General features: G+C 36.5%; 1 protein-coding gene and 1 long non-coding RNA gene across 5 annotated transcripts; one reads left to right on the top strand and one right to left on the bottom strand.

The window, feature by feature from the left end:
* Window positions 1–1,712: 1,712 nt before the first annotated feature.
* On the bottom strand, window positions 1,713–598,895 carry GPC5 (glypican 5). 3 transcript variants are annotated; one of them, XM_059466144.1, is made up of 8 exons: window positions 598,726–598,895; window positions 590,592–590,753; window positions 507,225–507,919; window positions 487,446–487,579; window positions 483,008–483,133; window positions 405,767–405,887; window positions 283,043–283,205; window positions 1,713–2,065 (listed from the first exon to the last, which is right to left on the bottom strand). In XM_059466144.1, exons 1-8 carry the CDS (start codon window positions 598,889–598,891, stop codon window positions 1,908–1,910), a joined length of 1,725 nt encoding a protein of 574 aa, XP_059322127.1. In that variant the 5' UTR covers window positions 598,892–598,895; the 3' UTR covers window positions 1,713–1,907. The 3 variants fall into 3 exon arrangements, with proteins under 3 accessions (XP_059322127.1, XP_059322129.1, XP_059322128.1); XM_059466145.1 differs by lacking the exon at window positions 1,713–2,065 and adding an exon at window positions 60,952–61,114; XM_059466146.1 differs by lacking the exon at window positions 483,008–483,133.
* Window positions 598,896–874,928: 276,033 nt separating this feature from the next.
* On the top strand, window positions 874,929–882,533 carry LOC132070262 (uncharacterized). Of its 2 annotated transcripts, none has more exons than XR_009417930.1 (4): window positions 874,929–874,993; window positions 876,524–876,613; window positions 881,288–881,402; window positions 882,059–882,533. It is a non-coding gene; the product is annotated as an uncharacterized LOC132070262 (long non-coding RNA). The 2 variants fall into 2 exon arrangements; XR_009417929.1 differs by lacking the exon at window positions 874,929–874,993 and adding an exon at window positions 875,499–875,637.
* Window positions 882,534–975,175: the final 92,642 nt, after the last annotated feature.

Below are 975,175 nucleotides of genomic sequence, written 5' to 3'. Positions count from 1 at the left end.
TAACTATGAAATATTTTTAAATATTTCCTAGTTAAAATGAAACAAGAATTAGTCATGGCAGAACAATCAAATTTTATAACAGTAATACGTAATGTACCATTAGTGCTGCAGCACACTTTTGCTTGCCTCTTCTTATGAAGCATAAGAACTTGAGCTGGGATTGTTGTGATTCAGGTTTGCATTCATGTGTCACCACTCCAACCAGGAATCTTAGCTACCAGTAATATTGTGGAGGTTTGGCGTATGATTCTTGGGCCCACATGTGAATGTCTGAGTTAAGGATGTCTCACCTAGCTGCCAGCTGCCACTCCCCATGGCTCCCAGTTAAAGAAGCCTCTGGAACATCTCAGAAGTCCTGCATCATATATGCCGGTCCCCTGAGGATGCCCTCAGATACTCCAAGAAATCTTAGGTGGCATCAGTCATTTCTTTTCGGGCAACTGAGCTGCTTTTTCGAGTGTCTGTCTTTGTATGAGCTGAAAAATGCGCTGGGCTTCACTGACAATGTTGACAAAGGGCTGTGGTCTCTTGCCCAGAGAAAGACCTGAGGCCATTCAGGACAGTAGTGGACACCAGGTGGGGTTTTTTGGGCAGCACAACAGACACTCATTGGTATTTTAGCAATTGAATCCAAGGGCTACAGTTACAGCTTGAAAAGCACATATGTAAATATCTGTATGTTGACATAGATGTTAAGATACCTTAACCTAACACTGAATCTTAACCTTGCTGTTACCCCTAGGTAAAATCAGCTATCATATACATATATAGTATCTAACATATAGATTTTTCTGAACTATGAAAAAAATTCCAAATTCAGAGGGACCCGGACAGATGGAAGAATTGGCTTGATAGGAATCTCAGAAAGTTCAAGAAAGGGAAATGACAAATCCTCCTCCTGGGGAGGAATAAACCCATACACCTGTAAAGGTTGATGCCTGCTGGTTGAAAAACAGTTTTGCAGAGAAGGTACCTTTTGGTCCTAAGGGATACCAAGCTGAAAAAGATCTCACACTGTGCCCTTGCAGCAAAGAGAGCCAACTACCTTCTGGGCTGAATCAGGAAAAATATCAGCAGGTCAAAGAAGGTGATTGACCCTTCCCCTCAGTTCTCCACTAGTGGGACACATCCACACTTTTAAGTTCAGGTCTGATCTCTCAGGGACAATGACAAGAGAGACATGGACACAGTGGATAGATTCCTGCAAAAGAGCTTGAAGATTTTTAAGGTATGGGAACAAAACTTGTGCAAGGAGTGGATGAGATAGCTGGGTCTGTTTGGCCTGGAGAAGATGCAGTGAGGGATCTTTTGAAAATGTATAAATACCTGATAAAGGGAGAAAAGAAGATGGAGCCAAACTCTTGTCCTTGGTGCCATGACAGGGCTTAGTGTGCAAAATGGGCAAGAGGCACAAACTGAAATACAGCAGCTAAAAAATATCTGCTAGGAGTGTTGAAGCACTGGTACAGTTAGCCCAGGGAATCAGTAAAGTCTCCCTCCTTGGAGACATTCCAATGTCAACTGAACTTGGTTGTAGGAAACCTGCAAGAAGTGAGTCTACTATGAGCACAGGGTTGGTCTAGATGATCTCCAGAGACCATTTCAAACTTGGTAATACTCTTCTTTTACAAATTGCTTTTAAGAGAAAGATTATCATAGACAACTTATTTTCAACATAAAATATTAAAAAAGAAAACATGACTTTTTATGACTATACAGGTGTTTAAATAAAAACCAGATAAAATATTACACAAAACTCTTTGTTAATATTCAGGGCTAAGATCACTGGCTGATCTTATACAAGATATCATAAATATTGCTATATTCACCAGATCCCTTATTCCAGGCTTGTGAGTAGGGATAAATAAATGACAATGAGATACATATATCAAGCCAGAAATAAGCAGTTACCAAAGAGTCAGAAGCAGTATTACCAAACTAATCAGCATAAATGTCACATAATCGGCCATTGCTGTACATCCTGCTCCAGCTGTGTCTAAAGTGCTGCCATCGTTGGTTTGATGGATTTGCTTTACGTCACTGAGGTTCGTCTTGTCTGGCATCCCTGCTGAGACAAATAAGAAAATTCAGTATGATGCATGCCTTCTCACTACTGGCAACATATTATAGCAAGAAAAAATTTAAATATCCTCAGCGCACAGACTGTCTCAGTTTGGTTTTTAATTCTCATGTTACTGCCAAATTCAAATGCTTTATAATTGCATCTAGAAATAAGCACTATACTATAGGGCTATTCATCGCTGAAAGCATTTCTGAGCTCTGCCAACTCTGAACAGAGTTGTTCTTGTAGAAATACATCTCAACAAACATTTACAGACTGAAGTGAACAGTTTTGCAAGTCCCAGTAGTACCCGAAAGTCCACTGCTCACATCATTCTTGGATTTGAAGAAAAAGGAAATAATTTAATGTGAAATTTCTTGTATCTGGGTCTCAATATTATTGCAAAATAAAGTATAACTCATGGAAGTTATGCAGAAAAATATAGTTGTTGCTATATAAAACCTCCATTTTGGCACAATTTAAATAGACTTTACAATCATGTAAAGAAAAAGTTCTAAAGCTACCTTTAAACAGGAACCCTTTTACTGAGTTTCCAGCTGAATATTTGTACTTTTTTTTTTTTCCCAGGGTAAATATTTCTCCACCTCAAAACAGTACTCTTATGGAGCAAGGATGTAATCACCCGTTATATTTCCTCTGTCTGATTAAACATGGGAAACAGAAGGTCTTAGAGACACAGTGAAATTTGGTAGCATTGTCAGCTGCTTGTATCTGCTATGCATGCTTGTAGACTAACCGCCTTATCCCATATAATAACTTGTGGCATGCCACTATCAATCAAAATTAACAAGTCTAAATTCAGTGTTATTACATATAGCAAATATTGACACTGTAATTACACCGAGACTGAAAAAAGCTTCAAATAAAGCAAAGTCAATATTTATGTAATTAGGTCAATACATATATAATTCAGAAGGTAAACTCTACTGCTGGAACAGCAACATTAGAAAGAATCTCAGCTCTACTGAGCTGATATATTGATTTTACAGTCTGAGTTTCTGCATCAGTATTCACTGTTTAGGTGCTTCTTTCCTTTCTGTATCATTAGGAAAGATGAATAAACTTGTGAATCTTTTTTTTTTTATTACTCAAAGTAACTGTAACAAAGTATAAATATTTTAGTCATGGTGTTATCTTTGTTAAGCTGGTTTAGCAGAAGCTGCAGAGGACAGTCATTCTTAAAAAGAACAATTTTTTTTGTGCTTGCGTTAGAAGTATTCTTTTCTCTAAAAGCAGCTTGAAAGCTGCTTTTTGTGAACTTCTGCTCTATGTACTCATATATCCTTCCTGCAGCCTGGAAAAAAAGCATTAAGAGACGAGTCAGTTAAAGTCAAACATGCTGTCTGAAAAAACCTGCTGGATGCTTTCTGAAAAAAACTACTAGAAGGAATTAATATTCTTGCTGCTGTACTAAGCAGTGTACCCTGATATTTTGTGTGGATTTATCAATTCCATTCTCTTGCTGGAATTTGTGAAAATTAGCTGTATGTGTACAAAGCAAGTGGACACACAAGAAGGAAGAGTGACAGAACAGATGTACAGAAAGAGGGAATACGACTTTTCTTCATCATGTACTTTCAGTAACCAGTGTAGAAAAACATCAGTCAACCAATGCTTCACTGAAGGTATTTTGGGTGGATCATCACTATCAAGGTATATCAAGGGGTTTTCTTCAGGGAAGGTTTTTAAGTAGAAAAAAAGAAAAAAGTTTTCATAATTTTTCAGAGTTTTACTGAGGTCTTCTCATATTTAAAAAGACCAATTTCAGTAAGTGAAAAATTCAACTCTCACCTATGCAGCAAAGCAGTTCAGCAAGTGCTATAGGTGGAACAAAGTAGATTTTTCCAAGATTAACAGATACACTATAAGAGTAATGAAAGATTGGGCCTTATGCAGGACATAAATTATAAAAGCTAAATCATATAAAGATGAAAAATATTCTTCGATCTTGCAGTTGAAGAAATAACCAGCTTCCACTGAATATGTTTTGAATCTGAAGACAATGTGACTAGATAATAATGAATGACAGTCAGGTGTAATTTCTAGTGAAAATTTAATTTACAGTATTTCAAAAATAGGGATTTCTTTTTCTTTCCAGCCTCAAATGAAAACTGCAGACTTTGGACATTCCCATGAAAGAAGTGTTATAAAATAAAGTTCAAACCTATCTATATGTTTTCCTTTGATCCATCAATATGCCATAAATCATTATGTATAATCTCTGATCTTAAATAAATACACTGTTAGAACTGTGGTGTAATCATGCAGCAAACCTGTCACCTATTCAGCCCCACAAGTCTATGCCTCACTTTGACTTTATTGAAATAAGATGTCCAAAAAGAATGTATAGACATCATCTGGTGAAAAAAATCACTGAAAAGAAAAACACTCCTTTAAAATAGCCTATTTGAACAGAGCCGTGCTATGCTGCTGGGGTTTTTTTAGCTCTAATAAGTAAAACTATAGATTTAATTCCTAAACCTAGGCTATCTTTTTTATTTAAATTAGTAAGTTTTGTTGTCCATTATGAATCAGGATTTAAACATATATGCCACCTTTCAAATATCATAATTTGTAAAAGAAGTGATCCTTCCCTGTAAATGAATTTAATTTTCATGGTTCACAGCATACTTGCAATGAGAGATATCCAATCATTTTTAGCAGAACAGACCAGAAATTAAGCAAACTTGTTTGGTTTTAATCTCCTCACATGTCTGAAGCTGGAATTATGTTACAGAAAAGGCATTTAAGTTTCTCAAGTATTTCAAATTATCTCTGATAAATGCCTAGTTTAGTAATAAAATCATACTAGAACTAATATTTTCACTGGAAACATGGTGAAATTTAGAAGTCTCATCTGAGATTCAGGGGGATTTTTTTTTCTGATGAATTTATAATTTCAGCAGAGGAGAAGATAAATAGCTTGGGAATCAAAATCCAAATACCATGTTTGCATAAGCCTACATAAAACAAAGCCGACAAGTATCACAGTTGTGTCCCCAGCATCAGCTCTGAAACTGTGTAAATAGCTGCAATTGAAAATATTGTCCTGCTCTGGTTTAGAGAAAATCAGCAAAAGAATTTCCACAAACATTGTGATTAATATTACAGCATCAGAACACAAGTTCAGTGTTTGGCAGAGCAAAATTTTATCTGTTTGCTGTGTTGTTTAAACAGTTCAGTTTGTGTCAGAAATGTTAAATAAGTGTGAGCACCTCCCCAAACGCAGCCTAAAGTAACATTATGTTGATGCTGAAGTGATGAGCATTAGAAGATTTGTAAGGGGCAAATAATTCCACTTATTTCTTGGTATTTTTAGAGTCTACATTTACACCTTGGGTGTAAATGGTTAAACAGCTACCTACAGGCATTTTAGGTATAGGAAAGAGAGGATGTACGCCATTTGGCATACAGCTGCTTGTCCAAAAGTAGCCTGATTTTTATAAAACACTTTAAGGATGTCTTGGACATCTTAGAGCATCTCCAGTGGCTTTTGACCCTTCTTGGTAGACAACTGAATCAATGTTAATTACAGCAGCTTGCATTACAGTGAACACAGAGAAATAAGGAAATGCAGAAGAAGATGGTGGAATACTCAGATGTACACATTTGGTCTGAATTTGAAGAGACAAACCCTACACTTAATAACATCACAGGTTCAACACTGAGTGACCAGGGAGTGTTTCCCAATATATCCCCTACCATCAATCTTTATATCTTTGTTGGAAAACTAAAACTAAATATTGAATCATGTTGCAGTGGCAAATAGACTACATTTTAGAAATTTTAGGTAGGAAAATAAATAATAAATAATAAAAAAAGAGGAATATTGATCAAGTTCATATTTTTTTCTCCTGTAGTAGTATATTTTCACTTTTATGCCTAAACCCTTGCCTTTAATCAATTTTGGTTTCAGCACCTGGTGTTGAAGGGCAGGATCGAGGGCTGCATATTGCCATGAAAGTAGCCAATATCTGATGTGTGCAGACATTTATGAGAAGCCAGTACTTCATGAAAGTGTTTCCTGTTAAAGCACAGAAAATGTCATTGCAGCTACATTTACATAGTTAAATATGTGTCCCAGAAGGAGATCCTTCAGGCAAGGTAATGTTGAGTGGCTCATGCCTGCTGTGCTCAGGGACAGCAATACCTAGAAGAAACTGCTAAACAAACCTCCTGTAGATGGTACAATGCCTTGCATGTCTTTTAAGCCACACACAGTGATCTCCCGGGCTCAGGGATCCAGTTATCATTTTGTTTGTTTGTTTTAGTTCAAAGTGTCCGAAATAAATATGAGGGCTCTGCTGCAACCCACCAGGTGGTGTTTTTATAACATGAAACTGAAGGAACGCATTACATACTCTGGGATATGATATCCAGGCAAGGGAAAGTGCTTGAAAATAAAAAGTCTGCTGTTGAGGGACTCTGCAGCGCAGAGAAACCCAAGCCTTCAGCCGCCTGGTTTGTGTTGCCTTTTGGAAGCAGTCCTTGGAATGAATTATCCACAGAACTTGAAGTTTACTTTGGAGTGACCAAGATCATTTTCCTTAATGATCACCATTAGTGTGTGATGCCTTGTGAAGGCTGACCTGGAACAGAGACTAGACAAAGCTAAAGAATAAAGTAGATATTTATTAGGAGCCCTCAATGGATCCACTTTGGGCAGCACAAGAACCCAGCCAGGGCCACACTCAAGATGAAACAAAAAATGGTCACCAAACAGATGACTGATCAGGGGGTCTTACACTTTTATAAGTTCTGGTCCATTAGCATGATGGAGTTAATTGTCTAATTACAGCTTTAGCCCATGAAGTCCCATCCTTCTTGTTTTTCTGTCTTCATTCTGCCATTGTTTATGCTCTTGGGCTGAGATTTGGATCATTTGTCCTTGGTCCCCAGCTAGAGGAGGAATTGTTCTGTCTGCCTACTCCATGAAGAGAGCTTACTATCCCCTAAAATGAAGCTCAGAACTTCCCACTAAAGTACAGAATGTGAAAAACATAAAAGCTAAAACCTGAGACATCAAGTGAACAAACATCCATACAATGTGGGTAGAGGTGAAACCAGGAGACAACTCACAAGCCAAGCGACTTGACAATGTAGACATAGACAATGAAATCACTTAAATTTGGAGTCATGCTTAGTATCATAGGAAGGTTTTATAATGTGATATAAAACCTAGCAGCAAATTTTCAATGTCTTTGTAGGTCTCACCTCTGCAATTGGCCAGTCATTTATTTCAGTGAAAAGCAGTCATTATTGAGTTTTGATTGCTGCTCCTAAGTAGACCATGCAACCTGTATCAACATCCAAGGAGAACTCTGAGTACCAAAAAGCTAAACCTGAGCTGTATGCCACAAAGTGATGTGGAACAGAGAGATCATGTTCACCTAGAAACCAACTAAACTGCATAAATACTCAAGAAATAATTTTATCTAAAATCCTCCTTTTGTAACTTTGTAAATCCTAACAATCATTGTAATAATACACAAACCAACATAAATAGCAATTTTAACTGTAGAGGGAATATCAAGATGGAAGTAATCTCACATACAAACAAAGGAATAGTATTACTGTTATTGTTAGAAACCAATTAAGAAACCTGCCTAATGGTATTAGCTAAGAAAATTCTGCATAGTTAACAATATATTAGGAAATGAATCCAACATATCATGTTTAACTGTGCAAATTTCATGAAACCTGTATAAGCAAGAAATAGAGTGTAACCAATGATCTTACCATGAGTCTGGCAAGTAATTTTAACTAAAAGAGCAGCAGACACTAAGTCTCTAGTCCAGTATTTGAAAGTTTTCTTTCAAAGTTGACAGTGGCATTTGTTTCACATTATACATTAATGAACTCAGTATTTCCATTGAGAAAACAAAGCTTTTATGAGTTAATGTAACACAAACAAATGGTGTCATAGACCAAAACATTTCCATTTGTTTCACATTCTTAAGAATAAAAAAGTGATAACATCATTTGTTGAAATAGCTAACATGTACTTTTTTAACTTGTAGGTCAGTTTTAGCATAAATAACATATATGTTAAAACTATATTGCTAAAAGAGCAAGTCTTAGGTGCCTAAAAGACTTGGGTTTATTTTCCAGAGACCAAAAATAACTATGTCTGAAGTAGAGAGACCCACAGTAACCTTCATTAGATCTATTCCTATTGCTTTCTTGGCCCATAGTTTCTAAATCCATGTTCATTACAAGACATGTTCATTATAACTTCAAGGCTCTAGGGTGCTAGAATCAGCATTGCCAATAATGCCTGTTTTAAATGAAGAAATCCATCTTTTCAATCCTTTTCACTATTGAAGGAGTTTTAACCTTTATCATTAACCTATGCAAAGGCTTTGTAATCAATACAAAATTAAAATAAGGCCAGAGTTCCATAAATCAGTCTGTGTAAAAGTAAGCAAATTCTTCATTCTCTGAATTTTCTTCTTATTAGTACTAGTTTCCTTCCTATGAGTCAGATATCCAGACGTCCTATATAAATTACTGTCCTTTGAAACAGTTTACCCATTATTCTTTGATTTGATTTTTTTTTTCATTTTTTCTGCAGGAGATTTGTAATCAGCAACTCTGGATTATATAAAACTAACCATATAGAAGAAGGAGATGAATTTGAACTGAAACTCCTGAAATTAAGGTGTGAACTAGGTTTGAGAAGAATGTTATCAGTTAGGGTCATTAAAAAAATGTAATATTTTTCAATTTAGCTCTTTTAATCATTCAGATTCCCCTGATTTATGGCCCAATTTCACAGCAGCAGTTCATTATTATACTGTTTGTCTTCTTGCTATTTCTAAAATTAAAGTAGCAAAAAAAAAATCACTATTTTCTGGAAAATAAATCTGAACTAAACCAATTTCCAGTATCAAGATGTTCAACTAACTTGATAGTTTTTTCTGATCCGTCTACCTAGAATTCCAGTCATTCCAGTCACTCCACTCTCTGTTAAAAAAACATCATCTGTAGATTAACTTGATCCCCAAAATACTGATACATTAAGTAGTTCTTAAGTTTTTCCTGAAAAGCAGATTTAATAGTTTTCTAGAACTTAAGTTTTCTCAGAAAACTTCCTAAGTTTTCTAGAACTTAGAACTTTTTAAAGGAGAAGTTTTTGCAGTTGTTTCCTTATCATGCCTGCAGATGGGAGATACTAAACTCAGCTGTTGCCGTGCAGTGGCACATTTAACACCCCCCTTGTGAACCTGTTCCCAAATGTGAGTGGTCAGATCTGTGATTTTTCTTGATGAGTTGGTTTTACTGCCTCTTGAGCTCACTTTTAGAACCACCCCACAGTGGCATCTAGTGTGTGTTGGGAAGAGGAAGAAGAACCATGCTGTTATAATTTGGAAAAGAACTTAAGCTCTCAGCTAATCATAACATTGTCGCGCACCCAGAAGCAGACTAAGAAAATGTAAAATCTGCTGTTGATGTCTGACTCATCCCACATCAAAGACTGGATTACTGACTCAAAAAGGAAGTGTGGAGCAGTAAAGAAAGTAGATGTCCTTGTCTCCATTCCTCCACTGTAAACAAAAGCACAGCTTGTCTCCTTACAAATAAAAACGCAACACAGACATTCTCTTCAGTGCTTTCTCTTCTTCTCTAGGCTTACTTTCCATTCCACAAGTTTTAACTCAGCTACTATGTTGAAAATATGTCAAAAGCATAGAATTGAAAAGAATAAATTTTCCAGTATCATCTTAGAAATGCACTTCCTAATCAGATTATGAAGTTTTAAAAACCACAGTTTTTCACAGAAATTTTTCATCTCTGGCTTTCATCTCTGAGACTGTTCTTTCTGGCAGAGCATTTCAATTTCTTTCAGGCAAGATGAATATCGGTGATAAATTCTATGGTGCTTACTGATGAATATTGATCTGCATCCCTCAGTGTGTTTAGTGTTATGAAATGCCATAGGAAGCCTTGTGTCTCAGTGCATCCCACGAGTACAAGATCTTTGATCTGAAGTCACTAAACATAAATAGTTAAACATCAAAATATGTGTCTTCTTTAAGTTAAGAGATAACCACTGGGCAATTCAGAGAACCAACTTGATATCTGCAGCAGTTTAACCTCTCCCTAGGAAAGCTGGCCTTGCAGAATTCCTATAAATATGTAGGTTCACACAAATATACAGCTCCAATTCAGTAACACTATAATAGTGCTGCTTCTGTTTTGCTCCCAAGCATCCATCCCTGAGCAGAAAATGACTGCTGATCACCCTGTGCTCCCACAGCCTAGCAAGGCTGACCATTGACTTGATTGGCTGCGGTTGACTCACTAGAAAAAAGTACTTACCAACAAAAGCAAGATATCAGTCTCCAGGCTAGCAGCAATGCAAGTAATGTAACACTCCTAAACATAACATGTCAGAAGGAGGAAAAGAAATATTGAGGGAAAAAGATTTGTTTCCCAGATTGGTAGTATGGACATTTGGGAAGCCAAAATAAAAAGAAAATCTATATGACTTCAAGAGTTTATTCTTGAAAATATGTCACTTGTGCCTGATCCTTTCTTCTAACTGAGTGCCCATCTATGTTACCTCACTTAATTAACCTAAATATAAACAACAAAACAGAACTGCTGTTTCTGGTTAATTTGATCATTTTGACATATTTTCTAAACAGGATTTTAGTCACAACCCAGCTCTTCAAAGACAGCAGGAACACAGATGGATGAGAAACAGCTGAACTTTCACAGTTTAAGTTTTTAGCCTGAAGATATTGATCCAAGAGAGAAAGAATTGAGTAAATAATGGATGAGGGCTGAAAAGCAAAGAGAAGAGAGAAAGGTGACCTCTATTTAAAGCTATTCTGTGTGGACTGTAAGTTAAGGACACTATAGGTTTGCATTTAAGTTGGGCTACCATTGTCAGTGAAAAGGTACGTCAAAGTGCAAAAAATGCTTTTTCCACGCATGGGTGAGTCATGGGAACAGAGGGGAAACCCTGTATCAACAGACCAAGACCACCTCGACCACCTCCTCCACCCCACTCCTGTTTCCTCTGAAGATTTAGCATGCAGCAAAAGAAGGGGAGATGGTAACAGTGACCTTGGCAGACAACATATTCACCTTTTTCTACCTTTAGATGAAGAGAAGGAAGATTGGATTCAGATCCCACAGTCAGTGCAGCAGAGAAAGTTTTGCCAGAAGCCTCAACCCAAAAGTCTACAAATGTATGCCAGATTACCTGAGAACAATAATTGACATCCCAGAGTTTGTTTCCCAGAGGTTTTTTTAAGTTGATGTCCCTACCTTAGTAGAAGTGTCATTTCTTGGGAATTAGTAGGGAGGGAAATCATTCCAGTGGAGTAAAGCCTGGGTATGAAGCACTTTAAAGCACAATAGAGCTTTGTGCCCCAAAACTGCTTTTGTTTTTAAATAGTCTTCTTCCAAAAAATGGCAGCTGAATAATGAAATGGGTACTTTACAGACCACCACAGGTTTGCTTTTCAGTCTGACACCAAGGATTTGTAATTTCATGGAGAGATTAAAGGTCGCGGCATAAGTTTGGGTGAATGTTCAAAACAGAGAAAGGACACCCTGGTTCAAATTATACCTATTTCTAGCAGTACAGACAGTTCTGAAGAAAGGTATCTTATCAGGGCAATGGGATTTTTCTCTGTTAAGGGGCTCCAAATAGCCTCTCTGAAGAAAATTAGCATATGTATAAGGTGAAGAGTTGGAGTGCCTGGCTCCTAAAGCAAAAAAAATATAAGCTCAGTCTACAGTGAAAAAAGCTTGCATCTTAAAAAAAGTGAATTAATTACACAGATCTTCTCTTACCACTCAAGTGTTAAAATAATCCCATGTTTACTTTAAAGCATTTGATTTTGGGAAGTTAAGTTTAGGCAAGTTGGGTGGTTTTGTTGTTTTTTGTTTTTTTTTTTTTAATGATATCAATTATATACATATGTATAAAAGATTTTGGCAAATCTGGCCACAACTTGAGGTAAAGAAGCAATGGAAACATTAAAAAAAATAGGCTACTGAAGTACTATCATCAGCATCTACAACCAGTGTAAGACCAAGACTGAACTTACACAAACTAGATATTTGGCATAAAAACATGGAAATAATTACATGAGTAAAGAGGCAGATTTGGAACAGAATGAATGCATGCATTTAAAAGGTAATGTGAGTTAAACAACAAATGAAATTCTCCAAAAATAGTTCAGCAGAATAAGCAGATGGGTTAAACTGATGAAAATGCCGACTGTAGGTTTTTAATAAGTCAATAAAACTACAAGTCTGGGAATGTCATGTAAGTTTAAGTGGTAATCATGACATTTCCTCCCTTGTGGTGTGCTCTCTTCCTAAGAGCCCCCTCTTTTTCCTTCAGTCTCATGGATGAGTTACATCACGTCATGACTCTCCTCCACACAGGAGGAGTTCCAGGACGTGTTCAGCACACTCCAGTCATGCTCCAGCAGTTTCCACAGTCAGCAGGGAATTAGGGAGCAGCAGAGACTCTCAATGTTTACAGCAGGGAGAAAAGTATCAAATTGCAACACCCTCCCAGACATCAGATCAAGATGATGTCTCCTCACTTTGCCAGACAGAATACCAATAAACAACTCTGATTTTGGGAGCAGAGCTGCAGAAAGGAGAAAGATGGGATTAATTCTTCCAGGGTTTACTGCTCTGTCTATCTGGGCTCTGAGGGTGACCCTAGTGCAGGCCATGATGGTGCTTGTGGGGTGCAGTCCTTAGCACCTGAGGAGTCCTGGGTTGGTGACTGAGCAAGTTCTGAGCACTGCTCAGTCATACCTAGGCAAATTGAGGTATTGATTGAGACCAAGGTCCATCAAGGAATACCAGTCAGAGGATAGAGTAGGAAATTGGGCCAGAATCGGGTCTGGAGAAGAGGTTTCATTCAGCATTGGCTTGGGGCCATTCAGGGGGCAGGACTAGGAATGATTGTATATGCAGGATAGCTCAGAGAAGGTCTAGGTGCACAGGACAGAGCTGCCGTGGGGCTCTTGGGCCAAGAAAGTATGGCTGGGACCACAGGTGAGGCCAGTCAGAACCATCAAGGGTTGGCATAGGGACCATGGTTACATCTCAGTGGCAGCTGTCTGAAATTAAATCTTAATTCTTGTGATTTCCTCAGCACCCTCATGGGAATACCTGAGGTGCTCAAGGAATACCCTGAGATCTCATCCACTTTCCATAGCGTTGCTGGATGCTGCAAAAGGTTCTTGTTCCATTTGTGCCTCTGGATAGGGCACAGGCAACACAGTTTGGATGAGCAGTTGGTACAGCGGCCCTCACACAGCAGAAGCCTCCCTCCATTCCTCATGGTGCTGGCAGCCATCTCAGCCCTCTCGCTCTGCATTACGGGCCTGAGAAGAGAGGCAGGAGTTATACAGGCAGACCCAGGGAATTCCTGCTGGCGCTGGGAGTGCGTGCCAGTAGCTGGTAGGGCACTCTCTGAGGAGGAACTTACAGAGTCTTACACTGACCTGATGATTCCACCAAATGGGCAAAAGAACAAAATCCTATTGGAAAATGCCGGTCCATTTGGGCAAAACTACTGTAATTCCTCACATTTATTCATAACAAAAGTTGATTTCAGTAGCCTGTTTAGTCAAATGCATGCTGATATTGTCACTAAACTGTGCACCTGCCACTTGATTCAGTCATCCCTTGCTGTAGTCTTTGCATTCCTCAAGCTTCTCTTTAAATAATTCAGTCGAGATCTGACTAGTTGTATGGAACATCTTTCATTGAGATTAAAGACAGATGAATGTGTTGTGAATAATATAATGCCTCTTGCTTGATTATTCCCAGCCTTTTCCATGGGAACTTATTTCATAGTTCAAGCCTTTAATTTCCTATTAAAAAATAAAGGATTGAGATAAGACTATGTAAGCTTATACAGGTAATGTTTTAGCACACTAGTGTCAAGCATAAAGTTGTTGCAAACAAAATAAAACAAAGAAAAAAATCTCAATTTTTAAAATCAAGAATTACATCCCTTTTACAATTTTTGGTTGGTGGAAAAATATCAACAATAACAATATTATTATATCTTTAAAAATCAGGTACTAAATGACTTTAAAAAGATTTTTCCTGGGAAAAACCCTGTCTGAAAGATTGGCTAATTTAGGCAAATTGTGTAAGTTTTCTGCATTCTCAGGGATGTTTTTAGCTTTCCATGGAGTATTACAAATTTATTAATAATGTGGTCAGTTTTCCAGAGGGAAAAAAAAATAAATTTGCCATTCATAATGCTTGAAAATATTGAATGGTGTACACAGAGTGAACAAAATTGCTAGATGCTACTGAAAGCAGGGAAATATCTTGCTCTTTAAACGTTTTATTGTCACAGTGGTCAGCTTGCCAAATGCAAACTACTTTTAGTGGCTTTCTCTGTATATGGAAGGCGGAAGCATAAATAAAGGAGATTTTCTCCACACAGGTGATCTGATTTATAAATAGAGAGTGAATAACAAATATATTTAACACCATATATCAATAAAAATCCAAAGGAAGTATGATTAGACATTGCTACAAAATTGTAATTTAAAGACTGATTTCATTCTAAATGTAAAAAAGCCCTTTCTTTTACTACTATATTTAGTGAATTGTAACCTTGGTATTCTTTTAAAACCCATCAGTAAAATAGGTTTTTTAATTTAATCAGGAATATAGAAACTTCAAGAATAAAGAATTAGAGATGCATTCTATTTTGACTGTTAAGTTATTAAAAATTGCATTTTGTTTTACACTTAAACTGCATGCCCAAAATAGCATGTTAGAGACAGTGAGTCGATCTTATTCTGATTTTTGTCTGACTTGAAAATGAGTTGTAAATGGGAAAATGGAGACACACAGACATAAATAATTATTCATTCCCAAGCATACTTTCAGATGACACATCTGGGCTGTGTATGGATATCTTGATATATTAAAATTCAATGGCCTGCACTATGCACAAAATCAGACTAAATGATCAAAATGGAATCCTTTTAGCTGTAGACTTAATAAGCTATGTGCAGATTGAAATCCTCTTGAACTGGAATTAATACTTATTAGCCAGGCTTCCACATTATCTCTTCAACTGAAAACTCTCTAATTATAGGGAATCAGATAAAAATGTGCACAAACAGGGTAGCCTTAACTGGTGAACTTGACTTGACCAGACTCATGGAGGTTGTTTTTAATTCTTGGATTATTTGAAAATTGTTTTCTTTTTTTGAATTGAAAGTAATACCAACATTTTCAATATGTATTTCTACCACAAATTTCTTACATTTGCATATTTTGCCATACTTTTTTGAACTTTTATAATGTGCAAGTGACAATCATCTTTCAAAGATATATTTCTTATCACAAGAGACTGTTTTGTCAGGAGCACTTTTGCATCAAAATGAATTCACAGCTTCTAAAGAGATGAATTTCTGAAAATAGGTCTTTACTAGCTGAATGCTGACAGACACTTACCTGAAGCTCTACACTCAGCGCTGTCCAAGTCCCCAAGCACCACCTAGGCACTAGAAATTCTGTACCTTGTCTCTTCCCCATGTTTTGTATTCAGATGACATTTTTCAAAGTCTTACTGTATGCAAATACTTTCCCTGGAAAGATATTTTACCTCTGGGAGTGCAGGTGATTTTTTGCTCTTCTTTATTAGTGATAAGAACCTGAGAAACAGACGATTAAATATGAGAGGCCTTCCTCCATGGCTATTGTGTCAGTACTCTAGACCTTTCTGTCTATTGTTAAAGGAGTATCTCAAAATAGTTCATGGTCTAAATGTTCAGTAACAATATTAAAATTACAGCTAGGCTGTGCTCAGCATTTTTGCCCTGTGGAGTGATTATGAAGGAAGAAAACACAGCTACCCAAATCTGCATCTCCTAAACCACATTTTCAGCTTGTATAACAGAAGGTGTGTAATTTATTATTACTTTTTAAGTATCCTTTCCAGTATACTGTGGTCCCAGCGTAACCATGATTTATAACATACCCCAGGTTTTCTGAAACATTTGGCTTACATTGAAGTGCAACTTGAGGTGGTCATTTGGCTTAAGAAGACTATTTATGCTAATATGTAATTAATTATTTTAGCATTCCCAGGCATATTTCCAGACATTTTGAAGGAGAGAGAAACCTTCTTTATTATAAAGAAAAGAAGAAGAAAAAGTAAAAAAGACTATAAAATCAAGGTTAATATTAATGTTAAAGATGTTACATGTTGAGAAGGTGCAAGGTTAGCATGATAACGGTTTGATCATGTTCACATTAATTGGTTTAATTAATGGCTACCCCCTACAACACACTCTCCCCATAGAGAAATAGTACAGCTGTTTAGGGACAGACTGCCCAAACATGTTTGCATGACCGTCAGGAGAATGAAAATCCAGAAATCCTGGCCCAGTGGTCCCTCTGCATCCACAGAAAGACAAAGAAAGCAAAGCAGGTCCCACTAAGTCTGCTGTAAGATGGATTATATCCACTTTTGAGTCTACCAGTCATGGCAAGGCTGGATTTACAAGGTCAATGATACACTGGCTATGTCCAAACATTAAGTGTGAAAATGCTGAAATTTTAACAAAGCTAGCTTAGTGAAAGAAACCCCAAACTTGTTTTTTCAGGAGAGTTTAAAAAAAAATCTCTATATTATTTATTTTGTAGTTCCTTGCCAAATTTATTCTTTATTTGCACAACCACTATAGCTGATATACAAGAATTATTTACAGATGGATTTTTTATTTACTTATTTGGAGAGTGTTTGCATTTTGTTTCATATTGAAGTCTAAACAAGAGAATTTCTTGACATTAGAATTTCTTAACATTAGATCTGTTAAATGTAAAGAAAAGCTGGAAAGTTTCTTTAGAGAAAGCTTTTATTTATATGCACCATTTATGTAATTGTTTATGAATGGACTATATTGAAAAAAAGTGTATTAAAAAGAGCCATTGCCCTGGATATCTTCTGCTCTTGAAATCTTTCCAGTGTCATTAGAAAGCTGACTTCTCTCCAAGACTGGAATTCTTTTGTGATCTTTTAAGAACTGCAAAGTGTAGTAAAAGTCAGTAATGTTTGGAGATTTTCAGAATCCACTTAATTATTCAGAGAACAATTGTTTCAAAAATGTTTAGATTTTATCAAGTCTGCACTAATAATATCTAGCCCGAGTCAGTACTTTGTCTATCTCTTACTAATGCTATCCAAACCGCTAAAGCATCCCAAAGGGAGAAGAGCTGGAAGAACTCAAAACTGTCATGAAGCAATTATTGCTGGGCAGACTGCTTCATATCCATGTGTTCAGCACATCTATTTCAATTTGTTTCTGGCAAGAAGGAATATAAAATTAAGGATTCACACTGAGGAAGAAACAGGAATAATATTCAATGAATTCAAAGTAGGCAATAAACCAATTTATCCTACAGTACAACTACAGATACTTTCAAGTGAATGTAATTATTTCAGAGCATCTGGAGGAAAATTCTCAGGGCAAGAGGGATTTCTAATTTTTAATACAGGTAATTGTTTAAATCTATGTGTAACTTGACTTCTGAGAGTACACATGTACATTAGGAAAATTATATATCTGTCTGATAAATTAATATATTTGGGTAAAGCTTTTTTCCAATTTTTTCTAACCTGAATGAAAATGGATAAAAAACCCCACTTCAACAAGAATACAAATATAGATTATCAGCTTTAAAAAATGCTATATTTTTGTTTGGTTTGAGGTTGGGTTTTTGGCTGGTTGGTTAGTTGGTTGTTTTGTTTATGGGGGTGGTTTTCTGTTTGTTTTTTTCTTGAGGAAGAATGACTTTAAAATACTTATAGATGAAAACTGATAAGGTAAAAAAGAAAACCCGTGTGATTGCTGGTGAGCTGCTCTGGACAGATGCAATCAGAGAGGCTGCTGGGGGCTGGCTACCCAGTCAGAGCACGAATAGCCCCAGCCAAGCCTCCTGTCCGTGCCAGGTTTGTAATGGGGACAGGAGTCCATCCACACTACAAAAATTGTACAGATAAGGGGAGACAGATGAACAATCAAAATGTTCAGAGCTTCAGGACTTCAAAATTATCCCGAATGATGGTTCAATTTTGTCTGAGCATTGAAAGCACCTCTACAGGTAGTCTGAACAGTAAAGTTGCCCTGGAGCCTTGACTACAGGCCACTGTTTTCAAAGCAATTGCTGAATAAAATACAGGCAATGCGAGCTAAGGTGGACAGATTTCCAAAAGATGGCCCTGTAACAGAGCAAAAATAACAAATTGAAGCTTTTCAGCTGGAAGATGTGTTCATCTACAAAAAAGTCCAGCATTATGTGCATAATTTCTAGACTCCAACATCCAAAGATCTCTCCCATGACACATGTAATTCCTGCATTTCCAGCACAGCACACCCAACCCAGTACCCTTGAATGTATTGAAAAAGTTCGGTACTATAGGCTAAAAAGTTTACTACTACTAGGCTAACTATATTATAAGTACTGTTCAAACAATTTATCAATACTAATCTCTGGATTCCACTGCCCAGTAATGTTCCTGATTAATGTTGATTTGGCTGGTTGTCCAAGAATCTAGATGAGAAAACAGCTTCTTGAAGCACTTCTTCAAAGTGCATGAGAGGGTTTTTAATTATCTCTCAGACTTATAGAGACATTTGGGAAAGATCATGATGGCCAGTAAATGTAATAATAAGAAATGAAGTGTCAGCATATGCAGAAGTAAAGCAAAGTCCCTCAATGAGAAGGAAATCCTCTTTCAAGTAAACACATTTGTGTGTGAGCATATCTGGGGCCGAATAAAGTGAAATAATAGCTCAGAAAAAAATGGAAATGATTGACAACTGAAGCAGGTTTAGGTCAAAAACATTATTGATCAATAGAATCTTCAGAAATTATTTTAGATTTTTGCACCCAGTATGGCTGTTCTCATATCCTGATGCCAAAGAGTAGGATGTACTTTTCTGTCAGACCTCTCCAGCAACAGGAGCTTTCAGCTCTTGAAATTACTGAACAAGGATACTAGACTTAGTGCTTTTAGGCAATCCTCTTGGTGATTCTTCCATTTGAGCCTGAACATGATACATGCTTTACATTAAGACATCTACTCCAGCTCTGTTGCTTCCCTGCAATTCACTGCTGGTGGTTTTGTGGTTGTTTTGGGTTTTTTTCTTTTTTTTTTCCCCTGGTACATGTGCTTGTACACTCACTCTCTGCCATATCATGAGTGAGTACTAATTTTTCCAAGCAGCCTGTTGTGGTTAGAAAGAATGATGGTGGAGTTGGTGGGACATGGATTCTGAATGAAGCTCAGAACAGAACCAAACAGATTATGGATTTCCACACTACTTTTGCAACAGAGGCCTTGATGCACACACCAGTGAGCTACAGTGGGAGGCCTTTCTCGTAGTATTGTAGAAAATTCCTGGCATGTGGAATGACACTTCATGGGAGAAACTAGGGTAAGAGGTGAATTCCCTTAGGGAATAAGCAAGTTCCTAAGGCCTTTCTGTGCATCTCAACTGTGGAACCACTTGTCTGGCAGCATAGCAAAAGCACTCATCTCCTGAATGTAGACACACACGTGATTCAGCTGCCTGCCTACATTTAGTAAGGCCTGTTTCGGGCCCTGCCAGGTATCCTGCTTTCCTACTTACTGTCAGTTGAGAGGAATGGTGACTTGCTGTGACATCTGTGCTCAACATGTTGGCCTCCAATCTTGAATACTCTTGCATACCTTGGAAGATGTTATGTACCTGTCAGTACAGACATAGAGGAATCCCACTATTGTTGTCTTCCACTGTGGTATCAATCAAAATTGGTTTGAGTTGTCATCTTGACATTGCATGGTCCATCTCTGCTTCCAATATTTAGAGGTATTGTAGATATTCCTGTCCTTTATTCCTGTTTATAATTAGGCTTGCTCTTTTCCTGTGGACAAATCAATTTCTTTGAATGACAACTTGAATTTGAAGGAAAGCCGTGTCTCATCCAAAGGAATATCCAAATAACCATTTATCAGAAGCAAAATGTTTATAAATTTCTTCCAAGTCTATCAGATCCAGTATCTGTCAGGGAGAATGTGCAGTTCTGGTGATTGTCTGACAGCTGCTGTAGTTGGCTTTCATAAATGGGAATATAATTGATGTTGATGAAGCCTTTGAAAAGTCATGAAAGAAAATAATATGCTGGTTGTCTGAATGTACTAAGGTGGGTTCCTATTTTTCTTCATTTTTCAGATTGTTTCATAATTTGAAGATAGATACTTGCATGTATATGGAAGTGTGTACAAAAAACCTGACTATCTAATGTTTCATACATAACAAAACAATTCTCTTTCATATGTTTTTAGCTCATATTTTTCTCATTCTTGGACTGCGATATATGCATATAATTTTTCCATGTCTATATTTTATGATCAGTTGCTATAAATCACACACCCCACAGTTACAGTTATTCACTGACATTACTTAGAAACTCAGGTTTTGTTGCCACTTCCTAAGTGGTGTCTGAGGATGATAGAGTGAAAAATGACATTATGATGTACATATGTTACTGACATCTGGGTTTTATCCCAATACCATACCTGTTAAATAATTTTTTTCTATACAGCTATATTGTGTGCAGTTAACACAAAAGTACATGAAGACATGATTTTAGGCACAAAAATCAGGGACGGATCATTCCATCTGTAACTGAAATTAATCCTTTCCAAAAAGTCTGAAAAAGAATGATATATTTGAAAAAAGTAATTTCATTTTAGTGTTAATCAAAATAAACTGACAATTAACAGAATTAGCACTGACTGTTTCTACCAGAAAAAATTCCAAGAACTGTAAAGACCTGCATTTTGGTCATAATGACCTTCAATCAAAGTGACTTTCAGTTGCAGAGAACTGGATAATGGATGCTAGTGCATCAGTCCAGCTCTACAATTCCTACAGCACATTAATGCTGCGTTCATCTCCTTCTGCAGGTTGTACCTTTCAGAATATAAAAAGAACATTTCTTTTGCAGGTCTTGTCAATCTCCTTGTTTTCATGAGAACATGTCTAGTTTTAAACCATCCTATTTCATGAAAGTTCAGAACATATGTTGTAACGACAAGACTGTGCTCTTTAATCTACACTTCATTACACATTCTTTGATAGCTTTATTACTCTTTTGAATTTTATACCTGCACAAGGAACATCTGTTTCTCCTTTTCTTTCTTTTCTAAGTACATTGTGATACATCTATTACAGTAACCGATTTACTTCCTGTTTTCTTTCTCTATACTGCATGTAAAAATGATGTGTGCATCAAAAGCAGTGGCTAGTAGGACTATTAGGAGCAAAGTGAGCATCTTGTTTAATTTCTGCTCCAATTGCTTTTGCATACAGGTCAGACCTGTGTTTATAGTATTTTCTTCAATATTTCCTCTAAATTTAATCTCTACAGGGAGTGAAATTTATTTCATTTTCCACTGTCTTGCTCACTATTTCACTAGAATCATGCCGATTTTAAGTGTATATGACATTTCAAGTTCAACAGAATGCCCTTATTGAGATATCAAAATTCATATCTTTATTAAAACCGAGTAAAAGTTTATTTCTTGAATACTTATCAAATAAGATTGTGTATCCTGAATTATAATTCCAGGATAGAAATGCGTATCTTGAAAGGAGCTGATATTTTCTGCCATCAGATATTCACTGGTGTTGGCACTGATGTCATCTGTAATAAAGGCTTTCTGGACTTGTCACTAAAGGTGGCAAGATTCCTGCTTGCCAGAATTGAGTTATTTATACTCAAAAATCTCAGAGTATTTATTGTAGAATGAAGTAAAATTCAACTATTTATTTGTAAATACTCAGAAAAAAATATTTGAATATGCGTGAAAGAGACACCTGTAAAAATACACGTTGATTCCCAAACATTTGCACCTTTTTGCATTTACATCTTCTCTCATGTGATCATTAGTCACCTTTGGTAATGAAAGTGTTTCACTAGCTAAAGAAATGGACATTTAGTGACTTGCAATGATATTTTTTTTAATTTCCCCACTGCAAATCTGTAACTATGCCCAGTTACATAGTTTTGAGTACACTTCTGTAGTAGAAAAGTAATTTTCTTCCTTAATATTTCTGAAGAAAGCACTTCTTTGGTTCTCCTTGTTATGATTAAAGTCCTCCTGCATCATTACAGTCGGGTAACTGACCTTGCTTCCTGTTTAACATGGGCACAAGTTCAAAACTTTTCTCTGTATTTTTTCCCAAAATTGCTGCTCTTCGAGCACTGTCAACGAAAATAAGGGTGGCCTTCCATCTGTGACAGAGTGACATCAGACAGACTAAATTTGGGACAGAAACAAAATCTGGTTCAAATGCAACAAATATCTTGTGGAGAAGGGAATTCACTGGTTGAATTTGCTTATACCAAGACTAGGGAAGGGGAAGGAAGAGCTTAGAACAAGAAGAAAACATAGGGAAGACTGGAAACTTTGTCGGGAAAGGGCATTCAGTTCAAAAGAAGAAAGTGACAAAGGGGTTGGGGAGACTGACAGGAAAATCAGATTTGTGAATGAAGAAAGTAGCTGAGCTGAGCAAACAATGATAGAGTGGAATCTGATGAAAAATAGATCAGCTGGTGAGGCAAATTGACCTTGACTTGAAGCTAGAAAGGAAGAGGTGAAAGAATGAGAATGAGATGGAATCTAAAAAGTAGTACTTTAAAAAATAGTTAATTTTTTAAAACTGCATAAAACATTTGAAAAGAGAGATCGGTTACCATTGAGTTAAATAACCTACAGTAGGAAGGAGACTTCTATTTTGGAATTGAAGACACAGTGGAATTGTATAACAGCTGCTTTAGAGAATTTGTTTATTCATTCTCATTTTGTCTTTTAGTTGAAACAGCAGAGTTTTGGCAGACCCACTTCAAGACTCACTTCAAGACCCACTGATTGTCATTGTAACTATGTGTATGAAAAATGAGGGGAGAAAAGAAACAGGATTTCTTTTTGTTCTGGAGTGCTTTCTTCAACTTATTTTTAAGACACAAAAATAAAGAGAAAAAAAGTGCATAAAAACAAAAATATATCTGACTGAAAAGTCAACTAGTTAAAAAAATTAAAAGTAATAATCAAAGTCACTTCTACTGAATTGATTTGTACTTTTTATTACTTTTTATTTCTAACAAAGAACTGTAGGGAATGTTTTAGGTGACTGAAAGTAGAAGATGTGTAATTCTGAATTGTCAGAATGGTCTTTGACTAATGGTCTTTCCAAACCCATTTCCAGTCACAGGCTGTAAGGCATTATGAAGCAGAGACATGTAAGCAAATAGTCACTTTGGGTCCAGTCACCCTGTCTTGGAGGGAAAAAGGACTTAAATTTTTCTGTCCAGTTGGCTTTAGTGCTATTTAAGAGTCCCATGCACATTTAGTTTACAAGTATGGACAAATTCTTACTATCTAACCCAAGAGATTTTTAAGTTTTTTAATTCACATGCTGCTTTTTTCTCTCTGCACAAATTCAGTTAAAATTGTCCATTGCAAGGATAAGTAATATTACCAATCCTAAGTAAGTAATCACTTGTATATACAACTCACCACAAAGGTGTTTCTAGAGTTTTCAATGCTAATAAATAATTCAAATTTATTTTTAATGATGAAACATGCTCAGAAATTAAGGAAAACTGTATTTACATTAGTACTGATCTGAGCAGTTTGTCAGATATGCATGCCAAGTATGAAAAATACTAAAGACTTAGATGTCAGATCAGATTTGAAATTTGGAAGTTCCTTTATAGCCCTAAAAATAAATCTCCTCCTCTGTTATGTGCCTTCTCTAACAGTTCCTTATGTGCCATTGTAAGGTGACAATTAATGACACCGATCTGCCTGAAAAAAAATGCACCCAGTTTGAATGCTTGCAATAGTGACAGAAAGCATGGATTAGACACTGTCTGCCAACAGCAGAAATTGGACAAGAGCCTTTTTCGAAACTCAGTGAGGAGGAATAATTGCTCATTGCTATCCAACTGAGTCTGTTACTTTAGGAGAAAAGAAATCTAAGAATAGGTTTATAAAATATGCAGTAACTCTCCCCTGCAGACACAACAGACTTGAGGCAACTAAATGTCTTTAAAAATCTGGCTAAACATTCAAGATATACAAAAAAGTATGTAGGGCAATCTGTCTACTACCAGAATATTCTTTTGTTTAAAAAATAAATCCAGATTTATATTTTTTTCTTTACTGTGTTATGAAAAAATATAAAGGTTTTGGGCCCAAGGCCAGTTGTATGGGCCAAGAGCTGGGCCCTGCCTGAGTCGCAACAACCCAATGCAATGCTACAGGTTTTGGACAGAGAGACTGAGAAGCACCCAGCAGAAAAGGACCTGGGGGTGTTGGTTGACAGCCACCAAACACGAGCCAGTGTGTGCCCAAGTGGCCAAGAAGGCCAGTGGCATCCTGGCTTGGATGAGAAATAGTGTGGCCATGAGAACCAGGGCAGTGATGCTTCCGCTGTACTCAGCAATGGTGTGGCCACACCTCAAGTTCTGTGTCCAAGTTTGGATCCCCACTTCAAGGAGGACATTGAGGTGCTGGAGTGTGTCCAAAGAAGGGCAACAGAACCTGTTGGGTAAGTCCTGTAACAAGCACCTGAGGGAGGGGGGGTTGCTTAACATGAAAAAAAGGAGTCTCAGGGGAGACCCTATCACTCTACAACTGCCTGAAAAGAGGTGGTAGCCAGACAAGGGTCATCCTCTTGTCCCAACTCATGACAGAACAAGAAGACATAAGTCTTAAACTGGGTCAGGGGAGGTTCAGGTTGAGAATCAGAAGTAATTTCTTCACATTAAGGTTTGCTAAGCATTGGAACCAACTGCCCAGGGTGGGGCAGAATCACCATCCCTGGAGCTGTCCAAGGAACAACTGGCGCTTAATGCTATGTGTCATTGACAAGGTGGTGATCAGTCAAAGGCTGGATTTGATGACCATAGAGATCATATTATTAATTATACAAATGAAATGATTCTCTGATTAACTAAAAGGAAGTTATAGTGAGAGGGATGTCAGTCTCCCCTCCTCAGTTATAAGTGCTAGGACTAGAAAAAACAGCCTCCAGTTGTACCAGGTGGTTGAGATTGGATACTATAAAATATTTCTTCACAAAAAGGGTGGTCAAGCATTGGAAGAGGTTGTCCAAGGAAGTGGCTGAGTCAGCATCCCTGGGGGTATCCAATGGACATGTAGAGGTGGATATTTTATAGCATCCAATCTCAATCACCTGATGCAATTGGAGGCTGTTTTTTCTTGCCCTAGCACTTATAACTGAGATGGGGAGACTGATATTCCTCTCACTATAACCTTCTTTTAGTTAATGAGACATGGTTTAATGGCAGACTTGGCACTGCTGGGTTAACTGCTCTCAATGAATTTAGTAGTCTTCTCCAACGTTAATGATTCTATGACTCTTTGTTCTTTGATTCTATGCTTTTGTTGTTGTTTTTACCACAAAAATGCAGCAAGGCCATGAATGCCAGAGCAAATATAAATAGGTAGATTATTTGAAAAGAGGTAAAGCCAAGTTCAATTATCTGCCCAAAGCACAACAGAGACTTGAATATTAGCATCCATCAGCCTCCACAGAGCCCTAATCTGTCAGATTTTGTTCCAATTTCTGTTTTTCATCTAAACTATTATGAAAACTCCAGTGGTACAGTTTCTATCATATTTTTAACTATAGCATTTACCATGGAAAATATCTTTATCACAACCAAGGCAACGTGGCAAACCTTAAAACACTCTTTTCAGAAAGAAATAGGGATGATAAATTTAGATTTCCCAAAAAATTATCTGAGGTGTCACCCTCCATAAATAAATCACCTAGTTTCTGATATTGATTACAGCCTGAGGAGTGCTTAATTTCTACAGTAAATTTAAATTAAAATAAAATTAAATGTTTGAATTATCTATTTCAGAATTTGAAAAATGTGTTTCATGCCCATTTTAATTGGCTTATGGGTTTTACATTGCTCTTCAAAAGTAGTGGTATGAATCCTGCTTTAACTTAGAAAAAAGTAAGTTCTCATATGCGAACTATCATTTCCCCTGTCACACTGAGTGATATTTTTCCAGAAAGAGAGGTAATAATTTTTCATCTTCCTAACTGGTCAGCCTTCCCTGTAAACAAATAATAGGCTGAAATATCAGCACATTTGGGAGAAACTAGATTATGATTTCATTTCCCTCAGGAACAGAGTGGAAAAACAGTCAACATGAGCAATTCTGTTGCAGCTTAACCTCACAGACAAACAGATTCCTATGGCCACAACACCTTAACACTCATGGAGAAATTACAGGGACTAGTTCTCACAGTCTTGCTATTTCTAAGCAGGTTCATAATTGGAAAAATCCCACTAAAAATTGATAAAATTTTAAAGAAAGCAGATATTAAATCTAAGGGTTTAAATCTAAGTAATGGAATAAAAAACATTTTAATGCAAAGATTTAAAACAACTACAACAACTACAAACTACAGAGCAGCAGTAGATAGGTGTGATGATATTCCCAAGACTAGACCCTTAACACAAAACTGAGAAGCAGGAAGGCATCTTTCATTATCAGCCACCAAGGCGAAATAATCAACATAGCATTCTTTACCATGGCTTTAGAATGATGGAATCATACTTTGTCACATCTCTAATGCTACAAGAATGAGAAAAAGACAAAAATTATCCCAGACGGAGAACTGGAAAAAAATAATGCTGCACAAATTTCCTTTTTCCGTACTCTAGTCCAACTTCATGGAACAGTAATAATAAGTGCTCAAAAATTTAGTGTGATTTGATGTATCACTCTCAGTAATACAACTTCATTTCTTGTGAGAATGAAAAGTACACAGAATTATCATGTAAGGAAACATGTTCACTTATAATGAAGGTTTCCCTAAGTTTGTGTTCATCAGAAGATGAAATAAAAGGCTATAGGAGAAACAGGAGACTGGAAGAATTCCTAATTTAATCTTTTTATGTACACTGTGGCTTAAATACTTAGTTAGTGTTTTGGAAAAGGACATTATTTTTTAAATCAATCTTTTCTATTCTTTTCTTTTCTGAAAGTCTAAAATACTTTTCAATCTTCCTCAGTCATATCCTTGAATGGGGGAACTTCTACTATTTATCAAATATTTCAAGGTGTTGCTGCCAACTTTCTTTGCTCTTTTACTGAGGGTACTCTTCAAAAGTATGGCTAATCACAATTCTGTGACGTTTATGACAAAAATATTCAAAATAGAACTGAAAGCAGGTTTTCATATACAGGTTTTTTTTTATATTTTGAAGCTGCACAGTTTCTACGATTTTCTGTTTTATAAATCTTGTTCCTAGGCATATGAAAGTTACATTTATTCTCAATTTTACTCATCCAGAAGAATCAGATTTGCATGTGGAAATTTAAAGCAAAATATTTCCAGCTAAAGTGAACTACATTTTTCCGGGTAAATTCAGACATTTATATGAAAGAAAAGTGCTTATATTGATTTCAGTGCTAAAACAAGAGGTATATTAGGTGACAAATCTATTCAGCATTGGTCAAGAGAATATCTCATTTGAGACTGAAAGATTTATTCATTTCACTTTGCTGTACATTACTTTCTGAAATGTTTTAATTCAAAATGCCAAGCAAGATCCATCTTTAAGGCTGTCTGACTCTTCATGGGAGAGAGTACTTCTTGTGAAGGGCCCTTAGTATTCTTCAAATTTTTATTCAGCAGGGGAAGGTGAATGAAAAAAATACACAGATTTAATAAAAAGGATCCTCTTTGTCTCTCTTGGAAATTTTTTATATCTATCTAGCTACTTATCTATATACACATAAATAGGTATGTATATGTACATATGTGCATGTATCTATGTATATTTCTATACACATGTATATTTATATACATGGCATTTAATCTTTATGTTTCATTTGGGTTTTTTTTCCAGAAAGTTACACAATTTTATAAGGTATTTTTCATTTGAAAAATATTCATGTTTGGTTGGGTTTTTTGATTTTTTTTAATCTATGTACAAGAACATGAATGAAATGTCTCTGTGCTCATTGCAACATTTCAGATACTTATAAAATATGTGCTCTGGCAGCCAAGATGGAAAGCAACCATCCTGGGGTGCATCAAACACAGCATGACCAGATGGTCAAAAGAAGTGATCATCCCTGTGTATTCAATATTGATGTGGTCTCACCTGGAGCGCCAGTGCGGGGCCCTACTCTTTAAAAAGAATGTGAAGGTCCTTGAAAGTGTCCAGAGGAAGTCAGCAAAACTGGTGAAAGGGCTGGAAAGAACGCCCTGTGAGAACTAGCTGAGAAGTTTGTGCTTGTACAGTTTGGACAGAAGGAGGCTGATGAGTGACCTCATTGCTGTCTGCAGCTTCCTGAGGAGGGGAAGTGGAGGAAAAAGTGCTGATGACCCATGTAGGTCCCTTCCAACTGAAATGGTTTATTCTAAAAATATTTTTTTTGAGTTTGAGGTATAGGAATCCAAAGGACAGCATGAATTCTTACTAAATCTGTACGGAACTTGGCAGGGGTAACTTTCTGAATATTTAACCTCTCTTTTTCCTCTTCATAACAAGTTTTATGGTTTAAAGTCCAAATTTTGCTTTGAGTTTTGTAACTACCTGAGAACAAAGCTTCATGAGCATGATAAATGCTTTGCCTGAGTTAATTTCACTAAGTTTTGCTCTCCAGAATATTTTTTCACCCCCAGGAAAATCAATCTCTTGTTTTCAAGATATATGCTTCTTTAATAGGAAGAACAAAATATTTTGCTTAATTTGAACTTCGCCCAAAGATGCATGGTTTCCAAAATTTTGTTTAACCTACGCTGAATTTTTTAGTCAAAACTCAATTTTAATTGATTTTTAGTTTGATTTAAAATATGCTTCTATCTTGAACACTTGTGAATGTAATGAAGTTTTTATTGAAAAAAAAATACAACAATAGACCAGAATTAGACAAAGAAAACATGTTGGTTGAGAAGACTAGCAATTTGGGCATCATTTCAGAAAAGCACTTAAATGTGTGTTTAAAAGGAGAGTAGCTTCATTCCAGGCAGACAGTAGACAGTGCATGAGACAATGTAGAAGACTGTCTCAAAAAGTAAAAGATCCCAAGACACTTAGAGTTTGGCAAGACAAGAAAGCCTCAAAAATCAAGCAGCGGGAATCAAGACTGAATAAGCAGTGTTTGGACAACTAAGTTATATGGAAAGTTCTAATTCAGCTTGCAAGATATGCTTCAAAGTTTATAAAAAAAAATGTGTCTGGGATGTACTAGATGTGGTTATCCTTGTGCAGCCCCACTAGCTGGTGAGATCACTAGACAATAAGGCAATCTAAAAAATTATTATCTATTGAATAGAAAACAAAGGTTCAATCTTCCTGCTGAAAAAGAGGTTTTAGATGCAAAACGCAGTAAGAAGAAACAGAAACAAAACCAAAACCTAGCAAACAAACAAAACAACAACAAAAAAGGAAGTATATCCTCTCACGAAGCACATATGCCATTGGATGCTGCAGACTTTCATGAATTATTTAAGTTCAAGAAGCAGTTGGGTAAAACTACTACAGCAAAGTCCAGCCAGAACAATTTAAAAAAAAGCCTCAGTTTATTTGCTTTAACTTCAAAATTTAGTGTTGTTTCAGGCACCCTAGAAACTTGCAGGTGGATGTTAAACCTGAAGACACTTTCCTTTTTTTTTTGACCAGAGCTGGTGAGATAAACTGGGGTGCTTCAAGTGACACCAGGCATTCATGCTTATGCATCGGATGTTTACTTGAGCATGAACTGAATCTCTCTTAAGGTTCTATTGACTGTCTGGACTAGACAGTTCATTAACTATATTTCAGTGCATTACCTATAATTAAAGCTTAGACATGTAGCTCACAGCTAAGCAGTTGCATGGAGACATCCAAATGAAAGTGTATTAATGTTTTGCTAACTACTGGAAGCAACTGCCTCTGAATCAAGAAAGCCCTGAGTTGCAGACTGACAAGAACAGGGGAAATATTCCAGGAAATGATCAATGGCTTTTTAGTCTTGTTGTTTTTGTAAATCCTTTTCTTTAAGCAGCTACTATTAGTCAATGGGGACAGATGACAAGTAAAGTAGATGAGGTTGAGGGACCCTGAACTGTCTCGGAACAGCAATATAAATGCCCTTGTGCTGTTCTCTGGGAACACAGTACCTTGGGCACTGTCAGGAGTTAAGGGAATGTCAGCCTAGCAAAAAAAAAAAAATAGGATTATCAAGAAATCCAATGAAATCCAGGTGAGATCAGTAGAGAAGAAAAGATTTTAATGTCTGCTGTATGAAACAAACTTTTGCCCTGGAGGTTTGCTAATATAAGGATCTTGCTGATTCAGGTAGTACCTTGAATTGTGTAATCTGCTTTATATGAAGGCACTAACACATGCCAAATATCAGGGTACTACTAAGTCTGAGTAGCTGAAACAGATGATTTTCCCCATTCTGTGGCATCAGTTACCCTCATACTGAAAACTTTTGCATCTTTATCTCACTTCCTTTGCCTGATCTAGCAATCTTCCTTACTCTCCCACACTTTCTTTGCATGATCACCCCAACTCTGTAGCAGCAATTTACAGAGACCAAAAGTGCAGTTCTGATCACTGACCCAGCAATCTGTCCTCAGTAATGGCCAGCACACTCCACATAGGGTTTCAATCCACATTTCCAGACAGAACCTAGGAGTCATTGGGATGAGACAATACAATGAAGGCTGTTTGCAACGCAAGGGATGATTAACACCTTTTTATTCTAGGAGTGAAAAGAAGGAGGAGTTTGCTCATCTGACTTTACAATTCCTTGATATTTATCTTCTCATCATACCTGTCGAGTTTAATTTACCAATACAGATGTAACAGAGTGGGGCTTTTGGTTTTTGGTTTGATTTGGTTTTGTTGTTTTTTTTTTTACTCCAGAAATTGTTTACAGCACTATTGCAAAGCTCCAAGCCACCAGAATACCAGAACACTATCCTTTTTTACAATTTTATTATCTTCTTCTCTCTTACCTTTGTGCTTTCCTTATGCTTATTTTTACATTTATATTTTAACTATCATTTCTGTCTGACCCTACCATGAGTTTCAGATGGTTAGTGTTCACATAAAACCTCACCATGTTTTCTGTGAAGCAGGTAGTTATGGAATTGATCCTACAGATTCTGTTTCTGTAATCCTCCCCCTGTACAAACATAGCCAGTTTTTACTAACAGCTGCATCACAGAGGAGTACAAAACCAAAATTTTTCCTGTAAATAATGCATGGATTTTTAGAAAAGTGTGCACCAAGAAAAATTATAGCCTTATCTGCAAAAGTATAAAAACCCCAAAAACTTTGGGGAAGCAACATATTTTTATTCTTCTCTCATAAATTCCCTAATCCACTGATGTCCACTGGAATGAAGATGAAATAAATTCATGCAGTTATGTATTACAATGTCAAAATGTACACTGGGTTCTATGCACTAATATGTATGTTACAGCTAAAAATCAGATAATTAATGTGTTAAACACACTGTCATTGTCTGTGAAAATTTACATTTCTGCAATCACCATTGCCCTATTTGATAGTAGCAAAGAAACCTTTACATGTCCAACAAGATTTAAAATGCATATCAAATGAGTTGAAGTCTTAAAAACCTGACAAATGGAAATAATTTCTGAATTTGCTACTAATGACTCTCTCATAAGTCATACGTTGTTCTCTCAAAAAACATGAATTTGTGACTGCGAGTTATGACAACTGTATTTAAATCCACACTAAGTAACCTAATGTGTGTTTATTTGATTTTTTAATAAATTTTCTTTCAAAAGTTCTCAACAACATGCAATAATTTCTATGGCTTTCTGTACTCTAAAGGAGAAATGTTAACAGGATCAATCCTTTTTTCCTCTGCTTTTGCCAATAGTAATTTAAACTACGGTCAGTTTTTAATTCAGCAACATCTCCAAGTCCATTAGTAAAGTAAACCAAGCAAAGTAAAAATTGAAAGCAGACAAAACTGAAATTCTGAGAAAATGCTAGTGACTTGCAAGTTGAATTTCATTTACACTGCTGTGATAATTATTTTCCATGAGAAATTATGTGGCTGGATTAGTGAAGTACATTTTAAATCCACAGGGAACATGTGTCACTTTAACAGAATCAAACATTTTCAGTGAGGCTTACTATTTCTTTGTGAAAGTCATATTATGGAAAAGTAGATTTCAAAAAAAGTGTACAAAAAGAACAAAATGATACTTCCTCTAGACAATATCAAGTCCCCAAAAAAATAACAGGAAATTTAAAGGTAAGAAACATTGATCTGAATTTTTTTTATATTATTGGCAGAGCTGACATGTAGGCAGTATACAATCTTTCTCTATCTACAAAGTCAACAGATGAATCAGACCTAAAATGAGCTGGAGATGATTTTTAAAGGAAATAGAAAGCTGTAATTTTTAACAAGGTTTAGCAGTTTTTCTTTTTTTTTTTTTTTACTGCAAAATATAAATTGACAAAATAGACAGAGTTACAGATGAAATTACATTAATTAATTTGTCATATATTAGTTTACATAGAGATCTGGGTGTTAATCAAAGAAAAAAGACTTTGGAGATTAAAGTAATCAGTGAAAACTGGTGGTATATTTGCATGTGCCAAATTTACAGAGTGTGATAAACTTGTTGTTTTTTGATGAGAAAAAGAAATATTTAAATATTATAAATATCTTCAGTTTTAAAATAGATTTTCTTAACAGAGGATAAACTTTATTTGTGAATATACTGCAAATTATTTTTCTATGTGCTGTACTGGTGCCCTATTCAGTATGGGAAATAAGGACATTTTAGAAACAACAACAGTCTGAACCTTCAAACAAAACTGTCAAGAAATATATGGACACAATGGATAAAATATTTAGAAGAGATTAAAATTTAATTCCCCTCTGAAAGCTGCAGGAAATTAATACACCTAAAAAAATTACACATAGAAAACATTGTATAATTATCATCTCATCATCACAGGGGATGCATAGAGGGGACTTCTTTCCTACAATTCCCATATATGTATCAATACTACCTGCAGAATGCAGAGGTACAGACATGCCTCTAGAAGGAATTCTGGGCTGTACTGTTTCTGCCTTTGCACAAAGTTCTTTGGTGGGGGGGCAAATAAACTCACTTGTATTCTGTCTCCCATATGAGTGAAAAGAAAGAGCTGTTTGGTGAGAGGTTTTTGCCTCCTTTTTCTTTTTTGTTAATGAACAATTGTTTCCAGAACACAATTTTATTCCATGTGTCACTGCTGGACAATTTATCAAGATGTTAAGGTAAAATCTTTCCTTCTGACAAAAGAACAATGATTCAACACTCCTAATTGTTATCAAAAGAGGTAAAAATACACAAATATTTACTTCAATGCATTATATAGAGTAAAGCAGCTTGATCAGAACTCTGAAGATGTATCCATACAATTGAGTAAAAGGCCTAGTCCCTGACTACTTATACTATTTTGTTGCCACCTTATCGTGAAGCTCTCATGCCTTCTCAGTGATTTCTCATGGACAGCTCCTCACAGCACTGACTCCTTCCTCACAGCACAGTCAACAGACTGCATCTCTCCTCACCCAGTTACCCCACTCTTTTATAGCACTCAGCTTCTTATTGGACACAGCTGTGGCCTATTAAGGGCAGGCTTGTTCCTAATCTTTGATGATTAGTACAGCTGCAACTCAGGTGTGAGATTACCTTCTGTAGTATATTTTCTTACATTCTATCCCTCCTCACTATTTAATTTCTAGCATGGTTTCTGTTAATGGTTTTGGTCTTTGCCAGCTATTATAGTTCCACATGATGCCTGGACATAGCTCCAGTGATAACATATGGCAGGAATATTTCACATGAGTTTGGGCCACTTGCCATCTCCTTTGGGTGTAAGAGCTGTGTGGATGTGAGCCAAGCTGTACAGGCGACTTTATGTGTTGCTCTTAGTTTGTTTCAATCTTTGAACCCTGAAAAAAAGAACAGCTAAAAGTAAAATATCTCTTGAACACATTTGAGTAAAATGATGTTCTGGATCTGGCTGAGATAAAGGTAGCTTACTTCATGGCAGCGCCTATGCTGCGGTGGTTTGGATTCATGACCAAAACAGTGCTGGTCACACTCCAGGGTTTTAGGTATTGCTGATCAGTGTCTGCATGGGCTGATGCTTTCTCTGTTTCTCACTGTCCCAAGCTGTGAGAGGGCTAACAGTGGGCAAGAGGTTGGTAGGGGACACAGTTGGGTCAGGGATGTCCCACACATTGGGGTACTGTGTTCACCAATAAAACTCAATGGGTGTAGCACAGGGACTATTTCTGAAGTACCTAATGCTCAAGAGACCAAATGGATATTGATCTGCTGGTGGGAGGTGGTGAATGATTGCCCTTGCATCACTAGCTGTTTTTTGAGGTCCCCTTGACTCCCCTATTCATTTTAACTCCCTTATTAAACTTGCAAGTTATTCTCAGTTTTATCCGTCTGATTCTTTCCTCTATCCCACCCCAACATGAGTGAGCAGTTGTGTGGGGGCTTTAGCTTCCAGCCAAAGTCAACCCATAACAACTGGTTTTCATACCCTACAGTGATAAAGTTGTACAACCTTGCTAGCAATGTAGATTAAGGCTGCCTTTTTAGAAAGTTTTGGGATTTTTCCTGATGTTTAGTTTAATTCTTCCTGCTGTAACTTATAGCCCATCAGTTCTTGCCCTATCCACAGTGAGCATAAATGCAACTTTATTATTACCTGTTGTAAAGATTTTTTGAAGAAAAATCTGGAGGTTGTTATGAATGAAGTATGACTAGAAATATGTGTTTGAAAAAGAAACTGCGCATCACAGAGTTGTAAGAGTGGCCTGTATTGATCATAGATGTCTCATCAGTGAGGAACCTGCATACAAGCTCCAGGAGGATGCCAACAAGATTACAGCATATCATGTATATCAGTCCTTTTCCTTCTAGCCCACCAGAAAAACTTGGTGTTTTTCAATAAAGAAAAAATATACAATGGGCAGCAAAGTGGCCTAAGAATTAGGGAAGCTGAGTTAAGCAAGGATCTGAGAAAAATGACCATCCAGCTGTTGGCTCCTACAGTGCATGAAAGATCTATCAAAAAAATGGTTTGTTGCCATGAGATAGAGAAAAACAAGGACAGGACAAGGACTTGTATCCTGTTCTCTTTTGCACACCAGCAATCCTGAACAGACCACCTAGAGAATGACTGCATGTTGAATAAATGAAATTTATGAAAGTAAAAGTGTGAGAAATAAATCTATTGACATACCTTGGGGGATGGGGTGGGGAGGAGGGAGGCAGTGGGGTGGAAGGCACCTTTGTTTTCTAGAAGGCCTCTGAATTTGATTACACTAATTTCATTGCAGTTCCTCAGTGGACAGTAACGCGTTGGAAAGTCTGTTATTACAGTAATTTCTAGGCTTTCCTTCTCTGACTCTGGGACCCAAATATTTGAAATTTTTTGCCTTAGGTCCTGTTTTCTAGAGCTTGTTGGTTCCCAGTCTTCCCAAGTCCATCTGGCTCCTGTCCATTCCTAAAATTGAATCTCACTGGGTTCAGAATAGTGAAAATCCAGGTTGATAAAAAAGTATGGACTAAAGGGGCCCACTTTACCTGGAGGCTGGTAAGGCAGAGGCTCTGAGCAGAAGTTCAACTACAGCTTCCTTCCAATCTGAATTATTCTGTTTCTTTGGATCACTGCTCAAAGTAAATAATTGGAAGGGAAGTAAGGAAAGTGAAAGCTATTTTGTAAAAGTTTTTGAGGCTTTGTGGATTGTATGTCCCAACAGAGAAGCTATTTCTTCACAATACCACATTAAATGTTGGCAAGAGTTCATTTTGTAGTTCATAATAATTCTCAGGTCCTTTTCTGCAAAACACATTATTTCCTGGTCTGCATTTGCATCACAAGTTTTCCCTGCCACCATGCAATCCTTTCCTCCAGCTGACTTGTATTTTACTTAAGCATATTAGTAAAAGAGATTTTTTTTTAAATCTTATCTTCCAAAGTATTTTCACACCTAGAGCTTCATAGCATCTGAAAATTTAATAAAGGTATTATTTCTTCCAATATCACAAGTGAAAAATATTGCAGAGCTTAGGGCAGACTTTTGTGATACCACAACAAACATTTTTTCACTCTGACAAAGAGTCATAATTAATTCTTTCCTAAAATAGTTTTCCACTAATTTCATATCTACATTACAGTTGTCTAATCTGGGCAGTATTTCCACTGTTTGTTTATAAAACTATCATGTGATAACTTCTAAAATCCTTCTAAAACAAAGAGGTAGAGCAACACCACTCTCCCTCTATCCACAGAATGCATTAAAATGTAATAGATGTTTAATTGGAGAGTTCCAGTTTCTGTCCATATCTATATTGTTACCAATTACAGAGTGGCAGAGTTCAGTATTTCTGAAAATTCATGCTTTCTCAAGGTATTTAATTGAAGCCTAAATTTCACTATTATTAGCTATGGTAATGATTATTAGAAATTACTGCCTGTTTTTCCAAATTAAAAACAATTTAGCAGTAGAGACTTCTGACACCACTTTAATTCACTTTAACCATCTGAAATTAAACAAAGGCAAATGCAATGTCATACAACTGATAAGCTGTGCTTTTCTTAGAGTGAAAAATTTTTGGTATGCAGAGTGCTGAGACTAAAGACAACCAATGATTTCCACTGACACTGTGTTGTTATCAGCACACAGAGATAAACTCCACTTATATTAAAGACACATGAAGAAAAGTAAAAATAAAGAAGATAGACTTCTCATAAAATCATTTAACTGCAGAATCTTTGACTAAAGGTCTGAAGCAACTTCCTTGTATTACACTTAATCTGAAATTATTTTCTCATAGAGTGCAATGTCATATGTTATTGGTGATGAGGCCCTATGTGTCATTTTCCCCAGCTACATTAATATTTCTGAAGATTCAAAGACATCATATGCCACAGCACTCGATGTCCATTAGCTGCAATGCTTGCTAGTACTGAGAAGCAGCTGGGAGAAAGAGCAGGGAGGAGAGTGCTTCAGGCTTTTGCTTTAACTGTCTTTCACCACTGGGAGTAGTGGCAGAGGAAGGAGAGCTGCTTTGCAATTCATTTTGCTTAAAAACCCCAAAAAAAGCATAATCTTTAAGGAGCATACAAAAGATGCTGTAAAGTTAGGTGGTGACTCTGAGCAGGGCCACAGGTAGTGAGTAGAACTACATCATAACCAGTGTAGCTATGCTTCTGAGAGACTGCTGGGGCATTTTTTTTTCCCTGCTCAAACTTTGGCATAGGAAAGGAACAAGGAAGCTATTTGCTGTTGGATTTAAATAAGGGGCAGAAAGAATTGCGCCTGGTTAGTGTCTGGTGATTATTCCCTTGATTCCCTGGCTTTTTCCATCTCTCTTTGATAGGGATGGAAGGATATATGAATATATCCTGGCACTACATTCCCAGTTGCAGATGCTACAATGAGCTGACCCTGAGCAATGCCAGTGGTGCATTTTCCCATTGACTGCTCAAGTCACCTGCATCTTACCAGAGCTGTGTCCTATTCTATTCTGATAGTGTTTCAAATACTGTACAGGCAGGAAAAAGATATTGGCAGGTGAGGTAAAACTCCTTACCTACTGCCTAAGTATATCCAAATGAGAATTTAATGCTTTCAAAAAGCTTTCTGAGGAAACCTGCCACAAGAGAACAGAATGAAAATGCTGCGGTTTGCAACTGGTGATAACCTATCTTATCTGATAACACAGGATTTCCCATGCTTTTAATGGAGGCTAGGCTTGACTCTACAGTAATGAAAAATGTGACATGCTGCACACTAAATATAAGCAACATTTTAGAAAGATATTGAGAGCTATGCTGGCAAAAATACCAAAATGAAAGGCTTTTTTTTTTTTTTTTTGACACTGTTGAAAAACACATGTGAGAATATTAGTTTAATTTTTATTCTTGTTTTCAATCTGTTTCTATTTAAGAGTTGGCAAATGCAGAAATACAGTTGTTATTTTGGTTAAAGAACAGAGATACTTCTCTGTTTGTTTCCTCACAAGTAAAACTGTTCCCACAAGAAAGGAAAAATGCTCCTTTCACTTAATTTTCAATGAATGGCTTCCTGATGCTTTGCAAGGAATAGTTCAATGCCTGCCCCAGGAAGCCCAGTCTCACAGTGGAAGAAACATGAATCTGAACAAAGTGAGTAATAGGGGCAAAGGTACCTGAAAGAATGTATTTTTCTGCTGCTCATGGGATGCATTTTGCAGCTCAGCATTCACACATCATAGGGGGCTGACTCCCATAGGCATTCATTTAATGATGTGGGGGTGTTTTTTAATCTTCTCACTGGTAGAGACAAATATATACTCAATAAAAAATGGAGAATTACTATAAAAAACCTGTTCTTGATTCAAGTAAAAAAAAAAGAATAAGAAAATAAAAATGAGCTAGAGATATAGATCTACTTTGTACTGTTCAGTTTCTCTATTAACAAGAAAATGGAGAATGCTCTCATTTAATCCTTGTTAGAATTTCACTGATCAGCTGCAACAGCTGCAAGCATTTGACAGTATAACTTGGAAATAATCATTGAGAACCACTTCAATTTTTTCTGAAAAGCTTTTTGAGAAGGTGAGGAGTTTTCCCTAGTGGTTTCTTCTCCTGTCCAAGTCCTTGCTCTATTTCTGATGCTCCAGAAACCGGAAAATCTCTGAAATCTGTGTAAAGATCTGAAACCAGATCCAGCCCCTCAGTGGTCAGGTACTTCTGTGCATTCCTTCCACAGAAGCCTCATTCACCTCTAAGGATCACAGGCAGCCTATTGCCTTCCTGCTCTGTAGTTCAGAGAAAACAAGTTCCATAGCAGAAAAACAATGAAGCTGTGGCATTATGTAGCACCACATGGTGGTTTTGGCAGCAGCTTTTAAAGCCAGGCTTAAATTTTCAAAGCCAGATGGTGCAGTACAGTTGCGTCCGGATCATATTTCAAGACAGAGCATTACACAGTCCACCCAATAATTCAATATCAATACCAAAATAGCTATTTGAGTCACACAAGGCACAGGCAGTGCAACTGAACCAAACGTAATGGGTTTTTTTAAAACTTCAATACTAACTGCATCCAGTCCTGGGCTCCCCAGTAGAAGAAAGCCATGGAGGCATTTGAATGATTTCCTAGGAGGGGCACACAAAGGAGCCAGAGGGCTGGAATACATCTTCTGTGCAGACAGGCTGAGAGAGTTGGGGTTGCTCAGCCTCAGCTAGAGAAGCCTCCACAGAGACCTTAGAGCTGCCTTCCAATAGCTAAAAGAAGCTAACAAGAAAGCTGGAAAGGGACTTTTTGTAAGGGTGTGAAGTGGTAGGACAAGAGGATATAGGTTTAAGCTTGAAGAGGGTAAATTACACATAAGGATGAGATTTTTTAGGATGAGGATGGTAAAAAGTGGCAACAGGTTGCCCAGAGAAGTTGTGGGTGCTCCATCTCTGAAAGCATTCAAGGCCATGGTGGATGAGGCTTTGCATAACCTTATCTACTGAAAGACGTCCCTCTCCATGGCAAGGAAGGATTGGATTAGGTGATCTTCAGACATTTATTTCAATTTGAACTACTTGTTTCTATGATTCTATAAGTAGGATGTTGTAGACATGCTGCAAGAATGCAGTATAAAATAAGCATTATACCTCCAGAAGCTCCCAATCTCTGAAGTTGTACTATTTTCACCCATATAATTTTAAGCTTGCAGGAAATAAACTGTTTTGAAACAACATCTCATAAGGAAGAAGAATAAAGTGAAGAGTTTGCAGATGATCAATGGGGAAAGATTGGAAAAAATAATAGATTCTATAACTGAACTTGTTAGCTTTGTCTACACATATCAACACTAAAGAATGCTACATAGCAAAGTAAACTTAAAGTGCAAGGACACCATTTTAATGGCAATGAGATGTCTTGATATCCAGATAGCATGGTAAAACTTCCTCGCTCAGGAAAAGGTGGGAATAACAGAACAATGGATATGGTGTGTTCCATTTGAAAAGCACATTAATCTCCTTGTAGGCAGGTGTGGCCGAAAGATGCCAGGTGGATTGTCTCAAGTGTTGCCAGCAGTGAGGATGCTGCACAATTGAGGTGGGACTCCTGCTCCCAACTACACAGAAAAACCTCTCCATAACAGTTCAGAGCTGCTGTTAGCTGAATTTACCTGAATCAAGCCTAATTTTCTGAGACTTCATCCATCATTGTTTCATTGCTATTTCCCCTACTCTACTAGAATTTTTCAGCTTTTTTTTATTTACATGTGTCTCAAAATCACAGAAAATTTTTGAGATTACTGGTTAGCACTGCAGGTTAGCCCTCTGCAGGTTAGCACTGTCTAAGGAATTGATACTTCCTCCCACAAAATAAGGAATAAAACCTTCCAAAGATAGATTTTAGACTGACTTATAAGAAGAAATGTTTGCCCCTCTGAAATTATTTGTCACTTCTCTATTGATTTCTTTGGATTTATGTCCCAGAATATCCCTTCCTCACTAGCAAACCCTTTCAAAGAACTGTTTGGTCAGATTGTATAAAATTATTAATTTGATCTAGGATCATTAATGAAGGATATTGTAAAAGTGAGACCATAGATATATTTTGGAAGCTGTGACTTTCCTTCAGAGACAGTGGTTTTGCTCCAGGAAATTGTTCACAGTGTAATGAGCTTTTCCCAAAGCTTCCAGGGAAGACTGCTTACATACTTTTAAATAACAAATGAACTTTTGGAAAACTTGACACTTTGTATTTATCATTTAACAGTCAAATGGCATCTGAAACACCCAAGAAAGGGTTTTAACCTGTCTAGACAAATGTTTTATAAATTATAGATGTTCTGCTCAATCAAGATGAGCTATCTCTTTTTTAAAACCTTTCATCCTTTACTCTTGTGTCTAATCTGATGAAAACTGTTTATTTTAAACTAAACCTTGAAGTGATTACTCAACATTCAGATCAATTACTTTTAGTTTTAAAATCAGTAAAAAGCTTTTTTTAGCATCACAAGAAAAAAATTAGTTTCTCTTTCTCCAACACAAAGCCAAATAAGCTTTTTTCTGCTCTTCTTGGGAACAAAGTCTGTGGCAGCAGACCAGGTGTAGAGTTCAAATAAGTGGCCAATGGTGAAGGGTGGCTGAAAGGAATCACAGAGATTTTGAGAAGTGTTTGGCCAAGCTGGGAAGCTGCTGTGAAGAGTAAGGATGTTCCTGGCAGTGACTGTAGGCACTGAGTCTTTGAGAACACCGAGCCATCCTTGGGACCTCTGTCCAGAGCCCAGGGGTTACCAGGGCTCAGTCTTGATCCCTGATTCCTGGGAGTCCCAGACGCCCATGGGGAGACCCTTGTGTACTGCCCTTGGAAGCATCTACAGCAAAAGCAAAGGACTACCCCAATGGGAAATGGAGAACAGCTTTTTAGGCACAGTTCTACAGCATCTGATGTCTGAAGCTTCCAGCAAAAGTGAAAATAATCTTGCTTGGGTACAAGATTCCTGCTACTGACAGTGCATGTGTCTTGGATTCAGCTGAATTAATACATTTAGCAGAAAATCAACTCTTCCAAAAGATTGTTTCCTATGTTCATATTTGAAATAGAGGATGGCAAACAGTGGACTCAGAACTTAAAAAAACTTTAACAGGTTTAGTGGTGATTCATGTATTTGATTACAGAACACTTTTATGTATTCTGCTTGTTTTCCTGAGGATAATTCTCTAAAGGCAGAAGATTTAGACCAATGTTCCATATAAAGAGTGTTCTCTTCATCAGTCTTTTGCTGGGAGTAAAGGTGAGGGAGTGTGGGTGATACTGGGAGGGGGAAAATATTGCCTGCTTTAATGCAAACAGCAAAATTTCTGAAAGCACAAAAAACAAATACCAATCCAATCAATACTTGGAAAATGAACCAAGAAATTATGCCCAAAGTCAATGGAGGGAGCTAACTCTTCACAATCTCAAGGTGAATCCACTCAGAGTATCCTTAATTACATATTGTATCCTGAGCTGGTAATTCAAAACAAATATACGATGAAGTAGGTATGTTATATTTCAAGTAATGTTTTTTGACGAATTGATTTACACAGTGTAGTATTCAAATTGTACTGATGAAACCAATATTTCTATAAATATACCACTGATGTAGAAAGATGAATCCTGTGTATAATTTCCTGAGTGTGAGACTTGAAGAGCTGTCCTTGCTATTTACATTTCCTAACCACTAAGAACAGGGCTAAAGGGTTAGAGCTGAAAATCCCTTGCCGGTCATTTCTAGCATCGTGAAGGCTCCCTTCATCTTCTTCCTGACTGAAGTTACAAAGGAGATCTTTCTGTTGCAGTATTTCTTCTGGTCTTCTCTCAGTGCAGAGTGTGTGTCCTCTCCAAATTAGTAGCTTCTGCTGACTTCGTAATTAAGTGAAGTAAACATGCTAAAGATTTCCTTGGATGCTCAGCCACATTCTGCAGCATTTTGATATTTACTTTTCTTTCTCACTTTTTAATGTCAATTCCACCATTTTAACACTTGCTCTGGCATTGAAGTTCTCACTGGATAAAATCACTCTTTTGATGCTTTCATCTTACCCCCTGGCCTCTCTCTTACTCTCAAGCACTTGCCAAAACCTTGTGTGACTGCATGGACTGAACTACTTCCCTGTCTGCTTTTGAGATTCCCAAAAGTGATGTGAAAGTGCTCTCAGAACACACCTCCAGTTCCATGTACTTGACTGCTTTGATCTGATTCATTTCACCTATTTGTGGCGCATAACATGAATCCCTAAGGCAGGAGTGTAGTCACCCATGGCTTCATTTATAGTTAATGGGAAGTGGCAAAGACCTCAACAGCGCAAATTAGGATGTCATAAAAGAGGTTTTTAGGCAACAGTGCCTTTTCTTTCTTCACTGCCTATCTAAGAACATAATGCCACTACAGGCCTAAGTGAAATCCCTGTATGCAGTGGTTTGAATGCACTAGTTACTTCTTGATTTGTATTTCCTTCTGATTTATCTTCACACAATGAAGACAGACCTTTATGTCCCCAGCCCTAAGGTATATATTCATGAGGGATGGTCATGCATGATTGTTAGGAGTTTACTTTCCACATGTCATCACATTACTTTTTCCTACTTCCATTACTATTAGAACTTGTATCCTTATTTGTCTTATCATTAAAAATTTTAAAAACCACAAATAAAATAATGGGATTTCTATTTTGCTACAAACTGCGTAAAAAAATCCAAAACCATACACCATGGACTTATATTTTATTTTTGTACCACATATGTCTTTTAACAGAAGCTGACTTAACCTAAACTATAATATTTTCAGGTACATTAATGCTGGATATTAAAGTCACAGTAGTTTATGCACTATTATCTTGGAGAATTTACCTGAATATATATTTCCTGAAGCAATCTCACCATATTGCAATATTTTGACCATTCACTCAGATGCTTGTGTCTGAAATATATTTAATAATTTATAATGCTATTGTTTTTCAAAATTACAAAGCTGGACAAATGAAAAATGAACTCCCTCGCTAATAGGCACAGTAAGACTTATTTTATGTAATCTACAAAAACCTAAGAATAAATGTATATGTGTGCACACAGAGATACTCTTTGGTTAATTTCTTTTCTTTCAATTCCATTTATGAATTTATATTTTATTTTGCTAAAAGCCAGATAGCTACCTCAAACTGCCAGGCTAAATGCAGAGTGTTGTCCAACATCTGACTGACAGTGAATGATGGAGCCCATCCTCTTTTATCCAAAGCATTGATTTGTATTCAGGAAGTATATGAGTCATCTTAGGCTGCTAGACTTAGGAACTTAGCTCTTCTCTTCTAAATAGATGTGTTTAGCAATTTTCAAGCAGCCTAGAAATATCTTCCCAGTGAAAAATATTTGTCAAGGATAAGTTCAAATCCCCAGCCAGGATGTCATTAATGCTGTTCAGTGAGAGTGGCAGAGGCTCACAAGGAAATGAGGAGTCCAGCAAAATGTGCAGCCTCTTCAGTTCCTTTTGAATGAGGTGCAAGTTACTCAGCAGATCACTAGAAATATGCAGCATATAACAGATGAAGCCCAAATGAAAGCATTTTCAGTGATCTGGTAACTCATTTTACTTGTGCTGAGATTGCTAGTTTCTTGGTACCCTGCAAATGAGGTTCCAGAAAAGCAGACAACACTCCCAGGATAATTAGTAATCAGAACCACAAAGCTTTTTAGAAAATGTATAAAATGAGTACTTGTGATCCTTTTGCCAGTCTGTTAATTCTCCAATTAAAAAAAAAAAAAAAAAGGGAAAAAGATAAAAAAGGAAGGGGGATGCCTCATTAGAGCTTAAAAGAAGCGAAGAAAAAAACCCTTGCAGAACAAATAAATAAACAAAAAGCACCTTGCCTTGAAAATCAAAGACAAAACATTAAAGAACTTTTGTAAAATAACTTTAATGTTCATGAAATATGCTTAAAGTGGAAATTGCTTTGGGAAGTTGGGAAATGTTCACGTGGCGCTGGATGTCACACAGAAGACGCAAGCACAACACGGTTAAAAAACACTAAATGAGTCAAATGCAGAATTAAAATGAGCACAGTATTAAGAGAGTGTGGAAAAAAAAAAACCTAAAAAAGGTCCTGAAAATGATATATACATAATAACTACAAATATTTTTTCATTTTCAGTGTTTAGTTGCTAGATCCTTTGACCTTTCTCAAAACAAAAAATGAAGCATTTAAATCTCATATTACTCACATTTAACTTATGTAGTAGACAGATGATGTTTTTATGTCCAGATTCACTAGGATTCAGTGAAATTACTAGACTACACTGATTGAGGGTAACTTCTGTCTTCCGGATACTTTTCCTCAAGGGTAGCATCTGGCATAATAACAGATTATTCCCCTACAACCTTTCTTGCATTTATGTTTATACTATGCCAGCTGAAACACTACTATTAGGAAATATTATTATTCCAAGGAAGGTTTTCAGATCCTCCGTGTTATATGCTCTTTAGCCAGCAGAAAGCAGCAACACTGGCATAATTTCTTTCAGCACTTGAGGCCAAAGCGTGCCTTAGGCTCCCCCAGTGAACACTTGCCCTGCCTGTCCCTATCTGTGCTGGAGCTTTGGCCCATAAGATTGGCTATCCCTCAGGAATGACTAAGAGGAGGGAAAATTCAAGTTGCTGCTGACAGCAGCCTGGGTGCAGCTGCGTGATGAAAAGCTGTATGGGATGTGATGCACCATTGCACTTAGATTTGATCTAGGTGTCATCCAGACACAGGCAAAGCAAGGATGAGTCTAACTAGGACTAAGGCTGGATGAAGAGCCTCCAAGTTTCTGTAACAATAATAAGAATCCCCATGCTTCACACCAGGAAATCCAGGCTGAATTGATACATGCTGTTTTTAGAATAACAATCTCTCTCATGCGTACAGTACACAGTGCACTGTGAGAACAAGATCTGAAATGTATTTGTAGATGAATACACTGTGCCACCTGGAGTTTTAATAAACCAAACCAAATTATTTTCTCTCCGTCTCATATAACTTTATTTAGGAATAAAGTATTCAGAATTTGACCAAGAGTTTACTTCCATGAATCAAGAATTAATGAATAGATTTTCAATTGGTCTGAGAAAGGCTGATTGGCTCTTCATAAATCACTACTAACTCTGTTATTTGTCAGTATATTTTGGATACTGGAAAAAGGAGGGGAATAAAGAGGTAGAGATAGGTGCAAACGCACTACCCAAGTGTGTCTTTCAGAATATTTTCAAATGCCAGTATTGTGGGTAAGACTCATGAGAGCTACCACTGCAGAGAAATCCATAACAATTGTCATTTTGGGATTTTTCACTCCTTCTTGTCCCTCTCACTTGTGCCTGCCCTAACAGCTATTCTAGCTGTTGTACAGCCTTATTGCATCTTTAGAATTCTGTCTGGATCAAGTAGATTTAAATAGATATGCCCAAGGTTGAGGCATTTCTATGTTGCTTCCGGCGCAATTGCCTTTCTTTAGAGAACACTTACTCCTTTTTTACTGGCTTTTTATCTGGAGAAACCACTAACTGACACAAGAAGAATTCTGCGGTGAAAGTGTGTCTATAGGTTTTTATTTTATATAGAAAGAGCAAATGTCTACAGCTACAAAGTACTTGTACTTCAACAACAGACAATGTAGCAAGTACAAAAAGGTGAGAATATAAATCACATTCCTTTCCTTATAACAAACAGAATATGTCCACTTTTGTCACCTGAAGAAAGATTCCTACTTTAGCAATATGAACAGCTCTTGAAATTGATAAAGGCTTTTCAAGATAAGAAAGTTTCCAGCTGAAACTGGAAGAAATTCATCTATTCAGAAAATAATATGGCTTTCAGCTTTGCCTGTCTAGTAAACAAAGAAAAAAAAGAAAAAAAGCACTACACAACTTCTGAGGATCTACAAGCATAAGGCAATATATTCTTGCTAAAGCTATAACAACAAAAAAAAAAAATCTCACTTGAACTGTCAGTCTACATATTCTCTTTTCTCCTTGTGAAAGCCAAATTACTGCTAGTGTCAGTGTCAGTAGACTCAGAAGAAACTTTAAAAACCCCCACTGGCTTGACTTTCATTTTTTTCCTATTAGAATAGTAGGTTAATTTATGTGCAATTTTACTTACACACACAAACAATTTGAAGAAGGAAACAACATTTACCCTTGAATCGCTGTGTGTGAACAAGAGTTTTCAACACAACCCCCTGCTTCCAATACGACCCAGTATTAAATGAGACCAGTTAGGCAGCTTTGCACATTGCCAGATGGAGTCTCGTGTTTACTGATATGAATATACTGCATCCACTATCCAAACCTGGTCTCGATTTTAATTTTTATTCAACATTGTGTTAGTCCTTGGCCACAAGTCTGACTCATCTTTCTTGGTCTGTGGTTCTGAACTATTTGGTGTAGCAAGGCAAAATTATGGGGTTATTGTTTATGTCCTATGCCAAGTACCGAAGCCTGGAGTTTGGAATCTGAGTACCCTTTCTTCTTACAAGGCAACCACAGTCGATTATCTTAACAGAATGCCTTGCACGAGTGTCTAGATAGATGACTTAGTAAAGTTTTCAAAAGAAATTAATTTTCAGTAAATGTGATTTTTCTAGGGTTTTTTGGAATTTCTTTTTTTTTTTATTTGAATTGCAACTTAAATGGAGATCATTAACAGAAGAGTAGGCTGCAAGAAAGAAGAGTTAGACATAGGCCAGGAGAAATATCCCAGGGCTCCTACTGCTTCTTTTGTAGATGATTATCTGGGAAATGTAAGAACAATATCTCCAGGTATTTAAAATTACCAAAGTGTACCTGGAAGCCTTGAAAGGATATGAACCATCATAGGTCATCTAAAGGTGTGCATGGCTTCAAGATCACTCCATAGAGCAATGAAGAAGAGGTGCTGCTTTATTCCCAGCTGTACTGAAGTCTTGGTCTCTGATCATATTTTGGACAAATGCTCAGTAATATTACATAGCAGAGAAACTCTGGCTTACATGAACCTCAAAGAAAAAGTGTCATCTACAGGATATGAAGAGAATCCAGTGAGTAGCAAGGATGCCAAGCTATCCTCCACAGGACACACACATCTGAAGCAAACCCTGAGGCAGCTAGCACATGCTGCTCCAATCCTAAAAAGATGAACAAGAAGCTAAGGAAGTCATAGCAAAAGTACCAGTCCTGAAATCTTACATCCCTCCAATACAGTGCCAGGCAGCTTGAAGTGTTTAGAAAGCAGTGTACAAGTAGTCCTGAATCAAAAAACCTGTAGGCCTTAGCAATTATTTCAGCAATCTCCTGCACATGCTGGGGGACATTTTCACCAACTGAGGGGGTCGCACTCTGGGCTCACCTCTTCTAGGCACTGCATCACAAGGCAGTCTGAGCAGAAGTCCTTGGAAAACACCAGGATGAAGCCATTGCTGAGGTCATGTGAGCTGATCCAGCTCTGGGACTGAAGACCTACAGTCTGAGGGACAGAGGCCAGGGAAGTCAGCAGTGGTAGCAAGTACACCGTGTGTGCCAATTATTCATCCAAGCATTAAACTGCTAACTCTGCAGAACAAGCAGAACTCTGACAACAAGTTACAATGAATTCCCACCTTTGATAGGTGGCCAGCAATCCAGCAAAGTGCCTAGAAAGCAGAAGTTCAAGGCTGGTCAAATGGCTGGGACCAAATGCCACGAGAGATGAGGGATGATGGATATGTATAGGATTGGACTTTGCTAAAAAGTTGCTGAGGATGAATCTCATTAGATTTAAGAGAAGACAGCTGCATTCCAGGTAGAAGAGAGGCTATTGCTAACAGGTAGCTGTGAAGGAGGTGACTTGGCATCTGCCAAGATGACATGCACACATGTTTATTTCATTTTCATGTCCTTTTGAAAGGGACAAGGTGAGGAAGAGGGTACCACATTGTGTCTACTTCAAGCATCTTCCAGGGGTCCAGAGCACACGGCATTTCGGAGCCCTGCAGTCTGGGCTCCACCTTCTTATGGTTTCTCCTCTCATTCTTTACTCCCTCATGTCCAGATCCTGTTCTGTCACCCAGAGCCAGTGGGAAGTGAGGGATCTCATTTGTGCTCACCTGGCACCACATGTGCACATGTGCAGCTCAAGGCTGCTCTCTCTGCTGAGATATGGCCCCTCAGTTAGGCTTGGTGAATTTTTTGCTGCTGTTTTCTAACATTACTCTGCAAAATAGCCTCCCGTATTTTCAAGAAAATATGGGCAATTTTTAAATCTTCACCTGTAGACAAAAATAGGTGGGGCAATCAATTTAATGGTTAGACATCATGGGTAGAAAACCACTTTTCATCACTGTTATGCAAACTTCTATTTCCTCCTGTCACAAAGCAGCAATAATATTTTTTTCTTACAACGGACTTAAATTAACTTTTTCAGCTGAAAAGGAAGCATTGTTTTTGTCAGGTACATTTAACAGAAAATAATGGTTTTGACAATTGGTTAAGCAAGACATCATATTTTTTTATTTTAAACACCATTTATTACTTGTAGACTTATGTGGTTTCAGAAAGGAAATCAGAAATGCCATTTAAGTTCTCCTTGCCTCCTGCTATTCACTTCATGTTATTTTCTCTGGTGTAAGACTGACAAACCATTAAGCAATCAGTGGAAGGGCTTGTTTTATCACTTTAGAACTAAAAACAAGTTCATAGACGTGAAAATATGGGAAATCTCACCCATATTTTATTAAAGAACATGTTAATATGTCTTCTTCGGGGATTTTCTCAGTGTGAAAGTACGCAAATTCCATTGCTTATAAAAGCACAAAGGGAATTTGATGCACACTGATAAAAAAAATAAAGCCTTTCAGAAAATAACAGGCAACTCACTGGGGCATAACTGACCTATTCCTTTCTCACTTATTAAATGAATCTGAGGACCGTTTCGGGATCGTATTGATCGTGTTTTCAAAATGACAGGTGACCTCCAAATCAGTTCACAGGCCAGTGTCTCTTAGTGAAGCACAGAGCTGCTTGTCAATGGTGCCCTCGCAATTGAAATAGACATTGATGGACAAGACCTTCGGCTGGCTGTTTAGAGCATGCAGATTCCCCCCATTAGACTGGCCTTTTTGGTTGGGTTTTTGTTGTCATTTCTGTTGCTTGGAGTATTTAATGAGCTTTTATTGATTACATGTTTAGCGTTACAGCGTTAAAGAATGTGTGCGATACAGTTGTTCAGAATTTGTATTCACCACCTTTGTAATACAAAGGGTTTGCTGCAGCTTTATAAAAAGAATGATGCTTTTAGCTATAAATATGTGGTCTAGTAAAAGTACTAAGTGTACAAGCTTGACACTAATTTCTGTTTTGAAAAAGGTTATGTTAAATTTCTGTAAGTTAACCTGTCTGTTCTTCTAAAATACAATAAGTATTACTACTTATGACACAACTCAGTGAGATTAGTTTACAGATATCAGTATACTTGTAGTACCTCAAAATTTGTGGCAGCTTTTCGGTGTTAGAAAGGTGAAAACAAATTATGATTTATCTTTTATTTAATATCTAAAATATTGTTACATATGCATGTCTTATTTTAAATGCAGCAACCATGTAAAAGAAATGTTGTCTTTAGAAAAGGTGGCTGTTACATGTATTTTCTCAGAGCCTGATTTTGCTCTTGCAGTATCCATTGTTTACATAATACTTTATTATAAGGTGTTGTTAAAAAAATGAAGCTTCAGTCACAATTGCAACAATATGAGTGAACGAAGAAAAAAAAACCATGTATAATAATTCCTTCCTCCCTGACTTCCTCTGCAAAGTTTTCCTGGTTTTGATTTTCCTTTAAGAATAGAGTGAATGTTATAAATTTGTAATTGAATCTAAGTTCCACCACATTAGCAATTCCTCCAGCTCACCAAGACAATAATTTTATAAAGTTCTTTCATTAAAAGCATTTACCTCAAAAGTATTCACAATTTCCTCTCCGATTTTTTCCTCTTTGAATTAGATTACTCTCCTCCATGTTTCATCCTCCAAAAATGCTAATTAAAATGCTCCTGGACCAAAAGCAGACTACTCTGTGAGGTCATGGGATCACTTTCTATCTTAACAATTTCAGTGTAGCAATAATTCTCCATTTGACTGTGCCTTATGTAAGTTGCACATACCCTGGTTTTCACATTGTAAATAAATTTGAACTCTTTCAATAACTTTTCCTCCATTTTAAAGTTCAACTCTCATGATTTTTGAGTGAAATTATTCAAACTATTTGACATGAATCCCATTTATCCTTTCCCAAATCCCATATTCTAAAAGTTTAAGTGAAGCTATGGATGGCATATATTAACTCCCAAAAAGGTAAGATTTAATCCCAAATCTCTAAAGGTGACGTTAAGAGTATCATATTCTGCCCAAATGTAGCGCAGGCAGAATTCAGACACATTTGTCTTGGTTAGGATGGACACAAGGCTCTCTCTCTGCAATTTGAGCTGAAGAACCATGGCCCAGCTCAGAAGTCATAGTTGCATTTATCCTGCCCCTGAGACAATGCTTCCTGTCTCTCAGAAAAGAATATTCACTCTGTTGCTGTCAGTATGTGTGGAGCACAAACCATACCCAGCTGAAGTTCAACCAGCTTGGAAAAATTTATGTTGCCTGAATAAATTCAGAGCTGCAGGATGCAATTTGAATGACTTATTTTTCAAGCGTCACCATTAAATATCAGTTGTTAGGAGTATCCCTAGGCCAGCTGGTTCAGGTGAGCACCCTAGACACAAAATTGTGTTCTGCCCCACCTTCTCTCAGCTTGGGAGAATTTGTATTCCTGGTCACTGAGAGTGCATTAAACTGCCCGTGCAGAGCCCAAAGGTTTGCCTTTTCTTATTCCAGACAGGCATCATTTCAGTGTGGGAGGGGTGGGCAACCATAAATAAGAAGCCTGAATCTGTCACCTGATGATTAAGACATATTATTTACAGGAGGACAACGCCAGGTCCTGGCCCTTGTACCAGGTACTTTTGGGCATTTTCCTTTGCCATTAGCAGGTAAGAGAGATTTTGAGCTAGAATGGGAAACATGACATACTTTCACCATATTCTACCAGAAAACATAACTATTTCTGGGTGATTTAGATAAATTATTTTTTTAAGTGAGAGAAAATCACAAAAGTATCGGAAAACATATGTTACTGTAAAGTCAATGATTCAACACCTCAGTATTATTTTCAATACATTGTTGCATCATTAGCAATCTGTATAAATCTTGTTAATCTTGTAATGAAAGCCTAGAAATAGATTTTGGAAGTTAGAGTGGCTCTGAAATCCAAATTGCCCACAAACTCAGCAGTATTAAAAAGGGAAAATGTACAAGAAATCAGGCATCTCAAAATCTTTCAAGCAGTACTCAGAGTATTGGAAAATAATTCTGTGTCATCAGAGTGCCAAAATGCTGGCTCAGCAAAAGTCATCTGACAAATATTTTTAAAAGCCTGTGGTTTTTTAATTTTTCTAGCAATGAGAAATTGATATTTCAGAATTCTAAGAAAAGTGAATCCATTAATTGTCAGGTTTCTTTCTGTTATTTTCAGAGCATGGAATAGTTGGCAAATTAACTGGGAAATTACTCGGAAAATATGTTTCAATTAAAAGAAAAAGAGAAACAAAACCAGCTTTTCATGATTGTTTATTTTCACAATCTTTCCTGTACAGGTTTTGAACTTGTTCTTACACTTTTTTCTTGAGCAAAGAGTTTAATGCAAAATCTTGACAGCAGTTGAGAAATTTATGCTATGTTCTGTTCCATTCTAAGGCAGTGACCAAAGAGTAAAGGCACTTAATTTTTACATGTAAAGGGAAAGTCACAATGGAATTTTGTAAGTAAATTAATTTTAATGGCTACTCTATTACAAGCTATTCCCACACCAGTTTTACATCTCTGATATTATGTACCTTGGAGTTTTGACTGTTTTGGGGGGAGAGGTTGTGCTTTAAATTAAATTCATGCAGTTATTCTCATGAGTGCAAAGTGTTAATCAAAGCTGCTGTTTCTAATGACATAATGACTTCATTCTAACTAATATTTCCAAGTGAAGGGATGCTATCTATTGAAATGATAAAATGCTCTGTAAATGTACACATTCAGAAAAATTCCTATCAAAGTACAGAGGCTATACAAACATATCTAAGATATATTTACGAGATCACAGTGAAACTAGGGGAAGAGACAAAGAGATTTCCTAGTTGCTTTTGTTGTGTGCCTGTGAATAAAATTTTAAAGGGCTTACTAGCCAGGAGTGTTATAAATAAAGCAGGACTTGGGGCAAAAGGCAATCCATGGCAAGGGCAAGTTTTGTGGTAGGTGACTGTGGCTTCACAAGCTGACAGGACAAAAGGATTGAATCATCTAAGGTGAAAATAATAACTATTCACTTCTTAATTTTAGAAGAAAACCTATTTAAATATCCCATTCCTTAGGCTACAGTGCAGCATCTATGGAAAAACAATGCAAAACTAAGGACACTGATCAAAATTTGTAGCTTCTAAGCTAGCATGCTCATACTCTTCATATAATAAAGTAATAGCATTGTTGTATGTGGTAGGGTCATCCTCCTGGGTTGCTCTTCTGATTGTAGCCCTCATATTTACTAATCTGAAGCACACTTGTAGTGAAAATGTATTTCATAAATAAATCAGGTAATTTCCCACAAGTAAACCTTTGGGATGAAATCCTAAACCTATTTATTCAACAGGAAAATCTCAATTAATTATAAAGCAGGTAGTATTTTACCCTTTACCTTTCAAAGCTCCCATGTTATGAAAGCATAATGAGAAGCTGGTTTACTAGTGCCATTAGCAATACAAGCCTCTATCAGAGGCTATTGCTACGCTAATACCAAGCCTTGTGTGGCTTCACTCTTGAGGTTTCCTCCCATTTCAATGAAGTAAAATAGTCTACCTATAATAATATAACATATTCTAATTGGGATGGTGGAAAATGAAACATGCTTCTGTTATTTCAGGGATCCAAGCACCTTTGAATTACTCTATAAATACAGTGGGTGCATTATTCAAATGGAGTGTGACTGTACTGAATGGTGCACTAAGCCTTAACATTCCACCTCCTGTCCTCAAAGTTTTGAGCTAACAGTAACTGAGTACAATAGGTATGCTCATAAATTTGTTTTAAGTGAAGGAATGGCTTTTTGGTCAAGGACTATTGGAAGGAAAATTGTCATGGTAGTGTGAGCCTAAGGGTCAAAAATGGAGGGTGTAAAAAGAAGGTGGAGAAGTTCACTGTAGAAGAGGAAAGAAAAAAATCTAGACAAGACAGATTTTAAATAGACCAAAAAATGAGTGAAAAAATAAGCATGAAAGTACTTTCAGCACATAGGAGAAAAAAAATCTGTTTAGACCTTCAACATTCCTGTTCATAACAAATCCTGCTAACACATCTGAGTGTGTTAATGCAATTCCCTCACTTCTTCTACACTTCTAGCTAATAATGTGTGTTTGTTTACTTTGGTTATTTTTATTTGGTAAATGTTATGGGTCTCATCAGGAAAATCTTCCATCACAGCTTTATTGCAGCTTCATATTGACAACCTCAAACATTCAAAAATAGACAATGTGGCACAAAAATAATAACATTTTCTTTAAATAGTCAAGAAATCACATAAATAAATATGAGGTCTCTGTGTAGGCTGCCATCTCATTTCTGAGTTGTTAAATTACACTTACTTTATCATCAGTCTGTGTATTTGAAAAATTTAAAAAAAAATTCTTGCACTGAAGATCAAAATTATTTAATTTTATTCACATATTAAAATTGTGAGTGTGGATAATATAGATTACTGAAAGAGTTAATCTTTCTCCTGGGTATTTCTTTAAGATATTGAAGATTTTTAAAGATCAAGAAATTGTAAAGACTTCAGCTAACAGCTGGACAATAATATTTGAATGGACCAAAGTCAACATGTACTGCTAAAAGTGTCTCGTCCTGAAGTTACTGTGTACCTATAAATAATTACATTCAGGTTATTACTGAATATTATATACTGAGATAAATTATTCTAGAATGGAATGCTACAATATCTATTATGTTTAACTTTTAAACTGCATCAAGCTGTGCTAAGTGATTCAGTGATTTCCCCAACATCCCAGTGTGTTTTGTTTACAGCAAGGCATTGCAACTGTCAAAGATTTTGCTTTACATTTTTTTCCCTGTACAAAACCACTACAAATATTCAGCATTAAGAGAAGATCAGAAGGCATCCTGCAGCCCAGATTTTAAAATTTCTTCATCCATTTATATTTCACGGAGTTCAATAAAATTGGTTACCAATTGTGAAATGTAAGTCCTGAATCCTTCTGTTGTGATGGAAACTGCACAGTTATGCGATGCATGGCATTGATCCACTAAGCATCTGCCCATCTATTTACTTATTTGTTTGTTTAAATAGCCATACACATGATTCAGGCAACTAGTTATGCAGCCTATGCTTGTTACAAAGTACTTAATGGAAATCTACCTGGAATCTCAGGGTGGTGCATGCTGCAGCAGCCTGGCAGAATTCTGAGGGCCACATTCACCAGACAGTGGCTTCCTGAGTGCAGCTGAAATTTTTGAGCGTGTTCTGTAAATCCGTAAGGGCTGGCATTTGCCATTTCACAGCTTTCTCCTTTCTGCTGGTGAAAATGCCACAGACAGATTAAACAATCACAGGCAAGCTTGTTTATACTTGCTAGAAAAACATCTTCTGTAAAAAGGACTGGTTCATTTTGCATGTTACTTAGCACAGTCTGACTTTTTTTCCACTCAAAATCAAAAATAAATTTTTAATTTCAGTGACTGTGCAAGCAACCTCAGTGGGGATTTCAGTTATGACTAGAACACAAATACCAGTTATTGACTATGCTCAAATTCTTGGGAGAAAGGCCAACAAAAGAGGAGTTCTCATCTCTTTTGTTGCACTCATCTCTTTTATGTTTTTCCTCCTTTGGCTGAAAGTACCAAAAGTTTTTGGTAGTACTGTGGCAGCATATCTTGAACTTTATAAGCATCTTTAAAGTCTTTTGAATTTCAATATTTACTTTTATAATTTTTACATAACTTATTATATCTTTTAATTTATATTTAATGCATGATAATAAGCATATTTCTAATTCTGAACAATATCACAAGTATTTGCCCGCAGTGAGACTTTCATTTTGATAGTACCTACACTGGAACATTCCTTTATAATATACTTCTATTTTCAGCCATTCTTTGAAATACTAGATGGTTATTTAATTTAGCAGCACAGAAGGCAAGTACTGTAAACACCACAATCTATTTATGGAAAGTAAAAATAATTCATGGAACTTCTCATCCAAGAAAGCAAGCTTTGAGTGACCAAATCGAACTGCAGACTTATCAACCACAGGTCAGGTTGTGTTAAAAATTTGCTGTAAAAAAAAAGGAAAATTAAATAAAAAGGTTGTTTAAATATTAGTTACTGGTCTCCTCAAACAATCTTTCTGCCAGGAAATTTGTCTGGGGAAGTTGAACACTTTCCCAGTTAAGCTGTATGGGCACAATTCCTATCTTTTGAAATAAATCATCTATAGAAGTGTCTTTGCAGAAAACATCTTTACTGTGATTAAAATGTAATTGCTCACTGGGAACTTGTTGCATAATTCAGTATCTGTCTCTATAATAGGAACAAGCTGTATGGCTTGAGCATGCTTTTAGATGCAGATTGAGCTCTTTTCTATCTCCAAGATGAAAAGAAGCCCTGGACTTCTCTGATAACTGCATTTGATTTTAGAATGAAAGGAGACAGACAAATTGAGAAAGTAAAATTTGAAGATCAAAGCCCCATCACAGAAACTTTTACAAGCCTGAGAAACAGAATACAATGGTTAGGGTGCTTTTATTCAAAGGTGTATCAAAAGTAGATGGTTGATTTTAGAGACTGTTTTTCTTTATTCTTGGACTAGCACAGAGTGGATGCAACCTAGAAGCCAGGAAAACTAGATTAGAGGAGAAAAATAGCTTCGTTCTGGAAAACCTTTTGCTTACCCATTCCTGAGGTCACTGAAGTAAACTTCAAAGAAAGATATTCATATACCTTATACTTTAATATATAAGTCTTGCCTTTGTAATTTATCTGCCAAGGATTATGAAGAGGCAAAATCCAGCAGTGCTCAAAGTAATTTCATTAAAAAATAAAAAAACCTACAACCCTAGCATTTTATTAGGCTTGATCTCAGTCCAACATCTCTATTTTCTATTCCAAGTTAGAAAAAGTGAAGGGGAAAGGTAAGGGATCTCCAATAAACCTTTTTCATTTAGTTGATCCATATCGTGATTAAATCAGTGTTTAGATCACCTTAACCACTCACTTTTCCTGCTATTATTTCCTTCTTAGGTAGTTCTAGTGAACATAAGATAATTTCTTTTTTTCATATAAAAATCAAATTGAGAAATAAAATTTCAGAGAAAGACATGGTCAAGATCCTCAGCATATACACACCATATAAGTATGCAGATCAAAGCCTCATGGATCCAGTAAAATTCCCAGAAGTTTACCTTTGTTAACCTCTCAGAAATACTCTCAGACCACTGATATATAGACTAAACCCCATAACTTTGCATCTACAAAGATGATGTCGTCACCTTGGCACTATGCACGATCCGTCAGAGTGGGCTCTCAAAAAGCTAACTCACCAGGTGTAGTGTCTCTCCCAGAGCTCTGGGAATTCCAGACTACAGAACTCACCTCTGTCATATTTCAGTGTTCTGGGAAAGCAGAGATACATGAGAGAACTGGGAGTGTTTGCAGTTGCTGATTTATTTGGATGTGCTATAAATTGTGAAGCAGGTGGTGTTTCCTACAGGCTGATGGTTTGATGCCCAGGTATGTTGCATTGTCTTAGTCCAGATGGCAAAACACATATGTCTGAGAGCAGGACATAGCCTGCTAGGCTTTGAGCAACTGGATATAATGCATTCTTATGACTGCTGAGGTCCCTCAGAAAGCAATCCAGCAGCCCTCCCAACCTAATTAATTGTGGCCATGAAGAACATGGCTGTAGCTGCAAGAACATCCAAGTATTTTCTGCACTTGTCAAATCTGCCCTTTTTACCTTCAGTATCAGCTGCTTGACTTCTTCATCTGGGAGCTGATAACTGTAAGGGCTGGATTATTTTGATGGTGTTGGATTTTTTTTTTTTTTTTTTTTTTTTTTTTTTTTTTTTTTTTTTGTGAAAAACAGACAAGAGTGTCTGTGGTGGGCGAGGAATGCTCGCACTGGAATCCACAGTATTTCACAATACAAATTATGTTAGTTGTTACATGGATCCAGCGTCCAATGGTGCTGTCTCTGCTACCATGGTTTCTGAATATAAAATTATGCACGTACAGAGACTCTTTAAGAAGATGAAGAATATATGCTGCACTTTACACCTTTTGAACAGGAAAGATTTGAATTTCAGCTTCCAAAGGGAAGTCACTGAGACTGTGAAATAGGCCTGGAAGAAAGCAGGCAGGGAAATCAGCTCCCTTTACCTCCTTGATCATAGATGGGGACGTTTAGCTACAGAATATATAGCCTTGGCATAGGAAACATGATTCAAGCAAGCCAGAGGGAAAGGAAACATATGAGAAATGTGGAACCATAGCGATAGACGTCTCCCAGAGGATTTATTTTTTCTGCTACATGCTTTCACAGCAATTGATGGCTAGTTGTTCAGGCCACCTACTGTCAATTTTTTACCGCTCTGAAAAAACATTCTGATGTAATTATTCAGTGAATTTCCAAATGTCAGTGTTGTAAAGGAAATGCTGGGGCTAGGAGAGGTTCAGAGAAAAAATCATAGCTAGTTTTTGGCTTGATAAACAATTTACTCAGTCAAACAGCACATTTTTTGCACAATGCAAGGTGTGTGGCAAATGATATAAGAAATCAGAGGTGGTTTTTTTTCTAAAATGAAACTTTCATTACTTTTTGACTAAATCTCAGTTTGAAGTATAGTCTTTACCCAAATATCTCCTCTTTTCTTAGTTTTACTCCTTTCCATGTAACAGTAATGGTTTGAATCACAGCTGCTTCACTGGAAAAAACATCTTCCATTTCAATGCAAGGGAGTAAATCTGTTTAAGAAAGCTTCAGTGTTAGCTTAAGCTAATCTATTTCACTTTTCTCAAAAAGGGATTGGAAATTAACATGATCAGTTATGGCGTCTCAGCTGCAAGGCTGGTAACAAGCAGCTGTGAAGGATAATTTCATAAACTATTTCATCCAGAAGCCTAAGAGCATTTCTACTTGTGCGGTTGAGAAAATTGAAAAGTCCTCTGAAGTCGTAGAGCACAGGCTAGTTACAGGGAATATGAGTTTGTTTATGTCTGCTTATAATTAACAAGCAAATCGCCACAGACACGTTGTGAATGTGGATTGCACCTTGCAGATGACTCTGGATATTTAGATATTTAAGAGTGTGCTAAATTGCACCTGGACTCAAATAAAGTAAAGAAAAAGAGTGTAACTGGCAGATTTTTTTCTTTTTTGGCAAAAATGCAAAAGCACTGTCAACAGAACAAAAACTGTCAGCATAGGCAGAGTGATAGTGTGAAGCAAGAAAAGCAAAACTCAGTGAGTGATTTTCTATCAGCTGTGGAAATCACCATTTGACTGTTGTTTGCCAACCTTGTGGTAAAACGAAGACCTAAAAAGGCATGTCTCAGGTCTCGTGGGATAATTGATGTCTAACCACAAATGTCTGATGCTTTGAGATGCCTCAAGTTATCCTCACTGGCTTTCCAGCTGCTCCTTTCAAAGGGTGCAGAATCTCTGTGACTCAGGAAATTTTTGCCAGGCTTGTGCCTTAGAAACACTGTAACATCTCAAGGGGTAGGTGACATACACATTTAGTTAAATGAATTTAGATATTGAACAGAATTCCACTCTATGGAAGGGAATACTAGAATGAAACTAGGGAAGAAATGCAAAGTAAAGGCTTCTGGATTTCTCATTCAAGTAAGGATTTCACTTTGGTAAACGTATTATTGAGTGCCAACTCAGCCCTCACCAAAATTACTCGAAACAGATTTTGTATTGCCTTTTCTGTGGAAACAGTTCAGGAATCCACAGTCTATTACTGTGAGCAAATACTGCAAAACATGCAAAGCTAAAATGAGTCTATGAATTTCCAGCTATGTGACAAAACACTTGTTTTTTGCTTAATACATGCACAGAACCAGATTTTCTAAAAGCTTGGTGTATGCAGTTTTAAACAAATGCTAAAAAATTAAACTTCAAAACAAATAGAAGGTCTAACAATTACAGATAAAAGAAGCAGTGACATGCACATTGTCTCCTTTTAACAGGCTACGTAGTTTATCTTAAGATGATAAGTCTACTTTTAACATAAAAAGTAGAGCTTCCTGAGAGGGAGACTAAAAGTTATGTCAGAATCAGAACAAAATGAGTTAGTAGCAAATGTAAGTAATCATATAGCCAAACTTCTCTCCATATGCTAGGCCCAGATATCCTTAAATCATTTTCCTGGGAGACTTGCCTAATGATGGAGGCTATATAATCCTCCTAGCCACCTATTCCAGTGTTTGTACAATTCAAAGATGCGTTTAATTGTTTTCCCTAAAATATATTCTTTTCTGTATTATTTGCAATTTATATGAAAACAGAATATTCTATCCCTCTTAGCTTGTTCCTTCCTCAATGAGATAATGAATTTTTCCCGGTACTGACTTTATCAAGCACAGGTTACCATTCACTTTGAAGAGAAGTACACTGATTCTCTCTACAGAAATGCAGTCTTCTGTTGACTGTAAACATTGAACACCTTCCACCACTTCAGGTTATGAGACAAATAGTACAAGTACAAAGAAATTAGTGGCAATATTCTCTTAGATGAATGATTAACAACACCTATTAATCATGTTCAGGAATTATTTTGTCAGCGAGTAAATCATAGCTTCAAACAGTCTTGTATTCAGTACTTGCATCAGTGGATCTCTACCTTAAATGCCCTCCGCCATCCGTTAAATTTGATGAGAAAATTTTGAAAAGAAATACCTATACTTAGATGATAGCTGTATTATTTAAGAAAACATTAGGCTTGAAACTGTATGATTTAATACATATATTTTAAACCAGTTGAGACATACTGGATTGAAGTCTTGAGTGCCACATAATTATCAACTACTGTTGTCCAACATTTTACCTTGAGAACTGAAAGTTCAGATGTATCGAAATGTTGCTGTAACAGCAGGACACTGCATAGAAAAAACAGCATTATCCCAGAATATAAGGTATTATAAAAATCACAATGAAAACTATGTTTGAAGACGGATAAGTCAACAAAGTTTTCCAGAAGGAGGTCTTGCCTAAAAAATCATAGAAACAAATATCAGCATCATACATTTTAAATTTCAGGGTATCCTAGAAAGGATAATAAAATCCCAAACAAAACAAAACAGACAAACAAACCAAACAGAAAACCTCTAATTATATCAGTCACAGCAGATAAAAATTTTGGAAAAAACCCCATTAAATAAATAGTCTTTTTTCTAATAGAATGCACTCAAATAAGATGCCTCTTTCTCCTAGTATGTGTTGGTCATCGTACTCATTAATTATCTGAAAGACAAGGTAAATAGTGAGAATAAAATTTACTGATAATTTTAAATTATTCAGGATTATAAAATTAAAAAAATACTGCAAAGATATGCAGTAGGGTGTCAAAATATTGACTGACTATGTAATAAAGTGGCAAATGAAATTCAGTGTTGATTAGTGCAAATTAGCACATGTAGGAAAACAAATCAAACTATATACAATGACTGATTCTAACCATCTACTGCCACAGAGGGCTGGGAGCTGTGATTTACTAGAGATGGTAACATGAACATTTCAATTTCATGTTCATTGTTTAAAAAAAATGGAAATTTTAAGAAATACTGGTAAAACAGATGAAATCACCCTTATAAAATAACATGCTGAATCTTGACTATTTGGACTTCTGATTCTGGCTTGTGAAAGGAGTACAGTAGAACCCAGAGACAGAGAAAATAAACAAGTTTATTGAAGCTTTATATCCAATAACCTCTGTGCTAAGAGAAATTAAATATAATAAACTCATTGAAAGAGGGAGCTAGGAATAATGTGAAATCACCGACATGAGAAATTTAGTAGGAAGTTCTTATTCAGAGGAGGAAGTGGGATCAACATGATTTTTGACATGATAGTGGACTTTTAAAAATACATATAAACCTTACTAAACCATTTCACCTGCCACTACAAAGAAGCTGCTAAGTAATTATTAAACCCATGAAAGTACACTATTGCCAACTAAATTGGGCTGCTTCAGATCATCAAAAGCGCAGGCTGTTTCATGCAGGCAAGCATGACTGTACATTCTGGTCCTCCACAGTTGGCAAAACTTTGCATGGGGGACCTTTTTGAGAGATAGTTACTGGAGTAGATGGGCAAGGCTATGAACTGAGTGGTACTCCTGTAGAAACTTGTATTTTCACATCTGCATTCAGAAAACAATTCAGTGACGGCCATGGCAGGATTGCACCAAATAACAGAACATCCAACGGAACATTCTTTCTTTGAGAAAGGAGTTTCAGGTGAGGGAAATTATTCTGATGATAGACTACTTTTGGTTCATTTATTTTGTCACAACTCTGGGTAGATCTAGCTCTCTGGAAGGCCTGGGAGGAGTGAAAGGCAGCTCTGTTCAGTGCAAATCTCAGCCTCTCTGTTTTATGCCTTTCCTTGCTTGATCACCATCCCTCTTTCATTTTAGGGCACAATTGATTTTAAGCTGCCTCCACATCCCAGTACCCAGGTCTGAAAGCATATCTAGTACATCTGAGGCCAGCTATAGAGCATTAGGACATCCTCCAACATCCATGCCAGTGCTGAGACTCGGAGTGTTGCACGGCCTCATAATGCTGGCCACATGTAATGGGAGCAGAGCCCTCAATAAAAGGCTTTACTAGCCCTCTTTATGAACACAGAGAAATACCAAAGTGCTTTGTTTGCAGAAGGTTCTCCTTTTCTGAAAGACACCAGAATGCATGTTAGAGATTGGATGGATCTTCTTTGGTAGATGACAGAGTTTGCAGAAAGCAGACAATTAGGGCCTGCCCACTGGAAGCCTCCCAAATTATAGCAGCAATGATTTTGTAGCAAACACAACAGAAAACAGACTGCAAACATAGAGAGAAGCTTCTTGTATTTTCAGTGCTGGTTATTTCAACAAAAAGCTGGGGTTTTTTTCAGAAAGAATGAGTCCTCTCACATTGTTAACCAGAAGGTGGTACATACAGGGGCACTGCAGTCCAGCAATGGGGAGACAAATATCATCTTTCTTGCTTTGTAAAAACAACTAATGGATCTTCCTTTATGCTTGAATTAAACTGGAAAAACACCTTAATTCCAAATTGCTTTCACTGTACTTATTACAGGCAGAAACCAGAACAGGAAGCTTTGCTTTTGCTTCTGTTTTAAATCTACCAATTAATTCCTCTGTTTCACTGACTCAATTCTGTTATGCTTATTATACAAACACTGTTTTACTTCAACATTAATAATGTTCCATTTCCCTACTTTTCCATTTTAGGGTTTTTTTTTAATATATGTTTGATTGTATAAATAAATACACGGATATGTAAAATGAAACATACGCAAATTAAACTCCACGTAGTGAATCCATACTTGTATTTTATAAATGTTCTACTTTGTAATACTTCTTCAACAGAGCTGCAGTAGAGAATTGGCCTTGTATTGGATGAACTGAATTTAGAAGCTAAATTCTATTACTTGTCTATTTCACAGATGAAAATTCCTAGGAAAGTACCTAAAAAACCCCCTTTTTAGGCAGAAACAACTTTGTCCCTTTGGGACAAACAGTTCCTTAAGGACAATATCATATAAACTTAGAGTAATTTTGCATTGAGGCTTGATGTAACATTTTCATGCGATGTTTCAATTTGGACTGATTTGTTTATAGTCTTACTGGCAAAAGTAGAGACAGACACCCTGGAGTGGAAATATAAAATGAAACTGCTGCTCTGTGAGCCAGTTTTCAGGTGAGGGAAATATAAACTGTACGTGCAACATACTCATTGACATGGTAGCAGGCTGGTGTAGTGCCCAGGTGATACTGGACTGAGTGTATTCACCAGGCAGGGTGCAGCAACAGGCAGGCACAGCCAGCACACATTTTAGGTGCTTCTTGCTAAGTCTACCTTGTAACACTGAGCCTAATAAAGTCAATCAGGTCTGTGTTCGCTCAGCTGCTCTTGCACTGCACTCTGCAATGCACTGTAAGCATGGATGATGTTTTTTTCTCAACAAACTAGAATTATGTGTTTTTAAAATAAAGGGCAATGTACTTTCACATTCTTGGGGTTTTTACACTATCTTGCATTTACGCTTATGTTCCAGCTTTATATCCTACCATAAAACCTGTTTGTGTTATGAACCTTTTTTACACATCAAATTTCTTTTTTATACATCATTGTTGATACTACTCTAATAGGAAAAGGTTTATTTTTTAAGCTCTTTTAAATGTTACAATGTGAAACTGGTTCGGGTATTCTATTCTTAATATACTCTTAGTTCAGCTATGCATGCAATATTTTTGTAATTGAATCTCCTGTACTGACAGGGCAGTAGCAAACCACAAATACTATGTAAAGTATAAGACAAGAATAATATCTCAAACAAATTGTCTGGAGAAATGTGAAAAAAAAAAGAGGACTGAAATATTAAGAGGAAAATCAATATATCTTCAACACCAAAAGCCAATTATTTGAAGATGGTGGTAATTTATGTGGTTAATCCTTTACCTCTACTGTTCTCTAATGCTACAACAGCTTTCGTGACACAAAACAATTAAGCCCAGGGAGGAGCATAAACTCTTATTCTTTTTGCCTCATATTTCACAAGTACTGTCACTCAGAACACAATCATATATATCCCTCTTCTAGGGATAACAAATCTATGCCCAAATATAAAGACCCCAATATTTGCTATATCCTTAGTTCTCAAGGAGAATATATAATCATGATCATCTCACTTTTAAATACAATAAAGACCTGACTTGCATGTGGCAGAAAGTCTCTTACATCAGAAGGATGTTTTAATGGGAATTTTTTCATGCTAAAGTTTCTGAGAACCTAATCCATGGTTATTGCATACTATATTGTCTGGTTAAAAGTTCCTGTATGTTCCCACTACTGTCTATTTAGTTTTTCAGTTTGTCATTGTCATTAGAAACCAAAGCTACTGCTGTAGCTTAATTTGAGTACAAGCCCCTGTGCTGATAAGGTCTTTGGATGCCAAACTTTGTCTCAGGAGAAATTTTACAGCTGAGTTGCTTGCAAAGCTCTCGTTTATTTCTGATGAAGAAGCATGGTACATGCATAGCAAAACTTGGAATGACTGAAAGAAAAACGGATAATCTTGTAACACTGATAATTTAAATTAATAAAATGAAAACTCCCAGTCCATAAACTACTGTTGCCACAAAAGGGCAAGATATTCCTGTTATTTAGAAGCTCCTGAACAATCAGATAATTACTAATTCAAATCTAGCAAAAAGAAAAAGTGTAGCACACTCTTCATGTACATTCCCAGCAGAAAGGAACTAAAACTCAGACAATGAGCTTAGTGCTGTTTTTTAGCATTATTGTGAATACTCTTAAGGAGTAGGTAGTTACATATATGACTTGTCAAATTATCTAGAAAAGCTTTTCAAAAGTTTTAAGAAAAAAGAGCCATCCCTTTTTCTCAGAATAATGATAACTGGAAAGTAGAATTTTTAGACAATAATGCCTCAAAAGAGTGTCAGATTTCTTGACCAACTCGCAAATCCATACAGCTGTTCCATCTTTAAACACTTGGCAGCATGCAGTGGTGCTCTATACTTCTTATACACCAATAAAAGCACTGGAGTGTGAATAAAAACACCAATAAACTTTGTGGTTAATCCTTTCTCAAAGTGGACTGTACCTATTTTTACAGCTCAACTAGTGAATTCCATATAGAAATCTTTGGTATTTTCAATGCTATTGATTTACAGGGAACATTAATTTCTTGAGAAAAACTCTCTGTGGCTATCTAAGTCTAGCTGACTGTGAACTATTAAAATGTGCTTATCAGAGTTTTATGGGGAATAGCTCTGGAGGTTAACTTCATGTAATGCTCTGATAAGTCCTGAAATTTGGCTTGTCTTTCAAACAAGAATTAAGTAAGCTGGGATTAAAAAACAGGATTTACACAGTTCTACGCCCAAGTCTGATTCATCATTGACCTTACATATAAATGAGCAGCAGAGGGTGAGTAAACAGTATATACACCACTCTCTTTGCTTGCTTGTGCACCAAACATTTCAAATGGCAGTGTCTTAGTGCAAGGTATTATTGCTTGTTTGCTGAAAGAAAAGAAGATTCTATAAAAGAAGGTAAAAGGAAAAGGCAATTGGCTCATGATGCAGTATTGTCCCTTAGTCCACAGGAGAGTTGCTGAAGGGTGTCAGCCTTCCCAGTGCTCAAGGCATTCCAGCAGAGATCATGGCACACAGACCTGGAAGAACCTGCGCTTATAAACCGTATTCCTTCAACCACAGTGAGGTGGCTGACTGTTTTATGTCCCATAAACTGTGACACAATTTCCTGCCTTTTCTTCCCAATGTGATAAAAGGCTTTTCATAATGCACCACATAGAGTTTGTGCACTCTCTACCACTGTGTTCTGTATTTTGCATCCTGGAATGGTCTCTGGGAAATGGAAGCAAAGCAAACAAGTAAACAAAACCACTCTTTATCTTTTGCTTTTCTTCCTTTGATAGAATATAAATGCCACCTTTTATTCAAGCAAAACAAAACAGCACTGTCACTAAAGGATGCTGTCTGTCGTAAAGCTCATGGTGTTTTGAGCTGAGCAAAAGGACAATTAAACCCAATAAAGTAGTAAAGGAAACCATGGGGAAATTTAACATAAAAGTAAAAGGCGATACAGAATCCTGAATATCAGATTTGTAATGTAGTTCTCTCTCTTCAGGGGAACAAAGTTAGTTATATAAAAAATTCTCACAATATTCTTAAGTTCGTCTTTGTTAAGATACATGAATTTCAAGTATTTCACTCAGTACAGAAATATCTGAGGCTATTAGAAGTCTCTAAAACTGTGCTTAGCTTTGGCAGCATAATTTCAGAGTTATCATCTATTAACTGACACAAAAAATAGTCAATGAAAATTTATTATTGATTCCATGATCAGTGCAGCCTCCTCTAACAAAAACCCACAATTTCAGCAAAGATGGTCCTTGCTTGAAATCCCTACATGAATATGTTCTCAGGACTGCCAGGTATTGTATTTGGCATGAAGAATAAAATAGCAACATACAGTGTTCTTGTTGAAATAACCTGTGGATGTGATAATAGAAATATACAAGTAAGGTGAAGTTGCAGACAGAGTTACAGTAAATCAATTAAGCTTTAAAAACTAAAGAAAAACGTTTAAATTTGTGAGATGTGGCTCAGATAGAAACTACTTAGTGGCAGATTGCACCTCAAAACTCCAAGTTCATGGAGATAAATAAGCCAAAAGAAAGTGCTGTACCAACAGATTCAATTGCTTTGACTAACCAAAAATGCCTAGAGCTGTTTGGGCCAGCCTGGGCAATACTCTTAGACCTTGTCTGCAAACACCTGAAGGACATAGGCCAACCTTGTATCTTATTTGCCACCCATGTGTGGTTGCCAGGATGCTTTAAGCTATGTCAAATAGCACCATATATGTGCAGTTTCAGTTTGCATTTCTTAGTCTCTATATGATACCATAGAAAACTTGAATTTATTGCTTCTTGACTGGTTCTAAATTCTTTACCCCAGCCTCTCTTCCTTCCGACTGGTACTACATTAAAGACTAAATAATAAAGGAACAGAAGCATGAAAAATGAGCAAACCACTCAACAAAATATATTAATTACATAGGTCAGACCAAAGTTCATGTAGCATGTTACATGAAACAAAGTTTGTTATCATTCATCTGATAATGGTTTATAGATGAAGTTTAGGAAAAAAATTGAAAGTGTGATAGTTTTTTTTCTGGCTATTTTCCCAGCTTTAAACAATCTGCACTACAGAGACTTCCTTAAGCATAAGTGATATCTTTGTGTTGATACATTTGTCTTCCACAGCTATCAAAGGTCAACCAATCATTTATTCCAAGTGAGTGACTTGATTGTTTGCAAGGAGTTTATTGACGAGAAAGTAAACGTTGCTGTTGTGGTTGAGAAAGAAGTAATTGGGCAGTGCATGTGATTTAATCAGTTTCTGAATAGTTCCTTTAAAGAAAAAAATGAATGTATTTTCCTGTTTCTGATCATAATGAGCTCATACAATGTGACTTGGAACAGGCAATTTCAAATGTCAAGATGCAAGGGTAGCAGAATGTGCTTTATATTGGTTTCACAATCAAAAGCAGGATGAGTTGCATTTTATCAAAAGGAACACCAATGTCAGCAAGAAGAATGACCATATTTGTTCAAGTGTGGCCCAGCAGAGAGAAAACTCCAAAAAATAATTTGAAGGTGTTATACAAAGTAGTTGAAAGACAAATTTGTAGTGAGATGTCTTTTTTTCATTGTGTCAGAGCAAAGTTGCCTGTTTATTAAGGAAAGATATGTCAAAGGAGGATGTAAATCCAGGACCAGTTCTGCCTCACAGAATACATCAATATCTTGAAACTCATATGGAGTGATAATATGTGATAAACTCTTTGTTTTACATATGATCTACAGAATCATCTAGTAAAATCACACCTTTTATTTCATATATTATGGGGTTTACTAATTACGGACCTTTTTTTACATTGAGAATCTTAAATCCTTAAGAAAACATAAAAAGATCATGACTTCCATGTACGTCAGTGAATAAATTTTTTAGTTCATTTTAATTGAATCCCGTTGTTCATGCATAAAAGCTTACTTTTCCTCTTCTTTTCCCCAGGAGAAGCCTAATGTGTAGCTTTTACCAATGTAGCTGTTGTTAAAGCTGAAAGGAAGAATAAGAGGAAGAAAGTACACTGTGCCTTTCCATAATTATGAACCGGTGTATTGTTTCTTTCATACGGCTTACAGCCCTATGTCAGGAACATACACATTGAATTGACCTCTGGATGGTCTAAGATTAAACTGTTATAGGAAAAAAAATAAGTAACAAGGGGCAGCTTAAAGCTAAGTGTGCTCCAGGCAGGGACATAGAGAGCCTGGCTGCACATGCAGTCTAAATAAGCTGGCAGAATAAACCTTCTATGGAGAGAGCTGGTGGCACCTTTCCCTCCTCTTGCAGCCAGCCACATAAACTCCCCATCACTCCTGCGGATGCTGCGCTCATAAGCAAAGCAGCTCTTGAAATGTTTCAGGCTCTTTACTGACAGAAATTTCTTAGAATATTTATCCAGAGAATATACACTGGGTTTTAAATGCTCTCCTGGAAAACAGCACAAAACCAACTTGGGGTTCGCTCCAGACCTTGCCAGCTTGCTTCCACTGATGAGTAAGACAGGACAAGTCCTTGAAAGCCTCACCAGAGAACAATGATTACATTTCAGGACCTCTGTGCTTGAAATATTTGTCTTAGAAAGAAAATGAACATGTTTTTACTGTTGGATTTTAGTTTCTAAAAATTTTTGTTCCAGCACGTTTTAGAGAACATAGAATGGTGTCTGAGCATCTAGATGCCCTTCAGAGTTATAGCTTAAGACAAGTAAGAGACTATTCTTGTGGTCTGGGTTTTTATTTTTTCTTTAAAAATTTGATTGTTTCAATGTCTGAATTATGTCTTTACTTATATCTGCATTTTGAATATTTTCACCTTTTGATTTATTTTTTTCTCCTAGATTCCTACTCTCCTTTTTATTCTCTTTGTGCTCTTTTTCTACTCTTATGGATGCTCAAAAGGAACACTAATTGAAACTGGTAAAGAAAAACAGAAAAAGTATACTCTGGTTTATAAAATACCTTAATGTTTTATTTTTGGTAACTTTTTATTCCTGGATTACAATGCACCTAATTTTTGTAGCAAGCTACAGTCTGTGTTCCATTTATTTTCCATCTCATATGGTGTGGATTTTTGTTGTGCCAGAATGTCTTTGGAAATAGATAAAGTTCTTAAGACTTTATCTTTCAAAAACCTGAAAGTATACAGGCATAATCTGAATTTATGGCCACTGCATGAAATATTATCCTGTAGACTATAGTGGTTCAGGATCATCTTCCCTTCTTTTATGAGAACAGCAATCTCTGGGAGATGGGACAGAGAGTAAAGGGAAATGTTGAGCCAACATTCTCTGTCAGAAACAGAGTGGATGTTGGATCTGTAAATGAAATGATGGCACCATGGAAAAGAATGGCAAAACACTCTCTGATTTCAGTAGAGCGGAATTTTGCCACCACTTTAATGAGACAAGTAAATGGAACTACATGAAACGCTTTTTTTTAACAAATGCAGGCTTCAGACTCAGTTTTACATACTAATGTTTAACCTATCCTTGTTTTATCATCTCAGAATATGTTTCACTGATGGCAGTACTGAAAAGGAGCCTAAAATATTGTGTGGAGCATAATATGTGAAAGAAAAGTAATATTTGAATTTGAAAAAACCCTAATTTTTAACAAAGTTCTATTCCCACCTTTTTTTCTTATATCTCTGATGATGATGATAGCAAAGTGTTTATTTTGTGATAGCTTTCTAAGTGGTCATAAACAGGCAAGAATGACAGTGAGTTTAAGGGATACTTTCCCATGCCACTTGATTTTCATATTACAGCAGCAAAGGGATGCTACCAACTCACAAAAGATACTTTTCCTTTGTTCATTTTTTTAACAAACTTTCTCAGTGTTGTCAGCCTTCATGCTATTGTTATAAATTTTTTTAGTAGCTAATGTTTTACATAAGTATTTACCTCTTGAAAGTGATGATTGTGCAAATAATTTGAGATTTTATTAACAAGCATGTCTTATGGTGTTATCTTGACAGCTCTGAAGACCTAAGTAGCCCCCACCTTACAAGGAAGCATTAGAGCCTTTTGCTAGCTTTCAAACATGGTTTTTAGATACTTGGGATCAGAAATGATGAACCTTTGGGCAGTCTTCCCCTATATCATAAACATTCCCTGGTTGCAGTCAGACTCTGACTTAATTCTTCATCCCTGTATGCCTTTTGTTCTCTGTTTATTTTTTTAAATTTTTCTTCTTTTTCCTCCTTACACCATTTTCCTTCAGTATGAGTCCAAACATTTGCTGAGGTGTCAATGTCTACTTCCACAGAATTGTTCATCTTCCATTCATACTGATGTTGGTAAGATATGGATCGTGTCACGTGAGATGATCATTCAGAGAGAATGGGAACATCCAAACTCCTCATCTCTCTCTGTCTTATCAGCATTTTGGTACTCCAGCCCCATTGCTCAAAGGAGATATTTTTTCTAATTTTCAGGATGTCCTATACTTCAAACATGATTAGAGCTTCCCTAACCAATAAGTTAATAATCTGTTTTCTGTTCTTTTAAATTAATGATCACAGACTTTATTCTCTACAGAAACACAGTTAAATAACAAATATAGATTAATAGGTAAGCCTTTAAAATTTAGGGTTGAAAAAAGTTGATAATGTCATCTAAAAAATTTAAAAAATCTTTTGTACTCTATGTTCAGTTGTCTGTGTGTATAAATCAACAAAAAGAAAAAAGCAATCCAGTAGGAGGGAATTTGCAATACACAGTATTACACCAGAATAATCTTACTGTAGATTTTATTGGCAATAAAAAGGAAATAAAACTCAATAAAAAGGAAAATGTGTTAAAAAAATAAAACCTTATGGGTTTTTTCTGTGTGCTATCTTATGCAGCAGCATAAGAATTTTCATTTCTAGACAATTAGAATGAGTAAAGAAAACTTCATTTTCTTATGGGTCAACAGTTTTTTTTCATTGTGCTGCTCTGGTTTTATATAATATCTCCTAGCCATTTTACAAGGTGGAATATCTAGACTATTATGTAGAAAAGGCTTCTGTTTTGTAAATATACTTAAGCAAACAAAGGAGCAAACTCTCATTCCTATTATAAGTGCATGCATACATACATACATACATTCATAAATACATATATATATAATACATGTATGTAGATATATATATATACACACACAAATGAGTAAAAATACTGATGGGGTTTTTTTTCAATGGCATTTCAAGGCATTGTTCTGAGAAGATTTTTTCTTTACCCTTGACTTGTGTTAAATATTCCACTCAGGTTATGGAAGATGGTTGTCTGATTGCTTGCCCTATTTTTCTTTGCCAGAACAGATAGACTATGCTTATCTATTAAAAGCACTCCCGAGCTACATTAAGCTTGGATACCTGTGGAGCTTGTCAGCACAGGTTCTCACACAGGTCACTGGTTGCTGGAGCAGCCTCAAGAACAGAATAACAAGCACTATTTGATATGGGAAACACACTGTCTTTTTCTTATCAGCATACTGATGAGACATCCTTTGGATAATGAAATAGAAAAGCTCTCTAGGTAATTTTGGTGCTTTTTTCTTTCATTTTTCTAACTCTTGTTGTCTCTGGTGCAACTATTTTTTATTCTTGAATCACAGAAAGATTTAACACCTTTGTAGTGGTTGGGATACCTATGCATCACTTGCAGTTCTTGGAGAGATGTCTCGGGTTCAGAAAAGAGCTCACAAACTCAGATAAGTAGTTGACCACCTGAAAAAACAGGAGTGGAAATAAGATCCATCAGAGATGATCTGGCATAAAATTATACTATGACTATGATTTCAGGGACTGTATTCAGTTTTGCATAGATGTCCACCAGCTTGAGACATCTAAGGAAGCTGTTTATATATATTTATTTATTTAATCCTGAGTTGGGACCCGTAGGAGACCTGCAGTTTTCTAGAGATGGAAACTAGTTGGGACAACTCTCAACACATGAAAATGCACAAGACACTTATATTTATGAAAATAACTTGCACTCCAGTATAGTTTGATTTTTCATATTGTGTTGTTATTTAACATCTTAACCCTGGGCTCAATTCAGGTGCCCACACAGAGGTGATAGTTAAGGATGTGATTCACAGCAGTAGCCTGTCCAGCTTTAGATGATCCTCTCATAGGTAGGTTCTCATGCAGATCCTGTGTCACAGCTGATAAACCTGTGTCACCTTCCCTGGAGCACCTCAGGTTTTACCAGATACTCACGTATGGACAGCTGCTTCAAATCTCTGTGTGCTCCTATCAGATTCCTTTTTAACTAATGCTTTCATTACTCTTTTGTATAAAAATAATCTACCAGGACAGTCAGAACTGCTGTATTATCATGTAAAGACCAATGTACATGATGTTTCTATTTTCAGGATATATGAAATACCATAATGTTTTCATTTCATATATGCCTGCTGTTTTAAAGTTTTGACTTTTTAAAGAAAAAAAAAGCTATAAATTCACCCATTAATGTATTTTCTGGCACTCTCCTTTTAACATAGACACTTTCCTTTTAACATAGACTTCCAGACTGTTCAAATTTCAGAGTGTACTAGAATTTACTGTAGATAAATATTTATCTGTATAGTTGTAAACCATAGTAGATGTGCTATCAGTTTATGCTGCATAACCCTGGTCTTACACAATTGCCTAAAATAAATCCACTAACTTGCCAAAATACATCTGTGGTGGTTTGACCAGGAAGAAGTGGGAATTCTGGGATGTTTTGGTCAAACCAATGGGTGCTTGGATTTTGATATTGGCACCTGGTGTAGCCAGTGGGATTTTGGACACACCTCTGAGAACACCCAGGGGTTAAAAGCAGAGCTTCGGGCCTGGGAGGCTCTCTTGGGACTTGGAGGGATGGAGGTCGGATCTCCCTTCCCCCGTCCAGCCATGCAGTAGGCCTGGGCCTGGACAGAGATGGGGGTGAGGAGGCCTTGGAGGATGGAAGGGTGGAGGAGCCCCAAGAGACATCGGGCAGCCATTCCCCCCCCCTCTTCAGGAGAGAGCCGGTGACGATGGAATGTGATAGCGGCCGGCCAAGGAGGAGAAGGGGGGGAGTGCAGCGAGGAGGTGCCCAGCCAGAGCAGCAGTGAGTGTGGGAGTGCCGGAGCTCTGGGACAGACAGAGACTGAAATGTTTAATCCTTTTTCCTTACATGATTGGGACCTCGCAAAAATGCTGATCCTCCTCAGAGCTGAATAAGAAGGAAGATAGGAAATGAGATAACCAAGAACTAGGCCCGAAGGACGTGGAGAAGACTGGCTGAGTGGGGAGAGAGATGACTGGAGTAGCCTTCTGGCTGGACTTTTCTTGTGTGGCCATAGACTGAACCAGTTTTATTCCTGTGACACAGAGACTGCATTTAGGGGGAGGCAGTGCCTCAGAACCAGGAGGGTTCATTGTGGAGACCTCAGTCTCCACAATGGGGGGGACAGATGTCCCAAAGGAGAGACTGTGCCTTTTTGAAGTGAGACAAGGCATCCTTAAAAGACAACCCTAAAAGCAGCTCTGTTCCATGCACAGTGGCGAGAGCACTGGGCATGGAAGGAAGGTGTCACAAAATGGCAAAAGGACTTTCCGGGCGTTGCCGAGTGACATGGAAGCACACGAGGTTTCAGCGTGTTTCCAGGGGAAGCCTATGGTGCAAGAAGGACTCCTCTCCTCTTCATGGACTGAAGTTTGAATATCCTAGAGGGTGGTGCCAGACTGGGCAGTTGGTGATTGGGGGGAATGTATCGGATTGGGAAATTTTGGTGATTGGGGGGAATGTATCGGATTGGGAAATTTTGGTGGTGGGGAGGACGAAAGTGCTTGTTGTAAGGTTTTCAGGTTTTTTCCCTTATAGTTTTTTCCTTCTTCTCTTGTAGTTTAGGTAATAAAGTTTTCTTTATTTCTAAGCTGGAGCCTGCTTTGCTTATTCCTGGTCACATCTCACAGCAGACACCACGGAGAGGGTATTCTCATGGGGGCACTGGCTCTGTGCCAGGCCCAAACCATGACAACATCATACAATGCCTGGTTATTGTCTAAATGACATTCCTTCCTTTCATGTGTCTGTTTGATTCATTAAAAAATCTTAAGGAAACATTGCACAAACTAGATTTCCATTAAGCAGAGAAAAAGAAAATTATCCTAAATAGAAGCAAGCAAAATTTCATTATCATAATTTTGTATTTTTTATTTATTTTGTATAACTTTTATTTTAAAGAACTATCCAATTTCACTCTTTTCTTCTCTCCCTTGCGAACTGAGCATTGCTGAAACTCCAGCATGACTTCTAAATTTTGAGTACAAATATATACACTGTATGGCTATACCATATAATTGTTTTGGAATTAAGTTTTTTCTGTCTTGTTTTACACACTAAATAAGAGCTAGACAGCTTTTGACCTTAGATCTATCTTCAGGCAAGATTCCTTGTGAGATGAAGAGGTGACTGAGATTACCTAGCTTTCAGACTACTGTTTTCAAGATGCAGCTGTGCTTCGGAATCTGGATAGGTTCTGTCTGTCCCACTAATTAGGACAGGGAGCAGATATGAGTCTTTAAGCTTGGAGTCAAGCACAACAGGCTTGACACATATACACTACTAACTTCTACCTAAACTACTTAGACCTACTGTCTTCTACAACATTTTTTTTTTCTGAGATCTAGGTCAGAGTGGTCCAAACTAAATATAGAGGTAGCTATCAGTTAAGAAGCAAGTTCAATTGAGCATCCAATCATCCAGTAGTCAATTTCACTCCCTGGGTCTCTTTTACCTAGCAGGGTAAGTGAATGCATCCATGAGGAAACTGAAAGAACCATAGATTTGTGTCAATGTTTTAAGTGAAAAATTAAAAAAACAAAACTCCCCCAAAAATTCTTTACATATAGTTCCCCTATTCAGGAATAGATTATTTTTGAGCTTTTTGTGGAAGTGGTGACTTAGGGAATGGCTTGGTTTCTTTCCTAGTTCCAACTTGTGAGAAGATATTTTTTTAAATTTCAGGTTCACAGGAGTGCCTCGCTATTTTGTATTAAGCAAATATCATGTGCAGGACATGGTATTTGGAAATGCAAAGGAAGAACTCTATCACACTAACATTTACAATCAACTTTTTAATAAACTAATTTAGAATTGACAAATAGCTAGTAACTAGTAGGAAAAAAGCTTCAGAGAGAGAGTAATGTGTAGAATGACACAGAGAGAACACAAGTGCTAGTGGGACAGTTCTACTTTCTCCTGGACTAAAGATTCTTGCTGTACTGCATAAAGTTGTTTCTGTATCCTTGTACTTCTCTACAGTTTTTCCTCCTAGCTGGCAAACTCATAGGTCAGCTGGAGTTTGGTCACCTTCTAAAAAGTATGTAAGGCAGTTTCTGTGGAGCAGGGTTTACTGTGGTGAATTAAGGACATCTGATGTTTTTCCTATACACTAATACTATACATCAATTAATATAAGTTAAAAAAAAAATAAAATATGCTTAAGAAAGCAAGTTTCATAATCTTACGTCAGATAGGAAATTTCAAATTTCAGGTCATCAGGTCACTATAGGCTTTTAAAGTCATGGGATCTTTAAATTCCACTTTTCACACAGTAATTGGATTTTGGCAACAGTCTCTTGCTGTGTCTTTTTTTCTTTTGTGCTGTAGTTGGTTTTTTAACTTTTCCTTTCATGCCCACACCTAAATGATCAGTCCAGAAAGTAGGATTTGTGAGACCCAAGTTTATTTGGATAGGCAAAGGAGTGTGCAATATAAAATGTGGAAGCTTATAGGGTAGTCACATGACAATAATGTTTTTTCCAAAACCATCTTCATTAATTGACACCAAACATTTAACTCTGGGTAAATATAGCTACTCTGAGAATGTACAGATATAAGAATCAGCACCCCAATTCACCATTCTCCCCCAACACATGCATCTTCAGCAAAGTAGAGGCAAAACCCTACCAAACCAAGGCAGAGGGAACAATTGCTCTAGGAATACCCTCAGAAGCAAGTTACTCTAGTAATGGGCATATGGCAAACAGGCTCTGTACCTTAGCTGAAAACACAATTGAAGAAACTGTTGGGATAGTGGAGAGACATACATTAAGAAATTTCTAACATTATTTTTGAGAGCCTTAATTCTATGTGAGTGGATTTGATCTGAAACATGTTATGCAAATACGTATATGACCCTATTAACAAAGTTAATATCTTTAGTAATAAGTTTGGGTTTTTTTTTCTCCTGAAGTATATGTTCTTGATTCTTTGGGACCTGTATTTTATAAAGGTCAGGTCAGTTTCTGGTATTCTGTTATCAGAAAAGTGTTCACCTTCTATGATACCATTCAAAATTGCTTCACACTCAGCTAGAACAGTCTACATATTGAATTGGAGGTGATGAATAATTCATACAATCTGATTTAACTTTTTTCCTTGACATTAGATGATAATTTAGCATAGGGTGCAATCAATGATTTCTAAGATACTGACATTCAAGGTTATGCTTGGTAACACCTAGAAAATGTACAAAAAACTTGCTTTCACAATAAATTTAACACAGTATCTACTCTTTGCCACTATTATGATACACAAAATTGTACTGCATGTGTTTATGGACTCCCTAGACATTTAGAATGCACTCATTAATGCTAGCATGGAAATATAAGATGAAAGATTTCTTAATATGCCATCATCAGGTTTTGACAACCTTGATATTTCTACATTGGCTTTGGGAAGACTTCCAGACCCGTAATTCACTTTGGGTCTGTGTACACTGACTTTTCCTTTTTACACAATGATTTTAGATACTGTGTAATTCACAGTCTAAAACCAAGACCCAAGACTGAACTGAGGAGATCTATTATGAAATACTAATAGTAATGTTATTAAGGATGATTGATCTTTACCACTGTTTAAAAATGTGTCAAGATTTCAATACTTTTTTCTAGATTCTGCGATGGATTTTATACCCAACTTTGGGAAAGTGGCTTGAGGTCAATCTTTCCATATTGAATCTGTAGGTATGTGTCTATTGTGCTTATTTCTCTTGAGTTTATAAAATGTTTATAATTCCTTGCACCCCAGAAGGCAAGAGACCTTGGATGTTTAACATTTGTGGACATTAGACTGAACTGGTAATCATAAAGTATGATGGCTTGTGATAGTATCCCTTCTTTCCCTGGAAAGGCAGAAAAGCCTGTAGCAGGGACAAAACCTGATGCAAGTTTGTGTAGGCTGCTGTGAGACCACATTCTCATCTGCAGGCTGGCTGTCCCTGCTGCCAGGGCACACTAACTGCTTGTCCATGAGCAGCTTGGATGGTAACTCCTTTGGATGGCCCAGTGCTTTTATGACACTAAATGTATGTCAGCCTGGCTGTGTGGCCACTTTTGCCAAATATTAAATAACACTTTTTTTTCTTTTTCTTTTTGTTGTTGCTATTTTGTTTTATTTTTGGGTTTTTCGTGTTGCTGTTGGGGTGGGGGGCAGAGTGTTTTGTTTTTGTTTTCCTGACTACTTAGCACAGACTTTGCAGTAGATACTTGTAAATAACAGATTAAAGTTCCTGCAGAATACTTATTGTCAGCAAGTTCTGACAACCTTGAGATTCAATGACAGCTTTACTCCCACAGTTTTAAACCCCTTGCAGTTATCTGATTTCCATGTTGCTGTTAATGAATCCCACTGGCAGAGCTAAGAATTGTGCCCTAAAATACACTTCATTATCATTCCCTGAAGCTTTCTGCTATGGGAGGTGGCAGTGGGCAGTAAATTTGAAGTACAATACCTGTTGTGTTGCATAGGTCAGAAAACTACATTGGTTTAGGGAGTGTCACTAATGCTCATTTTTATCTTTCTGAAGACTCATTTATCTTCCAGGAGTCAACAAGTTTCTGAGCTAGAAACAACCATTAGTGATTGTCATCAGAACGCTGCTGAGCTAGCACAGGTTGGATAACTTTTTGTTTTACAAAATATGATGAATGAAATGTACTTCATGACAGTAAGTCTAATGATTTAGAGTTGGAACTGCTCTGGAGGTTCCCAAAATAATTTCTTTGTAAATTGACCTACACTATTATAAACTATGAAATCCCAGAATTTATTTTGTGACAAATACAGCAGTCTTTATTCTACTCTTTAGCAAAATAGTGAAATACCACACTTCTTATTTCTTGGGTAAGAACAAGTAAGAAACTAGTTAGAATAAAATAATCGAGCCCAAGAATCTTGGGTTAATTAGAATAAAATAATTTATATTAGAACAGATTCTAAGAAGACAACAGCTTAAAATTATTGTTGCAGTTTAGGTAATAAATGAAACTATGTTATTTTGGGAATCATAGCTTCTAGCACTAAGGTTGATATAGAACCAGTTTCATTCAACACTTTCTTTTCTGAAGAACATCTAAACATAAATGTCGACATAAAAAGAGGTTATGTCAGATTTTACATTATTCATTAATGTTTTCTTTTCCTTAATTTTGAGAATGCCTTTATCCTATCTTACCATTTGGAGTAATAATATATTTTAAATGTTGCATGATTTTTTTAAAATCAAACAAACATGAGGCTGGGTGACAAAATTAACCTTGAAAGATGCATATTTTGATTTTTTGGGGGGGGTTGAAGATATTTGTATCCTAATATAAGAGGAAAATGATTTTTGCACTATAAACCTCTGTTTTGAGAAATATTGCTTGTGGTTAGACCTAAGACAGTAATTTTCAGTACTCAAAGTACTTATCTCCTTAATTTCCTATATTTATAAAGCTCATAACATGTCTAATTTATGACTTTATTTGCTTTAGCCTTCTTGCTCTTTTCTGAGTAGAGATACAGGTATTTTGAGTGATTTACAACTTATTTGGATTATTTCTCTCTATTGGCTGCAGAATGAAATATTATTACATCAAGTGAAAAGCTTAGTGCTTATATGCACTTTGCAGCTACACTAATACACAGAGAACTACTTGTGGTGTAGTCAAATACATCTTTAGGTTGGTATAGCTACAAAGAAAGACAATTTGGATGTTTCAAAAGACTGGACATCTGGATGAGAACTCAAATAATTTAGTTTATCTAGACTAACAAAACCCCCCATGAGATATATTTGCTGTTTATAGATGTTTTGGAATTCAAACAAAGCAAAAAGTTCAGAGAAGATTTACTTTAGTTGAAGAACATAAGGAAAACCGGACTATGCATAAAATATATTCAAAGAGGAAATCAGAAAACTATTTTTAACCACTAGAGTACTGTGATTGTCTTACAACTTTTCCATAAGCCTTATTGTGAATAAGTCTGTATTTCTGTCTTTCAGATGAGAAATACAGACTTATTCACAAAGTATATAATTAGGCCCCTCCTAAATTGCAGGACAGAAATTCAGTCAGAGATAAACTTTTAAATCAGGGAGGTTTTGATCACATCGTCCACATTTACTTCAATAGGATTTGGACTGTCAACCCAAAAGACACTGCAGACAGTGGTAAGAGATGGGCTGCATAGAGAATTTCTCCTTTCTAACCTGCCTGCTTCCTGTATTTCAGCTGAAAGTTAAACAGAGTCACCAAAGTAGCTGAGTGGGTATCATGAAGAATATATCACATGCTGGTGAGCTTCATATATTCCAGAGCCTAATGGAAGGTATAAGAGAGGTGAAAATGTATTATAGATAAGGAAGTCTGATCAAAATAGAAGCTATGGGTTCATTTTTGTGAGGCATTCTCTGTGCCTACTGCAGAGAATATTTTGAGTTATTCTCTGCATTTAAAATTACAAAATGCTTTTTACTGTTTTTTTCCCCATTCACCAGAGGTCTCAAAAAGAATTCTGTGTACTCACTCAGGAGGCTATTCTTGCTGTCCTGGCAACTTCTCAGTATAGCTGTTCTTTTTCCCAGTGGATGGGATAAAAAAGATGTAGGCACAAATGCAGCAAGACTTCTTGAAGGCATGTCTCATAACAGTATAGATTGACAGTGAGAATGGCAAATGACTGAAAAGAATTCCCCAGTTGATTAGAAGCTTCCCTAAGCAACCTGGTCTATCTGAATACAGCTTGTGAATGAAGTCTGCCTAAAATTAATTCTGATGTAACAACAGGAGAAGTGAATTGTAGAAATCTCAGGCTTTTCTCTAAGGAGGATATGTCACCCGCACCATGACATTTAAGCTAAATATAGAGGCTGTCACTTTAAATGTCTCAGTTGATCTCAACTACTGATATAAAGCATAGAAGACAGAGCAGGTCTTTAAGATACTTAGGAGTCAAAAGGTAAAAGGTTTTATGGGCAAAATACCAGACCTTGAACTGTACTTAGAAAAAATATTAGAAGACACGGAAAATGTTACCGGACTGGTGCAGTAGTTCTCTGCACACAAAACACTACCACTAGCAGAACAGGCATGTTCTTTCATAAATGCACTTTCTGAGTGGTTTGCAGATGCAGATTTCACTTCAGTTGTATACATCTGTAAGTGGTCCACTGGTGACTCTGACAGCATTTGTAAACAGAAAATCTCCAACACATACTTGCATCAAGACTGTAAGTATTCTGACAGAATGTGATGCAAAGATAGGAGGTACTTCAAGTCATAAGGCAAACCGAGAAGAATTATTATTTCATATTCTTTTGTAATTAGATATATGACTTCTCTTTGTTTCTGGGACAGGACCAAGGTATTTTTATTACATCTATATAAATCTCATGTCTGTTTCACTTATATTACTGCAGACATGTTATCATGCTGTAATAAGGAACCAGATGCATAAAAAACTCTGATGTACAAATATTTAGATAACAGTGTATTCGTTCACCCCTCTAAAAATCCATTACAAATTTCACACACAAAAAAACCAAAACACTTTAAATCCCATAGAACTATTTATTTAAGAAATCAAAGAAGATTACTATTTATTTAAGAAAAATATATAACTTGTACTTGAGAACCATTTATGTCTTAAATATCCTTATAATTACTGCTGATTAGCTGTAGAAATATCGTGTTTAATTGTTTCAAATATCCACTTAACTGCTTAGTGCATATTTATCTGTTACAATTACTTTTTTCTAGAAACACATTTTGACAAAATGCTTAAATCTTAGAAAAAGCCCCTAAATAAAACTAGCTCTTATTTTGGTGGTCAAATGCTGGTATCAACTAGTGCACTACAAAGAAGGATCTTAGAGCTTTGGGATATCCTTCAAGTGCTTACCTTAAAAATTAAACTTTTTCTTCTAGAATTCCTTAGCATGATAAATAGTGCTCATTTTCCCACATATCACATTCTTCGTTAGTATGCACTTAAAAAACCTGCTTGAGTGAACATCCTAATTTTTCAGGTGAGAAAATTAAAGCACAGAAAAAACCCATCAAATGTCCCATTTCATTGGCAGAAAAAGTACAATAAAAATTCTCACATATATCTTGAATTCTGTTCTCTTAGCCCAAATCAAAACCAATATTTTTCTCCTTTGCAAGTACCTCAGTGACTAATAAATGATAACCAAAATGAATAAGCAGATTTTTTTCAAACTTCAGTACACTGAAGTAGCAATTTTAAAAGAAATTAATGTGTAAGAATTATTTTAAATTTTTTTCATTTCCTAATCTCTTAATGATTGTGTTCATGTTGTTGATTATCTCTGCTCATTTTACTTAAGTGACAAAAGGTCAGTGTAATGTTTCTTTCCTCAAAAAATAATGTTGTCTCCATAGAGCAATTCATGTTAATTCATGGTCATATGGCCTTTCAATCCATTAATTAAATTAATGAGACTTCACTCCTTTCACCGATGCACCCTTAATTAAAAAACCTGAGAATGAGAAACACAAAAAAGTAACATATGGCATTATCAGTGTTGTGCCCAAGAGAGCGATTTAATAACAGCTCAAGATAATTTATTGTTAATAAAAGCTAGTCACTCTCTCAAAATGCATACGATAATGTGGAAAATCTGTGAATATTCTGACTTATAGAATCTATTCACTTTTCTCTGCATCAGTCTTGGTGACTAATGCTTCATATTTCCAGTAGCAGCAAGGTGGAATATTCAACTGCAAATCTGAATTTGATTGTATCAGAGCATATTTGGTGAGAAGTTGTAACTGCTCTTCTGCTGATGAGATTTTTGGGTAGCTAAAACTCTGTGTCAGAGGAGTTTAGCATGTTTTCTCGACAGACCTGCCTGAAGTCTATTGAACAAAATATTTGCTCAGCATATGATTTACTTTGTTTTTTACTGGATCATTTTCCGAGGCTGTTGATGGAGCCTAGATGAAACAGTAAATCTTAGAAACTGAAGTAAAGAGCTAAAACTAAAAAAAATAGACAATTTTCATTGCCATGCAAACAATAAGGAAGTCAATGTGTTTGGAATAAAAAAAAATAGTGCCTGTAGATTCCAATAAAGTGAAATTACTCACTTCTCCTAAGTTAATGGCTTAATACACCCCAGTTTTTGTAGTCTTAAGAGGAATTAATTAGGGTTCTGCACAAGCTCTACTTTCTGATATGCACGTCACCATCCCGAATAACTCCTGCTGGGAATCTACCAGGCAGCTGGCATTGAAGCCCTGCCTGAGGGACCCTTCAAGGTGCCTTGAGCACAGCAGCAGGGAAAAGTCAGAAGAGGAGCAGCCCTGAGGTGCTCAGATAACCAAAGGAATAGGGATAGAAAACGAACGGAGAGAAATGGCAAGTCTTTTGCTTACAAACATCTAAATTATCTGAGCTTGCCAGTGGTTCCCTGCATGCAACTGCAACTAAAGAAATATTCAAATTTTATTCACAAGGAAAACTTAATTCTTGTCATCTCAAAGATGTATAGTAGAGCTATAAGTCCTTCCTTTCAAGGACAGCACAATCAATCATTTCTCAGCTGCCCTCATTCACACAGAATCCTCTGACTCCCTCTTGGTAGGAGTTCCCAGGTTTCCCCTTTAGGAACTAAATTAATGCTCTGCAGATGGATTTTAGTGGCTGAATTCCAAACTCTTTGTGTTCATTGGCAGTCCACTGTATCTGGATATATCCAGAATAACTTAATTCATCTCCATGACTAGTTTCCACTGAATGCTTTAAACACTCAATGTTGTATTACATTTCTACTAATAAGAAATGGGCACAATTATATAAATATGTTAATGCACAGGACTGGGAAGACTTATTTTAATTAAACAAATCTCTAAATGAAAGCAAATTATAACAGCTATAATAATTAATAATCAATGCAATGGTCTCTGTAGTCTAGGATGTTTGTTAAGGATTTTTTTCCATACTGTTTTATTTTTAAAAATTTCTTTATTAATAATATAAAAATTATACTTAATGGTTGTTTTAGAACTGAATGATTCTTCCCAGTTTCAATTCATCCACCAGTTTTGTAGTCGTGGGAAATACCTAAATCTTGCTTACTATTTTTCACCTTTTCTAATAAAAGTTAATAAAAATGGTGAAAAAGCATGGTTATTTTTTCGCAACAATATGGGATTTTTCTCCACATCATGCTTACATTTTCTCTTTAAAGTTTAATGTATCCTGCATGATGAGGCTTCCTAGAAACAGTATGTGTCAGTTTTAATCCTAGGTGTTTTAATAGAACTAAACCATTATTTAATTAATTAGATTATTCCAAAATGATCTTCCTTCCCAACACCTTGTTTATCATTCTGGCCTTTCACAGTGTGTTTTTTGCCGCCAGATATTGGCTTTCTTCTAGTTTAGTTCTCTGAAATAACCACAACTAAGGACAAAAGAGTGTCAGAGACTGCAAAGCAGGGTCAGAAGTGCAAGAGCACGTACAGGAGGGAAGAAGCAATTGAAGCAGCACCTCTTTAAATCATCTTAAACTTTTCTAGAACTATGCTTTCAGTTGTTACAAATAACTGTGTTACATGTATTTTATATGCATTTTTAATTGCTGTCTGGAGAAGCTAGACACACAAAGCCATTTTAATTCTTTGCTCTGCATTTGTTTCTTTCAAATCCTTAACCAAGTTCCTCTTGAAATACCATTTCTCTTTTTTTCAGCAATCCCTGATTCCATTAGAAATAGTCACAATTATGGATTTTCCTTCACAGAAATTTACTACTACATAGCCAACCCCTGGCTAATTTGCGCAACATTTAAAACAGGTCTCCTCATCTCTTGTGTGGTAAATTCTTTGAAAAATATTAAGAAAGCAAGAGGGCGAAGGAGAACATTAATTGCATTTGGTCTCCACTACTTTGGATACAAAAAGAGAGTCATATTGTGCCTGTATTGCTCCCAAATTTTATCTTATCACTTTCCTGACAAAAAGGATTTTAGTTTGCACACAACATTTTAACATGAATTTTTTTTTACCATTCCTATTCAAACATCTGTTTTGCAATAATATTATTACTTAATGCAAAACAAAATTAGTGAGAGCCCATAATCAAAGGTCTGGTGACACCATCTGCTTTGGACACCTAGTACAGTTGTTTTTGGAAAGAACTCATGCTGCACTGGGAAAACCCAGAATAATCTTTCTGACAAATATACAAGTTTCACGCTATGCAATGTGTGGGTAAGACAGCAGCCATTTCCAGCAAACATCTTGAGCAAATCAACTGGACAGTACCAGATTTACCTCCTGCTTTACCATGGAAGCAAGCCATGGTACTGAGCCACCTCCATTTCCTCTCTCATTAAACATATGCACACACAGAGCCAGCAGCTCTCTGTCACCCCAACTTCCACTAGCATAACTTATTTGCTAATTGAAATGGAAGAGTCCACACAAATTCTGGTGTCTTGAAACTCTTTCTTGACTTATTTGGCTGGAAATTAGCTTGGTTTCATGCAGTATGCATAGGGGAAAGAAAAAGAGAAAGAGATTTTAATGCTTCACTGGCAAAGAGCCAAAATACAGTGAGCCATAATGAAAATAAAAACGAGAGTATTAAATACTAAAGTGTTCTCTTTTCTACTGGTAGCAGTCTGAGCTATGAGAAATGCTTGTTGTCGGTATAAGTAAGTAAAAGCATTTCAAACCAGTTTTCAGCATCTCCCTCACTGCATCCAGATGCTCTCCACAATACCTGCATTCCACTGGCCTGACTAGTTCAGGTCACTAAGTTGTTTTATCAGGTATTAAAGACCCATAATCAGTGTGTCCCAGGAGGATAAGAAACAAAGTATAGCCATGTTTAGAGCTGATCTAAAAGTGGCAAAACCTGTGCTCCAGGTGTTGCTTCTCTTAAGCAGCCTCAAGTACCCTGCTCTTTGGTAGGAGGAAGATTCAAATGAGACTATTTTTAAGCCTCTCACTTCAGCTGAAAGACTGTACAAAAATAAATGCCATATGCACAAATCCAGGGATATAATAAATAAGTGCAGATTTGCCTCTACATCCAGGTTGAAGAAAAAAAATCTGTTTTCTATGTTCCACAAGCTTTGTTTTATTTGTTAAAGAATAATAAATTCACAAACAATATTTGCAGCACAGAACAGTATGTGAAGAATAAAAATGTATTGTAAAGACAGATCAAAAGTTTAATGATGTCCATAAATCCTTTTACCACTCTTTTTCTGAGATTTTGAGCAAGACCTCACAAAAGGATTAATATTTCGAGATTTTTTTAATCTCAGATGTTCCAAGTGTTCATATTAAAATATACTGCTGTATAGATAGATAAATTGACAATTTTTGGTGTTTAAATATATAAAGATAAGATTTTATGTCTTTTTTTTTCCTTGTGCTGATCTTAAATTGAGTCATTTATGTAGTCATTCACTTACCTTTTACAAGGAACTCTTTGGTTTTCAGACAGTTCAGGTGTTAATTTTGCATTTAAAAGGTAATTATAATACCACAAACCCCTGATGCATTATTTTCCCTTACCTGAAGATTATAAAAAGGGGACAGTGGGGGACTGCAGAACTTAATTTTTTTTTAATTAAAAACTTAGCAGGTCACCTTCTAATAGATTTACCTATGCAAAGGGATTTATATATATTCAGTAAAGACATAAAAGTATAGATGGCAATTAAGAACTGTCCTATGGGATATCAGCATATTCAGCCTTCTTTCCCCATCTGTATAAAGCTAAGTGTTTCCTATCAGACGTCAAACACCCTAAGAACCACAGCCAATAGGTATCGAAGCAAAAAGCAGTATTTAATGATGCACAGCTTCATGGAGGATTGAATCCCACATAAGATGAATAGTCTTAGATTTTAAATTATAATTGTGATCATACAAAGAAAGAAAAGATGCAGATAATTTTATTGCTCCTCTACATGTGGGCAAAAGCCAGAATTGTTGGTAACCCCTTGAAAATTCAGCCCTGGAACATTCCCATCCAGGGAGTTGATTAGAAGGAGAGAACTGATAAAAAATTATATCTGATCTAGGTAGTCCAGGATAAGCATTCAGCAAATGAAGATGCTCAAAACCTCAAATAAATTTTCTTTCTCAAAATACAGATGGATAACTGTAAAGTACTAAATATGATGTCTAGGATAGGGCATGGGAATCCCACATCTTGTTAGGACTGTTGGCTACCTTTCAAATTAGTGCAAGGGGGGGCAAAATCTTCCTCAGAACAAGGCAGAATTAAAATCCTCTTTTATTTTATATTTAGTTTTTTTGAAGCAGTACTTTGATTTGCCCTTTGCAGGTATTTTGCATAATATATCAGAGAGGGAGGGACAAGCAGTGACTTTTCAAACAATGCTTGTTTCAAAAAACATAAATGAAGGTATCCAGTAAAGGAGTACTCCTAGGCTGAGAATTAGTCTGACCTTTATGAAAATTGCAATGGCCAAGCCTTCATGCCTGTAATTACAGGAACAGTTGAAGAATTAGCCCTTATGACAAAAGTCAAAATTTCGTTAATCACCAGTCTTCAAAATCAACAGTGGTCTTTAGAATCAAGAAGAAGAAAAAAAAGTAATTATTGAAATAAAGGCTTATTATTAAAATGCTAATGAACTCAAAGTGGTGACAATTACAGGTAATAAAAGTGATTTTGCAATATTATTTATCTCAATTCCCTAGTTTTAGGAGTTGCATTCATTATTCACCTAGGAATATTTAAATACTAGATTTGAATGATATTCATAACACTATGTTTGATGTGTTGGTTGACTCACTGTCTTTCTTTAAAGTGCCTTACACTTACATGACAAACTTCTGTGAGTATTTTTTTTCCTCTTTTCACCAGAGCCAGGATACTTTTATTCAGAAAGGCACCTGAAGTAATTCTGAACAGTAAATAGTTGTACAGGGAGTTAATAAAGAACTGTGAAGTGCAGCACAGATATAATAAAATATTATATCACAATAGATAAAAGGCACAGTGGTGCTTTTCTCACAGGAATTTTGAAAAGGACTTGAGTTCAATTACAGTGTTAGGTACTTTAATCCTCATTCTCTGTATGCTATAAATAAAATCAGAACCATATTTATCAAGTCAAATGATGAATAGCATTCATTATTTTATACTACATTAACCCCCAAAGTTCTTCAGGGTAACAATGATTCACCTCAATAAGTCATGCCCAACTGAGGCCACTTCTAAGAGCTTCAGAGTATCATAAAAAGACATCCATGTGCTTGTACATGGAATATTCTCTGTTTACTCCCATACACAGAGAATAAAGGACCCTTTCTTTGTTCCACATTTCTTTTTTTAAAAATTAAATCTTTCTACTTTAACTACAATGGATTTTTTTAAATTCATATCTTTTCAGATTCACCCTAATTACTTACAGTACTTAGCTAAGGGAATGAATTTTGGGGTCTAAAGTTGTCTTAGAGTGCTCTTATGGTTGCTGAGAGAGGTACCAACCTCTACAATGTCACTTTGAGCATCCTCCTGCATTTTCCTGTGGAGATACAGATACAGTAATGCCAGTGTCTAGTACATAAAATAAAGTGAAGAGTTCTGGGAGTTCTCCACTGCACAAGGGAGACATGAAGTTCCCGGAGCAGGTCCAGCAGAGGGATAATAAGTTGGCCCTGGAGAATGTCTCATACAAGGAAAGACTGAGGGAGTTGAGTCTGTTTAGCTTTGCAAAGAGGGAACTCAGAGAGATCCTTTCTCTAAATACCTAAAGCAGGGGTGTGAAGAGGATGGAGCCAGGCTCTTTTGGTGGTGCTGAGCACTACAAGGGGCAACAGGCAGAAACTGATGCACAGGAAGTTCCACCTGAACAAAAGGAAGAACTTTACTCTGTGAGTGACCATGCACTGGAACAGACTCTCCGGAGAGGTTGTGGAGTCTCCCTCAGTGGAATTACTCAAGTACTGTTTGTTTGCAAGCCTGTGCCACATGGATGACTCTGCTCGAGCAGGGAAGTTGGACCATTTGACCCAATGTGGTCACTTCCAACCTGACCCATTCTCTGTTTCTGTGATTCTGTGAGTCCGTCTGGCAATGCTTCACACGCAAATTTGTTTTGATTCTTCAAATGCACTTGGCCTCCCCTCCAGTCTCTTATGACTTGAAGCAGTGGATTCCACAGGTTCTTATTGCCCACAACAATGTCATGCTACCTGCGAGGGAAAAGCAGGCTTAACCCTTTTTTTAGACCAGTGAGAAAAGAACACTTCTCCAGGATTACTGAACATCAACAACCTGACCTAAGCACTAGCTTCAACTTTGATCAGTGGCCCAGTGTTTAAACGTTTTGAATAACACACTGCTGAGCATATGCAATCAGTGCAGTGCATCCAGAACACGTAAAGCATACTGTGTGTGTTCTGGCCATCTGTGCAGCTCACAGGCAATTGCTCAAGTGAATCCCAATGTGTCAGAATAACTGTGTGTACCTTGTACACAACAACACAGTCCCAGGTTTCCTGAAGGTAGCACCCAAAAAGCAGAAACAGAAGAGATGCATGTCATAGAACACCCGTGTTGCAATCCCTTTGCCTCAGTTAGATTGCTCCTTACCAGCTATTTTTTTACCACCATCAGAAAAGGGCATGTATCAAAGAATGCCATATGACCTGAAAAGTACCTTTGTGTAATATATCTATCCAGTTTTTTTTACTTCTCCTAAGTTAAATACTCAATATTACTCAAATATTTTCTTCCTCAGAATCCTTTGTATCTTTCTAAATCTTTTTATAGATTCTTTCTGAAAACTCATGCTCCAAAGAGCTGCAGGAAGGTGAATTGTCGTGAAATGAGACCTTGTTTTTCAGGACAGGCTACTGTCTCATTCTCAGCAGAGCCATTTGGCTGCAGATTCTGACTACTGGAGTAACCCTTTTGGTGGTGTGGTTGTGAAAAGCCTGGGAACAGGAAGACAATACATCACTAACGTATCTTGAGGGTTGCATTAGTTTCTGGATCAATTCAGGATGAAGCCTTTGGGTGTGATTGGAGTTGATTTGTGTTGCCATTCTTCTTCTCCCCTCAGAGAGATTCCCTGCTAGATTCATTTCCAGATCAGGGCTGTAAATGTGATGCATACTTAAGGCTACCACAGGCATGGGAGAGATGGGTAAATATTCTCTTAAGACCAAAATGTGGCTACACATTGCAGGCACTGCAATCAGTGGTAAGATGTTGGAAGCATATATTCAAATGACAAAAGCTAAATTATTGACAGATACCTGAAAACAAGCTTTTTAAAATATATCATGTTAAAATATGAACATGAAAGATTACTTATTTCTCAGGTCACAACTCTTCCCTCCTCTCTGACTTAAATACTTTTTTTCAGCTATGACCTTTTCTGGTCAGCATAATTTTATAAAATAAGGTGGCTTTACCCACAAATACTGCATAAGAAATTTAAGTAGCTTGCAAACTAAAATGACTCTAAAATTCCATGTTGCTTGCTTACCAGGACCTTACTGTCTTCAAGCTGCTTGTTCTCACCCTAGATCACTGTTTCCAGTAATGTAGAAATGGAAATCACACATGTGGGACTCATGTGTCCATGCTGTGCATTTCTTTCTATTTTTAAAAAGAAAAAGAATAAAGGAGACTACCTACCTGTGCCTTTAGTGTTTTGCTACTGCTCCTCACTGTCCATGATTCTTCAGAAATAGAACCATAAAACCAAAGAATAGCCCTCTCTCTGAAGAGACCTTGGAAGACCATCTGGTCCAACATTCACTGGAAAAAGGAGCTTAGTTGGGTTATTTAGCATCCTCTCTAGTCAAGTAATGAAAATCTCCAGGGATGAGGACTTCATCCCTAGGGAAGTTGTTCCAATGATCGATTGCTGTCACTGTAAAAAATGTCCATAATATATCTCTTAATGCATCTTGTACCCACGCTCCTTGTCTACTCCATATGGGTTCTTGTAAAGACAGAGCCTCTGTCATCTTTGTAACTGCCTTTTATGTACTTGAAACTGTGATAAGACCTTCCTGGATCTTTTCTTCTCTAGGCTGGAAAGACAACTGGTGTCACATTTAGTGACCATAGCAGAACATGCAGCCACGAGGCTCTTGATCACCACTGACTTGCAGAGAGTAGGACACCATTTGTCCTTCATGGCTTTGAAAATGTCTTCCACCTTTTAAACAGAAATATTAATATCTTGGGCAGGACAGTAGCTCAACTGACTGATCTGCACATGTTCAACTTTACCTTTACAGGCAATTTTTCCTTGATAATTACTCATTTTACTTCTTTTCTGAAGAAAATTTTCAAATAAAAATAACATGGCAGCATTTTCTACCATTTATTTAATTGCCTGCACTACTTTATTCTTTTAATAGATCTACTTTCTCCTCAGTAATTCTTTCTCCACTGATGTATTTGTGCAAGACTGTCTCTTTCCCATTGACCTTTATGGTTAACCTCAACAGACTTTGATTTTTTGCTGCCTTTGTCTTATCCTCGATACCAATAATATGCATATTATTACCCTTACATCCAGCATTATTACCATTACAAGTCAATGAATACTTTCACCTTAGATAATAGTTTTTGCTGGGGAGTAAATTCAAAGTTAAGTGTGTTAAGAATGCATAAATTATTTTCCTTGAAGCCTCAGCAGGTACTGAGTCACAACCCATTAATCTTTTCATATACTTCTCAGCACGAGCAATTACTATCCCAATATAATGAGTATATAAAATAAGTCTAGTGATGTGAAATATTAAAATTTAAAACAAGCAGATAATCAGAATTTTAAAGACTATTCGTAGAATGTTAAGTATTGTTAGATAGAACTGAGATCAGTTCAATGCATATACACAGAATCTAACCATTAATAGTAGAGAATGCATTTTCAACTATGAATACTATCCCAAAAGATTTAAATTAAAAATGCAAATGCAATGCATGCTTGTGATAAACTAGATATATAATGATATAACTTCCTCTACAGAAACAAGGATATGTCTGCATAAACCTAGAATAATACACTGTCCTGTTGTTCCTTTTACTAGCAATGGATGTACATATGTATACAGCCACTGTGTAGTGGCAGAAAACAGAACAATGGAAAAATCTATCCAGAAAGATGATTTGATGTTACAAAGCATAATGAATAACTTGTAAAACCTCATGACAGCCATTGCTGCACTTTTCATGAAATCAAAGTCTGGTGTGGGTCAACAGACCCTTTTCTATAAAATATTGTTGGTTAATTTGGGTTAGCTACTGTTGATGAAATAAATTTATAGACTGTGTAGTATCTATGAATTTACAAACCTCAGTGAACACTTTCTTTAATTATATCTATAAAAAATCAACCTCTATATCACTATATCAAATTGGAACATAAATCTGTCTACGGTTGGTGTGCAGCAGAAGAACCATTGGAAAACACACTCTGGAATTAAAGGTTGCCAGTAACCCTTATGGTATTGAAATATATTAAACTTTTGAAACGAGGAAATTGGATCTTGTCTTCTCTAATTTTGTCTCTTAATTGAACTCACAGTAAATAGATATTGCATCAACATGAGCAAGGAGTTCCAATTGCTTGGAGGCTGACTTGTAACAATTCAAAGATCACAGTTATTTCAACAACTGCAAGAAGCTCAGTAGTTACAGCACTCAGTTTTCAAAGACAAACAGAGATGCTTAAAGTAAAGCTCCATCCCTTTTTGATGAGAAAATGAGTCAATCACTTAAATTTATTTCTTAATCTTCAATAGTTTTTCAATTATAGTAGAGAAGGCTATAACAAATAAAATGAGAACTAAACACTAGTAAGGGAAAACAATGCTTTTGGTTAAGATAAATTTCTACTTGAGGCCTTTCATCTTCTTTGTAAGCTCTTGCTGTGCAGGAAAATAGAAGTTGAGTTCCAGTTCAATGAGTTTTCTTCAATTATGTTTGGATTGTCATTAAACTCATATTAAAAGATTCAATATAGCATCATAAGGCTTTAGATCAAGCCTACATTAAAGAGTGAAAGACTGCGTTTTTTCTCTCACATAATTTGCTGAAGTTATCTCTCTCCTATGACTTAGGGATGAATATATGTAGCCTTTGGAATATACATTTGTCCTCCCACGTGGCACTCCTGAATGACCCAGCTTCTCTTTAAGCTTTATGAAAGCCATGCTAGAGGAGCTTTATTTACTGGAGCAGTATGAAAACTGAACTTACATTTGAATATAGATGAACTCCCCTAAAAGGTGCAAGGAAAATAAGTTTATCTTATCTATTGTGGGTTTAGGAAAAGAGAGTCAGAGTCAAACATACCATTGATATTACTTACCCTATTCTTGCAACTTCAAATAACCGAGACCACATTAAGCCTTTCAGCAGAACAGGGAGGAAAAGAATCTCTCATGAATTTCACAGGAATGCACTTAGACTGCATCTAAAAATCAAATTTAACTTAGGTGTAGAGAAAAGCACAAGGCAATCCAGGTCATCTTGAGAAGGATTCATAAAATAGTTAAATACCTTGGATTCTTTGGAATTGCTCTTTCCGTTAGCTGTAGAACTTAGGCAATCTAGGCATCCAAAGTTAGGTGAAATGAATCATACAAAAATCAACAGTCTCTGGAAAATTGTCAAATCTGGCTCTTGAAAGCAAAATGTTCTTACAGAAAAAAAAATAGCAAGACATTGTATTAAAAGTGTATGGTTTTCTAATTTTCTTTTTCCTAACAATGAAATTATTGTTTTAACAGTCTGTGAACATATGACTTTAATCAAAGGGCATATTAAGTTAGCATAGATGAGTAACTCACAAAGCATACTCAGCAAGTGCCATTTTGCTACATGAATCACTTGCAACTTTTTAAAGATTTATATTATCACAAATAATTAAACACAAAAAGTTAGAATATGATTCCTTCTATCATTTGTGGGAGTTTCAGCAAGTTTCTGAACTTCTGAACAACCTGTTTTGTAAAGGTTAGGTAGGTCTCATGGAATACTTCTGTTCTCTGATGAGATGAATCATGATGAGATCTGATGTGTTAACATATCTGAATATGAATTGGAAATGTAATTCTTGCTTGATTTATATGAAAGAGGTAATTGACAGAAACATATCTGAAAGCATTTGTTAAAATAGACATAAAATTCAAAGCACTCCTGCTATTTTCCCTTACATACCTCACAAAAAAGTAGCAAAAATAGAAAAAAGCTCTGGTCCAGAATGGATATAATATCATAGGAAGACACACAGCTTGGCCTATAAGTTCTGCAGAGTAAATAGCGTCTGACCACTGTTCTTATTGTCCCTTTTTGCCTCCACACTTTTTAAATACTTGACTGTCCACAGCTGGTTACTGACTGGGAAACAAGGACCCAGCTTCCTCTTCCCAAATCAGTGTTGTCACCACATCAGTTTGGCACCAGGAGAGGTTTGTGACTTCTGTTTCCATCAGAGAAGCTGAAGCCTTGTCACCAACCCCAGAGATGGGTGGCTGCAGGTGTGCTGAGGAGCCTGGGTCAGCCCCACGTCAGATGAGCTCCTGTTCTTACTCTGCTGTTGTTAGACCCATGGTGGCCACACAAAAGTGAACCACTTTTTGGAGGTGCCTTTTTCTCTGTGTTAATCATTTGACAAGAGCATGTTTTTATCACTGTGTTCTGCTAGATCCTCCTATTTATGGACTTTATGGTTCTTAACAAGTCACTCCAGCAATCTGACTGCATAATCATAAATACAGATTATGATTATGACGACAGCTTCAGTGCTGAATTTTTTATTTCAGATCTACAATGGAATACCTTCCTTAGAAGTCACATCATAAGAGTCTTCAATTAAAAAAAAAAAAAAAAAAAAGAGATATCGTCATAAACCAGCAAGATACAGAGAAGGGAGGTACAATAGCAAGAATTTGGATGCTCCTCAGCAAAACTCTCTCTGCCTGGTATTATCTTTCCCTTACTTACAGAATGTCAAACCTTCTTACTTGTAGCAGTCAATCAAAATGAAATTCAATGGAATATCTTTTGTGCAGTAGAAGTGAGACTTTGAGTCATGTACTTTTATTTTCTTATAGCTTTTTCTTTGGACAAAAAATCTGAATTCATTTTAAAGTGGAATTTAATTTTGAGATGAAAAAACCCAAAAATTTTATGCTAATGCAAAATGGTACATACTGAATTAAGTAGGACTGTAATTAACTAATTCTATATACCACATGGTTAAATTTTATAAGTTTATTAAGCACAGAAACTAACTGAAAATAGTAAATGTATTTTAAGAATTTTTTTATTCTCATTTAGCACCTGCCTATCCATCAATGTTTTAGCTATATTTTCAAGATTTGTTGCAAGATTTCTTCCATCTTCAGGCAAAACTAAAATCAATATTAGGAGTTACCTAATGACTGTATATATAGCATAAGCCTCATGAAATAATATAAGGAGTGAATATAAAAATCATTTAACAGGTATATACAAAAACCTTTTTTGCATTAAATCATGCATTTCAGAAATATTTCACTTGAAAGTTGGATAAACAGATGTTTTAAATATCTACCAACAAAAATATCTTTAGTGTTTTGTCACTTTTAATTCTCTTATGAGCTGTAATTCACAGCTAGGGTACTCAAATAAAGATTATGATATCACATTGAGCACTTGGTAGAATTTGAATTGGCCTTTGAAAAAAAAAATTAAATAAAACTTAGCGTTTACAAAGATCTTGTTTCAACATTTCTATGTTTTTACCTGTCATTCAACTGGTAGTCAAGTTGAAATAATCTGATTTTCTGAGTGAGCCATACTTTTAAGGAAATGAGCACCAAAAGAACTTAACTTTGCCTTATACATAGTGACTTCTGTTAAGACAGAACATATTAGACTTCAATTTATGCTAACCAGGAAAGCCCTTTGCCCAGCAAAAAGGGAAACCTGGGGTTTGGCAGTGTTTTTTGTGATTATTTTTCAGATAATTTTTCTAGATCTTTCTATAAGTCACTTCACACTGTTTTCTCATGCAAAATATACATGATACCCATACACAGGAATCTTTATGCAAATTCTGAAAATGCACAGCTGGAACAGGTATTATAGTCCTAAGCAATGCTCTCTTCATGCATGTTGACAATGCTGTGTGGAGCAGAGATCACTGCTGAACTTCTGGAAAGCAGGCAAAGGCACAGGCAGACAGAACATTAACAGGCCTGTTTGCTGCTGCCCAAAACATTTGTGATAGCAGCAGAGAAACCTGCCTCTGTGCTCAGGCCAGATGCCTGAACAAGGAGGGGAGACAGCATGATGCTCCTCCAGAATCAGACAGTCCTGAGGAAAAGAGAGGCAAAAATCCATGCAGAAAGCCCAGGCACCTCAATAAACACACTGTGCAAAATGGCTGTGATTAGCTGAGGTCATGAGGAAAGGCAGGAAAATGGTTAAGAAAGTGGAAATCTGTCAGGCATACTCACTTGGCTGGTTACAACAGTACTCAAACTTTCTGTTCATCACCTTACTCAGGAACCCTTGGACTTCCTCAAGACTACAAGCTGTCTTCCCAAACACTTTGCTTTCTCAGGTACTGGCACAGCATCCCTAGCATTGCATCCATGCTTCCCAATCTCCTCTAGTGCAGGATCAAGTCACAGGTGCTCTTTTGTTCCTGTGTTGGCTTGTCTTTTAGTCTATTCACATGGATCTTCCTCCAATTCTGAATGACATAAAAAAATTAGTATTTTTTCTTCAACCAGGTCTCCATAGCAGCAATAATAGGCTTTTCAATCAGCTGGTACTGCTCTGGATGCTGGTGGCCCTCATCTAAAACATGTAAATAGATTAATCCTGGGATTAATCCTGGGCAGGAAACCCACAGAAAAGGTAGCACAGAGGTGAGGCACTGAAGAAACAAGAAAGAACAAGGGTTGTGGGCAAAATGTTTAACCTGCTAACTTCAGAATGAGGATTCACAGCTCATGTGAACTTTTTTCTTTGATGAAATCTCAAATCATTTTGTCAAAAAGGAGAGGAAATGCAGAGTTTAATTACCATCTCCCAACACAATAGGTAGAAAAGTTAGCTCTTCTGAATTGCTTTTCACTGGTCAGAGTGGATTGCAGTAGCAATGCAAAGAAAATATATGTATATTAATCGGTGCTTTAAAGGAATTTATCCCCAGGACATAATTTCACTACCTTTAAACTGAGGGTAATAATAACTGCTGCTCAGTTCTGACATATATAACAGCACTACACTTAAGAGAGATTCATTTGGCTGGTATTATCAGATTAAATGGTGTGTGGTCATTGGTAAACAGATGTAAAATTTCCAGCCTTTCAGCTGTAAAATGAAAATGGAAAAATAAAAGTGAAGTTAAGGGAACAGGATATTTAACTCCTGTGCCCTTATTTCTGAAGTGATGTAAATGCAAGATATATTTAAACTTTTCAAATCAGGACATTCCATTAACTGGAAAAAACAATGACTGTGAGGAATCCATTATGTAATGATATAAAAGTTAGTACCAGACAGCACTTACAGTACAAAAGAAAGAAAAAAAATCACTTAACATATGTTCTCAGTATAAGCCATGTGACTAAAGGGAAAAAAAAAAAGTGGGGACATATGGTAACTGCCTTCAGAATATGGTAAAAGTAAGTTGAAATAACTCAGGACTGAGATGGTGAGAAGTCCCATGAGGAACCAAGAGTTTTAATTCCTTGTTTCACCTCTTTCTTCTTGCCACTGCTTTTAGCTCAAATGCACCATATATGTGAACTCTATCTGTTGTAGTGTGTTTTTAAGTTTCTCAGTTTGCTCCCTCATTTTATGTATTTTCTCCCTTTGTTCTCCATAAATGGTTCCTCTCTTCCCAGTTTTCCCGCCACTATTGCCCTGACAGTTGAGTTACTATGGTTACCCCTGCCCCCGTTAGTTGTCAATCTCCCAAGTTACATAACTGCTCCTCCCTTATCCCACCACATAAGTAAAGTTTTCCTCCCCCCTGGGCCCAGTCAATCACCCCCCACTCCTCCCTGCTTTCGAGAACATTCTTCTCTCTGGGCGTTGTGGTTGGCTGGCGTCCCGGGGCCCCTCCTTTGTTCTATGCTTATTGGATAAGTTCTTGCGTCAGTTTTCTTATGTACAGCCCCACATGTTCCCCTATTGGTTAGCTGGGCTTCCCCTCCTTTCTCCACCCCTTCCCTGTAAAAACTCTGTCTCCCCCCGTGTTCGGTGCCATTTGCTGTGGGTTTTTCCGCCTGTTGGTTGCCCTTTTTGCTGCCTGTGGGCTCCTCAATAAACCGACGTTTTACCCCCAGCAAGTGGTCGCCTCCTCACTCGTCTCGTCCTGCGTGAACCCAAGTCTGCAATGCAGCCCAGCCCGAGGCCAGGACGCCAAGGGGGGCTGGCTTCTGATGCGCAGGGGCGTCGGCCGCTTCTCCCCTTTTGCTAGCCGGACTTAGGGCCGCGCGCGCCTTCGCGCATCTATCAGAGTTTCTTTAGTGGAGGTATAATTTAGTAAAATGACTCTAAAGGATGTTTTATACTGTCAAAATAAGTCCAAAAGAGGGAAATGCTGAAAACCTGAGGCTTCCATTGGAGGGAAGCTGCAATTTATAAATATCTTAGTTGAAAAAGTATCATGTTAACTCAATAAACAAATTGGCCCAGAAATGCTCTGACTTTGTGGCATCTTCCTTTCCCCAACAGAAGTACCCTCAGCAAAGAAGAAGCAACTACATCCAGCATGTGGACTTCAGATGCTGGAATTTATATATGGACAATATTAGCTTGTTTTCATGACAGAAAATGAAAGCAGAACAAGCCATTGTACGTGGTGTTGTGAGAACAATTGAATGCAAGTGGCAGTGGGAGGCCTCTTTGAGGGCTCAGTGGGGTTTCACCAGCTGTACCTGCTTTCTAGTTTTGCAAGAAACGCATGTGTGTGTGTTCCAGCACATGTAGAGGCATCCAAAGCATACTCTCTTACATATGGACCAACACACTAGGAAGAGCAGTGAGCCTTTGCCCTGGATGGAACTTTTATTCCCTCTTCTTCACTCCTTGGATGAACAGACATATTTTTAGATCATAATGCCAACTGCTTCCATTGAGGAAAGAAAATTATTAAATGAAAAACCAGTCAGCTTATCCATACTTAGCATTTTTTCTGTGTTAAGAAATATAGAAGCACTCTACCTTGTCAAGCAGAAGCAGTGAAGACAATATGGAAAGAATGCATTCTTCATTATTCCCTCAGAAAGGTTTTGTGAGTAAAGTGAAAATAAGCTGTAAGAAAAGGAGTACAGGTTTGTCTAAAAAAGTGCATGAGACCACAATGATGCCTTCTATGGAAAGTGTTGTACTTTTCTAACTGCTCTGGTCAGCAAAAAAACCAAACCCTCCTATTATTTGCTATTTATATGGTAGTAGATAAAATGTCTAAATCATCTGAAGAGTCCATTTCCCAAAGCTTTTCCAAATCAAAATAACTTGTGACTTCATGAAACAAATACTAGAGAAAATGGGTTCTGCGCTGTTGGCTTACACTTTAGGCAGTTACTTTTGAGTCCATGGACTGCACAGACTGTAATAGATATGGCATACATAGCTTATTCAGAAAAAAAATTCAGCTTTTACTAGTCTCCATTAATGTGATATAAATAGAATCTGTAGTGAAAAAGCTGAGTGCTCACCCCCACATTTAAAAACACAATGTATTAGTGAAGCTACAAAATAATTTTTCTTCAGTGTTTATGTTGATATTTTTAGAAAACGAGATTGACTATATAGTTTGCTGCAAAATTTCCTTATAACCAGATGCTCTTTTGAGACCAGAATCCTGCTGACTGGCACAAGAAGCATCTGGCCAGCTGTCAGCATTTATTTGGCTCGGTAGAAACTGGCAGCAATAATATAATGGAGGAAGGCAGCAATTACACTAGACAGTAACCCCTCCAATTCCAATAGTTGGGAGCATAACCAAATACCCTTGACATCTGGTAAAAAAAAGAGCTGATATAATGTTCAGTTCCTGCATTAGTGAAAAAAGGTTTCATAGAGTTCCGCCAGCACTGCCTTGTCAGCACCCTAAAAAGTTACTGCAGGAGTTACAAGTGGAAACCTGAGAAAAAGGATATTGAGAGAGAAAGAAAAACAACCTGTGCTTCCTCCCTAATCCTTTTAACTATCTTCTTCATGCATAAGCCTTCACATGTTTCATTCTGTGACTATTAATGACTCATATTTGCAATGTCTTTGAAAACATTTTTTGTAACATTTTGGACTTTGCTTCAAGTACTTGAATCCTCACTGGACAGAAACCCCATCCTTTAAGGAGAAATAGGCTGGAAGGATTCTTTCTTCTGCCTTCAGTTAGAGCTGGCACCAGCTGCAGTCAGCTGGCACGTGGTGACTGCATGGCAGCACGTACGTGTCATTTGTTTGTTGTCAGCTCACACTGACATTAACCGGACTGCAAGGTGAGAAGATGCAAGGGGAAAGGGAAAAGAAGAATAAATCCACAAAACCTGTCTCCCATCTTATTGAGTTTCTTCTGTTCATACTTGAAGGCCATTCTATTTTCCGGTATTGCGAACACTTGTATAAATATATGGTTATTTCATCTGTAAAACTGAAAGATGTCGAGAGGATTTTAAATAACAGAGCTCCTGAAGACAGCAGGAATGTAAAATACCACCATATTGTCTTTCGGAAATCTAGGCCCACCACACAAGCTAAAGTGAACTATTTCATACTTAACCAGGTTTCACTTTTTGCAGAGCCAATAGCAGCCTAATAAATAACCTCACTGAGAGCATGTACGAAAGTGCAAGAGACTGCAAACTTCCTCTTGTCTTACAGGAAGGGAGTACTACTCCTTCAGTGGAAATAGTACTTTTTTTTTTTTCTGAGAAATATAACGTGGAGGTTGCTAAATTCCTTATAGAGCAAGCAAAATTTTAAAACTCACAGAAAACTTAGGTAAATATGAAACTTGGGTAAAGAACAAGATTTTCATCTCTAAAGAGCAAATTTACATATTTTAAAAGATAGATAGCTTACAAACCTTAGATATTTTATGGTAGAACTATTCCCCTACTGCTGTGTATGTGAATTGTTTTACTTTAATAAATGTATCTCTGTTATGCAAACAGGCACACATCCCATCCATCTCCACTGAATCCATAAGTAGCACACTAGTATTTTTCTTGGCTGCTAATTTAATATTGCTTTTCACTAAAATAGCCTGAATGGTTCTAAACACTCTTTCTTTACACATATAGATGCCTCATCCTTTGACAGTCATGCTGGAATAACTGCTTAAAAAGTCATCAAGAAAGGCAGTGAACCAGCCTGCATCCCTGAGGTCTTGTTAATGGAGACGGTGTGCTTTTCTAGTTCTACTGCCATTGTCATGAAGACTTGGTGTTTTCCATGGCTAAGCATGAAAGGGGTTAGATACTACTCAAAACCTCATTACTGTTATTTATTGGTACTAAAAAGTCAAAGAAAAATTACACCTGTCTTGTTTAATGTCATCTCTTACTATGCTTGTTTACTTTAGCTGCTAAAATGCTCATGGCAGGAAGCTATCATTGCATTTCTTTCCAGGGCAGAGCGCACTAAAAGTTTGGATTGACTCTGCTATGTATAATAACTCATGTGGAAACCACAAAGGCTTCTCCAGACTGATAAAAATTAGTGTTATCTTGAATTAATGGGATCTCTGAGCATTCGCAAAGAAATTTTACGTGCTCAGATTACAAAAGACTGAATTTTCAGTAACCCTTTCACAGAATTAAAAAAGATTAAGTTTGGAAGGGACTAATGCAGGTCATCTGGACCAATCCTTTTCTCAAGCTGGGCTGCTAAGAGATTGTTGCCCAGGACCTGCTCAGGAGGCTTTCGAAGATCTCCAAGAATGGAGAATGCACAACCTATATAGGCAAGCTGTGCAAGTGATTGATCAATCACCCTCATCATCAAAATTATTTCCTGGTGTTCAGAGGGACTCTCCTGTTTCTCTTTCTGCCAATTGACTCTGGTTCTGTCACTGGGCACCACTGAAGAAATCCTATCTCTGTTCTTTTCACACCCTCCCTTCAGGCTTTTGTATACATTGATGGCATTTCCCCTAGGGGTTCTCTTCTCCAGGATGAGCGGTCTAGCTGTCTCTGACTTTCCTCACAAATGAGACACTTCTGACCTTTAATCACCTTTGTAGCCCTTTAGTGCAGACTCTCCAGTATGTCCATGGCTTGTGTTACATACAGCCTGTATGAAAAGTTCAGCAGGTATTTAGTATGCAGTCATATTTAAAATCTGAATATTATTACAAAGATGTTATATGTGAACTTTTAAAATCTGAATAAATTGCTTGGAGATTAACAGACAGAAAAACAAATGTCAACCAAAATACATAGCACCTAGATGTTCTGTTATCTGATTTTGGTCTCAGGTTTTAGAGAGAAAAAATGGTGTAGAAGAGGACAGAATACTATGTCTGATTTTTTTCTGGAATGGATTCTATTAAGGCAAGAATAAAAGTGTCCATTCACACCCTCTTAATGGATTTAAACCATTGGATCAATAGTAAGGGATAAACTAAACCACTTAAGAAGGTATTGCATTAATAAAATCCTTTGCACCTGTCTCTGTAAAAGAGGATAAACAGAGCAGAGTTTCAGGGGGTGATTAAGAGAGCATCAGGTTGCACAGAAAGGCTTAAAGGGGACAAATTAGCCTTTGCTGTACATGGAGATAAGGCACAGGGCTGCAAGACTGAGCTACACATTACAAGCTTTTACGGGCAGATTAAAAGGTTTCAGTTTTTTTTAAAGATGCCAGGGGGATACCACATGACAAAATATCTTGAGGCTGTTTATATAACTAATAAAAAAGATGGTAAACTACTGTGCTGCAGCTACCCTTAGGGCTGCTCGTTGATCTTATTTATTGCAGCCAGAATTATACTTGATTCATAGCTGTTCTTGTATTCATTCTGTAGAAAGCCTTCTGGGACATGTGGGGAAAATGTGAGGATTCAGTATGATTTTATTGCATTTTAATATTAAAATGTACTAGTTGTAATACTTTTATGAGCTTGTTAGTTTATAAATACAGTCTAGCCACAGCCACAGTATCCCCTGTGTTCATGCTCTTCACATTCTTCTTCATTCTCAGATGGAAGCTGTCTTCACAGTTTCACTGAGCTGTGGACCAAGGAAGATATTTTATCACCTAGTCTCACTTCTTAGAGGTGAATATACACAGAATTTTACCCCTGTGTTGTCACAACTGACTTTATGGGGTTATAACAAGCAAGTGCTGAAAGAGATCTGTGTCGCTATGTGTATCACAAAAGTTTATTAGGTAAACTACAGACTAATAGATCTTGGTAAATATATAAAGGTGGTGCAAAAAGAGAATGAGAAAATGGCAGTAAATGGCCAATTATCACCATGGGACAAGAACATCAATGATATTCTATAAGACTTTGTGTTGGGCCCCATATCATTCAAAGCATGCATAAATTTCTTGGAAAAAAGGTGAAAAGTAAAGTGAAAATATTGGTATTACTAAGTCATTTGATATAGTGAAGACTGGGGTCAACTATGAAGGATCCAAGAAAGCATTTTATGGGATTAGGGAAGAAAATAGCTAGAAAAATGCAGCCAGTGTAGATAAATATAAGGTGATGTTTGTGGCAAAGAATCACTTTCCCTTTTGAATTTTGAGTAAATTTTTATCAGTCAAAGAAATGATCCTGAAGTTAGACCAGTGAAAATCATTAAGATATTGGGTGAATCTCAGTAGCAATAACTACTGAGTTTTTAGAAATAAAGCATAGAATTAAAAAATGGACAATGTTATTATAAAACTGCATAAAGCATTTTGCCTGCTGTCTGTACTCTAAGTACCCAGAAAACAAAATGATAGAGAGGAACTGGATAAGGTTAAAAGAAGGACAACAAAGAATATGAGAAGTATGAGACAGTGTCTTTACAAGGAATAAATAAGTAGTCAGGGACTCTTCTGCTTGAAGAAGAAATGACTGAGGGGGAAATGATAGAGCATGTAGAAAACTGATCTGTTGTTCTCTGCCCCTTGACAGCAAAGGCAGTAGTAGGCATCAAATGAAGCTGTCAGCTGTCAGGTTCAAAACATGGTTACAGATAGACTGTGTATCACCTTGACACAAAGTATTGTGGATGATAAAAATGTAAATGGGCTTGTAGGAAGACTAGACAAATTCATGTCAGAAAAATCCATACAAACCTTTTCTGCCTCAGGAAATCTTGTAGGCTTGAAGAAGTATTACCATATGCTGTTGGGTTTTTCTCTGGGCATTTACTTTTAGTACATGTCAGAAAAAACTCTTGTGCCAACTTAATCTTTGGTTAGTCTTTTTTGATGTCCTAGTTTCAATTGCACTCTGATGCTAAAATCTCCAAAACCTAACAAGACAGCTATGAACAAAGAATGAAGACAATAGAGGCTTTTATTGAAAACAAAATAATAAAACCCATTTTCCTCTCCCTTTTGAACTGTCTTGAGGGAACTGTTTCACCTAGAGTTGTCTTCAAATCACCTTATACCTATAGGATTGCTTTAGGGATAAAAATTTGTAGTCTAATATAGGTAATCGTTCTTACCCAGCCAAATTTTCAGTCAAATGTATTGTATTTTAGGCATTTGAGAAATTAATGATAACCTCATATTTATGAGGCAAAGAAATCAAACATCTTCTGACTTCAACTCTAGGTGACATGAAAGAGTACAATCATAGAGAAATCACCCAGTGGTAAGCCGTGGACATGAGATTCAACCTGCCCTACTGTTAAGAGTCAGATATTTACACATGAGCTATACATGTCTAAATTACCACTACATTCAACAGACTCAAGGAATACCTCCATGAGGGGGGTAAGGGAATGATTCAATGAGTGGGCTATTCAGATACGTAAGCCAAAGGATATCATGCCATTTTAAGTACTCAGAGGCATTTTCTCAGACATGACAGACATTATGCTAGACCTACAACAGAGCTGTATTCTTCTGGACTCACAGCTGGAGGCTTGGCAGCACGTGGGAAAGCATCTCAAATGTTTAAGCAACTTAAACACATCCTGTGTGTTTCCCTGATGATGATATGGTCAGTCTCTACACTTCATCAGCAGTATCAGCTGTATTTTCATTTATTTATAGAGTAGCATAGCATAGCCTGTAATAGAATAAATGGAATAGCTCCAATTTGAGAGGAAGTTACAACAACCCTTTAGTTCAACTACCTGAGCATTTCAGGGCCGACCAAGAATGCTGAGAAAGGGCATATCCTAATGAGTGGGGCATTGCCCAGGATTGTCTAGGATGCCTTTTCCAGGGTTTACCATTCCCACACATTCTATCATCTCATCCTAGGGAGGAGAGATCAGCTCCTCCCTCTCCACTGCACCTCCCCAAGAAGGTAGAGGGAAGAGATGGCCCCTCAGCCTCCCTTCTCCAAACTAAATAAGCCCAAAGTCCTCAGCCACTCCTCACAGGACATGACTTCCAGTCCTTTCAGCAGAACTGCTGCCCTCTTCTCTATGCATTGAAGGAATTCAATATCCTTCTTAAATGGTGGGCCTTAGCACTCACACAGCACTCTGGGTGAGGCTGTACCAGTGCTGAATACAGAAGGCCTCAAGCCTCTGTTCTCCCAAATTTACTTTTGCCCAGCCTTACTCTGTCCTAGGTACAGAATCCAGCATATGGACTTGTTAGATTTCATGCTGATGCTCCAATGTATGCAGATCACCCTGCAAGACCTTTTGTCCCTCAGGGATGCCAGCAGGAGCTCCCAGTTTGGTGTTGTCAGAAAGCTTCCTAATGGCATATTCCATTGTCCTGCATCCAGATTGCTGATTGAAGAGCACTGGCCCCAGAACTGAGCTCTGAGGAATGTCACTGGTCACCAGACAGATGTAGCCCCACTCACTACAGCCCCTGTGAAGGACTCGGCCCTTCAGCCAGTCCTCCACACATCAGTTACAGTATTAGTAACAGGTGTACATTTGCACATGGATATAAAAATAGACAAACTCATAAGAACTATAATTCTAAACATCAACAATGTACCTTTTGTTTGACACAAAATCCCAATGTGATAACATAAAATGTATTTTCATATTTCAAAATTCATTGTAGATACTTTAAATATACTTAGAAGGAATGTGTAATGAAAACATTTTCTGGAAGTGAAGTAAGGATCGTTGTGGTAGTTACTGGTAGGATACAATAAACCTTAACACGCTCAAAATGAAATAAAGAAATATAAAAACCATCGCATAATTCAGTAACCCATTTATAATGAAATATGCATCTTTTAAATAAAGAGAATGCATTAGCAGTAGTTAATATGTGAAAATTATTCCTTTCTATTAACCTGTTGTAAGTTATGCATATAATGTATGCATATAATTATGCTTATAATGTATTAATTTTTCCTGAGTCATTGACAGACAAGCCTTTAATACACTTTGAAATATCTGTTTCTGATTTAAGCCTTTCATCTTCTGCAGTTAAATCAAGATTGCGTCGTGTGTAACATTTTAAAATGGCAAAATTGTTTGAAATTGATACTCCTTGTTTTAAAAATATTAAATATGAAGTTTAGAACACATTTTTTAATTATTTGTAGCAGGAAGATAGTGCAATTGTACTTTGAAAAGAAATAATATTTGTCATCAGTTTCATAATACGAGTCCAATTTTCTATTTCTGAAGGATACATATAATGTTGTTAAATTTTGAGATTCTGATGTCAAGATGCTCTGGCACACTTCCTTCTGATTCCTTATGAACACACATAATGTTTGCAATGTTCTTTATTTGAACATACAGTCTTCACTTGCCAAAGTAATAAAACCACATTTATAAAGCTGCCTTGAGAACCTTGGAAAACTATATAGAAATCTGGAATATGTCAGTTTTTATTAGGTGACTTTGCTGAATACACCCACAAGTTCGTGTCTCTTTTTATGGGACATTATAATTTATGGCTTTTACACTTTGCTATAGATATTGTGTATTAGCAGGCCTGGAAAAGCCTTTTGTGGATTAAGGTGGATGCAGAATTTCAGGAACTGGATTTCAGGACTATATTTCTGTGATAGGATTGCCTGGCGTGGTGGATAGACAGATCTTTGTTCTGCCCAAGCCCTTGAAGTGTTGAGATGCTGTTTGTGAGGCCCCTCTTCGAAGGCTCTGCAGAGACATTTGTCTGCCGGGACAGCTTTTGCCACTGCTTGACAAGAACGTGTCAGAATCAAGAGTGAGGAACTTGTAGGAGTACAGAGAGGGGCACATGCCATACAATATGTTACTATGTTTGTTGTATGCAAGTTATAACATTACGGAGTGAGTTGGGTTTTCATGTTATTTTCCACCGTATATTTCCTGTTTTATGTGTGTCTCTGCTACGGTGGGATAAAAGGTGCAACAAGGCAAGGAGAAAAAGAAAGGCTTCATTCCTTTACATATAATTAGACACTAAAAATCACAGATTTACTTATTAAAAGAGAGGTTTTGCAAAAATGTATTATGTATTCTTCTTCATAGTGCTGATTTTTTCAGCCCTATTACTTGTTAAACTATCCTAGACCTGATATATTACTGGTTTTATATATTTAAGTAATTTTTAATAGCAGGAGTTGCTTATAGAAAGAGCACCCTTTGTGTTCTTCACTTCTGGTTTCCTTTTATAAATTGCACCTCTAATTTTGCTCATTATATATTGTCAAAATTATGTCTTCCTGATTTCATTCTTCGTGCCACAAAGGCCACTGAAGAAAATGCAGGAATTTCATAGCTTTCCTGTTGCTGAAAAGTGCACAGGGACTGATACTAGTATTTATCTTCTGTAATATATGGAATAATCAGGGAAGTAGCTTTCCTCTCAGCCTTCCCACAGTAGAAGACTTAAAATGAAATGACAGCAAGGGGATACTCAAACAATTTTGTTACCAGTTTCACCAGTACAATGTTTGCATAAGAACTTAGAATTAATTTTCACTATGACAGGGATTTGGGAAAATAATTCCACAGATTTTTATCTCTTTAGACAGCTTGGACTGGCTGTGTATCACTAAGTTATGAATAATGGGTTTTTTACCTACATTTCTCTTTCTAATGGAAAGATACAATAAATGCCAAAAATGCACATTTGTCTTATCTAAGTCAGTAGGTACTTGAATCTTAAAGACGGAAGGGAATTAGTGTTATTTTGTGTGGTCTTAATTATGGCATCATTTCATGCTGGACTGCTGTAACATCAGCAGTGCTATAACAACATTACAGTTCTTTTATGGTATCTGTATGGTGAAAGGTGGTAAAAAAGATCAGATACTTCTTTTATTTCAAGTGATTCTTTTTTAGGGGTGGAAGAATTTGAGAAGTACAGATTAACTGAACTGATCTATAAGGCAGATGAACAATAATTTTTTGAAGGATGTGAAGGGTGTTCATCTCTAACAATTGTATATATCATAATGAGAATAAAATATTAAAAGAAGAAGCTAAGAAAACAGGGAAGGGTGGGATTAATCTTATCCACTCTCAAAATACATATTATGAGTCACTGACATCTACATACAGATTAATTGTTTTGATTCTACTGTATTCTTTCAAAAAAAGACTCCTGGTTTCAGTTCAGTTATGCTAAGATAATAAAGTCCCTTGGCAGGGAAGATAATGTGAGTCCCATCCAATCAATCTCATTAAAAATTTTAGTGGTCAGTGCATCTAGTTTAAGAAGAACAAAAATGAAAATGGATAAAAAGTACATAAAGCTGTAAATAAACAATCTAAATTACTCTCAGAAGCATTCTCTACATGTTTTGCCCCAGCATGTGTAGGAGTGTGCAAACCTGAACCAAACCTGAGGAGGAGCAGCTAAATAATTAAGTTATATGGACAATCACTGGACAGTGTTTGAGTCTGTTCACAGGCCCCAATACAGACTTGTCTAAAGATCCCTTCAGACTAGAGCTGGACTCCAGAGTGTGTCCAAGTACAGTAACAAAAAAAAGAGATTTTGAAGTTAGGACACTGAAAAGATCTGTAACTAACTGCACCTAATACTGATGTGGAGTAGCCTGTACCTGTTTTCAGGTTGTGAATGGCTCCCTTAAGACCATACAAAAATTCTTTCACAACATTCCATTACTTGAGTTTGTGTTGTGAAGGATGAGAGTTTAACAGATTTCTATAAATTTCTGTTACAGATAAATTCTTCTTGATAATTTGAGGCACAGATCAGCGTGATCATAAAGCAGCAAAAACACAATTACAAATCATAGGCCCAGTCAGGCCCTGTCTGCCCTGTCCCACAGGGTCTTATAAGGGATAACAAGCTGGGGAAATGCCATCTTTTTGCTTGACTCAGGAAAGCTCACTGAATGGCTCTGTGCAACCTGGCTCAATATGTGCTAGAGAGAAAAAAAAGGGGGTTCATTTCATGATACATGTATATCAATCACTCCTTTTTGTCAAGATAGGTCTCTTAGTGAAGAGGTTTTGCCTTTTAGAAATGGACTCAGGCTAAATCTAGCTATTTGAATAAGAAGTTCTTAACCCATTCTTTTGGAGGTCTCTGATACAAAGATACTCCATTCCATTTCATTGACCTTATTTTGCAATTAGCTTTCCTTACATATGGACTCTCATTAAAAAGAAACCAGACACGCATTTGGAAAATGTTAGTAACTAAATGATATTTCTATTTGTTCCATTCTGAAAAGTAGATAAGGAAGAAATAGAGCTAGAGATAATTACCAAATTTCAATATTTATAGAAACCAGGCACTTGTGTAAATAATAAGACAATTCTCAATGTGCTTTGATTATGATGAAGTGCCAGTTTTCTGTAAATATTGAAATAAGGTAATTATCACTTGAACTATTTATTATTTATCTGGTTTCAAATCACAATGAATACAAAATGCCATTTTTTTCACAGGAATGTGAAGCTAAGATAAGTATTGTGTTAACCTTTTATATACTTTCTTTTTTGAAGTAGTTTGAAAAGTGTTTTACAAGATGTAAGGATAGAGAATCTCTACATACATCAGGAAGGACAAATTTTTAAAGTTAGTTTTTAAGTTAAGACAGCAGGCTTCTTAAAAATGAACTATCCAATGAGTATTAAATGTCTGATCTCACAAACATTGACAAAGATAAACCTATTTACCATATATGTGCACAAGTCTACTAAATAAGAGCAAAGGACATGTCCTGAGTGGTTGAGTTCTGTACTTTATATGCCTGCAATTACATTAGTCAATCTGAAAAGCATTAAGACTCTTTTAAAACCAACTGCCTTTGTTGTTTCTGCTAATTTTATGTGAAGGCTGTTTCAGAACCTACGTTTTTGGAAAGACAAATTTTAATTTATCCCTAAAATAATCCAGAGTACTCAATAAATATTTATTCTCATGCAAGTGTTACTAAACACATATGTAGACATTTGCAAGAATAAGTCTTGGCTTATACTGCACAAGGACTATATATTTACTTTGTTCTTTAAACAGCTTTAATTACAAAAATAAATAAAGTGTAGTTTGCATAGATAAAAATACACTACAGCACTCTCTGAATGTATCTATTTTCAGAATTTTTATAATGTGTTGAATGACACAGAACCACATGCAGATAATAATTTGGAAACATAGTAACAAGAGAAGTATTGAAATGCAAATTAGCACACCAACAAAAATTTCACTTATGATAAAATGATGCCTACAAAATATAACCTTTATGTTATTTTAGTGTCTGAGCATGCTGCACTGAGAATTATATTCTAGTAAGACAATATGGAGTACATTTATTTGGGTCCAGATCCAAAAATGTATTTTGCCCAAAGATTGGAGGAAAGTAAATATTACCTCCTTCAAGAAAGGGCAGAAGGAGGACTCAAGGAACTCAGACTGGTAAGCCTCACCTTGTTCCCAGGGAAGATGATGGACTAGCTAATCAATTTCCAGGCACACTAACAAAAGGAAGATCATCAAGAGTGGTCATCATGGATTCTTCAAGTTTAAGTCATGCTTGACCAACTTGACAAACTTGTATGATGAAGTGATTGGCCTGGTCGATGAGGGGAAAGTGGTGGATACTACTTGGACTTCAGTTAGGTCTTTGACACTGTCCACCACGAGATGTGCATAAAGAGGCTGTTCATGTACTGGCTGGACAAGGAGACTGTGAGACACACTGAAAATGACCTCGTGGCTGGGTCTGAACAGTGGAGATTGGCAGTACAAAGTCCAATTACAGAGGTGTTCACCAGGGGACAATACTGGGTGCAGTCCTGTGTGACATAGTGATGCAGAAGTTGGGTAAGAGTGAATGCTCAGCAAGTTTGCTAATTACATCAGACTGGGAGGAGGGGCCAATTTATCAGAGGCACTCACTGCCAGCCAGAGGGACTTTGAGAGGATGGAGAAATAGGAACAGGAACCTCATAGAGTTCAGCAAGGGGAAGCACAAAGTCCTGCACCTGGGGAGGAACAACTCCAGGCACTGGAACAGCCAGAAGGCAGCTTGGCAGAAAAGGAACTCGGTGTCCCTCTGCCATTAGGATAAACATGAACCAGGAATGCATCCTTGTGGCAAAGAAGGCCAACGGTGTGATGGGCTGCCTTAGCATGAGTGATGCCAGCAGGTTAAGGAAGGTGATCCTGCCCTTATACTCAGCACCGTGCAGCCACACCTGAAGTCCTGTTTGCAGTTCTGGGGTTCCCAGTACAAGCCATGGACAAAACAAGGCAGTCCAGCAAAGGGCCATGAAGATGATGCCAAAGAGGCTGGAATATTCCTCTGTGAATAAAGGCTGAGAGATGTGAGACTGTATAGACTAGAGAATAGAAGGCCTGTGGGTGGACCTGATTAATTTTTTCAGTGGTTCCAGTGACAGGAGCAGAGGCAATGAAATCAGAAAATGCTTTTGGGTTGTGAGGCTGACTAAGAACTGCCATAGACTTCCCAGAGAGGTTGTGAAGGTATTCAGGATCTGTCTGTACAGGGTCCTGGGCAAGCATCTCTAAATGGCCCTGCTTGAGCAGGTGGGTTGTTCCAAAAGATCTCCAGTGGTCCATTCCAACCTCAACCATTCTGTGATTATGTTTCTGTAATTTTTAAGCAAGTAAGGGAACCAGTATTCAGTCATATCAGACAAAATAACAAAAAGCTTCCATCCATTGAAAATCAAATATGTCTGTTTAAAAAAATATGATCATGACCTCTTAAGATATGCTTGTTCAAACTTAAATTTGCAGCAGAAAGAAGGAAAGTCTGAAGGCTAGATGCCCAGGAATGCTCTCTCAGAAAGGCAATTAGCTGTCACGGGGTCTGGAGTCCTCAGAGTGCTGCCTGTGCAGGGATTGTGCATCATCAGACTGTGTGAACTCTTCTGCACTCAACAACACTTCATTTTTCTCAACAATATCCTATCCCTCCTCAGCTTCTGAAGAGCAGCAGTGTGGGATTCTCACCTTACTATCAGTGGGTCCCTTGAAAGCACAGTCATATTAGTTGTGGCTACATGAGGGCTGGACATCAAACAGCCTTGATCTAGCATTAAAGCAAAGGTGTCAGTCTAATATGCATAAAGATAACTTGAAATATTTTTCCTGTTTGTTTTCCATGAAAGTCACAAGACTTTATAAGAGAATCTTTCAGAAATAGAGCAAGACTAATTTGCCAGATAAAACCTTTCAAGTCAATAAGATGTTTCATTGAAGAACACTTAAAAGTAAATATAATATGCCTACAAGCTCAGTGTCATAAGATCAATTCCCTTTGAAGAAAAACTGTGCTTTTGTTAAAATTAGGAAACTGGTAGACTCTATAGCTGATTTCTATGAGATTCTTTGGACGCATGCTTTTTTAGTTTCTGGCTAAATAGGGCAAGAGTTTTGATGTCACAGGTGGGATTCATGCATCTAAACATAGGCAGGTAACCCCAGGGTACTCAAAAAACCAACCCACAGCTTGTTTTATGACAGGGACACACTACTCACTCTTTAAAAAATGAATGAGTTTAAACAATGTACTGGAGAAAGAAATAAAATTCTGTGGTTATTATATGCAAGTGGTCGAATCTTCCTTGAAAAAAAAAAAAAAGAAGACCAAACAAATAAGAATCAAAGAATAACATTTTCACATCTTCAGCAGTTAAAAACCTGAGAGTTTAAGTGATTTATCCTAAGCATTGCAATAACATTTTTAAAATAATTAACAGATTTTTAATATATACTGTATATATATTAAAAAATCATTAGGTAAGCAATCTGTGGGATGATGTGAAAAATTACATCTACAAAACAGCTTACACTTTTTTGTATCTTCTGTCTTACGCAACAATTTTTCTAAGGCTATATGGACTCTTAATACCTTTTCCATTTCTGCCTTTTAAATGCATGTGCCACGGCTCATAGGCGCATGTTGGCATGCATGATGTTATGTACAGCTATTTAAATTTTCATGGGGGGAAAAAAGAAGTATAAATATGCGTTTGTTCAGGTGGAAGTAGCAAAACAGTGCTGCAAGGATGTGCACTTCAATTCCAGAAAAAAATAATGAAGAAGGGGAGTGACTCAATACTGATGAAGATGTGAGCATACTCATGTAACAGGCAGGTGTATATTAGCATTAGCTCTGCAATGCTACAACTAGGAAGCAATTCTTACTCTTGTTTAAATGGTTAAAGTCCTGGTTCCACATGGGCTGCCTTCAGCTGGTATTTGTGTTAGACCTTACCAACTTCAGACAAGGATCATAGCTGTTCACAGCATGTTTCTAACACTATAGCTTACTACAGAATGTATATTATTAAAGCACACGTAGAGCATACCATACATCAGCCAGAATCAGAATCATTATTTTTACAGCATGTTGCTTTTAAGTACAGTAAGGCAAACAGAACAGGTATGAGTAATGACATTAAAGCAGATAGGTAGTGTTCTGTATTTTTTCATATGCTTCATGGCTAAGAAATTTTGATTAAATGCCTCTGCAATTATTTCAAGGCTTAGAGATGTCTATCTGCTTTTCTTTTTTTTTTTTTTTTTTCCTATCTGCTTTTCTTTTCAGGTGTCTATCTGCTTAGAAAATGCAAAGCTTAAGAATCTGTAGAATAGTACCACACTGTGACTTGGGAGTTTCCATAACACTGAGGAGAAAGGATATTTTTTTAACAAAGTATCCCCAAGCTACAGATTATTTAGATGGATCCAAGCTGCTGAATTTACATTACTTCCATTTGCCAGATGCATACTTGACCTTTTGTGTTTGTTCATGTGCATATGTTACATCCAAAATATTAATTTTTCTAAGCATGCACATGTGGCAAGCGTAATAGGCAATATTTCTCGGGGTTCACTCATAGGCACCAGAGAAACTTTCTGGCTCAGTTCCCTCCTTTCTACATTAACAAATCTAGACACGACCATACATATTGGCCTAAGAAGTAAAAAGGCTGCTCTCTTTTCCCTGTTTGTAGGTGAGGAAGTGAGCAGGATAAGGCAGATTCAATGTGCACCATCTGATGGAGCTGACTGAGCAAGCAGTCTTGCTACAGACAGACTGCAGAAGAGATGTGTATATGATCTGCAAATTAAATTGCTTTAAAAGAGTGGTTGTGTCTCTACAGCAGCATCAATTTGAAAATTGAAGCAGAAATAGGTATTGATAAGCAAATCTTACATCAAAATTTTCTGCATCTAATTTATGGCAACAGAAATGTTGTAGATATTGTATCCTATATTTTTAATATAAAATAAATTTTACTTATTGATTTTTCAAGGTTATTTTATAATTGTATGAGTTCTTTTTTTTTCAGAATAAATGTGTGGTAAGGAATCAGAAATTTTCTCATTGCTTTCTTCACTGAAGACACATTAATTTGAATTGCTTGTGCCTTGGCTTTGTATTTTTTCTGCATAATAATTCAGTGAATCAACAGACCTATGTATCTTTACTGAGAATTAAAAAATTCAGTCCCATTGAATCAGGTGATTTCTTCCTTGCAACCTTCTCTTTAGCCTATGCACACTGTGACAGTTAGGGGCCACACTAGCAATTTATCTATTCAGACCATGCTGTCTAAAAAGGGAGTAATACCTCCAAAAGGGAGTACAATTATTTCTGAAAAAGCCACACATATAGTCCAGAACACTTATAACAAAACTTTGAGCTGACTTTTAAAAATAGTTAGTAAAAGCAGAAAGGTAATTTGTGGATTCTTAGAGGTAATGATATGTACTCAAATACCTACTGAACAACAAAAATGCAGCTGTCAAGAAAGCTGAAGGAGGTAATAGTAATAATAACAAACTGAGTAAATTAAGGCACAGAAGAATGGCATGGTAAAGAATTCAGAGAGCAAAACCATTTTTGCTGTTCCTCTTACATCCCTTCTAGGGAACCTTCATGCTTTCATTATCTGCCTGAAATGACTGCGCACAAATGCAGGCATGGGGAATAAACAAGAAGAGCTCCAAATCTGTGTGAGGCGGAACTGCAGAGACATGGTGGGATAGCTCAGGTGACTGGGGGGCCATATACATTCATCCATACTGTCATGGATGGCCATATACTTTCTAAAAAGAGCATGTCATGAGGTGAGATGGTAGAGTTGCTCTTTATATCAGAGAACAACTGGAATGCTCTACCCAGGCACAGATGAAGGAGATAACAGCTTATGGGTAAGAATTAAAGGACGTCCTGAGAAATAAGGGTGACAACTTTTGTGGGTTTTCACTGCAGTCCAGCTGATCAGGAGGAGGAGGTTGATGAGGCTCTCTGTGGACGGCTGGAATTTGCTTTGTGTTCATGGGCCCTGGTTCTCCTGGGGGACATCAACCCCTCTCATATTTGTTGGAGGGACAAAAAGGTTTGACACTCAGGAAATCCCTGCAGATCACTGGAGCAAACTTTTTGGTGCAAGTGGTAAAGGCACCAGTGAGGAGAGGTGTGTTGCTGGGTCTTATACCAACAAGCCAGGAGGGACTGGTTGAAGATGTGGAGATTGAGACAGTCCTGGCTATAGTGACAACGAGGTGGTGGAACTCAGGATCCTGCTTGGAGGAAGCCAAGCAATAGCCAGGACTGGATACCGACATTTACAGAGAGATGGCTTGGTCTCTTCAAAGACCTACCCAGAGGAATCCTGTGTGCTAGGGCTCTAGAAGAGAAATGGAGCCGCGAGAGCTGGTCATTATTTAGGCACCATTTCCTCCAAGATCAGGACCAGTGTATCCCAATGATCAAGAAATGAAGCAAAGGGGGCAGGAGACCTTCATGGATGAATAGGGAACTTCTAGTCAATCTCAGAAGAAAACAATTTATGGGATGTGGGAAACAGGAGAGACCATGTGTGAGGAATATTGAGCACTGTCAAAATATGCAGGGATATGATGAGGAAGACCAAGGCCCAATTGGAATAGAGTCTGACAGAGGACATCAAGGACAGGAAGAAGAACTTCTACAAGAACATCAGCAGTAAAAGGAAGATTGAGGAAAATACAGGGCTGCTGCTGAATCATATGGGCGTCCTGGTAAGGGAGCATACCAGAAGGCAGAATTACTGAGTACCTTCTTTGCCTCAGTCTTTACTGCTGAGCTCAGCCCTCATGAATCCCAGATCTCAGAGGTAAGAGAAGAAGGCTGGAGAAAGGAAGAATGCCCCCTGGTTGTAGGGTTTGTGTTATGGGTTGGCTAGGCAGACTAAACATCCATATATACATGAGCCCTGATAGGATGCACCCATGGCTGCTGAAGGAGCTGGCAGATGTTTCTCTGCAGCTCACCATCATCTTTGAAAAATCATGGAGAATGGGAGAAGTACCCAATGAATAGAGGAAGGCCAATGTCATCTCCAAAAAGGACAAGAAGTAGGATACTGAGCAGTCATTGTCACTCCCATCCCTGAAAAAGTGATTGAGCAGATCATTCTGAAGGTCATCACCAAGGATGTAGAGGAAAAGAAAGTCATTGGAGTAGCCAGCATGCATTCAGGAAGGGGAAATCATGCTGACCAATTTCATAGCCTTTTAAGGTGACATGACAGGATGGGTCAATGAGGACAGAGCAGTGGATGTTGTCTGCCTTGATTTCAGCAAGGCTTATGACAGTGTCTCCCACAACATCCTCATAGGTAAGCTAAGTAATTTGGGGTTAGATGGATGGACATTGAGGTGGACTGAGAACTGGCTAAATGGCAGAGCTCAGAAGGCTGTGATCAGTGGAGTAAGACTTGGTTGAAGTTTTGTAGTCACCTGCATTCCCCAGGGATAAATACTGGGCAAGGGTAGGATCCTGCACCTGGGGAAGGGTAACCCCAAGTGCCAGTACAGGTTGGGGGCTGTCCTCCTAGAGAGCAGCTCTGCAGAGAAGGACCTGGGAGTCCTGGTGATGACAAGTTAGCAATTAATTGGCAGTGAGGTCTTCTGCCAGGAAGGCCAGCGGTATCCTGGGATAAACTGGGAAGAGTGTGGCTGGCAGATCCAGGGAGATGATCCTGCCCCTATACTCAGCCCTAGTGAGGCCACATCTGGAGTGCTGTGTCCACTTCTGGTGATCCTCAATACAAGAGAGAAAAAGAACTACTGGAGAGGGTCCATTGGAGACCACAAAGATGATGAGAAGTCTGGAGCATCTCTTATGAGGAGAGACTGAAGGAGCTGGGCCTGTTTAGTCTAGAGAAGAGAAAACTGAGAGAGGATCTCATCAATGCACATAAATACCTCAAAGGACTGTGCCAAGAGGATGGTGCCAGACTCTTTTCAGTGGCAACCAGTAACAGGATGAGGCACAATGGCCATGAACTTAAACAAAAGTCTCATTTCAAATGAGGAAAAAATTCTTTAGATTGAGGGTGGAAGAACACTGGAATAGGCAGCCAAGCCTCTGTGGGTCACCGAGTCTTCCTCTCTGGAGATATTCAGAACCTCCCTGGATGCATTCCTGTGTCTCCTGCTCTGGGTGACCCTGGCTTGGCAGAGATTTTGGACTGGATGATCTCCAGAGCTCTCTTCCAATCCTAACAATTATGTGATTCTGTGTTAATATATTAAAATGAAAAACAATAGAGTTCTGTGTGACTCGACAGCTTTAATTTTATTACAAGGTTAAAGGCAGCCAAAATCTCATTTGAAAATTTACATATATGGCCAGGAGGTTGTAACCAAAACATTTCCCTTGGATAACTCATGTATGTGAAGAAAGATCAATGGAGATGTATGGCTGATTTTCTGAGCTGGTGCTTGCTGTGGTCTGTTTGGCATCTCCTATAAAATTCTAATTGTAAATCAAATTAATCCAATAGTGAGTTCAGTTGCCTAAGAATGGGTTTTGAGTGAAATTTTAGAGATTCTAGGGTGTCCACATGGCTTCCATCTGTGTCCCTGGAGGAATATAAAAGAAAGTTCATAGTCACCACAGGGGAAAACTAAAATGGCAACTGACTATTTTCAAGCTTATTAAGCCCTATTTAATATTTATGAAAAAGAAACCAAATACCAGGAGCTTCTTAGATACACATAGACATCTCTCATCCTATATTGTGTGGAGCATATTCTCTTTCTACCTCCCTTACTTTGATTTACATAAATTTCTGGAAGTGTCATGCCCAAACTCTAGACCATGTCTAATAACTTGGGCATCTCCTAAACAGAATTGTCCTAGGCATCATAGCTGTATTGATAATATAGGTAAGCGGTTTGAAACATGGTATAAATAATAAACAGCTTCCTTGAAATTTAGCCTGCTACTTCTAACAGTTGAATTAGCCAAAAGTGTAAATACAGTCCTGCTTCCCTCAAGGTAAAATAGGGTATATTATAAAATCTACTTATTCCCATGTGATTTGTATGAAAAAATTAAACTAAGTTTGTCAATGTCATAATGTTTTTTACATTTAAAATTTGCATACATCTTGAGGACATTTCAGAGAGGTGAAAAAATATATGCAAATACCATTCCTAACAGTCAATAAGGAAAGACAGATAATTCTAGAGACTCAGAGTAGAAAACTATTGTAGAAGTTATTAACTCTTTCTTCATTCATCAAAAGGGGAGCCTGAAGGATCAACTCCTTGAGACTAGCCCTGGCCCCTTTAGTCATGTGTGTACTCATATATAAAAGAGGAAGGAGGAACATCAAGCAGGGCCTCTGAAAAAGTTCCTGGCTTAGTCCTGGTCCTTCTGATCATGCTTTGGGCAACACTTCAGGCACAGTTCAAGGGAATCTATTTGGCAGACATTAGCATCTATGGGCAGCTTTGGTCAAAGCTGGTATCCTGGCACCATTGCCAGTCTTCCAACACCATTATAGCATTCTTTGCAACTTCAGCTGTTCCAATGTCTCATGCCATGTCCAGAACATCCCTCACATGTCTACTCTGCATTCAGTTTCATGTTGTGAAAAATCTCACTGTGGCAAGCTACAGGAGAGTATTCATATTCCCTTATTAAAAACAGTACACACAAATGATAATTGTAATTTTTCGAGTCAGAGGCAGTCCAGGGCTAGATGCTATGAATGGAGAACACAAAAAATGTGATTTTCTTCCATCTTCAAGAAAAAAACTCATGTGCTTTATCCATCATGCTCAAATGCTGTTAATCCCCTCCTTTAACTTCCAGGCTACTCTATTCTTGATAAAGTGGACCATTTATATCATGCTTGTTCTCCTTGTTTAGAATGCAAATTGGAACACTTGTGCTACACTGATTTCAGACCTTGTGAAGGTGTTTGCAAGGCTGTGTCCAAAATTACTGCTATCATTTTTTCCCAAAAAGCTCATTTGAAGCTGTACCTTCTACAGACAGTTTGATTTGGTCCCTGAACTATTTCAACAAAGAACATGTCTATTCATAATATCTCAGGTTTCTATTTGGAGAATAAATGTATACAGGTATCTATTAAAAATTAGTAACAGAAATACTGTATCTTATAATCAAAATTGTTTTTAAAATATAGATGTGCACTTCTTCCCCTTTTGCCTTCATATCTCTCTTCCTATTAATATATTTATTTCTTTAAGAAACATAACTTTTCTTGAAGTTTCATACATTTACTTCCAAAATATATCTGTGTGGGGACAACACTGTCAACCTTTCTAATTGGATTTTTATGAAAGAATAAACATACTACACTGAAAGAGGCAAGACATATATTGTGCTCTGAAATTCTTCCAACACTCACTTTATTCCCTTAGTTTCCTCTGAAATCTTCTCCTCAGAACACGAGCATATCAATATAAGTAATCCTGTTAAACTGAGTACAGTGCATGCATGGCAATCACATCATTGTTTCACTTCCATTTGAGATTTCTTAATCTGAATTAAATCTGAAACTTAATTGAAAAGAATGTTCCCACTTTAATACTCTTCTAATATCAAATGCTACTTTTGTCTTTGATTTTTTTCCCACAAAAACCTTTCAATAAACAGAAAAAAAGGGTTTTGTTTTGTTTGTTTCTTTCTTTTTAAGTGAAATGGATGGTGTTTGCTAAATTTTAAAGACAGAATTTTACTTATTTTATGCATACACTGTCAGATTTGACTGACAAAACGTTATTTGAAAGAAGGTCATAATATAATGAAATTATTACTGTTGGACTGTTGGAGATTCAAATGGAGATGGGATGAAGAAGCATGCCAAACACTTTTTTTTGTTGATCAAAAATCAGATAAATATATATTTCTTCTTTGGAATTTTTGTGCACTTTGAAGCACTGGAGTTGTTGCTATGTTCTTTTATTGTCACACTGTTGCAGTTTTACAAAACTTTACCAGAGATTCGACTGCTCATTTGTTTTGCAAGACTTTCTGATAAGAGAATGGTTCTGCAGGGTAAGTAACAGCAGGAACTGTTTTTTTAGTATTTGTGAAGTTCCACTTCCTTGCCAGAACAGATTGAACTTCAAAGCCTGACTAAAACCACCATACACAGTTTATTTGTTTGCAAGATATAAAAAATAAAAGCCAGAGCTCGGCCAGAGCTCGGGTTGCTACAGTGGTATTTCAAATAAGTGATAGTGACAGCCAAGTATTTGTCAAAGGCTGAATATGCTTTTTATCAGCCAAACAATTTCTCTGTTCCCGAAGTTAGTAATTGATCGCTAACTTAACTGCTTTATTGATGCTCAAACTGTCACATTGTATCCAGAGCTAAAGAAAAAAAATAATTCATATTTGTGGATCTATTCCCTCTTTTAATTTTTTTTAATACTCAGTGTTTTTAATGGTTGCCTAATCATAAATTCTAGTCAGACTCCTTTAATTGGTTTTTGACCTACATTCTATTATGGGCCTGATTAACAATTCCCTAATCAAAGTTGCAAAACATTCTTCTTTGTGTTCAATAATTTAGATATCCATGTGGGAGTTCTATTGTTGCTCTTAGTCTCACTGTGAATTTAGTTCATTCTGTGCATGTAGTCTTGAGATTCACTTGAGCAAAAATAATTTCAAACTCAAAAACCCCCTAATACATCCAAGAATTCAATGAGTCTCTAAACTGTACTTTTTCATTGTTAAAGACACCTACAAATTGAATCACTGTGTATTTTGCTAATTAGCAAAATGGCATATTTGTTCTACCAGAAGCTCCCAGGACCAAGTCTTAGGATGATTACTTTTAACCATGTGGCCAGAGTGCTTTTGGAGCTATCAAGATGTTAACAGGCAGGTTTAGGAAGGTTGTTCTCCTTCATGAACAAGGCAGAGAAGATGACATAAAATGCCTCCTGTTAGCACTGTCCTTCTCTAGTGCCAGGAAAACAGGAGCTAGATGTGGAAATATTTCCTGGCCACAAAATACTGCAGCATTGTGATTAAAGGTCTATAAGGCCAAATGTCTGCCCAAAACCCATTGACCTGTAAATTACCTCATTCCTGTAGCCTCCAAAAAACAAGAGAGTGATGTGGACATCTTCAAGACCAAACAGTCTTTTCCCAGAGGAACAAATGTCCTTTTAGAGAGGTAGAGATTAAAGTACAGGTGAGGACAAAGGAAGAGGTCTGAAAAGCAGCTCATAGGTCTTAACAGGCCTCAGTGACTTCTGCCCTATTGTGTACTTCTTGGTCATCCTAGTCTTCCTACATCAGGCATCCTACCGTGGCAAGATTCCCCTTCTTACCCTCCAGTCTTTTTCCTTTGTCCTTTATCCGCACAGAAAATTGCTGGCTTGTTTCGTTTTATACTTAGGGAACTATTTCAAAACACATCTCAGTTGAGTTGCAGCTTATTCCCCGTTCAAATTAAACACAGACAAGAATTATATATCTGATCGCCATTCTCTTGGTGATTCATTCAAACAGTTGGACAAAGACTTTCGCAACTTAGTTGGAAAGAAAACCCCAAAACCCATTGTGGCCGCCTAGATTGCCCCTGAGTATACTGAAAAATAGATTTTGGCTAAACATTTTATCAAAATATGCACAAGGCTAAACCCAGTGCATTTCAAGTAGTTTGCTGATGACCTTAGTTAGCCACCTGGTGAATTAAAGTAATACGGAAATCTTGGAATTACCTAATGAGCATTCTAATACTAAAGATGAGGGAACAAGCTCCCTTGTTGATAAACCTGTGACATATTCTTCACAGCCAGGGAATTTTATGTATCAGAGTAGACTTTTTAAGGAATAGAAAATCTACCTTACATGCATATTTAGTCTGATGCATGATGCTTTGCCAGGCAGTTTTTCCTCAGGGAACTGTGTTGAAATCCATTATAAATATTCAGTTTCTGACATGTCTGCAGATGAATTAATACAATCCAGTAGATAATTCCTTTTTTGCAAGAATCAGACAAAGTAGTTCCATCACCAAGAAGACACAGAAGTGTTTTTAAAATATATGCCTCCTAAATGGTACGTGACCAGCAGCAAAATGCAATTGAATCTCTTGTAAACAGATACTAGGAAAGAACATGAAAGTTGAAGAGATTTTGTGTGCTTAATTGCTTTATAGTCCTAATTTTCTGCAAAGTTTAAAAGTGTAATGAGTTTCTTCTCTTTGTGTACTTTTGTACGAAAACATACATATCTACTATTCTGAAAGTGCATTTGGTCCTTAATGCCATTTTTATGCACTATGAGAGAAGCAAAACTTGTAATATTCTTAACAAAACTAAAACTCACATCTTGCTTGACTTCAAGGGTTATAATGCTATTTACAGATTCAACAGGGATACAAAATAAATACAATATGAAATTAAGTGTCAATCCTAAACTCAGCAGAAAGATATAAAATAATAAAATAATTTAATAAAATTTAGACCTTATCAGGTAGGCATTATCAACACAAAGCCTATCAGGAAGTCGTTTGAATGTTTATACTAAAGTCCCCAAATTGCATGCAAATGATAGAAACTGTTAGAGAATACAAGTGAAAAACCCAGCATGACATATACTTTTATTTCAAGGTTATAAAATCTACCCATTTATGTACCATAATCACTGTGTCTACAATAAATTAGATGCCATAAAATTTAAACTAAAGTGCACATTATGGTTTCTGAAGCTAATGAAGGAACTGGGAAACTTCAGATAACACACACAAAAATTGCCAAGAAATCACTGGGGGTCTTAAACTACAGGAGGAAGTGAACAGTAATTGCTTAAAATCTTTATCTAAATGTTTAGCTAAGATAAATGATCAAGACTACATGCTCAGAGGACATTTCTGCCTGTTGAGTTTAAAGGGAGTTTTAGATACCAACAGAGCAGGGCTTGATCACTTCGGAATAGCAACAGTAATGATACATTCTGTGAAATTACATACTGAGAAAACACTTATTTCAATTTTATTTGTCAAGTTCCAGTTTTGCATATGAATTTTATTGAACTCTTCACAATGTAACCTTTCATGGAAAAAGGTTTCAATATTTTCAAACCCTAGAAACACAAAAAAGGAACAAAAACCATTTACCAACAAGAAAGATGAGCATCTGAATTACATAGTGGAATGTGACTTTATGGAGTTAAATGTTAGATATTTTGGGAAAAAAACCGAAACATCTCCCCAAACTAAAACACCAGAAAAAGATACTTATTTTCTTACTTATGATTGTGCTAAAATAATGATTCTCCCATTTTTCTTATGCATTATTTTATGAGGAACTAAATTATAAAACATTCAGATTTTGAAAAGATTTGTTGCTCTTTGAATGAATACAGAGAATATATATCTTCATCTGTATGACAATATATTCTTTATTCATCTTAAATTTCCAGTAAATATTGTAACAAAGTGATGGTAAATTTGTAAAGATGCAATGAGTTTTCATCTATTTCTGATTCTGTTTTGGAAGTATATTACTGTTTTTATAGATGGAGAGATGACTGAAGAAAAAGAGATAAGGTAGTTATAATATAGCACAGATCATCCTATCTTGAGACATGATTGCCACTTCCAGCATTACCTTTGTGAGGGCAGATGGTATCGGTATTGATCATTGTTGAAATGATACACATATTTCATTGGGTTCTCCAAGAGCTCAATATCTTATATTATTCCTCTGTTTTACCTGAAAAATGGTGAACTTAGTGGGTAATGGCATCCTTGGTAGTATTTATGTCAGAAATGGTTCAAACTCATTTAAAGTTCAGACATGCTTCCAAACCTAGCCAGTTAGAGACATCATCCCCAGAGCTTCTGAAAAATGACAGCTGAGAATTCACCCCTTGTAAGTTAGCCAGTGTGGCCTGATATCCTGTTTGAGGCTGTAGGAGACAATCCAACTGCCATGTTACATCTGCTTCCAGCGCGTGGGCTGTTTTCCAATGGAAGTATGTCTAGATCACAAAATCATAGAATGATTTGGGCTGGAAGGGACCTTAAAGATCGTCTAGTTTCAACTCTCAGGGCACAGGCAGGAAAATCTTCCACTAGTTCAGGTTAATCAAGTGCAAGCTGATCCTGAACACTTTCAGTGACTGGGCATTCACCTGTTCCAGTGTCCCATCATCCTTATCATAAAATAATGTCTTACCTTTGTCCATTCTAAACATGCCCTCATTCATTTTAAAAGCCCTGCCCATTCTCCTATCACTATGCTCCATGACAGAGTCCCTCTCCCTCTTACCCGTGGGTCTCTTTAATGTACTGGATGGTTGCCATCAAGTCTCCTCAGCACCGTCTCTTTAGACTGAACAACCCTAAATTCTCCAGTCTATCTTCATAAGGCTGATGTTCCAACCCCTGATGACCTTTCTTATCGTCCTCTGGACCCAGTTGAGCAGGTCCTTGTCTTATCCTGAGGGCCCTGGAGCTGGATGCAGTGCTCCAGGTGGATGGTCACAAGAGCAGAGTAGAAGGGGAGAATCCCCTCCCTTGGCCTGATGGCTGCTTTTCTTTTCATGCGGCCCAGGATATGAGTTGCCTTTTGGGATGTGAGCACACATTTCTGGCTTATACTCAGTTTTTAATGCCAAGCCCTTCTCTTCGGGGTTGCTGTCAATTCTGGCATCGCTCAGCCTTTTTTCGTGTTTGTGAATCTCTAAGCCAGGAGCAGGACTTTGCATTTGACCTTACTGAACCCCATGAGGTTTAAACAGGCCCACCTCTCAAGTCTGCCCAGGTCCTCCTCAATGGCATTTATTTTATGTATGATGTCTACTGTTGTGATAAAACTTTTATCTTTACTTGTTTTTAAAATTTTATTTTAGAGAGATAGAATATTCTTTACATTTTCCTTCTGCTCCTCTTCAGGCATTCAAAACCTGCTTGGCAGATTCACTCTTTAAAAGGGAAAATGTTGAAGTCTATTCTAAATGAGAAAAATCTAGGTTTATGAATTTAGGAAAGAGAAGTTCATTTAGTATTTATATTAAAACTAGGTGACTGGTCTCTGAAAATCAGTGTGTGAAGAGTAATAACATGAAAATGTATTAGAACTAGTGCTTGAGGAAGCAAAAATGCTTTGTTGCTATTTTGTTTTTAGAATTAATAACTGGACTTTCACAAAAACTGAGGGAACAAAGTATTTACTGCTCAGTCCAGCTATTTCACTTCTGCCCTGGTACTGCAATTCCCATTGATTTAGCAAGAAAAGCTGTCAAATTTCATATAAGGACAGAAATGAAGAACAAAAATCTTCTAGCTTTCAGGAAGATTAAATCATAACTCTGCTTGGACTGGTTTTTAGTTCCACCTATTTGACACTAATGGCTATGATTTCTGAACTCCCAATAGTCCAGATGAAGTACCTTATACTGCTGGGATGAAATTGAAGATTAAGTCTATTTGCAGAATTTTTTTCTGCTTGGGATTGGTAAGCACTACATTTTTCACAAATCCCACACAGACCATACTGGGTTTTTTTTCTTTTGCTTCAAATATTTTTCCATAAAATTTGCATCTATTGAACGCTAAAAAGAAGACATCAGCATCACGTGTTTAAGTGAGATTAAAAAAAGAGATACCATCAAAATTCTGAACTAACTGTCTAAAAGTCTGTTTATAGTTTGATGAAATCGATATTGGATTTATTATATTGGCACAATGAGAACATTTCCCACTGCAGTGTCACAGTTTATCATAAAGTGAGATCAGAGAGAGCAAATGGGAAAAGAACTATGAGAAATTTACCTTATTTACCTTAATACCTTAACTAATTTTTATATTTTTATTGCAGATCGAACCGTTGCGACAAAGCCGTTTAAATTAAAAGAATTTGGATTCCCTGCATAACAAAATTCATTTCCTTGTGATTAAAAGAAAATGTATTAGATAACTGTTGCTCAGAACTACCAACACTAGTTCTGTGAGGAATTTTATATTTCAAATCTAGTATTTATGAATTTATATCAGCACACTCTTCTTAATTTTGACAATTATTTAAGTCACTGAAAGATATGCTTTCTTATATTGTTTCTTAAAATGTTATCTTTTTTTATCTCAGTGTATGCAAACTTTTTGACAACAAGGTATGAGTCCTCCACGCTAGAGGACTATACAGGTAAGTGGAAAAATGTCCAAAGCAATGTCTTGCCTAATTAAAGTTTCTTGTAAGAAGTACTTTTGAAGTCTTGTGGGACTAGTGAAGAACTATGGGTTATAAAGCTTAATTTTTTAAACATTAAAAGAAAAGTTGTTCAATTTCAAATTTTATTGACATTTGATCATAAAGTACTTTAATAGCTGTACTGTTATATAAGTGGGAACATGTCTCACTGCAATACGCAGTACTATCTTCAGAAATATATTCCAAAATAGAAAGACCTCTGAATGTCAGAAAACTTCACAAGCAGTGACTTTTTAATGGACAGATACAATTTACAGCAAATTTTTCCACTTATTGAAAGAACTGTCTATGTATTTTGGGCAGAAGCGTGGAAGCACAACTCACAGAAAGACATACATATATTTGCTTCAGAAAATGAAAAGGTGTTCAAAATTTTTTATACAGAAACAATCGCTCTTCTTCCCTTCCACCAAGGTAGGCTTCATGAATTTAGTCTAGTTAGCCTAACTGGTAGAATAAAGCAGTGTACCTACTCTTTTAGATAGTAGAAGTAAGTAAGATGCAACAATCCATCTGTCCCAAACAACAGAATATTTGCTTTGTGAGTTCAATTAGATAGACAGCCAAACTATAAAAGCTGATTATCACGGGCAAACATGTCCTGGAGTGTCCAGAACAAGTAGGCAACAATGACAGCAAACTGGGAAAGAATGCAATTTGATCTCATTTTGATCACCAATGAGATATTTTCTACCCAATCCTACAAATGAGGACACTCAAGACTACTCAGAGAAGCCGGAGGAAGAGATTCCAGCTGGGACACAGAAAAAGGAGATAATGTGAAACTCTGATGGGAATGCCTGACCCTGAAGCATGATTTGGGACCATGACTCCAGCACTTCAGGCCTTGTGGCCCAGCCCCAGAAAGGCGCATCCCATGGCTTTGATTGCTGCACTAACCTGCACGACTTCACAGCTGCATTGTCTCTCCCATGGAGCATGGGCATTGTGTAATTCATAAAGTTGCATATATCTATGATTAAACTATTTTGGCATCCACAGCCATTTAGTATTCACTTTGTGATTTGGTCTTAAACCACAAGAATAAGGTTTCCATTGCTCTTGGGGTTTTTTTTTTCACACAAATGAGAAAATCAGATGGGAGTTTTAATAAATAATGGTTCCAGAGAGCTGCTGTCCTTAAGATCTTCTTCAGAGGTTGAAGATGCAAGACTGAGTAGGATCACAGTATGCAGAGCCACTCACTAGAGCACTTCGAATGGTTACAGCTCCTGCACATCATCCATGCTACAAGCAGTAGACAGTGCACAACCTCAACCTTGCAGAAGGCATCTTAGCATCCTGCACAGGACTAGGTACTTCTCTGTCATCCAGCACCTCTCCTGGGTCTCTTGCAGGCTTCAAATATAACAATAATATTTCTGTGTACTTCTCCAAGTGTTGTGTTGCTCTGGGAGCAGTGTGATGAAGCTTACCAAGCTAAGTTTTACGGCATGAAACAGAGGACATGAAGGAAACACTGGAGACATGGCATGAGGACGTACCATGTATTTTGCAGGCCTAGAGGTATTTTTTGAAGGCCAGAGGACATCAGTCAGTGCTGTCTCAATCCTTCTTACTGTAAAAGATTCTCAGGAACAAAATATCCTCAAACTCTTTTGGTGCTTTGAATCAGTGAGAAAATTAGCAGTTCTACAGCAAAGATTTTTCTGGGGACCTAGTTATGCAACACATCCAATTTTGCCAGAACAGTCTAGAATTTAACAGTCATAATGGCAGTTTATGTTAACCATAAATCCTAGAGATTGTGTCTGCAGGCATAGCACATAATTTCACTCTGCTAAAAAGCATGGCCAATCTCATTCCCACAGAACCATGTCCTAAACACATTTAATGCTATTAAAATCTGGTATGCCTGGTGTGCTCAGACTATATCTTGCAGTCCTGCATGACTACAAGGTTAACATGTTAAATAATCCTTTTTTAATTTGAGAGCAGTGTTAGGCATTCAAGGCCACAGCTAAACTGTCACTATCCACGCTGTTTTGTAGTGTATAGGTCATAACTCCCTCTTCAGATACAAGAGATAAGTCATATCCTACCTTATTGACAAATCCCTGTTTGCTTTTACAGTGGGCTAATTTTTTTTAAAGATGTCCTCTAAAATTAGAGGCAAATATATCCATACAAAAAAAAAAAAAAAAAAAAAAGCAAAAAAGCCAAATAAAAGCAAACAAGAAAACCCTATGTTTCTATATTTTATATTATCAGTTTGGTTGTATTGAAAAAGATTTCTCCAACAGACATGATGTTTAAAAATATTATTTAAATTTATAAATATCCACAGGAAAGTAATTTGAATATGCCAGAATTATCCCTACTGCATTTGGCAGAACACTGAAGGAGCCAAAGTTACTAGAACTAGCTATAATCAGATTTCTAGAGGAAACTTTGATTAAAAAGATTGTAAAATAAAGGAAGGGATGAGTTTGGAATTAAATTCCATAGATACATATTTTGCATCTACTCATGACCATATAATTGTTCCGTAGAAAATAAAACACTCACATTTGCCTTAGCTGTAACTTCACTGACATATGTAGCATTATGTCAAGGAATTTTGATTGATAGCTTCAAAATATCAATGCTGGAACACAATTATTTGGGGTGCTGTAAGTTTTTCTACTTAACCATCCAACAAGAGAAAAAATAAATTACCTTTATGAAAATACATAAAACACAGAAGGCTTCTATTTCATGGTCAGATCTGCCCTTAATTGCAAAATTATCTTAAAACAAAAGTCTCAGTTCTTTGAAAGCTAAAAATGAATACTGTATGTATTTGTGAAAAACAAGTTTGTCTTTCTTAATTTCTTAAACAAGATACAAAACTTGTGTAAAATAGAAAACTTCAACCTGAAGAAACTGCCTTCTCTGAGAACAGAGCTAAAGATCTTTTAACCACAATATTTTGACCTGATTAAGCAGGTTGAAAAGCCACTTAAATGTATCTACTTAAATTTGCAACCGGTGCACTCACTAGCAGTGAAGGTGACTTGATTTCTTATTTTTCCATCTGCCTCACATTTCTTACCATCTACATAGTCAACAAAAAAAGGAAATTCAGAACAGGGACGCTGTACAGTGGCCCAGTAAAAATGCAAACGAAAGCTTATGCCTACTGTGCAACAACAGTGTCCTGACCTTTGAAGTGTGTTACCAACTTGTTGTGAGAAGTGGCTGTGTGAATTTGAGCTTGGTACCAGGTGTCTCTTGTTATGATGTCGAGTTCAAGCATGGACAACAGCAAGTGCCTTGAAAGTGTATTGGAAAACAGAGGACCTAGGCCTGCAAACAATCTCCAGATGTCAATTAATTATTGGTCACTGGGGACCTACAACACTGACGATGGGGAAAAGACTCCTTTCAGCATACTAAAGAAAAGAAGCAGGTAAGCAAAAGAAAAATAGCTGAGCAACAGGATAAGGCACCTGCCTGTGCGAGTAACACCCTCAGTGCACATTGCAGTCCTGTCAGCAGAAGCTAAAGGCTGAAACTGCCAGAAGCGCAAACATTGTGTAAAATGACAGGATTAGAGTTGGGGTACAGAGGAAGAAGCATTTATGACAAGAATTGTTTCAACAGAATTGGTGAGATCACTGGAGTAGTGAGAGAGCTGCATCCTTTTGCTGCCTGTTCCTGATAGTATAGGGATGAAATGGTTCTAAAATCATGGGCTATTCAGGAGAGTTGGAAAGAAAGATTGGGGCTGGTAGGCCCTGGAAAAATGTTAGGCTTTACTGGATCATGCGAAACTGCGCCTGTATAATCATTTAATAACTATGATAAATTATACGATTGTTATATGATAAATGTTATGATTGATAAATGTGATGATTGTTTGGTAATTGGATATAATTATTGTTTAATTGTAACAAGAATCATGAGAAACTACGTTTGGGTGGTTTGATGGAAATTACAAAGATCCATGCTTGGATGAAATCAATGTATACAATAGAACGCTGTAAGTTTAAAAACTAATATGTGGTTATATAATGATACAGGTATAAAAACGTGTTCATCCTGAAACCATGGGGGAGTCAGATTTGGGTGTGTACCCCTGACACCCAGAGCTCTTCACTAAAAGCTGGACATAATCATTCTGTGATTATGTGTTTCTGAGCGCTAACACTCCAAGAGCAGCAGCTCTCACGCTCTCTACTTGTTGCAGAAGCCCTTCCTTCTTTTGACCTGCTGTTGTCCAGGATTGTGTGTGGGAGGTTGTGTATGTGTGTGCATGTGTGGGTGTGTCTGTCTTGCAATTTCTATGTATTTTTTCCCTGTCACTCTCTAACGTGCTGGTTAAGCCTTATTACAGATAAATGGTTCTGTTGTTTCCTCAGCTGCCCTTTACCTTAATCTGTTCTCTTCATGTAGCCTCATATAGTATTGTTTAACAGTGCCTATACTATTTTACAACCCAGAAATTATATTTTCTTGAATCCAAGAACTGGTCAAAATATTCTGCGTGCTGTGTTTAGGAACATGCTAGGAATGGGTGACTGCATGTATCTCTCAGTCATTTTGGTATTTTCTAGCTAGCGGCCTTATTAATGGGTGTAACTATCCTCATCCTTGCCCCTGATTCATTAATTTGAAAAAAAATCTTGATACACTTATTTGTCTTAAATCCATTTTCAATGTTTTTAATAAATCTAACTTAAAGAAATTTGGTGATTATGTAGCTAATTCAGCATTTCACTTTCAAGGGTAAGAAAATCTTAAAACTACAAATAAGAAATTCAAAATGAAAGCTAACTGATACAGCCAAAGGGAACAGGTGAGATTCACCTTTACCTTAGGAAAATGTGATTAAAAATACAGTGACAGGTTTCATCTCACAGGAAATTAAAATAGAAGGAATGAGATTTTAAGAGATGCAACACCCCTGGTTTTTCAAGAGCCTTATTGCTACCTTCTAGCCAAAAATTATTTTTGCTTTTCCTATGTTTTTCCTCTTTCCTGTTTCAGAGAAGGTGAAATATTTTACTGCAATTGAATAGGGTAAAGAATCCCAGTGGTGAAATATATTACATAGTGACACAGTCTCCAAAGGAAAGTAGTAGAAGCTTTATTGCTCAGTTCACTTAAGTCTAGATGAGACAAAGCCCTGGAAAATATTCTTTAGGGAACAATCTGGCAACCACATGAAACAGCCAAGCAAATAGCTGTTTTCAGCTCTAATTTCTACCATTAACATCCATGTTATAGTATGACTTGAAGGTTATTCAGAGATTAATGCGTTACAGAGTTGCTAGATGAGATTAATAATATAAAAATCTGCATTTCACAATATTTTGCTCATTACAATAGGTTCCAGGGCTAGTAATTTAACCACACTTAAAAGAAAGCGTAATAAGCATAATAACAAGGACTGAGCTGTAGCCAAAAATAGCCATCTGATTTTAAGTGATTGTTTTTCACACAGCAACTAGAAAATCTCACCTCTGATCTGGTTTTCTTCATAATGATAGATGCTGCCTAGGAGTAACAATTCAAATAGCATGTCAGTGAATACACCTACTGGTGTCCAATGGGCTGAAATGGACAACCAAGACAGATATAAAATGCTTTTTAACAAAACATGCTGATTTATCAAGATAATCCTTTACTGATGTAACTATAATGCTAGTCTGTATTCACTGCAGGGGTGGTGATAAAATGATCTGGGAAGACCTCTTTCAGAAAATATATAGATCTCATCCAGAGGGAACAGTGTTTACAATTTACCTAATAATGGGAACTTTAACATTCTTGTTGTTTTCAGTTTTACCTTCCTTTTTTTTCCCCCCTGCTGATTTACACCTGTATTTGAGACTGGGAATGAAGTTACTAAAATAATTCATCAGTACTTATAAACAATACTATTTAAATGCAATAAATGGACCTGTGTGATAGAACAAAATATTGGAAGTTTGCTAGCTTTAATATCACAGAAACATGTCAGATACTACCCCAGTACTCTCTCACTCCCACTCCTCAATGGGACAGCGGGAGAAAATATTATGTAAGATAAACAAATGAATATCACTTACCAATGAGCAAAATAGATTTCACTTCAGGAAGAGTCCATGAAAATTATCAGAAGGCTGGAACAATTCTGCTTTGAAGGAAGACTGAGAGAGTTGGGGTTGTTTAGGCTGGAGAAGAGAAGGCTCCATGGTGACCTTATAGCAACCTTCCAGCACTTAAAACAGGATTTATAAGAAAGACAAAGAAAGATTTTTTTACCAGGGCCTGTAGTGACAGGACAAAGCTCAGGGATTTTAAATTAAAAGAGATTAAACTTAGATTGGACACAAGGAAGACATTTTTTGCAATTAGGGTGGTGGAACATTGGAACGGGTGGGTGCCCTAACAATGGATGTGTTCACAATCAGGTTGGATGAGGATTTGACTAACCTGAACTGGTAGCAATTATCCTTGTCTACGGATGATGGGTCAGACTACATGATCTTTAAAGGTCCTTTCCAACCCTAACCATTCTATGATCTAGGCACACTTGCTTTGTGCCCACTCTCTGGAAAATGATGGAGCACAGCAATATGAGATGCCATATTACAATCTCAAACAGACTTTTTGCGTGGGACTGGCTATATTACCAAAGGTGAATTCTCAGCTTATTTTTGAAAAAAAATGTAATTTATTAGCAATTAAAATAGATTTGGATAGTGAGAAGTAAAGGAAAATTTTAAAATAGTTTCCCACCATCTATTTCCCAGATCCAACTGCACTTATTCAGTCCCAACTCCCATACCTACCCCTGCTTCATGTGGCACAGTGTGGCATTTTCGGGGTTCCCAGGATGAAGGAGGGATTGATGAATCTGACTCCATGTTCTTAAAAGGCTAATTTATTTTTTTATGTACTTCTATTTTGTATAACATTCTATTAAAGAATGTTATACTAAACTATACAAAAAAATAGAGAAAGGATGCAGATAGAAGTTTGCAAAGAATGATAATTAAAACTTGTTACTGCTTCCAGAGTCCTGACATAGCTGGATGGTGATTGGTCATTAAGTCAAAACAATTCACATGAAACCAATCAAACAACCACCGGTTGGATAAACAATCCCCAGACCACATTCCAAAGCAGCAAAAGAGGGAGAAGCAATCAGAAAATTATTGTTTTCATTTTTCTCTGAGGCTTCTCAGCTTCCCAGGAGAAGAAATCCTGGCAAAGGGATTTTTCCAGAAAATACGATATTGAGAGCACAGGGAGATGAGGAATGGGCTATCATGATCAGTCAGCAGCACCTCTATGCCCATCCTACTTTCTCACACCTTTCCTCCACTTATAAGGGGTATTTCCATGGCTTCAGGAAATGCCCGTATGTTCTGGCATAGGGCTGTACACCAGCCACACTGCAGATATCTGCTCCAGCACAGTTCTCCATGGGTTGAAGTAGGACACCCTTCTCCATTGTGTTCTGCCCCACTGTCTGTGGGGGAATCTCTTCTCTGGTGCCTGGAGCACCCTCTCCTCAGCTCCTTCTCTGACCTTGATATTTTCACCGTCGTTTCTCCCTTTTTTTACCCCCATCACACTACTCTTTGTCTGGCATTTTTTCCCTTTCTTAAATGTGTTTATGGAGGCACCACACGCTTGGCTGATGGGCTCAGCTGTGTTCTGCAGTGGGTGTTTTGTGGAGCCAGCTGGACACAGCTGTGTCTGGCACAGGGTAACCCCTGGTCTCACAGAGATTACTCTGTAGCCCACTTGCTGCCAAAGCCTTGCCACCCACACCCAATGCAAAGCAGGGTACCCAGTCCAAACTTCTGACCTAGCATCTGCTTTAAAGCTCTCTTTAAACCAGTTTTAGTGTCTTTAAGATTAGCCTCTACAAGTCAGAGAAGTCACCTTGTGAAGTCCATTGCTTTAAAAGGATACCAGAGTGTTTCAAGGTCTATTGACTTCTGAGAGCTCTGTTTCTCAGAATACTCATTCTTGATCCTGCCTGACGTGAGGACTGACAGAGTTGCAAGGAAAGCAAACACTGACATTTGTGGTGTTGCCAGCACTATCTGTTCAAATACTGGAAAGGCACATGTATGTGCATTTTCCTGAAAAGGAAGGACTGAAGGACACCTGCAGATAGAACTTTACCTCATATTTCCCAATGGCATAATGTACCAGGATCTAAGAACATTCCTGAACTCTTTATGATAAGTCCTCATCTTGAGGTACCAGAAAGTGTCTCTATTCAATATTCCTACTAGGGATTTTGTGTCCTATTGGTTATTGGTATGAAGGAAAACCTGTAATAATAGAATTCAGCCAAAAGCTTGTAATATTCCTCATCAAGTGATAGTGAAAAGAAAGTTAATGCACGTTTTATGTCTCTTTCCTGCCTAAATATTTTTTCTCTATTCATATATGCAAAGCTCTTTTGAATTCAGAAAATAACTGCAAATGTTATCTCCCAGGACATTTACCAACATAATGTCACAAAAAAACCCCGAAAAAAAACAAAAAAACACAAAACAAAGAGATGTCTTTTAGCCAGCTCTTTAGCCAAGAACAATGTAGGAAAAGATGTAAAATTAATCATACAAAAATTCCTAAGTTTATATCTGCATACATTATGATATCATTCTAAATCATATCTGCCATCATTTCACTTCACCTTTCAGAGAATGAGATTGTATATTTTTTTGGTGCTTGAAATATTAAGATAACCATTCATCTTTTTGGCACAATGAAAGATGAATGTTTAATGAAAAAAGTTAGGAAAATAGATGTTTCTTGGGAACATCTAGTTCTTCTATAGTAATTTGAACATGTAAAGTCAAGTTTCTTATCTACCTGTTAAGATTTATGTTGAAACTGATCTTTCTACAAGATAATGAAAGGATGAACTAAACCAATGAGTTATTATTTTAGGAAAGAAAATATCCTCTCTCTATCACTTTAGCAATACAATTATAAAATGAAATGCTCAGTTAGACTGCTTTCTCATTCTGTTCACTTCAGCTTTGCATGACCATGATTTTTGTGTGACAAACTTTTAACTGGGTCTGACAGAATTTTTCATTTATTTTTTGGGCTAGAGAGTCCAGACACTTTTGAATACATAATTTTTTTCTTTGATACTGAGGGAAACTGCATAAAGGTAAGCCAAACCCAGAAAATATGGGTGTGGTTTTGTTTTGTTGTTGTTATTTTAAGAAAGCTATTAATCTAAATTTATGCAAGAAATCTGGTTAAAAAATTGTTATTACCTTTAACATTATTCCTTCAGAAACACTTTTTTATAAATTTCTAGTACTAAATGGTAACTCATAGGATGGGAATAATGTCTGTTGTCTATTTTGTCTCTAAGTATTTCACAGTCCTTGGAATATTTGCAAATATACATTTAAATCTTTTTAGGAGTGATAGGAACTCTGTGCTACAAATTCCTTTAATACTAGAGCTATGAATTCATTAGCTAATGAAACATGATTCTGTTTCTATTTATAGCTTGACCTGATTTAGCTCTTCTATGGAGTTCAGATGTTACTTGTGAAAGACATTAGGCCTTTCCTTCCTGAACTCATGTATGCAGAGATATTACAGACAAACAAACAAAACTAATAATAAAAAGCTTTTAAACATAAGATCAGTCACTGTTAAAAGAGACCTCATTTAAATTAAAAAAAGAACAGAATTAAATCAGAAATTAATGAGAAAAAATTCCTAAAGTAGGTGGAGCAAAAGGAGAGTTGTGCAAGAAAAACGTGGAAATCACAGATTGGATATTTCCCAATTAATTAATTTCTCAAATTCTGAGCAACCCAAAATTACCAAGTGAAATGTATGTACCACCATGCTTATAGTACCATAAGTGCAGGAAGAGTAAAGTACATCACCACTAATAGCAGGCCATAATTTGTATGTGTGGAAAACATAAAACAGGATGTGCACAGGGCTTGCCTTGTTCTTTCCTCTTCCAGAAAACTACAGCATGTGCCTTTTACAGCTGGAACATCTATTTGAAATGTGATGTCTGATGGCCACAGACAAACCATTTCTCCGTGAACTTGTTGAAATAATTTTTGACTTTTTAGAAAATCTTGTGCTGAGTGGAAAAATGATTACAGTTGTTTATTTTAAACCTGCTACCTGAGAATTTTTTTAGATCCTTCCACATTCTCATATTGTATGATATAGTCCTTATTCACCTCTGTAATTTATAACTCTCTTATACATCACCCAAGGTCATGCAGTGGTTTCTAAAGGATATATAGAAGAGAAACACAGTACAATAGTTGCAAAAGGGAGGTTTTAAATTCAATCAAATGAAGAAGGGAAGCTTGAAACTCAATTAAATGAAGAAGCTTCACTATATGTCTTTTATAGACTCCCTATTTAAAGAATAAGTTGCAGCAAGCAACACCTTGCCAACATTCTTTTCTATTTTGTAATTTTTTAACTGTAGAAATGTCCCTTTAAGAAAGAAACTTAATCACCAACCAACCAAAAAACCCAACCAAGCCAAAATCAAACAGCTGATTATCATGCAATCTCTACAAGTACTTGTAAATTCTTACACTTTCTATTTAGTGTCACTATGTGAATTTTCAGCTCCCGAGGCCATTTGCTGTCTCATACTCTCTTCAGTGTTAAACAATGCAGTTTGTGCTTAGAAATCACTCTGTATTTTTCTGATTTATTTGTTCTAGAATCTTTACCTCACCCTCCAGTTTTTTCTCTTCCTCCTCTGTTGTCAGCTTAATAAGGGTAAATTGCTATCCACTTGCATTTGTCTTCACTGTAGTCGCTCTCAAATTTTCATCATCACTCCCAGGCATCTCAGATACATTCAGAGATCTGTGATTTTCCTCTTGGAACCTTTTCTTGATTTCCAATCAATTTCTTAATTTCTAGTTCTTGGAATTTCCATGTCCTCTGACATTATAATTTTGTATGATACTATCTCTCCTTTGTCAAGTACTTTGTTTATTTTCCTTAAGTAGAGAGTAATAATACACTCAGATATTTTGAAAACATAATTCCTATTTTATTCTCAAGCTTCAGCTAGAGAGGACGTAAATATTATCCTGCAGTTCATCCTTTTAAAAGGCTGTCAAGTGCCTTAACAAAAAGAAATTAACAGAAGTATCTTATTTCTTATTCCAGGTTTCAGAGTCACCCTTCAATTTCTAATACTAACTGAGTCACTTAATTTTATATATTCAATTTCTCATCATTTTATGTTGTGAGATGGAGCCAATGTGTTATTATTCCCTTGTTACAAAAGTTAATTTAAAGTACTGAAGGAAAACATATAGTTGGAAAATCCAATAATAAATACTAAAATAGAAATTTAGGTTTAGTGGTGTGCCATACTTTGGGGCTTGCTTTGGAAGAATCTTTGAGAGATGCTACTACAACAGCCATAAAAACCTTCTTAAAGTGATTTTTCTTTTCAAGCACGTCTCAATTCTTTGGAAGTGTAGGTAGAGCATATTGCAAAGGCACTTTCTCACTTCTTTACAGCTCTGCACAGGATGACAAATATTTTGTTTGATTGGTTTGGTTTTGTTTCTTGTCTCTAAAGAAAACTAGAATAAAGCGTTCTTGTTTTGCAAATTAATAGCTCCTTGAAATACTTATATGACACACAGTAACAGTGCAAAAGTATTCCTTCCCCATCCCTCCCCCTTCTTAGCTATCTACTTAGTCTAAGGTCACCATTTGAAAACAAGAATTGAATAATTTCTTCAGTTATCACCTATGGAGAAGCATATAAATTAAAATTTATAACACCTGTGTGGCAAACTGCATCCCTATTTCTCTGTGAAGAAGATAATGAAAGAATAGATGCTTTATGTGAATGGTAAAGAGAAAAATGCATTAGAAACATCACCTTGGAATTTTCCTTAAATGGAGTCTGATTGAGAAAACAGGAATTTCTAATTAATCTACTTCTACTCTTTATATGTGTGGCCATAAGAAGAACATCTGGAGCCTTGTGGGTAAAGAATGCCATCCTTTTTAGCTATGCTTTGAAGTTGGAGATATTTAACTTACTTTTGGCTTGCAGAAAAATAGTATGTGTAGGGCAGCTAGCTTTCCCTGTCTTTAATGTATGGGCAAACACAGCAGAAGGAAGGACAAGAGTAATTACATAGTCCAGAATAAAAAATCTTTCATGCAGCACCACAGAAAGGGAAGATAAAATGGTAAGTCATCTAAGAATACATTGTCAGTACCTCACCAACAGGCACAAGTATTTTTGACAATTAGATCTTCTCTGCAATTGTCCATATATAAAATTCATTAATTCCTGGAAGCAGGCAAGCTATCCTATATCAGCTTTCTATAAGGAATTTTTGCCAGACATTTTTCCAGACATTTATTGCTCTCTACCCCCACCCCAGTATTAATAAGACAGTTCTTAGCAGAGAAGTTGTCTATGGTGGAAGAGGATAATTCTTCAAAAGATTGTCAGCAGAAACAAGATCTTTGGAGCCTTCCATCAGCCAGGGACCAATACAAAATTAAGTCAAGCTGTGCACTGTAATGTGTGTATTGTACGTCATTTATGGTAGGGATAGAAAAAAGTGTGTGGTTGTTTAACACGTCTCCCTCAAGAAGATTGGTGTGAACAAGGACTAAGAAGCATGCTAAATATCCTTGAAAACAAGCAAAAATCTCATTAGATGCCTCAGAGGAACTGTTTCTAACACTCTTTAGCATAGAGATTGTATGGTTTTATTGATCAGTAAAGTAAAGAGTGAAAAAACAAGCCAAAAGACTCGAAATTAGAACTAAAAAAAAAAAAATACATTAAATCAGAAGGCAGATAAAACAAGCCTGTTATGAAAGTTTAGACAAAATAATCCTTAACATTTCCCAGCTGAAGCCCACCATAGCATGATGTGCTAAGTATATAGTAACCCTGTGTTCCATTGAAAGAATCCCAAATTCTTAGGTATCTAGATGCAAATTAGTTACCTAGACACAAATTATTCATTAGAATCATTTATTATAAAAATAATAAATTTATTTTAAAAATAATAATTCTAATATTTTAAGGTCTCATTGTGACTTGATTAATATTGTAAAGAAAGCTGCATTCAATGTACAAGCTGAAAGCTTTTACTACTGTAATGAAAAAGACATTGTAAGCAAACTTACATTTTCCTATTTAATTTTTGCTATGACAATCACCTCTAAAATATGAGCCAGATAAGAGAGACTAAGCATGTGCAGAAGCCCCTCTTTGAATAGGAGCGTTACAAAAAGTAACAAAAAGTATGGCAAAAGTATTACAAAAATTTTAAATCTATATTTTTGCCGAGTTGATTCAATATCCACAAGACACTATCAATTTACCAAGCTGTTTTAATGCCAAATAATTCCAAACTTATCATAGCACTTTTTGTCATGGGAACTGCTACTAATCTTTCAGTTTGACATAATTTAATAAAATGAGATTTTCTTCTAAATGGTCTGAAATAGATAGCTTAATAGAAATAAGCCATTGCCAATTAAATAGGTAATGCTAGACCAAAACACCAGGTATTTCTTGATAATGAGGACACCCAAGAGTTCTTCAGGTCATTTGTGGCACAAAGTAATTTTCTTATTGAACAAGCAGGTAATCTGTTTCACTCAAATTGATTGACACTGCTCAAAGGGAAGATATTGACTTTTATTAGCGTCTTTTTAGCTTTTTCTTTCACTCTCAAAGTCTTCAAATAAATTGTTTCAATTGACACACACACAAAGAAATAAAACTGCTCTGCCTTGTGATAGAGTCTGGGCTACAAAGAAAATCATTCACTGTAGTCTTAGTGTGGAAACTCCAACAGAGGACTAATTCAGATGGAATCATTCTTTTCAAAGTGCTCTGAAAATTAAAAAAAATACAAATGAATAATATAGAAAGAAACAGAGAGAAAAGATGCAGTGGCCAAATGGAGCCCTTATTGGATATCTACAGAGTTTTCAATACCATTTCTATTTTCTTCCTAACATAGAAACAAAACAAAACACAACAAATTACTTTTTCTTTTTCCCCCTAAAGCATGTAGTTTAGTGGAAATGTGTATAAAGGCTAAAGAAGTAAAGAGATGACTTTCAAATAGCTGCCTTTCCTAATCTGCAGCTGGCTCATGTTTCTGTTATTTTTATGGCACAGTGTGCCTGTGATTGGCAACAACAGCCTGCCTTCTGACCATTTAGAATTGCTTCCTTAAAAATGAAAAGTCTACAAAACAAGGTTAAAATTTAATCCTTTTTTTGGTGTTAATTAAGGATACCAAGTAGTTCAAGAACAAACGACAGATGTGTAAGGACCATATTTTTATACTTACTGATAATGAAAGTCACCTTCAGTGATTTTTTCACTGATACCATTTACCAAGGGCAATGCTACTCAGTATGGAAGAGTGTTAAAAGTTGCTCAAATAAGTTTGTAAATGTTGTGTAAAAAATATTTTTTCCTAAAATATACACAATTATGAAGGATATTTGGAACAACACCTTTTCTTGGTTTTTTTCAAGTACATCTGTTTTCTTCCCATGCAGACTAAACACCATGCCCTATGGTTTAATAGCAATGAAACAAAAAACAGGTTTGGTTATCTTTTGTTAACTGAAGCAAGCCAAAAAGATCAGAAAGGGACAGGATGATACCTTGGGTAGATATGTAAGAGGAATAGTATGCTGATGTATTTTTTGCTGGCTTTTTGAATCAGTTTGACTGATTTCCCTGTTGCTACAAGAGTCTGAAAAAAATCTGAGAATATGAATGGAGGCAGAAGAGGTGGCCCAGTGTAGTGAAGAGTGCTGGGCAGAGAGATTACATTCAGCTCTTGTTTCATAGCATCTCCCAAAATAAAAAGGTCCCAAATGAAATCTAAAAATATGCATTTCCAAACACAGTAAGTTTTTAGTCTAAGACTTGGGAAAAATCCCTTTTTTCCTCTCTCTTTTTTCTTGGCTGAAGAAATGGAAGACATAACACTGGAATTACGTATGTTCTGTAACACGAGAAACAGTACCTGCTGATATTCCTATGCTGTCCTTTCACAGATATCCTTTTGAAGAATGATACTTTATTTCTTATAGTTGTGACTACTTTCTAATATTTAAATAAAAGTCAATTCCCAAAACATGCACCTTATATAAAATAATGGACATTACATGTGACACTTCACAGAAATCCTGTCTGAATTCTGCTGTACTAGACTATGGAACATATGGTTCCATAGTCTAACAAGGGATTGAGGCATATATTAATAAGAACTCAAGAAATGAAACATTTTTGATGGATGGAAGTGTTCTTCCTTCTATCAAAATATTTCATGAAGTTGTCACGAGTCTGTTCTAACTCAATGTAAAAATGTCATGTGCTGCCTTCTTTCCTTTTCTGTACTTTTGCATTGAAAATCTTCCTTAATCAATTCTGAATATAGCAACTTCAGTTTTTCATGCCAATTTATGTATAGACTTTAAAGCTATACAACAGGGTTTAAAATGTTTGCCAGATGCTGTCATAAATGATAAATTACCATTACTTCTACTTTCTAAATATTTTTTTCAGCATTGGGAAAAGCTAGGGATTTTTTTTTCATTAGATGTTAGAGTCTCCTTCTGGATAAATTCAGCCTGTCATAATCAGAGCAACATAAGGCTCCAAAAATATTGTTGTATAACTTCTTTTGAAACATAATAAATACTGTAAAAATAGTATTTTGGAACTTTAAAAGAGATAAAAGTGTTTATGTCAGAATGAGTGACCAGTATCACTCAGAGTGATCACAGGAACCAGCAAAATGGCAGCAAAGGAAACTGTGCAGGCAGAACTTTGAAATTTCAATTAAGAGCATATGTATAGATAGATTAGGATTTCTCTTAAATAAATAAAATAGTTCCCACTAGAGGTTAGTTTTATTATGTATTTTTGTAAACATTTGCCTTGTTTCTTCTTTTCTTAGGTTACAGCTGTACTAGCCTCATCTTTCATCTTTCATGCAACTCCTCCTCTGAAATGTTGAAGGTCAGGATTGAGTTCACCTACTGTACTTGTGTAATTTTTCCTTTGTCCTGACTCTTCCCATGAGCTTTAAATCCAGTTCAAGACAAAATTCAGTTTCACCAAAAACTTACCCCAGTGTTGATCATCATAAAGAAATATATATTTAAAAAATTAGTTAACTGACCAAGTCCAGCTACACAAAAGAGGATAAAAAATTAAAGCAAAGAAATACAAATATTTCGTGTTCCTGTACTGCAAAGAATAGTTTTGAATCAGGATCTAGCCTATGAAATAACAAATTCAACAGACTTTTTTGGGTTTTGGGTTGTTGTTTCTTTTTTTTTTTCCTTTTTTTTGGTTAAGATGATCTGCCCTTATCATTCTATAATTAGAAAAATCAATACTTCAATGAAAAGGAAGTCACAGCTATCATTTTAAAGCCAGCACTGTTCCTTGGTGACAGCCACAAAACTACAACAGAAGAAAGATTTTTTGCATTCAAACTTTTATTTTCTTCTTTTACAGTATTATTTTAAGACCATTCTAATTTAAAACTTTAAAACAAAACCCCCAAACTATGAGTTTCAAAATAAGAAGATAATATTATCAGAAAAATATGCTTAGTTTTACAGATTGTAAAACTGTGTCTGTTCAAGAGATAATAGAGTTTCTTGTGGATGTATAGAGCAGTTGACACAACTGACCTCTTCCAGAGCTGTCACAGCTTGCAATGTAAATATGCATGAGATTCACATTTTTAAGCTGATAAAAGGCAAATTCAACATATTTGAAAAGTAAGGCTCAAAGGTAAGTGCTGAATCAATGAAAAGGCAAAGATCATCACAAAGCACAATGAGAACAGAAGAGGCCTAGAATTTGTTCAAGGACAAACTTTTAGGTAAAATGAAGGACATTACCGTGGCTGTGGCTAATTATCAAAAGCCATAAAGAGCACATGCTGCCTTCTAATTTTTTATATTCACAAAATATTCTTTCACTTGCTCAAAGCCATGCTAGCAGAGAGTCTGAAAACATGAACAAGTTATCCCAACACTGACAGCCCAACAAGAAAAGTACTGCAATCAGAGGAATAAACAGTATTAACCTAATTATTGCTGGTTCCTGCTGAATTTTATGCATTGTGACATTGCCTATTCAAAGTGCCATCTGAGTAAATCTCAGTGGCATAACAGATGGAAGGGGCAGTACAAATGTGGGATTTTTATTACTGTGTTTTTTTCTAATGCAGGCACTGCAATAAGGAAAGTAAAATTTCAGGAATGTTGGTCTAAACATTAGCAGCATCAGCAAACAAAGGACATTCACAGTCCTAAAAACACTTGAGAGAGATAGAGAGATGAAGAATAAGGACAGCAAGAGACTTACAAAAACACAACAGCCAAAGCAAAAAATGAAAATATTTTTCTGTGTCTGTATTTATTTTCGTTTATTTGTGAAACAAAGCAGAGAAGAGGTAATGAAAGAAAGGGAAACTCCCAAATATGATCAGTTGGTAGAGAAAATGCAAAAAATAACAAAGAATGAGGAAAGGGATGTAGTGACAGAAGACACACCCTTAAGATGTAAAGAAATGCAATAGCTATAGATTCTGATTTTTGCTATGGAAAAATCAATGGTACAAAATTAATCATCATTAAAACAAATATAGATAACATAGCAATAAAGAACCATGATATTGAATCAGAGCAAAAATCATTCCTTGGTTAGTTGCAGATATGTAGATTAAAAAAATATATGACACAGGGCAAGTATAAATTGAAATAACCCTAGCTGAAGAACAAGTGTTCAGTAAAAGTTTCAGGCAACAAACTATATGCCTGATATCATTGTTGTGCAAGGTGCTTCTCTTTTGTGATAGCAAACAATTGGGAGAAATTGAGCAGAAAAAGAGGTCAATGCAAATCTTTTTCTCTAGCTTTCCTTTCTTCTATACTTTAATTCTAAATCATGAAGTACAACCAGAAACTGGCTGTGGGAGAATAATCAGAAGTGATGTGCAAGTTTTGCACCGGCACAGATGGCCAATATATGAAAAGAAACCAATGGGATTGGGATCAATTGGTACACTGTACCCAGGAGCCCTTGGCCTATTTTTTATGAACCAGTTCTTCAGTCCACTTGCTTAATGAAATATAAATTTTCCCACGTTACTTTTGACGTACATGATTACGTAATTTTGCTGAATCCGTGACTACAGGATGATATTCCCTGAATTTCTGACATAGTGAACAAAAATCAAAGCTGGCTTTGACTGAACGCACAAAATTAAAACTATTTCTATCCATATGATTTATGATGATTTTCCATGTGAAAATCTGTAAATTTTTTTCACTCATTTTTCATTTAGCAATTTAACCTTTTAGAAATCTGCTTTCTAGTCTCAAAATACATATCTTCTATTGTAAATATAACATACTCATGATATTTTCAGAACCAAAAGATAGGGTACATTTTAAGAAAACCCATAAAAACCCCAATAACAATGACAGAGCTCTAACACCTATGGCTTTGTAAGAGCATTTTCATAAGAGAAGTTGTAGCCTGAAGAGAAAACTGAAGACATAATAACTGCCTTAATTTATGTAAAATCTTCTGTTCTCCATGTCCATAGTAGAAAAGCTAAAAAGTATGAGACTTGAAATAAATCAGGAAAACTTTAGGCTAGACTTTGAGAAAGATTTTCTATCAGAAGGACCCCTAAGAACTAAACAGGTTACTGAACTAAATTGTAGAGACTCAAGATTGGCAACCTTTAAGACCAGATCTGACAAAATCTGTCAGGAATGACCTTCCTGGAGTTGATAAAGATTAACTCAATAAAGTGGAAGGATATCCCTGCAACTGCTGTAATTCCAGTTGTAGCTCATTATTTCACCTGGGAGTCGATCTCACATGCCTATTAAGAAACAGGGAAAAATGGTGTTAAGGAAGGCTTGAAAGATATTAATGCTTAAATACTTTAATTCACCTTTCACAAAAGAGAATTAATCTATTTACATAGGGATAGGCTTTTTGTCTAGTGTGCATTAAAAAGCTCCCAGTCTCTTTGAAAAGAAACTGCTATTTGTAAACAGGCTGATCCTCTAGCAAAAATTATGGAATGACAGTTAGAATTGCAATATAAGAAAAATGACAAGAAAATTCAGTTACACTTGTGGACTGCCAGTATGTCAGGTCTGCTCCTGTGCACATAAGCAGCACATTCAATCTGTTCCTGGAGTGGTCCAGAATGTCACATCTATTGTGAGCAATGAGACAAGGAACTGATGTGAGACAAAGTGGCTGACTGAGCTGCTATCTGGTTTCAAAGAATACATTCAACAAATTATCACAGAACCTCTTCAGGTGGGAATTTCAGACAGCCCTAATGTCATATCCTTACTCTAGGAAGCTCTTTCTGGACCTACACCAATTGATAGGCACTGTCTGTATGGATAGATGTACTGATAAACACTCCTGGGGACAATTACAGAAACACTCTCAGACAGATCCTTCTGCTTGTGCCTAAGAGATTGCTCTAGAGTAGAATATTTTCTGGTAGGTATGGAATTGTTCTTTTCACAGAATCACAGGATGGGTATGTCTGGTATGGCTGGATGTGGGTGTCCAACATCCATGCTCAAGCAAGCTCATCCTGCAGCACAGGGCACAGATCTGCACTCATGTGGGTTTTGAATATCTCTGGTGAGGGACACTCCACAGCCTCCCTGGGCAGACTGTTCCAGGGCCTCACCACCCTTGCAGTAAAGAATTTCTTCCTGAAATTTAACCTGCCCTCTTTGGAGCTTTCTGGTGTGCAAATTCTGCTTTACCTATGAGGAAAAGTGCCTTTGCCTCAATCCGTGAGCGCCCTCACTCTTACCCTTCAGATTCTCTCCTGCATCCCACAGCGGGGCAGTGAGCCCTGCTAAACCTGTGCAGGGCTTAACTGACTATGGGGTTAACCCACAATAAGTTTAATAATAAAAAAGCAAGAATTAAAAGTAAAAAAAAGTTCACTTTTATGACAAGCATATATATGGGTGCATTTCTGTATATATAACAACAAACCCTATTTTGACCAAAAGAATGTTGGAAAAATTCTTGAGTTCCTAGACTTAACGCCATCTCTTTGTATGCATTCACTTAGCATATTTACACGTACATTTTAATTTTTTATTTGATTTTTTAAACAGTGAAAATATGGCTTTTGCACTTCTAAAAAATTATATTATTTTAAAGTATTTCAAATATTGCCGTGACATATTTTACTGGGCCTCTTGTAATGTAGCCCTTGCAACTTTTCTGTTTTAAACTTTTTAATTTTTTTTTATTTATTTAACTGGTTTAGGCTGTAGGAAATCACAGCCTTGTTCTTACATAAAATATTCATGTGCTTAACTTTGAGCACAAGTAACCTCATAAAAACCAATGACTTAAGCAGATGTTTAAAATTAATCATGACAATAAATCTTCGGAGACTAGAGTTCTTTAAATTATATGTACCAAAAGTTGTATAGTAACTTTCAAGGAATGAAAAGAATTTGTATCAAAAAAAAGTAATTCGCATCAAATTAACACTTATGTATATATTACTGAGTAATAACTTTGGACATTACATTTTCCCTTAAAAATTGAAATCCTAGGCCAAACAAAATTGAGTTTGTAATTTCTAGAAAGAAGAGCCCTAATTAAGAAGCATATGTGGTGTAGGGATGAAAGAAAAAGGAAATTGTGCTCAGAAGTCATAAATAACTTTAAAATAATTTCTGAGCACTATATTATTCAGAAGAATTTTAGGGCTATATTCAATATTGTGTTATGATCATGAAGTGCAACTTATGTGAAATTTAACACTAAAAATGTGATCCAGATACCTTCAACTACATTTTGGTTGAGTTTTTGCAGGTGCTTCAATTTTTACTGTATCAAATTACTTACACTGATTGCACAAAAGGGTCACAAGATAAAATTCATAAATGGATTCAAAGAAACAGCCACAACACTGGACTTTTTCTTGTTGCTGGTATGCCCACAAGTCCTGTCTCCAGTAAAATATTTACTCCCTTTCCTTTCCTTTTTCCTTTCCTTTCCTTTCCTTTCCTTTCCTTTCCTTTCCTTTCCTTTCCTTTCCTTTCCTTTCCTTTCCTTTCCTTTCCTTTCCTTTCCTTTCCTTTCCTTTCCTTTCCTTTCCTTTCCTTTCCTTTCCTTTCCTTTCCTTTCCTTTCCTTTCCTTTCCTTTCCTTTCCTTTCCTTTCCTTTCCTTTCCTTTCCTTTCCTTTCCTTTCCTTTCCTTTCCTTTCCTTTCCTTTCCTGTCCTGCTGTCCTGTCCTGTCCTGTCCTGTCCTGTCCTGTCCTGTCCTTGTCCTTGCTGGTTCAGACTTTTGTGTTCTTACTGGCTGTGAAATATGGCAACATGGCCCAGCTTCAACATGAAGTGTGCATTCATCCCAGACTGTATTCTGGGTGGAGAAGTCAGATTTTCAGATTTGGGTCAAAGAAAGTAAGGGACTTGACCTTTTGATCCTTCCTTTGTGTCCACACAGTGAATGTAGAGACCCATCTGTCAGTACCTGAAAGGATTATCTGCAGCACGTCAGTGTGAGCCCAGCTGAGTTAACATGACAGCAGCCCAAACTGGTGGAACACAGGTTATTTTCAGTCTGCGAATGCCTTGCAGCTGCACTGTTGCCAGTGACAGCCACAATAGTGACTTATTAAGGCCAATCTGATGGATCTATATGCACGCATAGGCTTGACATGGTGTATATACCTATTTTTGGACAGGATCTATCTTATATCCAGTCTCTCCATAGTGTGAGTGAAGACCATGGGTCACACCTCTGCCTCTCTGTGCCAACATGTCATGAGGTGCCTGAGTTACCTAGTTACAATGAGTCTTGCTGGGCAAGGATTTTGAGACATATATCTGGTTTCTTGGATCTCATTCCAGCTTCCTAAATACTATATGTTAGTACAGTATTTAATTATAAATAAACCCCTGGTCTTCATCTTCTTATTACTTAATCAAAAGTATTTTTCCTGATCAGACATAACTAGGAATTTTCATTGAGGTCACATGTATAAGACCAAGTTTTCACTTCTTCATACATTGAAAGTTTTTCTAAATAAACTACCATAGAGAAAACAAAATAGAAAATTTGTCAGTCAAAATTAGAGAAGTGAACAAGTAATGCATTCTTAATGGACTGCCAGTCCTGGAAAGACAATTTTTGTTCTTTGAACTTGGACCACAAGAGCTATTATGTCAATGACTATAGTACCTTTAAGAATATTTTGTTTTGACATTGTGGGTGGCAAGTCTTTCTCCTACCCTTCCAGCTCCTCCTTTTATGGCAAAAATCATAGCAACATTGGCCTTAATCTCTCAAATAAATCAACAGGTCAGCCTTTGCTATTAAGTAGTGTGGTGTTAATTCCTGCACTCTGGAGATAAACAGGTATGTTTGAAAAAGAACATTAGGAAAGCAATTTCAAATTCACAGAGTGCCATTTATTCTTTTCCATTGTCAAGGCAATCCTTATAAGTTGGAGATGTTTGCTACTGCCCTGCTAATCTGTTTTTATGAAGAGCTGTCTGTCTTCACTAAATCTTTCCCAATTTAGTGAAGACATTCTGCTTCTTCACTGCAAGAATTGCATTATATACAGAACTTTTAGGTCAAAACAAAATTCTTGGTACTTTCCTTCTACCTTTTCAGTGATTTCTGGTCATTATCGTACCTACATGGTTATACTCAAGTCTAACACTGATTGATTGGGGCATTAGACTTTACTTGGCTAATGCATTTTCCATATAATTAATATCCAGTTTCCTTATTATATAAATATATCCCCTTACAGAGGCCATGCAAAACATAATGTGATGAAAATGAGAGAAATTTCTTGATATCCAAGTTCTCTGTGGCAGAACCCAGAGCCAAGATTAAGTCTGTCAAGTACTTTGAGTTCCCATCTCCATGATAAAAAATACTCAGGTATTCTTGGCTGTATTAGGCATATTTATTTCTGAAATCTTACAAGAAGTTCATCTGGCATACTTATCCAAAGTTATTTTTCTATCTGGTCTGCCTAGGTGTGGTTACAGATCCAAAATTTCAGGATTGCATAGACAGAAACTTGTAGTGACCAGACATCACCCAAGACTAAAAAAAAAAAAAGATATTGAGTCTCCGATCTAGGGTAGCTAGGAAAGAATATAACCAAGAATTACTTCAGAGAGTTGTTATAAAATCCATGGAAGTAAATATGTTAATAAGATGCAGGAATGAAAATATTTTGGGCTTAGCAAATAGACTTTTTGCTGAAAGCTGTCTCCAGCTGTCTCCAAGAAAATATCCAGTTAGCTCTGTTTGGTACAGAACTCATCATGAAGCTCTATGCTTCTATGTATCCTAGTAATGGGATACAAAACAGATAAATCTATATAAAAGTACATAATGCATGATATATGCATCAGACACATTTACTCTTTTATTACAATTTCATAGAGGCTTTAATGTGAGAGAACATGTCCCAGACACGGAACTCTCAGTCAGAGGAATAAACACACACATAAAGGTCAATATAGGTAAGTAATATGTTCAGTCATGAACAAAAATAACAAATAAATCAGAATTCTGAAACAAGCCTTGCATTTTCAAAAAAGGTAATGAGGTTCCAATTGGTAAAAAGTATTTAAATGCTTAGCCCTGCTTGCTCAGCATTTAAATACTTATCCATGATCTTAGCCACGAAACAAGCCCTTTCTTATGCTGTTCATGATTATAAAAGCAGCTGCTTATTTTCAGTATGAGATTTAAAGGCACAAAAAGGATCTCTGAAGTAAGAACATGTACTTATGAAGTACTTTTAGGCATAGAAAATAAGCTGAAAATTAATTAAAAAATATTATTTGCCTAAAAATCATTCTACTCAAATACCACTCTGGATGATCAGCTGAGAGAAAAATTGACCGATGTTTTTGACCCATCAGCTAAGTCTTGACACAAGGTGAACAAAACTGGCACAGTGTGTAGGCTGCAATTGGCAAAGAAAAAATTCAGAGCATATTCTGTTTACATTAAAAGTGATGTAGAGCACAAGAACAGTGTTCAAAATCACTCTGTAAAAGGCACAACATGGACCACAGAATTCCTGAGGGATTCTGGAAGGGCACAGTGGGCACAGTCCTTGTCTTTTCTTGCAGGGTAGTATCTTGATCCAAGATTTAAATTACCATAGAATCATAGAATGGCTTGTGTTGGAAGGGACAGTAAATGCCATCTAGTTCATAGATCCACAGTGTTAGGCTGGAACAGACCCTTGAGATCATCGAGGTTCTCTCTTGAGATCATCAGTTGCCTCTCTGGGCAATCTGTTCCAGTACCTCTCCACCCTCACAGTAAGGAATGTCTTCCTAGTAAAGAATTTCTTACAATGATGTTGTTGTTTAATTTCTGATCAATCAGGGCAGCAGTGAAGATGTATTTCCTGGAGGCCCCTGAACTTGACTTTCTGGGGATGGTGGAGGAAACAAGAACTCTGTAAGAAGCTGAAGAAAGCCAAATTAAAAACACACATGATTCACTGAATTGTGAAATACCTACCTCAAAGTTTCCCTGCTGAAAAACAGGTGTACATGGTAATGGGACCTATAGCTTCAGAGACTAATCTATGCCAATTGCTTAAAAATAGCTACAAGACACAAATCCATACTTAAAAAAAAAATAAAAAGGACATAAACCAGACTGTGATTAAAGCTAAAGTCTTAAATATTAATATTTGGTTTTGATGATATTACTAGCTCTCTGTCGGAAATACCTGTCACAGACTTCATTAAAGTAAACTAATTCAGTGACCTCCTTATTCAGTTTTAGAAGGGAAGACAAGTCTACTTAATAATGTATTCATTTTTTAAATTACCATCTGCAGTCAGTTATACCAGTTTATTGCTTGTGCATAGTGCTCACTCGGAAATGTTTCAAGCAGAAATGCCATTCATTTATATGATTATTATTAGACTCTTCCTCTGTGCCTCTTTCAGGAAGGAAGTACAGGGAGTTTGCTCCCCATCTGTTTAGCAAAATGCAAAACACAGGTGAAATCTGCCAGCATTCAAGGGATTTTCAGTTACTTGGGCCCCAGGACATAGACTGATATACAGATCCAGAGCTGAAATACATAAATTCTGGCATTTCCCATTAGTACCCTTATACACCTCAGAGGGCTTATAAAATATTTCTTTTAACCATGATATCAGCAAACTTGAACCAGCAGATCTCAACCAGCAAATCTCCTGATTAGCTATTTAAAATACGTAATGATAGGAAGCATAAAGGCATAGATTACAAAATTAATATAGACTACAACAATATTTTAAATTCATAACAACTATACACTTATAAGAATATGTGATAGACCTTTATGTGTATAGAGTAGATAATCTAAACTGAGTCAATATAAGAAAGAAAAGCAGCAAATTCAGTTCAGATTTCAGATAAAATTCAGACTCATTCCTACTTTATACATGTAAGTTCAGCCAAGCATAATAAATCCTTCACAAACTGCAAGAGCATGTATAAACTTACTTTAGTGAGAAGAATATTATTTCTACTTGTCATGAAAATAGAGGAACATCATAGATTTGTTTTCTTCTGGAAGCCTTTGTGTATGCATTGCAACCAGCCCTCTGGGTGCTTAAGGACAGGACGGACCTCTTAGAGCAAGTTACAACATCTGCAATGGCTAAAAAATTTTTAAAACAGTACGTATTTATTCCATTAAATAAATATCTCACATCAATTAAAATCTGTTCCACTTCTGTTAGCTAACTAGAAAATTGCTTAAATTAATTATAATAGATAGTTTTCTAGTCTCTCAGAATTAAGTTGCAAGCATTGCTCACAGCCATTTAATAAAATGTTTTTATTAAATTGTCATTTCCAAGATATTATGCAACCATCAGTCAACTGTTGTGTTGAGCCATAATGCATAAAGTATCTAACAAAAACTTTTTTTCTGACTGTAACTTCTTTCTTTCAACTACAGAAATCACTTTTTCCCTCTGGAGTGATCTCCATGAATGACATTTGAGTCTTCAATGTTTGCTTATGTAAAGAGAAATAATAACAGAATATGTTATTCCTCATTCAGTTCTTATGTCAAATAACTGTGATTTCTATAACTCCTCCATATAGTCATTATGAAGTCCACACTTTAATGTTCAAGCTGCAGGGTAACTTAGGAACTCTTAATACAACAATAAATGGAGTGTCAGTAGGTAGTACAAGTATAATTGTTTAAACTGTCTATTTCTTATTCAAATGGTTATGAGGTGAACTGGTTCCACCATGACAGCAATGTAGCTTCCTTGTCAGGGCATCCAAAGACCAAACTATTCTGTCCATGTGCACGTTATTCCCTGAAGTGGCTCTCATGTATCTCTAGAAACAGAAGCTTTGAAGCTTGGCTCTTAACCTGGCCACTAATTGTGAAGTTAAAACTGTTATCAGGTAGGAAGATCAAGTTTAACTCTTCTCTCATTTTGATGCTCAGAATACAGAAGAATTTCATAACATCATAAATTTCCTGTGAATATTTATATGCCCCTTCTACATGCAGGGAAAAATTGATCCAATGAAGAATTTTTGGTCACCTGGAAAAATTCACGACTAGAGAAAGGGACCACAAATTTTAGGAAACCAGGCAAACAAATTGAACGTATAAGTTTTCTTCTCAAATTTTATTAGGTTTATTAGTCAAACTAGTGTTACATATAGGTAAAGCCTTATAAAATAAGGGCCTTGCTACCCTTGTAAATGCCTGCTACTTAGGCTAAGTAGAAGGGAACTATGAGAGAGTGACTCAGCTGGAATAGGGCGGGTAGAGAGACATGAGACAGGTGAGACAGGTGAGACAGGTGAGACACGTGAGACACGTGAGACACGTGCTGCGTGACTGCCGCGTGTCCGCATCGTGGTGTGCGGTGGTTGAGCTTGTTGTGCCTTAAAACCATGTAAACTGGTAACTGGCTAACTGCTTGAAAAGGCCTGTTTTCTTGCAATAAAGGGGCTCTCCTTTGCCCTGCCTGGCAGCTCTGTGTCACTCTGCATGATCACAGGCAAATGTGCAAAGATGAAATAGTAGTCTCACCATTCAAAGCAGTGTGCTGGGTAAGGATGTATCACACATGATCAAAGTCGTGAACAGATCTGTTGATTACAAACATCTGTAATTAGACATTTAGATTACAGTGCCTTCTGTTTTCTGTCTTTACTTTTCCTACCAACAGACACCTGTTCCCTGGTCATATCTTTTTGCCAGCTGCATCCAGAGAAGTCTTACATTTGTTTTTCCAACTCTTTGTAAATAATAGAATATGTGACTGTAGAACCGTATTTTCCAGAGAAAAATTGCCTGCAAAACTTCTGAGAAAATTCATGATCAGGTTAAATACAGTACTAAGACTGTGTTTTATCTTCTGGAAAGATCTGCTTCTCGCCCCACTGCTAAATTCATGTAGGCTGAAGTACAGTCACAGCTAGAACTATACAAGCAGAGTGAAGTCATTATTAAAAGAATCAGTATATTAATGGGAGATCAAAATAATTTAGAGCAAAGAAAGTGGCACAGTCAGTGTCTTCCAAATTACATTATGCAAATGCATGCATTCCTTAAGACAATCTACAGAATTGTCTTTAAACCTTTTCCTTATTGTGTGTTTCAAGAGAAGATCACAGAGTCTACAATGTGCCTAAAAGATTACTTTCTGCTTCCCTTCTCCAGAATATTTCTGAAATCTTTTTACACTTCTCCAGATTCTGATGTATCAACTACTACTTTTATATGCAGTTCTATGGAACAGCTGGTCTATACAACTTTTTGCTTCTGTTTTGATATTAGATTACGAGCACATCTGCAAAGCCTGTCTATAAACACCATGGTGTTAGAACAAAAGAAGATCTAGTCAAAATATATTAGTTCATTTCTCCTAATTGTTCTTATCAAAAAGTACTGAAAGTGATTGATTGAATAAAGTTTTTTACTTTCATACAACTTTCAAGAATTTACAGGAAGCAAGTTCTCCAATAGCAACAGACTAGCAGTAGAAATTTAGCATGCAGAAGTTGTGAAAGAAGACTGTCAAGATTTTTATCCACAGATCTCTAATACGTTAATATATACTTTTTCTGCAGTTCCTTGGCTCTGTTCTGCCTCCTCTCACTCACAACATCAGCCTCCTGACTCTTACCTTGACTTATAATTGCACACTGCCCTCTTTGTCTTCCAGTCTGTTTACTGACCAACAGTATGTGTTGGCATTTTGCGGCTTTTGAATAGGATTTGTGAAAATATTTGCAGATATTCCTGCATTAGTGTTGCATAACCAACTAGGTGAAGAACTATTTGCATTTACAGGCAGAAAAATGATTTAACTTGTAACCTTTCCAGCTCGCCTAGTCTACATATTAATTAAGACCATTAATCATTTCTCCCACCTCCCCTCTTTTTTTTAAAGGTCACATTTGGTTTCAAATTGAAAAGGACTCTTTCTTAAATTTATATATGTGTGTATATATATATAAATATATATATTTGCATATATAAAATTTATCAAAATCTGTAAGTAACATGCTTTATGTCATAAACTTCACTAGCACAGACCAAGCAGTACTTATTTACCTTTCCCCTGTTACTCAGACCATAAACCTTTTGCAACCAATTTCACAGTCTGTGTGACCCTATTCACAGTCAGAGTAAAGAATGACTGGAAATTCAGTAACACAAATTTTACAAATCAGATGAAGGATTAGGTATATATACAGATAACATTTCAAAAGTTTTGGCAGCCTGAAGGATAACTAAAATATATGCATTATGCTTATATTAAGAACTTTTTTTCCACCAGGGTGAAAAAAAAAATCCAGCTCATGTGTATATTTCCAAATACAGTATTAATACCTTCTCTTACCTGTTATGTTTTATACTTTTTTTCTTTAAATCGCCTTAGCTTGTGTTCAATCTTCTTAACTGAAGTGTCTAATTCACAGTCTTAATTACCAAGGTTTTCCTCCCTAGCCATTCACCCCTTAAGGGAATAATTTAATAGACCTAAAATCTCTGGAGTGGTTTATCACTTCCAATTAGCTATTGAGGCAGCTGAAAGAAGAAACTTTCCTAAATTACATGTGCTGTACAAGGAGTAGCACCAGTTCATGCCTTCACATTAAAAGGAAAACACGAATCTGTTTGTTCTGCTTGAAAGAGCTTTGTGGTACAATATTCACCTTAAGGTTTCCTTTCCAGATGGAGGTTGGAAGCTTTCTGTTGTCAATAATCTTTCTTTTTACTCTTACTACACTAACTGCTAAAACATTCCTCAGGAAAGTCAGAACAATTCGGGGCACTAAATCTAGGCTTCTTCTGGTGTTTTTTTTTTCCTTTCCCATTGACTGGAGCCTACATTTGCACATCTTGTGACTGAGCATGTGCACAGGCATTCAACTTCTACAACTTAAATTTGAGACCCTCAATATAGTCACTCAGTATATTCCCTGTCTTAAAAGAACGTCAACCTTACGCATTGACGTTTGGGATGAGATCTGCCAGATTTCTAGATGTCAGAGGATGTCTGATATCTAGGTTTCTACTGGAAACAAGGCAAGCAAGTTCCAAATAAGCTCTAGTGAAAGGACATGGTGCAGAGATGGAGAAGGAATTTAATGCGATTCAGAGACACTGACATGTAACTCACTGTAAATATGACAGTCAGTTTTGCTATAGAGGTTTATTGTATTGTCATAGCATCAGAGCATATCCTGAGCTGGAAGGGACAAACAAGAATCATCAAAGTCAAATTCCTGTCCCTGCACAGGACAGCCCCTAGAATCATACCATTGTGCCTGAGAGCATTGTCCAAATATTTCTTGGACTCTGTCAGGCTGGTGCTGTGACCACTTCTCTAGGAAGCCTGTTCCAGTGCCCAACCATCCTCTTGGTGAAGAACTTTTTCCTTGATATCCCACCTAAACCACCCCTGACACAGCTCCAGGCCATTCCCTCAGCCTTGTCACTGGTCACTGCAGAGAAGAGATCAGTGCCTGCCACTGCCCGTCCCTTGTGAGGAAGTTGCAGGCTGCAATGGGGTCTCCCCTCAGTCTCCTCTTTCCCAGGCTGAACAGACCAAGTGAGCAGCTCCTCACACAGCTTCCCCTCTAGACACTTCACCATCTTTGGATGCTCTCTAATAGCTTTATATCTTATATATATTGTGGTTCCCAAAACTGCACTTGGGACACTACATGAGAGCACAGCAACATGGAGTACAGCAGGACAATCACATCCCTTGACCAGTTTGTGATGCTTTTGCAGACACTGAGTGCCAAAGATGCTGTAGATCTAACATATTTCCCCTTCCCAGTGTTGGAATGACAGAGGTGAGTGCCTGTTTGCACAACAAGGTGTCTTTGTCTGTCTTAGACACATTGCTGAAATCTGGTTAATCATTAGCGTGTTTTAGAAATTTTCACACTGAAAACCCGCCTAGCATTTGACATACTTTTAAACTTAGTAGTGTTATTTCTGAATAGAAAGGTATGTTTTCAAAATTATTTTATGCTTGTAAGTTTCTTTTAAATTTAAAATCATAAATTGGAAATTGGGATCTTACACAGTAAATCATTCTGGGTTCTGTTCTGGGCTCAGTAAGATAGATAATGTGAGGTAAGAATATGTTTTATGGTTCTGGTCAATTCTAAATAGAACTGGAAGCAAGAATTTGCGCTATAAATTTTAGAAGCATGAAAGTTGTCATGAAGGTTTTAGGAATACTGTAAAATTTCAAAAGACTGAATTTTCAAATGTGCTCAGTACTGTCAATGATGCAAAGTCTCCAATGTCCCCCACCCGATAATTTACTTTGGGTATGATGTGCATGGAAGTCAAAGGAAAACCTTCCAGTCCCAATGAAAGGAATAAATGGGATAAAAAGGAGAGCTTCTATCTTGGAAAACACATCCAAAGAAGCTATTGTGTTTAAAGTCTGATATATGGGGGCTTTTGCAATTTTACGTTACACATGGTAAAGATAGAAGCTAGTTTTTTATATTGCTGGTAAGGGAAAATATTAAAAATTAAGCCAGCATTAAGAACGTGGTTTCTAATGACAGAGCTGGCCATTATCACGTTTTTATCCTTGAGAAATGGCTCATAGATGGTGCTAACCAGAGTCAATTACTACCCAGTATCTTGTGCTGACAGATAGCCATTCTGCTCTGGAGGGCACTTGCAGAGAGCAGAATTATTTTTAGTTGTAGATACTTGGGAGCTTCCAGTCATTCACTATGGATCATGCGGCATTAAACACCTGCGGCAAGCTGCCACCTCTGACAAACTCTTTACTGTGGCCCGTGAGTACATGCACAATTAATATCAGACTGCACGTCATTAAATTTTACTGTCTGACTGAGTTCTGCCCTACAGGCACAAAAAGAAGAAACAACAATGATCCTGCTTACCTGCCCAGGAATTGCTAACTTGCTTTTGATATGTCTTCTCCCATGACTCATAAAAAGACTGTTAATTATATTGGTGATATGTCATCATACTTTTATCCTAATAGGGATTTCAGTAAAAAATTACAGCTATTTATATCAAATATTACTTCTTCCGTCACTGACTTAAATTTATGTAATTTAATTAACTTATGCCTCAGTGATATTTTGAAAATGAAGTAGCTCTGAAGTAGCCATTGAATGGGATTCAATTGATATTCTATCAGAGTATATGCACCAAAAATCTCATTCTCTCAATAAAATGACACTCTCAATATCAAAAAGGAGGAAAATTGGACCTTTCTACTTAGTATGAAAAAGATCATCCTGTTCAGATGTCCCAGCAAAGTAATTGTGCTGAAGAGGAAAGACTGATGAAAAACTACAGCTTACTTAAGGGTAGGTGTCTTCCAGAGCAGGAGCTCTCATTGACAGTGGAAATGCTGCATATTTTGTATATTCAGTCTCTCTCAGAATTGATGGGTGCTACTATTAATTTTCATTATTTTGGGCCCATGTTCAACACAGCTGGTTTCCTTTTCATTCATCTATAGACAGCAGCCAAAATAATATTTTCAGTTTTCATATTTCTTTACAACTTGGATTTTTACTTGTCTAAATGCAGACCTAGCTGTCTAGGCAGCATCTGCACTTTTTCTAGTAGCTAGTGATCTAAACTTCCTTTATATTCACCGAGTCATACAGAGCTTTTCTCTGAATTTAAAAGTAACTGTATGAGTCTAGATAATGACTGCAAGATCAAACATTATGAAAATTAATGGACTAAAAGTTAACTTTTAAAATTTTATTTTGTTAGATAAAGTAATTCCTTATTTACATAAAAACATTTTCTGTTGTTTTAAACTGACATTTTTCAGAGAGCCTTTCAAATAAAATAGTGAAGTTTTTTATAGCAGGGGAAGAAAATTACATTATCTTTTGCAAAGGCAATTAATTATTTCCCACATTAAAATAATTTTTAATAGTTTCAGAACATAATATGAGATCCTGAATAGACAGACACATAGATAAGCAAAGGAAATGATTTTTTTCCTCCAGTGAACATAAATATTTCAGGGAAGGAAAGTATTATTATCATTATAGTGAAAATTTGTGATTTGAATACAGTGTGTAGTCTTTTCACTTTAAAAAAAAAGCCCTTAGCCAATACAGAGTTCTCTGTTAATAATAATATTCAATATAAGTCTACTACTTCATGGTGAAATGGAACGTGTACACTACATGCAAATTAAAGCTCCCTTTTCTACTCTATTATCAGTAAATATCTGTAGAGTCCCATCTAAGTGATGTAAATTCCACTTAATCTTAACTTAGTTTCTAGGATTTTAAGTGATTCTTTTATTGTTTGCTTGGAAACAATACATATCCATGCAGAATCACCCATTTTGGATGCTACTGTGGTATATCAATTCTACTTGACCAACATCAATATGAGATAGAAAATTAATTTCCTTACAGACAACATACAGTGTGGACTAATGCAGCTAAAGCCTTCTGCTGCCATGATTCAGTCAGGCTGTTGCTCCTTCTCTACATTGAGAGGACGATATTGCATGGTCAAAAGAAAGCAATTGGTCTCAAAAAAAAAATAAATAAAGGGGTTTGTATTAGGCACTTTCTTGAATCAGGTCTCACAGTTTGTAACAGAAGCAGGGTGGTAAAAATGGTAGTTATGGTTATTACAACAACTGCAAGTACTGCTGTTTGTACCTCCAATGAGAATTTTTCTGTGGCCTTTTCCATCAAAAAACTATGTCAAAAAAGTTGACACAAGGGAAATCTGTTTTTTGTCCCTTCTAGACCAGGGAGAGAAAACATAGCTCCCTTTAAGCTTTTTCACAGGAATTAAATGTATTTTTAAAACACTAATGTTATTGCAGATAGACTACAAATGGCTGGATTTTAGGAATGTGCAGAATACGGTGTATGAGTGTTTCTTAGAACCAGGCCTGGCCTGGAGATGAGCTTTGTGTGGGCCAAGTGTGGGCCATATGCACCAGATAGAACATCACCTGGTATGAACAGTCCTCGATGCTCCTGTGCTTCTTGGCACCAACTTTATTCCCTGTTGAGGTCATTTCAGTCCATTTGATGAGCAGCAGAGGACAGCTTCCCTTTAGATCAGGAAGCAGAGCTAACGAAGTCTGTTGCAAAGGTATCGGAGCCAGCTTGGCCATGGGAGGAAATAAAACATTAAGTCATTTCTGATATGACTCAGTTTATGGGTAATTGGTAGTTACCCTCTAAACTACCTGGCACTCAAAAGATAACATATTCTAAATTTCTAGCAGCCATTAGAATGCTAATGCTTAAGGTTGGCATAAATTAGACTTACATGAGCCAATCTATTGCTCACTACTCTTACATACTTCAGCTGAATCACTCATGTTTTTGTTACTGTGGATTGCCTCTTTTTCCTTTATTGCTGTGCTCAGATACAGATGCATTTTGTTTTAATTAAGTCATTACTGCTATCTTGCAGATCTGCTTAGCACTTTCAATGTTCAGCTGTTATCTACATCTGTAATCCTCATCTCTATAATTAATGTTATTTTTATGATATTTTAATGTGAAATCACTTTGAGAGAGACAACCTTTCGCTGCTAATATAAGCTTTAAAGAGATAAAGCTCCAAAGGCTGGAAGTGGCTGGGATCTTCAAGGCTTATTAATGACAGCAACACACATACATCTATGCTTACATATTCAAATATTTTCATCTATTTCAAATTGAGTATCATTGCTGTACAAATTTGTCCACATGGTTCAATGGACAAATTTGTCCACATCCAAATTTCCAAAAGCTCTCAAAAAACAGAAAACCTTTTGGAATAATGTGGGCTTAGAGTGGCACATGAGGGACAATGTTGAAGATTCAATAATTTCAAACGACCCTTGTTTTCTTGGTTCTTTTAACAAAAACCAAAAATGAAACAATGGTGATCAAGCTTAGATTTTGAAACAGAAGAAAATAGAGGAAGGAAACAAATCTGACACAGGATCTGAAAAAAAAAATTGATTTTGAAGAGGGACTTTTGCGTCTATGACCAAAACTACTCTTCGTTGTATAACCACCAAATAATTTATTCAGTTATTTCTGATTCACACTTACCTTCCAACTATGCAGCTGAAATTCACCGAAAAAGAAAATATGTACAAAATGGCAAGAAATGGGATGCAAACTGTGCATATGTTCACTGTCACAAGTACAAATGATGCAAAAATGTGCTTACCTTCTATAGTTAGGTTTTTTGACTGCTTTATGTTTCTTCACAAAAGTAATTTTCACTTTCATTTGCTTAGCCCCATATGCCTAAGGATCTTTTCCAATCCTGAGCTGCTAAAATTTTTTTCTTAACGTATTCCCTGGCTCAGATACCTTTTGATTCTATTAACTATAAACCAGATTGAGCTTTAAAACTGGTATATAACATCAGAAGTCATTATGTATGTTGTGAGGAAATGTAATTTCAAGTGATTTTATACTGTAGGTGTCCTAGAAACTTTAATCAGATTTTCCCTTTCCATTTCTAATATCAAACTGTCTATTAATAAATAAAAGAAGACAAAAATACAGCAACTTAAGTTCACACAGAGAAACTCTTTGCAACCAGCCTATTATTTTTGAAACAATAGAAAGGTACCTCATATTACCCAAGACTGCTTTTTCTTTCCTGCTGGCAACTGTTTCAGTTTACATTAAATTGCATACCCTGGTAAGAAAAAGCTCTTGAAGAGAGAAAAGTAGAGTATTTTCTTCTGAGATTAAAGGAGGCATTTTCTAGGCTACTGCACAACTAATATTAATGTACATTTATTTTAAAAGGTTATACTTCTGTACAATTTTGCCATCATTCTTTATATGTAAATTTCACTTTGAAATCTAAATATTAAGAATAAATAGACAACAGTTTATTAATATATCAGTGAAGGTGAAACTGTTTCAAGTTAAAACAGAAATGAAAGCTTTAAAAAATATGACTGCTGTCTTCCAAAAATTATCAATTAATAGAATTTACAATTTATTTCGAAATTAAATTTCAAATTTACTAGAAAATTATTCACTGAAAAAACATAGAAAACATTTTGAGTTGTATCTCAATAAATGTTTTCAACTGCTTATCTAAATAGCATTTTTTGATTTTTTTTTAATGACTATATAAAGAAGGTTAACTGTCTCCTCAATGGAGCACCTTTGCTCCACTTAATTTCTCTATTAAGCTTTCAAAGGAACAGCTAAGGAATACAATGGCCTTTGCAATTGTTCTCTGTGCAATAGCAAAGACATATTGTCATTTGTTACTCAAATAGGTTGTAAAAAAATATATTCCTTCAGCAAATAAAGAAACCAAAATAACCTGCATTCCTTCATAAGAAATCAAACTGGAATTTAAATTTTACTGAAATGCACTATTGAAAGGAACTATTTTTACTATCACAAAAGCAATTTCCCGGCATGAGTGTACTTCATTGTATTAATCAGTAATAATCATGTATCTGCTTTCTACTGTTACTTAACGGTTTTCATTCTGAGTATTTATGGTAAAAAGTAGTGGGTGTTTTGAAAGTTGGGTGTCTCAGTGTGCCTGACAAACATTCAGATGGATAGACCTATTTTAGTCTATCTGAACAGGAAGCCAGGTCACTCAGTAAAGAATGGTCAATAAAAATGGTGAAATAGGTTTTCTCCCAAGGACTGATAGCTGGATAATTTGAGAAAACGATGGAGAAGGATCATGAAATACCTCTGGATCAATGGCTATTAATTTAAGAGCACCACATTTCCTGGAATGAAACAGTTGATGTTGTTGTGTGGAACAATTACCATTTTCAATTAACTGACATTTCACATAGCTTTGAGACTAGAGGAAGACAATAACCCTCAGCACCTAATCTCAGCTCTGCTGTTAGGTGAGCCTTTTGTCAATAGTTCTGTGCTTTTATTTCAAAGGCAAACCCAATACACTGTGAGATGTTACTTTCTTTGTCCTCAAACAGTAAGAGCTGCAGACACAGTTCAGGCACAGTTCAGATGCAATGAGTATTGAGACAACTGCTGTGCTAATGTATACCTATATGTGTATATAGCTTTTAATAGAGATAAACAAATGTGTATGGGTTTGTTTGTATTTATGGTTTTAAATAGCTGTATATGTGCACTTCTTTTACCATTTCATCAGCGTGAGCTTTTATGGTTGTTATGGTCTGTCACAAAAAAAAAAATGGTAAAAGAAATATCAGTGATACAGCAAGCTATCTCCTTTGAATGAAATTAACTAGTCTGCTCATCAACACTATATTTTATATCCTGCTATATAAATCACCATTTAATTTCCTAGACTAAATTCTTACCACAGCTTGGGAGATTCAGATAAGCCTCTATAATGACAGTCTCTTTAAACAGACTTTAGATCCCCATAGAGTCAAAAATTCAAGGGGAGAAAAGAGCAAAGAGAAGAGCAACCAAGAGGAGCCAGATGCAGACTATGAGTCTATAGCTGCAGCTGTTCCAATTTTGCCCGAACCAAAATCTCAAGTATGAACCAATACATCTTTTCTGGGACTAAATTCAGTTATCATTGGTTCCTTCTGTGACCCAAAGTGTGGTTTCTTGTGTCACTGATACAAGATGGGTAAATGAAGGGTGCAACAACCCCCAAAGCCAGGTCATGAATGAGAAATGCAGCAGAGAGGAACTACAACAGCCAGTGTTTACATCAGTTTAGGCTGCTGTGGAAACACAGGATTAGTAACATATTATTTAAATAATACATCTAGGAAAAAAACTCACAGCATTACGCTGAATTCTTTGTGCTTTCAATTATTTCTGCTTTCTATCAACTGACTGTTTAGAATAAAAAGGATAAACAGTCCAAAGATCAAGCTGAGAACACAGAGTGGTCCTTTTTAGTTTCAGCCCTTTGAGAATCACTATATACTTCCATGTTTTTAAACTCAAAAAAAGTTAAAATACATCAGAAATTTATTTGTAGTCACAAAAGGGGGAAAATCAAACCCACAACCAAACAATCGTGTTACAAAATTATAAAAATCATAAGCTGATTTGAGATGTAATTAACTAGATTGTAACACTACAAAAGTGTGTGGTCTCATCCTTTTAGCTTCTGAATGGAGTCCTGAGGAATGGAGGTATCCACTGATACAAGGTTTTATGACCAAGAGATAAGCAAGTAGTTCTATAATGTAATAGAACAACTTATATGTCCTTTTAATGTATTGGGCTGACCTATAACTTGTAAAAACATTGGCCCTTGGCCAGTGTAGAAACTGCAATTGGTAAAAAATTACTTCAGAAAATGAATAAAATAAAAATATTAAAGAATAAAAAAGAATATAAATAAACATACTTCCCTTACAGATGGAAATGTTTTCAGGTTTGATGTCCTTCATTGAGTAAAATTAAATAAAATAAAATCCTAATCATGGATGTTAGTTTCTTCTCAAAAAAAAAAAAAAAAAGAAAGAAAAAAACCCCAAACCCTGAAAGTATTTTAATTTCTTTGTATAGGTAAATAAATTTTATAAGTAAGGGTTGATACAGAATTGCCAGAAAGTATTGCAAGTATTTCTTTAGACTGCATCTAGTACTTGAAAGAAATTTTCTGAATATTAAACTAATTTTCATCTAAGGCCATTAAGCAGCATTATCCCAACCTTTAAACATGTGGACATTGATTTGAAAAAAATATTTATTGAGCAGTAATAATAAAATTTTTTCTTTTCTACACTGTATAAATTCTTATTACATAATTCTTTATTTTTTTGCCTCAGTGTATGTTCAATGGCATTCTGAGTGATGGTACTAACACCTGTCACAAATGTCCTGTTCACAGTTCTGTTCTCTCATCCTCTCTTTAAGGAGAACACACATGCTGCTTTGTTTTGATTGTTTCCAGTTTCATTTCTCTTCCAAATCAACAAGACAAATACACTATTACATTGGAGAAGTTAAGCTGAGCTGCAAGGGACTTTCATTTACAGGAAGGAGTATCAGAATTTGTGATGATGTGTAGCTCCACCAGGATTTAGTACCAGAATGCCTGGAAATTTTATACCCAGAAGAAATAATTTTCTTTTTTGAAAGGTTTTTGAGTGTAAGAATTGTGCAAACATCAGCCTTGGTTTTCAGCCTGGAATTCTTAGATACCATTGGCTTGGTCCATTGAACAAATCTTGAATATCATTCAATACTTGCAACAGAAAATGGTTTCAATAAGTAAAAGATGTGCTAGACATCCTGAAATCCATGTAGGGTACACAAATCTTCATGATAAAGTCCTTGGCAGATATTTCTTACTGCAGTTATTAAAAAAGAATAATGATCTTAAGGTTGTTGGCTTCCCTCCCAATGGGTGTAGTGCTGTTCCTGAGAATTTGGTACAATTCATAGGCTTTCATAGCAAAATCAAGATGTCAATTGCCTGAGAATTGGAAGACCTCTCTTCAGAGTTCAAGACAGCATCTATACTGGGGTTTAATAAATATTGAACGCTAAGCTGAATGACAATTTGTTCCTGCAAGTTAATCTTCAACCCAATATCTCCAAATCCTGTGTTTCATTTCTTCTCTGAATTTGAGAAAGAAAAATAAAGTCTGAAGCAAACTGCTAGAGGACCCTTTGCTTTCAAATGTTAAGCCAAATACCTCCTTGATGCCACTCTGTTTTCTCAGTAATTGCTGGTTTTCTGACCCTCCAGATTTGTTGTTATCCAGCCAGCCAATACAAGAGAAATAGAGGAATTCTCTTTGCAAATTCTTTGAGTTGTGTAGAAATTCTAATAGATAAAGTTACTTGAAAGTTATTTTTTAAGTAACCTTTACTGCAATTACTTGGTAAAATGTCGAAGAAGCATCACTGATAGATTTTTCAGATTCTTGAATTGGAAATACTGTTATGTAATTGCAGTAAAATTATTCCTAATTAAAAGTAAATTAATATCACACGTAAATAAAGATATTATCCACCACATTTAAAACACATCAGAATGCTACAAACATATATGAAAAGCACTCTGTTTCACCTTTATCCATCTGACTTTCTGCCAGTATTTATGGCTTTGAGGCATTCTTTCTGCACTAACACTTTTTGAATTAACTATAGATTAGATTTTCTTGCTGAATTGTGGTAACCAATCTCACTTTTGAAATCCTCCAAGGGTCCAGACAAATTTAATCTTTCTACCTGAAACTTTTATTTCCTCCTTATTCAAGAGACAGTTTGCTTATTCTTCTTAATTAAAGTAAGCATCATTTTACTTGCTTTGGGATATCTCTTTGTTAGATTAGATAACATCTCCTGTAATTTAGTGACTAATTAATGTTTCCTCAATGATTTACCAAAAAAATCGCATTTTTCCTTCTCCTTTGTCAATGAATACTCAGTTTCACAAAACAGGTTGAAAAAAAGGCCCTGTTTTCATGTGCATAAGATCTAGGTACATGACTTATTGACAACAAAAATGGAAGTGCTGTTCCTTCTCCCTGAACCCAGCTCCTTAGTTTTTTCTAGTTTTTGTCCCTCTCTCTCTCCCCCATTCAGCTCCCTTCCTTTTTTCCTTTTCCTTTTCCTTTTCCTTTTCCTTTTCCTTTTCCTTTTCCTTTTCCACTTCAGCCACCATATCTGACCTGTTTTGAACTCCTCAGTGCATCTTCTTAGCTCTCTAAATCAATTGAAAACAAAAGTGGAGAATCAAAACTGGAAATTTTTTTTCAGCTGAATTAGTATTTTTGGACAATCCCTGGCAGTGGTGGCACATACTTGGCATGCAGGAAAAGATGAAACCGCAAAAGCTGAAGAGAAAGTGGAAGGACACAGGTAGAAGGAAAGAGAGGAGAGGAACAAGAGCCTCAGCTGCTGATTGACCCATGGGAGCACAGCTTTATTTTTCCTGTTTCAGAAGTGACTTTCGCACTGAATACTGTTTTCTGTATCATCTGGACGTTAATTATATACATCATATAAACATCTAAGTAGCATAAGCATTTGCAACACAGATGTCTTTTGCTTGAGATCACCCACCACCAGTTTGGGGTGCTTGTTCTTCATTGTCTGTCTTCTAAGTTTTCTATAACTCTGAGTATGATTTGTCTAGCTTTAATTTACGTGTCCACACTGTAGGCACCTGTGTAATAGTGAGTTTATTTCATTCAGGGAATCATAGGTATCTAGTAGTTTGAAGTTATATACTTTGTCTGAGATATTCACAGGCAGCACAAAATATGTAAGATCTACGGAAGTCATGCCCATACACCAAGACACTAAAAGTGGTACTAGTGACCTACAAAAGGATAGTTAAATCTCACCTCCTACCCCATGATTTAAACACTTTCTTGAAGAGCATAAATCTAACCTTCATTTTAGAAATTTCAACTCTTTAGGCCCATGTAAGTCTTCTATTCCTCATAAATAGGAGGGAATTAAATGGCGAAGATGAGAATCATGGCTCAATTGCCATGATTCTGTATTATGCTTTTTTTTTTTTCAACTTGCTGGGAAAAATTTTAGCTCAGGACATTTATTTCTAAACATAAATATACCTACAATATATATCATATGCAAACATCTTGTGCCAAATTTAACTAAGAATTAGTCCCACTGCACTCATTCAAGTTTTTATCTGACATACACACATTGGTGTGTTTATATGCAGCATGAGTGGTTATATGCTTGAAGCTATCCATGTGTGAATTATCTTGCAAAATTGAGATCACAATAAGCACTACTGTTTCAGAAACTGTTCTGCTGAAATCTAAATTAGGATAAGGAATCTACTAGATTGAATGATATCTCTAAAAAGCAACATTTTATATAAATGTCACGTTCAGTAATGGGGTCAGAATTCTTCATGATATACTAAAATTTATCTCCTCTTACCATTGAATGCAAGTGCAAATTCCATATGAGACAAAAATAGTCACCTATTCAATTTCTTGATATGAATTTCAATTTCATGAGTGCTCTAATTATATTAAGTAACCTTAGAAGCCAAAGTATTTTCGAAGTTTCATATATTTTTAAAAGGCATGAATCAGTTCCTTAGCAAGCCAGACACCTACTGCTGAGTTCATTTGTCAGGAGGATCTGATGTTCTCTGTAAATCATCCTTTCTGTGGAGATGCACAATAATCTTTCTTCCTGTTATGATATTTCAATTCTTCCTTGTTTCTCTAACTAAACATTATAATTGTTTGGATGAATGTTACTTTGAAATATTTCCTCTTTATTGAGACTGACACTCGAAGTTTTTATGAAATTCCTGGTTAAATACTATATATTATCACGATAATATTATGCCACAAAGGTCCTGATCCTTTCAGGAATTCCTCATGGAGTTAACATAGTCCCAAATGTTCTGTTATTTAATTGCCTTTTCTCAAATTTATTTTTACAGGAACAGATGTTATTTTTTCAAAGTATACACTTAGGGCTAAATCTTCCATTGGGGCCAAATCAACCAAAAGGTTACTACACAGTGTGAAAGAAAACATTTCCAAGGCACTAAATAACAGTATAGTTAATCTCAACATCAACAGAACTGAATTTTGTATACACAAATGGTTCCAATAAAAATGTGGATACATTTTTATTATCAGAAGCAGTTGCATTTAGCTGCATGAACTTCTCTAAGATGATGGATTTGTACTGTTGGAACAGAGCCATATCTAATGTTACAAATGCACTCCAGGTGTTAGAAGTAAAATTCTGCTCAGGAATTTACCCAGAACTACTAGAAACAAGAGGAGATGGATCATTTCCTGTATTGCTTGGACAGATGTTTAGGTCTGGCTGTTCTGGAAGCTTGTGATTTTCATTTGTGTCACCACAAAGGCTATATCCTCAAGGGTACGCCAGGAATTGCCAGTCAACATCTTGGAAAAAATTAATTTATCAGGTCAGAGCTCCATATTGAGAATTAAGCAAAAAATGGGTGAATCTAATATCTAGGCCCCTTTATAGAAGATATCAGCTACTATAAAGAGCCTTCTCACTGCATTATTATTTGGAAAAAAATTTGCAATCATGAAAAAAAAAAAAGGAATTCAATCTATTATTTTAGTACACTTGAGAGTTGGGGAAATGGACTCTTTCTTCACTTTTGCAGGACAATGTCGGGCATTTTGGAAAACAAAATGCACTACTTGCAGAACACGATCTTGAAAGTCAAGACTTATTTTAGTATTCTGCAAGTAGGTTGGAGATGGCAAAATATACAGGCAAGTAAATATTAATTGATCATCAGTTGCTCACATTGTCTTACAGGACAAACAGCCTCAAACCTACACTGCAGCTCCAGTTCATAAGGGTTATTAAAATACAATAGGCAGAGAAAATTCCTATGACTCAGCTTATTGTGCAAGTGTACACATATAAGGCACACCATCATAGAAACAGACTGACATGGCAACTGTAATTTATTTCAAGTCTTGGTACCCTTACAAGCAACTGAACCTTTGAGGAAACCATCCAAAAGGACCTTATATATAAAAAGTCAGTGTTCTATCATCAAAGTCCCGAGGAACTGCCAGAGGAAGTTCATAGTTTATTCATATTTTCTGAGGACAAAGCACCCTACTTGATATGATAATAAAATTTATAGTTAAAGCTGAGCCTCCTGTTTTCACTTGTATGTAATAGTCTCATATTTTTTTCTTCAGTGACTGAGACTTTTCATATCACTTTCCTTATTTTGGAAATATAGCCAGTCAAGGACATCAATACCTAAAATCAAGATCTCATATTTTTGGCAGTCAGTCACCTAGAATCCTGCAGTAGTCAGTAAGCTCCTGCTGCATTGTATTGAGAGAGTAAGGCACAGGTAATATAAGCCTTGGTGAGAATTGAGTCCAAAGCTGTATCCAAAACAATTCTCATAAGAAAAACCCTCTATTTACTATTTCACTGAATTTCCTAAGAGACCTGGAATTATGTTATGAGCTGTCCCAGTTTAAAAATCTCACTATTTTTTTCCCATCTAAATGGATTCCATTAAGATGTAGCAATGAGAGAGGAATATTGCCTAACTTGTGCCTTGATTTTAGGGGCCTAAGACTGTTGAAGACAATTATTTATTCCTTGCACACTCAGTCTAATGAGTTCCCCTTAATCCTTCCAGAAGTAAGATTTATTTCCCTGACTTAGATTTCTATTGTTAGATGAACTGGACTTATTTGGGAATGACTTACCTACCACTATATATATATATGTATATATATATATACACACATATATATTATCAGGTGATGAACTATGCCTTAGTATATTTCCTCCTTCTGTCAGCAAAGACAACTTCAGGTAACTGACTTTGATGCAGATACCTGCTCTATAAATTTGGTCAATGAATATCACCTTAGATGTTATTCTTCCTCTGCCTCTTCAGAGTGCCTAATACGCATCAGCAACAGTTTCCTGCAGCTGTGGACATTCTCTTTCAAAGGGAAAGGTAGAAAAGGTGTTTTAGCTTGTCATAATTAGCAGTATAAATTGCCATATCTGGAATAAGTGCCAGATGAGTTCCCTAACAGCAATATGGAATCTCTTTGGCTACCACAATGTTTCATTACATGTTATATCCTAGAGTGGATGGATGGGGAGTGCACCAGGATTCGTTGGAGGTCAGGGCATAGTGGTAGGAATCAGGAGACCCAACTATCTACATACCGAAGACCATGCTGAAAGTTTTCCTTTTATCTTTCCACCTTAAGAAAAAAGAAAAGCAGGAACTGTAACATTTTCTGGAACCTGATCCTGTCAATCTGCATTAGGCATCCTCAGCATAAGAAACATGTAAGGCATTTGAGCAGAAAACCTGATGATTCAGACCCTAAACTATTTCTTGACATATTCCTGTTCTATGTGAAAGGCTGATGTTTAAATATAGCAATATCTGAGATATCTGTGAGCTTTCAAGATATCCACTTAAGGCTTAATTGCTGAGGATGTATGGGCCATTCTTTGATTTTCTGAGGTGAAGACTGGAGGTTACTTAAGGTCACCCCAAGGTCTAATAGACTACCCAGGATGTCTCAGATGCAATAAGATACCCCAACTGAGGCTACTTCAATAAATTGTAGACTTCCATTGATTTTGACACCTGTTTTACATGCATACATCTCAATCTGGACATCTTAATCTGGCATTAGGAATCATAGAAAGGAATGGTGTTATTTTCAAATTCAGATAACATCCATACAAGCTTGCACTGAGTCTAATCCTAGATCCTTGAATCTTAAAGCTTTATGTATAATACAGATTCTGTATTGAGTAACATTTAGTGGTCCTTCTATTTAATTTGGTCTTTTTATTTAATTAGTCTTAGTACCACACATGGTGTGTAAATTCATTAGGGAAACAGTGCAAAAGAAGCCGGACAGTCACAGACTGTAATTCTAGGTGGAGGACTTCCCTTAAAATATATGGCCTCAGCACATTCTTAATCATGGCAACTAAGTATATCATCATAGGCGCTTCCTATCAAATCAGTTAGGTTTCAATTTATCATACATATCCTAACTCAGCTTTTGTACTCACCTTTGAGAGAAGTTAATCCATCACGACCTATGCAAACACATTCCTTGTCTTTTTCTCAGGGTTAACCTTGCTAAAATCTGGTGAGAACGGGGCTGTGACAATACATTGCCCCGTCCTTATTTTCATGGGAATTGACAAATTTTTATTTTCACTTTCTTCCTTTGTGAGGAAAGGGCTTTAATGGTTTTCTGAGAAGAAAGAACTTTCCTGCTTTGTGGTTTAACTCTTGTTCCCCTAGCAGAAAGAACAATATTAAAACTAAAAACAGTGTTAAACCACTTCAGTACAATGTTTAATGTGTTAGGCATGCCACTAACTCACTTTCTACTAAAATAATTAAAATTTGGCAATGTGTGTTAGATTAGGAAAATGAAGAACACTTTTCACATCTCACTTTCAAACTCTGCTGTTTTTCCTCCCCTTTATATTCTGCTTTAGTGCACCAAATCCTGGTTGTAGACTCAAGTACTTCCTCAAACCTTCCTTTGACAGTAATAAAACCTAACTGCATTTACCAGAGAGGATTTAAATATCAGGACTAGAGCCAAACCAGCAGAATTCTTATTTGTTATCCCAGATGTGCAGCTTCTCAGAAAGCTGACTCTTTATGTCTTTTTGTCCACAAACATTGACACTTTTTTTATCAGTAATAATTTCTAGAGTTAGAATACAATGAGAAGGAAGGCTTATATTTTATTTGATATACTTTCATTTCACTACCTTCTTGAAAATTCCTGATAAATAAATACACAAATAAATGTCATAACAGAATAAATACTTCTTCTACGAAATTATGAACCATCAGGAAATTTTTGACACATTAGTAGGTCTCTACACAAACATATGAGACTTCTATAGTTTCTACAATGCTAACAAGCACTTGTAAACACTCTATCCATCTTTCATGGAATTGCATTGCTCTAGCACTTGTCTTTCCCAGAAGTGTTTGCTACTATTTAACTGAGTATTTGATTTAGAAATCACAGCTGTTCTTGTAAATAGACAAATCTGCATCTAAGTAATAAATGTGAAATTGAGTAAATATCCACAATATGCACTCCACCACTCCAGTCAATATCATAAGCATCTCTAATTCAAACATATTCTAGTGTTTCTTTTGTCATCTTTGTGATACAAAGCCTATAATCAATTTCATCCATCAATGGGACAATGAAGAATTTCATTGAACAATTTCACAGTAGATGATTTTTTTGAATTTATTTTTTAGAATGAGTGTAAGTAAAATCTGTCTCTAGACTTCCTGCAGGAACTTTCCCTGACACAGATAACTATATACCCCTACTTTTCTCAATCAGCAAGTTACCAGCATCTGCATGGTCTGTTGTACTCCATTTCTTTGTATTGCTCTGTTGTGTGACCAGTTTTCTGGATGGAGAAAAGTGGCAGTTTTTTGTTAGACCCATATGTGAAGTGGTTTACTCCCAAAATTCAGTAGTAGTAGAAAAAGCAAGGCAATTATTTGATCACAATGATATATATTCTGGTTTCTTCATCCAGATTTGAAGACTGGTGTCATACAGAAGCTAGGTCCATGCAGTTATGCTCTGTGTATGTGTACGTGTGTAAAACCCTTGAGCTGTTCTCAGAAAATTTTTATTTCCAACCCCAGTGTCAACAAAAAATGTTGAAAAGGATTTTAAAAGGTATTGGTTTTGTGTTTTGTAAATGTAGGAAATGGAGAAAGGAGGAAGAGCCTCTCTGACAGAAAAGCTGAGGCATGCACTAATACCTTCTTCATGAAGATTCATACTTTAGATATACCTCAGTTAATCTCTGATGCACACTGGCACATAACCCTGGAGTTTTGATTCCCTGCTCATGGGAGCTCTTTGGGATGCATAAGAAGATTTCATCTGTGTGGATGACAGTGTGAAGAAAGTATACAGCCCTGACAGAGGCAGATGATGAACCCAGGCCTGCAGCCTGAGGCCCTCTTGGCTGCTGGATCAGTGTCATCTAGACACATCCAGAGACACACTATAAATACTTCAGCCAACAATGGCAGTCAATCAACCACAAGATGCAGAATTGTAAGAAATAGGCTTCTGATCCTCACAGACAAGAAAATTGCCTGTATTTTCATTGTGAGAAGTTTGGTATTTTTGCTTTTACAGAAACATGGGGTAATTTCTCTCAGTGTCATTCATGACTTTGCCATGTGAAAGGGACAACTTCACTTGAAATGCATAGCAAGGATCATTATGTTAGAAGTATGTCTTTGCTAATACATGGTTCAGTTGGACACTTTTTGCATAAAATATTTTCCCCTTCTAAAATGCTCAGTCCTTTACCTCTGTCCTTTGCCTCACTGCCTTTTGTGGCAACAAGCTTAAACAAGTATCCCCTGCAGTTCTATGTATAAAATATGCATAATGTGAAGAAACATTTTAATTCTGTTAAGGATCTTTTGCTTTTGGCTCTTTAAAGAGATACCAAGTTTCTATTCCTGTGCTAAAATACTAAGATCAGTTAAGAAACTTGATTGTCAACATCACTGTTATACAAAAAAAAGGCAGCTCCTTTTTCTGTAGTAGATAGAACAAAGGATCATAATAACTATAATCTGTGATAGTAATATAAAACCAAATTAGGTCTGTCTATGCTCTCTATAGTCTTTAGACCACACGCAAAACATTTTGAATTTTTTGCTTCCTGGTTTCATGTAGATATTTATTTTGATTAGAGCTGAATCATTTTCTAACAAACTGACATTCTATTTATTACTTTATATGACCACCATCAAAGCATTATTTTCATGTTTCCCAAACATTAGTCCATTTATTGTTACAAAATCCAATGGTGACAGAAAAATATTGTCTCCATTTCTACAGTTGTGCCCAAAGACCACACAGTTAAGGATACATCAGACCCTGGAACTGAACCAAAAACTCAGAGTCCCAGCCCAGCACCTTCCTGGTATGACTAACCTTATAAATTTCCTCACAGACTTTCCTTATGGTTGTCATTTCAAGCAACACTCTACAGCATGAAGTGATAATTACGTAACCGTATTTACAGTCCATCAAGAGTTACCACAACTTGAAACAGGGAGCAATATTTTGTTTGATATAAAGGAAACCCATGTCAGATGTTTTCATCTTCCTTAGAAGTTGAGTAAAAATACTTTGTGCATTGATGTGTTATATTCATCCAATATAGCTGGCTATCTGGAGTGAGTGTATCACAACTTGACGTCTCATACAAAGAGAGGAGGGCATTTTCTTATGCATGGATGGGCCATTTGATATAGACACAGTTACTCTTACTTCTCAAAGCTTTTTATACCTATCCTCTTGTGATTGCACTTTATCCAAAGATCTGTGTTGTGAGACCATTAAGACAAGGTCTTTATTAGGAAAAGAAGTTAAGGAACCAATACACCCTTTTGTTATTTTTTTTCCTACTTATAGTTTATATGATTTTTACTGAAAGACTTAAATTTTTATGTATTAGGAATTTCCAATAAATTAAATGTTAATAATATATATACTCATATATATATAAATATATATATATATAATTATAATTATATATTAAAATTATGCATTATTATATATCTAGTAATAAGATGTTTAAGTCTGAATAAGTTGATAATGTCAAATTTTACAGTCAATGGAGAAGAATCTTCAGTTGATTATTCATTTGATCTCCCTTGGAATGAAATTTACGCTTGAAATAACTGTGTCTTTCTGTTGAGAAAATAAAAATACTTTTGAAGACTACAGTTTTGATACTTTAGGAGGCCTAAATAGTGGCAGATTAACTCTATCCATATCTGTAAAAATAGATATGTCTGATCCGAAAGAAATATCCTCATGTTTTTCCCCTTCACTGCTATTTTGCAGAATAATATGTATCTTGGTACTGAACAGAAATACCTTTTTTTGAACTGCACTGCTAGGTTGCAGTAAAGCACTTTATTTTAGAGAAAAAGCAAATATAATTTTTAGCTATTTCAAAATTTTTATACAGTGTGTAAGATGCTTTAGTTAATTTTTCTGTTTATAAATCAAGAGTATGCCTTTCATTCAGTCCAAAAGATCATAGCACTTCACAAGTTAGCTTCAATAAAGGTTGTCATCCAAATTTCATGTGTCATATAATGTGGATAATGTCATGGTTATCTATTCCAACAAAACTAAAAAACAGAAACCCCTCAAAGAATGTCCTTTAGAGAGGCCATTAGAGAGAAACACCAAGTTTAAATTTCATTATCTTTATGTGAGAATAAGAAATATTTTGTAATTAGTTACTTGAGTCCATCTGTCAGGCAATACTGAAAGGCAGCTCACATTTTGGGGACACTTCACTGTATTCAGATGCAAGTCATCCACGGAGATATGGTTTATACCTCAAAATTGGACTGGAACCCCCTCGAACTTTTCAGTAATTCTTGATAAAAAACCCAATTTTTAGAATATTATCAACAGGACTGGAGTTGTATTTGTAGTTTAGATAGTATATCTAAAATTATCGGAGCACTACCAAGGTCATTTAAATAAATGCATTTTATTTGCAAAGCAACAGAACAGTAAGAAACCCACACTTGGCAACTGTGCTTTCAGGAACATCAGGGATCAGGAGATGCAATTAAATTGCTTTAACAAAACCGCAGTAACCTGCCCACAGCCTGAGGTAGGAGAGCATGTATGTTAAAATGCAAACTGGAAACTCAATCCTGTCTGGCATTTTTGGGGCATTGCCACAGGAATGACCAAATGTCTATGGCAATCCCTCGAGTAGTTTATTTTCATTGGTCTAGAGCACCCAGCACATTGAACCCCCTAAACAGAGAAACAGATGAGAAACATAAACAGAAGTTACCCATCAGCAGTCAGTACCACCTTTTTTTACCTTATTCTAGGCCTGTGCAGACACCAAAATACTCCAGTGGGAGAAACAGCAGGTAGAAATATAAAGAAGATATTTTTCCTCTCTTGAAGGCAAATCTGAGCATAATTGTGACCATAAGAAACATGTCCAGTGTTCACAGGCATTATAAGAAGCTGTGGCACTTATTTTACCTTGACACCTTATATTGTAAAACTGATTTGGTTTTTGTCTACTACATGTGGCTACAGTGCTCCCTTTCAACCAATTAAAAAAAAAACCTATCTGGGGGAAAAAGCTTGACCAAAATTTTGAATGGTCATCTGGGTGTTGAATACTTTCTTTACCAAGGTATTGCTCTTGTACATATACTGTAAGTAATACATCTACTGTTATATTAGTATTTAGATATACTTAGTTTACTTTTTGATCAACTTTCAGGATGTTGTTTTATAGAAAATGTGTGTTGTATTTTTAGGCTTTATGCATATTTAAAAAACTTATGCCTGATTTAAACACTTGGTGTCTGGGTTATTTATTATTAATAAATATATATATATATATATAACTATAAATTGTAATTAATGTTTTTAATCACTTTGAATTTTTTTCTTTAACTCACCAGTTCTTAGAAACCAGTAAATAAACTAGCTGGTTCTCAAATACACTTAAAAATCATATGGTGTGTGATAAAAGCCAGCTGTTTCCAGCTATCACCATATATACTATATGTGCCATGAATACACATCTTTAAACTAATTTTACAAATGGTATTCATACTTGTGTTATGCTTTCTGAATATCATTGCCAAGTAAATTACGAAATGAATTTGTTAAGTTTTGATTAACAGATGCCTAGCCTCTTGGATAAAGATTTATGAGTAAGTTTACCACTCATGTATTTTTTTTCAAACTATATTCATGTTGACTATAAAAGAACCCTGAAACAAAACCAACTGAACAAAAAGATCCCCAACTTAATTTACTGCAAATATTTTGAAATCTATGCTTTCAGCCCTAAATTTTGCATCTTCTAAGACTTTTCAGTTATCTAAATACTATCAAGCAATATACAGCATCTGCCTCGGTGTACCTGCAGCCTTAATTTTTTATGAAGAAGATGGTAATTCACCAGCTCTTTTAAGCCATTTATGTTAAGCAGCTTTATAGATCTGTTACATTTGGGAGCCACATAACTCTAAGGCAATTCAGCCTTATGTTAAAGTGTTTTATCTCTTTGCACTATCTGTCATAAGGTAGAACTCCATAAAGGAAGGTGACTGTGCAATTCCCAGGGATTTCAAGGGCACTTAGGGTTCTAAATAACTTAAGGCATTTGTGTCTTACCTGGTAAAGCATTTTGGGGTGTACTTTAGCACTCTGCCGAGTCAACACCTAATGTCTTCTCAATTTTTGCCACTTAATCTTCAAAAGAAACAATGAGTAAGGTAATTTCAGCTTTAAGCAAGATTTTTGTCAAACAAGGACAGCAGAGAAGGAGACTGGCTCCTGCACCTTAAGTGTCGAAATTTAGGTAGGATAAAGTTTCATGAAGCAGTAGGGATCTGCTAGGTTTGTATCTTTAAGTAAACCCTTCAACAATAGCAATAGGCAATTTTGGTATGACAAAAGCAAATAAACGACTCTGCACTTTTAAAATTTTTTTCATAAAGCTATAATTTTAAGTAAGGAAGCAAAGAAGCAGCAAAAAACACCACAATGAAAATTTTGAGTTAACTAGTTAGTTAATTATTTTGGTTATTTTTTTCAGAATAATTTGTCTTCAAGCAGGTTAATACTGGTGGATATTTGATTTGAATGCTTTTCTGCTAAATGATATTTTATTCAACACATTCATTTATCCTCCCCAATTTCATCAGCCTAAAGAGTAATAAATACCAGATTATTTTTCCTCTGCATAGCACACATGTAATTATTTTTCATCCACAGTTTGCTAACAGTATAGGTTTTTAATGCAGCCTCCAAAGAACAACTTTGGCACTTTATATAGGAAAATCAGTATACATAGCTCATGCCAGTAATCTTAGTTATTTTAAAATTAGCCTTTCATTTAAAAGCTTAATTCCTGTAAACAACATGTATTAAGAACATTTTAGAATAATCTATGTTAATTTAAATGGTGGCAAGGCAAGGACTGCAGACACATTAAAATGCTATAAAATAAATATTAAGGGTTACTGTCTTCTGAGAATAAGAATTTAGAGAAGCTTTTATAAAAGATTAAAATGGTCATTATTTGGTTCAAAACCCAACATTATACTCAGCAAAGGTTTTATCTTCCAGTATCTGAACTGTGATGAAGTCATTGTGGTAATCAACATCAATATTTATTATGCTACAGATCTAATGAAATATACAAAAATTAATTGAAAGGGATAATTTTTCTATATGTTTAGACTTTTAAAGGATCTCACAGGTTACTGAACACAGTTCCTTTGTGTTACAGGTGCACCCATCAAATATCTGTCAGGCATTACATGGAAATTGGAATGAGAATTACATTTCCAGTTTTTTCTGCTTCTACTGCAAGGATATATTGGAATTTTGCTTACACATCCCTGAAAAACCATAAAAGCCTCCTAAAATTCCAGACTAAATTTATTCTTGAAAAGTGACAAATGCTTGTTCTTATTCAACAACACCCTCCAGCTTAACATCCACCTCTCCTCCCAGTGCTTATTCCCCCAATGTCTCTGTAATGTAACTGTATTTCTTCTCCTAACCTCAATTTTGGTAGAGTTGGTAAATTAAATTGATTTACTCTCCTTTCATAAAATAAAGCTGTCTTCATTCTCCTGATTTTGTTAAAAGCCATTTCTGCATCTCTTCCTTTAAAAATAAATATTTTATTTTTCTTAAAATAAGAATGAGCAGGAGTACACACAGCACTCTAGATAACATCTTATGAGTACAATGACTTGTAATACAGCATTTAATAGAAATACAAGATTTTAATACAATTCTTTCCTCTAATAACCTTCAGATTGCACTTTGCTATTCATAATACTAATCTTCATACCAAATATTTCTCTGATTTTTTCATTTCCAGCTGAAAAAGTCTTTGTTTATTGCAAAGTATGTTCCTTGTAGATACGTCTCAGTCCTGTGTTCAACATCATCAAGTTTCATGACATTGTCACTGTGCCAGTCCTCAAGGAAAGTAATATTCCTATTGTCTTAGATATAAATGGTGCTTCTAACTTAGGCAGAAATTTCCTCAGAGTTTTCTCGTACATTGTATTTAAATTCTTACTGTAAAAATTATGTAAGCTTAGTTTCAAGGGTAATCTTAAGAAACCCCACTGTTAATGCTACTGTTAATGTTTCAGCTCTGTATTTCTCCTGATGGACCAGTTGCAATCACTTTTATTTTCAACTCTTTACCAATTTCATAATATTTTAATTAATCCCCATTTTTCCACCTTGAGATATGAACTCTCATGTGGCACCAATATATCATCTGCTGAAATCCAGATGATAAAGTTTGCTGCATTTTCGTATTTTAGAGTCTCAGATGAGATAGATATAAATATATTAGCTATATATGAGATACCGAATGGAATACGGATAAAATTAGATTGTTCTGGCATTTTTTATATTTGTAAATCAATGCAGTATTTTACTCTTTTATTTCTAATGTTCTCTAAATCTTATGGATGATAGCCTAGTGAGGTTGCCTGGATTGTTTTTCCTGGCTTTTTTTCCATTCTTCAGACATAGGATAATACTCCAGATTTTAAAATTATTCTATTCAAACTTCTTTTGGTTTGAAATGTCACTTGTGTCAGAATAGTCAGTAAGATACAATTCACTTTTCTGGAGAAAACTGAATTTAGTGCATTGCACTTCTTTAGTTTTATTTCTGTTTTAGCACTGGCATTTTTCATTTCTATACATATATTCATCTTAACTTTATTGCCTTTGTTTCCATATCTAACATCAACTCCTTGGTGGAGAACTGGGAAATATTTCATGTTGGAATACATGGGCACTGATTTCCAGATTACACAGCATATATCAGATGCAAGCCACACAAGTCATAAGAGAAGAGAAATCTCATAAAAGAGAAGTGGAGAATCCTGAAGCACATAGGGTACTGACCAAAGGAAGACCATGACAGTAGGAAGAAAGCAGCAGGAAAGAATGAATAAAGAAATACACATTTGGGGAAAATGAAAATTTGCTGATATGAAGACCAACATAGACATTTGTTTGGCTTGCACAGGGAGGAGAGATTTTCAGACATTAACAATAATCTTGCAAAGATCTATTTATAGATTTGATCTTGGGTACAGCAAATAGCCTTATATTAGTGAGTACTCACTTTAGATAAGACACTTTAAAAGTAAGGAGCTGAAACAGCATCACATAAATTACTCTGAAAGAAAAGACAATGTCCCTGTTGTTAGCAACTATCAAAAATAACACATGTAAATCACCTTCAGATTTTACTTTCTTTAATTGTGTACAATGCTTGACATGTTGCATTCCCTGAACAATAGTTTGAGAAATATTTTGTGTTTTAAATATTTACCCTAAGGTGGTTTTATTTCAGAAATTGAATGGTTATCATACACTGCAGGTGTTATATTTGCTTGCTTGTTTTTTCTTTGCCTGATAATATTATTGTGCTTCAAGCATTAGCAAGATATTTCGTACAGTATGTGCTTCATTGTAGTTTACCAGTTATAGGTCCTTTGGTCCAATTATCAAATAACAGCCATTTAGCATTTTGTAGATTTTCAGAAAGGATGTTTGTACCTGAGCTAGTTCCCTACAGAGAATGCAAATTGCATTCTTGAGCTGCATTTTTCTGACACATAGCAGGTACCTTGTTCAGGATAAAAGAGATTTTTTTTTTTAAATATACCTTCCATTGCCTATACAGCCAGAGGAGTAATTTGGTGCCATATTTTCACCTCCTGTGTTTAAGTATATATGTGCAAAGTTTTTATGTGAACTAGCTCTAATATTTTTTAGGCTAATTGGATATTTATTCAGGAATACAATCTCAGTGGTGTTGAGATGAAAAAAAATCTAGGTGTGCTCTTTATAATAAACTAAAAAACTTCTACTTTTGCTCATACTTTAGGATATATTGCATAGGTATTTATAATCTGGAGAAGAAACTAGCCCTAAATGTCTGTTGGTCACGTATATCCAATGAGGTGCCTTCATGCAAAATTGCACCATTTTTTGTTTGGTATAATAGTATTGTTCAGTCATTTTCATATCAAATAATTGCAGAAAGAACATGATGGAAGAAAAAAAATGAAATGTTATCAGCAGGGTAAACTGTGTGGAGTGCCCACAACAAACCCTTAGTGTCAGTGTCAAGTCTGAATTTAAATGTTTGGGTTTTATTTTTATGTCCTGAATAAACCAATAGGAACTGTATACCTGTTTTGGCAGAACTAAAGCCTACTGAATCATCACAGAATGGTTGATGTTGGAAGGGGCCTCTGGAGGTCATCTGGTCCAGCTGCACTTCATGAACAAATAATAGAAAAGAAAGAAGTCTTTGTAAGTTAAACAAACTTTTCTCTTTTTTTAAGACATGAAAAATGGGACCTCCTCCTCAAAGCATTATCTCATGCCCAACTTCTCCCTCAGCACTGAAGCAGGACACTATTTTAGCAAGAGCTAAAAATCAGCTGTTGATTTTTGTGGCAGTAGGAAAACGTGCGCTGGCAGCAGAAACCTGGGAGCGTGGTGGGATTCTGGGTTGCAGAGCTGATCTCCAACTGCTCAGACATCTAAAGCAGGCAATCTTTATTTTAGTACTTTTCCTTCTACTTTGCCATGGCCAGGCTCTGGGCACTGAGCGCAAAAATCCCACATGCAAATCCAGGCTCAGAGTCTGTAATTACTTTCTATTGTTTTAGGTTTCTTCAGTTTAAAACAAATATGTTCTGTTCTTTCAATATCATTTTTAGAGCATAATCACCTCATGCATTTGGCTCCCATGTTATCAGTAATAAAAAGTAATTCATCAGCACTCTAATTTTATGTCTGATTGTCAGAGGGATCTGCTAATTTCAGATTTATTAAATTTGGAATCATTTATTCAAGAGCTCTCTTCCCACCTAGGATTCTCACTTCTACTCTCCTCACTATGGATTTCCCATCTAAATCCCCATTTTTGTACATTTTAGCCTAATGTAATGCATTAGCTTTAAATCTTTGATTTTGTCTGGGGTCCAGAAAAAAACACTTTCAAGCGCTGGGCGCTTGGACATGAATGAGACTATTTTCGCATAAAGTTATACGCATGTTTTTTAAAGACAAACATAAGGTTAAGGTCCACTGTACCAGTAAATAATACTGAAACCTTGGATGAACAACAGCCAAAGCAACATCAGAAGAGCAGAACTGAAGACCCCTGACTTGAAGATGTTTTCTTGTGTGAGGTGGTTGGTGGCTTGGTGGTTGCTTTGTTTTATTTTTGCAGAACAGGAAGCATTCCACTATGACAAAATCATAACAGTCAAACACAAATTCCCTTCCAAAGCCATGGAATTGTAATATATATAGGGATTAAATAGGGATTGCCTTTGTACCTGTTTGGATCAGAAATTCTGAGTTGTAAATGAATAGGAAAATAGATAGATGTAACACTATATGATGCATGAGAGAAACTGAGCGTCTTGGAAGAAGATTAATGAAATATGTATTTAAGATTTAAAGTAAAAAAAAATTATTTTCTATTCTTTAGATCTAATTATATTAATTATTATGAGATAGGGTATTTTTAAATAATCATGGAGCCTAACATGTTTACACTGAAAAAATTTCATTGTTATAGAAAAATAAAATAACTACAAAGTTTCTAGGATTATGACATAACATTTTGCCAGTTTCTTGGGAAGTGAGGTAAAAGGAGAAAACAATTAAATACTTTGTGGTATCAGAAGAGATACTCTAAAAGAGAAGTAGAATACACTTTGGATAAGTCTGAGGACTTCAAACAAATTGTCCCCTTTAAATCCCCAGCATAAAAGCAACTCCTGAATGTTCCTGTTTGGTGGTCTTTTAGGCCACAGCATATTTTAAGAATATATACATTGGGGTTTTTTCCAGAAGTAGGGAGTTGTAAAAAGAACATGTATGACGAACAGCTGAGTGCGCACAGTACCTAAATGACAGGAGGACAGCTCTAAAGCCTTTCAGACATCTGCAGAAGATTTTATTTGGAATAATAATAAAAACACTTTACCAGCCTGTATAAAAATGTAAATAATATACAGATAAGGAAGCTTATAACAGCTAAAGTTCTGCAAGTCTCACATGGGCTATCAAGATGTTTCCCTATCAAGGAAAGCTATTGCTCCCCTCGGCTTTGTGTTTGGCTAATAGAAGTTTTTCCCTGTTAGGAAAAGAAAATTGTCTTCAATTTATTTTAGTAAATACAATTCCCTTGACCTCTAGTGTTTCGGGAGGGAGCAATTGTATCGATTTCAGAAACTGAATTAATGACAACAATTTATATGCATAACTATCCTTTAGTGCATTTCAGCACAACATTGCCATTTTTGTTTGATGTGTTTGCAGTGTCCCCTGTCCTTTGTGTTAAGCTCCAGCACAGAATACATGCAGCAAGGAATTGGCTGAAAAAATATTTCATGTTGCTTGGATAATATTTGCTGTCAAGTAGTTGGTTTATTTGAGAGCTCATTCTCAGGATGTTGATTACACAATAAAAACATGCATTGCTTCATCTGGATATATATACCAAGCATGTATTCATATATTGATATAGATATTCTATAGATATACATTCTATATGTATTTTAAATATATATATATACAAAATATTTCTATATTTCTTTATGTAAACCAAACTCATATATATATATATATATATATATATATATATATACATAACTATATAAATCAAGTTAACATCTTTCTGCATTTACAAGCATGTTTCTATAGTAAAAGACAGTCACGTGATAGGGATCGACAATGTGTGTTTCTTTCAACATCTATATATTTATATGACTAAAAGAATATGAGGAAATTATTGACATAGACAGGAGGTATTATGGAGAAGAACACAAGATTGCACATTCTTTGAGTCATCCCATGTTTAAAGCTGAATAAAAAAATATTTTCATTTTAGCTGACACAAACAGTTACTTTAATATTCAAATAATTGAGATTTTGGATTCCTTACTTTTCATGTTTTTCTCTGACTGAAACAATCTTTAGCATTTTATGTAATGAACAGTTAGAAGTCAGCATAAATTACAGTATGTGGTAATGCAAATGGTCACATATTTTGTGAATGAGACAGGATTCTCCTCAGAATTTCAGTCTTTCTCATTCTCTCCTTTTGCTGGTTCATTGGGTACTAACTTGAATATTCTAATGCTCTTCACCTGTTTTATAAACCCAATAATCTCATTGTTTGTAAATCTATGCCCATCAAAATCCCATCAGTATTCCTACTCTTTCCAAAACCTACGGCCTTCTTATCAGTGTTTGTCTATTTTCCAAAAGGTTTGCAATATAATACATGAGGTTTTTCTTCCCACAGAGATTCCTAGCATCCTTTCTGAGTTCCTTAATCTGTGCCTTTTGACCTAGAAGTGTTGCTCAGGTGTTCAAATCCCTGTAGAAGACGTTATTTGCACCAGTGATTACTTTTCAAAAGAGACTCAATATTGGTCCCTAAAATCACATTACAATTTAGACCTTTTTGGAGGGAAAGGAGTCAAAAAATCTCTCAGAACCATTAAAAATTCAGTGTTAAGCTAAGATGAAACTCTATACAATGGTCATGAACAGATAGCCTTTCATACAACAGACAGCTTTGGAAGAAGCACAAATACTTTGAAATGCTCTCAAAACATTCACATATTTCAGCCTGGCACTGCATTCCACAGAATAAGGATTATATTTCCTTAGGTATCATATCCAGATTAATTCTTCTTAAATCTAGATAATTCTTTCTAAATCTAGATTTATGACTAAGGTGAGTGTTTGAAGAGATAATTTACCTGAACTATGATTACTAAGGGATAGGCACTCTTTATTAAAATAAACAGCTTCCCAAAGGATTCAGAAGTACAAGGAATGGACAGATATGTATAGATTGTTTCCAAATAGTGTCTCGAGACAAAATGAGTCAGTACTCTAGGGATCACCATGCACAAACACTCTGGGTTTAAAATTCAGATTAATTTTTAACATAGTCTCCAAAAATTACTTTTGTGCTAAAGACAGTCAATTTAAAATAATGTGCAAATGTCAGCTACAATACTGTGAAGAAACCAAGTGAAACAGGAATTAGAATGTTGTATAAAAATACAAGATATTCCGAGTCTAAAATGAAGCGTTTAAATAGATATTTAATCAGGGCAGTTAACCAGTAATGACACCAATTAATCAAGGAGTGGAAGCACATTCACCTTGCAACCCTTCCCCCACACCAAACCCATTACATTTTGAAAGAGATTGATTGTGTTTATTAAAAAAGTCAACAGTGTAATTTAATTATTATAAGACAATGTCAAACAGCTTGTGAATTCTGTGAGCACCAGAACTATGGCCCTTTCTCAGACAAAAGTCTTGTGTAGTTTGTAGACATTTTACTATATAAGAAGTACAGGATTGGGCACTGCATGAAAAGTAGGAGCTACATATTGGGGTAGAAAGAGATAGAAAAACAAAAACTTTCCCCCCACAAGGAAAATAGAAAATTACTGAACTTAAATTGTCTTTTTCAAGTATTCTAAAAAACAGGTCTCACAAAACTTAAACTTCTGAACTTGCCCAGACAGTTCTCATCCTGAGACTCATTTTTATCCAGATAATCAAAAGAGGTTTAAAGGAAGTAAGAACAAATTTTCTGAGACAAACATGTTTTGAGACTGAGAAAGCTAGAATTAAAAAAAAAAAATGTTTACTAATGCATCAGTTGAGAAAATAGACATACCTATAAAAATGCAGTAGCACCAAGTGCCTCTGACAGAAAACATGAAGCTATGTTAGTGGTAAGCATAATTTTTAAATTCCAGTTTATCACTCCAGTTGGCTGACATTTAATAATCCTTCTTCTCCTCTACACAAGTTAATTAAATCAGGATTACATATTTATTTGCTCATGTATTTCTTTGTCACGAAAACACTGTGATGACTGCTTAGCTCCTTCTGCACTTTAAAAAGTTTTTTTACAGCCACTCACAGTGTACTCCTGCGACGCCAGAAAGAATAAGACTCATGCAGGATTCTGACAGACAGAAGTATTCAGGACCAAATAAGAAAGAGAATATACAGTCAGATAACATGAACTTGACATATTGGTATGAGAAAAAAAATCAGAGCTCAAAAACAGGACTGAATTGTCCTCTTCTCTCTTTAGAAACTTTTTAATGTTTTATAGCTTGTAGCATTCCAGTTACAGAGACGCCTGATTAGAAATGCTTTTAGAAAGAGGAAGAAGGTAAGCAATCAATATTTACAGCAGAAGTGAAGATCTGCATGCTTTGTGAGAGGATCATTGGCTTGAATCTAAACTGTATTTAGCACCTCAAAAAAAATCCCAGTAATTTCCTCCTTGGTCTGTATGGTTAAGCAATTACTGAGGAAGAAAGCCAGAAATGGATCTCAGAAAGGGCTGATTGACTCCTGGGGTGCATCACACAGGGCATTGCCAGCCAGACCAGGGAAGGAATTGTCCCACTGTGTACTGGTGTGGCTTCACCTGAAGTTCTGTGTGCAGTTCTGTGTGACACAAGGCAAGAAGGACAGCAAAGTGTGTCCAGAGGAGGACAAACAACATATGAGAGGTCTCTAGGGCAAAAGTTATGAGGACCAGCTGTTTTGATCATCTTGCAGAAGAAAAGGCTGAAGGATGAACTTTTTGCAGCCTACGATTTGCTGTTAGGAGGGCAGCAGAGCAGGAGGTGCTGAGCTCCTCTCTGGTGATCAGGGATAGCACACAAGGAAATGGAATGAAGCTACATCAGGGACAGTTCAAATTGGACATTAGGAAAAGGTTTTTCACTGAGAGGGGGATTGGTCTCTTGAACAGGCTTCTCAGGGAAGTGGTCATTGCGCTAAATCTGTCAGAGTTCAAGGAATATCTGGATGATGCTCTTAGTCATATGACTTAATTTTAGGTAGTCCTGCCAGGAGAAGGGAGTTGGATACAATGATCCTCATGGGACCCTTCCACCTTGAGATGTTCTATGATTCTATGGCTTGATTTTGGATTCTAATTTTCCTGGGGAAAAAAAGTTATTTCCTATCTCACATAGCTGGACAGGTGTTATTGCACACCACAAAACAAATGGATAATTTTTTTTAATAATAATTGATAATCATTTTTGTTAATTGATAATTAAGGATACAGAAGGAGTCCTTTCAATACAGTCTGACATAGAGTAAGCTCTCAAAGAAAAAAATTGAGGAGAGACTGAGCAGGCTGAAAGGCTCTTTCAACCCTTTAAACAACTGGACTGCAGCTAAATTTAAGATCATTTGAAGTCTAATAGCTCTTGGCAAGAGGTTTGACATATTCTTCAGCAATTACTGTAATTTAATTTTAGTTATCTTATAGTACTAAAGTGTACTAGGCAATTTCCTATAATAAGCTTGATTAAGATACCTCTCAAACATCTACCATCAGTTGTAAGTCTGCTTTAGAAGGTGAATCATGCCCCATAGACCCTGTTTCTTTTTATTGCCCGTAAAGAGTGTCCAGATGGTCAGCTCAGAGGTAAAAGACTACTTTGTACAGAGATATACTTGGCCAGTTGAAGATTCTTCTTTGTGTCTACAACATTTGTTTGTAAAAGAATGGATCTCAGATTTTGAACTAATACTTTGCCTTTTTTCTATGTAAGAAAAATCAGTATTACGCTTCATTGTTTTCCTTAAGTAGGAACTTCTCCATTTACAAACATACCACTTAAAGCCTCAGAATCATAAGGTAAAATGTAGTTTTAAATCCCAAAGAAGGAAGCACAAAGTTGGGATGTGAGTCACAATTCAAGGCATGCTGACTCCACTAGTTTACTGGCATGTCTCTTCCAATGGTGTAGAACATTTCCTGTAAAGAAATTTTTCTAATATTTAATATTCCCTGGTGAACCTGATGTCATTTTCTCTCATCCTTTCCCTTGTTACTTGGGAACAGAGATTGATACCCACCTCACTAAAACCTCTTACAGGAGACCTGTGAACTTTCCCCTCAGGCTTCTTTACTCCAGACTAAACATTACCAGCTCCTTCATTGCTCGTCATTAGACTTGTCCTGTAGCCCTTTCATCAGATTTACTGCTCTTCCTTGGATTCTCTCCAGCATCTCAATATCTTATAGTGATGGGCACAAAACAAAACACAGTATCTGAGATGTGGAAAGTCAGTTTCTAACTTCTTTAATTATCAGCTGAACCACAGCAAAGTTCCAGTCTTGACAATACCAAGGATAATATTTCCCTTTACAAAAGCATTTATGCAGAAATAAAGCAAAGTTTCTATGTTCTTCTTACAAATCCCTTTCTCTGCCTATCAAACCAGTCTCTATAGTAAGCAGAATCTCCTTGTTGAGATCATCCTTGAATCTTGTATTGATGCTTTTTTTAGCTTTGTGAGTTGCAAATCATTAGACAACCTCATTTAGAAATGTCCAGGCTCTTTGTTGTTTAGGTCCTATGATCTTTAAGGTGGTCTTTTTTCATTGATTTAGAGTGAATGATAAAGATGTATATTGAACTCTTGAAAAACATTTCCTGTATTAAACCAGCAGTGAGTACCGGAAGAAGATTGTTTTAAAGATTCTCTCAGGTTTTAATATCCTTGAGATGGAGGTGAAACTTGACTTTGTCAAAGGTCAGTTTCCTGTCCATCAACTCAAGAAGTTACATGGATATTCCTGAAATTCTATTTCTTGTGTTTCTCATGCTGTTACCCATTCTATCAGTTTTCTAAGTGTTGTGGTTTTGTTTCACATCTTCTTTCTGGGGGGATGATTATTTGATAAAAGTTTTGGTGTCCTTAATAAGTGTAATGGCGATAAAGGCATGAGGCAAAGGCTGGCTTTGGTCACCAGACCATTTGTATTTTACATTCATGATGACAAAGGCTGAAGCATTGGAAAACTAGAAACACAAACTCTTGCTATTAGAGATATGTGGCATATTAGGAAAAATGACAGGAAATAATTGATAGGCACTAATAACCAGCAATTCAAGAACAGATGTGGTTCATAAGTACCTATGACAAGTGGCATTGATCTAGTTAGCAATGTTAGTTGCTTTCTTTGTATGTTTAACAGATATGGAAGGATTTTTCTCTGATAATATTTCAGTCTTCTCTGGAAATAAAATGATGATATTTTATAACCCTGAAATCTTTGTGGCTCATCTGCACCAGGATTATTCTGTTCCAGCATGAAACGGACATAAAATCATAAAAGAAAGAAAGAAACAAACAAACAAAACATTTCAACACAACAAACTAATAATTTTTTTCTTTCAGGTGTTAAAAGTGGCCCATCAGATCTTCCGATATTGGTGCAAATTTGCTCTACCAAGGCTTTGACAGCCTACAACTATGTGTTACTTGTGCAAACTGTAAGAGCTAGACTGAAACCTCTTTAGAGTTTGCTACAAAATTATGGAAAATTATCTTTTACAAGTGACCTACTTTATTATCTAAAATTAATTTACTTCTTGCATATCTATATTAGCAAGATTTTTATCTATTACTTGAGTTTTTAAACTGGTTGTTTATAGCATGTTTGCATCATGGATAAAAGCATGGATTACAAAAGAGCTGAGACAAGATATTTGAAAAAGAAGCACAAAGAAATTGACTTTAAGGCAAGCAAGACATGTTTTTCCTATGGGAAATGCTTTGTTTTACTATAGATCAGCCACAGATTTCATTGAAGTGTATTTACTGATGGCATGTGAAAAAGACACACCATAGCTTTAATTGTCTAGCTGCCTTTATGAATCTTATATAGACATTTGCAATGGGAATATGTGGAGAAGTTCCTTAACTACTCTCATCCAGTGAGTTTGCATAAGATCCTTAAGGACATTTCCTGGTTTTTACTCCACTCCATAAATATTGTCAGAATTTTATTTTCTTTCATGTTCATTCCTACTAAGCGCTGCTAGTTTCAAAAAGCTGCCTATAAAAATCTTAAGACCTAATTCCTGAGTAATATCACCAGTTATTTAGTACTCTGTGGTCATTTTGCAAATGTCAACCATGAGTATAATTTTTGTTATTAATAAATATATTAAATACTCATGCTCTTCTTGAAACCTTTTATTAATACTATGAACAGCACGGGCTATCTACATCCAGATCCATAACAACCTCTTCATCTAGATAAGCTAATTGTTTGCTCCCTATGTTTTTTGTTGTTTTCAAAACTTAATCCCTAAACGTTTTACAAGTCTTTAGTGGAGACTTGTCAACTTTTTTTAATATGCAAGAGCACTCTAATGGATATTGTGAACCATGGGTTCATTTTACAAAAGGCATTTCAGCTGTTTCTCAATGTCTCATGTTAGTCTGTCAGCTAGTTAACCCACTCCTCTAAACAGCCCCTACATCTTTCTTAACAAATTCATCAGGCATTTTTTTCCCCCTCAGGATTTCTTTTGAAGCTCCATTTAAAAATTGGCATTTGCCCTTTTTGTGGCAGCGCCTTGGCAACTTTCAGGATCATTTCAAGTAAAAGTGTCCATGCCTATTTTTCCAATTAAATGTTTAAAAATGTTAGGTGATTAGCATGTGGTCCTGGTAATTTGCTGCAGTTCATTTGTCAGCCTGTTGTGCAGTGTCTTCCAGTGACACCTACCAATTTTAAACAAAATTGCTGTTGTTTTTCACATCTCATTAAGGACCCCCTCCAAGCTTCTCTGTGTGGATCAAGGAATAAAACCACCAACATTTCATTTATGCTATGGCCATGGATTATTTGAGTGTTCCCTCATACTTGTATACTGATCTAAAAAATCCCAGATGTATTTAGAATGGCCAGAAGTTATCTGCAGGTGAATTTTGTAATTCTTTGGTTTAGAAAAGACAAAAAATATTTGTCGGATATTGGCATACTGTGATAACATAAATATTTCTGTAAGGCATGTTTTGGTTTCACCATGAAAGTTAAAAATGGGCCGTTTTATACTAAAAGAGAAACTTTATCTGATACCTCACGTTGGCAGTTAACATTGCAGTCCAGTCCACACAAAGCAGCATTTTGTGATTCAAACCCTTTTGATGGAGAAGAAGAAAATGTGTATCTCTACATCTTACATCCATCCCTAAAGAACCTACCAACCAGAAATTGTTTGTCAAAAATGCATTAAAAGCACATTCCAGGAGATGAAAATTCAGCAGAGTATGCAAAGAAAATAAGATATCAGAGCAAGCCCTCTCCCTTTTTGACCCACCTTTCAGTCCCATCTCATGTAAACAGAACTCGATGTAGGTTAAAACATTGAAACTCCCATTCTGAGTAAACTTCACCTGGGTAAATAGGATTCTTGCCTTGAATACTGCTGTTATTTTTTCCTTGTGTAGTATACTCTCTCAGCATGTAAATATATATTGTTTGGGATTTTTTAAAGTGATATGGATGTATTTATTTCAGCTAAAAAATGTTCTGGTGTTATTTGAATACTCAGGCTCTTCAAGGTAGTAGTAATATGAACTGTCTTTCTTACACTTATTATTGTAAAAATGGCTTTTCTAGTCATTCTTCCCCTTTCACAATGTGAGCAAAGCTGAGACTAGATTCTAGCGACAGATGTTTCAGCTCCTTTATAGTGCCAGGTAACATAAAATCTCTGCACAAATATGTCAAACATTGTATTTTCAATAATATAATGGGAAAAAAAGAATAAAGAGTCTCCAGTGAACTTGTGTATGCATAAGCCAATTTTCAGAAGTGCTAGTCCTAAGAATTGCTGTTTGACAGACCTACTTATCTGAATGAAGTAAATATTTATTTATCAAAGATAAATTGTGAATGTATGATTCCTGACAATAGATGTGCTACAGTTCAAAAACAATTTCCCACAGGATCTTTTTCACTGCATTCAGACTAATAAGCTTCTTCACAGAAATGTTTCCTTCTATCTGTGTCAGTAGAAAAGAAGATGGTAAAAACAGAGCTTGCACTGTATTTGGAAAGTACTATTTGTGAGTGCATTGCAAGACCATATTTAGTTCACCTGTCTATGACAAAGATACATGAGCTTTGAAAGATATTACTGAAGTCAATTAATTTAAAGCAATTTTAATTAAAATTTGATTGGTTATGGTAAGCAAGTGGAAAGTCAATTTTTTATCTCCATGATTTTTCGTCAGAGACTGCAGCAATTCTACTCTACATCATTATAACTTTGAACACCATTGCTGCTTGATGAGATCAAACAGAATGACACAGGCTAAACCAGAACACTCTGAGATGCAATGTGGCTGAGATGCAATAAATCATCAAAATTTTAAATATAATGTTCAAATTATTTAAAAAGTGAATGAGAAAGCTATCAACCAGTGCTTCAAGTAGGTTTTTTTACAGCATTGACATATTATTAAGGGAAATAAACTTTTTCTTTCTTTGTGTATAGAACAAAAAATTAAATGCTAAATATTTTTTCTAACACTCCATAGAAATATTGAATTTAGTTTTTACCTTAGCAGATGAATGTTTTTTAAGGTACTACCTGAATTTAAAGCAGAAAGCTATTCTGGTAATAGTTTAAACCAATTGAGACAATATTTGAGGTTCATCTTGCCAAATCTTGGACAATTAACTAATTGGCCTACCTTTCTTTAGTGACTGTAGAGAGACCTGGACCGTTTGCATTCCTGGAATGTCAAGGATAAAGACCTGTCTGTCTCAGTGTGACATTGGGGCTGGCACTGCCTGGAACAGGTCGGACTGGAGAGCTCCTGAGGTTCTTCTAAACTGAACAATTCCATGATTCTGATTAAAGAAAGGCAATCCAAAACACATTATGTAAGGTTCCTTTTTACACAATGGTATTTATTATGTTTCTGTTTAGGTTTTTCACCCTGAAGATGGTCTTGTTGCACCACAGCCACATGAGCATCAGTATGAAAGGTAGATGCTTTAAAATTGGTGTTGCTATGGCATCACACCAATGTGTATTAGAAACCAGCTCTGAGAGTAGAATGGGAGGGGTTTGGGGTGAAACAGCTTTTAAGCCAACACATACTGGGAGCATATTGAAAATTATTAAAAACAGAGGCTTTGAGTGCTTTTTTCTCATCTACATACTGCACAGTTGTAATTGCCCTTTGGAAAAGTTTTGTTTCTTGGATTCTGAAAACAAGGTAAATATCCTAGAGATTGTTTATGAATTAATCAGAAACACCTAAAAATATGCAGCTCAATGCTCAGTGATATGATAATCTGGTTTTAAAAAATGTGCAGCTATTTTGATGCTACCTACAAGCATGTATCACTCTGATTCTCAGAAGACACATTAAAATCTTATAATGTCTGTTTAAATGAATGCCTGTGTACAAAACAGTGTGGTGCACCATATGACAAATTTTTTCCCTGCTGGGCAATAATTCATTGTGTCTATTTGTTTTAAACAACTACCTCTGAAGGAAATGAGTGATAAACAATTTATGTGAAGGGGACCTGATAGCTATCATGGTCCTCTGGAAAATATGCTTTAATCACAAGTTTGTTTAACAGTTGCAGTTTATAAGTTCATAAAATGAAAGCAAAGTATTCTAAACCAAAATAACATGCTGTTATACAAAGCCATTATTCTTAAATTCTTCCACTGTGATTCATATCATATTCATATTCACATTTAGTTAACTTTCAAATATTACAATGTGATACCAGATTTTAACTGGTTTAGACCCACACAATTTTTTTTTAATTTTTCAAAAGGTTTTTAACATGTAAAATAACATCATGTTTTTTCTTCGACATATTACTCACGATTTGTAATAATTCAGCCATTGTGTTAGTTTCCAGTACACAGGCTGATTATGTCAGGAACTTACATCATGTACTTTATATTAATAAAAATTATGACATATTAAGCATTAAGTTTAAAGTTTGTGTCCCCTGTCTACGGCCTCCTTTCTGCTTTAGCAAAACAGAAACACTGAAATAAAGATACACTATGTCATAGGCACTTTAAAGAAGTTTGAAGCACAGGAGACAATCTCCCACAAAGCTGCATGAAGCATGATGGATTGGAGGTTCACTATGGTTAATGATAAAGGAATATTCAGAAAATTCCAAAATTTATATTTCTTGGCATCTGAAAATTCTCCAATTTTATCCCCAAAATTACAGCATAAGTTTAGGAGAAAAAGCTTTCTTTCCCCAGCTAAGCAGAGAAATACACATTCAAACTGTGACAAAGAGAAACATAACAAATCTCTGGGTTTTTCCATTGCCCCAAAACCTATCTCACACACAGCTGCTTTCCCAATTGTCACAGTGAGACTCTCAGATTGCTTCTCACTCAATCCTTCCTTGACAGAGCAGACACTTAAAATTTGTCTTCTTGCCATAAGACTTAGGAAAAAAAACATACTTTTTTCTTTGAATGGGTGATGGAGAGAAGTTATTTATGAAGAAAATAATTAAAATATCTCAAAAATAAAGAAACTTAAAATTATAGCTTATGCTTAACCACTTTGATATCAGTCATGTCACAAACTACGAATGCCATCAGTGCCATAAATCACTATGACACACTTATCTGTACTTGATTTTTATGGCTGATTGCATTGATAATAGTTTGGGTGACTAGCTGAAATGCTGAATGCTGGTACAAACAGAACTGTTCACTAGAAGGCTATCATTGAGCAGATTGTGGTTTCTACTTCTAAACAACTTGGTTTCTGAAACTCCTGTTCTCCACTTCCTCCAGATTTTTAAACAGATAAACAAATAAATCCCATCTCTGAATTTTATACTGTCACACACAGGACTATCAAGAGGACGAGACAGAGCAGGGGATGACTATAGTGAAAATTTTACAGGTGTTACAGAAATGAGAGTCTATCATGCCAGTTCATTTAAGCTCCATTTATGCTCAAAGTAGTTACCAAGAAACTAAAAGTGAACAAGCCCTGCAGGGCCTATTCAAAAGCATTAGCAATAAACCAGCCCCCACTGTGTCACTTAAAAGTTACAAGTTCTAATTTCATGTGGGAGTTATCTGGAAAGTTTGTCTCTACTATGATTATATCAGCCTGATTTTATTCCCCTTGTCACACAAAGTCTCAATTTTTTTTCATGCTTAATTGACACACATCGTGGCTCTGTCTCTAATCTGCACAATTATCTACCTACACCGATTTTCAATTAAAGGATCACAGTGCACATGGTGATAGCATATTCTTGAAAGGCCACAGCCTCTGTATGCAAGCTCAGAGTTTTGCTATCAGAAAAAGGCTATGCACTAGTTTTTACCTGACATTTTGCCTTTGGTGTAGCTCAGCAGGTACAAGAAATATGAAAAGCAATCCTCAGTCTCTTTCACTGACAAATATTTAACAGAACAGCAGGGGCTGAGAATGTTGGTGGCCTTGGCTGTGAATTGAAATGTCAGTAGTAGCACCATAATGCAGTGTCTATCTGTTCACACACTTCAGAGAATGAAATCCGAGTGCTATCCTTATAGCAAGACACTTTAACATTTACCAGTGCACACACATGGACACAGCAAAGAAACAAATGGCACAAAAATGTTTGAATTATTGCAAGAGGTTATGTGGTATATTCTGAGCTACATTTTCAAAGGTCAAAAAGCTCTGAGTACTGAATATGGAATTACAGACCATACAGTAAGACAAGTTAGCCAATTAAAGTGTTTTTAATAATACATATTTTGTCCTTCCATAGATGAAGTCTATTTTCTAGAAAGTCAGGTTTTGTATTTTGGAGGGAAAAGATAATGAATGTTGCTTAATTTTTCTTCAGGAAAAAACGCTGCTAAATGTTTTTGTCTAGCAAAAAGAAGGCATTCCAAACAAGCAGACATTGGTTTAGTGCCATCTTGGTTTTGGTTTTGTGTCTTCACATTTTTCTCTATGACATCCAGCTCAAGAGATAATTTCTTTTGATGTTACTTGACTAAAAAGACCAAGAAAACAGTGTCTTGCCTGCAATCAAGCCTATCAAAGTTCAGTTCCACGAACAGATTCTGTATGAATCCTCAGGGAAGATTGTCTGGAACCCCATTTATTTAGTCATTTAGATAATAACAGAGACATAAGCACTGTCCTCTGTGCTCTTGCCTCTGTTTTAACAACTCAGTTACATGGTAATTTGCTTGCTTAATCTGCTGTTGTGTACATGAAATTATTAACTTCCTAGGTTTTGATTTTCACTAAAGAAAACCCTTCTGTAATTTCAGTTTCCCAGTATATTCTCCTCACAGTCATGTGCTTTGTAGCTTACTTCTGTTTCTGTTGTCCAGTGTGTCATAGTTTTTCACTTTTCATCTGAGCTTTAATGTTTTATTTGCTTCACATCACCCATAAAAATCTCTTCCTCCTTCTTCCTGAGTAATTTGAGTAAAAATCATATGCCTTTAAAAAAATATATATATGTATAATTTTTCATTTTATCTTCTCTGAGATATTATTTAATTAATTACATACTCATACCTTAACTAGCTCTGAATACTTTTGGACCTCAGAAAGATAAAGGGACTCTGGGTTATAACTATAATATTACTCATGCACAGATTGGACCACTTGGTGAATAAAAATTTTAGGTTCCTACTGTCTCATCTCTATTTGGTTTACTTGTTAGGCAGATATGAGTTACTTCTGCCATGACCACATATACACTCTTCTTTATTCAGCTGTGTTGTGGTGATCTTTTAATAAATTTGCTTATTTTCTCTGCCTACTCCCTCACATCCTGTCACTAAATTTCCTGGTTTTATATCCTCTACCTCTACATTTAGCATGGACTTTCTCTAGGAAAAAGAGAAGCAGTCCAGTAAATTTTACTTTCCCATTACAACCCCTTCACCTATTACCAATGCCAATGCTTCTCATCTGCCTTTTTAAAGAGATTTTATTTTGTTCATCTGAATTAAAGTAAAAGATTTCAATGCGCTGTTAAACAAAGGGCAGATACTTTGAATAGTCTTCCATTATGAATCTTAGCAGTAAATTCTAATGTATTAATTTAATATCACTCTGTGGCCCAGAGAACAGTCATAGATTATGTAGATAAAATATGCATAGTTATCATGTCATCCTCTGCAGGTTTTTTCTCCCAATTTATTATGCTGTATATATTGTCATATATCAGCACACAATGAAAAAGAATGCTATGAATTTCTCCTTGTAGAGGCCTTAGCAAAGTAGTTTTTAAACCTCATAGTTAATTCTAGCCGTTCTCTCCTTAAAACTAATATTAAATAATGAAAAGCAATCTAAAACCAGTTCTTGGTCTTAGATGAATGGTGAGTATGTACAAGGTTAGATTCAATTCTGTGCATTCAACATCTAAGTGTCTGGAGGTTGACTATACACTAATTATCTGTGCATCTATCACAGTCAAAGGGCATCTGGGGATCTATTCAATTTCCTTAACAGAGGCACACTGTGTAATTTGCCATGCTTGACTGTCACCACAGCTTCTTTTTCATATCTGAGGCCTGGCACCATACCACAGCATTCAGGCTCATTGGCACTAAGGGCCCCAAAGACTCCATGTTCAGGTGACCTACTTCAGGGATGAAGGAGTAGCTCTCTGAACTGTGCTGGGCACACCTGTCCATATTTTCTTAGGTTCCACCAAAAAAAAAAAAAAAAAAGCCCCAGCATCATAGGAAGAGGGGGAATGGATAAGGAAAGCAGGATGTGACAGACATACTCCTCTAGAAGTCATTCTTCTCTAGAAAAGTAGCAGGGTCCGGGTAAGATACTTTAGTGCACCTGGAATGGCAGATTCAGGAAACTAAATCCCACCTTATATTGCTGATCTTCACCTCACCTGATGAGAGCAGGGGTGGGTGGATTGACCCTGGCCAGCAGCTTGTTCAGTCCTCTTGTCCCAAGCAGGATGGGGAAGAGAATTAGAAGAGCAAAAGCAAGAAAAACTAATAGATTGGCATAAGAATAGCTTAAAAGGAAGGAAGGAAGGAAGGAAGGAAGGAAGGAAGGAAGGAAGGAAGGAAGGAAGGAAGGAAGGAAGGAAGGAAGGAAGGAAGGAAGGAAGGAAGGAAGGAAGGAAGGAAGGAAGGAAGGAAGGAAGGAAGGAAGGAAGGAAGGAAGGAAGGAAGGAAGGAAGGAAGGAAGGAAGGAAGGAAGGAAGGAAGGAAGGAAGGAAGGAAGGAAGGAAGGAAGGAAGGAAGGAAGGAAGGAAGGAAGGAAGGAAGGAAGGAAGGAAGGAAGGAAGGAAGGAAGGAAGGAAGGAAGGAAGGAAGGAAGGAAGGAAGGAAGGAAGGAAGGAAGGAAGGAAGGAAGGAAGGAAGGAAGGAAGGAAGGAAGGAAGGAAGGAAGGAAGGAAGGAAGGAAGGAAGGAAGGAAGGAAGGAAGGAAGGAAGGAAGGAAGGAAGGAAGGAAGGAAGGAAGGAAGGAAGGAAGGAAGGAAGGAAGGATTATAGCTAGATTGACAAATGGTACCCAAGTATTCTGTTCTCCTGACAAAAAAAAAAAAAAAGAAAAAAGAAAAAAAGAAAAAACAAACAAGAGAAAAACCAAACCAAAAAAAAAAAAAAAAGGAAAAAAGCCATTGGAATTAAAAATAAGAAAACCACAATTTTTTTTTTATTCCTTTTGGCTCTAATTTCTTGAGTACTATATTCAGAAAGGAGCACTGTAAAAAAATACCTGTCACTAAAAAAAACCATCATGAGAATGAAAAATGTTAAGGAAACAACCAATTTATCTAGCAACATCTGTACGCTTGTCTCATGGTGCTGTTTTTTTTGTGCTGTTTTTTTTGACTTTGGATGTGGGATTTTCATGATAATACTCCAAGTTATCTCGCTTTTTTGTCTGGTTAAAGATGAATGACAAAAGCTTTTTGGGCAAATCTAGGCTGCTCCTTGTCAAGGGGGGATGGGAGGAAAAAAATCAACACACACTTTGCATAGTTTGAGATATTCTAGAGGATTTAAAAACTGAGTAAGAATAATGGGGGAAGGAAAAGTCATTATTTATGTAACTGAGTGATAGGTGAACATATTTACAGTTGTCTTTATCTTTAGAAAACCTTGTATGTTTCTTATATTTGATAGGACTTACTTCAGATAAATGTAGCTGTCAGAAAACTAAGTGATTATGCTACCATTTTCCTTAGGTTCCTGGTAAATACAATGGGAAGAGTAGATGTTTCCAACTGAAGGAGATTGTCCTTAACTCAGCAGGATCCCAGTACAAACAAGTCTGTCTGTAATATATGCTTGCCTATACAATTCACACAATTACTGCTGTCAGAGCATAGCTCACATTTCTGTCCCTTACCTGTGCCATTTACATTTGATTCCTCGGTAAACACTGCCTCAAAACCCAGGAATAATTTTAAAATAAATATTCTTTATTCTTTGTTTCTTACATGTCATGGCTTTGTACTTTAATTTCCTGGTGAAGGTTGCAGTGTGGTTCCAGGTCACCATCTATCTCACATCTTAGTTTTGGGACCAAGCTCTTGGATGAGCATCTATAGCAAATGTGATGAATTATTATTGACAAAACCATCTGGGTTAGTGAACATTATTTTTTTTCAAAATGTCACTTTTAAATATGATAAAAATATATTCAATATAACAATGTAACTATTTTAATAGTGTTTTTAAAATGTCTTTATATATTTCAAATTTCTCACTTCCACATAGAGAACTGTGGAGATACAAATATTCCTATATAAAGTTAAAAGTACAAAAATCTTGCAATTCACATGAGAAGTTATCCCAAAAATGATGTGTGCAAGAAAAAAAAATACTCAAAGGTATACAAATGCAGTAATGAAGAGTTTGGGGTCATAAAGCTTGCTATTTTTTACATGCCTCAAGGAAATGGCTGACTATAAATTTTTAGAACTGAGTATAAAACTGTTGTGAAAAGCTGAGAAGTTTGAAATCGAAAGGAATCAGACAGTATTGTTGTAAGTATCTGTGATATAACAGAAATTGGAACTAAATATAATATTTTTTTTTAAGTTTCTGCCTCTTAGAAAGGACTTTGTAATCAGTTCTTGAATGAAGGATGACTTCATCTTTTCACCTGATGAAGCTGGAAAATCTATGTTTAAATCATGACTAGAACTCTAAAACTAACATTTATTGATAAGTATGATTTTTAAAAATTTATTAATAGATATTATTTTTTTAATATTTACATCTCTTTGCAGAGTATAGTCTGGAGGTTCATTTTGACTTCCAGCTGACATGTGGTGGCCAAAGTAAACTTTCCATCTGCATGTAACAACAAGGTTGCAAACAGATTTTAGATATAATGACTCTTATCTGGGCTTATTTTACCTTTACCAGAATTGACCCCAAACATATTTAGCTGCTGAAATAATAACCTAATTTAAACTCATCAGAGGGCTTTTAAAATTTTATGAAAAGATAGATACACCTTCAGAGTGTGATTCATCCAATCTGAAGATAAATGTCTAAAATGATTGGGAGGAATAATCACCCTCTGAAAGGGTCTATTTTGTCTCTATGACTGCCAAGCAAACCTATATGACTGTGAAAGGAATGAGACAGTGAAAGCAACTCTACTGACTGACATCCAAGAATAAGAGTACAACATAACTCAAGGAAGAACATACTGAAATAACTGAGCAGCACAGGATGGCATTTATGTCCAAATATAAATATCTGCTCTAAAATGAACATCTAGGTTTGCTCTGTAGACAAAGCCACTGGGAGTTTCCATGGCTTGCTTCTACAGAGGTGTTTCATGATGTGAAACTGTTTCATCATGTGAAAGTGCTAAAACCAATGACTGTCTCCAAGTAATTTTGAAATATGGATATACAAAATCGTGCTGCTATGGACTTAAAACCTAGGGGATTGCTCTGTCTTCCAGAGTGCACAGCTGATATTTAGCCATGACCAGTGACAAGACTGGAGGAAACGGCATGGAGCTGAATCAAGGGAGGTTTAGGCTGAATATTAGAACAAGATTCTTCACCCAGAGGATGGCTGGGCACTGGAACAGGCTCCCCAGGGCACTGGTCACAGCACCAACCTGACAGAGGTAAAGAAGTGTTTGGACAATGCTTTTGGGCACATGGTGTGACTCTTAGGGATTTTCTATGCAGGGCTAAGAGTTGGACTTAATGGTCTTTGTGGGTCCCTTCCAACTCTGGTTATTCTGTTTCTATGATTCAAAGTATCAACAGGAAAATGTTCTTGGGATAGATTGGTTCTCTTCATTAGTCAGTAACTACCCATGCTTTTCTCCTTTGTCTCTGAGGAAAAGTAAGCAGCACCAGTGGTGCGGTGCTCCAACACACTTCCATCAATTTGGACTGATGCTACTTTTCAGTTATTAAAGGAACATTAAATTTATTATAATAATTTAAATACACAGACACCCATGCACTCAATGTAAAGTCCCAGTTTAACAGTATTTTGAACTGTGACCTGAACATTAAGACATGCTCCATATGAATACCCTGTGTACTACATCATTTAGGACAATGATTGTCATTAAAGCGCCTTCCATCACCACTCAGTCTCCAAAAATTTTTAACTAATTTCCTTTTGGTTCTTCAGAGTACAGCTAAGAAAACCAAAACCAAAGAACCTCAAAATAAAAGATTGTCCAATAAGGTAACATAAGCAAGACTGATTCCTTATTTAAATCACATTAGCTAATCTAATTTCTTCAGATAGCCAGCTGAATGTAATGCAAAAAGAAATTCCAAAATTGTATACTTTTATATAAAGTATATTTTTTTATTAATGGAAAATAGTTCTAGTTAATGAAAGATTTGTTAACTCTTTATAATCCCAGTCACTAGAACAAAATGTCAAGAGTAAAGAGTGCAGCAATTAAATATTAATCTACTTAGGGCTTATGTATGAAAAAAAATTGTTAAAGGAAAATTCAAGCTCTAAGAGAAAGAAATAACTACGATGAGTTTGTGCAGCCCTTGAGCAGTTATGACATTAATTGTTCATAACTGTGGAGAGTTTAGTTCAGGCATGGCTTGAGGAAAGAGGCCACGAAGCCATGCAACTGAGAGAAAAGTAACAGGTAGCTGTGAAGCAGCTTCAAAGCAGTTTCCAGCCTGACTTCTATAAACAATTAGTCTCTCTCAGGCATCCTTGTATAAACAATAAAGTTCTCAGGCAGTCTTCCCATAACAAAGGTAACATCCTCTCTGGGAAAAGATGGCACCCTGGGAACAGTTATGGAAGTTTTGAGAACCGTTCGTATCACAGTGAGAACACTGATTTTGTTTGATGTAAACAATCAACGGTATTGTAAAACAAAAGGAGTGGTTAGAGTTTTCTCTGTTAGCCTATCATAAAGCTGTATTTTGGAATATGCATGAAGTTCGTTAACACTATTACTTAAACTGACTGATCGATCAATAAATCGAGTTCGATGCACAATGGTCGTTCTCCCCTCACTTCAACACATAACTAAAGCAGCCATGTTGTGTCAATAACAAAACATCAACAGTACTTCTAAGGAAATGCCTGTAAATTAAGGTTTATGGATTAATGTATATCCATGGTACTTCACTGTCAGAGAAGTATCCAGCTTATCACACAGCAGATCCACCAGAGAAACAACAGCGAAAAATGCTTATATTTGAAAAAAGAGAAAAAAAAAAAGAAACAAAACCAAAACCTTTCATAACTTAGTTTGAGAAGGTATGTCTTAAGCAAATCTCACAGCAGCAGTAAAACAGAAAGTGCTCATTTTCCTGTTTCATGTGATCTTTAGAGCTGCATCACCAATTATCAATTTCCTACCCCCTGTGGCTCCTGGATGAAGAGGCTGACACATTGATCAAAATGTTACTAAAGCATCAGTTGGCAAGTTGGACACTATTTAAACACTTTGCCCTTTCATCAGATTCAGAGGGAGGTGGAAAAAGAAAGGAGTTTCCTACCAGACCATAATATTTCTGAAATAAACAAATGTATTCTTATTCAATCCTTCATATATAAGCCAAAAAGTAGAGCTTGCAAAAATAAAATCTATTAATTACTTGTAATGTAAAATCTTACAGGAGTTATACAAGAAAGCAAATCATTTAAACAGTGCTTTCTACTATTCTGTACTTCAAAAACTTAAGAGCTGCTAGGCAGTTTTAAAGATATGAATTACACATGATTAGACAGCAGGGAAAATGTAATGTGACTTTTTCCGTTGCTGTGACTGACAGTGTTAGAAGCCAAGCAGAAAATATGACACAGCCTTCTGATAATGCCAGACTCTGCAGCCTTACAGGGTCCAAATGGAGTCCTCTCATTGCTAGCAGCCTCCAAGTCACTTAGAGCTGGGTATTGCCCAAATTCTTTTAGCTGTAGCTTAGATTGGTACATACATGTGGTACAATGGTTTTTGTTAGAATATTTTTGGTGAATTTCTGTAACAAACAAATTGTTAAAAAATAGTATTTATTCTTTGTACTTATAACACCATGAACCGCTAGAGTAGTATGTCAACAACCCCCATGTACAGCTGGGCATATCTGACTTATGGGATCATACCTCCCATGACACTTTTCCACAAGGATTGCATCTTGTTGTTGGAGGACAGAAAATAAGGTCAGTTTCCTGTCCTGTTTTCATAGGGAACTTCCAAAGAGATTGGGAGGACTTTCAGTATCCACTGGGAATGAAGCAGTAAGTACTCCCAGTTGTTTGTTGATACAATACAAATGCAACAACCACTACATTGAGGGGAAAAAAAAGGCTTAAAAACACAGCCTTTAGAGAATTCGTTCCCTGGTTTAGAAAAACTGCTCTTAACAGCAATAAGTTCCAACAAATATTTAACTTTCAGGCAATAAAGCATGTCCTTGGTATGCATTTTCTCATTTAACAATGCAGTTTTTAAAACTACTGTAGATCACAGATTACCAAAGGACAGGATTTTGAAGCTGTTTCTGGTTTTGAAAATGTTATGTGAAATACACATGGAATCAAAATGCGGTTGTTATAAAATAATAGTGCTATTCTTTGGGGTTACAGTGTTTTCCTGAGAGATATAGAAATAATTTTGTGTGTCTTGATTTTATTATCTCACCTGCTTCTTCTTAATTTCATTCTATTTCTTTCCTCTTTTTTATTATGTATTAGAAAAAAAGTAATACTCTTTGTATTATGTGCCCAGAACATTAACAGATGCATTCAGAACTCTTTTTACAGCACCTTAAGGATTAGAGAGTATTTTATTCCTATTTTAAAAACAATTCTTTCAATATCTGGCAGATATTCTGCTGATCAGATTCCAACAAGATGAATAAAAATATTCCCTCTGTTGCAATGACTTACAAGTTTTATCTCCTAACTCAATAAACTCAGAATATATCCTATATGTTACTGAACATCAGTGAGTTGTATGCTATGAAATGTTTTCTCCCTGCTAGTTTTATATTTTCCAGTTTAGAGATACAAAATGTTCAATTTTACCAGCCTGTTGATTTTTACTTTATTTAAACTAAACTGTGTACTTGAGAAGTATAATGTTGGAAAATTTGGAGACCTACTTTTAAAGGCTAACAGTAACCTATAAGATTTATAAGTAAAATGGGAAAGAGGGCTGCTATACTAAATATGTTTTTCTATCTATCTATCTATCTATCTATCTATCTATCTATCTATCTATCTATCTATCTGTCTATCTATCTGTCTATCTATCTATCTATCTATCTATCTATCTATCTATCTATCTATCTATCTATCCATTTATCCACGTTTGTGTTTATGCAAGTCTATATTGAGATCACTGTATGGTGATTTCTAAACCTAATCAGAGATACTATTTTAATTTCAAATTTAACCTCCCTTAAAAATCTGCTTAGGAAGTGATATTTTGTGATTACCCAATACACTAAAATTGTTCACAAAATGATGGATTTTTCACATAGGGATATTTTAAAAATTGAATTGTTTCACAAGACATCTGCATAGGGTGATTAACTTGTTCAGTATTACCTTTGAAACACTTGTCTATATTCCTGAGAATAGTAGCACATAAAAAAAAAGAATCTGGCAGTTATATAAGAGCCTGGAAATCTGGATGCCTCAACTTCAATTTCCAGCTATCACATCTCTAAGGCTGACTGCTGGGATCTTGTCCATTGTCCATTATGCAACAGAAAAAAAAATTAAGAAAAAGTTCAATAAACTCACTCATTTCCAATTTCAGAGAAATTATGTTAGTAAGAATTGCAGGTTGGTATGGCCCATCTTAATCCCTGGGGAGGTAATCAAACAACTAATCCTGGAAATCAATCTGACAACCTTCTATGAGTTCTATAAATTATTGGCATTTAAATGGGCACAAACTAAAACACAGAATGCTCTCTCTGAACATCAGGAAACACTTTTTCACCATGGAGGGGATCAAGCACTGGCACATGTTTCCAGGGAAGTTGTGGAGTCTTCATCCCTAGAGATATTCAAAAACTGTTTGGACATGGTCCTGGACAGTTGATTCTAGGTATCTCTGCTTCAGCAGTGGGGTCGGTCCAAATGACCTCCTTAGGTCCCTTCCAGCTTCAACTATTCTGTGACAAAATAGTTTAGTCTAACAGTGGAAAAAAAATCTGTTTAAATTAATTTACTTCTCTCTACCCAGCTGATCTCCATGTTACAGCCAGCCTTGTTTCAGTCCATCAAGATTTCTGTAAAGACAGGTGTGTCTAGAACACAGCGTTTGTACCACAAAGTCCATTTGTAAGTCTTCCTTTCATTGAGGTCTGTCCACTTATACAATTAGATTTTGTCAGAAATTGGTCAGTTTTCCTAAACCTCCCAGTTAAGGGTTAGCAGAAGAGTTCTGAGATCCAGCATATCTGACTAGTTTTTCCTTCTCACTCTTTCACTGTGAGAAGATATTCCAGATACCTGAAAGATAGATTACTATTAGCTTCGGGTTTTTTTCAAAGCCCTTTTACTTGACTTCAAGGATGGAACTGAACTGAAGGAGGAACTAGTGCATTCCATCAGCTAATCACATAATAACAATAAAAAAAATATTAACAATAAAAACAATAACAACAATAACAACAACAAAAATAATAATAATAACAATAATTGATGATGATGATGATGATGATGATGATGATGATGATGATGATGATGATGATGATGGTAAAAACTAGACTGGAGCTAGACTTCATTAAAACCCCTCATATATTTACAATGCTGGTCCTGGAAAACAAGTGTTTTTCTCCACAAATCCCACCAAGCCACACTACTTGCTCCAATACAAAGTAGCACTTCAAAAGGGTCAAAAGAGTGGTTGCTGTCAGGTGCAAAAGAATGTTTAGATGGCTCGTGACTCTCAACCATCTGTGAATAAAAGGGGAAACTCTTCACTCATTTTGTAAGAGCTCCTAAAGAAGCACTTTTTATACTATAGTTCTAGAAATGAAGTTTAAAATACATTTTACTTTAATATAAATTTGCTCACTTAACCACTGCTGACCTGGACTGGATTTCATTAAGAGCCCTACAGATAGTGGCAGCATGTTCTCCCATCTCTTGGATCACCCAAGGAGTCTACTTCTTCCAAACCACAATATTCCAAAAGATCTCCTAATCCAATTTTAGATGTTCTGTAAATAAATAATCATTTTTCTATAGGAAACAGATGAGCAGATTATCATGCATCTGCTTATTTTCATATGTGAAATTCTTAACTGTACCTACTACTTGACCACACACTTGAATTCATCTGTGAAAATATAGTGATGCTATTTACCCAAGAGAACCATTTACTCTAGTCTCCTTAAAATAAACATTACAGGAAGATCCCTGGTGTTTTCTCACTGAGAAACGTACCTAATTTATAACATATGTAGTTTCTATATGATAAGGTACTGCATTCAAGATGGATCAAAACTGAAATAATAATGAATTATTTTGCACCTGAAGATTCAATGACTGCTCATGCAAAAAAATGACTCCATGATTTGTAGATAAACTGTTTACTTCTTTGTTTTATTTAGGTGTGTTCAAGTTTACTATTTGATATTAATGTCATCTGTCAATCTATTCTATGACTATCAATGTAGAAATATACTGTTAATTTTCTGCTTTGTTCTAGAAAGATGAGTTTCCTTCAAACTTGCACTCGTGTTACTATGAATTCTGCTTTACTATTTCAGTTTAAAGTTAAAAATACATTGACCATTTTTTTCCAAGCATTTTTTCTCCTCCTTTTTCATCCCTTTGATTCTGCAGCTGGAATAGCACAATCTTGGTTGTGTGTATGGACCAGGGGATGGAGGCTGGAAAGCAGTGCTATGGAAAGGGGCGTGGAGGTCCTGGTTGGTGGCAAGACAAATGTGAGTCAGCAGTGCCCTGGCAGCCAGGAGGGACAAACGTGTCCTGGGGGGCATCAGGGACAGCACTGACAGCCGGGCAAGGGAGGGGATTGTCCTGCTCTGCTCTGCACTGAGGGCAGTTTTGGGCACTGCACTATAAAACAAAGACATTAAGCTATAGACAGTGTCCAAAGGAGGACAATGAGGACAGTGAAGGGTCTGGAGGGGAAGCCAAATGAGGAGTGGCTGAGGTTACTTGGACTGTTCAGCTTGGAGGAGACTGAGGAAAGACCTCACTGTGATCTTCAACATCTTCACAAGGAGAAGTGGAGGGGCAGGTAGTGATCTATTAATTCATATGACCAAATAAATAAATAAATTAATAATCACTCTGAAGTTCATGTTCCAATGCACTGCCGTATTTCAGAAATCAGGTTTATGGATTTCAAAATATAGACTATATATCACCATTTTACTACCCTGCCCTTCCCTCCCCCCTCCCCCCAATTCTTTCTGTTGGGAATTTAGCTGACTAGAGACTGGAAAAGTACAAGGCCGTGGCTAATTCCAGGTCCTGCACCTGCAAGGTGGCGTTCTTTGGTCCTAGCTGGGTATGATGATGGGTGGACAGAGAGACGTGGGAAATGAGGAATGTAGGCCCAGGGGAATGAGGAAGAGTTGATGGTATAGTTTAACCAATGGATCGCTTGGCTTGCACAGTATTTGTAAGCTTATTGCTTGCTGTATGGGTGTCTGATGCCCTCTTCAATAAACGGAGCTTGCTGATCTCTCATATTGAGTGTCCAAGTCTCCCCTCACCGACAAATAGCTCATCCCTGACAACAGACCTTTCTGCAACACTTTCTAGTGGGTAATTAAATTGCACATAATATACTTTTCATTTGACAGTAGATGCCTCTCTAGGAACAGTGTAACAAGTACTTGGTATCTATTCAGCCTCCTAGACCTTGCTGTTATCTCATTCCTATTTTCCTCCACAGTCACAATAAACAGAAGAGTAATGCATCCCAATTTTTGGTAAAAGAAGCATGATCTCAGCACTCTGTTAAATCCTCATCATTGCAAGAAGCTTGCTCATTCCAGTGAAAGACAATGCACAACTTTGCAACTTTTCTTTTGTGTGCAAGAAGGGGAATGTGGCACACAGCAAATGCTTTTGCTAAATCTCAACAGAAGCTTCCAGAACTAGCTCTAACAAATTTACAAAATAATACTACATAAATAATAACTCTGAATCTGCTTCTCTTCTTGTAGTTGTTGTACTCTCTTGAACAAAGACTATTGGCAAAGACAAAGTTTAATTTTTGTATGGAACTAGCTGTAAAGGTCCGCCCACATCTTGCTGTGCAGTATTATCATCTCAGGGATCCTTTTCCCAGTCCTTTGAGTAGCCCTGCATACCTGAGATTGTTGTAGTGTGTTCTGTTAGTTTGTTTAATTGCTCCCCCATTTTCTGTATTGCTCCCCCATTTTCTGTAATGGTTGTGCCCTCCCAGTTTTTCCCGCCTTAGCCTTGTCAGTTATTGTGTTCCCATGGCAACTCCCGCCATGGTATTGTCTGTCATTTGGTTGCCCTGGTTACTCCCGCCACAGTTTATGTCAATCCCTTCTGTTATATAATTTCCCCTCCCCTGTGTTTCCTTATATGTGAATTTGTTCTCCTCCCCGGGCCCAGTCAATCACTCCCCACTCCTCCTAGTTTGCCAGAATCTTCTGTGCTTAGGGAGACTTGATTGGCTGTGGCTCCGGGGCCCCTCCTTTACATTGTTTCTATTGGGTTTTCTCTCATGCCCATTATCCTAAGTCCACTCCCTTGCCTTCCCCTATTGGTTTCTTTGTAAACTCCTCCCTGAGATCCCTCCTCCCTTTTTAACCCTGTTGCACCCTTTGTTCTTTGTCACTTTCTGTCAGACACGTTAGATTCAACACCTGGATGTCTGTCACTCCCTGGTCCTACAATAAATCTGACAAGTCCCCAGTGAGTGTCCGGACTCTTTACTCTCGTCGGCCAGCAGCGATTCCGTCCGCTGTGAGCACAGCCCGAAGCCTTCTGACGCCAAGGGGTGCTCTCACATTTGCAGCTGGGTGTTGGCCGCCCCCCTGCTAGCCGGACACCTGACTTTAAGGCCACACCTCGCTGCATGAGATAAATGCCATTTTTCATGAAGCTTAATAGTGCAGGTTGCAAAATACATTTATTCTCTTTCCACAGGCACTGAAAAGTAATCCATGTATGTCAATATTTTATATTATATCAAAGAGGGCCCAAAATATCTCACTGCAGAGAATGGTTTGGTTTGATCAACTCCTGTTACCAAAAAATTCCTCAAACCCACCCTGAAAAAAGGCTTTGGACTGGATTTAGCAGTGGTAATGTGCTTCATGCTGATAGGAAGGAAGCCCAGTTGGGAAGGATTCGTCAGGGGCTGGCAGAAGTACTGTTTCCAGTTCCAGAGAGAGGTTAATGGGAGCAGTGAGCTGCACTCTCCTAAAGACTGAGCTGTACTTAGCCTCACGATTGGTCTTAAGAATGTAGGAGTTTCAGTGGTTGAACTTGATTATCCTGGAGGTCTTTTACAACATTGGCCATTGTATGGTGGCATGACCTGTGAGAAGTCAGCAGGACACTCAGGAGCAGAGGGCATCAAGCACTGTCAGCCAATGAAATGGTTGTAATTAGTGGGCAAATGCAATGTGCACGATGACTGCCTAGCAGAGTTTTCAGTGTTGCTTCTACCGGGGGTGCCTGTAACAGGGACACCAAAGAACCAGGGGATTCGCTACAGGACCAAAGATGAAAGAGATAAATAGACCTGAAGTCTCCCACTCTTCCTTATCCTATTTGGGATTATTAACAGGAGATTGCTGCAAAGCTTTCCATCATCTTTGTGGCTACATTCAGCCAGTGCTGTCCATCAGGTATTTCCGCAATAAAAGAAGATAAATTATTTTTTCCTTGTACAGTTTCACAATCTCAAAATAAATATATTCAATTAAATTCAAAATCTCCATTTTAAAAAACAACATATGGATTTGATGGGTCCTTTTTAGGCCAAAAGTTTTTTAAATATTCATTGAGGTATAAGCCAAAAGACTCTGCAGTTACCACCAATAAAAAAGAATGACAGAGCAAAGAGAATTCTTCAGAGCAATACTTTCTTCATGTTTACATGTTTCCCTAAGCATTATATTTTGGCTGTTAGGACAAGCTGTAGAAGCAAAGTAAGAAGTGTAATTTTGCAAGCTATCTCTGATTTTAAAGCTTAGAAAATTACTTATTGCCTGTATCTTTGCACTATTTTTAACTTGTTAACTCTTTGTTACTGTTTTTGATAATATATCACTTGTATTTACCCCTTCTGGAGCTCATCTTAACATTGTACTGCATTGCTGAGCCTAGTATTATGCAGAAGTGTACTGGATATTAATGAGTTATCATCATTCATTCAGACAAAGCTGATATTATTGCAACATCTAAATTATTCTATCTTTGCATTATGCTCTTTTTATTTCCATTAAAATTCTATGAATCTTTGATTATCCAAAAATGTTAAACTGGGATCATGGCCTTAAACTAACGACTCTGCATGATTTTACAGGTTTATACACTAATATTTTCTTTAACATTTAAATTATATAAAATGCACAAAAAATAGTGGTGAAAACATTAGGTCTTTTAGGACACAGCTAGAAGTCCTAATTCCCAGCTGCAGAAATGTGTTGTCTCATGAAGGTTTCTCCAGAAAGTTGTGAATCTGAACTTCCTGTATGCAAAGAAGTTTGGCTTCAGCAGGAAATAAAGAGGCAACTCCCATCTACTCCACCCTAACCTAAAGCAGGAGTTTCCAACTGATTTAGGCTCTTGAAAAACTGATGTATCCACAGTTACATTTTGGCAATGTAAGGACCAAAAGACTGCCTTTTTGATGAAGAAGTGTCAGGGAACATAGATATCTGAATATAGGAGTGAGTTTCAGAGACTTGCAATAGAAATTCAGAGCATAAATCCCAGTGAGCCTCCTTTTCAAGAAAACTCCTCTCTGCTGCCACTTGTGTATCCTTTGTATCATGAGGGCTCTGATGACAGTCCTTGGAACTCTATTTTCCTAGTAACAAGGCAGTATGTTGAGTGTAAGATTGAAATTTCATTTAACATTTTTCACAATCAGCATCTTACATGAACTGTGATGTTATAAAAGGAAGAGAATCAGAAGGAGCAGAAAAGGAACTGATGGTCCTGGGAAACAGTTCTAGACATGTGAGGTCTGATTCTCTCAGATATTGAAATGGGGTATATGGGACTTCAATGAAGCAGAGAATTAAGACACACAAAAAAAAAAAAAATTGTTGTGATCACTGCTCAGCTTTAGAAACTATTTTGAGGCTCTTCCTTCCAACGAAAAAATATCAAAATTATTTTGAAGATATAATGATTTCTGACCCAAGAGTCATCCTGTGTGCTTCACTGATTACTTGATGCAGTTATGATAACAGCCTAGACCTCTTAGACTACTGAACATCTATCTGGCTTGAAGTTTTCTATTATCACACAGAGGAAAAGAGTTGGAAAGAGAAGACAAACTGTGGTGATTAGGCCAAAGTCTTGGCCAGAAAAGAGCATCAATCAGCAGTTTGTTTCATGCATGTGGATACCTTTATCCCATCTCCTCTCATATTCATTGTCCTCAGTCTAGCTAGACCTCCCCTTTACCTTGCCTTTGGCCTTTCCCATAAGCATTCCACTCTAAAGTTTTGCTCAATCTAACAAACCCCTTCCCATATCTCAGGACAGGTTTTTATGAAACTGCTTTTTACCAATCAAAAATTTGTGGCTGGACATCCTCAAGGCTTTGGTTGGCTCCTTCCAAGGCCTATCAGTCAGTGATCTCAGAGCTCTGGACTTTCCCAGTGACTGTGTTTCATCCTGATACTTAGTTTGTGCATCTGGCTGCTTAATTTATTACTTCGCATGGTTCTTTATAATGTGAGTTAAAAAATTCACAAGCTGCCTTGCAAACCAGGTGTCCTTACATTGCCCTTACATTCCCTCACACTGAGCATGCACGTCTCTCCATCCAGCTGCACAGACTTGATTGTAACTCAAATCACTTAACATGGGACAGGGTTCAAAGAGAATTCCAATTTAAATAAAGCAGAGCCAAGAAAGTTAGTGAAATAAGCAACACTTTTCACAGGCCCAATATCCATACAAAATGAGAAACCAACCACAGAAGGGTTCCCAGGAGTGAGTACCAATTAATTTGTTAATATCTAAAAGACTTACATTTTTGGAAAGAAAAGCATTGACTCTTTTGTCAAAGACCATTTGGCCAGCAAATCTATGTAACAGGTCACCAATGAACTTTTTCATTTGATCAATAAAGAATTATTATTTTATTTACTTACCTTTTTTTATTGCACATTCATTTTTAGTATGTATCACTTTCATGTAGAACTTTAACAGCAGTGGAAAAAATACTTTTTTTTCCATTTAGGAAAAGGAAAAAAAGAAAATGTCTTTTAAAGAAACAACACCTTTCATGAAAGGTAGTCATTCTATGAGAGTCTGAAGTTTAAACATCTATTTTAAGATGTAAGAAGATAATTAACAATAAATGCACTGCAAAAGACAAAAATAGGGTATTACAATCTCAAGACAAAGGTTTATATCATGTGTAAAACTTTCAAAACATAATCTGTCTTTAAATATGCTGACCATGTGGAATGTGCTCTTTGGTTTCAGCAGCAGTGCTCAGGATTTTCCACTAAAGTTGTAAATGTAGAGATATTTACAATGCCTCCACAATGAGAATTGTTAATTAAAGCTGTTTTTCCTTTAAAAGAACACATATCAGGTTAGAATTGTACCATCATAGAACCGTAGAATTCCATTTGTGTTGGAAGGGACCTTAAAGATCATCTAGTTTGAATCCTCTGCCACGGGCAGGGACACCTTTCACTGCACCAGGTTAATGCCCTCTCCAGCCTGGCATTTCCAGGGATGGGGGAGATGAAGGGTCCACAACTCCTTTGGAGAATCTATTCCAGTGTCTCATCACCCTTAAAAGAATTTCTTCCAAATATCTAATCTAAATGTACCCTCTTTCAGTTCAAAGCTGGTTTTGATCTCAAACAGTCTTTGTGCTTATTCATGCTCTAGCAGCTCAAGACTTGGGCTCTTCTCATGATGTCTCTGCTGTAATTACTGTAGCAGATATTTTGGTGACCCACTCTGGACCCTCACTTGATACGGACTGAAAAGGTTCAGGTTTCATCTGTGCTCCCTGGTAGTGATTGAAAGTTGTTTTTTGGGACACTTCTGGGGCAGTGAGGTAGATGCCTTCTGGTAGGTGCTAAAAGGGTTGGGTACTGCTAGAAAGTAAGTGGAATGAAGTGGTGGCTGGGACCCAAATGGAAATTTAGTTTTCCAATGTACAGGTCATGCAGGATTTAAGGGAACCAGGTTTAGTCCTTACCGCCTCTATTAACAATTAGAAAAAGCATCCCAAAACTTCAATTTTTCATCTCAGCTTCAACCCTGGAAATGAGTTTTGGCTGGTTTGGGGCTTGGGGTTGGTGTGTGTTCCTGTGTGAGTGGCAGCCTCTAGAGAAACTAGAGCACTGGCTTCAGGCTAATCTGGCTGCTGACCACATGCCATGATTTGGTGGATGACTGGGTGAGGAGGCCTTTCCTCTGATTAAAGAGAGATCCAAGACAATGTGGTTTCATGTGTGTCTAGGGTCAACAGACAAGAAAAAGCTTCTTACAGTACTCAAGCTGATACTCATTACAACCCTAACAAAATACTTACGAGAGGGAAAAATAAATTCAAGTAAAGGGTACATTTCCACATTCTTTTCAATAACCAAGCTAACACATGCAACATGGTTTAGAGGTTATATGGAGGAAATTCTAAAGGAGGAAAATTAGCTAGAGAAACAAAATATACAAAATCTACCGGTCTTCCTGAAAGCAGGTCTGCAGAGATTAAGGCAAACCAAATGTGCCATATTATAGACAAAATATTTAGAAAATGCTCATATTTAAGGATCTGAATGTTCAATTTATGTATTTGGGGTTTTTTTCATCTTTGATAGCACTTCTTCCATAAAAAAATGAACCTGCTAAATTCTTGACTGCATTAGAAGGTCTTCAAAACTCTGTTCCTGATAGCAGTTTGGAGAGGGAAAATAATACCATGAGATATCAGCCTACCCTCATACCTGGAAGGAATTGCTTTGACTCTCAGCAAGAAAAAGTATAAATGATTCTGTCTGCAGTCCAGGTGTAATCAAGTTCATTTACTCTCTGAAGCCTTGCCTTGGAGAAATACTTTTCTGATGAAGAGTGCAGCTAATTACATTGGAATTAAAGTGCAATATTTCTGCCTACTAAAGAATTTTAACTCAAACTGAAGTGAGAAAAATTGCCAGATTAAGTAAAATAAACCTGGTGTGGTTCTGTGGGCTGGGCAGAAGAATATTGATGGGCAGATAGGATCACTTTTTATACATGGTAATTCATCTTAGAAAGGGTAATCCCTAACATCCCATTTTTTAAACTAGATATGTTCTGAACATATGATAGTCATTATTTTAAGGCCAAACAAGCACTATAGATTTATATGTGTTTCTGAGACTTCAAAAACATGGAAAAACAATCACAAAGTTTAATAGCTGCATTCAGGACACTGATAATTGCTATGACATCTATAAAGATGTGGAAAGAAGGGTACATGAAAAGAGAAACTCATTTGTTTACAATGAAAATTCTGGAGAACCATTAATGGTTACATTGCAGTTTCATCTGAGGAAATGAAGTCTTTGATTTATTTAGTATGTATTTGGTGTTAACTCACAAGGGAACTGCATCTCGTGCAAAGCAAATTGCAATGTAAGAAGTTTGGACATACTTTTCCCTGCACTTAATGTGCTATTTCATTATTTGGAACATAAAGTAAAAGTCAATTAGACTCTAAAAAAGGAGGAAGGACTTTGAGAAGAAATATTTATCAGCCATTTAGATGGCAAGCTGAAAATACTTAGAGTTCAGACTCAATGGGAATTTATGTTCAAAAATATTTTAACATCATATATTGAGGAAACCCTATACTTCAACTTCTATATGTTTCCTTTATAGGAACTTTCATAGGAAAGAAAATAAAATTGTTTATAAATGTATCACTACTTCAGGTTTTAACATTTTATCTTGATTCCCTTTAAACTGGTTTATTTATACAAACATTATTTAGCTCAGTATGCTCTGTTTATCTCATATAAACACATCTTTTTTTTGCTTTGTGTTTGATATTTTCTGTCTTTAAACTAACAAATGAGAAATGTTCTTTTCTTCCTTGTTCTTTCACAACTGTTTAGTATGCAGTTTCTATTTCATCAATATCCAAAATCTGAGGATTTTTGGTAGAATTTCTGGGGCATCATTACAAACTTATTTTTGCTCTTTCAGGAAAGATAAAGTTATCTGGAAGTAGAAGCAAACAGGTTATGAATGTCATAAGTTGCTAAATTAAGCATTCTGATGAGGAAAGAAAACTATAATAAGGTCGAACAGGTTAAAACAATAGTTAAAAATACTGTCTCAATATAAGAAGAGAATGAAGACACTTAAGCTCTTACAATTTTCAAAGTTAGAACAAATATTGAAGAAAAACCCCATAAAGTGTAGTAATATATGAGAAGATACAATATATAGGAGTGAAAAATAATACATCAATTAGCTATATGGTGTTTCAGCAATTGGTTATATTGTGTGAAGTATTAAAACCTAGATAGATGGAATTGATTGATCAAAAGACGAAATTGAACCACTACCAAATTTTCACTGCTAAATTAAAGATTGCCATTTGTCTTCCCTCTATTACTTTTGCAGTCTAAATGCACACAGAGGGAGTCAGAATCTCGGTTTAAACCACTCAAAATAAGACATCATAACCAAATCTTTTCCAATATCTTTTTCATGTGCTGAAAAACTATGAAGTTTGGTGAGCAAAGCTTACAGGAAAAAGTCTGCCTAACTAAATTGCTGTAAACCATTTATTACTACTGCAGTAACTAAGAAAAAGAAACAGCAGTGGTAAAAGTATTAAGAAGTTATTAAATCATGTCCCTTCTCACTTAATAAGCTCTAAGTATGACATGAAAATCGAGGTTTTATGAAACATTTACAACTTTTACTCTTCATAGTAGTGCACTGCTCTTTCTTACAGAAAATTAGACAGTGGTCAGTGTAAGAAGCATTGCAATAATGAACAGGCTGGGAATATCTGGGAACCTTACTTCTAGTTGGAAAATGCCATGTTTCTTAGTCCTGGGAGCAAAGTCTAGTTAAAACTACTGAAGACAGAATAGGAATGGCAAAAGAGTGAGGCTAGAATGCTCTCCTGAGTGTTGGAAGAGGCAGCTTTTGGACTTTTGATATCACATCTCCAGCACATGCCAAGCAAGCAAGAGTGCTTCCAGTGCCCTTTGTCTCACCTACCCTTTTGAGGCAATTTTAAAATAAAATATTACTCTCCTGCTCTGAAAAGGTTCAAATGCTTACACTCAGGCAAGAAATAAGGGTTATATGTTATCTGCTGAATCAGGTCCCTGGAGAGATGCTGCAAACACTCCTGTCACCGTCCTCACCATTTGTAATAAACTCATTTCTACAGCTCACTGCTCTATGTTGGATATTGTTAATGTTATTCTAACGACTTCCAAAGGCACAGGCAACTCTGCAGCTGCTGCACCCTTCTTGTTTGCATGTGGAGTGAAAGCAATCTTCCACTGTTTGACCTTGGAGCAGGGTAGGCACATACCATTTAAAAACAGAGATGTGAGGACCAGATATAGAGTGAATGACTCTTTCTAAGGCAATTGTTGATGGCTATTTCCCTGAAGTTCCTGCGGTGGTGATAAAGTATTACTGAACTGTGGGAAGGACCTGCTTGGTTAAAACATAGGTATTTAAAATTACTTACTAAAGAAAATTCTTAAAGACTAACTGCTCAATAGCATAAGAAATTAAATAAAGCTCTTAACAGTCTTAAACCAAGGTACTCTCAAATGCTTTGGAAGTTATGGGGGGAAAAAGATTTTACCTTACAGAATTCTATAGCAAGAGAACAAGTTTTATTTGAAAACTTTGTTTTCTCTTGCAACACACTTTTCAATAATCTTCTCATCCACTGGGCAGTATCATTTGCCATTAACAAGCATTTTATGGTAAACAGCTGTACATGAAAACTGAGCTGGATTTGAAACCAGAGAAGTAGGATAACTGCATTCAGTCTGCAGAAAATAGAAATTAATATTGCCATGTTTTCCGTGGAAAGATGTTAAGACAACATATAATTTTTTGCCTAAATCCAGTAAATGAACACAACTGGCTCAACTCATCTCAGCAAGGACAAATCAGATATTTCACCCTTCTCAAACCATTTTACATATGCTTGCATATGTCCTGGAACACTGGATCATGATTAATTACGATTAGTTCAAAACAAAAAATTTAAAGAATAATGGTAATTTTTTTATAGAAGCTTGCAGGAAATTTTATTTAAAGGCTGCCAGCCAAAGGCAGCTATATACTGTTGCTATATTCAAGCTTGAAGTTTGTTTCTACCTTTTTGGATTAATTTAATTTGGATTAATTGTGATATGGATTAATAAAGGTACTTGAAAAATTAAATTACAAAACATATCACAAAAGCCTGCTGTCATAGTCCTTTTCCTTCTTCTATCACTTAGATTATATCAGACCTAGGGAGAGTCAAACTGTGATGAACCTTGCCTTTTGGAACTTTGAATGCATTTGACTTGCAATCAGTCTGAAGGCCTAATAAACATTTTACTCCTGAAACTGTTCCAAAATGTTAAGAATTTGTAATTAAATTTGTCTGGAAGTATTATTATATTGCCAACTGAATAATGTTGACCCAAGTTAGATTTCAGACACCTTTTACTTTGGGAAAATCTAGAGATACTAAATATAATTGTTAAAGAATATAATTAAATAAGCATATCATTAGATCTCTCCATAGACTTATTTAATTGAATTGGAAAATTCCACATTGAAAAAATACGTAAAAGTATAAGTCACTACAGAAAATTTTAAAAAATTGCCTCACTATATTGCTGAAAGCTTTATTAATTTTACCAGTTTAAACTTCTAAGCAGAGAACACACAAAATTTTGTTATAAATTCTCAAATGTGCTCAATGTTTATATAATGATTCCTCTTCAAAGATGAAAGAATGAATGGAGAATAAATAAATTGTGACCTTCCTGAAAAACAACTTTACCTTTAAAGATGGATCATGTAGGGTGATGCTTCACTGCATCCAATATATTAATAGTTATTAAGCTGACAGAAAGTCAATTTCACCATAGCTTGTTCTTTACCAGAAAGCAACAGTAAAATGAAAAAAAATAAAAGGAGGACATTCAATCCATGCTTCCTGTAAATGTCATTGTACATTTTAATAGAAAAAAACCTCTTCATAGACATTAATGAATAAGCTGTACATAAAATTTATGAAACCCAAACCCTATATATATTCCTATCATGTACTGCTCAGGCGTTGACTGATTTTGTAGTGCAGTGATCCTTTGAAGTCATGCAGGACAAGTGTCTCAAATAGCCAACAGTTCCTGATAGGAGTAGGATTTCTGCCACTCCTAAAGCAGTACTGGCAGAACATGAAATCATACAGTCATCACTACTATACAGCTATTTAGAAATAAATTATTATAAAGGACAGCTAATATAATTTTCTATGGCAGTTAGTTATTGCATACTAATAAGGATATATGAATAAATAATGTTTGACAGGAAACAAAAGCTTAAGCCTTAAAGACAGCAAAAAATTCCAAATTAATATGCTAAAAAGACACACCATAAATGTAGAAAATGAGGCATTTTGGATTCTGGAAATGAAAAACACCAGACAGATTTACACAAGGATTGATTTATCTTATTTTTACTGTACCTATTGTGAGTAAATACCGAATATATTTTCAGCCGCTCAGTTATTTTAACTGACTGAACATATGCAGTGCAACAAGAAGCTGTTACATGACGTGGTTATGCAATTATCTAGTGTATTTTATTAAACTGCAGTTGCACGTCAAGAAGCCACTACAATTTAAAAAGTGATAGCAGGAATCAGGCACTGAAATTCTGATCCCCCTTCAACTTTGCCTAAAATGATAATCTGAAATGAATCCTCTGTGCCTGATAGTGAAATACCAGTGTTTTCACAACTTGACCATCTCAGAGTTGTTTGCTTCTAATGAGATGAGTAACACAAGCTGTTCACAGAGATTTTAAGAGCTGAGCTTTTCCATATGGAAACTTTAATGTGCAATCTAAATGCACCTTGGTGAACATTGGTGTTGCAGGGGGTCCAGAAATGCCTTACAGAGAAGGGATAGAGAACTATTTCTCAGTTCAGTATGAATAAGCACTCCATAAATCTTCTTTTTGTTCACAGAGCACAGGCATTTCTGGAGTCGGAGCCAAAGCGATAAACACTGTCCTAAATGTTATTTCATAAGTGTTACTTGAAAATTTACTCTTTCAAGACTGCTTTTTTGTGCAGACTTTAAACTGCTTATGTATTAGAGAAATATCCTTATTTGGCAACTTACATTAAACACAGATTTATGATTTTTTTAGTCTAAAAATACAGTGCAATGGAGTGACTTGCAAACAGAATAACACAGGACATAATAAAGAAGATAAATAACAAGTTCACTGAGACAAATGGCACTTAAAACCCTGCAAAGACTACGGAAACTGAAAAATCCTCTGGTCTTTATATGACAGAAGGGCCAAGCAATTATTTTAAACAATCAAGCAAACAGCTTGTTTTCTGTCAAGAGTTATTTATTTCATATACCCTTGTAAATGTGCAGCAACCTTCTGTAGAGGACCATACTTCAGAATGATTTGTCTCAAACATTTTGAGTATTGCTACAGGAGAGGTGATCAAAAGTGAAGGGTCCCATGGAGGTGGGGCAGCGCTGCTCTGATCCAGCTTCCTGCTGGTGCTCATTCCCACCCTCCCATGTCATGTCCTGGAGAAGGGCTGGCTGTGCAAGATACAAGATAACACCTGAAAAGTCAAATTTACCTAAGAGGCCTGCACCAGGTTAACTATAAAAAGACAGATTAGAAAAATCTTGCTGTTTAGGGTCTCTGGCATCTCTTTTTTCCTCTCTTCTCTGCTCTTTTGCTTTTTTCATCTCATTGTTTGCCCCAGCACTGGATCATCCAGGTCCGGATCATCCAGGCAGCAGCACCAGTGGAGGATCTAAGGAGTGGTGCTATTGTTTGTTTTTTTCCTTGCTTTGCCCAAGCAAAGCACAACCATCATATTCTATTCCATATTCCATGTTAAATCTCTGCTGTGGGAGTGGGGAGTACACTGCTTGTGTGAGGGTGTGTTGCGGCTTGTGAGCCAGACCTGTGAGGAGTTTCTGGTGGGAGCTGAAAACTTTTTGAAGTGTAGTTGGCAAAATAAAGGGCTTGCTATCTGTCACCTGTGGAAGTCTAGAGGGCTGATTGCCAAAGTTTTGGTGACTGTAAAATAAAACAAGGCTTCCCTGACACATTTCTCTGTTCAGCCTCATAAGAATTTACAAGGAACACCACAGCCCCTACCTGTGATTCATGACTCTCACTGGTAGGACAAATGATAGCAGATGTTTTTTATAAGAGCTTAATTGTTGATATCATTTTATAGCACTCTATTAGGTATAAGATGTGCTAGAAGATGAAAGCCTGTAAAGGGACTAGGAAAAAGACCTGTTCTAATAGAGTTTTCAGGAAAATGCCACAAAAGTGAAGTTAATCTAGGAATTCCAGTAAGAGATGCAATCATCTTACTTAAGGGAACACTTTGGTATGGGGTCTGTAATGAATCAAAAAGTTTATAAAGCATTGCTAGCATGTAGATTTGAATTCAAAACTGTTTGATGAGAACCCTGGAAAAAGACAATAAATTATTTTCACATTGAAATTAGTGTAGCTAATATTTCCCCTACAAAAGCACAACATATCTGAGATAGGAATTAAATACTGTGTATCTGATCTGGTTCTCCATTACACTTGAGCAGCACAGGTAGAAACCTGTACAGCACATACAGCCCCCAGGATTTCTCTGTGTTTTCACCTCCTCTCTGCTACACAATGAACTTATGATGCTGAAAATTATTCTTTAAAGGATAATTTAACTACAGCCTCAAATTTTCATTCTATAGTGAGAGTTAATTAAAAATCTATTATTGCTGATTTATTGGAAATATGAGTACTACCAGCTTTCTTCTTCATTTCATTCGATCTGTCCAAACAGGTAGATTACACGTCAAGAAGACACCTGGGTGCTATAGGTATGCAAACTTTTCCCTACAGGGAAATGTTTGGTTAAGTTTCCCAGCAATCGTTCTTATGATTGAAGACATTTAACATTTTTGATTAAATCACCTTGGCACAAAGACCAGGAACGTATTCATGAGGACTGCTGATGACATTCTCATCACTATGGAGAAGGACTGGAACTTCTCACAGAAATAACTGGATCTTTCTGATGTATGAATAACAGTAACTGGATGAAAATTATCAATGCTATAGACTGACTGAAATAATTAGGGACTGAGGAGAAACAAAAAGAACTGTTTCTTGGGTTGGTTAACTACAATAACTACGAACCATCAAATAAGGCAATGGTGGAGGACAGCGTTGTGCTGGCTTCATCGCATAAAGTATTTTTAGCACAGTTCTGCAGGGTTTCTGTAAAACCACATTTTGAAACATACAAATTATTATCTCAGATTGGACTTGATACAAAGACAAATGAAAAAAAGTTGGTACTACCAGTCTATCAGTAGAGGTAGTGAATAGATTTTCACTACAAAACCAATGCATTGTGAATGGAATATAAGGTAGCCTTTGACTGCCCTCAGTGTCCCAGCTGATTCCCTACTTATCAGGAAGCCTGTTTTCCTCAACATTTTAGGGGTGTTGTTGGGAAAAAATGTATTTTTATACATACAGTTAATTCAGATCAGCAAAGACTTTCGGGTAGGTAGAAAATCTAGGCTTTTAAAAATAGAGATCAATTAAATAAAATACATGCTATTCTGCACAATAATGGTATTTTCTTTATTTTTGCTCATGGAATAAAATATTATTACCAAGAAGAATATTACCTGTGGTAGGGAAAGTAATATTATTAAGCTGACTTTCATAAAAGTGAATGCTAATTATAGCTGTTAATCCAATGAGACACATTTCAGAGGTGTGCATAATCACTACAAATTTCACCTTTCTGTGAATATATAATGAAGCATCAGAGACTTATTTCTAAGCATATCAACTTCTGTCAAGAGATTTTCATTACATCAAACACTGATTAAGCTAAACTTAGGTCTACCATGCAAGAGATGGCTTTGAAGTGCTGGTAGGCATCATTTAAAATGTATCTTTGCAGAGACCTCTATTACAGTGTGTGAAAAGGAAAGAAGGGAATATTGTCAACTTGCATAATGTACTTGAAAATTAAAAAGTAGAAACTTTTGTGGTTTTTGTTAATTTGAAATTTGGAGACTGTGGGGAAGCAAGGATAAGCAATGGAGGTAATTATAATTAATGCCTTTGATGGTTGTTGTTCTTAATCATAGAAAGCTTCTGTTAACAAACTGTGATAAACTTGTCATGCTGTTAGGATGCATGTGGGATCTTGTGTGGAAACAAGAGCTAACACATGTACATCCCCTGTATATACAGAAGAACATATACACACTTTACATATACATACTCTGATACAGGGTAATTCTTCCCTGTAAAGAGAAATTCTTCAGTAGTTTATGCAAGTTTTATATTACAGACTTAGACAAATGCTATCCTGGTAATCTGGTCTCATCTGTGCCACAGTGTGTACATTTCTGTCACAGCAAGTTCTGTTTATTCATTTGCTGAATAAAATATATGAATATGTGTATTCCAGCATGCTGCACTGCATCTTTATCTGGTCCTGCCAAAATGTACTGCAGTACATTTTCAGGACTGTGCTATGCTATAATTGAAATATTATCTTTCTGTTTTACATAGGCTGGTTTTGAGTGGGACAGAGGTAATTTTCTCCATAGTAACTGATATGGGGCTGCTTTGGATTTGTGTTGCAAACAGTGTTGATAACTCAGGGATCTTTCAGCTGTTGCTGAGCAGTGCTTGCACAGGCAGGGCCTTTTCTGCTGCTCACCCTAACTCCATCAGTGAGCCATCTGTGGCTGTGTGGGGACACTGGGAGGGGACAGAGCTGGGGCATCTGATCCCAGATTATGAAAGGAATATCTAACACCATACAGTGCCACGTTTAGCATATAAAGATGGGGTAAAAAGAAAAAAGGAAGTGATAGTTTTGAGTAATATTGGTTTTTTTCCAAGTCACCATTATGTGTGATGAAGCTAGGCTTTCCTGGGGACGGCTGAATGCCTGCATGCCCACTGCAAGTAGAGAATTAATTATTCAGTTTACAGTAGATTGTACTGTTGTAGTCAGTATAAGTACCCAAAGAATACAAAAATGGTACTCAATATTTCATTAATGCCCAGAGAGCCTTCTGTCTCCACAAGCAATAAATCTTTTGAAAGAAAACAGAATAATTCTTCAGTTTGTAGGAGGATCCTGTGTTAAGTTAAGCTCATTTCTCACAGCACTGAGGCACCATCTTCTTTCACTATTTCTAATAGCAGTTTAGAACACTATATCTTCCAGGAGCCATTGCTCCAAATTTTATTAAAAGCCTTTTTAACACAGTACTGTGCTTTGAGGAGTCTGATAGTTCTCAGTACAGTCAAGGGAAAACCGAAGTGTTCAAAATAAAGCCTACAAAGCAGTTACTATCAGGGTGTGGCCTCATATATTATTTTTCACATTGAATAAGATTACAGTTTTCTAGCCCTTTACTGTCACTATCCCTCTGAACCATCACATCACCACTTCATAAAACTCCATGCACAGGTTTTCAAGTACTCGGTCCTGTTTGGGTTCCTGTTGTAGCCCAGCCCCTGGTGCTCTTATAGCCCTGATCAGCTGTCAGGGAGAAATGCAAAGGTAACTCTGAGGGATACAAACAATGTAACTGAGGAGCTGCACACTCCAGGTTAACTCTAAGTCCAGTAGTGTTAAGGAGGTTCATTTTGCAGCTTCCAAGGAAGATTCATGGGATGAAATACACATCCTAGCTCACTCCAAAGGCTCCTTCGTCAGACAATGGAGAGAAGTGTTTTCAACTAGGAAATTATGCACTTCAGCTCCAGGGACTCAGTCAAATTGCCTAAACAAGTCTGCTGAAATTTGAGCTAGGATATCGCACATGGTCTTCCACTGACGCGCCAGAAGGGAAAAATTCTGTTGCAGAACATATAATATTGGGGTTGGAGATCTTTTGGAAGCATCAGGAGAGCGGTTTCAAACATCTGCCAAACCCTAAGTTTTGGATTCCTTAAAGCATCTTAGACGCCTTGAAAGCCCTCAAATTAGCCCTAGATGTCTGTATGAGAATAAGATATGCCCTAGCAATGCTTGTTCCTGTCCTTAGCAAAGATGTTCAAGGGTAATGAGATCAGATACAGATGACTGGAGTCAAGTGAGATGAATACCACTCTCAGTGGTGATTAGCTACTGCTTTGAAAAACATCAACCACAAAATGCATAGGAGTGCTTCTATTACTCCTCTCCTACCCTGCCTGCAGCTATGCTGTAGCAACCAAAACCGCAGAACTTGCTGGTTATATACTGGGGAAATCATGGGGTCTCTGAATACTCTGGCTTGGGGGCAACTTGTCTCTGATATGGTACATTTCATAATAGTCGTCCTGTAAGTGGCATAAATACCACCCATAGTTCTTTCTTAGGGAAAGGTTCTACTAAACAAACTGTATTTGCAGATATGCAAGAATGGTGTAGACATTTACTAGCAATAGCAAGGTTATAAAAAAATCCAGTCAGAACTTCCCTTTTTCTTTTTCACTCTATCCTTACCTTTTAAAATTAAACCCTATATCAGTAATAAATACAATACTCTTCACTGCTGCTTTGAATTAGTATTGTAGTTTATTGCAATTGCACTGATCTAACAAGATTGTCTAGCCAGCTGTCAACAAACAACATAGACAGGAGAAAGAAAGGAAATTAAAATTAAGTCAAACAGACACAGTTGAAAAGTGCTAATTAGCATGTTTATAGATAATGCTGTAATTTTTGGTTTTCTACTATTTTTAAGACCATATTAAAACATGTAAAAGGTTTAGGTCAAAGGACACATTAAAGGGTGACCTGGAGTGGTACAATTATCAGGTCTGTTTGTGCACCTCTGTGAAACAGGAAACCCTGCAGGAACTGAAGCGTGCCAACTAAACACTGTAATGGAGTTCCACGACCTGTATTATGTTTTGGGGATGCAATTTCAGTTTATGAAGTCTGAATGGAAGACCAGATTACTGGGAGAGGTCATGTCTGCTCCATGAAGTGGTGCCAGAGCTGAAAAATCATTGTTCAAAGTGGCTTTACATAAGAAAGGCTCCTGTTTGGCAGGACAGTTTCCAGCACTCTAGAACTGCTGCACATGTTCTGCAAAGGCAAAATCAAGAGACTTTCAAAAGAAATTTACAAACAATCTTCATTTCATTGGATTTTTAGAACTGGCATATCTATATAAAGTACTGTCTCTCTAAATTCTTTTTTTAATTATGTAGCTAATGTGGGGAGATTGCAGTTGTAGCCTTACATGCTAGTATTTGCTCATGAAAGTTTTGCTGATGAATTGCTTGCTTATTTCTGTCCTCAGTCCTGCCAATCACAGTCTGGAATAAACATGTACATATTTTTTATTGAAATCTAAAAACATAGTGTAAAATGAAAATTAATCACAAAATTTCCTTCAGTAGACCAATAATACACTATTTTAGGATTCAAAGTACAATTAAACTGCTGAAGAAGCTATTGAACAGTAAAACACTTTTTTTTTCTTTAACTGAGAGCCAATACCTTAGAGGATAATATCCCTGTTAACAAAAAAAAAAGGGAGATAATTAAAATCTTTATAAAGCATCTGTCATCCAGCTATACTCATTAGGGATTGAAAAACCACACAGATTATAAAACATGAAAAAAAAGTAAATCTGAATTTCTCCCCAAAATAAAACAGAAATATTAAAGAAAAATAGATAATGGTCAAACCTTTGCATAAAAGCACAGATATATTAAACCAAAAAACCCCAAACCCCAAGCCTATAACTTTGAGTATGGTTCTGACGTGTAAACAAAACAATCACCATGTAACATTTCCTGAGAAAAAAACAGAATGATGAGCTACAGTGTGGATCACAGATTATTGCACTTTAATTTCTAAATGAGCTTAGACATCTGTGAAATTAAAACCCCAGGGCAGACAATTTATGTGACACTATGTTGAGAAAGGAACAAAGCTTTGAGATGCAAATTCCATCTTTCCATTGCATCAGACCAGGTAACCTTGCAAACAACCTTCACACAGACCAGTCTTCTCCACTCTGACTGATGTCTCCCATATGTATCTATTTCTCCTCTCCGTTTTCCAATCAAGTTGACAGCAATTCCCAGTTCGTTTTCTAAGGAGACTGATAAAAGCCAGGCTGGACCTGTACCTGTTATTAACCTCTCTTGTACCATTATTACTTATTTTTCTCCTTTGAGATAAGCAGTTACATTGCACTTGCTGATCTTTGCATGTGATGTGTTATTGCATAAAAACGGTACTGCAAATGTCAGCCTGTTACTGGGTCATTAAAGTCAGGTCATGATATTTGAAAATTTGATGTTCTTAACCTTTTCGGGAATTAACCAACATATATTACAGGATTATTTATCTTTGTTTGTTGTTTTTGTCATGGTTGTTGTTGCTTACATCAATTATTCATGAACACAAGGGCATATATTATGCTATAAAAAGCCATGAAGTCTAATTGATTTATTCATATTATTGAAACTATGATTTAATCATTAATAGTGTTTACATATTTATTTTCACTGGCCAGTTTGGGTCTCCTTCATCATTGTGAAGAAATAATTTTGAGCTTTGTATATGCACAGTTACTCAAATGTCTTCTATACATATACACAATAGCATAAGGTTGAATAAGATGGAAAATGGCCCCAAGCTGCAGCAGGGGAGGTTTATTTTAACACAAGGAAAAATTTCTTCACCAAAATGTTGGAAGATTTCTGGCTGCACAGAGAAGTGGTGGAGTCACCTTGCCTAGAGGTATTTAAAAAATGGGTAGATATGGGACCTTGTGACCATGGTTTGCTGGTAGACTTGGCAATGCTGGGTTAATGATTGAATTTGATCTTGAATATATTTTCCAGCTTAAATGATTCTATGAACCTATTATTCTGTGATATCCTATTTTTCTAAGTGAAAATAAGGCTTTTTGTCCTATCATTAGCATTCCTGAATCTTCTTCAGTTATGTACACCTTCATGTTTCTTAAAAAAACAAGGCTAAATGACAGATATTTCTCATTTTCAATTGTAAACTAAAATATTTGATAAAATATGTGTTTGAAAATGGGACAATTTTTGTCCTGATATTTTGCAGATATTAATGAACTGCAAATCTCAGGTAATGTTTAAATACATCATATGATAGGCATTCTAAGATGCCAGAAATTATGGCACTTTCTTATGTAACTGTAGCTCCCAAAACCAAAAATCTATGAAGTTCATTAGTTTTTGCAGGCCCAGTATTATTTTGTGCCAGCAGCTGAGGGAAAAAATACAAAAAAGATAGTATTCAAATACTTGCCATGGTTGTTTTGAATTGGAACCAAAATTCTTCAGAGAAGCCTTTCAGAGCAGAAGGTATGAACCCAGACTCCATCTTCTACTCACATAGTATAATTTTCTAAATAAATCAATTCAATATTTTTTTTTCTTGACTTCTCTGCATACCACATGGTTTCTCCAGACTTTTGTCTTCCTTTTGGTTATTACGTTAAAATTATTCTTACTTAAAGAGCATAGAAAGAATATTTTTTGCTAAGTGTATACCTAAAAGTTTACTATAAAAATTTTACTATATATAAATATATTTTATTTATATTTATTTTATGAATTATATTTTATATAATTCATTCATCCAATATACTTGATGAAAAGATGTCATGTAGAAAGTCTTCTATGAGAACCTTCTTTGATTGCTAGTATAATTTGAGTAAAGTTGCTAAACAGCTCTGTGTAGGTATCTTCTGCTAGATTTTTTACATGCATTTGTAGAGCAATAATGCTAACAGCATACTGGCCATCTGTCGTAGACATGTTTTATGGAAAATCCTTTCCTTAGGATTTTTCCTCCTGAGAAACTGAGAGGCCTTGGGAACAAAATGTAAACATTGATGATCTGCTGCTGTGGAATGCAACAGGTGGGTCTGTGATTGGTCTCATAGAGTTGTTTCTAATTAATGGCCAACCACAGTCAGCTGGCTCGTACTCTCTGTCCGAGACAAAAGCTTTTGTTATCATTCCTTCTTTTTCTATTCCTAGCCTTCTGATGAAATCCTTTCTTCTATTCCTTTTAGTAAGTTTTAATGTAATATATATAATAAAACAATAAATCAAGCCTTCTGAAACACGGAGTCAGATCCTCGTCTCTTCCCTCATCCAAAAACCCCTGTGAACACTGTCACAGCCATCTACTGTCCAGCTTTAAGAAATGAATTCTCATTCTTCAAAACCAAGAAAATACCTTTTTTTCCTGATATTCTTTTCGTGGATAAATACTCTTGAAAATTTAAGACAACTACCAAAGGAACAAATCACTTTTTACAGTGACAATATTTAAATTCATTTAAATCAGGCTGTTTACAATACCATACTAGAGAAGATGATTTGTGTATCTTTTTCACACTCCTGAGAACCACCACTGAAACAGGGCCATTTTATAAAACATCATTAAAACAATCAGTAGTTTTTAAACTCAAAATATGAACTGTAAGAATGCATCCTGTCATTAAAGCAATCACTCTTGTTTAGGAGAAAAACAGCACAAAGCTGTCAAAACTTGTAAGCAAAATAAGCTACTAAAAAAAATAAAATCACAGATTAATGATTCTAGCAGTCATGAAGATGTAAGCTCCAGAAGTGATTTATTACCTTTCTGGGTAGGTGAATGGGCAAAGCGTGATAAACTAATTGCAAGTATGGGTATTTTTATGGAAGGCTTTTGCTTCATGTCAGCTCAATATGCTGTTGCCTCAGTTGCTGATATGACACAACCGACCAGCAACAGTGAGAGATGCAGCAAAAAGCCATTCGCAGAGGGCAATATACTATTCTGGTAGTCCTGAGGTGGAGAAGCTGACTCCAAAATGCTAGCAGTATGGCTCTTCTGACAAAGCAGAATATGCCTTCAGTATTTCTTCTGGGTCATTTTCTACAGTAAACTTCTTTTGTCGTTTGTTATTGTGTTATTACTACCAATGCAATCCAAAATCAGTGGAATGCTCATTAAAGATATTTGTTTTTCCTTAAGAAACCCTCATTCTTTCATGTTTTTACAGACCTGTGGACCAAGGCTATATATTTCATGGGTGGCTTGATCCCATTCATCAACAAAATCTTTTAAACCTTTGAATTTCTTTTAAAGACAGTGTGTGTCTTCACCATTAGGACAGGGCTGCCTAATTTACCTTTACTTTTGAAATAAAAATTTCTCTGGAGTTTTGACCATTTCTCCAGGGAAATATTCCCCAGACACACTTGAGAGATAAATTGTCTAAATGAACTTTTTAATAATTTTTTACACAGTATCTAATTGTGGACTAGCCTAGCAGGCAGCCTCAGCAGGTGCATTTCTATCAAAATAATTTCACTGCATTTTCTATATAATTGAATTGACTAAGTTCTGCTGCATCATGATGTTTTCTCTCATTATAATGACAGCTGTGATATATTACAAGTTAGTTCTTGAGAAGGAGAAAAAAGTGAGAAGAAAAAATATACATTTCAACCATAATTTTTCAAACCAAGTATCCAAGGGAGAAAAAAAAAAAATCAAGCAACAAATCATTACCCCAAGATAGGAAGCAAATAATCTTGAAAGGCAAATATTTTTGTTCAAGATGTACCTAGACTTTTTGGGAACATTTAGCATATTTAGAGTAAAAAATAAAAATCCTTTATCATTAATATGTGTCCTCAAAATATTATTCCTTGTGGTAGAAGAAAAAAAAATATTACTACCATAGAGAAACTCATGGTGTTCTTCAGTTTCTTAGCAGTGAAATTAGTCCTGAAGTTCTTCCTGGTGGTGTAAATAAGGCTTTCTTTCACTTTTTTCACCAGGAACACACATTCCAAAACATTTGATAAATATAAGCAGAAAATACATTGATCATCTGAGTGTCATACTGTAAACTGCAATTTGCAGCCATTAAGAAAGTGCCCTAAGAATAACTAACTCTTTCAAAAGCAGAGCTTATTTACTAAAAGAAAAAAAAAATTATTCTGTATGAACATCTGTTTTAAAAAAAGTACAAGGAGTAATTTGCTGTCTTTGAGAATGGTGATCACAGAATTAAAAGTAGCTTTTATACTCCACTGTGTTGAAAGAGTGTGTTCAACTGTCTAATAGTCAGAAACAAGATTCCTCAAATAGGACTTATTTTACTACCATAATTGTGACTTCTTAGTCTGAATATTACTTTCTCTTTGCATTTGTAAGCATACATGGCACAAACACATAATGAATTAATAACATTATTGGGCTATTGAGTAACTAATTACTTTCTCATTAATAGTTTTCAAAGATTTCACCCATTTCATCTGAACTGAGAAATTGTTGTTGTTACAAGCAACTTTTTCATGCTTATTGGAAGAAGTATTTATATTATCACTTTATACCCCCTCAAAACATGTTGCCTCTGTCAAGACCTTTTAGATTCATTGAACTGCTACTTTTCACTACTCCATGCAGTACTTTTGAAAACAGAAAAAATGATGGAATGAGATGCCAAAGGGAAAAATTCAGTTGTGGCAGAAAGGCAGGCCCAAGGAAGAAAAATGTAAATTAGTTGTGTTCATCTTAGGCAATGCCTTCCATTCCTCATAGCTGAGTGTGTGTGCTTCTTTCATAGTCCTTCATCTGAATGACATGCAGACCATATGCACTTCTCAGTGGTCAACAGCCTATTGCCAGCTCTAAAACGTTCCCCTGTGCCTCTAGTGCCAGCTAAAGGTTCAGGCATGAGATGGTAGAATGCAAGAGAAAGCTCTCAGGAAATAGAAAATGCATTATTGTAGGGAAATTGTTGGCCCAAGGGGTAACAGTGGTTTGTTCACTGCACAGACTGAACTATTTTTAGGAAAGCTGAAAGCAGGAATGGACTTCAACATTTAGCCTATAATTCTGCCTTTAGTGGCAAAGCCCATTCCAGGCTGGACAGTGGACCCTTGAACTCCATTGATTCAGATAAAAGTTTATAAACCTGCCATATACCCAGACAAAAACACCTTTTGAGAAGTCAGGAGTATCCAAAACCTCCATTTGGGTTGGCATATATTGCAGAAGTCTTGTGAGAGGCCTGTGTACTTCTGGACCAGCAGAAGGAGAAGAAAATTGAATCTTTGAAGGCATTAAACACCATAATTACAACAACTGGACCATGACATAAGTGTCTGTAGGTGAGTTAGGTCAGGGGATCCCCAGAACCCAGTTCAGCTGCTCACATGCAGACACTATTTGGGCACTGCCTGATTAGCTTGGGACAAATGAATAAAGGACCTACATTTGGTTACTTCCTTGTAAATGCCTACAATCTGGAGCTTTACTTGGGGCACAGCTCAGTAAATCACTTGACTGATCACTGATCTATCTTTCATGACACATGAATTCTGTCTCTTGGAATTTGTTGAAAAGAAAATTGGAATACTATAGAAAAGAGGAAGGGAGGTAAAATAATGGAAATATATTAAAAGCAGCATTTTCAAAAATTTTAGGAATTAATTCTTCAAGAAAGTATCCATTTATTTCCAAGAATTTATGAAATGTTTTCACAGATTTGTGGAAGGACGTTGTATAGGAAGCAGAGCAAATTTTACAGTCATTATTGTTCATTTTTTACAGACATAAATAACTTATAAAAGCTGCCTATCAGTGCTTTCTCTAGCAGAACTTCAGCACACACATGAAGTAGAAAAATGCATTTACGTGATAACAAAAATCTGATTTAATAAAGTTTTGGCACAAACCTTAATATGATACCTAACATTGACTAAAGTCACATAAAATATAGACTGTCTGTATTATTTACTGTTGGACAGTTTATTGATGTAGTAGCTAATTAGCTATGAGAATCTGAAGGTTATCTGCTATGCACTAGTATTTCTGAATTTTGTAAAGGGACTATTTTTCTTTAATTTTTGTCCTTGTCAATAACACTCTTGCTTCTCTAATTCTATCTATGGCCACAACGGAATATTTATAATCTCAGTGAATGATCAGAAAAAATTTGTGTTAATTCATACCAATTTCTTAGCACTTCATGTTGAATAATCTCATTTAAAAAGAAATATTTATTTAAAGGTAGGGGATTTTTATTTCTAGTATCTGAGCACCTAATTTTGACTCTTCTATAATAAAGATATTGTCATAAATTATCTGCCTGTATCAAATCACCTTGGAGGATATTATCTCAAAACCTGCTTTGTCATTTACCACTTTTCCCCAAAGTATTTACATAGTATTCCAGATAGGTCTTCACCTACATTTCATGCATTTTCCAGTTTCATATATTATCAGAACTTCCAGATATGAAAAATCACTGTGAAATAGCAATTCCATTGTGCATGAAAACCTGGTTTCATTTATAATTGATTTACCTATCCTCAAAACAGCTACAGATCTAAGAAGGTGAAAGGATTAAGGGAATTAATATGGTTTTAGGGGACCTACTTATCATGACCTTAAATTGGACAGGGGTTTAAATTACATGTAAAATTACATGGACTAGGGTCAAAGATGGCCTCTCTCAGACAAGTATATGGTTCATCTGATCTACAGCAAAAGCGTCTAACATATGCTTTTATGCACTGCATTCAGGAGCTTTTGGATGAACAAGACTGTATTGGGTTTGCAGGCCAGGTTTTGGTAGGGGAGGGACTCCATGGGTGGTTTCTGTGAGAAGCTCCAGCAGCTTCCCCCATGTCCGACAGAGCCAATGGCAGCCGGCTGCAGGACAGCTCTGCAGGCCAAGGCTGGGCTGGTCAGAAATGACAGTAAAGTCTCTGTGATAACATTGTTAAGAAGGGGAAAAAAGCCATTGTGCAGATGAAATTGTGGCCAGGGAAGAGCAGGGTGAGAACACGTGAGAGGAACAGCCCTGCAGACACCAAGGTCAGTGCAGATGAGGGGCAGGAGGTGCTGCAGGTGCCAGAGCTGAGATTCCCCTGCAGCCCCTGGTGCAGCCAGCCCATGGTGAGGCAGCTGGGACCCTGCAGCCCATGGAGGGCCCTGGGCACACAGAGATGCACCCCCAGCCCATGGAGGAGCCCACACCAGGGCAGGAGGTGCCTGGGAGGAGGCTGTGGCCCCGCGGGAGGCCTGTGCTGGGGCCTGTGCTGGGGCCTGTGCTGGGGCCTGTGCTGGGGCCTGTGCTGGGGCAGGGCCTGCAGACCTGTGCAGAGAGGAGCCCACCCTGGAGCAGGTTTGCTGGCAGGACTTGGGATCCTGTGAAGGGACCCACATGGAGCAGGCTGTGCCTGAAGGATTGCACCCTGTGGAAGAGGGACCCATGCTGCAGCAGTTTTGGGAGGACTTGTGGGATGGGCTCACATTGCAGCAGTTTGCAGAGAGCTGTTGCTCGTGGCAGGGACCCCACGGTGCAGCAGGGGAAGGACTCCTCTCCCTGATCTGCAGGAGAAGCCTCAGGTCATGAACCCCATTGCCTGTCTCTCTCTGCCATTGGGGAAGGAGGTTGAGCGAGGAAGAAGAAAGGGGGAGAGTGTTTTTAAGGTATATTTTACTACTCGTTATCATGCTCTGATTTTGTTAGTAATAAATTTAATTAATACCTCTAAGTTTAGTCCGGTTTGCCCATGATGGTATTTGGTGAGTTGTAGTAAACCCCTCAGGTTTAGCCAGGGCCCCTTGGAGAATAGAATGCTGACACAGCGGCAAAGAAGTTTCCTGTCTCCAGGGACATCCGCCTTGTACCTTATCCCTATAGCCATGTAAGGCAATATGTTGTTAACCCTACTATTGGTCACTTATGGTCACTCTAACACCTTTGCCATTGGTCAGGATTGGATCCGGGCCAAGGGTATAAAAGTAGCATACTGTACCCCTACTAACTCAGAAGAAGAAGAGCTGAGACCCTTCACGGACCCTCCAATAAAGCCATACTCGTGGAACAGCCAGTGTCTTCTCCTTCTCCTCTCTCTACCATCTGCTGGAGCCTTAGGCCAAGGGAAAAGCTACCTAGCAAGCAAAAGAGCTTGAAATCATAAGAGCTGCCTAATCACTAAGAGCTGAATATTCCCTGCTTGCTAGGCCTGTCCCGCGGCCTTGGTCTGAGAGCGAGCTGGCTTCTAGCACCCAGTCCCCTTGGGGACTGAGCTCTGGAGCTGTAACAGCTTGCATAGGATAAGACCAAGCAAGGCTTATTTAGTGAGTGAGCTCTCTCTGTCCTTATCTCAGCTGATGAACTCTTCATTATGTTTTATCTCTCCTCTCCAGCTGCTTAGGGGAGTGATGGAGTGGCTATGGTGGGTACCTGGCCTCCAGCCAGGGTCAACAGACTAAAATGTCATCATGGGAACAGAAACAAAACCCCAGCTTTTCCATCACCCCAGGAACAGTTATATTATCCAGCAGAACTACCAGGACTTCTGTTCCTTGATTTCAGTTCTGCCCCTTGCACCTCACATTGCTGGCTGTGCAGTGGCACAGCTTGGCCAGAAGGACATCATGCCTGTGTGCTCCGTGCTTGAGAACTCTCAGACTCTCATGAGGATACAAGTTTAAAGCCCCTGGGGACAGGAATGAAAAGCTCCAGATATTCCAGTCCTGAAGCTCTACTTCACCACTCAGATAACAACTTTTTGTTGAGAAAATTTTGGCATGTCAGCATACACTATAGTGTCTCCTAAAATGCAAACTATGTCATAAAAAGTGAGATGCTGATGAAACTCCCTGAGTAGAGATAGGAACAAGCTGATCTATGTGACCCTATCAATGTATCTTAAAAGCTGATATGCCATTTCTTTTCACATTGTGCCACAGACCAGATGTGCTTTGATATGCAACATGTTTGAACAGCTAATTAATATTTAAAAGTGTCATTCTGGCATAGTCTGTATAAACGTACATTTGGAATTCAAAACATCCTGTCAAATACAATTTTTTAAAAATTGTATTCAGTAAAAAGGTTATGAATGCCTATATGGGTGGCAAATATTTCTGACTTTATTGAAGAAAACACAGGATTTTTTTCTGACATTTTTGCTATTTCTTCCTTCAGAAAATGAGATTCACCTTCAAGTAGATAAATGCAGAGAAAAAAATATTTCCAATTAACAGCCTTTTGAAAAAAAATCCATTACATCTATTTCCTTAAAAGTTTCTCCTTCAAAGTCAGAAGTCATTAAAAAAAACTTCCTAGAATAATTTCATTTCAATTTAAGTACAAATTTTAAGATTACACCATTGGAGAAAAGGGATGCAGTAATTTTATAGTTTTGTAGAAAAGAGAAACAAAATTATATCTTCACTTCCAAAAGTATAACTAGTTTGCATATATATTTAATACTTATATAATCATATTTAGAGTTAACTATAGCTAAATAAAGAATTTACACATTTAAAATCCCAGTGGTATTATTTCCTTAAGAAGTGTTTCTCAGACATGCTGTATTGACTGTCATGCTCAGTAGTTGGTTGCCTTTTTAGCTTTACCAGTTCTTTAACTGGTTTTGAGTTTTAACACTTCTCTGAGTGGAAGAATGTGGATGTTCAAAAACTCCTTAAATTCTATAGTAAACATCTTCAGGAGCTTTTCTGCAACACTGGGTGGGGTACAGCTACAATCAAAGAAGACCAACCATAACATTTCTTTTTTAGCCAAATAGTTAACACTAAATATAAGCCACTTATGGCCTTGTATCAAACAACTATATTCAGCATTTCAGAAAACATAATAAATGTGTCTGTGAGCATAAGTGTAATCACAAATAGCTTTCCTAGCAGAAACTGAGTTGAGTACATTTTTAATCCAAATGTACCAATAAGTAATAACAGTAAATTAAAAAATCCGAAAGATAGTTCACCTGCTAACTTTTCATTAAATCAGGACAGTTTGTGGAAATTAATAGCTTATCTTGAAACAAAATCATACTTTGCTAGAGTATTTAATTCAGTGGTGATAATACATAGCACATTTTACAAAAATACTACACAGCAAGCAGTGGTGCTTTGCATGATTACAATTAAGGGTACAAGTAATCTGCCCCACATCATATACATAGACATTTTACATCTTTGCTCCCAATAACTGGTTTAAAACTTTGTCTTTTTCACAAGATGTTAAATATGTCAGATGAATAATTCTCTAAAATACTTATTTATGCTTATAGGTTACAAAATAATGTATTTTATTTAAAATATAGGTGTTCTGTATTGCAGACTATAGGGTAGATAAAAAATTATAATCAATTTTCTTAGATACTGAGTCTTACATAGTCAAAGTTTTCCATTTTAATATTGTTGGAGTTAGCTCTGCAATCAGATTTTGCCCAAGATCTTGAAATGAAACATGTCCCCTCCTCAGCATGACTTCATACTTTCCAAAGCTCTACTTTAAGTAGATCTACTGGTTTATAGTTCTGTGAAGCCACTGAAAGCTATGCTGTTGTGTGCCCTTTTCCAAGTGTATTTTAAAATCAATTTTTCCTACACAAAATATAATGCATCTAATCAAGTTTGGGTGACTTCTATATTTAATAAAGAAGTAGTTATTTATGGCACACAATGGTTAACAGCAACATGTTGATTCATTAGAAATCAAGTTATATTATCTATATGATAAACTATCAACAGTAGATATTTAATTATTGATATAGCCACAGTTTAAAAGATTTTTTTAGGATGCAGTAATTACTACATACCAGTTTTTTAATTTAAATTTTTTTTTTGTCTTTTAAAACTCACAGATTACTTTTGTAAAAAGCTTCATATCCTAGGCCACCAAGGGCTTGTTCATATGAGCTTCATGTTCTGAATTTGAATATTTCATGTGTTTTTCAGTGAAAAGAAAAGGAAGGAAGGAAAGAGCTGACATAGCTCAGTCTATGGGGCTTTTTCATACAATACATCAGTTGGAAAACTTCCAACAAAAAAAATGAGGACATTTTTCTCCAAGGAGAGAGGAAAAAAATAGCTATATTTTTGATATATACATGCATGGACACATGTAGCCTGAATTATAAATATATAGTTTTATAGATATGTGAGTGAAGTAAACAGCACCAGGTAAAAAAATTCTTTTCAGTGCCATAACTCTATTTTTGTACTGGCTCTAGGAGCTCCAGGTATGATTAGACTCTAAACTATAAATAAATAAATAAATAAAGTGCAATCACATCCTTTGAAGGAAAAAAGCATGATAAAGGAAGAGACGTTGACATTCAGGAGACCTTTTTCTCTCTGAATCTGTTGTTACAGCAATGTAAATTACAGCATTAGCTCATGAACTGTTTCAAAAGCAGACTTTCAAAGGTGATCACTTGAGTTTATTAAGGACATTTCCACTGTTCTCAAAATATGTCATTGAAACAACTTTGTGTTTTCTGTAGCAAACAATTATGTATTGTTGGATTGCTGTGTTGAAAAGTTTAAACCTTTCATCTTTGATGCTCTTGCATTTCAGAGAAACATGAACTCTATTTATTGTATGAAGTTTCTAAAGCCTTTCCCTGTGGAAGACAGACTGTACATAAACATAAGATACTGCATCACAAAACTGGAGAAATCTTCTTTTATTCATATTCTGTTCATACTGACTCCTAATGAAGTAAATGGGAATGTTGCCACTGACTTTGTTAGATCTGGAATTTAACTCCTCAAATTTGTTTCCTCTTACCTTCAAGAATCCCAAAGCATTCTTATCCCTTTTTCTCAGACACCTTCTTTACTTATAGATCCTTCCCTCACTAATCCCCTCTCAGGTAGAAAGAAGACAGTGTATCTGCAAACTCATTTTTTGATACCATTAATGTCCACAAGACCACAAGGCACTTGGTAATGTCTCTGCTTGTCTGTAACACATATAACTCTCAGGTTCCTTCCCTAAGTGACTTACAGCCCTCAGCTAGCATTTGAGTTAAAGCCTTTATCCTTGATTTTATGTTTAAATTGCTCCTTTTGCTCTCTCAATTATGATTAAAAGCTTCCTTAAGTGAAAGAGCATTCTAATTTTTTTTGATGTCGTCACTTTTAAAATGCTTAATCTGAGCAACTGTGGCCATATTACATTATCTCTGTGATATATCTCTGTGATAGTTCTCTGTACAGTACATGGATTCCTGGAGTCCAGTTCCATCTTTATTTGATGGGTTACATGAGTTAAGAGTCTGTACCAGACTAGGTAAGGTAAAGGTGAGGAACTGTAGTATACACCAAAGAGTGGAGTGGGGACGTGGTTTGCTTCAGAGTAAGCTACAGACCTGCAAGTAACTGCTACAGGGGCTCCAAAGTAACAGGACTGAACAGTCTTCACTGAGTATGGAGAGGATTCTAAAAATACCTGGAATGTGTCACATACACTAACATGACAGCATTACTCTACACTTTGCCAAGAGATGTGCAATACGTAGACACGAGGCAAAGCCCAGCTCTCATTGCATCCTCCTTTATCCAATATCACTGGAGCTACATGAAGTATGAAGTCATGATTCATAGGAAATTTCAGTTAAGTTGTTGGCCTCTAAGTTCATGTTAAAAAAGGAAGATTAAGATCCAGGAGATGTTAGAACTGACAATTGGCTGTATGTATCTGGTAACTTGGAAAAGCCTGTGAGTGATAGGGGCTGCACTGAAAAGGAAACCATTTGTGTTCCTCTGCCACTGGACTCCTGCTGAATGCCTAGCTTTGGTAGCTGGAGACTGTGAAGCTGAATTGACAATTAATTCAATGAACTTCAGCTCCAAAGAACACAAACCACTTCAGCCTCTTCCAGTATAAAAGAGATTACTTCTGTTGTAAAGCAAAGAAGAAATATCTTTTTAATTTCTTGCAGTCAATGGATTTTAACTGCATTATAATCTTTGCCTTTTGGTTTTGGAGCCAAATAAACTCCCATACAAGTTGCTGCAATAAAATCCCTGTTAAAAGAAGTTATAGACAAACTGACATAGATAAAATGCATTTTTAAAGAAGATCGTGGATAAAATATATGCTTGATATTGTTCCTTCCATTATGCCCTTTACTACACTTTGCAATATCAATAACCTAATAATATAGGAGTATATCCCTCTCTTCAGTGCACTATTCAACTACTACAATAGGAAAACTTGAATTTGTTTTTAAAATATTATAAACCAGACCTGTGACTATTATAAAGAAATTAATTAGAATAATCCTTAAAATAGATATGTTTTTAAAACAAATCCAATTTTTGGAGAATAAATTGTTTTTAAATCCTACCCATTACCCATTTATTTTAACCCCTTTTTTCACTGCCACTTTTCCCTTCTAATAATTCTGTATTTTTTCCATATTTTTACCTAAATATATAAACCTTTAAATACAGATTGCAATCCTGAAATTAAACTAGCCTACCTTATTCATCTGGCCTGCTCCTATGGGTCTAAATATCCACTGGCATCTGGTAACAAGGCAGCCTGCAGCACTGGAACAAGAAATGCTATGAAATCATAGTAGTGAAGGTATCATTTAATGGGGGCCATATGTACAATGCACTATGCAAGTTTGCTTGTTCTTTAAACAAAATAATCACCATGTGGACAGAAATATGCACCAAGATTTTTGAAGCACTTAGTCTCAGCAGCCTCTTCTTTTCCAGCTTTTGCTTATTTATGTTCTATTTTCCAGTGTTCAAATCCTAATACATCTCACTAATTTAACTGTTATGTGCAAAAAAATTTTGTGCCATGGAAAATAAATTATTAGTTCAACTTGCATATCATATCTGTTTTATTAATAGGTGAGTGGTTATTAGAAGATACATACTGATCATTTATTCAGGAACATATAAATGTATATGAATCATGAAGAGAGGAAGGGAAATTGTTCCCATTTCCACATTTTCAATAGAAATAATATTTTATCAGATTTTATAAATCAAAGCTGCTCCATGTTTTATTTCCACTCAAGTGTTCATATTTTCCTTGAATTAAGTTTTTATTTATATATGAACTTCATAGTAAGTTTTGCTATCTTACAAAAATAAAGGTTGCCATATGCTTTCATAAACAGAACATTTACTTGCTGTTATTAGCTTGCTGCATCAACACAGAGCAGATTGTTTTTGAAAGATGCAGTTTCAGACTGCCAAAGAAGTCTGAAAAGAAGATCCAGAAAAGAATGCACCATATTAAAACTAAAGTCCATTTCATGAGGATCTCTTCTTTGAATGAGGTTTGATTATATAGGGCCTGTCTACTGCAATGTCAAGACTGTAATCTAAAAAAAGGCTGGGGCTCCATCCTGCTTTTTTCATATTTTTTGTCAAACTTCAGTATAACTGGAAAAACATGAAATCATTATAGTAATAAGCATATTGGAAATTATAGTAACAAACATACTGACCTACCTTCTCTTTACTTGTTTCTTTTTCTGTTGTTCTACACCTTTATTTGCAATGTTTTAAATATTGCTTTCTTTATACTCTAGAAGTTATATAAAGTTGTTCAACACAGCATCAAAATAGATACAAGGACATGCATTTGAAATGGATATTTCTAATAACTAGATTAGATTTTCAATGATCTGACTGACATTAATCTCTTTAGAATGCAACAATTCATGAAAAAAAACCCAGCTTCAATTCTGTCTGGATTCATAAATATTCTAATCTCATTCTCACAGGTAAATAGTGATAAACTATTAATATAATTTAGCATTCTGAACTGATAATTTCAATTTATTTTCCATTATACAGGGCAATATTTTCTTCATTATTTTTGTTTCTTTGTACAGTGTCATTTTGGTTAATAACAGCAAGGTAATTCAAATTTGAATGATGAAGGTAAGATACATCTTATTATCATTCCTCATAATACCTTATTTTTGACATAAATTTCTATGTTGCTTAAAAATCATTAAAATGTTATTCTTTTTTTTTTTTAAGTAGTCATAAAATTAGAGTGCAGGAATTAGAATGCTGAAAGCTCAGGGGTAATTATATTTGTTATGCTGGCTGCATTGGTACAGAAGTTCCATGAAAAATCACAAGCAGTTAGTTTTAAATTTTCTCAATGCATGTGAAATAAATGGAAGGAAGACAATTTGACAGACTATTCAGTAAAACATCCTCACAGAAAAGGAATCTTCACATCATACCATTATCATGGCGAATAAACTATACACCACACAGTGAAAATTTTAGTGTTGCTATTTAATGAAAAGATAAGAATTAGTGTACCAAATCTTCTTTAATTAAGATAAATTAATTTAGAAATCAATTATGAAAAATAATGTAATAAACTTGAAATGTAGTGGAAAATAGATTCTTCTAACCAGAGATTTTATAAATTAGCATTTTCTGAGCATTTGACAGAAGAGGGTTTAGGGAGTTTAGAAATGTTTATGTAATAAACAAAATGCTGATCTTAGTTTAAGAAAACACTATTTTTTGACTACTGAAATTAAGCATTAGGCATTAGACCATGTTCAAAGTTAGTGAATAATTCAGAATTTCTGTGTGGAAAAATATCTATTTTTACTCCAGAAGTAACATCAAGATCATTTAAGTATATAATAAATTAGTGCTAATAACAAACAGTACATTATTGGCACATTTTGACTTTACAAAGTCAGGAAATCAGAATTCACTAGCTATGCACCAGGTGCCCCCAGTGGTAATTTGAATAACTGCCCCTTACTCTTGTCTGCTGAGCTGGGTGCAGTGCCCTGTGTTCCCCTGGAAAAGCTTTGTGATTGCACAGAAGAAAAAATGATATGAATGGCTGTAATTTCAGAGAAGTCAGTTTCCCGGTCTTTATTTCTACACAGCTGCACAAGTGCCCATGCCAGAGCAGAAGTGATGCAGGGGCGGGAAGAGGTAACTGGGATGGAACAGAGATTCACAGGATCAAAGAGACACCAAAAAAAGTCAATAAGGTGTTACAGCTGGAATCACATGAAAGCCTCATTAACACTGCAATAAATTAGGGTTGTTAATTTAGATATCTGAGTGAAATACATAAAGACATGTATTGACAGCATTCTTGCCCTTTCCTTCCCAAAGCATATATTTAATGTTGGTAAATAAGGTGAAAGCCAGGAAACAATACAGAATTCTCACCATTTGTACAAACTAAGAATTCTACTTTTAAGAAGCACTCCAGAGAAATTAAAGGAATGTTGTCAGGTATAACTACAGCAGGACTTAAAGAAAAAAAATTTCTTTTCTTTTTCAATACCATTTTTAGCAGTGATGCTTTTTCTCCTCTCCTTTTCAGACTAACAGTGAACATTATTTTCCCATTTCTCTCTAGAAAGCAGCAAATAAGAACACAGTAAAATTTTTAACAGTTTACTGCAATGTTTCTTGGGACATTAACCATGAACCTTGTACTTAGACCCTATCCTCATAGTTCTAGTATGAAAGTTTTCTGTGTTTTGCATGGAGATTCTCTATTACTGAGATGCCATTTTCTCCATGATGTTTTGAGCTTCTAAAATGCAAACAGTTAAATTGCCAACATTTTTTCCCTAGTCTCTGCTAATAGAAAAAGGTTCCCGTATGCCAAGCACTGCCAAATACATCATTTAGGGATTCAATCTGTATTTCCAATCAAACAATAGTAGCTATACCTATTAAACTAGAAACTCAAAGGGAGAGTAGCAAGGTATAGAAGGAGCAATTGCTCTTTCCAAATGCCATAGGTCACAGGTAGTTTGTATCCTGAGTTTGGGAAGGTAGAGATCATTTAAATCTCAGGTTGGGAAAAAAAAAAAAAAAACTTACGACAAATTGAAACTTTTTTCTGACTATCTTTCTTTGGTTTCTAGGATAATCCTTTTTTTCAGATACTTAGATGGCAGATTTAATATTGCTGTTATATATGTGAAAACAATGCGGTCCATAGGGCAAGAAGACTTAAATTACACATAGGAAATGTTTCTTATTTTCCTGAACGAGCAAGTGTTAAGAAATTGTCCTGAAATTCAACATTATAAAAGCTTGTGGTACAGGGTAATAAGTTTCTACCTTATGAGCATTTCCACAGGATCCTAGTACATTCAAGCTCATTCAAGCACATAGGACAAAAATTAAGGTCCACTTCTATTTTTTCCTAACTTCCATGTGTTTGACTTTGAAAATCTCAATTAAATTATTTTAATTTGTTTCTGAATACAATACAGTACCAAGGATATAACTGGATCAGGAAGGAGGTAATAACTACAATGAAACATGTTTGCTTCTGGGCACTCTTTGCATGTAAAAATGGAAATAGTTTAATTTAATTTTCTTCTCATTATGGCATGAGGGACAGCTCACCCTATTACTGAATGAATCCTACTATTAATGAACAATTCAATTGATGAGGTAATCATGCAAGCATTATTTTTTTTTACAAATCTTATATTTCTAATATACAAATAATGATTATTTATTTATCTTACTTAGCTCCTCCCAATAACACTTAGAAGTTTTACTCATCTCCCCTTTACTTCAAACAAAACAAGATTTTCTTATGTATCCTCAGCAGAGGGAGCCAGAAAATTCCCAATCCATGTGAAATCTGAACTTGAATAAACAACAGCAGTGACTGGCCTAGTCCTCTGACATGAATTGTAATATTCACATGACTTCTGAGAGATGCTGATCCAGCATTAAGTGAAATTAATTCTTCATTAGACTCACATGTTCAGCACAGTGACCTCAGTTTGGTCTTTTAAGGTGAGTCCAAGACTGGCACTCACAGACACTCCAGACAAAACAAATTCTCCATTAGTATTAGGATGGACTCCATTTTACCACAGATATTTGAAGAAGGAACTTTCTGTCCTCACCAAGCAAGACAGTGCCAATGTCTGGCCATGTATTGGCTTCTACAAATCTGAAACTGCTACGCTGGAAACACAGGAGGTCAGAAGTCAGTAGGTTTTATATCAGCCACATGTAACGCAATTCAAAATGTACAAAATAGATCTAATTAATTTACATCTACCTACAATTCTGTCTTTCTTACACCCTTAGGTCATTCATTATTTCTTGTAACAAAAGTACACTCCAGAGGTAAGTTTTGCTTGGACTAAGTCTGGATGACAGCAGTTAATTTTCTGGGCCCAAGATAAGTAATCCAGAAACACTTTTTTTTCCTTTTTATTTAATCCAGTTTGATCAACAGACAAGTGGGTTAATTTTATGTCTCCCTGTGTATGGGGGTAGGCTGCAAGATCCAACTGAATTCTGGATTTCCTGGGAGAGAAAGTAGGACTAGGAAATAATCAGTCTATGGCCAATGCCAGTTACTCCTTTAAAATATGGGCCACAAGTAATTAATATTTTAAACCATGTATAATTAAATAAATTTCCTCAAAAGAAGACACATTATTTAATTTAAATTGATTTGATTTAATTAAATGAAAAGCTATTTTGAAGGCCCTATGGCTGAAAAATGATGAAATGGAAAAATATAGTTCATAATAATGAAAAAGAAAGGTAAAGCCAGCATTTCTGTGCTTTAGCACTCTTTTAAGGACCACTTTTAACTAGTTCTGCAGCTAAAAGGACTTGCCAAGCTTTCCTAATTTTGTGGAATGAGAAGTCCAGATTCCAAGCTCCACTCTGGTAATTTGTCACAGGTAGCTATGCTGTTTTCCATGGTTATTTTTAACCTTCTAACTTGCTGTCCTTCCAATCTTTCTTTTCATTCTGCTGCTTTGTCTTCCACTAATGACTTCAGTTGTTATTTGTGTGAGGAAATAATGTAGTATTTGATTCATGGCTAATAAGGCTTTGAGAAGAAAGCCTCTGAAAGGAGAGATTATGTTTTGATGGACTAGATATTCAAGTAAAATTAAAATGAAATAGCTGTTGAAAATGCAAATACCTATTGTTTCCAAGCAAGTTTTCTATTTTAGAAAACTCATAATCTGTGCTCTGTCTTTAAGATGGACAGAGATATTAAGTTCATCTGAGAAAATATGATCTTATATATTGGAGTAGTGCAGAACAGGAATGCTTATATAGGTGAAGTGCAATTCTGCCCACATGTCCCCTACAGGGACAGATAAATATGAGGCATCATCTATCAGGTGTTCTTGAAGGAAATCACTGTAGCAATTTAAAAGTAATTACACACTATATTCAGGAAAACTATGAGCAAGGACTCAAGCCTGAAAGAAGAAAGTAGATTGTCTGGGTTTTGGAACCAAAATGTCAGCAGAATTAAATGAGCATTTAACACATTTGTTTCTTCCAGAAAGCCCTCTGGTGAAATAGGATCATGACTTCAGGATATCTTCTTCTCTGTACATTATAGGTAAATATACTGATGTTCCAAAGCTAGAAATTCTTGAAAGCAGAATTTTGTCAATGAGGTTTATTTGCCTTTGAAAAGGAATATAATCAACAGATCCTCTAAAGCATTCTGAATGAGTATCTTCATTTCAGAAGTAGTGTGGATAAAAAATAAGAAATGCCTGTGAAACATTTATAAAATGGGAGACTATCTTGCCTACCCTGTCAAATGAAATAAGATCAGCATTTAATGAGTAGTAAAAGTGAGAAATGCAAATATAATTATCTTATCTTGTCTCCTGTTCTGGTTTCCTGCTTCAAATCCAACAAGTATTCCCCTAGAAAAGAAATTGTAAATATTTCTATTCAAGTTGCACCATGCTTTGTGTGGAGAATTACCATTGCACTTACACACATATTAACAGTACACCAGGAAAATTATGCTACTGTGTTGAAATTTACTGCTTAGGGACTCAATAGGTTTTTTAATAGGTTTAGTATTTCAAATAGGTCAGATCTGGATGGGTTGACAGTCACAGAATTTGCTGGTAATCAGCACACAAACTGCTTCAAATTGTGAAAATTCTTCACAGACATGTTTAATGGAACAATAAGTGGGAAAAAAATCCCTTGTTTTTTCTTGATTTTGGAAATGACTGAGATAATTCTTTTTCCTTCAGGTTTCCACACACAGAAAAAGAAACCTTAATCAGAGAAGTATAATGTTTGACCAATCAATAAGCAGAGAAGAGCAGTGATTTATAAGAGAAATTACTGCATCACCTTGATTACCTATGATTTGAAAAAGTGAAAACTATGAAGATTTGTAAATAATCAAAGTGAATAACCTGTCTTCCTCCTCTTTCCACAGCACATTTTGATTTAAGAGTACATATTAGAAGTAAAATTATTTTAGAAAGTTAAAAATAGCAATCATAACTTGTTTGTATAGGACATATCTTTCATTTTGACTAGCACCTTCCTTTACAAATCCCTAAAATTATTTCCATGGGATTATGGTGGATTAAATGACTGTTCAGGGTAAAACTGGCACAATTAGGTCCTAGGAGATTTCCTGTGCTATGCTATGATCCCAGAAGAGAAGGAGCAGGAATTACACTACTAAAATTATTAAAGTCAAATGGGATTTATTATTTAATATATCCTTTGAGAAACATTTCTGCATTACCAGGAGGACAGACAGGATGACATGGAACTACATATTTTACTTGAGTCTCATTTGTCACTCTTAGCTTGGTCTTTGACAAAGGTATTGCTACTTAACTTTATTTTTAAATCTGAAAAAAAACAAGTATTTATATTCCCTGAACATATTAAAATTTTCAGCTCATAAAATAAACCCTTTTACAGAATGGTTTGGGTTTCTTCATTGCGCGTTTTTACTTGGAGTTTTTGGTTCTTTTTGTTTTTAGGATGGAGAGAGAGAGACAGGAGAATACAAAACTATGGCCTGCCTATGAAATGGCAAAAAGCAGGATCTGAGAAATTATATTGTGATTTATTTCATGAAAAGAAAATATAACTTCTCATTGTACACTGAAAATGAGACATTTGAGACACTGCAAAAATGAATTTGCTTAATACATTCCAGCAATTGAGAAATAGCAAATGAAATACTTGATACCCCATCCACTGTAAATATTATCCTTTTATCTTATCTGCTTCAGCTGTACATTTTCTTACCAAAATGTTGCGGTATTCAAAAACTATTCAAAATGTTTTCTGTGAGATTTTTTAGGAGAGCAAATGAAGCGTAGTAAGTGTGCATCAAAAGGACTCAGGAGATCTTTGAAACTACAAATAATCAACAAAACTCTGTCATTCTGAGTTCATTCATATAATTAAAAGACAGAGAAAGGCACACCTTGCAACTTTAGATATCTGCCAATGGCAAGAATCTAAGGGTCTTAAAGTTCTAAATTGTATTTTAACACACTAATATGTCAGTAATAAAATTAAAATCCTGGCAAGGAGAAGGATGAGTAAAAGCAAAAGATATCTTTGGAGAAATTATGCAAATTTGTGGAGAGACATCAATTTTAAATCTTGAGAGAAGAGTGGCTAAGCGGATTTGATTATATCTAATACTTTTCTTCATTTCTATGTTTCTGTGTATATTTATATACACAGAAACATACTTTTACTATAAAGTTACTATACTTTTCTACATTTTTATGTTTCTGTGTATACTTCCTATACTTTTCTTCATTCCTATGTTTCTGTGTTACTATGTTATCCATAGTCTTCTAAATATGTTCGCAACTTTGTGTCAGCAAATCTGCAGTGACTTTCAGTGTTTAAAAACATGTCCATGTCCAAAGGGTACTTTATCAAGGTTAACCATTAGAACTTTAAATCCCATCATATCAACCATTTAAAAAAGGGAATTATTATTATTATTAGTAGTAGTAGTAGTAGTAGTAGTAGTAGTAGTAAGGGAGAGATACAGATGTAATGCTTTACAGAAGGAATAGTGGTTTTTCAGAATTAGTACTATTGCTTTGCCTTATTGATCCTCACAGAGCTGCTAAAGCTTCATCCGATATGGCAGAAAAACTGTACTGTATACCATAACAGAGATGAGAAAATATAAACAAAGGAAATAATTACCTTAAAAGGAGTTAAATATAGCCTGAAATGCACAGTGTGTCCAAGGAGTGGATGTGGAGTCAGTAGAAGGCTTCCATTGTCCAGAATAGTAGATAAAGGATCTGATCCTATTTTGTACTCTCCTAAAGTCTCTGTTAAGAGACCTCTTCTGTTGAAAAGAGCACAATTTGCCAAAGCAAAATGCCCAGTAACTCTCTGTTGTGAGCACTTGCACCAGGGATTTTCTTTCAAAGTGATGCACCTCTGTCCTGCTGTTAATATGAAAGTTTAGTGAGTCTGTGGCTTTTATGTAAACATTTGCTACCACAGACCTGTGCCTGCTGCATGACTTCCTATCAATTCCAAGGTGTTTTTCCCACAGCTGTAAGTCCCATATTCTCTAAGGAGGACACTGATTTCTATTTTGATGTCATATCACCACAGTCATTGTGTTCTCAACGAGATTTACATTGCCCTGTCCCCAAAGAAATATGGGGCTTCACAATTAAAAACTGGCTTCTTTCAGTTTATTTATTAATTGTATAAGAGCAAAGAATATTGCAAGCACCTCACAAATATTGAAGAGGGGGCATTGTTTAGAGTAATTCTCATTTTCAGGCTATTTAATAGGTTTGGATTTGAATTACTGCATTAAACTCAGTGTAAAAAAAATCACCAAAAAGAAAGGTCATGAGACTCACTTTCGCTATGAATAAAGCCAAAAAAAAAAAAAAGGTTGAAAAATACAAAGTTAAAAAGGACACTAACAGGATAAAAGTCATATTTTTTTAGTGGATGTCATTTCCTTAGCTACTAATTACATTAGATTTATAAGACTGAGAGAGGAAAAGGTAATTTAATTTTCAGCATTTGTGTTTTATATTGCCAAAGGTCAGTCTCTTCACAGCACAGTATCTACCTGCATCTGATAGTATGTAAATCAATTCACAAACAATTCCAGAAAAAGAAAATAACATTAAAAAATAATCTAATGACACAGTTTATAAGGGATAGGAGAGATGCAGCTTTGTAAAGTATTGAGCCTTGGAGTGATACAAAGCAACCATACTGAGTACAGGGCACATCTCCATAAGGAACCAGCAGGGCTTTGTGTTTGGTATTAACCAAATAAGGAAATTGCCAAATTTTTCATCTCAGCAGAGTTTCTGCAGCAAAAGAACTACTCCAGCAAAAGAACTCTTCCATTTTCTCGGCAGCTGGAGGTCTTCAGACAGTTTAGAAATCCTAGATTAATGATCACTACTTCACCCTAAATTATCTTCTCTGATTACAACAAATGCATTTGGGGCTGAAAGAAATCTTATTGCTGTCTGACTACTTATCATTATTAGTGCTACAATTTGTAGATGATAGTAACTAAATGCAAATAAAATAGTTCACTTACTGTTCAGTGCTTAAATAGTAACCCTGAAAAGAGCCAACAAAATCTATTACAGCAACCCTCTGATCTGTACTGTGCCTCAGATCATTGCTCAGAAGTGTCAGGGCACTCTCACATTAAATATTCCCTTCTCTGCTGAAGAGGTACAGCAGTCAATACAAGTAGTAGGAAAGATGACAGCACAACAAAACATTTATGAGAGCTCTTGGCACCAGGTGCACTTGGGTACAAAGTGGAAAGAATGAACATAGAGAGACCAATGCTGCTGGAGGGCAGCAAGGGTACGTAAGCAAGGCACAAGCACGTTAAAGTGGTTCACAATATCACAGCAAAGCATAGCTGGATCAAGACAGAATGAGAGGCACCAGGACAGTACTAATCCTAAAAGAGAAGAAGATAATGCACTGCACTAAAGAGACAAACTAAAAGTCTGGTGCTCCATATTGTTTCTTCAAGTTTCTACAGAGCTCTACTGCTTCTAAGAGTAATGGCATCAATTATAGGCTGCTACTGGAAAGAATGGATATTTCAATCCACTTGAAAAGACACTTATATCAGAATAATAGAATATCCTGAGCTGGACAGGACTCAAAAGGGTCATTGAAGTCCAGCTCCTGGCCCAGAGCAGAACAGCCCCAAGAATCACACCAAGTGCTTGAGAGCATTGTTCAAATTCTTCTTGAGCTCTGTCAGGCTGGTGATGTGAGCACTGCCCTGGGGAGCTGTTCCAGAGCCCAAACACCCTCTGGGTGGAGAACATTTCCGGATATCCAACCTAAACCTCTCCTGACACAACTTCAGGCCGTTCCCTCAGTCCTGTCACTGGTCACCAGAGAGAAAACACCAGTGCCTATGTCAGCACCTCACTTTAAAACAGAATGCTTGAGCAAAGTGCCAAGACTCAGACTTAGAAAAATATTTGGTTTATGAAAAAGTGAGTAGCACCCATTCAGAAAGAGACAATGTAGCAAACCTTTGCAAATGTCATAAAAATAAAGCTTCTGTCCAAAAGACACATTCTGATTCTAAACAGGGTCCAATTGCTGGTTACAGATCAAAGGCTAAAGAAATCTGACTAAAATTTAAATTATAGGAAGTTTTTTAGTCTCCTGATCTCATAGCATTGCCTGACATTTTGCTCTTAAATAGATAATTTAATAGGAAAGCAATTTTAAAAACAAAAAATTACATATTGCTGCTTTGCAAAACTTAATGCAAACATTTTAGAGACACCAAATTCACCATGTCTATGTAAGTAGAAAAAAGATTTCACCAGAGGGCTAAGGTTAGTATTCAACAGAAACTTAGTTAAAAAACACATGACAGTAAATTAAATACTGTGGAAAAATAAACACATTTTAAGACTTTATTTCTTTCACAGTTAATTAATTCATGTTATTCGTAGAAGACATGTTTCTTTCCACAGCCTCTATTGGGCATCCTGACTCTTAAGACAAGACAGCTGTTTTCTTTGAGGAACCGTTTTAGACAGTTAAGTCTGCAGATAATTGACTAGTCAAATCTGTAGGAGTCCCTTAGAGGTTGTAAAACATTCTTCTATATTTGTAATATTAATACCTAGTTTATCCTTGAAAAGCAGCAAAACCCATTTCCTGCTTAAGTTAGAAACCTCTTTTGTAATCAATTATGTGGGTACTTTAAATTTTGAGCAAGGAGTGGCATTGTCCAGGATAAAAAACGGAACATAGGGGATTAGATTTATTTGGTTCTTGTAATAACTGTTCTTACTGAAACAGACAGAAAACATACATGTTTATACTGTGAGACTAGAAATTAAAAATTATACCAAAAGTTTGAAGAAAATTGTCCTGGGGTGACGTTATGATGCTTGTATCCCCATTCATCTCTTCTGTGCCTTTAGGACTGGCTCTGAAGAGTGGAAGTTTTGTTTGGGTTTCTCTTATCAGGGACACAGAGACGAGCAGTACATACACAGTTTTTCACTTCTTGCTTCAGCTTGCTGCTTTGCTTGCTCTCTTTTCTGCTCTTGCTTCTGCTCTGCTTTGGCCTCTGCTTATTAGCTAGGTCTAGGTAAACAGTCCACATTCCTTCCTGGACTGTTTCTCCTCTCCTGTTCCTGTGACCATCTCGAGCCTGCTCCGGCCTGGGACCCGGGAACACCGAAGGGACTGGGAACAGAGCAACCACCCCCGAAAGAGACTTTCTGATTTTGTCATCTTTCTCAGAGCGGGGTCATCGGGTATTGTTCATTTTGTGTGCTGGGGGCTGCTGTGCCTGAAATAAACAGGTTCTTTCCACCTGTCTCCAAGGAATTTTTTCCCGAACCGGTTGGGGGGAGGGGCCGTGTGGGTTTTGCTTTCTGGAGGGGCCCTCCTTTGCAGATTCTTTAACAAATTTGCCCTAAACCAGGACAAAATATTGGCGCCCAATGTGGGGCTCGAGAGAGAGAGTGGAAAAACCGTGTTTTGACTGACTGCATTTTGGTTGTTATTACTCTGTGTTTGTTTAAATCAGCTAATAGCCATGCTTTTTGAATTCATAATTCTATTGGGGTGAAGGTTTGCATGCATTTCTGGTCCCTAGGGTTTTTTGAGATTTTAATACCTCTCTGGTCCCTAGGTTTATTTTCTTATCCAGAAATAGCTTTAGTATTGCCCCTAATACGTAGTTTTTACATCAGAGGGGCAGTGACCAGAGTAGCTATCCTGCTGGGCTTGAATGGCACTGAAGCCTGGCAATAATGTGCAAGAAGTTTATAAACATGCTAGGGTCTGCTCCAGGTATGAATGGTTCATGGCTATGGTTATGCATCCAGTTTGTTGCAGGAGGAGCAGGAGGGAATGAGGTTTTTCAGCCTCTGCTTTCCTCCTTCTCCTATGAATCAGTTGCATCAGTAGTGAAGGATGTTCAGTTTCCCCTCAATGTTAAAGAAACCATCTTCCTGGTATTCAATCTGGTAACCTTCCTCTATACAGCCTGCTGCTTCTCTAGAATGAGGGCTGAGATTTCTAGACGGGCTGATGAGACCCCTGACTCAGGAGTAAACCCCGGTGTGGAAAATCCTAAGTGGTGTGGGAAATGGGAGGATATGGGCCAAATCCTGAAGGAATTCTCTGACCCTATAGTCTGGGATTTTCCCCATGAACAAATTCAGAACCCAGCTGAGGTGGGGAAATATCTGAAAGAGAAGTACCAGGATGAGCCTAAGGAGAGGAAGGTCATTGCAGTGAGCTGGGCCCTGGCATATGCTTATCGCACACTGCTAGATACTATCGGGCAGCAGACAGAGGCAGGGGGGCAGGGAGATAAATCAGCAACTGTCCCAGTGACTCAGGCTGCAGCTAACAGCCCAGGCTCGAAGCCAGCATCTAAACCCATGGCTGTTGCTACCAGCACTAGAAGTGGGAAATGCACGGACAAGACCAATCGACCAGTGGACGAGGATGATGATGATGATGATGATGAAGGAGAAGGAACCTCAGTGCCTCCTGACATAAAATCAGGAGTCAAAGCAGCAGGTGCAAGATCAGATGTAAATATTGAGTCCTTTCCCCTGAAGGACCTTCATGGCCTACGGAAGGATTACACTCGAAGGTCTGATGAATCCATAATTAGTTGGCTGGTCCGTCTCTGGGATGCTGCAGGCGAGGCTACAGTTCTGGATGGCACTGAAGCCAGGCATTTGGGATCCCTGTCACAGGATCCTGTCATCGACCAAGGAATGATGAGGGGGGCTAACTCTCACAGCCTCTGGGAACGGGTCCTAAGAATTGTAGCAGAAAGATACCTGTGCGCAGACGATCTCTATATGCAGCAAACTCAGTGGAAGACAATAGAGCAAGGGATCCAACGCCTGAGAGAAATGGCAGTGGCAGAGATTATCTTCTCAGATGATGTAACAACTAGGAACCCAGACTTAGTACCATGCATGTCTGTGATGTGGCGAAAACTCGTACGACTTGGGCCACATGAATATGCTTCTGCCTTAGCCATCATGGAGAGGGATGAGACTGTGCTTGACATGGCAAGGAAGCTCCGAGCATATTATACAACATTAAACAGTCTTGAGATATTAATAATTTTCCATCTGTTTACTTATGTTCTTAGAATTTCCCTCATGAATGTACTTGAGATTTAGCTCTCCAGTGTTGCTAAGAAAAGTTACATAAACACTGAGTTCTCAAAGGACTTCTAAGATGTTACTAATGAAAACTTGGCCAATATCCCCACTATCAGAGTTTGATAAAGTAAATACAAACATAATTATTGTTTAAAAAAGGAAGATTAAAATCTTATATGCATAATTATGTAATGCGCAGCATGCAAGTTATTATAGTCAGTATTTTTTAAATATGCAAATTTCCTTTGGTGGAAAAGCATAGGTCATTACTATCTGTCATTACTGAACCAGTAGACTGCTTTAGAAAAGTAAGTTTCCACCAGCATCAAATTCTTTGACAAAAAAACAGTGCCAAACCAGCCAAAAACAATAGGCAAAAAGCAGTCATATGTTCTGTTATGTATTGCTAGTCTCATCACATATGTGGAAGTTCAAATCTCCCAATACTTTTTTTAAAATGCATTTCTATTTGTTTATCAGTTGAACTCAGCCCTTTTGCAAGTTAAGGTTTTCTTAATACCTTTGGTTCATCAGAAATTCAAATATATTATTTCCAGTGTTTTCCATTTTTTTAATATACAGTACACGTAACAGTTTTTAGAAAAAAATTTTATTCATTTTTTGAAAATTAAATCATATTTAGGCACATAATTATTTCTGAGGATGTAGTCTATAAGAATCCCAGCTTCCATTAAGAAAACCAAAACCTTGGGCATTTAGAAATCAAGATGACTGTCTAAAATGCCTGATATTTTTTGAAAATCAGGTTTATAAGTTTTAACAGAAATATATTTACACATCCTTCAATTTTCTGAGTGATCTAGAGTCTCTATCTTGTCATCATAAAAATATAGCTACCTATGGGGAAAAATTAATCTATGTTTTATTAATGCCATAGTTTTTGATCAAGAAAACTTTATTTGTAATTATCCAATTTTCCTGATAAAATAAAAGTGAATCTAGAGTACTCTAGATTTAGGAAATGACCTTTAAATTGAGACAAATCCCGTTTTATATCACTTACAATCATTGTTTGAATAAGAAAAGAATTTTTAAAAAATCTGTATTTCTCCCATATTTTGTTTTATACTTGAACTGAAAGTTAGTTATACATAAGCTGGCTAATAATAAAATTTGGACTCTGCATCTCACTAATATATCTGAGAAAAGGATTAATAAAAATGGTGATGGGTGTAAAAAAATCAATTTTGTCTGAGCATGAAAACGTAGGACACATTTATAGTATGATGCATTGCAATTTTGGACATTATTTTTACAACACAGGGAAAAGATCTTTATATTTTAGGAATTCATGAGGGCATAATAGCTTACAGTGGTTACACAGAGTTAAATTCTAATGTGATATAACACATGGCTTATTTATTTAGTAAGGTAAATAAAAACTGCAAGAAAATTATCTTTTCCCTATAGCCAAACAGACTAACATTAGGTATGAGCTTAAGTCACTCTTTAATAAGAACTCATAGTTCATTATTAAAACAAATTTTAAAAAGCGATAATGTGTTGTGGTCATGCAAAACATGTCAGACTTTTTCTTGTGGGACAAATCACATGCAAGTTACACTGAAGAATAAAAACAAATAATGGAAATGTCATTGGAACGGATTTCAGATACTCTGTGGCATTTACAACTGGTGTGTATAGGTGTAATTATCTGACAGGTTGTATGTGGTGGGCTGACCTCAGCAGCAGCCAAACCCCTCCCAAGACTCTCACTCGCTCTCCCACAGGACAGAGACGAAATAGAAGGAAAGCAAGGAGGCTCAGGGTTCAAGCAATTACAATATATGAAACTGGTTTCTTTAAAGATGTCTATACAAGTCTATATGACTATCTAGTCAGAAAACTGAGGTTTTCTGATTTCAACTTCTAGGCAACCCACTCATTATCAGCAGAAATGACAGCGATTAAAAACTGGGAAAGCACCACCAAGACTATTATACCACAGTGACAAATACTGAACTACTCAAGAGTCAGAAAACTGTTCTAGGAAGGATTTGTTTTTATTTAATTCAGAAATATTTCTTTCACATGAAAAGTAGATTTTCAAATATATTTACATTATTTTGGTCTCTTTGCAAGTTAATAGCACTTAAAACCCTGTGTAAATATAATAAAAAATGTAACCAGTTTGTTGAAAGACAAGGATTTAGAAAAGAATCCTGACAGAGATTAAGCAGCAAATAGAAAATTGTCTGTAATAGAATCTGAGACAATTATAGCACCTATGATTGAATAACTCATTCATTTTCCCTTTTAAAGGATCAAAAGAAAGAAAGAAAATAATTTTACAAGCTGAAAATTTTTAGATATTAAATGTAGCACATTAAATTAAGATCTTCCCTCTCAGCCTGCAAAATGCTTTATAGCAAATGCTCCATCTCATTCATGTTTAAATTATATGAATTTAAATTCATAGGAACCTTAGAAAAAGTCTGAATTAATTTAGTCTTTTTAATGTTTGCAAAATGCAGGTTATATCAAGGTCCTCAAGTCTACTAAATCTACAGATCAGCATGGATCCAAGTGACAAGAAAACTATCTATAGGAAACTTTGCAACTGAAAATACAAAATTCCTTCACTGACTTCAAGTTGACATATATTTCTGAGTATGCTATTACGCAGTTTTCCTTTCGGATTAGCACCTGTAGCTAATAGACATTATGCTAAACTCATGGCAAAATGGAAACAAATACAAAAAAATACCATTTCTTAAATAAACTTAGATAATTTTTATCTTAATCTGTCTTTAGATTTTAAAATAAATCATTGAGTTATAAACTCTTGAACAAAAAGAAGAGTATTGTTTGTCACACTGAATTTCTATAATGTAATTGCCAGCACCTTAAAACAGAAGAAAAAACCTACTAATTAAAAGAAAAAAATATCCCCCATTTATGGATTTTTGTTTCTGATAGACAAAACAAATATATTTAAATTTATATTTATTTGTAGATTTTAATGCATTTATTTGTATCTTTTATAACAAGATAATTTAATGATTATTTGATTTTTATTTTTATTCTGATGCAGTTCTTATGTTCAATTAAAAATTGAGAAAATTAATAAAGATTAAATATGTACTACTCCTCAAGTATTGTATAATAGGACTATAAAGTTTGGTTACAATTTTGAAAATTAAAGATGTTTCATTTCAAATAATACATTTCATATCCATATAAATATAAATACATCCTTTCAGAATATCCAGGCTAATATGGATAAATGTTTCATTCTAAAAAAATGATTTTCATACTTCTTGATACAGTTATTAACATATGTGCTTTTCTCTCTCAAATTTGATACTTTAGAGAGAAGCATATTAGTGGCACTGAGTTAGTTACACTGTTAGTGGCACTGTTACACTGAGATTTAATTCAGGAGTTCAAAAACTTCATTTGTTTGAAGACCTTTCTCTGGGATATGGATGGGTTAAAAAAGTTCTGTAAGGACAGGGCCGTGTTGGAATACATAAAAGCTCAGTTACTTACATTTTGGAGATTTCTGTTTCCCTCAAACTTATCTGTCTGATACTCTTTAGTTTGGTGATGGACAAGATGATTTTACCGTGAAAAATATATGCATTCAATTAGACAATTTTTAAATATTCAAGGTATTAATCATAAATTCTGGTATAGGGAAAAAGGCTTATTTACACTCAATATTTATTACCACATACATTTTGTGGAGAGTCTTCCTATATTTTAATGATACAGCATATAGGCAGGTACAACAATGCTCTATGTTAACTTTCCAGAAATTACAGAAGTAAAATACGGTTACTGAAGTTCACCATATGTGCCTTTAAGATTTTTAAAAATAGATAACATTTATCTAATCACATATATTTGAAGACAAGGGTGTTTTTTTAGCAGTGATTCTATTCCTCTAGATGTTAGTTTTGATTAATTACTAAAGGCTTACTTCCTTCCTATGATTCTCCAAACTGACACACTTTAGCAAAATAAAAATGTCAGAATGCCAAAAGCACAAGTCACCACGACCCCAAGATAAAACAAATGGAAATAGATTCAGAAGTCTTTCTATTGGGTTTAAGAATAAGGGCTATTTTTTAAGAGTAATCTGGAATTTATTTTAAGAGTAATCTGGAATCTACAAAAAAGGAAGATATAGGAGTAAAATTCTGGAAAACCGACAGCTATTCATTAAGGATAAGGCAAAGTAAGACAAGCAATGGAAAATTTTGAAGCATTTGGTGATTTATAGAAGTTTAAAGTAGGAAATGTGATTTAATACTAATGGAGTACAGGGTTGCCACTGTTTTACTGTAGTTGAAATAATCTAAAGGGGTAAAAGAGAAGTACATTATTTAATTTCTATTTTGAATATATTCATGTGTGCATGCAAATTAGTCTCTAAAGAACCAATATCGATACTGGAAATACGGGTGGGATGGTGAGATCCATAAAGAGATTTACCAGAAGAAAAAGCCTGTATTCTGACTGGAATGTTTTTCACAACACTGAAGCACTCGTACAAGTGAGTTGTTGCACATTCTGTGTTACATAAATGGACAGAAAAAGCCCAAACAAATAAAACAGTAAATAAAACAGGAAAGGCTTAGAGGCCAGAAAATGAAAAGTTATTGTTTTCTCTAGAAAAAGCAAGGATTCCTCCTAAAAGGTCAGAATTTCTCTTCCTTGGAACCATTCCTTATTGGTAGTAGATCCACCTGGAAGATTTCTTCTTAACTTATAAAAGATGATGTGCCAGAGGAAGGATGTTTCTGAAAGTAGTCTAAGTTCAAAACTATTTATACTGCCTTGTACCTGGGAAGGGCTTACAGCCTACTCTCAAAAATACCTGCTAAGACTCAGATGTAAAGTGATAATATGTCAAGTTCCAAACTCAATTATGGCTTATAAATGTCACTGAAAGAAAAGATGTATGCTGATTTAGTTTAAAAAAAATCTACCGCTTAGTAATTTGACATCTTCTGTTTCTACATTTTCCTTTGTAAACATTTTATTTCAATTATTCACCAAGGAAAGATCAGCTATTAATTTTGTAGGGAATGAATGCTAACACTTTGGAAGGGAAGATCTGAAAATCTCTATAGATCTTGTCAGAAAAGATAAAAATAAATGTAAAATATATTATTCAAGACTGTGTCTTTAATGATGTATGTTAGACAAAGTCATACCACACTGCATTTGAGGGATTTGGTTGCATTTGGTATTAGATAGGAAACTCAATGGCAGGAACATTCATTTCTCTGAAATAACTTAGTGTGGCCATAGTACTTCCTCATATCCATTTTCCCTATTCTTGTTTCTAATGACCTTGTCTGAATGTAGTTTTTTCTCTAATCACTTTTCTGCTATGCAGGAGTTTTTGGTATCTTCTCTTTTGATGTTAAACTGAACTTTACAGAGTCATGTGAAGAGATCATGAAGACAGCAGGCTTAGTATCCTTCAAACTTTTTTTATTTCAAGCCCTGCACACATATATCGTGTATAAGTATAATTTTACTTTCAACCGAGAAAACTGCACTACGCACAATACCATTGAAAAGTTCTCTTTAATGATAACACAAAACAAAGTTACAAACCTTGCATTCATTCCTATCACTCTTCAAGCTTTCAAATTAAAAAATAAAAAAATTAAAACTTTGCATATATCTACACAGTAAAGAGCTGTGGAAAATAACCTAGGATCAATATATTCACTTAGGGAGTAAATAAAATTTTTTGCAGGTGTGTGGTCTAACCCTGACCAGCAGACACAGCCCCACCCAGATCCCAGCTCACCCTTCCCCAGTGGGAGAATGGAGCCATAAGAAGGGTAAAAGTGAGAAAACTCGTGGATTAATATAAAGACAGTTTAATAAAAGGAGTGAAAGCCATGCACAATGCAAAGCAAAACAAGGAACTCTTTCATCACATCCCATGGGCAGGCAGGTGTTCAGCCATCTCCAGGGAAGCAGATTCCACGCAGCAGTGTGAAGACAAACACCATCACTCTGAAAGTCCCCCCCACTTCCTGCTTCTTTCCCCCTCCCGCGCCTTTCCCCATGCTCAGCATGGCACCAGAAGGGTGTGGGATATTTGGTCACCTGGTCACAGCTGCTCCAGCTGTGGCTCCTCAGCCCCCAGGGAGATTGGACACTGTGAAAAGCAGGAACGGCCTTGACACTTGATAGCTAATACATTTCTGTGTTATTAATCTAGGTTTGGTCACAAATCCAAAACACAGCACCTTATAAAGAACTATGAAGAAAATTGATTCTATCCCAGTCCAAAACAGCACAACAGATAACTTGTTTAATTCTGTGCAGGGGACAGCTGTTAGAAGAAAATACACAGTTCTAGCCTGGCCCCTCAGTAGCATCAGTCTTACTGACATCCTTAGCCAAGCTGGATAAAGGGCATCAGAAGCACAGCTCCTCACATTTCAGATGTGAGACACAATTCTTTGACCTTGGTTTGCAGAGAATTAAAAATTCTGGTGTACACACATAGTTTATCCATGGGGAGAGAAAGGAAGAACAAACATGATCTGACAGACTATGCCATGTTACTTAAGATTATTGTTGGCCCTCTGATGACAACCATGATACAGGAACCTGAGTAGAAGCTGAAAGCATAATAAGCTTTCCTTTCAATCAGCTAGTAAAAGAGAATTATCTATTATTGATTTTTTTCATCATTTTTCTCTTATGTAATTACATCAGACAACAGATGGCCTTAGTTGTTTCACATCATTTTAAAATACAGAAAAGGCCACTCTTGTTTTCAGTCTTTGACTGCCTTCTCTTAAAAAATACATTCCTGTTCAGTGTGGATCTAATTCATATAAAAAAGGCATTGTCTTACTTTTATTATAAGGCATCATGCTGTGTGTTTAACTAAGCTGTACAAAGCAAAAAGAATGTACCTTGTTAGCCAATGTATGCTATTGCATATAAGCTGCAAAACCACTACTATAAATAGGACAATAATTTCAAGGTAAAGAACAAAATAATTCCAATACAGTTGATTCAATTAAATCTTTAGTAGCTTATTGATTTTTCTTTTTTTTTTTACTGGTCCTCATAATTAAAGAATAAGAGTCTGGCAGTTGAAATTCATTTTGTGGAGGAATCAATATTTGATATTAAATGTGTTAAAAAAATAATTTGATTGCTTTTTGCAAAGGAAAGGGTACTCAGACCAAACAAGCCGACAATTTTCATTCTACACCCTGCATGGCTCACCTAAATACTCTGCATAAAAGAAAAATGCAAGATATGATAGTTTTTACAAACCAGTCTCCAACCTCTGAATACTTTTTCATTCTTCATTGCCTCAGAAAAGTATGAAAACAGGAGCAGAAATCCATTAGCTGTTTCTTCAGTTCTTAACCTACTTGGCAGAAAACTATTTTTTTTATTTATACAGGTTAAGAGGAGCAACAGAGCAGATATCTGTGCTCTATATTCACTGAATTGAACAATATGATCAATATAACAGCTTTTTAGATCAATATTTACTGAAGCTGGAGATGGCTTAGGCATGGGGGGTTTTGCCCACATATGAATGCATGGTAATGCCACAGTATGTAATATCCCCTTCCTCCTTTCTTGTCCTTACCTTTACTGATTGTAAAGGTAAACTTGAGAACAGGAATAGATAAAGTAAGGGCCATGACCAGGGCTGTATTTCTCTCTGCTCCCAAAGTCTTGGAAAGGATAAAGCCAGCTGAAGTTATGTCAGCTGTCTCAAATGATCAGTTTCTGGATATTTGCTGCCCTTGTAAAAGGCAGAGCTTCATGAGTCATGGGGTCACAGGAAGATGGCCTTTAATATATTTTTAGCATTGCTTATTGTTGGGAAAGAAATTTGAAAATTTTAAATTATTATAACAATAAAAGTAGAATAAAAGGAAACAAAATGCATTAAAATACTCAAGAGGAAATTCAAACCTATTTAAAATCCAATTTTTGAGATGTCAATTTTTGCAATGTATATTCAGTGAAACCTTGTTAAAGCAGCAGGAGGGATTACATGACAGCACAGAGATTATGCCCAGTCCAAAGGAGAGTTAGTAGTTGGCTTCAGATACATGGGTGAAATGGAAATTTTCTGTGCCAGGAACAGCCAGAGAAGATAGGAAAGCAAACAATATGGTGAGGAAAATACCGCTAATATACTCCAGAAAAAAAGAACCAAAGGAAAGAGCACCTTCAAGATGCATGTTCTGAATTATGGACAAAACAAACAAAACTGCTATTTGCTTCTTACTATATGCAGGAAAATAATGAGGTGTACTTCCATAAATTAAAAACAAAAGAGGTTTTGTCAGTATCAGTTCCTATTCCTTGCTGAAGTGTACACAAACCTGAAGAAAGACTCACTAAATACTTAGATCACAGAAGAAATGAATTGCAGATAATATAAGGAAAATTAACATGTTAATGACTGAAAGTTTCCTGTGATCAAAGATTCATAATTCATGCAAGAAGGGATAATTAGAAAAAATATTTTTCTTTAATCTTTTAATATGAGAACAGCCATTTTCAAGATTGACTATTACATAACCTAATTGGTAGTATGCTAAATATAATATTCATTCAAATAATTGATATTTACAATTTTAAATATTGACTTAATTACTGGATTAAAAAACTATATACAGTCTAAGAATGCATTTACAGGATTTCTTTCAATGCAAAATAAAAATCTAAAGGAAAAGGCATTCTTGGTACATATTGAATTTTTTAAAACAAACAGCCAAAAAAAAAAGAGAAAGATCATAGTCTGAAAAAGCAACATCCTTCAACACATGATGCCATGAGATATTGCCTCACACAACCTTAATAAAATACACTATATTACCATACTTCAGTCCTGTATGTAAGCTACTGGTTCAGCTTATTATCAAAATCACACTACAAAATTTAACTAAAAGTACATTCATGTTCTCTTACTTTCTGCTTTGTATTTCTGTTATATTTTAATAAAATATTAGTATGTGTTGAATTTTCACCACCGGGGTTTGGTAGCAGGGGGCCTACAGGGGTGGTTACTGCAAGAAGCTGCCAGAAGCTTTCCCCACTGTCTGACAGGGATAAGGTGAACTGGTTCCAAAGCAGCCAAGGCAGAGCCCATCACTGACAGGGCTAGCACCTCTGGGATAATGTAATTTTAAAAGGGTGAGAAAACCCCACTGCAATAGCACACAGAGAGAAGAGGGAGAATATCTGAGCGGAACAGCCCTGCAGACACCAAGGTCAGGGCAGAAGGGTGGGCAGGAGGTGCTCTGTGTGCTGGAGCACAGGTTCCCCTGCTGCACCCCACAGTGCAGACCCTGTGAGCCAGGCTGTGCCCCTGCAGCCTCTGGAGTCCATGGTGGAACAGCAGACAGCCACTGGCAGCCACGTGGAATACCCCATGGAAGAGATGGGTACCTAAAGGAGTGACGGTCCTGCCGGGACCTGTGGCCCCATGGAGAAAGGAGGGCCTGTTGGAGAAGGTTTAGTGGCAGGACTTGTGATCCTCTGGGGGCTCCATGCTGGAGCAGTCTGTTCCTGAAGGAATATGCTCCATGGAAGAGATCCATGCATGGAAGGGCGCAGAGAAAGTCTGTGAGGAGTGGCAGAAACACATGAGGAATCTCCATTCCTGCCCCCCCTGCATGCTTGGGAGAGGTAGAGAAAATAAGGAATGAAGCTGAGCCCAGGCATAAGGGCGGGTGGTGTTTAAAGGTTGGGTTCATTTCTTATGACCCTATTCTGATTTCACTGGTATAAATTTTAATAGTATCTCCAAGTCAAGTCCATTTTGCCCCTGATGGTAATCAGTGAGCGACATATCCCTGTCCTTATCTCACCCTACAAGACTTTCCCTTTATTTTCTGTCTCATATTCTGATGAGGAGAGAAATAATAGAATGACTTTGGCAGGCACATGGCATCCAGGCACAGTCAATTCCTTACATAGTGAAATTTAGATTATTTCATAAAAAGAAATATTCAGAAGTGGTCCATCAAAATCTTTCATTTTAATTACTTTAAACATTTTGTAATAATATTTACCACTGATATTTTCCAAAAAAGAGATGTGGGCACAGCTGTGACTAAATGCTTCATCACAAATTATTTTGGATCCATCATACTTTTCTAAAGATAAAGATGAATTTAATGCATCAAAACAGGAATAAGCAGTTTGTTGCTGCAACACTGATGTGCACACTGACATAATATTCACTGTCTATATCACTGGCCTACCTATGAGTCATCAAAATAATTCTCTATTGCATACGAAACACCTCAGCCACACTGTGCTTTGTCTCTCACCTTATCAGTAAACATGAAACCCAGGGACTGTGGTAGAGATTGAGTTAGTTTTTGCTAAAATCAAAATTAGGTTTTATGTGGGTTCTATTTAATTCCAAATATACCTTTATTCACAGTTATTTTAAGCTGTATTTAGGGTAGAATAAATTCTATTTCCCAGATAAAATTGTTGTAATTGCTGGTGAAAATACCATACATTTGTAACAGATGGGATACACATTTTATGTACTTTACCTTCTTTGCCAAAAATGTACTCTGTTGAGGCATTTAACATGCACTTTCACCTTTTAATTATACAGCTCTAAGTTAAAAATATAAGTACTCAACTTTAGGGTGTATTTTAGTATTCACAAAACAAAAAGATGCAAAGATGAGTTGCTATGGAGAAGTAATGAAGAAAGTTTTACAGTTTTTTTTTTTTTACAAACAAACGTCTCAAAGTGTAATTACTATATAACATTTTTTTGGTGGATCCAGTAAGAACACTTATGTTCAGTGCCTAGGACTGACTATTTGCTATTATTACACCAATTTCATAGACTGTATTCAAGTCATATGATTGTTTCAGCAAAAACTTTTGATGGCTTTTTAATCAAAAATGGCAATAAGCAGGTATGTGAGTTGTTGTTTTTCCTCACAGTAATCGACTCTTCAATAATCTGTCACTTGACTAAATATCCTTTCCCATTCCTCCCTACATACTTCTTCAGAAATTGGAAAGAAAGGACAGAATGATCAGCCAGTGCTTCATGAAGACCGGTGAGAAAGCATTAACTTCAGTGTAAAACACATCCCCAATTTCCTCACCACCTGGTGGAGCTCGATGTGCCTTTCAAAGCCACAGCACAGAGACCAGCCTTATAGTCTGTATGGAAACTTAAGAATTCTGATAACAAAAATTCTGATAACAAATTCTGTTGTTTCACTAAAGAGATGATTACTAACAGAGGAGCTACTGAGCGCACTGAACAGGCTGAATAGATGTGCTGGATGTGAAAACAAACCACTTTTGACCAGTAGACAAAAGGAAGGCATTAAACATGGGTGTTTGGGACTTTAGAAAAGCTTTTGATACTATCACAGCATTTTAATGAATAAAATGTCCAGCATACAGCTAGACATGAACACACAACGTGATGGGTGAACAACTTGCTGAAGGATCAGGTTCAAAGACTTATAGTAAATGAGGTAACACCTCTCCAGTGGCCAGTCAATAGTATTGAAAAATCCTAAATTCTGAATGAGAGACCTGCTTGATTTCAAGACGTGAGGTCTTTAAATATTAACTGAAAAAAGAGAATATTGATAATACATGGCATAAAATTTGCATTGTGCAGCGCTTGTGAGTAATTTTTCCACGTTTTGTAGCAGAAATACCTGCATAATTTAAATTGCACAGCAGCATTCTGATTGTCCATTTGATGACACTCGCATTTGACAGCGGATTGCAGTGTCCCACTGGAAAACTTAAGTGCACACACACTTTGCTTGCTTTCTTATGTAGGCACCCTGAGGACAAACAATTAATTAATAGAGAGCTTGTTCAAAGGAAGTGCTTTTAAAGTGCTTCTTCCTATTGTAATTTTTTATAGATTATCAATTTGAAACTTTTTTAACCATCATACCATTGCACAGTAACCTTCCTTCCTCTTCTCCTCTGTCACCAGCAAGTAGCACAGCTTTCAAAAGGTAAAATGTTTAAATTGTTCCTAAAAGATAAATAAATCAAAATAAAATAAAGCATCCTTTTAGGGAGACCTTTTGGGGAAATATTTTCTGGCTGCCCTGTTTCTTTATCACCTCGGGGAAAACCTAGTTTCTAAAGCTAGTGATGGACTGCCCACTATGAGAATTTTTAAAGTATAGAAAAAAAGGAAAAAAAAAGAGAACCATGACACTGAAGTAGATAGATGATCTCAAACCTCTCTGCGATTAACTGGATACAGAAGAAAATGAAAGAGTAACCTAAGAACACTATTTTTTCGAAGTGATTTATATGTTATATTAAACAGCAGGAAAATCCTCTCTAGAAAAATCCTTTGGAGAAAGAACATGTACTCCTATTAGTGTTTGGTACACTGCTGCAACACATAAATATTCAAGGCAGCAAATACAGGACTAGGATTGCAGTTTATGAAATTATGCCATAAAATAACTATTTCCTTTAATTCCCAATATGTAGTTGGTTTTATTTTTTTTTTTAAATAAACAAATATTGCAGAATCTCATTCTCTCACCAGATTAAGATGCTGTACTTTTAGGATACTCACAGTAATACCTTCTCAGGTGCAATCAATCAGATGCTGTATCTGATAATATTCATGTTCTTCTCCCCTGTCATCAGTCTTTACTGTTTGTAAGCGAGTGCTACAGTGGCATCTTCTGGCATACAGAAGAATTAATTGCCTTCTTGCTGAGAAAGAACACTGCTATTTAAAAAGGTAAGTTAAGAAACAAGACTGAAGAACTGAAATAAAAAGCACCTGCTGTTCTTCAATTATTCTGTTTAGAGCAATTGAAATAGTAATGAATGGTGAGAAATTAAAATCCACTTCCTTGCTAAGTGGCCGTTTGGACACAGAGTTTACGTGTGAGTCAACTGCTCCTAAGGCTATTAGTATCCTACATAATGACTTATAATTATGTCAGTTGACATAAAATGACAAATGGCAGTTAATTAGAAAAAAGGAAGGAGCAATAAAAAAGGACGAAAAAAAGCAATAGATAGCACTAACTAGAAGGGAAATAAAATCTGATGGTGCTCTTTTTGAATCCATAGCTAAACACTTTCTTTTACATTTTACGACTTACATTTCTTAGAAATTGCTACACAGTAAAATAAATTAATGTTTATGGATTTGGGGATGATGAGAGTTGTTAATGAACTGAATATTACATTTGAAACTTTACTAGAAAACTACTTTATAACTTCATAAAAATGTTACTGAGCTCACAGCTTTTAATCAGAATCTCTTTAATTATATATTATATTTTCCTTTTCTGTGATATATTCTATGTCATTATGCATCACATGTCCTGCTAAGTGCATTCAAATAAGAAGTGAATCTTGAGAAGCAGAAGCAGCAACTTCCTCAGTCTACTCATAAGAGCCTGAAGGTCACACAGGTTCTGAACACAGGTTGTGACAAGTTGCATTTTTTCTACTATCTGTTGAACTTTTCCCTTTTTTGTGGAAGTTGTTAGCACCAGTATCAGGTTATCAATCACAGGGCCACTTTTCACAATGGAAAGCTACTGGGATTTTTTTAGTTAGTGACAGATTCAGGATTAGGTCCTTTGAGACAATCAAAATACTTGGTACAGGAGCATGAGCAGCAGAAGTCCTGAGTGTGCATAAGCAGATCTACAAGCAAATACTCAATAACTTAAAAAAATAACAGATCTTGCCCTCGACAGGCCAAACCACTGCGTGTGCGTGCAGCTCTCAGCTGAGTCCACAGGACTGGCCAGAGATCTCATGGCTCATGACCACGGCCAGTGATTAACCTCGGCCAGTCCCCTTGGCCCTACTTCCAAAGGTCATTCCCTCTTGGTAAATACAGGGCTCCCCTGTGATATCTGACACACCAGTGCCCAACATGCAGTTGCACTGGGTGTGCGTGTAGGGGGATAAAATCTAAGTAAATAAAGGTAGTATAGAAAGTAATCTTACCCCCTAAAGAATTGCAGCTGGGTTAATTATTAAAGATTAAGAGCAGGCCTGACTTTAACAGACCAGAGCTGTAGCAGATAATCAGAAGAGTGCCATAAAAGAGTGGATTGGTTGGTTGATGGGAATTAGAGTCAGTTGGCTACTGTGAGGGCAAGGAGGAGTCAGTGCTAGAGGAGCTGGCTATGAGAAACATCAAGGAGGGACAAAACTCTAGCAATATGGAGCCTTTGTAATATAATGACAACATGTGTGTGCCCCAGTGGGGGCTGTAGGGCTGGTATCTGTGAGGAGAGACTGGCATGCCTCATGCCTGACACAGGCATTTGCAGCAGGATTCTGCAGATCCATCCAGGGCACAGCTCAGCCCCACCAGTCAGGACTGTGGTGCCCCAGGGAAAATGTATTTTAAAAAGGGCAAAATTCTGCTTATCACTGAGAAGGAGGAGAGAAACTGAGAGAAACAACTTTCTGAACACCAAGGTAAGAGAAGAAGGAGAGGGAAGAGGTGCTCCAGGCACCACAGCAGAGACTCCCCTGCAGCACCTAGAGAGGAGCTGGTTACCACACTGCAGCCTGAGGAGGGCTTTGTGTTGAAGCAGGTGGATGTGACCTGAAGGAAGCTGAAGCTTTTGGAGAGGACCCACGCTGGTGCAGTGTTGTCATCTTATTGCAAAGCTCCCATACCTTCTCAGTGATGTCTCATGGGCAGCGCCTCGCAGCACTAACTTCTCCACAGCCCAGCCAAAAAACTCCATATTGCTTCTCAACCAGCTAACCCACTCTTTTTTAACACTCATCCTCACTGGACACAGCTGTGGCCTGTTAAGAGCAGGCCTGTTCTTAATCTTTGGTAATTAGTACAGCTTTAATTCCTCAGGGGTGAGATTACCTTCTGCACTATCTTTATTTTCTTACATTCTATCCCCCCACAGCACAGGGAAGAAAATGTGAGGAGAAAAGGCAGCAGAAAGGAGCTGTTATGAACAGGCTGCAATCAATCCCTTTTCCTTGTCACCCCTGCAACACCCAGTGTCAGAAGGAGGCAAAGGAGCTGGGAATTAAGAAGTAACATAGATTGAAAAGAAGTGGGTGATGGGGGTGAAGCTGTTTGGTTTTTACCATCTGACTCTATTTTAATTGGCAAGAAATTAATTTTCTTCAATTTGAGTCTTTTTATTTTTGGGATGTTAATTGGTAAGTGATCTTTCTGATTTTATCTTGACACAAGAAAGCTTTTGTCTTATCACACTATATTTTTATCATTTGTTGAGGACAGGGAGTTAGAGAACAGCTGAGTAGCTATCTGGCAATCAACCAAATCAACCCTGCACATCTATATTAATATATATATAGCAGAAGCGCATTAAGTTTGCATCAAAGTTTTGGTCTGTATTAAAGAGCATCATTTGTGGTTCAGCTGTAGTGACTAGAAGAGTTACAGCTCCAGAGGATGGGCAAGGTGGGCAGCGCAGACCACATTCACAGATAAATTGATTTGCAAATGATAATCTATACTCTTAGTTTGCCTGTATTTGAAGTGTGTCTGGGTGTCTTATGTGTCTAAGTCTTGGAACTACCAGAAAGAAGCAAATTGTAACCTGGAAACAAACTTATTCAAGTTCCTTATTATCATTCAGTTCATTTAAATAAATGAGTAGGCATTTTCAGTAGTTGAAAACAAAATCTTTGATGTGCACTTTTAATTAGCAAACCCTTAACAAACAATAAATGTCTTAATAAATTTCAAGGCCTTCTGCAAGTCATTACATATGATCAATATTTCTGTCCATAGCTAGTTTTTGATGAAAAATTTTATTAGGAAATACCTAATAGTTCCTTCCTTTTTTTTTTTGGCCAATGACTGTGTTTATATATGTAAGGCAACAACAGAGTATGTAATAAATCATTATTTTGTAGCTATTTAGTTCGTATGTAGCTACTTCCTTTTAGAACAACTCCCACATTCTGGTTTTGCTCCTTGACATTTCAGAAATATTTTTTAACAGCTAGCTGTCTCCACTCTAGCAACTGACATATTTTGCAAATGTCACTGTTACAATCCATAAGATTCTCTTAAGAATATTATACTTTCTACATCACTATCAGCTGTGCAAGTGCCATAAACTGTGTTTCTCACATCCCAAAGCTGATCACAGAATTTACTCTTTAGCCTCAGAGATGCAGACTTACATTTATGAGCATTTCTACTTTAGACTGTGAACACTGGGGAAAAAAATGAGAAATGGTGGAAGAGACATGGTAAAGGTAGTGTACAAGGACATTTCTGCATTTCTCTCTTACATCCTCCTCTATTCAGACTTGTTCTCATTCAGACGTCTCAATCAAACACTTTCCTCAAAAAAATCCTCTTTGGTGTTTTCTTATTCTTAGATATTTTATTTCATCTTATCCCTGTTCTCAAGGCTACATTTTTGCTTCTGCAGACTAGGTCTCAGAGACATTTTGGCCCTGAATTAAAATGACATTGATTGAACTATGTCCATAGGGCATTAGTGATAATAAAATAAAAACAAGGGTTTCAAGTCCTTTCTAGAAATCTGACCTATCTTTCCGTGTGGTCTCTCCATGTTTATAACAAGCCCAAATCTTGTGCCTGTATGAGAGATGTAGCAGCTACTCAGGAGGCCCTGAACTCAGTTTGTGCTGTAAAAGCATTTACCTGGGGATGACTGCAGGCAGCATGAACTTGAGAAAGGAATAGAAATGGGAGGAAACATCCATGTTTCAGAGATGTAATGGGCTTGACATAAAAAATGCTAGTGACTACGTGGCTCCACAAAGGATGCTTTGATGAAGTCTGTGGCTATTGAGCTGTGGTGTAACCTTCTCTTTCAGCATATCACAATGAAGCAGGAGATTTTTCCCTTCCTTAAGCACATCTACTGGCCTTGAGAAGTGTCTGCCTAATGGGGCTTTAAATAGGGAAAATAACTAAAGTTAAGCATGTCTAACCTCACTGCTACTGGCCAATATCTGGGAAAGTTGTTCTTGTTAGCCAACCTGTGAAAACCCAAGAACTGGAATTTATGTCCAGTTTATATTATCTAAATGTAGGTATCTAGAGCAATCAATCTGAGCTAGTGTCTGCCATAGGGACTGGAAAAAGAGTTCATACAATCAAAATAAACCAGTGACAACATACAGAAATGGACTCCTGAAATGATCTGCTGAAATGACAGCTTGTCTAAGCAACAGAGTCCCACCTCTCCACTTAGGTATCTGCTATAGTGTTTTGCCTCACAAAATCTTTTCCACACAGCCTTGCAAAAACCTTTTCCATGCATTTAATTCTGGAAACCTAATATCAGTACTAGTGCCTATTATTAGACTGCTTGTAGAAATGAGACATCACAATCCTGAACCAGATTGGAATTATACCTCACTGCTTCCCTTCAAAATAAGAAAAGAAAAAGAAAAATCCACTTGCTGTCTTCCAGATACATTATTTTACAGAATAGAGGTCATAACTGAGTATTTTGAATAGTTTCACTCTTTTTTAGGGAACTTCTGATGATTTTTATAAGCGTGTGAATATGTGTGTATATATATATATATATATATATGTATATGTTCACACAAGTTTTGCAGATTTTAAGATCTAGATCTTTCTTAGGCTTGTATCTCCCTTACATTGTTTCTTGGGGAAAAAAAAAAAAAAAGATAGTGCTAAGCTTCTGTAGCAAACAAAAATTAATTGATTCTCTTTTATTTAAAAGTTAGCAAATGGTTTGAGCATGAATTACTGAGAAGTAGATTAGTCAAGGCATTGGAGTTATAATCATTAATAGTGGAAGACACAAATATGAAACTAATCTAATTTAAGTCTCTGCACAGGTTGCAAAGGGAACTCGCAGGATATCACACACACTTTGATTTCCTAAAAGAATATAATAAAGCCTGGAGATGCATGACAGGCCAAAGAGCTACCTTTGACTATAAATCACCTTTGAGTAAATCCAAGTGTGACATTTATCATGGTTACAGTCTGTTTAAGAAATAGAAATATAACAGTCTGAAATCATTCACAACTTTGAAAAAGGACAGATTCTTTCATAAGTAGATTTTAAAAGTGTTTTACAATTCCTTTTTGATTCAGTGAAGTAATTTCTTATTCATGTAATGGCTATGAAAGTTTTGTGTTGTTATATTTTTACATTTATTTTTGTGTTCAAAATCTAAAAGGAGAAACAGGTAAAAAAGATAGCAAGACAGTTTGATAACAAAACACACCATGGTATTTACAGACATTCCCAATTGTTTTTTCACCACTACCCACTTTCTACATCACAGATGATGGAGAATAGGAATGATTTCTTCTCCCAGCAAACTAGAGCTTTGAGACAACATGAATTCTGTTTTACAGATCTTATTAGTTGTATTTGCAAGTACCCCTCTATTTTTTATTGCAAGAAGTCATTAGTGATACTGACAATAAGACTGTGAAGTACATTTAAAGATATTTAACCCTTATCTAAAAGTAAAAATCAATATTGAATCAGAACCAGAGTGAATTCAAAAGAAGCTAACTTTGGGAAGGCATTTTCTAACTTGAGGTATCTGTACTAAAGGCACTAAAGCTTGTCCCTTTACAGACAGTTGAGAGAAACAAGGATTGTAGGGCACAATTCTCAACAGACATGCTTAATGTAGGCCTAATGAACTGTGTCCTCATGTGCTTACTCCTTTTCAGTGATACGTGTTAATTCCTTTACAGTGATTATAAAACAAGTCTAAACATTTTAGCTTATGACAAAAAATCCTGTCTCTGTGTCTATCGTTATTAAAGGAGGATTGCCTGCTAAGGAAAGAAATGAAATACACAGTAGCCTATAGCTGCCTCCAATATTCATGTTTAGATTTTGGATGGTTACAAGTAGCATTTTTACTGGAAACTTGAAGTAGTTAATCTGATCATTTAAAGGAATTGTTACTAGAATATGGTAATAGTTTAAAACTACGGAGGCTAGCTTTATATATTCTCTTACTCAAATAAATAAAACCAGTTGATTTCTACAAAAAAAAAAAAAAAAAAAAAAAATAAAGGACAACTCATTTTGAGGCTTTTGGTCAATAGAGTAGAAGTAAACCAGAAGAGTAAAAGAATCATCCATGGTTGGATAATAAAAGCTATCACAGGTAGTATGGGAAATGGAACATCAAGAGTGAGATGCTGCTCTTCCCCTCCTTCTGCCAAAAAAAATTAAAAGATGATAGACAGATTTAAAAAGAACTCTTCGAAATTATGAAGGATTCCTTATAGAAAGATCTCCTAGGCACAATAAAATCAGTCATAAGGGTAACTGGAGATTAAAGTAACTATTCAGGAGGTCTGTTGTTTAAAAATACATTGACTTTTGAGGGCTTATTTGAAGTAAAAACTCTCATGTCTTTGAGGATTAGACATCACTACTTAGAGAAAGGGATTGATTTAAAATACAATTAATTAGGAGGAATGTATTTTTGCCACAAAAGACCTGCTCATTTCTGTTTTGTGTAAAGGAAAACATTATAAATTCTCATCCACTGAATTAATGGAAGTATTTGATTAAACAGTAAATGTGGTTAGAATACAGGGATTAAGAGTTATAAAAATGTTTTTTCTTCATATCCTTAATACATTATTATGAGACACATTTCAAAGAACACATAAAAAATAAATATTTGAATATGATGAATGAATATTTATTTAATTAATTATAATCAATGGCTAATCAGAAATTATTAAAATATAATAGTGAAATTGGTTCAATTAAATATTACATGCATTAAAAGGCTCCAAATTTCTACCAAGTTCAGAAGTAGTGATATTATTAGAAGGTAATGCCTTTAAAAGTACAATTAGAACTTTTTAATTCCATCTGAACTTATTACGTGGTCTCTCTGGAAAATACAAATTCATATGAAGTCAATGAAGTGATGCCTACTCTGAATAAAGTCAATCAGAAGTAATTTCAAACCTAGCAAATTAGCCTTATTATTTTCCTAGTAACCATACTTTGCATAAACTAGCAGTGTATTTTGACTTGATTTTGCATTTATCAGATGCACATGCAAAACTAAATAGTCCATAACCTAATATAGATAAGGAATTTTATTGTCTAGTATGGAAAAAAAAGATGGTACACTTATTTTTTTAAGAGTTGTTCCCTTGATGAAATTTTCAAAGTTCTTCTCTGTTAAAAGGATGAATCATAAAACTTTAGACGTTTTTTTAGAAAAACAAAACAAACCTAAATTCAGATCAGACATTGGTGCAGTGGTTATTCTGATTTTAGTCTCTCTGCCAGCTGAATGGTTTTAACTATAGCTGTAGAGGCTTTGCCTGATTATTATCTCCTGCTCTGCCCAAATGACTAAAGAGTCTTTGCCCCAGAGAGAGACACTTACAGTAGGCAGAGCTAGGAAACAATGTACTTGGGAGAGCATGCTGCTTTTTGAAGGATTAGCCTTAACTGGTTTGCCACTGGCTCATTTGAGGGCATTAGATTAATAAATAACACAAACTCTATGGTATCACATAAACCATTTGCATTTATAGTCACATTTTATTCTGTGTTTGTGGAATGTTTATGGTTAACCATTTCTTGCTTAGCTAGAAGAAGTGGCATTTAGTGATTGCTCTTGATGCATTTTAAAGAATTCAATGTCGGCTTTTTTTACCCTTATGAATCAATCAAGAAAAGGTCTATATTTTTTCTAGCTGGTCGTTTGTGTTCGAGATATGTCTGAAAGATCCTCTGGAGGAGGAGGAGGAAATGAGGGAACTCACAAAACAATGCACCCCATTTCAAAAGAGGGAATACAACCTTGCCTTATGTAGGGCAAAAACTTCCACACAGAAGGTGTTTTTACTCTCCACCTTTCTTAACAGTACCATTCAGAATTAAATCTTGTAGTCCACAGTAGGAAACTTGACATTCACTGTCAGGTCAATTTAAGCAAGGACTGTATCTGTACTTGGCTTTCTTTACCTCTGTAATTGCTTCTGTGCTCTTTGGCATAAAATTCAGGTGAAATAAGGAAATGGTATTAATTCTTCTATCAAGTTACTTACAAAGTATCTAACTTGTTGATTGAAAGCTTTGAAGCGTTTGCATATCTGGAAGACTGATCACAAGATTTTGGGGTTTTTTCCCCTCCCTCTATACAAGGGAATAGCCTGAAGGATGTCCATGCTGGTCAAAAGTTAGAAGAAAATGCATAAATCCACAGAGAGGAGTTAATTGGAGCCTTAGTGTTCTCCAGGCTGATAAATTACTCTTTTATTAATCCATTACCACATAAAGTGTCTATCTCCACAAAGATATTAACTTTATTCTGATGTATAGCACACCAGGTCAGATGAGACACAACCTGCATGATGCCTTGACCACACAATACCATATTCTGTATTTCTCTGATATTTCCAAAAAGGAGCTCTTGAAGAGTTATAATCTTTATATGTAAATATAGTATTTTATATATAATTTTTTTGTTCTTGTTATTTTTCCTCTCTTCACAGGAGAATCCAGAGCAGAGAAGGACATACTGGAGTATATCTTCTGTCCTCAAGTTTGGGAGGCATAAAGCAGTAGGCAGGAAGTGGATTTTGGAAGTTTTTAAAAACTAGTAATAAGTAATAAACCAGAATTTGTTGAACAGGCAGGTGCTGTACAGTAGCACTTTTGTAAGAGTGGCACTGGCTACTTTGATTCTACTGCTTCGGAAATAAGAAATTTAGCATTTAGGACATTCTCAATCCTGATAAGTAGCTATGACACCTAATATCTTATTAGTTTTCATCAGGAAATATTATAGAATGGATGAGAAAGCAATAAGCATTAGCACTTTGCCAGAAGTTTGTTTCTTTACTGGTAACCGCGAGGGAAAATATTTTTACATTTGTACATTTGCACATTATAAATATTTATACATTTGTTCAATGAAATAATACATGTAGTAAAAGACTCCAGATTTCTGGAGAATTCTTCAGAATTATTGGTATTATTATAAGGAAATTCCCAGCCAAATATAACCCCATGTTATTAATGCAGGTTGTTTGTAATAATTGCACTGCTCTGATGTGCTGTTTTAGACCAGTGAGTGTGCTCATTAAACACTTCATGACAACTTAAAAACTTTGAAGAGAATTGTTCTGCTTTGTTTGTGTGTGATAGCTGCTGTCATAAAAATCTTAATGTCAATGTAACATATTAATACAAGGCAAAAAAATTACACTGCTGCAAAATATGAATTTTTATATTATTTGACTTAATTTCAGTCTCTGTGTAAATTCCCTTAGCAAATTTTACATAACCCTTCCCCTTGTTTGTTTTTGAATTAACAGTCCATTCTGACAGTACAGTTTTAATCCATTACTCGGGTTAAATGAATCACTCAAAAAGTAGGAATGTTGATTCATGAGACAACGTGCTGAGAGAGAGATGATACTCTTTAAACAGAATACAATCAAAAATTGAAATATTGTCTTTTTTCAAATGCATAATATCATTATGCAGGTCACGCTTTTTTGCAAAATATTGCATAAGAAAGTTTTATTGTAACTTTTCTCAGTTTTTCAAGGGCATTTTAAGCGCAATCCTTTTGGTTTTTCTCTCACTGCTTGTGTTGGTTCTGGCTGAGCTGCAGTTCATTTTCCCATAGCAGCCCCCACAGTGCTGTGCATTTTGGTGGCACTTGGCACCTGTAAACTCACCGCAGTGCCTCATGTTGTTATACATCTGACAACTTTATCTGTTCAAACTTCACTGCCCGGTGAAAGTCTATGCTTAAGAACCCAAAAGTGTTTTGGGGAATTTTTCTTTTTTTTGGTAGAAATCTTTGGAACTCGTGCATCCTTTGTCTTTGTTTATGTTTCAATAATTTATATCATCACGTATTTTTGTGCCAACACTTGATCATGCCCACGGAAAAATCTTTGAACTTCATATGTGTTGACAATATGTATCTTCTTGCTTAGTATTTACTAATTCTGGAAATGCAAATTTTTCATGGGAATGTACTAACTGCAATAAATCTCTCTCTTCAAAAGATTTTCAGCTCCACAAAAGACGAGAGCTATGAGAGAAAAGAGCTCAGATTATGATAAGTCTTTATGTGAAAAGGAAGGGTGAGATTCTTCCAGCCTCTCAATTAACAATAGCCTATGAGAATGTTATTGTTAAATTTATTATTGCACTATTTAGACCAAATGTGGCATTCACAGCAAGAACTTTTTTTTTCTTATTCATTTTTATTAGAACTGAGATGTTCTGAACTGAGTGAACTATGAACAGTGAAGTCATGTAGCCCTTCCAAAGACACCTGAATAACACCTCACATTAACATTTAGGAATTAGGAAGAATACTCTAGTGTGTAAATAAAACCTGAAATCCTACTCAGACATAAGGGATGTCTTACTTTACTGAGGTAACAGAATGTAGATGAGAGTTAAAAAGAATTTAACAGATGGCAAACATCATAATGGAGATTTTATTGCCGGCTTTAAGTAGTTTTGGTCCCAGAATATGCCACCAGAATCAGATTTAACAATGAGAAAAGCAACTATAGTGAAGTGGGTGAAGGAGCAGAAAGAGGAGAAAGGACATTGAGACTTGAGAATGCAGTATAATGTCAGGCAAGAGACATAGACTGGTTTATTTATATAGAGATCACAACATAAAGCCTTTTCCAAGGCATTTTAACTCTCCAGCATGATTTGAACAAAAAAATTAATAATCCACAGGTTAAGAAGCCTGAGAAATAAAACATTTAGGAGACTTCTTTCTTCAAAGAGGATGAACATTGGGTGAAATTTAAAAAAAAAAAAAGTGGGAGACAAGGTTTGCCCATGTATATCTTAAGCACAAAGATATCCTCGATATTTCTGCATATTTGAGCCCTGAGATCAGGGAGATCACTAGGAGAGCTCTGGCTGCAGTGTAGAAACATGTGTGCTGCATGTTAAAATGAGCAAAGAAAGACAGACAAGTGGTAGAGCACTTTCCAGTGAATCGGTGGTCTTGCTAGAAGTATTATGAGAATTTTGATAGATGGTATTGAGAACCTCAATGGAGTGATATTGGGATTGGCCCCTCCTCACAGAGCTATTTGAAAACAGATCCAAATCAATATGTAGGTGATAAGTATTTGTTGTTATTACTGCTGCGTTCCGCAGGGGGTTTCAAAGAGGTAATTCATTGTGGCACATGAAATAGTCCTGTGGGAGCTCCCAGGTTAGAGGAGAATAAAACTAGCAAATGAAGTGTCAAGACTTTATACTACTGTTTATTTTATACATTTAAAGTACACTATCCTTTCTAGTAACATTTCTTCAAATAGCTGCACGATTTACCGTATTTTAAAAGTACTTTTAAAAGAGAAACTTGTCAGCACAATTGCAGCACTTTGAAGCATTAAATATAATACATTGATTGGACTATTTGAAATCTAGATTTTGAAAAACTAGATTTTTTAAAAGATATATATTTTTTCAAAATATAAGACATTTTAAACATTTTTGTAATGCAAGGCTATTACTTCTATATTACAAATACCAGATCTCTTCATTTGCCTTCTAAGCCCAAAGGCTGTCACCACAAATTTGTCAGTCTTCAGCACCAAATGAAATAAATTCTTACATCTCTAACACTGAATGTGGAAACAGGTAATCTTCCACTTCACAAGCTACATGTACACATAAAATTGGTAAAAGTTTGTTTGGCAAAAGTATATCCCTTCCCTTCCTCTCTGTTCCTTGTGGGTTTGAGTATCAGGCACACATCCAAAAGGCAATGACATAGCATCAAAAAAAGAGGTGGATGTGTCTTTATTTTTATACACAGCAATGTAATAAGGGGGGCTGGTTCTGTATCATACTTTAATAGCTTATTAAGATCATTGATTTGTTGCACACAGGATTATCTCCTTGGTGAAAATGTCTGCAGAAGCTACCAAAAGAGAGCCTGGGCTATGGCTAGGACTTCTAGACTCAACTATGGAAAAAAAAATACATAGCAATCCCCCTTTCTTTCCTGGCTGCTTATGAGAGAAAGCAAAGTTGTCCAGAAATAAACAAATGCAGGAAGTTTTTTGATAAGGAAAAATAATACTGACTTTATGACTCTGTAGAAAAGGTAGTGCTGAGAATCAAAATTACTGTGGTCGACTTGTACACTTGCCTGAAATTCAGACATACTTTTCAAGTAGCTGTAAGCAATGTCATCATAGTGATTCTATCTCTTCTGTTTAAAAACTATGCTTTTAATTGATACCAGTCACCCAAAGCTAAGAAAATTACACAAAATTATATATGTTGCATAAGTATATGCATAGATGTTAAAAATATAAGCCTAAATTCTTATTATGTATATATTTTTTTCATCATAAGTATATGCACATAAGTGCATATGTACATATGTACATTTTTTCAACATAAGTATATGTATAGGTGTTAAAAATATAAGCCTAAATTCTAATTATGTTTATGTTTTTTTCAACTCTAGTTCCTCACATAAAATTTTAAATCTTGAGAAGACAATTTTGTTTTCTTACTAAAATGTATTGGTTCCCACTTTAAATCTAACTTTAAGTTCCCAAAGTCCTACTCATATATCAGTGATGCAATAGAATAATTTTTCAAGCACCTGTTTCATTTATCTTAAACATACACTTTAACATATACTTAAAGACACAAGTGATTTCTGAAAAAAAAAATCTTGATCTATATTGTAATAAAATTCTACAAAATTGAATGTTTTAACTGTTCTGTTGGACAGCCCATACCTGATGCCTCAGAACAAAGTAGGACTCTTTCTGGTACACATTAAAGACAACTTTTAAGTTGAATTCCAAAAAGGGAATTCATGCCAGCTTAAATCCACGAAATCACAACATGAGAAGTTGTGATTTCATGGGAGGTACTAGTAGCTCAAGGGAGGTACTAGTAGCTCAAGATTTATGCACAAGTCAAAATATCAAAAATTATGGGTTCATATTTTTGTTCTATAATATCTTAGAAAATGTTCAAATGAAACAGAATTCATGTAAATTTCACTATGCCTAGCACACAGCTTATAATTCTGGCAATTTAGAAGATGTAGGATAAAGAGGATATGAAGGCTAATTATAATTTTTACATTTTGAAAAGATTGCACTAAATATATCAATATTAAGAAAATTCTAATGCAGTAGAAGAGAGTGAAATGAAATATACTGTTCTTGAAATTCTTTTTTCACTTAATACTTTCTTAATAGCTCTAGTCACGTTCTAAGACCATTTTACAGTACTTCAATACCACAGTGTGTCATTATCAAATAGATATATATGCAGTATTACAAAGAACATCTGGTTTTAAATATTTGAACTCCTAACTTCTTTCTCTAAAGTTAAACCTCCAAGGGCACTCTAAGGAAGTAAGTGTCCAAACTTTTTTAGATATTGCTCAAAATCCCATCTAGACTTTTAGTAGGACTTGAAAATGTATAGATTAAGTGTCAGTGCAAGATCTTAGGCTGGTTTCAAACTGAATTGTTAAGGCATAACCCAGAATGTTCTGCCACATTTTTCCAGCAGTTCAAAAAGAAATGGGAAACTACATGATCTCTACAGCCACATTTTTAATTGCCTCTTTACTGTCAAGTCAAAAAGAACCTGGATTTCACATCTAAGCCTGAAAACATGCAACACCCTCAAATTCAGTGAGTGCAGATAACACAAAATGCAGAAAAAATAATTCAAAATGGAGAAATGGAGTTTAGATGAAAATATTTATCTATTGCCACCATCTCTGCCTATATTTCTACACTCGAAGAGAAATAAGAAGAGAAATCATATGTGCTGCAAAATGTCCTGATTCAGAGCAGTAGTAACTTACTTTGCTTGTGGTTAGAGTTCTATGCCTATCAAGTGCATAGCCACAGGATTTTTAATGAAAATTATTACAAATGTGTTTCAGAGAATAAACAAAACAAAAATACAATGCAACCAAATAAGACCCCAAACTACACAAAAACAAGACTAAGAAAAGTGGAAAGACGTATAAGAAACAGCAGTGGCATTATTGTTGAGTGCTTTAGTACATTGGTTCCAATAGTTTTCCATGAAATGCAGCTACCTGCCCTAAACCTCATGGTTTGCCACAGTTCCATCAAAAATTAGTTCAGTTTCTCTTTTTAACTGCCAAATCTCTTACATTAAGGTAATAACTCAGAGGGACATGCCACTTTATACCTATTATTTGACTAAAATACTGTGTTAAGTCTATATTGGGCCAAGTGTATTTTAACATGTGTTATGATAAAACTGATACTCATTGATACTGTGCTCACAGAAATCCTATAATCATAGGCCTATTCCTGTAAATCTTGCAGCACTACACAGGCAACTTTTCACATATTTTCTGAGATAACATAGTGGCATGGATTAGTGGAAAACATACCAATTCACTCTTAAAATGCATGAAAGAAACAGAATCATGGACTTACCGTCTGTTATTTTCAGGACTCTTTTGAATTCTCCACTTCCAGATCCTCCACAACCATCTTCATCATCACAATCACCACTGATTTGTTCATCTACACCTCCACCACTGCCTGTTTGTTGGAGATCCCATTTGTCATATTTTGGAAATGATTTGCCCTGCAACAGCTGAAGACAAGATATAGTATGCAAGTTAGTAGTACATGTGGAGAGCTTCAGAGAGTACCAAAAATTTCACATAAGTCCCTAGTAATTACCTGATTTGAAAAGGAAATTTCAGGATCAATAGAATGAGAATTCTGAATTTTTAAATTTTTTTTTCTTTAACACTGACTTACACTGATAGATTTAAAAGAGTGGCATTTGGAGATGTATTGTTTAGTTTTAATTAAAAACCCACAAATTGTCTTTATCACTATATAAGAAAATCACCAATTTCTTTCCCAGAGGCCAAGTGGAGTGGTTAAGTACATAGAATCACAGAAAAGTATGGGTTGGAAGAGACCTTTAAAGGCCATCTTTGGTGCAAATTCCCCTGCAATGAGCAAGGACATCTTCAACTGGACCAGGTTGTTCAGAGCCCCAACCCAACCTGATTTTAAATCTTTCCAGGGCTGGGTCATCTACTGCTTTCCTGGGAAACTTGTTTCAGCATCTCACCACCCTCACTACAAAAAACTTCTTCATTATATGTGGTCTAAATCAAATCTCCTTCAGTTTAAAACTATTGCCCTCATTTCTACCACAACAGACCCCACTAAAATGTTTGTTGCCCCTTTCTTATAGACCCACTTGGAGCAGACAGCATCTGTGCTACTTAACAGCTGGATCTGGATCTTTTAAAGGCCCATGTGGCGTCTACTGACACTTAAGATACATTTATTGTTTTATGTGAATTTGTCGCATTTGAAATATCTGAAATAGTGTGAGAGCTGTGTTGCAGTTCCATATTGGTGAATCCAAAACACCCTTTTCTGCTCTGAGTGTGTCATACAGCAATGTAGTAGAAGCTGAAAAAAAAAATTGTTGGGATGATATCAAATGCCTGAGCAAGGGACAGCAGACCAAACTAGTACATTCAGAGGCAGGGCTAGCATGGAGAGAACTGTTTCCAAAGGACATCCAGGTATTACTTGGGTTGAACTAATAAAAGTGAGGTAAAATAAAACAAAGGGGTAGCTGGTACTGGCCTAAGCAGTGTAGATTATTCAGTTCCAGTAAATAAGATTGTTCTCTGACTCCTTTTTATTTCTCACTGTAGAGATTGCAATGATATCTGCATTTTTTATAGGAAAACAATAGAGATCTGTTTAAACATTTCTCCACTCTGTTGAGCAGTGCTGAGCAGTTATCTGAATAATGTTAATGTCTCTCATTTATCAAATGTACAAGTGCTGTCATACAGTATTTAAATACGAGGTGGTACAACTGTCATATACACACAAAGTGCCTTCTTCCCCATTCAGATTCATTTCAGTTTATCTGTCAGATATATATGAAGACCATCACCTATAAAAACCCAGGTTCTTACAAATGTTAATAATTCTTATAACCTCATCTCATCCAAAATGCCAGTTTGTACAGGTTTGTACATTACTCATGCTTCAATCTAGGACGACTTCTTTACACTGGCCAAAACCTCGCTGTCTCAGATTCTTTAATTTAATAATCAGATAGTATTTTCTCTTTAGGAATATATTAATTAGTTAGAAACAGACTCAGTTGTTTTATAGCTTCAAAAATGTGTTTGCTTTGTTGTTTAACAAGATACTGGGTTCATATTTTCAACCTACATACTCAGTTTATTTTCAGCTTATGGAATCACTTCCCAGACAAGGATCTCTTAAGTGCTGTACAGTGCCCAACAAAAAATATTTTAATCACTACTGCAATGAGATCATTCAGATAAATCTCAATGCTTCCATAAAATCCACTTGATCCTCTGTGTAAGAACAGGAGAATGCCTCTCACCACTGAATTAGCAGAGCCAATTTATGCAGCACTTTTAATTCAAAAGTTTTATTAGACATTTATATGCTACCTGAAAGACAAACTACTTAGCTAAGAGGAAAAAAAGATCCTTGGTACTGCTGCTCTGCTCCCTGCTCATTGTGTAAGCCATGCCATACTTCTAAAAACTAGTATTTATTGAACCAAAACACAGACTATTTAATGAACTACACTCAGTTAAAAAACACACTTCTTTTTCACCCCAATTCATATTGTGACACATTCCCAGGGCCAGTTGTGTGATAAGGTACTCTATTCCTGAGATCTGTGGCATAAACATGGGCAGGAACTGCCCGCAAGACAGACAGTTTTTCAAACAAAATGTGTTGGCAAATTTTCTACAATATGCCATATACATATATACCATATATACAATATATATCTAGTGTTTGTATATTCATATATATATATATATATATATATATATATGTAAACACACATTTTTTTCAGCCAGAGAACATGCATCCTCCTCTATATCTCTGTCTCAGTCTTACAAATATATTGGCTTAGTAAGGTTTTATATTTTGTTGCGTCTTTAAATTTCAGCATACTTAGTTATTTCTCTTTCCTGTCTTTTTCTTCCTTTTTTTTCTTATTATTATGCATTATTGACTTATGACTAGAAACCTAAAAATACAGATGATCCCACTTAATTGCTTTAAAGGTAGGTCCAGTATTGAAAAAGTACACTAACTTTTTTCAAACTTTTTACTATGCTTGAAATAGTAGAAATTAAATAATGATTAAGCTCATTTGTTATTTGGACTTTGTTATTCTCAATTCAGTCTCCTTAAATGTAGAAGAAGAAATTTTGTTTCCATATAAGTTCACAAGTCTCAGTGCTGGTCCTCTACTAAGCAAGACTTGGATCTAGTATAAATTCTTTATTAAACAGAAATCCATGTAGTGCTTCAAAGCTAAATTGATTCACATTATAAATAAAGATAAAAGTTGTTTAGAAGAATTGTTCTCTTCTGCTGCACTTTTTATAAAGCTATTCTATGAGAGGAAAATAAGTACATGTTCTAACTGGAAAATTCTGTTGTATATGCTTACTGGGTCTTCCAGCTGAATGAGGAGGGTTATTAGCTGTATACTATCTGCCCCTCCAAAAAGTACAATGACTGTTTTCCTGCTGTGTCATAGTGTAATAGTTTCTTTTCTTCTTTTGTCTAAAACTTACTCCATTGTATCAAATTTTTTGTCTCAAAAACCCTGAAGCCACAAACGCCATAACTGAATCACACATCATTGTCTTTCAATTTCAATTAAAGAGGCAGCAAATATTCTTGGCAACTGTGTTTATTTGAATGAGTGGCAAGGGTTAATTCACCTCTGTTCTGAGACTGCAGTAGATACACCAATATTATAGATTTGCTGGTTCTTAATGTTGATGGAAGTTTATTGAACTAAGACTTTGGTATTAAAAGCATTTCCTCTGCTAGTGGTGTTTTATTTTCCCAGAAAATTTGTGCACCACTACTATGGTATATGTGCATGGGGGAATGATTTGGGTATAAATCAACTAAAAGGTCCTTGGGAGTCTTCAGCTTCACAGCTTTCCTGCATAGCTTTGGGAAGTCTGGCCTCCCCCTTAGATCTTTTAGTGCTCAGTTGCCAAAATACCTCTCAGGACCAGTACTGATGGCTTAGTGAAATGCTTTCTTTGACCCAAAAGCAATTCTGAACAAGGTTATAATACCAAAAAGAACCATTAATAAAATTTGTGACATTTCACATTTTAGAATGGAAATATTTGCATTACAGAAGTTACATTGTTGTATTAAAGTACTTGCAAGGTTCTGTAAATATATGACTCTGCTCTGTAACATTTCAGTAAGAAAATGAACTGCTTTCAGCAGCTACAGAGGCATCTTATGAGGGTTGTTGAAGCTTCTCAACAAATCTCAGAGTATAAGCATAATTAGGAAAATTATCACTAAGGATGTATGATTATTGTACAATCCTATAGGGCCTTGTAATATTTCAAGTTTATTTGAGACTTTTATTGATGATCTGTAAAGCAAAATGAAAAACCAAGTGGTAATGATAAATCTCTTATTGCCACGGGAACTGGAGAACTACTAAATAACAAAAAGAAGTGACAAACTAAGAAAATCTCATCTGGCAAGTGAGGCAATTGAGTGAATTTTAAAATACGTACTACAATAAAATACAGACAAAAGTAAATTTGCAAGTCTAAATATTGTATTACATGCATATTAAAGACAAAATATTCTGTTTCGTAAATTAATTGTGGGTGTCCTGTGTAGCCAGCGGAATATGAATTACTCAGAGCAGTGTTCTAGCCAAAGATTTTAATGGGACATCTTTGGGGACAGAAATAGGAATACTAAGTCAGATTAGGGATGTTATATTACTCCTAAATCCCATTCTCATTGTCTTTGTTCAGAAAGGATGGCCCAGAAGTGAATTCCATTACAGTGATTAAAATGGAACCAAAAATCCTTTTGTTTTAGCCACAGAGCTCATCCTTTCGTACACTCAGAAAACCCTTGATCTCAAGATTTAACCAGCCTTATAAGCCTTGCAAGTGCCTATATGGCAAATACAGATTTAACAGATTTGGCAGGCCAAAGCATATGAAAATGGCAAATAAATATTTTTTTTATTTAAACATTCAAAGTGAATTAAAAAAAAATCTATGCTACAGGAATCATACATTTAAAAACATTCAGATTGATCTATATAAAAAAAATGTCAGTAATTAATAGTAATAATCAACAGTTGGGGTAAGGGGGATTTTTTAGTTTGGTTTGGTTTATTTAGACTTTTGAGGGGGGTTTTGTTGGGTTTTTTTTTGTTTGTTTGTTTGTTTGGTTGTTTTATTTCCTGGTTCACATAGACTTTGGCCTTAAAACATGAATTAATTCAGAAGTTCAAGGACATGGTATGTGTGAGGTTAAAGTAAAAAACTGAAATAGTCCCTTCTACCTCTCAAAAATGTATAAATTCATATAAGTAAATCCAAAATGGCAAGAGTGTACTCTGTTTTGTATTTTTCTGTTTAACAGGAAGTTGCAAGTGATTTAATCCCTGTTGTTTATCTCGGCAGGAACACCAGACAGCCATTCACTCACTCCTCCTCAGTGGGATGAGGAGAAAATCAGGAAAATGGTAAAACTTACGGGTTCGGATAAAAAAAGTGTAGTAGGACATAAAAGGAATGGCAAATAATAATAGTGAGGGTGATGAAAGAATGTACAAAACAAGCGATGCACAATGGAATTTCTCACCACCCTCTGACTGATGACCTGACCAGTGGATCACCAGCCAGCTCTCTCCAGTTTACATTCTTAGTGTAATTTTGTATGGTAAGGGATAACTCTTGGATCATTTGGGCCCATCTTCTTGCACACCTCCAGCCCTGCTCGCTGGCAGGGCAGCAAGAGAAGACAAAAAGGCCTTGACAGAGTAAGCACTGCTCAACAGCAATTAAAATGTTGCAGTATTATTAACATTATTCTTGCCCTAAATCCAAAACACAGCATAATACCAGCTGCTAGGGAGAAAATTAACTCTATCCCTTCTGAAACAAGGACAATGTCTAATGAATGATGAACACTGAAAGGCAATAAAATTTTTGCAATAAAATGTTTACATGATTGAAACTGATGTGATTCAAAAATCTAGTATCCTATTCACTTATTCTTTGTCATAGATCTTAATGGGAAATATGGATTGTCTATACATTTTATTGTATTGTATTTCAATGAAAATATCTTGATGCTCTCTTGCAGTTCAGTGTGAACTAAGCTCAGTCACAGAATTTCCTCTCTTTCATTTATGTGAACATCATAAGTACTTTTGGAGGGTATCTTAAAGGAGCTCAGCAGTGAATCCAATTTAGCTAATCAAGTCAAATCCAGAAGAATTACTTCTAGAAGTCTCGCTTCCTTGAACTCTTTCAAATGAGAGGAAAAAACTGCTATTTTTTTTTACCTCTGCTTATCATTACATATCCGAATACTTAGAAATCAGAATTTCCTTTGGTGATCTCTAAAAAAATTTATTCATACGCCTGTAGGCCAGAATGTCCTGTAGGGTTTCATTTCCTTAACAAAACTATGCATTCCAAATTAGAAATCCAGCTTATATTGGAGACTGGTATTTAGATCACTAGTACAAGAATTCATAGTCCCTTATGAATAGTGAGTGCCCCGTGGGGATTTTTTTTAATTGAAAAAAAAATTATTTAAAAAAATTATGTAGTTATGTACTTCACACAAAAAAATATGTATTTTTGTATGAAGTACATAAGTACATCACCTCTTTTCTTTATTTTTGATAATATTTTCTCAGAGAGGATGAGATTTCTAATCAGCTATAACCTTTATACCTTTGAGATGATACCAAGTACAAGCAATGTATACATTGCTATGTCAAACCCACTGTTTCCTGCCTAGATCCAGAGCTACAACTCTATGTTTCAAGCCTGAAAACTCATTCTTCTCCATAAAATCACCAGTAGCCTGAATTTCTGATGGAAGTAACACAATACTTCTCTCGAGTCTAAGCTAACTCAGCTGAGCAAAGAAAGAAATAGACATTCATTCTGCTTACTGAACTGCAAAAATTAGAAATGTGGCTGAGCACCAGCACTGCACAACACACCTTCAACCTACTCTTTGTGCTTTCTTGACATACCTTTACTACCTCAGGATCAAATCAGTTGCTGCCTGAATAGCAAAAATAAAAATCACCCCAGCTTATTATTACACAACTACTTCAAAATCCTTCTCAGTAGTTATTTATGTAGCATTCAAAACCACTTAGTAAGAGAACAAAATTTTCAAAGAAAGCTAATTGCTAAATCAGGTAGCAATGACTAGCAATTTTCATTGAAGGTACAGTTCCTCACAGTGGGACTATGGGTTCGAGCACAAGCACACACTGTACATTTTATTCCATCCCTAGCATGCTTCCTGACCATCACAAAGTTGAATTGACCTAACTAGCACTCTCCAAAAAAATGCTTGACCCCAATTTGAGCCTTAGAATAGTCTACAGACTGTTCTGAGTAGGCAGCCTGTATATGGTTATTCTGCCGGTTTTTTGGGATGTCTACAGTGCCAAAAAAAAGAGAACCAGGCAATAAGGTACCGTGATAGACACTGAATTCTCAGTCTTTCTAACTTACATCTGTTCACCAACCAGTCCTCCCTAAGCCACTTATTAAGAGGCTCTTTGTAATCACTGGAGATGTGGAGCAGTGTGCTCTCACCCTTTTTCCTCCTTTTACTGAGTAATATAGATACAGCTCCTAAATGGAACTGTCCATTCACAAATACCCTTTTCCCAATTTTTTATGTATAGAAATCTTGCTTTGTATCTGGGATTGCATTTTACATCAAACCCACCAACTCAGGTTCTCACTTGAGTTCTGTCATGAAAAATTACTTTTCTTTCCAGTTGTTATTGGTTCAGAGTGAGTACAAGAGCAAAAGCTTGGCTCTTATCCCTTGGTGCAATCCCTGCCACCACAGTTATGCACACTATCAACTTGATTTGTTTAAAAATATTTACGTATTTCCATCCATAAAAATGCATGTCTTGCTAACATTTCACTGCAGGTTTAAATCAGCCTCAGAAAATTAAGAAAATTAGTTAGAAAGAGTTAGACATTTCTGAGATAACAAATGAGAGCAAAACTAAACCCCAGAACCATAGAAGGTACTCTTATTTCTGTCTAGTAGCTGAAATAACAGAAAAAAAGTCACATTTTATATGATTAATGTTTAGAGACTAATATTCTTTGCCTGTTTCACTCATCCATGCATATGCTTGTTTGGTTTTTTTGTCACTATTCTTTTCTGTTCATCTGTTTCCTCTTAGTTATTTGAAGGTTATTGGTTATAACCCCTTCCAGTAGATATTACAAATAATTTTTCATATAATTTTGAAATAACTTTATCCTTTACGTTCTCCTTATCTGAATTTTTGGACCTTTCTTCCTTGGCAAGGGATGATATAGAGAGACATATATGACATATATTAGACAGTTTTCTTTGGTCCTAATAGTAGAGTGAAATTATGTCCTTCCAGAACAGGATATGTGAATCACTAGACAGCTTAATATTGAGTGCTTTAATGAGTGATTAATGAGGTATAACCAAAAAAAAAAGAAGAAGGATTGATTTAAATAACATGGCACACTGTGATCAGATAAAACTCATTTGAACAAACAGAGCCAGGATTTTGGGTGGGGTTGGGCTTCAGAATCATATACCTGAGTGTAGATGTCAAAAAATTGACATGTTTTTATGTAAGTGAAGTGTCTAAAGTCCTCAGTAGTTAGAAGTTTGATTCAGTTTTGTGAAGATCATTGTTTAGTGCTTTTTGATATGACCTAGAGTATCTGGTGCAGAGAGACAGGAGTGACAGAGAATTTGCAGAAGACATCAAGAAACTGCTGGAGGCCAAGGAACATCGAGCAGCTGGAATGGTTCCAGGCATCTGAGCACATGCAATTGAACCATAATCCTAGTTAAAGCTGGGAGTTATTCAGCTAAGCAAAGGCTGGAATCCAAAGATTCCAGAAAAGAAAATAATATAGAAAAGAAATAACTAAAAAATGTTCATCAAGAGGATTCTTAATTCTTTTAGCCAGGCAGTGCAATTTTTGTTTGTTTGGTAACAACACAGCTCATAGCACAACAATGCACAACTGGATAAAAGCACAGTGGGATCCTAACCATCTATCTAAATGCTATAGATATAAAATTCACTGGTTTTCTGTATGTTCCCTCTCTATATAAACAGCAAAAATAATCAAATTATTTGTGAGGAAAAATGCTGATTACAACTTGAGAATCAAATTTTCTAAAATAAAGTTTCAAACCAAACATTTTCAGTGATACCAGCTAGAACTTGGAAAAACATATGCAGAATTAACCAGAATTACAGCCAGTTTCAATAACCTCATGACTATCATTACGCAGGATGCAGTTTTTCAAATAAAATAGGAAACCAACACATACCAGTGAAGCTGTGCAATGGAAGAGTGTGGAAACCCAGGGCACCAGGAATATTTCTCTGTCTGCTCTGAAGTAACCCTGACCCCCAGGGGAGCACTGACTTTGACCCTCATTCATAGAGAACATTTCCTAGACTTCAAGATAGACTAGAATCCAAAAAGTGTGAAATAAATTATAGAGAGTTTATCACTTGGTAAAAAAGTTAAGTTTTAAGATTTTTAATATGTTGTAAATAGAAACAAAATAGAAAACACAAAGTGTCACCCTAAGTTTCTTCTTCATGATTCTTCTCATAAATTTGAGCAGCATTTTGTAATTAAGCAGAAAAGTCTGCATTGCAAGCTTTGAAACCAGTTATTGAGTTAAAAAAGAAAATAATCTAAGTGTCCATTCTTAATTAAAAAGTTTAGTCTTAAAAAACCTTGTAACAAAAGATTAACCATTTTGTGCCTTCTAATGAAAAACTACCAAACTCACAATAGTAAAACTATTTTACTAATAAAAAAATAATAAACAGTTAAATCCAAACATAAATTATTATCTCAAATACCTTCAAATCCAAAAAAACCCAACAACTAATACCCCCACAGAAGAGAATTCACCAACCTGCAAGATTAATATATGCAGACATTACGGACATGAGTACACGATCATTAGCTCATTATCATGCACTGATTTGTACTGATGGTAACATCAATCTGTTATTAGTCTGGTTGTTACTTGGACATAAAAATCATGGCATTAGCAAAATGTAAATGTTTAATTTTATTTTTTAAGAATAAAGTTTGTTCCATGGTTCAACATGTTTTTATTAAATTGCTACTGAACAATAAGCTATAAATGGGTTCTACAGCAAATTATCTATAATACATCAATTTTCCACCTGTGTATTTCCAGTCTGTGGCAATTTGGAGCTTATGTCTACAAAACTAAGACATAAGCTTTGTTTTACTCCCTTGACACAGCTTTTTACTTAACAGTTAATAATCTGTAAACCGTAGTTTCTTCTCATTATCAGTGGAAACAGAAGTTTGATGTTAGAGCTGAAGTAAATTAAGCTTCATGATAGATAACGAAAATCACAGACAGGCTATTTCGGGTTTTGATTTCTTCTTATACTTCACAGATCTGCAAGTGAAAGGGCATAATATTGAGCCATTTAGAAGAAGGACCTTCTGGAACACTTTTCACTTTATAAGAATATGCTACTTGACATTTCTTCTGGAGGGCCATTCAGAAGACATTATAGGAAAAGCTGCATTGAAATAATCTGTGATGCCATCATGAGCAAAATTGTGCCTATACTGTTAGAGGTAAATTTCTATTGCTACCCTATTGTGAGTGAATAAATTGATGATTTATCCAGTGAACTGATTTCAGAGTATTCAGTAGACAGTCAGTGGAGGGGACCCACCAGCAGTGCTGACTGACACACTGCCTTCCTTTATCCAGCAGCAGCATGATAAAGCTACTTTTCTCTTCTGCTTGGTGACATTTCTAGCCCTCCCATCAGTGGACTTGAGTGAGTGAGGAAAAGCAACATCTGCTGTGTAAAATTCAAGAAGATTAAGCTGACAGCAAAGCCAATATTGTGTGACTTCATAAAACTAGTATGCTTCTAGCAACAATTGAAAGGAAATTAAGTACAAATATAAAATAGAAGGAAGCTTTTACTTTTGCATTAGGCATTCCTCTGTAGATAATGCAAGTGAAAAATGGTCCCATATACTCAAAAAATTGAAACATTAAAAATAGATTTTCCTCTTCAGCAGCTGCATATGTACTTTTCCCTTAAATGAGAGCATTCTAAATTGATCTAGAATATGATATGACAGTAGACACCTATAAAATTTAATGCAGAACTCAGTAAGAAACAAAATCCTTCAGTAATAATTTCTCTCATAATGGACCATAGAAATGTTTTCTGTGGAACAGCTTTTGTGGGGAGGGATTCTCTGTGCAAATATATTGTCATGTCCCATCTCTCCTTCCCCCTCCCCTGCAATACAAAAGATACTATGCAGAACCTTAATATAACTAATATAACTTATATCCAGGAATCTCCTTATATTAGTTAGACCAAGTATCAATCACAAAAGCATACCTCCACTCCTTATCTGTGACTTTGTTTGGCCCCGTCCTAGAATAAGAGATTGCCACAAAGCATACCACAGAAAAAACATGGATCCAGAATCTTCTGCATTATTTACCAAGTTTTTCTTAAGGTCCAATACATACTCTTTTAATTTTCAGAATATATCCTTCAGAGAGAATGCCAGTATAAACTCTATTACATAATTTATGCCACACTTAAGTCTTACACTGAAAGTTCTCCAGTCACTGAGATTGTGTGCCAGCACTCTCCAGAATACAAGTGAATTCTTAATGAGGTTAAAACAAGGCCTTCCTGCCACAGAATTTGCTCCTTGTCCCCATTCTCAAGTTGTCATTTCTTTTCATGATTTCTGTATAACTACACTTCTCTGGTTATATTCGTGTAGTAAGGCTGCTTTGCATAAATTGGGACTTACAATATATGAAGGACTGTGTTTTTAAATCTTCTTTGCCTCCAAACTATTCTTAAAATAGTTCCCATTGCCTAGTCTTGTCAAAATGCATCATGCCTGTTTTTCAAAATCTTCAAGAGAGTTAAGGCATCCTTGAAATATGAACGTGGTCAAGGAGCAGACGTGTACATTACTTGAGAACAGGTTTCTTGGTGCATAAAGAAGTGAACCATTTACAATCAGAGTCTTCTCAGAAAGATTTGCTGGAACAATTCTTTAGATCCCATTGGGTCTTTGTATGTGTGATAAGATTACAACTTTTCTCAGAAAAGCTAGCTTCAAGTTCAAGTAGCTGCCTATGCTATTTCTCTGCAGCATTACTTATTCAGATGCAATCAAGTACCATGGAGAATATTATAAAATAGAAGAAGCCTTTTTTGAAATTCCTGAGAAAGCCTGGCTCATACATTTTGCAGCTGTAATATGTGCGCAAAAGTCTAATTATAGTAATCCTAATCTATGCAGACTATGTTATTAAACGTGACATATATTTTAATTGTTGACAGATGGCTTTGAACCATGTATAAATATTTATAAAGTCACACATATTCCTATAGCTAGCACACAGAAAATTTCCAGGTATATTAGTCTGTCTTTTCTGAGTCCTTTTATATGCACATGCAAACTCAGGATTTCCATTTTAATAACTATTTTATTAGTTTAGGTTATCTGAAGACATAAAAGGACCATTTTCTTTTTAAAGTGAAATGAATATTGCATAGATTACAGACAGTTTTGATTACTGTGGAAATCAGAGTACTTTTTCATCAATGCATTGTATTGTGTTAGCACATGTGCTCACAGTTATTAAATATTGCCATTGTGCTGTTTATTCATAGTCACCCATCTTCTCTCATCCCTACAGGGAAGATATCAATAGAAACCCTAAAATCTCCATGAACAGTGCATAAAAACAGGCTCAATCCAGCAAGACTATTCATTAATACACAAATCTAATGCATGTTCCTCTTATTTAGAACTCAGAAATCCTCATGTAGCTGGTTATTAAAAAAACACCTAAAACAAGAAGAAAATGGTTAACATTTACAAGAACTACCATCTTGGAAATACATTATCTGAGCTCTTAAGAGATGTCCAAGGGTAGGCTTAGACTAATGAATAAGGTGAAGGCTGAGGGATCCCACAAGTCAGAGAAACTGCTTACACATCTTTTCAGCTCTTAGGGTGGGACTCACTTCATGTGGCTCTAGAAATCTAAACTTAGGCATCTGTCTCTGCAGAAAGACACGCAAGTCCAGTGGGTAATTCATCTCAGCCTAAAGTTATCTGCAAGATGTTTGTTGAAGTCAAAAGTCAGATTCTTTGCTGATACATGGTTTTGCAAAAAATCCCAACCCACCAACCAACCGGCCTGCCAAACAACCGCAACCAAAACAACAACAAAAAAACTTGTGCAAGTTTACTTTTTATTTTCCCCTCACTGTATGACATTTGTATTCAACTTAAACACCTCCAGGCTATTTATGTGGCACTAGTTACCTTTCAGAGTCACTAGAGCTTTTAGAGTCAATGGAAAGAAACAAGAACATTCAAAAGCCTGACCTCACCCTAAAACAAATCATGCAGGGATGTATGGACATATGCATTACTGATTTTGGAAGAGCATAATATGGTGCCACATATTCCAAAGAAGGTTAAATTTTTTTCTGCGTGGATTCTTTCACTAAAAGCTCATTGTGGCACAAACTGCTTTCCTGCAGAAAATGGAGGGAGGAGGCAGACATTTAAAACAGCAAAGTGAAAATTAGAAACCTTAGAAATTAACTTCAAAAACTGTAGCCATGAAGTGATAGGAGACTAAGTCCTTTCAAGAGGGTGTGATAATTTCGTCCTTGAAAGTCTGGTGGAGGGATGAATCAGCAAGGAAGGAAAGAAAATAAATGTCAGCCATTTGATGTCAGTCTTCCTACTGTTTCAAAGGTACAGAGAAACTATTTTAAAATTTTTGAGAGTAAATTAAAAAGCTATTTGTTAAATTCATTTTCCTTACACTTAATACAAATTGTTATGACAAGTTTTTATGCATTTTTAGCCCAGTGACAGTAAGCTTTCAGTTCTTTACTTTGTATCAAAAATATTTCACACAAAGTGTGCCAACAATCCAACATCAGAAATAGATGAATCAGCATTCTGAAGAAATACAAAAATATATTGAATTCCTTTGAGATGAGCCATATTTATTGTATTTTATTTTCTCTCATACAGAGCATCTAATTGGGGAGATACTGCAAACTCCTATTCAATGCAGTTATACATTTTTCATTTTATTAGAAGTATGAATTTCTACCACTAAAAACTTTCATACAAAAAAAAATCATTGTTGAAGCCAAGCATAAATATGATATACTCTTTGCAAGGCACTTTGGATGTTCTTCAATTTCTTATAATCCAATTACATATCTGCATGTCCTAACTTCTCTGGAGATAATATATGACAGATACAGTCTGAATTTTTTTTCAAATGCTAGTAAAACTTATATATTGTACTTAACCTGACAGAGATTTCATTATTGCAATGTGTTCATTTCTGCATAGTTTTGTAATGTAAATTCATGTAGAAACAGGAATCACTAAGAGATCAAGTATTAATGTCAAAAAATATAGAATGCCTTTGATAAAATATAAGACACAATATATAAAAATGTTAAGTCTGAGGTTTATTTTCAAGAGTTCAGTGTTCCCATTTCTCTTTATATCTTTCAAAAATTGAATGTGTAATAATTTACAGTCCTAGAAGTTGTTCAGGTCAAGACTTTTACATACAATCAACTGGATATGCACAGTATAAATGTTAGTAAAATACAGTTGTGTTTCTAATAATAGAGCTTCAATCCACCACATATAATGAAATTTGATTTTTTTCTTTTACTGTAGTGTTCTTTTGCAGGCAGGGCCGGGCTATACTGCTCCATAAATTGCAAAGAAAGCAGAGCAGTTCTAATGTGAGCTGGTGCACTACAGTGCAATACCAGGGGCTGCCAACGCTCATGCTCCAGCCTGGAAAAAAAATAACCCCCTAATCACAGAATCATAGAATAGTTTGGGCTGGGAGGGACCTCACAGATCAGTTAGTTCCAGTCCTGCCATGGGCAGTGACACCTTTCACCAGAACAAGTTGCTCAGAACCCTACCCAACCTGGACTTGAACAATTCCAGGGAAGGGACATCCACCCCAAGAAGCAAATGTCCCCAAGAGGCAAAGATTTTTTTACAAACACAGCCCTAGGAAAGAAGATACAGCTCAGAAATCAAGCTTTTACATGCCTCACCCTATGTTAAAACTCTGTCAATAGAAGAACAGATATCACTTACTTTCTTTCATATCATAATTTATTTATTAAGGTTTTCATGCAAAAAATGAGAGGCTCAGGCTGAAACCCACACCCAGTTCAGTGAATCCTATCCATATTTTTTCCTATTACCCTAAATTTTATACTATAATCTAGTTCCATTTAAAAAGACATGTTCTCAAGATATTCTTACAAAAATGTATCAGTGAAGAATTAATTCTTAATATTTCATGGACCCAAAGTACTAAAGAGAAATCTGAGATTTGTAACCTCTTAAACACCTGAAAGTTATATTAACTGAAGAATAAAGTTCTTCCTCCTCAAAGATCCTGTAGTTTTGATGTAGAGACACCCTCGCTAGAATAAGCTGAACTAGGATTTCTCAACTTGTACTTCAATCACAAAATATTATTTAGGAGTGTGGGAACTCAGCACATCACTCTGGATTTCCAGAGTTACCGAGACAACCCTTGGGGGGGCTCGGAAATCCTGGAATGTTGCCAGAAGCGCCTGGTGGTTGGACTTTGACCCTGCAAGGGATGTGCCACCTGTTTGAGGACAAGAGAGTCACTTGGGAACAAATGGTGTAAGAATTAAGTATCTACAGGGTGAAATATAGATTTTGGGATTTTGGTACAGGGGGGAGACAAGATGGAGGGATCAGGGCGTGTCTTGTCCTTCTTCTTTCTTCTTCTTGTCATCCATTTTCTGTGGTGATGTTGGCACTTTGGGGTTGGTCCTTGGTGAAGGTGCACTTGCTAATATGGGTGACAAGTATTGGGAAATAAAGGTAAATATGATGTACGTAGTTTTTAGTATAAAAATAGACACCTGCCCAGTGGGAGGTCAGAGTGTCCTTGGCTGCCTTGCTGGTCAGACCTCTGTTGGGCTGAAAGAAAATTTTGTAGATAAGAAATAATAAACAATTCGAAGACTGAAAATCTGAAGAGTCCAGACTCATCTTTTGAAGCGCGGGCTGTCCCAAGGCCATCCTACACGTGTCCATGCAGAGACGAACAGCCGGAGCGGTCAGGGAGGAAAGAAAGAAAAAAGCAACATCTTTTCTCTTAGATCATTGTTTAAACACTCTACTGTTTAGAACAAGTGATTAAATTATCATGTCTGCCAATATGAAGGAGCACACCTGTTCCAATGTCTGGAGGGGAACCAAAATCAGACAGATAGAGATGAGCCCCCATCCCAGCCATCCCATAAAAATCTTAACTTAATGGGCTGGGGTTTATCTGTCTTCCAGACTCTATGGGGAAAGATCTCCATGGATCACTTCTTATACTGAAGGAGTTATTTCCTAAGAAATGTGAAACACTTCTAGGATGCAGGGGAAAAGCCTATTGAGATTGCACAAAGCTTAATATGAGATGCTTAGAGGCAGAACCAAAGATGGGGAAACATAGAGATCAAGGGGTTCTGAGGAGGAGCAAACATGGCAAAATAAAGGGGCAAAGAGATTAAAAGGGCCTGTTAATTTTAAACAGGATCTCATCAGTACATTTAACTATCTATGCTCTATATATGACATGCACAGCCTGCTCTGTACTCCATTTGTCTCCCTCTCTAAGTGTTATTTGGGGTGAGATACTGGACAGGTCAGAGGGTCAATGAGTGGGTTAGTAGAAGGGCCAGGAGGCCATTTGCACATTCATGTCAGTATGGGAGGCCACCTGAGACCAGAGGATCCCAGACTGATGGTAGATGTTGAATGCCTAGGGGTAGTTACCAAAAGGATCTCTAGTCTGTGTGCCTGCAGGTATGGATGGGCAAAGGGCATCTGCCCCAGGAGGAGTCCGACGGTAAGCCTGGAAGTGGGATAGCGTGCTCAAGTGCCAGCAACTGGGGACATCAGATTTCAGTTCATGGACAAGATAGGTGTCCAAAGGCTAGTTATTGAAGGAATATTGTGTATGTGTGGATGAATATATACTACATATAAATATATAAATATATTAAAAAATATATATTATGCATAAATATATGTATATATAAATGTATATATATATATATATTATTTATTCACAGTGTGTATATATATATATATGCATGTATGCATTTTTCATTAGCTGGTTTTTGTCCTGACCAGTCAGCCAGGTGAAGAGAATGAGATAGTTGGTGCAATTTGTATCTGCATGATCACAGCGTTTGCCATCTATGTTGACATGTTGCAACATAGCCCTGTTGTGTGTTTATACACATTTCCTTATTGGGAATACATACTCAGTCTTGGTACTGACTGAACCTGGGAACATGATGTTGCATCAGGTTTGACGAGCCCTAACATTAGGCATTCACATTAATGAGGTTTTTTTTAAGGACACCACCCTTGTGGTCCATGTGTGTTCAGCAATCTTTGAGAATGATTGCAAATATGGGCTTTCCAGGACTGCTGCACAGAGAGACATCTTATTTTTGTGTCTGCAGGTGCAGAACTTTGTGGTTGTCACAAAGCTCTTCTGGGTAAGACAACTTCACACATGCAGAAAGTTTCCTGTTGAAAATTTTAATTGAGATTCTCACCTTCTTGGTTTTGGGTTTTTAGATTTTTGGTTTTTCTTTTTTTTTTTTTTTCAGGGTTAGAGGAGGTCCATCTACCCTTTAAGGAAGACGAACAGAATCCTGAAGAATGGCATTGATCACAGCAGATACCCCTATCTGGTCAGTAGACTGTGCAAGTTTCACATTCTATAAGAGCCCTCTGTATATTGGTGAATAAAAGATAACAGTACAAAGATAATATAATATTAAAAATTCCCTGTGAGCCACATGACATTCCTCCTGGCATGAACTTCATTCCACAGAGCATTTACTTTCAATGCCTGATGTTGATATCCAAATTCAGACATATTTTTCTCTTTTTATTTTTTTCCCCACAAATAAGAAAAGGCTCCAGGCCAGAACCTCAAGACACTATGCATGTATAAAAGAGCATTTATGAAAATTTCATGCAAATTATAAACAATTGCATCGTATATCAAAGGCTGTATATTGGCCAGCCTCTGATATTCTTCAGTATACTTCTATTGTTTTAAAACAGTTTTGATATAAACCATCAGTCCTGTTTTACTATAGCATTAATGAAAGCTAGAATTCCAATAGCTTCTTCTTATTCAGTTAGAACACACTCTCACTGTTGTGTTCCTACTTCACAAGCCAAATCTCAACTATGCACTACTTGGTACATATCACTAAATCAACATAAATTAGGGTTACTATCTGGCCAAATAGAATTAATAATTCACTTGATGAATAATTTTGAGAAGACCCATTGCCTAACTAATTAAAATGTAAGTGTTGGCAGAGTAGATTACATATACTACAAAATCACAGAGACTCATTTGTGTTCCTGCCTAAATTTCAGCCCTAGTTATCTGGAATTAACCTTTTCATAGGTCTTTTTGACCTGAAAAATCATAAATTGAATTGTTTGTTAAGGTAAATTTCCTAATTTCCTTCCCTTAACTTGCAAAAACAGCAACAATTTGAAAAAAAGTAGTATTTGCTTTGCCATATTTTACTGAATTTAAACAAAAAGCCTTTACTCTCCCATTTATACTCACAGAACACTGTGAGGATACACCCTGTAAAATACACAAAAAAAAACCCTCATTCAAATACTCAGCTCTAAGAGGATAATCATATGTGGCAAAAAATACAGGTTGCAATAGCTCACCATATCTTGAGATAAAACATATTCTCAATAATAAAACCCATCTGCTTTCACTCTCTTGCTACTTCTGTTATTTCATTGAGTCACTGTCTCTTTTACCAGATCACTTTTCTCTGATTTACAGCTTGCAAGCAGCATTGAGTCAGGACTTTTGAAATGAGGGCCAGCTATTACAGCAGATAAATATATTCTATCAAGAGAATTCAGAGCAATATACAATCCAAGAGAACATAATTTCACCTATGTAATTTGGACACTGAGGCCTAATTTTCAATTATTCAATTATTCTGTTGAGTTATTACAGTTTTAAGTGTTTTGTGATAATCAGCAAAAACTAATTAGACGTAAGACTATGAGACATTCATTTTCAAACACTTTATTACATTGTAAATGCTGATTTTAGCAGATTACACAGCATTTTGTTTGGTTGCTTCATTAAATGATTGCTAGAGAATGCTCTAAAAGCAGTAACATTTGCCCACCAATACCTTCAGAGTCCACAGTAGATGCAGACTACTGCAGGAAAGACACAAATTATGTACATTTACTGTCAAGCATACTAGATGGATAAACAACCACTGCTTACATTCACAAAGTTGCAGAGCGATGTCAGAACTGCTTTTTGTCAGTAGGAACTACAAAATATTTCTGGACGTGAATGAATTAACAGAAATGGTCTAGCATATTAGCTCAGAATTGTAAACCATCATCTCCACAAAATAAAATCAAATACAAAAACACCCCTAAAACCAAAAGCAAAACCAAAAAAACACCCAAATCTGAAGAGACCACTAAGGTAGCAAAAAAAAAAAAAAAATCCTAACAGCGGCCAAATACATCAGTGGAATAATTCTTTCAATGGAGACAGTACTTTTTCAAGGTCAAATGCCCCAATATCTGCAAGACTATATGTATTAATTTTATTCTGCTATTTCCATACAGTTTTCTAGCTTTAAAGTACCACCAATTTGCTTTCTTAATATCTCTGCAGCAAATTACTACCCTGCTATTCAGATTTTTCTTCCTGTAACATGAATATTATAAAAATTAAGCCAAATATATTAGTACTACGTACTACTGGAACAAAACACATACAGAACCTTTTCTTAACCCTTGCAAACAATCTGTTGAGATACTGTTTATTCCAGGAGTCTGATTTAATAGCAGAAAAAGCTACGGAGAAGCAAAACAGCTGGCTGCATTCCTGCCAGGCACTTTCACAGTTCATAAATTCCCAAAACACAAATGAAATACATTAACATCAAGCAATTCTTAGATTTCAACAAAAATCTGTAACTTCACAGCTGAAAAATATAGCATAATCTCATTTTACCTGAAACTGACTCACACTCTATTGAAAGTCTCTCTGCAAAACAATAAGCATGCTGAGAGATTCAACAACAACAACAACAACAACAAAAAAGTAAGTACAGGACTAATTTGCTTCTTCCAGGAAATCATAGGAAAATATTAAAGACTGCAGCTTAATCCAGAGCTACTGTATTTTCTCTGCTTTGAAGGCAGGCCATGTAAAGGAATGATTACATTTTTATATGAGACAGAATAAGAAAGTATAGACAATGACAGCAGGCATAGAATGCTACGGAAAGTTAATATTTCAACACTGATACAAAGCACTTGTATTATTTCCCTTTCTAACTTTAAAAGAAAACTCACCACATATTGACAAAGCTGCACTGTAACTGTACCAATGGTATATTAAGTAGTCTACACACTGAAGACTCATTTTAATGTAGGCACAAATAATAAGCAGAACACTTTGAAAGACAGCCATGGAATAGGTGTTGTCTTCATGCTTAATTAATTTTTGAGTCTAGGAATTTTTTCTCAAGTCAGGGTTTTGCAAAGTTTTACTTGTGTAATTAACTTGCATTCTGAAGACCACACAAAGGTGTCCATACCATTTAATAAACAAGTTGTGGCCGTTGCTCAGTTCTCAGCCATAATCATCCCTACTTTCCTGAGAATGTTGCAGAATATCATCCACAATATCCTCTAGCCTGTATCAGCTGGCAAGGGCCACAACTTGTAAAGAACAAAATAATATTTAAATTGTAGTTTGTCTAAAGTGGACTCTTCATTGTCTCCATGCAACCTCCTAGTGTGGATACAGCCATCCAATCCATCAGTTGAATACTTTTTGTATCAACATGAATCCTTTATTATAAAAGCAATATTCACAAACAGATGACAGAGGTGTTCAGCAGTTATCACATAGCTGTTGAAACCCAGAATTAGACTGCCCAGTGTACAACCTCAAATTCATAGAAAAGGGAGCATGTTAAATTTGAATAGCAGCTCTACTCTGAATGTTGATACTCTTTATTGCAATAATTAGCCTCATTGAGTTTCTATTCCTAAAAAAAATTTAAAAGCAAAGAGCTTAATAGAAATCTTTTTTAAATCAATCAGAAGACTTTATCTGGTTACTGAGGCTCATGAATCATTCCAAAAGCATGAAATAGGTTCAGTCTGAGAAAGTGAAAGTTTTAAGTAGAAGAGCATAATTGTTTTAAATCTATCCTCTGTAAAAACATGAAAGATCTCCTATGCAGAACTCAGACTGGAAGTAATTGTCAGAAATAAAAATCAATAATACAAGAATCAAGAAAGACATACATTACATTAAAAATGTGTAACAACCTCCTAAGACAAAATTTGAAAATTGAGTTAAACTTTTCATGCAAAACACAAAGAAATACCAGAGAGTTCACTTTCAAATAAGTGTTTTCTCTTTTGAATTCATTGTTTGGGTCCAGGTAGGCCATGGCATAACTAAGCTTGGAATTCATGATTCATATTGTTCTCAGTTAAATATTTCCTAGACAGTCATTATTGCCTACCAGCATAAAGAAGAAGAAATCAGCACAGTAGAATGAATTTTTTTATTATTTTTATCAGTGAAGCTAATGTCAGGACCTTTAAACCATCTGCTATGTTTAAGGAAAAAGTATGGACAACTGGCGATTTTGCTACTGAAAAAAATTTAGAGGAGAAACATATGTTCCAATGGCAATTTTCCCCCTGAGTGCAGAAGGAAAGAGGCAAACAACATGTAAGCTCCACAGTTACTGTTCCAGAGTCTTGCATATTCTGAATTGCATTCCAAGATATTCAGGGATTTTTTTCTACATCTGCTGGTGGTCAAGGGAGGACAGGGGACAGAGTAAGTAACCAAACTGTCTTAAGATGTATGCATAGTTCAAAGTGAACACACAAGGATTCATATGCTGATGACTGAACCAGCTATCTGATCACTCAGACACATTCTGGATAAACATCCTGGAAACTAACCTGGAAAAAAAAAAAAAAAAAGTCTGGTTTCCTTTAGATACAAATTATAAACTTCCGTCTCTGCTACTTGTACTATTTCATGGTTCATCCACACTTTAGGAATATCCACTTAGAAGGATTTTTATAAGGCCCAAGGCATTAGAAGTGGGCAGAGGGTGTTTTTCAAGGCTGACAAGAATTTTTTTCTTGCCCCATTTGGAACTGACCCATTCTGAAGCACTCAGTATCATACAGGCAACTGTGATAGCTTGCCTTGCCAGCATCTCAGCTGCAATTATTTCCCTTCCTCCCCTATGTTACTGTGAATAAAAAGACAGACCACTTTTTGCACCTGAGCTTGTGCTGAAGTCTGTCTTTTCACAGGACACATGAAAAAGCAAACAGAGAATGAAGTTCCCAACTGATTAAAAAATTATCTGAGAGGTATGTCTATGACCTTGGCAATGCTTATTAGCTGAGGACAAAGAACCAAACCTTTCTGTGACCTTCATATGGCTTTAAGCAAGCTCTGACTCTAAGGTATAGCAATTTTTTCATGGGAGTTTTTAACTTCTGGGTCCAGAATAGCATGAGGAAGCTGTGCCAGCTAATCAGATATGTGGGGTTTATGCATTAAAAAGCAAATACATGAGGAAACTTTTCTGGTTGTGGCATGTGACTATGTGGTGGTGCCTGGTGGTGTAAAGCCTGCCTGAGTTACTGCTGAAGGTCTGCAGAGACCCATGGAGCTCAATGTAGCTGAATCACAGAACTACCTAAACAAAGCTCTCCCTAGAGTGAAGCAATTTTGAATGATGTATTGGAGAAAGATTGGGTTTTACATACATAAAATACATTCATGAAAATAGCATTTACACATACATTTGCTGCGTTCTACGGTCCTCACAGAAAGCATTGATTATAAATCAGGGCAATGCAGTACACAAGTCATTTAGAGGCCATCCATGTGAAAGGAAGACATCATGAAAAGCTTATGTAGAGAATACAGCTGCTACTTCTTATTTAGCAAAACTGACCTGATATGACTGCACACCCTGTTAGGGTTTGCATAGGACATCAGAATTCCCTTACAGTTTCTTGTACTCAGCAGGCATCATATGCAGTGCCTAAGGAAAAACATTCTTTAGAAAGGGCTTTAGAAGGAAAATGTGATCAGAATTCTCCTTGCAAAAATTCTTGTGAAAACTGCTAAGGAATATGGTACTTTCAAAATTAAATCTCTCAGTACAATGAAAATTAATTAGGGTTGTATACTCTTGCCTGAAATACAAAGCTAGAGACATATTTGTAGAAGTGACAGGTGGGAGGTTCTAATGGGCAACATGCCCAAATCAAAAGGGAGAGACAGAAATGTCTTCTAAGAATTTTAATACAACTATTGTGAGTGCAGGCAGAGTACAACAGAAATAGAGTATAGATTATTACCAGGATCTCATTCTCCCTAAACAGTATCTCCTAGTGCTACTGTAGGAGCAAGAGTACTGAACTCAATGGACCACTAATCTAAATGGAAAAGACTTTCTGGTGCTCTTAATCATTTGACACTGAAGGAATAGCCATTTGGGAGGAGTCAACATAACAAAATACCCTTTGTGTAAAATAACTAGTATTAGTTTTTGGTAAAGGAAAAAAATAATAAAAAACTTTAGACGATAGATGAACAGCTCTGATCTAGGCTAGAATAAATATGATGCTATATTTTAATAAATTTTTGTATTTTGCATTTGTCAGTAAATATAGCCTACTTCTGACTAACATCACATTCTGGTTTTTAGTCTGGGGATACAAAGAGTCTTACTATACTGTGTTCCTCCAAATTAATACAGCATCTGATGACATAGATATCATTGAGTATAAGCACGTTAGTTAGCTTCAGACATATGAATTATAAGCTCGTGGGGACACAAATGCAAGGCAAACATTTGCACAGAAGTGCCTCAGTAGGAACATTTGTATGTGAAATAGCTTTTGAGCATTTGGATTAAGAACCAAAGCTGAGTGGGAGGGATGAAAACAGATTATACCAGACACAGATGTCTTTCAGTAATATGCCTTGAGATGCATAACCACAAAATTTATGATTTTACACTGCAGACTTTACCTGGTGAGAAAACTGAAAGAAAAGACCAGGTCCTGGGAATGACTTCATTTGAATATTTCACAATTGTCTTCATATTAATTTGTCCTTCAGATTTTAAACTGAAGTTTTAAAAAAACAATGAATCTTATTGTGCAACAGTCACAAGTGCATTAATTATGAGAATTTTTGTCAAAAAAATATTATTCATTTATCTCTTTAGACATGTACATTACACAAAAAGTCAGAATTAAATACTATAAGAAACTGGATAAGGGTTAAGTTGCTTACAATCTTTAAACAGAGTTAGATCCACTGGTGTTACTCTAACAAATTTCTGTTTAGTCATACTAAAAAAAAAGTCATATTTTATTTTCCACATGCAAGTCATTATTTATGTAATGCAAAAATGAAGGAAAAAATAATTTCTGCATTCCCCTGAATTGGGACGTTCATGACAGAACATGCACTCCTTTCTGCAAACTTCTGGATTATTCAGCTATTTGGCTGCATGATCAAGCATACTACAGATGATTCAGAAGTATATAACCTAAGATTTATTATTTCTAAATATAATGCAGTCCTTCCACCAGACTAAAATCTAGCAAAATTGGTCAAAATATTAAAATCCTGATTTTTGGCATTCTATGTTTTGCTGTTGGTTGTTATCTTGACATACATATATTAGATACAGTAACTAAAAAACAAAACCTCATTTGGGTAAAAAAACCTTTGCAGCCATATATAAACTGTGGTAATACCTTTAAGGGATGACTAAAAATTTCTGTACAGGATAACCTCTGATATTGGTTGTCCTATTAAAAATGCAGACAGAACACACTGCTAGCATTCAGGCTGAAGGATTGTTTTAAGCTCAAGTCAACCTTCCAAACAGGTCCACTCCTGCCTGGGTGGTGGTGGTTCCTGACATGCAAGAAAGTAAATACAGTTTTTTGTTCAAATATGTCTGGCATTTATAAATGAAAATATTTTAACTAGCAAATATCTTGTCAGTGACATGAGAGTGGTAGTTGTCAGAGGGACTAGAAATATGACTGATGGACAGAGAGAAAAAGAGAGTGAAAGAAAGAAGGAAAGAAGCAATGAAGGAAAGAAAGGAAGAGAAAAAAGAAAAGAAAGAGAGTAAAAAGCCCCACCTGCCTTTTCCCAAAACAACATGAATGTTAATCCAGATTCCACAACCAAACTTCCATTGCTTTTAATGAGATAATGAGGTCTTCAGTCATAGAAAGCCACATTTCTGTGTAGCACCAAGAACCCATTTACACTGAGGAAAGAAATAGCCACCTAAAACTAAAAGTTTTTGTGCATAATAGCTTTATATGAAAAAGACATATGACCCAATTTCATTTTGACAGAAACCATGCAGTGAAATGGCCATCTGAGGTAAAATGCTCCCATTAAAATTCATTTGTTCTGTGAGCTTTAATTCTTAATAGAACTTGGGCCATACAGAATTTAGGTACAAATGCAGTTATTAAATCATGCAGAACTTAGCACAAAAGTTCTACTTTCACTTTGAGTCCTTCACTTGAAGGAAGAAATTGCCTACCATGACATTTGCTGTAGTTACAACATGACTGAGAGGCAAAACCCTTCCAGGCAGGAAAGGGAACAAGTCCAGAAGAAAACAGTAAGTCAGTAGTGTTTTTCAAAGGTTTTGATTTTAAGCAGGCTGACTACATGCCCTAATACAGCGAAACACTTTCTACACGCTTAGCTTCTGGAATATTTCCATCAAAGTCAATGAGATAATTCAAGCACTTGCAGGATGAAACAAGCATTTGAGCCATTTATACCACTGAAAAATCAGCTTGAGCAAAGAATAGCCTAAACATTATGAACCTTATTCTTGGTAACTGCAAATTCCTATTATCCCCTGAATTTGTTTTAATTCCATAGACTTACAGCCATTGATGATGTAAGGGCATTTAAATTGTTTAAATGTAACTTCTTGGGAGAGGTGCAACCATTTAATCGTTATTTTATCTCTAACAAAGTGGAAAGATAATTTAGATAGTTATAAATAAAGCCTTATTTACACAGTTATTTATAATAATATTCCATTCATTTATAGCATTTAAATAATCTATTAAAATTGAGCTAATAGATTCTGTAAATTTTATAATATAGTAAGATCAAGAAAAACAGTTAACCTATTCACAAATAGTCATCTTACAGTTTTTCTCAAAGACCAAAAACCATTAAAGATATGAAAGATGCTAAACTACAAAAATCAAATAAAAGGGACTTGAAAATTACATTATTTAAGCATTGAAATAAATTGTGTGCAAAACCACCCCAGAGAATACAATCTATACTGAATTTATTTCTTTCTTATTTTGTGCTTAAATATACGACCTGGCCTCTACTGACATTTTTAAATGCTACTTTTAGAGTCATGTCATGCTTTAAATATTTCCAGTTTGAAATAATTGATTCATGAGCAGTTTATCTGATTTACTTCCCTACCAGATGGCACAGAAATGTTCTGTGTCATGAGCTGTGCTACTGGATCTGGATAAAAGACTGGATTACTTTATGCATTGCACCTGTAGTGCCTTTTAGTAATGAGAGCCCTGTAAATTAGCTCAATAAATGAATTTGACATTTATCTTTCAACAATCACTGATTTTTAGACTACAGGAAAAGAAAAATGGTTCTGGATTTGTGTTAGCAGCTATGGTATAAGAAGATCCCTCCTAGGTATCATGAACACATACCTTGAACAGTCTCATTTAGTGTGATCAAATACAGAAATTCAACCAAAACCCTCATTAATAGTTCCCCCTACGGGATATGTAAACCCTGAAAAGTGAAAAATATTATGATATAATGAAAAAAAAATTAAAAGGGATCAGTCTCAAATTCTGTATTTCAGTATTCAAATCGAAAGGAAAATTATTCTGGCATAAATTTTTGGACCCTTACAAAGTGCCATATAAAATTTTCTCTATCAAAATCTACTTCCATTTAACATAGTAATGCTTTAAAACATTAACTACATCCAAAACTGTAAACATGTAAACTTCATAAGTTTAAGGATAGAGTTAAATTCTTTCTCTTTCATTGCCTGATGCTACATAACAATTTATGAGATGAATATTGGAAACACATAATCAGGAACTTTGAGAAAACACACCACTTTATCCATTCAAATCATTAAAGAAGCACACACGGTTGAACATTTTGCTGGCATCAAGGTAGACAAACTAGAATTATGTCACCCAAGCAGGAAAAGGATGCTGAAGCCACAGAAGTGCCTTCCTGGAAAGTTGAAGAAAAACTTTGCAATGCTGATTTATTAAAAAACCCCTGTTGGCATCTGCCAAAAGAGAATGGCAGCAGCTTTTAAATCCAAACTGTCTCACACAGATAGAGAAAAAAAACTGACAAAGTGTTTATGCCCAGAGCTGCCGTTACAGTGAGGAGAGTATTCTGTCCTTCAGAAATATAACTCTATGTAAAGTGGTAAATGAGCTGATAGAAGGTATGCAAAAAAAAATTTCACATGAAAATTGAGTTCCATAATCAGGACAAATATTATCTAAGTCAGGTGTGGTTTGCATTATGAGCTAACTGCCGTGGGCTTGGGTTTGTGAGTTAGGGGTTTTTTGAATTTTTAATCTGAAAAAAAAGCAGCAACTGCAAAGAAAAACATTTTTTGTTGGCTCCTCACCTACAATTTGAGAGCAGTGGGTCAGTAAAAAGCTGAGACAAGGGATGAACATAAAAGATGCTAATATGGCAACCCATCACCTGATGCTTCCCAAAAAGGGAACCAAATAACAAACAGAAGCTGGAGGCAAAGAAATCAACAGATGGAATTTATTCAGAGAGGAATTACCTTGTGAAAACCATATCAGGCATGAAGAATTGATACTTCACCTTTGAGGTTTGGAAATAACAGTCACTCTGTCTCAAATCCAGCAGGAGAATTTCCTCTAAGGGAATTTATACCCAGTGGTGGAGCAGCTAGAGGGCAATGTAGGGAATGGAGAGACACAGACACACCCTCTGGTAATACTGGTGACCAGACAATGAAGAAGTGACGCATGGGAAGCGGGGCCCGAGCCATCTTGTCAGGTTCCCTGCTTGGCCATTTGCTGAAGAGCAGCCCTGGCTGCACCAGGGACCAATGGTGGTTCCATTCTTGACAGATTGCTGAGGAGCTTCTCAGGGGGATGGAGGAAAGCTGAAGGACTGTCACTCATCCCTTCACTACTGATGGAAAGCACACACTTTGACATCAAAGAACAGAGAAGTAAAACTCTGTGAAATGGAAGTGTTAAGCACTGGAGAATGCTCTGAGGCATGTCCTCCTCTTGAAACTGCTGGAGCAACAAGAATGAGCAGTGATAGAAAGCGCTGACAAAGTTATGATTACTAAATGACAGCTGCGCAAGAAGGCATTCCAACTAGGTGCGTCAGATGCTTGTTTATATGCAAGAGGGTAGACTTTCTCCATGTCATGTATATGTTTCTCTTTAAGAAATGCCTTGATGTGCTCTCTCAGCAGTTAAACATTTCAGTTCTTTATTTTTTAATCACTTAGAGAATTTTGACCTATACTTCATCAGATAAGCAAGCTGAAGGGAACAAAACTGTTTTATTTATGTTATCTTATCTCCTCAACACAATCTGCCAACTTTTAGGGTATATTAAGACTATGTAATGTGGGAACACTTCTGATTTCCTGGACTCAAGCATTAACACCAGCCATACTGCCTCTCTGTCCTTGGAGATGAAAAGGGATGATACGTGATATTGACATCATGCTATGGATGAAGGAAAACCTTTCTACAGCATATAAACACAGTCATTGCCTTAATTTTATTCTGCTTTTAGACGCAGGATTCTGAATCAATGCAGGTGATGCTGCTGCTGTTTGTGCACAGTAATACACTCAGACTTGGTTTCAGTGGAGCACACTTGTGCTTACAGCCTTCCACATGCCATTGAACATGTATTTACTTTAACAACATACATACTTCTTCCAGATATCCTGCTTGAAACTGCATATATAGTCAACTTCAGTAAAGAACAGTTTCCATATTTCATTGGCAGATTCAAAATTTAATCTTCTTGACATGTGGATTTAGTTCAGGGATCTGCCAAGCAACCATATATCTGGATTTTATTTCAATATATTAAATCTTATTTTAAGCCTCAAATAATCCCTATGATTAAAAAACTGAACTTCTGACAATATGTCTCTGATTCTACTTGTTCCTTGGGGTTCTTCAATGCTGTGAAGTATAGGTCAATAGAGAGATTCATATAATTGTGTTGATCACCATTTAAATGATCACTAAGTCTAATTCCTAAGAAATCTAAAATGATCCATTATGCAGTTGCATAACTTTTCCTGTATCAAACAAAGTAGCTTTTTCTTTCTGAATTATTATTATTTTACTACCAGTACCTTCAAAGACATGAAGGAGCAGATCTGGTCTGTTAATTCACTTTAACTATAAAACTGTCTTGTGCAACAGATAGCACTCCTGTGAATTTTAATTCATTTAGTCTGGTGTACTACCAGAAGAGTAACACCATTATACAGATACTTTGAGCAATCAATCAGCAGTGCTCCAAGGGAGGAGAAGCTGAGCTTTGGAACATTTCACCAGCAGAAACGCAGCTTTTGAGCTTCTGAATGAAAAAAGGTTTCTTGCTGCTTCCCTCAAACAAAACTTAAAAATAAAAATAAAATATAGAAGAAAAAATTAAAATCAAACACTATTCCAGCTGGAGGAGGAGGGGGAGAAAAAGCCAGCAGATTATTCAGTAAGGTCCTCTCACCTATTTTTGCTCTGAACAATGTAATCAATCTCTGCATTACCATATTCACTCTGCATTTTCCCATTTGACTGATTTTCAGATGGAATCACTGTCACATAAGAGCACTAGACAGAATTACTGTGTCTTTTCTGCCAGCTACTGCATTACATTTATAGTTCAATATCTGGTGTTCATTTTCTTTTTTCCTTTTCACATCCTTATTTTACCTTCTCTCTGACCAGCGTCATCCCTATTCCTAATTACAGTCAAGACTTTGCAGATACTTGAGGATGGATTTTCATTATTTATCAGTAGTTTATCTCCTAAGTGCTCATAATGCGCAGAATAGCCTCACAGTACACTGTATATGGGAATATGCATGTAGGAGTAATAACACTCTTTGAAGTGTTTCCTTCATGCTGTGTGCCGAATCTAACTCCCTATGACATGTTTGCTGCATTAGTCTGTATTCAGGACATGAGATAGATAGGGCTATTATTATCACAGTTTTTGAGAAATTCCTCTTATTTCAAGAATAAAAGTTGAAACAGTTGGGCTCAGAATGGCATTTATAAAGTAACCAGCAGTTTTTACAATCTTTTGACTTATTCTGCTTTGTTAGCAAAACTGAAAAATGCAAGGATTAAATATCAGCGTGTCAAAAATTTCAGATGCCAAACCGTGAAGCAATCAGAAAAGCTATAAAAACAAGCCTTGCTAGATTAAATAGTTCTAATGCATATTTCCAAGTTTTTCTGTAAATTATGAGCCTACAGTAACCACTACAGTCCTCCCATATTACACTGCTGCTCACAGCTCATGGTACCAGGAAATTCAGAGCATATGGGTCCCAGAGCAGTTCCTTTTCCCACACATAAGGAAACCAGAGCCTTCATGCCCTGCATTCTCTAACTGCACTATGACTCCAAACAAGCCTCCATTTTACAGTGCCCAAATAGGAGTTTAACACCATGTCACCACCTTTTCCTACCACTCCTTCAGACTGATACCCTATCCATCCATTTAACTTCCTGGCACATCCTTGTCACTGATAGCTGTAATCATGTCTGGGAATGTATGTAATCCCACAGCCAGAAGTCAGCACCTCCAGACAGTCAGTTATTACTCTGAGATTGCTGAGTGTCAGAGATTTAGGTTCAAGAACTCCACAGAGGCAATGGTTAATCACTGATATCTCTATTACCTAAGGGATATAGCCTGCAACTAAGGTGAGCTTTACTTCACAGGCAGTGGAATCATATGGATCTGTTTCCCATAAGAACATTTCAAGGTTTATGTGCTCTAGGACGTCTGTAGGGTGACTGAAGCATTAGCTTTTATAAAAGATTTATAGATCAGTGGTGCCATATGTTTTTGTAATTTCCTAGAATTTCATAATCTAATCAGGATACCTTTCCTGAGAATCAGGACCTGTCCAATCCAGAATACAGAAAACAGTAGTTTGCAAGTGTTTTATCAGGGAACTGTATTTGCAAGTATCAATTCTTTCTCCAAGGACTGGAGCACTTGAACTTTTTGTCCTGGAAGACAAAAAAAAAAACGGAGATTGTGTTGTTTCATTGCCTGCTAGAAAACTCCTAAAATTTTTTCAAAGAATTAGTGAATTCCAGAAAAATTTCTTAGAGGGACTGGCATCTACCATTTCTATGTATCTCTTTGGGAATCAATGACTAACAGACATTTCAAAAAAGATGGGAAAGCCTAGTTGTATTTGATTAACTACTCAGCTGTGGAATTCGCAACCTAACATCACAGATGTTAGGGGAAGGAAGCGCAAGTGTCCAGAGATTATGTGTGCACTATACACTAGTAACATGCCTGTGATGGTAGTGACTATATTATTCATTATCATTTCATCTGGACCAAATAAATAATCACAATCTCTAGCCAATCTAATGAGCTAGTGTAGTTTATTCCTTCCATATCTCTAATTTTGAATTTGGAATCACAAATGTTTAGTTCCATTGTTTGCTTTAATTTTGCCATTAAATTTAGTGTTTAATAACTGTGAATTATCTAGAAATGGTGAAGTGAAAGTAAGACTGTTATTTGAGAATGGGCAGACCTGGTTTGACAAATCCAGATGGATTATAAGGTTTTCTCAAAGAATTTTGTTATTCAAAAAACTGCTGGAATCTAGCAGGAAGAGAAAAAAACTTATGTTGAGAAGCCACAATTCAAGTAATATGTTTTAATTTTTTAAAATGAATAATACAGGTTGGTACTGAAATAATATTTTGTCTTGAATGAAATACAAAACCACTCCAACTAGCAAAAATTCACAGAGCTTTACTAGGCATTGATGCCACCTACTGGAAACCAATAAAGGCAGAAAATCCAGGTCTGAGCAGTGCTCAATTGCCCAAAGGAAAATCAGTGAATTGCTGTCACATATAATCACTAAACACATAAGCCTGATGTCAAACATGGACAAGCTCACTGAAAAAATCAAAATCATGGTACTGTATAGCTACACAGTAACAAAAGAGAGTGCTTGCAATTGTGTGTACCAAAACAAAATCTGTCCATTGTGAACATTAAACTCTAAGCAAAAACCCAGAAGTTCTTAAAGAATTCTGAAGTTTTAAAAGGGGTTTTTGTACAAGGGACAGTCATACAAAATATTTGACAATATGAGATATTTCCCTGTAGCTTTAAGTTAAGGCAATTTCTTTGTTGAGAGTTGAAATAGACCTTCCAATTACATTTGAATGCATAACCATATCTTTCTGTTATAACTTGAAAAATCATGCATCTGCCAATTGTAAAATGAAGTCAACATATTATATAACCAAAATAAGGAGGGTCTCTAGACCATCCCTAATCAGAAATTAGATCAAAATACAAATTACTTTAAATGTTATTTGCTGATTTGAAAGGGAGCTAGTATAGCCACCTAATAATAAATGTTCTAAAGGAAAAAGTTTAACACTTCCACTCAGGCAATTAAAACCTTCTGTTGTTTTTCCTCTCACAAACACAGAGCATTCTAGGCATATTTATTTTGTGTCAGTTCAAATTTTCTGACACACTGAGACATTCCAGGCATCTTCACACTATATATTACATTGTGATCCTAATATTATAGCCCAGTAATCAGTGCCATGCACAACCCACCTACAAGTATGAGAACAATTTTTAATAACAAAGAGAAGTGTAAAAGTACAAATTATAATGGGGAAAAAAAAAGGATCACAGGGTCGTGGAATCTTAGAATATGCTAATTTGGAAGGGATCCATCAGGATCATCAAGGCCAATCCTGGCCCTGCACAGGACACTCTGAGTCACACCATGTGCCTGAGAGCATTGTCCAAACATTTCTTGAACTCTGTCAGGCTGGTGCTGAGACCACTTTCCTGGGGAGCCTGTCCCAGGGCCCAACCACCTTCTGGGGGAAGAACCATTTCCTGATATCCAATCTAAACCTCCTCTGACTCAGATTGATGCTATTTCCCTGAATCCTTTCACTGGTCACATGAGTGAAGAAGTTGGTACCTGTCCCTCCTCTCCCCTCACGAGGAGCTTGGGAGACTGCAGGGAGGTCTCCCTTTAGTCTCCTTGAGGCTGCAAAGACCAAGTGACCTCAGCCATTTCTCATAAGGCTTCCCCTCAATGCCTTCACCAATCTCATGGCCTTCCTTTGGACACTCTTAATGCAATTTTATACTGTAGCATCCAAAACTGCCCCCAGCACTCGAGATGAGGCTGCCCCAGTGCAGAGCAGAGCAGGACAATCCCCTCCCTTGCCCAGCTGTGATGCTGTCCCTGATGCCCCCCAGGACACGTTTGTCCCTCCTGGCTGCCAGGGCACTGCTGACAAACATTTGTCTTGCCACCAACCAGGACACCCAGGTCCATTTCCACAGGGCTGCTCTCCAGCTTCTCTTTCCCTGGTCTGTGCACACAACCAGGGTTGCCCCAGCCCAGGTGCAGAACCCAGCACTTCCCTGCGTTAAAGTTCATGTGACTGGTGATTGTTCAGTTGTCTCTCAGTTCTCTTGAGGAACCTCAGTTGAGGTCCCTCAGTTGAGGTCCCTCAAGGCAGTCAAGAGCTCCTCCTAGTTTAGTGTTACTGGCAAACTTACCTAGAACCTCTTCAAGTCCCACATGGAAGTAATTTATGAAGACATTGAAGAGAACTGGGCTGAGGATGGAGCCCTGTGGAACCCCATCAGTGACCAGATGGCAGCCTGATGTTGCTCCACTCCCTAGAATCCTTTGTGCCCAACCTGTGAACCAGCTGCTCATCCATTGTGTAACCCTTATTCAACTGAGTGCTGGATATTTTGTCCATAAGGATACTGTGAGAGACGTTATCAAAAGCTTTGCTGAAATCCAAAATCATTAGATCTACTGGATTTCCTAAATCAAGTTACCTTGTTGTATGAGGAAATTATGTTAGACAAACATGACTCTCCCCAGGTGAAGCCATGTGCATCTTGGATATTTTCAAAAGAAATAAATTTTAAGTCATCACTGTCTCTAAAACAATGTTTTCTGGTTTTGTGTATTGCACTCTTCAACAAAAATAAAACTTAAAAGGTCATGCTGGTCCTTAGTATCTCAGCTGCTCTGTCTTACAGATATACAAATGCAATACTCTAGACAGAAATAGAAACGGCAGAAACAAGAAAGGGCTTAGTGTAAACTTGCTATATTAACTCAACAGAAATAAAGAATCATAAAGACAAAATGTAGTAAAACGTGACAAGAAATCCTGCATCAGATACAAAATCAATTAAGAGTTAAAATTGTTTTAATATTGCTCTAGAACTCAAAATTAAATAGAAGAATACATTCACTCTATGCCAATTCCTTTACAACATACATTCCAACCTCATACAGAGAATTCTTGTCAGACAAGACTTTGTTAATTTGATGTATTATATATTTCAAGAAATAAAAACTTATCCCAAAGAGAACTCTTGTTCCCTTAGTCTCATAAAATTTCAGCATTTTTGCAGTGCCATTGGCAAAGGTAGCAGTAAAAAGCAGGGAAAGATGTTAAAACTGATAGTATCCTGCTAAGCTATAAGCACATTTAGTGGTTATGGCACAGGAAAAAAGCCTTATGAAAGGCTGCACAAGACAGATATATGCTGAACCAAAGTGTAAAAATGAGTAAATCTGGTCCTAAAACTATGCAGGATATCCTTTTCAATTACTGACTGATCTCATATATGCAGTGACTGCATTCTTTTCAGCATAAGAGATCCCGTATGCAATTTCCATAATCTCAGCATAGTTACGGCAACTTTGAAAGGGCTTTAAAGCAAGTGCAGAGCTAAAGTCCTCTTCTCTCCAATGTTGCTTATTCCACACCAATTCTCACTGATCTCAGAAAGAATTTTAAAAATTAGTACAGTGAAGCCTAGCCCCATGTCTCCTGATATTTTTTCAAGTAGTGAAGATGAGTAGAATAGGTTTGTCAAAGTACAGGTGTAACTGAATGTAGAGAACTTTGAGGCAGTAAGATCCCTGCAGCTGGGAAATCCAAGCAGACAAATAGATCTGCAAAAGGAAAAGGGACAGGAAAATCTAAACAAATAAAAATATGCAACTTTTGGCATGGAAGAAAAGTTGACCATTCCTTGCCTTCAAGCTGTAGCCACTATGCTTAAACTTAGAGCTCACCTCCAGAAGTGCTTTCATATCCTTGAATTTTCTAAACCATATGTAAGACAATGTTAAAATCATAAAAAGTCTTAGCTACTGGGAAAAAATCACTACTAAAATAATTTAAAAATTTAATTATTCAGATTTCACTGTGGAAATTCAAAACTAAACCCTGTGATAGTTAATGAGCTGGTAATTACAATGTTTAGGTAGAACATGGACCAAGGTTTCAGACTTCTCTGAGATGAGCAAAGAACAAACAGGGAAGGTGAACAGGGGAATCTCATGAAAGGATTTGTTTTTATTGCAGTACAAAATGAGAAATATTGATGTTACAAATTAACCTTATTTTTCACTGAAGTGTAGGTTACACTGATAACAACATTCACTTTCATCTTGGACATTTTATTATTAAATATTTCAGCCCCAGTAGGTCTATATTTGCCATAGGACCAGAGTATTTTGACTTACTTTTCCTTTTCAGTCCCCAACAACATCCACAGAGGCTTCTGTCACACAACCCTGCTTTGGTATTACTTGTATATTGTTTTCATTGAGCTATGCAGTTCTGACAGCATGCAATTCTTAAGTCTAGCCTGCTGTCACTCTTAAATGCTTCTCCTCTGAAGAACTAGACATATGTTCAGTTATATTTAGAGCATAATTCAACAAAATATTTAACTGCATGTTTAAATCTATTGCTATGAGTTATGTACTTAGATAACTTAAAAGATATGGGGTTTAAAGTGTTTGTCAGGTTTTATACAGACAGTGTTCTTCACCTTGTATGGGAAAATGTTTTTATTTTAAATATGTATTTATCAGATCTTGTCTTTTCAGTTAGCACTGTTGAAAAGAAAGTGTGAAGAGGCAATACTAGCTGACATACTGTCAAATCACAGCCAAAACCTGGATTTTTTAATCTCTAAGAAGTTAACACACGAACACTGAATCATTATTGGCCATAAAAAGATAGGAATTAATTAAGTCTTGTTAACTATTAATTGTATTTTACTCACATCTATAGGCACCATGATTCATCTTTCATTTTGATACATATAACAAGGAAGGAAAGAAGTTGTGTCTGGTCTCATAATCTTAACAGTTTAAACAGGTTCCTATAAGAAATAATTGGAAGCATTTGAGAATTTATAGAAAAGAAAATTCTTCTCAGTGGGTTCATCTGATTTTAATAGGAATGGATCTCTGGAAAAGACATACAGAGCCAAATTCAGCAAAGCTCTCTATGCCTCCAGCAGAATCAATGCCAGCTCGGGTAACAGGGCTGTCTACACTGCTCACAGTAATAAGAGGAGTCTTTGATACTAAACATGGAGATATCCATGGTCAGAAGATGCAGCTCATAGAAAAAACGTGCAGAGAAAAACAGGGGTGTGAAACACCACCTTTTTTTCCAGAGTTTAAGGATTCCAACACCAGGAATCAGAGCCATTCTTTTGGATAAGTAACCAAAGAACCCACCCACTCTTAGGCTGTGACTGATACCACTTCCTATGTGTATGGCTCTGTGTCTCCTGTTGGAACTGCTTTTACTGCTCAGCAAAGAATTTAATGAAGAAGGTGAGTAAAAGGAATAAAGGCCAGATGAAAAGGCCACTTTGGTAGCCATGTAATTATGGCTAAGATACTTGGCATGTGCTCTGTTTACCTGCTACAAAGGCTGTGTTTTTATGCAGAGGTGTTTAAAATGAGGTTTAATCATTCCTGAAATGAAATGCCAAGTTGAGTTTATGTTATGGTCCTAATGAAATGCCTGTGTGTTGGATTTGACACCTATAATTACAGCCCAATTTATGAATGTAGAAGTGAAGTTCACCTTTATTTTGTTCACTGCTTTTAACCTGGTCTAGTGGGACATGCCCCTGCCCATGGCAGTGAGGTTGAACCAGATGATCTTTAAATCTTTAATGTCCCTTCCATCCCAAGTCACTCTAAGATTCCATGATATCACCACTGCTGTTATTATAACTATCTTATAAATTAAATATTACTGAATTGTATCACAAAACGATAGTGAAACCTGGTTTGTCACAGACATCTGTCCACCTTCCCATATGTTTCCTCTGCCTATTTTCCTTGATATGAAACATGATATCACCTCCATCCTATCCTTAAACAACTCCACAGCAATTCTTCAGCTCCCCTCCAGCAGTTCCCAATTCAACAGTAATGACAGACTCTCCTAACATCCCTATCGCCTGCTTGACACAATTTAGCAGACTTTCATCACAAAATCCTCCCTAAAATCCCCTCAGTGTCCCCTAGCAGCACATTCCTCCAGTAATACTAGCTCCCTTTCTCCATTTTTGGTACATGGATAAATTAAGTCAATATCACTGCAATGTCTTGCTGCCAAGTGACATCTATTCCTTCATTAAATGTGGATGAAGAAGGGTAAAAGGCACAGAAGTTACCAGGAGCATTGGTAAACACACCACCACTGCACAGGTTTTAGCTTCTTAGGAGGCTGAAAAGATGTTCACATCTGATTAACAAATCCATCTTACTGGAGGTAACATTTGGATAGTCATATTTCTCTAGGCAAAACCTATTTTGTGTTGCAAAGGTAACTGGAATCATGGTACAAATTGATTTATTTAAAATATTTTGCTGCAGTGCTGCTGGGAAAGCATTTGTCATGTTATATTAAATTAGGTCAATGATGGGCAAGTATCTGTACAGTAGTAAGAAATATTTTCTTTTTCTTAATTCCAGGAACAATCTGCTGTATGGAACAATATTTGTGCATCTTACATACATGAATGTATGTTGGTAATGCATACTCAGTTTCCACAGTGTATGGGATGCACACTACAGGCAATTCAATTTTAAAAGCAAAAAAAAATATTAACAGATTGGCTCCCTCTTGAATCCAAAGTGGTACTCAGACATGTTAGTCAAGTCAGTAACGATGCCTGCTGTTCAAGTTCATCTTGCTATGTGGTTTTGTGGAATTTTAAACCACATCTTTCTCTTATTTGAATAGCCAATTTCTTTATCTGGAAATAAATTACTTTTGGAGGTATTTTAGGAGAGAAAAAAGTTTCCAAGCATTTCTCATACATAAAATATATCAAGCCCATGTGAAATGCCTCAAACAGAACACTCAGCTTCTAGCAGAGGCTTTCAATTTTACCTTTTATTCTCTGTAATAGTTACAAGCCATTTCCCCCTTCTTTTCAGTATTTGAATGGCATATTTCATTCACACGTCCATTGCTTTCTGCCCAGCATGGTAATTCAGCTAAAGGAAAAAGCTTAGTATTTGAAAATGTCAGCTGCCCAAAAGATATTTAGAAGTCTGTGAATGTTAACCTTTCTAACATTTGCTTAAAGCCATCTGAAATTAATTTTCCTCTCTGCCTTCCCATATCTGAATAAGGAAAAAGAACTACTCTAAGATGCCTATTTAAGCAGAAACTGATACAAGGTGTATGATCTCTGGGGAAAACAGGCCTCCTAATATATGTAAATAACTCCCATTCACATGCCCATAACTGCAGAGGAACAGATTTTCTCCCAAGATTTTTATTCAGTAAATTAAATTCATGTTCACCTCTCTCAGTTCCTCTTACTTATTCTCATAAAAATTTCTTTTTCTGATGATCTGTGCACACCTTTCTCATCAGCTCACTGTACATAAAATTAAATGAATAGAGATTTACAAGTAGCTTTAAATAATCTTAGTACCAAGGATATTTGTTTTTAACCATTGATTATCAATTCATCAAGTTAAGATTACTGGCAAGCACATAAATCCTGAAGAAAGCTTTGAAAATATTATCAATTCAAAGAAGACTTCACTGTGTAACCACAAAACACAACAGAACTACAGAGTAAAATGCCTCAATTTGCTGGATCATCATTAATGTGAATGTGACACTGTCTATTATATGTTTGATTGCATCCTCTCAACACAAAGTAAAATGAAACTGCAGATCTGATTAAAGATAACACACCATGTAATCATTTCAAAGCAATACAACAGAGCTAAAATTGTTTGTAAAGAAAAAATAATGATCTTAAAATTATTTATGCTTGAAGCAAGTAACTTTTTGCTACTGATACAGTTTGTTCTCTATATCAAAACAAGGTTTTTAAAAGTATATTCCCAAAAATAAATAGAATATACTCGACTTTAATAGGTCCCATTTGGATAAAACAATATGAGTTTACAGAGGCAAATCTAAATTTTTCACTTTTTTTTTTTTCTTCCCTCTGTGTTCTTGAGAAAAGGAAAAGTTACATTCTTTCCTGCTGATGTGTAATCAGAGCTCCTGCAGAAAAACCACTCTGGGCCACACAAATGGAAAGTGACCATGGCAACCAGAACAAATATTAGACAACGTGAGGCCACAACCAAGACTTATATAAAGTCCAAATTTTTACTTTTGAAATGCTTAGCTTCTCCTTTTTCTTTTAAAATCACATCTGAGCTCCATCTAGAGTCCACATTGTTCATTGTTAATCCACAGTGTTATCTTCCCTTAAGATGCTAGAGTTGACGTCCAGCATCCCACATCCAGTGTCCTAGCACACATCCATCTCCTTGACCCATGGCAGATATATCCCAAGCCTACCCCAAGGGACAGAGAGCTTCCCCTTTGCACAGCAGAGCACTGCCCTCCCTGTCAGGAATTCCCTCTGCCCTTGACAGGAGATGTGGCACAAGAGACATCTGTACCTACATGTAGGATCTTATCCTGTGCTATTGAGAAGAACATCAATTTCAAGGCTTAAAATTAGGAATAGCATCATTCAAGGTCCTTCCCTAGGATTCAATACATATTCTTCAGCATTTCAAGAACACCTGACTGTGGGATCTCAGCACCTCAGGATGGAGGTGCAGAGAGGCCGAGACCACCCTTGGGGGGCTCGGGAATCCTGGAATGTTGCCAGAAGTGTCTGGTGGCAGGATTTTGATCCTACACAGGAGATGAGACCTGTATGAGGACTGGGAGGAATTCACTGGGTGAATGGTGAAGGGATAAGTTAGTTAAAGTGTAAAACACAGGGTTTAGGATTTTGGTACAGGGGGGTCTAAAGAAGTAAGATGGAGGAATTGGGGCGTGTCCTGTCCTTCTTCTTCTTCTTCTTGGCCTCCATCTTCTGTGGTGGTGGTGGCACTTGGGGATTGGTTATTACTAGAAGTGCACCGGTTAATAAGGGTAGAAGGTATTGGAGAAAAATGATAAATATTGTACACGTAACTTTGGGTATAAAGATAAGTGACCGCCCGGGGGCTTCGGCAGTGTGCCCATGGCTGACTTGCTGTGCAGACCTCTGTCGGGCTGAAAGAAAATCTTTTAGATAAACAATTAATAAACACCAAGACCGAGACAAGATCAGAAGTCTCTCCTCGTCCTTTGAAGCGCCGGGCTCTTCAAGGCCATCTCTGGGCCTTTCCAGGCCACCTAAACAGCACAGAAAACCTTACAAGCCTAAACAGCCGAGAAACCGAGCAAATGTCATCCCTGAGCTATCTCCGGACACAAATCACCCGGTCGTAAATCAGCCGGGAGAAAAAAATGAAATTTACAAGTGGCGTTCGCTGCGTGGGCACCCCCCACCAACCCTTTCGGGGGGGGATCAGCCCTGAAGAGCTGAAGAGCTGAAGAACTGAAGAACTGAAGAGCTGAGAGGGCAGCTCCTGAGGAGAGAAGCCTGAAGAAAAAAGGAAAAGAAGAAAGAAGAAAAGAAAAAAACGGCCAGAAGAGTCTGCAAAAAAACAGCAGTCACTGAGAATTCCATCTCTCAGCTTCTGCCGAAGACAGTTCGTAGCAGAGCAGCCCAGATCGGAACCGGAAGGCGCCTCCGGATTCCTTCTCCTGTGACCTGCTGGACAGAGACGGGAGCCTTCGGACAGCTCTGACGACAGATTCAGTGAGAAGGTCAAAAAATAAGAACATAATTGCACACTCTCCCAAAAAACAACGGGAAATTTTGCCCGCCTTACAAGGCGTGGCTCAAGCATATACAGAAGAGATCCCAAATAAAGAATTAAAACAGCTGTTGTTGTGGGCAAGGCTTAATTACCCACTGGCCGAAACATGCCTGCTATTCGAAGTGGGGTTTTGGCAGGAAATTAATAGGCACTTATATTTTTTAGCAACAAAAAAGGACGAGACAGCGTTAAAGCTGCTCTCGCCGGCAAGGATAATGCTAGAAAGGCATTTCGGTACAGTCGAAAAGACTGGAAGAGCAACGAAAAGTTGCGGCACCCTCAGAAGGAGGGTGGGGGGCAATGCTCCAGGGGAAAGAATTACCTCTGACCTCAAGAAGCCAGGGGAAAGGGCTCTCGAGAAAAGAGAGCAGGAAATACTATTAAAGCCCCCGGTCCCAAAACCCAGAAACCCCAGGAAACTCCTAAAGCGTCCTGAAACTCCGGAGAGTACAGGAGAGTCAGGATCGGAAGGGGGGGTGAAGGGGGGAGAGAAGGGATCGGGGGGGGAGGCGCTTCCTCGCGGGGGGCACGGCGCGGCAGCGGCGGAGCCGGCGGGGAGCGGGGGTGAAGAGACAGAGAAGGGAGACACGAGTGCAGACGCGGCTTTTATCAGCGCGGCGCTGGGGGGTGGCGGCCGCTCCGGCCGGCCGGCAGAGTAGCGGAAACGCGCGCGGCGGTCAAAACTCGCAAGAACCCGGGGGGAAAGTCGGGTCGAATTGCGGGGCGGGCCCGGGTGCCGGCAGGGCGCAGGCTGTACACACCGGTGGGAGGAGCCAGGGACACAACGTCAGAGGGAGAGGAGACAGAGTCAGGGACAGATCGAGGGGAGGAGGCCTCGGAGGTGGAGCAAGGGGGAGAGAGTGACGTCAGCTTGGGAGAGACAGGGAGCGCCCGCCGGTGGGGGATCGGGCCCGGTTCCCTGTGACGTCTCGGGCGAGGAGGGGCCATGCTCGGGATCCTATGTCCCAGCAGCTCCACACCCTCTTCAGACTTGATGCTTCTGGTACAACCCTCGGAGTCCCAGTCCCTTCCCTTCAAGGGAGACGTTCTGGTGTTCAAGCTCCATTTTCAGCTGAATTAAAAGCCAGGCAGACACGGTCTCAAATGAGATCACGAACACGGCAGTCGACAGGACAGGGGCAGTCGAGCTCATGCTGTCACCCGAGCTGGGGAGGCCGGTGACAGCGCCACCTAGTGGGGGGCCAGGCTTTCGCTTGTATCTCCACAGATCAAGGTCTGACGTGGGTGTCGGCACGACACGTGAAACCATTTCGAGTGCAAGAACATGAAAACGCGGATCCCAGAAACAAAGAGCCAAGAAAAAACAAAGAGACGAGTACTCAGACAGGAGTCCAGACTCAGATTGCCAAGACGACTCGGAAGAGAAATAAAAAGAAACTAAGGACTTTGGGGGAATTCTCTGTTAAAGTCCTGAATGAAAAGCAAAACGATGATGTCACACAAAAGTGAAGCCATGAGTTTTATGATGCTTATGTGCATCGTTCTTTCATTCATTGCAATAAGCAATGGGGGTAATTTACCTATTAGTCAGCCAAAGCAAAATGTATGGTAGAATTCTTTGACATCTCTCCCATTTGGAGAGGAATTTTAAGAATAGGGTTCTATGTTTTAATAGTTCTCCTAATCCTCATACTTGTCGTCCCATGCATATTTGCATGTTTAAAACACACTATGAATCGGATAACAAAAGAGGTCTTCCTGGTGCAAACAGAAGGGGGAGATGTGGGATCTCAGCACCTCAGGATGGAGGTGCAGAGAGGCTGAGACCACCCTTGGGGGGCTCGGGAATCCTGGAATGTTGCCAGAAGTGTCTGGTGGCAGGATTTTGATCCTACACAGGAGATGAGACCTGTATGAGGACTGGGAGGAATTCACTGGGTGAATGGTGAAGGGATAAGTTAGTTAAAGTGTAAAACACAGGGTTTAGGATTTTGGTACAGGGGGGTCTAAAGAAGTAAGATGGAGGAATTGGGGCGTGTCCTGTCCTTCTTCTTCTTCTTCTTGGCCTCCATCTTCTGTGGTGGTGGTGGCACTTGGGGATTGGTTATTACTAGAAGTGCACCGGTTAATAAGGGTAGAAGGTATTGGAGAAAAATGATAAATATTGTACACGTAACTTCGGGTATAAAGATAAGTGACCGCCTGGGGGCTTCGGCAGTGTGCCCATGGCTGACTTGCTGTGCAGACCTCTGTCGGGCTGAAAGAAAATCTTTTAGATAAACAATTAATAAACACCAAGACCGAGACAAGATCAGAAGTCTCTCCTCGTCCTTTGAAGCGCCGGGCTCTTCAAGGCCATCTCTGGGCCTTTCCAGGCCACCTAAACAGCACAGAAAACCTTACAAGCCTAAACAGCCGAGAAACCGAGCAAATGTCATCCCTGAGCTATCTCCGGACACAAATCACCCGGTCGTAAATCAGCCGGGAGAAAAAAATGAAATTTACACCTGACTAGCAAGAAAATGCTCCCCACTGTTGCAAACTGTCACATATAAGTTCCCAATTTAATATGAACCTGGTGGTAATCAAAGTCTAAAAAAATTGTTCTTCATTACTCCTGACTTTTGTGGTTTGCATCAACCACTTCCACAAAGCATCAGACAGCTTTGTCCAAGCTGAACTCCTCAACTCTCATTAGGGTACCTATGCACACAACCTACAGCCAGATTCAAGATATCTGGTTTTCGTAGCATTTAGGTCTTCCAAAAGAGATTTGTGTGCTTCAAAACATCAATCCCTATGTTACTAGACTGCCAGTGTACACTGTGAATGTTACCCTCCTGCTATTTTGAGCCATATATCCTTGTCTGGATTCTTGCAATTTTCAGCTACTACTGAACCCTGTGAGGCTAAAGATGGATATATACCTTCAGGCAAATGACTCGATACTGAAGGACTTCTAGGGACAGTTTAGAAACCTGCATCCCTGAAACCATGAGGGTTATCATGGTTTATTGCACTTCGCTTTATTTCTGAGAGAAGTCTGGAGAACCGCACGATGTACACACGTTCAAAATGTCTCATTCAACTTAATAAAGACTGGGGCAACTGCTGCCATCTCCCTGCTACTCAGGAAGGGGAACAAATTAATGTCCTATGAAATACATGAATGTTGAGCCCTAAGGGCTCACACCTTCCCCGAAGACTGCTCATCCATGCAGAGCAGCGTAACTGTAGGGAGAGAAAGAGATGAGCCACACTATCCTCCAGAGAAGAAAGGACAGCACAGCACACAGTATCCAAACGCAAACTGGTTTGCAATAAAGCATTCTAAAAGGATAGTGTATCTTAAAATGAAGGCACTAATTAATCTGTGGTTGACTTGCAGGATCAGCCAGTCTGACTGGGAGAAAGGGAAGGGAAGGGAAGGGAAGGGAAGGGAAGGGAAGGGAAGGGAAGGGAAGGGAAGGGAAGGGAAGGGAAGGGAAGGGAAGGGAAGGGAAGGGAAGGGAAGGGAAGGGAAGGGAAGGGAAGGGAAGGGAAGGGAAGGGAAGGGAAGGGAAGGGAAGGGAAGGGAAGGGAAGGGAAGGGAAGGGAAGGGAAGGGAAGGGAAGGGAAGGGAAGGGAAGGGAAGGGAAGGGAAGGGAAGGGAAGGGAAGGGAAGGGAAGGGAAGGGAAGGGAAGGGAAGGGAAGGGAAGGGAAGGGAAGGGAAGGGAAGGGAAGGGAAGGGAAGGGAAGGGAAGGGAAGGGAAGGGAAGGGAAGGGAAGGGAAGGGAAGGGAAGGGAAGGGAAGGGAAGGGAAGGGGAAAGAAGGCACAGTCTGCCTACCTGCCGCAGATATGATACATCAGCCTGACTGCCAAAATGAGGTGATAGTATCTGCCTGTCCCTCTTCCCTCTGGATGTCCTGTGAAACTTCATTTATATCCAATTGTTTACAAGCTTTGGTAGGGCTTTGGCAATGATTTTACAGTCAAAGGCCTGAAAAAAGTTGATATAGCATATCTACTTAGATATAGCAGATAGCAATTTTCAGAGGGTTTTTTCCCCTACACCCCTAAATTTCTATTGATTTTAATTGCAATACCTTGTCCCTTGGACAGTGGCCACCAGGGCTGAGCTTTCCAGATGCTAGGATATAGTCAAGAAGCCTGGGGAAGCATTAGAAAATGTAGAAACCCTTTAGGAACCAGTGCCTTGGTCCTTCCTAGGCCTCAGTACTTGCTCCCAGCCAAGGCACTGTTGAGTAAAATTCTCCTCTGCGCCCACAATGTAGAAATTAAATAAATAGTCCAGACCAAAGCAAGGGAAGAAAACTAAATTAATTTTATGATGAATGACTTGAGTCCTACATCAAAAAGTAAAGCAGAAAATGATCCAATTTAGGTAATTATCCTCTAACCTTTGGCCACTTAACCTGAAAACCTACAGAGAAGGTTGGTGGATAAGCCTTAACTTCAGCTAAGTTTGGCCTCATGAAGTCCCTGAGATGCAGGGCATTTCAGGAAAAAAAAAAAAAAGCATAATCTTATGCAGCTTTACCTTTCCTTCACTGCCATGTGTTTTGTTCTCTTTGAATATTGCTAACTCTTCTGAGCACATTGCTAGCTTTTTTTTTTTTTTTTTTTAAGTGGAGTTTCAAATGATGCTATCAAGGATAAATATTGGAATGCTGTTTCTGGTTATTTGCAAAGCAAATGGTGTTTAATCATTGCCAGAGATGATTTGACATGAAATTTTCAAAACCGAATTATTTTTTACACTAAAACCTGACCAGTTTTAATCTCAAATATGCAAAAGCCCATGATTGAGATTGTGATTATGTTCACAGAGCCTACATATTGCAGTCTACTCTGCTTTATATAATTAGAATTTATCACCCATTTCTCAGAGAAATGACATCCTCAAATAAGAAGTTTCTCTTCACCAAGATCATCTGCATAAGCTGTATGTATTAATTCAGTAAAAGTCTTAAACAGACTCAGCATGTAAAAATTCATCCTGTTGAAATGACTGAAGATGTCTATAGCCAGGGAATGTTAAATCACTTCCTTTATTCTTTACAAAGTTGACAAAACATTTGCACTGGAACTTAAAAACCATTAAGAGATGTATTTTTTGCTTGTTTGCATCTAGTGTCTGTAAATATATGTAGTCAAAAGTCATATAGAAAGAAAATATTTCAATATAATACAGGCCCAAAATCATCAGTCACCTTTGCTTGATTAAAGACATTGGCCTTTCTATGAAGATAGCCCTTTAAGGGATTTTTATTTGCTCTTTATAGATAGTTGTACTAATTATATCTATTATGATTACTGAACTTTTAAAACTTAGTTTAGATGGGACAGTTTTGTTCTCTATTGTGTAGAGAACAAAAGAGAGAGAAAACTTCAAGTTTTATGGCTGTTTTTATGCAGCACTGGATGAAGTCTATAGGTTCAGTTGTATATGTGACACCAAGTTTATTTTTAATTTTATAACTAGTATCTGTTTTTCTTTTTCCTCCAAGACTCAAAATAGGAAAGGTGCAAGGCACAACTGAGCTTTTGGCTTGCTCTAATGAAAGAAGGAATATCTAAAAAGCTGTGGTGCCACACCAACTCTTAATGAATTTGCAGGGAGCCCCGACGAGAGGAGAGAGAATGATGCATCTGACTCCATCCTATCAGAAGGCTAATTAATTATTATACTATATTATTCTACACTATATAACATTACATCTAAACTGAATCTGCCAAGCACTCAACTCTGCACACAACTGCACTCCAGTGTACTGAATCTCGTGACTGTCCCCCGACAGTTCTGACACACACACACACACACACTTGGCCCTGATAGGCCAAGGAAACAAAACATCCTTACTTTGGTTAAACAGTCTCCACATTGCATTCTACTTTTGCACAAACACAGGCACAGCAAATGATAAAAATTGTGGTTTTTTTCTCTGAGGTTCAGAGAATGTGAATCCCAAAAATATTCTTGGGAAGAACCGTCCCTTCCTCTTTGGGATGAGAAATGTGGGGCTGCAGACTCTTCCTCTCTGCTTTCAGCTATGTATTCTACCTTTTTGCAACTCACTGTGTCCCAGCTCAAATTGATTTTTCTATTCAGTAAAATGCAAGAGGAAAGAAAGTGATATTAATAGAGGCCCTGTAAATCTTTGTGTGTACCAATATCACAAGCACTTCAATCATCATCATCTTGCACTGCTACTAAAAATTGCCATCTTGCCTCTGACGTGTCTGTGACTTTCCCAGTTTTTTTTCACACGGAGCTTTTGCAGCCAGGCAGGGGGCTGAATCTGAAAATTAACTACTGCTAAAAGAAATCCTCCAAATGCATCAGTTTTGGCTTGTGTCGGTTGCCTGATCCTGTTCACCATGTGGTTATGTTAACATGCCTGAGGGTGAAAAGCATCCAGCTGTGCAGGACAGGGAAGATGAAAAACTGTCTCTCCCAGAAGCCATTTCAGTTGATAACAACTTAAAATGTGACAGCCCAACGAAAGGTGGGATAAGAGGTGCACTAATCATAAATTTTTAAATAGTAATTAGTTAGGCTACATATCCAAGAGGTGTAGGAAAATGTGGTTAGGCTTCAGCACCTCATTGCAACCCTAAGGAAGAGCCAAATGTAAGTTTGCAGTATGAAAAGCTGTTCAGTCCATTGAAAATTATACAGTATTTAATCATTCTGAAATCACTGTGACACTAATAAGCTCAAATGCAATTTCGCCTTATTTTGATGATTAAATAACAGAGATTCTTATGGGTATTGGAAAACCTCTAAGGTCTACTAAAAAGATATCTGAAAGGATGGTGGAAGCCAAACAAGCTTTTATCAGTTGACTGCCTTTGCTTTGAACACTGGACTGATAACAGCATCAAAATGTTTAGAATACTACCATCCTTCCTGCACTTTAATGATAAAAATAGATAACTTCAGGAATTTTCTGTTGTTGTAAAATATAACCCAAAAGCTCTGAAATCCCTCACTAAATTGATTTGTTCAATAAATTCTCTCAAAGATTTTTTCATCCCAGGTACCAACAAAAAACAGGATTTTGCATCCTTCCAAAAATACCCATTTTATGGTGAAATGTCTATCACCAGGCCTTTCAAACACTTCACACCTATCTCCCATCTGAATTCAGCACATTCTGTTGGACAGACCAGCCCAATGAGACAAGTCCTTAGTTAAGAAACCTCTGAATAAGAACTGTGTACTTGTGAAACAAACTTAAATGTAAATATGATAACTGAATAACAGATTTAATGCGATGGGGTGTGTGTGATTTGAAGATAAAGTCACTTTGCAGTGAAAATGCTTTAAAAGCTGCTGAATAAAAGAACCTGGAGGAGTGTGCAGAGCTCTTTGAAATCTATTTGCGTGGACAAACTGAAATGGTCCACACAATTTTGTTAAAATTATTGATATTTATGAGATTTTGTTAAAATTAATAAAATTAACTAGTAAAAGTTTTCACCAGAACTTGCAGTGTAACTTAAAGCTGCATGATTTATATTATTGAGTGACCAAAAAGGAAGACAAACATCAGAAGATGTAAGAAGTGTGTTTCCTGAATTAACAGAGACTTTGAGTCAATTATAAGAAGCCCCGTCCACTTCCAGATATTAGGGATTATGGGGGTTTTTGTTTGTTTTTAATGATTTAATAGTGCTACTCTCATCAGAGTTTTCAGGATGAAAACATTTGCTTCTAATATGGTGTTCCATGTACAGTGGAAAGAATGGTCTGTGAGATCTAACTCAGACTTCTGTTGCATGGTTGTGGACTGAGGGCATCAGCACTCTGTGATCCACAGGACACCTTCCCAGACTATATTTTCACACAGAAATAACAATCACAGCTGTATAGTCAAAGACTGAGCAAATAGCATGTAGGTAATAGTACTGAAGTTTCTGTTGCTGCCAAAAAGATTCAATTTTTGTAATTTTAGCTATCAATGGGAATGGAATAGAGCTCACATATGAAAGACCTGTAATGCTTTAAATGAGTACATATACAAGAGATTTACTTGCAAATCATCATGGTTTAGGAATGATTCTCCACAATTCAGTGCCCCCACTGAGACTCTGAAACCACAGGAATGTTTTCTCTCCTTCATCTGTTTTACCCTCCCCCTTCCCACTGCAGTGGGATGGAGCTGAGAATTGGAGACACAAAAGGCAAAGATCATGGGCTGAGATAAAATCAATTTACTGGAAACCAGAGAGATAAGAAAGCAAGCAGTAGCAGCAGGAAAAATACTGATGACAGAGGGTCAAAAAATCCCCAAACCAAACCAACCAACCAACCAAAACTAAACTAAACCAAACTATTCACATGGGGAAAACTTCCTGGTAATAGACAATACCACACAGCTTCCTCCACCGTGTTTTCTTGGACTGTTTTCTTCTCCTCCATGGAAGAGAGTTCCTTTTCCCTGCCCCTGTCAATGACGTAGGTGGAACAGAAAAACCTCTGTGTCCTAACCATGCTCCCTCAGCCTACTGAAAAAATTGACCCTGTCCTGGGACAGGGCAAAACATCTCTTCTGACTTTCAGGCTTTGTATAATATAATTGAGACACAGAAATTTGTCAAAAGAAATTAAAACTAACTTCTCACAAGTAATTACTTCCTTACACTTCTCACTTTTTAATTCACCTTTTAGCACCACAAAGTCTTAGTGTAAAAGTTTATGAAAACATCGAACCACATATTTTGCATTATCAGCTCTGGAGCAGTGAAAATGACATTTTAAGAGTGATGTTAAATTATTTAAGTTGTAACCCAGTTTCAATCTATGTTAGCATGCAAAAATTATTTTTACCATAGACTTTTTCATAATAAAAAAAAATTGTACATATTTCAGTGTGAATAGGCACAGTAATTAAAATATGATAACAGAATCATTGGGGAATCACAGCCATTCTATTGAAGTAATTGCAGGTATTCATATCAGTTAAGCTTTATTTGGAAAACACTTTAATTTGATTGTGATATATGAAAGTGCATTACAGAAGTTAACTGATACATTTACTTGTAATTAAGGTTTTTAGTTAAACCCTGACAATTTAATAGGCAGATTCTCTTGACTTCATTGAGTCTGCACAAAAGGAAATAAAGGGATTTAATTGGCATTTACAGGTGGGATTGCACACCTACACTTAACAGTAGGAAAATTAGGCTAAATTGCTAAATAGTATATAGCATTTATTTGATTACTAATTAGGAATGAATTTTTTATTATTATTACTTTAGATGAATTCTATTTTTGTCGAGCCAAACTTCAGACCAATATTACAACTTCTTTTTCAACAAGTAGGAAAAAAAAAGAAAACCTAGCAATTGAGGATGTGACTGTTCAGGATGAAACCAGTTACTTATAGCCTAATTTGAACTGACCTCCCATAACCCATAGCCTCAAATCTGTTCTACAATATCAGCGTATAAATATGAAAAATGTAAAATTCCTTAATCACAAAGAAGCTAAATGCAGCATGACATTATAGAGCAGCAATTGGTGTGCTGAGGGCCAGAGAGAAATGTCACAGCTAAGCTTCTGAATTCTTACTCTTGTCTCCTTACTAACTATTTTGTAACTTCACTACAGTTATGCACTTTACTCTTGCAGGCTTCTTAGTGGTTTAAAGTTCAGTTTAGATTACCACATGCTGGTACTTGTAATTGCCACAGGCTGCACATCTGTTTCAAGAGGGAAAATAGTCTGAGTCCATCATGTAGAAGGCAGTGGAGGTAAAAAGCCAGCCTGAAGGATATTTCATATGCCAAATAAGCCTCACATTCCAGGTGTAAGTTGGAAGAAAACTTTCAGTTATTTCTATTGTAGAATTCTGCTGCCTGGTGCCTTGATTAAATTCTCTATTTGGAAAATCAAAGCAATAAAAAAAATCCATGAAAAATCTTAGTTTGCTTGTTAGGTTACAAAACATTTTTTTTGCTTTCTTTAAATTGACAGCTAGCAACAAATAAACCCTAACAAAGCATTTCCCTTAAAAAGATTTTGTGCAGTGAAGCAGCCATCTACAACAACCCCTTAGCTAAAGACAGCTGGGACCCAGTCTCAGCAGTTCTAATTAATCAATTAGCAAATATTGTATAAAATATATTAAAGAGATATCTCAAAGTTAAAGGATTGAATTTTTTTGGAGGCAAAAGCTTCATATTTATCCTTAGCTCTTAGAGTGATTTTTCCAAGTTAGTACACTAAAGACACTATCAAAATCTTAAAATGTTAAAAAATACAAAACATACTGTGTCCCATTCACTTGCAGGAGCTTTTTGCACAAATGAAGTCTGCTTATAAGGAAGCAATAAACATTGTATATGGGAGATTTCAGAATGAGTACAAGAAGAGATCACCAAGTATCCCTGGCAAATTTTCAAATACAGAAGTCTCTCCAGAATAAATAAGCCTTCAAGACATTTAATTCTGTGAACTCTGAGGAAATAACTAGTCCTCACAAACGGCATGTGCCTTCTGATTAGAGAAAAAGAAATAAAAAGAAAAGTACTGATGTAATGCACAAAAGAGCAGCTCAAAATATCGACAGCCATTAACTGGTTTTGCCATTTTACTACAAAATTAATAATTTTTATTAACTTACAAAATCTAAAGCAGACAGTGGGAGTTTCATTTTCAGTGAAAGTTAGTGGTGTGCTTTTCAGACATTTAGATTACTTTATGGAAAATCTTCCCTTAGTGTACATATGTATCTCCTGCTACACCTATTCTTTTCTGCAATTACAGAAGAATGGTTTTAGCCATCACTTTGTTCAACATGCTGCAACTTTGGATGGCCACCAAAATTGTGCTTATATCCATCATTTCAAAGAAAAATTAAACCTTGATTTTATGAGTAAAGGGTAGAATTATAGTTGTATTTAAGATTTTCATTGTTTCCAATTTACTAAAATCACCTGAAATGAAACTGAGACAGAGAAATATGCAATCTTAATTAAAAAATAATAAATATTTTCAGGATTTAAGCTCAGTATTTTCTGCAAATGAACTAAGGCATGCTGCTGTGAACAGAGCTGAAATCACCATTATCAATTTCTGAAGGTAAACAAGAAAAGGAAGTATTCCCTTCTACCCCTCTCCAAGACCAGAGAGAACAAAGAGTCTTTTGTTTTGTTTTTTTTTAAATAACATTTATGCAATGTGCAAGGTCCCTTTCCTGCTCTCAAAAGTGGCAATTGTATTCCTTTGGGTGTAGATTTTTTTATGAGTTGTTGTAGTCTCTGTAAACTCGAAGAAAGAATGATAGCTCTACATATCTATCTCATTGAAATGTCAATGAATCATACCAAATCTTCTAACAATGATGGTTTTGACCTCAGGCTATTCAAGTTTTCTGCAGAGACCTCTTTTACACAGCAGTTTCTTCTAGAGGCCTTGACATATAAGTAGAATTTACAGCAGAAGACTTTTCTTTCCTCTTAAACACTTTTTCTTAAAAGACAAAAATGTATTAAGTACAAAGATATACTGAAGATTTTTGCATGACTGAGTGATGTGCTTCTTTTTATTTAAGTTCCAGCCTAGTAAAAAAAGACCCCAAACAACAAATACTAATTTTTACAAACTAAAAAAAATAAAACAAATGAGCAAACAACCCCCACATTCACATTTATAATTACATCTGTGCCCCTTTCAAGCAGTGGCATTAAAAAGGCTTATTCTACAAAATCACATTGTGTATTGGTACAATTACTCTTTTTAAGAATGATAACTTACAGTCTGTGTAGTAAGTTTGATGGTATTTTCAGGTTCCTTCTTTCATCACAAACTCAACTATAAGTATAATGCAGAAGCTTCAAGCTGCCACTTAGCACTCAGCCATTGCAATAAAGACCAAAGGTACAATGAGATGCAACAATGTAAGTCAGATTTTAAATTCAAATGTTTTTCCAAAGGTAGACTTTACACATCAGAACTGGAATTCTCTTATGTTACAGACATAAAAATGAAATCCATACTCTACAAAAGTCCTGCCTCAAAGAGCATAAAATATGTGCAAGAAAAAAAAATATAGGAAAAAATCTCTACTGTCCACATTTCAGAAATCCTGAATTTAGACTTAATGAGATTCTCAGTAACCAGCTAAACATTTACTAGACCAGGATATAATGGAGTACTCCTATCAGTAAGTACAGTAAAAGATCATCCTCTCTAAAGGACTGATCCACAGAGAGCCTGAAGCATTGTTGTATTGAATTCCATGACTTCTTCCTCATCAGGCATTAGACTCTCAGGATACTACACAGGCTGGAAATCACCAAAAGCTTTCTGTGCCATAGAAATCAACCACAAAGAAATGTTAAACATCTAGCTAAAGTGACATCTTTTTGCAGTTGCAAAGACTCCTATCAGAATAGCCTGAATTTATGTGTTTAGACTGATCTAAGTTATATTTAGGGTCATCAGGCCTTTGTCAATGTGAATTTCAGCACTGGCAATTCATGTTTCCTGAATTCCAAATAAGTAATTCAACCATTAAACCTTAACTTTTTACTATAAAGTCTTAGCTCTGCAGATAATAGATGCACTGATGTTGAGCCTTTGGTGCTCATGATTTCTTAAATAGTTGTATAATTTTTTTTCTATCTAGATAAGCATATCTTATTAAGCAATTACCTCCCTAGAAGACAAGTACTAGTTTAGGTTTCTTCAGGTAAATCCATCAAGGAAAAAAGGTCATCCTTGTATCTTGTATCACTTCATTAATCAAATTGAGTGAGGGAAGGCAGAGAACAAAAGAACAAAAATACCAACGTAATATAAATGGTTATGTTGGTATTTTTAGAATGGCCATTAATACTTCTTTTATAAGAATATTTTCCTCCCCCCAGATTTTCATTTCAAAATGAACCAGTCAGAAGCAAGCATCAGGTCTGTAGGATAACTAAGTGAATTCAACAGGATAAATAAGCCAACTATGGAAAATTTGCAGTAGAGCACAGAGCAGGCATGGAAACCCACAATATCCCAAAATCAAGCACACAATGGAGGTGGCAATACCAGGTGATGGCTTGTATTTTGTAAAAAAATTGCCATAAAATTATCATCTTAACAACTGCATTGGGCTGAACATGTCTTCATTACCAATCTTTCACTAGTGGCTGTACATTTTCTTGCTGTACAGGGAAAAATTGAAAGAATTTTTTCAATTTGTGTAAAAATACTACTTCATAAAATAAAGCAATGTTTAGGGATTACTCGAATTACTCTGTGTACTGTTTACCTCACTAGTTTATCTCTTTCTCTCATAATATGCTCAAATAATAACAATAGCTGAACAAACAAACAAACAAACATCCCCTCCCCTAGTTTATTATTCCATAAAATTTCTCTTAAATGTAATTGCTGGGAATAAATTTCCTGTGCCCTTGGAAGAGAAATCAAAATCAGTATGAAGAAATTATTTAACTGTGCTTCTTTTAATTAGATAGTGGCAGATCTTATTGGCAATTTTGAACTATTATTCAACTATGAAAGGAAAGAAAAAAACAACAACAAACAGAAAACCAGAAGTAATTAATATTCTAAAGCAGAGCAAGTGTGTATTGCCAAGACATCCAAAATTCAGCTGATTCTTTCCTTGTACGTGGAAGATAAACTCAATTTTTCTTCTTTCAGGTACAAGGATGTCTAGGCTTTTTAAAGTTCAATGTTTACTTCTTAAAAAATAATCTTTCTTCAAGATTTTTTTGTGGTTAAATTATGCAACTGTTCTTTGGCTGAACATGTACAGGAACAGACGGCCATTTAGTATTTTTTAGTGTTATTATTAATGGTTAAAAATTGTCTTTCTATGTGCAGGTACATTTTCTTTTCAACAAAGCATGCAAAACTCATAAAAATAATTGTTAGCAGTCAGAAGGGCAATTTATTTTTTAAAATTTAATATAGGATTAGATGTATGTGGAACCTTTAAAATTGGAAAAACATCAAATTTTTCTTTAAAAACACAAAGAATATTAATATAGCTTGAAAAATGTATTGAAAATTGGAGTAGATTAATTTGATTAACATAGGAAGGACATACAACTTTTAAAATATTGTGTGTTTAAGTATATTATGCTAAGAAATGACAAAACATCAAGTATTAAAACATTCAGTAGTCACATATTACTTCAGCTCTTCATCAATTAGTCAAGGCCAAAGCACTTACCATGCAGAATTCCAGATGCATTGAAGATGGTGACTGAGCAGGTGAATTAAATGCCTAAAGTGTTGAAAAATATCAAGCAAAAAAAAAAAAAAAATAAAAGCAAGCTGCTCCTAAGTCAGTTGAGATCTATATTAGCTTGTAACACATAGAAAAGTGATGGTAGAGCAATTATGGATTACTGATTCTTGAACTCGAGAAGCCAAACAGGATGATGGAATTATTAGGAAATTAGTAGGAAAAAATGTTGCTGAAGAATCACAGAATCATGGAATAGTTGTGGTTAAAAGGAAGCAGTGGAGTTCAACTGGTCCATCTCTCTGCTCAAGCAGGTGACCTACAATAGGTTTGCCAGGACCATGCTGAGACAAATCTTTAATATCTCTAAGGATGGGAACTCTCACCTCCTGGGTAACCTGTGCCAGAGCTCGATCATCCTCACAGTACAAAAGCATCTCCTGATTTTAGGAGGGAAGCTCCTATGTCCCCCAGATGGCAGGGATTAAAACTAGAGACAGCTGAGAAGTTATATTCACATCATAACAGAATTTATAATTATATGGATATTTTAGGGTAAAATACAGTTGTTGCTCCCTGGTCGGAATGCAGTTGGCATGCTCCATTATGTTCCTCCACACAAGCACAAACACCTGCTAAGGGAATGGAATGGAATGGAGGGCAGAGCAAAGTAGAAACAGTGGCCAAGGATCTGCTAACTCCTGGCAGGGATGGGAACTCAAAGGAACTTTGCAGCAGAGAAACCTCATAGCACCTGTCAGCCAGGGATGATAGGGGATGTCTTGCTGCTGAATCAAAAACTGTGGAGAAATCGTTCTCAGGTAAACCTAGTACATTTTAGCCTAGTTCTAATATTTATGCACACCTTCATCCTAGAATTACCAACCTTCAAGGTGCGACCACCTTTCACTGGGCATGCCGTCTTTATTGATTTTGACTTTATCTTTAAAAGTGAAGCAAGAAAATTTTATGCCAATCAGTAACAAAAATATGCATGACTAGTGTAAGTCAAGCTCCACCTAAAAATAAAGAAATAAAATAAAAGTAAGTCAAAAATCTGGGAAAAGTTATGTGAGGCTCCATCATAACTGCTGGCATCAGTCAATGGGCTGAACCTGTCCTCTCCCCCACAGGGATGCCTACTGGATAAGAACCATATTCTGTGCATGCTGAGTACTTTTGTTGGGGATTACAGCTTGTCTGTGTACTGCCTTCAATGTGTCTTTGCAGTCAGAGGCTTTCATCAACAATCCTCAAACCTTAATCTGTCAGACTTTTATACCAGAGAGTGTTATTCTGTAAATTTTTAGTGTGAGTCCTTCAAGGGCACTGGCAACCACCATCAGTGGGTGATAATACTTGAATTAAGTGGGAAGATGTGCTGAGGGGTCATGAAGTGATGTGTGAGGGGGTGTGTGCCCCAAAATCAAACTGCTCTCTGATCCAGAAGGACTGCTCAGTGAAGGACCTCTGACAGACTGGTTGGACACAAGGCTCTTGGCTTTTCTGAAGAACTGACAGACAATATTAAATTGAATATTGAATATTAAAGGTAGAGGTGTTGAGTATTAATTAAGGCATTGACTATTAAGGGTAGAGGAAATCTCCCCACACTATGGGTTGAGGAGATCTCCCCTTTTTTAACATGAGAACACCGAGTTCTTTCCACAGCTATCTGCTGTTTATATGGCCTTTCCCCAGCACACACTAATGTGTGGGGCTATTCTCTGCCAGGTAAAGGACTATGTCATTCCCCTTGTTAGGGCTCTGTCAGCCCATTTCTGCAGACAGTTTGGTCCTCCAGACTGGCAGCACAAACACGGTTTAAAACTTGCAATCATCATGTAGCTGGATAGAAAGAATCATCTTCAAGACAAGAAAGCTGTGGGATCTCAGCACCTCAGGACGGAGGTGCAGAGTGACCGAGACCACCCTTGGGGGGCTCGGGAGTCCTGGAATGTTGCCAGAAGTGTCTGGTGGCTGGACTTTGATCCTACAAGGGAGACGACACCTGTATGAGCATGGGAGGATTTCACTGGGGTAAATGGTGAAGGGATAAGTTAATTAGAGTGTAAGACACAGGGTTTAAGATTTCTGTACAGGGGGGTCCTGTACAGAAAGGAAGTAAGATGGAGGAATTGGGGCGTGTCCTGTTCTTCTTCTTCTTCTTCTTGGCCTCCATCTTCTGTGGTGATGTTGGCACTTTGGGATTGGTTATTACTAAAAGTGCACTGGTTAATAAGGGTAAAAGGTATTGGGGAAAATTGATAAATATTGTATACATAACTTCGGGTATAAAGATAGGTGACCGCCCCGGGGGCTCGCAGTGTGCTCATGGCTGGCTGCTGTGCAGACCTCTGTTGGGCCGAGAGAAAATCTTTTAGATAAACAACTAATAAACACCGAGACCAAGAAAAAACCTGAAGCCTCTTCTCGTCCTTTGAAGCGGGGGCTGTCCAAGGCCACCCCGGGCCTTTCCAGGTCATTGAAACAGCCGAGAAACCGACAGAAAGCAAATATGCCATTGGCAAAAACAGTATTCACTGCAGTCTACAGAGCAAAAAAATTTTTCTGTTTAGTTATGTGGATTACACTACTCAGATAAAAACAAAGCAAGTTTTAGCCTTATCAGCTCTTACACTTTGTGTTTTGATTTTATATGATGGTTTTCTAGCTAATAACTTCGGCACATGTTAATCCTTCAGACAAAACTCTGCAGATTGCAACCAATTTTGCCAATGTAAACGATAAAAAAGGCCCAATATCAATCACAGATTATCACAATAAGTCTTACAAATCATCAGGTATTTTAAAATTTAAATCATGAATACTTAGCTGCCTTCTAATTTTCAATTTTTCTGCCAAATAATTTTGCAGGTTCTTCACTGATAAAGAAAATGCTATGCTGTGTACAACATGAGACCTTCTCCTGGCCTTTCTTTAGGCTTCATTGCTTTCCACAGCTGGGGATGTTCTCATTTCCTGTTATATAAATGACAGCTTGGTGTGTAAGGACAGAAAAGAGGAAGTTGGCAATGAAAGAACATAATTATGTCAGAATAATTTCTCATAAGATGGAAAAATGTAAAATTAAAAGAACCATGCTGCTTCTTCTTAGCATTTTTACCTCATATTTTTTTGTCCAAAAAACCTGCATGGTTCCTAAAAGATGTATTTCACTCTATAGGTTATCTGCTTTTTTCCTGTGAAGTGAGGTTAAAAAAAAAAAAGGATGATTAGATATTTACGATCTGCTGTGATTTGATCACCAAAGTCATTTGAGGCCCGGATAACTTCTAGGGACAGACTGCCCTGAGGGAAAAGGGAGTGAGAGCATCTGTGGCCTTTGTTTCACCGGATACAATGCATCTGTCCTCAGTCCTGCAGAGTGCTAGCAGCCACTCAGCTGCACAAATTCCTTTCTTCACACTACTGTCCCAGAGACCTGCTTCCCCTCCATAAATCTCAACTCAAACCATGATTCCTTTCTATAACTATTCCTCTCCTTCATAGTTTGCTCATTAACTTTGAAATAATTTAGCAAAACTTAAGTCTTACAAGCATGTGGAGAGGGCCTGCCATCTATTTCTGTCACATGTGTAGCTCATGAGAGGAATGAGAGGCTAAAAGTACACATGGAGAATCCAACATTGTTAATCTGAGGTGGCTTCAAGGAAATGACAAATGGAGCTGGTTTTCGTTTTTTTTTCAAAAATAACTATTTTGCAAAGCATCTTTGTCAAGAACTAAAAAGGCAAGATAACTCAGGCTTAAGATTGACACCTTAATTGCAAACAGCAGCCTAAAAAATGCCATAAAGAAAAGTGATGTCTGCAAATATGGGATTTAACATGTCAATTTGTTTGGATGGAGATTTGTCAAGATTAGAGGTAAAAATTACACATAATTTCTCCTTGGAAATATGTAGTAGGCAACTTAGTTGAAATCATGTCTTCTTCCTATCTCCCCTGCTATCAGTGAGTTGTGCACATTCCAGATAACATCTCATGATGCTGATTCTGCGATTCCCTACTTCCCAATGCATTTCTAGTACATATTACATGGTACAGGACATAATTTTTGACAATAACTTCTTCCCTGTTAGACAGCATTTCAAGATGTCTACAGCAGCATTCACAATTGATTCTTTGCTGTTTGTGTTTGGGGTTTTTTTTAGAAGTAAGATATATCAGCAGGTGAATTTGTGCTACTTTCTTATACATTTATTGAGGACATACATAATTTGTCTGAAAGCCTCATTCCATTCCTTGAAACACACAGAATGTGCTTCGGAGATGTATCAAATGCTAATAGCTACCATCAACCTCAGCCACCAAGGACAATTATAATGTATAAAATCCAGGAAGTTGTCACAGACATTGTCAATGAGGGAAGAACACAATAATGACAAGTGCTCACACGGAGGGCAGAGGGAGAGTTAATGCTGCAGCTAGTTACATTAAGCTCTGAACTGTGCTGCATAACAGAACACAAAAGAAGCAGCAAAAGGCTCAACATGAGATCCTTAAATCCATTAGACTTGGGGTGAAAAAAGAGCTCAAGCACCCCCTTCTCAAGAATGGTTAGTAAACACACTGACAAATCTCCATCAGACACACAGATGTCAAGCAAAACTGGTAGGGAAACCAAATTACTGGGTTATTTAGCTGTGCAGCAACCTAACAAAAAAAGGCACTGAAAAGTGATGGAATATTTTCCTTCTCTTTAAACCAAATAAGAATTTGATATTATAACAATTTGTTATTATAATCTGAAGATTATGATATTTAAAAAACCAAAAAAACCCAATTATGTCTAAGGAAGGTTAGGGGACAGTAAGACTCTATACTGTAAAGCATCCATTGAACAATGTGCAGTGACCAATCAGGAGAACAAAAGTTTACTCTTAGCCTTTGGTTCCTGGTATTTTGCCTCAATGTACTTCAGATACCATGTCATCTCTGAGAATCTGGGAAACAGGCAGTTCAAGCCACATGTCTGACTGCTTTTTTAAAAGAAAATGTCACCATTGTGCCTTAGCACCTAAATCCAATATTGGGCATGTGTAACATAATAAATAACCTTTTCCACCAGGGAGACTAATCTCCTAAAATATGCCAAGATCCTTTTGAGAACCCTTTTAAAGTCAAACCAAACTAATTTTTTTAAAATTCAAACCAGATTTTTTTTTTAAAATTTTCTATATCTGATTTCAGTATTTCAAGTCTTGTCCAGTCTCATTATCTGGACGGTCCCCTATGGCACCTAATTTATGGTTTTGAAAAGTATTAGTGCAATATTATAAATTTACCCTCTTCTTTCAGTACAAAATTCTACTGAAATTGCTTGTACTATAATTACCTTTTTTCCTCCCACAGCATGTTTCCATCCTTATCATAGTCACTACTTGTTTCTGAAGGCTATCTTTAAGCCCACTAACAATTTTTGACCCAGGATTTACATTATTTTCTTCTTTTTGTTCTTTTATATATTTATACACACAATTCTACACTTACATACAAATAGAGCATTTGAACTCAAACTTCAGAATGCTGCATAGAATAATCCACCAGAGGACAAAACAAAATAATAAGACATTGTCTATCCCATTTTGGCCAAGGTGATTGCCAGTGCTACATGGCAATCACACATTTTCATATACTTCAAACATAAGTTTGCTCATGCTAAAAGTTTTATTTTTATTTCTTATTGCCTCAATCAGATTATTTTTAGGTGAATAAGCTGTCTGACCTTAAACAAAATGTAATTTCTTGTCACATAATGCAGTTTTCTTAAATTAAAACAAATATATCTTTTCTTGATCAATTTTCATTTCATAGCTTTGACTTGTGTTTCAGCCTGTAAAGATATGAGGCCAATCTGTCAGAGTGCTGCACTTCCATGCTGAAAATGCATTTAATGTTTTTCTGTTGATTAAAAAAGCATATGACAAATACAAAATAAAAAAAATTGTCCACAACCTTCCAATACTCAAAGGAGAAAGATGTAACTGTTTTAATCAACAGAAAAAGAGCTTTTCTGGATGATTCAATGAACGAAATAAACAGAGAAGATTTATTTTCACTGGAGGCAAGGGTGAGGAATGACACCTTGGCTACACACTTGCATATATATCCACCTGACCAACATACATCCATTTCAGATGCTGGCAGCCTTTCTCTTGGTGTATTTGCTTTGTTTTTGCAGGTGAAGGAAACTGTGGGGGAGATGTTTAATTGAACTCTGGTGTGGAGAACACACACAGCTAAAGCAGAATGGTTCCAGCTTTCACTTACAAATTACACAAAATCCTCAGGGATCTTTAACTGGTAGACATTTGGAGGAAATTAAATGCTAATATGTGCAGTTGTACTTTTTACACGCACAGACATCAAATGTAAAAAGACACTGGCTTCTCTTCTGTTGCAGCAAATTCATAATAAATGCACAAGGTATAAGGTTAAATCTCATGAAGCAAGGTAAGAGTTCAGTACCAAATCATGCACTTGCAATATAACATGAGCCTAGACATTTTCAGCCTTAAACAGTTTAAATAAATGCCGAACAATTTTTTTTTTATGTGCAAAAATATGGCTCTAGTGTGGAATTAGAGAAGGTCCTTGTTGAATACTACAATGTGAATTGTGCCCAGGAGAATACAGTAAATGATGTTCTGGGATGGCATTAAAGCTCTTATGCATAAGCTTTCAACACCTCTATCCAGAGAAGAAAAATGCTTTAAATATTTCCCATTTAGGACTTCAGCAACTCAGGAGAAAGAGTATGTGCAAGTTATGGCACAGGTTGAGTGCTGGTGACAGTGGACTCATGAAAGATCATGATCATATTCTTCTTTTCTGTAGGTTATGACAAACGTGTGCATGTGTACAAAGGACGAATTGGGATAATATTATGTTTGTTTTGCCCTAGTTTCAGAAAGATGCCATCTTTAGGAGAGAGCAGTGTGTAAACAGTCAACTTAAGAAGCAATTATTTGCAAAAACGGTCTGAGAAAATATTGGATCATCCCACAAATGGACTTTGATAAATCAGTCAGCAGCTAATATATGAAGAGTTGATGAATTATATCAAATGTGTGCTTTAAAAATACAAGGAGAAACAATGGAATTTAAAAGGGAAAGGTTGATTTTGCGGGTTTAGAGGATTCCAAAGAACAAAAAAATCCAGCTGTTTCCTTAGAAACCTAAATATTGGGTCCTAGATGAACTCCTTGCTGAGTTGTTCCTTAAGAATAAAGGGAATCAGAAAATGGGATCTGTGAGACATAAATGTTATCTATACCTGAAAAAGGCTCATTTTGTGGTTAGCGAAGAGAAATAGCTATTGTAAAGACAGCTAGGATTACAAATGTTTAAGTTTCTAATACTAACTGAGATGAATTGTACCTCAAGTATATGTAAGATACAACAGCAATATAGAATACAGAGAGGCTGTATTTGAGCCTAGTAGAAAACATGCACAGAGATGGGATTTGTTTGGAGCTGCAAATATAAATACTAGACAAAATTTATTACAATTTAAACTAGCAAGTCTTCAACAGATTCTCATACAGCTGGCTTTAAGTCAGTACACACAGATCTTCTGTTTCACCTACAGAGCTGATTCAACAGCTCCCATTTAAGGTGTTTATCTTTCCTACTTATATTTCTTACCTATCCATCCTGTGCTTTGTAGACCTGATATCACCAACATGAAATTTCCAGAAGCAATGGAAAAAGCAATGGATAAAGGTTATGTGTTTTGAAGTTGACGTTCTTATGAATCAAATCTTCTGTAAGTGTTTAAAAAAATTAATATAGAAGCTAATAGCAGCAGGCTTGTCAGAATATTAAAACAGTCTGATAAAGTAGTACTTCTGGAGGAAAAAGTTCCAATAAATGTGGAAATGTAAAAAACCATTATCTGAAAAAAAAACCAACCCTCAAACCCAAAAATCCCAAACAAAACCCCAAACAAACCCCTACAATTGTAATAATGAATGTAACTCTCTTGCACTTGCAATGTGTTACCATACTGGTATACAAAACTCGGAACTTTGGATAACTTTTTCTTTTTCTTCTGATTTACAGAAGTATGATTTCACTCTAATAAAGCAAAGAGGGATTCAGATTCTAATACTTTTTGTATACTTTGTCTGTAATGGTGTAGAGAGAATGTAATTGAGTCTTTTTATGTTTAGAATTCTATGTTTAGAATTCTTAAGACTGTAATGAAGAAGAGCAATTCATTTAGAAAAAAAATTAGAAACTTCAAAAAGATGGATTAGTTTTACTTTTAAAAACCCTTACTGTGATTAATACTGAAAATATTATAAAAAATTTAATTTTAACTTGTACAATCTGTATTTCTTGAATTATTTTTTCATGAGATTTTGATAAAGTGACCAAATATGCTGCCCAGATAAGCTTATAAAATTGTTTTTACCTCAGCAATCCCTATAGCATAGAACATACAGAAAAATTCTTACTGTGTTTAAAGCATATTTTTGTCAGCCTCAATGGTAACTTATCAAAGTATGCAAATACCTAATGGGGATGAGTGAAAAAGATGTTGTCAGATGTTTCTTGGCACCACCCAGTGACAGATGAGAGGCAATAAGCCCAAAGGGAAATTCAGTAACTTCCATCTCAGCGTAAGAGAAAACCATTTAATAGTGACAGTGATCAGAGACTGGAGGAGGTTGCCCAGAAAGGTTTGGAGCATCCATCCTTGCAGGTATTTTAAATCCAACTGAACAAAGTTCTGGGCAACCTGTTCTAGTTGGCTCTGCTTTGAGCAGGCATGTCAGCTTTGATGATTCCAGTGACTCCTTCCAATCTCATTTACTCGTCATTTTTGAATCAAAAGGCAATAAAGCAGCTACAGTGTTAATCCAGGTATTTATTTGAAACAAACAACTCCAAAGCAACAGATTATGATCAAGACACGTTCTACTGCTGAAAAAGAGTTTCCTAACACAGATGATCATACTAAACACTGTCTCACTGGAGCACTTTTCATTGAATCAGAGCAGAAATAAATAACACTCCAAATTTTTCATTTCTGTGCCTATGCATTGGAAGAATGAGGACTGTACTGACTGTGGTACAAAGAGAGAGGGAGAGAATTACAACACTTTTGACTGGCCAAAAATTGTCTTTGCCTTAGTGATGGCACATCTTTTATTCTAGCCCCCCACTCCTGCTGTTGCCAGGCTCAGTTTCTTGCAGTGCACAGAAACAGAATCCTCAAGGCAGTCGTTCTTTTTGGTCTTCGTTACTTATAAAACATTCAGTTTCTGGAAGGAAGTGTTTTGTTTTTTGAGGTAGGTTCAGAATTTAGGATTAAAATGCTCTAGGAAAGCATTTCTTAGTTCTAGTACTAGATATGCTAGCCAAATGAAATGAAAAGCTTTTTGTTTTTTACATAGGTGACATGGAAAAAGGCATGCAAAAATCAAAGCACACCAATTGAGAAAGCAAACTGAAAAGCACACCTTTTTCTTTACCTTGTATTAATATAAAGGACCATTTTCCTTAGCAACTGCAATACTGAGGGGCAATGCTTTTTCACTGTATTTCAAGTCAATAATTCTGATAATGGTTTCAACAAACCAAGTTAGTAGCAAGACTGAATGCATTTTAAAGTTTTTTTTAAGAATACTCTTGATGTCTGCAAATGACATCTCCCACTGCATCTGGCTAAGATCCAACCCTCTCCCACCAGGTAGTTTTAAAATACTAGACCACTTTAATAAAATTAGAAGACCCACATTACTTTAATATCTAACCCTAGTACACAGTGGGAATACCATTTATACTGGTCTGTATTATATACCCTTCTATAACAGTATATAATACAGGCCATCTATAATGCTCTTTATGTAATTAGCTCTTCCACAATTATGAACTTGGAAAAAAAGTATCCATTTGAAGAACATCAGTGGGATTCCAAAAATCCAAAGGAAAACAGAAAGCTTGGTAAGTTTCTTTGATACCAAAGTGACTTTTTGCTCACAGACAGGTATTTCTTTTCTTTAAAGTTCCTGAATATCCTTCCCTCAGCACTATACAAAATATTTAATACTTTAATTACTTTAATTCTTGAATAGTTGTTCTCATACAATCATGCTGAATTATGGGACCTGAGATGCCATGAACTTCCAGAGGGCTGGAAACTATCTAATGGCTACTTAGCAGAACACAGACAAGATTTATGAAAAACTATCACTCAGAGTACGTTTATTCTTGTGAAATGTCAGTGAGTTAACTGGTTTATATAGAAAAGTGAAATTTTTTTTTCCAGTCATAGCATATATCAGTTATAGTTACAGCTGACATCCATCATCATTCATTTTCTGGTGAGGCATATATGCATTTACTTTTGTTTAGGGATCTTACTTCCCACACTGCTTTTCAGTTACTGAAGAAAAGTCTAAAAAAATAAACGCTGAGGCATCATGAATTTTTGGTTGTTTACATACAGTCTAATAACTTGAGATACCAACTTTTTGCAAATGTAGCTGTACAGGTACAAAGAGTATTCTCAAGACCCTCTCATTTCAGGATTTTCTCTTTCATTAAGTACTCAAAAAACAATCTAGGACTCAAGACATAGAGAAGCTTTGTGAATTATTTTTTAACTGCTAGCTCTGAAAAGAATACCCATTTCTCTGGACAAAAGAATTAATATTTAAGACTGTAGAAGCATAGTCACTTTCTTGAGTTTGCATGCCAGAGTATGCAAAGATAAGTAATTCTCTTCAAATGCATAAGATTAAAATGCAGATAAGCTAAATGTACCTTTTCATCTTTGCAGGTTGCAATGTGTTTTGTAAACCAGAGGATTAAATAATAGCTTTTCCTGCATCTCCCCACAGGAGACCTCCACAGAGGTTGAATTGTCTTTTACAAGAAAGAAAGGATCATTTCACTTTCTTGACTTGAAAGACAGGATAAGTATTGTCTCCAGGGCAGACTTAAAACCCATAAATATGGTTCCCTAGGCTCTGAGAAAGACTTGACTGAAACCACAGCACCGTCAGTGTACATATTCTGCTCTAGGCAATTTGAGGCATTTTAGTCTCTGTGCTGCAAATAATAGATCTTATTCTGAGGCACTTAGGTAGTCACAGGATATATATTTTGTTTAAGGTACCATGGCATAAAATTTAGGAGATGAAGCATCAGCTCAGAATTCCCCCTCCAAACCACAAGTAAATGAATCTTTGCTTTCAAAATCCTTGGTTTGATATGGTCTGTTTCATCTGAATCAAGCTCAGCGTTTTCTATGTTCAGGAAATATCCCAGTCACAAAGTCATTGAGCTCTTTCTTTTTTGTTTGGTGTTTCCTTCCTCATCAGGAAGGCAGATGTTGATTTTCATGTTGGCTAGGTAAATGATTAAACTTCTGGGTAGCAAATCTTTCTCTAGTTTTCTGGTGCAATGCATGTGTTTGGGGTAGGTACACATACATTTGCTGACATAATTTCTCATCATTCTTTGCCCCCAAAATTCCTATTGAAACAAGCTCCTCCAAAAACAAATCTAAACAAATTTATGGGCAAAATAAATTTATATATCTAAATAAATTTATAGCCTGAAAAACATCACCCTGGATCTATCTGTGGCTTTTTTTTAATGTATAAACTTTGCATGCTGGAGTTACTTTACATGCTGTTAGCTGTCAGTACAAGGAAGAAAGTTTTTACCAACTCTGATTTGGGGACCCAGATACTACTGCTTACAGGACTTTGCACAGTGCTTTGCTAACACCTTTATCATCTAACTCAGAGATCTTGGGAAAAAACTGCAGAGATTTTGCTGTTCACTTCAGGAAAAAAAAAAAAAAAGATGCTCCCCTCAGTCTTAAGAACTGGCCCTGACAAGAGCAGATGAACTATGGCTGAGGAGGGGATAAGGGGAAACACAGCGAGCAGATTCTGCTTGTGGTACAGACTGAGCAGAAGGCTTTATGTATGGAGTGGTGCTGCACAGTAGTTGTGCTGCTGTGACTGGGGCTAACAGTTGGAATTTATGGATAAATTTGAAGTAACTTGTGGATTCAGCAAAATATACTGACATGGAAAAAAAAGTCCTGTGCTAGTTTGTTCTCTGTGTGTGTATATATATGTATACATATATAAATATATATATATAACATTTTAATTGCTTTGACTTAAAATACTGTTTTACATTTATCTAAACTACACTGGAAAGAGTGTAAAGAATAAAATGCATACTTTGAGGAAATAGTATTTTTCAGCATCTTGGCTGAACTATCCTCCTGCTATTATAAATGCATGTCTCTCATACTGGGGAGCCCAGAACTGGACACAGGACTCCAGGGTGGCCTCACTTCTGAGCAGAGGGAAAGAGTCACGTGCCTCGACCTGCTGGTAACACTCATACTAACATGGCCCAGGACACCAGTGGATGCCAGGATACCATCTTTGCAACCAGGACAATGCTGGCTTATGTACAATTTGATATCCACTAGAACCCACAGGTCCTTTTCTACCAGGCTTTCTATATTCTTTCTATATAATGTGCTGATCCATGTAGTTGATGGCTTTTTTTCTTGGTGTTGTTAGAATAAATTATACTATAAAATCTACCTAAAAAGGCATAAAACAGTCATGTTGTTGAGTCCAGTGGTTTGGGTTCAACTATCTAAATTAAGTGTCCTGTACTATTTAAGAAGTCCCAGGGTGTCTAAGACACACGAACTGAGATGAAAGTTACGACACAGGAAGAAAATGAAACTTGCAGCCTATTGTAGGATGAGATGGAAGCCAGGAGAAAATCTCAGGTGACACTGGATGTTTTATGCTACGTTAACCAGATGAATCCCGAAGAAAGACATCACTGTGGAGAACCTAAGACTTCATTTACAAGAAAATACATGACAAACTATTTCCTCTCTGTTTAATACCCACTGCTATTTCTGGCCTTTCTCCTTTCCTCCCTCTGCTAATGTGCTTCACATTGTCTAAAATGCAGCTGGTAATATAAAAAAAATATTTAAAGTTTCTTATTTGTCCTGTCCATTTCCCATTTTGCTTGCTAACCGGCTCTGTTCTGAACTATTTATGGCGTAACTGTGATTACAACCAGAAACAATAAAAATCTAATTCTTGCACAATATAACGTTTTCTGGTCATTGTACTAATAATATAATAAATATGCCTGGTATATTACTTGTTAAAAATAATACAGCTAACCAAATTGCAGGAATACATTGCCCACACACTCAAATAAATCAGTAATGGCTGTCTGCTATTTCTGACTTCTAGAACTTCTGCTCATTTCTCAAACCCTCATGCTAGACTTCCCTTTATTTCACATTATGCACAAAGGATTAAAATGACTAGACCCTGATTTGTTTTTTGCTTTTTCCTAATCAGAAATATTGAACAATCAATTAAATTACATTATAACTTTAATATCTATGATTCATTCATTTTAAGTCCATTACCACATGGACTGAAAGTTTTCTTACATATAAAAATATATGCTTGTGTTCTTATGTAAGGAATGAGTTCATTGTGTTACATGACAGTTAAATCCCAAAAAAATCTTTTAGCATTTTCAGAAGTTTTATGTAAGTTTTTTAACAGTATTTTTCAGAAAAATATGCAAATCAAAAACAGAAAGCAAGACTATGGAACGTGTTATCACAACTGAGTAGAAACCTTCTGTGTACATTTGTCCTTCTTTTTCTTATGGACTCAAGTACTATCTGGAATAAGTGATTTTATCAACTCTCATTAAAACTGAGTGCAGACTGTTACTTGGGAATATGCACATTTGTCTATCTCGGAAATACAATTTATCATTGGTTATGAGATAATGATAAATATTTGTTTATTGTTTACTATTGATTACCTACACTTTCCACAGCCATAACAATTTAAAATTTAGTAACTAATAATAAAAATGTTTGATTTTATCTTACCTGTTTCTACAACTGAAAAGTACAAAAATGTGGAATAGAAATAGCTGACTAGACTGGGGAAGATGAGTTGCTACTGTGCTCTTTAAACACCTACTTTTAACACTGATCCTAAATCCAACTACTCTGTAGGGCCCTTTGGCATATCAATTACCCATGCATTCCAGTACTCTGCCTTTGTGGACGTCTGGTAGGAGACTTCAAATTATCAATAGGAACAAATATTTGTTCTCAAGGATTTCTGGTGGGAAAACATGACCAGAGAAATGAACACTTTTACAGAGGTTGCATTCTGTTCAGTCTTAATGACAAGGAACCACCACCAACATACATCACCAATGGAATCATGGAGAAGCTGACAGCCATGTGGCACACATTGTCAGCTGGGAAATATAAGAAATTGCTGAAGGAAAACAAAGATATTCATGAGAGTTATAAGGCAAATATTAAAGCTAATAAGTAGTACATGAGACTGGAAACAAAATATTCTAACACAGATATGTGACTTGAATTAGACACAGATGGCCAATTCATCAATCAGTCATAATACAGCGTGTCAAAACAGTATAAGAACATTCCTGTGTTTGGAGCAAAGCCAGGTGAAATATCTCACTGTAAGTGAAAAGAAAACCCTTCCTATCACATCAGTAAACAAAGTTTTTTTTTCAAATGACACCCGATAAATGTTTTAAATGTAGTTTAGATCCTATTTTTAAAATAATAAAATTTGGGGTTTGAATTTCACTATGTTGCAAACTGAAAGCCTGTAGCAGACAATTCAGAATATATAAATACAAGATAACCCAAATAACTTGCAGGGAAGAAGATTGAAATTATGAATCAAGGAGCAGTCTGGATGACTGGTGTTGATACTTCAATAAATGGCTGAAGTAGACTACAGTGCAAGGCCTGGGGAATTTGCACCAGCTAATGTTCTTCTCAACATTTGAAACTGGCTGACCAAGGTAAGTATAGCTCAGTTAGTTCCACATGAATTTAATTTAAAAAAAAATCAAAAAAGAAATGTACATCCCATCAAAAAAAAACCAACCAAAACCAAACAAAACCAAGAAAAATGTGTATGTCATGTGATCTACAAATACTTAACAGATGGCAGTGAAATCATTGCAAACTTAGCACAGCTTACATCTACATATCTATACATATCTATACATATCTATACATATCTATACATATCTATACATATCTATACATCTCTATATAAATGTCTTCTCAGGCAAGAATGATACATAAATGTATTCTAATACCCACTCATGTTTATGAGTGCATGTATGATCATTTATAAGAGTGTATTTATTCATATACATAACTATCGCTCAAGGCAAAGAAAATTACTCATAAAATTAAATTTCTCTGCAATACAGCACTCCAGTTTCAGAGGTATTTATGAACCAACCTACCTTCTATTTCAGTCTCTCATGGCATAATATTAAATAGCTTACACTAAATAGCTTACACTAAATCATTCTTTTGTCATCTTAAAATATCTGAATCAACTATTCAAACATAGCAGTAAATATTAAAATTTCTTATGCTGGTATCTCATTGAGGAAACTAGTTTAGCTGTCTATTGAAAGTCAGGAAAAAATTGCTATATGACTGTAATATGGAGCTTTTTTTCCTTTCTTAGGAGAGAAAGGTGTTTTGGGCCTCTGCTTCCTTCTTTTTCCTATTTTCTTTCATAAAATAAAATAAAGAGCAAACATGACCAATCTATATTTTCACCATTTGCTGCTAGAAAAACAAAACTTTAAGAGCTTTATAGAAGCTAGAGATTATTTACTTGCTAGCGAGTTAATACTGCAGTGGTTTTGGGAATTCCTTGCCCGGGACTAAGTGAAGTAGGAACAGGAAATAAAGGTTATGCATTCAAGTGAAAACCCTCTTGATTATTACAAAGCACCAAGATAACCTAGAGTTTGGCTAGAACTGTGGGGAGTGTAGACAAAAAAGTGTGCAGAAATCATCACAAAATGGGGAGAAGGAGTATCAGCTCTAGAGAAATAAATATCTGCTGACTATCCAGCAGTGGTTCTCTGCAGCAAAGACTGTGCAGGAGGAAGACTCTAATTTCCTTCTCCTTAGGATTCCTCTAAATCCTAAATTAGATCTATATCCTCTTTCAGATAAATGTTGAGCTTGCTTTTTCTCACCTTTACTATATGCCTTCCTGTTGTTTCATTCAATTTCTCTTTCATTTAGAACAAGTTTGACCAAAAAACCTTCAGGGGAAAAAGTGCAGTCTAAGTCCTTTCAAGTCTAAGATCAACTAAGTGATCTTTGCTTTCTCTCAGAGTAAGTTTTGGGTTCAGTTAATTTTTTCTTTTTTTAAAGTGAAAATTTAGAAACTGTAAAGCATTGTTTCATATCTAGAATCTGTGAATTACCTGACGACAAATGTACTAATATGGCATATATTTGCAAAAACCTGTTATCGTGTACATTGCAGAAGGTTCTTTTTATTCCTGGAGATCTCATGTAGAATACTGTAATTTGTTTCACAATGAACAACTGGTGAAGCATCTTGCATAATGGATCAGATTGCCTCCAAAGGAAATTGAAACTTTTTCTAATAGAATTGAGAAACTGACCTGTGAAGGTCCTTTAAGAGAATACACCTACTTACAGCAGCAGGACAGATATACTTTTCAATTTTCCCTTTACCACCAACAGCTATTTATAAAAGCAGAAAGGCTTGTTCATATTGTGTACATGCAGTTGGTTTTTTTTTTTTTCCCTAATTTTTAGAAAAGAATATAGACACAATCTTTCATAAAATAATTGGCAAAACAATATACCATAAAACAATATATCACATGGTACATCTTTCACAACTTCATAATACTCTTAAATAGAAGTAATCTGATTTTTCATTAGTTTGTATTCTGTGCAATTAATATTATATTCTGTGGGTAAAGAGATTTAATTATCTAGTTAACTTTGAGATTTAACATGTATTCCAGAATTACTTCAGTGTTCAAACATTTTGTTCATATTTGCAATTTAAAGCAGCATTCCCAGTGCTATCTGACAAGATATTTGTTTTACAAACGAAAAAACCCAAACAATTATTTATTGCAACAGCTGAGCAAAAAAGGAAAGAAGACAACTTCTACGTGAAATCCATACCTCTGGTTTCCACTTTACATGGTGTCATTGACAGTGTGGGTTTTTTATTAATTAGCATAATTACAAAAGTGAAATTTGAAATAACATTTGAAGGACTGATCTGTTCAGTGTTGTGTTAATCAGTAATCTGGGTCAAAGTCGAGACCCAAAGCCTCTTCTTAAGAACACCACATTTTGAAGAAGCAGACAGGTAGTTCATTGAAGTGTTCTTCAATCAGATTTATAAAGAGGATAATTAAAATACTAGTGACTGCATCAATGTATTCTAATTTTTCTCCTCGTAGTCTTATACACAGAGCTATTTGGGAGATTTTCTTTGCAGGCATTATTGTAAAAAGGTGATTTACAAACAGTTTTGGCAATGTCAGTTCAGCCTTTGCATATTGTGAATGTTACCAAAAACAAAATAAAATTACATCGTTTGATGCATATTTCTGTATCAAAAACATTGTAATTATATGAAATCCACATAGTAGTTTCTCAAAAACTATATCAATAAAAAAGGCAGTCAAATTATACATTCAGGAAAAGTCATATTTGCAGTATTTTGTCACCATCAAACCATCAAACAAGAACTCAAACCTGCAAGTCTTGCTGAAAATATTTTTATCTTTTTAAAAGCACAGAAACTTTAGCCTATACATATAATAAAAAATTAAAGGCGTTAAAATGAATATACACTATTTCATTCTTCACACATAAAAAAGCCCAAAACATTATTTTCTTCCCTTTCCCCTTTTTTGTTTGTGTATTTGTTTGTTTGGGTTTTTTTTGTTTTGTTTTGTTATGTTCTGCTCTTTTGCAGAGGTGTGGGGGAAAGCTCAGTAGAATAATGATGGGGAGAAAAAATATCACAGATCCATAAAAACAAAAATGAGAAATTTAGTAAATGATTCATACTTGTGGATAATTTCTTTATTGTATTGGGTGTGGACAAAGACTAAGAAGTGGTCATGCAATAACAAATATAAATTCTCAAAGGAAATTTCATTACATTTAAGTAAATGGTAGATCACTGTGCTACAAGGGCATACAAATCTTCATTGGCAGCTTAGGAACATTTTCCAGTACTGAATACTGGAAAAGGAAATATGAACTTTCAATAGACAGAATGTGAAAGAATTTGCAAAACCTTCTTATTTTTTAAGGCAGCTTTTAACTTTTTTAAAAAGAATGTAAACAAATGTTCAAAAATTAATACTGGCATTGTAGACTATTAATTTGCTAGTTCCTTTACTGATAAAAGTGAGAAATTATCCCAATTAAGCTCTGCAATATTTATGTTAAGTAATGTAATATTTTATTCACTGCACATTGTTCTCAACCGCTTTATCCACTAATTATTCCCTTTTTACTTTTCAATAAGTATATTATTTTTAATAAAGCAAATTAACCTCAGTTGTTTCTCTGTAAGGCAAAGAGTTACACCTTTCAACTCGGCACTACTTAATCATGTCATTGCCATTTGATTTTAGGCTCACTTGATTGAGGACTCTCAGATACACAGGGGCATACAGTGAGTGTTGCTGGGACTATCTCAGTTTAGGAAAATCAAGATTGATAATTTAAAAGTACCACCCTTTTCATATAGCTTTTCTATTTTTTACCAAATTCTTAATAACCTCCAGAAAGTCCATAAATCTGATGGATCTGAAACCATTCAAGTCCACAGGAAAAACTTAACTAATATTATTGAGCTCAAATCAAACTCTGAATAAGAACAGTAAGACCTTTTCCCAAAGTGTTGCTTCTAAATTCAGCAATGTGAATTTTTTTTTAAAAAATCAATTAAACTAATATACAAGTATATAACTATGACAATAAAATTATTTTTCTTTGAAATATCTTACAGGAAAATAAAGAGGGTTTTTTGATAGCATCTCTTTAACCAATGCTTTCACCTCACTGAGTTTCAACACGCTGCACTTGGTTAACAGGCAGCTAGATCTTTTCCCTGCTATAGAAAATCAATAGAAAATGTATCATCGATTTCAGGTAGAAGTGAGAAATAGCAGGGAGTCAAGTCATAAAAGGGCAAAAAAGAGATTTAAACACATTTCTTTTATTGATTTCTTTTGCCTATATCTTCAAACCCATAAATAACTTGATTATAAAAGAAGGGGCCCTAATTTTTTCCTTGTGTTGGACAGAAAAACAGAGTGCATGGAAAGAACTGCACAAGGCAGTTAAAGAAAGGAAAGTGAGGTGAAATGCTGACAGAACTCTCAGGTGCAGTTGAGAAATTACTTTCAGTAAGTTAGTGAAACAACTCATGAGAAGATATATTTTATCAGCCTAATATACAGCTATTCTGCATGAAGAATTACTGATAATATCACAGTATTTCAGTTGATTAAGTAATCTAATGTTAAGGAACATAACCAACTTCTCTACACCTACTTGGATCAGTAGAAATAAATGGTTGAAGAGACACATTTTTTCCAGAGTAGAGCGTGCACACCTAATTTCAAGGCTTTGCCATAAAATATAGGATTCTGTGTCACAAAATGAGCTGCTAAACTTAGTGGACAAGAAACTGCTCTGGTTTTGCTTAGAAATGTAAGGCACAGCATCAAATATATACTTAATGGCAAAAGTTGGGGTTGAAAACCTTATATATCATAAGCACTTGGTGTCGTGGTGCCCAATCACCTAAGCTCAGCCACAGTTGTACAGCTGTGTCTGCTTATGTCTGAGTTGAGTCTATCCTGAACAAATGACACTAGCAAGTGTGAGAATGCAGGAGAGATTTTAAATCCACAATGTGCTATAGGAATATCCAGTCTTTCCCTGTGCTCCACACATAGCAAAACCTTAAAGACAAAAGACCAGAACTTCCAGAATATATGCAGAGGAAGATACTCTGAATAATCCCCCTCTGGACTGTTCTCCTCAATAACCAGGACAACAGGCAGTGTTGCTTTGCTTGTTTGCTACATTCTCATCTGCTGCACCCCATGTAACCTTGCTTCTATTGTGCTATGATGTAGAGAAAGATATCGTAGGGACCAGAAAAGCAAAAGTGACTTATTCCTCTTGGCATGGCTGAGGGAATAAATAGGTATAAGATAGGTTTATGTTGCCATAGATTCTGAGGCTACCTGAAGGCAGCTCACTGCAGTGCTAACTTGAGCAGTGACAAGCCTTCAGATTTACAGCACCCAATGATAATTCCCCAAACACTGTTGTAGCTGCTAGAAATTCCCTAAGCACAACCAGATATTGCCTACATACCTTCCTTTTCTGAGAAGATCAGAGGGACAAGCTGATATGAAACAGCATCACAAAATCACTAACCTGGCCCCAAGCCCAAACACACCTATTATCATTTGGCAGTGCTTCCTGTCATTGTGTCCTTGTGTTATTTCACATGAATTTTGCATAAAAGAAAACTTTCATCAGTCTGTTTTTATGCAATACATTTCTAGCCCCCTACCTGAACAGCTCTAAGAGTACCAGCACAGAATACACTCAATGTCACATGTCAGAGGAAAGAATGAAGCCTGCTGTTGTGCACACATGATGCTCACAGAGGCACCTATGGTGCATGATGAGCATAATTTTGTGACATAGGCTGAACAATGAGGCAATTACAGCAGCCATCCTGCATTTCACAATCACCACTTCAGAAAACATTTTGTATACACAGTCATGCTGTTTGGGAAAGAACTTACTCTCAGAAGAGATAAGAGCTGATTGATTGAATCCTCTGCTGAGACTGTTTTAACCAAGCATGCTTTATTACAGCTAACTGCTCTTCAGCTCGTGTTTATGAACATGCAATGCTGAACACGCCTTGATAGACAATGATGATGTCTCTGCCTGACACGACTGCTATGATACTGTGATTTTATTAGCACATAAATATTACTCCATTAAATCTTTTGGATCACATTCAATTCTGAAGCCACTCAAATGGTTTCACTAAGCAAAGAGACAAAATAGAGAGTTTTGCAGGCTAGTGCGATCTCAGTACAAAATTAAGTAAAAAAACCTTGGAAATGGGTTGTTTTCTAGTGCTGAAATCAATCTACTTGTAAAATGTAACTTGATTTTAAACTTAATTCTCAAATTCGCTTTCAGTTAATTATATTTAAATCCACTTAATATTCTGTAATAAATGTTATACTTGTAATGGATAGGCTCAGCACATTAAAACAATAATTTTTTTATTAGTGAGATGAGGCCAATTTAAAAGAAAATTAATCTGTGGATGGAATGAGGATTGAATTTCAATAGTCTAATATCTCAGACAAAATACACTCTTACCAAGGGCACCTCTATCAGTATGCAGCATATTATTCTACAGTACAAAGTACACTGTCTTGGAGAGTCTTCTATTCCATTACTATGGTCCCCAAACACTTGCTTTGGCTTTCTGTTGAATAATAACTGTCTACCTTAATTGATATTTTAACAGAAAAAAAAAACTCAGAAGACAAACTGAAATCTCAAACCTGAGGAGCTCATTTTGGAAACAATGGTTTTTAATTTCAAAAATTTCCAGCAGAAACTGACAGTCATCTCTGGGCCTCCACATAATTTATGTCCACACTTTCAAGTAAAGCTTGTGGTTTTTATTATATTTGCATCAAAATGAACCTGAAGTTGCAATTTTGTAAGCAAAGACATTTTTAGCCTATTTTTATGCAGGAATTAGTGCTTGTTTCTTAGATTTTTTTTTTTTTTTCTGGCAGATTTCCGGACTCTCAGGAAAAATGCTAAAAATAATTTAATTCATCATTCTTGATAATTCATGAATTCTCTCAGTAAAAAGAGATTGCAAAGTTAAAGAAATATTCCACATAGAGGAATCTGAAATTTTACTACCTAGCTCTTCTCTGGAGCTAGTAGTCAGGTATTCCACCTGTTCTTAAGAGTTGATACTGTAAATAAAATTGTATATTATAAACCTTACTTAAATGTTAAAATAGCACAATTAAACAGAATTAAGGCTGCCATACTCATTTAATTCAGTTTCTTACTGCTATTATAATCATCTATTAAAAATTAAAATGAGTGTTCATGAAATGGTCAGGTAGACATCTCCTTAATACAGGATTTCTGTTCTATGCTTTCAGCACCAAAGAACAATATTTCTCCTACTGAAACTCTCTGTCTCACTCACTATGGCCTCTTACTCATCAGTCCTATCTTTGAACAAAGTCAGATTCACCAAGTCTCCCAAAACACACTGTTTTCTTACTGATTAATTTTAATCCACATTTGGTTTAGCATTTTATTTTCAAAAGAAAATATTACTTTCATACAGAGCAAATTGGCAGCACAGGATGACAGCTTTTCATGAAAGAGACTACATGGGCCATTTTTATCCTAAATCCACAATTTAAGTGAAGAACTCCTCCAAAATATTGGAAAATGTTGAGACATATTTTTTTCATCTTATGGCTTCAAATGCACATTTTTTCTAAGAACCCTTTAGATCAATGATCAGGTTCAAGTATTAGGGGTAGAAGGGAAGGCACCTATACACTTTACATGTTAATCTCATCCTCCACACATTAACATACAAACACAAATAAGTACCAAGTTAGAAAAAGCATGATTCTTGTTTCTTACTGATTAACACACTCCAGGAAGGAGCTCCTGGAGTCATTTCCGAGTCTGCCATTTAAATTAGTCAAAACTAACCAAGACTTTCTTGTTTCAAATGCTAATTTATTCAATGGTAAAGACTATATTATTGCTTGTTATATGTATATAAAATGCTAACTAATTCCACCCTAGTCATTCTCTTTTCCATTCTTCTTCTCTTTTAAACTTCCCTTTTACTCAAATGTAAAACCACCACATAGATCCCATAATGCAATTTATCTACTCACCATAAATACAAGTTTTATATCATGCATCTTAATTCCCATACAAATACAAAGGAGAGGAAATTAGGTCTCATTTTGAGTTCTCTCCTCTTATATTTAGCCAGTAATAGAGCTTGGTTAATAAAACATGACTACTATTAGGGCACTGGACAACTACAAATTATCCCAAAATTATTTAATTCAAAGCTTTGTAGAGTCACATAATCACAGTTCTCCAAGTAGCATCCAAATGTTGTTTTGACATGTTTCCTTAGTAGTACTTACTTGGTCATTTAAAATGGGGTTGCTATAAATGCTTCCATTACAGCCAATACATGAGTATTAGGAAGTGAATCAAATTACAGAGTACAGTGTTCTCCCTGTTCATCACTGGGGTTTCTGCCACTTTTCTGACTTTATTTTTTCTTTGTTTTTAAGCTTTTAAAATGTCAACAAGAGACACATTACTTTCTATGGCAGAACAACTACTCTATGTTAGAGAGAATAAATTATTTGGATAGCAAAAATATAGCTAGAACATGTTTCTCCAGAATTCACTTTAAACCAGATCTTTTATGGTAGATTATCACCAGTTCTTTTCCTTATTTGATGTGTCTATGCTGTGTTTAATTAGTAACTGTGTTACAGTTTGTTAGTGCTGACATGTTATAGATCACTTTTATTACTGAAGAACATTGCTGAAAAAAATCAATTAAAAATAATCACAAGCTTTAGTTACATATCAAACATCTTCTTATAAAAGGCAAAGTCCTTCTATTTTCACCACTGTTTCTCACATACAATTCATGTGAGTATTTTGAGGTCTCTTTCTGAATTTGTGGTAATTTTGCTATAGGAAAAGGCAGTGTTATTTCTGCAAAGTCATAGATTGTGTCCACATGAAAAAGAAAAGGTGAGCAGTAGTTACTGGGCTCTCTCCTGCAGATGTGATAGAGGCACCAATATTCTAACCAGATCCCATGACTTGGGAGATGTTTTGGTCAGGGCCAAGTTTAGTGAAGCTCCTTGCAGTCCCTCTGCAAGGCTTCTCAGCCTATGGAAAGTTACTTTTTCCTCACCACAGGCAGCAATCATACTGCCAGCAGTAACCTGGATCTTATCAAGGCCATCTACAGAGCTCTGGGGTGGAAAGATGTGGGCCTAGGAGTTGTTCACCTTAAACTTCTCACTGAGGCAGGAAAGGCTTAAACAGAGATGGAACACACTATGTTTTTTATTAGATACAAAATATTAAAATTGCCGTAAAAATTTAAGCCCTGACTCAGATTGCATGGAGAGCTTGTGGTATCTGTGTCCTTGCAAGCACTCAAGACTCTACTAGATGTTTACTCTGAGCTATCAGGTCTAATGAAACGTGCTGTGAGAAGGCAGCTGAATGACTGACCCCTGGAGAACCCTGCCAACCCAAGTTATGGTTATGTTTTTCAATGTCTTTATGAATACATGCCCTGAAAAGAGCATGGGAGTGAAAGACGAAGGATTGTTCCTGTTATGAAGTTACTCAGAGTAATAAAGTCAAGGCTCAGCTGTGACGACCCGTGGAAGAACCTTGTGAGTGGTTTGCCAATAAAACAACTCATGGAACTTAATACAAACAAATATAAATTGTTTCATAATGTGGAAGAAAAAGAATTCTAACAATATCTAGGACAAAAGGATTGCATATGATCATTACCAGTCAAGGACCTTGGGCTCATGTCAGCTATTTCCACCAAAACACCAAACCAATAAATAGAATACCTTAGAAATACATACAAATTGTTAGGAATTATTAAGAATCTATAAAAAAGAAAAACCACAAAGAGTATTAGAGAACATTGTTCACTCCATCAAAATTCACAAATCACACTCAGATTTAGACCTGTGTGCAGTTTGGCTCATTCTGATCTGAAAAAAAGAGAACCACCAAAACAATCAAAGATATTTGATAAGAAGTAAGCAAAGAATTTTGTACTATGAGCAATTCATTAAGAAGGCATTTTCAATAAAGAAAATATGTCGGGGGAAAGTATACTATAGAGATTCAAAAAGTGACTAGCTTAGATATAGTAGATTGAAACAGACTATTCATCTTTTCAAAAGGAAGAAACAAGAACATGAACTAAGGTCAACTGAAGCTAGTTTCATAACAAGCAAAAGGGGTACTTTGTGGAATGAGGCACAGAATTGTAAAAATAATTGATGTATAGTGCTGTGAATGCTACATGGATTTAGCAGGAAAACATGACCAGTTAATGGAATATAATGGTTAGTGAATATGTAAAAATGACCCTGCCCCTGAATGTATTAAGGAAATGCTCTTCTTCAGGCATTTGTTTTAGATAATACTCGAGATGGGGACATGGGATTTCATAGATCTAGTCTGACCTGGGATAGCCATATTAAGTTTTGCGGGGCAGTTCATCTGCGTGTCATAATTATAAAACCATAGAACAGCTTGAATTGGAAAGGACCCCAAAGATCATCTTGTTCCAGCTCCCTTGCCATGGGCAGGGACACCTTACACCAGACCAGGTTGCTCAGGGCCTCATTCAGCTGGGCCTTGAACACCTCCAGAGATGGGGCATCCACAGGTGCTTTGAGAAACCAGTTTCAGTGCCTCACCAACTTTACAGTAAAGAATTTCTTCCTAATATACAACCTAAACCTACCCTCTTTAAGTTGATCCCAGCTTGTAAAAAGGACTGTCTCCAGGTCTGTTGTAGTGTGTTCATTAAGTTCATTTAATTCCTCCCCCATTTTATGTATCTGCTCCCCCCCATTTTGTGTAAAATAGTTCTGCCATCTTCAGTTTTCCCGCCACAGCCCTGCCAGTTCTATTGTCAATCTGTTAGGTTCTATAATTCCTCCTCCCCATTTTCCCTTATATGTATGCTTTTTCTCCTCCCTGGGCCAAGTCAATCACCCCCCCACTCCACCTAGTATTCCAGAAGCTTCTCCTCTTTGGGGGTTGTGGTTGGCTGTGGTCCCGGGGCCCCTCCCATACCTGGTACCTATTGGGCTCTCCACTATGTCATTTGTGTTAAGTTCATCCCCTCTTCTCCCCCTATTGGTCTTCTGTAAACCCCTCCCGGGTCCACTCCTTCCCTTTATAACCCTTAAGCACCCTTTGTTCTTGGTCATTCGCTGGGACATCGTGGGCTTTCCAATAAACCAAGTTTAGCCCCCCGGCGAGTGTCCAGCTCCTTCCTTCTCGTCGTTAAGCAGTGAGTCCAGTCCGCAATCCAGCCCAGCCTGAGGCCAGGACGCCAAAGGGGGTTGGCACTTTATGCAGCGGGGGTGTCGGCCACCTCAGCTAGCCGGACTTTGCCTTAGTGGCCACATACAAACCGCTGCACAGGTCCTTCTCCAGATTTCATGTAGCTCCCCGTTAGGTACTGGGAAGCTTAAACCTCCTCTAAGGTGTGCTTGACACATATGCCACAAGTGAGACTGTCTCATAATATCCAAAAAAATGAAAGCACACTAGTCAAAAGCAATTACTGTGTTTATTTTTCTTTTCTATTGCTACATAGCGAATAAGAAGGGAAAATTTCAGATATGTGTTTCGTGCTGGAATCACCAAGGAACATTTATGACATCACTGTAATTTAAAATAAAGCACTGTGGTACTCTGGTTTGATTTACTTTTAAAAATCCTACTTATTCTGCAACTAAAAATTCCCCATGCTTTTAACATGGAAGGGAATAATTTTCCTGTAATACATGCAAGGATAAATAAGAGCTGACAGATGGTATAATATACAATAAAAGTTTCTATTAGGTTCATAATACATATACAAACATATTCCTTATGCTCATATATTTTCAATGGCCTTGGTCTAGGTCCTAGTGAAACCAACAAGACCATTTCCATTAAATTTGCTGTATAGCATAAGAAAATTAACAGTTTTCCAGTAATTTCATATTTTTAATAAAAAATGAACAAAAATTTATTGCTTGTCTGGAGTATTGAAATGCATTGATTTTAATAATTTATGATTCCTCTGCGTTTATGTACTGCAGCCTGAAACCACACGATTAAGCTAACTATATACATAGTTAGGACAGCAAGAATTTATAAAAGGAATGTATTAATATCAAAAGAAAATGGTGTTTTCCTTTTAGTTTGACTCTTTGGGCATGCATTCACTCCATAATGCCCAGAGGAAACTCAAAGCTGTGGATCTATAAAAACACAAAGAAATTAGGTAAAGTCAACCATGACAAAAATAATAAAAAAGATGGAAAAAAGTGTATAGTTTTAGTTTTTGATAAATGCTCTAGTTCTAAGAATATCAATTGCCTAGAGAATTTAACCTATTAGTACTACATATTCTATTCTTTTGGGGCTCTGTAGTAGCTAGTTAACTGTAAACAAAATTCGATTAAGCAATGAAAACTTGGAATATTTTATGCATGACAAAAAGAGACATGAAACTGTCTTTTCTCTTTCTATGTCAGAAGTAACTCTGGCCCCATGAGGACTTATTCTGGCTATAGTCCTAAAAGACAATAAAAAATGTTTCTATATATAGATTAGTAACAAAGGGAGGGCTAAGGATAATCCCCATACTTTGTTGAACATGGGGGAAACAGTAACAAAGGAGGAAAAAGCTGAGGTACCTAATGCCCTTTTTTGCCTCAGTCTTTAATACAAAGACCAACTGCCCTCTGGATACCCAGCCCCCTGACCTGGAAGACAGGGATGAGAGCGGAATGAAAACTCCCGTAATTCAAGATAAAATTATCAGTGATCTGCTGCACCATTTAGGCACACACAATTCTAAGGGTCTGAATAGGATAATAGAAATATAGAATCATTAGGGTTTGAAGAGATTAAGTCCAACCATTGAACCTTTCATAATCTCAGACAGCGTGGGTTTACAAAAGGTGCCTTCTATGGCGAGATGACCCACTCAGTGAATGAGGAAAAGGCTGCGGATATTGTCCTCCTGTACTTTGGTAAAACATGTGACACCATTTCCCACACAATTTTCCTGAAGAAACTGGAGTGATGGTGAATAGAGTTACAATCCGTTGGCAGACAGTCACAAGTGGTGTTCCCCAGGGCTCAGTACTGAGGATAGCCCTGCTAATTAACTTTACCAACAGTCTGGACAAGGGGATTGGAAGCACCCTCAGTAAGTTTGCAGACACCATGAAGCTCAGCTCCTAGAGGACAGGAAGGCTCTGTAGAAGATTCTAGACAGGCTGGATCTATGGGCCAAGGACAATGGTATGAAGTCCAACAAGGGGAAGTGCTGGGTCCTGCAGCTGGGTGACAACAACCTCATGCAATGCTACAGGCTGGCAGAAGGGCGGTGGAAAAGCTGCCTGGTGGAAGAGGACATGGGGAAGTTGGTCAACAGCCACTGAACAAGAAACAGTGAGTGCCCAGGTGGCCAAGGAAGCCAATGGCATCCTGGCCTGTATCAGCAGGACCAGGGCAGTAATCATCCCCCTGTACTCAGCAGTGGTGAGGCTGTGGCTGAGGAAACTGGAGTAGTTTAGCCTTGAGAAATTAAGGTTCAGGTGGGACCTCAACACCTTCTACAACAATCACCTTCTACTACAACAGGAGATTGTACTGGGGTAGGGGGTCAGTCCCTTCTCTCAGGTAACAAGAAATAGAAGAAGAATTCACCTCAAGTTGGGTCAGGGGAAGTTTAGGTTTGATTAAATTATTTTCTTCAAATAAAAGGAGGTCAAGCACTGGAACAGCCTGCTCAGGAAAGTGGTTGAGTCACTGCCTTTGGACGTTTTTAAAAGACATGTAGATGTGACACTTAGGGACATGGTTTAGTGGTGGATTGGCAGTGTGGGTTAACAGTTGGGGTCAATGATCTTAACGGACTTTTCTAACCTGAACAAATCTATGATTCTATAACTGACAACTGTGACAGAAAAAGAAAGATTCCTTTAGGATTTTTTTTTCAAGAAAATGGCTTCCTTTTGAAAAATGAACACAGAAACAAAAAAGTAGCTTATCCCAGGGGGAAAAAAAACAATTTTATTGTTGCAAACACCTTTACAGTTTGGTCATATTATAATCATTCAGTTGATATGCTGAATAAATTAGAAACTACAAAAAGCTGTCTTCACAAAATCTTTGAATGGGTGACAGACACCATAAATATATATTTTTCTCTTTTATTTACCTCTTTCCTTAGTTTTTTCTTCAAAAAGCAGGAGAACCATTAGGAAAATGAAATGGTTTGATCTGAGAAGTCTAACAACATGAAACTTCTAACTCTAGAACACGGCTATTGTTTTTGTTGTAGTGTGCAGTTAGCTGTGGATATGAAAAACCTTAATGAAAAACATTCCCTTGTAGTCAAACAGAATGAACTCCCAAGGGCATCTCTTATGTGTCATCTACATTGTGCTTTTTGATCTGATCAAATTTAATCTTTCATGCTTGCTGAATACACAGGTGGTGTCTTATAATGTTGCCTGCTCCATGGATTTTCCATAGCCGTTTCTAAAATTTGTTTTCATGTTCTCAGTGCCCCCTGGGGAAAACACAGCTACACCTACTTTAAATTATTTTTGAAATTTAAAGTATTTTTATCAGTATCTAACTCTTTTTATGTTTTTTTCAACTTTTTTTTTCCCACACATTTTTCAAACCACCATTTTAGTGCATTTTATAGACTGACTAGAAGAACTTGGGAGGCCAGTAGTTTTGAATGACACTCAATTCTAGCCCACTTATCTGAGCATTAAGTGCAAGCTCATAGAAGAGAAACTGTGTGTATGACAAAACCGTGATGCCAGAGAGAAAGGAATGTTAGAAAGGTGGGATTTGTCAAAAGTGGTGGTTGAGAGTACATTTTTCCTTTTTTTTCACTGCTACACAAAATAGGTGAGTGATTACAAATACAACAGCTATGAAATAATGGAGGGAGGAGTACTAGTTAGTTTTACAAATATTACTTGAAAGTACAAAAGGTAAAACAGGAAAAGTAAAAGTTTGTGTATTATGGTAACTATAGACAAAGGAATAAGGACTTTGAAATTGCAGAAAGAGAATTATCAAAAAATTTTTAGAGGTTCTGCCAACATTTTGAAAAGTGCTGTGACAGGCTTTCAGAGGGTGGAGGGTGAGGGTGCATAGGGAAGAGTGGTTTATATTTTACATTAAGTATAACAAAAAATTATAAAATATTTTGGGAAGAAAATAACACCAAACAAATTCAGACAGCTCTTTCTGATTCCCACTGCTTAGGCTTTTAGATTAACCTTTCAGGAGACCATGCCTTTTTAGTTACTGCACTTTGTTTAGAAAACCCCAACTCAAGAACCACAGACCTCAAAATATCTCTTAAAAATTGAGAAATCAAAAGGATTTAACAATAGGATAATGATGGTTCTTGGATAATGAGCCAACACTGGAAAGGAAGGAAAGGAAACTGCAGTAAAACAAAGATGGAGCATATCTCTTTGGATGAGTTATTCCAAAATGCATTTCTACAGTTTTAACAAACAATAGTTTAGCATCTAAATGCATAGCTTTGCAGTTAAAAAAAAAAAAAAATTAACCAGCTTTTAAGAATCATCCAGTTGAGCATGGAATAAACGCACCATGGTGTGACTGAAGCAGACAATGCAAAAAGCCATTCAGTCATAACTTCCTGATCTCACAGTATGAAGAGTTATTCTTCATATTAGTGCACTGGTGAGCCACCCTTACTAGTAAAAATTATTTTCTCTTCAAATGTGTCTAACTTCTTTCGCTCATCATTATTCTTCACAAATTTCAGATTAAAGCTCAATTTCCAGATTTTCCTTCTGAAAATTATAATAGACCAGGAAAATATTTCCCAAACAATCCTCCATATTTCTTTGCTTTAAAGAGGAGGCTAAAGATGTAGAAATAGCAGGTTCTGCCTGAGAGTTATCTTTTCTAAACATAATAGCTTTCTCTGTATCTTCTGTATGTTTCCACACTCCTTTAAAGTATTGACTTCAGGTCTGCATTGTGGTATTGGTCTCCTCAAGGACAGATTTGAATGAAAAATAGTGTTTCCTGTCTCTACTGTACACACTTTTGTTGAACCTTTCAAGGATGGCAATAAACATGCCTGCACATATTGTAATCTCAGACTGCTGAACTTTTTCCAGGAGTTCTGCTTGCAAAGGCACAGCCACTGTTTCTGTGGGTATGGCCTACCCACAAAATATAATTATATGCATGTCTACCTTTTTTTTTTTTTTTGCAACATAAAATTCAGACCCTGATCTGAATTTTTAGTTTCTTTAATAGTACTGAAACCAATTCATGTCAGTGCATGGTTTAGGAGTTCTCTACTACTATCAATGAATAAAACAACCTTAGCTAGTGAAAACACTGCAATTCATTTTCACTCACAGATTATTTGCAGCAGTAATATATAAGGACATAGGTTTTAAGGCTAATGGCCTAATAATTCACCTTTTTGCAGCTTCTTAACATTAATTTAATTCAGTGCTCTTTGGGAGTGGTAGCTGGATATATTGTTGCTTAGGCCACTACATCATTTTAAAAACAAAGAAACAAACAAAAACCCGAACTAAAAGAAAAAAAACTTAGCTGCAAATTAAAACACAAAAAGTTTCTTAGTGTTTCCTAGGGAAAGTAAAAGGAAGGAGGAGATAGAAGCAAATATTTAACCCACATCTTCCAGTTCCTTGCCACAGAACCACTCACATTCCCAGATCACAAATGAGATTTTTTTCAAGATGCTTAATTTAAACAAAAATATTTTGTATGCCAGAAGCCCTGCTTGTGCTACAGGATGGAGCAAAAGATGAAAACTGACATGAGAAACCAGTGCGTTCCATGGCTAAAGCACTATTCTTTCTCACTCCATTTTCTACATGAGAAAATTTGCTTATGCAAAGATTCTGATGCAGTTAAAAACGCTCGTACCACAGGCACGTATTTATCTCTAAGATAGGAATCTAAACTATCATCACAGTCAGTGAAGATCCACTAAATACAGTCAATAGAGTCTACAGAGCTATTTGTGTCACTGTGAAACCAGACACTGACATTTGATCTGCTGGTTCTTAGACACTATCGGAGCGCTGACAAGAGGCTCAATTCACTTGACCGCAGGTATTGATTTAGTGTCGCCTGAGACAGCAAAGTCTATCCTGCAGGGCCTCAAGCTGCTGCTCCTGTGACACCTGCGGGTCCCAAGCCATGTTTGCCAGCCACATGCAGGTGCCTGAGGTAGGCTAAGACGTTTCAGAGAAGTCTTTGATCCACTGAACAGAGCTTCACCCTCTCAATGTGAGAACTGCGAAGGAGGTGAATTCCACGGCTGTCGGGACTTAAACAATACATTTAAAATGTCTCAGCTCACTGTCAAAGAAAGTTCCTGGAAGATAAACCACCACAATGGGCACAGATGTAAAAAAGGGAGGCATTAATTTCAGGCCTACACAAAGGTGAAAGGTTTGGAATTAGCACACCACACAAAACACCACTGTGCAGACTGTGAGAAAAGCACAGACTGCAACAAAATGCAGATGCCAGGCCTGATGAAGCAGATCCAGGTAACTTATCCAGACAAAAATTCCAGCCATGGCAAACTGTGAGAAAAGGAAGCAACTGCTTACACACACGGCATCCCAAGTTATGGAAATGGCATGTACACCTCGTGGATACATGGGATTGGACTGTGTAAGAGCAGTACCTCACTTGGGCACCCACACCACTGAGCACACCAGGGTAAAGAAAGGCCAGCAGGAAGCTGCAGGAACCCCTGTGGTGGTGATATCTTTGCTTCATATCTCCCTCTTACTCATCTCCCTTCTCTTCTTCCCCATTCTCTTCCTATCTGTCCCTATCTCATATTTATTTTTATATAAAATCCATACTAATGGTCTCATTTGCACCTTTATTTGGGCAGAGGCATCCTTTAATAGTTGGACCCTAACATTATTTCAGTGTATCACATTATTTTGATGTCAAAAGTGGGATCAGAACAATGGCAATACTCAGACGTCTCCTCACACTTCTCCCCGTTATCTAGAGCCAAATAACTGGGGACACAATGAAGCTCTTTCATTATTAAGTACCATCATCAAACCAGGGTTTGGGAGGCAAGGAAAAACAATACTTATTCAGATTAAATTCACAAATAATAGTCTATAGTATAAATTATTTAACTAACACTATTTGATACAGCCTTATATATCAAGGTCAGTGATACTATTCACACTATTCACACTTAGTTTGAGCATTCTTTTAGCACATTAATAGTGTAATTGTGGTGCAGGAATATCAAATAAATACAGGTGATTAAGTAGTCACAGCTATAGACAAGACTGACATAAAGTCAATGCAAAAATTATGCATTTTTATTCCATCAAGTAAATCAGTTATTTCTGCTAGTTTTACACTAAATATTTGTGGTGTGATTTGGAACAGACAGCAGTGGGATTTTAGCTATTTATATTTTGGAATTACATTGCACACACTTCATGAGGCAGCCATTAATCTTCTACAGCTGGGAAGCTTCAGTAAGTTAAGAACTATGTGATGGGTATAAATTAATATGATAGCAAATTTTTATTTAGAGGATTTTAAAAAGGCAATTTTGAATTGTAAATTTTATAACTTTCAATATCTAAGCTTTAGGTGCACTTTGAGTATTGATTTAAAAACAGAAAAACCGGATTCAATTAGTTTTCGCAACCTTTTAGCAAAACTAGTTTTTCCCAAACAATTTTGCTTTCCCAAACACCCATTAAAAGCTCCTCATTATTAGATTTAGCAATATCTAATATTAAAAAAGTTATAATAAGCACTTAGATTATTAGAACTTATTTTCAGAAGCCTTAATAATTTTTTTCAGAATTAATGTAATTTGTCTTTCACTTATTTATGACAATGAAACTAAATTAAGTAGCCAACTTATTTTTTCTGCGTTTGAGTCTTTTATTTGCTGGCTCTGTGTCTCACTTTAGGCTGCAAAATGGAATTAGAATGAATAATCAAACTATTTGGACTTGTGGGTCCAAAATGATACTTTTTTGCAAGGGCTATATTTATCTATAAATTTTTTTAAAAATAAAACTTAATATGTTTTTTCTAATTATTTTCCATTTTGATCATACAAAACCAGGAGCAGATTTTACATAGGAATAAGAAATTCATTTTTTTAAAATCTTAAATAGGTGTTTTTCTGCTCATTCTAAGAAAGTTTCTATCATACTGTAGTACTAATTCTAAAAGGTTTCTGGATGTTTATTCAGGCAAGATTGTGGCTGAGTATTACCAAGATGAAAGAATTATGAATATGTTAAGAATGTTCTGGAGAAAATAGACGTTTAGTATAAAAACCTTATTTACAAGCTATACAGACACATAAATGAATAATCATTTATTTTATTTATGCCATTATTAATTTTTTACTGTTAATTTGTGCACTGTGCACTGTTACAATGGAATTTATTGGAAAAGCATCCAAGGTTTTTAGACAACTTAAGGTATGTGCAAAACTTCACCAATTATTCTTTATGCTGACTAAAATTGATCATACAGTTTGTGATCTCTTAATCACTTTCTGCAGTACACATATTTGAACCAGTGTCACAACATTTTGCATCTTCATAAAAACCTTTCTTTTATTTCTTATTAGCCTTTATGAGCAAAAGAGGAGTTATTGTGTAAGCACCAAGGTTCGCCCTTTTGCTTCCATTCTACAATTTTTTATTTTTTGTTTTTTGAAGGGGTGGGTGTTGCTGTTTGGGAGGTGGGGGATCACAGTGTGAAACTGTCATTAAGCTCTGCTAACTGAGCAGAACTTGTACTTGGAATGATCCTGTCTCTTGTGAAATTCTCTTTAAAATATCAGTTGAATTACTGAATTTTCAGTTCAGTGAACTGCTTATCTTAGCATTTGGACTAACGCCTACTTACTCTGCTCTACAAATTAAATGCATTACTTTCCCTTATCACAATATAAGTGGCTTCTGAATCACCCTCTTGCATATTGACATCAGAGCTGTATCTGTAACATTCTCAGGCATTAGTTTCCATCTTCTTCACTCATCACTGCATTCCTCGCTGGTTCACTCTGCAACAAAAAGTTTACCATGCTCTTAAGGTTGGGGGGTTTTTTTGTTTTGTTTTTGGGGTTTTTTTTGTTTGTTTGTTTTTTTTTGTTGTTTTTTAGTTGTTGTTTTGGGGTGTTGGTTTTTTTTTTTTTCTTGTTGGTTTTTGTTGTTGGTGGTGTTGTTGTTTGTTTTTGTTTTTTTTATCTTAGGATGTGTGTCCATTTTGAGCTACCTGTCTATAGTTAGTAAGCTCCCATTAGTACAAGGTTGCATGAGAGATAAGATCTTCCAACTCAGGATTTGTTTTTCTAATGGTCATCATTTGGCTAGGCAACTTAAAACTTACGGTTAGACACAGATCATATATTCTGAACATGTATGTGGAGAAGATATCTTGGTTCTGTTTCCCCAGAGTAAGCTCCAAAACTAAAAACTTCCTTCATGAAACACAAAATTGTCATTTTATCAGTTTTGATTTTTATCAGTATAACTTCAAACATTCTATGTTCTCTTTCTCAAAAGTTGTGGGGTTTGGCCAAGTCCTTCAGTTCACAACTCTGAAGATAACAAACTGCTTCAAACAGTAAATCTTACCTATGTATTTGGTCTGACTTAATTTTTCATCCTAAAATGAACTTCCTTGTTGACCTTCACCTCTAGGATTGCTCTCCTGTTCCCCCAGTGATTTCTCAGTTCTGTAAGTCCCTGATACAGAATAGATCTGCCACGAAATATCCTGGTTTCCTGGTGACATTGGTGAAGCAATGAGTGTCCTGAAGTGACCAGAATTTCATAACTGATGCTCCAACAAAGATTTAATCTCTGACTGTAAGTTACCTACTACAAAGCTCCCAGCCAAGTTTTGATTGGACTGATTGGAATAATTTCTCCCCCAGGCTTCATCTATTCTTGTGCATCAGATTACCATTCCTAAATTACTGGCAATTAAAGATTGTGTGCTGGTTGCTCAGACATTCAAATTCACAGCCTGGCACATTAATCTCCTATGCCACTGGTTTTACTTTAAATAAAAATTGCAATCCACCAGCTGGGAGTAGCTGGAATGTGCTTGTTTCTAACAAACTTGGTTTCATTTGGAGAGTGACTGCTTCCATAAGCGTGCAGAGACAGGACAAGGGGAAATGGTTTTAAACTGAAAGACTTTAGAATAGATATTAGGTAGAATAGCTATTAGGTAGATACTAAAATAGATATTAGGTAGAAATTCTTTACTGTGAGAGGGATTGAGGCACTGAAACAGGCTGCCCAGAAACTTGTGGGTGCCCCATCCCTGAAATGTTTAAGGCCAGGTTGGATGGACTCCAGCAACCTAGTGTAGTGGAAAGTGTCCTTGGCCTCAGCAGGGGACATGGAGATAAATTATCTTTAAGGTCCAAATCAAACCATTCTATGATTCCAGGACTCTGTGATTTGGACAACTTCTGAAGAAAAAGATAGCAGAAGAGATGGAAGAAATGGGTTTTTTTAAATTGCATGAAGAATGAATTTGTCTGGAGTTATTTGTCACCTTCTAGAAAAAATATATAGGCTTTAATTCCTTTTGTGAGGTTTTCAGCTAACTTAAGTCTTATTTTACATTTTCTGGGACATACTAGATTTTTTCATCTTCCATTTTCTTTTTTAATTTAATTTTTCTTCCTTCATTTTTGTTTATCAAGGTACAAGCATATGCACTGTCTCCATGGAAACTAAATCTTATGGTTGCCATCAGTACTGTCTTTTTTGGCTACTTGGTTACCCCAACACTGGGGCGGTGTGGGGTCAAACAGTCCCTATGCAAACAAGTTCATTTACAAAGGAAAAAATAAATCTCTTTCAGGCCGCACTTGGTCCACCATTTTTCTTCTCTAGCTTTCTCTGTCTTGCAGTCTTGTTGAGTCTTGTGGGTTTTTTTCTCCTTTTCTTCTGTCCTTTTTTTTTTTTTTTTGGGCCCTGCAAATAAATGCTCAAAGACAATTTCCTCCCTTAAGTGCCTGCCCATGTGTTTATTCTGGGAAGTGATACCAACCTGGGGTTGAGGGCAAGGCTCCTATTGGTTCAGTTAACTAGTTCTATAGAAGGTTTTACAGCTTCTATCAAATCAGGAAATAATTATTATCAAATAGTCTATCAAATCAGAAAAAAATATGGGCCAGATTCAGTGACGCTGAATATTTTCACTAGTCATGGAATCACACTGATTTCTAAGCCAGTTTGCATGATGACATTGCAAATGTTAAACAAAGTAAGTTTTCTTTTATCTGCCAAGGAATTAATATCTTTCTCCTGACACATCTACTATAAGAAAAGCTCCTGAGTTTATGCCAGAGTAATAAAATCTTCAGTGAATGGAAACTTAAAAATAATCCTATTCTAGTAGAGCTAAACAACTTGCTTTGCAGTAATGTACTTAAAATATCAGACAAGAAAAATGTGAGAAGTCTCCACAGCTTTTCTCTAGACACAGCTAGATGATCACTCTGATAGATTCCATTCTTTTGGTCCTTGGTTTTCTGTTACTGAAGTTTGTAATATCTTATTAAAATTCTCTTAGGGTGTAGAGATGTTTCAAGGAGCTTATTTCTTTCACTAATATCTAGCTTCCTGATTATCAGTTCATTTATGCTTTCCAAGGAATCATTTATTTTTTGAGACAGTGTAATTTTTGTGCAAGCCTGACCGTTATCTCATTTGCTTGCAAAGTGACAATTAATTCCTGATATATAGCCTCTAGCGTACAGCCCGTGTCAGCTGCACTATGAAATACTCACCCACTCATCTTGAAATCTGTAGGAAAACATACTAAAACTTGTATAAGGTTTAGGGGGGGATTGTTTGGTTTAGGTTTTTTCCTATAGGAATGAAATTAATGTTGACACATATGTACACATATTATCTGCTCCAAGGCCGCTTTTATTAATTGTATTTAAAACTATACTACTCTGCATTGGATCCTCTAGTTATTTCATTTTCTTTTGAAATTTTCCAGAAGACTGACATTTTAGACATAAAGTCCCTCTGTGCACTTCCTTTAGATGCTTGCTATAAAAAACTAGCTAGTGTCTAGTGAGAACATGTATTGAAGTCACAAAATTACTTTCAAGTAAAAAATTAGTCTGAGAATCTTTAAAAATGTGTAGGAAACTTTCTCCAACCACTTAATCACTGATTAACAAAACTATTTGGAGTGGACATTTCCATGAGAGGTTAGCAGGGCTCTTGCCTTGACATGGGTGAAAACCTTGTTCAGAGAAATCTGGCATCTAAGAGAAAGTCAGCTAACACATTAGAAGTCTTTAAATGGATGGTCTGACTGATAAACTTTTATGGACTGAAGTGATGTGAAGGGTAAAAAATAATTTTTAACTGAGGAATGATATTGAGGCAGCAGATGGAGAGAGCTTGAAGAAACTGTAGCATAGTATGTAGGTTAAAAAGTACGTGAAGAGAAGTGGAACACAGGTTTCAATTAAATTTACACATTTGGATCACTGGGGATAGTCCAGATTTGAAAAGACAAAGGAAAGGACATAACAGCGTTCTGCAAGCTGGAACAGAACTTTCCAATCCTCATACCTGCCTTAGCTTTTCTTCTAATGTTTACACAAGATTTAATTTATTTTGCCTCCAAGTTAGAGCAAAGCAACCGGCTAAGTATATATGTTCTTTTTTTTCATTAAGGTAAATAAAGTCTTCATAGCACTATTATAAGGGGTTCCATTCCATTCCTGCTGAATTAGCAGTAAATTTCAAAGTGTTTTTAATTAATGCTGTCTACATTAATGAATGTTTAACCAATGTAATATATCTATCCCCTTATCTGCAATAATGAACTCCAGTAGCAGAGACAAGAAAGAAAAACTATACAGTGTTAAAAGATAAGACAAAAACAACCCCAGAGCTAACATATATTATTTACCAGTCACAGGCTGCAATCTAAAGCTTAGATGAAGAAAAAGAAAATTTTGATTTGGTATTGCTGAGCTTAGCAGGGCTACCACAACACCCTCACTAGATTACAACTGCAAATATTTACTTGATTCTTTGTCCAAGATTTTTTCTTTAAATCTCCTAACTATCTCCATTTTTTACAAAGTTACGGTCTCATGGAAAGTAGTTGGAACTATACTTGAAGTTCACAAATCTAAAAATGTCAGAACATGAAAATACCCAGGTCTATCAAAACATTTGGCAGAGCAAGTTTATCTATAAGATCTATCAGGCAAGTGCATGAGGACATTGTATGAGGACAATCTTCAAAAAGGGCAAGAAGGGCCCTGGCAACTATGTGCCAGTCAGGTTCCATCCTGGGTCCAGTACTGCTTAACTTATTGACCAGTCACTTGGATGAAGGGACAGAGGCCTCTTCAGCAAGTTCACTGATGACACAAAGCTGTGAGGAGTGGCCGATACCCCAGAGGGCTGTGCAGCCCTTCAGAAGGACCCAACAGACTGCAGAGATGGGCAGAGGAGAGCCATCTGAAATTCAACAAAGACAAATGCAGAGTCCTACACCTGGGAAAGAATAACGCCGTGCAACAGCACAGGCTGGGGGCTGACCTGCTGGACAGCAGCTCTGAAGAGAAGGACCTGGGCGTCCTGGTGAACAACAAGCTGTCCACGAGCCAGCAGTGTGACTTTGTGGCCAAGAAGGACAACGATGTCCTGGAGTCCATTAGGAAAAGCTTTGCCACTAGATCAAGGGACTACTAAGCCCTAGTGAGGCCACATATGAAGTACCATGTCCAGTTCTGGTTTCCTTGGTAGGAAAGAAACCTGGAGATCCTGGAAGAGATCCAATGGATGGCAATGGAGACAGTTGCAATGGGCAATGGACTGGAGCATCTCTTTTACAAGGAAAGGCTGAGGGAGCTGGGCCTGTTTAGCCTCGAGAAGAGAAGTCTGAGAGGAACCTCATCAATATCTATAAGTATCTGAAGGGAGGGTGTCAGGACAGTATTTCCAGGCTCTGCTTGGTGGTGCTGAGCAATATGACAAGAGGCAACGGGCGGAAACTGATGCACAGGAAGTTCCACCTGAATATGAGGAAAAACTTCTTTACTGTGTGGGTGACCATGCATTGGAACAGACTGACCAGAGAGATTGCGTCCAGACTGTTCTTGAATGTCTTCAGTGGGGGAGACACTCCAAAATCCTGTGACATGTGCTCTAGGATGACCCTGCTTGAGCGGTGAGGTTGGACCAGATGACCCACTGTGGTGCCTTCCAACCTTACCCATTCTGTGATTCTGTGCCATAAAAAAATTTAAATATATACAGTCATATTTGCTATCATGAAATGACATATATATGTATATGTATATATGCATAATCTGCATGTAAGTAGGAAATTTCTTATCTCTAGATACATGCACACAGAGTAACACTATTCCTTTCTTGCTTTTCTTGCCTCTCTTTTCAGCCCTCCTCTGTTTGTTTCTTTTCTTCTTTTCTTTCTTTTTTTTTATTTCTGGGGCATGTATTGTCTTCCCTTTTTTCCAATGTTTTATCTTTTTGCTTGTCTTCTCCATTAAATTTTTATTAGAATATATCTCATATTTCAGTTTTTTCCCCCTAGAGCAGTTGTTGCATTTTGTCACAATTTTCATCTGCCTTTCAGTGAATATTTTCTGCTTCTACTCATCTTTACTCTTTTCCAGAACCTTTGCTTTTTTTTTTCTCCTCCATTCAGCTATTTAGTTATTACTATTCAGATTTCCATTTGTAATCTTTATCTTTAGGTCACACTCTAACTGTGTAGTTGTAAACTGCATGCAGCAACACACATAAGTATCACATTATAGTTTTAGGATGCGTTTCTATGCAAAGCTTAAGTTACATTTTAATTCATTTAAATATGACAGCAATAGATGTGAGTAGGCAGAAAAAAAGGTCTTCTTCAGCATATTTGGGAGATGTAGTGAGTGGGATCTATTACTTTAATAAATGATGTATTTCATTCAGTTTTCAGCTTGTTTTGAAACAAGCCCCATTGCCATTCTGTTCATACTCTGCCCAATGTAGCACTTCTCGTTGATCTTAAAGACAGTCAATAAGAGCTACTGCAGCATTACACAGACCTTCTCTGTCTTTTGTTTTCTGCATAGATATCAATTTGTTAAACAATCTGAATCTTTGATGACTTACAAAACAGTTCAGCTAATGGTCCATGCTTTAATGCATCTTATCAGCAGCAAACATCTGCCTAAAAATGGCTGTGCTTTCATGACTGTCAGGCTCTAGGGGAAATGTGAAGATAAATGTCATTTTGCTGATCAGGTTTAAAACAAGGACTGAAAGATAAAAGATTCCTGGTTTTAAGCAGCAACTCCATGTAAATAATTTATAGTCCAAAAATAATATGCTATTCAACACTTAGAGGAAGGAATCTTCTTCTGTGTCTCTGTTATAATAATTCCTTTAGAATCCTTCAAATTAATATTCAAAGATTACCAACTTCCTATCTATAAATGAGTTGCTTATTAATAATACATAAGCTGTTCTCCTTTCTTTTGATGAGGCAGAGCACAACATGCTGCAAAGGGTATTGACAGGAAAAGACATGCTTTGGAACTGTTGTGAAGCTATTTACCATTCATGAAGTAACTTACTAATAATAGTTGCCTGCTTATGAAAACTCCAATGTCAAGGTTTTAGCAGGGCACTGAGATCAAAAAGGATTAGTAATGAATGACCTAGAACTGAATTATTTCTTATAAAACCGCATAGAGCAAAGTGTTCAATTTGATTTGCACATACATGTGCAACACATGCAAGAATTTTTGTTTGCTGGAAAATTCAGCGGAGAAATATGACAAGCAAAAAAACTGTTTGTAAATACCTTATTTACTGGCTATAGATATCAATAAATAACAACATAAATAAAGGGATCTTTACATCAGTGTGCCTTTGAGGAAACAGAGGAACTATTCATAAAATCAAAGAATCAAATATGCTGAGTTGGAAGGGACCCATCAGGATTGTTGAGTCCAACTCCTGGCGCTGCACAGGACACCCCAAGAGTCACACTATGGGCCTGAAAATGTTGTCCAAGCAATGCCTTAACTCACTGGACAAAAGCTAAGTAAAGGTTGCCTTCCACACCCAACATCAATTTATCTAAAGCATGTACAAATCAAACACAATAACAATAACTGGAGAGCAGTGATGTACTGAATGAAACTTCATAACTACATGCTGATCATTTTGACATGTTCAGCTGTTTAATATCATGCCTGACTGCTCCTTTATGGCTTATGATTTTCTTTTGTTAAATATGACAAGTCTAAATAAATTTGAACCCAAGTGAATTAAAACACTGATTTATTTACTTTGGCTAAAATCCCATATGAACAAACTGAATTCATGGTTTTGCTATTGCTAATTCAATGATAGAAATTTACAACCATCTAAGAATTAATCTAATTGCTGCATATTCTGTAATTCCACTGCAGAAGCATGTGTATAGATCCTTTAAGATAAAAGACAGTCAGACACTCTTCCTCACAGGAGGGACCAAAGCCACTTACCCAGACAATTTTTTTTCTTTTTTTTTTAAATAAGTAGAGAAGTCAAGACTTTGCTGGCTCTTAAAATAAATTTGGAACTGGTTTATATATGGTAAATGTGGCATTGTATTGATCAAATAAACTAGTATGTTATAAACACTAGAATAATGTTTCCTAAAGGACAAAAATGGATTGCACACAAATGAGCAGTCTGCTCGGGCAGCATCACTAAGCCACACCAAGATCTAGTTAGTATTTGTAAAAACTAAAGTTAATCAGCACAGCATTGGGACGGGAAGGAAAATATATGTGACAGCATTTTGTCTACTTTATAAAATAAATCTCAGTGATTAGTTTATTTTTCATAGGAGATAACTGGTTTATTTTTCTTAGGACAATCTCTACTATGGTCCTGCCTTCAAAAAGAACTAGAGCTGAAACAAATTTAATACAGTCCATCTCTATTTTTCCTTAGATTAAAAGTTTTCCAGAGCAATAGGCAGGCACACAAATAGGAAAGAAACACTGTTCTCAAACGCAGTCCTGATTTTGCACAATTTTTCTTACATATGTGACATACATGCTTATCCCTTTATAATTTCATGATATCACTTTCTGTACTTCCTCTACGTGTTGGAAAATGCTGACCAAAAAAATGTAGCTGTCAAAACAAACAAGCAACTGTGAAAGACAAAAGAACTAGAGGTACAAGAGAATTAGGAGGTAGAATTTGTGTGAAAAAATGAGAAAAAGCCTTCTTTCTTGAAAGGCAATTATTATTAAGTTTTCAAAGCTACATCAATTATTGTGCTAAGACAGTACACTAAAAAAAGCAAAAAAACCCCACCAAACTGTTGCCGCAGCCCCAAAATAGATGCAAAAAGGAAAAAAAAAATAAATAATTCATATTTCAATTTACCAAAAAAGAACTAAGTTGCAATTTATATGGAAAATCAGCTTCTTGGGTTTTTTTCCTAGAAATTTGTCATGGAAAAGAAAAGGATAGCAATAATGTTACTGAAGTCTCTATTTCCTGTTAACTTGTGCCTCTTAGATACCAAAAGGCCAATTGAAATCTGATAAGAGCAAATTGCAATGAAATTGATAGTATTTCTAGGAAGATTGGAAGGATCTTATTGTTTGAATTTGAAAGATAGTTTTCCAAAATAAGCATGACTAATTGCACTAAATTCTATGCTTTCTATTTAAAAACACAACTTAAAAGATCTTCAAAATGTGAGTCAAGTATTGCCCGAGTTTCTGCTGCCTTGAATATGAATGTGAATGTGAACATAGGAACATACAGTTTCCTTTCAGTGCAATAAATTTCAATGAAATACCTTCTTGATAGGGAAGCAAAGCTGCCATCCTCACTGGAGTAATACCAGTAGGGACATACAGTTGCAAATCTAGAAGTTTAATTTCTGAACACCTGTAGCAGAAGCAGCAGCCATGACCAAATTCTGTATAGCAGCAGAACCATGTTGATGTGTGCTAAGGAGGAAGCAGAGGATGACAGGACTAATAAATCCATTCCTGAAGAGCTTAAATCCAGTTTCTGCAAGAGTTTACTCATTTGGTCATAAGAATTTACCTCTCTTGCCCTGTAAGCAAATCTATCACAATAAGACTGCTTACTCATAGTTGCCCTTCCCCACCCTCTTGCAATAAAAGAAGATGGTAGTTTTTTTTAAAATTCAATATAATCCTATGATATTGATATTTTAATGGACATAATATAATATAATATAATATAATATAATATAATATAATATAATATAATATAATATAATATAATACAATATAACTGAATATAACTGAATATAATATAGGCAAGGATGTTGGATATATTTATTTGAAAACAAAAAACGTGGGTTTAGCATGCTGGAAGGAACTTCACTGTCAAAGATCTCAGCTTGTTTGATAGTTGAAAGGTGTTATCTGATTCATAAGATGGTTCAGATACACATAAAGCTCTGCATAAAAAAACAAGAAGCCTCTAAGTCTGTACAACTGCACAAAATGATTTCTGAAGTTTTGGCCAGGTTATTTTATCACAGTAGGGTGGTCAGACATAATTTACCTCTGGTAAGACAATTGCAAGATTTTCCCAGGGAATGAGGCAAAGATGAGCCTGTAGTTCCTTGGGCTGACCTTCAGGCTTCTCTTTCTTTCCAGTCACCATGTACTTTCCCAGATCTCCATGATGTTCCAGAGATGACAGAGAGCAGCCTTGCAAGGACATCAGCCAACTTTCTCAATTCTCTTGGCTGCTGCCCCGAAGTCTGTACACAACTTCTGTCCTTCCTTACTTCATTCAGGGTACTGAACTCCCTGGTTTTATAGTGATTGCAGCCAAAGTTACTGCCAACTGACAATCCCTAGGAAGTTCCTGTTCCTGAATATCTGTTCTGTCTGAGAGCCTTCATGTAAGAAACAATAAAAACACTTTCACAAAATTAGGAGCAATTCAGCTGTTGAAGTAAAGGAAATTGGAAAATGTGGACAGAGCTGAAAATTAAAAAAAAAAGCACAAAAAATATACAGGGTAAAAGCCTAAGATTTTACCAACTGTAGCAGTTTTTGATAAATCTCTAGGTTAAGTAAATGGGAACTCTTATTTTGGTAATATATCGCATCTTAAAAATAAATTCAGTTTTCATTGATTTTGAAAGTAACACTTGCAAGTATGAAGGTAATAGCTTTTTGATTGATTCAGTCAGAATGATTTAGGCTTTGTGAATAAAGGGGAAATTAATCAGTAAGGGTTGATTTAGGGCCTCTTTCATAATATGGATTTCCATTTTTGTGTGTCATTGTTCTGTTGTTAAAAACCTGATGGACTGTTTGCACTGTGGTGAATGATTAAATGTCTATAACTAGGAGTGACTGAGAAGTGAGGCTATCTTTAAAGAATTAAAGCCTTTCTGAAATTAAATTCAACAATCAAATCTAATGTAAGAAAGTCTGCAGGAACCTATAAAGTAAACAAGCAGAAATGAAAACATTTTCCATTTCAGACAGAGCAGCTCAGAAAGGAGAACTATTGCAGAAATTAACTTTCAGCAAGTGAAAAAATTGGTTAGGAGGCAATAAAGAAATTAATTGAGGTATTTGTGACAGGCATTCAGCATGTGAAACACTTCCACTGTACACAGAACTAGTTTGACAAGAATCACCACATAAAGTTGTTCCCTACTGGACTTTGAGTTTCCTTTTTTTTCCCATGTAGATAAATGCTACCTCAGCAAGGGCCAAAACAATATTAGACTTGCTAAGGAAAGCTGTGCTTGAAATGGAGGTTACTGGATAGTGAGCTGAACAAGTAGTTTTTTGGCTTTTTCTCTATTAGAAATAATTATTCAGGAAATGTTGGACTACAGGAGTAGATACAAGTTTTGTGCCAAAATTTCTGTAAACTAATCTACTTTCATGCCACTGGACTGGAACTATTACAGGACAGAACCACAAATAAAATTCCAAACAATGGTTGTTTCTTTTCCCTCATAGACAAGACAAAAGAGATCCCTGTTATCTGCTACCTTCAAGCAGAGGACATTCCCACCATAGTTATTTTTCTCTAGCTACAAAACCAGACAAGGTTATAGGATATTTCAGTGATTATGCATAAAGATGCTTTCTGTATGCGTGTGTGTAAGTGTATATACTTATATAACTTGCTAAAAGGAAGAAAGAAATTTATAAAACCTATGTAGAAACAGACATTAGGTAGATTATTTTTAATGCTTGCATATATCATCATGTATTTCTCCTCATTATTATCTATAACTCAACTAGTTTAAATGAAAAATAAAGTAACAATCATGGAATAGGTTTGTATCATAAGACCTTGTTAATAATAGCACATATTGTAATGACTCATGAACTTACAGCTTACAAATTGATATTTCACCTGTTTCCTGAAACTGACTTAACTGATTATGATCAGCTAGTCCCTTTTAGAAATTATTCTTTTTAAAGACAACATAGTTTAAAAAAACCTAGTAAAATATTACTTCAAAACCTTGAGTATGATACTATGCCATCAGAGCACTTGAACAGAAAACTGATCCTGGCAAACAGCCTGCATCATAATCAGAAAACAAGCAGTATGTGCATACTTTAATAAGTTCAGAAACAGCATAAAGTAAGATGCATGAATAGAATTATTCAGTTGTTTGTGATGAGTGCAACAAGTGTATTCTTTCCTTTTCCAGATTGCTGTATGGTTACTACCAGTTTTCTCTACTACATTCTGTTAATAAGGCCATGATTAGGCATGGGAGGAAGTCAGCTGTTTGTGTTGATTGCTGTGCTCCAGGTAGATATATAGATAACGGTACAGTCTAGGGAAACAAGATCAATATGCAGTCAGATTCATAAGCAAGCACAAACAATGGCATGAGACTTTTCTAGACAACTCTGCCCTGCTTCCTGTGTTTCAAAGAGGAAAAAGTCATAAATACCAAGCACCTCACTGTATTACCATAAGAAGACCACAGAAAAAGGCAAAGAGAACCCTGTGTAGTTCTTCACATCCTGGAAGTACACGTTCCTGCAGACAATCACACATGCAAAACTGAAAATTGTTCTGTTTTCCCTTGAACATGGCAGATAAATGCCAAATTTACCATCATTTCTATCTGGCACCATGGGTGGCCTGTTTAGAGCAGTTTTGATCTAAAACAACAGAATCATTTCCAGATGCTTATAAAAGAAAAGGAAGAGATATAAGAGTAAAGAGTTTACTTTTAAAAAGCTTCGCTATATCTGAGTTTTACAAGGCAGCACTAAAGACACTACTGTTACAAAACAGTGTGACTAATGGTAGAATATTCTTTTTTTCTAAATGCACTGGAATACAGAGGTATCACCAACAATAAAATTATTTCAGCTTCTTTCCCAAAAAAACCCCAAGAACTCTATGAAAATCATAGTTTGCTTTATTCTACACTGCCAGTGTATTTTATACACTGACTTTTCCAGTCAGCTAAACTGGCTGGAAAAAAAACACATATAGACTGCATTATGGATGGAAATACAAAAGTTATAGAGTGCAGGTGGGTAAGTCAGAGGAATCAATTAAGGGTCCAACAAAGCTCTTGCAGGGAGCAGATCTCTACTATTTTGGCAAACTATTAGGAGAACCAAAAGAAGAATGGGCTTGGTGTGGCAGCAAAGCAGAGAGCTATTCAGTATCAAAACTGCCAGTGTGCTTGAAAGTCATGTTTTTGCTTAAAGCTTAAGACTGACCTTTGACTTAGGGTAACTGAGAGAAAGTAAGTCTGTTGGATGACAGAGTGAAGATCACAACAGACAGAAATCCTGGACACTACCCAGCACAGAAAGTCAAAAAAACAGCTGAGGAAAAAGTCTTTCAAAGTCTAAGTGATCTTCCAAACTCTAAATTGAAGGGTATGGCTGGCAAGCTGGCAAACACTGTTTGGACACACATTCCTTTCCTCACCTCTCAATATTGTCTCACTTCTGTTTCCCATGACTTTATGGTGTGCAGTACTCCAAAGGCAGCAGGCTTATTGGGAACATCATGGCTTTATATTTGCAGACTACTCTGCAAGCTGCTACTGATGCTGATATCTTGGCTAGTTTGGATACCTCCTCAGTATTCACCACCACTTGGTTTCCCATTGACAACTTACATAAAATGAGACATACATTCTGAGTGCTTTCTGAAATATTATCAAAAAACCATAAAAAACAGTGCTAAAAATAATAGAAAAATGGCACAAATAAAATAAATATGAATAAAGGAATAAAATCTTCTGCTGAAATAGATGTACATTTTATGAAAAGTTGGGAGCATGAAGTACTGAATTAATGATTTTTCAAAATGAGTACTTTCAAAGGTCTTTTGATAATAGCTGCACTTTCTTACTTATTTTCTACTGTTCATTTTACTCTATTTTTTTCTTGCTAATACAGAAACAGATTGCTTGCTGTGGTCACTGTAATAAAGGATTTTTTAAGATAGCAATTTAATTTCATTTGGATATTTCTAGGCAAGAACTGTGCTATAAACACTTATTAATGCATTTTTTTGCCACTTCATGTCAGATAACATATTGCAGAGACAACTGTTATACTAAACACTTCTGGAGGACACTTTTCAGTATTTTCTATTACTAGTCCACTGGAAATTGGATATTTTTGTTTTCTTCTACTTAGGAGAGACAGGAGTGCGATGGACTGGAGAGCTGGAATTGCAATTTTTATGAGCAGTTTTGGAGTTTAAAAGTTGAAGATTGATCTAAATATCTTTCTCTTTGAAGGCACAGTATCTACATTCACTATTCCCCAAGTATTTTTATACACATTTTGAATGAGTTACATTTTTGTGTTCAAGTACATGTTATTTATTGTTATTTATCTATCCAAGTGCACAGATTCATTTCCAATAATGAATACAGTATATAAATAAATAATACAGTGCAATTAAACATGTTGCCAAGACATGCCTGTATGAAATCCACAAATTCACAGCAATACACTGCTTCAAAGTATGTATCGAAGTTAGTCATTAAAAAACAAAACAAAACAAAAAAAAAACCCACCAAAAAAAATCCAACAAAACAAAAACCACCACCAACAAAAACAAGACAAACAAAAAACCAAAACAAAAAACACACACAAAAAAATTTGGCACTTAGGGAGGAATAACTCCAGGCTGGGGACCACACAATTGGGAAGCAGCTTGGCAGAAAAGGACCTGAGGGTACTGGTGGACACCAAGCCATTGATAAGCCAGTGATATGCCTCTGTGGCAAAGACCACCAGTAGTCTTCTTCACTTTACAAGTGTTGCCAGCAGGTCAGGGAAGGTGATCCTGGAGAGAATCCAGGGAAAGGTCACAAAGATAATTAAGTGACTGGACTACATTTTGTGTAAGAAGAGGCTATGAGAGCTGAGGCTGTTCAGCCTAAAGAAGGCTCAGGGCATCTCATGAATGTGCATGAATACCTGAAGGGTATAAAGAAGAGGAGCCAGGCTCTTTTGGATGGTGCCCAGTGGTGACCCACTGAAACACATGAGGTTCCCTCTCAACATCAGGAAGCACTTTGTTCCTATAAGGGTGACCATACACTGGCATGGGCTGCCTGAAGTGGTTTTGGAGTCTCCATCTCAGAGGTATTCCAGAACTGTTTGGACATGGTTCTGGGCAGTTCTCTCTGGGTGGCCCTGCTTGAGCAGAGGGGTTGGGCTGTATGATCACCAGCAATCCTGTCCATCCTCAGCAGGTCCATGATTCTGTGATAATTTGTCTTCAGGCTCCAATACTCTCAGCCAGAGCTGTTCTTGGATTGTGTGTATTGCTGTGCAGCTGCAACACCGCTTGCCGGATGGCTGAGGTAGGTAAGAGCCCATTTTTAGCTGTTGGTTTGTAGTTTTCATTTCTCGTAACTTTTCTTGAGTGTGTTGTTTGTGAGGTCCCCAGGATGAGGTGAGAGATGAGAATTTGACTCCATGTTCTCAGAAGGCTGGTATGGATTGTATTGTATTATAGAAAATGATACACTAAAACTATACTAAAGAAAGAGGATACATCAGAAGGCTTCACAATAATGATAAGGAAAGCTCATGACTCAGCGAGTCCAACACAGCTGGCTGTGATTGGTCATTACGTTAAAACAGTTCACATGGAACCAATTAAAGATTCACCTGTTGGTAAGCCATCTCCAGACCCCATTCTAAAGCAATCAGATAATTATCGTTTTCATTCTTTTCTGAGGCCTCTCAGCTTCCCAGGAGAAGAAAGCCTGGCAAAGGGATTTTTCAGAAAATGTCATGGCGACACGTGAGTCTTATCTACTGCTCTCTAACTTGCACCTATATGCCCACCTTAAACATATGATGGGAGAGAAAAATAAAGGCTTATCTTTTTTCTAATCAACACTGTCATCACTTCATTTACCTTATGTTAATGGAGTAACTCTTTTCCAAATTTTAATCCTACCCACATTGAAATCCCCAACAGAAATTCAAACTGCAGAATGACAGAACTCACAACACAAGGAGATTTAATATTCTGAAGAGCACCTCAGAATAACAAACAAAGGGAAGGAGAAAGGTGTGTTAGTGTAAAGCATTTTGCAGTACACACCATATACATTTCAGCTAATTTTACACCATACACATTTCAGCTAATTTATGGCACGTGAAGAATCAAGCTTAAATTAAAATTTATGGCAAAAGAAATCAAAACTTAACAGACAGACAATAAAAAAAAAAATCACAAATAATTAGGAACGCATAATTTCCTGTCTTCCAGATATTAAGAAAATATTCCTTTATTGTTTCTTCCTTACACATACATTATGCAGTCTCACCGAATACCCTTTAAATCAAACTCCCATTAAAATCAGAAATTAAAGAGAAATGCTGAATTTTTTCTTATCAGTAGACAATTAATTGTGATAAACAGGAGATATTGGGCCTTTTCAAAAATAACAGGTTGATAGTAAAAATTTTAAAGATAAAACCAATAATTATATTAATTTTATTATCTAATGATGACTTGTATTAAAGTGAAATTAAAATATTATTCCTTAAGAAAAAATAGGATAAAGGTGGTGTGATTATACAGATGCATCTGAGTAATTCTTATTCCAACAGAGGTAACACTATGTGCAAGCTAGTCAGCACTTAGCAAAAAAAGAATAAAGGTTTTAATTTCTCTTTTTTTTTTTTATTTTAGATTTAGACTCTTAAGAAGAGTCTGCAAAACCAGTCATTTTATGTCAACGCTATGTTTCCCAAACCATTTTCTTGGTAATTTTCAGTGGTAAAGGAATTTCTGAATGAAGTTTCAGCATTTTTTAAACAAAAATTTCGTCAGCAGTTTGAAACAAAAATTTCATCAGCAGTTTCGTCAGTTTGAAAAAAACATGAAAATACAAACACTAAAAAATATTTTTGGCAAGCATTAACACTTATAATTGCAGAAAATTGTATAAATCTATGCCTAAGGAAAAAATGGCACTAAATCAAAACAAGGAATACTACTAAATATTTTTTCATTATAGTATTCATAATAACAATAGAATTAATTTCCAAAAGTGTAATAAGTCTTAATTCAAAACAATTCTTTCAGAATTTTCATTTAAATATTTTTCTGTAAAATTAATTTCATTAGTAGCATTATACAAGCTTTAAAAAAAAAGAAAATTAAATCCAGATTTACATTAATCATAATACATAGAAAAATAAAACAATATGTGAATGCCATATGTCATATGCCAATAATCAAAGTAGGTACTGTAGTCAACCCTTTTCATTATTATTAAACTTGCTAAAATAGGGGAGAGAAAGTCCTTTGATCAAGTCTGATATGGATGAAAAAGACACAAGTAATAAGTATTAAAAATCTTTTTCAAAGCCTGTTTCTATTTTTTTTTTATCTCAAAACTGCTTAAAAAACAATTAAGTGTTGGAAAGTATCTTAGGACCTCAAGAGTTTGGTTTTTTCCTAAGAGAGTATTTCTACAATTAAAAATAAAGATATTTTTAGAAGTCTTTTAGTCTTTTTTGCCACATACAGCTAGGAAATAAAAATATTGGTTTACCTGGACATGGCATAAAAGCAAGATTATTTTTTTAATTTTGTTTTGCAAAGACTCATCTCTTTTAAAGAGTTTTACAAAAGGCATGGCTCAAATTTCACCACTTCTACAGTCTAAAATGTTCACGACCATCAGGGTAGCAAAAGCAAAGAAATGTTCTAAAAACATTTCCATGAAATATTTTTTGATTGCAATTATATCGTATGGAAAGTTCAATGTAGAGAGAAGTTCCTAATGTTTCACTTATGTCTTTTGAAATTATGTAATTGTGAAATTAGATGTAAAAATATCAATAGAGCAGAAAATGGTTAAAATTAATCTACAACTATTAAAGAGTCAGCAGATATTCAATGTTAATCAATTTTTTAATACATTTGAGTGAAGTGTGTGGAGTTTGGGAATACTCTGAGCCTTTTAGTTCTACTGTGTTTACTAATAGTAGGATTATTGATCCTGTCAAGACAATAAACTGAAATAAAATCACTTTATCAGCTGAAGCACTGATGATCAGTGCATCTCAGAAGCATTCAATAGAAGGTAGGAGATACTACTATAGTAATTTTTACAGTAGTGTTACTTTTTCTCTAAGTCCCAGCAGTATCCTCTTTTCTTCATTAAAAGCTCAACAAAATGACACAATCCTCATTTTCTAAAAAATACCCAACATTTTTTTACGTTGCTAATACTGACAAAGCAGGTAAAGATTTTTAATCTCTTATTTTCTATAATCAGGCTATCATATCTAGCTTTAGAACAGAACTGTTTAATATTTATAGATGGTTTCAAAATATTTAGGTATTTAAGTGAAGCAGAAAGAACTGTAAATACAAATTCTCACTACCATCTTTTCTTGTGACAATATGAAACACTAAAATTAAATAGAGAGCCTGAAAATAAATTAGAAAATGTTGAATGTAATACCATAGTGCAACTGGATTAATGAAATAAACAGTTCATATATTTATCCAAAGGTTCATCAGTCACACTGAAATATACTACTATATTAATACCATTATTCAAGCTTTTATAGAATAAGGCTTAAAAATAAAAATCTACAGAACTAGCATATAGAATTTGTAGAAAAAATATCAAATTTCATTTTTATTTAGTTTGTTATTCAAGAGGAAGATATAAACTTGAAATAGCTTTTTAAAAACCAAAACAATAAAACCCAGGTACATTCTACCCTTCCCTGAGTGTATATGTCACCATATTTAAATACTTTATAGAAAATAATTGGGAAGAAGATGAATGTGTGAGAAGAATGTTTCTGGACCTGCAGCTGTGAAAAAAATAATAAGCCTTCTATGAATCCAAATTACTGGGAAACAGAGGTGTCTCAAATTCATCTTATGGTCAGTTGCCAGAATGGATGTGCTCGTTTGCTTCCAGCTGATGTGATTCAGCCTCATAGAATTTCTGGATTGTAACAAGAAGCTGTCCAGCAAAAACTCTCATTTCATATTTTGGTATATAATTCTATTGCGATTATTTTAGTTCTCCATAATTTCTATATTTTCTGAATTTTCTTCAGATTGCCAAATCTTGTAATTTCCAAATTTGTAAAATACCACCTTTTTAAGCCAAAATTATTTAATACTGGCTGCAATGCTGACCTACTATTCCTAGTAATCTTTCTGCAGTCTAATAACCGCTCTTTAAACAGAGATGGTTGTAGGGGGATAGAATATAAGTAAATAAAGGTAGCATAGACAGTAATCTTACCCCCTAAAGAGTTGCAGCTGGGTTAATTATTAAGGATCAGGAGCAGGCCTGATGTTAACAAGCTGCAGCTGTAGCCAATCAGAAGAGTGTTATAGAAGAGGGGATTGGCTGGTTAAGGGGGGCTGGAGTCAGCTGCTGCTGTGATGATAAGGGAGGGTCAGTGCCTCGAGGAGATGCCTACAAGAAACATCAAGGAGGTACAAAACTCCGGCAGCATAGAACCTTTGCAATGTAATGACAATAGAATCTTTGCACTATAATGACAACAGATGGTGACGCTTTTTCTTTTCCTAATTTTTTTCTTTTTAACTTAATTTCTTCACTATGAACTCCATAATCCTTATTCTTCCAACTAGTTTAAACTTAATTGATATAATATTTCAGCAACCGTCTTACTGAATTACAGAAACTTTTCTGTGGTACTCCTTCAAGCAAACATTCTAAAAGATGATGTTTGAATGGTATATTGAGAAGATCTTATACTGCTGACAAGATATTCTATTGCTCTGTCACAGGCTCTCTGTAAACACAGGTTGTCTCTTATCACATTTCCTGCTTTCTCCTTTCTTCCTCATTTTCCCCTAAATTGATTCATGGCTGTGTGGTCCATCTTTTGGTATTTAAAGCAAAATTGAGACTTAAAATGTTTTACTTTAACTCCATCATCTACATTTTATTTCCAAAGCCTCATTCCCACTGATCACCCTTCAGATTCCATAACAATCATCATTGTTGCTTGAATAGATGAACAGAAGCTTAGCTCTCTCAAAGAGGCTTTTTACTTTTCTTGCTGAAATTTTTGTTACGATTTATTTTACTCCTGCCCATGAATTTAAATCAGCATGGCTTCTGGAAATTCAATGTAATTCCTGCACTTTCTAATACCTTTCCGTGGAGTTCCTTATTTTCACTAGGACTTTATTTTTTTGCTTATTGATTTTGAATTGTATCCTCACTTTCTTGTAATATTTTTCCTCTTTTTTTTATAGTTATACTTGAATTTCTATATTTCAGATACATCTTGTACTCCAAAGCATTACCTTTGCAGAGTTGTTCTCATATCCCTAATTTTATACTGCAAACAGATCAGAGCTGGGCAAAAGCAATCCTCCAAACCAGCTACTATTGAAAACTCTGAGAACAAGAATAAGAAGAGTGCTGAGATGGGCATCCTGAAGACTGGCATTTCTGCTAAAATTTTGTGTCATGGAAATATATCCTGAATTTATTATGGTCATTCAAATTACTCCCAACAAATTAGCTTATCAGGGGGTTTAATGGCATTTACATGTATGGGAAGTTTCTAAAAGGTTTTAGAAACATACAGGATTTTTGTGATGCAGAAAAGCAGTCAATCTATTCTTGACAAACAGCTGCCTTAGGTCCACATGAACAAATGCAAACAGAATTCAGTGTTGCCCACAATGAAGAAAATTCCATATCCTTGGCCAAATATATCTAACAAAGGTACCTCAGTTTGGACTGTGGTTATACTAAAATGCCAAAATAGAAAAAATGAGACATTCTAGAGTATGATGCACAATATCTCAAGCCTGAAGTGCCTCCAGAGGTGTCTTTTTCCCTTTCCTGCAGAGAAAGCAAACTATTTAGAGTATTTAAGATTTAAATGACTCAAGATTTAAACGCAGGCTACAACTTTGCTTTCAATATTAAAGTAGTGATAGATATTCATGTTACTCTGTATTTTTCTAAAAATACAAACAATATCAATATAGTATATTCCTATCCTGGAGGATCTTGCATATTTCACAGCCTGAATAATGAAACTGTCATATAACTTAGAAAGCAATAAAGGCAAGACTCAAAAATAATCATTAATAGTATTTTAAATGTATTGGCAAACAAAAGAGAGAGAGAGATTGAAAAGAAGAGGAAAAGAGAAAGAAATTGAGCAGCATCAAAAAAAAGTAATTTTAAAAATTGAGCAGCATCAAAAATAAAATAATTTTAAAAAATTAAGTCTTCAACTAAGTCACCCATTCCTGCAAAATGCAGAAGTACAGTGGAAAAGAGCACAATGTCAGGGTGCACAGATGACATTCCTCGTTGATCATAATACCAAAATGCCTTATGAAAAATTGGCTTAAAATAAACAAATGCGGGTATAGTTCTCCATATTATGCAATTTTTAAAAATTAAAAGTCTTCAATTAAGTCTTTTAAAGCTGAATATGGAATCAAAACTCAAAAGAATGACTGAGAGGAACATTTTTAATAGAAACTATTATACAAATATCAAATAAAACTAAAATAGAATTTAAATATTCATAGCTGCTTATTTGTTCCTATATTTCAATTATTAACACTTTATATTTTTTTTGTTTATGTTAAATCATTTTTTCTAGGGGTTTTTCCTTCATGTTGAAAAACAGTTTTAGGAAAATTTAGAAATTTAATTGACTAGGAAACATAAGAAGGAATGAAAAGTTTCATTTAAAACCAATTTTTTTTCTCTTTAAGAACTTCCAAATAAATGCTTCCTCAAAATTCCCCCAAATTGTCTACTTTATTACTTGTTATGTTTTCATAAACCATTGTTTCTTGATAAAACTTCTGTCACACGAAAGTTTCTAACTGAAGAAATTTCCTACCAGATAGGAAGATACACATCTTTTTACTGATGTGCATGAAAACAATTTTCTTAAAACTGATGTTTTATAAGGTGACATCTTCACATATAAGCCCCCAAGATATATCAAGCTGACTATTTTATGAGATTTAATTTTACTTACACCAAAATCACAAGTGTCTGTTTGCAACACCTGCAGAGCTTAACTACGGTTATCCAGCAGAAAAATACACTTAAATCTGACCAACCCAGTGGTATGTTTTAAAAAGTATCTTAATGGATATGTCCCCACTTCACCAGCTAAATCCTAACTTTACACTCTCCTCTTAGCACATTCCTCATACAAAACTTCCTTAAAAGTACTCGGAGAAAATCAAACAAGTGGTTTCTTGAAGGACCTGCACAGAATGCCAGTAAAAGCAATAACAAATGCACTCTTATTAAATGTAGTAACTAAAGAAATCACAGTACCTCACCTGGCTATGGTGAACCCTGTGAGTTGTGTGGAGAAGATATGTAATAACTTTTGGATATGAAAAAATATTAAGGCTACATGTAGATCTATAGAAAACCAATCAAAAAAGCTCTGGAGACAACATTTAAGCTGCTGCGAGAAAAATTGAAGCCCAAGCCCTGCATAGCAGTATTTACTGACATACTTTGAGAATCCCACATGCCTCCAAAAACAGAAGTAGACGAACAATATTAATCTAAAATTGAAGAAAAATTGCAAGGAAAAAAATCTGATTAATTAATAACAGTAGACAGTAGAAATTAAGAGAGCTGTTACAGGAGGAACTAATTGCAGCTGAACTGTAAAGGAACCAGATGGCTGGCACTTCAAACAAGGCTTCAAATAGGTTGTAAAAGAGTTCTTAAACAGAAGAATGGGAGGAAATTGACAGCTATGATAAAATATGTACTAGGTGCATATATTTAGGTATGTAACATTGAACTGTGGCATGCAGGTACAGAGGTTTAGAGGAGGACTTCTAATGAATGAAATGACAGAGGAGAATAATAGTCAAACAGAAGGTGGAAAAAACAGATTAAAGGGATTAAATTATTACAATAAATAAAAACATTTCCCAAAGTGCATTCATGCAACTATTGAATACCATGCTCCATGATTATGATGCTACCTGATTCTTCAAAATCTGTATGAGACTTACTTGGAAAGCAGATTATACATTTCTGTATATGACAAGGGTGTAAAATCAGGTGACCAAGAAATAAAGGAAATAATGATGGATAGTTTTATAAACAGTAGCCTTACTGTGATGGAGGTCTGGTAGAGAAGTTTGCACACTTTTCACGAAAAATTAATGTTGCTATATTTATTGACACATTATGCTGCAGGTTTTTGTCTGCCCAGATCTGTGTGCTTTGATAAACTGAGCATAGACTTGAGTAAATAGTTCTGTTGCAAGGCAGCTGCATTAAGAAGGAAATTACAGTTCAAGGTAACAGAATTGGAATTTTGCAGCCTCTTTCAATCTTATCACTGTGTTTTTATCATAGTCATTCATTATTTGCACTTTGAAATACCTTCCTGTCTTTCATCACAATAAAGACAAAAGTTTTCACAGAGGCTATAATACACTTCTCCTTTGCTGCATGAATAGTTAGTACCTAACAGTAAGACTTTAACTCAGATATTTAATCTATTTTTTTCAGCTATAGTCCTGACTGAATGAGAAACAATTTTCTTGCTTTTGAGCTGGGCTGTCATTGTCCCAGACCTACGTACCAGCAGGAAACATAGAAGGTCAGATACCTGTTAAAAGAAATGTTGAATATGACATGGAAGTATTTTATGGAATGAGATGAAACCCATGTGATTATTTAAAAGAGGAAGCAGAAATAAGAAGCTGACAAGGGGAAACTGATCCTGGAAAAATAATACTTGAGGATTATAGAAGAAGGATAGGACAGTTCTGTTTTCACTGCAAATATACATCCCATTAACAGGCAGAAAATAAAGGAAAACACTTTTATCTAAAATTAGCTTACAGTACTTCTATCAGCATAAGCCTTTAGTCCTCTTAAATTTTCTTTTCATCATTTGCTCAGCCTGTACTATGGGCCAGTGTACCCATGAGGACATTTATGCAGTAATCACATGTCAAGTAAACTAGATGAGGATAGTGATTACTTTTAATGACTAATTAACTTTGCTCAACTGAAGTGACAAGCAAGTTACAAGAAGAGAAGTTTCTAATCAAAACATTATCATACATGAAAAGCTGGGCTCTGTATATTTTGTTTAGGAATTTACAGACACAGGATTGGTTTAGGGTTCTCTTTAGCGATGCAATGAATGGTTCATTAGTTGGGGGTTTTTTATCCTACAGTTGTTTACCTCAGTGCAGTGAAGCAGGCAAGCTGAATGACTCACTAAGAGAAAAAATAAAAGTACAGGTAAGACAGGAAACAGCAGTGTCCCACCAATGTCCCCCTGCCAGAGCAGCAGTTTACTACAATTATCACTGGCTTCAGAGTAGGAATGAGAAAAATGTGTCTCCATTTTCTCTCCAAAGCATGACCTACAAGGATGGAGCTTTGCAAACAAGTCAGGGTGGGTATTTGGCAGCAGAATGTTTAGATCTTCTTCAAAGTATTCCTCGGTCTGCTCTTAAGGATGAAGCTTATCAGACACAGACAAGTGTTGAAAAGGCCAAAACACAGCATTAAGGAACTGGTAAGTATGCTGGTTTTAAGCCAACAAATAATATTACTTTCAAGATGCAAATCTTTGAAAAGTCACTTAAAGTAATGAACACATTAAAGAATTTAAATTGGACTGCACAATCTGTTTGATAAAGTATATTAAGATTGGTTTGCTTCTTTAAGTACTAAATTTGAAAAATATTTTTTCAAAGGAATAGCTAACCTGTCTTGAAAAGAAATATATATATAAATCTCTATTCAATCAGGTTACTATCAAAGCTATTATTTTTTTCTATCTTGACGAGTTTTCTTCTGTGAATGTCTTTTTTTATTATATGCTTGTTTTAGAAGGAATTTAGAATTAGCATATATATCAGGCTTCTTTTGGGTTTTATTTTTTAAATGTATCAGTCAGTTAAATACAGGGCAGTGTAATATTTCTGTACTGGAGAGAAGCTAAGAAACCTACCCACAAACCTAGTGCATAATCACAGTCTGCCAGGATATATTTGTATTTTTCTGTATTCTCTCTTGAAACAAGAAACTGCTTTAAAAATGCATAGCACAGCTTCTTTCTGACACTTCCTTTTACTCCATAGTCCTGAACAGCTTTGCTGAGCCTTCATGCAAATTAAATACTTCACCTTTGGTACTGATTTTTCAACTGTTCGCTGACTTAGTCTCTCAACACAAAACCAGGGTTGTGCTGAGCAAAATTTCTGACCATAAACTATATGGTACAGTTTCAAATACAGTTTGTGTTATCCACATGGATTACAGACCCACAGTGTTCAAAAGCAGCTGAATGCTCCATACTGTGCTGCTGCTTTCCACAATTCCAAAACTTCCAAAGAGCAGATGAGTTCTTTAGGCAACACAGAGCCCTCATAGAGAACATGAGATTTCTGTTTATAAGATTTCAGAGCAACAGATTGCTTTCCAGACGGATTTTTCTTGTGCCTACAGAACACATTGCTTATTTTGCAAACTGGCAAGGAGAACAAATTATGATGATGCCTGCAGCAAATGACTTGCTCTGTATTGCTCTCCACAGGTCACTGCCTCCCAGGATTTCCCAGGACTGAGACCAAAAGGAAATAGCCTGTCTCAAATAGGAGACATTCAACATGCTCAAAAAGGATTTTCAGGCCAGAAAGTCTGTAACCAGCAACATTTTTCCCTTAACAGTTAACCATTGAAATGCTTTTGAAATGCTTTTTTTTTAAGGTGTTTTGTGTTGTTGTAGTACCTGTTTCATTTTAGATTCACAATTATGTATAATGACTGCTGCACATATTCTAAGAAATGGTCTTAGGATCACTGGTGGTAAACAATCCAGTTTCCTTTGTGCTTTCTGTTTTATAATTGCTGACAGCACCTTTTCATGTCCATAGTATTTATGACAGGTTTCTCATGTGTATTACCTGGTGTTATAGCATATGAGTTCACACAGTATAGTCATAGAGTCAATAGAATCATAGAATAGTTCTGTTTGGGAGGGACATTTAAAGGTCTTCTAGCCCAGCCCTCAACCCCCCAGTAGCATTCTCCTCAGCTGTGACACTTGGACTGACACAAGGCAATGCATCCCCATCAGTATTTTCGGAACTGCTGCTGTATTTGAACACTCTCTGCTCCTGTACACAACCCACAGCTGGCAGACCAAGGTGGGACACAGTGCCGAGCCAGCACCAGGGGACACCCAGCACAGCCATCCTGCTCAGTGCCTTGATGGGTCAGCCTGGAGGAACCCCTCCCGTGGGAATCTCCGTGGCACCGAGGAGACCTCGGCAAGACCATGGAAATGGCACTCACACCTCAATGGCACCCACTGTCCCACTCTTCTTTCTCCTTTTTAATGTATTTGCTTGAATACAAAGTATCTTCTTAATGTTACAGAGATGTTGACAGGTTACATCAGCCATTAATTAATACTAATTAAAAAAACAGGAACAGTAAGTGGCTTCTCAAATTTTTGTTGATACTTTCCATCCTGATCTGATATTACTCTATGGGGTTGCTAAGCTTCTGCTCTTAAGAGGCTGTCAATTAAGGTAACTATGGGAAGGCTTTGTGACGTGTGTCAGATTTCATAAGTTAGAACTACTACTTAATTTTCACTTCTGACTAGAGAGTTGATATCTTCCTTAACTTAAATCTTTTAAAGCCCTATTTGATACTGCTCTATATTTCTCTTCCCTTTTTACCAAACATGTTCCAAGCATGTCAGTTTGAGAATATTCCTCTATTATCAATGAAATGAGAATATTGATTTAAGAAGTACATATTAGAACAGTGTACAGGAGCAGGTGGAGCTACTCCAGGCTCTTCCAAAATCTCAAACCTCTCCTCCCCTTTATATTGTAGTTAAAAATGAAAAGGTAGAACAATGGTCCTGTTTTGCTAAAAACCCTAACACAAGCAATTTTTACCAGTTATAACAGCAAACAATTTAGGTGCAAAATAGACTTTTGTAGATAGGATCTGCACCATAATGAATACTTCAGTTAGTGTCACTATCCACCTAAGTAGCTAGAAAAGGCTGTTTTATTTTCTCAGCCACTGTTCTCTTCAAAAAAATGGATAAGAATTGACAGTATCTCCCTGCTGTATCAACAAATATGTTTTCTCACTGTGCACTCTGGAAGGCCTTATAAGAAATGCAAGAAGAAAAAAAACATACAATCAAATGGTAAGGGTTTTTTTTCTTTTTTAATTAGCCCATTATTAAGAGCTTTATACAAATTTGAACAACAAACAATTTCAGAAAGCCCTCTGCAATGTAGACTCTTTTCATTTCAGCATAAATCCTATTTAAAATAGATACTTCACAAAAATAATCATTTGTTCTAAATGAACAGGACTTTGATTAGCCCTTAATAACTCTGGTAATCTAGTTAGTGAAAAACAGAGTAATCTAGAGAAACTATTACTGGTGTTTTAATTAAATTACTGATCAGAAGGACTATGTGGCTGGTGACTGTTTTTCTCAATTTACCTCCTAAGCATCCCAGCAGTGGGAGATGCATCAGCTAAACTGCATACCCTCCTAATCACTTTTTTTCTGCCTTCTGCCTGTAAACAATACGTAGGTTTGAGTTTACACATAATTTTCCAAGACATACAGTCATCTCAGAATGTTCACATAACTTTTAGTGTTTGACTTACAAATACAGACAGACCACCTTTGTGAGCAACAAAAAGGGTTTATACCTTCACTATCGTCACAAAACTGTGAAGAAAACCTTTTCACTCCCAAGAGATGAAAAAGCATCAGCAATCCTGCAGTCCTTTGTGTGCTTTTGAGGCTGGAAGTTGAAGTACATTTTAAAGGGAGGAGTATGAATCTCAGAAAATAATTTCCCACCTAATCTCTAACTGCTCAATGTTTTTACAGGAATTCTGCCAATATTTTACATGCAGTGGTAATACTCAAGCACTTAACATATTGTTGGCACCAGCCAGCAGTCAGAGGCAGCTCTCAATAGAAAGGATAAAAGACTGGAACAGCTCACACAATGAAATATGAAATAGACTTCTCTGTCAAGTAGGAATATCCCGGTATCCCTACAGCACTAGTACTCTACTATCATGCCTTGCCAAAACAAGAATATGTTCAAGAGTTTGCTTTCAAAAAGACAATAGCATTGTATTTCTTCCAGAAATAAATAATTTTAAAAAGAAGCAGTGCCAACAAATCACTGGGGGAAAAAAATTAACACAATCAACATACTGAGCTATTCTTTACCTGCAGATTTGTTCTAACTTTGGATGAAACCAAAAAGTGTAAAAAAAACCCAAATAAAACCAAAATCTAAGGTAAAATTAACATTTAGATATGCATTTGTAATATGAAATAAAGAACAAACTCGTGAGGAAGTCTTTCCTAGTGCAACAAAAAATAAATAGGCAGTTTAGGAGCAAACACAGCTGAAAGCAATTCTAATACCAGTGAATGCTGAATGGCTGCTGCAGAAAGTGCACTGAAATTTGGCTTCCCACTTACCTGTTATTGAAAGGTACACACTGCAGGTTACGCTATATCAACAAAAAGCATTTAGGAAGAGAAAGGGAAAGAAAAGTTTAGAAAGTGAGACTCCAAGAAGGTGTCACCGAAGACTGGGTCAAACTATGTGTCTGTCTAATGCTGTACTCTTGAGAATTCCTTCATTCCATGAGAAAGAATTGTATTTCAGTCAGTAAAAAAGTAATTGAAATGTCTAATTTGTGACATGTATACAGCTGTTGGCAGTAGTTTAAGAGGCAGGGAGGTTTTAACTATTAGGTGGTTATCGTAAGTAAGTAGGCACAAATGCCACACCCTGTGGATGAATGATTTCAAAACATGGTTCTTTGTAGGAGCAGATGAGGATTCAGGTAATATATTCCATCCCAATTTCTAATTCATACTTGAACAGCTCTTACAAAAACACACATTAACTTGACTGAGCTGTGGTACATTGATAAAAGCTTTAAAAAATGCAGATGGAAAATTTAGTTGTTAACATGCCCAATCAGTGTCAAAACAAAGTCTCATCTCACTATTTTTGCAAACTTTCTGAGACAGGTAAATGGGCAAATGGCAGCATGGTGAAACAGAGCGTTCACCATGCAATAATAATGACAAGTAGTAAAGGAAAAATTAGACTGTCGCCAGCATTTAATGTCATATGAAGTAATGGCATTTACTCCTTTAAGGAATGTAAGCATCAATTCCATTAGGGACAGTTTTCAGCCCTTTGTGGAGAAGGTAAATATTATTTTATGCATATCAGCTAGCACTCTAGTGGTATAGCAGTGCAAGATAGGATCTTCTCCAAATAAGTTCAGACATGCCTTTTACTGCACCGAGAAATTGGAAATCATTTATCCTGAGAGAAGCATTCAAATTTCCAGTGTAGTCACTAATGGTAGGTGCCTCTGGAGATCTCCAGAGGGAGATTTGGTCTGCCTAATTTAGACAGGCAGACATACGGGTATCTTCTGCCACGGCAAGATTTCCTAAAATGAGGAAGACTTTATTTAACTTGTAAATACAAGCTCCAAGTAATGTCAATTACTTTCAAAAGCAGTATTCTTTTGAGATTCTCTTCTGAAAGAAGAAACACACCGGAAAGACCAAGATCCAATTGTCTGTAATCACAGCTCCAAAATATCATATTTACTTCATAACCTCAGTATTTGTACTTGCAGGAATGATGAATTAAGCATGGTTTTAACTTATTGGGGAAGAAAGGAAAATAATTCCCATTACTGTTTACACCATATGAAACTGACTTTGCTTATCTTGATTACCTATTAGAGTGATAGTTGCAGACTGCAGTACATAAAAATGATATGCACTGAACCCATAATTTGCCTGCCAAGAAGATAAATGAATGAGAAGGGTCCATCATTTAAAACTCTCGAAAGTACTAGTCTGTACAAGTAAGGAGTTTTACAGAAGAAGGTGACTTTTTCAAGCCATATTCAGCACTGACTGGTTCATATCAGTTCCTGTAACTTCACTTTGTTGCTGTGAATACGAACCTGTGGAGTCCAGGGCTCAGATTACAGGCATTGGGGTCCAACAGAATCAAAAACTTCTATTGATTTTTTGGTAAATCCACTATTTACAGAAAAAGGAGGATTACTGTGAGCCTCTCACAAAGGAGAACTACCCAGAAACCACAGCCTGCTGAAAAGAGATACTGTCACTTATGCAGCCAGGGGTTGATTTCAGGCATTTAAAGTTTTTAACAGGAGACAACCTGGAAAATACAGTTTAAACATTGGATATTTACATATTTTAAAGCAAATTCTTTGCTTGGGATTTTTATGCCTTTGTAAAACCACAAGGAAAAAACTGAGGAGATGCTAAGAAATCCATCTGTTTCTGTATGCAGGGCAGATTGGTCTGGATTTGTTTTCCTAAGTTAACATTAAATGTGAGCAGAAAATATAAATATCTGCCCTTTTGCTAAAATATCAAAAATATCTGCCCTTTTGCTATTTTCACCCTAAAAATGAATTAAAGTATACAGTTTGTAAATTTCAGAAATTATTGGTTTTGAAAAACTTCACCAATATGTTTTACTCCCACTAAATTAGCTATTTAAAATTTTGAAGTTCAGAAATACAGCTTGGATAGTGTGTTATGTTTAAGTATGACTCTGAGGCATCTCCACAATCCATTAAGCTCCCCTTATTTTCTGCCCCATTGTAAGCTTACTATGTGATTCATCTTTTTTCATATCACACAGGACAAAAAGGTGATCTTTTGTATTTCAGTCTCTAACTTACACTCCTCATCTTCTTTTCCCAAGCAGTAAATGGTGAAGAAGAAAGCTTTTTTGCAGCTTCTTCAGCTGGGGAAAAGCACTTATATGTCAGGTCTCTAAGGATTTTGATGCTCTCTTTATCCCTTGACCCTATTTTCATACTCAGAGCTACAAGGAAAGAAACTATCCCACAGAAAGAAAATATACTTGGAGGTTAGTAAGCATTTCAGTATGTAAATTGTATGTCCTTTTCCCCAAGATCCACTCAAGTCTTTAGGGACAAGGGCAAGTAAGCTCTCAAAATGAAATACTTTATAATGGAAATTTTCTATTCCAGTCTTTTAGGTACTCACTCAAGGAGAAAACAACACAACTTCAAGTCTCTAGAGGAAACCAACACAATAAACTATACAGAGCAGTTTCATTATAAAAGGAGGAAAGCACTCCTGATAGATGGAACTTACCAAGTAATATTTACAAAGTTTATCTTTGTATAGTATTTTGTAGTTATTAATTAAACCGTGGCATCTCTTGTAGTGAAAATTGCATTGATTTTTCCCACCATTGTAGATGGCATTTTAATAAAGAAGAGAGACAAAAGCATGATGCTGAAGCTGGAGGGATAAAAAAGATATTTCTTTTAAGAAGGAAAGAATAATGATTGCCTTTGAACTTCAAATCTAATTCTACTTCTCCCAGAAAACAACACTACTGATGGAAAAGAAATTTTTCTGTTTTTTTTCTTTTTTCTATTTCAGCACTCTTTGTTTGGTTGTCAGAGCTGAGTTACTGTTCACAATTAGAGATATAAGAACCAAGAGGTTTCGCTGTGAAGCTATCAGTAATATTTCAACTCCAGAAACCATGTGGAAAACTGTACTTAAAACCTGTCAAGAAGATGTAAAAACAGAATTAAAGCAAGTCCTTAGGTGGATATAAATGCACTAGGCAAGAAGAAGACATTTAATATCTCTAATTCTCTTGCTTGGGGAATGGGGTAGAGAAGGGAATTTGAGACAATAACAGTGAGAAGCTTCATGGCCTCCCTAAGTAGCCTCTCCTTTTACCAGTGCAGTGAAGAGGATACTGGGTTAAATGGGTCACTGACAAAAAATGCCTGTAGAACCTTTCTGGTCAGTGAGCTTTCAGATCAGAGTGAAAACTTGTATTTTTAAACTGAAATACAGAGCTTTTTTTTTGTTGTTGTTGTCGTTGTCAAAATAACTGTTGCCTTGTTCTTCGACAGAATTATGCTTTTGTCCTCTAGTTCTGACTATGTGCATATAAATGTGGCATGTAACCAGAGACACCTGTAATCCTGTAAACCTATTGCAATAATATAACTGTACAGAGCCACATTGGAATTGACTTCCTTGTAAGCCTTAAATTTAGTAAGTCACAGATATGCATACCAGGTAAATAACACCAACTTTCATTTAGCAGCCATGTGATTTTCATTCAAACTTACTAGTTTTTTTGTCTGCCATCTAAACAAAGTTAAGAAAGAACCTGGATTTAACAAAGAGGGAAGAGGGAAATTATGTCTTATTGTTATGTAAACATGTGCACCCAGTTAATATCCCTGAATCATCCTGTTGGTGCTTCTGCATGCTCACTGCAATGCCGAGCTGTGTGCTCGCAGGTACAGATGGCCCAGCTACCAGAGCCTCACTTCCTACACTTATCTGCCATATGCAAGCCTTTTAACTAAATCATTTTTAATAAGTGAAGTGAGACACAGAGCAACTAGTGTTTTGCTGTGGATGTGCACTCAGCAGAAACTTGAATTAACCTTTATGGTGCAGTAAATTAACACTTTCATTACTCTAGAGTGGTAGTTAGAACTATACTGTATCCATAGGAAAAAGCTCCTTACCTGAATAACATGTTTCAGCTTGTCAATAATTTGATTTATTACAGGATCTGTTCCCTTCACTTTTACTTCTGGATTTGCAGACTGAGCTTTGATTCCGCTGCCAACCACACGGTGCGTATAGCTAGTTTGATACAGAAACACACAGAAAAATGGTTTAGTAACTTAGAGTCATCTTCTAGTTTGTATTGTCTCTCATGGCACCAGCATACCTCTTTAAGGAGATGCATTAATTTTGTGCGCATTTTTTTCACAAAAAGAAATACAACAAAATATAATTGCTGCATTCCATAAAGTTCTGTTATTTATTACCATTTTAAGTTTACTGCAAACTTTAACAAGGAAAATTATCTACATTTTTTAGCATGAAGCATTCAGCCCTGTGCATGTCTTTTTGTGTGTGTGCAAAAAGACTGTGCTCCATTTTGATTTTGCTAAATACAACAGCATGATGATTACCTTAATGTGTGACATTTCAAGGTCTTAAAACAAACTCTAGATTCCATACACACTGTATGTTCAGACATAAACCTGAAGATTTTTAGTGGTTTTGTGAGTGCATGCACAGACTGAATATTTATTGAAAGATAACAACCATATTGTGCATGAATTATTTAGCATTGCATAAATTATAAAAGTAAGAGATGGTCAAAATGTACTTGATATGTAGATATATAAAAAGACATAAGAACTAGATATAAGCTGATTCAAAAAAGAACTGCTTCAGTAAGTAGAAGTTATGCATTGAACATTGTTTATAATACATCAAAATTTAAAATACAGTAAATAAACTAACCACCGAGCAGGATTCTGTAGCTTATTAAGAAGCAATTCTTCATTCAACTTACCATATTATATGTAATACTCAAGTTATGCAAGAAAAACTGAATATCTAGCTTCTCATCACAGATACTGTACATTATGCAAATACTCTCCATATGCTATATTTTTTCAGTGTACTCTATAAGAGGATAGCTCTATAGCTCTCTGTCTCAAAAGTATTTTGCCAGCTGTTACGCAGTAAGGAAAAGAAAGGAAATAACCTTACCAGAGTAAAGAAATAATCTAATTCCTGCCTGTTAGATCTGCATATAAGTGCAGACAACACTGCATATTTAAATTTTGCAGAATTTGTTTTATGAAAAACATTACAGGTCCTCTTAGCTCTGCAGAAAAGTTTGCATGTATGCTAAACAATGAATGCAGTTCAGTAAAAAAAGGTTGCTACATGACAACAATATTTAGTCCTTGATCTTTACTTAAATTTCACCCTAAATGAGATTGAGGATATTCCTGAGGAAGTGTATACACTGAATAAATGAATGGCTCATATTTTTGAAAAGGTGTTACTCTCATTTACAGCAGACAGCTTTTTGTGCTGCCTTGTAGCAATGGAGCCATTTGACAGCTTGAAATGATGGGGAAAAACTTTGTATATAGGGGTACAAAATCCACAGCCTGCCTGCTTGTCTTGGGCTATTGTTTAGTGCAGTAATTTGGGCAGGGTCAGCAAACTTTCTGATAATTCTAAGCGTGAAAAAATTACAGTTAAACATAAAAACCTTAAAAAAATTCTTTGGCAGTCATTTGTATAAAACAAAATATATAAATAAATAAGGAATTATTTATATATTCCTGAACAATGCTGCAGTGACCAGAAAAAACAACTGGTTTAACTCAACATACTAGTTTAATGCAGCACCAAAATTTCTCTTCACACCATAACACTATAAAAAATCTTGAAGGTTATGTCTATTCTTTTAATCCAGTGGTCTTGTTCTGTTTCACAGCATGCAAAATCTGTGTTCTCACTTTCTGTCACTCAGAATTTTCCAATTAACACCTTTTTTTCAAATGCTGCAAACCCAACTATTGCACATTTTCCTGTGAACTGCATAACTGTGAAAAAGAATACCCTTTCTCTTTTCTTAATTCAATGATAATCATTTCTCTAACCATGCAAGAAGAAATAAATCATGCAGAAGCTGAAAGCTCCCTAGACTACAATTTTATTCGTATTCACTCACCTGAGAATTGGCTATGAATCATTCAAGACTGACTATCATTTATTTTTCAGCTATTTCTACAATGAAATCAGAAGTTTTGCACAGCTGGTACTTGCTGTAGGACTGACTCTTTCACATGAAAGAAAGTAGCTGGGATAATGCTGTCTTGAGAGTGGACCTGATATTAGGAGTTTAAATCATGTTCTCCAACCTCTTCAGAGTCAACATTCTCCAAATTCCTCTTCACCTTTTTTCAGTTGAGAGTGGGGTAGGGTAAGAAGCTGAAGCAGAAGTGACATGCATTGAAACAGTGACAACTAGCACACTAGTGCTTGATAACAGCACATCTTTAGGTCTATTAAACAAATATTTGGATCAATAGCTACTGGTAGTAACAACCTTGGTATTACTTTTTCTTATTTCCCTGAGCTGTTTAGCATATTTCCACCTTCTTTCTGACTACTGATCCTTCTCTCACCAACAGCTGGCACGATCCTTTCCAGGGTTTACAGAATGAATTTGTTATTTCCCCTGCTTTCTGCTACCTGCAGGCTTCCTTATCCTTCATTTTCCAACAGAACAGTACACCTTTCCACCTAACGCCTTCCCAAATACTACCCCCAGACTCTTCAAACCTTGCTCTGTGAAAACTGACATATTTCATCCCATTCTCCTGACATTTTTGTCTGTTACAGGCTCTAGAAGATCCCAATTAACATACAAGTTTATGTCAATAGAAAAAATACCAATCCTTATATACCAACACTTTGAACTCAATATTGGTATAATCACTACGCATTCCAAAGTTTTCTGGTTCATCAAATTTACTAATATTTACCACATTCCCACCTTGACTTTTAAAGGAGTTGATATTTTTCTACTTTAAAAAATCCTTATACTTTTGAAGTGATGAGTTGTTATTCAAGATTTGAAATTATTTTACTCCTTTGAGAGTTTTTAATTTTACATTCCAAGACTTCAGTCTTGAAATTGATCCTCCAGGTTCTGGATGTGAGTTCTCCCCCAGGATCATACCAGAAGTAACCATCACATATGGAAAATGAAGAGCTGGATTTCAAAAATTACGATTCATTTAAATGGAATTTGATTTGGAAGAATATTTTTCCCAAAATATATTTTGTTTGCTTGGCAAAAGCAAAGCCCAGGGGTGGCTGCAGGAGTGGCTTCTGGGACAGGATGCCAGAAGCTTTCCCCAGAGCGGAGCCAATGCCAGCCAGCTCCAAGACAAACCCACTGCTAGCCAGGCCCAAGCACGTCAGTGATGGTGTAGCACTCCTGTGACAACAGATTTAAAATGGAGAAAAAGCTGCTGAGCAAGAGGAGGTGGATGAGATGAACTGAGAACATGAGAGAAACAGCCCTGCACACCCACATGGAGAGAAGTCTGTGCTGGAGCCGGTTTGCTGGGAGGTGGTCCTTGGAAGAACCCAAACTGGAGGAGCCTGTTCCTGATGTACTGCGCCCTGTGGAAAAGACCCACGCTGGAGCAGCTTGTGAAGAACTGCAGCCTGTAAAAAGGATCCAAGTTAGAGAAGTTCATGGACAACTGACTGCCATGGGATGGACTCCATGTTGGAGCAGGGGAAGTGTGAGGAGGAAGGAGTGGTAGAGAGAGTGTGTAATGAATGCCAAAATGTGAGTACACTCAATGTATTGAAGTAAATTAATGTACAAGTTTGTATTTTTCTTGTTATTGGGAATCCTAACCCGTATTAAATTTGCCTTCACTGCGAGGTGATCCAGCTTTGACCAATTGACATTAAAAACTCTCATTTAACTTTGAGTTTGTTGTAATTATATGCTCTGACAAGTCATAAGGCAGATTGAAAACCTTTTTTCTTTCTTTGGGTGTATAATAAGGCATTGACAAAACCTTATGAAATATTGCTTTTTTGATTATTATCATAAAAGTAAGATTATGAACATCAACATAGTTATGTTTAATCTACTCTTTGTCTGCTTGAAACGGCATCTTTTGCCTACAAAAATTTTAAATTACTCATAAGTTGTTTCATACTCCACGTAATTGTGTTTAATTAACAAATGTCTAAAAATCTAACATCTTCAAGTATTCTAATGTAAATTAAATGATCTGTCAAAGCTAAACAGGCTATTGGGAATCTAAGCATGGTACACAAAACTTCATCCCTGTAAACTCACATTTACATGCAAAATTTGTTTCCCTTTATTTGGGGGTGGGGGGAAATATAAAAATCTCAGACTCTTGGTTTGAGAGACTTCATTCATTTTAAAGTTTTAATATGGCATTAATCATTTTCCGTTTCTCTAACTCCTAATGTACAAGTAATGGGAAAAATATTTTAAGGATCCCCACAGAGGTAGTCTGACTTAAGCAAGTGTTGTTCAGATTTGAATCCTGGGGAAAAAAAATGACAAATTTCTTGCTAGAGAAATAATAGACCCGCCATCTGTGCTCATTTCTGTACAAGCACGGTAATGTATCATATCACTTTAATAGGCAGACTTGGTCCCCAAGTACTATTCATTTTCATCAGCATTAGGAAAAAAACCCAAGAACTAATATATTTGTATTCTATAAACATGTTTTAAAATGATGAATAACAAGGTGCCCATTTTCTGAGTTCAATATATGAATATTCATATAAATACCTATAAATTACCTATTACTCTCTATTGTATTTATGAATACAATTGGTGGGGTTTACTTTTGATTCTCTCAAGATAAAAGAGAAAATCATGCTTTATTTGCTATCACTGATTTCTTGGTACATGCAGTTGGAAAAGCTATTAGAAGTAATAAATACATAAATTCTTGTATGATTCAGCCATTTTGGATGTGGTGCTTCAGGAAGATCTGTGCATGTATATCCCTCCAGCACAAAATAATCTGTATAACACATCTTCGGATGACAACTAATACATCATGTTTATGGTCAGCTACTGATTAGGATTTTCCTTTTCGAGCTACTTTTAGGTACTTTGACCATGTTTCACGTGGGAGATTACAGTAATGAAAAGTGTACTATGACAGAAAAGTTATTGTCCAGAACATCCCTACGTGCACTGGCAGTCAAGCCTCTCCCAAGAGACCTGGTGATATTCCACACTTTAGCAAGTTTAGCTGGTCACTCCATCCTGATGTATCTCTTTCAACTGCTACCACCACCACCTGTCACAGCTTTCTTCTGGCCACCAGTGGTGTTCCTCAGGAATCAGTACTGGGGTTCGTCCTGTTGAACACCTTTATCAATGGTTGGGAGAAGTGGCTCAAATACAGCCTCAGGCAGTTCACAGATGACACCAAATTAGGTGGGAGTGTTGATCTGATGGAGGGTGGGAAGGCTCTGCCGAGAGATCTGGAAAGATTCAAACAGTGGGCTGAGGACAATGGCATGAGGTTCAGCCAGGCCAAGTGCTGAGTCCTGCACCTGGTTCACAGCAACCTCATGCAGCACCATCGCCTCAAGGAAATGTGGTTTGAGAGCTGATCATCAGAAAGGAATTTGGGGGCGCTGGCTGATGCACAGCTGAACATGAGCCAGCATGTGCCCAGGTGGCCCAGCACTGATTGTCCCTCTGTCCTCTGCATGGGTGAGGCCTCACCTCAAATCCTACGTTCAGTTTTGGGCAGTCATGTCAAAAACTACATTGAGGCATTTTAACATATCCTGAAAAAGGAAACAAAGCTTATGAAGGGTCTGGAAAACATGTCCTATAAAGAGGTGCTGGGGAAATTGGACCTGTCTGGAAATTGTTTAGTCTGGAGGAGACTTGGAAGGAACATCATTGCTCTCTGCAACTACCTGAAAGGAGGCAGCAGTGAGAGTTTCTTCTGCCATGTCTCAAGTGAAAGAGGAAATGGCCTTAAGATCTGACAAGAGAAGTTCAGATTAGATATAAAAAAAGCCCAGATCACTGAAAAAGTGGTTGGGCATTGGAATAAGTTGCCCAGAGAGGTGGTAGAGTCATCACCTCTGGAAGTGTTTGAGAGGAGTCTGGGGGATATGGTTTATGCTAATAATGCTGCTATTTTGATAGTGGGACTAGATGATCTTGAAGGTTTCTTCCAACCTTGATTGATTCTGTGTGAATCTTGTGCTTTTCAGTGCTTGGGACAATTGCCACTATCAAGAGCTACTCAGGAATCTCTGCATTTAGTTGTCAAGTTACCCTTGGTAACTTGGTAACAACTGGGTAACTTGACAACTTAATGCAGAGATTCCTGAGTAGCTCTCAAAGTGCCAAGGGTGATGAAACTGAGATGACTGTTGTGTTTGGGACAGGGTTACACAGGGCTGCATGGCCTTATCCCTGAAATGCTGTGTGTGTCAGATAGTCACACAGCTGTAGGATGTTCAGCGGGGCCAGAGCTGCTGCAGCTGTACAGAGACACTGCCTGACAAAACTTGTTTTGTTAATCACTTTGTGGCAATAGAACTCTCATCTTCATTTGTGATATTTAATCTCAAATGAGATCTTACTGCATTAGAGTAATCTTCATGACAGTAAACAGAAAACAACCACAAATTTCTCATCTGGTAACAATGGTGAAGTCTGTCTCCATCCACCTAATTTTCTCCATCTGAAACCAATTTGGTGTAAATGATGCAATGCTGGCTCTCATCTGCTTGAAGTAAGCAATGAAATGCTAGAGAACTCTTTAAAGGAAGTGTTTGCTTCTACTGGGTTCTTTGAGAAGATCCAGATGATGAGAATATATGCTCGAGAGACCAAACAACTTTTAAAATAGTATTTTTATTTACCTTCCCTGTTTTCATATCCTTTAACTGCCATTAATACAGTAACCAAGCTGCAATTTCTGCAGAATGTTCTCTCCTTTGTGAAATGGATTTTCTTTTTTGTATCCACTAGTTTTTAAAAGTAAGCCTTCATGTACTGGCCTTGTTAAGGGATTTGTTTTGTTCAGCTTCTCACATTAATTGAATTCTAGAACTTAGCTTGTTGACACTTACAAGTTTCGAGCAAGCACCTGTATTTATATAGTCTCACTGTGTTTAAGAATGGTAAAATACCACAGTGTGCCCACTATATTTTGTTTTATTTCAGACATGGGATATGATTTTTAATAACTCAGCTTGCTTGCTTTATGATTGCTGATAATTACTGGTTTACATCTGGTATTGTTAGCATCTTCATCACGGCTGGGCATTTCAAAATTCTGGGTAATGTTAATTGAGAAATTAACAATTACCTGAATACAAGTGAAAAATAAACATTTGCTACAGCAAATGAGTAAGAGTGTTCAGTGGTGTAGATTTTAATTACCAAATATGAACAAATCAAAGAATCTCTGCAATAATAAAAACTACTTGGAACTTACTTATGCTGGCTATTTTTTAGTGTTACGTAGTTTTTTAAGAGTAGATATTGCAAAATTAGCTTCAGAAAGTTTGTAAAAAATATCTTAACACCTAGCTATCAGAAACAGTACTTGTAGTTATTCTAGGGGAGATCCCATTTCCCCTAGATATTTTCAATACATTTTAATTGATAAAAATTTCAGTAAAATAAAATATAAAATAAAATGTATTTGAATTTTTCTGTGTTTTCAGACCTGCAATTTAGTATATGTTTAAAAAAAACAGATTGCATATACACTTGTTAAACATGGAGAGTGGAAAAAAACCAGAGTAAAGTTGTACCACTGTTTGTGCTTCAGAAAAAAAAATTTGCTCCTATAATTATTTAGGCTAAAACATATCTTTAAAAAGACAGGTATATAATTTTCTATCATTGACTAGACCTGCCTTGTTAAAGGAAAACAAAAAATAGCAGATTAGTCTTAAGATTTTTCTACATTTGAAGACTAAGTGACATGTTTTTGAAATAGTGTTTTTAAAAAAGATATTCCATTTTAACATAGCTACTTGAAACTAGGTTCACATGAATAAAACAACACTGAAGTATATAATAAAATATTATAGAGTCTTTTAGAGTATTTATTTCAATGAATTTCCAAGTGTGGCACAGTCCTGTTTTTTATTTTGTACAGTACAAGATCTTTTATCATCAATAATTTCCATTATGTTCTAATCCCACAAAACATTTTTGTGCTCTTCTAAAGCTCATAAACCCCAACATTCCATCACGGCCTTTTGAAAATTTTAGTTTGAACACTAAAATTTTTGAAAGGATTCTGTGTGTGGTTGGAAGCCAGCTGGCCAAAGTTTTAATGTTGGCTCTGTCTCCCAAAACTTAGCTCTTAATAGGCCTTGAGAAGTGCTAATGATGTCCTGAAGGCTTCCTTGGGCAGACAAGTTTCCCTGTAGAGATTTCCGAAAGCATCAACTGGTGTCCAGCTGCTATGCATGCAACATGTATTTAGAAGGATTGTTTTACTATGCATCTGAAATTCTCTACAGGATCTCTGTAAGTCAGACTCTCCTTTTTTGCAAACAATGTAACTTCTATTAAGAGCTACGTTTTCTTCAGAAGAAAAAAATGCTGTAACCTACATACTGAAAATTCATTTATTAAAGCTTTCTTCTAGCACAGCAAATTTTATACTGTTTCAAAAATTACAGAACTTTTGAAGAATTTTCATTCGAAAGATGCTGTCGAAATTTGTTTTCTTGTCAATTAATGGTAATCACAGTAATAGTTATCTATCTGCACCTATCCCTGCAGTATGTTGCTCTTTTCTGGACAGAGACACTAGTCTTACATGTGATGCAAAATGAATGCCCCAAAAAGCATCACAAAACATGTCTGCAAGGCACCTCAAAAAATAAATGTGTTCTAGTAATTGCAAGGTCTGTCAAAGAGAAAAGAAGAGCTTTGAGACTGATATTTCATTTAAACTAGGTGCCTTGGGTAAGTCACATGTTTAAATTGAGAAAATAAATTCTTATTACATTAGAAAATAACTAAACAGCAGACATATGCAAGTGCACTAAATCTATATAAATGAGGACAACAGTATCTCCTTCTTTTTGTAGCATTCTGGAAATCCTCTAACAACCATCATAATTCTATTGTACCTTCATTTAATGGAGCAAGGAAATGAGAGATATTAATTACCATAAACAAGCACATAAATGTTTACAGCAAATAGCTGGCAAAACAAAAGGAATTACCTTGGAAAAACAATTCAAGCAACTTGGAAATACAAAGCTGTCAAGCCTAATTAGTGTAAAATTGAGAAGCCTGCTTCCCCTATAGGATACTGAAATATTTCTGCTTGGAAATGACAAAAGGGTCATGCAACTGTGGCATTATGTAGAACATCAAACCCTGAAGACAGAAACATGATGTGCCAAATTTGTCCAACATAATGCTTCAGTGCAGAGACCAAAGGGTCCTCTAGGGACCTGGAATGCACCTGATAATTTTGGGACTGATACCTGACACAGCCAACGTTTATCTCTCAACCTCATAAGAAGTACACCACTACAAATTATGTCAAAAGTGCACTTTTACAATCTGTTCTTTGTTATTGAATGATTAGGGGGTTTTTCTGAGGTAATTTATGGAAAATTAGCACAAAATGAATGTAAAGCCTCTGGTGAAGGACTATCAAGCAGATAATTAACTTGAATATGATAACTGATAAAAGAAAAAAGGTCATTCAGCAAATAAAGGTCATATGGAGGAATCAACCTAAGTCACTGTGCAATGCTAACATGAAGTGCTATTTCAGCAAATTCACTGACATGAGCCACTCAACAGATTTTTTCTTGTTTATCCTAAAGAATTAAATCCCATATGAAAAAGCTGTTTTGTACTGTCCCTCTCTGTTGTCCAAGTACACCCAGAGTTAGCAAAATATTGGTGAATTATTAATAAATCAGTGTAAGTGGCCAATCCATCTCTGTGGCTTTGGACTCCTTTTGCCTTGCTACTTTATCTAAATGTGGATTAATGATAATGATGCATACTAGGACTCGATGACTAGCACACAACAGATCAACAGATGACACTTTTTATCTTAAATGTTTTTTGAAACCTATGCACCTAATAGTAATTGGGAGGGGGGATGGGGGACAGGAAGGGATTTGTTGTTTGTTGCTTGCTGTTTTGATTTTGTTGGTTTGGGTTTTTTTTTTCCCCAGTTAAAACACTTCAGTGTAATCTGTTCCCATTTTCAATACTATCGAGTCTTGGAGAATGTAACATTTTCCTGAGGAGATTCCTGAGGATGTAATTGCCTCTTCATTCAAACAATTTTAGACTTACTCAAGCACACTTACATCATATACATCTGTGTGGAAGGAAAATCAGTCCCCTGGATGACTCCACATTTTGGATTGGAGAAAACTTTTCTCAGCAACTAGAAGTTTGTTCAGGAGTCAACCTGTAAATTTTTTTCATTTCACAGCTTTATTATTCACAGCACTTTTGCTGGAAGCATTTGCATTCCCTGATTTGCAAACTACCCGCATTGCCTGTTCTCAGAGCACCGTGAATAGCTCCTATGAAGAACAAATGTGGAGTTATGTATCAGAAGTTCTACAGCATGCTGCATTTTATTAAATAATAGAAACAAGCATTACACTAAAATGCCATTTATGTGATAGTGTTACTTAATCTTCATGGGAAATTAAGCTTTTTGTACAATGCCATATTTTAGCAATTACAGTAAAGTAACTTTTCATTTTGCACTGGTGCTTAACTAACCTTATACAAAAGACAAGTACAGTTGCCTTAACCTTTGGTGCTTTTCACCCTCCATGAGAGCCATGATGGGTATTTTTTTAAAGTATTTCAGGACAGATCACAAAGAATATAGACTTCAAATAAAGTTGTAGGCAAAGATAGTGGCATATGCATGAAGAACTTCAGTTTCAGAAGCCATTAGTAGCAGAGTAATCAGCTGAACTTCTGTTCCAAGTAAGAAACTTCTGGAGAAGGCTGAAGTACATTCTGGGAAGTCACTATGCAGTTATTTGGAATGGCCTGTTAAGACTTGTGTCCTTCATTTCCAATTCTGTTAGACAAAATTATATCAGTACCACAAAAGCATGTTTTAGATGCACATTTTTAATATCTAGCAAAATAGGAATAATGTAAACACTATACACAAAGGACATAATGACACAGGGGACATAAGCAAGGATAAAAACACATTCAAGGATCTTTCAGTGCTGGCCACAACATTTCAGCCCAATAGTTCTTGCATTCATGTGTCATATGGAGCCATCTTTTAATATTTATTTTAAAAGATGAACTCACTCTTTATCTTCTGTGGGCACAATCAATAAATAGATGAGCTAAGAAAACTGATATAGATAATGTTTAACAGTTTAAAGACTGGGATTGTATTAGAGGTTTAAGAGCTTTAATGAACTTAGGGGTTTCCCTTTCTTCCCAACCATCCCTTCTTGTGTCTTTTTACAAATTATACTTATCACATTCAGTTATTCTTTCTTTATGATAGAGATGAGTGGATGTAAATACATTTATTTTTTCTTCAGTAGGAAAAGGTTCATAGGACCCTAGTGGTAAAAATATTTCAAATAAATTTTATGAAGATCATATTTCCAGGTCCTTGGTTCAGTTTTGTTGTCATATGAATCACAGTAATTGTTCTTCGTCTGGGCCCATTGTGAAAAAAAATGCTATAAAAATGCAGCAGTGACTCCCATTCAATCAAATCTGAACAAAATACAGCCTTTAGACAAATGCCACAAATTTTTACCCTGAGAATGCTCCCCATAAGAACAAGAAATATTATGAAATAATTAGCAACTGTACTCCACCTACTTATTTTAGCTATTGAAAAATTAGGCATCCATTGCCTAAGCATCTACTTCCCACAGAGTATGGAAAAAGAAAGAAAAAAAAAAGGCCCTCCTTCTTTTGGGAAATAAAGCAATAGTGTAGGACGAAATGATGGCTTGTCCTCTCCATTGGACATTCCTCCTAGACAACCAGTCTAGACACAATACTGAACTTTTAAATAACTAAACTCAATTAGATTGCCTTACCCTTGGGGTACTGCTTTCTGAAGTGGTAAGCTTCCTGAAGCAAGCCTATTATTCTCTCTGTTTTTCAGTTTTCCATTCTAAAGTGATTAGAATTCTTGCTAACTTGCATCATGGAAAGCTCTGTGAAAAGACAAGAGCTAAACATTTGATATGGCCAGCTATTTCAGTAATGGGAATTGTATACCTAAGCACCAATAAAATGTCAAAGAACTTGGCTTTTTTTTCTGGAACACACAGTTCAGTGCATTCTAGAAAGCAGGACAGATAATGACAAGATTTATCTTCCCTTTTGTTTCTAAAGAAGACCAAAGTATTTAATTTACTGAAATATTCAGCAAAACCAGACAAATTGAAGGACAAAACTTATAAGAAACTAATATAGATTGTAATGAAATGCTGAAAGCAAGGAAAAGAAGGGTTTCACTTTCTTCCTTTGGGATCAAAAGGAGAATAATTTTATCATCTGTTATATGTTTGGAAGCTCTGTGTGACTGCTTAGTATGCAGTCTGATGAGGGAATCAATCTAGATAAGGCTATTCTCATGGATTTGATTTGATTTTTAACTTCACTTGTGATATTGCCTTGGTTACAGAAATTAATGTCAAGTAGGCAACAAGGGGTTCAAGGACAATGTAAGTCAATCAGGCTATCTTCTGTATGGGAAACACTGTCAAAGGAAGACAAGAAAGGGCAGTCAAAGTATTGCCAAGAAACATTCTTCAGGAAAACAGTACCCTACAGCAAATATTTCATGTCTGAAAATACTAAATGGACTTTGTGTTTCAAAATTATGTACAGTTTCTCTGTATAGTTATGTATTTGTATGCATGTATACGTACAGGCATTTCACTTCTGCTATGATCTACATACTAAGCCAAACTCAAGTACCCCTGTTCCGTATCATGAAATGCTCAGAATGTTTATGAAAAAAATGGCTGGATTTTAAAAGCCTTGTAACAGTGAGGAATTTCACTGAGAGATAAAAACATGCTTCAGTATCATGGGACTTGGGAAAGTAGGGTTTCACTTGTGTCTACATATTCCTGATTTAACAGTGAACACGCTACCTGTATTACAGTGGCATTTTAGTCATAAGTTTTAGGTCATTGGCTGATGTCAGGAAATTTCTTATGCAAAATCTCTGGAGGGAGAGAGAGCGGCTTTAAAAAAGGAGTCACAATAACTAGCACAGTGACAGAAATTAATATGTTTCTTGAGCCAAATATCATTTTTTGTTTATCAATACACAAAAATTTCAAGTGACCTTAAAAATATTTCTCTTCAGTGGGTTTTTTTTAATTAATTATATCAATTCTGTGGAGTTTACTTCATTGTCAACTGATAGGATTAAACATAATGATTCAAGTGATTGATGTGCCTCAGATTTATTTCATGCTGTGACACAAGAAAGAGCTGGTAACAGGAAATTCTCCTCTCTGTTGACAGAGTGTTAGTCACATCAGAAGGCCATTCACCTATAGACTAATTTGATCAGAGAGAAAAAGGACTGTGGTTTGTTGTAAATAGTTGGGGAGGAAATGAAGGAAGATAAAAGTTCCCAAATCTTTACATAAAAGTACATAGCCTTTCTTTTACAGTTCCTGGATAAAATGATGAAATGTGCACCACAGCATGAACTAAGACATTTAGATGTCTAGAATGCACTGAACTGTGTGTTCCAGAAAAAAACAATTCCTAGCAAGCCATCCTGATCACTAGACTAGAGGCCTGATCATTATTGAAATATTTTTTTCAACTCATGAATCTCAAATTATTCCACGTAACCTAAAGAAATATAAGTCAGACTGACTGAGAACTGTGTTCTTGATGCCTGCAATGGCCTATATCCCAGTGGATTTCCAGATGAGCAGCAGCCCTGAACCCTCAGTCATACCCTGGTAGTATGTTTCTAACTGCTGAATTAAAGGAAGCAGAAAACTTTGCCAGTTTTCGTTTTGTTTTGGTGTCTTGGTTTGGGGCTTGGTATTTTCTGATGCATCCTAATCCATTACATATGCTCTGATAACACTTAACAGATTGATTATTGCATATAAAACAGCCAAATCCTCCAAACTGTGAAGACCAAAGAGGTTGGTGCTTGAGCTGGAATTCAGCTCTTCCACACTCTTATCCCTGGAATAGGCATTTAATAGCCAGGGCAGAAACAAAACTTGGCAAGCAGTTTAAAGAGGAAGTGCCATATAAAGTCAAGCAATAACTATATGGAGCAACATGAATAGCCAGGCAAACTTCTGATGTGAAGGGGGTTGTGCTTTCTTTTCTTTTAAATCAGTGCCATTCATAATTATCTGCCCTCTCTGGGAGCTAAAAATATTGTATAAGTAGCCCTTAGTATCAACATCTGAAATCCATTCTTCAGACTGCGGGGTTTCCTCCCCAGATTTTTTACTGTAGTCTGTCAGTAAAATAACTGTTGAAACAAAAGGACTTTGACCACTAAAAATATTCATTTACAAATGAAAAATTTCTTTTTCTTTCTCCTTAAGCACCCTCTCTATAGCATAAGGACTGACTGGACTAATAGCACAAAAGATGCTTCACTATGAAGGAGCTGAAACCTTAAAATACAAATTATTAGTTTATCACAAGTCCTGTGAAGTGCTGGAATAGGTTTGGGAAAAGTTGTGGACTTGCCATTTGGGATTTGATGCTGGCAATCCCATACTGTTGTGAGTCTGCTGAAAACACTAACACAGCTTGGAAACAGCAATTTCACCTGAACTGCTGAGCTCTACATGCAATAACACAAAACTCCAATATGCTCAATATGATGAATAATATAGTAATATAGTCTATTACTTCAACTTTTTTGGCCTCTTTCTACTTGATTTTGAGTAAGCATTAAGACGTATTTTTCATTAGAATTCATCTTTTCAATCAATATAGATAGAACAAAGTGAAAGTCAAGTCCAGAAAAAAACCCTGGGTCAAAGTATTCAGAACACATCCCAGAAATACTCATTATTCAGGTCACTGATCTTATTACTTTGTTTTCAGAATAGGACTGAATCACCAAATATTTTTTTTCAACTGGCAGCATTCACAGAGAGCAATATTAATGCAACCTATATTCTCTGACTTAATCAAGACACGATATTATGCTCTTCATTCAAAGGAATTTTCAATTTAAGGTCCTGAACTTTTAATGAGTTTATTCAAAGAGGTCTCTGTCCAGGCAGGCACTGAAAATATGGACCTCAACTGCATACTGGATTATTTTTTTTAATATCACTGTTTTGGACACTTTAGAAAAATATTGAAAAAAAAAAAAGGTGCCGCATTTTTGTTGTTTTTGTTTGGTTGGTTGGTTTGGTTTTTTGGTTTTTTTTTCATTTACTGGAGTGCTTTTAAAATATGGCAGCAATATTACAAGCCAGAAGACATAACAAGAACTTCCTAAAGAGCCTCCAGTATTATCAAATGCATGTGTTGCTCACCACAATAGGCATGTACATATCCTGCCCTGGGACCCCAACTTTCTTTTGTCTTAGATGAATTTTGGCAAGTGTCATTCAAGCATATGAATTCAGAACCCTCGTTCAGAGTAAGAAACAGTTCCAGAGTCCTTTAGACATTCTGCTATAGATCTACCAGCTCAACTGTTTCTAAAAGCTTTATCAACCCTTAATGGAGGCAAGTAGGGTGGTTGTTATCAGTGACTTTGAACATCCTAATTCCCTTTAGGAAAGTTTGACAGCTAAACATACCTTTTAAAGTGATTATTTTGAAGAAAGAGATTGAAAAGTCAGAACAAAGCACGGAAATGAACTCATATTTCTCAGTTCTCAAGTTGTGACAATTATGAAGTTGTTTTTTTCCTCTGAAGGAACTTAGTTGTGTAATTTTCAAACTCATATGAGTTGACAGAAATATGAGTATCAACAGAAGCTTATTTGTTCCCAGAGAAAAAGAGATATTAATTACATCAATTATTTACCAAATATTCAGGTAAAAATTAGCTCTTCAATAAAATTTAGATTTATGGCCAATACTCAGGCATGGTTAAATTAAATTTTTTTAAAGGATACAATATACTCAAACCCTAGGAAAATAATTTGCTAAAAATTATCTCTATTTTTAAATGTTTCTCATTTGTACTATTTAATAGATTTTATATAACTATTTTTATATGATTTCTAAATATCTTTGAACTAAATTCTATACTGAATTTCAGGAATAGACAATATATTGATATGAGAGGATATGATATGATATGATTTATAATTAACTGTAGATTAGGAGGGGGTTGCCAGTTTGGTCCTATGGATAATATCAGCTTAACAAATTTAACTTTTTTTTTTAGTTTGTGCCTCACTCTGATTAACTATTAATCACAGACAGTGATCAATAGTACCAGGAGACATATTTCATTAAATCATCCAAATCAGTTAACCCAGGAGCCTTTCATTATATTTTCTCTCTCCTGTCCAGCTGAGGAGGGGAGTGATAGAGAAACTTTGGTGGGCATCTGGAGTGCAGCCAGGAACAGCCCACCACAGATCTGTGCAAAATAAAATCAAGAAGGCATAGAAGAGTTTTGAGATGCTCTTAGTTTTTTAAGTTTCACTTCCACATTTATCTTGCAAACAGCATGGACCACAAACTTGGCAGCATGCTGGGAAAGGAGTTGATTTTCTAAACAGCTGAACTCTTTCTGAAAAGCTTTTAGTTGATTTCACTTAAGTGTTTCCTTTTCCTTTCCTTAGACTAGGCTTTCACAGACACTGGCTATGTCCAGAAGGACTCTTTCTCTCCCTCAGCTATGCATGTGGTGCTTGAGATGCTGTCAGGTACCACAGCTGGCCAACAGCTGCTGCTTCAGACCTGTGCAATCCCCCAGGGTGTGTCTACCTGCTCCAAACAGGTCATTCTACTTACTCTGGGTATTGCAAAAAAGCACATTACAAGCATTGTATGTTATTAAACAAAATTCAGTATTATAAATCCCTGGATTGCATCAGGAAAACCTAACATGCTTAGCCATAGCTGTAAACTGACACTAATATTAATATATGCAGTGGTTTCTTACATCTATATTGAAATAGACAGGTTTTTTTACTTATTCTTTAAATCATGACTGCATTGAAATAACAATTTGACATAAATCAGATATAAATTTAGCCCTTGGACTTCTTGCTTTGTTTTTGTTTGGGTTTGAGCTTTTATGTTTTTGTTTTGTTTTTTTTTTTATGCATTTGTTTCATGTGAAAACTCCAATTCTGAGAGTTTTTCTCAAGACCTGTGGGTTTTGAGAGATTCTTTTACCCAAGCTCCAAGCTGGACAGATGCCAGCCAATCCTGACCTGAGGGATGTGAGCTCCAGCTCCTGCAGAAACCCCAATGAGAGTACAGCAGGGTGCTAACAAAGATGCAGAGCTTTCAGGCTGGAGCAGGCTGGCCTTCAGCCAGCTCCAAGCACACGGAAATTTGAGTGTGGGTTTGTCTGCAAAGGGCCAGGAAGATTTGCTGTGACTTGCAGCACTCCAGACTCCCAGCACCTCATGGAATGATCACACTTTGCACAGCCAGGTGTTGAACGGCAAAATCTCTGAAAGCATCTGTGGCTAATTTTTGAATAAATGTGTTATGTATCAATAGACCTTTGCTGGCATGATAAAACTGCCAACTACACAGAAATGCAAGAAGGAAAAAATAAGTCCCAGTGAGATCTAGGAAACTAGAAAGATCTACTTGATATCAGGGTTATACACGCAGGGGGCTTTTTTACCCAGAGAGACATAAATGGGCCTGAGCTACAAAGATAAAAATGGTTATTCATTAGAACTGGGGACATAATATCTGGACTATTTCACATGTGACCACTTTGGAAGCCACTAATGTTAAAATAATCATGTACTTGTACCAGACAATATCTTCAAATAAATTTGAAAAGCCACCTGTGTAACTAATAGGAATGCAATTCCATAATTTCATACTTACACGATTTCAAAATGTTTGGAAAATGAAAATTTTGCAGGACATAAAATATGATAAAGGTGTTTATGAGAAGTTATATTTATACCATCATGACAACTCATTTTGTCAAGCCATATCACTTGGGAAAACAAGATTTTATATATAAGCATAAATAACAGAATTTGAGAAGATTTTATCTGTTGTTGTTTTGTCTGTTTTACTGTTTTTTATGGAAGACAATAACAAAATAATATTTACTCATGACTTCTTACTTCTGCAATGTGAAATGTGTGATATTTTACAATAATTTTAGTGACTGATAAAAAGATGTATGCAGAAAAATTTTATAGTTCTATTTAACCTAATCAGAATCAGTTAAGGACTTCATCAATATTAATTTTATTGATGATGCCATTTGCAATACATACAAAGAGATTGTTTTCCTGTTGTTATGCTGTTAAATACATTTGGATGGAGGGAATGAACAGAACAAGAATTTTTTGTTCTTACATGAGCAGGAAGTAAAAATTTTGAAATGAACATTTTGCACATATCACATTTTGAAATGTGGTATGAAAGAACAGAACAAAAAAATTAAAAATCCTTTTCTGCTTGTTATAATACTTATGGAATTTATATTAACAACATCCGGTTGACTAGAGCTCCTTATGTTTGGAGGAAAACTGAGTTCACACCAATCAGCTTCTTCATACTTAGTAGGCAGCCAAAAAGTGCCTGCAGATATTGACTGTTGCTTAAGTGAATAATCCAGGAAAAGTAGCAAATAAAATATGCATCTATTTCAATGCAGAGAGAGATGAAAATTCCCTATGCTGCTCACACATTTCTTACAGTGTAGCATAATGTGCAATGCATCTTGTGATGTAATTCTATGATATTTCCATCATTTACCATCCACACCAATTGTTCAGCACCCATACACACAGTGAACATATCCATGCCTGGAGAATGAATATGTATATATTCATGAAAAGGCATGTATGTCTAACAAACTAAAAACACAGCAATCAATCAAATCCCCAAAGTGGGATTTTACACACCATTTCTTGGGATAGCCTGCTATAATGTACTGCTAGCAAAACAAAGCATGTAATAAAATGGTCAGAGTGATTGTAATGTAGAGGAAAAGAAAGACTTTTGATCCACTTTAAAAAAATGGCTTTGGCAGCTATCAGACAGCTCTCCAGTGGCAGGATATTGTCTGGGGGTACATGGATTGGCCTGGGTTAATTCTGCCTAAGTAATTGTTTAAAAGTGCCAAGACTGTTTGCTCAGTTGCTGAGCCCCTGTATAGTCAGAAGAGAGACAGGAGCAACTTAAAAGGGAGAATCATCCCAAGTGAGTCTGATTCAGCTTTTGAAGAGCCTGGCTCTCTCCACTGCTGACAACCAACACACGACCACCACAACAGACAGAAGACTGAGAGGAGGAGGGCAAGGAAGATGAGCTCAGGGAAGGAGGAAAGGAGTCACTGCAGAGAAAACTGAGCCCATCTAAACATGGCAGGGACAGGAGGGTGACCTTTCTGGCAGATACCCATTGTACCAGTGTGTCTGCAGGCTGTAATCAGCATTCCCCATGATAATTTCTGAGCTAGCCAGACCACCATCCAATGGATCAACCCAGCAAAAATTATAAAAGCTGCACAGCTAATGAAAGGAAATTATGGCTTTTACCCACATGCTCCTTCACAGCAACTGAGTTGCAGCAACTGGTGCCATGACATGTTGGTGAGGATACAGGGACCAGTAATGGGGATCATGTTTGTTTTCTCGTTCAACTGTGTATTTCAATCCCTCTCTTATGTTTTGTTGTGATTTCTTTCTTATGTCAAAGTCACATGTAATGCCAACTACCTTCACACAAGTAAATTGGATGTTCCACATTAAGTTCTCCTTGTGTGAAATATTTAAAAAACCCCAGTCAAATAGTACAGGACTTTGACACCACTGAACATAGAAGGCAGTAGGACACAGACTCCTTGTTTAGGAGACAGGCTGGTCTTAATTGTGATGTGATGAACAAGGGACAAATGGGATGTTCAGGATTCAGGTTACTGGATTTCAAGAAGCGTGGTACCTAATAGGATTTCAGGGACTACACATAGCTGACTTTAATCAATACAGGACAGTCATTTACAAAAGAAGACAACACAATTCCATTTTGAGCAGCATTTTTCCAAATGGATGTCTCCCTGTATACTGGGTACACTGGCATTGTTGGGGGACTTTGGATGTTTCGGATGCTCTGTGGGTGATTATCTGTCAGTAAGCCAAAAAAACCCGCAAAAAAAGTAAGGAAAAAGTCTATTTCACATATTGGCCTTATTCTTTACCCAGTAATAGACATTTTCCAGGTAGTTCTGTGAGCAAATGATGGCCAATGTATATCCTCTAGAATATGTAACTGTAGTAATCACATTAAAGAAGATGCAAGTGTTCTGTGTGCTATGATAAAAAAGGGAGACAGTACTATCAATAGAGGAGTTGCACTTCAGCAATCGCTTCTGGCTGTCAAAATAACTGATTCTAATAGGGAGATTCAACAGAGAAGAGAAAGTGCAACCATATATTATGCAAGGAAAAAATTCATCACAGTATCATGTAATTTACAGACCAGTGAATTGATTAGCCCAGGTTCCTGAATTTTTAATTTTGTCTGCTGTCAGTACAATCACTGTAGCTCATGCCAACACCATATGTTACCTCACATAAACGCCACTCCACTTCTGGGCACTTCCAGATAATGAAGATCTAGGAGAACTCTACTCGCTTGGCTGAGTCACTTGTGAGGTTTAAAGAAACTTGGCTCTGTGTATTCATGTTTCTAAAGTATGCACTTGGTCCATGAACTGGTATAAGCATTAGGTAGAGATATATAAACATATATGAAAAACAAATATATAAACAAAATATTCTTGCTGAAATAAACCTTTGGGGAAAAAATGTTCAAGAACAGAGAAGTACATGTGAAAACTTTTCTAGGTAGATTTGTGTTTCCAAATTAAAATATTCATACAATTCATTTAAAATGAGAACAATTTAAGTAAAATACCAATGAGAGTATGGAAGATAATTTTATATTTTAAATTTTAATTTTAGAATGAAATCTAACAGATAAACTTTAAGAGCAATGGAAGCAATGCAAATATGTATAAGAGCTCACAAGTCAAAGACAGACATGAAAATGAGAACAGCTATAATTTGAACTGGAAAATGGTATTAAAGGACTTGAAAAAACATGGCATAATTGAGGAAAATTTTAAATATCTCTTATTCAAAGTCTATAGAAAATCACCTATATCTGTGGCATTACTTCAAGTCTACAGTTATAGACAATTTAAAAACTTATGTATACATGCTGCCTTCCACATCTTGTAGCAAGTAGTTTTCAGACCTAAAATCACTGCCACAATTTGTTTCAGCCCATCACTTAAAGCACCTTAAATAATTCAATGCAAACTGAATCTCTGTTCTCCTTTGTACAGCATAGAGCAAAAATACAGCAAGACTGAATTTGCTTGAAGAATTTACACTAAGCTATAGCAGTAAATGGGCATAGCACTGTTTTATTCCCAAACTAGAAACAGAACTTTTTTGCAATGCTGAGCAATGGAACAATTACTTAAGAGAATTAATAAACAGAGCAAGTGGCAGTTACCACCTTTCTTAAAAATAAAACTGGCTATCATTAGAATGTTAGGTGTGGATCTCATCCAGAAAGTGTGTAGACAACATGCCTTCAGATAGGGCCTGTAAGGGATTTAGTGAGAAGAAAACCTAATTTAATGATCAGTGTTTGGATTTGACATGAGATAATCACGTAGCTGCTCCACTTGAAATTGCCTAAGATAATTCTGTCTACACAGAAGCAGAACTTTTGGTTCCCTGTTAGATGTTTTGATGACTGTTGGTGTTGAGGCAGGCATTTTGATGATCACAGTTTCACATGTGCACATAAATTCTGTGGACCAGAGCCAAATTTATTAACCAACTTGTGATGCAGAAAATCTCTGGCAGAGGCATGCAATGACTTGATTCCTGGAAGCAAAGGCAGTTCATGATTACAGACCTGATCTGGAATTAAGGGAAATGGCTAGTTTAATTCCCTGCTCTGTCACAAACTTTCTGTGACCTTCACCAAGTTCTGCTGGATACATCTATTTATATGTGTATCTATCTCCAGATTTTTTCTAAATGAATCAATGTGAACCTCTGAAGCAGCACAGTTGCATACACACATATCTGTGAGGCAGGGCACCCTGGAATCTAATTCGCTCAATTTCTCTTCCAGTAATTCCTTATCAGCCAGATTTCAGGACTGAAAATATCTAAAATAATTAAGTTCTAGCTGCTATGAGATTTTTCTTAGGAAAAAAAAAAAAAAAAAGCCATTCCATTACCTTCTTTTCTATTTCTTTCCTGCTCAGAATGAATCAAATATTTATTTAAAGACACTTCCATCACTCTGATACAGACACAATCCAGATGGTATTTCTGGTTATATTTTACTCCTTACAGAGCTGTTACTTCAATATTGAATGTTTGGCAAATGGAGAAGGAAACTTCACTGCATCATGTGTACAGAACACTAAGTTACTAATTCCACAGATAGCCATGGTCCCCCTGTCTTTGGCATTACTGATGAGACTTGAGCTATGAAGTTGAAATTTGCTATTCAAACACGTTTAATAAAGAAACAAAATAGGATAACTACAATTTTGGTTTTGTCACTTCTTTGGTTCAAAGTAATGAAAACATTCTATTAAATTCCAAAGAATTTAACCCAAAAAGGGTTGAAGGGGCTGAATGTGATGTTACATATTTACAAAAGTCAGAAACTACAGCAAAAGTGTCCTTACCAAAGGTTTCAAAATCAAAAGTATGGTTACTGTTTGATTTCTACTCCTATTGCAGCACTTGCTTTTGTTTCAGGCTCAGTAAGAGTTGGGTGACAAAGAAACTGCATGAATAAACCTGTCATTCTTTTAAGCTGTGTTTTCAGAAAAAAAAAAATCTTGATAGTGAAATTGGAAGACTTAAAGAAGGCCATTCATGTTACCCAGGAGAATACAAATCAATAAAGTTCATGGCTCAGAGGTTCTCATTGATTGGAACATACTGGTAGCACAGTAATTTCAAAAACCAATGCAGGGCTTGCCAACCACACCACATTTTGTGATTGTAGACAATAAAACTCTATGACCTAGAAACAGCTCTCTACGGTACAGGCCTCTGAATGACTTAATGTGCTTGACTCCAACATGGATCAGCTAACTACTGACCACTTGAAATGTATTTCAGAAGATTATAATACTCATGCAACATAAAATGTTTAATATAAAGAAATCCATAAAGTAATGTCAGCTGAAGAGCACAGACATTTTAAAGCATAAAAGAAAACTAATAATTCAAGTAAAATTCTTATGAAAACATGCTTAAATGCCATGTAATGCCCTTTAAAAATGTACCAATGTAAACTCTTCTATTCCTTCATTAGATGTTGAAGGAATTATAGGCTGTCACAGCGAATTCATGCATGCTGCTATGCCAGTAATTAACTTCAAGTGAGCAAGGGGAAAAAAAACCCCACTCCTCTTGCTCAGAGACATAGTTCAATTCTCAAGCAAAAATAGCCTTCTCTATCAGTTGTTGCTGTGAAAAAAATGCAGATGATGTCTGAACTGTATAGTAGACTACTCTGACTCATGGGACACACTGTGAATGCTATATTCACAGTTCCAAACCGTGGAAACAAACATGAAACAAATTTCTACACAGTGCATTAACTCCTGCAGAGCCGAGCAGCTACGCTTGAATATTTAACTGAAGTATAAACACATAATATAGATATATATAATTATAATAATATAACAATCTCCAGTTAGTAAAGAAGCAACCCTAGGTCTGAGGCAGATTATTTGTTTGATAAAGTCTGTATGGTGATCAGGCACTCACCCCTCAATGCCTGAGTCAGAAAAAAGTGATCAAGAAGAGCATTAATCCCATGATTTTTATTTTTTTCTTTTATATGTGTTTTGTTTTCAAACAAAGGAAGAGGTTTTGCATGGATTGAATGCTTCCCTGAACAGTTTGTCCTTAATAATTTTTGATTTTCACAGTAAAATCTGCATATTCCTTCCTGTTCCTCCATCACTTGTGCCAAGCCTACAGCCTATATCCACAGGAATTGCTCTGCTCTGCAGCTTATGAAGGATGACTCCTTGCTTACCTGAGTCTAGAGAGAAGGCTTTGTAAGAACCTTCAGTGTCTGGGAACAGACTTTACAGGGACTACTTCTTCTTTCTTCTTTTTATTTTTTCCAGACTGCTCTAGATCATTCATGCTCCACCTCTGTCTCTAAAGTCATATATCAGGTGACAGAAATTGCCAGTGTCCAAGCATGGATCTACTGCTGTGTGAATCTGATTCATTTCTCACCTGCTGCCTCCATATTCCTTGTTAGAAGCATTGGCTGCCAAGAAAGGCAGATATTCCCATGCCTTTCTATCTTACCTTGATTATTTTTTTCTTTAATACTTTCAGATAAATACTTCATGATAGAAAAAACTCACATTTTATGTGTTTGTGTATTTCTGCTTTCCAATCTCTCTTTTTAAAATTTATTATGCTTGTAATAAATAAATTACATTTACATGTTATCTAAAGGACCATTAAATCCTACCCTCAGTGGAGTGCCAGAAAATCACTTGGCTTCAGGCCATGTGAACAAATATTCTGCCAGCCTTTTCCAGTTAGCTAAGCTGACTGCTTGCTATAGAATTTTTCTTTCAAACACCTGATATGCTTTCTCCAACATATGTGGGGTCCTGTCCTTTTTCCTTACAGAGTTCAAACAGTCTTCCCACCTATCTTCTTCACATCTTTTTTCTTCTCCTCCTCCTCCTAGCAGTCTCCCCCTTAACACCTCACACACTTCAGAAGTGGAAGGCTGTATAACACAACCAAATCTGCAAGCACAGCTGAATTTCTCTTTGGAGCACTCAAGGACCAGCAGAGTTTGAGGAGCTCATACATCTTCATTGTTCTGGAGCGCCCCAGAGGCTGTTCTGAGCGGTGTGCTTTTGGGTAGACATCTGGGTGAAATTTAAATTGGGTAAGAATTAGTACAGAATGGACACTGTCTTTCATAAAGAGATAAAGGCAAAAGCAATAGAAAAACCTATACAATATCAATTACCTATTACCTATGATTATCATCATAAGAATTGTTAAAATCGCCAAGTAGGAACAGATTTTTGGCACGAGAGATTTTTGTGGTATCTTCGACACTGCAGATAAGCTGAGTGCATGGTCTGAGGAGTAAAATTCTGACATCAACTTCAAACACAAAATCCTTAGAGATTATAGCAACGCTGAGACTAAGCTCACATAAAGCCTGGATGACCTTGATGCTAAGCCAGTTCTTTTTAAAGCAGGTTCTTCTGTGAGGATGACAAACCCAAGCTGAAGTGAACATCACTACAGACACTTGGACACATCTTCACAGCTCTCCCAGGCAGCAGTGTGCCCAAAAGCAAATGCTGAGAACACCTCTCTTCATTATATTACAGTGTACTCCATCAAGGTAGAAAGGTCTTACTACACTCTCCACCTTCTACTGCATTACAGGCTTAAATACAAATGAAGTACAACAGAGGTTAGGTTAAAAAAAGTATCTTCACATGCAAAATCAAATTTTCTACTCTGCAAATCACCTATTTTTGCTATTAAGCCAAAAGAATTGCATATCCTACAAGCAATGAAAACTCATTTTCCAGACTTAATATGCTAAAAAAGTAAATAGAGATTCCTTGTGTCCCAAAATTAATAATAGGTTGTTGAGATTTCTTTGCCCCAGATAATTATGACTTCTAATTACAGTAAGGTGTCACTTGCATATATCCCAATCTTACCAAGCTAAGAACAGTCTGAACTGCTGCAAAAAGACATGGCTAAGAACAGGCACCCATGAGAATCATTATAAATATATGGTTTTGGATCACCTGCCAATTCAGAACATTTCTACATATGGTCATGGCTTAATGCTTCCCAATGCTCTTCCCACGCTCATGCTCTCCTTTCAAGTCCCCTCTGCAATTAGTAGTATGTTGGAGCCAGAGAGCAGAGTGTAAATCACCCCCAAACTTGTGTTTTTATGATCCCTCCTGCTGCTGTTCCTTCTCTTCCAGCTGCTTCTCCTTCTGTTATTTTGCCACTTTACAGAATAAGGGCAATAATCTGAATTTTGCAGACTCATCAGTTGACAAACATTTTTGAAAAAGAGTGCCAGCCTTTAAGAATTCTAGTTTCCACAATGCTTGTTTGGTAATTTCCATAATAATTTCCAATCTGGTAGCCAGTTTTGTGCTGAACACTGTATGGAGGCTAATTTGGCATTGGTTTTTGCCACTCTGAAGTCATATAAGTTGCCAATGAGAGTGTGGCAACATTATCTGTAGTTAAACTTCAAACAGGAAACATGGCAGAAAGAACTTTTAGGAATGGTACTGAAATTCAAAAGACTTTATTTTAAAATCTTGACTTTTTTTAGTCCAATTACCATAGTTCCATCCAGTATAATTCAAAAGCCTGTGTTATCCTCCTCACTACACAAAAGCCACTACAGCTACTGAACAATCCTCTAGACCCACTGTTATGGTTTTGGCCTGGCAAAGCCAGAGCCCCCATGAGTACACCTTCTCCCCGGTGTCTGCTGTGAGATGTGACCAGGAATAAGCAAAGCAGGCTCCAAACTTAAACATAAAGAAAATTTTATTAACTACACACAAACAATTACTAAACTACACACAAAAGAAGAAAGAAAGAAAGAAAGAAAGAAAGAAAGAAAGAAAGAAAGAAAGAAAGAAAGAAAGAAAGAAAGAAAGAAAGAAAGAAAGAAAGAAAGAAAGAAAGAAAGAAAGAAAGAAAGAAAGAAAGAAAGAAAGAAAGAAAGAAAGAAAGAAAGAAAGAAAGAAAGAAAGAAAGAAAGAAAGAAAGAAAGAAAGAAAGAAAGAAAGAAAGAAAGAAAGAAAGAAAGAAAGAAAGAAAGAAAGAAAGAAAGAAAGAAAGAAAGAAAGAAAGAAAACACGAGGAAAATGAAAACCTCACAAAAAAAACATTCTCCCCCTCCTCCCCCCTAAATTCTCAATACAATACATCCTCCAAAATCACCAATTCTAGGTCCAACACAACCCTTTAGATTGCTCAAACTTTCAGTTCCTCAAGAGGAGAGGGAGTCCTTCCATGTGTCGTGGTGGCCTCTTCCGTCCTTGTTCCGGTGCTCTCACCACCGAACAGGGATCAGGGCTGCTTCCAGGGTTGTCTTTTTAAGGATGCTTTGTCCAGTTCCAGAAAAGCACAGTATCTCACCTTTGGGACATCTGTCCCCCCCATATTTTATATACCCCCTGGGGCCGAGGGGTACCCACACTGAATCTTCTTTGGCTCTAGGACATTCTCCCCCTGGACTCAGTCTCTGTATCTCACGGAAACATAGCTCTGTCCATGGCTACACAAAAGAGTCCAGCATAAAATGCCACTCCATCTTCTCCATTCTTTCAACATCTCTCACTCTCTCTCTCTCTCTGGTCCAGACCTCCATCACTCGTTCATTTCCTTTGTCCTCCTCCACTCTTATCCCTTGTCTAGGAGGGGTTAATGTTCTGTAGGGTTTTCATTGTCCAAAAGGGGTTAAAAACTCCTCCAGGCGGCTGGACTCCTGGCTGCACCCCCCCATCTCCTCAGCTGGGCTGCCTGCTGTCAGCACATGTTTACTGAGTTTCAAGATAACGACACAGGCTCCACTCTCTCTCTCTCTCTCTGTCTCTCTCCAAGGGGGGGTGGGGGGAATGGCTGCCCGATGTCTCTTGGGGCTCTTCCTCCACCCTTCCATCCTCCAAGGCCTCCTCACCCCCATCTCTGTCCAGGCCCAGGCCTACCACATGGCTGCCCCTGCCCCGCCCAGCAGCAGCGGCTGGACGGGGGAAGGGAGATCCGACCTCCGTCCCTCCAAGTCCCAAGAGAACCTCCCAGGGCCGAAGCTCTGCTTTTAACCCCTGGGTGTTCTCGGAGGTGTGTCCTAAAACCCACTGGCTACACCTGGTGCCAATATCAAAATCCAAGCACCCATTGGTTTGACCAAAACATCCCAGAATTCCCACTTCTTCCTGGTCAAACCACCACACCCACATTCAAGTTTGGAAGTCTCATTTGGGGAAGAAAAGTTGTCCCAGTGTGTCATCTTTTCCTCATAAAGAAACAGCTCCAGCAGAAAGTCATCAAGTATTCCTGGCTATTATTTCAACTAATAGAGCTATTTAAGGAGTAGATAATTGGGCACATCATGGATTCATCTGCTTTTCATTTCCCATGCTTGGAAGATTAACAAAATTAATCCAACTGGCAATAAAATTTTTAAGAACTGAAAAAAATATTTGGGATATTGCCAAAACTAAAGGCAGTATCTATATCCAAAAATGCCTTATTTGCAAATCAACCCTAGAGCATTTCTTTACCCTAATGACACTTACCACATGCTTTCCCTTTAGATATTCAAAAGAAATCATGTGTGCTCTGTTGGCTATGCAGGTATTTGACTTTTGTCTCATCTTTTATTCTGCATTTAGTGATCCAGCAGAAATCTGAAGGGCCATCTGTTTTACAGACAAGACCACCATGAATTGTACCAGGTAATGCAATTTGAAAGAATTTTTTTGGATTTACCTTCATTGTAAGAAATGATCTTAAAATAAATTATTTTAAATGACAAATAACAAAATTCTGTTTAAAAGGAAAAACAATGAAAGAAAAAGGAACAGAATAGGCCTATCATAAAATTTTGTGTATTTTCCGTTAAGAGGACTTAAGAACACTTTCTAAAAGTGTGGACTATTTTGACCCTAGGTAACAGTACTTTACTTAATGAAACTCCTTAATTTTTAAATAAATTATAACAGGATATCTCTCTCAGTGGGAATGCATTGCATTTCTTACTTTCATTGCCTTTGCATTGCTTTCAATATATTGAAGAGAATCTTTTTTATCTTTCAACACAAAAGTTTTTTATCACATCCAATTAGTCAAAACTAAATTGAATTCTCTGTACACTGGTCATATCTTTTTGATGTCTGGGTATTGAAAAAGGAACACAATATCATTGCGTTTCATAAAGAAGGACACAGACTCCTATCTTCATATTCATATTCTCTTCATATGTATTTTAGAAAATCACAGCAGACTTTTGCTTCTAACATGTCAATTTGCAAGGTGATACATAATTAGCCAGGAAGGAAAAGAAACAGAAATGAGAATATTTATCTCGTGCAGGGTCAAGTTATATTTTGAATTGTTCCTTAGCAAGGATTTGGAGTTTGCAATCTTCTCTTTAGCAGACTTATGATTTCCCTCAGTTCTATTCATTTGAAATGCCTGCAGAGACCTTTGTCAGTCTTTACAGAACAATTGAAACTTTCCATCTTTCATCAGAAGTCTTTCATGGTGCAATGACTACAATGAGGTGCAGAATTGAAAAGGCTTCTTCTGTCCTTTGACCTATTCATTACATGAGATATCACGAGCAGCCTTTGGAACTCCTCCTGAATTTCTGACCACATGGGAAAGAAATATGGTCAAAGAGCACAAGAGTTGCTTCCCACCTAGATGATCCATTTTTAACCCACTCCCTCAGGTTTTCTTTACATTCCTATTGTTGTTGCATGATCTCCTGAACTTGTTTTTTCTTCATCATATTCTTAAGCCCACATTTTGCTACTGACCTTTGCTTTGCAAATCTTGCATTTTTCTGTTGATAAAAAATACACATTTTTTCCAAGAAATTTCAGGCATAGTGGTATCATCATATTTTTTATATGGATGAAAACACCTCCTGTCTAAAATATAATCCTTGCAAAGAACAAACAAAACCGAAAAAACATGTGTATACAGGTATCTAAATTAAATGTTATATCAAACAGAATCCCACTCACAAGCTTCCTTATTTACGGCCATCTGGAAGATAAGAAGCACACTACTGTGTACTAAAAAAATGGAAAAGAGATGACAGGAAATCTCAAACCAATTAATCTAATAAAATAATCTATATATATTTTTTAATCAGTTCAACAAAGGATTCTATATTAATATCTATATTATGCTCATATGTAAATCTCTCATTTTCCAATTGATTAATTGACTTGCCCATAAGTATAAATATTTCACAGCCTTGAGTAATAACACCTCGTGCACAGCTCATGCTGTTTACCTTGATATGCCACAGTTCAACATCTCCCATTTCATCTCCCACTTGCTTATCCTTCTCCATAAAGTACCATATGTATCTGGTGGCCACCTCTGTTAAGTTTTTTGATGAAATATAAATATACTGTTCGTTATGTCAGGGTCAAATGCTAAGGCTCTCTTAAGCTCATCATTAGTAATGTTCTGTAGGTCTGGTGCTGCTTGGCTCCCCACTGAGAGAAAGAAACCTGGCCCTCTCCTGCAGGTTCCACCAGGCTCTGTTACACACAACCAGGAGAAGCAATCTCCCAGCCCAAGCCCTCTGGATTACTTTTTGAAGGCTGTCAGAGGCACTTCACTTTCTGGGAAAATAAACAAGGTAAGCACAGGTTTCTAATTTAGGCAGCATGAAACACACTGCTTAAGCATCACATCTGTGTTTCAGATGCAGAATCCAAAAGCTCTTGGGAAACATTAATAAATCGAATTCCATGACATGTAAAGTAAACTATACAGTATACTTTGAATTTTCCACTTTAATTCCAAAGTCCACTCTGCTAAATAGAACACATTTCTCTTTGCTTACTGTATTTACTGTTGCAGAGCCCATCTTCACATCTCCTGTTGCACAGCATGGTTATACATGATTTGCATTCAACTTATGCCAAGATTCATTGAATTCTACACCTAATCTGTGATTTAACAAAAAAAAAAAAACAAAACAAAAAAAAAAAAACCACCAAAAAAAAAAAAAACAACCGCGTATGTTTCAACCCTGCATTAAGAATCCATTTTTATTATCAAAAGTGTAGAAACAATCCTGTCAGAGAATATCTTAATTCATCTGGTTTTTTGAGAAGCTTCATCCACATCTTGCTTCAGACTACCGTAATGGTTAATTCTATATTCATAACCACATTCCATAAACATAACACTCCTCCAACATTGAAAAATTGAAATATTTTTCAGTTCTACTGCTGGCAGATGAGCTCCTTGTTGCTCTTTTTTTTTCTCTTTAAAAAGTAGTCAGGGTACAAATAAATTGAGTGCATTCTACTTAAAAGAAGCTTGATGTCTATACCTGCTTTAAATACCCGCAGTTATTTAACACACAGCTGTTGTTGCCTTTGTCTTCAAATGTTTGAAAATATTCCCATGAGACCAAAAACTGAAATAAAAAGTGTTCATCAAAATTGACAGAAGGCTTTATTCTGAGAACCAGAAAGAAGACAAAATATGGAACGAACTTTTGATTAAAAGAATAAAATAATCTTATTTGGAATCTGAGAGAAAATATTTGTTGAATAAATCTTCACCTTTTATTTTAGATGCATAGACAGATTGATAAATAGATAGACAATTATCTAGCAAATGCTCAAAATACCATTAATTTTATTGGCACATTGGAGAAAAATATTGGTATTCCTGAGTATTTCTAACTACTTAACAAGACAGGCAATTCTGAAAAACAACAGCCTATTAAAATATGTGTTTTAAATTATGGGAGGTCACTGGAGAATTAACACTGAGTACTTTATTTTCTCTCTGTAATAATAATTAGGAAATTTTTATCAGCTGGGCAGTGAATGTTCTTGAAAAAATTATATTAATATTTCCCATATTATGGTGATAGTGTGGTGAAGACCAAGACAACCAAATGGATATCAGTCATAGTTTTTCTCTGAAGGAGAAAAACTTCTACTTGATCAGCTCTTTCAGATCTATATCTTCAAAAAAAGTCAGTTTTTTCATGTGTGTAATTTGGTTTAACAGAATACATAATTTTTGTCCACAAACACAAATTTTGAATTATTTTTTTACTTGTTCATCTGAGAAACTAATGATTTGAAAAATGTGGTACAGAACACTGTGAATATCCAATTTTAAATCTTCTGAGTCACATAAAATGGAAGAGTTGACAAAACTATAGTCTCCTAGGAAAGCCATTTAAAATTCTTACCAGTACAGCATATTCTCATTTATTTAAAACTCCAATAAGAATTTTATGGAACATTTCAGTCTGTTCTAAATTAACATACTCCATTAGGATATGTGGACTGCAACTATTAACATGAATTCTGTGACTCAAGAGACACACTCCTTCTCTTCAACTGGTGTAACAAATAAATACACTTTTTAGCAAACTTTGTGCTACACTGGAAGGGCCTCACAATGTACTTCTTCTTTCAATGATCTATAAATCCTTATCATTGAAAAAAGAAACAAAACTTTGTGTTCCCTTTTCCCTTTGGGAAAAGCCATGCTTCAAATTACTTCAATCTTCACAAGAACAAAAAGATGCCTTCTCTCACATTACAAAAAAAAACCCAAAAAAACAAACAAACAAATAAAAATAACTCCTGGCAGATTTCATTAACCCCTCAATAGGCTACAATTTAAGTCCCAACACCATAGTTGCATATTAAAATGCAGCACTGTACTACTCAGTTTGGCCTCCTTGGTTCCTAATAATGCTTTCAGTGTGCTGTACAGTATATAGGGAGGCTCCTAAAAGAGAAAGACTGCCTTAAAATACTCTTTCTGTAGCAATATTGAAAATACCAGTTCTATAATAATAATAAAATTCATAAATTAAGAGGGGAAAGAAAAGGGAAAAGACTTAGATATCAGTGCAAGACAGTATTTAAAGGTCATATTTTAAATATCTCAAGTATGCAAAAGTAAAACAACCACTGAACAATTACAGGTTTTGTACTTTCAGTTCCTCATGTAAAAATTAAACAAAATAAAAAAAAAAAAGCAAAGTTTTTCCTTCCTTATGACAAGATCCCATAGTGACCCTGTTTCTCATTTATACTGAAGGCCATCTACATGTAACTGGCAGGGTTAAGGGGACTTTCAATGAGTGTAAATGTAATTTAAGTTCAACCAAAAATGAAGAGTTGGTCTCTCCCTGTTCTGCAGTTCCACTCTAATGCATAATTTACATATAACTGAATCATTAATGTCAGCTAAAATAATTAATTTTTGAAATCCTACATAAACGTAGTACCAAGCTTCATTTTTAAAGATGTTGCTAGGTGGCCTTTAATTTATATGATGAACAGTAACCTTTTCCACTGGTAAATGTGCAGTGTGATCTGCCAATTAAATTAAAAAGCTGTTCATACCAGGAAAGATGTTCAAAGGATGAGCATATTCTGGTAGGAATACCATAAAGCTTCTTTTCTGTTCAAAATATAACAAGATAACTTTTCATCAGTACCTAGCATTAACACAGATTTTACTACACTTGATGCTGTCCTTCAGCAAATCTCATACAAGAAAAAAAGCCAACAACTTGGTAATAGATCATACTAACCACATCTAATCCTCTCCACTGCACCTGAGAAACTTTTTTGGATTCTTGCTACTTCATTCCGTTTTATTAAATCAGTTGAGCTCTACATCTGAAGACCGAGAGAAAAAATTAATTTATTTTTGGAAGATGATGCTGAGTGTTAAGAATAATCACATGAACTACCGAAATTATATGACAAACTACAAACATAAATAAATAAACAAATGCAAATTGTGAAGACAGTTTTGGTTGCTGATAGGCCTGAAGTTTGGTCTCCTTTCTAATCACAGAACCCATCCATGTATTTGTAGATATTCCTCATTCCCTAGAGACCTGATCATTGAACAAAGACAGCAAAAGATAGAACATGAAGTTTTGTAAAAACAAAGTTAGAAGGCATGCAAAACCAGGAGTGGCACGCAGCCCTCACTTTTAGCTGGGAAAGTGAAGAGGCATGCCTGAAAGAAGCTGCTTGAAGACCTTTGAAAAATTATACAGTAGTAGACTCAGTAGCTTCTCAATAGAAAATTTGCTATTTAATCCACTTAGATAGTTTTATATTATACTGCAGCTTTCCATTGGCTCTATTTTCAAAACTGTGGAAAAGCATAAAAGAGCTGAAACATGTGCCATGAGATTGATCCAGATCTTTTTTGTCACTTCTGTCCCAAATGTTTTTTTTAATGGCAACTTGAGCAGAGAGAAAATCCATTATATAGTACGGAGATTGCTGTGCAAACATGAACATGTGAAATCTTTCTTTTTTACTAAATCATTGTGACACCATCTGCTCAGCATTATTTCCATACCGCTTGACCTATTTCCATATATCAAAGCAAAACCAGTCAGAAAACAGAAAGAAAATGTCACTTGATAGTAAGAGATGAAACAATAGGATTTGTCCTGCTGTTGCTATGACAAAACTTTAACCCATCCCAAAGCCTTATTGAGACAACTGCTTAAACACAAAATCTATTTTCTGTATTCCACGACAGTCTATTCACTGCTAACGACAAAGACTCAAATAGTCACACTTACTAAATTTTCAGATCCACTCACAGTTTTTATGAGCCATAAATACTCACGTCAGCAATACAGCAAAATGCTGGAGACAGAGCTAAAGAAAACAGCCAAAATACATTGAAGTCAACATGAATGTAGATTTTGAAGCATGAGCAATGAAGACACCAACAACATTTATGTCATTTCCCCTTGACGTCCTCTCAACCAGGATGAGAATAGACAGCAGCAGAACGGCTGCAGTTCTAAGCAGCAAATGAGATGCATGTACCCTAAATCCTAATTCAAATACTCCCTGTTTTCACTCTGAGACTCATCTCAATCTTACAGTCAAGCTTTCTTAGAGACCCACAGGTATTACAGGAGGATGTGCCCACCCTACAGTGCATTCAGGGCCCTGGCTACTCAGATCACTCAAGCAATTGACTCCAGTGTTGTGCTTACCTGGGTAACATGCCCAGGCTTCCTTTTTGATGGAGTTGGTGCATTGGTTTCTCTCACAGGATTTAATCTGGATATCTGGATTCAGCACAGATAGTGCCATCAGTAAGGTATTGGTTTGGTCACAGAAAAAGACCAACCATAGACATATTTACAGAGCTTGTTGTTTTGTTTTTTTTTTCAAGCAACTTGCCAATTATGCTTTATTTAAGTATTTTGGTATTCTGCTGTAATCAGCACATTCAGTTTTCCAATAAAACTGAATATCAGCACTAATGAATACAAGCATCATTTGAGATGTGATGGAGTAAGTGGATCTGACATAAAGGTGGAAGATTGATAAAGAGTGACCAAGCCAAAGGATGGTCTAAGAAAATGATCTATGCAGGATGAGTGACTGGAGTAAAATTAGACAAGCCAGTTCAGTAAGCCCAGTTAGAGCAGCTATTTTCATAATCTTACTGGGTCACTAGCAATCTGGAAGTACATTTGAGAGAATTTGGCAGCACTTGGGGCATTTTGTGTGATGCTGTAAACCCACACAGCTAGTTTACACCAAATGGGAACCAAGTCCAGTCACAGCAAATTCTCTTTACTTGGCCATGCAAATTCTTTCTGCTTGGCTGTGCTGGTCTGGGCTGAGGTAGTTTTCTTCACCATGGCTGTGTTTTGTGCAGGGCAGTGTTTTGGATTTGTGCTGAACACAGTGCTGTAGAGAGGTTTTCATTATTGCCGAGCAGTGCTTACACAGGGACAACATCTGTTTGTACTGCCATGCTGGCAAGGAAGTTGGGGGTGCATGAGAAGCTGGGAGGAGGCACAGCCAGGACAGGAGACACAAACTGGCCAGAGGAACATTCCAGACCATAGGACATCACATTCAGTATGTAAAGCAGGGGGAAGGAGAAGGAAGCAGGGGACATTTGAGGTGATGGTGTTTGTCTTCCCAAGTCACCATTAAGTAGGGTCCTGCTCTCCTGGAATGGCTGAACACCCCCCTGCCTATGGGAAGCAGTGAATTGATTCCTTGTTTTTGCTTTGCTTGTGTGAGCAGCTTTTCCTTTCCCCATGAAACTGTCTTTACATCAACTCATGAGTTCTCCAGCTTTTACTCTTCCTATCCTCTCCTCAATCCTGCTGGTGAGGGAGTGAGCAAATGGCTGCGTGGGGCACGGATGCTGGTTGGGGTTAAACCAAAGCATTAACTAATCCAGCTTGTGTTGAGTGTATTCCATACTCTTTATTAGCAAGCAAAATAAAATCTATTACCTTGACTACTTCCCTGTGAAAACAGCCCTCTATCTGAGGATACAGAGATGAAGTATGTGATATGAATAAAGCTGTTAAAGAGAAAGCTGAGAAAGTGCTCCATGGAAAATGTGGATGTATTGATGAATCCCCTATGAGCTCTGCAGGATGGCAGGTGTGACTGAAGGCCTTCTTTCTCTGGAACAGTGACATTCTTAAAATCCTGAGTGTATTGAAAACATCAAGCCCTTGGACAACAGAATTTTTTAGTGCAAGCAGGTTAAGACTGCGATAAAATGTAAAAGCAGAATGGAAAATAAATAGACCCACATTTTGCAATTTTTTTTCCCAATATTCTGAAACTTGTGACTGGAATACTCTGATGTTTTCCGTTATGCTAGAGTGTGCACAGACATCATATGGGGATTTTTTTTTAAGATCACATCAATCTCTGTCCCGAAACTACTTATTACAAATTTATATAAAATAGCTGGTGTTCTGTATAAGCCACTGGGCATTTGTTGATACTACACCCAGCAGGTGTATTTACAGTACTCAAGAGAAAGTGGTGTAGTATTTGCTTTTGAAAATTCCAAAGCATCTTCAAGGTACAATGGGAAAAACCCACAAAAATAAAGTCTGCACTGCCTCAGCTCATTGAGCAAATGCTGACTATTTAGAATTAATTTGTCTTCCACTATAAAATTATAGTAATTTATGTTAACTGCCAGGTGTGGGAAAAGGAAGAGCAGAATAAAGTCGCCCTGGCTATTCAGACACTTTAGGGTGGTAAAAACTACATGAAAATATAATAGGAGTTATTAGAAATAGGAAAACCTGCCACTAAACAGTGTTGTTTCTGCATAGAAAAAGGAATGGACATAATCTAGGTCACTTAGAACAGGTAAACCTAGGAAAGGTTGTGGCTTTACTACTTGAGGAAACTATTTTAAAAATCCCACCTGAAACAGCAAAAAAATGTCACCTTAACCTACTAAGAATGACTGAAGCCACATAAACTAAGTGATGTTACAACACTGAGTATTTTTTATTGAAAAGTGATAATGAAGTCCATGTCTGCAAAGGAAATTAATTTAAAATTTTAAAAAGCTGAGGAAATAAAAGCTGAAGGCACAGGAGACAGCAAAACCCAAAACTATCAGCATTTCTTATCACTGAAATGCGCATCAGTAATACTGCATTTTTGCATAATTTGATATGCCAAGACATATTCCTGGAAATAACTGGAATGAGGAAATGAAAAAAAATAGCTTTTCAAGAGAGTGAAGAGATTACACAGCCAAACTATTTGCAGCACAAAGCTTACAAAACATGCAGGACTGATTGTGTGATTTTCCTTTTGATAGCAGAGCACAGCTGAGGTTCAGCAGACCTCATTTAGGTTTATGTAATTATACCTGGCTAGTTGGGGTTTAAGCTGCCTAAACAGAAGAGTTTAACACAAGTACAGATATCTACTCTTAGAATTCATCCTAAACATGGCAATGGATTTACTGAATGTCTTTAAAAGATTTGGTGAAATACATCCTCTTTATGCAGCTGAGAGCATACAGGGATCCCAGTCGTCCTGGCTATCACAGAACCATAGAAAGATCTGGGTTGGAAGGGACCTTAAAGATCCCCTAGTTCCAACACCCCTGCCATGGGCAGGGTCACCTTCCACCACACCAGGCTGCTCAAAGCCCCATCCAATCTGGCCTTGAACACTTCCATGACAATACTGTGGACCCTGCTCTGAAAGTATCACAGGATTGCTTAAGACTCTCCAAATAATCTAATTAATATAAAAAGACTGATTATTTATTCCAGCATTTTGCAGTTTCTGGTCTCTGCTGAAGAAACACTAGTCTATCCATTGCATAGTTTCCATACTGTGAGATTTCTTTAAGATAAGCTGCACATTTGTGTACACTTTTCAAGTCACAATTTTATAGGTCCTGTGTTCAAAGCCCTTAGGAGGTTAAGTGCCATGTTTCAGCCTAGTATAAAGCTTGAAAATCTTTTTTTTGTTGCACTGCAGGTCAAAAGTGCAGATCCTGACAGGTCACTAGTTCCCACTTGATGGTAAAATATACTCTGTGCTGCAGAGGAGATTTCTCAGCTGCTGCTGAAAAAGATTGATGCCTGGAACCTGCTTAGGGGCAGGCAATATAGGCTCTACCTCAGCATAATCTCTACTATTAAAAGTTTCATTTAAAAATATTCTTCTCTAATATCTTCCTTACTGTAAAAAATATTTACTTTTGGCAGGGTAGAAAGAGCACAAACAGCTTTTCTTCTCTCCTTAGATTCTGTAAACATATTTACGTATATCCTAGTTTAGAACATCAAGTCTACCTTCTGCTTTTGTACATCAGAGCCCAGGAACAATTTTCTATTATAACCCAACAGGAGAAAAATCAATAAATGTTGATCTTGAGTGTCTGCTAGACAATGGTTATGAAAAATGTTGACTCCAACAATATGGAGGGAGTCCATGCTTATCTGTAACAAAAGAAAGAATGCACTGCTTTTCCTGTTACCTTTTCCTGTTACCTTCTATTCTATTTCAGAAGATTGCTATCCTAGATGTTAAAGCACTTGCTCAACTGTCCAGGTTGATTACTTGGTAATAGAAGACAGGAAAGAAAGATTTATCGTGGTAATTAATTATTTTTGCCTTGCATATAGAACACTGATGCCATCTACAGACATGTGTAAGAGCATTCCTAAATGCATCCAATTCAATCTATGAAGGTTATCTCCTGGATATTAATTAATATGTTTATTTCACAAAGACTGGAATACTAATAGTTTAACCACTAGAGATGAGTTGCTCCGTGACTAAGATCAAATAAAATGCTCTCACCAGTTTGGCAGACACTGAATTAGGGTCTGAAACAGTTTTTCTTATAATACCACCGTCTCACCACACACATAGACACCCCCTCCACACACACCACCCCTTCCTCTGCAAACCAAATTATATCCTCAAATTTTGCTGCACAAGACAAACTGTTCCCTTGTGCCCAGTTGATATATTTTGTTTGATTTGGACAGACTTACCAAAGTCTTATAAGAGGTAAACTGTTCTGCTACAGTTTTTCCTGAGAAATTCCAGCAAAATACTAGAGGTGTAATTCCTACAGTCAGGCACAGCCCTGCATTGCTTTTACATTCACAGATCATCCAAACCTTTGGGAGTTTGTCTTCGACTCATTTTCCTTGATTTGGGATTAAACAAGTGCAGTCCAATCTGATTTGCATTTTGGTTTGTGGCCTTTTTTTTCCCTTTTCTCTTTGCTTTCATTACATCCCCTAGGGAATTCCACTGTCTCACCTGTCACTACGATTTCGTTCAAGACATACTTTGTAGAGTAAAAACTGCAACTCTCTATTTCTGCAAATATCATCCTCAATCCAGACACTGTCACTAGTTCATTTCCAACAGCTATGTTTTATTTGCATTTCTAGTGGACTTGGCATTGAAAATGTACTGCCTCCTGTACAGGGTCTGATGAGAGAAGGAAGTTCTAACTGAAATTATCAGAAACCTGAAAGCATGAATGTAACTGTGGTGTTCTCCCTGCTCTGAGATTGTATGTTCTTAAATAAATCCATGTAAATAAACTTCACAGTCTTTATCATGCACCATGATATGCTTTCAAAGATTTTGAAGTTCATTATAATCACAGCCTTTTTTTTTTTTTAAATGGGTAGAAAGAGGAGAAATGAAAGCAGCCCTGAGAACAGGCAGCACAGGTACAGGGAAGGCCAAGTGCCTGACCCTCCTGGGGTCACCACCTGGCACGGTGGCTCTGGGGCTGAGGGGAGAACAAAGTGTACAACCTACTTCAGCAAAGACTCTGAAATGGCCTGGCATAATATTCTTATAGCCAAGCTGATGAGATATATTTTGGGTAAATGGTCTGTAAAATAGTTGTAAAATTGGCTGGATCACTAATTTTAGTGAGTTGGGATCAGTAGAACAACGTTTAATTGAAAACCACTTCAGTGGAGTCAGAGTTGGGGCTGGTACTGTTTAATGGCTTTATTAATGACCTTTACAAAAGAAGGAAACACGCTTTCATCAAGTTGGTGGGTGATGTCAAATTGCAGAACAGCAATCAACAGGCTGGAATTGGGCTGCAATTCAGAGGCACCCCTGACTTGGAGAAATGCCTTGAAGTTCAAGGAAGGGAAAGGCAAAGTCCCACTCCTACACCTCTAGCTAGGCAACTCTACAGGATGTCTGGTTTCTTGGTACCTACTGAGCAGACAGGAATTACTATGAGAATCTGTGGTAGGAAAGCACACATTAGGCAGGATTCCTATCAAATGCTAGTACCAGGAGGTTAAAAACTAGAAGAATAAAAAGTTAAAATCCCTAATCACTTGGACTACCCTGATTTCATTAAATGCTTTGTCTCATTCTGTGTTGGATACAGCTACTTCCTTCTCAAAGCAGAAATCCACATATACATACTTTGATGTCAGCTTTGTAGCTTACAAAGAAAGGAAAATTGTAGATAAAGACTCTAATTTTTAGACATTCTGCATTGCAGACATATGAAAATATGTATAAAAAAATCACTGTTTACTTAAATTTCTCTTTTAAATTAAGAGAATGCCAAGAACAATCAAGAACTAAGCCAGCACTTTGACTAGAAGATTTCTACTGAAATTTTAGGAACATCTAAAGCCAGGTTGAACAACAGGAAACTGAACTCAATATCAGATTAATGAATAGAACAAGAAATGTAAGGGTCAGCTGTATACATCTATTGCACAGTTTGCATTAAGCACCCATGTGTGAGCAACTGAAATGTTTAAGATTAATGACTCAAACAATCAGCCATTTGAAAAAGCAGCAGGTGCTTTGCAGAGGGCAGGTTTGGACCTCTCAACCAAATGGAAGAAGATTTTCTGGGCTAGCAAAACCTCAGATGTGCCCAAGAAAAGCCCAGGTGCAGAGAGGCTGCCCTCCTGCCACCACAGGACAAACACGGCAAACCAAACTTCATTCTGCAGCAACCTGGGTTTTCAGCCAGGTAAGGAAAAAGGATGATAAGAAGAAGACCCTTTGGAGCTGGAGTAGTGCTATATATATATATATATATATATGTAAACAGCCATCATTCAGGGTTGTTTCACCCTAATCCATCCCAAGGGATCTACCAACAGGAACTTCAGTTACCTTCTCTTGGGAATAGGTCATAACACCATGGCACACTACGTCCAGTGAAGCAGAATTCCAAAGGTGAAAACAAAGAGGTCGAGGTTCAAGCATGAGAGTAAGACTGGAATTTAGTGCTTGGATGGAGGGTGGAGGATTTTGTACTTGGACAAGAGAACTGATACACCAGAGACACATACAGACCATGTGCATTCCTTTAAACTCTAGTTTAAATTCCAGGAATAAGTTGGCAGGTGTAGCACAGCTCAGTAGTTTCAGAAAAACTTTTTCATTTCTTATTGTTTTTATTTTCCATTTGTTGAGTGCAATAATATTGTCTTTCTCTTACTGTAACTCTGGGAAGCAAATCAGTAAATGGATAAATGACCACCTAACAATACTTGACTGACTGCACAAGCTACAAACACTTGTAAGTTCTCAAGTGCAGTTTGGTATTTGTCTGAATTGCAAATGTTTCCAAAGTAAGACAAAAGGGCACATTTTCCATCCTGTTTCTCCCTTGCCTGATCATTCCCATAGAATATCCAGGAACACGCCATAGAATAGCAATCATGGCATTTTCCAGCAAAGTGCAAATGTGGAGAGTTACTTTGCTTTTATAGATATACCTCAGAAACTGAAGAGACACATTGAAAACCTCAGAAAAGGAGCTCAGTATGTTAAACATGCAACGTCAGTTTGTTATCGTGCAGTTGTATTCCCTGTATCACTAACAAAAAGACAAAAAAGATTTTAAGTTCTCTAATACTGACACCACAGATGCTATTACCACATGGTCTTGCCACATCTTAGTTTAGAACCTCATTCAGAATGCATCTGTTTAGGTTATATTCAATTTAGAATACACTGTAATCATTTGCTTTAATGAAAAAATGAGCAAACAAAACCCTAAACTCTCCAGCAATGACAGTGTGAGTCTGGGAGATGGAAAATTGAAGGAAAGATAATTACTTTGAAATGGTGAGTGTCCAACACACAGAGAGCCTGAACATTTCAATTCATTCTCTGGTATATGTGATCTATCTGTATTACATTAAATTGACATTTGTGTGCGGGGAACATTTCCTGACACCAAGATAAACAGGTGTGAAGCAGCTCTTGCCTATGCTAGTGAGATCTCCCAGCCTTCAAAACAGGGTGATTGCAGCATATTGCTTATTGGGAACAGTGCCTAGAACCTTCAAACTCCCAAATTATGCCTGGGAATTGCTTGGGGAAGTGCCAGTTGATATAAATCAAAACTCTTCCAGGGACTGTTCTAATAACCTAACAGGACAGATGATATTTTTCCAATGCCCTGATACATTCCTGAGCATTAGTTACATTATACACATATATAAAAAATAAACATGTACATATACACATATAAAAATATATTCAAATGATTGCTCATGTGACCAGAAGTTCTGACTGGCTAGGTTAGAACTCCTTATTTCACAGAAATCCTAGTGAAAAATTTCAAAAGATTGTTTTGCTTAACCCACCTTCTCCTTCAGACCCCACTGGAAACTCCTAACAGGAAAGCAGGACTTTCGGGAATGGATACCAGCTCAGCCCATTCTAATGGGGAACTTCTATTTATAGAAGTGTCATTTCTGGATGGGGAACTAACTGGTACAGCACATACAATAATTTAAACTTCTTTGTTTCTGAATTTTAAATAACAAATGAGAAATCACTGTGAATAAATAAAAAAGAGACTTATCAGCAGTCAAAGGACATATTGAGTTCCATAAGAATATTTAGACATAAATCATCCAGACTCTAGCCAGAGTATATAATTTTATTTTAGATCTATAAATTCACTAATGTCTTGCAACTCACTTTGCAGACTGTTCTCCTCAGTTTAAGCAGCACTGCTATGATGATCAATGGGCATAAAAGAAATCCTGTATATGTAGAAGAAATGGCTGCCAAGGCATCATCACACATGTGAACTCCTTTCCTTTGAAATTATCCATTTATTTCTGGATCTAGCACACCCCATAATATTTCATAAAAGCTACATAGTCCATAAACTCTACACTGGGTGGAATTTCTATGGGGAAAAAAAAGGGATGCAGTAGGAATTTTTTTAAGTTGGTCCACTGCTAATGAGTACCATCTGGCTGGAAGGGAAGCAAAAAGCTGCTGGCTTGATCAAGTTTGGTTTGTACCTGCTTTTTCTTGTGTTTTGAGAAGGAAGATACACAAATTCTGGACTGGCAATTTTTGGGAGAGGACTTAAATAAAAGATAACAAGCTTTAAAAAATACAGAAAAATAAAAGTGAACTTACTAGTAGTATCCTCAATAAAAGTAATTTCCCTGAGTTACCACTGTATATGCCATATGAAAGGCAACTATTACCAATATCATTATTTCTTGCAACATACAGATGAAGGCACTAGGGCTGCATACATCATTCTCTCAGCTTTGCAAGAATGGACAGAGCCCTGTTCAAAACAGTGGTTGTACTCCCCCTGAATGACAAAATACTCTGAAGCAAGTCATGTTTAACAGCAGTATGTAGGGGGTTACCTCCATGTGATGCTTTTTAACAAATAACTATCTCATATAATGCTACCACTTAGTGTAACCACAGACATGTCTACAGCTCGTCTGTACTCAGATGACTGAAATCCTGACAGGAATTTGGCTGTAGTGGGGGTTTTTTTGCAGCCAGAAGCCTGACTATTCCTGTCAGTCCAATGTGTCCTGGACTCCACACCGCCCAGTTTTAAATCAGTTCAGTATGTGTGCAAACATATATATTGGACAGTGAGCTGTAGTCACACCACAGAATCACAGAAAGGTTGGATTTAGAAGGGGAGGCTGGAGATCATCTAGTTCAATCCCCCTGCTAGGGCAGGGTCACCTAGAGCAGGTAGCACAGGGTAACATCCTGACAGATTTTGATTATCTGCAGGGAAGGGAACTCCAGAACCTCAATGGGCAGCTGGTTCCAGTGTTCTGTCACCGCCAAAGTAAAGAGACTGTTTGTCATGTTCAGATGAAACTGTGTTTCAGTTAATGCTTGCTGCCCCTTTTCCTGTTGCTGGGCACCATTGAAGAGAGTCTGGTCCCATACTCTTGCCCAAACTTAACATATTTAAGATTGTCAAAATTCCCTCTCAGTCGCCTGTTCTCCAGCCTTTGTATGAAACACAAGTATAGATGTCTGTAACAATACTGGTGTTTCTAATCCAGCCATTTCAAGAAGGCATTAAATATGCATCTGATTCAATGCAACACACAGGGACCATTGTCATTATTAGGTGGCAGTAGTCCTTCCCTTTTTTCCTTCCTTTCACCTTTGGTTCCAACCTGCTGAAGAAGACTGCTAAATCCAGGGGGCTTTGGGGTGGGTTTTTCTCTTGGCTAACTCCATGCCAGCAGTAGGCTGAGTCCCTGCTCTACCAGAAGCCCCTGCAACCTATCAGACAGGGAAAAGATATATCTAAAAAATAAGGATGTTGATACCTTTGCTCCATTCTGGAGTTTCACTCCCCATAATCTGGAGTCCCTGGGCTGGCAGTACGAGGTACTGTTGCTGCATCACAAGACTACAGTGGCAGAAATCTCAGCAGCCAGACAAAAGGTAATGACAATTTCAAAGGTACAAGGCTCTTCTTGGAGCTGCAGAAAGTGACAGAGCTGTCAGTGGAATCATAACAGAAGCACCTAAGTAAAAAGAAAAAACCACAAATAACAGCAACAAAACAGAAGGCCTTTTTTCTGGAGATAACTGAAAGTGAAGGTTAAAAATACTATATATGTAATTTAAGAGAAAAAGTCTTTCCCAATACTCAGGAGGTTGTTTCCATTAAAGGAGCTAGCAGGGGAGGGAAAGTGATTTATTTTTTTCCTAAGGACAGAAGAAATACCTCTAACATTAAACATTTAATAATTTGTCAAGAACAAAGAGTAAACATACAAATACAGATGGCATTCTGTGTTTCTGCAGTGTAAATGCCTCTTGAACTGCAAATATTTAGCTGTTCCATAGTCTGGTCTTTAAAAAGAGAGTATATTTTCAGCCTGCAGACCCAAAGGGAATTAGATGCTAAGCTTGGGTATGTACTGTGTTTTACATTTAAAATTTCTTCATACTGCTCAGAAAAAAATACACTAAAATTATATGAATTTCCATGTACATGTGGATTGCTTTGTCATGACCATTTTTAAATTACTGAGTTTAAAATTTTTAGTATATTAACCTAACAATCAAGAAAAATATGCTTAAGAAACAGAAGCTGTATTTTATATATTTTGTACAGAAAAAGCTATACTCAAACATAAGTCAAGCTTTCTGATATTAATATAGTGCACCAAAAAAGAAAATGACAAATCACAAAGAATATAAAATCCAATGCTTTCAATTCTACATATGTATATACATTTTATACAAATATTTACAAAGTTGCAGATACAGGAAAGAATCCAAAGGAGGAAAAAATAATTCCTGCATGGCATTTGCTCTAAAATGCCGCTCCAAGAATGAATCTTTTAGTAACTTCACCTGTAATGACACAGGCAAAGCAAGGGTTAGAGGAGAAGCAGCCAGAGGATCACTCCAAAGCCCTTTAGGAAATCTCCCCTTCTGATATGTGGCTTAAACAAGAAGCAGAAACCTTCCTGCAGCATCTCTGCAGCACCTGCTAGTGCAGCAAGAGCTCCCCCCTTTGTTTTCACAAATTTTAACCACCTTGCTCACTTCTGATACTTGAAAAAGAAGATGGGGGGAAAAAAAAAGGAAAAAAAGTAGCTCTGAGCCCCTATGAGTGAGGAAAAAAACCCAAGCAAATTAAAAAATTTAAAAAGGCAAAAAAACCTCCACCCCAAAATACAAACCCCAACTCCAAATGCTTTATTTCAACTGAAAATATATAACCTGAGTACTGTGGGATCTTTACAAAATCAACCACTTCAAGCCAAAGTGGACTTGCCCGGAGAGCAGGCTATTGTGAAGCAGTCACACTGGGGAGAAGGCCCTTCTCAAGGCAAATACTTCCATAAGCCTCTCTGATAAGTCAGAATCATTTATTCATGCCCAGATCAAACCCCAGAATCTTCTGAAAACAAACACCTGGCATCTCTTTAAAGACAGGAATTTCATCTGGACACTGAGCTAGGGCCTCTCAGGCTGACTGGCTTCTTTATTGAAAATTTATTGAAGTTGCTTATTTTATTGAAAGTTTGTTGAAAGTTGTTTAAAGATCTTCAGTACACCTTGTGAAAACCAGTGATGCACACACACTGAAAAGCAGTAAAGATAAAAAGAAAGGGCAAACAAACCTGGAAGACCATTTAAGACATTATCTATGAAGATTTACTAAAATCCCTTAAAAAACATGACCAAATGTTTGAGTAACTGCACTTTCAGTAACTAGAGCAATTAAGGCACAGACTCTTAACTTACTTTCTCTGCACACAGACTAATGGTAATAAGGAACATTTCTTATGGTACTCCATTACTGGTTGCTTATGGTAATATGCCTTAATTTCAAACTAAAGCTGCATGAACCAGGAGGAAAGTTGAAATGTATCTTAATTTTTCCAGAGAATGTTTTATCTCAGTCTTGAAACAAGTAGAAGGCCTTCCTATTAGCATATTATTCTTAAGGGAAAAAAATCAGAATAGAATTAAAATGCATTTGCACACACTGCAGATTAACTAATGCTTTTTCTCAATTATATGTTTCCTGCTTTGGTGGACCTGGTAGGGTGCTTCAAAGTTTCTGACTCATTTAGCTGTAGCTCCACGGTGTGGCCAATGTGAGAAAATACTGAGGGAGAGAGAACTGTCTGTGAGAATATACTGAAGGAGAGAGAGAATTTTCCAGTTGCTATGTGCCTTCATTCTCAGGTATCAAGAGCTTTGTCCATAGCCTCCTCTCCCAGTAGGAAAGACTACAGGGTGCTAATGGGTTTGATTTAATTTTTTTCCCAACATTATTTTCAGGAAGCTTAACACCTTTGTTATATCCTGGAAAATGATGGCTTCCATATAAAATGTCATAATGGAAAAAAAGTTAATACTATTTATATAGTATTGACCAAGACAAAAGATACATCTGCCTAACAGAACAGCTTTTCATTTTTTAAGCAAATTCATTCTCTGATAAGACACAAACACACTTTAGGCATTATTTCTTTTCCTGCTGGAACAATCTACTAAGTGACATAAATACATTACTTTAAATTACATGTTATTGATCATTAAATTCACTTACAATTATTTTCTTATGCTGAATTATTTCTTTGAGACCCTTAAAGGTAAAACAATTCAGGTTATTTCTTGTAGTGTCTTTGCATGTGCACAAGCTCGTTTAATTTAAAGCTGGACCACAGATCTAACATTCCCTGAGGGTGAGTGGAGACAATACAGATCTGTTGTTCATTCAATACAAGTACTTATTGAAATGAACTTTTAGAATAAACGCATTAAAAGTTCATTCAGTGTTAACTGCAGAAGTGATGACTATTCTGAGGGTTTAAGAATACAATCAATTCTGCACTACCATTGCCAAACTGATTCATTCTAGCAAGGAAGATTTTAAACTGGGAAATTACAATACAGTTAAGGTTGCCAGTTTGCATTATTCTATTCCTAGCTAAACCTTTCAGGCGTTCATAAATTGACCATAAAGATTTGCTCTGCCCTGGGGCTACTGTGATACATATATTAGGCTGACAATCTGTTCCTTATTCAGCTTGCTGTGTCTAGATAAGAAATATCACACGCTATCCTGAGTCTGCTTGCACAGTCTGACAGGGGTGTATGAAGTTAAGAATCCAATGACAAATTTTATCCTGTCTTTTCTCATACCGACTGACAATGAGCTGCAGAATTTTGCTCACCCAGTTTTGATTATCCTCATGATAACTAACAGAGTAATGATGATTTATCAGAATACTTTAAAAGCATGATTTAATTTATATTCATTATACCACCACAAGGCAGCTAGGTAAGTGATGTTACCCTCATGAGGGGAATCAGAGAAAGGCAAAGTGACTTGCAAAAGGCTGTACAATGATTTCATGCAGAACCATAAGACCAAGACTTTTCTAATCATATATTCTCTCTTCTGGATTCCAGCTCCTGCCACATTTATTGGTCAGCCTGGTCTACTGGGAGGTGTCCCTGCCTATGGCATGGAGGTTTGGACCTAGATTATCTTTAATCTTTCTTCTCATCTACACCATTCTATGTTTCTGTGATTTTATAATAAAAGTATTTGATACTAAGATTATATTTTTACAACATATAAGCACACTGATGTTGTGAATATACCTTTATATTCACATTTAGTTCTGTGATTAAAATTAATTTAAAACTGGTCCTGACTTAGAGTTTGAAATATCTCTTTTAAAGTCATGCTGGCAACATCAAATATACACTCCTTCCACTCATCAAGCATCTGAAGTAACTGTATATGAGAGAGATAGTGAGAAATAACACTGTTTTTTTAAGTGAGTCTGATAGTTCTGGGAAAGCTTTGGGTATTTTGGGTTTAGCTGTTATTACCAAACACAAAAGCTGTTAGCAGGAGCATTGTAACAAATTGTCATCTCTCCTTCTGCTCTTTCAATGATTACTTTGTACTGAATACCCAGAAAAACATCCAAGATCTTAAAAATATTAACTCATTATATGTGTCCAGACTTTTTGTTTTCATTTTAAAAAATACCTGAGAAAATTTTAGTCTTCACAAGTATGTGCTATATGAAAACAGACATTTCAATTCACTTTGTCTCATGCCACAAAGGCTTCCTTGGAGTTAAGCCTTCTTAAGAAGTGTTGATCCTCTGCACTGCAGCATGGTCCTTGCTATCTGTGGTCTGACTCCCTCACCACCCTGATTTAAAGGGTTGTAGTGGTCTCTCACACCTGCCTCGCTTCAATGAAATTTGCTTGAACACTTTAGTTATAAGAAGGTTTTAAGAAATCTAGTATTGTTAATAGAAAGAATTAACCTTTTTTTTTTGAAGGAGAAGAATGTCAGAGAAAGAGAAGTAGTTTTTTAAAGAAACTTATTGGACATTTCTTTAGAAGAAGAAAGTCCTGAAAATTATACACCAGTTTTTGGTTTTTTGGGGGTTTTTTTTATGCAATGCTTGCCAATATGATAGTAGCCAAGAGAACACACAAGTTTGCTGAGTTTCAAATCATTGTTATTATCTGTGTATTTATTTATCTACAATCAGCTGCTGAAGTAATTGAAAAGAGTGTCTTTAAGTTCCACTGATAATTGCAGCCATATCCTTCGTAATATGCTCTCTGCTTGCATGTTTTTGAGAGCATCTTTAGTGCAAAGAGCATATAATTTCCTTTTATCTTCCACTGTCACTTCTTGCCTTCAAAGGCTGTGAATATACCCAATATTATAGTCTGAATAATGAAACATTTGTTTTCATCTAAAAGCATAAAATATTATCAGTTCAGGCTCTGTCTCTGTGCTTTAGAGACAAAGGAAAAAATCCAAGTAACTTTAACTGTATTATAGTAACAAACAGTGTAGCATGTAAATATATTATTCTAGGATAAAAACAGTTTCAGAGAAAGGAATCACCTTTAAAGCATTTGGAAACTGTGGCCAAGAATCATAGCAATTAAAATAAAGCGAGAAGAGAAGAGAAGAGAAGAGAAGAGAAGAGAAGAGAAGAGAAGAGAAGAGAAGAGAAGAGAAGAGAAGAGAAGAGAAGAGAAGAGAAGAGAAGAGAAGAGAAGAGAAGAGAGAGAAGAGAAGAGAAGAGAAGAGAAGAGAAGAGAAGAGAAGAGAAGAGAAGAGAAGAGAAGAGAAGAGAAGAGAAGAGAAGAGAAGAGAAAGGGGAAGGGGAGGAAAAGGAAGGAAAGGAAAGGAAAGGAAAGGAAAGGAAAGGAAAGGAAAGGAAAGGAAAGGAAAGGAAAGGAAGGAAAGGAAAGGAAAGGAAAGGAAAGGAAAGGAAAGGAAAGGAAAGGAAAGGAAAGGAAAGGAAAGGAAAGGAAAGGAAAGGAAAGGAAAGGAAGAAAGGAAAGGAAAGGAAAGGAAAGGAAAGGAAAGGAAAGGAAAGGAAAGGAAAGAAAGGAAAGGAAAGGAAAGGAAAGAAAAGAAAAGAAAAGAAAAAGAAAAGAAAGAAAGAAAAGAAAAGAAAAGAAAAGAAAAGAAAAGAAAAGAAAAGAAAAGAAAAGAAAAGAAAAGAAAAGAAAAGAAGAAAAACCCACATGGCTGAGTATTGTCATTAAACTCAAAGTCTGTCAATGAGTATTTATCTTTATTCTTCTGCCTGGAAGGAAAGCCGAAGGAAGACAGCAAAAACACCAATTTCTGTCAATGAGGCTTAGTAATCAACTCTGTCACCAGAAGTCCTCTTGCTGCCAGCTGTCATTCAGATGACAGGTTATTTCAATATATCAGCAGAGGGCCAGCTGGCAGGGGGATAGAAATGACAGCCTTGCTTGAGTAGTGAAAAATATTTTCAGCAGAATTAGCAAGGCTGAGATGCCTGTATATGCCTAAGGATACAATAAGGCCAAAGGAGGGATGCATTTGAGCAAATAGGCAGATTTATTCTCTGCCTTCCAGTGAATGGAGGGAAGTGGTTTTTTTCCAAATAGCATAAAGTATGTCACTCAGAGGTAAATTAATGTTTGATCTGTTTGACAGGTTACCTTTTCTCCTCTATGTATATTTCCTGGTGTTATTCTCCTGTCACATACATTTAACTCTTACAAGTTTCAGCTCAACTCTGTTTTATTGCATGACACACAGTGGTTTCTCTGGACTTCCTTCTTCCTTTTCCTCCCTTCTTTTAAACATCTTTAGGGGTCTTACTAACTAAAGACCCTACATTACTTCTTCATTACTTCAGATTCCTCTCAGTCTCTGTAATTTGTTCCCTGCTGTGCATTCATTCAACTTCCAACCCCCTCTCAGAGGTTTAACTTTAGTTGACTTTGAAATTATCTGCTTAGGGATAAAACTTGTATTTCCAAAACTTCACCACCAAAATTGGAAGGTCCTGTTTGTAGTGCTGCAGTGCAATTATAAGAAACTTGCACTGACTTTACTGGGAGCTGAAGGTAACAGAAGTTGTTGACATTTTATCTCTGATTATGAGTATAGACAGATGAAAACTTGACTTTTTTCTGCTACTCATTTAGTGCATTTCTTTTATTTATCTTCAGGTTTCAAAGTCTATTTTCAGTATTTCTTTTCAATCCGGTCTTTTTTCCATCAAATTGTTCAAAAACTACTGAATTTTCCATTTTCACAGACAGAATGTGGATTTATAGTGAGGGATTGGAAATTCATATGACTTGGAATTAGCTGGTATTCTATATCCTACTTTCTGTTTTCAATTGCAATATATTAAATAACTATTTTCACCTTTAAAAATAATTTTGTTAGAGAGGGAGAGACCTTATATAAGGTCAAATCATACAGTTATTTCTATGCTGAGAATTACATTATCTACAGAATAAATTATGTCGAAATTAATGTTTCTTATCACACTCAGGCATGATTCTATCTGTTTCCTATTAAGTAGATATCACCCCACCAACACAGGTTGAACCATGAAAAAATAGTATGAATTTTTGAGCAAAACTCATTTGAGTATCAATAACCATTTTGGCGCCCCAACAATATTTTAATATGCCATTTATAAATTTTTAGCCTACCCTAAGGCACATTTTGCTACTCCATTTATCAGTGCCTTTTGTAGGTGCAGAAAGTACCAGAACAGCTGCCCACAACATTCCAAAGCAGTTTAACATTTTTACTAAAAATACCATGAAGTGTTCTAATGGTATGTTCTAATCCATGTCTTATGGAATGTTATAATCTATTTCGGTATTGTATTTCAATTTTAAGATGAGATTTCAATAACAAGAGGACTTTTAAAACACCACACCACCTTTCTATTTACAGACTGCTTTACACACATGTGCTTTAATGTACTTTTTTTTTTTTCTTTTTGCATAGGTTTGTTTTCCTTTCTATCAGGATAGTGAGAAAACAGGAAATCGCTCAGTTTTCAGGCATTCCTATAATGAAATTTCCACAAATCTCACTGATGATACCTACCTTCTTTTACTGGGATGCTGACACTGGAAACTCAGTGAAGAGATTTCCTTGCCATACGCTGCCAGATTTTAGAGGATAACAGCACAATGCAACTTTTCTAAGAAAACTAGTGAGCTCCTTCCCTGGGTAAAGGCAGGGCGTAGAAATCCCAGTGGTCACTGAAAGGCCAGCTGTGTCACATCTTTATCCACAAAATATTCTTTGAGAATGGCCTGACTCTACATTCTTTAACAACCTCAAGGCAGCTTGCATCCCTAAGAGCGATGCTGCTATTTTAAAAAGTGCAACTAAGCAAACTGCAGACACAACACTCCCCTGTTTCTCATGACGGAAGAAGAGATGAAAGCGCTACTTATGTGGCCTAGCAGCATTCAATATTGTTCAGTATTTGGATATCAGAGTGACAGGTGCTGTATCAATATACAGAATTGCTTGAAGACATATAAAAAAGAAAACCTGATCAATGGTAAACCAGTCTTTAAAATGCATGACTGCACTGTGTTACTAATAAAGGTGCCTTGGAGATAATGCTGGTGAAAGCAGAGATGGGTTCTGAGTACCCTCTCCTAATTCTCCTGTGAATTGAGTGCATTATAAGCAGAAAGGGAACAGGGTGATTCTTCTGAGATTGCACACTGGAGAATTCCATAGTGTAGCTTCCAGCACATTCATTAGCATGCTCTTTCAGATACAAAAGAAACATTAGAGGATATGGTAGGAAAATGATCATAAATGAGCCACAAGTCATGAAATTAATTTTTTAACCTCTGGAATGAATCAATCCCTTTTTCCCTCCTATGATACTTTCCCTGACATCATCAAAGGCTGCTTCAAATCAGAACAAACCCAGCTTAAGAGGTAATGTATTATTCAGGGCTGGAGTCAGACCCAGTTTCACTGGGACAGCTGCACAGCATGTGTTCAGCATCCCCATTTCCCACATCTCACACACCTGTAGTATCTTACAAAAATTAATATTCACATGGTGGTACCCTTAAGGTTACAGGGAAAAAATAATACATGAAAAAAAAGAAAAAAAACAAGAAAAAATTAATACTCTTATAATAAAACTCAAGAATTTATGCTTAGGAAAATACTCCCAGAAAAGACAAACTTACAAGAACTGAATATGCTGTGGAAAGAATTAGGTGTTCTACATCTTTTGGAAAAAAAACATCTCTGCAAATCCACAGAACAATTACATTAACCTAAGATGTCTTAAAGATATCTTAAGATTACTGTATGGATAAGATACCTTAAATTACTGTATGGAAGATATTTTTACTATATCTAGGCAAAACAGTCAGAACCAATAATAATGTTCTTAAAATTTTCTGACAATGTATATTTTTAAAATCTGATTGGTCATTTTCAATGATTCATGAAGGTCTAGGGCATAAGCTGATGCTACCAAACAGAGCAGATGGGCACTTTAAATGTTGAGATAACTGTCAAAAGGCTACTTCTGAAAAATGCAAACTGATAAGAAAATTAATAGGACTTAGATCAGTCAGGAAAGAAACTCCCTCATTTTTCAAGGTAGTGCACAATTCTGCCCACACAGACCTGGCTAATAAAAAAGATTTCTTGTATCAAATGAGTGCTTAAATATATACCAGGCCATTTCTTCCTATTTTTTTAGGAATCTTTGAACAGGAAGAAAGAAAACAATCATTATGAAATATTATCTCATACAAATATTTTAGGAAAAGGGTAAATATTTGGTTGGCTGCATACTGTAGTTATCACTGACTGTTTAGTTATGAAAATTGCTCAACAGCCTCTGTATTTCCTGCGGTTTTTTTTTCTCTGATACTCCCTGGGAAACAGTGATAGAAAGCTTATGTATATTTAACTCCATTAGATGTTGACAAGTTGAATTAATTACTCTAAGTTTTCTGTAGTTTTAAAAATATGGATGCGACCCCTTGTTTCAGATGCAGCAGGCTAGTTACAACCATGAAAGGATGCCACATTTAAGAAAATTAAACTGGTTTAAAAATTGTTGCTACTCTTCCATGCTGTCCAGCACAGATGCTGACTTTCTGGCCCTTATTCAAATGAATTTCCTCTCCTTTTCTTCCCCCATTCTATACAGTTAATCCATTTGTCCTTTTATTAATTTGTCTCATGGTATCTCTCATCTTTTGTCCCCCTAACTTAGCAATAGTTAAAAATCTTCGTATGTACAATTTTTCCTGCCTGTTACAATATAATAACAGTCTCCAGTTCTGCTCTTCCTCTAAATCCCACTCTGTAATTTTGCCATACAACCTGTGCTCTGCTCAAACTCAAACAGTGCCTTCTCCTCAGCACACTTCCATCCAATGCCTGGAGCTAAGCCTGACCACAGCTGATTCACAACCAGATCATCAGACACTCACTGGGCTGCTTTAACTGGCTTGGGCTTTAACCAGGGCACAGCATCCTGTTGGACACATCACCCTACTCCAAGGAATTTGGGAGCCTATCAGTGGGGGTGGACCAGATAGACAGACAGACAGACAAATAGATAGACAGATTAGATGGATGGATGGATGGATGGATGGATGGATGGATGGATGGATGGATGGATGGATGGATGGATGGATGGATGGATGGATGGATGGATGGATGATATAAAACCATTCTGGTTCTGCTTGGTCCATCTGATTTGTACTATTTGTTTTCTAAACTAACAGGGAAATAGAGGCTCGTAACTTTCTCAGCACAGTTATGGAGAGTTAATTAACAAAAGTTAAACATCATGTGAACATCATTTAGATAAACTTAGGTGATGCCAAATCCAGCTGCACTCCCTCTAAAAAACTTCAGTGAGGTGAGCCTGAATTATTATAGGTTGATACAAAGATAGCTCTTGTGACTGCTGCACAGCATCAGTAGTTGCACTGGGGTTTTATGACATTGCCAGGGACGAAGAAAACAGCTGATAAGGGAATCTAGGAGGCATTTTTATTAACCTTTTTGCTCAATTGATGGGTTTCAACCGCAGTTCATAGAAAAAATTTATGGGACCCAGTAGAGGTCACCACTCTGCATGTTTCCCAGTTACCAGCTTAATCATAAATAATATGTAAATAATTTATGTACAAGTATAAATGCCTAAGTAGCGACTTTTATGCACAAATAATTAAATTTATACCCTTTGCTATTTCAGCTCCACATAGGCAACTTTTTCACAAGATTTATAGACATTCCCAATATTCATATACACTTGAATAAAAGAACATTGTAGAGATTGAAATTTGCAGGTTTTTTATTTTTTTATTTTCTGCACTTTATTATTTGATAGTATAATTAGCATTTTGGGAAAATGTTCAGGAAATATTGGTATGTACTGAAATTTGTTTTTATCTAGGTAAGGGAATGGATTCAATTGGCAAGATAAATGGGAGGAAGATAAGGAAAATGAGTTTAAGAACTGAATCTTATCACTCACTATTTGCTTGTCTGGCTTTTGTAATTAGTGATTGATAATACCTTCTAGAATGAAGAAAAACCTGCAGCTTAAAACTTAAATAATAATAGCAAAATACAAAAAGTAATGTAGTGCTCTATACCCCAAAAAGATCTTAAATTAATAAAAAATATGGACTAAACAAAGGACTATGAAAATTTTAAAACATGAAGATTTCAGACAAACAAATGTTTTAATAGGAATATTTTGAGCACATTTTAATATTGCAGACAGGTTTTTTTGTGTTTAAACTTTTGCCCACAATTTGACAAATCACCATCTTCAATATTAATATGTGATTTGGACATAATTTTCCATTGCTAGCAATTTTTCAGGTAACACTTTGCTACTCTGTAAAATTCCCTCCCTGGAACTACACTTAGAACCCCTTCTAAATTTTAACTGAATCTTCATTGAAGTTGCTGGACTTAGTATTCTTTCCCAAGAAGGCTGACATTTAAATTCCATATTTTTTGTGTTTATTTTATCTGCCTTCAAAGAGCCTTCATCTTTTAATATTTTTTACCAACAGTAATTTGAAAACTCAAATTAATCATATGTATGTCACCTACTTACTAGTAAAGGTGCTGAGAAAAACTCAGACTCAGAAAAACAAGTTACTTCTTTTCTGTGTCAGCAAGGGCAAAAAGGACAAGATTTTAACAGAAAGAAAGAGACATTGAGCTTCCTAAGGAAAATAATTCTAACTTGTGGATTTATCACTTTAATCACTTCCAAGTCTCCTTAACAGCTTACAAAATGTGGAGGTTATGCTTTAAAAAAATGGAATCTTGATTTTAATTATAACAAGTCTATCAATACAATAAAAAAGAAATTATTCCTCTTGTGAACTAAATGTGCATTGTAACTGAACAGCTTTTGATAATTCAATGGTATTGGAGTCCTGAAATGGGTATTTAATCTAAAATAAAAAGAAGAATCTTTAAAGTGCTCTAAAACTGCTTTGACAGATAGCCAAATATGTATATTTTAGATAAACTCAACCAGCTCATGCCACAAAAATAGGATCTGATAATGGAAATGTAAACATTACTTTATTGTACCCAGTTTGCCTTCATCATGTGTCCAATATTTGTACCAGAGATTGTCAGGGGTGGTCAATACAAGTACAGTAGAAGGAGTCAGAAATTAAGTGACAGAGCTCTGTATCATTACACTTTGTAATATTTACATTTTCCCCAAGATTATGTTTATGTACTTAACAGAAAATCTTTTCCCTCTCAAGTATACTTGACCACATAATCACAGTGAGCGACCAAACATTGCAGCCATGAAAACAGGATCTTCAAATGCAACAGCAGAACAAACACTGCTCTGTGTGACTTAATATTCAGCTACACTGCTGCCAGGGGATGGCACAGCTAGGAACCTTCTGCAATGCATTCCTTTCAGCAGGTAAGATATGTCCTGGAAGAGTTTCTTTAGCTTAGCAGAACCCTTAGCCACCAGACTAAGGGAAGATGGTTGCTTCCATACAGACACACTGTTCAAAACCAGGAATGGTCATGAGGTACACAACTACAAATTAAAAGTCAGGTGGCACAAGAACAGGGCACAGACTCAACATTCTACAAGCTGTGTAGCAATGTCTGAAGCTCACCTCCCAGGTATGACACCTTAAAGACTTCAAAGTAGCTTTAAAATATTTTCTATTATTCTCAAAAGCCTTGCTTAATGTGGGAGAAAGGAAGAGAGAGTAGACTCTGGCCAGTTCACAGATCTGCTTGGACAATTGTCATGGGAGATGGCTCTGGGTAAAAAACAGGTCCAAAAAAGATGGTTCATCTTATCCAAGCTCAAGAACAGTCCACCTTCTTGTGCAGGAAATCAAGCAAAGGAGACAGGAGGCTTACATGGATGAACAAGGAGCATCTGACTACCCTCACACACAAGAGAAAGTCTGTAGGAGGTGGAAGTAGGGTCAAGGTACCAAGGATAAATATAGAGATGGAGTACAAAGATGGAGGCAAATCAAAAGCCACCTGGAGTAAAATCTGGAGAGTCACAAAGGATAAGAAGGGAAGTTTTCACAGAAGAATCATAAGCAAAATAAAGCCTAAGGAAAATGTGGACAGAATAGAGCTCTGAGAAAGCAGCCCAGGTGACCCTGCTCTGAGCAGAGAGCTAGACTGAATGTTCTCCAGAGGGCCCTGCAGCCATCCTATGACAGTGTGACAATCCCAGCATACTCATCTGCTATAGAGCTGTAAAATCCCTGAGCCGTGGCTGACTTCAAAGGACTTTGTGTCCTGTTCATCAGGTTTCATTGACAGTGGAGGATTCCTGCTTGCTTTTTCTTTTCCAAAGGAAATGTGAAACATTAATTACAATGCTTACCCTAAATCAGATAAAGACTTTTCTGTCCTGTGCAAAAATACTAAATACAGCAATTTGCACCTTTAGCATTGTGCATATCAGAGAAGTTAGAGAAGACTTCTGCCTTTGCAGAGAGAGAATGCCCTTACCTATTAATACCATTATGGAGACACTTAATGTAATGTGGAGTAAATGGAGTGTTGCCAGAATAAATTAGATGGACCTGAGATATGTGACGCCTCCACAAATCACCAATTATTTTCTCAGACATAACTATCATGATTTATCTCTGACCAGTGTTACTTCTTTCTGTATCTTTCCCATGGTAATCCTGCTCGGTTTTTATAGCAACACTGGTCAGTATTACAGCGCCAATATCATAACAAAATGACACAAAAGAACTAACAACTAAACAGACTCCAAATTCTGTGAGTGTCCCACAGCTCAACACTGCTTTATGAACACTGTCCCACACAGCTCTCAGCAGGAACTTGCACTTGCCATGCTCTGCATACCCTGGCTGGCCACACCATTCTGGGTGACCCTTCCTTTGTCCTGATAGAGTTGAAAGTACACAACTGTTTGGTATCCTGTGATGCATGCTTTCCTCTTACCCAACAGCACATCTGTCTTGGAATACATTCTGACTGTGATGCAGCACAGCTTCTTCACTTTCCTTGGAGAGCTGCTACCTAACCAGTTTGCCCAGTAAGCCCACAACATTTATTTCTGTCTATCTACAATTGCTAATTGGAGCTTTCCCTATTAATTTTTTATTCAGATATTTCCGATGCTATGTCAAAGTAATTTAAAAATTTTAGTGTTATTCTCCACTGCATGAGCCATTAGAGATCCTACACAAATACCCAAAACCCAGAAACCTCCAATGCTGCATCATTCATTCTATTTCAGAGTGCTATTGGTCTTCCACAGCTCAACCTGCTCTTTCTGCCAGCAGGTAATAGTTTGAATTACAGATTCAAATGAGAATAAAAAATTGTACAAAACCTATGCTAATTTTATATTAATAATAGAAAAAAACTATTACAGAAAGTTATTATTTTATAGAAAAGATTTTCTATTCTGACAGAAGCTCCAGCTATACAGCCTGATTGAGTGCCTGACCTTCTTTCTTTCCCTTGAATAGGCCTTTTTATAGCTTGTTTCTGGATAGCTACACTGAAGAAGGGAAGCAAAACCTGCAGTTAATCACCTTCTTCTCTAGAGATCAGAAATGGGTCAAGTGTAACTGTCCAGTATCTGAAAAAGTAGTGTTAAATAAAAAGAATCAATGTCTTTATGTTTCTGCATGTTGATGTGAAAATATATTTGAATTTTTTTTAAAAATCAGCCATATCTCTGAAATATAGCAGCATAGTTCTTTCTGTTTATCATAAGAGCCTTTATCCAAAAATAAAACTTGTCATCTCTTGGCGAAAAGCACATGTGAAATATTTGAGTGACTATGCCACTTTAAAAGTCTCAGTCAGTCTTTGCAACAGCTTCAGCATAAATACATTTTTATCTAAACACAAACACGAGAAGAAATACTACAGTTATTGACTGCAAAAGTAATGCTGTCTGGTTACTATTTATTTAACAAATAACTCTGCCAAACAGAGAGCATATTCCTCAAAAACTTTATTAATTAACAACCCAGCTTTGCAAGTACTTTTTTTGTGTGTGTGTGGTTACACACATAAGTAGTTCTTTTGATTTCAGCAATACTTCTCTGACTGCATTTACCTTCCAAAAAGCCTTTTTCTTGTCTGAGTTAAGCAGATGACAAAGTCAAGGCAAAGGAAGCCTGCAAGAAAGATGAATCAGAGGGATTTGGGCAAGGCTTCCTATGTTATCATGGGGGAAAGGTGGCTGCTTCTCCAAAAGAGCTGCTCAGAGAAGAAGCTTAACCCAGGGCTTCCCAATCACCTTCTTGCAGTCTGTCCAGCTCTGGCTGCTGTTTAGGAGATTAGCCTATGAAAAGCCCAAAGTCAGCTGCCTAAAGCCCAGGTTAAAACCATGCTCCATTATTCCCAGTGTTTGCAGACCAGGAACTGAAGCACATAATCCACCACGTTGTGGCAGCAATAAAATGTATTTTCTTAGGCTCTAAATCCACTTCCCTGACTAGAGTAGAAATGTAAAGAAGCAAACACGAAAGCTTCAGCTTTCTTTTTCTCCCTAGGCCAGGCATACAGGGATTCCAATTTGAGAAACATTTCCTTTCAGCAAGAAAAATATTTCATAATCTGTATTTGTGGTGATAGTGGTAGTGTTGCATTCAAGCCCTCAAAACACTTTCTATAGCTAACAAGTACTGAAAATCAAACTATGATATAAAAAGTTACAATATTAGCCAATTTTAATTACTACATGTTGCAGATTTGACAAATTTGCTACTTGGTCTTTAATATGCTAAATCGACACATACACGGACGGATATATGGGATTGATTTATCTATCTAATTAAATTTTTGTTGGTAAGTACCATGTTAGGTTTCATTTACATACTATGTCCCATACTGCTAATACAATCTTTTTAGTCTTCTTGGAGAACATATTCATGCTTTGAATTTACAGAATTTTCCTTTTTCCTATCCCACCTGCGTCAGCACACACACACACAAAGAATATAAGTCCATAAGTCAGGATCATTACATTTCTAAAAGAAACTATACTTGTCATTATGCAAAAAAAAAGTCTTAGTACTTGCCAATTTTATCCTTATTTCTCATGGCTTAAACAATTGTTGTAAACAATTATGTATTTACAATTTTTAAGCATTGTGTCATTTTAGCCAATTGCTTATTTGTTTTGCTGAGGAAAATGTTATAAAATAGCAACTTCCCTAACATACAAAACATGTTTGCCCTCAAGATTTCCAAATTTCAAAGAGAATTAAAAACACCTTTTTGAAAATTGTTCATGTCTTTGAAGACTGATACTTTGAAGGCTTTTCTCCTATTTTCAAAATATCTTCAAATACTGTCATCTCCCCTTATAAGCATAGGCAGGCTTTACAGTCTTTAAATTTACATTTATTTTACCAGGATGCTTATACTGCACAGGTAAAAGAACAAAAATATTAAGGAGGAACTATTTCATCTGGATTTAAAGTGTTACCTTATAAATAATGGGTTTCAGTAATCAGTTTTTAATCAAAAGAAACAAGCAATAATGAGGAGTTGTATTTTAAATTCCTTCACTAAGCAGCACATTATATATACTTGAAATCTGGACACATCTGTCACTTTACCCAGTCATCCATCACTTGATGATGAAACTGAAGTGTCCCTGACTGTGTACAATTTATTCAGTGTTCCAAGATTTCAGGCAATAGGATAAAACCATCCTGCAGCATGAGGTTTTTTCCAGCTCTGAAGTAAACACTAGGGAGTTTAATCCACTGTCAGACACATTTGCCCTTTCAAAGAGCAATGCAATCTCTAAGACTGCAGAAATGCAAAGCAGCTGTTCCAAAACAAGATGAAGTAAGTCTATTAGTTCACTGAATGACTGCTGCACTCAAGAGTTTTCAGTAGCAGAAGAAAATAAAATCTAACCTACCAAGAGCATTTGGCCACCCTTCTGTGAATCCCCTGTATTTCTTCCTTTTCTCTGTTTATCACAGAGAACAGTGTCACATTGCTCATTTGATTTGTTCCCTTTGGTTTATTTATAAGTGTCAGACCAGACAACCTTTTGATACTGCTTATTGGACTGGGAGCACTAGCAAACACACTGTCCTCATACCTCCCCTTTCAAGTTCCTGTTTCCTCCAAGAGTCAAAAACTTCTGTGTAATTCTGCTGAGATGATCCCTTTGTTCTAGACAATCACATTGGCAGGATTTTGAAATATATCTGCTCCTTAAATATAATAGAAAAATAATGTCAAAATCCTGTAAATCAGTAAGCACCTGTAAGATCTTGAAAATTATATGACTTCACGCCAATAACAACTTTGGCTGTAAAAACTGTAATTTTTTAACCAGTGCAGCTATTAAAATTGCTGCTATAGCTCCAGGTATTTCAGAAGAAATGCCTAACGTGTTAAGGTTTTCCCCTTTATGTTAAAAGGATCCATTCTGCTGCAGGCATCTTTACACCCATAATACTGAATCCACACTGAGTGAATAAATGTACCCAGGGAGCAGAACAAGGAAACCTTAATAACAGGCTCAGCAAGAGATCTCAGTCATTCTGATACCCTTTTGTGCAAGACAGGCTGAGAATGCATAAAGAGCAAAAGCTACAAGTAATTTGTAGCATTTCACAGTTACATTAACACCTCTAATTGTAACTGACAGGGCAATTAAGGCTGAAAAACATCCCAATACACTGCTTTGTACATGATGATTGTCCCACTGAAACAACAGAGCATGTACTCTGTTTGGAGGAAAAGTGTTTCACTTTATTTTCCTCCATTGAAGTAGATGCCCCAGTTCATCATGCCTCATTAGAGATTTGTGTTGCTATAAACATGATTATTTCAAACAATCACAAGCCTTTATATCAAGCACATAATTTAACAATTCCCTCCTCAATACAAGTGTCAACAAGGTTCTTTTTTAAAAAAGAATGTTAATTGTTATATAAAACATTAAAATAATGAGTCTTAGAATAATGAACAGGCAATATAGGCTGAATACAAATATATGACCCTCCTTTTTTTTAATGAAATCCAAACTATTCCCCTTATGTGCCCAGGTTTACCAGGTTTTGCACACTTCTTTTCCTACCAGTCTCCCTTCCTCCCACACACATGCACAGCTCCCTATGGTGAGCCATAACAAGCCAAGTTGTGTCCAATATTAGCAAGTAGCTAAATTATGTAACCACCAATTTACAGATGTATTTTTTTTTTCTGTCAGAACTTGATGCTTAGGGTCCAATATCTACACTACAGATATCTGTGGGGGAGAGTACTTGATTAGATCTATTTTAATCCCAAGAGACTGAATGCCCATTAGTAGTCAGGCTGCGTTAGATGTGATCTTCAGGCACGCCTTACTGTTTAGCTTCATCTAAAAGGAATCCTGTTTATTTGGCCCAAGACTGTTTCACAACATGAACTGAAGAAACTAGAGATGACTGAGAGATTTATGTCAAAAGCACACTCTTGATCCAAATTAAAATGCTGCTGTAGATGCCTCTGTGTCTGATTCTTCAAGTAAAAAGGCAGCAAAAAGTCCATAATTTAGGAGAAATTAATCCATCTCCAGTTTCTGCACATATATTCAGGATTTAAAGTGGGTGAGTTTTTTTTTCTTGTCTGAGAACTCTCCCCAGTCTTAGCTGTTGATTATTTATTTTTCTATTAATCATTTGTTATATACATCCGTATATCAAACATCAACAATATCTGGCCACAATTTACTCACCTTTGATTGTATAGGATACAATCTTAAAGGATATATAAGAATAAAAATAGTCTGAAGGCTGTATAATGATGTAACCAGTTCAGCAAATTAAATAAAATAGAATAATAAAATTATTTATTTTAGAAAAATACTCAAATCTATACCCAAAGAGTGACAGAGGTAATTTTAAGGGTGAGCAGTGAATTTCAGAGTGTATTTTGTTACCTTGCCCAACCTACACTCAAGACAGAGCACTGAAGGGAAGAAAAAAAGGACATAACACAAACCAAAATGGTAATTGCAAATGCCACAGCTATATACAGGCCTTTATGGACCTGAAAAGAAAAGTGAATCCATTAAGATGACACCAAGACATTAAGAGAGCTGGAGAACTTGACTTATAAAGAGAGGATGAATGAATTGTGTTTCAGCCTGGAAAAGAACAGGTTGAGAGGGGATCTCCCCACACAATTTATAAAATTACCTAAATTATAGGTACAGAGAAGGAGGGCATAATCTTTCCACAAGGATGCACAGTGATGGAACAAGAGCTAACATGCACAAGTTGCTTATGGGAAATGCCATCTAGACATATGGAAAGAAAAAGCAACGAAACATCGGGTGCTATAAAAATTAGTGAAATATCAGCCATTGAAAATGCCACTTAGCTTGCCAGTGTCCTGAATATACTAATCTATGGCCTTGACTTGTTACAGAACTTTTACCAGCAATTCCAGAGGTCCTTTCCTAATGCAAGCTTTTCTGTGCTTCTGAGACCAGACAAACAAAAGAAATGCTACACACAAGGTGAAAAAATATTATCCTTCTTCCCACTGGAATCCTGAACTGCAGCAGGTTATGCATATTTTTACCTTGAAAATTATAAATAATAGCATGTTTTTGGGTTTTTTTTATTCACACTGCAGACAATGAGAAAAATAAAAAATACAGAGGCAGAGGTTTAAATCCTTCCAAGTTTCCGCCTTATCTGCTACAACCTGGTTTCGTGAGTAAAAGACTGAAAAAAGGAGAATGCTGATGTTAAGAGGGCTTTAAAGAAACAGAATATCTCACAAGAAGTTTAAACACCCTCCATGAGCATTTGTGGGCAAAATTTGCCCTAACCTCCTCTCCTTCCTACTCCTGAAAAAGTCTTTGGGGCAAGAAACTGAAAATTTGAGATACCAGGTAGCAGACTAGACAAGGAGGGTTCTTTTCAGCTGAAAATATGAGGGTCAATTGAAGACATTGAGATTCTATTGCTTTTAATCTTTCTAAAGAAAGGAAGCACTCTTTGAGATTGCTTGCTTGGTAACTTGGCTTTTGTCACAGCAATGGCCTACTACAGACTTCCAAAGACAAAGGATTTACCAGATATGTTTCTCCATTTGCAACTGGTCTCCTCTGGACACTGCTGGACACCAGGGCAAAGTGATGGCTGTTCAGGGATTGCTTCTGACATAGAAGCTACTGGTCACTGTCTTCCATCCAATATAGCTCTCTTCCACAGAGTCCATCAGCGCCCTTGCTCTTTTTTTCTGTACTCTAGTTCAACCTTCTGCCCTCCTTTAGCTAAATACTCAGAGTATTTCCTTTTGATACACTACTTAAATACCAGTGGCTGCCAAAACTTGCCTATATTAGCTTTGTACAGCAATTGCAAACACTTGGATCAAATAAGTACAGAATGAGTCAGAAAATTCAGTAATATGAAGTGAAAAAACCGGTTTGGAGTTTGGGTGGTTTGTTTTTCTTCCCTCAAAGTTGTGAGCTGCTTGTTTAAACATAGCTAAGGCTAAAAGATGTTTTTGTTAAAAAGATTTTAACAACACATGGCATAACTTAAAGGAAGTTGAAATTAAGATAATTTTTTTCCTAAAATATAGCCACTGTTGCAAATCACAGCTCTGATCCAGCGCCACATTGATCAGTTTTTACATTAATGTAAATGGAGCTGCATCTTTGCTCCATGTTAAATGGCATTAGCACACCGGCCAAACTCAGCAAATATGCCCAGAGCAGGGGCAAACACCAGAGCAAGTGAAAACAACAAAAGCAATCAATGTGTCCCCAAAAAGACCACCCCCAAGCATTTGCTGGCAGAATAAAGGGCTACTGTGCAGGGGGTAAGAAGTGGTCCCAGCACCAGAGGTCAGTAAGTGCTTGGACAACACCCTCGGGCACACGGTGTAATTCTTGGAGTGTCCTGCACTGCACCAGGAGTTGGACTCGGTGATCCTTGTGGGTCCCTTCCAACTCAGGACAATCTATGATTCCATGATAAAGCTCCTCACTTTTGGAATTATGACCAGGAGAAGTTACACTCTTCTCCACTGGGTGGCAACGCAGGATACAGCATCAGACAGAACAGCTCTCTCCGCAGGAGCGCCAAAACAAGGGAGTTTTCTCCTGTTGCTGTTTCACTTTGCAATGCTGCGACATGTGGGGGGCGGTGGGAAAGGCAGCTTTGAACACGGGTAACTGACTATGGGCTAATCAGACTTGATGCACGTATTAATACAGCTCCCTCCAATTTTTTGTTTCTTTTTGATCGTAATAATGTAATGAAATGTACACTAAAGTTACCATTAAATGTGCTGGAAACTAATGCTGACTTCTCGTAAGTGGTTTTGCACATGCATCATGGCTACAGTTCTGCAATTTTTTTATAATGAATTTTTTAAAAGTCATTTGAAGTAGCAGCAAGATAATTTAAGACACAAATAAGATTTTAAAAAATACCCACAAAGACTATGCCTCTGATTTCTTTAAAATACAGAATGTATTTTTTCTGAAAAAATTCCCTAGAACATAATTACAGTATGCATCTGTACCTCTTAATTGCCAAAAGACAGGGGAAGGTGATGGAACTTTACCCTCACATCCACACAAGTTTAAATGCATAAGCTCAGAATTATTTCAAACCCACATATAAATGAGAAAAAAATAATTCACTGCCTACTTATCAGGAGATGTTTTTCTAGGACACGAGTTGTTCTGTACCTAGAGAAAGATTTTGTTCTCTTTCTATGAAATGATAATCTATTTTATTCAAGTTCTATTTAATACTTTTGGAAAAAGGGAAAAAAAGGCAGTGTAAATCCCAAACAGTTAAAATGTTTTGCGGATTGATGCAATTGTTAGAGAAAACTGCTCCTCTGAACTGTATCATCTTTTAACATATGGCTTCTCTTCATGTATTCCAGTACAATTTGTGTACACAGCTGAGACAAGAGTTTTTCTTGTCGTGAGCATCTGCCTGACCCATGGTGTGTGCTGCACCTACCACTGTGAACCTGTCCAATGGCACTGCTGAAGCATCTGCCACACAGGCACTCTCTACAGAGGATTCCAGAGCCTAGAGGAACCTGAAAGGTGGCAGGGAACAGCAAATCAATGAGCTCTAGCTGGAGTCCAGGAAACGTGAGGGTTTTTTTACCTTCTGATAACATCTAAAGGTGGTGCACAGTGGTGCACTTGTAACTACAGCTCCATGAGGCACAGGGTAGAAGTGCCCCATTTCTGCACTCTCCTTTTGGTAGCCATGAAATATGCTCTGAATTGTGGTGGTTTTAACTGGAGTAGAGCCATTTTTCTTCACAGTGGCTGGTATGGGGCCATGTTTTGGATTTGTGCTACACAGGGTTGATAATAGAGAGATGTGTTTGTTATTGTTGAGCAGGGCTCACGCAGAGTCAAGGCATTTTCTGCTTTTCGTACTGCCATGATGGCAAGGAAGCTGGGGATGCATGGGAAGTTGGGAGGAGACACAGCCAGGACAGGGCCCCAAACTAACCAAAGGGATATTCCAGACCATAGGACATCATGCTCAGTATACAGAGTGGGGGGGAAGAAGGAGGAGGGGGGACATTTTTGGAGAGATGAAGTTTTGTTTTTCCAAGTCACTGTTACATGTGATGGGGCCCTGTTCTCCTGGAGATGGCTGAAAACCTGCCTGCCCATGGAAAGCAGTGAATTAATTCCTCATTTTGCTTTGCTTGTGTGTATGACTTTTGCTTTCTCTATTAAACTGTCTTAATCTCTGCCCCTGAGTTTTCTAGCTTTTACCCTTCTGATTCTGTCCCCAATCCTGCTATTGGGGTGATGAGCAAGCAGCTGTGTGGAACTCAGCAACTGGCTGGGGTTAAACCGTGACAATCTTCCCTCAGGGTGCAAATGTTTTACCATCAGACTTACATGTTCTTGAGGAAAAGATTGAGATTATCTAAGCTACACAACCACTCTGTGCTGCACACTCCCAGGTGATTACAGGGGTTAGAAATAGCCAGTCCACTAGCACTAAGTAGGATGTGTCTCACTCCACTGACTGCACTGACTCAAGAAGCCCAAATCAGATGACTGTGTTTGCATAGCTATAGATGTCAGTTGAATCTCACCCCAAAAAATGAAGTTGTACACTCAAAATGTACACTTCCTTGTACACTAAAATATGACACTGTCATCATATGAATACAAAATAATTAACTATACTGACTGAAACATAAGCTGAAATAATTTTCATTTTAAATTCTTCACAGGTGTCAAGGATAATAAACAACTTCTGGCTGTTTGATTCAACTCTTTTTCACTATAAATATATTCCTTTACTAAGCAATTAAAATTACAGAGGGGGAAGACAGCCCAGCTATAAGCTCTTGAACTAACTGGTAAAAAATTCTTGTTTGAAAAACTAATTCTCTCTATATTAAAATATTTATTTGCAATTAAATTATTACTCTGAATCTCTGTGAATACAGTCTGTGCTGTCAAAAGGCTGAATGGCAGTCTTTCTAATCTCAGATGTTGTTGGGTTTGATCACAGTAAAAATCTTCCTGTACTAGAAATATATGTCGTACAGGGCTAGTAATATTTATCTAGAGATTCTTGTTCAAAAAAACCCTACAATGGTTTATGCCACCTCTCTCCAACAGCTAGCTCCTATCTAGCACCCCAGCACCATTCAGTGTTGTTCTTCAACCATTCAGAAATTGCAATGTGTTAACTGACAATGTTTAATACTTTTCACTGCAAGAAAAAACATTCTTATATCAAAAACACTGTTAGGATTATTTAATTAGTTTTTTATTTATTTTAAGCATCTTCTGTTCAAGGATTTCAGAAGGCACTGCTTATATACTTTTCTTCCTTAAGTAGAAAAGAGCAAGTTGTTTTAATGTTTGTACTGAATAATATTAGCTGTCTGCCCTGCTTTGTACATTCCAGAAATACTTAACTAAATATGAAAAAATGCATTTTTATTAGATGTAACATAGGCCAGGCTTGTTACTTCATCTATAACTGTTGTACTAATGTGTGATTCAGATGTTTTAAAGGCATCAGGGTATGAGAGTGATGCACATTAAATAACGATTGCTCATAACCTATTTTATACAGGAACAGAAGAATGTCTCAAATATTGTCATTGTCATTTTTGCAAAAACAACATGAACGTCTAGATTTTTATAGCACTTAATAAGAAGTGCTTTTATTAACAGTTTATAATAACTGTTTATAGGAACTGAACCTTGCCCAGAGGGATTGTGGAGTCTCCCTCTCTGGAGATATTCAAGAACTGTCTGGTCACAATCCTGTGCCATGTGCTCTGGGACAACCCTACTTGAGCAGGGAGGCTGGACCAGATGTACCCTTGTGGTCCCATCCAACCTGACCCATTTTGTTACTCTGTGATTCTGTGGCTGAAGACTTAAAACCTGGAGTTCTAGACAGCATAACATCACCCACAGTGAAAACAGGCTAAGGAAACAGGGAAAATTAATCTTCTTTTCATAAACACTCTAATTCTCTCCAAATCTGTTCCCAACTTCATCTTACATTTAAACTGAAACTTTGAGAAACTATGTGAAACGCAAGGTTTGGTGCCTTATTCAAGAATATGTTCCATCCTTGACCTACAGCACTGAGAAAGAATCAAATGATGCTTTGTCTTGCCTAAGTATTTTATACAGCTTAGCTCAGTGAGCTTAATACATCACTTTGACCTGAAGATCAGTACTAGCAAAAATAAATCAACAGTGTTATATGATATTACATGCAGTATATGGATAAATATGGGTACCTAGTTTTCAAGTGAAATATCTCAAACATTTAGACATAGTTGCCTTGGATTAGTCTACTACATGTATTATTTAGTCTTTAGGTTATTTTGGTTTTTTGTCTCAGCATAGATACCCTGTATTAGCTTGAGTTACTAGATATTTTAACCTTTTATAACATAAATTCTACCAGTACTTTTAGACTGATGCCCTTTACAAAGGGGAGAAAAAGTCCTTCTAGGAAGTTCTATCCAACTATCTGGAAGACTAAACTAATTGTACCCTACAAGGCTCCATTTGTCTCCTCACTGAAAAAGAGGCCAAGAGGCCCATTCAGACTTGCATTTCTTCACACAAATACCTGAGTATGTAAGATCAAGAATAACACAGGTTTCAACAGGGCAAGCTCTTATTAACATAAGACATAAATGTGTTTAATACATGAGAGATTCACTCCTCAGACTAAGGAAAAGAAGCTACATCTTATTACACAGCAGTACACTAGAATGTAACCCCTCCATCCAAGGGATTTTCTCAAATATGCATAAAGATTCCCAACAGTTTGAAGGAAGATCTTGCTAGTAGCAGAGATATCTTGTTTATTCTGAAAGAAAGACAACTCGTGATATTGGACTGGCTTTTATGCTTCTTATTTCCTTTCTCTCTCTCTCTCATATATATAAAGCATGGTTTTAGGAAGAATCTGCACAGTCTTCTGTTGCATGAATGCAACAATTTAGTTCAGCTGCTTTGATCTGTTATAATAACTTCTGATATCTTAGGTGCTACCTGTACATGGAAACCTTTCAGATTTGGATGTGACTATTCACATTAGTGCTTGACTGGATCATTTACTAAGGCTGCAGTATGGCATACATGGGTGTACCTATGTCCTTTTCACTGGGTTTTGCTTCAGTCTTTTTTCAGAGAGAGTTGTCACAGAAGCACTCATAGCAGGTACGCATTAACTGGGTTGCCTCATTACATTTCTGTGTGGAACACTACACTTTAAAAATTAAAATTTCTACCGAATTAAAGTAGCTTCAGTTTGGGTTATTCAATGAACTGAGAAAAAAAATGAGCTAACATCGCTGATTACTAAATTCATAGTCTTCATTAATGCAGCTTAATTTTCCTGAGAGTCCACTTGTGGAGTAGTGCTAAAAATTTTTGACCCTAGAAATGCAGTGTTACAATGGAAATAGAACAAAATAGTTATTTTAATGAATATAAGACAATTTGTGCTTCCAATCATAATTCTAAAGGAATACTAGTAAGTAGGAGCTGAGCTGCTGAAGAAGATAAGAACCCATGACTTTTATTAAGAAGGAAAAATTATATTTTGAAGTACATGCTCATAGACTAACAGTTCTAAATGGGAGATTAGTTTTACTTCATTAGAGAGGATCTAATGATTTTTTTGACTACAAAAGCAGCAAGAAATATTTGATAAAACTGGAAAGAATAATACTTATTTCTAGAAAAAACAATGAACTAATTTTTGAATGAATTAACAAAACTATATGAATACCAATCTTTTGTCATCTATACTATATAAATGAGAGTAAAAACACCGATCTGTACAAATAAAAATCCACAGAATATTCATCAAAATAGGACTACATATTGAATTTTTTTCTTATATAAAGAAAAGCTTTCTGCAAAGTTTCACAATTAGGCTCATAAGAAAAATTTGTGGTTTTCACATAAATCTCCCAACCAATTTCCAGACCTTTAAAGGCACCCTGCTTGAGTATCTATGTCATCTGTAAAAATGTAAAAAGCAAAACCCTCAGCACAATCTAAGTTTCAAAAGCACACTTTCACAGTCAGTGCAGGATGCTCAACAAAAACCTGACCTATAGCTGCCAAAAGAAAAAGTCTTCAGCACAGGTTACATAATAATATGAAGGTTGAAAGGAACACCTGTAAATGCTGCAGTGCTGAACATTATTACATTGCTCTCTGGAGTGGTAAAGTTAGAGAGTTTACAGAAAACTGCTGTGGGCATTACATTGAAAGAAGACCCCATAGACAATATTTCATAATCCAAAATATTGTTTAAATAACTCATTGAGGGAGTTGTTCAAATTGTCATGGCTAGAGGTGATAAATAACTTGGGTTTAGAAATATAAAATGTTTCAGAGTATCAGTGTGTGAAATTGTAAAATATCACTAAACTTACTCTTTGAAAGAGAATCTGTATATCTAAGTTGAATTCAGTAAGAGCATATTTCTTTTATAAGAACTTCAATGAGGCACAAACTTTCTGTCTAGTATAATCTACTATGACTCAGTTATTTATTCTATGCAAGGTTTATTTTAGAACTACGCATCAAAGTCTCCTGCATGAGTTTTCCTTCGTTTCAATACGAACCCTTATACAAAAAGGAGACGATAGATTTTTATTTGTATTGCCTCCATTCTTTCATGTTATAAATTGTAGTAAAGTAGTTCTGAATTCACCTGGAAAACTTTTAAGAGTCATCAGATCACTAATATTAAATTGTGCTTCTTATTATTCTATGATTGTGTAAAATGAAAAGCCAAAACCCTCCAAAATGAAGGCATGATGATGCAATAATTCAAACTTGGAATATTCTTTCTTACTGTTCTTTCTCATGTCTATCTTTGAATAGTCTTCTCTGACTTTATAAATGCTACAGTTTATTTAGCATGGTGCTAATCATGTTTTTAACTTTAAAAGTCAATAAAATTTGTAAATTATTACCAACCTAATAGAAATTAATTCACCCACTGTCAGAACACTTCTATTAGAGGCTTTGCTGTGCATGACAAACAAGTGCAATGATTCTAGGCAAACACTACAGAAAATGATATATTTGCTCGAGCAAACAAAAGGAAAAGTAAAACATTTATTTTGAGGTTATCAAATGCAATACATACTTTGCTGATTTTATGTAGTTAAATCCATTCCATCCTGAAGCGACATGAGATTTATCTAAGCATATACCAAGAACAGATATTACCAATATTAAAGCAGGAATTACTTTTATTGCTATAACTCACAGCAAAATAGGGAACATACCCTAAATTTATTATAAACAAAGGGATCTTATGCCAGTTCATGTCTTTTCTATGTTGACACAGAAATATGTATCATCAGCCCCTCTTAAACTGACCCAGTGCTTTGGTATTTGAGAACTTCTGGTTCTCCTGAGGAAAGATAGTGGTGTGAAGATTTCTGAGTTCATGGGAAGACTGAATGCTCACAGTTATGGGCCAGGCATTTGCAAATTTGCATGTTTTGAGGAAGTACAAGCTTACAGTTGTTTTTTCTCTATGATCTGTCACTGGTCCTTGTTGGCAGCAGCCTATTGGGCAAAGCAGTAAGAGCCCTAATAGGCTGTTCCTATATTTTAAGTAGATTAGGCACATCAGGTGTCAAGCGGTGCCTTAGATGGCAGTTCACATATTTCCTTGTTTTAAAAAGTGATGATTAGCTCAAATAGAAGGAAACGGAAATAAATTTATTAATTTCCCTTATATAATCATTTATCTTCTTTTGTTGGGTAAGATAAGAACAGGAACAGGATTGTAGTAGTTTCAGAATATTTAAGAACCAAAAGAGAATATTTCCCCAGCCTAAGAGCTGTGCTAAAGCTAAGCATTTATTTGATGAGAGATGCTTATTATAATCACTTTTTAATGATTTGCTCAGCAATTAAAATCAATCATGCTGTTTAATTTATCTTAATTTGGATACTTCAGATATGTGCTTTATATGAAACTCTTCCTTCAAAACTTGATTAGCTGTTTTTAATAATCTCCACTACTCCTGAATCCTTCAACACACAAAATATTACTATTTTTTTCATTCACATCTATTTTTATTTCAGTTAAATTGCTGGTCCAGAGATGTACAGTATATATTATGCTCTCCTCTGTGTATTTTTAATTTATCTCTCTTCACATTCTAGCCAGACTCTTTGGACAACCAAAGCTGTATAAATGTCAGTTAAACCTCTTTATGTTTGTGAAGTGGAACAATCTCAGTCTATTTACATAGCTCCTGTTACTTTAGTTTAATGCTAAGATGCCACTGAAAATCCAAACTCATGCTTTGGTAGTGCATAACTTATTACTTTCAATTCCTCTTTTTCCATTGAGCTTAATGAATCTTATAACACTAAATTCCAGGTACATCATCAAAACACTTGGCTGTGGCTTTGGAAGTGAAGTTTGAATTTCAATTTCATGCTAGACCACTGCAGTGACACAATTGGGTAAGACAGGGGAGGGGCAGAAGACTCCTCTGAGATGTCTTGTGCCTCATCTCATGCTGCAGTGACAAAGATCTCATAAGAGTGGTCTTGCTCCTGGCCACTTCTGATCCTGCCAGGCATGAGTGCAGGAATGTGGGAATTCTGGTCTGAGGTCCTCACGAAAGCATGAGCCTGTACTGTGTGAAATGCTAGACACACAACAACTTCTAGAATTGCAGAATCAAGGGCCATATTTCCATGGCATTGTGATTTAGAAAAAAAAAAAAAAAAAAAAAAAAGAAGAAGGCTTAAACCAAAAATGGGACAGCTGAAGTGTATGAAATGTAAACTGCTAAGCAAGCTTTCATTTCAATAATACCATTTTTCATTTTCTGACCTTTTCCCATCCAGGCTTGATAATCTCTAGGATAGCATTAGAGAAGGCAAAGGTTACAAGATTTAACTGATACCCAATATTGTCAGTGTTAAAACCTTTGAAATGCTCCCTTTAGAAAGATGCACAAAAAAAGAAAATTAAAAACTGCAAAGATTTTTTTTCCCTCATTCATCCGTCTTCAGGGCTTTTTGCTACTTGGAGCCTGAAACACAGATACAGCAAGCAGGCTAAGCAATCTCCTCAGGTCCTGGTAGACCAGCAATACATAGCTCATTATATTGTTTTCTTGTGTCAAGTCCAAATTTCAGTCATCAGCAGCTAGCTATGGCACATGTTTTTGAAACAGAAGGCAAAAACAGATGGAAAAGAATGAAGAATCTCAAAACAGATAAAATCTATTTGTTTTTAACTAATGTGAACAATGTAGACTTTTCCCCATCAGTGCCAGAAACACTGGTGGGATGCACTGATGAGTTCATCAGTATTGTTATTTATTATTCTATTAGTGGGAAGGCAGGATGAGGAGAGAAAAAAGAGTAAAGAGAGTGAGAGTGAGTGTACAGGTTCTTCAGTATTTAGAGAGAAAAACAATGATGCCTGCTCAGTCATTATCACTTCTAAAATGTCACAGTATCCTGGCATCAGGACAATAGAAGTTGAGCAACACAGGATTTAGATAATCCTGGTTTCAGAATCATAGGGCTAGAGGAGATTTTAAGAAGTTATCCAATTTATCTCCACATCACTAAGAAAAATCAGCTTTTGTTGCATCATTTCTCAGTGCCTACCTTGCCTATTCTTAAAAATCCTTCTTTATGTAGATGCTGGACAACAAAGCTACTTATTTTTGTCCTTGTCAGAAGAAAACTCTTGCTAATGTTTAAGCAGAATATATTTTAAATGCTTGCTATGCATCCCAACCATTATAAAAGCAGACACTAGACACTTCTTCCTAGGTCATCACTTCTGATACTAACAGTAAAAAAATACCTCGTCTTGCTCAAAATGCAGGGAAGCTTTCCCCCCTTCAGTTACAAAAGAACAAATATAAACAAATACAATTGAACAAAGGGCATTTGGACTGAATAAGCAGGCAAAATGAAGCAGTGGAAGATCTGAGTCTAGGACAGATCTGAGTGCCTTCATGAACATACTGAAACAGGAGATTGTGCATCACAATGTATTCAGAGTACGATCAGAGGTCTTGAGTAGGAACTAATCTGCAGGTCTCAGCTCCATTTGATAATCCAGAGCAACTCAGGGTTTTCTGCTCTTCTGGTTTTAACAATCATTCTGTACTTGTACTATCTACATCTCAGCTCTTTCAGGAAACTGACACTGACATGTATTGACCAAAAATATAAATATATATGCATTAATATATATACAAAGATAAAATATTTTAGTTAAGGAAATTTTTACGTTAAAATAATAACAAAGTGCTACTCCTTACTTTTAAGATACAGTGCTTTTGTCATCCATTATATCTTTTGGGTGGATCCAATATTAAAAACATTGTATGCACATATATATATATATATATAAAAGCATATATATAAGCATATATGTAGCCTATATATATATATATATTAGCATAACTGTTTAATTACATATAATCATATAACATAATAATAGATACAGTATAATAGTATCATATGATAAAATAAGAAAGAGTTTGAAAATATCTAATGTATTAATAGTAAGTATATAAGCAGCCACAAGTAATGATAGAAGAACTTTGTTCTTAGGAAATCTGTTACTGAAATATTTGATAGGAATACTTTAAGTGAACCAGAGAATGGTCAGAAAAACAAAATCAAGGAGGTAAAATTGAGATTAAATCTCAAATACAGTTACCTAAAGAAGGAACACAGCCTCTTCAGAAGATTGTTGAAATCCCTGGACAAAGGATGCCAGTGAGACTGTCAAGGGAGTCAACCACTCACAGGACTTTGGTGCTGCCAAAGCATGGGACTGCCCAAGAAGATAAAGGAAAGTGGGCCTGTAGCTGTTTGATAAAAGGATGGCCACTAAGGTTCCTCATGTATCAATTAATAAATGACAACTCCCACCTAACTTTTTAGAGATACCTAAAGGTGCATATTGCCTACTGCTCTCTCTATTTGCTAGCTCATGCTTTACTAACTCTCCTCACAGCCTTCTTTGAAATGACTTTTGATACTACCTACTAATCCACACAATATTAACATAATCGTTTTTACTACAAATAACTGCAACAAACTTTTCAGTATTTTGGTCTCTGTCATCAGGAAGGGAAGCATTTCCTGCTCAGAGAAATACTTGTTTTGGTGATCAAAGCAATAAAACAAAAACACAGAGATCAGCTCTCTGAAAATCTTTCTGCCATCCAAAAATGCTAGTGTTTTATAAGCTGTGTAATATACTAATCCCAGAGATACACATCTAGGACTGTAGCAGTTTATTATCTCTTCTTTGCCACTGCTGCTGAATGATGTCTCCCAAGCTGCTGCATATATAAAAAATACATGTTTCATTTTTAAAATGTTTTATCTTCACATTTAACTTTTAGTTCTCTCATGGGAAACAATATATATTAAGAGATTACTTCATACTTCAGAGCTAAAGAAGGTTTTAAGCTTGAGTCTCTGACCACACGCTGCATTAAAAGGAGCATTTTATAAAGACCAAGCTCAAACAAAAATCCATACTCTTTTTGTACAACTGTATTTTGTAAATGCCAATCCAGCTTCTTTTCCAGTGTTTAGGTGCTGCAAATTTGAGGGACAAATGTCTGAAGAACATTGGAATTCTTTTTTTCTTTTTCCCAAAGAGAGACGCAGGAAGATTTTATTTACTGTGTACAGGCGAAGCCTGAGAGAAGGGAACCCACGCTTATTTAATTTTCAAACTAATTTTGACACAGACACAAGGAAACACCACACCTGACTGGAATAGAAGCTGTTTTAGCAGAACTTGACTTGCAATGCACAGCAGACAGACAGAAGTGAGCCGGAAAGCTACCTTCCTACGAGATCTTCTCCATTCCAGCAAGGGAGCCCGTCGGCGGCTGCCAGCTCGCTGGCGCACAGCTGATCCGCCAGGCCGCCGTAAAAGGCTCTGTACGGCCGCAGGAGCCTGATGAACTCCCTGCACACGGGGACACCAGAAACCACTGTCACTGCCAACCAACAGCACCGAGCTGCCCCGCTGCTGTGCACCTCTAAAACATAAGGAATGTCCTCATTCCATTACTCTCCACTGGTTCCGGCGGTGTTTTAAATCGATCTGTCAATAGATGAGTTTGATTCTTTTACATACACTTCATTAGTTTGAAAAGTTGATATTCCCACTGGTCAAATTAAAAACCCTACTTTACATATGCTCTGGAACAGGAACTATTTCTTTCAACCTGAAATTTTCTTGCATTGTAGTGATGCAGTTTGCAATGCTATAGTTGGACAAACAGATGAAAAAACGTTCCAAAAAAACCGCATGGCAAATAAAAGAATAGGTGCAGATAATAAGTCTCCTGCTTTCCAAAAAGTGCTGACAAAAAGTCCCCTACTTATCTTTACAAATACTACACAATTTTAAAGTCATGCAGCAACTCAAGATTTAGGTAAAATGGGTTTAAGATGTTGGAGTTCAGTATTTAGTAAAGATTTAAATAACCATCTGAAGAATTGTATCAGTTCTACCATGTGCTGTGCTGGCAGGTTATAAATGATGTATTGTAATTTTAAATAATTTTAAAGATGCCCAGAGGTAGTGATAAGGTTTTGTACTTAATTCAAAACAAATGAATTACTTTTTAGTTGGAATGTTCTTAACAGAATTGTGGTATTTAATACAAATTGTTTGTTTATGAATTGCAAATCTCTTCCTGGGAGACCCTTTCCTACTGGGAAAAATTAAAATACTTATTCATTCTGAAATGGAACATGACACATTACTGAGTTATCTATGACCTGCAGGCACACAGAAAAGCCCCACCAAATGCTGCACTCATTGCTCTGTAACCCAGCAAGCTCCACTTTATGCTAACTCCCTTTATAGTGTCTGGAGCTGTGAAAAAAATGCCAGAAATAGCATATACATTTCCCTATATTTAGTTACCACAGGACCATATGCTATAGGGAATTGATTCAGTATTATTTACTTCAAATTAAAACAGATAAAACATCAGTGATTTATACAGTCCATCATCTAAAAAGCCATACATTCTTTCATGTAATAGGGCAAATATTTTACACCAACTACAGTGGTTTTGATTAACTATGTCTATTAAATGTGATGTGAGTGCCCTACTAATTCTAAAACTGCAGTTCTGAAAAATCCCATGTAGGGTCAATTTTGACTATGCAACATATAATTGCCTATGTGCATTAGGTTTTAAATATGATTCATCCACACTCTCCCAGCCATGAATAATCATATCTTTTATTTCTCCACACACAAAATTGAATCCAGTGTGCACAGTGGCTTTGCATTTTCCCTCCAAATGCCATTGAGTGGATTGATTTTGATTTTGTCTATGCTTTATGTTTACATTATGGCTGAAAAATAGTGTTTAGAGAGTCCTCTCAAAGTGAACAGTTGGAATTTCTTCTGAAGAAGAAATAAAAATAAATAAATGTAGCTGTCATAATATCTTGCCACAAACTGCATTCTAACAGAAAGGTCATTTGGTTTATTAGTAAATATGTCCTGAGGCAAAGATAAATTTAATAGAGAAGTAATAACTGATTTCAGCCCCTGTTAATGCCTGACCAAAGTAGTTAGAAGGGCAAATGGTATGAATGTCAATTTTCACATGATCATCCTCTAGACCAGATAGCATGCAATTATAGGCAGCTGACCACAAATGTGCAATTACAGTCAGTGGAAGCTGAAGATACTTTTTATCTGTTTATTCAGAAATATTCTTCTTTTTCTTTTCTTTTTTTTTTTTTTTTTTTTGTAACAATTTCATCCTCTGTACTAGAAGCTGTTTACAGTTCTGGAGAAGAAAGCATTACAATACTTCCAAGTTGGTATGTTGCTGTGGAAGGGTTCGCTTAGATTTTTTAAAATTCATCTAACAATTTTTTGGCATCAAAAGAAAGGAGAAATTTCTTTTTCTTCTTGTACCAAATAGTACCAGAAAGTACCAGCTTCTTCCAGTAGGTAAAGATAATTCAGGAGAAGTTCAGGTAGCAGCAGTCCAACATGTACTTTAAAATGTAAACTTTCCTCTGGACATGCATTTGGAAAACAGAAGTACCACAGGAGGTAAATAGGGTGGAGTTAGAGAAGAGCACTTCCTTAAGAGCAGGCTGCAAGCACTTGCTGAAGTCACTTCCACGAGAGGTTCTTGCAGTTGCTATGGGAATATAAAGTGAAATGTAAAGTGAGTGTGCCTAATAAGGAAGGAGGTGATCCAGGGGGTAACAACTGCAGATGATGGCAGATAGGAAGCTGTTAAACTGGAATCTGCATTAGTGAATTTCAAAATTTCTTTGCCTTCCCCTTTTTGGTGCAGTTTGCATGCCATGAAGAAGTGTCTCTAGAATCTCAGACAGGTGAGAGAGAAGGGAAGTTTCCGGGAAGGGAAGTTTCCGGGAAGGGAAGGGAAGGGAAGTTTCCGGGAAGGGAAGGGAAGGGAAGGGAAGGGAAGGGAAGGGAAGGGAAGGGAAGGGAAGGGAAGGGAAGGGAAGGGAAGGGAAGGGAAGGGAAGGGAAGGGAAGGGAAGGGAAGGGAAGGGAAGGGAAGGGAAGGGAAGGGAAGGGAAGGGAAGGGAAGGGAAGGGAAGGGAAGGGAAGGGAAGGATGCTGCTTTGTGTTGCCCACTGCCTTTCACACTCCTGAAGGTCTCTCAGATGATCTCCCTGAGGTCAATACAGTGTTCTGCTTTGAAACTTGGAACAGTCCTGGTTTAAGTGAGATTTTAGAATATGGTGTTGTGTTTGCAGAGTGTCAGCAATCAGAAAACATCAAGAACTTGCATGTAACTGAGAAACATGCACCCATGTAATGGTTATTCACTGAAAAACACCTGTGCTGGCTAAAGCAAACTTCTATGCATATCTTTTGCATATCTTTCTGTGACCACAATGTTTGTAAAACCCTCTATTTATATTTTGCATTGTTTTGGAGTTTTTTTCATTATTTAGTAACTGAAGGTCCTTACACTGAGAAGAATGGTTTGCCTTTGAAGCTCAGAGGCACCTTTTCTTCTCCAGACATCAGGAGTGAGCAATTATTCCCTGCAATTCTCTCACTTCTGTTTCCTTCTGTGCTACAAAGTGAAATGAGAAGAAAAAGAGGACAAAGAAAACTTCTCTGTGTTTTAGCAAACACTATGACAGAAATGAAATTTCTAAATTTTAACTTTGTACTTTATTTGCATAATGGAGCCTTTAATCTTACCTGCAACATTCCTAATGCCTTAGAGTGCTATTATGGTCATGAAAAACCTGACTGACTTGTCTAAATATAGACTGGCCTTTGAGATTCCTTCAACTACCTCAGATATCTGCAGGAAGCCACCACAGAATCACAGAATCTGCTGATTTGGAAGGGACTCACATGCATCTTTGAGTCCAACTCTTAGCCCTGCACAGGACCACCCTCAAGAGTCCTACCATGTGAGAGAGTATGAAAGTATGCTCCAAACACTTCTTCAGCTCTGTCAGGCTTGAACTCTATGATACAACTTATGGGACACGTGCATGCTTCTGGGCAGGAGAGGATCGGCTGGGACACCCCAGGGTATCTCTGAGTGGCACTGGATGCTTACAGATGTGTGGGCAGCTAAAATGACTTCTCCTTCCCACTGACTGTAATGGCAGCTCGAACACCTAACTCATGCAGTTACACAAAGCTCACCCTGCAATGCTGAGCCAGGTTTAAATGAAATCTCCACGCCTCTGCAGTCACTTCAATTCACTACATACCACCAAAAGTGTCAGAGAAAAATAAAATCAGCAGGTCTTGCTTGAACAAGGCTTTCAAGACTAAGTCCCGAATGCTTAGTTGTCTGTTTTTTTACAGCAGAAAGATATGTGAGAAAAGTCATTCATTTTTTGTCTTATCAGCTTGTACAAATAGTTTGCGGTAAAAAGCTACAGTCATTTTTTGTCAGATTTAATAATGCCTGCTGACATGTAAAGTTAAATGCAGTTTTAAAAATTACACATAGAGCCAATATGCATAATCAATCAATGTTATACACCCTCCTAAATAATTTAAACCACACCAAATGACTCTGGTCATATGTCCATCACTTCTGAAAACAAAATCTAGTCATGAAATTAGCCTTTCCAAAATGTAACAGAGTAGGCTGTGTTGCTAAAATGTTTCATTCTTTGGAGCCTTTATTCTCTAGTAATGCAGGTTATAGCATTGAGCATAATCTACTCTGTTGTAAAATTAATGGCTTACTTTATTCTTCCTTTCTGGCTGTAAAACTAATGTCTTACTTTCTTCTGTTGGTGAGTGTTTGTTCACTGTCTCTGGAGAACATCTTCAACACTTGATTATCTTTGTTCTGATCAAAGGAGCAACCTGGAGACTGTTTAGGCTTCCTTACAGGAGGACCACATATCTTATTCACCTAAAAGAAAAAAAAGCCACAAGAAGAAGTAAAGAACACATGTAAGCAACAATTCTTATGTATCTCTCAATTCAGTTTCATTACATTTTAACAAGAAAGAAAGACTAAGCTACAAAAAGCATAATTAATTATCATAATGAACTCAGCAAACACATAATTAGTCTTTTCATAGTAGAAAAAATAGTAAAAGCATTCCTTTTTAAGGGATACCAAGTGTGTAAGAAAGTCACTATGTATTTTATTGATTGTGGTGCTTTTTTTCCCATAAGGAAGTGTATTTTTATGTAGACTGTACCAGAATCCTCAGAGAATATGATGTGTTGTGAACAACAGCACATTTCCATTTTTTCTGTAATGTATCCCAACCACATTTTTAATATACATTGAACTTTGTGCCTTCTTTCAGGGCTGATGAATTATTATGGCATGTTCAGACCAGCTACACAAAGATATAGTGAACAGTTAGCATGCTAGAAACTTGCATTACAACATTGAAAGATGTTAAGGCAGTGACCCAAGATGTAAGTTTAGTGATATTGGACCGCAGATGCTGAAAATATCAAGGAATTTTATGTCCAGCTTTCTGATCTAGTTGTCAACAGATAAAAATTCACATGAAGACTCATCTTCTTCTTTGTAAAACATGATATTGAGCATTTTGTATGACACAGGACATTACATCCATAGCTCATTACTCTTCCTAGTCATTGAATACAATATTAGACATATACATATATTTATTTAATAAGAAATAGTTATGCTTGTAATCACATCTGATAAGATATATTAAGCAGGCTGAACAGCATGCATTCGTATAAGCTGTCACAGGTGAAAAACTAATACTGTATGTGACACGAAAACTTGGTAGTCATTAGGCAGTCAACTTTTAGAGAGAAAAGGGAGAGAGGAGATCAATGTGGCCTCTAAGGCAGATATCCAGTCTTGAAGCAGAAACACATTCAAAATGCTGCCATGTGAAGGAAGGAGTGTGTATGCTACCCAACAAGGATTATTGTTTCCTATTTTATATTCCCACATGTAAGAACAGAGACAGCAAATAAATCTCATTTTCAGGTTATCATCATGCATTAAAGAGAGAAATGCAAGTCTTACAGACCATCTTTCCAACTAAGAACTCCTATAGAGCTAGTTAAGAAATACACTTAAAATTTAAAATAGAATAAACACATTTAATTTTAATGAGTTTGTTGGCATGCATGTTGTATGTGGCGATAATGAAACATTGCTGAATGCACTTGCTATGGTCTGTGAAAAGAAGAAAGAATCAGCATTATTGCTACATAAGAACTAGTGTTCCCCTTATGATTTGAAATTGAAGGTAAAGTTGAAAGTGAGTGGTCCTTTTAGGGTGTGGTTCACATGTCACAACGCAGACAGCCAAGTTATAGTTTAGATGCCCTTCAAATGACATGCCTGAATTTACCTGCAAGACAATTATCTCTGGACATACGACTGATGTCCTTTAAGGGATTACACTCTGAACATCACTTGAGGCATGCATCTCAATGTTTCTTCTCAGAGGCAGTGTCTCTCTGGACAGCATCTTACTACATTCCTTCTTGTCTTCAAATTCAGTTTCAACCTACCTCGCTCTATTTCTCCCAGTACTTCTTCCTCAAACACATTAAAGCTTATTCCAGCAGCTTAACTGGACTCCCCATTTCCCCCCCTTGCAAGGCTCTACACCTTTTCTGTGCTTCATGCATCCTTATGCAAGTTTGCTCCTTCAGTGCCAGCCTCTGCAGCAGCTTATCACATCAGCCCCTCTGTGCCAATAGAATGGAGATACACCAGAGCCACAAAATTTTTCCATCATTTTATTTTTCTCACTGTTATCATATCCTTTTATGCTCACTGATGTGACACAGGGAGCATTATGCTTATGATCAGCTCCTATGACAAAGCAACTGATTGTTTGAGTTGCCTCAGTTCCAGGTTCCCATACACTCTCCAGCTACTCTTTGTCTTACCAAAAGTAAAAATAAGGTTTAACAGAGAGTGAGAGTGAGATCCAGATGTTTGGGAAGGAGTCATATCCAGATGTTTTGTCTCCTGAAAAGCCTGGGTCAAGTGTGTAGGGTGTTATGGGTCTCAGGTGCCTTGCACATCTGAACAAGGCACCTTTGCTGCCCAGGCAGCCGCAGAGCCTGACTGCAGGGTGAGAGCCTGAGGGGAGAGGAGAAACACGGTAGAGGTGACCTGCTGGCCAATGCAGCCCCTGAGCAGATGAGTAACAGTCCTTCAGGTCAAGGGAAAAAAAAAGGAAGACAAAAATAAATAAATTAGCTCCATCTATAGTAAACTGAAAAAACCTCATATACATTCACCTTCACTAGGAAAACAAGAGAATCCACAGCTCTCTGTTTCTTGAATTTACAGTAAAGTGTCATTATATTTTGCTCTGGATAAAAAAAAAAAAAAAAAAAGAAAATCAATAATCTTTACAGTCATAGTGCCCTGGAATACGGATGATACTTGTTTTACACGTGCTTTACATAGACAGTTGTTTCAAAATACTGTCTTACAGCCTTTCTCTGTTCTCTTTGAGTCAATGTCTCAAGAAATGCATTTGCAACAGTAGGAAATTTGCATTCACTGATACATGTAAATACAAATCTTAGTTTCAAATACAAAATCTTTCTTAAAAAGTAATCTTGGGTAAACTTTATGCATAAAGATAACATTAAAAACCAGTAATTATCTGAAATGCCTTCTTAAGATCTTATTTTTCCCCGGTGTTGAAAAATTCTGAAAATTGTAATGAAAAGCATTTGCACACCACCACATACACCACTGCCATTCTCACAAAGATAAGCATGACAGTAATCATACTGCTGAGAACTCAGTTCTGTTAATGAGGGCAGCAGCACAAAATTCACTCTTTATCAGTCACTTCTTATTCAGACACAGTTTCTGAAGGATGAGCTACTTCAGCATTTACAATGGTGATGTCAGCATCTCTGTAACCTTTCTCATATCTGTGATATTTAAACCTCTGGGACCACTGGCTTTGTGTGGTGTTGGTTCTTCTTTCCGTGTTTGGTTACACCACGCTCATATTGCTCACCCAGCCGAACCCAGCCTGGGGTTTTTTAACTGTTCAGTAGTGTCTGTCACTTCTATGTCATTAACTTAATGTGCATAACAAATTTACTTTTGCCTCCCTCACTAGCCTAGTCTTCATCATCACCTCGTTTCTGCAGTAAACTTGTGCATATGAAAATGTCATGTACTCTTGCCTTGCCTTCAGGTGCCTGTTCTGTCTGTGAGCCAAATAATTAATAACTCAAACATTCTGGTATTCAGTTTCCCAGTACAGGGCTGATGACAGTCTAAAAACCAGAAAAATACAATTCCCATAATAATTTCTGCTTTATATTTATTTTTTAATGCTTTCTTTATATCTACAGGAAGAAGTACATATGACAACCATAACACCACCTAGTCGTATTTCTTGTGCTTTCTGAAGGACTTCAGCTACATTCATTAGCTACACTGTTTCCTAATTTTTAGTCTTTGGACTGCAAAATTAACATTCCAATAGAGAAATCATTCACTGCTATTATTGCCAGTCTTGAGAGACTGGAATCACAACTTTGAGAGAAGAGCAATGCTCTCACTACCCTACTGAACTAATAAATTTTGTAGCAATATCAGGTCAGAATCTATTCTTACAATCTTCCAGTGCCACTGAAATGGGATTTCCTCTGAATGTTTCCACAAACTGAGCATTTTTCTTGGCTTCAAAAACAAGAGAGTGTGAAAAATGATCCTCAAAGGGGATGAAAATAGAAAAGTGACACTGAAAAATCATCAGAAAAATAATTCAGTGAGATACCTCTCACTGAATTTCAGGGAGACTTAAAGATTTCCACAAAATTTTAAAGCAGGAAAGCCTCAGCAGCTTTCTAGGATTTTTTCTTTTTTTTTTTCTTTTTTTTTGAAATGTTCTTAAATACCACACAATATTTAAGGGCATAAAAAGAAATCTCTGAAAATTATAAAACTCCTGATTTTCACAGTTCAGACAAACCTATTGTCATTATAGTCAGCATGCTATTATTACACACAATTTGTATGCCACAGTATGATGACTGAGTTAATTAAAAGCTCTTGTAATAACCATGCAGTTAAATTGCAATTAGTGCCACACATGAACTTTATGGCAGTTTGATTTTCCTTGGTGTGATTCCTTAGAATGCCTACTTATGATTACTCACAGTTTGGAAAACCAGAGCATTATAAACCTTTGTATTTAAACAGGACTGCACAATAATGGGAGCATCATAGCAATAATGGTCAGACACTGTTCTCTTAAGTTCAGACACTCAATATGTGAAATGTGTCACATTCTTTATTTCAGTTTTGGTTTGTGCCTTTTGCTCTTTTTTCCCACTACACAAATGGTTCCTTCTGACCTCAGCATTTCTACCAAAATTATTTTACATCAAATGACTGAAGCAAACAATGCACTGTCCTGTGATGCACTTCAAACTAGATTTACCAAGTCTCAGTAGACTCAAGTTTTAAATGCCTGCACAGACCATGGCTACACTGATGCCCTGAAGGTTTGTGAGACTGGATCAATCTAGTGAACACCTAACACATACTCCATTTACAGGAAATCCTAGAGATATACACATACATGTATGAAAAACTTACAGCGCCTGCAAAATTTACCAAAAAAAAACCAAAAACCACGAAAGAGTTTAAAAAATTCTTTAAATAAAGGAAAGGGCAGTTTTCAGACTCCTGATTCTGACACCTAGCCAGATCTGAGTAAAAGACCAAGAGGTTTTGTACCCAGAGAGGCGTCTTCTCCCCTGTTGCTCAATGCACAGCACAGTCTAAGTGACTAGCTATGCCATGATCTGATTTTATTTAATGCATGCTTTAGCTAGTGATTAGTCTGGGGGTTTTCAATTCTAACTGTCAGATCAGAAACTTGCCATATTCCTTACAGTTAAATCCCCTCAAACACTCGTGAGCAAATGGACAGCTGAAATCTAACAACCCCAAAATAAAATTTTATTTTCTGTTCTACAAATACAAAACGAATCCTTTCTTCTAGAAATAGATTCTTGATGAGTTGCCAGGATTTCCAGCACCAGATTACTAATCAAAAATACCAAAGATTTTGATCAAGGAAAATAATGCATTAAACTGTTATAGTTTCCCTGGTTTGTTTCATTTCAACTAAACCACAAGAGGGAGCATCAGTATTTCAGTGTTCCCAAGCACTTCAGCAGCCTTCTGTTAGTTTGGGAAGTTTTAGGGTTGTTTGCCTTTTTGGTTTTTTTTTTTTTTTTTTTTTTTTTGCTTGTAACAGTTGCTCATTTAAGCTCAAACTTCTGTTTCAAAGAAAAATGCATTTTGATATATGAGAAGGTGCACATGGCACGGGAGATTAAAGTATTCCCAACTGAGACAAAATCCAAGGTTTTGAAAACAAGAGAGCAAGCATGAGGTAATAAACACCTGCTTTTCCTTCAGAACAGCAAAAATGTTAATATGAAACCATTAATGTCATGAGAGACTGGTGAAATACCACGTTTGCAACTCAGGAAAACCATGAAGAAATTCTGTACTATTTTCTTTGCTTTCTTTTCAAATTTTGTCTTCTTATTCGGTGACTACTTGACTGTAACACTACGTCTCAGACACAGGAAAATAAGCAAGTTCTGGAGTTACATTGGGAAATTACAAAATTCATACCTACGCTTAAGCATTTTACAGAATTTGCAGGAGAAGTCCATGACAAGTGAGGAGGAAAACATTGTGAACAAAAGCCTAGAGAATTAGACACGTAGAATAATACCTGCTAAAATTACTAAACAATTTAGAATCTCCGGTAAGACAAATCTCAAATAGACTTGCCAGCTAATGATATTTTCCAAGAAATTTTATTCAAAATTGAAATTGAAATTTCAGGTGATACACAATAATGTGCAGCTATAATTTTTCAAGAAAGATAGATTTGGAAGTGGTTTCAAGCTCAAAAAGGACAAATCCAATTCAAAGAAAACTTGTGAAATACAATAGTTTGTCTCACACCCAGGTAGGTGGTATTGAGGAAAAATAAATGTAAACTGCAGATGTACAGAATGCACACCCACCAGCAAGGCAGTGGTAGCCTCCTCAGGGAAAAAAATGAAAGGATTACATGTTGGAAATAAAAGCAAAGTAATTTTCTGTGATATATAAATTGAAGTACAACTTGGAGGTACTGAACTAATAATTCCACTTGGTTTGGCACCATGCAGCACCACTGCCATGGGGAAATGCCCCATGCCTGGAAGTATTCAAGGCCAGGCTGGATTGGACCTTGAACATCTGGTCTGGTGGAAAGAGTCCCTGTCCATGGCAGGGGGGTGGAACTAGATGATCTTTAAAGTTCCTTGCAATGCAAACCATTCTGTGAGTCTACAAAATCTTCAGTCAAGACCAAGCAAAGAGACAAAAATGCAAAGACTTTGCTAACCAGCTTTTTATAATCAGATTTTTTTCATATGATTTTGTAAAAGACTGCTGTTCAAGCTGTTGGATTCTAGGAGTCACAGTTCCCAACTTTCACATGACTGAGATGCATATTCTCCTCCTACTACTACATTTATCAAAATCAGTTATCCTGTCCAAGTTCTTGAGAGCTCTGTTCTCATATCTTATCAATGTTTAATTATCTCTGCTTTCCTTCATAATTTTGCATGTTGGGGATTGCAAAATGAAATCCAAGAGCCCATTAAATATGATCCACTTAATGTACTTTTAATTTGAGTCTTCTGGTCTTGAATCACTAAAATTGTAAATGGTTTTAATTCTGTTGCTCCATTCATGAGGGACTAACACTCAGCAAGTCTGGCAGTAAAAATAGTTTCTCCTCCTGAATGGAGCTGGAAGGGAAGGAAATTATTTTTTCTTTTTTTTACTTTAAATGACTTAATGTCAGGGGAAATCCAAATGTTCTCAGCCAAGTTACCCTGTAGCCAGAACACAGCACTGCCAGTTCAAACTCTTCAAAGGCAGTTCAACAAAAACTGCTTCTTCTGAAAGGCTGCCAGCTCTCCCGATCCAAGTCTGCTTCAGTGGATGCCAAGGTGTTCCATTTATGCTCAGTGAAAACACTCTGTGGTTCTCCTCCCAAAAACAATTACATAAAACCAGCAGTAGCCCTTTCCAAAGATCAGCTGTCTGGGTGTAGTTTGACTGATTTATTTGTGCTTTCTTGTGGTTCAAATATACTTTATTTCTCCATATTTCTGTGTGCCCAGCAAATACAGCTCTCACACAGAGGGCTGTCTTGTAGGACACAGGCAGAATTGTTCTTTAAATCTAGGTCAAAAATTATCCAGGGTCACCTGTGTAAACCAAAAGAAATTCAGTAGAAGTGTGACTGTCAATGAAAGCAGAACTGGGTGTCTATAACCTTTATCAGGCACATAACTCACTTAAAACAAAAAATACATTTCAATTTATAACACATAAAGAATTAGTGAAAGCAAAGCAAGCTGGCTGCATCAGCATATCTGCACAACATGTTTACACTTTATTGCAGGCTGCTATTTACATGCTATTTACATTCCAAAATTGTGAAGAGCAGAGCAGTTTTGTTAGCAAAATTACATAACAAAAGTATGTAAGCTAATAAAAATCGTGTTCACTTAAATTAGCAGTCACAATACATTATTTCATTTAGCATTAGACATTGTCAATAACTCTTTCTCTAACTGGAGGGTCACCTTTTCATGATAACAAGAATCAAAAAACATCAGAAAAAAAAGAGGAAAAAACCCCTATCTAGTTAGTATCTCAGAGAATCTACACGTTTCTTCTCCATTCCAAATTGCAGCTTACAAGATCAATGCTTCTGCTTGCTATATCTGTACCTCAATGCCTCCTCACTCTCTTCTTTGTACCTGGGAAAAACAGTTTTCCTTGAAGATCTTTTGTAATGTACAAGACAGTCACTTATTCATACATGTTGATATCATTTCAGGGACCAAAATAGTCCAGAAAGCTCATTTGCTTCAAAATCCTTGGATTTGCCCTGAATAAGGTTTTTCCCTTACAAAGAATTGGTAGCAATTTAAAGGCCAACTGAGATACCAGAAGTCTGGCCAGCTCAGTACATCTCTATGAAGTTCCTCTGTTTCACAATGAAAAACAAAGAGCAGAGAAAAAACACATACACAGCGTACAGAAAGGATTGTTAGTGCTCTTCTTTACACTTGCTCATGCCTTCTACTCAGCTTTGGAGAAGGAGTGAAAAATCTCCTTCCTTCTCTTTTTGCAAATATGAAGAATCAGATTGCAGTACTTTCAGTCTCTGAGAGAATCTTTCTCACCTTCAGTCCAAGTGCCCAGTAGCACATTGAGGCAAACCTGCCATTGTGCCAAAGCAGTTAGATATCTATCATATCACCTAAACCCAGACCATGATGGCAGCCCAGACCGCTTACTCTTCGTTTTTCAGACCTCTGAGTGCCCTCTGACCAGTGCATAGAAAGTGAAAAGCCATTTCAGATCTGTGCATTTTGCCCAAATTTTAGTAATCTTGTTACTAAAAAAGATAAAAAAGGAAAGGTCCTTTTTTAAAGATCCTACACATTCCTGACATACCAGATCTAAATCTTTTTTAAAAAAATGCAGCAAAATTGAACAATTTAACAAGTTTCAAGTAGTTTCAAATTGTGAAGCAGGTTCATTTAAAACACATTAAATCCAAATGCATAATGCATGCCATGATCTACTCCTACATTATTTACTTGGCAGTCTAGATTGAACAAATCTCATGTAAACCTGCACCACTTAGCATTGCTTGCCAAAGCCATGCATGTGTGTTGATAACTGGGTTGGACTTTGCTAAGAGCGAAGGCTCACCTTGCTGCTCTCTCACTCCCTCTCCTCTAAAGAACAAGGGGAGAGAAATAAGGAGAAAAAGCTTGTGGCTTGAGATCAAGACAAGGAGACCACTCACCAGTTAATGTCATGGCCAAAACAGCCTCAGTTTGGGGAAGACTAATTAATATACTGCAAATTAAAAAGATATTACAATGGTGGAAAACAAAGTTCAGACTAGAAACACCCTCTTCCTATCTCCTCTCTCCTTCATCTCAAGGTAAATCTCGTTCCTTCACTTCCAGCTCTTCTGCTACCCCTCAGTCCCCCAGGTACTGCAGGGGGCTCAGAGACTGGGGATTGTTGTCAGTGCTCCCAAAGCCCATACAAGTAACTTCACCGTGGGAGAGAAAGGGGAGGAATCTGGGCAATTCAACAAATGAATTTTCAAAAAGCACTTTTCACAAAAGTGTGAGACATGAACTTGACACTGTATTTGAACGTCTTCTCACTGAAGGTGAGAAATATGTCCCCTGTCATTTCCATTAAAAAAATGAAAATTAGAAAAAAAGAAGAGGTATAGAAAAGGATGTACCTTGAAAGTGGGACCAAAAGCTGAGACACCATATATTTAAATTCTGAGAAGCTAAGGAACATAGCAACTGATTTTGTTTAGACAGTTGTGGTTTTGTGGTTTCATGGTTTCATGTTCTGCTATTATGTTTTAAATTTCTTGATGAAAACAAGTGCTTCCAGTGTTTGCCACACATCTCCCAGTGTATCACAACCCTTAAAATAAAAGACAACAAGTGTACATCCAGCAATGTGTACATATTTTGTCTTTCCAATTTGTCTTTCCAGTACAATGCCTGGATATATCGAAGGAGCAGATAACCCTAACACCCATTTTTCCACAATGTGCACTTAACTATGCATGTATTATTGCCTCTGCCAATATTCTGTGCATGATTTCAAGGCCTGTTACTACACATCAGAAAAAAGTAGAACAACTGCACTGTAAAAGGACACCAGTTCTGAGGATTATGAAGCAACATTAGGCATAGAACTGCCATTTCAACACACAAAATGCTCTGAGTTGTGATTGCCACAATTTTTATGTTAGATGTTGTAGCAGGTATCTTCTTATTATTGGATAAACACTGATTTCAGTGACAAAAAAAAAACAGCATAGGGACTTGTAGTAATACATAGTGTGTGGTATAAATGCCAGAAAGAACAGTAATACTCCATGACCTCAGTAAATGCAAGCTGCTGAAATATATAGAATGGATGGATCAAAAAAAAAAAAAGATGGGAAGGGCTGTCCAATTTCTAAGTATGTTCAGGTAGGAATAAAGTCTACTGTTTAATGATAACAACTTTTCATTAGGTAGAAACAAGCCATAAACACTTCATTTGGTGATTTTCACTTTGTTTTCAAAGTTCTCCATTCTCTTTTCTGATGAACAAAACCCAGCTTAGCTTCAGAAGAAAACTTTTTGATAGATGCAAGGAGCTTTTCCATGATGAAACAATGGAGAAGTGAAATACACCACTAGAAGAGTCTGAATTTGATCGAGGTCACAAGTGCAATAGGCTTACTTCACGTTACATTTAAGAAATGACATATATATAAAAATATATTGTATCATACAAGCAGTACAGTTTTTCACAACTATGGCTGGATGCATATCTGAATGGAGAGAAAGGGAAGGTGATGGTCTTAATTCTGTGTTAGCTGAAGCAGGAATCTTCTTTTCAAACACAATTGTATTAGACTTTAAATCCAATTACTTTTCAGCAGTTTTCACAAATCAGTTTCTACTGACCTTGTGAAGTAATTTAAAGTCATCAATGTATCAAGTAATTTACATTCAGCAAAGTTATGATGGCACAGTCATGTGCCAAAAGCATCAGGCAGAATTCCACAATTTTATTCCAAAATCTGATTTGCTGAAAATGACAAGGGTTGGGGTTTTTTGGTCTTTTTTTTAAGTATGAAAGAAATTTATGGCAAGTGGCTCACCTGGGAGTTGTCTTTTACAAATTGGTAATGGGAACACACACTCACTGAAAGTTAAAGGAGTACAAGGCTAAGTCCATATTAGGTTGATTTCGTGACAGGAACAATATAATTAATTTTCCCACAATGTCAAATTTAGGTAGTATCTGTCCAAGCTCTAAATCAAAGCACATTTTTCCTCCATAGCTTAGCACCAATACCTCCACTTCTCTTGAGAACCAAAGTACTACAGCTGAATGGTAGCTTGGCGACCATTTCCTTTGAGAACCTTCAGGCTATCGCTCCAATAGTCTCAAATTTTATCATCCTGTTGTGGGGAATTCTATCCACACTTAGGGACTGTATTAAGAGCAATTCATTCTTTTGCTTTGACCAAAGATCTTTGAAATAAATAGACAGTGCATACAGACTTGTGAGGATTTGGTTTTAGCAACATGCTTGCATGGCAATGCTCACCAGCCACAAGATGAAGCCAGTGCACTATAGCAACACCATGAACAGGACATGTTCCTGCCCTGTCCATGATCCTTCGTGCTGGTCCTATCCCACCACAGCTACTGAGTGAAAGATGGTTGGCTCTTCAGTAAGAATATTCCCCCAATGCACCCACCTTCAAAACCATTTCACAGAATCAGATTTATTTAGGAGGGATTTTTTGAGGTCGTATAGTCTAACATCCCTATTCAATCAGGATCAGATACAGCTGGTTGTCCAGGTTCATATCTAGTTGGGTTATGAATATTTACTAAGATGGAAACTCCAAAACCTCTCTGGACAACCCATTCCATTGTGATTTCATGGGTTATGATGGCTGCCCACTGCCTATTGTCCAGCCAGTGAGCAAGGGTGAAAATAGTTTGGCTTTTTCCTTTTCAGGGGCTTATACTATGTATTTCACAGAAATTCTAGGTTGGAAGAGACCTTTAAGATCATCGAGTCCAACCCATGTTCTAACACCTCAACTAGATCATGGCAGCAAGTGCCACATCCAGTCTTTTTTTAAACTCTTCGAGGGATGGTGACTCTACCATCTCCCTTGGTAGATGATTCCAGTATTTGACCACTCTTTCTGTAAAATACTTCCTCCTTAATTCTAGTCTGTATCTCCCTTGGTGCAGCTTGAGACTGTGTCCTCTTGTTCTGTCTGTTGTTGCCCGGAGAAAGAGACCGACCCCCAGCTCACCACAGCCACCCTTCAGGAAGTTGAAGAGAGTGATAAGGTCACCCCTGAGTCTCCTTTTCTCCAGGCTGAACAACCCCAGCTCCCTCAGTCGTTCTTCATACGGCTTGTGTTCCAAGCCCCTCACCAACCTCGTTGCTCTCCTCTGGACACGCTCAAGCATCTCAACGTCCCTCCTAAAGTGAGGGGCCCAGAACTGGACGCAATACTCCAGGTGAGGCCTCACCAGTGCCGAGTACAGGGGAAGAATGACCTCCCTGCTCCTGCTGGCCACACCGTTCCTGATACTGGCCAGGATGCCATTGGCCCTCTTGGCCACCTGGGCACACTGCTGGCTCGTGTTCAGCCGACTGTCAACCAGCACCCCCAGGTCCCTTTCCACCTGAGCACTGTCCAGCCACACCATTCCTAGCTTGTATCGTTGCAGGGGGTTATTGTGGCCAAAGTGCAGGACTCAGCACTTGGACTTATTGAACTTCATCCCGTTAGATTCTGCCCATCCATCCAACCGTTCCAAGTCCCTCTGCAAAGCCCTACGTCCCTCTAACAGATCAACACACGTTCCCAGCTTAGCGTCATCTGCAAATTTGCTAATAAAGGACTCTAAACCCTCATCCATGTCGTCAATAAAAATATTGAACAGAACTGGCCCCAACACAGACCCCTGAGGGACACCACTGGTGACTGGTCGCCAGCTGGATGCAGCACCATTCACCATCACTCTCTGGGCCCGGCCATGCAGCCAGTTCTGAACGCAGCAAAGAGTGCTCCTGTCCAAGCCACGGGCTGCCAGCTTGTCTAGGAGTATGCTGTGGGAGACAGTGTCAAAGGCCTTGCTGAAATCCAAGTAAACAACATCTACAGCCTTCCCTGCATCCACTAGCTGGGTTACCTGGTCATAAAAGGTGACCAGGTTGGTCAAACATGACCTACCCCTCCTAAATCCATGCTGGCTGGGTCTGATACCCTGGCCATCTTGTAAATTTTGCGTGATGGCGCTTAATATAAACTGTTCCATTATTTTGCCAGGTACTGAGGTCAGGCTGACTGGTCTATAATTACCAGGATCTTCCTTTGCACCTTTTTTGTGAATGGGTATCACATTGGCCAGCTTCCAGTCATCCGGAACCTCACCAGTGAGCCATGACTGCTGGTAAATGATGGAGAGTGGCTTTGCAAGCTCGTTTGCCAGCTCTCTCATTACCCTGGGGTGGATCCCGTCTGGTCCCATAGATTTATGAATATCCAAGCATTTCAGAAGTTCTATGACTGCCTCCTCTTGGATAATGGGGGAACCATTCTGCTTCCTGACACCATCAACCAGCCCAGGCAGGCAGGTGTCTTGAGGGCGAGTCATCTTCCCACTAAAAACTGATGCAAAATAGGCATTAAGCACTTCTGTCTTTTCCTCATCTTCAGATACTAAGTTCCCTCCTTTGTCCAATAAAGAACAAAGGTTGGTCTTACCTTTCCTTCTACCATTAATGTATTTGTAAAAACATTTTTTATTATCCTTTACAGAAGTTGCCATTCTAAGTTCAAACTGAGCTTTGGCCTCCCTAATTTTTTTTCTGCATGCTCTAGCTGCCTTCTTGAATACTTCCTTAAAGACCTGACCCTTCTTCCAACGCTGATACATACTCTTTTTATTCTTAAGTTCCTCCAAAATCTCATTTCGGCACACAGGGATGGTCTGTTCCTGCGCCCTCAAGATCTCTGTTTTGAGGTATGCCCACCCTTCCTGAACTCCTTTGTTTTTTAGGACTGCTTCCCAAGGGACGCTCTGAATAAGTCTCCTAAACAGGCCAAAGTCTGCCCTACAGAAGTCCAATGCAAGAGTTTTACTGGTGCTCTTCCTGACTTCACCAAATATTGAGAACTCTATTATTTCGTGGTCACTCTGCCCCAAGCGACCTCCAACCACCACATCTCCCACCAGCCCATCTCTGTTTGCAAACAGCAGATCTAACATAGTCCCTCCCCTGGGGGGTTCACCCACCAGCTGCAACAAAAAGTTGTCCTCCATACATTCTAATAATTTTCTGGACTGCCTCTTTATTGCTGTATTAAGTTCCCAGCAGATGTCTGGTAGGTTGAAGTCACCCACAAGAACAAGGGCTGATGATCTTGAAACATTACCTAGCTGCTTATTTATACACACTGATAAGATTCCTCCTGAGCCTCTTCGTCTCCAGGCTCAGCAGCCCCATATACAGAATACCTCTATATATATATATATATATATCAGCCTCTCCATGTATGGAAGATGCTTCAGTCTCATATTCATCTTTGTGGCTGGCCTCACTTCAGTCACTCCGTAACTTTCTCATACTGGGCAGCCCAGAACTGGACAGAGCACTTCAGACGGGGTCTCAGCAGTGTTGAGAAGGGATGGATCACCTCCCTCAAACTGCTGGCAGCACTTTTCCTAATGAAACACAGGAGGCTGGTAGCGTTCTTTACTGTACAGGTGCATTTCTCATGTTCAGCTTGGTGTCCTCCAGGAGCCTCATGCCTTTCTTCCAAAGCTGCTTCCCAGTCAGTCAGCCTCGAGCAGCTGTTGATGCGTGGGATTATTCCTCCCCAGGTACAAGACTTTTCCTTTTGTTGGACTTTATCAGATTCCCCTCAGGTCAATTCTTTAATCTGTTCCTTTGAATGGCACAACCATTTGGTGTATCAGCTGCTCCTCCCAGTTTTGTTCTGTCTGCAAACTTGCCGAGGGTAAACTGTTCCATCACCCCATCCATTAATGAAGACATTAAAGAGTATCTGCCCCAGTATCAACCCCTGGGGGTCAGAGCACTAATGATTTGCCTCCAGCTGGGCTACTGGTGACAATCCTTTGGGCCCAGCCACCCATCCATTTTTCAGTCTTCTTCACTGTGCATTTTGACAGTTTATACTTAAGGATGTTGTAGGAGACAGTCTCAAAGGCTTTGGTAAATTTGTAGACATCATCCAATGTCCTATCCATATCCTGTCAATCTGGCTGTCCTATTAAGGATGACAAGTAGGTTAACCATTACTCCCAATCAACTTTTTCTCCATTTGTTTGGAATATAGTTTCTAGGATTAGTTACTCCATCACCTTTCCTGGGATGGAGGTAAGGCTGACTAACCTGTATTTCTCTGTCTCATCCTTTTTACTCTCTTTAAAGATATCACTTTATTATAGCAATTCTGGCTGTTTATAGCTAGTCAATTCCAGGAAAAATAATAGGAAGAAAAATAAGGCTCAAAATAAAGTCTATTAAATTCTTCCTTCTGCTAGCATTCTATGCCCCAAGGAAGACCTTGCTTTCTTTCCAATATCAGACAGCTGATTAAAAAATAACAAGACAAAAGTCTCTCTTAATAGAAGATAATTATGCCTATTTTTTAGAAGACACATAAATATTCTTTCAGGATTAGACTGAGAAGAACAGACTTGAGAGCTTCCACAATATTTAGATATATTGATATTTTTGTTGTCTACAACTGTTTGAAAATTTCTTAGAACATAGTGAAGACACAGCATTTTTGAAAATCCCATTCTGAATTTATGTAGGCTTATATTACATATAAAAAATACATACAAGAATTTTACCAAACCTGTAGCACAGATTCCTCACTTTCAAAATAAGGAAATGCCAGAATTTTTGTGATCTTTTTATTGTGTTTCTGATTCCCACATTTTTATATGCATATGTATCTTTTAGTATCATGGTCACATACTTCATTTTCCTTCAGATCCCAAAATCGTCAGTGCTCAGAATAGCCAATGAACAACTAATCAATATTCTTTTTCATCTCTTTTTATTCAATATTAAACTCAGACACCATTGATCTTTTGGGAATCAAGAACAAAACTCATATGCAAATTTTGCAGGGAAAATTCAACTATAAAGCCCTGTGAATTTTAGCTTTCTCTTTTCTCCTTTTCCTTTCCCCTTTTCCTTCATCTTTTGCCTGACCTCAGACCCACTTCCCCTTCTCTCAGGTCCTCTGTTTGTTCCACTGCAATGAACCTCTCCCTTGCGGGTTACTCAATGCGTGGCAGCACAAGTCTTCAAACAGCAAAACGGAACTCTAGCTAAGGGCACAGACACTCCCTCCGCCAGCCTGGCTTTCAGCTGCCAGGGCAGCAGGCATGGAGACAAAGGGGGGGAACAGAGAGCTGAGCATGGTGCCAAAGCAGGACTTGGGCAATCAGGGTGACACTGGATTAAACTGCTGTCGAATCACACTGTAAATGACACTGGAGTGTGTCTTTCATGGCCTGGGGTAGTGACATTAACCCATACATAAAGGGAGTGGGAAAATGCTCCTGTGCTGGGGATAGTAGGCTCCATCCACACCAAAACTTTGTAGATCTTGCTGAAATACCTCTTTGTCCTTCTGTCTTAACATTGACAGTGGTTTCAATAACAGAATGGGGGTGGCATGAAACAATTTATTATAACTTGTAAAAAAATTTCCATGCATTTTCTGTTAGCTTGGTTTTTGGTTTGTTGTGGTATTTTGGTTTGGGGTTTTTGACATGTGCGTAAGACTTAAATGTGGTATAAAGTTCTTGTGCATTCATCAGGCTGTACAGTGCCCTCCACAGGATTTCTTTGGCTGTACACAAGCTCGGAGACCAGCATGTGGCAACTCAGGCTGAGCACAAAAGAAACACAGGATGAGTCTGCAAGGTGCTCTGTAACAATGGGCACTTTTAGCTGTAATCCAGAGTGTAAGAACCACATAACCTCTTCCTCAGATTATCCTAATAATGCCACTGTTCTTGTTTTGTATGGTACAGCTCTCTTAAACTCCTATTACACTGTATCTGCACGAGCATTCACACAGATGTTTGCTAAAAAATTTCTGTTCCAGCTAAAAAGCATAGGGTGCACTATGCACTGAGCAATATATGGAGATATATAGACTTCAGGAACAGAAGTGGTATTAAATATATGACAATATGTAGGTGTGAAAATACAGAAACACATGAATAGTTGCACAGCCCACACACCTCCACTAAATTCTGCAGAATAGCATCAAATAATGCACAGGTATCGGGATGATGAACAGATGCTGCACTTATATTTGTCAGTCAGCAGAGCTGTGGGAGGCAGAATTAAAGGCAATTTTGAAACAGTAACAAGAAAGTGAAAGATAAATTCCAGATGGACACAGAGTTGGCACTGCTCTGCTGACCCAAGCAGAAAATGGAACAAGCTGTAAATTACTAGAAAAAAAAGAGTTTTGTAAAAGGAAGCCATGCTATATAGGCATTAGTGTTCTTTCCACACCACACAGAGCTTAGAGCATGAATATACATCAGATTTAAATACTCCTGCAAAGTGTTAAAAGAATCCTTTAAATATGGTTATTTACACAAACAGCAATGAATGAATAAAAAGACTGCACAGCTACATGTATCATCAGGCAGGATACTCTAGATTCTCACATTAACACTTGCATAATTATATATGAAACTTCCAAACATTAAATTTTTTTTTCTCTGTTCACTTCTTTAAAACTCACAAAAAGTAATGAAATTCTCTTTTAAAATGGCAGACTGCTGCATGCCTAAGCAAACCATTATTTGCTTGCTCATAATCATCCTTTCCCTGTCTGTTAGAGTCACTGATGCATTAATTGCTTATCAAAACCTGAAACGGTTCATGAGTCACTCTGAAGATAAAATAAATATTAATGAGCCCATTTCAATGAAATTCCCATCCTCTACCTCTTAAAGCTGAAATACTATATTTATTACATGCCAGAGTTAAGTCTTGATACCTAATAAATGGGAAAATATGAAATATACTGACTAGATAACCATTTTTCAAGGGATCATATTGCATTATAGTCTTATTTGACCAAATTAGTGATCAAAGAAAGAAAGGACTGGTCAACTATAACAGAAATTAGGTGAAAGAGATGTCTAGGTCTGGTGCAGTTGGAGTCAAAAATGAAGTATGTGGGTTTTGAAGCTGGGAAATGCTTCTATATCAGATGATTTTAATGTAGCCTTAGTAAACACATGATCTTCAAACAAACACACTGGCAACAAATATCATTACAAATGAAATTTTAGGAATTCTTTCCATAGAAGTTTTAGAAATTCCTTACATTGAATGAAGGATGGGGAGAAGGAAGCCATGCAGTTTTCAGGAATATCAAATTAAAGTACTATATTTTGGATCAATATGGAATTTTCATTAAGCAAAAATACTAAGTGGAGGGCTCTTCACCCATTTAAAATTCAGTGAAATATATACTATTCTGCACTGTAAAAACTGTCATTTTGAAAACATGAATGTGCTGAGAGATTTATAAGTCTGGGCCAATGATAACGTACTGCTGAAAATCCAAGTCTAAAACTTTTCAAATTAAATGACACAGGATGAAGTAGGAAACACAAGTCCATCCCTTGAACCTTTACTTGCTTGTTCTAGCTTGTTCCTGGAAAGGGTAGGCAAGAAAGATCCCAAAGAAATCAAAGGAACAACAGGTTATTTCCCTAAAAGGCAACTGTAGGTCTGAAATAACTTGGGAATTAGAGAGACATCAGTGAACCATTTTGAGTCAAAATCAGTGAAAAACCCTTTTACAAAAAAAATGACAGCTTTTCTCAAGAAGTTGAGCAGCAGGATAGTATGGCTCATGAAGGTGGCTGGTATAAAGCTGATATAGTGGGAAATCTGAAGAAATGAACCCTGCTATTCACAGATTACAGCAGGATAAAGAACCCGTTTTATCAGACTCTGGGTTTTAGTAAAAAATGAAGAAACCTCTATTTCTGATATTAGGCTAAGCTGTTTATTGTCAGAGGTCATGTCAGCTGCTGAGCAGAAGACACAGCTTTAACTTCAGCTAATCAGTTTTGAGGCATCCTAGAAGTGTCCCTGCACCTCAGCTGATGTCACAGCACAGGGACACCCAGACAGCCTCTTTGGGGTGTACTAGAAAACTAAAGGCATCTCCCCAAACCAAGCTATCCGATCCAGTACTTAACACAGAATATGCCACTGTCAGTGAAGTCTGCATGTAATAATACAAGAAAAAATGTGGATTAAATAAAATACATGAAATATTTGGATTTTGGTAGTTACCCTCATAAATTAGCATATATACTAGCTTTTTGCCCTAAAGTGGAGTTAAATACTGTCTACTTTCCATAACAGTATCCTAAAATTCTTAACACATTCAGAGCTAACAGAGCTCTCACACAATTTTTTTTTCTCTTAATTCTAAGATAGGACTCATTTCATGTTCCAAATGAACTGTGCTGCTTCCTCTGAAATATTCCAATTTCCAAGATTATGGAAATAATATATGCAAAGTCATAGATTCTTTAAGGCAGGCCAGAGGTATCTAAAATAAGGATTGTTTACATTTATCATAATGTGCACATAAGATAATAATCAAATAACTTTCTTATGTTCATGAAAAGTATCTTTTGTGCTCCCAGAAACTGCTTAGTAAAATAAAGCTGAACTCAGATACAAATGTGTACCTCACCATAGAAATGGCCAAACAAGTAACAGCTATCAGTGATACCTTTCCTACTTTCGTGTTTGCCCTGAGTGTGGATAAAACCAGCGTCTTACCTGCTCATATACCTCTGGCCCGTTGATCCGAGCCTGTACCAGAGCGTCGTGAATGAGGGAATGGAAGTTCAGCAGCACGTGCTCGATGCTGTGTGCTCCACTCAGGGCTCCTGAGAGCTGCTCCAGGGCCTGGATGTAGCCCTGCCAGTGGAGATCAACTTCTGCCAGGTGGGCCAGGCAGCCCCGGAGGATGTTGAGGCAGTAGCCCAGGCAGGGCCTGCTCAGCGTCAGCCCCTGGCAGTGGGGGCAGTACTGCATCCTCAGCAAAGCCCTGCTGCACTCTCTGGAGAAGGGCAGGTGGTCTGTCGTGTTGATCACTTCAACCCCCAGGTTCACAGCCTGCAAGAACCTCCGGCTGGGTAAGAGGGATCGTCCCATCTGCCCTACGGCCTTTCTGGGAATGCTGCCGAAGGGCCTGATGTCTCTTCTCGCCGCTCGGAGGCACTCCGCGTACTCCAGGGAAATGTCAGTCGGACCGGGGTTAATCACATGGTTGTACACTACTGGAAACAGGGTGTCAAAGAATCTATTCACAAACTCCTCTGTGCTGGCGTCTGTGCCAAATAGGAAGAGCCCAACATCTGTGAAAAACTCCTGCACGTGCACAGCAGCCTCAGCAGCCATGTTTCTATATGCATTGCAGAAAAGTGTGCTTGTGTAATTCTCAGCCAGTCTGATGAGCATTTCAAAGGTTTCTGCAATAAATCAACAAATCAATCATTATTTTTAGGTTTTTTAAAAAAAGAAATTAGAGTAAGAACACACAACAATTATATTAGGACAATTTACATATATCAAAAATAATTTTTGCATTAGAATTTTTGAGGAGACAAACTTTGCACAAACTACAACAACTGTCAATTCTATATAGGTAAGCACCTTACCTGTAATGTTACAACACAATTAATAATCCATATTTTCTTTGCAGGTTGCATTAAACACAACCTAACAAAAATATATAACAGGAAATAATTGTAAGCTGAGTTATTAAGTTACAAAATACAGAAAAGTCCTATTGTATCTGTCTGTGCAGATAAACACATGAGCTCTCATCTCACGACTCAATCTGCAATAAGAGCTGAATGCCATTCCTCTTACCATCCTAAATGGATGGGCAAAATTAGCATTAAACAATATAAACAACTGTTCAATTCTATTAAAACTTAATAACTCTTAAAGATCAGTTTTTATTTTGTGTCTTCCAGAGGAAGCAGATATTCCAAACACACATAAGAACATGATTTTAAGCAGTGTTGTTTCGTCTGGCAATTGGTATGGTCAAGAACTGCTTTCCTCAGGAACTGATGGATAATCCCTTGCTGAGCCTCAAAAACTGGATAATGAATAAAGCCTGAATGGACAAACTTCCATTTCACACTTTAGGTGGTAATCCTCAAATACACTGAGTAGTATTTAATAAAGCAGTTTAAGTATACTGGAAAAATATCCTCTTCTAACTTGATCTATGATTTGCAGGTAAGGAAAAACATAAGCTTTCAAAACACAAAAAGAATGTTTGCATTGAGGAATTCCCTAGATCTGCCTGAGAAGGTTGCACTTTAGGGAAGGCAATGAAGCAATACATGGATCAAAAAGAAATTTGGCTTAGAGTTGAGAACAGAAACACAGGAAGACATATTACAAATATTAACCCATTTTATACACTGAATGGCTACAACACAGTAACATCTAATTCAAGTTTTACAAGTTTTCATGTATTTTTTTCCCATTTGTTTTTAAATAAGACAGTAAAAATAAAGTAAGGAAAAGCATGAAGTACAGTTAATACTGTCTAAACAGTGATGTTAAATACAGGCAGAATCAAATAGTGTGAAACCATGTCAAGCGATTTCAGAAGCAATCTGAAGTCTGCTGGTCAGTCACTGACTGAAAAGTATAGTAGAAAAACCAGAATAAATGTAAAAAAGACAAGACCGGCTACCACATATTTTACAAATACCTATGCATAAGAGCCTTATATTATGATAAAATGTTTGTTCCATCCAGGTCAGTGAAAGGATTCTTGCTGACTGCAGAGAGTTTGAAATTCCATGCCTTGTGAAAAAATTACATATACTTCGTATTTAGTCTGTCTTTTCTCCAATAAAAGAGAGATACATGCTTCTAAATCACAATCATTCCTCCGCTATCTCTAAGTCTTAGTTTCGTATTTCATGCCACTCTTAAATTGAATTTGCTGTTCTCTTTTCTATTCTTCTAGCATTCACACACGTAAGAAAAAAGTGTTGACAGCTCACAGTAAGGAGTCAGAAAGTGCATCTCACTTGTGTTGTTTTTTTGTTGTTTTTTTTTTTATTGCTATGTCACATACATATGTGAACTTCCCCTTAAGTGAATTTCACTACAATCATTCATAGATGCCAAATTCATAATGTCAAAGAGATAACGCCAAAAATCAAAGAGATTAATTTGTTTCAAAAGTCATACTCCTAAAGTCAGTACCCTTCATGAAGCTAGGTTCCCACCAATGGAGACCTCTTGGGTTTATCCTGTGAGTGAAAACGCAGAAGTGCCAGCTGAGTACCTCTGCAGCTCCCAACACCTCCACCAGCCCTCACACCTCATCCCTGAGCTATGGGAGACCCATTTCCTTCTGGAGCAGACAATGAGGCACAACAAATCAAACAGGGCAGATTAAACTGATAAAGATGCCCACTTTAAGGCACCTGAATCAAGGATGAGATCTCCACCAGCTGTACAGGCAGTTTGGAAACTCAGCTCCCATGAAGGCAGGAGTACATGGGAAATTAAATTACAGCCCTACATTATTAAATATCTAACTGTAATATATCTCATTTTTACTGGGGGAAATAAGGAATGCAAAGAACAAGCAGGCCTGCTAGAGAAATTTTATTTAGTCACCTAAGAGTGTTTGATAGCATTTTTAATGGTAGATGCCATTTTTATTTGCCTGTCTAAAAGGTCATTTGTGTTCTGCAGGTCTTGTGTCATATCTGTAGGCTCTTTATTATAAACATTCTGCATTTAAAATGATACTAGATGGCTGTGCTGAGACCACTGAACTAAATGCTAGGTAACTAGTTATCACAGACTTGACAACCCTTTATATAAAATCCTGGAGCAGCCTAGAAGAGCAAAGACCAAAAAAATGAAGTAAAATTGATTCTTGGTTTAGATGGCTTAAAATAATAAAATGTGAGGAAAATTAATTTTTTTATTATTACTTTCCTAGATGGAAACCATAAAATCTGTGATCATCTAAATGTCTGTTACAATCCATGGCTGCAGTATCCTATTACCAAGTGCACAAATATTAGTTGAAAGAATAAATCATGCTGCATGTGGACAATCAATAGATTTTACAATGTGGTCTAAACAATAACAAATCTTCAATACTGAACTATATTTCTGGTGCCTCAGCAACCCCCAGATGAATGAGTACAATAATCAACTACATAATTTACTGACTATTTCTGCCTTTCTAAATAGAATGTGATGATACTGGCCACTTGTGTTTACAATTCTGCATCATGCTTTTAATTGTCATTTCATGATTTCTTACAGAATGTGTTAAGTTTTTTTTCTACTGACACATTTTCTACTTTATAAACATGGCTATTTCAGAGATTTGTTTTGCTCTTAGCAAATTTGCTAACAGAGAGCAAATCACACCTATGTTTACTTTCAATATTGAATAGCTCCTGTGAATACCTTACGATGGCAATCTATGTCATTTACAGCACATTTTTGAAACTTCAGTGACAAGTTATACTGGTTCAATACTGCAAACTAGCAATTTGTTTAATTTTTAAATCTATGGGCTGAGACTAACATAATCAGCATTAATTACTCAGCAACATAAAAGAAGTGATGAGTTTTCAAACAGTATAAATGTAATACATATAAAATACATTTTAAGTGTAACTAAGATGAGCTAGACAAGCTCTTTCTATTGTTATCAAATGATTTTTAATCTTCAGGGTCAGTGTCTCTTATCTCCATAATTTATGAGATCATCATATTAACTGCTACTAACTGATACTTTATGCAACCCTACTATTAATAATGTCTAGTTTTTACACAGATGACGTCAATTTTGTTTTTCTTTGGCGACAATTAAAACAATTGTTTGTACATTCCTAAATCAAATTTCAGGGCTGTCAATATTTTAACCAATTCTTTTTTTTTTAAGAACAGTAGTATTTCTCTTCCTGATTTTACTAAGAAAAAAACATGAGGCTAAGAAATTTATAGATGAGAACTTGTTTATGTATAGCATTTTTTCAGCTGATACTTCATATCAGTACATATATACATTATTTTTTTATACTAGTGTGTTTAACAAAGTGATTACAAAGTGATGTAAAAATAACTATCAGGTCAGTGCTTTTAAGGGTTTGCTCTCTGCCTTTAGCCTTTCAGTTCCTTGGAGCCATGGGTAGAGTTCTAAATTACAAAGAAGTTCCAAGGTATCAATAGTCCAGTGGATAAATGGGTTTAAAATAAAAATCAGACGAATACACGACTTGTTTACTAGAACAAAGAGAACAAGTCCAGCTTTTTATTCCTGCACATTAATCAGATTTAATGGAAATATTGCACTGAATGAAATAGAATTTGGATTAGATTTTAAATCAGCCCTGCAATTCTCACCCGTAATAGTTTTGGCAAAGGGTCTTTATACTATAGATACCTTAGAAAATTAATGTGAAATACATTTCTATTTGCTGTTGTAAAACAACTACACTTTTTAAATTTTACCCTTTCTTTACACAGATGTTCTACAAGTCTGCTAAATGAGACAATGCATGGTTCTAGATGCTGAGCACTACCTTTTGAAGAACATACGGTATGTAATGCAGACATAGTCTAATAAATTAAAAATCCAGTATTAGTAGTGGTCCAACAAGTTGTGAAGTCTTACAATTTGGTAATAATTCACCAGCCTAAATTACATATTATAAATTAATTCATATTTAGGGTAACAGATAGAACTCAATAAATAATTACCAGACAGGTTAAAATCCATCCTTGATTTATGACATTGTATTTAGCAAGACTGCCTTTCACAGTCCAGAGGAGATCCAAAATTGACGAGCCTGGACTATCTGAAGGGTCAGCCCATAATATACAGGAATCAATAACTAAATCCAAGCAAACCTGGAAAACCTACACGTGTTATAAATTTATTATGATTTGAAAAATTCTATGGGAAAGTATTGCCAGCTGCCATCGATGTTTGGTGATCTTGTAGGTTTTTCTTCTGTTTATGGGTAGCACAAACAAACCAGAAGCATCATGCTCCCTCTTCTAAAGATTTATAGTACAATCAAATGTACCTTGCATGCATTGTCCTTCCAGAGTCACAACAAATGTCTCAGGTACAAGTTACAGCCAGGTAAGCAAAAGGCATTCAAAAGTTATGAAAAAAAATAGTGGAGAAGAAATTAATCCAGACAGCATTACATTCATTCTATCTTTTTTTAAAATGCATCAAACAGAGAACTATGGGTAGGTGGAAAATTCAGGGTAGTTATTCCTATTTAGCAAGTGACAGATACAATGCAAAATCCCTGAATCATTTAGAATATCAGAAAAATGAGCTGGAATGATCAAGTCTTCAAGACATATAAATGAATTATAAAGAATGAACTCATTAGGGCATTACCTGTGAAGGTTATATGGGAGAGAGATCAATAGGGTGATAGTCAAACAGATTTGGGACTCACTGAAACTGCTCCTCATTAATACAAATTTCAAACTAATCCATTTCTCAGACTGCAGACTCACCAATGAAGTCAGTAAGAAAACAGGTATAACAGATGAAACCTGCAGCATAACCAGCTTTGTGTTGCCAAAGGGCAGCGATGCACCTCGGGCTTTTATAGCTCAAAGTACTCGTAACAGACTTTAGAGTTTGCCAGGTCTTGTCTGGTCTTGAATTTAATTTAGCTGTCTTTGAAAAAAACACAAACATTCAACAAACTTGAATTAGAATTGGTTGACCATTGCCTAAGTTGCTCTGTGTTCAGTGGCATATTATTGATATACTCAAGGAGTTTCCTACATATCCTGTGATTTGGAGTTTGGTTTAGTCATACTGTATTCTCTTTAGTTGGGGCTTGTGTTAGGGATTTTTTCTTAGCATCAGGACACAAGGAAGTTGGCATAGGACAGCTTTAGTTGGAATATTAATAGGAATTAGCAATCATACATAATCATACATAATTCAGGCTATAAGCATTATTTACACTAAAAAGAACTGTTGCACTTTGAAATGAAATAGCAAATTGTCTCAAATCCATATGTAAGGTGTGTTCTTCTTTTTTTCCCCCAAAGAAATTGTGAGAACTCATAAGAAACTCATTCCCAAGTCAAGCAATACATAGAATGTAGAGAAATGTCCAAAGCCAGGTAAGATGAATTTCACTCATTTCCGTGCTTCATCTTTTCACTAGTCTGAATTGGTAAGTGTACTTCTCATTCTTGTTTAATAATCAACTCAGTATCATCACGCAGTGTTAATTTTTCCTGACTAAACCTGACACAAGCTATTTTGCTATGTAGAATTTGCTTTCTAAATCAGCAAATTTAGGTGTGTTTTCCTTTCCTTCTCCATCTTCTCAGGTATGCACTTGAGAAACAGCCCTACAATGGAAAAGGTCAAGTTCCAGTGATTTGACGTGATGATCCAAATCTTGTCATTTGCTTGGGGGTTTTTGGCAGGTTTTTTGTCTGTTTGCTTGTTTTTGTTGGGGTTTTTGTTTGTTTTTGGTTTTGGGGGGTTTTGCTGGTTTCGTTTTTTGTTTTGGTTTTTGTTGTTGTTTGGTTTTTCAATAAAATGTTGGAATAAATTTATTTTTTATCCAGTTCTTTGGAGTTACATTAATTTTTTATGACTTAATGGAAATCATCACAATTGATTCAGAAGATTATTTTTGAACTTTTCAGTGAAACTTGCTGCTGTGGATTTTAAAATATCTAGCCTTTGAATTTGTTATTTAACATACTCCTAAGTGGAATGTAAAGTATTTAATCCTACCTCGACAGATCATATTTTAATACTGAATGTCTGTCATATGAATGAAAGAATGAATGAATAATGCAAGGTTATCATTTTATCTAGTTATAAGCAATGATTCCACTTTTCTCTCAAAACTGTTCTTTCCTTTACTTTTCAGTCTGGTGTTATCCTTTTAATAGTGATGACTATGGAACCATTCATCTTGTCATTTTGGAAGCAACATGAGCAGATTGTTTTCTATGGTGTCAGGAGAGAAATAACTAGCAATTAACAGAGCTCGACCAAACCATTTTCTTTTCCTCTTGAATTCTGCTTGCGTTCCCTCGGATTTTGCATTGCACTCAAGGCAATACTTTCCCAGAGGAAATATTTCCAAATTCTGAATAGATCGCTTACTGCTGTGGAACAAAATATGATCAGAGTTGCAAGCAGGGCATTCCAGGGAATCAGAGCTTTAAAACTGGTATCTTATAACAAAATTGTTTGAAAATATTTTGACATAAACTGCCGTGCATGGTTTGCAAAAGGACATTAAATTGATACCGATTTAAGATAACCATTTTTACACATTTGCCATAATAAATAAGGACAGCAAGTCATCTCAGATGCATGAAAACATATTGTTCAGAATTTATACCAGGATGATGTTGAGATAGGAGGGCAAGAAAATTAACAGATTAGAAAGATAAATTCATTTCACATAATTTTCAAACTATATAGATGTGAGTTAAGAAGCACTCCTAAGGCATGATTCATCTTTCTGACAACCTTAAACTGAGATGAAGTGCTCACTGGAAGTGCTTGTTCCTCTCACTTTTACTATAAAGGGATGTGGCACTGAAGCCCTAAGATTTTTGTAGGGAACTGGCATAAAGGGAAGTGTCCTTAAACATAATTCAGTACTGCAATTTATACAAATAAAGAGCTTAGATGATCAAGCTTCTATCAAGTGGTCTTAATGGTAGATAAATTACAAACTTCTTATGTATTTATGCAAATCTTTTTTTCCTCTTCACACCTGTAATCTGCTTTTCTTAGAATGAAATATATGGTTGGTTCCAGGGAGCTGCTGGAGCATTATGTCTATACATGTTACTTTTATAGGAATTAATTATTTGGGAATCACAGAGAAATTGCACTTGAAAAGAAAGAACAACCTCATGAAGATTTCCATAAAGCTACGATGATAACTGACATGAGATGAAGCTTTTGTCTTTCTGTTTAAAAGTTTAAAACCTGACTTTCTATTTATTTTTTCAATTTTCCCAGTTTTATGGTAACAATTATTACTCATCTTCAGTAAGCTGGGGGGGTATACAAATTAAAGTGAAATGTCAATCAGGTTCTAGCACATGCAACACTATGGATCAACATTTCTTGCACATCAAACAAGTAAATATATTCATTTTGTATCACTGATTATTTAATCTCACAGTTTTTTTCTAAGTGTTGATTGAGATTCAGTGAATTCCTGCATCTGACAGTCAGAGGAATTCAACACCAAAAATTATCAGACCAGTAAGTCAAAGGAATTATAGGAGACTGTTTACTTGACATATGACTATATGTAATAGGTTTCAAAGATCCTCAAGAGAGCATGGTAAGGGATTAGATGGATTTATTATCTTTCAATTCACTTTGCTTAACTTCAAATTTACTGAAGAGAAAAAAAAATATGAAAAAAAGATCCTTAAGGCTTCATTTCTTAAACAAACATCCATGTTTTTCATGGAAGATGCAAGAACAATGAATTTTATGACTGCATCTATACTGCACTGAAGTTAGTTCTGTATTCCTTTGTAAATACTGGATATCAAGAAGAAAAACTGTATGTCTCTATGTATAGCTCTGGTATATTGGTGATTAGTGACCTTAGCACTGTTCATGATTAGTGATATGTGCAAAATTCTGCTTAACACAGGTGATACAAAAGGCATTTTGGTCTATGCCATGTATGTCATTACCTATTTTGGCACATGATATAAAAAAGAATGAAGTATGCACTTCCAAGTTTCAGACAGGTAAGTAAATGCAGCATTTCTCACTTGACAAGGCTCAAATGAAGTGGATAACCAGGCAGCCAAATGTTCTCATTCACAAGTAGAAGCAGAAAATAGAATAGCCCCTGTGAAAAATGTAAAACTCCAGTTCTCTAAACCAGCTAGGAAAGCACATACAGTTGATCTAAGTTAAGTGAAATTCAGAAGATACTTGTACTCTAGGGAAATCCCAGGAAAGAGTAATTGCTTCTAGAACGACAAATGTATGATATATTCTGTGCAGCTGCTTTTGATGATAACATCTTAAAATCAAGCATTGGTACGGACTGGAACAGTTCACTCTACTTCAATTCATCCTTCCTTATCCAGTATGAATCCTGATTTTATACAATTAATTTCTACATCAACTAATGACTCATTCTTTAGAAAATAAGGATAAAATAATACATGTTAAATGGTCCAGAGTTGCTAGTAGCTTTGGCACACAGAATGAAAGAACAGAGGAACTGTTTAGGTTCCACTGAGACCCCTTCTGTCCCCTGCAGGCCATGAATCTCCAAGCATTCCCTCTGCTGAGGTGCAGAACAAAGGATCTCCCATCTGATTTCTCAGTCCAGCTCTCTGACCTCACGGCAACAGGGAAGAAGTCAAACCCAAGATTTCTTCATTTAGTCTGGATTTCTTCCAATAGTCTACACACATTTTCAAGAAGCAGACTACTCTGAAAATTTTTATATCCTGTTTTTAAATACTAATACACTTATACATTTTTAATGAGATTATTATCCCACCTATTATTTTCTGGTTTTGTTTTGCATAATGCCTTTTTATGACTATTAATATACAGTCAGAGCTCACTCAATGGACCAGAGAAAAATTGATGTTAGATTTAAATGCATATCAATTTCCTACTGTGTAATTGCATAAATGTGGGTTGAGTATGGGCTGAATATAATTAAATTATTCTCTTAAATTTTGTATCTTAACGCTCTTTAGACTTCACCAAGTTCCTTTCAAATACACAAAAGATAATTTGCCTTTTTAAATGATGCTAGTTTCATTTCAGAAAGATTATGAGTATAGTCAGTGCATTATCTACTTTCACAGTCTAGCTTTACCTGCTTTCACCCCAACACTGTTAGCAGATGTTCTGCTAAGCCCTGTCCTGCAAGCACTGCTGCCTCACACGTTCTCAAGGCATGGAATGCTTTCCAGGAAGGACCTGGAGATATCAGCTGATGGAAATACATGTCTTCCAAACTACAAGCCCACAGTAATTCCTACCCCATCATGTGATTTGCCCCATTGTGCAGTGTGACAAAGGTTATGCATTTCTGGCATTATTATTAGTGGATCATTACCTGCCCACTCCCTTTACAGTTATGTATCCTAGATTACATAGGACTGGAAGATCTATCACTAAAGAATGAAACCATGTAGAAACACAAGGCTAGAAGGCACTTAAGATGTGTTCTAATCCATCCATTAAACCCAGAGCAGGTTCAACTTGATTTATGACCTTATATTTTAACATCTTAATCTAAACTATCCTTAAGATACGCACATTAACAAAGAAGCCACAACCTACAAGAAAATCATTCCAGTATTTCACCATACTCTCATTTGCTTTTACCAATGAGAACTAATTATTTTCTTCCTCCTCTTAGTTATTTCAGATTAGATTCTCTGCAAATGACAGTAGACATCTCTAAAGACCAAATACATCTCCAAAGCAGATTTGTCCATATCTCAGCTACCAGTAGAGAGGATGATGGCATGATTCATCTGACCTAGTTTAGATGTCCACATGGAAATGAGATGAATCATACTGCTTTTCTCCTCTATTTATACAGAGAAAGGAGGGTGATTAGATCAGAGAAACTGGGAGATGAATCTTACTCCTGAAAAATGTTAAAAATCTTTCCTCTTCTTTTTATTAAAAGGAATAATCTTATTTCAGTCATAAGGGGGGGCACATTCTGCCCCTATGTAGTTGAACTTAATTCTAAATACTAGCAAAAAGGAAGTCTAAATTGCCCAAACTATGTGTTTAAGTGGACATGCTGGATGCTTAGGAGTTCCAAATTCAGCTCTGCCTGACTAGCTGCTATAAAAATGTTTTGCTAAACTACTTCAGAATTGCATGGTTTCTCTAAGTCATGTTTACGGTGGGAAACACTAAGCTTTATACATTATTTCAACAGAACAACTGCTGAGCCAGTCCTTCTTCAGTCTTCAACTCAATCTTATTCCTGCCTCAGTGCAGAATTCACATACACCCCATTTTGAATTCTAGCTCTATTTTCCACCCTATGAAAGAGCTCTTGCTGCCTTCCCTCACTGAGAGCACACTGATTACTTCACCATTCAACAGAGGGATGAAAATCGTGTCTGTACCTGCCTAAGAACCACATCTGAAGTGCCTTTTTCTAGTCTGACTGTGAACACTTGCTAACCAATCAAATGAACATTTACAAAATCTTTAGCATCTGTTTAGTGGTAATTTAATCAAGATCACTCCCAAATTACTTTTGAGAATGCCACGTTGAAGATCATAAAGAGACTTAGGAAAGCCAGTTGATTTAACACCTGTGCTTTTCACAAATCCGCATTCTGGATCCATTTCCCTACGGGGAAACTTGTAACATTGTTATTGCTTGGTATGTTCTTGTTTTTAGCTTCTAAATAACTCAATTTTTTATTCTCAATAATTGAAATTAGGCTAAGAAGTTTAAAATGGTCTACTTTCCTCCTTTTCTGTTTAACAAAAAATAAAACATTTACCCTTTTCAGTCTTTTGCTATATCTAGAACTCCAAAGACAAGTACTAGGGCACTTCAGAACGTGAACATGCTTACATCTTACAAGTGCTGCTCCCTAGCTGTACACAGGGGTCCTTTACCTGATAATAGACTGATCAACATGGGTGATAGATGGGCTTGAACAAAGGTAACTGTTTCTAGGGGATCCTGATAGGGCATGTGGGAAAATTTTGCCCTTTCCTCCTTTTTTCAATGGATCTGCATCAGAATCTGATTTATGCCCCTAGAGTGATAAAATTGTGATATCATCTATTAAAACACACTTCATATCTGTAATACAAAGTAAGAGGTTCATTATAGAGCTTTCAATTTTATATTTTCCAGTTCATATGTATCTTTGAAGGCATACATGTCAATACTGTTGAAAGTAGTTTATATTCACTAAATAATGACAATGCCAAACTCAAAATCCTCAAGACAGCAGATAAAGATCACATCTGTTTATCACACCTGTCACATAAGTATACAGGGTAGTGATTCATCTCAGCTACCACCTCAGCTAAATGCCATATTCTCTTTTTCTCAACAGTAGAAACTTATGGGATGTTTAAGGTATGATTCATCTGACACATTTCAGATGTTTATGGGAAAATGAATCATGCAAAAATATTTATGTGGGCATGAATCATGCCAAAAAAGTGCCTCTCTCCATTTTATATTGAGGGAGCTGATGGTGACAAGTTCATCAATCCACTCTATTATACCAATCATCATTAGTTTTGCTATTTCACATGTACATCTTGGTTATCTCAGTTAAAAATTTACTTATAACTTCCACATTGTTGTCTTGGAAGAGCTGTATTTGAATTCCAGCTGTAGAAAATTAGATCAAATTCTGTTTGCTCCAGAGGTTTACTTGCGCAGAGACTATTTTCTTGCAAGTAGATAAAATGTTTTTTATTATGTATTCATCTAACTTCCACTGCATGAATGCAATCTATATCATAGAATAAATTTCTGCTAAAAGTAATGAACTCTTAAAAAAAAAATACAACCTGTACAAACAATGAAAAATACGCCTCTACAAATTGGATGCCATGTTCCATTTCATTTTGATGTCACTTAGTTTAATGTTGATTTAGTAGTCACATGACACAAATTTGTATGCATCTCCTTTTATTTATGCATATTTACCACTAGACATACAATTAATAGCTTACTCCCAGATTTGTTTCAGATCACTCCTACTAGTTCTTTCCAAGAATGCTTGTATGGTTCTGTAGACAGGCTTACTACAGGGACCACTCTGAAAAAACAGTATAGCTGAAACTGTAAGCTTCAGCACTCTCCACACTCTTTCAATATTGCTCCTTAAAGCTTCCCATTTCCTTCATCCTTCTGACATCCCATGGCATACAGCAAAGTACCTTGGGTTTATTTTGGTAGGTGCAGTTCAGCCCTCCTATTATTGCAGACTAAAAAAATGCATTTAAAAAATATCATGCAAAATCAAGAGTGCACACACAGCCAAGCAGTACATGAAAAGAAAGTTCCATCCTGCTCTAGAAAGAAGTCCTAAGTGGTGTGGACATGAGCCACACTGTATTACTTGGCCAGCAGTCTGATATTTCCAGAGACCTGTGCAGTTAGCAATGCTGATACAGCAAACGTTCAGTGCTGGGCAAACTTTCTCCTGTAATGTTGAGGGCCATGTTGTAGTATTTTCTTGCTCTTGTGTACCTTTCATTTAACTTCTGAATATTGTATATAGTTTCAGAACTCCTCACAGGGCTCCCTCACCCTCTACTAATAGAGATTAAACAGATAAAAGAGGTACAGGAGAGAAAAGCAATACAAATCGTGTACTGTCTGTTGAAGACTGGAAGTAGCACCACTATTCTCCATTCAATTTACCAAATGCCTTTCAATTCCTTGTCAAATCCAGTTTGACAAGAAGATCAAATGTTAAACTATTTTCTCAGTTGGCTACTTAGTAGTGACAAAACCACAGCTCTTTTCCACACTGGAGTCTATGAAGAATGGGATGGGAGTAGGAAAACCAAGAGCACCAATCTGCTGTGACCATCCAAGGAGAGAAAATTTTTGTTTCAGTTCCAATAGTATGTTTCTTTTAAAAGAAAGCCATGGAAATTAGTCCCACTTTAATCCTGAGGGATAAGTGATAATCCCAGCTCTTGAACACAGACTGTTACTCTGAACACAGGATATACAAAAGATGTAAAACCTTTCTCCATAACCATGAAAATCATCTGTCTAAAAGAGCAGTAAAAAACTCCCTTCTCAAATCCCGTGCACGCGGGAATGATTATACTTCCAAATCAGCAAATAATAAACTGTGAAAACAAGAGGAAGGTGAACAGCAGAGAAGTACTCAGTCACTTGAGACTCTTGTAAGTGCCCCAGTATTCTCTTCTGTGACCAGAAGTTCGTATGGGGAGTTTGTACATATTTAATATTACAGGAATGTTCTGAGAAGTAATTTCCTTCCTCTCTTTATCAGTGGGTCTTAGAGAGATGACATTTACAGCAGAGACACAGGATCATCCTGCTCTTTCTTGAGACTCTTGCTCTCAGGGGTTCAAGAAGACTCCTCAAACCAGCATGACTGTTGATGGAGGACTCTCCTTCTTGGAGGCAAGAAATTGCCCTCAGAAACTGGTCATTTGACTCAAAGCAAACAGCAAGGAAGGCATCCTCTTCTAGCTGGCAGATAATGCAAATCGATATACTTTAATATATCTTAATGCTACCCTAAAATAAAGATGCAACTAATCACATGGTAGGAGGCTCAAACCCAGAGGACATGTGCACTTCAGAAGCGTGCTTCAGAAGCTTCAACGAGCATTACCTATGTGAAGCGGAGTATAAGAACATTTTTTGAACACCTATTTCTTAGATTCTCTGACTTATTCCTATCATGAGGATTTTGCAAATTTTTTTTTCACCTGACATTTTGCTGTATGTTAGATTCTAGGTGCATAAATTAATTGGCTTTCTGTACATGAGCCATAATCATGGGTCATTTGGGAAGCATGAAAAAAAGAAGTAGCATTGTAAGAGTCATTGTGGATCAACTGAAAATATGGGGCTTAGGAAACGTCCATCTACATGAGAAAAGATGACACCCATACATATTTTTTTGTGGAAAAACACACCATACCATAAACCATTCCACTGAGCAGACACAGGTCTGTGAACACTCATATTACAGTCATATGTCTTTATAGATAGCACATACAAAAAAAAGATTCAGAGGAGTAATGAAAAAAGGGCAAAAAAAATCAATATAAAATATTTTTTCTGTTTCAAGGAGAATGTTCCCTGCTTCTTGGGCTTTACTGGTTTTAGCTTTTCTAAATCCACAATAAATAATAACAGAACTTTAAAATTGCAAAGTTCTGGCTTTATTCTGTCTTTTATCTGTTAATACAGTTTATGCATCATTTATAACTTCTTGTTACAATCTCAACAAATCAATAATTTTCAATAATAAATAAGGAAACAAGTACTGCTGTATGGCTTAGTTAATATATGCTCTCTAAACAGTGTACTAGGATGGGGGAAAAATAAAGTGAATAATATTTTTATATGAACAATAATATTGTAATTTGTAGTATCAAAATAATGAGACAATTAATGCCCAAACATTATTTTTTCAAAATTTACCGCAGAATTAATTTCATCTTACTATAGTCATACAGAAGTCAAACACTTCACCTACCCCATCCATTTGGATAACCAGTGGATAATCAGACAGGCACCTCCTCATATTTTAGCCCTGAGGCAAATATAAGGTTACTAATTAATTAAAAACATGCTTTAACTGCACAAGCCATAGTTCCCACTGACACAATTCATTCTGATTATGGCAACCATCCACCTTAGGATGGGGTAAGTTGAACTCTGGAATTCCCTTCCTTTATGAACCAGCCTGAGCCTAAATGAGGCAGTTGAATAGACACTCTTTTAGCTGCTTTATAGTGACTAAAATTAGAGAAGACTAATCCCACTCTTAGGAGTCCGCGAATTCAATTCGGTTCAGTTCTAGGGGGATTTAGTACTGAGTTTGCCTAGTTCATAGGCCTTCAATTGCCACAAAGATAATTTCTATTAATTAAAACACTGAGGGAGGGGAGAGGAGATAAAAAAGGGAACAATATTTTACAGAGTTCTTTACTCTTTGGGAACCTTTATGTGTTGAATACCTTTATATCTACCAGTAATATATTCGATTTTAATGTCAATAAATATGTGTTGCTTGATATACAGGTCTGTTACCATACATTTAAGAATTTAATAACACCCATTTTCCATTCTTACAGTATCTTACAGGGATGCAACACACTGCTATTTCAATACATTTTTTCCTAAAGAATAATCTACCATACTGACATGATTTTTTAAAATTTATTCCATAGAAATAGATATACTCCCATAGAATAGTTCCCATAGAAAAGCAATACTGCAGTGAAATACTTTGCTGACTTTAAGATACTTTTACTAGCAAACTACTATTTCCACTGAAGTCTCACTTGAAACAACTCTCTGAACTAAATGTTTATTTCCAAAAATCCACCTAAAATAAAGCATTCTAAATACCTGGATCTCCATAGACATTAAGATCCCAGATTTGGGTTTTTTTCTGGGTCTGGCTGCAAGACTAGCTAATTTCCTGAATTTCAGATAAAATCCAGGTATGCAGCATTTCCAATTTCCAGAAAATAAAGTTAATTTTCCTAAGAAGGTCTACAATCAAAACAACTAGGAGAGCAAGACGTGAAAGTAGGAATCCAGTGATTATTAAATAGTAACACTTTAAGAATGCTTGTACACAAAGTTGAGCCAGCTCTACAGAGAGATTTCTAAGCAGCATCCAAGCAGGCTGGAGGTGAATAAAAACCTTTTTGTACACTGATGTTCTCTGGTCTTTCTCACTTAGCTAGGATCTGAAGAGAAGTCTGAGTTTTGCCAGCACTTGGGCCAGCAGAAACTTCTCCCTTCAATGGAAGATGTTGAAAACTGCTCACCCTATTCTTCAGAGTATATCCTTTCCTGATATGCACACCTATCTCACCTTAGGAAGATTATTTATTATTTAAAAGCTAAAGTCCTAAAAAAATTCTGAGAGGTACTTTAGAGCATCATTTGAAAATAACACAGAACATAATATATTGCTGATGTGTAAGTGGCACAAGGTTGTGGCATCCATCTGTGTCCCAAAGTGGCTTCCAGTACAGCATGGGACAGAATAAATAGCCTAGTTCTGCTAATGATCCACACATAATAGTTTTCACACCAGAAGAGAAATTACCCAGTAACAGTTTCTAAGTTCCTCCGAGAAAAACAATGTTGTGTGGGATCACCTATATGACATAATCAGTTTCTGATGTGTGATATCAAAGGCCAGAAGGGAGACTGAGCTTAGAATCTCATACTGGTCATAGTGATAAGAAGTCATTGTTTATTGATGTTACTGGCCCTTGATCTTTTTTGTTGTGCTGTACTACGTCTGATCCTTGACTGTGAAACATACAGGAAATTCATTCATGTTGTGCGTTTCTGGAACTCAGTGATTACTTCTTTCCAGGAAGGAAAAACCTGAGCTAGTCTGAGAGATCCTGGATCAAATGCTGACCAAAAAGAACCAGACTGCATTTTCAAATAATGTGTTAAGTACACTTATCTGAAGGAAATCAATTATTTGGCTTAACAGTGAGAACAGTTTTGTTCTATTATTTAGAAAGCAGGAAAGAAATCTACTTTGGAGAAGAGAGTGTGAAAAGTTTTCAAAGCTACTTGAGTTGCAGCTTATATTTTCATGCTGAATGCATTAAAATTATTAAATAAACGTATCTAATTCCTTCAGGTAGAAAGCAAGTGCAACTGGATTTTTTATACTCTGTTCAGTGTTATTAGTAGACAAAATAAGACTATCAGTTCCTTGGAAGCCTCCAAGAAAAGCCAGGGCTATTACAGTATTTTGTGCTGAGATCAATCTAGCACACTCTGTGAGAACCAGGATCCAAGAGATTTTGGCATGGGGACCTCTAATTTTTGCATGCCACCACCACAGTTAATTTAAAAACTGAAACATTAGAAATTGAAGTGCTCCTACATATTTATGGAAGTACACTTTTTGAGCACCTTTGGGAATTCAGAAACTGCAGGACCTGTAGAGTTAGGTACCAGCTAAATGGCATGTTTTCAGATTACAGTTCTGAAGGTAGACAGTGAAGTTCTCTCCAGCTTCTGGTATTTGCTATCAAAGATAAGTTTGTCAATGAGTCATCTAAGATCATTACTGTTCAATAAAATTTGACTTCTTCTCGGTATAACATGAAAGACAGCTGTTAGCTGGACACACAAAGCCTATTCACTCACTTGTATCAAGAATGTCTGTCAGTTTACAGGTTGATACAGAATATTATGCTTCATCAGTCTGTCACACATCACACTGCAATTTGTGTGTCAGATCTTAATGTAGGAGCCCATTGAGGTTGATGCTTAACTACCTGTTTGGTGTTTAATTGCTTCTTTTAGACTTAGTTTCTTGATCTAATCTTTTAAAGATGATTTGCAGACTTAGAAGATTTGCTTTCACTGAGTGTCAAGTGCTAAAATCTGAACAAAAAATTCTAGTTTTCTTACTGTGTGATAATAAATAATACAATGTACAAATCACTTGTCAGTCATAGTTACAGCAATAGTGAGCAATTAAATAGTGCTTTGAAATGGTGTATTTAATTGAGTGAACAGGTTAGACTGCTTATGCTATTAAAGCTATCCAATCTAAGACCAGATCTACTAGATTTTTGGATAGGTGCTAACAGCATAGCATTTTGTAAAAAAAACTTGCCCAGCTTCTGCATCATGCAAAAATGGTTCAATTTCCAAGGAAAGGTCTACTTCTGAGTCGTGTATGTTTCAGTAACAGAAATACTGGCAGACTCCATATAAAACTAATGGGTAATATCATCATACATGCTCATTTGATAGGGTATTGTACAGAATCTGTATCATAGTACTTTAATACTGTTAAGCTATAGTGGGACACTGTGTTCTGAGATAATAGATTGAAATTTATGTTATGTTATTTAGGACTGAGAGCTGAAGATATGGAAATAGAAGTAAAATAGTATTTCCCACAATACTGTAGGGTAGTTTGCATCACTGAATAGTACTGAGAATCATGAAGACTCAAATTCCAGCATCCCCAAAATTTTGAGATGCTGACTATCTGTGAAGATCTGGGGAAGCCCTGTAATTGTGTCTGTTAGAAGACAGCTCTTAGACCAGCAAGTAGAAGCATTAACCCAGAACTGCAGTGCCCACCACTAAACCATCCCATTCTTTTGCAATGTTAGGATAATATACTTGTATAGAAGGAGGCTGTAACGATTGTTTATTACTTGATCAGCATGTTTTACACATCAAGAAACATAAATATTCTATCTACACTTATGACTAAATCAAGACAGGAAATTTGTCTGTAACATCATTAATATTACATCTTTGTTTACATATTCCAAAAATATATAAAATGTATGACTTGCTATATGTGACTATCCTTTTTCCTGTTACTGATTGCTCCTTCTATTATCTTCTATAACAATGAGGAAAGAAAGGTGGAAGCTACTGCACCACTGACAAACCACAAAGACTAAATAGATCAAGATAATTCTTACACACATCTAAGAAACACTGCCTGAAAAATAAAATCAGAGACAATTACAATCTCCAATAAATAAAATATATTTTGGGAAAGTAATATAGTGAAATGCAGACTATTCATCAATCTCTCTGGGTAGACTGATAATAATTTGTTGCACAGAACAGAAAGCAAGAAGACATAGACCTTACAAAAGAAGACAGATGGACACACACACCGAGAAAAGTGAGGGCACAAAATGTGAAAAAACTAGCAAGAAACAAGCAAGGTAAACAAAGAAAAAGATCAGTAAGATCATTAACTGCAAGGGGAAGACAAAGGAAAGCTGGTCCATTACTCAACAGGGAAAAGCCATCAAGTCATGGCACTAAGAAAACTTTACTGTTTAATGCATTTACTGCTTCAGTCCTCACTAATAGAGTTAGATGTAATCAGGCAGATAATGTAAATAAAACAAACATCAATGCATTTAAGATAGAAGAAAGGAAGCAGGTTAGGGAACACACTCATTAGTTAGTTGGCTTTAAATCATTCCAAAATTATGAAATTCAGGGAGTACAGAGAATTTGCTGAAGAAATTTCAGAGGTTCTTCAAAACCTCAAGGATGATGAATGGGATTCTAGAAGTCTGTGGAAAAAAAACAAACAAGCCACCTATCTATCCTTGAAAAATGGAAAGTAGAAAAAGCTGAAAAACTGTATGTATCAGTCAGACTAATACTCATTGCTAGAAAAAACACTGGAATATGTCAGCAAACTAAAAACTACAAGTGTCAGTAGAAGGGATGATGAGTAAGAGTGAAACAATTTTTTTAAAGCAAATTCCTATGGGACACAAAGGGGCAAAACAAGATTTTACTTGTTTAATAGAAAAAAGCAAGCTTTAGTGAAGCTTCTGATACCTAATGATCTCTTAAATTCACATAAGCTGACTTAAAGTAGTCTAAATTAAGTTACTCTTAATGAGCAAAACCAGCTGGCCAGGTATTTCCAGAGAGATGAAAATGGTTCCCTGCTAAGCAATATAGTGAGAGAGATGAAAATGGTTCCCTAATAAACAAGAATATACATATCTGTGATTCCTTGGAATCTACTGTTGGCTGAATCAGTATTTTCCTTAGTAAGCAATTTTGGCATAGTTTTAATAAACGTGAAGTTATGAAATACAAAGGTATTGCCAAGCTGAAGCTAACAGTAAGCATTTTTGCTCACAGAACTAAAATTCAAAATGACCAGAACATATTGGATACACGATCTGCAAAAACAGAATTAATTTCCCCAAAGAGAAGTGAAAAATACTTCACTCAGGCAGAAGCAGTCAACGGCACAAGTCCAGACTCTAGAATAACTGCCTACAAGAAATAAAACATCTGGGGGCTTTCATGCATATGAAGTTGAAGAGGAGTCTTCTATGCCATGTAGGAAAGGAAGAGACCAGACTAGTGCATTAAAAAAAAGAGAACATACCCTGTAAATATGTAAATAATCTTTCTGCTGTAGCTGGCTTTAAGATACATTACCCTGCAACATTAAATTTGATTTTGGAACTAGACTCCCCAAAGTATCTGGATTGTCTAGAAGAAAGAAAGGGGACTATAACAAAAAAATCATCTGAGATGATGATTTAAATATAATATGTAATGAAACCTACAAGTAATATAAGTTAAATCCAGCCTAAAATAGGAAAGGCATGATAGAAGGTAACTGCAGAGAGGAACAGAAAAAATATTCTTCATGTCTATTGTGGGCAGTGCAAGTAGTAATAGGCTTCACCTTTGGAAAGGGAGATTAATTTAGGCATGAAGAAAAGCTTACCAGACGTGATAGGTATGATCCAGAACAGATTGCCTTATGAGAGTACAGAGTAAACCTCAGTGCAATTTTAAAAAATAAGTTAGATAAAAGCTATTTAGTTTTTTCCTTTGTGATTTGCAACCTAAAACATTTTGAGAGATTCTGTCTTGACATTTCCCAGACTTCATTGCTTTCTGAATTCTTGAGCTTCTTATGATACTTGGTACCATCGTGACAAATGAGGAGAGAAGTTTGGTGCTCCTCAAGATCATGTTAAGATGGGAAAGGAGATGCTGTGAGGAAATGCTGACTGTTGGTCACAAAGGTAAGAGATGAAAAGTTGAAGTTGTCAGGTGACCTAACAAACAGCCCAGCAAATACAGAACCAAAGCTCTACCTGAGCTCAGCTGTCTGATAGCCAGGATGCCTGATAAATGAACATTTCATCATGGATAATCATACGACAGGGAGGACTTTGGAAGACAGATCAATTCTAAAGAGAGGAAAAAAAAGTCACAAGATCCAAAGGCCAAAAACCCAAGAGAATATGGCAGGTCTGTAGAAAATGAGACAAGAAACACTCAACAGTTACTGGCTTTTTATGATGAAAGTTTTTTTCCTACCAGTATATGCCAGAGGAATGTGTGAACTGCCACTGGATCAGAATTTTCCAGTGAAAACTGCACCACCTACCAAAATACTGAAAAGCAGTTTTCTGTAATGGAATGAAATATCACCAAATCACAAGGGACTGCGTCAGAATTTTAAAGAAAGAAAAAAAAAAAGGATTAAATACTTGCTCAGGTGACAATGAAGCGATAACATTTTTAAGTACAGGAGTATCAGTTAAGTGAGTGAGAGTAACATTTGAGTAAGGAAATGAGAAAGATCTTTTGACTGTTAACGTTTGATCCTCTTTCTTACTCATTTCATTTTCACGTGAAGATAATTACAAGGGTGATTACTGGGCCATGTTTCACCCAGATGTTTTGCTCCCTCTCCTTAGTGGTCCTGTATTGCTTACCCGGCCCAGAATTTCAGCAGGAAAAACCAAATCTAGAGATGATTTTTGCCAATGTTTGCACCAATGGAGGAGCACAGCAGCTGTGAGCAACGGAGCAGGGCGCAGCCGTGGACGCTGGCAGCACAGGGGTCAGGAGGAGCAGAGAGCCCTGCTGCGATCCTGGGGTGAGCAGTCAGCACAGGCAGGACATGCACTCGGAGGAATGGGGAAGCCCAGTGGTGTGTAAACTGAGTTCACAAGAAATGAGGTCTCAGGACAGAACATAGTATAGGACTCGCTGTGGGTAAGGTTTGGGAGACTGTAGGAGCTGGAGCCTCAGAGGAGATGGAATTTGGGGTGGTCTGAGAGAGGGAATTATAGAGAGTTCTGAGCTTTAGAACTTTAGGCTTTAGAGCTAGCACAAGAGGCAGACTTACATAAGAATGAACCTCTGCACTGAGAAGTCTTCAAGGTTCTAGTGCAGATGTGTCAATAGTTCAATTTTGGGCACAAAAATTGTGATTTGGCATGTGAAAGGCTTTGAGTCAGGACAATAATGAGTTTTAAAACCTTCTTCCTCCCTCTAAACATCTATAACCTGATCTTGAGTGATCAACACACACAGCTCATCCTCAAGTTGGGATAAAACTGCTGCGTATGTTTTTACCTCCTTTCCACATTATTTTTTATTTTTTTTAACTTTTTATGGTTTTTAATAGGCAATATGATAACCACACAGAATTCTATATGTCACTCCCAGAAGGATGCCTCAATTTCAAAAGCTTAATAAATTAATCCCTGCAAGACCTTAGGAGTACAGCACAACTTCTACATATCACCCAAAAAAGCCAGTGATGGTAAGTACATTTTGCATCAGAAGCTGCTCTGTTTTGCATTCCATCAGCAGCAGCCAGTGCTCCACCATGCATTTGTTACTACAGTATTGGATTGAAACTTCCCTCATTAACTAATAACATAATGTTATTTGTTGTATCACTGTCATTTGGAACCACTGCTCTGCTGTGCTTTGTGGAATCAGCCGTGTATACACACAGTTCACTGAAGGGTGGCAACTCCTTTGTGAGGTTAGGAGTTCTACACCTGTCCCTCACTTGTCAGAAAACACCAAAGCAATTATCAGAATTGTTCATGAAAGCTGATGCAATATTTAGTTAAATCACTTTACCAGACATATTCTATTTGTTACTTACAATGCATTTAAAAATTCCCCACAAGATAATATATTCTCTCATCTGCAATTATTGCTCTGTATCAGCCATTTTAAAGGAAATATCTGAATTCACAAAATTGCATTTCTAGAACTTTTCCACAACAGGCAAGTCATTAAGCATAGGTGATATTTTCAAACTGAATTTTCAGTATCATATTTGGGGGAAGGAGTGTTTCATATTGAAAAATCCTTTAAATATGTATTCTCCTTTCCTCATATCTGTCTCATGCAGTCATGTTCTTGATGCAAAGAGATAGCAAGTACACTAACAATAAATACAACCCAATAAACTATTAAGAGCATCACTACCTTAATTTTTAAATGCTTCAAATATATCAATTTGCTTCAGAAGTAATGTTCAAAGCATGACAAAATTAGCTCTAAAACAAACCAATTACTGAAAAAACAGAATATGTATTCACAAAAAATTTTTTTTCTAATTCATGTAATTTGATTAGCAGACAAAACATGCTTGAACATAAAGCCATACACTGCTAAAAGCATTTACTGTTGCCAAGGATGCCCATAACAAACGATTCACACTACATCAGTGACTTCAAAGTGCTCCTTAGGACTTCTAAGATGGGGAGTGGGAAGATGACCGGGATGGTTGCTTAGGAACACAGTTTATTGATAGATCTGGCAACGATAGATTAACAGTTGAACTAGGTATCTTAAGAGGTCTCCTCCAGCCCTAAAAATTCCAAGATTCTATGATCAAGGTCAAATTATCATGAACTGGAAAAAAATAATCTCAAAACCTGCACAATTTCTGAAGAAATTACTCATGTTCCTAGGAAGAATGATTTGAGTAAGGTTTGTATATGCTAGATACGCAGAGCAAATATACAGGTGAAGAGGGCTCTGGAGACTGAGCCCATACAAATTGCCGGAATTCTGCTGACTAAACAGACTTTGGAGTAGACAATAAAACTACTTTTATGTTCTATATCTATTTGTATACACTGAATATTCAGCATGCACACATCAAGAGAGGAATACTTTCAGAAGACCAAATGTGCTTCCAGGGATATATTTCAAAATAATTTTTAAAGTGCAAAGAGCACAAAATTGTATGCATTAAATTAGTTTTTATGGTCATCAAAAGAAAAAAAAATTATACATATGTATGTGTGTATGTAAGTATATGTATAATAGGATTTAATCCACTGGCATGTCCTTGAGCAACATTATTACTTTACAACTGTATGTATGATTTTTTTACCTCTAAATTCTCTTATCACAGCTGCTTTATCAATGTCATGCTTATTCATTTTCTTGCATGGCTGGCTGCAGAACTCAGAGCAGCCTGATAGAGAACAACTATGAGAAAATACACATTCACTTCCTTCTTTGCTGCCCAGAGCAAATGAAAAGAATTTTGTCAGATGAAAAGTAATTTAGAATCTGGGCATATATGATTATTTTGAGGAAATATTTTACTATATGTATCTTTTGAATTATGAGAAACTTCTGTGGTTCTTGAGCTTTTTTAGCAAGATGGATTTTTTTTACATACTTGGAAAGAAAACAGATGACTAATTTAATAGAAAAAGAAAATACAATAGATGAAAATTTCTACTTCATTTAATGTAATATTGTTATTTTACTCCCTTTCATTCCTCTCAAAGAAACAGCTTTAAAGCAGAACTTTTACAACACCTGAACATACTGCTGTACACACAACTCAGTGGAAAAGAAGTTTATAACACTTATACACTGAACAAATATACCATCACTCTGAAGGGCATATGAAGGCTTATGATGCCTTTGTATATATGCTGGTTATATCACATCTTTCATTTATATGTTATAAATCCTGTCCTTGTGTGAAATTTGTAATGTAGTTTTCTTAATGAGACAACATAAAAGCTTGCAGTTCTTTTCCTCAGAATAACTTCTCTTTATCTCCAATTAACAGATGGATTTAACATTCCTTGGGCATTGAGAGGGCAGGTGGGTCTACATTGTGTTGCTCTGTTTGGCTTTCTAGATTATTCTGGATTTAAATCTTTCTGTATTTCTCTTTTCTGTCTCAACTCACCATTCTCTCTTTTAAATAAAAGTGGTGTTTTGTTTTGTTTTTCTCTTGCTACTTAGAGGATCATGAATCAGTGCTTAATTCACAAAAACATTGCTTCATACAACAGAGATGGATAAGCAACATGCCCTGCTTCTTCTGAAGTGGGCAGCCTGCGGAATGCAGGCTCAGGTTAGAAATGCTGAGAAGATCAGGTATAAAATTCAGTTGGTTGATTTGGCATCTCTTCAGCATCTATATTATTCTACATTATTTATATTCCATATTGTTACTGTGTATTTACACTTTAGGTATCTGTTCAGTTTATGTTCTGCTATCTTTACGATCTGTGTGAACTAAATATTTTAAGTGTCCAGCAACTACATGGATATAATAAAAAATGTGTGACCATTCTGAGCACATTTCACAACAGTGTGAAAAAACAGAGTCACTTTTTAATCTCATCTTTTCATTAAACTTTACCAGTTATGGTACAATTAATCTAAGGAAAGACAGACATCTTTAGTGTAGGTGTGTATTTCAGATACAAATTCTAGATTTTGTTTTTACAGAGGCATCCAATACTGTTCCAGTGGAGTAAATCTGGACTATGGCTCATTTTTTCCATTGACTATAAAAGGAATGGGAATACTTATAATATAAACATAAAAGATACAATGGATAAACTCTAGATTAAGTTTCTGAACGTGATTTTTTCTATTGCCTACTGTAAGGCAAATTTTCTTGTTAGCACTGGGACACCTGCACTTTAGTGCCTCCAGATGTTGGAAGCCTTATAAAATACTTAGTGATGAAATCTGCTACTGTACACAAAGTCTAAAACCTTGCCTGAAGTTTCTTTAACTACAACATGTCTCATTTTCCATGGGTTGTTATGTGCAGAATAAAATTATTTTAGAGGAATTACAAGTTGAATATAATAAAATAATATAACCCAATATACTGATACATTTAAATCTGGGTAAAACATGTAGAAGGTTAAAAAACAGTTTATGACAGAAAACTAAATTAATTCATTCCAAATGTTACACTAGAGTAGGTTATGTATTTCTGCGAGATGTTTCTTTTTACACAGATTTTATTGTTCCACAAAGGGCAATTTGTTTAAATATTTTTTTAGAATAATATTTACTTTGGAAAGCAGTACTTCTCTAGCTCTGCATTCTAATGAGAACAATTTCCTTTGATTCATTGGTGTTACCATTCATACGTTGACTCAGTCAAAACACAGATTAGCTGCACGCATGCTGCAAGAGTGAGAAAGCAAGAAAATGCTGATCAGGGTCCCAATCCTGAAAACTCCTGTTTAACACCATTAACTTAGTGGATTTCTTTGCATTAACTGATTGCATGATTAGGAGCTTTAAAGATGCAAAATTACTAAATAATTTGGTCCACTGGGCAGCTATTTTTTAAAATAAAAATTTAAGCACCTTCATTGTTTAAGTTGTGTCATCAACAGCTGGTTGTCTTTCCAGGCTATACAATTGTTTCAGCCCTTCTTCTCCAACATGCATTCAATATATATTTGTCCCTTACATCTGCTACATATTACTTAGCTAATGCTTCAGACTTAGAATCTGAATTTTGGTATAGACAAAATTCAAATAAAAATATACAAGTGCTCTCGTATTTTCACCTATATCCCACTCTTTCAAGCTGCTACCAAAAAATATAATCTAAATTATGTGATGAAAAGTTGAAAGGTAAAAAAAAAGATTTTGATTAAGAAAATGAAATCATTTAAATTTGGCTTTAGCTTGCAGGGTTTTTACATCTTCTAGTTTGGGCAACACAGATTTTCTCATGAAAAAATTAAGTCAGTATTAGGTCTAGAAAGACTCAGATGTTTAAGCAAGTAAAAGGAAGACTAGTTCATCTTTCAGTGCAAAAATGGGTCCCTTGAATTTCTATGTGTTTTATGAAGTATCTATCTGAAACTGGGATCACAGGAAATTTATACAGCACATGCATCATGCATAAACTTAGAATTGTCTATTTCTTCAATTAGCAAGACAAATAATTTATTTTTTTCCTGCAGAGCAATCTCTACAGGTAAAGTTCAGTAATAAAATTACATATTGAAAATACATAACCTTTCAGTGAATACTGTAACTTGTCATGTCAATTTTAACAACTTAATTTCTAAAGATTTGCCTTCTGACATTGATTCTAAAATTAGTGTCCTCTGGCCCCACATCTGAATCATAAAAATGTGGTAGAGAACAGATTTTAGTGAACTGTGTATAAGCAGGAATTGAAATTATAGGGAATAGATTCTTCAATTTTTCATTTCAAATTACAACAACAAATTACAACAAGCAACAAATAAAACAAGTCTGCCGACTTAATGATGGTTTTTGTACACAGTAGCTCTGAGTAATATGTAGTAAGTAAGCTGTAATAAGTTAATGAAGCTTAACAGTTTTATAATAAACTCAATAACATTATTATAAATTAGAGTTTTGGTTTCACGTGGAAATTGAGAATAGCCATTAATCTGAAACTTTTATTAGTTTCTCTCGGTTATTTCAGAAAAAAAAAATCACTTACATAGCTCTGAAACAATCAGCTTACTTACTACATTTAAAAAAGGAGATCTATTTACCATAAACGATATTTTTTCATTTGTTAACAGGAGTATGATTAAGTTCATTAAAAATGTTTGTTTTTAGGGACCACTGGGAAAAAAAAAACCTTGAATCAAAGTTTCAGTTGGAAAGGGGCCTTAGGATCTTTGAGTCCAACCATTCACATAGCACTGCCACGTCCCTGAGTATCACATCTACAAGTCTTCTAAACACTAACAGGGATGGTGATTCTACCTCTTCCCGGGGCAGTGTCTTCCAATGTTTAACAACACTTTCCATGCAGAAATTTTTTCCTGATATCCAGTTTAAACCTCCTCTCATGCAATTTGAAGTCCTTTTCTCTCCCTCTATAATTTCTTGCTTGGAAGAAGAGGCCAATGCCCATCTGGCTACAGCCTCCTTTCAGATTGTTGTAGAGAGTAATAAAGTCTTCCAGCTGACTACTTCTCTCCAGGCTGAACAACTCAACCTCCTTCAGCTGCTCTTCACAGGACTTGTGCTCCAGACTCTTCACCACTTACTTCCATTGCCTTTCTCTGGACTTGCTCCATGTCTGATGACATGGAGGACTTTATAATGCTGAATTGTACCCCCATTTGTCTGTTCAGCCCAGAAATAAGTTTTTCACCTTTAAAGCTAGATCTGAAAGTGAAGAGAGGAAGAAGGAGAAGTGGTGGAATGGCTGAGGTAGCTGTATTCAAAAACATAAAGGTAGGAGCTTCATCTTTCCTTCTCACAGACTGTGTTTTCTGCAGCACAGACAGTGGGAAAGAGCTCTCCTAATTTTTTTAGCTAGCTGAGGCAGAAAGGTTCTCTGGACTGCAGCTTTTCTTGGAACTGATTGGCCCAGCTCTGGACTGAAAATCCAGAAAAACAGAGGAGCTCATATGTGTGGCCCATTGGGGCCTGGGGACATGGCATTTTCCAGCTCAGGAGGGACTGATAAGAGAGTGAGAGAGCTGATCTACAGCCCACAAAAAGGACTTTCAGAATTTGCCATCTCTTCAGAACAACTAGAGGTTTTATTGTTTAATAATATTCATTTCTTAAGCGTGTGAAACAAACAGTTATTCATTTCACAAGCTGTTCACTCTGCTTGTTAAATACACAGGTCTCTTGCACTTTTCTCCAAGGAAGTATTTTCATGAACCAGTAGGAGGAGGGGCTGCTTGAATTTGCTTTTTAGAGGGATCCCTTTGGAAGTTTCCTCCCTAAACCAGGACACTCCAGCACCTCAATATCTTTCCTACAGTGAGGGGCCCAGAACTGAACACAGGATTGGAGCTGTGGCCTCACCAGGGCTGACTACAAGGAGACAATCCATGCCCTGGTCCTGCTGACCACGTTATTGCAGATACAGGCCAGGATGCCATTGGATTTCTTGGCCACCTGGGCACTCACTGGCTCAAGTTCAGCCACTGTCAAACAGCACCTGCAGGTCCTTTTCTTCTGGACAGCTTTTCAGGCACTCTGCCCCCAGCCTGTGGAGCTGCCTGGGGTTAGGACCAATGTGCAGGATCTGAAAATTAACATCATTGCACCTCAAGCCATTGGTCTCAGCCCCTGATCCATCCTATCCTCGTCCCTTTACAGAGCCTTCCCCAGCAGATCAGCAGTCCTGTCACACCTGGTGTCATCTACAAACTGACCGAGGGTGCACTTGATCCCCTCATTCACATTGCTGATAAAGATACGAAACAGGGCTGGCCCCAGCACTGAGCTGTGGGGAATCCCACTCATGAATGTTCATCAGCTGCGTCTATCTCCACTCCCAACACTCTCTAGGCCCACCTACCCACAAAGACTTTCATTCAGCAAAAACTGCACCCATCCAAGCCAAGAGCAGCCATGTTTAAAAGCAGTATGGACATCAATTGATACATTCCTTCTCACGCTACTTCTCTGTGCATTTTTAATAACTAATTATCTCATTGCAGAAGTGAAAAAAATATTTTAAATACATCAAACACAATAGCTATTAATTTTCATTTCCAATGCTGTATGTCTATTTTGATTTTTAAATTACTGTGAATACACATTGCTTAAGGTAATGACCCTAAGCCCATTAATAAAATTCAGAAGGAACTATACATGCAACAAACTGATAGTAATCAAGAAAGGTAATAAGACCCAAGTGCCAGAAGGGTTTTCAGCCATTTGATACATATGTATAACTGTACCTAGCAAATATATCATGTTGTACTTTGAAGTGAGGTTAAGCTGGTAATATTGATGGCTTTATCAACAATGCACTGCTGTTGGTTTTCAGGTGCACTTCCCACAGAATGGAAAGAAGAGAATACCCGGAATATGTTAAAGATGAAACAACTACAGACCGGGCAATAGGTATGACTTCTACTTTTGCCTTTGCAATTCAAAGATGAAACAGAAAGAAAATCCCTGTGAGTCATGCTGTAGGACTGATCCATAAGGGACTGGCTAGTGACTGTATCTAGTGATTTCCCCACTGTGTGATACTTGGCTGCCTTACCAAGAAAACTAGCAGTGTAGTCTTGTAAAACTTGGCACTGTAAGCCAAGTTTTACAAGGTATAAGCCAAATTCAGACATATATTTGAATTTCCTGGATATTTATCATTCCTAGAAATACTCCTCGATACCTGTGAAACCTGTAGGAGATGCCCTTCAGCATTATTTGCTGGAAAACTGGTGTCCATTTCAATAAATATTTTTCAATATTAATGAAAAAACTATAGAAATAAATGTAGATTCAAGCTTTTTAAAGCACCTAACCATCTGACATAACTGTACAGATGTTAATGTTTTTGAAAAAGAGGCACAATTCCAACAAAACTGTACTCACTCTTGGCTGTGTTTGAGGTTTAATTGTGAAGTTTTTTTACAGCTTTATTTTCCTTTTCTTTCCAAATTAACCTCTCTCAGATCCATTGAATTGTTTATAACTTAGCATACTCTAACTTAAATATTATTAAATATGTAAAATAAAAGTTATTTAAAATAAACCCATTTGTCTTACCCTGTGCTCTTCCTAGTAGATGAATGGGTTATTTATTACTTATTATTCTATCCCATTCCAACTGTGCAGACTGAGAAATAAGTGAAGAGGGGAAAAAAACCCACAAAGACATGTAGAAAAAGACAAACACTCACACAAAAAGACATGCAGAACATGCAGAAAAAGACGAACACTGCAAATATACAGTGCTAATCTATATGCAGATATATTATAAGTATATATACATACATGGATGCAAACCTAGGTTGTATCAAGAATTCCTTTGAGCGGATACAGGGTGAGTGATGCCTTCTGGTTACCTTTTACATTGTAGACTGTTAAGGCTCAGCAATATTCTAATTGGATAGAAGGGATACAGACATCTACATGTATCAGATCTACTGCCCTATTCTTTCTTTTTTATCACTGACACTAATAATACTTGGGTAATCTGATTAAATAATTAAAATATCATTTTACTTAGCAAAAAAAACTCCAACCCTGTGCAATAAACTAACTGCTCGTACACTTCAACTTACTATTTGTTCCAAAGGGTATTCTTCTCATCAATAAAGATTTAATTTAGACTGACAGAATTAATAATGATCATTTCCCTCCTGTCCCCTTCAGTTCTTGAAGATCAGTTCCACCTTAACTTTCTCTCTTAATCCTCCAGTGCCTACGCATTTTTTCTTAATTTTATTCTTTTTTAGAATAAATTACAGTTGCAATAAACTATGTTTAAATTCACTGGGTCTATACATGTTTTTACAGTTTGAAAATTTCTGTCTAACTTGGTTTAAGCCCAGCTGCTATTTACTGAGGCCCAGGCCATAACGCAGGCTGTAAGAGAGAAAAGCAGAGTGAGGAGTTTGCCTGACCAACCAAAGCCAGGCATGGAGCAGCCAGCCTTGCAGAAGCAGAGGTGGTGCCTCATCAGCTGCCGCTCCTCACTGCACAGCTGGAACAGTGTGCACCGGCAGATAAACATGGGCATGATTTGAGCAGAAAAGGCAAGTCACCATCGGGTGCGGATCTCAGCCTCCCAGACCTGTTTCTCACCCAGACTGCCTAACTGTGTCTCTCCTGAGACTTGGAACAGATCCTGATGTGCCAACCTGATCAGGCTTGCTCATTCCTTTCCTTTTGCTTTCTTCCCCCCACACCCCCCCCGCCAAGACTGATTTTGTTTTTTTTAATCACTTAAGCACTTGGCTACTTAAAAGTCATTAATCATTAATTTAATCTACCTTATTTATTAATAAGCTTACTTTCTCTCTAGCCCTCCACTCTCCCTTGATATTCTTGCAAAATGGTATTGACTGTAACTGCTCCAAGTGCCACTAATCTATTCTTATGTTTTGCTATCCTTACCTTTTTCTTGAATTATAAATCACCTTAAATCCATTCAAATGTATCCCAAGAAATGCCTTGTAAGTAAGTAAACACCAATTGGTTTCTTTCTTGCACAGTCTCACGTTTACAAATTAAATAAAGGGGTGAAAGATTGCACATGAAGTAATTGCTTTACTGCTGGTTATCTACCTGATGGTCACTCAGAAAGGTACTTGCAGAAATAGCTGCAGCCTGGGTGGCTGAGAGCTGCAAGTACAGATGGTTGAAAAGGCCTGTGAGAAGGAAGAGACTGGAACTATAAAAACAGTAAGACAGGCTGAAATGTGACACTGAAACACAGAGTTTTGTTCACTTGTGATCAACTTCCAGTTAATGCAGTTTCTTTTTTGATCCAATTATGGATCCATTCTTCAAGCAAGCTATAAATAAATGAGCAGAATCTTCTAACAAAATAAAAAAAACAACACAGAATCACAGTGATTTTTGAAAACCTACTGCTACAGTAACATATGCAAGTGATGAAAGGCAACATGAAATTAATGCAGATTTCAACTCTGCAGGTTTAAATGTACGCTGATTACAGGAATTGAGATGTAGATTACACAACAGTTCTTCTCTGAAGTATAGTCTTTAATCTGGAAAACTTTGGGCACCACACACACCTCTTCACACAAGATACAAAAATTTTTTGTTTTCTCCCATTTTTAAGGGATACTTGCAGCAGCTTGCAAGACAATAAAATCATTTTCTCTTTGGAAAAAACATGCAACACTGAACTGGAAGGACAGTAAGGAGAAATTGGTTCTCACTTGCCCTGATAACTGCACACATCTAACACAAAAAGTTTTTGTATACTGTCATGAAAACCTTGAACAGAATGGCAAAAAATTTAACAAGAGATTTCATGTACAGAAAAAGGCATACACATTTCACATTCAGCTTCAGAAATAAAGGATCTACTAAAACATAATCCCACCAGAAATACCAATTCTATTTCCTGTGAACATGACTATCACAGCATCACTGCAGAAAATACAATTGATTGTATTTCTCACCTTCTAATTGATAGATAAAGCCCAACCAATTTAAAAACTTAAGGAATGATGCTGGTGTGGCATGAAAACTTGGCCTTAAATTTAGACTAGGAAGTTGACTTAGAGAATCCAGCATTTCATAGTTAACCTCTTCTAAGCAGTGTCACTTAACAAAAAAAATAGCCAAGTAACATCTATTCTAAGTCCACATTAATATTTTAGAACCAGATAATGTCAATACAAAGTCTCAATGATCCCATAATATCCACAAGTGTACCATGAGACACAGAGTAAAGTAAAAGTAAAAAAATTCAGTATTTTCATCCACTTAAAGTTACAACTATAAAATTAATAATGAAAAGAAGCAGGTGAGTATTGTCTTTGTTAATAGACATGTAAAAAAACTTAGGTGATTGCTGGCATCAGTGCTAACTCTAGTCTGTGCTTTAAATTAAGTAGGAATGCCTCCTACTGAGACTGACTGCCTATGCCAGTGCAGAAATATTCTTTAACAGGAAAAAAATATTGTCAAAAAAACCTGGTTGACTGATCTGGGCATTTTTTTTTTCTGCTGCACTTAGCTAATATGCTTAACTCTAGGGCTGATTTTATTTATCATTACAACAAAATATTAATTTGAACCAGCTGAGAGATTTGATACTGATTCATACAAGAATTATCTATACATTTCTTTGGTGTTCTAGCACATAGATGTGAATTACCTGACCCTTTGTTCTTTTAAAAACTAGCTTTGTCTGTATTTAATAATCTTATCATCACTCTTACACAGATTATTTCACATGTTGAGCATAATTCTTACACTCACTTTGGAATGTTAATATACTTTGTTTCTGCTAGGAATTTAACCTGTAAGAGGTGAGAACTACCTAAATATATATCATTAGTCATGGATACTTCTAGGTGTGCAGAATTACTGTGCTAAATCTGTTCTACTGGGACAGATTAGCCCCAGAGTCAGTAATGCCCTGGAGCTGCAGTGCCCTTGCAAAGGCATGTAAAGATGTGAGGACTCACTGCATCCTGCGTCTTCTTGCTAGCGTTTCAAAGCTGTATTTTATCTTTTACAGTGCAAGCATTAAGGACATCTCTTGGATCATCATTTCTGATAGCACATTTATCTTTTATTTCCTGTGATTTGTTTAAAAATTTCTTCAAATCCACAAGATAAATTTAGTGGTAAGGTACAACATAATGCCCTACATGAGAAAAAGAACACCAAAGTAACATTTCTAACCAATAAACAGGCAACTGTCTAAGGAACTATAAAACCAGTACAATGCAGCTGCAGGGCAGCAATACAGGACTGACACTGAAAGGGTGCATTAAGGATGACAATTAGACAGGGTTCAAATAGGTGTGAAGATGATACAAACCAGGTAAAACAGACACAGAAATAACAGCATGAGGGTTGAGAGATTTTCTGTGGGTATATGAAAGCAAAGACAGAATTAAGAATGTAAACAAGAGATGAGATAGGTAGGTAGAAATCTTACATTACTATTACATATGTAAAGAAAATAAGCCATACTCTTACACTTTTCCTTCATGAAGCATCATTCTTTCTGGATAAGCAGATCAAATAAAACCCTCTCAAAATAAAGTGTTTCTAATAGTCTGAATCACTCAAAGTTTGACTCAGGCTGATTTACTCCCATAACTCCAAGCTAATGCTCTTTCCAGACACGTTACAGCAGAGGGTTTGTGCATACTGAAGGCTGTGTCTGTGCCAGACTGATGGGACCAAGCACCACATCTGAATTCAAGGAACTCACACATGAGTGAGCTGCAGCCACTACAGATTGGTCCATGACACAGCACAGGTCTCTGGACATTACACAATAAACCAAAACTATGACTGATAAATGGCTGATGACAAGTTAACAGCAAAACAGGGATATTTTGTCACACAAATATTCAAAATGTCACCAATTATTCCAGTCCTCCTCCTTATTACTATAATGAAAACTCTTTAAAGTTTTATAAACTTTAAAGTTAAACTCTCTGAAAGTGCTAACAGCCAACTGCTTTAATGGCCACAGTACACTCCCCTTGTTTGTCAAATGCATACAGCCTACAACAGCCTAAATCAGTCAGTTACCTTACAATCTAGTTATTTATACCCCATTTAAGAATGTTTTGTTATGTAGAGTTTTGTATTAACTATAAATATTCTGAATTTCTACAGCTTGCAGTTTCAGGAGGTAAACACCTGTTGTCTTGCAAGTGACAGGACTGGGCAGCCATACAGATTCCCCTGGAGCGAAACAATGCTGCATTAGGATGTAAAAAACTTGATAATAAACTAACTCTTTACAAGTTATATTCTCAATATTTTCCAAGTAAGACTTTTTTCTAAAAGACACAGTCAAAAATCATTACCGGAAATTCTCACGGTTAACCACAATGATGTGAATTTCACTACTACCTCTGGGTATTAGACAAAACTCTTTGCTTATTCAAGGAATTCCATACTCAATAGAAAATCTGAAGAACAAAAGAACTAAAAAAACAGCCCAATGCAGTTCAAAAGGTGCAAAGAAATGCTTAGGGATTCTACAATATTACAAGAATGTCTTTGCTGATCTACATGAAGCATGACAGGTATAATCCAACTGCGACAGGAAAGATTAGTAAAAATCCTACCACAAAGGCATGCAAAACACCAAACTATGCTGCTATTAAAACATTGTTTTTTGATATGTATGCAACAAAATTTCAAAATAAGTAAGTGACTCAGTATTGCTGAGGAGAACTTCTACAGCATCTCGTATTATATTGCATCATTCATTAAGAACATGAGGAGTGGAATGAAATAACAGTAATATCCTATATACAATGAAATATAACTATTGGACCCTCAAATGAAATTCAGAAAAAGACTTTGTTCTTTCATCTGCCACTGATCACCTGTGGGAGTTAAAGGAAATAAATGCACTACTTGTTCTTTGCTTCTCTTTCTCATTTACTTACACTGTCAACTTTTTATGATTGAGACTTTCCTTGTTATGCCTCTGCACAGCACTGGTAGCATGGGAAACTTGGATAAATATGTACTTCAATGTGATGCAGTAGCAATTTTAGTCAAAATGAGCTCTTACATTTATTTTCCACCAGTGCTTACTCTTAGAGCTTTAGACACTTGTCTACATACTCCCTCGCTTATCTTAACAGTTTTCTCGATAGCCATACTTTGATATTCACATATCCTAGGTCAGAAGCGTCCTGAGACACGAACACAGCCAGCTGTTTTCCTTTTATACTCCTAAGTAACCTAAGGTTAAATTAAATTACATCTTCCTCCTGCCTAAAGGTCTGAAAGAACCCTCATTATTGAGTCTTCATTGCAGCTACCTACATCTCCTGCAAACTGCTGCTCGTTAGTCATAATTTTGCTTTAATGACAGTATTTAACACCTTTTTCCTAGCAAGACAATTCTAATCTAGATGTTCACCTTGATATAGCTTAAACACAAATACTCCATCTCAAGTAGAGGTTCTTTTCAGGGTACATGCCACAACTACTCCTTTTGAGAGTTTCTGGCCAAAGAAGCCATAAAGACATGAACAACACATAGTAAGGGCAATCATGTTAAGAACAAAGTGTGTCAGTGGCATAACTGATAAGGATATGAGGAGTGTGGGACTATTTTTCCAGTTGGGAGGATAAGGCAAGGGAGACAAAATAAAGAGAGACATAAATCCAGGCCAGTTAGCATTAGCAAACAAGAACCAGAAACAAACCAGCTCAGTCACACTAACTGATAGGCTTTCAAAGAACTGTACTTTTTCAAGAGATGAGGATGCAAACCTGGGAGTCCTGCACTGTGGAAGGGGGGTTTGGTGGGACTGTGTCAAGCAGTGGGCAATGAGCAGGAGGAGGAGGAGCAGGAGGAAACAGAGGAGTATACAGAAAGGGCTATAAACAAGATATTTGCATTGCTAATCAGCATTGGACAGAGGCAGTGGGGGTATTTATCCTACAACTGCTGTGAACGGTGTACATATAAAAATAAGCCTGAGGTACTGGGTTGAGTGAGGGGCTCAGAGCTGGTGGCTGGAGTGGGTCTTGGGTCACAGCCCACGTGCCTGGTGTTGGCTGATGGGGTAGTGTGTTTGTGAAGGGGCCTCAGGTCCTGGCAGAGGTCTCAGACAGGCAGAGAGCCCGTGCTGGCATTTAATGTGGGGTATCTGTGGGATGAGAGTGTGAGTGCTGTGTGTTTGCAGCAAGCACCCAGCTGCACCAGCAGCCTGTGGGGCAGGTGAGTGGGGCTGGGATCCAGGCAGAGGTGCCAGCTGTGAAAAGGTACCCCAGGGTACCTCACAAATGTCCATGTGCTTGTGAACCTGGAGAGTGTTGTGTGTGCTCTGCTGACGATGTCCTGAGGCAGCCTGGGTGATCAGCCATGTCGGTGTCCTTGGTGTGTCCCCAAGACACAGACTCGGCTTCACCAGTGCCTGAACCTGCAGACTTAACAACCCTTAGCAGACCTAACACACATCACACTGCTTCAGACAATCCATCAACAGTCCCTCTGTCATTGGAGACAAAGGCAGAAACACAACAAACCTTGCTCCAACAGAGAACAAGGAAAAGGAAGACTGAGTTATAATTTCTGGCAAGGACAGTTAGCTGAAAGGGAGAAAATTAAAACTCTCATTTACTTTCTATCCACAGATTCACGTAAAATGCCCAAGCACACAACAGGCAGAAACCAATGTCTGCCTCTGGCCTCACAACTTCTTTTCTGAATGCTTGACAAAAAAGCATTTTTCAGGTTATCAACACACTAACTTTTTCCACTCAGACTGGAATGAAATCTTGCTACCAGCAATCTGTCTTTAGAATGTTCTTGCTCTTTTTTTTTTTTTTTGGCTATAGTTTAAATTTTGAATTTTGCCATTCTCATTTGCAGTTTATACTTATTGCATATTAATTATTTCTTATGAAAATTTTAAAAATAATTTAGCAAACAAAACCTATTTTAATCCATTTTAAGTTAAAAGCTACATCAACAAAGCAGGGTTTTACCTGCTTATGATTTGCTGGGAGAAGAAGGGAAAATAGTCATTTATTTTTTGCATAAATTAAATAAATCAAATCATAGATACATGCATGTCCTAGGTTACACTATTAAGATATATTCTATTCCCATCCTCAAGAGCTGCTGAAACCAGGAGGGGCATTGTTTCTTCCTTACCTCCTGTCAATGCCTTTCCACATGACTCAGAGATTACTCCCTCCAGGGGCCATTTCTGTTTAATGGACCCACCACACGACTCACATGATAACAGCCCATTGTGAGATGCTCTGCCCAGGGGGGAGGAGCTAAGCATCCCCACCTGGATATAATCCGGGATTTGGGACAGAGCAGTGAGTCTTTCCACTGGATCTACAGAGAAAAGGTTGTCTCTCCTACTGGATCTTCAGAGGAAGACTACACCCTTTCTACAGAATCCGTGTTCCAACAGAACCACATCTGCCATTCCAGGAGGACTGCAGCCAACACCTTGACCAACAGGGTGTCAGGCTGTATTCTGACTTTGTCAGTGGTTTTTCTTTTGTATTATTGCATGTATTTTGGTTTTCTTTTCCCTTTTCCTAACAAATTGTATTTCTGACTTGGAGTCTCTCACTGGTTTTGCTCTCAAACCAGAACAATGCAAAATAAGGTTTCTAATTCAGGTAAATATATATGATGCTCAGCATCTGAACTTCCAGATACTTCAAAAATGTCAGGAGCAAAACCATGTAAAATAGTGTCTAACAATGTATTTTTAGGACATCACCATCTGTTTCACCTTGTGTAAGGGATGTGAAAGTATATATTATGTACTGTTTATTGCCATAAGCCAATTAAGGTAGGTAAACTCATCTTAGACTTAAAAATTCAAATATGAAAATGTATAATAAATGTTTTTCTTCAGAATCTTTAATGATGCTTTTCTCAGTTCCCTCAAAGAGACAATGTTTTAGAAAAGAAAAATGGGTGTTTCTTCATTTCAGCCTCAGGAAAGAAATCACTTAAGCTGTACCATTTATCATTCTGGAAGGTACTGTATGTATTTCAGATCACTGGGAAAATACCATGTTTTGCTTGATAATGCAGTAACTTTTAATTTGGTTCACTCTGCTTAAGACGGTCCCTTGGATAAGGTCAAATAAAAGAACAGAGGAAAAAGAGAAGTGAATGAGATATACCATCCTGAAACAGCCCAGGCTGGAATGGCTCTTGAAAGATCAAGTGGTCTCACTGAGCCTTTTGTGGGAAAGGGAGCCTAGATCAGATTATCAAGCAACCCATCCAACTGAATCGTGAAATCTTCCAATGATGGGTACTCATCTCTAAAAAGCGCATTTACTCACTGTAAAAACTTTATTTCTTATACTGAGATGAAAGCACTCCAAATGCCACTTGGAGCCATTTCCTCATGTCACCTCCTCATGTCACCTCCATGTGGCTTTTTATGGAGAGCCTCTGTCCTCCCTGTAGCTTCCTTTTTAAGTACTGCTATGCTGGACTTCAGCTAGGGTTAAAAACCCACCCATTTGATTGACAATAGATAAAAAAATCAGTCCTCTTACTTTGTCTTGAAAAATTTCACTCAAAAATGATTGAGAGATGTGAGATAAAGAGACTCCAACCATCCTTGCAGTCCTTATGGAGAGCTGAACACTGCCAACGTTACTGGCTGCACCTGGAAACCTCCAGTAACTATGTTCAGGTGCATTAGCTTTACTACCTGTCTTGCTTCCATCAACTCTTACACGAGCCTGCTAAGTTCATTGACTTGGCAGGATTGACATTTCAACACAACTGAGCATTTAAATACAGCCTTGTGTGTATTGCCACTTTGGAATGGATTTAGGGAGATGGTTAAATGGCATGCCATGCCATAATCTCTGCAAACCCCAAGCACTGTGTCATTTCTATGCTTCAACCTCTTCTAAACACTTCAAAGTCATATAACACGTACTCCCTCATTTTCTGTAGTTGTCTAGCTGTTGTAACTGACATATAATAAGACATATATACAGTGATGTAATTTTTTGAAGAGTTTTACCTAAGTGTGAGACTGCAGAGCCCTCCCTACCAGGACATGCTCCAAATTTGCAGCTCTCAATGACACCACTCTCCTTTTACAATTTAGACATCCACAAGACTGAGTCTAAAGAGACCCCAACATGTAGTCATAAACCCACAGTATAATTTTTGATCTCTTTCAAGTTTGGTCATTTGATTTTTTTTTTTGTTACTACTACTTAATAGAAAGCAATGCCAAAAAAAAGTCACACAAATGCTCCCAAATGTAATTAATCTCCATTCACTTCAAGAAATCAGAAATTAATATTTCACCTCTTGCCAAAATTACTGCTGTCCCATTAAATAGAAATCTTCATGAAAAACATAATCCAGATGTTCCAGGATGGAACTGGGTTTGCATCTTTGCTCTTTGAATGCATGTACCCTGAAAATAATATCATTCCAATGAACATCTCCCTTTCCAAACAAAAGAGTGCATTCACACTGAAAACAGCTTTTTACTTACCTATACAACCTATACTCCCATGTAAAATAGCCAGATGCAAACAAAAAAGAAAAACATATTTTAAGTACTTATCTCCAGTATAATCCAGATCAGGGATGAAAGACCTTTTCTAAGATGTAAAGAAAATAAATTGAAGCATCTTATAGTCTTGACCACAATTGACTTCTCGGTTTCTCCATTTGGAATTGAAAGAATTCATATGTCTTTGCCTTAAGCTGGAAAAAACATGCAGTAATGGAATGATGTGAACAGAACCACAGTATGGTTGAGGTTGGGAGGGACCTCTCAAGTTCAGCAAGCCTGATTTCCCCTGCTCAAGCAGAGCCACCCAGAGTCAGTTGTCCAAGACCAAGTCCAGATGACTTTCGTATTCTCCAAGGATGGACACTCCACCACCTCTCTGGGCAGCCTCTGTCAATGTTTGGCCACCCAACACAACAAATTGTTTCCTAATTTTCAGAGGGAATCTTCTGTGTTTCAGTATGTGCCCATTGCCTCTGTTCCTGTCACTGGACAACACTGGAAAGAGCCTAACCTCCTCCTCTTTGCACCCTCCCTTTGAGTATTTACAGATGTTAGTAAGATCCCCCTGGGCTTTCTATTTCCAGGTTGAATGGCCTCAGCTCTCTCAGCCTTTCCTCATATGAAAGATGCTCCAGTCTCTTACTTGTCCTTGTGGCACTTTGCTGCAGTATCTCTGATATATCCGTGTCTCTCTTGTACTGAAGAGCCCCTGCTGGACACAGTGCACCAGGTTCGGCCCCATCCATGCTGAGAGGAGCAGCCAAAACACTGGTCTTATTAGTAAGGAATGAGGAGAAGAAGGAATTGAATACTGTTGTCATCTTATTGTGAAAGCTTCCATACCTTTTCAGTGATTTCTCATGGACTTCTCCTTGCAACACAAATAACGAACTCCAACTCTCTTCACAGCACAGCCAACAAACTCCATCTCTCTTCTCAACCAGCTAACCCTTTTGTAGCACTTGTCTTCTTACTGGACACAGCTGTGGCCTATTAAGGGCACAGCTGTGCCCTTAATCTTTGGTGATTAGTACAGCTGCAACTCCTCAGGTGTGAGACTACCTTCTGCACTATCTTTGTTTTCTTACATTCTATCCCTCCACAGAATACCTCAGCACATTCCACGTCCATTGCACCATGACCACTGCTCATTCAGCAGCAGGTACAGCTTTTCCCCAGTTAGCATTTGGATGTTTATATATTCAAAGTCTCCTTTATTGTTGCCTTTGTCATTCTTTCGTAGTTTCAAATTCAAGTAGGCTTTGACTTTGCTAACTTCATCCCTCTAAGACTGGACAGCAATTCTGTGCTCCACATGGGTCATGTGTCCATGATTTCATATTCTGGATACTTCCTTAAATCTGATTTTTGCCAGCAAATACTTTTAGCCTCTTTCTCCTATATTCCTGACTGCTGGGGTGGACACCTTTTAAACTTTATCCTTGAATATCAACCAGCTTTCTTGGCCCCTTACCCTCAGGGACCTCATCCCAGAGGACTCTCAGGGCAAGGATCTCTGAAGATGTCAAAGTGTCCTCTCCCGAAGTCCAGACTTGTGATCTTGCCTTTTGCCCTGCTCTCTCTTGTCAGGATCTTGAATTCCACTATCTCATCATGGTCACTGCAGCCAAGGTTGCCTTGTCACCCCATCCCCAAGGAGCCCTTCTTTGTTCTTCAGTATGAAGTCTAGTTAGGCACTTCTCTATCACTTGTGTCAGGAACTGGTCATCAGTCCTCTTGAGGAACTTTCTCGATTTCCTATGTCCTGCTGCACTGTCCCTCCAGCAGATACTGGGATGGATGAAATTCCCCATAAGGAATAGGGCCTGAATATGTGAGGCTGCTTCAGGCTGTCTGCAAAACTCATCTGTGGAGTAAAGCAGGTGCTTTCCTTTCCGTAGAATAGGCATTTCTTCATTTACAAACTAAATTTGTGCTAACAAGTGATTACCAGCCAAAATCCAAAAGTGCCTAATGAATTTGTCAAGACACAGAACGTTGGGAGGGAGACAGACTGAATTGTTGACTAGGATTTGAGAACACTGCAGGTGCCCAAGACCCAAATAAATAATGTTCAGGTGGCCTGGAATTATTGCGAATCTTGAGAAATGCTGTATTTCAGATTTCTACTAGTAAATGTTCTTAAAAAAATAAATCTGGTATTGCAGAACTTTCTGTACTGTAGCAGATTAATTGTGTATTTAAAGTAACTTCAAGCATTTATAGCAATGCAAGCTCTCTGCCCCACTAGTACATTGCATTTTAAAGTCACTATTTTATTACATTTTTATCATAATCAGGGTTTTTTTCGGTTTTTAAAACAAATGTTAATACTAATTTTCTGTAAAATGTAAATAATTATGCATTTTTCACTTGTTGAATAAGAGGGAAAATTAAAAAGAGAAAGTATTCAATACAGAGAAATTAATGATCATGAAAATACTATAGAATGTGCGTCAGTAAAACCATTACTCTGTAATAATTGAGAACTTTTATTTTGTTCTGCTGTCGTTAAGTTAGCAGGAAAGAGAATTAAATAAGGTATAATACTTTCCTTTTAAAGAACTGTTGATGTAAGAAGAGATATATGAATGCAGTAGAAAAGTGCTTGACTTCTTTAACTTTTGACTTATATGTTCTTATTAACCAATTATTCCTGCACCATCTAAATCCTTCTGAAATAATTTCCCACTGGTTGAAGCAAAAGCCACGGCAGGGAGCAAAATCAGCCAATTTTTTAAAAGCTGCCTTCATTGAAAGCCCACACAACATGCTAGAGAATTCAAACAGATGTTTTCAGCTTTTAAGATTAAGGAAACTTTGTATTAATGTCTTCCAGTGGCCTATTCACAAAAACTGATGCCCTTTAACTTCACTGGGGCCTGAGATCAGCAAGAATGTGATATAAAAATATTATGGTTATTCATCACCAACAAGTAAATCTATGAGCTTGTAGCAAACTCTGTGAATAGGATTTGTATTGCAGTCTAATCCATTATTTTTTACAAAGCAGTAAATTGAAAGGCTTTTTTGTCTTCATGGACTTTTGAAGTGTACTTTCTGTAACATAAAAAATAAATACTGTGTAATCACATGTTGCATACTGAACAATAAAAAGTGAGTAGTGTCACAAAACAATATATGGATCTGACTGAATATAACAAGCATTACCATCAAAATCTTTTAGAAGTATATATGTGAAAGCCTGCAAGGTCTTTAGAGATCCTTGTAATAGAGACATGACTTTTACACTTAGCTTTAGGCAATGAACTGCAGATCAGTCTGAGCAACAGAAAAGGAAAATTGTAGCTTATTCTCATTATAAGACATTTTTACATCAGTTTGCTTGGTAATAATTTTTTTTTTCCTAGATGCATTTTCAGTATTTGGAAAATAAAGGAAATGTGAAGGGAAAAAAAAGGCAGGAAAAAGAGTGTGAGGGATGTTGTTTTCTATGGTACAGTTGTCTGTGGAAACTAAAAAGTTGTTACTTACTAAAAGGATGGCCATGAATACTAACTATTGCTCACAGTAGCCAAGTGGCCAGTCCTGAAACAGATCACTTACTTTTTTAATGAATTTACTTATTTGACTTTATGATAGAAAATGAATATGGGAACTAGTTTATGTAAATCCCCTTTATGTTTTTACAGGGTTACCAAAAATAATTCAGAACATAATATGTTCCCCTATTTTCTGAGTCTGCCTAACTTTGTGAGTGCCAATTCATGCAGCATCCTCTTTGCTCTGGAAGGTCTTTTGCCATTTAATTACAAACCAGTGCATTTGCTTATTTCTGAGAGTTTTACACTTTTCTCCTGCCTAGAATGGCATTTCAATACTTCTTCAGACAGACGGGCATCCAAATCCCACCTAAAAACCCTAAGGAAGCCCCAGAAACTTGCATCATCTGCAGTAGGTACCTGCAGGGTAACAGGTATTACCTAAATTTTCTATACTAATTTTGATATCAGAAATAGGTGTCAGCTCCTCGACAAACCAAAGGAAAATTATCTTTCTGAAACTGGAAAAGACAGACTGTTTTTTCAGATGAAGAAAGAATCTAATGTATGCAGATTTAACTGTTTCTTAAGAAGCAAATAGAACATCTTGCACACATCTGAATCAATTCACTCATAACAATCACAAAAAAATCAGGGAAATATCTTAGAAATTTTGCTTTTTGTCGAAGTTTAGCAAAACAGCCTGTTTATAATGAAGATTAAAAACTCCATGACAAACTAATGCTATCCCAAGGTAATCACTTAAACTAATAAAAAAGATCACTATTTAAACAAATACTACTACTATACTATTATTATTTTTAATTAAACAAATTTTAAATTAATGATTGAAAATATCATATTCATAATTTCTCCTAAGCCAAAAAAGGTATCGAAATCCAAATCAATGTACATGTTATCTTGAGCTTCAAGGAAATTTTAAAGATACAGCTTAATTTAAAATCACAGATCGAGAGAGGCTTTGCAACCCAACCAAAGATTAAGCATCTGTATAGCCACTGAAAGTTCTGAGGATCAACATAATGAAGCACATTTAAACTAATTTCAGCTGTATGTTTCTACCACATGAAGATTACATCTCCGTCTTTCAAATCTGTAACATTTTGCAACTTTGAGTTGAAGCCTTTCTTGTTTTCCTCATTTTTTTCAGCAATGACAATGTATAAAGCAATGAGGAGCAAAACAAAAAAAGATTCCTAGGGGATTTTTCTTTCATTTTAATCGTCTGCTATATGCAGAGCTTTTGTTTTATCTGAATTTCCTAAAACTCCCCTCTCAAGAATTAGAAACCATCTGGAACAAAGAAGAAAAAGCTCAGGGGAAGGAAATGAGAGCACTAATATTTGTGCAATATTCAGTGCTCCTAACTCTCTTTGGATTTTTTTGAAAGTGGATCAAAGACCTTCCCAGATATTTTGTACAATAAATTCTTCTAACATCAAAGTACTATAAGATGTCACTATTTTCCTCTAGATGAAAAATCTCATTGGTTTCAAAGTCGGTTTTGGTGCTCAAGAATGAATTGTAGTCAGGTAAGTGTAACATGAAATAGCATAAATTCCCTTTAATTACTTGATTTTTAATTAATTTGAAAAGTTTTTTCCTCTACACGCTAAATCCTTGTATTTTTCCTTGCATATTGCACTGAAAAAATTTATGACACAAATAAGACAACCAACACGAATTAAAAAATAACTTTGTTGAATAATTCTTGCCAAGTGAGAGGCAGTCTCAGCATTATCATCCACATACAAATGCTTCTCAATGCAAGCTGTTTTTCTAGACAACTTCATGAGCCAAGTCTTAAGCCAAAGTTTTACTGTCATTACTGCTTTTAAAAAGTTGCCAGGTGAAGACAGTGTCCTTAAGGTTTCTTAAGATACTGAGCAAGCAGCAGAGGTCTCGTTTAACATCAAGAAGTACAAGAACAGGTATATACAGTAAATCTTTTCCCTGACCTTACAGCTGAGAGCAATTAGCTTTGTCAGTTACTGACATGAATTGATTTACTGTGATCTCAACCATAATTATGCTCATGGGAGTCACTGATCTGATAAATTACTATTTACCTCCTTATGTGAAGCCTAAATAACATGACCACAGTTTTCTGAATAGCACTGACTTTCCATAACAATGTCATGCATTTGTTTGAAAGCATAAAGACCCTTTACTAGTGTCCTTATCTACTACTTTATTTAAAGATCTGTTAGTGATGGACTTTGGTAAACACGAACAGAAGAGCCACACAGCGACATGAGAGGTGATAATTTTTCATTCTTCAAGTTACCTGCTGAAAAGGTAACCATATGCTATTGCTACAGCCTTTATTAAGATGATAAAATGAGGTTGCAGCTTCCTGAACTGTGATTTTTTGATTGCTTTCATGATTTCTTAACCTTTCAACTCTAATCCTAATTGACTCCAAAGAGTAAGATTTAAATTCTGGCAGAGCAAATCTGCTTGAAGGAAGATGCTCAAAAGCAAGCAATCTGTTACATTGTAACTGATGCTTCAAAAATTTACAATTTACAAAAATGACCTCAGCTCCAAAATGACAATCTTTATCTAAAAAACAGAGCGTGACCTATTGAAAGCCGTGGATTCTTTGACCTCATGTCATAAAAATCTAGAAATTACAAACAACTTCCATAAGATGCAAATATCAGTACTAGTTAGTGTACATTCAATTTTTTTTTTTTAATCTAGATATACAGTCATGCATCACTGAAAGGTTAGGGCTGAAAGGCATCTGGTTCCATACTCCCAGCCATATGCAGGGATGCCATTCACTAGATCAAGTCATTCAGGGCCACATCCAGCCTGGCCATGAACACTTTCAGAGGTGGAGAATTCACAACTTCTCTGGGCAACCTGATCCAGTGCTACATCACCCTCTGAGTAAAGATTTTTCCCCTAAATCTAATTTAAAACTGCTTTCTTTTAATTTAAAACCATTGCCCCTTGTCCTGTCCATTGCATTCAACATACCTCAAGTCTGAATTAAGAAAAATCATGAGCTGAACACCACTTAAGTGCACAATGGTTCAAATTTCACATCTACTGCATACTTCTATTGTGCTGTTCAGATTTTCCCTCTTCACACCCTAACACAGAATCTTTCCAAAGTCCTTAAAAGAGGTGATAATTTACATCATATACAATAACAGATCTTGAAAATGTATTTAAATGCCAACCTTTGCCTTTATTTTATTTCAGTTGGATTTGATTCTGTCCTGTGGAATGGAAAATGGATCTCTAATAAAGCAGCCCAAAAGGTTATGGTCAGTTCTCCAGAGCACTGAGTGACAACAGAAGCTGTTTTAGGAGTGAATCCCATGTGAGACTGTCAGGTGTGACCTGAGCCTGTAAGGCCCTTTCTGAAGGCACAGCTAATGGTCAGACAGGGCACTGTAGAAGCCTCTAAAATGGCACCTTCTATATTTTGCTAGCAAATCTTATCTAGTATCTCCTAAATCTTCTGACTCTCAGTGTCTTTTCACATACTGCTGGATGTGTAAAACCATGGTTCTCCTCTCTGTGGTAAACATACAATTATCTTTCAACCACAGCAGACAAAGTTACTCATACAGCTACTTACAATGATCTTCTGACAGCTTCTGCTCCCTCTGATAACTCTGCTTTTGAGTATTTTAAAGCAAGAAGAGTGTAAGAAGTAGTATTTCATCACAGAAAAAAAAAAAAAAACAAGTCTTCTATCTTAACCATTAACAAGGAGAATGGCATCCCTTGCACCTCCATAACATAAACTATCATAGCAACGCGCTGTAAACTTTTTTTTCTCCATTCTGATACCTCTGGATCTTGATATCTTAGTGTTGTGTGCCACACTTTACCACCAGACTAATTTTAGTTGAACAGAGGTGGATGCTTAGGTTTTCATTCAAGAATCACCTTCATATCAGGAACTTAAATTAGCTATGTCTCAAGCAAAAAATACACAAACTGTGTCCACCCTTGATGGAAATTAGCTGCACATTGTTGTCATTATATTGCAAAGGTTTCATATTGCTAGAGTTTCATAATTCCTTGATGTTTCTCATAGACAGCTCCTCTAGGCACTGACTCTTCCTTGTCCTCACAGCAGCCAACTGACTCCAGCTCCACTCAATCAACCAATCCCCTCTTTTATCACACTCTTCTGATTGGCTACAGCTGTGTCCTGTTAAAGTCAGGCTTGCTCCTAATCTTTAATAATTAACCCAGCTGCAACTCTTTAGAGGGTAAGATTACTTTCCATACTACCTTTATTTTCTTATATTCTATTCCCCTACAGCACATGATGAGTTTTTCATGTCACTGAGTTTATTACAGTTGTTTTAAATAAAATTGTTTTAATTTAAATATATTCTACACATTCACTTTACAAGAAATAAAGAGATAAATCCAGAAGACAATTCACTCCTTTCCTAAACAGGTTAAATGGACTGACCACTGCAAAGTTCTGATGATTCTGTAGGTCACAGAAGAGCCTTTCATGTACATACATGAAAATTATGAGAGACATCTGTCCTGATTTAAAATTTTTGCACCTGAACTAATCCTACTGGTCTATACTTGTAGAATCTATATGGAGAACTTGGTTATCTAAGCACCATTCATCTGCTCCTAAAGTATGAATTTGTTGCTCTGTAAGCGTCTCTTTCTCTCCACTGACTTTAAATGTTAGCTGAGCAGCTAGCTCAGATACAGACCTCTAAAGTTTTGATACCTAAATTTGGACAAAGTTCAAATTCCCCAAAAAATGCAAATTAACCCAGACCCTTTGAGAGAGGTTAACCTCCCTGTGAGAGCAACACCAAACGGGTTTACATTCACGAGTCGAGGAAGAGTATTGAGAGCCTTTAAGAAAATTGATAGGAAAAGGAAAATTCTTTACAGAAATAGCAATTGAGAAAGATATTTTATTCTGTAATGACAAAAAAGTATTCAATTTTATTAAATGAACGAAAACACATAGTGTTCATCCAAGGCTATTACAAATTACCACTGAAGAAATAATTTGGATCTTCCAAAAATATTTGATTCTGCTGAATTTCTGAAAGATCCAAAAACATATGTATTGTAATAATTGTTTTAAAAAAAGATAAAGAGCTCATAAATACTATGTATGCTAACTGGATACTGTTTCACTAATCTGATACTGATTACAGGCAAAATAATGCTTTCCTGGGGGAAAAAAATGTTCTTAAGTTAGAGTAAAATCACACTTAGTTCCAAGAAGCGTAACTTTGTATTGGAATCACTGCAACAACTTTGTGAAAGATAGGTCTTCTTGACAAAATTGCTACTTTATAATGGGATCACAAGATCTTTCAGTTCACAAAAGTAAACAAGATGAGAACCTAAAACCTGTGAATTAATAATTAAGACAAGAACAAGCACTTGAAGTGAAAATGAAGCAAATACCCCTCTTGGATCACTAAAATTAACCAGATTCTCTAAGATCCTGTGCTGTGACTAACTGCATTTAATGGAAAAAAAGAGAAAACCTTTGCTGATAGATTTGCAGATAACATAAAATTGGAGAGAATACAAATAATGGTGCAGTAAAACCAATGATACAGCTAAATCTGCATCTTTTGGTAATATGCAGACATTTGCACAGAGATGAAATATAGCTGCCAAATGCAGAGTTCAAAGGAATATAAGACAGGTAATGCAATATCTTTAAATAATCTGATACTGAGGGACCTAGAAATATTGGCATACAGAGAGCTGAGTTCAAATTGCTTTTATGACAGTGCATTTATAACTCAGTTCTTGGGATCATACTGTGTCAGAATTGATGCACCCATACATAAACCCAGTACAACCAGTATTAAAATCCTGTGCCATCTTTTTGAGAAGAATGCAGAAAAGTTAGAAACAATTCAGAAAACAACAACCACATCAAATCAGCTCTATAATCTACACTTTACAGCAAGAGACTTAAGAAGTTCAGCCCAAATGAAGAAGTCAGGTCAATAAATGACATGATAATGAGTAATACATTACCATAGGGTTTTCCATATTTTTACAGCTTTGGCTGCACATGAATAGTGACTGCTATGCCTCCTGAAATCCTCAGATACAAGGGTCAAGGACACTTGCACTAAGTTGTCACAGTAACTCATTACACACTAAGTAGCAGTGCAGTGACAACAGTTTATTTCTTCATGCACATACACACGCCAAATGAATGCCAAACCCATGAAAATGGTGGTAAAAGTATAGAATCTTCAAAAGGCAAAAGCATGGCTAGGAAATATCTAACCCCAACCTGCATGGGGTAAGAGATGTCTGACAGTAAGTGGCTGAAAACAAGACAGAGTGAATGAAAGCTCAAACTAGGCTACATAGTAAGAGAAATAAGATACACCTGTTCTGGGATAAGAGGACACTAATTACTGATGAAATGTACCTTAAAAATACCACAAATCCTTTAGTATAAAAGGATTTACTTAAAAATACTACAAATCCTTTATAATTAGAATCTTTTCATTCAAGACTGGAAATCTCCTTTTAAGATATGGCTAAGTCAAAAAAACCCATGCCAACATGAAAATTCCTAGGTGAAATTTGATGCCAACTATATTGAAGTTATTAACATTAGATTACCACTGGCTTTTAAAAGCTCCCTGTATAGAGTCTTTAGATTACTAGACCCTTTAGCAATATCAAAATGCTTCCAAAATCTTTTACATCTATCTGAATGCTTGTACACTGTTCAAAGAAATTCTATCACAATGCTCTCAAAAACAGATAGATGACTGCCTGTATTTCATATTTTTTATGCTTGTTTTCTGCTTTAATTTGGCATAAGATTGCAATCAAAATTCAGAATTTCCTAAAAATTATATGAATGAAGCCACAACATGAACTGAAACTCAGTTTCACTTGTTGGCAAGTTATTATTTGTTCGCTTATATCTACTCGTGTTTATTTCTCCTTATTAGTGGAAAGGGATTGGTTAAAACAGAGGGAAAACTCAGTTTTGAGTGTTGCCCTTTAAATTGTTTTAAACAAAGACAGAGAAATTATTCTTTGCAAGCAGACCATAGGTCAGGGAAAAACAAATGCCACCAAAACAAACAGAAAAAAATCCAAACAACCAAACAAAAAACACTGCGACAAGCAAAGTGTAACTAAATAACTTCTGAAGTAATCTCTTAAAAGTTGCATTTAATATTGATAACTCATGAGAGATTTTATGTGCATATACAAGAATAAACATGTTTTGATGATATATATACAAATAGGTAACCTCAAACATCAATTCCAGAAATTTAACTAATACAAGGAATAACATATATCTTATACTGGCTTCATCCAAATTTTGATACTAATCACAAAGCTGACAAGTAAATTGGGGGTTCAAGGCTAAGAAGTGAAACATATAATTCAGGTACCTGACAGTCTCTCCTGACAGGTTCCATGTTTTCTCTGTGGTGTTTAAGAGTGGCAGAAACCCCTGCTTCAACCATTGTCAAAGATATACAGAAATGAGACAACAGATCAGTTGGGTAGAGATTACTCTGTGCAGATGACAGTAAAACATCAGTTTCAGTATTTCAAGTACAAAGAAAACAAGCAAGACATTTTAATCATCACTCTTTCTGCATGTATTATTGACAATCATTTAAGAACTAGGTCACAGTATCCGATTAAAATTATTTTATTCATACTTTTTTCCTTCAAATCTCCTTTTAAGTTAAAAATGCAACATTATTTTCTTTTTTTAATCACTGGCAAAACTTTGTTTTATGAGCAGACTTGGGTTCCTTTGACAGCACGAATGTATCTCATTTAAACAATCTTTATGAAAACCTCCTTGTCACTTTTGTAAACTGTGATAATTAAGATCAATTTATGAGTATAAATATAGCTTTATGAATTTCATCCTGTTTGGTTACCTTTATTCTAGTTGGCTAGACTGTATTTGCTGAGTATATTCAATATTACTTGTGAATGATACCGAAATATCAACAAGTGAGTTCTGATAAAGTATTGGTATGCTACAATTATGCAATATTTATATATCAACAACTATTACACAGGACAATTATAAAGAAGCTAATAAACAGAAAAACCACATTATCGAAACCTTGCAGGCTATAAAAGTACCTAATTGTTCTTAAGAAGACCTGAAGTATATGCTCTTGCTATTATGTACCTGGAGAATCTATTAACATTCCCTTATGTGAGTGCAAATACTTTCAGTTCCATCCTTTTCTTTATTTTCATTCAGAGGTCACATCCTCTAGCTACAAATAAAATGTGTAACTTTATCCTACTTGAGTCATGTCCAGCGCTTCAGCTAACTTCAATGGAGAAGAGAATATTCACAAAAGAAAACATTACAGATCCTATACATGCTAGAGTTCAGAAAACTACTTGCTTTCTTTTTATACACACTGTAGAGGTGTGCATAAAAGGATTTCTCATGATTCTCCTTCCTCATTCTAAAACCGAAGGACTTATCATGATTAATTTTCATCATTCTCAGTGCCAAGCAAGTTTTTTATTTTTCCATCTCTTTGGCACAATGTGCAGGGTAAATTTACCATTACACAGATCCTAGCCTCTTAAGAGCCGCTAGAATCACCTGTCATCATTCTGTACTGACAAATAATTAGATCATTATAAACGGTTGAATATTTAAATATATGTTTACTGAATAAACAGAATATACCAGGCTTCCAAGAACTTACCAGAAAAAACAAGCTGACTGTTCCCCTACTTTTCTCAGCCACAACTGGTTCTTCACTTCTGAAGCAGATATAAAGTAGTGCCATTGCTAATGAACTACTTTTTTGTTAGGATTAAATTTAAAACTTAATCACTTTTATGGTAGGATCCCACTGAAACTACTGAAACTCAGAGCTATGGTTTATCATATACTATTTCCCTAATCTTTCCTGAACAATGTCAGGCTCACCTTTGGATTGAGGATTGCTTTAAAAGCCTTTATGAAATACAAAGCATGACTCCCATACTTCAGCAGTGATTCCTTCAAACAATAATGAACTGCTCTGCAAGCAGTTTGCTATTAAATGGCTTTGTGAAACCTTCACATTTGCTCAGCACATTCTTTTACAAAGTCTAGGAGACTTACTCAATTGACCAACGTGTTGCTTGGTAGCAGCTTGATCATTTGATTCTTAGTGGGAAGATTAAAACTACAGAATTTTATCATTGTACTCAATTTCTACCACAGTGAGTCAAGAAAGCAAAGGCAAAAAAGGTCTTTTACCTAATCTTAAATTCGTATTTACACAATTCCTAATCAGATGCAGCTTCTGATAAAAATCCCCCTTAAATCTCTTTGCTTTAGATATCACAGGCAAAAAGAAAGCTCACTTCAGCACAATATTAAAACACAGCTTCAAATCTTTTTTGCTTTAAAAAAAACACAAAAAAACCCCAAAAACCAACAATTCCCAAATGCCAACATTAGTAGATAAACTTTCCAAGAATTCTAATTATTATGTGCTTACAATAGCGCTTATTAAAAGCAGACTATGAACTGACTGATCAAAGAGGCAAAAACATAATTTTGAGAACTTCAAGACTACAGATATCTGTGACACTTAAGTTTCATCTGCACTAATGAATTAAACATGGCTGGGTATTTTGTCATGGAAGACCATTTGTGTGGAATCCACATCCACTCTGAACCACCATGCTGGCCTCTGGCAGTAGGTGTTCTTGAACCATAACTACTCCAGAAGTCTACACAGAAGTTTTTGATATTGTTCTGGGTGACTAACAAGCAATAATGTTCTGACATAATTTGCAATCATAGGAATGGTCAATTCCAGAACACAGGCATTTGCCTGGATACTCTACTAGTGATTAATTAGTAAAAACACAGCTTGTATTTTCATAGACTTAGTTCTTACAGGTCAACAGTGACAAGTGGAAAGCCATTAATAAACCATACAGTGCTGATGAATGCAGAGAAAATGCTTCAGAATCTTTAACTTAGACCAGAAAATATCTGAAAGCTAGGTCCTGACTTTGGAAAGGTGATTCACAGGAATGGCAGTAAATGACTTAAGCCCCACACAAATGGGGCTAGGTGTAAACCTCTGAAGTATACAATGATCTATTAAATATTGATTTAATCTTTTAGTAAGGCTGGCTAGATAAGCTCTGCTGCTGTTCAACCTGCAAGTTATCTTCTGTAAATGCTGGAAAATGCTGAACACAACATTATTTTGGAGTTCCAATCTTCTGTGGAACTTCTGTGCCTTAGTATGGCTATTTGCCACAACTATTTTCTGCTTAACTCTCCATTACCAAAAATCAGATTCTGAAATTTGGAATTAAAGTTATTAAGTCCTAAAATGCCACTAGTGGTGGCTGAAGCAGTGTACAAAACCACAGTCTTTCTCAGGGAAGAAGCACTGCAGCATTAGGTCCCTGTGTTCTAGAAAGTAATAAATTTAGATATTCAAATTCTTAGATTTTAATTTTCAAGGAAAGTCATAGTTCTTAATGTGTAAAAACATAAAAATTTGTCAGCTGTGGTGACTGATAATTTTTTATTTTGAAGACATTATAGTTTCTAGTTCTCATTTCAGAGAAATACACAGCTCAAAATGTAGGGATAACCCTAAATAAAATAACAAAAATATATCAAAGGAAAACAGGTCTTTACTGACCATTAAGAGAAAAAAGTACATGTGTACTCTTACCCAAGAAAATTATTCATAGTACATACACAGGATATAGTCAGTAGGATGAAACAGAATTCCTTTAGTGAATAATACATAGGGAAGTAAGGACGAATATATCAAAGCATGAGATTAGCAATCCAAACGGATTCTAACGTGCCATTTTAGCTTTTCTTTCCATTAATAAGCATGTATGACCTGGGACATAAAAAAAAGAAGTTATGCTTTGACAGATTTTTTTACCAGAGAGAATTTTGTTAGCTCACAATAATTTCTGGCTTAACAGTTATAAGCATCTACAACACTGCAAATCAGCATAAAAATGCAAGAGAATATATCATTCACCATAACAATCCTTTGAATGTTTTTAAGTGTACTTCAAAGCACACCTGTTAAAAATATATTAATATAGGATGTTCTTTGTAAACATGCCACACAATGCTTGCAAATCAAAAAAATCTTTTTAACATGATCTATCATTGCCATGTTCTGGTTTTAAAATCTTTAGCAAAACACACAAAGTGTAAATTTTGGTAAGTGTACACAGGATTGACTTCCATGTGATTTCATGAAGTGATTTCTTGGTGAATACAGCAAATTTAAAGAAAAGAAATTTAATTCTAAATTTCTAAAATTTAGAATTAAATTTCCTTCAAAATTACATAAATTTTCATCCTTCAAAAACTACATAAATTTTAAATCATAAATATCTACCTTATTACCTCCTGTTTTAAACATAGTTCAATCTTAAATTACACCGAACTTTCCCAATTAGCATATAGCAAACATAATCACACTTGAACAGAAAGAAAATGAAATTTGCTTCTCAGCATAATTCTCACAAGTGTGAAACTTACAGAAAAAATATTAATAGTTCCTCCCAGAGTAACATAAATGGCAACTTGATTTCAGTTAATTTTGTAGTAGAATAGCATGGCTGGTTCCTTTCTTTTTCTAACGTCACTGAAGGAGCTGTGGACAATGTAGTGTACTAAAAAAGTGAACATTTCTTCCTTTTTTGCGCATTTGGGGATAAAATGTTTTTCCATCCTAAGACACTCATACAAAGACATTGGTGGAGAGGCCCTTGACTTTATGATCTGGAAAGTGCTTTTTTTACAGATGAGGGAAAAAAACCCAAACCTTTGTTTTAACGCTCCCCCCTCTCTGGTGGGGTAGATTATTATTCTATTCACCCTCTCTGCTGAACAGAATAGTCAGATTCTGCTGCTTTGCAAAGGGAAGAATTTTATGAGCTTTAAAGGATATTGCTTAGATCACCAAGATGTGCAACGTCAGTATCTGCCACGTGATCCTTCCCATAAAGCTCTGCCGACAAAACTGAGCTGTCACCTTAAAATAAATAATCCTTTCCAAATAACAAACTAATGGGGTTCTTCACTTATTATGCTCTGTTTTGCAATAAAAATATATAACAAAAGTGCAGACAACATGTTCTTACATGAACTTTTCATACGATTATCTAAAACTTTACAACAATTCAAGAACATATATTCTTCTATTTATTGGAAAAAACCCACAACTAAAAAAAAATTAAAACCAACAAAAAGAAATAAAACAAAATCCAAGCATCTAGGGAAGAAATAACGTATTAAATTTAGAAGTATGGTGCTATATGCTACTCAACGTAGTAGCACAGCATTAAGCATTTCTATGAAAATATCCAGGATTCTCTTTACACTTTGATGTGAAGTGTTTGTTCCTTGAAAGTGTTCTGCATTGCACTGATAAATCCCTAAACTGTTTGATGCAAGGCTGGCTGCATGAGCTGTCCTTAATGGATTCCCTCAGGGCATCTATAACCTATACTCCCATATTAAAATAACAGATTAACTTCTTTTCAAACCAGAAGGTTGAAATCTATAAACAAAATGGTATTTTACACTCAGAAACATAGGACATTTTAAATTTCAATGTTTTCTCCATCTTTTATATTAACAGACTTTCAGTTGTAGATTTCTCAGAAAAATCATGGTACTTGAGTCAGCACAAAGGTATGGAAAACTGTTTCTCACATAGTATTTTATGCAGCTCTAGAATACATACTAGTACTTGATCACATTTTCATTGAGTAGTAATAGCATCCAGCTTTATGGAATAGGGGTATCCCGCAAGTCACTGAAAACTATTGCAGTGGATTTCCAACAGAAGACTAAGTGTGAACAGAGATATCAACAACAGTTTGCAGTTCTTGATTGATTTTCTTGTGTACTTCCCTTCAAACTCTTCTTGATTAAAAGGAAAACAAGGTTCTCCTTTATTCTGATTCAACACCTGAAAATCCTCATATTTTTTATCAAATTTCCTATTACTTACAGCTACAATCTGCCACCTTCACACCATCCTCATTTCTCTGCAATGAGTCTTCTGGAAAGATACACTACTTCCCCCTCATCTTAACTATTTGGTCACACTGTCATGAGTTTCAGAAATCCTCAGTCTAGATTCATTCTCACAGCAACTAGAAAATATTGTAATAAATGCAACTTTTCACACTTCATTGAGCACATTTTTATTAACATGCAGCACCAGTTCTATCCTCTGTTATATATAGGAACATGAATAGTATCATTTCTAATACCTATTAACCTATAAAAAAGATAGGAAAAACTTTGATGAATTTTGATGTAACAAGTTCCAGTTGCCACTCTTCTGTCCACTTATCTTCAAGTACTGCTATCTTTGTGTAAACTGGACCATCATCTCAAGAAAAAATATTTTAAAAAATACAGGAATTTGAGAACGGTTTAATTAGTCCTCTGAGGAAACAACTGACATGATCCCCAAGCAATAATATTTTGAGCTAAAACATACGTGGTTTAATCATTATGGGCTGAACAGAACCGAAAACAGAAGTCTGCTGGGAAGATCTATCTTAAAGATCTATCTTAAAGGGAAGGTCTCAGGTAAAGAGTTGGGATTTGTGTGTACGATAGCAAGAAAACTTTATCAACTGCCAACACTGTGCTAAGTCAACGAAATACACACAGACAGGATATATGTGTACTCAATTCTAAGTAAGACCTTCTTGCACATACATCCTGTACATATATATCCTGCGTAATATTCGATTATTCTTCCCTCCTGAATGGTTTTAATATTTATTAGCTAATCTCTGAAATTTCTGTTAACTGAGAAATTAACTGAATCTCCATGGCCAGCCAAACCACAGCCATTTTGAACATAGGTATTACTTCAGAAGAAAGGAAAAGATACCAAATGCCAGGGAAACATTTTTTTTAGTTGTTAACTAGTGTTCATTAACCTTTGTAAAGGTTATGAGTACTTCAAGAATTCTCTCCAGTCATGCAAAGGAAAACACATACATATGCAATTTAAGGTATTATCCTTACAAAACTTTTTTGTGTGTGTGTGTTAATAGGACTCCTGGGGTACAAGCATTTAGGTTATTATAAATAATCTAAAAATTTAAAATAAATTTTAAAAACCCACACAGAGGCATTAAAAAACCCCAAACAACTGTGTTACCAGAGATACCAATTAGCTTATGATCCAAATTGTTTCTAAATCATCTTGCATATGACAAAATACAGAATATCAAAAACTCCAGAAGGAAATGACCATGAGAATGTGTAAAAGGCAAGCATGACTCTGTTTATACAACATTCTCCTTAGAGATTTAAACTGTCAGAAGATAAAGGGATCTAGTAAGACTGCAATGAAAATAAAAGATCATATTTTCCCAAAGGAATTAGAATAGCTTTGTAAAATAATAAATAGAAGACATTAATATGCTTCTACAAAAGAAAGGCTTCTTAATTTACTATGATGTATGAATAAGTGTCTTTTATTCACCCTGTTAAAAGGAAGATGAGCAATAGTTAAGGGCAAAGGCTACATTTTCAGTAAAACAGAGTGCAAATTAATGGGAATTAGATGAATATATCAGATGCAGATAGAATACATTCTTTGGAGAAAAACTTGTAATAGGGATCTATAAAAGTTTTGGCATTACCATGCAGGACCAATAGATACATAATTGTTCACAGAGACATCTTTCAGTCATTGAATACATCAGAATTCAGCGTACTAAACTTGCAGAAGTAAATTATCAATAAATTGACTGCAAACATTAAGATGTGTGAGAAATAATGATTAAACACAGGATGCTTCCCTGACCCAATCCTCCATGACATAAAAGTTTGACTTGCAGTATGGCCAGGCCAAGGGGTTTAGTCTGCTGTCCTGCCCTCTCTGTTTTGACCTGACAGGTGCTCTTTGCCACCATCCACCACACAGCCTGAACAGCATCTTACCCATTCTGTCATTCCTGTGCTCGCCCTTTTGCCACTCTTGGGTCGCCTTGCCTCCAACCAATCTCCTCTCACACAACCCATCTCTAGCTTTTCCCCTTTGCTGCCTGTTTTGCCACATTCATACTCAAATTTAGAACATGTGATACCATTCCCAAGTAGTTGTAACTGGTATGTACTGCCAGCCTGGCAAGACTCTGCACCTCTAAGCATCTCCTCCAATGCTCCCCTCCCACTGCCTGCAGCATTCAGCCATTTCACCCATAACACCTGCTTAACTACCTAGAAATCCAGCCATTTCTTATTTGCAGTTTCTCTCATGCACTGTCATTTATCACGAACACCTATTTACATGTCATTATGAGAAGTCTCTAACATCCTGTTTGATTATTGTAACCTCAGAAGAGGGAACAGTCATGTTCCCATAGTCCCAAGGGCCCAGTCTACTTCCCTCCCTGGACTGAGCAAGTAAGGCCACTGTGTTTAACCTCACAAGTTACTTGACTAGAATTGGGAGAAATCTGAGTGGAAGGACACTAAGTGATCCAAGCCTGCAGGGATCTGAGTTTGCTTTGCCCACAGACTTGAGCCCACGTACATACCACACGACTGGGCTTCTATCTACAAGTTGTTCAACTGCCTGTGCAGCCTCTAAGTATGGCAGCCTCTCCCTGCACTCCATATTTTGAAATTCTTGGCTTCCAGCTTGATTTCTCCCTCATCTGTGTACTCCTCACAGGAGAAGTAAAAACCCAACAGTGTTTCTTTACTTTCCAGCTAATACCTTTGCTGAAAATTCCAGGAATATGGAAACCAAAATTTCTTTCATACACCAGAAGTGCCAGAATGTGTTGTTACATATTTTCAGCCTAAGAAGTCTTCAAGATTCCCTGTGTTCTTCTCCTCACCTGATGTGGGACACAGAGGCCTTCCTCTTTCCTCACATACACTAAGAAAAAAAGAATTGGGCCCCATTTTTCTGCTAATCCTTTTTCCAAGATGTTGGAAATGATGGGAAAAATCCCAGGAAATTCTCCTCATTCTCTTGGCACTGGAAGAAGATGGCTGGATTGCAAGTGAGCTTTGTTTCTCATGTCAGGAAGGGACGATGGGAAATATTGCCCCGATTAGCTGTGAAAGGATTATCATCCTATCATTCCATCTTGCATTCATCCTGACTGCACAAGCTTACCACCAAGTCTTTCCCAAACCCCTAGATTCTCTGTGTTTTCAGGGGGCCTAATGCTTCGTAGTTATAGAAAAAAAAAGTTTATTGGACTTATGATAACTTTATTTGCTTTAACTTAGCTGGGCTCAGTTTTCAACTTGCCATCTTTAACGTTTTATTAGTGTCAGCTCCACTTTGTATACAATTTTCAGGATCAGAGTAGAGTAACATTATCTGTACACTAGAAGTATTGCTCCTTACAAGTTCTCCAAAAGCTCCACTGAGCAGCAGGTGAAAGCTTTAAGTCTTTAGGACAGTAACACCATTAGATGACACTGTGGAGGAAGAAGTGCCCATCACCCCTAATCACACTCAGCTCATCATGGGAAGAAAAGCTGCAGTGTAAGATATGGTAACAAATATCACAGGCAGGTTCAGGAAAAATCCCAATACAAATATGTATTATTAATAATGCAGGAGAAGTATAGAGAATATTTAACCCCTGTATACAGAGCTATGGTGATTTGTATACATAACTGATACATAATTCCCATCACTAACACTATTTCACAATTAGGTAAAATGTTTTACAGTAAAGTACTTAGTGGGTTGATTAGCTTAGTGAAACAATTATTGAGAACAATATAATTGCATTCACATGGAGAAAATGCTAGATAATAAAGAGCTCTTTAACATGAAAGATGTTCACTTGCAGTGTGATTACCTACTGCATCAAATGATCAAAGAAAAAAATGGCTCCATATCTCCCTCCTTACAGTTTCAAAACAAAATTAGATACCTCTCTGGAAAATAGTTTTAACTACATTTTACTTATTGAACTCAATAGAGATGTAATAACAATGTTTGACAGTGGATGATCTACTGATACATATTAGGGAGATATTTTGTCTGAGTATGGACACAGCTTCAACTGTCAAAAGTAAAGAATTACATTAAAAGATCTTTGGAAGAAAAATAACAGTTTTCACATGCAGCTGGTGAAAGTGATAGCAATTCTCCCAAACTTACCCCTGCTAATCATGAAGTACAAACCAGCCAGACATCCCAGAATTACATTAATACTGCAGCAGAGCAAGACACCAAGCTGACACAGGAAATAGTATCATGTGTCTTAAAACATATGGATATCCGTAAAAACAGTAGTGGGCTCAAGAGGAATACCTCAGTCTTTCAGGCTTGACCTCATTTAGCACAGCCACCCTTTCCAATTCACAGTCCAGAATCTGTACATTAAAACTACAACTGAATTAAAAGCTGCAGGTGTTACAACAGAAAATGAAAATTTGCTTTCTTGAGCTTATTACATTTAATCCATCACAACACATTTTTCAATGTGCTTTTTTCTTATGTTCATTCATTTGCTAGATATGTATATTAATGCATGAAAATTGAAAACAACAAGAAGAGATTCTGTGTATTTTTTACTATTATAAGAATGATTTGTGATTTGAAGGACAGTTTTTAAATCAATTTCTGCGGTGTGAGTGAATTTGCACGCTACACAGACAAAAAAGGTTAGTATTCTAGATTCAAACTTTTTTAATGTGCATTACTAAAAGTCAGCTAACTGCTAGGGAAAAAAAAACTTTAACAGATGTAAACAACAGAATGCATCTGTTTAGGTGTGATGGTAAGTAACTGGAAAAGTAAAGCATGCAGTAACTGCAAGAGACCAGATTGTTCTGACCCAACACAAAAATATTTAAGGGAATCCTTAAAAATACATCAGCTACAAAATGCAGTAAGAAGAAAGAAATGTGTTGTGCACTCTATCTGTCATACTCATTGCCAAACTGTATGAGCAATTCTACGAAAATTATATTCGTGGCAAGATACCTTTTCCTCTTCAGCTGATACCTCAAGTACAGGCCTCTGTAGAGAACCAGAAAGCTCTTACACATGACAGATATGAAAAATGTACTAGTTTCATTCAATCTTTCACTTTCCATGTACTCTGGGAGCTCTTCATAAAACTCACTATGTTAAGGTGTTAAAAAACTCAGAGATGACCTCATAATAAATTGGGGTTAAGTGCCTAAACGAAAACCAAACCTACTTCAGACTCTGTACCACTAAGAGAGACATCCTGGAGATCAGGTCATCTTTGGGTGGCCTGTATCACCTTTGAAGCACAGGTTCAGCCCACCAAGCGGCTGGTGAACCATAAGCCATCAGCACCTAATTTTCATTTCCTTTTTCAAGTGTCTGAAGGTGTGCCACAATCAGTTGCAGCACCTTTCCACAGCATGTAACAGAACATAATGTGTTGTGACAATAATGTCTGAGGTCCATGCAGGATAAATACAGCCAAATGTACCACAGCCTCATCCAAATGGCATTTAGGGGTCTGTCTCTGTGATGAACATTTTAGCAAGGACAACACGGCACAAGTCAAACATTATCTGAGAAAACACTAATGATCGGGCAACACAAATGAACAATAGTTTTAATCTTCTTTCCAGGCAATTTGCTATTTATCACTACAGTTGCAGCTCAAACTAAAGCTAGGAATTATGAATATTAACCCAAGATCTTACTATTGTCACTCTGAGTGCGCATAACTACGTGCTGAAGTCACGACCATGGTGTGATGTCCCACCTCTGTAACCATATGTGAGCAAATGTGAGCTCCCCCTCTCTCATCTAAGTCTACTCCTACACTTGCTAGATGAATTAGGCTTCGTTTTGTTCAAAAGCTTGATTTGCCATTTGTGGAAACCTTGGGCACCAGGAATATTTCTCTGTTTGTTCTGGGGTGCCCAGACCCCCAGGGGAGCACTGACTTCGACCCTCATTTGTTTCCTAGACTTCAAGACAGACGAGAATCCACAAAAGTGTGAAACATATTTTAGAGAGTAGTGTAGGTATATCACTTGGTAAGAAATTTAGGTTTTGAGATTTTTAGTATGTTGTGGATGGAAGCAAGATGGAGGGCACAGGGTGTTGTCCTGGGTTTCTTCTTGATGCTTGTTCTTCCTTCTTCTTCATGGGTTTGGATGGCATTTTGTAATTGGGCAGAAAAATCTGCTTTGCGGGCTCTTTGGGATCAGTTGTTGGGTTAAAAGGGAAAATAATCTAGGTGTCATTTCTTAATTGGATGGTTTAGTCTTGTAATAAGAGATTTTTAGCCATTTTGTGCCTTCTAATGAAAAGCTGCCAAACTCACAGTAAAGAGACTGTTTTACTGATAAGAAATAATAAACATTGAGTCCAAACAAGAATTAGTCTCAAGTGCCTTCAATCCAGACGCAGAAAAACCGATTACTGGTACCCCCACACCATTTTACTCCTTTGCTACACTTTGTTTGCCAACTGCTGAGAGCTGGTGCATCTGCAAGCAGCAGAGCCATTGTTAGGACAAGACCCCCAAAAGCACCTGACACATCTGGATCAAAAGGAATGTCTGTGACCCCAGTTAGTACAAACATTTGCCTCGTTTTTTTCCTTCACTTCTAAAATCTCTACACCATATTTTTGTAATACTTGCTCCCCAGAAAAAAAAAAAGACATATTTCACACTCCTCATTGATAAGAAACACAATCTCTGGAAAACAATTACAATAAAATCTAGCAGAGTCAGAGTGCAACATGACTAAGGAGTACTATGAAATCTGTTGAGACGTAGTAGTCCCACTTCACTAAGAACAATATATTTATGCTTATTTAATGATAAAATGAAAACACAACACTTTCAGATCATAATGCAAAAATTGAATATACTTAACATTAATCAATTCCAAGTTTATTCTGTCCAAAAGTCTCCAGAAAATGTCTAGAGTATATGTGAAGCAAGAGTTGGATGGGAAAGACTTGAAAAAAATGTAAAAAAAAAGAATTGATGGTATTTGAGCTAATTTCTAAATAAATATTACTTACAGATTAATTCCCTGTTCTGAGATTTTTCTGGCCAGATACAAGAGTAAGGAAATATATTCCTTCTTCTTTTTATTAATAACTGTCTTCTGAATTATTAATTATCACCTTAAATATGAATATTCTCAAGATACTGCATCTCTAGATGTGGCTGAGACAGACGTCAAATTTCAAAACTGTATTTTTTTCAGATGGATGCAACTTTACAGGATAGAATATTTTAAATTAAATATTATTTATATCTTCCATTGCTGTAACTTCAATGCACCTTAACATTTATTCCCAGATTAAGTTCTGCTGAATTTCAGAGCTCAATTCAGAAATTCTACAGTAACTTATAGATCTAATTTGTGTAGTTGTCCTATTTTATACTAGAATTGTTTCTGTCAATTGTCTTGAGAGAAGTTTGTGTATGAATTAAATACTACTATATTTTAGCCTGCACTGTAGAGAACTCATGCAAAAAATTTCCAAAAGAATCTGTATGAAGTAGAATACAGTTCTGATGCATTTACTTAATTATAAATAATCTGCAGGAATTATACTATACTACAGACAAACTATGTCAACCTTCTAATTAAATAATGCATTTGCTAAAATGCATTATCATAAAAGCACTGCATAACTAATAATAATGCATTAGTTATACAAAGCACTGAAAGTTACAAGACTGCCCTACTGCTTCCCTTTCCTGAACTTAAACTAGCCCATTCGATTCACAGTAAAACAGATGAGGTTAATAACTACATTGGGATGAACGTGAGTACCTACTCTAACAAGAAAGAAAGACTACAAAAACAGAACTTATGGCAGACATGTAATCATAGCTGCATTTTAATTATAAGCACTGGAGGTAGCTCAAAAGCACCATGACTTAGGCTATGGTTTCACAAGTCTCTGGCTGCAGTGCCAGACAGACACACAACTGTTTGTGCAGCTGCTCCATGAAGCAGATCAGGGAAAGGATCCAACTTAAACATAGTACAGCAGGAAAAATTATCCAGTGTTAGTTTCCCACTGTACTTCACTAAGAAACCGCAAAAGTGGTTGGGATATTACAAAGAGCAGAGGACAGCACATACTGTCAAACAGTCAGCAAGGAAGGAACATGAATAACTTAAAGTTTATATTGAGGCTAAAAATAAATAAAGAGACAAATAAGAAAGAGCTTTAGAAATACCCATGATGAAAACTGGCAGTTAACTGAGAAATTGCCAAACAAAGGCATCCGATTCCATTTGAACAGAATACTATTCCTCAGCATAAATGTTTCTGATACAAATCAACGAAAATGAAGTGATCTCCAATACACAGCTGGTTCACAAGTCTTGGAATAAATTTTATCCTTCCAGAATCACAGATACTTAAAAGATTAGGAGGTGTGCAAGCATATAACATGAAAATAAAAGCCATGCTTTAAAAACTCATACTGACTTTAATTCAGAAACCTACATTAAATAAGGAAATTGGGATTACAGGGCGCACCACAAATCCAACAGAGAGAAGCAGATTCTTAAGTGAATCCACTGAAGCTCTATTTGCACAAGAAGCTTGAACATGGATGCTAGAAAACTAAACACTTAAAGACAATGAATGTGCTTTTTAATACTCAAATTCATAATGGCAACCCAATTCCTACTGTAGGAAATCGATGTGACTTGATACCTCATTTAACATTGTCTAACTTTGGGGAGCAACTGAGGCGGGAGATGAAGAAGCAGGCTAATTTTCCTCTGCAAGCACCTTTCTCCCACTGTTGACTACAGAAGAACTGAGGAAAGCTAGGCTCCTAACTCAGCTGCTCAAATAATGTGGAAGGAAGATGGGTTTTGGTATATTTGTGGATTTAATTGAGCTGCTCAAATGCACTTAAGAACAGACAGCAAGGAGTCTCATGGCTATAGGCTTTTTCTCTTGCTAATAGAGAAAGACACCTCCAGGAGTCATGACTGGGGCACCTCGCTGTCCTTCCTCTCCACAGCCTACACTGAGGGCTGAACTGTCTAATTTAGGACAGAACTTTCAGCAGAATTTCTAAAACCTGTAATCGCTAAGTATGAGTGAACAACAGTAAGAAATAGGTACCTTTCAATGGCAAATTCAGATGCTGTGTCTTGGCAAAGTCTTTCAGCAGATCCTCAACAGATGAATTAATTATCTCAGTGACTTCACCACTCAGCTGTCTTGAGTAACTCAATGCCAAATCACCATGCTAGGAAACTGCTCTCCCTGAGTTGTACTTTGCACTTGCCACCTCTCCGATGAAAAATATAAATCCTGGACTTCAAGGTCTTCACATATTCAATGTATGAATGGGAGGGTAGGAAAAACACCTATCCTTTCTTTAAGAATCTGTAAAAAAAGAAAAAAAGGATATAACCTGAACACATTAGTGTATGTTGCAAAACCTCCTGCTTTTACTGTACCAGAAATGACAACATAAATTGAAAATTGATGAATTACTGTGCTTGTAGGTTCTGAGCTACAGTAAACTCTTTAGTTATAAAATGTTTTTTTAAACTACTTTCCTTCAAACTGATACTGGTGTCATTAAACACCAAGAATTTTAACTTTCAAAGCAAATGTAACCACAATGGTTTTCTTTATTCTTCTTGAAAGAGAAGTATTAGAGTAACTATATATATAAACCATTACATGCAATCCTTCATGGTTATTCTTAAGAGAGCTTTAAGTGAAAAATTTATAAAGAACAGAACATTGGTTTTCACTTTCATGTATTTATAAGTGTGAAGTAAAAGGTCAAAGGCAAGAGTAGAATTTCTCACAATACTTTCCTTGTGAGTAACAGCTGAGAAGTCTGGAAAGCAAACTAATTGCTTAACTTTCACATTATCAACAAAGCTGTCTTTTGACAGTGCAGTTAAAATCTCTGTCATCTGTTATGTTTGATCAAGTTAGTTTTGACTGAAGTACTCACACCGTCTAATAAGAGAGCTCCTTAATTTTTAAAGGGTTTCAGAGACACCTAAGAAAATGCTGTTTCTTTTTGACTTCTAAGCCTTTCTGGGAATGGATGTAAAAGCCATAAGTACCACCATCACAAGAATCTAAATGACGAAACAGATGGTGTCTAGTTAGAAAAAAAGTACATTGAAACAATTAATGTTATCAGGTTATTTTGAGTTTGTGCTACCTTAACACTAAACATTGAAAGAACCACCAAATCTGTTAGGTTGGAGAAGACCTCTGAAATCACTGAGTTCAGCTTCTGACTGAACACAACCTTGTCAACTAGAACATACCTCCAGTCATTTCTTGAACTTCTCCAAGAATGATGACTCCTCTATATCCCTGGGCAGTCCATTCCACCATTTAACAATCCTCTCAGTTACAAAACTCCTCCTGATAAATTCCTGTTGATGTCCAACCTGAATCTCCCCAGGTACAGCTTGAGGTCATTTCCTCTTGTCCAGCTGCTAGGTGCCCAGGAGAAAAGACCGGCCTTGCTACAGTCTCCTCCCCAGCAGCTGTAGAGAGCAGTAAAGTCACTCCTGAGCCTTCTCTTCTCCAGGCTAAATATCCCCTCTCACTCAGCAAAAGCTCCAACTTCCACAGAAAACAGGGAACATGTGATTCTATCTCTACATATGGCATATCAAACAGAATGAATGGTTCAAGTCTTGATCCACATCAAAGCATTGTCCAACATTACCCCAAAAGGATTTGAACCTGGCTCCTAGACACTTTAAAGAGCAACAATATCTGAAATAGAAAAAGAAAAATTTCAAAAAATATATGACTAGACATTAGCCCATCTGTGTAATTCTGCTGCTGACATCAGTTCTCTCTTTGGGAGAATCAAGATCTTCTCTAGTCGTTATTGGGACTGCTGGAAGCTTTACATGGCAAAACAATAGTATAACTTCAGTACAGACCCTAAGAGGATGAAACTGTATCATGCAACTGGTTCTTCCTTGGAAAGCCAGATTTCTGCATGCATCCCAGTAAACTATATATATACATATATATATATATATATATATATATTAAACTTCTCATGTCTCCTGAGTAAAAAATAGCTTATTCTCCCAGTCTCATTGCATTCAGCTAATTTCTAAACAGCAGCGTTAAAAATGCTCAAGCTCCTCTGTATTTTAGGCCCTGGCTTTGTCGTTAGCCCAGCCAGCTGTCTGTGGCCTCCTCAGGCAAGGAAGAATATATCTGTGTTGTACATAGACAAAAAAAAAAACAGCAACAGAATAAATCTGGATGTTCATGTTGTTAAAATATCTAACACATAAAGCATTTACAGTTTTCTTTAAGATGGATTAAAACCCAAAAGAAGTGGATTAACTCTTTGCACACATCACTCAGGGGAAAAGCAACTAGCGTATTGAAGTACACATACATAAATATTGATCTAAAGCAACAAGCAACAACCCAAAAATTATCCAAATCTCAAATTAATTTCTTTAAATCTGGAAAGAGACAGATGGGGCTTCTCCTTGGGATTAACAAGCCATGTGGAAGCAAGTATCTCTCACCAGTCCTAGTCAGCTAGCTGGCGTCTGTCCTGGGATATAAAATTCTCAGGGTGGGAAGGATAGCGGAAAAAAAAAAGATAGATAGATAGATAGATAGATAGATAGATAGATAGATAGATAGAAAGAAAGAAATCTATCTATCTCTAGCATTATCATCAAAAACTCAGAGATAAAGACAGAAAGACAAAGAACTAGGGGGCTAGGCTCTGCTATGGAGACACAGAGCAAGAATGTCTTGTCAAGCTTCAGTGCTTGAAGCATTCTAGGTTTTGAATCCACCAGCTGTTTAAAATAAAACACATAAATATATAAGAGAACAGAGTCCAAATACCCCCTACTGTCCATTTCTAGGTAGAGGCTTTTTCCCTCCCTGAATAGAAAGGTAGGGAAACAAACACCAAGTTTTGCAGAAGAAGTAGCACAATTAAAGGGTTAGGCAAGATTCTGGCTACTGTGCTCTCACAAAGTAAATACTTGGAAACAGTTGCTACATCTAATTTCTGAAAACTCATCAAAGTGACAAGAGAAAAACATAAATCACAAGTAAAAATGCTTTCACTTAATCCATTTCTCAGACATCCTCCAAGTCATAATTTACTAGGGTAGTAACAACAAGTAGATTAGAACAGGCTTTGATGTTCAAAGGGCAACTAGATACTGGTGTTGGAATAAATCTGGGAGAAGAAACAGAAAAGACCCTTTAAAAGAAAATTTTCTCAAGTAGAACTCATTGCAGACAGCATGGAGTACAAGCACTTTGTCTTTAGATTAATTTTCTTACACCTAAAGTAGGCTATGTACTAGCATACTGTTCTTATAACTCTGGTGACCTCATTACACAGATAAGACTAGGATTTGTAGATACAGAAAATAACTTTTTATGAGTTCAAAAAACATAGCTGAAAGTTTATCCACTCAATACATATCATAAGAGAAATTATCTCCATTACAAACTTCTGCTTAACTTATTTTATATAATAAAATCCAGTAAAAGTTAGAAGTTTAATGATGATTTATACAAGTCCTATTTTATTCCTACCATTGGTTTACTTCCTTCAGCTAGGAATGTTCTCAATCCTATATACTTACTATAGCAACAGAGTCATGAATCAAAAGAGATATTTGAAAGCACACCCAAATAAGAGCTCCAAATAATATTCACTAGAGAATCACAGTAAAAATAACCTGGTTTCACTTAATAAGGCACATTAAATTTAGCCTGCTAAAGAATGGAGGCACAATATTACTTACATAAGGTAAAGACTCATTTATCAATTAATAATAAATCATGGAAGCTTGCTTCTAATGTCATTCTTTCCCTGCGTAGTTCTACAGATTTAATCTGATAAAAGGAAGATGACTCGGGGAAGGAACAGGCAGAAACTTTTTCTTCATGGTAAAATAGCAGCGATGTAATATGTCAAGATGCTCAAAGTACCTCAGTTTTGTAAAAAATAAAGTAGCTGTCATGCACAACCTTTCTCCCTCTGTGAGCAAGTAACAAACGCTTGGACAAAATCTTTAAAGTCCCATTTTGTTGTAAAACTCGATAGCTTGAAGTCCCATAAATGGATCTCAGGTTTTACTAGTTTCTTAAAAGCCTGAGACAAATTCTGTTAGAGAGTATTAATCACAGAGAAGAGTGTGAAACAAAAAAGAGGAAATTCTGGCTATTATCTGTTGTTTAAAAAAGCCTTAATGAATAACTATGCAAAAACTGACTGCACAGAGCAATAATGTTAGTGGTGTACAAGTCTGTGATGCTGAAAGAAATAAGTGACTTCAGCACCTAAACAGGTAACGTGACTTGATACTCCTAACCCAAACCATCCAGAAAGTATTCATTCAGGACACAAAAACGCATAAATCCTAAGGTCCTAAAAAATTTATAAAGCCTGTGAAGAGTATCCAAATCAACCATAAACACTTGATGTGATATTTAGACTTCTGTCTAAATAAGAAAACGAAAAATTAACTTTGTGATTCATATACAGTGCTAAATCCCACTTAGGTGCAAAGCTCCTTGGAGAGACTGAATAGCACAGCGGTCTCCTCTCAAAATTCTGCATGAAGAAGAAATATGGAGGGACGTGTGTGGAGCAGTCTGCATTCAGTTTTCTGATTAAACTGACACTATACATCTTTCAAAGAATCACTCCAGTGCCAGACTGTACTATGATGAATGCTTTCCTACATTCACACTTACCATTTTTAAGACTGGAACAGGATTGTAGATCTGACTGCTGTAACACACCTTGGGCCTGCAAAATAATCCTTTACAAAACAGGGCAATGGCTGGCATTTGATTGCAGTGAAGAAGTTGAGATGGGGTTGATATTCTATCACCCCCAAACAGCCTGTTCCAGTGGCTAATCCCCTTGACTGTTAAAATGTATGGCTTATTTCCTACCTGAGTCCATCTGGTCCACGTATATTAACCAACTGGGGAAGCACTGCCCCAGATACTGCTTATGCCTAGATATTGGAAATGAACCTCAACCAGCTGAGTACCTCCTCATTGCCAGAGATCACCCTGCCTAGAAGCTGCATTCACCACTGTGGATTTACTTGGTAGCTCACCGGGTTCATATGCTGAGTACTTACTCCGTCAATGTGGACCCAAGGAACAGCAAAAGAATGCTACTAACTCTGCATATCTCATATATTAAATAGGTAGAGTCAGCTCCTGAAGGTTAAGTGGTAAAAGAAAAAAAGAAAATAGGAAAACAGAGCTGTAGAACAAACCAGCACATGTTTCCCCAGAATTTGTCCATGCTCTAAAGCTTTGAGTCAAGAGTAACCAGTACCACCTTCTCCTATGTTATTATGGGTACAGAAATAAGTTGGAAGGTTTTTCTGAGAAACAATTTAAACTTTGACTTAAACTCTACCTGCTCTCTTCAGAACATTTTTCTTGCTTCATTTTCCTAGAACATTAAATAGAGCTTTCTTGGTCGTCAGAATTTTCATTTTTAAGTTTTCAAGAAAGTGCTGCAACGCTGTTCTCACACTGTATGAGGTTTTACATTTTCAGGTGTGACAAGTTAAAAGCTATCACTTGTTCTGAATTCTCAGCATGAACAGTGAGAAGAATGCCAAGGCTGGACTTCTTTCAGTGTCACAGAAGTTACTTCCATGTAAATGAGCCAAGTTAGGGCACTGCTCATTCTACTGCAGCTGCAGCTTCTAGCTGTACTGTTTTCACTGGAATTTAAAGCTACATAATGCAGAGGAGTTACAGTCTCCTAAATAAAACCCAAACTTTTTTTCTTTAGGTTACATGAGGAGAGTAGTGTCCTCATTTGAGAAGCAGAAAAGAGACTTTCTGGATTCTCTGCAAAAAGCAATTGATGAATTCTTAATATTGCCTTTGATTTTCACCTTCCTTTCTGATACTTACTTACTTCTGATACTTCATTTTAGCTTGTGATCTTCTCAGTGTTGGCTTTAGTTATGCACTAGGCAGGTGAGGGAACTGTAAAGCTCTAAAGAAATTAAGAAATTAAAAAGACAGACCTACTTTTCCCTTTTCTTTCTCCTTAATGTCCTAATTTTATACTTCTCTTATTATTTCTCTAAAGATTGGCTTTTAAGGGTTTATTCATCTCAGATTTTTTTATTTTGTTACTTTAATCCACTACTGTGATGAGTGCACAGACATTGCTAATGCTCAGTTTTATCTGAAGATCTTTAATTGACATAGATATTTTTAATTATTTTTGTCACTAGGATAAATACTCTTGATTGGTTTTATAAGAGGTGTTGATTTTTAAGAAAATATGCAAAAAGGTTGCACCTTTGTACATCTTACCAAATCCTTTTGACAGTAAGTTTCTGTTCCGGTTGCATTAGGAACCATAGCAACTGCAGGGAGGGAAGCTGAGTATCAAAGAACTATTTCAGTTAGTAAAGCAAGTCTGTAGTTAGAAGCATGACCAAACCTATGTTCACGATTTTTTTTTTCAACCTGTTAACTGGTCTGTTCTGCATCTTAACTCAAAAACTGGCATCTTCCTCAAAAGCAGCAATTTTTTAAACCTTCTTTCCCTAGGCTCTAGTGACTCTTCTGTAGCAGTGACATTGTCTAGGGCTACAACATAACTTAGCCCCTTGCTTTCAGAACATACATACATACAGTTGATGTAAGTAAAAAGGAGTAATCATTGGAGCTACTTGACTCCATTTCAAACAGACATATTTGATCTCATTTCCTTTGAACATGATGGGACTAAATTCCCCTACCTCACATGCAGACACTGCATTGTCGACTTCTACATTCTGCATCATTTGTCCAGTATAGAGAAATTTGCTTTTCTCAAGGTTTTGCAGGATATCTTCTGTGGGACCAGCACCTTGCTGTAGTGTTTGGCCAGGAGGACAGAAAGGATACCCTAAGACAGCTAAAACAGCACTAGAGAGACGCCTGTTGTGCAGCTGAATCAAGCCCTGAATCTCATCCCAATGACCTACTGTTAACACCTTTGCCTCAGGGAGGGTCACACTGAACTATGCCATTAGACCATTTTGTTCTTAGGCAGTTACCTTTTCTTGTCTTCATGGTGCCCTCCTAACTTCTCACTATTTCATCTTCCATGCTCTGGGCTAGTTTGCACCACAGTAACAGCACTGAAAGAGGAAGCAAAATCAAATTTCTTTAAACCAAAGGGGTCATTAATCTGCCTCACAATAAGGATTAAGTGCAGTGAGTGGAGGCAGAGCTATCTTGAAATCCTAAATTATTGTAAGTATTCAAAAAACATTGTCTTTAAAAGAAAACAGCAGGTTTATGATCCCCAGGTGTAAAAACAAGGGGGAAAAAGCCAGCTTAAAAAACCATTAAATATCAAATGGAATTATTAAATGAAGACCTACATCTTTCCCATGGGAGCAATCACTACAAAATTTCCTTAAATATTAGCTTCTACCTAATAACACAATAAAGAAAAAGACCTTGCATAAAACAAATTACAGATTTTAATCCTCTGCTCTGAAGGAAATCCTTAAATTAGATGGCTATCTCAATTTACCTTCAAAACAAGAGTAAGTCATGAAGAATCAAGTCTCTCGTGGGATTGATCAAAATTGAATTTGCAGTTTCCTGTGCTACGCTGACAATCATTTACAATAAAATCGGAATGAGAAAGGGAAATTGTCTGTGGGACCACTGAGCCAGGTAATAGCCTCAGTATAACATGGTCACGCAGCCAAAATCAAATTTAAATGGACATAGAATTTTAATATGGTTGAACTAAGTCTTACTTTGCTTATAGGATTCTGGCTTGCTTTTAGGTAACAGATCTGGAGTGAAAAAAATTACTGATTGGTGATAATCAGGCATTCTATGTTACCAGCAATTTGTTAAAAATAACATGATATTAAAATTGTATTCGGGAAAACAAAGAAAATTCGCTTGTAAACTATTTTAGTTTATTTTGTTATGACATAACACAAACACAAAGGAAAGCCATTTTATAACTTAAAATTTCTAGTCCTTCTCTGTACATCTCTAAATCTTGTAAATAATAACTGCATTATCCCATCTTAAAAAACTCAAAAGACCTCATAGGCACAACACAGCACAAAGAAAAAGGAATACTTCAAATATTTAATTATTTTCAGATGCCTAACAATAAATAAATATAGTTATATATCCATAATGTGTTTTACACAAGTATGGAACAAAGATTGGTATACTTCAATTTAAAAATAACATATATACTTGATTTTAAAGAAATCTTCTCAGCAAGTCTGGCCCTGCAGAACATCTTTGCCTAAGTTCATTTCCACAAGCAGCCAGCCCATGGCTATCACAGTGGTAGCAGTGGAGGGAAATGTCCACTGGAATTTAAATACATATCTCTTTGTTCTTAAGAACAGTTAGTTAATTGTCTCCCAATCAGCAAATAATTTCTTTTTTTTTTTTAAAGTCTGGTGACCTTACAGGATTCACTGAAAAAGGCAATAAAATAGATAAGATCTGGACACTGGAAGTATATCCACCCCACATCTCCTACATATCTTGAAAAACACTTGTTCTAAAGTGATTCAGGCCTGAGAGTGCAGACTATATTTATAAATTATACAAATTTAAAATACTCACTGGAGCAGTACCCTTGCTTTGTGGCACACAAGTACCCTTATCACCAAACTACTACAGGGCTAATTTTTCACTTTGCTTCTATCACAGTGAATATTAAGTAGATATACAGACAAAGACAGCTGGAATAGGAAAGAGTTACACACTGCAAAATAAATAACCCAGAAAATAGCCAACTCTCCTCAGTAAATTCTGCTGCATTATTAGACACTACTGAAAACCCCTAGATAAACAGCTACTGTGCAAGTACTGAATGGCTATGAAGCTGATCCACAGCAGATCTGTAGCATGCTGCATTTTGACCTGGAATGAATATGCATTTCAAATGCACTGAAATAGTGAATACAAAATGTTTTCTTCCAGAACTCGAGGATCAGCAGATTTCTATCATGGCACTCCTCTAGTCTGCACAGATCTAAGTTCAGGCCTTCAATACAAGATGAAATTTGTAGCTTTATTAAAAATGGATATTACTTGTATCAATAACCCTTTTAAGAATCAAAGTACAGCTACTTACACTTGCTCATGATGTGTTTTATATTAGTAAGCCAACTTTCATAACCACTGTAAAAATCACTGTCACCTACTTCTTTACATGACACACATAAATTTCTGCTTAAATATTACACTTACTCATGATGTATTTTATATTAGTAAGCCAACTTTCATAACCACTGTAAAAATCACTGTCACCTACTTCGTTACATGACACACATAAATTTCTGCTTAATTCAAGAAGAACAGAAAGAAAAGTAGATATTCACTTCTTATTTTGCGTGTAAGCAAACTGCCACAAGACAAGCAAAAGAATGAAGAATAGATTTTACACTACGCTTACAGAATCTTCTTGCACATTTCTACCTCTCTAGCAGGAGGGAAGCAGTAAGCCAACTTTCATTTACATCAGGATAACAGCAATCATCTCCAAGCAGCTGATAGGCTGGAAACTCAAGTGTGAGCTTACTGCTCAATAACCTGCTTTTGTTCCCAAACTTTACTCACAGCTTGCACTGTCAGATAGGGTGGCTGTAAGGTTTCAGAGGGTAGGGAACTTCTGAGGGCTCTTCCTTTGATGTGTAGAATAGGCTCACTGGGGCGCAGCTTCAGACACACCTCAGCATAGGTATCTAAAAGGTGAAATTTAGCCAAGTGTCCAAACTGTCATTACAGTCAATGGTGACACTGGACTCAGCAGCAACACTCAGCTCAGTTGTCTAACTTTATGTTTCCAGTGATATTTGGCAAGTCCTGGGGTCTTCAGTGACAACCTTCGGTTTTTGTCTCCACAGAAGCAAAATTCTCCTACCAGGTTTATGTGTACAGTACAGTCCTTTTAATTCTCTCTTTACCATACTTCATCTACTTCAAGTACTGGCATAACTTTTTTACAGGAAAAGTTAGTGCCTGGTTTTCTGAATTTTGTAATAATGTATTTTAATGCTTGATTAATTCCAATTTGATGCAATTCTACCCTTCCTCACATTTCCTTTTTGCTGTTTTGACACAATCGTTTTCTAATTTAAAAAATCACTTAAAATACAATCAGATTTATCCACTCTAGATGTAAACATACCTATCCTTAAAATTCCCTGTCACACCAGATAACATTAGGTTTATGTCTGTTGGGAAACCAAACTGGTTTTACCACTCACAAAGCCTTTGAAATGCAGTACGACTCCACTTCTAAGCAGTACGTCAGGTTCACCAAGATGGAAACTGTAAACTAAAAAAGGTTAAAAATAAGATTGTCTGTACTGTAAAAACTGCACAATTCTCTGAATTTCCCATGTAAAATATGTAGTTCATAACAGCATATCTGCTGAAGTGACAGCGTACAGATCTATTAGTTCTATACACAATAGTTCCACTGTAGAACTAATAATGAAAAAAAACCATCATGTATCAAGTTATGAACAAATTTGTGTTCTTTAAATACTGACAAATAATATTCTAAATTTAAACTCATTCTGCAAGAGTCTTTATGACTGACGCAATCCATCCCATTATGTTATAGTAAGGAACTGTGTAATCTTCTTGGAGAGAGATTAATGAACAAACCCTTTTTGGTAGAGCATAACACCCACAGATTAATCTTAAAACTAGTTAAAACGTTTAAATCACTTAGCTTTTCTTTGTAAATCACATTTTAAACCTATCCTAAGGCCAAGAAAAGTCTGTTGAGCAGTCCAGTCTAACCCCTGGCCTGCAAGCAGAATTAATCATATTTACAACATAATTCTTAGCAACTGTTTTCTTGTCCAGCTTGTTTCTAAGATGTAGAATTCCCAAAATTGTTAACCAAAAGTATTTTAATACTGTCATTGGAAAATGTTTGCTAATATTGAGCCTGTATTTTCTTTGCTGCAGTACGACACCACTGGGCCTTTATCTACTATGAAGGAGTACAGATAAGCACTTTCTTATGTGCAGTTTTTTCTATGAAGGTTTCAGAGCATATTTTTTCTCTCCTCTTTCCAATTGGTCCACGTCTTTCTAGTACACTACCCAAAACTGCACAATGTTCTCCAGTTTACCTAAAACAGAAGATTCAATTCACAGATCTCTGCTGTCTTTCTGTTTAAGAATCTTAAAATAGTTGCCTGCTTGACAACAGTGTGAAACTGCTGACTTTTGTCTTTCATTATTGAAGATCTATCATTATTCACAGAACCTCTCCTACAGAACAAATTCATTGCAAGAAATCTCCCATACTATTATGTCTTCCACTGTTCCTCCCCAGCTAAATGGAGCCCTTTGCATTTGTTCCTATTGAACAACAATTTTTTCGCACTTTGTCTCCATCATATCAGGACCATTTTGAGTTCTGTCTTTCAACAAGACTTGACTTACTAACTTTTTGGGTATTTACTCTTTCTTAACAGAGAATAAAAACACTAAGTGCAAACTTCCATGGATATTTGAAAATCTTTGAAATCTAAAAGGCTGCAGGCAATTCTACCTTTGAAATAATATTAAACATTCATTCAAAACCATCAATTTTATACTACCTTCTCTGCTGGAGTTCAGTCTTTCAAACTCCTGCATTTTGTTCTTCCCAAAGTTCTCAGAATAAGCAGAAAGCAGGCATCCATGAAAATACAAATTTTCTATGGCCACTGCTCCCAAGGGAATGATGCTTTAAATCTGTACTTCACTTCCTTTTTCAAATGCATAAGAACTACATAAAGCATAAAATAAATCTAAATTAGCATATGTGTGTACTGATCACCGTGTTACTGAAACATAAACCAAAATAGTAGTTAGCTGGGTATTAACAAAAATATGAAAGAAATCTTAGTACTCACCGAGTATGAGACTGAACAGTGCACTGACATCAGCTTAACTGTAACTCAGTTACTACTGTAACTAGGAGAAATAATCGATGGTAAATGAACAGGCTGAGACTAGAATACAGGAACACAAGTGCACACTTGAAAAGAACAATTCAAGAAAAGACTGATGTGGTGAAAACTGTTACAGAAGCCCATTAAATCCCTGTGCATTTATAGATACATACTTATACTCCAGGAGTGCCTACAGGCACAGCCCACATATAGGCGAGAAGATAAGAATGAGATAGAGTAGAACCAAACTCCTTTGGAATGATAAAAGACTTGCTTGCAATACAGAAATAAAATTCAGATTAATAATGAAATTTTAGGTATTAATCTAAATCTCTACATTTCTGCACTTATAGCAGTCCTTAAGTGCTCTGTTTTATGTATATACAGACATACTGGGTCCAAATCTAAGTTACATTAGCATAATGTTTATCCTGCTTCTTTATTATAAAGGACACAGAATACCATATGAATAGTTGGTTCCTGAAGAATAAAGGCTGTATAACAGCTTTGTTCCTTAGACCAATCCGTGGGTACAATGATTCTTCTGTGCTATTAAAATTCCCTACTTTTTCAGTCCAGAGGGAAGCATGATCATAGCTGTGGGGAAGGGCTGCAGAGTAATCGAGAAAGAGGAACGTAGCTCTGGTGAACCACAGATATTTTTGAGACTCTCATCCCTCAATATAACAGAGTGACAAATTGAATCTCTCAACCTGTCCACATTTTTGTCTTTTAATAGAATCCCTAAACTTCATTTAATTAAAAGAAGTGGGATTCACCAGTATTTAGATTTAGGCTTATTTATATCACACTTAAAATATAAAGGATTATGGAGATGTGAAAGAAGAAAATATTAGAACATCAAAGCAGTTTGTATTGCTAATGATCTGACAGGCAACATATCATTTGAAACCATGAGAGATATAGAAGCTCTAGCTGGAAGTTTTCTGATCTTCAAATCATTCTTCAGAAAATTTCACAAGTGGAAAGCAATTGAATTAGTGCCAGGGCACATTTAGTTTCACAAAGATAAACAGAAATTCTATTATTTCTTATAGATTACCAGAGAAAGCAGCTCAGAAGATTTCAACCCATTTTCTAGTTCACACAATTTACTTTAGCTACTGACTAAAACTTTTTCCTATTTAAATGTAATAATTGTACTGTGATCTCAACCGATATGATGCAACAATTTTACTTCATTTAATTATGCTCTAAGATAAAGTGGAAATTGATCTACTGTGTAGCAATAATTTCATAGAAAAGCATGAAACTGCATCAAGAAAGCCTGATTCAACAGACTTCAGAACTTACATGGCAAAGGCATTAAATTTTTCCTACACAGTAGGAAGTGTCAGGTAATGCTCTATTGAAGAGTGCAGTTTATTACCTACTGCATACAGACACACATTTGCCAAGTCCTCTGCTTCAGTGACAGGCAGCCTCATTCAGAAATGATTGATGCTTCCATATTTATGAAAACTATGCCACACTACTAGAGGTGCCAAATATAGTAGCACAAAGAAAAGTCCATTTGCTTTAGACTCCACAACTAAATTCTTATCTCTAAACTTCCCTTTCAGCCAGACAAGCTGTTATCTTGCTCTATGTCATACATGGCCACTTTTAAAAGGGTTATGAGCTCTCTTGTGGAAAAACAGTGAAGTGACACAAGATCTGCTATTCTGTTGCACAGCACTCCCTCCTACTGCAGTTCACCAGATTCTTAAATGCCTATTCAATTCCCCTCCAAATTTCAGAAATTGTAGGGATTTCTTTTTTTCTCTACACAAAAACCAGCACTTCAATGTGACTACACTGTAACCCTGGTGGCACTTGTTAATCTTTTGAGTACAGGTATAGACAAAGGTCAGTGTGAACTTTGAGTAACATCTAAGAACTGTAAAAAATGAGTGTGTACATACTGAGATATGTCTATGTCATGCAAATGTAAGGTTTACAAAGGATTTGGGTTTATGGTTACCAGAAGGGAGATGTTATAGCAATCCCTGTACAGCAGCAACAATCTCTTCCTCAAATATTAAGATAAGAAATACTAAAAATCAGAAATGTGCAATAATGTTATCCTATCAAAATTATTGTCTTGGAACAAAATTATCATACAGCTTAAGTTCTCTAGTCACCTTTCCCAAGGGAAAAATGATATATTGCTCTCCATAATGTATCTCCCAGTTACTGGATTAATATCTTATTTAACTTCATTGCCACCCATCCTTCTGTTCCCTTATCATTCCTCAAAGCTATTAAAAAAGAAATAGAAGATTAAATGAAAAAGAAAACACACATTCTGAAACACCCCAAAACATAAGGAAAAAACTATCAGCACTCAGTAGTACCCAGTACACAAGTGGTGCAATTTGCACCATGTAGCCTGACACGTCCTAAGAGGCATGGAATTTTTGAATCATTTGAAAATTGTCAATAGTTACTGTCAAGAGGCAGCACTTAGCACAATACAGAACCGTGGAATTTTCATAACTATTAGAAGGTGACAAAGATATATCAATATATACAGATTAATTTACTCTTACATAAAGACACATGCACACATGTGACAAGTTAATAGACAGATAGGCAGACAGCTGCCTCATTTCACCAAGACAGTCACCATAAAGTCCCAGGTAGTTAGACACCCTGGAGATTCAGGATCTCTAGACTGTATTTAATGCTAAATGGAAACACACCTCTGAAGACCTCCAGAGTCAGATACAAATAGTTTATTTTAACTGCCTACTTCTCTCTACTGAATATATAAAAAACTGAGAAAAAATTAGCTATTTGTTCTGTTGGGATCTGGTCCACCCCTTTAAAGCCAACCTCAACATACTTTGAGAAGAGACAGGTGACAGCAGTGACAAAATCCATGACATCTGCTCTGTTCTCTATACACCCCAACAATCCCCTTCAAGCTTTCTGTGTGACTCCTGAGATGTCTGTCCAATTGCCAAAGCAGCAGAAAAGAGAATCACATTCCTATCTGCCCAGCCCAGCCTTGTCTAAACATAAAAGGCATGCCTAAACATTTGGTGGTGAGATAGGCACCCTGTCATACTGTAATTCAGATTGAAAGGGCCTTAATAAGTGTCCAGCCCAAAGTCCTCCTCAAAGCAGGGTCAAAACTGAATTCAGATCAGATAGAATGTCTTACTATGTATCTAGGATTCCAAGCTGAAAAAACATCACCAGCATCTTACTATTGTTTCTGAATCTGAAATCATTTAGCTTCAATTTTAGTTAGCAATGGTTGCAATTCTTCAAACATTAGCAGTATATTCAATAGCATGCTTTTTCACAAAGCATTACTTCAAAGTTAAACAAGGTTTTAAATCCAAATAATACTAGAATCCATGCAACATTCTCTCTGTTATACTTCTTTACATAAAAAGAAAGACAAAACTACTATAGACTAAAGCATGTACTTCAAAAATATGTGAAGTGTATAAGATATATAAAATAGATTTCACTTTTAAGTATATGCTTTGAAAAGTATTTTTTTTAATGCAAATGATGGACTAAAGACAGCAGAACAAATTGAACGTATTATAATATGTACCAAACTCTAGGATAACTCTTATGGTAGCAAGAAAAAGACAATACACAGAATTTGAAAGGAAGAACAAAGGCAGAAAAGATATGGAAAGATTTCTCCGTACATTATATCAATGATTCCCTGATTGTTACACCTTTTGACAGCTGTGTTAGGCAGCTAAATGGCAAAAGTCCCAAAAGGTGGAGAGCAACTCGCAACTCCAGCTTGTTTTTAGCATTAGACAGCCTAAATTAAAAAAAAAAAAAAAAAAAAAAAAAAAAAAAAAAAAAGAAAGGAAGCTTTAGGATTCCAAAGTCAACTTTGCATTTTTGGACCTCATTCTGCTATTTATTTCAGCATCAGAGGTTAAAAACAAAAGAATTGCCAGAAGGACAACTTTCCAAGCCTGTATGAAGTTACCATGCTATCCTTTCCAATGAAGCGGCCGTAAAGGTTAGTAAGTACATACTAACAGATGAATGACAAGACTTTACGGCCTTGTCCTCAACACATGTAAACTCTGTATCTCCTTCCATCACATACAACCTCACATCTCTATTTTCACATCTTCTCTGCTCCTTAACCAGTCTCTGCATTAACTTCTGGCTAATTAAATCAAAAAGAAACTAACAGGATACGAAGCAAAAAGGAAACCCCACCACCAGTCCAAATAACTATTATTTATCAGGTAACCTCCTGTCATTTATTAAAACAACTATGGTTCAACGTGCAATTATTCTTTCAACCATATTTAGAAACTCAAGAGTCTGAAAAACTAGATCTGAAAAAAGAATCTCAAAATCTCAAAATCAAACTACCCAAGAATGTCTACTAGAAAAAGACAAAGAATATAGTGGGTGGAAACAGTGGTGTATAAAAAAAAAAAAATCTCTCTTTTGTACCACTCCAGGCATTAATAAACTTGGCCATTTTAGTATGCCCCAAGTTAAGGAAGTTAAAAATAATGTGAAGTTACAGGTTTACAATTAAATTCAAAGCATCTTACAAGAATGTTTTCTTACTTTTTATCAAATATAATTTTTTAAAATCCACAAATTCCAAAAGCAAAGCAGTTTCTAATCACATGCATGATTTATTACTACTTATTTGAAAGCATAAAAGCATAGGCAGAAGCTAAAAATTAACAGATAACTTTTATTACATCATAAATAATCAAAGATGAAAATCAATAAAAGTACGAACAAGTTTGGAAACAAAAAGTAGAAAGTTTTACCTTGAAAAGCAGCTGCATTACGAGATATTAAAAATTTTAATGCAGCACTTGATGTTTGAAGCACTTGCTGTATATCTTGCTTTGCTGCAATCTGATACCTTTCTTCCATCTTTTTTGTACAGCATGTTGAATTTTCAGAAGTGCAAACCTGGAGATCAACACCTAAGGAAAAGGCAGTTCCACTGATTAATATAAAACAAAAGTATGCAAAACACAAATACCAAAGAGATTTTTTATTTTTTCACATGGGTATTGACACACAGAAGAAATATTCAAAGCTTTAAACCATTTGGTCTTGTTATACAGAAGGGGATACTGATTAAAATTCTGTGGGAAGAGTACATTCATTACAGCTAATTAAAGCCACATAATATAATTTCCCTGACAATGTAATCTTGTTCCAGCTGTGAATATTGCTAACTAATGCTGGTCAAATATGTTGAATATGCATTGTACATCACGATACAGGTGGCAGATGTCCCACTCCTGGAAACACTCAAGAACTGCTTAGATGGGGCTCTGGGCAACCTGATCTAGTTGAAGATGTCTCTGCTCATTGCAGACTAGATGACCTTTAGAGGTCCCTTCCAACACAAACTATTCTGTGATTCTGTGATCCTCTACAATACTGAAATGCTGGAGCAGCTCATGGCTGCCACTCCTGTCCCTCTGTAAATCTTGGACTAGAAAAAGCTAATTACTTCCAAACATTACAAACACTCCAGTGGAGAGCCGATTCTTGACAGATGCATAATGAACATGCTTATATCAACTTTTATATGGAGCAGTCCTAACTTCCAGTCTAATCTCCCTAACTGTGTCTTTCTCTAATGCCAAACATTCTCATGAATCCCTGACACCAACTCCCTACTTCCCTAATAGGCTGGGAGACACTTCTACAAAGGAGGATTTTTTTTTTACATTTTGGGCACACTGAAATCCCAGAGGGAAAACTCAATACTTTTATAACTTTACAACTGGAGCATAATCAAGCATAAAAAGCATTATTCACCTTCCTTGTTATCATGTAGTATTCAAAATCTTTTTCTAATACTGCATCTAAGCAATGCTTTCCAATACAAAGAACAAATATATCATGAAAGAACAAATATGAGAATTTAAATTATATTAATAAAAAACTTAACAGTTCAATCCAAATTTTGTTCTCAAATACATTGTTATTGCAGTGACAGATATGACAAGATTTTGTGGAAACATAGTGAGAAACTTATTTTCATCTGCATGACCTTTAAATTTCTCCATTTTCATTATTAACAAATAATATACAGGGTAACTGCTCACATGCAGTTCCCTGTGTACACAGGCACAGACATTAATAATATTTGTCTAATATTAAAATGAAATAACTTAAAATTAGGTTTATTACCCAAACTCTTTTTAGTATTTTAAACAATTGTTGGGCACTGCTTAGCTTTCAAACCTTTGACACTTGTAAAGCAGAAGTATAGATACCTAGATATACTTGTAAAGCAGAAAATACAGGTTATCACTGCTACAGAAGTTAATCTGAAACTTTATCTAGGCTGTATGGACTTGAGTATAGCTTCAAGAAGACACACTTTCAGCCAAATCCTAAAATAATAATGTATATTTGTATATGACTTCAGATGAAAGGTCAGTATTATTTTATTTCCTTGATTTTATTTATACTTAATTTATATTTATTTATACTTAAAAAAGTATTTTTTAAGCAGCATCTTTTGAACATGGATCTCATTCCCAATCCTAAGTGAATTTTGTTTTATAGTTTTAAGACTGTTAATCATGTACATATGAAGTACATTTTATTGATCTACTTTTGTTCCAGCTCATTAAACACAGCTGCTTTCACTGGCCATGAAAAAGTAACCAACTACAACATACAAAGAACCCAACTGACTAAAAATTGAATTGTTACTCAAAACCACAGAGCGGTTTACCAGTTGTTTTTTAAGAGATCTACGGAACAAGGAACAGCTCAGAGATAATGTTTCAGAAGACACATAAGCCAGACCATGAAACAGGTCCTTCCATTTCAGTACAAGCAGTATTAAAAAACCCACACAATTATTTTCTGACTTTTCACATCTAAAAAACTTTCCATCTTCCACAAGAACTGTTTTATCAATAACCAATTTTGAAATAAAGGGAGAAAACACTTTCTACTCCAAAAGGGCATATTGGCTCTTTTCAGTACCAAATTCTGATGACTCTACATTGTGATCCACTTTGAAACAGGATCAACAAGACAACTGGAAGTGAAATACCTTAGCCTGTAATAAAAATATATTGAAGTAAACAGTTATGGTTTAAGAAAGTTTTTAGAACTGAAAATAATCTGAGTCTAGGAAAGACAGTTTGGGAAGAAAAACATAACTGTTCTAAGCTGCAGATTTATCTGTCTGGAACTGATTTCAAACTTTTAATCATGGTCTCAGCTGTACAAATCTGTATTTTCAGTACCTTGCGATAAACAAATGCTGACAGGATGAGACCATTAACTGCCAGGAAGAGCAAATGCCAGATCTGTGGTAAATTTCTGCCTGTCTATTTAGACTTCCAAGAGATCACATCCAGGGTCTGAAAAATCCCAAAACATTAGAATTGTCATGACAAACAGTCTTTCAAAAGCCAGCACTGAAATGCCATATGGCTTGGATGCAATTGTCAAATCAGTGGTTTATTTCAAAATGGATTTGGAGCCTGTATCAGACCTAAGTCCTTCTCGTGCTTATCCTTTAATATTTATTAACTTATTTTTGTTACAAGCACCACTCCAGATTTAGCATTACTTGCTATCACTACGATTGTTGTAAAGTACTTCAGCTTGGCTCAGTAAGAGATGGGGATCAGCCTCAAGCACCTGGCCCTCACTGTCGATACTGTTGAACCATCATCTCACTTTTTTCTGTGGCTCTCTTCAGCAGGAGTCAGTATTTCTCTCAGCTGCACTTCAAGAGATGGTGAATTCTACTTACTGCTTTCAAAAGGCACTCCAGACAACACTGCAGCACAAGTTTGGCTCCTTCCTTATACACTCCAAGCTCATCTTCCTGCCTACTAAGAAGCACTGCAGCAAGGTGAAACCATCCCTTTATACAGCCACGCTACAGTTCACAGAACAAAACATGTCACCCTGTCCAAAAGCCCTCCTATTTTGAGACTGCTTGAATGCCACAGTGACTTGGCACTACAAAAGTCCATTCCTTCCACAGGACACCAGCCTTAAACAGTGCAGACATAAGCCTGGTCTGCTGCACTCGGTGTGAGAGTCAGGAGGCACTCCCTGAGCTGCACCACCTTTCAGGCCAACCCAGCCAGATCAAGACTACTGAGCACTGATGACTTCCTGAGAAGCTGAAAGATAGGAGACTGAGATAGGAGAACTGCTATAGCGCTGAGCTCACTTTTTTGCTGATTTTAATCTCAAAATATTGTCAAATTTCTTTTCACAGGGATCATTTTGTGGATCCAGAGGTGAAATGTTCACACACACACACAAGATTATGCTGTTGGCAACAGTCCTTACAAAAACAGATGTGATATAATGAACATCAGTAACTGATTTGACAGAGAAATTTACTTTCTGTCTCTGACTAAATCATATTCCAGAGCTCTGACTGCCCGTTAAACAAATACAGTAATTAGAAGTGACCCTGCCTCCATACAACAAAAGCAAAAAAATTTAATTTGACTTGAGGTAGAACCAAAATCCAAATTACTGGAATGTAAATTATATTAGAAACCCAAATTAAAATTCAAATATGATCTTGGAATTTCATTAAAGTAACCTGCTGGATTTTAAACTGACTTCTATTGTTACTTTAAGGGGAATTAGCAAGAATATTTTAACTTGAATTACCAATAGTACCACAGAACAACTTTTTCTGATACTATCTCATCTTTCCAGCATGGTTTTTCTCATTTATTCAACTTCATATTCATAATGGTTCTCTACCAAAAAGCCTTTACAGTAAAATTTTAAATATTCACAGTCTTCACTCTCTTTTATGTTTCTTGTTCTCATAATTGCACACATGATCTCCCAGTGTTTGCTGAAAAGAAGCCTAGATTGATCCTTGAAAAAAATAAACCAACTCAAAACCAAAAAAGCAAACAAACAGAAACCAACCAAAACCAAACTGCTGAGAAAAAATATCTCCAGCACTTTCCCCCCCCCCCCACTTCATTAGGAATCGTTTGATTCTACAGTGACAGTAAATGTAATATTTTTCAATAAGCCACAAAATTCAGCTTTTTGGTGCAAACAGGAGCCTGAATTTTTTTTTCCCTGGCATACCTACAGGAGGCTCTCTGTGAGGAAGGCAAGAGTGGAATGTTCACCAGCCATCCTATTCTGCTGCTGCTAAAATCGGATCATAGAATGGTCTGGGTTGGAAGGCCCTTACAGAATATCTAGTTTCAACCCTCCACCATGGGCAGGAACATATTTCATTAGACCGGGTTTTTCAAAGCCCTATCATGCCTGGCCTTGACCACTTCCAGGGATTGGGGATACACAACTTCTCTGTTCTAGGTATTCTGAGAGAAAGAAATCAAAAAATAAATATTGTTTGCAACCAAGATAACAAGAAGAGCTCAGAGCTCCCATTTAATCTGTCTGGGAAAAAACCAGCTGCTTAAATTAGCTAAAAGCTCTAGATTTACTAGCATTTAGGGTAAAAGAGTGGAAATCTTCAAGAAATCTTGAGTTACAATACCAGAAAGGATATACAATATCTTGAACATAGGAAATAAAAATATGCTAAAAAGTATTTTGCAGACAATTTCTTTTTTTTTAATAATCCAAGTCATATTGGATTACAATATGACATATTGTAATCCAATATCCATACATATCACAAAAACAAAATAAAAAACTCCAGCCCTAACCTTTGAGTACTTTTTATATTGATTTAATTCTTCATACAGCAAAAAAGTGTCTTTCAGGATTTTTAATTACTGAAGTTATTCTGTACAGTCCCATCAAAAATGTTCTTGTAGCACAGAACCAGACAGGAAAAAAACAAAGTATTTTTGCAACTAACACTTGAAATTAGCATGAAGGCAATTGATGTTCCAATATAGCATGTGATGGGGCTGAGCATAAGCTTGTATTATAGTTCCCAAAACACATGTACAAAAGACCAAGAACAGTTAGTCAAATGTCTTGATTGCCAGGGGTAGCAATAAGTATCTTGAGAGTGGTAAAAAAAAAATATATATATTGATTATTAGTTGCCATTTTCAACACTATATCCTGTCCTATGTGGATGGTAACATGAACTCAAATTTGTAGCTTCCATATCCTTCAAAATCACTTTTATGTACATATACATGTCATTTCTGCATAGGATGACAGAGGTGTTTTTTTTTCTCCCTTAAGGATACACAACCTCTATACAACAGCTGCAAAACTAATTATATAAAATAATGTATAGGTTTTTGAGTTAACATATATTCAAAATACAAACACATGACAGTCTCCAGAACTAGAATTTACATTATTTACTGATATAAAGCTGCTGGTTTTATTCCTACTGAGAAGAGAAAAGAATGGGAATGGTACAGCCTTTTTTTATACATGCAATGAAAACAAGGCAAATATAAACCCGTAATTTTATTGACTTCTATTGCATACAAAACCATATGTCAACCAGCATTGCTGCTGTTCTTCAGCTGGTGATCATGCCCTACCCCAAAGACTCAGCTTAAGACATTTAAATGAAAGTGTTCTTAAGTTATGTCTACGGCACCACTAAAATAAAGACAGAGAGGCAATGCAGTAGAGGCATTTATGCAGCTTATTCTGAAGACAACACCAAGATTTGATAATAGAGTAGCTCCAGGATGCCACAAGCTGCACTGGCTGTCCATGGTCGCTGCCCACAAGGAGCACCTGAGATGCCAAAGGTATCCCACCCACTGCACACTGCACTTCTAGAAAGATGTAAGTTTCCACTACCAGAAAGATGTAAGTTTCCCAGAGTTACTGCATCTTTCAGCACCCCTGGGAACATTATGGAAACCCTGAGATAATTAAAATGCTGCTAGATGCCCACATTTCAGCACCAAAATGAAACCTTGCAAAGGCAGCTTGGACACCTATTTTCGTAAGGGGACACCTACAAGAAATGTGTGTGTTGTATGGGGGCGTGCATGCATCTTACACACAAACACATTTCTTGGTGTCATCAGAAAAGGTTTTAAAATATTTTTACATCTTGCTTCAAAAGAAGGCTTAATATAGAAGATGAGGAGCAAAAACTGACATTTCTCTTCACATTACGCTTTGAGCCTACTAATCCCTTTAATCACACCTAAACCTTCTAAAATACTCATTTAATCCCCATTTTCTTGTTATTGCACTTCTGGACAGATTTTACTGTTTCCAATTATTTGTTTCATGATATCTGAACAGAGTTCTTAGAACAAGAACTCTGGCAGCCCACAGCTATGTAATTCCTTCAAAGAGTGAAAGGCTGCTGACCATACAGCTGTACCACACCTCCTGCTGCTCACTGTTTGCAAGGGCAGCAGCAGAGAAAGGAATTCTTTTAGATTCGTACAATTCAAACATGGTTTTTACTACGAGCAGGAAATGCAGAAAAGTCAAAATCAAAAGAAGAAAGTGAGCGGTAGTATAAAAACTATGATAGGGGAAAGGAGGAAATCAGAGAAGAAGACCAGAAGAAACCTATATAAAGCACTATAGTTTTTTTCTCTTGAGTCAACATTATTTCCTCCCTATCCCTAGTATACAAACAAAGCATAGCAATCAAAATAAGCAATAACAGAGAAAGCATAAAATTTACACTAGGCTATGGAATGAGAAGAACATAGATAAAGTGATACCATATCATTCATACTGAGATTATTCACACAAATAATCAGCACAGAAAAATTAAATCGCCAACAGGACTGTAACTCAGATTTCACTTTCCAGACATCTTCATTCGAACAGTACCTGACTCATCAGGCTTTCCAACTGAAGTGTTTATTTTCTTTTTATCAAAGACAATTACAAAATCTTTAGGTTAGGACAATGCAAGAAGACAACCATGCATGTTGATAAATGTACTGTTAATAAATATAATACTCCAATTTATAAACTACACAATGCAATATTGACTGTGTCAACATTATCTGTCACATTTAAAGCTAGAGTTATGAAAAGCTCTATTTTGGAGGGATTCTTTTAAAATAAACTTAGTATGCCTTATCTCAACTTGCAGAGTTAGTAAAAACCACACAAATTATCTTAAAAAACCCAATGAGGTTAGTTATTGATATTTTAAAGTGAGGGGGACATTAACTCAGCTTTTGTTGCATTCTCTGTCTAAAAAGCACTGGCTCACATTTACTAGTTAATCTGTCAGCCAAACATGAACATACTTTAAAGATGTGTAAAAAAAAAAGTTGGTTTTACATCCTATACCGCTGATCACTAAAATACTTGCATTTTAATCCTCTGAGTTCAACTGAGGTTCTCACAAACCTGGAACCAAAACCTCAAACCTAAAACCATACCTTACTATATATGTGCTTTGCAACGTCATTCAGCATCTACTTTTAAAAAAAATTAACTGCTGATACAAACGCCAGATATACTCAAATTGCCATGAAGACTCTACTTTCCCGGGAATTTTATGCCATTACGTTCCAGTGACAGGCAGATATCCGTACGGAAGATGCGCAGCCCGAGCAGCGGCAGCGGTGTCAGTCACTGTCACTGCACAGCAGAGCGGCTCCAGCAGCCCCAGCGCGGTTCGCTGGCTGTCCCCGGCCCCCAGGGCTCGCACCGCCGTACGGTGCCTGCCCACGGCCGCCTGCAAGCAGGATGACCCCAGCAGAAGGCGGCTCGCTCCGCTCTGCGCGGTACGGAGGGGAAGTGGGTGGGCACAGGGGGGTTTTAGGCAGGTGTCGGGGTGCCCCACTGCCCACAGCCCGGGAAGAGCGTTTTCTCTCTTTAAGGGGCCAGCCGCGATGTCGCTGTGAACCGGGGGACCCGATGTGCCCGCGGTGCCCAGCCCGGCCACGAGCACCACCCATCCATCGCCGCCGGCGGCACCGAATTCAAACGCGGCGGCCGCGTCGTTCCCGGTGCCTCCTGCCCCATCCAGCTCTGCCTTACCTGCCCGCGGGAACTCCGGGACGCCGCCGAGCGGGCCGAGCCGCCGCAGCTGGAAAACTTTCCGGACCGCCTCGCAGCTCGGCGGCGGCTCCGCACCCTGCGAGGCGGCGGCCAGGAGCAGGACGGCGACGGTCAGGACGCCAAGGCAGAGGCTCTTGGCCCCCATGGCCCGCGACTGCCGGCAGCTGCCGCAGGGACGCGGCCGAGGCGCCCCGAGAGCCGCCGCGGGGGAGGCGCCGCCCGCCGCCCCGCCGGGACCCTCCCCCGGCCCGGCCCGGCCCGGCCCCCGGCCGAGCAGGGCCCACGCCCAGGGCGGCAGCGGGAGGGCGCTGCCCGCTGCCCGTGTCGGGGCGGGGGACGAGGGGAGACACCCCCGCCCTACCACGGACACCCGGGGTGCGGCGAGTGCGGGCTGCGGAGGGGAGAACGAAAGGCAAAGGAAGCGCTGGCATGGTAGGGGAGCAATTTCCATCCAAAAACACGAAAAAAAAAAAAATTACAGCGCTTTGGGGAACTCCTAGCAACGAGCTTAACACTGTCAGTAAGGTACGCCGTTCAGTTTGGCTTGAAATGCCAAACTTTTCTTTTTCTGACAAAAGTTTCCAAGCATTCGGCAGTCTTCAGAAGTTTCAGTTTCCTGAGGCAAACGTGACACGGGACCAATTCACAAACTCTTGTCCTGTCTACAAGCTGTTAGAGCAGCCAAGGAAGCATCTGGGAGGCATCAGGTTATCTTTAAGAACAGCTTCCTTAATGCCAAAATCAAGAATTTTCTCCGCGCACAAATTTTAAATGTCACACCTTACCCCTGACAGCCAGGAATTTTTCTTAGTGTGCTTCGAAGCTGCAAGTGGTCATTCAGCACTGTAAAACATAAGGCTTTCAATTTAAAAGAAATCTTTAATCCGTGTCAGCAATTTCAACACAAGACTGCAAAGCCAGTTCTAAGTGTGGATTATTCCACACTTTCATTTAAATACAGTTAACCAACCAAAACATAAGTTATTAAAATTTGCACAAGAGATCAACCACTACTGAGCAAAGCAATAAAACAATGTCATTACACAGTCTACTATGACAGAATTTGTTGTGCTTTTCCTATACATTGATGTATAAAGAGTGTACACAGATGACAGGTTACAATCTTCTTGATAAAGCACACTACAGCAAAAGCCACCTTCGGCCCCCATGAAAAAAGGGGAGAGGGAGGGAAGAAAACAGTGAGTCCTAGTGCAAATAAAAATATTTGGTTTAGATTAAAGTAAATAAATAAAAAATAAATTGCAACGTCTTGTATGGAAGCTGGTATTAGGCAGTGAACCCCTTGTCATTCAGTTAAATAGTCTTTTTTTAAGATATTGAAAAATACCACTAGGGAAAACAACATGAGAGCCAGAGAACATAGGATCTTATTCAGCAATTTGAAGATGGTAGAGCCAATTCTGGAAGTGTTGAAATGCCATCCTCAACATCTAATACAAGATGTGCAGCACACACAGTAAACTTATGAAAATAAAGTACTAGTATTCAGGGAAAAATTCTTGCAAGTTAAGAAAAACATATAAGTATTCCTACTTACAGATTTCTCCTTTACCCCACAACCACATGGAAGTTTGCCTACAGCAATAGATGATATTGGGAAATCTCTAGAACCCCTTTGCTTCAAATGGAACCAGTCCTTTCTCATGTCCTCCACTCATAGCAATGCAGAGAAACCTATATCCTCCAACTCTACAGTTTAAGGGAAAAGGAAAGTTTTTGGTAAGAAATTGAATGTACATGTTTTAACTAGATCTTACCATGCGAGAAAGATTCTAGTTTTGTCCAAAAGGTGAGGTGGGTTTTTGTTTGTTGAGGGATTTGGAGAGTTGGTTTTTCGATTTTTATTTTTTGTTAACAGCTTTAGCATAGGAAGTGTGAAGGAAATAATTAATTTTTGCTACATTAAAATATTGGATTTAATTTCAAGTTTTATGCTTCAAAGCTTCCCTGATTTTAGTCTTAAAATGTGTATTTTAGCTAACAAGTTTCAAGAATTAATTATTCTGGGATATACTAGACTGAATTTTATTTGCTAGTGCTGTTTAGCTAGTAATGAGTAGGCTCCTGTCTCTTGCCATGGGGCTCCCATTTGTGACTGTATTTTGAATCTACTGCTTATTAGTGGGCACATTTTGCTTTTGCTTACTGTATTTTGCTTTATGACCTTAGTGTATTGTGCCTGGGAATGCTTTGATTAACAGCCATTCAGATGTGGCTCCAAGGGATGGCAGGTGGCCAGAGTGTGGTGGCTGCTGTTCCTGTCCTGCTGTACTGGACAGGCTGGAACTTCAGTCTGAACTTGAGTTGAACGGTCTGTGACCTGTGAGTGAATCCACGATGGACAAGAGATCCACCTGCAGCCCATGGAGAAGGTGGATGCCTGAAGGAGGATGTGACCCTGTGAGGTGCCTGTGATGGAGCAGGTTTGCAGAAAAAAGAAACTCCTCTCATTTTAGCATGAGAATATATACATACATATATATGAAGTTTAAGAGAAAACATTAGCATTGTGTAGACTTGTATCTTCTTGGCCAAAGCCTGAACATATGCACCTGATAGCTCCTCATGGATATCTAGCTGTTAGCACAAGATGACTTAAGAATACCCCTTCTACAAATTCTCCTTTTGTCTCATTTCCTTAATCAGAAACAATACCACTCTATTACCTGAAACACTGGCACAAGACCAGAGAAGGATCTTCAATTTATCCCTCTAAATCACAGGAAGCTAAAATGAAGCTATTATTTTTGGAACCCAGCTAAGTTTCCTCCTCATCTACATAAATGACATTCTTCTTTGGACTGTCATCTTGTAACAACTGAAAACACTTTATATGGCTGTGCCACCTTTCCTGTTTTCATCTCTTCTGAGAGCTACTACAAAAATAACCCTTTCCAACTTGTTGCTTAGACCATGTTTGCTTTTCTCATATTCCTTATAATGTCAAACACAAGCTGCTTGGCTTCAATTGCATATCCTTTTAAGTGGTCCCCTCTCAGGATGCAAATGGGAGTTTCTATTTCCAAGGACTACAGGACCTGTCTCCATTTTCTGAAATGATATATACTTTCATGCTATTTATTCTTATGTATCTGAAAGTAGTTCAAACATCTTAAGCTGCCTCATAGTAAAAAGATTTGAAGAATGATTTAGAAGAATAAGTGTTTTGACTATTATTTCTATACATACCATAGTAAAGGAAGGAAATCAATCTTTATTGATTAAGGAGAAAGACTAGTGTCTGTGTTCACTGCTATGTTCACATCATCTCCCAGTGCCAAATTCTATTTCTGATCTAATATATGCTCTCTGGATATCATCCTTTTGATTTTTATATAGCTTTGAACAGAGGGGGGATCCTAGGACTGAAACAGAACTTCTTGAAGTTACAGCAACAGCATGGGGAGAAACAACAACAAAACAAAAAACACACAACAAATCAACTTTTTTCTTCAGTTAAACAGAGCTATTATAATGATTCTATAGATAGTAAGGAAAAGAAAAAAAAACATAGCCAAAAAGAAAAACAAAAACAAAAAAACCCACCCCAAACAGTAACCTTATTTTAGGTTGGGATACTAAAGCTGGTGAACTAGAACTAAAAGCTACACAGCATTTGTATTCATAACAATGCCACACTTACCAATGGCACCATAAACTTAATGAGGTCTGTAAAACTTCACACACAACTCTTAAGTTTAATTAATCTAATGATTCATTAAAAGTAGAGCTGAAAGAGTTTATACCAGTCTTGCAAAATTGTAACGTGATTTTGAGATAAGTTCTCAAAAATGTTGGTTGGGGTTGGGCTATTTTGATTTTTTTTAAAAGAAGGGAAAAATATTAATTTTAACTGAAAATCATTTTGAACTCTTAATGAGAAAACTGTATTATTGTTTCATGCTTGCAATGACAAAGAGCTGTCAGCTGAGGGTCACATGAGAGAAAGAACACTGGGGAAACAGATGCAGACCACAGAGGAGTATATTACAAACACAGTAAAGTTTGGAAGGGACCTTTAAAAGCCCTCTAGTCCAATTCCCCTGTGACTAGCAGGGACATCTTCAACAATGACAGACCACCAGCATTGCTCCTCCCACCCCCAAGCACGAAGCAGATGCTGTTCTTCCATTAACTTCAGCTGAGGCTTCCCCCGCGCATTGCGGTGCCAGCATCCCTTCTGTCCCGGCTCCCGGCCTCTCCACACTCTGTTCATCATCTTCCCGGTGAGGTCAGCCAGCCGCCGGCACCCAGCAGAAGCCGCTGGCAGGCAGGGCCGAGGCAGGGCTGTGCCTGCTGCTGCCGCTGCCCCTGGGGGCTGCCCCGCTCCCGCAGGCGCGCCCTCGGCTCGGGACACGGGGGGGGGGAAAGGTCTTCTCCCGGCCATCCACCTCCACAGCCCCGGCCCCGAGCTCTGCAGGACCGGCTTCCCACTTCCATTGGAAAGGAAAAGGGTGCAGAAGTTCGGACCTGGGAGCCTGCCTACACAGGCACAGCTTCCGTTCTTCACAGTAATTCCAAATTCCAGTACTCACTTCAGAGTACTGTACCCAGAAGGTAATTGCACATCTATTTTCATAAAGGTTTTATTAATTTCATAATTTATACTTCAAACGTAGCTCCGCAGTCAGCCATTTACTCTCAAAAGTACTTCTTCTTACTGCTAGGTACACTGTTTCCATGGAGACTTCCTTAGATATTCTGGGGTGAACACTCTTAATCTCTTATTTTCTTTTCATTTTAAAAATCAGGACAGACCTAGGCACTCCTGAAAGGCCGTAAAGGTTTAAGCTTCCATTAGTAACAACTCCCATGCATCTATTTTTAGATTACTAGGAGCTACACGCTGCCAGTGTTGAACAGGTGACCTACCTCACCATTAGGTCCCCCCTGAATTGACACACTAAGGTAAAGAATTCGTAGGAAGTCTCGAATTTAGACCAAAACACAGTAACTCTGTTACACCTGATGTAACTAATATCAAAGAAAATTAATGCAGTCACCTTAATTTTCTTTAATACCATTCACACATTCAAGAGTCAAGTGACTAGCTGTCTCTGTCTGCTTGACACAGATCCAAACCTTCCCACCTCCCAAGTGAACATGCAAGATACTAATGTATTTTTTTTAAGTGGCAAGGCTATGCAATCAATCTCTGATATTAGCTTAACATGCACTGTAGCAGTTGTAGCAGCTGTCTGGGGAAACCCAGAACACCAGTCTACCAAGTGGGATATGCTTGCTACACATGACCAAGAATTTAATCTAAAAACGCTAGCACTGATTTTTTCCTGCATTATAAATACACAAAATACAGCCACGGCTTTCTATTCAAAGGCTGTTAAACCTCCTACCAAACCACATTATGAGCTCTTTTTATGGATCAGTCTATATTTATCAGGACACAACTTCCATCAGCACAAGAACTTTATTAACTTGATAATGAAATTCACAATGCAAAGTCAATTGTAATGATGTCAATTACAGCAATTACATAATGATGTCAATGGCTATATGCCTAATGCATATAGTTATTTGTTAATAGGTACTTCTCTGCTCTTATAGGTATGAGATACCCAAAATGGCTCAGTTGCAGGAAAAATCTTCAAGTGGAAATAATGTGAATACCAAGGCCATCCACCACAAAGTTTCATGAACACTGTTATCCCTGAACTACTCGTGAAGTTTATTTCTCATTTTGTATGAAACAGCAAAATGCAACCAGTACCTGGAAAAAGTAAGGCCAAGGTCCTCATTAAAGAAAAAAAAAAATAGCGTGCTTAAGGAGATACCTAGCATAAATTTTCCTACTACATCTTACTGCCACACGGAAGACAAATTTTTTCTAAAAGACATAAATCCCTTCACAAGCTGAAACCAAACTGATCCCCACTAATGCATGACTAGTCCTGGATGAGGGGCTCAGGTCGGTGTGTTTTCCCCATCTTCTCAATAGCATTAACATATATATTTAACGGGAGCTATATATTACACGTGAGTAACTCTGGAGTCCACTGTAGGAAAAAGAATTAGTGTGCAGCATGGAAATACTTTGAGATGTTAGTCTGCTGTTGTCCACTGGCTGTTCTGGAGTACTGTGTAGATAATACAAGTATGTAAGTTCAATCTTTGTACTACCTGGTTTCAATTAAATTTATCAACAATTAATATTAATAATAATATTATTAAAAATGTAAAAAAGTGATCACAGAACATACTTGAAAAGAATGTTATAGGCTTAGAAGAAAAGCTAAGGGAGTTCTCCAGTAAATATTGTATCTCTAACTATATTCCAGCCTTGTCTTCAAGTGCAGCTCTTAGATGGCTTGAATATGAAGAATTTTGAACAGAAAAAATTTTAATTTAAAAAGAAAAATAGAAGTGAGGGTAGGTATTGAACTGATACCTTTTTTTGCTTCACCTTGCCAGTATATACTGTTTGATGAAATATTGCTAGGATAGTATAGTGCTATACAGCAATCAAAATGGACATAAAAATTCTGATCGGCAGGGCTAATTTTTGTTCATCTCCTCCAGAAACAGAAGGAAATAAAAATGAAGGGTCTCAAGTTTGCACATTATAAAGACTCCTCAAATCCTTTCCCCCTTTTTTTCAGCCCCAAAAAGAATTTCTTTAGCACTTAACATTCAACTGTACATAAAGAAAATGCTACATCCAGACTGCACTTGCATGTAACTTTGGGTCACTATATGATTTCATTCACTGTGTCTTCTCAAACTGCTCTTTTCCTCACAGTGGTTTGGAGATCCATGCTGTACCTGGAAGGCTGCATTCCCTCTGATTGTCCTGCAGTGCTGTTTCTACCATCAACTACAAAATTTTCAAGAACAAAACATGGTAATAACAATCCAGATGAAAAACAAGGCAGAATAACACAATATCTACACTGGCATAATACAAATATTTAATCAAAACCAGACAGACCGTAGTTTTTCAACAGTGGTGAACAAAAAAAAAAAAATAAAAAAAAAAATCTACATTTTCCTTTTCTCTAGAACATGGAAAACCTGTAATGTTCCATCTCTCCTGTCATATTTTTGGGGGTCAAAAAGCTGGAAGAAGTCATCACCAGACGTTTCTAGTCTCATGTCTACACATTTATCTAAGACTTTATCCAGACTTCTATGACTAATATTTTTCACAACCTTTTTCAAGTTTTGTGTTTATTAAATGTTCCTGCAATGACTGAAAGTAGCACTTGCTCTTCTGTTAAAAGCTGTCATCTTGTTTTGTCAAGTACCAGTGCTCAACAAATCCTTTATTTCCACAAACAAAAGTACTTTGCCTTTTAGGTACATAAGCACTTGAGCAAGTCTCAGTTGTCTACATGCTCATCTCTGCCTCTTTTTCCAGAAATTGATTGCTTATTCTCTCCTTCCTTTTTCTTGGTCAGGATAGCTGTAATTTGTTCTGCCTGTGTAATCCAGCAATATGGAGCAGGGATGCTGGCAGCAATGCCGTTTTTATTAATATTGCTACTGATTACAAACTGGCACTTTGTAAAGGAGCCCCTTTATAATTTATCTCAAGCTAGACAGCAATAGTGGAGTTTATGCTTATCTAAGAGCTAAAAAGGGGATATTTACCTAGTGGCACAATATGCAAGTTGCAAGTGTTTAGCTATTTACTAAATTCCTGATTCCAATTTTCCTTTTACACTTCTAATTAGTTTGGTACAGCTATAACTGAACTAACTCGTTTCAGCAGCATATTGTGATAGCTGCAAAGCATTGGAGCCACCAACTGTTCAAACATGGCAACAGCTACTTAACTTCTATTCCAGAATAGTAAATACAGAACACATCGTGCTAAGTTTTGGGACCACTGAGTTTCCTTCATTACTTATGATATAAAATCATATTTATCCCATTAGAATTATGAAAAAACTTTACATTTCATAAAAAGCTATTTCATATCTCAAATTATTGTATTGCCATCTCTAAAGATATGACATATATCTAATACCCTAGAGGCTCTTCCAGTTCTCCTTTCAGTTAGACACTCAAATGAAAGTTACATATAACTAAGCAGCAGATGCATTTCCTCACACACTAGATCATAAGAAGTTCAAGCAAGCCTTTCATAATGAATTTTACATTTTACATTTGTTACTGCAAACCATTACATACAGAATTTAAAACACTTGAAGATAATTATTGTAGTAATGAGCAAAATGAATGCAGAGTTACCTCAGAGCACACTCTTAAAACAACCACATGTTCTGCTAAAAGAACACCCTGTTGTTTTTTAAGTTTATCTTGAACTTTTATTTTCAAATACATGTATGTTTTAATCCCCTCTATTTAATTTCCTTACAGTGCCTACTTTAACCATAAATTTCCATAATTGAGCTCTACCAACTCAGTTAAGGCAGCCAAGTGTCTCAGTTGTCCCAAGCTCTGATATTCTGGGGAGTTGAACACAGTATTTGCAAGTTTGCTGATGACACCAAACTGGGACTCTCTAGAAAGTGCTCTTGACTCTCTGGAGAAATCTTGCAGAAGTACCTAGATAGATTGGAGCATTGGATAATCATCAATGAGGTGAAATTGAACAATTCCAAATACCAAATTCTGCATCAAGGACAAACAGAGAGGAGTGGCTGGAGAGCAGCCCTGTAGAAAGGGGTCTGGTGTTGCTGTTGGCAGCAGGATCAATGTGAGTCAGACGTGTGTCCTGGCATCCAAGAGGTGAACCACACCCTGGGGTGCATCAAACACAGCATCACCAGCCTGTCAAGAGAGGGCATTATGTCTCTGTATTCAGCACTGGTGTGACCTCACCTCGACTGCTGTGTGCAGCGCTGGGTCCACAACTTAAGAAGGATATTGAGATCCTTGTATGTGTCCAGAGGAAGGCAACCAAGCTGATGGAAGGGCTGAAAGGGATGTTCCATGAGGAGTGACTGAGGATTTTGATGTTTAGTTTGGAAAGAAGGAGACTGAGGAACAGCCACATTGTTCACTACAGCTTCCTGAGGAGAAGTGAAGAGAGAGGAGCTGATCTCTTCTGTGATCAGTTATAGGACATGTGGGAACAGTTCAGAGCTGCACCAGGCAATCATTTCTTTACTGAGAAGGTGGTGAAACTCTGAATCAGGCTTCAGGAAGAGGTGGTCAATGCTTTGATCCTGACAATATTTAAGAGGCACTGGAACAATGCCCTGAGGAACATGCTTTAATTTTTTGAAGTGGTCAAGGCAGTTGGATTAGATGATTGTTGTAGGTCCTTTCCAACTGAACTAGTCTATTTTTACCTGAATTCAATCAGCACAAGGATAAGGAACACCTGAAAATGAGTACAACAAAGTTTGAGAATTTTAACCATTAGGCAACAGTATACAGTGCAAATTTCAGTTTGCAAGGCATCTTGGAACAAGATGAGTTTATATTACACCACTGCAGTCTCCAGGTAGAAAACAGAACAAGAAAGCTACACGGTAAGTCAACTGCACAGTTCAACTATGAGAAACCCAGAACTTTGATCAGTTTTACTTTATCTTAATGCAATGTTGCACTCATTACTATAAAATAATAGCTCAAGCAGTTAATATATACACTGAGGCAGACTCAACAGCAACTATCTTACTAAATCAACTACAAGAAGCTGATTATTATAGGGAAACAAGAAGCAGCTGTGAAGAGCAATTCCTGAAGTTTGAAGAAAGTAAAAAAAGCTCCTGGTTTGTCTATAACCCATTTCTTAGGCCCCTCAAGGACAAAGAGGAATTGTCATTTGGGAGCAAAGTTACTTTTTTTGACCTTGTATGCTTAGGGAAAGTCTAGCTTTAAAAGCAAGTTAGAAGAAATCAGAGAAATTGCAAATACCTATAGTTTTACTAAAAGCTTCCCCAAAATGTTCCCTGAAATCCACAGTACTTATTAAAATTCTGACTAAAATACAGCATGTTTAAACTAACATTGTAATATTTCTAAACAATTAAATTATATAAAAGGTTAATTATCCACATACAAAGATAAACTTTCTAAGAAAACTTTTAAACAAAGCTTAGGAAGAATGATAAAAAAAGCTGCACTTCAGACCTGTAGGCAGATCTTAAAGGAGCCTGAGAACTCTTAGCAAAAGACAAACATAACCCTGATACTAGAACTGACCTATCAGATGAATCAAGATTATAAATGTCTATATCCTTACCACATATGTGCAATTTCCCACCTATCAATCAGGAGCACACCAGGGAAGTTTGATTTTGTTGGGGCCATAAAAAGCCAATCGATGAGGATGTTCTGAGTGAGTAAAATCGAGATAAATCTCTAGTTAGTGAAAAGACCAGCAGAGCAGAGAGCTGCAGCTCTGACAGGGTGTTCAAATACTGATTAATGCACCACTTCTACAAGTTACAGCTACCACATGAAAGAACAGCACCTGCCCTGCCTTGCCAGTCAAACACATGGTGGTGTTGCTGCCCTATGGAAATGGCACTCGTCTCTTGAGCACACTGCACACCAGCTCAAGTTGTGGCATCATGTATTTCATCAAGTGCTGGTAAGGAAACTTCCCACTCTGATCATTCAGGGGCTCCCCACCAGTCACACTCCCCAGGGCCAGACTTCACAGCTGGGACTGAAGCCCCTTCCCAGCAGGCAGCTCCAGTGACCTGATGGGAGCCCAGCTTGGCTCCCTGCTCACCCCACTCACACAGTCAGACCAAGTTTCCCACAGCAAGGTCTCCGATGCCTCATTAGAGGAAATCTATTTATTCCCAGCACAGTTCCACAGACACAGCCCAAGAAGGTGCCTCTGAGGAAGAACCCCTCACTAAGGAACTCCTGGGCTTTTATCCCCTCAGTCTCCCATGCTCCTGCCCTATCTCTGTGTCCATCCACCTCACTGGGTCACCAGTCCTCATCTCCTTTGTTATCCAAACAATTCCCAGCTCCTGCTGTGTCTCTGTGTCCATTCACCTGGCTGGCAGCACCCATCTTCACGTCCTTTGTTAACCCAAAGGTTGGCAGCTCCTGACTTCTTGTCCTGGGAGATCAACTCCCATCTCAATATGCAGCTTTCAAGCCCAGCTACCTGCACCAGGTGTACTCCTCAGCAATGACACCTTCACATCAAAACCAGACATCCATAAAGAAGACATTCAAAGCAACTTGGGAGTGCAAGACTTAAAAAAGATTTCACGTTCATGCAAGGGATCAATTTTCTCCCACCATTAAGGACCACTTAATCCCAAAGAATGCTTCTGAGCAGCCATACAGACAGGCAAGACATACACCTGCATATTTTTATAAAATCTTAATCTAGATTTTGTTTTGTGCTTTATTAGAACTCCCCAGAAGACTAACAGTAAACTAATTTTACCCATTTGTTGTTTTGATTCTTTGGCCAATGCTCCCTTTAGGCTAAAGAGGGAAGGCTCATTTTATCGCTAGCAAAACTCTGAAATACCTAGTTCATGTTTTACGAATATAATCCCTTAATTTTTTCTTGAATTCTAGACTGTTCTTTATGTCTGTAATAACATGCTTACATTCCTGTTGGCTCCCCACACTTCTTATAAAATAATATAAGGCAGAATGTAACCTAATTTAAATGTCCTAGAAATCAGATTTGTAGAAGTAGGTGATCCCTAACATCCTATAGCTTTCCTATTCCCAAAGGAGAACAGGCCTACAAATCTGTACACTTTAGACCAAGCTCTTAATTTAGTACCAGAGAGGAACTTAGCAAGTGAACTGTACTTGCACAGATGGAGCAAATAATTTTCAAGCTTAACTCCACATGGTTGCAGACACCAGAATGTGGCTCCCAGCTGTCAATACTGAACACCTCAGCATGTACAACACTTTTGGCAGCTCCCACAAACTATTTTCCCAGGTAACCACTTGTATGTCAGAATATGAAGTATGTCTGTCATGGACAATAATGCTGCTTAATTTTGGATGGGAACTTTCTCAGTAGATGAAGGATAGAGCTCAAATTCAAGGTTAAGTCCAGACATGCTATTTTGCCAACTGCTACATGAAAGTAACCAGTGCAAGAAAGCTTACTTTTTGATATACTAGGGAATGTTGCCATGAAACAACTCGATGATTTGGGGAGGAAAAGAAAGTAGTGTTAATACAAGAGTACCTGCATCTTCAGACAGAATCCAGGACAGTCTTTGAATACTCCATCACAAAATACTGCAGGATTCACCAAAGCTGATTCCTTTTTTAACCACTCTTCATTCTCACAGCAAAAATTTATTAAGATAGAAGTTTTTAATTTTTACATAAAAAAGAAAAACAATTTGAAAACCACCAATTTGAAGCAGCGACCTATGTTCTATGCTCTGTAATCAAGAAACTCATGTTACAATGAAGAGGACTTCACTTACCCTACTAATGAAATAGTTTAAAACTCTTAACACTCCTGCATTTTGTCTTACAAATGCAGAAAAAAAACCTTCCCCCAAAAACTCCTAAGCCTCCCTATGTGAAATACATCACCAGAGTGGAATGGACTACCTCAAAGAAGTCAAAATACTCTTAGGCACACTCAAGAGCTGTGTTAGAATTAAGACAAGAAATGAAACTAGTCTACCAGTCCAGCAGAATTCTGCAGGCTTTTTACCTCTCGAAAACAAACTAGACGCCCTCCCCTCCAAGGAAAAAAAAAAAAAAACCAAAAAAACCACAAAAACCCCAAAACATCAAACCAAACCCACTAGATAAAAAGCAGGAAAATTCCACTCTTAGAATGAAACTTAGTTTGCAATAAATACCACTACTGCAGTATTATATACCCAAGAATGCCAAAACACTATTTATCACTCCAAGGACAGTTTACCTAGACTTTCTTGGAGAGTTCATGGTTCTAGCCTCCCCAACAGACAAGGTTCTTTTCCAGCAATTATTTTTCTCCCTTTCCTCCCCTACTCTACCCTTATGTTTTAACCTCCATCCACCCCAACCTCCCATTTAGAAACACATCAGTCACATGAAAATATGTTATGTTTTCCTTTCCAAATTTCAAGTGCAGTACATATTTGAATTCAGATGTAACTGCATCTTTCTACTGAAGAAAAATGTGTGCTTAATTACTGGCTGAATTTAATAAACAAACCTTCAAAAGGAACAAGAATAGTAGATACCAACAAGTGAACACCTGTTGTCAAAGTGATCTATACAATCTTTGGACGTGAGTTGCTAGGAAATAAAGGTAAAAAGAATCATCCTTATTCAGAGTACAGCTTCAAACAGGAGCTGACTCAGACCTGGCCAGCCAAAGAACATGCTCACTTCTGTTTGCACTGATCTCCATGGATAACCCGTATTACAGACTGCTGGTGCCATCTCCCCGAGCAAAACCTCCTTTCACTGTACTGCCAGAGCAGCCTCTCAAATGCTGCCTGCTAGGATCTATTCATAACTCACCCATTTGGATTTAAGCTGGGATCAGTGAATTTCTTGACAACACATGAGTGGGGAGAACTGGAAAGAATTACTTCCCCAGACACTCAGTAACTAAAGGACAAGACTAAGCACAATTATTTTTTTTTAACATCTCTAGTTCTGTTTTCCCCCAAAGCCTGAGGCATTCCAAACTTCTTGGCTAACCACTGAAAATACTCCAACAACTTCTGGTAGGATTGCTAATCAAGCAACCACGAAATACTCCACGTTCATTATCAGAATTACATAAGCAAGCATCTTTGGGGCTTTCCAACACCTCATCAGTTCTTACAGCATACTCACCTGCACACATACCCAGTCCAATACATTTAGAAGCACCACATATCTGTTAATGCAAGATCAGAACTAAAGCTCTACCAGAAGATGCTGGCAAAAACAGACAGTACAATTTGATGACATACAGAAGATTTAAAACCAGCCATGAGACCTTCAGATTGGAACTAAATTATGAACTGAGCAGTTCAGAGGCTACAACTTGCTCATGGAAGTGAACCATGCTGTGCAGTATTATACTGCAAAACTTCCCTGTGATGGCTGAAAGGAGCACTTCTTAATAGAAAATCCTCCACAAACCTTGAGAACATAAGCATAATATAACTTCAAAGATATTTGTGACTTACAGTGCATTATTTTGATAGACACAAAGATGTAATGACTTGCTTTTATGCTTCATCTGATAACACTGATACACAAAACTACATCCCAGAACAGTAGTATGTCACTCATTAAATTACATTCTATCAAAAATGATTTAATATAGCACTACCATGCACGTTCACCCCACATGGAGTAATTCCAATCATAAAATCTAGGTATTAACAATTGTTCAACCAGCTTTTCAAAACCTTTTGCTAGGGAAGAATTAAGATTTTACCTAAATTAAAACCCTTTTAGCAGAGCTTATTGCATGTCCTGACACTCTTTTCTGCAGTTAAGAAAGCTGTCCCTAAGACATTACTGTTTCTTTATGAAACCTTTTATCAAATTAGAAAAAAATATATCAGTAGTGCCAAGGTCTCAAGTTTCTCTGTGGAAAAGAATATTCATAAAACAATTCCTTTGAGACATTTTTTGGTCTTTGGAAAACTACTAGGAAAGTTAAAAAAATAAAACCAACTTGAACTCAGCGTTTTACAAGGTTTAACACAAGCATCTTTTATTTCCAACTATTACAGTAATATTCAGGAACTACAGTGTTATTTCCCACATAAAACATGGGCCCTTGCCAAAGTAGTACTGAGTGAGAAAATAAAATGATACACATATATCAAAAAAACTAACTAGTGACTCAGTACTTCCCAAGTGCTTATGTTTTACATCTCTGCAGAGAGGACAGTTAAAGAATTACAGAAGTAACTAGAAAAATACCAGTCCTCTGCAACAGTAGAAGCAGCTTTCTCTCTGCATCAAGTACAATAAACAGGAACTAGTTAATTTGTTCTGCAGCAGGAAAAATTACTGCCATAAATACACTTAAAAGATGAGGGTATCTGGAATCTTTTAAAGATTCTATAACATGCCACCCAAGGGATTTCTTATTGTTTTGCATCTTACCCATTGTTGAATTCCTGATCATTTCTGTCCCAACTGCTGACATGTCCCACAGCAGGACAGTTGCTCTAACATTCGTCGGTCACAGCAGCATACAAAACAGAGATGAAGTAACCCAAGTCATGCTACCCTTCTTCTGCCTTAACTGAGCTTTCTACTCTTTACCATCCATTCAGTTTTTTCATCTTCATTTACTTGCATCCTTGATCACTTTCCACTTCCCAGGGAGTATCACACTATAGGCCTATATTTTTCTATTAAAAATGGGGCATGACCAGCTACCACTTACCTGTAGGTCAGATTCCTCCAACACACTTCTAAATCACTAGATGTATTTTGCACTGAATACAATATGGATTATTTGTATAATAGTCTTAAACATTCACCACAGACTGTTTTTTTTTTCCTACCAAACATTGCCCCATTAATTGAAGCTATATATTGATAGCCAGGCATTAATTAGCTGGGTCAGCTCACAGTAACCAAAACCAGTCTGAATCCCAGATATGACCAAAACACCAATCATCCAAGTAACCATTTCTTCACTTCAAAGTCTCAGCCTGTTGTTTACAGAATTTGTGTCAAAACTGTTTGATGCAAAGCACGTTGGCCACATGTAAAAACCATTTTTTCCTTTAATTAACTAGGGAGATTGCCTCCCTCAGCTAAAGTGGATGTCTGAACCTGGTACAAATTTAGTGCTCGAAGGAATTGGTCCTTCAAGTGCTAATCTCCTTGAGTCATGAAATGCCACTGAAGGCTACCCAAGTCACAACTATTTGCATTTACAGCTTTGCCTGCAGTTTGTGTGAATGTGAAGAACCTGACTCACTCTCACAGAGCCTGAAATTATTTAATAATAATTTTTTTTGATCAAGCATTCTATGTTTGAGCATAAGCATTTAAGGCATCCTAGTCATGTCATCCTAGTAAGCAAAGTGCAGAAATGAAGAACCCCAACATTCCACCCCATCCCAATAAAAACACCCAAAACCCCAACACTTGAGCCCTAAATTCACAGAATTGCTCACCCATTTAAAAGGGGAACTAGGCAAAATTAAGTTTCGTTTAACAGTAAGAATGAAACACTACAATAGCTTTAGTAGTTTTGTCTTCTTTACATCAGTGAAAAATCCAGAGTAAGAGTTATAAAATGAAAATTCTCAAGTCTCTACCTACTAGTCAGTTCTCCTCCCACCAAGAACCCAACTGGCTGTAGTATTAAAGTCTTGTATTACTCTATTGGAATGAATGTATGCAACATTTTTTGTTTGTCCTGTTCCAAACTGCATTCAGAGTTTCATGTGTAGCATGCAACAATGGCAGGGTGGGAACACATGCATCATCTCAGATTGCAGGCAATTCCCATACACATTAACAGGTACCTGCTTTAACACTTCCCTTGCTGTATCATTAGAGACACATGCTACAGATACAAGACGCATGCACAGCAGATACCCATCAGATGAAGTAAATGAAGAATTCTAACAGCACACATTTATTTCCCTCCAGTATCTTTTCCTTTAGACATCACCAAAAAATAGGAACAGGAAAGGAAATTTGCCAGAAACTGGGTCTGCAGAGAACTGGAGACATAATAGCAAGGTTTCTATGAAGTCAGAACATGACAGAGTCCACTCCTTCCTAGTCTGGATCTGTGTTTCACATACTGAATGCCATTAGCCTATTCACATGAAGCTACCAGGACCAAAGAGAGAAAAACCTTCAGAGAGTGAATTGTATGATTAATTGATGATAGGGAAAAGTGGTATAGAAACAAATTCCAATAATCCCAGATTTAAAGAAAGCTGAGTCTTTACCAAGACTTCATACAAAAGACCACTTATGAACTACACAAATATGAGTGATGTACTGTAGAACACAGAGCATTGCAATAATTTTCTATGGTAGAAAGTCAGCTATACCAGAGAAATCCAACTCTGTGCCACCACAGCAGGGAAGACTCCTTTCAAGTCCTGTTCATTTAATGTCTTAGGAACAAGCTCAAAATGTCTGTGCCTGACAGTCATCTCACTAGTCAATTTTGATATTCAAATGTCAGCATAAGAAAGTCAATTCTAAAGAACTGAGCTGTTTTCAATATCACCCAGTGGCATATTAGTGGAAAAATGTTTCATTTCCCAGCATGCTTTCAGATACTGAGTACACAAAATTTTCTATGGTTAACAGAAAAGGTTTTACTTATAAGGCTAACTGTGCTATACTAGGACTTCAGGAAGTGTTAATACTGCTTGGAATTTTTTACTTTTTGTTTAGGAAGACAGTGTAAGCTATGCTCTTCCTGCATATATATTTTGAAAAAATAACTTCATTTTAAACAATTCCTAAAAATTCATGCAGGCTTATCTTCATTAGACCAATCTCCCAGAAGTTTGTGTGGTTCACACTAATTCACAGCTCACTGTAAAAATGAATACCTGTATCAAAGCCAGTAGAAATATGCTTCTCATACATATGACATTTCTAACAGAAGAGCTGAATATATCTGCAGAAAATGCCTCTTGATTTTAGAACTGGCACTTGTTTCAGCCATCTAACCACTCCTCTCTAGTCACATCTTCTACATGAATATTGAAGACAAGGATCACCTTAATTCAGTAAAACCAGCTGAACTTAGCAGCATTACTTTTCTCCCTACAGTCTACTGCCAACTACTTCAGTCCCAGCTACGCTGAAACCAATGTACAGAGCTGATGGTTATTTATGAGGAAACATTCAAATGACGGAAAAGCCCGGTTTACACAGAACTTAATGTAAGACAGGACTGGATTTACTTACTACATATCACTGAGAACACCAAGCTGAAGTGTAAAAGTATAAACCGAGTATTAAGGTGTTTTCCAAACAGAGCACATGACTAATGTGAAACTTTCAAGTTCAAAAACCAATAAGCCAAAGCTGTATTGAAGGCATGCCAAGTAAGACTAGTGTTAGAAAGGCAGTGCCATAATTGCTTCTTGACTAAAGCAGAGCTTCCTACATCATGAAGATGCTGTTTAAGTTACAAAATCACTTTTCATACCTGCACCATGTCAAAATACTTTTCTGGAGTCCAGGCATTAAAAGAATTTATGATGGGAACACAAAAAAATGTCACAAAGTTTTCATTTTCACATAAAGGCATTAAAACCAGGTACACTACAACATACTCAATGGACAAGGCTCCACTGGCATAAAACTTCCCTGGGCAAGCACTTGATATTAAAAAGCTTCATTGTCCAACTAATAAACATCTTTGGGCATTTCAAAACTTGATACTTACATGGCAGTATAAACATGATCACGTATTAAAACATTTTCTGCATTTTGAGAATACTGCTTTTGCACTTTAAGGAGTTAAACCTTAAATCACCAGCAGATTACTGCAGAAACTGAGCATCCAGAAATCAGGACAAGACACACACCTCATCTGCTGACTCCACAGACACAAGCTTCCTCTAATCAGCAAGACTAAGAAGAGAATTTCAAGCTTGGGAATAGAGTATTTGGGGCAAGAAACCTTTCTGAGCAATACTTCCTGAACAGAGATAGACACCAAAAGCAGTGGAAACTGAGCAGCATGCACAAGTAACACGACTTGGTTACTTCAGAAAGAACTTCAAGAATGTCATAGGCATCTATGTATTTTTAACTTCTTGCTAGAGGACAGAGTAATATGGCAAGATAGCATTGCAATACCCAGTGTTCAACACTCTTTAAGAACGACCCATTTAGCTTCGTATTTCATTTGAATTTGAAGAAGAGCAAGGGCAGCATTGACCCATATTTTCCCACCACAAAGGAACTCTATTCTACTTTAAAGTATTATATAGGGTCTGGCAGCTTAAAGCAGCAAAGTGAGTAATATGAATTCATAGCATTAGTCCTTTGTAAGCCTGTTTAAGAACTAAACCCATCAACACGAGTGTAGTTTACTACTATGCAGCTCATTTAACAATGCAAGATATGCTGAATGCTCCACTTCCAGATTTTAGTGACCCCTCCTTATAGAGCCCGTTATATCTTTCTTTAACAACCAATCTCAGCTTCTTTGAAGCAGATATTTTTTGGATGAGTTTTCCTCTAGGTAAGTGTTTCAAGAAGCTCAAGAGATGCTTTATTTCATTGCTGTGTGTCACATCCTAAGTGATTCCCTAAGAAAGTTACAAGCTGACCACTGTTACACTCATCAGTGCAGACACTCCACGGTAAGTGGACACATATTAAGATTCCATAGGTGATGAACGATTAAGGCTCTGCCTGTAACCTCATTTGCTGCTCTTTAATTTGACACATTCTGGGTGTAAGAACTAAGGCTAAAAATGCACCCCATTATCATTTAGAAAATGCAGAGTTTCAATATAGTAGAAGCATTACAAAAGGAAGCTGCTGAATCCTTCATGTAATTAACATTCGCAAAGCAAGCTTATCCTGAACAATTCTGAACTTTCATGCAGATTGATACTCAAGATCCATTTCTTCCCAAAAAATTCATGAAGAAACTGCAAACATGCATCCACCTCAGTTTAATAGAAAAGTAATGATATGAGCTTTGAAAAAAAAAAAAACAACAAACACTCAAAAATTTCAATGAATACATACTGTCAGAAACAAATCCAATACATACAGACAAGAAGCCAAATACAAAAAAATCCAAGTTTGGTTACACAGAGAATTACATGACATTAAAAAAAATCTTACAAATTTAAAATTTCATGGACCAGTGAAGGAGAAATTCCTTAAAGCTAGAAGGGTGTTTCAGCCTCTATCCCCACCAACCTCAACAGGCCGGGACAAGTGCAATACCACAGACACACACAGCATTGCAACTGATCCCAACCTGTGTAGAAAGGGGTATATTTTTTCCACACTCACTGACTGACTTGTCACTGCCACAGTCAGTTTTGCATGGATTTGCACAGCAGAGTATCATACAGCTGGATGCAAACCTGCAAAACTAACCAGAGAACAGTGTTCAATAAACAACAAATAAATTTTAAGACATATTTATTGTGTAGTTCTACAGCTAGCAGTACTTTAAGTGCTTATAATGCAGTAGATTAGTGAACACTACCTGCACTATAAGCACTTTAGTGCTACAAGAGCTGTCATTCACTAGACTGCTGTTAAAATAAGGAAGGCCACAAAATATCCCATAACCAGCAGAAAGCATTCAAAGTCCTTGATGTAGATCATAACAGGCCACCATCAGCTTTGCATAGATTTGCACAACCACTCTCTTCTTGTAGTGCAACTATGCAAAACTAACAGAAGTCTGCAAAGCAGAAAACTACTGGAACATCTACAGTCTCAACCTGAGTGACTGGATGAAGACATAACTTCTTATGCCAGAAGGAGCACTTAGGGCAGTAGATGCTAATCTACTTCACTATCTGCACTAGATGCACCTTAGTACAAAAAGCACTTGACACCACCACACTGTACCTTTCCATTCTCTGAAGTCCTGCAAGATCTCCTGAGGCAGTTGTCAACATAATGCTACAAGTGCCTTCACTGCAGTAGGTTCTGTATATCACTACCTGCACTGTAAGCACTTTGACATTACTCTGACGCAAACAGCGTTTTTTTAGTAATTCAAGATATGCTGTCTACCTTGTACCTGCTGAAAGAAAAGAACAAAGTGAGTATTTGATCAGGGTTCAAATTACAAGCTTTGGAACAAATATTCACATTTCTGCACTAAATATCTCCTTCAGAATAAACTGAAGCAACCATCAGCCCCAATCCAGGACACTCCTATGCAATTCTAAGCAGTAACAAAAACAATTCTGATTCACAGTAGAAGATCCAATTGTGAAAATTAAATAAATGCTTCTCCCACACTATTTTCAGAATTCCACAACAGCTTGAAGAGTTAAAAATACCTGACTTCTCAAAGCAAACCTGAATTTGGTGAACAGCTCCCACCAATTCTTCAATTAAAAGTTTACAACCAAATTCCAGAAAACTGGGAATTTAAAAATAAGATTCATCATATCCTACCGCTGGCTTTGCAATGTCCAGAACCCACCTTATGATGCAGCAGGTATCGTTCTAAGTTTTCCAATTACTCATTTTGCTGTCCAGTAAAGAATATTTGCTGCTACTGCCACAGACACCCTGTCTCAAATTACAAATTCTACTATGGCATTTAGGTTAGCCTATCTAGCAACAAAAAGCAAGTTCTAATGATACCTGTAAAATATACTACCACAACCAAATTACACTTCATTACAGACCTAAGGTTCAGTAATGCAGGACGGCACCATATTTGAAATTCAAAAAAGTATTTAATTCCTTTTCTAACAGGAATATGGACTTGAAGGAACACATAAATAAAATGTCTGCCTTATGTGATACTTACAGCCAATTTAACAATACTTTAAAACTACAATAAAACTAGTTTCTGTTAGACTAACTGAAAAAAAAAGGAGCTCAGTTAAAAAAAAAATAATTAACATATCAAATCTAAACATTTCTTTAACTTCCTCACTGTCAAACAGCTTTAGTCAAATAAATGTTTGCTTGGGAAACTTACATTAGTCTTCTCTAAATGAGTGAAATTGTGGACTGCTATACATGCATCCAATCCCAAGGAACTATTTGGAATTTAGTGGTCCTAACTGTAGCCTAAGCCTGAGCTTCTGAAGAACTGCTTCTGCCCCCATACTTAAAAAGAAACTATCAAAAAATAAAAACTTACCATCATCCATTGAAACTAACTTCCTCTGCAAACACACTGCAACATCCACAGAAAGCTTCATTACGTCCAGCTGCACGTGGGGATACTGCGAAAAAAACCCACCGAGTTACTTGCATTTAGTTTCCGAGGAATGAACAAAGTCACCGAGGAACTTCCCAAACCCAGCGCTCCCCATCCCCACTCCACCCCTCCCGGGAGGGCGCGAAACGCTCCGTACCCCCTCGGGCGGCCATGAACCGCGCCGTGCGGCACACCGCACGCGGGCTCACACTTTGCTCCCGGTACGCGGATGCCCTGTGCGCCAAGGCGGGATCGCTCCGGTGCTGCCGGGTGTGTGCCGTGGGCCCGGGCCGGGCCCGCTCTCCGCACCGCGCAGCACGTGCTCGCCGAGAACACAGAGCCGGCCGCCAGGGGGCGCCGCCGCCGGCAGCGCGGAGGTCACAGCCCGGCTACGGCGTGACGCCCCCCCCGCGCGCCCGCCCGGGCCCCGCCGAGCTCCGCAGCCCGGGCGGACGCGAAAGGGTCGGGCCCGCCCGCGCCCGGGGGCCGCCCGGGCCGGGAAGGGGCCGCGGCGGGGGGAAGGGGAAGCGACTCCCCGGGCCGCAGCTGCCCACACGCGGCTCCGGGCCTAACAGGGAACAATCGGCCTCAGCACGCAGCCGCCGCCATGTCCCCCGCCTCCTCCCCCTTCTCAGCAACATGGCGCCGCCGAGGGCCCGCAGCTGCCGCCGCCGCGCCGATTTCGTAATGAAGCTCGCGGCTCCCGAGCGGCGGCGCGGGGCGCGCCCGCTGTCCCCCGTCCGCCTGCCTGGGAGAAGCGGGAGGTCCCGCACCTCGGCGGAGAACTGTGTGTGGGGGGGGGAGGGAGGAAGAGACGGGCCCGCCGCCCCCGCCCCTCCTGCGAACAAAAGCCCATGCGGAGGGGCCCGGGACGCGCTCGGAGCCCGCAGCGCTGCCCCCTCCCCGGGGCCCCGCGCCCCCTCCCCCGGGGGGCGACGGAGCACAAAAGCGCCTCCGCCGGGAACTCCCCGAGAGCCCCCCCCCGACCCGCGCCCTCCCCCCCGTTCCTCCCCGCCCGCCGCCTCTTTTACCGCCGCTGCCGTTCCCGAGCTGGGCGTGGGCGGCGAGCGGAGCCCCCGCGCCGCCGCCGCGGCCTCTGCCCCACGTGCGGCTTTGTTCTGGCGCCGCCAGCTCCCCCCCGCAGCCGCGCCGGGCACGGCGCAAACTTTCCCGGACGGGCCTTCCCCCCCGCGGGCCGCGGGGGCAGAACCCCCGCCCGCGCCCACCCCCGGCCGCCGCTGCCATTGTGCCGCGCACGCCGCCCTGCCCGTCCCGGGGGCTCGGCCGCTCCCCGCGCCACCCTGGCCCGGCGAGGCGCCCCGGGCCCGGAGCACGGCAGGAGGAGGGGGGGGCGGGCGGGAAGGGGGCGGCGGGACTCACTGCAGCGGCGAGCGGCGCGCACGCTTTTTCAAATCTCCCTCATTCCAGCCCCTCCCGCCCCGTGTGCGAGCTCGAGAGGCGCCGCGCCATGCGCCCTTCTCCTGGCCCCCCCCCGCCGTCCACCCACACCCCCTCCTACCGCCCCGGCCACTCGCAGCGGCCCCACCAGCCACCGTCGCCGCCGCCTCCGAGCTGCCTTCCCGGGCTCGCCCCCCGCGCCGGGCGGCCGCCGCCGCCGCCTCACAACAGGTTTCCTGTCACCGACACGCGCGCGGCAGCGACACTCACCAGCCAGCGGCCGCCGCCACCATCTTCCCTCCTCCTCCTTCTCTCGCGGCCCCGGCGCGGCGTGGCCGGCCCGGTCGAGGGGAGCCGCTCCGCGCCGCTCCCCGGCGGGGCGGATGAGGGAGGGGGAGGAGAGGCCGGGGGGGGTGGGGGGAGGGAAGTGGCGCGAAGGCAGGTCCCGGCGGCAGCAGCGGCCGGGCTCGGGGACCATGTGGGTGAATGAAGGGCGGCGGCTCCCGCCTCAACGTAAATATCCACAAGCCCCGCTCCGCCCTCATTAGAATAGAAAACAAAGTGCTTCCGAGCGCCGCGCCGCCCAATCGCCGGCCGCGGCCCCCGCCCCCGCCCGTCGCCGCCTGCTGCGATTCATCCACGCACCAGGCATGCACCGAGCCCGCCGCCCGCCCGGCCTGCCCCGCGCTGCTCGGGCACCGCCGCTGCCGCCGCAAACTTTGTCTCCGCGGTTCCGCTGGGGCCGGGCCGCGGCGGGGGAGCGGGGTGCCCGCCCCACCGCACCGCACCGCGCAGAGCTCCCGCCGGAGGATGGCGGTGCCGCGCGCATCCTGCCTGCGCAGGCGGTGGGGAAGGGGAGGGAAGGAGGGAGGGAGGAAGGCACGGGGTGGGAGATGCACATGGTGGCCCCGCGGTCACGGGAGGGCCGGGGGAGGCCCGGCCGTGGGGGGCGGGCAGGGCAGGGCTGGGCCCGCCCGCCGCCGCCCCGCGAAGTTGCGCGCGGTTGGGAGCGCCGCGCCCGTCCCGCCCCGGCCGCGTCCCCGGCCCCACGCGGAGCTGCGGGAGCCAGGGGGTGGTGCCGCATGTGGCTGCACTTGTCCGGAGGAAACTCCTGCGCTTGGATCTTGCGGAAAGGCAGGATAGGAAAGCCGAGCCGGGAGACTGCGAGTGGGAGAGGTGTGGGGAGGCGAGCAGCATCAGCAGCGTGCCCGGCCGGCGGTCTCGGATGGGGGTCCTGCTCAGACGGAGCCAGGTGCGAATCCCGGAGGCTAAGCTGGGCTCGGGCCGGTGTCTCCCGCAGCCTTGGGCAGGCGCTCTGCGGGCGAGCCCCGGTAGCTGAGTCCCGCTCGGAGCCACCATCGGCTGCGGCTGCCCCCAGGGCCCGCGGGGACCGGGCCCGGCAGAGGTGCCAGGACCTGTGGGGTGGATGGGTGTTCATTGTCGTAAAGCTGCCTAGGTGAGGGGGCAGAGTGCTTAAGTGAAGTGTGTGACTAGGTTTTCCTATAGCCCTCGGTTTGTTTTTTTGTTGTTTTTTTTCTTGAGTCTTCACCTCAGTTTTCTGGACTGTGATAGGAAATGATAGTTGGAGATCAACATAGGTTTCCATCGCACAGATGCTTATTTTACAGACTAGATCAATCCTGTATTTTAAAAGGTGAAAGTGCCTTTAGTTGCTGATATATTACATTATTTTGCCCAACAGTGATATTTTTTAGATCAGCATTTACAGATCTACAATTTTTTGCATCATTATAAACAGAAAAATCACTGTGCCTTCTGAATAAAACACCAGAAAATCCATAGCCTGAATTTGCCATTTCTAACGCACTTCGAGGGTTTGTTTGCTGTCATTTTATGTTGTTGTTCAGTGATTTCTGCAGACAGTAGTATATTTGTTTTTTTAAATTATTCTAGTAACCTTTCTCACATAGCAGGAAAAGTTTGCCTCGTCTCAGTTTGTCTAATTTTGTAGCTTTTCAGAATAGGACACCAGTGCTCGTAAATACATTTCAATAAAGCTATAACAGTATCTTTTAGGCGACTTTGCTGTGTTTGAACCTTAGGAGTGTAATAAAACAATTGTGTTTGGTGTTTTGTTTTAGTATTCATATGTGATGTCAAATGTCACAGAAATAGATTGTAAGTTTTTTTCTCATCCACACCTTGTAGTTTTGGTTTGGTTTGATTTTGTTTCTCATAAATATATATTTACTGATGTACACAAAAAATATTTTACAATTCTGTGTTTGATAAATGGCCTTTTCAGTACCATAGCTGATTTTAAAAAAACACAGTAATGGAAAATGCAATTGGTTTTACAATTTATTTTAGTAGAACGAAGTTGATCTTCCTTGCACCTGGGGCTCTTCTCTTGCACCTTTAGCCCTGTTTACCTTCCCACACCCCCAAAACCATTTCTGTAATTTTAAATTCTTTTTTCCTTTTTTTTTTTTTGTCTGTAATCCTCTAACTTCTGGCAAAACGGCCAAAAAAAGATAGTAAGATGCAAATAGAAAAATATTTTTGCTGCTTTGGATGGATTCTGTGCTTTGCCAAAGTTAGTGGCAATAGTCCCAGTGATTGAACAGGTAAAGTTTCAACCCTTGTCTTACGTCCAGAGATTCCAAATGGCTTTTGCAAAGCTGGGCAGGTATTCTCAGAATCTAGAGTAAATGAAGTGATAGGGAAAGTAACATCACAGCACACCAAACTTTCCACTGGCTGAAAGGAGCCAACAAAAGCATAAGTGAGGAAGAAGACTAGACCGATTCTTTTTTTTTTTTCCAGTGACTTTATTCAGAGAGGATACTGCATTCAGGACCTAAGTGTCTTGTGTTCTCCCCACAGCTGGATGAAGATGATGAAGAAAAATGTATTATTTCATTAACTCAAAAGGTTGGGCTCAGAATCCAGTCTGTCTGCTACTGAAGCCAGTGGAATGGCCTTCATAAAGCCATTGTGTGTGCAGTGGTCATCCACAAGCACACATGTTGCTGTCTTGTGTTTTATGTTTCATAGCTCTAGTGGTTTCTCCTACAGATAACTTCAGTTAAATGTAACTTCGGAGTAGAATCTACTAAATTGAGAACAGCTTTCCTAAAGAGGAAAAAGTGACACAATTCTAAATGCCCTTAAAGGAAAAAAAAATTAAAACAGTAAATACTCTTCTGTATATTGAAAAAAACATTCAGAAATTAAGGCCCTGAGGTTACTGTCCTTCATCATGTATGAACATGACAAACTTCTGTTTGTCCTTTATAAAGCACTGCCCACCTTATTTTTCTTTGCTACAGTAGGTGAGAATATCATCATAATATTTACCTTCACAATAGGGTGGCTTGGCAATTACTATTCCTGTGTAACAGATAATGAATGTGATATAATAAGGTACAGAAATTAACATATTCCAAGGCAAGAGTGGCTCCTTAACAAAGGCCAGTTAGTTCTGTTTAAATTGATAAAAAGAATAAGGAATAAATCAGTATCCTTTATACATCACTCAGAATCACAGGTAATGTGAATGTTGTGCAGTACACACTACTAAGAAATCTTAGGAATTTGCTACTTTATCAAGCTACCTCTAAAAAGAAAAGAAAAAATACCTGAAGAAAAAATAAAACTTTCATAAGTTGTTAAAAAAACAGCATTAACTAGTGAGATGTACAGTAGTGATGTCAGCTCCTTGTCCTTACACTCTTCATTTGAGTGAGACTTATTAAAAACAATTTGTAACATTCTTTTTGGAACTTTTAGGGTCTTTTATTTCTGAAAAAAAGGTGCTCTGGTTTGGTATTTTACTCCCAACTTTAAAAAATTCCCTTAAAAAGAAGTGGTATTATTTCAAAGTACTGCAAACTGTTTATCTGTAACAGCGGTGACAGATTTAGTAGATTTCAGTCAAAAAGGAGAAAACAGGACAAACAATTCCCCAATATGTTTTTATATTTACTTAGCACTGCTAATGCATGAACCAGGTAAAAAAAAAAAAAAAAACTAGTCTAAAGTAAAACATTTTGGAATTACTTATTTTTTCAGAGCTAATTCTTGCTATTCAAAAACAGTTTCAAAAATACAACATAAAAGTGCCCAAACAACAAATATAATGGTGCAAAGAGGCTCTTTTTTAGGATTAGATTATCCTTTTAAGTCCTACCATTTTTTAAAAATCAAACCTTTAAAATTCCTGCTCATTTTATCATACTCAAATACACATGAATCATAATTTCAAATATTTATATTTAGAAGGAGGCATGTACTCTGTAGGGAGGTGAGTTATAACAAGATACAGGAGTCTTCAGTCACAGGCAGTTAAACATCTCTATCTGATTATTATTCTTGGGAGCATAGTAGTGCTATCATTCAACCATTAATTTTATTTCCCAGTGTTTATGATGTTATCCTATCTGGAGATCAGTGTTTGCACAGACTCTAGCTATTCATTTCACTTGTAAAAATGTTCCCCTTTATATGTTAGTTTCATTTGAGGTATGAAAGTCTCTAATCTGTAGGTATTTTTCACCATCTACAGAGAGTTGAAAATTTAAGAGCTGAAGCAGCATGAAAAGAAGAAATGTTTATAAGTGGAGAGTGTTGCATTTGCAGCGGTGTTTCCCTTACCTCTGTCCTCTGCAGTTCAAGTTTTGTGCTCTCTGGGGCTGGAGTGGCTAGGTACAGGCAAGAGGACCCTTAAATCTCTGTCTCTTTTAAGTTGGCCAAAAGCCTCTGCTGCTGTGTTTTTTTATACAGACAAGTTTTGCTGCAAGATCTGCCTTAGGTTTGTCGAGAATGCTAATAAGAACTGGAAATACTCCCCAATAGGATGTTGTGCTACTATGAAATAGTTTGGCGAGATGTTTCTGTTACTGTGATCCAGACTCAGCTACAGGAAGCAAACCTTGCTGGGGAGAGAAAGACTGAAGATTCGCTGCCTCATCTTCAGGTATTCTGTCCTCTGTCTCACAAGCTTACTTTCTTGGCTGTTGAAACTCTCTCTCTTGTTTACTGTTTCAACCTGTTCACTGCCTTCCCTTTTCTCAATTCCTAAGAGAGAAGTGTCTTACCTGTGTTCTACACAGTCTATAGGAAGGTATAATGAAAAACACTGAACAGCTGAAGAATAGAAGCCACAGGATTTACTTCAGACCAAACTGAATCTAAAAATATTGTGAGGGGAGAGGGAGGGGAAAAGCACAGGTGTGAGCATGGTAAGAAGGGATTTGGAAAGTAGGAAAAAGATGCTCAAGAACAGACTCTGAAAAGAGGGGAGAGAAAAGGTTGAGAGCAATTTGGACAGGATCTCTCCAGGATAAAGTTGTTCTCTGACACGGTTTTTATAAATGTTTGGTAAGTGACTCTATCCTTCAGCCTTTCTCGGTACTGATAGATGTAATTCTTGTCTTGTGTTCCCTTGGCATCCAGCAAAAAGCAGATACTTCTTGTTTGCTTGCAAACATTCAGAATTACTAAGAACATGGTTTCAAGCCTCACAGTGGCTTTATTGAGGCTAAATAAATGAACATGCCAGGAGAGATAAAGCAAAGTGGCTGTTGTACCCTTCCCCAGAATTCCCTCTCCACATCAATGGGGCATTTTTAAACTGTTGTGTAGGAGTGAATCCTGGCACGTTAATGCAAATAATTATGTGATATCCCTTCACAGGTGTGTAAGAGCAGTTAGTGAGATGCGTGTGGTTATAGAGACATGGCTGTCTTTTAGGGATGTACCTGGGCTAGCTAACCCAAATGCTTAATACAGCCACCTATCTCCTAGATTAATTAGAGAATGAAGATTAGCAATGAAGGAGTGGGAAAGGATGACTATGGTAGATGGAAGTACTGGGGCAACAAGTATTGCAGGGATTTGGGAATATGGTGATTAATAGACTAAGGGAGAGAGAGAATTAGTATGGAAGAGGGAATTATTGAGTAATGAAGAGAAAATGATGAATGGTGAAAAAACTGGGAATTTGAGAGACTTTTTATGTTCATGTGAGAGTGTAAGCTGAATACCAAGGCACAATGAGACATTTTGAATGTTACAGTCACACCTGTAGATATTATAGATGTTCTTCTGAATAATATCTGTAAACTCTTGATATTTGTACTTTAGAAATTTATACCTCTGTGTGTCCATAGAATCTGAAGTATTGATGATAAATTGTACTTTAGGTCTTCTGCCTTTGACTCTGAAATAAGTCAGTGTGTAAAGGACTTGCTCGGCACCAGGATCAAAGTAATACCTCAGAGGATCTGATGCTAACGTTTTTGGAAGCATTTGGCAGCTTTTTTGACCAAACATAGCCCTCTTGTCCACTCAGAGTCCTGAATATTTGGGATACATATTGGACTGAGATACTTGAGAAGTAAGTGTTTATGGACAATGTATAGTAATAAACATTATACTTCCATTTACTGTCAGCATATCTATTGACAATGAGCATTACACATCAGACATCCTTTGACAGCCCCTCGTTGGAGTGTATCTGGATCTGGGTACACCCAGTGTGTGCTCATGCCAAGGGAGAATGAAGCTCTCCAGCCTCTGTGAGCTGCCTGCTCTCCATTGTAAAGGCCCCTGCCTTTATTTAGTGCTTCTGCAAGCATTCAGGCCTTTTCCTCTCCAGGGCCATCCTCAGCTCTTACAAAGCTTTGTGGAGCAACCATCCCTTCTTCTAAGGTGAGAAACTGGGAAAAAAATATAGGTGAAAAAGATACACATACTCTTCTCATTTTAAATAATTTTACGACATTAGTCAAGGTAGGAACAAACTTCAGGTATTTATTTTCCCTCCTTTTAATGTAGCTTTAGCTCAAACCACTTACTTTATCACAGGAAAATATAGTAGTTTCATTTTTCCCCAACATTATCTGGGCAGGCAGGCTAGCTGTGTGCAGACTTTTGGAAAGCATTCTTGTTAGTGAGAAAAATCACTGAATTCAAGTATATGGCTGCTCATATGTATGTAGTGAAGAACACAGTGACTCTGCCCTTCATTGTGAGACTGTGCTGAAAGTGCTACACAAAACTAAACATATGTGTCAATGCATGTATCCACCAATAAAAATGGTAAAGATGTCATAAGCATTCAGCCTGCCCTAGTCTACTGTAGAATATTTGGCCAAGATTTTATCTTTCTGCATAGCTTTGTGTCAGTGAGACTAGTGGTTCTTGGTGACATCAATGTGCAGATTGATTAAAATCCTTTGTCAGCAACCTGTGAGAATTTTCAACAGTTGCAAGCTAGGTTGAACACACTGGTTCAGAAAAGTGATAGGACATTTCTTAAGAAGAATTCCCAAATTGCTTACCTCCCATTTTAGATGTCTGCAAGCAACGAACAAAAAATATTTTCATTATTCTAATGGTGATTTTCACTAGATGTTGCTAGCAAGAAGATGTCTGTATCAGTTGGTGCACCTGACTGATGGAGAGAGCTCTGTTGCTTGGAAGGTATTTCTGACTAGCCCATAGCTCACAGTAAGGATAGAGTAGACAGCATTTAGCTGAATTTTGTGATTATTCATTGTGGTTTTTTCTCCTATTCAAAGTGGTAGAGAGGCTACTGAGAGGTTTAGAAGTGAGATAATATAATAGATGCTGTCACTGCACTGGCAGCAAAACCCACTATTCCCTGTGTCTCCAATTCTCCAATTCATATTCCATCAGTAGGAAAGAAACTTTAATTTCTTCCAGAAATGGAGACTTGGACAAGAGTGATGTGGTCAGTAGCAGAGTAGTAACAGAGTGGGGGAAAAGAAGAAAAAGTGGTTCTGTGTCAGGACCTGTGATTAATTAGTTTGACCACCATCTGTGACACAAACTTTAGACATGCAGTCTTCTCGTGCAGATAGGTACATACATATCAGATGCAAATAAAGATGTATTTTCAACTACATTTAGATAAATTTCATCGCCTTTTTGTTAGCTTCTTAAATCTTTTCCCAGTTGTGTGTATCTCAGCTATGTTTTTCCAGTACTATCTGCAACTACTTTGAAGCTAATCTAGATTCTTTCATGAACAGAGATTTGTCTTAACTGAATATAGTGTGTTCAAGAGCTGGGCTAAAATGTAGCATGGAACTTAAAATATTGAAATACAGCAAAACAAATGCCACAAATGGTGAGCTTTCATATACTAAAAGTCACTTTTCATGCCCTTGATATACAGTGTCCACTAGCAGAGTAAATCTTCAAAAAATTAATACTGGTTTTTAAAAACAAAATAAATCCACACTTTTTAAAATCTCACATATTTATCTGAAGATAGCAAAATGTGGAAACAATTATAAATACAAATGTAATGAGTGAATTAAAATATAGACATAAAAATGTAATGAAGAAATGCTGTTCTGGAAGATCTGACAAATACTGTTCTGGAAGATCTGACAAATACTATTTGAAAATTAAAAATATGGGAATCACAGCTTTCATATTCAGAGGACAGATAACTTCTTATTAAGTTACAATAGGAATTAATTATAAAAATAACTTTATTTAAATGTACTAACTGTTTTGCATTAAGAGACTCCCTCAAATGCTCTAGGAAGTAATATCTTTTTAATATAAACTTAACTTTTACTTTTAAATGTTATGCATATCAGTAAGATATGCATAACATTTAAATGAGAGAGCCCCTAGTTTCTTCTAATGAAATAAATTTAGTTAAGGACTTTTTCTTGTTACAATAGAATTGAAGTTGATCCAAGTGTGTTTAAAGTGTGAAGTATGCTTGTAGAAATTGACTCAGCTTATTCAGTGGATCTGCTCCTTGCATTTAGTCCATGTCATATCTAGTTTACTGATTTAAAAAATCTGTTTGATTAGTCCTTATTCATTAAATCTAAGGGGAAAAAAAGAGTGTCCATGAAAGACTGTGGTATACTTTTCTCAGTTCTTTTTCCATCATCAATAGAGCTGTTAAATGTTAATTTGTAAAAGCTCCTTATTTCTCCACGGACATAAACAAACAGCATAGTTTCATACTATTTCAATGTTCAGAGGCCAGTGCATTACGATTTTTTAAAAAAGCAAAAACCAAATTCATTTGGGTTAGCATTTGCTATCTTCATCTTTTTATTTAAGATAAATTAACGACTTATAATTTAAATGACAGATTTTCTTAAATGAAAGAAAGCATGTGAATGAACTTACATAGTGTATAAATTTTAGTTCGCTTATGCTACACAAGAGTTTGAGTGTGAAGTTAGATCGTTGTAATATGTTGCATGAGAACATATTACAACTCTTAATCTCAACCGTCAAGTTAAAAATTGAAGCCAGTAGTGTTGAATTATTAGTGTTGTACAGGTGTGTTTGTGTAAAAATAAATATTTAATAGTTCTCAAAATAAAAAATCTGTTGCAGTTTCAGCTAGCTGATTCGTCATTTTTACAGTGAAAAAAACCTGGCAGTAATGCTAAGTTCAATCAATGGAATATGGCCTCAGATTTATTAAAATGAAAAAAACCCCTAGACATTGAACAGTGAAGAAATCAAATTTTTTGCCATCGAATGATACACTAAAAATTAAAAATATGCAAAATAATTTTGTTGGTATGCCAAATAATTTGTAATACTTTTACCTAATATAATGATTGGAATGGAACAAATACAAGACAAATGAAGAGGTAAAATAAGAATTTTATTAGGAAAAACAAATAAAAATATTCCATTCTTCTGTAAGAATTCATTGTAATCATTAAGAGACATAACAGTTATGACTGTTAGATATATGTTTAAAAATGTTTTGCAGGATTACGCATTAATAAAGCTTAGTCATGTTCCTTTTGGAGCAATGGTAAAAGAGCTATTTTTGACCTCAGCTGCACCATTTTCCTACATGAACAAACAATATTATAATCTCTATTTTTAGCTCTGATGAAATGCTGATTGTCCAAAAAAAATCTTAGCCTGCTTATTTATTTTTAAGAAAAAAAAATAAAAAGAAAATTAATCAAAATGATCAAATCTTGTTCCACCTTGTAAGATAAAAATTGTTTTAATAAAAATATTTTTTAAGAAAAGCCTCAGATGCGTACTTTCTCTATTTATCTTCAAAATATTTTCTCATTTTGTTTTATTTCATCATCTCTTTTTCCATCTTCATCACTCTCTAGGTTCTTCCTTCAAGAAGACTTCTCAGGCTATAATTAGCCCAAGTATAGTGAACATGTTTCTGGTACTCAAAGGAAGCTCCTTTAGGTACCACAGCACCACGCTGCAGCAGAGTACCCTGTGCATGCAAAGCACTTCTTTTGTTTCCCCTAAAACTGCTGAGCACCAGTAACTTGCAAGATGCTAAATGCCCTGATTGCTCCTGCTGGGGTTTTAATACATTCATTGCCTCCTATGTGCTCAAAGAAGAACAAATCAGAAATATGAGTGCAACATTTTGGCCATGGCATTGGACTTCATTATTATTAATTTCAGAAATGTACTTCAAATATTTATTGTATAGCTGTGTTTGCACACTGATATTAACAGCATGCTCTCTTGTGTCTTTCAGTCTCTAAAACTGAAAATGATGTTTTGCTGTAATGTCAAAATAAAAAAAAACATACAAATTTATTTTCATAATGCACATATGCATATGTTATTGGTCAGCTGACATTCATGACAAAAAATCTGCAGTGATTCTTGTATCAGACTGATGAATATTTCCTTAGATATTATCATTTTATTATCATTATTATCATATTTCCTTAGATAGTATAATTTTTCTCTGATGAATGCAGCACAGGAAACTACCCATACCTTTTATTTTTACAAAGCAATTTCAGCTTTGGTCAGTTACACCAGTCAGTGTCCTTCCAGTAATCAGTGTCCCAGTAATCTTATCTGATCAGCAGACAAGCAATATGAATAGCTTAAAAGTAACCTGAACTTAAACTCTTCCATTTTATATTGGATGAATTGGATATTTTGGGGGTTGTGATGTACCTATGCCATTGTGGCACCTACAAAAAGGTTTACTTTTTATCACAACGGGGAAAAAGTATTCTAGGAGCTCTAAAATGAGAACATCAGGCTCAAACTCTTGCGAATAAGAAAGATAAGCAACATGAAATAATGAGCTTGTATAATATGTAAAAATTATTAATTGTTTTCTAAAATTTATAATCTAAACCTTTTTAAGATAGTGCTATACAAAAGGAGGAAAAAAAAGTTGCACTACTCTGCTCTGCTCTGTCTTTTTCCGCAGCCCAGTATCTAAGCAAAATATTTAACATAATATTGATTCTTCTCAATAGCTTTTTCTGGCCAGTAAACATGAGACAGATTTATCAGTAACATAATTTTAGTAGATTTTGACACCTTATGGTAGCTAGCAACTTGATCCAACAAATGCAAGACTGAAGATAAAAACAAATTCATTGCAGAATAGAAGAGGGTGTAGTCAAACTGATACTGACAAAATAAAGTGAATTACAACCCAAGACCTTATGCTCTATCAAACTGAGGAATCAACTTTCGCAGAAAACAGAAGAGAATAAGAAAGTTGTAGATTTAATCATAATAATAAGGAGAAATAGAACAGCGGGAGAAATGTGATGATATGTATTCATACTTTAAAAAAATAGAAAGGTGTTCAGTTACTTAATCTTTAATATCATTGTGTTTATTCTGATTTTGAAGATTATGGATAATGTAAGATGTGAATTCCCCTGTTTCTTTCCATATGTTCCTATAGCAAAAATAGTTTCCCCTCTTCATATGGATTTCTCCAAATAAGGAATGAAAAAGCTGCAAATTAACTCCTCATTACTACAGTACAAATGCATACTTCCAATATGCTGATTTGAGGGGAGAGAAATGAGGAGACAGCTCTTTGGAAAACTCTGTTGAAATCTGTCTTCCAGAAATTTCCCACTTAATTACAGATTTTTTTTAAACAGCATTTAATTATTTGTGTTTATACATATGAAAGCAACGAAGAAAACAACAACAAAAACCCTCAAACACCAAAAACTCATCACAAAACTTAATTAAATGGACTTTGCAGTGAGTTTCATTATGTTTGTAAGTTCTTGATTCTGGTAAGAAGGTAGTACAACAATGAGATAGCATGAGCCTGTCGAAAATCCCCCACTACAGGACGACATGATTTAAACAGCTGAGGTGACCAGATACAAAACCAAGATAAGAATGTCAGGCCAGAATTGAGCAACAGAGCTATAAAGACATCCACAACAGAGAGCTAAATGTCCTTATTGCCATGTGCTGTTGTTCAGACCTGTCAAGAAGTTCTCTTTGGGAAAGGTGGATTCTACCTTCTCTTTCTGTTTTTATGATTTCTTCAGTGCCACTTGTACTTTACAGTAAATACAACATCTGTTACAAGATGAAATAACATCTGCTGTCAACTAACACAGGCAAATAGACTGAGCTAGATGCATCAAATGGTCCAGAATGACAGCATTTATGGGTCTCTAACACAAATAGATATAATAAAAATTAACAACAAACATAGACTTTTCCATACACTAGGATATTAATCTCTACAGCTTGCTCTGAGAAAAAAAAACAAACCACCATGCTGGATCTTTTTCAAATGACCATGCTGTAGCTTTATGGAAAACAAATCCCAAAGTATAGTATAGTTGGGAAATTTTGTATGTGAGTGTGCACATATGTGCCTATATGTGAAGACATAAGGAATCATATTATGATAGTCTTCTATTTAATATCATTATAGCCTGGAAAGTGCTAATGTTTTTTTCTTTTCACATATATAAATTTTTGTAATGAAGTTAATATTCAAATAGTGAAATGTATTTTTGTCTTGTTAATTCAAATGTTTTGACTTTCAGACACAGCCTTTTTTTCACATTCTGGCTTGTTACTCTGCTTGAGTTCAAAGCCAGCGTCTGTTTCCCCATTGTTTTACAAGAAGTCTTCTGCAGAACAAATAAGTGATACAATTAATTTCAAGCTTGGAGGTTACAAACAAGTTCCTGACTTTAAAAGTCACTAAACAGAATTATCTGTTATAGTACTTTTACTTTTGTCATCTTTCATTACACTAGCAATATGTATCCATTATCTCCATTATTTAGCCCTTCTTGTTGATGCTACTACTTTTCCTGGTGTCTTGATCTTGTTTATTGAAATCCTTAAATATTTTATTGTAAACAAATCTGTACCTCTCAAGGTTTTCAGTGCTAAATTTTCAAATATAACTATTTTAATTTCCCACATGTAAAATTTGCTTCTTCTTCTTTCCCACAATAATCTTTAATTTATCTACTTCCTTGAGATGTCTGAAAGTTGTTGTATGAGCTTAGGGCTTTTCTCCAAATTCACTGTATTCTCAGTTCATTTTTTTGAAAATTAACTGTTCACCCATTATAAATTGTTGCTAAGTAGAGTTGAATTTCAACCTTGTATATTTCAACCTTGTGCTCTCTCATGATGTGACTCCATGTCTTACCAAATGCAGACAATTTTTTTTAGGTGCCTCTTCAATCACACGATAGTTGAGCTTTCTTTTAAAAAATTTTTTATCTTCCTGGATGTGGAGTAAAACTTGAAGCCGTGGATGCTGTAAAAGTGAATGTAAGTAAGAAAATTACATTTTCATATTACTTTGAATCAGTGTTTTGGTTTAGTTCAGTGAGGATGTATTTTGATTCTGTGTTTTGATTTTTTTAAAAAATTTGGGGTTTTGGTACAATTTTGAGTTTTGACCCTTGTTTCATCTTTGTGTGTTTTTATCTTTTATTTGCTATTGATATCTCATTTCTTATAAATGATTATTTAATAGATATCCAACGCATATCCAATTTGGTAATAGTTCAAAACTTTTAAATCCAGAAAATTGAAAAAATAGGAGAAGGCTGCTGCTTATGATAAGGCAAACTGCCATTAAGGACCAAATTTCCCAGACATGCTGGACACCCAGCTTGAATACTCTGTTTTTATACATACATACCTAGCTAGAAATGGATAGAGAATAAAAAACCATCTCAAGTATTGTATACCTTTAGATACTGGGAGCTACATATAAATCCTTGCAGTGCTGACCTATGCTGTAAAATTAGTTATAGCAATATAGGTATCCTGACTGGCACCCAAACACTGTTTCTGTGCATAGATATCCAGTGAAAATCAAAGGCAAACAGCAAGATTCACATATTCAGCTAGGAAAAGATGACAAACTGAAGGCATAACTTAGATGCCTAAATACTGATATATGAAAATGTGTGCAGCTCTCTAAGTTGCTGTTGGATGACTCCAGGAATGTTTAGAAATTGGTTCATTTTTGTATGGATGAAATAGAGCACACAGTTTATGCATCAATATTAACAACACCTGAACATCAGCAAGCACAAATAAGAAGGAAATTTTGTTTTTATGTCATGCCTGTAACTGCTTCTGTTTCTTTATTTATGGAGGGGCGTGTGCCATTAACTGGCAATAATCAGAAAACAATACTACCATTGGCAAAGAAGATTTGGCAAATGCTTTGCTATACCCTGAGAATATGGAGTTTATTTATTCATAGTTATAAATACAGAATGTAAAGGCCACATAAAAGTGAAATGAAGTGAAAGAATCTGTGTAGATGACAAGGGGAAAATGCTCTCAAAGCATAAGTGTTTCTATGTTTCTTAAAATATAATAGAAATCTGACTATTTGGTTCTAGATGTTCTCATTTGCAAACAGTAGCTCAACTAGAAACTAAATAGGTGATTGTGTGTCTGATCTGTTTTTATTGTTGCTTGACAGTGTTTGATTGTGATTTAATGAATTTTCTTTGATTTGAAATATCAGTTTAGATATGCTAGCAAGGGTCTACATTTACCTTATGTAATATAATGGGATCATTATTAAGGTACTTAGTAAAAAATGATGGCAAACCAAATTCTAGTGCATATTTATTCAAATAGCACTTACACAGCGTGTTTTGTCTTGTCTTGACATTTGTTCAACAGAGACAGAAAGGAAAAGTCAATCTCTACCTGTGGATGGGTAAGTGGAAGAATGAAATAAATTAGGCCTTAAAGTTTTAGAGTTTGTGAGACTGCACAGCCTCAGTACACCGGAGCTTAACCTCTCCAGGTGACAGCAAGTCTGTAATTCTGGAGGACTCTTAATAATGACCACTTTGCTGCAGTGTTAGCATGGTTAGTGTCCAGTTGGCTATAACTATGTCTATCATGTACTACATTATTGTTTAGCTTTTGGCATGTTAGGTTTTAGTTTGGTACAAAAGACAATGTGGGGCCTCTCAGGGCCAAGCTTCACAGAAAGGATATCCTGTCTTTATCAGCTTGGAACAAGACATAATAAAATAGAGTTCTTGAAAGCACCATCAGAGATAAAGGTGAAATGCAAAAATGCATCTTCATTTTTTTCTGCCAGATGTACTGTTGTTGCTGAAGCTCAGGTTTCAGGTTCTGAAACCTGAAAATGTTGAAATCTTCAGTTGCCCATCTTGTCTGTAGCCATTTGAGATTCAAAGTGTCTCCACGGCTACATGCCAGAAGAACACATACATGGATAGATGACATTACATTAAACAGCAGTAATTAGGAGTATGGTTTCTGTTATTCTCTGTGGGTCTGGATCCTGCCTTTTGCTGGTGCTAAGTTACTACACCACTAGCCAGTGGTGAGAGACTAGACAGAGTGAGAGACTTGTGTTCTTAAGTTTAAGAATCTAATTCTCAGCTTTCTGGAGAGAAAACAATAATTAAAAAGGAAGAAAAAAGAAAAGAATTAGAAAAGAATACTATGTAATTAAATGGTTCTGGTATGGCACACCTCCACATTGTCAAAATGTTCCTTTAGTGTCGAAGATAGTTTAACTCATTCATAGGACTCTAGGTCAAACTTATCATCATCAAAGGAGCCTGGCTTAGTGTATTCAAAATTGTTTTACATATTTAATAGTTAGACAGGAAGACATTAAGTTTTGCCCCATAAAGTTACTTTTTGGATGTGGATCTTGAATACTCAATGACTTCTATTCTGCCTGTTTTTTATGCTATTGCACAAATTGGGAAGCAGAGTGTGTTTTTTACAGAATGGTTCCTTTGGTTATTTCTTTCATTGTAAATTTAACTATTTTGGTCCTGATGTTTTTCCACCCTATGAAGAATTTATCTTGAGTTTTCTCTAAAATCTCTACCTTCTAATATTCTTATGAATTTAATTTATGTAAACATGCTGAGTATGTTGGTTTTTTTTTTAATTTCGACTCTCTACTCATGTTCGTACCACAAACTGGATAAAAAAAGAGAACAAACAAAAACCTGAAGAAAACAAAAACTCTATTACATGTTTCCTGAACCAACTGATTTCCTAATCAGACACTAGCTGAGAATAATTTCAGTGTTTAGTTAGTGAGGGGTGGTCAGCCAATATAAGTCAAGACCTTTTTTGGCCATAGATGAAGTCAAATTAAACAATGTTGCTAGTAAATACAAATAGTTGCTTAGTACATACACATATGTAAACTGTCGGACTCTTGTACATCTTGACTTGATGTAGGCATCTGGCCTTCCTTTTTTACACTGTAGAAAACAGTTCTTTCTACTATGGACTTTTTACATACTGAAGTCCGTAATAAATTCCTAAAAATGCCTTTTCCTTTCCTCTACTTACAAATGAAGTCTACCCTGACTAGTTGAAACTTAGGTATTGCAGATACCTAAAACTACCTGAATTGTATTTACTATGTGCTAGCAAATGTTTCATTTCCTTTTCTACTCAAAATAGCATGCCTTCATATATCTGCAGATCAGCCCCCAAGGTCTAATCCAAAGAAGTCCTGCAACCCCCAAATACCTTTGATCACATTTTGTACCCCAAAGTTAACATTGCATGTGACATTCACAATAACTGCTGGATCATCAAGCTCCTTCCAGACACCTGTTGCACAACAGTCTTCTATGCTTTTGCATATACACACTATTCTTCATCTAAACTCTGTCTAAACATGATCCAACTTCCAAGTTCCTTTGTGTCTACATTCCCATCTCATTCAATCTTTCTTCAGGTTTCATGTCTCTAGAGTTTGGAACAACAGGATTATTAATTTGAAACAAAAGGGTTGTTACTGCTATGTCGGTGTATTTATTGTCTGCAAATAGAAGAATTTTGAAGAGTTCAAACTGAAATGAGAAAATGGTGTAACTTTAAAAGTTCAAAAAAGAATACTGAATTGTGTCAAAGTATACCAGCACAGTTTCAGTCTGGCACTACTCAGAAAGGATGTTTCACTAGAAAGACAATCAAGAGGTTCAAGGTATGTTTCTAGAAACAGAGCAGAGGCGGAAATAATGACATTCTGGTGCCTTACCATTGTTCATTTTATGATCAGTTGTGGAGAACTTTCATGTGAGCAAGGAAGCCTACTTAAACATGGAAATATGTGGCTTTGTAACTTGAATGATCGTGACAATGTGACTGGACTTAACTTCAGAGTGATTGTTCTGAAAAGCATGGTTGGGAACCTGACTTTCATAAAAGGAAGATATTTTCTTTATAATTATCATGGACTGTATTATGAAATATTTTACTTGTTACCAACCTGCAATCTTAATATCAGATGAGGGTAGCTGTGGTACCAACAAGTTTGTCCTTTCACTCGTAGTTCTACTTCCTTTGAATTCTTGCTTTCAGCTATGCTCTTGTGGCAAGGGAAAGCAAAATGTGTCTTAAGATTATTTTGAAACCAAAGAGAACTGCAGCACCTTAATGGAGAGAACAGCAATATTTATATGGAGCAACAGTATTTATGTCAATATTTAAGAGTATACATCTATGTCTTTAACAAACAAAAAATTATGAGAAAAGTGGGATTTACACTCTCAGTATTATCTCAAGCTCCTTGAATAATGCAACAGCCTCTTGTTGGCATAGCAGTTATTCTATCATTGCTCCAACTTTAGCCAGTTTCTGGAAATGATGAAATATTCTTTCCTAACTCTGTAAGAGATACATGAATTCTGAAATTAGTCGATAAAAGAAACTTCCTTTGTATCTTCATTGTAACTTGAAATCCCTTCCTGCTACTATTTTTTCCAAGGTTTGTAGAAGTTGTCTTGAATAGCTAGCCTTTCCTCCCTGGGTCTTGAAGCAGAACATCCTTTTAACATTGCAGATGCATTAGAATTAAGCTGGTTCCCTTTATGGGCAATGATGCATGGTCTTTCAAAAGAATGACTCCTTTCTGCGAAGGACAACTGGCATGCACCACCCTTACATTTCTATTTTTCTACAGTTAGAAGCCTAGATGAAAAATATAGGCCAGCTATGATTTAGACTGCTACAGTCAGATCTCTTAATTTGATCCTCCTGTTGGTTATCCTTCCCAGCCCCTTTTCTCTACAGAAATATTTTGATTAGATAGAAGGCAAACCAAATTTCATGTCTTTGTATTGTATTTTTGGAGAAAGACTACAAATATTTTTTTGTTCCAAAGTTTCTACCATTGGTATGACTGTGCCACTGGGGACTAGTTTGACCTTGTGAAGAACATCTAGCCGAGGTTTGGCCACTGGATAATCACTCCAGTGATTGATTAATGAATCCGAAGCACAACAACAGAAGCGGATGGATGTCTTAACAATATTGCCAAAAGTCAGGCATGCCAATGAGATAGGAGACATTCAGGAAAGAAAGAAATGAAGAATGGAAGGCAAAGAGATTGAGAAGAATCACAGAAAAACCCATAAAATTCTGCTTCTAGAATATCTCTAATGCGATTATGAAATGAATGGGCAAGACATAGATTTTTCATGGGATGTGCTTAAGAGAGTATGCAGTTAGAAGAGGGAAACCTCAGTAACATAAACATCTGTGGTTTTGTTTCTGCATAATCATGGACTAAAATATGCAAGCAATATTTTGGAAAGGAAGAACTAGCAAAGGAGCCACAAACCGACAAACCATTAGCAACACAGACTTCATTCTGTCTTTAATCAAGGCTCTGAAACAAGAGCAGATGCAATATAATATTGCTTATAAGAGCCCCTATTTATTATATAGGATAAAACCCTGAGGTTTTACCCTGTATCTGATGCTTACACATAAGTGACTAGTCTAGTGCAACTGGATACCCACTTTTCTGGATGAGCTGAGTTTAAACAGAAGTGAAGAGAAAAGAGATTTTATTTTCTCAGTAAGTAAAAAACATTAGAGTTGAATACAAAGACAGTGGATTCAATGTACCATATGACAGGCCAAATTTGCCATGCCACCTGATTAGTCAACCTGATTATAGTCTCCAGGCAGCTTGCACATGTGACTTAAAATAGCATCTCTAATGTCTTTGTAGTAACAGACCATGTCAGGAAGAAATTCAGTTGGTTGTTTGTATGCAATGGACAGTTTTGCAGCCCATAATTGATAACATCCTAAATTAAGGGAGGTGATCCACCTTCCCTAAAGATCGCAGGCATCATGATGTACTCATCATGACACAATCAAATGAAAGGCAGCAATAATGATACAGTTCAGATGAGTCAATTAGAAATGCCATCTTGCTAGAGGGCACCTTTCACCACAGTCTGCATTGCTCAGAAAGCAGTTCAATTAGATGCATAATGCACTCCAAACAGAAAATTTCCCAGCTGTCCATTTTAAAGACAAAGTTTTAAATTGGTGTGCATCTTATTTTAAATTTGATTATAACATGGATTTCTGCCAAAAGGAATAAAAGGCTGTCTTACAGAAATATTTCAGTGATATATATTATTTTCTTCAAGACTTAAAGGACAGCACAGAAGGAACCATGAAATTGAAGGTAAGAGAATTTAAAATGAATTGGTTTAGACAAAAGTTTTATGGGAAGGAGAAGAAACAAAAAAATTCTTGTCCTTTCTGTTTAGGTTAGGGTATTGCTGCTTCCAGCTGGTTACAACAGTTTTGGCCTTTGGTCTTATGAAATGGTATAAATGACACTAGCTGAAGTTGAAAGGTCTCAAAGAGAGTCAGTAACCTCACAGCATGATAAGCTAGGAGAAAAGCACATTTCAGAGCTTTTGTGTATTTTTTGATACATTAAACAACTATACTTATGAAGCTTTCATTTTGCTGCAACTCTTGGGAAAATCATACTGCTATTTGAGTCTGTTATCATTCTGTTGGGCTCTCACTTATATCAGTTTGCAGAGAGTCAGCCTAAGAGAATATATGTAGAAAACCTTCAGAATGACCAGTCCTGTGACTCTAAGGATGGAGGTGGAATATGATAATTTTTGGAAAAAATTATTCCATTATGTCTGATGCCTTTCTGTATGCTTAACATGCTTTATTATTCCAATATTTTTTCTTATTAAATTATTTCCTAATAAACCTGGTTTATAAAAATATTGATAAAAGTAAGCTAGCATGATGTGCAATGATAAATTAACATCAGGCCAACTGTGTATGCATTCTCATAAAAGCTTAAGGCATATGGAAAGACCACCTATTTTTTTAACAAATATCTCAAATTCTTGTCCCAAAACTAGGGACAACACATTACATTGTCTTTGCTTTTATTGATCATTAGTAAATCATCTTCAGATGATCTCCTAGGGAAGACTCCTGTGGCAGCACTGGCCATGTGAATGGTATGTATATGCTACTAACTTAATTTCAGTCACTTTCTGCTTGATCAGTTACTTCTGTCAGAGAGCTGGGAGTACCAAAGATATGCAAGCTCTTGGAGTAATCATAAAAATTGGTACATTGGAAGAGAAGACCCTATTAATACACACAAAAGAAAATCTTCAGCATGAATTCAGCCCATCATAAAGGCCAGGGACTGCAGAGGAAAAAGAGCTGTAAAAACAAATCATACCAAATAAGCAGCTTTGGTAGGACAATTCACTGCCTGCTACAAACCTGTCAGTACAAGAATTCAATTTACCTGACTTGGATATCTTGTTCCTACCTACAGCTTAGGTAAGAGTTACCTCACCAATAGTGGCCATCTGACAGTTATTTACCCAGGCTAGTTGTACTGGCTGTATCTGTGGTTTTGAGTGAAACATGGCTAAGGACTAGCCCTGACTAATAGCACTGTTCTCCCTCCAGGAAACTTAAGTACGTTTTGAGAAGATCTGCTTCTACACACACACGAAACCTAGGTGTAAGGTATTCAATAAGACCGACAGAGTTCAGCTTCAGATTTTCATTGATTCTGGGGCTCACTTAACAATTTTAATGTCCATGTAGCATCCAAATCTTATATGGTGGCTAGGAGAACATAAGTTGTAGATTTGAGGCACTTCCAAACAACACAGAATTAAGAATTTTAGGTATTTATCCAGGGTTTGAACTCATTCCCTGATGATTTTTTTAATTTCACAAAAGGGTATCCGTGGTCAGTGGAGCTAACAGACGCCTCCAGAGGATAAGATGAATTGTGCTAGAAAAGACCTTTGCTGTTGATGACAGTTGAAATGTACGCAAAAAGGTTAGACTAGACAATCTGATTTTAAACAGTTTAAATCGGGTATGATTAATCCCATCCTGGAAGCTACTGAACTGTTCTCACAATACCTGAGTTCCTTATAGAGTCAATGATGAAGACAAGTTTTTTTTGAAGATACCATAAGGAAATCCAATTAGCTTAACTTTGCTTGTTAAACTGAATGAGGCAAAATCACCCTCTTGAGAAACAAAGTCTAGCTATTAAATATCCAGGAAACTTAACCACTTGCTTTAAAAATAGCTTCAACAAACTCAAGGCATTAGGTGTCTAATAAAGATGAGCAGATTTCTTTTTTCAGATTTCTTTAGTCTTGTGTTTGTTGAAGAACCTTAACAACATCAGAGTTGTTAAATTTTAGTATTTAGTATTAAAACTAATGTTCATACTGTAATTTTTATAATCTGTTACCACAATAGGAGAAGATTACTAAAAAATTACAAAAGACATGCAGGAAAAGGCAAAACATGTCCAATTCTAACATGTCCAGTTTTTCACCTATACTGTTAATATAATTTGTATCATTAAGAACTTGTCTAAAATGAGGAACCTAGGAACATTTTCCAGCTAGTGGATCCAGGTGTATGATCCAGCTGCTTTCCTGTTGGATGACAGCAATTACAGCTATTTGGATGAGTAGAGAAGAAACTGTAGTGTTTTCAGTAAGACCCTTGCTTGTCACACCATCAGAATTTATGCTGTGAAGATTTAAACAGAAGTTTAGGAAAGGCAATTTTTGTGGGGGTATGTGTGTATATATGCACATACATATATGCATACATATATAAGAATATTTCTTTAAGAATACCCATAAAACATTACATGAGTTTTGCAAGCAATTTGTTAATTAGATGATCATTTAAGGTAGAAGAAACATGCAAATAAATAATACACTAGGAATCAAACAAGCTACATGAAAGAACAATGAGGTCTGTTTGCTGGATTTGCTCTGAACAGCAGATATGTTAGACCAAGAATAACAGCAGAAGACAAAGAAAAAAAAAAAAGAGAGGTTGCATTTGTACAAGACAGAAATAAAATTGCTCAAGGCTGCAGCACTGTGGATGCTTGGGAGAAATGGTAGTGTTTTCCTGTCCCTGGGAAAGCTTGGAACTGATTCCAAAAGGCAGCACTCAGGGATGGGCCGTAGCTGAATTGTTTCCTCGGTCTCTATGGCCAACATATACACGAGGAAATCCTTAAGCAGACTTTAAGGAGTTATTTAAAGGCATACTCTAAATACCCCTCTGACTTTTTGGTGCCTTTTCTAACTTTCTAATTCTTTTTTCCAATTATTTCACTGAGCAGTTTATCCTACTTTGCTAGGACAATCTTGTGTCCTCCTCTAGGCTTTTCTGCAAACCTTAGCAGAATAACAAACAGGTCATAGGCCTATTAAACCAGTGGCATTCCCATTAAAGCAATGATCTTTTATTTGGTTATCATCTGGCGGCCAAACATCTAGGGCAAACCCTGAGACTACAGCTAAATGAATAAATGAAGGGGATAAGAGCTGGTCTACTGGTCCTGATGGCAGCAGCAAACACACCCACAAAGATAAAATATTTTCTCATTCCCACACAAGATGGCCTCTTGCTTACTGCCCAGCAGAGAGAAGTCTCTGTCCAGGGGTATTTCCTAGACAGCATCTAAAACTTGTCTGACAGAGCCTCTTGAAGGACCAGAAGCAGAGAAGCTTGTGTGCTAGCAAATCACTTGTACAGGAGACCATTTGCTGGTGGTGCTTGAGTACACATGCCCTCCTCCTGTTTATTAGTACTACAGGTGTAACAGCAGGGTCCAGGCATGACTGAGGGGATAGCATTTTTTAAAATCCTGGTTCCTTAATTATCTTAGAATATTAAAGAATTTTATCTGTCATATAATAGAAATTGTCCATACTAGGATGTATGAAGTAGAGCTAAAAAGAAAGAAAAAATATCAATACCATTCACTTCCCCCTGTATATTTTAGGCTTCCTTCCAAGCCTGTTTTTTTCCTCCATCTCCTTCCTCCAAAAGCTTACTAGAAGAAAATAGAGGGAAACAGCAACCTTTAATACAGAGTCACTATTTCCAATATAAAACCAAAACCAACCTCCAAAAAAAGAAGTGCAATTATGTAGAAAGTCCTACTTAAAACATATTAAAAAAAATACCTTCTCTGTTAAGTAGGGGTATAAAGGAAAAACCTTACATAATAAATACACTGCATTATAGAAAGCTATGTTCTTAACACATTTAGAATAATTAATCACTTTGGTTAATAGCATACAACATATCACTAACATTAACTATTGTATGTCACAGAGTACCTAGAATATTTGTAAGTATTCACAAGTGGCTGCACTCATCAATTTCTGTACTTTAGAAAAAAGTACTGAAACACACAGAAGAACAGACATGCTGGAAAGTGGATCTATGTTTTTAACACAATTTTTTCAGTAGTGCAGTTTTCCAGTTTTGTCTGGAAACCAAGAATCAAGAGGTTTAGCTCATCATGGATTTCTAAAGAATGTGGTTCAGAGGAGCTGCCACTATCAGTGCTCTTGGAAGGCTGAGAGTCTAACTCACAAAACATGACTTTATCTTTCTTAACATTTATATAAGAATTCAATAGATTTTTCAATCTATAATGTCTGGGATCATTGTTTTACTCTTTGAAAAGGAATAGCTAACAAGTAACTCAACCAGAATTCAGTTTTAGTTGGCAAAGTTTTGTCTGTAATGTACTGACAAATATTTTCTCTAATGAGTTCAAGCATCCTTCACAGATAAATATGACATTAGGCTGTCAAGTCCTCAGCCAAAACTATTTACTAATGCCACTGCACAAATTTCAAGGAGTCTGGAGTGGAGTAGAACTGAGCCATGTTATATTTGGTTTCTGGAGAACCTTTTGTTTAAGACAGAAAGAAATTTTTGGGTAAATGAAGTAAGTGGGTGCAAAGTCAGCCAAATTAAATTACTTTTCCAAACAGACATAGCAGAAGTTTCTGCATATACTTTGTCAGTTCTATAATTTTACTTTATAAAAATAGGAAAGCTAGTAAGTTAAATAATAGTTTTTGGAAGTTTCTCTTAACAATATTTTGATAAAGATGTCACTTGAAGATGACAGTACTACTGAAAATTTTAGAGCTGCAATGGTGGGAAATTAAAGGTTCATCCTGGAGAAGAGACATATATTTATCTATGAAACTATTAATTATGTAATAACAATTGTTTCAAATGGACATTTCATGCATCACTCTACATCTGCTATAACTAACTCTACAATAGATTCCAGTCAATGATCACCCAATATTGCAGGATTTTCCACCAGGGAAAATATTAACAGAATGGATGTATTGTAAAACAAAGACTGAAACATCTTCTCATTCTGATTAGGGGGCAGTTGAATATGATTAGCAAGTCGCCTAAAAATGTGAAGGACCAGAGAAAATCCTTCAAAAGGTGAAGGCTTCTCTGTGCCTGGAAGACTGAGCTTGAGATTTTGTTGAAATAATTCTGATATAAAATGGATAAAACAGAAGAGCAGACCAAGACAATGCATTTAGAACCTCAGATATGGAAATAGTTGTGAGGAGACAGTAGACAGGGGAATAATGTGAGAATAGAATAGAGAATAGTTCAATTGGAAGGGACTTAGAAAGATCATTTAGTCCAATTCCCCCTGCGAGTTCCCCTCATCCATCAGGGATGAATGTTTAATTTGTAAAGTTAGATTTACTTTGTTGAAGATTTCCCTCTTCCCTACATACTGCTGTAAAAACATGGAAGTAGGAATTTTAACAATCTGTTTAAAATTAGTTGCATTAGAAAGTCAGATTACATTAACCACTGCTTTTTTCTGTTACTAAGGCAATGAGTGGGGGGTTTGAGGATTTTAGGTTTTGGTGATGTAGATGCCATAATACAACTTCACATTTACACAAAATAAAATCTTCTGTTACATTTCAAATTTTCAGTCTTTTTTTTATTTTTAATTTTTCAGGCTTCTACAAGGAATTGAATTTCCCTGATATGTATAAGTTGATTATGACTGTTCACATCAGCTCTTATAAATATATATAACTAGTTTTTATTATAACTAGTAATACTTTATTAATAGTTTTTACCAGTCTGAGATAGTTTTGCTCATATTTTTTAGCCTTGCTGACAATGTAAAGTTATGAGGTTAAGTTCTGTACCTGATATATGTCAGTGATACAGATTATATAGCTCTTAAAATTACAGACTGTGAGTGCTGTACTGGGTTTTTATGTATGTTTTTGAGGCAGTGATGACATCTTACATGCAGAAGAGCACCAGGTAACCACAGCTTTGAACCATGCTTTTGGTTATCTATATCCTTCCCAAACTCAATATTTAGTACAACACACTCTCAAATGCTTGTTCATATAGCACAGTTCCAGCTACATACATGGATCTTTCTGTTCAGCAATTTTTGTACAAATTTTGGTTTTTGTGTATATATTTGTTCTTTTGGAGTAATGAAAATTTCAATTTGAGACACCCATAGAAACAAATTAAGAGTATTTGTAAATATTTCAAAACAACTATTGAAAATCAGGGAAAGAAAACCCTGAACAAGCCAAGTAGAAAAAGAAGGGCTAATATTCAGTAATCCAAGGTACTGTAGATGAAACTGATTCCGGTATATTTTCATGGTTATTCAGGCTCAGAGAAATCAAATTATGTTGAAACAGTTACATGTCAAAATATATAATCCAATAAATCTAGTATTTTAGGAATGCAGGCAGAATCTTCTCTGCTGATTATATTTAAATAGAAGGCAAAGCTCTAAAGGACCTTTGCGTGGCAAAGGGTAGGAAGTGTCCCAGTCCTTTTGCTCAGAGTTGGTGGAAAGAAGCAGGTGTAATTTAATAAAATTTATAAAATTATTTGGTGCAATTTAATAAAAATTACTAAAGAAACCTTAAGCTGGTCAGATGAGTTGTATCCCAAGGGTTTTCTCCAAGAAGAGCCTATGATGACTGGTACAGGTGCAATTGTCTACATGACTGATGTTTACAATCTGCTGTGATGAATTTTACCCTAAAAATCTCTTTGGAATGAAGGTTCGTTGCTTTTGTACACCTGAAAGTTTTAAGTGTAAAAAAACTGACACCTATAGGAAGGTTTCAAATGAAGCATGAATTTGTTAATGCAGATATTAATGTAACCTATTCATGGAAAGAATAGTAGTTTGTCTTCCAGTTTTAATTTTAAAAAGCAATGTGAGCTGGTACTATTTCCAGCTGTTTTCAAAGGAATGCATTGGAAAATTCATATTCTCATATTCAGCTGGGGTGAATTGAGATTATTGACTCCATGTTATTTATACAGTTACCAATGAAATTTTAAATTTAGCTGAAATAATTTGTCCAAATATGTCTTTTTCTAAAATTTCATTCTTAATTACTGTTTTATCCACATAATGAATAAGGACTGTTTGGTTAATTTTCATAAACACCATTTTTATGCCTTAAAAGTCAACACAGTCTTTAAAATTATTTCTACCTTCAAAAATTATTTATATTCTTTTTATATTCTGAAGAGATCTAGCATTATATTTCTATTAAAGATAATTTCTTTCCTTTTCTTTATGTGTATTGTTTGTTTATATATTATTATTTATATTGTCTTTTAGTAAAGCAATATGATTTACTAAGGTATTTGTTTAACTAGATTCTTAAGCTGGAAACATAAGACCTTTGGCACATTCTGAAATATGAAGAACAAACCTTTGATGAAGCTGTTCAAAGCTTAATCTATGATTGGATGTTGCAATTATTAAGTAACCAACGAAGCATTGGTAAAATAAAAACCCCTCTGTTTATGGCTTTTCCTCAAAAACACACCCTCATAGAAAAAAAATGTAGAATTCAACATTAAAAATAGAAAGAATTGCCATTTGGTGTAACTGGGGAAGTGCTCTGTCCAAATGTTCTTAAAAGCACCAGCCTAAGAATAATTCCAGAAGTGCCCAACTCCATTATAATTCCATTATAAAAATTATGTGCAGACTTTATCATTCATGTTTCTTTACCATTTTGAAAAGCTGAAAAAAAAAAAACCCAATCCATATCAACCATTAAATATTATTTAAATTTAGTTTTGGATGATGGTGTAAATCCCAAATTAAATTACATTTCAAAAAATATATCTGCCTCTGTATGAAATGGCATACCTCCCCCCTTTCCTTCTGAGCCCTCACCTCCTTATTGTTCACAATATATAAGCATTAACGCATTTATGGTCTTTTTTCCTGGACAAAAAATAACCCAAACAAACAAGCCCAGTTTCTTCTGCAACAAAGCCAACAGCTTTGGGGACAGTTCACTCTACTGGCAGCTCTCATATTTTTTAGGTGTAACACTATATAGCTCTTAGTAGAAACCTTTGTAGTCTACTTGTGGATGCATGCAAATGCATATCCACATTAGAGGTTTGATAAAACAAATCTGTACGGTGCACAAACAGTACTAGTTATTCTATCTATTATCACTGTTTATTATCACAACACTAAAAAACTTGAGAACTTTCAGCTTTTTTTATGTTGGAAAACTTAAAATTTGGCCTTTATCTTGTAAAAGATTTGATTACATTTCCCTACACTCCCTTTCTATGTTTAGCTTTGTGGTGCCAAACAACAGGACAAGAGGCAACAGGCAGAGACCGATGCACAGAAGTTCCACCTGAATATGAGGAAGAACTTCTCTATTATGCAGTAAGCTGAGTGCTAGAAGAGGCTGCTCAGAGATGTTGTGGAGTCTCCTTCCCCAGAGACACTCGGAAGATGTCTGAATGCAATCCTGAGTAAAATTCTCTAGGGGACTCTGCTTGAGCGGGGAGGTTGAACTCAATGACCCCCAGTGGTCCCTTCCAACCTCAACCGTTCTGTGAGTACGCAAAGACCTTCACACATTTTTTGTGCTTCAGTACAGGCTGTAGAACAATATTAAGGTCATAAGGGTGAAGAGAAATGTCATTCAGACATACCTCTTTCTTTCTATTACCCCTTTGCCTTCAGAGAGGACTGAGAACGCTCATGGGAAAGGAATTCCCTGAGGCCATTCTTCACCTCTTAGAAAGGTGTTAGTACTTGTTTCTTGCTTAGTTGTCTTACACTTTGAAAAAGGGGGCTTGTGCAGATAGCATTTTCTTCCTAAGGAAAACCTGACATTCATGGTTTTCTGTGGATGAAGTTAAACACCAGAGCCACAGCACTCCTGACAGAAGCCAGCTCAGGGCTCAGAGCACAGATATCATGCAGAATGCAATGGTAAATATTATTCAGTATGACATCCAGTGTAAGATGAGTTCATTTTTAATTCCAGTCATCCCAACTGACAGAGACATTAACCCTAAAAAAATTTCAGCAGGCATTTTGTTGAAGAAACAATTATTGTGAACTATGTTAGGTCACTTATGTAAATGAGATGTTTGTAGAATGAGAAAAAAAGATATAGACTGGAAGATTTAATTATAAGGGTTTTTTTTTGTTTTTTGTTTTTTTTTTTTTTTTTTTTTTATTAATACATTGAAATATATGTTTAGTCCATGACTCCTGAACCATAATGAGACAACTTTTCTGATCAAATCCCATACTTCCAGATCCTACAAAACAGCATTCTTTTTCTTGGCTAAAAGACAGGAAACCTGGGATGGTCTTTTAATGTATTGAAATGTACTGATTACTTATAAATCAGTGAAATGATAAAAAAAATCCAATTTAAACCATGTTTGCAAAAATGTAAGGAGATTTCAGCTGCTATGTCTTTCCTTCCTAGTTAAATACCGCAGTTAGGTATTTCTCATTGTAGGTGCCACCAGTAATGCTTCAAATTTCTACTTTTGCCTAAAGCTACAGTTTCTGAGGAAAATAAAGGTGAGTTTTGCTTCCAAAAAAAATGAAAAGCATGAAAACCCACACATGTTTGGACTACAATGGAATTTGTTAGATTAAATTTTTGTTAAGACTCATGTTTGCTTCTAGAGGAGGCCACTTGAATATAGTCAAGTGTATTATCACATATTAATTAATTTTGTTTATATGGTATCTTGATAAATTAGACTCTTTAGTCAGGAGTTAATAGATACAGTTCTCATTGGTAATGCTGCTCCTTTGAGCTACTGAGGGAAGAATAATCACTGTTCTTTAGATTCAGATTTATCATTTGATTACTCCTAGTATCTATCCAAAGATCTGCACGCAATGAGGAAACATAACATAACACGTGCTTCACAGATTTATTATCTTCTAGCAGCATCACCTGATGTCTGAGGCAAAGTTTTTGTCTGTTTAATACTAAAATATAATGTGCTTTCAAACTACCCACACCTAGTGAGCCAAGAGATTCAAAATGGGTCAACTAATTTATTTCGTAAGTAGCTGCAGGACAGGGGTGTCTATAAGCTGAAAATTCCTGTATTAAGGTATCATAGTTTAACCAAGTGGTTTAAACCAGGACATAAGGTTTGTCTCAAAGGAATTTTCTTCCATCATAGAAACAAATGAATTCCTAATCTCATTCGCCTAACTATAAAGGGACTTATAGATGCTGAGACATACAGAAATAATACGCAAAAATAATAAACCACATGTAGTACTGTACTCTTTGTACAACACAAACACAAAACTTTATGGGTAAGTTATACCACATTTTTGTCCTTTTCTGTATGTTCCTGATTTGTGTAGAGAAACAGAGATGTCAAAGTTGACAAGCATACAAATGATGGAGTTGCTAAATAATGGTTGGAAGGTTTCTGGAGGTGGTAAGGGTCCAATCTCCTACCTGAAGGAGGAGTGCTACCCCACCCCAGGTCAGGGGTGATGTCTGAAATGCTCCAAGGACAGTCCTGACAACTCCTAGTCTTGAACAACCCTCCTGACTGAGCCTCCCAAAACTGCACATGCAGCACTCCTGCTACATTATCTGGCACTACTGTCACCTTCAGAGTGGCCCTTCAAGTAGTTAGAAGCAATCACTAAGCCCTTCAGGACCACCAAAGTTCAGTTCCCCCACCCCATCTTTCTTGTAGGGCTTGTTTTAGGCACCGACTATCTTAGACACCACTACCGGACCAGCTTCTCCTTTAAGTGAGGGACCCCAGCGCTCCCTGACATCTGCCAGCTCCCGGAGTCCAGAAGAGGAGCACTGTGATCTTCCTCAGTCTCTTGGCCACCCTTTTTGTACGCGATGGGGCAGTGACAGGATGCTCTGCACCCGCGCCACGGCCTCTGCCTGGCGCTGCCTTGGTGCCAGCCGAGTTTGATGCCATAGCGGGTGCAGACCTTGGTGCTCCCTCGCAGCAAGTCACTGCCAGCCCCACCACTCCTGGGAGCTTTCTGGCCGTGACCTGAGGGGGACAAGGTGTTTCTGCAGCCGCAGTAGCGGCCAGGACACCTCTGAGTGCCGGTAAGGGGCTCTTTGTTCCCGGCATAGCAGCGCGGTGTCGGGCCGGGCGGGCAGCGGCCACAGGCACAGCCACCGGCAGGCGCTGAGCTCGCTCTCGGCCTCCCCCGGCTGCCACTCTCCAGGAACGGGGCCGGGAATCCCCACCGAGTTCCCGCTAACCACAGCTCCCCTCGGCTCTCCTCCTCCCGGGACACCCCCGCCCCTCGGCCCTGACGGGAGCCGCCGGCACCGACCGAGCCCCTCCCGCTGCCGCTGCCGCCGCGCCGAGCGCCCGGGTGCCCCCCAGCGGCCGCCGGACGGGCCCGCGCAGCCCCGGCAGCAGCGGGGAGAGAGCCGGGAGAGCCGGGCAGCTCCTCCCCGGGGCGGTGAGGGACACCCGGCGGGACAGACCTGCCCTGCCCTGCCCCGGGGCGGTGAGGGACGCCCGGCGGGACAGACATGTCCTGCCCCGGGGCGGTGAGGGACACCCGGCGGGACAGACCTGCCCTGCCCTGCCCCGGGGCGCGGAGGAGCGGCTCCCCGTCCCGCTGAGGGACAGGCTGCGAGGGCGCCAAGGAAGTCGGGGGAATCAGATGAAATCAAAGGAATTAAACCGGGAGGGAATTTTGCCTGAAAATTGTGAGTGTCAATAATCCCAGGCTCACACCGCTGACAGCAGATTGGAAACCCACAGCGAGTATATATCTGAGTTGGTTGGCACTCCCGATACCCCCAGCTCTGCTCATTCCGTTTGTGTCAGGAAGAGGGTTCCCCGGTACTTAAGGAAGGGAGTGATCCATTGTGTGCTGCCTCTTTAAGATGCTATATGTAAAGTTTGGTTGCTAGGTCCCCCCCCCCTTTTTTATTTTTTTAATGGATACCAGATGTCGGGAGAAAAAAGCAATTTATGTTCCGACAAGCCTACGGAGTGGATGTACATTTCTAGCTGTTAGCAAAACACTTGCTAATTACAATGCTTCCTTCTCTTTATAGCAGGGATAACTTGCAGAGAGTCCTTTTTGCTAAACTGAACGTTATGGTACCAGTACTATTTTTTTTCATTTTTTTTTTTTTCCCCCCAAAGGAACAGTGCAGTAAATGTTGAAAATTCTACTCAATTCACTAAACACCTTAACTGAGAATGGGAAGAGCTAGTTTTGCTTTTTGTTTTCCCTATTTGAAAGCCAGAGAAAGTAACATCCGAGTCGTGAACAGATGGCATCAATCAGTCAGCACAAATCCTGCCTAACGTCAGTGTTACAGTATAGTATTCTACTCAAATGAACATTAATTTTGGAAACCAAAATGATTTTTAAGGAAGTGTGTTGGAGTAATTTTGTCCTTGTCATATATTGCTTCAGTTATTGCCATTTTTTTCTTTTTGGAGCGGCTGGATAAGCAAGTAATTGTTAACTCATTTATAATTCTTAGATAAATTGGAGGTCTTTTTATTTTATTCAAGAAACTCAAGTTTTAAGTAAAACTTCTGATAACTGTCTGATAAGAAATATCCGATGGACCGCTTCTGTTCTTGCTATTATTCACTAGGCAGACTGATCTGTCTTTACCTCTGGGCTAATAGTGTTTTTTCAGTCCTGTTTAGTTTATTTTGCCTTTTCAGTAGTGTATCAGTCAGTCTTTCTCCTATTTTTTCCCCTTGCCAGCCCACCCTCTGCCCACATGCATGGGAAAGAGGAAAATTGCCTCACGTATTCTTCTTCTTCCAGCCGGCGAGTAGGAGGTGTTTTATGATATCTTATTCCTCTGTAATAGGGAAGTCACAGATTTGCCCTACTACATACAGTTATTTAAATCTCTTTTTAATCCAGAAATCTATGTATGCAATTTAGGGGAAAAGGTAGTTTTAAAGAAAGTAAACCAGATTTATAACTTTGGTTGGAATCTAGTTTGTGTGTACTTACTGATTAGGGTTATGGTTCCCCTTTTTTTAATAAGCCCTTGAGAACAACTGGAGTAAAAGCTCTTCATGATTTGTTTAATTCCTATGCAAGCTGCTGGTGTGGTGAGAAAGCAATCATAGATCTTTCTCAAGCTTCAGGTTGGGGAAGGAAAAGCTTTCACTGTCTGTGGGGGGCACAGCTTCTCTTATCACCCTTTTGCTGTGGGAAGCGATACTCCATCACCACCTGGGAACTCAGGGAAGCCAAATCTCACCCTCTCACTCCAACCCCTGGAGCTGTGTAGTAACTACCACAATCTGTTCTGTGCTCCCTGATCCCCCTGGCTCGCATTTCTCATGCCACCTACAATTGCTGCCACTTATCCTGTTTTTGTTACCAGTCACAACCCACTTGCTCCTTTCAGTTATAGTGAGCAGACCCCAGGGCTTCTGCTTTCCCACAGAGACAGGAGAAGAAAGCTGCCCCTTCTCTGGCTTTCTCTTTTGAGTTTGTGGTACTGTTTCTTGTGGGGTGACCTAGCAGCCTTGCCATACTTGCCCTTAAGGCAGCTTCCAGGAAAACAGAGTTACTGCTGGAAATCCCCTCTGAAGGGTCAGGTACTGGCCAGCATCTGAGGCCCCTCATTTCCCAGGTAAGTCTTCTCCTGGGACTTACCCAAGAGAGTAAGTCTTCACCTGTGCTCCTGCTTTTCCCACGCTGCACCCTGAAGAAAAGGACTTTGCCTCCTGAACAAAGAGAAGTGCTGTGAAGCCTGGGGGTCAGAACCTATTTCGGTCACGCTTCTCTCCCAGCATCACCTGCTGACCTTTGGGAAACTCACTGTGAGGTGACTCCATCCTTCTGCAGAGACATTGAGGCTTACAGTAAGCAGAGAGCGTGAAGACACCAAATTACTCTTTGTAGGATCACAGAGATGCCTTAGGAGGAAGATGTAGAGTTTTCTTCATTGATAGACTGGTAAAGAGCTATGATGAGTGTTTCATGTAACAGCAGGTAGAAGAAAAACATTAAGGAAAAATGGCTTGTGAGGAAAAGAGAAAGATGTCTCAGCCATCCCAGCTTCTGATGTTAGCAAACCACACATATTTTGTTATAGTGGGTGACAAATTTCAACCAAAGCCTCTTCAAGAGCCAGTTGTGTTAGTTTTTTCTACCAGTTATATTCAGAATACAGGCTTCTAATTCATGTGCTAAGAATCAGGTTGCTAGGTTTAGCTGACTGTCCTTATCCTGCAAAAGTGAAAATTCAGAGCCTAGTCTGGGCAGTTTGAACATGATCCAGAGGCAGCTGCCTGCCAGAGAACAACCTGTACAGATCCTCTCATGGCTCAAAGTTCTAAGTCAGTCAGCTTTTCCCATATCAGCTATAGGAACCACCTGTTATGCAGCTAACAAGGTATCAGCTGCACAGGTAGTACACAGAACAGCCTCATCTCATGAACTGGAAGTTCATATTCATGGGATTTGAATTTCAGAATATTATAGTAGTTCTTACAACAAAAAATTATTCCTTCTCACACTGTCCTTGTTAATATGGACCCAGGCTAATATAAAATGAGAAGAGGGATTGTGATTGCAAGGGGCTCATCTGCTTTAGAGGAAGGTAGCATTTGAAGAAGGAGACTAAGTTTAAAAAAGGGTTGTATTTTTCCCCTTGGATGAATAATCTGGAAGGGAAGCAAAATCATAGCTGTTGAAGCAATGATAAAAAAATGATTTTGAGTGCTCAGCTGTAACCAAACAGGAGGTGGTGTGTTTTTTACTTTAGACTCCAAATGTTACTGCATTTCTAAATCCCACGTTCCTGATCACTTAGGAAACACATAGTAATGCTTTTTCCCTAAAAAGTACTACTCATCTCCTTTTGAAATTATTTTCAGCCAGTCATGAAACTTGAGTATTTTATTCCAAAGCATTCTACAGCAAATTACTTCTACTTAACTTGAGATTAGTAAAAAGCTCTATGTATGATGATATTCAACGAAATTATTAAAGCAAAAAAAACCCCCAAAACCAACCAAGACCAAACCCAAGAACCAAACCAACCAACCAACCAACCAACACCCCCCTCACCCTCCACAAAAAAGGCAAGGAAAAGTATAACTCAAATCTTTTCCTACAGTGATTAAAATTTAAATGTTAATTATGTTCTCATTTGTATAATATATGTGTGTATTTGTGCATGGATGTGTGCTTGCAGATGGATGCTTTAGCTGTGAAAAATGAGACATGTATTTCCAACTATGCAGGAAAAGAAAAAAAACCTGATTTTCAGTTGTTGACCATTTTAGACATCTGTATTACAAACTGAAGAGTGCGAAATTATCAAGATTATGGTAGAACAGAACAGTCTAGAAGGAAATGTAACCATCTTGCTTCAAAAAACTATGTAGCAAGCCAAAGATTACAAATGCATGTTTTGTTTGCTTTTAAACTAACATTTTTTATCTCCAGAAAAAATGTCAGTAAATACAGTGGAAATGAAAGCAATCTCCTATGGATATTAGCAACCTCCCCAATTTCCATGGTTCTTCTAGGAAGGTGGAAAAAAAACCTCAGGAGAAGGAATCTTTTACCTGTTGTGGTTAAAAACTTTTAGGAAAGATGTTTTAAATACTTTGAGAAGGATTAAATATTTTATCATTACCTTATTTTTTCATCAATCACTTCAAATTCAACTTGTCAAATCCAAGAGAGATGCCTGGAATTTCAAGAATCTGAATATGATGTAGGTAGAACAGATATATTCTTACCTCCTTTCCTAAGAAGAAACAGTCACTTTGCCAGCAATCTTCAGGTAGCAAAGTAATTCAAAACCAGCATTCACAATTTTGACAGAATTTTAAGGCAAGAGTCACAGCTTAGCTCTTTATTGAAGGCAAAAAGTGCAATGGAAGAAAAAATACACAGCTGCAGCAACAATAACAGGAAACCAGAAGAAAAAAGGGGGTGGGTTCTGCCTCTTGATCTGAACAGGCTCAAGATAAAAGTAAGTGGTAATGTCTCAGTAAGTAGTTTCATAACGGGTGTCCTGCACACAGAGACACACACACCAGGTATATAACAGTGAGAATCTGGCATCTTTATCTCTTTGGTTATTTTTGGAATTTAATTCTTAATTTCTCAGGCAGACTTAGAGTGATTTGAGAGACTGAGTAAAAGGACTTTTAAGTTTGACTCAGGAAGGAAGAATGCCCAGGAACCATGTGCACTAGTGTTTCACTTTGGAAACAGCTCCCCTTCTGCTTCTTCTCTCCTAGATTTTCATTAAACTTAGAATTTGTAAAAGTTTGTGCTACTGTTCTTAGGAATGAAAAAAAAATGTTAGATAAGTAGATTATTTTACAAAGTGGAAATATTCTGTTACAAAATGAGACATTTGTAATTTCTCTGAACCTTTCCAATTCCATTTGGAAGTGTAACTGCTGCAATAGCAATCTTATGGGATGGCAGCTACCTCCAAACTCTAGCACTTCAAAAGTTTAAAAGTTGACTTTGGTTTTGCTCATTTCTCTTAAACAAAAAAAAAAAAAAAAAAAGGGGTTTTGAAGAAGATGCAGGAAATGTATCAAACAAGAAAGACCTTTATCCTTCACTCTATTAAAGGTACGTGCAAAAGGTCTTTAGACTGCATATTCTTGTTAAGCTGTGCATGTTATGCAGTATGTACAAATGTATAAAATATTAATACTCATAAAACTCCAGAATTTTGATAATCTGGAATCTACCTGAAAAAAACTAAACCCTAGATACCAGAGCACTGCTTTATTTCCTTCCATAAATTTGTATAAATTACAGAGACACACAGAACTGCAATAATGTAGGACTGTGTCTCTCTACACCTGCAGTTTGCAAACAAGGAGCTCATTCTGGCATGTCCTCACTTCAGCCTTGGCCAAAAAGGAGTAAGGACAGAAGGACAGAAAGGACAGAAGCTACTGAAATGTGCTCACTGACACTTGCCCAGCAAAGGGAATCTGGGCACTGGATAGCAATCTGTGATGACTTTTGTTTCTATAAAATTTACAGGATAGTATTTTTCAGCAGTTTTAGATACCTTAATGCTAAAAGATACACAATTATTTAATTTCCTGCACTATTTACTGATATCTAGATACTCAGACTCTAGCAATGGCGAAAGAACACATTATTAGATTTAACTGTTAAAACTGGCAATTTAAATTTTCTTTAAGGGGTAAAGGGCTTCCATTAAGTGTTCAAGCTTAATTAAAAATTTTAACTGGTATTTCTGACATGATCTCCTTTAATCGGATATTTTTAATATGTGACAATTAAAGAGAGATAATTTAGTTCTATGTTTTCTTTCACTCAATATGATCTCAGTCACCTGCAGTTCTCATGGTGCACAGAAATGCCAATTAACCTGGAAGTAGCAGTAGGAATGAGCTCAGTTCTACCATTGAAACCACCTTTTCTTGTTCATTTGAATAAGGTGATTAAAATAATATAGTATTAAATAAAATAATAATAAAAATAAACAGCAATTTTTAATATATTTGTCTGTCTAGAAGATTCTGCTCTTTCACCCTTCTGTGTTGAATATGAAATTCAGAGGATTTTTTTCTGAAAAGATCAATACTCATGCTTGTAATGACAACAGGTGGCAACATAGTAAAATGTAGCTGCAAAATGGGCATCAGTGTTATCTCCAGTGAGTAACACAGCTTTGGGGTTCGGGTTTGTTTTAAACATAATTGTAGTATCAGAGGAAGTGGCAGGATCTCTCCTGTCTGCCTTTACTAGAGCAGATACTTCTGCAGTGTCTTCAATTGAGCTAAAACAAGGTTTCAGATTAAACTGATGCATTTTTTTTTCCAAATTCAAAGGAGAAGGAAATTGGTTTTCTCCTAGGAAAAATGACTACTATGGTCAATTGATTCTAGTAAGCTGGAAGCAGACAGCCCCTAATTGCTGATGTATGGTGATGGCAGCAGTGCAGGTAGAATTTTATAGCAAATATAGTACCAGAGGAAGAGTGCCAGTGCAAATGGAAGGTGGCATACCCAGTACAGAAATTATACAGAAAAAGAAGCCAAGGAACAAAATATAGGTTGCCGTGAAGGAAGATAGGTTGCCACTTTAAGAAAGATTGTGCAGGGACAGCTGCAAGGGGAAAATTGCTTGTAGTGAAATATTGGCCTATGAGGGAATAATCCATCATGAGTCATTTGGGACTCTTGGAAAGAAAGTTTTTCTTAGAAAAATATTTTATGTTCTTGGCTGTCACTTCTTTTACTGGTATCCTTTGTTATAGCTAGTTATTCATTATCAAATGACTAATTACTGTAATAGTTGGCGTTAACTTAAAAACCAAACAAATTGCCTCCATCCTATTTTAGATTTGTTAGGAAAAAATGAGAAATATACGGAATATAATGAGTTTGCTTTTAAAAAATACATATAAAACTGATGAGGAAGTAAGAAGTGCCTTTGGAGGCTTTGTAAAGGGATGCAGGTTCAGAGATGAGGCTTGAACTTGCACTTACTCTCAATGAGCTTCTGTCACAGGCTGCATGCACCTATATGCATCTTTGCTTTCAGGCATGTACACTTTGTCTACATTCTAGTTTTTCAAGCCTTGTGCTTATCCTCATCTTTTCCATATATGTGATTGCTTGCCTATAACAGGACCCCGATTTTCAGAATTCATTCTTTATCTGTTTTATTTAGATCCTGTTGCAACATCTCAGTTTCAGGACTGAACAGCCACATCACTACAGCCAAAAGTAACTTCTGAAAGCCTTGGGTTTGACTGTCAGAATATGCTTTGTAATCAATGATTATTTAAACTTGGAAAAGTGGTGCTTTTAATGGCGGTAGTTTGGTTTTTTTATGAAAAAACAGTAGTATTAAATTAATGGATATTACCAAGACTAGCCAATCCTGATAATAGATTCACCCAATATTGGAGTGTAAACCAGTTATTTTCTTATGTTTCTGTTCAAGTGTACAAATTACAGCAATCAAAACAAATTCCATCTTGTTTTTAACAAATCCCAGTGTATTGATGATAGACACAGTAGGAAGTGACTGTCTATGGCCCTAATTTCTAAACAGCGTGACAAAATTCTGTAAAAAAAAATCTAGCAATTCCAGTATTTTCAAATCTCCTATCAGGGTGTGTTTAAACTGGCTCCCTGCAATGCCAAAGCATATGTAGGCAAGATAACAAACTATTATCAAGCATTTATAAAAGTTCACTTTCTTGTCTTATAGTTTAGGTAGGTGCTGTGGTCATTTGTGTCCATAGAATTGTAACAGAAGCTATGTCTAATACACCTAAATATATACAAAATTTGTTAATTAAAACAATTGATTTCAGAGAAATTATGCCTTTTATTAGTTTTGTAGACTCCTGGCTTTTAAAATACATATTAATGTATACTGCTATATTAAAACACATATTAATCACCAGACAGTAAGTCTCTGCATATTGTCTAAAAAAATAGTTTTCCAGTTTCATTTATCATTTTATGACATTTTCTTGCAGTATATTATTTAGTAACTATACTATCAGCTTCAAGTTTTTTTTTCAGTGAAACTCCCACTAAATGTCATGTTTGATATATTTTTAGATAACTGAACATGAGATTTGATTTACCCGACTCTCAATTAAAAGTGAAAACAGAATAAAATTAGAGTATTAATATTAATTGTTTTTATTTTGCTAACACTAACGTATAATACAAACAGACACTGACAGAATTACTTAAGTCTCTCTTATAGGTACTATTGTCATATTATTACCTAAGTTGCTACTGATTATCTTACAAAAATAACAGCTTTAAGAAAAGTAAACAAAACACAACTGGAATAATTTGATTTCCAGAGGCCATCCAAATTCTAAATGCAGCACTTTTGCCAACAAAGGCAAGTTTTTCTTTTCCTTCATTTTGAAAGTGTCTAAGTGTTTTAATTAAAAATTTATTCACTCAGCCTCCTGCTAAAATATCAGACCCACACTTTGTGGCCTGATTTTTAATTTTCAAGTCAGTTTCAAGGAAGCAATCTATGGGAAGACATCAGTTCTGTTTTTCAGGAGAAAAATGACCTTCAGTGAAGCTCCTATCTGTGAATGCATGATTTCCTTTATTTCCTGACAAAATATAAAGTTATATGCTTGTATTGCTTTGCTTCAGTGAAAAACTAATTTAGTAAATTTAGAGTATATAAGTATATACTATGTCTCAGAAAGAAACCAGAAGTGAAAATTAGTGAATTCTGCACTTCATCTCCTCTGAGGGATATACAAAGACAATAATAAATAGTGGAGGATGGAGCACCCCCCACTGTCTGCACTGGTTGTCAATATATATATTTTTCTCATCTTGAAGTGTCTGAATACCAGCAATATGTATTCATATCATAGAATCACAGAATGGCTGAGGTTGGACAGAACCTCTGCATGCCAGCTGGTCCAACCTGTTTGTTCAAACAGTGCCACCTATGGCAGTTTTATCAGGTGTGTGTCCAGATGAGCTTCTTAAAATATTTCTCAGGACGGAGACTCCACAGCCTCTCTGAGCAATCTGTGCCGGTCCTCGGTCATCCTCACAGTGAAAAAGTGTTTCCTAATGTTCTGAGGGAAACTCCTGTGTTCCAGTTTGCACACGTTGCCTCTGGTCCAGTCACTGGGAATGACTGAGAAGAGCCTGGCTCTGTTTTTTTGCACCCTTCCTTCAGGTATTTGTACACACTCATGAGTTACCCCTGACACTTCTCCACACCAAACAGTCCCTGCTCTCTCAGCTGAATAATAATAAGAAAGATTCTCCAGTCCATCATCAGCTTTGTGGCTGTTTGTTGGACTTCCTCTAGCATGTCCATTTGTCCCCTCTAGTGAGGAGCCCAGAACTGGATGCAGTACCCAGGCGTGTCCTCACCAGCGCTGAGTGGAGGGGAAGAACCACCTCCCTTGACCTGCTGATAACACTACCCTTGGTGCTGATAACCCTGCATGCTGATAACCCTCTTTGCCCCAGTGGCACATCTCTGCCTCATGTCCAGTTTGGTGTCCAGCAGGACACTCAGGTTGTTCCCATCTGTGTGGCCCCCAGCCTGTCCTTGGTGCCTCGGGTTGTTCCTTCTCAGGTGTAGGACTTTGTGGAACCTCTAATGCCAGTGTCTGCATTTTTCTTTTTCTTCTAAAGAAGGAATTCACATTCTTGCTTTTTTGAGATACTTAATATTTTTGCCACCTTTTGGAAAAGCTAAGGTCACTGCTTTGCATGTACAGATCAGTTTTCATTTAACTGCACTTTAGGAGTCTGAGATAAGGACTACCTGCCATGGAGTTTGCTATAGGAGAGTTTAGTTGCACTAACTGACCTCATTCTGGCTTAGAGGGTTTTCAACTCCCTTTTTTATTTCCCTCACTTGTGTATGTGAATGTATTTCTTTTTTACTATTTTAATATTTGAAACATAGCTAGAAACCTTCAATAAGAAGGAAATGTTTGTGTAACAAAGTATTTTTTATCATTAGTTCATATTTAAAATATCCATAGAATAGTATCATATTTAAGATAAGAATGACAGTTGAGAATAGAGGTCTTGATTCAGCAAAGTATTTAGTGCCTAATTCTGTTTTGAGACCTTGACAGAAATTATTTCAACATCAAAGCTGCTTCAGTAACATATACAGTATATTTTTATTATATATTACATTAAAGAACTCAGACCTAATACCCTCAGTTATTTGTATTAGACTCATATATCCCATTTATTTCTAGGTACAATCAACTGTGTAGCTACAGAGCTACCCTGCAGTGCATCTCAATTATTTCTATTCATCTAATCAGTAAATTTAGTATTTTTGGTGGCACTATCTGAAAAGAGTGCTACTTAGCCTTAATTAGAAATTCAGTTAGAGGTAAGGGATGCACAAAGTGAATTATTTAGAAACTGTTTTACTTGTTGCGACAGACTGAAATTTCCAATAATATTTGTTTGGCTTATATACATATACACACACACACACACATATACATGTATTTGTGTGTGTGTGTGTGTGTGATTGGATCACATACAGCCTTCAACAACTGCATACTTCTGTCTTATTGCATATTTTGTGCTTATGTGTTTCTATCCAGCTGACTTTGTGAATGTAACACATCAGTTTGCCTAAAAAACACAGTGTGTGTTTTCCACACTAAGATGTTGGAATTATAAATAGCACCTAAACCCTCGTATTTATTTTGTAGCAACGTACATTTTTTCCTCCAGATGGCAATATATTGCAAGAAATATTGTCACTCTGTTTGCAGTACTTGTAAAGATTAAATCTGGCAGTTTCCAGAAGGTATTTAAAGTGAAATTGTTCACACTTTTCACTTGAATTTTTTTTGAGGGTTGTTAAGATAATCCTATAAATATAATAACAAAATAATAAGATAATAAGAAAATCCTATAAAATTGGAAAAAGTAAATGAGTTAAACAAAAATTAGTGATGCTACATTCAATGTGTAAATACTTGCCTATAACCAATGGTCACATGGGCTTTTACATCAAGATAACCTGTAAAAGATTTTCCCAAATATATTAGTATGTTTCACATAAATTACTGTAGGAAATATGACTTTTACTTTTCCATATCAAGACTTTAAAATTCCATATTGGCACTTATTTGATTACAAATTAAAATATGGTATAGCAAAAATAATTTTCCAAAACAATGAGAAATACTAACATGGAAAATTATGTGTAATGTATTACAGGTAGAGATGCTGTTGTAGAAGTCTTGATTAAAGAATATAGGAAGACCTAATCAGTCAGGATAGGTAGTATGTTTCATACACCAGCTGATATAAGCAGAATGTCAAAATAGACATTTTTCCAGGCATCTCAGTCAAAAACTTGTATTTTCCCCTGTTCATACGTTTTAAACCTGGCTTAATCTTTTTCTGTTCTAGTATACCTTAATAAAAAGATAGACTGTATTTTCTTGAAAACGTTAAGTAGAAGCTCAGGGGTTTCATGCACATCTGGAGCTCATATGTTTTTATATACCCTTTCAGAAAATACTGTGTGCACCTACTGAAAAATATATGAATTGAGATACTATTTCAACCATATAACACACTTGAGATACCCTTGTTTCTACACATAAACTTGACTTTTTTCTCTATAAAAATAAATGCTGATACTTTATTGGAAGACTTTAACCTTCTTTCATTTCAGCAGAATCTGACAGATCAGTAAATCTGCCCAGAAGGTTTATTCATAGTATCTTCTCCTGAAACTTCCAGTGTGGATTCCTGAGGAATTACTCAAAAGAAATATTTTCCCCCTAACTTTAGTTAAATGAAGAGATGGTCTGGTGATATGATTCTGAGTATGCTGATGATAAACTCTGCATCTGGGAAGCACAACCAGCTGGGAAGTGTGGCTGTGTGAAAAAATGGGAGGGGGCAGTGAAAGGGGGCAGAAATGGCAGTTTTATGGCAATGTGTCTGCAAATGTTTGTAAGTAGTCACACAGTTCACCTCAGGATAACTCTGTGGGTTTAGGGATAGATTTCTTAGCACTGTATATTTACCCTCTTAAAAAGGAAGTGTTGAACTGGTATTTTTGGCCTTCTGGATATGATTAGGAGAAATGCAGGGGTACCTGATGCTAATAAATATGGAAAGGGAAGGCACAGATCAAGACATCTGGGCTTTGGTGAACACTGATAGTGGAAAAGCTCTGGGCATTTCCTTTGAGATGGCAAAAGAATGAAGATGAGCTCTCTGTTGACTACAGATTTTGAGATGACTCAAGCAAGGAAGACAGTAGAAAAAATGCTACCTGATTTCACTGTACCAAACAGATAAAAGCTGCAGATATGGGAGAGTTAAGAGTGGAGTAAGGAGTTTGCTAGCTGGTTTCTTTGAGATAAAAACCTGAAGGCTCAAAAGACTAGCGGAGGGGCTGAGCTGTAAAGCATAAGTACCCTAGGGAGGTAAATACAAATACTTGTGAAGCAAAGAAATTAGTGCAGGAAGAATAGAAAAAGACAGAGCTCCAGGATGCCTCTTAGCTACTTGGAATGCAAAATTCCCAGTTTGAACAGTGGCAGTTTTAGAAATTGCCACCAAAATTCAGAATATCACACCACTGTGGTGTACTCAGACTTCTGGAGCCTGCTTGTAGTGTCCAGCGACAAAGTACTTCAAGTGCAGGCAACACTGGAACTGAGTTATGTGGTGAAATCCTGGATGTGTTATGGAAAGAGACAGAGTGTGGCATTGTTGCAGTGCTGCATCTTCTGCAGAAGGTATTGGTGTTTGGTCAGCAGTCTGAATATGCTCCATGCAATACTTCTTTATCAAACTCCTTAAGTGTTTACTGTAGCGCATTAGGAATACCATATTTGCCTTTAGGAGTCAGTCAACGAACTCTTGTTCCTGTTGGTAGGAAGTAAACATCACCACACTCTTTAATAAAACCTTGCCCTTACACTGAGGAAAGGATCATTATTATTTCATACCCCTAATATTTTTATTTCTGTAACCATATGGAAGAAAAAGTATTTACGTAGTGGTAGAGACTGGCAGCTAGTTTCCTCTCATCACATTACTAAAACTCCCTGTGGAAAGAAATAAACATGTTAAAACTTTCAGAATAATGTTCTTTTGCACATTTAAAAGGAAGATTAATCAGTCAAACATTCTGACAGTGTATTTCTATTTTAAAGAAAAAAAAAACAAACCCATTGGGTCAGACAGCAATCTCTTCCTCTGTTTTACTATTTGGACTTCCATCTACTGATGTTGATTAATAATCAACTCTTAATTTTCTAGAGTAATTATATATGATGGATCATTAGGATTGCCTAGAAGGAGTAATGGAAAATGTCCTAACTTCTGATATTTTTAAAGACAGATTTTGCCAAGGGATTCTGTTTCCAGTAGTAAGAGCCAGATAATAGCTTACAAATTATTGTGACATAAGACAGAGACAGACAGTAAGTAAAATGTATCAGAACAGTTCAGTTTCTTTTCAGTGAGTTGCTATCAGTTGCTGCTTTTTTTGCTTGCTGAAGGGAAGAAAAATCTGATTATGCTGAGTCCCCTATTTTAATAGTCAGAATACTTGAATGTGTTTCTGTAAGTTTTTTGTAATGATCTGGGCCTGGGTTTCTTCAACTGTAAAATGGTTTTAATTTTCACAGAGGTTTAAAGAGACACAATTAACTGATATTTAGGAAATACTTTGAAATTCACAGATGGAATTTAAAAATGTTAGTTCTTCATGAAGCGTGTTCCAGAGATCTGTGTATGTTACTTGGATAATATTCTGCCAAATATGTAGGTATCAATCAATCTGTAAGAGTGAAAACAAATTTGGAATTGCTAAAACTCAGTACATCATGGAAACTAATTAAACTAAGAGAAAATTGAATGGTTTGCTCCTGGTATGGAACAGGAACTACCTGACGTGATTATTTTGAAGCAAACTTCATCTTCCATATGTCAAGAATGAGTTTTTTCTTTACAGACCAACCATAATGGGACAAGATCTGGACATGTAATTATAAAAAAGGATTTTAAATCAGATTAACAAAGGAGTAGGCAAATACACATTTTGTCTCTAACAGCGATAAACACAGACTGATGTAGCTAACTCGGAGGGAATTGCCCAGTTAAGAGTGCAGTTTTTCAAATTTGTGTGAATATCCACTTAAGAGAAGTATAAATCTCTCAGAACATGAGTAATTGTAGGTTACAGCCTGTTTTACTCTGTGAATAAGGAACTTGCATTCCTGCTATGTTTGACTATGATGCCTCTGTTGCTAAATTTATGTAATGAAAGATATCACCTATTAAATGAGAAGTGAGCAGTGCTAGTAGCAAGTCCAGCTATTCCTTCTGCTTTAAATAAGTAGAAAAGAAGAAAAACAAAATACAGCAACAAAAAACCCCAAGAAAACGCAGGCTTTCTGGTTATTGAGAGCTACTTAATTTTTATAGCGTCACCTTGTTCATGACAAGGTAAATCAGTGAAACACTAAAAGAACCAGGCGCAGTATAAGCAATGGATGAATGTGCCAAAGTTCTCTTTGTGTTTTATACATAATGGCATAACAGCAGACAGCTAAAAAGCATGCAGATGAACCCCCAGTTTGTCAGGAGTTCAGGGAACAAAGAAGCAGCCTTCAGCTAGCTTTCTCCACCTATGCCTGGCACAAACTAAATGCTGTATTTTATTGCTGAATAGAAAGAAACAAACAGAGAAATTTTAACATCAAGCAAGAGCTAAAGCTGGCAGAAGAAGAAAAACAATAGCACTCAAAGAAAATAACAACAGCAAGGAGGGAGTAATATGGTCCAAAAATGAATAAAAGACAAGGGACCACATCCAAACCCAGAATAGGTTGTAAAACATGGTCAGAGATAAAATATCCCTGGTGGAAGTGGCACTATATCTCATATTATGGTCAAGTAGAGAATTCTGCAAATCATCCTTTAAACTGCCACCAAATACCATTTTGTGTCTGTACTGTTATGCATTTTTTGACATTGCCAGTTTCTTTCTATGCTTCTTAGGGGTTACTATTTAAATTATTTAAATTCCTTTTTTGTTGCTAGTGGGCTGTTATCAAGAAATATGTGTAGCGTATGCCTAGTATTGGCCTTATCAGTAAGAACACAAATTTTGACAAAATTTTAACAAATTTTGAATATGTTAATATGCACTGAATGAGGCATATAAATGAAGTATTTACTCTTCATTTAAATGTCTAGTTTTAATTTTAAGGGCCTTTTGGAATCCCTTATAATTACCTCCCAATAGAAAAACAAAAGAGTCCACAGCTCAAACATACCTGTATATCAGTACCCCAAATGGACATAAATGTGAGGTTATCTGACAGAAATGTAAATAAAGCAGGTGTAGAGATTGTGAATCTTGCTCTAGTGAAGTGCTGTATGTGTAGATACAGATCAACAAAATGCCTAATGCAAAATCCAGCTGCCCCCTCCCTGAGTGCTGAGATGGTTCTGCTCCTTCTGTGCCCATCCCAGTGGTTTCCCTCTGCATCCACTCTAGCACTTTCCAGACACGCTGAACAGGTTGTTTGATTAATGAACAGAAAATTAACGCGATAAAGCAAAGCTTAGTTTTCGGTTTTTCAGAGGCTGAAATCAATCAAAAGGGCATTTCCAGGAAGAGCCAGAGACACAGCAGGAGAGGAATGTGACCTGCACAGCTGGGTGTGCAGGCAGACAATGAGGAGAAGGGCTTGGTGTCCGCAGCCACCTCCTGTAGCAACAGCTGGCCCATACCTGTCACTGAGCTACACCTTCAGGAAGAGAGAAATCCCTAGGAGCAAAAAGGAAGTGACAAAGCATGGCATAACCTCTGTGATAATGTATCTGTCATTCAGTAAAAGCTGAAGAACGTGAGCATTTATGTGAAATGCTAATAGTTACAACTCTAACTCTGGGGAGGATTACTGTGTACACCCCTTAAAGAAAAAAATAAAATTATACCAAATAAGTGACTTATCAGTTTCTTTTCTGAAAGGAAACAGTTTATGTTTTGTGAATTGCTTATGGCTTTTTAGTTCCCAGAAGGCACAGCAAAATTGTCACTGATGCGAGTGGTTTTAACAAAATAGAAGAAAGTTGTGCTGAACCAAAGTGAATTAGTGATTACGGAAAAACTGGAGAAATATAAAATGGTAAAAAACCCTAGGTATTAAAATGAAGGCGAAATAAAATTAAAGACAATCTGATACTGCCTTCCTCTCAAAAACAAACAAACAAACAAACAACAAACCAAAAAACCAACCAACCAACAAAAAACCAACCAACCAAACAAACAATCCAAAAAAACCAAACCCAACAAAATCCAGAACCAGGACATGTGTTTCGTGCTGTGTCCAAGAAATTTCTGTGGGTGTTCAGAAAAGCCAGTGTGCTTGTTTGCCTTTTCCAGGTGGAGCAGATTATATAAATTCAAGGTGGTGTGCCAGGGAACACCGTGCCAAAATGCCACCCAACAGCTCAGGGAAGCCTTTGGTGGTATAGTTTTATGGCAGAGAAGAGTGACAGAAACTACATAGAGGTGATCCCTAAGGCAGGAACAGATGAATTGCCATGAGTTGCCAAACTCGAGACAGTGACCAAGAGGTTTTTCTAGAGATGAAGACCACTAATGGAGTATGTTTTTTTTGCAACCAAAAAAACCACACTGAAATTTGCTAGATGGAGAGCAAGACTGGAAAGATGTCAGCATTTTCTACATGTATCTCATCTGTCCTATTGGATGGATTCTGCATTTTCATGAAATACACTGTTCTACTTGGTTTTACAGTAAGAACAGAGATGTATTTTCTTTAGGAATAAATTAATTGAAAATTCTGTCCCACTGTAGGATTTTCTCTATTGCCTAGGGAAGCACAACTAAAAAGATTCCAGAATAAAACAAGCAGACAGAATTGGTGGCCAATTACCTAACTCTTGTTTAGAAAAGGTGTCCTCCAAAGAAAACTTTGGTCAAATTCCTGACAATGATGAATTGTAGGAAAGTCTGATAGACTTGAAAAATCATCGATCTCCAGGAAGAAAGATCTTGCTTTTATATTTAGATCACACAAAGAATTTGCATAGGATTTAAGTATTTTTTGCAACAGTTATCTACTTTCTGTAAACTGAGACTTTGCTGGAACATGTTCAATTTGCAGTGAATCTATTTTAAATATTTAAATAGAATTTTAATTGCACTTGAAATTGCTTGAAAATAAGATTTGATCCCTCTGAGTTCTGAAATTTGTGAAGCTGCAAACCTTAGAAGTGCAGCCCTGTGCACTTCTAAAATGATTTTGGCTTTTGAGTGAATAGAGAAATCATCCTAAGTCCAATTTGTGGAACAGGGAATATAGCAGTAATGGGAACATAATATTTGAGAGTTGATAAGTGATGACATCATCATTTAAAAAATGAAGACAGGTTGGTGTGTAAGAGATATAATGTAGATGTTGTTGTGACTAAAATGTTAAGAGCATGTGTCTATGTTTTGGGTTCCAGCCCCCCAGGAGTTATACTTGTGCACTCCTTTTGTGATGCAGCAAAACAAAATAGAGTGTTTGTGTTGTCTTTGGTGAGTATGTGACACATATTCTTTTCTCTAAATATCTTGTTTGGTCACAATATTTCTTGGTTGCCTACAGAAGGAGCTTTTTATGATTCAGCCTATAGAAAACATTAAATGTCACCATGATATTTATCTGTGTGTATTTTTTAATCACATAATTTTATTGCTTTCCTGGATCTAGATTTTTCTTCCTCATATAAAAACTGCCTTCTTTTTGTGAGCAATCTCTTTGACTACAGTGGAACCAGTTATAATCAACATTACTATTCAGAGTGAGTAAGGGTGTTGCAATCTTTTCCTTAATATATATATATTTTTTTCCACAACTTATTTATTTTTTAAATTTTTTTCCCTACCTTGGAAAAATCAGAAGAAGAACAATTTTTCAATTGTTTACAATGAATTCTTTATGATATAGCTAAGGAGAGGGGAAATTTTTAAATATTGTTGATTCTTCATAGGCATAGTACACACAGAATTTTATTATGGATTATGTTTTTTTAAAAGCAGTTCTTTATTGTAACATATTTGGTTGATACAGTACTTATTAAACCCCAAAATTACTGAAAGTGTTAATGTTTTCTAAGCAACTACCCAGGGAAAATGCAGTATCCATTACTGTTTAAGCTTCTGCATTGGCAGAAGGATGACAGATAAACTGGAATGTGTCAGTACTTTAATTCAGTTACATTGAAATGTAAAGACTCCAAAAGAATCTTTGTTAGGTTTTCAAAAAGCTAGCACTTGGATTCCTACCCAGCTGCAATGGCACAGTGCAGTACTGTCTGTTAGTGGTGCCAGTTTCACACCATTGCGCTAAAAGGTTATCCCTCACAGCATTTGGGCTGCAGAATGAGCTCCTCACTCAAATGAACATGTCTTCTCTTCTTGCTGTGAAGACAGTACACTGAGAGCATTTGCTAATTCATTCTCATTCTGTTGTGTCTAATTTTAACTTTCATCCCTTTCTCTTTTGTACTTAAATCTTTTTTTATTTTCCATCCTTTTATTACCTGAAACATATTAATGTTCAATGAGATAATATTTATAGATGTTATCTTCCCATTGCATGCTCCACACACCAAATTTTAACTTGATAGATTTCTGCTTTGGTCATTGAAAAGATAATATGTATATTATGGTTTTATAAAAGAAGTCTATTGGCTTTATGCAAGAGAATCAGACTGGGAGAGATTTAATTTGAGTTCTAGGGAGTTAGTTATAATAGCTAGGATGGTAGCTCAAATATATGCATGGATTTAGCTGAGTTGGGTCTAAGCCAAATTTTTCTTCCCCAAAAGCCTACCTTCTGTGCTAAGCAGAATTGCACTTGTACCTGAGCAGGTGCAGTTCACAGTCAAGTGTGTAAAACAGAGCACACGTAATTTTCAGTTCAAGTTCTGAGTTACATATGCTGGGGATACTCAATTCATCCATATTGCTTCCCCTCGGAGGTGAGTAAAGCTAAAAAAGTCATCTGCTGTCTATACCTCCTTGTTCCAAATGGCACTGTGCCAACAAAGAGCTATTTTGAGTTGCAATTGGATCTCATTGATTTCAGTGAAACCTCATTTGTCATAAAACTGGGAAATTCAGTTGGAAATCAAACTCCATATATCCTATCACTGAAAAATTCAAATACTTGTCCTGCGGTACAAAGCAGTGAAAGGCGTGGAAAAGCAAACTCTAGAGTTCATAGGGCGGTATAATAAAGTTCTTCAGATCCTTGAAGAGCAATTGCATAATTTTTAATGTAAAGCAGTCTCAATATTTCAGTCTACTTCAGATAGAAGGAAAATACAAGTCTGTAGCAGGATTTTAAAGTCAAATTAGGTGCAGTAGTGTAACCTTATCTGGAATATGAACAAAAGAGTGGTTGCCAAGAATTAATGAATGATCTGTTTCTGCCCACAGATGGCTGACAATAATGATAAGGTAGTTTTCACCTGTTTGGTACCTTGTTTCAGTATTACCATTGTAAATTGGACTGTGTTAATGGTTTAAAAAACAAAACTGAACCAACTGTTACAGAAAAAAAAAAAGATTATCGTAAAGATAAATCTTAATCCTGTTCTCTGGAACATTTTATGGGAAGCCTGGAGGATGCATAACCTACAGTGTGAACGAGTCCTGGATAGTACGTTTTTGGGAACATGTAGGTTTCAGCTCTCAGGCAAGAAGGGATGTATATTCTTCTTTTTGTTAGGATATATTATGATGTTATTGTCAATGTCCTTGTCTTACATTTGTGATTTTAAAACCAAAAATACCTAAACAAACAGTGTTGTTGATAAAACTGTAAATACTCAATATTATGAAGTTATGAGGTGTGCTCTTATTCTGGCTTGTGGGGAATGGGGCTATGCCATGTATTTTCTCCTGTATTTATTGAATACTGTGAACACTGGGATCCTGATCTTCTGTTGTTACTCACAGAAGCAATTGTATTTATTTAAATAAGAACAATAAATATTTATTACCTTTGTATTTTGAGTTTCATGATACAAATTCCCAGTTCATATTTCTATTCACAGCCTTAACATAAGAACACTGAAAGTCAATGAGTTTTATATTTTTCCATATATTAACTTATATATCTAGAATAAAATGAGAGTTTGTGTTTTGAACACATTTTCTCTGACCTATGTAATTTTAGTTCTTAATTTTGCTTATAGATGATCTGCTAAGAGTTTAAGTGGAACAGTTGCTCATTAGTGTGTGACAAGGGTGAACAGGTTGATTGAAAAAAGTAATAAAAGAAGGCAACTAAATCAATGTTTTCAATGCTTGTCTGTAGTTTTGACAAATTACTATCCAAAAAAGGCATAAATTAAGTTGGATTAAATTCTGATTTTTTTTGAAAGGTTGCCTCTATCTCAAAAAGCATTGATGGAATGTGTTGAAACAAAATTCTTGTCAGTTTCAGTGTTCTTTAGGGGAGTTCCTATAGTAAGTATGTAAAAAAATTGTACGATTTATTTTTTTCATAACACTTGCTCTATCCCCAAAGTGACACAAGTGGGAAATCCCATCTGTGAATATCATCTGCTGCATGTTAAATTACTTTACTCAAATTGGGTTTGGTTATATCAATCATCCTCAAGCTTAATGCAATTCCTGAGGAGGTGGTTAACCTTAATATCAGTTACTGGCAAGAGTTTAAATTACTATTTTTAACAGGGTATGGGGGCATCCTATTTTACAGGAACATATTAAGTTTCCTCTAGTTAAACTAAATACTGAAATATAGGTTCAAACCCACAGATTTGTGAAGAAACAAGTTCAGTTCAGGCACAGTCGAGTGGTAAGACAATATTCTTTGCATTTAGAACAAGACAGATACTTGAAAATATCACTGTAATAGTAATATTTTGAGTATTTAAAAATGCGTTTAATAACTTTAATTTGCTGAACTAAAGTATGAGAACGGACATCTCACTACCCACTGAAAGGATATAATTGCTTTTAAGCAAGGAGCAGGTTAATGGTGAACCTTTCAAGATTTGAACCAACAATGACTAGAGGCAGCTGCTAATCAGTTGATAGGAACTTCCTTGAATCCTCTGAAGTTGAATCAGCTCCTTCTGGACAAAACTGGACTTCATGACAGACCCTAATTTCTAAAATTGGATCAAGCTGACCAGCTGAAATGTATTAATTTATTAGCTGCTATTAAATCAGAAATTTGAACCTTCTCATACCACTGAGGCTCCAAAGAGCTGGAAGTGACACAGCACTGTGTCTGTACTATGTTTCAGGTAGCCTCATATTTTTATTATTTCTTTTAGATTGTACTCTGATTTTAACCATTAAGGCAAAAGAGAAATTAGCATAAATCAATCCTTTTACTTCCTGATGATCTTTTTCTGACTTGTTGAAAGGACCATATGATAGAATAATTTGTTTACTTTTCTAATAAGCTACTAATACTAAAAAAAGAATCCATTTAACCAGTGAAGTCTGAATTTATAATGCCAGAATATGAGTAGGCAGTAATGGTGCCAAATAATAAAAGGCAAAGCAATCAAGCACAAAGTGAATGACCAAAGTTATTTAAAATACAACAAACACAAAAAAGAAAAATTGTTTTGGATATTGTTCTGACAAAAGAATGATTGGAAGATACAGAAGATCATATTGAATATATACATAAATTTTTGCCTATTGTTTTCAAATGGAGAGAAATAAAATAGGAAATAATTCATTCCAGTTGACTTCATTTCCAAAGCACTCTCAACATATATTAAATATAATACACTAGAAAAAACACTGTAGTGAAATTTATGGAAAAAAACTGCATACAATTTGATTAAAAAAAAAGAAAAAGTAAACATTTACATCAAGCTACATATTGTTCTGGAAGGAAGTTAGTGTTGAGGCTCACCCAGAGGTATGTCAGAGATGTAATCTGACACATGCTAAGAGGGTTCTCTCTGCAGAGGCCTTTGAAAGAAAATGTGTTTCCTCTCATTCTCTCAAGATTATACAATACTTAGAAACAGTCAGTAGTTCCAACTTTAGTACTTCCAGTTGGTCCCTGATGTAGGTTATTCATGAATAATTTAAAATTTCCAATGCTACATTAGTAGAACTCTGAAGCAAATTTTCAGGATAAAAAAAATAGCTGATTTAGGCTTAGAATGAATGTAAGTAAAATTGTACATAAGAAAGAGAAAATACTCAGTATTGGTCTTTTACATCTTGACAGCTAAATTTATTAGGCTGTGGAATGGTCTCTCAGGGAACGCAGTGAAAATTCAAATATTTGATATTTTTAAAATAGGTTTGGCAAATGTGTGGTGGGTGTACAAGAGCAAACAATTACTTTGGCAAACAGAAGGACTATAGCTCTCACTCAAACTATCTCATAATCTTAATGGGTTCAGTTTCTGTTTAACACTGGCCCCAGCATGTAGCTTTTGCTCAACCAAGCAACTGCTCAGTAATGTAATTTTGAGACCTTACCAATGAATTTTGCAGTTTTGAAGTAGCATGGATAAAATGCACCAAATCAAATGGAGTGGTGCTTTTTGCACATGCAAAATAAAAGCATGAAGAATCTGAAAACTCTGTTTCATTCATTCTCTCTGGGTCATAGAAGGCTTTTTCTTTGTTGACCAAATCAACAGATTTCCTTCTCCTGAGTATGTGATTTGGGAAATCATTTATAAAATATATAGATGATTTATAGAGGTCCCTTCCAACCCCAACAGTTCAGTGATTCTCAAACATGCTTTTCCAAAGATTGACTTTTGGCATCCTCACAGTCAGGACCTAGGAACTTTTTTGGCTTTATGATGTAGTGGGAAAGCAGTGGCATTCATCACTGGCACAGTCTTCTCTGTGACCTTTCCTGAACAGACTATGTGTCAAATTAATTTGGCAATAGAGGTAAGTGGAATAGTTGGTTAAATAGTTGGTTAAAATAGTTCATTTCAGGGGTGACTGTCACTATTTCTCTTCAGTGAGGCTTCCTGACAAAGAGAACAGAGCCATCAGTTTCTTTTGCCTGACACCAAGTCCCAGTTTTTGCCACACGCTACCATAGAAAAGTATTGACAGCTTTCCTATAAGGAGCTGAATTTTCAGGTCTTGTCAGGCAGCCAAGGCTTCTGAAATTATTTGATGCACTCTTTTTAATTGTATATTCTCAGCTAACTCCCCATTTATAAAGCACCCAATATCTCAGTTGCATCTTCAACCATTTTACACCTGTTTTTCCTTAGTCATCTCCAGATCTCCTTTCTTACACTTCAGATGGGATTGAACCTTCCTCACAGAAGCTTTAGCAACTGGCAACCAGCATGGAGCTTTCTAACACACTGGTGACACAGGAGGCAACTTTTCATAGACGATCTAAGCAGTACTGGTTAGCCTCTGCAAACTGTCACAGTTCCTAATCCTGAGACAGAGGATCTGTCTCTGACAGAGGCTTTGTCTCTGCTGGGGAGAACATAGCTGATACTGTCTTACTGCCTTCAACTGAAACTGACATCATTAACAAAAATTAACAATTTTAATGTCTTATCTGTATGTTGGCATATTACAGGCAGCCTTAAAGAGTCATAACAGACAAATCTAGCAGTCAGTTGTACTGAGAAAAGATGTGACATGTCTGTAGAGGCAAGATCTTTGCTTAGAATAGCCTGTAGAGTTGGAAAAAGAAAATACAATCCCTTTTTAACTCTGTTGTAGGAGCAACAGACTTCAAAGTTAAATATGAGTTCACAATGCCTGCTCAGTTTAGTTTGATTTCTCTTTACATTTGTGCCAAATTACTGGATAGCAGTAACAGAAAAAGAAAAAAGAAATTAAAAAATTTACCTTTTCATAAGCTCATTTGAGTCATCTTTTCTTTGCTTCCTTCCTGTACTTGTTCCTGCTTCAGCTGAATTATTTACTCTTGCCTGGCTTTAACATTCTGTATCTTTAACCTGGCTAAGCCCTCCCAGCAGCACTTGTGGGTTTTAGGTTTTTTGTTTTGTTTTGGTTTTTTTCTGCAAAGTTAGAGGTTTTTTTGCCAATTTAATGAGGTGAATCAGTTTGTATTGTGATCAAATTATCACCAGCGCTTGTTTTAAGTAAGCCGTAGGAGTGTGGGCTAGTGCAGATGGGAATGAAGAGCAAAAGTCTCCTTTGAGAAAGAAAAAGCTTTCAGACCCTGCTGTACTTCAGAAGCCTGCCCTGAAGCCCTGAGGGCAACTTGATATTTGCTCTCAGAGACAATGGAAGTGTTTCTGAAGCTTATGGACATAACTTTTGCCATATATCCAGGATAGAGAGGTAAATGCATTGGTTTGTGGAATGTGTGACTGAAAAATAGGAGCCAGCATCCAAAACACAGAGCACCTTTGGAAGTAAAATGTTGTTGTTAGAAGGAATTTCCTTAAGACAGAAATTCAGATGAAGCACTGTGACAATATTTGCTGGAGATAAATGCATGACAAACTAAAACAGTGACCTGCCTGTGGAAGGCATAGAGAAAGACCCAGAGGGAGAACAGAGCATGGTACCAACAACACCAAGGTTCTGGGTTCAATCCCCATGCACAATTACATAAGGGTTGAACTCAGTGATCCTTGTGGATTCATTCCAACTCAGAATATTCTGTGAATCTGTGAATATAAGCCCTTATCTTGCAACACACTGCTTTAGCCACAAGAGACTGGAATGCTAGGAAAAATGAGATTTGGAGTTCTAAGCCACAGTGGTTGTTTTAATTTGTTGACATTCAGAGGAAAGAAAGACGCAAAATATTTTATTTTCCTAATAGAAAAAAAACTCCTCATAAAACTTCAGATTCATCTGATTGCTTGGATAAAATAAAGGGTGAATTTTCTTTATGGATAGAACTATAGACAAAAATATTGGTAACCCATGCTTGTCTTCCTTAAACAACTTAAAAAAAACCCAAAAAACCTTTGATATTTCAGAAGCTGTTTATTTGATCCCTCTCTTCATATGATTAGCTCATTTCTTGTGGAAAAAAGCAGATAAAGGGACATACAAACCTGTGTTGTTTTTTGTTTGGTGGTGTTATTTTTTTTTTCCTCTAACTCTTCCAATTGATGGGTGGTAAAGCAGTTCAATGTGCTCCTTCAGGTACATATCTCCTGATCAGCTGCAAAGATAAATGGTATTGGAGGAGGGTAGCTGTATAAACTTAGCGAGAAAGCTGAATCCCACTAAAATATTCTAGTCAACACTTTGACCTTGAATTCATTTTTGCTTTAAATGGTAAAAATCAAAAAGGTTTTGAAACAGAGATATGTAGTTATTTCCAAAATCTGAAGTTCTTTTTAGGATTTCAGGGCTTGTCTTTCTACTGATTCCCTGTTTCTCATGGTTCTTTATCTTAGAGAAGAAGCTATATCTGTGGAAAAAAGCAACCAGAGTCAAACTGAAGGTTTTAAATGTTCTTTCCATGATTTTACCTTCCTTTCTTCTGGAAAATTGATTAAAAAATTTCTTTTGAATCCTACTTTTACCTTCCATTTCTCTTTCTTATCCTGTCTTTCATGTCTCTTTAAGCATTAAACTTTTCCTTTTAATTTTCAGTGAGGAAAAAGGAAGAGAGCAAATAAGCATTTTGATTATTTTCTCCAATTTAATTTTTTTAAATGAAAGGGAACATGGAAGGTAAAAAAATCCCTTTTGAAGCATTATCATTTTTAAATTATAAAAAATCAAAATAATTAAAAATCTTAACCTTTTTCAAATTAATTTTGCATAAACATTTACCCATTTTATTTTTTAATCTAAAATCAATAAATTACCATTTTCCTCTTAGCTTTTTTCTATGTTTAGTGGAAGTCTGGTAGTTCAGGATGTCTTATTATTGCATACACACAGCAAAGTGTAATCTGAATGGTATTCAAGCCTTAGATATGCCAGAAGCAAAGTATTAGTAAGTGAAGTGACAATTGGAAATAGACTGTAATTATTTTACAGTGGATAAATTTGGTTGAAATTAAAATGTGGAAGTTACCTCTTGAAAATGTATATAGTTACCTATGCATAAAGTTCTTTAAAAATTAAAAAAAAATATAGCTAGAGAATTATCTGGTTTTACTTAAATTCTGAGAAATTAGTATGTTAAGCCACTAGATACTCATACCAGAATGTATACCATTAATTTTGATTTATTATGCTAATTAAAGTGAGCTAAAGAATCACATGGAACTGTTTTTTTTAAAAGAAAATGAGCATTCCCAAGTATTGATATACAATTGATCCTGGGAAATTCATAATTTCCTGTTCGAGAAAAATACCATGTGAGGTGAGAAATTATTCTTAATGTAGTAAAAGACTCAGAAATATTTGCCTCTATTTTTCTTTCAGTATTATTGCAATTTAGTTTTAGTCAAATCTTAGTGAGTGCTGGAGGGTGATACTCAAATTCTGGTGCATTCTGTTGCCACTCCAACCTGCGCTGCTCTGCCCCCTGCCCCGTCCTGTTCCATCAACAACGAGCTTGTTTTTTCTCCACAGAGCAGCTTCCTGCTTTTCATGAGAGCATTTCTTTCAGCCAGCACCTTAATATTCCCTTTTCTGAAATTTGTATGGAGTGTGGAGCTCCTTTGAACAACAGAGAGAAGACTGGGAGAAGAACAGAGATAGCTGCCATCTGCCACTTTAGCTAAACTGAAGCAAATTGAAAAGGCTCTTCAGCACAAGTTCTTCTGTCTAGGGAACAAAACCCCTTCAGTTAAAAATGCAGTCTTTTTCTGACATTGTATCTTTTACTGATTGAACAGGGATATTTTGAAAATCAGGGTACTGTGTGTTACACCAAATTTAGTTGGAACTGGGAGAAAAAGATGCAATCCAAAGCCCATTGACAGAATTTAGAGTTTTGGAGTATATGCAAGCAAACCCAAACACTCCATATTTTCATGTTGAATGCTACGATAATGAACAGGAAAATCAGTCCTGTAAAAGAGGATTATGCTGTTAGGGTTAATGCAGTGAGAGAGAGAGCTAAGAAACTGCAAATTCTAGCATTAGCCTACATGAGCAGTCCCTATTGTCCTTATCATCCTTTGAGAAGTAGGAACTCAGAACATGTTTATGTCTGTTGGAGAACACAATGTGTTTGGGACTTAGATCAGTCACTAGCTGTGGCCATTGTGCAAGTCTTTTGTCTCTGTGAGTCACAAAAGACTGAATTCACTGAAGGCAAGGCTCAGCCTTATTTCATATGGTTCTGGAAGATTTGTAGTTTTTCTCTCATTATTCTTTTCAAATCTGTACTTCATAACTGAAGAGAATTAAACTAAGGGTAAATTTTGGCCAAATTTGTAGTTTTGGCATAATAAAGTCATGAGATGCAAAGAAGTAATAATGATTTCCAGGAAAATGCCCAAGAAGCATGCTGTTTATGCTGTATGCAGAATCAATTTAAAGTCCATATAAGCATCTGGATAAACTTTTGCATGCAACAAATAACTAGCAGTAGCTGTGACAGTTATGAAGATGAATGGGAGAATTTTAAAATTGGAAGTCCATTACTTAGTTTGTGAAATTTACCTATTTAGATGATGAAATGTTTAATGGAATATAGAATCTTTTAGGTAATACTTAAACACATTTCCTTTGTGAAAATTTTTCTTATTTTGTGATATAATTTACAATGCTATTTGGAGGAAAAAGGACAGTATCTGGCAAGCTAGAAGGTGCTCCTGTGACAAAAGGACTTTCCTTCCTTTGATCTCTGGGAAAATCAGGGAAGTTTGGCATTGATAGATGTCTAAACAGATGTGAGCAGGGTGACCTGAAGTGATTGTAGCCAGGGGGCTGAATATCCCCCTTAGTCTTCCATTTTTCAGGCCACATACAGGCTACTGCATACAGTTCCTCTCCCAGAGGAAGAAAGACATCATCAGGCTGGGGCAAACCTAAAGGATGGTCACCAGGCTGGTTGGAAGTGGATTACTTCCCTGTGAGGAGAGGCTGTATCTCAGAATATAACTGAAGTACAAATGTCTGTAATAATAAACAACCATTTAAGTAGCACAACATAAGTTTTTAGGTAACCCAAAGTGATGAAACTCCTCGATCCATTAAAAACGGTTACAAAAAATATTTAGTCAATATTTAGCTGGTGATAGAATCGTCTGAAGAGGTTGCAGGGTTGTTGTTCACTTGAGTCAATCAGATTCAGGATGTCCCTCACACCGAAGGTAATCCACCCAGACTGGATACACACATGGGATCATACAGACCAAATGCTGTATAGACTGCACAAGCATATGTGTCTGAAAAGCCCTTTCATTTGGGTGAACAGCAGCTGTTTTGCATTGCATTAATAGTAAAATCAAGCTATTTAGAGTCTAGGAACCTACTGAGTGTTTGCTATTGCTCAAAGAAAGCAATTACTTTATAATAACAACATGTCTTACAATATAAGATCTAGGAATGTCTTTTTCTGGTACTAAAAATACCATTCTGATTCTAAAAGAAATGGAATGGCAGTCTTGGAAGAACTCGTACACAAAATTTCTATATAAAATACTGGAATTGTTCTTATCAATTTACATTTTATTAGTTTTCATGCAGAAATTAAGAGATAGGTTGTACATTTCACACATAGGTCAGGAACTCATTTTAGCAGTTAAAATGAATTGCCTAAGTTAAGCATTTCAGCCTGAAAGGTTAAAGTGGCAAAAAAACCAGAAAGGCTTTTCTTTTCTGTTCCTTCAATGATTTCTAGTTAAATCCTGAACAGCTATAGATTATTGCAAGATTGTGTCACTTTGCATGTAATTAAGAAGATATTTATGAATTGTGATAAAAACATTCCATGTAGGGCTAACACACATCCTGAAAGTGTCATAGGTAGTTCCTCTTAATAATTTATTATGGCTACTAACTGTGGCACATTGACCTGTGGTTTGCATTGAACACCAACTGCCATCTGCACTGATGTATTATCTGCCAACATCATTGCCTCCAGATACCAAAACACATTTAGCAGAGAGTGGCAAGGCATTTCCTGTTTGTGATGTTCCAGGTTAAGGAAACTTGTGAAATGATTAGGAGAAATAGCAGGCAGTTAGGTGGAACTGAATTCTTTTAGGGCTGTGAATTTCAATGAGAATAAAGAAAACAGAAGAGCTGAAAATTACTTTCATTTCTCTTTCACAAATTCTAGATTTCTTGGTCTTGGAAAACTAAATGTCAGAATAAAATGAGAGTTTCACAGCTATGGTATTTTAGATTTAACAGAAAAAATAAGCCTTTTCTTATTACAGTTTACTAAAACTTCAAGAAGGTTTTTAGATTTTATTTCATTATTTTATTTAGGCACTCTCTAATTGTTTACTTGTTTTTCATTAATTAATGATTAGTTAACATGAAAACAATGAAACCAGTGCTCTGTGAAGCAAAAGATACCCCTGACCAAGCTGGAGACACCAAATAAACCTTTGTTTATCCTGAGGCCAAAACCAGAACTACTAGGAGCACGGACCAGAGACAACCAATTTTATTTCCTTATTTTTTCCATGAATGACATGACACATATAGCAATTTGTGTGGTTAAGTTTTACCATCTTAAGTTATGCTCAGATTTTAGCAGGCATAAGGGATGTGTCCTAATTAATGCAATAGGGATCAGGAGTTGGTGCTGAGGTTTGTCTCGGCACTGACATAATTTGATAGATTTTGATTTGCGTGTGTGCAACAGTGCTTGGCATGGGCTAAGCTAGAATGAGTCCTGTGAGAGCTCCCAGATGGAGACAGAGTTGAATGCTTTATAAAATCATGTCCAAGGAATCGTGATGTTACAGATGGCATTAGTTCAGGGTATGGTACCGGGTGTGCAGTGCACCGAGGCTTCTCCTCATGACTGCTAAATCCACATTGGAAAAGCTGAACTTCCAGTGCGTGGCAAGGCAACCTGTGCACTACACAAAACAAACAAGCAAGCAAACAAAATTTCCTGGGAGCATCAGGGTCTAACTCTACAACCTACTTGCAGTGGAAGCGTGGATCTAGTTTGAACATTTGGGTTTGCCATGTATTGGTGGAGCTACTGCACATCATCTGCAATTTATCACAATATTTATTCTAAATATTTTTGGTTTTAAGTGGGAGAAATACATGAATTTTAAGAGGCAGACTTGAAGGAATAAAAGAGAAAAACCCAAATATTTTGTGAGCTGACACTAAAGAAAACTATTTGCATATTTTGCTGCGGTAAACCACCTTTGAGTACAGTTTTTGCTTTCCTTTTAAGTTAAATGGGGAGGTAGTGGACAGAAAGTGTGATAGAAAATGATATTTTAGGCTATTTGCACTGTAAACCTAAAGTAAAAATAAATGGAGACTACAAATTAAGGTTTCCATAGCAATAGTAATTTGCCAGTATTAGGTAACTGAAGCATTTGCAACTATTGACTGAACTACCGTGTACTTGGCTAAACAATTTGTGCATTTATGAGTTAATGACTCTATGGAAACCTTTACTCTTATGTTTATGGACTACAATGGAATAAATCAGCTCATTTCCATTTTGGTATTGTTTTTCATCAGTTTTCAATAGCTGAAAACTTCCTATTCATTAAAGAATTACAGCTTCAGATTTTTTACTATAGTTTACTCTTAGTTTTTGACATGTTTGTTTGCCAGTAAGATCTGGGTAAACTCCCCTTCCTGTCCTTGGAGACCTTTATCTCTTTCCTCCCTGCCCCCATGCCTAATTGTTGTAACTAGAACTAGTTAAAAAAAACCAATAATTGGTTCTCTGTTGTCCTTAATAAATTAAAGCTAAGTACCCTTAATTGGTCTTGTGGAGCATGTTCCCTCCATTGGCACCACAATGATAATTCGATTGCTTTCGAACTATATATATACTTGTATGTTTCTATATTTAGGTATATTTACATATTCATAAGCCTTTTGACCCTTTTATTCTTGAAGATGTTAACAAGACTCAGCCTTAATTAGCTGGGTATCTAACTAGCTTAGCTAGTCCCTCCAACTAAACCGAGCAAACACAAACAAAGACTGTTGCCTTAATTTCATAACTGAACCCTCAAAACCAAATAATTTTACAACCTGGAAACATTGAAGGATGTGGTGAGAGGCGTGTCAATCACAGCCAGAAGATCTTTGTTACCACCGGATCTGATTGCTGCTGGCCGTTGTCTCCAGGAGAACAGGGGGGTTCAGTTCAAATAAATTACAGACAACATCTCATTGAATCAGAAGCAAAACTCTTACTAACTCTGAATAGATATTTAGGCATTGAATAAAAATTTAATGCAGTAGTTGAGATGAAAATGAGACTCGGGGCTTTTTAACTTGCTGCTGAGCATAGCATGGCAGCAACTATTCTTTGATTTTTAATGCTGAAGGAAGTGAGGCATGGACAATTACCTGGACTCGCAGTAGGGACTTCCCAGAGACATTTTCAAAGAAGCTACATGGATATTAAAGAATCATTATTCTCTTTTCCTGTTTTATGAAGAGTTTAGTTTACTACTGTAGTGCTCCAAACCACTGCTGGTGTACACATATGCAGACCTTGATTACTCTGGAGTAAATGAATACATTACATCAGCTACAGGCTAGTCATCTACATATATATGTTCTGTAGACAAGCAAAAGTAAATTATATTTCAAAGTCCTGAAAGGCGGGAGAATAGCATAAATCTGATTTATTAAAAAAACATGGTGAAAGGTGTTTAGGAGGGGTGTTTGTTTGTTTGCTTGTTTGTTTTTCATAAATAAGCTAGTTAACACAATGATATGGGGACTGTGAGTGGTATCCAATACTGCATTCCTGCTGCATCTGGTGTTGTATGATCAGAATTAGACAATAGTGAATAAACAAGAATTTTCTACAGATATATTAGACAAAAAGAAATAACGACTTCCTCCTATTAAAAAAACCAAAAAGTGTGTGATGGCATTCTTTGAACAAGCACTTTTATTTTTTGGTCAGTTGAAATATTTTTCTCTAAATCTCAGAATTTATAAAAAAATATTCCTTTTCAAAATACCTTAAAAATGTCATTATTAGTTTGCCAAAGGAAAAAAAACCTCCAAAACCTATCAAGTAAAATTTAGAGATTCTTTTAAATTTTGTCCCTTCTGTTGACAAGTTTTCAATGGGACATAGAGCAATGCATTCACAAAAAAGGAAGAGAACAGTTTCTTGCAACTAGTCTCAAGAAAGGACTCTTCACAATTAACCAGCTAGCAGCTTTTAAGAACTGTGTGGTTTATTAAGTGTTCATAAAATGAATCAAGACTGCACAAGCTTTTCCTGCACTGCTCATTTCTTTAAATAGTCAGTAACCCATACATCTTGTATATTTAGCTAATAGGAAAGGAAGAAGCAGCATATTTAGTTTATCTATGTAAAATTAACTAATACAGCTTGGATAATGGGCATTCTACATGAATATAGCATCCAACAGTTACAGTAGCTAAATTAATGGTTGCTTTTCAACAGCACATGAAAATACTATAAATTACAAGGGTCAGGTCATGAAAAGTAGCTGAATTTATTACAAACAAGCTCAATGAGTACATTGTAAAAACACAGAGAAATCAGCATATGATGCTGGTTTGTTTTGATTGCTTTGTGTAATCTGTGTACATCCTCTCATTTATAGAGAGACACATATCATATATATATATATAAATATATATAAACCTACACAATATATATATATATAAACCTAAACATGTAATCAGAAGAAGCCTGATGACAGCAACTTAAAAACCTCATTTACATAGGCTACTTTACTGTATGTAAAAGTAATTTCCCTTACTTTACTAGAATCCATGATTTTTAAGTTAGAGAATTACCCCTAATTCCCAATGCCATATGGGATTAGAAGGTATTCATTCTCTCATTTTACAGAATGAAGAGGGAGCTTTTCTTTGTCTATACATGTAATGGTGTATGCCAGGATAGAGGAAATAATTGACATGGCAAGTGACATACTGGGATAGTCTTAATAACAATTTTATCCACAGGGCAATTCCAGTTTCCAGATAAGGGAAGGATTTAATTTTTCATCATTGACATTTGGATTAAATGATGGTAAGTTTATACACCAAAATTTTCTATACTGATGCAAAAATTTTTAGTGACTTGAATGCTATGTTTAATATAGATTCAATATTGACTGCTAGACATTCTCCTAAATAGCTATTTATATCTTTTAATCTGACTAGCTTTGTCCCATTTTTTGTGAACTTGCTTGTCCTCCAACAACAGTGCCAGGCTGTGAAAGAGAGGAAAAATATATTGTAAGTAATGATATGGAGTAAAAAATTTAAATGAGAACTTTCAGATTGAAACAGTCAAAAATATGTGAATTTCAGAGGAACTCCATCAGGAAAATGGTATTTGAAAAACAGGCTGATACCTTAATGTGAAGGGCTTCCTTGACCCTCATAGTAATATATTAGCTATTTAAGGTTCTCAGAATTTAATGACGAAGTTTCTTTGAAGGATAGAAGTTGTGCTCATCTTCTGTCAGATATCCTAAAAGAGTAGTGTGAGAGATAAGACACTAACATCAGCTCTGGTCATAGAATTAGAAAACTAAAGGTATTTATTGCTATGAATTTGTCTTCCAGTAAAGAAATGCTCTTATCACTTAATACAGCAAAGCCATTTTGGGTGATCCCATCACTGACAGGACGGAGAACTTTCCTTTAGAAAACTTCTGAAGCCATGGGTGTCTCTGGAAATACAGTATTACCTGTAGGTAAATTATGAAAGTGAGAAGGGAAAATCAGTACAACATCACACGTGAGACACATGCATCACAGCAAAACTCAAGGGCTTAAAAGCTTGCTGATTATCATCTCTTTCTTCATTGCTTGCTAATTATCTGCTTTTTATTTCACTGAAAAACTGCTGCTTCTAAACACAAAGAAATTCTCATCCATGTCTTCTAATCCATTTACCACAGTACTCACTGAGGACTGAGGACAGGAGGAACTAAAGTCTGAAACAAGGTCAGGAAAGTGGCTTTCATGGATATGCCAAAGAGGAGATCTGCACATGTGGAGGTGAATGTAAAAAAATTAAATATGTCTGCTACTCTCTCATTCCTAACTTAGATATTCTTAACAGAATAGTTCAGACTAATTTTTATATTAATTTTTAAAAATTGATTTCCAAAGAATTATTTGTTGTAAATATTTTTTGGTCATGTCCCTTAGCCCCCACCACTACAGTTTTACCATTTAGAAGGGAGATTTTTTTTTTGGTAGATAGTTTATATTTGAGTTAAGAGACCTACAAGATTGCCTGAAGACTCAATATCAAAATAGAGGGCTAAGCCTAGAACATTGGCAAGGAAATATTTTAACTCTGTAACCAATACTGAGAATTGCTAAAACAATAGAAAAATGTAATAGGCCTTGAAAAGTAAATGATTGCATGCTATAGTCAACTATGCAAGTAATAATTTTGATGTTCTGGTTACTATTATTATTATTATTTATTTATTTGTTTGTTTGTTTGTTTGTTTGTTTGAACTCTGATAGCAGTAATTTACCTTTTCCCCCTTGATGATCCATGTCTCAATCCATTCCAATCTACATCTCAGGAGACCATTTCATGGAGAGTCATCCTTCCTCAGGAGGCAGAAACATGTAAAGGCACTGCAAGGACAGCTCCAGCAGAGTGGTTTAAGAGAAGCATCCTGAAGTCAGCTCATGTGCCCAGAATTAAAGGCCAGTGACTGCTGTGCCAGTACATGGACTTGAGGGTAGGATAGAGACAAAGCCATCACAGCAGCATATGAAAAAGAATGTAAGGAAAACAAGAACAGGATAGGTGAGGTGTCCCCCAGGTAGTGTTCAGTTTAGGCAACAAACACATCACCTCAGAAAGTGACTAATTCTGCATAAAAGATGTGAGAGTTAAATAATGCAACATAACTAAGTGAGAGTTAAATAATGCAACAAAATTCTTCTGACCTGAAATCATGATGTTAAATGATGTTGCTGACAGGCTCATGCAGAGAATAACTTTTTAATTTCTGTTTGATTCAAGCAAGTGTAAGTGAAGGTGTAGGCAAACACCTTTTAAAATTCATGCCTGAAGTGTTAGGACACTTGTGCCCAGTCATAGGTCAGCACTGAACATTGGCTGGCCCAAGTAACTGAAGATGCTTTTTTGCATAAATGCAGATGATCACTACTGTATTTGGATTAAAATGAACAAAACGATGCACGTGCTCTCACACATCCACACCATGAGTAATCAAGTGTATTAATGCAGGTCTGAAAACAACTCCCCAAAAAGCAGTGAGGGAAGCAGTGGGAGCTCCTTTTAGGCTCAGAGCTGACCAAAAACCAGACTTGGATTTATGAATAAAGAGGTAGTCTCCTCTTGTTTATTCTCTTTGAAGAAAGGAGAATTTGCCATCTTCCCTTAAAAATAAGCAGAATTATAGTAAAGAGAAAGCTGAAATAACTTCCTTTGGTTTGGTTTGGTTTGGTTTGGTTTGGTTTGATTTGGTTTGGTTTGGTTTGGTTTGGTTTGGTTTGGTTTGGTTTGTTGTTGTTGCTATTGTGAACAGCCTGACACTGGCTGTTTCCCAGCAGCAGCAGCAACTCATCTGGGAAGTTATCTTTGCAAATAGCTTTGCATATTTGACATTATCTACTTACATTTGGTTTAAGATGCAAAGGATCGCTTTTCAAGAATATGACTTGAAAATAGTTTATATTAAAAAATACACACTTAATAATGGCACTTTGAACCAAAGCATGTTCTTGCATGTTATGAAAAGTGTCCAATTGCTCTGAATAAACAATCTTTTCTCTCTGTGCCTCTTTTTCTTCCATTCATTTACAGATCCCATCTCACGCTTCTTTATAGAGAGATGCATTGTTCTTTGGGGGGAAGTAAGCCTGTCAGCCCAGCTTGTGTGATGGTTTTATAAAGATTTACATGGAAAGACGTCACACAGTAAGAGACTACCACCTCTGCTGAGTCATGCAAGGGCTTGGGAGGAGGGATTGCTGATTCCTGTGTGCCTGCGGAAAATGAGAAGATCAGAGATACAGGTGTGTGCTAGAAAAAGGGACACGTACAAACATGTTAAATGAGTGTATTAACTAAAAGTTCTGGTAAAAACGTGCTGTCTTGAAGGCATAGCTACTTGTAGGCGATGTAGTAGTTTGTCTCCTCTGCTTGTATGTCTACAGGCACATAGATATCATGATAAACTGTTCTCCCTGGGATAAAGTAAAAATGTTGAGTAAAACTTTCATATTGTTACCCATACGGGGGTTTGGTCTACTCCTAGTCATGCAGCTTAGCTGAAGAAAGTATTAGCACAAGGTGTATGAAAATTTTTGGGTAATGCCCTGTATAACTGAGAGGAGAGTCCCCATGTGGATAGACCTCCTTGGCTGAGGCTGTAGGACAAAGCTTTTCTGCCTAAACAGACTCCTCTTCTACTGATAATGCCAAAAATTTCTGCTGTCAGTGGAATTTAACATTTTTAAAATAGGGAACAGCAAACACACATGCCATAAATCTTAGTACTTTTCCAAACTGAGAAATAAGCTATTTCTTAGGTAATTTTGCTTTTTTTGCAGCATTCAGTGTAAATTAAAATGTTTAACATCACAGAAAAAAATTTGAGAAAAGACGGCAGAAATCACGTCAAGCAGAGAAACTGAGATCTACTTTACACATCACTAGTGCTTCTCTGTTTAAATTGTGCTTGCTATTAGCTTCCACAGTGCTAAGTGCTTTAGGTAATGTACTTTTCAAGGAAATTAAGAAAAGCATCAAAAAATATCCAGAGAGTGTGTAGGTAGCTTCCATTAGCAGTAATGGGAGTTTGGGCACAGTTGCAACTTACAAAATCCTCAGTTTAAAACCTGTTTATCAGATACTTGTTGCAGGCTGGGAGTGGGAGCACAGGAGCACTGAATTAACACAACACTTTTCCAGACACACAGTCTTTGCAGGAAGCAAATTTATTAATACTTTTTCTTTCTTTTCTTTATAAGTTCAGAATGTGTTTTCAAGAATTTTCATGCTGAATAAGATTTTAAAAATTGATATAGGAATAGGGAAAAAAAGAGGTTTTTTCTATTTGTTTTTTTCCAGCTAAGAGAGTAGCCCCAGTTTTTATTATTTCAGTATTTAAGGCCAGTCTGTTAGACACGAGATTGAAGGCCCTTAATGAAGTGCTGAAAGCATATTTAGTTATTTAAGGGTAAGACTGACTATGTTGTGTGAGATGTAGTACAGACTGCGTCTTCAGCGCAGGATTTGTGAGGTGGGCACATGCCAGAAATCCACCAGATGTAATAAATTGTCTTGGGAAGTTCCTCTGTTAAATAATTGACAGTAACCTGAGGCTGAGTATTCATGAATTTGTTCAGCTTAAGTGGATGTCTTAAAAAGTCGTTTACATCTGGGTATTCGAACAATGTTTTATGTAACACTGAAACTTCCTTCTGAGCCTGGAAGGGTGATGTTGCAAACCAGAGCCTCTGGAGGCTGCCACCTGCCGGGACAGAGGGAAAACACACGGAGCCAGCCGGGCAATGCAGGGCAGCACTGCTGCAACCGCAGGATTTCTGTCATTTAGAGAGAGTTTAGGCGCATTTCCAACCCTCCTCTCCCGCCACTACATTTAGGAAAATATTCTGGATGAGCACTGGTGAAAAAAAAATATTTTTCAGACCAAGACTCTAGGTTATTTGAGAAGTATTTGCAAATACAATTTTTAAAAGTATTTGTGAATGCCAGTGCAAGATCACACTTTCTAGAATTGTTGTGCGTGCATGAAGGCACCTGTGTTCAGCACATCCAAAATCATCCTTGGCAGCTCCTCGACTACAATTCAGGCACTACCTGCACAGAGCCTCACCTGTGGGATCTCAGGGTTAGGCTGAGACAGTAGTAGAGATATTAGATTTGATACATAACCGAGCAGCACTCAAAACTGAGTGGTTTAGGGAGATCCTAACTTTCCATTTATCATGTGGATAATAAATATGACTGATGCTTTTGGATAGATTTGATTATTTGCATGTGATAAAAAAAATCCAAGAATTGGAGTAGAGAAAACATCAAAAATTTGGTTAAAGGAAAAAAAAAAAGAGATATAGTGGTATGAGGATTCAGTTTAAATGGAATAGGGGAGAGGGGAGTTTCAGGTAAACCTTTTAGCAATTAAGAAGCTCCTAATTATCAGAATAAGAGAAAATAATTTCTTGGGTAGATGTTGAAACAGCTGCTTAGAATTTGTATCTCTTTCATTCTGTTTCTTATATTCTGCTGACTTTTTAGAGTTTTTCAAATTCACAATTTTTAACAGAGCATAATTTACATATTCTTTTAAATAGAAATATTATACTCTTAATATTTATTTAGAGTACAACTAAAAACCCCCAGAAATGCATTTTTGGTGTGTAGAGATTTAGCAGTGTACAAATACTTTTTCATGAAAACATCATTTTCATAATGCATCACACAGAAGATAATGGACCAAATAGTTACCTTAAAGTCAAAGCTGATGCTGGCAGAGTGACACAAAGTCTTTATTATCCTGCAGGTACCTATGCTGTGAATTTCTCCTGAAACTCAACATCACAGTGATAGAATTTGGTCTACATTCTTATTATCCCTGCATCAGGACTTTAAGAGATCAAAAGGGATACACAGTTTGACTTCTGTCACTTTGCTTCCACTGGGCTTCTTAATTGCAGTAGCTGTTACTTTTCTCCACTGTTGTGCAGGTCATAGAAAAATTTCCACGATATCCTGGTGTTCTCACAACTTTCTGACACATCTCCCTTTGGAGCTGAAGTGTTCTGTGCTTGGTCTCCGTACCAAGAGCAAAGTCCCTGTGGTTGGCCTAAAGTCCTGAGAGAATTAAAAGAAACACATGTTCTTTTTAAGTTGTCCTTTTTCAGTTGCAGGCCAGGGAAGTTACACTATTAAGAGTTGCTGAAACAATGGTTCAGGCTTCTATGGAGTAAATGACATGAGGCTATGAAGTTTTTATGGATTTGGCCATGTCTGCCCTAAGCTGGCACTTTGTGTTAACAGTGGTAAGATAACTGAATTGTATTTTGTTCCTAAATCTTCACTTCATAAAACTCCTAGTTAAAACAAAAAATATATTTTTTCACTAGGGCCTAAAATATTAATTTTATCCATCTACTGATTCATTTTCATGTTTTATTTAAGAGGAATTTAAAATCAAAATTTAATGTGTGGAAGGCTGGTATAATAATTTAATTGTTAAATTGAAGAGTTGCAGTTGATTGTGTTAAACATACTTTCTTGCTGTTCAAAATTGTAAATAACTGAATAAAGCTGAGAAAAGCAAGTCTTTTTTTTCTTTTCCCAACCACATGCCAAATAGTCCAACCAAGTTGCTTCTAATCATGTAAACTCATAGCCCATATTTTTTGATCAGCCTTTACTTGTATTTGTTCCTAGCTATAAAGATTTTAGGCAGGGTAACATGGATAAGAGAGGATATTAAAGAGGAATTTTCTTAGAATTTAGCTCAGATCTCCTGTGAAATATGACTGTAACTGACTGGCTTGTTCTTGAGAGTTTTTTTTTTTCCTTTTCCTTTTCCTTTTCCTTTTCCTTTTCCTTTTCCTTTTCCTTTTCCTTTTCCTTTTCCTTTTCCTTTTCCTTTTCCTTTTCCTTTTCCTTTTCCTTTTCCTTTTCCTTTTCCTTTTCCTTGTCCCTCTTTTCCATTTGAGACAATTATGCAAAAGCAACAGAGTAATGATGGAAGTTAGAGAAGACATTTCATTTTACAACAAATACAATTTTATTAATTAGCATAACAGCCAAAAAGTAAAGTAGATGTGGGAAAACTTCCAGGATCCAAGATATTTTCAATAGCTTTAGTAGTCAGTTCAGAACACTGAAATGTGAGTTCCTAAAGGTTTTTTTTGTGTATGCAAAATCTTAAATAATTTATTCTTTAATAATTTCATTTCAGTATAAAAGCTGAGGGGTTTTCCCTAAATTTATTCTCATTAAACAGCAAATGGTGAAGAAAATGCTTACACTTAGAATTTTTACAAGTTATTTTTCTTAAAAATCTCAAAAAACCTATTGACCTTGTAGTTCAACAGGAAATCTGGAGAAATGTTCATGTAAATACATTTGGGTTGGTATCAGAAGCACAGTTGATCTTTCGGTTCTTTGGAACTCAGGAGCTGGTGATTTTGGGAAATTTTATAAGGGCATAGTCCTGTATGATGCATCCTGGTCTCTCACAAGTGTTCTTTTAAAAAACTCCACAGCATTCATATGAAATGCAAGGAATAATATTGTTGGGTTAAAAAAAAAAAAAGACATGAGGCCATTGTTAATCAGACAACTTAGGAGAGGATAATTAAATATTTTCATTTATGACTTTCATATATTAGATCAACTCCTCAACTGACATAAACAAGGACTTTATTACTGATCTCAGAGGAACTGCATGCCTGGATCACTTTGCTTATGGAGATACACTGCTGTAAAAGACTATCTCACATGAACATGGGTTGTTTTGGTGGCTGAGCTCTTAGGGGCATTCTCACTGCAACAGAAAATCGTTTCCACAAATAATCAAAACATGGATGCTTACGATTTTTTTTTTGTTTCAGCTGTCATATTCTACTCAGATGTATGTAAAGCAGTATATCTTAATCTAGTTCATTTAATAATAGGCAATAAGATTTTTGAAATTCAAGGAGTATCATTTTAAGGAAAGCTGCCTTATGTATTAGGTTGTGGGATTTTATAAATTAAATGTATCACAGGTGACTTGGGGAGCCACTGTGTTCACAAGCCCATGACTTCTCTTTCTGAGCTTCACTGGACATTACAAAAAATTAACTTAGGAAAATAAATTGCCTAAAGCCAATCCATATGCTACTCAAATTAAAAAATAAGGTGCCAGAAAATCTGGCTTTGCTGACCCCTGAAAAATTCTGAAACAGATAATGGAGTTATATGCACTGAATCTCTTTTATCTACAAGGATATGTAGTTGTATCGGCTGGTTTCACAGTAATGATTGAGATTATTTTGTTTTGTATTGAATTCAGAAAAAGAAACCAACAAAAAACGAGAGTCCCCGTGACCTAAATACTATATGCTATAAAAAAGGATGATTATTAGTTATACATAGTTTATAGAATATTAAGTGTCTATACAATCCAGTCATTTTATTATTCATCTTAGAATCAATTAAGCAACTGTTAGTAGCAGATTAAAGTTGTCACTTATATGCTTGTCTGTCACCCCACAGATTTAAGCATTGTTGTTTATATTCAGCTAACAAAAGGAAGTTAAAATAATTTGTAATCACAGTTGCAAATACAAAAAAATGTTCATCCCTTTGTAATCTGTGTGCAAAAGAAGAAAAATATCAAACCCATAGTCTGTAGTAATGGACTTTCAAGGACAGAATGTTTCTATAAAGGAAGTTAATTGGGCAGTATTCATTCTTGCTCATCACTGTTTAGCAGCATTTCAGAGCCCTACACAGACAATGGTGAAGGCCATTGATTTTTCATGATACTTCAGGATGCCAAGTGCTAAATTAAAATTATGAAAGGCATAGTACAATCCCAAAGTGCATGCAGAGCTACATTCATTGCTTTGGATTTGCTGACTCATAGAAACTGATTCCAGTTGAATTCTCATTATGATAACTTATGATAATAAAAGGACTTCCTAAATAATTTCAGTCCTTGCATTAATTCTGGTGATTTGTTTTTTTTTAATTCTATGAGAAGAGCTTTTAGCATGTGCAGCTCTTCCAAAAATATGTATTAAATAAATGGCTCAGACCACAGCTGTTCTGAGTTCTGTCTTTATCTCTATCACAGACAGAGTGGCTTTCATTGTCTCCTGAGCCCGTGGTATCTGGGGAGTGTGGATACCATGTACAGCCCGTGGTTTAATATGTGTGTTTTAGAAAGATAGAGTGAGATTCATCTTGCTTGCTGTGTTTCGAACTCCATTTGTCATCTAATTATTCAGCATGAGCTTCTGGGATGCTATTTAACTGATAAATTTATGATAAGGCAGATAAAATGCGCCTGTAAGTCCCACTTTTCTCCTGTGGATTCTGACGGGAGCCTTAGGTGACGAGTGAGAGATCTCAGTCTGAATGCGTGACACTAGTTGATATAATTAGACATTTACACTGTGATTCAACTCATGGTAGGCATAGCTGAAGAGTGAAACCCCCAAGATCCTAGTAGTACAGTGTAAAAATAGCTTTATAGAAAATTTCAAGTAGTTTTAAAGTCATTCTGGGAGGAATGATTACTCAGGGATCATTCCATTGGGCCAAAACTGTTTGCCTTTTTCTTCCTCTTTTCCCCTTTAATTCTCTCCTCACTGGAAGATATCAAAGCAGCATAGACAGCATATATCTGGTTTTAATCACAAGAAATGACACTAATTAAGTTCTCACTTAGAAAAAGTTAATTTTTTTTCAGTAGGAGAAGTAAGGGACCATAAATTATATCCTTTTTTTTGTTTCACCAAACTATGCTAGCCTGATCTTTGGGGCTTCTTTCCTTTTCCTCTTAAGCCCACATGATCTCCTCTATGTCTATTTGAAATTTTGTTTTATGAACAACCCCTTTCTTTAACAGGCCCATCAGAATTATGCACAGTTCCTCAAATTCTCAGCAGGACAACAGAACTAACAAACTTCAGTTTGTTAGCTGGAAAGGATTATATTTGCTTTGGCTGTACTATGGTGGCAACTCAGGATGGGAGAAACAAAACTGGTTTTGGTCCTTCTTCATTTTAAGGCTGCTAAATTTTCAGTTCAGAGTATCAGTTTTCTACCATTTTTCACTTCTATACTTCCCATTTCACTAATCCAGCCTTTAATAATGGTTCCAGTATTAAACATCCCCATTACACCATGTTCAAACTCCATCCACAGCTCCCAGCTTTTAGTGTGATGCTCATACAACCAAAATTTTATGTAAAAACAGTTTCAAGAATTATCTGGAATAATGTATTTTTCCCCTGTTTTCAATCTGGATGGTGAAACTTCCATTTCTGCATAATTTGTTGTCCCCTTCACATTTAGGAAGTAATTTATTAAGCTCAACTAATTTAAAGATTCATCTACTAATCTCAGTATCCTTGTGTAAATAACAAGCTTCTCAATATGGTATAGCATCAAATGTTTTGCTAGATTTTATAGAGGTGAGATCTTTTTCACCACTTTCATCCAGTTCTCTGTTTGAGCCTGCAACAATTTTCTCATTTGGCAGCTGATTCTCATCACTGTGAACAAAATGGTACAGTTAAGCACAGATATAGCCATTTCACTCTCCTCTTTTCTGTGAACTGCTGTTAATGCTAGTTTTATTTTGATAGTTGTCAAGAAGGAAGGAATAAAACATCATATCTGAATGAAAGCTTAGTTATTAAATGCACTGAACTATTTTACCCTTGTTACTTTGAAGGAGCTGCTCAGCACAGTGATAATGATTCACAGTATTGTGACTAGGTATAAAAATATCTAAAATAGGCTTATAGCTAAGTAAAAGCATGGTGTAATTCTATAGAACAATTCATTTATTTTACAGAAGTGTATGAAAACAAGGCTTTTAGAAAACGGATTCCCTTTCCATTCCAGGGTTATGAATTAGGGAAGATAACTTTATGGTAAGTGTCTGCACTGGAAATATCTATGCTGTTTACTAATACCACTGTTGGAGAAAAGATTGAATTTCTAGGCAATTTATCACAGAAATATAGGGGGCAGACCAATAATATTCTTAGCGATGAGTAGGCTTTGGAACAAACAAATTATAACCTCTTTAGAATAATAATTAATAGATTCTGCTTAGGCTTTCATATTCATTCAGAATTATAATTTTTTTATTATCTCTCAGCCAGCTTGCACCCAAGAAGTTTAGCACTTCCATCCCTCTTCATTTTCCCAAACTATCTGCCTGCCATCCCATGCACTGATACAGAACACTTGCAGGCAGTGCAAGGCTGATTGTAAGGAGAAATGCTCTTAATCTATGGCACAGTCTCTCACTGATGGAAAAAAAATCCAGCAGGGATTCTGGTGGAGGAAGGCATTTCAAGTTTTAGGATCCAGTCCTCTTAAAGCTAACATTTAATTACCCATAAAATCAATGGAGAAAAGCAGATGCCATTGAAAGACTCCTGAGAGAGATTTGTTCAGTATTCTAACTTTGAGTGTCGACACAAATGAAGTTATCCTGGGAGAAAAAGAATATGTTTCATGAATTGTTAAGACTGATTTCTTACCCTGAAAATACTTGAACACTCATGATTTAGATTTATTCTAAAATTAAACTGTATCATGGCAATTATTTTATAGCTTTTGAGATTGGTCTGGTCTTCATCCCCTGAAGTCAGTGGCACTTTTCTATAATTTTATTTATTTTCAGAGTAGAAGAAAAAAAATCCTTCGTCATATAAACTGATGCTGGAAAAGATATTTGAGAAAATGAAATATCTACAAAAAATTTGAATAAAAACTCTTATCCTTGTTAAATAACAAATTGTTGACTGTTTGGGTTTTTTTGTTTGTTTACTTGGTTTTTTGGGATTTTGATTTTTTGTTTTGTTTTGTTTTGCTTTGTTTTTCTTCTACATGTTTCTTTATGGGAGAAAACCCCACAAATATTTCTAGTGCACTACTCGGCACAAAATCTAAGTTCATCACACGAAGCTAGAATATAATGTTAAATGACAGTTTCGGAGCTATCCCCTTACACACTTCAGTGGATGCCTGCTCTGGAGTAATTGAGGCAAGGAAGGAGCTAAATGGGCCTAAAGTAGGTCAGGGATTTCAGTTTTTCCGACGGGCACGAGATGGCAGCATTGATCAAGGTACGGCTTCATTTCGGGGCGTTCCGCTAAGGGCGAGACAGCCCCGAGAATCAACCGCGCGAAACGCTCGGCTTTATTTTCCCGTTTCCAACAAGAATTCACATTAAATATTTATTGCAAACCTATGCAAGTTCCAGGGCTTATGACTTCATAAAATCGGTTCGTGTGAGTGGTACGGGAAAGGGCAAATAGTGCTTTTGAAGTGGAGATTAATTAAAAGCCCGTGAGAATAGAGAGAGAGAAGTGGGGAAAGGGTTGATATAGAAATGATACAGGTGGAAGGGATAAAGGATGCACACGTTTCAAAATGAGGAGTAAAGGTTGGAGAGGTCACAGGGAATGCCAGAAAAAGCAGTGGAGATTAGTGGAAAAGTATGGGGGATCATAAGATTTTTGAGTAAGGGATCTGAGCATCAAACCAACAGATTTCACTTCTTACGTATCAGAATTACTGATAATTTAACTGACTCACCTTCAGTGCCCTAATACTATTTTAAAAGACATTTTGAATTCAAGCTTTGGATTTTCTCTGTAAGTGACAAGGATGAAATCATAAGCTATGCAGTCGTTGCCCAGTGCCTGGGTTTTCAAAATGAGTCATTACAGTTTATTCGCTTGACTCATGAGATGGTGATGGCAAAACGACTCACCCACCTGAGTCACTCCCAAGTCTTAGCAACACTTGCTTCAGGACAGCTTTTTACCTTGAAATCCATCTGCCTGCATACCTGTCACACAACTGCTGGTCAGACTAATTCCCAACAGGATGCTAAAGCTGCCTGCCAAGCCATCACCTCTGTGCAGCTGGTGCCTGATAAACTGGTCAAAATTCTGCGAACTCCTGTCTGCAAACTAGGGTGACCTCTGTCTTTGTGACCATAACCCCCTTGTTCAGTGGAGAGCAAAGAAGAAATGCCCTGTTCAACCTAACAAGTCTCTGCAGCTTGTTTTTTCTGCTCAGTAGAAAAAGCAAGTGATGGTGATGAATCAAAATTTTATGACAGTGATAAAATTACCATGAAGTTTGTGCACAACATGGTCACAAAGCCATAGACCAAAAAGAGGTTTTGGTTACTTCTGGTCAAAGTGGGAGTTAGTTTAAGGTGGTTTTAGTGTGTTGATCCTGGGGGGATGCCAGGCACCCATCAATGCTGCTCTCTCACTCTCCTCTGCAGCTGGACAGGGGAAAGAAAATGTAATGACATCTTCATGAGTTGACATAAGGGCAGACAGAGATCACTCACTGATTACTATCATGGACAAAACAGGCTCAAATTAGAGACATGACTTGAATTTCTTACTAATAAAATCAGAGCAGGAAGATAATGAGAAGTAAAATGAGCCCTGAAAATCACCTTCCCCCCCTCCCTCCTTCCCAGGCCTACCTCCTCCCCCAGCAGTGCAGAGAGGCAGGGAATGAGAGTTATGGTCAAATCATCACACTTGTTTTTCCCATTGCTCAGGGAGAGTTCTTCCCCTGCTCCAAATGAGGTCCCTCCCACAGGAGATGGTTCTCCATGAACTTCTCCAGCATGAATCCATCTCACAAGCAAGAGCTCTCTCCAAACTGCGCCAATGTGGGTCACTCTTCCATTGGGTGCAGCCCTCCAAGTACAGGCTGCTCCAATCACGGATTCCCCATGGTGCTACCAGGAACCTGCTCCAGTGGGGTGTCCTCTCTCCATGGGCCTGCAAGCCCCTGCCAGGACCCTGCTCCACCACAGGTTTCTCCCAGGTTCACAGCCTCCTGCAGGCACTCACCTGCTCCAGTGTGGATCTCATCCATGGACTACAGAGGGATCTCTGCCTCCCTGTGGATTTCCATGGGCTGCAGGGTCCCAGCTGCCTCACCACAGGCTGGCTGCACCAGGGGCTGCAGGGGAATCTCAGCTCTGGCACCTGCAGCACCTCCTGCCCCTCATCTGCACTGACCTTGGTGTCTGCAGAGTTCTTCCTCTTGCACATTCTCACTCCATTCTTCTTTGGCCACAATTACATCCACACAATAACTCTTTTTCTCTTCTTAGCTATGTTATCACAATTTCTGATTGGCCCAGCCTTGGCCAGCATCACGTCCATCTTTGGAGCTGTCAGGGATTGGCTATGCTGGACACCGAGAAAGCTTCTGGAAGCTTCTCAGAGAAGCCATCCCCGTAGCCCCGCTGATACCAAAGCTTGGCCATACAAACTTCATACAGTGTGACTGGAAATGGCATGGTCCTGGGCTGTGGCTGCTCTTCCTGTTCCCCAGGAGCTGTGCTGGCAGCCTGCACTGGCCAGCTCTGATACTCCTTGGGTCTGTGGCCTTGAACCCAGCTGCTGAGGAAGTGTGGGAGGAGAAAGAGCTGGGAGAAATTAGGGAGATGTAGGGATGCTCCTGCTTCATACCCTCAGGAACTGCTCAGGCCTGAGCTATCATGTCTCTGACTGAACTATCATGGCCTCATTCCTGCTGATCCTGACCCTGTCTTGCTGACCTGGCTTGGCCCCAGCCTGTCTTCATTCCCATTCTGTCTCCAGCCCCAGGGATGTGCCCAGTGCCAGGGGCTGGGGCTGCCCCAGTGCCCTAAATTGTCCTGCTCTTGGCAGGGGGCTGTGACAATCCTAGGCTGGCTATCCATTGCCTGGTGGGGAGCCCTCAGACTGAGGAAAACCTGGATAAGCAACAGTACTGGGGAAAGCAATTTTGAAATCATGCTTGAACACAAAACTGAGCTGTCAATGCTGTGTGCCACTAAACACTCAATTCCCACTCTGAAGTGCATTAGCAGCAACACTGCACATGAACCGTGGGGAGGAATTCATTGTCACACTCTGGCCAGAGCAGGAGAGGCCTCACACAGAGTACTCGTTCCACTTTCAGCACCAGGTGTTAAAGAAGACATAAATGGTTTAGATAGAATTCACAGGACAAAAATAAAATATACCAAAAGGTTTGGAAAGCATGAAGCAGGCAGGGGGAAAGCCTACTCTGCACTGTTTGATCTTGAAGATAGTTAAGATGGAATTTTTAGGAAATGATCAGTTATACAGAGAAAAAGTTATGACAGTAGTTTAATTGGAAGAATAAAACAACTTTATTTTTAGTATGAGAAATGTTATTCTAAGTTTGAGAATGGTACAACACTGTGAGACTGTGGTATGTGCTTCACTGAATTTTTGCACAGTAACTATAGAGAATGATCTGCCTCCATAATTTCTGATCTCTTGAAATATCTTCCAGACCCTCATTTCTATGGCACAGCAGATATGAACCACTTCTGCAGTATTTTATTTTGTATTAATATTTATTTAATTTTTTTTCTTATTTCTCTAACATTAGTGGCAGCTCTCCATTGTAAGGAGAGCAGAGTACCCGAGGTCCTTTAGTGGCAATGTTAAGATGGAATTTTGCACTAGAATGTACGCACAACTCAAGCCCTCAAGAGCAAGGTCATCCTTAATTACACTTCATTAACTGCTGTTAAAGCTCCTTGAGATATTGCAACACAGGTATCAGTAGCATCAAGTACACATCATTACGAGATATTTCCTGCATTACCTGAACTGCACAGGTTATAGCTTGGAATTTTAATAATTAGAATCTCAGTGTTATCTTGCAGCATCTGAAAAAGTATCTATTTGGTGAGCAGGCTAAAGACAGGTAGCTTCTTTTGTGGCTGAAGGTTGTGTTTATAGCTTAATAAAAAATGGCGTGTAGCTTTATTACAGCAATCATCTTTGGGGTTTTTTTTGTTTGTTTGTTTGTTTGTTTGTTTTGGGTTTTTGTTTGTTTGGTTGGTTGGGGTTTTTTTTTGTGACTACAGTTGATTTTTTCTTTTCCCCTGCAGAAAAAAAATACTGTATGGGTTGAGAGCGTGCTGTCATCCCTACAGATTTTTACAGAATATTGTGACAGGAATACTGGATTTTATAAAATGGTTTAAAGCTCCATAGGAAGCTTCTTGTTCTATTTATTCTAAGCCATCTTAGTGCAAGAGAGACATAGTCCTTGTGTAGAATTCTTGCTGTATATAAAGGTTATTTTTCAACATTAAATCCCATGAATTTCACTGAAAATATTGCTGCATAGCCAAAATCAACTAGAAGTAAAATAATGAAGTAAGAACACACCAATATGTACTTTATTATTAAAGGAAGATAGAATAAGAAGCCAGAGATCAAAAGGACTAGAGAAATAAGACTTCTTCAGTTCTTCTTCGGTTCAGCTTTTACATTTAGCTAAGAATGGCACAAAACTGTAATTCAGAGGTTTCTCCCTGTTTTTCTGCTTTGTCAGTACCACCTTTATTTTTCATTCTGACATTTTTTTCTTGATTTCTAGGTCAATAAAATTAAAATAAATCATATATTAAAATAAATATTTTAATATATGATATCAAAAGATATTTTTATTATTTCCCTACTGAGATTGTTGCAGTTTGCTTTTAAAACAAATATCTGTGTGATTGTTACATGTTGCAATCAACTCTAAATGTTATACATTAAAATAAGAACAGTGTCAAACCCAATAAAAATAGCATAAAAATGTCATTTCTCTAAATTATGACAATGCAGGATTCTACCAATAAATATTTTGTTAATGTTCCTAATCCTGCTTAGATATTTACTCTTCCTCAACCTGGGAATGCTGCTAAATTGTTCTAGCTACTAATCTCAAATAAACCATTAGATGGCAATGTTCACATGGCAGTACCTTTGCAGCACTGCTGGAAACTTCAAGGCATTGTGTATTTCTATACATTCATTTATTTTTATTCTAAGCATTAGTATTTTATCACTTTTCTACTTTTTTTTTTCTTTCTTTCTTTTTCCTTTTAATACAAGGCTAAAATAAACCAGACATGAAAAAAAACCCTGAGGTTTTCTTCCTGTAATGTCATACACTGCAGGACTGCTTCAGAGCTGCAGCTTAGTCTTTATTATTATAGTTTCCCCAATAAAACTTCATTTAAGTAATCAGGGCAAGGCCAGGCAGAGCATCAAGTAGTCAGATTTATGCACACCTTAGCTGTGTAATGAGGCATGAGGAAAAAGACCATCACCACCTCATCTGTTTTTTTATAATGCAAACAAAATAGCCATTTAAAGAAATTCAAAGCTGGAGTTTTAATGTTTAAATCTCAATGTGTTGAGCCTTAATATCCTTTGATTTTAAAAATATTTTAAAAATGTAATAAAAATATCTGGTAAACTAATTCCTGTGTATCTCTGAAGTTCTTTGATTGCACTTAATTTTCTTCTAAGATGCTAATATTATTATTAATCTGTCAGGTCATTATTTTAAATTTTAATCCCAAAAAGTTCTGTATTAGACTTGTATGTTGCTTCTTTCTGCCTTACAATGCCATAAAGTCCAAAGAGATTATAGAAGTGATAGCAGGATTCATGCTGTCCTCTCTACCTGGTCATTACAGTGGAACTGCTGGAGAGCTGAGTGATCATTTTAAGCTACTTGGCTGTGTTTTGTCTAAGGCTCAGCCTGTGAGGTTCAAAGAAGGGACCACATCATCCACTGATGCAGAGCAAACTAGTATTTTGGCAGTAAGCATAAGAGTATTCTTTGCGGTAATCAGAAAGGAATTGTATGAAAAGATCAAATTTTGGAAACATTCAGAAAGGAAATCCCCTAAGTCAGGAAAAGGTAGTACATTTCAAAACAGAAGCTGCTAGGAGACCTGTCCATTATTTATGCCAAAGATTCCAGTAAAGCTTTCTCTGTTAAATGCATTAATAGGTGTGCAGGATAAAGCAGAAATGAATACTTTCAGAATAGAATGAAGCCAATGCTGTTTTAAGAAAGATGGTCACTTCAGCATGCATGTCTAAGTGTGGTGTCCCTATTGTGCATGTCTGTGCTAATAAACTTAGAATTCTTTAAAAATTAGTAGAGTGAAAATAGACTGTGATGAAGGGACTGGAGCACCTCACAAATGAAGAAAGGCAGAGAGAGTTTGGCCTGTATATCCTGAAGAAGAGAAAGCACAGGGGAATCTCATCAAAGTCTGTATAAACACCTTTAGACAGGGTGTGTAGAGAACAGGCAGAGCCAGGCTCTGCTCAGTGGTTCCCACTGCCAGGATCAGATTCAATGGGCACAAACTGAAACACAGAAGGTTCCCTCTGAACATTAGGAAGTGTGTTTTTGTTTTTTGGTGGTTTTTTTGTTGGTTTTTTTTTGTTGTTGTTGGTTTTTTTTTTTTTTTTTTTTTTGGTTGTTTTTTTTTTTTTTTTTTTTTCTTTGAGGGTAACTGAGCAATGCCACAGGTTCCACAGGGAGGTTGCAAAACCTCTGTCCTTGGACACATGAAAAAATCATCTGGACATGGTCCTGGACAGCAGGCCCTATGTGGCCCTGTTTGAGCAGGGGGTTTGACAAGTTGACCACCAGATGTCCCTTCCAACCTCATTCTGTGATTCTTTGAAAACTTCTAAGTTCTGTTTAAGTGTCACATTTTAAATGGGTAATTTAGAATCAGTCAAAAGTACAAAGTAGTTTTTCTTTTAAAATCATCACCTTTATGTCTATATTCTAAAAATTATAATTCAATGCCAACATTTTAAGTCAATTTGTTTATTCTAGCAAGAGGAAGACAGCCTATTTCATTGTTTGCATCATATGTCTCTATTCAACCTCTGACTATGAAAAAGGTAGAATAATGCATGGTGAAAGAAAGAACTTAGTATCAAGGTCCTTCCTTTCTGTTACTGACTCTCCTATTTTATAGTTTTAAATTCTTCCTTTCTTTTAGGCAGGCTAAGGGTTCTCCTGCACATGTTATCTGTCTAAATTCTATTAAAAAGACCCTGCTCTTTGGACTTTGCTTTTTTCCTAAATTTTCTTTTCCTTTAGAAAAGCAATATCTTGGTTAGGGGAATGCCATAGGAATTCTGCTAGTGAAAATTAAGTGCTTCACTTTTTTTTTCCCTCAGGATAGTTCACTAGTCAGAATAAAAATCTTCTGCACTAAATACAATAAAAGGAACCTTCTAAATCAAGAAATAAAAAAAAAAAGAACCAGCTTCAACCTTTGATTTTCTAAATTAACTAAATAATTTCATCAGGAAAATTATTTACTAGTTAAAATCTAAAAAATGATGGTGCTGGAGACATACCATGTGGGCTTGAGTCTGGGTAGGATCCTTAAGGTACTCTTCCCTAAGGACTGTTCAAATTGGTCAGAAAGAGGAAAACCTATCTGTTCAGAAATGTAAAGAAATACAGGGTTTATCCATGCTATCAAGCCACTTTAAGGAGAGAAAACATATGTTTTTGAAGGAACTCTTCAGTTGTTATGAATACTTATTTTTTTTACCCTATAGCTATGACAGTTTGCATTGATGGAGCCTTTGCACCATAACTTTCAAATGTTGTCTATAAAGATTTCCCATTGTCATCACTATCACCTTGACATGGAGACATCAAATGTGGATGGAAATGATCACCACATAGGAAATGGGTAAGGTCTGGTAGTCTGCCTTAGATATGAAACATTCAGGTTTTCCAGAAAATGAATGCTACAAAATAGATGTTTTCACTTGTTTGTTGGTTTGGGTTTTGTTGTTTGTTTTGTTATAGTACACCTTAAAGCTATGTCACAGAAGGTCTTTGTGACCCTCTTTGTGTATGCTTTTTTGTTCACACCTGAGTTTGAAATGCCTGTGAGACTATGCCACTAGAAAGTAGCTTTGAAAGAGACAGCCTAAAACCCTCTAAATTCTTCTAAATGCTTTTCCTTGCTGCATCTTGCACTAGCACTGGAGCCAGGATTTCAAAAAAATGTCTCAGACAAGAAGTAAGATGAATGTGGATTGTGCTCTGGACCTTGTTTTCACTTCACCCTGGTACAGAACAAGATGGTGGAATCAAGAGGGGCTGGAACTAAAACATGGCCAAAATCACTGTTTTCCACACAGAGCCACACAACCTCACGCTGGCAACTAAACCCCATGCACCTCTTTGCTGACTCCCCCTGGCCCAACGGGGTGGAGGGCAGAACAGAAAGGGTAAAAATGAGAAAACTCACGGTTTGAAATGAAGGCGTTTCACTAGGTAAAGCAGAAGCTGTGTGCCCAGGCAAAGCAAAGCTCCTTCCCCTCAGTTTATTGGCTGAGCCATGCGCTGTGCTCCCTTTGCTCAGAGGTGGCAGCTGTCACAGCTGTGTCCCCTCACAAATCCTTGTGCCCTCCAGCCTGCTGCAGTGGGCTGAGAGGCAGAAAAGGCAAGAAACTGCAAACATTGCTTAGAAATAACAAAAACCTCCTTGAGTTATCAACACTGTGTTCAGCATGAAACCAAAACACAGGCCCATACCAGCTACTGTGAAGAAAATGAACTCTATCCCAGCAAAACCCAACACACTTCCTTCCTCTAACAAGCAAAACTCACATAGAGGTTTTTAACACAGTTTCCACAGCTGCTTTTTCAGGAAACTATGGGAAAAAAACCCTAAACCCTTGGCTGTCCTTCACCATAATTTTAGCAAATATATTAAGGAAAAAAAAAAGTATACATAACATATATATTTTACATTTCCTTTTTTGTAAATCAGACTTTTATTTAAAAATGGATTATTGTAGTGAATCCGTGATAGCTCTAAATGAATGACCTATTCAACATGACTTTCCATTTTTATATAGGGTTTTTTTAATATGAGGGCACAACATCATATTCTTTATGTTTTCTCAAATGAATGAGGGCAGCAGATACTGTATCTTAGGAGTGTCACAGCTGGTCTTTCAAAGCTGTTAGTATGCTCATGGCAAAAAGGACAAGGAGAGAAAGGATTGCTGAGAAAATTTGGTTTGGGTGAAATCTGTTTCTCTATTTTTAATTATTTTTGAGCATTTCAATTATTTTTTAAAATATTTTTTTGCAATTTGTGTGATTTGATTCCCAAAGAGCAAATGGACATTTAAAAATATTTCAAGGAAAGGGAAATATAAATCTTGAATAAAAAATATTTCTTCAGAAATAAATAACTTCTCTGTGGTTGGAGGGACCCGAATATTTTATTTCGGAAAGAAAGGGGTAAAATCTAAGTTGAGAAACAATTTTTCTCAACTTATCTACAAAGCAGACATCAAAACTTGATCTAGCTGATGCTAGGTCACCTTGGTGATCAATGGAGAGAAAAATGTCACCTCTACAAGGCAGCACATCTCTCACATATCTGTCTAAAATCACATGCATCACCTCCTCAAAATGCTTACTTCTCTCATTTGGTAAAAGGGGCACATGTAATGAACAGATACACAGAAGTCTTACTTTCAAATTTTCATGTACAAATAGGTTGCTTATACTTTGCTAATTGGGTTTTTCTGTTCTAAGATCAAGTTCTCTTTCAAGATGCCTTTACTTCAGGTCAGAAGCAATGTCATTTCTAAGGGTTTGGCAGCTGAAAAAATGCAGCAAACATATTTTTATGGTGGAATTGTTAATTTCTCTCTATATTGCTGTTGCTTACTTATGACTCAGATTAAAGTCTCTCACTCTTGGGGAATCTCTCAAATTGATTTGGGAACAGGATTTGCAATCGTGACAGCCTTTGAAAATTTTCCATTTGTGGGACCAAAGACAAAAGGGCTGTGACATTGCTGACTTCCTTGGGTGCCCCATCCCCTGCTTGTTCCTGCATGCTAGAGAGGTTCCAGGGCCAAAAGAGTCCCAGATATGCTACTTATCCCCTGGCACTGCCTCCACACCAGCTATGCATTTCCATTTGTATTTCCGCCTTGTTTTCCGTATATAATTCTTCTCAGTTAGAGATGTGAATTATTCTCTTAATATTTTCTAAGGGAGAATTCTAAAAGAAAAACATATTATTAATGAGTTTAGATAGAATATATTTACATTTTTTAATTCTTAGTTTTATTAATGCTGCCTCTTCTGAATTACATTAATGTTAGTATCAATCTCTTTGCTTAACATTTATGAATACAAAACCTACTGTACTGGTTCTTAATTTCCAGGCACAAAGCAAACCATCTCTTTTTTCAGTTAAAACAGTTTCAAATCTACTTTAAGATAACCTTCCCTTCCCTCTGTACATCTTTTCCCCTGTGACAAATACAGACTTTTTTTGAAATTCACTACAACTAGTAAAACTCTTCAAGTTTTTCAGCAAATCAACAGTAATTTTGCAACAGGCTTTGTAAATCACTGTCATTAAATAATTCATGCTAGTAGGGTTTACAATTTTTCACTTTGTTAGTTTGCTGTAGGGCTACCCTTGCTAAAATACAAGGTTAAAGGAAGTGTAGGGCTTGTCACATCAGGAGCGTTTACTGTGGGTTGTTACAAAGATAACAGAAAACTTAACTCCAGTTAATGGTAATTAATTCAAATTAAAAAACTAAAATGAGTTCAAACACCATCACACAGATATATTCATGGGTCATTAAGATTTCCTAACATGTCGGTGTGTATTCTGTTTTATAAAATATATGCACTCTCTGAAAGTAATGAATTTACACACTATCCAGACAATTTTGATTAATTTTTGATAATTCTACCTCTTCCTTAAGTACTGTCCTAATGTATCCTCAAGGATAATAAAATGAAACTACATTTTGATACAGAAAAGAGATCAAGATCCCTATTTTCACTCCTCTAAGAAAACCTAAACCCAAACCTGTTGGTCCTGAAAAGCAAAAAATTCTTGGAAACCAGGCTAGTTTTTCCTGGGAAGGCGGGCAGGACCAGGCCCACTAGCAGGAGAACAAAAGATGCAATAATCAAACCCAGCAAAGTCCATTTTGCCGCCCGCCCAGCAGGAGAGGCCCGGCTCCCTGCGGCTCCCTTTGCGCTTTACAGTTTCAAAGCTGACCCTGCAGCAGGGGTTTGACCTCTCCAGAGCTGCTCTGATCACCAGACACCCCGAAAGCAGCCTTGTGCTCACTGAAATAGCCCAAGTGGGGATGCTCAGCACCAGGAAATGAGCACACCCACAATGTCACTGAGCTAAATGAGGCTCCTCCGGCTTCAGTTAACCCTCGGAGGGACTGCAGAGCTCACGTTGGAAGCAGCCCACACACTCAGGCACAGCCTTGCCTTTTATTACTGGTGATAGCAGACTTACAGCAGTGCTTGTTGTAGTGTGTTCTGTTAGCTTGTTTAATTGCTCCCCCATTTTCTGTATTGCTCCCCCATTTTCTGTAATGGTTGTGCCCTCCCAGTTTTTCCCGCCTTAGCCTTGTCAGTTATTGTGTTCCCATGGCAACTCCCGCCATGGTATTGTCTGTCATTTGGTTGCCCTGGTTACTCCCGCCACAGTTTATGTCAATCCCTTCTGTTATATAATTTCCCCTCCCCTGTGTTTCCTTATATGTGAATTTGTTCTCCTCCCTGGGCCCAGTCAATCACTCCCCACTCCTCCTAGTTTGCCAGAATCTTCTGTGCTTAGGGAGACTTGATTGGCTGTGGCTCCGGGGCCCCTCCTTTACATTGTTTCTATTGTGTTTTCTCTCATGCCCATTATCCTAAGTTCACTCCCCTACCTTCCCCTATTGGTTCCTTTGTAAACTCCTCCCTGAGATCCCTCCTCCCTTTTTAACCCTGTTGCACCCTTTGTTCGAAGTCACTCTCTGGCAGACACGTTAGATTCAACACCTGGATGTCTGTGACTCCCTGGTTGACAATAAATCTGACAAGTCCCCAGTGAGTGTCCGGACTCTTTACTCTCGTCGGCCAGCAGCGATTCCGTCCACTGTGAGCACAGCCCGAAGCCTTCTGACGCCAAGGGGTGCTCTCACATTTGCAGCTGGGTGTTGGCCGCCCCCCTGCTAGCCGGACACCTGACTTTAAGGCCACACCTCGCTGCAAGTGCTGACCATGGATGCTGTGCTCGGCACTCTCCACCCAGGCACACGAAAGATAGTCTGCAGTCTGAAATTTCCTGTTGTAGATGATTGGGAAAATCCAAAGGAAATGATGAGCAGAAGATTTTCCTTGCAAGAGTACAGGAATATTAGAATGAACATCCAAGGAGGTGATATAATGAAGGCAGATTATTAAGACTGGAACTAAGTAGATGAAAATTAGTGATCTGCTGTTAAGGAAAGATCAAAGCTGTGTCCAGTCATTACTTGTGGACTGAAAATCCATGAAACCTATTTCTGGTTATTCAAAATGTTTAAAGTTCATTGAAATATTCAGATAAGTGGAATTACGGGTAGACTATCACAAGAATAATGAGCAATCAAAAGCTTGCTGCAAGGAGTCAGCCTAGATTTAAATAATTGGCCATGTATGGACTGTCTTTGCCATTGCTTCTCTCTGGAAAAGCAAATGCATTCCCAGACTATATATACTCTAGTTTTGAAAAATTTCTCCAAAATGATGCTATTTTATGTGTGTTGAAAGTGTACAGTCCATTTTGAAAATCTGCATAATCTACTCCTCTGTAGATTCTGTTTTGCATTAAGGTCACTGAAAAAAACTCCTGTCAATCTAAATGAAATCTGCATGTAACTTATAACCTTAAAAATCATGGGATTTATCTATTCCTGTGAATCTGACAGGTTTCTGGCTTGTCTAAGTAAAATCTTAGAGTGAAGTTAAAAATCCAGGGGAAGTAAAATGTTATTAGCATGTTTTATCACTGGGTTCTATGCCACTGTCTTAATTACATACAGAAAATTAGGAGAGATAATTAATATAAAGTAATCTGAGATGTGATGCCAGTTTGTCCTGAGAAAGAGGACACATTATTTAGTGACTATTTTCTTGTTCTATTCAGGGAAGATCTCAAGGAATCTGAAAAAGATCATATCAAGAAACAACTCATATTACTATCATTTTGTTGTTGATGATTTTAAAAGTACTCACTGTGAAAATGTGTCCTACTGAAATGGTCAGTGAAAATAAAGTTTTCAGCTGCCTTAAACCCAATGCAACCCTTCCACTTTAGGATTTTCAAGTAACCAAAGAATTCAAATTTGCCTTTTAACATCAGCTGTATCCCTTTTAAGTCCAGCAGGAAATATAAAAAGTTATCCAAGGCTAAAATTGATGAAAGAGGAAAGTTCAGCAGGACAGGTGGAGGTGATGATCTCCGGTGACATTCATCTGTCTTTCCTAAGGTATCCTTCCCTGGGTGATTTCTTCTGTCTCCTGCAATGTATTATATTCAGTGCCTCATTTTTTGATAGCAGTTTCCTGGATCACAGGTGACATTTCAGCAGTAGGCTATTTCTTTGTTGGGAGAAAATGATTGGCATGCCGCAGGATAATTTAGCTCAGCTGGTGTAATTCTGCTAAGTGCATAGCTCCTCTTACTAGGTTTTCAACAGAATTATTAAGGTGAGACAAGTGGATTAAAGATTATTGATTCAATCTTTGGAGTGGAAAGTTCACTGAAGTGGTGACTGCATCTTGTTTTAAATTTGAACTGTTCCTGACACAACAGACTTGTTCTTTCATAACTCCTTAGAGAGATTTTAGACAGTTCAACATTACGAATTAATATTAGGTTATCAGAAGCATAATTATTAGAAAATTTATAAGATTAAAAAAATATTGACTTTGCTTTATTTCCCTGTTTTTGGGGTTTTTTTCTTGATGGTTTAACTGATACTGTACAAATCGTTGTTCAAGTGTGAGCATCCTTGGACACTTGAGAGCTGCAAATTCCTAGTATAAATTAGGTCGGAGTTTACCTTGCAATCCAGGATAAAAACTTTTTTTTTTTTTCCTTCAAAGGTATCGAAAATTATCCTTCATATGAAAAGTTTATGTCATTCAGCTGGTGCTTCTGGACATCAAAAAGTCTCATCATCACGACCTAAACCTTCTGTGCTACTGTTTATTCACTCTTCCTTTGGCAATAGACTTGTCAAACTTGGCTCAATACTATAATGGAGAGGTTACATATGTATAACTCTCTAGATTTCCATGTCCACCCATTAGGAAATAATTGACCAGATTTTCCTTTGAAGTTGTGAAAGCCAGTAGGAGGTATCGTAATGATTACCTAAACAGAGGTACTTCAGAGCTCTGCATTGTTAGCTTCCTGTCTGTGGGGTTGTATCTACAGCATCAAGGCAGAACTTATTGCAATACTTTTAAATAATTGGGGTCTCTGATATTGCAGCTTATCAGTAGAATATTATTAAAAAAATACAATTATAATTCTGTAGAAAACCCTGCCTGAAAGCCTCCCTACTATAATTTTCTGTCCAGATTAAGAATTAATGTATTTTCTTTTTTTCTTTAAAGTTTGCACATATAAGTAAGTAAGTCTCACCTGTATCCAAAGGTAAAAAGGTATTGAAAGTTGTCTCAGGATAAATATATAATAAAGAATTTCACTTTTAACTCTCAAATAGACATTAAAAATGCCAGTTTTCCTTCAACTTCTGGAAATAAATGAGAAACGTTTTTTCAGAGGATTAATATTTAAAATAGAATTTTATCTGTACTTAAAGATAGGTTCAAAACCAAAGGAATGGTCACTAAAAGAAGCCAGAATCAATCTTGCAAGAAATCCTACATAGACAAATCCCAAAGAGTTTGCTTCTAGAAGGCGTGCTGCTGAATCACTGCTTTGTTGAACACAGAAGCTAATAACAGTAAGAGGTACCTAAAAAGTAGCTGCATAGAAAGCTTTTCTGTATATGAGAAACCTTTTATTCAAGCGTACTAAAGAATAAATTCTAAGACTTTTTAGAAACAGACAAATAAGATATTTTTTCAGTTCATGTAATGACCTACAGGAAAGCTTAGTGTATGAATACTCCCTAGACCCCCTGAATCCCGCCTCTAAGTTTCAAATATTTTCCTGTACATTTTGTAGATGAGTTGAATCTGGGGCATATCTCTGTAAACCAAATAATTTTGCTCCTCTGCTAGGGTTAAATAGAAAGAATGCCAGATATCATTGCCCTCCTCCATCTTCTCACATAATGCCATATCTGCCTACTAACAATAATTATCATCTTTAAGACACCTCTTTCCTGAATCCTGTGAGCTGATTAAAAGTGATTCAGATTAGTTAATACTAAATGGATGAACCATTTATTCACCCAAATGAGTACAGCCAGTGAGATGGGGCTATACTCACAAAGTACACATCTCAGAGAAGTTTGCCGTAATACTAAAACACAAATAAGGAACTTTCACCCTTTTCATCCCTTAAGGTTTCTTCGGCCTCCGGGTTTTTCTGTCTGATATGATTTATTTCTGTCTTATTTCTTTTTGTACAACTCCTTTCAGTCAAATCACGTTTTTTAAAGTAGATAAACTGAGTCAATTTTTAAGTAACAGAGATAGCTCATTTTCTGTGATGTTGTCAAATATATAAAAGTGATCAAAGAGATAAACTTTGGCATCTTGTTACTTTTAATGTTATTTTTATAAAAATATATTGAGATACCATGTATTTTGAAAGAGTATCTTTATGATGTTTGAAATATACAGTGATACACTGAAAACATAAAGATTGGGACTATGTAGAAAGAACAAAAGAAGTCTAAATCAAAGAATATCACAGCGATATTATGAGTGCCACTGTGGAGGCAAAAAGACCTGTGGATCCTTGTAGCATTATGAGACTGTCTGTGAGTTGATTTGGGGTTTTTTTGATGTGTTTTTTAATTTTCCATAGAAGACAGTATATCATCTCTTCTACAATTATCCTAGAGGATTCCTGGAAGAAAATCTTCGCCTGTTATTGCCTTTTCTGTTTTAGGTTATGAAGGGATGACTCAGGCGTATCTCATTCCATAAAGAATCTACCCTCTCCTGCATTTCAGATTTTAACACAGGGGAGAAGCAATGAACCTTAACTGTCAAACTGTTGTCTTCAAGGATGCATCCCAGCAAATAATTTCCTTTGTCCTTTGACCAGATCTTCCTATGTGCTCATGCTGGTAAATGTGATGCTTGACTCCATCTTCTAATTTTTTTGCTGGAGTTGAGGAGCCCCATAAGAGCTCCTCTGTAACTAAGGAGAATTTAGTCATTACTGAGGGAGAATAGATATCGCACTTTCTCTTTTGCTGTGAGCATCTTTTAGGGCCATTTTGGGTGATAAGCTTATTGAATGAGTGGTGCAGATAGTGAAAAAAATCAATAAGTTTACAGTCCAAGGAAAAAAAATAGAACAAAGGACTGAGAATAGAGGAAAATATACTTTGTTTTCTTTATTACTTCATGGGGCAGATTCTGATTTACAACAGCCAAGTTCAAAAGCCTTTCTATTTGAAATGAGACTTGCAACTTTGTCACTCAAATTAGAACATCTGCTGCCTTCATTTTACTGGTGCTTTATTTCTTAATGCAAGGTTTGTATTCTGAATCTTTCTGGCAATGGGGAAAGGATTGTGGACGAGTAGATGGATCCTTTACATTAAACTGGTTGTGCAGCTGGTGATGGTAATTGTAAAAGTCAGGGATTTCCACGTCCTTATCTGATCCCATGATATTTGAAATATTGTTTTCTCTCCATCCTGTTGAGCAGGAGTGAGAGGGGCTTGGTCAGAATGTGTGAGACTGTGTCAGTTAACTCACCACAGTGAGCATTAGTGAAATTCATCTCTATTTAAGCATAAGAAGAAGTTTTCACTGTGAGGGCCATGAAACAATGAGCAGATTGTTCATAGGGTCTGTGAAGACTTCATCCTTGGAGGTATTAAAAACTCAACTGGACATAATCCTGGACAGCCTGCTCTAGCTACCTGCTTTGAGCAGGAGGATTTAATTAGACGACCTCCAGAGGTCCTGTCCAGCCTCAACCATAGAGTGATTCTGAGGTAGAAGTGAAGATTAATCTACTCACATGAACCCTGGGAAGTCTAAATGATCTAGGCTGACAAGCATGAGGAGTAGAATAATGACTTCACAGGAACTGGACACTTTTAAATTAAAAAAAAAATAAAATTACCCTTTCTTAAGTACTAAGAATTAAATAAATTGACTATCTTGAGCTTACCTGAATGACCTTATTTAAAAGCTTTTGACATTTTATAAATTTAATCTATTTTGTACTAGTCACAGTTTAATAAATCAGAAAGACAGATGAAATGAGAAAATAAAAAATCAACAGATTAATTACTGAAGTCAGTCATAATTTTAGCAAAAGATGGAATATACTTTTCATCTTTAATTTAATTCAAACTTGACAATGAAAATTATAAAAGCTCAGTTTAAAATCATAGAGGGTGTGAATAAAATGGTTTATACTTCTGGGGAAAGCCTCTGGGGAAAACCCTGTTTATCTCTGTTTTCAAAGTGAATGCTCACACTGCAGAATAATTCAGCAACGTCTCAATCTGCTGTTACCCTCAGTCAGGGATCATGCAAATAGGTCTTACAAAAACCCAACCCATCACTGAATGCCTCTGGAACTGTAAGTGGCCATTCACAAGTGGAACAGGCTCAAAAACCTTTCTGAATTATACTGGGAACTGTAATTTGCTTGGATAGATATGCCTTTTGTTTTGTGCCTTCCCTCTTCATAATGACTAATCCTTCAAGGTTTGAAACATTACTCATGACATAACAACGTGAGCTGGCAGTTTATACATTTTCATCAATAGCACTTGTCAACCCACAATTGAATGAAAAACCTGACTCTAAATGGTTCAAGTGTGAGCAAAAGCTAACACTAAGAGCAGACACTTTCCATCTTAATGACTGACATAACTACAACACACTAATATAATCTTTGGAATGGTACCATGATTTTGCATCACATTTTAATGATTTGAGGATACATAACCTTTTTCATTCCACAAAAGTATTCTACAATGACTGTAGACAAAATACATAAACGAAAGTTTTCTTTACTCTTGAGGTCTTCATATTAAGTTGAATTAGAGCCTGAAAGTATCAGAATCAAAATGATAGGCTAGAATATTCAGTTGTTCACTACATTCTGATGTTTTTCTCTGTGACGCTCTTCTATATTTGGCCTCAGAAAAGACATTCTGCTTCCATGTCTTGTATGTGTCTCAACACTGTTTCCATGAGATTCTGCTCTATGATCTTCCCAGGCAGAGATGGGATGCTAACTAGTTTGCATTTACTTGTACCTTCCTTTCTCACCTTTTTAGGAAGAGGGGTGATGTTTCCCTTGTTGGACCCTTACTTGGTCTTCAATATTTTCTAATAATGATCATTATTCAAATAATCTTTTAAAAAAATCAAACCCATGAAAATATTGGGGAAATGCTTATGGAACTCAGTTAGTAATGTTTGGTTTTTTTTTTTTTTTTCTTTTAGTAAAAAACAGGTAGAGGAGGCACAAAAGCACCAATATACTTTTGTAGAGCAGCATATTTTTTTGCTTCATCTTTAAAATTATGTCCCTTTCTGAATTCATAAAGAGAAATATTTTTATCTTTTTTTTTTTTTCTTTAACAAACACCAATTTTTATAAGACACTGATTATATTAATGGTACACAAAATTATTGATTCTGCTCTAATAGGCATTACCAGTTGAGGCGAAACATTTATGCACATGATTTCAATGAAGTGGAGTTCCGTACAGAAGTTTGACATACCTCACATAGCTGATGACCATCCAAATTTAGTACCATATAAAAAGACCTTCTGTGCAATTGTCAAAAATTTATGTGGGCACTCAAATTGTAAAGTACAGCAGTGGTAAATAAAACATAGAATAAAATTTGTCCTCAATTCCAACTCTGTGTTGTATTTTTTAATTTTGTGGAATAAGCATGACAAACACAATTAGCAATGAACCTTCCTCTCTTCAGAATGCAGCACTAGTCTCCCACTGGATCTGGAAAATTCCTTTTACATAATGAGCAATTTCTTTCTGCAGACCAAGATGTGACCTTTTATTTATATGACAGATGAGCTTATAAATGAAATTTAGTTTGGGGTGACATGACATTGACAAGCTCGCAAGAATCTGAACTGGACAAAGTGTCATTAGGTAGAATACTTTTTATCTTTAAACATGAAAGTCTCAGAAAGGTTGAACTCTGCGGAAACCCAGACCACCTTAATATTTTTCAGTGTTTTTCTTATACATATATAAGCCCTCTGATTATGGACTTTGGCATCATATTGAGCTTTTATTTCCTCCCTCCATTTTACAGTCCTGTTTGAAATGAGTGCAAGTTTTGTTGAGGTAACAATACAATGAAGCACAATCTGTTAAATTGAAAGCTTTTTAAAAGCTGCATAGGAAAATTTCTTTTAACTTAATTTCCCTATTCAGAATGGAAATGTGTTAGAAATAAATGAACTAACAAGGAGCTAATTCTACTTGTGTTGATTGCTTTTCAGTTAGTCCCATAGTGTGAAGTTTCCCATTTCAAGATCCTGCTGTCTTGTACCAATATAAATGAATAATTATAAAAGATACAATTGAAATCAAACATAGAAAGGTCTTGGAGTACCAAAGAAAGGTCCTGGAATATTGGTTGATTGCCATATAACTCTTCAGCTGAGAAATAACAGTGTTTTTTAATGTGAAGTGGGAAACAAAAAAGAGAAACTTTTATATAAATAAACATATATGTACCTAGCAAAATGAATATATATATATCTCAATATGTATGTATATATATAAATTAGAAATTACAGTATGTCAGAGCTTAGTTACAGGTCACTAACAGAGGTTCAGGATGCAGCTGGATTTCTCTCAGTGCAATATCTTTTTTTTTTTTTACATTACCAAAAAATAGTTCTTTAAGCTCTCCCTCAAAGATCCATCATGCATTTACTCATTTGTTCTTAACTGTGATTTTATTATTGTCATGTTTTTAAAGGAGCTTTTTTCTAGTAATACTGGCTAAGAGAGTGAGATGAAATAATATTTCTTTATGCTACATGTGAAACTGATTTAGTGATTTTCTTCCATTTCTGCAAGAGCCTGGTAATTGAAGTTTTATAGGTCACTGGAATAAATACTGCAGGTGAAACCTGCTGACATCAAAAATTCTTTCCGATGGTAACAAATACCTGAGTAAATATTTAGCTTTTATATTCCCCTAGTTAATGAAGATATTACAAAAGTATATAAAATAATGAAAAAAGTGCTTTTTTCAGAGATCACTCTTCACTATAATCCTTTTCGTATTTAAAAACTCTAGGAAGTCTGTGACCTCTTGTCACTTTTCCTGAAGAAAGTATATTACATATAACAAAGACTAAGTTTTATGATAGGTACAGATAAAATGAGATCTATTTTGTGGTCCTAGACAAGATTTAAGACCTTAGATGTAATGGTGGGTTGACCTTGGCTGCATGCTGGGTGCCCAAGCTGCTCTATCATTCCCCTTCCCAGCTGGACCAGGGAGAGAAAATAAGGTGGAAAATGGCTCATAGGTTCAGATAAGGCAAGTTTACAAAAGCAAATGTGAAAGTTTACACCCTCACTAGCAGAGAAAAAAATGTTTCTTCTGTACTTTCTATCAACAAGTGATGTTCAACACATTCCCAGGAAGCAGGGCTTCAACACCTGTAGCAGTTTCCCTGGAAGGCAAGCATTGTAAACAATGAATGACAGCATCTCCTCCTCCTCCTTTTCCTTAGATTTTATATCTGAGATTCCTAGATTTTACTTATGTGGCTCACTTGTTTGCAGCACATCTCACATTCATGAACTCTTTGATAGCCTCCATGTTCAGGTCTACCCCCCGAGTCACAAGCCCACCTGTGTGCTGCATCTCTTCCTAGATGTCCTGATATTCCATGGGCCCATGGGGATACAAACAGCTCACCCTTCCACTCCCAGTCCAAGTCCACCTGAGCTATCTCAATTTTGGCAGCCTTATCTACCTGTTTTGATGTTTTTCGGTGACACAACTTTCGGGCATGTGACCACCAGAGTTTGTGTATATCAGCGTACCTTCAGAGTCACGTTTTCTACCTGTGCATTGATGTCCTGCCGTCATGCAGCAGCCCAGAGGGGTTCATCCCTGCATTGCCAATTGCTCTTCCATTGCTGCAGCCACCCCCACAGGGCATTAGCCACCATCCAGGAGTCAGTGTAGAGATGGAGTGCAGGCCACTTTGCCCATTCAGCAATCTCTGGGCTAGTTGGATGGCTTTCCCTTTAGCAGATTGACTTGACTTGCTTTTTTCTTCAGCAGCCCCAACAACTTGTTGTGTGGGACTCCACACAGCATCTTTTCATCTCAGGATCCATCAGTAAATAGAGCATAACTTTTTTCAATTTCTGATAACTTGTTATTTGGTGAGGCTTCTTGGGCACAAGTCACCTTCTCATGCAATATTCCAAAATCTCTTCCTTCTGGCTAGTCCATAATCTTTTCCTGGGGAATTGGGTTTTCCTGTTTGGGCTCATTGTGTAATTAAAGCTACCCTGGTTGTGATGTGTCAAGGGGATGTTTCCTTTGAACATCCAGTGTAGCACAGCAATCACAGCCCCAAGAGGGGACAGGCTTCTCCCCAACAACATCTGAGATGGCTTGAACCTTCTCATAGGATGCCAATATCTCTTTTTCAATTGGAGTGTAGAGGGTTTCTGATCCTTAATAACCCTGGCTACAAAACTGTAATGGGCACCTTCGGGTTTCTCTTGATATAATTTGTCAGAGGTTAAAATAAACTAAAAATTTCTGGCCTTTGAGTTCTGTGCTCAAAACAGTCAGTATTCTTGATCATGACTGAATTTCTTCATAGATCTCTACACTGTCTCTCAAGCTACAACCATGGTATCTGAACTACAGAAAAATGTGCTGGCTTACTTTTCAACTCTATTGGTTCCTAACCTTTCATGAGCACTTAATTCCTCACGTGGTAGGAAACAACCACATTGTAGAAGCCTGTGGACCATGAAGGGTAATTGGATAAGATCTTTGAAAGATTTACAAGCCTGCCAAGGATTGTGCCAGCTTAAAACTGTTTGATTCAGTGTGAAAAGATCTGAACAATTCTGACCTAAAGGTTTAAAGAGAGACCTTTTCTGTGAGAGTGTAATTTAGAGCCTGTAATAAAAGTGTATTGAAAAACACCAGAAGGAAGAAAACAGCCATAAATTTTAGAGCTTAATATTACATTATAGGACACTTTTCAGTGACATATCCTCTTGTCTTGCAACAAACCTCCTTTGCCTCAAACTGTTTTAAATGTTCCTTCTAAGGATTACGATGGTAGCTCATCCATAAAAGGATAATAAGAAAGCCTTTTGTTTAATACACCAGAGAAAGTGGACTTGTTTTCTCTCTCTGTGTAGGGAAACATTTACGAGGTAAGACCAGATCTTTGGACAGTATTACAACTGAGAAATAAGGGGAAGACTCACAAAGAAAATTAGGCAATTTATGTACGAAAGGTAGATTCTCTAACATCTTATTTAATATCTAGAATATCTTGAATACCTAGCAGTATTGAATATGCACTGAATGGTAAAATTCCCTGTGCTTATCCATTTCTATTCCTGTGCAACTCACTATGGGCCAGTTCAGTGCCCAAAACACTGTAGAATACAGAAAGAGGACGATTTCTCCAATCTCTGCACCTGCAAGGTGCAGCTGAGCCCATGGCTGAGAAAAATGTGAAGTAAGGCAACTTCTGGTCTAGAGCACAAGTCCTTTGAGGAGCAGCTGAGGGAGTTGGGGTTGCTTAACCTATAGAAAAGGAGGTTCAGAAGAAATCTTATGGTTCTCTACAACTACCTGCTGAGATGGGGGTCAGTCTCTTCTGCCAGGTAACAAGTGACAGGATGAGGAAATGGCCTCAAGCTGTGAAGGGGAGGTTTAGACTGGATATTAGGAAAAATTTCTACACTGAAAGGGTTCTTGAGCATTGGAGCAGGCTGCCTAGGCATGTAGTAGAGTCACAATCATTGGAGGTGTCTAAAAGATATGTAGATGTGGCACTTAGGCAAATGGATCAGTGATGGACTTAAAAGTGATAAATTAATGGTTGGACTCAATGGTCTTAGAGGCCTTTTCTGACCTTAGTTGTTCAGTAATTCTGTTTTATGACTCAAAGCTTCCCGGTGGTAGAGCAGTAACAAATCATGCAAAAGTTTCTCTTTAGGTGGCACAAAGGCATTTAGCTCTGCAAAGAGGCATTTTACTTATCTTTGATTACAAAAACTTTATACACAAAATAACTTTAAAACTTTTGCAACTGAGCTGTACTGAACACAATGAGAAATACAATATAAATTGTCTCTGGAATTTCTTGGAAATATGCTTGTGCAAACTGTGATAAGGATATATCTGTATAGCAAAATCTCTGCATTTCTACCAGTTCTTTGTGTACAATTTGAATAGTATAAAAAACAAATCACTTGTAGTTGTCATTGGTTTAAATGAAGGGGGCTAATTCTCTCTTTCCTTTGAGACGTGATTGAGTCAGTCCTGGACTCAAAGTGGATGTACAGGGCCAGTGTCTCCCCTGAGAGCCATGTGCACTGCTTTGTGGTGCCCAGACACGCACTACCACTGCTTTCAATGAAGTCCTTCAACTTTTCTTCCACAGTTCTTTATTGACCTTCAGATAAGGTTTCCTGTCTTCCCCCATGCTTTCTGACTGCAGGCCTTTCAGGTTTGTTATTCATGTGTTCTAACTTTATGGTGTGTGCCCATGGGCAGAGACTTTTGGAGGCACGTGACATGAGTGTAGGAAAGAGTAATAACTTCATTCAGACTCACAATTACTGAATTTTAAACTAAGACTTGCCCTAAGGCTTCTGTTTGAATTGCAGTGGTTTGACTAGCATGCCTCTAGGACAGCCAAGAACAACCTCTATGTGGATACCAGAGGGGAGTGTATCCAGACATAATCACAGCAAGGACCTGCAGCACCAGCTGAGGAGGTATTCTTGTGAGATAAAGATCAAAGGGCAACTATGAGATAAAGGGAAAAATCTCTGGGGCACTTCCAAGTCGTAAAAAAAGCATCAGAGACTCCACCACAAATAACAGCTAGAGAAGCACAGGAAGAGAGCCAGAGGATCTGCTTAAAGAGGATAGACTGAAATAATGTATTTGCAAACGTAGAGTTTGTGATAAGGGGATAGGAATTTAATAGAGTACCTAATTTGCTGTTGGCTGAGATTTTTTTTTCCTTGGTGAGTTGATTTTTTGAGAGTGTGTGTTTGATTTTGTTTCCCCTGATGAAAATGACAAAAACAGCTTTCACTCTGGCCAAATGTATGCTGATGTATACCTTAATTCCATTAAAAGCAATACAGTTCCAGAAGGGCCAAAATACAGAAAGCAGGTTGGAATCTAACCACAGGGCTAAAAATTAGTTATTTATTTTTCCCAAAATACATATAGCTTCTATCTATATATCTACCTGTAAATTCCTAGGCATAATTTTCTAAACTAGCTGTAGCTTGGTAAGTATGGATTACTTACTTATAAGTAGCTTGGGAATTAAGATTAGCTCCATAACAGTCCAGGTCACCTCCCTGTTTTCACATTCTGACAAAATTTAGACAAAATGGCACATGGTAACGATGACAGCTGAGCATAATTTTTTTGGTATTTCATTTTCTTTGGATAAGCCTTCCGAGTGAAAGATTACCACAGACAAATTAGAGAAACACCGTCATGAAAATAAATTAGAGTTTGACATTTTGCAGGTACTCTGTGACATGATGATTGCTGCTTTAGGAATATTTCAAAGTGCAATTAAATTGCATCTCTTACCAACAGACCATAAATCATTATCTGTAGTTCAGTGGGATATCTTCAGACCATACATTTTAGAGGATTTATTGTAGTTTATCATATTGTGTACCTTTAGGGAGTCTTAATCTTTAAATAATTGCAGTAATAGTTGGTAGGAGACCTGCATTAGATGCGCTCAATAAATCAGGTTATTGACACTCTAAATCAAAGAAATTATGTTGTACTGTTTTCACAATATTTAGGTATATTTGTGGTGACAAAAATACTGTCTATACAATATTATGCAAGATAGTATTTATTTATCATCTTTGCTTTCTTAATCATGTTTTTATCACCTTTGCTTTCTTAGACATTTCTCTATGGCCAAGTAAACTATCTATTAGAACATCAAAGCTAAACATTTTATGCTCCATAAATCACAAAAATAGATTAATGCCATGCAAGCATGCATCAGCTCTTCCAAATGGAAGATTCTCTCAATAAACTCTAGTTACCCTTATGATCCCTTTGCACTATTATGTTCTGCTCTATCCCATTTTAAACAATATAGAGAAAATCTGTCTTTGAATGCAAACCTCAAACAATCATTGTATTTTCAAAATGATGTTGAGTGTTACTTAATTATCTATGCAGAATTGTAGACAGTGGAAAATCCCGTTGGGAATATAGTGAGGAGAAGTGCTAAGGCTGCTCTAAGAACAAACCTGGCAGATGGAAAAGTGAAGACAAAAGAGTGGCTGGCTGACAGCCAATTTCACTGCTGTTTCACTGTTGTCCATAGCAGAGACTGGGGTAGGAGTGATGCCTTCCACGTCCAACAGCTGTGGTAGGCTGACCTTGGCTAAGGGCTACACTGCCACCAAGACACTTCTCTACTCTCTGAGTGGGGCAGTGGGAGAAAATAGGACATGAAAGCTCATGGGCCAAGATAAAGACAGGGAGAACATTTGCCAGGGCAAAAAAAAAAAAAAAAGTATTTACTGCTAATTAGAATAGATTTAGGGAGCGAGGAAAAAAGACAGACCTTAAACCAGCAATTTTTCTTCACCCTGTCTTCCCAAGCTCAACTTCATCCCAAATTTCTCCATCTCTTCCAGAGAAGATTGAGGTGGGAGGCTGGCAAATAGGGGTTGTGGTACTCCTCCTCCCTCAACACACTTTCCCTCTGTTCCTGTTTTGGCTCTCCTCATGAAGGTTATCTTCCTACAGAGATACCCATCCGCCTGCTCCAGAATGAGATCCTCAACTGGCTGCAGAGAAATAGCTGCTCCAGGAAGGGTCTTTCACAGGCTGCAGGGGAGTTTCTGCTCCTGGGCGTGCAGCACCTCCTCCTTCTTCTGTGTCTTTGCCCTTTCTTAAATATGTCATCCCAAAGGCACCACAGGCTTGGCTGATCAGCTCAGCAGTGTCATGTGGTGGGTCCATTCTGCAGTCAGCTTCTCTGGCATGGGTCAGTTCCTGCTCTCATTTCACAGAGGCCAACCCTGCAGTCTCCCACTGCCAAAACTTTGACATCAAGACATAAAATAACTACATATGCAATCTCTGTTCCCCTTGCTTGTATAAAAACCTGGCAAATACCTTAAAATCTTGCAGAAGAGGTAAAAATCAGATGATACTGGCTATAATATTTGTAAATAAAAAATTTCTTTGAGTTTTGTTATAGGGATGATCTAGGATTTCTATGAGATTTTCTTCTCTTCTGTATTTCTACTTGAACTGCAACTGTAAACAATCCAATGCAGTCCCCTGTTGAGCAGAAAATAACTGAAGGAGAACAGAGAAGGCAGGAAACACTGAAAGATTCAGAGGATTAACTTAATTTAGGACCATTGTGCAGAGAGCAGCTGCTAAAAAAAAAATTGTTATCATTTTACTCATTTTCAGAATTGTTTTGATAGGCAAAAAACCCATACATGGATAAATAGAACAAGTTAAGCGAGGTTTTCATGCCATGCCCTTGGAACCAGTCAGCTTGCATCCACCACAGAGGTACCGCACCTGATGGTTGCAGGAGACATGGCCTGGCCCTTACCTGGTTTTCTGTTCTTCCATACCTCCAGCACACTGATCTAATTTCTCATCTTCCTTCTGCAGCAACATGTGACCAGACAGGCGTTTGGCACAGGAGAATAATTTGAACAATAATCTACAAGCTGAGATGGGGAAAATCAGTCATTGCCCAGGATGACCTGGAATATGTTTGTGTTTTGGGGAAAAAAAGAGCAAAGACATTTAAAACTTGATTGTTTGATGTTTCTGGGTAGTCACTTCTTTGGTTCAGCTGTCATAAATTGCCCAAGAATACCAGATGCTGATATATATATATATAGATGAGCTATCAATCTCAAAGTCCTCTAAAAACGTCCTCTAAAGAGATTTGGGATTTATGCCAGATAAAATACTGACTTGTTTAGATGAAGCTGAGGGAAGCACCTTAGGAAATTATAAAAGTAAAAGGATTTAAATGCTTTGCTATCACTCTTATCATCCTTCCTAGACTTCTTTTAGGACTTCCACACTTATACTTAAAATTTTAGCCTTGTTGTCACTAGCTTATTTTTTTTCCTGTATTTTTTGGTCTTAACTATTGTTCCTGATGTCGCAATGTTATTGGATTCTCTAGTTCTGTCAAAGAAAATAGTATATTCACAAAATCTTATGTGTGCCATTTCAGAACTAAACCCTGATGACTACTCATGTTAAAACAGAGAAGCCCTGTATTTTTCCATTTCCCAAAGACTGATCTTTTTCTTGTTCATTTTCAGCAAGCTCTACTAACTGAAAAATGTGCTTATTAAATACTCTCTCTCGGATTATGACTTTCTTAGTAATTATTAATGCTACACCAAAGCACAGAACAGGAATTATAGTCATGACTAGGGAATGGTTTTAAAATGTACATCTGTCTTCCTGTATATTTCAAAATGTGGAGATTGCATTATAGTCTCCTTCTTCAGAACAGCCTCTAACTATAGCACATTGAAGTAGAAGTTTCTTTTCCAATTTTCCTACTTTCAACTGTTATTCAACTAATGATTTTCAGACACTTCTAGGTATTTGCACCTCTTTTTTCCATGTATTTACCCCATTACTTTCCCTTATGGCCTGCAGAATTCTTTCATCTTAACAAAAATAAGTCTGCAGTTGTGAGATTCTACTACCTCTGCAGAAGTATGGATTACTCCCAATATTTATGTGCTTTGCCTCTCACTCATTTTTTCACAATTATGTGAGATTTGCATTTGGGGGTTCTGCACATTCAACCAGACATTTTTTTCTTACATGTGGCTCCTGGTTATATGCCCTTCTTCCAGTTAAATCTTTATAATTTCCTGTTAAATAATTATAACTTCCAGAATCTGTGATTCTGTGATTATAACTTCCTATGATTACTGATCTAATTCAATCAGGTTTCTAATAATGATTTTTCTTACATTTGCATTTGATGAGGGAAGATGTATTACAGTTATTCTCTCTATTCGGTAATGTTCACTAAAGCGTTCTCTAGGTAGAAAAAGAAAAAGGTAAAAGTAGATGATGATGACATGGCCTTTTAGGACATCCTTGTTATTCTGCAGTCTGAAGTGTGACACAGTGTACAGAGGGCAGATGTAAGGCAAATGAGAGTTCAGTAACAGTGCTGGGTTATTCTGAGATGATTACAAAAACCTGACACCAGTGAGGCTGGTATCATAGCCAAAGAGGATGCGTTTATAAAGTTACAGCTGATACAGACTTCAGGACTGGAGCTGACCCACCTCTTCTCTGAAAAATGAGAATAGCTGCAGATCTGCTCAGAGCTCAGGCAGCACTGCCTCAGCAAAGGGCTGTGTGTGAATAAGTGATCTCCAGCCGCAGTGGATGTATCTGTGGATATACCCATGACATTGTCAAGTGACTGTTCCCTGGCCCTCTGCTCCCTAGGGTCTGTAAAGCAAAAGCTCTTTAAGATACACTAAGGACTTTTTGCTCTTTTGGATTTCTGGTGAACATGCCTGGAAATATTTTGTGCTTGTACAGGATTTGACTCATGACATCTGAGAGTATTCTTCTTACCCAAGGAAAGAAAGTCGTGATCAAAACAATTCTGACCTCTGCGCCATACATGATGTCTCAAATGTATCCTGATAAGAAGAATTCAAGAAATAATAAATTCCAAGGCCATCTAGCCTGACCTCTTGCACAGAGCAGGTCATAAGATTTTATTCTGCAACTCTTTCAAAAACCATAAAATTCCATTGGTGCTGAACTCTTATGTGAAAGTTTAAATCTTTTTAAGTCACTGTCACAATTATGCATTTTCCAGTTGAAGTTAACACTACTGACAGGGAAGGAGAGGATGTGAACTCAGACCCCACTCCAACCTCAGCCCTACCACTTCCAATGGTCTAACTTCACTGTAGCACAACATGAAGAGTAGCAAAGCAAAATACTGTTAATATGATAGCATCTGATTTTGCATTTTTTTTTCTACATAGCATTCATGGTATGTAATTTAAAAGTTTTTGATTGCTGTCCTGAGCAGGTCAGTTGCTTTGATGGAACTACCATTCTCAAATGCTTTATTTTATGAAATTGAAATTTCATTCTCTTTCTTTTTTGCATACCAATCCCGTTTCCTCATCCTGTACTGAAAAATATGTATAAATGGATTCTGAAACTGTATAAAGACATGAATACATAGAGTGCTTGCTTTTCTTATATATGAAAAAAGTCCAGATTTGTTTAATGGGCAGCTCATTTCTCAGTACAGGTCAAAACCAAGCAGGAATAAAATATGAATATGTTAAACCATGTAGGAGAAAGGCATGACTGAGAAGTAAACTAAATTTGAGGTAAAGAAACTTTGAATCTTTTCAGAAAAACCTTATTTTCTGAAGGTTTTCCCTATCCACTTTCAAGACCTTAAAATTAAAACCGTAGAAAGTATCAATCAAGTTTTGTACTACTTTTCTCAATACAAGTTCTCCTTCATTGAACACATTTGGTAAATTCCTTTTTCACTGGTGGAACACAGAGGCATACATGAACTGTTTTTTAATTGAGTCCATTTAATTAAGATTTTAATCCTAATGTTATATAGCAATAATACAGGTCATTCATCAGCTACTATTGCAAACTGGATTATATTCTTAACTGTCTCAATCAACATAATTTCAGGAAATGGGAAAGGAGTCACAAGCCAATTAAAAAATGCACATTGTTCTTATTATATTGCTGAATGAAAAAATCTGCTGTCCTGAAGGTCAAATTTCCCTTCATGACCATTTTCCATAGAAGTTTTCATTTCTTATTGCCTTCTGTTTGGTTATCTCTGAATCCAAGAGGTTGTGTACTTGTAGTTGCACTTCCACAACTGTAAACAAACACCCAATGCTATTGAAGTACAAAATTAATAGATAAATTGAATGTTTTATGACTTTGTTACTGTTGACAGTTTGTGAGTATTTTAGATCTGCCTCAGTTTTATCACAACATTCTGCCCTATTAATATAGCTAAGTAGGTCACAGTGCATGTGCATGCAGATGCATACATATCCTTTTTAATCTCCCTTCAGAATTCTTTTAACTTGTTAACATGAAAATGAAGGCTATAATCAGAACTTTTTAATATTTCCTGGGAGGAAGAAAAACAGTGCAAAACTGATAAAATTGACATGCATCTCTTAATGTAAAAGAAGAAAACGCATGTAGCAGGACGAGTAAGCAAAACAACATTTGTAGTTACACTACTCTAAAATTGGTTTAATTCTGTGCCTTTGAGAGAACACAGCTTCTTTATATTTCTTTGAAATCACTGAAGAATATTTAAAAGAAAAATATTTTTCCTTTATACTTTCCTTACTGCAGATATTTACTACTCATGTATTATCTTGCATAACAGGATTATTAGTTGCAGCTCTCTACTTTCAGAGTTTGGCATCATAAAGAATAAATAAATGGAGCAGAAAGTCTAAACCTCCTCAATAGACAGAATCAGCTTTAATACCCAATTCTCTTTCTGATGCAATTCATTATGCAAGTCACAACTGCACATGCTTCACAGCAACAGGAAAAAAAGGTGTGGGTACTCTCATGTCTCCTCTCCTGGATTCTATGAGTAAGTTCTCTCTTTCTGTCCTACTGTTGCAGCTACTTTGTTTTTTCTTCTAGTCCCCCAATATATGTTTGTCTTCAGAACATATCAAATCTGCAGTTAGAAGTAAGATTTTTCTTCTTGCTCTTACCATATTTCTCCTTGCCACCTCTTTGAATATTTGACTCTCTTTTAAGCTATGCACATTACGTCTAAATATATGCTCTTCTGAAAACTGAAGATAGAAGCCTGAATTTGATAAAGACAGCCTACCTTGTAACAACACTATGGAAAGCCATAAAGGAGCTCAGATCAAGAAGCAGTAGGGTGACATTGCTGCAACAGTTTGTGCAGGGTGTAGCTTAAATCCAAATGGGGAAAAACATTCCCATAATATTTCCTGTACTCAGTGTAGTTAGGCATGGAAATGTGTTAAATGGCTGCAAGCAGGTTTTCTGCCTTTGGAAGGGTCAGAGATACAAATGTGTGTAAGCATGCATGGGGAAATCCAGATTCTGATGATGATTTTAGCAGGGGCCATTATATTGAGAAGCAGGATGTATAAATTAATCAACAGTAAATATTAAAGAGAAGAACGTTTTCCTCAGGCTTTCCACAATGAAGCAGCAACATGGGATTTAAGATGTCCATGTCTGAAGTTCAGAAAATTGCTTTGCAGCCTTTATTTTGACTGAAGTAGGTTCTTGAATTCCAACTCCAGCTTTCTAAAACTACTATCTGTTTGCTGGGCAGCATATTCCTTGTGTAGCTTCTTGGACAAATTTATTGTCTTTCATACAAAATTTGTGGTGTCTGGGGATATGATTTAAACTCTTCTATGCTTCAGCTGATCTTTGTCAACTCAAGGGCAGGCTACAAAGACTGCAGAATCCGTTTTTTGTTTCCTTTTTTGTTCTTCTTGTATGACTTTCCCCTCCCAGTACTTTCAGAAAGGAATTTCTGCCTTAAAATATGGGCTGAGGGTGTTCTACATCTCAGGTGTAGCTGAGAATTAAACCTCTGAATGCTATCATAGACCCAGCTGCATTTTGGAGGAAGCACAGTTCAATATAAAGGGTCTCACTGTCCCTGATCCATCATTATGGAGTCAAAAATTGACCTTACAAGTTGTGTAATGCTGATTTCCTCCAGGTCAGTGAGGGCCAGCCCTCTTTGCTGCAGATTCATCCTTAAGGGGGTGAATTGGAATGGTACAAAGCATGTCCAGGGAATAAATGCAGGGGCAGTTTCTGTGCTGAAGTGCTCAGTGCTTGAGCTCCTGGTCCCTGTGTGCCAAGCAGCACAGGTGTCCCCGCAGTGGCTCTCTCTGTGCCCCCAGCTGCTGGGGGCAGAGCAGGTAGGAGCTGCTTTGTAAGCCCCTGTAGGACACAGCTGTGAAATACTCTTGGTGGCCCCGAGCAGGCTGTGCCCTGGGGATTTGTGGGCACCTCTGGAGGCAGAGGCTCGGCTGCCAGCCTACCTGCTTTGCAGAGGCTGTTTGCATAAGGGATGCAGGAGCCCTGAGGATGCCTGGCAGCTGAGGCAGGCTCCTGAGCACCTGCTTCTCAGACCTGGGCAACTGCTGACACATAAATGGCACTTAGGTGGTTTTATGAGCCCCAGCAAACATTTCAGTTTATGAGGTCTGAGGCTAGTAAGGTTTTCAAAGAATCTTAAATGGGATTTAAGCCATCCAAGAGTTGCCAAAATATTTTGAATATAAGCTACCTTGGATTCTTTTAAAAATGTCACCTTAGTGTGAAATTGTTATTAGCAATGAAGAAATAATTTTATGACTCTATTGTAAATCACACGTATTTGTTTGTTCTCTGTAAAGGCAAAAAATCTGAGGAAAAAAATGTTTTTCTGCTTCACACAGCTCTGAGGCTGAAGTGGGTGCAAGGTATCCATTTGAGTCTAATTACCCAACTAGGCTGAGCACAGCCAGTCCAACAAAAACCCAGCTGTAGTTTTTAATTGCCTTAAATGAGCTCCTAAATAACTATGTGGAGTTAAACCACAGCACAGAGAACACAATGCAAGTGCATAGAAACCCTGAACACCCAGGGCTCTAGAGTGCTCAATTAAACTTTCCTTGATTATTCAATACAACAGAAGTGTGCAAATTAAAGGCTTTCATGCTACAGCAGGCTACGACCTCATTCTCAAGTTTCAATATTGCGATGTAACTTAATTAAGATTTTCCCCACACAAAGCATAACCCTAGAGGTAACTTTTGTTCCAAATACCTCATATAGGTATTTCTCCTGCTGTTAAGTGAATGGCTCCTGGTGAAGCAAAATAAATATTATTCTGGCATTGACTCACTTTTTTGTATACGCTGAGAGCAGAGAAAGGAACAGTATGAAATCATTAAAACATTTAAATCACCATGCTGAAATACAGTTGCTGAAAGGCCTCATTCTCATTGCATTCAGACTGTAAAGTGCCTTAAAATAGTTTGTAAAGAACCCACAGTAATTTCTGATTCTGTGGCAGATACTCAGTTTGAATAGGCACAAATTGTGTGGAAACCTGCAAGTGCAAAATTTTTGCCCCATTTAGGTCAGTGGTACAAAACTGGTAAAATGAATAAGCAGTAGAAAGAGCAGATTCATCTCAGTATGTTTGTTTGTTCATGTGGTGTCATGAAATGTTGGGGGTTTTAATAACTGTGAAGTACCTGGAGTCACTGCACGAAAGGCCTTTCAAATTCAATGAAGCATTAATTATATGGACAGAATGCCAAACACATGGGAAATGGTTGTGAGAATATGCTGGGTTTGTCCTTTATACTTAGTTTAGAACCACTAAAATGTATTAATCACTCTCTTTAAATTGGACTATTAAAATGGAAATCTTAGACAACAGAATAATTTAATCTCTGTACCAAGTTACACTTCATACCAAAAGTCTTACTACAGTTGGAACAATTTGTGCCCTTCTAAATGTTTGAATTAACTGCCAAATTACATTGCTAATACTGATGTAAACAGTATACTGTTGCTTTGCTTTGAAAAGCTTTTTTCTCCAAATATTTATTAGTAAATTCAATTACTGAAAGCAAAAATACATCTTAATTTTATTATGCAGTTTGTTTGACCACATTCATCTAAGCAGACTGAGAAAGCCATGTCACTTTATAGTTTTACCTCAGTTATTGGACAAATTTCTTTGTTGCTTTATATTATTCACACCTTTCTTTGACATTTCCCAGTCTTCCATTATCTTATCATTGTCTTTTATCTTCCTTTCAAAAGGTGACATTAGAAGCTGGTTAGATGCCATTTTTTGACTCCACATCAGTCAGTTCTGTTTTTTCCAGAATGAAACTTTCAATCCCATTTCAGGAAATTAAAAAACAAGAGTTCAACATTGACACAAGAATAATTTCCTTTGTCCCAATATTTTCTTCTACATAGTATATAAGCCTAAATCACCCCTGAGGCATCTAAAAGCTATGCTTTGTCATCTCTGAATTTTAGGCACATAAGAACTGTATTAGGTATCAGTAACAACACTGGAGACAGAAATCTCTGTTCAGCAGAGACCCAATAAGACCCAATATGGATATTTTACTTCTGAACGTGTATGCTTAGTATATCTTCTAGAAAGATTAGTATTTCCCCCCTCAAAATAATTATTGTACTTTTGGCCAGCTCATAGCAAACTCAATAAATGGTTGTTGTGGTCTCACCAGGAGCACTTCTTTGGAACAACCAATGGACTCAACAGCTGATGTCTGTAGTCTGTACTTTCTCACTGGGGTGTTAGGTCATGTTATCGGAGAGCAGCACAGGCCTCTTCTCAGCAGTCTGTGTAATCCTGCCAGTCAGTTCACATGACATTTTTGAAAGCCAACTAGGCAGCGACACAAAGGCAGAGGAGAATTACATTAGGAAAACGGGAGACAAAATGAATAAAATTTTGCATCAGGTAGCGATAAGTTTGAGGTAAATATTTTATTTCATCATTATATTTCAGGTATTTTTGAAAGTGGGTTTTGACATGTCTCTGTGATCTATAATACATATCTACCGCATAACTTCTGGATATAGACATAAATCTACAGAAGTGGGAAACTTTTCTCTTCAACTTGCTGTCAGATTCTTTAATGGTAGGGAATTCAATCAAGAATATAAACATGCCTCTTCACTCAAGCTCTGTGTGAAATGACATTTGCAAAAATAAAAAGCTAAATCCAAAAAATCTAACTTTATGTCTGTTGTACATTTGTATGTGTATAATGCCAGCATTGGTCATTAGAAAATCTCTCTAAAATTACCCTGTTAAAAACGTGAATAATCCTTATTAATTTAGTGTTATGAAATGCTAGAGTGCAAATACAATTCTTCTAAATATTTCACCAATAGGAAAATAAATAATATAAAATACCTGGTCATTAAATGTCTTCTGGAAAGAGAGACTAATAGTAAGTGAGATATTTTATCATTAGGACTTGCTAGGATCAGAAAGAATGAGGTAGGAAAGCACTTTCATCAAGTCAACAGATGATACTCCAGAAGAATTTTTGTTCGTTTCCTCCACTGTCTGATGTTTTTTAGAAATTGTAGTTGAGAAGCATTATTTAATGTTCAGTAAGTCTAGCAAATATCTATGCAATAGCCTCCTAACTGATGTTTAAAACCATTGTACAATTATTTTTATTGTGCAATTTATAGTATTATGAAACTGCTAATGAAACTATTATCTTTAGCTTCAATTTTTTTACTAGTTAGCATTAGTGCAGTATTTTCAGAGAAGCAAATGAAAATCCAGCTTTCTTAGTTAAATAGACTAATATGGAAGTACTATTAAGGAACATCTGTTCTCTTACCATTTTCAGCTGCCCCAGTTACAATGATCATCCTTTTTAATTGCTAAACACCTGTCTTTTATTATATTTGATAGCAATTCTAAATTTCATTTAATTTCCAGTCTCTTATCTGATTTTGAAAATGTTTTACTTCTATAATGTCCATTTACATGGTTTATTACCTTAATTCTTCTATTTAATCTTGAGAACCCTAAAAATGATTATGGGATTAATTGTGCAGGAAAGTGATATTTCTTCCTTTTAGTATAAACCAGATACCTGCTCTCCAGTCTGTCTGGTAAGGAAAAGGAAAGGAAAAGGAAAAGGAAAGGAAAGGAAAGGAAAGGAAAGGAAAGGAAAGGAAAGGAAAGGAAAGGAAAGGAAGGAAAGGAAAGGAAAGGAAAGGAAAGGAAAGGAAAGGAAAGGAAAGGAAAGGAAAGGAAAGGAAAGGAAAGGAAAGGAAAGGAAAGGAAAGGAAAGGAAAGGAAAGGAAAGGAAAGGAAAGGAAAGGAAAGGAAAGAAAAAAGTCCTTAAAGTAATAGTTTCTAGTGCCATTAGCTTGAAGATAGAGTCCTGCTTCTCAAGGTAGTGCCACTGACTACTTACTGTCATTGTTGAACACATTAAATGTGTGAGCATTGCAAATACCAGCAAGAAATAAAATTGAGCTAGGGTAAGCCCTTCTTTTAATAAAGAGCAACAGAGAAATAGTATATGTGACACCTTGTTCTCACTTGCTCTGAGCATCTTCTTCACACTTTCTGTCACATACTAACCCATGAGGTCAGTTTTGGCTTCTATATCAAAACTCATGACACGGGACACAAATTTGGTATTCCAAATAAAGTTATTTAACCAGACTGATTCTCTACTGTAAATAATTGCTCTTTGGTATGTGTGAAAAAAAAAGCTGATAAGTTACTTCCTCAAAACAACCAATATGTAGATCTTCCATACTCATACATGGGATCAGGATCATGGGAAGTGTCATACTAAGTGGCATAGTAATTATTGGAATCATAGAATAGTTTGAGTTGGAAGAGGATGTTTTAAATGCCATCTAGTCCACCCACCAGTGTACTTGAAGAAACCATGCTGTCTGTCTGTCTGTCTGGAATCACCTCCCTGTTCTCCTTTTGCCTTAGCACAGCTTTTAGGAGGATCTGCTCCATGATCTTCCCAGACACAGAGGTGAGGCAGACAGGTCAGTAGTTCCCAAGGCACTGTTTTCAACCCTTCTTAAAGATGGGTACAAGTCTGGCCCATCCCAGATACCTGACACAGGAAATCTTTCAGTCAGCAGGTACAGTGTGTCTAGGGGAAAAAGTTCTTCTTTTAATCTCATTATTATTATATGCCCTGAAGAATGAAAATTAATTTTTATTTTTTAACTCCTATTTGTTTTAGTTTTTATAAATGGAGTTTGGTACTGTAGCAAGATTGTCTCTACAGGGTATGAATGTACATCCACATATTTATGTATGGGAGAATTCTACAGAAACAGAAGTAGCAGGGCTTTTTATTTTGTCTCAGTAGCCATGCAATTATTAAATAAGAAGATTTGCAAATAAAAACTTCTCAAACTAAATACTAATATCTCTATTCAAGCGAGAGACTATTGGATCTTCCGTTATCATTTTCATGACTTGAAATTCAAGGCATACAGTGAGAAAGGCTCATGGGCTACAATTGCAAAGCTGCTGCATTTAGTGCTGTGAGCCTTCCATGTTATTGATATCTCTGACATTCATGCATGTAAACAACCTGCACAACACGATTATGCATTTCTATAGTTGTTTGTGGTTTTAGACCTCAAAGTGTTTTTGCAAAAGATGGCAGAACATTCATATTATGCATGCTAAAGGCAAGCTAAAGGAAAGCCAGCATTTCTGCTCTCTCACCTAAGAAAAATGGAAAAACTGGCAGAAGAATTGCCTCTCAAAGCTGAATCATTTGCAGTTCTCATTGCAATTTATGAGTCTTCCAGTGTCAGCTCTAGGTATAAACACAGAAAACACTGGCTGAGAGCAGTAGATTCTGGGAATAGCCTGGGTGAGCCTGTGTCAAGCCACTTGGACACACATCTGTGCCAGCCCACAATGGATACTCTAGAGCTGCACATGTAGTTATAAGCCACGAATGCCACAGATCACACAGGGCCCTGCCCCTGGACATGTAGCACACAAAGCTGCTCAGGTGTAGCCACAGAGTTACACTGAAACCAGGAGTACATCTGCAGAGTTCAGTATTGTGATTTTCTTCATTGCTGCAATTATTTCTGTTCAGTTACAGGCTTAATTAATCAAGCCCAAATCCAAAAGCTGAGCTTCATTAATTGAAAGTTCAGCCTCAGCGTTTCAAATAAAAAGCTTGACATCAACTCTAATGATCTTCAGAAGTGTTTAATTCCTTCCAGAAGTACATCTTTCCTCTTTTCCTGTCTTTCTGTTTCAGATGTTAATGGCAATTTCATTATTAATAACAAGGAAATCACAAGTCTTTAGTGTGATGGTTATTTAAGCCAGTTTGAGATTTTATCAGAGCTAACACTGGCAAATCTTAGTTCTAATAGCCTGGGAGTGCCTCTGAAAATAGTTTGATTTGTTTGTTTCTCTCTCTTTTTGTGTCTTACACTGTTATCCAACTGCCAGTGGTTTGAATGAGAGTTCTCCACAGACAAGTATTGCTAGAGCCAGATAACTTATTATCTTTAGCACTCTGCTTCTCTAAAACAGAGTGACAAATTCAGATGTTCAGATGTTTTCACTTTTTTAGATATTGCATGCTGATTACTATGTGGTTCAACACATTAGTTTGCCAAGTGCTTACTCATTTGAACATACTAATGAACTTGTAAAGAATACTAAATTGGTCTGTTTCGATGAACAAGCTGCTGAATAAGCCTCCAACATACTGAGTACTGTGTCAGTCATCTTACCCTGTGGGATGTGGGGTTTTGTTCTCAGCCAATTAATTGACCATCTTTAGAAATGCCTAAATATAGAAGTAGTTATATTTAGTTATCTTTAAATTGTCAGTAAATAATATTAGATTTTTTGATAGTTTCTATCAACCTAGTTCCATTTAATTAAGAACTTGTGGAATTTTATATGTGATACTTTCCAGGAAGAAGAGGAGGGGAAGGGTGAGAGGGGGAATTAGGAGGAGAGATGAGTAGGAGGTGGGAAATGGAATAACGAAATATTCCTCTTGATACATTTTCTCACTCCTACTTCTGCCTAATAGAGTTTAGCTTTGAAAAAGTATACTTTGAAAAAATGCACAATGTTGACTGTGATTAATGCTCACCAGTAGGTCTAACTAACTTTTCTGGGACTGAAAAAATTGAGAAATCTAGGGAAAAATTGATGCTGTTGATAAGTGTACCTGTGACTCAGAAGTGTGCTCTAACAGGTTGACTTAAGATAATTGAGAAATTAATTTTACCCTCTGCTGTGTTCTAAGTAAAAAAGCTTCCAAAAGCTTGCTACCTGCTGTCTTTTAATATGGTAATTATGTCTGGGCAGGTTTTTTTCTGCTGTTAATCTATGCCTTGAAAAGCCTGATGCCTGTATGTAAATATTAAATTTTCAAACTGGGAGTCTGATAATTTAACCATTTCACCTGGGGAAAGACTGTGAAAGGTAGTACTTATTTCATCAGATAAGAATATTGTGTCTGTTTTTACATAACCAGATAGTAGCTAATTAAAGGCAACTGCTTCCCCATCTTAGATCTGACCCTGCACTTCTCCAGCTTCCATGTGATTTTCTATTCCTCAAGGTTGTGGCACAAATGTTTTCAGAAGAAACAGAAGGATGAACGCTGGTGGCAATAAACTGTCTCTCTTATGTTATGAAGAAACAGTATAATTTTTTCTGGGAAATATTTAAATGTATCTTGGTGTAGGGTCTTTGTTTTAACTTGATAGCACAAAACTGTGACAAACTCACTTCTAACTTCCCACTGATTGGAAGTCAAGGCATGCAGAACATAACATGGGAGCTTCATGCTGGATTGGTCTCTAGCCATCAAGTTCATAGAGACAGTTACTGTGAAGAATTTAGTTTTCTTTGTTTTCCAGCCAAACCCTGTAAGCTGTGGGCAATAAAAACAGTGGCGTGTATAATATTGTCAGAGTTTAAAGTATCCTTGGACTTTATGTACGTTATAACCTTCATGCAGCTTAAAATCATTGTCATGATTTTGATTTTATCACATTGTATTAGGTTTGTGTGGCCATGGGTTTGGTAGTGGGAGGGCCACAGGGGTGGCTCCTGTAAGAAGCTGCCAGAAACTTCCTCAGTGTCCAGCAGAGTCCCTGGTGGGAACCACCAGTCCCTGGTGGCTCCAAAGATGGAGATGCCTCTGGCTGAGGCTGGGCCAATTAGAAATGGTGGCAATGCCTCTGTGATATCAAACCAGAAAGTGAGGGGACAGTTCTATGTGCAGTCAGAGAAGTGCAGGGTGAGAACATGTGAGAAGAGCAACTCTGCAGACACCAAGGTCAGTGCAGAAGGAGGGGCAGGAGGTGCTACAGGCACCAGGGCTGAGAATCCCCTGCAGCCCCTGGTGCAGCCAGCCCATGGTGAGGCAGCTGGGACCCTGCAGCCCATGGAGGTCCCTGGGACACAGAGATCCACCCCCAGCCCATGGAGGGCCCTGGGGATACAGAGACCCACCCCCAGCCCATGGAGGTCCCTGAGGATACAGGGATCCACCCCCAGCCCATGGAGGTCCCTGAGGATACAGAGATCCAGCTGCAGCCTGTGGAGGTGCCTGTGCTGAGGCTGGTGGAAACCTGGAGGAGGCTGTGACCCCATGAAGAGCTGTGGAGAGAGAGGTCCCTGATCCCAGGCTGGAGCAGCCTGTCCTTGGAGGACTGCACTCAGTGCAGCGGAAGAGTGACCCACACAGCAGCAATTTTGGGAGGACTGTTGCCCATGGGATGGACCCATACTCTGCAGGTTGCCCAGAGCTGCTGCAAGTGAGATGGAGCCACATCAGAGAAGTTCATGGAGAGTGGTCTCCTGTGGGAAGGAGTTTATGGTGCAGCAGGGGTACGACTTCTCTCTCTGAGCAGTGGGAGGAGCCTCGGGTGATAAACTGACCCTAGGCTCCATCCCCTGTCTCCCTGTGCCTCTGGAGTAGGAGGTAAAGCTAGGAAGGAGGAAGGGGTGGGGGTGAGGTGTTTTATAAGGGCTTATTTTACCTCTCATTATTCCGTTCTGATATTTTAAGTAAGAAATTCCCTTTGTATCACTAAGTTGAAGCTGTTTTGCCCATGATGGTATTTGATGAGCAATCTCTCTCTGTCCATATCCCAACACATTAACCCTTTGTTAAATTTTCTCCCCTCTGTCCAGCTGCAGAGGGGAATCAGTGAGTGGCTTTTGTGAGTGCTTGGCATCAACTCATGACACAAATTTCTAGTGTTTAAAACTGCAAGAAAAAAATATGCCTTAAGGTCAGTAGAAAATGGAATTTGGACTCTGTTGCAACTATTCTTCTTATCTAAATGATGTGTACCTATGAATGTCATATAGCAAACCATAAAACAGCTTTTGATCCAGAAATGGAAGTGGAGATCCTGCAATTCTGCACATGTTGCCTCTCTGGGAGCCTCCCAGGCTCTGCTCTACTGGCAGGACTGTGAATGGTGTAATCAGATATGCAGCGACTTCTCTTCATCAAGGACAAGCAGTGGATTTTTCCTCAGGTTGTGAACCAAAGTAAAAACTAGCCTTTACTGGGTGCATCTGTGTTGACCTCAGCCCTGTAATTTCAGTATTCTTTGATCCCTTTTTAAACATTCCTTTAAATGTTAAGAAATATACAATGAGGCTATGCATTGTATTACAAGAGCAAGTAGTGGTCCCAGTTGACAATAGCTCATTTGTATATTACAAGAAAGAGTGGGGAAAGACTGAACTAAAACCCACTTTTTGCCTAGATCCTTCATATCTTGAGATCCATTAAAGTCACCTAGAAAATCATAGAAAGCTGTTTCTCTGATTAAAAAAAAACAAACCAGAAACATATTCAGTACTTACCTACTCTTAAGGAGAGATTAGTAGTCCTGTTTACACAAGGATAATGTGCTGAAACAAATAAATGAAATGGAGTGGGTAGTCTTTCATTTAAATGCCATTTTCTTAAAGCTCCAACTAGTTTTTCTTCTCATCTTTAGAATGCCTTATAAAGAGTATAACTAAGTTCAGAAATTTCAAATTGAATTGCCCTATAGGGATAATGATAACTTTCAAATCTCACAGAGTGGCCTTCTCCAAAATTCAGCTCTTTACATTACTGTGCCATTTTTATTTTATTGTGCCAACTTCTTTCTGACTTTTTCTTTGGAGACTCTGCAAAATGGTTATATTAGAAATGAATAAAATCAAACCCCAGAAACACAATTCCAAAGCCCTGAAAGCACTTGAATAATATGAAAAATGAATTATGAAGTAAAGATACAGTAAAGATAGTTATTGTTGGATGGAGTGTAATTCAGTGGAAGAGAAATAAAATTATATTTAAATGATGATTTACAAAAAGTTTCCTTTTATTTTACATGTGAACTATAGTTTCAGGATAAGAAATTATAGAGTTTGATAAGGAAAAAAAATTATTGAACAATTAAATATATTATGAATTTGTTTTGAATAATAGTTGAATGCTCTCTTTCTTGAGTTGCTTTAAATACATGTTCTTTTATTTTTTTCTTTCAGGAATGCACAGTATAGGTCCACAGAGACTTCTTTGATCCTCCATTTGGGAAATGGTTGCCACATGGAATTTTGTTATTTCTTTGTTGTTGAAGCATTTTTGCAGCAATGTTTATTTGAAGAAATTCAAGTAGTAGCCAGGGGAGGCTGATTACATGACATAAAGTGCCTTCTTTGCTCTTACCTGGTTAAGATTAAAATCTTTGCTTCACACAATCTCCTTAAATATTTATTTATTTATTTTCATATATTCCTGTCTTTTCACTGTAAAAGTAAGTTATGTGGGACAAAAGTCTTGTCTTGCAAAGCCTCAGGGGCATTAAACTAGAGTGAATAGAAAAAAAGAGTGCTTTTTCACCATTGTTTTGTTGCTTATAAAGTAATTTACATGAGACTAAAGGAGGCAGAAAATGCTACTCTTTTTTTATGAGTAATACAGAGAAATAAATAGGTGCAGCTGCAGCTGCTGTTAATGGTAGGGAATTGTGCTTCTCCATAACCACTATTATATTGTGTAAGTAGAAGCTTGTATATTGAGTTGGTCAGTCATGTTATCTGAGTTATTCTGCTCTTGATTTATAGTTTGCAAGTAGTGCAGAATCAGCCTTAAGGCCTCAGCACAACATAGGATCACAGATTTGAAAGAGTGAGAAGTTTAACTACTTAATGAACAGAAGTTTTTTTTTTTTTCTTGTAGGTAAGTATAATTTATTCAATGAAGTTGGTAACAAGAGAAAAATCAATTTTTTCTCATACAAATGCATGTATTATTGTACCTTAATGGTATTTTGAAATGAATAATTAGTTTCTTTACAGGTTGTTAAAATTAAGAGAAAAAACAAGTGATGGTCTGTTGACTTCTATACGTACACATTTGAGCTGTAATTTGTCCATGACTCCCTTTAAGAAGTCCTAGAGATCTTGTGGTAGTTCTCTGACAACATAAACTCAATGCTCAATAGGTCAAAATGCAGTGCAATATTAGGAAATGATAGATCTATTAAGAAAGGAAATTATTTTGGTATGGTGTGTCCACGGCATATAATGTGTATATGTTGTTTTTTTATAGATATATATTTAAAACAGCATATAATCATCCACATCTTGATTAAGATATGCCCTAAAATCCACACTATTTAGGCAGGACAAAGAAGGCCCACAATATAATTAGGGAAGATAAGAAACATAAGGGCCAAGATACGGAAGAGTTTCAGAGAGAAGGAGCTTTGTAGATTAACTCTTGTTAGTGAAAAGAAATTCAAGGTGTCATCCAATGAAACAACTGCACAGTAGATTTTTAAATGGTGGAAAGTTTTTTTTGTTTGTTTGTTTTTGTTTGTTTGTTTGTTGGTTTTGGGTTTGTTTTTCTTTTTCCTTTACAGAGACAGAACATTAAGTTGTAGGGCTCATCTGTGACAAGGCATTCTGGAAATCAAAAGAGTGCATGAGTCCAAATAATAGTACTGAACAAAATCTTCTATCAAGCACTGTGTTCTGGAGTCAACCTGGAAATCCTGAACCAGAGGATTTCTACAAGGTGCCTGTGGAACCTTTTCATACACATTTCCTCTTAACATCTGCTACTGGCTAATGTGAAGATGGTAGAATAGGAGGATGCAATGACTGCTTTACTGCTAAATGAAACATGGTAAGGGACCTTCCTCTGGTCTTAAGGCCAAGTATTACATCTTGGCTGAAACCAAACTTCACTTGGCTCTGGATCTCTTCTGGGCTTCATGCCATGCTTTTTTGTTCTTAGAAAATAGTTACAATTTTGTGGGAGTTTTGTTTGTTTGGTTTTTTTCCTTTTTGTTTTTCAGTTCAAAGTGTCTGAAAGAACATGAAGTGTCATGGACATCTTTTTGTGCAAATCCTTTTCTTGGGATTTTTTCTTCCTGAGAAGCTGAGAGGCTTCAGGAACAAAATGTAAACAATGGTTATCTGCTGCTGTGGAATGCGACAGGTCCATCTGTGATTGGCTCATCTGCTTGTTTGTAATTAATGGCCAACCACAGCAGAGCTGACTCAGACAGAGAGTCTGAGGCAGCTGCCTTGGTTATCATTCTTGTCCTTTCTATTCTTGGCTTAGCTAGCCTTCTGAGATGAAACTTTTCCTTCTATTCTTTTTAGTATAGTTTTACTGTAATGTATATAACAAAATAATAAATCAAGCCTTCTGAACGTGGAGTCAACATTCTCGTCTCTTCCTTCAGCATAAGATCCCTGTGACCACCGTGACAATGAAGGAAGTTCACTGGGTTGGTAAACTCATACTAAAAGTCTGAGAATATCTTTTACAAGGTCTGGGATGTGTCACAAGGGCCAGCAGGGACAGTTCAAGCTCTGCAAGCCCTGTTGAGATACAGTGTGTGAAGGGAGCCAAGGCTGATGCAGTCTAATCCAGACCACGTATTAGGAATGGCAGACGGCGTGCGGTACATCCTGAACTCTGCCTAGGCGCTGCCCCAGGGGATGCTGCTTGGCACAGCTTAACCTGACCTCTGTAGCTAAGAGTTAAACAGTTCAGCTGATGGAAGAACCACTGCTCAAACTTCTTGCCTTGAGTGTTTTTGTTTAGCAGTATTTCAGATGCACTGAGTGATGCCTTGCCTTCCCAGTGAGGTTATAACACAGCTTTTGTTTGAGTTTCTGGGAAAGGTAACTTGAAAATGTGATGTGTTTACTTTTTATCTAAAGGGAAATCCTGGCATAAATTTTTATGGTGGGGTCAAACATGGTTGACTATTATATTATTCATAAAGACGTGTTTATTCTTTGAAGCTGTTTCAAGTTAGGGTAAGCTAACCACAAAGTTCCTTATCCCTAGATTTTTAAATCCCTGTAGGAATTTCCCCCAGCACCTTCTTTGTTTCTTCTGTAGAATATTTTGCTTTCATAAGTCTCCTGTCCCAAAAAAACCCTTGAAAAATGATTTCATATGCATTCTCCATTTTTTATGTCTTAGAGATGTATCATATACAGGCTGGACTACCATATAATTTGCCTAAAATATCATATGAAACCAGAAATTTTATGTAACTTGTCAGTGACTTTCACTATGGTCTGTATTTTTATTCTGATGCATTTTCAACAGTTACTTTATTCAGTGGAACGGAGATTTCAGTCAACAGATACTGCTAATTTTTATGTAGAACGAGGATAAAGAACTGAGAAGTTTAGCAGAGTATATAAGTGCAGCTGTGGATAAAATTAATTACTTGAACTAGCAGAAAAAATACCTATGCTGGAATATAGTTGAGGCAGTTAAAAACAAGGCCACAGTAAAGTAAGACTTTGGAGCTTTCCCAAAAATTAGTTGGAAAATAATTATTTGTATTTGGTTGAGAGCCTTAAAACACATTCTGGATGCTGGATGCAGCTGCAGGGACCCCAGAGATGGCAATGAGTACATGAAGAAAGGGACACTCTCCTCTCTAAAGCCAGCTGAGGCTCCTTGGCTTATGAAGAATACAGCCCTTTTCAAGCAAGATGTGCTGCTTGTGACAGTAGCAAGTCTTGTGCCTTGAAAGTCTTGAGCATCAGAAGTTGCCCAGGAGCCAGAGAATTTCCACCCTTGCATTACAAGAAAGGTGGACTGCAAAAGAAGCAGAAGTTCCAGAATACAGAAACAACCCTGGGGGGCAAACCAGAATGCTGACCCCAATTTTCACTTGTGCCAGGCAGCAGCAGTGAACACACAAAAGATGAAGGAATCATTGGAACCTGCACAAAGAAGGAAAACTGGAAAGAGACTTATTTACAAGGTTGAAAAATGATGGATGTATACACTGAAATAAAACCCAACCCAGCAGCTGAAAAACAAACAAACAACCTCCCGATGTTAAAATTTAATCCAGGAGACTTCATATTTCATTTTGTTTTGAAAAGTTTAGCTCCAAGTGCAAGTGTTAGAGAGAAGAGCAGTACACAAAACAGTATCTCTGGCTTCTCAACAATGTGTACTCTCTGTGGCAGCTCCTTTGAAATCCCTCAGTTCGCCCCATGAAACGACTGGTGCATTGTTCTTGGAGCACATTCGTTGTCTGCAGGCTCCATCTCAGCTGTTCTTTGAATTCAGCGAGGCACTGAAGTGCTACTCCAGGCCTTTGCCTGGTGATTCAGGACTACAGCAGGTGTAATTAAGCTCAGGCATGCTGCTAGGAAACCCAGGACTGCTCACACAGTACATATGCACTGTAAATGAAGCTCCTGTTGTTATAAAAGAGTCTGTTTCCAGTATCCTGCCATTCCTATTGCAGCACAGGGCCGTTCTGCAGCAGGGAATCCTTTTAGGTAACAGCAATGAGAACTGACTATGATGGGTCGCTTGACATGTGTCTGCAGGACCTGGGTAAAGGAGTTCAAACAGGAGGATTACGGGATTTTGAAGCCGTGAATACCTGACTTAACTCTTTGATGCTTGCCGTGAGGATTTTCTGACACTTAAACAGCACCAAAATAATTAATGTTAACAGTGCGATTGTTGTTATTACAAAAAAAAAATTTGCAGAGATTATATATGAACTCCTGGACTGCATGAACTTTCTATGTCAGGGTGCATGGTGCCTTGTCTGAAGAACTTGCTTAGTACTGAGCTTTTGTCTGAGGAAAGCCCTAGTGGCATTTGTCTGTAGATGTGTGTTTGAATTGCAACTGCCCTCATTTAAATAAGTAACTGTTTCTGGTAAAGCTAAATCTGTTTTATATGCATACAGATATGACTGTGCAGTACACTAAAACTAAAATGTCCTTAAATGCCTCTTTAAGAACATAGACTGTTGCAAATTTAATTTTCCTCATGAAGAGTCAATGGATGGATTTCGCAATCCTCAGAGCAAAACTCCAACTCCAGAATTTTTAGAAGAACTATAAAATTCCACTTAAACTGTGGATGCAACACCCACGAAACTGATCTTAAGGAGAGCAGGATATTTGCCTTCTTCAAAATCAGTTCTATAAGAACATATAATAACCTTGGTATATTCAATTGCCTAATGGCCTCTTATTCATCTAGGTTCCAGTTCACCAGGATACTGAAGCAGATACGTTACTTCAAATGCTCAAATAGTCCCCATGAAATGAAAGTTTATTTCCCCCCTGACATTAACTACCTGTGAAAATTCCCTAATGAGTAGAATCTTATAATATGAGCTGCTTTTGCAGAGACTTTGTATATAATTAACCTCTTTTATGCCACTGTGCAGCTTTAGAGTACTATTGAAATGTAGCATTCGAATCATGCAGCTTGAGAAAATAATTTGATTGCTAGATAGGATGTGCCCAAATCAGCAAGAACTCTGACAAGTCCTCTTTTCTCAGAACTAGACCAAAACTCATCTATCTTCTGCATACTCAAAGTCATGAAAGTAGTAGCATTAAAAGTGAAATATTTTATGCAAAGAGACATGTTTTCTGTGTAGTTAAAAATGCTTTTAATGACTTTATGACTAGAGATTATATAGAATGCAACAATGTTAGGGTTTGCTCTTAGATGAGGGTTGTTTTCCATTGTATTATTATTAAAAACAGTCCTACAGAACAGGCCACTGCTATTTGAACAGTTTATTAGGCAGGAATAAACTATCTGAAATAAAATAAACTTCTAAAGGCAATAGAAAATAAAAAGGAAGCAGTCAGCAAATGACACAAGACACTGCTTGCTATTCTATTCCCTTCAGAGAATCTGGAGAGAAAATGGGAATGTCTGGATGTCTCAGGCAATTTTAACCAACAAACCAATGAAACTATTACCTCAAAATTAACATCAAATATGCTTTCTCATCCTTAAAAAAACCCCTCAAAAACAGAATACAACTCTTATATTTTGCAATCACAGGAACCGGTGTCATTCTTCCACTCACTCTAACATTGCTGTGATTCAGTTTGAGTTCAAAATGACCACTAGAATCCCCAAATCACTAACTTTTTTCATTTGTTATCACTCCATCACTTTTTTGATTAAGGTAGTTTGCTAAAATAGTGGCTGAAATGTTCTGAGTCTCACAATAGCAGGTAAATGGCAACCTTAATGTGCTGGTTGCAGAGGGGTAATGACAGTACAAATTGTGACCAGTTTTGCAATCTTTCTGTACAGCTGTATCAGGAAGTCAGCCAGTTTGGAGCAAACTTCTAGTCAGAGGCTCTTTGATGAAGCATGAAGACAGCTTTAGAGTGTACCTCAGTTTTGGAGATCGTACTGATTTATTAGTTTTTTTATTTCTTTAGGGTTTGTAATGAATTTGCTCATTGAACTTAGAATATTTTAACTAAAATTAAGACTAGCACTATGGGCAAAAATCTCCCCAAAGCCAGCTTTTCCAATGGGTAGAGCAGCGAGCCATAAGAGCACTGTTTAATTTGCCAGTGCTTCAGCTTCTGCTCTTTGCTGTGTGGAGACAACGGGCCCTCGGGAGCAGACAGCGTGGGTGGGGTTAATTTCTCGAATCCAGACTTCCACATGCGCTCTAATCACTCTGGGCTCCTTTCTAGGGTGCAGCTCATCTTATCCTAATTTGCAGGTCTGAAATAAATGGCAAGGACTCTGCTCTAGAATTGCCTATTTTTTCTCCCTGGATCCTGCAGGCAGCAGCTCATGCCGTTGGCATCCCAGGTAAGGTGAGACAAACCCTGTCCTTTGTGTTGGTACAGCAGAGCATAACACACACAAGGGATAGTCCTCAGTGCAGGGGGAGGCTGCACTGCTGCAGTGCTGTATAACAGATATTACTTCCTTTGAGATAGCTAGACATTGCTGTAGGCTGCATGTGTTTTACCCCCTTGCTGATTTGCTCTCTGTGTAAGCATTTGCCCAGTAATATAAAATAAAACAGCAACAGCAGCAACAACAACAACAGTAATGATGATGATGATAATAATAATAATAATAGTTATCATCATCATCATCATCACCATCTTTTTTGTGTTGTGTTTTGCACCTTTACTCAGAGGCCACAGTCCTTGTGGGTGTTATGTCATTGACTTATAATCAGTAATGACAAATTTTAGGCTTATAGAAATATTCATTCTGAGGCAGAAGGGTTTACACAGCATTACTTGCCAAGGGACATCATCCTTCTGCTCATTTTTTTGTATACTACTAGTTAAGTTCCATGCTGTAATCCTTCTCTTTAGAGTAGAAACATCCAGGTTTTAATGCATGTAAGGGATTGTGCAGGACTAGCTTTTTCTCTTTAATACACCATTACAAAGTGGGCTCTTTTATGGGGCAGATTTACAGATCTCCTGTGGAATCCATCATCTCTAGTCTACATTTTCATTGAAAGAACTTCTGACATGAAATTGTACTCTTATCAAAGCCGTACACAGAGAAGACAAGACTATTAGAAGGAAGGAACTAATTACTGCTCAAAACTGATTTTAATAACTTTTTCAGTGCTGTCCCTAAAAAATAAAAATGCAAATTCTCTGTTCTCTATTTGACTGTCCCTTACTCGTCCTGCCCCCTCTGCTGGCTGGTAGGTGCAGGATCACTTTTCACACGGCCTTGGTCCCCAGTAGGTAGCACCCGAAGACTGTATTTTGTGGATGAGAGCACTATGAAATACATGGGAATTCAGAAGCACCTCTCCTACACTATGTAATTTTTTTTTTCCTATGCTGTGAATTTTCTAGGTAATTTTCTCAGTTAAAAGCCAGGCAGACCTTTAGTAACACAAGTAGCAAACCACAGACGACAAGTCTAGAAGTTTTTTAAGTATTCCTTTCTCCTTGAGAGTCTTCATGTTCTAAAATACAGGTGTATAAGCAGCTGGGTACTTCCCCATGGGGTCATCCTCAGCAGAAAAGGGAGTGTTCTTGCAGTCTATGAATAATTGCAGTAGATGTGTGCCATCCATACAGTCTCTGGGAAAGAGAAGATCCCAAAGGAGACAGGGTCACTGACTTGATAGTTATTATTTCTCTCCACAGGAGTGGCACAAAGTAACTTTATTTATTAAGTTAGTTAGTAGTAAACCATGATTCATATTTGTGTTTATTTGGGATAATCAATTTAATCTGACATCTGATAAAATACTCATAGGGATTCCTGAGAAAGTAGCTATGTAGCTTGTTTTAACAGTAGATATTGAAAATAAATTGAAGAATCCAGCTTTTGACCTTTTTTTTTCTTTTCTTATAGTCTCATAGTGCAACATAAGGTGAATGATTCTTCTATACTGCCCTTGTAACTAGAAGCGATAAGTTTCACTGACCAGGGATTAGAGAAAAGAGAGTGGAGGGAATTAGTCCATTCTTTGTGATTGCAACAATGGACATTTTTATTTTCAAAGGATCTCTGGCTTTGCTGCATTCTTCAGTGGTAACCCTGAGACCTGATAATTTGCTAGCAAAGACTCCTTTAGTCCTGTCTTTTTGACACCATGACACTCAGCAGGTTGATCCTTTTCTCATGGTTTCCTCAGTTGTAGGTTAATTTAACTGATATATTTAAAACACAAACCAGTCTGGGACTGATTCTTCAGAAATATATAACTTTTAAATATAATTTATCTGGAGCATATTTTTGTCTTGCACTACCAACTTGTTTTATGTTCAATTTTGAAGAAAGGCTCCAAAGACAGAGGTGTCTAGAAGGTCACCAGCTATTCTAAAAGTCATCTGCTATAATGTGCAGCAAATTACTGGGGCCAAATTTAGCCCTTTATTGAACAAGAATAGGTCTCTGTGGCAAAACTAGTAGTAAGGTTTATACATGTACACAGCATACAAATTTGAATTCTGTGTTAGAGACAGCAAGCCTTGGATCAATATTTGGAAGATAGAAAACAGAAGCAACTTTCCACTGCTTTTAATGGGGAATAATCCACTTGTTCCTGCTTCTTTGTGCTTAATTTCAATTATTAGGAAACTTAACAGTGGGCTGAGCAAGCTACTGCAAGCTCCCTTATTTATCTGAGGGGGATACTGCAACTGCATAACAGGAAGGTGTTTGTGTGCTCATTGTGTGGACTGAAAAAATAAAACAAAAGGTAGGTGATATCCAGACCAAGATGTGCTATAACAGTCCTTCGTAGTGGTACATGAAGAAAGCAGTCACTTATCTATCCTTGCAATCTTAACTATGTTTTTGGGAATTATTGTTTGAGGAAGAAAAGAGAGACGCAGTGTTCTCAGTTACTTAAAATAAGAGAAACTTTAAATTGACAAATGCTTTTTCTGTTTCTGTGTGTATGAAGAGATGAAAAAGCTTGGGCATATGTAGCTTTTCCCATCTGCATGCTTCACTTGAAATATGAACAGAAGAAGGCACTCCCCTGCCATGACCCTGGGCATTTTGACTGCGTTCAGCTGTGACTTTCAGAGCAATAATCTCCACAAGTATTGAAGTTCCCATGCCACTTGGTGTCACACAGTGTCTAAGGAAGGGCTCTCCTAAAATGCAAAGAGCAGATAGAAATGAACTCCTAATAAGGAAAAAAAAAGAAAAATAAAGGTAATTTCTTAGATGATACACCTTCTGGTACAGTAGTTTCCTACTGAAATTAGTGTCTAGTACCTGAAACACACAAGTGGTTAACAGTGAGGCATTAAGATGATTGATGGTATCTCCAATTCAAATCCCCTTCTGCAGAGGGAGGGGGGCAAGGTAAGAGAAAGAAATTCCTCTTAATGCAAAGCTTGGATAGCATCATTATATGCAGTTATACAGGTCGCTGCTTTCTGCATTTTTATAGTAGCAAATCTCTATAAACCATGCTGCACTTGCTCTGCTGTTCAGAAATATACAGTAAATCCCCTAGAGACCATACTGAATTTCTAGGACAGGTATGTCTGTTGCAAAATGTGACTGGATTTTGAATATGCTCAAAAACTTCTAATGTGCTTTTATTACCACTAGGCCTTCTTGAACTTGTCTGTATATCCTAGGTGTTAAATGAGGCGTTGTATTTGCATAAACTAGTCCGTGCATTTCCCTGAATTACACCAGCTGGAATCCTCATTATTTGGATAATGTAGCTTCCTGTCATGTTTGGGAGGGATTCTTGTCAAACAGAATAAATTCTGTCACTCTGCTGATATTTGGTCTTTCAACAAAAGATAGGTCTTTTTCCATTAGTATGTTCTCTTCCTTTTTTTTCCTTCATATATTTTTTCCCCAGCAGAACTGGATGCAGTGGTACACAAGAGGGCTTGAGTTTTACAGTGAGTACAAGAAAAAGCAGCAAGTGGGACAGAAATGAGCTACCTGGCCTGAGACTACATTTTGAACCCAGGTGATGTATGATGTATACCATCCTCTACTCACCTATTCCCCAGTCTCCATGAAAGAGAAGAAGATGGTTGTCTGAGCTAGGAATAAACAGCAGCATCTCCCTGATCCGAGTGGAAAAAAGACACGTTGAAGGATGAAATGCCCATCTGAAAACAGTCTTGTTGCCAGCAGTGTTAGCAAAAACAAAATCCCCAGTGTCTTTTTCCTTTCCAGGAAAACAGAAGTAAATAATGAAAGTAAATTTGCCCATTCTGGTATTTAGAGAAAGAGACCAGTGTGATAGATGGACTTGGAGGGCGAGAACTGAAAGCTAACCAACAGAAGAGAAAACGAGCAGACTAAATTTTGCTTGATGTAATCCCCCCAAGTGGGACATTGTATGTTCACAGCTTAAAAGAACTTCTGAGCAATATTTAAAAAAATGAAATAAATAATTTAAAAAAGGAACATGAACTTAAATGCTTATATAAAAATATATGTATTCTATATATATATATTCCTAAAATGCTTGACATACTTCAAATGAAACACATTCTGTAAAAGTTCCACTTTCTCAATAGCATTGTTCTTTGGAAGGCAGAGGTCTCATTTATGACACATCTTTGTACAGAAAGAATGATATTAAAACTGTAGGTATTGTGGGCATAAGAAATGCTGAAGAAATTTAGATGGATGTCTTGAAAATGAGAAATATTATCTTCCCAGGTAGAAATAGATTAGAAGGATAATTTGTGATTAAAATAAAAGAATTCTGACATCTGTAATGTGGCTTAAGGTTTATTCTGCTAGCAGATGGCTTTCTTCAGGCATTAGTATATTGAAGGGTAGCGCTCAAATTTCTGTTAAGAGGTCGGATGAAGACTGCTGCCTTTGAGTGAAGTAATGCCTCTGTGAAGGCTTGTCACGGTCTTCTTCCAAGCTGACTTGATTTTATTTTAAAAATCTTCACATGGGATTCAATAAAATGGTCTTTGAAGCCTAAGGAAGCCATCTTGGTTTTCCTCAAAACTGATAGTTAGTATTCATAAGGAGGAGCTGATTAAGTGTTGGATTTGATTACCCTAGTGGGTCCCTTCCAGCTCAGAACAGTCTGTGAATCTGTGAAGAACTGAAGAATCTTCTTTGCTGTTCAGGGTCTGGGTTTGTTGATGGGGGTGCAATAAGGAATGTGCTCAAATCTGCCCAGGTAAGCACTAAATATTTGCCTGTGCTTTAAAGAGAGCTCTACTAATATCACTTTGACACCAACACCATCTCTTTTCCCAAGTGATGTTATTACTGGCCTGACTAGGTAAAAAAACCCTGATGACTGTGCAGCATTGCAGTCAGCTCATGCAAATTTGGTCTCTGCTGCTAAATAGGGCAGTCAGAAAAAGCTCCATGGCCTCAAAGCCTATAGGCATACGTATATACAGTAGGACTAATCCAACACAGGTCTATGGAGAAAGTTAAAAAGAGTGTAGATGATAGGGAAATCAGTGCTTGAATGTAGACATATCTATAGGGATTCCAAAACAACAAAAACCCACCACAACTTTTTTTGAGTTTTTTTTTTGTTGTTGTAAAAAAGAGTTATTTTTATACTGTTTATGCATAAATTCAGATTTTAAACCTGGATTATATTTATATATTAAGAGAAGTATGCAAGCACTGAAAAAAGTCCAACATTCATACCTTCACTATGATGCTTGCAGTTGTTACTCATAGGGCAATCACCCAGTGGTGTTAAACACTGTGAAATTACAGGCTCATTTTCTTCATGCTGTTTGAATCCCCATTTTTTAAATTACAGCAAATAAAAAATGCGTTTTTCCAAACTACAGATTTATATATTTTTAGAGTGTACCTATGATTTCATCCATTTTTTATTAGAATTTTTTTTTGGTCCTAACTTTTAATTTGATTTATTTGCCTTTTTTTAATCGTAAAACAATCTAATCTTTCTATTTTGGTTCAGGCAGGAAAGCTGCAGTATTTTATTCTTGCAGTAGGTGGCAGATGTAGACTACATATTTATTTGTAATTTCGTAAATATCTAAACTAGAGGATTATTCTATTTTCTAAAAATCTGTATTGATGTTTAGGAGCACCTGCATGTTAAAAATATTATTCCTTCCTAATAAATTTTATTTTAAGTACCAATGAACTCTCACAATCCCTTATATATTAATAATAATAATAAGTAAATCACAGGTTAGAAAGAGAATGGATTGGAATGAAATTATTTCTGCTGCATTAACCTTGAAGTCAAACTTGTTCATTTCTCACGTTTTCATTTTCCTGGAGTTAAGAGTGATCAAAAAAGTTTCTGTAAAAGAACAGTTGTTTTCATATATATAACAAATGCTGTGCTGAATCTCATAATACATTTTCTGGAGCTGTTTCAATTTCTTCCAGTGGCTTTATGCAACAATACAGAGCCTCTCTTGATTAGAATAGGTTTGCAGTCATAGAATTTTAAGGGCCAAATTAAAGTATGACACAAGTATTTTCAGTGGCAGCTGCTGAAGGCGTGCCAGACCCTGTACGTGTCTTGTTGAGGCACAGATGACCTCAGAGAGGCACATAATACTTAAGTAATCTGGAAGACCAAGGGAAAATCAATCAGTCTGAAAAGCAATATGGGTTAGGGATAATATGAATAATAGAAAAGAAGCATGGACATAGGCTTTCAAAATCTGTTTCAAAAGAACATTTTCCTAGTGGAATGATTAATGTTTGCTTGCTGCTCCAGCTTTTAATTTATTCCAGCTTTGTCAGACTCTTGCAGTGTGGGTTGTTCTATTGTTTTTTATATGTGCTCTTACACTGCACTTATCGTCATAATACCTGAGTGTCTTAGGGTAGGTGCATTGAATAATTAACATCCACTGCATATTTGTGCTGTCAGCTTCTCCCAAGGAGCCAAGTGTGTGTGAGAGGGGTTTTTTTTCAGGCAATTAAAGCAATGCACAGGCGCACAGTGATGTGTGTTAGAGAGGGCACATTCTGAGAAATATGGCTTGTAATTAGAGAGATCTGATGATTCTTTAGTTCCTGTAGTAAGGCTTTTAGTGGTTTTGTTAGCTGCATTTTCTGTACATTTGGGTGTTCTGCAAAAGGATGAAGCACCATTGTCTCATGAGAGCATATTTGTATAAATTTTGCTGGTATGTGTGAATGTAGAAATGGTGGATGCTTATTTAATAGGTTTGCAATGAAATCAGTAGAATTACAGTGGGAATTGGAAGGAACTCTAATTCTGTTCTCTGTACAATTTATAACTCATTAATTGTTGCAGTCTTACTGTGCCAGTACTCTTCAAAGAATTATTTAAAGTTCTTCTGTAGGAAGTAAGTATATTATCTTGATATGGATCCCATTTTCTCTCTTTTTTTTTCTTTCGTTGTTCCCTCTGTTCTTGCTAATCTGATGGTTGCATTGACAGATTAACCAAGGGTGATACATGTTTCAATGATTGCTATTTCGGGGAATCAAGCTATTTACTGGAACCTGTGCATGATAAATTCTCCCATAAGTAACCGCCTGACCAATTTCTGTAACAATTGCCATTGTGGATGGGATAGATGAGAGCTCTTGCCATGGAGAATGAAATCTGGCAAAGTGTGATGTCGGATCCCATCCAAACCTCTTCTGGATTTTACTCTAACTACATTAAAAATAAAGAACAGATTATTTCTCCCTTGACAGATTCCACTCTTCACCCTACCTTCCTCCGACTGATGTTACAGATGATTCCATTTGATCTGAAGCTTGATCAAATGGATCAATTTGATAGTAGTGGAATGAATATGTTAATAGTAGTGGAATGTACTTGAATCCAATTACCAATGTTTTGCAATACCAAGTAGAGAGGAACAGCAAATTCTGTGATCATTTGTTTGCCTTATTCCCATTAGATTTCCAGTCAGAGTCTGGAATCTCAGTCTAATTTTGTTTTTTTAGCTAATGAACAAAGACGCAAACCTCTTGTTTACCCCTCATAAGAAAAATAGTACAACTGAAAGAGATTTTTTGTTTTCTGTTCTTATTACAGATAATTGTTTGTATTATCACAGAATCTAAGAATCACGGCCCCAGTACTTGCTATGTACAGTGCGGTAAAAACAGAACAAAAATTCTCAGACTCATCAGTATATACAGCAATATCAGTATATACATGTTCATCAGTACATACAACAAGGAACAGTAAGTGAATCTGTATAAGGAAAAATAAGATTTCCATTTTGAATTAGGCAATCCTGGTTTTTTATTCATCCCCAGAGTGGGAAAAAACCCCAAAACACCGAAAACCACGCAGTGGAAAAGATGTCTACAATATTGCTAAAGCTTCCTTCACGAGACACTTGGCTGACATGCTGTCTCTCACCTCTGTTTATTGATTGCTTTGCTGACTTTTTACTGGATGTTGGAGTCTTGACAGGGTAAACATTGCCATGAACAATAATGAAGAAGCTAGACCCTTTCTTGTAAACCATAAAATGGCCTTAAGAAGAAATTAAAATAATAAATAATAATTGTTGTCTAGATTTCCCCCTCAGCATGATTTATGAGACTTTTAGGAAGTTTACCTTAGATTTGTCATAAGAAAGGGTAGAAGAAACACCTTATTTCTTTTTGAATTATGAATTCTATCTTTCATTAAAACCTCTGACATAATCCAGTTTGTTACTAAGCTAACAGGATGCATTCCTCAGCCATTAATAATGTACTGTAATGATGAATCAAAATATGGGCCAAAAGCTGCAATGACATTTAAAAAAATTTCTGGTGATTTTGGTTGCCTCACAGACATAAAATTTCTGACAGTCAACCAAATCAAATACAAATGCACTAATCTTGTCCCCAAAGACAAAGAATTTGATCCAGTCCTTGCACCCTATTATTTTTATTTAAATACATATTAATATTCTCATGCTTTATTAAAATTTTAAACCATTATTCAAATCTGGATTCTTCTTTTTTGCTTTAGATTACTCTGCAATGGTTGCTCATTTTTTAAAATTTGCCCGACCCCTTTATGCCCTATATTTAACTGTCTAAATTTATATTGATGTCTTAAATTGTTACTGCCTGGAATAACTTGAGACTGTCAAAATAAATTGGAATTATACAATTTATTTCAAATTAAACACAGATTCCTGTAGATCTAGTCCATCTGCTTTGATGCTTTGATTAGCAGAGTCAGGCTAATTAAATTCTGCTCACTGTATTTAAATTCTTGAATGTATTTTGTTCATGGCCATCCTTCCAGCAGGAAGATAATTATCTGGTGAATCTGAAAACATCCTGAGCTATTATTCTGAATTTGGTCTTGGAAAGGGCTTCAAATGTTTACACGGGTTTTTGGTTTTGTTTTACTTTGTTTTGGGATTTATTTTCTAAGACATATTATGTGCTGCTGTTCTGCTAGGTAAGACAATTACACTGAGTAGATGGCTACTGATTATAGTCAATTCAGCAGACTGTGTTTGTGTCTAAATTGCTGCTAGAAATGATCCTTGATTTACTTTTAAGGGCAGGGTGAGCCCAAATTGCTCGACTCCTTGCTTCCTCTGCAGTTCACAGTGGACTGTCAGCTTGCTCTTACATGTGCAAATGTCAAATTAATTCAGTAGTAGACATGACCTAAAAGACACATGTAATCCAGGACCTCACCATGAGCCTGAATGATTGTGCTTGTGCATTTGCAGAAAAACACCTCACATTTTAAAATCACAGTGAAAACCAAAATATGCTTATCCACAAGTTGTTTAAAACAATGAAAGACATTTATATTAACAAAAATGAAAAAATGAAGATTGGCTTTATAGGCAACTCTTTCCAATGCTGAGGGAACAATTGGGGAGAAGTCGGGATAGGACAGGGAAGTGTTTCAGAATTGCCAAGAGAAAGCTGCTGTTTTGAAAATTGAGTAGTGGATGCAGAGACTGCTCAGCTTCTCACATTTTTCAGATTGTTATAGGAAATGTAAGCTACTGCAAGGATGAGATGGAAAATAATATCCTGTCCTGATGGAAACTGTTCCAGAGACAAATAAAATGTGGGCAATGAACCACTGAGAGGGAATGCTAGAAAGGATGTGTTCTTAAAGTCAGACCTTTCTTCTGGAGAAGATGAGACAGAGCTCCAGCCCTCGTATTGCTCTGGGATCAGTCTGTATATTTTGAGTTAAAGTGTTAACAATGAGAAAGGAAAAAGGAATGCAAAATCTGGGCTAGAAAGGGGCCATGCCTCTTTTGTCACCTGTTGCCATGACTGGCCTGACTTTCTGTTTTTTTTTCACTGTCTTCAAACATCAGGTCTTGATAATCAAAATCACACCTAAGATTCACAAAGGATTTAGGAATAGTGTTTAAAAAACCTTTTGGATTTTTCTGTATATAAATTTTAAATTCTAAATACCTATTTATTTCAAAGAAGCATACTAAGGTTTTAGTTCAATAAACTATGTCCACTAAGAGCCAATTTTGACCTACCAAAATAAGAGAAATAATAAGAACTATAATAAGAAGAAATACATTAGAAAAGTCAGAGAAGGGAAAGAAGGGAAGCTAATTTTTTTTTGAATCCTGCTCTTAGCTGGTGCATTGACACCAAAATCATCATCACTAGCATAGAGTCATAGAATCATGTATCAGGGACTGGTTTGGGTTGACAGGGACCTTAAAGATCATCTTGTTCCAAACATCATGCTGTGGGCAGGGACATGTCCCAGTAGACCAGGTTGCCAGTGTTCCATTCAACCTGGCTTTAAACCATTTCAAGAGTGGAACATTCACAACTTGTCTCTCTCTAGGAACTGAAAGTCTTTCTGGGCTTCTGGCAGATATATAAAGCTAGAATTTCCATAAAGTTATTCTAAATTATGGGCTTTATTCAAGGAAAAAGGAACACTTACATGAAATCCCAGTATATAAGCTGCCTCCACTTGCTTTTGGCACAAGATGAAATTGGTTGTAAAATACAAGTCAGAAGAGATACAAGTAGAAGCCTGCAGAGTATTCAGGAATTTGGAATTCTGTAATGGTGTTTTATAAGGGTCTTTAGGTGACAGCTTATTTCCCTCAGTTTCCATGTAAAGTATGATATTAGTGTTAAGGAGACTCTTAAACTCTTGATATTTAATTTTAAGCAGCTGTTGAAGACTTCAGCACACAAAAATCTTCTTAGGCATCAAGTCCAACTACTTGAAGTTTTAAAAGAGGTTTATTTTAGGTTTCAGCAAAAATATTTGTTAAGGTCCTATAAGAGTTGCATCAAGAGATACCTTTTACGGTTACAATTAGTTGCTATTAATATTACTATTATTAGTTATAACTATCCTTGTTAGAATCCTAATCATAAATTATAAGAATGTTTTGTAATGCTTTACTGAGTTCTGATATGTATAGAGATCCCACTGGCATAAATTCTTTGCTGTTATTGTTGTTATCAATGTTTATGATCATGATATGTTGAAAAATATTTCAAGAACATTTGGAGTCCCCAGCTGAGCTCACAGCCTCGTTTTGCAAGGCTTTACAAAAACACACAGGAATAGATTGTGCCTCTCTTTCAGTATAAAGAGATGTAAACCATAAGAAGCTTTTGGCTTATTGTGCTTTGATTAGGAGAGGTATACTTTTAGGTAGTACAAGATTAATTCTTATTTTAGTTGACTAATGCCATGATTTCAAAAATGCAAATCACTCTGGCTTTAGTAGAGCTTTAGTTCTGTCTTTTTGGTGTTGTTCCAGAATATAGAGAATAATTGTTAATGTGGTTTCTAATGTACCCACTCGAAAATACATTAATTCAGTAATTTGACTTTAGTTTGGCTAGCTATAAAAATCCATTTGTGCAATATCTAACAGTTTTCAGCAGTTAAGCCTTCAATCAGATGATAGAGAAAACCCCAAGAAATACTGTCAAAAAACCCCACCTTGAAAAGTTCTTATCATATACTCAAGTGACACAATATGAATTCACTGGAACTGAGTAAACCTGTGGAGGATCTAACTTGGTGTGTTATTTGGCAAGTTAGTGAATTTTGTTGGACCTTTTGTGTTCTCAAAGAACATGGAAAAAGTGATTTAACCTTGAATACTAATATCTTTATGGTAGCATATTCAGAAGCACAGTAGGAAACCGTAGTAATTTAGGATTTTAGATATGTCATGCCTAATGAAAACAAGATCCCTCATCACAGATTGGTCATAGATGATTAGTTGTTTTTCTGACTCCTCATAATTTAAGAGAGGAAATGGAGCCACATCCTCCAAAATATAAATCAAGAAGTATTTCCTTTCTCAGTTCCACAGAAAGTCCTCTCAGAAGGTTTAAAGAAACTTCAAGTTTGGTGTGTTTATTTGCTCCTTTTGCAATGTCTGTCTCTGTTTTTTTCCCTTTACAGGTCTACCATGCCCTTGAAAACAAACAATTTCAGGTTTTAGTGATTACTTTTACATCAGGTTAGAAATAATCTGTTATTCTCAAGACTGAGTTAAAGTTTTCTGGACTCTGGCAAAATATTGCTTTAATTTCACTTCCTTATTCAGCATGGTCTGGTAAAGTTGCAGGTTGAGAGACACCTCATGTTTCAAAAGCAAAATGCTGCAGTCTGGATTGGGTGGGTAGGACTTGTACAGTGGCCTCCTGCAGGATACAGATCTGAACTCGGCGCTGAAAATGTTTCATTTGCATAGACATTCACCATATTGATTGCAACAGAAAAGACAACAGGTAATAAAGGTGATAAAAGTCAGTGCTGCTGAAATGAGATCTTGTTTGCAGCCTGCATGAAAGCTCAGTTGGAGCTTCTGTGATAGGGCTAGTCTCTGAAAACATTTGTCTCATAAGCATTTTTAGAAAATCTGTGTGAAGTGATATAGAAAACCAAAGGAAGTCACAGCTTTATGTTCATGACAGTCAGACAGTACAGTAATTTGAAAATGCTTCCAGTAAAATAGGAATGAATGTACTTCCCTTGATGTGACATCTTCAAAACATTTTTTGGCTACTGTTCTTCACAGATATGCTGTGGCATGCCACATGCATTTTTGGCATGTATTGCAGTAGCAACAACTTTACATTTCCTGCAGGTTTGCAGTATTCAGGTAGCTATAATGGCTTTCCATATTCCTTGCTTTCTTTTATTACCTTATCTGGCAGTTGAAAAGGACATCTGGTGTCTGCACATATGGCAGGCTTCAAATCTCAGATTCACAGAAGAAATCTTGAAGGATATGGACAAAATGTTTTTCTTTAATGGACGATAACCCTTGTCTCTAAGATTGTTAATGGCAGGAAACTTGGGTTTTTCTGTTGTAACAATTCATAGTGACAATGAATCCCACAGACAAATGTGTTTGGCTTCCTCTGTCCTCTGTTAAATGTCTGAAAGTCAGACGCTGAAATATGATCTAGTCAGCCGAGACTCCCTTGTCAGCCAAGTAAGAAAGTTATGCACCTCCCAAGGGTGATTCATTCCTAAGGAGTGTTTAAGATATGTCCCTTGAATTGTCTAGGACTGTGTCATTCTCCAAGCAAAGGAGACTCTGGCTTCAGATGTGAATGCAACCTTTTCAAGTCTGAAGGTAATTATGCTTAAACCTATCCTTGAGAGCTTCAAGATTTTGATACCTAAAGACAACAGAAGCTTCAGATGGTACAAGGAATCATGTGAACAGTCCACGGCAAATATAGTACAGTTTAAAAAGCTGATAAAGATGGTTTTATGCTTTTTAAAAAAAATTTTTACTGGAATGAGATAAGGAACTCTCACAGAAAGATCACTAATGCTCTTTTATAGCTGGCAACTGCAATTGGGCGTCTGCAAGAGGCAGTGACTCAAGTGCTTTTTATCTAGTGGAAATGTCAAAAAAAAATTTTGTAGTAGGTGTGTGTGTGTGTCTGTGCATCCCTACATATAACACACTTGAAATTTAAGAGAACACTATTATACAAAACAAGAACAGTATAAATTACTCAAGTTATCATGACAGTACTAGCTCAAGGAGGATATTTAAAGGTTCTCTGTTGAAACACCCCAAAATTACTCTGATCGAGGTTAAAGGGCATTGCTACTTTCTCTTTTTTCTTCCTTTTCATTCTCAGCCTGTGTCAGGCTGCCACAGGCCTGCTTCTGTGAACTTTGGGCACTTGACAACACTGAGTTCTACAGCACATGCATGGAAATATGGGGACTCAGCAGCACTGTAACTGAGCTTGTTTTTTCAGCACTAAACATCTATCTTTCAATTTCATAATGCAAAGGAGGGTCAAAGCAAACACAGAATAAATCTCACAAATCACCTCAAGCATGAAGTCACAGGAGAAAAGGGGTAGCAGGACCGACCAGCTCCCTGCTTTTCACGCTCAGCCCATGTCCCAGCACACCCAGCTCCGTGGCTTTGGGGGTGGCCAGGGGAATCCCAGCCATGGTCTGTGCTCCCTGTGCCACCTGCACTTCCCCTTGTGGTGTGTCACGGTGCTGGCACTGGAGCCAGCAGGTGTCACCTGCCCTTAGCCCCAGAGGAAAACGAAACCAAACAAGTTTTTACAGGACACTTTCAACATTGAATGGGGATGGATCCCATTACACTTAAGACAAGAGATACAACTGAGATAAAAGAAAATCTTTGGTTGGCAGCAGCTTTTCTGACTGCTGCACACGGTGCCAACAGATTGATTTGAGCTCAGCTTTATCCCAGACAAATCAGTGGAAGACGTATTATCTGCAAAAAAAGGTAAACAGAAGATTTGCAAGTTTAAAGGGCCAGGGGAAGCACAGATCTATCAGCTGGAATGTGAAGGAACTGATCTAGGGCCAGCTCTTGGGAGAGTGGTAAAATTCACTGTAGATTAGGTGATGATGAAATTAACAAGTATGTGAGTAGACAGTTCTGAATTTAGAAATTAAAACTGAATTTTCAAAATTCAGTCCAGTGTCAAAGCCATCAGACTTATTTTTCCTTTCTAATTTAACATCTGAAAGCACATTTTATTGCTACCTATGAAAAAGTTGGTAACTTTTCCATACTTTTCCACTATAAAAAAGCTGTGAACACAGTTGATATTTTGTGCTTATTTTCTCAAGATGTTTTTTCCTCAAATATATGTCTGGGCTTTATGGTAAAGTAAGATATTTAATAACACAGATCAAAGTCTTCAGTATTTGTTCTGCATCAGGGGAGAATGCTATACTGACATAAAAAGTAAACTTTATTTTTATGCATCTGTCTATCTTATTGTCCTGCTTATAACACAGACTGTTGGAATGGAAATAACACCAAGTCTCCAAGCCTTATGATCAAAAAAAAAACTAAAGAAAAGGCATCTTTTTTTTTTTTATCAAGACCTAATAGCCTCCAAAGAGATATTACAGGTTTTTTAGTAAGTGTGTTATGGGTTTCTCTTTTTTTTTCTATTTAGTTTGGGTTTTAGAAACTCTGAACTGAGGACATTTGAAAATCCTCAGTTCTGTTTATATGTTTCTTCTTAAATCACTGTAAAAACCCTTGGCTTTAGGTGTCACAATAATGAATAAATTAATTATGGATTGCTATAAAGTATGAGTGCTATTACAACTGTTTAGAATGTGATAAAAATCTTTGTTCACCTTTTCAAACAGAAAATACAGCATGTATTATAACTTCAATAGCAAGTGAGAATATTTAATGTTGAGCTTCCTTGAGATTAGTACAGTGTTATCTTTTTTTGACATTAAGCACCATTTCAAGTCCAAAAATAGTTTTCTTCAGAAGTAATATGTTAGTATTTATGTTACCATTAGCATGTTTAAATGAAGGTCATTTAGATTTATTATTAGTAAATGAAAATACTGCTAAATTCACATTAATATTAGTCTTAGAACCTTATATATTTAAAGTATTCTGTAACATAATTATATAAAGGAAATTCCATTTTAATATGTCAGATAGTTTTATCATCTTACAGGCAGCCCTCCAAAGTTAATAATGTCAGGAAACATGAAGTGTTTTTGGCTATAAGATTAGACTTTTTATTTGGGAAAGGGCTTTAATTTTCATTTCAAAAGTAGATTTCATGCCCCATGAAATTTAAATGGTGACATTTGGAAAAAGTTCACTTTATTAAATATAGTGACAAATTATAGTGTACATGCTTCTTGCTCAATCCATCAAGACTACCTCTGGAAAGACCAGGAGTCTTTTTGCAGGTAAGAAAAAAGTGAATTCACGAAATAGTCAGTTTCACCAATTGTTCATCCTCAGGAGGCATGTAGCTAGGCAGAATTATTTACTTGCTTAATTGTATTGACTGGAGTTTGGAAACAAAACTTCTAAATGTATTCAAAGCTTTTCTTTTTATTTAATGACACATTTACTGAAAAAGTTTAACTTCCACAGAGAAATTCCAAGAACACCTGATAAAAATTAAACAGACAATGCTGGTAACTCTTTATTAGATGTGACTAAGCAATGCTGGGATCCCACATCACCTTTCAAGAAGTGGGACTTGTCTTACACAAGAAAGATTTGTACATATTCTTCTTTTCAAGAAAGTTAATGGAGAAGAGTCACTTTGAAAATATGCAAGTGAAGCCGTCTAGACCAATGCTCAGAATCTGTATAGGCATGTCTTGATGCTCATAATTTCATAAGAAAGAGAGGTGAACATAAAAAAGACTGAAGCAAAAGTGGTTTTTGTTATGTGCACTGCCATAGGCCATCTCTGCAGGAGTGGAGAGCTGCCCCCAGCAAAATTATGGCCAATCTTCTGTGCAGACAGAGACCAGCAGAGACAAGATGCAGGAAATCAGCTCAGTGGGTATGCTAATTTTGTCTTCACAGATGTCTTTTGGAGTTGTGCTGAAAACAGTGTTGATAACATTGGGATGGTTTTGTTGCTGCTGAGCAGTGCTTACACAGTGTCATTTCTCTTTCTCTTACATCCCACCAAGGAGTTGGGAGAGACACAGCTGGGACATGTAACTGCATCTGACTGCAGGGATGTCCCAAACCTTATGGCATCATGTTCAGCATATAAATCCTGGGGAAGAAGGAAGGAGCAAACATTCAGAGTGGTGGCCTTTGTCTTCTCAAGTACCTGTGGCACATGACGGAGCCCAGCTCTCCTGGAGATGGCTGAACACCTGCTTGCCATGGGAAATGGTGAATAAATTTCCTGTTTTACTTTGCTTGCATGCATGAATTTTGCTTGCCCTATTAAACTGTCTTTATCTCAGCCCTCCAGCTTTTTCCCTTTTACTCTTCTGATTCGCTCCCCGGTCATGTTGGTGGAGGCGTGAGCGAGTGGCTCTGTGGTGCTTGGTTGCCAGCTGGGGTTAAACCACAACAGCAGGCTATCTTCAGGTACCATTGATAAAAAAAAGATTTGTTGTAGGGAGGGAACAGGCCAATTTACTGCCCTTCAAGTGCCCTGGCTGTTCTTCAAAAAGAGGTGGGTAGTAAAAAGCAGCCATCCCTTACATTCCCCGGTTGCTCTGTTAACAATACATTTTTTGTTAGGCATGTAGCAGCAATGCAGCTGTCACCTGAGATTCATTAGTTCTGTAGTTGGATAGATATATATGAATCCTACTGCTTCAGTTAGTATCAGCCAGAAACTGACCATTAATTTAATCAATCAACGACTGAGCCTCATGGACTGGTTACAATTAGTGTTAACTAAATGGTGTATAATAGCATGTGTAAGCCCTGGCAGATGTTTTGCCTTTTTTAAGAGGAACTGCTTATACCTCAAAGAACTTTTTGATATAAATGAGGGAGAAAAAAATAGAAATGTGAAAGAATAGATATCTCCATATCAAAGCAAAAGTTCAAGACCGAGATCCAGTAAAGAACATATTCCGCTGCACCCTCCCCAAAACTTTGGTAGAAGTGTTATAAAAAGAGATTTCTGTAGAATCATAGAATGGTCTGGGTTGGAAGGAATGTTAAAAACCATACAGTTCCAGCTTCCCTGCCATGGGCAGAGACACCTTCCACCAGACCAGGTTGATCAGATTTCCAGCCTTGAACACTTCCAAGAATGGGGTATTTACAACTTCTCTGGGAAATCTCCTCCAGTGCCTCACAGTAAGGAATTTCTCCCTAATAGTCAATATAAACCTAGATGAGAGAAGAAAACAGGTGACAATGAAGATAAAATAATGATTTCACTGAAGAAAATACAGAAACAGGAATGTGGTGCATGGTCTGGGTGTAGAAACTGCAGATCAAATGGGAGGAATTTGCTATGTTGGCTTGTCTTGCTAGTTTAGGAAGGATCTTTAGTGCTATTTAAGAATTTACAATTGGTTTATTCTCTGTAAACCATCCTGTAATTTTGAGAGAATCAGTTCAATAGAACATGGCTGCTTACCAAGCTCCCAAAGAAGGAAGGAATGTCCTGACAACATTTTGCAGTTTTCCTCAGTTTGTAAAGACAGTTGTTTTATCAAGTGTAAGAAATAAATCAGGAGTCTGAAAATAGGGAAAAATTTTACAGGCATAAAACTTTCTCCACGGAATAAAATTATGTAAAATTAAAGTGACTTTTAATTTCTAAATATGGAGAATCAGAAAAGTTGCCAGTCTAATGTATGAAGTAGTGAGTAAGTGGGTAGTAGGAATATTTTACTGGTAGGAATAAATCATGTCTGTGTATTGATTACCTGTTTCACTTCAGAAGTCAATATTTAAGGACCCAAATTTTCCATACAATTACAAATTAAACAAGGTTGCTGAAGAAGAATGCAATCTTACACACTTGTCTAGACACAAATTGTAGTCAATGAGCCCCATAGGTTAAGATGTTCAGTAATCCAGTGTGTTTAAAAGGTTTTATTAAGAATAATCCTGATAGTATTGATTAATTGATGACAAGATAACATTTAGAAGTGCTAAAACTATTTGCCAGTCTCTTCAGTTTATTCAAAAGAAAGTCTAGCTTCTAATCCTCTGGATTTAATCTTATATTGTATCATTCTCATGTTACAGAACAAATGTTTTGAGAGGATCTATTTCTCTGGATATGAAATGCCATAATATCTATTGCATTATGTATTGGCCATAACAGGAACTGCCCTGCACATTTGGTGTCCTCATCTCAATCAAACCAGAGCAGGGGAGTGGTCCAAAAGCAGGTGGTGCTGTGCAATGAAGATGATCCAGCTTTCCAGGGGTCTGTCCATCACTGTTTGTCATTGTCTCTGACTCTGGGAACTGAGTGAAGGTGTTGGACACTTTTTTTGTGTAAAGCACTTCCTCTTTTTTATGCTTTTGCTGTCAATATTGATGCTCTGTGCATTATTCCACTGCATTTCAGTAATTGGTTATTTCAACCCATAGTCTCTGCCTCTGTCCCTCTCTCACCAGAGGGGGTGGGGGGAAAAAGAATGGTTTGTTTGAAATTTAATTTCTAACTGGTGTTGAAGCACTCCAATACTTTATATACAGAGGCAAAGAGATTAAATATCTCTCCATTAGTGTTATTAACAGTAACCTTATTAATCTCTTTGAGTATTTGTTGTATTCTTGCTCCTGAAAAATGCATTTTGTTTCTGTTAAGAATCAACATTTTAGTTGTACATTGTTTCCATGGTATGACCTAAAATTTTCACAGATTTTTCTATCATCCTCAAAATTGCTCCCTGTGAACTTACTATGGCCTTCTCATCTATATCAGAAGATGAGGAATTTCAAGTCTTTCAGCTTGTTCTCTCTAAAATAAGAATTTTATCAAGTATTCTGTGTACCAAATATTTGTACAGAACAACACAGATAGTTTCTACCTGTGTGCTCTACACACTCATTTTTATAAAAAGAGGAAAAAGAGATTCATCACAACAGATGGAAGAAATTTGGCCCCTATCCCACAAATATCCTTAACTGAGTTTGCTGTTCAAGAAGGCTGCTTTGCAGTCAAAAACAAAAAAAAGGGTTTTTTTAGCAGTATGTGTTTTCTCTCTCATTTTATTATGTTTTCATTCTTGATAGAAAACAATCACTTTTCTTATCACTTTGGGAAATGAATTCTTTTTAAGCACAGATTAATACAATATTGATAAAAGCCATTGTTATGTATATATGTCTGTAGTGAACAAAAGTAATTTTGTTCCTCTAGACTTTTGAAATCTGCAGCATTATTGGCTGTCTAAATCTCATTGATTTGCCTCATGTAAGCATATGGAGCTTTTTGTAAGTAATGAAATGCTAGGGTTCAGTTTGGTGCATCTTTCATTAAATCTGCAGTGATGAAATCTCTTTAATAACGCGTATGACATTGTTTTCCCCTCCCTCAACTTTCATCGGGGATGGAGATGTAATTGAACTGCTTTTCTTTCATATTTTATGTGGACAGGTAGTAAAATCTATGATATTTTTAAGACATTGTTCAAAATTCAACTTTTTTGTCAAGTTAGAACCTTGCTTTTATAAATATGTATATTTATTGTTAGGAAATATAAAACAGATCAGAAAAAATACTTGTTCAAACATTGAATTACTGGCCAGAACTAAACAAAGAACAGATCAAAAAGACAAAGAAAGTAATTGTCAAAAAAACACAGACTCAGTCCTCAATCCCAAAAATACTTGATTTTATGGATACTTTTGTAGAAAAGAATAATCCATCTGATGATCATGGGATGATTGTTGTAAACAAAATTGAAACTTTGCTTACAATGAAATGAACAAGCGTGGCTACACATAAAAAGAAATCTCTAAGCTCTTATTGTTTTAAAAATGGGTAATAATCTTTTTTTTTTTTTGGTATTGGGCACTTAGAATTTAAACAGCATTATGTTAAAACATTCAAGTTTAATTTATAAAGCAAGATTCTGAGTCTTGGTCAATACTTTAGTACATTAATCATGTGATATAGAGAACTGGAACTGAAAAGAATGGAGGCAACCGTCCTTTGCACTGCATGGAGAAGTATATATGAGTTCAGAGGAAATGTTTTGTTGGGTAAAATATTTGAGCTTAAATTATAGCTATGTTGATGATATGGATGAATCATAGATAAAATTTAAAAAGCCTTTTTCCATGAAAAAATAAATTCATAAATAAAACTCTCTCTTTAAATATTAATAAGGTCAACTTATGAAGTCTGACACTGTCTTTACAGTGTAGCACACTTTACTTCTTCAGATAAGGACACTATGCTTGAAGATTAGTGCTGTCCAATGTCAAAACTTTTGTGTCCATTTTAAAATCTAGATAAAGTTCATAAAAGAAAGCCTGTTTCTACACTTTCTTTCCTTCTATCACATAAGACAGAGTTTTATATTTCAGCTACACATTAACACTTGAACTTTTCAAAGCCACTAATTCTACACCATGGCATATTATTACCCAGCTCTGATGGGTGCACTGTGTGGATCCAGTTCTTCAGCTTCCTCTACTTTGAATCAACTTATTGTTCCAGTATCTTCAAATATAAATCCTCTGGTCTCCTTTTCTGCATGTTACAAATTCATTGATGTGATATAGGTAGGAAAATAATGCATTTGTAAACTGTTGTACGTTGAAATGAAGGAAAACCACAGGGTTTATTCCTAGGAAAAACAGCTGTTGTGGAACTATGATTTTAAGAGGAGAGGATGGCGCTGTGATGTAGCACAGCTGAACCATTCAAAAGGTTGTTTACAGGCATCCTTCAGTTAGATGAAGTGTTATAAGGCAAATGGTTTGCCCTCAGCAGAGTACGTGTGTGTTACTAGATGAAGAATGGTCGGGGGCAGGAGCCATGACTGCCTTCACTGCTTAAATGCCAGCTTGCTCCCTGGATTTGGGCTGGGCTGGCTCTCTCCAAAGCAATACTTGCCTACAGGGATCTAAATAGAAGCAAGATGGGTACAAATCAGATGGTGTCACTTGGCTTAGCACCATCTTTTAATACTTATCACTGTACATAGTCAGTATGTCCTCACATGCATGAAATGCCCCTTATAATTCTGATGATGCTGGAGACATTTCCAGTTGAAAACTTGTATGGCTTTCTTTCCAAGCATTGACAGGATGATAAAGGACAGTCCAGTAGGCATTAGTAAGTGGAGGACATAAGCAAGGACATACCCAAGTCTGTCTTTTATAAATGGGGTTGAGTGTGTGGGGAGTGGGTATGTAATCAGTGACCCTCCCTGTTCCTTATTTTGTGTGCTTGAGGCCTGAGATCAAATTAATCAGGGAATTAATGTAATCTAGGTACCAATAGTCTGTATCTGCTCTAAGATATCATGTTCCTGTTACCCACAAAATAACAACGATTTTTTTTTAAAGGGGACTCTTAGAAATGTGATTTATCTGAAGGTAGAAACATGGATTTTGTATGTCTCTATAGATTATAATCTTGTTTATAATCTTTGTAACAGTCTGCATATAGCCAGCATAGATGTTTGTTCAAAAATGAGTCTAAATACTTTGAAACATTTCATAATTCAGAAGTCTTCTCTGTAACTTTATATTGGTGGTACATAATAGCCTTAATTAAGGTTTAGAGTAATTTCAACTGTTTTCAGAGTTTTTCTACCCCTAGAACCTAATTTTTTTTCCTATACATGCTTTTCTCTTAACCACCTGAACAATTATTATAACAGCCTGAATTCTTATATTACCCTCTCTGCTCCCCACTGTTACTTTGCCTTTCCAGTAAGCTCTCTTCAGAGATAAATACAAATATGACTAGCACTTATAATTCAGCCTCTTCTAAAAGAACATTTCATTAATTTCTCAGTATTTGTATCTACTTATGACATTTATGTACTCTGCTGTTGTTCACTTTTCTCTTGTTTGATTTATTACTTCTCTGACGTGCAGGTTTTGGAGATTTCTTCTCTCTTGTGATGGAAGGCCACTTGGTATGCATTCCCTTTCCTTGTCCTTGTTTTTTTTTCCTTTAATCCTGCTCTTTTTTTTCCACATATAAGCCACTTATCTGAAAAGACTGAATGTATTTTTCCTGACTTATCTGAAAAGACTGAATGTATTTTTCCTGAACATAATACAATATATCTTTCTTCTACTCTGAAGAAACACTGAAATGAAGCAATTTGATTAAAAAAGGAAAGAAAGCAAACCAGTCTGTGTATAGTACAAAAAGCACCATTAAAATAGCCTTTAAAAAACAAAATCACAAATCTATGTTTTTAACCTGAAACAATTTTATTGGAATCAAAATAAAAAGACCCATTTCTAAAGCATTTAAAGTTCTGCAGCTTTTATTGTTTTATTTTAGAGATACTGTAGAAGCGACACAGAAATTGTTAGCATTTACACATTTCCCAGGTTTTGTTTTGCTAAAAAATAATTTAAATTATTTATAATTTCCAGTTTAGGCAAAATTTTATTGGAAAGATAGAAGAGGAGCCCTCTGGAGGAACAACCTCTCTTATAAATGTTTTAAAAAATATCACACTAGCTATATTATTTGAATTACAGTTTTGAACTCTTGTCCTTTTCCACACTAGCATTAGTTTAAATGTCTTTTGCTGCAGCTTTCTTAGAATGTACCACAGCTGAACAACACATTTTGGAAGCTTTCTGGGACACCCCACTGGTATTGACTGGACTGGATGGATGAGAGTTCAAATCCCCATAAAGCTTAAAAATTGATTTTTGGAAGAATCCAGTCACTTTAAGAAAGCATTCCAATACAGAGGCCACTTGTAATAGGCAGTTCATGTGCTGACCAGAAACCCCACTCAAAAGCTAAAAATTCTGTCTCAACAATTGCTTGTCAAAAAAGAGGAAGACAGGTTACAGTCCAGCTCTACTGGAGAAATTTATTCTGAAATATTGTTGCTTTTGAAATCTAGATGTCCCAGTTTCTCGTCATCCAGTTTCATCTAGAGCATTGTTTTTCACTGATTTTTCTTTTCTCTAAGACAAGTTTGTTTCTTTTTAATATAGTCAAGCCCCATAAACCCATAGTCAAAAACCATGTATATCACAGAATCACAAAATAATTGAAGTTGGAAGGGACCTCAGGCATTAATTACTTTCAACCTCCTGCTTAAGCAGGACCACCAATCCATGAAGTTGGGCTTTAACTTTTTGATTAAATGTGTGGGAATAAGGAACATGAATGGACCTGAGTCAAATACAGGTCAAATCACTGCCTTCTAGATCCGGGGCTTAGCTCTTTATTTTGTGCTCCATTACATTGCATTTAAGTGTCCTTTGGATCAGCAAAGGAATTCTACTAAAATTAAACCTTGGAGGTCAGTGGAGCAAAACAGTGGCAGGTTGGGAGAAGCAAGGAACAACAAAAGCACGCTCCTAGATAAAGGGAAAGTTTTCACATTCTAGTTACTGAGTAGCAGAGCAGCTTTGAAATTCACAAATTCACTGCTTTTTTGGGGAGGGAGGGTGGAGTTTATTCATGCAGTGTTAAGAAGTCTCTTCTGTCAATGGACAGGAAAGATGGATAGAAGAAATGAGACCAGATCAGGATTCAACATCTTCATGAGTAGTCTAGGATGAGGAAGAATGAAGAATGTGAGGTGTAGGGATGTTTTGAAAGAATGTGTGTATAGCTTCTGTGAGAAAAAACCAGTTTATGTCAGTTTATTCAATGGAAGTGACTTTTTTGACTTTGGGGACACCTGATATATTTCTAAGAACTTAGCTATTGGTAAGGGTAGTAGGAGTGCTGGAAAGTGGAATAGCTTCATGTTCTTTGAGGCAGAAATAGTAGAAAAAGTGAAAGACCAAATAGAATTATAGAATCTTTAAGTTTGGACAAGATCTCCAGGATCATCAAGTCAAAGCTTTGTTCAAACACCCCCCTATCAACTAAACCATAACGCTAAATACCATTCCGGAATTTATATTAAAAAGTCAAATCTTGGAATTTCTTGAAAATTTTCAAGAAATTTTCCTGAGGGGATGGTGACTCCACCAACTCCCTGGGCAGTCTGTTCCAATGCTGAACCACACTTTCAGAGAAAAACCTGAACCTGCCCTGGTGCAGCTCGAGGCTATTTCCCCTTTTGCCCTGTCACTTGTTGCTTGGGAGGTCATCTCCCACCTTGCTCCAGCCTCTGTTCAGGTAGTTGTAGAGAGTGATGAAGTTTCCCCACACCCTCCTTCCCTGCAGGCTAAACAACACCAGATGTGTGGCTGGTGTGGATGCCTTTCTCTTCAGACCCTAAAACATCTTGCTCCAAAATGATGAAAGTCTGATTTAATGCAAGTGATCTCAAGCAATAGAACAGATGATCTGCATATGCGGTACCAGTTGCCCTCGTTGTCTATTCCTCTGGTTAAACTGAGCAATTGCTGTCCTTTGGCAAAGCAGCTTGACTAATTGTAATTAATTTTTGCTGTAAGCTAGTGCTTTAAATGCCAACAGTAGTTGTGCTTAATGAACTAAGTGAAAATGAAAATGAAATGGATAGTTCCTTGTCAGAGGAGGAAAAAAATTATGAAGAACAAGCAGTCTAGAGGAGCTGTATATAAATACATATAAAACAACGGTTATAACTTATTAAAGAGCATAAGAGAAATGTAAAGAATAAATCAAAAGAAGTGTGTTGTTGCTCAGCTGATTAGGAAGCTGTCCTAGTTAATAGGGCCAAAATGTTACTGTAATAAGTTCTTCTCCCTTATGTTAAAAAAGCTGAGATAAAGCAGAGAGATGTTTGAAGAAGAAATTCTAAGAAGTTTAAGGCAAGAAGTTAATAATGCGATGTCTTCTGGGAGTGCTAAATGAAAAGGAAAAAGTGTTGAATACTACTTTAAGCTAGGCTGCTGCACAGACTTTATTTTTCAAATTTCAAGGACAGTTACTGCTGAAGGAAAGCTTTTGGTAATAAAGACCTGATTAGTGATAAAAATTGCTTTTAGAATCCCCAGAAACACTAAGATTTAAAACACAAATATGAACTAGTAAGGGGGTAAAAAGCTGGCAATGAAACTGTGCATGAATAGATCAATTTTCCAAAATATTTAACAGGACAACTAAAATCAAAGGTACTTTCTGTTAAGTTTGTCAGCTTAGTATGTATGAACCAATATATGTTAGAACTGTATTTGAAGAGCTTAGTTTGAACTCATCATGCCAGCCCTAAACAGCTTTAGAAACTCAGGTGTTCTATTGTCTTTTCAAACATTGCACATTAGAACCTGGAAAAATATATATTCAGCTCTATTTATTTGGTTTGTAGTGGAGGGCACATCCAGTTAATCTGCACAGTTACCCTAAATACAGATGGAAAAAGTCCCTAAGAACTTTTGCGCCTTACTTTTCTTTCACTGCTGCAAGGACGTCTAAATTTACCACAGGCGTAGAGGGTAGGATTGGATCTGTGAGCCAGATCAAACTTACCACACTCAGAGCACAGAAAAAGGAGTGCAAAGTTGAGGGTGCCATCAAGAGAGGGAAGGGAACTCAACAAATATCTTAGACCTGTGGGACCTCTTTTTATTGAAACAACTATGGACTTAGACCCTGTGAGAGAAGGCACTGATGCTTGCAGGAGCTGCCTCTGTGTGTCCAATCTGTCCTTCTGGCTATGTCTGGTGAATAGTAGTGAGTCTCTGGCTTAGCTTGAAAACTTTACTAGATCAGTAAGAATTGTATTTGCTTTGGCATAAGAGAACTATTTTTCTTCCTAGTTGAAATAGGACAGCTCTCATCAGTTTCTTTGTTATGATTTCAACTGAACCTTTGCTGACTATGTCTGTGTTAAGAAAAACCAAAACAAAACATAAGTGAAAAGAAAGAGCACCACCAGAAAAATATATCCCCAAGGGACAGCCTTCTGCACCAACCTGTGATTGTTTTGGCTACTGAATTCTAAGTGTCATCACTGTTACAGTTTTGGCTGGGCCAAAATGTTCACTCCAATTTTGTCTGAATACAAACTGATGAGAGAAGACACCAAGAAACACTCCCAAAAGGCATTATGGACAGCACTGCTCCATATTTGGGTCTCTCTGCTCTGTTAACTTCCCCAGCACTGTCCCAGCAGACTTTGAATCCTCATACTCCCCCATGTATTTTTTATGATACACTGCAGATCTTCAGTGTATGTGTCATATAATCTCAGAGTCAGCTGTAGATTTTTCTTCAGAGATTTTGAACTGGTAAAAATAGATAGAAATAACAACCAGGTCTCATTGCCAGAGATGTACTACATAAGGCCTGAAAAAGATATGTAGCCAAGTGCTACGCTGTGAGGAGGTGGCTCTGCTGTGTCACTTTGCCTTGGGGACAGAGAATGAATATTTCTTCAGCTTATTTTGCTAATACCCATGTGCCAATGTCTGCTAATCTGCTGGGCACCTAAAAGAACATTTGTTGTGTGACAGCTCTCTGAAGCAGAAAAAAAATTCAGCAAGATCTCAGCTCTTGTTGGAAAACAGAGGCATCTTTTGTCATCCCTTTCTGATTCTCTTTCTGGCACCTATAAGACATCACTGCAGTTTCTGTCATGGTGAAGGGTAATTTTTTCTGCCAAACATCTTACCTTGCATTCTGATATCATAATTGAATATCAAACATAAATAATTGACGGTTTTGTTTTAGAAACATTTATCTTAACAGAGCAGATGTGCATTCTGAAACATCCAGTAAACATCCAGTAAACTGTCCTCACAGAGGGGCTCCACCTTTTCTGGAGCCTCTAAGGCCTCTCTTGCCACTCTTCTACCTGCTTAGCAAGAAGGACCTTGTGAATTCTTCATTTCTAAACACTTCACAGACTTCATCAACAAGTCTTGGGAGAGAGGGCCAAAATCTGGATGCAGTATTCCACAGAGGTGCATAGCTCACACTCTCAGTGAAAACAACAGTCTTGTACTTTAGAGTTATCTTCAGTTTAATAAATAATCACTTGTACACAAAAGGAATGTCTTAGTTTACCCCCAGCTGGCAACTAAGCTTGACACACTCATTTACTGCCTGTGGTGGGATAGGGAAGAGAATCAGAAGAGAAAAAGAAAATTCATGATTTGAGATATAGATAATTCAATAGGTAGAGAAAAGCCACACACACAAGCAAAGCAAACTAAGGAATTTGTTCACTACTTCCCAGGTGTTTAGGCAGCCCCAGGAAAGCAGGGATCTGTCATACACAATGGGTGCTTTGGAAGACTAATTCCATTATTCCTTCTTCATCTGCTTTTCAATGCCGAACATGATGTCTTGGGATATCCCTTGGATCAGTTGGTGTCAGGTGTCCCATCCGTGCAGTGCTGTCCATCAGCTATCCCACTAAGCTTGAATGCCTGATAGCTGGGGCAAACTCCTAGCAAATGGGAGACTAAAGCAGCAGTCCTTTGAAGTGGTAAAGCATTTTAAACACTGTGTGCAGTAGGATGGATTCAGCAGAATCCATACAGAACTTCTCAGAGAAACTTAGAAGTACACTCAATTTGTGTTGAACAACAACTCTTACAAAACAGTTCTACATGACTGGATGAGTCAGGGCAGATTTAATACAAAATTAGATGTTTGAAGCTTTAGCTAGCAGCTGGAGCATTTAAATTACACTATGATCACTTTTAAAATTCTAGCTAAGGGTCTAAAGCTAACAAAAAATTTAAGTTCCAAAATTAATTTATAAGCATGAACAATAACATGACAGCTAAAAGCACATTCAAAGATGGAGGCAGAGGGGGCCTCTATTGTTCTTTCATACTGAAAAATGCAAAGTATAGGAAAATTATCTAGATAATATTTGTGGAGCTTAGGCTAAAATTCAGTAATGCATAAACTCCCAAGACTGTCATATTTATGGGTTAAGAAGAATGAACTAGTGTATACTACTACAAGTTATGGAGCCATCACTATGAAATTAGCATTCACCAGTAGCAAAGTTGTTCAGGACAATTAATTAACATGGAAACAAAAGTGTATATGATGAAGAAATACTGGCCAAGATTTTCTGAGCTAAATATCAAATCAGAGTGGAAAATTTAAATGCTAAAGTGCTTTCTGTCTTTATTTTATGCCCTTGCTCATGTCCATATGTGCTCCACCCTTAAACAGCATTTTGCTTCTTTGGTAGAAGTAGTGCTGGCTGGAGAGATTAAACAAATTCTAGAAAGTTATTACCTATAAAAAGGATTATATGATTTTCTTTTGAGAATTCATTGTTTGAGTTACCCAAATCTTGAACAGTAAATAGCATGTCTAGAAGAATGATATTTCTGCAGTGTAATAGGAAATACACCAGAGGACAAAAGTTAATTAAATTAAATATTGTTTAAGATAATTTGTTCATGTCAAACTCATATTGGTTGTAAGTAATAACTAGTTTAGCAAGATCATAATTTTAAACTTCATTACCTTGTTCCTAGATTTTGAATGGTATATTTATCTTGTCTAATTATAAGACCATCACAATTTATTTACAGAATAATAATTGGAAACAAACCCACTATCACCAGCCCACACTACTTAGAACTTTTAACTTGTAAAATGCCAAGACTTTGTTATTCTTATAAGAAACTGCATCTAATTTTGTAGGTACTTCCCCTGGTTTCAAAAATGAATGAGGGAAAATAGATTTAACGCATTTATGAAAATTTGAGTCCTGGATGCCAGCGTGCAATGAATTTTATAAATACCAAAGGCATAATGAATTTTCTTCAGTCTCAGAAGATTATGGAAAAATTGCCACAGTTTTCAGAGACAGCTGGATTGTGTCCCCAAATAAGGCAGAACTGTGCAAATACTTTTTTTTTTCCTTTATGTCTTGTGTCAGTGTGAAATCCATTGGACTTACAGTGATTTCCATTTACTACAGCTCCTTTGCTTGGTGATCTCTTTGGCTGAGGTTTGTAAAGTGTAATATTGTGTAGAAACCGATGACAAAAACTGAAAAATAATTGCATAATGCTCTATTGTTCTCTTGAGATTATCTCCCCAACACTTTAATATAGAGATCCAAAGTTTTGATTATTTGATAGTATTTGATTATTAGATGGTATTTGAAAAATTGCTGAAAAGTTAAATGCTATTGCAAATCTTCACACAGTTTCATAGGATCAACTCCATTTGGAAAAATACTAGTAAACAGAATTTTGGTCCAATGCTACAAGGCAGGCAAAAAAAAGCCCTTTGACAATTTTTAAAGCTATCAAGAAAAAAAAAAAGCACTCAAATTTATTTTGGGGTTTCAAACCAAATTAGAATTAAAAGAAAAAAGGAGAGAGAGAAAATTTTGAATGCAGTCAACAAGATTTTTAATCCTCTGAAGAGTTCCTCTCCTCACTTGATTTTAATGTATGCTGGGAACAGAAATGATTAAACAGAATTTGCCTTCATTATGGGAAATCTACAACTTTTATGGGCATCCTGTTCCACTGCCTCATCACCCTCAAGTAAAGAATTTTTTTCCTAATATCTAACCTAAATCTAACCACCCTCAGTTTAAAGATATTCCCTCTGGTCTTATTACATGCCCTTGTAAATACCCATCTTCCTTGTAGTGTCCCTTCAGGAACTAAAGACCTTTAGGTCTAATTCTGATTGCCAAAAAATAGACTTTTTTTTCTCCCTAATGAACGTGTGGATACAGTTTTAGAATTACATTGTGAATGTGCTCACAGCGATAGCCCCCAGAATCTGTATCCACAATCTGTGTGACACGCTGTGTTTATCAGTGCGCGCTGTGGGCAGAGCTGCAGGGGACGTGTAGGATGACAGTGGGGGTTCTGTGTGTTCCCTTCCCAGAACGTGTCAGCTGGAGTGAGTTACAGGCTCACAGACCCCTCACTGATTAATTTGCAGTTTGTTTGTTTCAATTTTCTAGATAATCTTTTGGGTAGCTAGAAGACTGATGTTCCTTGAATTTGATGAATATCTAAACAAGAATATTGCAACTACTATTGAAACAGAAGATGTTTCTTAACCCATGCTCTACCCTTTTTTTGGTGGTTTTCTTTTTTTTTTTTTTTTTAAACTTGAAGAATCAATTTATGGCTAATAAGGAATGCAAAAAAAAAAAAAATTCAAACCACACTGTAAATAAAAATAATTACTTGAGAGGTATTAACTGCTCCCAGCCAGTGGCAGATCACCATAATCAATCAGCTGCCTTATTCAGGATGAGTATGCTCCCATCTGAAAGAGATGGATCTGCTGGCAGGCACTTTTAATAATGTTTTAGGAGGGTGAGAGGGCATATTAAGGTGAAATATAGTAAAGCTGGATGAAATCGTCTGTTTCAGTAGTGCAAAGAAATTATAGGTGTGCATGAGTAACAATTCAGTAAGTGTTCTTGTTCAGGCTCTATAGGTGCTATCTCGTTAAATTATTTTGTTGGCTTAAAAACATGTTGTAAAGTGGCAGCAAACTCTGTATGCTGGTGAAAAACCTTAGGAACATTTTTCCAGATGATGAAGGAAGCAGATGAAATTCTTTCCCTCCAGTCTCACCTTTAACTTCACTGAGAGAATGGATTTACAAAAATTTACATAAATTTGCAAAACCAGAGCATGTGTGTAAGCCTCTATGTGTGCTCATTGGACAATTTTACCTGTATGGACTTTATCTTAGCAGACATTCTGAATTTGAGCTGGAGACTTCTGGAGTGAGTAATATTGGTTTCTGTAATACAAAACATACCATGTCTCTGAACTCAGATCTGTAGTCACAGCCTATGAAAAGCTAGGTAGATAGAAACAAATCAAAATTCTTTACCTACAATCTCAATAAAACCCCCCCAAACCCCAAAACAAACTACCTAAAAATGTGCTTGAGTGAAGACTCCAAGTGTGGGGTTCAGCTACAACCTTCAAATACCTGGCAGTGTTTGTCTCAGACTTGAGCTGAAATGAATGACAGACAAATTTCTGACCAAGACTTAAAAAAGCTAAAATTTGCACCTATGTTTGTGTCCCTAATCTGACACTGATATCTATGACATGACTTTTTCATGTAGATTTTACCCTTTTTCAGTGTTATAGCTGTTTTGTAGCAGTATATTTTCCATGTATTTTTCATTTAAAAAGCATCCACTAATAATCTGCTTTAAGTAAAATTAAAAATCATCAATATGTTTTTATTTTTTCCATGTTTTTTCTGATTATTATAGAACATTAATGATAATTTTTTTAAGCTTTAAATTTTTATATCCTGTAGACTGATAATTTATTTCGTCTATTCTATATTAATATTTTCACCTATTCTAAATGATTATTACTGTGCCTTACAAGAAGTTGGAACTTGTCACAAAAAAATTCTTCAGATTTCAAAGAAGAGAAATTCAGAGATTAATTTCTGAAAGATACAAAAGACTTGTTTTTAAAACTGTTCTGAAACTAGCATCACTGTTATCTAGACATTAGAAAGTGCTGGCTTAGTACAAGTACTATATCTGCCTTGAAATCTTAATTTCTTTTTCTTCAAAACTTTTAGAAATATCCCAGCTGATTGGATGATCTTCATTAGTGAAAAGAAATTACCTAAGACAAGGAAGTTTAATGGGGTGTTGCTGTCTCTAAGGGCTTTTCAAGTCCCTGTATTTGAAAAAGGTTTGCTGTAACATGGAGCAGTATTCTAAGATTACCTCCCACAGAGAGCTGAATAACCTATTTCACTGTGCATGATGATTTATCAGCATCACTTTAGTCAATTGGGTAAGTTTTCCTCCATTTGTACAGAGAGCGTTTCATACTTCAAAAGTACAGAATCATAAGTCATTGTCTATTTGTTCCAGTAGGCACACCAAAATAATTTAATTAAATAAAGACCCTATGGAATTTTATGAATGTACATACCTGTGCAATAGCACATTAAGTAATGATAATGCAAAAAAACCCAAAAAACCAAAAAAACAAACAAATAAAAAAACCAGGTAGCTTCTAAAAAACATCTTGTAGTAAAATTTTTGTGTTTCCTTGAATTTGGGCTTTTTCATGTTCATATTGTGACACATCTATACATAAATGCTCTTGCAGGGGACTTCAAAGCTATACCTGTTACTAAGCTGAAGACATAGCCACAGCTCTCTCAATGGCATAAATTCATTTGCAGAGGGAGCATTTCCAGTTACATGAGATATTCAAGAAGTTTTTCCTGCAAGCCTACACAAAACCCAATGAATATTGTAGGATGTAATGTAAGTGGATAGGAAAGGTATTTTTGTGGATGCAGACAAATGGCAAACCACAACATACGTAACTGCAGTGGTGATAACTCTGAAAGCATTGAAACCTAGTGGAAGCAGAAGGGTCATGAAGAAGCATCAAAGAGAATGTGCTGAATCTGAAAACACTGTCAGCTATCTTTATTGTGGTGCATAGGAAGGAACCTGTTAGCATGATTTAATTCACAAGCAGCCTAAGCAATTTGGTGTTAAGCCAGGTGTTGGCTGTTTGCTGCTGACAAGGAAATTTCATTCTGAATGAAAACCCCTCCAAACTTAAGGGAAATGTTGAAGATGTTGGCAGAATTCAAAAGATTTACTATGCTCAGTGATCTTTTTCAACACTATCACTCACTTTTCTGTGGTCGTAAAGCAAATATAGTTATGTTAAAATACAATTTGGTAAAAAGGTTTATTGCTACAAGAGAAAAAAAAAGTCTGTAAAAAAGAATGACAGTGTAATAGGTCAGGCAACTAGTCCACTTAAATGTCATATACTATAATAAATTGCCCAAACTGACAGTTTAAAATTAAAGAAAGACATTCCCACAAATACTGCTTTTCTTTAAGGAAACATTAAGATAGCTGGTAAATTTTTACTTAGTTTACAAACTCCCTGGGAGATCTTGAAGTTTAGGTATATTCCTCAGTGTCCAGAAAGGCATTTAAAAACCTGTGTTTAAGATCAGGCACTGGCAAATATCTGTTTGAGAGGATTGTGCTACGCTGCCTCTGCACAAAGTGATCCATGGTAATTAAGAGAAGAAAGAGCAACATTCAATGATGGCTGGGTCACTGTGCCCTGGAAAGATTGTTTGCAACCTGTTTTCTAAGATTTTTTATTTTCTACATTAAGGAATGGAAGGTAGAATGTTTTTGCTGCTTTTAGTCTGAATTAACTCTTTCCATCAGGCAAACTTGAGTAGAAATTAAGCAATATTTTGTTTTACACTTGATGCATCAAGAGTTCAGAATTAAGTTCATAGCTAGCTGGATCTTATCAGCTCCTTAAAACTGTTGCTTCATCTGTATTATAAAATAGAAGAAAAACTGTTTTATGTACAGTTTTGCTGAAAATGATCTGGATTTGAAAATTCATATAGTATGGTATACAGAGATTAAAAATTCCTTTCTACAGCTAAGCCTGAATATAAGCTCCGGCAGCTTTCTTGAAAGATTATTCCCTGCCACTTCTTATCTTTCAGAAGTGACATTATCACTCCACTGTAAATGTCAGTTAGGCTTTAGTAAGTAATTCTAGCTCCCAATCTGATCACGGATAAAAATTGTTGTTAATAGTCCTGATAATTGACTGGACTACACCAAATTTCTAACATAATGTGAATACTGTGTGTTATCAAGGTGTGGAAGAGAAGACTGCTTATCATATTAGCAGACTTTGTATACTTAAATTTATAAATGGATTGTATTAAATAGTTACAAGATATAAAAGACTTTAGTTTAAATGTCTTAGATGCTGTTCAAGACCAGAGACAGTTGCCAAGCTCTTCTTGTGAGAGTGAGTTTCTGACCTACAACTCCAGTCTGCCTTTTGAGAGACCCTCATATGTCTAAAATGTCATCACTGAAAGAACTATCACCTGCAAATACAGAAATGTGCTGAAAGAAATATATTTTAAATCCTGTAAAAGCTGGGCAAAGAACTAATGTATCAATTTTTTCTCTATTAGCTCTTGAAAGAGAAGCCAGGTCAGAGCAAGATCTCTAAGCTCCACTCAGATTTCAGGAATCATTTCCAGAGGTCATATTCATGATATCACGGTAAAATTTATCCACACTTTCATAGGAAAAAAAAAAAAGTAATTATACGTTTAGATCTGGAAAAAAATTTGAATTTATTTGTTTCTGTGCTAGTACCTTGTATCTACGCCACACCCCACCCACTCATCTCACTCACAGTTGTTAATCTGTGCTGACTAAAAATGCTGCTAAAAATGAGACACTATGCTGTCCAGCTGAAGGATTTCTATGTAAGCTTTCACTCATTATATATTTGGGGTTCAAGCTGATGAGAAATCTCATATGACTAGATATGAAAGAATCCCATTCTGTTCTGTAATGTCTTTTACCATTATTAGCAACTGGAGTACAAACAATAGTCAGGAAAAATACTTATTGACCTGCTGATCGATGCTAGTGCTATAAAAGGATTTACAGGCAGGTAGAAGTGAGAGTTAAATTATTTCAGTGAAATGTTTTTTTTAGTTGCAGTCCTTAACCTCAGGACAGAGACTTAGAGGAGTAAATTTAAGCAGATCAAGGAAGGTTTTGTCAAAAAGGTAATAGACTCTGAACTCCTCCACTCAGCTAAACTTCATGCTGTTTCTGAGAAGAATTTTTCTGGGGTATAAAATTCTATCACTTGGCAACCTGATAAAGTCACGAGACTATATTTAAGTTGCTGAAAGACACAGGAGGAAGGTAAGGAAAAATACTGATAGCATGAAATCTACATAGCACACCTAAGGTCTGGAAGACTAGGTTGTTGCTTTATTTAATTTTCCTTTTTACAAAAACATAAGATTCAATAATTTAACATTAATTTTAGGGAAAAAATAGAGGTTATATTTGATGATATCACTGAAATTCTTAGGTCTTGAAAGAGAATATAGTTAATAAAGGAAAGAATATAGTTAATATAGGAAAGGGCAGGTTCTGATTGAGTCTAATAGCTATATATTAAGACCCCACACACTCTACTTGTCCTCACCTGGAAAAACTGGAGCTCATTTAGAATAATTCTCTGACATAATTTTTAACTCATTGAATAAGTCCTAAAGAAAGCACAATAGCTGTATTTTTCAAAGGTTCATTCCTGCAAACGTATATAATCTTTCATATTTATGAACCTGTGCATCTTTAACAGATCAACAGAAGAGAAATCTATAAGGCAAAATGCAGTTCCCTTCCCCTGCTGTCCCTGAGAAGAGACTGTTCTCTTGCTGTGACACAATAACAGAAATACACCCTGCTTCTGCCAAAATGACACATTCTTTTTTTCCTCAAATAGACATCACTTATAATAAGTTCTTCAAGTTCTGCTCTCTGAGTCTTTGAGAGGTCAGAATGACTTCAAGTAACATAAAGGAGCAATAGTGAATAAAAAAAAAGGCTACTCATACAGTCTTAATATCCATTTAAGGTGTACCAGAACCAGTAGAAAAAATGCATTATAAATTAAGAGACACGATAAGAACCCAACCAGAAAAAGTGACAGAAAATGTTCAATTTTAAAATTTACACTTCAATAAACTTAGTGTTTCTCCAAGTCCTGCATATTTTACAAAAGAAAACTCACAGTGCTGTAGCTAGAAATAAGCTACAATAATGACAGCTTCCATAATAGTTCATATTGAAATAAATAATTCTGAGGTTCAATTTTATAAATTTATAATGAATTTATAAATTGGATTATGACAAGCACTTCTCCATGTATGCACTGAAAGGTAAAAGGAATTTTGAACTGTAAATCAAAAAATCATAAAATATCCTGAATTAGAAGGGAAATGCAAGGATGATGGAAGTCCAACACTTGGCCCTGTACAGAACCATCCCCAAGTCACACCATGTGCCTGAGAGCACTGTCCAAAAACTTCTTGAACCTAGACAGGTTGGTGCTGTGACCACTGCCCTGGGGAGCCTGTTCCAGTGCCCAACCACCCTCTGGGGGAAGAATATTTTTCTGATATACAAATTCAAGCTCCCCTGATACAATTTCAGGCCATTCTCTTGGATCCTGTCACTGGTCACCACAGAGAAGAGACCGGTGTCTGTCCCGCCTTTTCTCCTCATGAGGAAGTTGCAGACCTCAATGAGGTCTCCCCTCAGATTCCCCTTCTCCAGGCTGAACGGACCAAGTGACCTCAGCCACTTGTCATACAACTTTCCCTTGAGGCCCTTCACCATTTTTTGGCCCTCCTTTGCATGTTACCTAATAGCTTACAGTCTTTTTTTATGTTGTGGTGGCCTGAACTGCACAAAATGCTCGAGGTGAGGCCACCCCAGTGCAGAGCAGAGTGGGACAATCCCCTCCCTTGCCTGGCTGGAGATGCTGTGCCTGATGCCCCAGAGGACAGGGCTGGCTCTCCTGGCTGCCAGGACACTGCTGGCTCATATTTAACTTGTCAACACCCAGGAACTCCAGGCTGGGCTTTGTGGCACTGTTCTCCAGAGCCCAGTTAGCCAGTCTGTGCATACATCCAATGGTACTCTGACACTGCTCTGTCCCAGCTGCAGTATGTGGAAATTAAGTCATCAATTAAGTCTCTCTGTAGGGCTTCTTTGCCTTCAAGGGAGTTCAAAACTCTTCAGAATTTAGTGCCATCAGTAAACTTACTTAGTGTTTCTCCAAGTCCTGCATCCCAGTCATTTATGAAGATGTTGAAGATGAGGAACACCACTAATGACAAGTCACCAGTCTGTGCCACCCCATTCACTGTGACCCCTTCAGTCCGACTTGTGAGCCAGTTTCTCACCCAGCACATGATGTGTTTATGCAGCTTTTTGCTGGCCATGTTGTCCAGAAGGATCCTGTGAGAGCAACAGAAGTTTTACTGAAATCCAAAAAGATTACATCAAATGGTTTCTCTTGATCAGCTAGGTGGGTTGCTTTGTTGTGAAAGGAAATTAAACTCAATTAACAAGCAGGATTTTCCCACTATGAAGATGCTTTGATGACTCTGTTGTTTTTTCAGGTGTTTTTCAATAACTCAGAATAATCATCTCTATAATTTTACCTGCCACTGAAGTGAAACTGACAGGCCTGTAGTTTCCAGTGTCATCCTTCTTGCCATTCTTGAAAACTGAGACAATATTAGCCAGCTTCTAGTAAACTGGAACCTCTTCAGATTCCCAAGACTGTTCAGAAATCACAGAGATGCATAAAAGTGACATCAGCCAGCTCTTTGGGTATACTCTTGCATGAATCCTATCAGGACCCTTAACTTATAGGAATCCAGCTTGAGGGGCAGTTCCTGCACAACTTCAGGCTCCATTGGGAGTTTATCATTCTGGTCCGTCAGCTCAGGGCACTGAGACCCCTTCAGTCCTTCATAAGTGTTGAAGAACAAAATGAAGAAGGCATTGCACTTCTCTGCCTTTTCTGTCTTGTTTGTGAGGTGGCCATTGTCATGAAGTGACACACCAATGTTATTTCTGGACTGTCTTTTCCTAATGACATATGTAAAAAAATATATTATTATTGTCCCCCTTCTGCTGAGGAATTCAAGCTGTTTGAAATTAATGAGTGAAGAATAAAAAATGGCTTTTTCTCAGGCAGTCAGCACTTGTATATGTCACACAAATTGTTAAGCCATATGCTAGCACTTAAGTGTTGAATCTAGATTTAAGTGAATTCCTTCATATGTGTTTCAGAAATTGCTTCTGAATCTTTTCAAATTAATTTAAACCATAAATTATCTTTAGATCTGCAAAATGGGTATTTCAGCAGTATTTGCAATTCACTGCTTCTTGCTTAACTCTGCATTGCCTATGGGTACCTGAACAAAAATTAATTTTGGGCTGTAACAGAATAACTTGTTCAGCACCTCAAGGGTGTGTTAAGAATTTGGATAATGTTTTAATATAAAACTACTAATGCTGTGGGTCTGTCATTAAGTAAGATACTGATTAATATAAAAGAGCTTCCTGGTAGATTTGTCTGGAATATGCTTTTTGGTGTCTCTGAATGTTCTTAGTGATTTTAATGCTTTTGAAAAATAAATGTGTAGGAATTCTTGGTTATATTAATCTTAAAATTCTCTGATTTGCTTTCCTTTTTAAATAGAGAGGACAGCCTGAAATCTGAACACACAACAAGCCTCTGGGGCTGCCACTCTGAGTGAACTAGTACCAGCAAAATTTGCAAGGAAAGCTTACAACATGGCGACCTAGTTTAGCAAATTTCCACCCAGTATTATCTGACTGCAAAGCTACTAAGTGCACATACGTTTTAAAAGGAACAGAAATTATTTGCTAGATAGCATAGTGACAAAAAAGGGCAAACTCTTGTGAGCATACAGGTGTCATTTTTAATAAGGTTGATGCACCACATTTTGTAAATTATTTTATATGCTTTTACCTACAATTCATAATAATTCAGTGTCTTTAGGAAAGGTTGCAAGATAATGAAGGAAATATCTAAGTAAAAATACTAATATCTCGCTTAGCTACAAGAACTGATCCTCATAAGAATTAAAAAAAGTTATGTTGAAAACTGAACAGGGTATGTTGTTTAACAAAATTATATTAAATGTCCATTTGGCTTTTAAAAAATTTATATGCAAAGTCCATGGGGTACACAGTGCAGACAATTTACTCTGGCAAGTAAAAGCCCCAAGTGTTTGAATGTGATAAGAGAGTTCCTGTAATAGAGCCCTTCTGCAAAATGTTGCACTTGCTGTTTTGAAACCATGGGAATGGCTGTTACTGCATTATCTATCCAGTAACTACTATAGCTTATGGCAGAAACCATTCACTTTAATGACTTCAATGAGCTAGTTTTATTTCATTAATTCTTCTACATTGAAAATACCTAAATGAAATAAAGTAGTTGTTAAAAGGCCTCAGCTCTTCTACAATTCATATAACACGAAACATATCATATTCTTGAAATGCTATTTTAGTATTGGAAAATAAAACTGCTACATTATTGTGATGTAAGTAACCTGAATTCTTTCACCATCTGGCTCAGAAGCATGGAAGACTGAGCTGGGAACCATAATCATGACACTTAGCACTGCTTATAAGGGAACAGTAAAAAGAAAAATAGCTTTTGCAGGCAAAATACTTAAAATACTATGATCTTTCTTCCAGAATTTACTCTTCCAGGGTCCTTCCCATACTATATTCCTCCAGTATGTCCCAGCTTTCTGGCACCTTATGTCACAGCATGTAATATGAAATTTTTTTATGTTCAGAGTGTTAGACAGAAAGAGAACAATGTGATTTCCTTTTCAAATGGAGGAAGAGCCTGTAAAGAAGAAAGATCTTGCAGAGTTGTTACTAAAATTTAATCCTAATATGCGAGATCTTCATATTCCCTGCACTTTCTGAAATCTCTGATTGCATTCCATAGGCTCCTAAAAAGAGGTCACTTTCAGAGATTTTTGGATGAGCTCAAGAAGCATAGTTTCCACATATGAAAAATTTTCATTGTTTACTAGGCCAGTGGCACTATAGTGAAATTTAATGCTGACTAGAGTGTAAAAGTTATAAATTACGTCCACTTACCTTGGATTTGTTTTTTCCTCTTCTGCATGAGACCATGATGTAGAAAAGCCAGGTGAAATGTACCTCTGGTTTTTGAAAAGTGAAGAGACGTTCATCATTCACTGTTCATCTTTGTGATGTTCATGACTACCAACTTCAACATCATCTCTCTTTCTCTCTTTCTCTCTTTCTCTCTTTCTCTCTTTCTCTCTTTCTCTCTTTCTCTCTTTCTCTCTTTCTCTCTTTCTCTCTTTCTGTCTTGTGTTCTGCTTTTTACTCTTCCAGTCTGTAGATTCTTAGTTCCAAGTTCCTTCAGATCCTTGTTGATGGTGCTTTTTCTCCTCTCTGAAGATTGATTTAATTACATCCATTTTGAAACAGCAGGACAAGAGCTGTACAAAGTTCAATAGATCCACATGTAATATTAATTTGCAGTAGCATTTTTTTCCTTTGCTATCTGTATTTTTTTCCTATCAAATTTTAAAATTCAACTGAATTTTTCATTACTACTAAAATTAATCAGAGAATCAAAGGTACTTTTATGATCTTTCCCCTGAATAGCATAGTCATTTCAGAGACCATCACTGTACAAGGATTTTTAAAATTCTTTTTGTGTATAGCTGTAGTTACAAAAAATTATCTACCCTGAATGTCAACGCTAATGGTTGAATTTAATCAAGCTGTTACATGAAACCAAATATTCAAATGTTTTGAACTGAAACAAATTTCTTAGAGTCTCTTTTTTCCACATGAGTGAAAAAGAAAACTAGTCACTTATTTCTGTATATACTGTGTGTAGTACCTAAATCATAAAACAAACAAACAAAAATGATGAAATGGTAACATATACTGCAAAACAAAAAGAGCCTGAGAGAGCTGCAAAAGCATTTTTACTCTGGAAGTGATTGATTTTTTTTCATTATTCACTTAATTACATTGAAAAAATAAAATGCTGTCTTAAAATTGATTTATAATCAAGTATAAGATGACTTATATTTTCTGTAGCAAGTCACAGGGAATTAGAGTCTTTAGAAACACATAAATGGCAATCAATATCAGCTACGCTTTTTTCCTCATCTTCTAGTTTTGCCTAATTAAACCTGGGTGACAGGACAAAGAAATTTCCCCAAAGGCTTTCTGATGTCACTTTTCTATCAGCATAATTTCATTGTACTGTGCAGCTCATCTTCAGAAGGTAAACAAGGCTGAAGTAGGCAGTAACCTCAAATCTATCCAAACCACCAACACAACACAACTGAAGGCAGAAAAAAAGAAATTAAAAATCTTAGCTGGTATAAATCTGTGAATCTATACAGAGTTATCTGTACTGCCATCAGTGTACCATGATGACTGACACACTGCTGAGGAATAACCCTGGTGCAGGTAGTTGGGCTTGCAGGATGCAGATTGAGATGCATTTTGAAATGTGGCTTAAGCTCTCAGTGGGAACCCCAAAAAAGAGGCTGGGAGCTGCCAACTTTTGGGATAACAAAGGGCATGAAGATGGGTGCTGCCAGCCAGGAGAATGGACACTGAGAGACACAGCAGGAGCCAAAAACTCGGGAAGATGAATGAGAATTGTGTGTGCTTGGACTTGGAGGGGATAAAAGACCACCAGGGGGTCCTTTGTTCAAGGTTCCTCCTTGGAGCCACCAGCTTGGGCGGTGTCTGTGGTATTGTGCCAGGAATAAATGGAATGAGACATCTGAGACAACACGGAAAGCTGGTCTGACTGTGTGAGTGGGGTGAGCAGGGAGCCAAGCTGGGCTCCCATCAGGTCACTGGAGCTGCCTGCTGGGAAGGGGCTTCAGTCCCAGCTGTGAAGTCTGGCCCTGGGGAGTGTGACTGGTGGGGAGCCCCTGAATGGTCAGAGTGGGAAGTTTCCTTACCAGCAGCTGAAAAGCTGAGTTTCTTTTCCATAATGTTTCTTAGCTTGTACATCAGATAGTTATTATGAAGTGCTATTTTAAACTCTAGTATTTCTACAATCAAGTATTTCTACAATCCACAGTATATCTACAATCAGCTGTTCTAATTAGCTATTTTATATAATTAGTCTTAAAAATAGTAAAGAAATTCCCTCTCTACACTGTTGCTCAGGTAAATTTGAAGAACTGGACGATAGGGTTTTGTCCTCCTGGTCTTTAAATCTCTTGGTATCCTAGACTAACTTTAATTTGTCATCCTAATGTAAATAATGGATAACTTCATCTAGTCACTGGAGCTACAGGACCGCTGTAGAATTCTAAATAGTAATTAATGGTATATCTGGAGTCATCACTTCGGCTTAAGGGTGACATCCAATATGCATTGATGAATTGATTAACCAAAAGGCATAGCATGAGGTATAAATTTCAGTGACATATGTGTAAATCCTGTGCTGTCTAGAAAGTAATGGTCTGTCTGAGGGAGAGGAAGATTTCTAATACTGTCTTAGTGCTGAATCAAGAACTGGATTGGTTTCTTTAAGTGGTTTTTGTTTGTTTGTTTGTTTGTTTGTTTAGAAAGACTGCTCAGAAACTGATCCTGGCCAGCTTGGCTGTCAATCCACGTTTGGCAGAATGGTTATTGTGCTTGTCTTCAAAAGGAATCTGACTTTCTGAGGAGTATTTTAGATGGAAATGGATAAATTGCTAGTGAATGCAGACAAAAGCAAATTGCCTCTGTGTGTTAAATATTAAAAATATCTGCTCTCTGGGTCCATATGAGGACTTGCATGAGATTTAACTGTCTGAATATCTCTACATATTTTCCTAATCCAAAACTGCTGATACCTTCATATCAAGCCTGTAAACTGCTGACTGACCATGTAAACATTTATTGGTGCAAAACAGAGAGATTTTTGATATGAGAATCTTAGTGTGCCAAAAACATTTTACATCTAGTGCAGTATAATAGGTCTGCTTCTACTGTAAAATCTACAGCCTGCTCCTTTGCATGCCTTATCTGCCAACTCAGATCTGCCCTGCATTCCCAGATGCAAATAAAACAGGCTTTTGATGAGACAGTGAAAAGAGCCAAGTGGAGACTCAAGCAATGGGAATGACTACAAAAGCATCCAACACAGTCTTTTTCACATTCAGATTTGCGCTTTCGTCTGGACTAGTGGTCTGTTTGGAACAAAATGTGCCTCAGCTAAAAAATACTTGGACTTACAATTCCAGAATCTGGACTCCAGTTTCCTGGTTGGAGTATGGTTGGTTGAACCTACCTTATCCAATAGAGCACCCTGTTACATCATAACATTATTAGATTTTTTCATAAATCAATTCAGATTAATATTGACAAGATTATTTTACTTTTCATTAAGTAATTGGAGTGTAATTTCCAGGTTCAAGTCCTTGTTTTTATGGTAGATTATGTATTTTCTCAAAGATCACTACATATGTATATTTCTGTGATAAATAAATAAACAAACATCAAAATAAATAAATGAAGGGGAAAGAATAAGGCATGGAATTAAAATCTTCTATGCTCCTGAAGAGTTTATAAGAAACTCTTAGTCACACTTTAGAAGAAGGAATTGAGATATCAATTTCAGTTTTGTTCTAATGGATATGAATTCTGAGAACAGATGGAGCATACTGCAAGGTGTACTCTTAAGCCCAAGAGTTCTCTATTCTGATTAACTAAAAGTTATTCAGTCATTCCAGTCTACCCTTATATTCAAAAGAGAGAAACTGTCATCCTTGGGGGTGAAAAAAAGCTGAGATAGGACAGGTGAATTATTCTTTGAACATATCTACCTCTTCCCAGTGATTAGAAGGAGTGAATAACTTGAGTATAAGGCAGGTAAGTTCCATTCCTACTGCATGCAGGGTTTTTTCCTTTCTTAACCAATTAACTTTTTTTTTTTTTTTTAAATTCTGGATGTATCAGAACAAATTACACTGCACTAGACTGTTAAATGTCTAAAAATAAGGCATGCAGTAATATAGACAGTGAAATGATTTAAAAAAAAAAAAGGGGTAACTTAGAACCAAAGTAGATAGATGGAAAATTTTTGCAGAGAGATGGAAAAACTTCTGGAAAAGCATTTTTTTTGCTTGTTTGTTTTATTTTTAATTTTTTAAAAAAATTTTGTTTTGTTTTGTTTTGTTTTATTTTGTTTGTTTAGGCTGGTCATGAGGACCACTAAGGATTTGAAGAACTAGAAAAGGGAATTATAGAGCTCAGTTTGGTTTCATGCAATTAACACTACTACCCTCAAATCAAGCTATATTTGTTCTAAAATAAAATGTAGAAAACAATATAATTTTGGAGTGCCGTGGATTTTTTTTCTGACGCTGAGATACTTCAGTTAACACCTTGATAGGACTGTACATAGTAGAGAATGAGAAAGAAAGCACATGCACAAAAAATTTAATCTGTAGTCATCTATGTCTTCCTCTAATTTCTAAGATTTATAACTGAATTATAAAATTGTACCTGGTTTATAGCTCTTTTTATATGGAAAATATGCTCTGTTAAAAAGAAGTTTATACTGACTTTATATTTGAAGTGATAAAGACTTGCTTGGCTCTCAGTATGGCAACTGACTGGTTATTCCTGCCTTTGTTGTGTTTGGTGGAAAGAAGGGTAGAGGAAATGAGAAAATTAGCTAATCTGTTTAAAATCAGTTTTTACTACTAGCAGGAAATGCACAAGCAAAGGTGATTTGTGTGGAAGAGGGCATAAAACATGAAATAGACAAGACAAATGCTATAATTTCTTTTCTTCCCAGATGCAGAAATTCAGTTCATAGTGCAACGTTTCCCTTTCCTCTCTTTACAGTTCTACCACTGTGACTGGAGGTAAAAGCCAAGAATTGGGTTTTGCTTTTGTTTTTGTTGGGGTTTTTTTTGGGGGGGTGGGGGTTGCTTTGTTTTGTTTCATTTGTAGTTTTTTTGAGCAGTCAGTGTGGTGCCGTGTTTTGGATTTCTGACTAAAAGGGTTGTAAACACATAGGTGTTGACTACTGCAGAACAGGTAGGTTCCTACCCCTCTCCCAGCCCACTGGATTTTTGGGGAGAAGACAGCCAGCAGCTGTGTGGGTGCTTCACAGCTGGCAGTGGTCCACCTATCACACAGTGGGGAGGTTTCTAGCAGGTAAATACTACTGTGGAAGGAGCCAAAGCAGAATTCTTTCAAGTAATTCAGGTGACATGTGTTTGTATTGAATGGGAGAAACAGGAAATGAGTCATCTAACCTATTCCAGATTTCCAACATGGACCACCTTCTCAAAATGTATTTCTTACTATTTAGTCAGTTGAATTCCAACTTCATGTCAGTAGTTGAGGTCTCATCTAAGGTTCTCCTAATGAAGGTTTAACTGATCAAGAAGCTGAAATATAAGTAATTTATAATTGCAAGAAGAATAAAATAACTAACTGAGGGATGACTTGGATAGGCTTGAAGTGAAAGGCCAACAACATTATTGCACAAGAGAAGAAAGTCTCATTTTGGGAATACATATCTAGGAATTAGCAGGAAACCAATGTACTTCTTTGTTTCCTGCTCTATGACAGCCAGAACAATGCTTGAAGGGATTACAGTATCCGCCTGTGGATGGAATATAAATTAATATTGTAAGAAGTTGAGAATGGATTAATGGGCTCATTCAAATCAGATATTACATTCACAACAGTAGAATGGGAAAAATGTGAATAGAAACAAATGACTTTGGCAGGAAGAAGCTGTGAATCAGCTGAGGTGATATAAAATGAAATAAATTTGAGCTAAAGACTTCTGTAATAGGTAAGAACTGTTATCTAATGCAGCAGAAAGAATTTTCAGCAGATAAATGTGCTGGACTGTTATGGGAGAGTTTTTAACAGATGTACAAAGAGTTCTGTGGAAAAGGTAAGTTTCAAGAAGGGTATAAGTAAAAATAAAGAACAACAAGAAATTATAAGGATATTACAAAAGCCAAACAGTTTATAGAACAGATTTTAGCAATAAAAGCCAAACAGTTTATATAACAGGTTTCAACAATCAGAATCAATTGAACACCATAACAGTATGAAGGATATAATCAAAATAATAATCCGTATAATTCCTTACATATTTGATGTTTCCTGCTGAGCCATAGCACCTGTAATATATTAGTGGCAAGGTCAAATGTTAAAGTTAGCTTAAGTTCATGAAGATGATACCTTTTAAAAGATGCCTATAATTCTTTAAATAGGATGATATGGAGGAAAATCTATTTCAGAACCTTGCCTAAAGTTAAATTAAAATGAAGTCAAGAGCTGTAGGCTTAGCATGAAATATTATATAGTTCAGAATGCTAATTTAATTTTAATTGCTATTGCTAAACAAAAGGTTAATTATAGAGCAGGTGAATAATGTTGTGGAAAAGGACACCAAAGCTCTGTAAACAGATCCATACTTAAATATTTCAAACAGGTAGATGAAATGTCAGAGTTGGGCAGAAATTAAGGCACATCTTAAAGTGATGTTATTTGTGTTGTGCCTGGGAGCAATAAAAATCCACGCCACACCAGAATTCATCTTTTATCAGCAGAAGTAATATATAGCAGACATCTTTTTTATCTGAGCCATTCTGGCCAGCTTCATGGGCAATGTTCTATGCTCCTTGCCTTCTAAATGCAATTGAATGGTCTTTTGTTTCCTCTGAATTCCCTCATCAATCCTGTGTAATAACATCTGCCAATGCACTCTTCCATTTCAGCCATTCTCATATGGAGTCAGTGACACAATAAACTGACTTCACTTCTTGACTTCTGAGTACTTGGCCATTTGAATAATAGAATTACTTCCCTGTTTCAGACAAAATGCTAAGGTTCTTTGGGTATCAAGCACAGAGAAGCAACAGATGCCTAGGGAATTGCTTAAGGTATTTAATGGGAAATGCTAATTTCATCACAGTTTTTGCACTCTAATTTAGAATATCACCTTAATGAGTGGAATATGGAAAAGGAATGCTACTTCTTTATTTTCATTGTCCATGAAAATTCATAATGTTGGGTTTTTTCTATATCCAGTGAGCCAAAATCTGTTCTCAAGTATGTATGTATTCGTGACTTTTTTACAGCAATGGAAATTGTTCATCTTTATGTTCAAGTTGATTTTGTCACATTGATTTTTCTTGACATTTTGTCTAAGCCTACAGAGAAAAAAAAGCAATAAATATAAACTTAAATGTGAGAAAACTTGTGGATGTATTGACAGGATGAAGTTTAGAACTACTCAAAGTAATTTTCCATTACTAGCAATTATTTTTGAGAGAGAGTGGTCTTTGAATGCTATTTGACTCTCTGCTTTCATTTTTGGGGAGATGGAAGCCATGGAAACCTGTTTTTAAGATGGCTGGGAAAGAAGTTGTCGAAGAGCAAGCTACAACATTCTAGCAATAACTTTGTCATTACATGAATGTCTTCCAAGATGATTATAGAAAAGCACATTTCCTTTTGAGAGTATGAGTAAGTTCAAATCAAGAAGACTGGATTTTTTTCTGGTTGTTATCTTTGTTTTGGGTTTTTTTTGTGGTTTTTGGGGTATTTTTCGGGGTTCTTTTTTAGGTATTTTTTTTGGGGGGGGATTGTGTGTTTTTTGTTTGGTTTTTTTTTAATAATAAATTACTCTAAAATATACACTTAAAATATAAAGTATAATATCTGTGAAATTTTTAATGAAAGCAGTTACATAATCAAGACTTGATTGTGCTGCATTTTGATTTTCCTTCAGAGATTTTACAGCAATGAGATGCTTTATTCTTTCTGTAAAGGTTGAGTACACAGAGAGAAGGACTAGGTCAAGTTATATGAGAGGGTTTCATTTTTTCAGTGAGATTTCCCATCGTTTCCTTCTATTAATTTCACTTAGAATCATGGAATCAAGATTGGAAGAGACCTTTAAGATCAAGTCCACCCATAAACCCCTGACACACTAAATTATATAACCCAATGCCAGGTCCAGACATCTTTTGAACTCCTCCAGGGATAGTGACTCCACCAGCTCACCAGGAAACCTATTCCAATGCCTGGCCACCACAACAGTAAAGATATTTTTCAAATATCAAATCTGAATATCCCCTGTCTCAGTTTAAGGCCATTTCCTCCAGTCCTCTCACTGCAGGCATGGTAGAAGATACCAGCATCCTCCTGGCTATAACCTCCTGTCAGGTAGGTGTAGAAAGCAATGGGATCTCCCCTGATTACAAGGGATTACAAGAAAAAAGATTTCTTCCTGTAATTTGAATAGTCGGGAAAAAAATTAAATTTTTTGTAACAATGTTATCTCACTTCATCCTTGTTCTTACAGGATTACATATTCTGAAGCCTCACAAGGAGTTGAGGCTTTCTAGTTATATACTTAAATCCCTCACCACTCATTATCTTGTGTTGATTTTGACAGTCTTATTTTAGCCTGTTAATCTTCTCACCAATTCACCATTTGTATTAAAATACTGCTGAAGTCCAAATTTTGTAACTTAGATTTTAATTTTAAAAATAATTCTTTGCCAGTATTGAAAAGTTATGCTATTTTTTAGTATTGTAAAATATATAAGCACCTGGAAAGAGCGTAACACTGTTACTCAGAAGTGGTATACAATGGGCCTTTGTTGCAAATGGAATTTACACTAGTTTCTTAAAACCAGTCTGCTTAATCTGATGGAAATCATACTATGGACGATCTCTATTTTGACTGAGAATGTTTTTTCTGCATTTAATTCTAATGGAATGAAAATAATATTTTAATTTCACAGGTGTCTACTAGGACAGTTATTACAAATATTTAGGGCAAGACTATTTATCTACAATAGGACCTATTGACTCTACTGTATTTATGCTGGTCTTATGCCTGATCACAGAACCATCAAAGTTGGAAGAGACCTTCAAGATCCTCTGGTGCAACCCAGCACCACCATGGTCATCCCTAAGTGATGCTCCCAGTGCCACACCCACACACTTGAGCTTTTGGAGTTGGTGACTCCACCACCTCCCTAGGCAACTTATTCTGATACCTAACTGCACTTTCAGTGAATTATTATTTATCAGTGTCTAATCAGAACCTCTCCTGATGCACCTTAATGCCATTCCCTCTGATGTGGTTTTGTTCAGCCTGGATAAGAGCAGCCCACAGCTTCCTCATGAGGGAGGGTGGAGGGGCAGGCACTGATCTCTTGTCATTGTCGTGATCCATGACAGGACCTGAGGGAATGGCCTGAAATTGTGTCAGGGGAGGTTTAGGTTGGATATTAAAAGAAATTCTTCACTTAGAGGTTGGTTAGGTACTGGAACAGGCTCCCTAGGGAAGTGGATACAGCGCCAGAATGTCTGAGTTAAGAATCATTTGGACAATGCTCTCAGGCACGTGATGCTACTCTTGGGGTGTCCCTTGCAAGGCCAGAAGCTGGACTTGACTATCTTTGTGGGTCCCTTCAATTCAGGATATTCTATGATCCAATGATTTTTCTCATTTGTGTCTTAAGTTTTTCTAGTTTTCTCCATTGGTCTCAATTTAAAATTTTCCAAATAATTCAAATACATTTATTATTATTTACAGCATCCCTCTGAGGTACATAAAGATCACATAGAAATAATGTCGTGTGTTACTGAAATTCAACCTACAGCAATGTGATACCTGCAGCTGAGTAAATAAGGTATGCAAAATAATTTTTAACAATGCCAGAAAGGAAATGAAAAACAGTTTTAATTAATAGAACACCAAGAAAAGTTTTAGGGATATAGCTTACAATTTAGTGAATTAGAATTCAATTAGCATAGTGACATTGCTATAAAAAAAAATAAAATTACAGATCTGTGACAGTCACCTGGCATTATATTCATTAACTGAACTTAATTTAACTGCCCAAAACTTAGGTCAGCCATGCCAGGTGTTAATAGTAGAGTTCCTATGGCACTTTTGTAAGATGTTTTTCTGCTAATGGATGCAATAACGTTTGTGATGCTATTTTGCTCATCCTTGCTTATCTGCATCCCAAAAAGACTTTGTATTGCCTTAGTTCAGGCACTCTATTTGCCAGTGTTGTGTGGATGTCCTGGAGACCTTAGATGTCTGAAATTAGTCTGGGCACCTATCCTTATGCAGATGGAACAGGCATGAGGGATTTCAAAGAGACTTCAGAGTGCAGATGCCCAGAGTGGGATTTGGCTCCAAATTAAGAAGATTATACACAAGCATTTATATTCAAAATATATGTCTAAGGTCTTGTAGTCATTGGAAGTCAATGACTTAATTAACTTACCCAAACACAGGCATCCAACACTCTATGATGGGCCTCAGGAGATCCTCCTGACTGTTCCCTTACCTTATATTCAGAACATCCATGCTTCTGTTGGTGCTATTTTGCATCTGCCAGCAATATCTCTGCATCTTTTGTTCCTCAGGCTGTATAAACTGGCACTAAATGCCCACATGAAAGGAAGTAAATAAAGTCCCTAATCAACATAGGGACTGAAATCTGAAGATGCATTTAACTGACTATATAGGATGTATTTAATGTCTATAATCTGGAGTTTAATTTGATTTATAAAGTCCAAAGGAATTAAATTTACTAATATCAAGAATTTTGCTATTGCATCTTACCTGGAAGATTGTGTATCCTCCCTCCTGCTCATTAGTCATGGCAAGTACTTTTTGACTTTTGTGAAAGTCAGTGTTGCTCGATTCAATGTAGTAATAACAGAAGGCAATACTTGGTTGGCTTCTTTGCCATTTAGTGTTTATATAATTGCATTTCCTAAGGGAAGAAGGAACTTGAATATGACTTGAGGTAATTCTGATTTCACTACCAGGAAGTGACTGGTTTAGTGTAAGCCACCCTGCAGGGCTAACACAGTCTAGCAGAGATTTGTCATATCTGTGTATGCAGTGTTTGGTCCTGGAGCTTGTTTTAACCCTTCTAGCCTTAGGACACAATTCTTAATGTGTTGATGCTTTTTATCTGTTAAAAGTGCTTGAAATTATATGAGAGTATCTTTTGGCTTATCAGAATTAAGTTGATATACTATGAAATTGAAGGCCTGCGATGAATTTGCAGAAGTGTGGCACAAGGGATATGTGTGGACCTTTCAGGATACCACGTACTGTAGAATGCTGGGATGTGAAAGGACACAGATGCTGTAGTTTTGTGCAATGTTCCTCCTCTTGAGATCCAACTCTGGAATATATTGTCCTTTGTGCTATACTTTGTTTTCACCCTAGAAAGAGCTATTTACTTCACCTAGGAAGAGAGGTTGGTGGTGAGTTGATCCTTGGCATAGAAAATTGTGGAAGAAGGATTCAAGGAATTAGAATTTTAAATTTCCCAGAAAGATTAAAAAAGCTTTTATGACAAACTTAATTATTGTTAAGTATAGTTCATTTTAGGGTATGAGAATCATGATTCTAATAATGTATTTCTATAAAAGTTATTGAGAAGTGATTTTCTCTGCAAGGACAATGTATTTTTTCTATCATAAGTAAGTATCTTTAAAAGTAAATATCAGTATATTTGGTTTTGCCACCGTCAATTCTATTATCAGTGCAATTTTCATGTAAAAATAATTGTGTTGATCAAATGTTAGCCAATCTAAATTTATTCATTTAAATGATGGACCTAAGTTAACATTCTAGTTGAGCTCTCTGTTTTTCCTACGCAGTATATTGGATTTTCTTGGTAAGGTTTTGGTAAAAGAGTGGCTTCTTTGAGAAGACACCAGAAGTTTGTCCTGAGTCTGATAATGGTGCTCATACAGAAAAAAATGTCAACAAAGAGTAGAAAGCCTACTGATAACAATAAAAGTCTTTAAAATTGGAAAAGACAGAGAGAACACAAAGAGAAAAGATGTGAGAACATAGAGATGCCAAAGAACAGAATTATGTCCTGATTAAAGCAGATCATGACATAGAGATCCATCAATTTTAATGCAATACAGTAAAAATACTTTGGTGTATCAGGGAAAAAAACCATCATGGATATGTAAAGGCTAGCTTAATTTAAAAATTCTTTTCCTTTGCATTTACTAATCATTTCCAGTCAGGAAATGATAATTCTGGAAAATTTGGGGTTTTTTTTGTTGGTTGCTCTCATCCTCTAAAATTATTGGTGAATTTGTAGTTCCAAAGGAATGAAAACAAAATTAGGATCTTGAAATGTATTTCTGGGTAATTAAAAAAATCGGGAAGAGAAGTGATATGAAATGTATATAAAATATATATAAATGTATATAAAATATATATGCCTATACACACCAGAAAATGAGAGATCACGTATGCAATAGAGGGTAGTTCAGAATGACTTAGAAAAATAGGAAGAATGAGACCAGTGGTCCCAAGTCAAAAAGATAGCAAAAAAAGATAGCACTTTTTAATCAGCTGTATGTATGTGCTGATTAAGACACTAGAGAAGATGCCTTGGCAATACTGTCATGTAATCAACCTGGAAAGCAGGAGATAAGAACTAATACTTATGTGCACTAAGCTTTTTTATTGATTTCAGACTTGAATAACCTCTAAGGCCACAACTGTTTTGGAAAGATGATAAGAGTAGAATCAATCAGAAAGTGAATCTTATATTTTTTACTGAAGAGTGTGGTTGATTTGATTGTTGCTTCTCTCATTCTTTACATGAGAACAAAGAATAGAAAACTATCAAATAAACTCCTGTGACAAGTTAAAGACATGGGGTGTAGCCCAACACTCTCTTTGCCAAAGTGATCTTACAAACATGATTTATTATATATAATATTTGAACTATTTTTATACATCAAGAATGTACTACTTCCTGCCATATGCTTAGATGAATACTTGTATTTCCACTGTAGGATATCCTAGTTCCCTGTGACTCCTCTAGTGGCTTCAGTCAGAGGTTTAGAGAGAAGCTGAAAGCATTATGCTTACCTAATCCAATCTTCTAAAGAGGAGATTCAATGTAGAAAGTTGCCTGTAATTCCTAATATCCAGTCTAAGAATGGTGATCATATTTGCAAAACAGAAAGTTCTATCTTGGGTTGTGAACATTATCAATTAATCCTTCAAAAAGATCTCTTGTTCAGGTGCTCTAAATAACAGAAATGTGCAAATAGATATTGGAGAAAAAGCATTAGGAAGGTGTCATAAGAGCTGCCTCTAGTTTTGGTGAACATATTCTGGCTGCACATGTGAAGATGACTGAAAATACTTCTAGATTCTAAAAGAAGCATAAGAAGTTCTAGACACTAGGCAGACTGTAAAACAATCTGTTTAATTTATCCAAATGAGGATGGAAAAGTAACTTTATGTCAAAGACTGTGAAGTAACTGAAGCCAATGAGCGAATCTAATGGTGTTACATACTTGTTTTAATCAGCAAGTTCAATATATATTTATTAACTAGCTGAGGAAAGTACTGTAACTAAAATGGTCATAACTTTCTTCATTGGCTGACCTGAGGAGTCAGCACCAGAGTGTCTAATGCATTCATGGCTGATAAAATAGTATAGAAAATATTTCTTATTTCAAACTGATAAAGGAAGATCACAATCCAGTTTTTAATGAGTGCATTCTATGACTTTTTCTGGTACGTCTGTATCCAAACTCCTAAGATAGTGATCTGAATTTCATAATACTGCAATGTAATTAGAATCTCTAGTGTCTTTGCAAAGTGGTCAGTTTACCTAGAGGCCTTAAATAACTTTACAAAGTTTAAAGGCAAGCATCCAATTTGGAGTCATGGTGAGAAATTATGATGAATTTTGAGCATTATATTCTTTCAACCTATTGAACTTCTATCTCTTGAATAAAGATGAATAAAATGAATCAATGAAATGAAATTAATAAATTTCTAGTAACTTCTTTGTTTATAGAGCTACTGCTTCACGGAAGCCAAACATATTCGGACAGGGAGTATTAATTAAACCACAGAACTTCTAGGAATGCACAGGAAGATGAGGAAGTGTGACTGTGCATATCTGAAGAGTAAGTTTTGGTGTGCATTAACTTTCTGTTGGCCTGAGGAAACAGGTGAGTCACTCACGTGAATGGATCTGAGGTTTGGCTTAGAGTAACTGATTAGGGATATAGATGAAAAGCATACATTTGTAGCATGCAGTAGATACAGAAAGGATATTTAAGCATAAGTTTTTGTTATTAATGTGAAAACATTATTATTTTATGCATGTTTTTTGATCCTAAACCCAAACAAAATTTGACAGTTACTGTCAGTGTTCATGTAATTTTGCTACAGTAGTATATCTGTGTTAGCAAAAAGCAAATTTTTGGAAAGTTTTGATATGATGACTTTCTAGGCATTTTCCCTTTTTAAATACAAACATAAAGACTTTGCACATACTTAATTCTGGTTTGCAGGTTTGTGAATCCTGTAATTAAAATCTGCAATCTAAAATACAGATTGCCTCCTGTCAAAGTAATTATCAGTCTATCATGTACCTTGTATGCTGGTTTATTCCAGGGGTGTTGGGAGCAGTGGGGTGTCCCTGTGGGGTGTCAGGACAGGAACCAGGGCCTGTCCCACTCCCCAGTGAGGAGCAATGGGCAGTCTCAGCTCTGAGTTTTGGTCCCCTCCTTGGGGACATGACCAGTTTAGGGCTGGGCTGGGACACTGTCTGTGGGTGGCCAGGCAGAGCAGGACTTTGGGGAGTTGGAAACTGGCCCTGCTGTGGTGTCACTGGGACGGGGGCTTGCACATGGAGAGCGATGTGTAAAAGCCCTGATGTTTCCACCTGTTTGCTAGTCTGTGAGGAGGACTCCTGTAAAAAGGTGATCCTTGGCGCCTGTTATCGTTTTCATGTACTTAAGGTTCCTCAGAAGGTCTCAATGCAATAAATTGGTTAATAAATATATGAGAATTTAATATTTTTAAATTGGTGTGTCTGGTCTTTTAACACCATAGTGCCAAGACTCCAAAGAATGATAACATGTGCATTGTGCAGATGCAGTGATGGGCAGGCATTAGTTCTGTAATGACTGCTCATAGCACATTACCTCTGTCGCTGGTTACAAATTATGACCTACAACATAGGACATTCCAAACATTCATTATTTCAGAAAAGGCATCTTTTTTTTTTTTCTCCTGTTCAGTTTTTCCTGCTGGGTTTAACAAAGTCTGTTCTCTTAAAATGGTTCTTAGACACTGCCTTTTTACTCCTTAAGATGTTTTTCCAAAGACATCAGAGAAGGTGATGGAGGTTTAATTCTTAATGAAAACAGGAAAAGTATATTTCATATATGGAAATCCTCATGTTTTTGTGATGAATGCCATTCTAAATCACCATGCATTTGAGCAAATCTCTCAATTTTTTAGAGGGACAAAGAAAATCCTCTTTAAACATATTAATCAGTGCTTTGCAATAATAAGTAAAAGAAATTCTTTTTGGTAATATCTCAACATGTTTTTAAAACTTCTTTTGTCTTTTTACTGAAGATTTCAGAAGGGGTATTTAAAAGAAAAATAGAGTAAAGTCAATTTATTTTTACTTTGTTTCTTTATTATCATGACAATATTTTCCCCCCTCTCTTTTTGGATCTAGTAGTATTGAAGTGATTTTTTTTACAACAGATCTGAGGGCTAAATATCTGTTGCATTTAAATCAGACTATAAATCTTTTTCTAGAGCAGAAAAATAAATGACAGCCTAGGGTTTACAACAGCTGCTGTGGATGAATAAACCATGAACTTTATATTATCAGGTGAATATCTGTATGAAGGCTTTAGGCACATCTCAAAGCTGTAGGATATTGAAAAATAATTTTGTTTTTATTAACCATGACATCCTACTGAATAAATTAAAAGTAACCTTTTATGGATGATATGAGAGATTTTGTTGTCCTTTAAAATGTATAATGAATTTTTCTCAGATTAAAAAAGTTAGTTGCTTCCTATTTATCACACATTTCAGCTTAGTATGCATTTCTTGTCCCATTAAAAATGAGAAGGTAAATCCTCATTAGAGAATACTGGTGAATAGCGTTTCTGGGGCTTTATGGTTTTGTTTTGGCTTTCTGAAAGTGCAGACACCTGTTTGTAAGTTCATTTTTCATAATTGTAATGCACAGATAATGGGGAGGCTTGTGCACAAAGATAAAAAGGTTTGTTCAGTTGCTGAGAGCACAGCAGAGACAATGAGGATGCAGTTTCCGTATTTATTGACAAATGTGGGAATGGTAGTAAAGATGTGAAATGCTTATAAGAGGCAACTAAGTAAAAGTAATGTAAAGATTGAATATTTTCCACAGATGAACTCCAGTATTAATTAAATAGAGCAATGAAATTTGATTGGAGATGCACAAGCCTAAAACTAAGGAATAATATATAAAAATCCACACGAGAAACAAAAAGGAAAATGAAACCTTGACTTCGATCATAAGTTCACACCAATGACAGAGCTTTGTTTGGACCAGCTCTCCCCTCCCCTCACCATAATCTAAATGCTCCTAATAGTATCCAGCTAAGGCCTGAAGTCATTGTAAGTGTTGAATCTTTTTGTTTAATATTTTATTTGGACTAGAAAAAAAAACTGCGTGAGCAGCATCATAGACACATCTGTTTGAGTTCCTAAAACAAGAAATTTATTCTGTGCAACAGATCTATGGATAGAATATGTGATTAGCCATGAGCATTCTTTCAGTTTTCTTAGAAAGAAGGGGTAGGAGTGTTGCTCTCACAAGGACACCTGTCAACTACTTGTGGTATCCACAAGGGGATGAATATTGGATTTTTCGATACTCCACTAGATTATGTGCAGATGCCCACAGCCTTGTGAGTTGCTGTGTAACTTGTGAGGCACAGGTGAGGGGCTATGAATATTTCTATAAATGTTCATGCAGGTCTTGCCTTGGGGGCTTTTCTCATAGGTACAAGGGTCTGGCTCGTAATGAGCCATTGATGCAGTGTCAGGTGTTCATGTGTGAAGCCACTTCCTCTCTGTACCTTTTGTTTCACCTATTTATTCTTTTTATAAATGAGATTTTTAGCTTAAGCCACTAAAGGCAGCTTAAACCGCCATCACTTAAGCCCAGATCAAGTTCTTGGGCTTTCTCCATGTGTACAACCAACCAGCAGTTGACACCCTGCTTCCTATCACCTACCTCAAACATGCCACATTAACTATGAAATCGATGATGGTTTTATAAAATTTATCTATTGCCCTTGCATTTCTGAATAATTTGCATTTAAATTAACCCAGTCAACTCAACATGATAACAAATCTTGGAGTAAGATAATAAAAAGAGACCTATAATAGTAAAAGAAATAAGGTTTTAGAAAAGCCTTTGAAACACGGTGCTGGAAGGGCAAAAATTGGGAAAGTTAACAGCTTTAAAAATGAAGTTGGTTATATTATGGAATTGGCCATATGGCATCCCATCTGCAGGAAAAAAACTGAATTGGGAATTCTCTAAATTCCTTTTCATTCTACACTCTGTTGCTCGATGTAGTTTTATAAAGACTTGTCAAGGCTTCAGATTTTTATAGAAATTCCTATGTCTTACTCATGCACAAATATTCTGGATCCACAGGTTTTTTTCTCAAATATATAACTTATTAACATTTATGCAATCCCTGTGGTAGTGTTTGCTTCCCAGATTGCTTATCCTGCAGAGAAATATGTAGGTTTTATGCTTCACACTTTATTCAGCCTTGGCACTTCCTTGGATCTCGTGGGTTTTCCTTGAGCAGAGCGATAGTTTCTCTAATTCATAGTTGAGTGTGAAATATAATAGATCTCAAAACTGCTACTATTCCTCTTTTCTGTGGAAGAAAAACCTTCTTCACTACATTCTGTCCCACCATCTCTTTTTTGAAGAGTCCTCATTTTATCTGCTGCCTCACTTTTATTGTGTAATATCTACTTCCAAAAATTTTTCTTAATTGGCAAAAAATTCTCACAACAAATAAAAAACATGTACATTTTTATATTCAAGAATTTGTTTTCCTTTTCTGTGTACTTTTTCACATATGAAGAAAATGCTATGTAGGGAAAAAAGCGAAGAGTTCGCTTTGAAAATAGTATATGTAAGGAAGTTAAAAATTCTTCTTGGATACAGATAGTAGAATAGCTAATATTTTGGAAAGAATTACTAAATTATTTTTTATTTTTAGCTTTTTCAGTCAAAATCTCCAATTCTGCTCATATTTGCTGCAGTCTTATTGAAAATACCTTAGCCAGAATAATTTGGTGTTGAAACCAGGAAAACAGATGCAGGTTGTAAAACATGTAACTTCCTAGGTATGGACTCAAGTTTTTCAGCAATTTTCCCTACAGTGTAGAAGAGGAGCAACAGATTGTAATCCATGGGAGGGTGCCAGTGACACCAATTATTATGTTCATAATTATCCTTTCCCTGTCAAGGATTGTCCAAAGTAGATACTGAAGGATTAGTGCAGACTCAGGCTTCTTAACAAACCTTGTAGAAAAGTAAACAAAAAGTTAAGCAAGAAGATGAATATTACCAGTCATAGTTAATCCCCTTGGTCCTAAATCCCTGCTGAACTTGCTTATCAGCTTAAATGCAAATAACTTGTGGAAATACAGGCCCTGAAAACAGTGATTCTCTTCCTATATATACTGACTGGAGGTATTCCTTGCTGTAAACTTTCCTACTTAGTAAAACCGTCCTAGAAAATTGTTTGAAATATTGAGAAAGTAATACAGGACTAATTTTATTTGCAAGGCAAGCAATGGTTTGTGGAAGAGCCTTCTGTCTAGAACAGGAATAAGCATTCTTCTACTATTTTATTAGTAACAGGCATTTTACTTTTACTCTACTTTTTAAATGTATCCATAAAATTTGTGAAAAATGCTTGTCTTGTATCAAATCATACAGAATTTGATAGTAAATAACCCAAAATATATCAGTTTTTTTTATTCCATTTTTTTTTGTAATGTTTTCATTACGAGGAAATACAACATAAATATATTTATTAAGAATGTGCTTTGGCTAAACTGTGGTGTGAAAAAGCACATATCTTTCTATAGATTCATGCCAATTAGTGGATTGAAATTAAGAAAGCTGACTCAGAAAATATTTTTTTAAATGGTCAGCAATATTTTAACTGAAAATGTACAAGCATAGATCCTTAGAGAATGAGGCATCAAATATCACTTCTATGAAGTAAAAATGAGAAACTGTCATCCTTTCATGTTCAATCCCCTTTTTCTGAGTTCAATCCAGCACTTTTTATCTTCAAGTTTAATGAAAATTAGAGCATAATGTAATTATCACAAATGGATATATTCAGAAAATTTCTTTAAGTTTATTTCTTCTACAATAAAATTTTAAACCCTTCCCTAGATTCTGAAAGCAGTGATACCTCAAATTCATCGTTATAAACTGGAAACAGGATCACAGGTTTAACTAGAGGACAGAAGGACGTGGCTTTCATAGAACACCCCATAACACACATCAGTGCATTTGCATTTGTATCAGCATTTTGTTAAAGTAGAAAGGCAGTAAACCATTGCTGCAGAGACATTAATCTGCAATTCAGATCCTCTTTTCATTGTAGTGTATACTTGACTATCTTTATTACAAATCAGCAGTCATATGTGCTAATATATGCCATGCTAATCATGACATAAATTGTACTTTGTTTTCACCTGCTCAGTAAATATATTGTGTGCATTAAGTGTATTGTGAATTTCAGTTCTTCAGTAAATGTGTTGTGAATACATTCATAGAAATCAGCATCTGTTTGCAAACAAACTCCTGAGAGAACAAAGAGACAAAATGATTTAATAGCTTATTTTCAGGAATAATAACACTGGTGCAGTTAAGATCTTTCTGCTTACCGTCTTTCATTATAACTGATTTTGAATAGAAATTTATCATGGATTATGTCACAACTCTCTTTGCTTTTAAGATGAATACAAATGATATTTTATAATGTATAATGTGGTGCTCAAAATTTAAATTTATTCTAGTTAAATGATCTAGGAAATGCTCTTTGATTATGGGGCCAAATGGCATGGTAAGCCCATATCCATTCAACTCACATACACACATCTTGCACACATCTATTTTTTCCCTCCCCAAATAAGGAAGGGAGTTTAAATGTTTATTAGGATTAGATCTAACAGATAACTCCAAACTTGCCCTTAATCTAGAAAATGCTAGTCTTCATAGGTTTAAAGTATGACATGGCCTGTGCTAATAATCAAGAGTGTGGACAATTATGTATCGCTGCTAAGGTCCATGTGTGTGTGTCCTTTTTATTTTACAGGTGTACATTTAGCCTTTCTAATCTTTAAAAAAATCCCTCCTCCCAGAAAAGGGAGGAAAAAAAAGATTGCTCCTAAATAGAAGTGGCTTTGTGCACCGCAGTAAACAAGGAACAAATACTGTAGCCTAATCAATTTATAAGGTGATAGGAAGCAATGTTAATCAATTCATGAAGCATTTTAGTTATAGACTTTCCACAAAAAGTCTCAATATGTGGTCTTTCTAGGTTACTGCACAAGTCACCATCAGCACATGTCCTGCTGATGTCACATAATAGAGTGTAACAACATTGGAGGCAGCAGATTTCTAAAACACTGCCTTCTATGAGAGAGAAATGAGGAAACAATGATACAGGGGTTAAGCAGTATTCCCAACATTTTTATTACATTCCTTTTAAAGAGAAAAGTGTGTTTGAAATATCTGCTTTGCTGACATTGGGAGTGTTTTCCTTCCCTGACAGGTGTAAATCCTAGGACATGAGGCCTTGTTACCAAGTGGTGTCAAGGTGTGCTCCCTAAAGCTCTCATCCCACCGCAGTCACAATGCTTCAGTTTGTAGGAAGTGTTCTGAATAACTCTTCTGACTATTTCCAGACATTTAACTAAGGATCCTGATACTCAGATGTAATGATATTTGCATTTACCAAAATTTTGCAGGGACCAAACATTTTAATTTGTCTTTTCCTTATAATGACTAAATTTAATATTTTCAGTACTCCTTTTAAATAAATTAAAAAGAAATTATTATAGAAAAGAAAACATTGAGAGGCAATGAAGCCTAATCTTGCTTTTGATAAGGGTTCAAAACTGCATTGACTTCAATGAGAATTTCACAAAGAAAGTTATTATAGATTTGGATCTCCAAGACTTCTACACAGAGAAAAGTTATTACATTCTTCCTGGGTTCTTCAAAGTTCCTAAAAATTGGAATCACAGAATGTAGATATTTTTTTCAGAAGACCTTGTAACACTCCTGCTGTATTTTTCCAACCCTATTAACTCGTGTACTTTTTTCTAATCTTGCTACAAAAACACAACACACTTTATATTCAGTAGTGTAACACTATTTAGTTTGCAGTACCATAACTGAGAAAATAATTCAAAATAAATAGGCCATGGACAATGTGGCTTCTGATATCTGACTTTCATTTAGATTCACAGAAGCATGAAAAATAATGAAATGAAAAAAATCATAACACCCCCTCCCTCCCCAGCTCATGCTAGATAGATAGGTAATGAGTGATATCTACATGACTTTGTGTCTATCAAACACAACTAGTAAAGTCAGAAATTGGGAAGAACACAAGTCAAATGCATGTGCTCTCAGGCTATCTTGTGCCATCCAGTTACTGAATTGTTCTACCCTGCACTTCAACAACTGAAAATTACTTCCTTTTAATGATGCTGAAATAGCACTTGTCACCCTGATGTGTCTCACCCTGTATATTAGACTTTCTATCCTCTCTTTGGTGATAACTAGAGTGGCAACATTCACCTTTTCACATCAAAAGACTTGAAAAGGGAGAAGAGAGGAAAGAGACACTAATTCACTGCAGCAAAGCTAGTCCCAGTAGCTGAGTGATAAAGTGTTTTGACAGAACAGTTCAAAAGTCATGTTGCAGTAATTTTTCATTCCATGTTTTATGCTCTGCAACCTATCAACAAAAACCTACAAATCTTTAAGCCTATAAAAGATAAACTGCCTTCAAGATGCATACTTCACCACTGAAAGCAAATATACTTTGAACTATTAATACATTTTTAGATAAGGTAATACAAGCCTTCAGGAATTGTGTGGACCAATTAAAAACTAAGTGTAAAGAAAAATGTTAAGACAAGGATTATTGCTGGAATTTTGACATTATAATACCAGCATCCATGCCTTCTTATCCAGACCTTCAAGATCTTTTGTTTCATGTTTAGGAACAAAACCAAGTTGAACCCCACAGCAAAATCCTAATTTTAACATAAAAGCAGAGACATAAGAAAAGAAAGGACCAAATAAAAACCACTTTTTCAAGATCTTCAAATGAAAATGAGGAGTCAGATAAGACGCTATCTACTTAAAAAATGTTCTTTTGAATGAGATTTTAAATATCTTAGGTATCCAAGGAATCCACATGCAGCTGACTGATACAGCATGGAGCTATAGAAGGCTTCAGACTCTTCCAGAGATGCAGGTTGCTAGGCAGCCAAATGTGTGGAGAAGAATTTTGGACAATGATATCAAAAAACCCCTCTGACGAGATGACTGGGCCACTCCAGTGGCAGGGCACAGTGTCATGGGGGAAGATGCAAACCTCCTGCCTGAGGAGCAGCCTGGTGAAACAGCCTGTTGGACATCCCTGCCAACAAGGGATGGAGCAGTTGCACTGCTCCTGAGGACATGACTGGCACAGAAGGAGGGACCTGGGTTAGATCTTTGGAACAGCTGGTGTCCCAAGGAACTGTAATTCTACTAAAGGTAATTCTAGTAAAAAAAACCCCATAGAAATTACCTATGTGGCATTCTATGTTCTCTCTCAGTTCCTTGCATGGAAATGTTGCTTAGGGGCTACCTGATAATTAATATCAGATATATAATAATTAGAAAGCTATGGGACTGCTTTTGACAAGTTGGCAGCATTTGTGACCGTAGTACTCCATGTAGTTACAGGGTAACACAAAGAGGAAATAATATTGCAAGGTGCTTGACAGAAAAATTTCTCAGTGTTAACCCTGTCTCGAAGGGTTTGCCTAATCCCTCTAATAAAATTGATGATAGGTGCACTTTTTGTGAAGCAATTGTGCTGCAGGAATTGAATTTCAGCTACTGGTTAGTTTCACACAGATCACTGACAGCAGAAGGCCATTTGAAAACAAATGATTCTATATTCCAGGACCAGTTCCATGAGATAACTGAGGTCTTGCATTAGAATGAAGAGAAAAACACTAGGGAGTGGAAAGAAATGTCTGAAAGGAAATAAAGGATGTAGCTTGGGCACCCAGTAATATTGGACAATGGTATTCCTGGTGTGGTTGTAAAACTTGCAACTGTGCTGGAGAAGTAGAGAGTGATCACTTCCAATTAGCTGTGAATCTATGTGTGCAAATGAAAAATAATGTCTTAATCTTTGGACCAAAATACTTGCAACAAATGTGCTCTAAGTTCTAGAGCAGTAACTAGGGCAGAATTTGATCCAGAAACAAACATATAAATTAAACAAAGCCCCATCCCTTCCACCTAAGTATACATTTTAAATTATTTGTATTCTTTCGAGGAATGAGTTAAAGCTAATTTTATATCCCACTCCTGTAGAACAATTGGAGTCAACTGCATTCAGCTCCTGGTTCAGCCTCTGTCCCTGTTCCTTATGCCATAGTTTTTGGGACCTGTATAAGAGCAATTACCTAAACTGGTAATTCACAGGCACACGGATTTCTCCTGTGCTTATTGTGTGGCTGTTACGAGTGAAGTGACAAAGCCAAAGATCTATGGCCACCAGCCTCCTCTCTGGGTTACCCATTTTGAGCAATATTTCATAAATGAGTTTTCTTCCCTGATTCCCTCTAATGCCATTGTTAGATCATAGCTTTGTCCTTGCAGAACTGACATGCTCATATCCAGAAGACACGATGGCTGCGCTGTCCTTTTAAGGAGATCTATTCTCACCCTGCTCTCATCTAACACTTACAAGGGATAATTCTGTGGAGAGGCTCTGTGTCAGTGATTAAGGGCACGTGCCATTATGGGTCTAACACTGAGGAAGATTAATTTCAGAAATGAAGTAAATATCTTTTATTCTACAGAGGGCACATTTGAGTTGTGTCAATTCTGATTATCAGTTCCCAATGGAATATAATTATTTTAGTATCCTGTCCAAAAAAATTCCATTTTAAAGCACTGTGGTGGTGCATCCCCACCTCCCCTAACACAGACTGCTCTACAGTGTCAGAAATTCTTGTTAGCCTGGGCCTTGATAAATGACTTGCAGGTGATGCTCTTCCCCTTGAGATTATCAGAAGCACTGTCTGTACCAGGAACTTCTGCTGCCTAACCAAGGAAGGGGATGAGACAGAATCAGTCATCCCCTGCTAGCCTTGGAACATTGCTTTACTGAGTCATAGCCAGAGTGGAACAGTATTATTGTTACTAGACTTTTGAAAAATTCCAGGAATTGCCATCTTGGATTACTGCCAGGATGGAGACTGACAGATGACTGAAGCCAATTGTCTTGTGACCCTATAAACAGTGGTCCTGAGTGAAGGCCTTTGAGCTCTCCTGGACTGCAGCAGGTTGCAACCAGCATCTCCTGTACATGGAACATCTTTCAGAGGTCACATTTAAGAAATAGGTAAAACAGCAGACCCCACATGAAGTAAACCAGAAAGTAATTGATGTAAAATTCACAGGAACAATAGCTGCAAATTTTTGAAAATAGTAATAGTAATAATAATAATAACAATAATAATAATAATAATCATCATCATCATCATCATCTCTGACATTAAACATTTCAAAAGTAACATCTGTAACAAATTAACAGTATTAGGATCTGAAAGGGTGCTTAATAATATGTTGTGACACAACACCTTTTCCAACTGGTGGAAAATGTATTTTTTTGAAATGTACTTTTAGGTGTAGAATCTAAAGCTGTACTAATATTAAATCATGGTGCTTTTAATTTCTTAGAAACTTTATCTAGTTTGATTGTTAAATGTGAAATTGTTAAATTGCTAAAATCTAAATAAATCACCCTGATTTTGTTTGAAATTCTTTTACAGAATTTTTAGATGGAGTAATTTCACACTTCTTAAGATGGAAGCATTTGTTTTGTTTTTTTCTAATCTGACATTTCCAAAATGACAATAGAACAGACAAGAACAAAAATGAAAGAGAAAGATGTTAAGCAAGGCCTCATTAAGGTAAATCTCCAGTTTGAAAAGGACAGCAACTACTTCTGAGCATGTTGTCACCTAAAATTCATAATAATATTAACCACACGAAACATGCAGACAGGTTATTGACATTTAGATTATTTTCACATAGGAGTTTTCCACCAAGAATTTTCAGTGTGTTGCAATTAATAGCTAAAACAGTAGCCAAAACCATAGAGGAACAGGCAAAATTAAATATTAGGAGAAATAATTCTAAAATGACACTAATTTAAACAATTAATGGGGCGAAATTTTGAAGTTTAGTTTTACTTCTTTTATTAATGTGAAAACTAAAGATTTAAAAAAACTACTCCAATATTTCTGAATCTCCTCTGTCCACGTATAGATCTCCCAATTACTCTTCAGCTGCTTAAATACAGCAGTGCTTAAGCACTTAAGTGCAGCAGCAATTTTTCCTGCTGTAATTACTGCGAGATTCTGTTTAAAATCTAATTGGAGTTAAACCTGTATATCTTCTGCTGTAAGCACAGAATGAAAAGATTTATATTGCTCTGACTTGAAGAAGTCTTGGAATCCAATTTTACATGAGTAGTGAAAGCAATCATTGCTCATGATCACTAACTAAAGTTTAGCATCTAACTAAAATGCTAGATGTGTTCCCAAAGAGTGGTGATTCCATCTACTTTAAGAAATCCCACTTAGATCTCTGTAAAGTCCAAGGAAAGAAGAAGGTACATCCAAAAGCAGAGAATAATTGTTCCTTAGTCATCCAATCTGCATTGACTGCTGGGAACACGGATATGTCAGAGTGGTCTGTAGGCATGTAGGGAATGAGTCCTGTTCTGCAGAGGATCACCAAAGAGAGAGATGTAATAAAACAGCATAAGGGCAGGACTGCCCACCTTGTGCATAATGATCTAGCTCTTTGAAGCTTTCCTCCTGGAAACGGAAAAGTTCTATCCTGGGCTTCCTTTTTTATCTGACACTGAATCAAATTCTCTCTGTAACCAAGCATAACGGAGTGGAAAAAAAGGAAAGAAAAAAAAAAAGACAGAACTAGTACACAGATAAATCATGACTCCTGAAAATGCTTTTCTTTAATTCACTGTTCATCTAATGTAAATTGCATTCAGGAAAGTGCTGTTCGTGCTTCCAGGTCACCATTCTGCTGTCTCTTCACTCTCCAGCTTTGGGGGGAAACTTAGTTTTTCCCACATTGCAGATTTTTGCCATGAGACGTTTTTTCCAAAACACAGCCCACAAAATAGGCGCCTGCCCAGAGTTTCAGTGCTGTTCTCTTCAAGAGGCAGGGGCCCATCTCTTCAGAAGAAGTAGGTCTGATAATTTCTGGGTGATGTAATTAACTTTTAGCTAAAAAGGAGGAAATACCAGGGTCAGCTCAGCTGGAACAGCAGGCAGACTGAATAGCTGCTCGACACTCAGTGAGCTTTAGGCAGACGTGCCCTGACTGAACTTCCCTTTATCTATGCAGAATCACATATATACATCAGGGAACAGGAGAGTTTTTAGAAATGGGAGGATTTGAAGACTGGAACATACTTTGTGAGATAGGAGAAAAGCTGATTTATCTGCCACTTCCCTGCTCCATAATAGTAGCTGAATAATTCTTATCAGTTCTACACTTATATTAGTAATGGAGATATAAAGGCTTTGTTAGGCTTCTTCCATTTGCTTTGAAAGTGGAAAAAAAAATCACCAGAATTTAATTCTGTCCTCTAATTCTGCCTTCACTAGTCATGTGGTATAATAGTACTTATCACGATGAACTCATTTGATTTAAGGCAGATATATATAACAGATACCTCATTTCTGTTTCTAATTAAATGAAATTAATTAAGCATTAATTATGATTTCACTATAATATAGCTACTTTCTGAAAATATCTTAATAAAAACCAACATAGAAGTAATTTGCAGCACACAGAATATTGGGTTAGTGAAACTATAGCTTTGTTTATAAAAGATTTGCATAGGCTGAACTTTATTGTTTGTGAGCTGTTCCAATGACTTCCCTGCAGTACTTAATGCTGTGTAAAACCTTGTGAAAATCTTTGCAGGATTAAGACATTCCCCATTATAAACAGAATAAAGGTTAAAGAAAAAGATACTAAATATTTCAGTTTATTTCTGTAACAGAAATATGTAAAGTGCAGTCTTGCCTGCATATACCAGAGGGAAGTTTTCCTGGTTTAGCCAAACATTTGTATGACCTAACAATTTAGGAACTTGGGCATTTTATTGCCAGTTCTGACACTAGTTGCCCTTAAAGCATTAAACAAATTTCTTAGCCTCTCTGAGCATCTTTTCTGGTTTTTGAAAATGGGAATATAACCAGAAGTTATATTTAGCATTTAAAAACAGAGTTCAGATTTTTGAAGAGAAACTGCAATAGAAACAAGAAGACTTACTGATTCCTCATCTTTCCTTTATTGTAATAAGCAAACAGAAGATTAAGTTTGTTAACTTCTCATTTTGAATTGTATGTACTGCATCATTGACATATAATCTTTCCTCATTTTCAATTCTTGAAAAGCAACTCAAGCATTCTGAAGGTCTGAAAAAATTAAATTCTAAATATTTGATTATTACAAGTCAAAATAATTAGAAACATTGTTAGAAACGGTTGATTCACACATTAGAAAGAAGTTTACATCAGTAAATACTGTTCAGAAAAGCATGAAGGAACATGATATAAATTTAATATGATTACAGATTGCAATTCAATAGGGAAATCAGTTAGCCTAATTTGCATTTTGAAATTAAAATTAACTTCATAGATTTTTTCTCCTATTAGTTGTGAGAGAAGAAAAGTGTCTACATCTGTACCACATTTGTAAACGTTTAAATCAGCTAACAAGAAATATTGTTGTACCAAGTAAAGCAATCTGTTAATTTGTGACATAATTAAATATGCATTTCTGTAAAAGCTTAAAACTGCAAGCATGTTTAATGAAATTTAAATGACATTTATTTTGCATATCCAGATATGTTATTAATAAAATAAGTAATTTAGAACTAATTTACATAGTAAGTGAATATAATTAAAATCAAACCTTCATTAAAGAATCACTGGAAATCTTTAATTTCTAATGTATTTTAAGGACAGAACCAAGATTAATTAAAGAGTAATGCGAACAGTGGCCAATAATACATCTGAATCAGGTGAAATTCATACTACACATGCCAAACAATGTTAAACCAAAAGAAATAATTAAAAAATATTCTGATAACTCATGACTATAATTTTTGCATTTCAGAAATGTTTTAATTTTGTCATCGAGATACATTGCACAATAATATTGAAAATATCAAATAGTAAGACTATAGAATTTTTCAATTTCTGATATTTCAATTCTTTTTTAATTGTTGATATTGGGAAGCGTAGGAGCACTTTTTCTTCCCAGGATTTTTTTGGTACCTATTACAGTACAAATAAATAAATCAATATAGAAGACTTTAACTTATCGTTAAATTTAAGGAGTTTGGACTTAAAAAAATTGCTACATTTAACATGAATCATGGTAAGGATATCCATGTTTACAAGAAAGGTGTAAGCTGTAACACAGCTCCCATGTGTGTAAAATTACAATCCTGTTGTCATCGTTATGGAAGAAAAACTCATTTGGTAAATACATTTTTTTTTCAAACCATTCTTCAGATGAATAAGATGATGGTCCCTCAGGTCAGTGAAATTCTATGGACTCAGCAAAAAACCTTAAAAACCTCTTTTCCAGTGATAGGGATGATGCCTTCAAATTGCACACTAGCATGGTCTTCAAGGTTTCCTTTTATACATGCAGTAGAATTAATTAAATTATTGGTACAATGCTGACATAGTATTCCCACTACCTAACTATTTTTTGTTTTGTCTTGTAGTCTCCTGGTGTCTCCATAGAGGTACACAGGAAAATTCTGTGGTTTGTACATTTAGCATGTACGCAGTCACAGCCAGGAGCTCCAGCTTGAGCTTTCTCTGGAAATAACTGCAGTGGATGGGAAAGGGCAATGCAGACCTGCAGTGGGGATGGACTATTGGGCTGGCTGACCACAAGTGCAACCACAGCACAAAGTGAGGCAAACCATTGCTTTATGAAGCAGTGTTCAAAATTATACTGAAAAATTCTCAAAAAAGGGGTAGTAGAAGACACCATGATTGCTAAGAAATAAAAAAATTATTCAGAACTTTCTGACTTCTAATCATTCTGTTCTAGTATTAGATAGAATTGGATTGTATTAATGACTCTTCATAAAGAGTTTGGATAATAAATTTCTGCCTTGAAAGGTATTTCAGATCTCAATATGTGTAATAAAATCAGAAAAACCAGAAAACCAGTTGCCATGATGCGATTTTATCTTTTGGTTTAATTTGCTTCCTTTGCAGTCTTGATGTCAAGTTCTCTATTGAAATCAAAATTAACACATTCCAGATTTATTTCCTATAGTAAAACTCCTTGGTGAAGGACAAATTATTACTGAGAAAGTCTAAAAGAAAAAGAGAGATTCCCAACAGTGTCTTTGTGTTTAATGGTTTGTCAACATTTCTATTATAAACCCAGATGTTTTTCTCAGTCTCTTGGCTTTCTACTAGAAACTGAGGATATCAGCTGAAATGTAGTTTAATTATATAGAACAAAAAGCACAACAATCTCTAAAATAATTCTGACATTAAAGACTGGGAGATAATAAAATAATGAAATTCCAATAATTAAATATTTACTAAGCAAAAATGTTATTAAGTTTCCCCACAAAAAACATTGCCACTGGAGAAAATACATACATTTGTTGTAATTTCACAGTTACTTGTTAAGGATTCAGAGAAAGTCCAGTAATTTACCATATCTATTGTGTACTGATTTTTATTTATTGTATGTTAAAATTGGTATGGCAGGCTTTATTGTGTGGCCAGTTTGATATATAAACCTGCTTTTCACTACTAAAATCGAGTACTTGAATAATTTTTTTGTAAGACTGGGAATTCAGTGATAACTGCATTAAACACTGTTACTGTCAAAACAATGTATAAGTGTCCTGTGAACCCTGTCATCATTAATGAAAGCCAACACTGCAAAAAAGCATACTTATCATGTCCCAAGGTATGATTTATATAAAGCACTTATGTGTGGAAAGTGTAGAATATAATATAAATGTATTATTATGCCAAATAATTATTCACACAAAATTGAAAATATTCTTGTTCTTATTTCCATTGTTTATAGATTCCAGAGGAGAAGGAACTGAAGGTCCTTGCTTCCTCAGGGTCCCCTCATATCTGTAAACAAAATTATAAAGAGAAGATTTTTATTTTCTTCATTTCAATCTCAATGCTTCTTGCTTTGGGCTTACATGTTTATCTTCATACCAAATAAGTAGGCTATGGGGAAAAAAAGCCTCAAATTGGCATATGAGTGTGAAATAACAATACAAAAAAGAATACAAACATTGTGGTCGTATCCCCACCTATATAGAAAAGGAGAAGCAGGAATTTCTGTGTGGGATTCTGGGGAGTAGGAATGGCCTCTGCAGCCCATGGAGAGAGCACAGAGCAGCAGATGTTTACACTGCAGCCTCTGGATGGCTCCAGACTGGAGCGGGGGGTTTACCCTGAAGGGACAGTGCTCTGTGGAGAGCCCACACTGGAGCAGGGAAAAGGCATGCCGAGGAAGAAAGGTAGATAAAAAGTTTAAAAATGACCACAACTCCCCCATTCCCCAGGCCCCTCTTTCTTTTCAGATTACTGTGTATGAATCCTTAAAATATCTACTTTTGTTCTACTACTATTGTCTGTCTCACACAATATTTTACAATTTTTCTGGTGTTTTGAGTATGATTTGGTTATTATGACACCAATATTAAACAATTCTTTCAAGGAACTGTAATTTGCTCTATTTCAGAATAAATTCAACCCCACATTTTCTTCAAAACACTGGAAGTGAGAATATGTGACTAAGAAAAGACTGAGGTTTACTGACTTATGTGTGTGTATTGAGTTCTGGATGACATTTTTCCTAGATATTTATTTTCAATTTTCCAAATAAGGATAATGATAAGGATTTTCAAAGTCACTAATGATTTTTAGCATCTAAATCAATTGAAACCAAGGAAATTCTTGCCACCTACTGTGTACGAATATTGGTAGTTATTGTGGGTTTTGTGAAAACATAATTCATGTTGCTGTAAACAGTAACAAGTATAACCTACACACCAGATTTTAATATATCCTTCTCTATGAGAATATAGATTGTAACACATATAAGTTTTTTACTGTTCAGTAAAAGCTGTTAGCAGTGCTAAGCCATTTATTTTCTATGACATCTTTACATTTCTAATGTAAATCTTTTTCCCCCCTTGAAACAGCACTCAACATTGTTTATTTTAAGCTATTCCAAGAATGGAGTAAGGTTTTCCTTTGTTTCTACTATGTGATGCTACAATTTTTTATCTCTATTGTATCTATTTTTATTTTGTAATGTGTTAGTTTTTATTTTCCTATCAGTGGGGGTAATACCTTATATAGTTACAGACACATTCAAATTTAAATTCAAGTGTTAAAAGCTATTTAATAATTTCAAGACAGCCATAAGGGGGACTGATTAGTCTTCCTGCAGAGGTGCTCAAAGTAAAAAAAAATCTCAACACAGAGATTCACTTCCATGCCTACTATCTCCTGACAGTAGTGCTAATTTAAAATGGGAAGGCTCTGTCAACATTGCCCTTGAAAACATTTGTGATGTTCTTCATCTTCAGACTGTTAACAATGTTCTTTCATGGCTCATTTTACTCAATTTAACATCCTCTTCAGATACCATTGACCCTGACATTATTTTACATCATCTTAAGCACCTTGTACGTCTCACTGGCTCTGTTTTAGCCTGGCTGATAACTTTATCTAACTTGACCATAAGAGTGTAAATTAATTACTATAAGTATTTTTTTCTCTGAACTTATTTTCAATTGATTCAGGTATATAGACTGTGCACTATAATTTTTGTTACCCATACATTTCTTCTTCCTTATATTTTAGTTATGGTTAATACAATGCTAGATGATGCTTCTTATCTGAACTTACAATTGATTCTTCTTAAGTTTTGTTGTTTTACTGCACTGTCTTTGAAAATGGAAAATTACATAAAAAACTCAGTTTAATCAACTGTTTATACATGACAAGGAATTTGTATTTAGCAATTTTAAGTTAGGCTTGCTTCTTTTCCTGTTGCCTTTAATCAGAAGTTTACAATAATCTAAAGGCAGAAAATGTATCCTACTGAGGATGCATTATTTGATGCTATCTGCAAGTTATTGCCTAAGAAAAGCACCTTCCTGGAATGAAATTGCTCTCCAGCAGTGCACTGAGTTCTTGATCCATGTGTGTTCCCATCCAGTGATACTTTCTGTCCCCCAGAAGTCAGATCTCATGCTGTGTAATCTAGTGCATGATCATGTACTTAGTCCTCCTGTTGCATCAGTTGCTCATATCCTTTCTCAGTAAATCATTCTGTGGATGCATCACCTGCCGACAACTTCCACCCTGCTGAAGGAACCAACTCCAAAGTTTAACACAGAGGCAACTTCTGTCAAAGACAAGCAAGTTCATTATGATATATGGCCACAGAATTTTTCTCTGCTTTTGTCTTCTAGGTCAAAGAATTCTCAAATGTCAGATTTCTTTTCCATACAAAGCCATATGTAGAGAATAAACATTTTCCTCATAGCCTTTTCCTGTGTATTTGATAGGCTGACTCTGACTTAAAACCTCATAGATAGCAGTAGGAACGTTTTTGACAGGGCTACAAGCTCCTCAAAAATGCCTCTGAGATGTTTGAATGTAAAAGTCACTCCCATTAGCCTTCACTTATATGCTTGACTCATTTTCCTGCTGAAATTTGGGTTATGTGTGTTTACCTTAAGTCACAGCTGCCTGAATTACACTCTTGAAACTTAGATAACTGTTTTACTTATCTTGGCTACATATCAGTGCACATGAGTGCAGAGCAGAAGCTAAAACATCTTCAGATACAATATTTGCGCACTGTAAGGAGTGTGGTTGTCCCTCTGTCTCAGGAGCAGTGGAAAAAAAAACCCCAAGGATACAGATATTTTCACATAATTTCTTTTTATTCATGCTCTCTAACTGGCTAGTTTAGGGAGGTCGCTGCTTTCGGTTCTTAAGGATCTACATATAAATAAGAACATAAAGTGTTTGTAATATATAGGAACATAGGACCTTTTTTTTTTAATGAAGCACAGGGAATGCTTAGGTACACTTTTTTCTCCTGGTTTTAAGGAAACTGTCTAAGTTTAGAGGTCTGTGTCAGCTTTCACACCTTATTCCTTTGTCTCTACTGCTAAATCCTTTTCTATAGGCATTCTAGTTCATTCCTAAATCTTTTCTAAAATGAAAAGGAGTAAGAGAAAAAGGGTTCTAAGCTAGAGGCTGAAGAAAGGCTAGGACAAAAGATGTGACAGATCAACAGAAAAAGTGAGTGGGGAGAAAGAATAGAAAAAATAAATTGGTATTGGAAAACATAGAATAAAAAAGTTAAAAGAAAAAGCTAAAATGGCCATAGCTGAGTACTTATAAAAATAAAACCAAGGACAGTTAAAAAGTAATTAGAAAGATTAGGGGAAACCAAAGTGAAAAAATCCAGACCTCTGAGAACCAGGAAAAGAGGATTATGTGCAGTAAGTAAGAAACTACTAATAAAAAGTATTTAGACAAAATAAAAATAAGGCATGAAATTAATAATAGCTGTTAATTACATTATCACCTTATCAGGACTGCTTGCATTAGTGGAAATATTGGAATTATATGGGATTAGCTTCTCTCAGATTCATCCACTAAGGTCTTTTTAGCATATTTGTGCTTGTGTCAGATGCCAGTTTCAGGATTTCTCACTCTGCATATAATTATTTGGCAGCTCAACTTCTTTTGTTATATTTTTTCCCTAACTCCTACTCTTGAAACTTCTTCCTTCTTTTGACTGTTCTATTTGCCTATTTTTCTTGCTCTGGGAGCAAGCTAATGGTAATGTGAGAAACATGAAAAGAAGCACTCAGGTATGGAAAAGGCCTGTTTTATAAAGGAGCCTGTCACGGACAGAGTGGGAACTTTGGACAAAATTTAATAATAAACTGCCACTGAGTTGTGAGAGGCCAAGGATACCCCCTTGCTGTCCAAAACTCTTCTCAGAGGGAAAAGTCTAGGGCAGGATGGATCTTATCTCAGCCTCAGATTATCAATGATTTAAGTTTTGCAACTTTGTCCCACAGGTTTTAATGATGGCACATCACATATAATAGGTAAGTTATTTATTAAGACAAATGAACAGACAAAAGATTATGAATGAAAGATCTGGATCATAATTGCTTACTACACAGTATAAGATGAAAAGAACTACTATAATGTTTCAGTATTACATAAAATAGTGCACTATATCCAGGTACCTGTATTAAAGCTAGCAAAAGAAATGGTATTCATTAGGAATCAATTGTAACTTGCCACTGAAATGACAATAATGTACACAGGTTCCTTCACTTAAGCCATTGGGAAATAACTGTGAAATAGGCATTCCCACTCATGGGAGAAAAATTCACACACTTCTAGGAAAATACGTACAAGCCTTCAGCTTTGTGGAAGTTTGGTGTGACTTTTACAGTTGTAAAGTGAGTAGCTGCCTGTCAGAAATCCAGCTTACCTTGTCAAATCTCATTCAAGAATAAGGTGTTTGTTGGCAGTTGGGAAATGCCACACCAGTGTTAACCCCATGGTGCCAAAAAATCTCACTGGGAGACAGCTTGTCTTGTTAGAGTTATCTGAGCCATTCACAAACAATAGGTAAGCTCTTAGGGGAGTTAGATGTCCTGCTATGAGGTGCAGTATATGTGCATATATTATGTCCTAGAAGTTTATTACTTCCACAGACAGCTGAGGTTTAAAGGCACTGATAGCACTCCACTGTTCTCCTGCAATAAGCATGGCAGAAACAGATCCAAATGTCCCAGCAGTTTCAAACTTGCACAGCTTATTAGCTCTGGTTCAGTGTCAGCTGCTCCTGGCCTAGGTCTCCAGAGCACCAAGTCTTGATCAAGCTCACTAGGTCAGTCACAGTGCCAGGCAAGAGCTCTCTCTGTGTATTTTTCCAGTGTCCCAGGTAATGAGCCCTTCTGACTCTGGAGCTTAGGAGAAACAGTTGAGTTGCTGTTGCAAAGCTGGGACTGAGGCAAAACTAATAACCCTTGTGAAAGTGAAGCTGGCTGTACATATTGGGATGTCTCTACATCTGACTCCACAGTACTTCTGGGTCTGGAAGTGTAATAAAACTGTCTTTTATATGGTTATGGATGGTTTTATTCTCTGCTCCTGGCTTATCACATGCTCGTTGTACAGCAGACTTACAACAGGAGTAGCTGGCTGCTAAAGGACAAGGCTGCCTGTTAGGTCCCACTATGGCTACAAAAAACCTAGCTGTGTTGCTAAGTGGTCCTTTCCTCTTCTCCTTTAGCCAGGGGTCTCTTTCTTTGGGCACTAATATTTCAGTGGCCTCAAGATAGCTGAATCAGAACCTTTTTTTCCTTTTCTTTTTTTTTTTTTTGGTGGTCTGTGTTTCACCTGGGTCAGTTCCTGGATTGTATAACTGCCTAAGTGCTGATGGTGGTGTAAAACAGGTAAATATAAAAGTACAGAAGCACATACCTAGAGCTGATTGCCCAGGACCCTGTCGAGACAGCTTTTGAATATCTCCAAGGATGGAGAGTCTAGAACCTCCCTGGGCCATCTGCTCCACTGCCTGATCATACTATCATGAAAATGTGTGAAACATCAGTGTTTTCTGATGTTTATATGTAAACTCCTGGTTTTGAGTTTGTTCCCACTGCCTCTGGTCCTGTTACTGGGCACCACTGCAAAGAGCCTGCCCCTATCCTCAGATATTTGTGCACATTGATGGCATTCCTCCTGATCCTTCTCTTATCCACACTGAAGCATCCCAGCAATCATCCTTTGCTCATTGAGGAGGTATTTTCTGTTCCTTGGTAAGCTTCAATGGACTGTCTCTGGTAGTTCCATACTTTTCTTACACTGGGAAGCCCAAAACAGAACAATGTACTTCATTTTTGGCCTCAGCAGTGCTAAGTCAAGACAGGGCTAGCATCTTTTTTGTGTCTTCATAACATCATATAGTATACACCCAACAAGAAATTTCTCTTTGTTCCATATCAGCTGGTAGTACTATCACGCCATTGCATGAGCTTCCTTTCTAAATGATCTTCTAAAAGTAAGTTTGCAATTTGGGAACAGAATACCCAAATTAAAAACTAGCATTTTTCTCCTAGCAATTTCTTCAATGGTAAAAGTGCAAACTGGGTCACAGCAAACTGGTCCTAACCTACTCAAAAAGGAATGCTTTCCTTTTTTTTTACAGATCAGTTTTCAAAGTCAACTATGATCAGAGAACATATATTAACAAGAAAGGCCAGAGGAAAACATTTTAAAAAGAGAGAGAAAAAGGTTTCTCCCTCAAGGATTGATTGTAAATGTGAAGAATTTTGACAGTTCCAGGACAATTTTTTTGCCTTGTCTTTGATAGGCGATGTCTCTGGTCAGAGATCCAGGTGGATAGAAATCTATCTCAGTGGGTGATTAAAGTTTCCTCTTTCTTTCCTAGTGGCATTAAACAATGCAGACAACAACTGACAAAGAATCAAACAAAGAATCAAAGCCTCATACCAAGACTGTGTAAGTTACATAGTTAAACTTGAAAAAAAGCTTTGGCTATTCTCCTAGCAGACCAAACAAATGGGCAAGAAAATATTCTCTTTTCTTTTGAAAAGGTGACATACAGGACAAACACAGTAAAGTCAACTAAAGAAAAAGTCATAGAATTTTTTAGAATTAGTCTATGGAAATAACCCAACAGAAAGTTTTTTAATTTGTTTTTGTTTATTTGCACCTTTTGTCCCTCAAGAGCTAGATCAATTTACTGTCACAGAATAACTACATGAGACTCACAAACATAAATAATTCTGGCTTTACTTGCTTAACTGCGAGAAACTAGAAATGCTAGAAATGCTCAAAAGCAAAAGAAAAATGCTGAGGCACAGACTACTGGGTTTTTTTTTTCTAACATAATTTATTACAAATAAATAAGAAAAAAAAGGCAGGTTTTTGAATAATCTAAATCTGTTTCATTTTATGTCATTTAAATTGAAAACTGGCATGTCTGTTTCAGGGGAAATTATTTACATAATTTACTTCACTGAGTGATTATAAAGCAGGAAGTGAAAAATCTTAACTTAAAATGTCATTTTGTTTTCTTTTGTTTTCCCACCCAATTTCATTCAATGATTTGATAAAAATGCTAACTGCAGCTGTAGACTTTGTTTTCTTTAATGAATTCAGAAAAAATTGGCTAAAACCTCATAACTGACCACCCAAACAGAAAATTGATGCCATCAAGACAAATGAATTGGTGCTTCATTTTCTATACCTCAAAGCCAAAACCCAAAATCTAAATACTGCTGCCTATATATCTTATTCAGTCCATAAGGAGAATTTCTTGTCCAAATTACATGCTAGATATTAGATGTGGTAGAGGTAGTCAAGAAAAAATGCTAAGTATGCAGGTTTCCTTGAAATCTTACCCCCCTTGAAAGATTAGCCACTTAAATTATTTGGGACAATTTACCTTGAATCTTTTTTTGACCATGGATATTTTATAACCTCTCTTTTAAAGAAAGGAACCATTTGCTCTCCACTTTGAAAAAGAAACAGTGCACACATTAATTCCGTCTATTCTCCAGTATCAATGTGAGCATGAAGTGCAAGGTCTGGTTAAATTGCTTCTTTCTCCTGAGTATGGGAAAAAAGGAGGATTCAAGGTTATGCTTGCACCGTCCCTGTTCAAGCTGAAAAGATCATCAAGACTGAGGACTGCCTATACTTCTGTAGATGAACATTCAAAGTCAAAGGTACTATGAAGTGAGAAGAGAAGAAAAATTTCTTCCTAACTTAGTAGATGAAGAATTCACATGAGAAAGAGGTCTTAAATTTGGTCCATTGAGGGTTCTTTCTCAAATTTTTTTTTTTTTCAAATTTAGTATCTGAGTATCTGTATAATAAGAAATGCAGTTTGTGTCTCTCATTGAGATCAAACCAAAAATACTTAAAATGAAAATCCCATGCAATGTTACATTTCATGATACCTTTGAATTTCTTTCTCATGTTTTGATTCTTATGGGAAAATACAGGTCACCAAGGAAAACCATATAATTTACACTTGTAGGGCAATAAACAGCATCCTATAATACAATAAAAACTAAATCTAAGAGACAGGAGCCCAAATACATTCACTTTTAGACAAAAACTTACTTTACACCTGGAAATGTTAAAGAGAATTAAAGAATGGTAAACAGTGTAAGTTCAAGTAAGTGGACTGTGTACCAGTTTTTACTCTACCAGGAGACTCAGAGGTGACCTTATCCCTCTCTACAGCCTCCTGAAAGGTGTTTGTAGCCAGGTGGGGTTGGTCTCTTTCTCCAGGCAGCAGCTGACAGAACCAGGGGACACAGTCTCAAGCTGTGTCAGGGGAGGTATAGGTTGGATATTAGGAAGAAGTTTTTCACAGGAGAAGCGATAAAATGTTGGAATGGCCTGCCTGGGGAGGTGGTGGAGTCGCCATCCCTGGATGTGTTCAAAACAAGTCTGGATATGGCACGTGGTGCCATGGTTTAGTTAAGGTGTTTAGGGCATGGCTTGGACTTGAGGATCCTGAAGGTCTGTTCTAACCTAGTCATTCTGTGATTCTGTGATTACTCCCACTATTAAGACAAAGCATAACTGTGGTGAACACCTGATTCGGGTATTCTAGTATGGCCTGTCCTTGATCAGTTAAGTTGCATTTACAAGATAAGTTTATCTCATGTTTATTCATATGTAAATTTAGATGTGGAGGTCCTCACATTGAGTTAGAAAGCTCAGCTATTACTGGCATATTTCTTAAAATTACTTTTTTATTACCCTTAGTCATGAAGCATATCCTTCTGATGACCACACTGATTGGCAGAAAACATACCCCTTAAGCTTTCATTATCATAAATGCTGAGCTAAATTTTGTGTAAAAACTGACCATTTAAAAGAACATTGAATTATGTACAAATATAAATCTGTTTTGTTTCACAAAATCACTCCTGCAGTTTGTTATTTTTTGAACAAAATACAAATAATAGAAAGAGAACACTACAGATTCTACTTTGGTTTTGATATTCTGTATAGAAGAATCTATCATGAAATTTGAATTCTCCAAGAATGATTCATTCATGCACTGGTAACTGAAGTGAACATTTTTGCCTTGGTGGTGAAATGAAGCCTTATTATTTCATAGTTTATGAATAATGAAAATTTGCAATGATATTAATGATGATGAAAACAGTTACATCAATGTATAAAGAATTCATTGAGACAAAAAAGGCATAACCTGCCTAATTATTTCTCACTAATAATTCTGTGACTTGAAGTTTGAATAGACTGCTATTATTCCTTCTGCATAAGTACTACCATCAGTTAGGAATATTAAAAACATTTCCATTTTAACAAGTTGAAGTGACATAAGTAGGATTAACAGTAATAACATACATATTCATTGCCTTTACTAACACTTCCACTGGTAAGCTAGGAAAGAATATAAGTTGTTTTTCCTTGTCTTTTCACACTTGAGTTTTATTTGCCATTGTTTTGACAATCTTATTATAAGTAACCTTGCATTGCTTGCAGCTTAATGATTTAACTTCTTTTATCAATCCATGTAGATGTGTGCTGATTTCCCATATCAGTTAATGGCTGCCAGAACATAAGACATAGACCATTCTTGATTTTCTCTTTAAATAACAGAATATATGACCTTAATTAACATATAATCTTACACTTCACAGTAAGAAAGTGGAGAGATTTTTTTCAAAAGAGACTATTCTATTGGAATATTATGTGGACATGAATTGGAAAAAGAAATAAAATGACCTCCTGACAACCAAAGTCTTTAGTTTGAAGGCAGTATAAAATGTTGTCACAGAATGGTAACAAGAAATAATGATTGTTTTCAAAATTCCTACAACACAGCAGTACAAACCACTCTGAGTTCAGCCATCTGTGGAACTAGTCCTTGGAAACCCCTATTACTTTCAACAGAGGTGATATAATTTCTGATTTGAGCTGCAGTTACAACCACATACATTTAAAGTCAAATGAAGTACTTCCGTGTTTAAAAAAAAATAAATAAAAGGAAGTGTCATCTATCTATGATGTAGAATTTTGATGTTACAAAATTTTTGACCTACATTAGCTTCTCAACAAATAAATACTTGTACTTTAAACATGAGAAAGGCAAGGCTCATATCCCATGCATTATTCATGCACATTCTTAACTTGTAATATTTGGGTAGTCCTACTGAATTCACCAATATTATTCAAGCTCTCTTATTGGTTTTTGTTTCTTTATTTTTTTCTATTTTTTTCTGTTAAGTATAGCAACAATAAACCATGATGCTGGTACGATGAAAAAACAAAGTATTAACAATATTACTGGGGATGGTAGTAGATTTTTAGAGAAATATTGTAACCTAAAGAAGATGTACAGACTGATCCTGTACATCATACAATTTTTCTATTTGTAGAAGTCAGAGGTTTCTTCCTTTCCTGAGCAAGATATTCCATTTTGCCCACTGTCTCTATTTACTTGCTCTTCTCTTACATTAATTTGTCTACTTGTCCTTACTTGAACTCAAATATACTTTTAGAGTTCACAGCATCCTGCAACTGTGAATTCTACATGAACTACACACTGCGTGCAGTGTCTGTAGGAATCAGTGTTAGCTCCTTCTGTCTACTTGGGAATCTCATCCCATGTATATTCCTTAACTGGAGGCAGAATTTGGTGGGCATTGCTGAAATTTACTGAGCTGGACCCTTGGAAAGTTACCTATATATAGATAAACATGAAGAGAAAAAAGTCTACTTGTACTCTTTTTTAATACAAATGGGATTTAAACACCCTGAACATGTGTCTTCTAGAAAAAAACAAAGGCCTCTTGAATATAGATCAAATTCAGCTTTGCATGAAGTTCATCTTGACTGGCAAAGCACTTGTCACTGTTTCCCACAACATCCTCAAATATAAGGAGACAAATTGAGTTACATAAGTACACAGTGAGGTGCATTGATAACCAGATCCACTTTTGATCAGAATCATAAAGTCCAGCCTGAGGCAAGTAACTAGTTGTATAGCTTAGGGTTTGATACTGACAACAATACTTCAATATTTTCATTAACGACTTGGACACTGAGACAGAACAAACCTTCAGCAAGTCCTCAAAGATACTGCAAAACTGAGAGGAACAGCTGATGGATGATTTTTTTGCCATCTAGCAGGGCTAGACAGTCTGGAGAAATGGGCTGAGAGGAATCTTGTGAAGCTCAGCAAAATGAAAAGCAAAGTTCTCTTCCTGGGTTGAGTAACTCCAGACACCAGTATTCTCTGAGTGCCAAGTCTGGAAAGCACTTCTCAGCCCTACAGAGAACTTTGGGGTTCTGGTGGACAGCAGAAATCCTTTCCCATAACAAAGAAGACCAAAAGGTGCTACCATCAGTCCAGGAGAGGCAACCCTTTTTTACTAAGCATTGGTGAGACTGCACCTGGAGTACTGTGCTAAGTTCTGAGCTGCTGAGTGTGAGAAAGACATAGACTTACTGACATTAGTCCAGCAGAAAACCTTTGTGGTAAGGAGCTGGAACATCTTTCATATGAGAAGAGCCTGAAAGCTGGTACTGTTCAGCCTGGAGAAGGAAAACTCTCAGAAAACATACTCAGTCTGATTGCCTGAACTGGGGAGCTGGACTGGATAATTTCAAGAGGTCCCTCACCAAATACACGATTCTGTGATTCTATCATTCTTGAACCTCATGATGCTTCTGTTGATCAAGTCCTCTGCTTTCTGAGGTCCCTCTGAATTGACTCTTTGCCATGTATTTTGTCAGCCACTCCAACCCATGTTAGTGTCCTTAAAAGCTTTCCTGTTGTTGCTCTGCCATTGTTGTTCAGTTCACTGATGTTGAAAACCAGACCTCACTATTGACCCCTGCATACTCTGCTTGTCAGTGTCTGGCATCTGGACATTGTACTGTTGATCATATTCTTTGTACATAGGGATCCAACAGGTTTTCTGCATACTTAAATATCTATAAATTCATTCAACCATTGCAGATGTCTTCAGCTTCTGTTTTAGTGCTGTTATTTCTGTTATTTAGGACAGAACATAGTCTAGAAAGGTCAAATGCCTTGGCGAGTTAGTACTGCTTTCCCTATGGAGAAAAGGAAAGAGGAGAGTAAAAATATTTTCCCTGCTTAATTAGTGGCTTCTTTAAAAAACCCTATCAATTTACTTTCTGATAAAAGAAAGTAACATAGGATTTACTATATTTACTTGGTTATAAACATTCTCAAGGATTGACATGTTAACAGCTTGTATATATTCTTTTCTCCAAAATGTGGTGCAATTAAGATTGTAAAATTAATTAAGGAAAAGAAACAGTGGTATTCTCTATGTAATGTTTCCCTGAAAGAGATTTTAAAAGTTTGGTTTAGCTATATATGTGATACAGAGAATAATCTGGTTTAGATGGCCTACCAGAGTGCATAATTATTTAGGTAATGCAGAATTCTGTGACAATTACTAAATTCTGTTACTGGGAATTACATTAGCATTTTGTCATGGTATTAAAGGCTTAAAAGTGGAGAACAAAAAAAAAATTACCAGTGAGAAAGGTTAATGAGACTTACACAGGTATTGTGTAACTTAAAAAGTAGTATTTGGGACATTATACTCCTTGTGGAAACTAGGAATTGTCATATGAGATCATTCTTAATTTAGAGTCATAAAAAGGGCATACAAAGTACTACATACCCACAAAAGACAGATTCTAGACATGTGATGCCTCAGAGAGAGTTACATGCTGGTTACAGAACTATTAAAACTCTTGAAAAAATGTTTTATTAGATTTTATGTCTTGGCTCAGCATTGGCAATGTGTAAATCCAAATATCTGTCCAGGCTAAATTAAAAAAAAAAGGAAACAACGCAATCTCCAAAACAACACTATCAGTTATATTTTGTAATGGCACTACAGTCATCAGAATTCCTAGGTAACTTGGAAGGATGGGATGAGGGCCAAGGTATGATTCTGTTTCAGTTTTAAATTGATGTAATTTATAAATGACATGAGGAGACAACATGCCTCCACAGTGAAAGGAAGCTCAGAAATATTATCTGTCAATATCCTCATTGAGAAGAACTGTCTTTCTGATCCTAGCAACCATGCAGTCACATGGTAAATGCAGTCGGCCGGATGAAAGCCCTTTACATTATAATGGTTTAAAGTAAGACACACTGCTTATAGAAGTGAGGTATATTTTTGATTTTCATCATTTTCCATAGGTTTTTATAAGTGTTTAGACACATCAAGGTACAGCAAGTCATCTAGTGGGATTTCTGTGGCACGACTTACCTGCACAACAGTTCTAAATGTGTAGAGAGTTTCTATCTACTTAAATATTTTGAAGTCTGACCCAGTTTTGGAAGCATGCTGCAAAGAAATGAAAAATGAGCATCATGAAGAGGGTGGGTAAAAGGTAATTTGTCTTTTCTAGACAAGAACTAGAAAAGCATTGAAGGGTAGTGCCTGTCCATAGCCTGTGGAACACTGCCAAAGGGAATGGCAGATTCAGGCTTTCAAGACTCAAGATGTTTGGACAAGTGTTCAAGGACTGGTTAAATGTTGGGCACTATAAAGAAGATTTAACAGGTCTAAGACAATCCTCAATCCATGGATGGTGTTTGGGAGCTGAAAACAATCTGCGACTGCTAGAATAGTGGGAACTGCATTATATGTTTATCTAGAGATTGCTCTTCATAGGAGAAAATTTACTGGGCTGATCCAGTGTGGGCATACATGTAAAAATGCTATTTTAGTCCTGAGGACATGAGTTAAAGGAAAAAGAAAAGGAACAAAGATATTCATATCATGCATAAAAAAAGTCTGAAGTTTAAGGATGACAAACTAATTATCTCTTGGCAGCAGACAGGGAGAAAATCTGCCCCTCATGCCACTGGGTGAGGGCATTTGCCCCACTCATTTCAGGGGGCCCTGGCCTTCCTGAGGAAGGCTGAAATATTCAGCATAAAATGCTCCCAAGAAGCACTGGATTGGGAAGTGCAATACTAGGGGGAAAAATGGTAGAAACTAAGGATTTTCTCTTTAAAAGATGTAAGAAGATGATTAATGAGCCTTTCTGTAATAATTAGATTATGTGGACTCTTAGACTGTTAAAATATTAATTGGACTACTGAAAAGGTCCTGGCTCACAGGAGAGGTGTTTTGCTGATGCCTTAATGAGGTCCTGAGAGTTGCAAGAGCAGAAGATCCACCATAGGGCTGCTGTCACCAAGTCCGTGGCTGGGCACAGCCAAGGTGCTTACAGGGGCTGCAGCCTCACCCTGGCACAGCTCCTGGCATTAATAGTGAAGAAAAATCTCTTACAGGCAATCTTGAAGTCCTCAGTTCTCACCGTGTATTAACTTCAGTTTATGTCTTGTTCTGGAGGCCAGTCTTTCTGTTTTGATCTAGCCCTACACTTCTAAGTCTTTGCAAACGAGTTTTAAGATGACTACAGGAGCAATTTGGGTGCCTTGGTGATAACACGATACAACAGGTAATCTGTGTGTTTTATGTGTGTTCCTTTTGCAGGTCTGTGTGGCTACAGCAGCCAAGCTTCTCATCAGAATGTTTATATAATATAAAAGAGTCAAAATATTTGCATGATTGCCTTAGGACCAAGTATTGGGGTATTTGTTTCTTTTACTAGTGACCCATGAATTATTGAAAATATCCCAAATTTTCAAGTTGTGCAGAGGGGATAGTTAATGCTGTAAGTGGAACTTTGGTGAGAAGAGATCTGTGCTTTACAAAAGGTGTCTGTCACCTGTGGCTTGCTCTACTTGTGTCTGTATAGAATTAATTATAACAAAAGCATAGAGAAAAGAAAAGTGGAGATCACCCATTTTAGCTAAGAGCAGAGTGGCTGATTCTTCTTGTGCCCCTATTCCCTCATGAGAAAATCACATTGCTGAGGAATCTAGAGCAGCTGTATCTTTCACTAGCGCTGCTAAGTCATTGATCTCTCACTGCCACCAGGCTTTTATAATTTTTCTACTAAACGAGATAGGATGATAGTTGCTCCTTTATGTATAAGCTACTTCCTCATCTTGTAAAGTCATTAATTCCCTTTCCTTATTGCTTATAAATTCATCTTGAGGGCCTGACAGTCTTTTTCTAATCTTTTTCCTCTCTCTTTCCCTTCATTCTTTTCCACAGATCTTAGGTTCTGCCTGAGGTTGTCTGAGTGCTCATGGATTATCTGCTTCTCTACAGCAAACTCTCTTCAGTTTAATTAAAATAAACAAAACAAAACAAAACAAAACAAACTCCTCCAAAACCAAACCCAAAACCAAAAAATTGAGCAGTTTTGTTAGACAGTCTGCTTTACCATACCTGTTGTCAGATACTTATGTATCTGTTTAAAAATCCATGTAGAAATTACTGTATTTTTCATCAAAATATTCTGAAAGTAGAATGATAGGTTTCATTTTCAGTTTAAAAAAAATCAATGAGACATTTTAGACCATGAATTATCTGAGAGATAGCACTCTCAATTTTAGAGACTGAAGAGAACCCTATATTTCTATTTAATCCATGAGTAAAACCAAGATATGCTAACTTATGCCAAAAATCTATATATTGATTTTATGACCATTTAGGATTGTGTACTATCTATCATACTTGCTTATAGAAAATGTAATTATTTCCAAGGTATTTTATTAGAACCTCTGAATGGCACTTTTATTAGATGAGAATCAGGACACAAGGGGGCTCACTTGCTCTACTTTTCTGGATATTCTTGTAATACTGATATCGTACAAAACATAGTTTTCCTTGGTATTATCCAGGACACTTTTTATAAACCTATAAATGTGATTGAAGGGTAGGTTATTCTACTTTGAGGAAGAGAAATGTAAGCCTATGATTTTTTTCTTTTGTTCAAAATATATAATTTTTCCTTAATTCAGCCTCCCACAAAACAAGTATAAAAATGAAACCCTGTCCAATAATACATATTAATTAAATATATGTGAGGACATTAATTTCAACGGTGGATGAGATTAGTCCAATCATTACAAATATGTTGTCTTATATGTGTGGACCTTCTTTGACCTACGACGAAGCATTCCATTTTTGGAAAATGTTAATTGCCTTTGCCAAAGAACACAGAGTGGGTTAAAAAAAAGCATTTCATTGTTATCTGAGCAGGACTACTTCTCTTTGACTTTAGAGGAATAAGACCATTACTTTTGTAGGACAGAGTTGCTTTGCCAGAGAAAAAGGAGCTTTCCACTTCCTGAATTCCATCTAATTGCCTGTGTACACACTGAAGGTGATGGCTTCTGCACAAAGGAGTGGATGAGGGGTTTTCTTGCATGGATCTGTTAAAGCATGCACTACCTTTGTCTCTTTGACCTCCTGTGTGGATAAGAACTGTTCTTCAATGCCTTCTTGTAGTTCAGATTATCCTGTGCTTGCATTTCAGGCAGAATATATCTCTTATTTTCAGTAATATTGTTTTGGATTATATCACCAAGAAAAAGACAGAACAAACTTCCTCCTTAAAAATTTCAACTTAATTTCTTCCTTGGGAGGAAGAAAATTTATCAACAAAAAATAACTACTTTTCCCTTTTATGCTCTTGAAGCATTAGCTGATTAATATTTTCCCAAATAAATTCTGACATTTTCAATGATGCTGAGAAAAAACAGAAAGCACACTAATAATGAAGTGATTCTGAAACATATGCAATGAAAAAATTGTGTCCATTCTAGATATAGAAGTAAGAGCAAAAAAAAAAAAAAATCATAGTTCTGCAAAATAAAAAAAAGATGAAACAAATGTCAAAAAATATTTGAAAGTCTCTCCAAAGAGAAACAAGAGTTAATTTGTCCTGTTTTACAGAGATGTTAGGGAATTTGTTAATTTGAGTTTGATAATTGATATATAAGATGTTTCTAAAATGTTGCCTCACCTTAAGAGATGAAATTCTCTTTGAGAGAAACCAACTTCAAATAACTTACCTGTTGAGGTGCTGTTTGGTTTCAGGCATTTATTTTTGCAAAAGCTCTTAGAAGTTTTAGGTCCCTCTGGGGCCTTAAATCTTGTGCTGAGCTGGATAAAATATTTGAAAGCTAGGAAAGAAACATAATCTAATAACAGTAGGTACTAGGCAAAGCCATGCTTCAGCAAAGGAAAACAAGTTCTAGACAGATTGTGAATTGTTCGCATAAATGGAGGTAGTCCATTGCTTTACCCCTTTCCAGCCCCACCCTCCCAACCAAATGAGATTAGTTCTATCAGTAGAAAGTAGACATGCTATGAATAATAGCTTTGTGATTTATATTTATCAATCCATGGTATTCTAGCTAAAAAGGCCCATCACAGCATTTTTGCCTCAGATATTTTCATTTCATTCTGACCTTTTGCCAGAAAAAGGGATTCAGATTTGTACACAAAATCATCTCTTTTTCTGCATCACGTGGATTTTGACAGGTCCATTAGCAAAAATTTAGAGTTTGAAATATAATTTTGGATTGAGGACCAAATACTGACTCTCTTACTCATGTTAGTTACCTCAGTATGGGCATTGAGAACTTTCTTTTTAAAGGTTCCAGATTATAGAAAAACAACCAGTCTGTGCTAAAATGGAGTAGCTGAAACCATACTACCCTGTTTTTAAAACACAGTCTATGACTTCTAACTGTAGTTTCTTTGGTTACGCAAATACTATTCATGTCCTGTCAAAAAAACCCCAACATTTAGCTGATTGTATTCATACATTTAAGCACATCAAATCCTGATGAGGAAAAAGCCAATAGAATAACAGATTCAGTCCAAGTACCTGGAAGAGTTGAAATAAGTAATGATGATATGAGTTTTAACTGAGCCCAACCAACCTCCCCATCACATGTGGAAATAGGCTGCTACGTTATTTAATGATACATAAAAATACCTTAAGCTTTCTGTAGACAACCAGAAAGTGTTCTATAGATTTTGTTTTTTAGCAGAAATAAGATATGCATGCTGGCAGAAAAGGGACAAAATTGAGGTATTCTCGCTTTCACTTTTCCTGACTACTCACTTATCAAATAATTTGACACAGAAATGCTAGTGCAGATTATTGTCCTAATAATTCAACAATTCCAGTAAGGATTGATTTTAGACATTCAGTTACACTGTTTTTGCCCCCACAGTGTTAGGCTCCAGTAAAATGCGCTGATTGGATTAATCCATCTGCCAGCTGCAGCTGACAAGGTTAGAGGTGGCAATAAGAATCCATCACATTTGCTTGCTTTCGGTACCATTTGTTTACAGCGTAGGGATTTGGTGAGCTGAAGGAGTCCCTGCACTGCAGTTGAGCAGCTGAGCATATCTGTGCTCAGATTTCCTCCTTAGATGGCCAACTCACAGTTCAAATGGCTTGGCTTCTCCTGTGCACGATCAGTCAAGAGCTGTTCAAGCACCAGTGGCTCATCAGAACACCAGGCTCCTGGAACAAAAGCAACTGTCCACTCAAGCCTGTTTGCCTGAAGCTTACCTTCCCTTCCCCATTACATGGTTCCTTTTTTATTGCTTTGCTTCAGCATCCTCTCTGGTTACTCTAAGTTAGAAGTTACTGTTGCAAAGTTAGTGAGGGAAGTCTGGCAGTTTCCAAACAATGGAGCAGCAGGGTAGCTTCACTGATCTGTTGTCTTTCTTTATTGCAGAGCTTAAAACAGAGTTTATTCTTTTTTAAAAATTAATTTTAAAAAATATATGTCACACTTTTTAAGAACTGTCAGCCAGATTCAAGGAAAAGTTACTCACAAGAGGACATGAACACTTACTGACTGAGGTTTTCACTAGACCCCTTGAGAGTTACAAGTTTTATCATGACCAGTGCTAGCAGGTATCTCTCTGTGAATTTGCTTTTTTTTTTTTTTAAACTGTCCCTGGATTCTTTTCTATCACTGTTTTTTCTTGTATACCAGTCTATTTTAAATCACTAAAACCACATGAAAAAACATTTCCAACAATTTATCATATTCCACTTTTGCAGTATGTAATTCCTCAAAGTGTACTACATTAAAGCATGCAATGCTAATGAAAAACAGTGAAAACCTGTTTCTAGTTTGGATTTCTACAGAAAACCTTCTTTATGGTAATGCAAATTAAAATAAACTTGTAAATAGGTCTACTCTTTCAGTAAGTGAATGACAGAACCAAGCTGATACAACTCTGTTGAAATTCAAGGGGTTACTTTATTTATGTGACCCAAGACTCTAACCTTAACAAAAATTTCAAACCATGTCTTTTTAATTCCTCTTACCAACTAAGAATGATATCACAAGACAAATAGAGTGAAGTCCAGTAGAAAAATTTCTGAGTTAGTGAAGAGCTGGCATGTATTAAAGACATTGTACAAGAATGTCTGTATCATCGCCTACCTGAAGGCTTCATATTAATCACATTGTGAATATGAAATTGTGCTGCACTCTTGTAAACTTTCCTTGTAAATTGAACTTACAGATTTTAGCTCGTTGTTTTTTAAATGTAGCTATAGTATTTACAGAACTAAGTTGCCACAAAGATTAAATATTTTGGAATCATCAAAATTTCTTTTTACACACCCTATAAAGATGTGCCTCAAGTATGTATGGCTTGAACTTTAATGTTATTTTTGCACACTTCCATATAATGAAGAGTGTCATGGCTGTATAAAAACTATCTAATGAAAGCTTATTTGTTGAAAAATAATTTTAGAGCATCTAAAAAAAATCATGCTCCTATGCCAGATGGTGAAATCTATGTCATATAATTCTCTATTTAACTGTGTGCTATATTGTAGCTTTGAATAGCCTGGCATGCGGGAGGCTGGTTGAAGCGCATCATCCATAAATACAAAACCAGTTATTTTGGGGAAGTGTTATGGGAAAAAACTATTGAATGCTTCTCAAAACATAAAGGTTAAAACTGTCAGTTATATGCAACAGGTTGACAGTGTCATTAGAATTCTATAGTGATGTCTTAGAGATATTTTGGCAGTATATCAAAGAGTAAAGAAATAGTGATTGAATATGCAGATTTTTGGAAACTGTCTACAGCCTAAACGGCTATACTGAAAACAAACTTCCATGTGCCTGCCAGCATTTAAAAAAAGAAGTATTGTGAAGAATTGATTTGCACTCATTGAAGAAACTGTATGAAGTAATCACTGGGTTGCAACATTACAGAGCCAAAATTGCAGCATTACAGAGCAAACTTGTGCAGTTTATGGATTCTAGATTCTGTAGTTGCAGTGGACATCAAATAGAGCACTAAAGCAAAGTACAGTTTACAGATCTTGGATTACATGGTCTTCAAAATGTTGTAGACTTAGCACCTGATATTAAGGATTCCATACCCTGAAAGGGAATTAATATTTTCAAAAACTATCAAATAGATCAACTTCTAGAATTTTTCTAGAGGTACTTGTTGTAGTATGCTCTAGTAATTTATCAATGCAGAAGGATAAAAACAGTTTGCAATTCTGAATGGAGATATAAAAACAAAATATAACTTTATTCATTATTATAATGTTTGTACCTCCATATTAAATTTTGGATATATTTCTGCCTACTATTTATAAAGGAGGTGGATCAGTACTTTAATGTAGATCCATGGAATACTGTAGTATGTGAATGCAGTATTCAATTTCTTTAACCAGACAATCCTTTATATCCATCAGGCTGGAAGGACACTGCCTAAACTTGCAGCTCAACACTATTTGAAATGTTCTCTGACAAGGTTTGGTTCTAGTAGGCATTATAATTTAACACCATGAAAGTCAACTCTTCTTGTGGTTATATGAGTAAGTTATTAAGTGTGCTGCAATACTATTTCTAGAAAGTTTTTTGCTTACCTGAAAGCTTCCAAGTGAAAAAATTATTTAAGGGAGTAGAAGAAAGAGGTGTTACTCTGTGGTTTAAGCCATTTTTTCATCTTTTTTTTTTTCTTGAGAACTGAATGCTCATGCTGGACTGAGTTCCCTGGAGAGGTGGCTTACCTACTCTATACAGTATTTGATTCTCTCATTTCAGAAGTAAAAAATTCAATATAGGAAGGTAACCTCAGTTAGAAACAGAACATTTGTCACATCCTTTATAGTATTATAAAAAGAGTCATAGTAAAGGCTTACTTTTGATTTGAGATAGCATGTATAGCCAAATTACTACAGAAATAACTGAAGAAATTAGGTAAAGTCAATGTTATATTGAAATTACACCACCTGTAATAAAATTTATAAATTAACTTCATTGTTTTGTTTTCTTCATCCAAAAGACTGAAACATACATTTTTCACATAATTTAAAAATAATATTTATCAAGGAATTTTTTATTTTCATTCTTTTCATTCCCTTTCTCTTTCTCTTTCCTTTGTAAATGATCTGGAGGCTGGAATCACATGTATATTAAGGAAGTTTGCTGATGATACTGAATTAGGAGGAGCTATGGATTCCCTCAAGGATAAAGAGGCCTTAGAAGGACATCTGGATAAACTAGGGAGTTGAGCAATTATATAATCCAGTAGGTGGAACCTCTACCTACGGGATTGGTGGTTGGTTGGAATTAAATGCCTTTAAAGTTCCCTTCCAGCACAAACCATTCTATGGTTCTGTGATACTATGATTCTATTATTCTATGACCATCTGAAATTCAACAAGAGTAAATGCCAGATTCTGCACTTTGGGCAGCGTAATCCTGGCTGTACATCCACATTGGGGAATGAGAGATTGGAGAGAAGCCCGCTGCAAGGAGCAGATCCCCTTCAACCTTTGATTCATAGGTCTAGTTTGCTTTTCTTGTTAAAGAATACATATTTTCTTAGAGAAATTATTTCCTGTGCTGAGCTGCAAAAGTGACTGTATTAAGCTTAGCAATAGGTTTTTAATTTCTGGCTGCTTCTCCCTTACATCCTCCCTCCCTCCTTTCCCTGCCCTTCCATTTTTGATAATGGCTTTAGAATACCTAGCTAGATGTAGCTAAATAACTGCAGCATTAAGGCAGAGAATTCAGTGTTTGAGCTAGAAAATTCAGCTTCTTTCTACATTCTGTTCAGTGCTGTACAGTCTGATATTTTCTTGTTGTGACACATAGGTAAAAATTATTTGAGCCCCAAAAATTATTTTGGCCAGTGATATTAGCTTAGCCAACTCATACAAGGAGTTTTATCCCATAAAATTGACATTATTCAGTGATTTATCTTCATTATTTTGTTACTGAAACTTTTTTATTATTTGAATAGATATTGAGAATTGGTCTTTCCAAAAGTGGTAAACAGTATGTTGTTTACATGTGCAGTGACTCAAAGTAGTCAGCAACTGATGATTCATTGCCATATGCTACAATTTCCACAATTGCTGGCAATTATTAGTTGAGAATTTTTATCCAATCTCAAAAGACAGATTAGGAGTTCATGAGTATTCTGAAGGCAAGAGACCCCAGGCAGGATTCATCTTACTTGGCTTTCAGCATCTACTGATGGGATGCTACTGCCCTTAGCTCTGCTTCTATTCAGCTGAGGGAAGTATGTGCATCTGTTGCAAACTTCATCTGATCAAATTTCGCTGATCCCCCTAAAATGAGATAAATTGTACAGTATAAGTTGTAATTGCTCCTCATGTTCTATAAAGGGGAATCTAGACAGATGATCTGAGATACACAGTCTGCACTAAAATGTAAATAGAAACCCTCCTACCCCTCCCACTACAAAGCTGACCGGTTTGCCCTTTCAGGTCATAAACACTGAGAGAGTCTCCCCTCCAACTCAGGCTTCCCTTGTCCTCCATTGGTTCATTAACTTCCCCTAGATGGTTCAAAGAAACAGCTTTAAAACTGCCTCATACTTGGAGATGCTAACATTTCAGTGATGAACACACCTTCTAGATCAGTTTTTACTCCTTGGCCCATGACTGATGGAGATTTCTCTGCATTTATTGGTGCCAAAGTTCTGCTAGAAACTAAAAAATATTTTTGAAGTATTTCTGTGAGGGTGGAATGTGGTTGATCTGTCTGACATATGTGAGGTAATAGCATTTTGGTCCACAGAAACTCTGCCCTTTATATTCATGTGCTGATATGGTGGAAGTCTCTAGCACACGACCTTTTTTTCTCTTATCAGGAAACTGTACTGAGCCTGTCTGGGAAGGAGTTAACTTTTCTTGTAGCAGCACTTACACTGCTGTGCTTTGTGTTAGTAACCAGAACAATGCTGGTAACAATCCAGTGTTGTGGTGACTGCTGAGCAGCGTTGCACATAACAACATCAGGGCTGCCTCTTCTAACTTGCCCTGCAATGGCCTGTAGGCTGGGGGTGAGCAAGGCTGAGAGGGAACACAGCTGGAACAGCTGGCCCAAGCTGACCAGAGAGGTGCTCCTTACCAGACAACATCGTGCCCAGCATGAAACATTAAGAGAAAGAAGGATTGGGCAGGCATTTTTCAGTAAGTCATTTGTCATTAAGGTATTTGCCCTCTGGAGCAACTGCTCTGCATATTGAGGCCCTGCTTCTCAAGAAGTGACCGGGGAAACACAGAATTAGTCTCTTTCTCCTTTGCTTCTCAAGAAGTGACCGGGGAAACACAGAATTAGTCTCTTTCTCCTTTGCTTCTCAGCACTGCTTTTGCTTTTCTTTGTCAAGATGCCTTTGTCTCAAGGATTTTTTTCTCCTTTGTCATGCTGAGGAGGGGGAGTGAAGAGCAGCTTGGTGGACGCTTGGAATCCCACTAAGATCAACCCACTGCACGACCCAAAAGTTGTTACTCAGTTTTCAAAGAGAAGAAGAGGATGATTTTGCTAGCAAAAAAAATATTAGCTGCAAATTATTTATTCAACTTTAATTTTCAGATGAAACAGGAATGAATTATTTCAGCTCTCACAAATTTTAAGCTGTCTTGAAGCTGTGGACACTTAAAAGTTTGTTCTTTTTAAATGTATATTTTTACTTAATAAATGTGCCTTATATATATATATCATAAATGACTGGCTTTTTTATTTGAAACTATGCTCAAAGATTATTACTTTCTAGTGAAAAAATGAAAGATTATCTTTCATATGTTAAAATAAACTGAAATTGATGACCCTGAGACATATAAATGGAAGCAGAACAGAAAACCTAGTTCTGAAAGTTGCTTCATAAATAATTCATGACTTTTCTAGAAATAGTCCATGGGCTTTTTATGAGATTTTGTAAGCCCTAAAGTTTTTATTATCACAAGTTCTAAACTGCTTCAGTTGTAAGCTACTTTTGCAAATATATAAAAAATACAGTTGGAAGGGCAGTAAAATCAGACATCTTTGCCCCATAGTGCACATTTTCTTGTTTTAAGTTGTAGTGTCAGGCATTTTTAATGAGCTGAAACATTCACCATAGTACCTGATATATTTGTTAACTAAGTAACTAGGAAAAAACTGAACCGAACCAAACCAAACAAAACCTAACCAAAAATAAAAAAAAATATGTAGTCTGTATTTGGAGAAGGGTTTAGAGCTGATAGATTTGCACTAAGAATTCACAAGAAGCAATAAATCCAATTCTTTTCAGTTTCTTTCTCCTTATGTAACTTATGTAAAGTCACAGCATTACTTTGGGGACTGATTACCTGCTTTGTGTTTTACCTCTTTGCCATTGATTGTGATGATTCAAAGCTTATTTTTTGTTTCACAGTTATGACTGAGAAGATAAATAGTTCCTGACATATATGACACAGTGCTCATGATGATTTAAAATGGAATTCTTGCAAAAAATCTTCCTACAAGAATTCATTGTCTCTCAGTACTTTTAGTAGAGAAATTTTGTCAGAGTATTTTCAGAAATCAAACCTATAGGAGGGGAAGAGAAAAATCATGGTGTTGAGGGATTTTTTTTCCCCTAATTTTGGTTGTTGTTGCTTTTGTCGTTGTTTTTAAAGAAAGCTTTTCTTCCCCCTTTATTTCCCAGTTCTGGTTTACAGCAGGAAACTTTGAAAATCTAATAGAATTATTAGTGCTTTTGGAAGCCGAAGTAATAATATAAAACATAATACTCAGCTGATACGTGAAAAACTGGGAATTACACTTAATCAGGGTCTCAGATTTAAACTCAACAACACTGGGGTACATGTGCAAGTCACATGAGAATTCAGGAACAATACTTCAATGTTTTTCCAAGTGTGGGAAACCTAAACTTGGGAATCTAGTTTTTGCATGTTGTTCAAACCTACAGAAGATGTCCCATACTTTCAGAAAGAAAGTTAAAAAATATATTCTTTTTTTTTATTGCCTTGTCAGAGAGTAAACAAAACTTCCCATTCAAAGAGAGTAATATGAAATTGTGTAGTCAATGAACAAGGAAAAAAAAAGGGAAAAAAGGAAATAAAAAATAGTTATATGAAAAATTAGATTTTTATTGTGTATTTTCCTTATATATGTTTGTGTCCTAGATCTCAAAGTCAGTCACCACTGATTTAGGTAGTGGCAGCCTTGTTTTTGCAGTTTCCTTTCACAGTCTCATTTTACTTTTATTTCAATAAATTTTTTATCTTTCCTTTACCAAATCTATTATGCTTTGGCAATTTTTCACTTCAGAGCACTCAGACAATATTTTTTATTTTTGACTTATACATACAGACAATTGAGGCATGCACACAGTCTACCAATATCAGAGTAATGTCTACCATTTTAATAGTGAAACTCTTCAACTACTAGGAGAATTTTTGATTTCAATCTTGGATCTCAGTTCACTCATATCTTTTAAGCATATTCTTAAATTCATTTTTATTAATCAAATGCAATAAGGAAATTCTAAGGTGCTGCTGGTTTCACAAGGTATTGAGCACAAGCCCCAAGTAAAAGGTAAAACTAATGCCTAAACTTCCGAATTAGGATATTACCAGAATCAAATGAGCACAGAATTTTCAGGGTTGGAAGGTACTTCTGGAGCTCACTCATTCAAACCACCCCTGCCAAGGCAGGGTCTCCTAGAGCAGAGGGCCTAGGAATGGGTTCAAGTGGGCTTTGAATGTCCAGAGGGGGAGACTCTATTACCTCCCTGGGCAGCCTGTTCCGATGTTTTGCCATCCTCAATGTAAAGAAGTTCTTCCTCTTGTTGAGGTGAAACTTCCTCAGTTTCAGTTCATGGCCATTCTGTCACCATCCTGTCTCTGGGCACCACTGAAAAGAGTCTGGCACCATCCTCTTGGCACACACCTCTGAGATATTTATGTGCATTGATGAGATCCCCTCTCAGTCTTCTCTTCTTTAGAATAAACCAGCCCAGCTCCCTCAGTCTCTCCTCATAAGAGATGTTTCAGACCTCTCATCATCTTTGTGGTCTCCAATGGACTCTCTCCAGTAGTTCCTTTTCTCTCTTGTACTGAGGAGCCCAGAAATGGACACAGCAATCCAGATGTGGCCTCACTAAGGCTGAGCTGAGTATAGGGGCAGGATCATCTCCCTGGACTCGCTAGCCACACTCTTCCCAATTTACCCCAGGCCCTGCTGGCCACAAGGCGATACTGCTGACTAGTTGCCAACTTGTCATTCACCAAGACTCCCAGGATTTTCTGTAGAGAGCTATTTTCTAGTAGGTCATCCTCAGGCCCCAGCTCCTTCAGCATCCTTGGGTGCAAACCCATCAGGGGGCATGGATTTATGGATTTTTAGTCTGCCCAGCTAACCTGTAACACAGCCCCCTATAGCCAGGGGGAAATCTTCCTTTCTCCAACCATCTTCTTTTACCTGTGGGATCTGGGACTCCTGAGGGCTGAGCTCAGCACTAAGGACTCAGGCAAAGATGACATTCAATACTTCTGCCTTCTCTGTGTCCTCTTTCTCTGTCCTGGACACCCACATGCTTCAGCAGCACATTTTCCCTAATCTTTTAGTGATGATGTACTTGTAGAAACATTTCTTGTTGTCCTTGATGTTCTTTGCCAGAGTCAATTCCAAGTGGGCCTTGACCTTCTCCGTTGCTTTTTTGCATACCTTGATGATGCTCCTATAGTACTCCACTGTGGCCTGTCTCTTTTTCCACATCTCATAAATTTCTTCTGTCTGATATTTGCTAGCGGTCCATGCTCATCCCACCCCCTTTGCCTGATTTCATCATCATGGGATATACAGGTCTTGAACTTGGAGGAAGTGGTGCTTAAATATTGACCAGTTCTCTTGGACTTCCTTCTCTTTTAGAGCCCTATCCTGTGGGATTCCTCTGAGCAGGAATCATCTTCATTCAATGCTGAATGGGGCACAAACAAGGATGATTGTTCATCTTTGTATGCAGGTGACTGTGAGGTGAGTTATGAATGTGTTTTTTTGTACATCCAGGATATTCTTTCTTACAATGCCACTTCTGCACTAAAACTGGTAGTTACTCCTTCTGACCACCAATTTCCATTTTTTCCACATATGCCAAACAGATATGTCCAGAACTGTTGTCTGACTTGCAGGCCTTATATCTGCTTGTTAAATTGTGGCAATAAAGAACAGGAATAAGTGTGTTTTTCATCTTCCATTCTCCACCCAGAATCATGGCTGCAGACAAATAATAGGTAGAATAAAAGAAAACTTCTTTCCGCATGATCATATGCTGACTACATTAAGAAATATGGAGTTTTCCTCAGTTTGGAAAAACACCAAAATTCTGTGCAAAATTACTTAGAGAAAAAACATCTTAGCATGTTTCCAGGGCACATATCTTTGTTTCATTTTGTTTTGCGTAGAACAAGAGTTTACATGTTCGATAGATGGTGAAAACAAGAGAAATGGAAGCTGGCAAGAGTGGGAACCAGTATATGTAAGCCATTCAGGCTAATAGACAGACTAGCTTAAAAAAATGCAGTTACAAAGAGTAAAAAACACAGTGAAATCTGTAAATGAGAAAGAAATACAGAAATCAAACTAATTTTAAAGGAATATGAGACTTCAAGCCTCCATACATGGAGAGCATATTGTGTTTCAGTTGGAGATACTGGAAAGTGGTTAAGGGGAAAAGATGAAAAACTTGTCATGGGATGAGTAGAATAAAGCAGACTGAAACACTGTGTATTTTTAATTCCCTCAACCTGGAAAGCCTAAGCTCAGCATAGGCCAAACATCATCAAATCCTTACTCTCAGTAAGTGTTTGCAGAGAGACCTTGGCAAATTAGAGGACAGGGCAATCACCACACATATGAAGTTCACCAAGGGAAAGTGCCAGATTCTGCATCTGGGATGGGGCAACCCTGCATGTACAGACTGGGGAATGAGATGCTGGAAAGAAGTGCTGCTGAAAGGGACCTGGGAGTCCTGGTCATGAACTTGAGTCAGCAGTGTCCTGGAATCCAGGGGGGCTGTCCTGGGCTGCATTAGGCACAGCATGACCAGCTGGGCGAGGGAGGGGATTGCCCCCTCTGCTCTGCACTGGGGTGGCCTCACCTTGAGTGCTGGGGGTAGGTTTGGGCATCACAACATAAGAAAGACATTAGGCTATTAGACAGCATCCAAAGGAGAGAAGCAAACATTGTGAAGGGCCTGGAAGGAAAGCTGTATGACAAGAGGCTGAGGTCATTTGATCTGTTCAGCCTGGAAAAGAGGAGAGAGGAGACCTCATTTCAGTTACAATTTCCTCCTGAGGGGATGAAGAGGTGAAGCACTGATCTCTTCTCTGTGGTGATCAGTGACAGGACTTGTGGGAATGACCTGAAGTTGCATCAGGGGATGTTTAGATAGGATATTAAAAGAAAGTTCTTCACCCAGAGAGTGGTTGGGCACTGGAACAGGCTCCCCAGGGAAGTGGTCACAGCACCAAGCCTGACAGAGCTTAAAAAGAATATGAACAATGCTCTCAGGCACATGGTATGATTCTTGGGGATGTTGCTGTGCAGGGCCAGGAGTTGGACTTTGATGATTCTCGAGGGTCCCTTCCAATTCAGGATATTCTGTGATTCTGTGACTCAGAGCTACATGGTCTAATTTCGTACTCCTCGATGTGAAGAACTGTCAGGAGATTACTTTGTAGGCTGTCTGCCTTTCCCTCTTGATGATTCCTCTGGCTAAACTTCTATGCTTTCTCATAATATTCAATATCAGAACAGCTGACTCAGAACATCCAGAGAGACATCTCACTGCTCTCCCATGAGAAGTATGGAACCATTAAACTCTCCTTTACCATATATGCACATAAAAATGATGATGCATCTGCAGATAAAAAACCCCCAGAGCTTCTGTTCATTATTATAATCAAAGTGATTGTTTGTGCTTCCCTTTTGGTTTGGTATATTCACTATTCCCTTTTCCACTTCTGAGCAAAAACTTTAGTAATTGCTTTCTGGTCATAGATGCATTGGAAGGAAAATCTTATCAAGGAAATTTCTTATAAATTCCCAATTACTGAGCTAGAGAGACTGTCTGATATTTATCCCCAAATGGCAACTCCAGAAGACTTCTTCTGTACTATGAAGAAGATACATATCTCATTAGTGATACATATCATATAAAATCAGTGCTCTTTCTTCTTCCTTTAAAATAAGTATGACATTTAATCATGTGGGTATGGCATTTACTTAACAGTTTAGTACATCGCTAATTTAGGGATTTCCAGAATATTTACTCCATTAGCTGGCATTACTTGTTATTAAATATTATTGCTTTGTACCTGATCTTCTGGAATTAATTCTGTTTGAAGAGTGAAATTTTTTTCAAATTCATTCAGTTGTACTTTCTGTTCTTTTGCTCTTTACCTTTCCTTATCAATATTTAGCCACCAGAAAGTTTATTCTTACTGTGTTTTCTTCCTTGACAACAGTGAAAATGTATTTACTGCTCTGGAACCTAGGGAAACCACCCTCTGATGAAGATTTTTCATGGGTGGCTGTTGTGGAGATAGAAGTCAGTTCTCAAAATTTTTCACATAATGAATACTGTATTTTTACTTTAAAAGAATTTTTAGGATTAACAAAATGCCCTCTACTAAGTTTTGTCAATGCCTTAAAAGGTCTTACTGTATCTTTGTTTATGTGAGCGGCTTTTAATACTTCTAAAAAAGTCAATATTATGGGGAGCCCTCCAAAAATAGTATTATTATAATACAATAATATTATACGGAAAGAGAAGAGTGAGTCAGAATAACAGGTAGCAGTAATATATCATGGTATATTTCAGGTGAATTACAGCGTAGCCTGAAAAAAAATAAAGATGAAGGGTCTTTTTTAACATATGATGGTTATCTGCTGGAAAATGTATTCAAATTTTCTTGTACAGAAACTAAGGTGCAGAAAGAATCTGCAAAAACCTGTGTCTTTCCTTTTTGTGGAGCAGTGTCTCCATGGGACAACTACTGAAGAACTAAAAAACCACCCCTAATCTGTTGGTAAGATCTTTATTTCTACAAGCTAGAGAAGGAGTAGACAAGTGCATGTGGGAAAGCAAGAACAAGTGAAAGCATAGAAGGAAAAGAAATCATGTTTATCCAAATGCTTTTAACAAAGCAAGAGTCTCCAAAGGCTAATATAAAATTCTGATGTTTAATAGAATGCATTGCAGCACTTTCCAGGAGACTTCAGCTTTGATTATAGAAAAAGCTTAAATGTAACCTAGAGAAGTCTGAAGAGACATAAAAAGACAACAGAGGCCAATTTAGATTGGAAAATAAAAAGTAATATCAAGCTGCAGACTCTTAAAATTTTAAACAATATGCTAGTGGGGAAGATTAGTACAGAAATAAAAATTAAAAATAGAAAAAGCTAGCTCCAAATCACAAAAGAATAATGAATGCATCATTGCAAGATATTATATGCCAAGTATTTATGGGCTTTTCAAATATATTTGCAATAAACTGCATATGTGATATTTTTCCTATTTTAAATGTCAAAAAATGGATAGACAAAGAAAAGACGAATAACTGACAAATCTGTCAACTAAATATATTACAGAGGAAGAAAGCAGCAAATCTCTCTTTTAAGAAGTATGTTCTTCTCTCATGCTGTGGCTCTCCAATTAAGATGATATTTCTTGGAGCTGCCAAAGAAAATATTTGAACGCTCCTTTGTGTGCACACTGGCATTCAGGTCCTGCGGCAACCAAGGATCAGGAGTATGCAGAAGATGACCTGGAATTCATTGCTTTCTCCCCTTTCTCTTGTCTCAGCTGGTAGCTCTTGGAGAAACATTTTAAGATCACCCTGATTCACAGCTGACAAATGCAGTTCAGTTTTAAAAAGTGAAATAGAACACGCTCATACAAGTTTCTGGATGATAGTTAAAGAAACATTAAAAATGTCAATGAAAAAGCAATACAATTAAAGAAATGCGAAAGATCAGAAATTAAAGCAGCATAATATTTTTCTGGAACAGAAGACATTGGGACATAATTGCTAATTGTGTGACATAATTAATTCTAAACCACTGATATTGAGTATGAAAGTAGGAATAAAAATTTGGAATGAAGAAACATGAAAAATAATCTTCAAGGTTTGTACAAGTGCACATTTATATAAGAAAAATGACATAATGCTTTTTCATCTTCTATAAAGGCATGGAATCACAGAATCAAAAAATGACTGAGGCTGGAAGGGATCTCTGGAGGTCAATCCCTTTCTCAAGCAAACCCAGCTATCCCAGCCTTTTTTCACAGAAGAGATGTTCTAGACCCCTAGTCATCCTTGTGGCTCTTGTAACAAAGAATTGAATTTCTAACACAGAACTGAAATTATTTCCTCTAGTTGAATTTTTTGTATTTGCCACCTCATTCCAGAATGATACTGACAATTTAGACAGAGTTCAGAACACAAGAAAATAATCGCTATCAGAGGAGTAGAAACAATGACTTCTGAGGGATTAACTTTGAGAAAAGAGTAAGATTTCTTAGCATCTACAAATATTCAGAAGACAAAATTCAGGGAAGAAAGTTGAATTATTTAGGGTAATAAATGAAGGTTAATATGGAATAACAGAGTGAAAAAAAGGGCAGAAAAAATTAGAATGAAGAGTACAAAATTTCCTGAGAGAAAGAAATCAATCTCTGGACTAACTTTCTAAGGCAGTCCCAGAAATGGATTTGTTCAGGTCTATTATTACTACTCTGAACAAAATGTATCAGATCTTTCAGGCATCAGTGGTACAATAGCAGTGCAATGCATTAGGTGATTTAGTGAGTCCTTTATCTTTCTCTCTAGTTGTCATTTTATTACCTCACTCTCTGTTTACAGTAACATGTTTTCCAAAATAAAATACTCTTCAGTATTACATATGGATAAAGACAGAAGAGAATGATAAAACAGTAATTCAGATCTATGCATTCTATTATAAATTAAATATAAAACTGCTACTAGTTACCAGAAGTGGCCAATGCATTGCCATAAAATCGGGAGATTTTTGCAGTAAAGTATAGTCTTAAAAAACCTCCCAAAATTATTTAATCTTTAATAAAATTCACTGTATCTAGTTTCCTACAAATTCCTGATATTTGTTCTCTAGAAATATAGTAATTTCTTCAAGCTTCTCCATTTGCAACAGTCCATTGTCAATGTCCACAATTGTTCTCCTGTCAGTTTTAATCTTGTCTCCTTCTGGCCTGTTCCTCTGGTGTGCCTTTGTGACATCTGGTCCAGCTGACCAATGATCTTACACGTCCAGCAGAAGCTTTTTAGAGAAGCGTCTGAGAAGCATCTCAGGTGTCCAGAGAATCCAGAAGCGCTCAGGGCTGGGTTGGATGGGGCCCTGAGCCATCTGATCTAGTGGGTGACATCCCTGCCCATACCGGAAGGGTTGGAACTGATTTTTAATGACTGTTCCAAGCCAAACCACTCAATGATTATATCATCATATTCCTTGGGTTCCTATCTTTCCTTCCAATCTTTCCTTCATGTCCCATACAATAACAAACCACTTTCATATCCAGTGCTTCACCTACCAGTACCCCACACCCTAAATACAGATTTCTTGAATAGATGAAAAGCACTGTGGAAAGTACAGATATTTTGCAGCTCTGCAAGGGTTGGGCAGCTGGAACAAAAGGGATTTCTCTTGTTTGCTTGCATGCTATCCGTGAAAGGCAGCAGAGATTATCACATGGAAACATATGCTGAATAAGAGACATGTTTCCTCATTGCTTTTTTTTTCCATTGAGAAATACTGTGTATTTAGTGAGTTATCTCTGGTACTATCTGTAGAATATGAATTATTTCTATGAGGACTAAAGATGCCTGTTTGGCTTACTAAAATGTTTCTCTTGCCTTTGAACTGCGTGTTTGCACACACAGTGTGATTGTCACATAAGGGATATTATAGGTGTGCTCCTTCCTTCCTTCCTTCCTTCCTTCCTTCCTTCCTTCCTTCCTTCCTTCCTTCCTTCCTTCCTTCCTTCCTTCCTTCCTTCCTTCCTTCCTTCCTTCCTTCCTTCCTTCCTTCCTTCCTTCCTTCCTTCCTTCCTTCCTTCCTTCCTTCCTTCCTTCCTTCCTTCCTTCCTTCCTTCCTTCCTTCCTTCCTTCCTTCCTTCCTTCCTTCCTTCCTTCCTTCCTTCCTTCCTTCCTTCCTTCCTTCCTTCCTTCCTTCCTTCCTTCCTTCCTTCCTTCCTTCCTTCCTTCCTTCCTTCCTTCCTTCCTTCCTTCCTTCCTTCCTTCCTTCCTTCCTTCCTTCCTTCCTTCCTTCCTTCCTTCCTTCCTTCCTTCCTTCCTTCCTTCCTTCCTTCCTTCCTTCCTTCCTTCCTTCCTTCCTTCCTTCCTTCCTTCCTTCCTTCCTTCCTTCCTTCCTTCCTTCCTTCCTTCCTTCCTTCCTTCCTTCCTTCCTTCCTTCCTTCCTTCCTTCCTTCCTTCCTTCCTTCCTTCCTTCCTTCCTTCCTCCCTTCCTCCCTCCCTTCCTCCCTCCCTTCCTCCCTCCCTCCCTCCCTCCCCTCCCCTCCCCCCCCTCCCCCCCCTCCCCTCCCTTCCCTTCCCTTCCCTTCCCTTCCCTTCCCTTCCCTTCCCTTCCCTTCCCTTCCCTTCCCTTCCCTTCCCTTCCCTTCCCTTCCCTTCCCTTCCCTTCCCTTCCCTTCCCTTCCCTTCCCTTCCCTTCCCTTCCCTTCCCTTCCCTTCCCTTCCCTTCCCTTCCCTTCCCTTCCCTTCCCTTCCCTTCCCTTCCCTTCCCTTCCCTTCCCTTCCCTTCCCTTCCCTTCCCTTCCCTTCCCTTCCCTTCCCTTCCCTTTCTTTTCTTTCTTCCTGCCTTCTTCTAAACAACTGTTAAGACAGACTCCATCTGTTTGATCCACAGATAGGACTTCTAGATTCACTAGCTAGACCTATATGCATAAATAAATAAATAAATAAATATACACACACATAGTATCAATGTATCAGTCAAGGCTACTGCCCCACCCAGATTTTTAAAAAAAAGCAAACCCTGCAATTCCTGAAATAACATTTTTTTTTCTAATTCTGCAAACAATTTCTTTCTGTTTTTTTACAAGTATGACAACTTCATATAGATTAATAGGAGGTGATAAACCCCTCATTGTATTTCTGTGATTATTTAAAAGCTGCTTTGCTCACTTCCAGGCTAGGGAGATACCCCTTACAAAACTAATGCCAAAATGAAAGCAAAGGATTTGTAGGAACTTGAATCTATTTAAGGGAATATACAGCTATAGGGTTTTTGGTGCTATCTTTGTTACTGGGAATTACACTTTTAACTGATAAAGCTTCATATCAGAGAGAAGGTTCTGAAGAAAGTGTAGTGAAAAGACACATTTTCTGTTACAGCAGTTAATACTGACTAAGTAAAAAGATAAAGTGGATCTCTGTCAAGCACCTTGAGCTAGAAGTGATTAAAGAACATGAGCCCCCTCTCCCCAATTTACAGTGGTGAAGGCAGGATTGTGTTGAGTCATTTTTGAGTCATTTTCTAAGTGAAGAATGGGGGTACTATATAGAAACAAAATTTAATTTTTTGTGAGATAGACTAAAGTACTTAATAAAAAGGAGAAGAAGAAAACTGAGAGAAGAAAACTGATTGCTTTCCAGCTCTAGAAAATCACAAGTGGAAGTGAGAATATTATGGGAATCCCAACTCACATTCTTAAGAGTTTACTAATTCTTTAGGTAGCTGTGATGAGGGTGGCTTGATGGCTATAAAGCAGTCACTGAAACTTTTAAAATTGGGATTTTGAAGTCCAGACACAGTAACTAGATCAAGAGTTCAGACAGGTCTCTGACTAAACTGATGCACATTACTTGATTGATTCCCTATTTAAGTGAGCCTTTATGTTGACAGTTCTCCTTATCCCTTTATATGGTGAAACCATGTTCAGAATTATTAACCATGTTCCAATTAAAACATCTGTAGCCCTTCATAAGGACAGTATTTCTCATGTTTAATCATAAATGGTTTTCTAGAAGAAAAGAGAAGTTTTTTTCCAACAAGCCAGACCAAAAACAAGTAACAGGAAGCTGAAATTATACATACTAAAGATAGAACATATTGTGTTTTATCTGGTGTTTTTTTAATGTAATTGTGTTCAAAACTGGACTGGGCACCCTGAGGAAAGAAGAAGAAAAAAATTTCTTTAGCTGATATTTTAGCTGATAGTGTCTAAGAGGCCAAATACATTTTACATCATTTGTGAAATCTTGATACCAGCCTGAATTAAGAAAAGGGCTTATCTGAAGACTTGTAAAGTCCTTTCTCATGAGGAAATAAATTATGCTTTTTGTACTCATATGTGTTGTAAGTATCTGTTTGAAATAAAGAAAATAAATTTCCACCTATCAGTGTTCGGTGAATAATTACTCGTTTTTCAGGAGTGATATGTGTAAATAACCATTATGGTCACATCTGTTGTTGAAATTTTGGGCTTTTTTTAAGACTAATCTCCTCCATTGATTATCAAAAATTGTAAGGATTTTTGGTAGATGTTACCTTAATTTTATAGATGCATAATAGTAAAATTTAATATCCATATATTTAGATAAAAATTTGATACTTTTTATCTACATTTTTTTAGAAGTTCAGAGCATTGGACTACTTGCTGTGTTATTCAGGAGTGGCAAATACCTGATGAAGATTTTTTCTTTTTATCTTAAAAACAATCTTGTCTTAAAATCTTAGTTTCTGCTGTTCTCTCATCTACAATTGGAGCAACACATGAATGAAAGGCAGGAATGCACTTCAAGATATTATTTAACCCAAGTCCAGGCATTAATTCTGGATCACTACAGTCACTGTCAGAGACATTTGACTTATCTGTGCCTTAAAAATGTCTTGTAAAGAAGATTGAGATTGGCTCCACCAGTAGTACTTCAGTACCCATTCCATCATGCAGTTTTTTCCTGTAGTTTTCCATAAGCCTTCACTACTATCTGTCATCAGAACACAGGTGTTGTCAGCCTGAGCTCAGGAAAAGTATGGCTGTACTTCTCATGCTCTAATATCTCTTTGAAAGCAGTATGAGCATGGGAATGAGGTTTTCAGCCAGAATAATAGAGTTCATATCCAGATAGCCTCATGAGGGATTCACCTGTCTAAGCATATCTGTCTAGTATCATTATTTATGCCCTAATAGTTCTGAGGCACCTGCAGACATTTGAAAGATAAAATACAGAACTTGGGGAAGACCTGTGGCTTTCTTGGTGGCAGCTGGAGACAGACAGGATGCAATAAGGTACGCAAAATGTGTAAGAAATGAATTTTTCAAGAACTGAGTCTTGCCTACAATGTCTAAAGCATATCTCCTCTGAGGCTGGGAATGCAGCTTAATGGAGCGTAGAGATGTGTCTATCATGAGGCTGGACTACATTGGGTGCGCTGGGGATCTTCACTAATTATAGAGCACATTTGGATGCTTAGGTCACCCTTTTGAACCACTATTGAATTCTGTGCATTTGTACTGAATTGAACTGGAAAACCAATATTCAGAACTCTACCCTGTCTGTGAAAAATTGTGAACATTGATGTAAGATTTCTGAGACAAAGGGCATAAATATTACCAACAGAAATTACAACTATTCCAATCAGATAACAGCAAAGTCCTTGTTTTTTATGCCCTGTCTGACATAAGAAATGTGAATTTAAATGATTGCTACAAATCACCTGAAATAAAAATATTGCAGATGAAAATAATATCCTTAAGACCCAGTCTGTAGGTTTTACTGAACAGCTGGTGCTAAAAACCGAAATTGAATTGAGGAAAATAGCAGGTTCTTTTGTCTTGACTATGATAACTGCTACATGACTGTTCATAATAATATTCCAACAATTCTCTCCACCTCTCCTGAGCAAATGTAATTGTCATTTTCAGGTAGAAGCGATACCTCATGTAGAAAGCTGATGCTTATTTTGTGTCTTCTACAGTAAGAGAGTCCTGTTCTTTCAGGAGAAAAAAAAAATCCAGAGAAAAAAAGAAGAAAATAAAAAACCCAACAAAAATTCTCCTGAAGTCCTTTAGAAAATACCTAGAAAGAATAATAAAGTAAATCTTCATAATTTTGTGAAGAATTTGCAATTTAATAGATTCAGTTGCCCTTAAGTTACATGGAAGTGTAGAACTGCTCTAGTATAGAATTGCTCTAAATAAAACATAGCAATTTAAGATGTAATTGATGCAGGACTGTTTGTACTTGACTGATGAGAGAATGACAGGTTTGATAAAAATTACAGGACACATGCTTTTTTAGTGAAAGACATCTAACTGAACAAAAAAGGCTTTATGGTTAAAAGAATCCTAAACAGAGCAATTATTAAGCCTAGTAAAAGCAGTCTTGCTCCACTACATAATATGAAAACTAATAATCCCACAAACCCCACTTTATCCAAGGTGTGAAATACTAGTGTAGGCTTAACTCCAAACATACATTACCATCACCTGCCCTGCATGAATGGCTAAAGATGTAAGGAAACTGAGGCCTGTGTGTCACTCACTTATAAATCAATAAAAAATCTATAATGACTGTAAGTTTTAGAGATGAAAAAAAGATATCAGGAAGTTTTTAACACTAGAAGTTCTTACTGTAATAATTCTCAATAAGTTTGACATTATATGTATGACTATATATGAAATTGTCTTTGATATCTTATAGAGGTTAATCTTGCATACCTTCAAGATATGCTTTTTATATTTAACTTCACAGAATTCAGTTCAATAATTTTTGAAAAAATTAGTAATTGTTTTAAAGTTTTTAAAAGTATTGTTTTTTATAAATTTTCCAAAACTATTACTTGACTGAATATTAAGAATTTTAAAGTTACATTTATAAGCATTTGAGAGGAAAATTCATAAGAAAAAAATCAGTTTTACATAATGTCAGTGACAATGGTCAGTACTCATGTATTCTTACTGATGTGGTAAATTTATCCTTTAAAAGTTCCCTATAACACTTTTTTTTAATGGTGCACCATTTTTCTCTTTATGAATTTATTGGAACTAGCTGCAATTCTAGTACGGAACTTAGGGTAGTTTCTGTTAAGTTTCTAATCTTTGGCACCAAGAAAATTAAAAAATCTTAGTTATCAAATCTAAAAGACTGTTTCTTGGTAGCTGTATTTAGAATTTTTGTAATAAATTGGCCAAGCAGGACCAGAAGTAGACAGGCTAGGCATTTTTGGGAATCATGCATCATCCCAACATTTCCTATCATGTGGAATGAGAGTCTGTCATCCCTCAGGAAAGAACTATCACTGGAAAGGGATGACAGCACTTCTCTCTCATTTCCACTCTGGGTCAGTAGATGTGCCTCTGCTATATGTCTATTACTCCAAGTTCATCTGGCATGCAAATCATGCATATGTATAAATATGCAAAACAGTTTAATAATGTAAAAGTGTTAGATTGCCTCTTAATGTTTGCTGGCTTGCATGTTTAATGGATAGAACTTATATCAGTTTTGACATGTCAGCCACCTATTTTCTTCTTGCATTTAACCATATGGCAGTCTTACAAGGAGCAGCTGAGGTCACTTGGATCCTTCACCTTCATCTTGGGGAAGAGGAGACTGAGGAGAGACCTCATTGCAGCTTACAAACTCTGTGAGGGGACAAGGAGGGGCAGGCACTGGTGTCTTCTCTGTGGTGACCGGTGACAGGACTGAGGGAATGGCCTGGAGCTGTGTCAGGGGAGGTTTGGGTTGGGTATTAGAAAAAGGTTCTGCCCCCAGAGGGTGTCTGGGCACTGGAACAGCTCCCCCGGGCAGTGCTCACAGCACCAGCCTGACAGAGCTCAGGGAGCATTTGGACAATGCTCTCAGGCACAACGTGCGACTCTTGGGGAGTTGGACTCAATAATCCTTGTGTGTCTCTTCCAAATCAGAATATTCTCTGACTCCATGATTTATGATTGCATTTTACATTGAAACTATGCATGAATTAACCATCATATGAAGTATCTGCATAACATAGTGCTAAGTAGTAGCAAAGGAGGAGGGAATTAAAACATCCCAAAGATTACAGCAAGTAGCAATAGAAAATACTTGTTGAAGCAGCAAAAATTTTCAGACTGGTGAAAATGTTCTAAGTTACAAGTGTCTGAGACATGATTTTTAAAATTCAGTGATGCAAATAATTTCTGACAGTACCTTAAATAAATCTATCTAGTGTCCAAATTTTAGCAATTTAAATTAAAGGTTGTTCTACTTTTATTTTTGATTTCATTGGGATCAAGCATGTCTTTGAGAACATGAGAAAACTTTGAAAATGTATTTCCCAGTCTTATAAGAAGTCATTTTGGACTTGGTGTGCTGATAGAAATCCAGACTGCTCGTGACCTAGATGAATTACAAAAAAAGTAAGTCAGGTAGCTCCAGTTTATGTGTCAGTGAAAATAAGGTGAAAAGAATCTGTGGGGAGAGGTAAATATGCACAAAAATCCTTCTACTAGAGCTACATTAAGCATAGAAGGATGTGAAGAAAGAACTAGAACCAGAGATGGGGTAGAGAAGGAAAGGATGCTCCTTCCTTTTTGGCCCTAATACTAGGTTAAATGGTGAGTGTTATGCTACTCCTCTCTGTGACTGGAACATTTTTATATGGTACTAATTAATTTAGCAAGTGTTTCAGCTTGACCTTTAAAGTCATGGAGGTCTGGAGAAAATGATAAGACAAAAGCTGCCCACTAAAATGTGCGCAGGAGGATAGCAGTATGAAAAGGGCAGAGATTCTTCTTAAAGGAAAGAAGATCCTTTCACTTATTTCCAGGCTAAACTTACTTCTTACAGACTTGCACAGAAGAGATTGTCTTGGCAATTGGCTTCATCAATAGGCTTTATTAGGTTCCTGCAGATTAGGGAAACTATTTAATTCCAAAGCTGTTCACAATTCCTATCTTCTCTGTGAGATAACACATTTGTCCAGTCTTCCTTATTTGAACATATACTCCAGGGAAATATCTTTTTCTCTATAACATCACTGTAGTTTTAAATGTTTATATATTCATAGATATTCATCATGCAAGCAATTTAGATTCATATTTTGTATTTCCCCTTTTGGGACTATTAAAAGTTTATTATGCTTCATGGATCACAGTCATAATGATGCTTGATAAATGTACTGGAAAAGAAATCTGAAGATTTATTTTTAAGTAAAGTTTTGAGACCTGAAAAAAAGCTTCATATGAACCATGATGTAAGGACTGCAGATAAATTTTTACAAGAGAAGTAGCAGACATGAATCTATCCCTTTAAAGCATAAAAGCATATAAATATTAAGCTCTCAAAACATAATTTTTATGAAAAAACTTTTAACACACACACACACATATATATATATATATCTTTATTTGGAACACAACTGCTGTATTCTTCCAGTTATATTTATTTTTCTAACTTGTATTTGAAAATTATTTTGTGTCTTGAATTTTGAACTAGGGCTTTCAAGGAAACAAATTAATGCCTTTACCTTTGCAATTTTCAACATCTCTGTGACATCTGATTTAGCCATTGGGTCTATTTATTGATTATATACATACACAATTTCTTACCCAAAATATATGAAACTGGAAGATCTTTATTAATAATGAGATTTTCTTCTGGGAAATTATTAAGGTGAGAAAAGCGACCTCATTTCTTAAACAGCTTTTGAAGGACTGTCAGGGAGGGAAATGAATGAAACCATCATCTTAAAAAATGCAAGGAGAAATTCAATCTCTTATTAAAAAACAGTTTTAATTCTCATCTTTTTGTTGTTGTTGTTGTTGTTGTGTTGGTTTTTTTAATTTTTATTTTTGCAATGATTTCTAGCCTCTTAAAATCAGAATATCTGATACAGAAACTTGTGTTTTTTCTACATTGATAAAAGCATTTGATGGCTTCAGCAACATCTGTGGTTACACAATCACAAGCAAGTGACCTCTCACCCAGCAAGATATTCTTCAACATTTAATCCTGGAATCTTAAAAATCATTAACTTAGAACTTAAGTTATCAACTCTCAACTAGGTTGAAACTCCATCTTTTGTGACTACTATTCAGAACAGAGTATTTTCAAACATTGAAGACATCTCAACAGGAATTGTTGAACAGTGTTCAACATTTATATGCAATACTCTCTCTGTGTGTTTAGCAGCAGGTATTTTTATCAACCTGTATCCATTGATTATTTCTTTAATTAATTTTTTTCATGTAATTAATACCTATATTAAATCCTTTGTAGGCAGAGTTAGTTGGCTTAGATTTCTGTTCACTGCAAACATACTCTTATGCTACAGATTAATTTTTAATAGGAATATCTTTCAAACATAGTGACACAACAATACCAAATCCAAGCATGTCTAAGGCCTTTCCATGTTTTTTATTTCCACCGCGGCATCTGTCACTTAAGTGACTCCCTTTTCAGGGTTTTTCTCTTCTCTGGATGTCTGGGATGGGATGGTTTTCTTGCCATGTTGAAGGATGGGATGGTTTTGCTCACAGCCGAAACCTGAGACGCAGTTTACATGTATTTAGTCCTTCTGGTCATTTGAAATAATACAAACTGTAAATTGAAACACTTTGTGCTAATGCATTCTCTTTGCGAGGTGTAAAGAAGGGCTGACAGAAATGAAAGAAGCATTAATATTCCATGTGTGCAGTAAGAAATATTTCACTCAGAGAGAGAAGTACCTCTATCATGCCTTAACCCCTCAAGCAGCATTCACTCGGGACAACAAATTACTGAATATGAGATAATCAGACTCTAGATATATAGTTGAAAGTCTATAGACTTAAGATTTCTCAGTGAGAAAAATCTGTAGCCTCCATTTAAATGGATATAATATTGATCCAAAAGAAGATGGGTTTTGTTCACTTGAAACAAAGTGGACTTGAGTCCATTTTGTTGATTTGGAAGCATTTGGAAGCTATGTAATTACCTCTTTGCCAAGCTGAAAAAAGGGTCTTTATAATGACTGTCCATCAGCCTGACCCTTCCCAGTAGTATCCTTAAAGATTATGACAACTTGAAATATGTAGGCCTTTTAAACCGCACTTCTACAAACTGCTTTAAAAAAATTATGTGACATTACAGTGGACACGGCAATTTAAAAAAGGAAAAAAGTTGGATTTCTGCAAAACATTCACTTGTCTTTCTTATGTGTATATTTTAAGAGATTTAATACTTTTCTCATAATAAAATATATAGGCCTGACTTGCCTTTTTTTATGATTTTCTGCAAGTGTAGTTTGCTGAACTCAGCTCAGTACTTGTGTAAAGATGGAGTAACCAAACAAAGGTTTGTGGTAGTTTTAATTTCTGATTCGCCAAGTTGCTTTCCATCCTTCAGCCAAATTAAATGGTTTGTCAGCTGAATATGCATTTTCACTTGCAGTGGCAGATGTAATGAGAGCTATTACTGCCTCTCACATGAGACAGACATCAGCTCTCAATCCCCCAGCATGCTTACTGTACACTGAATACAAAGTAAAGCAAATTAAAAGGACATTGCCAAGGCTCTTGGCTTGAAAATTTCTATCTAGAAGGTCAGTTCTTGCCTGATATGCAACGTCAAACATATGGCCCAGACATTTCCCTGCAGATTTCCTTGACACTGTTAGAAATATATGGTGGATAGTTTCTTTTATACAAAGCCAGGACATCTGTTAAACTGCTCTATATTTGTGTACTCCTAACCCAACAAATCAGGAGGGACCATTATGATTAGGTTATTGGACAACCCAAAAATAATTCGTAATAAATTAATTTGAACTGCAGCATTTGAATAAAAACAATCCTTTCATCCCCACTCTTTTTTTTTTTTTGGGACTCCTATGCTACATGAAGGTGGTTTTACGTATCATGTTCAATTACATGTAGGAAGAAGCAGTCTGGAAAGAAGCATGACAGACAAAAACATTATATATATTTTTTTCTGTTCTTTCAGTAGGCATAGCAGAGTTCTTCCTACATTACCAGTTCTTCTTATTTTGTTTTAAAATATTTTGTTTTTAAATCTAAAAGAAGGAAGTATTCTCCTTTAAAAGAAAAATGACACAATGAGCTAATATATTAAGGAAATCTCAAATAAATTTTCATCAAAAATATCAGTACAGATGAAATTAGTATAGTATGATACTATAATGATACTACAGAGGAGTTTTACTATAGGAAAAATATAGTGAGTAAAATAACATGCTCTGAACATAACATGTCTATCACTACACTTGCTCAGGGTTAAATACTAGACAACAAAGAAAAACAAACAACTGGAAATATTTAATACACTTTACAGTGGCAGTGTCACAATTATCTTGCTAACCTCTGAGAATTTTGCCGATGGTCCCTCTCAGATTCTTTCACATACATTAGCAGTATCTTCTCCTTCTGTGGATTTAGCTTTCCTGCCCAGTCTGTGTGAAAGTAGAACACCCTCAGATTGACAGCTCCCTGAAACAGCTTTCTAGAAGTTGCAGAACACCTTACAGGGCAAAAAAATTGCAAAATGTACACTTTACTTATTTTCACCATTTTAAAGGAGGGTGATGGATAGGAATGTAGAAAAGTGAATGCTGTTTGTGAAAGTCATTAATTTTTCCTGTTTAAAGGCTTTTCCAGGAGTAATGAGTTTCACAGGCATCTTTGAAACTGTAGGATGGATACAGTAGAGAGTACAACAGAAAAATTAAAACCTTTAACCCTATATGCCTGTTCTACTTGTGTTCATAGAATTACACAATTTTTCTTTTCTAAAATATTCCTGAGGAAAGATTTATTCTTATTCCTTCCAACCTCTCAGTCCATTGCATTTTAATAATTTTCAGCACCATGAATCCAGACTGAAATCCTTAAGTATATTGCTTCTATCTACAATTTAAAAAATGTTTACTTACAGTGATAGGGCATTTATTACATGGCCAGTCATCTAAAATGGAGCACAATATTAGGTTTACCCCTTAAGTCTGAAAAATTTAAATGGCTTAACATCTTGTCTTGGCAAAAGATCCCACAAACATGTCCTGTGTTTAGAATTTAAATTCCCTAGTGTCTTTTATTAATCAATATCCAACATTATGTAATTGTTTTAAAAGGGAGTTAGATATGAGGGCAAAATTAATTTGGAAAAGAACAGCATCAAAATATAACATACCATCACAAGACTGGTGAATAGGTGTGAAGTAGTTTTCAGTAAGAAAAAAATAATCCAGTAGCAACAACTTTTTAGGTGCCTTTGAAGTCTGCTGACTTATTTAAAACAGCATTCTATGTATTATTGGCTTCTCTTATTACTTAATCTACATTATTCTAAATCAAGTATTTTGGTTCTAACAGTCATCACTTAAATCCTGATAACAGCACTGTCAAAACTGTGAGACTGAAGATTCAAACACTTTTTAAAAAATTATGGTCTTTTACTTTGCTAACGGTTTCACCTTAATTCAGGAACAATTGAAAAGAGAATGCTTGTGGAATACAATCATTAATAAGATAGACTTATCTTGAAAAACATTAATAAGATAGACTTATCTTAAAAACAAAGAGAAGATATCAATAATTTTACATTTTGAAAAAAAGGATGTTTTATTCACAAAAGAGCAGGAAATTGCTGAAGACCTGATGAAAGAAAAAAATCTAAGCTTCTTGACCTAGTTCACCTAGACTTTGTTCTGTGTTTCAACATCTTTATTTCTTCAATCGAGATTCTAGCTCTAACTTGCCACCAGAAAAAAATCCTATTTTCAGCTCTCTCTATAAAATGAAAACTGCTGATGATATAAAGCCAAGTGAAAGAAATACTTTTGAGTCTTCCCTTAGGGTGTGGGAGATATGTACTGAAATACCATGACACTATGTATGTCTCAGAGAGAGCAGAATCCCACAGTTATGATGATATTGCTAAAAAAAAGGGGGATTGGTCCTTAGCCCAAGCCTGAGAGACAACAAGTTTGTTTCCACCCACACTGGTGAGGAGTGGGCTTTTCTGTGGCACATTTATTTTGAGGAGAGATCTTTAGGACAGCACAAAATGATCCTGACACTGAGCTGACAGTTAAATACTATGTGTGGGGGATTCAGTGTCGGCATCCTAACATGCCATGTCTGTGGTTAATTTTGGGCATGACCTAGAAAAGAAAAATAGAGTTATAATAGGATTGCTACTGGACTGTGCTTAGTATGAAAACATAACTTAGTCTGAAGCAGACTCAGGACTAGTATTTATACACTGGGAGTGTTTTTAGCTGCCATCTGATATGAAACTCTGGAATATTAGGTTTTAGGGGAAAAAAATGCTCTCTTTACAGGTGGATTCTAATTAAGTTCTTCAGAAAGCTCATTTATTTATGTTATTTCTGGGGACAAACATTGATCAAATCCCTAAGAAAGTGACTGCTGAGTGCACCCAGAATTCAGCTTTAATACCTTGTGCCAAATTTCCTCTTCAAGTAATCTGTAAAATTAATGTGACTTTTATCAGATAATATATTCCCTTGCATTTGAAACTGTAGTTTGACAGAAACATCCTTAAACAGAAACAATAAAATATTAGAACTTACAGTTAAAAATTATTATAAATTCTTTAGCATTTTGCTGACATTGTATTCCTACTAAGCATACCATAATCTTAAAATTGCCTCATCCACCTAACATCTTAATTAACATATTATGTGGATTCACAGAACATTGCTAAAATAAAAGTAAGGTAGGTAGTACAGCAAAGGACAGGTTGATGAGAATAAAAGGATTATGTTTGATTTTCTACAAATTTAACTTCATTTGTTGCTATAAATAGCAGTATGGTAAACAACATAATTCACTGTTTAAGTCTTTCTTGATATTTTGAAATAATTATGAAAGGAATCATCGTAAGCATGCTGAACCATTCAGAAGATTTAATATTAATATTGTTTCCATTAAAATTTGAAATTATTTTCCAAGTGTTCCATGTTTTAAAAAAGAATAGATTTTCTATGTAAAATGATACCAAATTTCATATTCTTTAGAATCTGAAGTAGTTAAAATTGCTTATTCACTCCTGGTACTTCATAAAGAAGAGAAACTCAGATGGAAATTCTGGATAAAATTATTAAAAAATTTCAGGAAAAACTTGCTGAAAATGTGAGAGAAGTATTCTCAAGGTTAATTATGTTTAATTCCTTTTGTATTGAAGTGGAAGTGACATGTTTAGAAATGCCATGCTTTATTGTATGGGAAATCTTGTATGTATACCTCATTTACCTTGAGGTAAATAGTCCACAATGACAGAAACTGTATTTCCCATAAGAACAGTAGAATTAAATAGGTAAACTATTTGACATTCTACCCCTTTTGTCTTACAATATTCCAAACATTTTCTCAAAGCACTTTACAAGACTGAAAAAGACTGAGAAAATTAAGAATAGGCTGTATGTGAAATGATTCTGTGCCACAAAACAGATGCTGTGATATGCTTGCTTTTCTCTCATATACATGGGTTGCTTTAAGTGTCATTCCAAACTAGTTACACTTTCTGATATCTACCTCTAAAACAGTGCTTCTAAATCCCATAAGCACTTGTTCCTCAACAGGCATCCTCAACCTTAGTTTTCTCATTAAAAAACATCTGAGGCATTGACAGCAATTAATTCAGACCTATGTGAGTCTGCAGTTCTGGCATTTTTTCTGTCAGGACTTAATTGGTGATTGTTAAAAGTCATCTTGCGGCATTACCTCCTCTGCGCCACATCTATCTCAGAGATAAATTCATTTGGAGACATCCATTTAAACACTTGGGAAGAAAATATCATGCTCTAAATCCCGTCAACTAAACTAATAACAGTAGTAGGTTAGCATATGGAATATTTTTCCCATATGGGTTCATATGGATTTATGCAAATGAGAATACATATATAATGCTATAGTAGTCTTAGATGCAGTTGTGTGACACATGAAAGGAAATGGATGTATGAAATTTCTCCATGAAATTTCTTCAAGATTGAAACATTCCCTATCTCATACTTTTTTTTCTTATTTCTTAAAAAATAAAATGGAAATTGATGATATTGTTGAATAGAATTTTTGTGAAACTTTAAATTTTGTGTAATCTTGATATTTTGAGTGCTCATTTAAATTTTGGTGGAAAAACAAAGTAAAAATATGAATCCTGAAATTTGGGGAAAAAGAATCACTGACTCAAGTCCTTTATGGTGCTCATCACAATAATTGACAAGCATACTGATGTGGCAGTCCATATTTTTTGAAACGACACAATTGAGGATAGAAGAATGATAACTGAGCTTGAGTAGACATCTGCGTAAAACCAAGGCTGTAGCTGTCCTCTAACTCTGAGCCCAAGTGTGAATGTTTTCATGATACTTGGCTGAGGGTTTCTTCCGGGGCACAGGTACGTATAATTGAGGGAGCAGGTTAGTCCTGAGTGTCTGCAGGAGGGGAAAGCTGAGCCGTGGACCAATGCCTCCTGGAACAGTGTTAGAGGGCTACACAGGAGGGAATATAAATTGATACAGCCTTGCCCATACAAGAGAGTAGTAGTGGTTTTGAGAGTGATAGTTGAAAAGGACCAAAATGATCCAGGGACTGTGTTATTCATGCTGAATACACCTATACTAGTCAAAAAAAAAACAGATTAAAAGTGGTCCTGTGACCTTAAAAATAAGTTGCAGGGCACATTTTGTTTCCATCTCTGTCAAACAGGGTGGCCATATCCAAATTATCTACTGAGAATAATCTCAATTACATGCAGAGTTTGTCTTACCTGAGCATTTGTTCAAGACCACAAGTTAGGACAGGCTAAAACAGGATCAAGGACAATGGTAATAATTTAACAGTATGAAAATTTCATACCGGTGCCAAAAGCAATCTGTTCCCATTTAGTTTGCAAATACATCCATAGAAACAAGGGCAAACCTCAGTGGCTGGATGATCAATTTTTTCCAAGTTGAACTGAGTCTTCTATGACCATCCACATTTACACAACTATAGAGCCCTAAACCCTTCCACACAATTTCAGTCCTGTACTCTCAGGTGATCTATAATAAAGCCAGACTGATTCTATCTAAACTGGCTGGCATAACAGGGAGATCAGATGGACCCACTTTAGTTAAGTATGTACAAAACCAGTTTTTTAAACTCTCCGTCTTTGACCTGGCCCACAGCAGGATCAGATGTACTCAATCATTGTGTCTGGAAGTCATCTAACAAGATGTGGATAGCAAAATTTGAGCCAGGTATTTTAAATTTTTTGTACACAATATAAATTAATAGACGCTCTGGGCTCACATCCCTGTTAGAATGATGTGTATTTGCTCGTTTATCTGTACCTGTTTGGTCAGATGAATCTCAACTTTCCCAAAAATTGATGCAATAAATTATTCTGGTGTGGCAGAGTGCCTACCCTAACTTTCTAAATTGTCTTTGTAGACCACCTTTGAGTATAAAGGATCATTATAAAGTCATAGACACCTGCAGGAACGATATTTTTGTTATTATTTTATAAAGAAGCTATTGGGAATGATATCTGAATCTCTAGCAAAAGCTAATTGTTTTATTGAATTCATTGCATCTGTATGTTGGGTATCCCTGATACTGTGAAACCAGGTAAAAATTACAGTAAACCTCATAATTGTTGAAAGGATTCATTAATGAACAGGTTGCATACTTCTCATGAATACTGTTCTTATATCATTCTAAACTAGTTTCAGGAATTTCAGGAAGGGTTTTCTTGAATAAAGGTGCCAGGCCAGGCATCGTGCCATCTTACAGCTTTTATGCTGTGTTAATACCTTCTGATGTATTTTCATGGGCTACATTTTAGTATCTAGTCATTAGGTAAATGACAAATAAGCAATACAAACTTGTTTTATAGAAAATATTCTTGATTTTGTCTCCATTCTCCATATTTTGTTCAGAGTTATTTCAGATTCAGGGTACTTGGAAATATATCTACATTTCTATTCAATTTAATTTTCCAACAGAAGACTGCAGGATTGCAAATAATAGGCTGTCAGTTTCTTCATTATCACAAGCGTATCCCTTCCTTCTCTGCAGTTATTTTACTTGTGGGTCATTTTATCTGAATTTGAGTGAGAGCAAAAGGGCTAACTTCTCCTGCCAAGAAACAAATTAGCTTTTTACGTTGTTTAATAACTGCATCCAGTTCCAAATGCCACCAAACAGCTATTAAACAGCAAGCCCCTTGAACAAAAACTCAATGGTGCATAACACAGTTGATTAGATGTACTCTTTTCTGAAAGGGCCATTATTCTTGGTAGGCATATTTCATTACTGTTAATCTGAGTTTAAATCTATGCACCCATAACCTAATAACTCCATCTGAATTGTCTAATGTTATCTAGCTAATCTTTGGATGTCTTTTAATATTTGTGGGAGAGATTTTTGGGACTGAACAAAGTATCTAATGTTCTCTGATGCTGTTTCTTCAAACTGAGATCAATTGTATCTAAGAAGAAAAAGATTTTGCTATTTTACTGCTTACTTTATTTTTCTCTTCAGTTGAAACAAAGCAGTATTCTCAGCAGTTTCCAAGCAAACACATCATTTCCAATTACTGCTTGGTACTGGTTTCTGTGCCTGGGTTACTAAATGCCTTTCTTTCTAGTCAATTTTCTCTATTTGCTGAGAGTAAAATAGGTGCATTACCATGAGGATGAGTGTGGTTTGTCTATATGTATCAATAAGTAATATCAATAAAATATGCTTTCAAAACCGATATTAGAGTAGGTCATACGTTGCACAGCTGAAAATAATAAGGTTCCTAAATTGTGAAGGAGGATTTGCTAGTTTTACTGGAATCTTGATTTAGATGTGTTTCCTGATTTAATAGAGAGCAAATTTAGAAAGATATCTGCAGGTGATTTTATTCAACCAACCAATAGTAGTCCTTCTATTTTATACCTCCTTAAGACACTGTTATTAGCAATTAAAAATTTAAACATCATTATAAAGTAATCACATAAAGATTTCTTTAAAAAGTAATTTGACATTAATGTGAAATTTACTACATTGTGCTCATATTTAATCTTTGATAAATGAATTTAGAACCTTATAAACGTAAATCTTCTGTGTAATAATTACCTTGGAAAATAATGCCCTAAGAGATAAGAAAGGTACACTTCAGCATTGTAAGGTTTTCTGTTAGCTCTTATTATAGTGTAGAATTTGCTCAGTATATGATTTTTAGAAGAGCTGCATACACATGTCAAGATTGATGTGGCTGGTTTCATAGTACATACTTTCCTTCTTTGCATTTCCTTCAGCCTCAAAAAAAATCAAATTCAGAATGTCAGTTGAGTGCTTGTTTTGAATGTGAGTATTGTGGTTTTTTACTACTCTGGAAACCTCTGATGGCTCATTGGCCAAAAAGGCCAGCATGCATTGAGCAATGCAATCTGAATATTCATGAAGATGGGAAAATATCGCTAATAAAGGAATGCAATTTAAAGTGGCATCTTAACCACACATTTTCATTGTATTGAAATCAATGATGATGATGATGATGATGAATTTGACAACAAGGTTGAGTGCCTGTGGGTGAAGATCAGGGGGAAGGACATCAGGGTGGAAGTGTTGGTGGGTGTCTGCTACAGACGTCTTCCCCAGGGTGAACAGGCAGATGATAAGTTCTACAGGTGCCCAGCAGAATTGTCACTATCACCAGCTCTTGTACTCATGGGGGTTTCAGTCTGCCAGATGCCCAATGGAATTACAGCACAGCAGAGAGCTGTGTAGGAGTTGCTTGGAGTGTGTGAAAAAGAATTTTCTGATGTAACTGGTAAGTGAGCCTACTTACCAGTAGCACCTGACTAGACCTGTTTAACACCAGACAAGAGCTCAACAGTGGTCAGAGGGTGATCACTGGGGCTGCAATAAACACTAGATTACTTACTTGAGCTTGCTGTCTCTTGCTTGTTTGAACAAGGGAAATAATCCATAATTTTCTGAAAAAAATCCCAAACACCTGTATATTACAAAGAAAATATGAATCCACAGTCTCTGGTTTATAGTTCATTAGACCATTAGGGCTGCAAATGGAACATTAGCTCTTTTGGAAGCTTAATGAGAAACAGGAAGATCAAGTATATCTATTAAAATATATTAATATCAAAGCTGTGCACTCGTGTCATTCAAAGGATGATGTTTTTGGGGAATAATAACCATAACAGAGCTATCATTTTGTACTTCGAAATGCATTTTGTTAAACATACTGACTTGGACAATTTTACTGACATTTGCATGGAATGTTGCTTCCATTGCAACAATTTTATATGTGGTATATAAAAAAGAATATTAGAAAAACAGGTACATAGTTAATAATAGTTAATAACAATAAGTCCATAATAAGTCCATATGTGTTTTCCTATGCTTTAAACCCAGTTCTATAAGAATGGAAAGTCTGAGACCTAGATGGCTAGCCAGGTCCCAGGGAGGAGGAGGTTTAGAATTGAATCAGAGTAAGCTGACCTTTCAGAAAACCTCTAAAATATGTAAGGAGAAGGCTAGAACCTATCACTTTGAGCATTTACAACAGTTTTTGACACGTATCTCAGGGAATATGTTGCAATAAGTGATATGCAAATATTAATAGTTTCTGCTAAGGGATGGACCGAGCAAAAACCAGGGAATTGCTGGTGGTCACTCTTTAGTGAATTCAAGTGTTGTAAGCCTCTGAAGGATGATCCTTCTGTATTCTAAGCTAGAATAGTTTTCTAGGAACACAGTAAAATTTTGTCAAGACTCTGATTCCTGATTAAGTATTTATGTGAAGTGCTTTTACCTTATGTGTTTTTCCTAGAATAAATGTTATTTGACAGACACCAAGGACCCAAAGTTGTCATGTCAATTATTTCCTATGTGAGAGTACTCAAAGATAATATATATCCAATTTTCAGAGCTCTCCTTAGTGTACAGAATGAAGTTCAGAAGAAGACTTAAAAGGCGCAGCAAGGCAGCAAAATGACAATATAATATTCCTCAGGGATTTACACGTTTTATGTTACTAAACAAAAACTAAACAAATACAATAGAACAAATTAACTGCAAAATATGACTTGTACAATTATTCTAAGCACATACACAGCTTTTTCTGTATACTTTCAAGTTCTGTGAAACTAGGACTTCTCAGAATAGGTTGCATTTAATATCTCAACCCATGCAAGTTAATGATGCAATGGTTAGGCTACTTGTGGGAATCTCCACACAAGATGAAGGGCACATTTCAGTCTTATCAGATCCTTAAGAGAGTGTTTCAACGACTAATTTATTTTTCATTTTCTTATAAACTAGATTCTTACCTACTCTACAAGTAAATTTTTTTTTTTTTTGTCTCCCAATGTATTTAGAAGTATTTATTCTGAGGACATGGGTAGATGAAGGCTTTTATCTTCTTGCCTCTGTCTATTGCATAAAATTTAAGTAGATCACGTGGAGGTCTATCTTCTCTTATCTGAGTCCCCAGTATATTTCACTTACTATTGCATAACAATTCTGTTACTACCAAGAACACTGGAAAGACATAAGGAAAATTATTTTTGTTGAAATCCTTGCAGTCACTAAAATAAACAAACAAACAAATAAATAAATAAATTTTAGAAAGTTCAAGAGAATGAGAAGGGAATCACCAACACAGCAAGCTGGTCAAGACCACATCTTAGGACAATGGCAAAATGTTACCTAGGACAGGGATTTGCAGAATCTTATACTGACTGTGAAATAAATGGACGAAACAAGATGATTTGGCCTCATGATACTGCACATAGCATCAGAAGATGCTGAAGGACTCACTGCTTCTAAACACTGATTCTATACCCATCGATACCCTTCTGTTTGCATTAATTCTTTTCTCTTACTTTTCTTTTATAAGTGCCATTGCTGTCTCTTGTAGAACATCAGTTACTGAATAGTCTTGGAAAGAACAGATTTTTATTCAATCCATATAATATATTAGTTGATTTTCTCATACTGCTTGTCAATAAGTTCTAATTTGAAATGCTAAGAGGAGAACGCAATATAAAAAGGTTTTCAATGGAAGGACAAAATTTCTTCCAAATTACTGTAGTATAACCAAAAGCCTAGCCTTGGGTGTTACCACAGGGTCAAACAGAAGACACAGACCAGGCTCTCTCAGTCTCTGTATTTTTCAACTATCAGACTGCAAACATGCAGGTTTTGCACTTGTCAGTACTATGCAGGCACTGGGGTTTATCTCACATAATGAGAATGAGTGGCCTGCTCCATACAGTTTAGGAAATAAAGGACAGAAGGCCAGAAATAGAAAAAAAAAATATATAGTTTTGTAACTGCTAAAAAAAAAGGAACAAAATTTCAAAATCCAAATAATCAAATGAATTTAGAACTATTTTTAGCTGCATAGATTTTTGGCAGAAGAAAATGAGCCAACCAGCCAAGCCCTTGTTGCATCAGTTAAAAAGAATACAAGCTGTCCTCCGACACACCCTAGTCCTGAGACAGTGACAGGTCCCAGCACTGTGGTGTGACTATGAGGTGCCTTGAAGGCCAGCAGCTCACCCTGGGAGATATAAAATGGACTTGTGGCTTTGGTCTGGATGTTAGAAAGCAGGTGTAGATGTCACCATTGACACCAATAGTAACCATTTATACTTAAGGCAGATAGAAAGAGTCAAAAACTATGGTAGAGGGTGTTTAAAATCTTTTATGGTAGTCAGACTTCTTGATGTCCTTAAGCTTGCAAACATTGAGTAGGTCAAGTGACACTGTACTGTACACTGCTACACTGCTAATTGGAGTGTACGGAATTAATAATATGTACACAAATAATATGCATGCTTTAGAATGGCATAAATAAATCTCCAGGCCACTACTTGTCGCAGACATTTCTCCACAGAAATCCTCTCTTTCAGATTTCTGCATCTTCGGGAGGCCAGAGGCCCCCGAAGAGAAGGTAAACAATTGTTATCAGCTGCTGGGGAATGCAACAGGAACACCTTGATTGGCTCATTTTCTATGTTTATAATTAAGGGCCAATCACGAGTGCAAGCCAGGGGACTGAGTCCTTGGCCACAGCTTTGTTGTGGATTCTTTTTCTATCTATTCTTAGCTAGCCTAGCTGCTCTGCAAAACCTCTCTCTATATTCTTTTTAGTATAACTATAATGTATTATATATAATATATTAATAAATTCAGCCTTCTGATTCAAGAAACAAGATTCACCGTCTCTCTCTCACCAACCGTGCCCACTCAGGACGCTGTAATAACTACTGACTTACTCATAGGATTTAAACATTTAAAGTATCTACTACAGGACAAAAAACTCATAAAAACTGTCATGATTGCTCTCAAAAATAGAAAAAAGGTGAATTGCTGTAATAAGAAAAATAGAGACCAAAACAAGAGTTAGGAAGTAAAAGTTAAGTATAACTTTTGAAGCAAAAGTTATATTTACTTTTGAAGCAAAAGTTATACTTACTTTTGAAGCAAAAAACCCAGAAATAATTGAAAATGTTAGAACAACGATTTCAATACATCTGAGACAACGTCAGAATTGCGATGATAAAGACTTTTTTAAAGCATGCTTAACATTTCTATTCCTCTCTCTCAGATATTAAGTCTTAAGTATTTTTCCCAATAGTTTTTGTTTGGAATTCTATATTAAAATTTATATTATCTTGTCAATTTTCTAAACTTTTCTGAAAAAAATGGCATGCTGTTGTGCTAACTGATTCTGTAGGGTGTCTATCAGTATATGCTATTTAGGCATCCTTATAAATTTCTGCTTTTCTAAGTCCTTAGTGCATTCAGAAAGCAGATTCATAAAAATATTCTATTAAAATGGTGTTACCAATTTCAGTCTCATATCAGTATACTCCAGTGGTATTCAGTACTTTGAATGTTGCTGGAGAATAAACAAGAAATTTTTTTCTGACAGTTTAAAATTACTTTGCTAACTTCAGAACCATCAGACTGATTTTTCATTGTACTATTTCTATATGTATATCATTAAATGACTTTGCAACTGTCTTTTTTATGGCAGTGAGAAGAATAAAAAAGTAATGATATTTATGAGTTAATGTTTTCTGTTATTCTTCTTGTTCTGTAGCAATTGCTCTCCTGTTAGGAACAGAAGATAAAATATAAACATAAGTTATGCACAAGTAATAAAATTTACATATTTCACTGCATTTTGAAATACTGGAATAGTTTCTACATTGGGAAAATAATGCTCTTTGTAAAATCCTACTGGTAAAGTGCAAAACTGCAAAGAGCTGCCAGTGCTGATGGCATTGACCTTGTCCCCATTCACACTTAGATATTCTCCTTATACTTGTCATTAAAGACAAATATTTGTCACACAATATTTAAAGTACCTCTTTTAATGTGAATTATTACCACATGATGTACCCATGTATAGCTTTACTCTGGTCTTTGGTAGAAGTGTGAAAGAGATCCTGAGCACCATTTCTCATTAAAGGCATCAAATTTTCACTTTCTGAAGCAGAAAATTTTTGTGTGTGTGTGTGTGACCATAGATTCCAACTGGATCACTTCTATTTACAACTCATTCTCCAACTTCAGGGGTGTTATTGCAGGGATTACAGGCAATACCAACATAATCCTTGAATGAATGGTATTCATCTCAACCTGTTGGTGCGTATTGAGCCATAGCTGCTTAATTCTATACCATGCTGAGTAAAAAGACCTTAATGCATCACTTATCTCACAGGATGGATACAATTAATTCCTATTAAGAATAGTTTTTCTGATTTTCAAAAATAAAATAAAATTTTACCACTGTTACAACAATAATCAAAATTCTTGAAATGTAATACAAGATGCATTCTGAAAACTACACAGTTCCAAAAGAGAAAAAAGTGTTTGCACCTTGGCTTGAATAAATTATAGGACTGAATGGAACAAAGGAAAAGATCAGTTAATTTATATTTCAGTTTACTTATATTTGGCATTGATGACCTAGGATTAAAGTTCTAGATGAGATTTTAATCAAGCATTTAGACAAACCTGCAAATACATTGGGACTTGTGTGTATCAAGTACTGTTTTCTTTTACTTTCTAATGGAAATGAAATTGGAGAAAGGATATTTTTATATGATATCAGAGAAAATATAGTTATTCTAAATAATGCAAAAAATCTTGTCTGAAATCCTGTGATTTGCCAGGTTATATGGCTATTTGAAAAATTTACTCTTTAAATATGTATATTTGTGATTGAATTCAGATATGTTTTCATCTATGCAAACAAATCAGCTTGAGTACGTCTTTTATCAGAGATTTTCTATTTTTATTCTTCAAACACATTAACCATGACTCATATATTAAAAAAAAAAAAAAAAGAAAAAAATGATGAACAACTGATAAGGTGGTTAAAAGGCTTGATAGGCTCAGGTTGTCAACTGGGCCAAAGACAACAATTCTTTCTAAAAGTTGCTGTGCCAGTCTGGGCACAATCCTTAGCAATGAGCTCTTGGATGACTCTGCTTGAGCTGGAAGGATGGAGCAGATGAGCAAATTGCCAGGGCCACTGTGGTCCCTTCCAACCTGACCCATTCTGTGATTTTGTGATTTAGATATAAGGGAAAGCAGAATGTGCAATTGGCAAAGGACAAAACTGATATTATTTTAATCTATGTAGAAATTGAGGTAGGCTTTGCTAACTGTAATGTTTTAAAGGTAAAAGATTTAACGCACAAATATACTGTGTTTACTGAGGTAAAACAAGGAACATGGAGACAGAAATTGCAGATGTTTAAAAAAAAATCAAACCACAAAACCTCATATACAACCAGGCATTGTTTAGCATATTTGAACAGAATATTACTAAACTAAAGTAAATGTTCCTAAATCCTTTAATTTCTATTCAATTGTTCAGATCTATCCCTAAAATTGTCTGTTCAAAGCACTAAATTCAGATTGCATACTCAAAATACTTAGGTAAAACTTTGCACTGCTAGGAGTCTGAAAACAAATAAACAATGCTGATTTCATCTATGCAAAGGATATTGATTTGGTCCCAACTAATCACTAATTTTTTGTTTTCAAAGGTGAAAGAGATATCCAGAAAAAAAATTAGAAAATTTACAGAAGATAGGACTAAATTGTATAATGTTTACCCATAAGACCGTATTGTAGAGAAATTAATACCTAGCCCAGTGAAGATTACCATCAGGAGTTCAAACTCCTAAGTTACCATTCTTGGAAAAATAACTTTTTCTTTTGTTTTCCTTTGCACATATAGATTGTGATGAATGGAATGTAAGAGAAAGATAGTGCAGAAGGCAACCTCACCCCTGAGGAGTTGCAGCTGCGCTAATTACCAAAGATTAGGAACAGGCCTGCCCTTAAGAGGTCTCAGCTGTGTCCAAAGGATGAGTGTTATAAAAGAATGTGTTAGCTGGCTAAGAACAAAGCTGGAATTTTTTGGTTGTGTTGTGAAGAAAGCGTCAGTGCTGTGAGGAGCTGTCCATGAGAGCTCGCCAGGAAGGTATGGAACTTTTGCAATAAGATTACAACAATAGATGGCCTCATATACGCAGATCCTATAATGCAAGACTCCAAGATGCTGAAAGTTAATGCAAGTTCATTATGTTACTATTAAGTGAGAACAGATAAAAAATTTCCATTATAAAGATAAAACCCAATAAAATAAACTTACTTATTCTCAGGTCTTTCCACATAGTCTCCAATTTAATTTCAATGGAATATGAAATTATCTTCTTAATTATCTCAGAAGGGAAATTAGAATTTTTACTAACAGTCAATGGAGCTAGGAGGAGTCACAGCACTCTGTTAAGTTGTCAGTGGTATTGTTTATGGAATAATAACCTTGGGATTGTTTCTCTGAATTTTTCATCACTAAATAGTAAAGCAATTTGTAACTTGGTGTATTTTATACAGTAACAAATCTCTTAAGAAATATTTGCCTTTGTGTCATGTATATCTATTAATATTGTATTTATCTTTTTTCTGTTTTGTCTAAATCGCTTCTAAAGAAAACAATCTATGCAAATACCTCACACTGTCAAAGAGAGGGAATGCTACCATTTAACCCCAGTAGGCAACTCAGCCCCACAGAGCTGCTCACTCACTCTCGCCTGGTGGGATTGAGAGAAAATTGGAAGGGTAAAAGTAAGTAAACTTGTGGGTTGAGATAAAGACATTAGGTGAAACAAAAACCACATGCACAAAGCAAAGCAAGGAATTCATTCACCATTCCCACAGGCAGGCAAGTGTTCTCCCAGACAGCAGGGCTCCATTATGAATAGCAGCTTCTTGGAATGACAAATGTCATCATCCAAAATGTTCCATCCTTTCTCTTCTTCCCCTTAGGATTTATGGCTTACTCCAATTTCTGTTGCTTTCAAATATGTTAAGATATGAACAGGGTGAAATACTCATTCATTGCTGTCAGATTTAACTTTGAGAATTTTATATTTTTTTCTAGAAGTAGCCAATGTATCCATTTAAGGCATTCCTTTGTAATTTGCTTATGTCAAGGAATGAACCAGAGATAAAACCTGGGAAAAAAATGAGCTATCAGTTGTGAAATCCAGACTAATTTGAGTCACTTAGGCCTTCTCTCTATATCAAAAGGTTTGCATTTTTTTTGGTTGTTTTTGTTTGTTTTTCTGCACTGTTGAAATAACAGCATATGTGGTTATGGAGTTACACCACAAAAATATTTTACAAGTCATACCAAAAATATGTATTGTGTTTCAGAACATACTGCAAAAGAAAAGTAAAACTGATTGTTAGAATTGTGTAGGAAACAAAAAGTTAATTCATGGACATTTTTCTATCCTTTGCTTTATTAAGGTAATTTTTTTGGTTGGTCTCAAGCAGATCTGAGTCACCATTCTACCTATCACATTCACTTATATTCATGAATATAGATGGTTTAAATAATATTGGTTATAATATTATGATGCTTGTCTTTCTATTTTTTTAAATGACTACTGTAGACCAAAACAATTTCTGTTGAAAGTTAAATGTCATACTGTCATTCCCTTATCAGGCCTCCAACGAATAGGAAGAAACACAGTAGGTTAAGATTAGGTGACGGGAAGAAATTCTTCACTGCAAGGTGTGTGAGACATCGGAACAGGTAGGTGAGTGTTCCATCCATGGAAGTGTTTAAGGGCAGATTCGTTGGGTTTTTGAGCAACCTGGTCTAGAAGAAGGTGTCCCTGCTCATGGCAGGGGGGTTGGAACTAGATGACCTTTAAAGACCCTTCCAAACCAAACCATTCTACATTTCTGTTCTATGAAGTAAAATGTATATGGTGCTATGTAATGAAAGTCCTATGGTTACATGAACTCTGTGTATTATCCCTTGAACTATACAGCTGTACGAGGCAAAAATTTACAGATCATTATTTACAAATAATTTATTGTTAATATAATAATTTTTGCTGCCCTTTAAGTTTTTTTTCTCCAGGAAAATACAAACATTCATGAAAACAAAATGCCAATTCCGAGGTTGTAGCAACTCTATTAGGTTTCTTGGACATAATATAATTATGCAACCATTTTATAAATCTGACATGAAGCTTCAAGGGATTGCTGTCTGTTTCCACCCTGTAGGTAAAAATATGCAAAACAATGTATTTTTCTGAAAAGCTGTAGTTGCTCACTTTGAGAAAAGAAGACTACTTTAAAATGGCTGCTTAGACTTTTCACGCTTGAAACATCTTCTCCCCTTTATTAAAGATGAAGTAAAATGCTACTTGAAGCTTTATTTTTTTTTTATATGAATGTGTGTTTTCTTAAACAAGACAGAACCCTATGTTGTACTACTTTAATGTCATAGGATGAGAACTTTTTAAATAGCTCTGTTTTCAGGTCTTGTTAAATAAAAAATGTTAAAATTGAGATGCAAAATCACAAACAGATTTTTAAAAAGAACATCAGTGTTTACTTCCATTTATCCTCTTTTTCACATGAGCACTGAAAACAGATTTCTACGTAATAATTTTTAAAATGCATTTCCTTGTAATCACTAAGATGCACCAAACTGCAAATTTAGGACACCAAATTCAACCTCTAATTCATTTTCCATTTGATAAAACACACACTGATAATAAGCTCACCTTTTTGACAGTGTTTGTATTAATACTAGTACCATTTGTTATTCAAGAAAACATTTTTTTCTATATGTGTGAAAGAGCTAAATATTCTTATTGGAATCAGACTAATGCCCAAGATTATGCCATAAATTTAAATAGTATTTGAAACAAGATGCTGTCTCAAATTTATTAAAATTATTTGTACCTTTGTAACCAAAAACTTTTAATGATGCTACATAGATATATTGCGGCATCGCTTGCTGGCCAATTATCATATTTTGCAGAATAAATGCTACCTTGTACAATATTAGCAGATTTCTGGGGGGAAGAATAATATCTACTAAAGTTTGTGCCTGTTTTTATATTATCTTTGTCCTTGGAAATGCTTCTCCTGATTAGCTGCTATACCAGCTGTTAACTGCTGGTAACAGATTTTGAGAAGCAATTGCTTAAGAAGGGCACTAATAGTTAATTAACTTATGTGCTTGTTAAGTATCTGAATGTTCTTTTATATTGACGTTTATTAGCGCCAACCTTTAATCTTAGACTAAAAAAATAAGGTAATTACATTTGTTTGTGCAGCAGAGGACCTGATGAGTATTCTGGAACCATGAGAATTTTTTAGGATATTGAAAGGTCAATAAAGAAAACTTCAGCCAAAATTACTTTTTAGTAGGTAATTTCATAAAACAAAGAAAAGATAATAACAAAGGCTGCTTTAAAAAATTTTAGTATTTAAATATTAGCTGCCTAACTGTTGGAATAGGTTCCTCACAAGAACATAAGTATGAGAAGTGGCATACTGGCAAATAGTTTCCATTTTGTTTGGAAATCCAAAAGCAAAGTAAGAAGGAAAATATGTATCTTAAACCCTGTCCTCTTTGGATTAAGTATTTTGCACACTGAAAATTTAGCATCTTCCACTTGTCATTACGGCTTGTAACCTTCCACAGCTAAATAATAGACTTTTAAAGAAAATTTGGCAGTAGTCACTCTTTTTGTTATAAACAAAATCTTCCAATATATGAAATAGAACAACCCATGTATAGGTATTTAAGAATTTGTTGCAAATCTAGTTAACATTTTAGTGATAATAAAACCAGTTATACTAGTCCAGGCACAATAACACTAACAGCCATAACTTCTATTAATAAGATCTTCATGAAGATCTTGAGAATGTTACACAGGACAAACTACTGTATCTTATTCTCTCTGCCATTAGGCTGACCCTTGAAAAGACTCCCTCAATCTTAATTAGGGTCAGTGCAGACTGTCTTCCTCAGGAAAAGAGATGGGTTAACACAGCAGGTCATCAAGTGTTCAAAGGAGGAGTTCTGTACTGGTCCTGGGGACCTATTCCACTGCAGTCGTAAATCTGTGTGGATGATATGTCATAGCTTTATTAAAACAACTTGATTGTTTTCAACTGCTGGCTAAACTTTGCAAGGAACAACCTTCCTCACTCTCCTCTGGCACAACATGTCTTTTCTTAGGCCAAAACTGCTGGGCTTTTATAATATCAAGATACAGTTTAAAATGGTTTGCGCAACAGGAATAGATTAGGCCTCTCTTAGTCCAGGACTAGTTAGGCAAGTACTGGAACACTGCACTGCCCAATGATTGTACCTTTTGGGTCTTGCCATATTTTCACATCTGGAGCCATGTGATGGACATATGGAACCAGTAACTGTGGGTTAGGCTGAGAAATGAGTGTGAGGAGTTCCATCCGCACTGCAGGAAGTTTTTCTGCTTGGTCTGAAGCAGCTCTGGACTGTGTTGGAGAAGACAAGATGGCATACAGAAAAAGCGAGAGAACAAGGGCTGTAATTAATGCTTACGGCTTTCCTCTGGGCCATCTGGAGTTTGCATTCAGCTTGGAGGGCTGATTAAGTATTTGAAATGTAAAGCACATAAATAGAAACCCTGGTTTTAAGTCTCCTCACGGAGAGGAGAAATAAACCAAGAACATTCCTTGTACTGGATGAATGTCCTAAGTACTAAATCCTTATTAAAAGGACATTGGTAACTCTTCTGGCCTCCTTCTTCAGGAAAATAGTAGTACAGTTTTGGGGGGGGTTTATTTTACTTATCCAATAAATGTATTCTGTGAGCGCCCTCTTGCTTGTGCTCCTTCCAAACCTCTGACCATCAAAGTGAAAAAAGTTAAAAATGGGAATAAAGAGCTTTGGGGATTCTTGTGGAAGACAGGCTTGGTCTGGAAAGCCGTAAATGATAACTGTCAATTTCAGAGTGCCTTTCAACATAAAAATAAGCAGAATTTTGATTACGTGAAGAATCTGAGCTTCCCAAGGGTGCATGTTCTTAGTAAGTCTTGAGAGTCAGAGTACAGACTTAGTTATCTATGCTTCACCTAAATTAGTCTCTGGAAATTTTTTAAAATGAGCATTGAAATGTTAAGCCTAGGTATGGTTAAATATTTTTGAATGGCTGTGTTGCTGGTTCTGAGGTCTCAAGAGTTATTTTATCCTTGTTCCTTGAAAGTAAAGACTACTGTGGATACCATTAAGGGCATACTATTCTACAGTGTTGTATAGACCAAAAATGATTACTATTAAATAAAAAATTAACTAATGTAAATATATCCAGTGTTTAATACCAAATTTTCTGCACCATTTCAGGGCTGTATGCACTGATATCCTTTTTCATTTAAGGGATATGGCGATAATGCAGGCCCTTTCAGAGCCTTGCAGTTTGTGTACTTAAGTAATACATTGTCTCTGATACTCAGGACCCAAAATTATCACAATACTAAACCTTGATGGTTGCTAAAGAAGTCCACAATATATATTTTCTTTTTTTTTCCTTTCTTTTCCTTAGAGCATTCATTTATTAAAAAAAAAAAAAATCTCAACTTCTATTTTCATGGGTAAATTAACTGTTTTCTAAGTTAATGAGGCTCAATTGTAGGAAGGATTAAAATGTGTGTTCCGTAAAAACCTCAAAATATAATAAAGCATTTTTTTCTAGCCAGTTTATTATTTTATGTAGTACTCTCACACACTTCATTCCATCATCCTAGAACTTACATGGGAAAAGTTGGTTCTTGTTGATGCTCTTAAGACCTCTCATTCTGCACATTTTATAATATACCCTTTGAAACATCTGGGGTTCTTCTGTATCCTTTTCAGAGCTAAGGGGAGAAGAACTTCACAGTGCTGTGGTATATCTATGTATATACGTGTAATGAATATACGTTCCTTAATTCCTTTCTAATAACTCTTTACGCTGCAGCTGGGGGTTTGTGTTTTACGTCTGTCAAGCACTGGGTTGGTATTTTTATGAAACTCTGGCTTGATTCTGAGTACTAATGGTCATTACCAAGCCCATATTTTAACATATGAAGGTGGAATAATTTCTCTCTGTGTGTTGCATTTTGCAATGATTTACAGTTAACTTCATCCTCTATATTATTTCCCCCTAGTATATTATAACATCCTTCATAATCTGCTGTCTCCTTAGTACCTTGATCAACTCTATATTAGCAGTCAACTTTTCATTTTTTATTCATCTTTCCAAATATTTTATATATACAGAAATATATATCATATGTATACACACGCATGCACACACACACATATAAATTCATGTATATGTACACAGCTATTTATATATGTGTGCATTTATATGTGTATATTAAAATAGCATAGAAGACAATGAACCTTTTACCCAGATCCTCCTTTTTCATTTTTCAGCCAACAGTGCTATAAAGGAGGGGTGGCTCTTGCCCCATTTGACCACGGTCCTCATTCTCAGCTGGTGTTAAAGGCACTTACTGAGGGAGTGCAATCTATGACTGCATAATGCCAGGTGAGGCCCTGCTCCTGGGTGACACCCAAGCAGAGATGTTGCAAATAATTCAGCTTAGAAAAATCTCTGCCAAGGTCTGATTGTGCCATCGAAAGCCAAAGTGACACCACGGCTTGGTTCAGCAGGCCTCAGAATATTATGTAGTATGGATTTATCCTTTGATAACTCAAACTACTTTTACAGTGACTTTGAATGCTGCAATTTGCTACTGACTGTTCCCCTCATAAAAAAATTGATCTATAGAATCACAGAATAATTGAAGTTGGAAAAGACCTTCAAGGTCATTAAGTCTGATCTTTGACCAAACACCAACATGTCAACTAAACTTTATCCCCCATGGCCACGTTCAGCTGTTTCTTGAACGCTTCCTAGGATCATGACTCTGCCACTTTCCTCAGCAACCCATTCCAGTGCTTAACCACTGATTCAGTGAAGAAATTCTTCCTGATGTACAACTGAAACTCCTTGTGTACAGCTTGAGGCTGTGGCCTCTTGTTCCATTGGTGATTTCTTGGGACAAGAGGCTGCCCCCCACCTTGCTACAACATCCTTTTGGGAAGTTGTAGTGGTTGATAACAGCTCCCCTGAGCCTCTCCTCCTCCAGACTAAACACCCTCAGTTCTCTCAGCTTTTCCTCATCAGATTTACTCTTGCAGACCGTTCACCAGCCCTTCTCTGGAACTCCAGCACCTCAATGTCTTTATTGAAGTGAGGAACCTGGAACTGGACATGGGACTCAGCGAGTGACCTCACCAGTGTTGAGTACAGTCCCAAATCAGGCATTCTTCTGTTTTTCTAGTTTCACTTAAAATAATAAACCATTTCTGTGATACAAAGAATAGTAAGTGGAGGAAATCAGGAAATTAGCTTCAAAATAATATTTCTGGAACTAATATTCATAGATGTTTGCACAACAGGCAGTGCTGAGTTCAGTGCCCAACAGCTGCACTGGCTGCCAACACAAAACAAAGACAGATTATATATTGTTGTGTGATTCTTGGTAAAAATATTCTCCTGGGAAGAGTAACAGCTTGATTCTTCCCCTGTGTCAATTTTTGCCATCCTCCAAAAAAACCCCTTGGCAGTTAAAAGACTAGCCTTGTACATACCAAATATTCTTCTGCCTTTTTTCCTTTGGTGTGTAGTCATAAAAATATAAGAATAATAGAATTAAAATGAGAGCAGGAAAGCAGATTCACTGATCCATAGTGCCTAGTAGCTTAGGCTCAGCCAGTGAGGAAGGTTTTGGGTCCTCCTTTCAGGTGTATGGTTTTTAGTCTAAGACTATGCCTCTGGAGGTCACAGGGAAAAGATGTGTAAGCATTTGGTCAATATATAATTTCAGTGTGCAGTTTATGTGACTTCATCTGTGGGATAAATACCTTGGAAGCTGGATGAATGCCATTAGGTGTGTCATATACTCAGATGACATTTTTTGCAAGCTGAACATGAGGTCATCCTCACAGATTGAAGATATAATTACCTCTAATCTCTATCTGAATTGATTTAATGTTTGAGAATAGTTACAGAGCTGTTCTCTTTCTAGAGAAAAGAACCAAATCGTATAAGATGAAATAAAAGTAAAGAAGATGGAAAGTGGTTTGTGAACCTCTCAGAAATGTTTACCGTCTCACTCTGAAGTAATCCATCACTGCAGAGTCACAACAAAGAGGTTTTCTCATTAGCCTGAACTGTTTTTCTTCTACTCTAAAGATCCACTACCACTGAAGATAGAAAGGTGAATCACAACTTCTAGAATATTCCACTTTTCTTTCTATTGTGTTTGTCCTTTTCTTCTTGTAAGGTCTCAACTAACTTATGACTCAGGATGTAGTTTAACACCATAAATATAACACAAGTTAAAAATCATCTGCCAAAAGAAACATAGCAGCAAATAACTGCTAACCTATGAGCAGTATGGATACTTTTATTTCACTATTTATTATACTAATTTATAGAAGTAGGCAGAAGAGTTAAAAATGCTTCTAATATGAGTAAATTCTATTTTATTTCATTTTACATCTTATTTTCAAGTCTGGCAGCAAGATGAATCTGCATTTAATATTCGCTGCTAGTGCATAGATGATATTTATTATTATTTAGGATTCAAGGATATCTGAATTTCTTTGTGGCATAAAGTTTCCAGCATTATTTTTCAAGCTCTCTTTTTGCCCATGGAATGGAATTGCTGTGCTCAGTAACTGGGAGACTGATTTTGACAGTATATTAGTTTTAATTTGAAGTAAAATTACAGATACTGCTGAGAAGGTCATATTTCAAAAATAATTATATAAAATCTCTCCTGTAGGAAAGGTCTTATGGTTTGAGGATTTCTTTCCTTCTACATAACTGATTGGTAACTCCTTACCATCATTATTAATATCTGAGCATTGAAGAGTAGCAGGATAAAATACTCAAGGCTATTGGAATCAACCATTTTCCATTACTTTCCTTCTGATCTAAAATGTATACTTAATGAATGTCAGTTCTTCAGCTTTGAAAGGTTAAAAGAAACAAAAAAAAGTACGGGACAATGCCAAAAGCTTTGTGACCTGACATAATGTGCCTTAAGACAGAAATTAGACACTACTCCCTCTCTTTGCCAGAACACTCTTTAGTGGAAGGAAGAACAATAGGGATCTAGATGTAAAACATTTCCCCTTGAATTTTAGCTTTTTCAGTTTCCACACCAAACCATGAAATGCACGTGGATCGTATTACAAAGATGTAGAACTTAGGTGTTGAGGTTCTATTTAGCAGAAAGCAATATATGAATTTAAATTTACTAATTTCAAATTCAGAAGGGGAAAATGAGACCTCTTTCTAATTGTTCAGACTATTTTGATGAAGGTTATATCCAAACTGAAGTAATGTGAGCTATCTCTACTTTCACCAAGTTGACAATAGCAAACTGTAAAGAGACATACCTCATAAAATGTTGGACATCTTTTACTCAGGCCAAATACTGAAGAAGTTGATAGATGGAATGGTATTTTAAAAATACAGTAAAATAAGTAAGGTAAATAATGTATGATGGTGTAACTGTGGAAAAGTAAAGAACATTTAAGACTTTAAAATTCAGAAAAGGCCTTTCATTTTTAATAGAGGTTTCTAGAGCAAAGTAAAATACTCAACTAGTTACACAGGCATTAACCTTTCTTAATACAGACAAAGTGGGAGTATATTTTCATAAATGTTCAGGAATGTAAAGTTGCCTTTTTAGGCTTTAGCAATGTAAGTTAATACAATTTGTGTGAAAGCCTGTATATTCTTATCTCTTTAGGTCTTTCCTTTTTCTTTTGGAAAGATGATAAAGACACCAAAGGTTATTTTGTAAAGGAAGAGGACAGAATTATTTTTTTTTTATTTCTGGAGCACTGAGAATAATAGTGATCAGTCAGGAGAACTTGAAGTTGTCTACTGACAGATGTGGAACTGCTTCCAGTTTCCCAGTGGGACTAATAGAAAGAATAACTGATTAGATAGGTAACTGTAGCCTTTTTACAAAGATCAGAGAAATCAATAAGATATATTTATTTATCTTTCTGTGATTTATATAAAATTCTATGTTTCTTGCCCCCTATGTTCAATTTCCTTTACCAGCCTGGAACAGGAGGGGTTTCTAGCATTTACAATATCAACTCCTGTTCTTGACCTTTTTGAAGACATAGTTTATATATTTTCTCTTCTTCTCAAATGTTTAAAGATCTTTGCTCCTCAGGGCTTACACAGAAGGTGAAGCACTGAAAGCTTTTTGTAAGGAGCCTGCAAGATCCTCAGGGCAAACAGTTTTTCTTGATTCTGTCTGCAAAGCACCAAGCACACTTTCCACAGCATAAAAATAAATCTTACTCCCTATCATCCCTGGTAGGCAGTTTGACAAATTTCATATTAAGTAATTGCTTTTGGCTTGCTTCTTCAAGGTTCCAAGCATCTTTCTGTTCATGATGGACTTTGGGGGAGAGAGTGAAGTTTCTCAGACTCTTGCAGCATCAGCCAGCACCTTTAAATATTGAATGATCTCCAATAACGTTGTTTTTGTTGAAAAAAATCCTTTTTCACATCAAAAATATTTGTGGAATTTATTAATTTTAATCTGCATTAAAAACCTTTTGGTTTTTGCATGACAACTAATTCTAGATTAGAGAAGCATTATTCTGTTATATTGCATTTTGTCTCTTCTGTTCTGGACATAAAAAAGATGATTGAATCCATAGTGTAGTGTCCTGAATGAATGCACTGCAGACTAGTCCTTCTGAATAAATTAAGGCCTGATTAGAAATGAAATTCTTAGAGAATGTCCAAATATTGCTGTTAACATAGCTGAATTTTAATAAAGGCTAATATGGCTTTTGCATGACATTCACATTTCAGCTCAGAAAATGCTTTGACATTGCACTTGACATAGTGAAATAATTATCAGTATATGTATTAAGATTTAAATCAAAATATCATGAGTCAATACAAAGAATAACATTTTACTCATAGGATCTATATCATATGATTTATACCCTGTGGATGTTACAGTAAATAGAAATCCTTTAATTTTATTTATCTTAAAAAAATACAGAAAAAGATTTCAAATACGGATTAGGGATATAGAGAATAAATAAATATTTTAATGCAGAGGTTCTTAAAGATTTCAAAACAGGTAAATTTTATACAGAGATTTAATAAAGAATACTTCCCTCAAGTCTGTAATGGTGTTCCAGTAAGATCTAAGATTTATCAGTAGATCTGGTGAGTAGTCTAAACATCTAAGCAATTACCTGATTTCTCTTGATTTTGAAAGTAACTTTCAGTAATTGTAAAGCATCTTTGCTTTGATGATAAGACTAAAATAGTTTTTCAACACCTAAATTTAAATTGTCTGTGTTTTTAGATGAGCCAACACCCCCCCCCCCCCCCCAATGACCTTTGCAGCCTTTTTTGACATTTTAGAAGGCTTCTGCTGAAAACTTTTGAGGGAGCTAAGTGGATACATAGACAAATATCTTCTGTCTTTGGAATCCATTGAGTAGAGATCCTCCTTTTAGGTCTCTGAAATTCTGCACAGAAATATTCAGAAATAAGGCAGTTGGTAGTGTTGAGGCTTTTTTCTAACAGTCTTGATAGAGTTGAAATCTACACATTTTCATTCCCTGAGTATTCTTCTCATCAACGCAGAAAATGAGAAGAGACCTCAATCCTTTAGTTAGAAGCAGACCACAGTGATTCTGAGAATTTAAAAGAGCTGTTTGTTCAACTGAGGAAAACTATGACAGTGTAGAGAGCATCCAAAGGCTCTTGATGGGCAAGCTTGGACTTCCAAGATTTGATGCTTCTTTTACCTGATATGCTAATTTGCTGATATGCTAATTAAATAAATACATAAATGTCTCCAAATATACAAACTACCTGCACAATTAATTCACCATCTCTATTAATTAGGCATAAGTTCTTTGCTGGGTTACAAGATTTTACCCAATTCTAATTGATAGAATTTATAGATCTACCTCCAAACATAGAAATGATATTAGAAATAAAATTATGTTCCCTTTCTTTTTCCCTTGTCTATCGAATCAGACAGGAGAAGAAGCACAAATGTCATCTACTCGGATTTCTCAAAAGCCTTTCAGTATCTAAAAGGGGCTCATAAGAAATATGGAGAAAAACATTTTACCAACTCCTCTAGTGACAAGACAAGAGGCAGTAGGTTACAATAAATGAAAGTAGATTTTGGCTGCATTTTAGGAAGAAATTCTTTATTGTGAGTGTGATGAAGCCCTGGAACAGATTGCTCAGAGAAATTCTTGATGCCACATCTCTGGAAGTGTTAAAGACCAGCTTAGAGGGGTCTTTAAGCTGTCTGATCTCATGAAAGGTTCCCCTTTCCATAACAGGCAATTTAGTCTAAATGGTCTTTAAGGTCCCTTTGAACCTCTTCTATCATTCTATGATTCTAAGTTTTGTCTACGGTAACATCACAAATATTCTTTCCCATAGACTTGTTCTTATGTAGATTGCATGAAGATATCTGTGGTCTCTTTTGCAATCAAAATATTGTTCTCTGATGCATCTTAATATACATTCGTGGAAGTCAGAGGACATCAAGTAGAAAAGGGCAACATTTAAGGCAAGGCCGGGATTAATTATGATATAAATGGATTAGGTGCATGTTTTGGAATAAACTGAGAGTGAAAAGAAGTAAGAAAAGTGATTGATGTTGCTTCCCACTGTGCATTCAGATGAGTTTGAAGACCATGTCACTATTAATTTACTCCTAAATATATCACAGCTTCTAAGCTTGTCACAGTAGGAAATTTTAAAGGCTTGTTTTGCATAAGCAATCGCTTTTATTCCTTTTCAAGTACAATCATATTTTTTTCTTACTCTCTGTATGGAGTCTTAGGCAGGATCAAAGAAGTCCTGAAGTGTAATGTTTAAAAGTGTGATTCAGTACTCTGTATAGTGGTACTAAAGTGCAGATTATTAATTTGATGTGTTTTTTTGTAATGTCCTTAGTCCTGATGAAATGCTTGGGCATCAGTTACTCTTGAAATTTCAGTCACAGGAGGAAAGGGGAAAGGTGTTTCCCTTTCAGGTACATTTCAAGGTTCAAATACTTACACAGCAAATATGTTTTAGGGTCACAGTTTGAGGCCAATAAAGGGCGAACAGATTTTCTGTGGCGGTTTGTGTGGTTCTTGACTATTTAGTAAACAGATGTCCCAAGGCTTTAGATGTTGTTTTGGAAATTCCTACAAGAATAGACAGTATTTATTTTTCATAACAAGCATCTGGTTCTTCATCAAGAAACCCTCCAGAAACACTTTGCACTCAAAGAAATAATTAGCATTTACAGTTTGGGGAAATTTATATGCATACATAATTTTGATTCAGTTCTTTGGAATGGCATGATAAGAGAAATTAGAAGAGTGAACTAGCAAGTGAAAGAGCAATAAAATAATCCTAAAAGATTTATATTTGGATAAAAGTAATCAATTTATATGATGTTTGTCTTTAATATTTTATATATCAAAGTGCAACTCTCATTCATTTTAGGACTGCAGTGGATAAATGAACCACTAGAATACTACCGCAAGTATTGGTTTCTGTCTACTTAGCCAACATCTTCCTAATTTTTAAAATTACTCTTGGTTTTCAATAACACACCAGGAAATTAAAAAAAAATCTATTAAAGAGTTCTATTTCCTATCTAATATATATATGTATGTATATATTTTAAAGCAATCTATTTATACAAAATATCCACTAGGCAAAGAGCATAATTGCTGAGTGTAAACTGTTAAGTAATGATCCATGAGACTGGATCATCAAAATGGGACTCTGTAGCTGAAAAATATTACTAAATTTGAACTTTAGAGGCATCATTATAAAATACAGGACCTCCAGAGGGAGAGATGGAAGAAATTAATATGGCACTGCAAGACAGAAGTACCTCATTCCAACCGTAAATGTTGCAACCAATTTTAATAAAGTATTTACTTTTTGTAAATTTTCTATTGTGCATTAGGTAGTTTCTCCTTTAACTAAATAGGCAAGGTTCAAAATTAATGAGAACTCAAGTATTTGCACCTCGTTTCTCAATCCAACACTGTAGGAATCCAACATTGATAAACTGCTGACTATGAAGAAAAGCAAATCACTGGCTCCTCTGATATCCTCCTAGAAAATATCTGCTGAGTTCAAAGGTGATTTTAAGGCATAGGGGACGTGGTTAGAGCAAAAGGCCGCTTGGACTTTACACAGCTGTTTTGATCTCGAGGAAGTTAAATGGGAAAAAACCCCAAACAACCTCCCCATCATATCCTGAAGCACAGATCTATGTACAGAGATACCTGCACACGCAGACATGCATGCCACGGTACACACAGACATATGTGTTCAGCTTGCTGTAATTCCTTTAGCAGTTCCAATGAACCATGTAACGGGGAAGTGGAAGTATGCCCCTGAGTTCCTGTTGACTCCTGATCTGTTTTGCTAGAAAGCAGTGCGGGGCTCTGTGCGAAGAGATATCCCTGGCACTTACTGAGTCGTGATCCACTGATTGATAGTATCTACCTTGCAGGACTCCTGCTGCTCTCTTGATGATGGGAATACTGCCGCCTTACATAGCACAAGCTGTCAATCTGTGCAAAATGGGAACTTAGAGAAACTATTAGATAGGAGCAGGTGCCTTGTTAGATGTAGACAATCATCTGTTCCCAGAAAAGGAAAGCCTTCCTAATCTTGCTGAGTTCTCTCAGATTCAATGAAGCAGACTGCCTTTCTCTTTGTGAGGCAAAAGCTTTGTGCTGTCAGAAAGTAAAATAAAGGAAAAATACAGAAATCGTTACTGAGAATAAAAATCTTTGTTCGCAAATGCAGTGTAGTGACATTTCACTTTGCTTCATCTCCTATTCTGAAGCCTTTTAGATTTTTCCTGGCTTCCATATCTAATTTTAGTTCTTTTTGCACTTTTTTTGATGTATTCTAATCCTCTGTAGACTCCATCCAGCTAAAAACCTGCTATGGCCTTAGAGTCTTTTATTTGCTGCTACTAGTAAATCATTCCTTGAGCAATAAGCAAGCATTCAAAGCAAACTATGTCTTCCCTGCAACTTAAAAGTAGAAGTGTATTCCACAAACTCTGGAGGGGTCTCATGGCCCACAGAAAAAAACAAAAATAATTAGAAATCACAAGATTTCTCTCTTCACAGACAGCAAGAAAAAAACAAAAGGAAATATAAATAAAAGAAAGAAACCTGCATTTATCCAGAACAGTTTGGAAAAACCTAAAGAAGAAAACAATGGTGTTCAGCCTGTTTGATAAGTTAAAGGGGTTATGCCAACATATGCAAATAGGATACTCTTAAACCTGATGAACAAAACCTGGAAGGTATTCCACAGACTCTGCCTGAGGATTTCATCCAGTGTAGAAACAGTGTTTCTTTCTAAACTAAAGAGAATGACTTTATCTGAGAAGCCTTAAATTAAATATCATTTAGGCTGTTTTTTTTCCCACCAATTATGAGTTTTCATGTTGGAAATAAACAAGGGTGTATTTGAAAGAAGAATTCTTTTCTGTAAGGACATTGTTTTGATCATTTGTTACTGGTGAAACGAAAAGTTAGAACATTGGGTGAAATATGTCAGTAGTTCAAACCAATATGGCAAACAGCCAGACTGCTTTTCAGCCCTGCTCCATTTAAGACATTTCTTATTTTAAGTTTTATGGATTAAGCGTATCTGCGGAGACTTGTTAACTAATTTGGTTACTAAAAAGCTTAAGAATGTGGAACTAATATGAAATGAGTAAAACATTATCATTTATTCATAGTGCTTTCAACTGTATCTCATTCTCCATTGTTCATCTCTAAAATGTCAATCTACATTAAAAATATTTGAGATAAAAACATTGAGTTTGATTCTTAAATCTGTTGCTGTGGTACACAAAATACCCAGTGGAATTATTATTTTTTTTTTCAGGGTAACTAATTCACCACAGTTTTTAAGGAAAATTATTGTGACAGATGATAGCTTCAACTTTATTTTACTTGCCTTTTCAGTCTTTTGGGATTTTTGCAAATGGGTTTTCAGTAGATGCACTGGATGTCCCTGGATTGAAGGGCCACTAAGACAAATTTCTTCTCTTTCTCTCAGAAAACTCTAAGGCAAACATAATCACCTGAGCCTTCCTTCAATTTGTCTTTGTGTGATATCTAGTGTAAAATGATCCCCACATGTGGAAACGTAATTAGAAGGGTCATCCAACACAGACTGCATTAGAAAAGCTTAGCATTGCCTGGGAACTCGAGGGAGGAAGGAAAGGTATGGCAAAATTGGAGTCACTCTTGGCTGCTTGGCATTCAGGTTTTTCTCAGATGTTCTGGCTGTCTGTGCATCCAATATCAACAATGATCTAGTAGGAGTTCAGGACTGTCCCTAACCTTACAACTCCTTGGGCAGGTGCTTTCAACAGAAGGTGCAGTCGTGGCCATCGGTCACAACTTCAAAGGATTCTTTTTGCCAAACTGCATAGTATTTAACAGGATTTAGGCTAAACCAGCCACCTTCCTCTCAGGACTGTCGATGCCAAACCAGAGTCACTGAAGAATCAGCTCTATTTGGTTTTGATGTGGAAACACAGAGCTGAACATTGTTGGAGTACTGATGATAATGACACTCCCCTCACACCTCTGTTTTACAGGCTTGTGCAGACAAGACCAAATTCTGTCTGTGCTAATCTAAAGAACAGAGGGCAAGTTAATCAATGTATTCAACTCTGGTTTCATAACAAAAGGTGTGAATGAACTCACCCTACTTTAATTTCATAAAACTGTCAAATCTGTAACTTTTATTTGAATAAGTAATGATTAAATTATAAGTATTATTTTTGCACCTAACAGTAATGGTGATGTCACTCCTGGTTATTGCATGAACATATTTGTTAATCTGAATTCCTCTTTTTTCCATAGTCAAATCTGAAGCATTTGCTTAACCTATGGTACTGGAATGAATGTGCAAACATATAGTAAAGAACTTCCCCATTTATAAATAAATAAATAAAATATTAAATGAAAAAAAAATGTGAGGTTGCAGAGCAAGAAAAGATTGGAAATATTATTACTGTCAAAGATCAGTCTCTGAGCATTTAAATTTAAAGTTGAAATAATTCGAAATGTATCACATTTTAAAAAAACTTGATAATTAATCATGGATGACAGAAATTAAATAACACTGCCTCATAAGAGTCAGCCTTGGGTGATATTCAAGTCTATTTACTCAAATCAAGTTACTTGAACAAATTTTATTTCCTACCCTTCAAATCTATTTGCCAAGTTCTGTCATCAAATACATGGACTGTCATGATGTATGGATCTGATTCACTCAAAAAATAGAAACATTCAATTTCTGGTCTTAATACAAGGTCTGGGTGCTACTTACTGTATTTTACTAGCCATAAAAGACAGATTAAGTTATGTGAGTAGGGTAGTCTAGGGAGTCTCAAGTCTCTGGGTGTACTTTTGAGTGAAAGTGATATAAGGACAGCAATGCATTAGCACTTTCATTTATATATTACCATTTATATATTATGTCATGTCTGCTAAATTTCTCTTTTGTGTGTATCAAAAGACATTTTCACATTCTGTTGATTTAGATGTACTGTCTAGTATAACGTTATTTAATTACTGAGTTGTTTTTCAGTATGTATTTACCTTTCATTGTACAAGATAACACTTAATCAACAAACTTCTATGTATTTCTGACTTTTCTATTTAATGCAAATGATTTAAAAAACAGTGCTTGTCATGTAAAACAACAACAAAAAAGCTTTCCCTTCTGCCTCCAAAAGACTATGCTTATTGAAACACTGTGTTTCATTAAAAAGTCAGCAGCTTACTTTACTGGCTTTAGCCTGTGTTTCAGAAGCATTTTCATCCAGCCATTGCTAATGTGTATTCATACCTGCGATGCTAAGGGTTGAAGTGCTGTCAGCTTTTGTTGGGGCTGCCCTCCTTTATCCCCTAAATTACCTCAGGGGAAGGTAGGACTTCTGAGGCAACCTAAATTCCAAGCAAACTTCTGTCAGAAGACTTTTTTGGGAAAGGCTCCCTGACCAAGCACTGGGCGTAAGACATACTGGGCTTGTCATGTTTTGTCCAGGCATAGAGCAATTGTTGTGCATCCTGACAACTGCAGGCAGGGCTGTCAACACTGGATATAAAGGTAATATTTATGAATTTATTTTGCTTCACCTCCAGACACCAGCTACTGGATGAAGTGTCTGTTGGTTTGCTTCTGCAAACTCTGCACCTGTAGTAACCGGACATAATCCTCCTCTTCTTTCCTTCTTTCATCTTCCATCCTTCTGGTGGGATAGGCAGAGAAACAAATTGTTAGAATCTTTAAAGTTTGCTCTTTTAGGAGATTTATTTTACCTGAAAATGCTTACTTTTGAAGATGTCATTTCACCTTGGTTTTACAGTAGGATTGATAAAACAGTAAAATCCCTTTGAAGTGAAAATAGGCAAAATTAAAGCTTCTTCTGTTTAACCCACTTTTTAGAAAATATTTCAAGAGACAAAATGGCTTAAAAGCAGACATTTTGTCAGGAGCCATGAGCTTCAGAAAAGCTGAACACCAGCTCTCTAGCACATTTCTAATTAAATATGCAATTAAAAAGCTTTCAGTGGCCCCTAAGGCTTCCCAGCCTAGTTAATAGAAAACGTCTCATCTTACTTTAACAAGCAAGATAAAACTTTCTAAAAAAAATTGTCCAGTGTTAAATAAAGTGCTTTGCCTGCTTTGTTTCCTCTCTGTGCTTCAAAAATTTATTTTATGATGCATCAAGTGGCTCAACATTTTAAAAGCAAAACAGTAAAGATAATGAACATTAAATAGGTTTGTTGGAAAATTAAAGTGATGTAGAGTATATTTTAGGCATTTTCTGGCAGCTGAAGTAATATTCAGGTTATATTTATTTAGTAATTACTTAGAAATTATAAAATTTAAAGATTTGCATTTCAGTAAAAGAAGTCAGATAAAAATTTTTCAGATAAAGTATTTTTATTTCAGTTGGACTATCAAAGTTGTTCCACTGAATGGTGCAGATGGTGGAAGTTTGATCATAGTAGCATAAATTATAGGATGCTTTTCTTTTTTTACTTAGTCCTCCGATTTTTATTTTGGTTTTTTTATTATTATTTTAGAGAGACTTTCGTATTGGCATTGAAGCACAGATGAAAGATACACACAAAAATGGCACGTGGACACCTATGATGAGTGAGGGTATTCAGAATAGGAGAGAGGAATGGACATGGTCCTCGTCTCAACGTGTAGGTCAAAGTTGGAAAGTGTTCACTGGAAAGCAAACCCAGCAGAAATAAGCCTATGGAAAGTGTCCAGGGATATACTGAAAGCCCTTTGTGCTTTCAAAGATGCAGTTAAAATGAATCCATTCTGTAAGAATTCTTACATAATATTTCTGGTTTTGAATTGTGGTGATTGGAATATTTCTTACACCAGCATTAATCATAATAATCAAGGAATTTAAGTTTTCTGCCAAGTTATACATTTCTTGTGTTAATTTTCTCTCTTTACTGTTAATGGTTTTGCACATGCAAATCATTCTTTTTTTCTTAAAAATAGCAGACACCACCTCAACCCACTATATGTTCATGGGACATGCAGTGGTGAAACAATGTATATGTAGCTCCTAGTTCCTCAACTCATATGAAAAAAAATCTCTTGAAGTCCTGGAATGCATGTTTTGGGCTATGGTCCGTTTTCTGTCACAAAAAGTTCTCTGGAATATTACATTCTTTCTTTTTGACACAATAGAATTATAATTGATAAAGAAGTAAGAGCCTTACTGACATTTATTTAGCACAGTAACTACCTGAAGGTGTCCTTCCCTTAAAAAGTGCAGTCACTTTTGGAATGTGAAAATCTTGCCAACTGCATAGAAAACTTTCTACAGTGTTTCCAAACTGAACAGAGGAGATTACACAGGAAAATATATTTTTTCCATTTATATTTCCTCACATATGTATTTTTCAAATCTTATTTTTTAACATTTTATCTTTTCTAGGTTCATTTTTGTGACAAGTGATTCATGTCTTCATGTGGCTACTTAATTTCAATATCTGAATTGTAATGTAGACATATGTGATAAAGTAGTAATTTATTAATACTAAACAGCAGAAAAAGAAATATCTGTTAGAGATAAACACACATTTTTAATCAGTGATGGCTCTGAAAACAGATCTGCATAAACACGTTCAAATAAATCCAACTGAATAATTTTATGTTGTCCCCACTGACACTCTAATTACATGATTTTTAAGATCCCACAATCTTCTGAAAATATAAAAACATGCAGCACATTGTAGCCCCGATCCTGAGGGCCGTATCCAAAATAAATTATTCTCCAAGAAGAATAAATAAATAAATTTATTTTAAAATAAATTCTTCTCCAAGATAAATTCTTCTATTTTGTAGCTGCTTTTCTAAGAAAAAACAAATTTTGTGTCTCTGGTGTTGTAAACATAAAAACTTCCCTGTAATCTAGTGGTGGACCAGTTCCTGTGGTGAGTGTTTTGCAGTGGTTAGAGATTTAGATTCTATTTCCCCTATTTTCAATTTGCTTGTGATGGACTTCAGGAGCAAAATAAACCAGAAAAAAATGAGATCAAATGTTCCCTTCTATGTTCTCACATATCAGTGTATATATAATCCATACTTAAGTTGTGATGACAGGTTTAGTCCCAATAAATGAGTATTACACTGTAAGGAACACATGGAATTCACTTTTTTCCTTTCTTCACAGGTCTACAGCTTTTTTTATCCAGGGAAAATAAATAACTTGGAGTTAAATGAATATTTTCAGTTATGCAAGTCTTGGAAGTCACTGACTAAACTAGTAAGTAAACTCTTGGGATTGCAGTTCTGCATTGAATATTCCTGTTACTGAGTTCAAAATCCATGTTTTAGCAGTATTTTCTAGTATTCCCAGAAACATTCTTTTAGCCTAACTATTGACTAAAACAGAAATGTGAAGAGCTGAACTCAGCTAGAGCAATTTGCTTACAGAGCTGAACTCCTAAAAATATAAGGGAAAAGGATATGAAGGGGCACTATCTTATCGTGCATCTTCATCAAGACTTATTGCCATGGATTTTTTCTTTTTAATTTGGAAACGCACATAGGGGTAATGTTAATTTTAAATAATTATTAGAATTACAGTCGGAAGCTGCAATTCAGTGACTCACCCAAGGCAAATGTATTGCCATTGGAGGAAAATTAATACTCCTACAGTAATTTTAATTTTAACTATGTTGTTCTAGAGAAAGATGAAAATATGTAGGACACTTCAAGGGAATAAATAAATAAATATTCTAGGAAGGGAATAAAGACACATAAATGAATAAGAAATAAATGTGATCTTCTTGAGACAATGTCACTAAAGAGAGATTTCTCATGCAACATCAACAGAATTATGTTAACCAAATAGAAATAATGAAGAAAGAATAAGGAGTAAAAGACGAAATGGAGTCAATATATCTAAAAATGTGACTATAGCATTCATATATTTTATGCCTTTGAGGATGGTTGTAATTTTCTTTTGTGTGGATGGTGATGTAAAGAAATTCCAAAGAGTTATAGGTATAAGGAGATTGATAACATCAGACAAGTTGTAGTAGAAGAAATGGTACAGATAGAAAATATTGCTGAAATAATCTGCAAGTTACCAGACCTGCGTGAAGAAAAGTTACTAACATTATTTCTATTGAGGCTTGTGGCTCAATATCCAAAACATACAAGTCACCAACATTGTTTAAAACTAGCTAGTATTTATGCCAGAAAGATATATCAGCTGCTATAAAATCAATGTTATTGAGAGGTTTCAGGATAAATTAATTTGATACCAGAAAAAGAAACTTGATGCAATATGATAAAATTACATCCAGCAGAATATTTTCTGAGTTGAACTAAGCTATTTGGTAGGCAACCCTGGAAGAGCTCCATTCCAAATAGAAAAAAAGATATAACCTTCCCTCCCCCAATCCCTCAATACTATTTATTTCTCAGGGGTCACAAACTAATACTTTTTAAAGTGGAGAAATACACAGGAATGCTTCCCTATATCTTCAGAAGACTATTGGTTTTCCATTACCTTAGTCTTTGTCTTCAAAGTTTCCAGATTCATAATGAAAAATGGTGAGCTAAGTCAAAGCATGCAAAATTCTGAGCCCTGTATGAATCCAAAAACACATAAAAGGATTTTTAGTAGAGAATAATTTGCACTATGTGAAGATATATTCCTGTTAAATTTAATAACTTATTTTAAAAAAAACCTCAGAAAACACATCATTTTTCTTGTCTAGCTGAGGAACAAAGTAGCATTACATCTATTCCTAGAAAAGGTCAAATAGCTTAAGCCATTTACTCATCATAATAGCTATGGTAGTATTATGAATAAAAGCTTTAAATACCTTTTCTTACATATCTCAATTTTCAAGGGGATTCACAGAGATTTAGTAGCGTGTCTGCTATTAGAATATATCACATACCTAAATGAACATACTTTACACTGAAAATTGAGATATTCAGAGCCAATTCAGTGATCATATATTCAGGCAAGTAACTTATATTTACATTTTCATTACATTCAGTGGAACTACTGAATTCTGCATTTTCAGGAAAAACCTATTAAATGTAGCACAGGAGAACAAACGCCTTCCAATCCTAATTCTAAACAGGAGAACATTTAAATATAATAGTATGAATAATTTCCTACAGTATTTTGGATTTATAGTTTCTGAATGGAGCATAGCAATATTCAGTTATCAGAAAATTAGTTAGATTAATTTTCGAGTGTTGATACCTGGCTATTTCTGCCTTCTTGAAGTTTGTCTTGCATAATCAACTGGCAATTGGTCGCTGTTAAACATTTCTACAAAACTAAGATCAATGATTTTCATCTATGCAAGGTTATTTAATTAATCACAGAATCAGAGAGATTTGGAGGGGACCTTAAAGATCACCTAGATCCAACCTCCCTGCCACTGAAAGGAACACTTTCCACTAGAAGAGGATGCTCAAAGCCCCATTCATCCTGGCCTTGAACACTTGCAGGGATGGGGCATCCACAGCTTCTCTGGGCAACCTGTTACAGTGCCTCACCACCCCTATCCTATTGAGATCTTAGGAAAAGTTTCCGTCCAGTTCTCTCCAGGATCTCTTCAGGCACTGGAAGGATACCAGGTGGTATCTCACAAGAGTGGAGTAGATGGGGAGAACCACTGCCCTTGGCCTGCAGGTCACGCTTCCTTTGATGCCACCCAGGAGATGATGGTCTTCCTGGGCTGAAAATGCACATTGAAGGCTCTTGCCAAGTTTTTCACTCACCAAGGCTTCCAAGTCCTTCTCCTCAGGGCTGCTCTCAATCTATTCTCCTCCCAGCTTGTACTCATTCTTGGCACCCTGCCCCCTGGCAGATATCAGCGGCGTAGGCAGGATGCTGCCCCTATTATGCGGGAAGGTCGTGCCTGCCTAAAAGCACAGTGCCATCAGTGGAGCCAGGGGCTGGTGTGACTCTTACTCACCTTTGTGTGTCATTTTTGTCACCGAGTGTTGCTGCCAGATGACCCACACTCAGCATGCCAGGCAGCCCAGCAGAGCCACGGCATCACTTGTGACCCTCTGTCTGCTCCTGGGGCCTGAGTCAGCCGCTGTGTGAGCACACTGTGCCTTGCCTTTCTCACAGCTTCACCGAGTCATAGAATACACAGGTTGGAAGGGAGCCACCAGGATAATCAAGTCCAGCTCCGGCCTTGCGCAGGACAGCCCAAGAATCACGCCATGATACAATAAATCTTTCAATAAAGGTGTCAATAAAGTTATACTTAACAATGTTACACACCATTACTATTTAGATCACAGTCAGTCTTACATCAATCAATTTTTTAAAGTATAGACATTGAGAGAAAAATTTTCATTACCGGAAAAATATTGAATATGGTATTGATTGAAATGCATGGAAGTCAACATCTTTTAAAATATCAAATCACAGAGGTCCTAAAAATAAGTACACTAGGTAATCTATATTTCACAAATGTATTTTTTTAATTTTTTATAAAATTTTAAGTATATAAAGATATTCAATGTCCAGTTTTTTTTATAATCTCTAATTCTGTAGTCCCCTTACCGTTAATTTCAAAAACATTCCTGTCACATGCAAAAAGGCATGCATGTTAATATTCTGATTTTGTAGCAATATGCTTTTTCATTTTAATGTAAAAATTACTGGTAAAATGGCTTCTTTTTCTTTTTTTTCCAAAGCCATGACTCAATCACTGCAGAAAAAACTGAAAAACATGGAGTAAGTCTTGATGGATATTACACTAAGTATATATGATCAGGAACTGTATAAAACAATGATGTCTTTAGCAAAGGAAAATCGCAAAATGCAGATTCTGTGGAACATATTTCTGTTGCAAACTGTGATGTGAAGATGCAATGAAGTAGAGTTTAATGGATGGCACTAGTATTGGATGTGATAGGTAATTCTGGAAAAACATGATTTGGGCAAATTCCAAGTCTGCTCCTTCGTTCAATCACTCTCAGATGTCAATGTCATTAGACCATCTCTTGAAATGATAGCATGCACATAAGAAAAAACGTAGCTTCTCTGTAATAAAAACTTCTTTCTTTGAAGAAATTTGGCCTTATATAATTTTAAAAAACCCTCAAATTAAACCACTACAAACCAAACTAAACCCTCATAAAACAAAGAAACCCCCCTTACTCAGGTTTTCTTGTGAAATGAGAGCTGGATTAGTATGTTGGTGGCCAGGAAGGTGTTGTCATCTGCATACATATGTGCATCAGTTTCCTGAAACAACCTGTATATAAAAGTATCGTGGTATTTCTCAATGCACGAAGTCTTTGGTTACATTTATTTTAGTTTCTGTAATTAATAAATGGCTTTTGTAAAGACGAATGGGAAATGTTTCAGCTTTTCCCATGGTACAAATGCTGACCACATTCTATATTAGAAAATGTGATAAACAGATTTTATGCACAAAAGCCTCTCCGAAGTATAGGCAGAATTTTCTCTGAGGTAAACATCAGTGTATTAAACTCATTTATCAAACAGCACTACTCCTGAAACAGGATGCAAGTAGTGTTTTTAAACACAATGCACATCAATACAGTGTAATAAACAGCAATAAAAAAGATTCTTTCCTATTTTTTTTTAATCTCCTGATTTTAAGAGTTGCAGTGTACAAATCATGCAAATAAAAATAAGAAAACCTGGGGTTTGAGTTTGTTGGGTTTTTTTTCTCTCATACAAAAAGAGGTTTTTTTCTCTCTCTTTTTCTCTCACAGTTTAAGTTTAAAATGGGAAGCAATTGATCTGAAAGCAGAACTGTTAATTTTGATTTTTGTGCTCTTATGCTCACATACTGAAACCTAGCGATGACTCTTCAAAAACTAACTTCAAGCCTATTTCTGCTTTTGTGAAATCTTAGTTTTATCAAAATCTTTCTATCTCAAATTTCATCTTCTCTTACTGCTTCCAGAGTCCCTAATGCTGTGTTACAAATGTAATAGAAAACATCACTACAGATTTATTTGAGAAGATGAGTTGTGAATGTGCAGATGCAGAAGGTAACATGGTCTCTCCTAAATATAAAACCCATAAATATCACTAAGATTTCCATGTGTGAATGAAATATGCAGCATTTTGGTGATCAGAATGAGAAGAAATGATTAAAAATAAATTCTTTATGTAGTTGGAATATTTGCTTCAGCACAAAAATATTTGAAAACCATCACTGACGTAAAATACATTTGGATTAGATTATTTCAATAAGTCATCTTAATAGTACTGTTCCCTGCAAATTGCCCTAACAATGTCAGTCATACTATTTTTGGACAAGTATGTTATTATCTGAGGCAGCACAATCTAATTTTTTTTACCAATTCTATATTATTCATCGGCATTTAAACTATTGTTTCAAAATTTTAGTTTTGTTCAGAAATTGGAAATCAAAAGTATTATAAAATAATGTCATCTAATGACTTGTATTTTTTCTTTCTTAAAAAGTTTAATGAGTATGTTTAAGGAATGTTCTCTGCATGCAAATATGCTGAAAAGAAAGGATGCTTCACTGACACTTCCATATATTTATTACACAATATGATGCTCATCAGCAAAAAATCTGCAATTAGTATATTCTCAACAGAAACAAGGGAGTGTTAAATTTATGGTGACCTAAGGGATGCTAATTAATTTGAAAACTTATGCCAATCCCTCTGGGTCAAACACAGAAATAAATAAATCATTGCATTTCTTTGGCAATAGCATTTATTATTTAATTTTCACAGCTCTACTTTAAAGCTAGATTGCTATTTTTAATGTGTCCAAAGTGGTAATGCAGAGGAAGACAAAGATTAATAAACACATGCAGCATCACACTACATATTGACTACATCCAGAATGAATAGAGAAAAGGATCTATTTGTTCTGATTAACAACTTCAAGATCAGGCCTAACAGCAGCAAGAGAAAAATATTTATGGTTTTGGGTATATTTTAAAAAGTTTCTGGGTCCCAAAGAATAGTTCCTATTTATATAACAGACCTAGCTCTGCTTTATAGTTACATTTAGAAAGCTATAACAACTGATAATAGGTTTTGCTGTTATCTCAGCCATGCAAAAGTAGAAAAGCATTACAAGACCATCTGTTTGTAACTGTGGTGATAAATTTATAAATAATACAATATTAATGAACTTGATAAATCAGCTTAGTTTTGTGAAATACAATTTTTTTTTTTTTAATGAACATGTTTACATTGCCCAGATGCAGAAAATTTAATGGATTGTGTAAAGGTAAGCAGAGATTTTGAAACTTTAGGATTAATGATTTTTTTACTTAGAGGTAAATTCTGCTTATCTCCTAATTAGCACCTGGCTCAGAAAAATCAAGCATGCTTCTTGCTACATCCTCATAGAGTATCATTTTACCGCTGCAAATTCTGAAGTAGCTATGGCAATATTGATATCACTAAAGCCTTTCCATCATAATATTGAAGAGATTCAACTGCCTCTGTGAAATGAAGAGTGAAATAACTATACCTGGAATCTCTCTTGGTGTCCTATTTTAATGATGTGAAAGGAAGCAAGGAGAGTTTCTGTCCTGCCACCGTCCTGTCCTTGCCCTTGACTTCCTAGAGCAAGCTGAATTTCTCTTCCAGCCTGGCTCTGTATTCTCAACTTAATACATCAATATCCCACCTAACTCTTTAGGTGGTAAAATATATTTAACTTCATCTCTGCTTTGAAGGCTAAGCTGAAGCCCTAAATAGCACACTATCAAAAACCTAAATAAAAACATGAGTTCTCTGAACCGACTTACATCTCCAGTGTCACCAGGGTGAGGCAACATAAATGTACTCGAGCAGGTGACAGCTGTCTACTGCAAGTACCCTATACCCTGCTGTTTCAGACTTCAGAGGAAAATGCTTGCAATCATCCACTTTTGCTGTGGAAGTTCCCAGCCTTACTAAATCCTTGGCTCATGTATTGCAAGTTGTCAAGCAGTAAGAAAACACAAGTCCTCCGTAGTGCTTTAAATAATTTACTGGTATTGAGTAGCAGAAAATTAGTCTAGCCCACAGATGCAGTGTGAGTTAGCACTTTAACTGATTGCTAAAAAAGTTGATGATACTGAATAATAGAACAGGCTGCAGTTATCCAGAAAGCATATATTCTAGCAAGTTGTCATGCAGTTGTACCCACAAAGCAAAACTGCATTCTGTATCTGCTTCACAGGTACAGATTAAAACTCAATCAGCACCAGCACCTTGAAACAAAATTGGCCTCCTGTCACTTCAGATGACAAAGTCGCTTCCCCTAGTGCAGACTAGTCAGCATGCTCACCTTGTGCTGGGCTTTTCCTCCCCTGCTTTGGTGCCCTCCATGATGGCAGCACAGCTTCAGTGTCGTGGGCTCTTTCCCTTTGGGGAGCTGGCCCTCCTGCCCTGAGGTCCTCTGTAGGCTTGCAGCTTCCTTGCCAGGAAGGGCCTGGTGTGTCAGGTGCACTCTAACAGGAGGCATGTGCCCTAAGCCCCCCGGAGAGGAGCCCGGGGGTGCTTTGGCATGTCCCAGCTGGGATACATCGTGCTGAGCTGAAGCCTGTGACCCCAGAGACTGCCTGAGCTTTTCCCCACCTGACAGCAGCATGTCTTGTGCTGTGCCTATTGCACCATGCCATTTACAGTCGGATGTTCCTGTGCACTTCAGTGCCAACTCTAATTGCATGGTGTTGTATCACCTTTCCATTTTGACTGCTGCCTTCTTGCACTTCATGTGTTAGCAAAGACCTTTACTATTCCTAGAAGAAGGCAGGAAAGACATCAAAGATAAAGGGAGGAGAGAGACAGGGAGAGAGGATGACTCAGACTTATGAAAGTTTTTGAAAAATTCTGCAAAAAGGATTCTATGGTAAAATCTATTATAAATATCTGCTGTGATACTGAAAAAATCACTGACATTTCTCCCTTTGCTTTAATGTAGTACAGGAGCATTTGTCAAGATGAAGTACCTAAAATTTATTTTCAGAAAAGTCTCATCTTGACAACTGTAATCTGAAATGAGTGAGAGCCAGGAGGGCTCTGAATATGTTCATTCAAGTCCCCTTAAAGAGAAGGGTTTTTAATGAGAATGCTCAATTTCCAAGAAGAGTGTATAGCTGCTAATTTATTCAATAAAAGAAAATGTTACTGTTCTTCCATTTATATTTTCTGTAAGGTTAATTATCTCTGAGAAAACTCATTTTTAACCCTGTCTGACATAATAGGGAAAACCCTTAATATTAAATTCCAGCGGTTGCCAAGACCCAGAAAGGTCTGTTCATTGTTGACAAAACACCATAATTTGATGCAGATACTTAAGCACCCCAAAAGCTTGTTACCATTAAAGGTTGGTACTTCAAGGGTTGAAGGGAAACTGGGCAAAAGGTTTAGCAATATTAATTTTGGAATTAGAGTATCTCCTTTTAGTGCACATAACCCAGCAAGGGATAGAAACACTAACTCCAAAAGCAAGAGTTGCATTTATCCTTCTGGGGTAGCTCAGGTGGACTGTCATTTTTAGTATTTTGTGGAATGAAACTACTATCTTTGCATGGGACTTTGCTCCTATATTTAAAAATACCAGCTGGGATTTGGGGATTCCATAGGTGTCTTTGTGCTGTCCCTGTGGTGCAGTATAGGCTGTGCTAGGGGACACTCACACTCCTGAGCTGTACTCCTCAAAAACACACCAGTATTTCTGCACAGTGTGTAGCTCTCACTACATCAACTGGACTTGTATATTAAGCCCCTTTGCCCAGCCCTTAAACGCTTTTAAATATCTAGCCCTCAGATACAAAGGTGAGCACTATAAATATTAAAGTGTAAACTTCCTTCTAGTACAGGTTTGTGTAGTACATGGCACATATTGCAAGAGGAGGGTGAGGGAATACTGAGTCAAGATTTCTTCCTTCTCTAAGCAGTGGCCATCCTCCTGTGCACAGAACAAAGCAAACATCCTGTGAGAAAAACAACAGTATAAGTCAATGTTACTCGGAATACTTTGTCACAGTAATTTAAGATTTTGCCTGAGAATAGAAGTAAGCTCAATGAAACAATTCTGTGAATTGTGCTCTTCTTGATGGTTTGATTTGGTTTATTTTGCATAAGAGATATCCACATACATAAATATTTGCACCAAATAATCACTTTCTCAGCTAAGAGCAGCACATATTGAATAAGTAGCTTCATAATTTGCTATAGACATAATAGAACCTTATAAACTACTATGTAGTACTTCATGTAACTGTATGTGTATATCCTTAAGTTCTGCCCTTCTTCCTTCTACTTCTTTGTCTCAGAAATTAAAAAAGTTCGAATAGTCAGCTCTTCTGAGCTGCAGGAGAGGGTCTAGTGCATTCACTCAGCTTTGGAGCCTTTTGGTATTATGGAAGAATGGCAGTGTAAGTACATAAAGAATAGAAAACAGTTAGTTAGAAAGTGCTAATTTCTGTAGAGTTTGAACCAGCAGGAGTCTCTCTTGTTCTGTTCTTCAAGAAAGCACATGCAATGTCTCAAAAGGAAGGGTTTTCCAGCTGATAAAGAACAGTAAATTGTAATGCATTTTTTACTGCAGAAGTAATTACAACCATTGTAATACTGCTTACACGTATGTGTTTTCCTATTCAGCACAAAAACTCAGAGCTGCAAAATAATGAATGTGGTTTTGTTTTTCCTTTTTAATCTCAGCATATTAGGGAAGTCATCTTGATGCAGGCTGCATTAGTCATAATCATACCTGCTGTTACAAGGAGAGTGTATGAATTAACTGAAGCACTGAAAATTATTTAGGCTCTTTGATCAAAGATGTATAATGTATGTAAGAGAAGGCATCAGGATAATATTCTTTTACTAATAAAGTGATATTAGCAAACTTCCAAAATGGTGTATCTAAGTAAGGAGTAACTTTGGCTGTTTACAGTTAATCTGAAAAGGAAGAATAAAATAAAAGAGACACATGTTAAGAAAATGGATTTTCATCTTATAAAAAGAAAACCTAGGGAAAAAGAAAATATTGTGCTTATTAACTGAAGTGCAGGATGTGTAATTTTTTACAAAAGTCATGCATAGGTTAAAAAGGAATTGAAAAATTAATGTTAAAAATTTTTTAAAGATGTTTCAGGTGCTAAGAACTTGGATACATTTTCAGAAGGGTTATTAACTTACATCAACTTTCCCAAGCATTTGCAAGTGTGAAAGTGAATTCTGAGGCAGTTATTTGCAAGGACAAGTCACTGTGGTATTTTCTAAGATGACATTTTTGTTTCCTGAGAAGTCTTGTGAGAAATACAGCTTTTGGGAAGAAAAAGCGTATAATGTAAATTAAAATCTTAATCAGTATTCAGAAAGCATATCAAACATGTTTAAGGCCAAACAGGTAATAATAACAATGAGAGAATTTTCCTGAATGTGTATAACCAGTAATGATTCTCCAAAAAGGATATAAGTTTCCATTGAGTAATGACAGAAGAGAGGGCCCACACATTTATAAAAAAATAAGTTTTTGAAGGAAGTGAGGGACAGGAGATTGACAGGAAGAAGGAACTAGGAGTATGATGGTAGGAGACAGTATTATAGCTACTGCCATGTCAGTGCTGCATAGGAAGAGGATGTTGAGGGTGGAAATGCAGCCATCACTGAGTAGAGAGAAGTAGCATATGCTTGCCATGGTTTTAAGGCCAGCTCTCCAGAAGCCTCTAGTCTTTATGAATCATGCATCTGATACACAGAAACCTTTATTTAAAATATTAAATTAGTGTTTGAAACACAAAAGCCAGACTGCAAGAAAGACAGAGAGGGATGATTTAAAGGAGCATTTAATGGCAGTAGAACAGTTGATGGCTTTAAACTGAAAGAGGATAATATCTAGATTAAATATGAAAAAGAAATCCTTTACTGTGAGGCTGATGAGGCACTGGAACAGGCACAGGAAATGTTCAGGGCCAGGTTGGATGGATCTTTCTGCAACCTTTTTAAATGGCAGGGGAGTGGGAACTAGATGATCTTTAAGGCGGTGCCTTCCAACCCAAGCCATCCTGTGATTCTATGATTTTCCCTCTGCAATAACTGAATACCTGAGGTGACTCATCTGGGTAATCCAAATGTCAGGGGTGCTGTTTCCTCCTTGTTCCTACCCACATCCACCATATCTGAATCATAGTCAACACCCAGCCTTTTTCTCACAGGTGTCTTTCCCCAAACATGACACAGTTGTACAAGAAGTCCCAGCCAAAAAATGCTCCCAGCTGTGTCAGACAAAAATTCAAAGCAGTGTCAAGTGCACAAACAGAAAAATCCAGAGTATGTGGGCAGATCTGACTAACATACTTCACTGAAGTCCTGCTATGCCAGCCTTGATTCCTTGAATAGTTAACACCAAAACAGAGAAGAATCATAATTCCCACAAAATGTCATGCATTAGGGAAAGAGCAGCTATTCATTTTAATGTTGTAATGAGAAGGAAAGTCAAGAGCACTCAAGTTCACAAATTCCCATTTTCTGAATGTTCACCTCTGCTTTGAATATCACCTCAATATTTTCAGGGTTAAAACTTTTTGTGTGGACAGGAACACTGCATATTACATTGCAAAACCTACTCTTCACCTAAATGCTTAAATGAGCTAGAGAAATACCTCATGGAAAAATTCTCTGCTTAATTTTATTCAGCCCTTCACATTTTGTGTAAGCTGCGAGGACATCAGATAAGACCAGAAGCAACTTCCCAGATGCATTTCTTTGCAATGTTTGATATATCATTGCAAAGGACACTGTTTTTCATTAACCTTTCTGTCTATGAACATGTCTTATTCAGTAGAGACTGAAGCTCCTTGTGTTTAAATCACTTCTTTTGTAAGGGAAGATGAATTTCATGGAGTGGTAGAAGGTATTTTATCTCACGTAAAGCATAGGATTAGTTTTGGTTTGGTTTGGTTTGTAAAAAGCTATGAAAACGCTATGTTGCAAAAATACTAGACTCTTATCCAAATATTTGGGGTTTATTCAAACCAGGCCCAACCCAAAGATTTCACGTGCCCACCCAGTATTAACTTGAAGTTTCCAGAACAGTACATCTCATGCATGATATGTCTTCCAGGCTGATTTAGAGTTCATACCTGTAGGCTTGTACTGAAGAGAGCTATCATGGTCTCTGACAGTCTAGCTTAATAAACTCACTAAGCTCATAAATGCTTTAAAGAACTATATCAGCTTAAAAATGGACAAAAGGAAGTATAAACTCAATTTGATCCCAGTGGTAGCAAACATTGTAGATCTAGCATGAGAGACAATTTTTTCTGCCTTCATGCAGTTTGCAAGGGTGCACAAGAATTGAAATGCCTGTCTTATTTGCTTTTGCCCTTTGGGTAATCACGATCATTTTAGTAAGCTTCTGACTGTACTCCAGGATATTGGTAATGAAAGCCAATATCAGATGCATACAGTATAAGACAACCTTATTGCAGTGCTGCCACCACACATCATTACTATCAATTTGACCTTGTCAGCACACTGTGCAATATGTTCTTTGCTTTAGGTTTTATTACTGCTATTCTTACTGTCTGCAGGAGTTACGTGATCTAATTGATCTCTACAGCACACTCACCCACACAAGGAGAATAAGTGTTCTGTCTCCAGGCGTATTATTGTAGTGATTTCTTGCATTTATCCACAGCTCATAAGTGAGCAGACCTGTTATGTGCATTATTATGCACTGCAAGGTATTTTGCCTTTTAGATAAGATCTTGCACTGCCTGTCATTCACTCTCCTTTAACATGAGTGAAGAGCTTATTAGGAATGCATACTTCATCCTCTGAGATTAACTGCTGTCAACACATTTATGCCACCATTTATTCTAAAAATGTTGCGGGGAAAATGCCATTCAACAAACATATAGTTTTTTGCATGCTTATCTTCAGTATATTAAAATTGTATTCAGGTCACTAAGTCAAATTGAAGAGCTCCTGAAACCAGAAATACGTAATGTTTTTCAGTTACAATAGCAGTGTAATGAAGAACTAAATGCATTCTAGAAGGAAGAATTATAGAATTGTAATAAATAGTTTCTAAAAATTATTTTAGGTTATGAAATTGCAAGGAAGAAGTAAACTAGCTGTTACAGTAGTTGGAAAACTTTTCAAGGGTCAGAGAAGGACGACATTTTGCTGGAAAGAAATACCAGCATTTGTTAATCACCTGTTTGAGTGGTGAGAATGGAGAGAGCTGATGAAAAGGAGAGGCAACAAAAGGGCAGAGAGAGATTTAGGAATGAAAATAATGAACAGGCATGGGAAGAATTAGGACAAGAAACAGCAACAGTTATGATTGCTTTGGAATAAAGAGTCAATTTCAAGTAATTTCTTTCAATCTTGCAAAAGCTGGGAATTTTATCTGATATGATCATCTTGGTTCCCCTGATAGTCTGCAGAGAAGGTTATTCCAAAGGCTGACTCCTGTCTTCCCTCAGAGATATAGATTGCTAAGCAGTGTGAATTATAGATGCTTTGTTCTTTCTCTCTTTCAACAATGATTCTGAAGAGAGTTTAAACTGACTGTCAACATTTTACATGGCTTCAGTCAGGGGGGATGCATTTCCCTAACCATATCAAGATGGTTTTACACCTACAACAGTGCAAGCTGGCAAGCAGAAGCAGCTGGGCTGATGCAACTAAATATGATAAAGGTAAGGCTAAACAAGGTTAAACCTGGCACGAAGTTGGCAAAAATGAATGGAAGAATGATTCCTCAGTGTCATTATCAGAAGAGCTGATAAAAAATCCCAAAACAATCGCCTCCAACAAAACACTCATCAGTGGATTTGTTACGGAATTATGGGTAAATAATTTGATAATTTTGATAGTCCTTGAACAGCCTTATACTGCGCAGAGGAAGAAATAAGAGTGCATTTATTTAATCTTATTTTCTTCCAGAAAACATGATGTTTCCAGATGAAACAACTTCATTCCTTTGAGGTCATGTGCTTTACATTCAAATCTTCAGTGAAACAGTTTGGTAGATTTCCCCTCACTATTAGAGGCAGCAAGTTAGTGGTGGCAGAACATGGAAAGGATAAGATGAATGTTAGAGCAACAACATAGTTCAGCACAGGAAGAAGCCTATATATAAGTATTTCTTAAGTCTGTTTTTATCTAGAGTATATATTTTCTAAATATACATGAGTTTAGATTAAATCAGAATTATTTGCACAGACATTAAAATTACTAGCAACTCAATCTTTTCTAGCCTTAAGCTGAAATACCTGACAAACATAACATTACATATCAGAAGATCATGCCAGTAATACAAATCTTATGGACAGAGAACAGAGAAAAACCCACAAAAGGATAAAACCCATTAAAAAAAAGGAAACAAAGAAAGGAATATAAATAAATAGAGTAAAACATTTTATACATACTTTCAGAAAGCTTCCATTTTAACTATTTTTTGAGTGCATCTATATCTTTAATAGTTACATTATCCCTGTCACTACAATACACATTAATTTTTATATTAATTATTTAGAAAACAATGGACACAAAATTTTTCCTCTATTTTAATTGAATAAAATTCCGCATTTAAGGATTTATTCTGTGCTGTAGCATGATTTCTTAATTTATAGATTATTATTGTTGAAATGCTACTGTAGTGCTACTTATATAAAAAGCTAATTCAGATCCAAAAATCAATTTAGGATGGACAAAATTAATTCTGTTGTAGATATACTATGCATGTTCTGTGCTATATTTAGGTAATTGATGCTTTTCTAATGTCATTTCATTAGTAGCATTCAGAAATAGCATAATGAAGCACACATCTGTGTCTTTAGGACAATAAAACCTGTCTCTAGTTGAAAAGAAATGTGTTCTATGATGGAAATTCACTTAATCTTTCAGGGCAGAGTTACAATGTTTGACTAAATGACTGATATGTGTACTAATCATCACAGGCCAAAGCAGGCAAAATTAAGCAAGAGTCTTAAGACAGCCCCAATTATTTCCAAGATAGAAGAAACTACAGAAAAAACAAAAAAGAAGAAAGATGTGAACTTGTTTTAAGCTAAAAGAAACTAAATTACCTATTGGTATGTCACAAGCAATAACATTACACTTACTAAAAAAAAAACCACACAACTGAAACCAAACCAAAAAATAATAAGTACAAAAAGAAAAGGAAGCTGATGGAAAGTTGGAAAAACAGATTGTGAATATTTGTTTCAGTTGCACATTTTTTTCTCTCAAACACTTTCACATCCCTTTGTTGCTAAGAATATTATTCCTACAAATAATGTGTGTTTGTAGGAATGTTTGGGCTTTTTTAATATGTGTTAACAAGGTTTGTTATTGTAGGTATAAGTGCAATAGTTTACATTTCTAGACAAAAGTTATTAAAATAAAAGCACAGACATCTTTTAAATGTCTGTGTCCACATTAATGGACTTACCAAGAGAAGTAACGAGGTTTTAAAGTGAATCCTCTGGCTATCCCTGAGCATTGATTCAGTTTGAAAGGGATCTGCATTAACAAGTATTTGATTATTTTTAAAGTTAACCAGTACAGGAGCTCTGGTCTCAGATCAGCCTCAGATGCACTTACAGTGCTGGGGCAGATTTAAGAGTTTGAACCAACGATTTCTCCTTTTGGACACCTTTACCAGGAGGCTGGAAGGGACATTTACCCAGAGAAACTGAGTAAAACTAACCTAGATGATGTAAAAGCCATTTTTATATTAAATATTTCATACATTGTCAATATAGGCACTTTTGAAATGGTATTTTGATATAGAAAATCTGTCCTATGGTATGAAACTGCTTTCTATTGTGGACAGAGGATTTTTCAAGCACTTTTGATTGTTTACTTTTCACCTAAATGAGACAGCAGATAGAAGTGGAAACAATTAAATACAACAGGTCATCAGATACCAAAACCACATAATACTGACTGCAAGCACTTAGCATGCACAGCTTGAGAAGAATTCCAAAGTTTAATTAACCCATACTATGTTTTTCCAACCTATACTAGAATAGTTTCAAAAACAATTCACCAACATGTATGGAGAAATCAGAATAATTTTGCAGTTCTTTATTAAATGAAAAAAAAAGAAGATAAATACTTGATTTAATTGCAATTGATAATATAGGCAAGAACTGGTTATATAAAAAGTTCTATTGATGACTTGCAGGATGGAATTTCATGTTCTTTTTCTATTAAATTACAAAGGAAAGAGTTTAGCTGATGTCACCACTTTGCACCTAATTACTTTGGAGAGACAACCTAACAAACGTGCCTTTCTGATTAGGATTTATGGATTTTGTGTGCCCAAAGAACTAAAAGAAAAATTGTCAATAGAATTCTCTTCCATCATGGTTAATATGTACTTTCAGTTTTCTGAGTTCCATTTAAATCTCTTTCTCTTTGCAAACAGCCACATCTCTTTCATTCAGCACTTACCTTTTCTTAGCCAAGACTTTTCAGTGCAGGCATTAATCTCCTTGGCTTTCAATGCTGAAGTGTTCCTAATGTTATAATCAGCTTTTTATTTCAGAGCAACAGAAGGCAGCTCCCAATAGCATAGACAAAGATGATTTATTTTAGCAAGCCAGCAAGATTTGAGGTTTTGTGGCAAGAACAAAAGGCACAAAAGACCTCAGCCCATCTGAACTGTACACATCTGATCAGTATGTTTGCTCCTCAAAATTTACACTCTGGTCTAGACAAAATCCCAGAAGTAATCTTTGCAAAGAGGAAGTGAGTATAAATAGTGATTGCTAAACATGGAAGGCCAGAAGTTGGAGGTTTCTAACAATCCTGTTTAGAGAGATACTGGCTGGAACTCCTTTGCCAGAAAAGCTTTATGTAGCTTGGATAGGGAGAGTGCAGAGGGTGTTCTTTCATTGTGAGAAGCCTGTATGTTCCACAGCAGGCGCAGAGACAGTGTTTTACAAGTACTAGGAACCACTGTGACATCTAGGAATTATATAAAAGTTCATCATCATACACTCAATTCTAACTTGAATATAACCACACTGAAACAATGTAAGCAAGAACAGTATGTAAGCATTTTTGTTGCATTGTCAGGGCATAACACTGTGAGCCAGACAATTCAGCTTTTTGCATAAGTATGAGAATAATGTGACCACCAAAGGTGAAAAGAGAAGTTACATATAAGAGATATCCAAGTAAGACAAAGTTGCAGAGGACAATATATTCACAGGGGTCTGCAAATCCACAGGACTTCCAACCAAGTATACCATGAGAACTGGAAAGGTATCCTTCTCCCTCAAAGCAGCATCAGGAGGAGATGATTTCCCTCCCGAGGATGGGAGAGTGAACTGCAGCAGCAAATAACATGAAACAGCAAGGACAAGTGAGAAAAACTGCAGAAGAAAGAAGATAAAATAATGCACATCTGACTTATCCTGCCAACAGCTCTCTAGGCTGATCTTGTTCTCACCAAGGACCACCACAAACTGCAGCCAGCAGTGGCATCAGTGATGTGGAGTTGGACTCACACAAACGTAATTCAGAATTTGACCGTTGAAGACAAATTGTAAACTTTGTGTTGAAGCTTTGTTGAAGACAATCTAATAAACTTTAAAACAATATTGATTGTTAATGTGCAATAACTAAGCACTGCCATGAAGTGTGCTGTTAATGAATGAATTTAGTAGACATTGCTTTTGAAGTCTAAAGGCAATCTGGCTTGTTTGTTTTCTAAGCACTCTTGTCACCGTAATCATGTTTCTTCTTTGTTTTTCACTGTGTGTATATACACACACATATTTTCAGTTGTAAAGTAACATAAAACTGCTCTTGTTTTCTCAACTTTATACTCAATTGTAAAGAGACAGACATCTTCATAACAGAAGAGGCAAACCAAATCAGAATTTTTAAACTCTTTTAATTTGCAGGCAGATGTTCACTTATATAATAATATCTAAAATCGTTACCTTTTCTATTCCTTTACTTATATTTCCACTCTGTTTCCTGTGGACACAATATAAATTAGTCATCTCTGGCAAATTGCCTAAATAAAGGGTTTAGCTCCAAAGTTGCTGAGATTTTCACCTTCCTTATATCAAAAGTCATGAAGTCAGTGAAACTGCTCAAGCAAGCATAGTAAGTTCTTGCTTTCTTATAGTTTAAATGGACATCAATGAAAGTTTCCTCTATTCTGAGAATTCTGACTCTAAAAAAAAACACAAACAACTGAAGGACTTGTTAAAATTATTTATGACATACAAATTAAAATACCTTAGCTATTCATAGTCTTTGTACTTTTCTGGTTGAATAATGAGTTTTAATGTCACAAGTCAGGCAGTGACTCAGAAGATATCACTTTTATCTCAAAATATTAGTCTTAGTTTGTTGATTAAAGAGCTGATTCTGGGTCTTTCATTCCTAATTTGATGCCCACACATTGAGTATTTCTCTTAAGTCTCACTGTGTATTTCTTCTCTTTAAAAAACACCCTAAAAATGGACCTGTTTTTAAACACAAGAGAAGCATTATCCTCTCCAAGCAACACACTGAAACCTGTAATAGACACTATGAAAGTCTGGATCCTTATGGCATAAAAAAGTCATCTCACATAAGAAAAAGACAATTAATTATATCTAGTAATGAAACATCTTGGTCAAGATGCACAAATCTTTATTCATTGTCTGGTAATTTATTTGTGTTCTAATATGTAGTTAACTGTTTATATGGTAGCCATTAATAGCCTTAACTTTTGGATTCTTCTTTGGTCCCTTGTTTTTTTCCTCCACCTTGCTGTCTCCCCTAACTCAGCAATTTGTTACTTCTGTTATATACCATCCACTTGACCTTGTTTTTCTTGAAGCAGTTCTGAAACACAAAGCCAGAAGGAAAACTGTTTTAAAGATATATCATAATTGTCTTTCATTTCTTTTTCTTTTTTATGAAAAGGCCACTCTGACTAGGCTTAGCTTTCTGCTTCAGAAATTTCAAGAAAAACAGGAAAAGATAGCAAAAGAAACAGTTTACAGAATTGTACCGTGCCATCCTATTGCTAAGGATAGCAGAAGGTGATGAGGTCCAAGAGCAGATCAAGATTAAATGATTAAGGCTATCTAGGTTGAATTAAGGAAGATATACAGTTAGACTGGTATCAATCACCTAAATTCTTGTGCTTAACATTCTGAATCGTTGGTACAAGGATTACAAGAGTACCAAATACATGGGTGTATGGAAAATACTTTTCAGACATTTATCAGATCAGCAACTGGATCTTCGCTAATCATCCTTCACTCAGATTATGCTCTTATCAAGTTATATGTATTATTAGTCTATGTATTTCACACTTCTAAACAACCTATTAAAAACATCAAAACTGGATATCAATTCAGAAATAACTTTTCTAATGACAGATTAAAAAATAAATATACCAAGCTTTTGGTTTTTTTTCCTTCCGAACAGGCTTTTAAAAATCAAACTGTCAGTGAAGATGTTCTGACATTTTTAACCAGTTTTAGTCTCAAAAGTTACATATGGAAGCCTTAGAAGCACATAATGTTTATCAACGCAGCTGTAACAACTTACCTGAAATTAACTGAAGCTTAAAAAATAAGCCAAAGAATTGAAAATCACAGGCACAAATTTTTAATATCTTGACATGTAATTCAGTTCCTTTAAAATACCCTGTCAGATATTTGCTTTTGAGCTAGAGATACCAGATTGTCTTCTCAGCATGTGGAGAAAAAATATACCTCTAGAATGGGTTTATTTTGTTTTCATCCCGAAATAAATGTCCAGGATGACACTTCTGCACAGAAGCCTTTTTCTTCTCAGAAGATGAAATAGAAAACCTAGAGAGATTTTCACAGTTTAAAGTATTTCCTTAATCTCCCTAGCTTTTATGCGCATAGTCAGATGAGAAGAGCAATCTCATGTGTCTCTGATTTTCAAAGTCCTTGAGTTGCAGTAGAAAACCTGGGGGAGTTCAACTGATTGCTATATAAATATAAAGATAGTGAAATACTGCATAAAAAATGTTAAAATGAACCTGACTTTGAAATGTAATCCTTTGTTTCACTGCATTGCTCCCTCACAAATCAAAGCATTCATACTCTATTGTCCTTTATTCCATAAACTGGTGACTTACAAGTAAGAAAAGAGCTTAAAAACCAGCAGCTTGAATCAAGATAGTTTAAAAACCAAAAACAATACTGTCATCCCTGTAGAAGACCAAAATAACTGAAAACTGTTTTCTAGAAACTAAAGAAATGCGTCCATAACAGGAAGTTAATACATGTCAGGGACTAGTAGTAAATTACTGTAGAAATTGAAGATAACACAGGTACATATTGCACATTCTTGTTTTTAAAGAATGAAGAAGATAGTAGCAGTGGGGTAAAAATAAGGAAAGTCTAGTGAAGTAATACCATGGAATAAAGCAGAATTCTTAAGGGACCAGAATTGCCAACTGCCTGCTTTCTCATCTTCTAAGAGGTAATAAAGAATTCTCTAAATAGTTTATCACCCTTTATCTCTGGTATTATTCAATTTAGCTGGAAAATAATACTTTAGAATGTATTATATAATGTAACTGAGAAAGAAAGGTTGCAACAATGTTACTATATGAAAGAGTTATTCTATATTTCTTTTAAAATATGGATGCCAATTAAAAGTTTGCATAAAAGTTGTTTCTTTTAAATAAAGAATAATTTTTAATGGCTTGGTGTTTACCTACCTAAGATATATTGCAAATTCAAAATCCTAAGCACATACTCTTTGTCCATCATTGATTTATTTATTTTTAATATTTTCAAAGATATAGTGATATCAAAGTATTATTATACTTAAAATTTAAATATGTTTTAATGATACCTTTTCCCTGTATTTTGCTGGAGAACTTACTTAAGGACATGAATTTGTATTATTTATGTTACGTAGTCTCAGACACACATAGGTGATTTCTTCAATTTTTATTTCAAGCAGAAGCTTCCATTGTGAGATGAACCCTGGAGAGAAAAACAATTACAATGACAGTTCCTGCTAATAATGATCCCAGGTCAATTTTTATTCTCTGCACAAATATGTACTTGAAGAAAAGTTATATGCCCTGCTTGATGTAGAATGTGGATTTAGGTGTTGGATTCTGACTCAGAAATTGTTCAGAAAATTTTCTTTGGATGTTCACATTTTACTTTCCTCTTCCTCTCCCCCTCCTACACCCTCTTCCCCTGATGACAGGTTTTGGGAGAATTTTGAAGTACTTTGATTTTGACTATGTTGAAATTATTGTAAGCTGAATCAATTTAGAGACTGAATTCAACATAATGCAGTTACCAAGTATTTTTCCTACTGCTGATGAAATGTTTAATATCCCTACTATGAGGTGAAAAATCCTGCAATCTAATGAAATAGAAGCAGGGGAAATGAATGATGCATAGTAGAGATACCAAGCATGCAATTGATTTCATAAATGCTTAATCTCCTGACTCCAGCCCCCTAAAAAGCAAATGGTTATATGTGTATTTTCTGCATTTCACTGGCAATCAACACAAAATGCTTCATATTCCTCACAAGAAAAAATTCTTTTTGAGTATTATACAGAGAGGTTTTACACAGTATGAAAGTACATTATTCTCTCAAGCTGAGCATGGCAAGAACAATTCTATTAAGCAGTTTAAAACAGATAATGAATAATAATGTTGTGGTCTGTGGGAATCCAAATCTGAAGAGGTCTATGAGGGGATATTTGGATATGCTGTTCCTGCTTGGAGAAGAAAATACAGTGTGTGGATTGTTAACTTACATTTTAAAAGCTATTGATTTAGCATAATGAACCACAGAATATTTCTTGAGTAATTTTAAGGCAGAGCAGGAATAGTAAACTCACAGCAATAGCTTGACAAAGGGATCTGGAGTTTATTTAAATAAATCAGAATCTGCAATGCACTTTATCATACTATTGAGCAGAGATCACAAATGTCTTTAGGAAAAGAGAAAATATTATACCTGAAAAAAGCAATCACAGAAGCATAAAGACTGGGGAACAAAAGAGAGACTGTGATTTCCTCTGAGTCAAAATAAGACTTTTTATTGCAGTCACCTAAAGGGACAGAGATATTTAGTGCTCCTTATATCATGATTGTGAATGTAACATGAGCATTCGGTGCCTCTTGGAGAAGAAATATACCATATACATATTTAAACATAGATGATCTATTTGCAGCATGTGATTGATTGTGAAAATAAATTATGACATTAAAAAGGATTTTAGTACATATTAATGGATAGATATAGAGAGCAAGTCCTCAAAAAGTAGATAGATAAAGCACCTACCTGCGATTATAGGTGAAAATCAAAAAGGCTGATTTTCAAAACTCATTCAACTGTTAATTGATATTAGAGGTGATGGTGAGTTTCCCAAGTCTCTGTCTAGTGGACAGTTGAAATCTTGTGTATGGGAACCAACAGAGGAGTTGATTTTAAACCAAACTCATTTGTAACACATTATATATACAAATATACAAAACATATTATGCAAAATTGAGGGAGATGCTAATTTTACACCTTGTTGGCTGGATATAAGCAGTCACCTGGCATATGAATAATCTAGATTTTTTTTGTCTATTGAGCAAGAAAAGTTGTAATAAGATCTTAAGTTTTAATTTAGTTTTTCCTGATTATCTTAAAGAATATCCCTTTTTTGAAGTTTATCTGTCTTTAAACATCTAATTTTTCTAATTGGCAAAGGAGCAATCCATGTCTTTTTGTGTCTTTTGGTTTCTATCATTATATGAAGCAACCTTGATTGCCTATTTTTCTTATCAATTGTTCCAGGGAATCTTAATCCACATATGTTCAAACCACCACTATCACATATCCTCCTGTCCCCACCCCCCAAACAAACAAACAAGCAAACAACAAAAAGGTAAAAATACTATTCACATAGCAAATAAAACAGACAAACAAACAAACAAACAAACAAACAAACAAACAACAACAACAATAACAACAAAGAAAAGAAATCCAAGCTTTGCTTTAAGGAAAGATTCAGAACTGTGATGTATCTTGCATTTATCAGTCTTGACCTCCCTGACAACATTTTGTATTTTCATTGACTCTCAGGTTTTAAACTAATTTACATTGGCAGCAATTATTTTGATAAAATTGGAGAACACTACTATTGCCATTTGAGGATTTAATTAAACAGCCTTGGGCACTACATTATAAAATGAGTCATAGAGTCATGTCACTAATGTTCAAACTGTGTTTAAACTTCTCATTGTGGCTGTTTATAATAATCTCCATCTCATTGTTCTCATTAGTTGCAAGCAAAGCTGTAACACATCCACCAAAGAGATAGGGGTTTTGGCTCTTTTAAACTCTTAAATTGTTCAAGAACTAAAATATATTTCAAAGGAGGTAAGAAAAGGCAAAATTACACCCTATTGTCTATTTAGAATTCTGTACTCTTTTCAGAACAGCAGGCATTTTGTTTGGGAAAAGCTCTGAGACAATTGAAATGACTCACCTCAAAGTAAAGCTAATATATATTAAAGATGGAATATGTTGTGGAGAAAATAATGAGCTTCTTTGACAGAGAAATGATCTTCCAAATGCTTCCAAAGACAGCCCTCAGTTTGAAACCTGCAGTGTTTTGTGATTCCTTATCCTGCTCTTACCCAGCGATCCTTCTCAGAAGGGTCTGTTCACTGTACTTGGAAAATATGGTGCTTTTTCTCAACCACGGATGATTATGTCAATGCCAAGACCTAAATATTAATTGAAAAGATATTATGTTTCTGAACAATATTTTTGATTTAGGAGTAGCAACTGCCTTGCACTGCCTTATTCTCAGTTACCAAAGGAAATCAGAGTGTTGAGGATTATTAACAGTGTTTTTTCCTAGCATGTTATAGCCTAATATATCATAATAGGCAGGAAAATTTTACAGGTGGACTTCAGTAAAAGCTGTGTCTTAATCCTCTGTGATGAACTACCAAGTTTTCCTAAAGGAGAAGAGAATCCTTCCCATTGCAGAGGGAATCATAGCAATCTAATGCAAGGCTTCCTCCGTGCTGTGTGAATCTTCTTGAAGTTTATTGTGGTTTTTTTTTTTTCCCTCTGGTGCTGAATAAAAATTAACATGAACCAATGGTACTAGCAGCGGTGCCTTTGCTGAAAGGGTGGGGTGCATTTCCACTCTGATCAATAATACCACTGGTGGAAAGCCTAGGGAAGTCGGAGCATTCAGCTCAAGCACATGCCTGTGGCTGTGGGTGTCCTTAACTGTGGGGAAGCACAGCTCAGGTTTGTGCTGGACAGCAGGCTGCCAGCACACAGATAAATTACAGGGTTCAGGAAAGGCTGGAAATTTTCTCCTATATGCAGTCTGGGTGAGGTCACCTTGAGTTAGGAGAAAGAGCCTTAGGCACAAAATCTGAACCCTGACATTTCTCACAGAATAAAACTTGCTCTGTTTTATTTACAGGGATTCTATTCCCTACAGCTGAGAAGAAAGAAATATTCCCTTCCCAGACTCAGTCGCAAACCCCCATATTTTATTTAGTGACCAGACTATACAATCAATACAGAAATGTTTAAACCCTATTATTATAGTAGCAGGCATATAAACATTTGTCTGATTGCAAATAGCTTCCATGCTTATCATGCATGCCCAGTAAGAACAAGACCATACAATACTTTCTTGCATGGATCCATCCTTTGATTACATTCCAGATATGGCTTTTAATTTTTTAAAAAGAGAATTATTCCCCATGTGGTCTATTGGTATGTGGCGCACAAACTTAAAGACTTGCAATCTCCGTGCTATTAAATCCCACAGAGATAAACACAGCAGCCTGCTTTAGTCAAGGAAAAAAATGTATACTGATTCTTTTTCTTTTTTTTTTCAGCATAAGTGATAACTCTACCTGACTGACAATTCCAGTTAGAAAAGAGTTCTTGTAAGAATTTCATTCTGTGTGTGAAAGGTCAGAATCAGAGGTTAAGTGTTCTACAGCCAGGCTCTAGGCTTGTTTTTACAGAAGCCCAGAGGAGTAAAAACATTTTCAAGTGAAGCAATAATGGGTAGAGATAAACAAAACAAAAAAGCTGTGGAGGGAAAACAAAACCAACCCAATCTTCTGTGTTCTAAGACAAAGAGCAGAAAATAAAAAAAATCAGAATAAGGAAATCTTTTCTCCAAAAGACTTAAATATAAAAGCCTGTATCTAACAATATGAATAATTTATATTTAAAATGCCAACAAAATTACTAACTCTCCCTTCAATCTATTATTGGAATATATTACAATTATCTGCAAACTAAACTATAAAAATGAAAAAAATTTTAAGGCATAGAGAAGCAAAATAAAATTATGTATACAACCTAACTTTGCCCCAAGATGATATTATGCATTTACAATATGATTCTACTTTTTATTTGTGTTCTTGAATGAACCTGAGGAGTGACTTTACTTGTGAGAACATGACTTATCACTCACTTCTCCTTTATGTGGGCAACAATGAGCAAAATACAGACAAAAATGATAAAATTTGGACTCTTGTGGAGAGAGTTTACGATCAACTGCTAGTTGTCATGTATTTTTAATTGTAGATGAAACAACACAATTATTTCTCCTTCACTTGGTTTCTTCTTTATATATTAAAAAATCGATCCCAATGCTTGCTGTTTCACATTCACATGTTTCAGTTCACTACTACAGTCAATCATATGAGGAAACAAGGCTGGATATTGCTGCTGTGGGAACTTGAGGTGGTTTTTGACTGTGACAGGACCTGTCAAAGGATATCTGCAGCGGTTTGTATGTGGCCACTAAGGCGAAGTCCGGCTAGCTGAGGTGGCCGACACCCCCGCTGCATAAAGTGCCAACCCCCTTTGGCGTCCTGGCCTCAGGCTGGGCTGGATTGCGGACTGGACTCACTGCTTAACGACGAGAAGGGAGGAGCTGGACACTCGCCGGGGGGCTAAACTTGGTTTATTGGAAAGCCCACAATGTATCAGCGAATGACCAAGAACAAAGGGTGCTTAGGGGTTATAAAGGGAAGGAGTGGACCCGGGAGGGGTTTACAGAAGACCAATAGGGGGAGAAGAGGGGATGAACTTAACACAAGTGACATAGTGGAGAGCCCAATAGGTACCAGGTATGGGAGGGGCCCCGGGACCACAGCCAACCACAACCCCCAAAGAGGAGAAGCTTCTGGAATACTAGGTGGAGTGGGGGGTGATTGACTTGGCCCAGGGAGCAGAAAAAGCATACATATAAGGGAAAATGGGGAGGAGGAATTATAGAACCTAACAGATTGACAATAGAACTGGCAGGGCTGTGGCGGGAAAACTGAGGATGGCAGAACCATTTTACACAAAATGGGGGGGAGCAGATACATAAAATGGGGGAGGAATTAAATGAACTTAATGAACACACTACAACAGATATCTTTGCATAAAAGCTGGAAACTTGCAGACTTTAAAAATAACTTCTTGGTTTATAATGAGAGAGAGAAAAGCCATAAGAATAACCGGAATTTTTCTACATATCAGCAGGTTTGCTCACTACTGCAGTTCCAGTCTATCTGCCCCCCTAAGGATGACAGCAGCACTTGTCAGAGCTAAATTACTGAGAGTGTTAGCAGTATTCAAGCAGCAGCCAGTCAAAGAAGAGCCTGCCCACTGCCTGTTCCAGAATTTACCATTTCATGTGCCTTGAGACAAGGTCTCTTTACTCTGCATTACGGCATTGTGAGATGTGTATTTTCTCACCCTCACAAATGCAAAAGGCATTATAATGGCTACTCTGAGTATCACATCCATGCGGGTATGTCGAGAAAAAAGCAGGCTATAAACAATTTAGTTTATTTCTGCTTTTAATAGAAGAACAAATTCTGTTCAGTATTACTTAATATAGGAAATACTTGACAGCTATTAACTTGTACAGTATTTAACATTAGTCTTGCAAATGGAATATAACGTAAAAGTTTTTGCTGAAATATAAAATAATTAAAAAACAAATTCAATTTCTGATAAAAAATTCCTCATTATTACAGGTTATGTCTAATTGCCACAAATTAATAAAACCTAATTGCCCTCTCCATATCATATAGTTATATTTTTGACATAGGCATTTGTCCTTTATTCATTTTCTTTTTTTTCCCTTTTTTCAATAAATATCCAAAATATTTATTTTATATATAATTTTGCTTATATAAATTGAATATATATATACATTTGTGAAATGAGGCATTGTGTACATGATATTTTGTTCTGAAACCTAATGTTGAACTATTAAACTTCAAACCAGTTAGGTTTAGCTGTTTCAGCCCAGAATAAAGATATAAGTACCTGGCAACATTTTAAAAGGTGGTAAAACTAATAAATTACTAAAATGGTCTGCATAGATGGACTCTCTATGTACTCCATTTTCTCAAAAATTTTTATTCATCTCATGTGGTTTTCCTTGGAAACATGGCTCAAACCATAGTAAAGGTATTTTTCTACATAAAAAGTCTCATCTATTTGGAATTTCTTCTCTCGGTCACGATTTTTATCTTCAAAGACAAAGAAATTAAATCTACCACAGTATTCCAAATAGATAGTTTTCTTTGTGAAAAGTTATTTCATCTCTGAATCAGAAACCCCTCAAAACTGCAAATTTAATACCCATGGAAACAGTACAGATTGCCATTAAACTAGACCCTGATTCAGCCTTTAATATCCTCTGTGGGACATACTGCATTTTCTTCCTTGGAGAACATAATTTAATCATGTATTTTGTATTGTCATTCTTAAAAAAAAAAATTCAATAAGAGAGGACATATAAATATGTCTCCTAATTCCAGCCACCCAGTGACAGTGTTAAGAATTAAGAAAATACAGAAAATGTAAAACACTACCAGGAATCTTAAGTACCTGATGGCACTGAAATAGAATTCTGCCTGTGATCTGCTTCTTTAATGGAAAATACTGGAAAAACTTTGTTTTCCCAGTTTGTCACTTTCATCTCTCTTTTCCTCCTATTTATATAACTTCATAACAAGGTTTCCAAAAAAGCATCTTCAAATTTCAAAGCAAACCCCTCACCCCATCAATGACTTTATCTTCCCTCTCCTTACTTAAGTCAGTCTTTGCTCCAGCCTGATCCTTGAAGATTTGGGCTACCTATTTATGCCAGTCTGCAATAAGATCCACATGAACCTCTCTCCCTAACCACGGAATACAACAGTGCAGCTATGATGAAGAGCAAGATATCTAGAATTCTATTTTTGGCTACTGAGATACATTTTCTTTTTTAACCATCCACATGCTTCTAAGTGACATTGGAGCTTTCTTCTGAATAAAAGGATCAAACTGTTTCTGGCATTCTGTAGCATGAACCTTTAGATATATGCCTTAAGCAAGAACACAAAAATTTTTAAAAAACCCACACTGCCATTTATAACATTATAAAGATGTTATAGAAGTCAAAGGAAGGTTCTGCTGTAAAATAAGTTGATCCACTTTAATGATCAAAATTATAAGTGCCTCTCTTTGATCTGGATGTACAATCAAAAATCCTGTAGTTATCTCCAGTACAGTTTCAAATAAATAAAATACAAATTATTTCAGGAGAAAGGGAGAGGACAAATGTGAATATGCACCTTTGATATTGTTCATATATTACACAAGTATGTATATGTCAAATCAGTTACAGATACAGAAAACATGTGACAACATTATGATTTTATTTTTAACTTGGTCTGTCAAGGCTCTGAGTAGTCTTCATGATCGTGAAATACTTTCAAAACAGATTACAAAATATAAATATACATAGAGAAAGACAGTCTGTCAAATTGTTTATTTCAGTAGGAAATTCTAAAAAAAAAAACCCTTTAATGACAAAAGAAATGCTTTTAGACCAAAATGTTGATGCTTTGTTATAAAAATGATTTTTTTCTTCTTCTGAGGTAAGATAAACTAGCCCACTTTATTAAATGGAGTGAGAAAGACAATCAAGAGAAACAGAATCCCTTTCATTTTGCAAATGGAAGTACAGAGGCCTCTCCGTTTATTATAAATGGAGCTTGATGAATCAGTATACTTAGTAGTCTGAAATTATATGCTAAACTTGATTGAAATGGATCATAACTTTTGTGGCTCTTATGAAGAAAGCTCCTTTCTGCAGTTTCCATCAAGATACAAAAACAAAAAACTTAATTGGTAAAATTATGGTGATGTGAAAAAAGATAAATCTGAACAAGACTGTTTTCTCTATTTTCTGTGGTGTTTTCATTTGTCCTATTTGTTTCTTTGCTTGTTTTTTTAACTACTGTTTTAAACACATATAATTGTGGTCCTAAAAAGTTTTTACATAAACCAGAGAACTCTCAAAACTAAATGCATTTTACTGCACAGCCAGGTCTATCATCCCCTTATATGGCCATGGTCATAAGAAGTGACAAAACTATGAAAATAACTTGCAAGGATATTTTTTTTTATAGATAGTTAATCATACCTAAAACTTAAGAGTAAGCAAAAAGTCACAAGAGTAAGTTACTTTGAAATATTTTGGAACTAGAAGAATGGGCAATGAATCTTAATCTGACCTTTTTCAATTATTTGTCCTATGGGAAACAGCACTGACATATATATTGAGTTATACCTTGATGAATAAAAGATACTCTCTAAGATTTCTGACAAAATGTGAATTTTAATAATTAATGACATAAAATTAGCTATATGAACTTTCACAATGAGAAAATTGTAGTTCAGACTCTTTTTATACACAAGTTAAGTAGGTTTTTTACTTGAAATGTTCTCATTTTAGGGTAAATTATCTGCTGTTTTTGAGTAATGCTGTGGTGCAGCCTTCTGAGAAGAGTTCAGATAAGAGACTTGTAAAAACCCCTTCATAACAGATTCTGCAAAATGGACTGCCGTGCCCATGTCAGAAAGGCATTTTGTCTTCATTTTCTATCAATTCACAAACTTAATTATTGGTTCAAACAATTTAAAAGGTATCAAAATAGAATCTAATTTTTGTTTCATTCCATACGTAGTACTACTATTGTGTGATAGTGCTAAGCAATCTCAGTTCTCACCAACCCTGACAGGAGGCAAGGCAAGATACTTTGGTGTTAGAGAAGGTGTTCACAGTGGTAGGACCTGGAGAAATGGGGTACATTTTTAAATAACATATGGTGCCATAAGGAGCACTACACTGGAGATTTATAATAAAGCTGTAGTGGCTAGAGAAGAAAGGCAGTAATGAAATATTAATATTGAACTATTTTAGAACAGGTCTAGAAGACCCATGTGGCACCCACTGAAAATCCAGGTCACTGGGTTGGACATCACCTGCGTGAAGCTGGATATCCACTCCTGTGCATAATTGGAGTTATTTAGGTTCCTTTTCTCCATCAGTCAATTACTTAAGTAAATTCTCATCAGTTTGGCTTCAAGTGTAAACAGAAAATGAAAATATCACTTGTGAAAAACAAAAAAATCATTACAGTAGATACATAGATTTAAGATTTTTGCTTTTAGCCTAGTTGAGAAATCATTTTTCTCAGAAAGGATAAGCTCGAAAAATTGAGGCAGAAAGCGAAAAGTATTATTAATGCTTTATATAACATATTCTGAGTGTCTTGAGTTTGATAAGTAGAGCAAAGTCTGCACTTATCCATAATATAATGGAATCATACTGGTATTCTAGAATAATTGGTGTGTTGGGAGCTGCTGTAAAGCTACATTTATTCAGGGATAAAAAGAACTACTCTTCTTAGTGATAAGGAATATTAATTGGCCTGGCAAGGTTTGAAGAGCAAAGAGGATAACAGCACAGAACACAGAGGCAATAAATAATCCTTCTATGAAGCTTTCATCATAAAAACAAATCAACGAACTCTAAGAGATGCTATTGAGCATTATGAATGGGGGAAATGTGGGCTCACAGTTGTCACTTAATCGTTGATGAGTCAGTATCTTCACAGTTACTCCAATATCATTACATATTTTTATGGTGAGTGGCTAAGGATGACTTCTGTCTCCATTTTATCATGTGCTCGAACTTAGCAAGCTACTGAACTGCACGTACAAATACATGAATTTCTGTGTGTAATCATTGTTGTAATGCTCAAATCAAGCCAGAATAATACAATAATCTTGTCTTTTTAGCTTGTGTTACTGCCTATACCTTGTACAGCAATGGGCAAAATAACCTCTAACGTGCAAGTATATATTAGGTACTTTTACATGCTGTATCATCATGCACAGCTACTAAATGACTATATAGGTCTCCTAGTTAAAGATATTGAGAATAAAAAAAACCTTTGCATATTTAATTTATATAGCTTGTCACATATAGTGTAAGTTAATCCTAAATTGTGCATACAATTATTTTTGTTCTGATTATTCTACATGAACCAGAGCCATTCATGACCCAGACACAAGATCCACCTCTGAAAGACCCTAACATGTCGTTTGCAAGAAACCAGAAGGGTATGAGAGGAAAGAATCCAGTTTTAAAATGCAGAATGGGTCACCTAGATTTTTAGTTTACCAGCAACTATCATGCAGACTTACAAAGCCACTCATCCATGTAGTTCTCAAAGGCACTGGTATGTCGTGAGACATCTTGTCCTGTGGAAAAGAAAATAATTTTTTCAAAACAATAAAACAAAGCCAAGGGAGAAATAGGAGGGGGAATGTTCATGTGTTTCTGTGAACAAGGGATATTACTCACCTCACTAGTATTAATTTTGTCCCTTGTTTCAGTATGGCATTTCAGTTAATTTTTCATGCATCTGAGAGAGTAAAATAGTAGAATACAAATCATAAAAGATCAGAGGGAAGCTGGGAGAAATAGCACAGAAATAATTCTCAGCCACCAGCTGTGGAGGCGAACTATAAATGATGTTGGGTAACAGAGAAAAGCATGTTCCCATTTTTTCAGTGGCAATGAAGTCAAAACTGAAACAACCTACCTGGTGTTTGTATTTTTCTTCTAATCAGCAAAGGACCCTGTAGCAGCTGTGCAAAAATACCAGATGATGCACATGTGCTTTTTTTTCTCCCTAATAAATTTTTTTTTACTAGCCTCTGTTTTGCCTTTGACTGTTGTCAGGAAATCTGAGATCCTCAGACCACTTACCTTGCACTCATATCTATCTCCATTATCATCTTCTGCCCTGTATTCTCCTCCTGAATGTATTTTTCTCTGTTTTCTTCTCTTTGCCTACTGCTTTAATTCTAGAGCTCTGTTATTCCATTGTATCTCCCTGCATTGTATAATTCATTAAAGTCTACAGATGTTTCCAGAATTGCAAGCCTGGTTATTTTCTGAAGTGAAATTCAAGTAATTCCAATTAAAAGCAGTTTATTTCAAATTAATTTTTTCCTAAATATTTTTTTCCAAGTTCTGTCAGTTATATATATGGCATTAAATGTATCTTCCTTGATTTATGAGTCTTTATGTGCTATTTTAATGATGCAATGAAGATGGTTTGGTCTTGCTGGTTTCTGAGGGTTTTTCCCTATTTATTTTAGTATGAGTGTAGGGCTTTCAAGACTTTCCTTTTAAAACTTTTATGATTTTCCAAATATATATAAAGTTCACAGTGATTATTAATGTATTTGAATGCCTTCATAATATATCTGAAATACTGAAGAGTACTGATTAGATGTCATTTTTACATTTCTTAACTGTAAGTAAACTCAATAACTAACTAATCACATTGCTTTTGGAGCTATATAAAACCTTTCTTATTTTTAAAAATAATATTTTAAAAGGCTCTCTTTGTTTTGGTTTTTTTTTCTAGTTGTAATAACAGGGTGTACAGAAATGTCTTGAAAACACTGGATAGATCAGTCATAAAATATATAAAGATTATTTCAAGTTTAATGTCATTATTATGACATCAATTAATCCTAAAATAGCCAAAGAAGGGAATGATTTCACATAAAAACCTGATTGTGAACATTAATTAAAGCAATCCTAACTCAGAAATACAACAGAAATGTTTAATATGACTTGTACATGCAGGACAAATGACATAAAGAAAAAATATGATAATTGCCATAGAGAAGAAAAAATGTTAATTACTTTTTTTAAAGACTTCTATAATGATTTTTGTATTGTATAGCTGCCTTCTCCAATAAAAGAGAAAAAAGACCATAAGAAATTTTCTATTAGGCACTTAACAGACTTAGTAATAAACACATCAGCAAATATATGTTAAAAAAAAATTACATGTGTTCAACTAAGACTCTTTTTGAATGAGAGGCAGATTTTCTGTATTTCAAAGAATAAGAAAGGGCAGAAAAAACCAAGAAATGGGATTTACTCATGATTGCTAAATGTTGAACTTTTACTACAGTAAATATTTAGCTGAATGTTTACATTCAAGCATATGAGGTGTCTGAAGGAATTATTGTGTTTGACATTAAAACATGGGGAATTAGAGCCTGAATCTTCAAAAATGAGTATATGATTTTGACCAGTGATAAAAAGAATCCATACTAAATAATGTGCTAAATATTTCCTAGAGGCTAAACCTTTGTAAATGTTAGCTGAAGTGGTATTGGAAATAAAATCCAAATATTGGGATGCCTTTTATACAGAATCCATACACTGTTTTCCAAAAAGCATATGCCCTGCAAGTTAGTTAAATATCAAAGGGTTGAATTCAGAATCCCAGGACTCTGAATAAGACAGAAAAAATGTCACTTTTTTCCCAGTGTTCCAAGTTATCTTCCATTTGTCAAAAGTACACACACGTTTTATAATATGTGGAGCTTTTTTGCTTAGTAGAAGCAGCTTGTCACGGCTGCTGGACTTCTGTTTTGATATGCTATGTTAGGACATAGAGGAATTGCTACTATTTTTTATATGCAGAGGTACTTACAAAAATGTGTCTTGCATGCCTGACTTTTTTCACCCGTCAATGATTTCATTGGACAGCAGACATTTGCTCTTCTCTATACTATATGTGGTATAAGAGATTGTAATGCCTTCAGTCACAGGTATTTTTCTGTTTCAAATCTAGAACTGAACCCTACTACATAGGGAATTTCATGCAAACTATTATTAAAATGTCACGGTCCCTGTGGAGATCATAGATTAGATGCAGCTTTTGAAATCAGACAGAGAAACAATAGAAATATCCTTGTGGGGTTGGCAGATAGAGCACAGAACAAAAGGAAGTCTGCATTATTGACCTACCAGTAACATGTCAAAGGCATGTTAACAGTTAGAGACATGATCTTTCTCTTTGGGGAGGTATTTTAGGAGGCATGGGTGCAGGTCCTTCTCTCCCAGGAACACAAATTCTTGTTCTTTTTTTTTTATTTTTTTTTTGCCATGCCTTTCATTCCAACGCTATAAGATTCATGGTAGAAAAGGTGCTGAGTCTTTATGGTTACACATAGATGATTCATATTTATGCACTATCTTTTAAATTGCTGCTTACTCTACATTCTTAGAGTAGCCAAAGTTTTCTTGCTTCTAACAATGGATGGAGCTGTGGTGGGGGGGAAATTGGATCACTCACAGAATTGTAGAATCAATGACAGAACACTCTAGATAAGGCAAACAGATTGAAACTCAAAGGGTTTATAAAAAAAAATATCTTGGGCTACGCAGGAAAGGGTGTCATTCCTGCCCCAAGAAACTACAAAAATATACAGACTAGCATTCAAAGGCTTCAGCAACCTGGATTCTGCCCTGCACCAAGCACTGTCCAAAAAAAAAAAAATCTAGTCACCACAATGAACTAACTGCTTCCCAAAGACATGTACTTGCAGAATTAATCCAAGTGATGTCTGCAAATAGCATACTTCTTTTGTCCAGATGATCAAACCCTACTGGAAGAATCTCTTTATTCAATTTTTTTCCAGTAAGATATGCATTACCTATTAAATCAAACACTGTGTAATACTTCTTTGCAGAAATTCAGTTCCCATGATAACTTTTCAAAGTTTCAAAATATTTCATCACTAATGTGATAAATTTAATTAAATATTTCTAGAACTGACATATTCTTTAATTTCAGAATAAATATGCAGGGCCAAATTGTGGAAGATTTGCACATGCTGAGAAGCAACTAACTCAAATAATTAGTTATTTTTCTTCTATTGATGTTATCTTCAAAACAAAATATTATTGAGTATGATTAAGGTATTGAACTCTGCTGGAAGTAACTACCAGCTTGTACTCTTACTTTCTGCTAGTTTTAATACATCAAAGCATTCTATAATTTTTTCCAGTATCAACTGAAATCTTACTGACACAGAATGGTGGATGACTGAAATTATTCATTTGCACAACTTCTTTACTTATTTCCTTATTGTCTCAGACTTCATATTAGTTTGTCAGGAGAAAATAGCATCGTTCAGACTGTACTTATTTAAAGAAAAATCATATACTACCTAATAACCACCCACAAAAAGAGAGCAACATGAGAGTTCTTTAAATTCTAGATTAGAACTATGTGTAATTCTGGTGATAGAAAAAGTCTTTATCTAAAGAAACCATGATTTTCAGACAAGAATAAGAAATATTCTATTTTTGACAGTATAAATTGATCCATGGGATATAAATTGTTTTTTTTTTCTAGTGATTTCTTTATCACTTTGAAAATATGATTTCTAAAAAAGGTTCGGAACTTTTTTCTGTACATGGCAAAGATAAATCATTTGTTAATTTGCTTTACAGTGAAACTCTAATATTTGAAGTCTGTGCAATCAATCTAGTTTCAAGAGAAATACAACCCTGTAAAAAAACAACATATAAATGAAAGGCATAATTTCTATTTGTTTTCAAATGCCATCTCTTTCAGCTGTCAAGTATGATGTCTATCTGAATACATTTTCCCCACTATTTTATCCCTTAATAAGAGAAATTAAAATTGAAAAATCAGCAATATGCTTTAGACTAAATTTGCAAGGAGTATCCCCCTTGCACAAAATACTTTCTGTTTATTAATTCAGTTCAAATCCCACAGTCATAGAATCTGTAAGACTGGAAAAGATCTTTAAGATCATCGAGCCCTGCAGTGACTACAGTGGTCTGCACTTATTCAAAGAACATTGGCAGTGTCTTTACTAAACATAGTGAAAAAAAGGCAGCACAGATTAATTTGAATAAATGTTTGGCTTCACCTCTCCTTGCTTTCCCAAGTGTGGATCTAACAACACAGCTGAAGCCAATCCAGCTGCACCAAAGACATTCTGTTCTGTGTACAGGCCCTTTTAGAGGGCACCACATTCTTCCTGTGGCTGCAAGCTTTGCTTTTCCAGCACTGCTGTTCTTCTCCAGGTGGCTTGTGCATGAAGCTCCAAAGGACTACTTTAGATGATGTCCCAAATGTCTCTTGTGGACAATCAATGTGCTGGAAGCACACAGCATGAGGAGAGCTATACTTAATGCAGAAGAACTCCTCTGGGATGTGTTCCCAGCAAACCCTGGGAAGTGCAGGATACACACACTATGTGTGTACCCCAATATCCATCCTCCTCTTGCCGTGTCACTCTCCCACTGTCTCTCTTGGTCTTGAGGTCAATGCAATCTCTTTGGTGTGCATGTGGGGAATCGTCAGCATCCCTCTTTGCTTGAAAGGAGCATGTTTTCATCAGCTATTTCCTTTTCTATCTTTTAGGATTCCCCTTTGTGTTGTATTTTTTAAATAGATTTAATAAAATTATACCTTGTTCTTGGTCTGCAAGCTACATGCAATTTTACTCTACGATGTGGTGCCTTTTATGCCAGAGACTTGTCTGTTGTTCTCTCGTGGCAGAAAATAGTTCACATCCTGGACAACATTGCTTAAACCTATCATGAGTGTGTTTCCTACAACTGTGGGATGCCCAGTGTCACCTTGTTTATGTTTCCCCTCATCCTGTCCCCGTGTTCTTTCCTCCACATTGTGTATCCCCAGTTCCTGGAGTTTCTGCTATGAGTCCAGGGCTGTATGTCTCTGCACAACATCAATACCTCAGCCATAAGGAGCTTGCTATAAAAAGAGAACATGCTTACTGCTACTATTTGTACAAAAACTGGAAGCCTTGCATATAAGCAAAGGTAGATTAACTTAGACACCGCCATGAGAAAGAAAAAAATTGTATCATACAATTTAGGAGAAGAAAGAAATTAGGAAAAATATTTTCACAGCTAAAGTAACAGTAAAGCTGCAAATGTTCATAACAGGTTCAGACAGGACAATTGTGACAAGCCCCTGTTCTGAAGCAGGACCTGCAAACTCAGGTGGCCATTCCTAGCAATGACAATTCAGGATTACTGGGCTAGAAGCCTACAGTACCTTTCAGTTTGCCTCTGCTAGCAGACAGTGCATCTAGTGTTCCTCTATGGGTTTGTGATTAGGGACCTTTCCAGCTTCCATTTCCTGCACTACCAAATTATTATAAATACTTTCATTTTTAAAGTAACTGAAATATATCCTGGAACTCAGCAGTTCTTTATCCTATGTGCAGTTGTATAGAGTGCAGTGAGTTATTCTAGCAACACAGAATAAAAATATTTCTGTTTAGCTGCAGGGAACTGAGAGTCTTCTTACCTCTGTCATCACAGACACCCTTTTTCCTTTGTTTTTAGTGATGACAGGTGGTTCATATCCCTTCCCCAGAGGTGAAACAAATTACTTCATTCACATCCTCTAAGAGATCTTTAAGCAGACAGCCACTGGAGATATTTAGAGCATGTTACTTTTTTTTTTTTTTTTACTACTACTACTCTTGATCAAGAGTGTTGGAGTATCTGATTATGCACAAAAATTATAAATATACAAAAATATGATTGCTGCCATGCTACTTTGGATATATATGAGTACCTGAACTTTTAAAGTACTTACACAATGGCTGCAGGTTTTTTGACCTAAAACAGGGATCTGCAAAGTAGCAGTTAAACAAATATCCTCAAGATTTTTCTGTTAAAATACTTGAGCCATACCTGTGGCTGAATATGTAATTACTCATTATGAAAGAAGATATACATCCTGCATTCTGAAAAGCACAAAAGAAACTTTTAATTTTAAGTAATGTGTTCTTTATTCATAGAATTAAACAAAGAAAATTATTAGACACTGTGATCACACAGCAGGAGGTGTAGGATAGTTGGCAGTAGTAATAAGTATTAAATATTCATATAAATCCACATTTTCTCATACCTGAGATGCTATGGACAGAAAATTTCTTCCAGAAGACCTTACATTTTGCCCATGAGAGTAGAAACAGCTTTTACTTTTAAATATTTTTTCCTTGTCTTTCTTTTTTTTTTTCCCAAAGGAAAAGATTCCTTACCCACAGGTAAGTAATTGGATTTATATTTCTTAATGTCAGGAAGAATCTTAACCTGGCAAAAATGAAGATCAAAAAGATTTGGATTCAATTAAACTGAAATAAACTTCCCATGACATTTAAGCTATCCTTGGATAGCCCTCCTGCCTTACTGCTCCAAACAAGAATCATTCCATTTCACACTGGTATTTTCAAGGAGAACTGATATGGCACGTTACTTTAACTAGGGTAGTATCTGCATATTTATTTCACAGTTAGAGGTGTGAGTCACCTTCAATAACAGTGCTCTGAGGCAAACAATAATGCTTTGGAATTCTATGTGTTCCATAACATACCAGCTTATATGTAATTATAGGCCTTTTGCTCAGTGACTACTGCATTTGACTAGCTGTGATCAAATTATGAAAAATGCATGTAATAGAGGAGCTATTAGATGATGAAGAAAGCTAAATATTTAGCTCCATAAATAAGACCTCTTTCTTCATTAATAAGAAGACTCACAGTAGAGCAATTACGTAGACGAAAAGAAAATGTCAGCAAAAATAGAAACACAGGGATTCAACCAAGAGATGCAGTATATTTGAGAATGAAAAATAAAAACCCCTTGTTATGGAGGGAGACCTATTAGAGAAACAAAACAGGGATATTAAACTCTGAGGAGTACCAAGGTACAATTTATGCAGGCATAAAATGTAATAACATTTTATGTAACTTATAAACAAAGTAATGGAAAGTTGTTGGAAATTTACAAAAAATGTTACACCTGTTGCTTTTCTCACCTGATAAAAGGGATTATTGATTTTGACTTTGTTATAAACATGCTCACAAACTATTTTAAAAAGTCTGAATAAACCTAGCCCCACAATATTTTCAGTTTCTGTCTTTTAGCTATATCTGTTCTCTCAAGCACAAACAGAATGTGTGATGTGTTTAGAACTGAACCATACAGGTGTAGTTGTATTCTAATAGTTTAGATGCGCTGAGTGATTATGATGTAATTTATGTTTATTTATCTTGTACCCCTTTGCTTGGGGCTTCTAAGTTTATTAACTTACAAACATCAAGAGATAGGTTTAGTATCTGTCTAATTAAAAGCAAATAAAATTGAGAAAGAAAGAAAGAAAGAAAGAAAGAAAGAAAGAAAGAAAGAAAGAAAGAAAGAAAGAAAGAAAGAAAGAAAGAAAGAAAGAAAGAAAGAAAGAAAGAAAGAAAGAAAGAAAGAGAGAAAGAGAGAGAGAGAGAGAGAAAGAAAGAGAGAAAGAGAGAAAGAGAGAAAGAGAGAAAGAGAGAAAGAAAGAAAGAAAGAAAGAAAGAAAGAAAGAAAGAAAGAAAGAAAGAAAGAAAGAAAGAAAGAAAGAAAGAAAGAAAGAAAGAAAGAAAGAAAGAAAGAAAGAAAGAAAGAAAAGAACTTAATAGAGGGGAAAAACCCCATATATATAATGTTTTCTTATTAATGTTTTTATTTTACTGTTTACAAAAAAAACTTTAATTTTCTTGAGCTGTCCACTTCTAAGTTATGTATTGATGATTTACTGTAAAAACTGCATAAAAGTGAGCCCTCAGAGATGACTGAAAGTAGGAATATATTAAGTTTATCAGCCAGGTCTAGAGCACTGCCTCAGTAGGAGATCCAGGGAGATTTTCATCAGGAAAAAGCAAGAAACCAGCTAAGGCTGGCATCGTCTGCAGATCAGAGGCAGTGCATTGAAGGTAATGTGATTGTCCTGGTTTTGTCTGGGACAGAGTTCATACTCTGAGTAGCTGCTGCAATGCTGAGGGTTTTTGATTTAGAATGAGAACAATATTGATAACACTCTGATGTTTTGGCTGTTTCCAAGCCAAAACTGCCTTTAGCCTAGGACTTTACAGTGTCTCATGCTCTGCTAGAGAGGCATAGCAGAAAAAGCTAAAATAGAGGAAAATAATCAGGACAGGTGACCAGAACTGGAGAAGGAGATATTCCATATCATAGATCATCATGCCCAGTAAATAGCCTGGGGGAGTTTCATGGAAGGGGGAAATTCAGGGTTTTTGTCTTCCCAAGGAACTGTGATGCATGACAAAGCCCAGCTTCCCTGGAGATGGCTGAACACCTTCCTGCCTGTGGGAGGTGGTGAATAAACCAATTGTTTTGCTCCACTTGACTGCATGGATTTTGCTTTTAAATATTAAACTGTCTTTTATTTCAGCATGCAAGTTCTCCCTTATTTGCACTTTGAATTCTCTCCCCCATCCTACAAGAAGGGAGGGAGTGTGTAGCTATGTGGTGTTCATTTGCCAGCTGGGTTTAAACCACAACAGATATGAGATGAAAATCTGTAATTATAGATAAATTGAGCTGATAAAGTTCTTGAAAATGGGAGACCTTAATAAAATGAAAAACTTAGATTTTCCAGAATAGAATGTTTGATGGTCTAAAGAGTATAATAATTAAATTTCTTGGTTTAAGTATATGGTTTTCTAAGTAGATAAAAAAGTGCACTGCAAAAAACTTTGTTAGTAGTATCTTAAATCTGGAGAACCGAGAACTAAAGCTTATTCCAAGCTATGTCTTCACTGGTAAATAAACAAGCCAGGAATATTTTTGCTGGTTTTAGGATAAAACAGCATACATACCTCCCCTTCCAGGCTCTTTCCCATGTCCCAGACATCCCCACCATGTGATTCCCCTTCAGGTTACCCATTAACAACAGTCCCTTGCAAATAACGTTCCTTGAACTACACTCTGTGTTGTCTGATTGTTAAAAATATCATTTGGAAAGCAATAAAAATAAAAGAAGATAAATTCCTAGATTCACTGAAGATACAGGTTTGCCACCTATGTGTTAGTACTTCAGTTTGAGTTTCTGTGATTTCCTGGCAGTAGAAGTTAAGGAGTTTATTTTTCTCAATAAAATATAGAAGCTGTTTCCAACAAAGCCCTTGGTGTCTGCTATCTGTATTATTAGCACATCAAATACTGCCTCTACAGCTGTAAGCACGAAACACAAGACAAAATTTATATGGAGACCAAAGAGAGAGAGAATCAGCTTTATGGTTTAAGGTTTTATGTTGCAATATATGAAGTAAGCAATTACCTATGAGGAACATGACACTGCTAGTGTAATTCATTTCAAGAATACTGTGCCTTTCAGAAAAAAAGTGAGAAGCTATCAGCTCGAAGAGCTGACACACAGATGGATAATCTGATCCCTTTATAACCAGAATTGTTTAGTGAAGGAGACTGTATTGCCTTCTCTTAAAGTGACATTCTAAGCACTGATTCTCCTAAAATGAATGTTTTAGTTTAACAAGACAGCTATTTTAAGTAAGGGTAGGTAATGAAAAAGCAAATTCTAAATGCATAATTTAACCTCAGAAATAGTTGCAAATATCAATTATCAAACCAATTTTTGATGTCTATTCATAAAAAAAGAGTTGAAGACAGTAATGAACTATATTTCCTCTCAATAATCTCAGGAAATATGCCATTAGCTATTTAACCTCATTTGTCTACTTACGAGCTGAATTATTTCTTAGTTGAAAAGGGACAGGACTACCATAATCCTTTAATGATATCACCAGATTCTGTTACATTGTATCCAGTGTGACATCACACAGTAAATGGTATCGCTTCAGCCAGCAATGTTTTCTGTGGTGCCTGGCAGCCTCTAAATCCAGTAACATTCTGTCCTTGATGTTGTAGGTATCATCCCTTTGCAATATGGTCTTTTCAACAAAATACTCAGTACCACAGAGGTGCACAATTTTCTATAAATCAGCTTTGATTAGGTGATGAAGGCAGAGTTCAGATAATGTATCTTGTCTGCTGAAGATTGCAGATTCTCTTTTAATAAAATTCTGCTGATAAGAATAAAACAGCCTCTGACTCGGGATGGAGTAATTAGAAATTAGGTTGTTTGGAACAGGAGCTTAGTTTTGCCTAAAAGAAAAAAGCTTCTCAGAACAAGATGTGTAGATTAAAGTCTTTAGTTATATGGCCACTTTATAGACCCATAAAATGAGAATCACCTTGGAAAAAAAATCAACTTCCTTTTAATTAATATTGGGGAGAAATGGTTTTCAAGTAGTTGAAGAAAGCTAAGTATATTTGCCATGTTTGTCCTTGGGTAAGCAGAAAAGTCTGTGTTCTACATTTGACTGAATGGGGACATTTATGCAAAAGATAAAGCAGGAATACCTTTCTGAGATCACTGTTAAGAAGGCACTTAGCCCAATTTCCTCTGTTGTAAGTGAATAGGGATAACCAACACATTTTATTCCGCGTTTCCTTTCTTGTAAGAGTATATTTTTTTTCCTCCTACCCAGACTTTTCTTTTGCATAGCATTCCCTGCCTCTGCACTAAGATTCTTTTTCTGCACTAGTTTCTTACACTGGCTCATAGAATTAAACAGTGTCTTTTATAAGAAGCCACAGTGATCTTGGATTTGGAGGCCAGGCTTTAGAAAACCTTTAGGGCAGGATATTAAAAATAAATTTAGAAAAAATGTTCTGATGAAATAATTTAGGCATGCTGGGAACTTGACTCTATCAATTATGCCTAAGCATTTTTAATAACATTTCACACTGCTTGTGATTGCACACATAAGATGAAAGATGAGCTGGCTGTCGAGAGCAGACAAGTAAACTGGAAATGTAAATCATTCGGGTAATTAAAATGCTGACTTACAAAAGCACTCTGCACTACGATAGAGGTTCTTCTGCCATGGCACTTAACATTTGTGAAAAGGTCAGTTTTCTACTTTCTAAAGCACTTAAAGTGCTTTTATTTTGATAATGACTGTACATGTCAGCCATAATAATCTTGGTCGTCCATGCTTTTCTGTCCCTAATTGGTACAGAAAACACTTGGGGATTTATTCACCTCCTTGAACAGTGTCTAGTGCCATTGCTACATGGATATAAGAGACACTTGAACTGGACTGGGAGGTAAAGCATAAGACAAGGAAAACCTGTACTTTCTGGACTAGCAGCTGAATGCTATGAAAAATTTGGTAGAGCATTCAAGTAGCACTAGACATCTGAATGATGTTGATAAAGTCCCTCATGAAACCAATAGCTACATAATTGAAAATATGAATTACTCACATTGGTTGTCTCTTGTCCATCTTCATTTAATCACGTGTGAAGAGCTAACCTCAGTTTTTAAATTAAAATTTATATATTTTTTCTCAAACAATTTTATTTATGTGGATGAAAATGCTGTTGATTGAAACTCGCTTATATTTCAGGTTATAGTTCTTTCTTACACTATCTAGCCTCAAATAAAAAAAGAAATACCCTTGTTTCTGCTGTCTAGTCATTCAAAATGAGCACTCTGTTCTTCAACACTGTCTCACTAAGTGAAAATTTAGAAAACCTATTTCATACTTTCTTTATCTGTATCACTGAAGTTTGGAGCCAAGTTTGACAAAAAACCTTTAGGTATCAAAGGCTCATTGCACCTTTTCTGAAAGATCTGGTTAATATTTTCTCCATAGATGTACATTCTTAGTTCTATGAAGGTTCTCTAGCTTTTTATTTATTTATTTACTCCTCATATGTCATTTTCTTATCCTGCATTATTTACCTTTGACGTCTCAGATTCAGCTTTTGTCTTATGTAGAAATCAGTCTCGAAGACATGATGGGAGGTATATTTGTAATTGTATTTAAATTATTGTCACTCTTTCTTAGAAGTTCCCCCAAAATTAATAGGTTTCATCTGAAAATAAATTCCTTTTTATTTATTTTTCATCCATTAAAATTACTGTCTATTGTAGTATTTTATGCCAACATGAGAATCCATTCCTTTCATTCCTATCGGTTCCAGTGAAAACTTTGCTTTGACTTTCTTTTCCCAAGGAAATAAGTTCTCATTTCATTCTTTTTTTTTTTTCCTACTACTTGTTTTCAGTCTACTTAAAAGAGAGAAGAACACTACTAAGCCTCTGTCTTTCTGTCGATTCACAGTCCACGATTTTCTCCTGTGAATATCTACATCAAGACTGTATTTCTGGGAGGGGTTTTGTTGATCTCAAACATTCATAATCAAGCTATTCAAGATATGTATATTCAAGGAACTATTCTTCTTTCCATATCCATAAATAAAATTCCTTTCCTATTTGCTGGATTTTCTATTTGTTGGCTAACACATAAGGATGATCTTCCTAGGGGCACTCCCTAGTCATTCACACAAGTGTGAAGCTGATCCCCCTCATCAGCAACAGCGTCCTGCAAAGAGGAAAGGCATGGCTTAATCACATCAACTCCATCATTTACTCATACATATATTTTATTGATTTTTAAGTTAAGACTTATTTTTGGTAGCATTTTAGATAACCAAATGCACTGACATAATAATTTCTTCCCACTTAGGAAGTGGTATAAATGCAGCTCTTTGAATCGGTAAGTGCAGGAAAATGCACTAGATATCACATCTTTACTCCTGAATGTTCTGTGCTACTTACTAGGAACTTTTCTTGAGTGCTCTTTCCATTTGTCTTGCTGTTCTCAATTACAGTCAAGTTGAAGACTGTGGCCAGTAAATCTGAATTGCTATTGGAATAGATATAAGAACTAAAAGCTAATTTCAGCAAATTTGCAGAACATATTTATTGTGAAAATATTTCCTTCTTTTTCACGTTCTCTGATTTCTGTACCTTCCAATACTCTTAATGAACAAGCTCTGTTACCTCTTTTTAACTGTGTTTTCTGTCTTTCATTTTCAAGTGCATTAAGTAATTTTGCCTAACATTAATGCTGATTGGAATGCTCTAGGCAATAGAGAGTTTAAAAAGACACATTTATATTAACTGCAAAGGAGAGGAAAGCTAACAATGCACATTATCATGTTTGTTTTCCTTCTAATGTAATGAAGGCTAAATGTCTTTCTCTTCACTAGTTTTATTCTGAGAGGGACTTCTTTCTCCAGTAAGGAGATTAAAAACTAGATCAAGAAAGGTATCAGCAAATTCTGTATTTTAACTCCACTCTTAAAATTTCATATCAGTATTTTAATATTTAAAAATCTATATACTCTAGTAGTTAAACATACTCAACTTTCAGGTAGCTAGGGTAAAAAAAAATACATTAATATAGTGACAATTCACCCCATTCATGCTATAACCATGAAACAGAGATGGCTCTTCCATCACTGGCACATGCTCATTCTTGTAATTACAGATTTTTGGAAGGCATTTAAACCATTCCACAAAATATTCTTTTCAAAGGTTCCTATTTCATATGGTCTAGGTGGCATTTAGGATTTACTATGGTATTCAGTGGTCTAATCAGGCATACTCCTTTTTCTTCTGTCCACAGCTGACTTAAAATGAAATTAAGGGAGTGTTTGACTGCATAATTTCTGTGTGATTTTTCTTTTCTCCTTAAATTAAAAAAAAAGGAAAAAGAAAAGAAGAAGGAGAAGGAGAAACATTTATAAGGCACTTCCTGAGAACTCATTCTTTCATTCTATTGTGTATCTTTATATTTAATATCCCTGAACTTGGATTTTTCATAGGTTTGGGGTTTATTTTTGCTTTTGTTTTCTGATATGGGAAAATAAAAAGAAAGACAGGATTAAATCTCTGTATTTTTATTCTGACTTGAACTAAGAAGCTGACTGGTTTGGAGCTCCTAGCTTTTATTTTCCTAAAGAGTTTAAAAGCTCAAAGGAAAGCACTTGTTTTACCCATTTTGGCAGTCTCCATTTCAATAAATTGTGCATAAACTAGGAGGTGCATTTTTTAAAATGTGGGTTTCATCTGTGCAGGCTATGAATCTGCTCAGGTCCTGTTTGCCATTGCAGGAGGGCATGATCATTCCTCAAGCATGAAGAATCTGCCAAAGTATCTTTCCTAGGCCAACTCTGACAACCAGTGGAAGGTGTCCCTGGCCATGGCAGGGAGGGTGGGAACTGAATTATGCTTAAGGTCTCTTGCAACTCAAACCATTCTATGAATCTGTGATCTCAAATAGCACAAACCCAACTTTAGATAAGTAATTGATGTTGATTTCTATGTGTATTTGGATCTTCAAGGCCAAATTTGGACACCCACCTGTCTACAGACACATTCCTGATCTTGATATTATTTCTAACCTGACTCCACATAAAAAAACATATGTTTTTAGGTGTCTCAAACTTTTATTGCATCTTTGCTGGAGCTAATTGTATGTCTGTCATTCAATGGAAACAAATGGAATAATATCTGCAAGGAGATACTGCAAAAATTGAGTAATTGTTATCTTGAAAGAAATAGAAAATGTGGTTCAACCCCTCTTTAAGCGCTTTAAGCCCATCTGGCAATTAAGCTCCATACAGCCTCTTGCTTGCTATTCCAGCTGTGGGATTGGGTGGAGATTCTGGAGACTAAAAGTGAGAAAATGCATAGGCAGAGATAATACGTGCAAAAAAAAGAGGAAAGCAAGGAATTAATTCACCTCTTCCCTTTGGCAGGCAGGTATTCAGCCATTCCCAGGAAGGCAGAGCTCCATTATGCACAATGGTTTCTTGAGGAGACAAACTCCAAATGTCCTCCCTTCTTCCTTAGTCTCCCAGTTTTATATAATGAGCATGACATATCTGATACAGAACATCCCTTTGCTCACTTGGCTGTTCTGGCTGCGTTTTCTCCCGCTCACCCCCAAGCTCCTCGTGGCAGTACAGAAAAGTAACAAAACCCCTTGGCCCTGCCCAGCAATAATAAAGACACCTCTATATTATCAATATTTTTCCCAAGCCAAATACAAATCACAGCCCCATACTAGCCATTGAGAAGAAAATTACTCCACCCAAACCCAGAATATCAGAGTTTGAGCAACTTGAATTAAATGGTTGTACTCCTTTGAAGAGCATCCGTTTTTTATAGCAAAAAGACAAACTCCATGTTGAAATGTGATCCTGCCACCACAGATTTACTCAGTAACAGTAAAAAATTGCAGTCAAAAGCAGATCATTATGCATAGCTTAACAGGCTATAGGGCTTTTCTCTCTTTTGACAGCAGAGCATAACATTAAATTCATCAGGAGTCCACCAAAGCCAAGCACTTATACTGCTGATGCCTTAAATGCTCTCATTTCATAGCACTGGTCACTTCCTATCTGTAGTGTTCTTCCTAAAAATTCTGATGAACAATATTATACTATATATACCTCTTTTGTGATGCTGAAATCCATATCCTTTAAGAGATACTTTAGCAACCCTCGACTTTTCTGTACGTTATCAGATTAGCAGTTGATGCCTTATACTAAGTCAAATGGTGAACAGAACATTTTATTTTTAAGAGGAATAAAGTCATTTTGCAAAAGAAAATAGACATTTCTAGCAATCTTTAAACATTAAACACTACATGTACTTGCTCTAGTCAACTCTGCTAGAGAAAGGAAAATAAAGATCACCTACTACTGAGCAATTCACTTACTAGTTTATGTGAAATATGTGTTAATGAATTGCCATGTCCTCAGATCTCTCTTTGGTAAATACACGATTTAATAAATTTGATGCAGTGTGAAGAGGTTTGGGTGTGTTTCCAGTTTTATGGGATATATTTAAGGCAGACTTCTTCAGGGAGTGGTGCAGTTTCTCATATGCATTTGCTTCATGCCTTTGGAGTGATATGTCAACAATGCATTTGCAGGTCCTTGCATTCTTTTTTCTTTCCTTTTGTTGTTTACCTGACAGAAAGATCACTGCAGACATAGCTGGGCATTGAATTCCAAACTGTGGAGATGTGTGTTAGGATTAAAGCCTGATATTGTTAAAATACTGTGACTGTGGACATGCACTTATCTGGACTTTTTACTGAAAATAGCACATTATATCAGGTGTAGTCATAGTCTCTTATTACCAGTGTGCTGTGATTAGTGTCCAGAGTGCTTGTAACCTTTTGCATTAGAAGACCAGACTGATTCTGCTGCTTTTTGTTACCAGTTCCTACTGCTTAAAAATGGGAAAACAGGTGGCCAGCAGAAGGATAGGCAAGGGCCAAGTATGCAGTCTTGCATGCAAGAGGGACTGAAAAAGTAAAATATGACAGCAGCTGATAATGAGAAAGGAGGAGGATAAACCAAATAACAAGAGACAATAAAGGATGGAAGGACAACTGAAGACACAACTGAAGGGGTGCAGAGGGGAAAAGCTGGGGTAAGCAGTGATGAAAAGGAAGAGAATCTAATGACATCATGTCGTACATGTTGATGTAAGAACATGCCCACACTCACAACTGGAAAGGAAAATAGGAAGTTCTAGAGCAGGCATAGGAAATACTTATTTAACTCTATAACTGAATTTTAGCCTATGAGAAAGGAAGATGCAATAAAAGGGAAAACATTCCCCAGCTTCTCTAAACTGAAATAGTTTTGCTGAAGAAAAAGGAACCATATTAGTCCAGGTTCAGAGAGGAGTTACAATTTTAAATGATAAAGCTGAGGATTTGGAATTACAAACAGTGTGTTTTCAGAGATATATTAGTGCTAAAAGCCATGCATAGTCATAACCATAATGAGTACCTGCAGGTAATTTAAATGAAAAAATTACATTAAAATACAAAACTTAATGATTTCTTAATGTAAAAATGTCAAAGAGAAAAATTCAAAAAGACGAAGCACATGATGATGATTATATAAATTATCCTAGTTAGCAGTTAGTTTTGGAATGAATGCATATTCTCTGTGATATATAGTGTTGCAACACAGTTTGCTCAATCAAGTTACTTTCTAATTTTCAAATTTTGAAATGTAATATGTAATTATGTTCTACTTAATATCTTCTATTTAGCAGTTGCTTTAACTAAGGCCAGATGGACTGCAATTAGATTTCAAATGGGAACATTTAGCACTTTCAAAATTAAACTGGTTATTCTAATTCTTCATGAAAGTGATAAAAATAGAGATGGGGGATGAACCACACAAAAGTCTGAGACAAACCATAGGCCACTTAAAGAAGAAAAGGAGGTCTTTTCACCACTGCTCTCTGAAGAGCTGGAATCTTAAGAAAAAAAAAAAGTTTTATATTGTGGTAGAAGAAAAATAAACAGAAGAAAAATAAATACCACAATATCTTTTTTCCCCCTCTAATAGGAAACATCTGTACTGCTTGTGAATTATTGTAACATACAATAGATGAAAATACAGGTGCCAGAATGAATCAGGCCCTGCTTGTGCAGTGCTTAAGATGCCTACACTCTCTGAAGATGAGGTGACCTAGCAGTCCTTTACCATCTTTGATTTCCCTGGTAGTGCATCTCTGCTAATGAAACTAATTTAGGAAAAAAATGGATATGTGAAAAAAATGGAGAAGCAAAGAAGCAGTCACCTATATATCGCTCACATTTGCCTCTGTAAATACAGTTGAGTCTGATTGTTATCTACCTTAATTCTTAAACTAGCAATGGCTTTTTTTTTTTCGATTATCTTTTTTTTTTGTTTCATTTTGTCTTACCAGTCTCCTATTAATGTTGGGTCATTGTGGTAGATCTAGATGGGTGTTTAAAAACTAGAATTCTTTATGTCATCCTTTTGAAGTGAGACAACATGTATAAAAGGATGAAAAGTTCATAAATAGAAAAAAAAAGAAATGACAAATGGCTTTTCAGTTAGAAAGGTCATATAAGAACTGTACCTCTCATTGTTCTTTTGCCTGGTTTATTTATACACATTGTAGTAAAACCCCCACTGGATGTGAACTTTAAAATTTAGTTTTTAAACATTAAAGTATAATTTATCCAAATTGTTGAAGGTGACAGAAGTTCACACACCTCTTTTGGATACTAGTAGCATTCCTGATTCTTCAGTCTGAGGAAGGCAGAAAAAGTCAAATATTCCACCACCTGAATGAGCATGTCAGCAATTGTCAATAATCTGTATGTATGCCTACCCATCTCTATGTGAATATTAAAATTACATTTCCAATTGGTTAATTGTAGGTAGTTTTTTGTCTAATAAAAAGAACATTATGTTTCATATTTTAAAGCAGATAAAGACTGTTCATGTCTGAATATTGGACTTCATTCTACAGAAGAATTATATCTGGCTAATTTGGAAATAAGAAGTATTTGGGATCGTGGAGTGGAGGTTCACATTGTTGAAACAAACCTTGTCAATGTATTTCAACTTAGTGTTTTACTTGGAACTTTCCTTAGCTTCATGTTTAGCAAAAATTCTTAAAGACAGAACAGATTTATGTTACTTCTAGACAGATTCAGTCATTGTAACAGTGTTTCTTTTCTTCTTGGCTTTTTACATTTTTTAACAGTAACACAGTATTCTTCAGATAATTGTCTTCCTTCTAAGACTTCCTGATAAAAAACTATTACGTTTGAACCAATTATACAGATTTTGTTTTGCTTAACCTTCAAAAGGCAATGCTTCATATTTAATCTATGATGGGGCTTCATATTTAATCTATGATTAAATACGATTAAATATAAATTAAGGTGATGGTAAGGCCTAAGTAAGGCAATTAGATTCTAGGTTTTAATTGCTTTACTACTACTCCATACTCACATAACAATGAAAATTTAATTATTTTCAGCACTCACTTCACAACATCCCTGTTCCATGACATATCTTGAGCTCATTACCCATATAATTAGTCTTTCATAACCTATATATTTTAAAACTAGCGAATAAGTAAGACTTTCCTTAATCAGGCTCTGGATTTTTCAGCCAGCTGCAGGGCTATTTAAACATGCCTGAAAAAATACCGATCAACCAACCAACCAACCAACCAACCAACCAACCAACCTCCCTCCCTCCAAAAAACAACAGAAAGTAAAATTCAATTAAAAAAAAAAAAAAAAAAACAGATAAAACAGCCAAACAGAATTATGAATAAAAGTGACCCAGATAAGAAACTCATTTGTGAATTTATAACTAAATAATGGCTAATATTATTATGTGATATATAATAATTGATTCATATTTTAACTCTCATAAAAAACATCAATTTTCTTTAAATATGATTTAGTGTGACTTCCTTTTTTTTTTTTGATTATGTAGTCTCATTTGGGTGAGAATAATAATTTCCTAACAGAGTTTAAAAAATGCAGTGCAAGATATTAATGTGTAGCTTGTTCTCAATGTTAGCTCAGAGTAATTTCTTTGATATACGATCCTGAGGTTTGGAATTTCCACCCTACAGAGCTACCTGCATTCATTTGCTTTAAAGTCAACCTACAAGAACCAGAAAAACTTGATTATCTAACTCTAAAAAGTTTGTGTTTAGGGAAATATTATTATTTTCCTTGATGTGTTGCCTAGCCTAACAGGAATTTTTTAAGATACTTGATTTTATGTTTACAAGTGATCAAAAAAACTATTTCTCATAAGAATAATTCTAGGGCTCTGAAAGGGGCATTGAGCCCCCTCTTCATGAAGCTGACCCACTCCACAGCTGCAAGTGTAAAAACCCACAGAGATAATGTGGACCATATAAACAGTTACCCACTCATTCCAGAGTACTACTTTTAATCTCAACAAGAAATGTGAGATCATTAGAGGTGGCATGCATGTGTGAACACCAGGTTTATGATGCCTCCTTGAGACAGGGCAAAGAGCATCAATGCAAGGAGTGGGGTGGATGAAAAAGAAGCTTAAAAGCCAAATCACTGAATCACAGAAGGGCTGGAGTCAGAAAACACCTGTGGAGATTGTTTCTGCCACCCTCTACCCAAATAAGAGTACCTTCACCTACAGAAAGTTTCCCAGGACAGTGTTCAGTCAGGTTTTAGACATCTTACCAGATAAAGACACCATAACTTCCCTAAGAAACCTGTTCCAGCATTCACCCACCCTTATAGTAAGCAAATGTTTACTTATGTTCCGACTGAATGTCGTGTGTTCCAATTTATGCAGATTGTCTCAGGGCACCACTGAGAAGACCCTGTCTTTCTGTTATACATTTCTCTGAGCCTCTCTTCAAGCTGAACAGTCACAGCCCATTTCACCTCTTCTCAAATGAAAGATGCCCCAGTCCTTGATTCCCTTTGTGGCCTTCACTGGACTCACTCCCTATTCATGCCTTACAAACTGAATTTTGACCTTGGTCAGTCATAACTTTCCTATTCCAAAGGGGTACAGCCTACTCAGGTAAATGAGATCCAGAGTGTGCCTACTCAGTTCTGTCTGTTTATGTTGATCTGATACATATGGAAAGAAGAAAAGAAGAAAAGATGACCCAAGTTGTCAGACAACTGCTAACAGCTTTATATTTGTGTTATTTTGGAGCTGTACTTACGAACTAACTAAAAAAAGCTAATTAGGTTTAAATAGGTGGATACTCTGGATCCTTCACAGAGGTCTAAAATGGACCAGGGGGGATGAAGCCATAATTTTTCACTAGTATGAACCCTGTGCACATAAAAACATAGGAATCACTATCCAGCTGTTGTACTTGTATTGCTTATAAATCTGAGACTGAGGGAAACTGAGTACTGCAGGTCTTTTCTCATGGCTTCAGCATTCAAATTCTCCTATTTGAGATTGATTTCCCAGTTTACATTGGACCATCACAGAACAATAGCTAGGAATGGGTTTGCTGCATGGATGTGTCCAGAAATCTATCAGCATTACTAAATTACAATTGCTGCTATGTTTTAATTACATTTACTGAAAATAAAATAAAACAAGATACATTATATCAAAGGAACAAGGTTTTCAAATTGCATGGAGATGGCAATTTTTGTTTTTCTCCAGGTGATGCTTTTGAATAATTTTTCAATACTTGTGACATTCACATTTTTAATTTATTATCCTGTTTTTGTTTAAGACAAAAAACTAAAGGGAAATAAAAATTCCCTTCAGCTATTCAAATACCACAATCCAGGTGCTTTTGAGCTTAATGTATTACTATTAGAAAGACTCTGTTGTAGTTAAGGGAATAGTTCTTTGTAATAAGTAGAAGAGAAAGTGCATTGTTATGAGGAAACTGTGAAGGAGCAAAAAAATACAAGGATGCATACTAATAGAGTTTTGTTTTTACCTTCAATTTATACTGCATAATTGAGGACACCTACTCTTCAAGAAATCATCATTATTATTACTGTCACATAGGGACTGATGATCAACCTTCTAAAATGCAGAAGTGGAAAGTTAAAGATATTTAAGTTTTTTTTTTTACTTTTTCTGCTGTGGGATTTTAAACTCTTGAGTTTTTTCATACTAGCTGAAGGACTTTTGACCTTCACGAATTAATGAATTATAGATAAAAATGAAATCCAAGGAAAGTAGTAAAGATTGTATTGGCTGGAGAGACTATGAGAGTTGTACTTCCAGAGGCATTCCCAGTTGAATATATAATATTTGAAAGTTCACTTGCATAAGTAACTATTATGAGCGAGAAAAGGTAATGTTCAGGTGATATTTGTGCAGAGAACTGTGCATTAGAAAAAAATTACATTTTGACTATGCATTTACTATTTTAATGTAAGGACTCTATAAAATCTGTATAAGATCTGGATGATTTCCTACCCCAGTTTTTTGTTCTAACAGCTTCATCTAGAGCCTGTAAAAAAATAAAATAACTCCTTTCAGATAGAAAAAAATGCAAACAACAAAACATATACACCCCAAAAATGTGATCCAAACCAAAAAAGTCTCAAATGACTGAATAAAAACCTGTATCCATTAATTTCTTATTACTCGTGCCTTAAGCATTTCAGAAAGTATTAACACAGAAGATTAACACTTGACTAAACAAAGCAGGGTCATTTATTTCTTGCTCAGTTCTGATAATTTTTATTAGTTTATGCTAAAGTTTAATCTCACAGAGAGATTATCCTAATTTTCATTCTATTTTTTTCAACATCACTAATAATTTTAAACATAATTTTTTTCATTCGCGCAGCATTTTAATTGCAGATTACTTCAAATTCTTGCCAAGGATTTTCCTTCAGCTTTCAATAAATCTATTAAAGAAAAATACTTATACTCTTAGTATGTGGCACTATTTACTCTTGAAGAAATATAAAAATTAGATTAGCTTGTTGAATACAATTGGAATGATCAGCCTATATAAGTTTTCCACTTGGTAGAAGAGCACATTTCTCTGCCACTAATTCCAATTTTCTTAATACTGGGTTGTTTACAGAAACTTGAAGAATGCGCTTGGGAAACTTTAAGGTCAAAGGATGCAAGCAGGTGATTTCATTTTGAGAAAGGGTCTTGCAGGATGGAGCTCTAAGCAAGAAAACAGACACATCTTCAAGACATTTCACTTATAATTGACGCTTAACCTTAGCCCAGCAGCCCATAGCGACTGCAGTCACTTGAGAGGTAACACATTTCATCAAGATAGGAAAAAACTCTGAAGGCAGCCACCCTTCCCAGATGACTCCAGTGGGAAGACAAGGCTGTCCCCAAAACTCTGAAGAGAGGTTGTGTGTACATTAGCAAATGGTGCAGCACCACTAGAGTGAACCTAAAGAGTGAAATATTCGGTGTGAGGACCAGCAGCCCAAGCCATACCATTTTTAGGCGTTGTGGTGCATGCTGATTATAGAGTGCTCCCATGGCTAGTTCTGCACAGGGGTTGCAATACACCAGGTGCTCTCCTGAACTGCATTTTCCTGCATCGTTTCTTCTGGGAATTATCTAGTTCTGGCATTCAAAGGTTGGTAAACTGAGAAAGCATAACAGAAATTCACTTTGCAGCCTCCATGAAGTTTTTAAAATGAGGATGGAATGAATCCAGGTCACTATGGAAAATTAAGAATGTGTGCACACATTGTATTGTAATTCATTTACTGGTCAATGTATCTATCTCAAGATCATACTGACTATATATCCTTTTTTTTTTTCAGTATGAGCAATTTTGTTTTATTATGGGAATTTAACAGAGTAACTCAAGAACTAACTTTAATACTGCTGTCACATTACACATCAGACTTGATAAACTTTCAATTCTCTATTCTCAGCCATCTTCTATTCTCTGATCAGCTGAAGGGAATGTCACTTAAATGGCTAGGTAACCAGAAAAACAAGCAAACAAATATTTTAAAAAATTAAAAATTAAGGTAACTAGATAAAAAGAGAAAAGTTTTCTACAGTAAAGGTGTATTTATCCACGTTATTCTTTTTCTTAATGTGTGTCAAGTAAATGAATAACGATTTATTGCCAGCACTTTTCTCTTGAACATATTAGGCCATGTGGAAAATAACTTGTTATTTGCAATTCCTTTGCAATACTTCCGTTACGTAAGGCTGTAATATCACATTAAGATACAGCACTCAGAGAAGATTTTCTGCATATCCTTATTATGAATCCAGCTGCAAATCTCACTAGTTAAGTTACCTTTGTAAATACTATTTATGTACCCAGGAGAAATGGGCTGAAACTCATGTGGCACAGTAAATTTATCTACGGAGCAGGGGTCTTCATCCCAGCGAGTCATCCCATCACCTCCAGCTCCTTTGTAAGATACTTTCAGAAAATGAATCTTTTCTATATGCTATTGATATAAAGACTAAGTTGTCCTTTTTAAAAAGTATTTCTAGCTCTTTTTTCACATTAAATTTGTAACTTAGCTAGAAATTTACAGAGAAAATAGCCAAATAAAGATGAATATCAACTATAAATTCAGAAAATCAGATCCTTATACTATCCTAGAATCTGAAAGAAGTCTGTCTATATTAACAATTTTATAAGATTTACAAAAATGTTACAGGTAATGTTATAGGTATATTTTCATGTACATATTGATTATATTGATTAAAGACAAATAAACAATATGCATAAGTATATACACATGTATGTGTGTGTGTTCAGTGAGGACTTGAGACAAAGAATGAATACTATGGAGGAGTTCTTTCAGAAAATACAAAACATGCTTAACAAAAAGGTTTGTAATATTTGTTACACATCCATCTATAACTTGGGAAGGAAGGCAAATATTAGGACAGAAGGAAAGAAGCTTGATTACTGTTTCTGAGAAATACACAGTAATTTGATTTCTTTAGTATTCATTGTTCAGAATATTTCTAACGCAGAATGTATAGCAATCAAAAATATTTGTTGTCCCTCTGTTAAATCCTTTCCAAGACCATACCTTAACATAACATGATTTTTTGTGTGTATGCACTTGTGTTCATGATAGTTTCAGTGTCATATAAATACCAGATTCTTCTATGAGTGATAGGAGTTTTTTGTAAAAAAGCTCACATAGTTTCTCTGAATTTTCAATGTTTTTCAGTTCTTTGCAGTAATTCTCCTATCTCCCCTTAGCACTGAGGGTTCCAGGAAGAGTACAACATATAAGTTTAGTTTTTTAAAGACATGGCATGGCTTAACCTCCGGCAGCACCCAAGCCCCACACAGCCACTTGCTCACTCCCCTGCAAAGGGCTCAGAGAGTGAATCAGAAGGGTAAAAGTAAGAGAACTTGTGGGTTGAGATAAAACCAGCTTAATAGGGAGGGCAGGAGCCACACATGTCAGCAAAATAACACCAAGGAATTAATTCACTGGTTCTCATGGGCAGGCGGGTGTTCAGCCACCTCCAGGAGAGCAGGGCCCCGTCATGGGTAACAGTGACGTGGGAAGCCAAACAGCATCAGTCCAAATGTCCCCTCACCCTGTTTTTCTTTCTTCCCCCAGCTTTATGCACTGGGCATGATATCATATGGACATATGTTAGTTGGGGTCAGCTGTTCTGGTTGTGTCTCCTCCCAGTTTCCCCAACACCCTTGTCATCATGGCAGTACAAAAAGCAGAGAAGTCCTTGGCTCTGTGCAAGCCCTGACCAGCAATGGCAAAGACATCTCTATATGATCAACACTGCTCCCAGCACAAATCCAAAACATAGCCCCATATAAGCCACTGTGAAGAAAATTACCTCAGCCAAAACCACGGGAAAATATTCTTTGTCCTTCTAAGTTGAAGCCTAGATGGCTAAAAAGTTGTGAAAATTCAAATGAGATCTTCTTAAAAGGTGTGTGAATGGATGTGTGTATATACATCCTTATTTAATATGAATATATAGAGAAATGTATATTCAATGTGCTTGCATATTTTAATTTAAAATCTCTCTATAAAATCTTTCCGTTAGGAATTTGATGCATATATTGATTTTTTTATCTGTTAAAAACCAGAGTGGAATAATGGTACAGAAGACGCAGATGGATAACACAAAGATAAAAACTGTCACACTATTTTTACAAGCACTAAATTCTCTTTAAAATGTGACTCAGGGCTTTATCTTCTGATTTGCAATTAGGGAAACAAAGTGAAGGAGTGGGCAATGAAGACATCAGGGTAAGTTCTCACCATCTGTGCTTTATGCAAGTGTATTCATTGTCATCTTGCTGTTGTCTTCCCCAGATAATTTCCTGCAGTTTAGTTTTTATAAATTTTTTTTCCAAGGTGTCACATTCCAAGCTTTTTTCCCTTAAAAGAGACTCTTGGCAAAGACAAAGTGTAACCAGGTGAATATTTGAGATTAGAACTGGAGGTGATTCAAAAGTGGGCAGTTAAATACAATAACGACACCAGCTTCTAACAAACCTACTCTACCCAACAGTTCCTTCTTCACCTTTCTAAAACTGGAAAAGAACTATTTACCAAAAGTTAGGAAATACTAAGGTTGAATTTAATAAATATTGATAAAAATATAATTTTACAAATATTGCAAACAAATTGAAAAAGGAAAAAAATGCTGACAAAACAGCTGTTTCCATTACTATGAAAATTTTTGCTGAAATCTCCTAAATCCTCTGAGAGAGTGAAAAAGAAAAGGTGGAAAGTGATTGTGAGAAGGGGTGAAAACTATCCATATGTTATAGTAAAAGAAACAGCACGTGCTTTATTTGTTCTGTCCTTTTTTTGTATATCCAACTGCATTTTTTCCCCCATTAGAAAAAAAAAATTCTTCAACATCAAGGTATTAGTGAAAACATTCAGAATCACGTTTTTGAATATCATAAACCCACATTAATGCACCACATCATATCTGTTAAAGGCATTGATAATATTCAGTAGCTTGCACTATTCCAGACAATCATAATTGCATTAAAAATGGTTTAGTAATTACAAGTGTATATGGGTTCCTCTTTCAAAACAGGGGATGCAAATATATCAAAGCTTAGTTTTATACTTGAAAAAGATGTGTTTATGTGCAATCTTACATGAATATTCCAGGAACATAAGAATGTTTTTATGTCAGAAGCAAAATTTTGTTGTAAAAATCTCATCTATTCTCACCACACATATAAATATAAACAGCAGTCAGATTGCAAATCTATTAATTTTATGTATCACTGATGCTCGATTGTAAATATTTGAAGGTCATTAGCATTTTTATTCTTTTGGTTTGGATACATTTGCATTTACTAACACATTTAAACAATTGCAATATCAAAGATACCTCTTTTTTACAGGGCAATTTCAATCTCAGCTAAGCATGAAACAAAGTTACAGAACCTGTAATTCTTGTCCTTTTTTTCCTTCTGTAATTCTTTCCTTCTATCTGTAATTCTTTTCCTTCCCTCAAAAAAGTTATATCAAACAAAGTAACTCTTAAAAGAAAATGAGCATTGTCAACAGTAGCAATTGACTTTGCATTAGCTTTAATATTTTAAAGTTTTCAAACAAAGAAACCTGGTTTTTCCTACAGGTCTCTCTTTCCATTTAAGCAGTGATAAACAATCTAGATGAGTGTGCATAATTTCTTCAGGGACTTATCAGTAATCAGAAGACCAAATCTTCCACAAAAGAATAAGGTAAATTAAAATGGAGTAAAATAAGTGCTAAAACCCAAATGAAGTGCCAAAGCAAATAAATACATAAATAAATAAATAAATTGCAGAGCACAATTGTATCTTAATTGGATACACATCTGAGACAGGTCCTGAAAAAGAGATATTTTGCAATTTTACTCTCCAGCCACTAAATTATACAAAAGACGAACGCAGATTTATTATTGAGAATCATTTTAGCAACAGTTTCTGTAGTGTAGTTGATATACAAATAATACTGAAATTCTGAAAGATTATTAAATTAGATACCCCTTAAGGGATTGCATGACAGACTAGTGGAAGGCTACTTCAAGGTGATAAGAATGATAACATTAGGGAAGAATTTAATGAGGGATTTTAAATTTCCTTGGAGATGTTAGTAAATGTTTTAAATAATTTAAAACAATAAGAAAAAGTAAAACAATAAGAAAAAATGGAGTTTAGTATTGTTAAGGAGATTTATTTTATCTGTACTAGTTGACTAGGACATTTTTTCCTGTAGACTAAAAATATTTCCCATTTTACCTTAAAAAAGGCTTTTGGAGTAAACATGATATTAAAGTGAACTGGATCACTTGGCTTCCTCAGATTCACTGTCAGCCAGCTCATGATTTGTCCCCAAAAATGCTTACATGATTTGGAAGATAATAGTGCTAAAAAGCTATTTTTTGTGTAGATAGATACTTTTGCAGAAGATTTAAAAGCAGTATTGTGGTTGATATAACCATGTAATCAAATCACCTTAAGAAAGTAAGTTCTATGAGAATACATTGTGTTTGAACCTCATCAGAGGTACTGCCAAGTTAATGTCAACTGGCAGGTTTATGTTACTCTAAAATAAAATATTGATTTCTTTATGCTTTTGATTGATGGGTCAAATAGTTGTGATACTCAGCTGGATCTGTTACAAAGAAAGAGTGTCCCACTGCAGATATGAAGGCTGAGGGCAGCCTTGGCAGCAGTATAACCACGAGATTAGGGAGATTAAAATCCTGGGAGAAGTGAGAAAAATCAATAGCATAGCCACAGCCCTGGATTTCAGGAGAGTAAAACTTAGCTTGCTTCTGGAATTTCCATTGGAAAACTGAATTGGAGAGAAAGTTGAGCAAATTCAGCAGACAGTCAGCATAGATGAACAGTGAACTCTGAATGAACACTGAGCCACAGCCACAGAAAAAATCCCCAAACCAATCCTTAATATAAACCCCAGGCAGGAAGGGTTTGATTATGTGAAGTACAGGATGAAATGCCATAAAATGGAGTAATTGTTAGATTTATAAATGCGTCTGTTTGGACCCTTCTGAAGGCTTTTGCTCCTACTGGCAAAATACATTTAAAGTCTACAGAAATAAATTCTTATATTCCAGAACAGGCAGATAATGATGACCATTGTAAGAGGTATAATTTGGTTTTAATCTAAAAAGAATGAGATATATAAAACACAGTTTAGTCAGAATTTCACATGCAAAGATGAGTTGAGCTCAGTAATACCTTTGGATGTTCCCAGGTGATTGAGTGGTTCTGAATAGCTGTGTAAAAAAAAATCTTCATCTCAAAATTAATTAATTTTGCATTAAAATTGGGCATTATGCAAATCAGTTTTTCTTTGCTTCTAGGTACAAGTTGTAAGTTTTGTTTCTCCTTGACTTAAAGAGGTAAACTATTAACTGAGGATTCTGAGCAGCATGAGCAGAAATAACTTTTATTATTTCAGTGTGTAGAGTCTTTAGGTGTCGTATTTTTGGCCATATATCTTCCATTTAAAACAGGAAAACATAAACACGTAATAAAACAAATTATTTCCCATCATACATAGATCAACATAATTTGTGCAAACATACAGTCTGGGGTACACTGGGAAGGTGGGTAGTCTGGGACCAAGACTAAAAAGTAGCTTTCTGCTATTGTTTAATGAAAAAATTATGAAAAATCACAGCAAAATAGTTTTCATCTTAATAAAATTACCTAGAATATGCTAAATTTCAGTTCTGAATTTTGTTTCTAAACTAGTTTAAAATGACAATTCTCATCAAGTCAATTTAGAGATTGAATAAATCTTAGACAACTTCAGAAAGGAAAAAATATTTTATGTATGTTAATAAAAATACAAAAATATCAGTCAAGATTTTTTTGTTGAAGTTAGCTCATACAGACAATGTATGAGCTTGTTCAAAACTTAAAATGGATTATTCCTCTTGTAATGCAAAGTTGATAAAATCAATCCAAAGGTTATTAGCATACACTTTGGATGATCAGTACAAAAGTAAGTGAAGCATAGTGTTTCTACTGTCATTACTTTTGGAAATTATTCTTCTAAGGATTTTTTCAGATATAGATTTCATTTGGACGTATTGTTCTTGAAGTCCACTAATAAATCTGTCCTCTGTGGCTTCTGGTCCTAATTCCATTATAGTTTTGCTCTGTATACAGACTGACAAATTTCATAATTTAATTATGTCAAAAGAATGAAGAAAATCCTTCATATCCTTAATTTTTTATTTTTATTTATACACCCATTAAATAAAATTGCGTCTTTCCTTAAGTGATATTAATTGATTTGACAGATAATATTTTATCTGTGTAGTTGAAACATTTTCCTCCATTGCTTTTTGTATTCACTGGCATGGGATTTCATTTTCACTGTGTACTGTGTCAATATAGTGGGATTTTTGTTTAAAGTTCTCTCTAATCATATATCTTGAATAATTCAACATTACCAGCAAGCTTTCTGGTCTTGTTATTATTTTTCTAGACTATTTACAAATATACTGAGCCACACTGTTCTCAAATAGCAACATTTGCAAATTTTCTTGAGAGTGAAAACTTCTCTTTTGTTTAAACCTTCTATTTCCTATCAAGTACTATGTCACCATCTTTTTACACAGCCTCCTGTTTGCCTTATTGTGTTTTTCTTTAAAAGCCTTTGGAGATGAGGACCATTGTCAGATTTTTGAAATTTGAATACATTATGACTAGATGACATGGACAGATATGCTATCTGATTTCTTTAAAATTTCCCATAGGTTTTTGAGGTAAGAATTTCTGACACACAATATTTGTAATCCTTTCCTCTTGGTGTGCTGCATATAGTTATGTGTGTATAAATTTGATCTTTAATCAAATGCAGGTTGACCTGCTGTAGTTTCTCCTTCACTGATAAAGTCCTTTTTTTCAAATATGTGCTATGAAATGCAATAATTTTCACTTTCTGCCGAGGCTGGTTTAAACAGGTAGGTTGTTGACATTTGTATTTGAGTCCCTTCAGTGCCTTTCTTGGGTAAATGGCACTTGGCCAAGTTGTTAATTCTATTAATTTATTCTAAAACTGCTGCTACCTAGATTTGATTTGGAATTATCCACCTGGTTCATCCATATAAATAATGCCTTCAGTATGAGAATATTCCACAGTCCACACTATTGTGAAAAACATAATGTAATCATTTTGGTTTTGATTTACCTTCCTATGATATTCCTATTACATCCATCTAGTGGCTGCACCCACTCATTGGAAGATTTCCTGATTTTGAAGCACTTAAGAGGTTTTTTGTGCTTTTTTTCTTACACTTTTGGCAGACTTTTGCTCAAATATTTCTTGAAACATCTTACTATGATTCCATATTTAACTTTCTAGACATGTGAGCTGGCATAGGCAGGTTGCAGGAAAAAACCTTGAAATCACAGATTAAATGCAATGAGAAAGTTATTTTCATTTTCTCACCAGCTGGGAGATCCCCAAAGCTTTACCCAGGCAGAGGCACACAAGTGAAATCAAAGGCACGGCTGAGCTAAGTCCGTGCTAGAGGATCACCACCTCTGCTGTTTTCAGCTCTGTTTCAGGGATTTTCACAGGTGTAATTTACCACTGCGTTTTGCTCTTTCCCATGGTAGGACAAGAGTCTCAACCATATTCAATAGTGTGTCTCTAAGTCTATCACAAGCCTATGGTAACTAAACACAGATACAAAAAGTGGGTTAATTTACATTAGATATAAGGAAGAAGTTTTTTCGATGAGGTTGGTAAAAGACTGGTGCCTCAGAGAGGTGGCAGATGCTCCATGCCTGGAAATATTCAAGGTCAGGATGGACTGGGCTCTGAACAACCTGATCTAGATATTGCTGGGAGTTGGATTAGATGATCTTTAGACGTCTTTTCCAAACCCAATTATTCTGTGTTCTACTTATCAATCACACAAGGCTAAGCAACACTAAGTACCCATATATTAATGTCTTTTTCAATACCTCAGCTGCAGATCTCTTGAATATGTCTCCTTCTCAAAACCTTTCCCTTATTTTCAGCCTCTAGAGCTTATGTCCCTGTCCAATTTTTCATTTGGCTAAAACTTTCACTTCTTACTTAGAATGGCTGTCTTTTCTTTCCTGTTGAAACATAATGGCTTTTAAATGGTTTTTGATAGGTACCATATATCTACCCTGTACTTCTAATATTTAATCTTCACAGCACCTTCATTTTATCTGCAAGCTAGCATTAATCTTTCAGATATTCCTTTTAATTTTCTTCTTCAGTTTAATGCACATATTTGTTTTAAAATGAAAGTTGCAATAATTTTTGCTGGCCTGGATTTTTTTTGTTGTTGTTTTTGTTTGCTTAAAGATATCAAATTTTACCGCATTAACATCATAGTCTGTATTAAGTATAGAATTCCACCCACAGAAGGACTAAATCAAGAGTAATTTCTCCTCTGTTGTTTCAGTAAATGCATTCCAATTTTTTTTCTAATAAGTTTTATATTGTCTATGTGTTGAAATTAATGATGTCAAAAATAAAAGTCTCATTCTAATTCAATAGGAGCTTAAAAAATGTCAACAAATCAAAGGATAGTTTGACTGAACAGGGAATACAGTTTTTTAAAAAGGAGAATTCTGCTATGTGAAGATTAAGATGTGTTCCCCGAATTTATGATAAATGCAGCTAACCTTAGCAATAATTAAATAATGAATTAAGGAGAAAGAAGCATGTCAATTCTTAACAATAAAGTGCTTGGATTCCAGAAAAACACTGAAAGTCATATCCAGTGCCTTCAGAGGGATGGATTACTGGTAAGGATGTTTTTGACTGTCTGTCTAATATGACTAGAGTGACTGTGGAACACTGGAGAGCCCAAATGAGATATGAGGCATGAACATAAAAATATAAGAATATATGAATGTATAACAGTTTCCTCCTTCATTTTCCCATACTCGTTCCATCCCTATGCATCGTCATTCTTTCCTTTCCTTTTTCCATGCACATACCTCTCACAATACGTTTGAAATAATTCCTTAAAACATCCCACAATAAATTTTACACAGTCCCAAAAATTCTCTCTGCTCCATGCCAGAACTCTCTTGCCCCTGCCTGCCACAATAAAATGTATAGCAATTTAGATCATAAACCGTCGTACTCTACAGGGCATCCTGGAAATTTAGGGGTTGTTTTTGCTTAATCAGTTAGTGGGTTTTGCAGTGGGGACAGCTGGTTCAGGACAATTCTTGGGGGCTGTCTTGTTTTTGTTGATTTCCTAATAGGAGCCTTCAAGTTCCCATAAGAGATTTCATCAAGTTATTTTAAGATGAGTCTGCCCATATTCCCTTGCCGTGACAAATATTTATCTTGTCTCTCACACTTCTAAGAGGGATCTGTGACAGTGGTCACAAGGGTTGCAGGATGAAGAGAGAGACGAGAATGTTGACCTCATGTTCAGAAGGCTTGATTTATTATTTTATAATATATATTTCATTATGACTATACTAAAAAGAATAGAGAGAAAAGTTCTCAGAAGGCTAGCTAAGCTAAGAATAGAAAAGCAATGAATAACAAAGGAGCTCTCTCTGATTCTGTCCCAGAGAGAGCTCGGTCCTTGATTGGCCATTAATTATACACATCCAACATGTGCCAATCACAGGTGCACCTGTTGCATTCCACAGCAGCAGATAACCATTGTTTACATTCTTTTTTTGGGGCCTCAGCTTCCCAGAAGGGAAAATCCTAAAGAAAGGATTTTTATGAAAAGATGTCTGTGACAGGGATCCTTGCTCATAAATTCTGAAGTAATACCTGCACCACCAGCTGTACCAGTAGCTGTTAATTTACAGCATGGATCCAGTCCTGTTGGGAATTTTCCCCTCCACCTGTCTCCTGATGCCAGCAGTCAAAATCTTCCAAGAGCTTCCATCCTTGGAGTATCACTCTTCCACCTGCTCGGCCATAGCCTCTTGCTGTCCTTGCTGTCCTGCAGTGAGCTGTTCAAGTCCTTGGGAGTCTGCGAAGCCTCAGACAAGCCCCTGTTGCTCCACAGGCTGCTCAGCTCCTCCCAGAGCTCCTCCACCCGGTGCCTCAGACCCTGGGCTCGGGCTGGCTTGCACACACATTGACAGCTTTGCCTCAGCCACCTGGAAGCCCAGAGAAGACGGTAGGCAATGTAACAGAATTGTGTGAGGGGAGCCCACAATGAGATAAAACACAGAAAGCATTCACATAGTATATTTCGTCTCCAGCTTTCTTTGTAATTCATCTATTTAATTTCCCTTACACTTCCATATATATAGTACATGGAATTTCCTTTCTGGCAGGGTACAGTCAGAAAGTATCTCTTGCCAAATGTTCCACTTTCCATAAATGATCATTTTGCTATAATTTATGAAGACTTTTATTTCAAAATGTACAGTGCTGCAGAGAAAACAGATGTAATATGTACATAAAACTTGCATATTTATATTGAAAAATATTGCCAAATTGGATATTTAAAATATTTGTTCCAACTTGGTCATAAATCAACAAATGCATTTTAATGGACTCATGTATTAAAAAAAAAGGATCAATTAAATTCTTTATTTTATTATGTTTCTGTTTAGGACTAATTGAGTAATACTGAGCTCTTTTCTGCAACTGAAATTTTGATAGGCTAATTCTACAGAATGCATCACTGGGCACAGAATGGAGGAGTCTTTGTCACTGGGTTACAACCTGGAACCATGAGTTATGTTTTCATTTTGTTTCTCTCCAGTGGGATGACATGTCAACATATCTGTATCATATCACTGAATCTCAGCAACATCTCTTTGGTATCTGAGATAATTTACTGTTCAGAAAAGCAAGTTAAACTCCAGTCAATAGTAAAAGAAGTGAGTACTTGAAATAAAACTGCCTAGACCATCCAGGTATTGAATTGTCCACATAGTAATCTAACAAAGACATGCATTCTCTTGTGGAAACTGTGTCAGTAGAGCATACAATAATTCAAGCAACAATTTTATTTTTTTTTTTGTGTTCTGAGTAAAGGAAACTATCACAGGGTGGGGAACAATATCACCAAGTACATTTTTTATAAAAAAAAAAACCACCAAAATCCAAAAAACCCACACAATATTTTGTTTTATTTATTTGCATTTAGGGTTTTTTCCTCAAGGTTTATTACTGAGTACTTCTTGACAAGAGAAATATGAAAGTAAATTGACTTTGAAATGGTATTTTACTCCTTTACTATCAGAACTGTTATATTTTAATTTATTGATACGAAACATTATAATAATGATTAGATATGCAGAATGCAAATCTAATACATTTTGTAGTCAAATGGCAGATATCCTGGAGGCAAAATGCGTATCATGCATACACTGTAAAATATGTGTTTGCCTCAGTCTTTTGGGACTCCTCAGTATATAACCCAGCTGAAAAATGTAATAGGAATTTCATTTCATAGCTGTCACTGGGGAGTAAAAAATATGGCTGACTGAATAATATTTACATGGAGTTTTGTTTTTGTATGCTACAAGTCTTTGAACTTATCAAGTAAAAGCTTAATCAAGGACTTTAAAAATGTTTGTTAAGATATGTCCAGATGCTATTGCATTTGAAAAGACAGTTACAAAGAGACTCTCAAGTATATTACATTCAAGACTTCTTGCTGGGATTAAAAATGAAGCATCTTCAAAAAAATGTAGATGATCATAGTGAAAAATTAATTTACAAGACTTCTAAGCTCTTTGACTAGTCATATATCAGGACTGCTTTGAAATGTTTAGTATTTTTAATTACATGTGTCAGATGCTTTGCATTTCAGAAATAAACATTCTTAGCTGATAATGGAATAAGGTTTTATACCTACATTGCAGACAATTTTGAATTTTTTTAAGTGTGCAGGGGAATTCAGCAGGAGTGGAGGCTCAAAGTGTTGTCAATAAACAAATCTGTATTAAAGAAACAGCATCAAAGCTAGGAGGATATGTTAAGATGGAGAAGGACTGGAATATCACATAGAAAGCAGTAACTGATCTTGAAGATACTGAAGTAGGGCAACATGCAAGGACACACTGACAAGGACAAATATCAAATGAATTTCAGCTATAAGATGGCAACTTATCTGGTGCCAAATAACAAGGAGAATATGTAGGCTACATTATTAATCACAATAGAAATCAGATGTGAAAAGAAATATGACTGTCAAAAAATTCAGCTGAAGTATATCCAACAGAAAAACGTGAAATTGTGGTTTCTCAACCACAGTGAGACTGTTTCCATAAAATACTGGGATGCAGTATTTTTATAAGTGCAGTAAAAGCTATCTGAATTTAAGCAGTTACAAAGATGGAGAGTAAGAGGAAAGAAGATTTATATAAATCAAAGAAAACTACAGAAGTTATCAATTTCTATCTTAATAGATATCAGCAATTTTTAGATAAGAAAGACATACAATTATAAAAAAGAAAGTGAAAACTTGTAAAAGTATCATGACACAAAACATTTACTCAGCTCTCTGCTAGAAGGAAGTATTTTCAAAAGGTTCTGGACAGCACTTCTATTTTTATAATGTTTAGCTTTTGTACACACACTTTCCTGTGGGGTCTCTGCTTGTTTTTTCTGCCTCTGTCGGGGTCAGGATTGAAGACTCTTGAGATGATAGTTCACGTTCAGACTCCAGTATTCATTGTTTCCTGTCAGTGCTACAGCCTCACAGCTGTGAGTTGTGCAGCCTTCCATTAGCAAGGCACAAAATGGCTATGACTTGTTACAAGGTCTTTTAAAGCTAAACTATCCAATTAAGAAATGACATCTAGATTATTTTCCCTTTTAAACCAATAACTGATCCCTTGAAGCCTGCAACGTGGACTTTTCTGTCCAATTACAAAACACCACACAGACCCATGAAGAAGAGGGCAGAAGAAGGCAAAGAAGAACAACCTCTCTCTGCCCTAAAACCTCCATCTTGTTTCATATTTATTTCTATATTTTAAAACCCCAAACTCTAAGTTTTCCACCCTGTGATATTTCACACTTCTAACCAAATACACACCTGTATCCCAGTGCTATCAATCAATTTTGGAAGCCTTCTCCACAGCCTCAGGTCAAATGCAGTGTTCTCTTGTGGGTCTGTGCCTTTAAGCACATAAAGTTTAAAATTCTCAGCATCCAGGGTTCCAACGCTTTCCCTTAATTTATCCAAACTATATTCTTTGCTTTGCTAGCTGACAGGATAAAGTCTTAATAAAATATCTAGCTGATATTTCTAATATAACCCTAATATATCATTTGCAACAAACTTGTGTGTCAAGTGAGCTTTTGAGCTCTACTTCTGCTGTTTCAGTGATTATTGGGCTTTGACAAAGTACAAGACATTATTCTTTTGACTAATGGCTTGTATTTAGTGTATTCCAAGACCCCAAAGAATACATATTTGCAAAGGGGATAGCAACTTTTTCTGCAGGCTGAGACTATTGACACCAAGTCTAATGATACTTTTTTTAAGGTTGCACCTAGAAATAATTTATCTGTACCAGATAACTTGCTCTGACTGTTGCCACCTGTATGTATCAATGGTTTCCATGGATGGTCTTCTTAAGGTAGCCTTATCTAGACAGCTGAAAAACAACTTGCCATCTCATGTTCCCCTTGTGAAAGGACGACAGTGTGAGAAAAAATCACAGTTCTGCCCTTCCCTCCTTCTTTTAGCTATCCAGCTACTGCCTTACCATATTATTAAGAAGTCATTGTCAGTTTGTTTAGAGGGGTAATAAGGTACCAATTATCCCATCATATCACACCTATATATACACACATTCACAAACTACACATACAGTATTGTGCGAGCACATGCACAGAGGGAAACAAAACCTCCAAGCTTCAGATCCTAGGACAACCACCAACTAGAGAAAAAATAAGGAAATATTTCTCTCTGTACAGCAAATCAGAAGTTACCTTCAGAAACTTTTGAGTATGAATTCTATGAACTTCTTAGAGTCAGGGTTAGGACAGTGGACCCAGCTGCCCTGATCCAGTATGACAATACCTGAATTTTAATGCTGCCCAGCTTGAGGAAAACCATAAAATACAATTTGAGGTACAATCCTGTAATGAAACTGCTCTTGAAGTAGGAGGACAGCAACATGGCAAGCAATCTGTTACAAGCCTTTACAGCTATCAGAGATATTTGATTGTCACTTAATGAATAAAAGAGTGTCTTAACTTTTTAAATTAGTATATTTCTCTGAAGCTTCTTACAGGGAGACAAATTCAAAAGAATTCATAACATTTCACAGTGACTTAACTTTTTCCTCTTTCTTAAACTTGTTCCTCTTTAAGTTTTAGAACAGCTTGAGATTGTCAGGTTTTTTAATTATTGTTTATGTCCCTTTTGTTGTATGTGTGAAATCACAAAAAACACAGGTTGTTTTTCCTCTGGTATGTGTAGGATGATAGTTACAGCTAAAGTGTGTGCTGGTACTACACTTTAGGAATTATTTGGTTTCAACAATGTTTTAGTCTGACTAGAGGTAACTTTATAAATCACATAAGCGCTTTTTCTTCATCATGCTTTGGCACCCACATTCTGCTCTGCCCTGAAACTAGTGTGATAAAAATTACGAATATGGTATTGGTTACTCAAATACTTACCACAGCTTACAGATCTGAAACGCAAGAAAATTCATTTTTTGTAATCCGTAGAGGCACTGAATGATACTTGATGCACTTGATGCAGTGCAAGGTGGGCAAGATACTTGAAAATAATCACTTAATGGAAAATGCTCATCACTAATCCTCTGGAAAGTTCCAGTTATTCACCTTTTGTAGATTGTGGTTATTATCCAAATACACATGGGATAAAGAACTACAAATTGTTAAACCATCTTTTCAGGCTGTACATTTACTGGATAGTGCCTTCCCACAGAAGTGCTCCCATTAAATTCTGTGACATGGTAGCTTAGTATTACAACAAATAATGAAACAGTTTTTTTTTTGAAACTTAGCTTGAAAGGACACCTTTTGTCAAGGAAGACAATTTCCAGAATGGTTTAGTGAATGCTAAGATTAAGAAAGGTTTAAACAGCATCCTGTACTTAACATCTTTGAATGAAACCCAATAAGCTATATGTAAAATATAACCTATGCCAAGTGTGTAATAATATTTTCATGTATCCCTTAATTGTATATTGACCACTTTTCTCAAGTTTTCAATACCTAAGTAAGTGAGAGTTATTCTTATCTACATTTTTACTTGTGTCATATATAGGCAAATAGAAGAAAAAAACCACAATTTTTCAGGCTGTACTTTCCTGATAAGTTGCATTTGTTTCATAAAAGGTACAATATTTCTCTGAGATATACTGCTCTCAATAACAAAATAAAATGAAAATAAGTAGGAAAACCTTCAAAATACTTCTCTGAACAAACTTTACAATCTTAATTAATTTTGATTTTTCCACCAAAAGTGATGTGGGAATGACAGATTAGACAAATAATGTCCACAGAGTTCTCATGCTGCACTGGAAAGTTTCATTAACTGAATAGAAGACTGTGTGGATTTTATATCATTATTATACCATAATTATAGCTTGAGTATATTCTGATTTTTTTAAATTTATCTTAATAAAAACTTATCCTTCCGATAAGGATAAACTTATCCTTCCGATAAGGATAAAAACTTATCTTTCCGTAGTGACAAATAGGTTAAATTTGTATTCATGCAGTAAATGGTGACAAACAAGATTTCTTGGTTTTGCTACAATTCTAACAAATGTAACCATTTATTTTTCAGTATTATTTCACTTAATAAGAAAGAAAATAATACAGTGGTGCTGAAAGAAATGACAAGAGAATGGGCTTATCCGATTATTAGGTTTTTCCTGTCATATGTAAATATATGACAAAGGTTTGTTAAAAATGCTTTAGGGGAATAGAATGTATTTTGCTGACTTTCCTTAGGCTGCACAGCTCAGTTTAGGGGGTTTTTAAATGGAGAATTTTGTCCGGAAAATTGGTGGGTGTCAATTCCTGAGTACCTAAAATTGTAAAACTGATCTGAGCAGATTTTTACCATTATGCCAACCAACATCCATACTGTGATTCAGATGTTCAGCCTTTGGCTTTACAGTGCCTGAGATGGGTTTCACTTTCAATGGACAGAAGGTAATGAGCATTTCATCCTATTCTATAAAACTGCTCAGAACAGGGCAGATCCATTGTTCCTTGGAAATGTCTGTTTCTGTAACCCAGAATGGCTAAGTGAGAAGTAGGAATTCACATTACAGACACCTTAAATCAGACTTGCCTTAGTGAGCAGACACTGAGCAATGCCAATCCTACCCATTCTACCTCTCTGAGTGATCAGCAAGCAGGCTGTAAGGGTGCCCTACTGCTCACCCAGCCTTTAAAATGGCCTCTTTTGTCAGAAGCCTTATTTCCAAAGAGGATAGATATACAAAAGGGAGAAAGATGAAACCATGCTTTCAGTCAGAAATCATTAAATGTCTAACCCAAGTTATTACTGAGGGGTTTTTAATTATTGTTGTTGTATTTGTATTTTTATTGTATTCTATACTTTTGTATTTGCATTTTTAATTTACTAACCATAACAAAGATAGTGAATTATCACAGGTTCCAGGACAAGTAAAACTGAAGCTAAGGCATACTAAAATATTAGTGTTGAGCAGCACATGAATCTCCTCTGAGCATTGTGCTCTTCTGCAAACACTGCTTTTTTGTGTTCACAGTCTGAAATAATAGAGAGGGTTTTTACTCCACCCAGCAAAGTGGAATTCCTTCTAATGTGAAATCGCAGATGTGCTTTGCATGTAATTAAGAATGGCTTGGAGTGCCTCAGGGTACCTTTAAAGACTACTCGAAGGCCAGCATGGGGTGTTATTGACAGTGTATTTGATGGAGCCTTCTGGATAAGGATTTTGGCTCCGCTATCTCTTAAACTATGTCTAAGTAATGGCTTTTAAGAGTTTGGAACGGACAGAAATAGAGTCAGCTTGCAATGATGTAACATAGGTGATCAGAATCCAGTGGAACTTCCCTGGTTTTCTTTTACTTAGTCCTCTGGATCCCTTAAAATAAAACCTATTAACCTCAAAATTTGTTCCCATTTTATTGTTTGGATCTAATTGCAGCTGATCTTCAGTGTCTGTTCTTCACTGGTTCCTGAGACACTGTATGGCAGCTATTTCTTTTAACTCACCTGCTTTCAGTTTAGTTATGATGAGCCTTGGTAGGGCTTGGAGAAAACTTGGTCTACTATTATAATTTTGTGATTCCATTGATTTAAATATCTCCAAATTTTAACTGAAGGAAGATATGAAGATGTTAGCTCTTGATGATATGTGTGACCTATAATTCAACAGGACACATATCATGTGCATCTTTCACTACAAATGTTGTAGGATATTATACAAACTGAATTCCAAGGCTCCCTTGCCATGCTTACATCAAGGATGGATCACAAAGCACCTCTGACTTAGTACTTCACTAAATTATGTATTATTTGGAGAGAAAACATCTTGCAGGGGATGACAGCCTGAAGGACAATGTAGATCTCCACAGGAGCAACTAAAGACAAAAAATACTCTGAAGAATTCCCTTATCTGTATATAATTATACCTCTACAACCTTGTAGCCGGGGTCTTTAAAAGTTTATAATTTCAATTCTTCTTCAAGCACGTTGCTAAGGAAATGTGATAACTTACAGAAAGAATCTTAAGTGATCTCTACAGCTTCTCCAGGTATCTCTCAAAGGTAAATAAAAGCAGATGCAGCAATTTTATTTCAATAATTGATTTTATTTTCATTCTTTGGTAAAAAAACAAAAACAACTAAACCAAACAAAACATAATTTTGGATGTCAGCTTAGTCTCTTCAGGCTCTTTCTGTGCTTACTACCAATAGCAGATCATTAAGTTTTCCCATGCTCCCATCTGCAAAGAAATTAGGTTTTCAAATAGAAGAATGTGAGATACAATAAGTATAGTATGGCTATCATTGATTTGAGCTTTAAATAGGTAAACAAACAAACTCTCTAAAATGATCAACCTTTCCAACTCCCTCTTTTTAAGGTAGCTCTATCTCATTGGGCTTCTACACATATGCCAAACTACCTACATTGGTTACCAAAGATATTTTTATCTTTACCTTTACTTGATATACACTCTCCAATGGTTGTGAGACATTGAATTTAATCAAATACCTAATAAAACCTTGGTCTTTCAATTGACTTCTAGTCTATGCCTTTCATCATTACAAAGGGATTATGCATTCTATGGGTTTAAGTTTGTTTTTTGCTTGTTTGGTTGGTTTTTTGTTCATATATTTTAACTGGAACAGAAACTCTTTGTATTTCTAGCTAAGTTTCCTTGTACAGCAAGCACAAACAAATTTCAGTGAAGTATAACGACTGTGTTTTTGTTAAAAATACTAGAGTGCAAGTGAAGTAGCTAATCAAATTTTCAAATATGTATGCTATGTTCAGCTTTAAATGAGGGTCTATATTTTGTAATATTATATTAGTAATGAAGTTATAAATTTGATTACAGTAACTTATGGATCAAGCTAAACTGAACCATGAAATTTCACTGATATTCACAGGGAAAACATAACCAAACAGAAAAACCTGTTAGCACTCACTCTAGGTATTGGCTAAGTCAGACTATACTTGAAACCATGAATCATGGAATCACAGTTAAGAGATATATGCTTCAACTGTGATTGTGCAGGTGGAATTTAAAATTCTTTCCATCATTAAAATGACTGGTTGGATTTTCAATATTATTAAATGTTTTTTTTCTGCAAACCTCCTAGATGGTACCACTGGACTAATTAAAGTAGTCCTGCACTAAGAGAGGAGTTGACTGTGATATTTATTAAATTCAGATTATATCAATATTCAAGAGCAGTCCTTAAAAATATTGAGAAATAAAATGGTGTTAAGAAGAAGGAGAGAGAGAGAGACTGAGAGACATGAAAATGAAAAATTCTGTTTCTCACAGACTACCTAGAGGAGTGGTCACAGTGAATCACCAGGGGGTGCGGGAGAGAGGGATCAGGGAGGAGGAAATTTTTTAAAAAGGTAAATAATTTGATCAAATAACCAATATAATGTATTTTTTGCAGATATTTTAAAATGCCCAGCTATAAATTATGGAATTTTATTACATTCTTAATCAGTTTCTTTGAAGGTAAATTGCCAGGAAAAAGTAACTTTTTTGATAGAAATGACAGTCAGTGACAGTAAAATTTCCATCATATTATATGATTTGTAATGCACATCTTAGTCCTTAGCTAATTATCAGTTAAAAATTATTAATTTAAAGAGTGTAAACATTATATATCAAAAACTAAAAAGTGAGGAAATTCCTTGAAGCTGAGAAAATGTCCTATGAAAAAATATTACTTTTAACAAAATCAAGTTATTTTGGTTCATTGAAGGGATTGTGTTAAAATATAGAGCACATGGATGGAATATCTGATTTTTAAAGATGTTGGGGCAAAGTTTTATGGAATTGAGGTCATGCAACAAACACATCATCATTGTCTAATATAAGCACTGACTTTTCCAGGAAACACCTAACACAAAGAGAAACTTGTTTCCTATGGGTTGATCTCCCAGTTAAATGCTTTAAGTGAAATGATAAACTGTCAAAATAAATACTTTAAATCAAGATATGAGTTAAGTGACAACAACATAGAAATAAATATTTCTTGACTTTTGTAGCTAATTTACAAATAAGAACTCTGAGTTCATAGCTAGAATTGGCAGAGTTTGGATTAGTTACAAAAGTACATGACTCTGCTGTTGCTGTTCTTTGGCTAGACAAGCGAAGCAAAACACCAGAAGAGAACTTCTGATAAATATTTGAGGTGAAATACAGTCCTTTGTATGTGTACTAGTGTTTGTTCTATTTGAACATCTAAATGTCTACAGAAGGAAAGCAGAAAAAGGTTTTGAACCTGCCCAGCAAATCATGTTTGATTTGGATCTGTGTATGAATGAGTCTTTGAAGATTCTATTTCTATCCCCCAATTAGCTGAATATAGTAAAACCAATAAGGAATTCACAATTTAATTTATCATTATAAAATTTCAGATACCAGCAAAGCTGACATTAGCAATAGCTGTGAACTATGGAACATTTTAAAAGATAAGTCCATGGAATAGACAGAAGGTCATTTTATTCTAAGTGACAGTAGAAATTTAGATGAGACATCAAGGTATCATCCCAAAGAACAGTGGTACTTTTGTCATAACTACTTTTAGAAATAGCTCTAGAAAGTATCCTTTATTTAATAGTGCTGCACTATTCATCTTCCCTGCAGTGACTGAGTGATGACCCTTGCAAATGTAGTAATTAAACTTTTGAGTTGCAAAGAGGACCTCTGACAGTCTCAAAAGGAAAATTACAAATTAAAACTCTGATAGACCAGCCCTCTGAAAAAAGGAGTCTATTTCCCCAAGGCATTTTAACTCCAATTAAATCTTGACAGATAGAGTCAGGTGTGGTAAAAAAGCCCCTCCAAACAAGTTCAACATGTATAATGGATTTTAGGCTGGTATATATCTGCATTTTCTATCACTAATCCTCCAAGGTGTGGTACAGATGAAATCACATCTGTACCCATTCATCCTTCAGCTTTCTGTAGAGATGTTCTCATCTGACTGTTACATACCCATGCAAGATTTACACCTAAACTGTATTTTAAATGCCTGAATTAAAACTTCTGTCCTGGGAAACAAAAGAATATTTTGAGGCACAGCTTTGTTGTTACCTTATTGCTGTTACCCTATTTCTAGAGTCCCATACCTTCTGGGTGGCTTTCTCACAAGCAGCTCTTCACAGCAGTGTTGCTCCTGCTTCCTCATCAAAGCTCCCCCAAAGCTCTCCCTGACTGGCCAGCCCACCCCCTTTTATCCCAGTTATCTTCATTGGCCACAGCTGCCCCCCAATTAAGGACATCACAGCTGCAGCCCATTTAGAACAACTAGGATCAGGGCAAGGTCACTTGTACAATACATAGATTTTACTATGGCTCAAAGGCCACCTATACAATACATACTAAGATTCAATGGTCACCTACACAGCTTGGTTTCCCATAAGCCTATCTTACCTCACTTTTTTACTTATCATTTATTAGCTATTGTTGTCATAATCTTTTAAAGCAAAATTCATTAAAAAACCAGTTAAATTCAATTTTACCCAAAGGCTTCATCTCAACTGTCTTATTAAACTAGGTAATACTAATACACAATCAAAAAATAATTAGGTAATAACTCTTGATGGGGTGAAATTATAATTAATTAATTTAGAATTAAATATTGACCTTGAGTGACAATAAAATACACTAGAACTAATAGTTAATTGAAGGTAAAATTTAATGTATTGTACTACAGATTTTCAAAACACTGTGGGCTTTAGTGTGGTGACTTTCCTCCTTTACTCAATAACATGGGCTTGATTCACCATCTTTTACCTTTAAGAGCTGGACAAATGTATTCTCACAGATTCAGATGTATCAGTAAAAAAGTTATTGTTCATCTGTCAATTAGTTTGTTTTGAAATGGTCTGGAAATGTTCATATGGTCTTACTTCTGAACTATGAAACCCTACAGATAAATGACATCATTGAGTAAAATACAGTGGCTTCAAAAGCTTTTTTTTCTAGATCTAAGTCAGAACAACAATGTTTTACATAGTCTTATCTTGGTGAATTTCATGTTCTTACCAAGGTAAACACATATTGACTCTCATGAGCCACAGGAAAACATTCACATAAATAAAATTCTAGTAATGAAGAAATGTGTCATAACCCAAAATTTGTTGCATGTATGTTATGAAGATAACATATATGTTATGATGATTTTCTCCAATCTGTGTCTGTAAAGTGTGTGAAACAAGATCACCAGGTGGAGGGAGGTGATTTTCCATCTCTGTTCCTGTTACACCTCACCTGGATTGCTGCATCTGGCTCTAGGGACTGTAACTTAGGAAAGATGGACCTGCTGGAGTGTATCCAGAGCAGGGACATGGAGATCCCCACACAGCTGAGCCACCTCTCCTATGAACTGAGATTGAGAGGGGTGAGGTTGTTCAGCATGGCAAAGACTCCAGGTAGACCTTCTATCAGGCTGCCAGTGCCTGAAGGGAGCCCACAAGAAAGCTGGAGAGGGCATGTAATAGTAGTGATACGACAAGTAGGAATGGCTTTAAACAGAAAGCAGTAGGTTTAGATTACTTTTTAAGAAGATCTTTACTGAGAGGTGAGGCACTAAGACAGGTTGCCCAGAGAAGCTGTGGAGGCTTTATCCCTGGAAGCGTTCAAGACCAGGTGGGTTGGGTCTTTGAGCAACCTGATTTAGTGGAAGGTGTCCCTATCCCCATGGCATGGGAGAGGGGGTTGGAAATAGATGACCTTTAAGGTCACTTTCAACCCAACCCAAACCATTTTCTCATTCTGTGATTAATGATTCTGTTTTAGGCATTAAAATGATGCTCTAGGAGTATATTCACTTACTTATGGCAGAGTGCTGTTTAGTGAGGAGTTTTAAATTTTATTTTGTGGCCAATATTTTTCATCTTTTTTACATTAATGCCTTAGGTTAAAATAAGTCAGGTTCAGTGACTGATTGGTGCTGTGAATTTCTGTGAAAATAAACACCAGAAAAAGAGCCATTTTTATTTTTCCTCTCAGCATTTTTTAAAATTGCATCCTCAAGTGACATTTAAAGCATCCTCTCATTTTAAATAACATTAATCTAGATACTACAGAAAAGCAGCCATATGGATATTTGCATTGAGAATCTGTAGAGAATTTGTAAGGCAAGTATATTTTTATTAATTATTAAGGAGCTTTTTGGTTTCATGGATCAGCTGACAGCCTCCACAGTTCACCTTGTTCCGCAAGTAGTTCCATAATTTCTTGTGAACTCAATAATCCATTGGGGTTCTTTTTGAAGAAGAGAAGACTGTTCAGGTCCCCTGTTGTATAACAACACACATCCACGGGATTTAGTAAAATTGCATTGCTTTAGACCAGCTGAAGATCTGGCACATAAATCATGCACAAGTGTTATTCCAGTACACTGGGAAATCAGTAGGGCTGTTTAGAAAGTAAAGATCATCTGGAAATTCTGGTGCTGTTCCAATAAAGCTTAACCATAATAATTATTATTGATGGTATATTGCTTCTCTATTTCCAACAATGAATAAGGATGGCAGAAGAATGTATTAGAATGGATGTTTTGGGATTAACTTCTTTATGCATAAAATACCTTCCCCCAATGGTGATGAAGGTTTTTTGCTAGTGCTTTGCTAAGATTAAGAGCTGATGGAAGGAGCTAAAAATAGCCAAGTGCAAGACACACCGAGTGGCCAGTCTGAAGAAACAAACCTCATTTGTTTGTGTCCCAGCCCCACACTCACAGTGATAAGCCTTTATATTACCAGCAGGATGGATCCTGGATCCTGAGCACAGATCCTATTTCCTCTTGCATTAACAATGCAACCAGAAGGGTGTCTTGGTAAATAGTCACCTTCACTTTGATGTATAAAATTTCCTTTATTTTTTAAAAAAAGAAAATGTCTTAGACTGCAAGGGGAGTCAATAGGAATGAGCCTTGAAGCAACATTTCAACATTATATCCTGTGCTTAAAGGCTTAAATATTTCAAATAAAGCATCTACTACTATTCAGATCACAAGACACCATCTCCTTCTTTATATTGTCTTTGCCCTGTTCCAGTTTTTATTCTGACCTTCTCATATAAACAGGTCAGGGAAATGTATTAGTGAGTCTAAAACACTGTTTTCCAGTCTCTGTTGAAATGTAAGATGTAAATGTTGATTCAGAAGGAGCTCTGGAGCTTAGTAAAGGGTTGGAGTTTTTTGCCAGGATGAAATGGATTGTGTCTAGAAAAAAAAATTCACACTTAATTCTGTTTTGAAAAAAAACCCTAGCCCTACATTTTCTTCATGGATAAATTTCTGGTCAGCACCTAGTTGTTCAAATGCTTGTTATTTGGTAATTAAAACAACAGCATAATGAATTTAGTTAATTTTACTTAGGAAAAAAGTTTATATAAACTTTTCAAGGTCTAAATTCAAGACTTCTTTTTTCAGCTGTACCATTTGATGAAAGTATATGAACTCTAGTTAATTTTTCATGTACTGATTTTTCAAAAGGAGTTTTAGCACTGTTCTAAACATCAGCGTTTCAAAATTTACAAATATATATATATATGAATATACATATATTCACATTTTTGGCTGTTTTGAGGAAAATAATCTGTTAGTTCTCCTTAGGGTGCCATGACTAGGTGCATTTGAAACAAAGTAATTTTATTGTCAATACTCTGGAGCATATTCACTTTTGTCTCAGTTCTGCAGAGATCTGCATGAAGTGTAGAGCATTT

Source organism: Ammospiza nelsoni, chromosome 2, assembly GCF_027579445.1.
Source record: "Ammospiza nelsoni isolate bAmmNel1 chromosome 2, bAmmNel1.pri, whole genome shotgun sequence".
In the NCBI taxonomy this organism is placed as follows: Eukaryota; Metazoa; Chordata; class Aves; order Passeriformes; family Passerellidae; genus Ammospiza; species Ammospiza nelsoni.
This window is presented reverse-complemented; position numbering and strand designations above follow the sequence as displayed.

Coding starts and splice junctions, on each gene's coding strand:
- GPC5 (XM_059466144.1), bottom strand. CDS start 598,891: ATGGGGGCCAAGAGCCTCTGCCTTGGCGTCCTGACCGTCGCCGTCCTG. Junction 487,580..507,224: donor GGCCAGAGGTATATGAGCAG/GTAAGACGCTGG, acceptor TTTTTCTTTTAG/GTGAATAAGATATGTGGTCC. Junction 283,206..405,766: donor AGCTGAAACATGTTATTCAG/GTAAGGAGCTTT, acceptor TCTTGTCTTCAG/CTGTTGCAGGGCAAATCATT.